Source organism: Pan troglodytes, chromosome 9 (assembly GCF_028858775.2).
Source record: "Pan troglodytes isolate AG18354 chromosome 9, NHGRI_mPanTro3-v2.0_pri, whole genome shotgun sequence".
Classification (NCBI taxonomy): Eukaryota; Metazoa; Chordata; class Mammalia; order Primates; family Hominidae; genus Pan; species Pan troglodytes.
In genome coordinates this window covers 26,553,332-27,706,764 of record NC_072407.2, presented here as the reverse complement: position 1 = coordinate 27,706,764, position 1,153,433 = coordinate 26,553,332, and the positions used below count along the sequence as shown (strand labels likewise).

Genomic DNA, 1,153,433 nt, shown 5'->3' with positions numbered 1-1,153,433 from the left:
GTGGGGGAAGCCAAGGGCAGGGCTGAGGGCATCTGGGAGCTGGCCTGCAGGTGCCCATTGGCACAAACAGCCTAGGCACCATGGAGAGTGGCAGGAGGCACATGGGCTCCTGGGCAGAATGGGGTGGGTCCCCAGTGAGGCCCTACCTTCAGGCCAGGGAGAGCCTGAAGGCTGGGGCCCTGGCTGCCAGTCCTGTGGACTGGAATGGGGACTTGTGGTGCCTTTTCCGGGTGGCACATGGACCAACTGGCATGCATTTCCTCCCTTCTGAGGCCCATAAAATCTCCAGGATCAGCCAGAGCAGAGTAGAAGACAGAGAAACCATGGAACGACCAGCTGCAGAGAGGAGCTGCCCTCTGCCAAGAGCTTCAGATGACAGGACAACCTGCCTGCAGAGAGGATAACCTGCCTGCAGAGAGGAGTCACCCGCTCTAGGGCTTCCTCTCAGGGGAAAGCTGGAGAGGAAGGGAAGACCAGCTGCGGAGAGGAGCTACCCTCTCTACTAAGAACTGAACAGTTGTTGGGATGACCTGCTTGCAGAGAGGAGCTACCCTCTCTGCTAAGAGCTGAAGACTCACCCAGACACTCTGACTACAGAGAGGAGCTGCCCACTGCGGGTCTTCTCTGAGCTGTTCTATTGCTCAATAAAGCTCCTCTTCATCTTGTTCACCCTCCACTTGTCGGTGTACCTCATTCTTCCTGGTCATAGACAAGAACTCGGGACCCACTGAATGGTCAGGCTAAATGAGCTGTAACAAAACACAGCTGAAACATGCCCCTTGCTTACCACATTGTAGCTGAAGAGGAGAGAAGAGCTATGGCCCTGTGGGGAGCCCAGACCTGGGAGCTCTTTGAGCCTGGGCTGTGACTCCCCCTTTAAGGCCCTGTGGTTTCTCACGTATTAAGCTTCCAGATGCTACCACATTCCCTGGTGCCAGGCAGGAAAGCTGCTTGTGGTGCACCTGGTCCAGCTGCAGCCTCACAGAGCTGGCATCCATGCTGGCACCTGGAGCTGCCTGCCTCATGGCAGCAGCTGGAGTGTCTGACTATGCAGTGGCTGGACCCCACACTCACTCAAACACACCCCTCACTGCTTGGTGCCTGACTCCAGTCTCCCTTGGAGCCATGAGATACAAACTGGTAGCATGAACTGCACGCAACTGCATGGGCTGAATGGGCAGAATGAGCCCAGTGGGCCCAAGTGAAACTCGGGCAAAGGTGCCACCAGCCACAGGTTTCTAGCCAGAAAAACGACACAACAAGGATCCTGAAACAGATTTAAGTCTAAAATAAATTATTTATACAAAGAAGTAAATCGCCACATACTTTATACCAATAAAAACTGCTTTCAGAAAGCAAAATTTACACAAAATGACATATTTGATGACAAATAAATACATAATTTTCATTTTCAATTATTCCATAACATTTCACATAAAAATAATTCTCTACTCTTGATCCTGACTTTCTTGGTTCAGACTTTCATCATCTTTGTCTGAACTTCTATATTCTCAACTAATGTTTGAAAAGCAAGATAAGCATAGTTATTAAGGCTTTGGGGCCTAAAATTCAGTTTTAATTCTGATTCAGTACTTTAGGGGTCAATATCCTTAAGACAGTTTTCTCATAAGTACAATGACAGGATATTTTTTTTTTCATTGCTATCTTACATTTGATTCTGTATGTGATTGAAATTCTGTTTGCTGTCTTGTTTGGGTGCAGCACATGTTCTAGCAATATACTATGTGCCAGGCAATGTGCTAAGCACTTTACATGCATTTTCTACTCGAATCCTCACAATCCAGCCCAATACAGTTGGTATTATGAAGATTCCCATCACAGAGAGAGGACACAAGGCTTAGAGAGCACTGCGTCCAATGATAGAATCAACTGCAGGTAACAAAGTCGCAAAATAGCAGTTTAGCAAGATAGAATCCTGTTTCTCATTTTTACAAAAATTTGAAGATATGTGATTCAGAGCTGCTATGGTGCTCTACCTCATGTAATCTGGGTTCCAGCTTCCTTCCTGCTTGCCCCTTTTCTATTACAAGGATATGACCCTAATCCTTATGCTCCTAAAAGGTAATTTACATGTTTCAGATGGAAGAACACAGGAAGGATAAAATTAAAGGGCACAAAGGTCATTTGCCAGCTGTCTCTTAAAGTAAGGTTTTGTTTAGAAGTGAGGTATGGGACCTCAAGTGGATACAAAGGAACCCTCCAGGAAATGCAGTTTTTATTTTGAGAAGCTTTGTGCTCAACTAAGGCAAGTGACTATTCCACAGCAGTACGGATTTTGAATGCTAAGTCTGAAGGGAAACTATCTGAATTCAAATCAGGCTTTCTTACTTATTAGTTAATATTGGAGTGTTAAGATACAAACCCATTTTTACTGCCTGTAACCTTGGTAGTATGGGTGTCTACAGGAGCCAAACACATGCCGCGCGTGGGACTCAAGAAGTCAAAGAAACATCTAGTGGAAGGTGAAGTTGCTGAAAACGTAGAAGATAAGGGGCAATGTGTGAATTGGAAAAATCGACTGCTAATTTATTTTTGCCTTCCAGCTTTCATGCAAGAATGTCTCCTGTGGTACAACCTAACTGGAGATATATAGGGTAGTAAATTCTTAGAAATGTGGTCATCATAGTCAACTTATATACTACATGCAACAATGCCAGTCAGACTGTGAAATTGTGGGCAAGTTTTTTAAATCTCTGTGACTCAATTATCTCATATAAAATGGGGATAATGATAGTATGTACCACAAAGATTATAAATTCTGAATAAATAGTAGCTATTACTATATAGATATCATCTTTATGATTACCAACTTCTATTACTTCATTTCACTACTAGTAACATTAATAACATATAATATACATTTTCTATTCTTGACTCACAATGGTAACAATAAAGCCTAATTTTTTATTGACCAAAAGTATTGGTCAATTTATTTACCTTCAAAAAGACACCTTTACAGGGTTAGCAATTTTATCTTACTAAAATAATGATCTTTGTACAATAATTTTAAATGTAAGATTTAATTTTCTAAAATATTCTTATTGGAGAAAGCATTCTATGCATTATTAACAGAGAAATTAGAGGAATAGGGCCATTTTGGGATTTCATCTTTCACTATTCCACCAAGAAACATCTCTTACTGCATTAATTTCAGTGGAATTTCTGGACTTAATAGTTTCACTTGTATAGTTGATCATTATTCAAGGGGAACGTATTTGCAAATCTGCCAACTCACGAAAACTTATTTGTAACTTTCAAATCGATACTCACAGTGATTTCATGACTGTTTACAGAAATGTGCAGAAAGGCAAAAAATTTAAGTTGCCCGCTATATGTGTTCCTGAGGTTGAATGAGGAGATGTCCTGCCTTCCTGTTTGAGCTCTTATGTTATAAACAATTATCTTTTTACGTTCTATTTAGTGTTTTTTTTTCATTTATATACTTTTTGTTGGTGATTTTACTATTTAAACTGCTGTCTAGTGTTCCTAAGAACAAGAAGCCTGTGATGTGTCTTAATGAGAAAGGCTTCGTTCAGGCATGAATCATAGTGTCATTGACCATGAATTCTTAAAGAATTAACAATATTTATTAAATGCATTATCTTTAAACAAAAACATTATAGAAAACAGCTATGTGTTGATGGTTTTTTTTTTTTTTTTTTAGCTTTTAAGTTCAGGGATAAAAGTGCAGGTTTGTTGCATAGGAAAACTTGTGTCATGGAGGTTTGTTGTATCAGTTATTTCATCACTCAGGTATTAAGCCTAGTACTCATCAGTTATTTTTCCTCATCTTCTCCCTCCTCTCACCCTACAACCTCTGGTAGGCCCCAGTGTATGTTGTTCCACTCTATGTGTCCATGTGTTCTCATCATGTAGTTCCCATTTATAAATGAGAACGTGTATTTGGCTTTCTCTTCCTGTGTTAGTTTGCTAAGGATAATGCCCTCCAGCTCCATCTATGTTGCTCCAAAGGACATGATCTTGTTCTTTTTATGGGCTGGATCATATTCCAAGGTGTATATGTGCCACATTTTCTTTATCCAGTCTACTATTGATGGGCAGTTAGGTTGATTCCATGTCTTTGCTATTGTGAATAGTGCTGCAAGGAACATAATGTGTGCATGTGTCTTTATAATAAAGTTATTTACGTTCCTTTGAGTATATACCCAGTAATGGGATCACTGGATTGAATGGTATTTCTGTCCTTAAGTCTTTGAGTAATTGCCATGCTGTCTTCCACAATGGTTGAACTAATTTACACTCCTATCAACAGTGTATAAGCATTCCTTTTTCTTCACAACCTCACCAGTATCTGCTTTTTTTTGACTTTTTAATAACAACCATTCTGACTGTTGTGAGATGGTATCTCATTGTGGCTTTGATTTGCATTTCCGTAATTTCTCTTGAGATTTTCTTATATAACTGTTGAACACATATATGTCTTCTTTTGAAAAGTATCTGACCACGTCCTTGGCCCACTTTTTAATTGGGTTGTTTGTTTTTTTCTTGTAAATTTGTTTACGTTCCTTATAGATGGTGGCTATTAAACCTTGTCAGATGCACAGTTTGCCAAAGTTTTCTCTCATTCTGTAGGTTGTCTGTCTACTCTATTGATAGTTTCTTTTGCTATGCAGAAACTTTCGTTTACTTAGATCCCATTTGTTAATTTTTGCTTTTGTTGCAATTGCTTTTGGCATCATCGTCATGAAATCATTGCCCATGCCTATGTTTTGAATGGTATTGCCTAGGTTGTCTTCCAGGGTTTTTATCGTTTTGGGTTTTACATTTAAGTCTTTAATCCATCTTGAGTTAATTTTTTTATATGGTGTAAGGAAAGGGTCCAGTTTCAATCTTCTGCATATGGCTAGCTAGTTATCCCAGCTACATTTATTTAATAAGGAATTCTTCCCCTGTTGCTTGTTTTTGTCAGGTTTGTCAAAGATCAGATAGTTGCAGTGGTATCATCTTATTTCTGGATTTTATATTCTGTTCAGTTGGTCTATGTGTCTGTTTTTGTACCAGTACCATGCTGTTTTGATTACCATAGCCTTGCTGTTTTGATTACCATAGCCATGCTGTTTTGATTACCATAGATGATTTGATGAATGTTATAACCAGAGACTTAAGGAAACCTAATCCTCTATTTTTTCAAGGAGTGATCATCCAGTATTAACTAATTCAATGTTGGATGTGGATTTATAGAAATTAACTACTGCAAATAATAAGAATTGACTGTATTTAAACTTGAATGTGATTTCCTATATAATTTTATAAGCTACACAAGGAATTTATACATATTTTTATCTTTGGATATTTAAGAGGAATTCAGATTATAACATACTAAGTCTATACTAGTTGGGAGTGAACAATAATTTAGTTTGAGGAATAGTAATATTCAGTGCAAGCATTATAGAAGAATGTAAAATACAGCATCATAGCAGATAGAAAAATGGAAGGTGGCTGCAGTGAGCCTTGGACAGCATATGTGGTGCACAATGGACATTGACACCACTTCCTCTGCACAGAAAGATGTCTTGTCCCAGCTACTAGAAGTGCTGTCAGATAACAGCCTTCAGCTTTCAATCCTTTCAGGCACTGACACTTTGCCCAGTATCATATATTTCTGAATATAGCCCATATCCAGCTACCCATCTAGGTAGAAATATTAAGGTCTGCACATTTCAGCCCAAATGCTAAGCAACTCAGTTGACCCATTTTAGCTTCAGAGCTCCCTCTGTAATTAACTGCTTTACAGCTCTCTCTCTCCTCTACCCCCACTGCCCAATCCTATTTCTTGACCATTCCTTTCACAGGTGTTTATGCCAAGAGCATTCTTTAATAAGTATCTTCAGTCTATACCAAACTCTCTCTGAGATATTGTTTCTTGGAGAACCCAAACTGTATCAGCATATATTCTTAGATGCTCATGATATAGATGGCAGTTGGCTCTATCATGGACATGGGACATAAGCTGTAATTGTTTTTAAATTTATTTACTTTTATTTCATCTGTCCACTTCTTGTGAAATGGCTCCAATAAGATGGCACAAGCCTAAAAACACAAATGATTAAATATGACAAAAGCTGAATAAACTCTTTCTTGAGATATAAGGACCACTTAAACAACACTTCTCAAGTGAGTTGAGAAGTCTTTTGTCTCAAGGCTCCTGAAATAATGAAAATCTGCATTAAAATTTCTTCCCTTCTTCCAGATGTTGCTAAGAGGCTGTATAAAGAGACCACAAGGTTATTGCTTAGCACAAGACTACTTATGATGTAGATCAATGATGAACTCTCTCCTAAAGCTTTTATGAATATGTGTTTTCAAAGACAAACTAATAATAATAACAATATCAATAACAAATTATTATAAAAGAGAGAAAAATATTTTATAGTAATTTTTCATTAACAGTGAGTAACATTTTGCCCATGGGGAACTCCACTAACATTTTTTTCTTTTGTCTTCATTGTCTGTCTTAATAATTGATCTACAGCATAGTTATTCCTGGGACTGATGTATTGAGTCAGCTCCAAAGACGGAGAGGTGATAGTTGCTAGACAACCTTATCCATGACTGACAGGTTGCTGGATCTTTAACCTCTAGCACATTGCTTGGGAAGAATGAGGAAAGATCAACTTCTAAGTTATGTGGCTTTCAGGCTCAGACAAGACAGATATTGAGAATATAGCTTAGTGTTAAAAAATATTATCAAAGAGAAAAACAATCTATTTTCTAAACAGGAAGAAAAATCTGTTTTATTTTTATTCTTACACACCAGGGTATTTTCTAATAAATAAATAAATACAAACAAACAAAAAACCTGCACGGTCTTTTGTTACATATTTTATATTGTCACTGTTTTATAAAGATCTTAAAGAAAATTACATATGTAATTTTTTTACTATGTTATTCTGGCAGGCTTTTCTGTTTTTCAAACCAAAGCCTAATAATTATTTCATGTATCTTAAACTTAAATACAGATTGACTATTCATTATGAAATGCTTGGAACCAAAACTGTTTTAGATTTTAGATTTTTAAATTTTTTAAAATATTTACATATACATAATGAAATATCTTAGAGATGGGACCCAAGTCTAAAAATAAAATTCATTTATGCTTCATATACATCTGATACACATACACTGAAAATAATTTTATACAATATTCTTCATAATTGTATGCATAAAACAAAGTTGGTACTAGGTGTTCATGTCTGAAATTTTTCACTTATGGTGTCCTATCAGCACTCAAAAAGTTCTGGATTTTCGAAAATTATAAATTTTGGATTTTGGGGTTGGGAATGCTCAATGTGTAATATCATAGTTATAATTATTTGTGTTGTTACAAGCTATTTTTTAATTGTAAGATCTTACTGAAACAGAAATTATTAAAAACAAATTCTGAGAACATTTATTGTTCCAGTTTTGGATAAAGCAATATAATGGCTATTTTTACAGGACCTTATATGCCTATGATCCACTAACAAGGCAGAGATGGAGCCTACCTATAGAGGTAGTAAATGTTAGTACCTGGCTAATAGCCAGATCTTTTTTACAGTCTTTAAATATAAGTATTTTCTTAAGGGTGGGTATGTGAGGACTCTCTCTTAGTCAGTTTAGGCTGCTATAACCAAATACCACCCTACAAATTATACAGCTCTTTTGTATCCATAAAAATTTAAAAATTAAAGTACAATACATGGGATGGTTTAAACAATAAACGTTTATTTCTCACAGTTCTAGAAGCTGTGAAGTCCAAGATCAAGGTGCCACTCCATTTAGTTCTAGTAAGGACCCTCTTCTGGTTTGCACATGGCAATCTTCTTGATATATCCTCACATGACAGAGAGAGGGCTCTGGTCTCCCTCTTTCTATAAGGAGGATAATACTACCATGGGGGCTTCAGCCTCAACACCTCATCTAAATATAATTACTTCCCAAAAGCCCAATCTTCAAATACAAATCACACTGGAGATTCGGGCTACAGCATATGAATCTCAGGGGGCTAGAAATTGAAAATGTCTTATCTTCTTAATACCATCTCAAAGCATAAGACTCAAAAACATGAAGCAGTTTGCCAAATGTGGCTTGCACACAAGTGCAATAAGGACGCTGTTCTAGCAGTTCAGATTATTTGTTTGTTTTTCTGAAATTGAGGAGCTGATGAATATGCAGACATGGCAGTAATAGAAAAACAGCCAGAAACAGTTGCTAAGAATTATACTTCCAGGGTTTTCTCCAGAGTATTTTTAAGAAAAATTATGCAAACATTAGAGTTCATATTTTATTGGGCTCTCTTTTATTTTAATCTTCAGGAAACTTACTTGTGAATCAGTTTTGTTCTTTTGTGTTTAAAAGTTGTATGAGAAAGCCAGGCTCATTGCTTGTAATGGTGTAGCTCTTCCTTCACATTAGAAGGGAAAATTGACAGAGAAAATTAGCACATTAATTGGAGAAAACATAAAGTGCATTGATAGAGATTCTCCCTGTATATATGTTTTTCCCTTGGCAGAAGAGATCTAAATAGAGAGACTTTGTCTACATAAACAGGCATTTCGGAAGATATGGCATTGGTTATCTATGGGGCACCGATCTTTGTGTCCAAAATACCATAAAGATAAAAGGTTAAAGATAAAAGGTCAAAGAGAAATATGAGAGTTTAATATTTTAACTTTAGCAGGATGCACAGTTATCTGTTCTAAAAATTCTCTGGGTAATAAGAATTTCAAAGGCAATTGATACCCTTTTCAAATGCAATATTGTATCTGGTACTCAACATTGCTATGAATGAGAGTCAGTCTCCAAGGAAGCAGCTTAGTTTGCAATGATAAAAGTAAATTGTCTTTTATTTCTGCAGGGAAAAGTAATTCTAGGTAGCCAGTGAGCCTGGAATTCTCTTAGCTCAATCTGTTATTCAAAAAGCATAGAAAAACATGAGAAAAATGTGACATTGGCATGAATTATAGCTACATTTAGGAAGTTAGAATTTTTTATATGAAGTATTGTAAACACACACATATGCAATCAAAAACATGCATCAAGAGGAAACTAAATAATATATATGTTTTAAGTGTGTTGAAATTTCTAATGTAATGATGTACAACTTTGTTTCAACAGAGTTTCCTGTATCTTCAGACTTGGGGTTACTGGTGTTGACAATAACTCCTACTAAGAAAACAATCATCTAGAAGACTGTCCTATCTTACAAAATTAAAGAGAGGACTAGAACACACAAGGAAGAAAGCAAGATAATGCATAAAAGGGTACAGGAGTTAATAGGCACTTCATTTTACAATCTTGCTTCTATAGTTTCTTTATACTTCTTATGGTAAGAGTCCCTAGGAAGAATATCCACTTTTTTAAGACCTGAGCTTGCCAAGCCAATGCCGATCTTTCATAGAACTTCCTCTGATCACTAGATTGTGCCATAAAATTAATGACATATCTGGAGTCTTATTAGTTACCAGATATACTTTTTCACAGTAGTTCTGATTTAGTTTCAAATGACATATTTGAGTTGTTAACATATGATGTGCTTTTAGCCATATAATTTGAACAGTAGAGCGATTTACTTGTACATTGGAAGGTTACCTTATTGGAAGGTTACCCTGGTCATTACCAATAGGAGCCAGGACTATAGGAAGCAAGCACCTGGAGTGGTCTTTTTTCCAGGCCAGTCACTACTACAACACTTATTAGGAGGAGCTAAAAATGTGTTCTGCCAGGCAATTCTTACCAGTCACCTGTGTCCAATCCCCTCTTCTCTGTCAAGGTATTTGTATTTCCACTACAGTCTTAATAGTTTAACTGTTTTATTTCTTCAGGCTGTGAATCCTTGCAATTCAGAGATGAAAGAAGCAGCATGAAAACTAATTTTGCTGTTATTCATGTCTAGTCTGACTTCTCTACACAAAAGTCCATTTAAAAAAAAATCTTGATTTAACCTTTAAATATAGGACATAAATTTCCAAATAGAAAACGTTATGTTAGGTATTTTAGAATTCAAAAGGTAATTGTTAAATATCTTGCGAGAGAAAATGTATAGTGATGTTTAAAAATGTAATATATATGTATAGGATATATATGTGTGTCAGAAAATGTATTAATGAATTGAATCCTTTGCTTAACTTCTGGAAATTGAGAACATATACATATATATGAGTGTGTGTGTATTTATTTATATTTTCATATTTGCCAGCCTAAGAACTACAGTTAGAATGAGAGATGGAATTGAGAGATGTTGAGATGAATTGTTTAAGGTCACACAGCACAAAACCAATTAAAGTCAAGGCAAGGATGAGGACCCAAGACTGGCTTATGTCCTACCAAGTGCTTTATTCACTCTGTAAATGATTGCTAAACATATTGAACATGTAGAAATATTTATTATAAAAATTTATTAGGCATAATTTAATAAGCAAATCTGTTTCATTTATTAATTCATTATTTAATATTTAATTTATTGTATATTTTCCTATTTTTTAATAGATTAATGAAGTTTTTCTAAACTTTGCTTACTTTTTAGGAAACATATATTTTATTGCTATGCTTTTAGTGGCTACTCCTATATTTTAAAAATATATGCTTTATTAACTTTTTCTAACAACTCTAAAATTACTCATTATATGACAAGGACACTGCCACCCTTTAATTACCCATTTATTATTAAAATAACATTAAACTGCCTATCCGTCCCCACTTAACAACTTTACTATATTGCTTGTGTAGAACAGAGCTTGATTATTGTTGTGTACACTGGGATAAGTCAAGGCATTGGCTAAAAAGTATGTTGACCTCCCTATGCTTGTTCACATGATATAGTAATAGAAAAAGTAATAGATATAAAAAACAAAGTTTAATAGTCTGTATGTCTGTATGTTTACATCTCTCCATGTATTTAGAGCCAGCCTTCACATATGTTTCTCAACTAGTAAGGTTCCTTATCTGAAAAATAATATAGATAGATAGATAGATGAGAGTCTATTTGTTGCTAGTTAAGTCTAAATATTATTTAAAGAGCTTGAGAAGTTGAAACTTTTCCCTAAGCTTTATACATATTGGTAAATATTTCAATATTTGCCACATTGACATCATTTTGCATTACCCAACTACTGGACAGTAACTGTGTTTAAAATAGGAAGGAGACTTACTCATAATAAATATTTAAAACTTAATACACTAATTCACTTCCTCCTTCACTTGCTACTTTCTTCCGATTATGCACCCACTCATCTCATGGGTGATTTTTGTATTCAGATTTCAATTTGAATGCAGAGTATTGTATATAAATATTTTAAAATTAATTTAAAAGTCATAAGTTCAGGAATACTAAACACACATTTGACTTCACATTTGATATAGTTTCAAAACTGAGATTGATTTAATTTTTCTTTTAAAGGAACATTTTTGGAGGAGTATGTTTAGATCGTTTTGTAGTGACTGCTAGGTCAAACTACTGTCAACTGAGTGATTATGTCAAGGGAGAGAGGTTTTGAATCTTTAAATAAGTGGAAATTTATGTAGCTGAATAATAAACATAAGAATGTATTCTAAGAATACGTAATTTGTTTTAAAATTCAAAATAAAAGTAGCAGTAGTGAAGCTCTGACTTATGCAGTCTGTCATTCAAACTATTCTATGTGCATGTCAATTCACTACTGTATAATTTGTATGCATAATTTTGACTAATACAATGGAAATAATTTGAATAGAATAAATTATGGGTAAGTATATTGAATTTCTAAATGTTTATACCTACAGAGCATTGTGTTTGGCACTGAGAAAGACATGCTGGAAAAAAAGCACTAATAGAGAAAACTATAGTGTAATGGTTAAAGTATGGAACAGCGGGAAAGTTTTTTTTGTACTCAAACCAGTTGCATGCTGAGAGATTATGGAAAGATTAATTAAAGATGTTTATCTATTTTTTTCACCGGTAAAGTGAGTATAATAAGAACTATCTCAGAATTGTTATGAAGAATAAATAATTTAAACTATGTGGACACTTTTGTAAGTGCTAAACTAGATGTAAGGATCCAGTCCATAAATCTAGGGTACAGAATTTACATTGAATGTTATGTGAGTAGTGACATATGGAATACAATCCAGTATGGATATGGTACCCCGTGCAATTCATGCAGTATTTTTTGGTAAGTAACAGTTACAGTTGTTACTCTTATTAGAATTTAAACCAGGCAGAGTATATGTTATGGTTTGCCAAGGGCTGGCCTAGTATGCACTGATTATCACAGAATGATTTCTAACAGAATCACCTTTCACTCTGAGAAACATCTCGCTTGGATATTAAGTTATAGACTCATTCTATTCAAGGGAATATATTTAGGTTAAATCTTGCATTTGTGTGAAACTTACTAGTACTTGTCTCAAACTATCCAAATTTTAAAATGTAGAGCATCAAACACTTATAAATCTACGTTGCCTATTCACCAATATAGTTTTTTTACAATCAAGGAAACCAAGCAACCAACCAGAATGAATATAAAGTTTGCTTTTTAATATTTTATCTTATTTTCTTTGTTTTCCTAGTTGATTTATATGTTTATTTTACACTAAGCTCCGAAAGAAATACTTTGACTTGGTTTTATAATACCGTTATTGTCTAAAATTTATTTTAGTTATTCATCTGAGTTTTCAGCTCTTCAGGTCTTGTCAACTATGAAAATCTCAGAACTGCTTCTGTTTTCCAGGCAATCCAGAAACAGCATGCAGTATTTCAGCACTTGTCAATAATTTGCCTTTTCTTGGTCATACAGAAAAGTATATTTAACCAGAATTTTAGGTTAAATTAGATGGAATTTAGAAGTGTATATGAATGTTAACAAAATAAGTCATCACGTGTTTGAAAATATTATATAAGTAGAAGGAAAATAAAATATTTTCTTAATGAGATATTTGAGTTTGTATTTATGAACATATCTTTAACCGCTTTACTGCAGTAATCGTTACACAAAATACTGAACATATCTAATGTGTACAATTTGTTGAATTTGAACAAATGTATACACCTATGAAACCATAACCACAATCAAGGTAATAAATATATTCATCACCTCCAAAGTTTCCTCCTGCCTCCTTCTTTTGTGTGTGTAAGAACACTTAACAGGGGGAAAGAGGCTGACTAGATGCAGCCAGGAAGCACCATTCACACCAATAGAAGCCAAGTGTTTGAGTAAACTAACGTAAGTTCAAGAGATCTTCGGAGAGAAATCACCTGAGAGTGGATGGAAATGTGATACAGATGCTGAGGCTGAGGAGGGTAGAGGCTGAGGACCCTATGCAGGGTACTTGAATGCTAGGGCTACTTCCTTGTCTTGAACAGCTCCTGGGGAAGGGGTAAGTGAAAGGGACTATCAGGCCACCTACTCTTGCCATGGACCTCTAAGATCCTAGCTAATGGGGGCCCCACAGCTCCCATGAAAGCTTGAACTCACAGGAGGATATACCCAGAGAGTAGACAGAGACAGAGCTTCAGCTGGCATGGAGCTAGAGGCCTTTGTGCATGGCGCAGCTCCTGCAAATTATGATCATAGGTCCCCATCTCCCAAGACCCACCATCTCCCTCCAAGAAGCTCTAGCCCCAGCTGACCACTGAGTCAGGAGGAAGTCAGGACTGGCTTCCCCTCTATGGGGGCTGGGGAACATGTCTTCCTCAGGCTCTCCTCCCTGTCAGCTCTTCCCAGGCCTTTGCCTGTTCACATCACAAGAGTGTGTGCACAGAGTAGCCTCTGGTGCCCAGCCTACATGTTCTGCTCCTCCAGAGTATGTTCCCAGCAGCCTGGGAGCACCATTTCAAATCCCTCAGTGCACCCAGAACCCAACTTTGGAAGTCCAGAGGATGAAGCCGCTAGCTGATCCAGGTGCCCCACGGCTGTGGTGTGCAGCTTGGGAATGCTGAGCCAAAACCTGAGTCTTGTACTCTAGCAGGAAAGTCCGCACTCTCAGAGCACTGAGGGGAGTAAGTTGCATGGCTTCATGGGCTGCTGTGGGCCTGGGCCATGCCTCCCTCCACAGGGCTGGCCCAGAAAAGGTGTGGTCTATCTCCCTGCCCCATCTACTTCCCAAGGAAGCCCCACAGCTCACAACATCTAACAAAAGAAATGTGGGTACAGTGCTATTCATCAAAGGGGGTTCTGCCGTGGCCCAGGAGCAGACCTGGTAAGGGAGTCACCTCTCTGTCTCCTTTGCACTGCAGAGAATGGCCACAAATATGAAGAAATACAGAGAAGCTGCAGGGAAGAGTAAGAGCCTGTCTACTGCCCATTATCCTTGATTGTTCAGGATACAGCCTGTCTACTGCCCATTATCCTTGATAATTCAGATCACAGCCCAAACCACAATAGCGAAAATACTTTGCTAACATATCCCATTGTAAAACCAAGGGCATGAATTCAGCCTCAAATAAAGACTGTGTACAGAGCATTGGCCCTCTGAAAATATTCAGAAATGGAGACAACTGACTGTACTCAACTTACACCACATTTAAAAGAATACCAAGCCTTTCAGATGAGAAAGAATCAGCCCAGGCACTCCAGAATCATTATATTACCCAACTTCTAACAATACTGTAAGGTTACAGTAACCAAAACATCATGTAGAAAAACAAACACATAGATTAATGGAACAGAACAGATAACCCAGAAATAAAGGCCAACACCTACAGCCATCTCATCTTCCACAAAGTTGAGGCAAATAAGCAATAGAGAAACAACTCCCTGCTCAATGAATGGGGCTGGGAGAGCTGACTAGCCATATGCAGAAGAATGAAACTGGACCACTACCTTTCACCATATACAAAAAATAGCTCCAGGTGGATAAAAGATTTAAATGTATGGTCTCAAACTTTAAGAATCTTGGAAAAAATCCTAGGAAACAATATTCTTGACATTGGCCTTGGGAAATTATTTATGACTAGGTCCTCAAAATCAAATGCAACAAAACAAAAATTGACAAGTGGGACCTAATAGACCTAATTAAACTAAAGACCTTCTACACCTCAAAAGAAACTGTCAACAGAGGAACATATAACCTACAGAATGGGAGAAAGTATTCATAAACTATGCATCCAACAAAGGTCTAATATCCAGAATCTGTAAAGAACTTAAATAATTTAACAAGCAAAAATAACAAACAACTCCATTAAAAGCGGGCAAAAGACATAGACAAACAATTCTCAAAAGAAGACATACACATGGTCAACAAATATATGAAAAACTTTCATCACCACTAATCATCAGAGAAATGCAAATTAAAACCACAATGAGATATCATCTCACTCCAATATGAACGACTATCATTAAGTGTATGTTGATAAGTGTAAAAACAATAGATATTAGCAAGGCTGCAGAGAAAAGGGAATGCTTACACACTGTTGGTGGGAATGTAAATTAGTTCAGTCACTGTGAAAAGCTTTTTGGAAATTTCTCAAATAACTTAAGACTGAGTTGAACTAAGACCATTCAATTCAACAATCCCATTACTGGGTATATAGCCAATGGAATATAAATCATTCTACCAAAAGGCATGTGCACTTGTATGTTCATTGCTGTGCTATTCACAATAGCAACCTAGCTGCCCATCAATGGTGGATTGGGACAAATAATTGTGATATATATACACTATGGAATACTACACATCCATAAAAAAGGAATGAAATCATGTCCTTTGCAGTAACATATATGAAAGTGGAGGCCACAATCCTAAGTGAATTAATGCAGGAAAAGAAAGCCAAATACCACATGTTCTCACTCATAAGTGGAAGCTAAACATTGAGCACGCATGGACAAAAACATGGGAACAATAGACACTGTGGACTACTGCTTCGGGGAGGAAGGAGGTTGTGGGTTAAAAAATGACTTATTGGGTACTTTGCTCACTATCTAGATGCAGTGTACTCGTAAAACAAACCTGCTCATGAATCCCTTATATCTAAAATAAAAGTTGAAAATAAAAAAATCACAACTTCTGATCAACCCTCTTAACAAATATTTAACTATACAATGTGTTATTGTTAACTATAGGCACTATGCTGTATAGTAGATCTGCAGAACTTATCCAGGTTGCATAACTGAAACTTTATACTTTGACATTTTTCAAAAGTAGATATACAAATGGCCCACAATTACATCACAAAATGCTTAACCTCACCAATCACCAGAAAAGTGAAAATCGAAACCACAATTGAGATATCATCTTGCACTTGCTAGGATGGTTATTATTAAAATAAACAAAAACAAAAGATAACAAGTGTTGGTGAGGATGTGGAAAAATTGTAACACTTGCACACTGTTGGTGGAATGTATAATGGTGTAGCCACTATGAAAAACAGTACAGAAGTTCCACAAAAAATTAAAAATCGACCTATATGACCCAGCAATCCCATTGCTAGGTAGATATATTAGTCTGTTTTCATGCTGCTGATAAAGACATACCCAAGACGGGGCAGTTTACAAAACAAAGAGATTTAATTGGACTTACAGTTCCATGTGGCTGGGGAAGTCTCAAAATCATGGCGGAAGTCAAGGAGGAGCAAATCACGTCTTACATGGATGGCAGCAGGCAAACAGAGATAACTTGTGCAGGGCAACTCCTTTTTTTAAAACTATCAGATCTCATGGACTTATTCACTATCACGAGAACAGCACAGAAAAAACTTGCCCCATGTTTCAATTACCTCCCACCGGGTCCCTCCCACAACAAGTGGAAATTCAAGATGAGATTTGGGTGGGGACACCACTGAACCATATCAGTATATATCCAAACAATTGAAATCAGTGTGTTGAAGAGATATCTGCACTTCACACGTCTTGTAGCATTATTGACAATAGCCAGGAAACTGAGATCACCTAAACGTTCATCAGTGGAAGAATAGATTTTAAAATGTGTTATGTTTGTACAATGTACTATCATTTAGCTTTAAAAAAGAAAGAAATTCTGCCATATGTGACAACATAAGTGATCCCATTTTAGAACTGTGAACATAAAACCATCTTGTTCTATTATAAACTAAAATAGCTATTTGAATATAAGTATCAGAAATCCAAATGCCATAAAGTGTTCAATTTGGGAAATCCAAGGATTAGAGAAATAAGAAATAAGGAAAGATTAACTGAGTACTGATTATCTATTCAGAACTCTGAAATATCAGATACAAATTATTTTATTTATTAATGTCATGGTTAGGTTAAAAGGCATTATCTCAAATTTAAATATTAGTTAATTATGAATCTGAGAGATTAACCAAGGCTTCACACAGAATCAGAATTCCAACTCAGGTGTTTCTGAATTCAGAAGTTGTTATTCACTCACTAATACCCAGTCATTAATACCACCAGCACAGTAGATTTTACTGCTCTCGCCACACATTACTTGCCAGTCAAGTGAAAATTTTCTTTTCAGCAAAGGAAGACTATGTATGCTGGCTTTTCTTAAGTATCATATCTCATTTCATTATTGGTAACTACTCTGAATTCATTTACCTTTCCAAAAACATAAATCTCTTTTGTGATCTAAATAGCCTTACTACCCCGTGGGTAACATTATTCACAACCCCTACCTACAAATGTGTGGGTTTCATTTGTGTGAAAATCATCTCTCCTTTCTCAGGGACTCCAAACTGTCTCATATGTAAGAATTCACTACTGGATGGTGTTAGTTCCTACTATTGTCCAGCCAGGACACTGCTGGGCTGTCACCATGTCTGCTGAGCCTCTGTTGCATGCCACTATATAGTCTTTACCAATTTTATTTTTCTGTTGTCTTTCATTCTGAAATATGATCATCCTAGAAGGTCCCCAAAAGAAACTAAATTCTTATGTTCTCCTTGTGAAAGATCTTTCTGTGTTTCATGAAGATATGAGGGGAAACCAGCCAACCAAGCAAAGAAAACCTACTGCTTCAAAGGCCTCAGATCTTATCCTTGAGGGTGGCCCTAAAAACCAAATGGAAACCTACACTGAAAGCCATTTACTTGTTCCCCTTTTGTTAACTTTATTTAAAACCTGGTGAAGTTATTATCTCACTTATTACCAAATAAACTGCAAATGCAGGTTTAGTCTTAATTGCATATCATGTAATATTACTTATAACACATTTTGAAATAAGTCATTATAGTCAGTTCAATTTCAGAAACATTTATTGAGCATATATTCTGTGCTAAGCAAAGTGCTGAATGTTATGGAGAGGATACAAAATGAACAGGGTGAAGGATTAGAGTGGAGGGATCACAGTAAGGTGGAATAGGAAGACATTAAGTAAATGTTTTCACAAATAAATGTAGAATTACAAGTGTGAAAATTGTTGAAGCCAAAAGATTGATAGTGTACTTAGAAAGTATATTAGGTGGCTGGGTATGGTGGCTCATGCCTATAATCCCAGCACTTTGGGAGGCCAAGGCGGGCAGATCACCTGAGGTCAGGAGTTCGAGAGCAACCTGGCCAAAGTGGCAAAACCCCATCTCTACTAAAAATACAAAAAAAAAAAAAAAAATAGCTGGACATGGTAGCACATGCCTGTAGTCGCAGCTCTCAGGAGGCTGAGGCAGGACAATCACCTGAACCCTGAAGATGGAGGTTTCAGTGAGCCGAGGTCACGCTACTGCACTCCAGCTTGGGTGATAGAGTGAAACTACGTCTCAAAAAGAAAAACAAAAAAATGAAAGTGTATTAGGCAAAAGGCTTTTTCTTTTCATTGTGAAGACATTTATGGGAAGGGAAGTTTGACATCTTGTGTAGTAAAAGCTGAGATACTTTGAGAAGTAGAAGTTAAATAGGTTGGGTAAAGGGTCTTGGAAGGTGGAGGAGCAGTGCTTTACATGGAGGGGTCAGGAAAACATTACGGCACCAAGGTAAAGTGTAGAAAACTTCTAGAACTAGAAAAAAAGTATAGTTTTATGAAGAGAAGATTATAAACTCCACGTAAGCCAGATTTTTTTACCTGTTTTAAAAATATTAATAAGTGTGATATAGTTTTAAAAATTGCACTATGTTCTAGAAAACCTGCATCTTAACTGCTTTCTGATTCTCTGAGACACTGTTACTTCCTAAGTTAAATGACGATCCTAATCCCTACATTGTCTATGTCACAGAATTGCTACCTAGCTCCAGTCAGTTTACAATGAAATGTGTTATAAACTAAAATATATTTTCATGGTGATATAAAGTCAAGAATGATGAGTAAATACATTGCTATTGCATTTGAAGGCGGAATGTGTTCCAGTCTGTGTTAGTCCATTCTCACATTGCTATAAAGAACTACCTGAGACTGGGTAATTTACAAAGAAAAGAGATCTAATTGGCTCACAGTTATACAGGATGTACAGAAAGTATGGCTGGGGGAGGCCTTGGGAAACTTACAATCATGGTGGAAATTAAAGGGAAATCCAGCACACCCTACATGGCTGGAGTAGGAGGAAGAAAGAGAGAAAGGCAAGGTGCTACACACTTTTAAATAACCAGATCTCCTAAGAATTCAGTCACAGCACAGCACTAGAGGGATGGTGCTAAACCACTAGAAGCCATCCTTATGATCTAATTATCTCTCACCATGTCCCTCCCCCTACACTGGGGATTACAATTGAACTTGAGATTTGAGTGGGGAAACAGAGCCAAACCATATCACAGTCATTGAAAGTTAGTGACTTAAATTCAATAACAGGTTGAAATTAATCTAATTGTTAGTGCTTATGTACGTGTGTAAATCAATCTGCTAATTAATTGGAAAGGTTTGGGTGGTAATTTCTCCAATATAAACTTCATTGGTAATAAATAACAGAAAAGAGTTCCAATTTTTTACTAGGCGTAAATATAATAGGAATTTTGAATTCAAACATATCTGTGTGTAAAGTGCAGATCTGTCACTTCCTGGGTGTAAAATTTTAGGTAATTCTTTTAAATCACACTAGCCCTCTGTTTTTTACTGGTAAATGAGAATAATGCAACATTTTCAGGGCTATTTTGAGTATAAGGAATTGTATATGAAAATTACTTGAGTGCACATGATCGATGGTGTTTGCTCAGTACATTTTAACTATGAATTTTTGCTTCAGTGTCAATTTTGCATTCTACATTTGCAAGTAAACAATTTTGTCTCATAGCAATTTTGTAAACATTTGGCATTTTTCACATTTAATCCAGCTGATTTTTTATTCCTGAGAATATAGATCGTATTAACTGGAAATATTTATATTCAACTGTAAGAGACTTCAGAAATAATTTCACTGTTTTCCAGTCTTCTCAGATTCCATTATCTTCCCATTAAAAATGCAAGGAGTGACTAAATATTTCAAAAAGGTAACAAGCACATGACAGAGATGCCATAGTAGAATCAATGTCAAATCTAGTACATTAGCATAGAAAATATTTATGCTACATAATAAGAGGGAATGCAAGTAGTCTATCCCCTCATGAGCGGCTTCTGTAAAAACAATTAGATTATATTTTACATGTAAAAAACACTTAGGCTTTATATGATGAGACGAAAGACTAAATGAAACTCTAGGTGACTTGGGAATTGATTCAACCCATATATTTCTCTAGACTACATTGTTTATGTCCTGTGATACAGTGCCATCTAGAATGTTAGAGTAGAAAAGAACTTTGATAATATTTATCTTGACCATACTTCTTATTTTAATATTTGGCAATTGAAATCTAAATTGTCGTCTTTGGGAGAAAAGAGTAAAAGATCATCAACCAAGTAAAATAATCATATAATATTTAACTCATACTGCTATCTTATTTTATTTCTTAAACTTCTTTCTTGGCTATTACCAGATTTAAAAGTATTTTCAAGCCAAGTTTTCCAATTTTAGGCTGCATTTTCTCTTTTAATTTTAGGTTGCATTTCTCCATATAGACTTAGGAAGAAATAAAATATGCATACATATGTGTTGTCTGCTTTAATTTTAAGAGAGTAACTATTCACTACCTAAAAATAAAGCATTTTACCTTAAGTTTTTTCTATCTTTAGTTTCATAGCCATTTCAAAGTACTTGTGTATTAAATTCAATACCTCTATGAATTTCCAGGGCTCCACTTGTAGCTGGGTGTCATACACATAACCGACATTCAGATATGTGTTGTTAAAATGTAGTCAATGCTGAGCATTAAATTTTAACCTACTTATTATTATTGGTATGCAAAATTGTAAAGCACATTAATAAAGGCTGGAAAGCAACAAAGGAATAAGAAAGTTGATTTGTTGAGGAGGTGGGATTATTCTGAGTTTTGCCCTTGCATTTTTATTATTACAATGTTGCCTGTATAATATGTATTTTTAATAAAAAGCTATCAGTATGAACATACACAATATACTATACTGTTTCTCTACTCTCTGGGGCTAGTCTAATATAACTGCAGCAGGCTCAGGGGAGATAGAGAATGACAGGGCAAGGTCATTAGGGGACATAAAAGCAATCAGCAAAAGATTTTTGAGTAGGTTCTCACTGAACTAGGCACAGTGGGAAATATATAGGCTGGTAATAAAATTATTTCATCCCCTCAAGAATGTTAACTGCATTAAATAATAATAGTTTTAATTAACTTAAAGCCAATATGTAGGTTTTTTGCAAATACTTCTGGGCAATAGATTGATTCTACAGCATTTGATTTCCCCTTTAAAGCTTAAGTAGTAATGACCATGCAGGGATCATGTTACAGAGATGATATAATAAAAACTATAATTTTTTGCATGCTTTCTATAAAATTTATACTATTTAGGATTTTTCAGTCTTCATTAATTATCAGATTAATATCTGGCATTAATCAAATGTATGAGTGCTTGATGTGGGAGTCCCAGAAGAGAAAAAAGGATGGAACAGCAAAACAAAGTCTCTATCAGATCAACACTACAAAATATGTTCATGGAAATTCTTAAGCCTGAAGCAATGTGTGAATGATGGAAACAGATTTATAGACTGAAGAACACTGGGAATGGCTTGTGTACAAATGAGACATTATATTGAGGACAATGGAAGACAGGTTTCTCCTTGTTGGAGAAAAGTCACAAATATCAGAAAAAAGAAGTGGAGAATGTACTCTGAATTGTTGGTTCATAATACACATATAAATGTGAACTCATAATATTTTATATCTATTTATACATAAACATATATCTATGTAGTATATACATGTAAATTGATGTAAATATATATGTATATGAAGTATGTATGTGTGTGCATACAGTTTTTGTCTCACTCTGTCTACTGAGAAAACCCCCAAAATGATGAAACCCCAATATCAATGAGCATGCCGTATTGCTCAGTTCTGTTTCTAAACTCTGTTATTTGCTAAGAAGAACTCTGACTCTGACTACTTCGAGTAAAGGCACATTTCAAAACTGGGGTGAAAATTCTGTGTGTAAGGTGAGCCTGAAGCATCTTCTTATGCAATAAAGTAAGGAAGCACTCAGAGTGATGCAGACATATCAAAATAACAAAAGAATGAGACTGAGTGGGTTCACAATGACTAAATGTAGGTTAACATAAGTATCAAAAAATAATTACATTTACATAGTCAAATTTTCCTCACAACTTACTTTTCAATAAAAATGGGAAAAATCATAATTTAGAGTAAGGACTCCTGGCAGATAGTACTATTACCAAATGCTCAAACATCATCAATAGTGTAATAAATGTATTTCTGTGGCATTTCTACCAAAAAATGCAAAACTGGAATGTAATTAAGTGGAAACATGAGACAAACCCAAATTGAGAAACATTCTGTAAAATAACTGGCCTGGACTTTTCAAATATGTCAATGTAAAATAGATGCAAAGTCCTGAGGTTCTTCCAGATCAAAGGAGATTAAAGGTACATGGCAGTTATATATAATACGTAATCCTAGATTGAATTTTGGCGTGGGGTTAAAATAAATTGTAAAGGTCATTACCAGTATTCGTGAAAATATTTGGATATACACTGTGGGTTGGACATATGGATAATAGTATCGTATCAATGTTAAATTTCCCAATTTTGAGAATTTTCCTCTAGAAAAGTAAGACAATATCCATGTTAATATAATAGGAAATATACAGTAAGATATTTAAGGCTAAAATAACCAAACACATCAAAGTTATTTGCAAGTGAGGGAGCGAAAGAGAAAGGGAAATATATTTTAAAATAAATGGGGCAGATGTAAACAGTTGTGTCAATTTTATAGTTTGTATTAGAGTTCATTTTACTGTTAAACACTGGAATGCTTTCAAAAGAGAAAAACAAGGAAATGATAAAGGGAAAAGCAGAAATTTATTTAGTAAAAATGCACAAAAGCTATCTCTAATAAGTAAAACCTTGTTTTGTGAAAAAAGTATAACAAGATAAAGCTATCACTCACTAACTTAGGAAAAAAGGAGAAAAGCCAAAAATACACAAAATAAGAAATTATAGGAGTACATGACCATTGAAACAGAAGGAGTTTTAAAACTTATGATGTTCTTCTACAACCATTTATGAAAAGCTAAATAAAATAAATTTCCCTAGCTAAATATGGTTTGAAAACTCAGTATCAAATTTAAACTTTTAGAAAGAGAAAGCTTAACTAAACAAATCGATAGAAAAAGCAGACAATGTTATTGGAGAACTTCTCCCGAAATCTCCATGCCAAGATGATTTAAAAGCAAATTCTATAAAATCTTTAAAGACCAAATAGTCCAGGAGTTGTAAAATTATTCCAGAACACAAAAACTGAATAAAAACTTTCATTTGGGGGAGAAAATTTCATGTTGATACCTAAACTTGACAAACAGACTCTGAAAAATTACAGATACCCATACTTCAATGAACAAAAGTTGAATACAATAATAATAAGCAAAACTGAAAACCACATTAAAAATAATAATATACCAATGTCAAGTTGGATTATTTCATAAATAAAAAGTTGTTCAATGTTAGGAACCCACAATATAAATCACTATGAATAGATTTAAAGACAAAACTCATAGTTATTTCTACACACACGGAAAAAGTTTTTGGCATAATTCAGCACCCACCTCTCATAAAAAATATGTGAGAAAATGGGATTGGTCAAGCTTTTTGTTGTTGTTGTTGTTGTTGTTTTTTCTGAGACATAGTCTCACTCTGTTGCCCAGGCTGGATGGAGTGCAGTGACGCGATCTCGGCTCACTGCAACCTCCACCTCCCGGGTTCAAGCGACTCTCCTGCCTCGGCTTCCAGAGTAGCTGGGATTACAGGCGCCCGTCACCGCGCCTGCACGATTTTTGTATTTTTAGTAGAGACAGGGTTTCACCATGTTGGTCAGGCTGGTCTTGAACTCCTGACCTCAGGTTATTTGCCTGCCTTGGCCTCCCAAAGTGCTGGGATTACAGGCGTGAGACACTGAGCCCGGCCGGTCAACCGTGTTTTAACAGGAACATAGGTAAGTACATCTTTCTATTAAATGTACCATCTTAATGGAAAACACTGCAAACATTTTTACCCAAAGGATATAATTTGTTATCTCCTTTATCATGATTTTACATTGTACTATATGAAAAAGTCAAAGCAATAAAATAAAAGACATCAATTAAAGATATAAGAAATTGAAAAAAGGAAGCAAACCAATCCTTTTTTTTCTTTTTTTTTTTTTTTTTTTGAGATGGAGTCTTGCTCTGCCACCCAGGCTGGAGTGCAGTGGCGCGATCTCGGCTCACTGCAAGCTCCGCCTTCTGGGTTCACGCCATTCTCCTGCCTCAGCCTCCCGAGTACCTGAGACTACAGGCGCCCACCACCACGCTCGGCTAATTTTTTGTATTTTTAATAAAGATGGGGTTTCACCGTGGTCTCATCTCCTGACCTCGTGATCCGCCCTCCTCGGCCTCCCAAAGTGCTGGGATTACAGGCGTGAGCCACCGCGCCCGGCCCCAATCTTTAGTTTTAAATATTATGATAGGATATCTGAAAATCACTAAAGCATCACTTTAAGTCAATTTATAAATTTATCATGATCTTCCTCCCCCAACATAACAAGTTTTTAAATGATATTAGATAGGTCAATATTAATGTTGATATACAAATAATTATGCAAAAATGTTGATATACAAATAATTATGCAAAAACATCTATGAAAATATTAAAAATGAAAATTGCAGTGTTAGTTGTTTTACTAGATATTAAACTATATCATGAATACTTCAATTAAACGATGTGATAATAACTCATGACAGGCAGAGTCTGATGGAACTGTACAAACATATATCAACATGCATAGTGATAATAATATGATTCTATGATATGATAAAAGTTACATCTGAAATCACTAGTTTCCTCATCTATGAAGTGATAAAACATCACTTGTCTTGCCAAGTCCAGAAGACTGTTGTAAGAATCAAGTGATATAATTCAGAGCAAGGTAATCTGTAAACATTAATATCATAATTACTATGAATTGAAAACCTCATTAGGAAGTCAACTTGCATTTTCTACATTTCACAAATTCATTGGACACCACAGTAACTTGATCTGTGTCATGGTCCACAAACTTGTGCTATGATTCTGCAGCATAGAGTAGCTGACACATTAATACAGTAAGCGAGTGCTGATAATCTGGGGAGAATTTGCTATTGTAGTTTTTCTAGATTATTGGAAATATTTTTCTATTCACACAGAGTAATTTTTCAGTGAGAAGTGCTTTTGTTCTCCATGAAACTGAATGAGATGCGTATTTTTAGAGTACATTTTAATGACATCCTATTAACCATTTTGAATTAATTTTGGCCACTTTTAGACCATTGCTATTTGTACTATCTCACTGAAAATTCCTCTACTGTATAACTTTAGTTATTAAATATGCTCTAATTATGTCTCAAAATAATGATTCAACACTGTCCCTAGATGATGTTGACTATTAAGGCCTTCTCTAGTTGGAGAATGTTTACTCACAGAATAATTCTATTTTAGGGTTGAATGAGCTTTAAAGGTTATTTACTTCAAACATTTACAATGTTTGCTTTTTAGTGTAGCTTGAGGTATCTCTTCTCCAGGTGGCTGCCCAACTTGCTTAAGCCCCATGCAGAGAAGAGATGCATTTTGTTAAAATTTACCATGTTAACTTTCTGGATAACATAATTATTAGAAAATTATTTTATAGAGTGGGGGGAAAACTCTCAGCTTTGTCCTCTAAGAACATATTAAAAATAGAAAAACATCTCACTACTCTTTCACAGAAAAACATTTTTCCAATATATAAAAGTGGCAGTCATTTCCCTTCAGAAGTCTTTTATGCATATAAAACATCAGGGCCACTTATTTATTACATCATTTTGAAAAGTCTGAATGTAATAAGTAACTTCTATTAAAGAAAAGCCCCAAACCTTGACACAGCTGTTAAAGTGAATGTAGGACACCTGGGTTCTAGGTGGGTCAGTCTGGACCCATTTCAATTGTCTGAATCTTGGTGAGAGGTGACAACATGCTGGTAGCCCTCGCAGCCTCGCTGTCTCTGGGCGCCTCCTTGGCCTTGGCGCCCACTCTGGCCGCGCTTGAGGAGCCCTTCAGTCTGCCGCTGCACTGTGGGAGCCCCTTTCTGGGCTGCCCAAGGCCGGAGCCGGCTCCCTCAGCTTGCGGGGAGGTGTGGAGGGAGAGGCACAGGCGGGAATGGGGCTGTGCACACCTCTTGCGGGCCAGCACGTGTTCCAGGTGGGCGTGGACTCGGTGGGCCCCACACTGGGAGCAGCCGGCCGGCCTGCAAACCCCGGGCAGTGAGGGGCTTAGCACCTGGGCCAGCAGCTGCTGTGCTCGATTTCTTGCCCGGCCTTAGCTGCCTCTTGGCAGGGCAGGTCAGGGCTCAGGACCTGCAGCCCGCCATGCCTGAGCCTCCCCGCCCCCGCCATGGGCTCCTGCACCTCAGGAGCCTCCCCTACGAGCGCCTCCCCCTGCTCCCCCTGCTCCACGGCACGGGGTCCCATTGAGCGCCCAGGAGCTGAGGAGTGGCGGCACATGTTGCAGGACTGGCAGGCAGCGCTACCTGCAGCCCCGGTAAGGGATCCACTGGGTGAAGCCAGCTGGACTCCTGAGTCTGGTGGGGACTTGGAGAACCTTTATGTCTAGCTAAGGGATTGTAAATACACCAATCAGCACTCTGTATCTAGCTCACGGTTTGTAAATGCACAAGTCAGCACTCTGTGTCTAGCTCAGGGATTGTAAATACACCAATGGACACTCTGTATCTAGCTAATCTAGTGGGGACCTGGAGAACTTTTGTGTCTCGCTCAGGGATTGTAAACACACCAATTGGCACCCCGTCAAAATGGACCAATCAGCTCTCTGTAAAACAGACCAATCGGCTCTCTGTAAAATGGATCAATCAACAGGATGTGGGTGGGGCCAGATAAGAGAATAAAATCAGGCTGCCCAAGCAAGCAGTGGCAACCCCCTCTTCCCCTTCCATGCTGTGGAAGCTTTGTTCTTTCACTCTTTGCAGTAAATCTTGCTGCTGCTCATTCTTTGGGTCCACACTGCCTTTATGAGCTGTAACAATCACCGCGAAGGTCTCCAGCTTCACTCCTGAAGCCAGCGAGACCACGAACCCACCGGGAAGAACGAACGACTCTAGACGCGCGGCCTTAAGAGCTGTAACACTCACCGCGAAGGTATGCAGCTTCACCCCTGAGCCAGCAAGACCACAAACCCACCAGAAGGAAGAAACTCTGAAGACATCTGAACATCAGAAGGAACAAACTCCAGACACGCCGCCTTTAAGAACTGTAACACTCACCGCGAGGGTCGGCGGCTTCATTCTTGAAGTCAGTGAGACCAAGAACCCAGCAATTCCGGACACATTGGTTTCCTCATCTGTAGAAATGAAGATGTTTAATAGAATGATGATTAGGATGTTTCTCATTTTAAAATTTGTGAGGATCACTGACTCTCCTCTTTGCAAGATGAAACTGAACAGTCAAAACGGCATTACCAAATTTGTCAATAATTTAACTGAATAATTAAATTTCTTTAATTCAAAGTACAGAATCCGAAGTAAGAAAATATCACTCAAATACCCACTGCCTCATCACTTGCCCTCATCCAAACTTAGCTTATAATAACTCCGTGAATTGTCCTGTTTTTTTCTTTCCACTTCAGAAATCAGGCTTTTCTTTTTCCTGAACAATATCATTTCTTCTGCTTTTTTCTCCTCTTCTATATTTTCTTCCTAGCATGGAAAACTGCATTCTCCCATTGGCTCCCTAGGACCACAACTTTCATACACAACCAAGAGCTAAGCTCCTTTGGCAGTGTTCCTTCCTTTACCTCCCTAGTAAACTCTCTTCCTCATTAAAGCGTTTATAGTTTAGTGGCATAATTTCATATTTTGAGACTCATTAGAGATGACTATGTTAGAATCTGTCAATATGTTACAGCAGAAAGCTGAAAAATTCAACTTTTTAAAATATCTCAATTTTTTTCTGTGTCCAATTATGTTTACCTCTTATATCTGTGATATTGTGATTTACAGTAAGAAATATATACATTTTGGTTTTTATCTTTAGTTTCTGGCAAAGAGCTCCTGAAACACTTATAATTTCCTAAGTGATAAGACTGATAGGTGCATCTTTTGTTACAATATTTTCGTTTTTACCCCAGGTCCTGATTTAGTGCTTTTAATCCCTTGGAATTTCCTGAACAATAGGAATGTGTTTCTTTCTAAAGAAGCAATCTTGGTGGGTTCCTGGATGGAGGCTGATCACCCGAAGGCCAAACCATGATTAGAGGCTTGGAACTATCAACTCCTTTCCACTTCCATTCTCCAGGAAGAAGAAAGAGGCTGGAGACTGAGTGAATAATTGATCATGCCTATGTGATGACACCCTCATTACAAATTCTCTGAATGATGGAGTTCTGGGAGCCTCCAAGTTGGTGAATTTTATGTGTAGTTTGGGGGTGGTGCACTACAACTTCACAAAGACAGAAGCTCTTGTGCTTGGGATCCTTCAAGACCTCACCCTGTGTATCTCTTTATCTGGCTGTTCATATGTATCTTTTAGAATATCATTTGTAATAAATAGGCAATTTAAAACGCACTGTTTTTCTAGGTTCTGTGAGCCAGTCTAGCAAATTATCGAACCTAAAAATGGAGGGGTCATGGGAACCTTCGAGCTGTATTAAAGTTAGACAGAAGTTGTGGGTAATCTAGAGACTTACTATTTGCTATTGGTGTCCGAAGTGGGTACCAGTGTTACAGGATTTATCTCGTAACCAGCAGGGTCTGCTGTAACAGTCAGTTGAATTGAAATGTTGGACACCCAGCTGGTGTCAGAAAATTGATCAATGTTGGAAAACACAAACACACGAATCTGGCCACAGAAGTGAAGTATTGAGAGTGGTGTGAATGTAAAAGGAAAACAGTTGGTTTTCATACATATAGCCCATCGTTTGGGATAATTATATTAAAAACGAATTGTATTTGAAGGTTGCCAAAAAAAAAGCTAAGGAAAACAAGTCATGCGACAGTAGAACACAAGTGTCAATGACCCGAAAGAGGACATCCAATAGCTGCTGTGTATAGGAAATAGATATCTTTTTGACCATCCCATGCCTAGAAGAAGCAAATGAGCAAACACTGCAAAGAGACAGCCTTCATCTCTTAAGTCTAATCAATATCAACATGGAGCCCTCAATTCTCTCTCCAGTCAAATGTTTCTCTCAAGTAATTGTCATTTTTGTGTATGGAAATCCCATTACTCAAAATAAAAAGCTAAGATTAATTCATGCTTTTTTTCCTTTCTGTACCTCCTCCATAACCAAGTCCTTTCGGTGCTAACTCCAAAACATATCCCAACAATATCTACTTCTGAGTATTTCCATTTGTGTATCCCTAGTCCAAGCTACCATCGTATTTCATTTGGCAAAAAAGCAACAGAATTGTCTGCTTCCATTCTTTTCTGGACCTGTTGCAATAAGGAACTCATTTCAAACCATATGGAATTCTTTTAAAAAAATAAATCAGGTTATAATTTTCTACTCAAAACCCTCCATCAATCCTAAAAATTTTTAGTTCTGAACAAGTCATGGCAGGCCATATAAACTATTTCCTCTGCTTATTTCTCCAACCATGTTTTTCAGAGTTTTTACCTTCAGTCAGTTTGCTGTAAATATACATATCTCCTTTTTCTTTATATACTATATGTAGTTTATCGCCAGCTTTAGGCAATTTGTAAGAATGGTTTTGGGTGCATTAAGTATTCTTTTTTTCCACATTTTTACGTGCTTGTTTTTGTATTGTAATTCCTGCTTTACTTTACATGAAATTCCTTTATACAAGTTGCTTTTTATAACTGTATCTAAAGTAACCACCAGTAACATTTTATCCATCAACCTGTTTTATTTTCTTCAAAGACATTGTAAATGGTTATTTTGTTTATTTATTTCCCTGTGCTCAGGTGTCTGAGACTTTACTATTTTCCATGAAATCTAAGAGCCTAAAATGTATATGATACATACTAAGCTCTTGAAAATTATATGTATATACATATATATGTGTATATATACACACACATAACCTTATTTGTAATAATCATAGAATGCAATTTTATATATAATGATTATGTTATATATGTTTTATAAAGTTATGTAAACTTATATATATTATATATAATATATATAAGTTTTCCTGGTTAGAGGAAATCTTTCGAAAGGTAGAAAGAGAAAGTGCTTTTAAAAGGTTAAATGGAAATATTTATAGAGTGGATTTCAATTTTTTTTTTTTCTGGAAGGTTGGATCAGATATCCACTGAGAACTTTTTCTGTGGTTCTATGACTTTGTATCTCTATCATGAGATGCTCCTTATTAGGTCATATATCCTGGTGGAGAATATGGCTTTGCAAGTAGACTAATCAGGGATTCCACATTTACTCTATGTGTAATTGTGGCCTATTCATTTAACTTCTTATGACTTAGGATCTTCACCTGTAAATGGTAATAATGACAATGCACATTTAATAGGAATTTTGGATAAATTATAAAAGAGAATTGAGGTAATTCTGTTAAAGTGACTAGTATCGTCACTAAAGAATGAATAATAGAGTTTTTTAAATTAGATTTCATACTTTGTTTTGAGTTGTATGAATTCAACCTTGCCTTGCTGAAATTATTCTCAACAACAGCTTAATATTTTCTATGATCATTATTTGTATGTATTCCTAAATAGAACTGGATTATTATCTCAAGACTTAGTTCTATATCTGGACTCATTTGTTTCTTCACAGATCTCATTAGCATTCATATCTACATACTGTGAATCAAATAAAATATGTTAGAAAGCAGAAACCTTTCATATTTATACCATCTGAAGATTCACCACATTTTCTGCAGTTTAAAATGCGAAATACCTGTTTCGGAATTATATTTATGTAATATATTTGAAAACGTTTTCTGAGAAACAGTAACTTTGAGAAAGAATCAGCACCCTATTTTCTATTTTGCCCTGAAACCAACAATAAGAAATATTTTCTGAACATTAAAATACAACGCTACGTTATTCTTTCATTGATAGGGATGCTACAATATCCATTTTAAGCCTGGCTGGTTACATACCCTCTCCCTTGGATTCGCTAGTCAGGTGGTGGATATCTCTAATAATCCTCAAACAGTCCTCATGTTGTAGTCCATCACTGTCACCCTTAAGCCTCAATTGAGAAACATTCCTTCCAATTTTGGAATACCACATCCACTAATTTAATAGAGAGGGATTTTAAGTAGAGGTGAAGCTACTGGATTAAATGTTCTCTTGCTGATCTCTTCCTTGATATCTCTGAGGATTCCCCTATTCATGGGGATGTTAGATGATCTAAATCTTGACTTGCTGGTATTTTTGTAAATCAAGCTAAAAATTGAAGATCCCCAGGATTAGGAGGGCCAAAGTGTTGTAATACAATTTAAAAACTCATAGAAGTATTTTGACTGAGACTGGAGACTGGATCACTGGATGACATCCAATGACAAATAAGAGATTTGAAACTCAAAAGCCAACTGGCTACTACCTGGAGATTATACAGGGATTTGTTAACTTTGTAGACTGGTGCCTCCTTTCAAGATAGTCTCTGACATCACCCACAGTCCATTCTGATGTATTAGTTTTCCCTCTTGGATTAAAAACAAACAAACAAACAAACAAACAAACAAAAAAACACTGCTCAACGAAATAAAAGAGGACAAAACAAATGGAAGAACATTCCATGCTCATGGATAGGAAAAATCAATATCATGAAAATGGCCATACTGCCCAAGGTTATTTATAGATTCGATGCCATTCCCATCAAGCCACCAATGACTTTCTTCACAGAATTGGAAAAAACTACTTTAAACTTCATATGGAACTGAAAAAGAGCCTGCATTGCCTAGACAATCCTAAGCCAAAAGAACAAAGCTAGAGGCATCATGCTACCTGATTTCAAACTATACTACAAGGCTACAGTAACCCAAACAGCATGGTACTGGTACCAAAACAGAGATATAGACCAATGGAACAGAACAGTGCCCTCAGAAATAATACTGCACATATACAACTATCTGATCTTTGACAAACCTGACAAAAACAAGCAATGGGGAAAGGATTCCCTATTTAATAAATGGTGCTGGGAAAACTGGCTACCCATATGTACGAAGCTGAAACTGGATCCCTTCCTTATACCTTATACAAAAATGAATTCAATATGGGTTCAAGACTTAAATGTTAGACCTAAAACCATAAAAACCCTAGAAGAAAACTTAGGCAATACCATTCAGGACATAGGCATGGGCAAGGACTTCATGACTAAAACACCAAAAGCAATGGCAACAAAAGCCAAAATTGGCAAATGGGATCTAATTAAACTAAAGAGCTTCTGCACAGCAAAAGAAACTACCATCAGAGTGAACAGGTAACCTATGGAATGGGAGAAAATTTTTACAATCTACCCATCTGACAAAGGGCTAATATCAAGAATCTACAATGAACTTAAACAAATTTACAAGAAAAAATCAAACAACCCCATCAAAAAGGGTATGAAGGATATGAACAGACACTTCTCAAAAGAAGACATTTATGCAGCCAACAGACACAATAAAAAATGGTCATCATCACTGGCCGTCAGAGAAATGCAAATCAAAACCTCAATGAGATACCATCTCACACCAGTTAGAATGGCAATCATTAAAAAGTCAGGAAACAACAGGTGCAGGAGAGGATGTGGAGAAATAGGAACACTTTTACACTGTTGGTAGGACTGTAAACTAGTTCAACCATTGTGGAAGACGGTGTGGTGATTCCTCAAGGATCTAGAACTACAAATACCATTTGACCCAGCCATCCCATTACTGGGCATATAGCCAAAGGATTAAAAATCATGCTGCTATCAAGATACGTGCACATGTATGTTTATTGCAGCACTATTCACAATAGGAAAGACTTGGAACCAATCCAAATGTCCAACAATGATAGTCTGGATTAAGAAAATGTGGCACATATGTACCATGGAATACTAAGCAGTCATAAAAAAGGATGAGTTCATGTCCTTTGTAGGTACATGGATGAAGCTGGAAACCATCATTCTAAGTAAACTATCGCAAAGACAAAAAACCAAACACCGCATGTTCTCACTCATAGGTGGGAGTTGAACAATGAGAACACTTGGACATAGGGTGGGGATTATCACACACCTGGGCCTGTCGTGGGGTGGGAGGAGGGGGGAGAGATAGCATTAGGAGATATACCTAATGTTAAATGATGAGTTAATGGGGGCAGCACACCAACATGGCACATGTATACATATACAACAAACCTGTACGTTGTGCATATGTACCCTAGAACTTAAAGTAAAATTAAAAAAAAAAAACCCTATTTAAATGAACTTTTTTAAGGAACTTTTAGCAAGTCTTTTTAAACAAACATCAGACTACTCAACTTTTCTTTTTAATAAATAGCATCAAATGACAGTTACTTTCTCAGACTTGCTATAAAAATCTTACCTTGCAAGTCTTACCACCCTGAGTCCACCAATTCTAAATTTTTATATTATGATCCTTACCAAGTAGATTCAAGTCCCCACATGAAAAAGCTGCCTTAAACATGACCCCTAAGAAAAGTTTCATAAATATTCCAACTTTGCTCTTGTCATTCTGAAATGCTACAAAGGCTCTGTCAAAAAGATGACCCTATTTACTGCTATAAGTGATATACTCAGGTTTCCTTATCAATAATTTATTTTGGTGGTTCTTTTGGGGAGCTAGCATTTGACATATTCTAACATAGATAATTTGAAAGAAACCAAAGCAATACAAAAAATATATACAATTTAAATATGTTCTTTAATGAAACACTGATGCAGTTTTATGAATATATAGCAGGAAAAGTTTAATACTTGTTGAATAAAATATCCCAAAATGTATTGTTCAGTAAAACACATTGCTAACATTTTGAATAAAATTTGTTTACCCTTAGGGAAATATGTTCAGTGTTAGTTTCTAGATATTAATATAATTAAGAGCATTTAAGTTTATTAATTATTTTCCAAAACCAACTTATTCTCACATTTGGGTTCTACAAAGACGAGAAAATCATTTTGTTAAATGATGATGAAAATTAGCTTATTTCAGTGATAACCAAATGGAGAGTCTATAGAATTTAGGTTATGCAGATAAAAGCAGAAAGGAATTTTTATGCCTACTCAAATGCCTAACTTAATTGAAATAAAAACATTAAAATGTAAATTAAAGACATTTTAAACAAAATGCTATGAACATAAACTTCAAGGATGCAAGATAGCTATTTCTGTTTCTCAGATCACTTTACAAATTTCTGTTTTCAACATCATGTGAGATCTTGAGACTTCAGCAATAGACAATAGGGTTAAAGGGAAATAAATTAATAGCAATAAGATTTGCCCTTCCTGTAGCAGTAAAAGGAAATCTCACTTCAGTAAGTTTGTGCTGAGCCCAGATATTGTTATGTATATAGTTTCAGGATCAAAGGAAACAAAAAGATTGAGAACACTGGAATGCTACATTGGCCACATGAACTTCAAGTATGTAAAAAGGTGTATGCTGACTCATTGGACCTTAAGGCTCTACTACAGGTTCTAAGGCACTGAAAAAAAAATTATTCCAGAAGGATTTTATTTTTTTCCAAATGTATGTTTTAGAGCATTTTATGTAGATTCTCATGTGGCTATACTTTAGAAATCTTTTATTTTAAATGACATTATATAAAATTAAAAATGTATAAAATTAAAAGTCTCATACAAAGTGAGACTCTTAAATATTTTGTGAGTAGGTAAAATTATTCCAGGATATTAAACCCATGAATTTGCAAAGGAACTGAACTGATTTTTGTCATTAAAGGAATTAAGCCATTGTTTTCATTTTGTGATAATTCAAATTAGTTCCTAGTAAAGGAAAGTTTTATCTCATGCAAATAGGTGACTCAGCTTATTTACACAATGCAGTGAATGCCACTAAATTTGAGAATGTGGCTTTTGTTGAATGACAATAATTACAGAGTACAAATTGTCCAACTTACAAACTAAAATTTTCCACTAGATTTGCTGATTAAGTTTAATTCACACAAGGGAAACATCAGCAAACTTGAACATTTTACATGGATTCCGTTGAAATTTCCTTTTGCTGCTTAATCAAAGAAAAGCTGAATTATATAGAGACACACAAATTGATATTATATGCATCAGTTTCTCCTGAGGAAGCTAAAGTACTTATCTTTGGATCACTAATTGCAGTCATTGGAATTCTGTTAAAAATGAACTAATGCAAACTAAAAGTTCAGATGTGACTGAGGGATGCATGAATTGAACGATATTTAACTAGGCCGGCAAATCCCAATGCTTAATTACTAGTGCAATATTATCTGAACAATGAGTAGAAGATTCATCATCCAAATAAATCTCAGTATAATGAAGCCACATCTATAACTGATGATTTGATAATATGACATTTTAAAACCATTTCCTGTAATTTAAAGTTATTTCAGTGAGCATAAATTTAATGGAAGGAAAAATTGACATTGCACATGTACTCCTCATCACTAGGCCATTGAAACTGTACACATGAGCAGTACAAATAATTTGCTCTTAAATGTGTAGAATGGCAACTGAAGTAGCAAAATTGCACTCTTTTAAAGAAATAACAAATCTTTTAAAATTGGGAATGTAGGAACACCCCAGTTCCCTGCTTTTAGGATCATATAAAAGGCTTTTAGAAAAGGACATGATTTTTAAATCATATAATGAACCTATTCACCTTCTTTTACAGAGGCTCTTACTAAAGCTTATAGAGCCACATCCTTGTGGACATCAGTAAATCAATGTTACACTTGCGTCTAATCTTAGCCCTCTGAGGCCCTTTTCAGTTAACTTTTGATGAGGTCATGTAACTTCACATCCTGAGAAAGATGTATTAATTCTTAGAATAGTATCAATATCTGTGTTTTATTTTTCAGTTGAATATCACAGTACAGAGTGTTCGCCTTTCTTGAGGTTGATTCTCATTATAAAGAGAAGCAATCACTTTCTTCTGTAGTTCAAAGAAAAGTAAGAAAAAAAGGGAAATAAAAGCAGATTCAGTTTGCTGTTGAACTGGATTACCAAGAAATGAACTTCTATTTAGTTTCTATTATAAGCAGCAACAAATTTCAAACCCACACATTTCTCTGGATTTATCTTTTCTGAGAAAAGAAATAAGGTTCTTAGAAAATTGGTGCTGACACAATTAAAATCCTTTTTAAATTCTATTATCACAGATATATTTATGGAAAGGAAAGTTCACTCTTTGGAAAATACAAGCTGTATTCTTGTGCATGTTACTTCATGAATAAAGTAAGAAAAGGTTGTATATCTAAAACCTATAAGTTGAAAGCAAATCCCAATAGTTGTTAAAAAGTCAAATTGTTTTATTAACTTCTGTGTCTTGTTTATTGCTGAGCACGCACAGAAAACTAAATGATTATCTGTGATAAAAGCAGTGAGAGAACCAAGTTGCTCATCAGACAATGCATGATTACCACAAAAATATTCTATTAGAAATGGACCAATATTTTCTTGACTCTTCCAATGAAAATGGCTTTTGTTTATATTCAGAATGTTGTGATAGATTTAGTAATAAAATAAGGACTTAGTCCCAATAAAGTCTGTATTTCAAGTTTCATGTGGACAAACATCATTTCACACTCCAGGGTTGTAGCAATACAGTTTTCTGTTTTGACTTAATTTTTTTTATTTCTAATTTTTATGGGTACATAGTAGGTTTGTTTATTTATAGTGTACATGAGATGTTTTGATATAGGCCATGCAAAGCACATCATGATGAATGGAGGGTCCATCCCCTCAAACATTTTTCCACTGAGTTGCAAAGAATCCAATTACACTCTAAGTAATTTCAAAATGTACAGTTAAGTAATTATTGGCTGTAGTCACTTTGTTGTACTATCAGTTAGTAGGTCTTATTCATTCTAAATATTATTTTTGTACTTATTAACCCACCTCCCATCCAATTCCCCCACTACCCCTTCCAGCCTCTGGTAACCATTCCTCTACTCTCTATGTCTGTGAGTTCAATTGTTTTTATTTTTAGATCCCACAAGTAAGTAAGAAAATGCAATGTTTGTCTTCCTCTGCCTGGCTTATTTCACTTAACATAATGACCTCCATTTCCATCATGTTATTGAAAATGACTGGCTCTCATTCTGTTTATGGCCAAGTAGTACTCCATAGTGTGTATGTACGAGAGTTTCTTCATCCATTCCACTGTTGATAGACACTTAAATTGTTTCCTAATCTTAGCTATTGTGAACAGTGCTGCAACAAACATAGAAGTGCAAATATTTCTTTGATATACTGATTTCCTTTCTTGGAGTATATACCCAGTAGTGGGATGGCTGGATCATATGGTAGCAAAAATGTTAGTTTTTTGTGGAACCTACAAACTGTTCTCTGTAGTGCTTATACTAATTTACATTTCCACTAACAGTGTACAAGTGCTCCATTTTCCCTACACCCTTGCTAGCATTTGTTATTGCCTGTCTTGTGGATATAAGCCATTTTAACTGGAGTGAAATTATATCTCATTGTATTTTGATTTTAATTTCTCTGATAATCAATGATATTTGCTATTTGTATGTCTTCTTTTTAAAAAATGTCCATTCAAATGTTTTGCCTATCTTTTCATCGGATTATTAGATTTTGTTATGTAGAGTTGTTTGAGCTTCTTATATATTCTGGTTATTAATCCTTTGTCAGATGAGTAGTTTGCAAATATTTTCTCCTATTATGTAAGTTGTCTCCTCACTTTGTTGATTGTAACCTTTGCTGTGCAGAGCTTTTTTTCTTTTCTTTTTTTTTTTTTTGTGGAGTCTTGCTTTCTCACCCAGGCTGGAGTGCAATGGCACAATCTCGGCTCACTGCAACCTCCACCTCCCAGGTTCAAGCGATTCTCCTGCCTCAGCCTCCTGAGTAGCTCCAATTACAGGTGCACGTCACCATGCCTGGCTAATTTTTGTATTTTTAGTAGAGATGGGGTTTTGCCATGTGGCTCATTTCTGTAATCCCAGCACTTTGGGAGGCCGAAATGCGCAGATCACTTGAGGTCAGGAGTTTGAGACCAGCCTGTGCAGAGCTTTTTATCTTGTGATTCCATTTGTCCAGGTTTTGCCTATGCTTGTTGGGTTTGCTCAATAAATTTTTGCCCAGAACAATATCCTGGAGATCTTCTCCAAAGTTTTCTTGTAGTAGTCTAAGGTCTTAGATTTAAGTATTTAACTCATTTTGATTTGATATTTGTATATGGAAAGAGATAGGGGTCTAGTTCTATTCTGCATGTGGATATCCAGTTTTTCTAGCATCATATATTGAAGAGATTGTCTCTTCCTTGGTGTATGTCCTTGGCATCTTTGTTGAAAATGAGTTCATTGTTGGTGTGTGGATTCGTTTCTTGGTTCTCTATTCTGTTCCATTTATCTATGTATCTGTTTTTATGCCAGAACCATGCTATTTTGGTTACCATAGCTCCATATTATAATTTCAAGTCAGGGTATGTGATTCTTCCAGTTTTTTTCTTTTGCTCAGGATAATTTTGGATATTCTGGGTCTTTTGTGGTTCCATATAAATTTAGAATTTTTAAAAATTTTATTTTTTGCAGAATGTTACTTGCATTTTTACAGTGATTCCATTGAACCTGTAGATTGCTTTGGGTAGTATGGACATGTAAACAATATTGATTCTTCCAATTGATGAACATGAAATATTTTTCCTTTTTTGGTGTCTTCTTCAATTTCTTTCCTTGGGGTTTTAAAGTGTTTATTATACAGACTTTTCACTTCTTTGGTTAATTGCTAGGTATTTAATTGTATGTGTGGCTATCGTAAATGGAATTACTTTTAAAATTTCTTTTTCACATTGTTCACTGTTGGCATATAGAAATGCTACTGTTTTTTGAGTGTTGATTTTGTATCCTGCAAGTTTACTTAATTTGTTCATTAATTCTAACAGTTTTCTTGTGGAGTCTTTAGGTTTTTTCAAATATAAGATCATATTATCTACAAACAAGGATAATTTGACTCCTTCCTTTATAATTTAGAAGCTCTTTGTATCTTTCTCTTGTCTGATGTCTCCAGCTAGTACTTCCAGTACTATGTTGAACAGTGTTGAGAGTGGGCATCCTTGTCATGTCTCAGATTTTAGAGAGAAGGCTTTCAATTTTTTTGGCCATTCAGGATGACACTTGCAACAGTTCTGCTATATACACTTTTTATTATATTGAGGTATGTTCTTTCTATCTTCAGTTTTTTGAGGGTTTTTATCATGAAGGGATGTTGAATTTTATCAATTGCTTTTTCAACATCAATTGAAATGATCATATGATTTTTACCTTTCATTCTTTTGATATGATATATCACATTAATTGAATTTTGTAGGTTGAACCTTCCTTGCATCCCTGGGATACATTCCACTTGGTCATTGTGTCAGTCTGTTCTCACACTGCTCATAGAGACATATCTGACACTGGGAAGTTTATAAAGAAAAGAGGTCTCATTGCCTTACAGTTCAGCATGGCTGTGGAGAACTCAGGGAACCTACAGTCAGAAGGGGAAGCAAACACATCCCTCTTCACATGACAGCAGAAAGGAGAATTAGTGCTGAGCAAAGGGTAAAAAGCCCCTTATTAAACCATCAGATCTCTTGAGAAGTCACTCACTATCATGAGCATGGGGTAACCACCCCATGATTCAATTACCTCCCACCAGGTCTCTCCATGAAACTTGGGGATTATGAAAACTACTATTGAAGGTGAGATTTGTGTGGGAACACAGCCAAACAATATCAGTCATAATGAAAGATCTTTAATATATTTTTGAATTTGGTTTGTTGAGGATTTTTGCATCAATAGTCATCAGAGATATTGGCCTGTAGTTTTATTTTTTTGAAATGTCTTTGGGTTTGGTTTCAGGGTAATACTGGCCTCATACAATCAGTTTGGAGGTATTCCCTCCTTCTCTATTTTTTTGGAGTAGTTTGACTAGGATTGGTATTCGTTCTTCTTTAAATGTTTAATAGAATTCCACAGTGAAGCCATGAAGTCCCAGGCTTTTCTTTACTGGGAGACTTTTTATTAGGACTTTGATCTCATTGCCTGTTATTGGCCTGTTCAGGTTCTGGATTTCTTCCTGGTTCAATATTAGTAGGTTTTATGAATCTATGAATTTCTCCATTTCTTCTAGATTTTCCTATTTATTGGCATATAGTCACTCATAGTAGCCACTAATGATCCTTTGAATTTCTGCATTATCAGTTATAATGTCTCCTTTTTATTTCTGACTTTATTTGGATATTTTGTTGTTGTTGTTGTTGGTCTTGCTAAAGGTTTGTCAATTTTCTTTAACTTTTCTAAATAACAACATTTTGTTTTATTTATCTGTATTTGATATGGTTTGGCTCTTTGTCCCCAATCAAATATCATGTTCAATTGCATTCCACACATGTTGAAAAAGAGGCCTCATAGGAAGTGATTGAATCATGGTGGGCAGGCTTTCCCCTTACTATTCTCACGGTAGTGAACGAGTTCTCATGAGATCTGGTTGTTTAAAAGTGTGTAGTATGGCTGGGCACGGTGGCTCACGCCTGTAATCCCAACACTTTGGGAGGCCGAGGCGGGCAGATCATGAGGTCAGGAGATAGAGACCATCCTGACTAACACAGTGAAACCCCGTCTCTACTAAAAATACAAAAAAATTAGCCGGGCTTGGTGGCGGGCACCTGTAGTCCCAGCTACTCGGGAGGCTGAGGCAGGAGAATGGCGTGAACCCGGGAAGCGGAGCTCGCAGTGAGCCGAGATCGTGCCACTGCACTCCAGCCTGGGCAACAGAGCAAGACTCCGTCTCCAAAAAAAAAAAAAAAAAAAAGTGTGTACTGCTTCCCACTTCCACTTCAATCTCTCTCTCTCTCTCCTATCACCATGTGAAGAAGGTGTTTGGTTCCCCTTTGCCCTTCTGCCATGATTGTATGTTTTCCAAGACCTCTCCAGCCATGCTCCTGTATGGTCTGTAGAACTGTGAGTCAATTAATCCTCTTTTTAAAATAAATTACCCAGTCTCAGGTAGTTCTTTATGGCAGGGTGAAAATGAACTAATACAGAAAATTGGTACCAGGGAAGTGGGACATTGCTATAAAGATACCATACCTGAATATGTGGAAGTGACTTTGGAACTGGGTATTGGGCACAGGTTGGAACAGTTTAAAGGGATCAGAATACAGGAAGATGAGGGAAAGTTTGAAACTTCCTAAAGACTTGTTGAATGATTGTGACCAAATTGCCGATAGTGATATGGACAGTGAAGTTCAGGCTAAGTTGGTCTCAGATGGAGATGAAGAACTTATTGGGAACTGGAGTGAAGATCACTCTTACTATCCTTTAAAAAGAGAATGGCAGCATTGTGTCTCAGCTCTAGAGATCTGTGAAACATTGAACTTCAGAGAAATAATTTAGAGTATCTGGCAGAAAAAAATTCCTAAGCAGCAAAGCATTCAATAAGTGGCCTGGCTGCTTCTAAAAGCCTATGCTTATTTGCATAAACAAAGAAATGACCTGAAACTGCAACTTATATTTAAAAAGGAAGCAGAGCATAAACGTTTGGAAAATTTGCAGCCTGATCACGTGATAAAAAAGAAAAACTCATTTTTCTGGGGAGGAATTCAAGGATGCAGAAATCTGCATAAAAAATGGTTTTGTTGCCCAAGCCCAGGGCCCCCTTCTCTATGCAGCCTTGGAACATAGTGCCCTGCATCCCAGCCACTCTATCTCCAGCCGTGGCTAAAAGGAGCCAAGATACAGCTTGGGAAATTGCTTCAGAGGGTGCAAGCCCTAAGCCTTGGTGCCTTCCATGTGGCATTGGGCCTGAATGTGCACAGAAGGCAAGAATTGAGGTTTGGGAATCTCCACCTAGATTTCAGAGGATGTACAGAAATGACTAGATGTCCAGGCTGAAGTCTGCTGCAAGAGCAGAGCCCTCATGAAGAACCTTTAGTAGGGCAGTGCAAAGGGGAAATGTGGGTTGGAGCCTTGACACAGAGTCCCCACTGGGGCACTACCTACTGGGGCTGTGAGAATTGGCCACCATCCTCCAGATCCCATAATGGGAGACCCAGCAACACCTTGCACTGTTTGTCTTGAAAACATGCATGCACTCAATGCCAGCCTATGAAAGCAGCTGCAGGGGCAGATCTGCCCAAGGCCTTGGGAGCCGTCCCCTTATATCTGTGTGCTATGAATGTGAGACATAGAGTCAAAGGATATTATTTTGGAGCTTTAAGATTGAATGACTGCCCTACTGGGATTTGGAGTTTCATGAGGCCTATAACCTCTTTGTTTTGGCTGATTTTTCCCTCCTGGACCGGGTCTATTGAACCAATGCCTGCTCTCCCATTGTAATTTGGAAGTAACTCACTTGTTTTAATTTTACAGGCTCATAGGCAGAAGGGACTTGCCTAGTCTCAGATGAGACTTTAGACTTGAAATGTTGAATTAATGCTGAAGTGAGTTAAGACATGGGGATTGTTGGGGAGGCATGATTGGTATTGAAATATGAGAAAGGCATGAGATTTGGAAAGTGCCAGGGGTGGAATGATGTGATTTGGCTCTGAGTCCCTACCCAAATCTCATGCTGAATTGTAATCCTCACATGCTGGAGGAGGGGCCTGGTTGGAGTTGATGATTATATTATGAGGACAGACTTCCCCTTTACTGTTAGTGCATGAATTCTCAAAAGATTTGGAGTTTTTAAAGTGTGTAGCACTTCCCACTTTGATCTGTCTATCCTGCTGCCATGTGAAGAAGCTGCTTGCTTCGCTTTGCCCTTCTACCATTATTATAAGTTTCCTGAGGCCTAACCAGCCATGATTCCTATACAGCCTGCAGAACTGTGAGTCAATTAAACCTCTTATCTTCATAAATTACCCAGTCTCATGTAGTTCTTTATAGCAGTGTGACAAAGGACTAATACATTTTCTTATTTCTATTTTATTTATTTCTGCTCTGATCTTTATTATCTCTTTTCTTCTACTAATTTAGAGTTTGAGTTTCTCTTGCTTTCCTGGTTCTCTAGGATGCATTGTTAGACTGTTTATCTGAAGTTTTCCTGTTTTTTTTTTTTTTTTTTTTGATATAGAATAGACACTTGCAGACTTACAGCTATAATCTTTCTTTTTTAGTAGTACTTTTAGTGTATCCCACAGGTTTTGGTAAGTTGTGTGGCCATTATCATGTGTTTCCAGAAAATTTTAAATTTCCTTCTTAATTTCTTCATTCACTCACTGTTCATTAAGAAGCATGTTATTTAATTTCCATGTATTTGCATAGTTTCTAAAATTTATCTTGTTATTAATGTCAAGTTTTATTCCATTGTGTCTAGAGAAGATATTTAATATTATTATGTAAATTTTTGAATGTTTTAAAATTTGTTTTGTGACCAAACCTATGGTCTATCTTTGAGAATAATATATGTGCTGAGAATAATAATGTATATTCTGCAGTGCTTGGATAAAATGTTCTGTAAATATCTATTAAATCAATTTGGTCCATACTGCAGATTAAGTTTGATGTTTCTTTGTTGTTTTTCTGTCTGGAAGATTCATCAAATGCTAAAAGTGGGGTGTTGAAGTCTCCATCTCTCATTTTACTACAGCCCATCTCTCTCTTCAGCTCTAATAATATTTCCTTTATATATCTGGGTGCTCCAGTGTTGAATGCATATATATTTAAAATTGTTATAACCTCTTTATTAATTGATTCTTTTATCATAATATACTACCTTCTTTGTCTCTTCTTGTAGTTTTTTCTTGAAATCTTTTTTTGTTTGATACAAGTATAGTGACTGGCTTTTTTGGGGGTTCCATTGGCCTAGAATATCTTTTTACTTTCCTTTATTTCCTGTCTATATGTGTCTTTGAGCCAATGGAACTTTTTTTTTTTACTCATCCACTCAGGCAATCTATATCTTTTGTTTGGAGACTTTAGTCCCTTTACATTCAATGTTGTTATTGATAAGAAAGGACTTACCTCTGTCATTTTGTTATTTGTTTTCGTTTTTCTTGTGGTCCCTTCCTAATTTTTTTTTCTGTTTTCAATTTGTGAAGATGATTTTCTCTAGTGAAATATTTTAGTTTTTTATTTTTATTTTCTGTGTATTTATTGTATTTTTTTTAGTTTGAGGTTAACGTGAGGCTGGCAAATACTATCTTTTTAATTTTTTTTTATTATACTTTAAGTTCTAGGGTACATGTGCACAACATGCCGGTTTGTTACATAGGTATACATGTGCCATATTGGTTTGCTGTACCCATCAACTCATTTACATTAGGTATTTCTCCTAACACTATCCCCCCCAATCCCCATCCCCCAGCAGGACCCCATGTGCAATGTTCCCCTCTCTGTGTCCATGTGTTCTCATGAGTGAGAACATGCAGTGTTTGGTTTTCTTTCCTTGTGATAGTTTGCTGAGAATGATGGTTTCCAGCTGCATTCATGTCCCTGCAAAGGACATAAACTCATCCTTTTTTATGGCTGCGTAGTATTCCATAGTGTATATGCGCCACATTTTCTTTATCCAGTCTATTAACAATGGACATTTGGGTTGGTTCCAAGTCTTTGCTATTGGGAATAGTGCTGCAATAAACATACATGTGCATGTGTCTTGATAGTAGCATTATTTATAATCCTTTGCATATATACCCAGTAATGAGATTGCTGGGTCAAATGGTATTTCTAGTTCTAGATCCTTCAGGAATTGCCACACTGTCTTCCACAATGATTGAACTAATTTACACTCCTACCAACAGTGTAAAAGCATTCCTATTTCTCCACATCCTCTCCAGTGTCTGTTGTTTCCTGACTTTTTAATGATCACCATTCTAACTGGTGTGAGATGGTATCTCATTGTGGTTTTGATTTGCATTTCTCTAATGACCAGTGATGATGAGCATTTTTTCATCTGCCTGTTGGCCACATAAATGTCTTCTTTTGAGAAGTGCCTGTTCACATCCTTTGCCCACTTTTTGATGGAGTTGTTTGTTTTTTTCTTGTAAATTTGTTTAAGTTCTTTGTAGATTCTGGATATTAGCCCTTTGTCAGATGGATAGACTGCAAAATTTTTCTCCCATTCTGTAGGCTGCCTGTTCACTTTGATGATAGCTTCTTTTGCTATGCAAAAGCTCTTTAGGTTAATTAGATCCCATTCGTCTATTTTGGCTTTTGTTGCCATTGCTTTTCGTGTTTTAGTTATTAAGTCTTTGCCCATGCCTATGTCCTGAATGAGATTGCCTAGGTTTTCTTCTAGGGTTTTTATGGTTTTAGGTCTTATGTTTAAATCTTTTTTTTTTTTTTTTTTTTTTTTCTTTTTTATTGATCATTCTTGGGTGTTTCTCGCAGAGGGGGATTTGGCAGGGTCACAGGACAATAGTGGAGGGAAGGTCAGCAGATAAACAAGTGAACAAAGTTCTCTGGTTTTCCTAGGCAGAGGACCCTGCGGCCTTCCGCAGTGTTTGTGTCCCTGGGTACTTGAGATTAAGGAGTGGTGATGACTCTTAACGAACATGCTGCCTTCAAGCATCTGTTTAACAAAGCACATCTTGCACCGCCCTTAATCCATTCAACCCTGAGTGGATACAGCACATGTTTCAGAGAGCACAGGGTTGGGGGTAAGGTCACAGATCAACAGGATCCCAAGGCAGAAGAATTTTTCTTAGTACAGAACAAAATGAAAAGTCTCCCATGTCTACCTCCTTCTACACAGACACAGCAACCATCCGATTTCTCAATCTTTTCCCCACCTCTCCCCCCTTTCTATTCCACAAAACCGCCATTGTCTTCATGGCCCGTTCTCAATGAGCTGTTGAGTACACCTCCCAGATGGGGTGGTGGCCGGGCAGAGGAGCTCCTCACTTCCCAGTAGGGGCGGCCGGGCAGAAGCGCCCCTCACCTCCCGGACGGGGCGGCTGGCCGGGCGGGGGGCTGACCCCCCCCACCTCCCTCCCGGACGGGGCGGCTGGCCGGGCGGGGGGCTGACCCCCCACCTCCCTCCCGTACAGGGCGGCTGGCCGGGCAGAGGGGCTCCTCACTTCCCAGTAGGGGCGGCCGGGCAGAGGCGCCCCTCACTTCCCCGACGGGGCGGCTGGCCCGGCGGGGGGCTGACCCCCCCACCTCCCTCCCGGAGGGGGCGGCTGGCCGGGCAGAGGGGCTCCTCACTTCCCGGTAGGGGCGGCCGGGCAGAGGCGCCCCTCACCTCCCGGACAGGGCGGCTGGCCGGGCGGGGGGCTGATCCCCCCACCTCCCTCCCGGACGGGGCGGCTGGCCGGGCGGGGGGCTGACCCCCCCACCTCCCTCCCGGACGGGGCGGCTGGCCGGGCGGGGGGCTGACCCCCCACCTCCCTCCCGGACGGGGCGGCTGGCCGGGCGGGGGGCTGACCCCCCCACCTCCCTCCCGGACGGGGCGGCTGGCCGGGCGGGGGGCTGACCCCCCCACCTCCCTCCCGGACGGGGCGGCTGGCCGGGCGGGGGGCTGACCCCCCCACCTCCCTCCCAAACAGAGCGGCTGGCCGGGCAGAGGGGCTCCTCACTTCCCAGTAGGGGCGGCCGGGCAGAGGCGCCCCCCCCACCTCCTGGACAGGGCGGCTGGCCGGGCAGGGGGCTGATCCCCCCACCTCCCTCCCGGACGGGGCGGCTGGCCAGGCGGGGGGCTGATCCCCCCCACCTCCCTCCCGGACGGGGCGGCTGGCCGGGCGGGGGGCTGACCCCCCCCCACCTCCCTCCCGGATGGGGCGGCTGGCCGGGAGGGGGGCTGACCCCCCCACCTCCCTCCCGGACGGGGCGGCTGGCCGGGCAGAGGGGCTCCTCACTTCCCGGTAGGGGCGGCCAGGCAGAGGCGCCCCTCACCTCCCGGACAGGGCGGCTGGCTGGGCGGGGGGCTGATCCCCCCACCTCCCTCCCGGACGGGGCGGCTGGCCGGGCGGGGGGCTGACCCCCCCACCTCCCTCCCGGACGGGGCGGCTGGCCGGGCGGGGGGCTGACCCCCCACCTCCCTCCCGGACGGGGCGGCTGGCCGGGCGGGGGGCTGACCCCCCCACCTCCCTCCCGGACGGGGCGGCTGGCCGGGCGGGGGGCTGACCCCCCACCTCCCTCCCAGACAGAGCAGCTGGCCGGGCAGAGGGGCTCCTCACTTCCCAGTAGGGGCGGCCGGGCAGAGGCGCCCCCCCCACCTCCTGGACAGGGCGGCTGGCCAGGCAGGGGGCTGATCCCCCCACCTCCCTCCCGGACGGGGCGGCTGGCCAGGCGGGGGGCTGATCCCCCCCACCTCCCTCCCGGACGGGGCGGCTGGCCGGGCGGGGGGCTGACCCCCCCCCCACCTCCCTCCCGGATGGGGCGGCTGGCCGGGAGGGGGGCTGACCCCCCCACCTCCCTCCCGGACGGGGCGGCTGGCCGGGCAGAGGGGCTCCTCACTTCCCAGTAGGGGCGGCCGGGCAGAGGCACCCCTCGCCTCCCGGACGGGGCGGCTGGCCAGGCGGGGGGCTGACCCCCCCACCTCCCTCCCGGACGAGGCGGCTGGCCGGGCAGAGGGGCTCCTCACTTCCCGGTAGGGGCGGCCGGGCAGAGGTGCCCCTCACCTCCCGGACGGGGCGGCTGGCCAGGCGGGGGGCTGACCCCCCCACCTCCCTCCCAGACGAGGAGGGAGGACGCTCCTCACTTCTCAGACGGGGTGGCTGCCGGGCGGAGGGGCTCCTCACTTCTCAGACGGGGCGGTTGCCAGGCAGAGGGTCTCCTCACTTCTCAGACAGGGCGGCCGGGCAGAGACACTCCTCACATCCCGGACGGGGCGGCAGGGCAGAGGTGCTCCCCACATCTCAGACGATGGGCGGCCGGGCAGAGACGCTCCTCACTTCCCAGATGTGATGGCGGCCGGGAAGAGGCGCTCCTCACTTCCTAGATGGGATGGCGGCCGGGCAGAGACGCTCCTCACTTTCCAGACTGGGCAGCCAGGCAGAGGGGCTCCTCACATCCCAGACGATGGGCAGTCAGGCGGAGACGCTCCTCACTTCCCAGACGGGGTGGCTGCCAGGCAGAGGCTGCAATCTCGGCACTTAGGGAGGCCAAGGCAGGCGGCTGGGAGGTGGTTGTAGCGAGCCGAGATCACGCCACTGCACTCCAGCCTGGGCGCCATTGAGCACTGAGTTAACGAGACTCCGTCTGCAATCCCGGCACCTCGGGAGGCCGAGGCTGGCAGATCACTCGCGGTTAGGAGCTGGAGACCAGCCCAGCCGACACATCGAAACCCCGTCTCCACCAAAAAAATACGAAAACCAGTCAGGCGTGGCGGCGCACGCCTGCAATCGCAGGCACTCGGCAGGCTGAGGCAGGAGAATCGGGCAGGGAGGTTGCAGTGAGCTGAGATGGCAGCAGTACCGTCCAGCTTCGGCTCGGCATCAGAGGGAGACCGTGGAAAGAGGGGAGAGGGGAGAGGGGAGAGGGGAGAGGGGAGAGGGGGGAGGGGAGAGGGGAGAGGGGAGAGGGGAGAGGGGAGAGGGGAGAGGGAGCTCTATCTACCACACAGTCCTTCTCTGAATCAGAGATAAATATTATTATTCTAAATCTTTAATCCATCTTGAGTTAATTTTTGTGTAAGGTTTAAGGAAGGGATCCAGCTTCAGCTTTCTACGTATGGCTAGGTAGTTTTTCCAGCACCATTTATTAAATAAGGAATCCTTTACCCATTGCATATTTTTGTCAGGTTTGTCAAAGATTAGATGGTCATAGATGTGTGGTGTTATTTCTGAGGCCTCTCTTCTGTTTCCTTGGTCTATATATCTGTTTTGGTACCAGTACCATGCTGTTTTGGTTACTGTAGCCTTGAAGTATAGTGTGAAGTCAGGTAGAGAGATGCCTCCTGCTTTGTTCTTTTTTCTTAGGATTGTCTTGGATATGTGGGCTCTTTTTTGCTTCCATATGAACTTTAAAGTATTTTTTTCCAATTCTGTGAAGAAAGTTAGTGGTAGCTTGATGGGAATAGCATTGAATCTATAAATTACCTTGGGCAGTATGGCCATTTTCATGATATTGATTCTTCCTATCCATGAGCATGGAATGTTCTTCCATTTGTTTGTGTCCTCTTTTATTTCAATGAGCCATCACAAAAAACTCTTCAAAAAATCAATGAATCCAGGAGTTGTTTTACTTGAAAAGATCAACAAAATAGATAGACCGCTAGCAAGACTAACAAAGAAGAAAAGAGAGAAGAATCAAATAGACACAATAAAAAATGATAAAGGGGTATTACCACGGATCCCACAGAAATACAAACTACCATGAGAGAATACTATAAACATCTCTAAGCAAATAAACTAGAAAATCTAGAAGAAATGGATAAATTCCTAGACACATATGCCCTCCCAAGACTAAACCAGGAAGAAGTTGAATCTCTGAATAGACCAATAACAGGTTCTGAAATTGAGGCAATAGTTAATAGCCTACCAACCAAAAAAAGTCCAGGACCAGATGGATTCACAGCGAAATTCTACCAGAGGTACAAAGAGGAACTGATACCATTCCTTCTGAAACTATTCCAATCCATAGAAAAAGAGCAAATCCTCCCTAACTCATTTTATGAGGCCAGGATCATCCTGATACAAAAGCCTGGCCTCAGTAGAACAAATTAACTTGTCATTGGCCTTAAAGAGGAAGTAGAGAAAGAGATAGGGGTAGAAAGTTTATTCAAAGGGATAATAACAGAAAATTTCCCAAACCTAGAGAAGAGAAAGATATCAATACCTGACTACAAGAAGGTGATAAAACACCAAAAAGACTTAACCCCAAAGACACTACTACCTCAAAGCATTAACAATCAAACTGCCCAAGGTCAAGGATAAAAAAAGGATCCTAAAAGCAGGAAGAGAAAAGAAACAATAACATGCAATGGAGCCCCATGACTCCGATTGGTGCTCTATCTTGTTGTGGCTGAGATGGCATCCAAGATGCAAGACAAAGCCCTCCCCACTCCTCTCTCTCTTGTCAAGCAGAAGGAAGGGGTCTCTTTCGGAGCCACAAGCTGTGCAGCCTGGGTTTAGGGGAGGGTTCATGACCCTCCCCCAAAGGGTGATGCCCCCACTGCCTTGGCTTCCCCAGTTGGTGTCTAAGTATGTCGTGTGCCTCCACAGTCCACTGTCTCTGGTCCTAGTTTACCCCTCAGACTTGCCTAAGAGTTTCAGTCCTTATGGCCTAGATTGCCTTTCAAATTTACTTAGAGACTGGGAGCACTGTGGCCCTAGGTGGTGAGGTTTGCAGGCATTTGATTTACAATCACTGGGATGTGCAAATCCCTTCTGGCTAGTGCTAGTTTAAATGCTCCCTCTGTGGGCAGGCATCAGCTGAATGTGATCTGGTTTTCCTTTCTGCTTCAACAGAATAGCACTGAGTTCAGTGCCTCACAATTGCTGTGCTCTCCCTCCCTCAGCACCCATCCAGCCAGGGGTTGGGGAGGGGTGATGTCAGTGATTCATTACTGGTTTTTTTTTTCTATTTTTTCAGTGCCTCTTTCAGAAATATGAAATTAAAACCAAGTACTGAGAGTGCTCACCTAATTTTTTATTCCTATGTTGTTGTCTTTTTTTTTTTTTCTGTGTAGATAGTTGTTAACTTGGTGTCTTTGCAGAGGAGACTATCAGTGGAGCTTTCTCTTCCACTATCTTGCTTCACCTCTTTGTGACTAATTTTTAAATAATTCTTCTCCCACCACTACAATTTTAGCTAAGTTTAATAGGTTTCCAATTCTGACAAATGGCACTACTGGGTATGCCTGATTTTTTTTATGTATGGAATCTTGAAAGGTACAGAGCACCAATTTAAATCATACCCTCCATTTATAGATTTCCAAAGACCAGAAGGACAATAAGTCTTTTACATTTATTCCTGTGCTTCTACTAATGAAATCTCAGGCTATTGTCATTTAGTTACCCCGTGCTACTCTCCCTCAGCTAGAGAAGTATATTTTACACTCCCTTTTTGGTGAGTTTCCCATATTTGTTCTCTAGCATGTTGTTTCTTTAGTGTGACTTATCCATTTTTCTAAATCTGTGCTGATTCTTCAGTCCATTGATATTCTTTCTCTTATGGCTAAAATAACATCCATAAACAATCCATATCAGTCAATACATCTTTTTGCTCAGTATGGCTCTCTTTGTTAAAAGACAGATTTGTGTGTGTGTGTATGTGTGTATATATATATATATAATATATATGTACACATACACCATATATACACCACTGTATACCATATATATGGTGTATACCATATATATGGTGTATATATGTGTATATATGGTGTATATATGTATATATATGGTGTATATATGTATATATGTTGTATATATATGTGTATATATATATACACCATATATATGGTATGCAGTGGTGTATATATGTGTGTGTATATATATATACACACACACACACACACACACACACACACCATGGAAAACTATATACCTTAGAAAACTAGGGTATATAGTGTATATAGTGTATAGTGGCATTTGCAGCAACCTGGATGGAACTGGAAACTATTATTCTAAGTGAAGTAACTCAGGAAGGGAAAACCAAACACCATATGTTCTCATTCATATGTGAGAGCTAAGCTATGAGGATGCAAGCACGGTGGCTGATGCCTGTAATCCCAGCAATTTGGGAGGCTAAGGCAAGTGGATCACGAGGTCAGGCATTTGAGACCAGCCTGGCCAACATAGTGAAACCCCATCTCTACTAAAAATACAAAAAATTAGCTGGGTGTGGTGGCAGGTGCCTATAATCCCAGCTACTCCGGAGGCTGAGGCAGGAGAATCGCTGGAACCTGGGAGGCACAGGTTGCAGTGAGCAGAGATCGCCTTACTGCACTCCAGCCCTAATGATACATAGTACTTTGGGGACTCGGGAGAAAGGGTGGGGAAGGCAAAGATAAATTATAAATAAATAAATAAATAATTTTATAAAGTAGTTCTATTACATCTCTATATCCATTTGAGATCTAGAATATTCATTTTGAGGTGTGAGAAATTAATTCCCACAAAAAAGTAAATGCATAGAAGTGATTCCTTGTCAAAAAAACATGCAACAGAGAAATGTCTAGTTGCACTGGCTCAAGTTATGACTAAGAATTTTAATGTTTTTGCTAGGCTTTGTATATCAGTTGGATTAATTAGCTACTTTCTGGTGGTCATATGATTAAGAGTTTGTTACCCATTCTTAGCTTGGTATTCATGTTGAGATGTTAACATTATATTATATATATTATATATACATATATGTATATATATGTACACACACACATACTTCTTGGAGATATATATATATATGTATATATAACATTTTCTTTATCTGCTTGTTGATTGATGGGCATTTGGGCAGGTTCCATAGTTTTGCAGTTGCAAATTGTGCTGCTATAAACATGCGTGTGCAAGTGTCTTTTTGTATAATAACTCCTTTTCTTCTGGGTAGATACCTAGTAGTGGGATTGCTGGATCAAGTAGTAGATCTACTTTTAGTTCTTTAAGAAATCTCCACACTGTTTTCCACAGTGGTTTAAAGTTCAGTTACAGGCCAAAATAGACCTTTTAAATAGGGTATATTTTGAAGTGTCAGGTACTTTCTAGTTCAAAATGCCAGTAGTCACACCGGGTAAGGATCACAGCTTTTTGCAAAAATTCTTGAGTTAACGTAACTGCAGATTACAGGTATTTCCAATATAATTTGAGCATGGGAATTGTAAAGTACTATGAACTTTATTGTGTTATGATTCTTTGTCGTTTGTTTCATAGTAACTTGAGGTATTGTGAGTAATAACATAACAGAAGCAGTACATTCTTTCTCCAGACACTAAATAATCTAATCAGTTTATGCATCTTTTGCTTGTGTTTTTGATATGGAAGATAACTTAGGTTTTGTTTGGTTGAGAAATGTCTCTAGTTTCACTGGCTCAAGTTATGACTAAGAATTTTAATGTTTTTGCTAGGCTTTGTATATTAGCTGGATTGATTAGCTACTTTCTGGTGGTCATGTGACTAATAAGAGTTTGTAACTCATTCTTAGCTTGGTATTCATGTTGAGATGTTAACATTACATTAACATTATCAATATAATGATAACAGAACTTTTCAGTAGAGTCACATTTAAATGTTTCCTCACTAAGTTTACAATAAGCAGCTGACAATAATTTCAATATCTCTATGAGAGCATAGTAAAAGTTTATTGAAAGCTAACAAAATGAATGAAAATTGACTTTGGCTTTTTTGAAAAGAAAGTATCAGCCAAACCAATCACAAAATAGCAGTCTCACTTAGACTGATACCCAACTTGTATTATTAACACCATATCTGGCATACACAATGCTATTGTCTTTATTTAGTCCTCTATATCATATATATTACCAGAAACACAGTATCATTTCATAATGATAAAGACGGGTGTCTATTCTCCAAGATAAAATAGCAACCCTATCTAAATGCATGTAACTTACAAATACATGAAAAAAAATCAAATAGAACTGAAAAGAAAAATATATAAATCTGAAATTATACATGGAAACCTCTGTGCTCCTCTCAATAACTAACAGAACATGTACACAGAAAATCAATAAGGATACAGAAGTCCCAAAGAACACTATCAACTAACTTGACCTAATTGGCATTTATAGGACACTTCGTACAAGAGAACATAGATACAAATTGTGTTTAAGTTTAAATTTCTTATTTTACTCATAAATTGCTCATTGGTATATTTTTTCTTTTTCTCTTATGTATGAATGTGTGTGTAGCACACCTTTACAAATATATATGAATATAAACATAAAAATCAGAATAAGTGATAGAAAACGTAATAGGAAAATCTCATTTAAAAAAGCAAAAAGGAACATAAAACACCTAGGCATAAACTTATCAAGATGTTTCCAAAATTGTATTTTTAAAACTATAGAATACACTAAAATATAACAAATATACTATAATATTTTGTTATTGAATAAAATAATCTGAGATTATTAAATCATTAGTTTTTCTTAAATTAATGTATACATTTAACACAATTAAAATAGCCTCAGTATTTTTGTCTTTGAAAGTAGACAATATAATTACAAAACCTATTTAGAAGGACAATCAAGCAAAATAGCATTGAAAAGTTTGAGGAAAGGGGGGAAAACAGCAGAGATACCCACAGATAGATAATGAAAGGAACAGAATGGAAAATTTAAACATAAATTCAGTTCCTATGGGAATTAATAAACGCTAAAGGCAAACTTGAAATTGGTGAGGAAAAGATAACCTTTTTTCATAAATGGTGTTGGGATTACTGGATAGCCATGTGGAAAATAGAAAGTGATAAATCCATGCTTTAAACTATACAGTAGGCTAAATCCCAAATGAAATCGTGTAAACAGCAGTATATGAGTACTAGCAAATAAGTACAGTGAATTTGCAAACTCCAAACAGATAAAGAGAAAAGTATGAGCTTGATTAGATTTAAAAATATTTCATGGCAGCCTTATAAAAAGTAAAAGCTTAATAACAATATAGGAAACATATCTATAGCATAATTCACTGTAAAACTGTGAATATTCTTCTTATATTTAAATTTTATAAAGGTTCTAAAAATAAAAAAATAGTAAAATGGGCTAAAGATTTGATAAATTACTGAAAAAAACAAACCCCAAAATGTATTAACCATAGGAGCAGAGGATTTAAGGTTTTCATTATTTCAAAATGTATGTGATTTTATTTTTATAACTCATATTCTTAAAAAATACAACTGCATTATTTACTGGCTCAGTACCATGTGTATTAGGAATGTTGTTTCATGTAGTAAGGCCATGTCTAAGATTGCTTATTTAATAAGCAGTTAAAGTGTTTTCTAGCATGCTAGGAGTTTATTGAAGTATCAGAATAAACATGGGGAATGTTTCTGTAACAATATTTATTGTAAGATTCTTTTGGTGGGGAGAGGTTGTTGGTATAATGTAATAATAGTTAATGTAATTAAAGTATTAATTACACATAATAGTAATCAGCCAGGTTACACAGCAGAATGCAGGATTTACTTTCTCTAATAATAACTTGAGAGTTCAAACAAATGCACTTGAAATAGGTCTCTTCCAGGGGTTCTCATAAACCCACTGGAGGTACAACCTCATTCTCCTCTGATAGAAGCAGTAATCCAGAGGAAGAGATATTTTTTGCTCTTTTTATTTTTTTCTTTGAGATGGAGTCTCGCTCTGTCGCCCAGGCTGGAGCGCAGTGGTGCAATCTCGGCTCACTGCAACCTCTCCTTCCTGGGTTCAAGAAATTCTCCTTGCCTCAGCCTCCAATGTAGCTGGGATTACAGGCGCCTGCCACCACACCCGGCTAATATTTGTATTTTTAGTAGAGACGGGGTTTCGCTGTGTTGGCCTGACTGGTCTTGAACTCCTGAGCTCAGGTGATCTGCCCGCCTTGGCCTCCAAGTGCTGAGATTACAGGCATGAGCCACTGCAACTGGCTAGAGAGAAAGGTTTTTAAAACACTGCTTTAGCTATTTGTTCCCTTTCCGTCAACTACTCCCTTTCTCACTTTTATTTCAAAGTAGACCTTTCCAATTTTTTTACTCAAGTTTCCTTTGGAGGAAGGGGCACTGTACACTCAATTAATAAATTACTGAGATGCTCTAGCTGACTAGTTTAAAGGATTTCTACCACAGGGATAGGATGAATATAATCAGTGGAAGAAAAAAAAACAGGTAGTAAAAATGAGAAAAATAAAGTCTCTAATAGATTAAACCAAATGTTATTTTTATTTATGAAGTGTTTAACTTAGTGTGAAGGAAGATTATAATCCCCTTTTGGCTAATTTAGGCTAATACTTCAGCACTGTATGGTGCAGTTTTAATGCAATAATAAATGGGATTCCTTCCCCTCTAGATGTTCTTCTTCATTCAAGTGTTTTGTGAGCCCCAGGAGAGAGTGTGGGCTCTCACATCAAATAGAAGCTCAAGCAAGGTCTCATCAGTACTGTATGTAGGAAGATTGGGTTTACTAAACCACAGAAGCATCACCAGGGAAAACAGTCTTCAGCAAAATGCAGCCCAAATTGTCCACCCTTGGGACAGTAAAGTGGTGCATTGTATAAAACAATGAAAATGATTCATTGATGTCAAAATAAAATAATAAATAAATAGCTACTGATATCAGGTTAAGTATTCTGGGCTCAATATGTAAATAAATATGCCAAAGGGAGCCTTGAATATGGGTAGTAATGATCCTAGCTGGGTTCTGTAACTTATGTGCCATTTTATTATTGCCAATGATTTCCTATATATCAATCATTACTTTGAATATAAATTGAGTGAATTTTCCACAAAAAAGATATAGAGCTACTGCATGGATTTTTAAAAAAGAATAAAAACACAAGATCCAACTATGTAATGCCTACAATACACTCACTACCCTTTAAAGGATACACAGAAGTGAAAGTAAAAGGATGGAATGATATTCTACACCAATTAAAACCAAAAGCAGCAGAGGTAGCCATACTAATATGAGACAAAGTAGACTTTCAGTGAAAAAGTGTAAAACAGGAACAAAAAAGGACACTATATAATGATAAAGGGATCAATTCGTCAAGAGGATATAACAATTATAAATACATATGCACCCAAATTAGAGCACCTAAATATATAAAACAAATATTAAAGGATATAATGGGAGAGATAGATTGCAATTCAGTAACAGTAGGATATTTCAATATACCACATTTGGTATATATAGATTATCCAGACAGAAAATTAATAAGGAAACATTGGACTTGAACAATACTTTAGATCAAATGTACCTAACAGATACGTATGAAACATTGCACTCAGTAGCGACAGAATACACATTTTTTTCAAATGCACATAGAACATTATCCAGGATAGATCACATGTTATGTAGCAAAACAAGTCCTAGCAAATTTTAAAAGACTGAAATAATATCAAGTACTGTTACTAAGTAAATGATTCTGAAACTGCAAATAAATAATGGGAAGAATTTTGAAAAAATATACAAGTAAATGAAAATTAAACAACATGCTCCTGAACAATCAATGGATCAATGAAGAAATTAAGAGGAAAATTGAAGCATATCTTAAGAAAATAGAAAATTGCAATACAATATGTCATTACATATGGAATGCAGCAAAAGCAGTTACAAGGGGAAGTTTATAGCAATAAATGCCTACAATAAAACAGAAGAAAGAGCTTAAATAGGTAACCTAACATTACACATAAAGAAATTGAAAAGGAACAAACTAATCCTAAAGTCAGCAGAAGAAAATAATAATAAAAATGAGAGCAGAAATAAATAAAATAAAGATGAGTAAGACAATATAAATATTGGCAAAACGAAGGACTGATTTTTTTGAAAAGATAACTTGACAAACCTTTAGATAAACTAAGAAAAAACAGAAGACAAAAAAAAAAAACAGAAATGAAAGAAAATACATTATAATGAATACCAAAAAATACAAAGGATTGTAAGAGACTGTTATGAACAATTATATGCAAAAAATTGAATAACCTAGAAGAAAGGGATATTTTCCTTGAAACATATGACCTACCCAGGCTGAATGATGAAGAAACTGAAAACCTAAAGAGACAAATAATGGGTATGAAATATTCAGCAATAAAGTCTTTCATTAAAGAAAAGCCCAAGATGTGATCTGTTTGCTGTTAAATTCTACCAAACATTTAAAGAAAAATTAAATGAGAACATAATATGAATACTTTCCAACTTGTTTTACAAGGTTAGCATTACTCCGAATCAAAAACCAGACAGACATCACAAGAAAAGAAAATGACAGCCCATAGCCTTGAATAACATAGATGCAAAAAAAATCCTCACCAAAATACTAGCAAACCAAATTTGACAGCACATGAAACAATTATTCAACATGACCAAGTGGGATTTATCTCTAGGATGCAAGGATGATTTGACAAGTGCAAATCAATAAATGTGATGCATCACTTTAACAGAATGAAGGACAACAACCAAATGATCATCTCATTAGACATAGAAAAAGCACTTGACAAAATTCAACATTGTTTCACATAAAAACTCTCACCATGTTAGGTATAGAAGGAATGTACCTCAACAAATTAAGGCTGCATATGATAATTTACATCTAACATACTCGATGAAAAACTGAAACCCTTTCCCCTACAACCCAGAAAACTGACAAGGATACTCACTCTCACTACTTCTATTCAACATTCTAAGTCTTTACCACAGAAACTAGGCAAGACAAAGAAATAGAAGGCATCCAAAATAGGGAAACAAGAAATGAATTTTTTTGCTGTTTGTTGATGACAGGATGTATGCATAAAAAACCAAAAAGATTTATCCTAAATAGTTAGAACTAATAACAAATACAGTAAAATTGCAGGATACAAAATCAGTGCACAAAAATTAGGAACATTTTTATACACTAACAATGAACATGCTGAAAAAGAAATCAAGAGAACAATTTTATTTGCGATTGTTACAAAAAACCAAAATACTTAGAAATAAATTTAATCAAAAAGGTAAAAGTCCTGTACACTGAAAATTATAAGATTGTAATTAAGAAAATGAAACAGACATAAATGAGTAGAAAGATACCCTATGTTTACTATTTGAAAGAATCAATATTGTTAAAATGGCTATACTTCCCAAAACAATTCACAGATCCAATACAATTCCTATGAGAGTTCTAATGTCTTTTTACATAGAAATAGAAAAACAATCCTAAAATTCACATGGGACTACAAAAAACCTCTAATAATCAAATCAATCATAAGCCAAAAGAACAAACCTGGAGGCATCAGAGAACCTGATTTAAAACTATACTATAAAACAGTAGTAAATTAAAAAGCATATTTAAAAATAGACTAATTAACCAATAAAACAGAATAGTGAGCCTAGGAATGAACCCACACATCTACAGGCAATTGATTTTTGAAAAAGATGCCCCAAATATACATTGGGGAAAAGGATTGGGAAAATGGTGTTGGGAAAATGGAATATTCATACGCAGAAAAATGAAATTAGACTCACATTACACAACGAGCATAAGACTTGAAACTATGAAACTGGTAGAAGATAACATGGGGGAAACTATACAACATTGTCCTGAACAATGATTCTTTTCCTGAACAATGATTCTTTTTTTTTTTAATTTTACCCTCAATGCACAGGAAACAAAAGCAAAAATAGACAAATGGGATTACATCAAAATAAAAAGTTCCTGCAAAACAAAGGAAATAATTAAAAGAGTGACAAGACAAGCTATGAGTTGGGAAAAATATATTTGCAAGCAGCATATCCGATAAAGGCATTATATTTAAAATACATATGAAAAACAACTCTATAAAATAAAACAAAAAAAAGATTTTAAAAATAGGGAAAGGTCCTGAATAGACATTCCTTCAAAGACATTAAAATGGCCAACATACAAAAAATGTTCAACATCAGTAATTATTAGGGAAAAGCAAATTAAAACCACAGTGAGATATTTTCTCATACCTGTGAGACTTGCTATTATCAAAAAGATAAATGTTAACAAATGGTGGTGGTATGGTTTGAATGTCTCCTTTAAAACTCATGTTAAAATGTAATTGCCATTGTGCAGGTACTAATTTTTGGGATACTTAAGATGTGATTAGACCAGAAGAGTTCTGCCATCCTAATGAATTAATGCCTAATATTATTATGGGAGTGAGTTCCTGGTAATAAGTAAATTTGACCCTCTCTGCTTTTGCTCTCTCTTGCCCTTCCATCTTCTGCCATGGGATGGCACAGCATTAAGACCCTCACCAAATGGTCCTTGCTCTTGGACTTCTTAGCCTCCAGAACTGTGAGCCGAATAAATTTCTGTTTAGTATAAATTACTCAGTCCCAGGTCTTCTGTTATAACAATGCAAATAAAGACAGATGATGATGTGGAGAAAAGAAAATCCTTATATACAGTTGGTAGGAAGCTAAATTAGTACAGTCATTACCTAAAACTATACAGAGGTTCCTCAAAAAAATTAAAAACAGAATTGCCATATGATCCAGTAATTCCTCTTCTGGATATTTACTCAATAGATTTTAAATAATTATGTCAGAGAGATACCTGCACTCTCATATTAATTGTAGCAATATTCACAGCAGCTGAGTTATAAAATCAACCTAGTTACCTAAAAATCCATCAACAAAAAAACGGATAAAGAAAATCTAGTACAGGTTGTGAATTCCCTATCCGAAATATTTGGGACGAGAAGAGTTAGGGATTTCATAATTTTTGATTTGGTTATATTTGCATTATACTTACTGTTTTAGCATTCCTAAACTGAAAATCTGAAATCTAAAATTCTCCAAAGAGCCTTTCCTTTAACTTTCATGTTGCTGTTCAAGTAGTTTTGGAATTTGGAGCATTTTAGATTTTAGATTCTTGGATTAAGGATGCTCAAATGTATATATACATGTTGGAATAATATTCAGCTTTTTTGAAAAAGAAATTTTGTCATTTGTGACATGGATGGAATTGGAGAACATTATGCTGATTGAAATAAGCCAGGCACATTAAGATAAATACTGCACATTGTCACTTACATATGAAATCCAAACAAACTTAAGCAGAGCAAAATGATGATTAGCACAGGCTTGGTATGGTGGTGGAAGGAATGGGGAGATGATAGTCAAAGGGTACAAAGCCCCAGTTAGACAGGAGGGACACATTTTTTTATGGAAATACATTGCACTGCATGAATATAGTATATAATAATGTACTATACATTTCAAAATTGCCAAGAGAATTTAAAAGGTTCTCACCACAGAATATGAAAAGTATTTTAGGTAATGAATATATTAATTAGGTTGATTTAATTATTAACATTGTATTCATGAATCACAATGTCACTACGCATCTCATAAACACATGCAAGTATAATTTTTCAAATTATAATAAAACAATTAAAACTTAAAAGTTACCTCTGGAAAACATTATTAATGATGTTTGAGAAGGGAATAATGGAAGGACAGTGGACAGTTGTTATTTATTATAAACTATAAAGTACTTATTCTTTATTAATCATGTTCATTTTTTGTTTTCACTTAAAAACAATAAGCATTAATAAGCACATGAGAGAACCAGCGATTCTGGAAACCTCGACATTCTCTGATACTTGTGACAGTTTATCAAGGGTCAAGAAGATTGTTTTTTCAGGAACTGCAGATGCCATATTTGTGTTTCCTTTTCTGAAATAAGTTAGAGAATGAATACAGAATTTACCATCTGTCATGTCTGGGTTCAAATCTTGGCTCCGGCATTAGGTAACTTTGGAAATTTTTGTAAATCCCTGGGCCTCCTTGAGTTCTTGTTTTCTATTATATAAACAAAATATAGTAATATCTATCTACAAACTTATTTTTAAATTTGAGGTTATTTATGAAAGTTACCTACCTTATGCTTAGATAATACCCTTAATAAAGGATAATACTTAATATTTTTGTTATTAATATTATCATAATCTATCACTTAGGAGCACAGGTAAAGAGACCTCAGTTTTTTGTGTGTTTAATGTTATTATGTTCAATATTATTGTGTTCAATGAGCCCAGTATAAAGTCAACACCACATCTGAGATTTCAGTCAACCTAAATGGCTTATAACTAGAGCACTAAGCAAATCAAAATGTGGTTAAACCCTGAGACTTAGTCATCCTATGGACCAAGAGGAAGACTGTGTGAGATTTATTATTTCTAGAACAATAAATTGTGAATTTAAAATAGCTTGATACCCATTAAACTAGTTTTCAGATCTTCACTAGAATAAGACTTCTAGTGATGTTTCTAGTGTAGTTTGGCTGTGTCCTTTTTTTTTTTAATATATACTTTTTTTCAATATCTTTTAAAGTATGGAAAGCATGATCCAAAACTATGGTAATCTTCAAAGTTGAACAGTTACATCACTAAAATTAATCATACAAGATACTATTTAAAATACATTTTGTCACATTCTAAATGTTCATTTCTTGTTATTATTCATGCAGCAAATAACTGAAAACTGGTGTATCAAAAAATGTGAAAAGATACACTTAAAGCTGTCAAGCAAGAATTAAAAGATGCAAATAAAGAAAAAAAATTCAATACAAATTTTTTGTAGGATGGATAGTGTGAAACATAGGATCAGGCCCACTTAAATAGTGATGAAGTGACTTAGACTCTCAAGTTAAATCTGAGATAGGGCAGACATTATTCAAGCAACATTAAACATTTAAATGAGTGAACGTGTCTGTTAAACACACATACATACACAGCCACAAATACAGGAAAATATACGTGTATTTCTAGCTTTCCCCTCTCATAATGACAACTATAACTGAAGTTATAATCATTTCTGTAGCCAGTAACTGTGAAAAATAAATTGAAGACCATAACCAGTAGTTGCAAGTAAAAACACAATAAATAAGAAGCTAATTGTAATGCAAATATCTTTGTAGAAAGGCTGAGAATAATAGACGGCAACATGAACTTTAGGATTTATTTCTATGGAAAAAATTAATCTTAATAATGCTTTTCCTGCACACCTTCTTTTGTCATACAAAGTGAGTCGAGCAAATCGTATTATCCAGGTTATGCCAAAATCTCTAAGTGAAAAAACTAGAGAAAGAAAAAGGGAAAGAGAGAACAAAAAAATAATGAAAGAGAAAGAGAGGAAGGGAAGGAAGGAAGGAAGGAAGGAAAGAAGGGAGGGTGGGAAGAGGGAAAGAGGGCAGGAGGGAAGGAAGGAGAACAAACTTGTGGCTTATTTATTTATTTATTTATTTTTGAGATGGAGTCTCGCTCTGCCGCCCAGGCTGGAGTGCAGTGGTGCGATCTCAGCTCACTGCAAGCTCCGCCTCCCAGGTTCACGCCATTCTCCTGCCTCAGCCTCCCGAGCAGCTGGGACTACAGGCACCCGCCACCACACCCGGCTAATTTTTTTTGTATTTTTAGTAGAGATGGTGTTTCGCCGTGTTTGCCAGGATGGTCTTGATCCCCTGAATTCGTGATCTGCCTGCCTCGGCCTCCCAAAGTGCACTTGTGGCATTTTAAAATGAACTCCTTCATAAAACCAAATGCAAATGCATTTATGTTTTAGAATGCACATATGTCTGTTTATCCTAATCTATCTTATTTTCTACTCAGTTAAATTAGCCAGGAGTGAAAGAATTACAGGTTATTTCTATTTTGGATAATTAATCACCTATTCCATTAACTTGATGAGAAGATAATGCATAAAAATAAAAGAAAAATCTGTTTCTCACTCTTCTGTCTTTTGCATTTAAAAATCAAACATAGTTTTAAATTTTTTATAGCTCAAAATTTTCTAATGATAGAGCAATCATTTTAAAATTATATAATTATAATAAACATATATATTTATATTCTGTGTGTGTCTACATATACTTTTGTGTGCGTATATATGCACATACACACACGAATGAAGAAGGAAGAAAGCATGATAGGGAAAAAAGAAAAATGGAGGGAGGAAGAGAGATAAAGAAATGAAAAAGTAGAGAAAAGAGAATAATGCAGAATGGAAGAATTTTCTTAGTGCAAGGGATTTTAGAGCTAATCTTACCGAAAAAGAAACTGAGACTCTGAGAGTTAGTTTGTCCAGGGACCTACAGCAAGCCAGCGGCAGGCCAGATGCAGACAATTCCCTTGTTTTTAGCTTCCCATTCTTCTACATTCATGGAGTTTGAAGTTACATGGTTTTATGTATGCATCAAGTTGTTTTGCTGAAACGTTACTATTTAACTGCTATCTACTCAATCTATATTTAGTCATTGTTTTAAGTCATTGACAGTAATATCAATTTGTCACTGTCTCCACAAAGTATGACCATTGCATAGCTATAAGACACACTCTGATTTGAATTCGGAAAAGAAAATTACTTAATTTCTGTATTTTTAAAAATGTTTCACTTACCATTTCCAGAATACAAGGTTGGCCAATTTTATAAGTATTAAACATATTGGATTCTGTTATTTTTTTCAATTTTGGAATTCTATAATACGTTAGTTTTTAAATGTCTCATTTTAAGCTTTAGATCCATTTTCATGGTTACTCTTCTCATTTAATTTTGAAGAGATATCAGGTCTCATGATATTGGGCTATCTTCACAGTAGAATATTTCCAAGGTTTCCCTTCGTCCTATTCTGTGTAAAACTATTATTACTGACCACAGTAATGTATAATAAGGAAAAACAAATGCATATGGCATCTGACAGCAGTGATTCTCTGCATTCGACATTATACATTTTTTTAGATTTGTATTATAGGTAAGACAGACAGCCAGCTAATAGATTGTTTTTTATTTATTGCCCTAAACAACACAATGAACTCATAAATAAATTAAATTTAAAATTTTCAGGTGATAGTTAACATTAACCTGTATGTTTTTTATGGGTGCCATTGATATGGGGCACTATACAATTTAGAAAAGAACAAAAATGACAAAAATGGCTAAAATGCAAAAGTACTATAGTTTCAAGGGAAAGTACGAATGAAATAATACATAAGTTGATTAAAATTTTGAAGATATATGACATAAAATATCATAACTCATTTTATTTGTTTACTTATTTCTGTAATAGTCAATTATTTTATTATTAATATTACAATGGAAAAATCTCATTTAAGGCAACAAGGGAAAAGCTAAATACCAGTGCAATTCAATTTTAATTTTATTTTATTTTAAGTTCAGGGGTACATGTCCAGGATGTGCAGATTTGTTACATAGGTAAACATGTGCCATGGTGGTCTGCTGCACCTATCTACCCATCACCTAAGTATTAACCCCAGCATGCATTACCTATTTTTCCTGATACTGTCCCTCCCGCACACCACCCAGACACACTCCACTGTGTGTTGTTCCCTTCCCTGTGTCCATGTGTTCTCATTGTTCATCTCCCACTTATGAGTGGGAACATGTGGTGTTTGGTTTTCTATTCTGGCATTAACTTGCTGAGGATAATGGCTTCCAGCTCCATCCATGCAAAGAACAGGATCTTGTTTCTTTTTATGGCTGCATAGTATTCTATGATGTATATGTACCAAAGTTTCTTTATCCAGTCTACCATTGATGGGCATCTGAGTTGATGCCATGTCCTTACTATTGTAAATAATGTTGCAATAAACATACATATGCATGTATCTTTATAATAGAATGATTTATATTCCTTTGGGTATATACCCAGTAATGGGATTGTCGGGTCAAATGGTATTTCTGGTTCTGGTCCACCATGCTGTCTTCCACAATGGTTGATCTAATTTACATTTACACAAACAGTGTAAAAGCATTCCTATCTCGCTGCAGCCTTGCCAGCATCTGTGGTTTCTTGACTTTTTAATAATCACCATTTTGACTGATGTGAGATGGTATCTCATTGTGGTTTTTGATTTGTGTTTCTCTAATGATCAGTGATGTTGAGCTTTTCTTATAAGTTTGTTGGCCACACAAATGTCTTCTTTTGAGAAGTATCTGTTTATGTCCTTTGCCCACTTTTTTAATGGGGATTTTTTTTCTTGTAAATTTGTTTAAGGTCCTTGTAGACTCTAGAGAAAATTAACAAAGATATTCAGGACTCGAACTCAGCTCGGGATCAAGTGGACCTGATAGATATCTACAGAACTTTCTACTCAAAAACAAGAGAATATACATTCTTCTCAGTGCCACATGGCACTAACTCTAAAATTAATCACGTAATTGGAAGTAAAACACTCCTCAGCAAATGGAAAATAACTGAAATATTAACAACCAACATGGCACTAACTCTAAAATTAATCACATAATTGGAAGTAAAACACTCCTCAGCAAATGGAAAATAACTGAAATATTAACAACTAACATGGCACTAACTCTAAAATTAATCACATAATTGGAAGTAAAACACTCCTTAGCAAATGGAAAATAACTGAAATAATAACAACCAATCTCTCAGACCACAGTGGACTCAAATTAGAATTCAAGATTAAGAAACTCACTCAGAACCACACAACTACATAGAAATTGAACAAAACTGCTCCTGAATGACTCCTGGGTAAATAATAAAATTAATGCAGAAACCAAGAAGTTCTTTGAAACTAATGAGAACAAAGAGACAACATAACAGAATCTCTGGGATTCAGCTAAAGCAGTGTTAAGAGGAAATTTTATAGCACTAAATGCCCACATCAAAAAGCTAGAAAGATCTCAAGTCGACATCCTAACATTACAACTAAAAGAATTAGAGAACCAAGAGCAAACAAACCCAAAAGCTAGCAGAAGACAAGAAATAACCAAGATCAGAGTGGAACAGAAGGTGATACAGACATTAAAAACCCTTCAAAAAATCAGTCAATCCAAAAGCTAGTTGTTTGAAAAAAAATAAAATAAATAGAACACTAGCTAGATTAATAAAGAAAAGAGAGAAGAATCAAGTAGGCACAGTAAAAAATGATAAAGAGGATATGGCCACTGACACCAGAGAACTAGAAACAACCATCACAGAATACTATAAACACCTCTATGCAAATAAATTAGAAAATCTAGAAGAAATGGATAAATTCCTGAACTCATACACCCTCTCAAAACTGAACCAGGAAGAAGTGGAGTGCCTGAATAGAACAAAAATGAGTTCTGAAATTGAGGCAGTAATAAATAGCCTACCAACAAAAAAAAAAAAGGACCAGGACCAGACAGATTCACAGCTGATTTCCACCAGAAATACAAAATGGAGCTTATATCATTCTTCTGAAACTATTCCAAACAACTGAAAAAGAGGGACTCTTCGTAAGTCATTTTATGAGGCCAACCTCATAAAATGATGAATTGCGAATGAACTCCCATTTACAATTGCTACAAAGAGAATAAAATACCTAGGAATACAGCTAACAAGGGAAGTGAAGGACCTCTTCAAGGAGAACTACAAACCACTGCTCAAGGAAATCAGAGAGGACACAAACGAATGGAAAAACATTCCATCCTCATGGACAGGAAGAATCAATATTGTGAAAATGGCCATAAGGCCCAAAGTAGATTCAATGCTATTAACGACCATTGACATTCTTCATAGAATTAGAAAAAAATCTTTTAATATTCAAATGGAACCAAAAAAGAGCCCAAATAGCCAAGACAAATCATAAGCAAAAAGAACAAAGCTGGAGGCATCACTATACGCAGCTTCAAACTCTACTATAAGGCTGCAGTAACCAAAAGAGCATAGACACAGACCAATGGAACAGAAAACTCAGATATAAGACCCCGTATCTACAACCATCTGATCTTCATTAAACCTGACAAAAACAAGCAATGGTAAAAGGATTCTCTATTTAATAAATGATGCTGGGCTGGGAGAACTGGCTAGCCATATGCAGAAAATTGAAACTGGACTCCTCCCTTACACCTTGTACAAAAGTTAACTCAAGATGGATTGAAGACTTAAATGTAAAACCCCAAACTATAAAAACCCTGGAAGAAAACCTAGACAAAACCATTCAGGACATAGGCACGGGCAAAAGATTTCATGATGAAAATGTCAAAAGCAATTGCAACAAAAACAAAAATTGTCAAATGGATTCTAATTATACTGAAGAGCTTCTGCACAGCAAAAGCAACTATCATCAGAACAAACTCATTTTAAAGAAAAGTCTCTGTATCTCAAAACATTCACGTTTGAAAAAAAAAAAGTTACTAGTCTTTTTTTATCTGCCCCTGGATAATTGTCTTTCATTTACTTGAGTAAGAAGCAATGCAGATAGTATACAGTACACATACCAAAAAAAAAAAAAAATTGAAAAAGTATGAACAAATTCAAATTGAGATTCTAATATATATTAATATAGATCATTTAAAATTTCCATCTTTTTCTTACTCATTCTCTCTTTCTTTTTTTTCTCTTAATTTTAAGAAACAAGTTCTCACTGTGTCACCCAGGCTGAAGTGCAGTGTCACGATCATAGTTCATTGTAACAAACTCCTAGGCCCAGGTAATGTTCCTGCCTTAGCCTCTTGAGTAGCTGGAACTACAGGCACACACAACCATGCATGGCAAATATTTAAAATATTTTGGTACAGGTGCGATCTGGTTATGTGGCCTGGGCTAGTCTCGAACTCCTGGCCTCAAGCTGTTCTTCCGCCTTGGCCTCCCAAAGTGCTGGGATTACCAGCATGAGCCACCATGCCTGGCTCCTCTTTCTTTCTCTTTCAATGTTCATGAAAACTGTATGTGCCAACCAGCCATAATATAATGAGCAGTTTACTAGAGCTATATGGCCTCTTTAAAAGCATTCTAATATTTTTACATGGATAACAATCCTCCCATTGTTTGAATGTCAAACTGCATGAAGTTTATATACAATTATCCAATATTAAGTCCAAAATATTACCTGTCTTCTCAGAAATAGCACCTCTTGCATGCATGGGGAGATTATTGAATCTTTTTCTAAAGCTGATTTTACTTAGAAATATAAGAATACTCTGTGTTCAGAAACAATAACAAAGAACTTGTATCTATGTAAGGTACTATAGCCAAAAATGAGAGTTCTTAATAAAACCGGCCTTAACTTCTGATGCACTACTGCAAGTATGTGCAGAGTCCATCACATGCATAGCAAGAGACCCCTAGCATCAATTGTGTGTGGGACATGATACGATGAAGAAAGGTTCTGTGGGACAAGCTACAATCAAGAAAGGTTCAGTAGTACTATCAAATCAGAAGACTAAAATTGTGTGTGGACTTTTCCTACCTAGTTATAAAATCCCCACGAGCATTAAACTTTCAAATAATTTAACAAATGTCATGATAGATGTTTGCTGGGTGTATACCATGTATCCAGTTCTGTGCTAATTGCTGTAAATGCATCATTTACTCCTCCGGAAAAAAATAGTGTAGATATCTCTCATTTTACTGGCAAGAAAGTTGAGGATCAGCGACAGAACTTGATGTGCCTATGGCCAACAGCTAATATCTTAGACACTCAAAATTCGAACTCAAATCTGGGTGTTGTTAACTTTTATGCTGTTACATGAATCTTTTTCTCTGTATATTTTATGTTTCAATTTACCCTCCAAGCATTTCCAAAACATCTTCCTCAGAAAAGCACTAACAATTTTCAGAAGAAGAAAAAAAGGCAATCAGTGGAGGATGAATACATAATTTAATCATTTTTTTTCCCCTGGCTAAGAAGTAAACAACATTGGCCTTCAAGCTCACTGACAACTGGATAAAGTTCAAACTTAACATTCTTGCCTTAGGTTCTTCAGAATGTGGTACTCCTAATTCTAAATGTTATTGCAAAAAATACACTCCTTATCCTAATCAGGGGTTGCTGCTTCGCTCCCAAGCACATTTCCTCTTTGCCTCATTCAATAGAATAATTGTTTATGCCTCCCTCATCTTATCTATGGGAAAACCAGATAAAAGTGCCTCAGAAATAGGCACCTATGCACATAAGACAATGTTTTCATCTCAATGTTCATTTTAATAACAGCAACTCAATTGCATAAATTTAAATTCAAATACCATATCATATCACTTATAATGAAAATTAGCAAATTATGGCCCATTATTTTTAGCCAGTGATTTCTACAGAAATTTGTTCTCACAACACAAAGTAATAGCAAAATTAAAGGTGAAGTGGAGAAACAATTGCTGACTACCTTCAAATCATAAATGCATTAATAAATCAATCAATAAATAACTGAATAAATAAGCAAAATACATGCTTTTTCAAAAAAACCTCAAGCTATACATTATCACATTTTTTATTACATTATTCATTCAAGAATGTAGACTGAATGCCTACTTTCTCATGCCAGGCATTGCTTTAGTGCACGTGGGCTAAATAATCTAATGGGAGAGTAAGAAAATAAATAAGTAAATGTACAAGATAATGTTGAGAAATATATGCAATGAAGAAAATAAAATGTATAAAATAGGGGAAAATGACTTGGTATCAAAGTAGATAACAACACTTGAGTCTTTCCTTGTTCCACTCCTGGTTGATATTGGATACGCCTTTTGAGGGGTTGAAAGACTGGTTAGAATGTCCTAGGTGGATAATACTACTACTACTACTAATAAACTTTCTGCCCATACATTTCAAAAATATCATCTCACACCTTGCCTGACCAGCAACCTCCAAAATCTTTACCTCTCTTTTACCTGCCTGCTCTGACTGATCTTCAGAAACTGCTTTTCCCAAACTACTTCTCTTGAAATCACTAGCCTTGAAGTTATTAAAAGAATGATATGAACAGTGGCTCAAACCCATAATTATGTCACTTTGGGAGGCCAAGGTGGGCAGATTGCTTGAGCTCAGAAGTTTGAGACCAGCCTGGGCAATATGGCACAACCCCATCTCTACTAAAAATCCAAAAATTAGATGGATGTGGTGGCATGCACCTGTGGTCCCAGCTACTTGGCAGGCTGAGGAGGAAGGATCACTTGAGCCCAGGAGGTCGAGGCTGCAGTGAGCCATGATTGTTCCACTGCACTCCAGCCTGGGTGACAGAGCCAGACTCTGTCTGAAAACAGCAACAGCAACAACAAAGACTTTTATGAGCCAATATTTTCATGAACCACTACATGGTAAATCTTAATCCTAGAGTTTAACATTGCACAACCATGTTATGTGCATGGGAAATCCTTCAGGAAAGATGTCTGCTTATCTTTGCCTAACTTAACATTTCCCAAACTTTTAACTATTGAATGACCATCTTGAAACTTTGTTAGCATTGTCCCGGATTTGTAGATGTCCCTATAATGACATTATAGCTTACTTCGCATTTTATTAACCTCATTCTCCTCATTAATTAGGATGAAGTTAATTAAATGCATAATGCTATAATGAAGAGAATGAGTGGTATTATAATATTTTAAAATATTTCTGTGCTTAGAGAGAGAAACCTTGAAAATTAAACAAAAAGTGAGAGTAAATGCCAGTTTCTAGTATTGTTCATGTTAAAATCTCACGGTGTTCTGATGCATACATTTTTAAAGATGCAAATCAAAGAAGTATAGAAATGAATATGCCATTAGTTTACAAAGTTATTAATAAAAAACATTGACTTTATATATATAAAGTTAGAGAAAATAACAGGTGAATGACTGTAAAAGGCAATTAGCAAAGCCACCCACCTGTATTTTATTAATACTTATGTTTCTATTGTTCTTTGTGAAATTTTTCTAGTTTCTTTGTGAATACAGCTTATAACTTTCACTGTCAGTACAGAAAATTAAAAAAAAAATTGAAACTTCTCACAGGAAATACAAGGCATAATAAGTTCAAGCTGCTTTACGTAGTGATAAAATAATAAATAATTAATTCAATTTATAAAAAACGTAAGTACATTTTTATTAGCAATGCATTTTAAATGAAAGTAAAACAGCTTGCCTAATAAAAATACATTATTACATGGGGCAGCAGAGGTGTAAATTGCTCCCAGCTCTACACACAACACAACATATGTCTTCAGCAGATTTATTTGAGATACTGAGGACGCCTTCTAATTAATGGCTGTTGTTTGTAAAAATAGCAAGAGCGTAGCCTTTCAGAATGGTGATAGCACAGTTTCAAAAACTAATAGTTTTAGATATGCTGAAGCTTCTGAATCTCTTATCATACTGCTTATATAAACTTTCAATGTTCATTTGACAGGTAGACTTCAATTGTAAATTATCAGTTCTGCTCGGTTTTCTTATGTGTTTCATATGTCCACATTCTATAAATGATGCTCAGGAAAAAATTGACATTGCATTTTTTGTGCTTTGAGAATAATAATATTTTCATAATATACCTAATTAAAGTCTCATCTGGAAATCAATGAAATGATCATCTATTGGTTTTCTCTAGAACCTCTTCACAGTAATGTTATTACAAAATTTTGAAAGTGTGTTTCACTCTAAAACATACACCTGGTCATACATGCAAGTAAGCATAATTAAATTTTTGTAAGCAAAAACTATAAATTCTTTATCTCAAATATTGGATTTCAAGTATATAATGAAATATTTAATATTTACAGAATGATGTTTAATACATATTATAATTCATATAAATTTTCCAATTTCCCTTTTCACTATACTATGTGTCTAAGAACAAAATGACTTCAGAAAATTTACATGATACTCTGAAAACAATAAAACAGTCTCCATTTACTTTTCTTTTTCTTTTTTTTTGACATGGAGTCTCACTCTGTTGCCGAGGCTGGAGTGCAGAGGTGCGATCTCAGCTCACTGCAACCTCTGCCTCCTGGGTACAAGCAATTGTCCTGCCTCAGCCTCCCGAGTGACTGGGACTACAGGCGCCTGCCACCATGCCTGGGTAATTTTTGTATTTTTAGTAGAGATGGGGTTTCACCATCTTGGTCAGGCTGGTCTTGAACTCCTGACTTCATGATCCGCCCACCTTGGCCTCCCAAAGTGTTGGGATTACAGGCTTGAGCCACTGGGCGCAGCCTTGATTTACTTTTATCAGAGTTATAAGAAAACACTGACATGCATGTTTACTTCCACTGAAAATGGAAAATCATGTTTTTAAAAAAACCTTAAATTTTAATTTTTACAGATACATAATTAGTTGTACATATTAACGGGGTGCATGTGATATTTAGAATACAATGTGTAGGGATTAAATTTGGGTAATTGGGATATCCATCATCTCAAATATGTGAGATAAAGGCAATATGTTGTTTAATTTTGCCACTTTTAAACTTAAAATGATAATCATATTAAATACTATCTCAAGGTTCTTTCATTTATTTAGTCAACGTTACCCTCTAAAGATTTATCCACGTTGCTACATATGACAGTAGCTCATTTTTTTGTAATGTATAATATTCTATTGTGTAAATATAAAATATTATTTTCTTCTATTGCTTAGACAGTTTTGCTATTAAATTAAGCTGTTGTGAATGTTATTGAACACATATACATACATATTTCTTAGGAGTATAATTATGGGATCTTATGCATGTTCAACTTTAAAAGACAGTGCCAGAGTTTTTTCAAAGTAAATGATAAATTTATTCTAACAGCAATAATGTATAACAAACCGAGTTGAAACAAAACCTATCAAGCTTTTTTTTTTAGATTGTTTAGTTAATCCCATTGAATGATTTTAAAACCACATGTCATTATGGTGCCAATTTGCATTTTCTGGATTTCTAGTGAGGATGAATATCTAATTTTTATTTTTCTTTTTTGAAAAGCTAATTTTTATATCTGCTTTTGTGTCTTTTTCTCACAAAGTTTTACTTCATATATTAATTGTGATATGAATCCTTTGTAAGTCATAGATGTTGGAAAACATTTACTTTCTGTTTATAGCGTAGATCTATAGTTGCTTTAAGGTATCTTTTAAGGAACATTTTTCTTAACCTTAATGTAGTCAAATGAATGGTCAAAATTAAATAAATTATAAAGACACATCTTCAAATGAAAGTTTTATTTTGGAAAACAGATTGGCAATTCAAGGCATACACACAGACTTGGGTGGTCTTCGGTATGTCCAAAGAACAGAGAGATTGAGGGTTTCATTTAAAGAGAAATATTGCATATTGTTATATAAGAAAAGTCATTTGTATTAGCCAGGTTTTTGGTAGCTCGCAAGTTCTGATTGATGAGTGATGACAGTAGGTGAAACCAATCTTAGAGTTGTGGCATTTTGTTTCAGCAGCTACTAGGTAAAATTGGTCTCAAGGTTATAGCAGGTTGTTTTGGCAGCTGGCTTGTAGATAATCCCTAGGCAGAAGTTTATGTTCCAGGTGCTTCTCTTTTCCTCAGCCTGGTCTTTGAACTCTCACTTAACTGGGCGTGATAAAATAACTCTAATTCGTGTAATCAATTTGCACAATAACAATTGTTATTAGCACATTTTTCATCTCATTTAACACATCTTTTGCTTATGCCTGTAAATGTTAGCATCAAATTTTCAAGTTTTTCCAAAATATTGTTGACATTGTTATTCAAATAGCATTCAACCTATAAATCACTTTGAACAGAATTGATAATAACGATCCTATCAGTCAGGTTAAACTAAATGTTTCTACAAAAACAAGAATGCTAACACAATGAAATTTTATTTCTCTTTTATAGGCTGAGATACCTCTTTATGGCCACTGACCTCTGTCAGGGATTCAGAATTCCGGGCTAGATCTATTATTGTAACACCTCAGTCTCAAGATGGGGTTTCAAGATTTACCAGAGCAAGAAAAAAAAAAAAAAAGCTAAAAAGAGAGTAGAAATTGAGCACCAGTGCTAACACATTTAGTCCCCAAAATGATATGTTACTTCTTAGCTTTTATAATACCTGGTCACATGTAGCTATCTAACTTTGAAAAGGGAAAGGAAAAGAAGTGCTCTGTGTTTCCAAAATCTGTGGGACAAATATATGTAAATATATATATATATGTGTAAATATATGTAAATATATAAGTGTATGTATATGTGTGTATGTATGTGTATATATGTGTATATATGTTTGTATATATACACACATGTATGTATTTGTAATATGTACATTATATATATTCCATATACATATATATATAATGATTACCACTACCTCTACATAACAGGATACTAAATTATACTATTACTAAATGTGGTCATGACCATTAATTTTAGTTTCCTTTAATGCTATTCAGTAAATTAAATCAGAATATCTGCAGGTTTGTGTATTCTTATAAAGCTTATATTCTTATAAAGCTTCCCAAGTTAATGGAATGTCTAGCGAAGAGTAAGAAGCATTCATAGAGGTACCTATGTACAGAATGGCAGTTTGAGGAGCTCCAACAGCACGTATTGCAGCAAAGCAAACATAATTGATAAAACATTAAAATCCCAACAAAAATTTAATATCTTTGGAAATTGTTCTAAGAGCATACATCAAATAAAGAGACATTTATTCAAGAAAAAAATTAAAATCTAGGTAAGAATGGAGTTTGTGGGATTTGAGCGACAACATGCCCGCCTCCTCCCAAGCTCAGTGTAATGTAAGTTCCACTCTAGGCAAGAGTTACTGAAAAGATGGAACTCCCTTTCCTCCCAGCTTCTGGTTTATAGCTATGGCATTTTCTCAGGATGGGCAGACTGTATCATTACTCATCCTCCCCTTCTTCTTCTTTGAGAGATTAAATTCCAGGCAAGAAAGAGTAAGAACTGAGAGGCTCCTTTCCTCAAATGTGTCCTAACTGGTAGGGTGGAGGCTCCACCCCAGTAGACTTTGAATCCTGGGCCCCAATTGCTCTTGTCCAAATTCACTCACAGGGTGGAAGTTCCACACCATAATAAAACCAGAGCCGAGAAAACCAGAGGTTACTATTCCAATTCTACAACATAGTTTGTAAAGAAAAAGTGTCAATCTGAGAAAAGACAGCCACCTTCTGTGACCTGAACTCCACACCAGTGGCAGATATTTTGCCAGGGAAAAAAGACAGACTATAAGAACAGAAAGATTCAAAAATTATAAAATTAAATATAACTTAAAAGATCAGTCTCAAAAATTATTCCTGCAAAGAGTCCCACATTTAATAGGATCAGAATGTGGAACAATGTATGCCCCAGGGCACTGCCAAAACAATTGAGTACAATCAGCTGGCAACGAGTGGAGACTAGCAGCTGCTTATTATACTAACAGAGGCAGACATCTTAGCGAAGAGATGAGAGAAAGATGCAAAAAGGACCCTGCTACAACCGCTGTCATTCTAGGATGACCGTGCACATGCCCAAGTCTGCATTCTCTGAGCAGGGCATCAAGAACTGCACAATATGCAGGGCATAATATGTACTAAAATATTCTAGCAAAGTCACTAAACAAATAAGTAAACAGTAACAAAAACAAGTCTTGAGAAGGAGGGAGTGGATAATCAGTGTACTGAATTGCTACAGTATATTTTGAAAAATATCCAATGTTACTAATTTCACAAAAAGAAAACAGGCAACAGGTATCAATGTCACATCAAATAGAGATCAGAGATGAAGTGATGAGATGATGGAGTCACAACTTCTAAGCACCTTCAGCTGCTTAGCTACTTATTGAGTACAGTTGCCCTGTAGAATCTTCTGGAACCACAAGGGCCTGTGCACTCATGGAATATAAGTCACTCGTCCTTTTGAGTGGTTATTTGTGTAATGCAGCACAACAGCCTATTCTAATTACTTCAGAATCTATTAAGACACAATAGAGAAAAGAACAAGAATATTTCATAATTAAAAGTAAAATATTTCTTAATCTTTTTAATAGGATTAATGCAAATGCATAAAATAATTATTGCAATCATCCTGGATATTTAAATATATACAGGACAGAATTTAGATATTTTTCTGCTTGATATTATTAAAGTTTGGATTTTTTCTTTATTTCATTTTTTTGTGTGTCTGAATGACATTTCACAAGGACACATGATTTATCAGCTTACTGACCCATCTATCATGCATAGGATTATGGTAGTGGGGCCTATGATTTCATTTGGTATTCAATTAATATGTTCAGTCACTTGTCATTACACTCATTAGTTGAATACTTTGTTCGTTCACTCAGTCAGTTATTCATTCAACAATCTTGATTGATCACCATCCATGTATCAGATGTTATTGTAAATACTGAGAATAGAAATATAGCAATAAAATAACTAACATCTTTGAGCCCCCTCTTCCTTTGTGCTTGATATAATTTCAGTGTATAATCATAACAAATTATAAGATCAATCAGAATACTTTTTTTATTTTTCAGATAAGGAAACTGAGTCTCGGGAGGTTAAGTAATATATATAAATTCACACAGCCAATAAGGGGGGCAGAAGTGGGATTTAAAGGGATGTCTACTAACATATTTCATGCCCTTTCCTTATGCTTACATTGACATACAACCCAGATTGCAGAGGACAATCCTGTAATACACCTGCTATTCTGGTGTAATATTAGTAGCGTTCCCTTTGATGATCAAAAATGGGTTGGTTTGGAAAATGGAATATATGGCCCCCTGACTTAAGTTCCACTGGGTATCACTGCTTATAGGGTACCAAAAGGGAGTGCTGGTGAGTTTAGAGATATTCTAAACAGTGATTAAATGTGGAATGAGTACCAAGCTCAAGAGCTTTCTACCTCATTTTTTTCCCTTTGCAGCAAACTAGATTAACCAAAACTTTTTATTTAAAAATAAAAAGGAAAGGATTTCTGTGAAGAAATGTATTGACAATCAAATAATATCCAGAAAGTCAAAACTAGAGAAATTTTGCTGCTGAAAAGTCACACAAACGGAGTCCACAATAATTGTTTATGACTTTTTCCATCTTGTTATACACTGAATTATGCAAGAATTCCCAGCTGCTGAGGTTATCTCGATAAGTAGAAAAGTACAGGGTATTGAATGCAAAGAGGAATGTCCTTGCTAAATAAGCAAAATCAGTCCCTGAACATAGCGCTTATTGAATTTATGGCCCAACAAATGGATCAAAATGCAGCAAAGCGGAAATTTATTTTGCCAATAGTACATCCCTCAGAGGGTCAGTCTGGTAGATTATACATCAATTCTGTGGCATCACCCTGAGAATAATTTGCGTTTCATAGAAAAAGACCGAGATTTACATAGTTACAGTACTGACATATTGAAAGCTATTTCATTTTGAAGTAAATTCAATATATATTCCTTTCTCTTAAAAGTTACACAATGAGAGTAATTGTCCAAGAGATAAAGTGTCCTATTCTAAGAACTTCTACTATAATTTTTTTTTCTTTTTTTTTTTGAGACAGAGTCTTGCTCTGTCACCCAGACTGGAGTGCAGTGGCGCGATCTCAACTCACTGCAACCTCCGCCTCCCAGGTTCAAGCAATTCCCCTGCCTCAGCCTCCTGAGTAGCTGAGATTACAGGCACATGCCACCATGCCCAGCTAATTTTTGTATTTTTAGTAGAGATAGGGTTTCACCATGTTGGTTAGGCTGGTCTTGAACTCCTGACCTCAGGATCCTCCCGCCTGAGGATCCTGATTACAGGCGTGAGCCACCGCACCTGGCCTAATGTAAGGTTTTAATCCCTTTTATTTAAAGAACACAAACATGGAAGACATTATTTAATTAATAAAGTAATATTATGTTATCTCCAAACATTATCTGAAATGATGAGTTATGCTGAAAACTGGTGAATTAACTTTACCATCATTTCTATAATCAGTAATTAAAATGTTTATGTAACAAAAATAGCACAGCCCAAGATAAAGAATAAATTTGTTGAAGCTACAATTTTAAATCTATATTTAATATACTATGCCAATTCTATGTATACCTAACCTAAAGACACATAAGAAAGACAATTCTAATTAAAATTTTAATGATTAAAATTTTTTAACTTTAAAAAATGTTTTAAAAAATTTAACTTTAAATGATTAAAATTTTTTAACTTTTTTCTTTAGAATTTATATTTTACTTTTCTTAATACTGATCCCAATCTAAAAAAAAATGCTCATAATTCTAGATAAATGGATAAATGAATGAAGGAATTCCCTAGTTCAAAGACAAAACAAATGTGTGTTCAAATATTTGATCTTCTATATAAGAGCTAAGTCATTTGGGAAAATTGTTGAATATCTTACATTTTCAATTTATTTATAAAATGAGGATATTTCTATTTCAGAGCTATTAGGAAAATGGAAGATAATTCAATAGAAATACCTAGTATAATTCCTAGAACATGATAGGTGTTCAAAAATGTTTTTACTTGATTATTAAGTATATTTTTATTTATGTCTATGTCCCAGAAAATATCTTAGATATTATAAAAAATGAATTAATGATATATGTATATATATGTATATAAAATTTGGATGTGAACTTCCCAGATACTTCATATAGTAGTAATTTAATTTTAACAATTCTAAGGGCTATTACTAAAACTATTTTACAAATACACAAATTTAATTTCAGTAAAAAATTTTCAGACTGCAATTATTAATTATTGAGGGCACAATGTGAACCCATGTTAAGTTTTAATTAATGCTTTTCTTTTCACTCTACCTTCTGTTTTCCACAGGGAAGACAAAGATTTAGAAGACATTCAATGTGTCCTCAAAACACTTATATTTTGGTTAAGCTGATTGATGATATATACAAAATATTATATTTAAAGCAAATTTAATCTGCTCTAAAAATTAGAAGAAAATAAAATACTATAAGAAATCATAGTAAAAAAGTCTAATGTCTGATTTGGAATTATTTATTCAAAAACAGTTTTTCTGTTTTACTCTATGTTCTAGGAAACTCTTTTAGGCTTTAGAAATACAGCAATAAACCAAAATACTCACATGGAGCTACATAATATTGTACATAAACATATTATTTAAAAATTCAGGTAATGACAAATCATAGAGATGATAGAACAATGTGATCTGAAATAAAGCGACTACGAGAAACAGCGGAGCGTGAGCAGCATGCTTTAAAAAGGGTGGTAAGAGAAGGCCTCTCTGGAGGCGAATTGAAGCAAAGACTTAATGATGTGCACACCTAGGGAAAGAGCACTCTAGGCAAAGAGAAGTTCAAATATCCTTATGAAGAAAAGCCTTCTCATTTCAGATTAGAAAGAGACTGGAGCATAGTTTAGCTGTAGCAATAGAAAGAAATATATAGATGAAGGCAGAGAGATGGCATACTGAGCTATTTTTCTAAGACCATAGTGGCTATTCTAAGTTGAGATACTAATCTATGTAAAAATGAAAGGACAATAAACTAGAGAAAGATATAATTTAATTTCTTTTTTTTTTTTGAAGTCTGGTAGGTTGCTATGTGGACAGTGAACTAAGAGTGTGTGTCAGGTAATAGTGGATCCTATTAATGCAGAAGAAGAGAAAGATGATCACAATTTGGACCTTTCTGGTAATGGAAATGAAAAAGGCGTGTATAGATTTGAGATAGATTGAGAAATTTTTTTAAAAAAAATCTACAGAACTTGCTGATGGATTGGACATGGAGGGGGTAAAACAGAGGAACATTCAAAGATGACATGTGACACCGAGCAACTAAGCATAGACTTTTGGAAGCTTCATGAAAGGCTTGGAATATATTTTTAATTTGGTTAGATAAAATGGCTTTAGGTGGTCAAAATGGGGTACAGATATTTCAGCAGGAGAGATCATATGAACTAAAAGCTTTTGGGCAAAAAAGTGAAGGAGGAGGTTTGAAAATTAAGCAAGATATTTTGGCACTAACTTGGCATTATAAAATACCTCCGTAGGTGGTAAATTTATTCACTTTCCTGATACTAAAGGTTAAGCTCCCAGGAACATTTAATTAGAGTTTCTACATTTCAAAACAACCACAATCCATTTTAGTCCATTACTTAGATATCTGTTCATTAACACTAATAATTATAATAGCTAATATTTTTAACTTTCACACTGACAATGACTACATTCAGCACATTATGATATTTAGGAGACAGGATTGGAAAATTAATAACCCAAGATGCACAGTAGAACTGATATTTTGTTATTACAATCAACTTTTTCCTTGTTGCATTTAATAAAAAACTAAAGCTAATGTTTGCAACTGTCTCTGGCAACAGGATTGAGAAAATTGAACAATCCTTGACAGCAATTTGGTGAAAAATATTATAGTTAGAAAACAGTGTAAATATCAAGAAACAACATGAGATAAGCATACCAAGAAGGAAACATGGTTAAGAACGTATAAATGCACTAGGGCAAGATATGAAACTTGTACACAAACAAGTTTGGGACTATGTGCTAATTAATGTATCATATAACAGAATCAAGAAGGATTTGAGATTATACACTAATTAACATTATATTAAATTTAAGAATATTCAAATTATGTCAAGTACTCTCTCTGACAACAGTAGAATAAAATTGGAAATCGACTCCAAAAGGAACCCCTAAAACCATGCAAATACATGAAAATTAAATAACCAGCTCCTGAATGATCGAGTCAACAATGAAATCAAGATGGAAATTAAAAAATTATTTGAACTGAACAATAATAGTGACATAACCTATAAAAACCACTGAGATACAGCAAAGGTGGTGCTAAGAGAAAAGTTCATCACCTTAAATGCCTACATCAAAACGTCTGAAAGAGCACAAACAGACAATATAAGCTTACACCTCAAGGAACTAGAGAAACAAGAACAAACCAAACCCAAACCCACCAGAAGAAATGAAATAACAAACATCGGAGCGGAACTAGATGAAATTGAAACAAACAAAAAACAACACAAAAGATATGTGAAACAAAAAGCTGGTTCTTTAAAAAGATAAATAAAATTGATAGACTATTAGTAAGATTAATCAAGAAAAGAAATGAGAAGATCAAAATAAGCTCAATTACAAATGAAATAGGAGATATTAAAACGGATACCACAGAAATACAAAAGATCCTTCAAGGCTACTAGGAACACCCTGACATGCATAAACTAGAAAACCTAGAAGGGATGGATAAATTACTGGAAATATACAACCCTCCTAGATTAAATCAGGAAGAAATAGAAACTCTGACCAGACCAATAACAACCAGCAACAATGAAATGGCAATAAAAACATTGTCAACAAAAAAAATTCCAGGACTAGATGGATTCACAGCTGAATTTTATTAGACATTCAAAGACAAATTGGTATCAATCCTATTGACACTATTGCACAAGATAGAAAAGAGGGAACCCTCCCTAAATCATTCTATGAATCCAGTATCATCCTAACAAAACCAGGAAAGGACATAATACAAAAAGAAAACTACAGACCAATATCATTGATGAACATAGATGCAAAAATCCTCAACAAAATACTAGCTACCCAAACTTAACAGCACATCAAGAAGATGATCCACCATGATCAAGTGGGTTTCATACCAGGGATGCAGGTATGGTTTAACATATGCAAGTCAATAAGTAATACACCACTAAACAGAATTTAAAACAAAAATCACATGATCATCTCATTAGACACAAGAAAAGGCATTTGACAAAGTTCAGCATCCCTTTATGATGAAAACCCTCAGCAAAATTGGCATAGAAGGGGCATACTTTAATGTAATAAAAGCCAACTATGACAAACCCACAGCCAACATTACAGAATGGGGAAATGTTGAAAGCATTCCCCCTGAGAACTGGAACAAGACACAAAACTGGAACAAGATACAAAATTAATGTACACAACTCAATAGTTCTGCTATACATCAACAGTGACCAAGCTGAGAATCAAATTAAGAACTCTACCCCTTTTATCATAGCTGCAAAACAACAAATAAAACACTTAGGAATATATCTAACTAAGGAGGTGAAAGACCTCTACAAGGAAAACTACAAAACACTGCTGAAATAAACCCTAGATGACACAAACAAATGGAAACACATCCATACTCATGGATGGGTAGAATGAAAATAGCGTAAATGACCATACTGCCAAAAGTAAGCGACAAATTCAATGCAATTTGCATCAAAATACCACCTATATTCTTCACAGAACTAGAAAAAACAACCCTAACATTCATATGGAACCAAAAAAGAGCCTGCATAGCCAAAGTAAGACTAAGAAAAATGAACAAATCTGGAAGCATTACCTTACCTGACTTCAAGCAATACTATAAGTCCATAGTCACCAAAACAGCATGGTACTGGTATAAAAATATGCACATAGACTAATGGAGCAGATTAAAGAACCTGGAAATAGAGCTAAATACCTACAGCCAACTGATCTTTGATAAAGCAAACAAAAACATAAAGTGGGGAAAGGATACCATATTCAACAAATGATGCTGGAATAATTGGCAAACCACATGCAGAAATATGACAGTAGATCCTCATGTCTCACCTCATACAAAAATCAACTCAAGATAGATCATGGACTTAAATCTAAGACCTGAAACCATAACAGTTTTAGAAGATAACATCGGAAAAATCCTTCTAGACACTGGCTTAGGCAAAGACTTCGTGACCAAGAATCCAAAAGCAAATGCAACAAAAACAAAGTTAAATATATGGGACCTAATTAAACTAAAATCCCTCTGCACTGCAAAAGAAATAATCAGCAGAGTAAAAAGATAACCCACAGAGTGGAAGAAAATCTTTGCAAACTATACATCCAATAAAGGACTAATGTCCAGAATCTACAGGGAACTCAAGTCAGCCAAGAAAAAAAAATCCCATCAAAAAGTGAGATAAGGACAGGAATAGACAATTTTTAAGATACACAATTGGCCAACAAACATATAAAAAATGTTCAACATTACTAATTATCAGGAAAAAAAGCAACTAAAACCACAATGTGATACCATCTTACTCCTGGAAGAATGTTCATAATCAAAAATAAAAAAAAAAAACAGATGTTTCATGGATGTGGTGAAAAGGGAACACTTTTACACTGTTGGTGGGAATGTAAACTAGTACAACCACTGTGGAAAAGAATGTGGAGATTCCTTAAAAAACCAAAAGTAGACCTATCTTTTGATCCAGCAATCCCACTACTGGGTATCTAGCCAAAAAAAGAAGTCATTATACAAAAAGATACTTGCACATTCATGTTTATAGCAGCGCAATTTGCAATTGCAAAAATATGGAACCAGCCCAAATTCCCATCAATCAACAAGTGGATAAAGAAAATGTGGTGCATACACATATCACGGAATACTACTCAGCCATAAAAAAGGAACAAAGTAATGGCATCCACAGCAATCTGGATGGAAGTGAAGTAACTCGGGAATGGAAAACCAAACATCATATTTCTCACTTATAAAGGGGAGCTAAGCTATGAGGACACAAAGGCATAAGAATAAATACAATAGACTTTGGGGACTCAGGGGAAAGGGCTGGTGGGGTGAGGGATAAAAGACTATACATTGGACACAGCATGCACTGCTCGGGTGATGGGCACACCAAAATCTTAAAACCAATGCTAGAGAATTTATTCACATAACCAAACACCACATGTTCTTCAGAAACTTATTGAAGTAAAAAATAAATTTAAAAATAAAATTAAATTAAAAAGGGAGGGCTCAGAAGAGTGCATATCATATGCTAGCCTGTGTGGGGAGCAAATAAGAATATATAGTCACATTTTCTTGTATTTGCATAAAGTCACCGTGGACTAATGTGCAAAAACAAACAAACAAACAAAAAAACACAAAACAAACATAATAAACCCAGAGTAAAACTGGCTGCCTTCTGGGTAGCAAAGATGGGCGAACCAGGCATATAGGAGCCAAATGAGGAATGGAGTGATTTACTCTGAAAAAAAAAAAAAAAAAAATGACCCTGAACGGACTTCATTTAACCTTCCATATCCTGCGAATTCACTTAAGGTGATACCTCATATCTAAATTGCAATGAGTGACTGTGGTTAATGCACCATTCTGACCTTCATTTCAGGCTGAGGATTTGTGTGAATATACGATATTCTTTGCCTCTATATATGACTTTACAAATGAGAAGAAACTTCTTTGTTAACAATGAGAAATAGGTACATTACCAAGAAGTCCTTTGAGTTTCAGGTTGAGCACACTTCCAATGAGCTGGAGCTTCTATTTACACCTTGGGCCATTTCTCTGAGCTGTGTTAATGTAGGAGGCCAGAGGCTGAAACACTTAGCTGAGCAACTTTGCCATGCAATGGAGCAGAAAAGTTCTCTAATGCTCTAATTACTTAATATAATAGTTTCTGTAGGTATCTTTAAGGAGGGGAAATCTGAAAAATCGGTGATTTTGCTGCAGAAAAAACTTGCTTTACTTCATATATACACAAAACCAATTACTAAGAATATATTTAATTAAAATTTAATAAGAATGGTGATATATAAAACTTTTCCCACAAATAAAATCAAAGGCTACTTCCTGTAAATTAACCTGTTTACTAATCGGAAAGTACACCAACACAAAAAACCAATGAAATGTTTATAATTATTTTCATGTTAGTCTGATGTTAGTATTACATTACTTTCTTGAGAATCAAGAAACCAGACTCCAGTGCTAAATAAACTTATAATGAATTAAGTGAATATTTAAATGAGTATTTTAAATTCTGTATTCTTTTTGTGCCTCAAATTGTTGGTTTTTTTTTTTCTAATGATACAATTAAGTGAAAATCAGCTCTTCTGGTTGTCAGACTATGACATTTCTAATAGGATATAAACAGAAGTTGGGTTTTTTTTGTTTTTTTTTTTTTGTTTTTTTTGCGGGGGTGGTATTTTTGGACAGTGCCAGGGCCATTAGAAAACCATGTCTCTAAGAGGATACAGCCAAAATGTCAAATACATCCTTCTTCTGAGTGACTGTTTTCTTCACCAAGGATATTCCCAGCATGATGTCATTATTCTGTCTCCTGAGTAACAATTACTAAACTGCTCCTGCTTCTTCTCAGTGTTCAATTCAGAGCTGGTTTCCACTTTCTTAAGAATTACTAAGCCTAAATTTACACCATTAGAGCCCAGTTTCTTCTACTGGGATACAGACAGTTGCTGTAAAATATGTTGTTCTCCCTTGCTGCAGCAAAGTAATTCTCTCTCTCTCTCTCTCGCCTCCATTCCTCTCTCCCTTCCTTCCCTGCTTCCTTTTGCACTATGGACATATTTCTGGTTACCCTTGGTCAGTGGGCTTTAAAAGAAATCATCCAGCTGGGCTCCGTGGCTCACGCCTGTAATCCCAGCACTTTGGGAGGCCAAGGCGGGTGGATCACCTAAGGTCAGGAGTTTGAGAGCAGCCTGACCAACATAGTGAAACCCTATCTCTACTAAAAATACAAAAAATAGCCAGGTGTGGTGGCACACACCTGTAATCCCAGCTACTCAGGAGGCTGAGGCAGGAGAATCGCTTGAACTCGGGAGGCGGAGGGTGCAGTGAGCAGAGATCGCACCATTGCACTTCAGCCTGGGCCACAGAGCAAGACTCTGTCTAAAAAAAAAAAAAAAAAAAAAAAAAAAAAAAAAAAAAAAAATTCCTGGCTATTTCATTTATATTGGCAGAAACAAAATAAAAGTAAAGAAAAATTTAGCTATTAATATGCTTTCAAAGATGATATACAGTAATGATATTTTGCTTTCCTATTATGACCAAATTTGTTACAAGACAGAATGATCAGCACACGCTGATCAGTTCTTACTGTAGCTGTGCTTTAAAATGATGTTTTCCCATCATATACCATGTTTATTTATTCCTTTCTTCCACTTAAACGCTTCATTTCTTTTTCTCTCCTGCTCCTTTGTCTCTATGTATAGATTCAAAGGGCAATGTGATGTTTTTAAAGGCAAAGTTGTATGTCTACATTAAATAACCAAAAGGACAAAATTTAGTTGATTTGTTTGTGTTGGTGTTCTTTCTGATTAGTAAATAGATTAATTTACAGAAAGTAGTCTTTCCTTTTATTTGTGGTATTATTTTTATAAATTACCATTTTTATTAAATTTTAATTATATTCTTAGTAATTGGGTTTAATTATGGTAGCAAAATCAGCCATGATATGTAAAGTTAGTTTAATAAATTAGATAATCTTATATAATATAAGACTGATTTTGAGTTTGCCCCACAACTTAAATCTGCAGGAAAATAGCAAATATAGAGACGTAAAATGATCCTTACAGAATATTTCAAATAGACATCATCATATCATCAAAGTAAATGTAAAAGTAGAAAACCATATTCCAGAATTTGATGTTATTACTAATTGCCATTGATCTATTGCACATTTCTTTCTTCATATATATTCTCTCTCTCTCTCTTTCTCTCTGTCTCCATTATTTTTTCTCTTAGATGATGGTCCTCCCAGATCTTTTGACTGTACTTTCTGGTTCCCTGTACCTTCTGGTTCTTTTGTGTGATGAACCCTCCTTTGTTCCTTTGTCTGCAACTAAGTCCTGACTGTCCGCTCTTAGGATATAGCTTCACTTTAGGTCTCTCTGCAGGCATACTTCAAGGATCTCCACCTGGGGGGGGTTGATTCTTTCGGACTTCTTATATAACAGGAATTAAATGTGGGGCTTCCCACTGGCACTTTGTAGACAGCACTGCTATGTTTTTAAATTTACAATATAAAGAGCAGAGCTGGGATGTGAATCCCAGTTGGCTTCACTCTTGAGCTAACTTTTAAACACAATATGATATATCGGCCGTTTGGCATGTGAACTAAGGCCCTGATGCTCAGAGGGCCCAGGGCTTACTTTAATGTTCAGAAACCACGTTGAAATTCTTAAGCATTTTTGAACACTTTCATTTTGTACTGTGCCCCACAATTTATGTATTTGATTCTATCTTTAGGTGATGCTATAATAATACCAAACTGATTATGGTGCCTCATATCACCATGTAGCATTTCTGTTCTTTTTCATGTTGTCTTCTCAGCCTTAAATGCCTATTAATGTACAAATTATAATACTTTACATGCTCCCACTGCTCCTCTATCTTAAATGTATGGATACTTTAGTCTGAGAATCCTAGTTAAAGGAAGTTCTGAAGCCCTGCACACATGCCCATCTGATTATATGTCTATTACTTTAGGGGAACGTTTATTTCTGTGTTGTTATCACCTTCTCTCAACTATCATGCCCTCTAAGATAAAGCTCATGTCATATTTTTCTTTGTACCCTGACTGCCTGGCACATCAACTGATACATGTAAGCACTAAATTCATTTATAGAATCAGATATAAATTATTTCACTCATGTGGCACAGAGCCTTGATTCTTCCTGTTTTTCTGTTTGCAACTTGCCTTAGAGATTCTAACATTCCCTAAGTTAATGACAACAGCTATTCTTTAAAGAATGTGTTTCCATATGATTAAGAGTTTTTAATAAAAATGATTGTACAGTTATTTTGGTCATTGCTTTGCTGCATTAAATTACATTGCTGCTAAATGAATTTCTGTTGTTTGTAAAGTTTTTAAAATCCTTTCAATGGGTTATCATACATTTACATATATTTAAATATATTTTGAGCATGAATGAGCAGTTTCCATTTTTTTCCAGGTTCATTGTTATTGGATTTTAGTTGTAATGTTAGATATCTCTTCTAAAGTTGTAACAACATAGATTCTATCTCATTAAATCATGTGTGTGACTATTTTTTACTAATCCTTATATTTAAAATTTTGCTAATATTTTGGTAGAAAGTAAAGCAATATTTCAACTCTTAATACTAATTACATAATCATATTAATTTATTTCAAGCTTTAAAAATGTTAGAGGATTTCTAAGATTTAATGAATGAAATACAATAGCACTTGCTTAGCCTTTAGTTCCCTTCTCTTGCCTCAAACACCATGTTTAGTTTTAGCTCCTTTTTAGAGGTGTTTGGTCATCAAATCCTGTTCTGTGACTTGTGTAGATGTATAAACACAATAAATACTCTATAAAATCCTTGTAAATTGTACTGTCAGTGTCTTCCAAGAGGTTTAAAAGGACACAGTTCTATAGTTATTAGATAATTCTTCTTGTGAAAAGTGACCTTTAAAGACTGAAAAATGAACAATATTTAGAAGTCAAATGTGTGAGTTATAAGCAAGGGAAACTATCCCAAGTAGAAGGAATAATACAAAGAAGTAGGAAAGCATGGAACTTGTTCGAAGAATATCAATGTTCTAGTTTGACTGGGGGCATCCTGTATTAGTGAGACCATATCAAGGTTACCTGATTAGTTGATAACATTAAGCCCTATAATTCTTCCCTCACAATTGCCAAAGGGCTTCCTCCTAGGTTCGGGGAGAAAGTGGGCAGCATACTTTAAAAAAGTAATTTATCTTACTTTAAGTTCTGGGATACATGTGCAGAATGTGCAGTTTTCTTAAGTAGGTATATGTGTGCTATGGTGGTTTGCTGCACCTATCAACTTGTCATCTAGGTTTTAAGCCCTGCATGCATTAGCTATTTGTCCTGTTGCTCTCTCTCCCCACAGCCCACAGGCCCCAGTGGATGTGTGTTGTTCCCTCCCTGCATACTTTTAATTGAAAAGAGGATTGACGGGATTGCCAGTTTGCAGAGCTGAGCTCCTCTGTCAAGAATTATATTAGAGTCTTTCTATTTTACCTATTAAGTCTGCTCCTTTGGTGTTTGTATCTATCTCAGCTTCAATTTTGTTGGAGAGTATATAATTGTTCTACATGTTGGGAGTGTTATTTATTCAACTACCCACCACCATTTATTTCTTGGATAATGTGTTTTTGATTATTTTTCAAATAGGAAAAAAAAATCACATTAGAGGTAAAGACCACTTTATGTCCAGTGAAAATGTTTGGTAATTGCAGTAGAAAATACTTTCTCTTTCACAATACTTTAATAAAGACACTAATTATTATTATTTTCTTTTTTAAAAAAGAGGTGGCAATTTGAGATAGAGAACACTGTTTTCTTTACCTAACACAAAACTATGCAGGCAATCTGGCCTTTAATTTTTAAACACAGACCTGCTTAACTACTTATTCATGACCTCATTATTTTTGCATTTCTCAAAGATATGTGAAACAGAAAAAAATAAGTTCTTTGATTTGGAATAGTGGAATATTAATCAGTGTATTTTTTTAGTCCAGTTTGTGTCTGAAAATTTGACAAAAATGTTAGAGAAAAAATTACTTTATTCCTTATCTCCCTTACCCCTTTCTGTAAACATTTAATATTTGTTATGTGATAGGTGTGATACTAGGATGGCCCCTGGAGAAACAGACTTAAAGGAAACATAGTTGCCCTCACATTATAGTGATCTATAACTAAATTATCATACTGTAATATTATAATTGCAATGGAAGAGTCATGTCATCTTCCATAAGAAGGTAAATTTTAATTTTAGATATAGGCATTCAGTTTCAAATGTTACATAACAAATTACTCCAAAGATTAACACTTTAAAACAACAGTTATTGTCTAACACAGTTTCAAGAACCCAGTAGATGCTCAGTTGGGCAGTTTTGACTCAGTATCTTTGACAAGATTACAGTCAGTTTGTAGAGTAAGGCTTCAATCATCATAAGGCTTTGCTTGGGCTGGAGAATGTTATCCTAAGCTCACGTATGTGGCTCTTGGCAGGCCTTAGTTCCTTATTGGCTTTGGCTGTACGCTTCAGCAACCTTTCATGTGGGCATCTTTGTAGAGCTTTTCCAAATAGTAGCTTCCTATTTTCAGAGAGAGAGAGAGATAGCGCAAAAGAAATCAAGAGAGAATCCACAGTATCTTTTATAACCTACCAAAATCAGAAGAGAAGACCATCACTTCTGCCATATGTTGCTAGTGACACAGAAACAACTTTAGTATAGTATGGGGGAAGACCGCACAAAGATTTGAATACCAGAGGCAAGCAGGGATCATTTGGGACTATCTTGGCATCTGTGCTCCACAGACTGCTGTCTGGTTCACAATAATTCATGTTCCTCCCACATGCAACATAAATTCACTCCCTTCCATGGCCCAGAAACTTGTTATTGAGTGAGACGTAAAACAATATGTAGATGATGCTCCCTGGGATAGCTCATTAAGTATGACTGCTAGAGTACAAGTCCTCTCACCTGTGAAACTAACAAGAGTAATCTTTTCTAAGACAAATAACGTACAATGGTAGGACATGCATAAAATAATCACTATGTACATTATCATTTAAAAATGGGAGAAAATTGGAGGCATTGAGTTACTGATCCATAGCAATTCTGAAATCAATGTTTGCAAATATTGGAAATTTCTTGATTAGGTGTAAGTACATCTTTAACCTTCTTAGAAGGCCTTTTGTCTAACCGAATCATATTCTCAATATGGCTTTAAATATTTTTGAGACCCTGTCTTGAAAAAAGGTTTTGTAGTCACATAGCTTGCCATATTAATAGAGCTTTTCTGTGGCCTGAAGCACAGAAAATGCACTTTAGTTCATAGTTTTGTAGCCCTTTATGAAATAGGCTATGTTGGTTTCCTTGAAAGTGATATGATCTTCATGTTTTTTAATAAAATAATAATTAAATATAATAAATTACTTAAAATATTTGTAGGAAAATATATATTTATGCCAAATATTAAGGCATTACCTTATTGTCAATAAAACAGACATGAATAAATAAAATGTGATTTTTATTTATTTGGATTTTTTTCAGAACTTGGTATTCAAATTCTCTTTATTACATCTGTCAATTAAATGCAAAAGAATTAATAGCAGAAGGATATAATTTATGAATTTTAAAATAATGTATTATTCTAAGATCTTGATAAAAATTTAGATGCTGGGCTCAGATAATGTTTCTTTCTGGATAGACTGTTGTGGGTTTTTGAAAATGGAACATGGGTATACAAAAAAAAGGTCAGTATATAAAAGGACCAGCTATGAGAAATACACTCTCCCAACCGATCCAAACTTTTGGTACTCATTTGCTTTCACTTTGTTTACATCTTTTGGCTTTAGCCCCATATGTAGCCACAATTAGTCTATCTCTCTCCAATTTTGTCATGTTTCTTTCATTATCTCATTCATTATCCAACTGTTACCATATGTTCAAACCTACTCTGACTTCTTGAAAGCAGTGTTAATATCATCTTCATGCCATTATCTCATTCTGAACAGCATGTTATCCCTGATTTTGCTTTTAACCTTCTATTTCAGTGGTAACGATATTCACCAATATTACTTCAAAGATCAGATAAAACAAAATAGGGCAATATAGGGCCAAAGTGTCCATTCTACTCAGAGGCACATGAGAACTTTATTGCCTGGTGCCATTTTCATGATCTGAAGTATCTGTCACTACTTAGGACATTCCCTGCATGCAAGCTCAAAATCAGCCTGGAGCCTTGTGCTCCACAGAAGTAGTTCTGTTCTGCACAGATGCTCTCCAAATTTATCTGTCCATGTTAAGCCTGCCTTGCTCAAGGCAATACTATCATTATGGTTTTTCAGCTAAATGAAAGAACATAAGCATTTGTTGACAAGTTTTTCAAAACAGATCATTTTACACACATTTTGAGAGTCGATTATATTTTTGTTTTTAATTTTTCCCATTTTTATAAGGAATGTTGAAGTCATCAATCAAATTCCTACCATATTGCCTAGACATGTTAGGAGCCACATAGTTACACAGTGAATAGAGATCAGGCTAAAATTTTGATAACATTATATTGAAAAGGTAGAGAAAAATTAATTATTCTGTGGGTTATTTCAAAGCAAGACTTAGAATCTAAAATAATTCCTGTTTAGTGATCCTTGTATTAACATAGGCCTTCAAACTTGGGTTCTCATGAATTATGATAGTGTTTTAGTTAAAATCTATTTCTGTCTTTTATGTAGGTAATATGATGGTTACCATGAACTCTTGGTTCTCTATTCAAGTGGATGAGTCTAACTGGCAACTGACTAATCATTTTTCTGCATTGAGTTAAAACGGACAAAAATCCTCTTATGCATCATTACTGTTCATTTTGTTCATGGCACAGAATATATATGACCTCTAAAACTTTGCTGTGTTCTGTCACTCCCTATGTACTTTTAGCTCACAGTTTTATAGCCTATTTATGAAATAGGCTATATTGATTTCCTAGAAATTGATATGGTCTTCAAGTTTTTTTTAAATAAAATAATATTTAATTAAATATAAAAACAAAGTATTTTAAATAGAATATTTTAGGAAAATATATATGTTTATACCAAATATTAAGGCATTAACCAATAAACTTCAATGGCTCCACATTGCTGAATGAATTTCATCCATGTAACGCAATAAATCCATTCTCCCTTGCAATCTGGCACATACTGGTGTCTCTTCCTCTTTAAATAAGGGCACCACTCCTCTGGGATTATGGCACCATTTTATGACCTTATCCAAACCTAATTGTCTCCCAAAGGCCCTATCTCCAAATACCATGACCTTGACAGTTAGAGTTTCAACATATAAATCTGAAGGAGGCAATTTAGTTCACAGCAGAAACTATGCAAAATATATTTATAAGTTCAATCCATAGTGAAACAATCATCAAGGCAGCAATTAAACTGTTCAAGTTTGTACAAGCCTGACTAACCTATCTTTTCTTAGTTACTTCTACTATCACAGTGAATAGTGACTACTCAAATTGGATGCCCATTGTAAAATGGACTGAGAATAGTGGAATTTATATGATTCCAGAGGAGGACACATTTTCAAACCAGGTATATTGAAATTTTGTGTATCTTTTAAACCTTGAAAATGTGAGAACAAAGTATTTTCTTATATGTCCTCTCAGTCTATTGTACACAAATCATTCATAATTATTCTTTTAAAATTTAAATATTAGAGTATCTCTGCTCCAAACTTTCTGGAGGCTTGTTATCATTTTAGATTAAAATCTAATCTCTATACCGTAAAATACAAGGTCCATGTGATTGGGTCCTGTCTATGTTGTTGTTCTCATCTTTCTCCTACACTCCTCAATGCACTGGAGCCTCTCTGATCTCTTTACTTTTCCTGAAACATATAGAGCATATTACAAAAACCAGGGTCATTGCTGACAATGTTCTTTTCTGAGAAATTCTCTTACACTTTTCTCTCTTTTCTTCTTTCCCCTCCCTCCTCCTCCTCCTTCTCCTCCTCCACCTCCTCCTTCTCCTCCTCCACCTCTCTTTTTCTCTTCTCCAATTCCTCCTCCCCCTCATCTTCCTCCTTCACAAACCTGGGTGGGAACTAGGTAGGGACAAAAGCGGAGACTTAAGACAGGAGCGAGACCTTAAAGAAACAGTTCAACATAACAAAAACCGCAGTGCAGAACTCTTGTGACTGCTCCCAGCAGGGTCATCCCACTTCTCTCTTGGAATCTACTTTTATTTCCTTAATAAAGCTTTCACTTGCTTTACTAATTGGTCGCTTGGCTGAATTCTTTGCTCCAAGAAGACAAGAATTGAGGAACCCCACACTTCCCAGTAACATATATTCTTAACCACTTGGAAACATGGCCTTTCTTCATCTTGTTTAAACCCATCTTTACCAGTCACCTTGTGGGCACCATGAAACAATAGGTGATTCTCAAGACCATAATCCAGGAAAATGTTTACTGTGATTATTTATGCAACCACAGTGATCTATGATTATCTTAATGGCCCACATAATACCCCCCACCCCCGCCAAACATGCAGACCCCTCTAAAGAAGTCTAAATCTTCCTGTACCAGAAATGGAGATTTCAGTCAGATGACAACAACATTGTATAGTTTCTACAGTGTCAGAGCTCCCCAAAGCATCTAAATCCATAAGCAGGAATAGACTTTAGCCACTAAGTTGTTTCTAAGGAATTGCAGGATTCTATTTCAGAGCCCCACTCCCACACTTCCACCCCCATCTCTTTCTCTGTCGGTCTGTCTCTTTCTCTCTCTCTGTCTCTCTCTCTCTCTCTCTCTCTCTCTCACACACACACACACACACACATAAACACACACACACACACACTTCTAAATGTCCAAGATCACATCTCAATTGAGATTATCCACAGCTTCTTGAGATCATAGCAGCAAGTTAATGAATAAAGAGACAACATGGGTGCTTTTCAGAAAGGTACCCTGAAATTTTAATGTAACACAAACCTATGATTTTATAGTTAATGAAAAAAGACAAGACTTCTCATTGAAAATCATCAGTGCATGGATATAGAATGAGTGGGACATGACGCCACTATTTCAAGTAAGATAATAAAGCATTAGAAAAGTAAGATAATAAAGCATAGAAAATCCCTGTCAACAGTAAGATGTGCATTCCCTCACTAAACCTTCAAAATAACAAATGCTGTTACAAGATTTCAGAATAGAAGATAGAAATCAGCATACTCTGTGCTAGAAATCAGAATGTCATTGCAATATTACATTCATTTCAGAGTATTATTTTTTAAGACCAAAACAGACACATTTAATTTATTTAAAGGAGTGGGGCATCTGGGAGTAGCTGAAACTGTAATAAACACCACATTGAAGAAAGAATGAGAAGTTCAGTCTGAAGACTTATTCTCACTGGGCGAAAGAGCTTCCAGAGATAGTGAAGAATGGGGTTCTGGAGGTAGACAAGTAATTACTTTACAACTTTTGATGCAAGACATTTTATATGGTGAAAGCTGCAGGCAAAAGCTGAATCCGAGAATCTTTATGATTCTCTTGTAACCTTTGCTTGCATAATGTTGTCAAGATAAAATTGTTTTATCAAGTGGCAATTTGTTACATTTAATGCAGTCACCTAAAACTCTCATTTGAGAGCTGGGTCATGTTGTTCATATTTGAAGAAATGGTTAATAGCTGAATCTGAGCCAAACCGTAAAAATCAAGCCTGTGTATTGGATTCCAGAAAGGTGAAATGAATATCATTTCTGCAGCTATTAAGGTCCTGATTTTCATGCTCAAAGAGAAAAGCAAACATACATAGTGAGATAGCTGCAAGCATTTAGAATAAATGCCAAAGAATATTCAAAGTTGGAAGATTATTTACATTGGTGCTGAGATGGAAAGAGTGCTTTCAGCAATAGGTCATGTGACAAAGTGGTATTTTCTTATTGAATATATAACAGCTCAGGATCTATTCATCAGTCTTGGTCTGGGAGTGAAAATGCCCATGGCTAGGGATTCTTCCAAACCCTTTCCAAAAACACACACATACAATTTTATCATATCTAGTCACATACAAGTCAAAATAGTAGTAAGAGGAATCTTTGGTAAGCCAAAAATTAAAGCAAAGTCAGAATGGAGTAGATACTATAAGCCTTGATTTCTAAACTGGTTTGTTCCTTCTGTTGATATTTTGTTTCTTTAAAGAGATTTATTCAGATAGTAATTTTACATGGCTTAGAAAACTTTCATTCTCATCACTTTGTGTTGATTTTACTAGTTAAATGCTCAGAGATCAACTATATTCCCTTTACGTCTAGACCTTTTTCTAGGTTCTACTGGAAGCTTCTTTCTCCTCCAAAGGAGAAACTACAGCATCATGACAAAACCCGGAGATATGTAGTACAAATAACATAAGTCAAATATTTACTTCATCATTTTTGTCTTGAGGGAAGACCAATAAATTTCTCCAATAAATATTTATACTGTGTTAAAACAAATTAAGTACATTTGTATTGTATTCTCTTCTCTAGTACATTTAAAACAAATGTACAATAAGAATGGAAAATAGATTTTGAACATCCCCCATCACCCCACTCCAAAACGTCTTATAAAATAAGTAAGCCAAGGTGACTGGATTACATTACCAGTGTGAATATTTATAAAGATATAAAAACCTCTTCACTTGTCAACAGCAGATCTCAAAAGAATAACAAAGCACTTGGATTCCTGCTTAGTCACTGCATTATTAAATCTGGAGAAGCAGAACATTTATTTCTCTTCCTTATTACTTCAACAAAAATTTTCTTTTCTTTATTTAAAATTTCATAAAATGTTTTGCCTTATGTTTGCTGAACTAAACTAAACAGTTCAAATTACAGTTCTAGGTTGACTCGCCTTTTATTTAGTATGTAATGATGACTTATTTTAGACCTTTTATATATCAGATGCAATGCTAACCCCAGGGATTTACAAAAGAGCTCACAAGCTGGTGAAAGAGGCGGACATACACAAATATAATGACATCATGGAGGCATTATAATGCAGTCAATAGTATCTTGGGTGGAGAGAAAAATTATTTTAAGACAAAACAGGAATAGGGATATAGAAGAAACATTCACTGGAGCCCAGACTTTCATAACAATGAAGATAGAAGCCAAGAAATAGAATTCCTGGCCTAGGGTTTACATATGTGAAAGTACAAATGAATGAAAGAAAATAACATGCTTAATTACAACATTATGAGACCAAAGGTTACAAGATCATAAAGATTCTCAGATTCAGCATTTGCCTGCAGCTTTCACCATATAAAATGTCTTGCTTCAATGGTTATAAAGTGATTCCTTGTTTACCTCCATAACCCAATTCTTCACTATCCCAGAAAGCTGTTTCTCCCAGTGAGCAGAAGTCTTCCAACTGAGCTTCTCTCTCTATTTTTTTTTCCCAACTTGTTGTTTATTATAGTTTTGACTCTACTCCCAGTCTGGCTCTGTTCCCTTGAATAAAATAAATTTGTCTTTTCAGTCCTATGTAAGTGAGTCAATTATAATACTCACTTTTTAAGAATCAGAATTAAATGGCAAAATCCATATAAAATAATTAGCTCAGTCTGGTGCATCTTTGGTTTTACATAATGGCAGCGATTATTATTATTTATGGCTGGCTTTTAACTCAACTATGTGATGTGTTTTTGTGGAAATAATCTATTTTTATTCAGTCATTCAACAACTACTTGGAGTAATAATTTTGAGTATTTATTGGCAAATTAAAAGTTATATAGTTCCTGCTTTTATTGAACTTAGATGTTACCTCTGTTATTTCTCTGTGCTCAGATATGTTTTTCTTCTGTTTCCTTTTTTATTTTTTAAATTTATTTATTATGCATACTTAGCAATTGCACAGTGGGTCGTGGAAATTTGATTGCCCTTTTTAAGATGTCAAGGGGAAGGATGATGAACAAACAGGTTTTATTTGGAAGAGAAAATATGGAGCTATATTTCATTTTGAATCCATTACCACAGATGCAAAGTAGAATGCATTTAGCTAAAAAATATGACAATGTAAAAGTTAAAAATCAAACATATTTGTTTATTGTAATGGTCAAAATTGGGCAAAATACACCATGACTATTGATATCAAATAATGTAAACAAATATTGCATATTTAAGCAATTATATGTTATGAGGACTGAATAATATACACTTCACTATGTGAGTTCTTGAGTCAACTGCTTTAATTTGATTTCTCGCTCTAGGACGTAATAGCTGTGTGACGCCAGGCAAATTGATGAACTTTTTAGTCTTTTTTTTCTCATCCTGAATACATAGCATCTTATTCATAAGGTAGAAATGAAGACAAAAATACAAAAAAAAATCAATCATGTGCTTGACACAGCATTCTACAAAATATTTACAGAATATTTCAGTATTCTACAGAAATAGAAGGCATCTTCCTTCTATGCTATACAAAGAAGATCACCAAGTGTTTTTTGTCATTCTGGGTTATATTAAATTACAAGGACCCTTCACACTTTGTCTAAATAAGTTCTGTAGAGCATAGAAGTGGCTATTAGTAAGGTAATACTCTGCCTAAACTCCTTTCACAATTTTTTGTAAGTTAAATGTAATTTACATTTTCTGCATTCCTCTCATTATGCAATAATGTTAAGAATAAGTATTTGGCTCTATATATTCATCCATATACTTTTCAATGTGTTTACTAGAATCTTCAATTTATCTATTTAGGAGTATAATAATGTTTCCTGAGAATGGATGTTATGCAAAATTCTAATATATATATATATAAAATACATATTTTATATATATAATATGTATAATATATAATATGTATAATATATAAAATATGTATTTTATATATAATACATATATATATTTTATATATATATAAAATATATATTTTATATATATAAAAGTATATATAATAACACATCTTTAAAAAATGAGAACTTTGACTCATCCTAAACCATTAAAGGTAAATATGTGATTGGAGAAAAAGATATGGAAAATCATGTTTTTCAGAAATATTCTTATGATCTGAAAACAAAAACAGCAAATATATTTACTAAAGTTATGGCAGGGTGAGACTAAGAATTATCTGGCATGAAAGGAATTTTTTATAAATATTATTAATAACTTGAAAAGTGTACAATGTTACATTAGTCTGTCAAGCTACTATAACAAAATATTGATTTCAACAAGAGATATTTACTTCTCACAATTCTGGATGCTATAAGTCCAAGATAGACTTCCGCAGGGTTTGTTTCTATTGAGGGTTCTCTTCATGGTTTGCAGATGGGCTGCCTTCTTGTTGTGTCCTCATGTGACAAAGTGAAAATGCTTTGGTGTCTTTCCTCTTTTTATAAGAGTGCTAGCCCTTATGACCTCATTTAGCTATAATTACTTCTTTATTGGCCCTATGTCCAAATCCAGTCACATTGGGGATTCACAACATATAAATGTTGTGGAGACACAATGTAGTTATCCTCCCCACCTTAGCATAAATAAAGATGGTAAGAAAGAGAACAAAACACAAATTTGAAAAAAAAAAAGCACATTGCTCTAGCTTTCTCTCTGTGTCTCTCTGTTCTTAAAAAAACTTGGAGCCCAATCTTCTCACTGAAATGACAAGCTAAGAAACTTTGATTCAAAGTTTAAAATTAAAGAAGAACCCATCTTAACTTACAATATTTAGAACACGAGTAAGTACAATTATCTTAAAAACTGATGTTGTGGACTTGTATGTTATATGAATATGGAACTAAAAACAATAGAATCTGTGTTAGTAAATCAAAGTTTGCGAAATATGCAATACAAAATAAACATATACAGTATTTAAATAATATGTGGCTCATAGGAAAACTACCTTAAAATATAGTAGGTGAAAACTATTGTAGAGAGAACACAACAAGGTAGAATTATAAACTTACGAAGCTGGTGTTGGAAGAACATTAGAGATATTCTACTTCAGAGACTTTGGTAGGTGAAGAAATGATGTCTAACAATTATGCTATTTACTCTATGACAGGCATTGTTATAAGCTTGATTATTATAATGTTACCCTTAAACTTCACACCATTATGAGGTAGGTACTATAATTATAATCATTTTTATGATGAAAATAAGATACAAATTGTTAAAGTAAATTGACTAAGGTCAAATATTAACCATAGTTTTAATTTAGTCTTTTTATTTCAGGTATTTTTTACTTAACCATTCAGGAGCCTGCAGTTACTAAGTGACCTGCTGAAATCCAAAAAGTGACTTCAGTAACATATGGGACAACATAAATAACATGTAACTGTATTATATATAATATAGTATATAGAATAAATGTTTTTATATAATAAGTACTATATATTACTTATATAAAGTACAATTTTAAATGATTTTTAACTTCATGGTTTATTTTTGCCTTTAAAAATATTGAATCTGGCTGTTAATGAGATAAATGCCTGGATAATCCATGACTAGGATCAGTAAGACAAGTTAAGCTCATAAATTTTGCTAGCTCAGTGTAATATGTGAAAACCAGCATAGAAACCAGTGAGTAAATATATATTGTAAAAGTTCCTTCAGTAAAACTTGTTATTAAATTATGTAATGGGAATGAGGGTCAAAGGGTCAAAGATGTCTCTCTAGTTTTTGGTGTTGCCACTTATTGAAAAAAGGAGACATTGAGAAAGAACCACATTCTGTAGTTGTGTTTTTATATTTTCCAAGAGTTTCCACAAGAAAAATATGTGCCTTTTAATCCTTAAAATAAATAATAAATGTTAGAAACAAACATGAAAAATTAAAGACAAACTTTCCTGTCATTGGTGAACTAAATTTTTTCTCATTCTCCATATATATTTATATTTTATAATATAAATACAGATTTATATTATAAATCTTTTTTATTTTATAATATAAATCTGAATTTAGGCAAAATTAATATATAATATATAACTATATACCTCAAGTATTTGACAGTACAGTTAGGACAGTTTTATTCATTAATTTTCATAGAATTCCATTGTGGGTAAGATGGTTTTAAATTATTTATTAAGTTAGCCATTATACATTAACCTATGATATTTTAATTTTGAGTTTACAACAAAAATTAAATTAAAGCAATTATCCTAAATTGTGTAATAAATATAAAGTATTAAATTAATATTTTTTCTGAAAGAAGTCACATTTTTATGAAGAATATATAATTACATTCATTATTATGAGAATAGCAACTGATACCTTGTACATTGATAGCTTTTATATGAAAAATTACAATAAATCATAGTTACTTTTCTCTAATAACTTTAAGCTATGAATTCACATTAATGCTAATATTTATTTTATTTCTGCGCTTCTCTGCTTAGCCAATCAAAATTCTACTTGATTGTTTACAGAATTGTGTATTTTCATATTTGGTATCACAAGGTGACTATGTGTGAAGCACTTTCTATTGGAAAACAGTATATTAGAATTCTTTCTGTTTCATTATTAATTTGATTTGTAATGATAGATAAATTGCTTTGCCTTTAAGAGCTTTGATTTCCCCAGTTTTTAGGGTTTACTTATTTTTAATTTTTATTCACTTTAAATAGCTTTGTGTGAATTTTGTAGCAGAGAATTCTGTGTCCTGAGGTAACCATGGTTAAAGGATATCCTTCAAGATTTTCAAGATTTTTTCACTTATGTACACCTCTTACTTTTTAATGATCTTGTACTACAAATTTCACTGTGGAATATTCTTTGTAGCTGAGTACAAGCTAGGTTACCTAAATACATTTTAATCATGAATTGCCTGATTCCTCCCTTACTCCTCTGCATGTTTTAGATTGGCATTCGTCAGAACCCCAATATAATTCTTTCTATGACAAAGCAAAACTTCCATATATATTTGTGTGTGTGTGTGTGTGTGTGTGTGTGTCTGTATACATAATACAAAATCATATATATTTTTCATAGCAAACACAAATAATCTCAACGATTATTATATTTCTGGATTCCCAAAATGAACCAGTTTTACCTGAGAGGTAAGTTGTTACTAAACCAGTTTTAGAGGAGAAAATTGAGATAGAGTAGGAAATGTTGACAAAATTTTCATCACTGCTAATTGTTATACCAAAGACTAGAACATAGGTCTTCTAATAAAAATCTAGAATTTAGACTAATTTTAAAACCATCAAAATGCATTTAGTTACCTGAATTGAGGACAATGTTGGCATTAGTAGTGGGACTGTGAGCATTTGTGGGCAATTGCACAGCTGGTAACTGTCAAGACTTTTTACACTTTTGCCATCATTCAACTCTCTTGCTGCTGGAAATCTCAAGGCTCTGTGTCTCTACAAACCAAATCCATCCCTGCAAATATCCCACTTAAAGGAAGGAAACTTCTGACTATTGTATTATCAAGAAACATGGAGAAGATGAAGTGGAAAAAGCATGAGGTATGTATCTCTTCTGCTGTCTGAGCAGCAAGGATATTTTCACAGTATTAATGAGGTCTAAACTCCTGTTTTGTTATTGTTTGGCACCTGTTAATATTAGCTATCATTTTTACCACATTAGAAATTGGGATTTGCTTGATGAAACACCTATTAATTCTGGTTAAAGTGCTTCTGTGATTAGTTGTCTGGCTGTGTTATCTTTTGTGCACAGTCTACTGCCCAAATCAATATTCAGAAAGGTCAAGATGGTGGCTGTTTTTATGTCAGACAATGCTGAAAGCTGATATAGGACTAGAATTGTAGTTCATCACATATCTCTAGTATTAGAAGCCTCAATGATGTTCTTGAATTTAGTTAACATAATTGGTTCAATTATACAAGAAAAGAAAAAAAAACCACATGTTAAGTATTAGTCTGAAATTGGCCAAAACTTCACACCAATATCACATTTATTATCATTAATTGGTTGAACAGGGCAACATTTTGAAAAGAATGCAATTTTTCACTTTGTTCAGAACTTTTGTCTTCATGTTTCAATTGTTATAAAAGTATAGGTTCAAGACAACAGTGCAGAGCATCTGCTAAGTAGTGCAGATTCAAAAGTGTGAAAGCAGATGAAAAAATTAATTGAGTTACATCTACACCTGGATAAAAGTGACTGCTGATTGCAACAATATGGTTATTGTGGAATAATAGTGGCATCTTGAACATACCATGAGAACAATAGATTTTCATCCTTGTGCCTTTTTATCTGCTATGCTTTCTCCTAGAAATACTCTATTCCACCTTACCTTCAACACTCTTTTCTCTGGCAAAATCCTACTTAACCCAGAAATCTAGGTTAAATAACATCTCCTTAGTGACACTTTTGCCTTCTTTATATTTGAATAGTTTTCTAACATCATTACTATAATTCTTAAGACATTGCTTCATCTGAAGATTTATAGATATTTGTCTTCCCCAGGAGGTTAAATGTCCTTTGAGACTTCTTTTGATGCCTAGCACAGTGCTGAAACAGATCAGGTGTTCAACTGACAATCCGACACAAAAGAGCAATGTTGCTCATATGCACTCTCCAAATACTGTATCCAATCACATGGATATTAAATCACACTGGTATTATTCCAAATGTATAAAAGATTGATATAGCCATAATTATCCCACCCTGTCAAGAAGTTAGCCCATAGGTGCTGATTAGGTTGTACAGAAATTTTTAATTCCCAAGAGTAGATGAAACTGAGAATGAGAAGGTATTAGCGGTTAAATCAATGAGAAAGTTTTGGATTGTAAGTGAGATGATTCTTAAGATAGTTATTTTCAAAGTTGGGTCAACAGAGTACATCATGTTATTAGATTATTAATGAGCAAAAAAGGTACAGCATATTTTGAACTGTTCTTGGTGTTCTGTATAACTTGGGATTGTATTATAATGACACATGAAACATTAAAGCAGTTATAACGCATATAGTTGTAAAATTGTGCTCTAAGAATGTTAGATCAGGTTAGAACCTGGGCATAGGTATCCAAACATTAAAGTTAATATAAAATTGTTATGCTTGTAACATTTGGCGTGAGTGAGGACAAAAGAGGTCAAATATTTCGTGATGTTTTTAGTTATTTGTTGATTTTTTTTCAGTTTACTATTTCTTTTATTTTGTTACCTAAAACTATCACTCTAGGTAATATGGTAATAATTATTGTAAGGTCAAAATATTTCTTCATTTTTTAAGTAAGAACAATTTTTAAAATATCAATTCTTAATGCATACTGTTAACATCTGTTTCCAAATGTAAAAATATATTTCTGCTTACTCTAAGATAAAGTCTTAAAAGCCAGACACATAATTATTTGAGGAATCATATTTCTCTCATAGACTTTAACTTCTTAATTGTTCAACATTTATAATTACTTACAATTGTACTTTAAGTACAATAACATTCAAATATTCATATTTATAATATTTATTTTGTTTTTAATTGACTAATTGAAATTATATTTTCATTTATTGTGTACAAAACAATGTTTTACATTACATACATATACACTGTGAAATGGCTTATTTGAGTTAATTAATGTATGTATGACCTCAGATACTTATCATTTTTTTGGTAAAAGCACTTAAAATCTATTTTCTTAGTGATTTTAAAAATATATTGTCATTTATTATAGCCACTATGTTGTAAAGTATATCTCTTGAAATTATTTCTCCTAACCAACCAAAATTTTGTCTCCTTTAACAAACATTTCCCCAACTCTCCACCCACCTCCAATGCCTAGTAACCACTATTCTACTCTCTACTTCTTTGGGTTAAATTTTTTTTAGTTCCATGTATAAGTGAGATCATGTGTTATTTGTCTTTCTGAGCCTTACTTATTTCACTTAATTTAATGTCCTCCAGGTTCATCAATGTTTTTGCAAATGACAGAATTTTATTCTTTTTTAAGGATGAATAGTATATCGTGTATATGTACCACACTTTCTTTACCCATTCATCCACTGATGGACACTTAAGTTGATTCCATATCTTGGTTATGGTGAATAATGCTTCACTGAACATGAGAATGCAGATTTCTCTTTGAAACTCTGATTTCAGTGTTTAGTTTGGTTGATTTTCACACACTAAAGTACAGATAACATAGCCTTTTGAAATTATCTCAATGATTATTATATTTATTATTATTTTGTATGCTGCTGATCAATATAAGCTACTGATTGCATGGCATCTGAAGTCAATAAATCCAGCATTTAGTATCTGTAAAAACTGAGTAAGTACTTATTCTAATATGTATCTATTAGTAGATAAAGTCTATTATTTTAGCATGAAATTTTAGACATTATATGTTCCCTGCTTTTTTAAAAACCTAATGTTGCAATCATATTTTCTCTGCATCAATCAGTTCATACAATGTGTTTTATTTACCATATGCAGCATAAATATTTAGGAGTATTACCAGTAATACAGTGAGTCTTCCCCATCAGAATACTACTTATGTGTCTGAAATTAATTTTTTTCAAAAAGAACTGCCTTTAACATATTGTTTGTTATTAATAAACAAATAAAATAACAAGGCAGATATGGTAGTGACAAGACCCTGTAAAGTTTCAGAATAATTTCTGATGAGGAAAATGTTGACCATGCGAAGGCCACTGAAGTTGAATCCTGTCCTGCGGTTTAGAATGCAGGTGATATCAGCTTGAAACACACATGCAAATGACAAGTATATTTAGTCTACATACTCAGTGCATCCAGAGATAGAATTATCTGAAGTTCAAAATGTGTATTCATTTTTGTGAAGCTGATGGTATGTATTTCCTGAGGTCCTCTTAAACAACTGTTGAAAAATTGTTACATCTTTTATCAGCAGCAGAACATCAAGACATTAGCTTAAGTGTCATTGTTCATTTCAATAACAACTGAGTACTGAACTGGTCCTTGTTCATCTCATTTTCAACTTGAATTTTACTGGCTAAAGTCAGTCTCTGCTGCTTATTGGCCGATTTTAATGACAGAGTGTAAAGATACTGAAGAGAGAAATTATAGAGAAATCATTGTCTTACTCATAGCTGTAGTGACAGATTGAAGAACTGAGACACGCTAGCAATTCTATGCTAATAAATCATGCACACATGGTACTTTCTTTATATTTACAATATTTACTCATTTAAACTCAGAAACAGAAAGGAATTTACACATCATACCTTCAACATTTCTATTTACTTCTGACATTGTTATGACTTTTTTTGTTGTTGTGTGTTCTCAGCCTCTTTTTGGATAACTCCAGGGATATCTTGGAGTTGAATGTTCAACTTGAATAAAATTATTTTATGTACTGATTCAAAAGGTCTTGTCTGTGTCCTTCCTTTGGTCATATGAGGCTCCGAAACATGTGACTACATATTGCATATATTCTCAGTGATATTTTTTTCAAATTTATCACTTATTATATACATTAAGATTGTAGGCCCTAGTGATAGAATACTTCAGTTTTAATTCCAGTTTTTGCATTTCCTAGCTGTTAATTATGTTCGCAGATAAAGAGAAAACATTTGACAATATTCAACATTGATTGATGATAAAAAAAACTATCAACAACATAGGAATATAATAAAATAGAACATTTTCAATTTTATAAATGGTATTTTCAAAAAAATTATAGCTCATAATGAAAGACACTTGTTACCTTTAAGTTCAGATATGAGACAAGAACGTCTGCTTTAACGACTTCTATTTAACATTGTTGGATTATAGACTTACATGTAAAAACCAAACTATAAAAATTCTAGAAAAAAATTGGAAAATATCTTCACAAATCATAAGTGAGCAAAGATTTCACAAAGGAAAAACAGAAAACACTAAGAAAAGCATTATAAATATATACATATATAAATGATAATATATTTGTACTTTTGAAAAAGTAAAACATTTGCTCACTAAGAGGTACCACTAAGAAAACAAATAGCCAAGCCACATAATGGGAGAAAAGAAAATATTCATAAACATACACTAAGAAAAGACTTATCTGCTTTCCACAATAAAATGTTAAACAATACAATGAAAATGATAATCAAATTTGAACTGACATTTCAGAAAGCAAGGTGACTGAATGGCCAATAAGCCTATGATTTTATTTTCAACATCATTAGTTATCAGAGGAATGCAAAGTAAAAATCACATCTACTTGCATGACTAAAATAAAAAATGTTGATGACACCAAATGTTGGAGGTGATGCAGAGTGAGGGGCGTCAAATGTGACACAGGATAAAAATCTCTTTGTGGACTGTTTTCTTAATATAAAGAAAGTTTTATTAGAACACAGCAATGCCCATTTATTTATGTATTCTCTGTAGATGCTTTCAGTTGCTATAGAGGCTGTATAGCTCACAAAGACAAAAAAAATTATTAGCTACCCCCTTACAGGAAGAGGTTATTGATCCCTAATGCAATATTATCAGAACTCTCATATATTGCTGATGGGCAGGCAAAATATATTAAAAAAAACTTTTGAAAAAATATTTTGCAATTTATTTAAGGAGCTATATCTACCCTAAGAATCAGGAATCCCCTTTCTCTGGCTATTTATTCAAGAAAGATGAAACTACGTATATATAGTAAGCTTTGTATAACAATGTTCATTGGCACTTTATTCATAATAGGTAAAAACTATAAACAGGCTAGGTGTCTATCCATCAATAGGAGATTGAATAAAGAATTGTGGTATATTCATACAATGAAATACTGCTCAGCAAAGAAAATAACAAACTACTGAGATAAAAGGCAATCTCAAAAACTTATATGGAAGAAGGCCTACACAAAAAAGTATGCACATTTATATAAATTCTAGAAGAAAGCGAATGAAGGTATGGCAATAAAATTTACATCACTGGTTGTTTTGATGTGGGTATAGATTACCTTGCAAGGGGCACAAGGTAACTCACTGGGATGATGAAAATATTCTCTGTCTTGTAAGTGTACAGATTATACAAGCCTTAGCATTTGTCAAAACTATGTTTTATGCTTAAAACCTAATCTTTTCACTTTATATTTTATACCTAAAAAATTAATTAGTCATGTGGCTATTCCAGCCAGATTGAGAGTGATGTATTTTAGCTGGATATCTGAATGCCTATTTTAAACTCTATTACTGTAAGAAGAGAAAAAACGACTGTAGAAGGACAGATAATAGTTTGTGCAACAATAATGATTATCTGTCAGAGGGAGTCTAGATGCTGATATGATAGAGGGATACCTAGAAATTGAAGTTATTGGTAATTTTCTAGTTTGGGGGTTAAGCTACGAGTTTATGGGAATTTGGTAGAATATAAATAGACAATAAAATACATTAGAATCATAATGTACAAAAAGGCTAAAAAGACAGTACAAATTAAACAAAGATGAAGAGGATACATATCATGTAAAAATAAATATTTTGATAGCGTGTTGAAATTTTTAAATTAATCCAAAGCTTTTAAAATGTAAGTTAAAATGTAGTAATATACTACTCTTATCTTTCATATTTACACAATTAAGACATTGATAATGCCTAGTAGAAAGAGCCATGAAGAAGTAGGCATAAGCTAACACCTTCCAAAAAAAAAAGTTCTACATTCTATAGGAACCCATGGGAATGGGAGGAATCTGTGGGCTTATATGAAATCATAAACCACTCCTGATACTCTTGGGTTGTACTTCTCTTGATTATTTCTAAACCTTTGGTTCATCCTCATCACAATTTACCATCTGCTCTCAGCTATCATTATGGGTAATTAAAGCAAGGTCCTGTGACCACAGCCGGGACAAAGCAATAAAGAGAACAGTGGCAGCCTGAGGGAAGATGCCTGTCCAGGAACTTTGAAGACAACTGCACTGAAAAGAGCCAAGGCCTGTGGAGAGAGTGGGCAGCAGCCATTTGGAGCAGAGGACCCCATATCCAGGACAAGTCTGTGACAGATGGGAATATCTTCGTTTTAGTCCAAGATATACTTAGCAGGTGACTATGGAAACAAATAAGCAAACAGTAAACCAAGACTCCCCCACAGTAAAGCAGGATAAAATAATTGAAGGATTTTATTTGATATGTTAAAATAAGTATTGCCTTTTTTTATGGAGCTTGAGACATTTAGGTTCACATTATTAAAGGAATTATTCATCTTAAAATGATTCATTTAAAGATTATGATTCAATTGCAAAAAATAAAAAGTTCAGCAACTAAAGCACAAACAGAAGAATTGGCAGACATTAAACCAATAAACATTATAAAAGAAAAATTATTCAATACAACAAGAAGATCTAACTATGCTAAATATATATGCACCCAACACAGGAACACCCAGATTCACAAAGCAAATTCTTAGAAAACTATGAAAAGACTTAGATTCTCATACAATAATAGTGGAGACTTCAACACCCCACTGACAGTATTAGATCATTGAGGCAGAAAATTCACAAAGATATTCAGGACCAGAACTGAACATTTCATCAAATGAACCTAATAGACATCTACAGAACTCTCCATGTCAAAACAACAGAATATACATTCTTCTCATCACCACAGACCACATACTTTCAAACTGACCACACAATCAGATGTAAAACAATCCTCAGCAAATTCACCAGTCCTATTCAACATAGCATTGGAAGCCCTGGCCAGAGGAATCAGGCAAGAGAAGGAAATAAAAAGTCAATCAGATAAAAAGAGAGGAAGTCCAATTATCTCTGTTTGCAAACTACATGATTCTATATCAAGAAAACCCGATAATCCCTGTTCAAAAGCTCCTAGAGCTGATCACAACTTCAGCAAAATCTCAGGCTAAAAAATCAACATACAAAAGTCAGTAGCATTCTTACACATCAACGACATCCAAGCCGAGAACCAAATCAGGAAAGCAATCCCATTCACAATTGCTGCAAAAAGAATAAACTACCTGAGAATACAGCTAACCAGGAAGTGTAAGGTCTCTACAAAGAGAATTATAAAACACTCTTAAAAACAATCAGAGATGACACCAAAAAGTGGAAAAACATTCCATGCTCATAAATAGGAAGAATCAATATTGTTTAAATGGCCATAATGCCTCCCCAAAATTACAGATTTAACACTATTATGATCAAACTAGGAAGGACATTCTTCACACAACTAGGAAAAACTATTTTAAAATTTGCATGGAACCTAAAAATATCACAAATATCCAAGGCAATCCTAAGCAAAAAGAACAAAGCTGGAGGCATCACATTACCCAACTTCAAACTATGCTACAAGGCTACAGTAACCAAAATAGCATCATACTGGTACAAAATCAGACACACAGACCAACAGAACAGAATAGAGCCCAGAAATAAGGCCACGCACCTACAGCCATCTGACTTCAACAAAGCTGGCAAAAACAAGCAATGGGGAAAAGACTCCCTGTTCAATAAATGATGCTGGGATGACTAGCTAGCCATATGCAGAAGATTGAAACTGGACCCCTTTCTTATACCACATACAAATATCAACCCAAGATAGATTAAAGACTTAAATGTTAAAAACCCTGGAAAATGACCTAAGAACTACCATACTCAATAGAGAAACTGGCAAAGATTTCATGACAAAGACGCCAAAAGCAATTGCAACAAAAGCAAAGAATGACAAACGGGATCTCATTAAACTAAAGAGCGTCTGCAAAGCAAAAGAAATTATAAAGAAAGTAGAGAGAAAATTTACAGAATGGGAGAAAATGTTTGCAAACTGTGTCTGACAAAGGCCTAATATCTACCGTCTATAAGAAACTTAAACATATTTACAAGAAAAATACAAACAACCCCATTAAAAAGTGGGCAAAGGACATGAACAGACACTTTTTAAAAGAAGGCATACAGGCAGCCAACAAGCATATGAAAAAATGCTCAATATCACTATCATTAGAGAAAAGCAAATTAAAACCACAATGAGGTACCACCAGTCAGAGTGGCTATTATTAAAAGTAAAAAAAAATACTGGATGGTGGTGAGGCTGCCGAGAAAAGAGAACATTTATACACTACCGGTAGGACTGTATATTAATTAAACCATTGTAGAAAGCAGTGTGGCAATTCCTCAAAGAATTAAAAATGGAACAACCATTTAACCCAGCAATCCCATTACTAGCCTCATACCCTAAGGAATAGAAATTGTTCTACCATAAAGACACATGCACATGTATGTACATGTATGTTCATTGTAGCAGTATTCACAATAACAAAAACATCAACAGTAGACTGAATAAAGAATTTGTGGTAAATGTACACCATGGAATAAATGAAGCCATAAAAAAGAATGAGATCATGTCCTTTGCAGGAACATGGATGGAGCTGGAGGCCATTATCCTTAGCAAAGTAACACAGTAACAGAAAAATCAAATACTGCATGTTTTCACTTATAAGTGTTAGCTAAATAATGAAAACACATGGACACAAAATGGGAAACTACACTGGGGCCTACCTGAGGGTGGAGGGTGGGAGAAGAAAGAGGATCAGAAAAAAATAACTATTAAATACTATGTTTGGTATGTGGATGACAAAATAATCTAGTCACCAAATCCTCATGACATGAGTTTACATATACAACAAACCTGCACGTGCACCCCTGAATCTTAAATGAGAGTTTAAAAAAAAAACAGAATTGACTATATCCTTCTAAATTAATTTTCTATTTTGTGAGAAGAGAAATGGCAAAAATGCGTCTATTAAATACCATAAAATGGGAAAGGATTTTCAATGAATAAGGGATGATTATATTATAATTCTCATCTGAGCCAATTTATTTATTTCACTGCTGTCATGGGTTTGTAGGCTCAGGGATCTAGTTAAAATGTTCCACATTTGTTCCAGAAAAGGGACAAGAGCTTATTGACCACTGCATGCTTATTTGAAACTGCTTGGATGCATAGAACTGTGATACCAATGTCGTGGCACATCCTGAGTGTGTGTTTTTGTCTCAACTACAGTTGACTGTTTTTCTTGCCTGGACTTTTCTGACAAATTAAAGGCTTAGATTGGATCCTCTATCAGCAGTTGTGAGCTTTTTGAATATAATTTACTAGTAGTTTCTTATATATTCAGCAGGAGGACTATCATGAAAACTGATCTTTGATTGCTCATTCATCAAATATTTATCAAGCATTTATTTTGGAATATATATAAAATGAGTCATTTAAAAAAATGTCTTGAGAAGCAGCATTGGCATCAAGTTTATTTTATAGAGCAGCAATGGTGAATAGATTTCTGGCAAGCCTCCCCTCCTTGCCCTTACATCTGGAACAGAGATCTCTAATATATATAGACAATTTCTACCTTATTTATGTACTGCCATGGGCTGTCACTAGCTAACCATCTAACCAAGTTAGTGGAAGGAAAAAAGACAATTTCCATGCTCTTACTGCAACTTATTTTTGTGTCATGGCTGGAAAGAATGTCAGAGATTGTGGTTTCTGATTTTTATTTTTTTGGTTTTGGGCTTTTTGTTTGTTTGCTTTGTGATAGGGTCTCCAAAATGTTCCAGAAGCCAGAAAACCTTACCAATCCAAAAAGTTTTCTGAGCTGACTTTTTGGACTATATTTTGGGCCATGATAGCATGGACAAAGCTGACACTTATCACTTTTTGGGATATTTTAGCTAATAGTAGGAAGGTAGTATTTGTGTGATTCTGTGTAAATATACATATACACATATAAATCTGTATACATATAGACACGTATGTGTCTATCTGTATTACAATTCCCAAAGCTCCTTTAACCTGTAATTACAGTTCAACCTCATTTCATTAAAGACTCTGTTCACATGCTACTTTCTCAGAGGGCCGTTTCCTGATCACCTTATATGAAATAGCACTGTTCACCCATTTATCATGCTTTATTTTCCTTCATAGTACTTCTTGTTTGAATTCATTCAAATTCATTTAATTGTTTTTCTACTAAAATATATTCTCCATGACAGTGGGTATTTTTCTCTGTCTTTTTCATCATTATGTCCCAAATACCTAGGATTGTATCAGACAAAGATTCAATGCTCAATGAATATTTGTTATACAAAAATATTATGAGTAAAATGACTATTATGATATTGTTTCTTATGGTTTCTTTCCAATTGGTGCTTGATGTCTCTCTGTGAAGAATGGCCATAAGCCAAGGTAGCCACTCTCTAGGACAGCCCTGATGGGGGGAAATTTAGGTTCAGGTGAGACACAATGAGGAGTTAAAACAAAAATGTATAAAATAGCATATGTTTGTTACTTACAGATCCCAGAGAGGATATAGGGGTGCCAGTAGAGGGCTGACAGGAAACCTGCAGGAGGCTGAGAGCTCAACCAGTGGGTGGAAAACATGAGAGAGGAAAGACCTGTACAACTATGTCTTTATTAAGGTACGTGGCATTATCCCTTAAGCTTTCCCAGGGGGGTTGAAGATAGGTTCGTTTAAAAAAAAGTGCAGGGGTGGATACTTATTTACATGACTCTGGCGTAAACCATTAGGTTTTACCGTGGTCAACACCTGTGAGATCTGTTGGGCTTTGGGTCTGTGGGTTAAGGAACAAGTGGGTTATGTGTCAATCACACCACATGGGGAGAGGAAGTTTTAACTAGGCCAAAGATGATAAGGTATGACTGAGTTTCAGACAACTCATGTTAGGCCTAAAAATGAATGTTGAGGCAGGAAATATATTAAACAAATTCATGAGAATGAGATAACCCATATTTTGTTGATGGAAAAGCAAATTTAAAACTTGACTGGCTTGAAGTACACAATAAGGAAGTAAATTCATTTGTTTGTCTTTGTTGCTTCTCTCTTGGCATCTCCCAAGCTTAATATTGCTTTGTACTTGGTGGTTTTACTCATGCAAATAGTGTTGTTAAGAAATGAAACCTAATACTTTATATTTAGAAATATGTTAAATATACACATAAATGGAGAAAAGATTCAGTGGTGTGACCTTGAAAAAGGGACTACTGTTTTATTATTAGCCAGAAAACGAGTGGTAGAGAAAAGCAATCTATGGGCATGCCCTTGATTCATTGACCTTAAAAAAAAAGAGAAGAGAAAAAAACCTTACGAACTCAGGATTAAACTAAAGGAGATAATTTTGAGGCTTTGCTTAATGTTTCTCTGCTTAGCACCTGTCATACTTCTAATAATTTGAGCTTAGGGTTTAATTACATAGCACCTGTCATCATCACAATACATTTAATTGTCACTATAATTAATTTGCCCTTAATAAGGCTACATAAAAATAGATATTTATCTAACTTTCTACTGCCTTATTCTGTCAATAAGGCAAGTTTGTCACACCTTTTTTTCTCTTTATGTTAATTATGGATCCTATTTAAAGGGAAGTTCCAAGATTTCAGTATTAGGTCTGCTGTCTTCTGTAATCAGATTGGTAGAGGAATGCTAGGAAATATTTTTAAGATCTAGGTAGAATGACATATATCAATTTTTATAGTTAAGTAGTATTTATGAGAATGTTATATGTATCTCTATTTGACTAAAATGTATTTTTAAAATATGTGGACAATGTCCTTGGCTGAGTTTTAATATGGTGATACTATCACAACTTTAAAGGATTCAATTAAAATCAGATAGCTAATGAAAATTTTCTTAGATATTTCAAAGCAGCTACCTTGAGGTAAGTCAAAGCACCACATGGAGATAATTAACATGCTTTTGTAGAAATGGATATAAATTTGAGTTAGAAAAAGGGCAGAAGTCAAGGAAAGCAGAGAATGCAATCAAATTAGAGGACTGTAGGTGGTGTCTCTATAGGAAAAAATGTTGAGAGGCTTTTAGGAATAAAGATTGCTAAAACTAAATTTTATAATTTTATAGCTGTAATATGTAACAATATATTGCTTCTGTTGACTCAAACTGTTGATACAGGCTTCTGTCTAGCTCACAAACTTGGAATGGAAGAGACAGTTGCTTAAGAAGTCAGATACCAGGCAGGTATCAAGACTATATCAGAAGTGAAAAATTATAGAAAATACAGACTCCTTCAAAATGTCAAGGTATACTAGAAACATTGTCCCGTTTTCTATTATGTAAGTGAAAAAGTCTTAAGAATAATTGCACTAAAAATTATAAAGTGGGTGAGCCAAACAGTCTGAAGGAAATGGAGATGTCCAGGTAAATGGTAAATGGCTTTTTTTTTTCCTTCTTTTTTTGGAGACAGGGTCTCACTCTCTCGCCCAGGCTGGAGGGCAATGGTGCGATATTGGCTCACTGCAACATCCGACTCCCGGGTTCAAGTGATTCTTGTGCCTCAGCCTCCCGAGTAGCTGGGATTACAGGTGTGTACTACCACACCTGGCTAATTTTTGTTCTTTTGGTAAAGATTGAGTTTCACCATGCTAGCCAAGCTGATCTTGAATTCCTAACCTCAAGTGATCCCCCGGCCTTGGCCTTCCAAAGTACTGGGATTACAGGCATGAGCCACTCTGAGCGGCCGGGGTAACTGACTTCTAATGAAGATTCAGGATAGAATCTTCTCCTTAATTAGCTTCTCTTTGTCCTTACTCCACTCGTTCTGAATTATTGGGTTTCTAAGTCTGTGCATTATTTTTTACAACTGGCTTATTTGATTAGTGGTTTGTATGTAATCTAATAGACAACAGAGCACCAGTGGAAACCTTTGAGACACAGGGAATCACGTGTACTATTTGCATTTAAATTGCTAGAATTTTCAGGGTAAAACCAGGACATGTTTTTCTGAATGTTTTGATTACAGAAAAACATATTAATTAATAAGTAAAACATTTGAGAGACAAATTCATTTTTTCACTTTCTAGTAGAGTGAAAAGACATATACCACAGTCTTTGTCACATAACTAAAACCGTTATTTTCTATTGAATGAGATGCCATGACTATAAAGGGAATCTGCCATTTCCCTGGTATGGAAATTAAGTTTTCCAAGACAATTTCCCCCATGTCAGAGAATTTGTGGTGATACTAGATAAGGAGATAAGGAGAAATGGTTCATGTCTCCCACTAGATGGTGGGAGAGAAGGCAGTTGTTCCTCATCTTTATGTGGTAAATATTCTGTGTTTAAAAAAAAAAAGTTGCTAAGGGAATTCAATAATAAGGTAATTTGTATTTAAGAAAGTTATTGGCTGGGCGTGGTGGCTCACGCCTATAATCCCAGCACTTTGGGAGGTCAAGGTGGGCGAATCACGAGGTCAGGAGATCCAGACCCTCCTGGCTAATAAGGTGAAACCCCGTCTCTACTAAAAATACAAAAAATTAGCCAGGCGTGGTGGCGAGGGCCTGTAGTCCCAGCCACTCAGGAGGCTGAGGCAGGAGAATGGCGTGGACTCGGGAGGTGGAGCTTGCAGTGAGCCGAGATTGCGTCAACCATCCTGGGCAACAAAGTGAGACTCTGTCTCAAAAAAAAAAAAAAAAAAAAAAAGAAAGTTATTGATACTTCAGAGGTAGATATATATTAATTTCCTTCCTTTCACACTCTGTTAATATACACTGAAATAGATTGAATGCCATTTTTAAAAGACAACAAAAACTTCAATGGGGAATACAATAATTTATTCAAATAAGACTCCACTATTGGTCTATAATCCTTTAGTTCCCCTTTCCAGATCAAAATTGTAATTGAGTGGCAAATTTTATATAGTGAACCTGATTAAATAATTTCTTCATATAATAGAGATTAAATCATATTTGAAACCATCTTTCTTGTGTCTATGGCAAACTGATATTGAGCAGTCTCTTCCAATCATTAGCCAGACATTGCTCTTTCTTGTGAACTTTATCTACACAATCTATAAAATAGCACTCTCAATCCACAGTCCCATAGCTCACTTGTTTGACCTCAGTTTTAGCTTAGAAGGACAATGACAGCCTCTGTCTTTGGGTTGTCAAAACTTACTCCATTTCTTTTGTTCTTCATAGTGTACTCTAATTCCAGGTTCTCTCAATGCATCTTATTAATAATATTTTTGCTTATAGACATCTATGTTTAGTTTATATTTATAATGCTTTTTTGTCAGATATATATGAATATACATATATGTCTGTAGGTGTGTATTCTTATTCATAGCCACAGGAAGAAAATAAAGCAATCAGCTTAAAATTAATAAATACTTTTATTCTGTAATTTTAAGGTATTCCCAAGGATCCCTCCTTGTGGATATATATATATATATATCCCCTTGTGGCGATATATATATATATATATATCCCTTGTGGATATGGATATGTATGTATGTGTGTGTGTGTATATATATATATATATTCCCATATGGCTTATATTTGTATTTTAAGTCATATTGTTGTAACTCATAGTCCCTAAGTTTTTGGTTACACACTGTGAAAAAGTACCCACTTGTAATTATTACACCTTGAATTCTTATTTCCAAGCTCAGCCTTTTCCAAGCTCACCCATGGAAAAACAAAAATTGGTTGGATCCAGAGATGCCTCAGTTGGAAATGAACTTTAGTGAACTCTCCGTGTTACCATATTAAAAACCTCACCCAGGGAGGAGCTGATTTGCCATTTTCTATACATGGGATGTATGTTGAAGCATGATCAATGACAGCACCTGCACTGCTTTTACTCCACCTCTACATATAATGACTCAGCTAATCAGCCCAATAGTATCCCTGCTTTCTTCTTGGTGTGGGGAGGCACTGCTTTGAGGACTACCTCTGGTGTCCTCCTGACTTGTTGCAAGTAATCAAATACCCTTCTTAAATCCTTCTTGGCTGTGGTCATTGGAGTGACACCCACCAAGGGATCAAATCTACCTGCTGTGTGGGTAACACCATCCCCAACGTAGTCTCACAATTTAGTTAGGTATCTAAACACCCAGTTTTGCTGGTTAATGCAGCAATTTACACATAAAGATTAAAACATGATTTTACTTATAGAAAAAATTATTTGAGTCTGATGTCATAGGGAGGTAACACAATTTCTCCTACCATGCAGTAGTTTCAAGGGACAGGCATAACATGACAAGGTGACTTTATATGCAGTAGAACATCATATGCCTTTTTGAGAATAAACATTGTATGAGATGTTGGGTTTTCTATCAGATTCTGAAAAACTCATTTAAAAGGCAGGAGTGGTGGACTATTAAGATAAAAAAGATTAAAAGTAAAAAAAGAAAAAATGTTCTACTAAAATAGCTTAAACTATTTTGGGGGACTAATAGATCTAAATCATGAGAGAGAGCTCAGTATTTAAATAATCACAGTAGGAGTATGAACCAAGGTAGTAATTTTCCCTTAAATTGCCAGCAATATGCAGTGCTAATGCCAATTACCACAGCGGTGGTCATGGAAACCTTTCACTTCAAAATTACAGCACTTTCCACTGCAAAACGTGTGAGCATAATTTGCTTTTGCGGCTTTACTTGCTCACACCCTTTCACTTTTTAAATCCTTCCTATCTGTTTCCAACCTGATCTGTCTTGACAAGTATTCATCTTGAATGACACTGCTGGTCTTACCAAATTTGGATGACTTTTCAACAATCCAGTTGAGCAAACAAATGCTTGAGTACCCCTTATGTCTTAAGGGCTGTGACTACCTAAGTTTGCAGGGCAATAATTATTGCCCTTGAAAGACTCCTAGTGAATACTGAAAGACAGAATTATATGAACATTTACAGCCATTTGAGAATGGCCACAGTGATATAAAACACTAAGGTTCTAGAGGAGAAATAGATGAGCACTATAAGAAAGTATATGGAGGGGAGGGATAGCATTAGGAGAAATATCTAATGTAGATGATGGGTTGATGGGTTCAGCAAACCACCATGGCATGTGTATACCTATTAACAAACCTGCATGATCTGCACATTTTTCCCAGAACTTGTAGTATAATGAAAAATTAAAAAAAAAAAAAAAAAGAAAGGATATGGAAAGTTTCACTGAAGATTTAAAACACAGGCTCTGCTTTGAGGAATCTACTACTGGCAGGTGTGAAGCCGAGGAAGCTTCAGAAACTAATGGGCCAAAAACTTTACTAACTAATCTTACTAATCAACAAAACAAAACAAAATCTGTTTCAACTAACCACAGCAATGTAGTAGAGGGAAAATATTTCCAGACCATGGTTTGAAGAATTTCATTTGTTTTCTTGGCAGATTTATCAAATCTTTTTTCTGCATTTCCATTCTAAAGATTAGGCAATGCACATGTTTATATATCCTTGAGGTGTGGTTTGGGAGGGAAATTGGAAGAATTGTATGTATTTTTAAATAAATGAAATTGCTAGAAGGATGAAAAATGTTGGAGTGATCATGTATACCTAACTCTTTTTGTTATTCCCTTGTCAATTTTGTGAATTTCTAGATTTAATGACTCCTAATAAAAGGGTTTCATAAAAAGGAGTGGATCCAAATTTAATGAGTGAAATGTTGCAAAACACTTGAGTTGAGAATCCAACTGAATGTCTGTTTAAAATTAGTAAGTAAGTAGAAAAATGTCAAATAAACAACCCAAAAATGTACCTTTAAGAACTAGAAAAGCAGGAACAAATCAAATCCAAAATTAGTAGAAGGAAAGAAATAATAAAGATTAGACCAGAACTAAATGGAATAATAACACTAATCATTAGGAAAATGCAAATCGAAACCACAATGAGATATTATTTCACCCTACTAAAATGGCTATTATCAAAAAGACAAAAAATAACAAATGCTTCAAAGAATTCAAAGAAAGGGGAAGTCTTATATACTGTTGGTGGGAAGGTAAATTAGTACAGCCATTATGGAAAATGGTATGGAGGTTTCTCAAAAAACTAAAAATGGAACTACTATAAAATCCAGCAATCTAACAAATGAGTATTTATTCAAAGGAAGGGAAATCAGTACATCAATGAGATAGATGAAATACCTGTACCCCCATATTTACTTCAGCTTTATTCACAGTAGCAAAGTCATGGAATCAATCTACATGTTTATCAACAGATAAATAAAGGAAAAGTGGTGCATGCACACACACACACACACACACACACACACAGTAGAATACTATTCAACCATAGAAGATGAAATCCTGTTATTCATGATAATATGGATGAGCCCAGCTGGGTGACATTATGTTAAGTGAAATAAGTCAGGTATAGGAAAGACAAATAGCACGTATTCTTACTCATATGAGGGAGCTAAAAAAAATGAGCTCAAAGAAGTAAAGAGTGGAATTGTGGTTACTGGAGGCTGGGAAGGGTCATGGGAGGGAAGGATAGGGAGAGGTTGGCTAGTAGGAGAAATAAATTCTAATATTCTGTAGCACCGTAGGGTAAAAGTGGATAATAACAATTTATTACATATTTTCAAAAAGTTAAAATAGAGGATTTTGAATATTCACAACAAACAGAAATGATAAATCTTTGGAGTGACAAATATGATAATTACTCTGATTTGATCATTACACATTATATACATGTATGGAAATACCACTCTGTATCCCATAAATATGTATAATTATTATATGTTCACTAAAAATAAAAAGAAAAATTACAAAGGAAATCAGACAAATTAAAAATTAGTAAAAAGTACAATTAGTAAAAAGTACAATTAGTAAAATTAGTAAAAAGTACAATTAGTAAAAAGTAAAAACACTACAAATACCATGCAATTAAAAAAAACACATATTATTAGGCCATGCCTCACATGTTTCTATAACACATTTACATATACTATTTAACTGCATAGTTTGATTAGCTCCTCATTGATAAAAGTTCAAAAAAATTGTTTTCTATAGGTCTTATATAAAAGTAACTAAATTTTTCTTTTACATGGTTTATTAAGACATGATTTTATTATTAATTGTATGGATATTTTTTAACCTTGAATTTGGTAATGTGAAGTAACTTTGGAGATTGTTTTCAAATTTGGGAATATTTCTGTCAAATTTCTTTCATGTATGATCTATGAATTTGAATAAACTTTCCAAAGAGTAAGTTCTGGTTGTCTGTATTTCAAACCTCATCCCTACTCGCTCACTTCCAGTGCTAATCACTGTGTAACATGTTCATACTACAGCATGGCCCTTTGGCCCCACACGTTCATGTCAGTTTTCCAAGTGAGTGCCAGGTGAAGACTGGAAAGAATCTCCAAATCTACACCTAGATGATTTTTAAAAACTCATCTGTACATAGACCTTACTGCAGCCCCAAAATTATGTCTTTCCATATTGAAGATGTATTCTTACCTACTCTTAATAATAAAGAAAAATAAAACTAAGAAAAATTGAATACTTTGCTTAAGTTCTCACTGAATAAGTAATGAAGCTGAGAATTTTACAGAGAACTCTGGTTCCTAAACTCATGATCATCCTTCCTGTCCTAAATGAAACTTACAGATGGTATACCAAGTGGCTTATTCAACTTGGGCAGCCATAACAAAATAACATAGCCTGAGTGCCTTAAATAACCTAAATTTATTTTCTTACAGTTCTTGAGACAACAAGTCCAAGATCAAGGTGCCAGTAAGGCCAGAGTCCAGTGAGAGCTCTCTCCATAAAGTTGCAGATGGATGCTTTCTCTCTCCATCCTATCATGGCCTTTCCTTTGTGCTTGCACAGAGAGATAACTCTGATGTCTCATTCTTTTCTTATATGTGGACTTTTCCCATCATGATGGCTCTGCAATCATGACCTCATCAAAACCTAAATTATCTCTCAAAGACCGCATTTTCAAGTAAATTCACATTGGGATTAAGGGCCTCAATATACGAATTTAGTGGTGGGGAGAGGGTATAATTTAGTATCTAGCACCAGGAAAATCCATTATGTCTTCAAACCTATGTTAAATATACCCTTTCTTATTTAGGCTACTAATACAATGACTTATAATTGAATTTGCACCTTTTGACTATGCATTTTATTTTTTAAAAGGGCTTCTTACTTTAAGGCTCCAAATATTAATTTTGGAGAAAATGCACTCAGCAAGGAATATATCTCTATTTTACTTCAAATCCTATGGACTTTTAAATTGCAGATTGAGATACGTATTTTACTTGGAAAGAATAAGTGGAAGATGAAAACAGAAGATTAAAAGTTGAGCAGAGAGGAGTGAGAAAGGCTGAAAGCTGCTAAAGAGGGAAGATATTGTACTCAGAGTATCGGCAAGAAAGAACATAAAGGGCACTGATGAAAGGCGGTCTAGAGAAGTTTGGTAACAGTCACAGATATTTAGAGATTTTCCTAAAACCAATAACAAATGTAACATATCTACATAAAGTTATAGACAGTACTCAAAATGTTTTCTTTAGAACTACTGAGAATAGCACCTAGAAAGTAGAAGAGATAAAATGAAGCATGTGTTTCTTAAGAGAAAGTGAATTATTTGAATAAAATAAAGATCACACTAGCATCACTAATCAAAAAGGCAGGTGAAGCCGGGGAATCCCAAGGATAGAGCAGAACTGTAACTGAGCTTATGTGTGCCTGTCTGCTGAATTCTCACTCACAGGACTTTCATTCAAGGAAGTAAAGGACCAGAGCCATCATTGACTGGTAATCTATAGTACTGCTGGAGAAACTGAGGTCCAGTGTCTTTTCTTCCCATTGAACTGTAAGGGTTTTTGAATATGTTTAAATTTACCTTATGCTTGATGTAATTAAAACATACATACACACACACACACACACACACACACACACACACACACACATCATTTTTAAGAAAAAAGAAAGAGGACATTTCATTGGATGAAACTGATCTTACTAATTAGTTATATTGACTTTACAGGCAAAACTAAATGAGAGTGAGGGCAGGGTAGGTATCCCAAGTATAAAATAAACTCTAACTAAATTGCATTTTGTCTATTTCCTCCAAGCTATGCAGCTTATTGAAGAATGAGTTCTGCAACCTTTTACTAGCAGCCTGATAGCCCCAAAGTAGAGTAAATTAGAAAAAACTAGGTCATTAAGCAATGACCGAATGGGCACTATCCTGTGCTATCTCATGATATTTATGATGCTGTTTATATGCATTTTATTAAAAACTGCTACAAATTATTTTAGGAAATAGGTGGAATATAAATTATGATTTAATACAAAGGCCTGTACGGTTTAATACAAAGTCAGAGACTCCATATCACAGCTTTGTACCCACTTGCTGTGTAACATTTGGTTACTGCTTCATGTCTCTGAGTTCGTAAAATCAGTGACTGAAATAGGACATAGAACATTGAACATGCAAGGTAGACATGTTGTAAATGATAATGTATTTAAAAAGATACTTGACAACTTTCTGTAAGTTTATTGCAATTTGGAAAGTTCCTTTTCTCAATGCCCAATGCCCTCACTAGGTACCTCAAATTCTATGACTCCAGGTATCTTCTACTCCCTATCTCCAAGCAGAAACAAATGCAGCAGACTTTCTTCTACTACATAAATAGTAGTTTATGCAGCAGACTTTCTTCTACTACATAAATAGTAGGTTCATGCAGGAAACTTATGATATTTGTTTGCCTTTGTTCCTTTTTAATAGCTTTTTTGGGGGGTCAGTGAGTAGATGGATCATAACTGCCTACCTGGCCAAATAACAATTTATATTGCCATGCCAGTCTTAAAGGCCTTCAGGGGAATCTGTTTCTATTTATTGTAAAGCTATTTAAATAAAGGTCTTTATCATCCCGCTTGACAATCCTGTCAAACAATAGTAAAATATGTTGTATTTAATCATTAGGAAATAGTAGATACATACCTAGGGAACCATAAATAAAATTTATTGTTAGCAAGAATTAGTAAAGGGCCATATTCTGGGCTTTATTATTTATTTTTACAAAATACTCAACCAATCACTGTTTAGAAAATATCTGAAGGTGAGTCCCATTATTTTGGCTTTTTAAAACGAAGGTTAAGTTTACATCTCTTCTTATACCCTAATGCTTCTAAAATCTGATGCAAATTTATTGGAAATTTAATATGCTCAGACATTATGCTAGCCACCAAAAATAGGGATGAATAAGGCAGACTATTTTAATTTAAATGGATAGCTGGCAACTGGTAGTTAAAGAGGCAGGAAGGTATATAAACAGAATTTTTCCAGAAACAATTAGGTCCAGAATACAGAAAAAGATGACTCTAAGAACAGAAAGAAGGGAAAAATTAACTCTTCTTGGAAGAGACAAAGAAGTATCTTTGAAAAGGAAGAAGTCTTGAATGAGGGTAAATTTTTTTCCTGGATACTGAAAGTGCTCTAGGAGGGAAGGGTAAAGAGGGCATTCCAATCAGAGCAAATAACCGTTGCAGAGACGTGGAGGAGGGAGAGTTGATAGGAAATTTAGAGAACAATGGCAACTTGGTACTGTTAGAATAAAAGTTGATCAACAGGGAGGTGACAAGCAAAACGCCTATAAGTGTACTGGAACAATCTTATAAAAAGGCTTGCATATAAACCTAAGGATTTGAGCAATGCTGACCCTGCTTAGAACTTAGCCCCAGACTAATTTTTAAGAAGATTTAGTAGACATATTTTGATTCTGCTTACCCAACATCTGTCCCCTACTCTGCTTTTTTCGCATAATAATTGCACTACAATTATCCTTTAGAGATACGGTTCAGGAGAAGATATCTGTGGATTTTTGATCCAAGAGTAGGCAAGTGAACTATACCTGTAAGCCCGAATATTACACTCAGGTGACAATGGTGATTGGTTGAGAGGCAAATAAAAATAACTTAGGGCTTTCCACTGAGAATTTAGTATATGGATCAGTGAACATAACCAAAAGCTAGAGAAAGACTTAGTAGCGACTGAATTCATCACTCCAAAATCCAGAATACACTTGATATTTTTAGTATAAATTGAGTTTCTTTCATGTGGAACCAAAAAATAAATCTTTAATAAAATCATATGTATATATATGGTTTTTTACATATATATTTTGTATAGATCACCATTACTTTGATATTAGTAGGAGAGATTTCTATGATAGAGAGAGCAGAGAAAAGGACATCAAATAAACACATTAGTAGGAAAGATGATGAGGGCCAAAATTGAGGCAGTGTTCCTAAGATTAGAGGATGAAGGCCTTGTCTGTTGTGTTATTTCCTTTGGAATTCTAGGCTCCCAGATAAGGTCCTACCCACATATTGTACCCAAAATTTACTGAATGAAAGGCCAGTGTATGAAATCATGATGGAGACACTCACAAGAGTTATGAGTAATGGTGCAAGAAAATGAGGAATTGAGTACGAGGCTTGTATTTCTAGTGAGGACAACTGGGTAGATGGTAATGTCATTATTTAAGTGAGAGGATAAGGAAGGTGCTTTAAAAAAGAATAGACAACAGGCTATTCCGGGGAAAAACATGGATGCTAGGCCAGCATATTTTACAGAAACAAATACAGTGGTTTCGGATATAGTTTAAAGCTAAAGTTTACTATTAAAAATAAAAAAGTAATATATAGGTATAATGAAATTCTTTTTCAAGAGGATGCTTATTAGTAAGATTCTCATAATTTCAAAAGTCTCCAGATGTTATTTTTAAAACAAATATTTGATAAATGCCTTCAATTGCCACACATATTTCTATGAATTGGTAGTAGCGGGTAGATAGCAGTGGCATTATTCATGCTAGAAAATGAGGATAAAAAACTAATAAAGTTTGGGTGGGATAATGGAAAACAAAAAATACAAATTGTGTATTTGAGATAATTGTTAACTTTTGGCTTTTAATTTATGTTAATATTTATGTTATTTTTCTTTTCCATGTGCTTAGTGATTCAAGATAGCAGAACTCCATATACACTCACTAAAATTTTCCTGATACTTTTAGCTATACCCCAAGGCAATCCCATTTATCGAATTTTACCCAAAGTTTTAGTCTCAACTAATATTTTTATTTGAAGTTATCTAATATTATATGATATATTTTACTGCATTCCTCATAAGCTTATTTGTTGCATATTCAACAGTTTTATTTCCTATACAACCATAGTTCCGTAAGTTAAAGAGCTATGCTTTATTTCTCTTGACATGTTCCAGGGTTTCTAGAAATATGCATGGCAATTGAAGATACTCACCAAATACCTGTTTTTAAAATGACATTTAGGAGGTAGAGCAAGATAGTGGAAGAGAAGCCTCCACTGATCATCTCCACCCATCCCCACAAACAAGGACACCAATTCAAAAACTATCTACCAAAAAAAAGCACACCTTCATAGCTCCTGCAAGCCTTGCCATGATGATGGGCTAAAGTGTTCCAGGGCTCTAAATAAACTCAAAAGGCAGTCTAGGCCACAAGGACTGCAACTTCTAGATGAGTTCTAGTGTGGAACTGGACCCAGAGACAGTGAAATAGGGAGTATGTGACCCACTGAGACACCAGCTGGGGCAGCTAAGGGAGTGCTTGCATCATCCCTCCCCCAGCCCCAGGCAGCACAATTTGCAGCTCCAGAAGAGACCACTTCCTTTGACCTAAGCAGCAGAGACAGAAGGGTGAGGAGGACTTTATCTCGTGCCTTTGATACCAGCTCAGCCACAACCAGATAGGGCTCCATTCAGAGTTCTGAGGCCCCATTTCCAGGCCCTGGCTCCTGAATAACAATACCAGACACACTTTGGGCCAGAAGGAAGCTGCCACTTTGAAGGAAAGAACCCAGTCCTAGCAGCGTTCCTCACTTGCTAACTGAAGGACCCTCAGGCTATGAATAACCAGAAGCAATGCCCAGGTACTATGTTATCAGCTTTTGGTAAGAGTTTGAGACTTGCTGGCTTCAAGTCCCGGCTCAGTCAGAAGGAGGTAGAGCACAAAGCAGGCTCTTGGGTTTTCAGAATCTAGGACATGGCTCTTAGACAGCATTTCTAGACCTTCCCTGGGCCAGAGGGGAGCCCAGTGCCCTAAAGGGTGAGTCCCAGGCCAGGCAGCATTCACCACAAACTGACTGAAGAGCTCTTGTGCTTTAAGGGAACATTGGCAGTAGTTTAACAGTACTTCTCATGGGCCTGTGGTGGCAGTGGCCACAGAGTGAGGTTACCCTGCCTTTGGTGAAGAAAGGGAAGAATGAAAAGAACTTTGTCTAGTGCTTTGAGTGCCAGCTCAGCTACAATATACTAGGACACCATGGTAGACTTCTAAGGTTTTAAATCTAGTCTCTGGTGCCTGGAAAGCACCTCTGGACCTGCCTGGGCCTGGAAGAAGTCACTACACTGAAAGGAAGGACATAGGCCTACCTGGCTTTGCCATCTGCTAACTGTAGAATCCCAAGGCCTTGAGCAAACATAAACAGTAGCCAGGGAGTAGTTAGAGCAAGCCTTGTGTGAGACTCAGTGCTGTGCTGGCTTCTGGTCTGATCCAGTGAAGTAATACTGGTGGTGGCTGCCAGGGTGCTTATGTCTCCCCACCACCAGGTTCAGGTGGCTTAGAGAAAAGAGAAAGACTCAATTTCTTTGGGAGAAAGTAAGGGAAGAGAACAAAAGTCTCTGCCTGGTAATCCAGAGAATTCTCCTGGATCTTGTCCAAGACTGTCAAGGTGGTACCTCTATGAATCTGCAAGAACCACAGAGTTACTTGGATTGGGGTGCTCCCTAAAGCAGTTACAGCTTAGATCACAAGACCCAAATTTTTAATATGTAGAATATCTGGAAAGCCTCCCCAAGAAAGATGAACACAAACAAGCCTAGACTGCAAAGACCACTATAAATACCTAACTCTTTAATGCCAAGACACGGATGAACATCTACAACTATCAAGACAATCCAGGAAAACATGATCTCATTAAATGAATTAAATGAGTCACCAGGGACAAAGCCTGAAGGAACAGAAATATGTGACCTTTCAGACAGAGAATTCAAAATAGCTGTCTTGGGGAAACTCAAAGAAATTCAAGATAATACAGAGAGGAAATTCAGAATTCTATCAGATAAATTTAACAAAGAGAATGAAACAATTAAAAAGAATCAAGCAGAAATTCTGGACCTAAAAATGCAACAAGCATACTGAAGAATGCATCAGAGTCTTTCAATAATGGAATTAATCAAGTAGAAGAAAGAATTAGTGGACTTGAAGGCAGGCTCTTTGAAAATGCACAGTCAGAGGAGACAAAAGTAAGAAGAGTAAAAAGCAATGAAACATGCTGATGGCATCTAGAAAATAGCCTCAAAAGGGCCAATATAAGAGTTATTGGCCTTAAAGAGGAGATAGAGAATGTGATAGGGGTAGAAAGTTTACTCAAAGGGATAATAACAGAGAATTTTCCAAACCTAGAGAAAGATATCAATATCCAAGTATAAGGCCATAAAATATCAAACATTTAACCCAGAGGACACTACCTCAAGGCATTTAACAATCAAATTCCCAAAGGTAAAGGATAAAGAAAGGATCCTAAAACCAGCAAGAGAAAAGAAACAAATAACATTCAATGGAGCTCCAATATGTCTGGTAACAAACTTCAGTGGAAACCTTACAGGCCAGAAGAGAGTGCCATGACATACTTAAAGTACTGAAATCAAATAACTTTTATCCTATAATAATATATCCAGCAAAAATATTCTTCAAACTTGAAGGAGAACTAGAGGCTTTCCCAGACAAAAAGAAGCTAAGAGGTTTCATCAATACCAGAACTGCCCTATAAAAAATGCTAAAGGGTATAGTTCAGTCAGAAAGAAAAAGGCCTTAATGAATTATAAAATTGATGAAACTGAAAAATTCCTATTTTATTCATTGAGCTATTCCAAGTAACTAGAATGAATATCAGTACACAGTAAACAATAATATTTATAGAATAAATTAATCAACTGGATATCATTTAGTTATTTTATTGTTGGTCTGAAGTTACTAAATTTGCCACATTATCTACCTCCAGAGGGCACCATCTATGCTGTAGTTTATATGAAGAGCATTCCCTGGAGTTGTGTAGGGCATGGCTGTCAGGGTTCTGGGACAGTGCTCTCCGCCCTGTTAAAACATTGTAAGCTCCATGAAAATAGAAATGTAGGGCTATATATATACTATATCCTCAAACCCTGGAACGCTTTCTGAAACATAGTATACACTTATTAAATTATTATGTAGTAAATAAATGAAAGAAAATTAGAATTTAAAAACTCCATTAAAAACAGAAGAGGTTTGCAATTCCTGTGTGAGGCTTAGCTGTTTTAAGTGTGTGACTAACTGCCATAAGCAGAGTGAAACACGTGAGAAAAGTTACTTGTCTAATTTAAGTCAAATAATAGTGACGATCAATACAGCACAAAATAAAAATTTATGGTTTGGTTGAAAGAGTGAAAATCAAGAACACTCACCTATAAATTTAATGTTCTTTTATCCTCATTCACTGAAAGTATATTTAATCAACTCTAGCAGTATTGGGAGAAGGATGAAAGAAAAAAGAAGATACAATTTATAAAATGCCTATTGCTCAGCAGAGATGGAGATCAAAAGAGATTTCATGAGCTAAAGCCATAAGAAACGTATAAAAAATAGATATCTATTATATGGTGGGTCTTTGATATACTCCAGTGTTAGCAAAAGAAAGCTCCAGGTAAGACTGCTACTTTGATTTCCTCTCTCAACAGTAATAATAAACACAGTGAAGCCTTACGTATGTGATATGGTTTGGCTGTGTTCCCACCCAAATCTCAACTTGAATTGTATCTCCCAGAATTCCCACGTATTCTGGGAGGGGCCCAGGGAGAGGTAATTGAATCATGGGGGCCAGTCTTTCCCATGCTATTCTTATGATAGTGAATAAGTCTCATGAGATCTGATGGATTTATCATAGGTTTCTACTTTTGCTTCTTCCACATTCTCCCTTGCCACTGCCAGGTAAGAAGTGCCTTTTGCCCTCCTCCATGATTCTGAGGCCTCCCCAGCCATGTGGAACTGTAAGTCCAATTAAACCTCTTTTTCGTCCCAGTCTCGGGTATGTCTTCATCAGTAGCATGAATACAGACTCATACAGTATGACAAAGGAAAATTTATAGAAAGGAAAAGGAATATACTATGCAATAGAAACCGTAATACACATGTGTGTGTTCACACACCCACCCCCTCACACACACAGAGTAAAAAAACCTAAATTTTGAATAAGAAGAGGGCCTTTAGATTTATCTTCGTGCTTATTTGTGATCAGGCTGCACATTCACAAACAGTTTGCAGTTAGCGAAGAAAAGTTACGCTGGCCTCAAGTTTCTAATTCTGCATCTAATTAGATGCTAGGGAAAATAATTCTGGTTTTCAGCTTTTTACTCCACATCACTAATGGGCAAAGGTTGATGTCACATAATATCATAGTGATTTTTCAATGCCTGAACATCAGCCAATCATCCAGCCTCTTTTCAAACTATTGTTCGGTCCATTATACTCCCATACCAAATGGCACTTTAAATGTCAAGGATTTTTATAGGAAAATTTGTAACAATCCCACATTAAGCAGAATAGCTCCCCAAAAATGTCCATACCTTAATTCCTGGAACTTGTGAATATGTTACGATACATGGCAAAGGGACTTTCTTGATGTAATTAAAGTTACGAACCTCAAATTAGAGAAATTGTCTTGGATTAGCCTGGTAAGGCTAATGAGCCTTTAAAACTTTCACCTACTAGGTAGAAATGATGCAGCACAAAGCACAAGTCAGAGAGGTTAGAAACATGAGAATAATTCAACAAACATCTCCTGCTTAGGGACAACATGATAAAGAATGGAAGTGGCTTACAGAGCTGGGGAAGGCTCCAGGCAGCCAGACAGTCAGGGAATAGGAACCTAAGTCCTACAATGCAAGAGGATGAATGTTGCTAACAATCTGAATGAGTCCGGATGTAAATTCTTTCTTAGAGCCTCCAGTTAGGTGCCCAGGCCAGCGGACATCTAGATTCTGTCCTTGTGAGAAACAGAGCAAAATAAACACTTAAGACTTCCGGATTTCTGAGATGTATTAATACAACTGTGACAAAATAAGAATGTGTTGTTTTAAGTTACTATTTTTTTTTGTAATTTATTATAACAGCAATAATAAATTAATACAATCCTCAAAGTAATGAGAAGAAAACCTCTTCTGCTTTAGTGAACAGACAGTGGTCACTGCCTTAGAGGATCTTAGCTTCTAATTGCAGTAGTGTCTTTGTCATTTGCGCTGATGTAACAGAAAACCACAAAATTGCATCATCTATAAAGAATAGATATTTATTTCTTACAGTTGTAGAGGCTGGGAAGTCCAAGATTAAGGCACCAACAGGTTTGGTGGCTGGTAAGGGCCCAATTTTCACTACTAAGATGGTGCCTGATTGTTGCATCCTTTGGGGGAGAGCCTGTTTCTCCCTTGGCAGAAGAGAAGAAGAGAGTGGGTCCCCTCCCACAAGCCCTTTTTATATTTATATTGGCATTAATTCATTCATGAGAGCTCTCAGGACTTAAACACCTTCATTAGGCCCCACCTCCCAATGCTGTTGCATTGAGAATTAAATTTTAACCTATTAATTTTTACCTAGAAACATATAAACCATAGCAAACAGACAGAAAATAAATAATAAGAGAAACAAGGAAATTATACAGATGCTTTTAAAAATCAGCAAGTAAGAAACTTCTGGTATTGGGAAAATCGAGGTAATATACTCTTCCCTATCTCCTCTATAATTAAAACTAAAAATCCAGAACAGTATATAGAAACAAACAAGAAGACACTATTGTAAACTACTTAAATTTTATTTTTTGTCTCATGTACCACAAAAACCAGCAACACAGAAATATCAACGACTTCAGACATAAAAAGCTTGATATCATCCTGCCCTCTCCAGTCAATGGAAGAGTTAGGGTCAGAATAGCAAGATGGAATATTTTTCATCATTAAACACCCTACTGTAGTAAAACACCATGGAAAATCTGTGGCTGGACATACCATGACAACAGTGGAAACTGTATGGGGAGCCTGGACTTTCACATTCACCTGGCAATAACAAGGCATTCCTGCCAATCCCAACTGTTCATGCCTAATGGAGGGTCAGGACTTTCATTACTGTCCAGGGTTAACAAGATCATCCCTTGCTCCCTATGATATTAGTAGAGGTCACATAGCAGTAACTTGTATTGCATAAGGAGTGGGCATTCCTACATGAGGGGCCAGAATTTCTAATCTCACCCAGCAGTAACAAGGAGTCCTTACCTCAGGTATCAACCAAGGCCAAAAGGAGAAGCTGATCTTCTACCCCTGCCTGGTAGTAAGGATACAGTGCCCTCCCCTTCCTTTGCTAGAGGGGAACTGGCTAAAATAGGTTTAAATAAGATTCAGAGTCTCATTACATAATATCTAAAATGTCCAGGTTTCAACTGAAATTCACTTGTCAAATCAAGAACCTGGAAAATTACCAATGAATGAAAAAAGACAATCCATGACAATACTGAGATGACAGAGATGAGTTAGTCAGCAAAGAGTTTAGAGAAGCCATCATAAAAATGATTCAACTAACAATTGTGAATGTGTGGAACAAATGAAAAAATAGTCTCAGGAAAAAAAAAAAAAACTCCAGCAAATACATAAAAGATTGTAATTTAAAAATAGGTAGAAATGTTAAAACTGAAAAAAATGCAATAACAGTATTTTTAAAAGAAAAATATAAACCTTAATGAATCTTATCTCTTAACCCCATAATGGAGATGAAAGGGGAAAGAATCAATAAACTGGAAGTGAATAACAGAGAGAACATCACAAAAAATAAATAAGCAGACTCAAATAACTGTGGGAACATAGTAAATAATCTAAAATTCATGTCATCAGAGTCCCAGGAAGAGGGAAGAAAGAAGACAAAGCTGAACAAATGCCGAAGGAAATTACCACTGAAACCTTCACAAATTTGGAAAAAATTATAGATCTGCAGGTTCAAAAAACTGACAGAATTGCAAACAAGATAAACCCCCAAAAATCCACATCACAACACATCATAGTCAAACTTCTGAAAACCACAGTAAAACAATATTGAAAGCAGTGACAGAGACATGAAACTTTAAGACAAAAGCAATTCTAGTGATAGCAGGTTACACATAAAAAAATAATAATAATAAAATAAAATAAATTATCCCAGCACTTGGGGAGGCAGAGGCAGGCAGATTACTTGAGGTCAGGAGTTCCAGCCCAGCCTGGCCAAAATGGTGAAACCCCGTCTCTACTGAAAAAAAAAAAAAAAATACAAAAATACAAAAATTAGCCAGGCATGATGGCAGGCGTCTGTAATCCCAACTTCTCGGGAGGCTGAGGCAGGAGAATCACTTGAACCCAGGTGGCGGAGGTTGCAGTGAGCCAAGATCGCACCACTGCACCCCAGCCTGGTAAACAGAGACTCTGTCTCAAAAGAAAAGAAAACCAAACCAAACAAAAAGCAGGGAAACAAAAACAAAGTGATAAGACATTTTTTCAAGTGCTGAAACAAAAGAATTGTCAATCTAAAATTGTATATCCAACCAAAATATTTTTAAGTATGAAAGAAAAATTAAGAGGTTCAAAATTTAAAATAAATAAATAAATAAAATTTTCTAAAGCAGGCCTATCTTAAAGACTGATTAAGCACAGTTCTGTAAACAAAAAGAAACAATGGAAGAAGAAACTTTGGAATATCAGGAATGGAGAACAAATATTAGGAATGACCAAAGAACATAGTGAGTCAATAAATAAAACAGGTGTTCCCCAATTGAGATTTCTAAACAATATTTGACAGTTGAAGCGAAAATGCTAACACGGTCTGATGTGGATTTTAAGGTAGATAAAGAAAATATTTATGAAAATTATATGATAAATAGAACATGGTAAGAAATATAAAAGGAGGTAATATATACCTCCTTTATATGTGTGTATATATATATATATATGTCTCATTATATATATATATAATGATTCAACTCTTACATCATTATATTATGTTAAATTATGTATATATAATAACTGAGAAGCCAATAAAAGCTATACAAAGGTTGCTAAAAAACTAAATTCTAGAAAAAGTTTTCAAATAACTCACAGGGAGACAGGAGAAAATAGATAAATGAAAACAAAATAAACATAATACAAAGAATTAAATATAATGAAAGCTTAAGCTTTATTCAATAAATACCTAATTTATAAATGGCCTAAATACACCAATAAACGAAGAGAGATAGGCAGAGTTGAATAAAACACAAACTGCCTATTTGTGTCTACAAAAAACTAACTTCAAATATAATGATATATACAGGTTGAAAGCAAAAGGATGTAAAAATATACGTTGTGCAAACAATCAAAATAAGACAACAGCAGCTATACTAATATCCAATAAACTAGAGGTCAGAGAAAAGATGTGTACCAGAGATAAAGGGATACATTATGTATGATAACAGTTTTAATTCACCAGAAAGATATAAAAATCCTAAATGTGTAAGCAACAAACAGCAGAGTTGAAAAATAACATAAAGCAAAAATGGATAAAAATAAAAGAAAAAATAGGCAAATACATGCTTATTGTTGGAGACTTCTTTACCCTTCTCTCAACAATAAATACAACAATTAGAAAAAAAATTAGCAAAATGTAAAGGATTTAAAACATCATCAACAAACAGAATCTAATTGACGTCTGTAGAATACTACACTCCACCATAGCAGAATGCACATTCTTCTCTACTACACACAAAATATACATCAAGATAGACTATTTATTGAGCCATAAGAAAATTAGCAATTTTTTGGAAAATTAATAACATGCACATTGCTTTCTCTATCCACAATGGACTGAAACTGGATATCAGTTACAGAAAGATAACAAATATTTCAAAATTAAACAATATATTTTTAAATAGTTCATTGGTCAAAAAGATATTCTCAAGGGAAATCAACAAATACACTGAACTGAAGGAAATACAAATGCAACTTATCAAAGTTTTTGGACACAGCAAAGTTTTGCTCAGAGAAAAATTTTGAGTACTGATGTGTACGTCATAAAAGAAGAAATGTCTAATCAATACTCTGTGATCACACCTCAAGAAACTAGAAAAAGTAGAGCAAGCTAAACCCAAAGCAAAAATAAAAAAGGAATAATAAAGGTAAGAGCAGAAATTGAACAAAGAAGAGAAAATAAAACGGAGAGGTGTTAAAAAGATTAATAAAGTTGACAAACTTCTAACAAGACTCAGAAAAAAATAGAGATTACAAAAATTACCAACAAAAATGAGAGAGAATACTATCAGAGAGTCTAAAGGCACCAAAATGATAGTTAAGTGAATACAGCCAACATTTCTACACACCTATATTTAACAACTTAGATGTAATGAATCATTCATTGGAAAACACAAAGAATTACAACTCACTCAATATGAAATAGGTAATGGGTACCTCTCTGATTACCAAGGAATTTTCTTGCAATTAAAAACTCTCCCAAAAAGAAATTTTTAAATACAGATGAATTTACTGGAGAATTCTACCAAATATTTAAAAAAGAATTAGCAAAAAAATCAACAATCTTTTCCAGAAAATAGAAAAGAACGGAGCAATGCCTAGTTTATTTCATAAAGCTAGGATTACCCTTATAATGAAACCAGATGAAGACACTGCAAAGAAAGGAAACTACAGATCAATATTCCACATGTACTGATATAAAACACCCGAACAAATTTTAACTGCTAAGAAGTTAGTGATATATAAAAAGAAATATACATAATGACCAGGTGGGGTTTATTTCAGATATTCAAAGAAGTTTTAATATTTAAAAACTAATGAATGCCAATATGTAAAAATTACTACAATGTTACCATATCAATAAACTAATAAAGAAAATTCACAAAATTATATAATTTAATGCAGAAAAATATTGGCACGATTTAACACCCCTTTACAAATAAAATTCTCAGAAACATAAAAAATAGAGTGAGATTTTTTCAACTTGGTAAACAGCACCTATAAAAACCCTACAGCTAACATCGTACCTAGTAATTAAACTGAGTGCTTTTTCCCTAAGATTAGAAACATGACTATATTGCTAGTTTTCACTACTCTTATTCAAAACAGTGGTGGATATTCTACCCAATTTATAAGGCAAGAAAAGCAAATAAAGGGTGTACAAATTGGAAAGAAGGAAATAAAGCTGCTCCTATTTTTAAATGACAAGGTTTCTTATTATTGTTACACAAGATAAACAAGTAAAACTCAATTGTATTACTATATAACAGCAATGGATGTGTAAATATAGACAATAAAAATATAATGCCATTTACAATCACTTAAAAAACAAAATAGATAGAAATCTTACATAACCTGTATAAGACTTGAAAGCTGAAGACTCTGGAACACTGATGAAAGAAGTCAAATAATATCTAAATAAATAAAGAGACATACCATGTACATGGATTAGAAGACTCAACATAGTAAAGATGTCAGTTACCCCTCAGTTGATACACAAGTTTAATAATGTTTCACCAAATTCCAAGGTTTTTTTAAATATATATATAGTCGAGCTTATTCTAAAATTTATGTCAAAAAGCTGAGGCCTGAGAATAGATAAAATAATTTTGAAAATAACATATAAAGTCGTATACATGAATCTATTTAATTTCAAGTCTTATTACATAGCTACCATAATTAAAACTGCATGGTATTGTCTGAAGACAGATCAATAAAATAGGAAAAATCACAAAATAGGGAACCAACAAATATGCCCAAGTGATTTTTGACAAAGATGTAAAAGGAATTCAATAGAAGAAAGAGAGCCATTTAAAAAATGGTCCTAGAGCTTTTGATCATTCATAGGCAAAACAAAACAGAAGTCTCAACACAACTCTTATACTTCATAAAATGGCCTCTGTCAAATTTTAAAATTTTACTCTATGAAAGACTTTGTTAAGAAAATAAAAATATAAACTGTAGACTGGAAGAAAATATTTTCAAACTACATATCCAAAAATGATTGGAATGGGAATATTTTAGAAAGAGAAAATTACACTTTCTTCGTTTTTGTTTTTTGTATGCAGCCTCTTGAAAATACGATGTTTTAAAATTCACTTCTTTGTGTTTAGAATGATCTGGCCTAATCAAGAATGTTGCTAATTTCCTTAAAGAAAAAATACTAAAGAGAATGGGATTTGAATGTTTGTGCTCTTTTGTTCTGTTTGTACTTTGTTAAAAAAATTTACTTTCTAATGAATTAAATAACAATTTCAAAGGCAATCTATAAAAAGACACGATAAAATTGTCATGTCATGTGATCTTTTTCATATTGCAGCAAAATGGCAAAATACTGATGGAGTTAAAAAAAAAAACTCAGTTCATGAATATCTGCTATGGAACTGAGGGGAGGCAGAGAATCTGCCCTATGACAACTGGAGCTAAGGGCTGGTAAAAAAGTTTATCAGTGGATAACATCTAGTATTCTCTAGGAGATAGGTGAGAGAAAGGAGGATAGTATTAGTCTGAGTGAAGATATTTAAAGTTAGAATATCATTTTACATCTGAGAAATACAATATTGATATCCAATGTTCAAATAACAAAAACTAGATATCTGGGAAACACAAGGATGACAGTCATTGTTCTAATAATACACATCAGAAAATGAATAGTTTAAGAAATGTCCAAAAGTAAAGAATCCCAAGTTTAAAAAGTTGAAAATGTTTTAAAAATGAGCTTTCTTAATCAATTAAATGAATACAGAAATGAATTATTTGATTAAGAGCTGTCAAAATTTATTGCATCTTCCTACTCTTAATTCCTCGCAATAATAAGAAAAGTTATAATTTATCATTTTACATACCACTAAATTACACAGCAGTGACTGAAATATGTGCAGCAAGATGTGATCAAGATTTTCTTGTAAGAGAAAGAAAATGTAAGATTTTTTAAAACACGGGTTTTTAAATCATTTATACACACTTAGCATAGTGAATTATTATTGATTATTTTAATGTAGGCAACTAAATGGATAAGAAAGGCAGTAATATAATACATGCTTGAAATGTGTCATTTTGAAGAACTTGATTTTCAACAATGGATTACAATTGAGTATACTTAAGTAATTTTCTGCAATTATCAGCAAAGCTAAATGTTCATTTCATTTTATTCTTTGTAGTTGAGATAGCAGTAGAGTATTTCATGGTATTAAGATCATACAATCAGATGTGAAACTGAAGGACTTCAAATTCTATTCTTACAATTTGTCTACTCTGTGACGTCAGTGAAGTTAATTGAGCTTTCTTAATTGTGGTTTTCTCATGTATAAAATAGGCATGGTAATAGCACATACCGTCTAAGGTTGTTGTGAAGAGTAACTGAGGTAATTAACTGAGGCAATCCAGGAAGAATGATTAGGACAGTGCCTGGAACATTGAAAATATCAAAAATGTTAACTGTTATCATTATCTGCTTTCTTTTCTCCTTTGTATACCTCTCATCTGTGCCACTAATATTAAGATAATATTGCACCTCATGTTTTGTCTTATCCTATATGAGCAACATTGCTTTATAATAAACAACCCTGAATGAAAATGTACAGGTTTTGAATTATAGATCTTGCATTTATAAGGGATAAGGCTGGGAAACTTATTTAGCCTCATCTTTATTTTCTTATTTATTTATTTATTTAATAGACTATTTTTAGGGCAGTTTTGGATTTACAGAATAATTGAACAAATACAGTAAGATTTTCTGTTTTTGCCTGTCTCTCTAAATTTAGGGGCAGTTTACCTTGTGACCTCAATCCTCTAATTGATCTAAGAAGAACTGCTGTCTTTCAATTTGTTCAGATTTTTTATTTTTGTGAGAATGAGAGTGATGACATCCAAGCTCCTTATATTTTGCAGAGGAAACTGGAAATCTCTCATTTGTCTTAACCTGTTAGAGTTCTCTGCCACTATTCACAGATCTGAAGCCCACTCCTTAGGTATGATTTACACAAAAGGACTCACGCTGGTGGGCCATTCTCAATGCCTACCATACTGAGAATAGCAAAGATCTATGGAATCTACCAGAACTAATAATACCTAAGCCCCACCCTGTCAGGATCTCCAGGAAACCAAGGGAATTAATCTTTGTGTAACTGTGTCCTACTTCCTCAATTTACGTAACAGATATACTAGGCCAGAAAGATGCAGCCTCAGAATCCTTTTCCACCCAGTACTCTGAGGAGTCACTATCAAACCATTTGCACTGGCTCAGGAGATTGAACTGGTTCTCCATCTCTCCCCAAGACAATACAAGGAAACCTACATTAAAATAAGGATTCTTTCCTCACAACCATTTGCACTGGCTCAGGAGATTGAACTGGTTCTCCATCTCTCCCCAAGACAATACAAGGAAACCTATATTAAAATAAGAATTCTTTCCTCACAATGTTACACTCTAGCTCAGGTCACAAATTGAACACAATTAGAGCACAATGCAAAGCAGTTGTTTTACTTAAGATAACACTAGAGGCTGGAAGAGATAGACCTCTAAATCTCAATAGCTTAATATAATAGAAGTTTATCTTTTTATTCATGTAAAGTCAGGATTATGCATTCCTAAGCAGTGGGAACTCTTTATCCAGCATGTTTTAAAAATCCAGGTTTCTTCCCTGAAGTGGTTCTTTCATCTTCCAAAGATATGTTGTTTATCGGCAACAAGAGAGAAGAAAAAAAGAGTGTGGAAGATCACACTTGGAAGAATTCTGGGTACAGATGAATTGGACCTAAAAATTAGCTCTACTCATTATAACCTGTATGGATTTTACCTAGCTATTTAAGTTTTCTGAATCTATTTTGGTTCTAAAGTTGATGCAATGATACCTAACTTTCAAAGATTATAGCTAAAATTAAAGAACGTGGCTAAAGCCCCTAACAAGTAAGGGTTAAACACTTACTTAAGAAGCATTAAATTAACACTAGTATTATTTCCCTTCTTTTTAAAAAAATAGTTTTTTACTAGATTGTGTAGACTATGCATAAATAAATATATGTGTATACAAACATCCATGCAAACATACATGTAGGTAATTTTCTGTATGTAGTTTAATTTAGAGCTTTTTGGATCATTACTTAATGGCTTTCTAAAGTACTTTCAAATCCCTTGAATCTCAGAAGAGTAAAGAAGATAATAGGTGGTGTGTTCACAGCAAGTATATTAAATTAAAACAAATTATTATTTTTAAGTCAAAAACAGTTGTCAGCATTTTTGCACAGTTCAACCTAGTTGATCACATTATAATTAGGGAAGGTTATAGAGAAAGAAGCTGTATTGGTTTCGAAGGATGGATAAGATCAAGATACACAACAGTTGAAAGGAAATACAGGTCAAAAATATTCTTTGTTCACAGCAGAAACATTTGAAATAAAATAAGCCAATTGCAGTTTGCTTGGTATTTCCCAAGAAAGAGACAAAAATACACCCTCATTGCTCATCGAATATATTCAAACTTTATAAAAGGAAATGACCTGATGCTTATCAGTAACTGCTTTAATTACTTTTATTCATTCTGGTTCACTTGTGAGCAGCTCTCAGGATACTTGATAGGACAGTATAAAGTCAATGAATTATTGTTCTTCACAAATAATCTTTTTATTCTCTGGAAAGTCATTTTATAAAGGAAGACCCATATGAGTACAGTGCTTAATTCCAATCAAGTTGTCCACTTTAATTTGGGAGGTGTAAGGTGTGCTCAAGCACTGATGTAGGGTTATTCACCATGCCTCTTATGTCTCCAATAGAATTATATGGTGCATAATTTAAATCCCATGATGCAAATGACAACAAGCCTTATATCCAGGTCTGATGTTTAAAGCTAATGAGGAAGTCTACTATACAAGGGAGAATTTCCATGCTAAGAATATGTTGTGACAGAGTACATGTAACATAGACTTTGGACTAGAATCTTTCAGAGTGAAAACTGCTCTCTTGTATATTAACTTGGACATTTAACCCCTTGCCTTGGTTTCCTCATCTATAAAATACACGTATACAGATATTTGATATAAAGCTGAATGAGTTTATTGGAACCCCCAATTAAGATAATATTCATAAATATTCTTTATAAGTGGTAAAGCACATTGACATATAAGCTTCATTTGGTAAATGTCATGCATGTCCGAGTGAAGAGACCACCAAACAGGCTTTGTGTGAGCAACAAGGCTGTTTATTTCACCTAGGTGCAGGTGGGCGGAGTCCGAAAAGAGAGTCAGCAAAGGGTGGTGGGATTATCATTAGTTCTTATAAGTTTTGGGATAGGCGGTGGAATTAGGAGCAATGTTTTGCAGGCAGGGGGTGGGTTTCACAAAGTACATTCTCAAGGGTGGGGAGAATTACAAAGCACCCTCTTAAGAGTGGGGGAGATTACAAAGAACATTCTTAAGGGTGGGGGAGATTACAAAGTACATTGATCAGTTAGGGTGGGGCAGAAACAAATCACAATTGTGGAATGTCATCAGTTAACGCTATTTTCACTTCTTTTGTGGATCTTCAGTTGCTTCAGGCCATCTGGATGTATAGGTGCATGTCACAGGGGATACGATGGCTTAGCTTGGGCTCAGAGGCATGACAGTAAACAGATATTAAGTAGTTACTAGGTACCAGGCAGTATGTCTAAACCTGAAGACACAAGAGTAAATCATGATCCCTTGGCAAGCCATCATGGCTCAGGCATGTAATGTGGCACTTGGGAAGGCTGAGGCGGGTGAATCGCTTGAACTCAGGAGTTAGAGACCAGCTTGGGCAACATGGTAAAACCCTGTCTCTACAGAAAATACAAAAAGTAGCTGGGGCATGGTGGCTCATGCCTGTACTCCTAACTACTTGTGGGCTGAGGTGAGAGGATGGCTTCAGCCTGGGAGGCAGAGGTTGCAGTGAGCAGAGATCACACCACTGCACTCCAGCCTGGGTGACAGAGTGAGACCCTGTCTCAAAAAAAAAAAAAAAAAAAAAAAAAAATCATGATACCTGCACTCAGAATTCTTAGTCTAGAATAGAATTCAGTAAAAGGTAATTTCAATTTAATATGGGAAGGTCTATTTTAAGAATTAACATTTTGTTACACAATTAGTGAAGTGTAGAGCTGGGAAATAACTTCTAATTCATTTAACTTTAGAGCCCTTGTTTCAACCACTGCACTAATTTGCAGTAATAGTGATGCTGCTAGCATGCTAGGAAAGCATCAGATGTAAAAACTCACCCAGTCTTGCCGTTAAAGAGGTTATAGAACATATTTGCTGGAAAACATAAAAATGAGTTTCTCATCTAAAGAAAAGAGAGAAATAATTGCAAACAGAGAAAAGAGAGCTAAGAAAAGCAAAGAAAGCTAGAAAAAGGAAGGTGTACTCTGAAAACATCAGTAAGGTTTCTGATGCTAGAGGGTTAGTTGCCAGTTGCTACTATAACAGATTACCTCACATGTAGTGTCTTAAAACAACACTATCACAACACTTAAAACTTATTATCACACAGTTCTGTAGATCAAAATCTGGATGTAGCATAGATTAAAAGGGTGCACTGTTCAGAATTTTACAATGCCAAAACCAAGGAATCAGTAGTCTGCAATCCGTTCTGGAAGCTCTGGGGATAAATCTGCTTCTAACCTCATATAGGCTATTAGTCAAATTCAGTTCCCTGCTGTTGGAAGGTTCCTGTTTCCTACCTGGTTGTCAGCCAGGGAGCCAGTCTTTGCCTCTAGAGGATGCACACATTCTTTCTCATGCTTTTCATTTGACTCACAGTCTCCAGCCCTTCTTAGCAATGGTGGATCAAGCCACCTTGCTGTCTGCCCAGGGCAAAGAGCTAGTGTGCACCCCCCGCCTCGCTTCACACCCGCCCCAGGAGAGATTTCAGCACATCTCACCCGAGCTCTCCCTAGCACCCCTGTCAGGACAGGTGCTTCCACCCTTCATTGGGGTATCCAGGGGTGTGCCAGCTCTTACTCACAAGTGCCATCTACTGGAAGGAACATTGAACTGCAGAACCAAATTTTAAAACCTGCCAACAGAAGGGAATAGAACTCGGAAACAAGATAATCAATCTTCCTGAGACCTCTGTACTCCCAGTGCCACAGAAGATAGCGAGCCTGAGCATATGTCCACTACATTACTACTATAATCGGCATCTGAGAAAGCCACCACTCAACAGAAAAGCTATCTATAACCAAGGAAGTATATACAGTGCTTTTGCCTGCTGAAAGCACCCAGAACCAAAGCAAAATGATCATATACAACATAGGTTACAGTCACCTTCAAGGAGGAAAATAAAAAACTACCATCCAAATGAGAGTAAATTGGCTGGGTGTGGTGGCTTACATGTGTAATCCTAGCACTCTGGGAGGCTGAGGAGGACAAACTGCTTTAGCCCAGGAGTTGAAGACCAGACTGGGCAACAGGACAAAACCCTGTCTCTACAAAAAATACAAAAATTAGATGATGGTGGTGGCACATGCCTGTGGTCCCAGCTACTTGGGAGGGTGAGGTGGGAGGGTCACTTGGGCCCAAGAGGTCGAGGCTGTGGTGAGCCACGGTCATGCCACGATCGTGCTACTGCACTCCAGCCTGGGTGACAGAGCAAGACCCTGTCTCAAACATAAAATAAAAGAAAAACAAATGGGAGTAAATTGAAAAATAAGAAGTAACAGCTTCTTCAGATGAGAAGGAATCAATACAAACAAAACAAAACAGTATTTCCACACCCCTAAAAAGCACGCTAGCTCTCTAGCAATGTACCCTAACCAAAATGAAAATTCTGAAATGACAGATAAATAATTCAAAATATGGATTATAAGAAAGCTCAATGAGATCCAAGAGAAAACTGAAAACACAAAATTGAAAATACAAGCCATGCAAAGAAAACCCAAAAGAAAGCAGGTATACTTATATCAGATAAAACAGATTATAAGTCAATTAAAAATTACAGTAAAAAATGACAAAGATTATTACATAATGATGAAGAAATCAATTCAAGAAGTTGTGACAATTCTAGATGTGTATGCACTCAACACCAGAACACTCAGATTCATAAAACAAATACTAATTGACCTAAGAAAAGATGTATAAGATGATACAGTAATTGTGGGATATTTCAATACTGCACTGACAGCACTAGACAGATCACTGAGGCAGAAAATTAACAAAAGAACCCCAGATTTAAGTTGTATTCCAGAATAAATAGACCTAACAGACATTTACGGAACATCCTGCCCTGCAACTACAGAATACACATTTTTCTCATCTGTACATGAAACATTCTTAAAATTTTCCCATATATTAGGCCACAAGGCAAATCTCAATAAATTTTTAAAAAGTCAAAATTATATCAGGCATGTTCTCAGGAAACAACGGAATAAAAAAAATCAATACTAAGATTAACTCTCAAAACTATATAAATACACAGAAATTAAATAACTTACTCTGAACAATCTTTAAATAAACAGTGAAATCAAGGTAGAAATTAAAAATTGTTTAAAATAAATGAAAATAAACACATGGCATATCAAAATCTCTGGGAAACAGCAAAGGCAGTGCTAAGAGGAAGATATATTTTAAAAACATAGAAAAATCTCAAATTAACCTTACTTTGCACTTTAAGGAACTAGAAAAAGAAAAACAAACAAAACCCAAAGCTAGCAGAAGAAAAATTATAACAAAGATCAAAGCTGAACTAAATGAAATTGAGACCAAAAACAATACTAAGAATCAATAAAATAAAAAGATGGTTTTTTGAAAAGATAAAAATGACAGACTACTAGCTAGATTAACCAAGAAAAAAAGGAGATTCAAATAAGCACAAGCAGAAATAATAAGAGTGACATTATGACTAATACCACAGAAATACAGAAGATTATTATATACCACTACGAGCATATTTACCTACATGAACTAGGAAACCTAGAAGAATGGATAAATTCTTGAAAACATACAACCTCCCAAAATTTAACAAGGAAGAAGTAGAAATCTTGAACAGACCAATAGCAAGTAATGAAACTGAATCAGTAATAAAACATTTCCTGACACTAAAAATCCCAGGACCAAATGGACTTATAGCTGAATGCTTCCAGACATGCAAAGAACTATATCATTATCACTGAAACTTTTCCAAAAAAGATCAAGGAGGAAGGAATCCTCTCTAGCTCATTCTAAGAAGGAGTATTACTCTGATTCCAAAGCCAGGTAAGGATACAACAACAAAAAGAAGAAAACTACAGGACAGTATTTTTGATGAACAGAGATGCAAAAATCCTCAACAAAATACTAGCAAACTGAATGCAGCATCACATCACAAAGATAATGCACTATGATTAAGTGGGTTTTATTCCTGGGGTGCAGGGATGTTTCAACACATGAGAATCAATAAATGTGATTCACCAGGTAAACAGAATTAAAAGTAAAAACATTATGATCATCTCAATAGATGTGGAAAAAGCATTTGATAACATACAACATTCCTTCCTAATAAAAACCCTCAATAAACAACCATCCAAAGATCATAACTCAAAATAAGAAAAGCCATATATGACAAACCCTTAGTCAACATCATTTTCAATGAGGAATAGTTTAAAGCAGCAACTCCCAACCTTTTTGGAACTGGGGACAGATTTCATGAAAGACAATTTTTCTACCGACTGTGCAGAGAGTGGGGAATGGTTTTGGGATAAAACTGTTCCAGCTCAGATCATCAGGCAGTAGTTAGATTCTCATAAGGAGTGCACAAACTAGATCCCTCTCATGTGCAATTTACAACAGGGTTCACGCTCCTATGAGAATCTAATGCCAATACTGATCTGACAAGAGGCTGAGCTAAGGAGGTAATGCTTGCTTGCCCACTGCTCATCTCCTGCTGTGTGGCTGGGTTCCTAATCGGCCATGGACCACTACTGTTTGGCAGCCAGGTGTTTGGGACCGCTAAGTGCCAAAGGATTAAAGGATTCCCCCTAAGTCCTGGAACAAAACAAAGATGACCATTTTTATTACCCCTACTCAATTTAGAACTGGAAGTCCTAAATAGAGCAATAAGGCAAGAAAAATAAATAAAAAGCTTCCACATTGGAAAAGAGGAAGTCAAATTATCTGTTTGCTGATAATATGATGCAATACCTAGAAAACACTAAATACTCCTACAAAAAGATGCCTAGACTTGATGTAAAGTTTCAGCGTACAAAATCAAGGTACAAGAAATCAGTAACATTTCTGTGTACCAATAACAATCTAGCTGAGAACCAAACCCAGAATTCAATATCATTTATAATGTCTATAAAAAATGAAATACCTAAGAGTACTTTTAACCAAGGAAGTAAAATACCTCTGCCAGGAGAAATAGAAGACACTAATGAAAGGAATTGTAAGTGACACAAATTGAAAAACGTCTGATGCTCATGGATTGGAAGAATTGATATAATTAAAATGACCATACTGCCCAAAGCAATCTACAGATTCAATGAAATGTATAACAAATTACCAATGTCATTTTTCAAAGAATTAGAAAATCCAATTCTGAAATTCATATGGAATCAAAAAAGAGCCTGAATAGCCAACGCAATTACAAGCAAAAAGTACAAAGCTAGAGACATCATGTTACCTGACTTCAAATTATACTACAGAACTACAGTAGCCAAAACTGCATGATATTGTTATAAGAATAGATACATAAATCAAAGAAGTAGAATAGATAACCCAGAAATAAAGCCACATACCCACAACCAACTGATATTTGACAAAGTGACTGAAAAGATACAATGGGGACAGAACACCCTGTTCAATAAATGGTGTTGGAAAAAAAATGTATAGCCATATGCAAAAGAATAAAACTGGACCCACATCTCTCACCATACATAAAAATTAAATCAAAATGAATTAAAAACTTAAATGTAAGACCTGAAACTATACAAATCCTAAAGAAAAACCTAGGAGAAATTTTTCTGGATATTGGCCTAGCCAGAGAATTTATGACCAAGTCCTCAAAATCACATGCAACAAAAACAAAAATGGACAAATTAGACTTAATTAAGTTAAAGAGCTTCTGCACAGCAAAAGAAACAATCATCAGAGTAAACATACAACCTACAGAATGGGAAAAAATATATGTAAACTATGCATTTGACCAAGGGCTAATATCCAGAATCTACAAGGAATTCAAACAACCCAAGAAAAAAAAGCAAATATCCCCATTAAAAAATAGACAAAAGACATGAACAGACATTTTTCAAAAGGAGATATACAAGCAGCCAGCAAACATAAATAATGCCCATCATAAGTAATCACCAGATAAATGCAAATTAAAACCACCATCATACACCAGTCAGAATGGCTATTAAAAAGTCAAAAAAATGACAGATGTTGGCTAGGATGTGGAGAAAAGGAAATGCTTATACATTGTTGATAAGAAGGTAAATTTGTATAACCTTTATGAAAAACAGTACGAAGATTTCTCAAAGAACTGAAAATAGAACTACCATTTGACCCAGCAATCCCACTACTAGGTATATACCAAAATGGAAAGAAACCATTATACCAAAAATATATCTACTCTTGTTTATCACAGTGCTATTCACAGTAATAGAGCCATAGCATCAACATAAGTGTCCATCAACAGATGATTGCATAAAGAACATGTGGTATATCTGTAAACTACGGAATACTACCCAGCCATAAAAATAATGGAATCATGTCTTTTGCAGCAACATGGATGGAACTGAAGGTCATTGAGGCCATTATCCTAAGTGAAATAACTCAGAAACACGTGTTCTCATTTATAAGTGGGAACTAAACAACAGGTACACGTAGACATACAGAGTGGAATAATAAACACTGGAGATTCCAAAAGGTGGGAGGGCGGGAGGGGCTTGAGGGATGGAAAATTACCCATTGGGTACAGTGTTCACTACTTAAATAATGGGTACACTAAAAGCCCAGACTTCACTGCTTGCAATATATGTATATCAGAAATATGCACTTGTACTCTCTAATATAAAAATAAGAAAAAGAAACAAAAGCTTGATGAGAAACCACTGAACAGTTTGAAATGAGACAGCAAAGAGGTCGAACCTTCCTCTTAGAAAATAAAGCATAGTAACTACAGATGACGCTCAAAGTTGCTTAAAACTGACCTGAAATACGGTAAATAATCTGAAAATGTCATCTTTTGTTATTTTCATTTTTTCTATAATACTATGTAAACAAATTGCTAAGGAAGACCACATAATTGAAATAATTCAGATGGCTGAAATAAATGGAGAAAAATATTAATAAATGGGTTACATCTACGTCTAAGTTAGTGATTGAATTTAATAAACAAATGGAAAAAAATTTCATTTGATGGAATAAAATAGTTTAAAATATCAATTTTCAAAAAAACGAAGGTTGAGCACACAGACAACTCTACGGGCTCATGAGGTATATTGTGGGAATGGAGAGAAAAAGAGGTTGAAAACAAAAATCGACAAGATCAGTCAGAATCAGATTTTGAAGGGCTACAGCAAGGCACACTAAAAGCATTCAATGGTCTATTTTGTAGAATAAATAAAAATAACTCAATTGAAGGTCTTGCATTTGAATATAGAAGATAGTTAAGAGCTGTATTGAAAAGATGGCAAAAATCTTTACGTTTAGATGTCATACTATATAATGAGGAGCTATCAAAAATTTATTAAAATAGTTATGTAACAATAAATTTATTTTATCAATAAAATTTAAAAATGAACAGAAATTTCTTGTCAGGTAGCTCCTGAAGTAAGTATACCTGGTTAATGATTGTGATGGTAACTTATTATCACAGACAAAATTACATAATGTTTTAGATGTGTTCATTTAAAATACGAGCTTAAACACGTTAAACAACTTGCATGGTATTTTTAGTAATGTGAGTCTGTAACGTCCAGGTAACAAAAACTTAAGTTTGAAATATCTCTTAAAGCTTATTTTCTAATTAGAAACACCTAGTTATACCAGTCTGGGTGGGATGAGATATGGCTCAAATCCCTGAAAAGTCCTCAAACTCTCCAGAGACCTCACATGCTCATATTTTATGTTTTCCTAATAGAGTAAATATATGTCCCATTACTCTTGTAAACAAAGAATTGATTCAGTTGGCAAACCACACAATTCCCTGGAAAGTAACACTGCAATATTTCACACTGTCTTTTTAATTACTCTGCTGCTTCTAACAACAACAACAGAAAAACATTGTTCACTTTATTTGTTTTCTCATTATAATAGCCTATAAACTCAGATGTGAAAATGGAATTGCACTGATAGCACATCCATATTTCCACATTTATGGCTACTAACTTGAATTCAAGACACAGACTAGTCCCAGCCTTGATCCTGGGACTGAGACCTAAAGAAATGCCGTCTCTCATATAGGAAGTCAGATGGGCACTGTACAACTGGAGACCTTGCTTTTTATTGCAATGCCTCTGAAAGGATTAATATATTTTGTAGAAATAAGAATTGCAAATAAATATTGAAAACTGTTAATTTCTTATAGATATATTACATGCTTTTACTAGCATTTATATGTAATTATGGAATATACATTTACTAGTTTTTTTTAAGAAAAAGTCTGATATTTTATGGCTTGATGAAAACTAACGAACTTTCCATTGAGCTACTGAAACAAATAAATTGCATAATACAACATGCTAATAGGGAGTAATAGGGAGTTGATCTAGGAAAAGTAAGTGCTATAAAGTGGAGTAGCAATAATCCCATTTTATAATTTTTCAAAATGATTTTTTTAAAAAACTGGTATTTGTTTCTAATTTCTAAAACTATATATATTTTCTATATATTTATAAAAATATATATAGGAAACATAAGAGTATATACCAAAGGACTTCTAATTTTTTTAAGAAATTACTTGACTTTGGCTGGCGATTTATCACTGTCTACAGGGAAAAACATAGTATAATATAGTATGTTTCTATAGTATAATATAGAATTCTATATTATATTCTATAGTATAATATAGAATTCTATATTATATTCTATAGAATATAATATAGAATTCTATATTATATTCTATAGTATAATATAGAAGAGGACAAAAAAGAATGGCTGAGAAAATGAGGAAAAATTCTGGGAACATAATAGTATGAGGACAAAAGAGACAAAGTAGTCTACCTAAGAACTTACAAATGTGGCATCAAAAATAATAGCAGGATGTCATAGAGTGCAGATGGTACCTAGTATACTCTAGGTACCTGGAGACCAGTGGGATGAGGGACTGTGGATTGGGTTAGCAATCACCATAGCCCCATCCTCTGGCTCAGCGCAGAGTTAGCAGATTAAAAAAAAATAAAAATCTATGAATGAATGCTAAAAAGCAATTTGAAAGAAAATGAAAGACAAAACTCACTGATAAAAGTAAATATATAGCCAAATACAGAACAATGTAACATGGTAACAGCGATGTATAAATCACTTTTATTTCTAGGACAAAAGTGAAAAGAAAAAAATATTTAAAAAGCTGTAAATTTAAAATATGTCAATGGTTACACAAGATAGAAAATATAAATTGTGACAACAATTACAAAGTATGTAGTCAGACAAGTAAAAGTGTAACATCTTTGAATGCAATTGAAGTTATCAGCTTAAAATAGAATATTATAATTGTAAGATGTTTTATGTAAGCTCCATGGTAACCACAAAGAAAATACCTATAGGAAACATACAAAAGAAGAAGAAAGTAATTAAAACATAGCAATATGAAAAAAATTAATCATACATAAAGGAAGACAGAGAGGAAAAATGGACAAAAATAACCACAAAACAAATAGGAAACAATTAACAACATGGCAATAGTATGTTATTCAGTATCAATAATTACTTTAAGAGAAAGTAGATTAAACTCCCTAATCAAACTATAGAGATAAATGAATAAATAAAAAACAAGACATAATACACTGTCTACAAGCCATTCACATTAGATTTAAGAATTCAAGTAAGTTGAAAGTGAAGGGATGGGAAAAGGTATTTCATCCAAATGATAAACAGAGGAGAACAGGAGTCATTATACTTATATCAGACAAAATAGACTTTAAGTCAAAAACTGTTATAAGAGTGCATTTATGAAAATAAATGGACAATCTACCAGAAAATATAATAATTATAAATATAACAAATATAAATACAAGATATCACCTTAAGATCGGGTACAAAACAGGGATGACCATTCTTGCCAATTCTATTCAACACAGAACTGGAAGTCCTAGCCAGAGTAATTAGGCAAGAAAGAAAACCTACATGCTTACCTCATGTAAGCTGCTATGGAAAACATGGAGGTTCTTTTAAAAATTAAAAATAGAACTACCGTATGATCTAGCAATCACACTTCTGGGTATATACGCAAAAGAATTGAAAATAGAATTTCAAAAAGATGTCTATACTTTTATGTTGATTGTGGCATTGTTCATAATAGTCAAGATATGGAAACAACCTTAAATGTCCATGGGCAAATTAATAAAGAAAAAGTGGTATATACATACAAGACAATATTATTCATCCTTAAAAAAACAGGAAAATTTGCAATATTTGACAATATGGCTGACATTTGAGGACATTATGCTAAGTGAAAGGAGCAATTCAGGAGACAAACACTGCATTATTCCACTTGCATGAGGTAGCTAAAATAGTCAAATAATGGAAATAAAAAACAAAATTGTCATTGCCAGGGACAGGGGAGAGGGGAAAATGGGAGTTTTCAGTCAACTGATATGAAATTTCTATTTTACAAGGATAAGTTCCAGAGATCTGTTATACAACATCGTGCCTATAGATAATAATAGTCTATTGTATGCTTAAAAATCTGTTAAAAAGATAGAACCCATGTTAAGTGTTTCATAACAATGAAAAAAGGAAAAGAATATGGTGATTTACATTTGAGGAAACATGTCTTAAATGTTCTTACAATAAAAAAAAATCAGGATGCATTACAAGGATATGGGGAAAGAAATTACATTTAATACCTGCTTTTTAACTACCTGGAGAAGTAGTTTATAATGATGTAGATTTATATTCCTAAACTTCTGTCTTCTCATAAGGAAAGTGGTATCTGTAATTCTAAAATAAGTCAGTATTCTGCTGTCATTTTGCTATTCTTGCCCCAAAATCACAAAATATAGTTTGAGATTCAGGTTATTTGATAAAGAAATAATATATTTGTGTGTGTGCATATATATGTGTGTATGTGTATACATATATAAAAATTTATGAATTTGTAATATATATAAAAAAATATTTTTCTTTTAAAATGGAACAAATTTAATGTCCCCAATAATGGTATAGATCTAGAATGGAAGAGCATGTTTATGGCTCACTCATTTAATCAGATTTTTTTTTAATTTGTACTCCAGTTGAACCAGTGATTGAATATAGGAAGCATAAACTGGATGTTGATGGGTAACTGCTATGAACTAAATTCTGTCCCCCTCCCATTCATATGTTTTTGTTTTTGTTTTTGAGATGGAGTTTTGTTCTTGTTGCCCGGGCTGGAGTGCAATGGCGCCATCTCAGCTCACTGTAACCTCCACCTAACAGGTTCAAGTGATTCTCCTGTCTCAGCCTCCTGAGTAGCTGGGTTTACAGGCACTGGCCACCATGTCTGGCTAACTTTTATATTTTTAGTAGAGACAGGGTTTCACCATGGTGGCCAGACTGGTCTTGAACTCCTGACCTCATGATCCGCCTGCCTCGGCCTCCCAAAGTGCTGGATTACAGGCATAAGCCACAGTTCCAGGACCCATTCATATGTTTATGTTTTAAGCCCCAATGTGACTGTATTTGGAGATAGGACCTGTAAAGAAGTAATGATGTTAAGTGAGGTCATAAAGGCAAGGCCTTAATCCGATTGGATTAGTGTTCCTATAAGAAGAGGAAGAGAGACCAAAATACTCTTTACCAACTGAGGACACAGAAGGCAGCTGTTTGTAAGCCAGGAAGAGACCCCTAACCAGAATCTGAACCTTGACAGAAATTTGTCCAGCTCTATAAGGCTCATTTATGGCTTTGCTTCTAAATAAGAGCAAGTATGTGATTGACTAGCCTCCATCCATCATTTTATTGTAATTCCAAACAACCACTCCGAACTTTGGGCAGTAGTTTGCAGGCTGGCAACAGTCTTAAGGCAAAAATGACTTCAGCTGATGTGGGTCAGAATGATTGTCAGGAAGGTGAGCTCCTGCTTATCTTTAATTTCTAATCACAACAAAAGGAGAATTTGAGAACTTTGTCATAAGCATATTTGAAAAGATGAGTTGATTACCTAGCCTTGAAGAGCACAGAGTCAAAGAGAAGTCAAAAACAAGATACAGAGTTAAATAAAGTCAACCATCAATAGTAAACACACTTATCTTTATTCCATGCAAACTCTGGGGTGGCAAATCAGATGGTATTTTAAGTTGCTTTTGTAAACTAGAATAACATTTTAAGCTGATGAGGTAATTATGTAATACGTACAGCATATTAGTTAGAATGTTTTCAGTTGCAAGTAACCTGAAGACCAAGTTCAAATTCGCTTAAACAATAAAGTAAATTTGCTGGTTCATGTAGCTGGAAATTACAGAGTTAAGGTAAGCTTAATTGTCATTTTGATCCAATTATGTCATGCCAATTTTTTTATTTTCCTCTGTTCTACTTTATTAGTGGCATCATATTTTGGGGCTTGCTCTTCATTTGGTTCCACATGGATGCTATCAGTTTTGCTGTCCTAATATAGAGAGCAAGCTTCTGTTTTCCACTTTACAAACTTCAACTGCATGTTTTTTCCTACTCTTTATTGTCTATTATTGTTTGCCCATTTCCTATTTTTTATTTATCCATTGGAGTGAATTGAAAGGACATACTTATTTTAAATCCATTTAAAAGACCCCAAAGTATTAGTGAAAATTTAGTAAAATAAAATTTAACATCAGTAAAATAAAGCATAATGTCTAAATCAGTTTCAGAAGGACACCTTCTTCCCACATATTGTGTATATCACAACTTCAAGAAAATATATCTTACTGGTAAAAGTAACACTTTTCAACTTGGTTAAATATGGGTAATTCTAGAGAAAAAAATAAAATTATATGGGTAGTTGCTTAGAAAAAATATATAATAGTCTTTGTATGTTGCTCCAATTATTTTGATTCCTGTAATTTTTCAAGATTCCATTAGCTCTCTTAGCTTTGTAGATTGACTAGATTGACTTTTCTTTAACTTACTGATTTCTGGATTCTTTAAAATAAAAAAATAACAAAAATTAAAAACAATATTCTGGAATAAAAAAGTTGTCTCAGAGGATAGGAGGATAACCCAATTATAATTATCTTTGGCAATTTTTATGAAAAACTATTTTAAATAAATTTTAAGCTCAAAGTTAGTACCAAACGTGCTAGAGGAGGGAAGCGGGAAGACTGAATTCTACATATATATTTATCTTTTGTTAACAAATATTAAATGTGCATTACTTTGAAGTAAATATGCAGTTTAATTTTAGGAAATAACTAGTTCTTTTCCTAACCCTTTTACAAATATGCTCTCATTATCTGCATTTTTAGAATTTTAATTTTTATTGTATGTGAATCATTTTATCTCATAACAAACAGATCAATTTTCCTGGAGCAATGAATTATAACCTGTATTGAGTAAATATGGTTAAAAGCATGCTCACTTTTATTTTTTATTATTAGATTTCTGACTTCAAATTTTATAGTAGCTATGATTATATATGTCTTTGGAAATGAACTTAGTGAGAACAGGCCATTCTAAAGAGAAAAATACTTTCAGAAATTTTGGAGAACTTGGAAGAGTTCTTACCTTTTGTCTGAAGTGTTTCACATTCATATGGAGAAATTCTATTATGTTCTCAAATGCCTGCAGTGAAATGGCAAATGCTCTCCAGCTCACAATTTGGGGAGCTAATAATATGCCTCATTAGAACTAAAAGTGCTGCAAAAGAGCTAACTTAGATAAGAAAGGATAATAATATTTCATAGATCCCAGATTCTTTTTGGCATGCTGATTAGGTATAGAGTATCCAAATCATAAGGAAAATATTTGAATCCTAGCAGACAGAATCCTAGTTATCTTTTATTAGCCATGAGAAACTGGTAATTTACTCAGCATACCAAATAAAGATGGCATGATTTACCTCATAAAGTTGTGATTAGATTTAAGCACATTTAATCCCTCTATCTAAATATGTCTTCCCTGTTATATTTTAAGGGTGCCTCAAATGAAATAAAAGATAGTTATTGTTTATTTTGCTTTGTGTGACAAAAAATATAAGCATTAGAAAAGCATTCTCTAAGACATAGGAAATAAGACAACGTGACCATACCATGAGGAGTACCTACATTCCAGTTACCTAATTTCCATGGCACCTGAAAAATCAACTCAGTTTTATATGATTAAGCTCTAATTTTTCAATGGGCATAGGTGAAGCTATGAGATATTTGAAAATGTTAAGAAAATCTTCTTTCTCTCAAGGAGCCAAGATTATGTTCTAGAAGCTGTATGTCTACATAAATACTCAAATACCATGCTATAATAAATGCAAAATGTTGGAAAAATTCAGCAATCTCAGCCCTACAGCTACAGGATATAAGCGTCTTTTTTAGGGTATACACAGAAGCTATCAGATCATTTATACAGCGATTGAGCTGGTTATTAGAATTGCTGAACTCATTCTTTTCTGTCACCACTTTGTCCAGCAACATTAGGACCAACCAACCAACTTTATTATATTCATTAGATTTCCAAAATTGTTCTTAAATATCATATACATGGTTACTCAGCTCTTTGCTTCCTATAAGTGGTTTATTAGGAGAATCCAATAGAACTATTTTTGTTCATCTATTTTTGAGTCACGCCAGAGACTATTATTGTTCCTTTTACTACTGGAAATAGAGTCATTAGGGTCTTTAAGTCTAATCAGATTAGAAAGACAATCCCAGAACCAATTTAGAAAACACATTCTTAAAATTTTGTTCCTTTAGAATCAATCTTGGTACTGAAATCTATGTTAGTTAGTTTCTCCAGAGAAAAAGAAGCAATAGGGAATATATATATTAAAGAATTGACTCGCATATTATGGAGGCTGAGAAATCCAGACTCAGGAGGGTCAAAAATATATTTCCAGTCCAAGTTCAAAGACCTAAGAAGCAGGAGAGCCAATAGTGGAATTTGGATCCAAGTCTGAATCTGAAGACAGGAGAAGACTATAGTATGTTGCAGCTTGAAGATCATCATGCAGAGAACGATACAATTCTTTTTTATTCAGCTTTATTCTCTTGGGACTTTCAAACTATTGAATGTGGCCTGCCTGTATTAGCGAGGGCCTAATTCAAATACTAATCTCATTCAAAAAAAAAAAAAAACACACACTGCAGACACACCCAGAAATAATGTCTAATAAATATCTGATTATCCTGTGGTCCAGTAACATTGACACATAAAATTAATCACCACAAGAAAGATAAATTCTGACTGAATGATTATTTATTAAAAATTTTTAACAACACAAATAAGCAATTAATATATTTCTTTCCTTGAAACACGTATGCATTAAAGATGTTTTGGTTTTGTTTCTGTTTTTAATTTACAAGAGTATCAATATAGAAATGTCAGTGTGTACCTTGTTTTTGTGTTTGTTTGTTTTTTTAATCTTGTTCCTAGGGTGGAGTGTACCTTTTTGATAGCTGTAAAAGCTTCAATGTAACTTATTCTTTCGGGAGGGTTTTTTATGCTCTCTTTGATTGCATTGCTTTTCAAAAAACAAAAAGGAAGATATTTTAAGCAGTTTTTAAATTGAGCTATTTTTATTTGTGCATTTTTGAATATGTAATTATTTCCAAATACAAATTTTTAAAGCCAAGTCCCCATGTTGAAAGCAACCAATAGGAAGATAAAAGGAAATTAAAAACGTATTTTTAAGGACTCATCTAGACAACTTATTTAAAAGGCTTTTCTTCAAAACACAAAGGACAGACGTGTTTCAGAGGAACCTCAATTTTTGTTTCATTAATATTATAACAAATTATTAGCTAAATTGTGTTTTGAAGATATTTCAGGCTAAAGTTGAAGCTCTCAGCCTAACACGAATGAAAAACTAATGCTTTATATTCAGAGAAGTTAAAACACTTCATTTTCCCTCAGAAATTCTAAGCAAGCTTCTCTTTGGAAACCAAAGTTGATCATTTTACATTTGTCTGTAACTTTAGTCTTTTTTTTTTTTTTTTTTTTTTGAGATGGAGTCTCACTCTGTCGCCCAGGCTGGAGTGCAGTGGCGTGATCTCGGCTCACTGCCTCCTGGGTTCACGCCATTCTCCTGCCTCAGCCTCCCAAGTAACTGGGACTACAGGCGCCCGCCACCATGCCTGGCTAATTTTTTGTATTTTTAGTAGAGGCGGGGTTTCACCGTGTTAGCCAGGATGGTCTTGATCTCCTGACCTCGTGATCCGCCTGCCTCGGCCCCCCAAAGTGCTGGGATTACAGGTGTGAGCCACTGCGCCTGGCCTCTTTTTTTTAACTTTAGTTACAGACATCAAAAATCTAATCAATAAAGGTGCCATTTTGCAACAAAATGTATACTCTTTCTATCTCTACATAGAAGTTCTAAAAAGTTAATTTTGAAGTTTTTTGCAAGATTAATAATTCATAAAGCTTGGAGTCATTTATGCAACAATAACAGAGAAAAAAACATCTTTCCCTTTCTTTAAGCTTCATCAAGATTACTCCTTACTTCAAGACCACCCCAACAAAGTGAGAATGCACCAAATGTGATCTAACTTGTGATATGAATAACTATACTTCATAAGAATAATTCTAGTGTGACATTATATTTGCAGAAATGTAATAATTTAATTAATATTTAATGTGTCATGATTTTTATTTCATTTTAATGCTGAAATTATTTTTTAAAAGAATATGTATTCAGTAAGAGATAAAAAGCAAACACTGCCATTCCTTTTGAATTTGAATAGACTTGATTTGCAGTTAGATGTTGAATTAGTAATGCAGCAACGCCAGACAACATTAACAAATGCCTTTCCAGTAAGCAAGTATAAGAAAGTAAGTAACATTAATGCCAATGAAACTCATGTAGCTGAATTAATTTTCTATTCTGATGGTTAAAATATTGGGCAGCCAAAAGTTGCCTTTGTGAAGATGTTCTATCTGCCTTGTTTTGCCATGACCAATTACAAGTGTTGTTTGCAGCTTCAATTTAAGGGACAGGTACCTATAGGAATTAATACACAAACTGGTTAATCCAACCCATGTTTATCAAATTGCAATAAAATTATGGTGGCATACACAACAGAGACTCCTAATGCAAATATGGCCTTCTCTATTTCTCCACAGAAATGACATAATTATTATATCAGTAAGTGAAAACTAGGATAATGATTTTATCTCAATTTTTTGCAGATCGAATATTTTATTCTGCAGTTTCAAACAGGAAATTACATATTGTGCTCCAACTCCAACACCAAAGAATACCACTTCAAACAATAAAATATGCAATACCATAATGATAGAGAAGTGCTTGGACTATTCAGATCCACCAAGCCATGAAGCCAGTTGAGACTACTTTGCTATTAAATGACAGAATGTCTTTTGTTGTTGTCTTTCTCCATGAGATAAGAGATTTGCCTTCCCTCAATTCTAGGCTCTCATCCTTATAGTCTCATGATCAGAAAATAAAGAGGGTTTTCTTTTTTTTTTTTTCAACTCAACAAAAAATAATCCTAGGGAAGAATTCCGATTGGAATGAGTTGGAAGAGGTTTTGCTATTTCTTTGAGTAGAACTGCTCTCAGAGAAAAACAATAGCCAACTTAAAAGTTCTTCATACAATGCATGCTATATATTAAGTCAGTAAGTGCTTAACGCATGTCAGAAAATGTAATTACTGATTCTCAGTTAAGGACAGGAGGAGTATAACCATATAGACCTGGCAATCTGACATTTTAGGTTTTAATTCCAATTATTTTGGAGATATGAACTTGGGTAAATTGCTTTGCAATTCAGAGCTTCAAATTTTGGTGGTAAAATCACCTTGATAGAGAACTCCTAACTCACTGTTTTGTTTTTCATTTGTTTGTCTTTTCAATGAGACAAAAATTGCCTTTTGTGCATAGTATGAGGCCTGTCCATACTAGTCAGTAAATGCCTGTTCAATCCCCTTTTCCATTTATGAGTTTTGGGATATTAACAGAATCCTTACCTTAGGAAAACATCAAAACTCTCTGTCTCACTTTCTTTACCATTGATATCCCTTCCTGACTGGACTGTGTTTTAGATAAAATGAAATTGTGCATGTAATGGAACTTCAAGTAGTTAAAGGCCTTTTTCAGTTGCAAAGGCTTATTATAGTAGATATGGTTCCAATTTTACTTTGTCACTGCAGACCTTTTAAAAAGCTAACAATAAGTCAATCAGCAATTGAGAACCAGAAACTAAAAAAAAAGCATTCCAGTATCATATAACTTGACACTATCCTAGTGCTTTCTGAGATTAATAGCAGATTTCAATGTCATTATATAAATTATGAATGTTGTATAAGTAGGTGGTTAATGTGATTGAGCCTATTTGTTATGGAATAAAAATGACTAGAAATAAGTATGATCATAGCAAAAGCCTGCAGATGCTACTTCTGCTGGAGTCTGAGAAAGCTTTCTCCAAAAATGAAGTATGTTAAAAGGTTTTCAAGTGCAGCTGAGCTCTTTACCGATTTCGTAGTTCTATTCACATGATAAATTCTTAATATCTTTTTTCATTTTATATATATGTAAAACCAGGAGGAACTATTCTTCACAAATAATACTAATAAAGCCCTCTCCTCCCTGATTTTTTTAAAGGGCCTAGCTACTACAAGGAAGATTCTAGAAATGAGTTATTTAACTAGGACCATGGGAGCACATAAGAATTTTATTAGCAGTAGGATTTAATTATAACCACAAGGACTTATGTCTTTAAGGCCTTCAAGAAAGAAACAAGACTGCAATTAATGTAAAATAGTCAAAGCCATGCATTGGAATAAACTGTTTTTGAGCAAATCTATCTTTCATTCAAAGAATTCTCTATAAGAGGAAAAAAAGGAAGCACAGTGATTGAAAACAGTAAACAATTTATTACATAAATGGAGATATTATAGAGGAAAAGTGGTATTTGGCAGTGGAATTTTATGGACAGCCTAGTAAGTCATGGAAGAAAAACAAGCTGGCTTCTCTTTTTTGGAGTGATTAAAGTTTTGTAAAACATTTTTTTTTTTCAGGTTTGTATCTCTGTCACTGATTTGCTACCCAGATTTCACATATCATGGACTGCGCTTCTTTTATATATTTGTTAATTTGGCTATTTTATTTTATTATTATTTATACTTTAAGTTCTGGGAAACATGTGCAGAATGTGCAGGTTTGTTACAAAGTTATACATGTGCCATGGTGGTTTGCTGCACCCATCAACCCGTCATCTACATTAGGTGTTTCTCCTAATGCTATTCCTCCCCTTGCTCCCCACCCCCCAACAGGCCCCAGTGTGTGACGTTCCCCTCCCTGTGCCCATATGTTCTCTTTGTTCAACTCCCACTTATAAGTGAGAACATGCAGTGTTTGGTTTTCTATTCTTGTGTTAGTTTGCTGAGAATGATGGTTTCCAGCTTCATCCATGTCCCCGCAAAAGACATGAACTCATTAAAAAGTCAGGAAACAACAAATGCTGGAGAGGATGTGGAGAAATAGGAACACTTTTACACTGTTGGTGGGAGTGTAAGTTAGTTCAACCATTGTGGAAGACAGTGTGGTGATTCCTCAAGGATCTAAAGCTAGAAATACCATTTGACCCAGCAATCCCATTACTGGGTATATACCCAAAGGATTATAAATCATTCTACTATAAAGACACTTGCACACGTGTGTTTATTGCAGCACTATTCATAATAGCAAAGACTTGGAACCAAGCCAAATTCCCATCAATAATAGACTGGATAAAGAAAATGTGGCACATATAGGCCGGGCATGGTGGCTCACACCTGTAATCCCAGCACTTTGGGGGGCCAAGGCGGGCGGATCACGAGGTCAGGAGATCGAGACCATCCTGGCTAACATGGTGAAACCCCATCTCTACTAAAAATACAAAAAATTAGCCAGGCATGGCGGCGTGCGCCTGTAGTCCCAGCTACTCAGGAGGCTGAGGCAGGAGAATGGTGTGAACCCGGGAGGCTGAGCTTTCAGTGAGCCAAGATTGCGCCACTGCACTCCAGCCTGGGAGACAGAGCAAGACCCAGTCTCAAAAAAAAAAAAAGAAGAAAGAAAGAAAGAAAGAAAGAAAGAAAGAAAGAAAGAAAGAAAGAAAGAAAGAAAGAAAGAAAGAAAGAAAATGTGGCACATATATACCATGGAATACTATGCAGAGATTTTATTATTTTTTTAACATGCTTAATTCACTTTATTTTTCTTGTAAAAAAATCCTATGTTGTAGCCACAGCTGGAGCCTGAGTCCTCTCCACAGAGACTCTGGCATGGGTCTTGACAAGATGGTCAATGAATTCCTGATAGGGAGACTTGGTGAATACACTCTCCTTCCAGAGGCCAGGGTCAGGTAGCTGTAAGTCTTGGAGATGGAATAAAAGGTGGCATTGGTGAAGTTGCCAAGGGTGGCAGTGCAACCCCTGGCTGAGCTGTATCAGTCATCAATACTGGCCATCAGCAGCAGCTTCTTGGGCAAAGTGGCTGAGACAATGCCAGTGCTGCTGGGTACAGGGATGAGGCACACCAGCACAGAGCTGCAGTGGCCTGTCACCTTGCAAGTGACAGTGTGGGTTTTGCCAATCCTGTTCCTCCAGTAGCCTCTGTGCATGGGGACGGTGGAGAGCTTGGCCAGGATGTTGGCCCATCGGATGGCAGTGACAACCTCCTTGGGGCATTTAACATCCAGACGGACATGGCCATTGTGGTCCCTGATGGCAGTAAACACCTTCAACCTGGTGCACTGGCCGGCGCAGGTCTGCTTCTGCACCAGCATAATCTTCAAAACTTCATCTTTGAGAGAGGCCCCCAGGAAAAGGTCAATGATCTCAGACTCCTTGATGGGCAGAGAGAAGAGGCAGATCTCCTCCAGGGATCTGATCTGCATGTCTTTGACCAGGTGGCCCAGCTTGACGACCAGCATCAACTCCTTATCCTCAGCCTGGCCTCCTTGAACTACGGAGTTTTAGCCCCTGCCTCAGCCCCTACCACTGAGGTGACCCCAGCCCCAGATGCCACTGACAAAGCCTCAGGAGAAGCCACCACACTTCCCCATCTCAGGGCCCCTGGGGCCTCCAGGCTCTCCCATTGCACCAGTGTCATCCTGGCATTTGGTGTTTTCTCAGAGAAGCAATTTGGTTATTTTAAATGTCATATATTATACTTCAGCTTTTCTTTTTTTGAAATTGACCTATACTTAACATTTGTTTGAGTCTTTAGCCTTTATGCCAAATCTGGTACTTTAAAAGTTATTTAAAATTACAGTTTTGTTTTTTTGTTTTTTGTTTTTTTTTTTTGAGATGGAGTCTTGCTCTGTCACCCAGGCTGGAGTGCAATGACGAGATCTCAGCTCACTACAAGCTCTGCCTCCCAGGTTCACACCATTCTCCTGCCTCAGCCTCCTGAATAGCTGGGACTACAGGTACCCACCACCACGCCCGGCTAATATTTTGTATTTTTAGTAGAGACGGGGTTTCACCGTGTTAGCCAGGATGGTCTCAATCTCCTGACCTCGTGATCTGCCCACCTCGGCCTCCTAAAGTGCTGGGATTACAGGCGTGAGCCACTGCGCCCGCCTACAGTTACAGTATTTATATGATCTAAGATCATATATACAATGTATATAATCTAATAGGTATATATCTCTATATATCTACATATAATCTATATGTATATAATCTCTGGCTTTTTTGAGAGCTGAGATGGCATTTTATAACTTGTGGTTACATTACAGCATCTATCTTAATGACTATAGCGGAGATACTACTGGTAATGAAATGGCCTTGTTGTCTGGGGTGCCACCCAAAGTTCTTTGTCTCACTGCCGAAGAAATCAAGGACACAGACAAACCAAGGGTAAGATTAGAGCAGAAATTCAATAAGCGAAAGGAAGACAGAAAGCTCTCCGCTGCAGAGAGGCATCCCAAAAAAGGGTTGCCATTTTACAGTGAAGGACAAGGGTTTTTATAAAGGAGTTAGTAGGGAGTGGTGCTCCATTTACATAGGGCATGAAAAATGGGTCAGGACTAGGTGTGTCATTTGCATAAGGTGCAAATCCCTTGCAGTCCCTACCATATCCATTTAGTGAGCATGCGGGCCCTTAGCCTAAGTTACTCCATGTTGCTTATCTCTTCCTACTGTGCATGAGTTATGGGTGAATCCCTTCAAAGTGGACATGCCTGGTCCAGGGTATCTCTTCTTATCAGTGCTGCTGCAGGCAGCCCCCTGTGCAAGCTTTCTTATCTGAGTATATCTAAAAAATGAGAAGGAATATGCTCACTAAGCCCCTCCCCAACCCTGCCATCCATATGTGAAACTTTATTGATTACTTGTGATGTGTTTTGTGTCAGACCTGGCTTCCTTTTCCGTGTTTGCAGCTTGATCCTCTCAGGCTGCTCTTTTGTTAGAAGAGGAATTCTGCTGAGGACTCAGCCCTAACTATCTACGTAGATAGTTTCTTCCTTTCTCCTTCTCTCTCAGCAGGTCTTTCTTCCTTGTATTTCATCTTCTGTCAATCTCCAGCGTGAGACCATGGACTTAGATCCATGAGGAGAATTTAGCCAATGTATGCTTCTGAGCTGTAGGATATATTTTCCTCCTTGTAGATTTAGAAGGAGAGATATGTGGCCCAATTCCCAAAGAGAAATGGGGCAAAATAAATCAAGAAAAGGTGCTGCTTGGTCGACCTTCTACATTCTAGACACCTATTCCAGGTTCTTCCTGAATCCAGAGATTTACATGCCCTTTGGTGTCATAAAGTTTACTCCATTTTCCATACATCATAGTTAAATTTGATGTCTTTTACTTGTAATTAAAGATTCCTAACTAATATAATGGTTTGTATATTTAACTAAGCACTTATTAGAACTGTATGGTACCTCATTCCACATCTTCTCTTTTTTTCATCTTGATTTTCTTTCATTTCTGTTTTTCTTGCATCTGTCTCTGCACGTTGTTTTGGGGGGAAATAGGAGAGTATCTGAGTTGTTTGGAACAAAAGAAGGAGGTACTTTTGGATTATTTTCCCTATCTTTCTAATCTGAAGTATTTTTAGTATGTATAAATTAAGAGAATCCATTACATAAAAGCAGGTACAAATTAACATCTAATCACCATAAAATAAATTTTTGACAAGAGACTTTAGGTTACAAAAGAATGAAAAGGTTAGTAAATCCTTTTCATAAAAAAAATAGTAAACTGGGCAAAGTTATCAAAACAATGATTCTAGGACATTGGGAAATGTACAGAGAAAAGCAATAAATTGAAAAATGTTAATTTATGAGAGTCCCTGGGACCTGTGGCTGATCCTACCTTCCTCCTCCTCTGCTGGGGTAGTTCTCCCAGGGTGTTCCTGGCTCTGTAAACCACCAGGTAGCCCAGGTAGCTCACCTAATTTGGAGAAGAGGGCAGAAAACTCAAGGTCACATGCATTATTAGTAAAATAGCAAATTCTGTAGGAAACACACCAGGAAAACCTGCAGCTCTTCCAGCTTGAGATAGCTATTCCAGTAGGGGAAAGCAACTGATAGATGGACTAGCTAGAAATTTAATAGTGGAATTCTGGATATGAAAGACAATTAGGTGAGGACTGAAGTGGGGTTTGATAAGTTTATCACTTCACCCTGAGTAATTGGGAGGTTGCGGGCTCATGCAGGAGAGACCAGAGGGGAACTGATAGAAAGTAAAAACTGGGATAGTTCCAAAACCGGCCTGAACTTTGAAGTGCACCCCAACATACATATGGCTGCACTGGTAGAGAATAGAATTCTTGCTGGGTTATGGTGTTTGAGTGCATTTTCTAATCAGTCATTGGCTTACAATGACACAATAGAGACAATGGATTAACCCCTTAAAAAAAGAACAAAAAACAGAAAACCCAGTGACAGCATGATGCAGGGAGCCAGATTCCATATATTAAGTCCAGGCCAGATGGTTTACTAATAAAGAACAAAAAGAAAAAAGAAAAGAAACAAAACAATGGCAATGTAATGAACAAAAAGCAAACAAAAAATCTACATTTGTTACAATATGTAAAATGATAACTTTTCAACAAAACCTATGTAACATGCAAAAAAAGAGGAAAGTGTGATCCATAATGAGGGGAAGGGTGGATAGCAGTCAAAATAGTCACTGTGTCCACGTATTTCATTAACTGACAAAAATTTACAGTCACTCACAAATATGCTCAAACAATATAACAGAGCAATTATGAAAAAGACTCAACAAATAGAGAACATCAATTTAAAAGCTATTAAAAAGAAACAAAGGAGATTCTAGAATTGAAAAGTAAAATAGCTGAAGTAACAAAATTCATTCAATAGGAACAACAGTAGATTTAAGAGGGCAGAAGAAAGAATCAATAAACTTGAAGATAGATAAATAGAAGTATGAGAAACAAAGAGAAAATGGTTGAAGAGAAATAACAAAGCCTTAGAGATGTGAGTATATGGAACTATATTGGAGCATAGTTCTTGTATTTTATATGAATTGTCAACATTAATCTGAAGTAAATTATGGTAAGTTAAGATGCAAATTTTGATCACTAAAGCAACCATTTGAAAAATAACTAAAAATACACTTTAAAAATTCATCAGAGGAACTGAAATGATACACTAAAGTCTATTTGTTTCACAGAAGAAGCAGGATGGAAGACACAGTAATGAAAAATGTGAGATATATAGAAAACAAATTACTAATGACAAACTTAAGTCTAATCACAACATCTAAAAGTAGATATTAATTGTATTAAATTAATATCATTAAATTCCACATGAATGGCTCAAACACTCCTATCAAAAGAGAGAAATAAACAAACTGGATTTTAAAAGTTTCCAAATGTATGCTTTCTATAAAAAACATAATTTAGATTCATAAACACAAATAGATTGAAAGTAACAGGATAGAAGAAGTTGTCATAATAAGAACTGGAATGACTAAATTAATGTCAAATAAAATAGACTCTACAATAAGAAATAATTCTAGAGACAAAGAAGAAACTTTATAATCATGAAAGTGTCAATCAGAAAAATATAATAATTATAAAAGTATGTGCAACTACCAACACTGCTCCAGAAACATAATGCAAAAACTGACACTATTGAAAGAAGAAATAGACAATTTAATACCAATTTTTGAGGATTTTGGTATCTCACTGTAAATATTTGACAGGATTACTACAGAGAAATTTAGCAAGAATAGACCTGGCGTAGTGGCTCACGCCTATAATCCCAGCACTTCAGGAGGCTGAGACGGGTGAATCATCTGAAGTTAGAAGTTCCAGACTAGCCTGGCCAACATAATGAAACCCTGTCTCTACCAAAAATACAAAAATTAGCCAGGCATGGTGGCAGGCACCTGTAATCCCAGCTACTCAGGAGGCGAGGCAGGAGAATCGCTTGAACCCAAGAGGCACAGGTTGCAGTGAGCCGAGATTGCACCATTGCACTCCAGCCTGGGCAACAAGAGCAAAATTCCATCTCAAAAAAAAAAAAAAGAAAAGAAATTCAGCAAGAATATAGAACACTTGAGTGACACCCTCAACTAAGTTGACCTAACTGCTATCTACAGAACACACTACCCAACAAGAGTAAAATATGTATTATTTTAGCCACAACAGGAATATTTTCCAGGAGATACCATACGCTTGGCAATAAAGCAAACCTGAATAAATTTAAAAGTATTGAAATTGTCCAAAGCATATTCTTCAATCCCAATGGAAATGAATTAGAAATTAAAAATAATTTGGGGAATTATCTAAGTATGTGGGTATTAAAGAACATAATGCTAAATAACATGTCAAAGGAGAAATAAAGATATAAATTAAAAACTATTCTGAACTGAATGGAAATTGCATGACAACATATCAACATTTATGAAATGCAGCTGAAACAATGCTTAGGAAAAATTTTATAGCTTTAAACCCCAACATAGAAAAAAAAGTCTTAAATAAAAAAGTCTACTTTAAGAAACTTGTAACTTCTACTTTAAGAAACTTGTAAAGGAATTGCAAATTAAACCTAAAGAAAGAAGAAGGAAGGAAATAATAAAGATAAGATTGGAAACTAAGGAAACAGAAAACAGAAAAACAATAGACAGCAATGAAAACAAAAATAGTAAGAAAGACTAGAATACTAGAATCTGACAGAAATCAACACCATTCATGATCCAAGGCTGTGCTTGAAGCCAGGTTGTCTTATGGTGCCTGCCTGCACTCACAGGAGTTTGCTGGTGTATTATACATCTCTATAGTAACATGATACAGCCACTCTGTCACTACATGCCTTAGTGCATAATTTTATTCATGATCCAACTGTTAACTAATGATCCTCTCTCCATACCGATAGTTTGAAGTATGTAAAAAAAGAAATCTGGATGACCCCATCTGGTCTTCATCATCTCATAGGCCACTACTCAGAAATAAACTGGGATCATTTCTGGCCATGAGCAAGAAACAACACAAAATACTGGTCTAAACAAAATAGAAGTTTACTTTTCCCACATTAGAGTTTACTAGAACTGGTTTCCACGATCTAATTGTGTACATCTCTTCCCAGCTCTACATTCAGTGATATATGCCATATGATAGGAATATTTACTCCTCATAAATCAAAAAGCACTACAAATAAGGTCATTATACCTAAGGAACTGGTGGTTAAGCATTTACCAGCACACTGTTGTGGGTAGGGTTCAAGATCTACTGTGTCGGTTGCACATAAAAGAGCCAGTATTGTTATTTTCTTGTTGCTCTTCCAAGGTCACATTATGGTGCCAGATGGTTCATAAAGTTGCATCACTATATTTTTGTTCCACAAAGCAATAAAAAGGAAAAACATAAGTTGAAGGATATCTCTTTTAATCAAACCCAACAACAACTCCACACAACACTGATCCTTCTATCACATTGTCCAAAAACCAGGCGATAGACACAGGAAGATATAAAGAGGCCTGCAACTTGTAGCAAAGTTCACCCCTAAAAATGATGGCTTTTTGGTTAAATCAGAATGTAGATAATAGATATTTGAAGACTATTAGAACTGCTTGAACCAATCATCATTTAAATTGATCATCTTGCTGTCACATGTTCACTCTACACCAAGCAGTTGCAGTGAAGAGATCATGGCCAGCAAGAGAAGCACATGGACTGCTCCCTCTGCAGAGGATGTGATTAGGCAATTTATCTCAGAAGCAGGTTATGGGTAGAGCTGCCACTATGACTGGCCTGCCCAAAACAGAGATGTTGGCAAAAGAAATTGGAAGTGAGGTTGGGAGTGACAAAAAGCTGATGATATACCTTTTGCCCTTATTAAGTTTGCACAGATGATACAGCATAAAAATCTGGTTCTTCAGGACAAATACAATTATTACAACCCAAGCTACAGTAGACATTTGAGTAGTGTGGCAGGCAGAATAATGGCCTCACAAAGATGTCCATCTTGTAATTCCCTGGTAATATGATATGTTCCATAACAAAGGAGAATTAAAGGTGCAGATAGAATTAAAGTTGCTAATCAACTGATTTTAAAATAGGAAAATGATATGGTTTGGCTGTGACCCCACTCAAATCTCATTTTGAATTACCACATGTTGTGGGAGGGACCTAGTTGGAGGTAACTGAATCGTGGGGGCAGGTCTTTCCAGTGCTGTTTTTATGCTAGTGAATAAGTGTCACGAGATATGATGTTTTTAAAAAGGGGAGTTTCACTGCATAAGCCCTCTTTTTGCCTGCTGCCATCCTCGTAAGATGTGACTTACTCCTTCTTGCCTTCCACCATAATTACGAGGCCTCTCCAGTCATGTGGAACTATAAGTCCATTAAACCTTCTTTTGTAAATTGCCCAGTCTCGGGTATTTTATCAGCAGTGTGAAAATGGACTAATACAGAAGATTAGTCTGGATTGTACAGGTGGATCCAATATAACCACAAAGATTCAGATCATAGTAATGTGACAGGAAAAGAACTCTGTGTTTGCTCCCCATCCTCACCCAATGCATCTCTTCATTTTTCTTTGATTTTATGGTTGTCCTGATTTGTATTCTTAATAAGAAAATATAATCATTAATTATAGCACTTTCTGAAGTTCTTCGGGTCATTACAGAAAACTATCAAACCTGGAGGGTATTATGGAAACCTCTGAATTTGTAGCCAGTCTGTCACTAGTGCAGGTGGCCTGTGGACCCAACTTGCAGCTGGGATTTGAAGTGAGGGTGGTCCTGCAGAGGAAAGAGTCCTTGTGAAGTCTGTGCTAAGTCTGGATGGTCAGTGTACAAGTTGAATTTCAGTACACACTGGCATTTGAAACAGGATACTATCAAACAAAATTTGAAAAGGGTAGTATTAAGATAAAAATATCATTTTATAAACATCCATGTAACATTTTTATAAGCTGTATTAGTTAGAAATGGAAAATGAAAACCAAGGCCTAAAACAGGAAAAAAATACTTCAAACATGAATATGAAATGATAAAGGCTTGCATCTCATACTTCTAAGATACCAATTTAGATCCTGTAGGATACATTTTTCTTTAAGGCTGTTAGCTGTTAGTATTCCTATGGGCCCCTGGGAACTGATGCTGAATATTATGTGACATTGAAAGCTGGTTGTTAAATCACTAGTAGCTTGAATATGGCTTTTGTAGAAGTTCCACCACATAATCAAGGTAATTGCAACCAAAGCCATCATTCAGTGTGCTTTTTTCCTTTCTTTCCTCTTATTCCTTTTCTCACCCTCTCTTTCTCTCTTCTTATTCTTTTTTCTCTTTCTCCCTCCTTTCCCTCATCCCTTCCTTTCTTCACTCCTCTCTTTTTTCTCCTTTGCTTTGGCAAGCCTGTTTAGCAGCCCACTGTTTCTCCTACCTCTCACCTCATGTCTTGCTCCTTTGCCCCCATGCTGCTGAGAAACACAAAAATCTGTGGTCCAGCTCTGTGGATGAACAATTTGAAAAAACAGAAATAAACATTTCACCAATGGGAAACAAAATCAAGTGCTGCATTATTTTATTTACTTGGATAGACTGTCTTGAGATGCAGTCCACATATCTCCTGCTTAAAAAACATAATTTGATCCTGAAAACAAATGCAATAAGTACAAATCTTTCAAACAGAAACTTGTTTTATTAATTGTAACTGAAAAACTACCGATGTATTTCAGCTCAACCCAAGTTACCATTATTTTCTCTGCATTGTTCACTTTACCAAATTCTAAACATATTGAAGCTCCCAGTCTGCATTCAAACTGCACCTAATAAATAAATCTACTACAGGACCACTACTTTTAGGGCAAAATAAAGATGATTATACGTGTAAATAGTGAAAGTATATGACATAATGAACATATCTAGAAGAGGCTACCTCTTTATTTGATTTGATTGGCATATGTACATGAAGAAAAATATTTCAAGCTTGCTTAAACACAAAACAAAATTTACATCTGTCTTATAATGGCATTCTCAGACTAGAAACTGCAATATCAAGTACATTTGTGAGTGCATTACTGCCTGAAACCATAATGTCAAAATCTTAATTTGCTTGGGGGTTTTACATTAAAGATTATTAAATTTGAAAAATAAAACACATACAAATACTAGTATACTTGTCAAGAGCTGTCATGGAGAACATTAGCTGAACATTAACTGAACAGTTTTTGTACAAGGTAAGTGTGTAGTTCATTGGGATTCTCTAAAGCCAGTCCTATGTAGTTTAGCCATTACTGGTATTTGAGCCAAGTAGTATCTGGGCTCCCTAGAGTTTTCTCTCCCTCACTTCTTGCCTCAATTTTCTTTTCCCTCATTTCTGCATTCTTGAAATTATACTCTCCAGTAATGTATTAGCATGTAAACTTTGTTCCTGATCAGTTTTCTGAGAACCCAGCAAGATGTCTTGACCCAATAAAATTGAGACATTATTTCTTAATGTTTTATTTGAAGCCAGATAGCTAAATAAATTATTCTTTCATGGTCAATTTTGAAATAAATGTTTAAAGATTTTTTTAAGAAAAATAAGAAAAGCTGACTCTTTCACACTATTAAAAGCAAGTGGGCTATATCTATTTCTGTATCTATACATCTGTATGTTACTGCCTGAAATTAGAATGTATGTGTGTGTCTATCTATCTGTACATACACACATGTAGGTACATGCATATGCATAGACACACACACATTATATAGACATATATAGATGCATATATATATACACACACACACACAACGCGCGCGTGTGTGTGTGTGAAAGAGAGAGAGACAACATATACAAAAGTAGCTTACTTTTAGACCTAAGCAAGAATGGTTAAAAGTGGAAGGCAATCAAAAACTGAGCAAGAGAAAAAAAGGCATTTTCCGATAGCTTTCTCTGGGAGCTGGCTTGACACTCAAGCTAGATCATGGTGTTCTCCTATAGAACAAAAACCTCAGAGATCAATAACATACAAAAATGCCACTCTGTGATCATGATAGAAAAAATACATACAAGCTCACTTTCTCAACGACACCCACTTCATGTCAGAGTGTAAACAAACTGACAAAGCTCACAGATGTATTATTCACATATTTCTGCTTTATGAATAGTAAGTGCCTAGTAAAATGCCACTTTTATTCCTGTACTTTTTTTTTTTTTTTTTTTTTGGTGAGATGGAGTTTCGCTCTTGTCACCCAGGCTGGAGTGGGGTGGTGCAACCTCAGCTCACCGCGACCTCCGCCTCCCGGGTTCAAGCAGTCCTCCTGCCTCAGCCTCCCAAGTAGCCGGGATTACAGGCACATGCCACCACGCCCAGTTAATTTTGTATTTTTAGTAGAGATGGGGTTTCTCCATGTTGGTCAGGGTGGTCTTGAACTCCCGACCTCATGTGATCTGCCTGCCTCAGCCTCCCAAAGTGCTGGAATTACAGGTGTGAGCCACCATGCCCGGCCTATTCCTGTACCTTTAAAAACTGTGAACATCACTCATCACTTGCCAAAAATTTCAGTGATCCTTGATGGTGGCTCCTAGCAGAGCAGCAGCTGGAATAAAGCTGTCTTAGTTTTCAGCTGAGTCTCCAGGTTTTGAGGCTTGTGCATGTGTGCATGTGTGCGTACCCATTTGAAAATGATCAAAGTTGAAATACTTAACTCCCCAGGTACAATTTAGCTCCAGGAAACAGCATTTACCAAATGTATACTTTTTCAGAAATGAAGCTAGAACAATTAAAAAAGTAAGTCAGCACTGAACTCAAATACAAAATGAGGACTATTATTGTAACCTATTAGATAAATTTCTACCAGATTTGTGAAGTCCTGTAGCAGCTTGCTCAGGCCTTCTTTGTCTCTGACTTTAGCTAAGTAAAGGGAGAGAAAAGGAAATATAATGAGATTTTTTCTTCTTTATTTTCTGTGATAAAAGTTTAATCCTCTTAACACATAAATACTCATCAGCTGTGCTGGATTAACATGTTTTTCTAAATGGATGTGGATGGAAGAGAAAAAAGCTGACTTAGCCAGAGTCATGCAAAGTGTCAAAAATAAAATTAATAGCTCTTCTCTAAGAGAAATAAAGTGTTACTTTGTAGGACTCTATTCACGTGTTCTGACCAGCACAAATGATCTCCTTCCTTAGAGGATACATTTTCACTATTGAGGAACTGAATTATTTCCTCTAAAACAATTCTAACAAGTGACAGTACATTGCAATCATACTAGGAGCTAAGATTATAGAGATGTTCTTAAGGACCTTCTCATTTAGCAGAGGAAGGGGAAGAAAAAAAATCAATGGTGGTTAGTTATAAAGTATAATATTCAAATGATCTGAATGGGGACAATACAAATAACTGGTAGTGTCATCAGTGAATGGGTGTGTTTGGAGGTGACAGGGTGGTGTGCCATAGGATCCAGTTAAGAGCTCAGATCCCAGATTTCAACTGTCTAACTTACAATCTTGGTCTCTCCTGGTGTTTGCGTAAACTTGGGCCAGCTACCTGCTTTTGAGGAGCTTATATTCTAGCCAGAAATAGGAAAAAAGATAATAAGTAACAAGTAAGTAAATAATAAAGATTTTAAAAAGGAAGATCAGAATAAACGGTGAGAATTTCAAGGTTGAGAGGCTGCTTACAACAATAAGAAGGACAGTCATTAGTCATGGAGAGGGTACTCATAGAGAAGTGAGTGTGAAAGTGATTAAGGTGGCAGAATCATGTAATGTGTTTAAGGAGCAAACCACAAGAAGTTTACTGTGACTAAACCTTAGTGAGTGAGTGGAGATTGGTAAGATTTGAGGTCAAGGAGACATGAGTCTTATATGACTGTTTCAGAAGTTGTAAGAACAGGAGCAGTCATTTCAGGACTTTGGCCAAGAAGACCTGGCATTCTTTTAGCAAATATAAGAGAAACATTCTTAAGTCATCAACCTATAGATAACCTAAAGAATTCTGATCATAGATCACTTTGTGATTTTCAGCATGTAATTTTAAAAGGGTTTGGAGCAATAAATGTTATTGCTATAAAAATACACCTTTTAACACCATCTAGGTCAACATATGAATATTATTTTATTACTTGCATCTACAAAGATGTAAAATGTTTTATATTATCATTGAAATCTGTCTTCTTTGAAAAATAATCAAAAATGATCCACAGGCTAATTAATTACACAATTAATCAATAAAAATACCTGTGTCAACATCTTAGGGGATGTGTTTCCAATAACACATTGTTCCCACGTTTAGTGAAATGATAACTAAATTCAGATATTAAAGTCACAGTAAAAAATGATACTTAAGTATATATACATATTGTTATGGAGGAATTAGATAAGGTGATTAAAAATATTTTTTCAAGCATAAAAAATACATGTATATTACATTAACATAAGATTTGGTAGCAGAAACAGAATAGAAATATAATTCAAAGTTAAAAAATGGGAAATTTTGAACTATTATATAGATTTTAAATGGATGACAGCACATATCAAATTTCGATGGCATTTATATTTCAATGAATAAATTTTAAAGAATATTGTCAGTTTCATTTTAGAACATAAGCGTTTGGAATAAAACAGAAAAAATATATTATTTACAACTACTTAAATTTATAATGAAAATTGTTTGTGTTAACAAACTGTTGTATATAAAAAAAAAAGTTTTACAAACTTAATTAAGAGTGAAAGGGGAGAGTTCCAGACTAGGCGCAGTGGCTCATGCCTGCAATCCCAGCACTTTGGGAGGCCGAGGTGGATGGATCGCTTGAGGTAAGGAGTTCAAGACCTGCCTGGCCAGCATGGTGAAACCTCATCTCTACTAAAATATACAAGTTAGCTACTCAGGAGGCTGAGGTAGGAGAATCGCTTAAACCCGGGAGGTAGCAATTGCAGTGAGCAGAGATCGTGCCACTGCACTCCAGCCTGGGTGACAGAGCGAGACTCTGTCTCAAAAAAAAAGAAAGAAAGAGGAGAGTTCCCTGATTCCCCTCACAGGACATGTGACAGTGATGTGGCTCATCTGTTTGGTCGCTGCCACTGTTCAAACCCCTTACGGGATGGGGAGCAGGCAGACAGACAGGTGCAGGAGCTCAAGTGGGTGTGTGCTACAGTGCACTCTTTTAGCCTTGCTGTCCATGGACAGCTTAAGTGTTAACCAGCTCAGTGGAGCCTTTGCCTTTCTGCAAGGGCAGAGGGCCAGTGTGACAGCTTTCTGTCCCGAGCTCTTGCTCAGTGTCCTGGAAGAATTGGGTCACACACAGGCTTGAGGAATGGTGAATGTGAGGTTTTACTGGGTGGTGGAGTTGGCTCTCAGTGGGGTGGATGAGGAGCTGGACAGGAGATGAAGTGGGAAGCTGATTATCCCCTGGAGTTTGGCTATCCAGGGACCAATTCTCCAACTATCCCCAGCCAAACTCTTGTCAACATTCAGATGCTCCTTCTCTTCTCTCTTTCTCTGCCATACTGCTCATCTTGTCTCCTGCTTCTGGAGCCTGGGGATCAGGGTTTATATGTGTACAGGATAGGGGTGTGGCGGGCCAAAAAGTGACTTTTTGGGTGCAAAAACAGGAATGCCTGTTCTCACTTAGAGCCACAGGTATCTAGGCTTGAAGGAGAGGCCTTTGCCAGGAAACCGCCCTCTTCTGCCAGTGTTTACTTGTCTCCTCTCTGTATCAGGGACACTCATATAAAGTGTTGAAGCCCCCCACGAATTAATAAATGGCAATGAGAATCACCACTGTCTTGTTTCTAGTCTTTAAAATTGCATTAACAATTTCTCTATTAAATACACTTGCTTTAGATTTTGAATATAATGTGTTAACTTTCATTTTTTTAATCTTTACCTTGTTTAATTTTGTTCTTGTATATAGTCTGACCTTCCCACTAAGTTATTTGGATCTAAAAATTAACATTCATGTTCTATTCCTGAAACCTGAAATAGTCTGGAACATTTTTACATCCTAAATAAAAATTCATTAAATAAAATAATAGAATTAATATTTAAATAAATATTTAAATGATTCTTTTAAATGTAATTATTGATTCACAAGTGTTTGTTTTCATAATTATTCATGAAAAAGTCTAGACTACCAGAATTTGTACTAATAACATTGATAAAAGAAGAGTAATAATGCTAATGTGAAATAAAATTGATTAATTAATTAATAAGAACAATAAGAAAAAAACAAAGTTATCATTTCATTTGTGTTCCACATTTACTGGCATTATAAGTTACAGGACAATTTTGGAGGCAATGATATGGGGAAAAATTAAACCAGAAAAAAAGCAATAATATGTTTCTGTTATACCTGTGGCTTTTGAGATAAATGCAACCTGAAATCATTTAGGTATGTGTTGAGCATTTGCACATATTGAATAGAGGCTAATCACAGAAAGAGTGCCCCATTGTCTTTCAAAAGTTCACATTACTTGGTGAATATAGTTCTTTGCCCACCAGCCTACATTCATGGGTACCTACAAACCTATTTGATTCAGACGTCAGGTAGATATTTGATATGAACAGATGTTTGAGACACAGAAATCAAAGACAACATTCCTTTACGCAAAGAGCTCAGAGTCCAGAGGAGTCAGACATGTAAACCAGCAATGACTACCTAGGCTAACGGAAGTAAAGAGGAAAATAAGAGATAGAGAAACAGAGAGAAAGAGAGTTGGTATTCAGAAATGATACAGTTGCTTCGGTGATGCCTCAGCTTGTTCTTAAAAGACATATAAATCATATTTAAAACTAATGTGTAGAAATGGACTTCTAGTTCTATGTTTGTGAAGCAAGCTTCAAAAGGGATCATGGAGTGTTTGGTGAACACCAAGAGGTCTGGTTGGTCTTTAGAATAGAGGTATACTTTACTTTATACTCCTTATTGTGTAGGCCATGTCCTACTGTGTAGGACAGACTAGATCTTGGAGAGTCTTGTATACCAGGCTAAATTTGTATTTTATTATTCATGCTAACAGACATGTATGATAGTAGCATAATCAAATCTGTAGTTTATAAAGATCATTCTTTCCTAAGGAGAATGGAGGACAGAATGAAAAAAAGTGGGAGTTAGTGACAAAAGCAACAAAGATTATTCAAAAACTAATGCCAGACTTCTTCTTCTGATAGAATATCAGAGACTGATATTACACCCTCAAATGACACAAATAAACAGGAAAAAAAAAAAAAACGTAAGTATATGGAACAACAATTTTCATACATTCATTAATAGGCAGTGTAGAACAATGGTCCTTGGGAGAAGGGTAATAAACGGAAACCAGGAGTTGGACCAAAGAAGAATAATACTAACAGCAAATTTAGGAAAATTAAAAAAAATAATTATTTAAGAAAATAAACTGGATTTTAGGGTTTTTAACATAAGTCAAAGTACAATGTATGAAACAATATCATAAAACTTGGGAAAAGAGAAGTATATTGTTGTGAGATTCTTAAACTACATGAAAAGTAGTTAATATTGCCTGAAAATACATTATAAAATGCTTTAAATAAAAACCTTCTATTGCCTTATAAAATCTAAAATATTTTCTATAATTACCCTTTACAAGAAAAAAAAAAAGTTGCTGAGTCCTGCTGTAAACCCTAAAGTGACTACCAAAATCTGGGAGAAGGGATAAGGCAATATGTAAGATAAAATGAAGTCATAATATATATTCAGTTAATTCAGATGAAGGTAGAAATAGAAAGAAAAGGGAATGACGAACAGATAAAATAAATTTGAAAGTACTTAAAATCTGAAAAAATGTAACAACGATAAATTTTTAAAAATAGAAATCAAAAGAGAAAAAAATCAATGAAGCCAGTGGCTTAAGGTTTGAGATGATCAATAAAACTGATAAACACCAGATAGATTAACTGGTTGAAAAAATGCAAACTATATATACTAAGATTGAGAATATCACTTTAAATCCCCATGAAAATTAGGACAATAAAAAGAGAACATTATGAATATCATTGAGCCAATAATTTTGACAAAGACAAAATATTTGAAAGAGACAAATTAACAAGTCTCACTCAAAAAAAAAAAAAAATAGACCATTCTGTTTAATTTCTAGTAAAAAGTCTTCCACAAAACAAACTTCACCCTGAAAAGGAAATTTGGGTGGAGACAGAATGTAAAAACAGACCTAAAATTTAAAGCATATATAATTAAAGAAAAAAAAATGCAATGTGTATAACAGTCTAAAGCATATATAATTAAAGGAAAAAAATAAATGCAATGTGCATAACAGTCAAGAATTTAATCTAGAATTTGGATAACCAAAACCAAGAACAGAGTTGAGAAGATGTAAAAGTTTCAAACCTAAAACTTGAACACTTAGTAAGAACCATTCACAAATCCCAAACAAGTTGTAGACATCATCCCCAAATACAAGAAATGACTAATTTAAGCCGGTTTATTTAAGCAAGTTCAATGAAAGATTTGTTTTTGTAAGTTTGAATGGGAGTTAGAGAAAATAAGGCAATAATACTGGCTAGTCACAGTGATAAGCAGTTGATCTCATCCCAGGTCTCAAAAAGCAAGGGTAGAAGCAGTTATCCTAAAGAGAGCTGTATAAAAAGAATTCCCATGTATGCAGAAGGGTCAGTGAATAGATCCCAAGGTGAAATAAAAGTGTCTGTCAATCCAAGATACGCCTCTGCCTCTTCAACTAATTGTATTATTTAAATTTCAATCTCATGTTCCTTCTTTGACTACAGCTTTCAGAATTCACTTGACCAGCTTCCTGATGTCCTGTAGAGAAGCCAGGTTTTCTGTCCAGACATTGTGCCTGTGACTCTCCCACAGCACTGTGATGTATTTCCTTCACATAGGGTGTTATTTGTAGCAAAGCCCTATTTAATGTCTATCAGACTTAAGATGCGGTAAGGTTACATTTCATGGCAATAATTACAACCTACATTATGGGACCGGCAGTTTGTATTCCAAGCAAATTATATTACTCATTTTATTTTTCACAACAGTCCTATTATTATGTCCATGATTCAGAGGAGGAAACTCAGCTGTGGAAAGGAGGTTGAGCAGTAGCCCAGTACTGCAGTTAAAAAGTCATACCTATAGCCAAGATTTGTACTCAGGCAGTCAGGCTCCAGAGTTGCAGGATTAAAGTCAACATTATGCTTACTAACTCCATGGTTTTATGGGAATTTTCTTCAGGTTTTGAAATAAATACATTGATATTTTTCCATTGTTGATTGTTGTAAGAAACAATTTTTGCTCACTTTCTGTAACAAAATAACGGTGAGATAATAGATATTGCCCGTGAGCTACTTTTCACCTAAGACCTCAAATAGCTCTATAAATATTATTTTATTAGCTGTCTTATCATCTCTTTATCACAAAATCTGTCACTTAAGTAGGTAGATAATTAGAACCAGATGAATTAAATGACTTCTCCAAGGTCAAGACGCAAATTTGGAAGACGATGGAGAAAAAAATAAAGTTCAATAAATGTCTACAACCTTGCCACTGTTACTAAATATCAGCCAAAATTAATTCTAAGATACTGTTCTTGTCATTAAGTTTCTGAATGGAGAGTTGGATCCTAGGACAGCATGTATTTCCTTCCTATTGCAATAATACAAACAGCCCTTTCATTTGTGTGATGCTTTATAATTTTGTCTCATACATTGCTTATATGTGATTTCACATCACTATTTTGACTCTCACCTTACAAGTTGGGGACTGTGGCTAATAATAATGAGAACTGCAATTTAGAGAACATTAACTATAGGCTCAATATTTTGTATATTTTATCTATTTGTATAACAAGCAGACTCCATGCCATCTATACTAGTATTATTTGCATTTTATAGTTAAGTAATTGTCACTCAAAGAAGTTAAGGAGCCTATCTAAGACAAGACTTCCAATAAGTGGCAAAGCTGGGATGTTTAACTCTGCCTGTCTAATGCCAAAACTATGCATAGAACCACACAGAATCAGGTCACATATCTAGTGAGTGGTAAAACCAAACACAAATCCAGGCATTGAGTGAGAGAGTGTGAATATAGCAAATCTGGGTCTAGATATGATCTCCAATGCTACCACTGCCCCACTGTTGGCAACAGCACCATTATCAGTAGTACTTATTGAGAATGTGTTATGTGCTTGGCACTTTGATAAGAACTTTGCACACACCAACTCATTTAATCTTTACTACAACCCTGTGAGGTAAGTGCTCTTATGAGTTTTATTTTATTAATAATAAAGCTAGCTAAATCAAGTCAACATGGCTACTAAGTGATATCTCCTGCCCCAAATCACTTTTGTTGACTATACTCAAATCCCAAAACTGAAAAGCAGCTAATTTCTCTTTTAATTTTAATTCCTCTTTCGATTTTAAAAAATTAAAATATGTAAAATATTTAATTTAAATAAAATTTAAATATTTAATTTAAATATTAAAAGTATTTAAATTACCTGATTCTGTCTGAACGGTACATTTTGAAAAGAAACAGCAGTCAATGATATCTAAAAGCTGTGCTAGCATTCAGAACAAGACAGGCTGTAGTATTGTACGTTTGAACACAGTCTCGCAAAACACCACCATCTGACAAGGTCACTCTGAGATGGTGATGAAGTAAGACAAAGACAAAATAAAACAAAGCAAAAAACAAGCCCACTTCATGATATTGTCTGAACACTGACAGAAAAGAAGGTCCCTGCAAACATGTCCTCCCCCAACCATTGTGGGTGATGAATACAAAATTACCAATCATAGTTTTAGCCTAACTCTATTCTTTCTTCCTGCTAGGTAAAATGCATAGATTCTCACTCATAGAATTGCTCTAAGCCAGAGCAAAGCACCACTTTCTTGAACTCTCGCCAGAACTACCTAATAGAAGCTCAGTCCTATAATAAATTTTCCTCATAATAAAACAATCTTATTGAGATGTCTCTTGATATCCCATGATGTGCATTTCTCCTAGATGCCAGAAGTAATAAACTCAAATTTGTTCAATTACAGGTATATTTCTGGTGGTCTTTCATTGAAGGGCATTGACTATGTGAACCAAATTTTTTAGCTACTTCCTCTTCTGTGTATAGTAAAACTTTCATAATCTGTTGGAAAAAAAGTATATCAAACTTAAGCTTCTGAAAATAAGTTGCAAAAAGCCCTGTGAACTTTTTAAAATAGAATTTGGAAACAAGGAGTAGCAAGAAGCCTAAATTATGTAGTTTTATTTTTAGGTTTTTATATTCTGCTCAGTCCATGCTCAAATAAAAATATGAAGAAATTCTGGGTCCTACAAGGGCATAAATGCTACATCTTATTAATCCTTATTTTCTCCCCATTAATTAATACATTTCCTATTATAAACCTGGTTCTTATATTTAACTTAAAAATTGATACTGAGAAATTATGGAATTACAATGTGCAGTAAATTGGAATTCCTTGTCTGTGTCAGAATTTCAGCTTCTGGATCATATTTCATGGTGGCTTTAGGGATGTCGCTTAGCCTCAGTGTGTTTCTTTTCCATCCATTATAACAGCTTTACTTCCTCTCCATACTTCAAAAGTATCAGAGTGCTAATCAAGTCAAGTTATGTTATTGGAACAAAAAAAAATCTGTGTAATCAATTTCTTTCAAAGATGTATAACCTATTTTCATCTGATTGCTTTTTCGCTGAATAGCTGAGGTCTAACATAAACCCTAGTTGTTTAGTGAGTAAGATTATTGCCTTAAACAGCGTAGAAAGAGAGTATAATGAATTACAATTAAAAATAGAATATCAAATGGACAAAAAAGTGACAATAAATACTTTCTTATTTGGGAGTTGAAGTGCTGAAGTATCCCTGTGATAAATCCCACAAGGCAATAAATGGAAAGAATAGAAATCTCAATATTTGTAGTCTGGAATGCAGCTCAAAAGCACAGCAGCTAAACTTCAAGGCAACACAAACCATGGGAATGAAACTTTGGGACCTATTTCAAGTGAATGAAACTAAAGTCTGTCATGGAACAAACTCACAGCTAGTTGCTGCTAGTGGAGGGAAAATGAAATGATGACACCTTCCATTACTTTCAAATTTCATGAAAGCAACAGAAATAGAGTGAAGTAGAATTTCAAATGTGATCTGAAAAAACTTCAAATGGCATATTTGATGTAGTCTGCTTTATTATGGGTTAGCATATATGATTTATTTCAGTTCTCACAATAGCCCATCCCTGGACCTGGCTTTGGGTTAGGAAATAAAATCACTGACTGGTCAGAGTTGAAGCACATACCTACTATCCATGAAGCCTGGCAGTGGGTCCTACCCTACTTAAACCCCAAGAACTGGAAAAGAAGAATTTTTTTTCTTTCCCAAGAACAATCACGTTTATTTTCAAAAGGGGTATAATGAAGACAGGGTAGACAGATGAAAAACATTAAGCCTCCGCTACATATGATCAAGAATCTATGATTTTAAAAATTGACACATATATATGTATATGTATTTATATATCTTGATCACATATCTTTTTTTTGGATATTTCTTTTATTTCAGACATATATATATTACTTTTTTTAAAATTTTACTTTAGGTTCTGCAATACATGTGCAGAACGTGCAGGTTTGTTACATAGTATACATGGATCACATATCTTATATATCTATGTATAATTCTGAATTATATATAAAAATATATATTTTTATTAACATGTAGATATTTGGGCGTTTTATGTTTTATGTTATATATACACATGTTATGTAAAAGCGTGTGTGTCTATAACATTAACTCATTTTTCTTACCAAAAAAATACTCATTCAGTATTTGATGGGTGACTATTGGCTTAGTTTTACTTTATTTCAGTATCACATATAGATGCAAGTGTGGAAGATCTGATTTCAGGAAACATATGGCTTTGTCAATCGCATTATAACCTCTTAGTTTTTTTGGTCTGAGCCTTTGGAGTAAATGCACAATCAACAATTGCATGTATGCTTTTATTTCTGGGTTTCATGGAAGAATAACAGAAAACCCTGAGGCAAGTGCATGACTGCCCCCAACCAATGAAGAAATAAAATAGCCTGTGTCAATATTCTCTTCAGTGGAAGTACAACAATGTAGGTTTTTCTATAAGAAACTACATTTAAATAAAACCAAGATAGTACACTAAAAATAAAAGTGAAAAATAGGCAATATAACTACCAGGAAATTGGTAAAATAGTGCTTCAAAATTTTGTAATGCAAAAATTTAGATTTGAACCTTAGACAAGTTGGAGAGTGCCTTGATTGTATGGTCTGGTTACTCACAGCAGTTACAGCTCCAATACTTGGCACACATCACATTTGATAAATATTAGTCTAATTAAAAATTGTCAAGAGATTAGTTTTGATCTCTAAATGTTTACTTGGATTAGATAGGGCTGTATCTTAAATCATGCGTACAAAGTAAGTTTAAGATGTTAATTTATTGCTGGGGACAGTGTGATATACAGAAAAACAAAAGGAAGAAGAATTATAAGGGACTAGACAGGAAATCAAGACATGAAATGGAATATTCTCCTACCACTGTTGACCTTGAGCCAGTTACTGGATCTCAATTTTCTCATTTCTTTTTAATGTTAATTTGAGTTCAAGTTGTCTCAGCTACTCACTAGCACATTTCCTTGGGCAACTTGTGTAACATTCAAGAGCCTTATTTGTTTTTACCTGTAAAATTGAGATAAATATTCCTACTCCACAAAAAGTAGTGGTGAAGACTAAATTAGACTTTATATGTGAAAAGCATTAGGTAACCAATAAAATAAAATATGGAAATCTGTTTTTCTTGTTAGATAATATAATCAAATGTTTCCTCTTCAGAGAGGTCTTCTCTGACTTTGAGGCTTTTTAAACTCTGTGCATTCCCACATTACCCTCTGCTTACTCCTGCTGAGGGAGATAGGAAGTACACATTTGGAATCCATTAGACTAGATCCTAAAGAACAATAACACAGGGCATAACATGCCTGAATAGTAAAAGCCCCATGTGTTACATATAATGACAGAATTCTGTTACAGTAACTCAAGTTCTATTTCTTCACCTTTACAATCAATTTATGTCTAGTTTTATGCTGAATATATGTTTTAAAAGCATAAATATCTATATGTGTAAGTATAACATGGAAGAGCATAATAGAAAGAGAGGAGACATGCATTGTAAAGATAAGTAGGGCCCCTGGTCCAGGACTTTTAAACTAATAAGGAGAATTTTTGTTTACATAAATTACTGTGGGGCATGTATTTAATAAAAATCCACCACAGGGAAAGGAGTTCAGTTTATAGACAATGGTAATGAATTATTATTCTAGGGTTCTGATAAGGATGGAGGTGGGACTGGGAGGTTGGATTAAATAAATATATATAAGGGAAAATCAACAGGTCTTGATGACATGAGAAAAGAGGAAGAAACAGTAATAAGGGACGAATGACTCTCAGGTTTAAAAATCAGATGTCTTAGAAGTTGGGGATTCCAGGAAATACAGAAAGATGATCAGAGAGAAATAGGAAATCGTTGATTTGAGTTCAAGCCCTATCTCGGCTACCTACAACTAGCTGGATGTCCTCAGGCAACTTACATAATATTGTTGAGCTTCAGTGTGATCCAGTTTGCCTTGTAGATACTCAAAAGAATGCTTGGAAAGGGACACATGTATGGGAGTTATCTTATAATCGTAGAGGTCAAGCCATAAAAATGATAATAAGCTCACTTTGGTTAAAAAAAAAAAAAAAAGACTGAACCTCAGGGAACACAAGTTTAAAAGAGAAGAGAAGAAAGGAAATCCAGGAAGAAAACAAACCTGAACTGTGAGAGAGAGTGTAGTGAAATTGTTTGTTCTTATCTAAGACTACTGTGGTTCGGAGTCCGTGTGAATTGCCCTGTGCTAAGTGTGCCTACTATTTGCACTGCTGGATCTTTAAAAATTATATATTGACCCTCCAAAACCCAAGAAATCAACTTCTGGATTTCAATTTCACCGTGACAAAGAAGAGAGGATGTTTTGGGGAATTAAGGCCAATAATTCCCCAAGAAGAAAAGATGTCTGGGCCTGGCGCAGTGGCTCATGCCTGTAATCTCAGCACGTTGTGAGGCCAAAGCGGGCGGATCACCTGAGGTCAGGAGTTCAAGGCCAGCCTGGCCAACATGGCGAAACCCCATCTCTATTAAAATTACAAAAATTAGCTGGGCGTGGTTGTGGGGACCTGCTATCCCAGCTACTTGGGAGGGTGAGGGACAAGAATCGCTTGAACCTGGGAGACAGAGGTTGCAGTGAGCAGAGATCCTGTCACTGCACTCCAACCTGGGCAACAGAGTGAGACTGTCTCAAAAAAAAAAAAAGATATCTGATAAGAGGATGAGACATAGCATCATTCAAGATGTAGTTCTTAAATGCTACATATGTCTCCAAAACTGTAAGGTTTATTTCTCAAGATATAGTTTGCTAATACATCTATCCCTTCTAAGATAGATAACTTTTTTCCACTTAAAGACAATGAACAGGTAAATTAAACTTGAAATTATGTTTGTATATAAAATACAAATACATACATGGGACTGGTTTCACTTGAATATGTCTAAACAAAGATTATTTTGACTGTTTTTCTAAATTGATAAGGATGATGAAGATTTTTTTACTTTACACTGATATGTCTAGAAGACAGTAATGAAATTTGGGTTGAGACAAAGATTTTCTCTTTCCGTGGTTTCAAAAGAGGAAGTTTTATCACAATGGGTTTTGAAGTGATGCAAACCAACTTTGAACACCCATCTCCATTTTATTAGTAACTAAGTGACTCAGCAAATTAACCTCTTTGTGACCATTTATTCCTCTGGAAAAAAAAATAATGATAGAAATGCTTGGTGTTCTCAACTTCTGTGATGGGCACATGAGATCATGAATGTAAACATGTTGTGCCAACAAAAGGTATTTACAAATTAGAATGGCATATAATATGTATGTGTAAATATACCTATTAGAAAATAGTCATATGGCATTGTAGAGAATGCATCTTAAATGATTAATTTTTAACTGAGTTGAAAAGCTTTCATTAGAAAACTCTAGCAAGAGCAAAATGAAATGCTATTTTGTAAAATGAAATGCTATTTTGTAAGTTGAGAGTCAGACTACTCTTTCATTCCTCATTTTCTCTTACCAAATTACATGCAGTTTATATGAGTTGACTATGCCTACTTAAATTTGTGTCACTTTTACCATTAACTAAGGGAGTGCTGTCCAGTTTGCAAACATTACTGCTTGGCTGGTTAGATGTCATGATGTTTAAAATACACCATTTCTATTATGCATACATATCGATTACTTCAATCCCATTAAAAGCAGTAAATGAAGGATTAGCAGATATGTTTCCTCTTCATGATAAAGCTTTGCAAGAGGGTGGAGTTATGTCTGTATATGTATGTGTATATGTATGTGCATGTATGTGTATGCATATGTGTATGCATATGCGTATGTGTATGTGTGGTCTTGACTCGCCTCGCCTCTCCATATATTTCCTGCTCCCAACCTTCAGTAGGCGTCCCTTAGTTAACTGGACACTGAGAAGTGAAAGGGCCAGGAAGAGGCTGGAGAGCTAGAGAGGGATGGAAGGAGGCCCCCGGCAGGCAACAGCATGAGATTCAGCCCAGCGTGCTACCTGCTGCCTCTCCTGCAGGCGCTGGTGCCCAGCACCAGATGAGTCCTGGAGGTCCAGTGACCTGAGCCAAGGACTGCTGCCCTGCGAGTTTGGTTGTACTGCAGGCCACCAATGGGGGCCAATACACTTCAGCTGCTTGCAGCTCTCACTTAAGTTAGAGGGTCCCTCTATGATTCAGAATTTGAAATAATTGTTGGAAAACATGGCACTTTTCTGATTATCCTAGCCCCTAGGAGAAAGTGTCCTGACAACTCCCAGTGCAGGGATCAATGACTTTTCTTTCCAAAGATGTTTCCCTCCAGATAACAGAGAGACTAAAAATAATGAAAGAGAATCCAGACATAAAAGGAGAAATTAGCACCAAGTAAAGTTCTTACACTGAGGCAGTCTCATTCTTAGTGGGCTTTACCCCTTGATAAGTTATTGATAATAGGTGCAGGAAGCCAGAGAGAGTCTCTTCCCATTGGTCATTGGAAATATGGAGGCAATTAGTAAAAGTTCTTGCCCCTCCTTTGCAAAATAACCTGTTTTAACAGGTTAGTTGATGAGGGAATGCTTTAACAGGTTAGTTGGTGAGGGAATGCATTAACAGATTAGTTGGTGAGGAAATGCATTAACAGGTTCGTTGGTAAGGGAATGTTTGAAGTTTCATTTGGGTAACCTGCAGATTTAGGATAATATATGTAATTAAAAGTTAGAAGCCTCCGTCTGAATGCTGGTGAAGAAACCTATAGTCATAATATATTGCGTTTTATTTCTCATTGGCTTATCTCCTTTTTTTCTCCCATGTTTTCCTCTTCCCTTTCTTATTTCCTTTCTTTCCTTCTTTATTTTCTTCCATCTTTTTTTATTTTACTTTTAGCATTTTAAAATGACATTTCTTAACATCATTTCTGTCTTTACTCCCTTGTATTCCACATGCCATATTCTTAGGCTGCTTTCTTCTTCCTCCTCTCCTTCCCTCCACCTTCCTCCTTCTCTTCTTTCTTCTCCTCCAACTCTCCTCCTTCATCTTCTTATTCTCGGTAGTTGACTGTGTTTCTAGGTATCTTATTTTTTCATTTGTTTATCCAAGTTGGGTTTTGCTGAGCTTGTTGGATCTGTAAGTTGCGTTTTATCAATTTTGGCAAGTATCTCAGCAAATATTTTCCTACCCCATGCTCTCTCTTGTCCTTCTGAGTCTCCAATTACACGGATGCTAAAACCTTTGTTATTTACCTAGAAATCACAAATGCTATTTTCACTCTATTTACCTTTGTATTTTAGTTTGTGTATGTTGTACTGACTCAGCTTTAAGTTACTAGATTCTTTTCTCTGTTGTATATAAATACACTATTTTATTTCAAATATCACATTTAATTTTCTAAAATTTCAGCTTCCTTGGTTTCATTTATTTCCCTTCCACTTCTTTGATGATTCTTCCTATCTTGCGTGCGTGCTGCATGTGTTCCTGAAGATTCTTTAAAAATTTGTAATAATTATATCTGATTATTCCAACATTTGGGATAACTTTGAGTTTGTTTCTATTGATTATTTTGCCTCTCAAACACTGCACATTATTTGCTTACTCTTTGTCTTGTAATATTTGATTCTATGAAGGACCTTGGTACAAGAAAACAGTAGAGTTCGAACTAGAAATATATATCTTCTAAAAAATATGTGCCTCTTATTTTATAACAACACTGGAGTTGGGCACTAAATCAATCTGATTTGTAGTTGACCTGGATCTGGGCATTGTTACAGCTTTGAAAGTAGGGTAGGATCTTTTCTTCAGGAAGGTTTATAAGCCAAACCTTAAATTTCTTTCAAAATATACCATAAAACAGAAATAAGGACCGAGTCCCATGCGGGTTCTGGTTTAGGTTTAAGGTGCTCTGCATAGTGAAGAATGATATTCCTGTGTTGGTTCCAGGCATCAAAGGGTGATACAGAAAATTTTGAGGAAGTCACTCCAAAGCACTGGCTTTCTCAAAACTGGGCAAGTTTTCATAGGTCTAAGGGAAATACTTGTTATGGTAAACTACTTTTGGATGCATTATTTATAAAACATTCAGAATCAATTGGTGATCACTTTTGTATCATTAGCTTATCACAAGTGTGACATGAATTTGTGACACAAAAAATATTTTTGCCATACACTGTCACAAAGACATGTGGGATTAGAAAATAATAAAGTTGTGCTGAGTAGGTCAGAGAACAGTTTATATTGTGCTGCTAAAAGAAAGGAAGAACTATGGCAATGTCTCAAATCTACATCAAAGAAAGAGAAGATATTTACTTAAAAACTTAACAACATTTTGAAATGAATATATGAGAGATTGAGGAATTTAGAATAAACAATTTTAGTCAAACAATAGCTGAAAGTCAACCAAGTGAATAGTATGTACACAGTGAATGCTTTTACTGATGTTGTGAGACATCATTATACCATTAGGTAATGATTATATTGCAATTTTTCTGACTTGTTTGCTGCTGCTTTTCAAATGTTTTAATATTTCAAGTGTGATGTTTAAAATTTGATATTGGAAAGCATGTGGATATAGTAGTATACAAACTGATTGCAAGCTGTTTTACATATAAACTTATTAATGTATGTTTGTGTTAAATATTTTGTCTTGTATTTTAGAACTTTTAAAGGGTTAGGAGTGGAGATTTTCTCAATTCACTCATGTTCCATAAAAATAATTACCAGGGCATTTTTTGAAAATAATAACCTTCTATAGGTGTTGGAGAAAATGAAACTACTCTAATTGCAACAGTAATATTGCTTGAATGGCATACATCCAGGAAAGCCAAAGTCCCAAATCCAAGTATTAGAAGAGACAGGCTCAAGTTATTTAGGTAGAACCTAAGGGCAATGTGTGAAAATGACCTTGAGAAAGGTGTTCTAGAGAAAAGAGAGTAATAGTACTTTCATTTGTAATGCTCAAGGCCATGCTGAGCAATCACAACTATTAAAATTATCTGCTGATAAGAGTATCACTGGGACTTGAAAGTAAAATGTGCTAATGTGGGGCCATTTGTTCTTGGAACCCTAAAGGTTCACTAAGAATCACTGACATGAGGCAGATTGAGTAATAGGAGAAGAGGTATACAAATTTATTTAAGGTGCATACACAAGAGCTTTAGAACGAAGACCCAACTTCCCAATGAGTTACAGAAATGTATATACCATTTTTAGGTTATAGAAAGAATGGGGGCTTAGATGCTGGTAAAACAAGTTATTTGAAGGGAGAGAAAAGGATTGCTAGCAAAGGTGGCCTTGCTATGTAGATGAAAACTTCCTCAGAGAGAACATATGATAAATATTTCTTTTCAGACTTTTAAAGGTTTCAGACTCTCAATTTCTGCTGGATCTGGGAAAAGGAACAGAAAGGGAAGGGGGCATGGCTGGATTAATGGAGATTCTCTAGAGATGCAAATTTTCCCCACTTAAGACAGCTTTGTGAGGCCATTTCTACCTAGTGGCCAAGAAGCAGCCATTTCAAAATATATCAAAGAAATATATTTGGGGAGTAAAATGTTTTAATTTCTTGACTAGGCTGTCCCTCATTGCCATTTCTCAGACTTTGAAAAGACTAGAGTCAAGGTTCTAATTAATACCTCTGAAATTTCTAAAAACTTCTGTTGCAGAACTTTATTATTCATCTGCTTCCCCCCAACCTCCCGGAGCAGATTCTAGAATTACTTTCTAGGCTCAATATGTGGGACTTTTTCTCTCCCTCACTACTGGAGGTCTTAGCCAGTGTCAATAGGCAAGGAAGTAAAAATAGCATCTAGAAACAAAAGGAAAAAAAAAAACCCTCTCTTTATTTAAAACAGCACATTGGCTTTATGCAAAACAACACAAGGCAAGTAGAAAATTTTACCATATCCAAAAAGCTTTGTCAATGAAAAAGATTCAAAGTCTGTAAAACGTTCGAAGAGATTTATTCTGAGGCAAATGTGAAGACCATGACCTGTGACAGAGCCCAAGGAGGTCCTGAGAACATGTGCCTAAGGTGATTGCATTACAGCTTGATTTTATACATTCTAGGGAGACAGAAGTTTCAGGCAGATATCAATCAATATATACAAGGTATGTATTGTTTCTGTCTGGAAAGGCAGGACAACTCGAAGGGCAGGGGCCACTTTTTGGTGGATTCAAAGATTTTGCAACTGCACAACAAGTTCTCCTTGCCCACTCTCCTGATAGAGCTGATTTATCAAGACAGCAAATTGCAATAAAGAAAGTTTAATTCACACAGAGCCGGCTGTACAAGAGACCAGAATTTTATTATTACTCAAATAAGTCACCATGAAAATTCAGGGATCAGGGTTGCATTCATGTGTTTTTGCATTGCTATAAAGAAATACCTGAGAATGGGTAATTTATTTTTTTAAAAAAGGTCTAATTGGATCATCGTTCTGTAGGCTGAACAGGAAGCGTGGCAGCGTCAGCTTTTGGGGAGGTCTCAAGGAACTTACAATCAAGGCAGAAGGCAAAGGGGGATTGAGGCATCTCACATGTTGGGAGCAACAGCAAGAGGGAGAGTGAGGAGGTGCCACACACTGTGAAATGACCAGATCTCAAAAGAACTCACTCATCATCAACAGAACAGCACCTATGGGGACATCTGTCCCTGTGATTCAATCACCTCCTGCCAGGCCACAGCTTCAGCATTGGGGATTACAATTTAACATGAGATTTGGGGGAGGACACAGATCCAAACCATATCAGGGGTTTTTAGGGATAATTTGGCAGGTAGGAATCTGGGGAGTGGGGAGTGTTGATTGGTCAGGTTGGAGATAGAATCATAGGGAGTCAAAACAACAGTGATGTTATACCTAGGAGCAATTGGGGAGGTTTAGAATCTTGTAGTCTCCAGCTGCATGACTCCTAAACCATAATCTCTAACCTTGAGGCTAATTTGTTAGTCCTGCAAAGACAGTCTAATCCTCTGGCAAAAAGGGGGTTTGTTTTGGGAAAGGGGTGTTATCAGCTTTGTTTTAAGGTTAAACTATAAACTAAGTTTCTCCCAATGTTAGCTCAGCCTATGCCCAAGAATGAAGGACAGCTTGGAGGTTGAAGCAAGGTGGCGTCAGTTAGGTTATATCTCTTTCATTGTAATAATTTTCTCAGTTATATTTTTTGTAAAGGTGGTTTTAACTTCCTGATTGGCAATTGTTTGAAAGAGTTAAGTTATTATCCAAAGACCTGGAACCAATAGAAAGGAGTATCTGGGTTAAGATAAGGGATTGTGGAGACAAAGGTTCTTATTATGCAGATGAAGCTTCCAGGTAGCAGGCTTCAGAGAGAATACATGGTAAATATCTCTGATCAGATCTAAAAAGGTGCCAGACCATTAGCTAATCTCTCCTGGATCAGGAAAACACTTGAAAAGTGAAGAGAATTCTCTACAGAGTGTATATTTTCTTCACAAGACAGCTTTGCAGGGCAATTTCAAAATGTGTCAATTTGTGGGTAAATACTTCAATTTCTTTCCAGACCTGCTATCTGTCTTGTGATGGCATATGAGAATTAGGCTGTAGTTTGGTGTCTTATTGCCACAAAGAGTTTTTCACTTGTAAGATCTCTATTTTGATGTTAATGATGGTCAGTTGTGCCTGAATTACAAAGAGAACAGATTATAACATGGCATATCCTTCCCAAGATGGCCAGAACTAGTTTTTCAGGTTTACTTTGGAATGCCCTTCGCCAAGAGGAGGGATCCATTTAATTATTTGGGAGACTTACAATTTTATTTTTGGTTTACAGCAAGTGGCACAATGCTTTAATGATAGATGTTAAGACTTGTTCTATTACTCATGGGCTGCTATTTTTATACACACTATTGCTTCAATTAAGATAACTCACTTTCCTATATTCCAATAAAAATAAATAGCTTTAAATAGTAATATAATAGTTGATCTACAAATGACATTCATAAAGAATATGTTGAAGATAATATAAGCAAATCAGAAAAAAATAGAATGTATATTCTTTAAATATATAAAGAAGGTTATAGACATGTTTATACTCATTCAAATTCTACATTTTTTCTTTGGCATAATAATTAAATGCTTAAACAAAAATAAAAAGAAGTTGAACCAAATAAAAATGTTGATGAAATGTAGTACTACTAAAAATGCAGCAAGAGCATTGTATCAATGAAAAAAAATTTTTTTTTTTTTTAATTATACTTTAAGTTCTGGGATACATGTTCAGAACGTGAAGGTTTGTTACATAGGTATACATGTGCCATCGTGGTTTGCTGCACCCATCAACCCATCATCTACATTAGGTATTTCTCCTAATGCTATTCCTCCCCTTGACCCCACCCCCCAACAGGCCCTGGTGTGTGATGTTCCCCTCCCTGTGCCTATATATTCTCATTGTTCAACTCCCACTTATGAGTGAGAACATGTAGTGTTTGGTTTTCTGTTCCTGTGTTAGTTTGCTGAGAATGATGGTTTCCAGCGTCATCCATGTCCCTGCAAAGGACATGAACTCATTCTGTTTTATGGCAGCAAAATATTATACCATGTTGTATACATGCTACATCTTCTTAATCCAGTCCAATACTGGTGGGCATTTGGGTTGGTTCCAAGTCTTTGCTATTGTGAACAGTGCTGCAACAAACATACGTGTGCATGTGTCTGTATAGTAGAATGATTTATAATCCTTTGGGTATATACCCAGTAATGGGATTGCTGGGTCAAATGGTATTTCTGCTTCTAAATCCTTGAGGAATTGCCACACTGTCTTCCACCATGGTTGAACTAATTTACACTTCCACCAACAGTGTAAAACATTTCTATTTCTCCACATCCTCTCCAGCATCTGTTGTTTCCTGACATTTAATGATCGACATTCCAATTGGCATAAGATGGTATCTCATTATGGTTTTGATTTGCATTTCTCTAATGACCACTGATGATGAGCATTTTTCATGTTTGTTGGCCACATAAATGTCTTCTTTTGAAAATTGTCTGTTCATATCCTTCGCCCACTTTTGATGGGGTTGTTTTTTTTCTTGTAAATTTGTAAAGTTTCTTGTAGATTCTGGATATTAGCCCATTGTCAGATGGATAGATTGCAAAAATTTTCTCCCATTTTGTAGGTTGCCTGTTCACTCAGATGATAGTTTCTTTTGTTGTAGAGAAGATATTTAGTTGAATTAGATCCCATTTGTCAACTTTGGCTTTTGTTGCAATTTCTTTTGGTGTTTTAGTCATGAAGTCTTTGCCCATGCCTATTTCCTGAAGGGTATTGCCTAGGTTTTCTTCTAGGGTTTTCATGGTTTTATGTCTTGCATTTAAATCTTTAATCCATCCTGAGTTAATCTGTGTATAAGGTGTAAGGAAGGGCTCCAGTTTCAGTTTTCTGCATATGGCTAGCCAGTTTTCCCAACACCATTTATTAAACAGGGAATCCTTTCCCCATTGCTTGTTTGTGTCAGGTTTGCTGAAAATCAAATGGTTGTAGAAGTGTGGTGTTATTTATGAGGTCTCTGTTCTGTTCCATTGGTCTATATATCTGTTTTGGTCCCAGTACCATGCTGTTTTGGTTAATGTAGTCTTGTAGTATACTTTGAAGTCAGGTAGTATGATGCCTCCAGCTTTGTTCTTTTTGCTTAAGATTGTCTTGGCTATATGGGCTCTTTTTTGGTTCCATATGAAATTTAATGCAGTTTTTTTCTAATTCTATGAAGAAAGTCAATGGTATCTTGATGGAAATAGCGTTGAATATATAAATTACTTTGACCAGTATGGCCATTTTCATGATATTCAATCTTCGTATCCATGAGCATGGAATGTTTTTCCATTTGTTTGTGTTCTCTCTTATTTCCTTGAGCAATGGTTTGTAGTTCTCCCTGAAGAGGTCTTTCACATCCCTTGTAAGTTGTATTCCTAGCTATTTTATTCTCTTTTTAGCAATTTTGAATGGAAGTTAGCTCATGATTTGGCTCTCTGGTTGTCTATTATTGGCACATATTAATGCTTGTAGTTATTGCACATTGATTTTGTATCCTGAGATTTTGTTGAAATTTCTTATCAGCTTAAGGAGTTTTGGGGCTGAGACTATGGGGTTTTCTAAATATTAAATCATGTCATCTGCAAACATACATAATTTGACTTCCTCTTTTCCTATGTGAATACGCTTTATTTCTTTTTCTTGCCTGATTCCCCTAGCGAGAACTTCCAATATTATGTTGAATAGGAATGGTAAGAGACAGCATCCTTGTCTTGTGCCGGTTTTCAAACGGAATGCTTCCAGCTTTTGCCCATTCAGTATGATATTGGCTGTGGGTTTGTCATAAATAGCTCTTATGATTTTGAGATATGTTCCATCAATACTTAGTTTATTGAGTGTTTTTAGCATAAAGCGGTGTTGAATTTTATCAAAGGCCTTTTCTGCATCTATTGAGATAATCATGTGGTTTTTGTCATTGGTTCTGTTTATGTGATGGATTACATTTATTGATTTGCATATGTTGAACCAGCCTTGCATCCCAAGGATGAAGCTGACTTGATAGTGACAGATAAGCTTTTTAATGTCCTGCTGGATTCAGTTTGCCAGTATTTTACTGAAGATTTTCACACTGATGTTCATCAGGGATATTACAGTGAAATTTTCTTTTTTTGTTATGTCTCTGCCAGGTTTGGGTATCATAATGATGCTGGCCTCATAAAATGAGTTAGGGAAGATTCCCTCTTTTTCTATTGTTTGGAATAGTTTCAGAAGGAATGGTACCAGCTCCTCTTTGTACCTCTGGTAGAATTCAGCTGTGAACCTGTCTGGTCCTGGGTGGTTTTTTGGTTGGTAGGCTATTAATTACTGCCTCAATTTCAGAACTTGTTATTGGTCTATTCAGGGATTTGACTTCTTCCTGGTTTAGCCTTGGGAGGGTGTATGTGTCCAGGAATTTATCCATTTCTTCTAGATTTTCTAGTTTATTTGCATAGAGGTGTTTATAGTATTCTCTGATGGTAGTTTGTATTTCTGTGGGATCAGTGGTGATCTCCCCTTTATCATTTTTATTGTGTCTATTTGATTCTTCTCTCTTTTCTTATTTATTAGTCTGGCTAGTGGTCTATCTATTTTGTTAATCTTTTAAAAACCAGCTCCAGCTTACATTAATTTTGTGAAGGGTTTTGCATGTCTCTCTCTCCTTCAGTTCTGCTCTGATCTTAGTTATTTTTTCTCGTCTGCCAGCTTTTGAATGTGTTTGCTCTTGCTTCTGTGGTTCTTTTAATTGTGATGTTAGGGAGTCGATTTTAGATCTTTCCTGCTTTCTCCTGTGGGCATTTAGTGCTATAAATTTCCCTCTAAATACTGCTTTAGCTATGTCCCAGAGATTCTGGTACATTGTGTCCTTGTTCTCATTAGTTTCAAATAACTTATTTCTGTGTTCACTTCGTTATTTACCCAGTAGTCATTCAGGAGCAGGTTGTTCAGTTTCCAAGTAGTGCAGCTTTGAACGAGTTACTTAATTCTGAGTGGTTCTAATTTGATTGCACTGTGGTCTGAGAGACTGTTTGCTATGATTTCCATTCCCTTGCATTTGCTAAGGAGTGTTTTACTTCCAATTATGTGGATAATTTTAGAATAAGTGCTATGTGGTGCTGAGAAGAATGTATATTCTGTTGATTTGGGGTGGAGAATTCTGTAGATGTCTATTAGTTCCACTTGGTCCAGAGCTGAGTTCATGTCCTGAATATCCTTGTTAATTTTCTATCTCGTTGATCTGTCTAATATTGACAGTGGGTTGTTAAAGTCTCCCACTATTATTGTGTGGGAGTCTAAGTCTCTTTGTAGGTCTCTAAGAACTTGCTTTATGAATCTGGGTGCTCCTGTATTGGGTGCATATATATTTAGGATAGTTAGCTCTTCTTGGTGCATTGATCCCTTTATCATTATGTCATTCCCTTCTTTGTCTTTTTTGATCTTTGTTGGTTTAAAGTCTGTTTTATCTGATACTAGGATTGCAACCACTGCTTTTTTTTTTTTTTTTTTTTTGCTTTCCATTTGCTTGGTACATCTTGACTCCATTCCTTTATTTTGAGTCTATGTATGTCTCTGCACGTGAAATGGGTCTCCTGAATACAGCACACCGAAGGGTCTTGACTCTTTATCCAATTTGCTTGTCTGTGCCTTTTAATTGGGGCATTTAGCCCATTTACATTTAAGGTTAATATTGTTATGTGTGAATTTGATCCTGTCATTATGATGATAGCTGGTTATTTTGCCCAATAGTTGATGCAGTTTCTTCATAGTGCTGATGGTCTTTAAATTTTCGTATGTTTTTGCAGTGACTGATACCAGTTTTTACTTTCCATATTTTATGCTTCCTTCAGGAGCTCTTGTAAGGCAGGCCTGGTGGTGACAAAAATCCCTCAGCATTTGCTTGTTTGGAAAGGATTTTATTTCTCCTTCACTCATGAAGCTTAGGTTGGCTGGATATGAAATTCTGGGTTGAAAATTCTTTTCTTTAAGAATGTTGAATATTGGTCCCACTCTCTTCTTGTTTGTAGAGTTTCTGCAGAGAGATCTGCTATTAGTCTGATGGGCTTCCCTTTGTGGGTAACCAGACTTTCACTCTGGCTGCCCTTAATATTTTTTTCCTTCATTTCAACCTTGGTGAATCTGACAATTATGTCTCTTGGGGTCACACTTCTCGAGGAGTATCTTTGTGGTGTTCTCTGTATTTCCTGAATTTTAATGTTGGTCTGTCTTGCTAGGTTGGGGAAGTTCTGGATAATATCCTGAAGTGTGTTTTCCAACTTGGTTCCATTCTCCCCATCACTTTAAGGTATACCAATCAAACATAGCTTTGGTCTTTTCACAGGGTCCCATATTTCTTGGAGGCTTTGTTTGTTCCTTTTCATTCTTTTTTCTTTAATCTTATCTTCACACTTTATTAAGTTTTCAATCTCTGATACCCTTTCTTCTGCTTGATTGATTTGGCTATCAACACTTGTGTATGCTTCATGAAGTTCTCGTGATGTGTTTTTCAGCTCCATCAGGTCATTTACGTTCTTCTCTATACTGGCTATTCTAGTTAGCAATTCCTCTAACCTTTTATCAAGGTTCTTAGCTGCTTTGCATTTGGTTAGAACATTCTCCTTTGGCTCAGTGGAGTTTGTTAATACCCACCTTCTGAAGACTACTACTGTCAATTTGTCAAACTCATTCTCTGTCCAGTTTTGTTCCCTTGCTGGCGAGTAGTTGTGATCCTTTGGAGAAGAGGCATTCTGTTTTTTTTTTTTTTTTTTTTTTTGAATTCTCAGCCTTTTTGTGCTGTTTTTTCCTATCTTCATGGATTTATCTACCTTTGGTCTTTGCCATTGGTGACCTTTGAGTGGAGTTTTTGTGTGGTCATCCTTTTGGTTGATGTTGATGCTATTGTTTTCTGTTTGTTAGTTTTCCTTCTAACAGTCAGGCCCCTCTTCTGCAGGTCTGCTGGAGTTTGCTGGGGCTCCACTCCAGACCATTTGCCTGGATATCACCAGTGGAGGCTGCAGAACAGCAAAGGTTGCTGCCTGCTCCTTCCTCTGGAAGCTTTGTCCCAGAGGGGCACCCGCCAGATGCCAACTGGAGCTCTCATGTATGAGGTGTCTGTCGAACCCTGCTAGGAGATGTCTCCCTGTCAGGAGGCACAGGTGTCAGGGACCCACTTGAGGAGGAAGTCTGTCCCTTAAAAGAGGTCGAATGCTGTGCTGGGAGATCCACTTCTCTCTTCAGTGCCAACAGACAAGAACATTTAAGTCTGCTGAAGCTGTGCCCACAGCCATCTCTTCCCCCAGGTGCTCTGTCCCAGGGAGATGGGAGTTTTACCTATAAGCCCCTGACTGGGGCTGCTGCCTTTCTTTCAGAGATGCCCTGCCCAGAGGGGAGAAATCTAGAGAGGCAGTCTGGCTACAGTGGCTTTGTGGCACTGCAGTGGGCTCTGCCCAGTCCAAACTTTCTGGCAGCTTTGTTTACACTGTGAGGGGAAAACCGCCTACTCAAGCCTCAGTAATGGCGGATGCCCCTCCCCCCACCAAGCTCGAATGTCCCGGTCAACTTCAGAGTGCTGTGATGGCAGTGAGAATTTCAAGTCAGTGGATCTCAGCTTGCTGGGCTCCATGGGGGTGGGATCTGCTGAGCAAGACCACTTGGATCCCTGGTTTCAGTCCCCTTTCCAGGGGAGTGAACGGTTCTGTCTCACTGGAATTCCAGGCACCACTGTGGTACAAAAAAAAAAAAAAAAAAATCCTTTGGCTAGCTTGGTGTCTGCCTAAATGGCCGCCCAGTTTTGTGCTTGAAACCCAGGGGCCTTGTGGTATAGGCACCCTAGGGAATTGCCTGGTCTGTGGGTTGCAAACACAGTGAGGAAAACGTAGTATCTGGGCCAGAGTGCACCGTTCCTCATGGCACAGTCCCTCAAGGCTTCCCTTGGCTAGGGAAGGGAGTTTCCCAACCCCTTGGGCTTTCCAGGTGAGGCGACACCCCACCCTTCTCCTGCTTGACCTCCGTGGGCTATACCCATTGTCTAGCCAGTCCCAATGAGATGAACCAGTACCTCCACTGGAAATGCAGAAATCACCTGCCTTCTGCGTTGGTCTTGCTGGGAGCTGCAGACTGGAACTGTTCCTATTTGCCCATCTTGCCCAGTTTTTTTGTTTTGTTTTGTTTTGTTTTGTTTTTGGCAGAGTCTCACTCTGCTTCCTAGGCTGGAGTGCAGTGGCATAATCTTGGCTCACTGAAACTTCCTGCCTGCCAGGTTCAAGCGATTCTCATGCCTTAGCCTCCATAGTAGCTGGGATTACAGGCACCCACCACCACACCCAGGGAATTTTTGTATTTTTATTAGAGATGAGGTTTCACCATGCTGGTCAGGCTGGTCTCAAACTCCTGACCTCAAGTGATCTGCCCACCTGGGCCTCCCAAAGAGCTGGGATTGCAGCATGAGCCACCGTGCCTGGCCCTAAGTTGGATATTTTACCATTGATTGAGATTGAAGTTTATTAGTAAAAGTAATGAAATAAGTTTCACTCTATCCCTTTAAAAGTTTCTTAAGACAAATCTTTTTCAGTGTTTTGAAAGTGTCACATAATTTTTATAGTGAAAATTTCTAAAGAATATTAAAATTATAATTGCCATTCCAATAGGTACAACTATATCCTTTGTAATCATAATGAGCAGAAGTAGGAGTGCTTTACATCCAAATAAATCATTTTTAAAATCATTTCTATATGTATAAGACATTATATTACGAAAACAAATCAAGGTGGTCACCCACTCTATACTTTGCTTACTGAAATATAGGCCAGAAGATGTGGATAGTCTCTGTTTTGCATCAATTAAGGACAATGGAAGATAGAAAATCATGTGAACTGCTTCTTCTGTGCTGCTTGTTTTTAGAATTTTTCAGATATCTGAGAATAAAGAGTTTTATAAATAGGAAAGTGATGTTATATTTTTATTCATGATGATTTACATAGTCAAATCTTCAGTGTTTGTTTGCATTATGTTTGAGTAAACCATTTCTCATTGACTTATTTTTCTATTAAAAGGCAGCAAAGCAACCATTTTTGCATATCATAAATTCAGTTTTGAAGTTGGCTATTTTTTAAATGGAGCATTTTAAGATAGATCCTTCAGTGTGACACATTGGGGTTTATCCAGAAAAGTGCCCCAGATGCTGAATAGAGTCAGGGTCACCTATAAAGACTGCCTAAGGAAAAGAAGCTAATTCACCTTAATAAAATATATAAATATTTTAAATTAGACAGAAATTTCATAATTCAATGCTTTGGTATTTTTTAGTATTTCTATCATGAAGCCCTTGATGTCCCCTGAGGTACTGGAGGATTTCTATGAAGACTGAAAGGGAAACCAAGTAGTTGGGCTCTCAGATTTTCATTCTGTCTCTAATCACAGCATATCCTTGGTCTGTAGTTTATTTATGAGGATATAATGCTGGTATTTTGTTTTATATAACTAATTCCACTGCAAAAAAATACCCTGAAAATAACTAAATATTCAATCTATAATAAAACTTTCCATTTACAGATGAGTAAATAAATTGTTAAGTTGCAGACAGAGAAGAATTTGGGTTGAGTGAAACATAAAATAAGTAAGAAAACCAACCGCCTGTGTTTAAATATCTGGATGGACTATACCTAAGTTAGGAAGCCAAAGGGTTTTTTAAATATTCATTTTTATTTTTGTTTTCTTTTTTGATACAGGGTTTCAGTCTCTCACCTAGGCTGGAGTACAGTTGTGGCATCATATCGCACTGCAGCCTGTACCTCCTGGGCTCAGGTGATCCTCCTGCCTCAGCCTCCCAAGCAGCTGACCCTACAGGTGCATGCCACCATGCCCAGCTAATTTTTTTTGATTTTTAGTAGAGATGAGGTCTGGCTATGCCTCCCAGGCTGGTTTCAAACCCTTGAGCTCAAGGGATCCTCCTGCCTCAACCTCTCAAAGTACTGAAATTAAAGCTGTGAGCCCCTGTGCCCAGTTGTTTTTGTTTTTGTTTTAAATCATAATTTAAGTTGTCCCCAAATGAAAGTGGGCTGCTTGAGGAAGCTGCAACTTCCCAAGGTTGTGCAGATCCCAGTGCAGAACCTGAATATTCACTTCTAAGAGTGAGCGAGAGGAGACTTATGTACCAGGTTGAGGGCAGAGGAGGTGGCCTTCAGATCTGAGAATCTTTGATTTATCATGTACAGCAAAGTGAACCCTGAGGCTATGGAAGATCTGATAAAAATACATTTGCATGTCTTGGTAAGTACTGCTATCTTTGTTCTCCTGTCATACAGTCATTTCAAATTTGTGTTTGGTGGATTCCTGTTTCCCCCACAGACCACTGTAAAATAATAAGCACATATTATAAATAATGTTTCCTTATGTTTCTTTTTGTCCAAATATTATGTTAATATAGTGCACAAGTGTCAACTCAAATGCCATCTCTAAATGTTTATTGTTGCCTCCCTAAAGAGTTGACTTTTTAAAAAATAAAATTCACATTTAATTTAGATTGAAATAACCTATGCAAATTGATTTTCTTCACCAAAAATAATAATAAAATTTTTCATATTATTTCTAGATAAACAACAAAGCACTTGTTTTTGTAAGTTTCCCAGGTTTTGCTTGTAAACAAAGACGAGACAGTAGATATAATCATGGAAAAATAGAGAAAAAAACAGACAAGTCAGTTGTCAGTACCCTGGCCTTTGGTTCTGCCTTAACCATGAAACAGAAGTCTTCAACATATACCTGCTAGAAAGCTTAGGAAGATGTAAGCTCCACAAAAAAATGTAAACAGCAACAACCAGATGTTGAGCAACAATGGCAGGCTCTTCCATTCTAATTTTAACTGTAATTCATTCCTTTAAGTTCATTTGAGAGAGCCAAAATCTACAGTGAAATTCTCTTTTGGCAAGCTCACAAGCTTCTTTCTGGTAACTGTCCAGTACAGATGTTTAACAACATACTAAAATCTCCTATTAGTCAAAGATCAATTGTGGGCTTCACTGTAACATTTTATAAAATGTATTCCTTTCTCCCAAACCTCCTCAGAATATATTTCTTCAAAGAATTGTCAACACCCAAGAACTAGAGATCCACTGTAATAATAAGTGTCATGTCTAAAATGCCACTAGAAGAGTGCCACTAGAAGAGATCACACAGAATGCAAACATGGCACTTTCAATGCTATTTTCTGGAAGAACAGATAGGTCTTCAAAGCATGAGAGTATAAATAGGGATCATTTAAATAGGTAGATTATCAATGGCTAATATAGTCAATGGAGGCCTACAGGCAAAGATATTTAGTTATTATGTGGCCTTCATACACCTTAAGGCTTTTCTTCCAAGTATCAAATGTGAGAAAGCCTATTTTTAAAAGTCCCCTAGGTATTTTCAATGGTTTTTGAATTATCTGTAGGAAGTTCTGACATAGTTGTATGGAGTTTAATATATGTGTCCACCATTACATTCAGATCATGTTTCATATCAAAATTTATGTTATGCAAAGCATGGTTACTCTTAAGTTTGGTTGGTCAAAGTGTTCCTCAAGTATGCTTTCATACCACTCATTCTCAACCTTCGTCACAGGAAGAATACACAGGTCATACAGCAATGCATCCACACTAGGAAAAAACTTGATGTCAGGCAGACAGAGGACTTCATAATTGGTGAATGGAAGCTTTATATCTTCCCTTATGTGTTTCCACTTGATTCTCCAACAATGAAGCTCGGCTGAGAGCTTGCCAGGACTAAGTAAGTTACTTCTGTGCATGTCGGCATGGTGTTCCTCTGATGTATGAAATTTGAGTTATCTCGTGACTGAGGATCCCAGAGCTAAGCATTTAAGGGCTCTGAGATGCTGTTCTGGGAATATATCGTTAAGTACCTGAATAATGTGCTCCACTGTTGGAACACTTAGGGTTTCTTTACAGTAACTCAGAGGTTAGTTGAGATTCCCAGTTACCTTGCTGAGCTCTGTGGAATTTCCCAGGGAGATTCATCTGCATATCAAGTTTGGCTGCCAAATTTATGGCTTCCTCAAACCAAAACTCCTCATAAACTTTAATGTTTTCCTTCACTTCACTGAGTGAATGCAATACAGCAGTCAAACTACTGGCTGCAAAGAAGACATCAGAGGTTTGCCCCTGGAGATTGTTTTCCCAAGGCTCTTGTAAAAGTTAAGACATTTTAAAGAACAGCAATAGTAACCATGAAATCAAAATCTGTTACTACACTGCAGAGTACAAATGCTTGGCCATCTATACTGTTATACCATCTAATATTTGTGTCACTACTTATACCATCTAAACATAAAACAAGTGCTTACAGGAGGTCCACTAAAATTTCAGAATCATCATCCCTGACTGTTCACTGAGAATGGCAAATTCCATTCAGTTTGTTTACCCCTTTCTTCATTGTTCTGAAAAAGAATAGAAATTACATTGTAAAGTTCTACAAGCAGTTGTGGTGATCTATGGTAAAAAGAATAAACTTCCTCAATTGTTCCTAACGCAACAGATACTCAAATAACAGGCACTGATTTAGCCCAACACATATTTAAGGCACAATAAGGTCAGAGTGTGTAGATAGCTTGCGGAGTGTTGCTTCTAGAATTCTCTAAAACTCTACAAGTGACAACTTTCATTTTGGAAGAAAATCCACTGGAAACAATGTAAGCCTGGCTGTGACAATATTGCATATTTAGTCTCTGCTTCTCAGTTGTCACAGTGTAAAATCTCACAGCCAAAATTTCTGCATCAGCTTCATAAGCCAGGAAGTCTACAAGTTCCTCTCAGTTTATGAGATTCATCAACCTCACCAACACAGGTTAGATGCTCTCTCCTGCTATGTCCACTACATTGTCAGTGATGATAGAAAAAAAGTGTGAGTCTCTCACTTCTCTGAGAGTTTCTCCCTGAATACAGCCCTCACAGATCTCTAGCATCTGTTTCTGCTGTGTTTTCGAACATAACAATGTGTTAACTGCTGTTGTCTCAAAGTGCTTTCTCAGGACCTCCGCACCAGAATTTATCAGGCACTCTAGCATTGTTTGAAAGTTATCTTGAGTAAAAAGACCTCCTGTGATTTCATTAGCCTCATGTCCATTCAGCGACAAATTTTGCTATCCTATAACAATCAAGACTTCAAATAGAGATTTTAGGCATTCTTTGTTTTCCTTGTCCTCAAGGGTCACAGGTAAGATGTCCTCATCTTGCTCTTCATCCCCTTCTTCTGCAGTGGGGTTCTGAGCATTGCTGTTGTTAGTTTATGTTTTTGTTCCTGTTCAGAAGTTTCATAAATTTTTCTCTGTTTCACTGTCTTGATTTCATCTTCATTCAATTCTTTTATTCACTTTGTGTGTCTATTATTTGAATTGTTTAAATGATTGGTAAGAACAAATATTGTTGGTATTGCATTCTATTGAAGAAGAGTTCTATAAGGACTCTCCCAATTACTTCACAAATATCTGCTTCAATTAATTTTGAGAAATAAAATAATCCAATCATTCTGAATTTTTCTGATGTTTCTGCAAAATTTACATTTCTACCGATCACAGAGGTCTCAAAGTATTTGGCACATGATCAATAAGGTTTATTTAGTTGGTCAGGCATTTTATCTTCTAAGTCTGCTCTCCAACAATTCTTCACTCACTTCTGGGCTCTGGCCCGATACTGCAGGAACTTGAAGAAGGCCAGGTCCAACCACATGCTCCTCTGCTTGCAGTTGGGGGCTGCACATAAGTTCAGCATCATGCCCTCCCCTCCCAGCCTCCTCAGGGCAGTTTGCCCGCCCATCAGGACCTGGGAGGACAGCCAGGGTGGCTTCGCAGGGTCAGTGGTATAGCTGATTTTGAAAAGGATGCTGAAGTAGAGTTTCAGGTTGGAGAGGAAGTGGTAGCATTTAATCTAGGTGTATGCTATTCCTGGTATAGAACAATAAGCAATGAATGGGCAATTTGATATCAGTGTTATAAATAAAGCACCATATACAGATGACATAGAAAAAATGTAAAATTGTTTTTATCCCACCTTTAACTATTTGGCTAAAGGTTTTGAAGTCCAAAAGTACCTATTTCAAATTTCTTAAGAAAGAGCAACTACAGAATGTCTATGTAAATTCCACTTGAATGATTTCACCAGATTATGAGAACCATTTCCATCAATGAGCCACAGAAATCCCCACGTTGTTATTGTTAGGATACTGCTTAACCCCAAGTTTTCTTTTCAGAATAATGGCTTTTGTGCCTCTGCTTCTGAAGTATTTCTTTTTTCTTTTTTTTTTTTTTTTTTTGAGATCGAGTCTTGCTCTGTCGCCAGGCTGGCATGCAGTGGCACAATCTTGGCCCACTGCAACCTCTACCTCCTGGGTTCAAGCAATTCTCCTGCCTCAGCCTCCCGAGTAGCTGGGATTACAGGCACATGCCACCATGCCCAGCTAAATTTTGTATTTTTAGTAGAGACGGGGTTTCACCATGTTGGCCAGGATGGTCTCAATCTCTTGACCTTGTGATCTGCCTGCCTCGGCCTCCCAAAGTGCTGGGATTACAGGCATGAGCCACCACACCTGGCCTGAAGTGTTTCTAAGAAGCCATTTTCAGAAGGACTATTTCCACTCAGGATGCCTGATACATAAGCCAAATCTCCTATTTTGGGGAAAAGAACTAAACATTGAGTTGTGATACTCTTTCTAAACTGTCTTTTGTGAATTATTCTAACATGACCTTTTATTAGTAGGTTAAGTAGTAAATGGAACAATACATATGAATGTACACTATGTATTATGTTCATCAGCAACATAAAATTGCCATGAGATGAAAGAGGATAACCATCATTAAGACTGATGGCACCTATGAGTAAAATGAGACATGAAAATTCGGTAGTATCATTTCATAATGATCTCTCTCTCTCTGCTTCTAGCAATTTTTTTCTACTCCAAAAATATATCATGTAATTACTTAAATATTGTTTTATTGTTAGAAAAGTAATATCTCAACAATGCAGAGACTACTGAACCTGTCAAGGTTCAACCACAGAGAGCAGACGCAATTTCCTATATTGATGAGTTATTAAGCCAAAGAGAAACACTACTTTATTATCTGGTTGACTTTCAACTGGCTTGTAACTAGAACACATTACCATGTCATAAAGGGTGGGCAAAAATGAAATAATAAATATATACAGTAAATCCATAATATTTTCAAACGTGTCATTTCAGCAGGAAATGTCTAAGAAATAAGCATGACTACTTTAAATGAATAAAAAAGATTACACCAGTTAACCTTTGAATCCCTGTTACTTATTGGAAATAACCATTCTTCTACATTCCTCAAGCCCATGACAGTCCCATATTTTTTTATTCTTACAGTACTGAAAATCCTAACTCATGCTAAAAAGGATGAATAAGAGCTAGGGGTTTGAAGTCATATCTGCTTGGGTTTAGAGCCCAGATTTCAAATTTACTAGTGTATGTTCTTTCCCAATTCTGATCATAAAAGATGCCAAATGGCAATAAAAATAGTGAAAATATGTAAGTTTCTCCAAGGAGTAAATTTTAATAAAATGTACATAAAGGGTCTACAACATTGTTTGGCATGTGTGAATGCTCGATGAATGTCCACTATTCTTATTAACTGGAAGGTACATTTCATCATACTAAATAAGAACTCAATTTCTACCCTGAGTTACTATACTCCGTGACTCTACGTAGTGATCATGCAACTAGTTTGTTCGCTTAGGGTTAGTAAATTAAAGGTGATTAATATTTTCATTAAATTATACAGCACAAAAGGAAAGATTCCTTGGTCTACTTTGCCACCTTTCAGGAGTAATAAATGTAAAACATCTAGGAAAAATAGCTGTTTTGCTTATCATGGATAGATACTATAAAATTCCTCCAAGCCATGTCTTCCAGTATTTTATTACACATGTAACAGACTCAAAATCACAACTCATTTTAAGAATCTTGATATTCTAACTAAAATCTCTATTCTTAAGATCTTTTTTTTTTTTATGCTGTACTTCTTTTCTTTTTCTTTTTTTTCATCTTTCTTTTACTGCCTTATTTTCGACTTGGAAAACAAACTCTCTGACCAAGATAACCTTAACAGTTCTCTCACCTGACTAAATTATAGATGAGCTCATTCTTGATTCTAGGTCCTGATCTCCCTTTTCTTAGAGCATTTTCTTTATATAACTTGCAATTGTAAATTCTTTCTCTGCTCACTTGAGATGCAAATTTTTGTTTGTTTGTTGTTTGTTGTTGTTGTTTGTTTGTTTTGAGACAGAGTCTCAATCTGTCACCAGGCTGGAGTACAGTGGCGTGATCTCGGCCCACTGCAACCCCCGCCTCCCAGGTTCAAGTGACTCTCCTGCTTCAGCCTCCCAAGTAGCTGGAATTACAGGTGTGCAGTGGCAAATCATTTTAAAAGCCTCTTGCCAGTTTTGCAACCCAGGAATATCTTAAGGACCTGAGGGCCATTTCTTTGATGTGTAATCACTACAAAAGATAATGACCCTATCTTCCTAGGAGGTTAGGAGGTTATCTTCCATGGGCATCAGTTATGAAACACAGATGGCTTAATCACAGAGAGAAATATTTGCACTCAGGAATTGACTCAATATGCTTCACAAATCCCATTGATCACAATGTCTTCCAGTATTTTTCCACTAGCTTACCATAGTGCTTAACTCTCCATCCCCTTGTAGGAGAAGAGAAAAACCAAAGCATTTTCTCTACTCACACTCAATACACCACCACAACACAAAACACTTCACTTCTGGTCACCGAAATGTGTGTGAGTTCTTCCTCACACAACAGGCAATTCTCCAGTGGATACCAACTGGCTATACTATCTTTGAATTTACTTCTGATGCCATCTACCTGGAATTAGACTCAGGTTCCACAGGTTAAGGGCTCAGTCCCAAAAGAGTGCACCCTACTTTAGATGCCAATTACAAGACCCAGGCTGTGAACTGTACTTCTGCCCAACGAACTGTAAATTGGGGTTCTCATGACCCACTCTTCAGGTTCTATTAATTTGCTAGGGTGGTTCACAGAACCCACGGAAACAACTTGATTAAATTTATTGTTTCATTATATCAATAAAGGATATTACAAAGAATACAGATGAACAGTCATGTAGAAGGGATGCATGGGGCAAAGTATGTGGGAAGTGGGATGAAGCTTCCATGCCCTCTCCGAGTGTGCCACCCTCCAGGGATCACCACATGTTCAGCAATCTGGAAGCTCTCTGAAGGCTGTCCTTTTGGGTTTTTATAGAGGCTTCATTACATAGGCATGATGACAACATCAGTTGAACATTGGTGACCAACTCAATGTTCAGCCCCTGTCCTCTGCTAAAGGTCAGGCTGTGGGAGTGAAAGTGCCAACCCTCTAATCACATGGTTGATTTTACTCCCGACCTGTTTCCATCCAGGAGCCCACTATGAAGCATGTCTTTAGAACAAAAGATACTCAACTAACCGAGGAAATTTCAAGAGATTTAGGAGTTCTATGTCAATCCCTCCTATCATTCAGGATATTACAAATGTCTCAGGAGCTCTGTGTTGGTAACTATGGCCAAAAGATCAAATGTTAAAACAAAACATTCCCCCAACACCCTTACCTACAAGGGTTTTAGGAACACTCTCAGAAACTGGGAACAGAGACCAAATATATATTTCTTATTATATCACATCACACTCCCCACCCCCAACTCACCCTTTGTTTCAGCACAGAGTTCTGGCCTCTCATCTCTATTACAGTGGTCTTGCATAGTCTTTCTTTCCTGTCAAACTTTGGTGAAATATTTACTTTGGCAACTCACTTGACTGTTGAGGAAAACACATAGCATTACTAATCATATCACTTCACAGTGTATTTGCCAAGTCAAAGAGCTTAAAATATTTGTTTTTTCCTTATATGGGTTTGATTCTATATCACATATTCTCAGACATTTCTCAGTGTTACTTATGCTTTAAAATTCAGGTAACTGAGGCAGGACCCAGGGTTCTTAAGAGGAATTGTTCAATGCACAATGAAAAGAAAGGCTGACTTACAAATTGCTAACTATTCAAATTTAACATTTTATTGTAATTATACTTAGCTTGCCTACTGTGGCCTACTTTATTCATTTATTATTTATTTTTCTTTTTAAAAATTTCTTTAGCCAGTTCTTTCTTATTCTGTATTTGTACTGTTTCTAACTCTGTTATTTGCCTCTGTAATATGGGGATGTTAAATTGTGAACTCAATCCACTCCTTTGTCAGATAAGTTTGGCTTGATCTTGATTCCTTCATTCAAGTTATCAACAAGGATTTACGAAAAAATCTGCTTCAAGATTGACTACTCCTATGATATATTTTGCCAGATATACTAATTATCATTTTTGTTTCTTTTATGCCAGATACTTTATAGAGATTATCTCATTTAATTTTCATGAGGATGTTAAGAAGTGAATAGTATTATCCCCATTATTCGGAAGAGAAAAATGAGGCCAGAAACATGCTTAAGTATGAGAGCCAGTAGGCTTATTTTCTGCCACAGGCCATGCTTCTAATCAACCTGCGATTGAACACTCCCTTTCTTTACTCCTTTTCTTGATCCCCTTCTCTTTCTTCTCATTTCTCAGTCTGTTTCCTTTTTCTTTTTCTTACATGATGTTGGAGACTAGGGAGACAATAATGAATTGGGCATAGATCCTCATTTCAAGTTACTCACATGCTTATCCTTTATTTAATTATGGTGCTATGTATGCATTTAACATTCATTAAATATTTTAACCAAAACAACAAATAAATTATGTAAACCTATATTTAACCTAAGGAGAGGATATATTTCCCCATCCCATTTTTCGAGTTACAATAAACATACATTTGAATCTTTTTTATATAATACTTGCATTTTAGAGCTCTAACAACATCCCTCATTTAGGACTGCTTTATTGTTTCTTAATGTATTTATTATATATTATAAATATTATGACATATTTTATATTTTAAGCAATGAATTGCAGATTGCAGAATTTTTAGAGGGCTTTGATGAGGAGAATATGCATTTAAACAATTTATGCCTGGTGGACAATTGTAAAAATTACTTTTTGGAAATAATCGACAGCAGGAAAATTAAAACTGCAAAGTTTACACCTGATAACAAGTCAACTAAATAAACCAAGAAAAGTATTTCCTTTTCCAATGAATCATAGAGAATAAACTTCTTGAGTGAATCTAAAAAAAAATGGCATTGGTGAAAGAGAAAAAGAATGTGATAAATTGAGCTAATCAAGCAGTTAATTTAGTTATGTGCACGGAGAGATTTTTTTGTTTTGAAGTCTTCAGTATTAGCATTCTAATGAACTTTTCATTTTGAAGTTCCATGATATACTTGAAATGTAAATGAAATGAATATAATTATGTAAAATAAGTTTAATTCTATTTTAAATCAGAAGAAATTAATATCTCTGTTGAGGAAAAATCTCCTAAAACAATAAATGAATAAATAATACATAATCTTAAAAAAGAACTAAAATTTCATCCCTTGTGTTTATATTTCCTTAGTCAGATGAATTTTGCTTAAAAGAGCCTTTTATAATTATAGCAGATTGGCCAGAGTAATTGCTTTTAAGTCATTGTTTATCTGAAACAATTCAGCTGTGTAAATTAGCATCGCTTCTGCCTTTTTAGAGCTTTGTAAAAATTAACCAAACTAACTATATTCATTTATAAGGTACGCAATATCTGATTGTACCCTTTCTTAAAATTTTGCCTTCGTTAAAGCTTTCATATATCCAAATTTAAAAGAAATAAGAAATGTTTCTATCTGTATTTTGAGGTAAATAGGATTGTTCCATGAGAGACTTTTCAAGGGCATATATTCAGAGTAATTTAACAAAACTATGTCTTATAATTTCTTTTTTTTTTTTTTTTGAGATGGAGTCTCACTCTCTTGCCCAAGCTATAGTGCAATGGTATGATCTCGGCTCACTGCAACCTCCACTTCCTGGGTTCAATCGATCTTCCTGCCTCAGCCTCCTGAATAGCTAGGATTACAGGCGCCCACCAACACACCCAGATAATTTTTGTATTTTTAGTAGAGATGGGGTTTCACCATGTTAGTCAGGCTGGTCTCAAACTCCTGACCTCAGGTGATCCACCCACCTTGGCCTCCTAAAGTGCCAGGATTATAGGCATGAGTCACCGCGCCTGGCCATGTCTTATAATTTCTATATTGCAGATTAGTTGCACTTACAAAGAGACACTTATTTATCTCTATCTTAAAGTAACATACTTAATTATTAAAAATTTTCCTCAAATATAACATAAAAATTAGAGAGCGGGAAGTCTTTTCTCTCAAATGGTACATAACTTCAATAATTACAGATTCTTTGTCAAGCATCATGTTGAACACTTTATACATATTTTCTTATTTAATCCTTCCATTATTCTCATTAAGACAATTAATTTTATTACACTTATTTTATGAATGAATAAAAAATAAATGTTCACAATGGGGGTAGTATCTACTAATGGTGACATAATTAGCTTATCAGTAATCACATTTAACTGCAAATAACAAATCTGGAAACAGTGGCTAAGGTGAAATGAGTATTTTATTTTTCTCACACAGAATTTGGGAAGTAGGTAAACTAGGGTACTAATTCCTTGATACCATCAGAATTCTGAAATTGTATATGTTCAGTAACCTTTAGCATGTGCTCTTTGGTTCATAATGGAAAGACACATGTTCCAATTCTAGCATCTAGTGTTCTTTGCAGTGAAGAAGGAAAACAACAAATGTAAAAATATTCTAACTAGTCTTTTCTCCCATTTTAAGAAGAGATTCCCAGGAGCCACATCCAAAAATTCTCACCTCTCATTATTATAAGCATATGTCATATGCTCACCCTTATATGGAAAGGAGGCTGGGATGAGAAATGCAAATTACACAGTAAAATTGAGAACTTTGCTAACAACAAAGTAAGAACGCTGTAAGGAAGATATTAAAGGAACATCAGAGAGTAAGGAAAAAAGAGGAGTCAGGAAGAAAGGAAGGAGAAAAGGTTTTTGTTGTTGTTAATTTTGTGTGTGTGTTTGTGTGTGTGTGTGTGTGTGTGTGTGTGTTTAAACCAGAAATGTGAGCTCTAAATTCTGAAGGGACTGAGCTAGGTCTTGAAGCCAAGGTTTTCTAATTCTAAACCTAAGACTATTAGTTAGTAAATTAAAGAATGTCACATGGATTTCCTGAGATTTAGACACATTAGAGCTTAAATATAATATAAATAACAGTAAACACTGAATGTACAATTGTGTAAGTCTTACCAAAAAAACCATAGTGGATTATAAAGGATACATGGAGTTCCTTGTATATTTTTTTCTTAAAATTGTAATGATAACTATAAAGCATTATATGATAACTGTTAGAAATCATGTGGAAGTGAGTTTGCTATTTCTCAAAATACAACAGATAAATACAGAAAGAAGAAAAAACGTTGCATTTTTTGTTTGTTTGTTTGACAGAGTCTCACTCTGTCACCCAGGCTGGAGTGCAATGGTGCGATCTTGGCTCACTGCAACCTCTGCCCCCTGAGTTCAAGCGATTCTCCTGCCTCAGCCTACCAAGTAGCTGGGATTACAGGCACCCGTCACCACATCTGGCTAATTTTTGTATTTTTAGTAGAGATGGGGTTTCACCATTTTGGCCAGGCTGGTCTTGACCTCTTGACCTTGTGACCCACCTGCCTCAGCCTCCCAAAGTGCTGAGATTACAGGCGTGAGCCACCAAGCCCAGCCAAATCATTGTTTTTTTTTTTGTTTTTTTTTTTTAGGAAAATGGCAATTTAGAAAATCCACAGTGGCATTATTATCAGATAAAAAAAGTATTATCAGATGAATGAATATTAATGAATATGATGCGTTCACAACCTATATATTTTTTAAAAATGTCAAATTAGTATCTTATTAATTTGTTAAATTAATAAAGGTTTTAATAGATTTGTAAATTCAAAATTAAGTTTATTTTGTTTTCTATTTAGTATGCAAGTATTTAGAAAGCTTATATTCTTGTCCATGGAAGAGTGTTGCATCCTAATAGACACAGATTCTAAGATCTGTTACATGTTCTTACTTGCTCTAACCACATATAAAATAATCAGATATTGCCTATAAAGTAGATGGCAAGTGACTTAATATAAGAGATATACCTCATTCCTCATAGCTATTTGCAGCATTTAATATAGTTGCTGGCATATAATATGAACTTAAGAAATAGATGAATAAATGCATTAATAATTTATAAATGAATGCTTTAGTAATGTATACATTTGAAAATAAATTGGTAACAAATTATTTAAATAGCCAGATTGTATTATATTTAACAGAAGCAAAGGATAGCCTAGTTGATATAATATTATTTCTATTTAGTACAATTTAAGCTTTACTGAGTTCACTACTACTTAATTATGTTTAAATATATGTATATTTATGTACTTATTTTGCTCATTCCTTCCCCTCTCCCCTTTTCTTTCATTTATGTGAGGCCCATCCACTTACTGAGAATGAATTTACTTTAGGTTTTATTATCTTCTGATTAACATTGTTTAAACCCCTCCCATTTGCTTCATAATTTATAGATCAGGCAATTAAAATCAAAACATCTATCTCTCTGTTGTCTACAATCCTGGAATGATTCATTTTATTCTTCATTCCCTGCTCTATCAAATAAATAAACCGAGTGTTTATGATAAATGTTCTTTTTTCAAATGTGATAATGAAGTCCCTTCATGTGAGCACTGGCTATAATCTTAGCTAAAGCACTTTCTGCTAATTTAGGTAACAAAGGCTCCATATTAATAAAATCGCAATTCAGCTTCTGAAATCTCACAGTTGGGAAAGTGTAATCCTTTTGCAAAATTCAAACAGAAACAAAAAACAACAACAGTAATGTGGTAGGGTAAGTGTGATAAATAGCTGATGAATTATTCAACTCCTGGCATTGCTGGCAGATCTATAGCTTTTAATGAGTTCATCTAATTTGATTTTCATATCAAATTGTATTTTATCCTACGCTTTTATTGAAGAGTGATTGTTAGCAAAATGCTGCATTTTGAAAAATGTATACAACTGTAAAACTACTTATATAATGAAGATGTAGAACAGTTCTAATATTTTCCTTATCACTTAGGAATGAGTCCTCTGATAAAATAGTCAAACTGGGTAACTTCTCAATGCCAAGGGTGGAGAAAAGAATGCATAAGAGTAGGCTGGGTAGAATTATACTGGGATGGGGTCGGAAGGTAAGAACATCTGTGAAGGCTAACTATATGTGTGCATTCTTCAGATTTGACCTAGTGGAGAAAGGGAAAATAATAATTGGCATGAAGACTAACTATTTTCGTGAAACCTTCTGCGGCTAACTCCCAGCCATTCTCCTTCCTTGATAACTGGGCTTCCTTTGTTTCTGACATAATAAGGTCAAACTATGAATTGAACTCATTAAGAGGAAATTATGCCTAGACTATCCATAACAGGACAGTCCCATTACTAACATATTTTAAAATTGAAACAAATAATCAAATAAAAAGTGATCTATTAGCCAATTGTCAAGAACAATCTTAATCCATTTCTTCATTCTTCACTCTGCTCACAGACTTCGTTCCTACAATGTTCAGAGGGCCTATTTTAAGAGAGGCAGAATATCAAGGTATTTACAAGAGAGGACACTTAAACAAGATTTCTTGGCACAAATCTTTGCTCTGATTTCTACCATGTTACATTAGCAAAGTTATTTAACCTATTAATGGCATTGTTTTCTCATCTCTCAAATAGGAATGGTGATAATAGGTACCTCTTATGGGAAATGATGTAAAACATACTGCATTTAAAATAGTACTTTATGCATAGAATTTCACATCAGTTATTTGGTATTCTTGTTAAAAGGTCTTTGTTAAAGGATGACTGCTGATCACCCTTAAACATTATTCCTATTGCTGATGTGTCATATCATGTTGTCTAATCTGTTAAGTAAACTAGTATCCATTTTTATCTCAATTAGACAAGTCTAGAAGGATCTGAACAATCATAAGAATAGAAAGTGAGTTTTTGGGTGGCAGGATGTTAGGCAATATGTTTTGCTCTACTCCATAACAGTCAGCTAACAATTGATTCAGAGAGATGCATGAAGCTAAAATTAAATACATATACATATATGTAAATATGTGTGTGTGTGTGTATGTGTGTGTGTGTATATATAAAATAACCTCTTCAGTTTCTAAGCATCATTAATATCAACTATTTGAATGGACAGCAGCAGGGTGTGGAGAGGTTATATGAGAAAGCAGCATTGCAAGAGACAATCATATTTTTGTCTTAAAATCTCATTTTACCCTTTAATATTCCAAGTAATCAAGAAAGTAGCTATTCAGCACCACATATTAAGCTTTTCTGAATCCTAAATTTTAGAAAAAAGAATTCTGCTGTATTTTTCAACTTCAGCCTTATTTAGAAAGAGCCTAACAGAGGCATTCTGGCTCAATTACCTATGAATAAGGTACAAAGGAAAGCCGTCATTCATAAATTATTTTAGTCTTAAAAATGGAGGCCCTTAAGATACCAATAACAAAATTCACAAAAAAATCAGTGTTTAATTTTATTAAAATAAAAGTTTGTTTTGTATGATACATTTTTAAGAGAATCAGAAGGCAAGTCACAAACAAGGATAAAATGTTTGCAAAACACATATCTAATAAACGACTTGTATCCAAAATTAAAAATAACTATTAAAACTCAACAGTAAGAAACCAGATATTTCAATTAAACTGCTTATAGACTCTTCACAAAGATGTATACATGAAAAATAAGTACATGAAAAGATACTCAAGATCATGTCTTAACGACTTGCGAATTAAAACTGAAAAACCAATGTATACCAGTTGGAATAGCTAAGCTGAAAAACTAACAATACCAACTGTTGGTAAGAATCCATAGCCACAGGAACTTTGCTGAGATTTGTTTTATAATCCTGTATATGGCCCATATTCATATACACTTTGTGGACATCAGAAAAATATGTGCATTTTGCAGATGTTGGGTGGTATGGCATGTACGTAAAAAAAAAAATCCTGCTGGTTGATTGCGTTGTTCAGATTTTCCATGTTATTGCTGAATTTCTGTCTAGTAGTTCTACCAGTTGCTGATAGGACAGTGCTGAATTCAATATGTATAATTATTTATTTATTAATCCTTTCAGGCTTATCAATTTTTCTTTTCTGTATTTTAAAGTTGTTTGTTGCTACGCATTTGGAATTGTATCTTCCTGGTAGATTGATCTTTTTATCATTACATGCATCCTGTTTTGTAAGTAATTTTCTTTGCTCTGAAATCTACTTTATTATTTATTGATTGATTGGATTATTTATTTATTTACTTATTATTTTTGAGAGAGAGTCTTGCTCTGTCGCCCAGGCTGGAGTACAGTGGCACGATCTTGCTTCACTGCAAACTCTGCCTCCAGGTTAAAACCAAGATTCTTGTGCTTCAGCCCCCTGAGTAGCTGAGATTACAGTCTTGAGCCGCCACACCTGGCTAATTTTTGTATTTTTTAGTAGAGATGGGGTTTCGCCATGCTGGCCGGGCTGGTCTCAATCTCCTGGCCTCAAGTGATCTGCCCACCTCGGCCCCGCAAAGTGCTGGGATTACAGGTGTAAGCCATCGTGCTTTGCCTACTGTATTTGCTATTCATATAGTTACTGCTGCTTTTACCCTCTTTTTGCATTTAACCTACCCATATTATTGAATTTGAAGTGAATTTGAGGCAAAGTTGTTTTTTTTTAATTTAATAGGCTTCATTTTTTAGAGCAAATTTAGATTCACAGCAAAATTCATTGGAAGGTTTCCATTATTCCCTAGCCTTACTATAGCCTTCCCATTACCTATCCATTACCAGAGAGAAACATTTATTAAAATTTATGAAACTACACTGACACATGATTTTCACCAAAAAATCCATAAATTATATCAGAGTTCAGTCTTGGTGCCATTTGGACAAATTTGCAATGACATATATCCATTATAATCTCATGTGGAGTAGTTTCACTCTTGTAAAATTCTTAAAATTTTCTATGCTCTGCCTGTTCATCATTCCTCCTAACCCCCTGAAACCACTGATCATCTTATTGTCTCCAAAGTGAGTTTTGTCACTTTCAGAATGTCACATAGTTATAATAGTAGATGGCCTTTTAAAATTGGCTCATTTCACTTAACAATATGCATGTAAGACCCTTCTATGTCTTTTCATGGCTTGATAGCTAATTTCCTTTTAGCAATGAATAAATATTCCGTTGTCTGGATGTACCACTACTTATATATCCACTCACCTACTGAAGAGCATCTTGATTGTTTTGGTTGTTTCCAACCTTTGACAATTATAAATGAAGCTTACATAAATATATGTGTGCAGATTTTAATTTTTAACTCATTTGTATAAATAGCTAGGAATATGATTGCTGGATCTTTTGGTAAGACCATGTTTAGCTATGTAAGAAACTGCCAAACTATTTTCCAAAGTAGCTGTACAATGTGCATTTAAATCAGCAGCAAATGAGAGTTTTTGTTGCTCCACATGCTTGCTAACATTTAGTGTTGCCAGTGTCCTGAATTTTAGCCATTCTAATAGGTGTGTAATGGTACCCATTGTTGCTTTAATTTCTGCTACCTGGATAATATATGATATTGAGCATTTTTTCATATGCTTGAGATGTGTATGTCTTTTTTGGTGAAGTGCCTGTTAAAAGTTTTAGTAATACTTTCATTATTTTTTTCTTATTGTTGAGTTTTACAAGTTCTTCATATACACTGGATAACTAATTTATCAGATTTTTAAATTTTTTTTCTAGTTTTTATTTTAATATGAGGTCTCATTCTGTCACCCAGGCTGGAGTACAATAGCACCATCATGGCTCACTGCAGCCTCGACCTCCCAGGCTCAAGTGATCTTCCCATCTCAGCCTCCAGAGTACCTGGGACTAAAGGCAAGCACCATCATGCCTGGCTAATGTTTTAAAAATTTTTTTGTAGAGAAAGAGTTTTGCTATTTTGCTTAGGCTGGTCTCGAACTCCTGGATTCAACCAATCGGGTCTCTGTCTCCCAAACTGCTAGACTACAGGGATGAGCTACTGTGCCCTATATATGCATCAAAACATCACTATATACAGCATAAATGTGTACAATTATTATGTGTCCATTTAAATATTTTATGAAAAATTTAAAAGTTTTAAATTTTGTATTATGTGTCGATTTATGCCACATAAAGTTATGGGGTATACAGTGTTGTTTTGATACATGTAATTATAGCAATCAGATCGGGATAATTTGCATATCTGTAATCTCAAATATTTATAATTTCTTTGTGTTAGGAACATTAAATAGTCTCCTTGTAATTATTGAAAACTGTATTTTAAATAAGCGAATTGTGTGTAAGTAATTGAACACTAGAACTAGTAATAGAACATTAGAACTTATTCTTCTTATCTAGCTGTAATTTTTATTTTTTCTACCAGGCTGTGGCTCATCTTCTTTCTCTTGACATTGTTTTTCACAGAGCAAAAATTTTTAATTTTTAGTTTTAATGTAGTCCTGTTTATCAATTCTTTTTTTCATGGCTCATATCTTTGGTGTTATGTCTAAAAAGCCATTGCCTAACTTGCAGTCAACTAGATGTTCTTCTGTATTATTCTCTAGAAGGGGTGTCTGGTTTTTGGTCTTCATTCACTCTGCCAATCTCCGCCTTTCAGTTGATCTACTTACAACATTTGTAATTAAGGTAAATATTGATATGTTAGAGACTATGTCTGCCATTTTCTTCTCTGTTTTCTGTCTTTTCGTCTGTTTCTTCTATATTTGTCTTCTGTTTTCTCGCCTTCTTGTGGGTTATGTGAACAATTTTAGGATTCCTTCTTGGTTTATTTACAGGGTTTGAGGGTGTACTATTTTGTTTATTTTCCTTAGTGACTGTTCTGGGCACTATCGTATACATATTTGACTTTTCAGGATCTGCTATCAGCAACACTTTATTACTTTGAGTGAGGGTTGAAACCTACTTTCATTAGGACACTTTATGGTCCCTGGTTTTAATCATCAGTGTTTTAAGTGTCAGATGGTGTTATAATTTTACAACTTCAGCCTTGTTTAGAAAGAGCCTAACAGAGGCATTCTGACTCAATTACCTATGAGTAAGGTACAAAGGAAAGCCATCATTCAGAAATTACTTTAGTGTTAAAAATGGAGGTCCTTAAAATACCAATAACACAACTTCTCCATATTATTCAGGCAACTCAGGAAGAGAAGAATATTCTATGGCATTTATCCACATTTCTTCTCTTGTTGTTCTTCCTTCCTAATGTTTCAAGATTTCTTCTTTTATTGTTTATTTTATATTTGAAGAAATGTCTTTAGCCTGCCAGTAAAAATTTCCTTTTGTCTCTCTTTTCGTGAAAATTCTTTCCCCATCTTCATTCTTAAAGGATATTTTCTCAGGATATAGAATTTATGATTCAGATTTCCTCTCTGTTAATACTTGGAAAATATATGTTTGTGTATAGATATGTATGTATATTTACATATATAAAAATGAATTCACATGTAAATATGAATATAAATATATTTATATTTATAAAATATTTATAAATGTGTGTATACATATAACACACACACAAACACATGCACAAAAAATAGAATATTATTCAGCCATAGAAAAGAATGAAAACCTGCCATTTGCAACAACGTGAATAAGCCTGGAGTACATTGTGTTAAGTGAAAAACGTCAGGCACAGAAAGACAAATAATATGTCTTACTCACATATGGAAACTAAAAATGTGAATTTAAGAGAAGTGGAGAGTGGAATAGTGGTTACAAGAAGCTGGGAAGGGTAGCAGAAAGGGAGGATGAAGAGAGGTTGGTAAATGGGTACAAACATACAGTTGGATAGAATAAGTTCCAGTGTTCAATAGCAAAGTTAGGTGACTCTAGTTAATAACTTTCGCATATTTCAAATCAGGTAGAAGAGAAGATTTGGCGTGTTCCCAGTATGATGAAATGATACATATTTGTGATAACAGATAACTCAATTAACCTGACTGGACCATTACACATTGTATGCATGTATAAAAATGTCGCACATAACCCCCATAAATATAACAATTATTATTTATCAATAAAAAATGGATAAAGGATTGTAACAGAAACTTAGCAACAACAAAAGACATACAAATGGCCTATGAGTAAAAAGAGAAAGTGCTGAGCATGATTACTTTTAAGAAAGTGCAAATTTAAGCAACTATGAGATACTATCATATACACAAGAATGACTAAACTTAAAACAAAATGAAGCAAAACAGAAGACTGAAGACATCAAATGTCGGTGAAAATATGGAATAAGGGGTATTCATTAATATATTCCTGGTTTGAATGCTTGCTGTAAAACATAAACAGCTCTAAAAGCAAATATTTTCATTTATAGATATTCTACTCAATAACAATTTAAATACATGTCAAAAAAAAAACATGTACCTGTATGTTCACAGCAGCTGTATTTATAACAAACAAAAACTTCAAACATACTAAATGTCTACCAAAACGCTAATGGATAAACAAATTGATCATACTTATATAATGGGATCATTACTCAGGAATAATAAGGGAAAAATCTACTGATTCATGTAATCACATGGATAGATCACAAGATATACTAAGTGGAAGAAACTAAAACAAACAAGTACATATTGTATTATTTCACTTATTTGGAATTATAGACAGCCAACACTAATTTATTGGAGGTTTACCATGAGTGTTCTAGTAAGAGGAGACAAAGAGCCTCCAAAAACACACTACATGTGGCAAGACCAGGAGTGCTCTCTCTCTCTCTCTCTCTCTATATATATATATATGTGTGTGTGTGTGTGTATGTATACATATATATTCACACCACATATATATGCACAAGTAAATATGTATAGTTGTATACACATGTATATGAATACATGTATATATGTACATACATATATGTATATATTACACACATACATATATGTACATGCATGTGTACATGTAATACATATATGCATATACATATATATTTATACATATATACGTATATGTACATACATATACGTACATATATACAAATGTGTATATATGCATATATACAATATATACATATATTTATATATGCACATATATAATATTCATATATCCACATACATATATACATATATGTGTATATATGTATATATAATATACATATATGTGTATATATGTATATATAATATACATATATACGGATATACATGTATATGTAATATACATATATACGGATATACATGTATATGTAATATACATATATACGGATATACATATATACATATGTGTATATATGTGTGTGTGTATAGATATATACACCACAGATATTGCGTTACTGGGTAGTATCTTTGTTGTACATTGAGTGACTCACCTGCCGTGGATGTTTAGGTATCCCAGAATGTGGAGCATTAAAGTAGTTACACTAGAGCACCCCATATGTTAATTAAATTAGCAACTTTACCCCAAGTAGTGGTAGACTTTTTATAAAATTGAAGTTATGAACGTTATGATGGATACTTGTGGTCTCATTTAAATACCCCTTTGAGACTAACAAAATAACTGTTTTTTTCTTTTTAAATTTGAAAACAGTTTGCAAAGCCATAATGGCTTATGAAAGGGAAACAAATAACTTGGAAGGAAGGAATCTGTCTTTCCATTTTGTCTACAGTAACTTTAGATCACACACTGAAGCTATGAAGAATATATTTCAGCACATTTCCCACCAACTAACTCCATGTGCAGATGCTGTCATGTTGTTTATAGGCCTGACTCACTTGCAGAAATCTTCCAGACAAGAAGGGTATGTTTTAAATGATAATCAGAGTGATAATAACAAGAACTTATTATTTATCTCAGAGCTATTATTTTGTTCAAATACTCTGCAATAAGCATTAGAACATGAATTATCACATGAAGTTTTAATCTCCCTCAAGGCAGAACTCTGAGAATACTGAACAACAGAGATATAACTTTCTCCAAGTCCAAAGCCAAAAGAAAGAGGTAGAGCCTGCCCTCCTACACACGTTTGTCTTGCTTTCCACTTCCTGGGCTTCTCCTAGAGCTACAGTAACAAACAGTTCCATCTTTTAGGGTTTTATTCTTACTGGTGGGAAATATGCTCTGTTCTGCTTCCTCAATACCTGAGACTGACTTGGACAGAGTATTAGCTTAACCAGTAGCCGACCCATTCCATTCTACTCTCCATTCCTGAGTAGCTAAATACCAGCTCCTGAAATTTAGGAGCCCACAGTGACACAGCTATTGCACATCCTATCTTTAGTCTCCTTCTGGGATTGTCTTATAGGTTTTTGCTTATTCCTCTTCCCTATTCATCACTACAGATGTCCCTGAATTTTTCTGTGCCAGCCTTCAAGGACCCAGTATCTTTAACAGTCCCCCATGTCTCTTGTTGCCACTAGTGACCAGCGAGAGATAGTATTTTTCCCTTCATTTGTAAAATTGCATTGCTACTATCTACACCCCTCCCTCACAAAGCTGCTATGAAAATGATTGAGATGATATAGGTGAAAATGCTTTGAAATTTTAACACCTTTAATTTCCTCATCTCTCAAGTAAAGAGGACTTGATAATCTCTAAGGTTCTCATTGCTCAGTAATTCTATTATCTATAATTTATGAGCTTGCTTTTCAAATTTCTGATTTGGACTCCAAATGTCTTACTTTATGCTGAGGCAGACTTCGGTAAGCATTACATAAACAAATAAGTGCTTAGAATAAACTCAAAGGAATTAAGAAAACTCTTTAATTTCCCAAGTTGTTGCTTAGTTTAAAGGTCTTCTGATTTTCTTCAAATTGGTCTAAGTAGATAACTGTAGCTTACTTTAAAATACATTGAACCCCTGAAAAATATTAAATAATATAAACTTTTCCTCTTTTTTGCTCAGTCTGAGGTGGACCTATTGCTTTAAAAAATTCAGTTTGGATTAATATCGGATATTGTCAAAAGGTCTTTTCAGTTCATCTCATTCCAAACTGAAAATTTTAACTCAAAGACTAAATTTTGGGAATTAAATGATAGCCATAATATTCGTGGCTCAACTAGTTACTGTTAAATAAATTAAATTTTGTCTCGTCTCCTAACATTTTGGAATTTAGGCCATGCTTTTAATCTGTATGAAAAGGTTTGGCTCCATGTCCCTACCCAAATCTCATCATGTAGCTCCCATAATTCTCACATGCTATAGGAGCGACCTGGTAGGAGATGATTGAATCATAGGGGTGGGTCTTTCCTGTGCTGTTCTCTTGATAGTGAATGGGTCTCACGAGAGCTGATGGTTTTAAAAACAGAGTTTCTCTGCACAAACTCTCTCCTCTCTTTGCCTGCCGCCTCCCACATCAGATAATACTTGCTCCTCATTGCTTTCTGCCATGATTGTGAGGCTTCCCAGCCACGTGGAACTGTAAGTCCAATTAAACCTCTTTCTTTTGTAAATTGCCTAGTCACAGGTATGTCTTTATCAGCAGCGTGAAAATGGACTAAGACACTGTAGGATATTAAATTTTTATTTTTTTGCAAATGAAATTGTTCTGTGGCCTCCTTTCTCCAAGTATAAAAACTTACCTTCCAATTCAATATATATAAGTCTCTTATGAAATATACAAACTTTTATAAATAATTTTTTCAGGTGAATCATCTTATCACTTTCAAATAAATCAGTTAAGGTGTGTAAAGCTAATAGAATATATGATCCTCGGATTTCAAAGGTCTTTATACACTGCCTCACATTCTTAACTAAGGGAAAAGTAATGACCTTCTTACAAATGTAGTTATTACAAATATATGTATATATAAACATATATCTCTTCACCAAATGTCAGTTTTGAGTCACTTATTTTCAACTAAGTAAAAGGTAATTATTATTAACATTTTTAATGGAACTTTGATTTCTAATGGCTGACTCTCTTATTTCTTTTACCTTGTGATAGATACAATTTAGTGACTGCTGATTGTTTTCAATTTAGAAAGATTCTCATTGGTTTTGGTTCTCATAATAAACTGCCATTGAAAAGATATTCAATTGAATATTTAAATCTTATAGGTATAATTTACTTCAGAACCTATATTTCATTAATATAAGATTGCAAAGACACAGGGAATTAGTTATAGAACACACATTAACAATACAGATATGTTCTGAAATCAATCGCACGATATATATTTTCCCAAGAATATGTTAGATTCTCCATGATTTTGTTTCAACATAAATTGGAGATTTAAGAATTGTGACAGTCCTTCTTTGACCTGTGAATAGGTCTGAAATATATAAATAATAATAGTTAATATTTATTGAATACATGTATACTAAAAACTAAGATTATCTTTAATTATTGCATCAATTATTCGAAACAGGTGGACTTTTATCTATTCTCAGATGGAGAAAGTAAGTTGGATAAAATTGTTTGATCAATATTTTACACTTTGGAGTAGAGGCACACTTCAGGTCCAGCCAGATCAGTCCAAATTCAAAACTCATGCTCATTTCATTTCTGGCCACTGCTGGTTAAGGATTATCAATTGATAATTTTGGACGCTGGATTCAAATAGAGGTTGAGTATTCCTTATCTGAAAATTTGAAATTCAAAATGGTCTAAAATTTAAAACATTTTCAGTACTGACATGGCACTCAGAGAAAATGCTCATTAAAGTATTTCAGATGTGGGCTTTTCTAATTAGGCGTGCTGAACCAGTAAGTAAAATGCAAATATTACAAAAACTCCAAAAAAATCCAAAAATTGAAACACTTCTAGTCCCAAGAATTTTGGATAAGGGCTATTCAGCCTGTATCTCTATTTTTCTAAAGATACAAAGTCCAGATGTCTAAGCAACAGTTACTGTTGTTATGCAGTCCCTCCGACAGATAAAGACAAATAAATATTGCATGTAATAAAAAATAAAATATCTTTATTTTTTTCATATTATTTCATTCCATTTATTTTTTTCCTGTAACTTTTTAATTTTAATTTAATTTTTTATTTTATTATACCTTAAGTTCTGGAATACATGTGCAGAACATGCAGCTTTGTTACACAGGTATGCACGTGCCATGGTGGTTTGCTGCACCCATCAACCTGTCATCTACATTAGGTGTATCTCCTAATGCTATCCCTCCCCTAGCCAACTCCCAAGAGGCCAAAGTGTGTGATGTTCCTGTTCCTGTGTCCATGTGTTCTCACTGTTCAACCCCCACGTATGAGTGAGAACATGTGGTGTTTGGTTTTCTGATCCTGTGTCAGTTTGCTGAGAATGATGGTTTCCAACTTCATCCACATCCCTGCAAAGGACACGAACGCATCCTTTTTTATGGCTGCATAGGATTCCATGGTGTATATGTGCCACATTTTCTTTATCCAGACTATCATTGATGGGCATTTGGGTTGGTTCCAAGTTTTTGCTATTGTGAATAGTGTTGTAATAAACATATGTGTGCATGTGTCTTTATAATAGAATGATTTATAATCCTTTGGGTATATACTCAGTAATGAGACAGCAATCCCATTACTGGGTAAAAACCTACCTTTAAAATGCAGTGGAATAGTTTTAGGAGTAAGCTTGGTTAAAATACTGGCTGTGCCTTTTAATTTGCTTCAAGATCATGTGCAAGATTTGGAAGCTCAACGTCATAGTTTTTTCCATTACACAGACCTGGCAAATTAGCCTACAAAAATTGAGATTATGGTATATAATTAAAAACTATACCCCTCTCCTTCTGTAACTGCCTCATACAATCCTCTTCTTATTTAAATATATTGGTAACCTAATAGGTCCAAAACAGAACTGCAGCTTCAGTTCTGTTTTGTAATACCGACGAAGTCACAAACTACCAGCATTTCTGTTTTGTCATCTGTAAAACCAGGATAATAATAGTTGACAACTGTTTACTATGCAGTAACGACAAATGCAGTAACATCCACAAAGCAGGCTCTACTCAAGAGAAGATGGAAGCCACACGCAGTTAAAAAAAATAGCACTTACAAAATTTACTTCCAATATGTTCACTAAAGAGAATTGGATATCTGTTGTCCAGGACACATTACCCTTCAATGAAAAACACCTGCCAATATTCATCAAAGTATAAGTATGCAAATTATGACTTTTGTTTGTTTGTTTTGTTTTTGTTTGTTTTTGAGACGGAGTCTCGCTCTATCACCCAGGCTGGAGTGCACTGGCATGATCTCGGCTCACTGCAAACTCTGCCTCCCAGGTTCAAGCCATTCTCCTGCCTCAGCCTCCCGAGTAGCTGGGACTACAAGCACCTGCCACCACGCCCAGCTTTTTTTTATTTTTAGTAGAGACGGGGTTTCACCTTGTTAACCAGGATGGTCTCGATCTCCCGACCTTCTGATCCACCTGCCTCGGCCTCCCGAAGTGCTGGGATTACAGGCGTGAGCCACCGCGCCCCGCCCGACTGTATTTTAATAAACCTGTTGCATTCTTTGTAGATTAACAACGAGCCATTGGAAGAGTTAATTGTGTAGTAATAGGGTGGCCAGGAAGTGAAAGAAGCAAAACAAACAATAACAAAAACAACAACAATAAAAATACCAAGGCCCATTCTATGCAGTTACCTCTCAGCTGAAAGCAACTTTTTATTGTGAGTTTTATTGACTTAACCAAAAGTACACATTAATACCTTTAAAATTGGGTGACTATGTCAGGATCTTTAGATGTCACTCTCTCTGACAACATGTTTCTAATGTACCAACCCATAAGTTCCTTTATGTTACATTTAATCATATCTACTCTACATAAAACTTGGTAATTAGAAATTATGCATCATTTTATACTTTATTTGAAATTTAGATTTTTCAACAGACTCCCAAAGCAATATTGTCAGGAGTGTAATGCTTTTAAATGAAATTGTTTATTTAAAATAGTGCATGCAAAACAGTATAGGGATCAAGGACATTGGTTTTAAGATTTTTCTTTAGTTCCCAAAATGCATCCACTCTCTTTGCTCAGTGTGGCTATCTACATTATAAATGAGCATAAATATATCAAGAAGCTTTTCTCCTTGCCTTACAGGTTCTCTGGATGCAGATCTGTTACAGGAAACACATTCATAGCATTGCCTGTGTAATCCAACGGGAGCAATGGGAGTATGCTGGGAGAAGACCTTTGTGTGATTGTCACTTCCTGGATTGAAAGAAGGCATAATAGAAATGACCTTCTAACTAAGCTGCTTGTGAAAGGATTACCTAGTGTGAGGAGAGGTAGTAAAACAGTTTGTTTGTTTTTTTTCAAGTTGGAGCCACATAATAACAGATGTAGGAAAAAGAAACTAAAATTAGACAGAAAAAAAGAGGCTAGTCTTTCAGGAGAATGCTTTGTTCCTCTTAGAATAGGAGCTTTTACAAACACACATCAGTCATCCACTGAAGTCAAACAATGCCCATTTTTCAATGTCTTACAGCATCAATGGACTTTTATTATTTTTCTCCTGTAAGACTTGACATTGATTTCAAATATAATGATCTGTCTTTAGAGTCTGCCTTCTTTGTTTAAGCAAAAGTTAATGAAAAGTGAAAATGAGACAATAGGGTAATGGTAAAAAAGCTAGGATCCTTTTTAGGAGGCTTAGCATGTTCAGAGTTAAAACAGATATTTCATTCCCAATAAGGTTTGGGGGACAGTGAGGATACTTTCCCAGTGAGACTCTTGGCTTCTCTCATGCCTCCCACTTATCCTTCTGAGAACTGTGAGGATTATTTTCCTGAAACATGTTTGACTTCCAATTATTTTCCAAATAAGTATATATAAGGCCTTCCCTGATCCAACCCCAAAATATTTTATAGCCTCATCTCACCACTCACTGTAGCTTGCCTAATTTCCAGCCTAAATGACTAATTATTCCATGCAGTTGCTAAAGTCTATCCTATTTATTTTACTTTACATTGTATCTGTACTTCTTTGCCTTCTTTTCCCCACCTCCAGGTGTTTCTCCAAGTGTCTAAACTTTATCTTTTGTCCTACTTCCCCCACTTCTGCCCATTAAGTTATAATTAATTATATTCTGTTCAGAATTCTGATAGCGATGTCTTTAGATTCTTTATATATCATTCAATTACATGCTTTACTTCACATACTAATAATCTATGTAAATAATTCATATCCTCCAGTAGGTGTGATATTTTGTACCACAGATTATGTTTCCCCAAAGTTAGAATTTAATTTGTGTTGTATCCACTATGTATATACACTTTCCAGAGTACATTGCATTTAGTGGGTACCAGATAACTTTTGAATAAATGAAAAAGAAATGTCTTTATTCTGATTTCATTAATTCTTCTTTCATTGGTAAAAATTTTACATTTCATTTTGTTCATAAATTCTTCATGTGTTTGGCAGCAAATGGAAAAGTTGTACTGTGGCCTAGAAACAGAAGTCCAGGGAGAAAATGTCATATAGAAAGTTGAGGTTTTTTGTGGTGAGATGGTTGCTGAAACTGAAGGGGGACTATTGAAGTTCGGAAGTACAGTTTCTCTCACTAATTCAGCCTCCGTTAATTTTGGTTAGGGGGATGGTTGCTGTTTGAGTTGGCAATAAACACCATTAAGTTAGGTTTATTTTTAAGTTAGGTTTTCTCAGCTGTCAATTGGTAGAACTCTTTTCAAGTCACAACATTTTTCTGCATCACCAAAGCACTGAGTTTGCTCAGTCAATCTCTAGGTTTTGAGGCAGATAGAGAACAAATAGTCATTAAATATAGATTCCAAAGGAAAACGATCTTTCTAAAGTTTAAGCAGAAAGATGATTTACCACAGTTATAAATTCTCAGCTATGAAGGATCATCACTCCAACTCTCAGTTAATAAGTGAATACCCACCAAACTACTGCTGCCAGGTGGTAATCTTACCTCTCTTGACAGTTCATCCACCTCATATAAGGAACCTCATCTCATCTTTAGGCCAACTTAATTGTTAGGAAACCCTTCGTTATTATTTGTGCAATTGTCATCTGTTGAACCTGTCTTTGATAGTCCCACCCATTTCCTAGTCCTTATTTTGCCTTCCTACACAGACAATTTGCAAAAACAGCTGGCACACCTCATTAGTCATCTCCAGTGCAGACTAAGTAGCAACTAGTTCTTCTGTTTATCATATGTCGTTTTATTTACGGGCTTTCCCTGTTCAGTTTGAATGTGCTTCTTCTATGTGCTTCTAAAATACAGAATATATGAAAGTCTTATTACAGTTTAAGATGTTTTGGAATACTTGTGGAGAGTTTCCTTGGTCTTTTATTTGACATTATTATAATAAGGACATGAAAATTTCTTGTATTTGGATTGGTCTCATGTAGTTGAATCTCCCATTACTCCAAATTCTCTCCCACTCTGAAAATATTGGCCTCCATTTGCTGAAACAGAAAATAAATATTAATATAATCTTTCTTTTTTCTTGACACTTTTAGGGTTCACAAACTGGAAAGCATTTTCCAAAAGTTTGGAAATTAATAAAGTAGAACATTAACACCCAGTCCTCAGAAAGCCCTACGTGTGTATATTAATTCTGAAGGTTGTAACTGTCCAATCTTCAGATGGTATACCCTTTTCTAAATTTTCAGGCTTCTGTTAAGCGAAGATAGTATCCCACTTCTTGGAGTTGTAAGAATTAAATGAGATCATGTATGTTAAATACACAGAATAGTTCCCTCACCCATAGGAAGTTCTCTAAGAATGTTAGTAAAGAAACAGATATACATTAATAGACTCTCACAGGGCAAATTCAACAACAAAGTAGTTTTTTATAATTGAGAAATAAGGCCCTGAAATATGAACTCTATTATGTATTATTCAACATTAGAGAGCCATTTTAAACAACAATAAAAGGAAATCTATGATTTGTTTTTATGGATTACTTCCTACACTATTAGCATCCATTCCAGATTAAATCCATGTTTGGCTTTTTTTTTTTTTTTTTTTTTTTTTTTGGAGACGAAGTCTTGCTGTGTCATGAGGCTGGAGTGCAGAGGCATGATCTTGGCTCACTGCAACCTCTGCCTCCTGGGTTCAAGCGATTCTCCCGCCTCAGTCTCCCGAGTAGCTGGGACTACAGGTGCGTGCCACCGTGCACAGCTAATTTTTGTATTTTTTGATAGAGACGAGGTTTCACCATGTTGGCCAGGATGGTCTCAATCTCTTGATCTAGTGATCTGCCTGCCTCGGTCTCCCAAAGTCCTGGGATTACAGGCATGAGCCACTGCGCCCAACTGTTTTTTGTTTTGTTTTGAACTTTTATTTTAAGTTCAGGGGTATATGTGCAGGTTTGTTATACAGGTAAACTCATGTCATGGGGGTTTGTTGTACAGATTATTTTGTCACCCACTTACTAATCCTAATATCTAATCATTATTTTTTTCTGCTCCTCTCCCTCCACCCTCAAGTATGCCCCAGTATTTGTTGTTCCCCTCTTTGTGTCCGTGAGTTATCATCATTTAGTTCCCACTTACAAGTGAGAAAATGAGGTATTTGGTTTTCTGTTCCTGCATTAGTTTGCTAAGATAATGTCCTCCAGCTTTATCCGTGTTCCTGCAAAAGACATGATCTCATTCTTTTTTATGGCTGCATAGTATTTCATGGTGCATACATACCACATTTTCTTTATCTAATCTGTCATTGATGGACATTTAGGTTAATTCCATGTCTTTGCTATTGTAAATAGTGTTGCAATGAAGTTACACATGCATGTATCTCTATGGTAGAATGATTTATATTCCTTTGAGAATATACCCAGTAATGGGATTGCTGGGTTAAATTGTAGTTCTGATTTTAGTTTTTTGAGGAATTGTCACACAATGCTTTCTACAATGGTTAAATTAATTTACACTCCCACCAAGAGTGTATAAGTATTTACTTTTCTCTGCAACCTCACCAGCATCTTGTATTTTTTTGACTTTTGAATAATAGCCATTCTGTCTGGTGTAAGATGGTATCTCATTGTGGTTTTGATTTGCTTTTCTCTAATGACGGCGATGTTGATCTTTTCTTCATATACTTGTTGACTGCATGTATGCCATATTTTGTAAAGTATCTGTTTATGTCCTTTGCCTACTTTATAATGGGGTTGTTTCTTCTTGTAAATTTATTTAAGTTTCTCATACATGCTGGATACTAGACCTTTTTCAGATGCATAGTTTGCAAATATTTTCTCCCATTCTGTAGGTTGTCTGCTTATTCTGTTGATAGTTTCTTTTGTTGTACAGAAGCTCTTAAGTTTAATCATATCCCATTTTTCCATGTTTGCTTTTTTTTGCAATTGCCTTTGGTATCTTTGTCATGAAATCTTTGCTTGTTCCTGTGTCCAGAATGGTGTTGCCTAGGTTGTCTTTCTGGGTTTTTATAGTTTGGCATTTCACATTTAAATTTTTTTTTTTTTCTTTTTTTGACACAAGCTCTCGCTTTTTCACCCAGGCTGGAGTGCAGTGGTACAATCTCGGATCACTGTAGCTGTCTTTCGGGGTGTTTATAGTTTGGCATTTTACATTTAAATTTTTTTTTCTTTTTTTTTTTTTGACACAGGGTTTTGTTTTTTCACCCAGGCTGGAGAGCAGTGGTACAGCTCAGCTCACTGCAGCCTCAACCTCCCAGGTTCAAACGATCCTCCCACCACAGCTCCCCATGTAGCTGGGAATACAGGCACGTGCCACCACGTTAGGCTAATTTTTATATTTTTCATAGAGACAATGTTTCACCATGTTGCCCAGATTGGTCTCCAACTCCTGAGCTCAAGCAATCCATCTGTCTCAGCCACCCAAAGAGCTAGGATTATAGGTGTGAGCCACCACACCCGGTCTTACCTTTAAGTCTTTAATCCATGTGGAGTGGATGTTTGTATATGGTGTAAGAAAGGGGTCCAGTTTCAATCTTCTGCATATGGCTAGCTAGTTATCCCAGCACCATTTATTGAATAGGGAGTCCTTTCCCCATTGTTGGTTATTGTCAGTGTTGTCGAAGGTCAGATGGCTGTAGGTATGTGGCCTTATTTCTGGGCTCTATTCTGTTCCATTAGTCTATATGTCTGTTTTGTGTCAGTACCATGCTGTTTTGGTTAATGTAGCCCTGTAGTATAGTTTGAAGTCTAGTAACATGATGCCTCCAGCTTTGTTCTTTTTATTTAAGGTTGCCTTGGCTATTCAGGCTCCTTTTTGGTTCCATATGAATTTTAAAATCATTTTTTCTAGTTCTATGAAGAATGTCATTAATTGTTTGATAGGAATAGCACTGAATCTGTATATTGCTTTGGGCAGTATGGCCATTTTAACAATATCTATTCTTGCTATCCCTGAGCATGGAATGTTTTTTCATTGGTTTGTGTCATCTCTGATTTATTTGAGCAGTGTTTTGTAATTCTTATTGTAGAGATCTTTCACCTCCCTGGTTAGCTGTATTCCTAGGTATTTTATTTTATTTTATTTTAATTTTTGGCAATTGTGGATTGGGATTGTGTTCCTGATTGGGCTCTTGGATTGGCTGTTGTTGCTGTATAGAAATGATAGTGATTTTTATACATTGATTTTGTATCATGAAACTTTGCTCAAATTGTTTATCAGCTGGATGAGGTTTTGGGTCGAGACTATGGCACTTTCTAGATATAGAATCAAGTCATCTTTCCCTTTATTTCTCTTGACTGATTGCCCTGACCAGGACTTCCAATACCATGTTGAATAAGAGCGGTGAGAGCAGGCATCCTTGTCTTGTGCCATGTTTGGCATGTTCTAAGCAGACATATTTCTTAGAAAATAAGTATTGAATTTGAGGATAGATTCATTATCTTATACGTCTTTATTGATTTATGCCAAATTTCACCACTCAATAAAAATCTAAAATACCACTTTTTAAAACTATAGTATTTTAAAGCTTAGCACTGAGTTAAGATAGAGCTGTATACACTTCTAGTAACTACCAAAAGTAAACATATAGTAACAGAAGTCTATAAATTAACTGCTCTGTGTCTTAGCCAAATATGTCAGTATTTAATCAGAACAATAATTCTATAATGTGCATCATATCATTCCTTTCTTTTCTGAAATTCTCCAAGGGCTTTTCATGACTTGTAATATAAAATTTAAATACCTTTTCAGTCCAACAAGACACTACTTGACATGACTATTGTCTATCAATTAGACTTCATCACCCATCACTTTCTACCCATCTTGTTTCACTCCAACCACATGGCCCTTCTTTCTGAGTCGCAAACACTATGCTTTTTTTTCTAGCCTAAGTCTCTGCACTGTCATATCTCTTAACTAAAAACACTCTTTCCTTAGAGTTTCATGTCACAAGTTCCATTTATTTCAAAGAGGCTTTTACTGACCACCATTCTAGTCTTCCTTCTCATAATGCTTCTCTCATTACTGATAGTCATATCATCACTCTGTTTAATTATTTTTCTTTTTTCAGATAGAAAATGAGTTTGCATTTGCCATATTTTTTCTTCACTATTTTATTCCTCAAATAGTATATAAGCTCTGAGAGAGCAAGACCTTTTCTGAACTGGGTACACTTCCATCGTGAGCAAACAGAACAATGCACAGGGCATAATAATCCTCAATGATTAAATGAATGAATGAAATAATAAAAGAACCTGCCCTCTTCCAGCTTTAAGAGTCAAAATTACCACACCTCGTTAAGAAAAGATCATTTAAAATAATCTTTGAGTCACAATTATTGTAAGCAATGACTTATTGAGATTACTTTGAATAAGGATGCAACCTTCCATTCTTCAAGGTGCCAACTCCTCTAATGAAACACATCCTGATCTCTCAGAAAAAAAAATGTATTTACTTCCCTGAAATTTCTTATTTTTGATTTCTTTAGTTAGCCTTTTTCCTGATTTTAATCACTTAGTAATTTGAAACAAAATTCTTTTATATGTATAGGCCACGTTTCCTTCCTGAGACTGCCAGCTCCTGAGAACATAAAGCACGACATGCATATTCTCAGGGCACCTCACTGAGCACCTTGCACATAAATTTTTTTCTAAATAAATGAGACATTTGTGCTTGCTCACAATTCATCATATTTTGTGAAATGTGGAATCCCTGTACTATAACAAGAATATTATAATTGGGTATAAAACAAATGAGTCTATTATATAAGTTGTAAGTAACAAAAACTGTGAGTAGATTATAAAGCAGTTTAGGCTAAAAAGTAAAATTTAGTATTTCATTATTATTATTTTTTTGTTTGGCAAACATGTCATTGCCTCCTCTCTGGCCAAAATACTTGGTAAATTTTAGTTTAACTAAATAGACACATTTCAATTAGTGAGTCCAAAATCAAATTTTAACCTTTCACAATCTCAAATAGCCTACTGAAATAAAGTATTTAGAATAAGAAGCTAGCTCCGTCATTTCAATGTTTAGAAGATTTGGAAGGCAGTAATTTCTAGTATTCTTAATCCGTTTTATTCAATTTGTGAAAGGCCTAATAATAAAATTCTTTCTCTTGCATTTTTTTAATTTCAGGAATAACACATATTATATTCATGTTATCAAGGTATTAATACATTTTGTCACTAAGTTTCAGTTTCCTTATTTTCCAAATATAGATCATGGTTTTACCTGGCTGTTTGGCTCCTAGAGATATAGCAGGTAGTGCAAGTTGACTTTCAGAACATTTGTAAATGACTGATTCTCTGTTCCTTGTACCTCACTGTGTTGTTCTGAGTACTGATAATAGGAAAATGCTTTGAAACTGGAAACATTTTATACTAATGATATTATCTCTGAATTGTGAATCCCGTTAAATTGATGACAGAATTATCAAACTCTTAATCAGTTAATTCCATGAAATTAGATAATGTGGTTTGTTTCAACATTTAACCCAATCGTTGATAGTGGGATAGTGGGGCCATAGGTGTTCTGGAGCACATGTGCTTTTGCACATCGCACACACACACACACATACACACGATGGAGGGAGATGTTAACCTACTACAAAATAAGTTCAAGGTAAAAATCAACTTAAATGGTGACAATTTTATTTACCCTAATCCAGGGCCAAGTTTCAGATGGTGCACATGGCATGAGGAGGTCAGTTATTAAATATTATGTTTTCATTTGAATTGAAAATAGCCACTAGTCCAACTTACTCTCTACTCACTAACCCTAGGACTCCACTCCATTACCAACTCAGCTACTGCTCTGATTGTTTGGTGTCTTCACAAAACTTTTCAGTCATTATTTTTCCTAACTCTGTATGTAGAAAAAGGATGAAACCGTAAATGAGATGTGGACTGCTCCCCCTCCCTTTTTTTCTTGATCTTTACAAAGGAGAAATGGAAACAATACAAACTTTTTTCTTTTCTCCCTAGACTCCACGTTTCTCATTCTCCAGTTCTCATCTCTAGAGATAGGTTCTACTGGACTGTTGCAGTATGCCTTAACTCTACGGAATTAGGCTGCAATACTTTTCTGACTTCTCACACAAATTACTATTATTCATCTTTGGCCTCTATGGTGAGACACTGCCTTTCCTAGATGCCTTTATTTGCACCCCAGGCAGTGCTGGGTGACTCTCCTGTGTGTTCTCATAGTACCATATTTTTATTCCATTAAAGCATTTATCACTGTGCAACGTAATGCACTGCTACATTACTTGTTTGCTATTCAAGACTGATTATTCCTTAGGACAGGGACTGTATTCCCCAGTACTCAGGATATGGATCACAAATGAATGAATAAATCGGCATAATATGTTGAGACTTAGTATATAATAGATCATGTGCTGAACACTTTTTAAATTTGATCATTAAATATAAGAACATTGAGATTCAGGGAGAGGCACTGATCTGCTTAAGATCATACAGAACAGCTGTCTGTATTTGACTGGAGTTTGTCCACCTCCAAAATCTTCATTCATGCAGTGACTTCAGACCGCATTTCTTGTAAAGAATAAGTCTGCCTCTTTCTATTGAGCCTCTGTAGCTCAAGAGCATTTGCAGTTTACTGAGCAGACTCATTATTCTCTGACTTGATTTTTCTTTTTCTTTCTTTTTTTTTTTTTTTTCTTGAGACAGAGTTTCGCTCTTGTTGCCCAGGCCGGAGTGCAATGGTGTGATCTCGGCTCACGGCAACCTCCTCCTCCCAGGTTCAAGCAATTCTTCTGCCTCAGCCTCCCAATTAGCTGGGATTACACGCATGCACCACCATGCCCTGTTAATTTTGTATTTTTTTAAATATACTTTAAGTTCTAGGGTACATGTGCACAACGTGCATGTTTGTTATATATGTATATATGTGCCATGTTGGTGTGCTGCACCCATTAATTCCTCATTTATGTTAGGTATTTCTCCTAATGCTATCTCTCCCCCCTCCCTCCATCCCATGACAGGCCCCAGTGTATGATGTTCCCCACCCTGTGTCCAAGTGTTCTTATTGTTCAATTCCCACCTATGAGTGAGAACATGCGGTGTTTGGTTTTCTGTCCTTGCAATAGTTTGCTCAGAATGATGGTTTCCAGCTTCATCCATGGCCCTACAAAGGACATGAACTCATCCTTTTTATGGCTGCATAGTATTCCATGGTGTATATGTGCCACATTTTCTTAATCCAGTCTATCACTGATGGAGATTTCGGTTGGTTCCAAGTCTTTGCTATTGTGAATAGTGCCACGATAAACATATGTGTGCATGTGTCCTTATAGTAGCATGATTTATAATCCTTTGGGTATATACCCAGTAATGGGATTGCTAGGTCAAATGGTATTTCTGGTTCTAGATCCTTGAGGAATTGCCACACTGTCTTCCACAATGATTGAACTAGTTTACAGTCCCACCAACAGTGTAAAAGTGTTCCTATTTCTCCACATCCTCTCCAGCACCTGTTGTTTCCTGACTTTTTAATGATCGCCATTCTAACTGGTGTGACATGGTATCTCATTGTGGTTTTGATTTGCATTTGTCTGATGGCCAGTGACGATGAGCATTTTTTCATGTGTCTGTTGGCTGCATAAATGTCTTCTTTTGAGAAGTGTCTGTTCATATCCTTTGCTCACTTTTTGATGGGGTTGTTTGATTTTTTTCTTGTAAATTTTTTTAAGTTCTTTGTAGATTCTGGATATTAGCCCTTTGTCAGATGGGTAGATTGTAAAAATTTTCTCCCATTCTGTAGGTTGCCTGTTCACTCTGATGGTAGTTTCTTTTGCTGTGCAGAAGCTCTTTAGTTTAACTAGATCCCATTTGTCAATTTTGGCTTTTGTTGCCATTGCTTTTGGTGTTTTAGTCATGAAGTCCTTGCACATGCCTATGTCCTGAATGGTATTGCCTAGGTTTTCTTCTAGGGTTTTGTGGTTTTAGGTCTAACATTTAAGCCTTTAATCCATCTTGAATTAATTTTTGTATAAGGTGTAAGGAAGGGATCCAGCTTCAGCTTTCTACATATGGCTAGCCAGTTTTCCCAGCACCATTTATTAAATAGGGAATCCTTTCCCCATTTCTTGTTTTTGTCAGGTTTGTCAAAGATCAGATGGTTGTAGATGGTACATGGTACTGGTACCAAAACAGAGATATAGACCAATGGAACAGAACAGAGCCCTCTGACTTGATTTTTCTACTGAGATTTGAGAAATTTTTTAACCATTCCTAAAGAAGTCTATCCCATATTAGTCCTTGTAACACAGATTTGGTTCTGTACACAGCCATTTCATTAAAAATCCACTGAAGTTTAGAATTTCAAGACCCACTTAAAATATTCTTATTCTTGAATACTTATGTACCGGTATTCTCTTTCTTTAGCTCTTTTCTAGGTCTATGATTTTTTAAAATGTTTTACTCTTTGAGAACATTTTGCAAATCCTATTATTTGCTCATGTATATTACATAATAGAGTGGTGTGGTATCTGTTTTCACAACACTTCTGCTTATCTGGTCTTAATCTTCCTCAAATTGTCATCTAGGAAGTTTTTTTTTTTAAGTAACTTGAGCTTGCTGTGTCTTGTATTTTTTTTTCCTTAAATTGGTGTTTCTTCTGCTCTTTCTAAGTAGCTAAGCTTTTTTGTCAATGCCTAGGGAAAGCCACACAAGCCACACACACTTTAGGTGGAGGGTGTAGCTGCCCAGTGTGTGAGCAGCAGGAACTAGAACCAATGGCTGCTTTCTTCAGATCCCAGCCTACTGATTACTAGTAGCATATCTTGGGTAAGTTACTTAAATTTTTTGAGCATCAGTTTACTCACATGTTAAGAAGAAATAGAAATAATAATAACCACTTTTTTGGGTTTGTGATAGACGTAGATGTAACTTACCTGACCTAGTAATAAAGGAATTTTAACTTGTTTTCATATTTCTCAAACATATGTAAGTGTTCTAGAATAAATAGGTTTTAACTTAGAAATAAAAAATAGATATGTTACAAAAATATCTACTGTGTTAGGAAATCATATTTTTATTATTTTACATTTTATCACAGTGTATTGTGGTAAAGAATTCCCAGGCTCCTCATTATTAACATGTAAAAAAAAAAGAGGAAAGCAGCAAAGCTCCCCCTAGGTCCCACTACAGAATAAAATTATAGAAACTCAATGAAGAAAATGTATGCAGTAATTCAAGAGGATTACTAAAGAGTAACTGAGTCAAGGTAGCCAATAAAATCAGGGCTTTAGGAATAAGGTAATACTGTTATTCTTAATAAATAAAATTTAGTTCAATTTCATTGTCTATATTTTTATCACATGGTGTAGAATGGCATAGCACAGATTCATAAAGAAACACAGGAAGATATTTGATAGTTTTTAATGAAAAGGAGCACAATAGGGTAATACTGTTGTGGTCAGAATAATGATGTTCCAAAGATTTCAATATTCTGATCCCTGAAATCTGTGAACATGTTGCCTTCCATAGAAAGGGGGAATTAAGTTTGTATATGGAATTAAGGTTGGATACCAATCAGCTGACTCCAAAATAGGTAAATTATCTTGGATTACCTAGATGAGTCCAATATAATCACAAGTGTTTTTAAAAATGAAAGAAGGAGACAAGAGAGTCAGTGTCAAAACCAGAGAACATCAGTGTGAGAAGGATTCAACCCAACTTTACTGTTTGGAAGATGAAGGAAGAGGCCATGAGCCAAGGAATGCAAGTGGCTTATGGGAACTGGAAAGGCAAGGACACAGATTCCCCTCTAGAGTCTCCAAAAAGGAGGCTGTCAACACCCTAATTTTAACCAGTGAGGTAAATTGAACTTTTGATCTAAAGAATGTGTAAGATAATCAAGTTTGGTTACATTAAGCGTGGTAATTTGCCACAACACAAATGACTAATACACCTAACTTGTTCTCTCTCTCCCCTCCCTTTCTCACTCTGTGTGTGTGTACATTCACGTGTGTGTACACATTTAGTTTTATTGTAACAAAGCAACTTGTTCACTTTTAATGTTTAAACTGAGCAGCATCTTTCCTTTCAAGTGAAACAAAAGGAAAATTTTTAGATAAACGGGAACAAAATTATAATAGCAAATATCAATTCTAAATAAGAACCTGCAGGTTCTGCTGATTCTCCCATGGAGTGGCAGGGCTCAAGTTATCATTAGGAGAGAATTTATTTCATTTAACAGTGTTGTCATCTTAAACTACAAGGATGTTCACTCAACATCACAATTAAACCTGCCAAAGGAGAACCCATGTTACCAAAATGACTACTTAACTGACCCAAACGTCTCAAGCCCACCCTTTGCTGACCTTCGATAATCCCATTTTTAAAGTTCTTTTTTTCTTTTTTTAAACAAGAGAAAGTAGACAGATACATGTTGCCAAATGCAACTGTCTATATTTGCATAGAGACATAGTGTACTCTGAACCCAATACACAAAGAAAGGAGGAGAAAACCTAAAATGCTATGCATTACCACACAGGGATCCAGCACCCTCCAGCTTCCAGCAAAACAAAAAAAGCAGGTTTTTCTATTTTTTCCACAGAGCTCAGTGGTGTTGATTCCATATAATTTTTGTTGAGACAGGAAGGGATAAAAATGAATTTGGCACAGAAAGTGTTGAGAATCTTATACTATTGTGTTCTGCTCAAAGTATTTTCCCCCCAAATAGGCTGAGAATTGTGGTGCAGAAAAAAGAGACCCCAAGAATAGAGCAACTGAGCACAAGAGCAAAAAAATAAAAACCAAAAAAGACTGCAACTTGCTCCCAGGGACTGTAGGTAGACCAAAAAGTATGCTTTATGTGAGCAAGGATTGATCTCGTGGTCGCTGCTATATCTTCATTACCAAGAGTAATGTTTGGTACATAATAATATATAAATACTCAATAAGTATTTGGTCAATTTAGTTAATTTGTCAGTGCCCCTACATAATGATTATCAAAAGAAAAATGTTCAAATAATAACTGCAATATTTTGTAATTCATAAAGCATTCTATATCCATTATTTGACTTTATCTTAGCATAAACTGTGAAGTACACAGGATGGATAGTAGTAATTTTAGTTTACAGGTAGGGAAACTGAAGATCAGTGATGGGAAATAAATGTCACTGCATCACACAGGTGGTAAAGGGGCAATCCTGCATTTCTAGTAGGATGCAATTCTGGTATTTGAATCTCAAATCCTTGTGAGATTTTAGTCTGTAATTCATCCATTTACATTCAATGATATTTGAGTATTCAAGAAGTGTACACAGTACTAGGGAACTAAAATAAAATAGATTAACGGATTCTACTCTCAATAATCAGAATCTAGTGTCAAATGGAGTGCAAAAAATAACTCAGTGTGATAAAACTCTTAGCTAATGAAGGCAGATTCAACACACTTTTAAATATCTCTCTAAATACTGTATTAATGTGATAGTACAGAAATAAAATATATATAAAATAGTAATTGCAAAGCAAATGTGAGAAGATTTATTGACATACAAGATTCTTCCAATTCATGTTTTCAGATAGAAAGTAGATGGGCCATTGTGACTTCTGTGTCTCAGCAGAGTCAGTCAAAACTCCAAGTGCTCACAAAGATGGAACCAGAAATTAGGAAACTGGGTTGACAAGCAAACCCCCGAAGAGCACCCAAGATGGTGGCGGGCCACTTTCAAAATGGCAGCAGACCACTTCCAAGATGGTAGCAAGTCTCCTGTTCTCTGACTTGGGGTTCTTGGCCTCATGGATTCCAAGGAATGGAATCTTGGGCCATGCAGTGAGTGTTATAGCTCTATTAGAAGCCGTGGGTCATGGAAGAGAACCATGGAAGCCAGTGACTAGTGTTCAGCTCAATTAGGATGAACCTGGGCACTTAGCCATGCAGGAACAATGGCAAGCCTTTAGCCCGATCGGGAGGGGCAATGGGTGCCTCGCTGGATCAGAAGCACAGCGGACACCCTTGCGGATCTGGAGGGATGGAAGTCAGCAGCAGGTCTGTGACTGCGGCAAATAGTGGTGGATGGCAAACAAAAGCTCCTCTCAAGCCGTAACAAACACAGACCAGAAAAGAGTACAGTAGCAAGATTTAATAGAGTGAAAACAGAGCTCCCATACAAAGGGAGGGGACCCAACGAGGGTAGCCGTTGCAGACTCGAATGCCTGGGTTTATATCCCAATCATTGTCCCTCCTGCTGTGCTCTCAGGCAATAGATGATTGGCTATTTCGTTACCTCCTGTTTTTGCCTAATTAGCTTTTTAGTGAGCTCTCTTTACTACATGATTGGTGGGGTGTGAGCTAAGTTGCAAGCCCCATGTTTAAAGGTGGATGTGGTCACCTTCCCAGCTAGGCTTAGGGATTTTCTTAGTCAGCCTAGGAAATCCAGCTAGTCCTATCTCTCAGTTGTATGTGATGCATGTAAAAGCTGAAGATATTATGATGAAAATAAAATAAATGGAAAGGCCGGGCAGGGTGGCTCACGCCTGTAATTCCAGCACCTTGGGAGGCTGAGGCGGGAGGATCACCTGAGGTCAGGAGTTCAAGGCCAGCTTGGAAAAAACATGGGGAAATCCCATCTCTACTAAAAATACCAAAATTAGTCGGGCATGGTGATGCATGCCTGTATTCCCAGATAATCAGGAGGCTGAGGCAGGAGACTGGCTGGAATCCGGGAGGCAGAGGTTGCAGTGAGCTGAGATCACACCACTGCACTCCAGCCTGGGTGACAGGGAAACTCTGTCTCAAAAAAGAAAAAAAAAAAAAAAAGCTGAAGACATATATAAAGAAAAAAATTTAAATGCAGTTTGTAGCTTACTTGAATATCCGTTAACTCATTGTAAAACCAGTGGCAATAAACCATGGAAAAGAAAATTTTGTTGTTAGACTCTATTTCAACTTCACAGTGGTATAATTAAGTTATTGATCTGTTTTGCAAAACAGGCCTTTCTGAGACGGTAAAACAAAGACAGGTCTTTATAAATATATGCAAGTAGTTAGAATTGTAACTATGCATGATTTCAGTTATTTTAAGTACTTGAACAAACTGAAAAGGGACTTGAGAAACAGCTTTTTTTGTTTTAGAGTTTTCTTAATAATTAGAGGTAAAGTAACTATTTTGGATTACGATCTGGGGAATAACTTTGGGGCATAGTGATTATAATTTCTTTAAATCAGGGTGTTTAAGAGGCTATTATAAAAGCTCATGGCATAAAAATAGGTAAAGTAGAAGTTAAAATATTGCACTCTCAGAGACATCAATCATGAGAAAACTTATGCCAAATAAAGTGATACATTGCTGAATTTGTATGTCATATGAGGAATTTCAAGAGGAAACATTTGCATATTCTGAATTGCTAGAGTGTAGTTTCAGTGTTTAGGATATAGTGTTTAGTGCCTGTTAACTGGAGTTGGCTGCATCTAAAAAATTATTTCACTTGTGACATTTTAAAGTGATTTTCATGTTTTTTTTCTACAAATCTCTGAGGCATAGATAGGAAAATAGCATTTTTTAATGTCCCCTTTACCTTTGCACATGATATCAATTGTAATGTGTTAACTCTTGCTTTAGTTTGAATGGATTCTCATCTCATAAATGAGGAAACTGAGAACTCTGGAAAAGTAAATGATTTTACCTGCTGCACACACTTAATCATCAGTGCTGATATTTGAACTCAGTAGCAGAGCTGATATTTGAACAAAAGTTTGTTGAAAACTAAATCCATGCTCATGTTTTAAAGTGTGAAGCTATGTATCCAAGAAGTTGTTTTAATTTGTGTTATGGTTTTTTTCAGTCTCACATGGAAAAAAACTACAACTTGAACATAGTATTTTATAAATGTTTCTAGATTTTATAGGGCATTGACATTTAAACCTCTAATTAGATATATGCATATCTCAAAATATAGTCCACTACTGGCATAAAAAAAATTAAAATAAAATAAAATCGAAGTCTTGGAATTATTGTTGCTTTGCTTTCTTCTTTAGTCATATTATAAGCAAGTACCCCCATTTTTCTAAGAGATAGTTTAATTTTTCTCTCTCTTCTTTTCTTGTTCCCCTAGTTTCCCACTTTCAACTTAGTGGTAGTTTAATTGTTTTTCTCTCTCTTTTTCTCAATCCCCCAATTCCTCACTTCCTACTTATCCCTTGAGAAATGAAAATATAGCCATTTACCTCTCCCTAACCAGACACTCCCTACAAGTTAAGTTCATCTAACTACGTACCTAGGAGCTTCAGAAAGGAATTCACCCACCAGGAGGTTGTCTTGAGAGATTACAGCTGATTTCTAGGCATCTGTCTCCCATCAGATTCTCTCCCTGAAGAGTTTTCAGTGTATTCCTGCCCATGACACTCCTAGCAGTCACCAGCTCAACTGCCCAGTAGATAAGGTACCACAGCTAGCATGGGGACCCTCCCTTGCTCACTTCCTCCCCTGCCATTTAAAAGTGCCTATTTTCTGCTCAAGCAGCACACTTACGGATAGATGGCAGTGATTCTTCCACTAAGCTAGCTTTGGAATAAATCATTTTCTTTATACCAGACTTTTCTCTGTTAATTGGACTCTGCAAGTGGTGAGTGACTAACCTGCACTTCAGTTAAAATTTCTCCCTGGAGTCATAGCTCCAGACATGCTGAATTACTTCTAGTCACCTAAACATGCCTGGATCTCACCAACATATCTTTGCCCTAGACCTGAAACACTACCCTGTCTTCAATGTCAAGCATGTTCCTCTACCAACTGCTACTCACTCTTTATTTTACCTTTCTACACAAAACCTTCTGTGACATAAGTTGAGAGTAGTCTTCTTGTTTTTGAATCTATAACATTCTAGATTCACCTTTTTGTACCATTTAATACTCTGTATTTTAATTGTCCACTTGCCTTTTGGTCTTTCAGTCTTTCTCACTAGACTTCAAAGACATTGAAGGGTGGAATGCCTCTTAGTTCTGATTCCAGTCAACTTTGTTGGGGCCATACTATATAAGAGAGATCACACACACAAACACACCCACACACACACACCCATATTCACATTCACATATATGAATAATTCAAACATATTTACCTGTAAAAATAAAAATAAATAATTCTCTCTGTTAATAGTTGCATGTTAACATATAAAGGACTCCAAATTATCTGGCAGCAGACTTTTCAATGGAAACAATACAGACCAGAAGAGAATGGCAGAACATATTCAAAATGCTGGGAAGAAAAAAAAAAACTGAATTGAGAATATTGTACCCCAAAATGCGATCCATATAACATATCCAAGAAGAGATTATGCTGTAGACAAACAGTAGCTGAGGGAATTAAACACTACCAGACTAATCTTACAAAAAATGCTAGAGGGAATTCTTCAATCTGATGGAACAGTACACTGGCAGGGTACTGTGGCTCCTGTCTATAATCCCAGTGCTTTTGGAGGCTGAAACAGGAGGGTTGCTTGAGCCCAGGAGTTTCAGACCAGCCTGAGCAATATAGGGAGACCCCATCTACAATATAGGGAGAACTTGTCTACAAAAAAATTAAAATTAGAAATTAGCCAGACATAGTGAAGTACACCTGTAGTCCCAGCTACTTGAGAAGGTCACTAGAGTCCAGGAGATCGAGGCTGCAGTGAGCTATGATTGTGCCACTGCACTCCTTCCTGGGCAAAAGAGAACTTATCTGTAAAAAACAGCAAAAAAAAAAAAAAAAAACAAAAACAAAAACAGGACACTAACATTCAAAAAGAAAACATTAAAAGGTATAAAACCCAATAGCTAAAGTAAGTACACAAACTCATGATACTCTAATACTGTAATTGTCATGTTAAATCCATCCACTCAAATCACCAGTATGAAGTCTACAAGACTAATCTATTAAAAATAATAACTTCTATAACTTATTACCAGATTGGCAACATAAAAAGTCATTAATTGAGACAACCAAAAGTCAAAATGTGTGGGGCTGGGGAGTTAAATTGTATAGTTTTTAGTTTTTCTCTTTTTGTATGTTTCTATTATCTTCTTTGTGACCGAAGAATAGTTGTCAGCTCTTTAAAATAATTTGTCATACCTATAAGATGATTTTTGAAAGCCTCGTGATAACCAAGAGCAAAAACATACTACTATGTTTTATTTTTACTCACTAAAATTGGAAAGAAACAAACTAAAACATATTACAAAGAAATTAACCACAAACGAAGACAGTAAGAAGGGATAAAAGGAAGAAATAAGTTACAAAACAACTAGAGAACATGTATTAAGATGGCAGCAGTAAGTCCTTATCTATCAATAATAACAATGAATGCAAACAGATTAAGTTCTATGATTTAAAGACACAGATTTGCTGAATGGATTAAAAGCAACAACAAAGACTCAACTATATGCTGCTGACAAGAAACCAGCTTAACCTATAAAGACACACATAGACTGCAAGTGGAGGGATGAAAAAAAGTATATTCCATGCATCTGGAAACCAAAAGATAGAAGAAATAGCTATGAAACATTCTCCAGAATAGTGCATATACTCATGTTAGGCCACTAAACAAGTCTCAGAAATTCAAAAATTTGGAGGAGGAGGAGAAAAAATCATATCAATATATTTTTTAATCAAAATGGAATAAAACCAGAATTCAATATCAAGAGAAATTATTTAAACACTACAAACACATGGAAATTAAGCAACATTCTCCCGATCAATATGTCAATAAAAAATAAAGAAATTTTCAATAAATTATTGAAATAAGTAAAAATGGAAACACAACATATGAAAATCTATGGGATATAGCAAAAGCAGTTCTAAGAGGGAATTTTACAGTGACAAACACCTACATTGAAAAAGTAGACAGATATCAAAAAAAAAATAATTCACCTCAAGGAACTGGAAAAGGAATAACAAACCAAACCCAAAATTAGTAGAAAGAAAGAAATAATAAACATTAGAACAGAAATGGATGAAACTGAGACTAAAAAATACAAAAAATTAATAAAATGAAAAGTTGTTTTATTAAATAAATAATTAAAACAGATAAACTTGTAGCTAAACTAACTGGCAAAAAAATAACAGCTACAATAATATTTAAGGAATATGCAAAATAAAAAGCTGTAAGTAGTAAAATAAAAAATTCAAAATCAGGGGATGAGCGGAGTAAAATGTAGAACTGTGTTTTTTTGAGAAGAAAAAATCAAAGTTAAGCTGTTATTAGCCTAAACTAACCTATTATTTTGATCAACCTCGTGGTAATCACGAAACAGAACTTTATAATAAATACACAAAAAATAAGAGGCAAATAATCACAACATGCCACTAGAGAAAAATCAGCCACAAAGGCAGCAAAAGAAGAAAAAAAAGAAAGAGTAGAGAACTGATAAAACAACTACAAAACAGTTTACAAAGTTACAGTAGTAAATTATTATCTATCTATATTTACCTTGAATTCAAATAGATTAGATTTGTCCAATCCAAAGATGTACAGTGGCTGAAAGGATAAAGGAAGACCCAACTACAAGTTGCCTACAAGAAACTCACTTCACCTGTAAGGATACACATAGCCTAGAAGTGAAAGGATAAACTAAGATATTGCATGGAAATGGAAACCAGAACAAAGAAACAGTAGCTAAACTTATATCAGCTAAAACAGACTTCAAGTCAAAAACTGTAAAATGAGACAAAGAAGGTCATTATATACAGGTAAAATAGGTCAATTTAGCAAGAAGATATAACAATTGCAAATATATATGCACCCAACATCAGGGCACCAAAATAGATAAAGCAAATAAAATAGATATGAAGAGAGAGATAGGCTGCATTACAATAGGAGTAGCGGATTTCAACACCTCACTTTCAGCAATAAACAGATCATTTAGAGAGAAAATCAATAAAGAAACATTAGACTTAAACTACACACTAGACCAAATAGACCTAACAGACATATAAGCAACATCACATCCAACAGCTTTAGAATACACATTCTTCTCAGCGTCTCATGAAAGTTTCTCCAGAATAGGTACTAAGGCCACAAAAACAAATCTTAAAAAATTTAAGATATACAATCATGTCATCTGCAAACAGGGACAATTTGACTTCCTCTTTTCCTAATTGAATACCCTTTATTTCCTTCTCCTGCCTAATTGCTCTGGCCACAACTTCCAACACTATGTTGAATAGGAGTGGTGAGAGAGGGCATCCCTGTCTTGTGCCAGTTTTCAAAGGGAATGCTTCCAGTTTTTGCCCATTCAGTATGATATTGGCTGTGGGTTTGTCATAGATAGCTCTTATTATTTTGAGATACGTCCCATCAATACCTAATTTATTGAGAGTTTTTAGCATGAAGCGTTGTTGAATTTTGTCAAAGGCCTTTTCTGCATCTATTGAGATAATCATGTGGTTTTTGTCTTTGGTTCTGTTTATATGCTGGATTACACTGATTGATTTGCGTATATTGAACCAGCCTTGCATCCCAGGGATGAAGCCCACTTGATCATGGTGGATAAGCTTTTTGATGTGCTGCTGGACTTCGTTTGCCAGTATTTTATTGAGGATTTTTGCATCAATGTTCATCAAGGATATTGGTCTAAAATTCACTTTTTTGCTTGTGTCTCTGCCAGGCTTTGGTATCAGGATGATGCTGGCCTCATAAAATGAGTTAGGGAGGATTCCCTCTTTTTCTATTGATTGGAATAGTTTCAGAAGGAATGGTACCAGTTCCTCCTTGTACCTCTGGTAGAATTCGGCTGTGAATCCATCTGGTCCTGGACTCTTTTTGGTTGGTAAGGTATTGATTATTGCCACAATTTCAGAGCCTGTTATTGGTCTATTCAGAGATTCAACTTCTTCCTGGTTTAGTCTTGGGAGAGTGTATGTGTCGAGGAATTTATCCATTTCTTCTAGATTTTCAAGTTTATTTGCGTAGAGGTGTTTGTAGTATTCTCTGATGCTAGTTTGTATTTCTCTGGGATTGGTGGTGACATCCCCTTTGTCATTTTTTATTGCGTCCATTTGATTCTTTTCTCTTTTCTTCTTTATTAGTCTTGCTAGAGGTCTATCAATTTTGTTGATCCTTTCAAAAAACCAGCTCCTGGATTCATTAATTTTCTGAAGGGTTTTTTGTGTCTCTATTTCCTTCAGTTCTGCTCTGATTTTAGTTATTTCTTGCCTTCTGCTAGCTTTTGAATGTGTTTGCTCTTGCTTTTCTAGTTCTTTTAATTGTGACGTTAGGGTGTCAATTTTGGATCTTTCCTGCTTTCTCTTGTGGGCATTTAGTGCTATAAATTTCCCTCTACACACTGCTTTGAATGCATCCCAGAGATTCTGGTAGTTGTGTCTTTGTTCTCGTTGGTTTCAAAGAACATCTTTATTTCTGCCTTCATTTTGTTATGTACCCAGTAGTCATTCAGGAGCAGGTTGTTCAGTTTCCATGTAGTTGAGCGGTTTTGAGTGAGTTTCTTAATCCTGAGTTCTAGTTTGATTTCACTGTGGTCTGAGAGACAGTTTGTTATAATTTCTGTTCTTTTACATTTGCTGAGGAAAGCTTTACTTCCAACTATGTGGTCAATTTTGGAATAGGTGTGGTGTGGTGCTGAAAAAAATGTATATTCTGTTGATTTGGGGTGGAGAGTTCTGTAGATGTCTATTAGGTCCGCTTGGTGCAGAGCTGAGTTCAATTCCTGGGTATCCTCGTTAACTTTCTGTCTGATTGTATATCTAGAAAACCCCATTGTCTCAGCCCAAAATCTGCTTAAGCTGATAAGCAACTTCAGCAAAGTCTCAGGATACAAAATCAATGTACAAAAATCACAGGCATTCTTATACACCAACAACAGACAAACAGAGAGCCAAATCATGAGTGAACTCCCATTCACAATTGCTTCGAAGAGAATAAAATACCTAGGAATCCACCTTACAAGGGACATGAAGGACCTCTTCAAGGAGAACTACAAACCACTGCTCAATGAAATAAAAGAGGATACAAACAAATGGAAGAACATTCCATGCTCATGGGTAGGAAGAATCAATATCATGAAAATGGCCATACTGCCCAATGTAATTTATAGATTCAATGCCATCCCCATCAAGCTACCAATGACTTTCTTCACAGAATTGGAAAAAACTACTTTAAAGTTCATATGGAACCAAAAAAGAGCCCACATCGCCAAATCAATCCTAAGCCAAAAGAACAAAGCTGGAGGCATCATGCTACCTGACTTCAAACTATACTACAAGGCTACAGTAACCAAAACAGCATGGTACTGGTACCAGAACAGAGATATAGATCAATGGAACAGAACAGAGCCCTCAGAAATAAAGCCGCATATCTACAACTATCTGATCTTTGACAAACCTGAGAAAAACAAGCAATGGGGAAAGGATTCCCTATTTAATAAATGATGCTGGGAAAACTGGCTAGCCATATGTAGAAAGCTTAAACTGGATCCCTTCCTTACACCTTATACAAAATTAATTCAAGATGGGTTAAAGACTTAAACATTGGACCTATAACCATAAAAACCCTAGAAGAAAACGATTCAGGACATAGGCATGGGCAAGGACTTCATGTCTAAAACACCAAAAGCAATGGCAACAAAAGCCAAAATTGACAAATGGGATCTAATTAAACTAAAGAGCTTCTGCACAGCAAAAGAAACTACCATCAGAGTGAACAGGTAACCTACAAAATGGGACAAAATTTTAGCAACCTACTCATCTGACAAAGGGCTAATATCCAGATTCTACAATGAACTCAAACAAATTTACAAGAAAAAAAACAAACAACCCCATCAAAAAGTGGGCGAAGGACATGAACAGACACTTCTCAAAAGAAGACATTTATGCAGCCAAAAAACACATGAAAAAATGCAGAGAAATGCAAATCAAAACCACAGTGAGATACCATCTCACACCAGTTAGAATGGCAATCATTAAAAAGTCAGGAAACAACAGGTGCTGGAGAGGATGTGGAGAAATAGGAACACTTTTACACTGTTGGTGGGACTGTGAACTAGTTCAACCATTGTGGAAGACAGTGTGGCGATTCCTCAGGGATCTAGAACTAGAAATACCATTTGACCCGGCATCCCATCACTGGGTATATACCCAAAGGACTATAAATCATGCTGCTATAAGGACAAATGCACACGTATGTTTATTGCGGCACTATTCACAATAGCAAAGACTTGGAACCAACCCAAATGTCCAACAATGATAGACTGGATTTAAAAAATGTGGCACAGATACACCATGGAATACTATGCAGCCATAAAAATGATGAGTTCATGTCCTTTGTAGGGACATGGATGAAATTGGAAATCATCATTCTCAGTAAACTATCTCAAGAACAAAAAACCAAACGCCACATATTCTCACTCATAGGTGGGAATTGAACAATGAGAACACATGGACATAGGAAGGGGAACGTCACACTCTGGGGATTGTTGTGGGGTGGGGGGAGGGGGGAGGGATAGCTTTAGGAGATATAACTAATGCTAAATGACGAGTTAATGGGTGCAGCACACCAGCATGGCACATGTATACATATGTAACTAACCTGCACATTGTGCACATGTACTCTAAAACTTAAAGTATAATAATAAAATAAAATAAAATAAAATAAAATAAAATAAAATAAAATAAAAAAGAATGTTCATCTCTATATGAAAGAGGTACAGGGACATCATTTTTAAACCAGAATTTACCAGGATTACTTTCAGCAAATTTACTTTTCCCAAATGTAAACACAGCACCCGAATCTGCAAATATAAGATGGTCTTTATTAAAAAAAAAATACTACAGGTATTTTGTAGATACTCTTGGTCAGGTTGAGGAAGTTTCCTTCTAGTCCTAATTTGCTGCGACTTTTTATCAAGAATAGATGTTAGAATTGTTCAGATGCTTTTCTGCATCTGTTGGGATGATAGTATGTTTTTTCTTTTTTGGTCTGTAAATATGGTAATTTCCACTGATTGGCTTTCAAATGTTAAACCAACCCTGCATTCCTGGGCTAAACTTCACTTGGTCATGATATATCCTTTTTATATCACACAATTTTCTAAACTTTGTTAAAAATTTTTGCATCTATATTCATGAGAAATACTGAGCTGTGTTTTATTTTCTTTTAGTGTCTTTGTCTAGTTTTGGTATTAAAGTAATGCTGAATTCATAGAATGAGTTGACAATTATTCCCTCTTGTTAAATTTTCTGGTTGAGATTGAGTAGAATTGGTTTTATTTCTTCATTACATTTCTGTAGAATTCAACAGAAAAGCCACCTGGGCCTAGCAGTTTCTTTATGTAAAGTTTTTGAACTACAAATTTAATTTTTTTGATATAAACTGTTCAGGTTCTCAATTTTTCCTGAGTGAGCTTTGTGATTTTCCAGGAATTTGTCCATTTGATCTAGGTAATTGCATTTATAAGCATGAAGTTGTTAATATTTCTTTATTATCTTTGTAATATCTGTTGAATATGTAGTAATAGAACCTCACTCATTTCTGATATCTTCTCCCCATGACTTCAGTCCCTCTAATTTATTGTGATGTGTTTTTATGGCCCATAATATGGTCTATCTCAATAAATGTTCTCTGTGCACCTGAAAATAATATGTGGTCTGCTATTGTTGGATGATGTGGTCTACAAATGCCAATCAGATTAAATTAATATTGTTCAACTCTAAAAAAAAAATTTCAAAAGATTGAAATCTAATCAAGTATTTTTTCTGACAACAAAGCTCTAAAACTAGAAATCAGTAACAGAAGGGACTTTGAAAAATTCACAAATACAGAAAAATTAAACAACATTATCCGAACAACCAATGGGTTAATAAAAACATTTAAATGGAAATTTAGAAATTCCTTAGGACAAACAAAATTGGAAACACAGCATACTAACACTTATGGGATTCAGTAAAAGCAATAGTAAGATGGAAATTTATGGCAATAAACAGCTACAGCAGAAAAGAAGAAAGTTATCAAATCAAGAACCTAATGTTGCACCTCCAGAAATTAGAAAAATAGGAACAAAGTCCCAAATTGGTAGAAGGATGAAAGTAATAAAGATCTGAGCAGAAGGAAATGGAGACCAGAAAGATAATATCAATGAAACTGAGCTGGTTTTTGAAAGATAGACAAAATTGACAAACCTTTAGCTAAACTGAGGAAAAAAGCCAGAAGGCGCAAGTAAATAAAATCAGAAACAACAACAACAAAAAATGAGACATTACAATTCATATCACAGAAACACAAGAGATTACAAGAGGCAATTATATGCCAATAAATTGGACAACCTAGAAGTGGATAAATTATTTGACACCTACAACCTATCAATACTGAATTATGAGGAAATAGAAAATTTAACCGACCAATGTGTGTAATGAGATTGAATAATAATAAAAAATCTTCAATTAAATAAAAAGCTTAGAACCTGATGACCTCACTGCTGAATTGTACCAAACATTTAAGGAAGAACTAGTACCAATTATTTTCAAACTTTTCCAAAAATTGAAAATTGGGGAATAATTCCAAGCTCATTTTGCAAGACTGGTATCACCCTGATTCCAAAGCCAGACAAGAACACTACAAAAAAAGAAAACTGCAGGCCAATCTCTCTGACAAACATAAATGCAAAAATCCTCAAAAAATATTAGCAAACCAAATTCAACAGCACATTAAAAGGATCATTCACCATGATCAAGGGGAATTCATCACAGAGATTCACAGATGTTTCAACATATGTAAATGAGTAAACAGGATATATTACATTAAAAGAATGAAAGATAACAATATGATAATTTTAATAGACGCAGAAAATACATTTGACAAAATTCAACATCGTTTATGATAAAAAAACATTCAACAAATTAGGTACAGAAATAACTTAACACAACAAAGGCCATATATGACAAACCCACAGCTAAAATCGTTCAGAGTAGGGAAAAGTTGAAAACTTCTAGTTAAAACTGCAGCAAGACAAAGATGTCTAGTCTGGTCATTTCTATTTTATATAGCACTGGAGATCCTGGCCAAAATGATTAGGAAAGAGAAAGAAATAAAAGGCATCCAAATTGAAAAGGAAGCAGTTAAACTGTCCTGGTTGGCAGACAACATTTTCTTATATATAAAAAACTGTAGAGGCTTCACGAAAAACTGTTAGAACTAATAAATAAATTCAGTAAATTTGCAGGATTCAAAATCACCATAAAAAATCAGCAACACTTCTATAAACTAACAGCAAACGCTCTGAAAAAGCAAATGAGGAAAACAAATTTTATTTACAACAGCAACAAGTATTTAGTAATAAATTTAACAAAGGAGGTGAAAGATCTCTATACTGAAAACTATAAAACATTGATGAAAAATATTGAAGACAAAAATAAATCAAAAGATAATCCATGCTAATGGATTGGATAATTAATATTGCTAAAATTTTCATTGTACCCAATGTGATCTACAGATTCAACACAATCTGTATCAAAATACCAATAGCATTCTTCACAGAAATAGAAAAAAAATCTTAAAATTTGTACAGAACCATAAAAGACCCCAAATAGAGCAATCTTGAGCAAAAAGAACAAAGCTAGAGGCATTGTACTACCTGACTTTAATAAACCACAAAGCTATGGTAACGACAGCATGATACTGGCATAAAAACAGGCCATAGGCCAATGGAACAGAATAGAGAAGATTGAAATAAATCCATGCACTTACAAATGGCTTTCAACAAAAAAAATCCATGAGCACACAATTGAAAAAAAAAAAAAAAAAGACAGTTCCTCAATAAATCGTGTTGGGAAAATTGGATATCCTTATACAGAAGAATGAAATTAGACCGTTTTCTTGTAACATATAAATACTCAACTCAAAATAGATTAAAAAGTTAAATGTAAGACCCAGAACTATGAAACTATTAGAAAAAAAATAAGGAAAATCTATATGACATTGGTTGGGGCAATTATATTTTGGATATGTTTCTAAAAACACAGGCAACAAAAGCAAAAATAGACAAATGGCATTATGTCAAATGTCAAAGCAAAGAAAACAACCAAGAGTGAAAACATTACCTACAGAATGGGAAAAAATATGTGCAAGCTATACATCTGATAAGAGATTAATATCCAAAATACCTCAGAAACTAAAAAAACTAAATAGCAAGTTAAAAAAAACCCAGTTTGAAAATGAACAAAGGACCTGAATAGTTGTTTCTCAAAAGAAGATATAGAAATGATCAAAATATAAACAAGTTCAACATCAGTAATAATCATGCAAATGCAAATGAAAGACAAAATGAGATATCAACCTCACACCTATTAGAATGGCTATGACAAAAAAGATGAAAAGTAAGTATTGGCAAGGATGTGAAGAAAAGGTAACTGCCACACACTGTTGGAATGTAAATTAGTACAAACGGTATGGAAACAATGTGGAGTTTCACCAAAAAAATAAAAATAGAACCCTCGTATGATCCAGGAATGCCAATATTGGACAAAAATCTAAAGAAAATGAAATTAGTATGTCAAAGAAATAGCTACACTGGCATGTTTATTTCAGCATTACTCACAATAGCCACAATATGAAATCATCCTAAGTGTTCATCAACAAATTAATGGATAAAGAAAATATGGCACAACAAAATACTGTTCATCCATGACAAAGAAAGTCCTGGCCGGGCACAAGGGCTCACACCTGCAATACCAGGACATTGGGAGGCTGAGGTGGGAAGATCTTTTGAACCCATGAGTTCAAGGCCAGCCTGGGCAATATATGGAGATTTTATATCTACAAAACATTTAAAATCAGCCAAGCACAGTGTTGCATGCCTGTAGTCCCAGCAACTTGGGAGGCTGATGTGAGAGGATTGCTTGAGCCCAGGAGGCTGAGGCTGCAGTGAGCCAAGATTACAACAATTACAACACTTCACTCTAGCCTGGGCAGCAGAGTGAGACCCTGTGTATTAGTCCGTTCTCATGCCGCTATTAAGAAATACCCAAGACTGGGCAATTTATAAAGAAAAGTGGTTTAATTTACTCACAGTTCCACATGGCTGGGGATGCCTCAGGAGACTTACAATTATGGCAGAAGGCACCTCTTCACAGGGTGGCGGGAGAGAGAATGAGGGCCAAGCGAAGGGGGAAGCCTCTTATAAAACCATCAGATCTCATGAGAACTCACTCACTATCGGGAGAACAGCATGGCAGAAACCACCCCCATGATTCAATTACCTCCACCTGGTCCTGCCTTTCACATGTGGGGATTATTACAATTCAAGGTGAGATTTAGGTGGGGATACAAACACAGAGCCAAATCATATCACTCCGTCTCCAAAAAAAAAAAAAAAAAAAAAACCAGAAGGAGGTGGAGGAGGAGGAGAAATTCCTGTCATGACAACATGGATGAACCCGGGAGGAAATCATGTTAAGTGAAATAAGCCAGGCACAGAATGACAAATACTGCATAATTTGACTCATGTGAAATCTATCATAGTTATCTTACGGAGGTAGAGGGTAGAATGGTGGTTACCAGGGACTGGGTTGGTTGAGAGCAGAGAAGGTGTTGGTCAAATGATACAAAATTTCAGTGAGATAGGAGGAATAAGCTTAAGAGTTCTATTGTACAACCTTGTGACTATAGTTTCAAAATATTGCAATTTTGTAAAATGCTAAGATAGTGGAAATAAAGTGTTCTCACTAAAAAAAATCATAATCATGTGAGATAATGAATATTGCAACTAAGTAGATTTAGTCATTCCACAGTGTACATATACCTCAAAATAATATGTTGTGCATGGTAAATATGTAAAATTTATGTCAATTTAAAAATATATAAAAATTCTAAAATTCTCAAACATTTCCAACAGGAAATATATTTCTGTCAAGAAACCAAGGGTGGAAGCTGGAGTCATCTCACTTACCATCATTTCTGGTGGCCCAGTGGGGGATTTTGTGCTTTTTGTCTCCACAACTCTTGACTCTGTCAGCTCAAAAATCCTGATCTCCAAAAGGAAACTACTTTCATCAATAATTACATGACTCAGCTACCATCTTGACACAAAAGACATCTTAGATGAAAAAAAGTCATCTATGTATAAGAAACGGAATCACTCCCTAGGTAGCAGTAATAAACTCCGATAGGAGGATGTAGAGATACTGTTACACATTTGGGTGCAGAAAGGAATGACCGTTCTACTGCCCAGTCTCTTTGGTCAATGATTCTTACTATTTTATTTTTCAGTAATGATAGGCTAGGTGTTTCTGATCATGACTTAGCTCATCTCTCTCAGCTTGATCCCTTGCCTAATGAAAAAAATAAAATCTTCTTGCTCTCCTTTTTCAGTTGCTTACTCTGTAATTCATCATAGGTTCCAAGTAAATAAAATGAACCCAATTGTTACACTTGGGTATTTCTTGAAACACTCGTGGCCAATTATCACCATAAATACATAGCAATAACAACTATGTTCTGAGAACAGCTGAGTAACTAGGACTCAGACTTCTCTGTGAAAGGGTTTAGGTAATCTCACCATGCAAGTTACTAAGGCCAAAATGTTAGGTAGCTGAGGGTGTTTGAAATATAGAATGGACAGAGGAGGAAGGAGATAATTAGTATCATTTTTAGCCCTGAGACAAGCTGTAATTTGTCTAATTTTTATCTTGTATGTGTACTCCTAGAAAGAAGGTGAATCGATAGCTTGAATTAAGGTTCCATCTCTGACACTTAACTTGTCCTGTGTTTTTTTACGGAATAGTCTTTCTGGGCTGCTCCCTGAATTAATATGGAAAAGTGGATCCAAATGCTACATTTGTAGATTCACCATTCATATCTTTTTTCAAAAACACATTTGCTGCACAGCTGCAATTAACTTAGTCAACAGATAGTCTCCATCTGCCAGCTATTTAAGGATATGCAGAAAGCTGCCTTGCCTTGGGAAAGCCATATCCAGTGACTGAGGGATTCTGGGGTATATATAAACTGAACATTTTCAGTTTTCTGGAGGACACACTGGTAAGCTACACTAACTGCAATGTACCCCATCAAACTGGTCATGTAATTGACTGTTCTACTGCCCAGTCTCTTTGGCCAATGGTTCTTACTATTTCATTTTTCAGCAATGATAGGCTAGGTGTTTTTGATCCTGACTTAACTCATCTCTATCAGCTTGATCCCTTGCCTAATGAAAAAAATAAAATCTTCTTGCTCTCTTTTTCGGTTGCTTACTCTGTAATTAGTCATAGGTTCCCAGTAAATATAATAAATTCTAAGTGACTCTATTTAAGCTAAGTCTTTATCTGCTTTTTCACAGGCTGTCACAACTACATACCACCTAATTGGTATATTCTTATTTAAGTATATTAGATTTCCTGGCATTTCCCATTCATTATCACTCATCCATATTGAAGTGCTAAAATCATCAGTTTTATTGATTAGAAAAATATTATTCAAGATCAAATAAATCTATTCTAACATAGAGAATATATTACTTATAAGTGTAATTGATATTTATACACATACACACAATATTGGGGTAAATCTGGCAAATATACATATAAGTTACTTGCGTCATGATATGAGGGAAGCTATGTATAGCATATATCCTACTTAATTTCACAGCATAATATCAAACCTCCATTATATTTTGTTCACCTATCACAAATCTTATTTTTATAAATGCACTTAGAATAAACAAAGGTATAAATCATTTATTCTTTTTTACCTGCACAACTTCTATTTTTTCTCTATATTTATATAGAAGACTCATCTTTGACTTCATTTTTTTAAAGTCCTTAGGCAATGCTTAATATATTACATAGTTCTTAAGCTTTGTCTTTTTTATTTATCTTTCATGCCCCAAAATTGCCAAGTAACCTCGATGCTGAATGGGATATGCATAGAAAACCAGTCAATAAGGCACCCACTGTCCAGGAGTGCATGATTCAAATAAAAAGGGTTAACTTAGCTCCTAGTTTGATTTGACTTTGACTCAGATTTTTATCCAAAAATGATCTTCTTAAGAAATACTGAAAGTTGCTTTGAATAGATGATTTATATTTTCACATTTTCATTTGTTTATCTTTCTTTTGTTTATTTTATCTAAAAAGAACTAACCAGTTAGTCTTTATTAGAAAGGAAGAAAAGATTCATGAATCACCATTTTAGTCTCCCCAAATTGGAGTCATAGCATTTAAGGACCTGTTAACTAATTGAAAGTGGAATTTATATTTCAAAGACCTCTTTTCTCTGTGATCCAAGTTCCAAAGAGCAAAGAAGAAGTGAGCAGGTAGTTTAATGTTGTCAGTGTGACTTTCCAAGTCAATCTCTCTTTTTCAAGCAAATAAATAGAGTTTTTTTGTTTGTTTGTTTTTGAGACTGAGTCTTGCTCTGTAGCCCAGGCTGGAGTGCAGTGGTGGGATCTCAGCTCACTGCAACCTTCACCTCCCTGGTTCAAGCAATTCCCCTGCCTCAGCGTCTGGAGTAGCTGGATTATGGGGGCATGCCACCATGCCTGGCTAATTTTTGTGTAATTTTGGTAGAGACAGGATTTCACCATGTTGGCCATACTGGTCTCGAATTCCTGACCTCAGGCAATCTGCCCTCCTCGGCCTCCCAAAGTGCTGGGATTACAGGCATAAGCCACCATGCCCAGCCTAATAAGAGCTTTTCTTAGCTGCTGATGCCTTGAGTGCTTTGAAATGGAACCTGCTTATTCTTATATACCCAGTCTTTGTTTCCCTATCCTGCCTCATCTCTTGTACATAGAAAATTTTATTTAGCCATCAAAATCTATCACTCTGCTCCCTTGTCAAGGACATGAAGCTTCATATGAGGCTAATAGTATAATAAAGACAACTGCTACTGTCATAAAATTTATTTTACTTAATTTTGGTCTTGGGGTTTTTAAGGGAAGTAGTGGTCCCCTGATAATAATGCTGATCAAATGTCAAGTTTTTTATTGGTTAGTAAATAAAAGTTCAAAAGCCTTACCAGACAGCCTGGCTCTGTTAGCCTTGCCAGGTCCCCTTTATTATCCTACAGAGAGTAGGACAAGAAGGCATCATTAAATTTAGATCCAGCAGAAGGCAAATGATGCGGGTAGATGCTTGCATTCCAATTGACCTTCTCATATGGAGATAAAAATTCTGATCCAAACAGCTGCACATATTGAGTTTGTTTTTACAATAGTAATTGAATGTGCATAGAATTATTCTTATTTCAGTTGATTGTGTTACTGCCCAATAGTGTACGTGTTCAGAATGGCTGGAATTGAGCCCGTGAAAATGGAGTGAAGAGAAACAACCAGCTTTAATGAAATGCAAACCTCCAGGATCAGATCCTTTGTTCTCTACTCGCTTTAGCTAATTAGCCACAAATATTTTGAAATACATCATTTTGCAATGAAGCAGGCACTTTAGCAGTATAAAATGATTATAAACAACTTAGAACACCAAATTTACAACAATAAAGTATGTTATCCTATTGTTAGATTAATTTTGTTTAATTTCTTAATCTACAAACTAGAAATTTTATTCTTTGTTCTACCTTTCTGAGAAATCTTTCAAGAATCAAAAGGATGGAGATCCAAGCACCCTTTGACCTACAGAAATGTCTGATATCATATTATTAATAAGACGGGATAACAAAAAGTGTCTTTGATACAAATCTAGTGTTAGCTTAGAAGCAGTTTCATAATATCCCAGAATTTTAAAATTCAAATGAACTTTTTGAGAATATTTGTCATTGATAATTTTCTCAGTTTTTGTCATTGAAGATTTTGGGCAGTGTGAGGGTAACTATTGCTCAAATTCATGTACAAAATAAACCTAGAATTTAGTTCTTCAAACACCTAGCCCTGTTCTCTCTCGATTATTCCTATTTTGTTCACAAAAGCCTACACATATTGCATCTGGACCATTATCTTGTGACCACACACACACGTGCACAAACACACACACACATATCTTGGTGACAAAAACAAGCTTTTTAAAAAAACAGTGATGCTATTTCCTACTAATTATCATTATCTTCTGCTACATAAAACTTGTCTCTAATCTGCGGAGTGATTTTTTAAAGTTTTCTTTTTTTCTCAATTATTGGTGTTTTGTTCTCTTATTATCTTGGGAAAAATTGGTATAAGATCAGCAATATTGTGTTTACTTTTATACTTATAAATATCACCAATTATTCACCAATTCTAGCTGACATATACAGCATAAAAATAATAGTGATATAAATAAAAATAACTAGAGTAATAAGTTATGACTATGGAGTCTTTACATCTTTTTTTCATGTATAACTCTCATTACAATTGTTTGTGGAAAAATGTATTGCTCACAGTGAATAATCAAAAAAGTAAAGCTTGGAGAATTTGTGACTTAGCACAGTTCTTAGACTTAGATAGTGGAAACAACCAGAAATCAATACTTGAGAAAGTAAAGTCTGATCACTTTCCACACCTCCCAATTGCTTTTTTTTTTTCAGGATCTTAGTATGTTTACACCCCTCTCCTCTGAAAATGCAGTTTTCTTATGTAATTTGGACTTAAATGCTTGAATTTAGCTAGTGAAAACATAGAAAAATGCAGAATACCAAACTGTATTGAGATAATATAATCAATTCTCTTCTCCAAATAATTTTAATATTAAATACCCCATAATTTATATCCTGTTATTCCCAACATGATTTTGTTGCTATAGACAGCTTTGAAATATAGTGACTACAACCTTATTTTATTAACTGTGAACAGTTAATGATCCAAGCCCCTTACTTTACTGACATAATGGTCCTTCAGAAATCCATTTCCTTCCATCAACCCTGGCCTTGTCTTCAGACATTGAAACAAATTATTTTGTATTTTCTCTAATGTACCATAACTTTGGCTGTGACTACAAGTTTTAATTTTCAATACAGCCAGATTTCATTTGGGGTTCAGTCTAGTGAAGAAAGTTGATTAGCAAGCATGACCATAGTTTCTAAGAATAAGATATCTCTAGTAGATACTCTTAAGACCTTAGACAAACACCAAATTTGAGCTGTTACACTCTTGCAAGGTTAATTGCATTTGTCCTTTTAAATAACCTGACACAAATGTACTACTTTAGTGATGTTCTCTACCACTCAGAAACATTTTGTCTCTTTGTTTGATGTTATTAGACTACTACCCTCTAACATTTTGTAATTCACTTTTTCTTTTCATATATATATATTTTTTATTATACTTTAAGTTCTAGGGTACATGTGCACAACGTGCAGGTTTGTTACACATGTATACATGTGCCATGTTGGTGTGCTGCACCCATTAACTCGTCATTTACATTAGGTATATCTCCTAATGCTATCCTTCCCCCCTCCCCCCACCCCACAACAGGCCCCGGTGTGTGATGTTCCCCTTCCTGTGTCCATGTGTTCTCACTGTTCAATTCCCACCTATGAGTGAGAACATGCAGTGTTTGGCTTTTTTCCTTGCGATAGTTCTCTGAGAATGATGGTTTCCAGCTTCATCCATGTTCCTACAAAGGACATGAACTCATCATTTTTTATGGCTGCATAGTGTTCCATGGTGTATATGTGCCACATTTTCTTAATCCAGTCTATCATTGTTGGACATTTGGGTTGGTTCCAAGTCTTTGCTATTGTGAGTAGTGCTGCAATAAACATACGTGTGCATGTGTCTTTATAGTAGCATGATTTATATTCCTTTGGGTATACACCCAGTAATGGGATGGCTGGGTCAAATGGTATTTCTAGTTCTAGATCCCTGAAGAATCGCCACACTGTCTTCCACAATGGTTGAACTAGTTTACAGTCCCAACAACAGTGTAAAAGTGTTCCTATTTCTCCACATCCTCTCTAGCACCTGTTGTTTCCTGACTTTTTAATGATTGCCATTCTAACTGGTGTGAGATGATATCTCATTGTGATTTTGATTTGCATTTCTCTGATGGCCAGTGATGATGAGCATTTTTTCATGTGTCTGTTGGCTACATAAATGTCTTCTTTTGAGAAGTGTCTGTTATAAAATAGCACACATATTACTATTATAGGTTAATTGTGAAATAAGCAAAACTTTGTGGGGGGTGTGTGTGTGTGTATGAGAGAAACAGAGAGAGACAGGGAGAGAGGGAGAGAGAGAGAGAGAGAAAGGAAAGAGTTGAAAAGAGAGATAGTGAAGGGAAACTCAGGTTAATCCTAACTAGCAAGCTTGGCTTGGAATCAGGGCTTGATTAATTCTGATGGGTTAGATTTGCTTGTGTTAAAATTTAGCTTAACTTCTGTGAGTTACAAATGACTGAGGAACTATAGTTTTCTATAACAGCTTTTGCAATGGCCTGCTTTTCATTCATACCATACTTAAGTTGCTAACCTCAAATGCATCCTCCTCCCAGTAAGCCTGTCCCATACAGTGAAAATGTTCCTGTCTATTCATAGCGTATTTCAGTTCTGATCATCTAGTATCTTAATTATGCTTAGTTTCTAAATTACATGTTGCCAGCATAAAAAATAATCTTCTAAAATTCATTCCATAAAATCTACAAAAAGAACCTGAAATAGCTTAGGAACTCTGTTTACCAATTCCTCTTAAACATTTGCTAGTAAATCAGTAATGATAGTTTTGGTAAAATTTGAGAACACGCTATTGAATTGCACTTTTTCTCCATTTATTAATGTTAAGTGTTTTAATGCTATCCTTTGTGAAGACAAACCCTGTCTCTACCCGATATTAAGTCAAACACAATATAAAGAGGGTGTCTGAAAACAGAACAAATTTTCTAAAATTGAGTATCTTTGTTTTTAAGAAGATATTTTTCTTGGCACTGATAACCGCTGAAACAGAAAGGGGCTTTAAAAATTTCTGAAAAATTGTGGGTTTTAGCTAGGTTCTATGTTTAAAGCCAGGGTTTCTTTAATTACTTTGAATAACTTGGCAGACAATTTAGACTAAGTGTGGTATAAGGAGTACTTTAACCTCCCATCCATATTAAAGGTGAGTATAAAAACAGAATGCATGAGGGAGAATGAAATTTGGAGGCTTTGGATAGAATGAACATACCTTTCCTCTGAAAGTCATGCTAACAAGCTATGGGAGCCTGGGTATATTCCTTCAGTTGGCTATTGGATGCCCAGTCCCTAAACTCCATTAGAAAATAAGACATAAAGTTTCCTAGAGTACAATAAATAATCTGTATTTCCAGTTTCAGCAGGGGACATCATATGCATTTTCCTGCAGGAATTATCCTAAGAATTGTAGGCAAGGGTGGTCAAAGTAGTAACAGCAATGCAGAAAGTACAGATCGGATGGGTTCAATAGATTGCTTTAGCTGAAGCAAGCCTTCCCATTGTACATATCTCATTGTCTTTCAGAAAAACATGTTTTCACAAAGAGAAAGAAGCATCACCCACTGTGTATAAAGCTGTTTTCTCACCAGAGGCAATATGAATCTTTGCTATTATCTTCAGTCATCACCATCCTCCTCCTTCTCATCATCATCTTCAAGACTAACATTTACTAGATGGTGCTACATTCTGAGTAATGTACTTCTGAGTACATTACTTGCATTTATTCATTTGGTTGTCACAACATTTCTTTTAGGTACAAAATATTTTATATTCATATTACAGAAGGCAACACTGAAACAAACTAACATGCAAACATTTTTACACTAATTACTGTATTCAAAATTCAAAAATATTCCATCTGACTCAAGGCTCTTCATAATGAAACTCTTTTCTCCCACTAGTAGTTTTTGAATTAGACAGAAATAGGCTAAAATAATAAAACTTCCATTCATTAATCTGGGGACTATAGTCAAGGAAGAGACATACTAAGTCTCAGTTTCCTCATTTATAAAATTAACTATATAATGTTACCTATGTATGTCATAAAGTTGTGACTTTTAAGAAAAAGAGTACACAAAGATGCTTCATATAATGTCTGAGAGTGAGAATTAACCTTAAGATACCAAAGTAATGATATTTGTAATTAGTACGTGTGTGTGTGTGTGTGTGCATGTGAATGTGTCCTGGGCTTGTGTGTATGTGAATGGGCCAAGTAACAGCATTAATCGAATTTGATGTTTCCTTAGAGATTAATTTAAGCACTCTGAAAATCATGTTGATTGATCTGCAGTCAGGAGACTTTTAATTGAAGTGCTTAATTCATTTAGCTAATGTGATAAACAATGCCAGAAGACATAAGAAATGAAGCTGTCAGGGGTCCAGATATTTCGTGACCTTAATTTTGTTTCAGAAAACCACAACTATTTTTTCAACCTTTTTGGTCTTACTTCCCATTCTTATTCGTCCCCACCTCATTTTATTTCCTTTCATTATAAGGAAGAATTGTCAGGAATGAAATCTGAGAAGCAGTGAACAGATCAAGGCATTTCCTCTACCCGCTTTTAATATAAATACTTAATATCCTGAAAGTAAGAATCCCACAATCCCCACCCCTCCAGCCTCTCATTGCAGGTTTTCTCACAAGTGTTTGTTGGGATATGATTGTAAAGGAGTTTTGAGGCATCCTCCCACCTAATACAGCATACAGCACATACATCATTGACTCTGTATTACATTGTATTATTCTGCAATGTTTGAACACTATTAATTTGACAAAGATTACAAAGCCAATCACATCTGTGACATTATGGTAAAATCAAAAACTGCTGAATGGCTCTGTCTCAGGACAAGTTCAGGCAGAGGTTACTGAATACACTATATCAGCATGAATGAAGGAGTGGGTATATATTTTACTTTCTTATTTTGCATTAAACTCATCAGTGACTGGAAGTTTAGCATGTAGTTTGTTTTACTGATTGTATTCTCAAACAGCTGAAAATACCTTGATCCTGGTGGGAGACTGAACAATGACTAAAAAGATTGTCCTACTTTACTTTAAAAAGGCTTTGAAAATACCATGAATTACTCTAAGGGTCCAGGTAGGATGGTCCCAAAGTATAGGAGAAATAAGAAATAAATTGGTTTCTTGAAATAATTTTTTCATCAGAAAATTTCCATTTTTATCTTTGTTGTCCCTGAAATGCCTCCCTCTAAGTTATATCTACTTTTAGAGTAGAGCTGTTTGCCTCCAAAGACCTTCTATTCTGTGCTCCTGAAACCTCCTTGACATATAACTTATGGGTATCTTTTATTCGGAATTTCCAATTATTGTATGTTTGTGAATAATAATAGATGCTAGATATTGGTTTCTTATTATGATCCGGAAACTAAGTGTTATGGTCTAAATTATGTCTCCACAAAATTCATTGGTTGAAGCCTTAACCCTTAATGTGAATATATTTGGATATAGGACCTTTAATGAGGTAATTACAATTAAATAAGGTTATAAGATGGAGCCATTATCCAGTAGGATTGGTGTGCATATAAGAAGAAGCAACACCAAGAGTGCCTTCATGCAAAGGAAAAGTCATGAAGACACAGCAGTCAGAAAGTAGCTATTTGCAAGTCAGGAAGAAAGGTCTATCAGAATCCAATCTTGGGGGCACCTTGATCTTGGATATCCAGCCCCCAAAACTGTGATAAAACAAATTTCTTTCTTTAGGGATTAAATACCACACAATGGCTTTTGTTTAGGACCTCAATACTTACTATTTTGTTGTGGCATTCCTAGAAAGCCAATATGATATGCCAAAAACTTCTCATACATTATTTCTTTTGATCATTACAATCATACGAAAGAAAATGTAGATTAATATCAGTATTTTGCCAATGAGGCTTAGAGATGTTTAATGTCCTAGGGTCATACATTTAATAGGGGAACAAATCTGAACAACTCTTACACTACCTTTGACCACTTCATAAGGGAAAAGTAGGAAAGCATATCTTTGGATGTTCATTCCTAGGAATTGGCCAAGAGTGCCTTAACACTCCCCTCAATTTGACTAAACTTTAGACAGGTTTCTTCCTGACTATAGGCTCATGCCCTCTCTTTTTCTTAGAGTATTTGCTTTAAGAAAAACTTGCAATTGTACATTTTTTCACTACCCCTTTAAAATGTATATAAATTGTCTCCAAGTCTCTTGGCAATTTTACAACCAAATAAATGTCTTTTTCAATTACCTGGGAACTATCTCTTTGAAATGTAAACATTGAAAGAAATAGTGCCCTATGTCCCAGTCATTGTAAGAGGGTAGGAACCTAACCTGACTGGCACCAATTAGCAAACATGGATGGCCAGATCACAGAAAAAAAACAATTACAGACTCAGTAATAACCAAATGTGATCTCCACATCTCATTGACCAACCTCTCCTCTCCAGTAGTTTCACTCATTCACCTAAACATTCCACATTTTGTTTCAGCGGGATTGAATTCAGTCTTTCTTCCCAGTTGCAGTAGTCTGGAAAAAAGTTTTCCTTGCTTGTTTAATTTGCCCAGTAAAATTACTGTGACAGAATTTAAAGGACCCGGCACTTAAAGGACCCAGCACTTAAAATGCCTAAGAGGTAATGTCAGCAAACTTTAACTTTTTACAAAATACAAAGAGAATAGTAATACAATGGAAAGAGCTCAGGTTGCATAAACCTGGAAATTTGTATTCAGTGGCTTTCAGAAGTAATTGTTCAGATATTTGGGTCATTGAAAAGGACAGCAGGAAGCATTTGGTTTCCTATATATGTGTCTCAGTTTGCATTCTGCAGAGGTATGCCCAAGAGCAAGAATTCAAGTGCAAGTAGCTTGTTTAGGATATAAAAGAAACACCAGTGGTAAGAGGAGTGAGACTAGAAGAAAGGCAGCCAAGATAAATTATCTTTTTAACCAACCTACCACTGTGGGTGCCGGAGGTTAATACCTCATGGAAAACTGTGGAAGCCAATGGAAAACACACCACACAAGCTGGGAGAGACCTAGGATATTTGTGCACTATCTCATCTTAGATGCTGTTTGGAAGTTGAAAGTATTAATTCCCAGCACTTCTTTCTGCAAGGTAGGCAGATAAAGCCATCTTGAGGAAAGGCTTGGCAAAGGAACATGTAGGGGAGGTAAAGAAAATCCACAAGAAAAATGATTCAGATGCTGGCCCTTGGAGAAGCTGACAGTAAAACTGCAAGAGTGATAGGGTATGGGTCAGACACATACGTGGTCAACTACACTGTGTTAATACATGTTACTTCTAGAAAAGAATACCATGGTCAAAACATTTTGGAGAAAATTTGGGTTAATCAAACATTAATTGGTTTATTTTATGACTTCTCAGATATTTTAGGATATGAATTTGAATGTATCTTGCATAGCTTTAAGATAAGAATATCATGTTAAAATTTCTAAACTGTTTCGGTGGGTGCCTCTAGTTGGATTAGTGCATGTAGTACTCTTAACATACTTTGAGAATCACCAATCTAATTTATTTGCCAAATATTACTAATGAGAAAAATTAGATCCATATTAGTGACATTTAAACATGAAGCAGTGTTAACAGAGATTGGTATAACTGCCAAGGGTTAAGGTAATAGGAAGCCAGAATGTGTGATAGAAGATTCTAGTGATACATAATATTGTTGATACCTTCTTAATTCTCATTATATCTATTCTTCTAATTACATTACTATAGTGTCTGTATTTTCTGAAACCAGAATTTAAAGTATAGACATATAATTTCAGAGTTAATAATTCCTTGCAACTTTCTTTTTATTTAAAATGATTTTGCATGTTTAATTTTCAAAACAAGTGATGTGAAAATCCTACCTCACCTCAAAAGAAAACTTGTAACTCTATTTTTCATCCACTATCCCTAAGGGGACATTAAGCATACATTACTCCTTAAATTTTACCAGGTGAGTGAACTGAAGCCTCACATGTTTGGCTTACTCTGAGTGATAGAAAGAGGCAGATTCACAACTCAGATTGTGTCAGGATTCATATTCTGAACTTTTGACCCCGGGTCTGGCACTGATCCTTACAATCTTCTTGCCATCTCAAAATTTGTCAGGTAATGTTTTGGTCTATTTTGATTGGGGTTATGGCTAGTGGGCCTCAAGAATGAGTTTCTTTTTTTTTTTATTTTTAAGTGAATTTTTTAAATTTTTTAATTTTATTATTATTATACTTTAAGTTTTAGGGTACATGTGCACAACACGCAAGTTTGTTACATACGTATACATGTGCCATGTTGATGTGCTGCACCCATTAACTCGTCATTTAGCACTAGGTATATCTCCTAATGCTATCCCTCCCCACTCCCCCTACCCCACAACAGTCCCCAGAGTGTGATGTTCCCCTTCCTGTGTCCATGTGTTCTCATTGTTCAATTCCCACCTATGAGTGAGAACATGCGGTGTTTGGTTTTTTGTCCTTGCGACGGTTTGCTGAGAATGATGGTTTCCAGTTTCATCCATGTCCCTACAAAGGACATGAACTCATCATTTTTTATGGCTGCATAGTATTCCATGGTGTATATGTGCCACATTTTCTTAATCCAGTCTATCATTGTTGGACATTTGGGTTGGTTCCAAGTCTTTGCTATTGTGAGTAGTGCCGCTATAAACATACGTGTGCATGTGTCTTTATAGCAGCATGATTTATAATCCTTTGGGTATATACCCAGTAATGGGAAGAATGAGTTTCTTGGTTAGATGAAGTGGCTCACACCTGTAACCCCAGCACTTTGGAAGGCTGAGGCAGTCGGATCAACTGAGGTCAGGAGTTTGAGACCAGTGTGGTAAACATGGTGAAATCCTGTCTCTACTAAAAAAAACAAAAATTACCTAAGCATGGTAGTGCGTGCCTGCAATCCCATCTACTCAGGGGGCTGAGGCACGAGAATGGCTTCAACTGAGGAGGTGGAGGTTGCAGTGAGATGAGATCACGCCACTGCACTCCAGCCTGGGCAACAGAACACGACTCTGTCTCAAAGAAAAAAAAAAGAGAATAGCTTAACTAATGAAAATGTTGCAATGAAAATAAAAATAAAAAGCCTCAACATGCAATTTGTCAACATGATAAAATGTACTCCCTTCTATAACTTTAAATTCATTTTTGGATTATGTTATTAGTACTGTTACGTGGTTAGAGAAGCTTGAGTTTAAGATTTTTCCAAGGCTGGAATTTAGTGCTCTTTAATTTAAAAAAAAATACTACTGGGAAATTTCAATCAAAAAGATTCATGTGTGTGGAAGCTTCTGGAACAGAACTCATGCTAAAGTAAACAGGAACCTTTTCAGACAGGATTTACCTAGTTAAGAGCCTTAGTCATCTGTTCATAGGGGCCATTTTAGAATACCCTGTGGATTGTTTACTGGCAGTGACTCCCTGTAAATCTCTCTTTGGGATTATATATAACTTATATAGGGAATAAAAAAGGCTTGGCAAGAAAAACCAGAAGAACAAAAATAGAAATACCCATTTTACCTGAGACCTAATTCAATATATGAGGAAACAAACAGTATTCTTTAATGGTCCTGAGAAGGAATTTAGGACAGAAAATGGATAAAGGTGGTATGGACTTCTCATAATAGGGTTTCCTTTGGTTAGGAACTTTTGAAATATTCATTATATTAACACAGTGGTTACACTACAAAAACAAAACAAAACAAAACAAAAAAGCTGAGGTTAGAAGAGAAATAAAATGACCATCATCAAATGACATCTAAATTGGACAGGGGTGGTGGCTCATACCTGTAATTCCAGCAATTTAAGAGGCTGAGATGGGGGGATCACTTGAGGCCAGGAGTTTGAGATCAGCCTGGCCAACATGGCAAACTCCCATCTCTACCAAAAATGCAAAAAGTAGCTGTGTGGTGGTACGCATCTGTAATCCCAGCTACTTGGGAGACTGAGGGATGAGAATAGCTCGAACCCTGTAGGTGGAGGTTGCAGGGAGCCAAGGTCATGCCATTGCACTCCAGCCTGGGTAAAACAGTGAGACTCTGCCTCAAAAAAAAAAAAAAAAAGATATCTAAATTATTCCAGAAATACTTCAGGAGGAGATTTTATGAGAAACTCAGTACCCAATTTTCACATTGGTCATGAAACACAAGTTATAATAATAACTGTAATGAAAATATTGATGCATATTTAGACAACTTGCAGTTTATATAATGGGTTATGTTCATCTTTAACTTCAAGTTAGTTAGGCTGCCTTTGGAAGGCAACTTATAATTATTTTGGTACTGTTGTCACATCTCTGAACCCAATTATCTCAAATTATTTTATTATTTTCAGATATAGAGGAAACGAATTTCAAGTAAAAGCTTATCTCATAACCACTGGCAAATCACTAAAATATTACCATATGTTATTATAATGCTTCTGATTGGATATTTAAGGTTCTTGATGTTGGCAAACCCAACATTCACAAAACATGACTGATATATGGTATTACCTCTTATTTTATAAAACTGAGGCAAAAATATTTAAGAGCTTTTTTGTTTGGTTTCATTTTTTTTTTTTTTCAAGAATAGCCACTATACAAAGGAAAGAATGAAAACTCAACTCCCACCAGGCCTGTCTTGCAAGAGCTCCTGAGGAAGCACTAAATATGGAAAGGGAAAACTGGTACCAGCCACTGCAAAAACACACCAAAAATATAAAGACCAATGACACAATGAAGAAATTGCATCAACTAGTGTGCAAAATAACCAGCTAGCATCAAGATGACAGGAACAAATTCACATATAACAATATTAACCTTAAATGTAAATGGGCAAAATTCCCCAATGAAAAGACACAGACTGGCAAATTGGATAAAGAGTCAAGACCCATTGGTGTGCTGTATTCAGAAGACCCATCTCACATGCAAAGACACAAATGAAGGAATATTTACGAAGCAAATGGAAAGCAAAAAAAAAAAAAAAAAAAAAAGCAGAGGTCGCAATCCTAATCTCTGATAAACGGACTTTAAACCAACAAACATCAAAAAAGACAAAGAAGGGCATTACATAATGGTAAAGGGATCAATACAACAAGAAGAGCTAACTATCCTAAATATATATGCACCCAATACAGGAGCACTCAGATTCATAAAACAAGTTCTTAGAGACTTACAAAGAGACTTAACTCCCACACAATAATAGATTTGTCTAATGTCAATATTAAGACAGATTAAAGAGACAGAAAATTAACAAGGATATTCAGGACTTCAACTCAGCTCTGGATCAAGTGGACCTAATAGACATCTACAGAACTCTCCACCCCAAATCAACAGAATACACATTCTTCTTAGCAGCCCAAAGCACTTATTCTAAAAGCGACCACATAATTGGAAGTAAAACACTCCTCAGCAAATGCAAAAGAATGGAAATCAAAACAGTCTCTCAGACCACAGTGTAATCAAGTTAGAATTCAGGATTAAGAAACCCACTTAAAACCACACAACTACATGGAAATTGAACAACCTGCTCCTGAATGACTCCTGGGTAAATAACGAAATTAAGGCAGAAATCAAGAAGTTCTTTGAAACCAATGAGAACAAAGACACAACATACCAGACTCTCTGGGACACAGCCAAAGCAGTGTTTAGAGGGAAATTTATAGCACTAATTGTGCACTTCAGAAAGCTGGAACAATCTCAAACAAACACCCTAACATCACAATTAAAAGAACTAGAGAAACAAGAGCAAACAAATCCAAAAGCTAGCAGAAGACAAGAAATAACTAAGATATGAGCAGAACCGAAGGACATAGAGACATGAAAAACCCTTCAAAAAATCAATGAACCCAGGAGGTGGTTTTTTGAAAAGATTAACAGCATAGACTATTAGGCAGACTAATAAAGAAGAAAAGACAGAAGAATCAAATAGATACAATAAAAAATGACAAAGAGGATATCACCACTGACTCCACAGAAATACAAACTACCATCAGAGAATACTATAAACACCTCTACCCAAATAAACTAGAAAATCGAGAAGACATGGATAAATTCCTTGACACATACGCCCTCCAAAGACTAAACCTGGAAGAAGTCGAATCCCTGAATAGAATAGACTAATAACAAGTTCTGAAATTGGGGCAGTAATTAATACTTACCAACCAACCAAAGCCCAGGACCAGATGGATTCATAGCCAAATTCTACCAGAGGTACAAAGAGAAATTGGTACCATTCTCTCTGAAACTGCTGCAAACAACTGAAAAGGAGGGACTCCAACCTAACTCATTTTATGAGGCCAGCATCATCCTGATACCAAAATATGGCACACACACACACACACACACGCACATACCTTCAGGCCAGTATCCCCAAAGAACATTGATATGAAAATCCTCAATAAAATATTGGAAAACTGAATCCAGCAGCACATCAATAAGCTTATCCTCCACTCTCAAGTCAACTTCATCCCTGGGATGCAAGGTTGGTTCAACATATGCAAATCAATAAACGTAATCCATCACATAAACAGAACCAATGACAAAAACCACATAATTATCTCAATAGATGCAGAAAAGGCCTTGAATAAAGTGCAACATCCCTTCATGTTAAAAACTCTCAATAAGCTAGGTGTTAATGGAAGCTATTTATGACAAACCCATAATAAAAGCTATTTATGACAAACCCATAGCCCATATCATACTGAATGGGAAAAAGCTGGAAACATTCCTTTTGAAAAGCAGCACGAGACAAGGATGCTCTCTCTCACCACTCCTATTCAACATAGTATTGGAAGTTCTGGCCAGGGCAATCAGGCAAGAGAAAGAAATAAAACATATTCAAACAGGAAGAAAGGAAGTCAAGTTGTCTCTGTTTGCAGATGACATGAGTCTTCACTTAGAAAACCCCATCACCTCAGTCCAAAAGTTCCTTAAGCTGATAAACAACTTCAGCAAAGTCTCAGGATACAAAATCAATGTACAAAAATCACAAGCATTCCTATACACAAACAATAGACAAGCAGAGAGCCAAATCATGAATGAACTCCCATTCACAATTGCTACAAAGGGAATAAAATACCTAGGAATACAGCTAACAAGGGATGTGAAGGACCTATCCAAGGAGAACCACAAATCACTGCTCAACGAAATAAGAGAGGACAAACAAATGGAAAACCATTTCATCCTTATGGATAGGAAAAATCAATATCATTAAAATGGCCATGTTGCCCCAAGCAATTTACAGATTCAATGCTATTCCCATCAAACTGCCATTGACATTCTTCACAGAATTAGAAACAACTATTTTACATTTCATATGGAATCACAGAAGAGCCCATATAGCCAAGACAATCCTAAGCAAAGAGAACAAAGCTGGAGTCATAACGCTACCCAACTTCAAACTATACTACAAGGCTACAGTAATCAAAACAGCATGGTACTTGTACCAAAACAGACATGTAGACCAATGGAACAGAACAGAGACCTCAGAAATAACACCACACATCTACAACCATCTGATATTTGACAAACCTGACAAAAACAAGCAATGGGGAAAGGATTCCCTATTTAATAAATGGTGCTGAGAAAACTGGCTAGCCATATGCAGAATACTGAAACTGGACCCCTACCTTACACCTTATACAAAAATTAACTCAAGATGGATTAAAGACTTAAATGTAAAACTCCAAACCATAAAAACCATAGAAGAAAACCTAGGCAATACAATTCAGGACATAGGCACAAGCAGAGATTTCACAACAAAAATGCCAAAAGCAACTGCAACAAAAATGAAAATTAAAAACTGTGATCTAATTAAATTAAAAAGCTTCTACACAGCAAAAGAAACTAACATCAGAGTGAACAGGCAACCTACAGAATGGGAGAAAATTTTTGCAATCTACCCATCTGATAGAGGTCTAATTTCCAGAATCTACAAAAAAATTACATAAATTTACAAGAAAAAAACAAACAACCCCATCAAAAAATGGGCAAAGGATATAAACAGATGCTTCTCAAAATAAAACATTTATGCAGCCAACAAACATATGAAAAAAAGCTCAATATCACTGATCATTAGAGAAATGCAAATCAAAGCCATAATGAGATATCATCTCACGCCAGTCAGAAGGGCTATTATTAAAAACTCAAGAAATAATAGATGCAGGCGAGGCTATACAGAAATAGGAACACTTTTACACTGTTGATAGGAATGTAAATTAGTTCAACCATTGTGGAAGACACTGTGGTGATTCCTCAAGGATCTAGAAGAAGAAATACCATTTGACCCAGCAATCGCATTACTGGTTATATACCCAAAGGAATATAAATCATTCTACTATAAAGACACATATGTTTACTCCAGCACTATTTATAGTAGCAAAGACATGGAACCAATCCAAATGCCCATCCATGATGGACTTGGTAAAGAAAATGTGGTACATATACATCATAGAATACTATGCAGCCATAAAAAGAATGACATCATGTCCTTTCCAGGGACATGGGTGAAACTGGAAGCCATCATCCTCAGCAAACTAACACAGGAACAGAAAGCCAAATACTGCATGTTCTCACTCAAAAGTGGAAGTTGAACAGTGAGAATTCATGGACACAGGGAGGGGAACAACACACACCAGGGCCTGTAGGGGGATAGGGGGAAAAAGGAGGGAGAGCATTACGACAAATACCTAATGCATGTGGGGCTTAAAACCTAGATGACAGGTTGATAGGTGCATCAAACCACCATGGCACATGTATACCTATATAACAAACCTGCACGTTCTGCACATGTATCCCAGAACTTAAAGTAAAACAAATAAAAATTAAAAAAAAAAAAGAAAATTCAAACTCAAGTTCAGACTCCTAATTCTAATATTAAAATCTCCTTTGTGGGTGGTAAGACTAACAATGTAAAATATACAGTATAGAAACCTTGGATAATATGGATTTCTTCAACAGAATTACTGCCTAATGGACATTTCAGGAATTGTTCTGCTTGGTCCATGCATTGGTTTAACATGTAATGGTATTTAACACATGAGTTGGTTTCATGATTTTAAGCAGTCAGTAGAAAGTGAGTTTCTTCACTGCTTTGTTGGGCATCCAGTCACACATCTATGTTGTCAACACTAAGTATCAATTTCACTTCTTTTGCTTACTATCTTAAAGATGTTAAAACTAACTTAAATCATTTTTGTCACGAGGGAAGATCTTATAAATATAACATATATATGTATGCACACATATGTATATATGTATTTATTCATGTAATATATACGTAGGTGTATGTCCATATTTGTGTGTGTGTGTACACAAATATAGAAACATATATAAAATATTCACTTTCTTGCATGAGCAACTTAGGTTATTTATCTGTAAAATGGGAATAAGATAATCTTATCCTACAAGAGTGTTGTTTTGGAAAAGAATTAATAAAATTTTGACCACATCCAAGTTGTCATTTCAGCTTCCCATTCCTGTCACAGCATTCCTGGCTCCCCAGATTCCTTGGCCATTTTTTCCTCCTTCCTATACCTCATTGATTACTTCAAGTGGGAGTCCTCTCTTCCTTCTTTTTTTTTCCCCCCCCGGGGCTTTTCCAGAAGAGAAATTTAATCTAATTTACATACTTCTAGGCACATCGACAATCAAAATGCGGCCACTGAAAAAAGCTAAAAGGTCAATCAGCTCCCGGCTTCTAGCTGGCCCAGGATTGCAAAATAAAAAGATCCACGTTCTTTATTTTATACACAAAACGCGTTTTTAAAAAAGTGAAAAATGTAGGGAGCTATACATAGAAAGCAACAGTGAAAAGGGGGAGGGGGAGGGGCAGGGGTGGGGGAGGAGAGTCCCATCCCGCTCTTTGGGAGTCTTGACATGGCAGGAGCCAGCTGTCAGCTCTAGGCTCTTCCCAGATGGGAAGGCCCCTCTGGGGGGCAGCCAACAAGGATTTCCGTGGCATTGTGGGGTCAGTGGGGGGCTCCCAGGCTCCAGCGGGCCCCACAGAGGGAGCGTGGCTTCCCCTGAGCAAGCACTGTGGCATGATGTGGTCGTTCAACCCTGGAACTGGGGGTCCGGGGCAGATCCCAGGTCTCACGAGGTGCGTGTGTGTTCGCATGTAGACGCGTTTGAGAGGATATTCACGGGGGCGAGAGGAAACCAGAACAGGGGTCTTTGGGGTCTTTGCAAATGGCCACGGATGGCAGACATCGCCCTGCCTGGCTGCTAGACGGGGGAATGCTGCCCTTCCCTGTGACCAGATCGGCTGCCACCCGAGACCTGGCTGCTGCCCCTGCTGGACCAGGTGGGCATAGGCTTAAGGAAGACACCCTGTGGTCCCAGAGTCTTTGGGCTGGGGGAAGGGCGGCTAGCTGGCTCCCGGCGCCCTGGCTGTAGTGTGCCCAGCCCCCAAGGGGGCGCTGGTTTGAGGTTTTGGCTTACTCCTATGGAAATGGAAAGAAAGAGGAAGAGGGACGAGGACACAGAGGAAGAAGAGGAGACATAGGTGGCACGAGAGGGGATCTGGAATGCTTTTGTGTTAGGAAGCCTCTGCCGCCACTGTCTGTGCCTGCGGGACCTGGGACTCCTTAGGCTGGGGGTCCGCTTTGGAGAAGTTCATCTCCAGGATGTGCCGCTGTAAGTGCCGCACCTACTCTTCCTGGATAGAGAGGGGGCCCTGGAATTCCACCTCGCAGAACCTGCATTTGAGGACACGTGTAGATGTTGCCCACGAACTTGACAAGTGATGTCAAGGTCACCAGGGAGGGGACTGGCAGGACTCGGGTTGGGGGTTGCCTCACCTCCTCCAGCTTCTGCTGTAGGTCATTGGTCTCCTCACCTCCCCGGGCTGCGGAGGCATCTGCAGGGCGAGCTTGTCGGCGTCGAATTTATTGATGTTCTGTGGCTCGTGCTCCTCAGCCTTCACGATGCCTCGCGGGCTGGCTGCCAGAGGCCTCTTACCACTGTCGACTGCCGCGCCAGCCTCAGGCCCTGGCTCCCTGCCCCCAGCGCTGCGGCCTACCATGGCCAGGCTCCCAGGTGCCAGCCCCCGGGACGGCCGCTTGTCACTGTCACGGCCATGGATGGCACTGGGGAACTTCTTGGTGAAGGGGCAGCCGCCCTGGATGTAGCTGCGGTAGGTGCCCACCTTCTGGGGCTGGTGCTTGATCCACTCGCTCAGTGTCTCGATGGGCGAACCAATGACGCACCACTCGGTCACGTCGAACTGCCACAGGTGTTCCCGTGCATGGCTGGCCAGAGCCTTGCGGTTTTCAAAGTAAAGGCCACGCAACTCGCAGCAGGTCTCGGTGGAGGAATGGGAGGTCTTCTCGTGAAGGGTCTTTGCCTTGAAGGGCAGTTCAGTCTGGATGTAGGTCTTGGCCTTGACCTCTGCTGGGAGGAGGCAGTCCTCCTGCAGAGGCCACTTGGCTGCCACTGAGCCCAGGTAGCCAGTGGGTGAGGGCTTGGCCCCAGTGATGGGCTTCAGGCTGAGCTCGCGAGGAAACCTGGGCCGGCCCTGAGCCTGGTTTGCCTGGCCGGCCAGAAGATACCGGCAACGGGCCCAGGGGCCACAGTGGGAGGCCCATCCTCAGCCAAGGCCGGGGCCAGCTCTGCAGCCAGTGGCTCCTTCTTGATGAGGCACAGCTTGGACTTCTTGAGGATCTCTCGCAGTGTCAATGGGCGAACCATGGACGGACCACCCGGTCACACCCATCTGCAGCAAGTGGAAGCGTGCGTGACTAGACAGGCCCTTGCGGTTCTCAAAGAACCCGCTGCAGAACTCACAGGGGATATTGCGCACCGGCTCCGCCCAGGAAGACAGGTTCAGGGGTATCATGTCTTCCCGTGGTGCCTCCCAGGGACTCTCAGATGGGTGCAGCTCCCCACGAAGGGCCCCCGGCAGCATCTCCCGCTTGATCTCCACCCGTATTTGTTCAGGCTTCAGCTTCTTGGGCAGGGAGTGTGCAGCCAGACCTGGGAACATCTTCCGGGCGGGGGAGGAGAAGAGGCAGTTGGTGAGTGGCCCAGGGGTCTGCCTGGTGGCGGCGGCAACTTCTTGGCCAAGGGTGAGATGTGAAGGTCAGAGGGGCTGCGGGTTTCCAGTGAGCTGCCAGGACCTGTGCCGTCCATCATCTTGGCCAGGGCTTTTGGACTTGGCCCTGGCGGGTTGGGAGGTCTGCCAGAGCGAAACCGGGTCCGTCTCTTCAGGATCTCCCACAGTCTGTCGATGGGCGAGCCACTGACGTACCCCTCGGTCACGCCTATTTGCTGCAGGTGGGAGCGCGTGTGGCTCGAGTGGCCCTTGCGGTTCTAGAAGAACTCACCAGAGAACTCACAGCAACAGATTTCTCGTGCTGGCTCTAGGCCTGAGGTGAGGTTCAAGGGCCTGACTGAGGCCACTGTGCCTTTTGGGAGGCCGGCCATGGGCTCGGGGATAGCTCGGGGCTCTTGTCCTCAGGATTCTTAGGAGTAGGGGAGCCCACCAGGGCCAGTGGTGTCTTTTCGAGGAGCGGAGAGCTGGGGGTTGGCCCAGGCCCTTGGTCGAGAAGCCGAGAGGCAACTTGATGGTTTTGTTGACAGCAAGGGCATCCAAGGATTTGGCCAGGGTAAGCAAGCTGGGCCGGGGTCCCGGGCGACCACCTCCTTCAGCCAGCTGGACTTCTTAGCCAGGCCCGGGGGCAGCCCAAGGTGGGCGTCGGGCATGCTCTTCTGCTTCACAAGCTCCTAAAGGAGGTTGATGGGTACGCCGCTCGTCTCTGACTCTGCCACTCCCAGCTGCCGCAGGTGGGAACGTGTGTGGATGGACAGGCCCTTTCCGGTCCCAAAGCAGGCACCACAGACCTCGCAGGTGGCAGGCTCTGGGATCTGAGGTCCTGCAGCTCCTGTTTGCTGCCATGAGGAACCTCTGGAGCCACTTTGCTGCTCAGCCAGCTGGCCACCTGCTCCAGGGCCCCAGGGACAGGCAGGCTTTTCTTAGGGAGTGAAGAGAGCCCAGGTCCATGGCCACCATTGCATTTTCCTCAGAACCCAGGCCCGGCGCTGACTCGGGCCCAGGCCCCGGCTTCCGCCCGGCCTTGGGCCAGTCCCTGGGCCCGTCCCGCGGCGGCGGCGGCAGTGCGGGGGGTGCCGCCGGGCCCGGGCTCGGGAGCCTGGGCTGGGGTGGCCAGGCGGGCGCGCGCTCCCGTCGCGCCCAGCGCGCGGCCCCACCCCCGCCTTGCTCTCTGCTTTTGTCAGGAAACTGGGCGGTGGAGGCGGCCATCTTGGCTCCCTCTTCCTTTTCTTTGAGCATCCTTGAGAGTGTTTTTTGTTTGTTTCATTTTTGTTTTTGTAGAAATAGGTAATATGAGGCCAGCCAATTATTAAGGTAGAAGGAAAATAAATAATAGAAGGGAGTTGCGTGTTCTTCGTAGCTAATTAGAAGATTTTGTTTTAAAATGTCAAACTCGCTATTGTTTACACTAGAACAGAGGTATTAATACAATCTCTTTTTCTTCTTTTCTTTTTAATTTTTAATTTTTTTTTTTTGAAAAGGGACAAACTTTAGAGTTTTGTTCATTGTTAGCTTTGCTCAGGGGAAGGCCACTTTAAAAGGAATTACAATGATGAAAGGGGAAAACCGAGAACTTGACCCAGTATTTCAAAATCTTCAGCAGACAGAGGTGCAATTGATCCCAAAGTAATTAATGTCTGGGTAATTGACAGTTTTTTTTCCTTTAATTAAAGTAACCAGTAACCATTTTCTTTTTAGATTTAAGAATTTGGAAATTATATCAGGAAGTCAAAGGAGAAGGGCAATCAGCATTGAGAACAAAAATAAGTTACCAATTTTCTTTTAAAAAATTGATAAACAAGTATTGCATATTGGAATTTTTATGAGGCTCTACCTAATAGATGAGATAGGCATAGATTTTTTTATAAGTCTATGCTATGACAGCAAACATTCTTCCATGATCGGGTTTCTTAAAATCTGATTAGTACATGTTGCAAAATTCTAAGTCCTTCTATTAAGGGTAAAATGTATAGCCCTTCATTAATTCAATAAATTATTATTTAGTAGTTACTATGTACCAAGTCATTAACAAAACAGACAATATGCCTATTCTCATGGTACTTATAGTGTGCAATAAAATTTTAAAAAATACATGTTAAGTATCATAAGCAGTAGTAAGAGCTAACGGGAAAAATAGAGCAGGGAAGAGGGGTGAGGTGCGTTGCAGTAAGACTTCTAAGTTTAAGCAGGTAATTGGGAAGGCCACAAGTAAGTAGTAAGGACCTGAAGGATGTGAGAGATGAAGTTATGGAAGCGTCTGTAAGATATTATTCTCTGCGGATTGAACCCTTCAAGGCAAAGACCCCGAAGCAGGAGTTTGTCTGATGATGTATAAAGGATTCAAGTGTCAGCAGAAAGGAATGAGTTAAAGGGAATTGCAGGAGGAGAAAATTCAGAGGAATAGTAATGAAGCCAGATCAGTGAGTCATGTAATGATTTTAACTTGAACTTTAAAGGAGGAGGAAGGCACTGAAAGGTTTAAGTGAAGTGATAATATGCTGTCACATTTTAACAGAATGACTTGGCTACTATGTAGCGAATAGGTTTTGGAGGCAAAATTGAACCAGGAAACCCATTTAAGAGGCTATTATAATTTCTAAGGCAAGAATCTTGGTGGTTTGAACTAATGAGGCATTGGAGATGGTGAAAGTGGTTGAAATACACATAGATTTTAAAGGTAGAGGTGGTAGAATTTAGTCAAAGACATAATTTTAGGTCTGTGTAAAAGAGAAGTATTCAGAATGACTCCAAGATTTTGACCTGAGCAACAGAAAGAACACAATTGCAATTAACTATATGAGGAAGTCATATAGTCATATAGTCATGTAGGAGGAGCAAAACTAGGATGGAAGAAATGTCAGTAACTGAGTTTTGAATATGCTAGTTTTGAGAGACCTAATAGTCATCCAAAAAGTGCATAAGCAGTTCTACATGTGGGTCTGGGATTCAGGAAAAAGAACTGATCTTGAGATATATATTCATCAGTAGATATTATATGAGATGACCTATAAACAAAATGACAAAAATATGAGAAAAGGTAGGATACCAGATAATATATGATGCAAAAGCACTTTTACATGGTAAACATTTCTGCCAAACATATTATGGATATTTCTTTGATGTTGAACATTACCTTGAGATTATTTATAAAAAAAGCACAAATCAGAAGAAAAGCTTACAAAGAAATAAAAATAAACTGCATACATTGCCAGTCTCTTCAATTCTCCCTTTCATTTCTAAGCTCATCGTTTATGAGTAAACTAAGACTCTAATAAGTCAAGTTACATCAAGTATCAATAAACTTCAATTTGCACTCACCATGAAGCCATTTGGTGGTTGCTCTTACGTGCACCAAGCTGACTCCAGCAACTAAGCTTGTTTCCAGTTCTATAATCAGATACTTAACCCTTTTTTTGCCTTTTAAAAATAGAGATAATTTGTTTCTTGGCACATCTCATGGAGCTGGTGTTACTGTCTGCGAGATCATGACTAAAAAGCAATTTGAATGTGTCTCTCTCACACACAAAATGTGGTATGTTTTCAAAACAAGTTGCTAAATTTTATGGCCCCGAGTCTAAAGAGAAATCATGACAGTTGGAGAAAAGGGAAAATGTTTTCTTACCTAGAAAAGGGAGTCAAATAAACTATGGTTGCATAATGGTTGAACATTATGAACCATTTTACACACCAAATTAGATAACCTATTAGAAATTGATAGATTTCTAGACACATGCAACCTACCCAATTGAACTATGAAGAAATGAAAAACCTAAACAAACCAATAAACAAGCTTGAATCAGTAATAAAAATTCTGGTTGCACAGAGCGCTAGCCTTCTCTTAGAGAATTCTTTATGATAGGCAATGATTTCTTAAGTATTTACTAGGCACATGCATTTCTTAATAATGCAGACAAAATACTTAAGGACATAAAGGAACTGGTTCTGGGAAAGGAGCTCTCTCCTTTGTGCCCTAGTTCATGGTACTAATATATATCCAGTTGCTCAGTTTATAAACCTGGGAGTCAGTCTAGTCTTCTTCACCACATCAGATACATCTCCAAATCCTATTGTGTCCAGAATTGGTGGTTTCTTGGTCTCACTGACTTCAAGAATGAAGCCACCTACCCGGCGGGGCACGGCGGGGGGCTGCGGGGGTGAGGGGAGGGGAGAGGCTCAGGCATGGCGGGCTGCAGGTCCCGAGCCCTGCCCCACAGGGAGGCAGCTAAGGCTGGGTGAGAAATCGAGCGCCAGCACTCCTGGGGGACGCAGGCACCCTCCACAGCTGCTGGCCGGGTGCTAAGCCCCTCACCGGGCCCGCCGAGCCCACGCCCACCCGGAACTCGCGCTAGCCCGCAAGTGCCGCGAGCAGCCCGGGTTCCCGCCCGCACCTCTCCCTCCACACCTCCCTGCATGCTGAGGAAGCCGGCTCCGGCCTGGGCCAGCCCAGAAAGGGGCTCCCACAATGCAGCGGCGGGCTGAAGGGCTCCTCAAGCGTGGCCAGAGTGGGCCCCGAGGCCGAGGAGGCGCCGAGAGCGAGCGAGGGCTGCCAGCATGCTGTCGCCTCTCACTATCAACTCTTCTTTCTTACAATTTGTCTATCCAATTCTTGTCTCTTTCTTTACTGCTTCTCCTTTCTTCATTTCTTTCACCTTGACTATTGTGAACCTCTTACCTAATCTCTGTGCCTTCAGTTTTATAGTTCTCCAATCCTTACTCCATAATCAAAGCATACATGGTTCCACTTGGTCTGGCCTCTAATTCTCCATCCAACCCTGTACCTGTTCACTCTTTCAAGTACAGCCTTTGCTTCAAATATACGAATTATTTTTAGTGCTGAAAAAGTTTAATTCTATTTCACATGTTTGAATTCTGCAAATGTCACTTCTACCCAAAGGGCATTCCTTCTTTTTATATGAGAGGCAGCAATGGCTTTAGAAAAAAAAAAAAAAAAATGCTTGTGCTGCAATCCTAGCTCTACCCCTTCCTACGTGGCATGAGCCTCAGTTCTTCATTAGTAAAACAGAGATAACATTATCTATCTTATAGAATAGTTATAAGGACCAAATGAAATAATTAATGCACTTATCATATATTAAGGAATCAATAGTATTAGCCTGTATTATTATGTGTTAGCCAAAATGTAACAAGCCTCAAACTGTTTATTTTCTTTTTGTGAAAACTTTCATACCATTCTCACTCTGCCACCACTGTAATTTATCACTCCTTCTTTATACTTCTACATTATGTAGATAATAGTTTAACTTTACACACATTTGAAATTATTGTTTATACATGTGTTTTGTGACAGAACTGTGAGAAATACTTCAGTGTAGTTCTAGGCCTTCAGTATTGCAGTATTCCTATTTCCATGACAAATTTGGCCAAAGAATAAGTACATAACAAATATGTATTGGTAGAATATGAGCTTTTTTTCCTCACAACTGTGCATGTTTTCATTCTTCACACTCTAAAATTATTTTTCCATGGAGAACAGTCTTTTGTGTTTAAATTTTAATGTTGGAGCAACTCCTTTCGCACTTATAACAGACTTCTTTATTGACCCATGAAAATAATGTGATTTGTTTAGCTGAAAGTTTCAAAACCTCATGATAGTTACAGCTGAGCATGCTTGAGAGGAGCAACTTATATAAAAATAGGTTAGGAGATTGTGGTTTGCAAAATCTGTTTGGTAACTAAACTGTTTGAGAGCAACATTGATTATTATTTAGTTGTTCCCTGTACAGCTAATTTCATGCTAATTTCATAACTTAAGAGTAAAAAACAATATTTTTTGTTTTAAAATATGGGTATATATTTACATTAGAAATATACTGAAGTCTCCATACTTGGACCCAGCACATATTTGTCTAAAAAATTACGTTAGTGGATCTCTGTCATTATAATTTAATTACAAAACAATAACAGTATTGCATCTTTGGGTAAATGAACTGTTAAAAGCTCGTCAATTTTTAATTCTTATGGTCAATGCTTTTGTTATTGTTTTTGAAATCAGCTTCTCTATAGACTTTTCTGCTAGTTGAAAGAAAAGCAAGTTTTAAATGCATCTTAGGGAGCAGTGATGTCACCAAGATAGTGGAGTAAAAAGTCCTTCCCTTCAGGGTGGCAAGATCCCCTGGTCCTGGGCAGGTCCAGAGATGCTGTCTGGGAGTCAGTGCCTGCAGTCTACCTTAGGAGTCTACCTGGTGCTCTATTCCACTACCGCTGAGCTGACAACTATGTCACAACACAAAGTCCTTTCCTTTCTTTCCTCCTCTTTCCACAAGCAGAGGAGTAGCTCCCTGTGGCCAACACAGCCCCAGGACTGTGACAAGTACTGCCTCAGCAAGTATTAGGTCAAGTACCTATGTTTATTCAAGGTCTAAGGGCTCTTCAGTCACCTTGTGGTGAATATTGATTCTTTCCACACACCATGAGCACACCATGAGGCCTTTGCGGGGATGAGGGTGGGGGGGCTGAGGGGAAAAGGAGAGATGTGCCATCAGCAACTCATGACTGTCTTTTCTACTCTCTTCAGTGCCTGTTTCAGTGATCACACACCTGATTTTTGGTTCTTATGAAGGTGCTGTGGGGAGGATGATTGGTGAGGGCTTTAATTTGGCAATCGTGCTCTGCCTCCTCTAGTGCTCTCTTCTTTTTTATTTAGCATTTTTAGAAACATCTTTTATTTTTTAACAGCTTATTGAAATATAATGGATATATAAAGAATTTCACATATTTAATTTGATGAGTGTGGACATATGCAAACACCTGTGATACCATCACCACACTCAAGGTCATAGATATATCTAACACCTCCCAAAGTTTCCTTGTGTCCCATTGTTATTTGCTTTTTGTTTGTTTTGTGGTGAGAATACATGAGATGAGATCTACCCTCAAAAAATTCTGAAGTGCAAAATGTATTCTTGTAAACTGCAGGCACTATGTTGTATTCAAATCTCTAGAATTATTCATCTAGCGTTAACTGGAACTTTGTACTGGTTGAACAACTGTAATTCCTTCCCCAGCCCCTGGCAATGACTATTGTATTTTCTGCTTTTGTGAGTTTGACTATTTTAGATCTCTCACATAAGTATAATCATGTAGTATTTGGTCTTCTGTGACTGGCTTATTTCACTTACTGTGGCATAATGTTCTTCAAGTTCCTGGTTTGCAGAGGGTTGTTTTCTGGTGGGGGGTGGCGGGGGGATGGAGAGAGAAAGAGAGAGAGAGGAAGAAAGAATATGTGTGTGCAAGTGCTGTTATGTTTGTTCTTATAAGGGTACTAATCTCATTCATGAGGGCTTTGCCCTTATTAACTAATCATCTCCTGAAGGCCCTCCTTTCTAATACTATCACACAGGGGATTAGGATTTCAACATATGAATTTGAGGAGTGGCACAGACCTTCATACCATAGCATTCATTCCTTGTCCCACAACCATGAGATATGCCAATGTAAAGTCCCAGGTTTTGGGCTATGCACTGTGTAAAAGTGCCCACTTATAGCTGTTGCACCTTGAGTTGTTCTTTGAAAAAGTTTCAGGAAGAAGCTCAGCCCTGGAGAAACAAAAATTTGTTGGATCCAGAGATACCTGAGTTGGAGATGAACTTTGGCAAACTCTCCTCATTTCTGTACTAAAATTCCCACTGAGGGAGGAACTTATTTACCATTTTCTATACATGCAATGTATGTGGAAGCATGATTGGCAATGGTGGCTGCACTGCCTTTACTCCACCTCCACATACAATGTCTCAGCTAACCAGCCCAATAAAACCCCTGTTTCACTGATGCTTGGGAGGCACTAATTTGGGGAATTATCCCCAGTGTCCTCCTTACTTGCTGCAAGTAATAAAAATGCCCTTTGTTAAAACCTTGCTGGTTGCGGTCATTGGACTGCCACTCACCAAGAGGTTGAACCCGCCTGTTATGTGGGTAATAGCATCCAAAATAGTCAAACTCAGGAAATCAGAGGATAGAATGGTAGTTGCCAGAAACTGGGAGAAAGGAAAAATAGAGAGTTGCTAATCAACAGGTACAAAATTTCAGTTATGGAAGAGAAATAAATTCTGCTGTATAGCATTGCACTTACAATTAACAACACTATATTATATACTTAAAACTTTGTTAAGAGGGTAGAGCTCATGTTTGGTGTTCTTAACACAATAAAACAAATAGGACAGGGAGGTTTAGAATGGTCTATAGTAATCCCCCTCCCCACCATCCCCAACCCTAGTCCTCAACACATTGAAAGAACAACTTTCAACTCATTTAGTTCCTTTTTCCTTGCTAGTTACTTCCATATTTCTAAATAATAATGCATATTACCATTACTCATTTTTAAAATATAGACATTATGCATTCACTTCCTAGTGTGTTAAATGAATATTTACCTTTCTTATATACCCTTCCTCATGACCATCCTAAACCCCCTGAACATTTTTCTCTCTCTTTTCCGGTATACTAATTTCATAATTTTTTCATCATTATTTAATGTTTCCATTACTGTAGAGATGTATATGTTATTACATGTATATGCTATTACAGCTGAGCTACATAGAAAACTTTGATTATATTTCCTTTTCTGTTTAACTTTTGTATTACATGGAATTATTTATTGTCCTTCTTTTGATATTTAAAATTTTCCTTAGTTTGTATGTACCTATGTCTAATGCTTTTTAAAATTTTTTAAATTGTTTTTAAAATTTTATGTGGGTACATAGTAGGTGTATATACTTATGAGGTACATGAGATGTTTTGATACAGCCATACGGTGTGAAATAAGCACATCATGGAGAATAGTGTATCCATCCCTTCAAGCATTTAACCTTTGAGTTATGAACAACCCAATTATACTCTTTAAGTTATTTCAAAGTAGACAAAATACATTCCAAAGCATCTGAAACATAGTGTCTGCTTGTAACGAAATAAGATTTTTGAATCTCACTTTATCACCTGTAAAGAATTTTATGCATGTTATCACATTTGTGGTTCACAATAGAGACACAATTTTGTAGAGCCAATTTATTTTATAGATAAGGTAACTAAACTGTAGATGGATTAAAGCAAATTGTCCAAGGTCTGCAATGAGCAAGTGACAGAAGCAGTTCTGACACTAGACTTCCTGAGGACAATTTCTTTCTCATATCCACTGTAACAAAGCAGATTCTCAGCATGGTATTTTCCCTCTTCTGTAAGATTTTCTCATTAGCTACAAGTGTCTGCAGTGGTCTCTAAGGCATCTTATCATTTGCACTTAATACATTGGGGAATTCATGTTATGCACCAAATAATTTTCTGTGTATGATTCTGTGGGCAGCATAAGAGGATCAGTGAATAGCTCTACTTTGATGATTGAACATACACCTTACACCCTGGAAATTGCAATGGACAACTTGATTGGAATGGTGTTGAACTGTAATGAGTCTCACTAAATAAAATGTCTTCCCTGGGAATAGAAAGATTACTCATGAAGAGCAAGAGCTCTAGTGACTTTACACTGTTCCATGAAATACTCAGAGAGCCGAATACAATTGGAAATAGTGAATAAAAAGAATTAAAGAAGCTACTGATAACAAGTCTTTTTCTCCTTTAGAATTTGCATACCTTAGCTTAGTGGGGAGGGCAGAATTTTGCCTCTGTCAAAGAGAAAAACAGGTATGCTGGAATTGGCTTGTTCAGCTCTGAATAGTCTTGCTGTCACCATGGCATGAATGTGTTCCCCAAATGAGCTTCTTCACATCTGTTTAAATCTAGTCTATCCATCAAGAACCAGTGCTTGCTCCCAATCCACTCTGTAGACTTAGTCAACCACAAACAATAAAGGCTATGAAACTTAATAGATTAAGCCATATTAAACTATTCATAGTCAATTTTCTTTAGCCTTAAACCCAGAAATTTCATATGTTTTAAATAAATATGTTTCTCTGAATTCAAAATCAATTATTCTTTCTAAACTTTTGGGATCTGGGAGATTGGAGAATATTTTGGAAATCAATTAAATAACCATCCTCTAATCTCTAAAGTAACACATGCATAAAATGAACTACAAATATGTGTATGTATACACACATACATATATGTTTGTCTATATAAACATACATTATAAATATGTATATATAGATATATATATGCATATACACATTCTCTGGAGTCTGTGAAATATTATAAATTAATGGGAATCATTGCACTTATTTACCAAGCCCCCTCTTAAGGGCTCCATATATTCTTTCATTTCAGCCCCACAGCCTTGAGAGTTAGGCATCATTGCATCTATTATAGAGAAAAAATAGAAGTTCAGAAAAGCCAAAAAAACTTGATCAAATGAATGTAAATAATACACAGTTTAGCTAGGTCTTAGCTCTTGGTTTATCTGTCTCCAAAAATTCCTGCTATATTTTTATTCCTGACCACTACTTAATTTACACTTCTTAAATTTGTTTTCACATATAAACTCAATAGTTATTCAGGACAGATAATTTATCACATACTATTTCACAGGACAGGTAATTTTTCATGCACTTATTTGCATTTCTTACATGGAAAAGAATTTGTGTATATAGTTAGGTCAAAACAACACAGTTCCCCATACCTAGCATCAACATGAAACCTGTGAGATTAGCTATGCTATGCAAACTGTGAAACACAAGTCAGAGTTCTGTTTATTTTGTGAAATTGTGAACCCCATAATATCTGGCATAAATAAAACTGAAAACAAGATATAATTTTTATCTAGTGTTAAGGTCCTCAATAATTATTCCAGATTATGTCATTCCAATGATAATGCCTCTGCCTATGATGTACAGGTGTCTGTGTCCATGTGGCTGGGGATGTTTATATTGCAAGGGAGTAACCTCTTGGCTTTCCACAGATAGGATCTTTCTGGCTGGCAGCTGTTCAAAGAAAATTTATAATTTTAATCTTTAGTCTTTTCTACATTTCAGAATTATTGCTCTAAATTTTTAATTCAAATATGAAGAAATGTAGATTAAGTACTTTAGACCTGCAAGAAACCAGAGAAGCAACCACCTAGCCCATAGATGATGCTAAGTTGTAGTTCAGAGACTGGAGGCTTCTAGTAAATCCAGTAACTGCATCTTGGGGCTTCTTGATTATGCTAATCTTAATAGTTAGTGTTACTATAGCTGTGGAAGAGGGGATTTCAGAGTTATGAAGGGCTTTTGATGCTCCCAGGACCCTAATACTATATGCCCTGCTGCTCAAATTGAATTGGCTTGGTTGTAAACAGGGCTCTGACAACAATAATGAAAATAATAACTGCTACAATGTATTAAGTCCTCGCTCTATAGTTTATGTGCAATATGTCTTTTCTTCTCAGCACAATAGTGAAATACAAAAGATATTATTGTTATCTCTAATTTTTAAATAAGGAAACTGAGGCCTAGTGTACTTAAGTAACCTGCCTAAGATCACAATAAGTTACCAGTAACAGAGCCAGAGTTCATATCTGTATCTGTTGACTTCAGTGACTTGGCCATTAATCACTATATTATCTGACCTCTTAAAGTATTTGGAGAAATCAACAATTTGCAAGTATAAAATTTTAACATGATACTTTATTTAAATGTATGTACACAAAAACTTTAACATGTCATCAAAATTATGGAAAATGATGAGAAATAAAAAGAAGAAAATAAGAAATACTGTCAAATCCCACCCACCAAAAGACAACTACTTCTAATACCTTTATACATACCCCTTTAGGTTTTTTTTATATACCTGGAAGCACACCTGGGGAGACAAATAATTGGTCTACAAATGTTCATTATATTTCCCCAACTTTTTAGGGAAAATTAGTATCAGCAATGTAGCCTGTCTGGCTTAATTCATAGGAGGCCAACATCTAACTTTTCTCCTTTATTTTTATTTAATATCTTTCTTTGTTTCTTTCACCTTTAAAAATTAGCTCATAAATTACTAGGAGGGCTATAAGACTCAACTAATTAAATAGTATAGTATTATAATTGAAACAAAAATCATTTATTAATTAAACAACTTGCTGTAAAGTATGCTAATATTCTACAATGAAACTATTTGAGACTAGAATGTTGTATTAAATATTTAAACTAGTCATAGGCTACATTCGATGCCTTGGTATAGCTGTGGTTAAACTTTAGGGATGAACTAAACAGAGAAATCTAGTCCAGACAAGATGATGTAGACTCATCTCTCCATATTACCCCCTCACAAAGCACAACTCTTAATGTGAGAAATCAAGTAAGAAATCAACAAAAGGCAATTCCAAGAAGAGAAGAAGAAAAAGTAACTCCGGGAGTAGAGAAACACTATAGCACTATGGCATCCTATAATGCCCCATCTAAAATACAAAAGCAATCCAGAGCCAGTAATTCCTGATGTTTACATTGACATTAAAAGGCCACCTAGGCAGGTTCTTTCTCCCCTGGGGTTGAACAAGAGTCCACCCGAAAACACTAGGTTGAATCAGCAAGAGAGATGGACATATATTAAATCTCAGCAATGAAATAAAATTATTAAAAAATGAACCTGTAACTTTCAGCTTCTGGTTCTGCATGTAAGGAGCTTAGAAGTTGCCACTTTATCTTAACAACAAGTATAAAGCTAAAGAAAATGAAAAATTAACAATTCCTCTTGGATCCCTAAGAGAGGTGAGGATATAGGGCAAACCATTGCCCCCAGGACTGGAGAGAAAAAAATGGTGAATACAGGGAGTAACAGCTTATCACAGCAGAAAAGCAGAGACTAACAAGTAAAAACCAACCTGGGAACTAGTGCTTGAGTAGGAAAATCTGAATTCTAGTTGATGAATTGCCTGAGGCTCAGTGTGGACAGGACTGAAAGTTAAAAACTCCAGAAGTACTCAGTCATGGGTGGGGAGAAAATGTGAAATTTATTTCCAGGTTCTCATAGTAAATATCAGAGTAAAATCCCCTCCTCCTTCTGGCAGGGAGAGGGAAAAAGGAACCATTTTGAGATATGCCAGAGTAATCAGTTCATAACAAGGCCTGCCCTCAAGAAACTAGTTAACAAGAACTTAACCTTCTGGGATATTATCAGAACCTAACTGACTGGGAGAAGAAAAACACCTGACTCCAGCTAGCTCCAGCCTTCCATGTGCGAGAAAAGAAATGCCAAACTCTAGCCCACTCTAGTCTTCCAGTCAAACCTAAGGCGGGTGAAAGCTACTGAGAAACAATTGTGAACTTCACATCCCAGAGTATGTGTAGCCTCACTAAAAGACTGAGGCCTCATTGTAGGACTGGAGAATGCATCTCCTCCCCTAACACCTTACCACTATTACTAGAGTCCCATTGACAGCAGTTTGTTTTACCTGTGCATCATATCTGGCTATCGGGTAGAGAAGGGAAGATTAAACCTTGGCAACTTAAACCTCGTATCATACACAATAATTTCTAAAGGCATTTATACTATATTCTTTTATATTTACATATATTCAATGTTTTATGCTCACATTAAGTTTTACAGCCATATTTAGAATAATTACTTGAAAGTATATTCTATTTCTTTCTTTTTTTTTTTTTTTTTTTTTTTTGAGACGGAGTCTCGCTCAGTCGCCCAGGCTGGAGTGCAGTGGCGCGATCTCGGCTCACTGCAAGCTCCGCCTCCCAGGTTCACGCCATTCTCCTGTCTCAGCCTCCCGAGTAGCTGGGACTACAGGCGCCCGCTACCACGCCCGGCTAATTTTTTGTATTTTTAGTAGAGACGGGGTTTCACCGTGTTAGCCAGGATGGTCTCGATCTCCTGACCTCGTGATCCGCCCGCCTCGGCCTCCCAAAGTATATTCTATTTCTTAAAAGCTTTGTTTTATATTCCAGAATCTTTTATACAGTATTTTACTTTTATAGTCTTGATATTTTTATTTTGTTAATCCCTGTCTAATTGAAGTATATCTTGAGCAATTATTTCAAAAAGGTAAATTGTTTTCTAAAATACGTGTCAGAAAATGACTTATTAACTAAAAATAGATTACAAATTTAAATGCATAATGTAAAGTATAAATAGTTAGAAAAATTCATAGGAGTAGGTTTTCTGGATCTAGAATTAGGATAAAAGTTATTAAAATTGACACCAAAAGCACAACTCATGAAATAAACATTGATAAGTTTAAACTTATCTATTAAACTTTTGTTCAAATAAAACCCATGTGAGTAGTATGAAAAGACAAACTGTCAACTGGGAGAAAATATTTGCAAACCATGTTTTGGACAAAGGGTTTTTATCTAGAAAATATAAAGGACTCTCAGACTCATCAATAAGAAACAATCTAATTAAAAATGGATGAGAAAATATTTGAACAGATCATTCCTCAAAGAGGATATACAGAGGACAAATAAGCACACAAAAAAGTTGTTCAATATAATTAGTTATTTGACCATTAGGGAAATGCAAATTGAAACCACAAAAAGCTATTACTGCATACCTATCAGAAGGGCTAAAATATAAAATAATGACAATGCCAAATGCTAGAGAGAATATGGAAAACCAGATCATGCATATATTGTTAGTGAGAATGTAAAATCATCATCTCTCTGGAAAGCAGTTTGGCATTAAAAAAAAAACACTAAACATAAAACAACATACATCCCTGATATTGAACTGTCAGACATTTACTCAGGGAAATAAAACCATATCTTTTATTTCCACATGTTCACAATATGGGAATGTTCATATGAGAATGTTCATAGCAGCTTTATTTGTGATAGCCCCAAATAGAATCATCGCAGAGAAGGTGAATGGTTCAACAAGCTGGGATAGACCCTTACCATGGAATGCCATTAAGCAACTAAAAGAAACGAACTATTGATACATTCAACAACTTGCATGAATCTCCAAGAAATGTTGCTGAGCAAAAAAAGTCAATCCCAAAAGGTTATATACCATGTGATCTATTTTCGTAACATTCTTGTAATGACAAAATCATAGAAATGGAGAACAGATTAATGGTCATCAGGAATGGGAGATGGAAGTGGGCATGTTTATGAAAGAGGAAATCTATGGTGTTGGGAATGTTCCATATCCATATTGCTTCTACCAATGTCCATACACTGGTTCTGATAGAGTACTGTAGTTCTGCAAAGTGGGAAAACCTTGTAAAGGGTACAAGGAATCTATCTGCATTATGTCTTACAAATATGCATAAATGTACATTTCTCTCAACAATTTTATAAAACTAATTTAAATTAAACATTTACATGTTCTGGTAACAGTGACACAAACACTCGGCAATTTAATATTGTTTTTATTTTAATGCAGTTTTAATATTGCTATTACCCATAACCTGGAGTGGTGTCTTAGAATGAGCTAACTGTAGAAATACTGCATTGTGATTCATTTGGCTTAAATGATAGGGAAAACTAATCGTATCACTTCAGAAGTTTCTAGAAAGGACAATTCCAGGGTTGTTTAATCCAATGGCCCATAAATGTCATCAAGGACCCAGGGCTTTTTCATCTTTCTTTTCTCCCATCTTCACTTTGTTAGCTTGCTTCTCCTCTTGGTCACAAGATGTTTGTAATATACTAGACATCACAAGCATAGACAACTTCTCAGTAAAATAAATTTGCTTCTTTCATTGTTTCTCTTTAATTGGTGAGGACACAGCCCAAGAGTCTCTTCTAAAAACGTTTCTGCCACATCTCAGGAAAAAAGGATTACATATTTTTTGAACTAATCGGTATTTCCCTGCATCTTGTTAGACAGGAGAGATACAAACAATATACAGCAGTGTCTGCTACAGGTGAATAAAACTAACAGCAGGAGTTGTGAGTTCTGGTACAGGATCAATATCAAAATCTCTGCATGTCTTTGGCTATATCCTGTACCTACTTTGCCCTTCAGTTTTATCACAATTAAAATGAAGAAACTGGATGTATCACCTCTCCAGCTGTAATTTATTCTGTGCTAGTGCTGCAGTTTTGCACACCATAGGGGACCCAGTTGGAATTCATCATGTAATGTTATGACCCCACTGACCAGTGCAAAGTTAACATCCTCTCAGTGCTGTCTTAAGCCTCTATTGTGCGACTTATCATACTGGAGTGTGAATTAAATAATATATATTTTTGTCTTCCTGTAATAGGGAATTCTTATAAGAAAAGACCATATCTTATTCATTATTATACTCTCAGTGCCCAGACTTTTGGGTGGTAGAGATTAGGCAGCCAACCAAGCATGGTAATTTTGGTTATCTTCTAGTGCAATGTCATCAGACTACTTGCTCTGATCCTGTTAATAACATTACTACTAATAAGTAGTTCTGAGATTTGAACATGAGTCATTAGGAAAATGATAAATGCTCCATAAAAATTAGATACTTTGTGAAATGTTTTCTCAAGGCATAGTGGTAAATATCATAGAATCTTAAATCTCCAAAACCAACTTTATTCTTTAGCTTTGGACCAACTGTTAATATAGGAAGATCTATCTACTAAACACAACTTTTGCACATATCTGGAAACCATATTACAGCTACTGAGAAATATGTCATATATTGAGCTGAATTAAATTTTGCTTATAAACAAAATTAAAAAGAAGGACAAGAGTGCATAAAAAATTTGCCATCTACATCAATTCCTACTTTAACATTATTGTATCAGTCCATTTTCACACTGCTATAAAGACATACCTGAGACTGGGTAATTTATAAAGAAAACAGGTTTAATTGACTCACAGTTCTGCACGGCAGGGGAGGCTTTGAGAAACAATCATGGCAGAAGAGGAAGAGGCACATCTTACATGGTGACAGATGAGAGAGAGTTAGCAAAAGCAGGGAAAACTGCCTTATAAAACCATCGGACATCATGAGAACTCATTCACTATCACGAGAACAGCATTGGGAAAAACGACCCAGTGATTCAATTACTTCCCACCTGGTCCCTCCCTCAACACGTGGGGATTATGGGGATTACAATTTGAGATGAGATTTGGGTAGGGACATAGAGCCAAACCATATCCATTTTCATTACTGACTGTCCAAGTGAATTGCTGCCCAATAAATCACAAAAAACACACTACCATTTTTTTCCCCTTTTGTAGCTAGTGTAAATGGGATTGCTGTCCTGATTTCTTTTTTAGCTAGTTCATTAATGGTGTATAAAAATGCTACTAAGTTTTGTATGTTGATTTTGCATCCTACAACTTTATCCAATATGTTTGTCAGTTCTAAGAGGTTTTTTTAAGGTGTCTTTATGTTTTTCTACATATAAGATCATGTCATCTGCAAAGAGGGATAATTTGACTTTCTCTTTTCCAATTTGGGTACCTATTATTTCTTTCTGTTGTCTGATTGCTCTGGCTAGGACCTTCAGTACTATGTTGAAGAAGAGTGGTGAATATACGCATCCTTGTCTTGTTCCAGTTCTTAGGAAAGACCTTAGGTTTTCAAAATTTCATATGATATTAGCTGTGAGTTTGTCATATAGAGCCTTTACTGTGTTGTGGTATATTCCCTCTATGCCTAATTTCTTGAGAGTTTTTATCATAAAGGGATGTTGCATTTTATCAAATGCTTGTCCTGTGTCTATTAGGATGACTATATGCTTTTGCCCATCATGCTGTTAATGTGATGTATCACATTTATTGATTTGCCTACGCTGAACCACCCTTGCATCTCTCAGGTAAATCCAACTTGATCATGGTGTATTATCTTTTCGATGTACTTTGGATTCAGTTTGTTGAGGATTTTTGCATCTGTGTTCATCAGGGATATTGGCATGTACATTTATTTTTTTATTATTGTGTCCTTGTCTGGTTTGGGTACCAGGGTAATGCTGGCCTCATAGAATGAGGTAGGAAGAATTCAATCCAAAAAGAATTTTTTGAAACAGTTTGAAAAGAATTGTTAGTTCTATACAAATTGGTAGAATTAAGCAGCAAAGCCATCCAGTTTGGGCCCTTCTTTGTTGGGAGACATTTTATTACCGACTCAATCTCTCTATTTCTTATTGGCCTGTTCAGGTTTTCTATTTCTTCCTGGTTCAATCTTGGTATGTTGTGTGTGTCCAAGCATTTTCCTCTAGGTTTTCTAATTTGTTAGTATATACTTGTTCATCACAGTCTCTAATGATCCTTTGTATTTTTTTCTAATGTCTTTTTTGGAATTCTGATTTTATTTGAGTCTGTTTTTTTCCCTTGGATAGTCTAGCTAATGGTTTATTGAGTTTATCTTTTTTAAAAATATTGTTTTGTTGTTCCCCTTTTTAAATATTTTTTTATTTGAAGTTCTGGAATACATGTGCAGGATGTGCAGGTTTGTTACATAGGTAAACATGCGCCATGGTGGTTTGCTGCACCTGTCAATCCATCACTTAGGTATTAAGCCCAGCATGAATTAGCTATTTTTCCTGATGGTCTCCCTCCCCTTCCCCCACCCCTGACAGGCCGTGGTATATGTTGTACCCCTCCCTGTGTCCATGTGTTCTCATTGTTCAGCTCCCACTTATAAGTGAGAACATGCGGTATTTGGTTTTCTGTTCCTGTGTTGGTTTGTTGAGGATGATGGCTTTCAGCTCCATCCAAGTCCCTGCAAAGAATATGATCTCATTCCTTTTTATGGCTGCATAGTATTCCATGGTGTATATGTACCACATTTTCTTTGTTCAGTCTATCATTGATGGGCATTTGGGTTGATTTCATGTCTTTACTATTGTGAATAGTGCTGCAGTGAACATACACGTGCATGTATCTTTATAATAGAATGATTTATATTCCTTAGGTATATACCCAGTAATGGGATTGCTCGGTCAAATGGCATTTCTGGTTCTAGGTCTTTGAGGAATTGCCACACTGTCTTCCACAATGGTTGAACCAATTTACATTCCTACCAACAGTGTAAAAGCGTTCCTATTTCTCCACAGCCTTGCCAGCATCTGTTGATTCTTGACTTTTTAATAATCATCATTCGAACTAGTGTGAGATGGTATCTCATTGTGGTTCTGATTTGCATTTCTGCAATGACCAGTGATGTTGAGCATTTTTCATATGTTTGTTGGCTGCATAAATGTCTTCTCTTGAGAAATGTGTGTTCATGTACTTTGCCCACTTTTTAATGGGGTTGTTTGTTTTTCTCTTGTAAATTTGCTTCGGTTCCTTGTAGATCATGGGTATTAGACCTTTGTCAGATGGGTAGATTGCAAAATTTTTCTCCTATTCTGTAGGTTGTCTGTTCACTCTGATGATAGTTTCTTTTGCTGTGCAGAAGCTCTTTAGTTTAATTAGATTCCATTTGTCAATTTTTCCTTTTGTTGCAATTGTTTTTGGCGTTTTTGTCATGAAATCTTTGCCTGAGCATACGTCCTGAATGATATTGCTTAAATTTTCTTCTAGGGTTCTTATAGTTTGGAGTTTTACATTTAAGTCTTTAATCCATCTTGAGTTAACTTTTGTATGAGGACACTACCAATTTTTAATGACTATTTCTAGATTTTATTGCTTACAACAAGGTGAACAATCATCAAAAAATGTAGTAAACATTAATTCTGAATCTATCTTTTTCCATATTTCTAAACTGAAGACTACTGTGTCTCAGCATTTAATCTCATGACATTTAATGTTATTATGTCTGCAAATCTAATAATTGCTTTTTTGAAAGCAATTTATTTGGAATGGAGTAACATGATAATTAAAGAAAAAATCCAAATAAAATGTGAACTGCATTTTTATATTTTGTGTTTGTCTTTGATGATAGTTTATTTTAATATAAAATAAAGTTACACAGTAGAAAACTACCATAGAATTATAGTATATATATATGATATATGTTTTAAAACAAGCTACCAGTTCTCTAATAAATAACACCTTATAATAAACATATCTTCTAACTTTGTTCACTTTATCAAGTGAATACATAAATAAATATTCAGTCTCAGAACCTGGCTTCCACTATCTTGAAATAGCATTTGTAATATTGCAGTAAATTATTACATTCAAGGAAAACTTATTTTGTTTAAGGAACTGTGCTGGTTTCTGGATTTTTATTAGTTAAAAGGAGGAAACTTTGAGATTCGGGTGGGGACACAGAGCCTAACAATATCAATTTTTATTACTAATTGTCCAAGTGAATTGGACAAGAACTGCTGCTTTTCACACATACACTCAGAAACATAACTTACATTTCAGTGGGAAATATTTTATATTAAATTAATTATTTAATCTAAATTAGAATAATCTGTAAAATTTAAAATATGTATACAGCATATAAAATATACCAGGTGCTATTCAAAGCACTTGGGATGCATCAGTGATCAAAACCTTGAAAGATTTCTGCTGTCATTAGATTACATTCTAGAAGAGAAAGACAAATTATAAGTACATTTGAAGGGAGAGGGAAATGAACAAAATAATTATTTTGGAGAGAGTAGCAAAATTAACTTAATGGGCTATCATGGAGGGCTGTTGGGCAATATTGAGTATCTATTTTAGAGGAATGGTCATGAATGTAAAGTGAAGCCAGTCTGTAAGCTTGGAGGTTTGTCTAGAGAAAATCTCCAAAGAAAAACCTCTAAAGAAAAAACCCTGTTTATCTTCTCAGTGCAACATAGGCATAGTAGGGTGTGATGGTTAATACGGATTGTCAACTTGACTGTATTGAAGGATGCAAAGTATTGATTCTGGGTATGTCTGTGAGAGTGTTGCCAAAAGAGATTTAACATTTGAGTTAGTGGCCTGTGAAACACAGAGCCACCCTTAATCTGGGTGGGAATCATCTATTCAGCTGCCAGTGTGGGTAGAATATAAAGCAGGCAGAAAAACATGAGAAGGCTAGACTGGCCTAGCCTCCTTGCCTACATTTTTCTCCTGTGCTGGATGTTTCCTGCCCTTAAACAGCAGACTCCAAGTTCTTCAGTTTTGGGACTCGGACAGGCTCTCCTTGCTCCTCAGGTTGCAGACGGCCTACTGTGGGACCTTGTGATCATGTGAGTTAATACTTACTAAACTCCCCTTTATATACATAACTATTCTATTAGTTCTGTCCCTCTAGAGAACCATAATACATGGGGTAATTAGATTTTATTAATATGGCAGGTAGACTTATTCCAAACACGTTTTCACGCTCAAGTCAAAGAACTATAAATCCACACTTTTTAATAACCTCATTGTAGAAATAATTTGCTTATTCATCTTTTGAGACTTTGGGCTGGCCATGTGACTTTGTGCAATGGGATAGCATATATGATGTGATCAAAATTATATTGTGTTTTCATGATTAGTCTTGCTCTTTTGTTCTTCTGCCTTTTCTCATAGAACGAATACAATTTGGTTAACTGCTGGTTCAAGGAGGGTTAGAGGTGCATAGAGCAAATGTGGGCAGAATCTATGATTGAAAACCAAATCTAAATTCACCTGGTCTATATCCATGAAATGACTATGGAGAGACAATTATAAAGGTAGACCAGGAAATTTACACTAAGAAAAAAACGTATGGATATTAGTTGGTATAAGTTAAGTCATTCAACAAATAATTTTTAATACTGCAATCCCAATGGACATTGACAATTATTTTTAGAAGCCTTATATTTAACACATTCTTCCTCTTCTCAAAGTGTTGTTAAAGAGAAATATATATGTATGTATATACATATATGTGTATGTACATATATGTGTGTATATATGTATGTACTTATATGTGTGTGTATATGTATATACATACATGTGTGTATATACATATATGTATGTATTAAAATATCCAAAAAAGTCTTTCTAGGTAAGTATCAAATGAAAAACAAAATATTATAAGCACAAAGAGAAAGATACCATTGAGATACAGAATGATTAGCAGTAGCTTTCCATAGGAAGGAGTCTTGATCTAGGCAGAATTCAGGAAGCACATGCTCTCTGTCCCCTTCCTGGTTTGTTCAGTGCACTAATCAACATTTCTGATGGCTGAAATCAAAGTCATTTCCTCTTCTTTGCCCTCATTTCAAAAAAGAGTAGTATTTGAACCTATTTTGAAGTCCTTGAGGGCATTGAGTGTCCTCAATTTCTAACACAGTTGTTAGCATGTAACTGCAATTTAGTATCTTTTATTAATCAATAATTAATAAATGAGAAAAAATAAAAGCTCTGCTACATTTATAATTCAATTGTATTTCTGAAAGCATGTTTTAGTTTAATTTAAAATAATTCAATTTTAAATAATGTATATGCCTTGATAATGATCACAGATGTATTGTGAAATAATTTTTTAAACCAAAAAATAGTTCAAAAAATAAAAACAGAGAAATAAATAGATTTCTCCTGCTGACATGCTGAAATAAAAAGAAATTTTACTAAGGTACCTATACAAAACATTTTACTAAGGTACCTATACAAAATATTTAAATAGTCAGAAATTGTTTTTCTCTCTGCTTAATCATTCTATGTTATAAATATAATATTAACTAACTTCTGTGTTACCCGAATAATTTGCAAACTTAACAGCAATAAAATGTTGAAGAACTGCCAGCCATCCAATTCTGTTTAAACCATAAAATAATCCATCAACTGTCAATGACATCCATCCTCCATGTGAAAAATTGGGACAAGGTCACAATAATTAGTTTCTCAAGTTGTGTCAGAATGTAGTATTAAAACTGGCTCTTTACAGCTTGATGAGAAAGAATGTTTCCAAGCCGACGAAAGCAGTTTCTTTTCAATGACAAAAAAGCTTAGGAGTTGTGGAAAATGAGACATAAAGAGAGACAGGGATAAGAGGCATTTAAAAACCACTTACTGAAAAAAAGTTCTAAAATTTGAAGTTGTACAGTTAATTAAGTAGATTATTTGGGGAGATATCATTTAGCTACTTTGATTTTCATTATCTTTACACTGTAAGAAACAGGGTTTGGAGAGATGATTCCCAATGTCCTTTGAAGCTCTAAGATTATACAATTCTCTGATCAATTTCCAGAATTATAACTAAGTAAAGGCAGTGACAAGTTCCTGCTGTCAAGGTCAAGCTAGGCAAAGTAAATGGTTCTAATTTAAAGGCAGTTGTCTTTTAAAACATTAAAGAAGCCAGGGAATATCCAGAGGGTTTGATTTTTAATGAAGATCACATTGTGATTTATATATGAAAGAGCCATAGAAAGTCCTTATTGCAATGGTATCATTTGCACTAAAAAGAAACAAATCTTTTGCTGAAAGTCACCTTTGATCACAAAAGCAAAATGTTTATACTTTAAAAATGTCTCTTTAATAAAAATAATATAATTTAATGAAGACAGAAAAAGAAAAGAATATGTCTCTGTAACAGGGCATTCGAAGTCATTGTGCCTTATGATCTTCCCAAGCTTTGAATGAGGAAATTTGGCAGATTTCAGAGAGAAAAGAAGTGCAGGACATTCAGAAACAAATATTGCCATGAGTTGAGGACTGGCGCGAAGGTGCAGATAGGAAAAGTGACTGTGAGGAGGCACCTTCACCACAGCTTACTGTGGATTTTGCAAATAATTCCAACAGTGCCAAAGACATAGACAGGACCACCCAGCTCCAAGACCTCAGCCTGCAGGACACTGCCCTGGGTGCTGCTCATCCTACACCTCCAGGGCACAGTCCACTGTGGTGTTGCAGCTCCCACCCTGCTGCATCTGTGTTATAGATAAGGATGACTGCAGTAAATTTGTAAGTCTACATCATGCCCACAGCCTTATGAGGAAGTGTCAACAGGAACAAGAGATTGGTTTGAAGCAGTTACTTTTTCGAAGTTTGTCTAGTGAAGGTGATACAAAATATGAGACCATAATTAAAAGTGAAGATAAGATGTTTTAAAAATTCACTAGAGAACTGCTGCTTTTCATGAGTAGATTTTGAGGTATTTCTGGAGTGTAGAGACACTCTTAACTTTTCAATTTTTGTAGATACATAGTAAGTTTACATGTTTATGGTATACATGAGATATTTTGGTACAGGCATGCAACATGTAATAGTCACGTTAGTGTAAATGGAGTATCATCACCTCAAGCATTTATCCTTTCTTTTTGTTACAAACAATCCAATTATACTCTTTCAGTTATTTTTAAATGTAAAATTAATTATTGACAATAGTCACCCTGTTTGCTCTCAAATACTTGATCTTATTCATTCCAACTATTTTTTTTACTTTTTTTTTTTTTTTTTTTTTTTTTTTGAGACGGAGTCTTGCTCTGTCACCCAGGCTGGAGTGCAGTGGCATGATGTCGGCTCACTGCAACCTCCGCCTCCCAGGTTCAAGCAATTCTCCTGCCTCAGCCTCCTGAGCAGCTGGGACTACAGGCGCATGCCACTATGCCCAGCTAATTTTTTGTATTTATAGTAGAGATGGGGTTTCCCCATGTTAGCCAGGATGGTCTCGATCTCCTGACCTCCTGATCCGCCTGCCTTGGCCTCCCAAAGCGCTGGGATTACAGGCTAGCCACCGCACCTTGTCCTTTTTTACTTGTTAATCATCCTTATTTCCACCCTCCACACCCCACTACCCTTCCCAGTCTCTACTAACCATGCTCCTACTCTCTATCTCCATGAGTTCAATTGCTTTAATTTTTAGCTACTACAAATAATGAGAACGTGTGAAATTTCACTTTATGTGTCTGACTTATTTCATTTAACATAAATGACTCTAGTTTTATCCATGTTGTTGCAAATTACAGGATCTCATTCTTTTTTATGTCTGAATAGTACTTTATTGTATGTGTGTGTGTGTGTGTGTGTGTGTATATATATATATATATATATATATATGGCATTTTCTTTATCCATTCATCTGTTGATGGACACTTAGGTTGCTTCCAAATCTTGGCTATTGTAGACAGTCTTTCAACAAAGATGTGAGTGCAGATACCTCTTCCATAGACTGGTTTTCTTCCTTTTGGGTATATACCTAGCAGTGAGATTGCTGGATCTTTTGGTTGCTCTATTTTTAGTTTTTTCAGGAACCTCCAAGCTGTTATCCATAGTGGCTGTACTAATTTACATTCCCACCAAGAGTGTTCAAGGGTTTCCTTTTCTCTGCATCTTCTCCAGCTTTTGTTATTGCCTGTCTTTTGGATAAAAGCCATTTTAACTAGGGTGAGATGATATCTCATTGTCATTTAGATTTGCATTTTTCTGATAATCAATAATATTGAGTGCCTTTTCACATACCTGTTTGCTATTTGTATGACTTCTTTTGCAAAATATCTATTCAGATATTTGGCCCATTTTTTAATTGGATTATTTGATTTTTTTGGTAGAGTTATTTAAGCTCCTTGTATATTCTGGTCATTAATCCATTGTTAGATGGATAGTTTGCAAAAATTTTCTCCCATTTTGTGGGTTGTGTCTTAGTTGATTGTTTCCTTTGCTATGGAAAAGCTTTTTAACTTAATGTGATCCCATTTGTCCATTTTTGCTTTGGTTGCCTGTGGGGTATTACTCAGGAAATGTTTGCTTAGTTCAATGTCCTGGAGAGTCTCCCCAGTGTTTTATTTTAGTAGTGTCACAGTTTAAGTTTTAGTTTTAAGTATCTAATTCATGTTGTATTTCATTTTTTTGTATATGGTGAGACATAGGGATCTAGTTTCATTCTTTTACATGTAGATATCCAGTTTTCCAAGCACCATTTATTGAAGAGACTGTTCTTTCCCCAAAATATGTTCTTGGCATCTTTTTGAAAATGAGTTCACTGTAGATGTTTGAATTCGTCCCTGGGGTTTTATTCTGTTCCCTTGGTCTATGTGTCTGTTTTTATGCCAGTACCATGTTGTTTTGGTTACTATTGTGATTCCTCCAGTACTGTTCTTTTTGCTCAGGATAGCTTTAGCTATGCTGGGTCTTTTATGATTCCATATAAATTTTGGAATTTTTTTTTCTATTTCTGTGAGAAGGTCATTGGTAATTTGATAGGAACTGCATTGAATTTGTAGACTGCTTTGGGTAGTATGAACATGTTAACAATACTGATTCTTCCAATGAATGATCTTATTAATGTGTTGTTGAATTTATCTTTTTGATGTGTCTTTGCCTGGTTTTGGTATCAAGGTAATACTGGCCTTGCAGAATGAGTTTGGATGTATTCCTTCCTCCTTTATTTTTTGGAATAGTTTGAGTAGGATTGGTATTAGTTCTTCTTTAAATGTTTGGTAGAATTCAGCAGTGAAGCACCAGGTCCCAAGTTTTTCTTTGCTGGGAGACTTGATTATGGCTTTGATCTTGTTACTTATTATTTGTCTCTTCAGGTTTTGAATTTCTTCATGGTTCAATCTTGGTAGATTGTATGTGTCTAGGAATTTGTCCGTTTCTTCTAGATTTTTCAATTTATTTGCATATAGTTGCTCATAGTTGCCACTAATGGTCCTTTGAATTTCTGTGGTATTCATTCTAATATCTCTTTTTTCATCTCTGATTTTATTTATTTGAGACTTCTTTCATTTTTCAGTGAGTCTGGCTAAAGACTTGTGACTTTTGTTTGTATTTTCAAGAAACCAACCTTTTATTTTGTTGATCTTTGCAATGTTTTCTTCATTTCATTTATTTATGTTTAATTTTTATTATTTCTTTTTTCCTATTAATTTTGAGTTTGGTTTACTCATGGTATTCCAGTTCTTTAAGATACATCGTTAGACTAGTTATTTGAAATATTTCTTCTTTTTTGATGTAGGCACTTATAGCTGTAAATTTCCCTCTTAGCACTGCTTTCATTTTATCTCCTATGTTTCAGTATATTGTAATTCCATTACTATTTGTTTCAAGGACATTTATAATTTTCATCTTAATTTCTTCATTGATCCATTGGTCACCAGGAGCATATTGTTCAATTTCCATGTGTTTGTATAGTTTCAAAAATTCCTATTATTGATTTCTACTTTTATTCCATTGTGGACAGAGAAACTGCTTGATAAAATTTCAATTGTTTTGAATATTTTAAGACTTGTTTTGTGGCCTAATATATGGCCTATTCTTGAGAGTGATCCATGCACAGAGGAAACAAATGTGTATTTCACGCTCTTGGATAAAATGTTCTATAAACATCAATTGGGTCCATTTGGTCTATAGTGCAGATTAAGTCTCATGTTTCTTTTTTGATTTTCTCTTTGGATGATCTGTCCAATGCTGAAAGTGGGGTCTTGAAGTCTCCAGCTGTTATTGTCTGGGGGCTTTTCTCTTTTTTTTTTTTTAGCTCTAATAATATTTGCTTTATATATCTGTGTGCACCAGTGTTGGGTTTATATTTATTTAAAATTGTTGTATCTTCTTGCTGAATTGACTTATTTATCATTATATAGTGACCTTCTTTGCCTCTTCTTACATTTTTTTTATCCTGAAATCTATTTTGTCTGATTTAACTGTAGCTACCTCTGATCAATTTTAGTTTCCCTTGACATGGAATATTTTTTACCATCCCTTTATTGTCAGTCTATGTGTGTCCTTATAGGTGAAGTGTGTTTCTTTTGTTGTTGTTGTTGTTCTTTTTCCTTCCTTCCTTCCCTTTTTTTTTTTTTTTTTTTTTTTTTTTTTTGTCTTGCTCTGTTGCCAGGCTGGAGTGCAGTGGTGTGATATTTCGGCTCATTACAACTTCTGCCTCCCAGATTCAAGTTATTCTCCTGCCTCATCCTCCAAAGTATTTGAGACTACAGGTGTGCACCACCATGCCCAGCTAATTTTTTTGTATTTTTACTAGAGACAGGGTTTCACTATGTTGACTAGGATGGTCCTCAATCTCCTGACCTCGTGATCCACCTGCCTTGGCCTCCCAAAGTGCTGGGGTTATAGGCATGAGCCACTGCACCTGGCCAATTTTTCTCTCTTTCTTTAATTTTTATTTTTTATTTTTTTTTTGAGACAGAGTCGTGCTCTATCACTCAGGATGGAATGCAGTGGCACAATCTCAGCTCACTGCAACCTCTGCCTCCCAGATTCAAAGGAGTATTGTGCCTCAGCCTCCTGAGTAGCTGGGACTACAGGTGTGTGCCACCACGGCCGGCTATTTTTGTGTGTATTTTTAGTAGAAGCTGTGTTTCTCCATGTTGCCCAGGCTGGTCTCGAACCCCTGAGCTCAGACAATCCACCCGCATTGGCCTCCTAAAGTGCTGGGATTACAGGAATGAGCCACCATCCCAGGCCCATTCTATGTCTTTCTATTGAAGAGTTTAGTCTGTTTATGTTCGATGTTATTACTGGTAAGTAAGAACTTACTCCTGCCATTTTGTTATTGGTTTTCTTGTTGTTTTTTCCCCTTCTCTTTCTTCTTCTCATTCTCCTTGTCTTCTGTTTAATGAAGGTGATTTTCTTTGATGGTATAATTTAATTTATTGCTTTTTATTTTTTGTGTATCTGTTGTATATTTTTCTATTTGAGGTTACCACGATGTTTGCAAATGCTATCTTATAACCCATTATTTTAAACGAATGACAACTTAACATCTATTGACTAACCAAATAAAGAAAAAAACTAATAAAATCTCTACACTTTAACCTCATCCCCCTGCTTTTAAAATTTTTGTTGTTCCTATTTATATCTTATTGTACTGTCTATATCTTGAAAAGTTGTTGTAGTTATCATTTTTATTGGTTCATATTTTATTCTTTCTACTTAAGAGTAAACACCACAATTTCAATGTTACAATGTTCTGTGTTTTTCTGTATACTTACTATTACCAGTGGGTTTTGTACCTTTACATGACTACTCATTGCTCATTAACATCCTTTTCTTCTGATTGAAGAGGTTTCTTTAGTATTGCTTATAGTACAGGTCTGGTGTTGATGAAATCCCTCAGGTTTTGTTTGTCTGGGAAATTCTTTATTCCTCCTTCATGTCTGAAGAATATTTCACTGTAAATTCTATTCTAGGGTAAAAGTTTTTTCTCCTTCAGCACTTTAAAAATGTCATGCTACTCTCTCCTAGCCTCTATGGTTTCCACTGAGAAGTCTGCTGCCAGATGTATTGGAGCTCAATTTTATGTTATTTGTTTTTTTACACTTGCTCCTTTTAGAATTTTTTCTTCAACCTTGACCTTTGGGAGTTTGATTATTAAAGGCCTTAAGGTAGTCTTCTTTGGGTTAAATCTGCTCGGTGTTCTGTAACTGTCTTATACTTGAATATTGATATTTTTCTATAGGTTTGGGAAGTTCTTTGTTATTATTCTTTGGAATAAACTTTCTACACTCACTTCTCTCTCTACCTCCTTTTTAAAGACAATAAATCTTAGATTTGCCTGCTTGTGGATATGTTCTAGATCTTATAGGAGTGCTTCATTGTTTTTTGTCCTTTTTACTTTTGTCTCCTCTGACTGTGTATTTACAAACAGCCCATCTTCAAGTTCATTAATTCTTTCTTCTGCTTGATTAATTCTCTTATTAAGAGTCTCTGTTGTATTTTTCAGTATGTCAATTGCATTTTTCAGCTCCAAATTTTCTGCTTTATTTTTTTTAATTTTTAAAATCTCTTTGTTAAATTTATCTGATAGAATTTTTAATTCCTTCTCTGCATTACCTTGAATTTTTTTGAGAGTTTCCTCAAAACAACTGTTTTGAATTCTCTTTCTGAAAAGTCACATATTTCTGTTTCTTAAGCATTCATTCCTGGTGCCTTATTTTGTTTATTGAGTGATGTTATGTTTTCCTGTATGGTCTTGATGATTGTGGCCATTTGTCAGTATCTGTCAGTATAGAAGAGTTCATTATTTATTGTAGTCTTTGCAGTCTGGGCTTTTTTGTATCCGTCATTCTTGGGAAGGCCTTCTAGGTATTCTAAAACTTATATTTTGTGATCTAAACTGTATCTGCATTAGAAGGCACTCCCAGACCTGTAATGCTGTGGTTCTTGCAGAATCATAGGTACTACCTTGGTGTTCTTAGATAAGATCCAGAAGAATTCTCTGGATTATCAGGTAGAGACTCTTGTTCTCTTCCTTTACTTTCTCAGAAACAGTGTCTCTCTGTCTATCTCTGTGCTGAGTCACCTGGAACTAGTTGTGTGGTGATGCAAGCACCCCAGTGGTCACCACCACTGGGATTGCGCTGGGTCAGACATGAAGCCAGCACAGCATTGAGTCTTGCCCAAGGCTTGTGGAACCACCCCTTGATTACTACCTATGTTTACTCAAGGTCCTGAGGCTCTACAGTAAGCAGGTATTGGAGCCAGTCAGGCTGTATTCTTCTCTTCAGTGTGGCAAGTTCCCCTATTCCCCAGATAGGTCCTGAGATGCCATCTGGAGTCAGACACTGGAGTCAAAAGCCTTAGAAATCTTCCTGGTGCTCTATCGTGCTATGGCTAAGCTGTTATTCAAATGAGGAGACAAAGTCCTCCTCACTCTTCCCTTCCCTTTCCACAGACAGATGAGCCTCCTTCCGTGGCCACTACCATTACAGCCCATGGGAAATACTTCCAGGCTGCTGCTGATGTTACCTTAAGTCCCAAGGGCTCTTCAGTCGGCTTGTGATGAATGCTGCCAGGCCTGAGACTCACCCCTCAGGACAGTGGGCTCCCATCTGACCTAGGGCTAATCCAGAAATGCCATCCAAGAGCCATGGCATTGAACTGGGGACCCCAAAAGGCCTCTTACTGCTCTATCTCATTGTGGCTGAGCTGGTACCTGATTTTTGGTTCTTATGAAGGTGCTTTTTTGGTGTATATAGTTGTAAATTTGATGTTTCTGTTGGGAGTATGATCAGTTTAGGCTTCTATTCAGCCATCTTGCTCCATGCCAGCCATCAGAGACACTAGTTTTTCCTGCCCCTAATCAGAAGTCACTGAGCTTTCAACCTGCATCAGCTGCAGAGGCTGAAGAACATTTGTGTTTCAGTTTATGACAGCTCTGGTCAGCATGCTCACAAGTGCTGATTTAGATCTTTTTAAGGAATTTAAAAAATTCTGGTTCACACATGTGAGAAGAGTTGCTGGCCTCAAAATCATCATTTAGTTACACAATAAGATTCAGATGAATTATTATTTAAGAAGAGCATTTTCTTTTATTTCTATAAATTCAAATAAATTTTAACATACAAAACATTTTTGCATGTTTTGATTTTATTTCCAATTTGATTTTAAAGTGATACCTCCTATGAATATTTAGTAGTATATTTCTACAGCAATATTTAGGAAAGACTAAACAAAAGGAAGAGAGTGTCTGTTAATTGAGTGCCACTATGTTGCAGGTGAACCTCGATCATTTAATTTTTACAAAAGCCCTCCCAACATGCTATTATTATTTTTATTTTACAAACAGAAATATGAAAGTCAGGGAAGTTAAATGACTTTTTCAAACTTATTTAGAAGTAAATTGAGAATACTGAACTCAAACCTGGACTTTCTAATTCTCATTTAATGTGCATTATAAAGCATGATTTTTTCATTAAGGCTGAGACAAAAGGTGCAATATGTTCTTCATGACCTTGGCATAGATAAGCTATATGGAAAGGATTATAAAACATTTATTGAGAGCTTTATTGTCTTGGGTCCTTTACTTAAGCATTTTTAAATTATCTCAATTAATATTCACTGCAATCTTATAAGATTTGTGCTATCATCACATCCATTTTGCACATGAGGAAACTGAGACTTAGAAAACTGAAGTGACTACCTCAAGATCACAGGAGAGTTTTTTTATGATTATATGTAATAGATACCTAGTTTTGTATTTTATATATGTACACATACACATAAATTTATAGTATCAATGCACTCACTGTAGCTCTGCAAGAAAAAATCATTACATAGCCTGAAAGATGCTTGTACGAGTGAATATCAGAGTTTTGAAATATTATATTTGAAAGGGTTATGAAAGATGATCTATTTCAATTCTCTCCAATTGAGCACAAGAAAAAGGAGGCTGAGTTGGAGATATGTCCAAAGTGAAACAGCCAGAAAAAAGTCAATTAAAAAACTGAATGTTCTCCTCCTAAGATCAAGAACAAGGCAAGAATGTCCACTATCACCACTTCTGTGTAGCACTGTATTGACTGTCTTAGCCAGAACAATAAGACAAGAGAAATAACTAAAAGGGGTTACAGTTGGAAAGAAAGAAGACAAGTGTCCCGATTCACAAACAACTACATTGTGTATCTGAACAGTGACAAAAATTTCCAAGGAATCCACACAATAAATAATAAAATTAATAAAAGAATTTATCAAGCTATCAGGACATGTCACCATATACACACCAGTTGCATTTCTATTTATCAACAAAAACAAATTGAAATATATATATATATATATTTGAAAAATACCACATATTTTAAAACATAAAATAACAGGGAAAATTACCTTTTTTTTTTTTTTTTGAGACAGAATCTCACTCCATCGCCCAGGCTGGAGTGCAGTGGTGCCATCTTGGCACACTCCAAACTGTCTCCTGGGTTCAAGCCATTCTCCTGCCTCAGACTGCCAAATAGCAGGGATTACAGGAGCACACCACCACACCCAGCTAATTTTTGTATTTTTAGTAGAGATGGGGTCTCACCATGTTGGCCAGGCTGGACTGGAACTCCTGACCTCAAATGATCCACCCGCCTCAGCCTCCTAAAGTGCTGGGATTACAAGCTTGAGCCACTGCGCCTGGCAGATCTGTAAAGCTTTTATACTGAAAGATACAGAACACTGCAGACAGAATTTAAAGACTTATGGAAATGAGAGATACATTGTTCATTAATCAGAAGAATCAATATTATTAAGATATCATTCTCCAAGATTGATCTACGGATTACTGCCATACCACTCAAAATGTAGGAAGAGGTTTTGGAGAAACTGACAATTCTAAAGCTAATAGGAAAAGAAAAGGACCTGGTATACCCAAAGCAACATTGAAAAAGAAGAATAAAGTTGGAGGATTTACACTTCCTCATTATAAACTTATTATAAACCTATAATGATCTAGCTACTGTGGAACTGGCATAAAGAAAAACAAATAGATCAGTAGAACAGAATAAAAGAATTCAGAAAGAAATTCATGCAATGTATACTCAGTTGATTCTCTTTTCTTTTTTTTTTTAATTTTTATTTTACTTTAAGTTCCAAGATACATGTGCAGAATGTGCAGGTTTGTTAACATAGGTATACATGTGCCATGGTGGTTTGCTGCACCGATCATCCCATCATCTAGGTTTTAAGCCCTGCATGCATTAGGTATTTGTCCTAATGTTCTCTCTCACCTTGCCCCCCACCCCTCAACAGGCCCCAGTGTGTGATGTTCCACTCCCTGTGTCCATGTGTTCTCACTGTTCAACTCCCACTTATGAGTGAGAACATGCAGTGTTTGCTTTTCTGTTCCTGTGTTAGTTTGCTGAGAATGATAGTTTCCAGCTTCATCCATGTCCTTGCAAAGGACATGAACTCATTCTTTTTTATGGCTGCATAGTATTCCATGGTGTATCTGTGCCACATTTTCTTTATCCAGTCTATCATTGATGGACATTTGGGTTAGTTTCACATCTTTGCTATTGTAAATATTGCTGCAATCAACATACGTGTGCATGTGTCTTCACAGTAGAATAATGTATAATCAGAGAGAATATTCCATGGAGGTTCAGTATTTCTTCTTTTCAGCATTTTCTGAAGTATCTCCAAAGCAGAAGTGTAGTCTGTTGCTGCATAAATAGTGGGGAATAAGATTGGCAACCTTCCTGAGACTAATTCATTGCCTCCACATGATCTTTTTGTGGGTAGCCCTAAAATAATGTACTGTTTGTTTCTGTTTTTGAGACGGAATCTAGCTCTGTCGCCAGGCTGGAGGGCAGTGGAATCATCTCGGCTTACTGCAACGTCCGCCTCCCAGGTTCAAGCGATTCTTCTTTCTTCTGCCTCAGCTTCCCTAGTAGCTGGGACTACAGGCACACGCCACCATGATCATAGGAGAGTTCTGAAAAGAGGATTCAAACCCAGGCAGTCTCACTTGAGAGCAAAAGTTTCATTACTATGCTATACTGCATCCCTGATCTGAAAGAAGATAAACAAGGGAACTTATGGCTTTGTTGATAATTACAGGAAGTTATTTCATTATACACAGTTGTAATCCTTTGTTAAAAAAATAATGCTCTTCTAAAAAACATAAGCCAAGAATTTATCAGACAATTGCCTTTCTTATCTACTCAATTAATTCTATTAATATAATCAGCACTCAGCTTGCTAAGTGAGAGATGTTAAAAGTGCTAGTTTAGAACATAAGGATTTTCTTTCTTTTTTATTCTTCTCTTATAGGAAAACCCTGATTACATCTTGCTTCACACATCATAAGGTCACTGCTGGGTAATGCTGTATTTAAAATTATGTAATTGCAAATCTTCCTACTATAATAAAGAATTTAGAGCAGGCAAATGCAATTAGTTATGTCAGATTTGAATCAAATTATTTAAGTATTATTTAATTAAGCACACAGATTCTCTAAAGCAGTGCTTCTCAAGCTTTTTGTAACTCTTCATTTTTCACTCAAAACATTTCTCTGAGCAAGGTATTCAGATTTTTCTTTCTTTATGTTTCTCATATATAAAAATATATTATAATCTCAAACGTGTTTTCAAATTCGTCCATATCTCCACTTCTGAATTCCTGTTAGTCTTCCATATATCATTTTTATCCCCTACTCCTCAATTTGATAATCCCTGCTATAACACCTGGGCAGTTTTTGTTTGTTTGTTTGTTTGTTTGTTTGAGACAAGGTCACACTCCCATCTCCCAGGTTGGAGTGCCATCACAGCTCACTGCAGCCTCCACTTACGGGGCTCAGGTTATCCTCCCACCTCAGTCTCTCGAGCAGCTGGAACTAAAAGTATGAGCCATCATGCCAAGCTAATTTTTTGTATTTTTAGTAGAGACAGTGTTTCACCATGTTGCCCAGGCTTGTCTCAAAGTCCTGGGATCAAGTGACCACCCCACTTGGTCTCCCAAAGTGCTAGGATTATAGGCATGAGCCACTGTGCCTGGCCGCAATTTTTCAATAGTCGTACTGCTCCCTGACTCCTCTCCATATCACCTTTATTCTTCTCTGCTGTCTCTCAGCTATGCCCACTATACCTCCTCATCAAGATATAAGGATATTTTAGAATCTGCCAGAATTTGAGCAAATATTGCCTCAATTTTATTCTGTCCTTTAACGGATGAAATAGTTAATATTTAATATTTGTTAAAGGATAAATAAAAATACAAACAAGAACAGCAAAGCTCAAATATTAAAACCCCACAAACCCTATTTTCTTTGCTATTCTTTTGCAAAGGAAATTGGCAACATTCCTGCTGAGGCTTGTTAATTCTGAACAGACTCAAGTGCACCTCAATAGGCTGTAACAAAAAAAAAAAAAGGGAAAACGATACTGTAAAAGAAACTCAATATCTTTGTACCTTTGTTTGCCTTTACAGAAAATAGACTCTTCAGTTTTTCATGCATTGTTTTTGTGCAAATAATAAATAAGCTTGTAGAATATCTTCTTTATGGGTGCTGAGATAAACATTTGTAAAGCAGGCCAAAGGGTCCTAGGTGTAAATTTCATGGCTGAGATATATGAGAAAGACCCAGAATGTGATGAAGTCACATTCTCTTAGGAGATAGAAGAAAATAACAATAAGAAGGTAACCTATGGAGTGGAGTGGGAAATTCTGCCACAGTGAAAAGGGCAAATGATCAGTATGAAGAGAAAAGGCCTCAGCAGAGGTCTGGAAGTGATAGCCCATCTGGGTGGGGAAATACTTTTTAGAATGAAAGGGTTGGAAATGGGGACCACCAGAGAAAGGAAATAAATCCTACTGCTTCCGCTAAGAAAATCTGTCTGCTCACACTGCCATGTGAATCCTGGGACTTCAGAATAAGCTGGAAGTTGGTCATATTATATGATTAAAAAGCAGTTTTTGCTTGGAGTTCAAGCACAACTCTGTTCACTTACTGGTTGTGTGTTTCAGTTTAGGTTGTTCTTTTATCCTCTCTAATTCAGGTTTATTTGTTTTTATCTGTTCTACCTAATTTACAGGATTGATATAAGGATTAAAATAAGTCATATGTAGATACTTCATAGCACTGAAACTAGTACATGGATATTGATCATTAAGTAATGCTCTTTAAATTATTAAACAAAAATTTTACTTAAAGAAGGTGACCACAACTGCTATTGTTTGAATGTGTGTCCCTCTAAAATTCATGGAACTAACCCCTATTGTGATGGTATTAAAAACTGGGTATTTTTAGAGGTGATTAAGTCATGGGAACTCCATCTTCATGAATCAGATAAGTGCCCTTAAAATATAAGTTGAACGGAGCTGTCTTGGCCCTTCTGCCAAGTAAGGACACAGAAGGAACCATCTATGAGGAATAGACCCCTCACCAGACATTGAATCTACTGGCACCTTGATCTTGAACTCCCAAGCCTACAGGAATGTGACCAATAAATTTCTATTGTTTATAAATTACCCAGTCTATAATATTTTAATATGAGAGCACAAATGCTCTAAGTCATTAACATAACTGTCATGGCCATGACACCTAAAAGTCTAGAAAACAAAGAATCTGGGTATTAGACCTAAGAAAATGAGAAAAACTAATATTGAATATTTGACTTTGCTTGTATTCATCATATATTAAAGCACATATACTCATGAGATAAAACATTGACTTATAGTGGCAATTAATCACTGCTAACATTTTAGAGGTATATGCCATGTGACAGACACTGCTCTCAATAGTTTTAGGCTTAGACACATTTTACCATATTATATGGTTTGGCTCTGTATCCTCGCCCAAATCTCATCTTGAATTCTACTCTCATAATTTCCCTGTGTTGTGGGAAGGACCTGGTGAGAGATCCTGAATCATGGGGGTGGTTTCCTCCATACTGTTCTCATGATAGTGAATAAGTCTCACAAGAGCTGATGGTTTGATCAGAGGTTTCTGCTTCTGTGTCTTCTTCGTTCTCTCTTTGCCTGCTGCCATCCACGTAAGGCGGGACTTACTCCTCCTTGCCTTCCATCATGATTGTGAGGCTTCCCCAGCCACGTGAACTATAGATCCAATTAAACCTCCTTCTTTCGTAAATTGCTCAGTCTCGGGTATGTCTTTATCAGCAGCATGAAAACGGACTAATACAGTAAATTGGTACAGGTAGAGAGGACTGTTGCTGAAAAGGTATGACTTTTCAGTGGAACTGACTTTGGAACTGGGTAGCAAGCAATGGTTGAAACAGTTTGGAGGGCTCAGAAGAAGACAGGAAAATGTGGGGAACTTTGGAACTCCCTGGAGACTTGTTGAATGGCTTTGGCCAAAATGGTGATAGTGATATGGACAGTAAGGCTGAGGTGGTCTTGGATGGAGATGAGGAACTTGTTGGGACTTGGAGCAAAAGTGACTCCTGTTATGTTTTAGCAAAGAGACTGGTGGCATTTTGCCTGTGCCTTAGAGATTTGTGGAACTTTGAATTTGAGAAAAATGATTTAGGGTATCTGGTGGAAGAAATTTCTATGCAGCAAAGCATTCAAGAGGTGGCTTGGGTACTGTTAAAAGCATTCATTTTAAAAGGGAAACAGAGCATCAAAGTTTGAAAAATTTGCAGCCTGACAATGTGAGGTAGAAAAGAAAATCCCATTTTCTGAGGAGAAATTCAAGCCTCCTGCAGAAATTTGCATAAATAATGAGGAGCCGAATTTTAATCCCCAAGGTGATGGGGAAAATGTCTTCAGGGCATGTCAGAGGTTTTCAGGGCAGCCTCTCCCATCACAGGCCCGGAGGCCAGGAGGAAAAAGTGTTTTTGTGGGCCAGGCCCAGGGTCCTAGTGCTGTGTGCAGTCTAGGGACTTGGTTCCCTGTGTCCCAGCTGTTCCAACTGTGGCTTAAAGGGACCAATGTAGAGCTCCAGCTGTGGCGTCAGATGGTGTAAGCCCCAAGCCTTGGCAGCTTCCATGTGGTGTTGAGCCTGTGGGTACACTGAAGTCAATAATTGAGGTTTGGAAACCTCCGCCTAGATTTCAGAAGATGTAAGGAAATGCCTGGATGCACAGGCAGAAGTTTGCTACAGAGGTGGGGCTCTCAAGGAGAACCTCTGCTAGGGCAGTGTGGAAGGGAAATGTGGGGTCAGAGGCCCCACACAGAGTCCCTACTGGAGTACCACCTAGTGGAGCTGTGAGAAGGGGACCACCATCCTCCAGATCCCAGAATGATAGATCCACTGAAAGCTTGCACTTAGTGCCTGAAAAAGCCACAGACACTCAATGCCAGCCCATGAAAGCAGCCAGAAAGGAGATTGTACCCTGAAAAGCCACAGAGGCAGACCTGCCCAAAACCATGGGAACCCACCACTTGCCTCAGCATAACCTGGATGTGAGACATAGAGTCAAACGAGATAATTTTGGAGCTATAAGATTTGATGGTCCCGCTGGATTTTGGACTTGCATAGGCCCTGTAGCCTTTTTGTTTTGGCCAATTTCTGCCATTTGAAACAGTTATATTTATCCAATGTCCATGGACCCCCATTGTATCTAGGAAACAACTAGCTTGGTTTTGATTTTACAGGCTCATAGGTGGAAAGGACTTGCCTTGTGTCAGGTGAGACTTTGGACTGTGGACTTTTGAGTTAATGCTGAAATGAGTTAAGACTTTTGGGGACTGTTGGGAAAGCATGACTGGTTTTGAAATGTGAGGACATTAGATTTGGCAGGAGCCAGGTGCGGAATGATATGGTTTGGCTCTGTGTCCCCACCCAAATCTCATCTTGAATTCTACTCTCATAATTCTCACATGTTGGGGGAGGGACCTGGTGGGAGATAATTGAATCATGGGGGTGGTTTCTCCCATACTGTTCTCATGGTAGTGAATAAGTCTCACAAAATCTGATGGTTTGATCAGGGGTTTCTGCTTTTGCATCTTCCTCATTCTCTCTTTGCCTGCTGCCATCCATGTAAGATGGGACTTGCTCCTCCTTGCCTTTCATCATGACTGTGAGGCTTCCCCAGCCACATGGAACTGTAAGTCCAATTAAACCTCTTTCTTATGTAAATTGCCCAGTCTTGGGTATGTCTTTATCAGCAACGTGAAAAAGAAGTAATATACCATAACATGAGAGGTAGATTCTGTAATTATTTTGATTTTACAGAAGAAAAATCTAAGGTTTGAACTCTAATGTCCTAATTTACTAGCTGCATACCCATGGGTTATTCATGAAATATCTCTAATCCTCTGCTTTTTGTGCATATAAAGTGAAAATAATTCTATCATTTGGCCTTCTCACAGAAGAAATTAAAAGATGGCCAAACTAACTCATAGCCTTTTCTGGAGCCACTTAGAAGATACAGATGGAAATATAATTTGTTTATTCAATACATATTACAGAGCTCCTATTATGTTCTAAACATGGTCTAGTTACTTGGATTACTTCAATGAATAAAATATTCCAAATTTTATGGATCGTATAGTCCAGTTGAAGTATAGATAATATAATACTTTTTAAAAAGTAAATTATATCCTATATTGGATGGCAAAGAATATAACGGCAAAGAAAAACAAAAAACATAGAAGAGGGTAAAGGATAGTGGAGTTGCTCCAAGGGAACACCTCTTATAATAATAAATATAGTAGTTATCATGAATAGCATTTGAATCAGATGAAGCAGGTAGCACAGATATTTGAAAGCAGGGGTGGTAGAAATAACTAGAGCAAAAGCCCTAAAGTGAAGTATTAATAACACGCAATTTTCAACCATGATATTTTAGACTTAAGTGATGGTATTTGTCTTCAGATATTTTGTGAAAATAGGCTGAAAATTTTGTGGAACAAAAATTTACCAGGATGTAGTCTATGGCAGACCTGCTAATAGGTTTATATATCTATATATATCTGTTATTTTCCAGCAATTAAGTACAATAATTTTCCTGTTTTTACAATGGAGTTACTAAAGGTGAAAATAAAGATTTTTATTTTAATAGCTTCACAACAAATGGAAACAGTTTCCCAAAGGCCTTTAAGACTACTATGAAAGTATAAATTGTCATTTGATCAGGTAGGAAATTGTTACCTGTCTTCACATAATTTAGAGCAAAGAACAATAAATATCACAAGTTTCACATTTAAAGAACCCCTACCTGGGTTATGTAGTAGAAGAACATTTGTGCTAGATTTGCTCCTGCATGGAATTAATGTGGGGAATAGACTGACAAATACAAGTTGGGAGGAACCATGTGGCCAGTGAGAAGTAGGATTACCAGGTTTCCCTGTCTAAAGTATCTTTATGTATCAATTACAACATGACAAAGTTGGATGGGACATTACTTTGATAACCAACTCTTCACCCAATTAGGGAGAAAGGAATTCCCATAGGGTAATGGAAGTTCCCTAGCTTGGACAGATGAAATTGATAGCACTTTTATTAGCCACACGTACTCATAGCTTAGAAGAGGAGGGCATCACATAACATGCAGGGCCATAGCATGGTTGTTCTTGGAAGAAAATAAGAGTAATAAGCCGGGAATGTGGTAGGTAGCTTTGTGGCACCAAGAGAGTGAAGTGGCACCAAGAGAGTGAAGTGACACCTCATTCTCACATGAGGGTGAGACTGGCTTGTTTGAATAATTTTGCAGTTGGCTGAGACTGAAACCCATTACTCAGGAATAAGTATAAACTGCTCTTGGTTCCCTTGGTTAAGATAATTGTTTTGCTAAGGGACCTTATCTGTGGGAACAGAGTGTAGAGGGAAACTTGTAATGAGGCCATTCAGGGAACTCCCAGGTTTTGCAGCTATCACGGCAGCACATGATATTGGGCCTTAACATTAGACCTTATAGGGTGGGCACGGTGGCTCACACCTGTAATCCCAGCACTTTGGGAGACCAAGGCAGGTGGATCACTTGAGGTCAGGAGTTCGAGACCAGCCTGGTCGAAACGGTGAAACCCCATCTCTACTAAAAACTCAGAAATTACCCAGGCATTGTGGCAGGCACCTGTAATCTCAGCTACTCCAGAGGCTGAGGCAGGAGAATCACATGAACCCAGGAGGTGGAGTCTGCAGTGAGCCGAGATCGTGCATTGCACTCCAGCCTGGGCGACAGAGTGAGACTCCAGCTCAAAACAAACAAACAAACAAAAAATTAGACCTTATACCATGGAGCTGAGGAAGTTGGAGCCCAGGGAGATTGAATAATGAACTAATGTTACAAAGCAAGTAAGTGGCAAAGCTGTGTTATGAGGCATCTGATTTCCAGGCCTATCTGTGTATTCATTTGTAATATATATACTACTTGCTTTCTAAAAGGACTTATAGTGACATACCATAAAATGTGCATGGGAAATATGAGGATCAAAACAGAAATTGAGTGCTGGCATTCAAGAAATTACATGGTATGGATTTTCTTCATACATTATTCATTGCTCAAGGTAATATTCTGCTTTCAGATTTCTCAGGCTTCTAGAGTGAAGCTTCAGAGCTTATCTTCCAAAATGTTGGATAGCTGAAATGTCTCTTTAAAATCACACACACACACACACACACACACACACACACACATTTACTGTTTTGCTTTTGGTTAGACCAAGTTAAATTGAATTAAAAAAATAGTACAATGAAAGATAGAATTGAAACCATGAAAGTCTGAGTCATTGCAAATTACATCAGGGGACTAGGGAGATTATGACCCAGGGACTTCTTTCATTTGTTTATGATACTCCTGTGAATATGAATTCAGCAAGCACTGTTCATATGAGTCATACTGCAGCTGTGCTCCACTCAGACCTTGGACCTCACTTGTCTCTTTGATCTGTGATACTTGTGTGATCTATATTTTATGCACATTCTTCTTTGACATTAGGAGAAATGTATCCTTTGCTCTGACTTCTCCTCATCCCATTTGCTTCTCTTAATAATTTAAATATAATAAAATATTGAATTTTTAGCTCTATAAGGATCTGAAGTGAATACATTGCATTTATTATCCAGTTGATCTCCTTTAAAGACTGATGACTGCTTTCAACCCATTCTAGCTCTCCTTTCATTAGTGTCCTTTGCTTTCCTTTCTGTCTTAACCTGCTCTAAATCACTTAGCTTACCTTTAACTACAGTCCCTCTCTCTCCTCCCTATTTGACCTGTAGCCTTCTTTTATCATCTTGCAGATTCTCTCAAAGTAAAATGTCACATGTACTTCAACCAAAGACTTAAAAGGTTCACAAGGTAAAAAGAAGAATAGCCACATTTTTCATTAACTACCAAATGCATCTTCTTCAAAATTACCATTGGGATCGTCCCAAGTAAGTGAATACTCTTCTATAAAAGAATGAACAAAAAGTCAGAATGAGCACCCAAGTTAATTTTTTAGGAGTCTAAGTGGAGACATTTATAATACGATGTGAAACATAAAGAATATGTGACCATTCCACCTGTAATTTTTCCTTATATATTAAATTACAGATGGAATGTTCACATATTCTTATGTTTCACAGGAGACTGTAATCATCAGGAGAAACGATAATAGACCTTAGTTCTTAGTTCAAACTTTAGCTTCAGCATTCATCTACTGAGATTTTGAGCAAGTTATTTAAATGCTCTATGCCTTAATATTTTTCACTGTAAAATGTGATAACATTACTTATTTAAGTTTGTTGGAAGCCTTAAAAATATACTTAAATAATTTCTAAGAGTATCAGGTGGCTGAGAAAGAAGAATGAAAGAAAAGTAACCAATTTTGATTGCTTTTAAGCAAGTTTTTCTTCTTTCTTATAATCTTAACTCTCCATTATTAGTCTTCTTAAAATAATTCATACCTCATTCTAAATTTATATTCTTAATCAGGCATTTTCTTCAGTAGGAAACTAAATTTTACTTCATCGTTTCTTCATAGGAGTAGTAGCAATGGTCAGAAATGCCAAAGAATATCTTTAGGACAACTTATGTTCACTAAAATCATGTAGCTGCATATGCTATTTTAGAAAAGTGTAACTGTTGATGAATAGGTGAATTACTTGAATTTGATAACCAGGAACTCATTAAAATTAAAATAAAGATAGATATAGTTCATGCATGTATTCAATCATGCCAAAGACTCTTTGGAAGGCCTATTCTAAACTACACTTAAAGTAGGCATCTAGGACAGCAACAAGCATAAATCCCTGATCTAATGAAGCTTATGCTCAAAGCCCAGACTGATTTCAAATATGTGCTCCAGAAGTACAGGTCAGGAGGAGGTATTGCATACGGAAGCATTTTCATTATAAAACTAAGGGCTATAGTTTGAATGTTTGTCTCCTCCAACTTGTATTAACAATACCCAGTGTGGCAGTATTGAGATTTGGGACCTTTATAAGGTGCCCTCATAAATGGATTAATCCATTTATGGATTCATGGATGAATGGGTTAATGGCTTAAAAGGTTATCATGGTAGTCATACTGGTTGCTTCTTCAGAAGAGGAAGAGAGACCTGAACTAGCACACTCAGCCCCCTCTCCAGATGATGCCCTCTTCCACCTCAGGACTTTGCAGAGTTCCCACCAGCAAGAAGGCCCTCACCAAATGCAGCCCTCATCCTTGGACTTCTCAGCCTCCATAACTGTAAGAAAAAAAATCATTTTTCTGTATAAATTACCCACTTGCAGGTATTCTATTATAAGCAACAGAAAATAAGCTAGGATAGTAATGAAGCAAAGTTCCAGAGACCCTCACTTACACAGAACTTTCCTAAGGTCCTAAAATGTGCTCTAAAGAAAATGTGCTCACATGGTCACATATTTTTTTTAAATTTGAAAAAAAAAACATTTTAACTACAGTTAGTTATGACTACTTTCTATTTCCACTCCAACTTCCCTTATGCCACCCTATTTGTAGTTATTGTGGGCAATTTTGAAACTCAGCCAAGGGAAGACTGAATCTGGAGATACATTTTCTTCAGGTTTAGTAGGTATTCTGTACCTGTAGTCATATTCATGTATAATCATATTAGCTATCCCGGTATAAAAATGGCTCCAAGGCTCTTCATACTGCTTACTGTGCCAATAAATCTTGCAAAGTACATCAAGGTGAAGAGTTTAAAGTTGCATTGCAATATGAATATGCTCTACAGTGTGTGACATGTGGAAACACAGTAGATGCAGGGTTTGAAATATGCAGAGCCAGAACTTCAAAAAAGGAAACAAACAAAAATACCTGTATCCATTTCTCAAAATCCTCATGTAATAATTATAGTTTGTCTGTATGTTACATACTCAGAAAATATTTTTTAACATTAAAATGCCAGGATATAAGATCAATTATATTATATGCAATTCCCTCTGAATCAAAGTTCTTCCATGACTCCAAATTGGCTACTAAATGAAGTGCAAACTTCTCACCTTAAAGGTGAAGCCTCTGAGCCAGTCTGTCCCTGCTTTGCCTCTCATGCCTTATTTCTCACTCCTCCTTCTCATGCAAACTACACGTCAGCCAAATGTTTCTAAATAAATGTAAAGTGTCCCACATTTCTACATTTGTTTTTATTGGTTCCACTTTCCGGAATTACCTTCCATCTTTCCACAAGCCTTCTCTTAACACCAGTTTGTTCAGGTTAAATTCTATTCCATCCTTAAAAAAGTAACAAAACTATGTCTCTCCTGAAATTGTTCTTAACTGAACCCTTAATCTGCATATAAACACAACCTCCTTTATATTATATGGGTTTTATTCCATTTTTTATACATAAAACATATATTCATACTAATATGTACTTAAACTAGATATAATTATATTCAAAAATTTTTAAAAATTTGGAAAGTTTATCTGCTAGAGTGAGTTAAGTTATACTCCAGAAACGTCCTGTATGTCAGTAAGTGACTAATTAAAAAATATGTATTTATTTCTTATGTTACAAGAGAGAAAGAGAAATCATAGTAGTGAAAAGACTAAGGCATTTGAAGCTCAAACTCTGCCTGTGCTACTTAATGACTTGACTTTGCATTTGCATTATTGGGCCATTTTTGGACCCAGCTTTAGTGTCTATAAAATGCAGACTGTAAATCTTCATTTTATTGATTGCTGTGAGGGTTTAAACTAATCAGTAAAAAGAACCTAATACTTTTGCCAGGCATATCTGTTAAATGGCTAGAAAATGGTATTATTGTTTTTAATCATTCTTACCAGTTTCTTCATCTTAATTTCTTCATGGAATCATTTCAAATGCACACAAGTTTTTAAACATTTTAGATATGTCTTATAGGCATCTTTCTCATATATTTTGTAAAATAAATTTATATGATCAAAATAAATTCAACCTATATATCACTTTATAACACACAAAAAAGCTTCCATATATATTTGTAAAATTTATTAAGCCTTAAAACCAACATGTTCAAACATATTATTAAAATCTTTTCTAGAGAAAAAGAAAGTAGGGCATTGTGGTAGGCAGAATATTTGTCTCTCAAAGATGTCTGTGTTCTAATTTATGGAATCTGTGAATATGTCAGGTTACATGGCAAAGAAAAAAAAAGATTGTACAATGAAGTAAGGTTGAAAATAAGCTGGTCTTAAAATAGATTGGCAAACTCTGCAGCTCATGCTTGTAATCCCAGCACTTTGGGATGCCGAGGCCGACAGATCGCTTGAGCCTAGGAGTTCGAGACCAGCTTGGCAAACATAGCAAAACCCTCTCTCTACAAAAAATACAAAATATTAGCTGGGTGTAGTGGCAAGCTCTAGTAGTCCTAGCTACTTGGGAGGCTGAGGTGGGAGAAATGCTTGCATCCAGGAGGTCCAGACTGCAGTAAATGGTGATCCAGTCATTTGTACTCCAGCCTGGATGACAGGGTGAGACCCTATATGAAGAGAGAGAGAGAGAGAGAGAGAGAGAGAGAGAGAGAGAGATTATCCTAGATTATTCAGGTGTGCCTGTTATAGTCTGAATGTTCATGTCCCACAAAATTAATACCTTGCATCCTAATCACCAAAATGATCACATTAGAAGGTAGAACCTTTGAGAGGTGATCACATTATGAGGGCTCCATCCTCATGAATGAGATTAGTGCCTTTATAAAAGAGGCCCCAGAGAGCTGCCTCACCGCTTCCACCATGTGAGGACACAATAATAAATATAAACAGAAGAGGGTCCTCATAGAACCTGACCATGCTGGCACCCTCATCCTGGACTTCCAAGCCTCTAGAACTATAAGAAATAAATTTCTGTTGCTTAAAAACGATGAAGTCTAAGGTATTTTGTTATTGCAACTTGGGCCAACTCAGATAGTGCCCAAAGTCATTACAAGAATTCTTAAAAATGGGAGAAGTAGTCAAAAAATAGAACCAGAGATGGCAGGAGTCAGCCCAATATTTCTGGCTTTGAAGATGGAGGAAGGAGCCCAGGAGCCAAAGAAAGTGGGTGGAATCTAGAAGCTGGAAGAGGGAAGGCTCTTTTTAGAGCCTCCAAAAGCCCTATTTACAACTTGAGTTTAGTGTAATCCATGTGAGATTTCTGATCTTTGAAATTATAAAATAATAAATATATATGCTTTAAGTCATGAAGTGATAATATGTTATAGCAGAAATAGGAAAGTAATGTAGGTTTTGTTACCTGGAAGTGATGTGATTCTATCACAAATATCTAAAAATGCAGAAGTGGCTTTGTGTTTGAGCAGTGAACAGAGGCTGGAAGAACTTCAAAAACATCATAGAAAAATCCTAGGTTGCCTTTCATGTACTATTAGTAGGAACATGGATATACATAATTCTTCTATTGAGGACTCAGGAGAAAATGAGGGGCATGGGAGAGAAAAATATGTATAATCTTAGAGAATGACTTAATTGTCACTAAAAGAATGTCAGTAAAAATATGCACATTTGCTAGGCATGCTGGCTCATGCCTCTAATCTCAGCACATTTAGAGGCTGAGTTGGGAAGATCACTTGAGCCCAGGAGTTTGAGACCAAACTGGGCAAAATGTTGAGACCCTGTCTGTAAAATGTTTTTAAAAATTAGCCAGGTGTGGTGAGATACACCTGTAGTTCCAGCTACTTGGGAGGCTGAGGTTGGAGGATCACTTGAGCCTGAGAGGTCAAGGCTGCAATGAGTCATGATCATGCAATTGCACTCCAGCCTATGTGATAAAAAGAGACCCTGTCTCAAAAAAAATAAAAAATAAAAATTAAAGGTATTGTTGGTAATTCCTTAGATGAAAAGAGAAATATGTTTTTGAAAACTGAAGGAAAGGAACTCTTATGCATAGCTGCAAAAAGCATAGATGAAATGTTTTCTATACTTATGTGAAAAGCAAAACATAAATGAAGAATTTTAATACTTAGCTGAGGAGATTTCCAAGCAATGTTTTAAATATGTAGCTTAATTTCTTCTTGCTGCTTACAGCAAAATGCAAGAGGAAAATAAACAATTGGGGAAAGAACTATTAAGCAATAAAGGAATCAGGATTTGATGACTTTGAAAATTCTCAGCTTACTTGGATTGCAAAAGATGCTAAAATTACAAATTTACTGTCAGAAAAGCCTTATTTAGAGAAAAAAAAATACCCTGAAAGTATGGCTGGACAATCTTTTTTTCATATCTCAGAAATAGGACGTGGTTTCATTCACTATCTCAGTAAAAGCTAAAAGTAAAGATGAGATTATCTAAGAAAAATCTGTTGAGGAGCCTCTTGTCTAATACACAAGATATTCTTAAGGTTCTTGAAAATGTTATATCAGCAGAAACATCACTAGATGGACTGAAGAGAGCAGAAAACTATGTTAAAGAAGATTGACAGACCCCCAAAATTCAACAAGCAAGAAATGTGCCAATCAAACTACTCAACTACAACCAGGTTCTACTGTTGATGAAGTTAGGATTATTTAACAGTGGAGCCACACTCCCCAAAAATGGGGCCAAGTCTAAAAAGAACTTTTCCCAGGTTCTGAAAGACAATGAAGGGTTTGGGCTAGATTATTCAAGTAGGCCACGTGTAATAAAAATAATCATTAAAGTAGAAAGGGGAGGCAGAAAAAGGGGATCAAAGAAATGAATGTGAGAAAACAAAGACTGGCCAAAGAGATGCTATGTTACTGACTTAGAAAATAGAAGGTATCCATTAGTTAATAAAAGTTGGTGGCTTACAAAGCTGAAATAGGCAAGATTCTTTCTCAAGTATATTAGTTTTACTTATGCTGCCATAGCAAAATACCTTAGACTGAATAATTTTTAAAGAACAGAAATTTTTTTCTTACAATTCTGGAGGCTGGGAAGTTCAAGACCAAGGCACTGGCAAATTTGTTTTCTGGTGAGACAGCTCTCTGTTTTCAAGATGGTGCCTTGTTGCTACATCTTCCAGAGGGGACAAATGCTGTATTCTCACAAAGCAGAAGGGATGAACGGGTAAATTCAATCCCTCAAGGACTACTCTATTCATAAGTACAAAGACCTCATGACCTAATCACCTTTAAAAGGCCCCATTGCTTAACACTATTGCACTGGGGATTAAGTTTCAATGTAACTTTTTGAGGAAACTCAAATATTCATGTTTTTCTTGCATTGAAGATATATTCATTTTATTAAAATATCTCCCAAAGTTTTAAATTGCTCCAAAATCAACTCAAACGTTTAAAGTCCCGAATCTTATCTAAATATCATCTAAATCTGATGGTGACACTTAAGGTACAATTAATCCTATGGCAAATGTCTCTCTAGTTGTGAGCATGTGAAATCAAATAAGTTATGTGCTTCCAAAACACAAATGTGGGACAGACAAAAGACAGATATTTCCATTCCAAAAAGGAAGGAATAGGAAGAAAGAGGTAATAGGTCTCAAGTAAGTCTAAAACTCAACAAAGCAAACATTAAATTTTGAGGCTGAAAATAATTATCAAGGAATAATCCTTCCTTGACTCTATACCCTTCCTTCAGAACACACTGAGAAAAGGGTTTGGCCCCTAAGGCGCTAGGCTGCCCAACCCTCACAGCTTTGCTGAGCACAGCCCACACTGTTCCTTTAATGGATTTGTATCTTGTACCTGTGGCTTTCCCAGGCTGGCGTTGCACACTGGTGTCTTTACAGATTTGGAGTACCCTAGAGGCCCTGATCCAATGGTTCCAATATGTTTTGTCATATTGGAGGCTTTCTTCCTGGCCCCATTCCACAGCTATGCTGGGCATTGCCCTAGTGGAGTTCTCTCCGACCCACCTGCCCCCATAGCTCCACTAAACATTGACCTAATGGGGACTCTCTGCAGTGGCTTCAACCCCATCGCTTCAGTAGGCATTGCCCTAGTGGGAATTTCCTGTGGTAGTCCTCCTCCTGTAGAGTTCTTTGCCTGGGCCCCAAAGCTCTCTAATGTACCATTTGAAATCTAGGTGTTGGTTTTGAAATCTAGGAGTTGATAGCTATGCCTCCACAAATCCTGCACTCTGTGCACCTTGAGAGTTGACACCATGTGCATTTTGCCAAAGTTTACAGCTTGTGACTGCAAGCAGCAGTTTGAGCCACAGCTAGGACTGCTTGAGCCACAGCTGGGTCAGCTAAGGAGAGCTGCACTGTGATTTTAGAGCAGAGATTTTAAGAAGCTCTGAGTAGCAAGCCCTAAGTTTCCTTAGGTACCCTTGGTCTCTTCTTTTAAATTGTTCTTTCCACAAGGCCCTGGCACTCTGAGCCTGTGATAGGAGTGGCAGGACCAATAATTTCTGAAATGCTTTAAGGGTCTTTCTTCTATTGTCTTGATGTATAGCATCTGACTTCCTTCTATTCATACTAATCTTCTTATCGAAACGTCACTTGGCCACACCCTTGGTATTCTTTCCCAAACACAGCTTTTGATTCTTTAAAATCTGGTCAGGCTGATAATTTTCCTAATCTTGAAGCTCTGCTTCTCTTTTAATTAAAATTTATGTCTTTAACTCACTCTCCATTCTCAACTTTTACTATAAGTTGCCAAGAGAAACCGTGCAGCACTTTGAACACATTGCTTAGAGATGTCTTCTGCCAAATATACTAGTTTGTTGCTCTTAAATTCTGCTTTCCAAAAAGCAATAAAATATGGACATAATCTAGCCAAGTTATTTGCCACTTCATAAGAAATGTTGCCTTTTGTCGTTTCCAATAACGTATTTCACATTTCCATCTAAGACTTCATCAGAATGGCCATGGCTGTCCATATTTCTAGCAGAATTCAGATTAAAATCACTTAAGTAATCTCTAAGAATATTTAGGCTCTCCCTACAACTCTCCTCTTCTGAGCTCTCACCAGGATAGTCCTTTACTGTCAGCTTTATCTTTTTCCCAGTTGCAAAACTGTACGAACATTTTTAGGTATTAATTAGAGGAACACTCCATTTCTCCATACTAATATTTGTCTTAGTGTCATTTCATTGCTATAACAAAGTACCTTAGGCTGTGTAATTTATAAAGAGCAAAAATTTATTTTTGGAAGTCCAAGATCAAGGCATCAACAGGTTTGATGTTTGATGAGGGCTACTCTCTGCTTCCAAAATGGTGCCTTGTTGCTGAAAACTCTTCAAGGAGATTAATACTGTATCCTCACATGACAGGAGGAATGAAGGGGTAAACTTATTCCCCTCAAGTCACTTTATAAAGCATTAAGCCATCATGAACACAGAGCCCTCCTGGCCCAATTGGCTCCTAATGACCCCATTTCTCAATATTTTGCATTAGGAATTAGGTTTCAACATGAATTTTGGAGGGTCACAATATTTACACAATATAGAACCTCCAGACAAAAACAAAAAGCAAAAAACAAAAAAACTGTTTTTTCTAGCACGTTAATTTTATCCCTAATTTTAGCACCTTAATTTTAGTTTCATGTCAGACTTCCAATCTTCAGAGCTGAAAGATAATAAGTTTGTATTATTTAAACATGTAAGTTTATTAATTTATTACAATAGCAAGAAAAATCAACAAGAAACAGTGACTAAGAAATGTACACCGAAAGGCGGAACTAAATCTAAATCTAAGATTTTCCACATTAATCAAAGACGCCTTCCATTTTACCAGTATTAACGCTTTATAAATGTATATTTGTATTGTTTTTACAATTGTCGTCTTTTAAACAAGATAGTGAGTTGAATTAAAACTTTTTCTATTGGCGTAATGGTATCCATTATGTTTGTTTTTAAGACAATGTAATAAACCCTAAAGTTTCTAAGGAACATTCGTGAGATCCATCAGGTTTGGTACTTGAAGTGGTCATAGATGAGAATAAATACAAGCTGTTATTTCTTCACCATCGCCCATGTTTTATCTTCCAATTACCTTAATAGCCACTCTACATTTATGGATTTCATTTGCTTGAACTTCCAGGTTATGTTTCTTTTAAATATGAAGTTATTTATATAAAGATAAGAGTTAGGGCCGGGTGCGGTGGCTCCCACCTGTAATCCTGGCACTTTGGGAGGCCAAGGTGGGTGGTTCACCTGAGCTCAGGAGTTCGAGACCACCCAGGGCAACATGGTGAAACCCCATGTATTTTGTAAAAATACAAAAAATTAGCTGGGTGTGGTGGTGCGTGCCTGTAGTCCCAGCTACTTTGGAGGCTAAGGCAGGAGAATCGCTTGAGCCCCAGAGGTGGAGGTTGCAGTGAGCCAAGATCACACCACTGCACTCCAGCTTGGGCTACAGGGTGAGGCTCCAACTCAAAAAAAAAAAAAAAAAAAAAAAAAAAGAGTTAGGAAAATATTGAATTATTGAACTAAGCTATTGTTCTGTCTCTTTTCAACATTGTTATAAATGGTCTGCTGTCTACTGGTAATTATTTGTTGTCAGATACCTGCCTCCACCAGATTTTTTCTAGTCATACTTTTCCTACCTTCGGTTTTTGAGGTGGTATGGGCAAGGAAATGACATGACTGCACACAATGCCTGTGAGTCAAAGTTCAACTGAGAGTCCACAGAAAGAAGAGATGCCAAAAAATCTCTGAACATATTATTGAACTGAGCATATAAAAGAGAGGTATGCTCAGTTCAATGATATATTCAGAGATTTTTTTTCATGCACACAGGTCAAAAGAATTCAATAATTATTTATTTAGTGTATCTGTACCATGGAAGTAGAGAAGGTATAGGCCTTATTTGGTATTGTAGATCCTTTGCCTGACACAGACAGAATAAATAAACGTTTTGTTGGCTTAGAGTTTTCAGAAGGTTGTTATAGCTAAAATAGCAATTGTGAAATTTATTCTTGATGTACTTGTATTAGCTTCTGTGTGTATCTATATATAATCCACATGAGTAATATAACTTTCAAAAGTGTTTTTCTTATTCTAATAATGCTGTTTTTGCTCACATTTTAGGACATTTCTTTTGGGTTTGCTTTTGAAGTTGAAGCATGTTCTTAAGATTTTCCCCAACTGTGACATATCTTTGTTTTCTGAGTATAGATGCAATATTAGGATTAAGTGATTAGGATGGTAGTGCATTAAAAATGAGCAAGAAATATGGTAAGAAAAAATATTTTTTTCTGGTTCTCTATAACTTTGTATTTGAACCATTCCTGTAGCAAGAAATAAGTGAAAAATAAGCATATGACCTTCCAATGTGGACTACTGGGTGTAGGCAGTATTTATGAAGATGTTAGTTACATAATCTTCGCTAATAAAATCTAATTTAGAGGTCTCCACGCATAATCTGAATTTGTGTGGCATCCATAGATTTGAAGTCCCTAGTTGCCAATGTTGAATATTTTAGACTACGTTTCTTCTAAATATGGAAAATTCTCCTTCAATAGTATATCAAGCATACAGTCAAAAGGGATTTGAAAATTTCTTTATTTTGACAAGATGATATATTTTAGGGAAGGCTGAATTACTTATACACATTAAAAAGATATTATCAATTCAGTGGCAGGAAGATAATGCATAGAGTGTAATAAGTTATACAACTTCGGCATTTCATTACGGTATTTATAAACATGGTAAAATTATCTTTTAATGTAAAACTTCTTTGGAGTGCTTTAGGTACACTTTGGATAAAATACTAGATAAAGCACTCTTTAGGCTCAACTTTTTTCTTCTCAAGGTCAAGGATTTGTTTTTCATAATCTACTAAATATATGTAGTCATGGTTAAAATGCAGAGTAAGCTCTCAAATATAAGGGAGAAAAAGATATCATGTGAGGAGGATGAGAAATGCCTACTCCTAATGTTAGTCTCTCTCATGTCATGGAATTTCCAATATTAGATGAAGTTGTTATTGATTCTAAAACCCTACAGTTAATATATTACTCAACCCAAATATTTATACAGTGCCAACCCTGATATATATTCAAGATACATGTATCTCTTGAATGTTGCTCTCTCTCTCACCTGAGACAACTTTCTACCATTACCTTGGCTAGAGTTCTTTGCTCTTTAATTCATTACTCACATATAAAACAGTATTTACTGCCTGATTTCATAAGAAGCTCTAAAATAGGCAAGTCTAATCTATGATGACAGACATCCAAACAAATCTTACCTGAGAAGGTTGGTGAGGATTTACTGGGAGGGGACTCAATGAAAGTTTCTGGAGTGAAGGAGATGTCCTATAACTATAGGAATGTAGGGTTGCATAGAAAAATACGTTTGTTAAAACTCACTAAACTATGTGGTTTTAAAATGTCAGTATTTCTAGATAGGTAAATTATACCTCAAAAATATTTATTTTTTTAAAGAAAGATAGACATAAAACAAAATCAAAATGCAACTGAAGCATTACAAACAGAGCTAGGTTGAATAGATAATTGGAGAAATCATCATAACAGAATTAAATTTTGAATTGGTCACTAAAGGGAAAGATGGAAAGAAATTAAGATAGATATGAATGATAGATAAAACAGTAAGAACACAATATGACTTATAGAAAATGCAGGTAATCCTCAGGAAATAGGAAGTTTGTTTTTGTTAGACAGTTGGATAAATATCTGGGCACAGGAATAATTGGAAAAAATTTCAATGAACCCTCTACACACTAGTCTAAGTAGTGTGTAGAAACATGGGACATTTATATGCAGCAAGCCTTTACCTGAGAATCTCTTGGCATGCATTGGTACCTTGAACATATTAAATTATTGATTAATAAAAGAATAGGTATTTACCTAAAAAGGAACAAATAAGCTGCAAATTCATGTTCATGGCTGTGACTGTGTAAGTATATGTTTGTGTGTGGGCCTGCAGTGTCCAGAATCAAAACAAATATTTGCATAGCAGTTTTTCCATGCTAGGATCCGTTCAAAGCACTTTACATTTATTTAATGGTTTAAGAAGAAACAGAATTCACTTGAATAAGAGTGAAAAATGAAAGGGAAAATCTGGAGAAATTTTGTTTGGGGCTCTACTGAAATCATTGCATAGACACAAGGACTCAAGTACTTCCTCAAGAGGTGTTCTGTTCTGAACTTTTAGTCATCAGCAATATTGCAAACAGGTCTCATATCTCTATTTATTCTGAGAAGTGGGATACAGAGGAAAGTAAGGAATAATTCACTACCAAGATATGCCCTTTACTGAGTTTTTGAAAAGGGTGGACATGCATATATTGGTGATATTTTTAGCCTTGTGGCAATTTGCTCACCGCTCCCAGGCCTAAGAGAAATAAGTGAAATTGAAAGGGCTCTGGGAGAAGAGTACCCCTGGGTACCATTACAAAGAGCTTAAAAATATATTGTGTTAGTATTGTGTTTTGTGTAGCTTTAGAAGAAGTAGATGGAAAGCTATTGAGTGCAGTCACAGCTGGTGAACCTTTTTAAGTTAACCTTTACTTTATCTCAAGGTCACTGCTTTCAACTAGAAGGTAAGAAATGAACTGCTTTTGAGTGACTCCTAAAGAGTTTTGAGAGTAACACAAATTTTTCAAAAACAGCCAAATGCACTATCTGCATATTTATTTTTTATGTTTAGTGAAGTAGGAAGTCATGTAGCAATCTCAAATGCATTACATTATCATATAAATAGATATATGTCATTCTATGTGGATTCTAATATATCTGCAAACATCCTTCTAAAAATCTATGGCCACACAAAGGCAGAAAACTTAATATTGACATCTGAAATCTCTTCTTGAATCAGTAGTCATAATTACCATAAAAAGGGAAAACTTCTGATAAATTTGGAGGGACAGTTAAAGGTATTAGAAAGCCAGACAATATCTCTATTTTATTAGTCTCTATGAAATGCACATTAATTACAATGGAAATTTGATACACTACGGTGATTCTAGGTATTATGAAAATAAATCATGAATTGAAATTATTTGGGAGATGCGTCTGACAAGTGCTTGGTGAGAGGCTTTCTTTAAAATCTTCCAAAATATCTGTGTTAAAGAATTCTGAGCTATTGAAGTTGCTAATTTTAAAAGCTTTAATGCATCTGGGGTATTCAAAAAGGTTGCTTATCTACATCACTTATGTTATGCCATAAAAGTGTTAGTCTCCTTTTTAAAGTTAATGATTCTAATTTGTTTATAGATTCTTCTTCTGCATATCAAATCATTTTTTGAAATGCTAAGTTTAATTGAACTTGGTTTCAAAATAAATCTATGGAGGCACCCAGACAGAAAGTAGCGAAGGTAATAGATTGTTGTACTTATTAGCTCTGAATCTTTAGCAAATTAAGAGGCCCTACTGCATTTGCTTCATCATCAACAAATGTACCATGTTTGCCTTGCAGGATTGTTTTGTAATAAAAATGTATTTTGAATACTAAATATGTGCTGGATACAATTCTAGGTACTGGATATATAAAGGTGATGAGGACAAACACAATTTCCTGCCCTTATGGCGTGTACATTCCAATAGAAAAGAGACAAAACTATGTTCTGTGATATTCAGCAGAAGTTATTCCCTCCTTTAAATAGATGATAGATAGATAAATAGAGGTATATACATAGATAGGCAGATAGATAATAGACTGATAAAACAGGCAACCTTACTGAATGTTACAGTAAATAATAAAGATAAACATTTTAAAAGCACCTGATTAGGATACATTTAAAATTGAAGAAAAGTAAGCTTGGAATATATGTTAAAGTTTATTTTCACTTAATTTTATAACTCAATGTAATCTCTAAAGTCTTGAAAAATTATTATAATTTAGCCTATCTTTGAATGTCATCAATTTTGGATGTGTTTCCTTTCAGTTCCAGGTTGAGCATTCAGAACCTCTAGGAATACAGATCCAATTTCCTCAACTCTTCCTGATGTATCTCTGCTCAGTGGTGGTTGTCCTCAGCAGGAGAACAAGGTAAGATAAGTTTCCATGGAGTTCTTCTTGGTAATATCAAGAAGGATAAAGCCAAAAGGGGAAGTAGGGAGGTGGTTGGGAACAGAGGTGGGGCTTTGATCTACGAGGATCTATTGGACTGGTCATTTAATTTTCTCCTTTGCTTCTATTTCCTATATCTTGATCTTTTTGTTCTATTTTCTGGAATATTTTTTCAATCTAATTTTACAACACTTGTATTGGGTTTTCATTTCTGTATTATATATTTTTTCAATTTTCACAGGCTGTTTGGTGTTATGGAAATATTTAGAGCAATTGATTCATGCTCGTGAATGCATTATATTTGCTTATTTCTTTAAGGATAATTATTTTATAAAGATGCTCTAATTTACGTTTAAGAACCTAGATCATGGTCCATTTAATCTTATTTTGAATTTCAGATTTATAGTCTAGAGCTGTATGATAGAGGTTGGGAGAGTCATCTAACCTTCAGTCTCACTTTTCTCACCTGGATATTTAATAACAGTAATGCTGCCAATGTTTATTAAATTAAACTAAACAAAGGGCATGGTGGCTTGAATGTACCTACCACAAGCACGAGTTCTGTGTGTGTGTGTGTGTGTGTGTGTGTGTGTGTGTATGTGTATGTTTGAAGACTAAAGGATTTGGGGAGAATTTGGAGGTGAAAGTAGAATAGGCAGTAAACAAAGTAAACATTAGTGAGAAACAAATACAATAAAATATTGTAAAATAAAAAGAAACAAATACAATAAAATATTGGTAAGTAAAATTTGGTATTTCATTGTGTTGCTATTCCTATTACTCCCAACAGTTATCCAAATGAAATCTTTATTTCTGGCCGAAATAGAATATAAGATCTAATTCTGGGGGGAGTTTTTTACTTAATAAAAAGGGAAGGGGTCATGTTAGGATCCTTCTGAAGTGCCAAATGAACATAACACATTTTCCTTCCTTTTATTTTCCAAATGGACAAGCAGATTATACTAAACCTTGAGCACATGGACTCTAGAAGGGATCTCTGCTGACAATCTTCTCATAAAATAATACCTTCATTGTGTTCAAATCTTTTACAAGAATCAGAAATTTATATTTTATTATTTCCTTTATTGTTTCTTGTATTATTAGAATCAAAAGTGTGTATTTTATTTCCTATATTTCCTATAGTCCTATAATATGTAGTAAACATATTATTTCCTATATACCTTTTTCCCTTTTAGTGCAATTTGTTGTCCCTCTTCTCTAGAGAGAAGTCTAACTTTTTGCATACTGAACACAAACTTTTGCCTAAGCATGCTTTTAATTAAATAATTTTCATGGTTAAAACACTGTACTGATTTTATATTACACATAAATATTTTCCATTAATGGAACTCTGTGATAAAACTAATAAAAGTTATTTTTAAAAAGTTTGTTATGACCATATATATGATTGTTAGTCCATAGTTTAGTTTTGGTTCAGAATTAGCTACTCCTGCAATGAATCAATTACTTTATTCAAGATTTCTTACTGAATTTGTTCTTAAAAATTCAATTCCCACTTTTTATGTAGAACTAACAGAATGAACTAACACGTATGAATGCCTGCTAGAATACAGATATTATCACAGGCGCTTTAGCGAATCCATTTCATGTAGTCTTCATGTTCCTTTCGCTTTTTTCCTTTCCATAATACAGGCCTGAGGACAGTAATTGCCACAGAAATCTTCTTTAAGAGTGAAAATACTAATTTTTTATTTGTTATTCACTTTTTAGGAATGCTTACAAGCTACTTTTCCACATTATGAAGTTAATTTTATTATCATTAGTTTGGCTCAAATTTGTAGTATCTATCATGAGACTCTATGCTCATAAAGCAAACAACTCTAAAATCACAGAGGACTGACATAAAAAAAAATTTACTTCTTAAAGACTATGTTGTCTAATATTAACGTGGACACTTCCATGTTATTTAGTGAATAATTTGCATGATGTATATTTTTCTTTTTTTGAGAAGGAGTTTCGCTCTTGTCTCCCAGGCTGGATTGCAATGGCACGATCTCGGTTCACTGCAACGTCTGCCTCCCCAGTTTAAATGATTCTCCTGCTGAGCTTTCCGAGTAGCTGGGATTACAGGCATCCACTGCCACGTCCAGCTAATTTTTGTATTTTTAGTAGAGACAGGTTTCAGCATGTTGGCCAGGCTAGTCTCGAGATCCTGACCTCAAGTGATCCACCCGCCTCAGCCACCCAAAGTGCTGAGATTAATGGCGTGAGCCACCACACCCAGCTGATGTATATTTTTTATACTTTGTTTGTTTCTTTGTCTTTTAACAACTTTATTTATTTATTTATTTATTTAGTTAGTTAGTTAGTTAGTTATTTTTATTGATTTATTTTTTTGAGATGGAGTTTCCCTCTTGTTGCCCAGGCTGGAGTGCAATGGCACGATCCTGGCTCACTGCAACCTCCGCCTCCCGGGTTCAAGCGATTCTCCTGCCTCAGCCTCCTGAGTAGCTGGGATTACAGGCATGCGACCCCATGCCCAGCTAATTTTGTATTTGTAGTAGAGACGGGGTTTCTCCATGTTGGTCAGGCTGGTCTCAAACTCCCGACCTCAGGTGATCTACCTGCCTCAGCCTCCCAAAGTGCTGGGATTACAGGCATGAGCCACCGTGTCCACTCAACAACTTTATTTTTAAAGAGCGTGTTTAGGTTCACAGCAAACTGAGAAGAAATTATAAAGACATCCTTGTATCCAATGCTCTCAAACATACAAAACCGACTCCATTATTAACATCCCGTATCAGAATGGTGTGTTTATTACAATCAATGAACTTACACTGGCATATCATTATGACCCAAAGTTCATAGGTTACATTAGGGTTCACTCTTCATGTTGTCTGGATGAATGTATAATGACGTGTATTCATCATTGTAGTAGCATACAGAATAGTTTCACCGTCTTAACAATCCTCTGTACTATATCTATTCCTTTCTTTCTCACCCCTAACTCCTGGCAACCACTGATCATTGTACTGTTTCCCTAGTTTTGCCACTTCCAGGATGTCATACAGTTGAAATCATACAGTATGTATCTTTTTTTAGATTGTCTTCTTTTATTTAGTAATATGCATTTAAGTTTCTTCCCTGTCTTTGCATAGCTTGATAGCTCAATTCTTTTTAGCACTGAATAATATGCCTTTGGATATACCACAGTTGATTTATTCATTCACCAACTGAAGTCCATCTTGGTTGCTTCCAACTGTAGGCAATTATGAACAAAGCTGCTATACACATCTATGTGCAGGTTTTTGTGTGGACATAAGTTTTCAACTCCTTTTAGTATACAGCAACGAGTGTGATTGCTGGGTTGTATGTAAGAGTATGCTTACTTTTATAGAAAACCAGGAGTTTGCAAAATGACTATAATGCTTTGATTCCCACCAATGATAAATGAGAATTCCACTTGTTCTACATCCATGTCAGCATTTGGTGTTGTCAGTGTTCTGGGATTTGGCCATTCTAGATGTCTGGTGGTATCTCCTTCTTTTACTCTGCATTTTCCTGATGCCATCTGATGTGCAGCATCTTTTCATGTGCTTATTTTATATTCATATGTATATCTTCTTTGGTGAGATATCTGTTCAGGTCATTTGCCCATTTATAATTCAGTTGTTCACTTTGTTATTGTTGAGTTTTAAGAACTCTTTGTACATTTCAAAAATTAGTCTTTTATCAGATATGTCCTTTGCAAATATTTTCCCCTAGTCTATGGCTTGTCTTCTCATTCTTTTGACGATGTCTTTCACACACAATATCTTGACAATATGTCACAGACTAGATCAGAAGTTTCTAAGTTTAAGAAAGTTCAGCTATTAATTATTTATTTCATAAATCATGTTTTTTATTTTATATACAAAAAACTATCACTATACCCAAAGTCATCTAGGTTTTCACCTATGTTATCTACTAGAAATTTTTATAGTTTTGCATTCTAAATTTAGATCAATGATCTATTATGAGTTAATTTCAATTATGGTCTGTGCCTAGACTCATTATTTTGTATGTGAATGTCCAGTTGTTACAGAATCATTTGTTGCAAAGACTCTTTTTGCTCCAGGGTATTGGTTTTACTCCTTTGTCAAGGAACAGTTAAATATATTTATGTGGATCTATGTATAGGTTCTCTATTTTTTGTTGTTCCATCTGCCTATTGTTTCAACAATAAAATACTGTCTTGCTTACTGTACAATAAGTCTTGAAATTAGGTTTTGTCCATCTTCCTATTTTTTCTTCTTTAGTATTGTGTCGGCTATTCTGGACCTTTTCCCTTTTCTTTTAAACTTTAGAATCAGTTTGTCAATAGCCACAAAATAGCTTGCTGGAATTTTGATTGGTGTTGCATTTAATCTATAGATCAAATTGGAAAGAACTGACACCTTGGCACTATTGAGTCTTTCTATCCACTAATGTGCAATAGCTCTTAATTTGTTTCATTCTTCTTTGATTTTTTTAATGGTATTTTGGTTTTCTTCTCAGATATCTAATATATACTTTGTTAGATTTATAGCTAATTATTTTATATTTTGGTAAATGTGTTTTCAATTTCAATTTCCATATACAGCTAGTATATAGGAAAGTAATTGATTTTTGTATATTTAACCTTGTATCTTGCAACATTTTGCCTTTTTGTTTTTTGCTTTTTGTTAATTCTTTTTAGATTTTCTTCATAGGTTATCATGTCCTCTGCAAAGACAATATTACTTATTCTTTCCCAAAAGTATATCACCTATTGTCTTTTTTATTGCATTAGATAGAACTTCAAATGATATTCAAAAGGAATGATGAGAAACAACATCTTTGCTTTCTTCCTAATTTTATCAGGAAAGCTTCTGATTTATGAGAAAGTTTTAGCTATTTTATTAATTGTAGATGTTTTCGTTGATTTTTGTCAAGTTGAGGAAATTTCTGTCTATTCCTAGTTTGCCAAATTTTTGTTTTTCAAAAAATCTGTATTGATATTCTCTCTTCATGAGACATAAATTTTATAATTACTTGTAGTCTGTAGTCAGGTTATCTTTAACTTTTAGCATGTTTATAACAGTAATTTAGAGCATTTTTCTAGTAATCCCAACACCTATGCTTTCTCAGTGACAGCATCTATTGACTGCTTTTTACTCTGTGTATGGATCATAGTTTTCTATTTTCTTTGCATATCTTGTATTTTTTTGTCAAAAACTGAACATTTTTAGCTTAAGCAATATAGTGAGAGAGTGTTTCTACAAATTACTTTTTAATTAGCTGGGCATGCTGGCATATGCCTGTAGTCCCAGCTACTTAAGAGCCTGAGGTAGGAGGATCACCTGAACCGAGGAGCTTGAAACTGCAGTGAGCTATTACTGTGTCACTGCACTCCACCTGGGTGACAGAGTGAGACCCTGTCTCAAAAAAAAAAAAAAAAAAAGAAAAGAAAGAAAAAAGAAAAAAAGATTTTAGATAATAATGTGGCAACTATGCAATCGTGTCATTACTCCATGATTTGTTGTTTTTGTTTTCCTTACTGTGTTTTTAATAACTTTATATAACTAACTTTGTAGTATTTTCTGTAGGGTATGGCTGCTGAGGCCTCTCCTCACTTAGCTCAGTGGTCAGCTAAAATGTTTCAGCAATTTATTTAAATGCTTTAAACCACTAAATATTCCACCCTTTGCTGAGGGCTTCTGAATGTCCATTGGTAAAGGCATTTAATACTCGAGCAGTTTTCCTACCTGACTTAATCTCTAGTTCCTCCGTGCAAAAGGCATCAAAGTCAACCAGAAATGACAGATGAGAAAACTCTCAAGTATTCCTTGGCATGTGGATAGCCCTGCATTTGAAGGTAGTCTTTTACATCTCATTAATATGTCAAAGCTTTCCAGAACACTCTATGGCCATATCATATTATAATTTTTAAAAGTTTGTCTGGGATTTTGTTTCCTCCAACTGGTATTTTAGCCTTACACAGCTATACTGAAAACAAAAGCAGCTGATTGGAGCCTTGGGGATAAATTTTTTTCTGGAGAAAGAGTTTTGAATCAGGTTCAATAATAATAATACTTTGTAAATAGGGCTTTTTGTGGGTACTGCATAACATGCCAAATAGTGACAATTCTTTGGGGATGAGACTTTTGAGGATTTTCATATGCAGTGTGCCCACTTGTAGTGACTGCAAAACTGTTGGTTTTATCAGCTGGTATAGCCCTGAATCTGCTGAATTTCAAGACTATCGTGAAGCTGGAGAGAGAGAGGAAAGGTTTTAAGCCAAGTTAAAACACCACACAAAATTGTTTTCACTGAGGTTCATTCATTTTTTCTTGGAATAATTGATCCTCAGCATGTTACAAGGCATTAGTAATTTTCAGAATTCTGAAATAGAATATTATATTTATCTTTTCAATATTGCCATTGCTTTTATGGGGAAATGGATGTAGGAATATCCTTATTCTACCATTTTGGAAGTCCTACCAAAATGTCATTTCTTGCTCATGCTACATAAGCACCAAGGATTGGCAGAACGTGGGCTGAGAGAAGTTCATCTCAATCTGCACTTCCAAAATCACCTAACAAGGGAAAAAATGTAGCAAGGACTCTTAAAGCTCCTGCCCTGAAAGTGACACACATCAATTATTCCAATATTTCCATATGTTATTGCCCTAGGAAAATAAAACAGCTTTGCCTAACTTCAAAGAAGGACAAGAAACACAAGCCTACCCATCCTCTGTATGGTAAAAGTTAGAAAATACATGGTGAGTAGCAATATTAACTACCATATTTATTAGCTTATTTTATCAATAATTATAGCCTAAATTGTTTTCAGATTTCTAAATTTAGCTGCTTATAATTGCATTAGTTTCCTCCAGCAGCTGTAACAAGTTACCACAAACTTAGTTGTATGAAACAATGCAAAATTATAATCTTACAGTTCTGGAGATTAGAAGTGTAAAATGATTTTTGCTGCACTAACATCAAGGTGTCAGCAGAACTGTGTTTCTTAAGGAGGTTCCATTCTTTGCCTTTTTTAGCCTGTAGTTTGCATTGAGTCCACATAGATAATTCAAAACAATTTCTCCATGTGAACATCCTTACCTTAATCCATCTGAAAAGTTTATTTTGTCATGTGAGGTAACATATTCAGAAGTTTTGTAAGTTAGGAAGTGGATATCTTTGGGGGGCTACTTTTCTAATGATCAAAACAATCATATCAAAGGTAACATTATCTCCTCAAATGATCCAAAACTTTGTATCTAAATTTATTTTGTAAAGCATTATATGATAGATGAAGAACACCACCCCAAAAAACTAGATGTTGGACTGAAGTCTCAATATTTCCATTTTTTCATTATCCAAGTTCATATTATTAGACATGGATCAGATCCTATTAAAAATTTAATAACACTAACTTCTATTTCTCAATATGTGCTTATTATTGAATTTTATTGGTAATACTATTCTCTCAAGCCATAAATATTTCACCAAATGCTAAACCATTAAAATTAGTTTAACATTTACAAGTAAGTCTGGAGTTGATGGTTGGAGGTAGAAAGAAACCTGAAATTGAATGAATAATGGGAAAATGTACTGAAGCATGAAAGCACAGCTATTTCCATGAAGTGGCTTATGGTCAATAGTGTCCAGGGAATAGGGTACATGGGAGTTCAAAAACTAGAGTAACATTGACTCCTCTTTTGCTTTCCCTCTCTAAATTTGGAACTAACTTTTTGTTTTATTTTGTTCCTTTTCATTTTTTTTTCTTGTATCTTGAGGTTAAAGTTGTATGAACTGTTATTTGTAAGTTATAGTTTTTTATCTCACTAGGCTTGGAGACTTCTATTCCTCTTTGATACAAACTTCCTTTGATTTAAGTCACCTTGTTTAATGCACTCTTTTTTTTTTTTTTTTTTTTTGAGACGGAGTATCGCTCTGTCGCCCAGGCTGGAGTGCAGTGGCGCGATCTCGGCTCACTGCAAGCTCCGCCTCCCGGGTTCACGCCATTCTCCTGCCTCAGCCTCCCGAGTAGCTGGGACTACAGGCGCCCGCTACCACGCCCGGCTAATTTTTTGTATTTTTAGTAGAGACGGGGTTTCACCGTGTTAGCCAGGATGGTCTCGATCTCCTGACCTCGTGATCCGCCCGCCTCGGCCTCCCAAAGTGCTGGGATTACAGGCGTGAGCCACCGCGCCCGGCCTAATGCACTCTTTAAACATGTAAAAGGCAAAGCAAGTGCCTAGCCATGGCTCTGTGGGAAACTGAGAAGCATGATGTTGTTTCCTGTTTACATGGTATTCTTCTTTATCTAAGTATTCTTGGCTTTATATGACTTTAAAAGATATTGGACGTAAACAACTTCCTGTGAAGCCCAGAGAGAAAGTTGAAGAGTCAGATATCAAGACAGACTTTCACTATAGAGAGAACTCTGGTCACCCTGTTTCAAGAGAGAGAGAGGAAGGCAAAGATGATGAACTTAAAGTTTTTATTCTTGATTCATTTCCAATTTAGTTTGTATAATTGTCCTATGTATAAGTATTAATATTGTATCACAGCAAAGTTGTTGAAAAGTTTCAGGGTGTGGAAATGGAGGCTAAATTCTGAATTTAAAGAAACTAAAAAGAATTAAAGTGGAAAGAGGCAACTTTTGTGTTTTGAATAATGACAAGAATCATTGAGTGTTAGGAAACTTATGGGTCAGCTTCATGAACAGCAAGTCATGCTTATGATATCAATGTGATGATGACAAAAGTCTGGGTGTAAATAAAAACTAAGATTTCATTGTCGAAGTGGTTTGTTGACGTGGGTGATGACAAAAGATTTATAAATAAACAAGGCCAAGAGAGGTAGATAGTGGTAAAAGCAGAGGGCAAAAGGTTTCTATTTGTTTTTGTTTTGATTTTGCGTATTTTGAAAAATTAGTATACCACAATAGCCAGAAAGAAGTGAACAGCAACTGGATAATTATAGTTTATGCCTCTAGATTTTTAAATGTGTGCATTATGGGAGAGGAAACTGCTTTTACTTATGGAGGCACTTGAAGAGTGATGTCCCCAGAGACAATCCAGGTTGCAGTGGAAACAGGCAAATAGAGATTGCATTGTATTGAGAAATGAAAATGTAAAATGCTTTATTTAAAACGTTAAAATGTACTGAGATTTTTCAGAGTATGTGGTGGGAAGTATTGAGTTAGAGATTGCAATAAAAGAAAAAAATAGATGATAGTGGGGATAAGATCACATAGGAATTGGCCAGAGGGGACTGCATTTGTTTGGTGACCAAGAATGTTGGAGATGATTCACTGGAATGGGACTCCCTTAAAGGTTATAGATTTGATTAAACACTGTAGATTTAGGGCCTAGGTAGAATCAGTTACCTGGGGAAGTTAGCAGACTGTGGTCTTTGCTTAATGGCCTATGTGAATGCTGCTGCACTGTCCCAGCATCTCTTAAAATAACATCTTTTCATAAATTGTTAGCAGTGATTATTAGTTGACTTCTTGAATTCTCAACTCGTTATTGCGATTGTCTATGGAGTCCAGGAGGCCCAAGACTTCCTGTGGTGAAACTTGGAGGCCTCAAATATAATCCCCAAAGTGATGGGTTTTAGATCTGTCAAATCTGGCATTTTCAGGTCTATATTCAGAAAAGTTCATCCTTACTCATCTATCCAATAATTTAATGAGAATTTAATCAGTATCTTCTATGCTTGAATATTAAAGTAGTTTTTGGAGATTCAAAAGACACAATCTCTCCCAGCATGAGCTTGCAGTCAATTAATTGTTTTATTTATTAATTAATGTCACGATAAATGCTACCAAGGAAAATTTACAAATCGTATTGTAAATAATAGAAAAAGTTGCCCTATGCAGAGTAAAGGTAGTGATTATCTTGTTAAAGGGTGGAGAATGGCAGAAATAATTTTTATCATCTACAATAAATAAAGGTTCAGATGAGAATTGAAGATGACTGTAGGAGAATAAGAGAGGGAAAGAGAATAAAGAAAGTGCTTTCTAGGTAAAGGAAATCATGTATAATAAAAGGCTCTTTGGTGAAGAACTGGTGGAAACAGTGCCTAGAATGTAGTGAACTAGCATGACACTAATGTAACAAGTTTCTAAGGCAGTGCCCTTCTCTTTCCCAAAATGCAAATTCATGTGCTCTCTAAAGGGAAGTTCAAATTATCTTCTTAACAATTATATGTTCTATAAACTTTCTAATCTAACAATTTTCTGTCCTTTGAATTTTTCTCAGCATCATTCATTCTGCAACACTCATAAAAACAGACTTGTATTTTCACTAACCAGATGATCTTAACTATATCTCTTTTCCCATTTAGACAGCCCCAGATATTTCAGATTATGTCTTATATTTTAATCAATTGATTTGATATCTGGCATGCACTGTGATTTGAAAACACTGAGTTTTCAACTAATACTGACCACATTTGCAGATTGTCATAAAGAAATGAGCCTTGAGGATACAGATAATCCTTTCTTTCAATAAGTATTTATTGAGCACTCACTCTGTGTTAGGTACTATGCTAAGCACTGGGGATGCATTAATGAATTCTGTAGTCATCAAGCAAATATTCAGCACTATGATTACAAATGATCAATGAAAAGAATTATAAATATGTTTTCCTGACTGTAAAGGAAAAGCAGATAGAGGAGGAAGCAATGACAGACTACAAATGGCTGAGCTGGTTTTAAGTTGGACAAATGCATTCTCATTTCTCATGGACGCACACCTGATTTCAGTGATCAGTATGGGTAAGGTCTACACAGAGTAAGGAACCAGCAGGCAGGAGGAGCAAAGTAACAGTTGGGCTCACTGCTTTTTCCCTCATCTGTTAGAGGGGCTACAGCAATATAATTCTTTATCTTTCAGCATGTGCACATTTTGTGCCAGATACTATCTGAAGAAATGAGGATGAAATAGGAAACAAAAAAGATGAAAATTCCTCCCACAATGAGCTTCCACTATAGTGGTGGAGACAATTGTTAGTGTGCCAGTGTTACGTAGGTTTGTATCTTATTAATTATTGTGTCATTAAGGCTGTTGCTGGTGTCTAATAAATCCTGAGGAATGTAATGACTATCCCTAATGATTTTTCAAGAAGCAGGATTCAACACAGTGTGTCCTTCTCAACAACACAAAATACGGTCGTGTAGATCACATCCTCCCTCAAGAAAGCAGAGGATAGAAAGGAAGACATGACTTTAAATGTTCTCAGGTATCAACCTCAAAATGTCACAGTGCCTAGACTGGAATGCAAACTCATCCTTTGAGGTTTCTCTTCGTGATCAGTCATGACTGCAGTTGTATGTCTCTCTAGAAAAGGTTTTCTGTCCTCTTAAAGAGGATTGTGATTTATAGACTTTTTACGATATTTCTAAACAGAAATTTCGAAAAGGTTATGATGGCAAATTGCTAGTCTTGTGTTCTGTGAAAAAAGTATTTTCTTACATTTTGTTTCTTTCTTTAATGTTGACACAATTTTATTTGCAAAACATGACCTCCCTCCTCAGTGTAAAAAAAAAGTATTCCTCATTCTAAAAACTATATTCCAATTAATTCCAATCTGCGATAATTATAGAACCTTTTTAAGAAAACTGTGTTCTAGATATCAAAAACTAAACATGTGAAGAAAACTATACAAATAGAATCATAAACTCTGGTATATGTGCTGTATTCCTATTTGGTTTTATATTCTTTATCTGAATTTTGCTTTTGTCTTTCTTCAACACTGTTACCCTTACAAGTGTTCACATTATTACTTAGGACAACCCATAACACATTTTATAATTAATAAGAAACTGTGTTATAGCTCACCAGTAATTCACTCCTTTATATTGCTGAGCAGTATTTAATTGTATGTTTACACATTTACCAATTGATAGTCATTTAGATTATTTATAGTTTTCAGCTCTGATGAATAATGCTGCGATGGACATTCATATATATGTCTTGTCTTTATGAGGCTTTTTCACTGAAAATAAGAGTAAAGTTTACCCCAGAAAATTAGTTCTTTTCCTAAATGTCATAATTCTAAACTCTACTGGAATGGTAAAAATCTACAGAAAATAGCAACACCAGAAAGATTTTAAAAGAATGGAAAGTCTGACCTGATTTATAACAATCTGCTGAATTCTTTACCTGACTTTTCTCAACTTTATTCTGGGTCCAGGTTAACTGTATATAGAGAAATGACACAAGGTCAAGTCAAAATGCTAGAAAAGATAGCCTTTATCAAGGGTTATATACTTTTTTCATTCCAGTTTACAATAGTCCAAAGAACACAAAAACTTCTCTGGCATTGACTCATTCAATGCCGTGGATTTCTTGAGACGAACACAACAACAAATTCCCTATTCAGACTTGATTCGCAGTTTAAATGTTTGTTCTAAAAAAAGCTTACTCTATCCTTTTTCATCTCAAAACTGAAGGCTTTTACTACCAATTTATAGATATGGAAATAGTTTCATAGCAGGGGGACTATCCCTGTTATGGAGTGAATGTTGTGTCCCCTCCAAATTTATATGATGAAGCTCTAACCTCCACTGTAATCGTATTAGGACATGGGGCCTTCAGGAGGAAAATAGGCTTAGATGCAGTCAGGAGGGTAGAGTCCACATGATGTGATTAGTGCCCTTATAAGAAGAGACCAGAGAGCTGTTGCTGTCTCTCCAGCAGATGAGAATATAGCAAGAAGACAGCCATCTGCAAGCCAGGAAGACAGCCTTCACCTGATAGCACCTGGCAGAACTGGCACCCTGATCTCAGACTTTCAGTCTCCAGACTGTGAGAAATAAATATCTGCTGTTTGTAAAGACACCCAGTCTATGGTATTTTGTTACAGCAGCCAAAACTGACTAAAACAATCTCTTTTAATGGTCTTCACCCCACTCTTTCTTTCTCAAAACCAAACTAATGAAATTGTGGAAATTAAAATAAATATCATTTTGTCATTAAAAAAAAAAAAAAAAAAAAAAAGCATTTTTTAAAATATTGTCATGATGAGCTTGCAACTTCTCAGTTCTTCAATTTTACCACTGAAGTATTACATTTTGGCTAACAGATGCCAAAGTAGGAAAAGGCATTTAAAAAATAATTGAGGAATATATGAAAATGTGGAATTATTTTTTAGTAAAACAAGATAGGAATCATAATGTTCCTACTTGTAATTATGGTCAAAATGCTTATTTTGAAACAGATCTTAATATGATACTTTTAACATGAATATTGATTTGTTATTTACAAAAATCTTCATGTAGTTGGTATGTTTAGATATCATTTATTTTCTTTTACTAAGAATTTAAATATTCTATTTGTAATTCAACTGCTACACTTCTATATAGAAATACACATATGACTCACACAAAAAACAGCACATGCAGAGTATTGACCATTACTATTACTGGGGAGATACTGTCAGAGAAACAGGAATTTTTATTTATTTATTTATTTATTTATTTTGAGATGGAGTTTCGCTCTTGTCACCCAGCCCAGAGTGCAATGGCGCAATCTCCGCTCACCACAATCTCTGCCTCCCCGGTTCAAGCAATTCTCCTGCCTCAGCCTCCCGAGTAGCTGGGATTACAGGCATGTGCCACCAAGCCTGGCTGATTTTATATTTTTAGTAGAGATGGGGTTTCACCATGTTGGTCAGGCTGGGCTCAAACTCCTGACCTTAGGTGATCCACCCGTCTCAGCCTCCCAAAGTGCTGGGATTACAGGCATGAGCCACCATGCCCGGCCAGAAAGAGGAACTTAAGAAGATGTGGTTCTGTGGTTTGATCATACAGAATGTTTCACTACGTCTAAGACAATACAGAATTTCCTCTGTGAGGCATTTTAGGTGATATTCCTAAACAGTGGAACTTAATGGAACAGATTTGTCTGACATAAAGACAATACACTAAATTTAAAACATGCAGTGCCCAAATTAATCCAAATGTCTTTGTTTACCAAGGCTAGTTGTAGATTATCACACCTGCACTATGAAAAATACTCTAGTTTATATTCAGAGTTCTATATTAGTTAACTTATCAGTTTATGCCATTAATCAAGATGATTGGTTAAATTTAACCAACTGGAATTTTCCATGATCTCAAAAGCAAATTTTGAATATCCAAAGTATTGTCTAATATAAATCTATGTGATTATGATGAAATCTGGAAATTATTCTAAGTTTTTTTTTTTCTCATCTAAAATAACTATCTCTACCTCGTAGGTATTTTCTGAGGTTTCACAAAGTTAGTATATATGAAACACTCTGCTATATTTATAGAAGGTTATAAATAACGTGTTTTCTATTGTTATAGTTGACATATTTCAAAGGCATTCTACATTTTTAAACAAGCATCCTATTAGGTATGACCGACACCTATTCAAAATAAATCCTTCTTTCTCATATGTTTGGTTTCCCTTGTGTGTACTCAAACCAACTAAAATGCTGTAACTTTCTTACTTTTAATAATGTATCAATTTTCCCATTTTAGCAACTTCTGATATATTTGAGTTGTTAAATAATGCAAAGCTTTCCAACCACATTACTATAATTTTATTTTTTAATAAAAATTTATATCATTTTAATAATCTTTCAAAGTTTTACAAGTTGAAGTAATATTTGAACACTGACAACCTCTGTAAACTTCAGTTAATTAATACTTACATTGTATGTATTTAACAATATTTATTTATATAAAATGTTGGGCATATCACTAGCTGGTCAAAAGTGTCTGAAGAGGCTAGACATCATACCTCTCTCTCACCTTCCTCATGAATCATACAGGGTGTATGATTACCACAGCAGTAATCATCAAGATAGCTACAGGAAAGTGTTTTCCTTTGATTGAATCTGAAACATGATAATCTTTTTAAATTTTAAGTGTTTTTTTTTACATTATTTATACTAGGGTAGAATATGTGTATGCTATTTACCTTTATCAATATTATTATATTATCGTTCATGGCTGACCTAAAAAAACTAGTAGTGGCTGGGTGTGGTAGCTCATGCCTGTAATCACAACACTTTGGGAGGCTGAGGCTGGTGGATCACAAGGTCAGGAGTTCGAAACCAGCCTGGCCAATATGATGAAACCCCGTTTCTACTAAAAACACAAACATTAGCCGGGCATGGTGGCACGTACCTATAGTCCCAGATACTTGGAAGGCTGAGGCAGAAGAATTGTTTGAACCTGGGAGGCGGAGGTTGCAGTGAGCCGAGATCATGCCACTGTACTCCTGCCTGGGCGACATAGCGAGACTCCAAAAAAAAAAAAAAAAAGTAGTAATAGTAATGGTATTATTTGGTATTAGATGTTCTTTAATAGAATATAACTGAATATGCTATTACTTATTGATGTGATACATCTTTCAGGGTTTTTTAGTCAAATTATTATTTAGAGAGAAAATCTGTAAGGAATTATTTTTAATATGAAGCAATGATATTTCTAAAAATTAAAGGACAATTGAACATCAGCTAAGATAATCAACTTACAAAAGACTCTATAGGTATGAACCATTTAGAAAATTGCTTGTTCGAAATGTCTTTTTCTAAGCATAAAGAAAAGCAATTTTAACTAATTATAGTAATAAACAGAAATAACTCATCCTATAGAAAGTTTTTGGAGTTAATAAACTGATCTTTCCCACTTATTTTAGTTGATATAAGGATACAAATAATTTTAAAATAGTATTGACTATAAAATAAGCAAGTATTCCAAAATGTAGCTGTTTAGCTAGCTGCTATTTACATTGTCATTTCTTTAATAAATATTCAACACTTCTCTCTTAGTAATTGCTAGAATTATAAATACAATTATAACATTCTGATAAAGTCCCTTTTATAGCAATACTATTAGACATAATAATGAAATAAAGGCAGAAAGCAAATAAAATATTTTAGAAAATGATTCTTTTATTGAACTGTGAAAACTCAATTATATATATTTTTAATTGGTATTTTCTTATATGCTCTGCCTGATTTCAATTTCTTGCCCCTTAATTTAAGCTTGGATAAGATCTATATGTTACCAGTCCTAATAATTAAAACATTCAGTCTGATTTTTTCCCCTTATTTACTCTAACTTTTTATTTTGAGGAATCTCAAACATACAAAAGTTTGAAAGAATATTACAAGGACCACTCTTATACTCTAAATTCATCAGTTCCTAAAATGTTTCTATATTTGCTTGTTTTCTTTTTCTCAAATGCAGGTAAATATCCTTCTCTTTGTCTCTGTCACTTTCTCTCTATCTCTCTGTATGTTTATGTGTGTGTGTGTATATATATGTATCTACATACACATGCATATAAATTTATATATGACATACTTTTTCTAGAATCATTTAAAGGCTGCAGTAAAACGTATCATCCTTAATAGTTTATATCTTCTTAAAATGAGAACATCCTCCTATATAACATAATAAAATTTCACAACCAAGGAACCTACCATTATCCATAATATAGTTTATAATATTATCCAAGTTATATTTTATTTTTAAATTTTCCAAATTCTTCCAAAGAAAATCTTTTATAGAGTTCTAAAAATATCTGGGACCCAGTTGGCTAATTCAAGATGGCTGACTCATGGCATTTCATACTCAATTCCTCCCCTAGAAGAACCAAAATAGCAAGTAGATAATCGCATTTCAACTAGATCATTCAAGAAGGAATACTGGAATTCAACAGAGAGTGACAGGCAATACCTAAAGCAAGAAAGGAGTAGGAATTGAGCCAGATCATTTGGCCAGAATCGGCTTGGAGCTGAGACTACCCTCCCAATATGGGGAAAAGGTAAGTGAGAGACTCTCAGTGATTTACATACTCACCATAGAGTCCTGCAATTCTAGCTACAGGAGAGCCCCTGGATCATTGCAGGACCTGAAACTAACATAATGACCTTCCAGAAGTTTGTGTGATAGCACTGCCCCAGAGAAGCTCACGCTGGGTCCCATACATTTCCTGAGTCCTTAGTAGCCACAGGAAGGTGGCATTTTAGAACTCCCACAATAGACTGCCCACTGTCCAAGAGCCTAGCATTGCCGGGAATGAGGTGTAAAAGAAGCATGGACTGCTGCCCCAGGGCTTAGGCATGAACAACCATGGGCTACCACACCCAAGGCCGAGACACAATCCAGCAGTGGACTGCCACTTTTCAGACTGAGGCAAGAGAGAGGCACCATTCTAGAACCCGGCCCCCAACAGAGTGTGCACTGTCCTGGAGCCCATCCATGCAAGAGAAGTTACAACTACTGACCCCAGAACTTAGGCATGAGAGACTGTGGGCTACAGGCCTAGGGCTGAGGAATGAGTGGCACATTTGCTTCTTACCTGCAGGCCTAGGATGCAGAGACTGAAAGTGGCACCCTCCTCCCCCAGTGGCAAGGTAGGCCACTGCTGCTCTCTATTCAAGCATTCCACCAGTGGCCTAGGGATTACCCAACATATGACTACCATGACTATTGCCTATACACATAATCAGGGGGCCTGAGGACTAGCCAGCCTGGCTTGGCTTTGTTTGTCTCCACCCCATGCCAGAGCACACCACCCACAGGTCAGCGAATTGCTCAACTTTGCCCATTATCATTCGCAGCACTCCTCCTAGGGACCTGAGATTGGGCCTACTCACCTGGCTACTACCACCATAGCTAGCACATACCAGTACATGCCAACCGTGGGCCTGGTGACTGGTCTGTCCAGCCCATTGCAGCTATTGCCAATGCCAGTAAACACTTCTTGGGACTCAGAGGATCATCCCACCACTGCCACTGCAAATGCCTATTCTACACTGGCTGGCCAGGGCTCTGAGAATCCACCTACCTGCCAGTCCCACTGGTGATACTACTGGATTACATGTAAGCCATGTGGAGGCCCAAGAATCAGCCCTCCTGGATTGACTAACACTGGTGTAGTGTATGCCCACCCTGCCCCAAGAATAGGCATGCTTAGCTCATCGCTGCTACCACTTGGGCCTGAGTACTGCCATACCTGGTGTCCCAGTCCCCAGCAAAACTGCACCACAGACTCCACTAATAACTACGCCCCAAGCTACTGAAGAAATCTCACATACCACTAACACTGTTTATGTCCATAGAAAACATACAGAGACTACACTACTGCATGCACTCAGAATCAAAGCCAAAGTGCCATCCCTACCTAACACCATCGATTCGTCCTCAGGAAAAAAGTCCTCTCTACAAAAGCAAATTAAAAAAAAAAAAAAAAAAGGAAGAAGCAACTGATACACTAGAAACATAGATATCAACATAAGAACACAAGAAACAAAAAAAGCAAAGAGATAAAATACCTCCAAAGAAACACAATAATTCTCTGGAAAGAGATCCCAATCAAAAAGAAATCCATGAAATGCCAAAAATAAAATTCAAATTATTGATTTTAAAGAAGCTTGAAGAGATATAAGAGACTATTGAAAAACAATACAAAAAAAAGCAGTAAAACAATTCAGGGCATTAATGAAAAATGTACAAAAGAGATAGGTATTATAAAAAAGAACCAAACAGAAATTCTAGAACTGACGAACTCATTGATTAAAATATACAATATATTTGAAAGCTTCAATAATAGACCAGAACGAGCAAAAGAGAAAATTTCAGAAGTTGAAGACAGGTCTTTTGAAATAATCCAGTCAGATAAAAGGAAAAAAGTAAGGAAAAAAGAATTAAAGAATGTACAAAGCCTTTGTGATACATGCGACACCATAAAGTGACCAAATATATATGTTATCAATATCTTAGAAGGTGACAAGAGAATAAAAAGTTTCAAAAACCTATTTAATGAAATAATAGATGAAAACTTCTCACCTCTAGCAAGAGATATACACATCCAGAGACAGGAAGCCCAGCAATCCCTAAAACAATACAATGCATAGAGATCTTCTCCATGCCCCGTTATAGTCAATATGTTCCAAGTGAAGGACAAAAAGAAAATTCTGAAAACAGCAAAATAAAATTATCTAGTCATCTGTAAAGAAAATTCCGACAGACTAACAGTGAATATTTCAGCAGAAACCTTATAGGCCAAAAGAGAATTGGATGATATATTCAAATTGCATAAAGAAAAAGAAAATATCAATGAAGGATACTATATACCACAAAACTATCCTTTATAAATGAAGGAGAGATAAAATCTTTCCTAGACAAGCAACAGCTGAAGGAATTTGTGACCACTAGACCACATGACCTTTCACTTCCAGGTTTAGGACCCCCTTGAGCATTTCCCACAAGAAAATCCTCTGATTTTCATTTTTTTTGTCATTTACTTGAGACATTTAAGCTAAACCTGGAAGTGGAAGGATGCCAATTACCATAATTAAAACAATGAAAAAATACAAAACTCATTAGTAAATCCAATACTCAAATGAAGAAAAGGCTTAAATGGTACTACGAAAGAAAATCAGCAAGCTACAAGGACACAATCCTGAAAGTCATATAGAACCAAGGAACCAGAATAGCCAAAAAAAATTCTTATCAAAAAGAACAAAACTGGAGGCATCACACTACATAATTTCCAAATATAAGTCTGTAGTAACCAAAACAGCATGATATTGCTATAAAAATAGAAACATAGATACATGGAACAGAATAAAGAATTCATAAGTATATTCACTTATTTATAGTCGATGAATTTTCAGCAAAGTCTCCAAGAACATGTACTTGAAAATGGACACTTTCTTCAGTAAATACTGCTGGGGAAATCGGATATCCATATGCAGAAGAAATAAACTGAATCCCTATATCTCATCATACACAAAAATCAACTCAAGATGGATTACAGACTTAAACATAAGACCAAAAACTATAAAAATACTAGAGGCAAACATAGGGCAAACACTTTAGGACACTAGTCTAGGCAAATATTTTATGGCTAAGACCTTAAAAGCACAGACAGCTGAAACAAAAACAGACAAATGAAACTATAATAAAAGAAAAAAAAATCTGCTTCCAAAGGAAAGAAGAGTGAAGAGACAAACTGTTGAATGGGAAGAAATATTTAAAAAACTGTATATCTGACAAAGGACTAGTATTCAGAATATATGAGGAACTCAACACAACAGTAAAGAGTAATTTCATTAAAAAGCAGGCAAAGGACATGACTACACAAAGAAGGCATGAAAATGGCCAACAGGTATACGAAAAAATGCTCAACGTCACTAATTATTAGTGAAATGCATATCAAAACAATGAGATAATACAGTATTCCAGTTAGGATGGCAAACATTATAAAAACAAAACATAGCCATTGCCAGAAAGGACGTGGAGAAACAGAAACTCTTATACACTGTGGGTGGGAATGTAAATTAGTACAACCGCTATGGAAAACAGAATGGTGATTTCTCAAAAAACTAAAAATAGAACTACAAGTGTTCCAGCAATCACACTCAATGTCTATCTAAAATATAGGAAATATGCCACAATGTTTATCACAGAACTATTCACAATAAGAAAAATAAGGAAACTAAGGGTCTATCAACAGATGATTAAGTCAAGAAATCTTATATATACACAATGAAATACTATTTGCCCATTTAAAAAAATGAATTCATGTCATTTGCAGCAACAAAAATGGAACTGGAAGTCATTGTGTTAAGTAAAGTAACCTAGGCACAGAAAGACAAATACTGCATGTTTCCACTCATATGTTGGAGCTAAAAAAAATTGATCTCATAAAGGTAGAGAGTAGAATGATGAGTAATAGAGGCTGGGAAGGGTAGGTGAGTGGGAGAAGAGGGATAAGTAGAGGAAGGTTAATGGGTAAAAACATACAGCACAACAAAAGGTGTATGTTTTATCATTTGACAGCAGAGTAGAGTGTCTATATTTAACAGCAACCTATTGTATATTTCAAAGCAGCTAAAACATGGGCACAGGGGCTCACGCCTGTAATTCCAGCACTTTCGGAGGTTATTGTGGGCGAACTGCTTGAGCTCAGGAGTTCGAGACCAGCGTACAAAACAAGGTGAAACCCCGTCTCTACTAAAACAAAAAACAAACCAACAAACAAAAAGTAAATAAAAGAGAGGACTTGCATAATATCCAATATATAGAATCAAAAATTAATTCAAGTAATCTTCACCTCAAATATCCTGAGTTGATCATTAAATATTCTATGCATGTAACAGAATAACACACGTGCCCCATAAATATGTAAAATATTGTGTATCAATTTAAAAAATAAAAAATTCAGAATTCAAATAAATATGTTGATCAATATTTTAAAAATTAAAATAAAATAATTACTTATAACTCAAAGCTCTAATTTTTAAATAATGGGGATGGAATGTAGCTCTGTTTAAAAGGACATATAACCCTGTTTAATAAACATCAATCTGGAACCACAAATCAAGAAAGAATTCTTTATATGTAAATAAAAAAAGTTTATTAACGTTTCGGGTTTGGAAGAAAAACTATATATATACTAAATATAGATTGAAAGGTTTTTTGTTCATTTGTTTTTTGGTTGGGTACAGCGGCTGATGCCTATAATCCACGTATTTCAGGACGAGTCAGGAGGATTGCTTGAGGCCGAGAGTTTGAGACTAGTCAGGGCAACAGAATAAGACCTTGTCTCTACAACATAGTTTTTAAAATTAGCTGGATGTGGTAGTATTCACCTGTAGCCCTAGCTACTCAGGAGACTGAGATAGCAGGAAAGCTTCAGCCCAGGAATTCGAGGCTGCAGTGAGCTATGAATGAGCCACCGCCCTCCACCCCGTCTGAGTGACAGAGTGAGACCTTGCCTCTAAAAAAACAAAAGTTTTTAACATTTTTATTTTGAAATAATTATAGATTCACAGAAAGCTGTAGAAGTAGTACAAAGAAATCCTGTATACCTTTCACCCAAGTTGCTTCATTATTTATATCTTATATAAATATAGTCCTATATCAAATCCAGGGAATTGACGTTGGTATAAACTATGTGTATGGTTCTGTGTCACTGTTCTCATATGTGGAGATTTATATAACCACAACTGTATTCAAGATACACAACTATTCCATCACCACAAAGAACTCTCTTGTGCTACCTACTTCTTTACAGTGACTCCACCTCTTCCCCACCATTTTAAACTTTATTTTGCACTGTACACAAATATAAAATATACTTATATTTTATAATTTTTTTCTTTTTAATCATCTAACAATGAAAACTAGCAATTTCTATTTTCTTACAGCATGCTCAGTTAAAAAAATAAAGTTCAATATGAACTGCTTTAAAATAATCTTAGGACTGCAGATATATTCAAACTTTATATTGACTAATTGATTTTTTTTATTATACTTTAAGTTCTAGGGAACATGTGCACAATGTGCAGGTTAGTTACATATGTATACATGTGCCATGCCAGTGTGCTGCACCCACTAACTCGTCATTTACATTAGATATATCTCCTAATGCTATCCTTCCCCCCCACCCTCCACCCACCCCATGACAGTCCTGGTGTGTGATGTTCCCCATGTTGTGTCAAAGTGTTCTCATTGTTCAATTCCCAACTATGAGTGAGAACATGTTGTGTTTGGTTTTCTGTCCTTGCGATAGTTTGCTCAGAATGATGGTTTCCAACTTCATCCATGTCCCTACAAAGGAAATGAACTCATCATTTTTTATGGCTGCATAGTATTCCATGGTGTATATGTGTCACATTTTCTTAAATGTGTCTATCATTGATGGACATTTGGGTTTGTTCCAAGTCTTTGCTGTTGTGAATAGTGCCACAATAAACATACATGTGCATGTGTCCTTATAGTAGCATGATTTATAATCCTTTGGGTATATACCCAGTAATGGGATGGCTGGGTCAAATGGTATTTCTAGTTCTAGATCCTTGAGGAATTGCCACACTGTCTTCCACAACGGTTGAACTAGTTTACACTCCCACCAACTGTGTAAAAGTGTTCTTATTTCTCCACATCCTCTCCAGCACCTGTTGTTTCCTAACTTTTTAATGATCACCATTCTAACTGGTGTGAGATGGTATCTCATTGTGGTTTTGATTTGCATTTCTCTGATGGCCAGTGATGATGAGCATTTTTTCATGTGTCTATTGGCTGCATAAATGTCTTCTTTTGAGAAGTGTCTATTCATGTCCTTCACCCACTTTTTGATGGGATTGTTTGATTTTTTTCTTGTAAATTTGTTTAAGTTCTTTGTAGATTCTGGATATTAGCCCTTTGTTAGATGGGTAGATTGCAAAAATTTTCTCCCATTCTGTAGATTGCCTGTTCACTCTGATGGTAGTCTCTTTTGCTGTGCAGAAGCTCTTTAGTTTAATTAGATCCCATTTGTCAATTTTGGCTTTTGTTGCCATTGCTTTTGGTGTTTTAGTCATGAAGTCCTTGCCCATGCCTATGTCCTGAATGGTATTGCCTAGGCTTTCTTCTAGGGTTTTTATGGTTTTCGGTCTAACATTTAAGTCTTTAATCCATCTTGCATTAGTTTTTGTATAAGGTATAAGGAAGGGGTCCAGTTTCAGCTTTCTACATATGACTAGTTGGTTTACCCAGCACCATTTATTAAATAGGGAATCCTTTCCCCATTTCTTATGTTCATCAGGTTTGTCAAAGATCAGATGGTTGTAGATGTGTGGTGTTATTTCTGAGGGCTCTGTTCTGTTCCATTGATCTATATCTCTGTTTTGGTACCAGTACCATGCTGTTTTGGTTACGGTAGCCTTGTAGTACAGTTTGAAGTCAGGTAGCATGATGCCTCCAGCTTTGTTCTTTTGGCTTAGGATTGTCTTGGCAATGCGGGCTCTTTTTTGGTTCCATATGAACTTTAAAGTGGTTTTTTCCAATTCTGTGAAGAAAGTCATTGGTAGCTTGATGGGGATGGCACTGAATCTATAAATTACCTTGGGCAGTATGGCCATTTTCACAATATTGATTCTTCCTGTCCATGAGCATGGAATGTTCTTCCATTTGTTTGTGTCCTTTTTTATTTCACTGAGGAGTGGTTTGTAGTTCTCCTTGAAGAGGTCTTTCCCATCCCTTGTAAGTTGGATTCCTAGGTATTTTACTCTCTTTGAAGCAATTGTGAATGGGAATTCACTCATGATTTGGCTGTTTATCTGTTCTTGGTGTATAGGAATGCTTGTGATTTTTGCACACTGATTTTGTATCCTGAGACTTTGCTGAAGTTGCCTATCAGCTTAAGGAGATTTTGGGCTGAGACGATGGGGTTTTCTAAATATACAATCATGTAATCTGCAAACAGGTACAATTGGACTTCCCCTTTTCCTAATTGAATACCCTTTATTTCTTTCTCTTGCCTGATTGCCCTGGCCAGAACTTCCAAGACTATGTTGAATAGTAGTGGTGAGAGAGGCCATCCCTGTCTTGTGCCAGTTTTCAAAGGGAAAGCTTCCAGTTTTTGCCCATTCAGTATGATATTGGCTGTGGGTTTTTCATAAATTCCTCTTATTATTTTGAGATACATCCCATCAATACCTAGTTTATTGAGTTTTTAGCATGAAGCGTTGTTGAATTTTGTCAAAGGCCTTTTCTGCATCTATTGAAATAATCATGTGGTTTTTGTCTTTGGTTCTGTTTATATGATGGATTACGTTTATTGATTTGTGTATATTGAACCAGCCTTGCATTCTAGGGATGAAGCCAACTTGATCATTGTGGATAAGCTTTTCGATGTGCTGCTGGATTCGGTTTGCCGGTATTTTATTGAGGATACTTGCATCGATGTTCATCGGGGATATTGGTCTAAAATTCTCTTTTTGTTGTGTCACTGCCAGGTTTTGGTATCAGGATGATGCTGGCCTCATAAAATGAGTTAAGGAGGATTCCCTCTTTCTCTATTGATTGGAATAGTTTCAGAAGGAATGGTACCAGCTCCTCTTTGTATCTCTGTAGAATCTGGCTGTGAGTCCATCTCGTCCTGGACTTTCTCAGGTTGGTAGGTTATTAATTATTGCCTCAAATTCAGAGCCTGTTATTGCTCTATTCTGGGATTCAACTTCTTCCTGGTTTAGTCTTGGGAGGGTGTATGTGTCCAGGAATTTATCCATTTCTTCGAGATTTTCTAGTTTATTTTCACAGAGGTGTTTATAGTATTCTCTGATGGTAGTTTGTATTTCTGTGGGATTGGTGGTGATATCCTCTTTATCATTTTTTATTGCATCTATTTGATTCTTCTCTCTTTTCTTCTTTATTACTCTTGCTAGCGGTGTATCAATTTTGTTGATCTTTTCAAAAAACCAGCTCCTGGATTCATTGATTTTTTGAAGGGTTTTTTGTCTCTATTTCCTTCAATTCTGCTCCGATCATAGTTATTTCTTGCCTTCTGCTAGCTTTTGAATGTGTTTGCTCTTGCTTTTCTAGTTCTTTTAATTGTGATGTTAGGGTGTCAATTTTAGATCTTTCCTGCTTTCTCTTGTGGGTATTTAGTGCTATACATTTCCCTCTACACACTCCTATAAATGTGTCCCAGAGATTCTCGTATGTTGTGTCTTTGTTCTCATTGGTTTCAAAGAACATCTTTATTTCTGCCTTCATTTTGTTATGTACCTAGTAGTCATTCAGGAGCAGGTTGTTCAGTTTCCATGTAGTTGAGCAGTTTTGAGTGAGTTTCTTAATCCTGAGTTCTAGTTTGATTGCACTGTGGTCTGAGAGACAGTTTGTTATAATTTCTGTTCTTTTACATTTGCTGAGGAGTGCTTTACTTCCAACTATGTGGTCAATTTTGGGATAAGTGAGATGTGGTGCTGAGAATATCTATTCTGTTGATTTGGGGTGGAGAGTTCTGTAGATGTCTATTAGGTCTTCTTGGTGCAGAGCTGAGTTTAATTCCTGGATATCCTTGTTAACTTTCTGTCTCGTTGATCTGTCTAATGTTGACAGTGGGGTGTTAAAGTCTCCCATTATTATTGTGTGGGAGTCTAAGTCTCTTTGTAGGTCTCTAAGGGCTTGCTTTATGAATCTGGGTGCTCCTGTATTGGGTGCATATATATTTAGGATAGTTAGTTATTCTTGTTGAATTGATCCCTTTACCATTATGTAATGGCCTTCTTTGTCTCTTTTGATCTTTGTTGGTTTAAATTCTGTTTTATCAGAGACTGGGATTGCAACCCCTGCTTTTTTTTTTTGTTTTCCATTTGCTTGGTAGATCTTCCTCCATCCCTTTATTTTGAGCCTATTTGTGTTTCTGCATGTGAGATGGGTCTCCTGAATACAGCACACTGATGGATCTTGACTCTTTATCCAACTTGCCAGTCTGTGTCTTTTAATTGGAGCATTTAGCCCATTTACATTTAAGGTTAATATTGTTATGTGTGAATTTGATCCTGTTATTATGATGTTAGCTGGTTATTTTTTTCTCATTAGTTGATGCAGTTTCTTCCTAGCATCGATGGTCTTTACAATTTGGCATGTTTTCGCAGTGGCTGATATCAGTTGTTCCTTTCCATGTTTAGTGCTTCCTTCAGGAGCTCTTGTAAGGCAGGCCTGGTGGTGACAAAAATCTCTCAGCATTTGTTTGTCTGTAAAGGATTTTATTTCTCCTTTACTTATGAAGCTTAGTTTGGCTGGATATGAAATTCTGGGTTGAAAATTCTTTTCTTTAAAAATGTTGAATATTGGTCCCCACTCTCTTCTGGCTTGTAGAGTTTCTGCTGAGAAATCCGCTGTTAGTTTGATGGGCTTCCCTTTGTGGGTAACCCGACCGTTCTCTCTGGCTGCCCTTAACATTTTTTCCTTCATTTCAACGTTGGTGAATCTGACAATTATGTGTCTTGGAGTTGCTCTTCTCAAGGAGTATCTTTGTGGCGTTCTCTGTATTTCCTGAATTTGAATGTTGGCCTGCCTTGGTAGGTTGGGGAAGCTTTCCTGGATAATATCCTGAAGAGTGTTTTCCACTTGCTTCCATTCTCCCCATCACTTTCAGGTACACCAATCAGACGTAGATTTGGTCTTTTCACATAGTCCCATATTTCTTGGAGGCTTTATTCATTTCTTTTCACTCTTTTTTGTCTAAACTTCTCTTCTCACTTCATTTCATTCATTTGATCTTCAACAACTGATACCCTTTCTTCCACTTGATCAAATTGGCTACTGAAGCTTGTGCATGTGTCACGTAGTTCTCATGCCATGGTTTTCAGCTCCATCAGGTCATTTAAGGTCTTCCTACGCTGTTTATTCTAGTTAGCCATTCATCTAATCTTTTTTCAAGGTTTTTAGCTTCTTTGCGATGGGTTCGAACATCCTCCTTTAGCTCGGAAAAGTTTGTTATTACCGATCGTCTGAACCCTTCTTCTCTCAACTCATCAAAGTCATTCTCCATCCAGCTTTGTTCTGTTGCTGGTGAGGAGCTGCATTCCTTTGGAGGAGAAGAGGCACTCTGATTTTAGAATTTTCAGCTTTTCTGCTCTGTTTTTTCCCCATCTTTGTGGTTTTATCTACCTTTGCTCTTTGATCATGGTGACATACGGATGGGGTTTTGGTGTGGATGTCCTTTCTGTTTGTTAGTTTTCCTTCTAACAGTCAGGATCCTCAGCTGCAGGTTTGTTGGAGTTTGCTGGAGGTCCACTCCAGACGCTGTTTGCTTGGGTATCACCAGCGGAGGCTACAGAACAGCAAATATTGCAGAACGGCAAATGTTGCTGCCAGATCCTTCCTTTGGAAGCTTTGTATCAGAGTGGCACCTGGCTGTATGTGGTGTCAGTCATTCCCTACTGGGAGGTGCTCCCAGTTAGGCTACTTGAGGGTCAGGGACCCACTTGAGGAGATAGTCTGTCCGTTTTCAGATCTCAAACTCTGTGCTTGGAGAAGCACTACTCTCTTCAAAGCTATCAGACAGGGATGTTTAAGTCTGCAGAAGTTTCTGCTGCCTTTTGCTCAGCTATGAACTGCCCCAGAGGTGGAGTCTACAGAGGCAGGCAAGACTCCTTGAGCTGTGGTGGGCTCCACCCAGTTTGAGCTTCCTTGGCCACTTTGTTTACCTACTCAAGCCTCAGCTATGGTGGATGCCCCTCCCCCAGCCTCGCTGCCATCTTGCAGTTCAATCTCAGACTGCTGTGCTAGCAGTGAGCCAGGCTCCATGGGCATGGAACCCTCCGAGCCATGCGTGGGATATAATCTCCTTGTGTGCCATTTGCTAAGACCATTGGAAAAGTGCTGTATTAGGGTGGGAGTGTCCTGATTTTCCAGGTACCATCTGTCACGTCTTCCCTTGGCTAGGAAAGGGAATTCCCCGACCCCTTGTGCTTCCTGGGTGAGGCGATGCCCTGCCCTGCTTCTGCTCATGCTCCATGGGTTGCACCCACTGTCTGCCAAGCCCCATTGAGATGAACCCAGTAACTCAGTTGGAAATGCAGAAATCACCCATCTTCTGCATCGCTCATGCTGGGAGCTGTAGACTGAAGCAGTTCCTATTCGGCCATCTTGGAATCCATAGACAAATTGATTTTATAAAGCCATAAAGGCCTAAATTCTCTTAAGCAATTTTCATGTAAATAGATGTTTTTCTAATACAGTGAATAACTTTCTAATTAAGGCAATAAAGTCATCAGGATTACAAGATGCAAGAGTTATAAAACCGTTTTGTACATCACTAATTGGGTAATACAAATAAAGTTTATATAAATTTTAATTTATATGACCCAGGACTTCTCTTTCTTAGCTTCTCAGTCTTATTTACATGTAAATGCTATCAAATAAGCAATGATGCTATGGAAATCAAACCAGCACCAGCCCAAAAAGCATCTCTCTTTTACACACATACAAACACAGTTTAACTCATTTAAGGTCATGTAAGCATAGAATACAAAAACAAAATTATCCTATGAAACTGTTAGTGGCAGCAAATCCATTTGGGTCTTTAGCAATGTCAGTTCTTGCCTCCTCAGAAGAAAGAATTCTATGAGGGGCATAAGGCAGAAGGAGAGGTGAGGCAAGTTTTAGAGAAGACATGAAAGTTTATTAAAAAGCTTTAGAGCAGGTTGAAAGGAAGTAAAGTACACTTGGAAGAGGGTCAAGCAGTCAACTTGAGAGATGAAGAGCATGGTTTGACCTTTTTGACTTGGGGTTTTATATGTTGGCATGCTTCCAAGGTCCTGCAATCCTTCTCCCCTGAATCATCCTTTGGGGTGGACTGTCCACATATGCAGTGGCCTGCTAGCTCTTGGGAGTGCAGCCTATGCAGTGTGTTTACTGGAGTTATATGCATGCTAATTTGAGGTGTTCTTCCTCTACCAATCAAATGTCCCTAGAAGGTCATGTACCAGTTAAACTCCACCATTTTGCCTCGTAATGTGCATGCTTGAACCCACTGGCCCAACTCCTGAAATCTTATCAGGAGGCTGCTGATCATTTCAGGTGTTTCTGTTTATTGGGAGACTGCCTTCCCTGGTGCTGGCTTTGACCAGTTATTACTTTAGAGAGACAGTTAACAACCACCTGACCATCACCTGATGGTTACCTGACATTCTGGTGTGTATTGGAGTGAGGGCATGGGGGTAGAACCCTCTACTGCTGTCCTCATGTCTGACTAGCTACCTACTGTAACAAAATCAGTTACAAAATTTGCAGTTGAAGCTCCAGAAGGTATCTGCAAAATATTATAATTAACAGCAAAGACTCAAATGTGTCATACAATTGCAAAATTTTTCATTTCCACAATATCATACATAAAATATTTGTTTCACAGTAATGCAGCCCACAAAGAGAAAATTGTAAGCCACAAGAATTTAAACCCCTTCAGCTGACATAAAAATAACACAAATCCAGGTAACTATTAGATTTAAATTTGGGTTGCATATTAAGATATCTATACTAATTGAGTATTAGTTAAACTCCCTGAAAAGAAACACTTGAAATAATTTATGTGTTCTAAAAAACAAACCCCAAAACAACATAACAATGAGTAATAAAATATTCCAAGTGACAGGTGGCAAGAGATTAATTAGAAACAAGTAAAATATAATTGGAATCTTCATAAGTATGCAGTTTTTGTAATTAACAGCTAAACCCAAAATGTGTATTGATAGAGTTCCTGAAATAACAAAAATGTGTCTTTTCATTTTCATTCTGAAATCCTGTAGCTTGTGTACAGATAGTTGTTCATATATAAAATTTGTCCTGTAAATGTGAACTGTACATGAAATGATTGTAGTAGGCAGAATTTCAACGTGGCCTTCAATGAGGCACACTCATATAATCTCCTCCTCTTGACTGTGCATGAAACCTATAAAGATGAATGCCATGATAATTATTTCATGCTCTATGACAGAAGGGATTTTGCAGATGTAATTAGGTCCAAAGCAATTGATTTGTAGTATTATTTATTTATTTTTTAGATATGGGGTCTTACTATATTGCCCAGACTGGTCTCAGACTCCTGAGCTCAAGCCATGCTCCCTCATCAGCCTTCTGGGTAGCTGAGACTATAGTTGCATGCCACCACACCTGGCTCAGTTGACTTTAAAGTAAGATCAGCTGGTATGGGCCACACCTAATCACACAAATCCTTTAAATTTAAGTCTAGAGGTTAGAGACAGAGGAAGTAAGACATCCAAAATGCATTTATTTGCACTTGACAAGGATTTGGCATGTGATTGCTTGTTTGACAATTGAGAGGACCATGCAACACAGAATGGAGGATTCCTCTAGGAAATGAGTAGCCTCCAGCTGACAGTCAGCAAAGAAGCAGGGACCTCCGCCCTATAATCTGAAGAAACTAATTTCTGTCAGTAAGAATGATCCAAAGTGAATTTTTCTCTGGAGTTTCTGGAGTTTCTCTGGAGATTGTGAGTAATGCAAAACTGATGTCTACCTTGACAGTGTAGATAATGTGTCATTTTAAAGGAAGCTTTCAATGCCTTGTTTGTATTGGTATTTAAATTTTAAAACTAAAAGTAAAATTAAAGCTGAGTGTATTAGTCAAAGTATCTCTAGGTAAGAATCTTTGATAACTTAAGAGAAATCTTTGATAACTCCAGAGAAAAAATCAGCTTGGATGACACCTTGAATTCAGTCTTGTGATACTTGGAGGAGAGAACTCTCCTATACTATGCCAACAAACTTCCTTAATTTATTCTATTGAAATAAATTTCACTGCATTAACAGGAGGTATGCATGCAAAATATACACAAGCAAACTGGAACATTTCACAAACAACAGATTAAAGAGACAGACTGTACGTTGGAGCTTCACCTCTGGCAATTTTATTTTGAATTGTAAAATAAAATGAACAATCACATATTTGTCAAAATTTTCTTCATGTTTATTATTCATGTTTTATATTTTTATATTCACTGAAGATAAAAAGTGGCACCCATGAAGAGATTCATACTTTACCTCCTCCTGACGCAGTCACTGGGTTGGCAATAATTTGAGTTAGTAACACTCTTCACATGATTTAAATGTGCTGCCAGTAAAATATTTCTTTCAATGGGAATTAAATCTGAGTTTAAAAATCAAGCCAAATGTGAAGTAACATGTGTGTTTAATAATCCTGAGCACACAATTTTCAAAACTCATATTTCACATAATTTGTATACTGTATTTCTTCCCAGCCCAACATCTAAATGTAAAAATATCCCCAACAGGAACTAGACATAAACTAGAAGAAGTAGGGTACCATACAGAAAATGGTACGTAGCAAGAAATAAGACTAAGTGGAAAAAGGAAATCAATATAAGACATACATTAAAACAATTGGTAGGTGAAGATTATGAGTAATGCAAAACTGATGTCCACATTGACAGTGTAGATAATGTGTCATTTTAAAGAAAACTTTCAGTGCCTCAATTGTTTGTATTAGTATTTAAATTTTAAAAGTAAAAGTAAAATTAAAATTGAGTGTATTAGTCAAAGTATCTCTAGGTAAGAATCTTTGATAACTTAAGAGGAATTTATATGATTATTCAAACTATATTAAGAAATTAATTCTGATGTCTGCACAAAAATATTATTGCTTACATTTACCCACTGATGACTTCATTGTAAAATGGCTAAATGAATTTTTACCAATCTGAATTTGTTTAGGATGGCCTGGTTTAAAAGATAGCCTGGTGGAATACCAGGAAATTAACTGAGGTAAAACAGGGAGGGAGCTTTCTTGCAGCCACTTGAGAGGGATTTTCTGCAGCACTAACAAGTCTTTGCCGTAACTCTGGGACTTAGGAACATTTTAAAGGGATAGACCAACATCAGTCTAAGTGACCACGAATAAGGTACAAAAAAGAAGAGATCCATGAGATCGCTGATTAGAGATGTGTCATTGAATTGATATGCCATGTGTAAATAACCATCCAAGTGGGAAAGGGGACAACCTGGGCCTCTGGCCTACGATGCACTCAAGTGTAACAATCGCTTTTGCTTAGAGTGCAGACTGAATATTTAATCCATTCCATCCAGGCATTTGCATCTTGAGATCCTGGCTCAATTGCTAAAGTATGCTTTAAGTCTTTTTCCTTCTACAATGGCCACTTTGGTTTTGTTATTGGATAAACAGTGGATCTCAATATACACGCAAGATGTTTTGTCACAAAGTAGATGCCTAGAATCACAGACATCCATTTGCAATCAAATGCTGAAGTGCGTGGTATGAAGGTGGTGAAAGAGCCTCCCCAGGAATTCCAAAATATCCACCCAGTTGGTCCAGAAAGCTCCATTAGAGAGTCAGCTGCTTCTCATTATGTGTGACGACATGACCTTTTCTGGAAACTCTAACAATAAAATATTCAGACTCTGGCAGACCCTGTTTTATGTTATAATTCATTTATTTTGCTTTCAAAATGTATTGTTCCTTGAAAAGTAAATAAAATATATTAATTTTATTTTTTTCTTTTTATGTTTTTAATGTGATTCCTAAAAAATTTTTAATTACATATATGGCTTGCATAGTATTTTTAATAGATGGTACTGCTTTTCAACCAGCATAGTTTTATTTTTTCTTATTAGAAAGTCCAAAATTTTGCTCACATTTAAGGGCTTATTAAGTACTGTTCTATTAATAATTGTGCATAAGTATATGTATGAATTTGTGTGCTTTCATACTAGTTTATTAAAAAGTATTCTGTTTATCCAACTTTCCAAGTACAGATAGAATACAAGGCAATACTGCATCCAACATGATATTTTCACCTATCTATTTACTGCCTTCTTAATTACATTTAAAACATAATAGTAGCCTTTGAAATTCTTTTTACCTAATGGAACAAATAATAATGCAATCCGTGTAAGAATTTATGCCCCTCATATTTATGATTTGTCTTCAGGGGTCCATGATGGGACATAAGGGATGGAAAGGAAGGGTGACAATAACCATTGTCAAATATTTCCCATCTGCCTTGGTTACGTAGACACATTTCCTGAATAGATCAGTCTGCCGAGGAAAATATATATTCAGACATATTCTGGCATGATTTAAATTGTCAATTGCTTTCTAAAGTCCTAACCATTTAATTATAAACAAAGGGCTTGAATTTTTATGAAATTTATAAATGAAACAAAACTAATTCAGAAGAAAGTTTACCTGCAGATGGAAATCTATGAGATCCCAATAATATATGTACTCTAATATATTCAGTTATCTCTCACAAATGCCTCTGCAGAAATCTCTGAGACACGATTGTTTGTACTGTTTCTTATTTTTCTATTGTCATGTTTTCTTATTCATCAACTCTTCTGGTCTCAGGAAATGCAAACTAACCAACAGGATTGTTCCAACAATATTCTCATGACCCTTGAAAACAGCCTACATTTAATAGACCAATTCCTATTTCTGAACCAACTTTTCCCTCATGTGTTGAGATAACATCAGAGAAGTAGGAAATGAACAATGGCAAAAAAAAAAAAAAAAAAAAAAAAAAAGTGCTCTTGTATTCCCTAGAGGAATTACTCTAATTTACAAGCTTGAAGTCAAGATTTGGCTGTTAATCTGGTATAAAAATTTACTACCTGCATCAACCAAAAGTAATGGAAAATTTTCAGCCTTCATTTCTTCCCTGGGCCTGGATCACAATCAAAATTAATCTAATAAGCATAGCCATAAAATTGAATCATCTAATACTAGATGCTCCCCATAATATTCTTCAATATTTATTACACATTCATTTCTCCAGAAATAATGCTCTGATAAGTATGATTTGATTTACAGAAAATAGCTCTAACTGTAATATTTTAAAATAAGTCACATTTAGTGATTATTAAAATATGATTGTAAAACAATTGATAGTCAGTAGAACTTAGAAATGAATTAACTATTTGTGTTATTATCTCAGCCCAGAATTTGAGAGTGTAATAGAACACTGATTATATACTTAATATACATCTGTCATAGGTAAAATTTTAAGGTGGTCACCAATAATCTACACCATTAAATAAGCTCCTTTCCTTGAGTGTGGGTGAGACCTGTGAATACAATAAGGTTATTTTACGTTATATGACTAAAACGAAGGAATTTTTCAGATATAATTAAGGTCCCCAATCAGTTAAATTTAGTTCATCAAAGGGATGTTATAAATTGGTTAATGGGTAAAAACTACAGTTAGAAGTCATAAGTTCTAGTGTTCTACAGCACAGTAGAGTGACTATGGTTAACAACAATGTATCGCATGTTTCAAAATAGCCAGAAAAGATTTGAAATGATCCCAACACAAAGAAATAATAAATGTTTGAAGTAGTGGATATTCTAATTAACCTAATTTGATCATAACACATTGTAGGCATATATCAAAACATCACACGTACTTCATAAATATGTACAATTATGACACATCAATTAAAAAGGGAAGACTGCCTTGTATGAGCCTGACCTAATTGGGCCCTTTGAAAAAGTGCTTTGGACTTTTCTGAGCTCAGAGTTTGGAAGCAACAGAAACTCTCTCTTTTTCTCTTGCTAGCTTTAAACAAATAAACCACGAAGAGGTCAGTTGCTGCAAGGAAATGAATTCTGCAAACAACCACAAGAACCTGGAAGAAGATCTTAGGCCTTAAATGAGACCACAACCCCAGCAGACACCTTGATTACAGCGTTAGGAAACCCTGAGCAGAGACCCAGCAACACCATACCTAGACTTCTAATCTATAGAAACTGTGAGATAATACATTTATATTTTTAAACCATTAGTTTTGTCATGATTGTTATGTAGCAGTAGGAAACCAAAACAGGATCAAAAGACTTTTTCTTTTAAAGCAACCTCCTTAAACCTGGAAAAAAAACACAAATATTCTACCTAATTTTTTCCTGAAAATCCTTTCTAAATATGTTGTATATTTGTTACAAATCTCTGGATTTTCTGAGACTTAAAGACACAGGAGTTAGAAGTAGCTTTTTCCTTAGATTCTCCACAAGCAAGACTCTCAAAGGTAAAGATCTCAATAACCCGTCTGATACTAGTGAGATTGCCTAGCAACCATCTCACTCCACCACCCTGGAGCTGCTGAGCACATCATTTTCAAGAGCAGCTAAATCTCAGATCAATAATTAAGACAGAAAATGAAGATAAAAGGAGAAAATGTTAGTGGAGTACCCCATGGGTAAATAGGATTCAGATATTAAAAGACAAAATTACTGCATAGGGCCTCTTATTTATTTTCTTTACTGAAACACATGTATGCAAAAAAACTTCAAAGAAAAAAATTCATCATTACCAACCTCACAAATATTTTTGAGCTAACCATGAAAAATGGTGACCCAGGAGAAGCTATGTGTTGATACAGGACTGAAAATAGCTTAAAAAATCATCTAGCTCATTCCATGCCCATTTTTAATGTAGGAAAATAAGAAAAATAAATAAACAAAGCAAAGGCAAGAAGCAAATAAAAAAGTTTAGAAAACATAAAACCAAAAATAGTAAATGACTTATTCAAGATGCAACAAGGGTTAGGAACTTAGTTGTTACTAGAACCCACAACTTCAGATGACAGCCTTATACTCAAGTATTATGCTATGGTTGAAAAACCACGGGATTTGGAGAGGATAAACTGAGTGGGCCTTCCAGCCCTACCACTTCCTGATGATATCATCTGGAAAAAGTTTCCTGTTGATTTTAAAGTTTAATTTACTCATCAATAGAAATCTGGATAATCTCTTAAGCAATTATAGTTATCGTTAGCCAATATGTAAAAATAAAATGAACTCCTGAAACATGTTAAATACTTACTATTTTCATCTTTTTTAACCTTGAGAATTGAGATGATGTTCTTTAGACAGTTTTTTGCTTTGTTTGCTTTTTTTTTTTTTTTTTTTTTTTTTTTTTTTTCAGCTGTTGAAGTCACTTGAGCAGAGTGAATTCTAGGTAAGTACTTCTTAGGGTTGTATAAATAGTCAGTGAAAGAATAATCATGTATCGAGTGCCATTTACCATTCAGGGAATTTTTGCTTAATCCATAAAAGAATTTGAGCATGTCAAAATAATATAATATAAAATGTTAAACTGAATGAGACCATGTAATTTTTCTCAGAAATAAAGTTTTAAAAATTTTATTAAAAATAGTATCACAGGGCCAAGCATGGTGGCTCATGCCTGTAATCTCGATACTTTGAGAGGCCAAGGCACAAGAGTCACTTGAACTCAAGAGTTCAAGACCAGCCTGAGCAACATGGTGAAACATCGTCTTTATCAAGAATACAAAAGATTAGCTGGGCATGGTGGCATGTGCCTGTGGCCCCAGCTACTTGGGAGGCTGAGGTTGGAAGATCACTTGAGCCAAGGAGGCATAGGTGGCAGTGAGCCTGAGTTTGCACCACTGCCCTCCACCTGGGCAACATAGTGAGATCCCATCTCAAAAATTAAAAAATTAAAAAATTAAAAAATCACAGGCAGTTTGCAGTGGCTCACGTCTGTTAGGTCCCAGCGCTTTGGGAGGCTGAGGCAGGCAGATCATTTGAGCCTAGGAGGCAGAGGTTTCAGTGAGCCAAAATTGCAGCATTACACCCCATCCTGGGCAACAGATTGCAAATCTGTCTTAAATAATAATAGTAATAATATCACTGACTTCATTTACTACTTAATTTAAATGCTCATCAAATATATTTAAATAATGTATTTTACCTAGCAATGACACATTAGAAAGAAATCTTTAGAGGCATAATTAGCAATACTATTTTAATGAGAAACTCATATAACATCTTACAAATTTATATTATCAAGTAAACCAAAACCCTTCATTTGCATATGGGATGTAAACATACTTTGAATCTTAGCTCAAATTTGCATACTGTTTACAAAAGAAACAATTTAGAGAGATTGATAACCAACATCAATTTAAAACCCAACCATTCACATCTTCACTCTTTATGAGATGCAAACTCCTCCCAAAATAAGCACATCATATTTGCCAAGAACAAAAATTGAAATTAACCTAAATAGCATGATGAATACCTCACTAAATTAATGAAATTAAAAGGACAACATTCATGTTATATAAAACAGAAGAGCTTTTCATATAAGGGCATGGTAAAAATCAAAGTTTAATTAATTTCTAGCTTGAACCATTAAACAAAATTATTTAAAAGTGTTTACTGTACAATTTATTATAGTCTTACCTGAAATCCTATTTTAATACTTTTTTATTGTTCTTTTTCTTTCACTGGATCTTTCCCTTCAATATTTCGAATACTTTTGTGTCCACCATATTAAATACCACAAACACGCACACACAACATTCCTCTCTCTTGACCCTATGTTCTTTGGCTGCAGCTTTATCTCTGCTCCATTAAAGAGCTAGAAAAAATTGTCTACAGTTACTCATTTTCACTTCCTAACCCCCTTATTGGTGCCTCAACATGTTTCAATCTGCTTTATGGCAGTCAATTCAGTGTATTTACCCCAATCATCTTTCATTACTGCATAGTATTATTGATACTATTGGAAGATTTTTTTTGGAAGGCCGAGGTGGGTGGATCATGAGGTCAGCAGATCGAGACCATCCTGGCTAACATGGTGAAACCCTGTCTCTACTAAAAATACAAAAAAAATTAGCCGGGCATGGTGGCGGGCGCCTGTAGTCCCAGCTACTCCGGAGGCTGAGGCAGGAGAATGGTGTGAACCCGGGAGGCGGAACTTGCAGTGCGCGGAGATCGGGCCACTGCACTCCAGCCTGGGCGACAGAGTGAGACTCCGTCTCAAAAAAAAAAAAAAGAGAAGATTTTTTTTTGAAACACTTTCTTATTGTGGACCCTTTAGCTCAATACACTGTTGTGTTCTCTCTATTTTAGTTATCTTTTTCTTTTGCATCTTTGTCTTTCTCTGTTGTGATGTTACCCAAAGATTATTCATAGACTTTCTTTTTTCTCCTTCTTATATTATTTCTTCCTAGGTAATCTCATTCTAGTTCATAACTTTGATTACCATGCATACACAGATTACACATACATTTCTATTTTGAGGCCTAAAATCTGAGTTCTAGACTCAATCATTCAACATTCTATTTGATATCTCCACCTGGGTGCTGCAAAGTAGCATAGGTAAATTATGTATTAAACCAAATCCCTACCTGTCAAACCTGGGTCGTTCATTATTCCCTACTGCACCGATGGCACTGCACAAATCAGGAATGTAGCAGTCAACTTTGAAACTTCCCATATCTAATCATTATCAAGTCTTACTGATTTTAACTCCTAATCTGAGCACACATCACTTATCTGCTAGAACTCTGTAATAGCCTAGTAACTTATATATTGAAACCTATTCGAATGTTTTTCACACTGCTGTCAGGGTGATCATTTGTATCATTTTTCTAAATAAATTATTAAATTATTTATTGAATAAACATGTCTAATTTTACTTTCATGCATAAATATGGTTTCATATATGTTTTTGCCTTGTACCAATTTGCTTTTCTTTTCCTTCTTTCCTAATCTCATCTGCATACATATCTCATTTGGTCTCTACCCCAAGTAACGCATGTATTTTTCTATGATCCATATATATATATATATATATATATATATATATATATATAGGCATACTTATATACACACACATATGTAGAGGTAGTCATTGTTTTAAAGAAACATTATATTTTTTAAGTTTTTATGTCACTTTCTCCCTAAAAAAAAAAAAATTGTTAAGTATTCCTACAAATCTGTTTTTAAAACTTTGTTATTTTCAGTGGCTTCATAATATTGTATGGTTTGGATGTACAATAATTTATTCAGTTTCTTCATTTATGGACAGATTTTTTTAAATTTACTTTTCCAATAGAGTGATCTTATCATGCCTTATCATGTCTACACACACATTACAGCACAAGAAAAACTTTAAAGTTCTTAAAGCCTTGTATTTTGTCCTTTACCTATGTCTAACCTCATTGACTACCATTCCCTTTTATTTTTTTTGAGTTCCAGCCACAGTCCTTCTTACAGTTTCTTGAAAGCACACTCTCCTTACCATTACAGGGTCTTGATACATGCTGTATTCAACGCCTAGAATGTTTCATGCATATGCACACACACACACACACACGTATTATATTACACACATGCACACTCATAGGCATACACATAGACAAACTCACAAATATACCCTTATACAAATATACATACCGAAACATACACATAAATAGACACACACACACACATACACACACGCACACACTCCTCTGTGTTTAGAATGGAGTTTGGTTATTTTTTTAAGTATTCCTTCCTTAACTTCTCTGAGGAGATATTCCCAGAGAAAGATGCATGTATCATTTGCATTTATTGTTATTGTAGTCATCCTCAAGCTCAATTATTTAATAAAAGTACTCACAGAACCCAGAAAAGCTGTTACACTCAAAGATACTGTTTATTTCAATGAAAGAATACATATTAAAATCAGGAATGAGAAAAGGTTCATAAAGCAGAGCCTAAAATAGTTTTAGTCACCAGCTTTTAGTTGTCTTTTGCCACTAGAGTCATACTGACAATGCTGTATTCTCCTAGCAATGATGTGTGACAACAAACACAAAATATTGCACAGAGTTTTAAAAGACTTCTTACTAGTCAATAAGGCTGAAAAACAAGATGCAAGGGACAATGTATTCTGAATAAGAATGAAAAGGTAGGGAAAAAACAAGATGTGGAGGGCATTAAATGACAGGCTGAAGATTTAAAGTTGACGTTTTTGCCCAGAGCCAGCCCTGGGCTTACATATTTAAACACAATTGAACAACATATCTAAAGAACTGGGAAGAAGTTACTTTTGACTCAGTCAGAGTATCCAGTTCTTGTTAAATGATTGATCTGTTTTTGAACATATATTTTCATGGTCTTGCCATGTGATAACAAGAGTTTTGTACAAGCATGTTTGTGATACTGCCAAACTTAAATTCCTCCAGTGCCTTAGAAAAGTGTTATACAGAGAAAGGGTTTAAAATATTATTGAGAGAAGGAAAAAGTGTAATCTAATTCTGAAAAGAATTCTACTTTCAATTTTATAAAATGAAAATCTATCTAAACAAAATGAGGTGGGGGTGCAAACTATCTAACAAATATTTTTAGTAAAATGTATCAAACTAAATGATTCACAGTCCATTTCTTTACTGAAATGACCACAGGCTGCATCACTTTACCCTACCCCAACCCCATGAAGTCACACACTCTCCCAAATAATGGCAGCTATGGGCATAGCACCAAATAATAGTCCAGATAATAGCAGCTGTGGACATAGCAACAAACACAGAAATTTTGACAGAAACTGAGTAACCCAGTTCTATGTCTTTTTAATTGAAAAATGAAGTCAGTGATCCGAACTGAAAGCAAAGAAAGAAACCTGAAGCTTTTGACATACAACTTGTATTGTCTATCATTTATTTATGTAACAAATGCATGTGTATTGCTTTTTCTATGTTGTGAACTATTCTAAATTAGATTTGTAAATATAGATAACCCCTTGAGGAAACTTATATTATTTTCCCTATTTACAAATGAGGAAATTGAAGAAAAGAAAGTTTGAGGAATGTGACCACAGTTAATGGCAAAACCAAGGTTCAACCCCTTAAGTCTGGTCTCCCATTTTCAAATTTCTAACTACTACCTTATATGTTCTCCAGTGGTTCTTCTCAGCTCTTTTTTTTTTTTTTTTTTTTTTTTTTTTTTTTTTTTTTTTGAGACAGTTTCGCTCTTGTCGCTCAGGCTGGAATGCAATGACAGCGATCTCAGCTCACTGCAACCTCTGCCTCCCGGGTTCAAGCGATTCTCCTGCCTCAGCCTCCCGAGTAGCTGGGAGTACAGGTGCCTGACACCACACCTGGCTAATTTTTATATTTTCAGTAGAGATGGGGCTTCACCATGTTGGCCAGGCTGATCTCAAACTCCTGACCTCAGGTGATCTGCCCACCTTGGCCTCCCAAAGTGCTAGGATTACAGGCGTGAGTCACCATGCCCGGCCTCATCTCAGTTCTTTTTAAAAAGACATCAAATATACTTTCATTCAGTTATTCAACAAAGATTTGAGTCTTTACTTTGTGTCAGTCACTGTTCCAAGTGGAGAAATATAGCCGCAAATTAAAGGCAGTAGAAAAAAATCACTGCCCTCATGGAACTCACGCTCTTGTTGGATTAAAAAAGGAATTAATAAATAAGTCAATTAATGAACCAGATCAGTTTGCAGCAGCATGAGCTCCAGGAGAGACATAAAACAGGATCAAGTATAATGGGGATGGATCTCTTCACAGCCCTTGAGCAGGAAGAGTCTCTCTAAGTAGTTGACAAATTTTGTTGAGACCAAAATAATGAGGAGAAGACCAACATTTGAAGAGTCAGTAGAAGGACCTTTAGACAGAAGGAACAGCAGATGCAAAGACATTTAGAGGGAATTAACTCGGTGTGTTCAAGTAACCTTAGAATATAGAGGTGGATGCAGATTGTAGTGAGATGAGTTTGGAGATAAAAGCAGACAACAGACCATGGTGAAGTCTGTAAGCAATGGCAAAGAGGATAGGATCATACTGTAAAGTCATAGGCAAACCATTAGGAAGGTTTTAAGTAGGAAATCTTTCCTATGTAAATTGAGGATATTTGTTATTTTCTTGTCTATTGATGAGAGTTAAAAGTCAAGAAGTCAGCAAAGTTACTAGAATTAAAGGTATGGCATTCAAACCCCGCCACTATTAACTTTTAAGATGTTATTTAAAGGATTTATAGTGTCATAATGACAGCTTAATGAAATATGGAGGAATAGTGACTACAGGAATATCTATATCAATATCCAGTGGTGCAGTGCAAACTGTGTCTGATTTGTACAGTTCACAGAAATGCTGGTTCAACTTACTGAGTGCACTTCTCTGTTCAAGAGAAGTAGTATGTATGGTGAGTTGCATGTCCCTGCTTTGGGAGAGAAAAACTTAGTTCAAGCCTCAGCTCCACCATGTAGTATCTCTGTTTCCATGGGTAATTTACTTAACCTGTTTAAGCATCAGTTTCTTAATCATTATAGAATAATTATAGTAACACCTTTTCAGGATATTCTTATAAAGATGAAAACACATGCAAGCCTAACACAGTACCTGACATGTAAAAGGGCCAAATTGAAGATTATAATAAAAATGGCTTGACAACCTTCCCAGTTGTCATAAGAAAGACAACATCTATTAGATCATTTTGGGAACGTTTGTAGTGATTGTGTTTCTATTTGTCTTCTATAAGACCACATTTCTGATTCTACTTTATGAATTCACTATTGAGCTATCTTGCCTTCTCAACGATACTGTCTTCGTTCATCAACTTTCTTCCACTGGATTTTCCCTTAATCTCTTCATTCTTAAAACTATTACTATAACTGTTAATTTGCAACAACAAAAATTCTGAAATCATAGTGTTATACTGGGTAGCTAGTCAGACACGAACAGGGCAGGAGAGGGTTCCCACACCCCACCAAAAAAGTCAGGCAACCATCACATGATTGTCAGGCAGTTGTCACACTGCTTCTTCATAAAAGATCTCAACCAACTCCAGGGAAATGCAGTCTCCTTATAGATAGGCAGCAATTGAAACCGGTGATCAGCAGCTTCTGGGTAAGATTTCCAGAGCTGGGTGAGTAGACTCAAGCATGCACATCAAGAGGCCAAATGGTGGAGTTTAATGTGTGTGATCTTCCGGGGGCATTCCACTGATAAAGGGAAGAATGCCTCAGGTGAGCATGCATACAACTCCAGTAAACATACCACACGTGCTCACATTCCAAGTGCTAGCAGGCCACCGCACATGCAGGCAGCTCACCACAAGGTAAGAGTTAAGGGAAAAGGGACAGAAGATGCCAGAAGAATGCCAGCATATAAAACCCTTGGCCCAAGGTCAAATGGGGCACTTTAGCTCCAAGATGCCTGCTTGGCCCTCTTCCAAGTGTACTTTACTTTCTTTTTATTCCTTCTTTATAGCATTTTAATAAACTTTCACTCCTGCTCTAAATCTTGCCTTGCTCTCTTCCTCTGCCTTATGATGCTCAGTCAAATTCTTTCTTCTGAGGAGGCAAGAGTTGAGGTTGCTGCAGACTGGTAAGGATTTGCCATAGGTAACAACAGTATTTTAACAGTGTAGAGTTTTCTTTCTCATTTATGCATGGCATAATGTGGTCAGGTGGCCCTCCTCTGTCTTGCAGCAATACCATCTGGAAAATGTGGGCTCTGAAACTGCTGATACGGCAGCGAAAGAGAGATCTAGAGGTTTGTATGATGTATTGAGGGGCCAGGCCTGGAAATGGCCAGTACTTTTTTCTACATTTCCGTTTGTCAAAATCCTATCACATGGCCCATCTGCAAGGGATGGGGGAAATGAAAAGGAATACTAAGTCTCTGCAACAATCACAAACAAAAATCTGTGGGGTGTGTGTGTGCGTGTGTGTGTGTGTGTGTGTACACAGTCATGCATTGCTTAATGATTGGGATATATCCTGAGAAATCCATTATTAGGCTATTTTGTCATTGTACAAATGTCATAAATTATACTTACACAAACCTAGACGCCAAAGCCTACTGCACACTTAGGATCTATGGTCTGACTTATTGATCCAAGGCTACAAGCCTGTACAGCATGTTACTATATTGAATACTGTAGGCAACTGTAACACAATGGTAAGTATTTGAATATTTAAACATATCTAAACATAAAAAGGTATTGTAAAAATATGACATGAAAGATAAAAAACGGTACACCTATGTGGGACACTTACCATGAATGGAGCTTGCAGGACTGGAAGTTGCTGTGGGTGAGTTAGTGAGTGAGTGGTGAGTAAATATGAAGGTCTGAGACATTACTGTACACTTCTGTAAACTTTATACACACTGTACACTTAGGCAACACAAAATTTATTAATTTTTTTTCTTTCTTCAATATTAAATTAACCTTACCTTACTATAGTGTTTTTACTTTATCAACTTGTTATTAAATTTATAAAACTTTTTGGCTCTTTCATAATAAGATTTAGCATAAAACACAAATACACTATACAGCTGTACCAAAAATATTTCCTATCTTTATGTCCTTATTCTATGAGCTTTTTTCCATTTTTCATTTATTATTTTTTACCTTTAAAATATTTTTGTTAAAATCTAAGACAAAAACACATACATTAACCTAGACCTACATAGGGTCAGAATCATCAGTATCACTGTTTTTTCACCTCCACATCTTGTCCCACTGGAATGTCTTCAGGGGCAAAACACATTTGAAACTGCCATCTCTTATAAGAACAATGCCTTCTGACACGCCTACTGAAGGAACTGCCTAAGGCTTACAGTTAGCTTTCTTTTTTAATAAGTAGGTGAAGTGAACTTTAAAATAATGATAAAAAGTATATTATAATAAATACATAAGTTGGTAACATATTCATTTATCATTATTAAGCATTATGTATTATATATAATTGTATCATCCAATACTTTTATGTGCATGAAAATACAGTAAGTTTGTTTACACTGGCATCATCACAAATAGGGGAGTCATGTGTTGCATCATCACTGAGAGATGGAAAATTTTTAGCTCCACTATAATCTTATAACTGTCATTGAACAAAATGTTGTTATATGGTATAAGACCATATAAATATGTCCTTACTGGCAAAGTCTTAATGACCATTTTGCTTTTATTGAATAGTTATCTACTATTCAAAAAATATGAGCAAGTCTCCTCAAAATTAAGGTGAGATGATGCTATATTGTGCTTTACTTTTTACTCAAAGTCCTTTTATTGCTTTTGAAATACAACACTGAAATTTCAATATTTTGTTAACTTTCAACTATGTTTTCTCATGTTTTTCTAGAGCAAATAGGCAACTTACAAGATATGCTAATGCAGAATAAAAAAACATTTGGAGGTTAGTTATACTTTATTCAAGAACAGAAATATCCTACAATTTACCAACTCTAAATATAAAACAAGTAACACATCCATTAACTAACCTAATCAAGAACATGCTAAAAATAGCATAATTCTAGATGCATGCAAGTGAAGTAATTAAAATGCAAAATAAAATGAAAAGGTAATTCTGAAATTATGTTAATGTTCATATGTTTATACATTGGTTTTTGAAATCTACATATAGTTTTGCTTTCCCCCTCCCTACCCATGCATTTTCCAAACCACTTTCAAAATGTAATACTTGGTGAACATAAACATATATATATATATATATATGTACATAACAAAAGAAACAGAGAGCATAATTTTCCTTTTCAGTAAAGACTTGGTTCCTCTGCACTTGGGAACTCTCTGTAATTATATTGTAATAATTTAAGAAAGACATGGTTGAGATTGAAATGGTGACTAAACATCTAAATAAAAGGGCCAGTGGGATGACCAATTCCTATTTGAAAGAAATTCCAGGTTTGGAGAGTAAAGGAGGTAATTGAGTCAAAGTCTTATTATGTCTAACAGAACAAAATAACAATTTTAGCTTTCTACTTCATCATATCTGTGTTTTAGGGTAGAATCTCTTTCTCACTTGCCTCTTAAAAATATTTTTGACAATAAAGCTATCTTATAACATTTAAAACACCCATAACTGTTTGTATTTAAAAATAGCCTATAGAATACATGTAAAGTATGAAAATAAGTAGAAAAATAATAAGTGAAAAAGATAGGTGTTAGTGTTTTCAGTTATTTAGGCATCTGGCAAAGTATGCTTTGGTGTGTATTAATTTACATGCAGAAAAAAACGGATTAATTATAAAGATACCTCAGAATGTTTTATATCTCCCTATACAGCACAGAATTTAATAGTTTAAAATAGAAATTACAGAACAAACTCTCAGATGAAGAAGAGTACATATTTTTAATCTTAAATGATATAATTGAAGAAATTTTTAATGTAGAAGACAAGTATTAAATTCAAATCCATGCCCCATTACTAACCATATTATATTTCACAATTTAGAGTTACTTGAAAGCCTCCTTCCATTACTGAAACTCTCCACCTTCAGATTCTTGACATTTTACTTGCTTTTTTATCTGGCCACTTATGACCCCCAAACAGCTCCAGATTTACAGCCTCCAACCCTACACAGATTCTCTTAATGGGGTTACAGCAATTCTTCAGTCAGTGAGTGCTCTAGGTGAGGCCTCTTTCAACTTGACACTAGTTCAGCTCCTTTTTACTGGACTTGTAAAGACCAAGGTCCACGTTTGACTGACAAGAAATGAGCTAGTGATAATGCTTATTGCCTGATGAATCTGGAGGGATGGGTAGAGGGCAGAGAAGGCAATGTCTGCAAGCCATGTTAGAATATTTTGTTTACTTTCTATGAGTAAATGTATTGGAAGTAAAGAGAATTGGATGAATTTGAAAGATAGGAGGTACAATGATCAGGAGCTGGTGATAAGTTGGATATGAATGTTGAGAGATAATCAAATGTCAGGAACTTTATCATTAATGCGTTGTTATTTATACTATAATGCTGAATTTTAATGTCAATGTCATTATACAGTTTAACATCGAAATTATCTATATCTTAAAAGATTTTATCTGTAAAATTTTAGTAGGAGTTTTTGACAAATTTTTAAGTTTCTTCCATGATTTTAATCTAATTTAATTTTCTAAACCTCACTGAGTTTTCATAGAGATTTATAGATTTCACACAGATGTGCAAATTTGTTAGCATCAAGTATTATACTTTACTACCTGATTATAATTTTTAAAAATTACTTTGTATTTGTTTCCACTTCCTATTCTTCATTACATAAAATGTGAATTAGTGGTTTCCTTTCTGCTTTTTAAACTATGCTATCTATGTCTTTTTACTGGTCTTTTCAATAATGTCATATTTGAATCTTTGTAACTTTTTATATACATTTATGGGGTATTGTGTAATTTTGTTATATGGATATATTTGCACTGTGGAAAAGTCAAGGCTTTTGATGTATCTATAACCAGAATAATGTACATTGGACCAATTAATTAATTCTTTATCTGTCAAACCCCTCTGACTTCCCACCCTTTCATGTCTCCATTGCTTATCATTCTGCACCCTATGTCCATGTGTACACATTATCTAACTCCCACTTACAAGTGAGAACATACGGTGTTGGTCTTTGTGTGTCTGAGTTGTTTCACTTAAGATAATGTCCTCCAGTTCCATTCATGTTGCTGCAAAAGACATGATTCCTTTTTTTAATGGCTGAATGGTATTCTATTGTGTATATATGCCATTTTCTTTGGCCAGTCAGCTATTGATGGACATTTAAGTCAATTCCATATCTTCATTATTGTGAATAGTGCCATAATAAACTTTTGAGTGCATGTATCCTTTTGATGTTGATTTTTACTCTTGGGGTAGATATATAGTAGATGGATTGCTGGATCAAACAAATGGTAGTTCTATGTTTAGTTATTTGAGAAATCTCCATGCTGCTTTCCATAGAAGTTGTACAAATTTACATTCCCATCAATAGTGTGTAATTGTGAGTGACTTTTTCTCTGCATCCTCCCCAACATCTGTTATTTTGTTTTTCTTTTTAGTAATAGCCATTCTGATTGGTGTTTGATAAGGTTTGGATCTGTGTCCCCATAAACTCTCACATTGAATTGTAATCCCCAGTGTTAGAGGTGGGGCCTAGTGGGAGGTGATTAGGTCATGGGGCAGAGTTCACATGAACGGTTTAGCACCATCCCCACTTGGTACTGTATAGTGAGTGAGTTCTCCCGAGATGTGATTGTTTAAAAGTGTGTAGCACCTCCCCACTCTGTTTCTTGCTCCTGCTCTGGCCATGTGATATGTGCGCTCCTCCATCACCTTTCGTCATGACTGTACATTTCCTGAAGCTTCCCCAGAGGCCAAGCAGATGCCAGGATCATGCTTCCTATAGCGTGTACAGAACTATTAGCCAATTAAACATCTTTTCTTTACAAATTACCCAGTCTGAGGTATTTCTTTATACCAATGAGGGAATGAACTAATACAATGTGCAATGCTATCTCATTAAGAATTTAATTAGTATTTCTATGATGATTAGTAATGATGAGCATTTTTTCATATGCTTGTTGGCCATTTGTATGCTGTTTTTAAAAAATGTCTGTTCATATCCTTTGCCTACTTTTTAATGGGATTATGTGTGTGTGTGTGTGTGTGTGTGTGTGTGTGTATTTTTTGTTGTTGTTGAATGTTTGATTTCCTTGTAAATTCTGGATATTAGTTTCTATCAGATGTACGGTTTGCAAATATTTTCTCCCATTCTGCAAGTTGTCTGTTTACGCAGCCGATAGTTTCTTTTGCTGTGCAGAAGCTTGTTAGTTTAATTAAGTCCCCTTTGTCTATTTTGTTTTTGTTCCCTGTGACTTTGAGGTCTTAGTCATGAATTATTTGCCTAGGCCAATTTCCGGAAGAATTTTTCTTAGGTTTTCTTCTGGTATTGTTATAATTTTGAGTCTTCCATTTAATTATTTAATCCATCTTGAATTGGTATTTGTATATGGTGAGAGACACGAATTCAGTTTCATTCTTTTGCCCGTGACACTCCAATTTTCCCAGCACCATTTATTTAAAAGGTGTCTTTTCACTAGTGTGTGTTCTTGTTAACTTTATCAAAGATCAGTTGGTTGCAAGTATGTGGCTCTATTTCTGGGTTCTCTCTTCTGTTCTATTGATATATGTGTCTGTTTTTTATAACAGTACCATGCTGTTTTGATTATTATATCCTTATATTACAATTTAAAGTCAAGTAACGTGATGCCTCCAGCTTTGTTCTTTTTGATTTTGATTGCTTTGGCTATTTGGACATTTTTTGATTCATATTAATTTTAGGATGCTCACTTTCACCACTCCTATTCAACATTGTACCAGAAGTCCTAGCCACAGCAATCAGGCAAGAGATGGAAATAAAAGCCATCCAAATTGGAAAGAGGAGGTCAAATTTTCCCTTTTTGCTGATGGTATGATCTTATAGCTAGAAAATTCCAAAGATTCCTTCAAAAATCTCTTAAATTTGATAAATGAATTCAGTAAAGTTTCAAGATACAAAATCAATGTACAAAAATCAGTAGCCTTTCTATACAGCAATAACCATCTGGATGAGAGCCAAATCAAGAAGGTAATCCCATTTATAATAGCTGCAAAAAACAATGAAATATCTAAGAATGTACTTAACCAAGAAGATGAATGATCTGTACAAGGCAAACTATAAAACACAGATGTAAGTAATTATAAATGACACAAACAAATGGAAACAACACCCCATGTTCATGGATCAGAAGAATTAATATCATTAAAACGGCCATAGTACCTAAAGCAATCTACAGATTCAGTGGAATCCTATCAACATATAATTTTTATTTAAACATTTATATGTATTAATTTTTGTATTTGTAATATATGTACGTTTTTTTCTTCTTATGGACTTCATCATTGGTTCTGGTTTGACTTTGTTTTCATTGTTTCCTCATTTTATTTTATTGGATAGAATACAGGGTTCAATAATTTTTATTTCTCAATTGTTTAGAAAAATATATTTCTTAAGAAATAATTTTACTAATTTTATTTTTTGAGACATTGCTGCCTTCTTGAAATGTTTAGAAATTTGAAATGAGATTATCTCCAATTGTTATTTAAAGTGTGTTTATTTTCTACCCAGTATATTAAAGAATTTTCATTTGAATTTCTTCTTTGAACACACTGCTTTTACCTAGCATTAACAACCTTCACTGGTGTTCTAATGCTTGTTAAATAAAAGTTGTGCCTTCAGAACTGACAATCAACCTGTAACATCCTGGAAACTTATGGTCCCAAATAATATCTGGCCAGAATATTTGGTGTCTTCTATAGGCAGTAGTTCCACCTCTAGCTAAGGCCCCTAAAGGATTATGCTTTTGTTAAGACTCTGAAACTCTAAAACTTTTGCTTCTCCTAAGGCCTAATATTTGCAGCCCTGCCTCTAAAGAAACAGCCACCTACATGTAAAGTAAGGTGGTTTAAACTGCAATCTTCTTTAAAGCACATCATGTAAATTAAGATCTAAAGTACTTTTCCATGCTGCAAGTATTGAAAACCAACTAATTGCATGTGTGAAAGCATAGTTACTTTGGAAATATAGGCTTCACATTACCAATAGAAAAATCTGTGCTTAGTTAAGAACCAAAAGATTAAATCTACCTGCGCACCTATTCCAGAATACTTAACTTTTATTAGTTTGTTCTTAAATTTTCACTTATTTCTTAATTTGTTAGGTTCTTTGACTTACACTCCTCAAACTCAAAGCTCCTTCACTGCCACCACCATCCCATAGGAGCAGAAAGTTGTTTAAATTGAATGACTTGCAGGAGAGCAAACTCACACCCATACTCATTTCTGGAGTCAGTCCAAAGGAAAGATAGAGGGCTGTGTGCCTCCAGTTTCTTCTTCCAAACTCACAAATCAGGTAAGTCTTTTTTGACACAGATTGTAGAGGAAAGTGAGAGAAGTAAGGGTTATTATGCTAATGGATACTCTTTAAGTAAGGAAACGTGGGAAGAAATTTCCCTCCTGAGCAAATTAAAACAACTTTGTTTAAAGAAGGTTTATTGCATCTAAAGGATGAAATATCAAAAAGGCATTAATATAATAGTAACACTTTCTAACAGTATGTAAATGTTCAATATATTAAGTGTAAAAGCAGGATCTACTCAGTCATTCTCTAACATGTATTGTTTTATTTCTTTGTGGCCCTTTTCCCTAACATAGTTTCAAATAGAATGTTATTTAAGGAGGATCCATGGGCAGTATAGTTTTGAGTATGTTATTCATTTGAGAATGTCTATTTGTTGCCTCCATACGTGGTCATAAACAGAGAAAAGAGAAAACCGATGAGAAACAAATATACAAGAATTATGTTCAAGGATAATGAAGAAAATTTACTAAACAGAAGAAACACATTTTTCAGATTAAAGGGACCAACAAAGGCTGAACAGATGAATGGAAAAATTCCTCAACATCCAGGTACAGTCCCATGATACTTCAGAATGCCAAGACCAAGAGAGATTCTAAAAGGTTTTACAGAGACCAGAACCTAAATGGTTTTAGAGAGATTCAAACTAATAAAAACTAAATTGACAAGATTTTTTACCAGCAATACCACATGCTAGACAACGAGGAAGCAATGGTTTTCAGAATTTGGTGGAATATGACTGGAACCCAGACTCAATGTCCATATGCTATTGACAACCCATATTTATTCAATACTCACAATGGGCCAGACCTTGTTCTAAGAACTCTACGTGTACTTATTTACTTGATCCTGTGTGTTAGACACAACTAAAATCCAATCTCTCAGATTAGGAATTAAAAGTAGAGAAAGGATAAGTAAATTTCCCAAGGTCATAGGTCAGTGGTGATATTGGAGAATAAGACATCTGACTTCAGAGTTATTACTTCTAATAATTTTCCCATGGACTTCCTAGTATCTATATCAAATGTGAGGTATAGAGATTGCTTCACTATATAAGAACTCAAAGTTTACTTTTTATATATTCATTTTGGAAAAAAGAAAGAACAGGCCAGGCGCGGTGTAATCCCAGCACTTTGGGAGGCTGAGGTGGGTGGATCACAAGATCAGGAGTTCGAGACCAGCTTGGCCAATATGGTGAAACCCTGTCTCCTGTCTCTACTAAAAAATACAAAAAAAAAAAAAAAAAAAATTAGCCTGGCGTGGTGGCACACTCCTGTAGTCCTAGCTCCTCAGGAGCTGAGGCAGAGAATTGTTTGAAACCCAGGAGGTGGAGGTTGCAGTGAGCCAAGATGTTGCCACTGTACCCTAGCCTGGGCAACAGAGTGAGATTCCATCCTAAAAAAAAAAAAAAAAAAAAAAAAAGAAAAGAATGACCAAATACTCCAACCAACCAAGCAACCAACCAAACACACAAACGCAAAGGCAAAAAGAAATACATTATTTTCCAGAAATAATGTTTTCAATTTATAAATGTATGAAGAAACATCTCATAATTTTAGTCATGGAAATGGCCTAAAGATCAATTGGGCTAGTTGAGCTTGAAGTCAGAGAGTCCTAGGAAAAATAATTTTGAAATAAAGGAATTCTAGTATAATAATACTACATATAGGAGAAATAAATCTTAGATTTATGACAAAGTCATTTGCTATTTCAAAAGAAGGACAAACAGAAAGATAAGAAACTCCAGGAGAAATAAAAAAAAATCTATGTAGAAAATCAAATATTAAAAAACTAAAACATGTTATAATTTAAAATAATAATGTTTATAATTTACAGTAATTGTTCTTAGTCTTAGATGAACCGTAGTTGTAATAACAGGACAGTAAATGCTACTTTTTGCTTTTTCAATTTTTAGAATCATTGCATAACAAAATAGGGAAAAATGTAATTATTGTTACAAAGCAATATGAATTATGTGTCAATAATATTAAAGCAATATTATAACTGATAGAAGTCTGGAAATAAGGTGAGTAAGAGATACATTAAATTGTAAATACAAATTTCTTCATTTTGTATTGGTTATAATAAAAATATACCATTATATTTGATTAAAAAAACTATGGTTTTAATTTTTTTAAGTTTTAAATATAACTAATAGAAAAAAAACCTATCTTTTAGGACTTGAGATAAAAAGTGAGAAAGTATGTCAATACAGTTTGAATCTGATAAACCAAGAAGTGGAAACATAATAATATTACTTAGGGTAATGAAGTTAGTTATAAGGAAAACTTAAAACCGAAAAGGATTAATATTCCATGTAGGGCTTGGGGTTTGGATAAGAGTTGCAAAAAATGATGGTTTATATTGTTAAATTATTTTTTACCATGCATACCTGCTTAATAATAAGTAATTTAAAGTTTTTGACTGAATAAATTGATTTTATTATGTTGTAAAGTCATTTACTTTCCATAAAAGTTTTCCTCCTGTTACTGGCAGGAAAGTGATATAAGATTGATTAGATTATGAAAGCAATCTTCAGCTTCCTTATGTTTTTAAGAAATGTAGGCCACAGTGCATACATATTAAGATTATATCTACCTTTAAAACCAACCAAACAAACAAACAATAACTCAATACATACATTAGAAATAAAATCTTCTGTGTCATACCTGCCAAAATCATTTTCCTACCACAGCCATTTCATTGAAAACAATTTTATCCACTGACTAATCAACACAATGTGTTTAAGCTCTTCAGACATCAGAAAGCACCATTAATATTTGAAACATATGCTTATTTCTTTTGTTTATTTATTTAAATTTTTTCTTGCAGTAAAGAAAGAGTTTAATTCACACAAGGCCAGTCATGTGGAAGCAGTTATTACTCAAATCAATCTCCCTGAAGGCATGGAGATTAGAATTTTTCAAGGATACTATGGTGAGCAGGGAATTAGGAAATGGGGAATGTTGATTTATTGGGGATGAAATCATAGGGGTGTGGAGAACCATCCTCCTGAAGAGTCAGCCTCTGAGTAGAGGTCACAAAACTGGTTCAATTATGAATCATGGGTCCAGCTGGAGTCAGCTGATGATCTCAAAGTCTGAACAAAAACATCTCTAAAGACCAATGTGAGGTTCTACAATAGTGATGTTATCTATAGGAGCAATTGAGGAAGTTATAAATATTGTGACTTCTGAAACAATGGTTGGTTATTCTCTTTCTTTTTTTGGGGGGGAGCCTTTGAGATTTTTTTTTTAACTTTTATTTTAAGTTCGGGGCACATATGCAGGTTTGTTACATAGGTAAACTTGCATCACAGGGTTTTGTCATACAGATTATTTTGGCACCCAGGTATTAAACCCAGTACCCAATAATAATTTTTTTCTGCTCCTCTCCCTCTTCCCACCCTCCACCCTCAAGTAGGTCCCAGTGTCTGTTTTCCCTTCTTTGTGTTCATGAGTTCTCATCATTTACCTCCCACTCACAAGTGAGAACATACGGTTCTGTTCCTGTGTTAGTTTCCTAAGGATAATGGCCTCCAGCACCATCCATGTTCCCCCAAAAGACATTAGCTCACTCTTTTTTATGGCTGCAAGGTATGCCATGATGTATATGTCCCATATTTTCTTTATCTAATCTGTCATTGATGGGCATTTAGGTTGATTTCATGTCTTTGCACTCCTACCAACAGTGTATAAGTGTTCCCATTTCTTCACAACCATGCCAGCATCTGTTATTTTTTGACTTTTTAATAACAGCCATTCTGACTGTTGTGAGATGGAATCTCACTGTGGTTTTGATTTGCACTTCTCTAATGATTAGTGTGATACTGAGCTTTTTTCATATGCTTATTGGCCATATATATGTCTTTTTTTGAAAAGTGTCTGTTCAGGTTCTTTGCCCACTTTTTAATGGGGTTTTTTTTTCTTGTAAACTTATTTAAGTTCCTAATGTAATAGATGCTGGATATTAGACCTTTTCAGATGCATAGTTTGCAAATATTTTCTCTCATTTTATAGGTTATTTGTTTATTGATGCTTTCTTTTGTTGTGAAGAAGCTCTTAAGTTTAGATTTTGTTGGTCAATTTTTGATTTTCTTGTGACTGCTTTTGGCATCTTCATCATGAAATCTTTGCTTGTTCCTATGTCCAGAATGGTATTGCCTAAATCATCTTTCAGGGTTTTTATAGTTTTGAGTTTTACATTTAAGTCTTCAATCCATCTTGAGTTAATTTTTGTACATGGTTATCTTTATACAAAAGCTGATATAGCTGTGGCTACATCTTGGCAGAATTCAGGCACATCTCATAATCCTGGTCTTGTGGGCTTTCATTAGTTTTACAAAGCCAGTTTAGTTTTGGGAAGGGCTGTTATTATCCTTGCTTTAAGGTTAAACTATAAACTAAATTCCTCCCAAAGTAAGGTTGGCTTACTTCTAGGAATGAGCAAAGACAGCCAATCTGTGAGGCTAGAAGCAAAATGGAGTCAACTATGATAGATTTCTTTTGCTGTCATAATTTTGCAAAGGCAGTTCCAATCCCATCCTGGGTTGTGTGAGCCTACCAAGATAGGAAAAGGCCAATGACCACTCCACCTTCTTCCTACTGACAAGGGGCATGGTTGGAGTAGGGGTTGCCCCAAGGGTAAGAGAAGTGAAACTGTTTTGCAGTTGTCTGTATGTATTCACAAGTGGTGCCTGGTTGCAATCCCAGGGTCTACATGATAAAGACATTAGAACTCTTATTCACCGCTTTAGTACAGCACTTAAGTGAACAAGGGACTATAAGATAAATAATGAGCCCTAACATAAGAAATGAAAGTCATAGATTCAGAAGTCCCTGTAGAATTGTATGTCTTCTTTTTAGGCAATTGATATTATTTGGTCCACATACCCACTAGCATTTCCTCATCTCTAAATTTCTTATATATTTAGCATATGTTATTTTCATTTAATATGTCATCCTTCTTTCAATTCCTAAGTGATTCTTTTCTGAAAATGATTTCGTTGTGTAACTCACTGTTGACAAGATAGTGTAAGTTCTCCTGAAAACCTGAAGCTGGCATTTATCCCTCTCTGGAGTCCCAAGCTGACATGTTGATTAAAATTAGCCACATTTGATTTTGAAGTAGTTAATTACTGACAAGTCCAACTTGCTTTGTACTTTCCTAAACACTTTTTGAAATGTCAAATTATCTTTGAGGTCTTTGAAATATCCAATATGTATTTCTATTCATTATAGGTTCTTAAAAGAGAGTAAGTAGCCTATTGAAGCATTCCTACAAATAGAACTTACACATTGAAGTTTAAATATCTCTAAGAACTTTACTTTAACATTCTTTTATCAAAAAACCACATACCAAATAAGCAGCTGCTATAGATTTCACAGGTGTTGAGTGCAGATGCTGATAAATAGGTGCACTTCTGTAATGCACAGTTTGTCACCTATTATGCTGAGCTAAAATTAAGCAAAATATAAATGAACTCTACTGGTCACTGGATAGCAAAATAACATGAATTGACTATTTCAATGATGAATGGCCTCATTTAAGCATAAGGTATAAGAGTTCTAGCCACTTTTTAAATAGAAGAGATGATTTAGCAAGTGATGTGAAATTGCTACTAGGTCTCAAAGTGGAACACTGAATAGCTCCACCTAAGTGACAAATGTAAAATTAACTTAGCTTTGCAAAGAATTGTGCAAAACTGTTAAGCCATTACATTTTTGTTCCAGCATGGACTTGGACTACATAGCCTTATAATTAATTTTATTGTTACTTTCTCCTCTTTCTTGTTACACTATCAATAATAACATGTACTTATAGCAAATACATGGAAAATTCATGAGAAGGCAAACAAAGGACAAAGGAAAAGAGATGCAAAGCAAGTTACATTTACTTTGCTTATTCCATTGTAATCTCATTTTGGTTACAAAACTAACTTGTTTCATATATGAAATTTAGGGAAAAAAGTTTAAGTGAACTATACTGACATCTGGGAACAACCTCTAAATAAACCATTGGTAAAGGTAGACTCACAAAATCCCCTATCAATCGCATAACAAAAATAGATTTGAAAACAACATGGTACAGTTAATCCTCAGAAATACTCAGGAAGTTGGAAACTCTGGTAATTGGACCTTTTTGGTAGGAACTTTAGCTGTAAAGCATTCTAAAATGACTTAATAGGAAAACTATGCAAATATACTTAAATCTCCCATCCAAGATTCAGAGTATTGCATTATTTGAGGCATTTTACCAAGTAGATTCCTAATCTGTTTGTCTTTTCAGATATTTACTTGCTTTGTGTCCTGAACACCATATAACTATACACATATATTTACTGAAATGATTTAACCCCATGTTTGTGTCTTCTCTAAGACTAGAAGGTTCTTCAACAATAGTAATAACGTCCTTATTACTAATAATCATAACATCTACCATTGAGTAGCTGGTAAACCTATTTGCACCATGTCATTTTACCTATGGCTTGTTTGTAAGCTCTCTCATGGACCTTTGTCTATATATATTCTCTAATATTTGTAATAACCCAGAGAAGGAGCTAATATACCATTCTTATTTTCTGGACAAGGTAACCAAGAATAAAGAAGTTTTACTATTTCCTATTTAGGGCCCTATGAAGCAGAGATTTTGAACAGTCTTTCCGACTGCAATGTTCTTGTGATTTATCTTAAAGGACGGCATTTGCATTACAAGTTGTCACAAATTTTGCAGTTTAAAACAAAACCCATTTATTTTTATGTCATTCAGAATTCTGAAACAGAATGGATAGGCTTCCTGATCAGGGTAATACAAAACTGAAATCAGTGTCTGCCAGACTGAGTTCTCATTTGGAGGCTTTGAAGAAAAATCCACTTCTGAGCTTTTTCTTGTTATTAGAATTCAGTTGTAGGACTGAAGTATCAATATCTTCACTGGCTGTCATTTATGGTCCTCTTTCAGTTCCTAGAGGCCACCAGAATTCCTTACCACATGTCTCTTCCAACTTCAAGCCAGCATTCATTTCTGCTTGAAATTTGTGAAATCCCTCTGACTTTTAAACCAAGATTTAAAAGGCTTATGTGATTAAGTCAGACTCACCAAGATAATCTTCTGACATTAAAGCCAACAGACTTGAACCATAATTACATCCACAAAATTCCTTCACAGAAACATGTATGTTAGAATTTTGATTGAATAACAGGGAGAAAGTGTGCAGGGCCAGACACCTCTGGGGCCATCTTAAAATTCCGCCTGCAAATTTCCCTGCTTTTGCATTCTTGGCACATTGTAGCACAATGCCTAATGTACTATGCATTGAAAAATTTTATATTACAAAAATCCTATGCTATCTATGTGTAGGATGACAATAACTATTATTATCTGAGACCTTCCAATAATCGTCATGGGAAAAGATAGAAATAATAAATTCAAAGCAGTTTATAGCTTATAGTATCATAGCAAGATTCTCTCCAAGGAAGAGCAATGTTAGATTCTAATATTTTCTCACAGGAGTGCCTTTTGGGCCAAATATTCTAGATAGCTTGATTAGTAATAATCTACTTAATGGGAGAGTTAAGGTGTCTGGCCCTGCACACTTTCTCCCAGTTATTCAATCAAAATTCTAATTACTAATAATCAAGCTATCTAGAATATAAAGTCGAAGAGAGTGTTTAATTATGACCATCTCAGAATTCTGGGAGCTCAAACAAGAAATTAACTTTAGAAAAATCACAGACTTTCTTTTATTTTGTACTTGATTTATCATTATATTATATAGTATAATGGAGAATGGGGGGACAGTCCTCTTTCATAGCACTGTTAAGAAGATTGAATTCCTTACCTAGGCAACTCATAACAGGGTAACTTGTAACAGGGCATCTCACATAATGTGTTATGTTTTAGCTGACTTTATATGCTTCGTGAAGATTTCTTCTTTTAAACTTAAATCGTAACAGCCTCTTAAGTATTTTCTCCAGTAAAAAGCTCAGAGTTATCAAGAAATAGAACCCAAATGTGCTGATCTTAAGACATCAACTGGAAGAATATTTTATTTGCTTTTTTGCCTGATTAAAGTTTATTATTTCATACTTTCTTCTTTCTCCTACTTGTGGAGTATTGCTCACTCTATCACTTCCATCTCATCAATACTAACAAATAATAACTTGTTAATATAGAGTTTGATTGGGTAGGATATGTTTAATGGCACCTTTAAGGGTATTTCATCTTTATTTTGTTTTTTCCTTTTTTTCTTACTATGGTTATTTTAATTAACATTTCTAACCTTTAAAATTCTGTAATTCTTTATTTTTTAAATAAACACCCTCTCCCTGGGGAAAGAAAATTGTTCAAATGTAATTTGCTTCTTAAAATATTATTTGATCTTGTGTTTTTTTTTTTTAACAAAAACAGTAAGCAGTCAATAGATGAATTAAGTTGCCTGATATATTTCTCAAGGGGATTTCTTCCACTTCTGTTGTCTGTTCATTTTAGTTAATAATTAAAAATGTTATTTCCTACATAATTGTTTGCACTTTTAAAATATTACTAGTTACATTACAGTAAATTATATCTTGCTTACTCTCAATTAGATAATCCCTGAATGCACAGTCTGTTTACGTATTATCAAAAGTGCCTAGAACAGTGCTTAGAAGAAACATGAAGATGTTTCACTTTGATTTTAATGTTTCTCTACTATGTCCTCAACTCATTCATTTTAAAGGTCTAATCCAAGTAAAATCTCCACTTTTCAAGTGAAAATCACTAGGTTGTTTTAAAATAACTACGTGTTATTGACTTATTTTTTTTTTCTTGGCAAGAACAAATGAAAAACAGTCAAGCAGTTGTCTTCAGCTCTTCCACATAGCTTGAGTACTTTTAGAGCTGTTCCCAGAGTAGGAATGCTGATTGGATGTTCAGTTATTAATGAAGTTCAAAAGTTTTCTTTTTTGGCGGGGGGAGATGTAATCTCCTACCTCACTGCTTATTTTAAGATAAACCACAACAGTCCACTTTTCTTTTAAATTGTATTTTGCATTGTAAATGTAACCTCTATTTCTCCTGTTTTTATTTTACTGTTTAAAGCAAGCAAATTAATCTATTTAACTCTAAATGGAGATAAATAGATTTACAAAGTTCAAATTATTGTAATAAGGCTTTAGTTTCACAAAAGGAACGATCCATTTTTTTTCTTTTTTCTTTTTTCTTTTTTTTTCTTTTTTTTTTAGATGGAGTCTTGCTCTTTCACCCAGGCTAGAGTGCAGTGGCCCAATCTTGGCTCACTGCAACCTCTGCCTCCCAGGTTCAAGCAATTCTCCTGCCTCAGCCTCCTGAGTAGCTGGGATTACAGGTGCCTGCCACCATGCTCGGCTAATTTTTCATATTTTTAGTGGAGATGGGATTTCACCATGTTGGTCAGGCTGGTCTTGAACTCCTGACCTCAAGTAATCAGCCCGCCTCAGCCTCCCAAAGTGCTGGGATTACAGGTGGGAGCCATTGCGCCCGGCTGAAATCTTAAGTAATTTATGTAAAAATTATGATCATAAAAAATGAAAGAGAAATACTCCCAGATAATATATGATTTGGTTTTTATCTTAGAAAGAATTAGTAAGAAAAGATCCATTATATTTATAGCTGCCACTCATTTTATATTAGAATCCTGTTCCTATTCAGGTGATCACCATTAGAACAAAGATGCAATTTATAAGGGAAAGGCCTAGCTGAAACATTGAAATATATATTTAAGTGAATACTTGTAGGGAATAAAAAGAAGTTAGAATTACATGAGTGTATGTAAGGTGATAGAGAATAAAAGCAGGGTTGGTCACCTTTGCCAAACCACAAAGTCAACAAAGGTGTTAACAAAAAAAGATATACATGCGCATGCCTATTGCCATTTTGTAAACATACTCTGTGGTGCTTCACCTGGACTTATGAATCCAATGATTAAGTATTTCATAAAATTCATTGACACCAGAAGAAATGATCCACTGGAATATAGCATGAACATTTGAGAGGCAACATGGATATTAAGGGTGGGCTGTGAATATTGATTTGATTCCAGTTCTGTATTAAGTAATAAGCATGTAGACCTGTAGTTGCTTTGTTACAAGGGCACCCAGGGGAAAAGTAAGTGTTACATACTAGAATTGTAAGTATTTCCACCAATAGTTATGAAAAGAACCATAATATCCATAGGTTAATATGACTTTTATTAGAGATTTCCCAGAATGAAATAGCAATATGTCATGGTAAACCATTGACTTTAGGTAAGAATTAAGAGTTGGAAGTAGCACCAGCTTCGCCAATGACATGAGATGAAACAGGATTCAAGCCCTGTATTTGTGGCCAGGATTGGTTCCTTAGGAACTGACCTTTTGACATAAAGCATTGCAAAAAGCCAATTTATTTTCTGTGAGGTCAGGCTTTATGGAATTAGACTTTTAAAAATTTGAATTTACATCTCAACTCATGAATACTTATTGCAATGACCTTAGTAGTTCAAACACCTTTCATATGAACTTAAAATTAGTGTTTCAATTAGTATAAAACAATTATTTGGCAATTTTAGTGCAGTGGTTGCTAGATGAAGGTTGTAAGAACCATTCCTAATGATGCCAAATGAGAAATGCATGCCTGAGAACAAGCAGAGTCTTTCCGTATTTGCTCCATTATCTTTGCAGCAGGCCTTTTTTATGACTAATGCTGCAACCACACTGGAGACCATACTCAGATTCTGCCCTCCATCACTTACAAAGTAGTGATAGCAAGATCTACCTCTTGAGATTACTCTGAAAATTACGTCATGTATACAATGACTTACAGATCTAGCACAGTGCTCGACAGTGCCCAAGGACATATTGAGAAAGTGTTATTGCTTTCTTTGTGTTTTTTCCTCAGAAATATACAATATAAACCTACAGGATTAGTACTTTTTCTGATGAACCTAGGAATACAGTCACTCTGAAAAATCCAAAAAATTACTGAGAATTTTCAGTTTAGACGTACCAAGAATGACTTCTTTTTCTAAGTAGAATGCAACAAGTAGCAGTGTATATAGAATGTTTCTATACTATTGGAGATTTGGTTAAAATATTTCATCTGTAGCCAATTCTTTTTTTTTTTTTTTTTTTTTTTTTTTTTTTTTTGAGACGGAGTCAGCTCTGTCGCCCAGGCTGGAGTGCTGTGGCGCGATCTCGGCTCACTGCAAGCTCCTTCTCCCGGGTTCACGCCATTCTCCTGCCTCAGCCTCCTGAGTAGCTGGGACTACAGGCGCCTGCCACCACGCCCGGCTAATTTTTTGTATTTTTAGTAGAGACGGGGTTTCACCGTGTTAGCCAGGATGGTCTCAATCTCCTGACCTCGTGATCCGCCCACCTCGGCCTCCCAAAGTGCTGGGATTACAGGCGTGAGCCACCACGCCCGACCAGCCAATTCTAAACATATCAAAATAGACATATCCAAGACTGAAATTCATCTTCACTATATGTAATATTTCATATAGTATAATGTAATGTTTCATATACAATTCTCTAAATTTGAATTCTTCATGGCCAGGGTATGAATGTGTGAATGAATGTATGCCACATTCATCTTTGTTCCCTGAGTACATCTTCTAGGAGGAATAAATCATAGCACATCAAGGTTTTCATTGGAAATGGAATCCATCAATGGAAAATTGATGATCCCTACCGAGTCTCTTCTACTTAAATTTTTGAGAACCATTTGTTAAAATAAATCATTTTTTCTTCTGCATAAATAATCCCATTTCCCTTAAACTTTAGTTTTATACCACCTGATCGGTTTTGAATTTCTGAGTTGTTTGTGCCACTAATAAGTTAAAGAGCACTTAAATGGTCAAGATATTCAAGAAGGATATAAGTTGAAATTTCCTGATCATTTTCTGATATATGCATGTTAATTAATTATTATTTAATTGGGATTCTGCCAATTATTCCTCTTTTCTCTCTGAATCTTAAAAAATATTTTATAACAATTGTGAAAATAATATACATTCAATCAATAATTTAAAAATTCCAAACACTGAAGTACTCTAGTTGACAATCTTTTAAAGTTTGTGTTCCCTGATGGTACTTTAAAGTAGATGCACAGAACAGGTTAGAGACACAGTTTCTGCATTTGTTCCTGGGGCATTCGTTGTCCTGATGCCATTTTGCCAGGACAACACTCATTATTAACCTCCTATACCAAAGGCTTTCTTTGAGAAAAACATAGTTCTCCAACTGTGATGAAACCAATCAGATGAACAACTGCAGAAAACCTTTAATATGAATGACAACAGTAAGAAAATTAAGTCCAGCACAAGAAAACCGGATCAGTGGCAGAACAGGAGTTGTTCACTTGGAGCAGAGCAAACCTGAGACAGCAGCAAAGAAAGTGAGGATGGTAAGGGAGGCTCAACATCTAGCAAAGAGAAGTTTCCTTCTTTGTGAATGTAATTTGCTCATTTTACAGCTTCTTCTCATAACATTGTCTTTTGCTTCAAGATCGAGACTAGATTCAGTTTTAAGATAGCATTTATCAATCATAAATCACAGCATTCTATGATCTTAATATTGTCTCCATCCCATCTTTTCGCCAGAGCCTCAAGCACTCACCAGTATCCTGTTTACTATTTTTACATTACATGAACTGTCGTTGCCTGAACTTATTCACATCCCTGCCTTGGTTGATTCATTCAAATATCCTTCCACATGGAAGAATCTTCCTACTTTGATCTGTGCCTGTTTAAAGGCCTTCTGAAATACTTCTCATTTATAAATAGTTGCCCAATTCACAGAGCTAGAACTAAACTTCAGCTTCATATAAAAATTCAGATATGTAAGTATAATTTTATTCTTTCATTTAAAAAGCATCAGATATTCAATTTCAAAAATACATAAATACAAACAGAAAAAATATTTTTTAGGATACCTATAGAGCAAACTATCTAGAATGTAGTCATGCATTCATTTATTCCACAAACATTTACTGAGCTCTGAATATGTATCTATGACTATGCCAAGCACTTTATATACATTATCTCACTTAGCATGATAATAATCACCTTCTGAAGTGATGACTTCAGAAGCCAGGTTCTATTATCATTCCTAGAGTGCCAAAATCAGTTATTAAGAGGAAGAAGCAGGATTTAAATCTACCTAAGAATTATTTCTAAAACTCTTATCCATTATGTAAATCTGCAAATCTGCATATATATGTTTGTGTTCACATATATTACAAATATACATACACATATAGATGTAGATTGAAATAGATGGGCAGATTTATTGATAGACATATTTTAATTTACATCATGTTACTAATGCTATAGACTATTTTCCCTTACTTTTATCCATTATTTCTGTTCTTTCTCAGAGCTATTAATTATATATCAGCTGTGGCAATTGTTACATTCTTCCTTCACTTTGGGGAGGACATGTTGTAGGAAAATTGAAAGTGCAATTCTGGAGTCAGATATTGTGGCTCTAGTGTGCTTACTAGCACTGAAATCATGGATTACCTACTTAAATATCAAATTCCTCATCTATAAAATGGTGCCAATGTGCTGTGTTTATAACATTAGCACACTGTAGCCTGAAAGATGGTGATAGGAGCAGCCTGACACATTGTAAGTACATAATGTAGATTAATTTATTACTTGGTAGATACGTTATTTACAATGCATAGAAAAGGTACAGAGCTTGAGGATGAATTTATGTCTCACTGAATTTCACTGACAGTATGTAGACCTTTGTGTTGTACATACCATATTTTCAATAGATGGATAAGAAATTGAAATTATTGTTGATTCAAAAAATAACTCCTATTCTGATGGCCAGATTATGCTACTAATAAAAGAATTCAGGAAAAAAAGACCATTGTGTTGGGGAAGAGGAAAGATTCAAAGCAGACCCAGAGTTGCCTACCAAGCAAGTTGAGAGCAGCTCAAAGAAAAACCAAGAATAAACATATATGAGGTGCTTATTGTGGAAGGGACTTTGTGGTTTTGGGCAGCATATTGTCTACTGAAGAAAAATAGTATGCAAAGAGATACAATACAGTATCATGTGCTAAGTGCTATAATTGGCATATGTTAAATTGAATTTTAAAAAGAGAGTATAAGAACATAATGAAAGAATGAAAATATTTGCCTAGAATCATAATAAAGGCAGAAGAGAGGATATAAGCACAGGATACATTGGAAAGAGTCATTAAGTCAGTCTGTTTTGCAGATGAGAAACTCAATTTCAAAGAGCTGAAATTTGTTACAGATTACAGAGCCCAAAAGAGAATTTATAGTGCTTTCATTTGAAGTAATACATGTAAATGTTTAGGGTAATGTGAAGCTCGTTGAAAGCAATCAATAAATATCATTTATTACCATTTTCATTCTTCTTCTTTAGGGTTACAGAGTTGATTTGCAAATCCTTGCATCAATTTCCAAGCCATTACTTAAATCAGTCTTGTTATTCTGAAATGTACTTGCTTATAAGAATTCAATGTTTTAAATATTTGATTTATATTAATGCTAACAAAATTAATCCATTTATTAAAATGTATAATTTTCTTTAGAAAACAAATATCTGACTATAAATGCTAATTTCATCCTTTGGAAAACTACTGTTGTCCACATGTCAATAAATTCAATCTAAAAAATTATCTAGGCTATCAAAAGAAAAGTATAAAAAGTTTATAATTTTATTTCTCAATCTATATTTATAACTTTATGAATTATAAAGGAGTTGTTTTTTAGGGAATAATGAACATTTTTATGTTTTGACAATTATTTTTATTAAAATAGAGTGGAGCTTGGAAAATGTTAAATGTAAGCATGCTTACATTTTAAATTTTCAGCATTTTTCCATGTAATAAACAGCCTAAATTCTTTATTTATAGAATGATTATTTTATATTTTATAGCAAGATAATCTTTCTACTAATATTTATTAAATTTCACCTTTCAAATTTATGTTAACTAAAAAATTGGGATTCTGGTCTAAAGAAAGGTGACACAACATTTGTTAGAAAAGAAAATATGGCCAAATCTATCAACAGCCGGCTCTCTCTTAGATCCCCCCACCTTAGCTGATAGAGTAAAAACTAAATCATTCATTAATTTAAACTCAGAGTATAAACCTAGAATGGCTTAGAGAAGCTATGCTTCCTCCTCCTCAATCTCTCTGCTATTGACAACATATCTACCTTTTACGGCCCAGTTCAGTTGTTTCAGTTGAATTGTTATTAAAAACGGAAAACAAAAATAAAACCCTCATATTTAGTTGACACCTGCTCTGACAGACAATGCAAAAAAAATTCTAATGTGTTCTTATTTATTCTCATAAAACCCTTTGAAATGAAATAGTTATTATTCATGTGGGGAAAAATGAAGCTATGGAATGTGAAGTGTTTTTGCATATTAATAAATAGTGGAACTGAAATTCAAACTCAGTGTAACAGGTTAAATTGGGTCCCCTGGCAAAAATTCCGGTTTCAGGCCTATCATCCTCTTTCTCAGAAAGTGGTCTTATTTGGAAATAGGGTGTTTATAAATGTAATCAGTTAAGAGAAGTCATACTGGAGTAGGGTGGGCCCTTAGTCCATTACATTTGGTATCTGAACAAAGGGGAAGTTTAGACATAGAGACGGACTGACAGGTGGATGAAATACGGTGTGAAGAGACATAAGGAGAATGCCATGTGAACGTGATGATAGGCATTGGGGTGTTGTGCCTATAGGCCAAAGAATGACAAAGATTGCCTGCAAATCACCAGAAGCCAAGAGAGATGCAGAACAGATTATCCCTACAGTCCTCACAAGAAAATAATCACGTGGACAACTTGACCTCCAACTTCCAGCCTCCAGACAGTAAGTGGCCTAAATTTCTTCAATTTAGGCCACTCAGTTTGTGGGTTTTTTGTTTGTGTGCTTTTTTATGGTAGACCAAGCAAACTAATAAACTCTGGTCTTTAAAGTTCATGGTTTTCCCCATGTTTAATTATTTGCTCTCAAAATGCTCCCTTATTAAACCTGCTTTGTACCATAGATGAAATTTTATATAGAAGTCATCCAACAGTGTAATTGTGTCTTAAACATATCTAGCTCCACAGAGAGTCAATAATTATTTATTCTTGAATGATTCTTAGAAGAGAGAAGTTGGTAGCAAAAGTGCATAAAAGTTCTTGTTCTTAATACCAAAGAAGAGAGCTGTGTCAGATTTTTCCACATTCTGGATCATTCCTATCTCTTTATGGTAGTTCCCTGTATACCAGGGACTGGAAGCCTGGGAGTTAGATTGTCTAGAATTTCCCTATGCAGAATTTTAGCTTAGAGTTTACCAACAAAAGAGACACACGCAAGATTTGGATTGCTAAAGGGAAAGCAGATTTCCTGATGTGGCAATGGTAGATAGCCATAGATTTTATCAAGCCCGCATCAGCTTTTTGCATTAGCTTCTGGGTCTTCTGCTTGAATCTCACCTTTCTCAGTACTATAGGTCCTTCTAAACTAGACTTCCATAATCTGGTTGGGAATAGCAACATCCCGATTCTATCACAGAGACTGACAGTGGAGCGCCTTCCTGACCACTCCACTAGCCCTTCCAATGAAATGTTTTTTGGTTTGTTTGTTTTGTTTTTGTTTTTAGACAGACTCTTCCTCTTGTCACCCAGGTTGGAGTGCAATGGCGCAATCTCGGCTCACTGAAACCTCCACCTCCCAGGTTCAAGAGATTCTCCTGCCTCAGTCTCTCCAGTAGCTGCAATTACAGGCTCACGCCACTAAGCCCGGCTAATTTTTGTATTTTTAGTAGAGATGGGTTTTCACCACGTTGGCCAGGCTGGTCTCAAACTCCTGACGTCAGGTGATCTGCCCGCCTCAGCCTCCCAAAGTGTTGGGATTACAGGCCTGAGCCACCGCTCCTGGCCTCTTTTTATTTGAACATTATACGTGGATTTTTCTTTTCCTGACTGAATCCTGACTGTTACAGGAGACAAGGGCAGAATACAATGTTTGTTTGTTTGTTTCTTTGTTTTTCTGTTTAACTTCCACTTGGAAAATCTCATCACTCCACATCAAGAAACAGTAATGTCAAGTGATAGAAATACGTTCTTTATACTCTGTGCATTTTCATTGAGCAAGATTCCTCTTTAGCATACAGAAAGAAGTGAGTGAATCTCAACCTCACCTCCTGCTTGAGAGAATAAAAAAAAAAATTCCGATCATAGTGACTTCATGATAGTATAATGAATCCAGGCAGTACATTCTAAACTCTATGCATAAGCGCCTTATGTATAATTCATGGCTCCATCCTCCTAGCATGGCAAATGTATTTTGCTAAAACTCATGTTACCTCTCTATAGGATGTCTTGTAAATATATATACTCATTTTTAAATATCCTTGTCCCTTTTATTTTTCCCATGCCCAGTTCCCTGTTATCAATTAATTTTTTATACTTGCCAGTCAATATAATAAAACTGTGTCCAAAGGAAAATCTAGAGATCCATTAAATAACCAGTAGAAAATATCAACTTAGTTAATGTCACATTAAAATAACCAAGCACTTAAATGATTCTAAAACACGGCTTTTGATAACTTTTTAAAAATGTTTGACACAATCATTGTTGTAAGGAGGAGACTTATTATTAACCTATTTAATTAACATAACTTACTTTTAAGCTCAAAACACTTTAGTATTATGATATACTTTATTTTGTGATTTATGAAACTCTTAGTGGACCATTTTCTATTAAGCATTCCATTTAAATTCTGATGTAAATCTTTGCTCTCCTTTTCCTTCACTGACTTGAAAAAAGGGCTTTTATTTTTAAAAAAAGTAAATCTAATCACCTCTATATAGCTTGGGAAAAGAGTTAGTTTGCACCAAAGGATTTTGATAAGTTTTGCTTTCTGTCCAAATAGGCTTGTACAGTTGATGAAACTAACTTAAGAGTGAACTGATAGGATGTCCAGAAAGTTTGTAATATTTGGGTCATGGAGGTAAAACTCTAAAATTAAACTAACTTCACTAATTGGTTCCCAATCTTGCAACAGATTAGAATTTTGTAGTTAGTTTTTAAAAATTCAGAGAACTTGGCTCAATCTTAGATCCATTTAGTTCAAATGTGTAGGGAGTATGATCCAGGATTACAGATTGTTAAAAAATTCCCCCATATGATTCTGATCTATCTGGTGTGTAAGCAACATTTGAGAATGACTGTTCTGTATAGGTTTTTCTTAATTATAAAATGTCATATTGTTAAAATCAATACAGAAAATAAGTTCATTTGTTCACAATTGACTTACTATTGATGAGTGAGTGATTTTGAATATTAGCCCTTAGGGAAAACAAACTATTTGAGTTCATGCTGCAATTGCATTCTTATTTATATAGCCAATGAAAATTTATTGAGTACCTCGTATGTCCCAGGCACTTTTTCCCTTCAATTCTCTGGCATCCTAGATTAATTGATCTTCAAATTTTTTGTTATACTCTTAGAGTCCCTAAAGTTTTTGCGCACTCAGTACATGAAAAGTAGAATACTTAAATGATTCTTCCAATCACAAATTATATTTTCAGCCATGTAATAAATATGAGCAAGGAGGACAAACTACACAAAGCTAGAAGCATTGTTTTTCTGGGTACATATCTAAGCATGACCTGCAACCTGGGCCCCACCCAGATTATCACACATTTCCTGTACTTCTAGAACCACACAGCAGACAGCAACACAGAAACAGTAGACACTCTCAGCCCTGCCTCAGTACTACATTTACTTACTTCACCTTAATGAGCCTGTGAAGATCATTTCTGGATTTTTTGCAACTAAGGATGGTTATGAGGAAAATATTGAATAGTGCTAAGCACTGATGGTGTCAAACACTCCAAAATGCTAAATGGAGTGAAGAACATTGGCAATGGTGGTGTAGCTTTTGAGAGGAAAACATTTCAGTCTCAGAGCATGAGGTTAAATGTAATGTATCAGATCACTCAGGAAATAGAGTAAGGAACTGCTCATTCAGTCATTTATGTCTCAACTTGCTTCGTATAAATCCCTCATTAACAAGGAAATTTGCTCCAGTTGCAAAGCGCTGATCTTACGAAGCTGGTATTTATGCTGTCTTGTCTGTCTAAGTCTCATCTATTATTTACTCAACTACAAGCAAATTGAAAAAAAGGAGAATCAAGAGTAAAAATGTTTTGTTACCAAATTGTTTTCCTCAACAATTTTAGGAAGAAGCACTTCGCTTTCTGAGCAGACTTTTCTAAACACCTGCAATAAGAACATACCATCGTTGGCAAACAGACTTCAGCTCACGTGCCAACACTGAATAATTGGTAGCAGCAGCTTGGAGGACAATGTTGTGAAGGACTGTTAGGTCCTGCAGATGTATAAGGAACAGAACAAGTTTCCAGCATGGCCACCGATGTCTGATATAGGCCAGGGAAAGGGCTGGATTTATGTTAACCCTGACTGAAGATAACATTATCATATTACATTATAATTTTTTCTTTATATGTCTGTCACTCCATTAGTATAAGCTATTTCAGGGGAGGCATTGTGTTTTGTTTTTGTATCATCAATAGCCAACACATAACCACGGTATACGGTTACCCACAATTGAAATTTAATAGCAATTTGCTGATGACTGGAAGAAAGGAACCAAGTGGTTATCTGGCCAGATTTCTGTTCCTTCCCAAGGTAAGATGTAATGTCTTTATATGTAACAACAAAACTACAACTCGCTCTTTCCACTCAGTTTAGCTTTCTGTCCCAAAGGGAACAGGAGCAATTTTGATTCTTCAATCAATCCTATTTTTTCCTAAATAACATTTTTTGAATTTCTAATTTAAGTATTTATTATATCTTAAGTATTATTTTAATACTTTTATATATAACTATTATATTTTATCATTTGTCACTTCTTGCTTACTATTATCTTATAAATACTTCCTTCTTTTTTAATTTCAAAAGCTGTTCAACCTTCAAAGTATCAATATTTTAATGACTATATTAATTGTTTTGAAGTAAAGACACACACACACAACACATATACTTTAAAAACATATATTTTAAAGAACAAAGAATCAAGGCATCTCAGTTTTTTAAACTATTTCCTGTATACTTAATTATATAATTCAGAAAATCAGATAATTTAGAGGTGACTGTTCTTTTAGTAAATGAACCAAATTTTTTTTTATTCACCAAATAACTGTTCACAGCTTTTTTTTAACAAATGTCTTTTTTTTTTTTTTTTTTTTTTTTTGGATGGAGTCTCGCTCTGTTGCCCAAGCTGGAGTGCAATGGTGTGATCTTGGTTCACTGCAACATCTGCCTCCCGGGTTCAAGCAATTCTCCTCTCTCAGCCTCTCAAGTAGCTGGGACTACAGGCATATGCCACCCTGTCTGGCTTATTTTTGTATTTTTAGTAGAGATGGGGTTTTACCGTATTGGTCTGGCTTCTTCTGACCTCAGGTGATCCACCTACCTCGGCCTCCCAAAGTGTTGGGATTACAGGCGTGAGCCACAGCGCCCAGCCTGGTATAACTTTTTCTTTAAACATTTGTAGAATTCAATAATGAACTCATCTGGGCCTGTTGTGTTTCGTTTTAGAAGGTTATTAATCTTCCATTTCCTTAATAGATACCATCTATTTAGATTATCTATTTCTTTTTGTGTTAGTTTTTGCAAATTGCATTTTTCAAAGAATTGATACATTTTATCTAGGTTATGAAATTTGTAAGAATAGTGTTGTTTGTAGTATTCCTTTATTATTTTCATGTCCATGAAATCTGTAGTTATGCCTCCTCTATCATTTCTTACATCAGTAATTTGTGGTCCTCTTTAGTATTTTTCTCAGTTAGCCTGGCTAGAGGCTCACTGATTTTATTCACACTTTCATGAACCAATTTTGGTTTTGATTTTCTATATTTCCTTTTCAGTTTCATTGATTTTTGCTCTAATCCTCATTATTTATTTTCTTCTGCTTACTCTGCTTATATATTGGTCAACTCTTTTTTAGTTTCCTAAATTGGAAGCTTAGATGATACTTTTATATCTTTCTTCCTTTCTAATGTAAGCATTCAATGTTACAAGTTTCTAAGTACTGTTTTTGCTGCATCCCACAAATTTCGATGCTGTGCTTCATTTTTATTTAGTTCAAAATATTTTTAAAATTCTCTCAAGATTCCTTCTTTGATCCAGGTATTACTTAATAGTATGTGGTTTAATTTTATATTTTGGTATCTTCAAGTTATCTTTCTATGTTTGATTTCTAGCTTAATTCTACTGTAGTCTAAGAACAGACATTGTATAGCTTCTATTATTTTTAATTTGTTAAAGTGTGTTTTATGGTCCAGAATGTTGTCTATCTTAGAGACTCTTCCATGTGAGCTTGAGAAGGATGTATTATGCTCTTGTTTGATGAAGTCATCTACAGATGTTGACTATAGTCAGTTGATTGATGATGTTGTTGAGTTCAACTAAATTCTTTATTTTTCTGCCCGCTAAAATTGTCCTTTTTTAGTAGAGTGGTGTTGAAGTCTCCAATTCTCATAGTAAATTTGTATCTTTCTCCTTGTAGTTCTATTAGTTTCTGTCTCGTGTATCTTGATGTGCTCTTGTTAGATGCATATATATTAAGGATATGTTATTATTTTGCTGCATCAAACACATTTTGATAATCTGTGTTTCATTTTTATTCGGTTCAAAATATTTAAAAATTCTCGATATTTCTTCTTTGATCCGTGTGTTTATAAGTGTGGTGCTTAGTCTTCTTGCATTTTGGTATCTTCCAGTTATCTTTCTATTATTAATTTCTTTTTATATCTAATAACTTTCCTATAGCTTAATTTTTCTTTTTTAATTATTAATAACATTACCAGTGTGTCATTATTGTAGTTATAATTTAATTGCTTCAATTGTGATGTGATGAAATGAACATGAATAACATAAAAATTATTTATAAAAGATGTCTTTCTTTTGTTTATTAACAACTTCTGGTTATTGAAATGTCTGTTTAATTTTAGTAGCAACTTTTACTTGTTTAAATTTAACTTTTCCTGCTTACAGTGAGTTGTTGAAGTCCACAATTATGTCTAATGCATTTGTGTATTAGACATCTAAAGTACCTGAAACATGAAAGTTTCCTGCAAACAGTTTACTAGAGCATGAGGTTGGTTGTTCATTGCTCACTGAGTGGCACAAGACTGCCTAAATGTAAATCCTGCTGTGCCACTTACTGGCTGTTAAACATTTATTTTTAACATCTTGGTATCTTATTCTCTAAGAGGAAGGTATTATTATAATAATATGTGCCTTTTAGGGCTCTTGTGCCCAGAGCAGAGAAAGTACTTAATAAAACTTAAAGGCAACATGAAATAAATTTGCATCATAACCCTTATTGTGTGCCCATCTCCAGCACAAATCTGACATCTAATCTTCAGTACAATGTTTACTTACTGACAAAATGAATAAGTGGAATAGAAAGAGAAATTATGTGATTGAGTCAGGAAATAATTTGTGGCACCTGAAGCTTTTAAAAATTGTGGAGCCTTCTTAGACAAAGAATACAACCTGTAAATTAAAAAAATAAGTACACGAATGAATACTTGAATAGATGCATTTTATTAATAAATAACAAGTATAAAAATGTTTATACTTATATTTTTAAAATTTTAAATATTTCTATTACAAAATTAATTAAATATTAAATATAAAAATATTTTATATCATGTCTCAGATTTTAATATTTTTTCAGCTTTTATTGATAAATTAATGATAATTACTATTTATTTAAAAATAATAAGTTAATAAATGCTGAGAAAATATAAAAATCACAAAAGCTAATGTAAATATTATCAAAATATGCTGACACACTTCTATAATATGTTTTTCTTTTGTTTTTTGCTGTATACTTTTTGGTCACCTGATTGCAAAACAACAATTTTATATTTTTAAAGAGAAAATAGATAATTCATCCTCCAGCATATTTTGTTGAAATATATTTTTATTATAATAATTTAGAAAATCTATTTTAGTCTCCAAAACCTCATTGATAAACCACCTATGCAACTTTCTCTGGAGTTTCTTACTTAAGTAGTGCTTCTTGCTGGAGAGAAGTCCAAGGGAAATGCCAACCATCTTATCTCATCTGATGTGGCCCCATTCAGCTCATCCAGGTGCTATCTGTACCCTCTGTGCACTCCATGGTTTCTGAGATATGGGAAGTGCAGAGGAAATGATCGTGAACCTGCTGTCTCTATGATTCCAAAACAAGGAGTAGAGCTTTATTTTTTCTAGCTTACTCCTTGGGTTCAAAGATAGAATCCAAAATTTGATAAGATTCACCCAGGATAGGAGGTCACTTGGAGTTGGAGGGAGGCTGAGGGTTTTCGAGGTACAGGCAGCCTTAAGTTTTACCCTTAGCCATAGGATCACCACTAGAGGTAAAAGTGACCCCAGACTCTAGCCTGTAACTGAAGCTGTTGCTATTCTCATGTACCTAGAATAGAATATGTAAACCCTTGGAATTAGCCCTGGTTAAAAAAAAGGGGCTTTACAGCTAAAGCTTTGCTAACTGTATTTCTACATTCTGTAGCTTTAATTATGGAGCACTAGGTCCCATGGCTAACGCAAAGAGTAGAGTACAATGTAATTTCTATCTTGGGAAGCCGATGTTTTCATTGGCAAAATCCAACTTGTACACTTGCCACTTGCATATATAATCGCGAAATTTGATTTTGCCTAGGAAACAATTCATAAATGCTACATAAATGTCACAAACAATCAGTGTTGTTTGGGGGGAAGGAACAATCAATTCAATTCACACTGGGTAGTGAGAGAGAACTTCATGGGGGAGATGAAGCTTTAATAAGGCATTGAAACACACACAGAATTTATGTAAATGTAGACAGGTAAAAAATTATTAGAACCATAAAGAACAATGTGAGCAGCAATGTAAAAGCAGGACTCCAAATTGCAAAGTAATGTTCTAAGTAGCATGGCAGCCATTAACAAAAATGGCTAAGTGGATGTTGCCAGTGTTTGTGAAAAAATAGTCTTTTATTTATGTATGTCATACATAAAATGGAGTCTGTTAAAATTTTATTTTCAGGCCAAGTAGACACAAAAAAAGAATGATTTTCTCTCCTCAATAGTAGATCAAACAGACACTGTGATTTATAGAAGCAGAAGAAGAAGCACAAAATCAAGCATCCCTGTAATAAATACACCCAGATATGTTGGCTATAAAAGTTGTCAGCTTTTCTGGTGGGTGGGATTTGTAGTCTCAATACCCTACAACATCCTGCAAAAGAGAGAAAATCTACATATCTCTTATGGAACCTGAAAAATAATGAAGCAGGGGAAAAAATAGGTGTACTCCCTGGATACCTAGCTGGATCGCAAAATGAAATCTTGGTACTGCATTAACCGTGTTATATTTATTTTCAAGTTGTTCACAAACAGTGAGCTGACTGATTTGGATTTGCACATTTAGTGCAATCATATTGAAACAGGAATAGTTAGCTACTTAGGTAGTGACAACTTTTCCTTAAACATAATTTTACAGTAGAGAACAAGAGAGTGTAAGAAGGTTTTGGAAAAGAAATAGCAGAGTTAATTCTAATATAAGCTTTGATCTCCAAACAGTACAATATTCTAGCATTTAAATTCAATCACATTATGCACAACTTCATTAACAAGATTGATTTTCTTTCTCCATGCATAAAATTTAAATCTGTGAAATCTTATGTAGAACACGTGATTTATCTCACATAAAAATAATATTGTGTTTATCTTATTAAGCACTGTAAAAATTTTCCTGGAGAACGACTAAAACATCCAGATGGAACTGTTTCTCAGGTCAATTTAATACATCTATGTGAATTAAATATAATGGTTACTATTCTGATCTTTTACTTCACTCCATTCATTGCAACTAGCTCAGCCTCAAAGAAGAGGTCTGCACACGTTACTAAAATGCCCCATTAAACTTTGACTTTCAAGTACAAATGAAAACCTCAGTACTTAAAATTACATATTTACTTTTTTGATGGTCATTTTCTCTAAAATACACACGTGTACCTCTTGTATAAGCTCTCGTCTTACAAAAATTATAGCTAACTGTTTTTGAGTGTTTGTCATGTCACATACATTGTTAAGTGTTTTACGTGGCTTATCCTGTTGAGCACTCATTACAATCTTATGAGCTAGATGTTATACCTATCTGCATTTTATAGGTAAACCGAGATGCAGAGTTTTAGGCAAACAAACCCAATGCAACTACAGAAACTATGTTCTTTACCACTAAGACTGCATTTCTTAATGTGTAGAGGAACGGCATTCATGGAATAACAAGAAATCTTAATTAAATTGAAATACTAGGGTAGCTAAGAACTCCTTTACTCAAGGGAATCTATCATTAAATGGAAAATAAGAAAAAAATATATAATTATAACCATAGCCTCCTCTCCGCAATTCACTTCTCCAAGTGAGAGACGGGCTAGCTGGATTTCCTAGGCCAACTAAAAATCCCTAAGCCTAGCTGGGAAGGTGACCACATCCACATTTAAACACAGGGCTTGCAACTTAGCTCACAACCGACCAATCAGGTAGTAAAGAGACTAATTAGGCAAAAGCAGGAGGTAAAGAAATAGCCAATCATCTATTGCCTGAGAGCACAGGGGAAGGGACAATGATTGGGATATAAATCCAGGCATTGGAGCCGGCAACAGGGCAACCCCCTTTGGGTCCCCTCCCATTTTATGGGAGCTCTGTTTTCACTCTATTAAATCTTGCAACTGCACACTCTTCTGGTCGGTATTTGTTACAGCTGGAGCTGAGCTTTTGCTTGCCATCCACCACTGCTGTTTGCCACAGTCGCAGACCCGCTGCTGACTTCCACCCCTCTGGATCCGTCGGTGTCTGCTGTGCTCCTGATCCAGCAAGGCCCCATTGCCACTCCCAATCGGGCTAAAGGCTCGCCATTGTTCCTGCAGGGCTAAGTGCCCGGCTTCGTCCTAATCACGCTGAACACTAGTCGCTGGGTTCCACGGTTCTCTTCTGTGACCCACGGCTTCTAACAGAGCTATAACGCTCACCGCATGGCCCAAGATTCCATTCCTTGGAATCCATGAAGCCAAGAACCCCAGGTCAGAGAACAAGAGGCTTGCCACCATCTTGAAAGCGCCCGCCACCATCTTGGGAGCTCTAAGGACAAGGACCCACCGGTAACACAAGGAACATTAAGATTAATCTATATTTACTGAATGCAGTAAATAAATGCAGATCATCTGGTGTTGGGGAATCATGGATTCCATATTTCAAGAATAAAGAGGCCAGGGATACCTAAGAGATTTTATAAGTCCTGAGAAGGACAGGATCTCCCTGAAATTATTTGCAAAATGTTGAGTGTATGTTGGATACATGTGCTTTTCGAAGTCTAAACTTCAGAGCTTTCATCACATTTTTCAATGTTCAGTGAAAACCCAAAGAGTTAATCCCCACTGTCCTTGAAGACATAAACCAAAGATGTCTGCTTTTGGACCGGGACACCCTACATACCTCAAAGAGCTCATTAAAACCCAGGGTTCACATGGCAGTCAATGATTCAAATTCTGTCTTGCTGAGAACTGTAAGTTTTCTCCGAGTTCACATTATATAAACAAGAATACCGAAACCTGGGTCCAGCCATCTCTATGACTTTTCCCCAATTCACTCCAAAGAAGGTTAACTCTCATGAAGACCCAATTAACCCTAAATCCAAGTCCCAGGAATATGGAATGACAGAAAAACCAATGACATCAGACATTTGCAGTGATTAATTTTCTTTTCTTTCAACCTTTCTGTCAGAAATTAGTTCAGGGTCAAATTATTCCTTTCTGGATGGTCACTAGCCTACTATGTGTGTTCTTTAAAATTAAATTTATTTTTAACCCTTAGGGACAGAGCAAGATGTGTCTAAAATTTTTCTGTATTAAGTCAACATTATTTCTTCATTCATCATTGTTCTTATATTTATTTAGCATGTTGGTAACAGTATAGGTAAATAATTTTTCAGAGAAAAATTGCTTGGGAATTAGTACATAGTTTCAACTAGTATCCTTAGCGGATTGATGGTGAACAAATGGACGGTACTGTTTTAAGTCGGGGTGCCTAGATTCTACTTCCTTCTCCTGTCTCTTTATATCAAAGTGAACAGAGAGTTTCAGGAGTAGTAGTATGAAGTTTAGTACAGAAATATTCAAATTTCTTTAGAAGTAAATCTATTATTCTCATTGTTGTGGTTTCTCAGCAGGAGGATTAAATCCAAAGCTTGGAAGCATTATGTGGAATACTTAAAAGACATAGAAAATTACACATGACAAATGGTCATGAACAGATTTTTGGTAGCTCGCCAATTCTAATTATATCCATCATGCAACACTTTAATAAATGAAGCCTTTTGAAGAGGTTTGACAATACACAATATTGCATTTCCTTGAAAGGAAAAGAATCCCTATCTTTGTCTTTCATAATTTATAGCTATGTGAAAAAGTAAAACTGTGTATAAAACAGCTACCATATAAAAGTCTTCAATAGTTCTTGTAAATTGGCAGGAAATTGTTCAAACTCATAACTAACATATAAGGCCCTAGTTACCATGCTTTAGAAGGTTCTATAACTCTACTTTGACTATATCCTTACCCAGAATGAGGACACTGTATGGTATAGGGAAGGGGGCAACTTGGCACCCTTTAGATCATGCTCAGGATCCCTGAGTTCATCTAATACCTTGACTAAATGGCCCTGAACTTGCTTAGGACCTGTTTGTGAACTCTTCCCAAGATTTCAGCTCCTAAGAGAGAAATATGTCACCAATATATGTATCTTTAGTTCCAACAAAGGTACAAGGGGTTCCAATTCATACAGACGTGGCACAGGTATAGTCTGTGATGTCCCTATGCAAGAGCAACAGCCCCCTTTCTGGGGCTTGTTGAAGGCAGATATGGAAAGGAAAGAGGGCCAGGCACGGTGTCTCACGCCTGTAATCCCAGCACTTTGGGAGGCTGCAGTGGGCAGATCACGAGGTTAGGAGATTGAGACCATCCTGGCTAATACGGTGAAACCCCAACTCTACTAAAAAATACAAAAAATTAGCCAGGCGTGGTGGTGGGCACCTGTAGTCCCAGCTACTCGGGAGGCTGAGGCAGGAAAATGGCGTGAACCTGGGAGGTGGAGCTTGCAGTGAGCTGAGATTGCACCGATGCACTCCAGCCAGGGCGACAGAGTGAGACTCTGTCTCAAAAGGGAAAAAAAAAAAGAAAGAAAAAAACAAAAGAGGATTAAACTGTGGATCAGGTCTTCTCTCGTTGAGTCATTCCAATGGAGAAGTACATAAATCCAACATTTCTAGATTAGAACTTGGCCTTCCAGGGCATTATGAAGGTACATGTGTCATATAGAAAGATATATGTTTAATTAAGCAATTCTCTTGATTTAGAACTTGTAAAATTTCAGAAGCATAATATATGAGTCTCCATGTGTGCTCTTTCCCTGGCTCCCATTTAAGAGCAGGCCTACTACCTGATTCATCACTGGCTTTCCCCTCAGAACTATTTATTTTCAACATAGTCACCTCTATTGAAAAGTGAACTTGAAACATATTTAACTGAAGATAATTTCTCCAATACAGCATTCCGTTTTCATGCTGTTCAACCTTTTCATTGCTATTAGTGAGTGATATTTACTGGTTTTCCCATGTCTCAAGATTCCATTCCATTTTGTCTAATAGGTAAATACTTCTTTCATCAGGCAGCTCTCACTTATGTTTTTGATTAATGCTTTGTTAATGCTCTATACCTCCTGCTTACACTATTTAAGTTGTACTTAGGTACCTCTTCCTCTCCATTGACAACTGTTCAATAGTCTCATGTGTGTGGCACAACTGCAATTAATAGATTCTGAAAATAGCAGGTTTAGACATGAAGTCCTTACACATGCCTATGTCCTGAATGGTATTGCCTACGTTTTCTTCTAGGGTTTTTATGGTTTTAGGTCTAACATTTAAGTCTTTAATCCATCTTGAATTAATTTTTGTATAAGGTGCAAGGAAGGGATCCAGTTTCAGCTTTCTACATGTGGCTAGCCAGTTTTCCCAGCACCACTTGTTAAATAGGGAATCCTTTCCCCATTTCTTGTTTTAGTCAGGTTTGTCAAAGATCAGATGGTTGTAGATAAGCGGCATTATTTCTGAGGGCTCTGTTCTGTTCCACTGGTCTATATCTCTGTTTTGGTACCAGTACCATGCTGTTTTGGTTACTGTAGCCTTGTAGTATAGCTTGAAGTCAGGTAGCATGATGCCTCCAGCTTTGTTCTTTTAGCTTAGGATTGACTTGGCAATGCAGGCTCTTTTTTCGTTCCATATGAACTTTAAAGTAGTTTTTCCAATTCTGCAAAGAAAGTCATTGGTAGCTTGATGGGGCTAGCATTGAAGCTATACATTACCTTGGGCAGTATGGCCATTTTCACGATATTGATTCTTCCTATCCATGAGCTTGGAATGTTCTTCCATTTGTTTGTATCCTCTTTTATTTCATTGAGCAGTGGTTTGTAGTTCTCCTTGAAGAGGTCTTTCCCATCCCTTGTAAGTTTGATTCCTAGGTATTTTATTCTCTTTGAAGCAATTGTGAATGGGAGTTCACTCATAATTTGGCTCTCTGTTTGTCTTTTATTGGTGTATAAGAATGCTTGTGATTTTTGCACATTGATTTTGTATCCTGAGACTTTGCTGAAGTTGCTTATCAGCTTAAGGAGATTTTGGGCTGAGATGATGGGGTTTTCTAAATATACAATCATGTCATCTGCAAACAGGGACAATTTGACTTCCTCTTTTCCTAATTGAATACCCTTTATTTATTTCTCCTGCCTGATTGCCCTGGCCAGAACTTCCAGCATTATGTTGAATAGGAGTGGTGAGAGAGGGCATCCCTGTCTTGTGCCAGTTTTCATGTCTAAAACACCAAAAGCAATGGCAACAAAAGCCAAAATTGACAAATGGGATCTAATTAAACTAAAGAGCTTTTGCACAGCAAAAGAAACTACCATCAGAGTGAACAGGCAACCTACAGAATGGGAGAAAATTTTTGCAATCTACTCATCTGACAAAGGGCTAATATCCAGAATCTACAAAGAACTCAAACAAATTTACAAGAAAAAAACAAACAACCCCATCAACAAGTGGGCAAAGGATATGAACAGACACTTCTCAAAAGAAGACATTTATGCAGCCAACAGACACATGAAAAAATGCTCATCATCACTGGCCATCAGAGAAATGCAAATCAAAACCACAATGAGATACCATCTTATACCAGTTAGAATGGCGATCATTAAAAAGTCAGGAAACAACAGGTGCTGGAGAGGATGTGGAGAAATAAGAACACTTTCACACTGTTGGTTGGACTGTAAACTGGCTCAACCATGGTGGAAGACGGTGTGGCGATTCCTCAGGGATCTGGAACTAGAAATACCATTTGACCCAGCCATCCCATTACTGGGTATATACCCAAAGGATTATAAATCATGCTGCTATAAAGACACATGCACACATATGTTTATTGCGGCACTATTCACAATAGCAAAGACCTGGAACCAACCCAAATGTCCAACAATGCTAGACTGGATTAAGAAAATGTGGCACATATACACCATGGAATACTATGGAGCCATAAAAAATGATGAGTTCATGTCCTTTGTAGGGACATGGATGAAGCTGGAAACCATCATTCTCAGCAAACTATCGCAAGGACAAAAAAACCAAACATCGCATGTTCTCACTCATAGGTGGAAATTGAACCATGAGAACACTTTGACACAGGAAGAGGGGCATCACACCAGGGCCTGTTGTGGGGTTGGGGGAGGGGAGAGGGATAGCATTAGGAGATATACCTAATGTAAATGATGAGTTAATGGGTGCAGCACACCAACATGGCACATGTATACATATGTAACAAACCTGCATGTTGTGCACATGTACCCTAGAACTTAAGGTATAATAATAAAAAATAAAAATAAAAAAAGAAAATACCTGTTTTGTTTTATTCTTTTGTTTTTACCTTTTCTATTTTTAATTTTTATGGATACATGAGAGTTGTATGTATTAATGGAATACATTGGATATTCTGATTCTTTCGTAAAATGTGTAATGTTCAAATTTGTGTAATTGGGATACCCATTGCCTCAAACATTTATCATTTTTTTGAGTTGAGAACATTTCAAATCTATATTTCCAACTATTTTTTAACATACAAGAAATTATTGTTAACTGTAGTTGCCCTATTATGCTATTGAACACTATTTTGTGGTATTCTCCTAATATCCAATCTGTCTAAAATAAATGTTTATTGAATGAATCTATAAAAGGACTCAGAAAAAAATAAGAGCCATCCAAGGCTGGACATCACTGGGAATGGGGATGCTGGAGACTTTTTGGAGGTAATACTAGTAGCCTATCAGCCTAAACTTCAGACAGTATTTCATAAGGGAGACATAAGCAAAATAAATGCTGTCATAAAATATGAAACTTTTGGATTTAAATGTAATTACTCTCCTCTTTTTATACTCCTAGTTTCATGGGCACATAGACCACATTTATCAAACATAATTCATACTCGTTAGTAATCTTAATATGTCACAGAGAAATGTATTACTATACTCAGAGTAGAAAAAAAAACAATTGAATTAAGGGAAGATGTACTTATGAATCTATATGTCAATGTCTAACTGTATCTGTCTTATCTACCTATCTATCTGATATCATGTTATTTCTTCTTTTCTCCTATTTTTAAAACGTGGATTTTTTTAAGAAAAAAATCACAAATTTTAGAAGGCTTTATTGTTGAGACTTTCACTGTTACTCTTGAGAAAATCTTTGTTGAAATGTTAGCATACTTGATGGCCTTATAATGTAGAAACATATCTGTTTTGCTGCCTTTCTTTACCTTCTATCAGTTTACATTTTACAAATGAGAAAATAAAGGCTTGAAGAGATTAGCTAACTAGTTCACAATCCAATACCTGAAATTGACAAGCCAAGATTTGAACCCTGGCCAGTTGTCTCCAGAACGTGCACTTTGAACATCCATCATCACATGACCTTCTTTCCTGTGTCTTCCCCTATCATGTGAATGCCGGCCACTGGATTTAGACCCCACTCTGAATCCAGGATAATTTCATCTAGAGATCTTTAAGTACATATGCAAGAACCCAGTACCCAAATAAGATCACATTCCAGTATTCCAAATAAATGTGACTATTTGGAGACACTGTTTGACCCACTACAGCCCCTATTTCAACTAAAGTCTTTAGGTAGAGATCAAAGTGCAGAGTCAATAAGCATTAAGTTTCACTTGATCTCTTGGTTTCCCCATCTAATAAATGGGGATTATAATAGCATACCCTTTCAGGGTTATTGTGAGGAGAAAAGGGTTAATTCCTTTTTAGTACTTTTATAGTCTATAATGCAATAAATAATAAATTACTGAAATTATTTAAGTGTAGAGTCTGAATTGAGATTTTCATAGGTAGCATAACATCTGAAAAAATATCAGAAGCCCTGAGTATGTGTCCATGTTCTGTTTCTACTGTCTACTTTTTAGTAAGTTAAAGATTTTCTGAGCTTTAGGTTTCTTACCTGAAAAGTGGGCATAATAAAATTTGCCTTGTCCCCCTTTTAGAATTGATATAATAGAAAATGAAATGATATATGAAATAATTATAAATGCATAATATAAATAGAAGGTGAAATTATTTTATTTTAAATTTTTAAAATAATTTAATTGTTAATTAAAATTTTATTTTAATTAACAATAAAAATTATATATATTCAAGATCTATAATGTGATTATTTGGTTTACATATACAGTGTATAATGATTACCATAGTCAATTAAAACATGAAGACCCATGCTATACATTAAATCCCCAGAGCTTGTTCATCTTATAAAGTATGTGCTCGTTGACCAAGACCTTTTCATTTCCTTCATCCCCCAGTTCTTGACAACCACTATCCTACTATCTGCTTCTGAGTTCAATTTATTTAAATTCTACATATAAGTGAGATGAAAATTGTGAATATATATGCACTCAACATTGGAGCACCTAAATATGCAAACTAAATATTAACAAAACTAAAGAATGAAATAGAAAGCAATATAATAATAGTAGGGGACTGTAATACCTCACTTTCAACAATGGAAAGACCATTTAGACAGAAAATCAATAAGAGTTCAGTGGATTTAAATAACACTGTGGAGCAAATGAACCTACCAGACATATACAGAATATTCCATGCAACAACAGCAGGATAAACATTCTTCTCAAGTGCACATGGTACACTCTCAAGATAGATCATATTTTGGGTCAAAAAACAAGTTTTAAAAATATCTAAGATTAAAATCAAATCAAGTATCTTCTCTTAACACAATGGTATAAAAGTTAAAAATTAATAACAGGAGAAATTTTGAAAAATTCACAAATATGTAGAAACAAAAAAAAGTACTCCTGAAAAAATCAATAAACCAAATAAGAAATCAAAGTGAATCAAAAACTATATTGAGACAAACAAAAATGGAAACATGACATATCAAAACTTATAGAATGCAGCAAAAGCAGTGTTAATAGGAAAGTTTATAGTAATAGATGCCAACATTTTAAAGAGAGAGATTTTAAGTAATTTAACTTGAGAATTCAAAAAACTAGGGAAAAAAAGCAAAGTAAGCAAAAGGTGAGCAAAAGAAAAGAAATCATAATGATTGAGTGAAAATAATATAAAGACTTGAAAGATAATAGAAAAGGTTAAAAAAAAAAAACCCTAATAGTTTTTAGAAAAGAGGAACAAAATTGACAAACTATTGGTTAGAATAACCAAGAAAAATAAAGACAGGACTCAAATAAATAAAGTTATAAGTGAAAGAGGGGATGTTACAACTGATACCACTAAAATATAAAGGATCAAAGAAGACTATCATGAATAATTATACATCATTCAATTGTATAACTCAGAAGTAGATAAATTCCTAGAAACATTCAGCATAGCATAACTATATTATGAATAGAAATCTGATTTCAATAATAACAGGTAAGGAGATTGAATCAGTAATCAAAAACCTCCCAACACAGAAAAGCCCAAGATTTGATCAATTTATAGTTGAATTCTACCAAGCACTTAAAGAACAAAGGATACCAATCATTGCCAAACTCTTTCAAAACATTAAGGAGGAGGGTCAAAACTCATTTTATGAAGCCAGCATTATTACTTTCTTACCCAGGCCAACTAAGAATTCTACAAGAGATGAAAATTACAGGCCAATATCCTTGAATAATGTAGATCCAAAAATCCTGAACAAAATACTAGCAAACCAAATTTAACAGCAAACTTAAGAGATCAAACACCATGATCAAGTGTTTTTATCCTTGGGGTGTAAGGATGGCTTAACATACACAAATCAATAAATGTGATATCCCACATTAATAGAATGAAGGATAAAGTAGAATTTTTTGGTAATAAATATTGCAAGTGAGTCTTATTTTCTGTAGCAATGCTTTTGATAAGCTTCTTACATTTATCCATTTTTTAAAGTTCTTCCTTCGAAATTGTCTTCAGAGTAAATTAAATAGCTGTGCTTAAGATTCATTCCCACTATTTTATTTCTTTTTAAAATTGTATTTATTTATTTATTATATTAGTACATAGTTGTATGTAATTATGAGGTACATACGATATTCTGATACTTGCCTATAATGTATAATGATCAAATCATGTTAATTGGAGTATCAATCCCTTCAAGTATTTATCATTTATTTGTGTTAGCAGCATTCCAATTTCACTCTTTTAATTTTAAATATACAATAAAGTATTGTTAACTATAGTCAACCTATTGGGATACCGAATACTATATCATATTCATCCTTTCTAACTATATTTTTGTACCCATTAACAATTCCTATATTATCCCCTCCTTCCTCACTACCCTTCCCAGCCTGTGGTAACCATTATTCTACTTTCCATCTCTATGAGTTTTTTTTGTTTGTTTAGCTCTCACATATGAGTCAGAGCATGTAATATTTGTATTGCTGTGCCTGGCTTATTTCACTTAACATAATGTCTTTCAGTTTCATCCATGTTGTTACAAATGACAGGATTTCATTCTTTTTATGGTTGAATAATATTCCATTGTGTATATATACCACATTATATTTACCCATTCATGTAATAATGAACACTTAGGTTGATTCCCTAACTTGGCTATTACAAATAGTGCTGCAATAAACATGAGAGTACAGATATCTCTTCAATATACTGATTTCCTTTTTGGGATATATACCAGGTGGTTGGATTTTTGAATTGTATGGAAGTTATATTTTTAGTGTTTTGTGGGACTTTAGTACTGTTCTCCATAGTAGCTATACTAACTGACATTCCTACCAACAGTGTAGAGGGTTCTCATTTCATCACATCCTCATCAACATTTTTTATTGTCTGTCTTTTGGATAAAAGCTGTTTTAATAGGGTGAGATAATATCTCACTGTAGTTTTGATTTGCATTTCTCTGATGATCAATAATGCTGAGCATTTTTTTTCATACACCTTCTGGCCATGCATGTGCTGTTTTTTGAGAAATGTCTATTCAAATCTTTTGCCCACTTTTAATTTTTTAATTTTTTATTTTTTCAAACCAACAAAGATCAAAAAAGACAAAGAAGGGCAATACATAATGGTAAAGGTTTCAAGTCAACAAGAAGACCTAACTACCCTATATATATATGCACCCAACACAATCCCATTTATTTCTACCTATCGTAAATGAGATTACTTTCTTCGTGTCTTTTTCAGATTGTTTTCTGTTGGTATGTAGCAATGCTGCTGATTTCTACATGTTGATTTTGTATTCTGAAACTACTACATTTGTTTCTCAATTCTAATAGTTTTTTGGCACAGTCCCTTGAGGTCAAAATCTATGCCCATTTGTTTTGGCAGTCAACAAAATACCCTTTACAGTGTCATTTTACGTAGTAAGTACTCAACAGATATTTTTAAAATGGGCGTATTTGGTTATAGATTAAAAATACAAATAGCAGTACTCATACTCAAGTTGGAAGTCTGAGAAAAAATCCCATTGCTGAAAAATAATGTATGTGCCAGCATATTAACATTGGCTGTTACACTCTTCAGATGTCAATAGTATTTTGAAAAGAGACCTATGAGTAAAGATATTCTGGAAATTTTAAACTAGTGAAAAAAGTATTTCCTCAAATAATCATGTCTGTTTTTCTAATCAAATTCTATGTGTGCAGACTTCTCTGACACCATAAAGTGGATTTAACTTATTTTGCTGTTATATTCATGTTGGTTTTTGTTATTAGAGGTGGTTATGGAGCATCTGCTCTACTTTACCTAAACAGGTCACTGCATCTGAGAACATTTTATATTATTTTAGAAGCTAGCAACAATTTTAAAAATCTGTTAGTGTAATTTCTACTCCCAGGCCATTAATCTGGGCTGCCTTGCCCACCAGTTCATAACAGTCAGCTGTTAATGACCACAGCAACTTTTGAACTATCTCCTTACTCCAATATTACGAAGAATGTGCTTTTGTTTTATGTGCTACATTCACGACCCTGGTTCTTGTCATTTTTAAAATTTAATAATAATAAATCTTAAAATATTTGTTATAAATTCATAACTAAAGAACAAACAAAAGACAAAGAAAAGGCTGTAAAAGAATCTATAGTAGGTGTGTTTTGTTTTGTTTTTACGTACTTTTCTGCATTTACTTGGAGTCTGGAAAACTGAGATTTAGCAGACAAAAGCATGCCTATCTGAAAAATACAGGAACTTATGTTAAGTCTATTTATAAGAAAGGCTCTTCAAGGGTTGTCACACATTTTAGTTTTTCATTTAAAAGCAGAGATGATTATTTTTATACTTCCAAATATTTTTAAATTATTTATTTTCTTTTAACCTCCATAGCAGAATTTATTTTCTTCTTCAAAATCATATGCTATTTATTTTCTTTCCAATTTTGTTTCGTTTTAAAAGGCAAATCATGTTAAATATAAACTGTCATCATCCTGACACGCTCAGACTTTGTTGTAAAAATTTAAAAGTACACCTTACATGGCAAAGTACAAATTATTATTGAAGCTATGCATTTTAAAAATCCTCCATGATGTTAATACACATGTAAAAATATAAAAGAATGAAAGTGTTATGGAAAAACCCCAGCAAAACAGTATGTCTGTGGAAAATATCATCTAGGAAAGGTTATTCTTCTTCCTTTTTTCAGTACTGAGCTTGCAGAAGTGACCTACTCATTGCTGGATTAGTATTCCCTCCTTACTTGAACATTACTTAGAGGACACTCTCCAACATGAAAGCTTAAGTCCCAGCTCCCTTATTGATCACTAAGCCAAAAACTTGGACTAAGTTACAACCCAGCCAGGGACATACTGGACCCAATAGAGGAGGAAAGAGACTACACTCTAAAGAAGCTGCAGGATTTACCCAGTAAACACCAGCTAGAGGAGGGAGAGTATACCAAGTGTTGTACTTTATTCTCAGAGAGCATGTTCAAGATGAGAGGAATAAAAAGTGGGCCAAGCAAAGTCTATCAATTTGGGGTCATTCTTCCATGATACAGAGTTTATTACCCTGGCAAGGACCAGGAAGAGTTTGTTCACATGCTGCCAAGATAACCCCTAGAAGGAAGAAGACCTGGTGGTCTGCAATAAGAGAGGTCAAAATGTAAGAGTAGTGATGGCAGATAGTGAAAGAAGAGATTAAAATCTCAGAGAAGTTGGTATGCTAGAGTGGATCTATGATATAATTCCTATTCCATCACTAGCTCAAATGTGATTTTGGATAATTCTCATTGTGTTCCAATAACACGCATGCAACCGCCAGTATTCCACACTACCACTCACCACAGCACACTTAGATTATTGGTTTGTTTTCAGTCTTACACACTAGGTAGGTACTTCTTGCGGCTAGGAACTCTGATTTATGGCTTTCTATCTTGAACACAGAGCAATGTTTGACACATAATAAATAGCTAGGATGAGAATTAGAATAAGAAAGGCTAATATTAATAGAGCATTTACTATTTACCAGTCATTGGTTGAAATGGTAGAAAATCATATCTTATTTAGTCCTTAAAGTCCTCTCTATGAGGAAGATATTATGTTTTCTCTAGTATACAGATGAGGAAATAGAGACTTAAAAGGGAAAATCAATCTGCCCATGGTTTTACTACTACTATATTTCAGGATAGACATTTAAACTAGGCAACCTGCGTTCAAAGAGAGGTGTGTTGACTAGCTAATTGATATTTAGTCATTCCTCACTGAATGTAACAGCTGATATGAATCATTACATATTAAATATTAAAATCACATTCCTGTGATCAAATGAGAATCACTTTGTTTAAAAAAGACAACCATTTCCAAGCAATATATGGACACACCACTGACTTTTTAAATGAATATACTTCAATTTAAACGTGAATGATTTTTTAAATTAGATATAATGGTTAAAAATAAATACTTTTTAAATTTTTAAAACTTATTTCTAATTGATGAATAACAATTTAATATATACAGGTTTTAATATGATCTTTGGCATATGTTTACATTGAAGAATTAGTAAATCAAGGTATCAACAAATCCATCACCTCTTTAGAAATCATAAAATAAAACAAATATTTCACCTATGGTTGGGAAAATTTTGGAATTAGAAAACTTAAAAATATGCCTCAAAAACTAACATGCAGTCCACATGTTTTTATCTGGGAGCATGTATGTGCTTAAAGTTTAAGAAAAAAGCAAAGTTTTACAAATTCTCGGAGACACATTTTATGTCTTTCTATTCTTTAGACTATAACTAATGAGGTTTTGTTTTTATATTACACATGCCTTCTTGCCTTAAAATAAATTAATAAAAATTGTGCTCATCTTCTCATTTTGAAGACCATCTTACCCCTTTCCCCTCAACTGGATAAAGCAGAGTAAAGAAATTACAATTAAAACACTGAATTTTCAAGTTAACTTATATACCTAATTTCTAAATTTCTGAGTTTATTAAAAAATAATCCTTTAAATTTAAAGAGTACAAAATTCTTTTATCAATAAAACAGGTTTTCCATATTAGAATAAGTAAAAGTGCTCAAAGTCTTTAGAGACTTTTAAATCTTTAGGGATTTTTTTTTTTTTAATCTAAAAAGCATACTCTAGTTCCTACATAAACTTGGCCAACTCTTCTCTAACCTCAACAGGACAATAAATGATGATCAATTCTTTCTGTTTTTTGTTTTGTTGTTTTGTTTTGTTTTGAGACAGAGTCTTGCTCTGTCACCCAGGCTGGAGTGCAGTGGCACAATCTTGGCTCACTGCAACCTCAGTTTCCTGGGTTCAAGCGATTCTCCTGCATCAACCTCCAGGGAAGCTGGGACTACTGGCATGCACCACCACACAGGCTAATTTTTGTATTTTTAGTAGAGATGGGGTTTTGCCATGTTGGCCAGGCTGGTCTCAGACTCCTGACCTCAGGTGATCAGCCTGCTTCAGCCTCTCAAAGTACTGGGATTATAGGCATGAGCCACCACACCCGGCCCAAATTATGATCAATTGTTTTTGAGGCGGATAAGAGAGTAATCTGTTATTTTGACTGAAGGCTGCATGTTTAAGTCTCACTTAGTTCCTTGGTGACAGCAGAAATAATTCACTAATATACATAAACACACTGTTTCTGTTTGAGAAAAGATTATGTCAAGCTTTCATTTTTTCCAACTAGATGTTGAACTTCAAACAGGCCATATAATAAAATAATTAAGATTCATATTTAAACATTCAGAAAAATTTAAAAAGAAATTAAAAATGGATTTTAGCCAGAAATTTAATACAAATTTTAGGCTAGAGAAATTAAATTTCCATTGGTCTTTGTTTTCCTTCTTTAAAAATCAAAATTATATCAAGCATCTTCTGAGACTATAATGGACTAAAGCTGGAAATCAATAACAAGAAGAACTTCAGAAGCTATACGAATGCATACAAAGTAAACAACATGCTGCCGAGCAACCACTGGGTCAGTGAATAAGAGGGGAAAAAATTTAAGTAAATGAAAATTTGAAACACAGTGTACCAAAACCTATGACATACAACACAAACAATGCTAAGTGTAAAGTTTATAGCAATAAATGCCTACATCAAAAAAGTAGAAATATTTAAAATAAACATCCTAATGATACGCCTCAAGGAAATAAAAAAGCACGAACAAACCAAGCACAGCATTAGTAGGAGGAAAGAAATAATAAAAATCACAGCAAAGGCCGGGTGCAGTGGCTCACGCCTGTAATCCCAGCACTTTGGGAGGCCGAGGCGGGCCTCGAGGTCAGGAAATCGAGACCATCATGGATAACACGGTGAAACCCCGTCTCTACTAAAAATACAAAAAATTAGCAGGGCATGGTGGCGGGCGCCTGTAGTCCCAGCTACTCGGGAGGCTGAGGCAGGAGAATGGCGTGAACCTGGGAGACGGAGCTTGCAGTGAGCCGAGTTCGCGCCACTGCACTCCAGCCTGGGCGACAGAGCGAGACTCCATCTCAGCAACAACAACAAAAAAAATCACAGCAAAAATAAATGAAATTGAGGCTAAAATAATACAAAATATTGGCAAAATGGAAAGTCAGTTTTCTGAAAAGATAAACAAAATCAATAAACCTCTAGCAAGACTAACCAAGAAAAAAAGAGAAGACTGAAATAACGTCAGTAATGAAAAAGGAGACGTCAAAATTGATACCACAGAGATACAAATGACTGTTAGAAATTATTATGAACAATTATTCTCTAACAAAACGGAAAACCTAGAGAAAATTGATAAATTACTGGACACATGGAACCTGCCAAGATTATAATAGGAAGAAACAGAAAACCTAAACAGACCAATAACTAGTAATAAGATTGAATCAGTAACAACAAATTTCCCAGGAAACAAAACTGAGGGAGTGTATGGCTTTACTCCTGTATTCCACCAAACTTATAAAGAACAACTAACACCAATTCTTCTCAAAGTATTCCAAAAAACTGAAGAGGAGGGAACTCCTCCTAACTCACTCTCCTAGACCAGCATTACTCTAATACCAACTAGACAAAGATAGAAAAAAAAAAACAAAACTACAGGCCAGGATTGCTGTGGAAAATAAATACAGAATTTATCAACAAAACAGTAGCAAACTGAATCCCACAACATGTCAAAAAAAATAATACACTATGATCAAGTGGGATTTATCACAGGGATGCAAGCATGTTTCAATATATGCAAGTCAATAAGTGTGATACATCACATCAAGAGAATGAAGGACAAAAGTCATATCTATTGATATGATTATCTCAATAGACTCAGAAAAAGCTTTTGATAAAATTCTACATATCTTCATAATAAAAACTCTCAAAAAATTAGTCATAGAAGGAATGTACATGAATATAATAAAGACTATATATTACAAACTCGCAAATAACATAACATGGAATAGGAAAAACTGAAAGCTCTTCCTCTAAGAACTGGAACCAGACAATGATGCCCACATTCATCACTGTTGTTCAATAAAGTACTGGAAATCCTAGCCAGAGGTATCAGGTAAAAATAAATAAATAGATAAATAAACAAATAAATGGCATCCAAATTGAAAAAGAGGAAGTCAAATTGTCCCTTTTTGTAGATGATGTAATGTTATATAGAGTAAAAGCTACAGACTGCAGCAGAAAATTCATAGAACTGATTTTAAAATTCAGTAAAAATGCAGGTACAAAATCAACATACAAAAATCAATAGTGACTCTATACACCAATTACAAACTAGCTGAAACATAAGAAAGCAATCTTGTTTATAATAGCTGCAAAAAAAGCATACCTAGGATTCCATTTTACCAATGAGGTGAAAGACCTCAACAACACAAACTGCACAGCACTGACAAAATAAATAAATTAAAGAGGACACAGATAGGAAGACCTCCTATGCTAATGAATCAAAAGAATTAATATCGCTAAAATGATCATACCACCCAAAGCAATTTACAGATTCAATAGAATTTCTATCAAAATATCAATGACATTCTTCACAGAAATAAAAAAGGCAATCCTAAAATTCGTATGGAACCACAAAAGAGTTCGAGTCACCAAAGTAATTCTGAGCAAAGAAAACAAAGCTGGAGACATCATAGCTTTTGCAGTATACAAAACTATAGTAACCCAAACCAGTGGTATTGATATAAAAACAGACACATAGTCGAGTGAAACAAAATAGAGAACCCAGAAATACATTCACGTATTTACAGCAAACTGACTGATTGATTGATCTGAGAGGGAGTCTTGCTCTGTACCCCAGGCTGGAGTGGAGTGGCACAATCACAGTTCACTGCAGCCTCAAATTCCTGGGCTCAAGTAATCTTCCTACCTCAACTTTTCTGAGTAGCTGGGACTACAGACACATACAACCACACCAGGCTCAAACAGATTTTTGACAAAGGCAACAGTATGTGAATATGAAATCAACCTACTATTTAGCCAAAAAAAAAAAAAATCCTATCTGCAGCAACATGAATGAAATTGGACATCATTATGCTAAGTGAAATAAGAAAGGTACAGAAAGAAAAATACAGCATACTCTCATTCATATGTCAGATGTTTAAAAGTTGATCTTATGGTGGTTTGAGAGTAAAATGTTAGTTACCAAAGACTTGGAAGGGTGGGGAGTGGAGAGATAAAGAACAATTGTTTAATGGGTGGGGAGATAATGAGCAATTCGTTAATGGGTACAAACATACAGTTAAATAGAAGGAATAAGTGTTAGTATTGGATAGCACAGTAGGGTGACTATCATTATAGCTAGCAAAGATAATTTGGAATGATCCCAACACAAAGAAATGTAAATGTCTGAGGTGATGGATGTCCCAATTAACCTGATGTGATCATTAAATATTGTAAGCTTGTATTAAAATATCATATGTACTCCCTAAATGTTTAAAATCATTATGTATCAACAAAAATAAGGAACCAAGGGATTTGAAAATACATGATGTTGAGTCAACTGGATATTTTTTACACAAATATGAGCTTATATCAAATTTTATCTTTAAATTGTAAACAAAATACTTTTTAAAAAGTCATAGATTCTTAGATTTAAATAGGATTATAAAAATAATCAAGCCCATCGTCTCATTTCAGAAGTGAAGAAATCGAACTTCAAATTACCAAAACCTTGGTTTTTCCCTGATCTGGCTCTGTGTTACCCCATCCACCTCAATTTTTTACTCACTTCTAGGACTCCAGTAGCTTATAAGTATATCTGTGCAAATTAAAAAAGGAAAAATGTCTCCTCTGATTAGGTGCATTAGAAAACCCCTACCCACGTACACCCATGCAATCACTTCAGGACCAGATTGTATTTTAAGAAAATACCTCCCTTTCTCCTCGTTGACCCAGTTTTGCCCCTGGCACATGGTTTGGTCAGTAGAACATAAGCAAGATTTCACTTGCCTCTTTGTGCAAAGTGCAAGATACCCAGCCATCCAAGATGACTGTACTCCCATTGTTGACTACTGTATATGTGTCTTTCTTTAATTTTGTTTTCATTAGAGTTCGAGATAATTGATCTACTTGTCTGCTTGCATTTCTGAATAATGGTGACTTTGCCCTTAGAAGAATCTTTGTTCCCCTTGTATCCATTCTCATGAAACCTAGTGGCTCTGCTACTAAACATGCGCCAATCCTTTATATCATAGTGGGTATCATCTGCTATCAATATAAAATTCAATTATAATGAAAACTAAAGTTGCTTCCCTATAGTGAAACTAAATTTAGCAATCAATCACATTTTTTGACCAAATCTTTGCTATCATCATTTTCATTCATCTTAATTTAATTAACTTTTAAGTTGTCACAATTGAATCATGCACTAATATAGCTTGGATATTTCCTTGTCCCCACCCAAATCTCATTCGAAATATAATCTCCAATGTCGGAGGTAGAGCCGTGTGGGAGGTGTTTTGATTATGGGGGCAGATCCCTTATACATGTCTTGGGCCGTCCCCTTGGTGTTAAGTGAGCTCGCAATCTGAGTTCATACAGATCTGGTTGTTTAAAAGTGTGTGGCACCTCCCTCTCACCACTCCCTCACACTTGCTCCTGCTCTGGCCATGTAACGTGCCTGCTCCCCCTTTTGTCCCCCATGATTGTAAGTTTCTGAGGCCTCAGAAGCTGAGCAAATGCTAGCATCATGCTTCCTGTAAAGACTGCAGAACTGTGAGCCAATTAAACCTCTTTTCTTTATAAATTACTCAGTCTCAGATATTTATGTATAGCAATGCGAGAACAGCCTAATACAGAAAATGGGATATAACTTTCATGGTCAATTATTATTCTATTCACTTGTTTGTACTCAGGAAACCTGTCAAGCCATTTTAGAATAGCTTGTAAACTAAAGAACTGATTGTATGTAATAGGAGTTTGTAACTTTAAAATCATCTTCTAATTTCCTGTAATGTGTCTGCTCTGCTATCCTTAGAAGTAAAGGATAATAATAATATCCATCTAAAATATAACTGCATTACAATTCTTAGCATTCCTTTTACTTCGCTGTGGCCATGACTGAGTTGTAGCAAATGGAATACAAGGAGAAAGAAGTGAGCCATTTTCAGACAAAGTATATAAAAATCTTCCTCATCATTCTTGATACCCTTTCTCTCGCACTGATACCATGCAAACTCAAACTATGAATTTGGAGGCTATTTTAAAAAGGTAGAAGGCAGAAACACAAGCTGGAAAAATCCTGATGCCCTGAACAGACTCCCATTGTATAAAATCAATTCTTTATTTTATAGTACTGGGTCACAGAATCCCACACTAATAGCCAGAAAACCACTAGCCTATCAGGAACTCCTGTTTGGAATTTTATGTGAAGAAGAAAGCAACTTTAACCATGTTTGATAAACTATTTATTTTGAACTTGGTTTATTAAAGAAGCTATCATTAACTTAAGTAACACAACTTTCACTTAAACAGAGAATAGAAAATAGGTATTTTACCAGAAAATAAACTGAAACTTACTAACTATACATACAGGATTCTATATGTCTCAAGGAGGCTTCACCTGAGAACTTTTTTTGTCATAGATATCAAATTTTTATAATTCTATAATTTAAAATGTTTTGAGAGGGAGAAAAAAGAGAGAACAAAGAGAAAGAGAAACAGAGAGAGAGGCAGACAAGTCTTCAAATACTTTAAAAAAGTAGATGTAGATTATTGCAAACAAAATAGGCAGTTGTAGAGGGAGCGGGAGGACTTGGTATGAATATTTTACTGGGCACTGTAGTAGGTTTAGGGTCTTATTTGAAACTATTACATTTCATTTAAAAATACATATTTGAGAAAATGTTTTTACTCTAAATGTGTAAATGAGAGCAGTGATGCATAGCATATTTCTATGCTAAATAAGAATGTGTTGCCACATTTTTTCCTTAATTTTATTCAAATCAGAAATGCCATGAAACAAAAATCTGACATTTGAAAAATGTTTTAAAATTTGAAAAAGCTAAAATGTTTAAGCTAAAAAGTACACATTTATACTTTAAAAAAAATTAACCAAAAAGTTGACTTTTCATAGAGTACCTGATTAAGATTCAAGTCAATACTTGGTTGTAAGAAACAGACTGTGTCTCAAATGTATCTTTACCACCTTTAGAGAACTTCATATCTCTAAATATGATGCATTCACCATTTGATTGATGACTTTCAAAAGAATTTGGAGTTTAGTAGGAAATCTATATATATTTTATAATTTGGGCATAACAGTTTTCCTGAAAGCCATTAAACTGAATAATCTAAGAATACTTTATGTTTAAAGGCAAGCTCAAATTTTATTAATGTGCAATAAATATTAATATTTTCTCAAAACCTTAGTAATAACCTAGTGTTGAATCATTTAAACATGTTATCAACCATCATACTTCTAAGTAATTCAATTCCAAAATTAAGCTTTTAAGCAAAAAAAAAAAGTGTTTGCACTACATTGTATCTCTAATGAATTGTGACTGAATTTTACTTTTAAGATGTCAGCAACCTAAAAACAGTATTCCCAAGATTTCATACAGCTTTATAGCCCATTTCCTGAAGATGACTATTCGTTTCAGTGTAAATAGATAATGATAGAAATTTAAGGAGACAGATTTTTATTTTCCATTAATTAAATTCAAGAATGGAGTCTGCTATTTCTTGACATTGAAGAACCTTAAAAGCTACCTTTATGTTTTTATTTTTAAGCAAAAAAAGAAAAAAACTGGAGAAAAGATCATTGTCAGCTTTTATGTTCATGCCTAAGGCAATTTCCAGAAAGAACACATTGAGTATGTACTTTCGTTTACTGTTTTCATCTTTTGTACACCATTTTTGTGAAAATAAATTTAATTCATCATTATCTGTCATTCTAGGTAAAAGATTGCTTCTGAGAGAAGCAAAGTGACTTCATGCAGTTGACTGATGATATCTTATTAGCCCCTGTGTTAGTTATGAAGTTAACTGCCCAGCACTTTTATACCATTAAACCATGTAACAAAAATAGATTCATTTACAATGGCAAATGTGAGACAGGAATTTCTAATTTCTCAAATTCATGGTCATTAAAAACAATAAAATGTATTAAAAGGGTAATAGTTATTTCTTTGAACTTGCAAAACCAAGACAAGCTTGCCTATAGCATTACTGTCAAAAAAATGTACTAAAGAGAAAAATATAAAAATTCTCTAATTTTTACTTGTATTATATGTATGTCTACAGTTACACCATGCTTACTTCTTGACACTCTATTATTATTTAATAATCTGATGTACTTTCTTTGTACCACACATTGGATAGCACTTTTTAGGCATTATTTTGTGCAACCCTTCATGATGAAAATGTTATGAAAATCCCAACTTTTGCAAACAAAGAAACTATCCTACTTCTTTAACAAGCACCTATCAAGTGTTTCCTATATGCCAAGCACTTTACTATGCACTTCGTAAATATCATTTAATGCTTACTTGCTGAATTTTCCAAGTAATCAAGTTAGGTATTATTATTATCCTCACTTACAGATAAGGAAACTGAGGGAAAGAGAAATTAAATAATATTCCCAAAGTCACACAGCTACTCAGTGGTGAAACTGGCATTTGAATCCAGGCACTCTGCCTTTACACTAAAGAAAACACAACTTTTTGTTGGGACAAAAAAGATGCAAACATCAGTCGTCTATCTCCAATACCACCCTGAAAACTAGGCAAGTGTGGCCCCTGGTCTGGAGCATTCACTTCAGAGAATCAACATTCTCCTGCCAGGCACTGCTGCATGGGGCAAAGGTCCATGGGGTCAATGGATGAACATACCTAGAAACTCATCTCAGCATCCCCTCAGTTATGCACACACTCCCAGTGTGGGCAACACTAAACATAAGAAGTGGTCAAAAGCAGCTTTGCAGGGATGTGAACTGAGCATGGATGTGCAGGCTGAAACAGCCACTCAGGCCTCTCCTGGTATAGGACAGAGAAGGGAATTTGGATTGCAGCCTGGGGGCCAAGATCAAGGAGTGAGTTGCCAAGTCTCTCTATAGTGCCATATTTTTATGCAGAACTCTGCGATGATCTAACTTTTTTTTTTTTTGAGACAGAGTCTCGCTGTGTTGCCCAGGCTGGAGTACGGTGGCGCAATCATGGCTCACCGCAGCTTCTGCCTCCCGGGTTCAAGTAATTCACCTACCTCAGCCTCCTAAATAGCTGGGATTACAGGCACACTCCACCATGCCCGGCTAATTTTTTTTGTATTTTTACCAGTGTTTCACCATGTTGGTCAGGCTGGTCTCGAACTCATGATCTGATGATCTGCCAGCCTCAGCCTCCCAAAGTGTTGGGATTACAGGCATGAGCCACCGTTCCCGGCCAATGATCAAACATTTTAAATAAGAACCTGAGTTTCTTCATAGGTCACTATGAAGGTATATTTGTCAAAATAAAAGCAAAGTAAATATTTTATTTAATAATTTATGTCTCATAACAATTTTATAGCTTATCACTTTCAAATTATAGACATATTTTATTTGTACTTCAATTGGTTCCACTTACCAAGGACTTTACAAATTTAGGGGGTAGATCTGTTTATCTATTTTCCAAGAAACGCATATTACTAATACTTATGCTATGCTACTTGTGTTTTGGGGCAGTTGTTTGTTTGTTTGTTCGAAGATGGTAGAAAAAGTGTGGATTAAAATGGAAGAGCACATAATTCTAGTATTCTTGAGGTGAAAGGAAGAAATATCTTTCCTCAACTGCATTACATTTTATTTTTAATTTGGCAAGTCTTTATAAATTAGAGTTACACAATGAATGCTTATAGAATTGATGAAATGCAGGTGAATCTTTGAGGTTAAGAATGGAGATCCAACAATTGTATATAAAGAAATATTCGGCACTCATGATATCAATTAACAGACAATACATCAAAAAAGTGATACCTTACCAGAATTGCTAACCTTTCTTCTGCTACCATCATTTTTTAACACTTCATTAAAAATAAATAAACTTCTTAAAACATAATAGGCACAGAATTTGCAGCTACCTCACTGGTTTTGAAGTGCTGATGGGAAATTTTGACAGTTCAATTACCCTTTCCATACATTTTTCTTTTACTAGAATCAAATGTATTATAAACTTTCCTAGATATTTCAGCATATTAACAATTCATCTCATTCAACATCTCACAGTTAAAAATTAGCCTATCATTTGATCTGAAAAATGCTTGTACTTTTCAATAAAACATAACCTTAGAAAATAATCAATATTACATTAGTTTTGAGGTTAATAGAAACACATAAAGGATAGAAGAAATGCATATCAAGAATAGCCAGGATGAATAAGAATGAAAAAATATTACAAGGTCATTTTTTAAAATTTTTTGCCAAAGTAAAACCCAAACTAGAAATAATTAATTATTCTTTTCATTAAATGTTAATGCATTTCTGTTTTGAAAAATGAACTTGAAAGCCCTAGTCACACATGACTAAAACTATTGAACTATCATAGGTAGCCAAACAAATAAATGAAAGCCATAATATTTGTGATAGAGTTGATATAGAAAAAGTTAAGAAACTTTTAATATCTCATGAAAATTTTTTCATCTGATCATTTTAATGGCCTTTCTTTTAGAAGATTATTATTTTATGAAGTTGAAATGAAAATCTGATCAGATCTATCTTTCCTAAAAACATTCTCACTTCTATACAGGAAGAAGCCAAATGGAATGCTTAATCAGATTTTCTGCCCTTAAAATATATATTATCAGCATGCCAATATTACATGTACAGTTCAACTGTATAGAGACCTCCGCATGTATAGGAAGAACACGTGCCTTCTTAAATTTCAGCCTTTTGTCAATTATCCTTTTGACCTATGTCAGAAGATATTTGTTTAAAAATAATTAACAATGCATATGTATTGCATGTAACACCAAAATTTAAGGGGAGAAGAAAATCAACAAAGCTGCCTACAAAAAAGTAACAACAAAAATCATCTGTTTGGGGAACGAGAAAATACAATTCATCATTTGGATGGCTTTCCATGCTATCTTCATTCTACAGTCTGAATGTCCTCTAAAATTAATATGTTGAAAACTTAATCTTCAATGCAACGGTGTTGAGAGTTGCCACTTTTTAGGAGATGTTTAGGTCATGAAGGCTCTCCCTCATGAATGGACTAATTCTACTATAAAAAGAGCTTATAGGAGTGGGTTCACTTTCTTTTGCACTTCTGCCATGTCAGTGTACGGTGTCTATTCCTTTTTCTGCCCTTCTGCCTTTTGCTACATAAGAACTCAGAAACCAAGCCCTTACCAAATGCCAGCACCTTGATCTTGAACTTCCCAGCCTCCAGATCGGTGAAAACAAAAATTTTCTTTTTAAAAAAAATCCATTCTGTAATATTCTGTTACAGCAGCACAAAGCAGACTAAGACACACATAATCTGGATATTTAGATAACTGTTAGATAGAACGCATTTTCAAGTGGATATTATGTAAATATGGACCAAGGCTAAAAGAAAATCCAGGTGTGTTCCTCAGTGCGAATGAAGGATAATAGATTACTAATGAGTTCTCAATTAAATTGCATGTTGTGGTTAAGTTCATCTTGATAATATTCAAAATTTTCTCAAGAGATAAAACTAGTACTCTAGATGTTATTAAATACTATAATGTGGAAAAAGACCAGTAACATCAGGACTTTACTATATGACAGAATACGACCTCAGTTTAACTGACGGGCACGCATTTAGTTAGCCAGACTTCTATAAAAATGTCTTTCTGTAAAAGTTATTTACAGCAAAATTACTAACAGATGATAGTGAATATTCAGAATAGCATAATGTATCAGAAAAACACCTTGCTGAAAACATTTTTCTATGCTTGTGATTCTGTCCGCATATAAAACAAATAAAAACAATCATTTCTAAAAATTCTTCAGAAACCTCTAAAACTTGGCTGGGGACGGTGGCACATGTCTGTAATCCCAGCACTTTGGGAAGGCAAGGTGGATAGATCACATGAGGCCAGGAGTTCGAGACCAGCCTGGCCAACATCGCAAAACCAATCTCTACTAAAAATGTAAAAATTAGCTAGCCATGTTGGCAGGCACCTGTAATTCCAGCTACTTGGGAGGCTGAGGAAGAGAATCACTTGAACCCAGAGGGTGGAGATTGCAGTGAGCTGAGATTTTGCCACTGCACTCCAGCCTGGATGACAGAGAGAGACGATGTCTCAAAAAAAATCGTCTAAAACTTGATTTCTTGATTATTGTTTTAATAATAAAATTAAATATTAAAGTAAATTAAAATTAGAAAGTTAATATTCTGATTCAAAGACAAATATTTTTGGGGTTTCCACATATACTGACAGTGGACACACTTCCACATTATATTTTCAAGCAATATTTTTTGTACACTGTTGACACCTCCAAAATCATACAATTTTTAAAATAACTTTTTAAAATTTATACAACCTTTTTAGAAAAAAAATTGCCAAAATACACAGCAAGAACAACATAAGAATTTATAATTGTCAGTCTTCTAGCTCTCCTATTAGGAATTCATCATGGAGAAATAATTGAACAGAAACTACACACACAGAAACATACATGTACAAAGTCACATAATAAGATAACCTCTAATAGTTCAAAATATAAAGAGAAATATAGATAGTAGATAGCAGATGCTATGGTCTGAGTATGTCCATCAAATTCTTATGTTGAAACTTAATTACCAATGTGATAATACTAAGAGTTAGAAACTATAAGAGATAATCAAGTAGAGGGCTCCACCCTCATAAATGGAGTTAAGGGCCTATAAAACAGGCTTCACACAGTGTTTACCCTTTTTGCCCTTCCATCTTCCACCATGTGAGGACACACCATTCATAGTGCCATCTTGGAAACAGAGATTAGGCCCTCACCAGTCACTGAACCTGCTGGTTCTTTGATCTTGGACTTCCAAGCTTCCATCACTGTGAGCAATCAATGTATGTTCTTTATTAATTACTCAGACTGAAATATTGTGTTATAGCCATAGGAATGGACTGAAACAGCAGATCAATAAGAAACTATACAGATTTTAAGAGGAAATAACTTAGTAAATTATGGGATATCAACCAAGAATAAGATTGGCATTCAAATTATGAAGTCTCTCAAAAGAAGGAAAAATGTTTACAATATGATTTTAAAAGTAGAAAAGCCATGTGCATAAAGAATACAACTATGTAGAATATATACACATGTAAATAGCTAACAGAAGTATGTATGTGATAATGAAAGTAATTTTATTTGGATGGAAAAATTTTCTCATTTTTGTCTCTAAACATCTCTCATTTACTGTATCTATTTTTAATAATAAAAGAAAATGTTCCATCAAACAAATGTTAAAAATTGATGTGTCAGTTAAAGGAGCACACACACACACACACACACACACACACACAGAGAGAGAGAGAGAAAGAAAGAATGAGTACACTATTAACCAAGTAGTACACAAGAGATTATTTCTACATTGGTGGAATTATTATTATCTTGGTAACAATTTATATTTAAATAAATCAGCAAGAATGCTTTAATAGGAGCCCAACATGTAAAGCATAAGCTTATTAACAAAATAAATAGATTGGAATGAAGCTGGGTGTGGTGGCTAACACCTGTAATTCCTTTTGGGAGGCCGAGGCAGGTGAATCCCTTGAGCCCAGGAGTTCAAGACCAGCCTGGGCAACATGGTGAAACCTCGTCTCTACAAAAAAATACAAAAATTAGCTGAGTGTGGTGGTGTGCACCTATAGTGCCAGCTACTCGGGAGGCTAAGGCAGGAGGATCACTTGAACCTGGAAGGTCAAGGCTGCAGTGAACCGTGATTGTGCCACTGCACTCCAGCCTGGGCAACAGAGGGAGGCTCTGTCTCAAAAAAATATATATATAGATTGGAACAATAGGATTTATAAAAATTTAACTTAACATACAATTTTCCTACAATGGCACAGAGCCAATAGAGTGACAGCAAAATAACATATGCCATAAAATTTTAGCTAGCTAAAGACATGAAAAGCAATCCTAGCTACTTTTATCCATATTCTGTTACATCATTCCACAAACTGAGAGGAATATTAAGTAACATTCTCTCAGAGAACTTCATGAAGCAGCTCCTATGTATGCAGAAGTGGAATATACTGTTTGGTAATCACTCAAGCTTTCTGAAATGAAAAAAGATTAAAATTCAGAGAAGGAGAAAAATGCAATTAAATACTTGTACAACTGCATAAAGAAAGCATCTGAGAACTCAATAAAAGCTCAAAATCCTCTCTAAACATCTAGTTATACTCAATTATTTTCTCCCCCCTTGCCATTTCTGCAGTTGCTGAAGAAACAGCTTATCCCCATGGTTCTAGTGACTGTGTCTTAATCATTTATATTCCCTGAGGTTGCACCAATCACACAAACAAGGAAATTCTGGAGTTTTGAAAGGAATTAGGTCACAAATGTAATCAGATCTATAATCTAAATCTACTAAGCTAAAGCCCCCTATTAAATGACAAAGCTGAAGACAAAGAAAGATAAATATTGTTCTCTACATTTTTTATTCATGTCAGAATTAACCCTGTCATAAAAGAAAGAAGGGAAATTATTATTAAGCATTCACTAGAATCCTGACTTTCTACCTCACTGTTTTTCCATTTCATAAGCAGAAAACAGAGCTCAAATATCTAACTTGCCACGGTTGCTTTTGGTAGAATTGTACACATCTTTCCTAGTTATGTCACTCTCCCTCTCCCATCTTTTTCATCTGTCTTTGCCTTAAATGTGCATGGATAAGAACACATAAAATCAATTAATGCAATAAGACTATCAAATAAGTCTTCTATTATTATGAAGAATTTTTGAGAAGAAAGCCAATAAAAATAAATTTCCTACAAACCTGAGTTTTTAGTGGACAAGGCCAAAATGGTAGCATCTTTTTTAATACATTGACAGCCAACTGCATACAAAGGGCATGAGACATAGAATATGTGTTGCAACATGTTCCTCATGTGGTAATTGCATAGCCTAACTGTGGAATGTAGTTATGTGTGCAGGCAGAAAGCAAAATGAAAGATAAAATATTTTTAAAATTATAGAGTATCATTTTTCTCCTTTATGTCTCGTTATTCCTAGCAGATAAATATAGCCACTGAGTTCACAAGATACTCCATCTGTGTACATTCAATAAATTCTTGGCAAAGGTAGCATAATTATTCCTTTTTAAATCACTGATGATTAACATTTGGAAAATATGGGTGTTTCTTATTATTGTAGAAATGGGAGAAATGACATAATTAATTATGAACATTCACATTTTATCAATTAGAGTCATGATACTGGAATGACACTCAGGTCAAATAGTTTGACTCCTTTGTAAACAGAAAAGCACAAGCTCACAACATTTTGGTCACCATCTGGTCAAAAATAATTAAATATCTACATTAACTATTCCTTGAGGTTGAGACGTTGAAAAGAATTGTTATAATGAGAACATTTCCTAGGATGCATAATGTGTGTCTATTAATACCTTAGCATAAAATAATCAAATGAGCTACAGTCAGGCAGAAAAACTGTAAATGGAAGGAACATGAAATATAAGCATTCTGATGAGAAGAGCAAAGAAAACATGAATATCTGGAATATGTGTTATTGACAAGAGGGTTTTCCTGAGAAGGCTATCCTCATATATGTTGCTTGCTATAGCGGAAAGACTTCCAAGCTCTTAAGGAACATCACTCAGATGAAAGAATGGACAGAATGGACAGTGAAGGTACGGTTTGCAATTGCTACATGGGGATAAGAAACATTTTGGGAAAGACAATTTCCATTTTACCAGTGTGTCTTAGACTCTTGTAAACTCTATTCTTTTCTTTAATATTTGTATGTAAAACAAAGGCTTTTAAAGACTCAGCATAAGGCTGAACCCAAAAGACATTTCCAGTGCTATGCTTGTTTGTTTGTTTGTTTGTTTGTTTTTAGTAATGGCCATCACTGAGACTGGTGAGGAACCTTGAGTCACAATTCAGCTTATGACTTCTGATACTCAAAAGATTGTGTAGAATCTACTTCTCCCTGTGTGTCATCCCTAAGCACCACTATAAACCCTGAAAACAATGTGAGACAGAAGCAAAGGAGAGCTCTGAAGGATGATAAGAAAAAGGCAAACTGGATGTAGCTCCAGGATTTAAGAACGCAGTGGAAGAGCATCTTATGTCCCCACCTCCACAACACAGAAGCATCTCAAAGTGGGTGTTTTTCACCACCCAAATCTGGTAACAGAAAGAAAAAAAAAAAAACTTACGTTTTCTTTTCTTTCCCCACCAGAGCAAATGGGAATCTCCAATAATATGGAGCCAGGGAAAGCACTCTTTTTCTCTACTAGGCCTGAGAATCCCCATGCCCCCTTTACGGGTACAAAAGTGAGGAGTGGAACCCGGGAAAGAAAACAAGCCACAGCAAAGAAAAACTAAGGAATTTGTCACTGGTGGACCTACTCTTAATGACTGGCTAAATTAAGCTTTTTTGAGTATGAAATGATGTTATAATTGTGTTTCAATCAGGAAATGGGGTTAGTAAAACTCATAAGGAAAAAGCATAGTGATTACATGTACCCCCCTTTTGGCTCTGTTGTTTCTTCTTCCTTCCTAATGCTGCAATCACTATGCTTTTTCCTTATGAGTTCTATTAACCCTATTTGATATTGAAAAAAGGACATTTTAAAAGTGGAGGAGATAAAATGACCTAAATGGATGTGAGATTTTTATAATTGTGAAAAAACATTGATATAAGTACACTGTTATAAGTCACAAATACATATTTTAATACTCAGAGCAACCACTATGAAAAGTATACAAGAGATACACTCAAAAACATAATAAGCAAATAAAGATGGAATCCAGAAAAAAATCTTTCAAGTGACCCACAGAAATACAGGAAAAGAGAAGCAGAGAAACAGCAGAATGAGAACCAGAAGAAACTAAAAGAAAACAAGTTATAAAATGGCATAGTTGAGCACTAACATATCAGTAATTAACTAATACGTGAATGACTTAACAGATCAACAAGAGACAGATTGGCAGAGCGGGTAAAACACACACACACACACACACACACACACGCACAACCTAACTATATGTTGCTCACAAGAAACTAACTTGAAATTTAACAACATAGATAAGTTGAAATAAAATGTTAGAAAAAATATACCGTGCCAACATGAATCAAAAATAAAAGCAAAATATTACAGCTCATGAAGGTCAAAAAATAAAATAAAAGCAAAAGGAGTCATGTGAATATCAAATAAAGGGGACTTCAGAGCAAAGAAAATTACTAGGGACAAAGAAGGACATTATATAATGACAAAATAATCAATCTGTCAGAAAGACATATGGGTCCTAAATGTGTACACACCAATGGCTGAGCCTCAAAATACATGGAGCAAAATACATGGAGCTGGTAGTAGAATAAATAACTACCCCCCTCCAAAAAAAATGTACACATTCTAATCACAGAACCTATGAATATGTTACCTTGTTTAGTGAAAGAGACTTTACAAATGTGACTAAAGATCTAAAATGGGGAAATCATCATGGAATTACCCATGCAAGCCCATTGTAATGACATGTGTCCTTATTAAGAGGGAAATGGAATGGTGAAAGGCTCAATAGTTTCTAACTAAGAAATGAACAAGAAAAAAATGTCTATTGTAATCACTATAGTTCAACATAGTACTGAAAGTACTAGGCACTGCAATAAATCAAAAGAAAGATATAAGACATACAGAAGTATCCATTGTTTCTCACTATAAAAGGAAGAAAATTTTTTTCTCTATTCGCAGATGACATAATTGTCTATGTAAAACATCTCAAGGAATGCTTTAAAATTTTCCTACAATGAATAAGTGAGTTTAGCAAAGTCACAAGTGTTTCACATTTCTACTAACAATGAATATATAAAAACCGAAATTAAAAACATAGTACCATTTAAAATCATGGCAAATAAAATTAAATATTTAGGAATATAATTATCAAATTATGTACAGAATCTGTATGCTAAAATTTATAAAATGTAGTGAAAGAAATTAAAGAAGATTAAAATAAATGAAGAGACATACCATGCTCATAGATTGAAAGCTTCAACATAATAAAATTTTAATTCTCTCTAAACTGATGTCAAGATTTATTGAAATCCTATAAAAATCCATTCAAATATTGTAGATATTGACTGGAGTATTCTAAAATTTATATTGAAAGGCACAGATCCCAATGTAGCTTAAACATCTTCATAAATAAGAATAAAGTGAGAGAAATCACTGTACCAGATATTCCAGCTTATTATATAGCTTTGGTAATCAAAACGGCCTGGTACTGGCAGAGGAATAGTCACATTATAAATAGAACACACTTTAAAACCTAGAAATATATTCATACAAATATAGTCAACTGTTTTTTGGCAAATATGGAAAAGCACTTCAATAGAGGAAGGGTAGACCTTTTAAAAAATGGCACTAAAGCAACTGAACAACCATAGACAAAATATTGAACCTCGCCAGTGTTTCACACCTTATACAAAAAAACTAAAATTAATTATGGAATTAAATGTAAAACATACAATTATAAAACTTAAAAAGGGGGCAAAATAATTGCAATTCAGGAAGATCTAAAGAAAGAGTTCTTAGACTTGAAACCAAAAATATAATTCATGAAAGAAAAAAATGGTAAATTGAACTTTAGTAAAGTTTAAACTTTTGCCCTGTGGAAGATTATGTTAAAAATATGAATAGACAAGCTTCAGACTAGTAGAATACATTTACAAGCCATATATCTGACAAAGAACTAAAATGTCGAATATATAAATAACTCTTGAAACTGAACGATTTTTTAAAAAATTAAGAAATACGCAAAGGATATGAACAGAACTCTTGCCAAAGATGATGCACAGATGACAAATAAGCACACAAAACATGTTCAATGTCATTAGCCACTAGATAAACGCAACTTAAAACCACAGTGAGATATCACTACTATCCCATCAGAATGGCTAAAACTAAAAAAAGATGGCAAATATTGGCAAGGATATGGAGAAACAAGATTACTCATACAATGCTGGTGGGACTGTAAAAATAAAAGAGTAACCCTGGAAAACCATTTGACAGCTTATTATGAAATAAACATGCAATTCCCATATAACTCAGCAATTATATTATTGGGCATTTATCCCAGAGAAATAAATACATGTACTAGAGGCCAAAAGCAAACTTCCCCATCACCCTCTGAAGGGTCACTGAAAAATTAACTTACAAAAAGCAGATTAACAGAAGAAAGACCATACAAATGTATTAATGTGCATGGGAATCTTATCAAAATATCAAACTGTAAAGAAAAAGAAGATAGCTGACACTTTTATACTGTAAGTTCTCAGAAAATAATGCCCCAGAATGAAAGCTTCAGGAGTAACTCTCTCTGAACTCATGCCCTTTTGTCTTCAGCCTTTTGCCCCCTTGAGACTAGCCATAAGAATTAGAATCATTCTTCTCCAAGGTGGATCACAGAAACCAGAAACCCTTTCACCACAAATCAGCCATAAAACCTAAAAATATTGCTCCAATTTCAACATCACAACAACCTTTCTGTGTATTAATTGGTGAAAAATAAGTTATCTGTCCTACCTTGTTTGATTGTGGGATATAAGGACCCCATTACAGAGAGGGTCTTCTCCATACCCAGAAGAAAGGAATGCTACACAGAGAGGCCAAGAAAAATCTGAACAGACAGGCCTTGCTGGATTTTCCCACTCAGTCTATCAGTATTAGATCATACCCATTTTTTTCTAGTCATAGCTCTATATGGCTGCCCATACTTCGTTAAACCTAGCACAAAAATGGACAGTTTCTCCTGTATCTTTGGGTCTTCAATGTGAAAGCTCCTGTAAAATTATCATCAAATAAATTTGTGTGGTTTTCTGCTATTAACCTGTCTTTTGTCAATGATTTTTCTACAAACCTTCAAAGGGCAGAGGGGAAGTTTTTTCTCAGCCCCTACAATACCATCTTGAGGCTACAGAAAAAAATGTAAGTTTAGATTGTGACAAAACAGGTTATGGTCGCAAAACAGGTTATGGTAACAAAATGGGTTGTGGTGTCAAGACAAGTTATGGGAAAGAGAGAAGAAGAGGCTTGGCTTTCAAAGGTAGTCTTGCTATGTACATGAAACCTTACAGGTAGCAGCCCTCAGAGAGAATAGATGGTAAATCTTTCTTTCAGACCTTTAAAGGTGTCAGACTCAGTTCATCTTTCTTAGATCTTGACAACGGGGAATGTCAGAGAAAGCCTGACTGCATCAACGCAAATTTTCTCTACAAATGCAAATATCCTCCGCAAAAGACAGCTTTTCAGATGTTTCTGCTTTTCTAGCCTTTCTGAATAGCCATCTTAAAATATTTTAGGGTAAAATATTTTGGTTTAATGTTCATACAAAAATCTGGTGTTTATCAAGAAACCACTAGCTGTAACTAGAGTGCTTTAAAAGCACTAACTCATTTAATCTTCACAGCAATCCTATGAGATGGGTGATCCTTTCCCTCATTGTACAAATGAGAAAAATTTGAGAAAGACTGTCTTGAGGCTCAGAAACCAATGCCTCAAAATATGGCACTATAACATGCTGAACTTAAGAAGCCTCAAGGTCTCCCTGACTTCCCCTCCTTTTTTCTATCTCTCAATCTTCTGTCTATCCCAAAGCACAGGAAGAAGTTGTTCTCTGAAGTTTCCTCATCTGCCTAAAGTCTAGATCTGCAAAAGAAGACAACATTTACCTCTGATCTCTTCCCAGAGTTTTCATTAACTGAGCTCATATTGCAGGAAAAAAGATCCTTCCATAGGGTCTGCTCTTTGAAAAGTTTGCTATTTTTTAGTTAATTCCACAATGTCTTCCTTATAATTTCATTACTTCATTGAGGGCTTATATCAATAACTTTGGAATAAAGCTCAGCAAAGACTTGAACTTGCCTCATAAGTTTGGATTAGGGTTTGTTCAAGGGCACAACACTTCTACAAAACAAGTTATAAATTTCCATCTCATCTAATTCAAGCCCACTGAATTTCCCTAAAAATTATTTACTATCCCCCTAAACTTATGCAGACTTCCTCATATCCCTTTCCCCTAAGAAGAAGGGTATATACCATCTATGCTCCATTGCGTGGTGGGGCAATCCTCTGTGAGTTTCTCTCTATGCATGCTAATACATTTGTATGACTTTTCTGCTATAAATCTGCCTTTTGAGTATTGATTTTTTATCAAACCTTCAGAAGGCAAAGGGAAGTTTTCCCTTGGCCCTATAACTGCACAACTATTAAGCCAAGATTTGAAAGTAGGCAGACAAGGCTCAGAGCTCACACACATTGATAATGCTTTACATTGCCTTCTTTCAATTAGTCCAAATATTGTTTTCCTCTCCCTGATGTCGTTAGCAAGCAATTCCATCATTTACTTTAGCATGCTCTAGACAAGTATATGCCCTGCAAGCAAAATAACTGACAAATGAATGTCCAGGAGCAAATGGTGAGAAATTCAAAGAGCTCACATGCCTATAGAGCATTCCCATTTGTAAACACGAGCGCAGGCTATGGAGCCAGACACATCTGAGTTCAAGTCTTCACCATTCTCGGTGACTGTATAATCTGCATTAGTAAGGACTATTTATGTTGTGTTTAGAAACTCAACTTTTTAATAAAGGGTTTTATTAGAAACATACTGATGCTTCACAGGAACCAGGAGGCAAAGATACTAGGCCGACTCCAGCATTTCAGGGACTAGAATAGGGGATTTGATATCATTAGGATGCTCTTTTCTCTCCATCTTTTATTTCTTTTCCTCTTTCTCTTCAAACCATCATGGGGCATGGAAAAAGCACCTAGTTGTTCTGAGGCTTAGAATTAATGGAATTGAAAAAACGGGGGAAACTTTCTTCTTACCTCCAACAAACATAGCCGTGAAATGATTTTGAATGCCCCTCCTTTTCCATCCAAACAGTCAATTTGTGTGAGCAAAGGAGTCTACTAGCATTTTTCAAAAGGGGAAATCTATCATCTGAAGGATGGGAATAGTGGGAATTTGCCAAGGAGATAAACACAATAGCTACCAAGATGTCTATTGTTTTAAAAATTTAAAGTCATTTAATTCTAGCTATGTCATATATTAAATTATATGTAAAGCAACTGGCACACTAAAATGCTGAGCAACTACTAGATTTTCAAGTCCCTTCCCCATTTCTCAGAAGTTCAAGACAACATTCAACAAAGAAGAGGAAATCACTAGGTGAGAATGGTGTAAAGAGGTGGAACTACAGGCTTTTTCCTGCTCTTCCAAGGCTTGAACTAAGTATCATGCACCAAGAAATGGACCAAGAAGCCACCATTCTGTGAAGCTTTTCTTTGAGCCTTTTGTCTGAGTTTATATGTGGACAATTGGAGTTCCATCATACTAGTTACAGTTATTGATTTGCATGTCTTTCTCCCTTGATAAAAAGTGAACTTCTGAAAGGCAGAAAGCATGATTTATTCATTCTTGCATCCTTCATAGCTGTGGCTGGCACGTGAGAGGTGCTCCATAAAATAAGTAAATGAATGAGTTCAGGCACCATGAATTTATGACTGTGGTTCAGTGTTTATTGAACTGAATATAGACAAGTGATAATGAGACTTTATGATTTGTCAGGCATGGTCCTAAGTGTTTTGTATCTATCATCCCATTTGATCTTTATAATACTTTGAAATATTTTTCATTCTTCTCTTCCTCTTGCCTCTGTGCTTTATAGAATAAGAAACTGAGGATCAAGTGATAGTTTCCCAAAATGATCCAATTTAAGTGAGGATTCTGGTCTCTTGTTCAGTATGTTATTTTTCTCAATGGCACCCACTTCATAGACAGAAATATATAGTATATGTGTGTGGGTGTGTGGGTGTGGAGTGGGTGGATGTATGTGTATGGCAGCACACGCAGCCACAGACTTTGTTGTTGAACACCATGTATAGTTTATTGATCTGAGAGCAGCTGTCCAGATTAGGTAATATTTTCTCTCTTTGGCAGGGGGTTGCTAGCCATCTGAGGGTTTCCAGGTAGTTGTCATGCTATTGCTATTCCTCTCACTTGTTATCTTGTGATGTTTTACTGAAATGCATGTCTGTATTAAAGGTTATCTTCTTCGTAAGAGGCATATATAAACTTGTGCCAGGTAGGATGTCTTGTAGCATTTAGCTCAGGATCCTTGCCACCCAACAGTCAGTTACCTCAGCTGTGGAGAGGGAAATGCCAACCTGAAGAGCAGAATCTTCTGGTCACTGTGAAATAAAGATGGAAAGAATCTCTTCTGCTCAAAAGCTGGGATGTTCTTGTTCCCTCAGAGACCTTCTATCTCTTGGTAACAGACTTTCACAAACTAATTGCAGAAGAAAGAGACAGATAAACCTAGACTCCACATGTGTATATTTGTAATGTGAAGTATGCCTTTTAAATAATGGGGATGTTTGAGTCCCTGATCCAAGACACTCCTTTCCAGATGCTAGACACCAGGATAGGCAAATTGTCCATGAGAAGATTACTTGGTAAGCCTAGACTCAGAATGGATTAAAGGTAATATTTCCCTAAAGTCAAAGAGCACCAGTCATCTCCTACTAAACTGTCACAGAGAATGTCAGTCTAGAGAATGTTCATTAATTTACTTTGTTATTGTGTTTATTTCCCAATGTATTCTCCCCTTTGTAGTACTGGATATACTGACTAAATTTCATCTTCACACCCTATTTTTCTAAGAAGTTAACTTCCTTTCTTTTCACTTGTTTCTTCTCAAATCAAGCAATGGCATGCTATTCTAGAGTGGAAGTCACATTAGCTTTTAAATGACACTATATATATATATATATACACACACACACACACACACATATATATGATTATATACATAAATGACTATATATATACACACACCTAATATAAATATATATAAATACACACACATACATATATATATATATACACATTTGAAACAGGGTCTCATTTTGTCACCCAGGCTGGAGTGCAGTGGCATGATCACAGCTCACTACAGCCTGTAACTCCTGGGCTCAAGAGATCCTCCCACCTCAGCCTCCTGAGGAGTTGGGACTACAGGCTGCACTACCATGCCTGGCTATTTTTTGTTTGTTTGTTTGTTTGTTTATGTTTTGTAGAGATGGAGTCCCTCTATGTTACCGAGGCTGGTCTTGAACTCCTGGGCTCAAGTGATCCTCCTGCCTCAGACTCCCAAAGTGCTGCAATTACAAACATGAGCCATGGGCAAAATTGGCAAACATATGCTTTTCACAATATTGCAAATTCATAATTGCTAGAATCTCTCTATTTCATTTATTTCTGTTTGCCAGCAAGCTAATGCTTTCCTGAGCTCATCACTTTCTTGTAATACATTGACATACACAAAAAACACCACCCCCATTATCTGTCTTTCAATCTATTCACTGGAGCTCCAAGTTCATCAGGCACGGGATCTAACTTCTAAGTTTTACAAAATGTGAGACTCATTCTCGTTACAGCTTTGGGTTAAAATAAAATTTTAACAATGCAATCCTCATGGCATATATGCAGTTAAGTACTTTAACTGTAAAACCAACAGAGCCTTTAATACTTCTCCCCCAAAATTATATTGAAATCTGCCACATAACATAGGCAGAATGACTTTGAGCTTTAAAGTCAATTAGATCGACATTTAGATTCTAGATCTGCTAAATATTAATGGTGAAACTAGTTATTTAGACTTTCTGCCTTTCAGGTTTCTTAGGCAAAACTGGTATCAATCAAAAATAATCAAAATGGTCAGAATCTAATTAAAAGAGAGTTTATTCTAGTGCAAAATATAACAGTGGACCACCTGAAAATACTAACTCCAAAGGAATAGAGCGAGCATTCCAAAGTAGGGAATTTTAAGGTTTCATTTATGTGGGCAGACAGAGAGGAGTTTTTAGCAGGATTACAACATTTTTCACATGAGATTGGTGCATATTTGATTGGTTATAAGCAGTGTTTCTTTTGGGAAGTGTACATTTAGCATTTTTTACAGAGGGTGCAGTAGTCACGGATTTTCTGTCATCTGGTCTAAGAACAGCAGGACAACAAAGGGAAAGTTAATTCATAACAAGGATACTTAATTAAGGAGGCAGAAGGTTTTTGTCCCTGACATCTTCTAATTTTATCTGGTCATTGTATAGAACAAGAAAACAATTTCTCCTTTATGAGAAACAGAAATTGCAACCACATGTGACTCAAATTACAGTCATATCACTCTCAAGGCTTAAAGAGTTTGAGGGGTTCCAACAGCTTTTAAATTATACTTTTCACTCTGGTTATAATGATTTTCACTTTTCAGTGCTATGGGGAGCTTGATTGAATTAATCTATTCTAAGTTTCAACACAGAGCCTGACCAAAGTAAGTACACAGAAAATGACAGTTGTTTACATTAGCACATTATCTATCTAATGGCATTTACACTCCAAGTCTTAGTTTACAAGGCTATTTGCAATGTGGCCTACTTCACGTTATTCATCTGTATATACTACGGTATTTCACCATAGCTTTTTCATGCAGTATAATTTCTCCCACAGTGTTCTTGCCATCCCTACCTCACGTGTATTTTATCAGTTAGTCTTACCAACTAGTAAAGCATTCTAAAAATGTGGCTTAGAACAATAGCCATTAATTATTATAATTCAAGAGTCTGTAGATTGCCTGAGAATTGGCTGGTCTATGGATTCACTCATGTATCTGTCGTCAACTGGGAGTTGTTCTGTTCTATATTTGTCACATGGTCACCCAGTGACCAGTGAGCTAGCCTAGATGTGTTCTTATGATAATAGCAAAGGCAAGAACATAAGCAGAAACATACGTGGATTCCTGAGGCCTGAGCTCTAAGTGGAAAATGCATAATTGGACCCTAAGTAAAGAAAGGTGTTGAAATATATATTCCATTGCTTTAGTGAAGGCAACAATAGTGTTACATTGCCACTGAGATGGCCTTTATGTTTTCCTCAACTTGACTAACTCCCTTTTCCTTGAGCATTTGCTTTAGAAAACTGGTCATTTTAAACCTTTCTCTGCCCATTTGAGATGTAAATCTTTTTATAAAGCTTCTACTTATATATGAGATGTAAATCTTTTTATAAACCTTCTACTGATATTACAAACCAGGAATGTCTTTTTCAAAAACTAGTAACCACCTCTTTGAAATGTAAGGGTCTTGAGCATCTTCAGATTTTGGTATTTATAGGTGGTCCTTGAACCAGTCCCTCACAGATACTGAGGGGCAACTATACTTCTTTATCTTTCCTGTTTTGCCCTAAAACCTAAATTCAGATGGACCTTTGATTTACTTATCTATGTATCACTACTTAGATTTGACATCTTTTCATTGGCTTGATTCTTGAAAGTCTGTGGTAGCTTAATTTTTATAATTCCAATTCTTCCTGATATTTTCAATCTGATGTGATCAATCTTGATTTTGTGATTGGTGTATTTTTCACCCCTTATGCTCCCCTCTTTGCACTGGTGTTGATATATTTAGGAGACAGCACAAAGTCATACTCTGCCTTTACCTTGGCTTCCTTTAATCTGCATGTAAGGTGAATTATGACCTCAACTGTCTACTTGATCGTTTTGTCCAGACTGGCATGGCTATTTCATGGTTTTTCTTGTAAATAGGAGCAAGTATGCATTTGACCAGCCTCAATCAATCATTTTGTCATTTATTCAAACAACCGACCTGAGCTTTGAGTGGTAATTTTAAGCTGGCAACGATCTCAAGGAGCTTGTTTTCAGCTGAGCTTAATGACAGTGATTGGCAGGAAGTTAAGGTCCTGCATATTTCTGTTCCTTAATTAGGGTATAAGGAGCATTTGGGAATTTTGTCACCATCTTCAACACCTAATTTGAATGAAAAAAGGCTGCAAGTCTTGTACTACAAAGAATAAAAATAAAAATAAATAAAAGATACACTGTTAAAGTCAATTAAACTTCAATCACCTCATCCTCTCATAACATTTGCCATCTATTGTGTCTAAGGGTAGATACCTATAAGACTTCACCTACATAATGAGAACCTTGATCTCCACAATCCCTAATCTTAACCCACACACTCCTTTCTATGGACTCCAAGTCTTTAGATAATATTAACTCTTTCAACCAATTCCCACGCAGAAAATCTTTGACTCCACCTATGACCTGTAAGCTGACTATCCTCCTCCACTTTAACTTGCCCCACCTTTCTGAACCAAACTAGTGTACACATCACATTTATTGACTGACTTCTTATGTCTTCCTAAAACATATAAAGCCAAGCTATAACCCAACCACCTTGAGCACATGTTCTCAGGACCTCTTGAGACCCTGTTTACCCTCCTCCACCCCACACCAAAAAAGAAAATATGTAACAGGCCCACTATCCATGGAGTTATTTATGGGAGCTTGATACTCCAGCAAAACAGAGTTGTTAAACACAGCTAAAACAGAGGTGCTAAGCCCAGTGTAAACACAGTCTAAAAGCCAGTCTATTGATTATTTTTCTTAGTTGAAAAACTGGAAGGTTGATTGTTACTTAATGCTGGTATATCTAATAGAAATAAAACAATTTGAGTCCCTTGGGTCATGGTCCCTCTTAAAGGCTTAGAATAAACTTCTTTAAATATTTTACCAAGTTTGACTTTTTTCATCCACATTGCAAACATGTTTTCTATTTTATTATGTTCTAAGACTTTGTGCTTTGTTAAAATCCTATAAAGGATGTTGATATTTTTGTTTTATCAGGTGATCGACTTGCTTGTATTCAGGCCACAAATTCCAACCAGCATTTTGTGGTTGCAGATACAAATAGTGCTATTGGAATTTGTCTTCCATGTGTGCCAGTCTTGAGCCTGAACTGTGGTATAACCCATGGTTCTGTTCTTTATGTTATATTTTAAAGGGCTAGACTCACAGATGCACAGCTTAGAGGTGAGCATATAAATCAAGAAATCAAAATTTTCTTAAGCCATAATGATAGAGTTAAGAGTGGTCTGTTGGAATAAATTAGTACTAACGAGAAAATATTCAGTACTTGGTAATTAACTGGATGCAGGAGGAGTGGGTGTAAATAGGAATAATTGACAACTCTCAGGTTTATAACTTAAATGAGTTGACAGAAGTGCCAGTACTTGCAGAATAAAACCAAGAAAGAAGAAAGTGATATTGAGTTTGACTGGCGGTAGTCAAAACCATAGAAATCACAAGCTCACCTGGATGGAGAAAGAAAAATCTAGACTATTAAAAGGAGTAAGCTAATGATCAAATCTCAGGCTTCACCAGAGTTTAATAGATGTAGGAAGAAGAAAAATCTTGAAAGTAGACCAGAGCATTTCATTAAAAGAGAAACAAAAACACAGCGATTTTCACTCTGGTATAACTGGTTATCCAAGTCTGACCTTCCTATTGTAACCCTAGAGGCTCAAATGCGATTGATTTTTTTCTTTGAATCAACTCCCAGTACTTAACACAATGCTTGGTACATAGTAGAAGCTTAATAAGCAATTATTACGTGATTAAAAAAAACTATTGGGTAGAGATTTGATATACTCAAAATAATAGGCTTTAGATAATATCAACTAAGTTCAACTTCAATTATAAGATGGATTCAACTATGACTGAAATCAAAGTTCATAGTGTAGGTTATTTTCAGTAAATGCATCCTTATTCTATTTAGCCTGTATTGCCCCGAATCTCAGATTTTATAATGGATGGGCTTAGAGGGGACTGCCTGGATTTTTCTGATATTCTTTAGGTTGGGGTGAGGATGCAGCAAACACTTCTCCCTCAACCTACAGGGACTCAGAATAAGACAGTACTGTAGGATAAGTGAGGCTGCTGTCTGCACTGCTTGATCACTACAATTTATGTACCCATACTCTGAAGCCATAAAAATAATTCTGCATTTAATTTTTTTTGTGACCGTAAAACAGAATTTCATAGGCAATGAAGACTTACAGTCCTGCAATTTCACACGAATAAAAAAAACTTTTGAGAGGTAGGTTGGTATGGTAATTCAGGATATAATACAATCCTGCAGCTATTCAATCTGCAGTTGTTTCCAAAACCTCTCTTAGGCTCACCTTCCAGGATGGGTGTCGCTGATGCACTCAACCCATGTTAAGTTAGACATATTTTTCTGCTTGCAGAAAATATATAACAGGGCCAGGCATGGTGGCTCACGCCTGTAATCCCAGCACTTTGGGAGGCCAAAGTGGGTGGATCGCTTGATTAGGAGATCAAGGCCAGCCTGGGCAATATGGCAAAACCCTGTCTCCACAAAAATAATACAAAAATTAGTTGGGCATAATGGCACTCACCTGTAGTCCCAGCTACTCAGGAGTCTGAGGTGGGAGGATCGCTTGAGCCTGGGAGACAGAGGCTGCAGTGAGTCAAGATTGCACCACTGCACTCCAGCCTGGGTGACAGAGTGAGACCCTGTTTACCCCTCCTCCACCCCACACCAAAAAAGAAAATATGAAACAGGCCCACTATCCATGGAGTTATTTATGGGAGCTTGATATTCCAGCAAAACAGAGTTGTTAAACACAGCTAAAACAGAGTTGTTAAGCACAGTGTAAACACAGTCTAAAAGTCAGTCTATTGATTATTTTTCTTAGTTGAAAAACTGGAAGGTTGGTTATTACTTAATGCTGGTATATCTAATAGAAATAATACAGTTTGAGTTGTGAAATATCTTTCCTTACTTAGGTATTTAAAAAAAGAATAATATATTATAAGAAAAGATCTTTCCCTGTACAGTGTTCCTCAAGAAAGCATAAGTTTTAGAGTGAGACTAATGCAGACCGAATGTGAATTCCATCTCCATTGTATTAGTTACAGAGTGATCTTTAGCAAGTTACGTGGCCTCCCTGAGCCTCCCCTCAACTTCTAAATAAGAGAATAATAAAAATAACTAGCACACTTGGCTTCTCAATGGGGATATGAGATGGTAAGTACTATCTTAACATGCAAAAAAGGTGTTCCAAAAATGTGAATGTCATTTCCTAGCCATTCTTTTTCTTATAACCAAGAATCCATATGTCCTTGTTGTACTTCCAGCTTAAAACATCATCTTCCAAACTAAGCAGCGTTGTTAGAAAACCCCATTAAGAGCAAACCGAAAAATACTTCCCACTCCGCTTTGGGGTGAGAGCTCTGTTTTAGCAAAGCATGATGTCATTTCTTTTACCTCCAAACGACACACACTTCCCAAGCATGTTGACTTTTACATGCCTAGTTTTATTTGCTGTCAGTTTTACTATTGCTGAAGGGACTGGTATCTAGGTCACACAAGCTTCTATTAATCGAATTTTAATAACATGGAGTATTAAAGCAGTATTTTTTGTCCCATACAAATGTCTGACATTTCAATTTATTAAGAACAGAAACTTTAAGGATTGGTTTTAAAATGCATATCATTTTAATAATAAAGGTCACAAATATTTTTTTCTCCTACAAATAATATTTTTTTAAAAATTTAGACTACAAGGGACACTGTTCTTAAAATTGCTTTATAAATATCTTGCTCCTAAGATGAAGAATATAAGCTGAACTCTACAGACAGGAATTTCCAGAGATCAGCTTGTTTTTGACCTTCATTTCTTCTATTCATTCCAAGTTTCACTGAACTGCAATTTTGAACCAAGCCCTGGACTAGATGAAACATTTTCAGCAGAAGGGCTGATGATTCAGGACAGCCAGAAATCTGTTATTTTTTTTCCTCTGCTAATCAACCACAAATATTGATGAGGCTTGGTTTTCTCATGTCTACAACAGCTAATACTATTAATCCCTAATTCACTGGGCTGAGTGTTATGAGGAACCAATGATATAATGTGTGAGGACCTGGTTTACAAACATGAATTTACCCTGAATATTTTGCCAGAATCCCCAAATAGACCGCATCTTACAATTTCTGGGTTGTACATTTCAGTAGGTGAAGGTGGTTCTAGTTTCCAGAATTATGTAAAACATTGTATGAAAAAAAATGCCATTTTATGTGTATATTTTTCAAATTACAGTTGGTGGAGTTCTTCATTCCCAAGAAAAATTTAGGAAAAAAAAAAAGACAAGTAAATTCCTCCCCCTTCCAATCCCACCACTCTCAGTGAATTACTGTTATCCCATTGAGTAATTTTTATTTAGGTCTCCCGACTGAGTGTCACCCTGAGGAAAAGGACCCTTGTAGGTGGATAAACTCCACTCTCCAACTTCAAGCCCCTGGCAGAGGCTAGTGGGAGCAGAGATTGAAGTCACAGGAAGATCAAGAATCTTCAAAATGGCAGATGTTTGTATCATTTTAAAACTTTTTTTCTAGTCCACATTTACCGGTCAAGAAGCTTGCAATGGCATTAGAGTCTCAAGGTTCATTTCTAGATGCTGCTTACTCCTGCTGTACTTCCGCTGTCATATTACGGGGATCATTATGCATTTCTAATTAGAATACTATTTTATTTATTTATTTAGTTATACTTTAAGTTCAAGGATACATGTGCACAACGTGCAGGTTTGTTACATATGTATACATATGCCATGTTGGTGTGCTGCACCCGTTAACTTGTCATTTACGTTAGGTATATCTCCTAATGCTAACCGTCCCCCTCCCCGACCCCACGACAGGCCCTGGTGTGTGATGTTCCCCACCCTGTGTCCAAGCGGTCTCATTGTTCAATTCCCACCTATGAGTGAGAACATGCAGTGTTTGGTTTTCTGTCCTTGCAATAGTTTGCTCAGAATGATGGTTTCTAGCTTCATCCATGTCTCTACAAAGGACATTAACTCATCCTTTTTTATGGCTGCATAGTATTCCATGGTGTAAATGTGCCACATTTTCTTAATCCAGTCTGTCACTGATGGACATTTGGGTTGGTTCCAAGTATGTGCTATTGTGAATAGTGCCGCAATAAACATACATGTGCATGTGTCTTTATAGCAGCATGATTCATAATCCTTTGGGGATATGCCCAGTAATGGGATGGCTGGGTCAAATGGTATTTCAAGATCCTTGAGGAATCACCACACTGTCTTCCACAATGGTTGAACTAGTTTACAGTCCCACCAACAGTGTAAAAGCATTCCTATTTCTCCACATCCTCTCCAGCACCTGTTGTTTCCTGACTTTTAAATGATCGCCATTCTAACTGGTGTGAGATGGTATCTCATTGTGGTTTTGATTTGCATTTCTCTGATGGCCAGTGATGAGCATTTTTTCATGTGTCTGTTGGCTGCATAAATGTCTTCTTTTGGGAAGTGTCTGTTCATATCCTTTGCCCACTTTTTGATGGAGTTGTTTGATTTTTTTCTTGTAAATTTGTTTAAGTTTTTTGTAGCTTCTGAATATTAGCCCTTTGTCAGATGGGTAGATTGTAAAAATTTTCTCCCATTCTGTAGGTTACCTGTTCACTCTGATGGTAGTTTCTTTTGCTGTGCAGAAGCTCTTTAGTTTAATTAGATCCCATTTGTCAATTTTGGCTTTTGTTGCCATTGCTTTTGGTGTTCTAGTCAAGAAGTTCTCACCCATGCCTATGTCCTGAATGGTATTGCCTAAGTTTTCTTCTAGGGTTTTTATGGTCTTAGGTCTAACATTTAAGTCTTTAATCCATCTTGAATTAATTTTTGTATAAGGTGTAAGGAAGGGATCCAGTTTCAGCTTTCTACATACAGCTAGCCAGTTTTCCCAGCACCATTTATTAAATAGGGAATACTTTCCCCATTTCTTGTTTTTGTTAGGTTTGTCAAAGATCAGATGGTTGTAGATGTGTGGTATTATTTCCGAGGGCTCTGTTCTGTTCCATTGGTCTATATCTCTGTTTTGGTACTAGTACCATGCTGTTTTGGTTACTGTAGCCTTGTAGTATAGTTTGAAGTCAGATAGCGTGATGCCTCCAGCTTTGTTCTTTTGGCTTAGGATTGTCTTGGCAATGCAGGCTCTTTTTTGGTTCCATATAAATTTTAAAGTACTTTTTTCCAATTCTGTGAAGAAAGTCATTGGTAGCTTGATGGGGATGGCACTGAATCTATAAATTACCTTGGGCAGAATGGCCATTTTCACAATATTGATTCTTCCTATCCATGAGCATGGACTGTTCTTCCATTTGTTTGTGTCCTCTTTTATTTCATTGAGCAGTGGTTTGTAGTTCTCCTTGAAGAGGTCCTTCCCATCCCTTATAAGCTTGATTCCTAGGTGTTTTATTCTCTTTGAAGTAGTTGTGAATGGGAATTCACTGATGATTTGGCTGTCTGTTTGTCTGTTATTGGTGTATAGGAATGCTGTGATTTTTGCACATTGATTTTGTATCCTGAGACTTTGCTGAAGTTGCTTATCAGCTTAAGGAGATTTTGGGCTGAGATGATGGGGTTTTCTAACTATACAATCATGTCATCTGCAAACAGGGACAATTTGACTTCCTCTTTTCCTAATTGAATACCCTTTATTTCTTTCTCTTGCCTAATTGCCCTGACCAGAACTTCCAACACTATGTTGAATAGGAATGGTGAGAGAGGCCATCCCTGTCTTGTGCCAGTTTTCAAAGGGAATGCTTCCAGTTTTTGCCCATTCAGTATGATATTGGCTGTAGGTTTGTCATAGATAGCTCTTATTACTTTGAGATATGTTCCATCAATACCTCATTTATTCAGAGTTTTTAGCATGAAGGGCTGTCAAATTTTGTCAAAGGCCTTTTCTGCATCTATTGAGATGATCATGTGGTTTTTGTCTTTGGTTCTGTTTATATGCTGGATTATGTTTATTGATTTGTGTATGTTCAACCAGCCTTGCATCCCAGGGATGAAGCCAACTTGATCGTGGTGTGTAAGCTTTTTGATGTGCTGCTGGATTCGGTTTGCCAATATTTTATTAAGGATTTTTGCATCGATGTTCATCAGGGATATTGGTCTAAAATTCTCTTTTTTCGTTGTGTCTCTGCCAGGCTTTGGTATCAGGATGATGCTGGCCTCATAAAATGAATTAGGGAGGATTCCCTCTTTTTCTGTTGATGGGAATAGTTTCAGAAGGAATGGTACCAGCTCCTCTTTGTACCTCTGGTAGAATTCGGCTGTGAGTCTGTCTGGTCCTGGACTTTTTTTGGTTGTAGGCTATTAATTATTGCCTCAATTTCAGAGCCTGCTATTGGCCTACTCAGGGATTCAACTTCTTCCTGGTTTAGTCTTGGGAGGGTGTATGTGTCCAGGAATTTATCCATTTCTTTGAGATTTTCTAGTTTATTTGCGTAGAGGTGCTTATAGTATTCTCTGATGGTAGTTTGTATTTCTGTGGGATTGGTGGTGATATCCCCTTTATCATTTTTTATTGCATCTATTTGATTCTTCTCTTTTCTTATTAGTGTTGCTAGTTGTCTATCAATTTTGTTGATCTTTTCAAAAAACCAGCTCCTGGATTCATTGATTTTTTGAAGGGTTTTTTGTACCTCTATTTCCTTCACTTCTGCTCTGATCTTAGTTATTTCTTGCCTTCTGCTAGCTTTTGAATGTGTTTGCTCTTGCTTCTCTAGTTCTTTTAATTGTGATGTTAAGGTGTCAATTTTAGATCTTTCCTGCTTTCTCTTGTGGGCATTTAGTGCTATAAATTTCCCTCTACACACCGCTTTAAATGTTTCCCAGAGATTCTGGTACATTCTGTCTTTGTTCTCATTGGTTTCAAAGAACATCTTTATTTCTGCCTTCCTTTTGTTATGTACCTAGTAGTCATTCAGGAGCACGTTGTTCAGTTTCCATGTGGTTGAGCGGTTTTGAGTGAGTTTCTTAATCCTGAGTTCTAGTTTGATTGCACTGTGTTCTGCGAGTTGTAGTTTGATTGCACTGTGGCAGCGAGGGAAGGAGGGACCGGCAGGCAGTGGCATGAAAGTCAGCCCTGCTGCCTCTCCTGCCTGTGCTGTTCCTCAGCACCAGGTGAGTCCAGGAGCATGAGTGACCTGAGCCCAGGAGCGCTGCCGGGGTGAGGTTGGTCCTACCGTGGGCCACCAGTGGGGACCAAGGACTAGCATTTTAACTGCACGCGTCTCCTGAGACCTGGGCCTTGGGAAAACAAGGATGGCTTTTATTTGTCCCAGCTCCTTGTGGGAAATTTCAGAACTCCCCCAGTGAGAGACCAAAACCTTTTTATTTCAAAGGTGCTTTGCCCTCCAGCCCTAGTCATAGCGAGGAGATCACAGAGGTACAAAATAAAGAGGAAATAGACAAGGAGGGAATTGTCACCAAGCATTGTCCTCATAAAAAGCTGTGTCAATCACAGCAATGTTTCACCCTCAATGTCCTCTGTCTCAAGTGTAGGATTTTAGGATACTTGGAGCCAGAGAAAACCAGTTGGCCTGGGGATGCTGACAGCATAAAAACGTCCTTGGGCTCCAGTAATCACTACTTTAAGGTTTCCAGTTGGTGAGGGAAAGTAAGCATTTCCTTCTCAGTGTCTTCTGAGCTGGGGTCATTAAACAGCACACAAAGTGATTAGAAGTTTGAAGACAATTTCACAATGCTGATGTCAATGCCTGCAGTTAGAAACAATTAAAATATTGATTTTTTTTCTTATTGGATGAGAATTTACTGAGGATTAATTTATGTACAATAAAATGTGTAAATTTTATGTGTACTGTTAGTTGAGATTTGACAAGTGAATACACCATGTAAACATCAACTCAATCAAAATTGACAGCATTTTCATCTTCTCCAGAAAGTTCCCTAGTAGTTCTTTTTAGTTAACTCTCCTCTTCCAAAAGAAAAACAAAATAAGTGAAAAGTTTACTCTCCATCATAGATTTGCTTTGTCTGCTCTAGAACTTCCTGTAAATTGATTTATGGAATATGTAGTTTTTTTACATCTGACATCTTTCCACAACATGTTTTTAAATTTACTCAAAATGTTGAATAAATCAGTAGTTTGTTCCAATTTATAACAGAAAAAAATACTCCAATGTATTAATATACCACAATTTATTTATTTATTCACCCACTGATGAATATTTGGTTGTTTATAATTATTGCCTATTATGAATAAAGTTACTATGAACTAATTTTTAAATTTTTTTTGAGGATTCAGGTATTTAATTCCTTTATGTAAATGTGTCAGAGTGTAATTCCTGGGTTATAGGATAGGTATTTGTGAAATTTTATTAGAAACTGTCAAACTATTTCTCAGTGGTTGTACCATTTTTTTACTCCAGATCAAACTGCTCCACATCCTCTACAATGCTAGACCTTTCTCCTTTATCTTGTCGCTCAAGACTCAACAATTCTATTAAGTGCAAGGTGGAATCTTCTCATTGTGACTTTGCCCTCATGACAGATGATACTGAGCACTTATTATGTGTTTACAGATTTTGCTTATATCCACCTCTTAAGTTGCATATTCAAGTCTTTTCCCAATTATGTTAAATTGTTTGTCTTTTAAAATTATTGAATGGTGAGAGTTCTTTATATATTGTAGATACAAGTCATTTATCAGGTGTATGATTTCTAAATATCTTCTACTGCTTCAGCATGACTTTTATAAAGCAGAAGTTTTTAATTATTAATAAATCCAAATCTCTTTTCATGGTTAAAGCTGTTTGTTCCTTTTTTACCTTTTAAAAAACAGAATCTACTGTAAGTCACAAAGATATACTTCTATGCTTTCCTGTGAAAAATTCAGACATTTAGCCTTTAATTTCAGATATATGATCCAACTCAAATTAATTTCTGGGAGTGATTTCATTATGGGTCCATGTTTATTTTTTTTCCTGTGTGTATATCAAGTTGTTTCATCACCATTTGCTGCAAAGACTAACATTACCCCATTGATTTAATTGTACTACTTAATTGAAAATTAATTAGCATAGTGTGTGGGCATATTTCTGGAATATGGATTCTGTTCTATTGATCTATTTGTCTATCATCATGGCAAGACCATAAATTGTCATGCTTAATGAAAATTTACAATAAGTCTTGGCTGGAGTGTAGTAGCAGGATCTTGGCTCACTGCAACCTCCACCTCCTGGGCTGAAGCGACCCTCCCACCTTAGCCTCCCAAGTAGCTGGGACTACAGGCATGCATCACCATGCTTGGCTAATTTTTGTATATTTTTGGCAGAGACAGGGTTTCCCCATATTGCCCAGGCTGGTCTCAAACACCTGGGCTCCAGAAATCCCCCTGCCTCTGCCTCCCAAAGTGCTGAGATTAGAGATGTGAGGAACCGTGCCTGGCCAGTAAGTCATGGGATCAGAAAATGTAAATCCTTCTGCTTTGTTCTTCCTCTTTAAGATTATTTTGGCTGCCTAAGTCTTTGGATTTCCATGTAAATCTTAGAAGCAACTTCTTAATTTCTATAAAATATTATTCTTGGATTTTTATTTGAATGGTGTTGAATATATGAATAAACATGAGGGAACTGACAACCTAACAATTTTGAACCTTCCAATCAATAGTTACTCCATTTTTTGTGAAGGTGTCCTGGTGGCACAGTGCCTGGAAGGTGTTGTGCACTTGATACTCTCCATTAAGAAGGGCTAGTTGAACATTACGCTATTTGTTTTCTACTTTTTCATTAGTTGGTAACTACCACAAGATACTGAAAGTTTAGAAAAATTAAGAAAAGACTGAAATTGAGATTTAAAAAATTCACTATGGAACAAATTTTAAGGATACTGGTATAATAGATATGGACTCTGTGAGTCTGGAAAAGACTTTAACCTTCATAATTACTGAGCCCTCTCCATGAAAGAGAACGGAGGGGTGTCAGCAATTATTGAGGTTAAAGTCTTTTAGTACCTAAATTTATAGTACCTAAAATTTCATGACTATGGAATATTTTTTCTGTAAGATTCTCCCTTTTAATATTCTAAAATTTGCTACCGAGCTTAGAAAGTTATCATCTTAGGGAAAAGATGACAGATGAAAGAAAGCAAGACCATATATGAAAAATAGAGTTTATAAGCATCTGGGAAAAGTGAAACTTAGGAGGTGCATTTCCAGAAGTGCACTAATCTGGGAAATAAATAAGTGACAAAGTCACATGTCATCTTCATGATTTTCTTAAGTACCAGCTTTGCATTTATGTGTTTAACACAGATATATTATACATTTATATATGCATAACCGTATATAAACGCATCTAGATATGCACATATAAACATGTTTTCCTGATTACATGGAGTTCAGAATAATATAGTAATTATAAACACATGTCCCTCAAAATTCAGTCCTACTGACATCATATTTAGTAATAATCTGATTCTCTATGAACATATTGTGAAGTAGATGCCATTTGTATTTAATAATTCAACTGTTTAATAAATCCTGAAATGAATGGATAAAAGTAAAATTTCCATGTAATTGAATATTTTGTTTTTGAATTTTTAGATTGTTTTAATGAATTACTTATAAATCTGTTACAGTAAAAAAATAGAAAATTGGAGTTGTTTGTTCTGTCATTTAAAACCTTTTTGTTCCTCCACCATTGGTCATTTTAGACTGTTAATAAAATATCAAAACTACATTCAGGAAAAATAAAGACCTTGAATGCTGGCACCAAGCATCTGTATATTCTATAAAATCAGAAAGAGAAAACCTGTAATGATGGCTTCCACCTGGAGTGACCTCAGAATCACCTAGGAATCATTAAAAGTAAATACACTTACACAGATATCAACTGTGAATTACACAAAATTAACTCATAGAGCTTAGTAACATATATTTCTTTTTTTTTTTAAGACAGGAGTCTTGCTCTGTCACTCAGGAGGCTGGAGTGCAGTGGCGAGATCTCGGCTTGCTGCAAGCTCCATCTCCTGGGTTCACGCCATTCTCCTGCCTCAGCCTCCTGAGTAGCTGGGACTATAGGCGCCCGCCACCACACCCGGCTAATTTTGTGTAGTTTTGGTAGAGACGGGGTTTCACTGTGTTAGCAAGGATGATCTCAATCTCCTGACCTCGTGATCCGCCCGCCATTTCTTAAGATTATCCTCACCAAGTGACAATTATGCTAAGTCATTTTTTGGAAAGCAACATTTTAGACATTTTTTAAAATCTCAATTGATGTGCATACTTCTGTTTCATAAATTATTTACTTCTATGTATGGAGACACACTCAAATACACATCTGCTGCAATGACAAATGTCAGGTAATAAATTTAGGGCCCAGTGGGTCATAAAGCAGGGTATAACTGCTAAGAGGAAGCAAGAGGCACAGCACCCTGTTGAGTCTGCATCAAAAAGCAAACATGTTTACTGGACCATGAAAGAATATTGCTTAATGAGTATATGAGGGAGTGGGATATGGAGAGCAAAGAATTCTACACAGACACAAGCTGAAGGTCAACCCAATGAACAGTGTATTCATTGTGAATATTTTCATAGACACTAGGAGATATCATTATACTCTAAGTACTGATTGCATTGTAATTATGTCTGACTTCCTCGATGTGCTTATGAGTGCTTTATCCTCAAATGTACAGCTTAAAAGTTTTATTGGGAAGCATATTGTGAATACAAGGTGTCATTCTAGTTTTATGAGTCAGAAAATAGAGGTCCAGACTGTGTGAGATTTATCCAAGGCCATAAAGGAAAACAGAACTAATTTTTCACAATGCTCTTTATGTTCTACCATGCGATCATTCTCTATAACATTACTCTTCTGTAATCAAAAATATGTGTGTAGTTGGAAACTATAATATATTTAGAATTATTCTCATCACTGTGGCATACAGTGTAATTTAGAAACAAATTATCTGACTCTACAGAATACCTAGATAAAACAAAGCTAGGAGTTAACTTTCATTTGTTGCTTTCAATTTAGTTGGTCCATGAAACCTCAGTTGGCCTAAAAATCATTACAGGTCACTTTAGAAACCCAAACTAGAGAGGCATTCATAAATTCTCACCGTTACAGCTGTTTTATTTCCAGCAGTACAGTTATAATGACCCTTGCTAACTGTTTAGTTGGAGTGCAAAATGATATTTTTGGTACATTTAAGAGCTATTTACTAAAATTATTTCTTGTGACAGTTCACAGATTTTCGCTTATATTCCTGACCTGTAAAATCCATGTTGCCATTGTGTGAGATTGTTCAACAGGCAGCCTACTATCTGGCAGAGATGATGGTAATAAACACGCTCATGTTCAGTTTTAATAGAAGGGTTTATTGAGTTTATTTGAGTTTACATGTTTGTGCTTACTCCTCTTTAGGCGGAGAGATACTGCTGTAAGAAAAGGGTGAGGTGAAAGGATTGGATCTCTCAGCAACTTGACAAGACTGGAGGACTAGCTTGTGGTGGCATCATGGACTTTTTGACATCTACTCCTCCTCTTATGATTTCTATTCATCTCCAGGGTTGTGCTTGTGAATGTGTTACCTTACAAGACAAAAGGAACTTTATAGATGGAATTAATTTTGGTAACTCTAAATTTTAAGAAAGAGATTTTCCTAGATTAGCCAAAAAAAAATCCAAGTGCAAGCATAATTCAGAGAAATGAAAAAGAAGAGAAATGAAAGAAGAGATGCTTCAGGGAGGTAAGGCAGGAGTCAGATTTGAAGTGTGTGAGGGATTTGTCTTGGTGTTGCTAGACTTGAATGGTTCCATTCTCTTCTAGGATTTGGAGAGACTTCCTGCTGACAGCCAGCAAGGAAACAGGGACCTCAATCCTACAACTATATGGAACTGAATTCTGACAAGAACTTGAATTAAGCCTGGAAACAGATTCTTCTCTCGAGCCTTCATCAACCATGCTGATGCTGAGTTCAGCCCAGTGAAACCCAGAGCAGAGAATCCCAAGTGAGCTACATGGTGCCCAGACTTGTTACCTCCAGCACTGTGAGACGATACATTTTTGTTACATTAAGTCACTCAATTTGTGGTAATTTGTCACAGCTATAGTAGAAAATTATGTGGATCTTACGCATTTCTTTTTAGAATGTGAATATTTCAGATGTTGGAGAAACTATCTCCTGTAGTCAGAAAACTACAACCTACTGACCAAATCCAACCTACTGCCTGTTTCTGTATAGCCTGAAGCTCAGAATTATTTTACATTTCACAGTGGTTCTAAAAATCAAAAGAAACAATATTCGTGAAACATAGAAATTACATGAAATACAAATGTATGAATCCACAAAGTTTTATTGGAAAACAGTCACATCCATGTATCAAGAAGTCTACAACTGCTTTTCAGATACAAATGGATGGGCTAAGTAGGTGTGGCTGGGATCATATGGCCCACAAAGGTTAAAATACCACCAGAGCAGCTTTACCATGGTTCTCCCTACTCTTCCGTCAAAGTGCTTGGACATTCACAGAGGAAAGTCTGCAACAGAGTGTAATTCATCTGTATCTGCAGCCCTGAAATGCTTTCATCTTACTTAGAACTTAGACATTTGCTTAAAAAATTTTAGGTGAATTCTTGTTATCACTCTTTATGTGGCATGACAGTGTTTATCTCAGGTAAGCAAATGCTCAGGTCATGTGTCTTCTTTTAGGCTCTGCCACTTCCCAGATTTTGAGTTAGAGGGTAGCCCTCTAACTTCAGCTTTATGTTGGGTTCAAGAAAATCATTCATTTACAGTTTTTAAGTGTAGAAGTGATTCTCTTTCCAGCTCTCTATATCTCTGAACTGACACTAGATCCATCTTCAAGGAATGTTTATAGTTGAACCAAACTTTAGTAAGCACAGATATGAGAAGCATTTATTATTAATATTATTTATCGTTGACAAATCATAATCATATACATTAATGGAGCAAAATATGATGTTTTGATATACGTATTTACACAATGAAATACTATTCAACCTCAAAAAAGAGAAAATTCTGTCATTTGTGACAACAAGGATGAACCTAGAGGACATTGTTCTAAGTGAAATAAGCTAAACACAGGAAAACCATATAATCTCATTGATATTTAGAGAAGTATTTTCTGTCTCTCTCTAAACTCTAAATAATGATGATACGAGAACATTAATCACAATATGTATTGGGCTCATAACTGATTTAGTAAGAAAATGAATAGCCCTGTAGCTTTAAAACAAAATCCTTAAATTCTAGAATTTCTAATTTGGGTGTGAGGATTTTGACATTTTTGTGTATATTATCAGAAAGTGAGCAACGGTGAAGTACACCTGTGAAGAGTTCCACCTTACATAACAGTAATTAATTTTTAAACTCTTTAGTGAAAGAAAATGTTTGGAAATAGTGCTGCTACCAACTAGAAGGAGAATAGAATTGAGAATGAATGAAAATAATACAACTATTATTATGGCTCCGAAGCAGTCCTTGCCAAAGCATTTGAGTGGGAATTCTGTTTTCCTGTTTAAGAGAAGCACACAAATATGAAGGTTTTGAAGGTATTGAACTTGCAGGAAGAATTTCCAAGTAATGATAAATTTTCATAAGCTCATGAATAATGTCACTAGGGATTAATCTTATTACAGAAAAAGGATGAGGGATATATGGTCTTGTCTTCACGTAAGCTTTCCTGTTTGTATTGCCAATCATCTCTTTTTTAGAGCGGACATAATAAAAAAATGTGTTTCATCAAGTAATAAGAGTAGTGTCCCACTGTGTTTGAGAAGTGAAAATAATTTGGAGAGAGATTTAATGGATCTATCAGTTAGGAAAGAGATACATCTGCTCAAAAGAGATAACTTAAGGCCACATTTTTTTTTCGTATGAATCACACTCAGTTTGGTGTGGACCTCAAAGTTTTAGGTCCCAGAAAGTTGATATTGGTTAGAGGGCCCTGAGGTACATAAGGGTGATCAGAGAGAACTCATGAGAACTCACAATATAAATTAGAAGTAAAAGAAGTGAAATTAATCATTGATAAGAAGAGGTGGAAACATGGTATAGACTGGTCAGTGTATTACCTCACAATAGGAAAATTTTCATTGTTATTTTAGTTAGAAGATCAACATCATTATTCCTTTGATTATGTCAAAACATATTAATATTTTGTGTCTAAAGGCTCTATTATGCTCTTCACAAGTGTTATTTTAACTGTATTCCCAGAAAACTCTCATGAGGTAGATTTCATGATTTTTATTTTACAGAAGTGGAAAACAATGCTTAGCAGATAACAATTTTCAGGATGTAACACAGCTGGTTAGTGCATAGTCAGCATCATGTGTATATAGCCTGAGATCTTTACTAACTCCAGAGAGAATGTTAAATTGAAGAGAGTGGGAAGAAATCTCAGGAATTTTTCCAACACATATTGATATTTAATGATCTGTTCTCTTAAATGGGGAACATCTATGTAGTTCTTGGACAATTTATTTCAGGGGTCTCCAACCCCTTTGCCATGGAATGGCACTTGTACATGGCCTATTCAGAACTAGGCCACAAAGCAGGAGATGAGCAGCAGGCAAGCAAGCGAAGCTTCATCTGTATTTACAGCCACTCCCCATTGCTCACATTATCACCTGAGCTCTGTCTCCTGTCAGATCTGCTGTGGTGTTAGATTCTCAAGGAATGGGAACTTTATTGTGAACTGCACATGCAAGGAACGCAGGTTGTCCACACCTTATGAGGATCTAATGCCAGATGATCTGTCACTGTTCCCATCACCCCCAGATGGGACCATCTAGTTGCAGTAAAACAGCTCAGGGCTCCCACTGATTCTATATTATGGTGAGTTGTATAATTATTTCATTATATATTACAATGTAATAATAATAGAAATGAAGTGCACAAATAAAGGTAATGCGCTTGAACCATCCTTAAACCATTCCCCCTACCGCCTAGTACAAGGAAAAATTGTCTTCCGTGTAACTGCTCCCTGGTGCCAAAAAGGTTGAGGACTGCTGATTTATACCATATCCCTGCTGTGGTAGGGAGAAAGTACTGTTCAAAGAAGTTGCATTTAAACTGGGCATTTCAAATAAATTTTTCTGAAATGAATTAAAAATATAATTGAATATGTTACTCTTAAGAACTATGAGTTCTCTAGGCCTTTAAAATGAAGGAAGTTGATGTTATAGCTAACCTGTTGCAAATTTTTTTTAACAGTTTTTTTGACAAGGCCTCTGATAAAATTGGGAGGATGTGGGACAAGCCCAGCCTAACCCATGGTTGGTGAGATGGTAGAATTTCCAAAATTAGTAAGTGTATGTATTAATCCCCTATATATGCATCTAAGTACCTAGATATATTTGATTACTAACAGTACAATTACATATCACAACTATTTTCTACAATAATTTAAGAAGACAAACTGTTCTTCAAAAATATAATTCAACTTGACAAAACCAGATGAATTGAATAGATACATATATATGTGTGTGTATAAATATTTTATATCTAAGTATATATCTATATATATTTTTCAAGAGAAACAGGGGCAAACTAGAATCCACAAAGAAACCTGATTCGAATAGCTAATCACTAAGCAAAAACCAACCAAGATTTTTCTAACAGGTTGAAAATAGCAGAACTAACCAAGATTTTAAAAAATATGTGAATAGCGGAATGTTTATAAAATTTTACTGAAAGTAAAAACACGTAAGAAAATGCCATGGGGGAAAGCCATTGAACTATTTCTATAAGATTACTTAACAGGAAAATTATCTTCACTATACACATCCTTAAATTCATAACAAATTTTATTTAAGCTTATTTAACTTATGTCAAAAGTTAAAATTTTATCATGAATAATCATATAACTTTACAAGCTTAATTCCAAAAGCCAGCTATTTATCAGGCTGTGGTTTCAGATTGCTGAATATTTTTATATTTTTCTAAAAGAAAGAAATTCTGATTCACTTATCTAATTATGTAACATGAAGATACAAATAAAGCTCTGGGGCATATCACTTATATGGGCAAGTTCTCAAAAAGTGAACCAGATACAAGCTCCTCAATTAGTTTTAAAGGTCTTTCAGGGCAGGGACAGGGTCTTAGGCTTCTAAATAGTCTGTGCAGTTCATTAATAGCCTGCCACTTTTGTTGATTAGACACATGATTGTAAAAATCTGCCTGATTGTTGGCATTCCAATATTACCTCTAATCTCAATACAACTTGTAAGACGGATTCTCTTTCTTTTATATTATGAACTGTGGGCAGTTCAAATAGCAATGAAGTAATGTGAAGTAGCAATGAAGTAATAATATGAGTTAAGCAGTATGGGAGCTATGTACATAGAGCTTCATAATCATCCTTTAGACAGTAAGAAGTTCTTTGGGTTTTTTCATTGTATTTACAGACTTGATGCCACTCAGAATAACTATAATAATTTAAACAGATTTATATAGCCAAACTGTCTTAGATTTGTGACTTGGAGGAAGGAATGAAGACATTCAAAATATGATCTATGCCCATTCCCAATTATTCAAAGAATAGAGTAATTCAGTCTTCAGGAGTTACTCAGAGAATCACTCAGAATGACAAACAGATAACCTAAAGATTCAATCTAAGGAAACCTTCCATTATTTAAATTCTCCCACTCTCTCTTTCTCTTTCTTTCTGTCTCTATCTTACACACACATACACACACTCACACACACCCACATGCACACTCTTGCTTTCTAGTTTTCTTCAATCATTCAGAAATATTATTCTGAAGGATCTTCCTGACAACCGCTTTAGTTCATACTCCATACTTCAACCGTAAGTTTATTTCATTGTTTCTAAGATTTTTTTGAAAGTTATTCCAGGTTAAATTTTCCTTGATCTAAATATCTATCAGAACCTTACAGACAGTGAGAATCTCTCAAGCATACACTTGCTTATATTTAACCAGATAATCTCTTTTCAGCTAAAGAAATACAAAGTTTTCAATATTTTATTTTTTTGTACATAACCTTACAATGTCCCATTATTTGAAAGTCAGGATATTAAAAATAGTCTTTCTTTTTAAAGTAACATATTTCGTTTGCAGAATATTATATTTATATATAGTAAATTTAGAAAATATAAAAAAGATTTTGGAAAAGAGAGCCTTTTGCAATCTTACCACTCTAAAAGCCTATTAGAAATTATTTTAAGCTATTCTCCAAAATGGGATCACTTTTAGTAACTCTTAAAATGCTTTGTAAATAAATGAATGTATGTTAATTCACTTATATATTTGTAAAATTATCAAAATAAGTCAAGTTCTGAAGGTAGATTAAATAAAGGACCATTTGATTGTGAAATGTATAATTCACATTTAACAGGCTTCCACATTGCAGAGGGTGGTAATGAGACTCAGTCTATCAGGTTAGTACATTTGGATTGACAATTTAGTTCCAAATTAGAATCCTGATTGCCAGTAATCTCAGGCAAATGAACCTTAGAGAAAACAACATTATCTTATTTGAGGTTCTACCTAATCCCTCTGGGAAATTTTTCAATGAACTTAGTTTTCAGTATATGACTACTTCATGACTTTATAATATACTAACATTGACCTTATTAAAATATTTGTAATTATAGAGCTTTGAAACAGTAGGAGATAGAGCCTGAGATCTAAGAGAAAATGTTAGTTATATGTGTTTTTATTTAAAACATTTCTTAATGTATTCCCATTATGTGAAACTTCCCCCAAAAAGTCATAGGTTATATGAGTCATACAGTAAAGAGCTGAATTTATGTTCCTTATCATTTATTTCATGCATCAGTCAGAAATTAATTTTACCAAAAACAAGAATGTTCAACAGATGCTACTGTGTGATAAGAGTCTACTTCTCAAATTAATTATCATGAACACTGAAAGTGCTTCAGGAATACAACTGCCTAGTTCTATAATTTCCTGGCTACTGATAAAAATGTTCAATGTATTTTATTAGGAAAAGTAATACATTAATATACTTTTAAAGTAAAATATGGTTTTTACTGTCTTGCATATTGCAATTCAAGTCATAACTGCTGGTTTCTCATGCAAGTCAGTCACCCAAGGTAATATAATGTGATTGATGTAATCAGAATGGTTTGCTTATAAGGATGACATGTCCTCTTGAGAATTTAAGCTGTGGTGAAATATGTTGGCAGTAAGCACTTCCCTTACAGATAAAACCTTTTCTTTAAAAACATTCTAACTGTATAAATTTCTAGTTGAAAAATAGAAAAGTTGAAGTTTCTCTATTTAGAAAGTTTTTTTTTCTTTCTAATGCCAAGTTTAAATGTATTATCTAAAGTTTTTGCAATCGTAGCTCAAATAATAAACCATTCTTTAAATTTAACTGTAAACTAAAAATATGATACTTTCATTAAGGAAAGCAACCTATCCTCAAAAAGTATGCATTCTAAATCTATTCTTATAATTTACAATACTAAAATGCAATATCTGAATGATCTGAAGTTTATAATGCTTGTGAAATAAATTGTAAGTTATGGGACAGGCAAAATTAATGAGTCCTCAATAAAACTTCAGATTTTTCCAAAAGCATGCTCTGGAAAATCTTGTATTTGCTTTTGTGACATAATTTAGTGAAGTACCAATGAAGTAATGATATGAGTTAACTAGTATCTAATACACATGGCCAGACATATTTTATCCTACAAATTTGCTTTTGCAATATTCTATAAATACTTTTTTTCTTTCTATGCATTATTGTAATGAAGCACCAAAACCAAAATTACATGCACATTTCCAAATGCTAAGGGTGAAATACAATATACAACTTTACACAATTCATTTTAATCAGAGGATGAACACAGTTCCATGGAAAAGATCTTTCACTGTTCACATGTTCATCCGTTTCTCCTTATGCTTCATAAAGCAATCATTCTATGAAGCACTCTCTTTCTGCAGGGTTCTAAAGCTAATAAATTAGCACAATTAGTCAGTTATACAGCTCTTGACACAAAGGAGGAAAAAATACACAAGTATATATTACCTATCTGTTTTATACTAACAAAGCATTTTAAAATGAAACCTGAATAAATTGATTCACTGCCTAGAATTCTATGGTAGTTGCACAATCAAACTGTTTATCTGGAAAAATCATTATATATGACAAAAGCAAAGGAGAGTTATCAACTTTATTTATTGGATATGTTTTTATCATTTCAAAAGGAAAACATACAAAACTAAAAGCAAATTTAAGACATATCAACTACATCTTTTCTTTATTTTGATGTCTATGTTTCATCTTTTAAATATGCCCCATTTGAGCTTAATAATGATTTCATGCTTAATGCATTTTTAGTCATTCTTTCAACATAGCTAGTAATTACCAACATCTCTAACAGTTAACAACAGTAATTTTATCATTTAGGAGCTCATAATTAATCCCTCACTGCAGCCTTGAACTTGTGGCCTCAGCCTTCCAAAATGCTACTAGGATTACAAGAGCATGCCACCATGCCCTAATTTCACATTCATAACCTGCCAAAATTAAAGTTATTGGGATGTATTTTTATATTTTTAATTACATGGAGATGGAAATTTCAGATCATCAAGAGACAGAGTGTCACAGGATCCTTAGAGTGTCGCTTCACCAACTGGAAACCTCTAGAGCTGGTGGCACCTCTGCTTGAGTTTTACTCACACTGGCTGGCTTGTTCAGCCCACTCAGCCCAGCAGGCTGCACTTGGTTCATGCTTCTGGCCCGGATCCCATGCCTGCTAAAGGGCAAGCCAGGCACGGAGGGGCAAAAGGTGTGTAAGCAAGCAAGCACAGGTCTGGCCACTGTGCTCAGCCAGGAATTCTCATTTCTGTAGCAGGGGGGCAGCTTCAGGCACCAGCACAGGTGCCAGCTCTGTGCAAGGCTGTGGCTGGACCACACGTACAATAAGCAGCTTCTGCTGCGGGCACCAGCATCTTGACAAAGAGAATGCAGTGACACTCAAAAGCTTGGAGACACCAGGAACCCCAGAGCCCCAAAGAGGGTGTTACAGCATGGCACATTCCTGGCTTGGGGAGCCCTGAGTTCTGGGATCCCAGCAGGGTGACGGCTCTTCTCTCCTCAACACTTGCAGCATGGCAAGAGTTGGGGCATGTTTCAGCCCATTTGTCTAACAGCTTTTTCAGTCCCACCACCCCACTCTGGCCCACAGCTCCTGGGCTGGCCTGGCCCCACTGTTGCTTCCAATTGTGTGGGCCAGTTGTCTGGTGCCAGCAAAGAGCGAGAGGGATACAGTTTTACAGCAGCTCTGCCTGGGAAATGCTAAGGTCTGGGCCGCCAGAAGGGTTGCCACTCTTCACTCCCACAGTCTGGGAGCATGTCACCATCTGCAGTTTAGCCAGCTGGCCAGGAACATGATACAGCTCCTTTTGCTCCCATCATTCAGCGGGTCCCAAGTTCTTGTCCCGTGTCCAGGAAGAATGAGGTTACACAGACAACTGGAGGATGAGCAAGGTGGAGAAGAGCTTTATTGGATGGCCAAACAGCTATCAGAGGAGAGAAGACCCAAAGTGGATAGCTCCTATCTACAGGCAGTTAATCACAAGGAGCGTAGAGGAGACCTGAAGTACATAGCTCACATCCTCAGGCAGGTAGTCCCAATGAGTGCCTGAGTTGGCTGAGTCTGGGGTTTTTATGGGCTCAGAATAGAGGAACTACATGCTGATTGGTCCATGGGCAAGAGACAGTGCATGCTGATTGGTCCATGGGTGGCCATGGGCAGGACTAAAATAAGCACCATTTAATCAGCCAAAAGTCTTAAGGAAGTTCTCACTCCAGATTGCTGACTCCACCCAGAACTGGCAGTTCAGCCCCCAGGCTTCAGAACATCTTTGGCTTTAAGGTGGGGGTTCACCAGGGACCCACCCCTTCCCCCCCCAGGGACCTGTCTGCCTCCTGCCTGCCATCAACATACTGTCTGTGGTGCCCATGCTGTCCACACTGAGAGGTACCTGCAGGCCTATGCTGAGCCACTCTCAGCCTCCTGGCCTCCCTTTTGGGCTCACTGGAGCCCAAAGTTTGGAGGAGACCGAGGTAGCAAGGGCTGGTGTGTCAGTGCTGCCCCAAGTGCATACACACCCGGCCAGGTCACACCAGCACCCAGGCTTGGCCACAGCTTTGCTCTGCACCAGGATGGGTGGCAGGAGAGGTCAGGGAGGAGGAGTAGGCACTTCTGAGCTTGTGGGAGCAGGGAGCTTCCTGGGCTCCTGAGAGTGCAGGGATGCCCAGGTCCAGAGCTGTGTCTGGGCAGCTGCAGCTGCACCCAGGAGCAAGGGGCTCCCACCCCACCAACTCGGTAGGGTATGGGGCTCCTACTTGAATCACCTGTTCCCAGCCCAGTTCCCAGAGCATGCAGCCCTGGCCATGCCTCCCCTGCTACTGCTGGCATCCTCACAGCAGCTGCTCCAGATGGGCTGCTACCACCATCAAGAGGACAAACAATGAAAATATTCCCCTGTCTCTTTGTCCCTCCTTAAATCCAAGTCCAAGCAATATTCAGCTATTACCTTGGTAATCCCATCCCCCACATGGTCAACAATTTAATTGACTGTGTTTTCCCTTCCCCAGTGAACATTAAGCTCCATGAAGGCAGAGACCCTATCTGTATATAGTGCCTCTTTATACCAAGGCTAATATTAGCTTATTCAGTATTAGGAATCAGTTGGCATAGGCTTATAAAAGTATACCTAATTATATAAAAATTCCAAAGCTTATTTGCTGGGGATTTATTGCTCTTTCTCACTAAGGTAGCATAATTTTCCATCAAATGAAACAAAACAAGAATAATCGGTATGAAACTGGCCTAGAATAAAAGGTTAGGTGGTCACATTTTAATATATATAGTTTGTTAAAGATGATTTATTAGTAAATAAATCCCATGTACTATTTGGACAACTTTGAAATGTATTCTGTTATCAAAATATACAATGCTTTAGTCATATTATGAACAGGATCCTTTAGCAGAGTCCTAGCAACAATCTCTACTTTGTCTTCATAATTTTAACAATCTGTTAGATATTGTTGGAAAGAAATTAAGTTTTATTTTTATCTTTCTGAGTTTAAAATAAAACATTTTCTTTAACAGATTACATTTTTCTTTTGCAGCTGAAGTCTTTGTATAAATGGCTTAACTGTACCTGGAATTTTTACATACATAGTAAAAATAACTTTTCTCTCTCTTCTTTAACTGCAAATTATACATTTGCTAAGGGAAAACTGCAAAGGGATTCCAATTTAGTTTCAAATATTTCAAGAAATTTATAGTACGCTCTGAAATAGTATAGATGATACTGAATAGACATGCGTTAAAATTACACAGATTAGAATTAGCAGAAGTGGAATTCAAACCTACCTCTCTATAATTGTGCCCCTAACCATTATATTCATCTATTGGCAGAGCTTGGGATTTCAGAAAAGTCAGAGCAGACAGTGAAAAAGTCAACCAGAATATTGAAACAATTTATAAATATGCTTCATTGGAGGAGGGGAAGGGTTATCTTTCAATGATGGCAGACAAGATGGACTGTGATGATCTAACGTTAGAAAACTCAATGAAAAATTATCTAATCACACATTTATAGAACACCTAAAATATGTGAGTACTGCTTTAGGTTCTGAGGAAACAACGGTGCAGAAAAAAGATCCTTTCCTCATGGATCTTGCATGTTAATGAACTTTAATAATCTGGAAAAATTCAGTGTAAATGCATATAGTTGTTTATCAATTTATACTTTTAATAATTATTTATGGTTCTAAACATTCCATTTTGACATCATGACTTTTTGACCTTATACATATTCATCAAAGTCTTTAAAATCTAATTTCAGTTTCAAAGAAAACATTTTTTTAATTGATGCAACTTGGAAGAATATGTAGAACAATAATGAAAAACTCAAAATAACTTTAAGAGATGGAGTTTCACTACGTTGTTCTGGCTGGAGTGTAGTAGTTATTCACAGCACAATTATTGCACACTACAGCCTGGAACTTCTGACTCAAGGGATCCTCCTGCCTCAGCCTCCCAAATAACTGGGACTATAGAACATGCCACTGTGCCTGGCTCTCCAGAAGAACTTTTAAGAAAGACTGTGCATTCATTAAGTATATTATCTTAAAATATAAAACATGCAGAATAAATCCTCTATAATTTGTTAAGTTATAAGATGAATAAGTTCTGAAGGTCTAATGTGAAGCATGGGGACTATAGTTAATAACACTCGATTACATAACTGAAACTCACTAAAAGAATATATCTTACATGTTCTCACCACTTAAAAGAAAATGAAAAGTTTTTTAAAAGGTTAAAAATATTTTAAAAAGAAAGAAAGTTTTCGTAATGAATTTAGACTTGCTTTAAATGAACACAAATGTTCCAGGTCAAGAGTTATGACACGGAAATATTAACCTAACCAGTAATGTCAATATGTGTAAGTGTAAGAATAAGTGGAAAAGGGAAATTTTTCTAGGAATCTGATATGGTTTGGCTGTGTCACCACCCAAATTTCATCTTGATTTGTAACTCCCACAATTCCCACATGTCATGAGAGGAACTTAGTGGTGTGAAAACAGACTAATACTGTAAATTTGTACCAGTAGAGTGGGGCACTGCTGAAACAATACCCAAAAATGTGGAAGCAACTTTGGAACTGGGTAACAGCAGAGGTTGGGATAGTTTGGGGGGTTCAGAAGAAGACAGGAAAATGTGGGAAAGTTTGCAACTCCAGAGAGACTTGTTGAATGACTTTGGCCAAAATGCTGATAATGATATGGATAATGAAATCCAGGCTTAGGTGTCTCAGATAGAGATGGGTAACTTGTTGGGAACTGGAGCAAAGGTGACTCTTATAATGTTTTAGCAAAGAGACTGGCAGCATTTTGCCCCTGCCATAGAGATTTGTGGAACTTTGAACTTCAGAGACATGATTTAGGGTTTCTGGCAGAATAAATTTCTAAGCAGCAAAGCACTCAATATGTGACTTGGGTGCTGTTAAAGGCATTCAGTTTTATAAGGAAAACAGAGCATAAAAGTTCAGAAAATTTGCAGCCTGAAAATGTGATAGAAAAGAAAATACCATTTCTGAAGAAAAATTCCAGCCAGCTGCAGAAATTTGCATAAGTAATGAGGAGCCAAATGTTAATCCCCAAGACAATGAAAAAAATGTCTTCAGGGCATGTCAGAGGTCTTCATGGCAGCCCCTCCCATCACAGCCCCAGAGGCCTAGAAGGAAAAGACGGTTTCATGGGCCAGGCCCAGGGTCCCCATGCTGTGTGTACTGCATCCCAGCCACTCCAGCTATGGCTGAGAGGGGCCAACAGGGGCCAATGTAGAGCCTGGGTTGTGGCTTCAGTTGGTGCAAGCCCCAAGCCTTGGCAGCTTCCATGTGGTGTTGAGCCTGTGAGTGCACAGAAATCAATAACTGAGGTTTAGAAACCTCTACCTAGATTTCAGAAGATGTCTGGAAACACCTGGATGCCCTGGCAGAAGTTTTGCTGTAGGGGTGGGGCGCTCATGGAGAACCTCTGCTACGGCAGTGCAGAAGGGAAATGTAGGGCTGGAGCCCCCACACAGAGTACCTACTGAGGCAGTGCCTAGTGGAGCTGTGAGAAGAGGGCCAACACCATTCTCCAGACCCCAGAATGGTAGATCCATTGACAGCTTGCAACATTCACCTTGAGAAACCTCTGACACTCAAGGCCAGCCTGTGAAAGCAGCCAAGAGGGAAGCTGTACCCTGCAAAGCCACAGGTGTGAAGCTGACCAAGACCATGGGAATCCACCTCTTGCATCAGCATGACCTGTATGTGAGACATGGAGTCAAAGATCATTTTGGAGCATTAAGATTTGACTTTCCCACTGGATTCTGGACTTGCATAGGGCCTGTAGCCCCTTTGTTTTAGCCGATTATTTCTACTTGGAATGGGTGTACTTTCCCAATACCTGTATCCTCATTGTATCTAGGAAGTAACTGACTTGCCCTTGATTTTACAGGCTTCTAGGTGGAAGGGACTTGCCTTGTCTCAGATGAGACTTTGGACTGTGGACTTTTGAGTTAATGTTGAAATGAGTTAAGAATTTTGGGGACTGTTGACAAGGCATGATTGGTTTTGAAATGTGAGGAAATGAGATTTGGGAGTGGCCAGGGGCGGAATGATATGGTTTGTCTGTGTCCCCACCCAAATCTCTTCTTGAATTGTAACTCCCACAATTCCCATGTGTTATGGAAGGAACCCAGTGGGAGGTAACTGAATCATGGGGGCAGGTCTATCCCATGCTGTTCTCATGATAGTGAATAAGTCTCATGAGATCTGATGGTTATAAAAATGGGAGTTTCCCTACACAAGCTCTGACTCTTTGTCTGCTGCCATCCATGTAAGATGTGACTTGCTCCTCTTTGTCTTCCACCATGATTGTGTTGCTTGCCCAGCCACATGTAATGGTAAGTCCATTAAAACTCTTTCTTTTGTAAATTGCCCAGTCTTCAATGTATCTTTTTCAGTAGTGTGAAAACAGACTAATACAGAGTCTTTAAAAGGGCAGGTCAAATAACAAAAACTTATCAAAATATCTTTCATAGTATTTTGCTATTATAACTATGGGCATACTATATGCCCATCCACCCATTCATCCATCCATCCATTAGGCAGATATTTATTAAGCATCTTCTACATGCAAAGCACTATTTTAGGACCTGAGGATATATAGGTGAGATACATAGGTCACTTTCTTTCTATTGGATCTGAATATGTAAACAAATAAACATGTAATTACAGATTATGTTAAGTGACATGAGAGAGATAAATAAGGTGATGAGATAGAGAGTAACTGGAGGAATGTATATGCAAATATTTGTTAACTAAGGGCTAAAACTGTGGAAGTTGTAGATGTTAAACTTGTATGATTCAATTTCTTCTGTCTCGTAGCAAAGATAATCCTGAAGTTTATGTTTTATTTTCTGAAACACATGAACTTATTTTTTTATCTAGAAATCTTAGTCCTGTTTAGAGAAAAACATCATGTAAACCCAATTTCTCAAAATGTTGTGGAGAATAGTTTTATCTTCTTATTGGTTTCCTCATTAATTAATGAGTTGAATAAAATCTTTGACACATTTTTAAATAATTACAAGTAATACACATGATAATGAATCAACCACATAAACCAAGAACTACAACTATTTCTCCTAATGAATCATGCAGCATTACTTTTTTGAATGAATTTGACCAAAAAATAGCACAGTACAAAGAGGAAAAAGACTTGTAAATACAGTTAATCAAGAAATCAATCATGTAATTTAGCTAATTGTACAGAACAATTATTTGAGTTGTTAAATATTAGCACTTTGTAATGAATTTTGGGCCTTCTGTGGTTTCTTAGATAGATAAATGAAAGAAAATAATTACTTGAACTTTCATGTAACATCAGAAGGAAAAGATGGCTTTGGTTAAATAAAACTATCCTAAGAGCAATAAATTATTGTATCTGAGAATACATAAGATTTCATGCTTTTGATTTGTATTTCTTCAATTTCATAGACTATTTAAAATAACCTCTTAAAATCACTGATAAAATTACTGTGGTAATTAATTTTTAAGTCTGTTTATTGGAGTAAATGCAATTGCTATTTAAATTGGCATCACTCCTGAAGTTACAGAACTTTGTTTAAAAGCAAAATATTATAACATTATTTATTAATAAGGTTAGAAGGCAGAGATTGTACTAATTAATTTATTTTTCATTTCCCCCACCATGAATGCTTCAATACATCTATCTTTAAAACAAACATTTTTCTTTTGGCTGCATTTTGAGGTAGACAGGTATATACACTTAAGGCCCTTCTCAATGCCATAAATTCAGAGAAAGTTTTGGGGAGAAAATGGAATCTCCTGAGATAATACACCACATATCCTTTGAAAACCTTCAGAAAAATAAACGTGCCTTATCCATTCTATAATATAGGTTTTGTTGTATTTTTTGTGTTAAAAACAACAAAAAAAGTTGTAGGGCTTCATCATTAAGCTATGTTAAAATTATATTATTAAATAATTGATTGCTGATGTGTTGTCTCAGAAGTAGTATACTAAGGGAAACAAATAAAACAAATATAGGTAGTGTATTTTCTGACCCCAAAGCTCATATTATTTTCATTGTACATGGCAACATGCATCAACATTGTATTCTCCCCTTACAATAAATTTTCTCATTACCTACCATCGTCAGACCTGTTATCTAAGGCTTGCCATCATTCACACTTAAGATATTGAATTAATGCAATACACCAAACAATTCTGTCTGTGATTCTGTTCTTGCTATACACAGCTAGGTGATTAGCCCTATATCATGCTGGAGTATACTTTATACCTTGAAAATTATGGTAGAAAACTTGACTGAATGAGGCAATGGTCTTAATGATACTTCCTTAATGAACTGACCATCGAGCAAATACAAATATTATTTGTGAATAACAAGTGATCAGTGACTTTGCAATATTCTATTAAGTACCCAGAGACAGAGTGGATCAAAATGAATAAAAATAATGTAAGCAGCTCCTGATAAGTATCTAGTGATTTTCTTTTTTGGAGTATGGACATATTGGCTTAGCAAAAATGGTTGACTATTCTTTCTGCCACTGGAAACACCAGGTGAGCAGTAATGGACTTCTTCCATCAGAATAGTCTTTCTGTGACCAGGGCAAGTTTGTTCCCTAGAAAGACTTCCCCACAATCAGTTTATCTAAATCTTGTTTATTATTTAAAATCATTATATGTCCCTCCCCTAACTTTCTATCTGCAATTGCAATGTTATCTATTACTTGAACTCTATGAAATTGTTGAATATTAGACACTTTTACCTCAAAATAGCAATTTTCTATGGTTCAACCAAATATATGTCCAATGAACTCACCAGCTGTAATACATTACAGATAATGTTCAAGATGCCTGTTTGAGATTCGTTCAAAAGATCTAAGATTATTTTGGAAAGCTATTAACCATACAACAACAAAATAAATTTCGTGTGTGTGTGTGTGTGTGTGTGTGTGTGTGTGTGTGTGGTGTCATTCTCAAAGCATGTAAAATATTGTTAAAAGTAGGAAGAAGAAGACCACCACCATTTATAGAATATCTGTTAAGTGCCACACCCCAGGCTGGGACATTACCCAATTTCTTTTGTTTTAGCTTAATGACCAGATTTTCAGATTATTGCACCTATTATAGAGGGAAAATATGCTTACAATTAGAATCACTAGATTAAGGCCACTCAGACTACAGACAATATAGCCAGATTTCATTCTCTGGTCCATCTGTCTCCAAATCTTCTGTTATTTCTAACACACTCACTGTGTTTGTGTCACAATTTTGATATTATTTTTATACACAAAATTTCCCAAGCTCAATTAAAAAGGGGCTTTTTTAGATACTTATTTTGCATATAGCACCAGACATGGCTGTAGCTTTGTTTAAGTGGCAACACAGCATTTTGCCTTTCCCATGAGTATTATGAAATCAGTGAATCAGCTAGGGAAACTGTAAAACATGGATCATATTCCTGTATGTTTACTGTATAACCATATAAAGTCCTGCAATATCTTTCAAAAAAGAACCTACAACTATCTGATCTTTGACACACCTGAGAAAAACAAGCAATGGGGAAAGGATTCCCTATTTAATAAATGGTGCTGGGAAAACTGGCTAGCCATATGTAAAAAGCTGAAACTGGATCCCTTCCTTATACCTTATACAAAAATTAATTCAAGATGGATTAAAGACTTCAACGTTAGACCTAAAACCATAAAAACCCTAGAAGAAAACCTAGGCATTACCATTCAGTATATAGGCACGGGCAAGGACTTCATGTCTAAAACACCAAAAGCAATGGCAACAAAAGACAAAATCGACAAATGGGATCTAATTAAACTAAAGAGCTTCTGCATAGCAAAAGAAACTACCATCAGAGTGAACAGGCAACCTACAGAATGGGAGAAAATTTTCACAACCTACTCATCTGACAAAGGGCTAATATCCAGAATCTACAATGAACTCAAACAAATTTAAAGAAAAACACAAACAACCCCATCAAAAAGTGGGCAAAGGACATGAACAGACACTTCTCAAAAGAAGACATTTATGCAGCCAAAAAACACATGAAAAAATGCTCACCATCACTGGCCATCAGAGAAATGCAAATCAAAACCACAATGAGATATCATCTCACACCAGTTAGAATGGCAATCATTAAAAAGTCAGGAAACAACAGGTGCTGGAGAGGATGTGGAGAAATAAGAACACTTTCACACTGTTGGTGGGACTGTAAACTAGTTCAACCATTGTGGAAGTCAGTGTGGCGATTCCTCAGGGATCTAGAACTAGAAATACCATTTGACCCAGCCATCCCATTACTGGATATATACTCAAAGGATTATAAATCATGCTGCTATAAAGACACATGCACACGTATGTTTATTGCGGCACTATTCACAATAGCAAAGACTTGGAACCAACCCAAATGTCCAACAATGATAGACTGGATTAAGAAAATGTGGCACAGATACACCATGGAATACTACGCAGCCATAAAAAATGATGAGTTCATGTCCTTTGTAGGGACATGGATGAAATTGGAAATCATCATTCTCAGTAAACTATTGCAAGAACAAAAAACCAAACACCGCATATTGTCACTCATAGGTGGGAATTGAACAATGAGAACACATGGACACAGGAAGGGGAACATCACACTCTGGGGACTGTTGTGGGGTGAGAGGAGTGGGGAGGGATAGCATTGGGAGATATACCTAATGCTAGATGATGAGTTAGTGGGTGCAGCACACCAGCATGGCACATGTATACATATGTAACTAACCTGCACATTGTGCACATGTACCCTAAAACTTAAAGTATAATAAAAATATATATATATATATTTCTCTATAGCTAAAAAAAAAAAAAAAAAAAAAAAAAAGAACCTAACGTCAAGTGTAGGTGTTATATGTGGAGAAATGTAAAGCCCTTGTGCTGGAATTTGCCACTTAAATCATAGTGCCTCTATGTAGAATATTTGTGTTTGATTATCCATGGTGGGCAGGGTGATGGCCGATTATACTAGTAAGGGAAAAGAAAGAATACTGTGGTGTGTATTCTTAAATCTCTACATAGACAGCTTTCCTGCTTGGTCACTGATGCCCAACCATTTATGCATTAATGAGTTATCTTTAATCACTTTCTCCTTCAAGAGTTGTTGCTCTTCTTTTTTTATCCAACTAGGAAAACACAGAAGCAAGGACTTCAGATTCTCAGGAGACCTAATAGAGCAATCAGCCGCTTATGACAGTTGACAAAGTACATCTCAGAACATTTTTCTGGTAGAGACTAATGTACTTCTGAGCACATTAATGATAGGAATTAGAGTTATTACTGCCACTTGCCTAAATGCCCTCCTATTTAGTCTCCCTGTGTTTTAATCTAAACATGAGTATAATGAATAGAAGTGATACTGGTCATTCTCCTCCAACATCATTACAGGACATTAGCAACAACAGAATAACAAAATAGCAGTTACAATTTATTGAACTATTACTCTGTAGTTTATATGAATTATCTTAGTTACACTCATCACTTGTTTAGGAGAGGTATATCATTCTTATCTTCATTTTATAAATAAGAAACTGAAGAACCAGAGTGGCTAAGAAACTTGCATAAGGTCACAGAGCTGATAAGTGGTAGAGCCAAGATTGACATCTGTTTATCTCCAATATCCAAGCTATTAATTACCAGATTATACTGACTACCCTGGTTATCTACTGCTGTGCAACTCAGTGAGAAAGGTTCCTCTCTGCAGCATCAAATGGGCAGCTCATCTAGGCTGAGGAACCCACTTTCAAAGTGGCTTATTCACTTGGCTGGTAAAATAGTGTGAGCGGTTTTCTTCTTTTCATTTGAGCTTCTGTGAAAGGCACATGGGATTTCTCATAACATGCTGGCTGAGTTCCAAGACTGACTTAAGAAATCCAAGAAGCTGCAATGCTTTTCATGACTCAGTCTCATTAAACACTTACCTTACTTCTTCCATACTTCTTCTTCATCTTACTTCTTCCATACTTACTTCTTCCATACTTCTTCTTCATCTCCCTATGAAAGAATTGTCAAGGTCACTTGGTAAGAGTATGTGAGTTGAGAGATCCTTATATCCATTTTTTTTGAAATAAAGTTTACCACATAGACTAATTTGCCTGTTTGAAGAATCAATAACCCACTAAGTATATGTGTACATCATAAACTTTTATTTAAATAAATTTTACTTTTGTATATTACAAAGAAATATACATTACAGAAAATACAGGTATATTACGAAAAAGAAATTAAGAAGTACATCCACATCTCACTCACCCAGAGACAATGAGTGTTACACATCTTTGGGCATATTCATTCAGTCCCTTCTCTGCATACTCAGATACATGCCTAGAAGACACAGGGATATATCTATATGACACACACACATGTACACTCATACACACATACACACATGCACAGGTGTCCACGTGCACACATGAGTATCTATTTGAGTCAGGTTCATGATCTTTCATCATTCTTCCTATCTGCCATCAGAGCCAAGCATATGGAATCTACTGGTGTCCAGCATATCCCCTACATTTCAGTTATAGCCATCACAATCCATAACATTTGTAGGACTTAATTGACTGCAGAAAAAAAACTAACACTCTCCATTTACTTATTATTAATGTTCTTATTTTCCTGCCTTTACTGTTAAATTTTTTAATTCACAATTAGCACACATGCTGATAGGAGAGCCTTTGGATAGTTATAACTTGCTACTTGTTATGTATGTAATATACATATAAACCTGAAATAGGTTTAAGAGAGACTGCAGGCAGAACAACTGAACTAAAATCATAAAGACAAGTTTTTTAAAATGTGAAGAATTTTTTTAATGAGGAATGTATTTGATTTCCAATGAGAATGACTCAATAGAGAGTGAAGAACTATGATATAGTAGAGAGATGGTAAAACTACTGGAGAAATGTTCTCAAGTAGGGAGAAAAATAGTAGAACACTACACATCTGGAGGGTTTGGCTTTGTGCAGGAGCATAAAAAGCTTGTCTCTGATGAGAGACAGGCAGAGTATGTTGATATAGCTACCACTAAGTGGCTATTCATGCTATAGTTAGCCTACAACAGTTTTCTACTATGTGTTTGTATTTTATTAATGATAAGAAACAAGGTCAATATGCATCTATACATTTGTCATGATTTCAGGGTGACAGGTCATACCTTCTGACTCTTGAGACACAATATATGGCTATGTGAGATGCTTTGTCCAATGGCATATTAGCAGATTATAATGTGGTGAGCAGAGGTTTGAAATATGCTTGCATAGTTGGTCTTGTTCTTCTGCCTTTAATTATAAAAAGAACATACTTCAGTCAGTGTTGGCCTAAGAAGGAAGAAGTGATGTGCAGAGCAGATATAGACCTCATCTACAACTTGGAGCTGAGCACACGAAGAGCCCAGCTTCAATCAGCAGAACCAGCTGACCTACAGATGCTTTAGGAGGAATAAATTACTGAAGTTCTAAGTCACTGAGCTTTAGAGTTCTTGTGAAGAGCAAATAGTTTGCAAATATATCAGCAAGAAATGTTGAATATTTTCCAACAAAATTTACATCAAAAGTAAAACTTTGCATCAACTGTCTAACAATGACAATTATTCTCAACATAAACAAATAGTAAAATACCTTTTTTTCTCTCCTAAAATTCTCCCCCATATTTTTCAACCTTGTCCTCAACCTAAAATATCCAACTTAACACTTGATGCTTTAATTTTTTGTAGCTATCCCAGAGAGGTTTTGATACTAAGAAGAGGGGATGGCATAGTCTCAGCCCACAGTGTATCTTGTTCTCATAATAAAGAACACATAGAGACACCTAATGTTTTGGTTATATTTACATCTCTATCTCAGTGCCTAATGCAATGCTTGGGACATGGCAGATAGTATTTGTTGAATCAATGAATAGATGAACAGATGAATATTTCATATAATCCAGGATGTGATACATATCATAATAGTGATACAAAGAAGGAAAATAAAGATAAAGAATGGGAGAGATTCATTTCAATTCAGAATTGTGTATGTGAAAATGGAGAAATTGTTTAGGGGAAAAATAATTCTATGGCCCAAAGGAAGATGATGGGTTTTTTACTTCATGTTAAAATCATCTAAGATCTTAATGAAACCCCATGAATTAGTCATCTCTAATGTACATTTTCACACCATTTTAGACTATAATTAACACCATATTTTACTTGCTTCATTTAACCTAAAAACTCTAAGAATAAATCTAGCTTCATAATAGGGTCAACTTTGAAATGCATTCCAAAAGATGATTTTAGCATTTTTAATTAAACATTTTCACCGATAATTTGTTATCTGTCATGGTATTGGCAGTAAGCATTTCTTCTCCTATATGGATTTAATAAGAAATAATGAATTAAGCCTGGGCTTTAGTGTCAAGAGACTTTAGGTCATTTTTTCTGTTCACATTAATTCTATTACCAAAAGAACATTATCTAATCATGCTAAATCTCCCTTTTCCCTTGTGTAAAATGAAGTTTTATTTATAATAGTTCCTGTAATTACTACCCAAGAGTTTTTTTTAAGGATTAAACTAAACTATTAAAAAGTAACTTTTTAAGTTAAAAAAATAGAATAAATACTGTCAGGCCTCTGAGCCCAAGCCAAGACATCGCATCCCCTGTGACTTGTACCTATACGCCCAGATGGCCTGAAGTAACTGAAGAATCACAAAAGAAGTGAATATGCCCTGCCCCACCTTAACTGATGACATTCCACCACAAAAGAAGTGTAAATGGCCGGTCCTTGCCTTAAGTGATGACATTACCTTGTGAAAGTCCTTTTCCTGGCTCATCCTGGCTCAAAATCACCCCCACTGAGCACCTTGCGAACCCCACTCCTGCCTGCCAGAGAACAAACCCCCTTTTGACTGTAATTTTCCTTTACCTACCCAAATCCGATAAAACGGCCCCACCCTTATCTCCCTTCACTGACTCTCTTTTCGGACTCAGCCCACCTGCACCCAGGTGAAATAAACAGCCATGTTGCTCACACAAAGCCTGTTTGGTGGTCTCTTCACATGGATGCGCATGAAATTTGGTGCCGTGACTCGGATCGGGGGACCTCCCTTGGGAGATCAATCCCCCGTCCTCCTGCTCTTTGCTCCGTGAGAAAGATCCACCTACGACCTCAGGTCCTCAGGCCGACCAGCCAAAGAAACATCTCACCAATTTCAAATCTGGTAAGTGGCCTCTTTTTACTCTCTTTTCCAACCTCCCTCACTATCCCTCAACCTCTTTCTCCTTTCAATCTTGGTGCCACACTTCAATCTCTCCCTTCTCTTAATTTCAATTCCTTTCATTTTCTAGTAGAGGCAAAGGAGACACGTTTTATCCGTGGACCCAAAACTCCAGCGCCGGTCATGGACTGGGAAGGCAGGCTTCCTGCGGTGTTTAATCATTGCAGGGACACCTCTCTGATTGTTCACCCTCGTTTCAAGGGTGTCAGACCATGCAAGGACGCCTGCCTTGGTCCTTCACCCTTAGCGGCAAGTCCCGTTTTTCTGGGGAAGGGGCAAGTACCCCAACCCCTTCTCTCCTTGTCTCTACCCCTTCTCTGCTTTTCTGGGGAAGGGGCAAGTACCCCAACCCCTTCTCTCCTTGTCTCTACCCCTTCTCTGCTTTTCTGGGGCAGGGGCAAGTACCCCTCAACCCCTTCTCCTTCACCTTAGCGGCAAGTCCCGCTTTCCTACGGGGCAAGAACCCCCCAATCGCTTATTTCCGCACCCCAATCTCTTATCTCTGTGCCCCAATCCCTTATTTCCGCACCCTGACTTCGTATCTCTGTGCCCCAATCAATTGCTTCTGTGCCTCAACCCCTTCTCTGCTTTTCTGGAGGGCAAGAACCCCCCACCCCTTCTCTGTCTCTCTACTCTTTTCTCTGGGCTTGCCTCCTTCACTATGGGCAAGCTTCCACCTTCCATTCCTCCTCCTTCTCCCTTAGCCTGTATTCTTAAGAACTTAAAACCTCTTCAACTCTCACCTGACCTAAAATCTAAATGTCTTATTTTCTTCTGCAATGCCGCTTGACCCCAATACAAAGTCGACAGTAGTTTCAAATAGCCAGAAAATGGCACTTTCAATTTTTCCATCCTGCAAGATCTAAATAATTCTTGTCATAAAATGGGCAAATGGTCTGAGGTGCCTGACGTCCAGGCATCTTTTACACATCAGTCCCTTCCTAGTCTCTGTGCCCAATGCAACTCGTCACAAATCTTCCTTCTTTCCCTCCCACCTGTCCCCTCGGTCCCAACCCCAAGCGTCGCTGAGTCTTTCTAATCTTCCTTTTCTACAGACCCATCTGACCTCTCCCCTCCTCGCCAGGCCAAGCTAGGTCCCAATTCTTCCTCAGCCTCTGCTCCCCCACCCTATAATCTTTTTATCTCCTACCCTGCTCACACCTGGTCCAGCTTACAGTTTCGTTCCCTGACTAGCCCTCCCCACCTGCCCAGCAATTTACTCTTAAAAAGGTGGCTGGAGCTAAAGGCATAGTCAAGGTTAATGCTCCTTTTTCTTTATCCCAAATCAGATAGCGTTTAGGCTCTTTTTCCTCAAATATAAAAATCCAGCCCAGTTCATGGCTCATTTAGCAGCAACCCTGAGACGCTTTACAGCCCTAGACCCTAAAAGGTCAAAAGGCCGTCTTATTCTCAACATACATTTTATTACCCAATCTGCTCCCGACATTAAATAAAACTCCAAAAATTGGAATATGGCCCTCAAACCCCACAACAGGACTTAATTAACCTCACCTTCAAGGTGTGCAATAACAGAAAAAAGTTGCAATTCCTTGCCTCCACTGTGAGACAAACCCCAGCCACATCTCCAGCACACAAGAATTTCCAAACGCCTGAACCGCAGCAGTCAGGCGTTCCTCCAGAACCTCCTCCCCCAGGAGCTTGCTACACGTGCCGGAAATCTGGCCACTGGACCAAGGAATGCCCACAGCCCAGGATTCCTCCTAAGTCGCGTTCCATCTGTGTGGGACCCCACTGAAAATCGGACTGTTCAACTCACCTGGCAGCCACTCCCAGAGCCCCTGGAACTCTGGCCCAAGGCTCTCTGACTGATTCCTTCCCAGATCTTCTCAGCCTAGCGGCTGAAGACTGACACTGCCCGATCGCCTCGGAAGCCCCCTAACCCATCACGGATGCCGAGCTTTAAGTAACTCTCACAGTGGAAGGTAAGCCCGTCCCCTTCTTAATCAATAGGGAGGCTACCCACTCCACATTACCTTCTTTTCAAGGGCCTGTTTCCCTTGCCTCCATAACTGTTGTGGGTATCGATGGCCAGGCTTCTAAACCTCTTAAAACTCCCCAACTCTGGTGCCAACTTAGACAATACTCTTTTAAGCACTCCTTTTTAGTTATCCCCACCTGCCCAGTTCCCTTATTAGGGCGAGATATTTTAACCAAATTATCTGCTTCCCTGACTATTCCTGGACTACAGCTGCATCTCATTGCTGTCCTTCTTCCCAATCCAAAGCCTCCTTTGCGTCCTCCCTCTTGTATCTCCCCACCTTAACCCACAAGTATAGGATACCTCTACTCCCTCCTTGGCGACCGATCATGCACCCCTTACCATCTCATTAAAACCTAATCACCCTTACCCCAGTCAACGCCAATATCCCACCCTGCAGCACGCTTTAAAAAGATTAAAGCCTGTTATCACTCACCTGCTACAGCGTGGCCTTTTAAAGCCTATAAACTCTCCTTACAATTCCCCCATTTTACCTGTCCTAAAACCAGACAAGCCTTACAAGTTAGTTCAGGATCTGCGCCTTATCAACCAAATTGTTTTGCCTATCCACCCCGTGGTGCCAAACCCATATACTCTCCTATCCTCAGTACCTCCCTCTACTACCCATTATTCTGTTCTGGATCTCAAACATGCTTTCTTTACTATTCCTTTGCACCCTTAATCCCAGCCTCTCTTCGCTTTCACTTGGACTGACCCTGACATCCATCAAGCTCAGCAAATTACCTAGGCTGTACTGCCGCAAAGCTTCACAGACAGCCCCCATTACTTCAGTCAAGCCCAAATTTCTTCCTCATCTGTTACCTATCTCGGCATAATTCTCATAAAAACACACGTGCTCTCCCTGCTGATGGTGTCCGATTAATCTCCCAAACCTCAATCCCTTACAAAACAACAACTCCTTTTCTTCCTAGGCATGGTTAGTGCAGTCAGAATTCTTACACAAGAGCCAGGACCGCACCCTGTAGGCTTTCTGTCGAAATAACTTGACCTTACTGTTTTAGCCTAGCCCTCATGTCTGCATGCAGCGGCTGCCGCTGCTTTAATACTTTTAGAGGCCCTGAAAATCGCAAACTATGCTCAACTCACTCTCTACATTTCTCATAACTTCCAAAATCTATTTTCTTCCTCATATCTGATGCATATACTTTCTGCTCCCTGGCTTCTTCAGCTGTACTCACTCTTTGTTAAGTCCCACAGTTACCATTGTTCCTGGCCTGGACTTCAATCTGGCCTCCCACATTATTCCTGATACCACACCTGACCCCCATGACTGTATCTCTCTGATCCATCTGATATTCACCCCATTTCCCCATATTTCCTTCTTTCCTGTTCCTCACCCTGATCACGCTTGATTTATTGATGGCAGTTCCACCAGGCCTAATCACCACACACCAGCAAAGGCAGGCTTATGCTATAGTACAAGCCACTAGCCCGCCTCTCAGAACCTCTCATTTCCTTTCCATCGTGGAAATCTATCCTCAAGGAAATAACTTCTCAGTGTTCCATCTGCTATTCTACTACTCCTCAGGGATTATTCAGGCCCCCTCCCTTCCCTACACATCAAGCTCGAGGATTTGCCCCCCACCCAGGACTGGCAAATTAGCTTTACTCAACATGCCCTGAGTCAGGAAACTAAAATACCTCTTAGTCTAAATAGACACTTTCACTGAATAAGTAAAGGCCTTTCCTACAGGGTCTGAGAAGGCCACTGCAGTCATTTCTTTCCTTCTGTCAGACATAATTCCTCAGTTTAGCCTTCCCACCTCTATACAGTCTGATAACAGACCAGCCTTTATTAGTCAAATCAGCCAAGCAGTTTTTCAGGCTCTTAGTATTCAGTGAAACCTTTATATCCCTTACGGTCCTCCGTCTTCAAGAAAAGTAGAATGGACTAAAGGTCTTTTAAAAACACACCTCACCAAGCTCAGCCACCAACTTAAAAAGGACTGGACAATAATTTTACCACTTTCGCTTCTCAGAATTCAGGCCTGTCCTCAGACTGCTACAAGGTACAGCCCATTTGAGCTCCTTTTTATTAGGCCCCAGTCTCATTCCAGACACCAGACCAACTTGGACTGTGCCCCAAAAAAACTCGTCATCCCTACTATTTTCTGTCTAGTCATATGCCTATTCTCCATTCTTAACTACTCATACATGCCCTGCTGTTGTTTACACTGCCGGTTTACACTGTTTCTCCAAGCCAGCACAGCTGATATCTCCTCGTGCTATCCCCAAACTGCCACTCTAAACTCTTGAAGTAAATCAATAATCTTTGCTGGCAGGACTATGCTGAACCTCCTTAGGCACTCTCTAATCAGATGTCCTCGGTCCTCTCAATTCTTAGACCTTTTATACCTGTTTTTCTCCTTCTCTTATTCCGTTTAGTTTTTCAATTCATACAAAACCGTAACCAGGCCATTACCAATAATTCTACACAACAAATGTTTCTTCTAACAACCCACAATATCACCCCTTACCACAAGACCTCCCTTCAGCTTAATCTCTCCCACTCTAAGTTCCCACGCCGCCCCTAATCCCGCTTGAAGCAGCCCTGAGAAACATCGCCCATTCTCTCTCCATACCATCCCCCAAAAATTTTCGCCACCCCAACACTTCAACACTATTTTGTTTTACTTTTCTTATTAATATAAGAAGGCAGGAATGTCAGGCCTCTGAGCCCAAGCCAAGACATCGCATCCCCTGTCACTTGCACGTATATATGCCCAGATGGCCTGAAGTAACTGAAGAATCACAAAAGAAGTGAATATGCCCTGCCCCACCTTAACTGATGACATTCCACCACAAAAGAAGTGTAAATGGCCGGTCCTTGCCTTAAGTGATGACATTACCTTGTGAAAGTCCTTTTCCTGGCTCATCCTGGCTCAAAAAGCACCCCCACTGAGCATCTTGCGACCCCCACTCCTGCCTGCCAGAGAACAAACCCCCTTTTGACTGTAATTTTCCTTTACCTATCCAAATCCTATAAAACGGCCCCATCCTTATCTCCCTTCGCTGACTCTCTTTTCAGACTCAGCCCACCTGCACCCAGGTGAAATAAACAGCCATGTTGCTCACACAAAGCCTGTTTGGTGGTCTCTTCACACGGACACGCATGAAAAATACGAATTATTACAAGCAATTTACATTAGCTAACAGTAATAATACTGTTTCTTATAAATGTACAAACTCCAGGCATTTGCATTCTAAATTGTGTGAAGTGGGAGTGTTTATGTGTTCTGAGGTATTTTGGGATGCTAGCATCTCTAAGTGAATCTAGAGTAATTAGTATGCTTACCTAATGATTTCCCTTTATTTGTCAACATTTAATAAGTATTGATTCCTTACAACTTGGACATTATAAGCAGGGTTGGATTCAGGTTATGTGAGGTCTAAAGTTCATACAGCTTGGGGGCTATTTTAAGAAAGAGAATCAAAAATTATAAACAAAATTCAGCATATAAGTTAATATACATTTAGAAAGAAAAAAGTAGCTTACAACACATTATAATTTTAAAAAGCAAACTAATAAGAGAAACTCAAAAAATAACATTTTTATTAATTATCTATATGTCATACCTCTATAATAGAATGTATATTATCTGTATGTTCTTTGATTGTCTTCTGATATGAGTACAAATTCTGTTTTGTTTCCTGTGGCGATAATAAAAGAAAAATTAATGTTTTATGTAGCATAGTTGGTCAAAATTGTTTTTGTATTTTGATATATATAAAAGCATGATTCATCTTCTCAAATCATTATACAACTCAAATATTTAGAGTCCCATAAAATTTTAGACATGTTGTCAAATTTGGAAAGTCTTTTATAAAAAGTGTCTTAAATATGTGAGATGTTTGCAAATCTCTGCAAAGATCTTTCGAAAAGGAACTCTTGGCTCTTTACATATCAAACCTTGTTTCTGTTCTGCTACACACATACTTCCACTGGGTAGAAAGTGATCATATCAGGCACCTTCATTTTAACCCACCAGTTGAGTTGCTCTAGAACAGCAGTGTATTTCTGGACATTCTTACGCCAAAAATTCCTAAAACGTATGGCTATGATTTTGAGTTACATAATTGCATTTCACTAAACTTTATTCAAAGATATCTTTCATTCACTATCCCTTAGCCAGATCACAAAATTTCTTACAGCTGGTCCATTGGTCCTCAAGAGAAATATGTGGTAAGATGTGATTTGGAGACAGCAGTTTAAACTACTTACGGTTAAAATATTTTACAAAAATAAATGGAATACAAAATGGTACAGCCACTTTGGAAAACTGTTTAGCAGTTTTTTATAAAACTAAATGTACAATTACCATTCTACTTAATAATTTTACTACTGTCAAGATAGCGCAAGAACTCCAGAGAGATTTACCTAACTCCAGAAGTATATGTTTGCTTAATCCAGTCTATCATTGTTGGACATTTGGGTTGGTTCCAAGTCTTTGCTATTGTGAATAATGCCGCAATAAACATACGTGTGCATGTGTTTTTATAGCAGCATGATTTATAGTCATTTGGGTATATACCCAGTAATGGCATGGCTGGGTCAAATGGTATTTCTAGTTCTAGATCCCTGAGGAATCGCCACACTGACTTCCACAATGGTTGAACTAGTTTACAGTCCCACCAACAGTGTAAAAGTGTTCCTATTTCTCCACATCCTCTCCAGCACCTGTTGTTTCCTGACTTTTGAATGATTGCCATTCTAACTGGTGTGAGATGATATCTCATAGTGGTTAAGAAAATGTGGCACATATACACCATGGAATACTATGCAGCCATAAAAAATGATGAGTTCATATCCTTTGTAGGGACATGGATGAAATTGGAAACCATCATTCTCAGTAAACTATCGCAAGAACAAAAAACCAAACACCGCATATTCTCACTCATAGGTGGGAATTGAACAATGAGATCACATGGACACAGGAAGGGGAATATCATACTCCGGGGACTGTGGTGGGGAGGGGGGAGGGGGGAGGGGGGAGGGATAGCATTGGGAGATATACCTAATGCTAGATGACGAGTTAGTGGGTGCAGCGCACCACCATGGCACATGTATACATATGTAACTAACCTGCACAATGTGCACATGTACCCTAAAACTTAAAGTATAATAAAAAAAAAAAAAAAAAAAAAAAGGAAGTATATGTTTGCCTTTCAAAGTAAAATAAGAATCCAGAATTTGGAAACATCTCTAGATCACAAAGCCAGGGACACCAGAGATTTTCTGCCTCTTGGAGAGATGTATTTACATTACAAAGGCTAGAGTGATAACCCAGGAAATTTTCTTAATACTTAACATACTATTAACTCTTGGGCAAAAATAAACAGGGCATTTTACTTTGTGAGAGAATCTGGAGGATGAAACAAGAAGAAAGCAGAAGGTGGAGCAGAGAGGAGTGAAGGCTGAAGTTATACAGAAGGAGGGTAAAGCACTCAAAAGAATTGTAGGAAGAACAAGAGCAAAGGGTGATGAAAATAGGTCAAGATAAGTTTGGCAGCTGTCATATATGTTTAAAGAAAGCTACAAAAATGACATCAATTGCAATTTATTGTCATAAAATTAAGAAAGAGCTAAAAAAATGAAGCTAATGTTTTATTCCAACTGCTAGGAAAAGCAGAGGGTAAGGTAGGGACCAAAGCAAAGCACACGCTTCCGAAGAGCAAATGAAAGATGTGATTAAAGAAAAGATAACACCAGCATCAGTGATCAAAGAGAGGTAAGTCCAAAGAATACCAAGGGCCTGGGCAGAGCAGATGTGCAGCATGGCTTATATGTGCATTGTTTGCTGACTTTATGCTCTTAGGGCTTTCAAAACTGGAAGAAAAATGACCTAAGTGATTATCATCACCTCTAGTTCCCTATGGTGCTTCTAGAGAAACTGAGATCCCAAAATACAAAGGAATTTATCCAAAGTCACATTTTACTTTCATCTCATAGAGTCATGACCTTTGTTTAATCAAGTTTAGAGTAAAGCTGCCTCCTTACATATTTTAAGTGCAGTCAAAAGGTTTTTCTGTACATTGTGAATTATAACAAGTGAAGCTGTAAACAGTCTGTGGCCTATACTTGTGCCAGTCACTGAGTTTTGACCAAATATAACCAACTGTTCAAACCATGTTCAAATAAGGCAAATGCTGAGCTGTAACCAATCCAGTTGTTTCTGTACCTCACTTCCATTTTCTGTATGTCATTTCCCTTTTTCTGTCCATAAATCTTCTTTCACCATATGGCTGCACTGGAGTCTCTGAGCCTCCCCTGGCTCAGAAGGCTGCCAGACTCACAAATTGTTTATTGCTCAATTAAACTTCTTTAAATTTAATTTGGCTGAAGTTTTTCTTTTATCATCTTGTATGGTTCCAGCATTATCTTTTTCAATCATGTTATAATGTTTTCTATTTTTAATTCAGATTTGAAGTAGGAATAGTTAAAACTGTATACACAGATGCTTTCTCTCTCTCTCACACACACACACCCAGGAAAAGGAAGACAGGACAATTTGTTTATAGAAAATGACTCTTTGCGGTTTGTCATGGTAAGTTAGCATGTCACTTTAGGCAAAGATGTGAAAGGATGTGGTGAATACTGTGCATTAACCTCAAACACCCTCCACCTTCTCAGAGCTATTCAATCCTCTGGAGCAAGACCTCTATAACCTTTTACCAGCAGTCTAAGATACCCTTGGAAGTGTTAAGCTGGTGTCACATGGAATATGAAGTAGCGATGGCTAAAATGTTCTAGACCATGTAGTTTCTCAAATAGAATTCCTCTATTCTATTTTAACATTTATTTTGTTCAGAGATGTTTTACTGACTGTCACTCCGTATTCTTTTATAAGGAAGTGCAACATATGTTCTCACTCATAGGTGGGAGTTGAACAACGAGAACACATGGACACAGGGCAGGGAACATCACACACTGGGACCTGTTGGGGGTTGGGGGCTGGGGGAGGGATAGCATTAGGAGAAATACCTAATGTAAATGATGAGTTAATGGGTGCAGCAAACCAACATGGCACATATAAACCTATGTAACAAACCTACACGTTGTGCACATGTACCCTAGAACTTAAAGTAGAATTAAAAACTAAATAAATAAAAAGAAAGAAGTGCAATGTAATTTATGAGTGAATACACAAAAATAGCAATAGAAAGGCTTTCAGAGGAGAAGTCAGGGACTTTTACTATCACTTGCTATGTGACATTGCATTGCTTCTTAATGTCTGTGGGCTCCAAGTTCAAAAAATCGGGATGGTGAAATAGATATCTAATATCTGTACCTATGTCTATATCACATTCTGTTACCTAGATTTTAAAAAACGCCTTGGTAACCTGTATATTTACAGCAAGCTTGTAGCTCCTCTCCTATAACCCTCTCTCTACCCAGGCTCTTCTTTCTACTATCTCTTCTCTCCTTTCCTCAGACCTTCATTTCTCCACCCTCCCCAATTCCTTCAAGGTGGGGAAGCGGGGGAGCAAAGATAGCATTGGCTTTCTTTTACTATATGGCCAGAAATTGGTCCTTTGTAAAGGAAACTTGTAATAATGGTTTGTATTTGGCCCTTTCTTTAAAAGCTTTTTAGATCAGCGAGAAGATGGATCACAATTTTTACCTAGCCAAATAGCACTCTATGTTTTTACATCAGCAAAAGGGCTTTAGGGAAATCTCTTTCCATTTATTGAAGCTATTTGAATAAAGACCCTTTCTAATCTTTGACAACTCTGTCACAGCAACAGGAAAATATTTTGTATCTAAACCCTGGGAAATAATAGATAAAAACTTAGGGAACCATAAATGAGATTTATTGTTAGTAGTATCCAGGGCAATTTTGTCTCTCCACAAACATCAGACTATTTCATCAAAAAAAAAAGAAAAACTGAAAATTAGATCTTACCATCACTGCTTGTAAGATGAAGTAGAAAGTTGCATCATTCCTTTACTACAGATTTATTGATTCAATAAAAGTTGCAGTAATAAGAAAGCCTCAGACACAGTGCTATCTGACAGAGCCTGTCTAGTAATGAAGCCAGCATGTTGCAGAACAAAGCTAAGAATGGCAAGAGACTGAGTCCTACTATGTCATTCGAAGATTCAGATAGGCTTTTCTTAAAGCCTAAAATATCCTTGGAACCTTCAGTTGTGCATATCAAACAATTCCCATTTTTGTTTGGACAACTTGAGTTATTTGTATTATTTACAATTTTTTTAAGTGCTAAAATAAATCAAGGGTGTAATGTGATCAGGTTTCTATTTTACATAGAGAGCACTGTCACTCTGATGCCAGAACAGGAACAGATTGGAGAAAATAGGAGAAGGAAGATCAATTAAAACTAGTTTACAGGAGAAATATAATGAGGGCCTAAACCAAAAGCGTCTTCGCAGGAAGGGAGGAAAGTTTAATGAAATCAGGATTTTCTTATTTTATTTCTTCTTACAGTTAGACCTTACGCCCCAGAGCCTGGCACATAGATTACGGTAAATACATTTCTAATGAATTAATGAACACAGGGACATATTTAAAAAATAGAAGTTGATGATGGAAGAGGTAGAGATGGTGAAGGTTGGTGAGGAGGTTGTTGAGTAGAATGCTTATGAAGTACTGAGGGCAGTTGGCTGGGTGATATTGGTATCACTGAGTTTAAGAAGGAAGAATGGTTGATGGTTAGTGAATAGGGATATATAGAACAGCAAATAAAAAATTCAGCTTTCCACACTTTGAAGGCCTTGATTTTTTGCTTTTGATGTCTTCCATTACTCTTCTATGTCTTCAGTTTAAAGCATAATAAAGTGGAATCCCGTATTCACCCATTTAAAATCTTACCTAATCTTCCAGAATTCTTAAAAAATGTCTCCATGGATGGGTAGAATTTTAACAGGTACTTATGAAAACTTTGGCTCCTCTTGTTTGAGCAGATGCCCTCTTATCCTAATTCAAATGAAAGCTCTTGTATCTTTTTGATGGCATTTTCTAATAACCTATTTCTCACATCCCTTGAATTGCATGCCTTAGTAGCTTTTCTTCCCTGCAAAATTAGGAGCCTAGATCACTCCTGTATTCTTTTTGATGTCCTAGGACAATGCTTGGGACCTTTTGGATTTCAGCAAATATTTATAACTCATTTTATGAGGCCAGCATCATTCTGATACCAAAGCCTGGCAGAGACACAACCAAAAAAGAGAATTTTAGACCAATATCCTTGATGAACATTGTTGCAAAAATCCTCAATAAAATACTGGCAAAATGAATCCAGCAGCACATCAAAAAGCTTATCCACCATGATCAAGTGGGCTTCATCCCTGGGATGCAAGGCTGGTTCAATATACACAAATCAATAAATGTAATCCAGCATATAAACAGAGCCAAAGACAAAAACCACATGATTATCTCAATAGATGCAGAAAAGGCCTTTGACAAAATTCAAAAAGGCTTCATGCTAAAAACTCTCAATAAATTAGGTATTGATGGGACGTATTTCAAAATAATAAGAGCTATCTATGACAAACCCACAGCCAATATCATACTGAATGGGCAAAAACTGGAAGCATTCCCTTTGAAAACTGGCACAAGACAGGGATGCCCTCTCTCACCATCCTATTCAACATAGTGTTGGAAGTTCTGGCCAGGGCAATTAGGCAGGAGAAGGAAATAAAGGGTATTCAATTAGGAAAACAGGAAGTCAAATTGTCCCTCTTTGCAGACGACATGATTGTATATCTAGAAAACCCCATTGTCTCAGCCCAAAATCTCCTTAAGCTGATAAGCAACTTCAGCAAAGTCTCAGGATACAAAATCAATGTACAAAAATCACAAGCATTCTTATACACCAACAACAGACAAACAGAGAGCCAAATCATGAGTGAACTCCCATTCACAATTGCTTCAAAGAGAATAAAATACCTAGGAATCCAACTTACAAGGGACGGGAAGGACCTCTTGAAGGAGAACTACAAACCACTGCTCAATGAAATAAAAGAGGATACAAACAAATGGAAGAACATTCCATGCTCATGGGTAGGAAGAATCAATATCATGAAAATGGCCATACTGCCCAAGGTAATTTACAGATTCAATGCCATCCGCATCAAGCTACCAATGCCTTTCTTCACAGAATTGGAAAAAACTACTTTAAAGTTCATATGGAACCAAAAAAGAGTCCACATCGCCAAGTCAATCCTAAGCCAAAAGAACAAAGCTGGAGGCATCACACTACCTGACTTCAAACTATACTACAAGGCTACAGTAACCAAAACAGCATGGTACTGGTACCAAAACAGAGATATAGATCAATGGAACAGAATAGAGCCCTCAGAAATAACGCCGCATATCTACAACTATCTGATCTTTGACAAACCTGAGAAAAACAAGCAATGGGGAAAGGATTCCCTATTTAATAAATGGTGCTGGGAAAACTGGCTAGCCATATGTAGAAAGCTGAAACTGGATCCCTTCCTTACACCTTATACAAAAATTAATTCAAGATGAATTAAAGACTTCAACGTTAGACCTAAAACCATAAAAACCCTAGAAGAAAACCTAGGCAATACCATTCAGGACATAGGCATGGGCAAGGACTTCATGTCTAAAACACCAAAAGCAATGGCAACAAAAGCCAAAATCGACAAATGGGATCTAATTAAACTAAAGAGCTTCTGCACAGCAAAAGAAACTACCATCAGAGTGAACAGGCAACCTACAAAATGGGAGAAAATTTTTGCAACCTACTCATCTGACAAAGGGCTAATATCCAGAATCTACAATGAACTCAAACAAATTTACAAGAAAAAGACAAACAACCCCATCAAAAAGTGGGCAAAGGACATGAACAGACACTTCACAAAAGAAGACATTTATGCAGCCAAAAAACACATGAAAAAATGCTCATCATTACTGGCCATCAGAGAAATGCAAATCAAAACCACAATGAGATACCATCTCACACCAGTTAGAATGGAAATCATTAAAAAGTCAGGAAACAACAGATGCTGGAGAGGATGTGGAGAAATAGGAACACTTTTACACTGTTGGTGGGACTGTAAACTAGTTCGACCATTGTGGAAGTCAGTGTGGCGATTCCTCAGGGATCTAGAACTAGAAATACCATTTGACCCAGCCATGCCATTACTGGGTATATACCCAAAGGACTATAAATCATGCTGCTGTAAAGACACATGCACACGTATGTTTATTGCGGCACTATTCACAATAGCAAAGACTTGGAACCAACCCAAATGTCCAACAATGATAGACTGGATTAAGAAAATGTGGCACAGATACACCATGGAACACTATGCAGCCATAAAAAATGATGAGTTCATGTCCTTTGTAGGGACATGGATGAAATTGGAAATCATCATTCTCAGTAAACTATCGCAACAACAAAAAACCAAACACCGCATATTGTCACTCATAGGTGGGAATTGAACAATGAGATCACATGGACACAGGAAGGGGAACATCACACTCTGGGGACTGTTGTGGGGTGGGGGAAAGGGGAGGGATAGCATTGGGAGATATACCTAATGCTAGATGACAAGTTAGTGGGTGCAGTGCACCAGTGTGGCACATGTATACATATGTAACTAACCTGCACAATGTGCACATGTACCCTAAAACTTAAAGTATAATAATAAAAGAAAAAAAAAGAAAAGAAAATTAAACAGAAATTTTAAAGTTCTCCTGAATTTCCTGTTTTGGTCAAATGCACATAGCTCGCCTTTTTTCTTCTTCTTTTTATGAATAGACTCCAGCTTTAAAAATATATCTATAGCCAAACACCTATCAGCACCTACAGGGCTACCAACCTTGTACAAGAAAACATCATCTTTTTTTGGTTTGTTGCATTAGCTCCCTAACCGTTCTCTTGTACCCTTGCCATCCTCAGTCCACAGTCAACACACAGTCCAAAGTGACCATTATAATTTTCAGTTGGCTTAACCAGAGATGTTCTCAAAACACTGCAATATCTTCCCATTAACTCAATGTAGATCCCAAGTCCTTGCAATAGATTACAAAGCACCAAGTGATCTGGGCCACAATTACCTTTCTGACCTTTACCTCCTATTAGTCTCTTTCATAGCTTCCAATACATAGCTTTTGTATCATCTTACTCCTATCTTCTGGAATATTCTTCCAACTTATATCTAGGTGGCTGACTCTCTCACCTACTTTAGTTTTGTCGTTGTTGTGGTGGTTGTTCTCAACTGTTGTCTTCTGAGTGAGTCCCAATTTAAAATTGCAACCTTCTCTCCATTATACACACAATTCCCTAACTTCTTTCTCTCTTTTATTTTTCTCTATTGCATGTACCACCTTGTAAAATACTACAGCATCTTTTTTTTTTTTTTTTGAGATGGAGTCTCGCTCTTTCGCCCATGCTGGAGTGCAGAGGCACGGTCTCAGCTCACTGCAACCTCTACCTCCTGGGTTGAAGCAATTCTCCTACCTCAGCTTCCTGAGTAGCTGAGCTTATAGGTGCCAACCACCACACTCAGTTAATTTGTTGTATTTTTAGTAAAGATTGGGTTTCACCATGGTGGCCAGGCTGGTCTTGAACTCCTGTCCTCAGGTGATTCACCCACTGTGCCTCCCAAAGTGCTGGGATTACAGGCATGAGACACTGCACCCTGCAAAATACTACAACAACTTTATGTTCAACCAAAAACCCTCTCTCAAACTTCAAACTCACATATCTAACTATTTACTCTACGAATCCCCCTGGATGTCTGAAACTGAACTCTATATCTTCCCTTGAAAATGTGTACCCTATCAAAGTTATTGCAACTGTTGCCAACATCTCTGAAAAAATGTTTGGGCCAAAGCTTGGAAGCCATTCTCGACTTCTCTCTCTTGTGAAAACCACAAATACAATTTACAATAAATATTATTGGCCCTGCCACAAATCTATTCAGAATTCTACAACTCAGCAACTCCAGTATACCCACTGTGGCCCAAGACACTATCACAACTGACTTGGATGATTTCTATCATGTCTTCTTGTTTTCTGTCCTTGACATTCTATAGCCTGTGCTTAATATAGCAGTCAGAGTGTGTTGTAATTTATGTCAGATCATATCAATATCAATGAGCCCACTTCATTTAGAATAAAATCCAAAGTCTCTATAGAGGTTTACAAGGCTATGACCTGGCCTCCTAATGTTACTCTGACCTCATCTCCTAGCACTTCTCCCCTCCTAATTCCATAACACTGGTCTTTCTATTTGCTGTTCCCAGAGCCTGCCAGGCAATCTACATTATTAGGGCCTTTGTTTTATCTTCCCCCAGATATCTACTTGGCTAATTCTACTATGTTCTTCAAGTCTTTGTTCAAATATCTAACCTGACCATATATTTAATATTGCGAACTTCCCTCACTTAAGCTACACTACATATTCTTTCTTATAGAACCAATTATGTTCTAATATTAATATTTAACTGGATGGAAGCCCTGTGAACAACAGGATCTTTCTTGGTCTTGTTCATTGATATAACCCAAGTTCCTAGAGGAGTACTTCACACAAAGTATCCATATCATCATCTATTGACCATTTGCTTGTTTATTAACAAGGTTGGCACATTGTGTGACAATCAGGAGAGCTATTCAAATGTATTAGGATTGTGTCGTGAATAGCCTATTACACTCAATGTAGCCATTAACTCAATGTAGATCCCAAGTCCTTGCAATAGATTACAAAGCACCAAGTGATCTGGGCCACAATTACCTTTCTGACCTTTACCTCCTATTAGTCTCTTTCATAGCTTCCAATACATAGCTTTTGTATCATCTTACTCCTATCTTCTGGAATATTCTTCCAACTTATATCTAGGTGGCTGACTCTCTCACCTACTTTAGTTTTGTCGTTGTTGTGGTGGTTGTTCTCAACTGTTGTCTTCTGAGTGAGTCCCAATTTAAAATTGCAACCTTCTCTCCATTATACACACAATTCCCTATCTTCTTTCTCTCGTTTATTTTTCTCCATTGCATGTACCACCTGGCCTATTTAGCCTATTGGGCTAAATGCAGAGCCCCCCACCCACCCACCCTCACTAAAATGCAGTCTTTATGAGGGTAAGAGTTTTTGTCCATTTTCTTCATTGCTATATCCTTATGTCCTGAGCAGTTTTCAACACAGAGAAGGTGCTTGATAAAGTAATTGTATGGTAAATAGATAATGGAGCAAATGCTCCATTACAAATAATTAGAAGAAAAAAACTGCTCTGGGGTTGATAGCATAGACTTCTTAAATATAATACTGCCAATCACTAATGTAATGAAACAGATACCACTTGTATGTCTCCCATCGCAATCAATACAGCTTTTTTAAGGAGTTTATGATTCACATTAAAGAGCAAAAATCCTAAACCATTGAGTCTTAAATTTATTTCGTCATACTCCAATTTACCTCTTATCACCATAGGAGCAGAAAAAGAAAAGGAAGATAAAAAATCAAAATGCTTACAGTTGAGCACAAATAGGAATAGGAACAAGAGATACTCTATGAATTAGGGCCAGAAAAAAAAAAAAAAAAACACAGGATAAAGTGGAGAGACATTGCATGCTGGTTCTTTTATATATGCCAGTGTTTGCAAAGAAGATTGTGGATTACATTGTGATTTCCTATCAAAAGTAAAACCTAAACATAGAAAACACCTAGAAATGGCAAGAAAAATCTTTTGCAAAATGAAAAAGGAATTCAGTATACAGCACACACACAGAGTTACCTGCAACCTATTATTGTAACCGAATTTCAAAACTTTGAAAAGAAATGGGATCTGCAGGGTCTGCTGGTGCTTATTCATGAGCAGGCTTTACTCAGTGAGCAATAACAGGGGTTGCAGGTTTTTGTTTGCACCGAATGATGGGAGTCCGTAAAAAAGTGTGCTTCCAGGATCCTATTCTACACCATCAGTTGTTCAGGCATGCTGCTGTTCCATACTAATCTCTACCAACATCCTGTTTTTAGAACAACTTTATTGAGGCATAAGTTACACTATATAACATGTAAATTATTATGTATATCTAATAATTTTCCCATTTTTAGTGTACTAGTCAATGATGCTTAGTAAATTTACTGCATTGTGCAACCATCACAGCACTCCTGTTCTTCAACATTGTTATTACCCTGATAAGACCCTTCATGCCAGTTTACAGTTAATCCTCATTTCCACTCTCATCCATAGGAATTCATGATTACTTTTGTCTCTATACGTTCTGTTTTCTGAACATTGAATATAAATATAATCATACAATGTGTGGTCTTTTTTTGTCTGACTTCTTTCACTTAGCATAAGATTTTTGAAATGATCCATGTTGTAGCATGTGTCAGTATTTCATTGCTTTTTGTTGCCAGATTGTATCCCATTATATGAACAGATCATATTTTGTTCAATCACAAGTTGATCTACACCTGGGTGGTTTGCACTTTTTGGCTATTGTGATTAATGCTTCTATGAACACTTGAATGAAGAACATGGACAAAGTTTCTGCCCAAACATGCTGGTGGTGAGGAGGAGATAGGCATTGAGATAAATAAAAGTAAAATGCGTGCAAGAAAAATCATAAGTGCTATGAGGAAAAAGAAAAAAGCAGAACAGGGTTAGAGAGAGGTCAATAGTTTGCATGTGGAATGGAGAGACAGGTTGCACTAATAAATAACCTGATGTGGTAAAAACCTTGAGTAGAGGTTAAAGGCTTCAAATAAGTTTTCTGGGGAAAGAACAGAAATTGAGAATGTATATGGAATATCAAGAAAAAACAGAAGGTGAGAATATATCTGGCATACGATCAGTATAAACTGTTAATATTTAGGTCAGTAACAGAGACTGGCTATTCTTTTTCTAATTTCAGATCTGCCTCAATTAATGTTAAGACCCTGCACAGATTATTTTGTTTTTTAATATTACTATTTTCTCAACCTTACAATGAGGAATATTGACTAAGGTTGTTCAGTTTCTGATATGGTTTGGCTGTGTCCCCACCTAAACCTCATCTGAACCTGTAGTTTCCATAATCCCCATGTGCTGTGGGAGGGATCAGGTGGAGATAACTGAATCATGAGGGCAGTTTTCCCCATTCTATTCTCGTGATACTGAGTTAGTTCTCAAGAGATCTGATGGTTTTATAAGGGGCTTTTCCCCCTACTTCCTTCTCACTTCTCTTTCTGCCACCATGTGAAGAAGGACGTGTTTGCTTCCCCTTCCACCATGATTTTAAGTTTCCTGAAGCCTCCCCAGCCATGCTGAACTGTGGGTCAATCAGACCTCTTTCCTTTATTATTTGCCCAGTCTCAGGTATGTCTTTATTAGCAGCCTGAGAATGGACTAATACCGTTCCCTTTCAGCTAATATATGTATTAGTAGTAAAATATTTTTAAAATACCATTGAATATGATATTTGTCTTGAAAAATAGATATTTCTTTAAAGAATGAATGCAAGCAAATATCCAGTATCTACTTCCCCAAACAACAGGATGGAAAAAGAAAATGAGAAATCAAGAGAGCCGGAAGGAAAATTTAAGATGGTTTCTAATAATTATTAAAAAGGAATTAAATAGTAAGCAGACAAAAGGGAATCTTGTGTCTAAGAAAGAAATGTGGATTACTAGAAATAGCCTGCATTCAGGAAGGCAAGTAAAAGCAGACAATTATTGACTGCTACCTCTCAGATATAAAAATGCTTGCGATATGAACAAATGAGCTTTGGAAACTTCAGTTAATCCACATTTATTGGCATAGATATGAAGCAGTACTGTGAAATGGTTAAGATAAAGGGCCTTAAATGCAGATAAAATTGTTTCAGCCTACAAGTCCATCAGGTACTAGCTGAGTGTTTGGGAGTAAATTGTAAAAGATATTGAAGCCTCAGTTTTTGTGCCTATAAAATGAAAATGATAATATCAACTTCATAAGATTGTGAGGATTATGTTAAATCCAACATATTCAACATGCCATGCAAAGGCACTGGCAAAATCCTGGCACAGAATGCACAATAAACTGTAGAGATGTTACTGCTATTAATGAGAGAAGTACCCTTGAGAGCATGAGATGCTTCTTGATTCTTCCCCAAAATAGGATTAGTCAGCTTTAGGTTTGTCCCTATTACCTCCAAACCAAAGAAAATTAGAAGATAAAAGGACAATTTGAGCTGCTATATAATCCCCTTCGGCAAATCTCAACTCGTTAATAACAAACACATGAACAGAGTCCCAAGTCCCTCGGTGTACTTTATCTCTTCTAAGGCTATATTGAAAGAAAGAAAGGAAGGAAAGAAGGAAGGGAACAAAGCAGTCTTTGCCCGCCATCTATTCTAGTTATATATATTTTTCCTAATCCCCAATTATCTCTTTAGTCCAATTAAGTCTGTAAAGGGCATTGGAGACAGTGGAGCAAAAATAAATATTCATTTTTGAAGCAAAGCAATTTTTGTTCTCCTTTTCAAAGCACTAAAGTACCTCTCTAAATTCAAGGCTTATGCTGAGTACCTCTCACTGCTGAAGCCAAATCAAGGCATACCTACAGCTGATCCTGAGTAAATCTCTCATTTTTAAACAGATCAAACTTCAAGGAGCATGGTAGGCTTCAAACATGCAGACTAGCATTCAATTTTTCATTCTCAATGAATCCAACACCCGCTTGACTAATAGTTAAATCTTTTTCCATTTCAATGTTTGTCACTCACATGAGCAATTAACAGCTTCTTACAGTTGCAACGATTTTATTGGTACATCCCTATGAGAATTCTCAGAGTAATTTTGTAATGACATTTTATTTGTTTTACTTCAAATTACATGGTTATGAGAGTTCTTTTCAAGGTAATGACATTTTGCCTGAAAAGTGAATGACAATGAAGGCAAGAATAATGCAAAGTTCAGGCTTGAAGGAGGAAATGAACTTTTTTTCAAGGAACATAAAAAAGCCAGTGTTGACAAAATGTAGGGCGCAAGAGAAAGAGAGGTAGAAGGGGGTATAGAGCGAGGTAGAGGCTAGATTATTAGTGCTGCTGTGAAGAGAATGAAGTTAGGGAGACCAGTTGGGAAGATGTTACATTTGTGAGCATGAGAGTTTGATGGTGGTTTTGTCTAAGGTGGAAGTAGTGGAGAGGGAGAAAAGTATATTGATTTGGGGTGTGATCCCAGAAAGAATTATTAGGATTATTAATGGATTAGAATAGGGAGAGTGAGATAAAATGAAAAATTAAGGATGACTCCTAGATTTGGAAGTCAGCAAATTGTTTGACAGTGATGCCATTTACTGAGATACAGAAGACTGATTTAGAAGCAGATTTAAATATTGCAGAGTGGCCATATTCATCCTGCTACCTCCCGGCATTTTAAATGATAACTGAAATGTAATTAGGCTATCCACACTATGAATTCACACATTTAACTAATGTAAAACAACATTAATTCACTGGTTTGAGTTTGTAGCTATAAAATACACTTATCCCTGTATTGCCACCCTGAGAGGCATGATTTCAAGATGATTAAAATGGCCCTTGACATAGGCTTCCTTCTTTTCCAGCTTTGCTATGCTTATCTCAGTGACCTTGAGCTAATTCTTAGTCTTTTCATTCCTCAATTTTTTCACCTATAAAATAAAAATATTAATAGACTGTGCTTCACTGGGTAAGATTAAACATGTTAGTTAATACCTGATACCTCAGAACAGTGCCTGGCCCAAAGGATATGCTTAAAAATATTTTTATTGTAAATAAGAAATCCCTCATCATGAGTATCTATTAACTGCCATATGACAGGAAATCAAATAATGTTCTTCTTGTGGATTTGTCCTCTGTTTGCTCAGGTGGTAGTACCTAAGGGCTTTACTCCCTGCTCGGTCCCTGCTCAGCCTATGACAGATACACTATGGTAACGTTTTCTAGACAACATCTTTATTTAATTATAAAAATATCTGGCACTGAATGATTAATTCCCATATGCTAGTAAGGAATGTTTATACATAATTTAATTTATCTCAAGAATTCCATGAAACAAGTTTTGTAAACCCTTTTCCACAAATAAACTGAAGCTTAGAGAGGATACAAAATTGATACAAGCAGGCACAACCAGTAACTGACTAGGTTTGGTATTATATTCAAAACTATATAAATTTGAAATTGTGCTTTATCGTTTCATGACCATCTCCAGTTAATTCTGAAATCCCAGTTCTCACATAGCAGTAGACAATTATAATGTTGTTAAAGGAGCGATAGCGTTCATTTCTTCTCTCTATTAAAGTGACCACTCCCCTCTCTATGAGACATTTCCTCCCACACACCTGTCACTTCTAGACCTCTCCTGAGGTGCTTTCTCTCAATCACCTCACTCATCACTTTCCCTATGGCAGAATTTCCCACAGTGCCTCTGATATCTCACACATTGACCTTCTTATCACTGTTTCCTTCTTCCTTGAAAGAAGCATATGGCTTCACTTCATTCTGAGTCTTTTTCATACATCCCAGCTCTAAGACTAGCATTCAAGACCCCTCGACCTGTGTTAGAGATGGTCTTCCTAGTACTCATGAATCTACATTCCGGAAGCATCAACAGAGTCTTTTAAACCTGCAAAGTCCCAAAAGCTTATTGTTCAGAACAGCAAAACTGATGTCTAGAAAAACTATTTTCTGCAAAGGCACACAGGGGAACCTAGTTCTCTTCTTTTTCTTTTTTTCTTTTTTTTTGGTTACCTTTTCGAAACATAGTATTCAAGTTCAGTAGATTGCATTTAGAATCGATTAGCTTAATTACTAATTTTCTCAAAGTATAGCAAAGTGGATAGAGCTTGAATGTTTATACTTTGTTGTCCTTCCTTCTCACCCCCCACACACCTCTAAAGAATAAGTAAACTTTTTCAATGTTACTTATCAGAAGACAGAATAAAATCATAGAGATATAAATCTTGATTTTTATGAGCAAAATGCTTAAATACTGCAGAACTATTTAAAAATTCATTATATAGGGAGCAGATGGAAAGGGCAGAGTTGAGGAAAGACAGAATATGGCTCTGAGAGGTAAGAATAGAATTGGAAGAAAGTGTCAGTTAAAATAAATGTTTTGGTGTTACAACAGGGATTCTCAAAGAGGATAAAAAAGTAAAGGATACTGGGAATTCTGAGATGTGGTAGGATAGTGAATTATATGCATTTTTAAGATCATATGCAATATTAGAACATCATTTTGCAAATTAAAAATTATAATTCTCAAAATACAAACTACAGAATGTAGAGCTTAGAGAATTCTCGGCTGATGATGCATGGTTTAAATAAGGATTGAGAAATATTGCCTTAGAAATTCGATGTACTCAGCTAATTAAATGAATATATAAATAAATCATTTGGTTAAAAGTTGCCATAGAGTACATTTTCCTGCTCATAATAGGAAAGATTATAAATTGCTCAGCATTATCCTTTTGAGAAATTATGATTCTTTTCTATAAGAGAAGGAATCAAGAAAAAAGGCATAAGTCTTTAAAATCCTTTTATCCTAAACTACTGCCCTATGCTGCTTACACTTAGCATGATAAATGATTGCTGATTATATGAATAAAGTCAATTGAACAGAAAAGAGAGGCAATTGTGTCATACATGCTTGGAATATGTCTTATGAAACAGCTTGGTTTTCGACAATGACTGTATCTATTGAGACAATTTTCTGCGATTATCAATAGATCTGAAAGTTCAGTTCTCTTTTTCAGTTTTAAGACCCGGGGAGCTATATAGCATAATATTAGGACTTATGCTTAATACTTGACTTGAGACTCTCAGGGTGAATTCTGGTTCTTCAGCTTGCCTCGTCTGTGATCTTGGTGAAGTTACTTTAGCTTCTAACCCTGAGTTTCTCATACGCAATATGCAGAGTAATAGCAACAACCTTATAAACTGGTAGTAAGATGAATCGAACTAATGCAAGTAAGGTATTTACCACAGTGCCTATACAAAGAAAATTCTCAAAAATGCTAACAGTTTTTACTATCTACTTGTTTTTCTCCTTCACATGTACCTGGCTTATTCCAATAACATGGAGGAAATGTCGTGGCTCACGTATTTTGTCTTCCTGTAAAAGCAGCATTATCTTGTGATAAGCCTACCACTTGAAGTTAGAATATCTAAGGTTTAAATTCTGCGTCCACAATTTACTAACTGGATGAGAATGGGAAAGCCATTTTACTTTTGTGAGTCTTGATTTTCTCATTTGTACAGGATTTATTGAGAATTAACTGACCTGTAAATTACTGGCAAATACCAAGGAGATTTCTCTCTCCTTTTATTTAGTCTTTCTCCCCTAAATATCGTTGTTATTACAATATAAATCATTGCTCTAAAGGTTTAATATTTTAAAACTTGGAACTCACAAAATTCCAAAGGAACTAACCTGTTTTTATTCCAATGCAGAAGCTGTAACATTTTGAGTTGCTGAAACATTGAGTTGCTGCAACAAGAACACAGAATAATATGCAAGGCAACTATATTACGTAAGGATAACATCAGTGACTATACCAAATAAACCCCCCAAAGTCAGTGATTTAACATAACAGAAATGTGTTTTCTTACTCAAAATACAATTAGCATTCCCAACCAGTGGAAAGACTCTTGTAACAGGGATTTCAGGGACTTGAGCTCATTTCCTCTTGGGGCCTCTGACATGTTCTCACATTGCCATGCTCATCTGCATCTAGAAAAAAAAAAGGAAAAGTATAAGAGAAACATGCAGAGAATATTTTTTGTGAGTCAAGCTAGAACTTAGTCATATAGTTGCAACTAAGTAGGGGGGTGCTAGAACATGCATTTCACCTGGGTTTCAGATAATACTTTTTAATATTTTATTATTGAGTTATAGGAGTCTGATGTATTCAGGATACATCCTTGGTTAAGCATATGAATTGCAAATATTTTTCCCTGTCTATGGTTTGACTTTTCTTCATCTTTATAGTGAAGTTTGACATAGGGAAGATCTTAATTTTTATGGGTTTCTATTTATCAGTTTTTTATGCCATTTTTATGTCCAGTGTAAGAAATATTTGATTTTATAGTTATTATTCTATATTTTCTATGGGAAGTTTTATAGATTAATCATTTATATCTTATAAATTCAAGTCTATCATATCTGTTGATATGAGGAAGGGTTTAGGGTACTTTTTTATATTTAATTTTGCACCACTGTATTTGTCCATTTTCACACTGTTGATAAAGACATACCTGAGACTGGGTAATTTATAAAGGAAAAGGACTCACAGTTTCACATGCCTAGGGAGGCCTCACAATCATAGTGGAAGATGAACAGCATGTCTTATGTGACAGCAGACAAGAGAAATGAGAGCCAAGTGAAAGGATAAACCCCTTATAAAATCATCAGATTTCATGAAACTTATTCACTACCATGAGAAAAGTATGAGGACACTGCCCCCATAATTCAATTATCTCCCACCAGGTCCCTCCCACAACACAGGGGAATTATGGGAGCTAAGACTCAAGATGCGATTTGGGTGGGGACACAGTGAAACCATATCAATCACCATTTATTGATGGTTATTGAACCATCAATTATTGAAAAGTATCCTTTTTCTATCAAGTTAACATGAAAATTGTTGACAATCAATTAACTCTAAATACTAGTTATCACATTACCCCAAAGTTTACCCCAAAGGCTAATGGCAGCTGTAGTCTCAATGTATCTCCAAAATTCATGTATTGAAAATTTAATCCCCAACGCAACAGTGTTGAGAGATGGGGACTTTTGGAGGCGTTTAGTCATGAGATCTCTCATGAATCAAACCCTTTTATATTACTGCCAATATAAAAGGGTTTGTAGGAGTGAGTGTCCTTTACCTGCTCCTTCCATCTTCTACCATGTGAGGACACAGTGTTCCTCCTCTCTGGAGGAAGCAGCAAAAAGGTGTGCCATCTTGGAACCAGAAAGCAAACGTGCTGGCTTCTTAATCATGGACTTCATAGCCTCCAGACTGTGGTATTCTGTGATAGCACAAAACAAACCAAAGCAATGGCTTAAAACAGCAAATATTTATAATGTCACAGTTTTTTGTGGGTCGAGATCTGGGAGCAACCTACCTGGATCACTCTGCCTTGAGGTCTCCCATGAAATCGCAGTCAAACTATTGGCTAGGCTCTTCTTATGGCAAGATTTTCTGGGATTGCAGTATCTGTTTCCAAACTGAGGTGGAAATTTACATGTGTGTCTTCCTATCTCCCCTCCTCTAAGGAACGTGCATGCACCAAGTATATGTGAGTAGGCATAAATCAAAGGCTTTGATTCCTTTCAACCACATTTCCCTGTCCCTCTTCTACCTTCATAAGAGTAGCCTTAAATTTATGGGTTTCTTTTGTTTAACTTCCAGATATGGTTTCTTTTGAAAAATGAATTTCATTCATGAAGATAAAAGTTTGAAGAACAGGGACTGTTGAGCTAAGATACATGTATATGTCTGTAGACTTTTTAATTTTATTTTTTTCCTTGCTGTCAGTTATTCCTTATCACTTCTTCTATTACTAGATGTCTGCCTCTATCAGAGCTTTTCTTTCCATATTGCTTCTAGTTTGCAAATTCTGAACTGCTGTGAGACAGAAAATCATATACATGTGCTACTGATTAGAATTCAAATATCTGAGAAAGTTCCTTAAAAAGAAAAGGCAAAGATTTAAAAGCTTTTAAAAATACTCAGAAATATGCACAAATAATTACAACGATTATGATAATTTTTTGTAATTATGCCTGTACATTATGGTTTTCCTCCTAAGCATTAAGCTCAGTCAGAATAGATACTATGTCTGCTATTTTTTTTAATTGTAGATCTTGTGCTTGGCACACACAAAAAATCAATAAATGTTTCTGTTAGACTGGATTCTATAGAGCTGAGATTATTTTAAAAATTCAGTAAAGGCTGTTGCCTCATTTCTGTAAGTTTTCAAAATATTGAGACACATATCAGAATAAGTAAATGTCACATTGGCAGGCTTTGCTTTTATTCCAGCGATGTTCCTATTGCTTATAACATTTTTAGAATCATTCCTCATTTGTGGAAAATCTTTATTATATGATTGTGGATTTGCTATTACGATTAGGCAAACATCATTCTCTACTCAATGCTAGAGACTACAGTGAATCCTAAAATTTTATAAATCATTAAAATGAGGTTTGAGGTATGACAATAAAGATTTTGATGTTTATAGGTTTCTATAACTTTACTTTGACTTAAAAATAACCCCAGATGTTACTAAACAAAAAAAGGACTGCATGAGTTTGCAAAGTGGATTAGATAAATGCATTCAAAATCTACTTGGATATATAAGTGATAGATAGAAATTGTGTTTTAAATAATCTGACTACTATGTAAATTCTCAGTTATACTCTGAAATTGTCTCTAAAGATTTAGATCACAAGTTGCCAAGGTTAAATATTTTATATTCTCTTAATTCAAAATAGAGAAAATCTCCTTGTATTATGGTTCTCTAGAGGGACAAAACTAATAGGATATATATATATATATATATATAGAGAGAGAGAGAGAGAGAGAGAGAGAGAGAGAGAGTTTATTAAGTAGTATTAACTCACATGATCACAAGGTCCCACAGTCGGCTGTCTGCAAGCTGAGGAGCAAGGAAGCCAGTCCGTCCCAAAGCTGAAGAATTGGGAGTCTGATGTTTGAGGACAGGAAGCATCTAGCACAGGAGAAAGATGTAGGCTGGATGCTAAGCCAGTCTAGCATTTATTTATTTATTTATTTATTTATTTCTATTTTACTGTAAGTTCTGGGATACATGTGCTGAACATGCAGCTTTATCACATAGGTATACATGTGCCATTGTGGTTTGCTGTGCCTATCAACCCATATAGGTTTTAAGCCCCACATGCATTAGGTATTTGTCCTAATGCTCTCCTTCCACTTGCCCCTCAACCCCCGACAGGCCCCAGTGTGTGGTGTTCACTTCCCTGTGTCCATGTGTTCTCATTGTTCAACTCCCACTTATGAGTGAGAACATGCGGTGTTTGCTTTTCTGTTCCTGTGTCAGTTTGTTGAGGATGATGGTTTCCAGCTTCACCCATGTCCCTGCAAAGAACATGAATTCATTCCTTTTCATGCATAGTATTCCATGGTGTATACGTGCCACATTTTCTTTAGTCTATCATTGATGGGCATTTGGGTTGATTCTTAGTCTTTGCTATTGTAAATAGTGCTGCAGTAAATATACATGTACATGTGTCTTTATAGTAGAATGATTTATAGTCCTTTGGGTATCTACCCAGTAATGGGATTGCTGGGTCAAATGGTATTTCTGGTTCTAGATCCTTGAGGAATCACCACACTGTCTTTCACAATGATTGAACTAATTTACACTCCCGCCAACAGTGTAAAAGCATTCCTATTTCTCCCAACAGTTTAGCCTTTTCATGTTTTTCTGCCTGCTTTATATTCTACCTGCACTGGCAGCTGATTAGATGGTGCCCACCCAGATTAAGGGTGGGTCTGCCTTTCAAAACCCAATGACTCAAATGTTAATCTCCTTTGGCAACATGCTCACAGACATACCCAGAATCAATATTTCGCATCCTTGAATCCAATCAAGTTGACACTCAGTATTAACCATCACACACTTCTTCAGCAGTATGCCCAAGATATAAACAACAAAGATATGACAATTTTTGTCTTTTTATTAAAATTGTATACTTGGCAAGGGCTAAACAGACTTAGGTATATTAAACAGATATTACTAATACAATAGTAGCAAGATATGATGCATAAAATGTGCTAAGTTTTGCAAGGTTGAAATACTTATGTTCTGTATATACTGTATAAGCAACTAGATGTGAAGCTAGCTCTCTTGGAGTGCTTTGGGCAGTTATTTAAAGAAAAATCAGATAAATTGCTGCCTGGGCGCAGGCTATTTTGTCTTGATGTAGGGTTGCCAGATTTATCAAATAAAAATATAAGACACCCAGTTCAATCTGAATTTGAGATAATCAATGGGTAATTATTTATAAAAGCGTGTTTATTTATAAAATATTTTATTTATAAATGTAATATAGTTTTATAATATGCAATATTTGGGATATATTTATCCTAGTCATTCACTGTGTATCTCAAAATCATATTTAACTGAGCACACTACATTTTATCTGACAATCATATTTTTTAAGTTTTACTGAAACATTCACAAACAATTCACCCGTTTTTAGTATATAGTTCAACAGTTTTTAGTATACTCAGAATTTTAAAACCATCACCACAATTAATTTTAGAACATCTTTGCCACTATAAAAATAACCCTATGCTCATTAGCTGTCAATCCTCATCCTCACACACGTCCCCATTAGTGGTGGCTCCAGGCAATCACAAATCTACATTCTATTTCTAGATTTGCTTATTGTGGGTATTTTAAATAAACAGAATAATAAAATATGTAATCTTTTATAACTGGATCTTTTTATTTACCATAATGTTCTCAAGGATTTTTTCTTTTATAACATGTAGCAGCATGTTAGTACTTTATTCATTTTATTGTTAAATAATATTCTACTGTATGGATAAACCACATTTTATCCATTAATCAGTAGATGGACATTTGAACTGTTTTCATTTTTCCTATTACAAATAATGCTGTCATAAATTTTATGTAAAATTTTTTGTTAAGAGTGGAAATTCTGGTTCATATGATAACTCTATTTTTAATTTTCTGAAGAAGTGACAAAATGTTTTCCAAAGTAATGGCACCATTTTAAATCCCTACTAGTAAGCATAATGATTATAATTTCTTCATATCCTCACAAACACTATCTGTCTATCTGATTATAGCCATTCCATTGATTGTGAAGTGGTATTTTATTTCAATGTCTATTTTGTCTGATATTATGATAACTACTTTAATTTTTTTATAGTTGTTGTTTACGTGATAGTGTTTTTCCATCTTTTAACTTTCAATCTATTTATATATTTGATTGTTTTTCCTATAGACAACGTATTGTTGGATCTTGGTTTTTATGTACTCTGCTGATCTCTGCCTTGTAATGGAAATGTTTCATTCATTAATGTTATTGATATGGTTGCACTATGTCCGTAATTTTGCTTTTTGTGTATCTGTCTAATGTTTTTTATTCTCCTTTTTCTCTTTTACTATTTTCTTTTAAATTAAGTAAATAGTTCCTAACGTATTTTATTTTCTTAAAATAAATCAAACTCACTTATAAAATATATTTCATATTACTTTCTTATCGATTGCTGTATGCCTTACAACATACATCTTATCAGACTCAACATTTATAGTAACATAAATCCATTGAGACATAGTAACATTAATTCTTTATAGGTCTATTTATTCTACTTATTCAATAATTGTTATATACATATTACATCTACATGTTACAAACACAAAAATATATTGTTATAATGCTTGTTTTTATATAATTTTATGTCTTTTAAAGAACATGAGAGAAGAAAGGAAAGCAAAGTAACTATTAGCATTGTTATGTTAATATTATTCTTTACAATTTCTGGTTCTCTTCATTTTTTTCCTGTTGATTCAAGTTGTATCTTAGTGTCATTTCATTTCTTTAATACAACTTTGCTCCAATTATTTCTTTTGTGCTCTTAATGTCAAATATATTAGTTTTGTTTGCATTATAGGTTCAACACTATTATACATATATTGTTTTATGCATTTATTTTGAATTAAGAGAAAATAAAAATATGCAATTTAATGTCTTATATAACTATTCATATAATTACCTCTATGAGTGTTCAATATATATGTATACAAACATATATATAAATTCAAATTACTGTTAGGTGCCAAATGCTCCTAGCCTATTAGCCTGAAAAAAATCACTGAGTATTTCTTGTAAGGTAGGTATGATAGCAACAAACTCTTTTAGTTTGTTTTGTTTTTATTATCTGAGAATGTATTTTGCTTTTATACTTTGAAAAATATTCTGGATATAAGACTTTTGGTTGACCTTTTTTTTTTTCTTTCAGCACTTTGAACATTTCATCTCATTGCTTTCTGGTCTCCATTGTTTGTTTGTTTGTTTGTTTGGCATAGAGTCTCCCTCTGTCACCCAGGCTGGAGTACAGTGGCACAATCTCAGCTCACTGCAACCTCCACCTCCCGGGTTCAAGCGATTCTTGTGTTTCAGCCTCCTAAGTAGCTGGAACTATAGGTGTCCACCACCTCACCCAGCTAATTTTTTGTATTTTTAGTAGAGATGGGGTTTCACCACATTGGAGAGGCTGGTCTCGAATTCCTGACCTCAGGTGATCCACCTGCCTTGGCCTCCCGAAGTGCTAGGATTACAGGTGCAAGCCACCACTCCCAGCCCTGGTCTCCATTGCTTTTGACAAGAATTCAGCTGTTAGTGTTGCTGGGGTTCCTCTGTATATAAAGGGATGTTTTTCTCTTGCTGTCAACATTTCATTTCATTCTTGCCTTTCCACATTTGACAAGATGTACCTGAATGTGGGTGTCTTTGTGTTGATCCTACTTGGAGTTCTGAAAAAGAATGTAAAGATTAATGTTTTCCATCAAATTTGGAAAATTTTCAGCCGTTATTCCTTTGAACATTTTTCCACTGTTTTGTCTTTTCTTATCTTCTAGTATTGCCATTATATGCTTGCTGTGTGCTAAATGGTGTCCCACATTTCTCTGAGGCACTGTACTCTTTTTATTTAGGCACTATTGTTCAGATTATATAATTTCTATAGATCTACCTTGATGTTGGTTGATTCTTTTTTCTTCCCATTGAAATCTGCAGTTGAGCCCATCTAGTGTTTTTTTTTTTTTTTCCTTTTAGTTACTATATACTTTAACTCCAGGATTTCCATTTAGTTCATCTTTATAATCACTTTTTTTTTTTTTTTTTTTTTTGCGATGGAGTCTCATTTTGTCGCCCAAGCTGGAGTGCAATGGCATGACCTCGGCTCACTGCAACCTCTGCCTTCTGGGTTCAAGTGATTCTCCTGCCTCAGCCTCCCGAGTAGCTGGGATTACAGGCACACACCACCATGCCTGGCTAATTTTTGTATTTTTGTAGAGATGAGGTTTTGCCATGTTGGCCAGGCTGGTCTTGAACCCCTGACCTCAGGTGATCTGCCGGCCTTGGCCTCCTAAAGTGCTGGGATTACAGGCGTGAGCCACCATGCCGGGCCTATAATTGCTATTTCTTTATTGGTATTCTCTATTTGATGAGACCATGTCATTATATATTCCTTTACTTCTGTAAGCATGATCTACTTTAATTTTTTACCTATATCTTTCAATAGTTGCTTTTGCTAGGTCTAACAACTGTGCCCTCTTTCAAACAGATTCTGTTACCTTTTTTTCTTGGCATATAAGGAAAACTTTACTGCTTCTTTGCAGGTCTCATAATTTTTTGTGGAAAACTGGACTTCTAAGATAATATGTTCCAGCCACTCTGGATACTTATCTCCTTCTCTGAGGTTTGGTTTTGTTGTTGATTCCTTGTTTGCTTGTCTATTAGTTTAGTGACTTGACTGGACTATTTCAGTTAAGTCTATTTCATATGTAGGGTAAAGCCTCTGTTTATTCTCCTCAGAGAAGGAGTGGGTCATGCACAGCAGCATTCCATCATGAAATGGAAGTGGTATATATGTGATACATATTTGCCATATCCTACTATTTCTGTTCCTCTAAGAAAACCCTAATATTCCACTTCCCTTCCTCCCTTCTTTGGAAGTCTCCCACTGTCTATTGTTTTCATCTTTATTGTCCATGTGTACCCCCAATGTGCAGCTCCCATGTATAAGTGGTGGTTATTTGATTTTCTGTTTCTGCATTATTATTTTGAAAAGCCCATCAGCCTTTTCTCCTTTTAGGGGCATGACCTATAGCCATTTTAACTGTATCCTCTTTTTCTTGTTTGACTTCTGTTTTTCTTTTCTACATCACAAATTTCTATTTTTTATTCAAAGCAAGTAAAATAATTCCGTCTCACCTCATATCACTCAAACTGTAATAACCAACATATTCAATGAGAAGGGTTATTGAAAAGATGACTTTCTAATAAAATTTATGTGGTTAACTCTGATAATAGCCACATTTTCTTTCTCTGTTAAATGGATACTTTCCTTGAGTACTAATAACTCTTTGCCTCACTAATATAGTTCACTAGGTGAATGGGAAATTTAAAGTATATTAGAGTGAAGGCAATATGGAAATAAATAAGGCATGGTCCTTACCTTCAAACAACCCACATTGTTAGGAGGAAAATAGTTACATGCACCATTAACTATTAATAAGAGAATGTATAAGAATGAGCAATGTAAGGTACTTTTAAAAAGCCTTATTCTAGAGGCTTCTGAATAAGATGTCTTTGTTACTGTGTGGCCACATTTTAAATTATATTTTTAGTTCCAATATTCAATAGATACAATTTTAATATGATGAAAAAATGCAAAATATACATCTCCAAGCCCCAAAAGCTGAAAATGTGGATGTTCTGGATTCTGGTTTTAAAGTAAACAAAGTTCCACTTTTGTAGTATGATGGAATATTGGAATATAGGTTGAATATGAAGCATATTGCTTGAAAGTAGCTACAGCATGGGTATCTTAAACCACTGAGATTAAGGCTAGCAATATTTCCTCTGTGGCTGAGGAAAATAGTTTCAAAGACAGGACATTAGCAATTTTGTCTCGTCTTAGTGATTGCAGAACTACATTATAAGATGTAAGATATATATTTCAAGTAGTGATCCTATCAAGTCTAGGTGGGATAATTACACATCTCTAGAGTTTTTAATAAATTTGAGAAGGAGACAGAAGAAAAAGCCACTAAAGATGGAAATGATTCCCTACACAATTCCAAAGCATTTTTTTAAAACAGAAAATTTTAAAAAATAAAAATAGACTAAGAAACATAGCTAATAAAATGTAATGGAGACTTTCACTTTCATCCAAGATACAGAAACAGGGACTCAATTTAGCCTCCTAACTGAAACAATTAAAACACTATATATATATATATATATATATATGCATGGCTTTCTAGACATTGGCTGTCAGGCATTAAAGGACAGTGATCTCTGAAAAATGGAAAATAAAGGCGGTGAGACCGAGGATTGCTCCTATCTACTTTATTTTAAAAGTTTCTAGGAAGCAGCACCAGAAAAGGGAACCCAGGTAGACCCCAGCAAACTTCTTCAGTTGAAGAGACAGTGCAGAGAGTCTGAGAAGCCAATGAAACTAGCATTTGCAGAGCAGAGTACTACAGAGACACAGCTGCAAGAAGCAATATGTTCCAGAGGTCTAATAAGAGACCTCTCTTGACTATTCAGCTGAGTACTTAACAACACATGATGTGAGAAAACTGCTAGAGTTGGAGAAAAAAATGTAAAGTGATCAGAGGTTGATATGTTAAATTAGTTTTTATGACCTAAGAATCTGTTTAGACTACATTGATGCTAATTGAAATCTTTCCTTATCTGTAAAATGCAGTGAATTCCCTTATCTGGGAAATTTTGCTATGTGTTTTTATTATTAATTGTATAAATTTAAGGGATACAATTGCAGCTTTGTTGCATGAATATATTACACAGTGGTGAAGTCTAGGCTTTTAGTGTAACCATCCCTCGAATACGTCCATTATGCCCATGAAGTAATTTCTCATCCCTCATCCCCTCCCACCCTTCTGAGTCGCCAGTGTCTACTATTCCACATTCTATGTCCATGTATACATATTATTCAGCTTCTATTTATAAGTGAGAACATGCGATATTTGACTTTCTGTTTCCAAATTGTCCACTCACCATGCATTAAATCCATGCCATGAATTTACAGAGTAAGGCCTTAATTCAAGTCAATATGTATGGTAGGCTATCTGCAGAAACAATATTGTCTGTTTCTTTCATAATTATATTTTGGATCTCTATTAACTATCTTTCATACCCTTTTCCTTCTTTTAAATTACTTCAATGTTTTTTCCCCTTCTTATATTTCCTGGGTAATTTCCCCAAGTTTCTCCTTAACACTGACTTTATTTTTTCTGTTTATTTTTTTCTGCTACTAATGCAGTCTTAAATTTTTCTAATAAAATTGTTATGCTATTTTTAAAAATATGTTTTCTCATTTATTTTCATCCTGGTTTATAATATTTTAATTTTACTTATTGTCTCTAGTTTTATGAAGAACAGGGATTTTAAAAGAAAAAATCTTCTAGAATATAAGCAGCTTTTGGATTTCTTTTTTTTGGATGGATTTCTTTTCCCTTGGGAAAATATTGCTATAAATTTTGATCAGATTTTTCTGATACTATGTTTATTTCTTATATTTGATTGCAAAGTTCTTTGAAAGTTTTTATATGTATATTTTTTGTTTTCACAATCCCAGTTGTTCTGCTACTAACCCAATACATCTATTTACAAAAGAAGTTGCATGAGTCTCTTTTTTCTCCATTTTTTTGTTTACATAGGCAAATTTCCTTACAATGTAAACTGTAATAATAGTTGAAACATGTGGTTTTATCAATTCTGTTTTACAGCAGCCTGAGAAGAGTGAAGAAGAAGGCACAGAATCCAGTCATTTATAATCAGAATTTTGATCTTCCAAATATTTCACTTATATCTTGGGTTATTTTGTTTATTTCGTTGGTTTATAATAATGGACCAGGGCCCGGATCTATTGAATTGGACTAGTAAAGTTGGCCATTTTGAGCTGTGTATTACCTAATTTAAACTGTTGTTCTAATTCAAAATGAATTGAACTCACTGATTTTTAGAGAATCTGTGGTCCACATAAAATTTTTATCTTCATAAGACCAAGCTTCAATCAGAAGTGTTCTACTGATGCTTGTAAAGTACATTCAGGTGCACATACAGTGTATGATTCCTTTATTCAGACTTCCAACATTCAATACTTTGCTTCCAAATCCAGGGCATTTTCTCCAGGTTGGTACTTTGAACTTCAAGAAAATAAAAGGTTATTTGTAAATTTGTGAACATGACTGTATTAGGCTGTTCTCACCCTGCTAATAAAGACATACCGAAGACTGGGTAATTTATAAAGGAAAGAAGTTTAATTGACTCACAGTTCCACATGGCCGGGGGGCAGTGGCTCACAATTATCATGAAAGGCGAATGAGGAGCAAAGTCACATTTTACATGGTGGCAGGCAAGAGTGTGTGCAGGGGAACCCTTCTTTATAAAATCATCAGATCTCATGACAGTATCACCAGAAGAGCATGGGAAAGACCTGCTCCCATTGTTCAGTTACCTCCCACCGGGGCCCTCCCATGACATGTGGAAATTATAGGAGGTACAGATCAAGATGAGATTTAGGTGGGTTCACAGTAGAACCATATCAATGACTTATACTCACACAAATTGGCCTGGGATTCAATGCTTGGAGGTTAGAAGCTTAATGGGAAAACTTTCCAGAAAAATAGTTTGTTTTAATACAATATAAACATGCTTCTGTGGTCAACTTTTCTGAAAATGTGAAATACAGGTTCAGAACACTGAAAGATACATTGGGAATTCATGTACTGGGTTAGTAGCTTTCCAACCTTGAGTATCTGGAATTCTGAAACATAAAACAAGGCACAAAGTATTGTCCAGAGATAATTAATTGACAGGCTCAAAAAAGAAATAGAAGATCAGAATAAAATCTATGTAGAGCATTTTAGAGACTCTTCAATGAAAAAGTTCAGATTTTATAATATAAAAACAAGAGCAGGGAGAAGGTATGGAGGGTGTTCATTAAAGACATTTATAAATTTTTTAGCTGAAAGAATACCTTAAAATAATTAAGTTGGAAATGAACCAAAAACTGATTAGAATAAATGCCACCTCTTCTATATCTGTGAATACTTTTCACACTTGGATTGTATTAGAAACATACAGGTACCTTTATATTATGAAGATTTGGTGTAGCATAACTCACAGAGGGACTTAAAAGGATGATAAGGTAAAAATATTTCAGGCATAGGAAATAAGTGTATGGATTGAGAATGATAAACAGAAAAACTAAAGAATTTATCAATGTAACCAAAAACTATATATATATATATATATACACACACACACACACACACTCACACACACACACATTATTAAATACACTAAGAGAAGCAGCAGCAAGAACCCAGTAGAATATCATTTGCTCATATCATACATTCCATTATTTTGACTTGAAGTACTATGGGGTAGAATTTTTATCTTTAAAGAAAACTATAATTCATCTTAGTGATCTCTGGAAATATCTAATGCGCATATAGTACCATAACACACTATGTATGACAGAATGTGGTAGCACAGTTTAATGATTTTATCACTAGGTATTTTTATCTCTTAATGAGACAACTTGTTTGCAAAACATGAAAAGATAGCATGGAGACTGGGGAATGTAGAAGAGCGGAGACATAATTTGCTATTTTATTGAAACTGAGTTTGGCTGAATTTTGTGCCTTCATTTCTGGCTGGAGGTGTAGAGGCTTGTTTTCCATTCTGTCTGAAGCAGTTACTTAGGAGATAGAAATACATCAATTACCTAGTCTATCCTCAAGGAGCTCATGTTTGTTCAAATAAAGACAGACATGTAGCTACACAAACATAAAAAGACAGCATAAGATCAAAAAATTATATGGGACAGATCACTTCCAGAAAGCATTGGGAAGTAATTATGGAGCCCTCATTAAGGAGTTGATGTTTGAACCAAGGCTTGATGAGTTTTTGACAGACATGGGGAGATACAGGGCAGAATAGCTCAGAGAAAGGAGAGTGCATTAAAGCACATGGACAAGAAAGCCCAGAATGGATGAGGACAGGATGAAGAACACTAAGTCCAAGTAAATTAGGTCGGCTAGAATTGAGGGTCTGTCTAGTGCCCTTAGAATAATCACAATGTTATTTTCAAAATTTTCTATTCACATAATTTTGTGGTGTTAAGTATAAACCTCTACAATGCAAAATCTCTATTTTCTCTGCAGTAAAATAAATTTGGTCATCACTCTATTTTTTTGTAATTAGTATTGTTTCAAGCTATATTTAAGTTGAAAATGCTACAGTTAGTCACATCATTAAAAATTCTATAATTACAACATACATACTCACATTTTATCATAACTTCATACAAGAAAATTTTGTTAAAGTAGTCCTCAAACATAAAATCAATAAGTTCCTAAATGAGCCAAATGCTGCTAGAAAAAGTATATACTGAAATTATTTATTGACTGTACTTCATTAATAAATTTAATTTTCTTGTTACAAATAATTGGGTGATTTGGCCTCACTTTTCAAAGAAGCAATCTACAGATTAATATTTCTCATGAAGCAGGGAAAATATAGATCTATGTAGACAACAATTTAAAAAAACACTTAAGAACCAATTACATTGAATTAAATTATGTTGAAAAATTATTAAACATAAGAAACCTGTGGAAAGGAGAAAGTGAGTTTTGGGTACAATTAATAAAGGAAATACACATTACACCAAGCACATATGCTACCAATTCTAGTTTATATTGCATTAAATACACTGAGCAAATAAAAAATAAATTATTAAAGTGAGAATTACCAGCTGGCTTCTTTCGAGAATCAAAAGTAACTCAGGGCAATAAGTTTGAGTACGGGGTTTTTTTGTTTTTTTCCTTGGGTTTTTTTTTTTTTTTTTTTGATAAGTTATTAACCAAATGCAACAAATTTGGATTCTTGACAAGGAGAACAGGTTGCAGCATATATTAAAATGGGGCAATGTCAACAAAGTAAACGTAACTAACTTGCTCATTAAACTGGAGTCATTTTTACTGTATTCTAAAAACCATATTAAACCACTAGAGATGCAAAAATGAAAGAAAGCCTATAGTCAGAAATGTAAGGTGTGGAATTTTTTCCTATGCATCTTGCAGTTACAAGCGTACATGGGACTGTTTAACAAAGCTTTGTTGAGTGTCTACTTTGTTCCAGGTACTGTGCTGGGCAGAATGAACTTATAAAAACAAAAAAGAATGAGAAAGAGAGCAGAAGTAGGAGGAAGAAGAAAATCTCCTGCCCTCAAAGAGCCTCGAATCTATGACTTCAGGATTTAATAACTTCAATATTTTTAGGACACGCCTACAAATTGTTACGTTCCTGCTTCTTTCCAGGGCCCAGTCCAGCCTTGAGCAGACACATCAATATATGAATGAATCATAGCCTGGATTCTTAGCCTTGCACAGTCCTCTGTGAAATTCCTGTTGTAAAGTTGGGTACCATATTAACTCTATTCAAAACAACTACAATGTTTTAAAACTTTCTAAAATAGTTTTATCTGTAAAAGAGTCCCCATGGGTATATTTTCCTGTAGAGGCTGTAAAGCCAAGGAGCACTTCTGGGGTACTTCAACCACCCCTCCTACAAAACTCTATACCCTTGTCATATTAAAATTGTATGTTATGCCAGGCTTCCCTAATACAACAAAATCTCTGAATAAAACCTATTAAATATACAATTTCTATCAACATGCCTGCCACACATGCTCAATAATTGCCTAGTGAATACAAGATTAATGCATAAGTGCCTAAGTTACTTCTAGTATACCAAATGATAATATCTCATTTGTTTCCCGAAGTATCCTTATTCCATTCATGCTCTGAAGAAAGTATTAATGATATTCGTCCTTAAGTAATTTCTTCTGCATTCAAATCTCACCATTCAAATGATTTTCCAACAGTAGTTTCCCCAAAAGCAGTTTACACAGTTACATTTGTTATAATTTTTGAAAGAAAAGTTGGCAAAATTTTATTAAGACTCTGAATGTAGCTTACTGCCAATTCATGAAGAAAGCAATGTAATACGTAGATACTTCATTCCACCTTTCCCTCCATCATAGTTTATAACTAATTAGGAAATGTTAAAGAGCAGAGCTCCTTACATTATTACTGAAGTCAGCATTTTATACTTTTTTTTCTAAGAGCTAGTGCCTTTAATTCATCATATAAAGCAGCTAACTTACTCTACTATCAAGTTATATTTTCTTGCAAATATGGTGATATGTCACATGTGTCATTCTTCTAAAAAATTCTCCTAATATATCCTCCATTTAATCAGACACAGGACCCTGTGGGTTCCACTAACCATAGACATAAAAGTAACAACTTATAATTATGTTTTAAAACATTTTATTAAAAATTCTGAGTGTTCTGACATATGTAAGAAATGAACATATATGCAATTTAAAACTTTTTATTTTCTGACTTTTTGAGGAAGGCAGATATTAAACTGTATCATATCTCTGAAATAATTATATTTTTTGCTAAGAAGCTCAGTAATTTCTCAGTTAATATTTTTCATATACAAATATGCATACCTGTAACATAAATTTCCAGATTATGTACTTAACACTGAAGGTAGTTCTCTTTGTTGCATATCATCTCCTCCCAAATGGCAGCTGAAACATCAGGGAAAGTACGATTTTGAAAGGCCAGTGAACTCTGGCAACGCTGTTTCTTACACAAGGGCATCTCTTAAAGATCCTTCTTGTTACTTCCTTCAGTCTTTAGACACACAGAAACCAATGACAAAAAAAAAAATCTGCTTAATGAATTCTCCTATTTGCTCTTTGGTATATGAAATTATTCTCTAAAGCTGATACAAGTACTTTTTTATACCAAAGAGTCCAGAAGGGAAGCAGAACCAAGTACTGCTAGGAGAGGGAATGGGTGATATCTGCACAATTCAGTAGCTGCAAATTAGAGCTTAGTAACACTGAATATTCAATATGTGTAGCTTTTCCTCTTGATGCACTTTTGCTTTTATGAACCACTTTGAAGGTGACCCTGAATTTTTAGGTAAGTAATTAGTAGCATCTGCTTTTTTATTCATTAAAAAATGGTACTACCTACCATCTTACACATTGCATTGGGGGATATTGGTAAGGTAACATTGCTAGGGTTGTCAGTTATTGCTTCAAGTAGGCTTAGAGTCCCATCTAATAATGAGTTTTTTTGTGTAATTTAAAAAAAATAAAACAGAAAGCTTAAGTTGGATCATATCATTGAATATCTAAAAGACAACAGTTTTCTTTAGCTACATTAGCATATGTATTCTGTGGCCTATGACTGAAAAAGACCTCTACATTGCAAGAGTGATGGAAAAAATGTGTTCTTGGATTGGTAGTTCCAAGAACTCTTATGCAGGGGTCACACACTCAGAAAGTGAAGGGAGATTGTGTTATCTGTGGGCAACCAAAAATATCTGTGGGTCTCACAAATATACAGCGATTCTGTGTCTGGTTCTAAAGGGACTTGGGTTACACAGCAGAAAGGGGAAGAAAAGCAAATCAAAGCATGGTAAAAGGCTAACTGTTATCACTTATGAAAGTCTCAGAACTTGAGGGTAAATTGGCTGAATGTAAACGAACATACAAACAGTGACAGAAAAAAGGGGGTTCAGCAGGGAAATTGGTGTAAGTAGTGTTGCAGTTTGAATTGTGTCAATGAATAAGATACATTGAAGTCCCAATTCCCCATACCTGTGAATGTGACCTTATTTGGAAATAGGATCTTTGCAGATGTAATCAAGTTGAATTAAGATTATGGGGAGGAGGAGGCCCTAATCTATTATCACTGGTGTCCTTTTAAAAAGAGGAAAATATCATGTGAAGACAAGATATGCAGGGAGAATGTCAGGTGATGACAGAGGCAGAGATTACAGTGATGCAGCTGTAAGCCAAGAAACAGTAAGTACTGACAACCACCACCAGAAGCTAGGAAGAGGCAAAGAAGGAGTCTTCTCTGCAGGTTTCAGGGGGAGCAGGCGGGGCATGTGTGTAGCCCTGCTGACACCTTGATTTTGAACTTCTAGCCTCCAGAACTGCTAGACAATAATTTTTTTGTTGTTTTAAGCCTCCCAGTTTGTGCTACTTTGTGTAATAGCCCTAGGACACTAATACAAGTAGCAATAACAAAAAGGAAACAAGTGGAAGAGACAATGACACTTCTTAGACTGCCTAAGCAAACTTAGTCATAATTTTGAACTACCCTGAGTTCTTGTCAGAAGGGTGTTACTGGGCTCCAAATGAAATAATTACTTGTACTTTCCGGTTGATCCAGACTACACTGCAATCTTTGAAATTAGGAAGGAAGCAAATCGTGTTTTCATGTGCTTTAAATTGTGTTTCTCCATTTATTAACATATATTTTTGAAAGCCTGAAAACATGCTGATCTCTAGAGTTTAAAGATTAAGCCCAGCACTGTCTCTCAGGAGAGAGCATGTGCATGACTGTAATGAATTTTATTAATTGATATATGAAAAAGCACACTCAAGATAGATGGTGGAGGCAGACAGAAAGCAGGACAGAGTGTTTATTTTGGAATTGCACAGACCTTGGCTCCAATTCGTGCTCATCAAATTACTAGTTCTATATCGTGGCATGAATAATTTAGTTTTTTAATTCTCTATGTCTTCACTTATAAAATAGTTATAGTAATATATGCCTTGTAAAATTAAGGATGCATTAAATGAGGATATATGTAATGTTTTAGAGCAGAGACTGCCATAGACTAAATGTTCAATAAAAAGAAGCTTTTATTAATGATACTCATAATATAAAACAAAGCAGAAAAATGTAGGAAAAGGAGCAGCTATAACTGTCTGAAGACATCTGAGAAGGCTTCAGGGGAAAAGTAGTTTTCAAATCTCAGCAAAACAGCTAAGTAGAAATTCTGTAGGAAAGCAAGAAGGCTAGGTATTTCAGGAAGAAGAAACTTGATGTGCAAAGACGTGGAGACAGTTTTGTCTCCTGATGCCTGTCCCCACCTGTGTGATGGGCATAGCATAAGCAGTAAGCATTCACCTAATCGTCTATGTGCTGTCCCAGCTTTCCTTGCAATTAAGTTAGGTAGAATGACATTGAGTGCTGACCAATGAATTAGGCAGAGGTGATGTAGGCTACTCCAAGTCCTGTCCCTTGGAAACATTCCCTGTGAAACCTCAGATTGCTTTTCCCTTGTCAGGTTGATCTAGGAGTCTATATTCCCAGATAATTGAGTTACAAGTTGGAGAGAGCCTATATTCTTGTGTTCCAAAATGGAGAAGACTGTTCACTGACTTGCATTAGGCCCTGCATCAACAATAATTTTGTTGGTATGTGTGTCACATCACTGAGATTTCAGGGTATATTGCAGCAGCTAACATGAATTTCCCTGACAATGACCATAGCCCCTTTATAATCCCTACTCTTTACCCTCAATGTTCAACATGTAACTTTCCTATCCAACAGGTGCAAAGCTACAAAACTATCTTCAATTTGATAGTAATTGCAACCCAGCCAGCAAACTGTATGGTAAGGTGGAAGTAAATGGGTACTTGTATAAATATTTCCATTCTGTCTTTTCGCTAGTAGAAAATAAGCTAGTCTTTCAATGGCCAACATCAGAAGATATTTTATCCAACAGTTCATTAATTCCCAAGTCTTAGTTGCAAGATTTTAACAACACAGATAGATCATAAATAGTAAACAGGCACAAAACACAATATATAAATGAGAAATTATTATAGCTTTTGAGAACACTGAAGGTATTAAAATATAATTTTTTAGAAATGAGAATGAAACAGGAATATGATTTCACAGGCATAATTCAAAATAGTCTAAATACTTGTCTAATACTAAATATGTGCAATTACTTGTAAATACAAATGGGAGGGAGACATGGGAGGGCTAAAGTATAGTAAAATTAGACTTATGAAGCTTTTCCTAGTGCATAAAAAAGTCTAGTCACTTAGTTCATTACAATTTTTATAAATCTAGGCTAAACAGGAAAATGACATCCACCAGAAATAATTCAGAAGGTAAAACCCAATTAAAAGCTTATGCTAATGATACTTAACAAGGAGATTAAATCATTGTATAAAAGAAGATCCAGCCAAGAAAAGAGAAATTCATACAGAAATTATTTAATACCGGTACCAGAGAATCTGCAGATCAATCAGCAGTTGACCAATGTGACTTTTCATGAACTGTTGAGGGGGATGAGACTCAATTTTATTGACTACTGACACTTTGTCAATGCTTTCTTTAGATTTCCAGCAATTCTATGATTTATATATTATTTTAACATCTTTCTGGTGAAACAACTGTGAATCAAATAAGTAACTGATATGCTCAATTCACCAGCTAGTAAGTGAGAAAAATGGAGTTTAAATTGTCTAACTCCTTATAGTATCCCATCTATTGTACCACATGGCATAGGTAAGGGGGAAGACTTTCCCTACCTCTTGGTTTTCATGATAATATGAACAATTACTTTCATAGCATAATCAATTAGTAGCACTCTCCCAGGCAATAGCAGTGTATCCTTACAAACACAAAGTTCATAAAAAATAAGTTTTTTTGTACATAAGAAAAGGAAACTCCCAAATTTTGTTTTTCGTGGCCACATCTGTACTATCAATCTTAGAAATTACGAAATTCTGTTTTCCCTACTGACCTTTTCAACTTTTATATTTTACTGGTCTTTTTGCACAACTTGAAGTTGCTAATATCTTCTAAAGGAATAACTGGAGAAATTATATTAATTGTCTGAAGTTAAATTTGTTCTTAAGGCATTTTTAAGAAAGATTATTTATTCAGCATCCTGACAAGAGAAGATGCTTTGTCAAAGAGATCAATGAATTTGGAAACTGGAGGCTTATCTACAGGGCATTAAATTAATACCAGGCTTCACCAATAACCTGGTAAGTCCACAGAAATCCTAAGGGCTTTTATGATGAGCTGTCAACCTTTAGGCAAAATCTCTATTCTTTCCAGAAATTTTCTGCCAACCACAGAGTGTATAAGACTACTCTTTCTTTTGAGCTATTTTGTGGCATGTTTCCCTGCACAAGAAGAAAGTTGGGAAAGCTTCACAGTTCTATAAATCTCTTAGTCAATTCCCTTTTCTCTTTCTTCAATTGCTACTGATATCACTTGACTGAAGCTTTCAGGAATCACATTTCCATATGTATTTAAATTATTGGAAAACAATAAAGCCATTGATATGAAAGGAACCACCTTCTTCATTTCATTTCATATGGAAATGAAAAATGTGTAACAATAATCACATTTAGTTTTATAAAATACCTGGCTATTTAGGGATATGTTCCCAACACCTACTCTAAAGTACTCTTTTAACTATGCCACAATTCCACATTAAGAATTTTGGTCAAACAACTCTAATTAAATGTAACATTAAAAAAAACAAATTTTGTTGTCATCGCTGTTGTTGCCAGACGAATCTCTTTGTTGCTCTATTATCATTCTTTGACCTAAGTTTTTCATTTAATTTTATTGTAATGACTCTGCAGTTTGGGTTTCCTTTTTTTTTTTTTTTCCATTTTTATTGTCCTCTTTTACCCTTTTCTAATCTCTTTGGCTCTCTTATGATTACTTATACTTTTTAAAATTTGAATTGTTTTCAACGGTTTTGAAACATTGTTTATGAGTACAATACAAAAAAACATATTGAATTAATTCATAACGCATGCTTCTATTTATCCAGTAGATTTAATCTTTGGTATAAGCAAACATCTTTTTAGGTGTTATAGTATTTTTTGGGGGGAAGCATGGGGAAGAATGATAGCAAAAAAAGAAAAAAAGGTTTTTATTTCTTAATACATGTCTCACTTTAAAAAGTTTAAAGTTTAAAGCAGCAACATTGAAATATATTTGCAAAAGCTATAAAAATACATACCAGAACTATAACTCACATCTTTTCAAAATAAGTAACTTTTATTCTAACAAGCAGATCTGAAACCTGTGATTCAAAAGTAGTGTGGGTATGTTTTATTCATTTTCCAAATGGCTGTTTTGATGAATTATAGATGTCAGTTCCCTCAAATGCACTAAAGAAACTTCTTACAAGAGTCTTTCAGCTGAGACATACACACACACACACTCCCTCAATAGTTGCTGGTGGATTTGCACACAAATATAATGGAATGGTGCTTTTGCCCTACGCCTTTGCAAAATACACCTGGCCAGAATAAATTGTCAATATCACAGCCTTGAATCTCAAAGGCATGGAAAATCACAAATTGGATCATTTACAAGTTTGATCTCTCAATAAAATGTGTTTTGATACAACCATACTGTAAAGGGCTCAAATTATGTTTCTCCCCATTTTCTAATTAAGTAATTCCTGAACAAGTGAAACTCCTAGAACACAGACATGTATAAGAGTCCACCCTATTTTTAGGACCCCTATCCAATGAAACAGAAGAATGCTCCTTCTCGAATTTTTCAGCACTCCTTGTTTTCATAAACTATTAGTGCAATGTTGTAAAAACAGGTTTAATGACCAGGCAAGAACAGCTACAACTATTATTTCTGTTACTTGCTTACGATGACTAAAAAAGTTCCATAGCAATCAAATTTCTTCCCTGAGTCTGAGAAATGCTCATGAATGCAGAGCCAACAACTTTAGGGTAACTACTCACAAGAACTTGAACTGAACTTGAATATTTATGGGTCTAGGCTGGAATAAATGGAGTAGTTACCACTGGCAGCCAAACTGCTATAGGCTCAGGGAGAATCTGATTATGATTGAAGTAGAAAGGGAAAAGTCTAAGTTACAGATGGAGAGCTGAGTATCAAATATGAATGATGAATACAACAATAAATAGCAAGAGTAGCCAAGAAGGTCACAAGCCAAGAAGTTAAAGAACTGGTTAGGGACTGAATAAAAGTTGTATGTGGCACAAACCTGTAGGCCACATATATGTAATTTTGTGGTATAAGAGTGAGTCTGCATGCCTAAAGAGTTCGGGACCAAGGCAGATGGTCCCTCACAATCATTAAAATAGCCCAAGGATTCTTCCCATTGACAAGCACATGGGACCCTGGCACAGCTTTTCTTAGTGTCTTCTCTCCTTGTTGCTACCAAATGTTTAGTCATTGTATATGCAACTAATGATGCTAGAAATGTTCTACAAAAACTAAGGAGAAAAGAACAATATCCCATCTGTAGAATGTTCCACTATTTCTATTACTCATTCTATTTCTATCTCTCATTAGTTTTCAGAACTAGCAAGTTCTGGAAACCCATTTATCCAGATGAAACTTCTACATCATTATCTAGCTGCTTCATAATCCCCCTGAGTCATGCTCTATCTCACTGAGTCTCCTCAATTGAAAAATAGGAATTATACCATCTACTACAAAGAAAAGAGCTCATTTGAGGGGCTGGTATGTGACAAAATCTCAAAAACATGAATTATTTTGTCCTCTTTTATATGGTAATTAATAGGAAACATAAAATTACAGAGTTAAAAAAATTGGTAGAGAGAATACAGAAAAAGTCAAGAATATTGAAAATGCCAGATAATAAGGATGCATGTGTTAAAAGAAATAGAATTAAAGAAAAAAGGAATATAAAATTATTACAAAGAAAATACAGAAACTAAAGAGAAATACATAGGAAAACAGATTGGTAAGGAAATCAGTAAATGGAAAAAGGAGAGACAAAAAAAAGCAAAGTAAGAGAAATGCAAAACAAAATGCTCTGTTTTGTATAAGGGGGCCTTTGCAGAACAGATTTGATCTACTGTATAATCTCTACTAGTTAGATCAAATACATCTACAAATACATTCTTTTATGCCACAGAAATAAGGTATCTGACAAATCTGTGGAATTAGAAGGGACAAAGGAAAAGAAAACAGAACAAAAATGGGGGAAAGGGGTATTTAGAAATGAACTTTATGATGAAAGTAAATACTGAAGTTCATGAGCATCAGCGCTTCCAGGAAGTTCAAGGAGATGCTTTGTAGATTTGTTTAAGGTATAAAATCTTGGCAACAATTCTCAAATGGTTGTAAGTATCCAGAGGGAAGATTTACCAGAGTTTTCAGATATTCAGTTGTATGGTCTAGTTTCAGAAGTATGTGCTCCATTCTATTCCATCCTTAATTAAAAATAAACAACCCAACACTGTGTCAACATATCTCTGGCACTGACTGCTTCCATTTTCTTTCAGCAGTGCATGAATAATGGACTTCAACTAGTATTGCTTTCTATACCACAGCTCAGCAACATGCAAACTTCTGGAGTATTTTAAAAGGATTAAACAGCTTTCCCCAAGCCCCGAGAAGCAAAACTAATAGGTATTAGTTTAATACTTTTTATTTTAAATAAATATGATAACAAGGAGATGGTGAATATAAAGGAAAAAGGACTTATTCAGGACACTTAATAATAGTTGTCATTAACTAAGCTCTTATGTGCCATGCATCTCTAAAAGTGCTTTATATTCATCACATAATTTAATACAATAAACCCACAAGAAAATACTATTAATATTTCCTTTTTTTTTTTTTTTTTTTTTTTTGAGATGGAGTTTTGCTCTTGTTGCCCAGGCTGGAGTGCAATGGCACAATCTGGGCTCACCACAACATCTGCCTCCCAGGTTCAAGTGATTCTCCTGCCTCAGCCTCCAGAGTAGCTGAGATTACAGGCATGCATCACCACCCCTGGCTAATTTTGTATTTTTAGTAGGGATGGGGCTTCTCCATGTTGGTCAGGCTGGTCTCCAACTCCCGACCTCAGGTAATCCACCCACCTCGACCTCCCAAACTGCTGAGATTACAGGCATGGGCCACCGCCCGGTCAATATTTCCATTTGATAGTGATAACTTGCTCAGTCACTTGGTTTGTCTGTGATTGAGTTGAGGTTTTGACCAAGGCTTGTCTGACTCTGTCAAAGACTATAATTGGAACCACTATTCTTACAGAAAGAGAAGAACTCCTCTAAAAATATTCACCTCAGAGTCCTAGAAGAGTGGAGCTTTAACAGTTTCCCAGGAAATTTGATTCTCTGGTGTAAATTTTTGCTCTGATTAGTGCAAATCTCCAATCTAAACTGAGGACTGATATTCAGCTACTTTGACCAAAATACTGCCATTTTTTAATCATATTTATTGGTCAAGGGAAATTTTGTACAAATGGAAACTGCAAGTTACCTGCATAATGACTTTGACTGGCAGGAGCCCTGCAGGCAGATAATGAAGACTGAGAAAGTGATCATATGGGGTGGACTCTGCCTGTAGTTGCTGAGCACAATGAGGCAGCCATGACGACCTTGGAGTGAGAAGAAATATGTAGTAAAATAATTTGCCTTTTGGTTCTCATATTCTCAAGATTAATAAGCAAACCTCATAATTATAATATGCATGCTCTAAAAATTGTGTCTTCCATGGGTGCCGCATAAATTTTAGCTATTTTAAATGTTGGTTATAACAGCTCAAACTCACTAAAATAATTTCTCAGGCTCAGGGTGGTGGTGGGGGTGGGGGGCAAGCAAGAGAGAAAGAGAGAGAAAAACTCCAATCATTCTTTACATGAATAGAGAATTACAAATAGCTCTCTAATTTCAAAATGTGCCTTGTCAACAGATGCTTCTTCATTTCTTGTTCTGAGTTTAGTCCCAACCTTAAATCTTCTTTTTTATTTTGTTTTAACTTTTATTTTAAGTTCAGGGGTACGTGTACAGGTTTGCTACATAGGTTATATGTGTCACAGGGGCTAGTTGTACAGATTATTTCATCACCCAGGGGTTAAACCTAGTAGCCATTAGTTATTTTTCCTGATCCTCTACCTCCTCCCACCGTCCACCCTCAAGTAGGCTCCAGTGTGTTTTATTCCCCTCTGTGTCCATGTGTTCTCATCATTTAGCTCCCACTTACAAGGAGACCATGCAGTATTTGGTTTTCTGTTTCTGTATTAGTTTGCTAAGGATAATGGCCTCCAGCTCCATTGATGTCTCTGCAAAGGACATTATCTCATTCTTTTTTATGGCTGCATAGTATTCCATGATGTGTATGTACTGCATTTTCTTTATCCAGTCTATCATTGATGGGCATTTAGGTTAATTTGGCATTTTTGATATTGGGAATAGTGCTACAGTGAATGTACACATGCACGTATCTTTATAATAGAACAATTTATATTCCTTTGGGTATATTCTCAGTAATGGGATTGCTAGGTGGAATAGTATTTCTATCTTTAAGTCTTTGAGGAATCACCACACCGTCTTCCACAATGGTTGAACTAATTTACACTCCCACTAGCATTATATAAGCATTCCTTTTTCTCCACAACCTCGCCTGCATCTGTTACTTTTTGATTTTCTAATAATAGCCATTCTGACTGGTGTGAGATGGTATCTCATTGTGGTTTTGATTTGCATTTCTCTTATGATCGATGATGTTGAGCTTTTTTTCATATTCTTTTTGGCCACATGTGTGTCTTCTTTTGACAAGTGTCTGTTCATGCCCTTTGCACACTATTTAATGGGATTGTTTGTTTCATTTCTTGTAAATTTCCAACCTTACATCTTAATGAAAGACTCCTCAGGCCTTACAGGACAGGGAACTAAGTAATCAAAATGAGTGGAAAACACTGCAAACAGCAAAAGAAAGAAAAACAATAGAAGATGATTGATTAAATGAAGAGCTGTGAGTTCTGAGGAAATCTGTTAAAACCTGGGCAGATGTGGAAGTACCCAATTCACCTAGGTCTGTTGATCATATCCAGAACACCGCCTGCTTAGGCAGCTGCATAGGGTGTCACTAAACAGCAGCTACATTAAGTGACTTTAGATTTTGGCTAAAGGAAGGGCAGTAGTAGAATTAGTAAAGACTGATAATTCCACCTGAACTAGCTGTTTCAACAGAATATAGAACTACAGGAGACATTAGAGGTAATGCATTCCAATTTCTCACTGGAGGCAGGAAACTTTATGAAACACATCTGAGATAAGTCATTCAGGTTTTGCTTGAACATCTTCCAAAATTAAATGTTTCCTCCTTTATAAAGAGATATACTCCTTTCTACTGCTAGATGACTTCATGTTCAAAGATAATCCTCATGTTGAAGTAAAATATACCCCTCTGTACATTCTCCCAGTTTTTCCTTTTGATCTACCTCCTAGAACCTCAGTGCATTCCTCTTCCCAAGCTGCTGGTTGAGTATCATGCATAGTCTTCTCTGCAACTTGTATTCCTGAAATGAACATCTCCAAGTTCTTTAACCATACCTGGTTTGCCAATTTCCTGAACTTCATTCTCCTGGTTAGCTCCCTCTGAAATTGCTCATTGAGGGCAAACTTATTTTCTTGTTCATTTTCACTCCTATTATCACTTGCATAAAGTGAGAATTTAGTAAATGACTTCTGACATGTAAGACATGTTTAAAATGTGGCATCCAAAATACATTGTAATGTTCAGCTTTCTACAAGTAACAGAATACTATATAAAACAGCAATACGTTTTTGTAAATAGCACTTTCCAGCAAATTCTTTCTTATTTCTGTCCTGAAATCTCTTCTCCTTTATCCACCCCTCCCCCCATTTTAAGTACTATGCTCTGTTATCCTTCTCTAGTATATAGACATCCACAGAGTCGAGAATATCCATTCACATGAATATGTAGAATCTAATGATCTTTTAACTATTTAGCGTGCTTTTGCATTATGTCAGAATCTTAATGAATCAAATTCAAAACAACAGAAAACCAATGAATAGGCTTATTATTAAAATATAGGAGAATAGAGATCCTGATAAATTTGTGAATTCATTCACAATGTTTTTATTGACACTTACTAAGTGCTAGCTCCTTGACTGGGAACTGTTGATGAGATAGATATAAGATCCATAACATGTGTTTAAAAGGTGCTGTGGGAGTATTTGTCGGAAATAATTATTTTCACTACTAATACTGGATTATTTCTACAGAAGTCTGAATAGGAGTTTTCTAGGCATTTAAATGTTATCCAGTGAAGAAGTATCCTTAACAAAAAGTAACAGTATGAACAAGGATGAATTAAATCACTGAGGAATTAAAAATAAAAAGCAAACTATTACGGCTAAAAAAATGCTTCAAAAATGGAGTGAGAGATGATATTAGTTTGATATATTGTAAGCAACCTTGAATGCCATGTAGACTAGTTTTTAGCTTAGCTGCTAAAAAAATTAGGCCCAATATTTAATATTTTCATAAAACATAAATTGATTTTTTACTTGCATAGCAGTTCTGAGCAGGTATGATTTTGATTAGCAAGGTCATTCTTCATTTGGTTATTCAGAAACGCATGACTCCATGAAAACACAGAGCCTTGTCACTCCTACGCACATTCTATCAGTCAGAAGTGAGACAGATGGCCCTGCCTAATTAAAAGAAAGAGTTGGAAATGTAGTCTAGCTGTGTACCAGAGTGCACAAGAGAATGGATTTATTATGTTAAAGTGCACACAAGCAATTCAATAAGCATTGTGGAGCCATTGGAGTTAGTTTTCAAGCTGAGAGTGACAGGAAGAAAGTAGGTTCAGAGGGGATGTATATATTCTGTACAATGAACTGAAAGAGCTGACAGTCCATTAAAAAATCTTTTTCTTGGTTGATCAGAGTGTAGAAAATTATTGCCAGATGCCAATTGGGTTCTCACTTCTGCCCCTGAACCAACAACATATTGTGACCATAATACAACCAGCATAACATAACTAGATATTTTACTAAACATCTTTTGACAGTGTTCTCAGGAAGCTAATTTTGGGAACTTTTTCAATACACGCACAACTGATCTGCTTTTATTTTAGCTTCTAAGTTTCATGTTTAAATGAAAAACAGGAATTAGGTCTCCTATGTGACACACCACAGTATATGAGCAGAGAGAAACTTAATCTTACTGAGCAGTTGACTGTTTTTTTTTTTTTAACCTGTACAATACTTTGACAATTGCTTCTCTTCTGTAACTGCTGAAAAAGAGGTTAATCTTGCAATATTTTTCAGGATGCTATGCACCTATCTGTAAATGTTTGGATATATCTCCATGCAGACTCTTTGAAAGCCTTTGCTATTCTTCAAAGATAATTCAATGGAATTTATTTATCCAGAATAATATGGAGAAATTGTAGTGGATCATAAAATAATAAAACCTCAGTATAGAATGAACTTTGAAAATAACCTCATCCAGCTATCCCCTTAATGTAAAATGAGTTCTGTTGGCCCCATTGCTGACAAGTAGATCACATTCACAATGTCAGAAAGCTCAATGTGAGGAAGCCCGTGAACTTCAAGGATTCTAAATGTTATAGTGGTTAGGTTACAATACTATTCACAATATAAGATATAATACTAAAGCAGCAGTAGCAGTGAAAAAGGAACAGGTGTACTTTAAATATTTACATCCCCTTCTCCATTCGCTGATAGAGTGAGCATCAAGACTGGATGATTCAAATAATCATAAAACCCCTTAATTGCCTCCTTTGTTTTAAATAGTTGATAGTGTATCTATTACATATGCCCTTAGATTTTAGTGGACTCTACTTATTCTGTCCTGGTTGGTCGCTCTCCCAATTAAGGGTCCAAAATGAATGGATTGGCAACTTTACTAATTCATTCACTCAAGGCTGATACTAATTTAACTTTTAAGAGAAAAAGTAACTATGAGGTTAGTTATGATTGTTGGTTTGTTTATGTGTTAAAAGTGGTTCAAAAATTCACAACCATGAAGCATAATAATATGGATAGCTTAGGTTATTTTGTAGTAATTCAAGAACCTCCAATTCTTATTTCTTACTCAGGCTATGTGTCCATCTCAAGTCAGTTTTGTGTTATGGTTACTCAGGAATCCAGGCTGATGGAACCTCTACAAAGGAACAATGATTGTTATTCTACCATGAAAAAAGGTGAGATCTAGAAATATCACTGAACACTATAAACAACCACCAGATATATGAAAAAAACACAAACATATTGAACTGCACTTCTAAGTAATCATTTTATTATGTAGAAACTTGTTCATATCAAACCATTTATAAATAGAAGGCATGAAAATAATCAAGCAAAAAAAGAATTTCTGTCTCTGGTATTTGGATATTTACAATAAAATTGAGATTTAGCTTCTAATAAGACATTTTTCCTCTGTAGAAAAATTAAAAATGAATTTGTCTTCTATAGTTTCCCAGAGTACTTATGAAGGTACATTTTTAGCTATGTAAAGTATATGGTTCAATAAATACTTATAAATTATTTATGAAAGAGATAAATATGAAAATATTTATATATAAAAGTACTTCTATATTAAGTATTATTATGATAAAATAATTACTAAGATTAATATTAAACATTACTAAGAAAGTTATATCATGAAAAATTAAAAGAGGAGTTGGCAAGCTTTTTCTCTAAAGACCAAAATGTTTTAGGCTTTGCAGAACAAGATGCAAAATACAGAATTTTACATACGTAAGCACTTACATAACAAGAGATAACACTATACACACAAAATCTAATTGATGAAATGTAAAATATTATAACACTGAGTACAATTTTTAATACAGTACTACCATTAAGAATAATATAGGGTGAGAGGCCAAGATGGCTGACTAGAAGCAGCTAGTGATCATGACTCTCACAGAGAGGAAATGGAAGGGGTGAGTAAATGCAGCACCTTCAAAGGAAACAATCAGGTACTCACACCAGAACTAATCAAGGAAACAACTCGACCCACAGAGAACTGGGAAAAGCAAGGCAGGACGATGGCCCACCTCGGAACAACACAGGGCCAAGGAAACCTTGCCTGCCCATGGAGGCAGTGAGTGAATGTGCGATCCCGGGAACCCATGCTTCTCTCACAGATCTTTGCAACCCTCAGGTCAGGAGATACCCTCATGAACCCACTTTACCAGCGCCTTCAGTCTGACACACTGAGCTATGTGGGATTTCAGCATAGCAGCCGCTCAAGCATGTGTGGAGACCTGGAAGCTTTTGATACTCTGGCTTTCCAGTCCTCCCAGCAAAAGTAACTGCAACTCTGGCAAAGTGGGAGGTTAGACACCCATACATATTCCGAGGAGAGGAGCTGAATCCAGGGTGCCAAGTAGTGAGAGTCTGCAGACCCCCCTCCCACGGCACCTCACAAGAAAGGACCCACTGGCTTGGAATTCTAGCCAGCAAATGGTAGCAATATTGCACCTACCTGGGACAGATCTGGGTGGAGTGGCCGGCTGCCATCTCTGCTGTTTGGGTGACTTAGTCAATCCAGCCTTTGGGCTTTGGAGAGTCCAAACTGACCAGGGGCAGAAGGGATCCCCAGCACAATACAGCTGCTGTATCAAAACACGGCCACACTGCTTCTTTAAGCAGGTCCCCAAACCCATTCCTCCCCACTGGGTGGGACTTCCCAACTGGGGCCTCCAGCCACCTGTGCCAGTGTTGTCTGGCCAAAAGAGATTTGAATACTCCCTGGGACAGAGCTCCCAGAGGGAGGAGCAGGCTGCCATCTTTGCTGTTTGGGCAACTTGGCCATTCCAGTCTTTGGGCTTCAGAGTGTTCAAGGGAATTAGGAGCTGAAGCAGACCCCCAGCACATCACAGCTGCTCTAGAAAAATGTGGCCAGGCTACTTTTATGGTTATTTTGTTGCTGCTGACTTGGCAAAACCCCCCAACCGAAGTCTTCAGTCACCTCCTACAGGTGCATTCAGGCCATCAACAGGCCCATACCTCCCTGGGATGCAGCTCCCAGAGAGAGAGGCAGGCTGCTATCTTTGCTGTTTTGCTGCCTTCACTGGTGATACCTCCAGGGACTGGGAAAAACGAGGTGACTAGGGACTGGAGAAGACCCCCAGCATACAACAGTAGCCATAAAGAAAAGCAGTCAGATTGTTATGTGGGTGTCCATCCCCAAACCTTTAACTGGACAGGTCCTCCAGGCTTATGCCTCTAGCCACCCCCAGCCAGAGCTCTCAAGCCAATAGCAACTTGGCAATTCCCTGAACAGAGCCTCTACAGGCTACTGAAAGCCTCTCTGCCACTGCCTCCCTGCAGTGGAACTATCCTTACTCTCCTCAAACTAATAAAGGAGCAAAGAGACCTTAAGTGCCTTATCCACACCTCCAACAAGCTGCAGTCAGCCCAAGAAGAGAAGACCAGTTCATCTCCCTTGGGTCCCACATACCCACTGACTGCTTGTCACCAGAGAGGGAACCCCTGGCTTGGGCCCACAGTACAGACCCTCCATCCTGGGCTGATTGTACTGAGCAATTGCTGACCTGCATCTCTCCAGGGCGAAGTCCCCAGGACACAAGCAAAGTAGTGGAGTGACAAGCCAGCTGATGTGGAGCCCAGAGGGTTTGATGCAGAAGCACCTGTGGTGAACTGTGGCCAGGTACAGCCATCCCTCTAGGCTTGACTTGCCCCTATAAGAAACTTTAGCCCCAGCGGAACTGTTGGGCATGATATCTGCAAGGTGGTCTTGCACACCAGATGGGGCTGGTCCAACCTGAGCACTTCTTGGTCTGCTGACCTCTCCCAGGGCCCCGGCCAGGCCACGCATGCTTCCAGCACAGTCTTGGGTGCACTACGGGCCCACACCATAGCTTCTGAGCCAGCCTAACAGGTGGAGAGCTCCAGAGAGGCAGCTGCTACAGTCACACACTAGCCCACACATTCCCTCCCCATACAGCAGCTTCCCCTGAGCCCGTGGCAACTCATCACATCACTTTGCTGGTGTGTGCCTGCATGGGCAGGTTTTGCCTTGCTTGCCCTACCAGCATGTGGGAGTGCAGTACACCCCAAGATCCCTACTGACTACCATTGCAGACACAGCCTTGGCAGGCACAGGACTGGGAAGCCTCACCCCTGCCAGCACCCGGTGCTTGTGCTAACACATAGAGAATAAGGGATTCTTGCACACCTTGAGCAATTACTCCTGTTTGTGGGGCACGGAGAAGGCACCCAGACTTGCCCTGGCCAGCAACGTGCCCCAAACCAACACCACTTCCAGTGCAACAGTGCACACAGTATCCAGAAAGGGCCGCCAACTCCCTCTTTCCAGCTGCCTTGCTTCCACCCTTATAGTGAATGCCCACAGAAAGGCAGGCACCCCTGTATCTGCTAGCACTCTGCTGCAGCTACCACAACTTGGTCCTCCCACTTCAGGAGACTTCAAACATCAAGAAGCCAGAGAACAAATTCAGGGATCAATACAAGTTCCCTAGAGTTAGACCATGCAATCCAGGAGTTGGGGGCTGAACACTGGGCCCCTAAAATCTTCCAGAAATTAAGCCAGTTGTCTGAATCCACTTTATACTACAATCAAACCCTCAAGGTCATCAAATAAGATAAAATAAAAGAAAAAAAATCCAAAGGTCAGCAACCTCAAAGATTAAAGGCAGATAAGCCCACAAAGATGAGGAAGAATCAGCAAAAGAATGCTGAAAGCTCAAAAAGCCAGAGTGCCCTATTTTCTCCAAATGACTGCATTACCTCTCCAGCAAGCATTTGGAACCAGGCTGAAGCTGAGGTGGCTGAAATGACAGAAGTAGAATTCAGAATATGGATAGGAACAAAGTTTACTGAACTGAACGAGTATGTTGTAACCCAATGCAAGGTAATTAAAAAGCATGATAAAATACTGTAGAAGCTGACTGAAAAATAGCCAGTGCAGGGAAAAGTGTAACAGATCTGATAGAGCTGTAAAACAAACTATAATAATTTCATAATGCATTCACAAGTATTAATAGCAGAATAGACCAAGCAGAGGAAAGAATCTCAGAGTTGGAAGACTGTCTTTCTGAAGACAAGAACAAAGAAAAAAGAATGAGAAGGAATGAATAAAATATCTGAGAAATATGGAATTATGTAAAGAGACCAAATCTATGAGTGATTGGTGTACGTGAAAGAGATGGGGAGAATGAAACCAACTTGGAAATCATATTTCAGGATATCATCCATCAGAAATTCCTCAATCCAGCTAGAAAGGCAAACATTCAAATTCAGGAAATGCAGAAAACCCCAGCAAAATACTCCATGAAAAGATCATCCCCAAGATACATAAGCATCAGATTCTCCAAGGTCAAAATAAAAAAAAGTCACAGACAGCTCAAGAGAAAGGCCAAGTCACCTACACAGGGAAGCCCATCAGACTAACAGTGGACCTCTCAGTTGAAACCTTACAAGACACAAAAGATTGGGGGCCAATATTTAACATTCCTAAAGAAAAGAAATTCTAACATAGAATTTCATATCTGGCCAAACTAAGCTTCAAAAGCAAAGAAAAAATAAGATAGTTTTTAGACAAGCAAATTCTGAGCGAATTTGTTACCATCTGACCCGCCTTACAAGAGTTCCTGAAAGAAGCACTAAATATGGAAAGTAAAACCATTACCAGCCACTACAAAAACACACTGAACTACACGAATCAGTGACACTATAAAGCAACCACATAAACAAGTCTGCAAAATAACCAGCTAACACCATGATGATAGAATGAAATCCACACATATCAATACTGACCTTAAATATAAATGGGCTAAATGGCCCAATTAAAAGACACAGAATGGAAAGCTGGATAAATAACCAAGACCCATTGGTATGCTGCCTCTAAGAGACCAATCTCACACGCAATGACACACGTAGGCTCAAAATAAAGTAAGGAAGAAAAATCTACCAAGCAAATGGAAACAGAAAGAAGTAGAGGTTGCAATCCTAGTTTCTGACAGAAGAGACTTTAAGCCAACAAAGATAAAAAAAAGACAAAGAAGGGTATTGCATAGTGGTAAAGGGTTCAATTCAACAAGAAAATCTAACTCTTCTAAATATATATGCACCTAACACAGTAGCACCCAGATTCAGAAAGCAAGTTCTCAGAGACCTCCAAAGAGACTTAGATTCCCACACAAAATAGCAGGAGACTGTAACACCCCACTGATAATATTAGACAGATTATCTAGACAGAAAATTAACAAAGATACTCAGGACCCTTAATTCAGCACTGGATCAAATGGGCCTGATACCTATAAAACTCTCCACCCAAAAATGACAGAATATATATTCTTCTTATCACCGCATGGCACATGCCCTAAAATCAATCACATAATTGGAGTAAACACTCCTCAGCAAATGCAAAAGAACTAAAATTATCACAAAGTATCTCAGACCACAGCACAATCAAATTAGAAATGAAAAAATAGAAATTAACTAAAAACCATAACACTACATAGAAATTGAATAATCTGTCCCAGAAGGACTTTTGGATAAATAATGAAACTAAGGAAGAAATCAAGAAGTTCTTTGAAACTAATGAGAACAAAGATACAGCATACCAGAATCTCTGGCACATAGCTGAGGCAGTGTTAATGGAGAAATTTATAGCACTAATTACCCACATCAAAGAGGTAGAAAGATCTCAAGTTAACAACCTAGCATCACAAATTAAAGAACTAGAGAAACAAGAGCAAACAAATTCCAAAGCTAACAGGAGACAAGAAATAACCAAAATCAGAGCTGAACTGAAAGAGATAGAGACATGAAAAACCATTCAAAAGATCAGTGAATTCAGGATCTGGTTTTCAGAAAAAAATTAATAAAATAAATAGATCACTAGCTAGTCTAATAAAGAAGAAACAATTCAAATAAACACAATCAGAAACAACAAGGATGATATTATGACTGACCCCACAAATATACAAACAAATATCTGAGAATGTTATGCACACCTTTATGCACATAAACTAGAGTATCTAGAAGAAATGGATAAATTCCTGGACACATACACCCTCCCCAGACTGAACCAGGAGGAAATTGAATCTCTGAACAGACCAATAATGAGCTCTAAAACTGAGGCAGTAATAAATAGCCTACCAACCAAAAAAAGACCATGACTAGACAGGTTCATAGATGAATTCTATCAGATGTACAAAAGAGAGCTGGTACCATTCCTACTAAAACTATTCCAAAAATTTGAGGAGGAAGGACTCCTCTGTAATTCACTCTATGAGGCCAGCATCATCCTCATACCAAAACCTGGCAGAGATACAACCAAAAAAGGAAACTTCAGGCCAGTATCCTTTATGTCCATCAATGTTGATCAACAAAATACCAGCAAACTGAATCAATCAGCACATCGAAAACCTTATCCCCCACGATCAAGCAGGCTTTATCCCCAGGATGCAAGGTTGGTTCAACATATGCAACTAATAAATGTGTTTCATTACATTAACAGAACCAAAGACAAAAACTACATGATTATCTCAACAGATGCAGAAAAGGTTTTCCATAAAATTCAACACTCATTTATGTTAAAAATTCTCAGTAAAGTACATACTGAAGGAACATACCTCAAAATAATAAGAGCTATTATGACAGACCCACAGTCAACAACATACTGAATAGGCAAAAGCTGGAAGCATTCCTCTCAAAAACCAGCACCAGACAATAATGCCCTCTCTCACCACTTCTATTCAACATAGTATTGGAAGTCCTGGCCAGGGAAATCAGGCAAGAGAAAGAAATAAAGGGCATCCAAATAGAGAAGAAGTCAAAGTATCCCTGTTTGCAAATGACATAATCCTTTATCTAGAAATCCCATAGCCTCAGCCCAAAAGCTTCTTAATCTGGTAAAAAAAAATTCAGCAGTCTCAGGATACAAAATCAATGTGCAGAAATCACTAGCATTTTCATATACTAACAATCAAGCTGACATCCAAATCAGGAACAAACTCCCATTCACCACTGCCACAAAAAGCACAAAATACCTAGGAATACAGCTAACTAGGGAGGTCAAAGATCTCTATAAGGAGGACTATAAACCACTGCCCAAAGAAATCAGAAATGACAAAAACAATTGGAAAACGATATCATGCTCATGGATAGGAAGAATCAATATTCATAAAATGGCCATACTCCCCAAAGCAATTCATAGATTAAACGCTATTCCTATTAAACTTCCATTGGCATTCTTCACAGAACTAGAAAATGTTATTTTTCTAGTTTCGTATGGAACTGAAAAAGAGCTTGAATAGCCACGGCAATCCTAAATAAAAATAATAAAGCTGAAGGCATCACACTACCTAACTTCAAATTATACTACAAGGCTACAGTAACCAAAACAACATGGTACTGGTACAAAAACAGACATGTAGACCAATGGAACAGAACAGAAAACCTAGAAAGAATATAGCATACCTACAACTATCTGATCTTCAACAAACCTGACAGAAATAAGCAATAGGGAAATAACTCCTTAATAAATGGTGCGGGATAACTGGCAAGCCATATGCAGAAGATTAAAACTGGACAACTTTCTTATACTATATGCAAAAACGAATTCAAGATGGATGAATAACTTAAATGTAACACCCAAAACTACAAAAACCCTAGAAGAAAATCTAAGCAATACCATTCAGGACATAGACACAGGCAAAGATGTCATGATGATGATGCCAAAAGCAATTACAATGTAAGCAAAAATTGACAAATGACATTTAATTAAACTAAAGAGTGTGTGCATAAACAAAAGAAACTATCACAAATGAACAACCTAAAGAATAGAAGAATATATTTGCAAACTGTGCATCTAACAAAGATCTAATATCTAGCATCTATAAGGAAATTAAACAAATTTACAAGATAAAAACAAACAACCTCATTAAAAAGTTGGCAAAGGACATGAACAGACACTTTTCATAAGAAGGCATACATACAGCCAACAAGCATATGAGAAAAGCTCAACATCATTGATCATTAGAGAAATGCAAATCAAAACCACAAGGAGATACCATCTCACACCAGTCAAAATGGCTATTATTGAAGAGTCAAAAAATAACAGATGCTGTTGAGGTTGTGAAAGAAAGGGATGCTTATACACTGTTGATTGGAGTGTAAATTAGTTTAACCATTGTGGAAGATGGTGTGATGATTCCTCATAGACCTAAAGACAAAAACACCATCCAACTCAACAATCCCATTACTGGGCATATACCCAAAGTAATGTAAATTATTGTATTATAAAGATACATGCATAAGTATCTTAATTACAACATTATTCACAGTAGCAAAGACATCACATCAACCTAAATGCCCACCAATGATAGACTGGGTAAAGAAAAAATGATACATAATATACACCATGGAATACTACGCAGCCATAAAAAAGAAGATCATGTCTTCTGCAGGAACATGGATGAAACTGGAAGCCATTATCCTTAGCAAACTAATGCAGGAAGAGAAAATGAAATACTGTGTGTTCTCACTTATAAGTGGGAACTAAATAATGAGAACACATGTACACACAGAGGGAAACAACACACATTGGGACCTATAGGAGGGTGAAGGGTGGGAGGAGAGAAAGGATCAGAAAAAATAACTAGTAGGTACTACGCTTAATACCTGGATGATGAAATAATTTGTACAACAAACTCCCACAACCAAGTTTACCTATGTAAAAAACCTGTGCATGTACCCCTGAACTTAAAATAAAAGTTAAAAAAGAATAATATAATTCCTTTGGGGAGGGATAAGATTTTGCTTAATTGGGATCCAAAGTCAGTATTCCCTTTTATCAAAATCAGTTACATATGTTCATCTGTTAATGGTGATTTTTAATAACATTGTGTAATATCTCATATTTAAAAGTGTGTTTTCAGCCAGGCACAGTGGCTCACACCTGTAATCCCAGCTCTTTGGGAGGCCAAGGTGGGCAGATCATGAGGTCAGGAGATCGAGACCATCCTGGCTAACATGGTGAAACCCCATCTCTACTAAAAATACAAAAAATTAGGCGGGCATGGTCGTGGGCCCCTGTAGTCCCAGCTACTCGGGAGGCTGAGGCAGGAGAATGGCATGAACCCGGGAGGTGGAGCTTGCAGTGAGCCGAGATCGCGGCACTGCACTCCAGCCTGGGCAACAGAGCAAGACTCCGTCTCAAAAAAAAAAAAAAAAAAAGTGTGTTTTCACACATATAGGTACTATTATGTCAATCCACAAGCATATGATTTTAATTGAGCACATTCATTAATTTGAAGACATTTATGTGCTTCTTATGGATTAATATTTAACTCATTGCTTGTCATTTCTTTGAGATAATTACTTCTAATTGAAGATTTGGTAGAAATATCCAAATTTTTCTGTTAAATAGATTTTGAAAAACAAAAATTTCCCTGGCAGTTGATTCGAAATCCAAGTAATGCTGCTGGAACTCTAATTTGGGCTCAGAAAATTTTCTGCTACAAGTCTGTGTGAGAATGAAGGTGTCTCTACTTGATTTAACTTTTGACATCCTGGCAGTTATACAAGACAAATTAACATTTCTTGTAATTCAAATACCGATTGTTGGTATTTCACATTAAGCACATACACACATTATATATATAATGATTTCACAATGAGTGAGAACGTGAGAGAATATACAAGAGCAAATAAAGTGTACTACTGTCACTATTAGTTCAATAACACATGGTGGAGTCATAGTTTTCCACAAAGTACTTCATGGAGGTGAATTCTCAGTGACTTATTGTTGACTCTCTGAATAAACAATAACCTAGTAATATCAGTCCTTTCAAAAGACAAGGGAAGCCACAAAAATCATTTGAGTTTTAAAAAATTCACTATGAATGTCAATTACATTATTTTATATGCTCCTCTTAGCAAAAGGCCAACCTTTTTAAAAGTGTATTTCTTTGTTCACATTTCTTCAGCAGCTGCTACCAAACACAATTTATTACCTCACTATCAGCAAATGATTTTCTTTGCTCAACTAACAACTGAGCTACACAAAAGATTACTTTACTAGCAGGCACATTTTGACTTTTTAATTTTTAACAAGAAATTCTTCTCTGATAAAAACATTTTAAGTTTTCTAATGTTTCTGACCATCGTTTTCTTGGGAGTTGGGAATATCCGACAAGTGCTTTGTCAGGTAGTATTCATGTATGATGCATTATTTTAGCATGCCTTTAATGTTACCACATAACAATGTCCATGCTGTGCTATCAAATTTAGTAACAAAACAAGCTATAGTGTACTGTGGCTAATGATCACATTATTCAAAGTCCACTTTTCTAATCTTATTTTGTCATGATTGGTATGCACGTGCAAAATAAGATAAGAAGCACTAAACAAACATAACTAAAATGCTGTGGCAAGACAATACTGGAAATGCTATTCGATTATTACTGTAGTATTGTGATTGTAGTCTACTACTACTTTGCCATATATCATCTCTGTTGCAATTACTCTTTCATTGCATTGCAAAAGCAGTTATAGACAATACATTAATGAATAAACATATCATTTTCCAATAATACATTATGCATACTGAAATTGAATTTTAATATAATATTTATGTGCCATAAAATATTATTCTTCTTTTGATATTTTCAGCTATTTAAATTGTCATTAGTATGTCAAAACTACTAGGTCACAGGTCATTATTAAACTAGGCAAAGAGCCAGATTTGTCCTGTAGGCTTTATTTTGCCAACCCTGGATTAAAAAAAATATTTATGCTCAAAAAATTAAAAGAATTTGGAATATAAAAGTGTTTTTACTTTTTCTACTCTACAAGACTAGCAGAAAATACATTCTGATATTCTAAGAAACCAAACTACTTCAAACTCCAAAAATTAGAAAAGAGAAGTCCAAAGAAATTTTGCTTCTTGACACCTTAGTATGTGGCCTTTTTGCTCCCATCCTCTGAAAGGCGTTAGGTTTTTCACATTATTCTCAGTGTTAGGAACATCCACAATGGTATGTTTGCTTTAGTATGATTTTATGTTTTCATATTTTTTCATCGTTTTGTGAGCCCTTTCAATCTAGAAAGTCAAGTTCTTAAGTCCTAAAATGTTTCTTAAATTATTTTGTTAGTAATTTTTGCTGATTTGTTTCTGCAATGTATATTTTCCATCTTATTTTTTCATCTTTGTCCTCCACAATTTTGTTTCTATTTCATTTTTTGCATAAACTTCTAGTGAATGCATGACATTTCAAATATATTGCTTCACTGTAAACTACTGGGCATGAAGAAACATGTAAGAGTTGGAAGAATTCTTAGAATTCAAGAATTTCAACTTTTTAAAAAGGTTTGCTAGTTTCTCTCATGCCCTTGTAAATGGTTACCCAGCCACTTAAAGCACGCCCTTAAATCTACAAATTATGGACTGTTATAATTGTTACACCAAACGTAACTCCCAGGACATTTACTATTTGATTGATTTACTTATGCTGATTGATTGTGAAAGCCTTTTGAGTATTTAAAGATAGATAGGTTCTCCCATGTTTTTCCAGATAAAACCTAAATATCCACATTTTTTTTTTTTTTTACTATTTTAAAAGGATATGTCATGGATTCCAGGGCCTTCACTATCCCCCAAATGAGTCCCGGACTGGTAATATTCACTTATCATTTGCTGGCAAGTGTCAGTATCAGTCCTCCAGAAATGGGCTGATCTTGGGGTAGAGCACAGGATTATTTGCTTTGCATTGGACATAATACTTAAAAGTATCCAACCCAAGTAACATTAAATCGTATATGAATTCATTGTATTGTTGACTCATTTTGAAAGTTATTTTATTTTTTCATATATGCACCTACCATCCCCCCAACAGTTCTAAAAAATGATATGCTCGCACTTTATAAATGAGAAAACTGACAATCGATGCTGTTATTAAACATTTTCCACATGTGCCATAACTACTAAGACAGAAGATTTGAAATCTGGTTTGTCTATATCTTTGCGGTAGAAACTGTCTTACAATTCTTCTTTTCTCTCTTCTTCTCTCCCATTTCTTTTTTTATTCATTTATTTAGAACAACTATGGGACATAAATCAGATAATAACTAGTGGTCAGTCAAGTAAAATATGAAGTAACTTTCCAAATTTATAATCTGACAAAGAGGCCCACCATGGCTGATGTCTGTAGCCACAAAACAAACTCTCACAGCATTTCATTCTTGATCTATACGTAGGCTCACAAATGAGTGTGATGTTCAGGGACTGATTATTCTTATTTAGAAGTGATATTGCTCTTTTCAGTCAACATTCTGTACTATGCCACTTATCTATATGACCTTGGCTGGCCATCTGGGTACTCTTGCATAATCCAGTAAATAAATAAGCTTGGGAAAGTCATACATAATTTAACATTATGAAGTACAGTTGTGTGTCTTCTTGGCAGCAAATTAGCACAATTGGGTTCTTTGTTGACATTTCTTGGCTGTTACTGAATTTCTTTACGTATCACTACTCCAACTTCCTGCTTGTTTTTTGTTTTTCCTAAAGTGCCCTTTTCTGTTGAGACTCCTCTACTACATAGGATAACAATGAACAAGGAAGATTTACTGGTCTTTCAATGTTACCTTTATGTTTGATTACCCTTGAAAATACCTCTGGACATGGTTGAACTTTCCCTATCCTGTGAGCAGTGACCATGTGAAGCTACAAAGCATGAGTAAAATGGCCATATATTTTACCTTCCACACCAGGATACTTTGAAGAGTAATAGGGTATTATATTTCCATAAAATAGGGCAATAAATGTAAACTGAAAACTGGGGTTTATGGTAACACAACGTGAAGAAAAGAGGTTACATGTTGGTTTCAGACATGGATTTGAATCCTAGGTTTTTCATTTATCAGCTGTGGTACTTTATGAACATTACTTGAATTCTCTAGGACTCAGATTCGTTACCCAAGATTAGAATAATAACCAGGCTCATCATAAATACAAGAATCAAATGAGATAAAATGCTTCAAATAATTTATAGAACAGAAAAAAAGAGAGTTATTAAATGTAGTTATTTTGGTTACCGTTATTTGTATCCTGAGTACTTAGAACAGTGTCTGACACATGGTAGGTTTTCAATTAAGATATATTACATAAATTAATGAAAGAATAAATGAATGAACAAATACATCAAACTGAATTACTGTTGGAATTAAATAAAAGCATGGCTATCTTTTACGACAATTCTATTAGTCATAGAAGGGCTGGTACAAATTTAAAATGTACTAGGAAATAATCAAGCCAGACATAAAGAAAGTGCAAAATAAATCCAAATTAATATTTTTCAGCAGAAAATAAATTCATTTTAAAATATATTTTAAAATTAATCTACTTTATTTCTAAATGGATTTAAAACCTCAGGACAATTGTAATTGTGATTTCTATTTATTTAAGCATGTAAAAGAATTTTTCTTCATTTGATTATTGAATATTTTTGCTTTATTACTTTATCATTTAAAAGATGTGCTAATCAGGATAAGCTAACTTATCTTGCTTAAACAAATAAACACATAAATCATTATGTTAACACAACAAAGGTTTATTTATCATGCATGTCTAGTGCACAGTGGCCTGGATGACTCAGCAGGGCAATCGTCCTCTGTAACGTAACTGTGTGACCCAAGATGCTTACATCCTGTGGCTCCCCTGTCTCCACATGAAAATTACTCTCTGATCACTGTGCAAAGGGAAGAAAGAGAGCTGGAAAGGTTCACCCCAGGAAACAAATGCTTCAGCATGAAAATGTCCCATGTCGCTTCTATCACAGGCCATTGGACAAAACCAGTCAAATGATCCCACCTGGCTGCAAAAGGACTGAGAAGCACAAACCTCTCAAATGTCCATAGGCTCAGACAGACCATCAAAATGTTTGAGCACTGGAAGTCTTTACCACAGATGTCTTATCATGGATGTTAAAGAAAAATATAAAGAAAACACTTAATTCTAACACCACACCAAGGTGTTTGTGAATTAATTTCTTTCTTCATTCAGGTGCTCATGGTGCACCATGCATAACTAGTGTTGTCACAATCTGCTTTTTCATTTCTTTAATATTACACCATAATATGCATATAACCCCTACATTCTTGAGAATTATAATTCTAAGAGTTGTATATTATTACATCCTCTTAAAGAACTAAAGTTTATTAAATATAAATAAACTTGTTTTTAGTTTTAAGCTATTATAGTTTTGGAAAAATATTTGAAATACTTAAGAAAAAATAGAAAATGATTAGAACTGTGTGACTGTGAGAGTGGGGTGAAAAAAAAAAAAAAAACCCAGAAAACTCAAACCAGTGATGAGGCACTTCAATAATCTAAGCAAGCAGCAATGAGATACAGAACTATAATCATGCTGAAATAAATTAGTCACTGAAGCAGTAGACTTCATTGAACTTAGCAAATGTTTAAGTATGGAGAGTCAAAAGCAGAAATAAACTGAAGACAATTTGGAAGTGCTAGGCCTTCATGTCGAGTGATAACATTATTACAGTGAAAGATGTTGTGAGAAAGAGCCAACTGACATTTGATTGTGAACCTACAGGGTTTAGCCTTTCTAATTGACATTGTGTGTGTGTATGTGTGTGTGTGTGTGTGTGTGTTTTGGCCACTCACTGGGTGAATATCTATTCACATGGTTTTCTTTCAGGAACACATTTCTATATTTCTTCCCCACTCTTAGTGATTAGTTTCTAGTGAGAATGATGCCATACACAGCTCTAAAATGAAGGCTCATTTGAGGGAATTAGTACTTTCCATCCTCTTGCCACAGGGATGAGAGGCCAAGTGGAGTCCATTGAGAAGCAGATTCACTTTTCCCACTAGATCTTAGACTTTAAGAAGGCAGGTCACAGCAATCCTAGATCCAGCTTCATGAATTTCATATTTTCATAAGTTAAATTACAGGAAAAATGTGTTTCTATTTACTTTCTAAGATCCATTTTAGACACACCTACAAAATAAGCAACTGAAATTCAGACACAGTTTTCTTTTGAGAGGACAAACTGATTTCTCTCTCTCTCTCATGAGTACACACAAATTTCATTATTTTTATTATCTTTAAAATATAACGTACATAATTTTAAAAAGAAGTATTTAAATAAATAACACGTTTTATTTTAAAACTTAAAGTCCTGTACCTCTCTCCATTCCCATTTTCTCACTTATTTCCATCTCTCCCGATGCAACATTTTCAGCTTTCTTCTCTGAATTTTGGTTTACAATTTAATTTCACGTCTCTAAATAATTACACTGTATTGTTACTTCTTGATTTTACACCAATAAGTAATGGCTATTGATTTATTACTATAATTAACTATTTTGCTATTTTTCCTGTTTCCATTGCTACAAAAAGCACTTTCTTTCCCATCTTTTATATCCTAATCTCAGTTAAATAAATGTGCAACCTTTAGATTATTTTTGAATATGTGTATTGGCTCAGACTGCCTTAAGAAAGAGCGACAGAGAGCGAGTGTGTTTGGTGTCTTGTCCTCTCTTTATAAGGGCACTATCCTTATTAGATTAGAGTCTGTGTTAATCTGTTTTGTGTTGCTATAAAGGAATATCTGAGGCTGGGTAATTCATAAAGAAAAGAGGTTTATTTGGCTCACTGTTCTGCAGGCTGCACAAGAAGCATAGTGTCAGCATCTGCTTCTGCTGAGGACCTCAGGAAGCTTTCAATCATGGCAGAAGGAATACAGGGAGCAGACGTGTCTTATGGTGAGAGGGGGAGCAAGAGAGAATGAAGGGACGGGTGCCACCTCTTTTAAGCATCCAACTTTTGTATGAATTAATAGAGTGAGAGCTCACTCATTACCACAGAGAGAGCACAAAGCCATTCCTGAGGGATCCACCCCCATGACCCAGAAACCTTTCACTAGGCCCCACCTCCAACATTGGGGATCACATTTCAACATGAGAGTTTGGGGTGACAAATATCCAAACTAAATCAGAGCACCACCCTTATGGTCTCATTTAAACTTAATTCTCTCCTAGAGGCTCCATCTCCAAATACAGTCATATTGGAGGTTAGAGCTTCAACATATGCATTTGGAGGGGTTGGAGGGGTGGTATTCATTCCTTAGTTATATGTAAACAGTGCTCACAAATAGTCATGTAGTAAACTATGATTACTTTTCTCATGAGTGTTTCCTTCGCCTTGGATTTTTTGTTTATTTGTTCCCTGGGTCATTTTCCTCTGAACTATACTTCAGCTGCAAATGCTTTGCCACTGTTTAAATCACCTCTAAAGACACAGGCATTGTATCTATTTCATCATTCCTAAGACTTCAGGACATGGATCACCACCTAGATTTAAGACGTGTTTCTGGCAGAGACATCTGAAAGCCAGGCGGTTCTCCATGAAGAAGAATTTCTTCATACTTGTGCCAGGTATTTTCTTTACCATTCTTTGGCACTGGAGCCCTTGTGTCCTAAATCCCATGTCTTTCCTTCCTCTTTTTTTTTTTTTTTTTTGCTTTCTACTTCACTTCAGTGAAATATTTTCCAGAAAGAGGGAGCAGGGCAGATACAATTTGTAAAATACAGCATGTTGATCCTATTTCAATCCAATATATCATTGATGGTTTCTTCATATATCAGATTCTATTTTGGAAATTACATTAAATCAGAATTTCAGAATTTTGAAGACACAGCACATTTTTTTTTGCTTTCCATTGCTTGAGATGAGAAGTTTGAAGCCAATCTGATTTCTCATCTTTAGTGTGTTGCCTATCCCCAACAAGTCATTTTTTCATCTCTTTAAGCATCTAGGATTTTCCTCTGGTTTTCACATTGTGAAAATTTAAGTTTATTTTCTTTGTCTTTCTTTCTTTCTTTTTTTTTTTTTTAGAGATGAAGTCTTTCTCTGTCACCCAGGCTGGAGTGCCAGTGACACAATCTCGGCTCACTGCAGCCTCCACCTCCAGGGTTCCAGTGATTCTCCTGCCTCACTCTCCCGGGTAGCTGGAATTACAGGCACACGCCACCATGCCCGGCTAATTTTTATATTTTTAGTAGAGACAGGGTTTTACCCTGTTGGCCAGACTGGCCTTGAACTCCTGACCTCAGGTAATCCACCAGCCTCGGCCTCCCAAAGTGCTAGGATTACAGGTGTGAGCCACCATGCCCAGCCAACTTTATTTTCATAGTAGATCCTTTTCACTTAGAAATTCAGAATGTTCATTTCTCATAAATTTCTCCTGGCTCACTGAGAATATTTATTATAATTTTCTGAAAGTTTCTTAGAACCAGGTAGTCTCTCTTTCAAGTGTTTTTCCTTGTGTGTTTGTCTTGATTTTTATCTTTTTAAAAATCATAGGCTGGGCGCGGTGGCTCATGCCTGTAATCCCAGCACTTTGGGCGGCCGAGGTGGGTGCATCACGAGGAGATTGAGACCATCCTGGCTAACATGATGAAACCCCGTCTCTACTAAAAATACAAAAAATTAGCTGGGCGCGGTGGCGGGCGCCTGTAGTCCCAGCTACCCAGGAGGCTGAGGCAGGAGAATGGCGTGAACCCGGGAGACGGAGCTTGCAGTGAGCCGAGATCACGCCACTGCACTCCAGCCTGGGCGACAGAGCGAGACTCCGTCTCCAAAAAAAAAAAAAAAAAAAAAAAAAATCATAGGCACTTTTCAGGTATCTAACAGTCATTGATTATATAGCCTTTTCAGTGGTTAGAAACAAAATGAGATGAAAAGCTTTGAGTACAGGAATGTGCCTATTCTTAACTGTGTCTGATGTCTTCAGGTTCAAAATTCTCATATTTAACCCTGCCCAGATAGTGAACCTACAGAATTTCTGCTTGGGTGGAGAAAGAGCAGTTAAGAAAGAGCTGCCCACATTAAAGAGGAGTTTGAGGCTAAAATAGGCTTTCAACTAGTACTCCTTTCCTATTATCCCTACCTCTAAATGAACTTGAGGTCACATGCTTATAACTTTCTTGGACATGCTATGGAACCAATCAATGTGTATGATATTCAGTTTTCCCAACTGCTGACTGGGCTTTATTTTTCTCAAGTTTGTTATCTCATTACCATTCTTCTTTTCAGCTTCCAAAATTTTGCTTCTATTTTCTCCTCTCTTTCTTCCTGTTCTTTATAGGTTTATATCTTAAAAATTACTTAGCTGCCATTTTAGTTAGTTTATTGAGAGAGACCAAAAGTAGATATAGATATTTATTGGATGTTTATGTTTTTTAAAGACAGAGTCTTGCTCTGACACCAAGGCTACAGTGCATTGGCACAAACATGGCTCACTGCAGTGTCGAACTCAGGGCTCAAGTGATTCTCCCACTTAGGCCTCCCAAAGCACTGGGATTACAAGTGTGAGCCACCACACCCAGTCCTGATGTAAATATTTAATTTCCATCTTAACTCACGTCTGTTCTTTGTAACAACTCTTTCACCTGGACAACAATTCTTTCCTGAATTGAAAAATTCTGTTGCTTATTATTCTAAATGGTCAATCATTTGATCAGTTGCCTAACCAGAAAATAGTTATTTTTAACTGAATATTATATTACGAGAAGTACAAAATTTCTACTAACTATATATATATACACACACACACATACATACATCTCTCTCTCCATATATATGTATATATTATATTATATATGTATCTATATTATATTATATGCATGTATATACATATATAATATATACATATATTATATATATAAAATACACACATATATATTATATATATAAAATACACATGTATTAACTTAGAGGTTGGAAATGTAGCCAACATGAGGGAAAAAAGAAAAATAACAAACTAACCTATAGTTACTCTTTAGAGGAAAAGTAATGCTAATTTAATTCAAATAGAAATGAAAAACATACTTTAAAATATATATTGTTTATTTCTATGAAGTCATTTTTCACTGAAACAGGAAATAAAAGGCAAGTAGAAATGACATTTCTTTCTCATGTTTTGTTTCAATAGAGATCTAAGGTTTTGAAAATTCCCTTAGTCTTACCTTTCAATTTAAAAATTTGTTTGCATATTAACATTTTATTGGGCTGTAAGAATATCACAAGAATTAATACTTAGAACAATAATATTTATTTTTTAATATTTGGAAACAAATTATTCAATAAGCACTTCATATATGAGAGAGAACTTAATCTTTTGAACTTCAGATGCATAGAATTGGATTGTTATCCTTGATTTTTTGGTTCTTGCATGACTGTGTCTTATTTTGTAAAAAAATAAATAAACACAACTTGATACTACATCATTCCCAATTATTTAAATCGACCTTTTCTTCCTCTCCTCATCCCTCTGCCTTCCCTACAAAGTAACTGCATGTGTTCATCACTCCCTTGCTTTGTTATTCATCAGTTTTGTTACTCATATATTTAATCCGAAACAATTTTTTTGGCTTAGTGTTTTATTATTGGGTATTGTACTGCATGAAGTAATCTAAGATTTGCTTTTTTCACTCAATATTATGTTACTGAGATTTATCCACAGTGTTTCCTATACTATAGGCCATTGATTTTGCTGGTTTTTAACATTCCATTGCATGGCTCTAAGATTATTTATCTATTCCCTGCCAATGAGGATTTTGTTCTGGGTCTCTGCGGCTCTGACACTGTATTGCACTAATCCTGAGTCCTCAGTTTTGTGAACTTGTATCTGGACTGCCCAGGCCCATCTTTGAGTGTCCCCACTTCCAGCCACTGAGCAATTCTTCCCTCACTCTTGAGCATCTGTCTGGGAAATCAGAGATCCCAAACAGAGGGACTGGCTGGAGCTGCAGCAGAGGAACATAAATTGTGAAGATTTCATGGGCATTTATCAGTTCTCAAAATTAACACTTTTGTAATTTCTTACGCCTGTCTTTACTGCAATCTTTGAACATAAATTGTGAAGATTTCATTTTAATATGGACATTTATCACTTCCCTAATAATACTCTTATAATTTCTTAAGCCTGTCTTACTTTAATCTCTTAATCCTGTTATCTTCATAAGCTGAGAATGTGCATCACCTCAGGACCACTGTTGTACAAATTCATTGTAAAACACGTGTATTTGAACAATATGAAATCAGTGAACCTTGAAAACGAACAGAATAACAGCAATCTTAGGGAACAAGGGAAGACAACCATAAGGTCTGACTGCCTGCAGGGTCAGGCAGAATAGCGCTATATTTTTCTTCTTGCAGAGAGTCTATAAACAGATGTGCAAGTAGGAGAGATATTGCTAAATTCTTCTCCTAGCAAGGAATATTAAATATTAAGACCCTAGGAAAAGAATTGCATTCCTGGAGGGAGGTCTATAAACGGCCGCTCTGGGAGTGTCTATCTTATGCAGTTGAGATAAGAACTGAAATACACCCTGGTCTCCTGCAGTACCCTCAGGCTTATTAGGGTGGGGAAAAGATCCCGCCCTGGTAAATTTGAGGTGAGACCAGTTCTCTGCTCTCGAACTCTATTTTCTGTTAAGATGTTTATCAAGACAATATGTGCACAGCAGAACATAGACCCTCATCAGTAATGGTAATTTTGCCCTTGCCTTGTGATCTTGCTTTGCCGTTTGAAGCATGTGATCTTTGTGACCTACTCCCTGTTCATACACCCCCTCCCCTTTTGAAATCCCTAATAAAAACTTGCTGGTTTTGTGGCTCAGGGGACATCACAGACCTACCAATATGTGATGTCGCCCCCGGAGGACCAGCTGTAAAATTCCTCTCTTTGTACTCTTTCTCTTTACTTCTCAGACCGGCTGACACTTAGGGAAAAATAGAAAGAATCTACCTTGAAATATTGGGGGCTGGTTCCTCTGATAAGCATCTAAGCCCAGACTCTTGGATGTCCTGTCCAGCCTCATAATGCTTGTTTGTTTCTTTCCCGGGAGACAGAGGTAAAATCTCTGGAGAGCTTTCTTACATTGTGGGATAATAAAATCCCTCAAAGACTATATCTTCCTCAGGGTCTAATCAAGACAGAACAGCCAGTGCTCTCAGTCATCTTAATTAGCCATGATACACAGGCCGGAGTGGCCATTTTGTCTAGTAAATATTGCCAGTGAAAATGGCCTTTGGAGTGGTCTAACAATATTACTTACTGCTAACTGTACATAACCTGTAAGAGAGACTATGTGTTCTCCAGAGATTTGTCAGAGAATATAAAGAACATAATCTTGATATTACCATTTCCTAGCATTATCACAACTAGGTGCAGGATATAATCATTTGAACTCAGAAGCTGAAATATGTGTACAACAACTCACAAATATTTCTCAGTGGATGGTCTGGAGACTCCTAGGGGTTTCTGCAATCTTTTCTGCAGACTCATAATGCCAAAAGCATTTTCAAAGTAATGCTAATATATTATTTGTCCTTTTCTGCTCTCATAGTCTTTCAAGTGTATGGTGGCATTTTTCAGAAGCTATGGAAAGGGTATGTAATATTGAAAAGATGAATGCAGGAAAAGGTATGAGATTCCAGCCTATAAAATCAGACATTGAAAGTATTTGCAAAACTGTAAAACATTGTCACTCTTCTCATTAATGTTTTCTTTGGTTTTGGAAATTTTAGTAATTTTCATAAAAATATGTTGCTTATGTTAATGGGTACTTGGTTTACTATTCTTTTCAAATGAATTAGCAAATACACATTTTAATATTTAACAGTTTTTATTTCTAATGTAGTAAATATAGATAGAAATAACCCATATAAATAAATAAAGGCTTACCAAAACTCTTAATCCTTTGTAAGAATTTTAAAAGATCCTTGAAAACAAAAAAAATGAGTGTTGTTAGTCTAAAATAGTTTTTTTTTTTTTGTTTCTCCTCTCTTTCTAAGCTTATTTGGCTCTTTCATTCATAAATACTTGCTACACATAAAATTATTTTATTATTATTATTATTTAACATTTCTGCTTTTTTTGTTTTATTATGAGTTTTCTAAATTTATTACTTTAAATAATAGTATATGAAATTACTTGTCCGCAGCTTTAATTTGGGCATATTGAATATCTTTGTTAGAAACTGTAACAGGCTTTACTCTCTGTGGTTCTTAAACATAGCTATACATTATACTCACCTGGATAGCTTTAGAATATATATCTATGCCTGGACCACACCCCTATATTTTATCATGTAACCTACCAAATACATCAAAGAGTGCCCAATTAAATGCTTATACCTACATTTTTATTAATAGGAAACTTTGATATCAGTGTAGTAGACATTAGTGATCATCAATACTTTTCTTCTCTTTTTCCTGGAAGCACAGACTATTACTTTTCCCAATCCTATTTACAGTTGAATAGCTTGAAATGACTAGATCTGGCAGAAGGGCACAAGGTGAACATGTATAGCTTTTAGATGAACTGTATTAAAATATACGATTCTTACCTAACATCCTGTTTGTACTTCTGAGCTAAAATAGAGACACTGTAGTTGGAAAACTTCTCCTAGTAGTAGCCTAAAAGGGTCATCCAACAGAGACTTCTAGTTTGGGCTTGGAAACCACCCAATTAGGACCAAGTTTGATTTTTTTTTTTAAACAGACAGGGCATATACTCTGTCCTCCAGACTGGAATGCAGTGGCATGATCATAGCTCACTATAACCTCTAACTCTTGAGCTCAATGATTCTCCCACTTCAGCCTCCAGGGTAGCTGGGACCACAGGTGCACGCACACTAACATGCCCTGCTAATTTTTGTTATTTTGGCAGAGAGGGATCTTGCTATGTTGCTCAGGCTGCTCTCAAACTCCTGACCTTAAGCAATTCTCCTGCCTCAGCCTCCTAAAGTGCTGAGATCCCTGACATCAGCCACTGCACTTGGCCTGATTTCTTCATTTGCATAAACTGACCTGTTTGAGGGTTGGGTCATGAACTTCCTTTATTTAAGTCAGACCTGCTCTTTTTCTCCAGAACATGCTTTCCCTTTACATTGGAGGCTACACATCTCCCTGATCTGTAGACTGTTATTTTTTAGAAAATAAAGTGCCCTTTTGTTTTTCTTCCACAGACCTTAAGATATTGTGTTAACCCTCAATATATGAAGGACATAGTCTCAAGATAACATTTATTGCCAGCATGGTAGCTCATACCTATAATCCCAGAAATTTGGGAGGCTGAAGTGGGTGGATCACTTGAGCCCAGGAGTTTGAGACTAGCCTGATTAACGTGAAAAAACCCTGTCTCTACAAAAAATACAAAAATCATTTGTGCATGGTGGTGTGCACCTGTATTACCAGCTATTCAGGAGGCTGAGGTTGGATAATCACCTAAGCCTGGGAAGGTCGAGGCTACAGTGAGTCGTGTTCTCACCACTGCACTCCAGCCTGGGCAACAACAGAGTGAGACCCTATCACACACACAAAAAATAAATAAAATAAAATAAAATAATTATGAATCATACTACTATTAATTACTACATAAAATTGATACTTCTTTTTAGTTGTTTTGTTTTTGTGCTTTTAATGCTGTTAAGTAAGGATGTACATGTAGTAAGAAGTCTATTCTGTGAAGTCCCATTCCTTGTGTAGTTACTTTAATGATGTATGATTGGGTTTACTTTGTTTCCCTTTGTATTTAATTTCAAGAAATGTTGGTTTTATGCATAATACACTTATGGGATCTTTGAGTCAAAATGATATAGACAGGCATACGAAGACGTTTCATTTCTTTGTTTTCATCCCTGACCTCTCCACTCTGCCTCTACTTCCAATTCCTTATTAGTAAATTTCTCCTGGACCAGCTATCTCACCTGGCAGGTGAGAAGTGAGAGCTACCAGCACAGGAGAGGAAGAGTTTACAGAAGCTGTCTGGGTTTCTCAGCTCAAGGGCTCCCTCTTCTGTTATGTCTCAGGCAGTTTATTTAATTAAAGTTTGTGCTTTAGTCCAAATTTCCCTGTCATTTCCTTTTGCTTTCCCAGTTCTCCTGTCCTGATCATTTCATTCTCAAACTTCGCCATAGCAGTTTTCCACTCGTGGTTGTTAGGTCCAGGTCCACGATTATGCCAAATGCCACACCCAGGGTTAGGGTCTAGCCCTAGCTGAGGTCCAAGGGGAGTGGATGGATAGCTGAAAGAACACTCCAGGGGAGCCGTTTCTCATCAGTGGCTTACTCACACTGGCCCTCTAACACTGTCCACCTTTATCTTGGCTGTCTGCTCCAGCTCTGTGGCTCCTGCCACCCCACATCTGCAGCTGCACATTTGGCTCTCCCTTGCCTTCAGGGTCAGCAGCTTAATTATTTCCCTTTCTGGGCACCAGCACGAGCCGTGCTGTGGCTCCCCTATATATCCTTCTGCAAGACAGACAGCTCTGGTTCTCTCTCTCTCTTTCTCTGGGTGCCAGCGCCATGTCAAGCCATACCTAACAGCCCGTAGTGTCAGCAGGGCAGTTACACCTTCTACAGACAATAGTGGCTCAGAGCCAAGTTTGAGCTTACACAAACAGGTTATATAACAAGTGGAGTATGCACCTGCACCCTAAACCCGCTGAGTCACGCAGGCCTGGATGTCTGCCTAGGCCTAATTCTTGACCAAAGCACATCCCTGTCCCTTACAATGGTGCTCTCCCCTCTTGCAGTGCATTCTATTTGCTGGGGTTTCTGAGTTCTGTCACTGCTCATGCTGTGTCTGTATTTCTTTCACTTCTCGGTACGGCAGTCCTTCTGATCCGCTACTGATCTGCTCCACAGTTGCGACTTCCACTCTAATGCTGGGGCTGTGAAGGATCTCCTACCCCTACCTCCCACTTAGGCACTTTTTTTGTTTTTTAATTGGGAATAGGGTGAATTTGTGGGTTTTCTCTGCCTGAAGGTATAGATTGTTTTATTATTTGTATTAGTCCTGTAGAAATATTTAAAACATTTTTTGTTGTGTTTTGTAGAATTTTCAAAGAGAAATGTGAGGAAACTGGAGTAAAAGCTGGACCATGCTCCTCTGGGAACACAGAACTCTCAAGAATTTCTCAGGCATTTGCTATTAGAGTCCTTTCTCTTCTACTCCTTCTATGTAAATGAAGCAGGGGAAATGGAGAAGCCCTAAAGGAGGCATTGAGAATCAACAGCTAGTGAAAAACCATACATGCTGCTGTGGCAGAGTCAAGCTGAGAAGCTGAAAACACTCTGATTTTTGTTCAAGTGGTTTCTCCTGAGGGACCCAACTAAAGCAAAGTACCCTCAACTCTGTTAAAGTACGGTAAATATCTGCAAAGCAGGAACAAACACGCTGGGCACCTAGATGCTTTTAGGGAGTTATGTGTATTTCTAACATCTGAAACAATGTTTTAAACTCAGCCCTTAATTCAGTGATCTAAATGAACTCACACAGTTCTCAGGGAATATTTTTATATTTTTTAAAAATATGTACATGCCGAGGTTTCCAATATGTATGTTTTCTCCGTATATATGGGAAGCCATGTGATATTGAAATGGATCCATCACAACTTTAAAACAGAATTACAGTTCTTACATACACTTTTTAAGGTGTTTGTTGGTTTCTGATATTGGTTTCCCCAATCAGTAAAAAGAAGTACTAGTTCAGCTCTAGCCCAGAAAAGCAGAACATACTAACTGATATGTGTAGTACATCAAAGGAATTATTGTACCAAGTTTTATTTTTGAGGTTTTCAAACACTAAGGTGATTTTACCTCACAATTTATTACAAGAAGAAAAAGCAAGATGAAACTTTTCCAGAAATATTACCAAAGACAAGGTTGAAAGATATTTTTAAAGCAATTTTAGAATCTGTTGTTATTCTGGGTCCTCTGAGAGGCAGATACCAGGACATAATTACATGGGCAAGAGATTTATTAGGGCACTGCCTGTGAGTGTAAATGAGAAGGGAGCCACAGGAAGCAATCAATGCATATTTGATCCATGTGGGAGAGAGAGGGAGGGAAGGGAGACTGTGTAGAAACATCTTACCCTGCAGTGAGGTTCTAAGAAATTTCATCAAGTATATCACTGAGTCCTTCAGTGAAAATAACCCCCCAGAAACAGTCCTGCTGCAGTCTCCTGCCTACACTCAGCCACTGCCTGGGAGCAGCCTGTTGGAAGTATGATCTTGACATGAACTGGGTGTTGGTGGATTCAGAGTACAGCCTCTGGGACCCTAAGTCAATTACTCTCCCAGCAGTTAGACAGCTCATTTTCACAGCTGCCACTTATCCAAAGTCAAGAAAGCATACTAAGTTACCTATCTCAAAGTTACAGCATATCATCCTTCTTTTATGCAAAAATCCAAAATTAAATGCAAAAAACACCTACTTAGAGTATGCTTATGTCTACAACAAGACTGAGAGCCACTCCATTCTTCTGTACATTAAAAATGTGCCTTTGGTTTAAGAAGCTAGATATATTGAACTATGCCTAGGAATCAAGTTGGCTATGAAAATCACTAACTTTAGAAAAGGGAAAAGAATGTGAATAAATAATCTGATGACAAAAATTTCATTTTTAAGTGGTATAGTGACTGCCCTGGCTATATAAGAAAAGGGCTTTGAAGGATTGCAGCATTCATGATTTATGGAATTCTTTTTCAGTACTGACCTAATTGACTTGTGCTTTCAGAAAATTCATTAATTAATGATTAATAAAATAACACCTTGAACCACGTGGCAGTCTCAGGGCAAACGGCCTGAGTTTCAGAGTCTCAAGGCAGAAAACTGATGCCATTTCAATATTTCCCACCCTAGGTCAGTGTTCTGTTGTTGTTTCAACCGTGGTGGCTTTGTCCACCACTTAGGTGTTCCTTTCAGCCCTGAACTTTAAATATACCTCACCAATCCAGCTCTGGATGACTTGCCTTCCTGCTGCCTATGGCTGCATCTTACTGTGGCTTCTGGTCTCTAACAATACTTTTCTTTGAACATTTTACAGTTTTTCTGTTAATTCACAACTATCTGATCTTGTGTTCCACACTGGCATTCACCAGAACTTACTCCTTTTTGTGTATGTGCAGATGCTGTTATTTAGAGTGGGATTCATCTATTTATAACAACCTCATGTGATGCCCATTTGAAATTTTACTGATTTTACTGAGCTTTACTGAGCTTTACATTATGGGATGATTCTGAGCTCCATTCAATCAAGATAAAGAAAACATCATGCCAGATGAGAAGGGAAACTCATCTCTTCTTTTTCCAATGCTGAAAGAGTAAGTATCAGATGGAAGCTCTGTTTCTTGAAAGTTTGTTAAAATTCATCCCTTAAAATTGTGACTGGGTGAAATGTCATATCTGATTAACTTGGAATTCGGTAGGAAAAAAAAGAGCAAAGGAAAAAAATTAATCAAACAAATGGTAAGAAGTGAGAAAGAGGAAAACAACAAAAAGAATAATAAAGAAATCAGAAAATAAAAGGCAATTAATAAATCAGTCAGTTAATTAGACAACTTAGTAGCTACTATCAGGTCAATACATAACATAACAATGTAACAAATTACCAAGCACTGATAAAAGCTATGAGAAAATTAAGTAGGTAATGAACTAAGACTGGGCAACTTATTTCCTTAGGATGGTCAAGACAGTCTCAAAGTAAATAATGCTTAATTTGAAATCTGGATTATCGGAAGGAAAGTGTTCTGGGCTGGCAGGTCTTCATCTAATATTTCAATGTCTCAGGACATTACAATTTGGTTCCACTTTTATTCCACTTATTTGATTCCAGAGCTATTTTTTTTTTTGTCGTGTATTTCCCAGAAACAAAATAGGGTAAGTTGTCCACATTATTTTCTTACAATTAGTCTTCTTGGTATCTGTACTTATTCCATACTTTTATTTCTAACATTGTTTATTTGTTCCATATCTCTTCTTTGTCATACAACAGAAAGTTTATTTATTATTATTTTATTATTTTTAAGGTTTCTTCTTTTGTTAACTCTATTCTTTCATTTTTATTACATTGGTTTCTACTTTTTCTCTATTAATCCCTTCTTATACCTTGAATAGGTTTATTTCCTAACTTGACAGCATAGTTTACTGATTTTTTAATCTTTTTTTATTAACAAATGAATTTAAGACTATAAATATTTTCCCTACCTGTTTGCATTACTTCTGCTTGAAGATGTCTCATTGCCGTCTTCCTCCAGTACCCTATTTTCATGTTTTCCTAGAAAATTCTTTGATTTTGTTTTTATTTTTGGTACAGTTAGTGTTTGCCACTACATCTAAATTTTCTAGATTGTTTTTATTTTTGGTAAAATTACTCTTTGCCACTGTATCTAAATTTCCTAGTTTGTCTTTTAGTATATCTTCCCTAAGGAAGAGTGGATTATTTTCATTAAAAAAATTCATTCTTCACTTCTAGATTACTCACTGTATTGACCATTTATATGTCACATATGCTCCTCTGAATCTCCTCCTAGTTTGATGTTGGAACTATTGGATGCATCCTCATTGGTTCACAAACTTCCATCTCCAACCTCCTTCTCTATCTTTGGTGCCTTCTGGTTTCACTCTTTAACAAGATCTTCTAAGACCAAATCTACATTTCCTCACAGTCCATTCTGTCCTTTTATTTTTAATTTGAACAACAGTTTTTATTTCTGAGATACCTCCCTTTTTTTCTCCACTTCTCCAGTTCTCCAGTTCTTGTATTATAATGGTGGCTTATTCCTTTATATAACCCAATCAAGGGTAGAATACAAAGACTTAGAAAGGTTCTATCCACAAAGAAAATAATCAATGTTAGCTACTATGATTAATATTCTTATTTGAAAGTCTAAATCTGCCCCATCAGTTAACACTTTGCTGATGTTTAGATTCTTCCATATTCTTTGCTGTTATGTTTCCATTTAGACTATTTTCTGTTTCTGTTTATACAGACTGCTTAGAGAGAGTGAGTAAAATATGTCTTGAATCCTGGCCTAGCTTCAGAGAAAGTAAGAAGGTAGTAGCTTGATCGTATGTTCAGTGCTATACTTTTATATATGGGTCCTCCTTATACCACCCAACTTCTGCCATCAACAACACTGCACTGTCTCTTCTGCCTGAGTTCACTCACCCATTGCTCCTGTTTGGAAACAAACACTGGAAATGCACTTTCTTAGCTACTCCTGTTTCGGTCCCTCTGGTTCTATCAGCTCCTACTACCCACCATCTCCATGTAAAAAACAGTCTTGGTGCTGTTTTTGCCTGTTTGCCTTTGCCCTATATTTGGTGATTTTCCTGTATTATCTCATGCTGCTCATCTTTTAGATATTTATCACTCTTTCATGGTATTAGAATTGTGGAAGTGTTCTCTTTCTGCCTATCTTTTAGTTTTCTATTTTTTCTCATAATTGTTACAAATATGGAGAAGACAAAGAGGATTGCAGCCTCTTCTCAGGCTGCCATCTTAAAAAGGAATTTAGTACAGAAAGTTGTAAAGTGAAGTTCCCAGCAACCTTTGGAAAGCTAATAACTATAACATTACAATTATTCAGGCTATACAATATTACAAAATTATTTTCACCATATTTAATACCACAAACCTAATTTAGCTTATTACTATAATATAGAATCCCAGTGAAAACACAATCATGTAAATCCAGCTTTTAATCATTTTAAAATGATTAAATCTCAAAAGAATAGCACACTATAACTAAGTAGTATTTATTCCAAGAATACTGTTATAACTAAGGAATTGTAGCAGCATAACCCACTCAATCAATACATTAAAAAGGGGAAAATATATAATTATATAAACAGATGAAAATAGATAAAATCTGCTATGGAGTTTAATAAAAATATAAATAAAATAGGAATGTTTGGAAGCAAATGATTTAGTAACTGTGTCATACAACAACAACAAAAAAAGCTATTTCTTTCTCATTACCTTTACTCAGGACATAGCTTTGGCTTTGCTTGTCCCTGCTCAGTTTTGTTTTACATATCTTCTTCTTTTGTAGATCCAGGCTAATGGAGTAATCTTTATCTATAACTTGTTATCATGGCAAATGGAAAAGAAGAATCTTCGTAAAACTATGAGATAGTTCATAAAGCTTCTGTTGGACATTCCATTGAGTGATGGATGCTTACATTCCCTTTACCAAAGCAACTCCTGTGTCAAGCCTGGTTTCAAAGGAACGGAAAGTACATCCCTTCTACTAAGAGGTACCGGAAATCAAAGTGCCACAGAAGGGCTTATAAATTTAGTAAAAATAATACTATTGAATCCATCTCTCTTAACTGCAGTGTCTTTCATGTACAACACATGGTTGAGATTTTTTGATATGCATGTGAGGAAACTATCATACACAGTTACTAGTTCAAGAAACTAATAAGGATAATTTATTTTAAAATAATTTCAACTATAAGGGGCTACAAATTACATTGTTATTCATTTCCTAAACATTCTAGGCATTCTTATAAATTCTGTAGTCTATATGTATTCTAAAGCAGCAATTCCCAACCATTTTGGCACCAGAGACTGGTTTCATGAAAGATATTTTTTCCACACATGATGGATGAAACTGTTCCACCTGAGATCATGAGACATTAATTAGATTCTCATAAGAAGCGCGCAACTGATCCCTCGCATGTGGAGTTCACAATAATGCTGCTACTGGTCTGACAGGAGGCAGAGCTCAGGTGGTAATGTTTGCTTGCCTCCCCCTCACCTCCTGCTGTGCAGCCCAGTTCCTAACAGGCCATGAACAGGTACTAGTCCATGGCCTGGGGTTTGGGGACCCATTTTCTAAAGGATAATTTTAGAAAAATAAATCCAATGATTGCATTTAGTATGTGATGTAATTGAGTCAATACATAATACATGGCACAGAATACTTTGCACTTGGATCTAAACGTGATATATTTCCAAGTGTAATTAATTGCAGAATGGTTGTCAATTTGAAGATTATTTTAATGTCTTTTAAGATGTTATATAGCTGTAATAAAGAATCACTTGATGACTGTATTCTCATCGCTTCACCACATACTTTTGCCAACTGAAAGAGAAATCGAACATAATTTTCAATAAATGAATGTACTAACACAGATTAGAATCTTAAGTTCAAGTCTTATTTTCTCAAATTTTTAATTTGCTATGTATAATTACAACTTGTATTGTTACCTGCTAAAGCTAGTGGCAAAATATAATTTTAAAAAGATATAAAGGCATGTTCCCCAAAGTAAAATTTAATTTGATATTTAAAGATGGTTTTTAAATATTGTGACAATAAGTCACAATGTCTTATTTGACTGTTTCATCAAACAACTTATTTTTTGTTTTCTGATTTTAAAAAGTGTGTCACTATAATTGTCTTCCAGGCTTTTCTCTGTGTTATACCATCTTTGTCTTATCTGAATTGTATAGCTTCCATATAATGATAACATTACTGACAAGTGAACAGATTTCAGCTGTTGCCCAAGAATGTCAAATTTAAATTTATGGGATCATTGTGCTTTCTAAGATTATAAATACAATAACAAACCATTTATTGGCTGACTGTCCATTTGTTCACACTATAATGCAAATTTAGAAGGGAATATAATTTTGAACTGGAAAAGATAACTGCTATCAGGTGCCAAGTCCATACTTTTATGCCTTAATCTGGACATTAATAGCATTTTTATCCAGGGTGACATACTTAGAGAGGAAAAAATAAATTAAAATATTGAAAAAATTTTGTTGTTTGAATGGCCAGTGTAAGGATAGAATTCTTTAAAACATATTAGTTTTTCCAAAGTAGGATGCAAAAACTAATAATGATAATGGAAATAGGGCTTAAAATTTAAGAAATACTTAAACACTAAACTAACTTTCTAAATTACAAACTACTTTAAAATGGCAGGATTGATGATTCATAGAATATTTATAAAATGATCATTCTTGCATTTTTTTAAATGGTAAGAAAAGGTATATGGTTTTTTAATGAAATGAAGTAATTGGCTTTTGTCAGTTCCCACTAAAAAGTGTTTTCTACAGCTGTACAGGCATCGTATTTGGTTTAATAATGACAAAATTCACAGTATTTTGTTTTCTTAAAATTGATAAAATACCATTTCTTTGAATTGTACAGTGTATGAGAATAATAATCTGATACGCATATTTAACTTCAGATTTCCAGGTTTTTACAAAAGAACACAAAAACTTCCTCATGCCTGGTGACCTCATTTGGCCTCCTGAATGTAAAAAGACAACTGTTATTTCACTACTAGCCTCTAATATTTACCAAAAACATCTGGTTCACACTAAACCAGAATGATAAAGGGAAGGGATTTCTGGGAAATGTACTTCTATCTTTGTTAAACTGGCACAATACAATCCCACTATAATTCTCCCTGTCAATGTCATATTTATGTACACCTCTGTTAACTGCACTTAACATAACTTCTATCTTAAGACAATAGCAAAGTCATGCTTCCCTATAACATAATGAAATTGTCCTTTGTACAACTTTCTCCTCAAATAAGACACAAAATCTACTTATTCATTCTAGACTTTTTTTTTTTTGAGAGGGAGTCTTGCTTTGTGGCCCAGGCTGGAGTGCAGTGGCGCGATCTTGGCTCCCTGCAAGCTGTGCCTCTCGGGTTCACGCCATTCTCCTGCCTCAGTCTCCCGAGTAGCTGGGACTACAGGCGCCCGCCATGACGCCCAGCTTTTTTGTATTTTTAGTAGAGACGGGGTTTCATCGTGTTAGCCAGGATGGTTTCTGTCTCCTGAGCTCGTGATCCACCTGCCTCACCAGCCTTGACCAAAGTGGTGGGATTACAGGTGTGAGCCACCGCGCCAGGCCTCTTGAGTGACTTTTATTACCCTTCTACCTGAGTCACATTCCTTCTTTGATATCTTACAAATTAAACGCTATCATACAAGATTAATTACTTTTAATACTTTTTATGTTAGATGTTAGGCAAATGTAAAAGGAAAAGAGAAAAAAATTAATATACACACAAGTATTTGCATATTAAAATAAGGAAAACACTCATAAGTATTACAGTGCTCATTTCTGCCCCTGGTCATATGGTCATGCATAGTATTTATAATTACCTTTTTCTACTACCCTTTGTCTTAAGCAAGTACTTTGGCTTGTTATAATTTGGTGTAGGCCGGGGTCCTCAACCCCTGGTCCATGGCCTGTTAGGAACTGGGACACACAGCAGGAGGTGAGTGGCAGGCAAGCACTACCGCCTGAGCTCTGCCTCCTGTCAGATCAGTGGCGGCATTAGATTCTCATAGGATTGCAAACCCTATTGTGAACTGCACATGCGAGGGATCCAGGTTGCATGCTCCTTGTGACACTCATATGCCTGATGATATGAGGTGGAACAGTTTCATCCCAAAACCATCTCCCACCCCATAAGTCCACTGAAACAGTATCTTCCACAAATCTGGTCCCTGGTGCCAAAAAGGTTGGGGACCACAGGTCTAAGCCATGAGAGTCCCCCATGTATTAGATTGTTTTCATTTTCCAGTGGCTTTACTCACTGGGAATGGGAATATTAAGAGGTAACCCAGAGGACCACCTGCTTTCCGGACATACTTTTCTTTATTCCCATTGTGTGTTAGCAGCCCGATTTATTCTAGATAATCAGAATCCATCACCTCAGGCCAAACACCAGTGCTCTTTTTGTCTGTTGAATATGAGGAGCCCAAAGAAGCCAGCTAAGAGTCTTGGCTTTGGGTTTAATGAAACCATTGCTATAGACCTTTGTAGAAACATTTATCTCTTGAAAACTGAGACTTCTAGGCCAGCAGAGTCCAAAGGTGTTGAGAATGGGCAGTAATAACATGTTACTATATCTTTAGGAGTAATAGTAAGAAGAGTCACTCCTGTTTATCCTTTGTTTTCTGGATTTATGAATCTCGACTATGAGAGAAACAGGGTCATAGATTGGTTGCTGATGGAGGCCATATGCCACATTGTGGAGAATGTTATCCTAGGTTCACAAAATTTAGTCACTCAGTTGACACTTCAAAAGCTCATTTCACCTTTGTTTCAGGCCAGTTGCTTTAGAGTGATGAAGATCATGATAAGAGCAATACATTTCATGAGTATCTCTGCACTTTATGTTTGGTAAAATGAATTCCTTGGTCAGGAGTATGTAATAACATGATCATGAGTAAGGCATTCCTCAAGTTCACAGATGGTGGGTTTGGCAGAAGCATTTCAGGCAAGGAAGGCAAATATATTTTTGGAGTAAATGTCTACTCCTTTGCGAACAAGCAGTGTTTGTTTCAACCTTGATGGAAAAATGCAGGTAGGTGTCCTGGATGAGCCTTGCTAGAGAGGATTTCTCTGTAGATGTACTTCACAGGCACCATCCTGTATCCATTGGTCTATTGTCCTCATTCTTCTTGCAAATAAATTTGCATTAAAATAGTCATCTAATGTATTGTTCATGCCATGTATCTGCTGCAGGCATTGATACCTTTCTAAAAACATAAACTTTGTTTTAAAATTTAATTTAATTTAAGTTCCAGGATACATGTGCAGGATGTGTAGGTTTGTTACATAGGTAAACATGTGCCATGGTGGTTTGCTACACCTGTCAACCCATCTCTTAGGTATTAAGCCTCATGTGCATTAGCTATTTATCCTGATGCTCTCCCTTCCTCCAAACTAGTGACAGACACTATTGTGTGTTGTTCCTCTCCCTGTGTCCATGTGTTCTACCTGTTCAGCTCCTGCTTACAAGTGAGACACATGGTGTTTGGTTTTGTTCCTGCGTTAGTTTGCTAAGGATAATGGCTTCCAGATCCATCCATGTCCCTGCAAAAGATATGATCTCATTCCTTTTTATGACTGCATAGTATTCCATGGTGTATATGTACCACATTTTCTTTATCCAGTCTATCGTTGATGGACATTTGGATTGATTCCACATCTTTGCTATTGTGAACAGTGCTTCAGTGAACATACACGTATGTATATCTTTATAATAGAATGATTTATATTTCTTTGGGCATAGACCCAGTATGGAGATTGCTGGGTCAAATGGTATTTCTGCTTCTAGGTCTTTGAGGAATCACAACATTGTCTTCCACGATGATTGAACGAATTTACATTCTCACCAACAGTGTAAAAGCATTCCTATTTCTCCACAGCCTCACAAACATCTTTCGTTTTTTGACTTTATAATAATGGCCCATCTGACCAGTGTTAGATGATATCTCATTGTGGTTTTAATTTGCATTTCTCTAATGATAAGTGATGTTGAGCTTTATTTCATGTTTGTTGGCTGCATAAATGTCTTCTTTGAGAAGTGTCTGTTCATGTCCTTTGCCCACTTTTAATAGGGTTTTTTCTTGTAAATTTTTTTAAGTATTGTCAATTCTGAATATTAGACCTTTGTCAGATGAATAGATTGCAAAAATTTTCTCCTATTCTGTAGAAAAACCTAAACTTTTTGTTCGTGACATATCCATTGGGGTTGTGGAAATAATTATGACATATTAAAGCAGGCAGCCAACACAGTAATAGAGCTGTAAAAATTTTATATTATTATATAAATATCTTCATCAGCACAGAATTGTACATATAATTTTTTCTTTAAAAAAAATCTCTATTTTCAAGTTTAACTTGAGAATATGAGACACTTGCTCCCTTTAAATGGACCATATTTTATATTCTACTTGTTGCAGGATAAACTGTGTTTCCCCAGAATTCATATATTGAAGTCCTAACCTCTAGTACATCAGAATGTAATCATATTTGGAAACAGTTATTTAAATATATAACTAAGTAAAAATGAGATATTTCTCATTTCCGAATTACTCATTACTGAATTCTCATTACTGAATTCGGGTGAGACCGAATTCAGTATGACTGTTGTCCTTATAATAAGAAGACTTTTGGATATACACAGAGATAAGAGACAAAAGTATAATGCATGGGTTCAACCATGTGAGGACTCAGCAAGAAGGTGGCAATCTGCAAGACGAGGTGAGATGGCTCATAAGAAACTGAACCTGCCCACACTTTGCTCTTATACTTGTAGCCTCTAGAACTGTGAGAAAGTAAATTTATGTTGTTTAAGCCACCCAGCCTGTTTTGTTATGGCAGCCCTTGTGGACTAATACACTACATAACTGGTATTGAAGTTGTTTATGTGCATGGTTTTTTTTCCTCCTCTCAAAGCCATAAACTATTTTGAAATAGTGACTATGTCTCATCATTGTGGCAGCATGTGGGGACACACTAGTTCCTCAATAAACATATGTTAAGTTGATGATAAAAGGAAAAGAACATTTAGATTGTAATGCAATAAATACTTTAAGTGACAAATATATTAAATAAATGTTAGTTTGGGAATAGTATAGCCATTAAAATTTGAAAGTTATTATATGTTTTGGAGTATGCTTATTTTATTTTTTTTAATTGACAAAAACAAATGTTGCATGCAAATTAAAAAAACAGTACTGTAAAACCTCTTACATGCAAACATTTGGGAAAAGTATTTATTGCTGAGAATCAAGTAAACGGTTCTTCTTTACATGTTTCTGCTGGAATCATGAAGCAGTTACATGCCATTCTTTCTTCACTCTTCATTCAACTTTCTATCTTCCTTTCAGTCATTCATTCACTTAAGCATCTATTAAGTGATAACTGTGTGCTAGTTACTAGAACTAGAAAAATAAAAGGATGGCTTTTTTCCCAAGAAATAAATTTTTTTGACTAAAAATAATTTGTTGAGTTTGCTTACATACAAAAAAGGTCTATTGAAACTATTTCAAGGCAAAACCTTACACATAGTAATGGCATCTTAATTGTGCCCCAAATTTGTAATCAAAGACAGCTGAGTGCACTGGAAAGCATTAGAGTCAGACTGAATTTTCCTCACCTCTTCCTCCAAAAAGATAGGATCCATGTGTTGGAGAATGGTTGGCTAGTGGTGGAGGACAATTACTACAGTATTTCCTTTTGAACTGTGCTGCTCCAGCACTATCAAACAACGGTTTGCATGATATTTGACCAAAATTCACACTTAACATTGCTTTGTACAGTAAAACATGCCATCATACTGCATTAGAAAAAGTACATTAAAAATAATGTCTAAGTCCCTATTTTCTTCAGAGCCTACGATTCCCAACTTTAAAGCATCTTTCTAATTAATTTGCTCTTTTTTAAATAAAAATTTCACTCCGATTTGGTTGTTTTAATTTCAGAGCTTCATATATGAAGTTCATCATTCATACCACCAACTGGCTATCTCTCCAAAACACAAATAGGATCACCTCATTTTTCTGCTTAAGTTCTTCCAAATCTTCTCTGCAGTTCTTCTGCAGGAGGTGGCCCAAACCCCTTGGCAAAGTAAACCAGGCCCTCTGCAAGCTAGAGTTTCAGTTTCTTTCTTAAATCTCTGTCCTTCTACAGCCTTGTTCTAAACTTTCTGCATCCACATTGGATTGATTGCCATTGCTAGAAACCACTGTGCTGTCTTGCATTCCTTTTCCTGCGCATACACTCCTCCCTTGACTGGAACTCCCTATGCCGTATCTCATCTGCCTTGGAAACATTTCCTCAACTCAACCTCATTCTGTGAACATTTATTAAACCCCAACTATGTCTTAATTACTGTGCTATAAATGATACAAAGGAGATTAGATATTTCCTATATTCAAGGGTAGCACTGGGGAAAACAGTCAAATAAATAATCATAACTTTGTGGAAAACATTAATATAACAAATAAGATGAAATGATATATGAGAAGAAAAAGAATAATGGAAAGTTCAGAGGAAACCAACTTTGGGCCAAAATTTAACATATTAGGTTGGTGCAAAAGTAATTGCCGTCTTCGCCATTACTGTTAATGGCAAAAAAACAGCAATTACTTTTGCACCAACCTAATAATATAAGAGGCACGACCAGGTGCGGTGGCTCACGCCTGTAATCCCAGCACTTTGGGAGGCCGAGGCAGTTGGATCACGAGGTCAACAGATCAAGACCACCTGGCCAACATGGTGAAACCCTGTCTCTACTAAAAATACAAAAATTAGCTGGGTGTGGTGGCACACGCCTGTAGTCCCAGCTTGTCGGGAGGCTGAGGCAGGAGAATCACTTGAACCCAGGAGGCAGAGTTTGCACTGAGCCGAGTTAGCACCACTACACTCCAACCTGGCAACAGAGCCTCTGTCCCCCCACCCAAAAAAAAAGAGACACTGTGAGGAAAAGTGGAGCTTGGAAAGGGCACTCTAGGCCGAGGAAACTATGTGTGCACAAGCATGGAGGTGAAGGACAGCAGGAAATGGGGGAATCTGGCAAGTCTACACTAAAAGATGAATGTGCAGAAACAGAGGCAGAGTGAATGGTATGCAGATTCAGCTCTGCATTCCAAGTGTGTCAAGATGTAGTTTACAAAGCACATTCTTGCGAGTACTTCATCAGTCTTTCTTCTCTTTTAGCCCATAGCAGTCTTTAGACACATCTGTTAGAGTACTTGTCCTTGTCATTGCATTTCTTTAAATTTCTGCCTTTTCCACTAGGATGATGAAGTCCTAGAAAAGAGAGATCTTGGCTTATTTCAGTTTTTATGTCCAATATTAATGCCATATCTGGCTGAGAGTAAAACTTCAATAAAAATTCAATAGAAATGGGTTGAATGAATAGTGCACGAATAAAAATGAAGTTATATGTCAGAGTTGTGCCATCTTATCAAGGCAGTAGTTATTTTTCATCTCTGTTATTTCAACTGTCATTTACAACATGTATAATACCGAAATTTTTATCTTTATAGATTGTTTTAAAATACTATTGAGACATGAACCCCCCAAAATCTTCAAAAAGTAGCTGGTGCAAAAAATTATAAATATTTCAGCACATCTCTAATTGTTTTTCTGCCTGACCACGTCTACTTGCAAGAATTTAAAACAAAAAATGGAAATAGTGTATAATGGCTGATTTGAATTGCTAACTATAAACTATTTTATTCCCAGAAGGGCTGACTTTTAAGGGAATTTTATAAAGGCCAACAAGAAAATAGCTCCACTTATTAATTAGAGTTCTTCTGAAATTTGTCCAAAAAAATGATGCAATTTTGGGGGGACAAAACGAGCGTTCTGTATGAAGGAATTGTAACTATGGCTAAACAGTTGACAGGTCATAAAATAATATATTCATTATCTAAAGTTGCAATAAAATTTCAATTTCAGATCCAGCAATCTGTCTTTGTGTGGAATATATTTGATTTCTTACCAAGTGTTCTTGTTAGATGATAAAATGTCATTTTTTAAATTTATTAATTAATATTGGTGAAGGCTTTCCACTGAAACTTCTAAATCCACAAATCTGATATGCAAATTCCTTATAGCTACTGGATAGAAATAGTAGAAGTCTTTCAGATCAGATTCCTAATTTTTCTCACACTTTTGAAAGAACACCTGAAAAACTATTTTTAAAAACAAGAACTGAAATTAAACCCAAGAATTAATGGAAAAATGCAACTGTGTGGAAATCAGAAATTGAGGTGTGATTCTTACCTGACTCCATTTAAAACTGATAATTAACTTTCCTTTTGTGTGTGTACGTGTTTTAATCTTCAGTGAATGAGCTGATCACTGACTATTTCTCCAGACACATATAGCTCTACTTCCCTTTTCACTGAACATGCACTAGCTACACTGACCTTCCTTTAACACTTTAAGTTCACTGACATTTCTGGTACTTTCTCAACCTGTTTCCTCTGCTCAGCACATTGTTCCTCTTCTTCCCCCTTCTACTAAGTCACCACTACACAGCTCACCCACCTCAACCTCAGCATTCCTCCCTGACTGACACCTTATCTGGATGAATCTCCTCATTATATTTCTTTCAGCACTAAATAGTTTGTCCTGCACTTTTTCACGTGCTGACGGCATGGCAGAGAGGTTCAGAGTGCAGTTTCTAAAGCTGAAACACAGTTTGAGTTTCAGCGTGTTTACTTATAAGTTATGAAAAGGTGACAGGAACAATTAATTGAGAAGGTAAGTAGCATAGTATTTAAGAGAAAGCTTATAGAGTCAATATAGTTAGGATCGAGGCCTCAAAATTCCATTAACAGGCTCTGTAAGATCTTAAGTTATCAATATCTATGGGCCTTGGTTTCAGCAATTGTAAAACAGAGATATTAATAGCACCGAACTTATAGTTTCTTTTGTGTATCAAAACAGCATCTGACACATAAATGTTCACTATTGTATTATAGGTAAGAATGTAGCTCAGTACCTGGTACACATTAAGTGGTCAATAACAGATAGATAGATTAGATAGATAGATAGATAGATAGATAGATAGATAGATAGATAGTTGTATTTGTGCTAATGTAGTTACTACATTGCAAACTTAACATCAGTTGTTCAATGTTTATCCTGCACTATACAGAAAGATTCATCCTTGTTGGTCACTGTATCCTCAAGACCTAACCCAATGTCTGGCATACAGAAGATGCTCAGTAAATAAATATATTATCCAATGAATGAATCAATCCTTCACTTCAGGTAAAAGTGTAGGAAACTTTTGGAACTTTTGTGGGATTTCAATTAAATAAAATGTATTACAAATTTCTGGCACACTGACAGAAATATTGTGAGTGTTCAGTGAATGCCAATTGTTTTTTTCTACTCAACTCTGTAAGAAAATCCACTTATCTCTTCAATGAATCACATTTGTGATCTGTGTCTCAATATGTGTCTTTTCTCTGTCCTTGGGACAACTTCCAGAGACATAGAATGGTTGTTCCTTAACAATTTTCACCAGTTATTCTAGTTTCACTGGGGAGATAGTTCATGAAATGCCTTGTGTCACAATTCCAAAAGTCTATCTTAAATTTATTTTTAAACTTTGTTCTTCCTATAGCTTTTTGTGCAACTATTGGAAAGTCACATTGAATAGTGGAGTTAGACCAGGTGATCTCTAAATGATCAGACACTGCATGTTGCTAGTGTTCCCCACTGGGAGGACAGTGAATCCTTAGCAGCCATAAGGAGAACACAGATCCACTCCCTGAGGGATGCACAGGCAAGCACGCAAACATACATATGCACCCAGCTCTAACTGAACTGACAGGTATGTATTTCTTTACTATGAAAACAATAAGAAGGTAATTTAAAATCTTTTGTTGTTGAGATGGAGTCTCGCTCTGTCCCCCAAGCTGGAGTGTAGTAGCATGACCTCAGCTCACTGCAACCTCCACCTCCCAGGTCCAAGCAATTCTCCTGCCTCAGCCTCCTGAGTAGCTGGGACTAAAGCACGTGCCACCACACCTGGTTAATTTTTGTATTTTTAGTAGAGACAGGTTTTCTCCATGTTGGCCAGGCTGGTCTTGGACTCCTGACCTCAAGTAATCCACCGGCCTCGGCCTTCCAAAGTGCTGGGATTACAGGTTTGAGCTACTGCACCTTCTATCTCCCATTTCACAGAAATTTTACACTAGTTGATGCTCTAACCAAGACTTCAAAAACTTTCCTTTTCAGGGTATTTATTTTTCATTTTACTTTTTTGGATGGAAGAGAATATGACATTTTATACTTATAAAAGGATTGACAAGAAGGATCTGTAGTATTACAGGGTTTTTTTCAAAACCATTTTAAGTCATAAGCCACTGCATGTGGACAGCTGCACTTGTCTCTTTTTACATTTGACATTCAAAGACCACAGAGCTTTGCTAATAAAAAGCATAGAGGAATTGTTTTTTTTCTAGCATGTTTAAGCCACAGGTCAGAGAGGAACTTGTTCCACCCAGAACCCATGGGAGGCCCTGAGAGGCTGCCTCATCCATGACCTTTGCTAATGGAATGATTCTTGGTAGTGAGCATTAGCTTGCCCCTTCCTCTGTGGGTATGCTGTCAATTTAGCTAGCTTCTTAGATTTGCTGACTTACTGACTCTTATAGATCCACTTTTCAGTGATTGTTAAAATCAAGCTGGTTAACACATCCATCACCTCAAATGTGTAACCTTTTTTGTGGTGAGAACATTTGATATTCACTCTCGTAGCAATTTCTAAATGTACGACACTCTACTATTAACTATATTCACCATGCTGTGCAACAGAATGAAAAAAAAAACTTGACTTGCTGTTTAGATGTTTCCTGAACACTCTTTGAGGTAGGTCAACAATTTGCTCATATTTAATAACTGTGGCAGTCAGACGTTCGGATAACTGCAGACATTTCATAGAATTTCTCTCTGTCACTTACAATTTACTAGAATGAGATGTGGCTGAAGTTTATTAAACAAGGTTTAATAGGAACTAGATGTTATATTGAGTGACTTGTATTGATGGTGTTTAATTATCATAACCTTGAGCCATTAGAATTATGATTAAATAAAGGAATTGGTGATCATTACAAAACCCTGTGAATATAATAAAAATCATTGTTGTGCAATTTATTTGAATGAATTGTATGTATGTAAATTATATCTCAATAAAACTGTTATAAAATCAGTCTGACTTATTCTTCCTTTTCTACCTCTGCAGGACAGAGAATCCATAAATATTCTAGTGCAATGTTATTCTCGCTGGGTCTTCATACCACACCCCCAAACCCTTCACCCTCCCACTTAAAACAAATAGACACTTTTCCCCCACACCTGCCCCATCTGTTTGTGGCTTCTGAGATTGTTTTATCGATTTCTTTCCCTAAATAAAATGTCCTTCTTACACTTATTTACATGCCTAAATTATTTAGTCATGGCATAAAAATTGAGAATCTACTATGTGCCCAGCACTGAACAAGACATCGAAGACATTTTTAAAAATAACAGATGAGTAACAGAATTTTTAAAATTTATTTTCACACGACTAGAAATTCTTTTAAAATTCTATAGCACTTTATCAGAGCATGTCTTATAGCCTTTATTATCTTCTACTGTGCCTTATAATTGTTAGTGTCTTTTATGAACCTTTCTAGCTATTCTATGGACTTCTAGTACAGAGGCGCACATATGGTATAGAAATTTATCCATTTTAAGGCCAGGCCCGGTGGCTCATGCCTATAATCCCAGCACTTTGGGAGTCCGAGGCAGGTGGGTCAAGAGGTCAGGAGTTCGAGACCAGCCTGGCCAACATGGGGAAACCCTGTCTCTACTAAAAATACAAAAATTAGCTGGGCGTGGTAGTGCGCACCCATAATCCCAGTTACTGGGGAGGCTGAGGCAGGATAATGGCTTGAACCCAGGAGGCAGAGGTTGTAGTGAGCTGAGATCATGCCACTGCACTCCAGCCTGGTTAACAGAACAAGACTCTGTCTCAAAAAAATATATATATATCCATTCTATAAATTAGTGTATGTTTCTATGCTTTATTATCCTTAATTCAGAAAAAAAAACTTTATTCAAAACCTAGAATCTTAGTGGTCAAATTTCATAAACTTCTGGCATATTCATTCATTAACTTTTTTTGTGTGTGTGTGGGGGGTGGGACGGAGTTTCGTTCTTGTTGCCCAGGCTGGAGTGCAATGGCACAATCTCAGCTCACAGCAACCTCCACCTCCTGGATTCAAGTGATTCTCCTGCCTTAGCCTCCCGTGTAGCTGGGATTATAGGCATGAGCCACCACCCCTGGCTAATTTTTTTATTCTTAGTAGACACAGGTTTTTTCCATGTTAGCCAGGCTGGTCTCTAACTCCTGACCTCAGGTGATCCTCCCACCTTGGCCTCCCAAAGTGCTGGGATTACAGGCATGAGTCATTGCACCTGGCCTCATTCATATTTTTTTATTCATATGATGAATAACTTTTGAATACAAACCATGTGATTGGCATTGAATTAAACAATGGCAATATAAAGATGAATAAGACCTAATCTTTTACTTACTATCAGTTAGTATAAATTGATATAGAAACAAACAAATCTGTATCAAGTAAAAATATTGCTAAAAATTATGTAAAAGGCAAAATGGCTTATAAAGGAGATATTGATTTTATTTGTGATAAAAACTTTGATGAAGAAGGTGACATTGGCAGGGTTAGATGGGGGAGACATTATAGTCAGATGGAAGGAACAGATTCAGAATCAAGGAGAGAGCCTGGTATAATTGGCAATTTTCAGATATGTTGTGATATTGAAACACAACTGCAAATGATGTTTAAGGAAATGGTGGGTGGAGAAGACAGAGAGGCAGTGTCTATGTCATGAAAATCCTAGTATGTCACACTAAAGATATTTCAACCTGTGAAGTCAGAGAACTCTTCAATCCTCCAAATCTCATAATGTTTTATATTGATCAATATTAAGGGATCTAGAACTACAAATACCATTTGACCCAGCCATCCCATTACTGGGTATATACCCAAAGTATTATAAATCATGCTGCTATAAAGACACATGCACACGTATGTTTATTGTGGCACTATTCACAATAGCAAAGAATTGGAACCAACCCAAATGTCCAACAACGATAGACTGGATTAAGAAAATGTGGCACATATACACCATAGAATACTATGCAGCCATAAAAAATGATGAGTTCACGTCCTTTGTAGGGACATGGATGAAGCTGGAAACCATCATTCTCAGCAAACTATCGCAAGGACAAAAAACCAAACACCGCATGTTCTCACTCATAGGTGGGAATTGAACAATGAGAACACATGGACACAGGAAGGGGAACATCACACACCGGGGCCTGTTGTGGGGTGGGGGGAGAGGGGAGGGATAGCATTAGGAGATATACCTAATGTTAAATGACGAGTTAATGGGTGCAGCACACCAACATGGCATATGTATACATATGTAACAAAACTGCACGTTGTGCACATGTACCCTAAAACTTAAAGTAAAAAAAATAAAAATAGTAACCGATTATATCATCAACTACCATTGACTCTCCAGTCAGAATTCATTTTCTACCAAGTGCTGGGAGTGGAGGGTCAGAAAACAATTATTTGGAGATATGTCACCCATCACCGAGCTTTAAGACCCTTCCAGTTTCCTCTGTAAGAGAAACTCTTAACATGGGGTCTTGGCTGGGATCCATGAATCCCCTGAAATCACACATCAATCTTGTAAAATTTCCTGTGGTATCACCAGATTCCCGAAAGAGTAAGTGATGCATCCCCCAAACAGTCGAGGATCCCTGTTCTGTAAGAATAACGTCAGTCATCCTGAAGGGTGTCTGAGTGATTATAACAACAAACATTCTATAGGGCCACGGAATTGTAGGGAAAAGAAAGAGAGATCAGACTGTCACTGTGTCTATGTAGAAAGGAAAGACATAAGAGACTCCATTTTGAAAAAGACCTGTACTTTAAATAATTGCTTTGCTGAGATGTTGTTACTTTGTAGCTTTGCCCCAGCCACTTTGCCCCAGCCACTTTGCCCCAGCCACTTTGACCCCACCTGGAGCTCACAAAAATATGTGTTGTATGAAATCAAGGTTTAAGGGATCTAGGGCTGTGCAGGACGTGCCTTGTTAACAAAATGTTTACAAGTAGCATACTTGGTAAAAGTCATTGCCATTCTCTAGTCTCAATAAACCAGGGGCACAATGCACTGCGGAAAGCTGCAGGGACCTCTGCCCTTGAAAGCTGGGTATTGTCTAAGGTTTCTCCCCATGTGATAGTCTGAAATATGGCCTCGTGGGATGAGAAAGACCTGACCATCCCCCAGCCCGACACCCGTAAAGGGTCTGTGCTGAGGTGGATTAGTAAAAGAGGAAAGCCTCTTGCAGTTGAGATAGAGGAAGGCCACTGTCTCCTGCCTGCCCCTGGGAACTGAACGTCTCGGTATAGAACCCAATTGTACATTTGTTCAATTCTGAGATGGGAGAAAAACCGCCCTATGGTGGGAGGTGAGACATGTTTGCAGCAATGCTGCCTTGTTATTCTTTACTCCACTAAGATGTTTGGGTGGAGAGAAACATAAATCTGGCTTACGTGCACATCCAGTCATAGTACCTTCCCTTGAACTTAATTATGACATAGATTCTATTGCTCACATGTTTGTTGCTGACCTTCTCCTTATTATCACCCTGCCCTCCTACTACATTCCTGTTTGCTGAAATAATGAAGATAATAATCAATAAAAACTGAGGGAACTCAGAGACCAGTGCCGGTGCAGGTCCTTGGTATGCTGAGCGCCGGTCCCCTGGGCTCACTGTTGTTTCTCTATACTTTGTCTCTGTGTCTTATTTCTTTTCTCAGTCTCTCATCCCACCTGACGAGAAATACCCACAGGCGTGGAGGGGCCGGCCACCCCTTCAGGAATCATGCTGCACAGTAAGAGGTGAGTGGCCGGCAGGCAAGCAAGCAAAGTTTCATCTGTATTTACAGCCACTCTCCATCTGTCTCATTACCGCCTGAGTTCAGCCTCCTGTCAGATCAGCGGTGGAGACTTTAGGTTCTCATAGGAGCACACATCCTATTGTGAACTGCGCATGCAAGGGATCTGGGTTTTGGCTCCTTATGAGATTCTAATGCCTCATGATCTGTCACTATCTCTCGTTACCCCAGATGGGACTGTGTAGTTGCAGGAAAGCAAGCTCAGGAATCCCACTGATTCTACATTATGATGAGTTGTGTAATTACTTCATTGTGTATTACAATGTAATAATAATAGAAATAAAGTACACAATAAATGTAAATAAATAAATAAAAGTGTTTATAATACATTGAAAGCATTCTGGTGGACATTACTAATTTTATATTGTATTCAAGTTTTCATAAACATTATATTGATTTTTTATATTGTATTGACTTCAAAGCTAAGGGGCCAGGCTTGAATCTCAGCTCCTCTATTTACTAGGTGGGTGACCTTGGGCAAGTTATCTAAATTATCTGTGTTTCGATTTTGACATCTGTAAACTGGCAGTGACTATGCAATGAATGTTTTCCTGGGGAGGAAATTGGTAAATATATGTGTGTGTGTGTATATATATATATTATATATGTGTGTGTGTGTGTGTGTATATATACGTGTATATATATACATGTGTATATATATGTGTGTGTATATTATATATGTGTGTATATATATTATATATTATATATAATATATATTATATAATATATTATATATAATATAATATTATATATAACATATATTATATTATATAATATATATTATATATATAATACATATTATATATATTATATATAATACATATTATATATATTATATATATTATATTATATATTATATATATACACATACACACATATATACACATATATGTAGCATATTGAACAGTGCTAAACATGTTGTAAGCGCGATACAATTTCAACATTTCCTGACCATAACGAAAGTGACTCTTTACCTTCTAACATGTTGCTGTAAGGATAAAACACAGTTTTTTTATTAGCTTGCTATATATAGCAATACATCATTTAAGCAGGATTATATGTGATTGTTGTCACCTTGGTTTATTGGCTGAAATATGTTTTGGAAAGCTTGAAACTTTTCACAGCACATATGTCTCATTTATTATTGATTTAAGTAGATACATATAATCATGGGAACAAAGGATTATACCCTTGTCAAGACTGTACTATATCACTTTCTATTTGAACTCTGTTTGGATTAACATCATTTTGATTTACAACCCCTATTTCTAAAACTAGTACCTACTTAGTTAAGAGAACACTTAGTGAAGAGAATAATCTGTTCTCTTAACTGATTTCTCTCTGCTTATTATTATGAATTCCTAATAGAGCCAACTTGAATTCCTCTTGAGTCTTTATGTACAGTGTGCCTACTCTCATCTATAATAAAATAGTAAAAAAATAAAGTAACCTGAATTTAGAACATTTATTGAAGGATAACCATGTGCCAGATACTGTGCAAATTACTGTATATTCTTATCAAGTTTAACCCTGTAACATTTTTATTGACAAACTAGTTATAATTTCAATATTATGAAAAAAAAACTGAAGTAAAGTAAATAACTTTCTCAAACCTACAATATTGTTTTACTTTGTAAGATCTTTCATCTTCCATAATTTTCCTGTGCACACACAAGCTTATGTAGTCAGGATGTTCTTTCAAGGAGAAGATAGGACACAAGTGGGTGCCCAAAAGAGTTTCAGTTATTAATAGTTACAAAGGCAAAGTGGGTACTAACTTTAGAAGTAACGGCCTATGTAAAAGTTATGTCAGTCTAAGTGTCGATACATACTATAAAATTATTTTAAAATTAGACTAACAAAGAAGAGAGGCCAGACATAGACACATAAACACATATTGGTTTCTGACAACAAAGATGTTGCAGCAATGCAGAAGGGAAAAGATGGATTTTCAGTAAGTAATGCTGAGCCATTGGATATTGTTATATCTTGACCTCTATCTTGTACTATACACAAAAGTATTATCTGAAGTATTTTTAATTTAAATATGAAAGGTTAAAAAATTAAAGCTTTATAATAAAATTCAGGAAACACAAAATAATTTCCTATATTATATGTAATGTAATTACAGCTAAAGTTGGGTTCATAACTACCATCTTTTTGCTTGTTTTACACCAGCAAACCTGCTTTATGTTAATTTTCCCTTTTTGCCTTCTTTTGAATAATCAAATGTTTTCACTTCTATTAATTTCTTAAGTATAAAATCAGTTTCTATTTTTATTAGTAGCCTTAAAGATTATAACATAAATCTTTGACTTATAAAACCAGTAACAACTCTTACTTTGTCTTGCTAATGCTAAAAAATTATAACCCTTTAGTTTCATTTATTTCTCCTGCCCTTTAATTATTGTTGCCAAACATAATAACTGTACATAAATTTTAAACCACACAACACACAAGATATTGCTATCGTTTTTATACCTTCAATATCTGATTTAGGTATTTATTTTTGCCCACATGTTTGTTTGCACTACCCTATTCCTACTTTTTTCCTTCAATCTTTGTTTCTCCTTGGGGATCATAGTCTTTCAGTCTCAAGAGCTCCCTTTAATATGTCTTTCAGTGTTTGTTTCCTAGCAATAAATTATCAGTTTTTGGGCCAGGTGTGGTGGCTCCCGCCTGTAATCCCAGCACTTTCGGAGGCTGAGGCAGGTGGATCACCTGAGGTCAGGAGTTAGAGACCAGCCTAACCAACATGATGAAACCCCATCTCTACTAAAAAATACAAAAATTAGCTGGACATGGTGGCTGTAATCCCACCTATTCAGGAGGCTGAGGCAGGAGAATCGTTTGAACCTGGGAGGCGGATGTTGCAGTGAGACGAGATCACGCCATTGCACTCCAGCCTGGGCAACAAGACAGAGCAAGACTCCATCTCAAAAAAAAAAAAAAAAAAAAAAAAAAAATCAGTTTTGTACATCTGAAACAATTATTTTGCCTTTATTTTTAAAGATTATATTTTCTTGGTATGAAATTTACATTGACAGTTATTTTCTTTTAAAACTTTCCATATGTAATCCACCTGTCTTCCTGTTCCCATAATTTCTATTGGTGGAATCAGCAGTAGCTCTTATTGCCATTCCTTAAACATGGTGTGTTCCCCCACCCCCAGATCATTTAAGATTGTGTTTGTCTTTGTTTCTCAACAGTCTTCTATGACGCACTGATGTGTTATATTATTTGTATTTGTTAAGTTTGAGTTTTAAAAAGAGGGAAAAAATGTTTGGTTATTATCCCTTCAAATATTATTTCTGCTCACTTTCTCTCCTATGAGGGAACTCCATTTAGACATTCGTTAAACTTTTACACTTTTACCTACATATCTCTCAAACTTATTTTTATATTTTCTTTTTCACCTCCATGCTTCAGTATAATATTCTATATTAACGTATTTTAATTATTCTGTTTTCTGCTGCATTTGATCTCCTGTCAGATCCAAAATATAACTTCTCTTCATTTCAGATAATATGCCATTTAATTTTAGAATTTTCATTTTATTTCTTGTTTGACATTCCAATTCTTCATCTTTTATTGTTTACTTCTATTTGTTCCTATGGTCAAGTATATTTCAAATTCATTGCCATCTGCTAATAAAATTACATCATTTCATTTGCTGTTTTTGTCTGTTTTTAATATTAGTTTTTATTTAAGTACTCATATTTTGTTATGTACTGTAATTCTTAATTGGCAGAAATTCTTGATTGTATATAAAACAATTACAAGGGCTCCAGATGTTATATGCTTTCAGAGAGGGTTTACTCTTTCCTCTGCTAGGCTAACAGAGTGGAAAAATTTTGTCACAGTCAGTTTGGGAATGTGATAAGTCAAGAACTGTTCATAGCACTGTAAGGTTTAGTTATTGCTTATTTATTCCTAGCCATTTGTAATATTAAGTGATAGTTCAGTGTCCTCTCTACAGGGCTTCTCCCTATGATAGATCCCAACCTTTAATTGTTGTCTCTTAAGATTATTAACATTTCATTCTATATATTAGTAGAATTATGTTTAATTTTTAGACTCCACAGAAAAGTCCCAGATTTCAACAAATGTCCTGTGGGTTAATTCAGGCATGTTTTTAAGACAAGGCATATATCTTCAAAATTCTGTTTTCTGTTGCAGGTGTTTTTTTTTTTTTATTTTTTGTATTTGTTTGTATCCTATTCAACAGCCCTATAAAATTGCAAACCCTGGATCTCAGCCCTTGCGTGCTGGCAGAATTGGCAGATTCACCCCAAGGGGAAAATAAATGGCTACTGAATTAAGCATACCTCCCTGAGATTCTTGCCACTTCCATGAATTGTTCCTTAAGTTTTTATTTCATCAGCACCTAACCACTGCATTCATATAAATAATTCTCTATTTTTTCCATTTTTTTTCCTGCTGTTTTTGGTGGGAATAATAGTCTGACACTATTTGGTCCATCCTACTCTCTAAAAAAATTGTGAATTGAAAATTTTTATTTCTGATGAATTATTCTATTCTCTTTTGAAGAAAACTAAATTACATAGTATGAAATATGCCAAAGAGAACACTGGAAATGTGTCCATCTATATAAAAAGACTACAACAAAATTAAATAGATACAGTAGTCAGCCCTTATCCTCAAGGGATACATTCTAAGACCCTTAATAAATGTCTGAAACTATATACTAAGCATGAATCTCTTTCTTCCTTCACAATTCCATAAATAGCAGATTTATTCTTACCATAGATCTTAGTAACTTCAGCTTATGACTTTTTCCCTTCCCTTACATTGAGAGCTTTCACCTTTTTACTTTCACCTTTTTACTTAAAGAAAGCACTTTACTGCTTCTCTTTGTAATATCCAAATTGCCAGCATCACTCCGATTGTGCTTTGGAGCCATTATTAAGTAAAATAAGGATTCCTTGAATACACACACTGTAAAACCATGTCAATCTGATAACTGAAACGGCTACTAAGTGACTAATGGGCAGGTAGCATATACAGTGTGGCTATGCCGGGTCAAAAGGTGGTTCATGTCCCAGGCAGGAGAGAGAGAGATGGCAGAAGATTTCATCATGTTACTCAGAACAACACACAATTTAAAATTTATGAATTATTTGTTTCTGAAACTTTCCCTTTAGTATGTTCAGACCCTGGTTAACCAGGGATAATTGAACCCACAGAAAGCAAAACTGCAAATGAGGGTACTACTGTATTTATATAATTCTTATTGTCAAATCGTATTACTCTGCCAAACTGAAGCATCTATAGGGAAAATACCAATTCGTAACTTTTAAGAATGCAAAGGTTCAGAAATTATAATTCCAAAATAATATTTATTTCTACAATACTAAAGTACACTAGCACATTTCCATTTCAATACAATTCAGGAGCTTTGAGTTAATTTGAAAATCTATCTCCATAATCATGTAGAAAACATTTTTGAATTTGTGTGAAAATAAAGTCCCAAAAGCAGCTTCCTGTATCTGCGTAAGTTAGAAGTAAAACACAAAATGCAAACTTTGCACAAAAATCTAGCTTTATAAATATTTGATACCTTTTTCAAATAAATAAAATAAGAATCCTTTATCAATGAATTATTTTATGTTTATGCACTATTTTATGCTCCTAAGATGTAGATTTCTAGAGAACATAATTCAGAAATAAACTTTTTATGTGACCATCATTTTATAAAAACTCCACTGTTATTAAAGAATTGAACAGTACAATTAATATTTCACAAGTACAGGTAATGTTTATAAACAAAAGGAGAAAATAAATAATTAGCATCTTATTGTTTTTGAAGGTGTTTTTATTTTTTAAATTTATTTTATTTTTAATTGACTTAATAATTGTACATATTTATGGGGTACGTAGTGATGATTTGATAGATATAATGCATAGTGATCAGATCACTATGAAATATGCTAAAAACTCTGAAAATGTACTCATCTATATAAAAAGGTAACAACAAAATTAAATAGATACAGTAGTCTGCCCTTATACTCAAGGGATACATTCTATAGATATAGATATAGATATAGATATAGATATAGATATAGATATAATGAGCATATCCATCATCTCGATCACATATAATTTCTTTGTATTGGGAACATTCAATATCTTCCTTCTAGCTATTGGAACTACATGCTATTGTTAACTATAGTCATCCAACAATGGTAAAGAACACTAGAACTTATTTCTTCTATCTAGCTCTAATATATTTAGAATTTTAGTATGAGGATTCTGTGTTTTGCCTGCAGTTCTTCCTCTTTTTTTTTTTAAGGCAGTTGTAAGTTCTGATACTGAATTCATTTTGGAAAAAAAAAACAATAAAAAACATAACTTCTGTATAAAACAAACAAAAATTGAATTTTGTAACTTACGAAAGTCTAACTTAAGAAATATGAATACACAAACGAGGCAAGGAAGAAAGTTATTCGACTTCTTAGCAGACAGTCAATAGTTGCAAAACTTTTCTTCACTGTCATACTCATGGCTAATTAAACCTCAGTTTTCTCTTTTACAAAATAGGGATAATTATAGATTATATTTAATTCAATTAATGAGGTAATTTACACAAATATAAAGAAGTAGCACATAGCTTGACTCACAATAAATAATTATTATAATTCCTGTTACTATTACTTTTGTTATTACTGTTACTTATCTATTTCAAATTTGGCACAGCGGTTAATTAAAATCTCATTAAAGTATGTAAAACTAAAACTGACACAATTTATATAAAAAGAAGTAAGAGAAAGTATACTAGGGCAAGTAGTCAAGTCACAGAAATTGGAGATTTTTATATTTTATCTGCATCTATTGCTACCACTACAAGTTGCCTTCTATTTTTGAAGAGTTTCCATAAAGTGCCATAGTTTTCATTTTTTACAACAGTTCAAAAATAAGCAATGATAAGTATAGAAAAAAGGTATTGATATGCTGGAGGATAAATAATTATGACACCATATGAAATTTATGAAGCATTATCAGATATTATTACATAAATCCCTACAACACCATGGCGTACTAGTTTTATTATTATTATAGATAAGGAAATAACTACAGAGAGGTTTACTAACTTGCCCAAATTTATATAGCTAGTAAATGAAAAGCCTGGATTTTTCTTAGCCTAAGCAATTGTGTTTGCTGCACTTTTTAATTTTTATTAGTTTTTATTTTATTTATTTTTGAGACAGGGTCTCATTCCATTGCCTAGGCTGGTGTGCAATTGCACAATCATGGCTCACTGCAGCCTTGACCTCCTGGGCTCAAGTGATCCTCCCACCTCAGCCTCCTGAGTAGCTGGGACTACAGGCATGTGCCACCTCTCCTGGCTAATTTTTTTATTTTTTTGTAGCGGTGGGATCTAGCTATGCTGCTCAGGCTGGTCTTGAACTCCTGGGCTCAAGCAAGCAATCCTCCATCCTTGGCCTCCCAAAGTGCTGGGATTATAGATGTGAGCCACTGTGCCTGGCCTGCTGCACTCTTAATTACCAACTCTCTTCCATTCCCAATACAACTCACTTCTTTGGCTTAGCAACTTTTACATATGTGTTTCACAGTGCATGCAGTTCAAAACCATAGACGAAAATAATAATAGATTCAATTATCGACCTTCAAAAGCTTAATATTTCATATCATTTAATTAAGAATTCAGTCAGACACACCAGTGAGTGCTATTTGAAGAAAATAATTTCATAAACTCATACAAGAAAAGGCTTGGGTACTTTTTTGTTTGCTTTTAATGTTCCTTTTTTCTTTCTTTCTTTCTTTTTTTGAGACAAGGTTGTTGCCAAGGCTGGAGTACAGTGGCACGATTACATTTCACTGAAGCATTGACTTCTGAGCATAAGCAAATCTCTGGCCTCAGCCTCCCAAGTAGCTGTGACTACAGGTGCACAAAAACACATCTGGCTATTTATTTATTTATTATTACTATTATTTTTTAATTTTTTATTTTTGTAGAGACAGGGTCTCACTATGTTGCCTACATGGGTCTCAAACTCCTGGGCTCAAATGATCCTCTCACCTCAAGCTCCCAAAGGGCTGGTATTACAGACGTGAGCCACCTTGCCCAGCCTAATTTAAAAAAAAATCTGGGAGAACCACTGCTTGCTTTCTTCAAAGCTGTCAGACAGGGACATTTAAGTCTGAAGAGGTTACTGCTGTCTTTTTGTTTGTCTGTGCCCTGACCCCAGAGGTGGAGCCTACAGAGGCAGGCAGGCCTCCTTGAGCTGTGGTGGGCTCCACACAGTTCAATCTTCCCAGCTGCTTTGTTTACCTAAGCGAGCCTGGGCAATGGCGGGCGCCCCTCCCCCAGCCTCAGTGCCACCTTGCAGTTTGATCTCAGACTGCAGTGCTAGCAATCAGCGATACTCCATGGGTGTAGGACCCCTTCAAGGAGAACTACAAACCACTGCTCAATGAAATAAAAGAGGATACAAACAAATGGAAGAACATTCCATGCTCATGGGTAGGAAGAATCAATATCGTGAAAATGGACATACTGCACAAGGTAATTCATAGATTCAATGCCATCCCCATCAAGCTACCAATGACTTTCTTCATAGAATTGGAAAAAACTACTTTAAAGTTCATATGGAACCAAAAAAGAGCCTGCATCGCCAAGTCAATCCTAAGCCAAAAGAACAAAGCTGGAGGCATCATGCTACCTGACTTCAAACTACACTACAAGGCTACAGTAACCAAAACAGCATGGTACTGGTACAAAAACAGAGATATAGATCAATGGAACAGAACAGAGTCCTCAGAAATAACACCACATATCTACAACTATCTGATCTTTGACACACCTGAGAAAAACAAGCAATGGGGAAAGGATTCCCTATTTAATAAATGGTGCTGGGAAAACTGGCTAGCCATATGTAGAAAGCTGAAACTGGATCCCTTCCTTACACCTTATACAAAAATCAATTCAAGATGGATTAAAGACTTAAACGTTAGACCTAAAACCATAAAAACCCTAGAAGAAAACCTAGGCATTACCATTCAGGACATAGGCATGGGCAAGGACTTCATGTCTAAAACACCAAAAGCAATGGCAACAAAAGCCAAAATTGACAAATGGGATCTAATTAAACTAAAGAGCTTCTGCACAGCAAAAGAAACTACCATCAGAGTGAACAGGCAACCTACAAAATGAGAGAAAATTTTCGCAACCTACTTATCTGACAAAGGGCTAATATCCAGAATCTACAATGAACTCAAACAAATTTACAAGAAAAAAACAAACAACCCCATCAACAAGTGGGCAAAGGATATGAACAGACACTTCTCAAAAGAAGACATTCATGCAGCCAAAAGACACATGAAAAAATGCTCATCATCTCTGGCCATTAGAGAAATGCAAATCAAAACCACAATGAGATACCGTCTCACACCAGTTAGAATGGCAATCATTAAAAAGTCAGGAAAAAACAGGTGCTGGAGAGGATGTGGAGAAATAGGAACACTTTTAAACTGTTGGTGGGACTGTAAACTAGTTCAACCATTGTGGAAGTCAGTGTGGCGATTCCTCAGGGATCTAGAACTAGAAGTACCATTTGACCCAGCCATCCCATTACTGGGTATATACCCAAAGGACTATAAATCATGCTGCTATAAAGACGCATGCACACATATGTTTATTGTGGCACTATTCACAATAGCAAAGACTTGGAACCAACCCAAATGTCCAACAATGATAGACTGGATTAAGAAAATATGGCACAGATACACCATGGAATACTATGCAGCCATAAAAAATGATGAGTTCATGTCCTTTGTAGGGACATGGATGAAATTGGAAATCATCATTCTCAGTAAACTATCGCAAGGACAAAAAACCAAACACCACATGTTCTCACTCATAGATGGGAATTGAACAATGAGAACACATGGACACAGGAAGGGGAACATCACACTCTGGGGACTGTTGTGGGGTGGGGTGAGGGGGGAGGGATAGCATTAGGAGATATACCTAATGCTAAATGACGAGTTAATGGGTGCAGCACACCAGCATGGCACATGTATACATATGTAACTAACCTGCACATTGTGCACATGTACCCTAAAACTTAAAGTATAATAATAATTTTTAAAAAAATCTGTAGAGACAGGGTCTCACTATGTTGTCCAAGATGGTCTTGAACTCCTTGGCTCAAACAATCCTTCTACCTATGCCTCTCAAAGTGCTGGTATTATAGGCATGAGCCAGCATTCCTGGCCTGATTATTTTTTAATGTCTCTATATAACAGCAATCTTTCTGGAACACCATAGGAAAGCATAACATATGACAAACTTGATTAATCTATTTAATCTTGAAACAATTGAAAGTGCATGACTTTTTCAATTTGCCATATTCAGATTTCATTCAGCATTAAAATACTCCCAATTTAAAAGAAAACCACAAAAGACAATCATAATACTCAAGTTAAAATAATGAAAAAATTTGTAAGAGCCTTATATATAGTTTTTTTTTAATTATTTTTCTTGGAAATACTGGAAGTATTTATTAAACCCTCATAAAAAACTTAGGAAATGTAAAATACGTTATCATCTTCAGAGGACAAAGCCAGATAGAAAGTAAAATGCATTAAGAAACAAGGAGACACTGAGAAAGAAACTCTTTCTTTATTTTGCCCTTTCTTATTAGCCCAAAGTAAAGTTATTTTGAATAGATAGATTTGGTAATATTTTGAAATTGAAATATGTCATGTTAGAATGTTAGCCCTTAATGGCACTGTTAACTGTTGCTTTACTAACTGAGGCTTTTTTTTTTTTTTTTTTTTTTTTTTTTCTGAGACAGAGTTTCGTTCTTGTTGCCCAGGCTGGAGTGCAGTGGCATGATCTCGGCTTATGGCAACCTCCGCCTCCCAGGTTCAAGCAATTCTCCTGCCTCAGCCTCCCGAGTAGCTGGGATTACAGGTGTCCTTCACCACACCAGGCTAATTTTTTGTATTTTTAGTAGAGATGTAGTTTCTTCATGTTGGTCAGACTGGTCTCCAACTCCTGACTGATGCATATTAAGCAAATGGTAAAATCTGAATATATTTTAGCAACTATCATTAGCTATTATATAATGCTATAAAGTGATTTACTAAGGTAAATAATCTTAAGAATTTATAGCAGAAATTTTCTCTACAAATTGAACAGGAGGAAAAATATGCACAATTCAAAAATTATATAAAAAGTATGTCATTTAGTTAACCAGTAATTAATTCATTGAAAATAAGATTCATACTGCAATTATAGAAAATCATTTGATTTTTAGAGTATACTCAGCCATAAAAAAATTGCAGCAGTTGGGGCAACAATTTGTTGCTATAAAAGACATCCAAACTGACGGATTTTGAAAGCCAACTCTTCCAATTTTATTTGTGCAGTGGAACTAAAATAAATATCATTTAAAAAATACAAAACATAAAACTGTATTTCCAATAAATACCTTTGTAATAGTAAAATTCAAAAGATTCTATTTGTGCCAGCACCTCTTTTACAAGAAATTGATTTTCTCTTCAAAAGGTAAATCTAATGAAAAGTGTGGATTTGAGGTTTTTATGTCACTGCTAGCAACAATGCTAAATGGATTTGACACTTTTTTGTAATTTAGTTCATGAGAAAGCTGAGCCCATTCTTTCTTTACTTATTTATTTCTGTAAAGAAAAATTATGGGCAGGAGAAGGAGCGTGACTTAAAGTCAGCAAACCTTGGTTCTAGCCTTCATTTATGCCAGGAATTACCATGTGTTTGACTTTGTATCCATCACAAATTATAAGTTTTAGTATTACTGTGGTTTGAACGTCTCCTTCAAATTTCATGTATTGAAAACATAGTCCCAAAATCCATACACTGATTGAAGATGGGGCTTTGGGGAGGTAATTAAGATTAGATGAGATCATCAGGATGAGGCCTTCATGAGGGGACTGGTGGTTCTATAAGAAGAGAAAGAGGGGCCTGAGCTGATATAAACACTCTTGCCTTTTTGCCATGTGATGCCCTTTTGCCCTCTGCCATATACTAGTACAGAAAGAAGGCCCTCATGAGATGCCAGCACCATGCTCTTGGACCTCTCAGCTGCCAAAACCATGAGCTGAACACATTTCTGTTCATTACAAATTATTCAGTCTATGGTATTCTGATATAGCAACAGGAAATGGACTAGGACAAGTATCCCCTCAGTATAACAGAACAAGGACTTCTGTATCAGAAAAGCTTGAGTTCTAATGTAGGCTCTGTCCCACCCTTCTGTGACACTTGGGAAGTAATTTAATAGTGCTAAATGTCAGGCAATTCATCTGTAACTCTATGTAGTAGGGTTCCTGTGAGCATGAAATAAGATAGATTTCCTGACTCTACTTTTCCATAGCATCCTTTGCTTCCCTTTAGGAATACTAACCACAACTGCAGTTAAATGTTTCATATATCTGAATCTCCGGTCCTCAGAATAGTATCTGAAAAATTAGACATATAATAAAGCAATTATATGCTTTGTTCTATTGATTATATGTGAAGTATTTAACATAGTTTCTGGCATGTAATAAAAGTTAATTAAATTCAGTTATTATTATTTATTTTTCCACCATAAGTTAGTGTGGTTAGGCAAATTATTCTTCCAGAAATAAAGAATGGTAGTTGAAAATTGTTATTCCAAAAAAGATATTTATTCAAAATTATTTATTTAGCATCTCCTTTGCATGGAACATTGTCCTTGGGATGGAATTTAAAACTACTAATAATAAATGTTGTGTGTATTTTTTTCATTCAGTGCAGAAACCATTACCCCTTTTCTGAGAATTACTTGCTCTATAAAGACACAGATGAGCCTTTAAGCAGTCAGATTCTTATCACATGACTCTACCTCTAATTGTCACAGGAGATTAACAGGGTGGACATCTGATCCTACTAAAAAAGAAATGCCTCTCTCAAGAGATGATTATTTAGTCTCAGTAGGAAAAATAGATGAATCTTTTGAGCCATGTCTGAGATATTTTCTGGCTCTCACTGAAAATAAAACAGTTTATAGAAATGGAGAAATGCAAACAGACAATGCAGAATGAAAAGAGACATGCAAAAGCAAGAGGAGACTAAATAAATGACCGAAATACTTTCAGGTCGGCTTTCAACTCTTTTGTGGGACTGACTCATTTCTTACTCTTGGACTTTCTGAAATACGTTGTATACTTAAAACCTTGCAATAAATTCCTGTGCCAGTTGCTTAGGATTTGTTGTTTCTAATCAAAAGAGTTACACTTCCAAGCTCATTTATTCATCTTCAAAAACATAATGATCCCATTATAGAAGTGTGAATGTCACGGTCCCTTTTCTCTGGCACCTAAACATTTTAAAAAATCTAATTTACCATCTGCTATCATTGTTCTTGTTAGTATGTATGTCCTTAAAATGATAGATAATATTTTTGCTGCTATGATTTCCTTCTGAAATATTAATCATAGATATCATTGGCTTTATTGTAATACAATCAGTATGATTTACTAGGTATCATTGGAAAATTCTGAATAATGTTAGTCTTGTTAACTTTCTAATTCATTTGGACAAATTGTCCAAATTTGTCAGTTGAGTGAGAGTCAGTTGAGAGTCAGTTGAGTGAGAGTCAGTTGAGAGTCAGCTGAGTGTCAAATGGAAGCATTTTAATCCAACTTATTCTAAATATCAAGAAACAAAGGCTTGAAGAAGTGCAATAATTTCAGCCTATTCAATACTCTTTGCACCTCACCACATTCACATTTCCCTTGCATCGTAAGTATTTTTAGACATCTGTTAATCATTACAATAGGGTGAGTCATATTCTCTAAATGTATGTATTTTTTAATCTGCTGGGGTTAGTCATTTACACAGAGGTTTCTATGTTTCAGTGAAAAAAATTAGAATGTGGAAACCTTGTGATATTGCATTGGATGTGAATAAAGTTCTTAACCTGCTTTTCTTTCTAATTAGAACCAACTCAGGGGATCAGAAGGAAAAAGAATATTATGTACCATAAAATTCTACTAAAGTAGAACAGTATTGTAATTGTATTCATGAATTATTAAATATTTCTCAGATAGGAAGTCTACACGGTGTAGTCAGTGGAAAATTCACAGGAATGGAGCTGTGGGCACCGTGTTTGTCTACCTTTGCCATTAAGTTGCTAGGTGCTGGGAGGAACTGACACTGTGAGAAAAGAATACATGATTTCAAAAGTCACTTCCAACTCTGAAAGTTCTTTTTATGATAAAATAAAATTCTAAGATATTTGCACAAACAAATTTTATGTTTATTCATCTCTTTAAAGCACTGCAATTTTACTATTTCATTTGCCTTTCTCCATTTTTACTTTCAATAACTGTATATTCACTGAAGCAACTTTAGATTAGACCAAATGGTTTTTAAATGACTGATAACCAAATAATCAATTACAGATGGGGTTCCTTTGTATTGGGATTCATTTGCATGATGAATCTGCTATTTATTGTTAATATAATAAGAAACTACCAAATAAGCATTGAGATTTGCAAGAATCATTGAATACTATTTAATTTACTCATCGTTCATAGCTGTCACACCTGTACTTATAGCTAGTATTAGTTTATTTCAGCAGCATTCTCACCACAGAATGTTCTAAATTTCAATTAAGTTTGATATCCCCAGAAGAAGCTGAAGTATATAATGTTAATTTGTTTGTGTTTATATAGTTCAGTTTTTCTTTAATTAATGAGCTCAGGCAATTTCTAAAGGAATCTATACAAAATAAGCATGTTTCTTGAGATTTCCTTTGCATAATTAGGCATAGTTGCTGCAGAGAATTATTTTAGTTCATAAGTTAACAATTACATCTTGGATTATTATTTTCATTTAATTAAAGTCGCATAAGATTTACATTTTAGTGACATTCTCAGTACTGAAAAAAATCATAAAATAAAACTTTGTTAGAAGTTCTTTAACTTCTCAGAAAATAAAAAAAAAATGGTTTCCTTATTTAATTACAAAATAGCTCAGCTCTTTTTTTAAAAAATGGAGTAATGATATACTGGAATAATTTGACAGAAATAATATTTAGCAGTTTAATTTTGTGGAACTTGAATAGTATACAAGGTCATTTTAAATGAAAGATGTTTAGCATAATGGCTACATGAGAATCCAGGGGAAGAGACTCTTATATCAACATTTTGAGGAAATTAAAACTCTTTTAAATCACTTCCCTCCTGTGCCTTCACATACTTAGCAGAATATAATGAATGGCCTAATAAACCAATACTCATGTTTATAGGTATTCTGTGTTTATGTGAAGATTGTGGCATATCTCTGTCCTCAATCTTTTTGTTTATTCTTATCCTGAAACTATTCACTAAATAGGCCATCAGTCCTGTCCAAAAAAATAGGCTAAGTCTGGGTGGAATTTTAACATTTAGAGAATAAGGGTTATTACTAAAAATCCCATTTTCTTTTTTTTTTCTCCAAGGCATAACTCTCCATTTATTTAGGTGATCTTTAATTTCACTCAGCAATGTTTTATAGTATTCAGTGTACAGATGTTTCATATCTTGTTTTATACTATTCAGTGTACAGATGTTTCATATCTATGTCAAAATTTTTTCTACAATTGGTATTTTAGGTTCAGAGGTACATCTGTAAGTTTGTTATGTAGGCAAAGTCTGTCACAGAGGATTGGTGTACAAATTGTCACCCAGGTAATAAGCATATTATCTGATAGGTAGTTTTTCAATCTTCACTCTCCTTCTATCCTCCACCCTCAAGTAGACCCCAGTGCCTATTTTTCCATCTTTGTGTCCATGTGTACTCAATATTTAGCTCTCACTAAAAAGTGAGAACATGCAGCATTTGGTTTTCTGTTCCTGCATTAGTTCACTTAGGATACGCCCCATCTTTGTTGCTGCAGAGAACATGATCTCATTGTTTTTTTTAATGGCTGCATGGTATTCAACGATGTATATGCACCACATTTTCCTTCTGCAGTCTACTGTTGATGGGCATTTAGGCTGAAGAATTCCTTTTTCCTGATATTGACATACATTCTCAGAGCCAAAATGATCCTGAGATGTTTTCAGTTTTTTTTTTTTAATAGGTAAAAATGCATGGGGAACAGCTAAGTATTTTGGCCAACTTGACCCTCTGAAATTCATCATGATAATATTTTATATTTTAAAATATCTTCCATTTATATTGCAATTGGCTCATTACAACAAAGCATCGCATTTAAATATGTAGAGATTTTATTTTTGCTTTTACTTTTATATTTTAAGCTTTATTAATCGAACATTTTGTCATCACTTAAATGAGCTAATTTTCAACATCATTTAACAAAACCTCTTATTTTTTCCTTTATGCAAAGGAAAACATGTGAACCATGTGAAAATACTTTAGTTTTTAATGTTCAACAGAAAACCCAAATGACTTTAATTATAGAGTCATACAAGAATCTTCCTCCTGACCAGTCAAGTATATTCAAATGTTTAGTAACATATTCTAGCAATATTAAATACATAATTATGAATTTTTAAAAATTGATACCATGTATTCTTGAAGGTTGATCACTCAGCTATTTAAGAGTAAAATTCAACTGCATATTTTTATTTATATTCCTTTAGTTTCTCCAAAATAATGTACTTTTGGATGGCCAAGCACAAAGGTGTCTAAATTTAATGCATTCTATTAGTCAGAGTTCTCTTAGAGGGGCAGAACGAGTAGGACATATATGTGTATATGTATATAGTGTATATATCTGTATATATACATATTATATATATATACACACAACACACACACACATATATATATAAACACAACACACACACACATATATATATAAAGGGGAGTTTATTAAGTATTAACTTACATGATCACAAGGTCCCACAATAGGCTGCAAGCTGAGGAGCAAGGAGAACCAGTCCGAGTCCCGCAACAGAAAAACTTAGAGTCTGATGTTCGAGGGCAGGAAGCATCCAGCACAGGAGAAAGAGGTAGGCTCAGAGGCTAGGCCCGTCTCTCCTTTTCACATTTTTCTGCCTGCTTTATATTTGCTGGCAGCTGATTAGATTGTACCCACCAGATTAAAGGCATATCTGCCTTCCTCAGCCCACAGACTCAAATGTTAATCTCTTTTGGTAATACCCACACAGACACACTCAGGATTAATACTTTGGATCCCTCAATCCAATCAAGTTGATGCTCAGTATTAATCATCACATGCATATTGAGAAATATACTTAATTATGTTCCTCTTCATAAAAAGTCTTTCTCATTACTAACATTTCCTGAAATTTGTGCCATTCAGAAATATCAAATAATTTATTTCATAAAACTTCCCATTAGTACATTTAGAAAACCATGGTAATAGTAGAGGGAAAAGTAGTGTTTCTTAAAAGCAACTACCCATTCATGTGAGGTTTCTATCTCCTCCTTAAATGCTTGGCCTGAAGCATCTTTAAGGCCAAATTCTTTGCAACTTAGTAAAAATATTGGAAAGACCATTAGCCGTCCAACAGCCCCAGAGCTGTTGTCTGTTAAACACTTTTTCATCTATATTTAAACGCACAAATATAATCTCAGTAAGGCTGCTTAGCTTCATAATTATACAGAAAATATTATGCCATTGAAAGATAATATAAAAGTGAAAGAGCCCCATGGTATATTATGTGATATTTTCCACATGATACACATATATTATACACTGTACAGACAGAATGCTCATGAGAACTGAGAAGAAGCAAAGAAGACCAGACATGAAAATGCGGCACTGGAATGATGTTGATGAAAACATAGTGGCATTGCTGATAATGGTTTAGCAAAGCAAACTTGAACTTTTTATGCAGTTCAATATAAAATAATAAATTTAAAAATGAAAGTTACATGTGTTGGTCACATCTTATCTGGAAGGCACTAGGCTAAGCATTTTATCTGCATTATTTTTAGTTTTTTATTTAATAAAATCAACAGCTATTATAGATACAGCAAACAGTGTACATTATAGAGACACAAACATTGATCTCTTTTTACTGATCAGAATCTTGAGAAAAGAGAAAGTAAGTAAATAGCCCAGGATCATATGATTAGCAAATGTGAGAACCCTATTCAGTCTACTTCCAAATCCCATAAGTACCATCAGGATGTACTATTTTTCAAAAAGTTTTTCTAGATAAATATCCAAAATCATAAACCCATATAATCTCACGTTTAATAAAGTTTTAATGGTTATCAAATACAACCCTCCATTCAGTTGATTGAATTCTATTCTAACACAGCCACATCCATCACTTCTTGTGTTGCTTATTATTTGTCGTTTTAGCCTTAGGCAGTTTTTCTCTGACCTTCAGTGTTATTGAATACTACTCAACAATGTGCCAGATATTCATCCAAGTCCTAAACATGTAATAATAAGACAATAGATATGGTTACTGTTCCAGTGGAACTTAGCTTTCTAATAAAAGAGACAAAGGCAACAAGGTTTTTTGATAGAGATTGGGAGCTATTTTAGATTGGAGGCCAGAGGTCTCTTTAAGGCCATATACATTGAAACAGTTATGTCAAGAAAAAGCCAACCACATGAAGATAAGGGTAAAAAAACACTCAACAACCCCCTAAATTTTCTAAGGCATACAATTAAATTGACATGTTTTAGGAAAAGAAATATGCCTGCATGTCTGGAGCAACGTGATGAATGGGAAATCATCAAGAAATTTTGGAGATGCAAACAAGGAAGAGGAACATATGACCTGACAGAGTCAATTAAAATTTTACACTGTATCCTAAAAAGAAGTATGATGTTTTTAATAGAATCTGTTGTACAAGGACCAAAATAGAAATAGGAAAACCAGTTAGACCCAGTGAGAAATGGTGGTGGCTTAGACTAGGGTCATGCCAGTGGGGATTAAAAACAAGTTGATGGATGCATTTGTAGGTTAACTCTGAAAGACGCAGCTGTAGATGAGGTATTCAGAGAGAAGGAAGAAAAGCAATCAAGAAGTAATTTTAGGATTTCATTTGATCAAAGTGTGAAGCCATTTACTGACTGGGATGACTTGGGAGGAATAGATTAGATTGAGGAGGGAATCAAGGGTTATATTTGGGTAGAATAAGCCTGGGAGACTTAGCAGATGAAATCTATCTCTGCCATTTTTACTTAATTGATTCTTGTTCTGCCCTTTACTGTAATATTATAGTAAAAAGAAAAAGAAAACTATTTCCTCCACATGGCATTTTTTCAAATAATATTATAAGTCTCTTCCAGTGCTCTTTATAATATACATTTTCATCATCATTTCATTTATTGCCCTTCAAATATGTTGTATTTGCCTACAAATGATCAAAAAGAGGGAATGGGATGTAAACATAATTGGAGCAAATATAAATGTAAATGTATATATAATGAGAGCATGTGTGGAAATGTAAATACAATGGGAGCAAATTAAAAATATTTTAAGGAAATATTATTGGTGCTGCTCATTTTTCACCATGTATATGCCTTCTCACTTTAACAAGTAACACATAAGTATATTCTACTGTACACAATTTTATCTTCTCCAACAGAGTTTGCCCAGATAAATCTTAATGATTTACTGCAGTGCGTGGGTTGTAGGAAAGTAGAGAGAGGAGTAATGCCCAAGGAGGATATCACAGGATATGAACTAAAAAGACAGACCTAGAGTACTGAAGGATGGGTATAGTTTTAGGGCTGGGGAGAAACGGACATTAACAGTGTGGCAAAAAAAAAAAAAAAAAAAAAAAAGAGAAATGATGTTGTGCCTCAGAAGAGCCAGGTTTATCTAGTGTGAAATAAAGCGGGCCAATATATGGAGTTGCTACAAAAACAAGATTGAGGGAGTAAACGTGAATATGAGTATCCCATTTAGAATTTCATTTTACTCTTTAAGCTAGAAATTATTTCAACCTTTAGTTGAGAAATTAAAAATGCTTTCTTTTAACATTTCCCTTCTTTCAGGAAAAGGTGTGCTTTTCCTTTTTAGTGACTCTCATAGACTTTTTAACTTACAAATCTCCTTAATGATCATTCTATACATTCTGTCCACAAAAAAAAAGACCTTTGAGTGGAAATGATTGTTGTCTTCCAAAACTGGAAAACATGCCCAGTGGAAAAGAAATGAGACTTGTGTTAAATAGAACCAGAGGGCAGTGCTAAGACCAATATGGGAGCTACAAGAAAACTGACTTTGTGTTTAATATAGGAAGTGGTTTAGTAATTACAGCTATCCAGTCAGTTAATGTGCTATACTGCATGAATGGGAAGGTCATCTGTGCAGAAGTTTAACTAAATTAGACAGCCACTCTGGAGAAACGGACACAAGAGAAAGCAAATAGCGAATAGACATTTGGACTAGATGACCTTTAAAGTTTATTTTTCTAATGTGGAAATGTAACATTTCTAAAAAAATAACGATTCTATAAGCTGAATGAGGACTAAGTTTAAGTTGATAACTTGGCTTGGTGTTGAAACAGATTTGTTTGGATCCTAATCAGTGCATATTTAATACATCAGTGATGTACTCAGGCAGTAGAAATTTAAGGCCCTGACTTCGAATGGAAGATATTATTAACCCACATCTAAAATCTTTCCTGAAATTAATAAAACATGTTTATATGTAAGGAGTTTCATGGTAGCCATCAAGTCTCCTCCATTGATATATTTTATTATTTTTTATTATATTTTTATTTATTTTGGAATATTTTTATATTTATAGAAATGTTGCAAAGATATGCAGACAGTTTACATATTTCCCTCACCTACTTTCATTTCCTCCTGTTAACACCTTACATTAGTATATGTGTCAATACTAGGAAACCAACATGGGTACATTCTTATAAACTAAACTGCAGACTTTATTTGGATTTCATCAGCTTTTTGTTGATACCCTATTTCTGTACTAAGATTCAATTAAAGATATCATAAAGCATTTACTCATGTCTCCTTAGCCTTCTCTAGTCTGTGACTGTTTCTTAGTGTTTCCTTGTTTTTCATGACCTTGACAGTTTTGAGGAAGACTAGTCAAGAATTTTGCAAAATGTCCTTCAAATCTGAATTGTCTGATGTTTAAAAAATAATGATTACACAAGGATTATTTGTTTTTGTAAAGATTATCAGAAGTGAACTTCTCTTCTTGTAACATCCTGTCAGAGGTTACATGACTTCCACATGATAACACTGGTGATATTAACCACAATCATTGGATTAAATAATGTTTATCAGGTTTCTCCACTATAAAGTTAATCTATTTCCCTATTTATTATATTCTATTTTGAGGAGTCAGCTACTAAGTCTAACCCATATAAAAACAGGGATGGGGACTAAGTTACATCTTGGTTGTATCTACGTATATTATTTAGATACATTAGCTTTTAAAGACTTCATTTTCATTATTTAGTATTGTTTAAGAAAGGCAATATTTCCCAAAATAGAATTAAGTATTTTTCTCATTTTCTCTAACATTTAAAACATTAGCTCAAAGGTTAAACAATATTAAATATTATCATGAAATTGCAAAAAGGCATGAACTCTAAATACATTTTGTGTTTATGAAAACTAGGGGACAAGCTATTAATATTAGAAGTTCAACTTGTTTATCTTTATGCAAAAATAGCAGTTTCAGAATATCAAATCCTTTTATGTTAAGCAAAAATGCATTCCCGTGTAATGAAAGAAGTTGACTGTGAGAACAATTTTACACTGGAAATTGAAACCCAATTTATCCCCAATGTGATATATACACACACATACCCACACAACCTTTCCATTTCATATCCAATCATGGTCAAGGAACTAATTTGGTCAAGTAAATATGAGCAAAATTTAGTGTTTAGTTTATCCTTTAAAACATTTTCTGTTTTTGTGCTGCAAAATAATTTTTTTCAGTCATGGAAATCCACTAAAGCTTTATTTATTCTTTTTGTTATTTCCTGAGTAAGGCTGTAAGTATGTAAAGTTGAGGAAAAATTACTTATAGACCTTTCCTTAAGTCTTCTAAAATATGAAAAGTGAATACCAGAATGATATAATCAAACTAAAATGCTTTAAAAGAACATAGCAGAAATGTTGTTGATAGTAAAATCGTTATAGAGGTGGAAGTAAAATAGAACAGGATTATCTAATTAAATGAAAGAGGAAGAACTGTTGTCCTCCCTGGGTATTTATTGTGAACAGCTTATTTACTGAGTCACCAGGGGAAGGCAAAACAATACACAAAAGCAATGAGAACAAAATCATTTTACATATTTGCTAACAAGATAAGTTATAATAATTCTAAATGAGATAGATGTTCACCAAAACAATAGACTTTGTTAGAGTTCATTTCAAAATGGTTAATTTTGAATTCAAATCTCACCTTGAATTGTTATAATCCCCATGTGTCAAGCTCAGGGCCAGGTGGAGATAATTGAATCATGGAGGCGGTTTTCCCCATACTGTTCTTGTGGTAGTGAGTAAGTCTCATCAGATCTGATGGTTTTATAAAGGATTGCATTTAACACATTTTGGATGTTCTTCAGTTTTAGTTTGCTGATTTTTTTGTCATGTTAGATTATGATTATGAGTGGCATTTTTTTTTTTTTTTAGGAAATTGAGGTCAATTTTTCCCAATTTTGGTCACGTTAACTTTCATCACATCAATAAAGTAGGATTCTACAGGTTTATTCACTAAAATTTTCCTTATATAATTAATCAATGATATGTGGGGAGATATATTAGGAATATTAAAACACCTATTTCTTATTAAAATTTTACAAACTGGTTGTAGGAAACATTGAACCTTCTTACCTAAATCAATTACTACTATAATGGCTGCAAGTGCTAATTTTCTAGTTCTACCATGTCTTTATATTTTATTTGGTATTCCCTTATAAGGAGAGCATTTTCCTCTCCTCTAGATTTTATTCATCTTGAATTTTGTATCATTAGAAGATAATAGAGTATTTTATTCAGTGAGTGATAATTCACTCCTTTTGCTATTTATTTTATGCTCAAAGTGCCCCATATTTTGATTAAATTTGAAGGATAATTCTTTCAAACTTGTTCTTGTGTTATTTGATGTATCTTATCTTTTTGAGCTTTCTTACATTCTACTACAACAATGTGTTCTTGGCTCTTCTAGTATAAGGCTGCCGCTCGCAATTTAGTATTTCTCCCAGGAACCCCTGGTCTTCTTAGTGGAGACGGGGAATTAGAAACTAAGACCTTGATTATAGACTCACTGTTACTAGTGTGTTATTGCTTTTTCTAGGTCCACTCTGGACAGAAGAAATCAGAATAGATGATTAGATATAGATATATATGACAGCCAATCATAATCCCAAAAGACATAATCTCAAACACCATAATCCTGAATGTTGAAATCCCAAAAGAACAAAACCTCAGAAGTCTAAAATTCTAAAAATTGTAATCCCAAAAGATCAAAATCCCAAAAATATAACTCTAAAAAACTTTTCCAGTTCTCTAAAATATACTTATTTACAATTTTAAAAGATTTATTTGAGGAACATATAAATATGACAGAATATTTCATAGGCAACTTTACACAATAAAATAAGCAATAACAACATACTTATTTTTGCAAGCATAAACACTCAAATATACTAATGACAGTTAAATATACATATAACAGTTATGACCAGATTAACCACATTCATAAAGAAATAGTATAAAAAGGAAATATATAAATGAATACCTCTGTGGTTGGTAATTGTGTGCACTCAGTTTTATACTGTAGTTGCCTGAAATACCATGAAAAACAATCTAAGTCTTTTGAAGAGATCGATCAAAAGCTGTGATAGGCCACCATAGCATATACATTCATCCAAAGAGCCAAGATCTTGAGAAATTGTACCTTTCACAATTGCAGATGTACAAAAGGATATCTCTTCACTTATTGAGGAAGTGCCAGCATTTTTACATACATGTGCAATGCTTACACACAAAGTCAGCTTTGTGATAATGCACTTTGGTGGAGTTAAATTCCTGATATTCAAGGCAGTAAAACAAAGTCTCTATTTGCTCTCAGAGAGAGTCTAGTTTGCCTTCTGTATATGTTCTCTCCAGGAGAGAACCCTGGATGACTGGATGTGGAGGCCAACATTGAGGGATCATCTTCCCCACCTAGTCCACGTGGGTTCACACACTAATCACTCTGAAAACAATCTCACAGACACATGAAAAAAATAATGTTTCCAAGGTTTCTAGATCATTCTTAATCCAGGCAAGCTGACACCTAAAATTGAGTCAAGTTCATCTTTGGTCAACTCGGCATCCATACACATCTCCTTAAACCTTACTTAATTTCAAAATAATAAAAATAACAAGATGATAGTTCTACCAAACACAATAAAACAAACAAGATGCCACTATTCTACATACAACCAAAACCACGCTAATTCCTTTCTCAGAATTTGCTTTCAGGATTTCAACATTCAAAATTTTAATCTTTGGGGATTGTGATTCTTGGGATTTTTGTTGTTATGTATTTTAGACTTCAGTCATTTAGACTTTACAGGTATTGATCCTTAGAGATTTTGATCATTTGGGATTTAAATATTCAGGATTATAGTGTGCAGAAATGTGTTTTACAAGATTATGATACAAACCCAATATAGATACAGATAAACATAGATATATATGTAGATATAGATACAGAGATATGAATAAAAATACAAATACATATATGAGTTACCTACACATTCTACAAAATAAAGCTTACGTTATATATTCATGAGTTATAAAACATGAAAAGCAAGATGCATGAAAGGAAAAACTGACTAATTTGGACTTTTCAAAAATTAAAACTTTTTGGTTTTTTTGCAAAATACACTGCAAAAAGAATGAAATAGCAAACCATAGACTGGAGTAAATTATTTGAAAATTACATATCCAGAAAAAACATGGGTGTATGCCCATAGAATACTACGCAGGCATTAAAAAAGGATGAGTTCATGTCCTTTGCAGGGAGATGGATTAAGCTGGAAACCATCATTCTCAGTAAACTATCACAAGGACAGAAAACCAAACACCGCATGTTCTCACTCATAGGTGGGAATTGAACAATGAGAACACTTGGACACAGGAAGGGGAACATCACATACTGGGGGCTGTCGGCAGGTGGGGGACTGGGGGAGGGATAGCATTAGGAGAAATACCTAACGTAAATGACGAGTTGATGGGTGCAGCAAACCAACATGGCACATGTATACCTATGTAACAAACCTGCACGTTGTGCACATGTACCCTATATCTTAAAGTATAATAATAAAAAAAAGAAATACATAATATATGTCATCCCACATTAAAAAATATGGGTATATGCAGGATATATAAATAATTTTTTAACACAAAATACAACAATAAGAAACTTAACAACCCAGTTTAAGAAGATCACGCTCTGAATAGGCACTTCATGTTTTCGTTTCCTAAAATTATGTACCTTTTGAATAAAACAGACAGAGGAAAACTTAAGCAAAGCCATAATCTTGCTATGTTAAAAGTGATAACTATTTGTAGAATTATAAATGAGTGAAACATAGTGATGCAAGTCTGGTTCAACATTCATATATCAAAGTAATCCACAATATTGGAAGACTAAAGAAGAAAAATTACATGATCATATCAACTGATATAGAAGGAGCGTTTGACAAAATTTAACACCCATTCATAATAAAAACTCTCATATAAATAGAAGTAGATGAGAAACTTTCTAAACTTGATAAAGAACATCTGCAGACAATCCTACCACTAACTTTATACCTCATGGTGAAAGGCTAAATGTATTTCCCCAAGATTGAGAACAACATGAGGATGTCTTCTCTCATCACTCTTATTCAATATATTGACTCTTATTCTAGCCAATATAATAGCAATAAAAGGAAATTTAAAAACACCAAAGGGAGAAGTAAAACTGTTCCCATTTGATGAGGATGATGTGAAATCTACACAGAAAATTCCCAGAAAACTAAAAAACAAACTCAAAACTTATTGAATTAATATTAGTTCAGCATATTTACATGATACAAAAAAGTATACAAAATTAAGCATAGGGCTAATACAAGAGTAATAAATATAAACACTAATGTGAAAAGCACAATGTCACTTATAATTGTTCAAAAAATGAAATCTTAATTGTAAATCTAACAAAACATGTACGTGACTTGTATACTAAAAACTATAAAACATTGATGAAAGAAATGAAGCTAAATAAATCAAAAGCCACATTGTTTTCATGGATTTGAAGACACACATTGTGAAGTTGTTAATTCTCCCCAAAGTGATATACAAGTTTAATTCATATAAAAATAACAGAAAAACATTTTATATATTTAGACAAGATTCTGATATGCTTTGGCTGTGTCCCCACCCAAATCTCACCTTGAATTGTTATAATCCCCATGTGTCAAGTGCAGTGCCAGGTGGAGATAATTGAATCATGGAGGTGGTTTTCCCCATACTGTTCTCATGGTAATGAGTAAGTCTCATGAGATCTGATGGTTTTATAAAGGAGAGTTCTTCTGCACACTCACTCTCTTGCCTGCCACCATGTAAGACATCCCTGTCCTCTTCCCTCCTCTTCCACCATGATTGTGAGGCCTGCCCAGCCATGTGGAACTGTGAACCAATTAAACCTCTTTCCTTTATAAATTACCCAGTCTCAGGTATGTCTTTATTAGCAGCATGAGAATAGGCTAATACAGATTCTCTTAAAATTTATATGAAAAGACAAAGAATGAGAATAACTGAAACAATTTTTAAATGAAGAATAAAGTAGGCAGAGTTAATTTACCTAATTTCAGGACTCATTATATAGATGCAGTAATAAAATGGAGCTATAAACCCATAGGTAACAGAATGAAATAGAGAACCCAGAAATAGATCCATGCAAATATGCTCAAGTGATTTTTGACAAAGGTGAAAAGCAATTCAATAGATGAAAGATAGCCTATTCAACAAATGATACTGAAGAAATCGACCATCTATAGGCCAAAAAGAACCCTAACCTTATCCTCATATACAACATATAATAATTAAATCAAAACACTTCATAGACCTAAATGTAACACAATAAAACTCTCAGAAGAAAAAAAGACAAAACTCTTCTGGATCCAAGGCAAGACTAAGAGTTACTGGGCTTGACAACAAAAGCCCAACCCATAAAAGGAAAAATCGATAAACTGGACTTCATCAAATTAAAAACCTTTACTCTGTCAATGACCCTGTTAAGATGAAAAGACAAGCTGTAGACTGGGAGAAGATACATGCAAACCATAGATGCATCTGGCAGAGGTTTTATATAAAGACTGTATAAAGAATCACCGAAACTCATCATTTAAAAAAAATCCATTTGGAGACCGCACTTTTGTGGAGTTAAATTTCTGATGTCCAAGGCAATAGCAGAATGGCTCAGCTCTCAAAGACAGTCAGTTTGCCTTCCGTATATGTTCTCTCTAGGAGACAACCCTGGCTGATTGGATGTGGAGGACAACATTGAGGGATGATCTTCCCCATCTAGTCCACATTGGTTCACACAATAATCACCTCTGAAAACAACCTCACAGACACATGCAAAAATAATGCTTTCTTTCATTCTTAATCCAGTCCAGTTTGATGAAGTCCAGTTTATCGATTTTTCCTTTCATGGATTGTGCTTTTGTTTGCTTTCAAACACACATTTCACCAAAAGATATATATGGAGATGGCAAGAAAGCACATGAAAAGAAGTTCAAAATCAGCCATTAGGAAAATAAAAATTAAAACCACAAAGAGATCACTACACACTCATCAGAGTGGCTAAAATGAAAATAGTGACAGCACCAACTGCAGGTGAAGACGTATAGGAACTAGAGCAATCATGCGTTGTTGGTGAGAAGGTAAAATGGTATAGCCACTATGGAAAAGTTTGGCAATTTTTTAAAAATAGAGCATGTAACTACCATACAAATAGATAATGTTCACACCTGGACATTTATTCCAGAAAAATGAAAACTTATATTCACACAAACCTTATAAACATATATATATATATATATATACAGCAATTTTATTGGCAATAGCCCCAACTGGAAATAATACAGTTATCTCTCAATAGCTGAATAATTAAACAAACTGTGACACATTCATACCATGGAACACTACTCAGCAATAAAAAGAATCTACTATAGATAATGAAACAACCCGAATAAATATCCAGAAAATTATGCTGAATGTTATTCATTTTAGAGAAAGAGTCTCACTTTGTTGCCCAGGCTGATTTCGAACTCCTGGCTTCAACGAATCTTTCCATCTCAACCTCCCAAAGTGCTGAGATTACAGGTGTAAAATTACAAAATTATAGAGATGGCCAAACAATTAATGGTTACTAGGGATTAAGGAAGGGGTAGGAGTAGAGTGGGAGGGAAGCAGGTGTGGCTTTAGAAGTACAACATGAAGGATCCTTGTAGTGACAGACATATTCTGGATCTTGAATGTATTTGATTCAATATCCTGATTGCAACATTGTATTATCCTTTTGTAAAATGTCACCTTAGAAGCGACTGAGGAGATCTCTTTGAATATTTCTTAAAACTGCATTTAAATTATAATTATCTCAAAATTAAAAGTTTAATTTTAAACAAGTGATCTAAAAAATGAGTGAAATGGTTAACACAGATGGCATTACTCAAAGACAATCTTTTCTAGGTTGTAACAGTCACAATGGAGATAGAGGAATACCACGGAGACATGAAATTCATCTCAGTCATTACATGAATGTTCAAAGTAAAAGGCCTCTTTCTTTCACAGACAGATAAATATCAAGGCTTATACTATATTAGATAGGAAGTCACTGAAAGCCTACTCTATCTCTCTAGGCTAGCTGGGGGTAGGAGGAAGTGAGGCAGGGATTTAAATTCAGTTCTATTTCTCCTTGCCTGGACCAGTCTTCAATTGTTGAACTTTAAAATAAAATCTCCTTGCTTGATAAAATAATCCTTGAGAAGCCTCTTCACGCCCAAAACAAATCTACATTCTCCCTTATGTAACATTATTTAAATGTTTCCAAATTATTTATATGTGTAATTTTATTTTATATTAGAAAGCATGTATGATTTGCCCATATTGTAAACATTCCCTTGACTTGGCTGAGGATCTTATTAAAGTGTGCACTACTGATTTCTTGCCAAGAAATTTTAGAGACACTACAAATATAGTATAGTTCTTGTAGGCTTTTTATTAAGGAAGTCATGTGCAGTGTTTATAAGATCACTAGTACTGATACAATTTTTCTACATGAGACTTTATAGTGAAGGAAAACTTGTTTATGGGATCTTTGGCTAAAATTGAACAATACTGACTAAATCAATAATTAATTTATAATATACAACATATATGATTCATGGTATACAATCATATACATTATGGCAAATAAATAAAATAAATATAAATTTTAAATAAACTTTAAAAATAAATTAGAAGATGGATATTCTTGCGTCAATGAAAGGTTGGTAAACTACATTCAGGAAAATATTGTTATCTTTTAGAGTACATGTAAATATATCTAATTTGATAACACACATAAACTCAACCTATCAAGTCCATTTCTAAGAGCTCATTCTATAGATATGATATACTTTGGCTATTTGTCCCCCTCCAAATCTCATGTTGAAATGTGATTACCCCAGTGTTAAAGGAAGGGCCTAGTGGGAAGTGTCTGGGTCAGGGGGTGAATACCTCATGAATGGCTTGGTACGCTCACAGTGGAAATTAGTGAGTTCTCATTCTATTACTTCGCTTGAGAGCTGATTGTTTAAAGAGCCTGGGCACCTACTCACCTCACTCATGCTGTCTCCTTCTCTTGGCTTCTTCTCTCATTATGTGACATGCTAGCTCCCCCTTTGCCTTCTGCCATGACTGTAAGCTTCCTGAGCCCTCACCAGAAGCAGATGCTGTCACCTTGCTTCTTGTGCAGTCTGCAGAACCATAAGCCAAAGTGAACTTCTTTTCTTTATAAATTACCCAGCCTCAGGTATTTCTTCACAGCAATGCAAAACAGACCAATACAGGATAAATGTGTCAAATTGTAGGTAAAATGTATTAATTACAATTTTCCTTAGTTATAAAACTGGTTCAATAATGTATATTAATACAATGAAATAATATGAAGCAGCCAAAAAGAATAACTTAGACCTATTTGTGCCAGTAGAAATGGATGTCTATGATATACTGCTATATGGGTAGAAATGGCAAGGTGTATAATGCTTTGATTATTAATAATAAGTTTATAAAAGGAGGTACTATGTAGAGCTTGAGGTCAAGGGTTAAGATTTTTATTTCATTTTATAGCTTTATACTATTTGACATTTTTTTCATGGCAGATATATTATTTTAAAAATGGCATAGCATGACGAAACATAAAATAGAGTCAAATGTTATGCCAGTAATATACTAAACTCATATGATATTTTATGGTAACAAGTTAAAAAACAAGTAATCGGTGAATGATTCTCTTTATTACAGACTGAGTATAAAGTAACAATATGCTATGTTTGCAAGGGTGTTACAAGAAAATAAATGTGATCTTTCTGGAAATCACAGTTTTTTATCATTATTGATAACATAATTACCTTGCTTTATTTGCTTTTAATATTTTCTAAGATTTGTAACTAAACTTGCTGAAATAGCATATTACTGTACAAAAAAATCAGACTACATAAATTATATATTTAAAAAAACCTCCAGATATTGCCTTAAACAGCAGCCAATGACAGGAACTACGGTAGAATGGTTTATATTCAAAACCAATAAATTAATAACTTACTATTCAATGTATGGATTTGAAAATCAAGTTTTTTGAGAGACTACGTTAAAGTCTAGAAAGTTGGTATATTTCTGTGTATTCTGATTTTAAAGCAAAATACTGCAAGAGTAGATTAATCATAAATATTTGCAAAGGAACTGCATAATGGCTTTTAAATAATTGAGTCTGCTATTTCTAATGCAGCTGACTTCTGTTAAGGAAAACATATCATTATTAACTTATAATTTCTAATGTGCCTAGGCCAATGAGTAACTGCTCAAAAATTATTTACTGATGACATGAAATGCTCTTAGCATTTAATTATCTCCTCAAAGCCTAGTTCAATCTCATAATACACAGGCTATAGAAAGTGGAGATCTACTATAGCGTATTATGTATGTTTCTACTGATAGTTTTATATTAAAAATATTCATTATATGAATAACACTGTCAGAGCAGAAAGAAAAAGAAAAAATTCAGACTAATTTCATATTTTGAACAATTAACTTTCACTTTTCTTTGTTCTATTGCAGATTTATTGGTATGCATCTAGAATTTTTCTAGCAGTGATAGGGTATTGGTTACAATTTTGTATTCTATATGAAATAATAAATAACAAAACAGACCAAAAGTGCACACACACATAAACAATATGATTCTACATCTAGAAAATCCCACAGTCTCTTCCAAAAGTCTCCTTAATCTGATAAACAACTTCAGCAAAGTTTTAGAATAGAAAATCAATGTGCAAAAAACAGTAGCATTCCTATACACCAACAACATCCAAGCTGAGAGCCAAATCAAGAATGCAATCCCATTCACAACTGCCACAAAAAGAATAAAATACCTAGAAATACAGCTATCCAGGGAGGTGAAAGATCTCTAGAATGAGAATTAAAAAGCACTGCTCGAAGAAAGCAGAGATGACACAAACAAATGGAAATCATTCCATGCTCGTGGATAGGAATAATCAGTATTGTTAAAATGGCCATATTACCCAAAGCAATTTACAAATTCAGTGCTATTCCTGCCAAAGTGCCAATGACATCCTCCACAGAATTAGAGAAAACTATTTTAAAATTCATATGGAACCAAAACAGAGCCCAAACAGCCAAGGATGATAATGATGTGAATGGAACCTTAAAATGAGGGTATTGCATCTTCCATTGTGGGCACTTAGTACGTAAGTCTTCCGTGGCACAGATTTGTCATTTTTACTTCTTAAAACAGTCTAGTCTTTGGCCTACCAAAGAATGCCCTAGAAGGACAAGAAAATTGAAAAAAGTGTAGATAGGTACCTAATTGATTATCAGTTAACAATAACTTATTGATACTTTTAACAGCCATTCACCTTGCATTTTCAAATTTTTAATTCCCTATCCATATGCTTTATCCTCTGAAGAGCTTGGATGAAGAAATATTAAAAAAAGTCTAATCAGTAATTTAAATACCATGTCTAATTATTACTTATTTAGAGTAGTAAATGACTAAAATATTAAAGTCAAGATGACAGACAGGATAAATGGATTTCATGATGAGAGTGAGAGAGTAAGAGACAGAGAGAGAAAGAGAAAGAGAAGAGAGAGACAGAGAATGAGGATAAAGAGGTCAAATTAGAAGTCTGAGACCAGCCTGGCCAAACATGGTGAAATCTTGTCTCTACTAAAAATACAAAAATTAGCCGGGCGTGGTGGTGCATGCCTGTAGTCCCAGCTACTCAGGAGGCCGAGGCAGAAGAATCACTTGAACCTGGGAGGAGGAGGCTGTGGTGAGCCGAGATCGTGCCACTGCACTCCAGCCTGGGTGACAGAGTGAGACTTCATCTCAAAAAAATAAAATTAAAATCAATAAATAAAAAATAGATTTTAAAACTCAGGTCATTCAGTTCTTAGTCAGTAGTACTTTTACTTTGAATATGCATAATCTTCTCTTCTCATACCATAGGTTTGCTGTGAGTTTCTACTTTGAAATCATAAGATCAGATGTTAGATGGTAATCACTTGTCATAATATTGGGTTCTGTCACAATAATAGGATAAATAATAGGATATATGATGCCTCCAGTCTGGAAGTCATCTATAAGGGGAACTTTTCTCTCAGAAAAAAGTGCAATATTTAGGCTTAGTAGTGCCTACATAGAATGATATGAATGTGTATATGATGGATGGATAAATAAGATAAATAGATGATAGGTAGATAGTTGATGGATATATACATAGATTACAGATAGTGATGCAATGGTAGTAATGTTAGGAATATATATATATATTATAAACACATATATACCAGCCTAAACTAATGTCATATAGAATGTAAAAGCTCTGACACAGCAAAATCAATACAATACTTGGGGTGTAAAGGATAAGGTGTAAATCCAAGATTTCTGGCTTGTTGGGTAGATAAACTTCTTTCATCAATTAAGCTCAGAGCCTCAATTTCTTCAAGTCAAAAATAGGTGGAATTCTATATGCCACCTGGATTATTGTGTGGATCAATAGGACTAACATATTTTCGATGTATGCCTTATATTTCCCATAAAATGAATTGAAAGTACCAATAACTCACATTTATTATATTTCTAAAAAGAAAACATACAAAAATATGTCAAATACTGGAAATTATAAACCTGATACCAGAAAAGATACTACGCAGATTTAGTGTTGCTCCAAAATATTATTATTCAATTTGCTGCAATCTTAATTAACACATATCTTAATAAGTATGTGCACCAAGATCACCAAAGCTAATAAATACATTTTAATTGCTAAAGATAGTTTTATACATTCTTCTGACAGTAATCTGTATTTATGCCAGAAAATTTCCTGTAGCATTAAAGATTGTCATTTCACTATTAATTAATGTTCTTTGCTTTTCAAAAACCATCTGTGTAAAGGAGACACAGGCTAATAAATTTTTAGAGCCACAGATGAGGAAAGATCTCTACAGATGTTTAATTGCCAAAAACATCTTGTTATCTTTGACATCACATTGGTCTCCATCCATATAATAGCATGTACAATGCATTCTTTCTATTAGTAATCTAACACATGGAAGTTTTCTTAGAAGAAAGCAAATGCTTTATTTCTAAATTCTGCTTAAATAGTATTAATTATTTTCTGCATACTCTAACAATGTATAAAGAAATTCTTAGCTTTGATGCAGGTGAATCCTAAAAGTGGGGCTCATCCCAAAAGCGTTCTTGGCTTCACTCAGGAAAGAATTCAAGAAAAAGCAGACAGTGCAAGAAAGCAATTTTGTTGGAGCAACTTTGTACAGCACAATGGTTACTCTGTAGACCGAACAGGCCCATCCTATAGAGCAGCACTAGCGGATTTATATGGACTACTCCTTACATGTTAATTAAGGGGCAGGTTATTCATGAACTTTGGAAAAGGAGCAGGAATTGTTGAAACCATAGAAGGAAACTTTCGAGTTGTTTGTCATGGCATTTGTAAACTGCCATGGTGCTGGTGGGAGCGTCTTAAGCAAATGCATTATAATTCCTAGTCCAAGCTGGTTTGGGCCAGTTTTTTTGTTTGTTTGTTTGTTTGTTTTTGCCATATACCGTTCTCATCAGCAGGGTCGTGACCAAGCTCAGAAAACAAGTCCTATTGATCTCCTACCTCGGTTTCTTATAGGAAGTTTAGGTTGTTGGATTTGATACTAGTTTAATTAATCACTTCATTTTTTATAATTGTTACCACTCTTTATGTCACAACATATTTAATATTAGTAAAAACAAATTATCTAAGGACAGATATTTTAACTTCTTGGTTTTCCAGAGTTATTTATCCTACATGCAATTATTAGGCTCCTAAAATTTACCAAGTATGGTGTTTAATTTCATATAGTAGCAAGGAAAATTGTACTTAAAACCCAAATACAGTATAAGGTGATAAGAGCCCCAAATGTCATACAGACAAGATGCAGTGGCAACTAAGAAGCAGGAGATGCTATTTGGAATTAGAAAGGTAGAAAAATGCTGGTTTGAATGAAAAAAATAGTATCTAGAGATGCTTTCATGAAGAAATTGGCATTGGAATTAAAGAATGTAAAGAAGAATGCTATGGGATTTGACAAGAAAGAGTGGAAAAGCATGCCAATTGAAAACAAGAGCAGGAACACCAGCATTGATTTTCATCACCTCGGACACTTATGATTTCTCTGTGGTAAGAACATTACAATTCTTTCTTTTACTTGTTTTGAAATATACAATGTATTATTGTTAACTCTAGACATCTTACTGTGCAAGTGAACACTACAACTTATTTCCCCCATGTAACTGTAACTTTGTACTAACTGACAAATGTCTCCTCCTCGCCTCCCTACTCCCTACTCTTCCCAGCCTCTAGTAACTACTATCCTGTTCTCTACTTGTATGAGATCAAATTTTTTAGATATTCACATATAAGTGAAATTATGCAGTATTTGTCATTCTGTGCCTGGTTTATTTTACTTAATTTCCTCCGATCTCATCCATGTCATAGCAAATGACAGTATTTCATTCTTTTAATGCTAATTACACTAATTTGATTATTACACATTGCATATATATGTATCAAAACATCACTGTACCTCACAAATATGTATGGTTATTACGTGTCAAAAATAAATTTAAAGTAATATAAAAAATTAAAGCATTGATTTATTTGGGAAATGTCTAGAATCATTTGAAAGGGAAGTTAAAAATATCAGCAAGGAATGGGGAGCTGGAAGTAGAATGCATCATCTATTCTGCATTCAGGCTCTGATCACATTTCTAACACCAATAGATCATTTTAATTCGTGAGTATACAGATATTTTTCAATAAACTGTGAGCTCCTTGAAGGATAGAAACTGTGAGTTATTATTCTTTTTTAAACTTGGCATCTGATTGTCTATCAGATAATCATATATCATAAATCCCTGTTGAATGAATAAATGAATAAAAAACATTTAATGATGAACAGATGCTCTTGAATACCAGGCTTAAGGCAAGACATTGTACTTTTTTATTGTACCTACTCTTCTTTTCCCACATGAGTCAGGTTAACAGTGAAAAAAGACCATCAAATAACAGTTACTGCAAAACGAATCTTCTATAATTATCTGCATTTCTAATTATAGACTCAAAGAGGAATGATTCACTTTAATTCTGTTTTTCATAATGCTTATTGAATTGCTAGGAAGAACTAAATTCAATAATTTTTTAAGTCAGGGAAATACACTTAAGAATAAAAATGGCACACTTTCTTCTATGGTTATACTTTAAAAATTGTAACCTCAGCTACCATTCCATTTAAAATGCAATAATATTTTCTAATCTTAATTTATTAAATAGAACAAAATAAAATTTTCCACAGCTCCCATCCTCTGAGTAAACCACAGTTTATAGTTGGAGGAAGTTTTTTAATACTTCATTTCTAATTCTTAATCTATAAATCACAAACTTAATTTCTTTAGTATTTTTCATTATGCTTGCAAAAGAGGGAATGATACCACATTATATTTTAATATGAATTATATTTTGAAAAATATCTCAATAGTAAATATTACATTTTCCTAAGGAGCTAGTATGATTCCAGTTTCTCTTAAAAATACCAGGCAATGTACAATTTTTCTTTTTTCCCTGGCTGTTAGAAAATTCATATATACATCTGACACCCTAACCATACAGACTATCCCTTTCTGTTAATTCAGATTTTTCTTTCATTAATTTTTAAAAATCCTTATTTAAAAAAAAAACATAGAGAAAAAGGGGATATTCCTCAAATAACACTGTGAAAGTATCTATTCAGTTCTACATTTAGAAGTGAAAACAGAAACTTCAAATAAGTATTTACAATGTCTAGAATGTTCAGCTATTTTATTTGATGTAGCCCTAACATGCTTAATGAAACTCCTCTGCATATAACACAATATTTCAGTTGAAAAGTTTTAGTCTCAAATTTTCATCTTTTGAGATGCTTACACTAACAGAGCATAGATCGCAAATATTGGATATTTTGTGCCTCTGTATGGACTTAGCTGGGTGTTAATGTTTATGAAATTGCTGAGTTTACCATCCATGCAATATAGTTTAAAGTGCAGACTTGAAGAAGCTCTTGGCTTTTTGTGGATAGTCAATTTGAAGAAAACATAATGAACACAACTATGGAGTCCAATTTCCTAACAGACCATAAAAAGGGTACCAGGCATTTGTATCTACTAAAGCAATTCTGTTAGCTTCAGTCACAAAGCTCAAAGATCAGTGCAATAATTGCAATAAAGGAGAATCAATATCTCAGATATTACTTCAAAATTAAAACGAGGCCAGAAATATATTAACAGTAATGATGTATTAATTACGTGAATAAGGAAACTTCAAAGTGAAGGTAACGTCTGATTTAGTTTTTAGATGAGGAGAATAAACCACTTAAAAGACCGGAGAGGACATTCCAGGCAGATTAGACACAGTAAGAAAATGCATCATTTGGAACATTTAATTACAGAATAAGCAAAAGCTGTTCTGAACATTTTTCAAAAGCTTTTTGTTCCCTGAAGTAATTTATATTTCATGCTTTTTCTTACTTCTTTAAAGATGAACAAAATATTTAAGTTTAATGCATCCATAAAAAAAGAACAAGATCATGTCCTTTGCAGGGACATGGATGGAGCGGGAGACCATTACCCTTAGCAAACTAACACAGAAACAGAAAACTAAATACTGCATGTTCTCACTTGTAACTAGGAGCTAAATGACGATAACACATGGACATATAGAGGGGAACAGCACACACTGGGGCCTACTGGATGGTGAAGAGTGGGAGGAAGGAACGGATCAGGAAAAATAACTAATGTGTACTAGGCTTAATACCTCGGTGATGAAATAATCTACACAATGAACCCCCATGACCACATTTACCTATATAACACCTGCACACGTACCCCTTAACTTGAAATAAAGTTTAAAAAATGTTTTAAGTTAAAATTTCTAGTAGTGTGGTTCCACACAAAGTAAGAGTACTTAAACCGGATTAGCAGCTGGGAGTTCTAATTCCAGCTCTGCCCCTAATCACACGACCTTCAGCAAATCACTCATCACCCCTGCTCCTTTATTTTTCATCTACAAAATTTGAGGTAGTTACATTTCTAAAGTTTTTCCTAACAATTAACTAATAAAAATATTCTATGGTCATTTAAATATTGGATAAAGATATATTAACATTTTACTGTACAGATCAGATTTAATTTCAGGATAAAAAGTACTCCAGGTAGTTAAAGATAGAAAACTATCACAAATATTACCAGAAATCAGCATTATCTTATGTTGGAATTATATTATCTGGGAGCATGTGAGCAAAAATGTGACTGCAAAATTTGTTATATGAATGATTAAACCCACCTCCAAATGTCCGCTCTTTGGACAGATTAATCTGTCCCATCTTTGGATAGAACTAAAATGAGGACTCTATTTTTCTTGCTGGTCTCACTTATACAGCCCTAAAGAAGCAGCCCAAAAAGAACAGTTTATGCCTCTTTTCTTTATCACAAGTGTAATTCAAGTCCTTGAGGGTCTTTAGATTCAGTTGAGCCCAGTTCATATGGCCTTTGTCCCCAAAAGTGATTTCTCTATATTTTATGCATAAATCAGAAATGCACACTTTATTTCCTATGATTTCACCTGAATGACTTTCATTTTCTATTCAGTGCAGTTTGTTGTGCCTAATCTCTTTAATGTTATGTCCAATTTCTTGCCTAGTGAACATGAACTTCATTTTACAAGCTCACATTTTAATTAAAATCTCAAGTTCTCATGGTTGAGATTTTTTTATCCATTATGTTAAATCATGAGTATCATCCATAAAATGGAAATCCATCCCAGAAGTTAACGCCATCTACATAAGGGGAGTTGATGAAGCTAATGAAATTATTGGAAACCCACATATGATGTCTACATTTCTGCTTGTTGGCCCATATTTCAGGTTTCTTCGTCATTATTCATTAATGGTTGAACACACTTGAACTATTTAATACTTGATATAGTGTTTTCTGTCCTTAAACATATACATTCCTTGTTCACCTACTTTGCAGATCTCTCTTAAACATCAGAGTATAATTTCAAAAGAAAATAATTTAAAATTTTCAAGAAAACACTATTTGGTAAATACCATTATTAATACAAAAGAGAATCTATGAACTACATTTATTGAATAGCTCTCAAAACCTATCTCATTCTACTTTAAGGGGCTCTTATAGTATCAGAGAAAGATGATGGATTTGATGTTTTCATTCTCAGTTCATTTTTAATCATAGTTTTTAGGTGCATAAATAAATAGCTGTAGTGTGTGGTAAAGAGAGATGAATAGTGAAGAGGAACAAAAGTGGTATTGTCAGCTTGAAAGATGATAGTGATCACCAAGACTTTATTTTATAGATAACATACAGCCACACACAAAATCCATGTGAAATTTCAGTTATACAAAGAGTTTATGATTCAACTGCCAAAATCTTGAGGACACAGAGGACCTAGTAGAACATGTTGTGAAGAAGGTTGAGATAAATAAATATTTTTCAAAATAAAGTTAACAAAATTGGGCTATTTGAGCAGCAGCAATGCATATTTGAGGGAAGTTCTCATCAACACTTTAAATAATTTGTATATCAGAAAGTCCAATTTGATTTATATACCAAATACAATTTGATTTGTGTACCAAAAAGTCCAATTTGATTAGTTTATAAAACAATTTCAAAATATTTGTCGTTATTTATTTATTTTTATTTATTTATTTATTTATTTTGAGACAGAGTCTGGCTCTCTCACCCAGGCTGGAGTGTAGTGGCGCGACCTTGGCTCACTGCAAGCTCCGCCTCCCGGGTTCATGCCATTCTCCTGCCTCAGCCTCCCCAGTAGCTGGGACTACAGGAGCCCGCCACCACGCCTGGCTAATTTTTCTATTTTTAGTAGAGACAGGGTTTCACCGTGTTAGCCAGGATGGTCTCGATCTCCTGACCTTGTGATCCGCCCACCTCGGCCTCCCAAAGTGCTGGGATTACAGGTGTGAGCCACCATGCCCAGCCTTATTTATTTATTTTTATTTTTATTTTTATTTTTTGAGACGGAGTCTCACTCCGTCGCCCAGGCTGGAGTGCAGTGGTGCAATCTTGGTTCACTGCAACCTCCGCCTCCTGGGTTCAAGCTATTCTCCTGCCTTAGCCTCCTGAGTAGCTGGGATTACAGGCACCCGCCACCAAGCCCAGCTTATTTGTGGATTTTTAGTAGAGACAGAGTTTCACCATGATGTTCAGCCTGGTTTCGAACCCCTGACCTCAAGTAATCCACCCACCTTGGCCTCCCAAAGTGCTAGGATTACAGGCTTGATCCACCACGCCCAGCCCATTTCTTAATTTTTATGGGTATATAATAGTTGTACATATTTATGAGATACATGCGGTATTTTGATACAAGAATACAATGTATAATGATCAAAACAGGGTAATTGGAATATCCATTAACTTGAATACATATCATTTCTTTTTGTTGGGAACATTGCAAATTCGCTCCACTAGTTATTTTGAAATGTGCAATAATTTATTGTTAACTATAATCACCCTATTGTGCTACAGAACACTAGACCTTATAATTTCTATTTAATTGTATTTTTGTATTCACTAACCAACACTTCTTTATCCCCCATTCTCCACTACCCCTCAAGTAACCATCATGCTACTCTCTAATTCTTTGAGGTCATTTTTTTAGCTCCCACATATGAGTGAGAACATGTGATATTTGTCTTTCTGTGCCTGGCTTGTTTAGCTTGATGTAATGTCCTCCAGCTGTATCCATGTTGTAACAAATGATAGTATTTCATACTTTTTAGAGCTGAATAATATTTCATTGAATATCTGCACCACATTTATTTTACCAATTCATCTGCTGATGGACACTTAAGTTGATGAATATCTAGACACTAATGTAAGCTATTGTAAATAGTACTGCAATACACATGGTAGTACAAATATATCTTCAATGTACTAATTTCCTTTTTCATGGTTATATGCCCAGCAGTGGGAATGCTGGATCATATGGTAGTTCTATATCTAGTTTTTGTTGTTGTTGGAACCTTCACACTGTTTTCCATAGAGGCTATACTACTTTACGTTCCCACCAACAGTGTATGAGTGTTCTCCCTTCTCCAAATCCTCACTAGCATCTGTTATTTTTTTATAAGAGCCATTTAGCTGAATCGAGATGATATCTCATAGTGATTTTGATTTGCATTTCTTGATGATTAGTGACGTTGAACATTTTTTCATATACTTGGTCATTTGTATGTCTTCATTTGAGGGATGTCAATTCAGACCTCTTGCCCATTTTTCAAATTAAATCATTTGCGATTTTTACTATTGATTTGGTTGAGTTCCTTATATATTCTGGTTATTAATCACTGATCAGTTGAATAGTTTGAAAATATTTTCTTTCATTATGCAGGTTGTCTCTTCACTTCATTATTTTCTTTTCTGTGCAGGAGCTTTTAAGTTTGATGTGTTTTCATTTATCCATTTTTGCTTTGGTTGCCTGTGCTTTAAGGTCTTATTCAAGAAATCTTTGCCCAAGCCAATGTCTTGAAGCATTTCACCTGTTTTCTTTTAATGGTTTCAAAATATCAGATTTTACATTTAAGTATTTAATTCAGTTTGATTTGGTTATTGTATATGGTAAAAAATAGGGGTCTATTTTCATTCTTCTGCATATAAATATCTATTATTCCCCACAGCATTTGTTGAAAAGGGTGTCTTTTCCCCATTGTATGTTCTTGGCACCTTTTTTGAAATGAGTTGACTGTAAATGGATGAATTTATTTCTGGGTTCTTTATTCTGTTCCATTGGTCTATGTGTCTACTTTTATGCCAGTACCACAATGTTTTGGTTACTATAGCTTTGCAGTATAATTTGAAGTCAGGTAATGTAATGCCTCTAGATTTGTTCTTTTTGCTCAGGATGGCTTTGGCTATTCGGGGTCTTTAGTGTTTCATAGAAATTTTAAGACTTTTATTGTTCTATTTCTATGAAGAATGTCGTTGATACTTTTATAGTAATGCATTGAATCAGTATATCGCTCGGGTAGTATGGATATTTCAACAATATTGATTCTTCCAATATATGCACATGGGATATCTTTCCATTTTTTAAATCCTCTCCAATTTCTTTCATTAATTTTTTATATTTTTCACTGTAGATTCTTTTACTTCTTTGGTTAAGCTTATTCCTAGCCTTCACAGCCAAATTCTACCAAATCTTTAAAGAACTAATACAAATCTTACTCAAAATTTTCCAAAAAGTCAAGGAGGAGATAACTCTTCCACACTCATTTTTTGAGGCCGGCATTACCCTGACACCAAAACAAAGACATAGCACGTGAAGAAAACACAGGCCAACATCTCTGATTAACACAGATGCAAAAAAGAACTCAACAAAATACTAGGAAACGGAATTCCACAACACATTAAAAAGATTGTTTATCACGATCTAGTAGAATTCATTCTCCAGATGCTAATATGGTTCAACATACACAAATCAATAAATGTGATACATCACATCAACAGAATGAATAATAAATGTTATATGATCATTTTGATAGATGCCAAAAAGCACTTGATAAAATTCAACGTCCCTTAATAATAATTTTTAAAAACTCTCAACAAACTGGGTACAGAAGAAACATTCCTCAACACAGTAAAGACTATATATGATGAACCCACAGCTAGTACCATACTGAACAGGGAAAAACTGAAAGCCTTTCCTTTAAGATCTGGGACAAGGCAAGAATACCCACTTTTACCACTTTTATTCAACATAGTATTGCAAGTCCTATCCAGAGCTCTAGGTAAGGAAATGAAATCAAAGGCATCCATATTGAAAAGAAAGAAGTCAAATTATTCTCATTTGCAGATGTTTGCAGATTATATTCAGAAAAAAACTAAAGACTCAACCAAAAGTATTACAACTGATAAATTCAGTAAAGTTGCAGGATACAAATTAATATACAATAATCAGTAGCATTTCCATATGTCAATAGCAAACAACCTGAGAAAGAAACCAAGAAAGTAATCCCATTTACAATAGCTATAAAAGCCATAGCAAAATACTATTTTACAGAGTTGGACAAAATAAATCATTGAAGAAACAATAGTGAAACCAAGACTGAGTTTCTTCTGAATCAAATCAATGCCCTTGTATTTGAAAAATTATATTGATAAATAGGTCCTAAGGATTATTTAATGGAGTCTGATATGTTGGACTTTGAGATTTGAATAGATTGAAAATGCCCTTCATTTAAGCTCAAGAGATATACCACTAAGTTTCACCTAAATAGCCATGAATGTCTTTACCATGTAATTCATTGTCCAAATAGAGACACTTCTGAGGGAGAAAAGTGGCATCAATAATGCAAGGATAACAGGTATAAAACAATAATGTTCTTAGTAGACTGGGGAATATGGTCATTCTGGCATGAATCATAATAATATAAAGGCTATACTGTCCTTGAGCTTACCAGCACTGCTGTGGAGCACAACTTCAAGAAACACCATGCCCGTATCACACTGTGCTCCAGCCAGCACCAGTCACATAGAAATGATTATGAATGATGCCCCTGGAATTGTTCAAACTGGTGATCCTGGTCCTTACTATGAGTTAGGCATTTTTCTAAAGGCTTAATTTCTAGTAACTAACTTACTATTCAGAAACTCTGAAATGCTTATTATTGCCATTTTACAGATGAAGAAACAGAGATATATTGACTGTATAACCTGCCCACAGTTACACCTCTAAAACTGGTGGAACAAGGATTTGAACCTAGAGAGTCTTGCATTCTAATCCTTGTTTTAATTGCCCACTGTCTTCCACTGTTTTATTTCATTTGTTCCGTATACATTTTTTTTAATAATCAGGACAACACTTTGGAGTATATAACTTTTAGAATGCATAATATTCCCAGAATTAATTCTATTCAAATAATTTCTGTTGCATTAATATGGAATATGCATGCAAAATGGTTACCAATGACTTCGAAACATTTCACAAAGCATATGTTAAGTGACAGACTGTGTAAGTTAGACAGAGTTTTACCTCAGCAGTTTTATTCTGAATTAAAAATAAAATGAAGAAACCACATCTTTTTAGAATTGTATTCAAGTATTTGAAATGAAAAGGAGGACTCGTGAAAAAAATTCATACCTTTTTCATTTCTGACATAGACACTCAGCTGACAATGCTTTGAACTAGTATTCCTTTCCATATAATATAAATCTTCTCCCAGTAAAATACTTCCCTAAAGGAGAAATTCTAAATAGTCTCAGTTTTAAAAATCAGATCAAATGTGACTTAAATGTACACACAGTATTTCTGAGCCAACAACGTTTGTATACCATGCTTAGTCTCAAACCAAAACTTAATTATGCAAATCATCCCCAGACAAAGCAGGTGCATAATAGGAGGACAACTATACTTGGGTGTGTGTAAGGATGAGGGAAGGGTGTTCAAAAACAGCAAGAGGAGAAAGGAAGCCAATGAATGTATGAAAGTTAAAATATTTAGCATGGGGATGGCTCTTTCATCTTTATTTAGCTGCTAGTTTTTCTACATTGTCAGTCTAAATGTGAAATTGGTGTTATAATTTGAATACTGAATATTGAAAATGTGTTTTATTATTTTTTACAAAAATAGACTTTAGAAAATCATTATACTATTATTTAGACACAAAGCATAAAAGTAAATTAAAATATCTTTGAATAAAATGTTTTATATAAGAGAACTTTGTGTGACAACTCAAGTTATTTAAGTAAAGTTTCTGTCCATCTCTATAATTAATGTTTCAATTTTTTCATTAAGACAGCAAGTGAATAGGGCTAAGTAGATTTTCTTCAAATCTGAGTATGTTGATAATGGTCTGGTTTAAGATATGGACTTAATGAAAGAGCAGAAAATCACTTAGGCTCTGGGGGAGAATTTCCACACGGCCTCCACAGGAATTGGTAGCAGAGCTAGTGGTTCTTAGAGCAGCCCCAGGGCTTTAGGAGCATCTCAAAGAAATGGACTGCAATCATTCTGAGTGAACCTGAGGGAAGTACGAAAAGAGAGGCCCATGAGATTACTGATTGGGAAATATATAAATCTTTATACCATGGATACAGTAAGAAGCAGTGGTGCCAAATATGAGCCCCAAATGGATTGGCCCAAGAGCCAATCAACACTCGGAACTAGCATAGTAGTTTGAAAATAAACTACTTCTTACTTGGGCATCACTGTGCAATGAGCTCTGAGTTGAACATCATAAAGATGGTTAAAATACTTCCCTAGGAATGCCAACAAAGCCACCTAGACTGCCCATATATCTTTGCTGGAGAGCAGAGCTGCTTTCCATGTATACCAGGAGTATGAAGAAAATACTCCACTGATATGTGAAGGATATGAAACCTAGAAGCCCTTGTTCTATGTTATAGTAATATTTTCCTGATGTAATAATGTTGTGAAAAGTAAAATGTCTATTAGATAAGTTTTCAAATGACAATGTACACACATACATAAGTATGTATGTACGTATGTGTGTATGCACATATACATGTGTAGAATGTGTGTGCATTTGTATCTGAAAATAGAATGCTCGGAAGCATGTTTCACCTAAACAGCCACTCAATTCAGTAACAGCTCTTTCTGACAAAATTGGAGTAATGTAACCACCATTAATATTTTTCAGTATTTTTAATGTGTTCTTTCATTGTTTGCAAAGCTTTCTGTGGCTTTTTGTGAAACCATAGGTAGAACTGTAAAAGGTAAAATTAAGTATTAGCATTCATGAAGGACTGTTCTTAGTGTTCATTAACCTATATGTTCTATGCAAAAAGACTACATATTGCATGATTCATTTATATGGCATGCCCATAACAGGCAAACCTTTTAGTGATAAACTAACTAAAATCACAAAATTTGTGATTCACTTTAAGTGTAAAAATTTTTATCCAGGTTGAGCAAACTTCTTTGTGAAATGAAGTTTTACTAATCTAAATGTGAAATAATGACATTTAGAATAACTCTAATCTCACTAAGGAATTTAGCTTAGTTTTTTTCTTTAGACCTTTCTGTTTGACAATTCCATCTGAAGAAGAATAGGAAAAACATATTTTTAAAAAAGTTTTACACTGTTTCATCTCTTAGGTCTTGTATGAATAGGATGAATGTCACTTCCAATTAACATAGTTAACTCAGTATTCATTAATAATATGAAATATATTTATACATGCATGTTCTATATACATCTATATTTATATATGTGTGTTTTGTATATATAGCTATAATGACTATGGCTATGTAATACTATAGCAATAGAACATGTAGCTACATACTACTACCATCCTCGATGGTGTTTCTAAGAGACCTCTGCGGAAGGATGAAAGGTAATCACAGGCCCGGCGCGATGGCTCACGCCTGTAATCCCAGCACATTGGGAGGGCGAGGCGGGCAGATCACAAGGTCAGGAGATAGACACCATCCTGCCTAACACGGTGAAACCCTGTCTCTACTAAAAATACAAAAAATTAGCCCGGGCTTGGTGGTGGGCGCCTGTAGTCCGAGTTACTCCTGAAGCTGAGGCAGGAGAATGGCGTGAACCCGGGAGGCGGAGCTTGCAGTGCGCCAAGATCATGCCACTGCACTCCAGCCTGGGCGACAGAGCGAGACCGCGTCGCAAAAAAAAAAAAAAAAAAGATAATCACAGGCTAATTAAGATGCAAAGACTAAAGATTATTCAAATGATAAATTTAAATTTTCTTCTTAAACGTGACTATTCATACATATTTACAAAAAATGCTTTTTGAATGTATAATTATGTATTTGTACACACACATTTATCTTTTTAACAGCTTTATTGACATATAATTCACCTACCATACACGTCTCACATTTAAGTGTGTAATTCAAAAGTATTTAGTGTGTTCACATAGTTGTGAAATCACAATTAATTTTATAATATTTTTATTATCTAACAAAAAGCCCTATATTCATGATCATGTCCCCATCCCCAAACCACTTATACCCTCTTCAGCCCTAAGAAACTGCTAATTTACTTTCTGTCTCTATAAGATTTGTCTATCATAAAAATTTCATAGAAATGAAACACACAATATGTATTTTTTGTGACTTGATTCTGTAACTTGCATAGTATTTTTAAGTTTCCTTAATATTGATACCTGTATCAGTTCTTCATTCTGTTTTACTGCCAAATAACATTCCATTGTATGCATATACTACAATGTATTTATGCATTTATCAATGGATGAACATTTTGTTTGTTTCTGCTTTGGGGCTATTATGAATAATGCTGCTATGGACATTGAGGTACAATTTTTGTGTTGTATGTTTTCATTTATTTGGGGTATATACCTAGATGTGGAATTGTTGAGTCATATGGTAACTCTATGTTAAATATTTATGAGAGAAAGAGAGTAAGTGAATGTGTGTGTGTGTGTGTGTGTGTGTAAACAAGAGGAGCTATATATATATATCCTGTTCAGATAGTTTATTTCGATTTTCAATGGGAGAGCAATAAAAAGAACTTTAAAAATAAATAATACCATAACACCAGTGTTTAAAATTGGAAGCTAAAACTTCAATTTCAATACTCAGCCTAAGCTAAGATATACAATATATCTTATGTTCTCTCTAATTTCTGGGAGATATATAAATGATTGGGAGATACATAAATACATATTATTTTATATTATCTCCTCTCTAATTTCCAAATTTGTATATTTTGTTTTAATATATCTTAATGTGTTTCATCTTACATGCTAGATGCTAAACAATTTTATATAGAAGCTGCTCTTCATCTATCTTAGTATCACCAGCAATATTAATATGCCAGCTTTAAAGAACATCAGTATCACCTACTTGCCATGTTAATCACACAATACACACACATGCACCCACAAATAAAATAATAAAAACCAAAAAATGCATTATTGGGTCACTCTATAGAAATTCTGATTCTGTAGGTCTGGAAAAGGGTCTAGGATTCTGTATTTGAATTATATTCCCCAAGTTATGCTGGCATGGTCAGTTTGTGTACTTCTCTTACATCATAAAGTGCGTTTTTTTTCAGAATAAGCTTGTAGAAACAGTCAACAGCATTTCCAGTAGTCACTAGCATTTATATTCATTTTAGATACTATTTTTTTTTCACTTGATTCTTGGTTGAGTGAAAAGAAAACCAGGCTAGCTTGGGTGGTTGGTTATACTTTATATCACATCTTTGTAACTTTGGGGGTGACAAAGAAGTTTCACACTTTTCAGTACAGCTTTTCTTTATTTCAGGAACCTTGAGCTTTTGAAGAGCATAGTTAACCTCTTTCCTCATTAACGAATGGTTTTAAACAATCCTTATCTCTCCAGAAAGACTTGATTTACTCATTAACAGATGAGTGGATAAAGATAATGTGGTACATATACCCAATGGAGTAATATTCAGCCATAAAAAAGAATGAGATCCACACATTTGCAACAACATGGATGGAACTTTTTGTTTTTGAGACAGGGTCTCATTCTGTTGCTCTGGCTGGAGTGTAGTAGGACGATCATGGCTCACTGCAGCCTGGACCTCTTGGAGTGAAGTGATCCTTCCACCTCAGTCACCCAAGTAGCTCGCACTATAGAAACATGCCACCATGCTCAGCTGATTTTTTTTAGTCGAGACAGGGTCTCACCATGTTGCCCAGGCTGCCTTGAACTTCTGAGCTCCAGCAGTCCTCCTGCCTCAGCCTCCCAGTGTTGGATTATAGGCATGAGACACCGTGCCTTGCCAGCTATTGTATTTGGTACAATATATACTGTCTACATTTGTAGTCTAGGAGCAATAGGCTATACCATACTGCATAAGGATATAGTAGGCTATACTATCTAGGTTTGTGTAAGTGCATTCTATGATGTTTGCAGAATTAAAAGTTGCCTAAGGACTCATTTCTTAGATGATATCCACATCATTAAGCAATGCATGGCTAAAGTTGAAAATTGCTAAGAGCGTAGATTTTAAGTGTTTTCAAAACAAAAAAAAAATTATGAGTGTGTGAGGTAATGCATATTTTCTTTACCTTATTTAGCCATTCCACAATATGGACGTATTTCAAAACATCATGTTGTACTTAAAATATATACAAGTTTTACTGTTCAATTAAAAAATACAATATATCTAGAAAACAAAAACAGCAACACTGCTTTTAAAAAGATATGTAATGATCTCTTTGTATAAAGGAACATTTTAGGCTAAAATAAAATGCATGCTATACCATTTGCTATAAATAAAGCAATAGAATAAAATTTGTGTAAATACCTCTGTCTCAGAGAAGATATTTTATCAGTTTCTTCTGACTGAAGAATATATTATAGAAACATTTTCAGTAAATATTTTCCACAGAAGAATATGAGCAAATTTTGGGGAAATGAAAAAAAAATAACATGATATTTAATTCTGAAAAATATGTTTCTTTTGCCTTTTACTCTCATTTTTAGGGGGTCACGTCAGTTCTAACTCAATAGCAGGCATCATTTATAAAAATGAGTTAACCAAATCCAGGTCTTCTTTCTCACCCACAAAACACATGACTTAAAAAAAATCAGGCTGGGCTGGAGGCGGTGTCTCACAATGGTAATCTCAGCACTTTGGGAGGCGAGGTGAGCGGATTTCCTGAGGTCAGGGGTTCAAGACTAGCCTGGCCAACATGGTGAAACCCCGTCTCTGCTAAAAATACAAAAATTTGCCAGCGTGGTGGTGTAATCCCAGCTACTCAGGAGGCTCAGGCAAGAGAATCGCTTAAACCTAGGAGGCAGAGGTTTCAGTGAGCTGAGATTGCGCCACTGCACTCCAGCCTGGGCTTCAAGAGCAAAGACTGTCTCAAAAACGACAACAACAAAAAGAAATCAGGCAGATTTTCTTCTGTGATTTAATTCTGTAACATCTCTAAGATATCCCATCATTTTGCATAAGATTTATAAGCCTAAGTTTTTGCACGTTATCAAAGAACATTCAATGGCTTTGCAAAACAATGTATTTCACTGGGAATTTCCCATAATTATAGTTGGCACCTTCCTGTGTTGTGACAAATATCTTAGATAATATATTAGACAAAATGCCAGGATAATGTTGTCTCAGACAACACAGACCAATGTAGTTTAATATTGCCTGACAATATAATTTTTTTTCTCACTTGATTGACATTTCTTCTCTAGGAGTATTTTATGTCTTGATTCATTCTATGTACCCCTACCAAACCTTTGTAGCAGTATCATGTGATGCAAAGTGATAGTTTAAATTCTCTTTGATCTAAGTATGAATTAATGAATTTAGTTAGATTTTGCTTTTATTAATTTACCTCTTGAATTCAATCAGTCTCTAATGACCTGTCCCCTTGAGCACAAAACACTTGATAATTGCTTCCATATCTGATTTTTGATCCAGTTTTTAACAATTCCAAAATGAAAACAATGAAAAGCTTGTTTATCCTCTTTTCTCTCAATGATATAGTGGAGTCAAAGGGAAGAATACATGGGCTGAAGTAAGCTTTTTCATAACAAAATCTCCTGCATAGCAAATTCTTTGATGGTTCGGCGAGTGTTACTTTAGGAAAACATATAAATGCTGCTAGAGGCCACTGCTTTAACAGCACTTGGCTGGTCCTAAAGTAAACCCCTGGGGCTCCTTTTGCTACGCCTTATTGCCTCAGCAAAATAATCTTAACTTCACTCTGCAAATAGCCTGTTTATTGAGACAATACATTGAATATTCATAAACCACATAGGAACCAAGCTATGACAATGGAAGTATGAGGATATTAAAAAGGGAGAATTGGCCTGGCGTGGTAGCTCATGCCTGTAATCCCAGCACTTTGGGAGACCAAGACAGATGGATCGCTTGAGGTCAGCAGTTCAAGACCAGCCTGGCCAACATGGCAAAACACTGTCTCTACAAAAATTAGCTGGGTGTAGTGGCACACATCTGTAATCCCAGGTACTTGGGACGCTGAGGCAGGAGAATCGCTTGAACCCAGGAGGCGGAGGTTGCAGTGAGCCAAGATTGCACGATTGCACTCCAGCCTGAGTGACAGAGCCAAACTCCACCTCAAAAAAAAAAAAAAAAAAGGAGAATTTATTTAATTTGTAATATCAACTGAAAATGCAGATCCTGAATCCCAATGCATGCCTTCCACAGCAGGAGAAATCAACTGACTCACAGATTAGATCCTATTGAATCATGAACACTCACATTCTTTCTAGATATTTGCTTATATGTAATTGAGATTTGGGCAATGATTACAGGGAGATATTGAAATAATAGCACATTGTACATGAAAGTATAGTTGTACTTAGATGTTAAGCAGGATGATTTGTGAGCAAGCTACAGCAACGAGTAGAAAAGAACTAGCACCTAGAATGAGGATGAGGAAGGGCTTGGAGGCAGGTCTGGACAGGAGCCTAGAAGTTTATAGCATCTGAGGATCATGACCAAGTTCCCTCAAAGTGAGTTTGTAGCAGGGCAATATGAGATTTATGGCTTCCAAGAAAAAATGGAGTAGTGAAAAATCATATAAGAGCTCCATCTGTGAAACACCACAAGTACTCAGTGGGATTCAGCAGAGCTCAATGCCTTTGATCTCTATGAAAACTAAGAGCACTTGAAAGAAAACAGGCCTAGCATGTAGCACTGGAATCTTCTCTTGATCATTCTCCCCCTACATGACTCTGACTTTCTCAAATATGTTTTCCATATTGTTTTCATTGGGACCTTTCCTTTTCTCTTTCCTTTAACCTTACCTTCTTTCCGCAAGTAAACATAGAATGTTACTTGGATGCATAAATGTGAAGACATAGATTCTTTAATTTTTAGTTCAAACAAGAGTAATTATTTATATTTCTTGTTTTACTCTTCTCTTTTTTTTCTACAACCTCCTTATATATCATGAAAGCTCCATTTGGTATCTCAAAAGAATAATAAATTAGACATTATTTAGATTGAATCTCCACCCCCCAAACCTAGTTCTTTCCAGTATACTCTCTATTACTGAAGGAATAAGATTTGATACAGCCTATTTCCTATCTATTACAGTCACATTGGTTTTATGACGTAAACACCAATCCAGCCTGTCCACTTCTCTCCAGCTGAACCATCATGACTACCCCTACCATGGACCATTATAATTACCTATTAAATATGACTCTAATATTCTCAAATATGTTTTCACCGTTTCCAGAGTTACCCTTTCTTCTTTCTTACCTTAAATCATTACTGGTCTCTTTATACATGTGTACATATATGCAATTTTACTTAAATGCATAAATATGGTATTAAAGGTGCTTTTGTTTTGTAGTGGAACCTTTATTTTCCTTTGCTGGTTTTGCTCAATTTTTCTTTTTCAGTCTTATCCCCTCTCCATATATATATCAAGCACTTATGTCCCCAGATAGCCCATGTTAGCAAACTGGTATGCATCACTTCATATTAGTCTCTAGATTCATATGACCATATATACAAACATGTACAGACACATATTATATATACACATAGGCATATGTAAGTTTTGTTGTCATTGTTTTCTAAGTTATGATCCTCTTATAAATATTTTTCTCACTAAAAACTTGTGTACATTTCTCTTTGGCATACTTTTGGATATACATTGGTAATGTTTGATGTTACATACTAGTTTTCTATTGCTGTATAACAAATCACCACAAACTTGGCAACTTAAAACAACATCCATGTATTAGCTTATAGTCTTATAGGTCAGAGGTCTGCACAGGCTTGACTCTTAAGGTCTCACAGGGTCAAAGTCAAGGGGTCAACTTTTAGCTGGAGGCTCTGTGAAAGTTTCCTAGCTCATTCAGTTGCTGGCTGAATGTATTTCCTTGTAGGACAGAGTTCTTCATTTTCTTGCTAGCTGTGGGCTGAGAACTAGTGTCTGTTCGCAGGGTAATTCTGTGTTCCTTCTCACATGGCCACCTCCATCTTCAAACCAGCTATAGCACGTGAAGTCCTTCTTGTGCTTAGAACCTCTCTGACTTCCTCTTTTGCCATCAGCCAGAAAAAGCTCCCTATTTTTTACAAATCATAGATTACGTGAGACCTACCCAGATAATCACCCTAATTTTTTTCTTCCAAAAGGGATCACTTTTGTAAAAAGTAATTTCAACTTGTATTTTAGATTCAAAGATTCAGGGGTTACATGTGCAGGTTTCTTACATGGGCATATTGATGATGAAGCTGAGGTTTGGGACATGATTGATCCCTTCACTCAGTACTGAGCATAGTACCAAATAGGTAACATTTCAACTCTTGCCCCACTCCCTCCATCTTCTAGTAGCCCCCAGTGTCTATTGTTGTCATGTTTATGTCCATGAGTACCCACTGTTTAGCTCCCACTTATAAGTAAGAAAATGTGATAGGAGGTTTTCTGTTCCTGCATTAATTCGCTTAGGACAATTGCCTCCCACTGCATTCATGCCACTTTGACAGACATGATTTTGTCCTTTTTCATAGCTATGTAGTATTCCATGGTGTATATGGACCACATTTTCATTATCCAATTCACCGTTGTTATGCAGCTAGGCTGATTCCATGTGTTTGCTATTGTGAATAGTGCTGTGATGAACATATGAGTGTATGTGTCTTTTGGGTAGAATGATTTATTTTCTTTTGGATCTATACCCTGTAATGAAATTGCTGGGTCATATGGTAGTTCTGTTTTAAGTTCGTTGAGAAATGTCTAAGCTGCTTTCCACAATGGCTGAACTAATTTACATTCCCACCAATTGTGTGTAAGTGTTCCCTTACACAGGTGCAGCCTTGCCAACATCTATTGTGTTATGACTTTTTAATGATAGCCATTCTGACTGATGTGAGATGCTATCTCATTGTGGTTTTGATTTGCATTTCTCTGGTGATTCATGATTTTGAACATTTTATCATATGGTTATTGGCCACTTGGATGTCTTCTTTTGAGAAGTGTCTGTTTATATCTTTGGGCCATTTCTTAATGGGGTTATTTGGTTTGCTTGTTCAATTATTTAAGTTCTTTATATTAGACATTTTTCTGATGTGTAGTTTGCAAATATTTTCTCCTATTTTGTAAGTTGTCTGTTTACTCTGTCGATAGCTTCCATTCTATAGCCTGTCTTTTCACTCTGTTGACAGTGTCTTTTGCTGTGCAGAAGCTCTTTAGTTTAATTATGTCCTACTTGTCAATTTTTGTTTTTGTTGCAATTGCTTTTGATGACTTAGTCATAAATTCTTTTCCACAGCCAATGCCCAGAATGGTGTAGCCTAGGTTTTCTTCTAGGACTCTTATTGCTTGAGGTCTTCCATTTAAATCTTTAATTTAAATTAAAGTTAATTTTTGTATATGATAAAAAATAGACGTCCAGTTTCATTCTTCTGTATATGCCTAGCCAGCTATCCCAGCACCATTTATTGAACAGGGAGTCCTTTCCCCATTGCTTATTTTTGTAAACTTTGTCAAAGGTCCTATGAATGTAGGTGTGCAGCTTTATTTCTGGACTCTCTATTCTGTTCCATTTGTCTATGTTTCTGTTTGTGTACCAGTAGATGCTGTCTTGGTTACTGTGGCTTTATAGTACAGTTTGAAACTGAATAATGTGATGCCTCCAGTTTTGTTATTTTTGCTTAGGATTGCTTTGGCTATGGGCTCTTTTTTGATTCCATATGAGTTTTAGAATAGTTTTTTCTAATTCTGTGAAAAATGGCATTGGCAGCTTGATAGGAATAATAAATCTGTAAGTTGCTTTGGGCAGTATAGCCATTTTAACAGTATTGATTCCTCGAATCCATGAGCATGGAATGTTTTTTCATTGGGTTGTGTTATTTCTGATTTCTCTCAGTGGTGTTATGGGGGTTTTTTTGTAGAGATCTTTCACCTCCTTTGTTGGGTGTATTCCTAGATATTTTATTTGTGTGTGTGTGTGTGTGTGGCTACTGTGAATGGAATTGCATTTTTGATTTGACTCTCAGCTTGAATATTATTGGTTTATAGAAATGCTACTGATTTTTATACATTGATTTTTATATCCTGAAACTTTTACCAGTTTATTTATCATTCATCGTTTATCAGTTCCAGGAGCTTTTTGATGGAATCTATAGGTTTTTCTAGGTATAGAATCATATTGTCAGTGAAGAGAGAGAGTTTGGCTTCCCCCTTTTCTATTTGGATTCATTTTGTTTCTTTCTGTTGCCTCATTGCTCTGGCAAGGACTTCCAGAACTATGTTGAATAGAAGTGGTGAAGGCAAACTTCCTTGTCTTGTTCTAGTACTCAAGGGGAATGCTTCCAGCTTTTGCTCATTATAATGATATTGGCTGTGGGTTTGTCATATATGACTCTTATTATTTTGAGATATGCTCCTTTACTGCCTAGTTTGTTGAGGGCTTTTATCATGAAGGGATACTGGACTTTATAGAGAGCTTTTCCCACATCTATTGAGATTATCATATCGTTTTTGTTTTTAATTCTGTTTATATGGAATCACTCCATTTTAAGGTCAACAGAGCTACATAAAAAATGCAATCATGGGAGTAATATTTTATCATATTCACAGAGCAATTTTTAGAATTTTGTCTACCAAAGGGTATCACTATTTCTTTATGTTTTGTGGATGTGTAATATTTAATTGGAAGTGCCATAATATATCCAATCATTCCTCTATTGATGGATTTTCATTCCTTTCCCTCATTTAATCATGACAACACTTATACCCATCTTCCACCAAAACACTTTAGTAGCCACAAGGCCCTGTGTCCTCCTGCCCCTACCTCCCTCTCCATTCCCCTTGACTGTCAATCGCATTCCTTTTTATTGTGTGCTTTCAGTCACAGTCCATCCTGTAGTCTTGTGAACTACACCATTCCCTTCTCACCACCAGAACTACATAAATGTTTTTCCAATGCCTGAAATGCATCATGCATATATACACACACGACACTCAAATTTGTTTTTATTAACCTTATGTCTTCTATCAGATCTAACTAAGATATCAATTCCCTAGATACATTTTCCTTGGATTTTCTAAGTAGGTCATTTATTCAGCAAAAAGCTCCCATACTTTCATGCATCCACCCCTTATAGTTATTAAATTTTCAAATTCACTTGTGTGATTAAATGTTAATAACAGTCCCTTTAACTAGACCACAATTTCAATTGATGCAGGGCTCTTTTTTCCCTAGCTTTTTTGTTTTACATTTCTTACTACTATTTGAACCCCTGACATCTACCAGAGTATAAGTATATAAATGTATTCAACATATATTTGGTGAAAAAATAAAGAGATAAATTGATATAAATTACAATAAACATAGTAAAAAGACTAAAATATAAATAAGATATCAAATAAAATTATTTTAAAAGTAAATTAAAATTTGTAATAGGGCTGTAAGAATAAAATTAAAATATGTAGGCTTAAGATTCAACACTTTGCTACAGCTAAATGTGAATTTTATTTTGACACTTACTGATGGCAAAGAAAAAAAAAAGGGAAACATGGAAGAAAACACAGACATTCTTCAGAGAAAGCAACACTGTCTTTCCTTGCACTTAAATCTAAAAGACTGTATTCACCTGGGGCTTTGTATAGGATCATAATTTTCCTGAAACTTTTCTCAGCTGTCTTGAATTTTGGGACTAGCTTAATTTCAGTATAATAACAGTTGTTATCATTATAATTATTATAGTGAAACTTGTATAGCACTGAAACAGGAGAGTTCCCTGACCACCCCTTGCAGGATGAGTGACAGGGGTGTGGCTTGTCTGTTAGGCCACCACCTTGTAAGCTCAAACCCCTTACAGGAGGGGTAGCATGCAGATGGGCAGGTGCAGAAGCCAGAGCAAGTGCTTTTTGGGGGCTCTGGCCCCACGGTAGCATCTAAGGGTGGATGCCTCCGTCTCCTGAAGCCCAAGTGGGCGTGTGTTACAGTGCACTCTTTTAGCTTTGCCGTCCATGAATGGCTTAAGTGTTAAACAGCTCAGTGGACCCTCTGTTTTTCACAAGGGCAGAGGGCCAGCATGTCAGCTTTCTGTATCCTGAGCTCTTGTCCAACATTCAAGAAAAATCAGTTCACACACGGACTTGAAGGATAGTGAATGTGGGGGTTTTACTGGGTGATGGAGGTGGCTCTCAGCAGGACAGATGGGGAGGTGGAAAGAGGATGGAGTGTGAAGATGATCTTCCCCTAGAGTTTTGCCATCCAGTGGCCAATCTCCTCTCCAATCATCCCCAACTGAACCCCTCTCAACGTTCAGGTGCTCTTTCTCTTCCTTCCTTCTCTGCCACACCATTCTGCCACTCTTTTTCTCTCCTGTTCCTTTGCTTATCTGCTCGTGGAGCCTTGGGTTTGGGGTTTATATGATTACAGGATAGGGGAGTGTGACAGGCAAAAAGGCAACATTTGCAAAACCAAAAATGCCTGTTCCCATTTAGTGCCACAGGTTTCCAGGCTTAAGGTGGGGCCTTGGCCAGGCCACCACCCTCTTCTTCCCAGTATTTCCCCGTCTCCTGTCCATTTCAGCACCTACTGTATGCCAGGTACTTTTCAAATACTCCATTATTTCATTATTCTTCAGAACAAAGGTCTATCAGGTAGGTGCAATTATTACCCCTTATTTTAACAAGGACTAAATTGAAGCATAGAGAGTTTAAGTAACTTGCCAACCAAGAGCGTACAGCTAAAAAGTGGCAGTGTGGTATCTATTTTTCTTGTCATGTAATGGAATCAAAACAATCATTGGTATTAGTAAAGAAAACAGTTATTATAGTTGAAAAATTCTTCAAAGGTTTAATAATCTATTTCCAAACTCCTCACTGCCCAAATATATTATACTAAATTATGTAACAAGCAGTTGAAGAGACTGGTCTACATTTTATTATTTTCTTTCATTTTTGTTCATCTACTCATTTCTTTTTGGAACAAAACAGTAAAAGAAAAAAAGCAATAATGTACCAATGTTTATGTATTCTTAAGAGTGTTCTCTGAAAATCACAACCCATCTCTTTATAATCCAGACTAGCAAAAAAGCACATCTGTAGCTATCACCAGCAGATACCTGTGGGCTGCTGTTCTGATCACCATCATGTGTAACTATCACCCAACTCCCCTAATCATTACAATGGTGTTACATATTGATTAAAATAAGCAAATACGTTTGGTAGTATCATTGAATTTCTAAATTTTAAATAAAACATTTAAATTAGAAATGAAGACATGTATTACCAAATTAAGAAACACACAAAGCAATTTACTCAATGGAAAATAAGAAACTCAATATGAAAGGAAGAAAAAGTTCAGCATGGCAAATGCTGCCCAGAAGACATCAGAAAGGAGACAAAATACCTAGGAAAATGTAGAAGATAAATTACAGCAATCAGATTAAATACCACTTTCGCAATATTATTTCATTTAATCCCCAGAACAGTTTTATAAGTAGCTGGTTTTATTCTCACTTTACAGATGAATATAATGAACACTAGAGGTTAGTTTACCAATGATAGGAGTATAGGCAATATCTGAACTCAGCTTCAATGCAGACTGATTCCATGGTCAATGTAGAATGATTATATTTAGGAGGGAGGAGCCAAGATGGCCGATTAGGAACAGCTCCGGACTACAGCTCCCAGCGTGAGCGACGCAGAAGATGGGTGATTTCTGCATTTCCATCTGAGGTACTGGGTTCATCTCACTAGGGAGTGCCAGACAGTGGGCACAGGTCAGTGGGTGCAGGCACCGTGGGCGAGCCGAAGCAGGGTGAGGCATTGCCTCACTTGGGAAGCGCAAGGGGTCAGGGAGCTCCCTTTCCTAGTCAAAGAAAGTGGTGACAGACGGCACCTGGAAAATTGGGTCACTCCCACCCGAATACTGCGCTTCTCCGACAGTCTTAAAAAACGGCACACCAGGAGATTATATCCCGCACATGGCTCGGAGGGTCCTATGCCCACGGAGTCTCGCTGATTGCTAGTACAGCAGTCTGAGATCAAAATGCAAGGCGGCAGTGAGGCTGGGGGAGGGGCGCCCACCATTGCCCAGGCTTGCTTAGGTAAACAAAGCAGCTGGGAAGCTCGAACTGGGTGGAGCCCACCACAGCTCAAGGAGGCCTGCCTGCCTCTGTAGGCTCCACCTCTGGGGGCAGGGCACAGACAAACAAAAAGACAGCAGTAACCTCTGCAGACTTAAATGTCCCTGTCTGACACCTTTGAAGAGAGCAGTGGTTCTCCCTGCATGCAGCTGGAGATCTGAGAATGGGCAGACTGCCTCCTCACGTGGGTCCCTGACCCCTCACCCCCGAGCAGCCTAACTGGGAGGCACCCCCCAGCAGGGGCAGACTGACACCTCACATGGCCGGGTACTCCAACAGACCTGCAGCTGAGGGTCCTGTCTGTTAGAAGGAAAACTAACAAACAGAAAGGACATCCACACCAAAAACCCATCTGTACATCACCATCATCAAAGACCAAAAGTAGATAAAACCACAAAGATGGGGAAAAAACAGAGCAGAAAAACTGGAAACTCTTAAAAAGCAGAGCGCCTCTTCTCCTCCAAAGGAACGCAGTTCCTCACCAGCAACGGAACAAAGCTGGATGGAGAATGACTTTGATGAGCTGAGAGAAGAAGGCTTCAGATGATCAAATTACTCTGAGCTACGGGAGGACATTCAAACCAAAGGCAAAGAAGTTGATAACTTTGAAAAAAATTTAGAAGAATGTAAAACTAGAATAACGAATATAGAGAAGTGCTTAAAGGAGCTGATGGAGCTGAAAACCAAGGCTCAAGAACTACGTGAAGAATGCAGAAGCCTCAGGAGCCAATGCGATCAACTGGAAGAAAGGGTATCAGCGATGGAAGATGAAATGAATGAAATGAAGTGAGAAGGTAAGTTTAGAGAAAAAAGAATAAAAAGAAATGAGCAAAGCCTCCAAGAAATATGGGACTATGTGAAAAGACCAAATCTACGTCTGATTGGTGTACCTGAAAGTGACAGGGAGAATGGAACCAAGTTGGAAAACACTCTGCAGGATATTATCCAGGAGAACTTCCCCAATCTAGCAAGACAGGCCAACATTGAGATTCAGGAAATACAGAGAACACCATAAAGATACCCCTCGAGAAGAGCAACACCAAGACACATAATTGTCAGATTCACCAAAGTTGAAATGAAGCAAAAAAATGTTAAGGGCAGCCAGAGAAAAAGGTCGGGTTACCCTCAAAGGGAAGCCCATCAGACTAACAGCGAATCTCTCGGCAGAAACTCTAAAAGCCAGAAGAGAGTGGGGGCCAATATTCAACATTCTTAAAGAAAAGAATTTTCAACCCGGAATTTCAAATCCAGCCAAACTAAGCTTCATAAGTGAAGGAGAAATAAAATCCTTTACAGACAAGCAAATGCTGAGAGATTTTGTCTCCACCAGGCCTGCCCTAAAAGAGCTCCTGAAGGAAGTGCTAAACATGGAAAGGAACAACTGGTACCAGCCGCTGCAAAATCATGCCAAAATGTAAAGACCATTGAGACTAGGAAGAAACTGCATCAACTAACGAGCAAAATAACCAGCTAACATCATAATGACAGGATCAAATTCACACATAACAATATTAACTTTAAATGTAAATGGACTAAATGTTCCAATTAAAAGACACAAACTGGCAACTTGGATAAAGAGTCAAGACCCATCAGTGTGCTGTATTCAGGAAACCCATCTCACAGGCAGAGACACATATAGGCTCAAAATAAAAGGATGGAGGAAGATCTACCAAGCAAATGGAAACCAAAAAAAGGCAGGGGTTGCAATCCTAGTCTCTGATAAAACAGACTTTAAACCAAAAAAGATCAAAAGAGACAAAGAAGGCCATTACTTAATGGTAAAGGGATCAATTCAACAAGAAGAGCTAACTATCCTAAATATATATGCACCCAATACAGGAGCACCCAGATTCCTAAAGCAAGTCCTGAGTGACTTACCAAGAGACTTAGACTCCCACATATTAATAATGGGAGACTTTAACACCCCACTGTCAACATTAGACAGATCAACCAGACAGAAAGTCAACAAGGATACCCAGGAATTGAACTCAGCTCTGCACCAAGCAGACCTAATAGACATCTACAGAACTCTCCACCCCAAATCAACAGAATATACATTTTTTTCAGCACCACACCACACCTATTCCAAAATTGACCACATACTTGGAAGTAAAGCTCTCCTCAGCAAATGTAAAAGAACAGAAATTATAACAAACTATCTCTCAGACCACAGTGCAATCAAATTAGAACTCAGGATTAAGAATCTCACTCAAAACTGCTCAACTACATGGAAACTGAACAACCTGCTCCTGAATGACTACTGGGTACATAACGAAATGAAGGCAGAAATAAAGATGTTATTTGAAACCAACGAGAACAAAGTCACAACATACCAGAATCTCTGGGATGCATTCAAAGCAGTGTGTAGAGGGAAATTTATAGCACTAAATGCCCACAAGAGAAAGCAGGAAAGATCCAAAATTGACACCCTAACATCACAATTAAAAGAACTAGAAAAGCAAGAGCAAACACATCCAAAAGCTAGCAGAAGGCAAGAAATAACTAAAATCAGAGCAGAACTGAAGGAAATAGAGACACAAAAAACCCTTCAAAAAATTAACGAATCCAGGAGCTGGTTTTTTGAAAGGATCAACAAAATTCATAGACCACTAGCAAGACTAATAAAGAAAAAAAGAGAGAAGAATCAAATAGACACAATAAAAAATGATAAAGGGGATATCACTACCAATCCCACAGAAATACAAACTACCATCAGAGAATACTACAAACACCTCTATGCAAATAAACTAGAAAATGTAGAAGAAATGGATAAATTCCTCGACACATACACCCTCCCAAGACTAAACCAGGAAGAAGTTGAATCTCTGAATAGACCAATAACAGGCTCTGAAATTGTGGCAATAATCAATAGCTTACCAACCAAAAAGAGTCCAGGACCAGATGGATTCACAGCCGAATTCTACCAGAGGTACAAGGAGGAACTGGTACCATTCCTTCTGAAACTATTCCAATCAATAGAAAAAGAGGGAATCCTCCCTAACTCATTTTATGAGGCCAGCATCATCCTGATACCAAAGCCGGGCAGAGACACAACCAAAAAAGAGAATTTTAGAACAATATCCTTGATGAACATTGATGCAAAAATCCTTAATAAAATACTGGCAAACTGAATCCAGCAGCACATCAAAAAGCTTATCCACCATGATCAAGTGGGCTTCATCCCTGGGATGTAAGGCTGGTTCAATATATGCAAATCAATAAATGTAATCCAGCATATAAACAGAACCAAAGACAAAAACCACATGATTATCTCAATAGATGCAGAAAAGGCCTTTGAGAAATTTCAACAACCCTTCATGCTAAAAACTCTCAATAAATTAGGTATCGATGGGACGTATCTCAAAATAATAAGAGCTATCTATTTATGACAAACCCACAGCCAATATCATACGGAATGGGCAAAAACTGGAAGCATTCCCTTTGAAAACTGGCACAAGACAGGGATGCCTTCTCTCACCACTCCTATTCAACATAGTGTTGGAAGTTCTGGCCAGGGCAATTAGGCAGGAGAAGGAAATAAAAGGTATTCAATTTGGAAAAGAGGAAGTCAAATTGTCCCTGTTTGCAGATGACATGATTTTATATCTAGAAAACCCCATTGTCTCAGCCCAAAATCTCCTTAAGCTGATAAGCAACTTCAGCAAAGTCTCAGGATACAAAAATCAATGTACAAAAATCACAAGCATTCTTATACACCAACAACAGACAAACAGAGAGCCAAATCATGAGTGAACTCCCATTCACAATTGCTTCAAAGAGAATAAAACACCTAGGAATCCAACTTACAAGGGATGTGAAGGACCTCTTCAAGGAGAACTACAAACCACTGCTCAAGGAAATAAAAGAGGATATAAACAAATGGAAGAACATTCCATGCTCATGGGTAGGAAGAGTCAATATCATGAAAATGGCCATATTGCCCAAGGTAATTTATAGATTCAATGCCATCCCCATCAAGCTACCAATGACTTTCTTCACAGAATTGGAAAAAACTACTTTAAAGTTCATATGGAACTAAAAAAGAGCCCACATCACCAAGTCAATCCTGAGCCAAAAGAACAAAGCTGGAGGCATCACACTACCTGACTTCAAACTACACTACAAGGCTACAGTAACCAAAACAGCATGGTACTGGTACCAAAACAGAGATATAGATCAAGGGAACAGAACAGAGCCCTCAGAAATAACGCCACATATCTACAACTATCTGATCTTTAACAAACCTGAGAAAAACAAGAAATTAGGAAAGGATTCCCTATTTAATAAATGGTGCTGGGAAAACTGGCTAGCCATATGTAGAAAGCTGAAACTGGATCCCTTCCTTACACCTTATACAAAAATTAATTCAAGATGGATTAAAGACTTAAACTTTAGACCTAAAACCATAAAAACCCTAGAAGAAAACCTAGGCATTACCATTCAGGACATAGGCATGGGCAAGGACTTCATGTCTAAAACACCAAAAGCAATGGCAACAAAAGCCAAAATTGACAAATGGGATCTAATTAAACTAAAGAGCTTCTGCACAGCAAAAGAAACTACCATCAGAGTGAACAGGCAACCTACAAAATGGGAGAAAATTTTCACAACCTACTCATCTGACAAAGGGCTAATATCCAGAATCTACAATGAACTCAAACAAATTTACAAGAAAAAGACAAACAACCCCATCAAAAAGTCGGCAAAGGACATGAACAGACACTTCTCAAAAGAAGACATTTATGCAGCCAAAAAACACATGAAAAAATGCTCACCATCACTGGCCATCAGAGAAATGCAAATCAAAACCACAATGAGATACCATCTCACACCAGTTAGAATGGCAATCATTAAAAAGTCAGGAAACAACAGGTGCTGGAGAGGATGTGGAGAAACAGGGACACTTTTACACTGTTGGTGGGACTGTAAACTAGTTCAACCATTGTGGAAGACAGTGTGGCGATTCCTCAGGGATCTAGAACTAGAAATACCATTTGACCCAGCGATCCCATTACTGGGTATATACCCAAAGGACTATAAATCATGCTGCTGTAAAGACACATGCACACGTATATTTATTACGGCATTATTCACAATAGCAAAGACTTGGAACCAACTGAATTGTCCAACAATGATAGACTGGATTAAAAAAATGTGGCACATATACACCATGGAATACTATGCAGCCATAAAAAATGATGAGTTCATGTCCTTTGTAGGGACATGGATGAAACTGGAGATCATCATTCTCAGTAAACTATCGCAAGAACAAAAAACCAAACACCGCATATTCTCACTCATAGGTGGGAATTGAACAACGAGAACACATGGACACAGGAAGGGGAACATCACACTCTGGGGACTGTTGTGGGGTGGGGGGAGGGGGGAGGGATAGCATTGGGAGATATACCTAATGCTAGATGACGAGTTAGTGGGTGCAGCACACCAGCATGGCACATGTATACATATGTAACTAACCTGAACATTGTGCACATGTACCCTAAAACTTAAAGTATAATAATAATAATTAAAAAAAGAATGATTATGTTTAGCAGGCATGTATCAAAAACTCACCTTGGGAACACATTCTACAGCAGCCTGTAGTCCAGAATAACTAAAAAAATAAATTGAGGCCAGGAGCACTCAATTAAATAAATAATCACAGAGAAATAAATGGAGAAATTTTGGTTTAAGGGAAATGGTGAAACCTTGATAGAGTTACAAACATGATATAGAGAAGAAAGAGAGGCATATAAAATTCTTGGTTGTATCTCAGCAGGCATCTTGGAGAGTGTGAAATTTGAGTGGGATTCAGAAATATTTGTATTGGGTTTGTATGGGGGAAAAGAACATTCTAGGCAGAGGAAACAGCTTGAGCAAAAAGCCAGAGGCAAGAAAAAAAAAATCAGTATTGTAAAAAAAAAAGCTTGGTAAGTCAATAAAACTGAAAAAAAAAAAAACCAGTTGCATGAAAAATGTAATCAAGATGATTTTTAAAAGATAGAGAAGGGACAAAATTTGAAGAATTTTAAAAGGGAGGCTGAGGTTTTGAACTTAACTCTTTTGCCCAGAGCCCGCTCTAGGCTATTTTTTTTTTTAAACCTAGAAGAGATAATGTAACTATGGAAAAACAGGAGGAAGTTGTTTTGAATCACTTAAGGATGTCAACATCTTCTCAAATGTTTGATATGTTTTTGAACACTGCTTTCCAAGACCTGAAATGTCATGAAAAAGGATTTGACAAGGATATTCACAATAGTACAAAATCTAAGTTCCTCCAGTGCAAAATTCTTTAGAAAAATGTCATGTGCAGAGAAAGAATTTAAACTACTCTTCAGAGAATGACAAGATGTAATAAAATCCTGAAAATAAAACTTCCCTCAGTTAAAATAAATAAATAAATAAGTAAAATACTCCATCTACAAAATATTAAATGTGAGTTCTAGCTACCTAAGGAATGTTGGCTGATTAATAAACATTATAAATAATTGAAACCATACATATCTTACAAAATGAAGGATGCATTCCTCTCTCTCCAGACACTGCACCTAAAAATTGCCTTGAGTAATGACAGGTGTGAGCATAAAGAAACAGGACATTTAAAATAAAAGAAAGTGACTAAGTACTTTGACCCAACTGTATAGTTCTTCATTGAAAGAACTTGTCAAGTAGGGAAGAACTGAAACTGGAAAGGAAAGATACATAAAACATTGAAATATAATTTGAGTTTTCCACTCTGTTGTTATTTATCCAACAAACACATATAGTACTTACTAGATAAAAAGAACTTTTCTAGGCACTTAAAAACTGCAATTTTTAATTCTCATAACAATCTTATGAGGTGAGTATAATTATTATCCTTATTGTATGAATGAAAAAACTAAGATACAGAAATGTTAAGTATCTTGCAGAAAGTCACATGTATTCTCAGGGGCAGAGCCAGGTCCATGTGCATAACAACCACACTATGTTCTTGTTCTCTTCTTTTTCTTTGAAGATTGTTTTCCAAGAGGCAATAAAAATGCCATCATTAGATTATATTTTAAAAAGTTTATTGAGACTTTATTTTAATATCAGGCATTTTTATCTGCTTGGTTTGTAATAGTGAACTAAAGACAAGTAATGACTCTGACTTTCTAGACCTCACTTTCTAGTTAGATGAAGCAGGAAGTACATTATCAAACCATTAAATAAGCAAGATTATTTCAAAGAGGATGAAAAAGATAAAAGACTATTTGGTAATAGGAGGATCAATATGTAGAAATTTATACAAAACTGATTTGGAGCATGAGAGACTCAATTGTCTTTCCATCTGACAAAATTAATTTGCATATCTCTAGACAAGAATTATTTTTATTGCTATTAGTTATCTATTACATTTGTAGTTGTAAAATAGCTCAAAGACATTGAAAGGCACAAATCCTATAGCATCAAATAACCCAGAAAGATGTCTGACACTATATGAGTTTCTTAGATCATTGGTGTTATATGTTATGTGCTAATAACTTAGAAATGTATATGCCAAGTCAAACATTTTCTCTGTATTTTGAATCATCTACTATTTACTTGACATCTCCACTTGGCTGTCTAAAAAACATCTTGAATGTAACATTAAAAAGAATTGACTTTTTCTCACCGAATCTATTCCTCTTCCACTTTTCATTAATACGGTAAATGATATCACTATTCATCCAACGACTCAAATCCAGAAATTTAAGGAGTCATACTTGATTCTCCTTATTCCATCAGTCCCCACGTGAAATCCCCTAGCAAATCCTGTTAGCAGCTTTACCTCCAAAATGCATTTTGATTTGTTCATTCTTATCCCTCTCTAATGTCACCACTCTGGCTTGTACCATTCTCATATCTCAATCAACAATTTCAATAACGTTCAGCTTCCCTTTTTCTATTCTTGTTTCTCTTCCTTCAATTCTCCCTATAGCAAGCAGTCAGAACACGCTTCACAAATATAAACCAGATTTCATTATCGTGATGCTTAAAACCCTTTGTTCCATTCCAACAAAATAAACAAAATATTCACTATGGGGCTGTAAGGCTCTGCATGGACTGTACCCTGTCTATCGCTTTAACAGCTAATACTCCAATGTCGCTCTCCTCAGAGAGCTCTTTCCCTTCTCAGTATTTGTTGATATATTTCCCTGTTAAATTTCTTCAGAGCACCTACATCAAACTTAATTCTTTCACCTAATAATTTATTTATTCTCTGTCTCCCCGCTCCCCTAAAAAAAGTTTAGAAAGGCAGAGGCCATGATTCTCTCATTCTTGCACATATTGATGCTCAATAAACATGTTATCTAACTGAATAAATATCGTTACTTAGAGAAGTATTTCCCAAAGCATATTACATGAAATAGTCGAATGTTATGATACACAGAAATGATGTGATGAGCTCATTGAAATCAGCCAATACTCAGTAAATATTTTACAATATTTACAGAGATTTTTTTAGTAGATTTAATGTACCAGTGTGTACTGTGAATTTTCAAGAGAGGGACATAGTGTGCTGTATTGTTATTTTTGTTATTTTGGATTACAGACATGTATAAACTGATCCTACAGTAAGGCAATTTGGGAGTTTGTATATGTTTAATGTGGCTACATTGTAAAATGAAAGAACGTGTGTAGGAAATGTAGGTTGTAATTTATTATCTAGTCTATCTAGTTATTTTACCATATTTTTGTGACTATTTCTCGGTTATGTGTAGTTTCTTAGTATTTGCTGACTTTTTTTCAGTAAATAGACAATCATTAAACCCTTAACTTGAGCACCTACATCAAACTTAATTCTCTCACTCAATTATTTTCTCAAAGAATTAGATTAGGACTTAATAATTTTCATTAAAAAATAGTGCTTTATAAAAATTGCTCTTTTTTTAAACAGATTGAATGAGAAGATAAAATTAGCCAGTAGTGAAATGTGGTTTGTCAGGCCATAAATTTGCATGCTGGTTAATTAGCAAAGAGCATCTTCCAAGGTTTGTTTAAATTGCAGTAATATTAGGTTGGTGCAAAAGCAATTGCAGCTTTTGCCATTAAAAGTAATTATTTTTAATTCAGCCACTCAGATGTTCCTTTCTCCTAAATTTTTCAGTAAAAGCCCAGTCAATATATGTTTGTGTAGTATTGAAAATTTAATAAATTAGGGCAGATTATGGCTGAAAGTTTGAAATATCTTCCTGTTTCCCCTCTCATGGACATCAGCCCATTATAAATGTGCAAATTTAGAGGCACATTTATGCCTCCCAAATGTGCAAAGTACATTAAAAGTAATTACTTTTAATGGTGAAAACTGAAATTACTTTTGCACCAACCCAATAATTCAAAGCCTCAAGTTATCATTCAGCTGACATATATATCTATGCATATATAGGTAGATAAACTTATTTTTAGTAATAAGTATTTTCATTTTAATATTTCATTCTAATGACTTTATAAAGAGATTACATGAACAAATGTATAATTTTTTACTCTTTCTATAACATAACCAATCCTGCTGGATGTGTCAATTGGTCTTTTTACTTCAGGTCATGGAAAGAATTGATATGTCTTTGCCTCCGAATTTGCACATGTATAATGGGCCGATTGCCAATGAGAGAGGAAACAGGAAGAGGTTTCAAACTTTCAACCATAATCTGCCCTAATTTATTAAATTTCAAACAGTACACAAACATATATTAACTAGGCTCTTACTGAAAAATTTAGGAGAAAGGAACATCTGAGTGGGTGAATTCCACAGCAATCTGTGGATGCATCATCTGGATCAGAGTGATTTATCATTCTGTTGGTGTTGCTTTTACTGGACACATTCTCCCAAGTACCAGGGATTTGTAACCCAGGGTCTCCAGATTTTTGGGTATGCACTGTGAAAAAGGACCCACTTATAACTATTGTACCTTGAGCTCTTATTTCAAAAAAGTTCCGGGAAGAAGCTCTGCCCCAGAAAAACAAAAACTGTTTGGATCCAGAGATGCCTGAGTTGGAGGTGAATTTTGCTGAACTCCCCTCATTACCATACTAAAATCCCCACCCCAGGAGGAGCTTATTTGTCATTTTCTATACATGCTTCTGCATGATCAGCGACTGAGACTGCACTGTCTTTACTCCCTCTCTACATAAAATGACTCAGCTAAACAACTCAATAAAAGCTGTTTTCAATGATGTTTGGGAGCCACTGCCTTGGTAACTATCCTCAGTGTTCTCTTTACTTGTTGCAAGTAATAAAATCCCCTAGTTAAATCCACCTTGGTCATTGGACTGTCAACCCTCAAGTGATAAAGCCCACCTATTGTGTGAGTAACAATCCTGGTGACTCAGATGGGCTCAAGACCCTGGTTCCGATCCTAACTCCTCAAAGACTCCCAATAGGTGAAGCAGTGGGTAGCGGCAGCTCACCCAAGCTAACTCGCTCACATTGCCTGAGAGGGGTGGGTATGATACAGGAGGATCTTTCACATGGTGACAAGCCCACCAGGCTGTCACTTGGGCCTACCCCAAAAGAGTGCAAGTGGCTGCCTGAACCTTTTTGTTCTGTGATCCTTCAGGGCAGTAAGTGGACTTCACACCATGGGCTGACTAAAAGTGTGAATTATTTGGATCTAGCAACGGGATCTCTAGAGTAAGGGCAGTGTACCTCTGTTTGACTTTCTTTCTTTTTCTGGTTTGTGCCCTGGGGGATTGAAAGAAACTCCCATCACAGTAAACAGCAATCTAGACCTGGCTAGCCAACAGTGAAATGGACTGTGAGATCAATTTTTCCAGAGATAGGTTTAAGGTCATCAGAGGGGATGCATCTCCCAAAGTAGAAAGGGACCTGTGGAGGCTGGAAGCCCTCGACTCTGACAGCTAGACTGGGAAAACTTCAGCTTAGGAGAAGGGGCTCACACTGATACATTCCTGATTCACCTGGGTATGTTCTCTTCAGGTATCAGCTTTTAAAAGAAGGGGAAGCTACTGTGCCTGATGCCCAGGAGGGTCACTGGGCAGCATGGTGGGATTTTGCAGGAAGCACACGGGGCTGTGCTTGGGATCTGCCAGGTCACCCTCACACATTGACTTACTTTTATTATGTGTGTTAGAGGGGTCTGTCACATTTTGAGAGGAAAAATCAGTCATTGCACATCTGTATAACTGCTAACCTGTTATGTAAACTTTGAGAAGCTAGAATCGAACCCTAAATAAGAACTTTAGGGTATGGGGAACCTGACCTCCGTATCAGAGCAAAGCCCATTAGGGTTTATTCTCTAAACACTAGAAGATTTTGGGGTATTCAGATAAAGCCTATTAGGGTGCATTATCCAACACTAGAAGATTTTTGGGTATTCTCCAATAACTAAAAAGAAGATGATTTTCTTTTGTAACACAGCCTGGCCACAATGTGTCCTAGGTAGCCAGGAAAAATGGCAGAGGGACAGGTCACTTAATTACCATAGCATTCTTCAGCTGGATATTTTCCATAAGAGGCAAGAGAAATGGGATGAGATACCCTGTGTCCAATGTTTTATGGCCCTTTACCAGAACAGGGACCTATAGATAAAGTGCGGACTTTGTACTCTCAAGGTCAGACCACCTGGATCTCCAGCTAAGCCACTGGAGAAGGTGCTACCAATCCTAGAGAGCCCTGTGGATGAGAAAACCTCCCTCCACCCCATGAAAGCCAGGAAAGAAGAGAACAGAGAGAGGGAGGTTGTCATTCCAACAGATTATCGGGGATGTCTCCTCCCACGTAACCACCTGACTTGGCAGATAAACTCCAACTAAAATATCTGGGGCCTCCCCAACTAGTGTGTCAGGGGCTCCTCTTCCAGATAGCACAATCCCGGAGTGGGAGCTTTTACAAACTGGGAGGTGGGATGTTTCCCCTCAGGCAGGTTTTGGATGGGGATGTGCATTTAATCCAAGTACATGTGCCTTTTACCACCTGAGAACTGTAATTGTGAAATACATACGAAAGGCTTTCAGGCTAACCTGAGGAATTTATTTCCCTTATAGGAGGCATCTTTTCCACTCACAACCTGACCTGGGCTGATGCTCAGACCTTGGTGACCACCTTTTTAACTACTGAGGAAATATCCACAGTTTTAGCTGAGGCTGGGCAAAAGCTGGCAGGCAGCATAATAACCAGCCCAACAGCCCCATCTAGTGACCAGAAGAGCAATTGGTTCCGAATGGAGAACCACATTGGGACCCCAGTACCAGAATAGGGAGGGAGAACTTGGAAAATGACCTGAACATATTATTGAAAGGAATGAAAGAAGTTAGCGAACCTCCTGTTAATTGGAGTAAGCTTAGGGATGTTCATCAGGGACCTAGAACCCCTCAGCATTTCTAGAATGGCTGGGAGAGTGCCTGCAGGACTATATCTCCTGGGACCCTGAGGCACAGGGAAGTCAGGTGGTCCTTAGCACCTGTTTATATCTCAGAGTGCTCCAGATACCCACAGAAAGATCCAGAAATTGGCTATAGGCCCTGACATTATCCCCTCCCCAGTTAGTAGAGATGACCTTCAAGGTTTCAATAACAGAGATATGGTTGGAGAAGGCAGAAAAGAAGACGAAGAAAGAAGCAGCTTTCTGGTAGTTGCACCTCAGTCCATTCCAGACAACCCAGAAGGAAGAAGGGAGCCAGCTTGGGTGACTGATCCCAGGCCGTAACGTGGGATCAGTCTTGGGCCACCAAGAAACTAGGACCTAATCAGTGTGCCTATTTCAAATTAGTGGGGCACTGGGAGAAGGACCCAGCTGTCTCCAAAGAGAGAAGGCTAGGGACAAGCTCTCAACAACAAAAGAAGACTGCCAGGACCCAGGACCTCCCCAACTGGCTCCTCAATATAAGATCTCTATCTCCTTAGAAGTAGGGGGACAGCCGATTTGAGATTCTGCTCAATACGTGAGCCAAATTCTCTACACTGGCTAGCAGAAAGGGTACTCAGAGTGTGTAATATTAAGGGGATGTCAGGAAAGTGAGACAGTGAGCAGTTTCTGGAGGCTCTGACTGTGATTCAAAGACCCTGACCCCTCTTCCCTGTATGCCCCTCAGTGGCTCATCCCCTAGGGAAGGACATACTGACAAAACTTGAAGCCATTGTCTGCCTCAACCAAGTCCAGTTAGAAGTAGAGGTGCCAAGAGCTCAAAGAGCTGCCTTCCTGGCCCTTCTTCATGAAGATCTTGATCCTCCAGGAGAAACCCTAGGTGATATTCTAGCACAAGTCAACCCTGAAGTATGGTCACAGGGCCAAATAAGAAGGACTGTCACAGTAGAACTTATAAGGATACAGTTAAAACCAAACAGCCCGACACCAAGAGTAGGAAAATATCCTCTAAAACCTGAAGCACTGCAGGGAATACAGCCTGTGTTAGAGAGTCTCTTACTCCAAGGGCTTATCAGGCCTGGTCACTCCCCATGTAATACCCCACCCTCGCTGTTAAGAACCCAGAAAAAAGAGAGATGGTTAACAGTGCTGCTCAGGACATTTACCCCATAGAGCCTAACACTTATATATTGCTAGCCAGTCTCTCAGGGGACAGCAAATACTTTAGTGTGCTAGCTCTCAAAGATTCCTTCTTTTATGTGCCTCTAAGCCATGACTCTCAGGAATTATTTGCCTTTGAATGAGAGGATCCTAAAATGTTTCAGAGAAGTAATGCTGGATGGTACTTCTCCAGACTTCAGGAACTCCCCAAACATTTTGGGGGGCCCTAAGCTGAGCTCTATGAGACTTGAAGACATAGTGGGGCATCGTCTTGCAATATGTGGATGATATCCTCATAGCCAGCCCCATTAAAGAAGATTCTGGTAAAACTATCCATCCAGTCCTGAACTTTCTAGCAGAAAGGGACTGTAAAGTGTCAGAAGAAAAGTCCAGATTTCAAAGGAGACTGTCCAGTATTTAGAGTATGCTATCCCTCAGGGCCAGTGCAAACTTCCCTATGACCAGAAAATGCTGTTTACCACCTGGTCCTTCCTAGGAACCATATAGAATTGCATGGATTCTTGGGTACAGTGGAATTCTGTCACATCTGGACCCCAAATTTTTGGCTTATAGCAAAGCTACTTTATGACAAGGGCCAACAACTACCTCTTTTTTTTTTTTTTTTTTTTTTTGAGACAGTCTCGCTCTGTCACCCAGGCTGGAGTACAGTGGCATAATCTCACTGCAACCTCTGTCTCCTGGGTTCAAGAGATTCTCCTGACTCAGCCTCCAAGTAACTGGGATTGCAGGCATGTGCCACCATGCCTGGTTAATTTTTGTAATTTTAGTAGAGACGGTTACACTGCATTGCCCAAGCTGGTCTCAAACTCCTGGCCTCATGCGACCTGCCCACCTCGGCCTCCCAAAGTGCTGGGATTACAGACGTGAGCCACTGCGCCTGGCCACACCCACCTTTTTGAATGGGATGGGAAATTTGATCAGGCTTTCCAGAAGCTTCAAAAGCTGTTACTGGAGACTCTGGCCCTACAGCTCCCCAATATAACTGAGCCTTTTGACATCTACATCCATGAACGACAGAGAATAGCTCTTGGAATGCTGACCCAGAAGCTAGGACCCATGAAAAGGGTGCTGCACAACTTACTAAATAATGTGATAGTGTGGCAAGAGGTTGTCTCCCCTTGCATGGGGCAGTGGCTGCCATTTGTATGCTTATCCAGGAAGCTGAGAAGATTACAGAGTCAAGAATTGACTATTCAGATCCCCCACCACGTGACAAGTGTACTGGAGTCTAAGGGAGTTATTGGTTAACAAGCTGCAGAATGCTGCAATATATCAGGCCTTGTTGGTAGACACCTCCAACAACTGCATGTGTACATGCCAATCCTTATCTCTGCCATCCCAATGCCCATTATCCAGGATTCCCTAATCCATTACTGCTCTACCACCATAGAAGAACTATACTCTGGAAGAAACGAATTGTAGAGTGAACCTCTTCCTAATTTAGAAAATGTATGTTTGTAGATGGCAGTGGCTTCATGGAAAGAGGCAAAAGAAAGGCAGGTTACGTGGTTGTCTCCCCATGGGAAACCATCAAAGACTACAGCCTCCCCATAGGAACCTCCACCAAAAAGGCTGAGATAATAGCATTAACCTGAGCCTTAATGTTAGGAAAGAACAAGGCATTGACACTTTATAGATACATGAGATACGTGTTCTCTGTTCTCCATGCCTGTGGAGCAACCTGGAAGGAAAAGGGACTTCTTCTAAATGCCAAAAACAAGGAAATCCAATATGGAACAGAAATATTGGCACTGCTTTGGGCCGTGGAAATGCCCAGAATGATTGCTGTAGTCCTTTGCCAAGGTGACCAGGAGGGTCTATGAAGTAATACAGGAGAACAACCTGGCAGATACCATGGCCAAAAGGGCTGTGCTGGTGGGGAGGGGAAGTCCGCCAAATGTTCTTGCTTCCTTTGGTACCTTTTTATGAATATAAGCCAAGGTGCTACCCTGGGGAATTATAGGAAACCAAGCAAGAGGGATAACAGAGTTCCCTCTCAGTGGGGTGGGCTCAAATTTAAAGAGGTAAGATATGGGTGCCCAAAAATCTAAGTTGAGCTATTGTAAAGCATACCCATATTTCCTCACACTATAGCAAGGAGGCTATGCACACCTGGCTCCTTAGGATAATAAGGACTTCAAGGGTAAAGAAAATTATAAAGTGGCTGACCAGTGTGTCTTTTTTCAGAAAAACATGCTCAAACCAGACCTCCCATATCTACTTTGGCCAAGATGGAACAATTCAGGGGAACCATGCCAGGGGAAGACTGGCCAATTGAGTTCATTGTTATGCCTATGGCTCCTGGAGGATTTAAACACTTCCTGGTACTTATAGATATCTTTATCTGTGGGACAGAGGTTTTTCCATGCTGGACTATGAAGGCAGGAGAAGTCATAAAGGCTTGATTAAATGAAATTATCCCTTGATTCAGTCTCCCTGTTCAGTCCAGACTGATAATGCACTTGCATTTGTTTTTAACATAGTGGCAAAAACTTCCCATGCCTTGGGCATACAGTGGAAGTTCCATGCAGCCTGGGACCACAGTCTTCAGGGAAAACTGCAAGAGCCAATAGAACTCTCAAGGGTATCCTAGGCAATTTATGCCAGGAGGCCCAAGAGAATTGGTTAAAGATATTTACCATAGCCCTGGCCCACATATGGGCAGTACTCGGAGGTAAAGTGGGGTTTAGCCCCTTTGAAATATTATATGGAAGGCCTTATCCAGGCAAGGCAAGACCCCTTTTTTGCCCAGATACAGAGATAGAAAGGACAATAAAGCATATCACTTATCTAGAGTCAGCAGTACCCTCTATAAATCATTATGGCAATCACAGCCTCCCAGTCCCCCCTGGGGTAAACCTTCACCCATACAACCCAGGAGACAGGGTATACCTTAAGATATACAAGACCAAGCCCCACCAGGACCAGCTTTACCCTGTATGGACAGGGACCTACCTAAAGCTTCTAAGCACTCATTCTCCCCTTAAACTCCAGGGAGTAACCTGTTGGGTCCATCATGATTCAAGAGTGAAGAAAGTCAAGAAGCCCCCAGGTTACCCTCCCTCCAATATACTTGTGAAGCTCTCATGGACCTCAAATTGGTTTTCAGAAGAAAAGGTCCAGATAAGTAAAAATGAACTCTCTTTCCTTTATGCTATTTAGCCCTTTTAGTTCCCATGGCCAGTGGTCTCTGGGAGGCCAAGGCAATAGTAAACTTCCAGTGGGAACAATCTGTCCAAATGCTGGATATGCCACAGGTATCCCTAGACCTGGAGACGGTGGCTGCTGCCTTTCCTTTGTGGGGAGACATTAACATCACAGTGGTGGGATGGAGATCCAAAATCTCGCCCAAGCCTATAGCTGTCGAAATGGGCCCTTCATGTCCTATGGTTTGTGTGGCCCTCACCCATAAAAGCAGTGTCACCAGGAGAATCAGCCTCATTTGTTTAAATTGCCCAGAAGAATAGAAAAAGTGTCAAGCATGTTCAGATCAAGAAGATAACGAAGGCAAGTCTGATATCTACCTCTTTAGCTTTAACCTCACTCACCCATGCACTCCAAACACTACCCATTTGTGTCCCATCACAGAGAGCTATCAGGGCTCAAAAGACCCTAATGCCAATTATTACCATCAATGTAAAATTTGGCAAGCAATAAACAAAGCCTTTTTCCTCTGTTGGGGCCCTGAGTGGCCACTGTTCTGTTACTTTTCAGTTCTGTATATTTAAATTGATAGTAAACTTTGTGTCCTCCAGCCTCCAAAAGTTCCATCTTCAGCTTGTATTACAACAATATCAGCCCCTTGAAACAACTCCAGGGGACCCAAAAACTTACTTAAACTCAGCCAGAGAGTTTACTCCTATAAATTTAAGGGAATCGATGCCCCTGGTCAGCATGAAGTAGACACAGAAGAATGACCTCTGTCAGTAACCCCTCAAGAATGAGGAGTGGAATGTCTCAGGGGTGATTTGTAAGGCAGAATCCCTGAGTTTTGGGATACACACTGTGAAAATAACCACTTGTAACTGCTGTACCTTGGGGTTCTTTTTCCCAAAAACTTTCAGGAAGAAGCTCAGCCCCAGAAAATCAAAAACTGGTTGGATCCAGAGATGCCTGAGTTGGAGATGAACTTTGCCAAACTCCCCTCATTACCATCCTAAAATCTTCACCCACAGAGGAACTTATTCACCATTTTTCTATACATGCCACATGTGTAGAAGCATGATTAGCAACTTTAGGGTAAATGTACCTGATAGCAATAACTGAAGCATACCCTTAGAATGTCCCTGTATGGCAGATGCACCTGCATGTGTGTTTTGAGCTAGAAAACCCAGGAGTGGAGACCCTGGAAATGTGTTCCTGAGCTCCTGGCCCATCCCATGGAACATGGGCCATGCAGGGGATTGAGGCCCTGAGTTTGGGATTAAATAAAGGTTGCCAGGTGAAGATTGCTAACGGGAGGGTATTATGTAAAAGAGGTATATAAACTGCATGATATTTGCAAGCAGTTATAGTTCTCCTGCCCAGCCCGCCACCACTGGACTCTCTACCCTATATATAAGCCCCTAATGAAACCCTATGTCTTGTTTGCTGGCTCTGGATCTGTGCTTTGGCCCCTTGAACATGGTGCCTTCCCTACTGAAGTTAATGATGAGGGTTCAGCACAACAGCTGCACCTGTGCTGCCTTTACTCCACCTCTACGTGCAATGACTCAGTTAAGCAGCCCAATAAAAGCCCTGCTTTCACCACTGTTCATGGAGGCACTGCTTGGGGAACTTTTGCTGCTGTCCTCCTTGCTTGTTGCAAGTAATAAAGCCCCCTTGTTAAATCCTCCTTGGTTGTGGTCATTGGACTGTCACCTGTCAAGGGATGGAACCCACCTGTTGTGTGGGTAACAGATTCAGTAGGGAAAAATATAAGACTTTGCCTCTCTTGGAATTTATAATCTAGTGAGAATTACAGCTATTAATTAATAATCAAGCAAATAAGTACATAATTACTATCAGTATGGGCCTTTAAGGCTCATTTGTGGTTATTTCTATCAAAAAAAAAAAAAAACAGTACAGGTGACTTTGAAAAGGTACAATAGGGAGCACCAAGTTTAGACGTGAGGGATCTGCTTAGGATTTACCTAGGAAGAAACATTTAAAAGCTTCAAGGAATCTCATTATTGAGCCTCATAACATTAAGTAATTTCTTTCTCTGTAAAAGATTTGCCATTATTATTTATAAATATGTTATGAGATATGTACGTTTACATATAGATACATAAATTTATCATAAATGTATATCAAATATGACATATAAGTGATATATACATTAATATATCATACATGTATAATATATAAATAGATATATAGGTGTATTTGCTCCTGAATTTCTCCTTAAAGTTGTTATTCAAAAGAATTGACAAAGAGAAATGAGAATAATCTCTACTGAATGATAGCCCATAAAATGTTTTCCACTAACAAGTTATTTATCTTTTATAAAGAGTAGAAGTCAGAGAGATGTTTAAGAAGCATAAATTTATTATTGATTGTGGTATTTACCATGTAGGTTTGTTTCAGTTCTTGGTATCAAATCTTAATAAGATTTTAAACTTTGCATATAGGATAAGAATATGTAAGTAGGCTGATAGTTTATAGTACCATGTTTAGCCTTTATCTATTAAAAAATAAAATTTAGAAAGAAAACTAATAATTCTTTGCTTCTAGAGAAGAAAAAATTTGTTTTGAAGTCTCAAAGACATTTTTCAGGAGCTTAAAAAGCATCATAATCACTTCCACATTTAAAAACCTTTTGAAAATATATAACAAATTTTTAACAACTTTTTAGAGAAGTGTTTATGTAAGCTTTTGAAAATTTTAGACAGGTGTGTTTTGGCAGCCTAATCTTGGTTTTCAACATTCAGTAAAAACAGAAAAGTCTCCTTACTGTAAAAATTATTAATAACACAGAGTACAATTTTAGTTGCTTTCTGCTTAGTTTTTGACTTATACTAGTAATTCCAAAAATGGGAATTATTATAATTCAATTAAAACATGAATTGGCAAATCTGATTGTAGTACATATACCCAAGAACTTTTAAATAGTGATATGTTTAACATCTTGATTGACAGACAAAAAATTATGCAATAAAACTAATGAATGTATTGCTGATTTAAGTTTCCAGATTTAATTTAATTATGTTAAGGAGTGTTTACTATATGTGTGGCACAGTGAGGGCCACAAGCAGAAAATTGCACAGTTACTGGCTTTGGTGGTTAGTGAAAAATTACAACCATTTTGAAAGTATCCATTGAGCACCAACTACGTGCAGTGACTCTATGAAAAAGCACAGGCTGAATGTCAAAGTGAAAATTGCATGGGTATTGGCACCAAAGAGATTAAGATACGAAAAGATATATAAAGGAGAGATGACTCATTAATTTGTAGAGCAAACTGAAAATAATTTCTTCTTCCTTATTTATATTCTACGACTTGATGACTTGAAGGATAATGTGTATGATACAACAAGACTCAAAAGAAAATAAAGGAATTTTTATTGTAGAAAAGATGAGGAACACAAAGGGCTTTCAGGGTAGTAAAACTACTCTGTGCGATACAATAATGGCGGATATATGTCATCGCACATTTGTCCAAATCCACAGAAAGTACAGCACTAAAAGCGACCCCTATTGGAAACTATGGACTTTGGGTGATAATAATGTGTCATTGTAGGTTCACTGACTGTAACAAATACACCACTCTGGTGCAGTATCTTGATAGTGGAGAGGCTGTGCCTATGGGAGACTAGGAGACATGGCAGATCTCTCTACCTTTTGCTCAGTTTTGCTGCAAAAGTAAAACTGCTGTAAAATATGAAGTCTATTTAAATTTAAATTTTTTTACAGATTAAATAATATTTCAAGTACAGGCATGCCTCATTTTATTGTTCTTCACTTCATCACCCTTTGTAGATATTGCATGTATTTTTTACAGATTGAAAGTTTGTGGCAACTCTGCATTGACCAAGTCTATTGGTGGTATTTTTCCAACAGCATGTGCTCATTTTACCTGCATTTTTAAAAACAAGGAACTTTTTAATTAAAGTATGTACTTTTGTTGACAAAATGCTATTGCACACTTAATAGACTAAAATATAGTATCAACACAACTTTCCTATGCTCTAGTAAACCAACAAATTTGTGTGACTCATTTCATAGATATATTTGCTTTATTTCAATACTTAATTTATTGTGGTGCTTGGGTATGGAACTGGCAATATCTCCAAGATATGCCTGTACACTCATTAAATACATCCTAGAAACCGCAGTTTCTAGGCGTAGACTAAGAATGTGGCTTTTGACAATTGCAGGGGAATAAATATCAATACCTCAGTATTTAATAAGATCAGGGCAAGTTTTCCAAATAACAAGGCCTGAGAAAGATTTCCCTTTTGCTCTGAATAAAAGAAGGCATTACATTTTATACTGGACTACAATAAAACAAATAAATTGATGATATTCCCATAGCTATATCTTTCTTTTGGAAGCACAATTCCACTAACGCAGTTTTAGGAAGTATCAAAATAGTGCATTCAAGTGGGCAGGTTTTTGCATATCTGAATGCTTCATAGATAAAATGTAGACTATCTAAAGGACGTGTTCTCAAATTGTATAAAGAACACACCCAAATGTATGTGGAAGTGTGCAGGGACATCAAAGTCATATTTTACTCAAAGTTGAATCATTTTAAAGATTAATTTTAATTTAAAAGAAACACGCCTTTCATGGGGTAGTATGCACAATTAGCATCATTTCACCCTTAAAAAAGGAAGGAAAACGAAAAAAGCATGAAACTTCTAAGAAATTTCACTCTCTGTTTGCAGCAAGCCATTTGGCTTTGCTCTTAGTTGCTCATGAGTACTAATTTCCTCTTCTGTCATTATGGTGACTTCAGTGAATATATTTGAAATTGTGATTTCAGAGGAAGAGTATAAGATTATACATGACAATATTTGTGATGTGCTTCACGGGGCTACATACTTCTGCCTTCATTTTCCCTCTGAAGTGCATCATCCCCAATGGCAGCAAAATTTCCTGTGAAGTTAAAGATGAAAAGACGAAAGACAGGTAAATTGGAAATAGAAGAAAAAGTTCCAAGAGGCAAAATGTGTAGCCGGTTGATTATGGTCTTTGGAGCCAGAAAAAACTTGTTTGAAGTCCTGGTGATGCCATGTATTTGTGCATGACTACAATAAAGTTACTTTACCTCTGTAAGACTTACTATCTTCATTTGCAAATAGGAATAACAATAATATCTACCTCATAAATTATCATAAGGATTACAAGATATAATAGGGCTTCACTGTCCGATATGGTAGCCACTAGCCACTTTGAAACATTCGAAACGTAGCCCACCTGAATTCAGGTGTGGTGTAATTATAAATACATACTGGATTTTGAAGACTTGGTATGAAACAAAAGAATGTCAAATATTGCATTAGGGCTGGGCGCAGTGGCTCACGCCTGTAATCCCAGCACTTTGGGAGGCCGAGGCGGGCAGATCACAAGGTCAGGAGATCGAGACCATCCTGCCTAACATGGTGAAACCCCGTCTCCACTAAAAATAAAAAAATTAGCCAGGCGTGGTGGCGGGCGCCTGGAGTCCCAGCTACTCAGGAGGCTGAGGCAGCAGAATAGTGTGAACCTGGGAGGCGGAGCATGCAGTGAGCTGAGATCGCGCCACTGCACTCCAGCCTGGGAGACAAAGCGAGACTCCGACTCAAAAAAAAAAAAAAAAATTTCATTAATACTTTTCTACATAGTTTACATTATTTTTATCTTATAATGATATGATTTGAATAAAGTATATTACAAAAATTAACATCATATATTTCTTTTTATCTTTTTAGTATCCTTATTTGTTCTTTATTTACACAAAATTCCACAAGTAGGGATGGAACTTAGGAACAAAGTCAAGTTTTCTGTGTTTTTTTCTCACTTTACTGCCTCTAAAAATCAGCATCAGCACATATTAGAAATAATAATTACAACTGCGACATTTTCATTTACTAAGTGCCCTTCATGAGGCTGTCGCTATTGTAAGGACTTTAAATTCATTAAACTAGTTTTATACTCACACCCACTCTTGAAGTAGATGCAGTTATAATCTCTGTTTTACACATGGGAAAAGTTAGGTGCAAAGTGTGCAAGGCAAGCTCTGGTGTGTTTTGACTTCTTGTGCTTTGATCTTTCTCCAAGACTTTGACTTAAATAGGAATCAAACTTAAGGATCCTGAAACTTGTTTAATCTTCAACCTTAGAGCGAGACATCTTTGCACCTCCAATGCATGTGCTGAAGTTTACTTTATAATATTGGATAGTTAACCATTATTATTGAGCAGCTTTATCATATTATCAGTGACTTTAATTATTAACTCTGCAGTGTGTGTATTTCTCACCAGTTCATAGTGCAAGGGCTGGAGCCAGCCCGCTAGGTTCAAATCATGGATATAACACTTCCTAGCTGTGAATTTGGGCAAGTTCCAAATCTCAAATCACAGATTTTTTTTTCAATCTATAAAACAGAATAATAGAAATTAAAGGAAGGCAGCAAAACAGTCTTTCAGCTATTTCAAAAATTGCCATGTATGCATCCCAAAGTTTCACCAAAGGATGATTTTTCAAAGACGCCAGTGAAACTATTTTTACAAAGCCTTTTGAAATTCATAATTTCAATTTTTTTTACTTCACATTTTATATGGTGAAATAAAAATAGGAATCATTAAAAGGATACCATTGTGATATTAGTATCTGCAGATAGCTGATAAATCAACAGATCAATCAACAGATACATAGAAAAGGGGTGTCTGTGCTTAGTGATTGTTACTGTGTTGCATTATTTCTTAAATTTAAAGATAATTGAGAAGAACTTTTTATAATTTGTGATTTAGAGGACATTAAAATATATGTGGATGCAATATTTGGCATTTTACTCATATTAGTTTTTTTTTGTCTAAGAAACAGATTAACACCCTTTTTCATTATTTTATTTTATTTTATTATTATTATACTTCAAGTTTTAGGGTACATGTGCACAATGTGCAGGTTAGTTACATATGTATACATGTGCCATGCTGGCGTGCTGCACCCATTAACTCGTCATTTAGCATTAGGTACATCTCCTAATGCTATCCCTCCCCCCTCACCCCAACCCACAACAGTCCCCAGAGTGTGATGTTCCCCTTCCTGTGTCCATGTGTTCTCCTTGTTCAATTCTCACCTATGAGTGAGAAAATGTGGTGTTTGGTTCTTTGTTCTTGCGATAGTTTACTGAGAATGATGATTTCCAATTTCATCCATGTCCCTACAAAGGACATGAACTCATCATTTTTTATGGCTGCATAGTATTCCATGGTGTATATGTGCCACATTTTCTTAATCCAGTCTATCATTGTTGGACATTTGGGTTGGTTCCAAGTCTTTGCTATTGTGAATAGTGCCACAATAAACATACGTGTGCATGTGTCTTTATAGCAGCATGATTTATAGTCCTTTGGGTATATACCCAGTAATGGGATGGCTGGGTCAAATGGTATTTCTAGTTCTAGATCCCTGAGGAATCGCCATACTGACTTCCACAATGGTTGAACTAGTTTACAGTCCCACCAACAGTGTAAAAGTGTTCCTATTTCTCCACATCCTCTCCAGCACCTGTTGTTTCCTGACTTTTTAATGATTGCCATTCTAACTGGTGTGAGATGGTATCTCATTGTGGTTTTGACTTGCATTTCTCTGATGGCCAGTGATGGTGAGCATTTTTTCATGTGTTTTTTGGCTGCATAAATGTCTTCTTTTGAGAAGTGTCTGTTCATGTCCTTCACCCACTTTTTGATGGGGTTGTTTGTTTTTTTGTTGTAAATTTGTTTGAGTTCATTGTAGATTCTGGATATTAGCCCTTTGTTAAATGAGTAGGTTGAAAAAATTTTGTCCCATTTTGTAGGTTGCCTGTTCACTCTGATGGTAGTTTCTTTTGCTGTGCAGAAGCTCTTTAGTTTAATTAGATCCCGTTTGTCAATTTTGGCTTTTGTTGCCATCGCTTTTGGTGTTTTAGACATGTAGTCCTTTCCCATGCCTATGTCCTGAATGGTAATGCCTAGGTTTTCTTCTAGGGTTTTTATTGTTTTAGGTCTAACATTTAAGTCTTTAATCCATCTTGAATTAATTTTTGTATAAGGTGTAAGGAAGGGATCCAGTTTCAGCTTTCTACATATGGCTAGCCAGTTTTCCCAGCACCATTTATTAAATAGGGAATCCTTTCCCCATTGCTTGCTTTTCTCAGGTTTGTCAAAGATAAGATAGTTGTAGATATGTGGTGTTATTTCTGAGGGCTCTGTTCTGTTCCCTTGATCTATATGTCTGTTTTGGTACCAGTACCATGCTGTTTTGGTTACTGTAGCCTTGTAGTATAGTTTGAAGTCAGGTAGCATGATGCCTGCAGCTTTGTTCTTTTGGCTTAGGATTGACTTGGTGATGCGGGCTCTTTTTTGATGCCATATGAAATTTAAAGTAGTTTTTTCCAATTCTGTGAAGAAAGTCATTGGTAGCTTGATGGGGATGGCATTGAATCTATAAATTACCTTGGGCAATATGGCCATTTTCACGATATTGATTCTTCCTACCCATGAGAATGGAATGTTCTTCCATTTGTTTGTATCCTCTTTTATTTCATTGAGCAGTGGTTTGCTAAGAAACTCACTCAAAACCGCTCAACTACATGGAAACTGAACAACCTGCTCCTGAATGACTACTGGGTACATAACAAAATGAAGGCAGAAATAAAGATGTTATTTGAAACCAACGAGAACAAAGACTCAACATTACCAGAATCTCTGGGACACATTTAAAGCAGTATGTAGAGGGAAATTTATAGCACTAAATGCCCACAAGAGAAAGCAGGAAAGATCCAAAATTGACACCCTAACATCACAATTAAAAGAACTAGAAAAGCAAGAGCAAACACATCCAAAAGCTAGCAGAAGGCAAGAAATAACTAAAATCAGAGCAGAACTGAAGGAAATAGAGACATAAAAATCCCTTCAAAAAATTAATGAATCCAGGAGCTGGTTTTTTGAAAGGATCAACAAAATTGATAGACCACTAGCAAGACTAATAAAGAAGAAAAGAGAGAAGAATCAAATAGACGCAATAAAAAATGACAAAGGGGATATCACCACCAATCCCACAGAAATACAAACTACCATCAGAGAATACTACGAACACCTCTATGCAAATAAACTAGAAAATCTAGAAGAAATGGATAAATTCCTCGACACATACACCCTCCCAAGACTAAATCAGGAAGAAGTTGAATCTCTGAATAGACCAATAACAGGCTCTGAAATTATGGCAATAATCAATAGCTTACCAACCAAAAAGAGTCCAGGACCAGATGGATTCACAGCCAAATTCTACCAGAAGTACAAGGAGGAACTCCTTGTACCATTCCTTTTGAAACTATTCCAATCAATTGAAAAAGAAGGAATCTTCCCTAACTCATTTTATGAGGCCAGCATCATCCTGATACCAAAGCCGGGCAGAGACACAACCAAAAAAGAGAATTTTAGAGCAATATCCTTGATGAACATTGATGCAAAAATCCTTAATAAAATACTGGCAAACCGAATCCAGCAGCACATCAAAAAGCTTATCCACCATGATCAAGTGGGCTTCATCCCTGGGATGCAAGGCTGGTTCGATATATGCAAATCAATAAATGTAATCCAGCATATAAACAGAACCAAAGACAAAAACCACATGATTATCTCAATAGATGCAGAAAAGGCCTTTGACAAAGTTCAACAAGCCTTCATGCTAAAAACTCTCAATAAATTAGGTATTGATGGGATGTATCTCAAAATAATAAGAGCTAGCTATGACAAACCCACAGCCAATATCATACTGAATGGGCAAAAACTGGAAGCATTCCCTTTGAAAACTGGCACAAGACAGGGATGCCCTCTCTCACCACTCCTATTCAACATAGTGTTGGAAGTTCTGGCCAGGGCAATCAGGCAGGAGAAGGAAATAAAGGGTATTCAATTAGGAAAAGAGGAAGTCAAATTGTCCCTGTTTGCAGATGACATGATTGTATCTCTAGAAAACCCCATTGTCTCAGCCCAAAATCTCCTTAAGCTGATAAGCAACTTCAGCAAAGTCTCAGGATACAAAAATCCATGTACAAAAATCACAAGCATTCTTATACACCAATAACAGACAAACAGAGAGCCAAATCATGAGTGAACTCCCATTCACAATTGCTTCAAAGAGAATAAAATACCTAGGAATCCAACTTACAAGGGACGTGAAGGACCTCTTCAAGGAGAATGACACCCTTTTTTATTGCAGCATATTTTTCAGGAATGTAAACTAAGTATGTAAATTGTCTCTATTAATGGAGCTCTGTGTATTTACTTTGTGCTAGCTAAATATAAGGTGATAACTTGCAGTTTCTCTAAGGAAATGATATAAGGTTGTAGAATAAAGGTAGACAACACTCTCTAAATTTATGTAGTTTTAAGCATTATCTTTGGCAGCCATGAAGTAAACACTACTCAATTCCATTTGGATTGTTTATCCACAACCTCCATTTTTCAACATTCGCTCAGTACTTTATCTTTCAAACTATCATAAGAGGAATGAAGCACATATATTTTTAACTTCATCAATAATCCTGAAGTAAATTTTAAAAATAAAAATAGCTCTTAGTCACTGGGCTCTGTTTACAGAATGAATTAATACAAAGCTTTCCTTTGATTCATTGCTATATATTTTCTCTCTCTGGATTTAGTAATTTTATTATCTATGTCTCCACAGTTACTGATGCATAAGAGTTATATATATAAAATCTAAATATTTCTCAACCTGGGAATATTAAAACAAGAGAGAGACTATATTTAACATTCAAATACATATGATAATATTTATTTGGTCCATTTTTCTAATTCCAAAAGTGCTAACATCACATTAATGAATAGTTTATAGATTTGTTTGATCAAATGTTTTTAAATTATTTACTGATGATAAGATACTATGACAGACTCTGTTATTAGATGCCTAAAAAATAGTAACTGTCCTCAAGTGACTAACAACTGGAATATAGTTTAATTGCTGCCAATATTTCTAATTCAGAATAGAGAGGAATAAGTAAATAAGGGCATCTGGGTGACTGGGAGGCACAGGATAGGGACATAAAGGAAAGAGTCACCAAGGAGGAAATGTTGAAACTGCCTCTTTAATGCAGACCTGGAGGACAAGGCAAAAGGGTTTGAGGCATGGGACAGTCTATAGAGAAATAAATCACTCCCACTGGCAGCTATAAACATAGAAAGATTAAAAACACAATGATGTATTTAAGAAATTGTTAGTAGTTAAATATGTTCCTAGTGCACACTGCAAGAAAAGAGACAGGGTTTAAAAAAGATAGTTTTGAGGAGAAAATTAGGGGCCAGCTCATGAAGTAGGCCTGCCTTAAATGTTCATGAAGCATGAGGGAAGAGTAAAAATAAAATGTACATACCGTGCATCAAAAATTTCAGAACTTATAAATGAAGTTTAAATAAGTTCTATCTTTTTACTGTGACTTACAAACCTTGTATAACTTAGAAGGCCAGTTTTTAATTTAAAATTCGAGGACATCTTAGGAATCTATATCAGAATGTGACAGTAAGAGAGAAAGCTGTTTCTGATCCTCTGGCCTGCAGTCTGCAATGCCTCTTTTCCTGCCCGTCTGCACCCCTTACCTTTCCTTTTAGAGTCCCCAGTGTTTATTATTGCCATCTATACATCCATGTGTACCTATTGTTTCACTTTCACTTGTAAGTGACAACAAGCAGCATTTGATTTTCTGCTTCTGCGTTATTTCACTTTAGATAATGGCCTACAGCTGTATCCATATTGCTGCAAAGGACAAAATTTTATTCTTTTTATGACTGTGTAGTATTCCATGATGTATATGTACCACATTTGCTTTATCCAATCCACCATTGATGAATACTTAGGCTGATTTTGTAATTTTGCTATTGTGAATAGTGCTGCGATAAGCATACCAGCGTAGGTGTCTTTTTGATAAAATGACTACCTTTCAGTAGATAACCAGCAGAAAGATTGCTGGGTCAAAATGGAGTTGTATTTTTACTTCTTTAGTTCTTTGAGAAATCTCCATACTGTTTTTTATAGGGGTTGAACTAATTTACGTTCCCACCAATAGTGTATAAGTATTCCCTTTCTATGTGTTCCATTGCCAACATTTTTTCTTTTTCTTTTTCTTTTTCTTTTTTGAGATGAAGCCTCGCTCAGTAGCCCAGGCTGCAGTGCAGTGGCACGATCTCGGCTCACTGCAAGCTCCACCTCCCGGGATCATGCCATTCTCCTGCCTCAGCCTCCCGAGTAGCTGGGACTACAGGTGCCTGCCACCACACCCGGCTAATTTTTTGTATTTTTAGTAGAGATGGGGTTTCACCATGTTAGGCAGGATGGTCTCGATCTCCTGACATCGTGATCCACCCGCCTCGGCCTCCCAAAGTGCTGGGATTACAGGCATGAGCTACCACGCCTGGCCCAACATCTGTTATTTTTCAACTTTTTAATAATAGCCATTCTGGCTGGTTTGAGATGGTAGCTCATTGTGGCTTTTATTTGCATTTTTTTGATGATTAGTAATATTGAACATTTTTTATCTGTTTGTTGGCCATGTGTACGTCTTATTTTAAGAAGTGTCTGTTTATGTCCTTTGCCTACTTTTTAATGAAATTATTTGTTTATTCTTGTTGATTTGTTTAAATTCCTTATAGATTTTGGATATTATTCCTTTGTAGGATGAATAATTTGCAAATATTTTATCCTATTCTCTAGGTTGTCTGTTTACTCTGCTCGTTGTTTCTTTTCTATGCAGAAACTCTTTAATTTAATCAAGTCCTATTTGTCCATCTTTGTTTTTGTTGCATTTGCTTTTGAGGTGTTAGTAATTAACTTTTTGCCTAAGTCAATGCCAAAAAGAGTTTTCCCTAGGTTTTATTCGAATTTTTATAATTTCAGGTCTTACATTAAAGTTTTTAATCCATCTTGGATTAATTTTTGTCACGGTAAGAGCCAGGGGCTGAGTTTAATTCTTATGCATACGGCTAGCCAGTTATCCCAGCACTATTTATTGTTAATCCCCAAGACAATGAGGAAAATGTCTGCAGAGCATATCAGAGGTCTTCACAGCAGCCCCTCCCATCACAGGCCCAGAAGCCTAGGAGAAAATGGCTCTGTGGACCAGGCCCCGGGTCCCCGTGCTGTTTGCAGCCTAGGGACTTGGTGCCCTGCATCCCAGCTGCTCTGGCTGTGGCTTAAAGGAGCCAATGTAGAGTTCAGGCCATGGCTTGAGAGGGTGCAAGCCACAAGCCTTGGCAGCTTCCACATGGCATTGAGCCTGCAAGTGCACAGAAGTCAAGAATTGGGGTTTGGAAACCTTTGCCTAGATTTCAGAAGATGTATAGAAATGCCTGGATGCCCAGGCAGAAGTTTGCTGTAAAGGCAAGGCACTTATAGAGAACTTCTGCTAGGGCAGTGAGGAAGGAAAATATGGGGAAGGAGCCCCCGCACAGAATCCCCGCTGGAGCTGTGAGAAGAGGGCAACCATCCTCCAGACCCCAGAATGGTAGATCTACTGATAGCTTGTACAGTTCACCTGGAAAAACTACAGACACTCAATGCCTGCCCATGAAAACAGCTGGGAGGGAGTCTGTACCCTGCAAAGCCAGAGAGACAGAGCTGCCCAAGACCATGGGAACCCACCTCTTTCATCAGCATGAGCTGGAGTGAGACCTGGAGTCAGAGGAGATCATTTTGGAGCTTTAAAATTTGACTGTCCCACTGGATTTTGGACATGCATGGGCCCTGTAACCCCCGCTTTTTTGTGCCAATTCCTCCCATTTGGAATGGCTGTATTTACCAAATATCTGTACCCCCATTGTATCTAGGCAGTAACTAACTTGCTTCTGATTTTACAGGCTCATAGGCAGAAGGGAGTTGCCTTGTCTAAGATGAGACTTTGGACTGTGGACTTTTGGGTTAATGCTGAAATGAGTTAAGACTTTGGGGGACTGTTGGGAAGGCATGACTGCTTTTGAAATATGAAGACGAGATTTGGAGGCGCCAGGGGTGGAATGATATGGTTTGGCTGTACCCCCACCCAAATCCCATTTTGAATTTTTCTCCTATAATTCCCACATTTTGTGGGAAGAACCTGGTGGGAGATAATTTAAATGATGGGGCAGTTTCCCCCATACTGTTCTTGTGGTAGTGAATAAGTCTCACAAGATCTGATGATTTCATCAGGAGTTTCTGCTTTTGCATCTTCCTCATTTTCTCTTGACATTGCCATGTAAGGAGTGCCTTTCACCTCCTGCCATCATTCTGAGACCTCCCCACCCATGTGTAACTGTAAGTCCAATTAAACTTCTTTCTTTTGTAAATTGCTCAGTCTCAGGTATGTCTTTATCAGCAGTGTGAAGATGGACTAATACACCACTCTATGTCTTTTAATTGGAATATTTAGGCTATTTACATTCAAAGTTAATATTAACACATGATCTACCCTTTACCTTGAGAGCTTCACCCTTGTAACTCCTCAGTGGGTGTTTCTTGCCTGCTGCCCAGATACAGCCAATTTACCAAGACAGGAGAATTGTTATAGACAAAGGGTCTTATACTCATAGAGGTGGCTAAAGGGAAGACTAGAGTTTTATTACTATTCAAAACAGCCTTCTTGAGAATTTGGAGGTGAGGGTTTTACAAAGATAGTTTGGGTGAAGGGAGTGGTTAGGCAATGAGTGCTGCTGATTGGTCAGGGGTGTAATTATAGGGATGTGGAAAATGGTCCTTCTGCGCATTGAGTCACTTCTAGTTGGGGCCACAGAACCAGTTGTGTGTCCAGGTGGAGCCATCACTCATCAGAAATGCAACAAAACCCTGAAAAGACATCTCAAAAGACTAATGTTTCTATAATAATGATGTTATCTGCAGGAATAATTGGGGAAGTTGCAAATCTGACCTGTGGAATAATGACTGATAATCATTTCATCTATACCTTAGCAGAATTTGGGCTCCTCATCCTCCTAACCTGATGGTCTCTCATTAGCTTTAAAATGGTACTTGAGTTTGGAGGAAGGGTTATTACCATTTAAACTATAAACTAAATTTTTCCCAAAGTTAGGTTGGCCCAAACACAGGAATCATTAAGAGCAGTTTGGAGGTTAAAGGAAAGATGGGGGTTATTTAGATCAGATCACTGTCACTCATAATTTTCTCACTTTTATAATTTTCACAAAGGCAGTTTCACACTCACAAACGTAAAGAAACCCCAGCATAAACATCCAAGCTCTACCCTCATCTTCTCCAAATGGCTCATCTGTCACCATTCAAAGGGTGCAGGGGTGACACACAGGGAATTATAGAGTCCCAGCTCTGCAGAGTATGGTCAGAACCAGCTGCCCCTTGGCCACTCATGAGGTCTGCGGGTACATTCCCCTTGGTGCTGTCTACTATTAAGAATTGATGATAGATCAGAAAGCTGAGCTTTGTAAAAAAGGAAAACTAAAATTAAAAATTTTAAAAAAAAGAACTGATAAGATTAGGCCTGCTTATGTCCTGGAAACAGACCACCATTGGAAAAAAAAATCTAGAGCACAGTCTGAAAGTTGTGGGGTGCAAAAGCACAGATTCCAGATAGGCATATTCCCTTGACCCCATAGACTGCCTTCTTGTGGAAAGGGGTGAGTGTAACCAGAACAGGGCCACAAGATGTTCTCTAAAGCACAGCAACATGGGCAGAGAGCCCCTTGCCTGCATCTAAGACTGACAGATTTATAAGCTAAGCATGAAAGTTTGGAATATTTTTTCAGCCTAAAGTTTTCATAGAAAACTTTCCAGTAGTAAACATCTCAGATAACATTCTTGTTTAAATATTTATAAATTAGTGAAGAACACAGGTAGGAACATTTCCTTTTCAAGGTAAAATAACACTGTATACATATTGTAACCTCCTTTGAAAGGCCTCACTTATTAATGTGTTGCACATATTTCTATCACAAGTAAAAATATAAATTAAAACATGCCATCATAAGGACTAATTCCTGTGATACCAGTGGTGGGGAGGTAATGGTAAAGTGATCATTGAAATGAGTGACTGAGGAAAAAAATCTCAATCATCAGTTGAGGTTTATTAAGCAAGCCTTAGGGCATGTCCAGGAAAAACATGAGCCACAGATGTTTTTCAAAAAGATTTTCAGAAGGTTTAGTATTTATGTCTTTCCTTAAAGTGGAATAAGGCATGTAGGAAGAGAGGCAGGTAGCCCTTAAGGCAAATAGTTACATTCTTGTGAGATTTTAGTTAGTGTTCAGTAAATCAACATTTTACATGAGGTGAAGATAAAAAGGGAATAAAGAATCAACTATGCAGACATCTGTGGGTAGGTGGAGGAATGACGGATCTCTTTGTCTTGTTCTTGCTCTGCACCTAGGAACATAAGTTTGTAATTGACATGATCACTGGGAAATCAGACTTTAGTTTTACTAGCTAAACTTAGGTTGTAGACATAACATTACAATTGCAATGTCCTTGTTTAGGGGAGGCCAGCAAATAATTTATTTATAAATGATCTGTGGGGCAGTCTTTCACACGTGCCTGATGTCAGAGATGATAAATCCCTCTTCAAAAAGCTTTGGTTCCCTGTTCTTTGTTTCTTAAGACCAACTTCCTTGTACTTCCTTGTCTCCTAGCTACCTGTTTCTGTAAACAACCTTCCCATCTTTGCCGTGCCCAGACAAGTCCAGATATGCCTTCCCACCTAGTAATGGACAGTCCCTCTTCCTCCCGCCTAATAGACCCAATTCAATTTTAAACCTTAGCCAATTGAGTTAGCTTAGATTGTGCGGTCCAACCCCAGTCAATGGGGAACAGACACAGAAGTGCTAGGAACTGCATTAGGGATAAAAACCCCTGCCCTATCTCACTCAGTGTGCTCTTGTGATTGTAAGTGGTGCAAGCTGCATCCTTCTGCAGAAGTAAATTTGCCTTGCTGAGAAATCTTTTGTTTGAGTGCTCATTTTCTTTATGACTCTGAGCTATTGTTTCTAACAATTTGGGGGCCCACCTGGGATTCCCATTCTCCTCCGGGGAGGGGTCTCTGATCATCTCTCATGAGGAGACACATTTTGCTGCCTCATTGCGGTGGCCTCAGGGCTAACCCTGAGACCCACCCAGGGTGACGAATAAACCCAGACTCTCAGCAACATGGAAAGAAAAGGCCTACAGATACCACAGTGACCAGGTTACTCTGTGCACAGACCAAGGTAAGAAAAACCATGGGTGCAGTGAAGTACTTCCCTGGCGGTCGGGACATCTTGGAGGTTGAAAGTGTGTGAGTGAGATGGACAATTGAGTGTGGAGTGAGTGCAGAGTCCAGATCTGGTTCTGTGGTCACTTCATATGGCTTAGAGGCAGCTTGCCTGTCGTGCAGTTTATACCGATTTGCCTATGCTAAGAGGGACCTGAAAATTCCCATAAGGGAAGCAGACAGAGAAGGATGAAGTGAAAGCTGAAGAATGCAAGAAACCTCCAGTAGGAGGGGTGAGCCTCTAGGGTGCAAGAAATCTCTATTAGGAGAAATTGAGCCCCACATACTCGCTAGGGTGCAAGAAATCTCTAGTAGGAGAGGTTGAGCCCCACAGACTCGCTAGCATGCAAGAAATCTCTAGTAAGACAGACTGAGACCCGCAGACTCAGGGAAAAACACTTTCTCCAGGATAGGAAATACAGCAAGTAAGACAAAAGATAGGAAAGGTCATGATCATGATAATATCCCCTGTGATATTCCCCTAGGCCTAATGTTAGAATATTGGAGGGAAAATGGAAGGACCAAACACAAGAAAAAGCAGCAAATAATAAAATGCTGATGTTTTATTTGAACTAAATAACCTATATTCAAACCCTCAGTTTTCTCACCAAAATTTGGATCAAATGAGGATTGGATCTGTCAACTCTTAATGGAATATGTTAATGATAAAAGTCCTGTCTCACAGGAGGAAATAGAATATGCCTTATTCTGGCAGAAAGGTCCTGTCCTCCTATACCCCCTCAAAGCTACAGGAGGTAAGCCAAAAACTGCCTCCCCCAAAGAGATTAAACCCAAACAGTCTGCTAACACATGGGACCCTTTAGACCACCTTCCCCTGCCGAACACCCCTAACCTTCCTCTCCCACAAGCAGCTGCCAACTCAGACCCTTTCCCTACTCATGTTATTCCTCCCCTTTATAAACCTGAATGTCACCCCTCAAGAGGACTTCAACATGAGATAGAACAATGCAAGAAAGATATCCAAAATTTCCCTTTCCCCAGTACCTCCAAAGTGTCTGCTCCAACTATCTTTCCCCAGAAAAGTGCATCTTGCAGGAGGGGACATTGGCTTTGTGAATGCTCCCTTAACCAGCTCAGAAGTCCAAAACCTAAAAAATGAGCTTAAACCACTCTTGGATGACCATTATGGAGTGGCAGATCAAATTGATCAGTTTTAGAACCCCAGCTATATACTTGGCTTATATAAGTTATATACTTATATACCTGGGCTGAGTTAATGTATATCTTAGGCATCTTATTCTCAGAAGAAGAAAGGAGCATGATACACAGGGCCACTATGACCATTTGGGAACGTGAACACCCTACTGGTCAGAACATCCCAGTGGCTGAACAAAATTCCCAGGCCAGGATCCTCAATGGGATAACAACAATTTAGTCCATCAAGGAAATATGAAAGACCTTAGGGAGATGATAATAAAAGGAATTTGAGAATCAGTGCCCTGCACTCAAAATCTTACCAAGGCCTTTTAGAAAGGCTTAAAGAGCAAATGAGAAAATACGCTGACCTAGAATCAGAAAACTCCCTTGGACAAGGAAGGTTAAAGCTCCACTTTGTCACCAATAGCTGGCCAGACATTACTAAGAAATTACAGAACAAATGTTTCAAATGTGGAAAAATAGGTCACTTTAAAAGACAATGTCTCGAATAGGAAAAGTAAGAAGAAGTCATCTGATTCATGGCTTTTAAAGAAGACTAGGGAAGTCAGAGGCTCTATCTTTTTATCTTGAGTCCAACCAAGAGCCCTGGATAAATTTAGAAGTGGGACCTAAACCTGAGCTTATTACCTTTTTAATCAATTCAGGAGCAGCTCACTCCCCAGTTTGTTATCTTCCATCTAGTGTAACTTCTTCACAAGAACTTTTTATCTCCAGGGTAAAAGGAGTAGGGTTTAGAGCAAAAATCTTAGAGGAGACAGAAGTAAAATGTAAAAACCAATAAGCTGGTATCACATTTTTGTGAATTCCAGAAGCAGACACAAATCTATGAGAAAGAAATTTAATTCTAAAATTAGACTTAAGCCTCCAAATCAATCATGGAAAATTCCTCCTCTCCCTGAACTTGCTCACCACCACAGACAAAGAACACATTCATCCTGAGGTATGGTCCAAAGATGGGAATTAAGGAAAGGTACAGATTCCTCCAACTCATGTCAAATTAAAAACTCCTGGGAAGGTATTAAAGAGAAAGCAATATCCTATTCCTTTAGAAGCCAGGGTAAATTTAAAACCTATAATTGAAGTCTTCTTTGTGATGGGCTTCTTGAGCCCTGTATGTCTCCCTATAACACTCCAATACTGCCTGTAAAGAAGCCAGATGGGTCATACCAGTTAGTGCAAGACCTTACAGCTATTAATCAGATAGTCCAAACTACACGCCCTGTTGTTCCCAATCCTTATACTATTATCAGTAGGGTCCTATACAGCCTCCAGTGGTTTACAGTAATAAATTTAGAAGATGCCTTCTAGCCTTTTCCATTAGCAGAGGGTAGCTGGGACCCATTTTCCTTTGAGTGGGAAGACCCTTACTCTGGTTGAAAACAGCATTAACAATGGACAGTCTTATCCCAAGTGTTTACGGAGTCTCCAAACGTATTTAGCCAAATATTAGAAAAAGTCCTAGAAAAACCTTCCCTACCCTCGCACATATACCTTCTCCAGTACATGGATAAGCTTCTAGTTTCAGGAGGTGATAGAGAAGGAGTAGCAGTCTTCTCAACCCATGTCTTACATTTTCTATGGGATAAAAGGCTAGGGGTCTTGAAAAACAAACTCCAATTTGTAGAACCTGAAGTAAAGTATTTAGGCCATTTAATTAGCAAAGGTAAACAGAAAATTGGGCTTGAATGGATTGAAGGCATCATATCCTTGCCTCTGCTAGAGACTAAACAAGAACTTAGAAAATTTTAGGATTAGTCAGATACTTTCATCTATGGATAGACTCTTACGCCCTAGAAATAAAACCCTTATACAAAAAGCTCATCCAAGATGAGCCAGACCCCCTCATTTTGCAATTACCAGAAATCCAACAGGTGGAAAAGTTAAAACATCTATTAGTAACTGCACCTGTCCTAGCTTTACACTCCTTATAGAAGCCATTCCATCTTTTTTCAGCGCAAACAAGGGCATAGCCTTAGGAGTACTTACCCAAAAGGACAAAGGCCACCAGCAACCCACAGCCTTCCTATCAAAAATCCTTGAGCCAGTAACCTGTGGATGGCCCAAATGCAATCTGTAGTGGCAACTGCTTTGCTAACAGAAGAAAGTAGAAAAATAACTTTTGGAGGAAACCTCATCGTGACCACACCTCACCAGGTCAGAACTATCCTACGTCAGAAGGCAGAAAGGTGGCTTACTGACTCAAAAATTTTAAAATACAAGGCTATCTTGTTAGAAAAAGGTGATTTAACCCTAACCACTGATGATTCACTTAACCCTGCTGCCTTCTTAACAGAAAATTCAAACCCAGAAAACAAAATAAAACAAACAAACAACAACAACAACAAAACACCCATGCCCCAGACCAGAAGAACTTGGGCATAGATGTTTAGATATCACTGCCTATCAGACAAAAGTTAGACCAGAGTTAAACAAAATTCCCTTTCAAACCAGAAGACACCTTTTTGTAGATGGTTCTTCTCAAGAAATAAAAGGGAAAAGGCATAACAGGCACTCAGTAGTAGACGGAGACACTCTCACAGAAATAGAACCAGGAAGATTTCCTAATGACTGGTCTGTAGAACCATGTGAGTTATTAGTACTAAATCAAGCCTTAAAATTTCCGCAAAACCAGAAAGAAACTATTTATACTGACTCTAAGTATGCCTCTGGAGTAGTCCACACCTTTGGGAAAATTTGGGCAGAGTGAGGCCTCATTAACAGTAAAGGCCAAAACTTGATGCATAGAGACTTAACAAGCCAGATACTAAAGAACTTACAGCTGCCAGAAGAGATAGCAGTTGTTCATATTCCAGGTCACTAGAAGAATCTTTCCTTTGAGAACCGAGAGAAAAATCTAGCTGACCAGGTAGCCAAACAAGCTGCCTCTTCTCAAGCAGCACCCATTTTCCACCTAACCCCTTTTCTTCCCCCTCCAGCTGCAGCCCCTATCTTTTCTTCCAGAGAGCAATGAAAGCTAAAAGAAATAGGAGCCAAAGAAAGCCTCAAGGGAAAACGGGTACTACCAGACAAGAGAGAAATGCTGCCTAAGCCCCTCATGTGAGAGATACTGTCAAAGCTACATCAAGGAATTCACTAGAGCCCCCCAAGTTATGTGTGATGCAGTCCTTAGAGTTTGTGGATGCATAGGAATTTATACCCTTGCTAGACAAGTTGCAGATAGTTGCATAGTGTGCAGAAAAACAACAAACAAACCCTAAAGAAAATGGGAATACCACACACCATGGCATCCTCCCACATCAGTGAAAGTAGAAAGGCCTATTGCCTGTTGAGTGTCTGAACTGCTCCCTGAGAAGACATAGGCCTATTCCCTTATGAGATGCTCTATGGATTGCCTTATCTACATTCTACTACTGATCTTCCTACATTTGAAACAAAAGATCACTTTCTTAGAAACTATGTATTAGGTCTATCTTCTACCCATTCCTCCCTCAGGACTCAAGGCCTCCTAGCACAAACCCCACACCTTGAATTCCTAGTTCATCAACATCAGCATGGAGATGACATCCTTATCAGAAGTTGGAAAGAGGGAAATACACTTGGGAAGGGCCTTACCTAGTGCTCCTTATAACTGAGACAGCAATCCAGACCACTGAGAGAGGATGGACCATCATATCCAAGTCAAAAAGGCTTTACACTCTCCAAAGTCATGAACTGTCATTCCAGGACTTACCCCACCAAAGTAAGGTTAAAGAGAAAAGCTTAATCTTCCTCTTCCTCCTTTTCCTCTTTTCCCCAGCTACCCACATCTTATTATTAATGTTACTAAGTCTAGCTCACCTCGAACTATCACTTGTGATGCTTGTCTTGTTACACTCTGTGGAGATCTGTAAGGTCAAAGACAACTCTACTTCAGAAAAGTATCTTTGTCTTTCCTGGTTCTCTTCAGACTGGAAATCCATTACTGGGATCAATTAGTCTGGGAAGATTTTAACAGAGATTCCATTAATTGGGAACCTTGTCCTGCTAAAGCAGAGCATCAGCATCTCTGCTGTAGATGGTCTAATGTTCTATGGACCACCAAAAACCAAGGATGGACTGCCCGAATGAGTAGTTGTATATTCCTAAAACCATACATTTATTTTACTAAAGGGAGTACTCCTCCCAATTGCCAATATAACCAGGGTAATCCTGTACAAATTTCCATTACCATCCTGGCTTCCCAAGGTTCTTATCCTTCCTTGAGCCATTTTTAAGGTACCGAAGCAGAAGTCTCAGGGACAGACCCTATAGCCTATTTCAAAATAGCCTATCACTTCATCAGTCCTCCACCTCCTTCACTCACTTCTCCCTCTCCTAAACCCTCCTCTAACCAAACCTTTTCTCGCTTCATAAACAATGATAAAACTAAAGTAGCCATTGTAGAAGTTAAAGATTTAAAGCAAACTCTAGCTACTAAAATAGGATATCGAGCTGCAAATGCCTGGTTAGAATGGATTAAATATTCTGTCTGTCCACTAAGTAAAAGCGACTGTGGCACTTGTGCAACAGATAGGCCAGAAACTCAAATTGTGCCCTTCCCACTTGGATGGTCAGCTGACCAATGAGGCATGAGCTGTATGGTAGCTCTCTTCCAGAACCCCACAGCCTGGGGTAATGAGTCATGCAAGACACTTTCACTGCTGTTCTCTGAAGTCAAAAGCCCTGTGGGTCAAACCCCAACAGCTATCCAGCCTCCAGTCCCTGATGTTAATTTCACCTTGTGCCTTTCATGGCAGGGGAAAAGTTAGCAGTCCTTGGAGACCTAACAGGGTGCAGTGAAACCAAGCCTTTTCAAGAGCTTACCAATAAGTCTGCCCTTGTTCATTCCCAAGCAGGTGTGTGGTGGTATTGTGGGGGACTATTGATAGGTACTCTGCCAAGTAACTGGAGTGGCACTTGTGCTCTAATTCAATTAGCTATCCCATTGACCTTGGCATTTCATCAACCAAGAAAGTTGAAGACAGAATATCATAAAAAGAGAGATGTCCCTCATTGATCCTTCGATCCTTACGTTTATATGGATGCTACTGGAGTACCACGAGGGGTAACAGATGAATTCAAAGCCCAAAATCAAATAGCTGTAGGATTCAAGTCTATATTGTTCTGGTGGTCAACTATAAACAAGAATGCAGCTTAGATCAATTATATCTATTATAATCAACAACGCTTTGTTAATTTTACTAGAGATGCAATTAAAGGAATAGCTGAACAATTAGGCCCTACCAGCCAAATGGCCTGGGAAAATAGAATAGCCCTTGACATAAAATTAGCTGAAAAAGGCGGAGTTTGTGTCATAATTTGAGGCCAGTATTGTACTTTTATTCCTAATAACATAACCCCTGATGGAATAACAACAAAAGCCTTACAAGGCTTTACTTCCTTATCAAATGAGCTAGGTAAAAATTCTGGAATAGATGACCCCTTTACAAGCCTCATGTAGAAATGGTTCAGGAAATGGAATGGAATTATCACCTCAATATTCACCTCCCTTACAATAGTTACAGCTGTGCTCATTCTTATAGGATGCTGTATCATACCCTGTGTTTGTGGTTTAGTGCAAAGACTTATAGAAACAGCTCTCACCAAAACCTCCCTTAGTTCTTCCCTGCCTTACTCAGATAAACTCTTCCTTCTTGACACCCAAGAAGAACAACAGAGGCTAGGTATGTTAAGGCATTTTGAAGAGGAAAAACTATAAAATCAAGAGGGGGAAACTGTCAGAGATGATAAATATCTCTCAAAAAGCTTTAGTTCCCTGTTCTTTGTTTCTTAAGACCAACTTCCTTGGACTTCCTTGTCTTCTGGCTACCTGCTCTGTAAACAACCTTCTCAGCTTTACCCCGCCCAGACAAGTCCAGATATGCCTTCCCGCCTAGTAACAGACAGTCCCTCCTCCTCCCGCCTAATAGACCCTATTCAATTTTAAACCTTAGCCAATCAAGTTAGCTTAGATTGTGAGGTTCAACCCCAACCAATGGGGAAAGGACACAGAAGTGCTAAGAACTGTGTTAGCGATAAAATCCCCTGCCCTAACCCACTCGGTGTGCTCTTGCATTCGTGACTGGCACAAGATGCACCCTTCTGCAGAAGTAAATTTGCCTTGCTGAGAAATCTTTTGTTCAAGCGCTCATTTTCTTCATGACTTTAAGCTCTTATTTCTAACACTGTGTCCTTTTACCTTCCCATGGGGATCTGGCTAATCCACGATGCTAGTAACAACATTCGTTTGGAAGAGGGCATTGCATGACTCAGCTTCCAGGCTTAACCTTCCCTTCTGCAAAAGAAATTTGGTAGTCGTGAGGTTGTTTTTTTTTTTAATTTTCTTTTACAAAGCAATACAATAGATAGAATTAGCAAACTACATAATTAAGGTATATGTTACTATTTGTCAAGTGTAATGCTTTATTATTTCAAAACTCCTTAATAACCACACAAGCTGTAGATTTAATCCTGATAATGTTCACTCTGATCACTGAGAATGACAGATTTTCTTCAACGGAGATTTGTAAATGTCTAGGCTGAGCCTCACAGACTCCCTGAGAAGGGACAGGAGAAGGGAAAGAGACATAATTTTTAAAAATGGAGACTTACGAATTGAATCTAGGCCACCTGCTTTTCTAATAGCCCAATCATATTGTTCTACATGTATTCCTTAAGTATACAGATTGAGACTATCTACAAATCCTCCAATAATTCTCTTATTAAACATGATTTACCCACATGAATCATACAATATATAAATATAAGAATGATACTGACATATAGTAGAATTTAAATCTCAGAAAATGTCACACACCATAGTGCATGTTGTGGTATGCCAATCCCCACCATCTTTGGAACAAAAGCACTCATTTCCTCAAATGCTTGGTGACTAAGCTCCTCTTTAGGAATTGCCCTTTTCTGAAGAGAACCACTTCTTCCAAGGTTATACCTCCTTCCCTCCTTATAAAGATCCAGCCACTTTGCCTCCAAGTATGCAGGGGGCCTTCTCTGCAACAAAACTGATGACCCTCTCCCTTGTGAATCCTGCTTCCATTACTCTCCCTGAAGTATTGATCCTAAGGATTCCCCATTAAACTCCTTTACATAAATTTCTGAGTATACTTTTTGGACAACAGGACCAGAAACATATATTGAACTCATTATCCCTTAAATTTGTCATCTCAAGGGATGGGAAAAAATATTATAGTTCATATGTGAAGCTACTACCCTCATATTTTCCTTAATATTATAATTCTTAAAGGATTTATTTTACCCTTGTAAGTGTAAATTAAATTTTTTAAAGAATTTTCCCTGATGCCCAAAGTCAAAAAAACTCTTTTCTTCTTCCTTTCTTAGAGTATTTTCTTGAGCTATAAAATGCCTACAAAACCTCTGTATCCCTAGGATATGTATGTAAATCTTTTTAAAGGATGAATAAGCTAGTGTTACAACTCAGGAATGTTTCTCTTAAGAGCCTAGGAGCTATCTCTTTGAAATGTAAATGTCATGGATGCTAGAGTCCCTATCTACCTATCCTCAGAATTTTAGCCTAAAGGCCTTCTCCAAGCTGTAACCATCTGCTTGTCAGAAATATACAGAAGTTTTCCTATTTCTTCAGAGAAAAGCAATTAACTAGCCTAGCTGGCTACTCCATTACCAGGCAAATTTGGGATGAACTATGAAAAAATGTATAACAAGTGGTGTTGTAATGTCCTCTTCCAAGAAGACAAATTATCATTAATCTTGAGAACCTGTACATAATGGATTATACACTGTTGGTAGTATAAAAAGGATGAGATTTCTTTCTGTCTTTATCATCTTTTTAGTAGATTACCTGTGATGTATATCTCAGTCTAATTTAATGTTTATTCAATAATAAAATAATTTTTCCTACATTTGTGGAAAGGATTTTCTGAGTTCACAGGGAATTTTATTTTTAATTTTCCCACAATATCTTGAACAAATTTCTATTGCAAGTACAAATATAAAATTAAAAAATGCTATTATCAGTACTAACTCTGCTGACACCACTGGTTCTCCTATCAATTTATCATTCCTGGGGATGTAGCTGTAAAGCTAGATTAAGCTTCATAGTGGAAAGAGTTAGAGAGGTGCTTGCATTCAGTCTTTGGAATCCTCATTTGTGCAAGGGGACTCTGGAGAAAGTCACACTTCACAACACTATAGAGTTTGAGTCTCCTACCACAGATTGAACTCGATACGAATAAGCTGGATCTGGGCATGTGTTTTCAGAGGACTCTTCTAATCTAGAACTAAGTGACCTTGTCCAAAACCAGTCTTTCTTGTCTTTTGTATCCAGGACAGCAGTTATTAATTTTGGGGAGGTTGTCATTCAATCTTGGACACTCTAATGCCAGCCTTGAAAAGCACTCAGAAAAGTACACATATCCACTTAAGGTCAAATTTTTGCATGAAAATAAGGAAAGTTCTGAGACAACTCAGCCTCTTTTTTTTTCAGTTATCATAAGAATTAAACATTCCTTAATAGTGTATGGTTTGCATCCAGTAGGTATTCAGTGAATATTAGTTAGATAAATCCTGGTGGTGTTACTCAGAGAAGTGAATGATGCCTGTGATTTAAATTACAAACTAAGTATTTTTTTTCTTGTTTACCTATAAAGAACTAAGTTTCCAGAAGAAAAGGGTCCTTAGTCATCTTAGAATTTCAATTCAACTTTACTGTGCTTTTACTAAGAGCTCTGTCTGTGCATACTACCATAATATATGGGTGAGGGTAATGCAGTATTTAAGAACACAAGCTCTGGAGTCAGATTGCCTGGGCTTCAAATAACAAATCTCTCTATTCCTCAGTTCCTTATAAAAAGCAGATAATAGCAGTATCTAGCTCATTTGTTTTTTGTGGATTTTTTGTGAGAATTAACAAAATAATCTATGAACTATATTTAGTAAATATTTGATGTAGCAAAGGCCCAATAAGTGATCATAGATGAAATTTTATATTCAAGAAATACTATTTAAGCATTCTTCTGCCAAAAAGCAACCATTAGAAAAGTTAACATATAAAATACTGATATTTATATTGTAACAGTATTGACTCTGTTAGAGAAAAGCTTATTTTCTTGGATATAATTATTACTTTGATTAAGTTTGTAAATTATTCATTAAAAACAGCCTCAGGAAGACAGGACTTTCAACAGAGATAAAAGAAAATATGCTAGCCAGCAACTCTGAGAATGAGCTGACTGGCCTGATAAGAATAAAGAATAGCCTGATGGTGACTGCAGAAGGCCACAAAACAATAACCAAGAAAGCAATGATTAACTGCCAACTTGAGACAGTGCACGTTTCACAAGAATGCTTTGATCATCATTTGTACTCTCCTAGTTTTCCTTAAAAACTCCTTACCCAGAGACACAATTTGGAGATGCAATCTCTGAACAGAGATTCCTAGCCCTTCCCTGGGTTGCTGGTTTGCCAAAAAATACTGATATGATTTGGCTGTGTCCCCCCCAAATCTTATCTTGAATTGTGACTCCTATAATCCCCACATCATGGGAGGAACTTGGTGGGAGGTAATAGAATTAAGGGGGCAGGTTTTCCTGTGCTGTTCTCATGATAGTGAAGAAGTCTCATAAGATCCTGATGGTTTTATAAAGGGAAGTTTCCCTGCACACGCTCTACTGCCTGCTGCCAAGTAAGACATGACTTTGATCCTCCTTTGCCTTCTGCCATGATTGTGAGGCCTCCTCAGCTATGTGAAACTGAATCCATTAAACCCCTTTTTCTTTATAAATTACCCAGCCTCAGGTATTTCTTTATAGCAGTATGAAAACAAACTAATATAGTAAATTGGTAATGGTAGAGTTGGGTACTCCTATTAAGGATACCTGAAAATGTGGAGTCAACTTTGGAACTGGATAACAGGTAGAGGTTGAAAGAGTTTGAAGGGCTCAGAAAAAGACAGAAAAATGTGGGAAAGTTTGAAACTTCCTAGAGGCTTGCTGAATGGATTTGCCCAAAATGCTGATAGTGATATGGACAATAAAGTCCAGGCTAAGGTAGTGTCAGATGGAGATGAGGAACTTGTTGGGAATTTGAGTAAAGGTCACTCTTGCTATGCAAAGAGACTGGTGGCATTTTGCTGCTGCCCTAGGGATTTGTGAAACTTTGAACTTGAGAGAGATGATTTCGGGTATCTGGTGAAAGAAATTTCTAAGCAGCAAAGTGTTCAAGAGGAAGTAGAGCATAAATGTTTGAAAAATGTGCAGCCTGACCATGCAGTAGCAAAGAAAAATCCATTATCTGGGAAGAAATTCAAGCCAGCTGCAGCAATTTGCATAAGTAATGAGGAGCCAAATGTTAAACATCAGGACAATGGGGAAAAGGTCTCCAGGGGTTGTCAGAGACCTTTGTGGCAGCCCCCACCATCACAGGCCTGGAGACTTAGGAAGAAAAAATGGTTTTAGGATTGGAACAGGGTCTCCCTGCTGTGTGCAGCCCATGGACTTGGCTCCCTGTGTCCCAGCTGCTCCACACTTGGTTAAAAGGTGCCAAGGTACACTTTGGGCCCTTTAGAGGATGGCTTCAGAGGATGCAAGCCCCCACCCTTGGCAGTTTCCATGGGGTGTTGAGCCTGCAGATGCACAGAAGCCAAGAATTGAAGTTTGGAAACCTCTACTTAGATTTCAGAGAATATATGGAAATGCCTGGATGTCCAGGCAGAAGTTTTCTGCAGGGGCAGGGCCCTCATGGAAACCTCTGCTAGTGCAGTGTGGAAGGGAAAAGTGGGGTGGGAGCCCAACACACACTCCCCACTGAGGCACTGCCTAGTGGAGCCATGAGGAGAGGGCTACTGTCCTCCAGAACCCAGAATGGTAGATCCACCCACAGCTTGTACTGTGTGCCTGGAAATGTTGCAGACACCCAACACCAGACCTTGAAAGCAGCTGAGAGGGAGGCTGTACCCTGCAAACCATGGGGGTGGAACTGTCCAAGACCATCAGAACCCACCTCTTGCATCAGCATGACCTGGATGTGAGACATGGAGTCAAAGGAGATCACTTTGGCTTTAACATTTGACTGTCCCACTGGATTTTGGACTTGCATGGGGCCTGTAGCCCCTTCATTTTGGCCAATTTCTCCTATTTGGAATGGGTATATGATATAGTTTGGCTGTGTTCCTACCCAAATCTCATATTGAATTCCCATGTGTTGTGGGAGGGTCCTGGTGGGGGTAATTAAATCATGGGGGCAGGCCTTTCTTTTCTGTGCTGTACTTGTGATGGTGAATAAGTCTTATGAGATCTGATGGTTTTAAAAATGGGAGTCTCCCTGCACAAGATTTCTTCTCTTGTCTGCTGCCATGTTAGACATGAGTTTCACCTTCTGCCATGATTTTGAGGCCTCCTCAGCCATATGGAACTGTCCAAAAAACTTCTTTCTTTCATTAAAAACAAAAACAAACAAACAAAACAGAAAACAAACCCCACAACCTGTGGAGGTTCTTGCTGAAGGCAAAGGGAATACAGAATGGGTAGTAGAAAATGGTAGTCATCTCTACTAGCTATGACCATGTGACCAGTTGCAGAAACAAGGACTGTAATTGAGTATTTCCTCCTTCTTTTGCTAAAAATATGTTTGTGCATGTATACACTTGTACTAAGAAAATATCTTCATTTCATTTCCTTTTTTTACCATGTGACATAAGATTTATTGACTTCATATCAGCAGTTATATATTGTTTATGTGATAGCATTTTGGTTGGGATTGGTGAATTTCCAGTTGTACAAAGGATAGTTGTATCATCTTAGGCATAAATATGACCTTATTTGAAGGTGTTTATTTGAAGATTATGTATGATCGCAGGAGATGTGTATGGGTTCAAGTTGACAAGGGGTGGACTTGTGATGGTTGATGCTGACAAGGGGTGGACTTGTGATGGTTGATGCTGAGTGCCAAATTGATTGGATCAAAGGATGCAAAGTATTGATCCTGGGTGTGCCTGTGAGGGTGTTGACAAAGGTGATTAACATTTGAGTCAGTGGGTTGGGAAAGGTAGACCCACCCCTAATCTTGGTGGGCACCATCTAATCAGCTGCCAGCTCAGCCAGAATATAAAGCAGGCAGAAAAATGTTAGAAGACTAGACTGGCTTAGCCTCCAGCCTACATCTTTCTCCCATGCTGGATGCTTCCTGCCCTCAAACATTGGACTCCAGATTCTTCAGCTTTGGAACTCGGACTGGCCTCTGTGCTCCTCAGCTTGCAGATGGCCTATTGTGGGAACTTGTGATTGTGTGAGTTGATACTCCTTAATAAACTCCTATATATATATATTAGAATATATATGCTATATATATTAGAATATATGTGCTATATATATATTAGAATATATGTGCTATATATATTAGAATATATATGCTATATATATATTAGAATATATATGCTATATATATTAGAATATATATGCTATATATATTAGAATATATATGCTATATATATTAGAATATATATGCTATATATATATTAGAATATATATGCTATATATATATTAGAATATATATGCTATATATAGGAATATATATGCTATATATATATTAGAATATATATGCTATATATATTAGAATATATATGCTATATATATATTAGAATATATATGCTATATATATATTAGAATATATATATGCTATATATATATTAGAATATATATATGCTATATATATATTAGAATATATATATGCTATATATATTATATTTAGAAGATATGTATTCTAATATATATATTCTATTATGTATATTCTTTTATATATATATATATACACACACACATATATATATGAGAGAGCATTTTGGTTGGGATTGGTGTGTTTCCAGTTGTACAAAAGATAGTTGTATTATGTTAGGTGTAATTATGGCCTTATTATAATAGGATAATAATAGGACATATATAGGTATGTATGTATGCTATGTATGTATGTATATAAATATATATGCGTGTGTGTGTATATATATATATATCTTATTATTTCTGTCCCTCTACAGAATCCTGAATAATACAGTGTATTTACCCAATGCTTGTACCCCCATTGTATCTAGAAAGTAGCTATCCTGCTTTTGATTTTACAGGCTTCTAGGCAGAAGGGGCTTGCCTTGTCTCAGATAAGACTGTGGACTGTGGACTATGGACATTTGGGTTAATGCTGAAATGAGTTAAGACTTCAGGGGACTGTTAGGAAGGCATGATTGATTTTGAAATGTGAGGACATGAGATTTGGGAGGGGCCAGGGGTCAAATGATATGGTTTGGCTCTGTCCCCACCCAAATCTTACCTTGAATTATAGCTCCCATAATCTCCATGTGTCATGGGAGAGACCTTGTGGGAGGTAACTGAATCATGGGGGTGGGTTTTTTCTGTGCTGTTCTTGTGATAGTAAATAAGTCTCATGAGATCTAATGGTTTTATAATGGGCAGTTTCCCTGCACATGTTCTCTTGTCTGCCACCATGTGAGACGTGGCTTTCTTCCTCCTTTGCCTTCTGCCATGATTGTGAGGCCTCCCTAGCCATATGAAAGAGTAAATCCATTAAACCTCTTTTTCTGTATTTATTACCCAGTCTCAGGTATTTCTTCACAGCAGTATGAAAATGGACTAATACCAATACTAACTTTCCTTTTCACCAAAGCTTTTCTCTTGTGTTTTGGCTTTCCAGTGACTAGTGTCCCAGACCTGAGTTTGGTTACAATATTTGTACTTGAAAAGTAAAATTGTTACTGAAGTATATAAGAAACATGTACAGACTTGTTTTCTCTTAGGCAAGGTATAAGAATAGGAAATACAAAAGAAAAGAAAAAAGTAATAGTAGTCTGATTCTCATAGGTGAGTAAAATTAAGCTGAGAAACAAACCATATTTGAAATTTTCACACAGGGAGAAAAGGCTTTAGAAGTTTTAATAGGGCACAGATAGGTTTCTTTCCCTTTGAAATAGATTAAGTTTCTACTTAAACATTCATAGAGTTCAAGCTGATGAATGGGGAATGAAAAGTGAATTTTTTTTTTTTTTGGACAGAGTTTCACTCTTGCTACCCAGACTGGAGTGTAGTGGCACTAATCTTGGCTCACTGCAACCTCCACTTCCTGGGTTCAAGCACTTCTCCTGTTTCAGCCTCCCAAGTAGCTGGGATTACAGGACCACACCACCATGCCCAGCTAATTTTTTGTATTTTTAGTAGAGATGGGATTTCATCATGTTGGCCAGGCTGGTCTCAAACTCCTGACCTCAGGTGATCCACCCACCTCGGGCCACCAAAGTGCTGGGATTACATGTGTGAGCCACCACACCTGACCAAAAAGTGAGTCTTGATGGTAAGGTTGTAAATCATTTAATAGAATTTGAATAATTTGGAAGAGATTGGGAAACAGAGCTATACTGACACTTTCTCTGCTCTTTCTAGCCCCTTGCCCGAAAAATTATTTAGATTTTTAGTTTTCTGGTGGAAAATTATGTTTTGTGAAAACATAGCATTATACACTTTAATAGTTATTATTCCCTTTTTAGTATAATTGTACTAAATGTGAAAATTCATATCATTATGCCCACTATTTGTGAATTGCACATAAGGAGTTAATATTCCAGTTTTTATTTTGCAATTTAGCTAGGCAGCCAGAAAGCGAAAGCATTTTTTTTCTACTTCATTTCCATTGCAGGCCCCAAAAGGGATGTGCCTTTCTTTTGTATAATGTCTTGGGGATAACAGCTACAAATCCTATCCTCCACAAACAGTAATAACTTTTCACAGCCAAAATAGTCAAGGTAGATTTATTACAGAGGAGCTCCATGTTGTTCTGTTTTTCTTCTGCTTCTATAAATTCAGTCTGTTGGATTGACCCTCTGGAAGAGGGAGTCATTCTCTTTGTGTTTTTATTTGACCTGAAGATGAAAGTTTAATGACCTCTATTTCACATACGATTGTAGGATAGTAGACTGCTTCTTCAAAAATATTGGCAACACCCACAAAGCCAGTATTTTGTGTTGCTTTTATAACTTCCATAAATTAGTTGTAGTTATTTAAAATTAATGATATCTTACTCTGGATTCCTACTTTCATTGTTTTCGCTCATTGTTTATTACACTTGGAATACTTTTCCCCTACATAAATTTACATAAATGCTATTTGTGGATCTAGACTTTATTAAAGTTCCAAAACTTTTGGGCCCACCCAAATTTGAAATGATGTCTTCTTTCCTTCTATAGCATTGATTACAGTCAATATTTATTACTTCTTGCCTGGACAAAATCATAATGGGGTATTTTGTGTGTAAATAGACAGGTAAATGAATTCTCTGAATAAGATAGTCAATTCTTCCAAGGCAGAATCATTGGGTGTATCACAGGAAATAAGTACTTTATTTTCTATGTTTCAGAACCCACAGGGATATTTACTATGTAGCTAAAGATGCTTAAGGTGCAGAATAGCTCAGTCACAAATGCCTCCTTCTCAAGCTCTGAGTGTTCTCTGGGACAAAAAATAAGAGAGAAGAGGATCCCATCATGGGTAGAGAGTGAGAGAGATACCCCAGCCTGGGAAAATTTTCTTTGTTTTGGAAGTAATCCTGGAGCTGCAGATGAAGACGATGGTTGGCAGAATGACTTCCTCGCCCATCCCTCCCCACACAGCAACATGTTCTCATCACCTCCTGGTGCATCTGGACCCCATTTTTGTCTCCAGAAAGGACTGAATGAGCTATTTCTCCATTCCTTGCTTTGGCAGCACTAGAACCCAGGCTTCAGGAACACTTTGCTCACCATAAAAAAATGTGGTTGGAGTACGGTGATAGTGGGGTAGAGACAGAAACAATGTTGAGGAAATGGCTGGGCAGACTAGGGTCTATGCCAAGGCCAGTGTTCCCAACTGATACGGTTTGGCTGTGTCCCTACTGAAATCTCATCTTGAATTGTAGCTCCCATAATTCCCACATGTTGTGGGAGGGACCCAGTGAGTGGAAGATAATTGAATCATGGGCGCAGTTTCTCCCTTACTGTTGTCATGGTAGTGAATAACTCTCATGAGATCTGATGGTTTCATAATAGGAAACCCTTTTACTTAGCCCTCATTCTCTCTCTTGCCTGCTGCCATGTAAGACATGTCTTTCACCTTCTGCCATGATTGTGAGGCTTCTTCAGCCACATGGAATTGTGAGTCCATTAAACATCTTTTTCTTTGTAAATTACCCAGTCTTGGGTAAGTCTTTATCAGCAATGTAAGAACAGACTAATACACCAACCAAGAAGCAGTGCCTCTGTGTAAACACCCAAAGAGAAAATTAAAGACATGACATTATCAGTAAGAGCATGTAAAGGTGGAAGTAGCTTTTCTAACCTAACCTAACCTATTATTTTAAAAAATCAACTATGATGGAAGCAAGATGGATTTATCTTTCCTTTTCTCTATAGAAAATGATATTACAAAATGTTTATCTTATGAAATGGCAAGCAAGGAACACGAAGTAAAAAAAAAAAAAAGAAGAAAAAATATTACAGATCTATGGCTGGTAGATAATCAAAAAAAAGCAAAATTGATACTATTTTTCCAGAATAATTTGTAATGTTTTTGGTGTTTGTGAACTTTTTAAAAATGTGCATTTTGTTGTGATATTTTTTTCTAAGAAAAATAAGTCTTTCCTTTCATTGCTAATTTTGTGTTCCTTTTTAAAAAGACGATGCTTAAGATTTAAGATTTGAGTCCCAACCTGGATATGACCTACCAGAACCTCATGCTGTCTCAAACCCTCCATCTTCATTCTCAGATTCATCTCAGACTCAATATGAACTAATCAGCTTTCTCAGCCATAAATCTTTTTCTCATTCTGTGTTTGTTATCTAATTACATGACTTCACCATCACCACCTTCACCCACAGGATGCAGATTGGAAGAAAATTTCTCCAAGGAGAATTCTCAGACTATCTCACTCAAAAGCTGAGTTATTTCATTTCTGGTGAAGTAGCCCCTGGTGTCTTCGTCTAAAAGAGCACTCTTCACTCTTTACCCTGAATGAAACATTTTGGCTTCTAACTATTTATTCAGTGTCTCTCTAAATGATATATATATATATATATATAGATATATATATAGATATAGATATACACAATAGAGTCTATTATGTCTTCTCTGTTTAGCATCTTATTATTTAGCACAGAGTTTAACTTCATAGTTGGTAGGAACAGACTAATTATCAAATGGCTAAATAAAATCTTCCTGAACTTCCTATAAACTTTATTCCTTATTTAATCAAGTCATTGGTACATTTATTTGATAAACAAACTTTGATTAGACATAAGGCACAGGGTATTCTGTTACTGAGGACACATAGTGTTGCATTAAGGATCAGAACCTAGTTTCAGGTTACTTTCAAGTTTAGGAGAAAGAAATGTTAAGTTGACACTTAAAAAAAGTTTGATGTTGCCTGGGTAGAGAAAAGAACAAAAGATATTGGAAGCATATCAAAGGAGCAGCTATCACAGTTTGGAATTCTCAGAAAACACTTCCCCAAGACATAAAACCAAAACAAAGTCTCAAAGAATTAATAAAAGTTGAAGCAAGTGAAGAAAGTATAAGGAAATAGATCTTCCAAGAAGAAAGAGCAGCTTTTACAGAGGCATGGAGTTGCAACAGCATTACTTGTTAATGTCACTGTAATTATTTTAGTATGAGTTGTACATATAAAGCATGGAACAGAGTGAAAGAGGTACAGTTGCAGAGGCTGGTGTTGTTACTAAATGCCAGGAATTTGATCTAGTCTGGTTGTTCACTGCACAGAAAGCCAATTACTGAGACAAAAAGTGTCTCAAGGAAAGAAGGCTTTATTACGGGTGATGTCAGCTGTAGAAACAAGAGACAAGCCTCAAATCTGTTCATCTTCCTCCGTGCCCAACTAAAGTTAGGGGTTTTTAAAACAGGGAAGGAAAACAGGAAGTGCAAGAAAAAGGGGTTAACCAACAGGCAGCAGGTATGTCTCATTGTATAAGTTTCTCAAGCTTCAATTCTGTGGACATCCAGCTTGCTGGAAAATTGGGTGGGTTTCAGGTGGGCCCACAGTTTATGATTGCCTCCTCTTAACTCTACCAATGGCATGCTTTTGTTATCAAACTATATTTGTCATACAGCCAGTCAATTACTAATCTATTTTTATCTTGATGTTATGACTATATCTTAATCACATTACTTTTTGTAGTTCTTAAAGTCTGGTGCTAAAATTATCCCTATAAACTTTATAAAATTAAGAAGGGAAAAAGGGAGAGGGAGAAAAAAATAAACCAAACTGGCAGCATATTCAGCATTAATCATTAGGTCAGTTGCTCTCTGACCTGCCAAGTTTGCTGCCTATCATGTAGACTCTGTCACAGGATTATAGCACCCTCTGCCCCATCTGCTCTATAGACAACAACTTGAATGTTTTGAAACATCGAGTTTTCTATTTGAGACATTCTTCTAGGTCCTGCATATCGATGAAACTACTGACAGCAGCTGTCTGAAAGACCCCACAAGAAGCTGACTTACCAAATAATTCAGTTTCCACATCCTGGTGATCTAATACTCCTTACTATGAAGAATCAATGACGCTAATTTTCTAGCCCCTTATCCTCCACAATCCTCTTTAAAACCCTAGCTCAGAACTCTTCGGGGAGATGGATTTGAGGGTCTCCTCCTAACTCTTCACTTGGTGTCCTGTAATCATCAAGCTCTTTCTCTGCTGCAAACACAACTGTCTAAGTGTATTGGTATGTTACTGAGCAATGGGCATACATATCTGTTGGTCCTATCAAAGTGCTGTTTGCAAAAAAGCTAATGTGCTTTGCACATTTAAGATGCTCAAAAAATGCTTCATTATACATGCATAAAATTGATTTAGCATTTGTTTAAAATCAATATTTGAACCAAAATCTCTAGTCTAAAATGATGAACTAATGTAATGAAATGACATAAGGAACATAACATTAGTGCATTTCATTGAAAATAATTGAAGAAGTTCATATGCCTTTTTAGCATCCATGCTTTATACTGATTTCTACCTTTATGTGCAGCAAGTTTAAAAAGTGTTGAAAGTGGGGATAATAGTCTAGATTTGGGAAAGAGGGAGAGAATATTTATTTGGATACTCTTTCCTTCTAATTCTTCCTGTTTTAAAACCAGCACCTCAACGTCAGGAATGTCTGCTGTCATACATACATCCACTATGAATCTACTGGCCTTTAAAGAAGACCGAAAGATTGCTACAGTTTTTGCTATGGCAACTGAAATTTACCAATCTAAAATAATATAGCTTCAAATAGAATACAGCTGTGTTTTTAAAGTAAGAATCAGAACAGAGATCATGACTTATTTATCCAAGTATGTCACAAAAGACTAAGTTCACTTCTTTGTGAATAAATGTTTATTGAGACAAATTAAGTTGTAAGTCAGATTATTTGGGGTTTTGAAGATCAGGAGTTCTTTATGTCAGCAATTCCAATATTTCAAAGCACATGAGAGGAATAATTAAAGTGAGTTTTGTGGCAAATCTAAAATTAAGATGTTCAGCTTGTTAGAGCCCACATATTTTTAGTTTGAAAATTAATTCTGGTGGGCATGGTGGCTCACGCCTGTCATCCCAGCACTTTGGGAGGCCGAAGCAGGCAGATTGCCTGAGCTCAGGAGTTCATGACCAGCATGGGCAACACAGTGAAATCCATCTCTACTAAAATACAAAAAATTAGCTGGGCGTGGTGGCATGCACCTGTAGTCCCAGCTACCTGGGAGGCTGAGGCAGGAGAATTGCTTGAACCCAGGAGGCGGAGGTTGCAGTGAGCCGAGATTGTGCCACTGCACTCCAGCCTGAGTGACAGACACTCCATCTCAAAAAAAAAAAAAAAAAAGAAAAAGAAAAGAAAAGGAAAAAAAAAAGAAAATTAATTCCAGGAGCTGATTTTAGGTGATATCATAAAATGGGTCAGTTTTGATTTTGATTCCCTTTTATTTGTTTTCCATTTACTAAATCCATTTGGTGGATTCTCCCAGTAGCTTTGTTTCCAGTGCCCTCCAGAACCCAACACCTTCACTGTGATATTCACTTAAAGGCTCCCAGTGAAGGCTCTCAGGTGTGAAAATTGCACTCCCTTTCCTGTCATTACAATTTCTCATGTTATATAGCATTTCCCCACAACTTGGATGCACAAAGTATTCTTAGGTGAGGGTCGTTCTAGTGAAATACTTTATTATCATGAAAAATTAGTATGGAAATTTTAGGAAACCAGGAAGACAAATAGAATATTTGTGAGAAGGAGACTTTTAAAGGGATTAAAGAGCTTTCATTCCTCCATTACTTGTAGCAAGCATTTATTGGACACTTTCAATGTTCCAGCACTGTTCTGTATACTTCACATATACCAGCACATGTAATTTTTACAATAATCCTGTGAGGTGGATATTGTTATACACGTTTCATATATGAGAATCTCAAGGTAGAAAGAGATAAATAAACTTGCACCAAAGTTACAGTTTGTAACTGGCAGAGCTGAATTAAATTCAGGTAGTCCAGATTCAAAGTTCATGCTCTTAACCCCTTCACTTTCTGGTAAAATGCTATTCAGTAACTTTTGGTTTTGGGGGCATGTCAGGTAACAGGAATACTGACATGAATTTGACATTGTTCTTGCTCTCAAGGAGCTCATAGTAGGGTGGTAAAAACTGGTATTTAAACCAATAATAGTAAAAATGAATACCTTCTGTAAAGGACTTTCATTATTTTATATTACTCACATATTTTTATTTTGAAATAATCAAAGCAAAATATTTGCTATTAAAATATCATAAAATACAAATTAAAATGATATTTCTCAAGCCCACCATGGAAAAAAAATCACATTTCATTTTTTTTCCATGTTTTCCTACTAGATCTTTTCAAGTGCTTAGAAATTATTCCATATTTAGCTTTTTGCTACTTACTTACCTAATATGTCACTGTATATAATGTACGGAATTTGACCTTCATAAAAAGAGCTCTGTCTGCACTTTGCCCTGGCTTCTGGGAGGTAATCTATGCCACATATAATAGGAGTGTCTTTGCTTCAGGTGGGGCTAACCCTATACCTATTATAATAGGGTGAGTATTGCTCACATCTCAAAAAATCAACCATGTGATTTAGGGTTTGGGCTTTGGGTCATGCTGTATTAGTCAACCTGAAGGCTGAATAGTGATGTTCAGGTGGGATTCCCTGGGTGACAATCCTCAATGCCCATTGTCACAGATCAATAACAGGAGAGTAACACACTTTGAGGACAACAAAAGCTTCATGTTTGTAACCTTCACAGACCTTATCCTATGCATCTCTTCCTTTGGCTCATTTCGATCTGTAAACTTTCTTTGTAATAAACTGCAATCATGATTATAACAGCTTTCAGTAAGTTCTGTGATTCAGTGTAATGAATTATGAAAACCAAGGGTAATTTTGAGAATTTCCTGAACTTTCAATTTGTGTCAGAAGTGGAGATATTCTTGGAGAATCAACCCTCAAACCTCACTATTTAGCTAACTCGGGAAGTCATTCAGAGTAAACCACATACTTATTTAATTTTTCTGTTTGGGACATTTAGGTTGTTTCTAATTTTCCACTCTTAGGAGTAATTCTGCAATGAAGATTTCAGTCCATACACATTTGACTCTTAGATATAAATATGTATCTCTTTTATTTCCCAGGAAATTAATTCTCAAATAAATATTTCTATTGTAACATCAGGTTTTTGCATAAACTAGAAGTTGTTTTCCTTAGCTTCAGTTGTTATATTAGTCAGTTTTCAAGCTTATGATAAAGATATGCCTGAGACTGGGTAAATTACAAAGAAAAAGAGGATTAACTGGACTCACAATTCCATGTGGCTGGGGAGGCCTCACAGTCATGGCAGAAGGCAAGCAGGAGCAAGTTACATCTTATGTAAATGGCAGCAGGAAAAAAGAGACAGCTTCTGCAGGAAAACTCCTAATTTTAAAATCATCAAATTTCATGACATTTATTCACTATCCTGACAACAATGCAGGAAAGATCTGCCCCCATAATTCAATCACTTCCCACTGAGTTCCTCCCATGACACAACGGGAATTGTGAGAGTTACAATTCAAGATGAGATTTGGATGGGGACACAGCCAAACCACATCATTCTGTCCCTGGCCCCTCCCAAATCTAGCATCCTTTTTACATTTCAAAACCAATCTTGCCTTCCTAACAGTACCCCAAATTCTTAACTCATTTCAGAATTAACTCAAAAGTCCACAGTCCAACATCTCATGTGAGACAAGGCAAGTCATTCCAGCCCATGAGCCTGTAAATCAACAGCAAGTTAGTTACTTCCTAGATACAATAAGAGTACAGGCATTGGGTCAATACAGCCATTCCAAATGTGAGAAATGGGCCAAAAACAAAGGGGCTACAGGACCCATGCAAGTCTGAAATCCTGCAAGGCAGTTAAGTCTTAAAGCCAAAGTGATCTCCTTTGACACCATTACTCACAATCAGATCATGCTGATGCAAGAGGTAGTTTCCAACGGTCTTGGGCAACTCTGCCCCTGTGGCTCTGCAGAGTACAGCCTCTCTCTCGGCTACTTTCACAGGCTGGTGTTGAGTGTCTGTGGCTTTTCCAGGCACACCGTGCAAGCTGTGGGTGGATCTAACATTCTGGGGTCTGGAGGATGGTGGCTCTCTTCTTAATGTTCCACTAGGCAGTGCCCCTGTAGAGACTCTGTGTGGGGGTTCCAACCCTACATTTCCCTTCCATACTGCCCCAGCAGAGGTTCTCCATGAGAGCCCCACCCCTGCAGTAAGCTTCTACCTGGACATCCAGGCATTTGCATACATCCTCTGAAATCTAGGCAGAGGTTCCTAAACCTTAATTCTTGACTTCTGTGCACTCGCAGGCTCAACACCACATGGAAGCTGCCAAGGCATGAGTCTTGCATCCTCTGAAGTCACGGCCCAAACTCTACCTTGGCCGCTTTAAGCCATGGCTGGAGTGACTGTGACACAGGGCACCAAGTCCCTAGGCTGCACACAGCATGGGGACTCTGGGCTTGGCCCACGAAACCACTTTTTCCTCCTAGGCCTGTGATGGGAGGGGCTGCTGCGAATATCTTTGACATGCCCTGGAGACATTTTCCCCATTGTCTTAGGGAATAACATTTGCCTCTTCGTTACCTATGCAAATGTCTATAGCCAGCTTGAATTTCTCCTCAGGAAACAGGATTTTCTTTTCTATCACATTGTCAGGCTGCAAATTTTCTGAATTTTTATGCTCTGCTTCCATTGTAAAACTGAATGCCTTTAACAGGACACCCAAGTCACCTTATGAATACTTTGCTGCTTAGAAATTTCTTCTGCTAGATACCCTAACTCATCTTCCCAAATCTCTAGGGCAGGGGCAAAATGTCACCAGTCTCTTTGCTAAAACATAACAAGAGTCACATTTGCTCCAGTACCCAACAAGTTCCTCATCTCCATCTGAGACCACTTCAGCCTGGAACTTAATGTTCCTATCACTGTTGGCATTTTTGTCAAAGCCATTCAACAAGTCTTTAGGAAGTTCCAAACTTTGCTACATTTTTCTGTCTTCTGAGTTCTCCAAACTGTTCCAACCTCTGCCTGTTACCCAGTTCCAAAGCACTTTCACATTTTCAGGTATCTCTTAAGCAATGCCCCACTCTACTAGTACCAATTTACTGTACTAGTTTACTGTACTTGTTTTCACACTGTTGATAAAGACATACCCAAGACTGGGCAATTTACAAAAGAAAGAGAGGTTTAATGAACTTACAGTTCCATGTGGCTGGGGAGGTCTCACAGTCATGGTGGAAGGCAAGGAGGAGCAATCACATCTTACATGGATGGCAGCAGGCAAAGAGAAAGAGCTTTTGCAGGGAAACTCCCCTTTTAAACCCTCAGATCTTGTGAGACTCATTCACTATCACAAGAATAGTGCATAACAATTCCACCCCCATAATTCAGTCACCTCTCACCGGGTTCCTTCCACAACACATGGTAATTGTGGGAGTTACAATTCAAGATGAGATTAGGGTGGGGACATAGCCAAACCATATCAGCTGTCATGTGTAGTTATTTATTTAATTTTTATCTGAATCAGTTATGTTTTTGGCTAATAGCTTCATTAAAGTATAAGTTAGAGGTTGTGGCCAAGATGGCCTCTTAGAAGCAGCTTCGATCTGCAACTCTTGCAAAGAGCAATAAAAACAGCAAGTGAATCCTGCGCCTTCAACTGAGGTACCCAGGTTCTCACATTGGGGCTGACTAGGCAGATGGCTTTACCCAGAGAGAGTGAGGAAAAACAGGGTGGGGCATTGGCTCACTGGGGAGTGTCACAGAGTCAGGGGAGCCCCCACCTTCAACCAAGGAAGGCAACGAGTGATTGTGCAACCCTTCCCGGGAAAGCACGATTTTCCTATGGATCCTTGCAACCCACATATCAGAAGATCCCCTTGTGAGCCCATGCCATCATGGCCTTGGGTCCAAAGCACAGAAATGTGTAAGTCTTGGTAGAAACACTCACTAGCACACTCAGGCATACAGGAAGACCCAGGAGTTTTGCATACTCCAGCCCCAGGAAGTCCAGCAAGGCAGGATATCTATCTATGCATTCCCCTAGGAAGAGGGCTGAATCAAGAAAGCCAAGTGATGTTATTCTGCAGGCCCCACTCCCATGGCACCTCACAGGGTAAGACCCACTGGCTTGGAATTGCAGTTGGCCAGTGGCAGCAGGCTACAGAGAGCCTGAAATGGACAGAGTTCCCAAGGAGAGGGGCAGCCACCATCTCTGCTGTTCCAGTTGGTGGCTCTAGCCTGCCTGCACCAGGGACTAGGAGCAGTTCCCCTCAGTGCAGCACAGCTGCTGTGCTTGGCTGTGGCCAGACTGCTTTGTTTAGTGGGACCCCGATCCATCCCTCCTCACTAGGTAGGGCCTCCCTGTGAGGAATTTCAGCAACTCCAGCCAGGGTTATACAGAGTTCCTGAGGAGAGGGGCAGCCACTGTCTTGGTGGTTCAGTTGACTTAGCCTTTCCAGCCTGATGGCTCTGAAGAACCCAGGCAGTTAGCACAGCGCACCTGCTTCTGTGGGCAGCCAGGCTGCTTCTTTAAGTGGGTCCCTGATCCCATTCCTCCTGACTGGGTGACACCTCCCAACAGGGGTCTCCAAACACCTCCTACAAGAGCATTCCGGTCAGCATCAGATTGGTGGCTCCCTGGGACAGAGCTCCCAGAGGAAGGAGCAGACTGCCATCTTTGCTGTTTTGCATCCTTCACTGGTGATATCTTCAGGTATGGGAGGAACTAAGGCATCTAAGGTCTGGAATGGACCCCAGCAAACCAGCAGCACTACAGAAGAATGACCCTACAGTTAAAAGAAAATCAAACAAACAGAAAGTGACAACAAAAACAACATCAACAGAAAAGACCCCACAAAAATCCTATTCAAAGGTCAGCAACCTCAAAAATCAAAGGTAAATAAGCCCAGAAAGATGAGAAAGAATCAATGCAAAGATGCTGAAAATTCAAAAACCCAGAGTGCCTCTTCTTCTCCAAGTGACTGCAACACCTCCACAGCAAGGGTACAGAACTGAGCTGAGGCTGAGATGGCTGAATTGACAGAAGTAGGCTTCAGAAGGTGGGTAATAATGAACTTTGCTGAGAAAATGGAGCATGCGAAGAAGCTGAGAATCATCATAAAACAATACAGGAGCTGATAACCAGAATAGCCAGTTTCGAGAGGAACATAACCGACCTGATGGAGCTGAAAAACATAGCACAAGAACTTCACAATGCAATCACAAGTATTAATAGCTGAATAGACCAAACAGAAAAAAGAATAAGAGCTTGAAGACTATCTTTCTGAAATGAAGCAGGCATACATACAGAATAGAGAAAAAAGAATAAAAAGCAACAAGCAAAATGTCTGAGAACTATGAAATTATGTAAAAAGACTAAACCTATGACTGACTGGGGAACCTGAAAAAGATGGGGAGAACTGAATCAAGTTGGAAAACATACTTTAGGATATCAGCCAGGAGAACTTCCCAAACCTAGAAAAACAGGCCAACATTCAAATTCAGGAAATCCAGAGAACCCCAGTAAGATATTCCACCAGAAGATTACCCCGAGACACATAATCATCAAATTCTCCAAGGTTAAAATGAAAGGAAAAATATGAAGATTGGCCAGAGAGGAAGGCCAGATCACCTACAAAGGGAAGCCCATAAGACTAACAGCAGACCTCTCAGTGCAAACCCTACAAGCCAGAAGAGATTGCAGGCCAATATTCAACATTCTTCTAAAAAAGAATTTCCAACCCAGAATTTCATATCCACCCAAACCAAGCTTCATAAGCAAATAAGAAATATGATTGCTTTCAGACAAGCAAATGCTGAGGGAATTTGTCACCACAAGACTTGCCTTGCAAGAGCTCCTGAAAGAAGCACTAAATATTGAAATGAAAAATCATTACCAGCCACTACAAAAGCACACTAAAGTCCACAGACCAGTGACACTATGAAGCAACCACATAAAGAAGTCTGCAAAATAACCAGCTACCATCATGATGACAGGATCACATTCACACATAACAATATTCACCTTAAATGTAAATGGGCTAAATGCCCCAATTAAAAGACACAGAGTGGCGAGCTAGATGGAGTCAAGCCCCATTGAATAGCTGTCTTCAAGAGACCCATCTCACGTGCAAAGACACATATAGGCTCAAAACAAAGGGTTGGAGGAAAATTTACCAAGCAAATGGAAAACAGAAGAAAGCAGGGGGTCACAATTTTAGCTTCTGACAAAACTGACTTTAAATCAACAAAGTAAAAAAAGACAAAGAAGGGCATTACATAATGGTAAAGGGTTCAATCCAACAAGAAGAGCTAACTATCCTAAATATATACGCACCTAATACAGGAGCACCCAGATTCGTGAAGCAAGTTCTTAGAGACTTTCAAAGAGACTTAGACTCCCACACAATAATATTGCGAGGCTTTAACACCCCACTGACAATATTAGATCATTGAGACAGAAAATTAACAAAGATATTAAAGACTTGAACTCAGCTCTGGATCAAGTAGACCTGATAGATATCTACAGAACTCTCCACCCCCCAAAAAACAGAATGTACATTCTTCTCATTGCCACAAAGGTCTAACATCCAGATTCTATAAAGAACTTAAACTTCAGACACCTAATCTAAAACTGACCACATAATCAGAAGTAAAACACTCCTCAGCAAATGGAAAATAACTGAAATCATAACAGTCTCTCAGACTACAGTGCAATCAGATTAGAACTCAAAATTTAAAAACTAACTTAAAACCACACAACTACATGGAAATTAAACAACATGCTCCTGAATGACTACTGGGTAAATAATGAAATTAAGACAGAAATCGAAAAATTCTTTGAAACTAACGAGAAAAAAAGAGACAATGTACCAGAATCTCTGGGATGTAGCTAAAGCAGTGTAAGAGAAAAATTCACAGTGCTAAATGCCCACATCAAAAAGCTAGAAAGATCTCAAATAAACAACCTAACATCACAAGTAAAATAACCAGAGAACCAAAGGCAAAAAAACCTCAAAGCTAGCAGAAAACAAGAAACAAAACCAAGATCAGGGCACAACTGAAGTAGATAGAGTCACGAAAAGCCCTTCAAAAAATTAACATAACCAGGAGCTGGTTTTTGGAAAAAAATAATAAAATAGACCACTAGTTAGACCAATAAAGAACTAAAAAGAGAAGAACCAAATAGACACAATCAGAAATGATAAGAAGGATATCACCACTGACCACACAGAAATATAAACAACTATGAGAGAATACTGTAAACACCTCCATGAAAATACACTAGAAAATCTAGAAGAAATGAACAAATTCCTGGACACATATACTCTCCCAAGACTGAACCAGGAGGAAATTGAATCCCTGAATAGACCAATACAAGTTCTGAAACTGAGGCAGTAATAAATAGCCCAGGACCAGGTGGATTTACAGGTGAATTCTACCAGAGGTACAAAGAGGAGCTGGTACCATTTCTTCTGAAACTATTTCAAACCATTGAAAAGGAAGGACTCCTCCCTAACTCATTTTATGAGGCTAGCATCATCCTGATACCAAAACCTGGCAGGGACACAACAACAACAACAAAAAGAAAACTTCAGGCCAATATCCCTGATCAACTTCGATGCAAAAATCCTCAATAAAATACTGGCAAACTGAATCCAGCAGCACATCAAAAAACTTATCCACCACAATCAAGTTGGCTTCATCCCAGGAGGGATGCAAAGTTGGTTCAACATACACAAATCAATAAATTTAATTCATCACATAAACAGAACTAAAGACAAAAACCACATGATTATTTAATAGATGCAGAAAAGGCCTTTGATAAAATTCAGCATCCCTTTATGATAAAAACTCTCAGTAAGCTAGGTACTGAAGAAATATACCTCAAAATAATAAGAGCTATCTATAATAAACACATAGCCAATATCGTACCAAATGGGCAAAAGCTGGAAGCATTCCCCTTGAAAACTGGCACAAAACAAGGATGCCCTCTCTCACCACTTCTATTCAATATAGTATAGGAAATTCTGGTGGTGGCAATCAGGCAAGAGAAATAAATAAAAGGTATTGAAATAGGGAGAGAAGAAGTCAAATTATCTTTGTTTGCAGATGACATGATCCTATATCTAGAAAACCCCATCATCTCAGCCCAAAGCTTCTTAGCTGATAAGCAAACTTAGCAAAGTCTAAGGATACAAAATCAATGTGAAAAAATTGTTAGCATTTCTATACACCAACAAAAGGCAAGCAGAGAGCCAAATCATGAATGAACTCCAATTTACAATTGCTACAAAGATAATAGCATACCTACAAATACAGTTAACAAAGAAAGTGAAGGATCTCTTCATGATGAACTACAAACCACTGCCCAAGGAAATCATAGAGGACATAAACAAATGGAAAAACATTCCATGCTCATGGTTAGGAAGAATCAATAACATGAAAATGGCCACACTGCCCAAAGTAATTTATAGATTAAATGCTATTAAATCACTATTGACATTCTTCACAGAATTAGAAGAAACTACTTTAAAATTCATATGGAACCAAAAGAGAGCCCAAATATCTAGGACAATCCTAAGCAAAAAGAACAAAGCTGTAGGCATCACACTACCTGACTTCGAACTATACTACAAGGCTACAGTAACCAAAACAGCATGGTACTTGTACAAAAACAGACACATAGACCAATGGAACAGAATAGAGAACTCAGAAATAAGACCACACACCTACAACCATCGGATCTTCGACAAACTTGACAAAAACAAACAATGGGGAAAGTACTAAATGGTGGTGGGAGAACTGGCTAGCCATATGAAGAAAATTAAAACCGGACCCCATCCTTACACCTTATATACACAAAGTAACACAAGATGGATTAAAGACTTAAATGAAAAACCCAAAAATATAAAAACCCTAGAAGAAAATCTAGGCAATACCTTTCAGGACATAGGCACAGGCAAAGATTTCATGACAAAAATGCCAAAAGCAATTGCAGCAAAAGCAAAAATTGACAAAAGGTATCTAAAAAAGAGCTCCTGCACAGCAAAATAAATTATCATCAGACTGAACAGACAATCTATAGAATGAAATAAAATGTTTGCAGTCTACCCATCTGAAAAAGGACTACCACCCAGAGTCAACAAGGGACTTAAATTTACAAGAAAAAAATCAAACCACCCTATTAAAAAGCAGGCAAAGGACAGGAACACACACTTTTCAAAGGAAGACACATATGCAGCCAACAAACTTATAAAAAAATGCTCAACATCACTGATTAGAGAAATGCAAATCAAAACCACAATGAGATACAATCTCTTGCCAGTCAGAATGTCAATTATTAAAAAGTCAAGAAACAAAAGATGCTGGTGAGGTTGCTAAGAAAAAGGAACACTTTTACACTGTTGGTGGGAATGTAAATTAGTTCAACCACTGTGGAAGACAGTATAGTGATTTCTCAAAGATCTAGAAGCAGAAATACCATTTGACCCAACAGTCCCATTACTGGTTATATACCCAAAATAATATAAATCATTCTATTATAAAAATATATGCACATGTATGTTCATTGAAGCACTGTTCACAATAGCAAAGACATGGAATCAATCCAAGTATTCATCAACAATAGACTGGCTAAAGAAAATCTGGTACATACACACCATGGAATACTATGCAGCCATAAAAATGAACAAGATCATGTCCTTTGCAGGGACATGGATGAAACAGGAGCCGTTATCCTCAGCAAACTAAAGCAGGAACAGAAAAACCAAACAATGCATGCTCTCACTTATAAGTAGGAGCCAATGAGGAGAACATATGGACACATGATGAGGAACAACACATACTGGCACCTATAATTTGGGGGGCTGGAGAAGGGAAAGCATCAGGAAGAATAGCTAATGGATGCTGGGCTTAATACCTGGTGATGGTTTGATCTCTGCAGAAAACCAATATGGCACATGTTTAACTATGTACAAACCTTCACATCCTGCACATGTACCACAGATCTTAAAATAAAAGTTGAAAAACAAACAAACAAATAAACAAAAATAAAGTATCAGTTACATACCATGAAGTTCATGCATTTAAAATGTGCACTTCAGTTGGGCATGGTGGCTAATGCTTACAATCTCAGAACTTTGGGTGGTCAAGGCAGGAGGATTGTTTGAGGCCGGGGGTTTGAGATAAGCCTGAGCAAAATGGTGAGATCCCCATCTCTACAAAAATTTTTTAATATTAGCTGGGCATTGTAGTGTGCACCTGCAGTTCTAACTACTTGGGAGGCTGAGGCAGGAGGATGACTTGAGCCCAGGAATTTGAGAATGCAGTCAGCTATGATCACTTTACTGCACTCAGGTCTGGGCAAGTGCATTTCAATGTTTTTTAAAATATATATTTACAGAGTTTTTCTTTTATAGCAAAAAATTTCCAGTAATATAAAATAGAAATACAATTTTATCCTTTCCTCTTAACAATTATTAGACAGAAAAAATGGTAAATTAAAGCATTCACTCTACTCTAGCCATGCAACATTATGTAAGAAACTTATTCTTTTTTTCTGGCATTTTGATGATATTGATAACTATATCTCCTCTTTCCAGAATTTTTTGATCCTAAAGTATTATTACAGTTGTCAAATTGTATCAACTCATTCTTAGTTTTTTGTTTGTTTGTTTTTCATTCTTATTGAGACCATCTATAGCCTACCAGTTACCACTCTGGCCTTTAAAGGCTGCTGGAACTCAAGAGATGATTGCTGACTTACAAATAATTATTAAGATGTGTAAAACAATGAATCAGATTAGGTTTTGTTAACATTTTATTTAACATGATTTTTAAGCCTTGTAAAAACTTCCTCATAGCTGTGTCCTACACTGTACTAGTTCTTCAGGAATACCTATGGAGAATCTTGCCAAAGAGTCATTCCTCCCAATTCTCAAACTTACATTCCCTTATAGTTTGCTGTGAGGCTTGTTCTCAGCTGATGAAATAGGAAACACCAAACCTTTAAGGTTTTTGCCTGCAGTTAATTTGATGGATTACTCCAGGAGATGGAAGAGCTACAACACCGTCAGAAATTGTCTTGCCATTGTAGCACATTTCCTAAACTAGAATAACAACACCATCAATTTTTTGAAATACCTTTCAGTTTGTATTTGACCTATGTTTTCCATAAGGTGATTCCTCTCTTTAAAAAATATTTTCTTTCTCTTCAGTGGAAAAAAACACAGTAGTTTCTCATAAATATACCACAAGCTGCAATATAATTTATGACAGAAGTTATTCCTTCCTTTAATTTCCACTGGTTCTATCCTAACCTGGACACTATTTAATACAATGTACTTGGTCATTGCACTAGTCCTTTAACTCCCTGATTTTAATATCTCTGTTCAAAATCATGACACTGATTTACCATATGAAAAAATTCTAAAATACAGCTGTTTCCATGTTTTCTCTGGCTCAAAAATCTTTACTAGCTCCCCAGTTGTTCATAATGGAAGTATCTTAGGCATTATTTAATAGGAGAGTAAGTTGTACAGACAAGAGTTTAAATTCCTACTTTGTTACTTAGCAATTTTGTAATTGGAAGATTATTGTGTATCTATGCAAGTCACTTTATTTTTTTGATTAAAAATGCTTAGAAATTGGCCAGGCATGGTGGCTCACACCTGTAATCCCAGCACTTTGGGAGGCCGAGGTGGGTGGATCACAAGGTCAGGAGATCGAGACCATCCTGGCTAACACAGTGAAACCCCGTTTCTACTAAAAATACAAAAAAAATTAGCTGGACATGGTTGCAGGCACCTGTAGTCCCAGCTATTTGGGAGGCTGAGGCAGGAGAATGGCGTGAACTTGGGAGGCGGAGCTTGCAGTGAGCCAAGATCCTACCACTGCACTCCAGCCGGGGCGACAAAGCAAGACTCCGCCTCAAAAAAAAAATTCTTAGAAATTATTCCAATTTAACTTTTTAAACAGGAACTTTTAATTTTGACTCTCCTTTCAAAGATACTGAGAAAGTTAATTAAGTTAATGAGTGCACAGTTTCTGAGAAACTATACGTATAAAATCTATATTTCCTGCATTTTCTTAGCCTCATATTCAAGTTTTTCCATGATCTTGACTCAACTTTCTTTTTAAAAATAAATATTTCCTGAACACCTACTATGCTGTATATATAGTACAAATTTCAGTGAGGGACAAAAGAAAGAGACAGCATGATGGCCAAATAGGAACAGCTCCAGTCTGCAGCTCCCAGCGTGATTGACGCAGCAGACAGGTGATTTCTGCATTTCCAACTGAGATACCTATTCATTTCATTGGGACTGGTTGGACAGTAGGTGCAACCCATGGAGGGTGAGCCAAAGTAGGGTGGGGTGTCACCTACCTGGGAAGCACAAGGCGTTGGGGGATTTCCCTTTGTTAGCCAAGGGAAGCCATGACAGACTGTACCTGAAAAATGAGACACTTCTGCCCAAGTATTGTACTTTTCCTATGGTCTTAGCAAGAGGCAGGCCAGGAGATTCTCTCCTGTGCCTGGCTTGGTGGGTTCCACACCCATGGAGCCTTGCTCACTGCTAGCAGAGCAGTCTGAGATCAACCTGTGAGGCTGCAGCCTGGCAGGGGGAGGGGTGTCCGCCATTGCTGAGGCTTGAGTAGGTAAACGAAGCAGCCAGGAAGCTTGAACTGGGCACAGCCCACCACAGTTCAGCAAGGACTACTGCATCTATAGACTCCACCTCTGTGGGCAGGGCATAGCTGAACAAAAGGCAGCAGAAACTTCTGCAGACTTACACGTCCCTGTCTGATAGCTCTGAAGACAGCAGTGGTTCTCCCAGCATGGTGTTTGAGCTCTGAGAATGGACAGACTGCCTCCTCAAGTGGGTCCCTGACCCCCATGAAGCCTAACTGGGAGACACCTCCAAGTAGGGGCCGACAGACACCTCATACAGGCAGGTGCCCCTCTGGGACAAAGCTTCAAGAGGGAGAATCAGGCAGCAGTATTTGCTGTTCTGCAGCCTCTGCTGGTGATAGCCAGGCAAACAGGGTCTGGAGTGGACCTCCAGCAAACTCCAACAGACCTGCAGCTGAGGGACCTGACTGTTAGAATAATTTAACAAAGAGAAAGGAATAGCATCAACATCAACAAAAAGGACATCTACACCAAAACCCCACCTGTAGGATACTAATATCAATGACCAAAGATAGACAAAACCACAGAGATGGGAAGAAACCAGAGCAGAAAAGCTGAAAATTCTAAAAACCAAAGTACCTCTTCTCCTCCAAAGGATCACAGCTCCTCGCCAGCAACGGAACAAAGCTGGACAAAGAATGACTTTGACGAGTTGACAGAAGTAGGCTTCAGAACGTTGAAAATAACAAACTTCTCCAAGCTAAAGGAGCATGTTTTCACCCATCACAAGGAAGCTAAAAACCTTGAAAAAACGTTAGATGAATGGCTAACTAGAATAAACAGTGTACAGAAGACCTGAAATTGCCTGATGGAGCTGAAAACCATGGTACAAAAACTTCATGACACATGCAAAAGAATCAATAGTTGATTCAATCAAGTGGAAGACAGGGTATCAGTGACTGAAGATTAAATTAATGAAATACAGCGAGAAGACAAGTTTAGAGAAAAAACAGTAAAAAGAAATGAACGAAGCCTCCAATAAATATGGGACTATGTGAAAAGACCAAATCTACGTTTGATTGGTGTACCTGAAAGTGATGGGGAGAATGGAAGCAAGTTGGAAAACGCACTTCAGGATATTGTCCAGAACTTCCTCAACCTAGCAAGGCAGGCCAATATTCAAATTCAGGAAATGCAGAGAACACCACAAAGATACTCCTTGAGAAGAGCAACCCCAAGACACATAATTGTCAGATTCACCAAGGTTGAAATGAAGGAAAAAATGTTAAGGGCAGCCAGACAGAAAGGTCAGGTTACTCCCAAAAGGAAGCCCATCAGACTAACAGTGGATCTCCTGGCAGAAACCTTACAAGCCAGAAGAGAGTGGGGCCCATATTGAACATTCTTAAAGAAAAGAATTTCAACCCAGAATTTCATATCCAGCCAAACTAAACTTCATAAGTGAAGGAGAAATAAAATCCTTTACAGACAAGCAAATGCTGAGAGATTTTGTCACCACCAGGTCTGCCTTACAAGACCTCCTGAAGGAAGCACTATACATGGAAAGGAACAACCAGTACTAGCCACTGCAATAACATGCCAAATGGTAAAGACCATCGATGCTATGAATAAACTGCATCAATTAATGGGCAAAAAAACCAGCTAACATCATAATGACAGGATCAAATTCACACATAACAATATTAACCTTAAATGTAAATGGGCTAAATGCCCCAATTAAAAGATACAGACTGGCAAATTGGATAAAGTGTCAAGACCCATCAGTGTGCTGTATTCAGGAGACTCATCTCACAGGTAGACACACACATAGGCTCAAAATAAAGGGATGGAGGAAGATCTACCAAGCAAACGGAAAATAAAAAAAAGCAGGGGTTGCAATCCTAGTCTCTGATAAAACAGACTTTAAACAAACAAAGAACAAAAGAGACTAAGAAGGCCATTGTATAATGGTAAAGGGATCAATTCAACAAGAAGAGCTAACTATCCTAAATATATATGCACCCAATACAGGAGCACCCAGATTCATAAAACAAGTCCTTAGAGACCTACAAAGAGACTTAGACTTCCATACAATAATAATGGGAGACTTTAACACCCCACTGTCAATATTAGACAGATCAATGAGACAGAAGGTTAACAAGGATATCGAGGACTTGAACTCAGCTCTGCACTAAGCCGACCTAATAGACATCTACAGAACTCTCCACCCCAAATCAACAGAATGTACATTCTTCTCAGCACCACATCGCACTTATTCTAAAATTGACCACATAATTAGAAGTAAAGCACTCATCATCAAATGTAAAAGAATAGAAATCACAACAAACTGTCTCTCAGAACCACACTGCAATCAAATTAGAACTCAGGATTAAGAAACTCACTCAAACCGGCACAACTATGTGGAAACTGAACAACCTGCTCCTCAATGACTACTGGGTAAATAATGAAATGAAGGCAGAAATAAAGATGTTCTTTGAAACCAATGAGAACAAAGACACAAGGTACCAGAATCTCTGGGATACATTTAAAGCAGTGTGTAGACAAAAATCACATGGTTATCTCAACAGATGCAGAAAAGGCCTTTGACAAAATTTAACAACTCTTCATGCTAAAAACTCTCAATAAATTAGGTATTGATGGGACGTATCTCAAAATAATAAGAGTTATTTATGACAAACCCACAGCCAATATCATACTGAATGGGCAAAAACTGGAAGCATTCCCTCTGAAAACCAGCACAAGACAGGGATGCCCTCTCTCACCACTTCTATTCAACATAGTGTTGGAAGTACTGGCCAGGGCAATTAGGCAAGAGAAAGAAATAAAGGGTATTCAATTCAGAAAAGAGGAAGTCAAATTGTCCCTGTTTGGAGATGACATGCTTGTATATTTAGAAACACCATTGTCTCAGCCCAAAATCTCCTTAAGCTGATAAGCAACTTCAGCAAAGTCTCAGGATACAAAACAAACGTGCAAAAATCACAAGCATTCTTATACATCAATAACAGACAAACAGAGAGCCAAATCATGAGTGAACTCCCATTCACAATTGCTACAAAGAGAATAAAATACCTAGGAATCCAACTTACAAGGGATGGGAAGGACCTCTTCAAGGAGAACTACAAACCACTGCTCAATGAAATAAAAGAAGACACAAACAAATGGAAGAACATTCCATCCTCATGGATAGGAAGAATCAATATCGGGAAAATGGCCATACTGCCCAAGGTAATTTATAGATTCAATGCCATCCCCATCAAGCTACCAAAGACTTTCTTCACAGAATTGGAAAAAACTACTTTAAAGTTCATATGGAACCAAAACAGAGGCCCCATTGCCAAGACAATCCTAAGCCAAAAGAACAAAGCTGGAGGCATCATGCTACCTGACTTCAAACTATACTACAAGGCTACAGTAACTAAAACAGCATGGTACTGGTACCAAAACAGATATAGACCAATGGAACTGAACAGAGGCCTCAGAAATAACACCACACATCTACAATCATCTGATCTTTGACAAACCTGACAAAAACAAGAAATTGGGAAAGGATTCCCTATTTACTAAATGGTGCTGGCTAGCCATATGTAGAAAACTGAAACTGGATCTCTTCCTTACACCTTATACAAAAATTAATTCAAGATGGATTAAAGACTTAAATATTAGACCTAAAACCATAAAAACCCTACAAGAAAACCTAGGCAATACCTTTCAGGACATAGGCATGGGCAAGGACTTCATGACTAAAACACTAAAAGCAATGATAACAAAAGCTAGAGTAGACAAATGGGATCTAATTAAACTAAAGAGCTTCTGCATGGTAAAAGAAACTATCATCAGAGTGAACAGGCAACCTACAGAATGGGAGAAAATGTTTGCAATCTACCCATCTGAAGAAGAGCTAATATCCAGAATCTACAAAGAACTTAAACAAATTTACAAGAAAAAAACAAACCCATCAAAAAGTTGGCAAAGGATATGAACAGACACTTCTCAAAATTAGACATTTATGCAGCCAACACACATAAGAAAAAATGCTCATCATCACTGATCATCAGAGAAATGCAAATCAAAACCACAATGAGATACCATCTCACACCAGTTAGAATGGCCATCATTAAAAAGTCAGGAAACAATAGATGCTGGAGAGGATGTGGAGAAATAGGAATGCTTTTACATTGCTGGTGGGAGTGTAAATTAGTTCAACCATTGTGGAAGACAGTATGCCATTTCCTCAAGGATCTAGAACTAGAAATACCATTTGACCCAGCCATCCCATTACTGGGTATATACCCAAAGGATTATAAATCATGCTACTATAAAGACACATGCACACGTATGTTTATTGTGGCACTATTCACAATAGCAAAGACTTGGAACCAACCCAAATGTCCATCAATGATAGACTGGATTAAGAAAATGTGGCACATATACACCATGGAATATTATGCAGCCATAAAAATGGAAGAGTTCATGTCCTTTGCAATGACATGGATGAAGCTGGAAACCATCATTCTCAGCAAACTATCGCAAGGACAGAAAACCAAACATCGCATGTTCTCACTCATAGGTGGGAATTGAACAATGAGAACACTTGGACACAGGGTGGGGAACATCACACACTGGAAACTGTCAGGGTGTTGCCGGCTGGGGGATGGATAGCATTAGGAGAAATGCCTAATGTAAATGACAAGTTGATGGGTGCAGCAAACCAACATGGCACATGTATACCTATGTAACAAACCTGCACATGATGCACATGTACCCTAAACCTTAAAGTATAATTTTAAAAAAAAGAAAAAATAAATAAATAAAGAGACAGCATCCTCAAAACTTTTAGTTCGAAGAACAGAAGGACATGGTATTGGACACTTGCATGAAGAGAAATGGATGGGCGGTTGAGTTGACAAAACTTACCAATTGAGTGAATAGAGGTAAGTAAAGGAGAGGACAGTATAAAGGAAGACCCCAAAGTTTATGGATCAAGTCAGTTGTTAGATGGCAGCTCTAATTTTACAGTATTTTATTTTCCAATTTTCTCTTTTTCTGTGGATGCCCGCTTCCCTCAAATGAATTGGACATCTCTTAAGCTCATATACTATGGTATAGAATTATTTACATATACCAAACAACTCTGTATATAAAATAGGCACTCAATAAATATTTGATGAAAGAGTAAATGCTTGTAGGGAAGAAGAAATTTGGAGGCAAGTGAGGCTTGCCAGGGATGAGAGACTTTCCTTGCTAAGAGCTGATTAGTTCAATCTCATTAAGCAATACCAAGACTTTACTGACCCCCCTAGTGAATAAAATTACTTTAACAAAACTCCAAAGATGAAAACAACTCTATTTTAGTCATTTTAATCCCATCTCTTAAATAGCCAAAAATAACTGACCTATGTTTTACTTTTGTTTCTTTTTTAACTTAATAGTGGCAAAGGCAAACTGGGAAAGAAAAGCTCAAAATGTATGTAGAAGAAGGAGAAAAACCAAGAAATAGTTTATATAAAGAAAAACTATATATTTTTACTAACATTTTATGATAAATAAACTACAAATAGCTGTTTACCAAGGTGTTCTAATTCATATACACAAATGTATCATATATAGATATAAAATACACAAGTACATATACCCATGTATATATTTAAACTACTGATTAAATTGCAAAATTATTTAAAACATTTAAGTCTTGAAGAAGAAAATATTTTTTAAAATAAAGTAACCAAAGTTATTTTCTATAGTACTTCAAAATAAGCTAAAAGAATGTAAATATAGTATATCCATTTTTTCTTTCTTTCTTTCTTTTTTTTTTTTTTTTTTTTTTTTGAGATGGAGTTTCGCTCTTGTAGCCTAGGCTGGAGTGCAATGGCGGAATCTCAGCTCACTGCAACCTCTGCCTCCTGGGTTCAAGCGATTCTCCTGCCTCAGCCTCCCTAGTAGCTGGGATTACAGGCATGCGCTACCACGCCTGGCTAATTTTGTATTTTTAGTAGAGACAGGGTTTCACCATATCGGCCAGGCTGGTTTCGAACTCCTGACCTCAGGTGATATGCCTGCCTCAGCCTCCCAAAGTGCTGGGATTACAGGCGTGAGCCACCATGCCTGGACAGTATATCCATTCTTAGTAGGAATTTATAACTGGTCATTCAGAAAAATAGGAGGTTGAAGGGGAAACTGAAATAGCTCTTGGTTTTCATTCAGAAGCAGAATGTTGGATGCAGTTGAACATGGCAGTGGCTGGGAGTGGAGTTTTAGTTATCACAATAGACCTCACCTTCTGAAGGAACAGAAATACACTCTCATTACAGCTTGTAGTTGTTACTATATGATGCAGTCCATCAAGTAGTAAGAACAGTTATTCCCCAAGTATAAACTAACTACTGGGGGACAGGCTTATTTGTAAATGATGATACTGACATGAAGAAATTATCTCTGTTACAGAAGCTTATGCTTGTGGAGTGTTAGGCAGGTAAATAGATAATTATAATGAAATATGACAAGGATGACCCCAGGCCCACAAATGATATCTCTAATCTTGCATGGAGCTCTTTTCCACTGAATCACGACTGAGCCTCTCACTCTTTCTCAACATGGAGATCCAAGGTGCTTGTCTGGGTCATTTGGAGTTGGCTAGTGCACTGAGGTTATATGTAATTTACAAGAGCTTCTTCCTTATAATATGAAGAGAGTTGGGGAAGCATAGATCCTGTCTCTGATCTTATCAAGGCAACCTACTTCAAACCGAGTGATTTTGATCTTGCTGACTGAACAAACAATTGGGCTCCTAAAAAACATAGCGGCAGTATGAATTGCAAGCACCTTGAGGCCACTCATTAATGGAGTAAATCCTTTTAGGAAAGCTAGTTTCCTACTAACCAAGTTAAAGTACAGATGGCTCAATGAGAAGTTGCTTGGTATATTTAGAGGGGCATATGTTATGTCACATTACCCACATCCTCAGATTTTTTTTTTTAATTTTTCCTCTGAGGAGCTGTATCCAGCAATTGGCAATGCTCTATACCTCATTTAGCATCTCTGTAAGTCTGGCATGCTTCTGAATTTTCCTCACAATTTTAACAGTAAAATATCTGGAAATAATTTTCACAGCTACATTAAAGAAAGGTGGATGCTGTGAGTCACGGCTGAAAGCACCTGCAGTCTCCATGCTACTGTCTGCTGTGTGGTAACTCACACAGAGCCCAAGTCACATATCAGGCTCAGAGATGTCCTTAAAGAGCCAAGGCTCCTGCCCATATTTAGGTTGTCTCACTCATTCATATTTTTCTTGTCATGGGAAATTGAGTTTTTGAGTCAAAAGAGTTTTTGAAGTACTCTACTTCCTCCTAGGCTGAGTGCCAGGGAAAGACAAGAGTTTAAGAGATTCTAAAAGTAAGAGGCAGAATTTATAGAGCAATGACTAGGATGTCAGGAAGCTGAAGAAAATAGTGCCTGGCTTTTAGTGGGCTCTCCATAATTCTTACTGTATGTGGGAATGAAAACAGTTGCAACCTGAGCTCAAATAAAAGGCTTGTCTTCCCTAAAAGCTGGAATTCAAATGGAATTCAAATCTCCTCTTTGGTCAAGAGGATATAAGGTTGGCATAGAGAACCTATATTTTGGTGTTAATCTTAATAATAGAGAATTCTGTAAATACATGATATAACTAAAATTTGTCTTACTTTTTAGTTTTTTAATAATGTTGAGACTTTTTTGTATTTCTAATTTTTAAAAAAAGGAAAAATTATGTAATTTAGGTGTTCTTCAATACGCTTTATAGATTAGTATCTTTGACATTACCTGGAAAGATTTTTAATGTTCCTAATCTTGGATCCCATCCCCTAAACATTCAGATTACACATTAGGAGGCTGAACTAAAGTAGATACATCAAATTGACCTGGTGAGCATTTAAAGAATACAGATGACTTGGCCCCAGGTAAAAACTAATGAATCTGAATGTCTTGGAGAGGTCATTTGCCACCATATTTTTGGTTCCTATGGCAGGGGACTCACTATTCTTCAAAGTAATGCACTTTTTACTAGTTACAGTTGCAGTCGCTGTAAGCATTTCTTTTACTAATTACAGTCACTGTATATGCAAGCTGGAAGAGATCAATTATATCTGTGTGTTAAACTCTTCCAAACACAATACATAATATTAACCATGTTTGAAACATCGCCTTCAGCAAGATTAAGGAGAATGTAGACTCAACCATTTGACAGGTGTTTCTGTTCATTTATTGAGCACTCTTATGTACCAAATGTGAGACTTGAATCTTTACATTTATTCTCTGACTGGAGCTGTGGAAATAAATGAAAACCACCCAAATGAGAACAAACAAAGGATATTTATTTAGTTTGCTATGTAGAAAGCCACTATCACCAACATTTGGCAGAGACTTAAAGGCAGGCAGAGGCATGGGAAAGATTTACAGTGAAAAAATAAAAAGGGAGAAGGCTTCAGGCATATTGTTTGCAAGTTTTTAGAATGGGGAGTCTGGAGGCATCCTAACTACAAGTGGAGGGTCTTATGTGACTAGTTTAGGGGAATATTTGGCTTTCTATCATTGGTCCTGAGTTGGAAATAAGGACAACTGAAAAAAAAAAAAAAAAGAAAAAAAGAGAAAGAGATTGGTGATCATGAACTAAGTCCTGTTCATCCTGGGCCGATTGCTACAGAAGTTGTGGCTTGGCTCCCAGGGATGGTTGCTACAGAGGTTGTAAGTCAGTTTACTGTAATATATGGTCTGGCCACTTTCTGTTTGTGTATGTGTCTCTCAATCTTTACAACCAACAGTCTGGTATGCTTTATTACATCTTTTTTTCATGACAAAGAAATCAAAGCACAGAGAAATTGAATAACTTTCCCAGGATCATAAATGTAAGTCAATGTAGTAGCTGGGATTTAAAATAAAGTCCAACTGATTGGAAGGTCTTACTCTTTCTCAACCACTACTTTACCTGTTTCACAATTAGAAATGATGTTTAAAAAATAACAGTCACTGTATCTATATTATCCATTCAAGGTTTTGCACTCTTCTTTTCCCATTTAACAGCTCTGGATTTATTCCAATGTGGATTATGGCTCATGCAAAATCAAAAGGTCTCAAGTAAAAAACAGTATTAATTTGGTCGGGTGCAGTGGCTCACACCTATAATCAGCGCACTCTGGGAGGCTGAGGTGGGCAGATCACCTGAGGTCAGGAGTTCGAGAGCAACCTGGCCAACAGGGCAAAACCCCAACTCTACTAAAAAATACAAAATTAGCTGGGCATGATGGCATGTGCCTGTAATCCCAGCTACTTGAGAGGCTGAGGCTGGAGAAGCTCTTGAACCCGAAAGGCAGAGGTTGCAGTGAGCTGAGATTACGCCACTGACTGCACTCCAGCCTGGGCCACAGACGGAGACTCTGTCTCAAAAAAAAAAAAAAAAAAAAAAAAAAAAAAAATATATATATATATATATATGTAAATTCAAGACAGGAAATTATAACTATCATCAAAATAAAAAATATTTTTACTTTGCATTGTTTCTAAAAATTAGTATTTTCAGAAATAAATGTTTATTTTAAAAATTTCTTCATCATATGTTATTGGGGTGGGGGATTAGGTTTGCCTAATTATAGATAATTTTGCCATGTTTGGGATAGACAGACAATTTTCTCTTTGGAATATTATCAGGCACACAGAGAAAAGTAGCCTAGTGGTAAAACCATAAAAAGTTTAGTGAGAAAAGAACCTTCTCTATACTGCTGCATATTTTCAGCATGACCTTAGAAAACTCTCCCTTTTTGCTTTTTTTATAAATAGAAAATTTTCAAAATCATATTTTTACATGTTCCTATTTCCTCACAGGATTTAATAGGTAGTTCTTGAAAGTGATCTGAAAAGATTTTTTAGAACTACCTGAATTCCTTCTATATTTTTAAATGTGAATTCTGTGAGCAAGGTAGAAATGAAGAGAAAAGAAAGAAATTCTGGTTTGATATATATGTTCTTATTGAAATTGACAATTCAAAAATAAAGAATAGTCTGGTGATGACTGAAAATTTTCAGTCATTTAAAAATATTTATCTTTTTAATAGTATGAACAAAGAGTTTGCAAGCAGATAATGTATTTGGTAAATGCATATTGTTTTAAATAATGTATATTCAACTTATTTCCTTTTACTTGGATTGGTATCTTCTTCTTAGGCTTATGAGATAAAATGGATCTTGATACCTAAGAACTTTGATATAGAAAGGGATTTCAATGACAATTTTTTTTTGTAATTTTGCATATATTTCTATGCTCTAGCGAAGAAATGTAAGATACAAGAGAAATGATACTTTAAAAATAACATTTCCTTATTAAATTTTTATCAGTTTAGAGTAATTTTAATTCTAAGTATATACTTTAATATGAGAGAAATATTCATTTCTCTCATCTGATCATTATTAAGTTCATTTTATTAGCCATCATGGAGATTATTTTGCTTCAGAGAACAACTTTCATCGGCTATTAAGTAGCAAAGGTACTTTTTGCGTTGAAGTATATAAAAGTGGCTAAGTGTCTTGTCTTTCTAGGTTTAATCTCTTTCTCTTTTAAAAAGAAAGTGAAGGGACAAAGTTCTTCAATATTAAATTGAACTAAAAGAAATTACATGAAAGAGAAGCATAACCTACTCAATCAGATTTTCATAGGATGTAAAAGACATTATATGACAAAAGTTTTTGAGCTTAAAAATGATTCATAGTAACTTTTATACAGATGCTCCTTGACTTACAATGGGGTTTCAGTCCAATAAACCCATCAGAAAATGAAAATTTTTAAGTCAAAAATGCATTTAATACACCCAACCTACTGATCATCATAGCTTAACCTAGCCTACCTCAAATGTGTTCAGAACACTTACAGTAACCTACAATGGGGCATAAACCTCTGACATAAAGCCTGTTTTATAATGAAGTCTTGGATATCTCATGTAATTTATTGATTACTGTACTGTATGCGTATTAAGTTTGCATCATTGTAAAGTTAAAAATAGTAAATCAATCCATCACATGTTGAGGACCATCTGCAATTTAATAGATTAAAATGTCAATTCTTTATAATGACAATAATTATTATAGTAAATAATAATAACAATAATAGATGATAAGTCATATTTCTTTCTTTTAAAATATTACTTAAAAGCTGGGGTTAGCAATAAGAACTATCCCAGGTCTATTTGTATTTAAAAGTAAACCTAAAAAAATTATGATTTATTAAGAAGAATAGCATGTATATTTCAGTAAATTTGTTTTAATATGTGAGACAAAGGTGGGTTTCTTCATGTATTAATTTTAGCATAAAGATTTTAAAACTATTTGATGAATGTTTTCATTGTCTGCATATGACACCAAGTTTTCAATTGGGCAATTTATTAGATTTTTATTTTCCCCTTAGGACCTGTATTCTATTATATGAGCTGGATAGGTGTTGAGAGTGAGAAGTGTTGACACTGGAGTCTGGGATGAAAAAGTGAGAAAGGAAAGGACTGAGATAGAACGAGTATATATATATATATTTGAAATATACCTCCAAAAAGTTAGAATAAATTCAAGAAAATAAATTTGCATTGGGGTGGAAAGGAATAATACTTATATAAGAGAAGTTGGTGGGGAAGGTCAAGAGTGAACTTTTATTGTTTTCAGTGTTGTTATGGAGTCATCATGGGTTGAGTTAGGCTTATGCCATTTTGTCCAGTAGCGGGAAAGTTTGAGATCCATAAAGAACATCATTCTCTATCAAAATACTTTCTAAAGATAACTTAGCAATATATTCTGTCCTTAAAAAGTCATTCAAATTTGGTATTTATTATGAAGATAGCACATAGAGGACATTGAGAAGTATGTAGTCGAAATAAATATTATCATGGCCCAGCCACTGCCCTGTGTTGAGCACTATTATAATCAAATTATTGGCCATGATATAAAGCAGGTTTAAACAAAGAAGCATGGATATAATTTTGAAAGGAGATGATATTGAAAGAAGAACTATTTTTTGAGACACTTTAGGTTTATAATCTGAGTTTAAATTAATACACAATTTAGTTTCAGTTATTCTGGCTGACATTTAATTATCTAAGAAAAAAACTGCTCAAAGTTTGACAAGGTTGAATAAATTATTTTACCTTATTTTCCATCACAGTCACCTTTCTCTGGACCAGGATCCCAATTTTCTAGTATCACAAATTTAAAGATGAATGTCAGAAAGTGTGATAGTACTTGTACTATTTAGTACAATAGAAAGAATATTATGGAAATTAAAAATCTATGATTTTTTTCTCTCAGAACTTCTGTGTGTGAAAATAAAAATAAAAATCTGTGAATATGACTTAATATATAAATTTTGATCATTTCTAGTGTTGGGTATTTAAATTTAACTTTAGCTCACTATTAACAGGTTAAATTGAAAACAACCTTGTCAAAGCATGATAATTTTTTTTTTACTTTTGAAAATATATACTTTGCATTTAAATAATAAATGCATAAGAAAAGCAAAATTATGTCTTTTGGGGATATTTCTGATAACTTTGATAATTGTTACATTTTATGGAATTTACAGAAATGCAGATGCCATTCTTCAAAGGATGAATTGAGTTTATGACAGAAAGAGAGAAAAACATTTTAATAAAATGATCTTTAAAGCAACTCACATAGTAATTGATAACATACAATAAATTATGTAAGTAATTTTTCAGAAACAACTATTAAAAACACCGAATTTTTATACTTTGGTCCAGTCTAAGTATTGGACATGTTGGAAATAGTGTAGGCTTGTTTTGCAAAGTGTTACCATTGGGAGAAATCAAGTAAAGGATGCATGGGATTTCTCTGTGTTATTTCTTAAAAGTGTTTGTGAATCTACACGATTCTCAAAAGGAGTTTAATTTTAATTTTCAAATTTTTTTTGTATGGCAGGGTCTCACGATGTTGCCCAGGCTAGTCTTCAACTACTGGGTTCAAGCAATTCTCCTGCCTTGACCTCTCAAAGTGCTGCTGGGATTACAGGCCTGAGCTACAGTATCCAGCCAATTCTTTATATTTTTAATGTGTACTCTGCAGAAACTGTGAAGACAATCATTATGGTAATTCTGAAATATAAACATGAGGAAGGAATTAGTATTTTCTTAGTATCTACTACTGGCCAGGCAGTGCAGTAGGAAAAGTCCATATAGTATTAATCTCATATAATTCTCAGGTAAATCCCAAGGAATACATAGTATGATCTCCATTTTGTATGCTAGGAAATTATGCTATAAAAGAGTGAATGGATTTGTGCAAGGTAACATAGCAAACAGATTTCAGAGTTTCAATCTAGCTCTGTCCCGAAGTTCACGTCTACCAAATTTTTGTGCAGACATAGCCCTGCATATCCGTGGATGAATTATGTTGTTTTAGGACATGTGAAGAACTTACAGAAGGAACCAAGCTGTAAGGAAGCAAGAAGTTATCTAAAAGCTGTAGTAGAGAAAACACCTGAGAAAGAAGAAAGAAGATGGTCCCAATATGAGAAAGGAAATAAGGCCCCCAACTTTCCTAGTAGGCATATTTGTAAAATCTGTATATATTATTTATGCTATTGAGAGTTATGGGGAGAATAAAGGAAAGTGAAAAAAAGTCAATTACAGTCAAGAAGGGGAGGGAATCATAAATATGATTTTGACCCTGTAAGTGGTTGGTACACTAATTATAAGGAGGGTCTGTCCCCAAAGACAAAGAAATAAAAATGGACAGTCATCTTCAAGAATAGCAAGGAAGGTAACTAATATGCAAGGTGATAATTTGCTAACCTATGGAAGGAGTCTTTCTGGTTTCATCTAGAAATCATTAAATCAGTGTTGCTAAATATTGTTTTATGTTAATAAAATCTTAAATCTATGTTATGTGCCTCAAAAATGTCATAAAGAAATTTATCTCCTTTAACAAATTCACAGGAGAGGTAAGTTTAATTTATTGAGACTGATTCCCTGAAATCTGGCCTCCCAGAAACAGAAGTTACATTCTGCTGAGCTCTGCGGGAATAGATAGTGCTTAGCAGTTGCAATCTTGATCAACTTATAAGGCTTGAACCTCAGCCTCCCTGCTCTCATTCCAAAGGAAAAACCAGTGCTAAAATCAACTACAAATGTGAGCTTACAATGTAAACTGAAGTCAATGTGAGACTGGCGGGTAGGCTGGACTCCTGTTTTAATGTGGTATAGAGAAGAAGAACAAAAGCCCCTTACTTAACTTCTAGCCAGTCAGCAACAAAAGACCCAAGAAGCTATGAACCACTAGTTCCTGTCTTAGAGAGGGGCTGGAGACTTCCCTGGGACCCTGCATGTGCAATTAGAAGTAAACTTCGCCTTATACTGGCCTCTTCCTCATTTTAATGCTGAAAATCACACCCAGGTGTGGAAATTTAAACTGCTAATGTTACGTGCAATGTATGAAAAAAGCATGAGGGTGGGGCTCGGTGGCTCATGCCTGTAATCCCAGCACTTTGGGAGGCCGAGGTGGGCGGATCACGAGGTCAGAAGATCGAGACCATCCTGGCTAACGTGGTGAAACCCCATCTCTACTAAAAAACATACAAAAAAATTAGCCGGGCGTGGTGGTGGGCACTTGTAGTCCCAGCTACTTGGGAGGCTGAGGCAGGAGAATGGCGTGAACCCGGGAGGCAGAGCTTGCAGTGAGCCAAGATCGGGCCACTGCACTCCAGCCTGGGCAACAGAGCAAGACTCCGCTCAAAAAAAAAGAAAAAAAAAAGAGAGAGAGAAAGCATGGGAAGCCATTGTGCAAGCACTAGAGAAACCCCTCTTAAACATGCCCTGGAGAAATGCTCCCATACAGAAAGGCCCACCTACTACCCTCAGGGAGCAGCCAGTCCTTCTTCCATGGTGCTGGCTCCTGTGTGCACAAGCTCCATAAACTTTCACTTTCTCTTTGCTGTGTCTGGTCATCTCGCTTGAATTCTATTCTGGGAGAGCACAAGAAGCCAGGGCAAGCCACTGGTAACAAATGTTCTGCCAGTAAATATGGCTATTTAATCTGGCTCTGCTTCCACCAGGGAAGAGTGTGGACCTTGCCTAATCATATAGTTTAAAAGCCACGGAGCTCAAGGATTTAGGGTTACATTCTAGCTTATGACATCTTGACCTGCTGGATATCTGAGAACTACCCTAAAATAAAAGGGTGATGCAGACCCTCAATACACACACACACTACTGATGATGTCAATATGAGTTTTCACCAATGAACATAGCTCCATTAGGCTTTATGTGTCTATCCTTTGGCCATGTGCCCTTGCTTGCATTCTGCAAGGGTAACACACATCAAACAAAGATATTAATACTCATACAACTCTTAATCTCAATTGGCAAGCAGTATTTAAGATGACGGTAATATTTTTGTTACCCAAATAACAGGAAACATCACGAGTTAAGTGTCAAAGCTTCATAATCTTGAGTTGAATGTTTATTTTAAGATTCCTGGGACTCTTAAGAAAAGAAAGCTTTACCATCTTTTGCTTCCACTATTCAATCAGAAACTTTCCTAATATCGCCCCCTCCACCCCTTCTCTGTCCTCTTTCTCTCTCCTTCTTTGATGTATGCATTTCATTTACATACATTGTAGTTATTATTATGTAATCTGGAACCCTTTATACATTTAAGGCTTGTGTTTCCTAGAGTGAATTGTTGCTAATCATGTTGTTTTGATAAGCATATTTCTATGGCAAATCGTGAAACAATGCACATTATTCAGGGGAGTGATCTATGTTTTCCTAGGAAGAATGTTTGTCTCTTTTTGTTAAGAGGTAATTCTCTTTTGGGAAAATAATTTCTACACTGTTTTGCACATTCTATGTCCTTTTTGGACAGTGCATATACACAAAATTTTTGAGTCTTTCCTTTGATATTGATGAGCAGTCGAGGAAGACTGACAAATCAAGAATGTGTCATGAGACCTACGTCCTAAGAGTGGTAAGAGAATTTAACATCAACCCCTTTTTACCCTCTGACTCAATAATTGTATAATAATCCACAGGTGTATTGTTACTCCACCCCACTGTTGTTTCAGGGTTAGCCACTAAAATTGGCAGGCCATATTCCTCAGTGTTGTTTTCTCAAGATGCTGTTTACAGCTATTCTGAGGCAATAAATAATTAGAAACATGAGTCCAGATAAGTTAATGACAATACATGTTTATGAAGAGGCAGTAAGCATTTGCTTTTTCAACACATATTTGTCATTATTTTTGTGAGTTTTTGTCTAGGGGGTAATCACAGGCTCTGATTCTCTTCTCCCTCTCCTTACACTGACACATCTAATTCTATCAGTCCCTACTGACTGTGAGGATTTTAAAGATATATTACCATGTTTTGAGCTAGATGTATTTCCGTGGATTATGAGCAAGGACATTCTGCTACTTTGTTCTGTTTGTGTTTATCTTGATATTTACAGATTTCTTCATTCCAAAATAACAGTAGCTGTAAATGTAATGAGTCTTCTTGTTCTTTCTTCCATGGAAACATTAGATGTCAGATAGGCTTGAATATTTAATCACCACCTATTTGTACAAACTCTTCTAATTTCATTTTTCATATCAGAGCCTTTGGGGATTTTGATGATTTTCTTATGGCACTAAAGCTTTTCTAGAAAGAGACACAGCTTCTGATGAAAAAAAAAAAATCACTACTAGAGATTAACATAAAATCCTGTTTTGTAAATCAAGAAATCCCCACTTACACTAAATAAATAAATGTGTTTGCTTTCAGTATCCAAATAAATATGGATAGAATACAGGTTACATTAGCAATGCTGTAATAAGTAACTTCAAAGAAACACAATAAAGCATAAACAAGGCATTAATAAATAAAGCATAAATATTGATGGGTTTTTTAAATGAAATAATGTGTTAGGAATATAATATCTCTCCATAAAAGAAAGGACTATAGAATGTGACTAGCAATGTTACTTTCTTTTGGCATTTTTTACTTTAGGAAATTGTTTTCTAATTAATCTAGATGATATAAAAGAGGTGAAGATCTCTGATATGCTGCTTTGGATTTGTTCTATGTCAAGAGAAAAATCTCATTAATACCTACTTACTGTGAAATAATATAATGATTTTCACTGTAAAACAAATGTTTTACCTCGATTTGAGCTTCAAAAAGTAAATAAATTGAGAACAGATTGGAAAACATTTAAATCTAATCTCCCCAACCCCCACCATCAAGTCTCTTTAAGTAAATTCCAGTTACTTGGTTTTTTACTCTCTGTAATAGAAAAATATAGAAGACCATGTAACCACAGCCATTCTCTGTATCCATGGGTTTCACAACCATGGCTCAAAATTATTTAAAATCAAATTAATAGAGTAAAAAATAAAAATACAATGCAATACAAACAAAAAAGCAATTCAATATAACAACTATTTACATAGCATTTACATTGTATTATGTAATATTATTATAAGTCATCTAAAGATGATTTGAGGTATATAAGAGGATGTATGTTACATGCAAATATTACACAATTTCATGTAAAGGACTTGAGCATCCATGGATTTTGAGCATCCTACCTGAGTAGGGAGTGGGAATGGGGAGACATCCTAGAACCAATCTCCCCAGATACCAAGGGATGATTGTATTTTCAAAAAACATACTTGACTGGGGGAACCCAGGATGTAAATGTATTAAAATTTAAATAGTAATTAACAATGAATGCAATCAACATAGAAGAAAGCATCTGTATAAGTACAAAATAAAATGAATGGTGGAGACAATAAAAATTATGACCTCAGAGAGGGAGACACACTCATGAGGTTATGGGGCAAACAGCCACCCTATATATGGAGAGGCAGTTTCATCTGCAAGGAGACAACCAAAACCTACTTACATGGAGCAGAAGCTACTGCAACCATAAACTAAAAGGAACACTTAAATGATGAACTTCTGGAAGCTGAGTGCGAACTAGCATTAATGTAATAATCTCCTGGGGAGCACAGACCTTTACCTCCTATATCTGCACCCAGTTCTTATAGTGCAGACATGAAGAAAGATCCCTTATGAGTTCTGGAAGGGGAGGGGAAGAATGACTTTAATGAAATATGCCCAGAGTCTTTTATAATGCAAAAGCTTAAGTTCTAAGGGAAATGACTTTGCAAAGCCCTTAGCCCATTGGAAAAGTGTCATGTGATCCATATCAAATGATGCAGAAAAACACTTAATAAAATTCAACATATATTCAAAATAAAAACTATCAGCAAGCCAAGAGAGGAACTTTCTCAACTGGATAAAGAACATCTATAAAAGCCTATAATTAATATTATACTTCATGGTAAGGAACTGGACACTTTCTCCTTAAGATTAGAAACAAGGAAAGGATGCTTTTTCTTACCACTCACACTTATTTAATTTAGTACTTAAAGTCCTACCTAGTTAAACAAAACTAACAATGCAATAAAATACATACATATTGGAAACAAAACTGTCTTGTTTGCAGATAACATGATTATCGAGGTAGAAAATCACCAAAAAAACTATAAAAATCCTCTTGGAAATAATAATGGAATATATCAAGGTCACAGGATTCAAGGTCAACATACAAAAGTCAGTTGCTTTGCTATGTGATAGCATATTAGTCAGGGTTCTCCAGAGAAACATAATCAACTGGAGACATAGATAGATAAAAGTAAATTTATTATGGGAATTGGCTTAGGCAATTATGGATGCTCAGAAGTTCCACCATATGCTGTCTACAAGTTGGAAAACGATGAAGGACAGAGAAACAGGGCTGGCGGTGGGGGATTCTGGAGTAAGTCCCAGAGTCTGAAGGGCTGAGAACCATAAACTGTGACATACAAGGGCAAGAGAAAATGAACTGCCCAGCCCAAAAGGGGGAATTCTAAAATATACCTGGCCAGTACCCGAAACTATCAAGGTCATCAAAAACAAGGAAATTTTGAAAAATTGTCACAGCCAAGACGAGCCTAAGGAGACATGAGGACAAAATGTAATCAGGAAAATTGGATGAAATCTTGAGATTAAAAAAAGGAAAAAAAGCTCATTAGTCAAAAGCTAAAGAAATATAAATCAAATGGATTATCGTTAATAATTTATTGATAACATGATTAATATTGTCATATTAATCATGATTAATATTATGGTATATGACAAATATACCATACTAAGACAATGTGTAAATGATGAGAGAAATTGGGTATGGTATATACAAGAACTTTCCGTATTATCTTTGCAATTTTTCTCTAAAGCTAAAACTATTAAAAAACAAAAAAAAAATTAAGAGGTACTTGAATCTGTATTTCTGAATAAAAGCAACGACTAATTTTGTTAACATTAACATGTCTAAAGATAAAAGACATATTTATCAGAGGTTTGATTTAAAGCAGCAATGGCAGCTACTAGCTAATTCCTTATTCAGAACATTCCACCAAATGTTTTTCTATATATTACTGATTTCCAACTTGACTGGATATTGTTTTGTATCAAGCTAAAAAATAACCAGAGCATAATATTTGCTGAGAGCTTAAAGTTTACAATAATTGGCTATTTTCAGCTGATAAATTTGCCTTTATTACTTTTGGCAAAATTCATAGTTCATTGAGTGAATGTGGAAGAAATGTCTTATTTTTCTTCCTGAAAGGTTATAAATATTCTGGAACACTTTTTAAAGTAAGCTGGGTCAAAATGGCAAGCCAATATCAAAGTGGACTCCAAAAGAAATCTATATTGAAATCTGTTCACAGTGTAGATGTTTTGAAAGTCTTTATTTTGTATCTGCCTACAACTGATCGTCTCTGAAGAAATACTAACAAATTGCTAATTATAAGATAATTTAAGGCTGAAAGATATAAATCCATGTCTTCAAATCCATGTATTTAAAAATATTGCCCTTAGTCTCAGTTCTTCCCTAAAGCCTCTGTTGCACATTATTGTAACCACATTTTCTCTAAATTGTTAATAAGCAACTTTTTGAAATACATAATTTAAAAATTATAATTTATATTGAAACTTAGGTCTTACACAGATGCTATGAAATGATTACTAAAGAATGTTTTGTTTCCAAAGAATCTTTGGATAGATTAGACTCAGAATGTATAGGTGAATTAAATGCTTTGCATTTTCTGCATTCAGTATCCTAAAGCTGTTCTCTTTTCCTTGAGGAAAACATCACAGTAGATAAGACATGCAAATGTAATTATTCCTGGCTGCCATTGTACTCTGATCCTAGGATTGAGAGAAAATTTGGAGTCTTTAACAGAAATGTAGGGAACACATGTGCAAGAGTCTTCAGCAGATCCATCCCCCATTTCAGCAAATAGGCTACAGCAGCAGGGCAATCCAAGAGACGAATTGGAAGCACTTTATCTTCCTAATGCATGCTAGCAAGATCAAGACTTCCAGTCCTTAGGGAAGATAGAGTTCAGTAAAATGAAACATATTTAGCAACTTTTTCTAAATTTGGTGCATTCATTGGTGCATACAGAATTGGTAATTGTACACGTAAGTAGCTATTTTGTTCTAGTGAACATCTGTTTGCAGATCCAATGTGCTGGTTAATGGAAAGGGAGATATTGGAGAAATGTTAACACCTGTCTTTAGAAGATTTACCTTTTTATACTTAATACACATGCTCTAAAAGTCTCCTGTTTTTAAAAAATGAGAAAAAAATATAATCATGTGCATTCATAAGCAGCTATTATATTCTCATCCTTCAGGAAAGTGTCTATGAATAATATAAAAATATGAGACATGATCCCTGACATTGGCAGGCTTATAATATATTTAGAATGATAAAACTAAATAGCTAAATCAAAAAATGAACAACTCAAAACATAGTCATTTGCAAAGGACTCTAAGAACAATAGACAATTTTGAGTTAGGACAGCTGGGTTGAAATACCTGATGGAAGTGACAGAATGAACTTGGGCTAATCAACCTCTTTGAATAGTTTCCTATTTGATACAAAGGAGATACAGTTACTATTATTTAACTTATTGGACTCTATTTTGAAATACCCACCGAGCATCCATGTGCAGGCAGTAAGACAGTGAATTTGTTTGACCCCCTCTCAAGACTTTCAGATAACACAAAGGTAATTGCATCAACAGGGACCTATTGTATTCTTTGACCAAATAAGAAGTGTTGCTATTATGAAGATGAGTAATCCAGCAAGAGTCACAGGTGGTTGTTGACCCATGCCACCCTCAATCTCCAAAGGGCAGACGTCTTTGTTCATCTTCTTAACTGAAAAATCCAAAAAAGCCTGAAAACCATAGATAATCAATAAATATTCGTAAAGAGCAAATTAAAATGTGACCAGAAGTTCAATATAGTTTCCTAGTTACTGACATGGTTTGGCTGTGTCCCCACCCAAATCTCATCTTGAATTCCTATGTGTTGTGGGAGAGACCCAGAGGGAAGTAATTGAATCATAGGGGCAAGTCTTTCCTGTGCTGTTCTCATGACAATGCATAAGTCTCACAAGATCTGATGGTTTTGTAAAGATGAGTTCCCCTGCACAAGTTCTCTTTCTCTTTGCCTGCTGCCCTCCATGTAAGATGTAAGATGCAACTTGCTCCTCCTTGCCTTCCACTATCATTGTGAGGCCTCCCCAGCCACATGGAACTGTAAGTCCATTAAAACTCTTTTATTTTTTTGTAATCTTCCCAGTCTTGGGTATGTCTTTATCAGCAGTATGAAAACAGACAAATACAGTAAATTGGTACCAGTAGAGTGGGGAGCTGCTGTACATACCTGAAAATGTGGAAGAGACTTTGGAACCGGGTAACAGGCAGGGATTGGAACAGTTTGGAGGGATTATAAGAAAATAAAAAAAAAGTGAGAAAGTTTGGAGCTTCCTAGAGACTTGTTGAATGGCTTTGCCCAAAATGCTGATAGCGATGTGGACAACGAATTCCTGGTTGAGGTGGTCTCAGATGGAGATGACGAACTTGTTGGGAACTGGAGTAAAGTTGACTCTTGTTATGTTTTAGCAAAGAGACTGGTAGCATTTTCCCCCTGACCTAGAGATTTGTGGAACTTTGAACTTGAGAGAGATGATTTAGGGTAACTGGCAGAAGAAATTTCTAAGCAGCAAAGCATTCAAGATGTGACTTGGGTGCTGTTAAAGGCATTCAGTTTTATAAGGGAAACAGAGCATAAAAGTTCGGAAAACTTGCAGCCTGAAAATGCGATAGAAAATAAAATCCCATTTTCTGAGGAGAAATTCAAGCCAGCTGCAGATATTTGCATAAGCAACGAGGAGCCAAATGTTAATCACCAAGACAATGGGGACAATGTCTCCAGGGCATATCAGAGACCTTTGCAGCAGCCCTTCCCATCACAGGCCCAGAGACCTAGGAGGAAAAAAATGGTTTCATGGGCCAGGCATGGGGTACCTCTGCTGTATGCAGTCTAGGGACTTGGTGCCTCGTGCCCCAGCCACTCCAGCCATGACTAAAAGGGGCCAAGGTACAGCTCAGGCCATGGCTTCAGAGGGTGCAAGCCTCAAGCCTTGGCAGCTTCCATGTGGTATTGAGTCTATAGGTGCACAGAAGTCAAGAATTGAGGTTTGGGAACCTCTGCCTAGGCATCAGATGATGTACATAAACGCCTGGAGGTCCAGGCAGAATTTTGATGCAGAGGCAGGGCGCTCATGGAGAACTTCTACTAGGACAGTGTGGAAGGGAAATGTGGGGTGGAAGCCCCCACACAGAGTCCCCACTGGGGCACTGCCTAGTGGAGATATGAGAAGAGAGCCACAATCATCCAGACCCCAGATTGGTAGATCCACCCACAGCTTTCACCGTGTGCCTGGAAAAGCCTCAGACACCAAGGCCTGGAAAGCAGCCCAGAGGGAGGCTGTACCCTGAAAAGCCACAGGGGTGGAACTGGCCAAGACCATGGGAACCCATCTCTTGCATCAGCATGACCCAGATATGAGACATGGAGTCAAAGGAGATGATTTTGTAACATTAAGATTTGACTGCCCTGCTGAATTTTTGACTTGTATGGGGCATGTAGCCCCTTTGTTTTGGCCAATTTCTTCCATCTGGAATGGCTGTATTTACCCAATGCCTGTACCCCCATTGTATCTAGGAAGTAACTAACTTGCTTTTGATTTTACAGGCTCATAGGGAGAAGAGACTTGCCTTGTCTCAGATGAGACTGCCTTGTCTCAGATGGGACTTTGGACTGTGGACTTTTGAGTTAATGATAAAGTGAGTTAAGAATCTGGGGGACACTGAAAAAGCATGATTGGTGTTTAAATATGAGGACATGAGATTTGGGAGGGGCCAGAGGCAGAATAATATAGACTGGCTGTGTCCCCACCCAAATCTCATCTTGATTTCCTACGTGTTGTGGGACAGACCCAGTAGGAGGTAATTAAATCATGGGGGCAAGTCTTTCCCATGCTGTTCTCATGACAGTGAATAAGTCTCACAAGATCTGATGGTTTTATAAAGAGGAGTTCCCCTGCACAAGTTCTCTCTCTCTTTGCCTGCTGCCATCCATGTAAGACGTGACTTGCTCCTCCCTGCCATCTGCCATGATTGTGAGGCCTCCCTAGCCATGTGGAACTATAAATCCATTAAACCTCTTTCTTTGGTAAGTTGCCCAGTCTTGGGTATGTCATTATCAGCAGCATGAAAATATACTAATACAGTTACTATCTCAGTCAGATTTTTAAACAATGCATCATGAATCACAGTCCAACTCTATATTGTGAAAGTCAGCATGAAAATATACTAATACAGTTACTATCTCAGTCAGATTTTTAAACAATGCATCATGAATCACAGTGCAACTCTATATTGTGAAAGTCATATAATTGTAGTATGTTTCCTTAAATTTTATAGAATGATTTTATACAAACTGAAAATAAAAGGGTCAGTCTGTTTGTTTGGGGGCAGCAGGAAAAGTGATAAGAGCTAGAACTAAGGAGGAAGGAAACTATCAAGGGATTGAGTAGATGAAAACAGCAGAGAGGGAAGTATCTAACAACATTGTTCAATGCTGGGTTGAGTGGTACAGACTGAAAGCTTTTTAAGAATTTATTCATAAAAAGGCGTCCTACAAAAGGTAAAATGAAATGTTGAACTTTAAGACAATATTGGTAGAATCTCCAAAGTGAGGAAAGTGTTTGCAGAAGAAATGAACAAAAGCTTAAGTGAAATACAAAAAGATAAGTCTACTAATTTGTAATAAATAGACTATAAAAGAGCAAAAACAAATTCTTTTATCTTCTTTCCTAGGCTCCTACCGTTGTTCATTAATGTTGTTCAGCAGATGCTCCAACACCTCAAGCAATCCTTCAGTTAGGGGTTCCTGAGCCATAATACCTGCCTTACAGAAAGGACTGAATTGAAGATAGAATCAATATTGCAGGAAATAAGAGAATAATGTTGTTCTAGAGCACTAGAAATAGTATTGGCCAAGTATTAAAAAGTAAAAAAATTGTTTGGAAGATGCTATGTTTTGTTAGTGATGCTAAGAAAGAAATAGAACACTATTGACAATCATAAGTTAAGGAAACAAAATGGTAAGTGTAAGATTTAAGGAAGGGATAACTACAATGGGTTAACAATATCCTTGAAAAAAAAAAGCGGGGGGATTGGTAAAGGCATACAGGTAGGAAGGGAAGCCAATCTAAACAAAAACAACTTATTAATGATTAGACCAATCAGAAAAGAAAGGAAGGTAGTAATGAAATGATATACTTTAAATAAAGTAAACACATGTGATACTTTCAAAATAACAGAAAGATTAAAGAAGATGCCATGATATGGATTCTCAATAACATAGGTACATAAATTATAAAGTTCAGAGGAAAAAAAAACAGCACTTTTCTTATTTTAGAGACATGTTATAAAACTTGTTTTTTACTTTGCTCATGTTGTGTGGCCTCTGAATATTTGCCCACTTATTAAATAATCTTACAAAAAAGTGATCTTTTTTTTCTTAATATTCTCCCTTGAGCATTGTGATAAAGGGGAAGTAAATACCGATTATTGACTTAATTTGAATACTTAAATTTTAAATATCTGAGTTCACTAAAAGAGACTGGTCATTCTTTCATTTCAAAATCATAAGTTTAGTTTTTACTAGTGTTGTCAGATTTAGCAAATAAAATTAAAGGGTATCCAGTTAAATTTGAGTTTCAGATAAACAGCAAAGCAAATTGTTATAAGTATGTCCCAATTTTTTTTCAAAAATTTGTAATCTTTTTAATCTGGCAGCCAATTTTCAATGAATAATGTTTTCAGCTCAAGAACAGCAGACAAAATTATTAAATATCTCTTATGTTTGTGTTTTTCTTAACTGAGAGATGGACATATGGGACACTGAGTCTAGCTGTGATGTTCTTGTCCCTGAATTTATGACAATGAATAATAGTAGATTCATTCAGGTTAAAAAATACTCGAGATCTCTGGACTTGAACAAAGATTATATAATTAAACTACTCATATTTTTTTGACTGTAGAAGGACCTAACTAATGCACGTATTAACCCAGTATTTTCAAGTTTTCAAAGAATACAATAAATTTATAATAACATTTCTAATATTTCAAACTTTAAATAAGTCATTTTAAATAAAATACATAAATTAGTCTCCTAACCTTTTAGAAAAATCAAATGAGAAACAAAAAATATCCCTCTGGGCAGCATAATTAAATTTTCTTTGGTTCTGAACTGCTACTTTTAAAAATTAAACACAATATGTTAGAAAATAAATAACTCCATAAATTAACCAAATACTTTAATCTTAAACATTAACTCACATCAAATGTTGACCCCAGATTGAGAAAATATGTAATATATTTTACTAAATTTAAGGATTATAAAATTATCTTGTCCACTGTCATTTTACAAATGAGAAAACTAGAGAGCACAAATATTTAAAACTGTTGAGATTCCCTGAGCTTCCTCTAAAGTATCACAACCACGTGGAAGTTCAAAAGGCCACTCTCTTCCGTCTTACCCACTCCAATCCAGGGCTTTCAATAGCCCATATGAACTTTTATGTAGATTGGAAAAATGTCCCCGCTTCTTAAATGGATGAATAAGAAGAATATCTGCCACATCTATCAACTTAGTTGTTCAGGAGATGACAGGGAAGCCTCTGTAAGGAGAATATTCCCATCTCCTTTCTGGCCCATACTTGTTCTGAGCAAAAAGTTAAGCCAGAAGAGCACAGGCAAAATTTCAGTTCCCGTTTGTCCTTTGAGAAGATGCTTTTATGCTATGCACAAGATGCACCCCTATCCAAGGTGACTGTGTACTCATTGTTGGTTCCTTTGTTAGATTCTCAACTTCAGACTGTTTTCCCAAGATTTTGTACAACCAATCTATTGGTTTGCTTGTTTTTCTGTCCATGGTAGATTTGTCTTCAGTGGAATGTCAGGAATTCTTTTCTAACCACCATAGTGATTCTTCCCCTCTGTTCCTACTGAATGCCCCTCCCTCGGCATCTACTGACTATACCCTAATTATACACGGTCACATGCTGGCCCTTTTGATGTTACAGTGCCTCATTCCTATTCTTTAAAAAAAATGAAACTGTAAGATATGCAGCATAACAGGTCTGCTTCCCTTTAATTATACTAATAGTTATCAAGGAATTTTTCTGACCTAAATCTGTGCTTTCCTATGTTTTCTTTCACTTAATCAAATTATTATAGCGTCATATTAATACATGGCCATGACTTCCATGATTAATTATGTGTTAATCACATAATTAATGTTGAATATGTGTTATATTAAAACAACTGTTAGCTTATTTGAAATAGTTTCCAAATTATAACACATTATTTTAATTTAAAAGTTTAACTGTTATTTTTAGAACATTCTATAGCTTTCTGGAGGTGTCAGTTTCATCTAATACAAAATGAAACACATTTTCTCTCCTTCTGGGCATCCAGCTATATTACATTTCTTACTTTCCCTTGCAATTAGTTGTGGTAATGTGACAGAGTTCTAGCCACAGGATTTGAAGGAAGAGATGGAAGCCATTTCTAGGCCTGGTCTATAACACACTCCCAATCCAGAAAACTTTATATTCTTTTCCCTTTTGTTAGATTGACACAGACTAGCACTGTGATCATGGAGACCACTTTTCAATTACAGACCCATGTGTTAGAAGGATGCTAATTCCCCAAATCACAAATTGGAGAATAGCTACCTACTTATCAGAAAAATCTCTTTTAGACTTTATTTGAACATGAAATAAGCATCAATTATGTTTGGGCTATTATCATTTTTGGATTTGCCTGTTACAGAAACCAACATTAGTTTAACTAAAACATGGTCTTCATCATAAAATTAGACTATAAGACAGGAATCTTAAGCAGTGATGGGCATAGGATTATGTGTATCTCAAAAATTGTTATATTTAATCCTCATTTTATGGGAAACATTTTCTGGGGAACACAGCATTAAAATAGACAGTAACAATTTTTTTTTACTAGGGCAATGCCAGACTTTATTGATTGCATTTTAGGCAGAAATGCTATGCAACACAAATCTGGAATTTGGGAACTGGTTTAAGCCTCAAGCTGGTCAAAAAGTTATCACTGAGAAAATATGTTCAAATGTTTTATGAATCTTTGAAAGATTAACTTTTCATATACTCTAGGATTCAGTTTCCTGTTGACCCCTGGTGTGAGAAGTATATGCTTTGTCTCAAATGCATCTGTCTCAATTTTATAGGCCTTTATATCTCGATGTGCTGCACATGTGCCCTTTTACTGATGACACATAATAGAACCTGGAGTTCAGTTTGAAATATATAGAGATTTTCTGTTTTGAGGACAAAGAGGTGATTGTATTCAGAAAATAGTTGCCAATAAGACTATTAAATTCAGAAGAGTTAGAAAACTTAAGTGCTTAAAGATGGATATAGATACAGATGATATAGATATATCTCCAATGAATAATTCAAAATAACCTTACTTATAACTTACAAGGCTGAAGGCGTGAATAAAAATACTACAGCGTATAATTCATTTCCATAGTTAGGCTTTTCCCCAAAAAATAGCTTTTAAAAGATTGGACAATATTTTTAACTTCATCTAATAAATTTTGGGTGATATTGTAATCTAAAATTTTCAACAATATACGAACAGTATTCTTAAGACTGAATATTTACAAATTATTGTATGCCTGCACCCAAGTTAAGCATAAGGACAATGCTGGAAACTTTAGGAAGACAGATTGACATTTTCTAATAACGAAAATCAGAAATTACATCTGCCATTATCTGTCATTTCTGGACATTGAGTCAATGTTAAATTCTTCTTCTTCATTTTTAAGAAAAATAAATGGAGAGAAGAAAAGACTGCTTTGGAGAGAAAAAGCTTGAGCTCATGTATTTGGCTAATGATAACTTACAAGCCCACTGTATTTCACCATGAAACAAAATGTCTGGCACTTTTGCAGCATACTGGACATACAACAAGTGTCCATGGACTAAATGAATGGATTAGTTCCCAATAACAAAAATAAAATAAGGCTTTACAATTATTTGAATTATTCATGGAAAACCACATAAATCCTGAAAAGGAGAATACTCATATTTTTGAACTTTTAAGCAAAACCAGACAAATTTGCTAGAAGTACTGTTGATCCTCAAAGAAAAGGCAATATATACACATATAATACATAACAGTGAAAATTTAAAAATAATTTTCAATTTTAAAAATATATTTCAGGAGTTATATTCTCATTACTTTTTTATAAGTAATACTTTGGTACACTTCCTATTATCAGGTAACAATACTACATAAGTAGTTTGTAATCATTACCTTATTTAATGGTTGCAACAACTCTATGAGGTACACAGTTTTCCTCATTTTTACAAATTAAGACTATTTATTTTACTTTTCTAAACAAACATATTGTGCTTATTAGTGCTGGAAAGCATGCTAAACATTTTAGAAGTATGAACTTGCTTAACCATCATAATAACCCTCTGAGGTAAGGACCATGATTATCTACAATTTTCGGATGAGGAAACTGAGGGGCAGAAAGATGAACTACTTTGCACAAGGTCTTACTGCTACTTGGTGGAACAGGAATTCAAACTGGGACATTCTGGCGCCAGACCAACACTTCGAGTGGTAAAGTTAATTGTCTGAGAAAACACAGCTCTTAATTGATGAGTAAGATTGAAACTAAGGTCTACCTGCAGCATCACCATCAGACTCAAGGAAAAGGGTCCCCTGCCCTGGCCCTGTTTTTAGAGGGTCTCTCTCTAGTCCTCCTCTCACCAAGCTTCTTTCTATGCACTTGGACCTGATGCCTTCCTTTTGGAACCATACTGCTAGCAACTAGCACCCAGAATTGCCCCTGCCAGCTGAAACATGCCTGCCCCTACTTCGAGGTTTACTGATGTCTCCAAAGAACTGACTGCACCATCAGATATGACCCCCAAGTATGACAAAGCTTGGACATGTATGCTAAGGGCTTCCGTACATATGTATAAAGAAAACTCTGATGGTTCAAGACACATCCAGAGTCGGGGAGGAATGGAGGTGGGTCATAGTCCAGAGGCCAGCAGCCATATCTCTTCATGCTTCCATGTTTCAGTGCAGAACTCCAAAGAGTTTGAGCATTCTAAAGGTAAATATGAACATCCAGGTATTGTGAAGAATATTTATCAAGTGAAAAGATAAGATGTAATTTATTAGTTTCTTTCCTTCTTCTTATTTATTTTTTTTTTTTTTTGAGATAGAGTCTTGCTCTGTCACCCAGGCTGGAGTGCAGTGGCACAATCTTGGCTCACTGCAACCTCTGCCTCCCGGGTTCAAGTGATTCTCCTGCCTCAGCCTTCCGAGCACTTGGGACTACAGGCACGTGCCACCACGCCTGGCTAACTTTTATTTTTAGTAGAGACAGGATTTTACCATATTGGCCAGGCTGGTCTCGAACTCCTGACCTCGTGATCCACCCACCACAGCCTCCCAAAGTGCTGGGATTATAGGTGTGAACCACTGTGTGCAACCTCTTTTTTTTTTTTTTTTTTTTTTTAACAGAGAGCCTTACTCTACTGCTCAGGCTGGAGTGCAATAGTGCGATCTCAGTTCACTGCAACTGCCACTTTCTGGGTTCCAGTGATTCTCGTGTCTCAGCCTCTCAAGTAGTTGGGGTTACAGGTGTGCACCACCATGCCCAGCTAATTTTTTTGCAGGGGCTATTTTTAGTAGAGATGGAGTTTCACCACATTGGCCAGGCCGGTCTCAAACTCCTGGCCTCAAGTGATCCACCTGCCTTGGCCTCCCAAAGTGCTGGGATTACAAGCTTGAGCCATCATGCCTCGCCTGTATTTTATTTAGTTTCTTAGTTTGCAACACTTCCCCATTTAGATATATGGCATGTGACCTCAATTTGAACTTTGGCTAGGCCCTGCAATTGTTAGGATTGGATTAATCTAGTCTAGAAAACACTCATTACTAAACCTTATGCTATTTTGCATCTTTGTATGTGGATATAAAATGTGAAGATAAAAATGATTGAGTACAGGATTCTAGCATTTCCATGGAAAGATGAAAATTTTCTTCCCTGAAATGTATCCTATCTTTTATTGAACTTTATTATTTAGACGTACAGACGAGTCAATAATGAGGTGCTGAGAAATTTTGAAAATGGTGATCCGAGAACAGCCATAGCAGGATTGGGACTAGGGTAAAGCCTGAGGGGCAACTAAGGTCTGGAGTTTGATAAGACACTTCCTCAAATGTTGTGCTCTAGGCATCTCACCCTCAACCTGGCTCTGAAAATTGGCCCTGGATTCCACCTTAGGGATTTCTAGATTTATTGCCCTTTGGCTGCTATCTTAGTCCATTTGTGCTGCTATAACAAAATACCTGAGACTGAGTAATTTATAAAGAACAAAAATTTATTTCTCACAGTTACGGAGGCTAAGAAGTCAAAAACCAAGCATCTGCAGGCCCAGTGTCTGGAGAGGACTTGGTGTCTTCTTTCAGGGTGACACCTTGTTGTTACATCCTCACATGGCAGAAGGCAGAAGGGCAAAAGGGGTTTAGCTAATTCCCTTCAGCTTCCTTACAAGGTTGCTAATATCATTCATGAGGGTTCCATCTTCATGACTTAAAGACCTCCTAAAGGCCTCACCTTTGAATACTATCATATTGGGTCTTAAGTTCCAATATATGAATAATGGGGAACACATACATTCAAGCCATAGCAGAAGCTACCACCCCTTTTCTAACCATTTATTTAGGCTGAGAAAATAGAGTAAGTTGAAGTTTCTACACTGCTTCATAAAGTATTATTTGTGCAGTCTGACAACTAAAATATCCTTCTTACAAATTTCTGTGATCCTATTTTTGTGGATGGCACCAGAACTTTTGATAGATATTCCACCATGTTAGCAATCCATCTTCTTTAAAAATTTTAGCAACAGTAAAGAAACAGTATATCATTTGATGTGAAAAATGCTTCCAATTTGCAATAACATATAACTTCAGAAGAAATCAATGTTATATTAGCTAAGAGTTTAGCAAGAATATATGAAAAATAACAGTCAACCACACTAAGACTAGCCATAAAGAAAAAAGAAGAAAAGACAATTACACAAGGCCAACCTCGCTTCTTAGAGATAGAATTTCCAGGAAAAAAATCTTTTTTATTATGTTATTATACATCCATTTTGAAAAATGGGCTTTGAAAAGCCTAGTCACACATGAGTAAAAAATGATGCTTATAGCGAACCCAGTAGATTAAAGCCATACACTTTGTGAAAGGAAAAAACTATTATTGAAAAAGTTCAGAAACTTTTTATATTCCATTAAAAATGTTTTCTATCTGACCATTTTTAATAACTTTTCTATTGGAAGATTTTTATATTATGAAGGTAAAATGGAAGTGTGGTCATATCTAGTTCTTTAAAAATGCTCCAAATTATATAGGGAGAGCTCAAACAAGAAACCTAAATCGGATTTCAGCTTTTTCTCTCCTTGTAGTCTTTTTGTGGACACTCTGCTATTACATGGTCCACTTCACCTGTCTAGTTAGAGACGGTTGCACTGATGTTGAACGACACCTGTCTTCCTAAGTCTTGGTCTTTGCAATAAGGACTCATCACTCATCTTTTAGCAGTGGGTCACATAATATTTATTTTATGATGCATCCTTTAGAAACAACTCTCTCTTTAAAAAAAAAAAGCTGATCATGAACATAAACACCAGTTGATAATGAGGGAAAAAAAGAAAGGAAGGAAGAAAGGAAAGAAGGTAGGAAGGAGGGAAGAAAGGAAGGAAGGGGGAATAGGAAGGAAAGAAGGAAGGGAGGGAAAGAGAGGGAGGAAGGGTGAGAAGATAATCAACAAAGTTGCCTCTTCCTCAACACAAAATATGTATATAGGAGAGTGCAATCAGTCATTTTGATATCTTATCTATACAATCCCCAGAATCTGCATCTTTGTATAAGTTAGATTTTACACATTTTTTTTGAGATGTAGTCTTGTTCTGCCACCCCAGGCTGGAGTGCAGTGGCACGATCTCGGATCACTGCAACCTCCGCCTCTCGGGTTCAAGCGATTCTCCTGCCTCAGCCTCCTGAGTAGCACGGATCACAGGCGTGCACAACCACGCCCAGCTAATTTTTTTATTTTTAGTTGAGACGGGGTTTCAACATGTTGGTCAGGCTGGTGTTGAACTCCTGGCCTCGTGATCCTCCTGCCTTGGCCTCCCAAAGTGCTGGGATTACAGGCGTGAGCTACTGCGCCCAGCTGATTTTATATATCTTTTAGTAAACAATGACCAAGGCCAAAGAAAATGATATGTGGTATAAACAGAAAATTACATTCTGACACCCAAAGAAACATATGGAAATGAAAACAAGTTTAGCACATTTTCTCCAAAATCCTTCTTATTTCTATTGTATTATGACCTACTATTCAAAAAATGAAAAATTGTAAAAAGCTGTTGCTTTTTTAGATATAATTCTAAAGAGTTTGACTAACTGTATTTTCTTACCAAATCAACCAAGTTGGGAACTAGTTAGTATTGCTGATTACAACTTCAAAGTGTTAGTGGATATATGCTAATTGAGGAAACATTGGAAAAGTCTGTGTTCCAGTGTGAGATTTGACAGGTTAGGATGACAAAAGCACTTTTGAATGGCTATAGTTAAAATGCATTTGGGAAGTCTTGGGGAGTAAAGAGTAGTTGAAAAATGTCATGTATTTTGTTTTTCTTTAATTTTCCTTTGTTAAAGTATCATATAAGCAAACTTTTGAGCATATAGAGGAATTTTCTGAGTCAGACTCTTAAGGAGGAAATGAAATAATAATAAATTCATATGTGCTTTAAAAAGATATGTAGTAGCTAAACAATTTATTTTTGGAAATAAATGTGTCCAACAACACAATTCAAGACATTTTGAATTTTCCTCCTTAACTGTGGCCAATTGACTTCTCTTTGGGATCAAGTTAATTCATCAAGTTAATTCATACTGATGATGGTACATATGTGCAGTGAATTTCAATAATTTTATGTTGCCTTCACATCTATTTTGAATACAGGTTTCACTTTCTCATACCAGAAGCAGAGTTTAGTCATCCTTGAAACAGTTTCAAGTGCCCTGCCTCACCCCAGGTCCTCAATGTGGCTGATCGGATATCTGCCTTATACAATCAACTCCTGGTGACCATCTTCCTCTGAAACATTTAGATATAATGTACTTGACTTGCTCACTGACCCCCACACTTGACATGAACTGTGCAGATATACTGTAGTGACAACCTCTCAAGTGTGACTCAATGGATCACGTCCTGTATTAGTCTGTTTTCATATTGCTATAAAGAACTACCTGAGACTGGGTAATTTATAAAGAAAAGAGGTTGAATTGACTCATAGTTCCATATGGCTGGGAAGGCCTTAGGAAACTTACAATCATGGCAGAAGGCAAAGGAGAAGCAAGCACCTTCCTCACAAGGCGGCGGGAGAGAAAGAGAGAGCGAGAGTGAGTAGGAAACCACCATACACTTTAAAACTATCAGATCTCATGAGAACTCACTATCACGAGAAGAGCATGGGGAAAACTGCTATACTGCCCAAAACAATTTACATATTCAACATAATCCATATCAAAACATCAATGAAATTCTTCACAGATATTTTTTAAAAATCCTAAAATTCATGCAGAATCACCAAGGACCCCAAATAGCCAAAGCAATCCTGAGCAAAAAGAATAAAGCTGGAGGCATCATACTACCTGACTTATAAATATACTACAAATCTATAGTAACCAAATCATTATGGTCTTAGCATAAAAACTGATACATAAACCAATGGAACAGAATATAGAACCCAGATAAAAATCCACACATTAACAGTTAACTCATTTTTTGACAAAGGTGCCAAGAACCTGCAATGGGGAAAGACAGTCAGACAGTCTGTGTAGTAAATGGTGCTGGAAAAACTGGATGACCATATGCAGAAGAATGAAAACAGATCCTTATTTATTACCAAATACAAATATCAAAATCAAAATGACTTAAAGATTTAAATGTAAGACCTGAAACTATGAAACTAATATAAGGATACTGGGGACATGTTACAGGACATTGCTCTGGGCAGAGATGTTTTGCATGGGCAACAAAAACAAAAATGGACAAATGGAAATACATGAAATGAAAAAGCTTCTGCACAGCAAAGGAAATAATCAACAAACTGAAGAGATAACCCACAGAATGAAGAAATATTTGCAAACTATTCATCTGACAACCAAATTATAAAAGAAGCACAAACAACTCAGTAGCAAAAAAATTTAAATAATTTGATTAAAAAATCGGCAAACGATCTGGATAGACATTTCTCAAAAGAAGATATAAAAATGGACAACAGTTATATGAAAAAATGCTCTACATTACTAATCATCAGAGAAATGCAAATAAAAACCACAATGAGATATAATCTCACCCCATTTAAAATGACTTTTATCCAAAAGATGGAATAATGAATGCTGGTGAGAATTTAGAGAAAGTGGAATCCCAGTACATTTTGGGAATGTAAATTAGTACAGCTGCTGTGGGAAACTATATGGAGGTTCCTCAAAAAACTAGAAATAGAACTACTCTATAATCCAGCAATTCTCCTACTAGATAGATATAGATATAGATATAGATGTATATATATACACACATATACTATATATATGCACATACTATATATAGTATATATAAATACATATAGAGTATATATATATAAAAGAAATCAATAATATCAAATAAATATCTGCATCCCCACGTTTATTGCAGCACTATTCACAACAGCCAAAATATGGAATTAATCTAAGTACCCAATATGAATGAAGGCATAAAGAAAATGTGGTATATATATACAATAATATATTTTTCAATGATGAAATGAACAAAATCATGTTATTTGCAGCAACATGGATAGAACTGGTGGACATTATGTTAAGCGAGGTAAGCCAGGCACAAAAAGATAAATATAGCATGTTCTCACTCATATGTGGGACCTAAAAAAGTGATTCTCGTAAAGATGCAGACCAGATTGGTAGTTACCAGGGGCCAGCAAGGGAGGTGGTGGATAAAGAGTGGTTGATTAATTGGTACAAATACACAGTTCGATAGAAGAAATAAGACCTACTGTTTGATACATCAGTAGGTTGAATATAGTTTATAATAATCTATTTTATATTTCAAAATAGTTGGAATAATCCAGTGTTTCTAACATAAATAAAAGACAAACATTAATGCTGATAGATATTCCAACTATATTGATTGGACATTTGCAATTTATATGAATGCATTAAATTATCACATGTATCCCCAACAAATACACATCTATTTTTATTCATTTAAAACTTTTTTAAAAATATGAATTTTAATAATAATATATTAATGAACTACTGGTGAATTAAAAAACCACCTTGGATTGAGCTTGTCACAAAGATCACAGAAATAGAAAGAAGGTTTTGTTAACACTTTTTTTTTTTTCATTTCAATCCCTGACCCCTACTGGCATCCTCAACTCCAATTCCCTGATTCTCGTATCAAAATTTGGGTGCTATAATATTTCTTAATATCCCAAATCACTAAATTTACTACTAATAATAATAGCTAACACTTACATAAAGCTTACTATGTGCCAGGTACTACTCAAACATTTTAAATAATTTAAATATGGTAAGAGCTCTATGAGATAAATAGTATTCTTCATTTAAAAAAGTAAGCTCTTTGTTCTTTTCTCCAGTTATCAGTATCCCCATATTGAATTCAGTTATGTATTCATTCAACAAATGCTTTTGGTCCCTGCTCAGTAGAGGGCACTGTACTGGGCACTGAGAGAACAATAGCAAATACACATTCTCTTTCTTCACAGACAGTATGATGATCCAGTAGGGGAGAAAGGCAAATAAACCAACAGCCACAGGATGAGTTCGAATAGATGTGTGCAAAGAATGCCTTAGAACCACAAAGGGGGCATCTGAACCAGACCAGGAAGATCTTGAAAGACTTTTGGTATAAAGAACACCTCAGCTGAATTGAGAAAGATCAAGTAAAAGTTAGAGAAATAAGTTTGTGTGAGCAACAGTATGTGTGTTTGACAGTGTGTGTGCGACTGTGTGTGTGTGTGTGTGTGCGTGCACTCATGTGCACTCACAGGCATGCACATGTGCATATGTAGCAGAATAGCATTCCAGCCAGGGAAAATAAGATGTGTAGCAGCATTTTTGGTTATTTATAAGCAACATTTTGACCTGTAAAAAAATGTAATTTTGATGAGATGGAACTTTTAATCAAAAAGCTGCTGGGAGGGGGTAGTTACTTAGCTAGCAGAAGAGCCTAGCTTACTGCTCAGCAGCCATATACGAAAGATGTTATTTTTTGTCCATGCTTATCTAGTTCATCATAAATCTTATTGTGAGATAAAAACACACTTTATGGGTTTATGAAATGTATAATTCTGAGACCGAGTACCTAGCTAGCTGACTGTAAAACACACAGCACTTCAGAGAGACAGGAAATCTCAGGGCCATGTAAACAGAAAATGAAGTCATTCTCCAATAGTAAACAGCTATTTGCACATGGGAAAGAACTTAAGCCTCATTATCAATACAATTGATAAAGATTGTTTCTCTTCCTAAAGAGAATCTTAAGCAAGTACACAGAAGGGCATAGGATTAAAATAACAAGGGACATGGAGGAGATGATAAGAACATCTAGAAAACTGATAGAGAAATCATTTCCTTAACCAGTTTTGTGAATGGATTTCATCAGTTTCTCAGGAAAGAAGAGTGATTGAAAATTAAAGTCATTAACCTATTTTGTGTAATAGTTTTGTATGTATGAATATTTCTAAGTTAACTCTCTTGTAACCAGCATAGTGTCTTCATTCTACCTTGTGAGTTGAGCCAATCATTAGTAAAGCCTGAATTGAAAAAAATGTTGTATTTACTTGGATCATATAGAATTCTTCTAAATTCTGCTGCTAAACCTGTAATGCCAGAGTAGACAGATTTGGTAAGGAGAATTTTAAAATGAGTGCTGCCTACCGTCCTTCCAGATTTTCTGTATGTACCTGGCTCATATTTCATAAGTATAAAATGTAACATAATATGTACAGTTGAATTAATTAACAATAGCATGATTTTTATCTGGCCCAATTCCTAATGATCTTGATGCTCAAAATAAAAGCACAATTACAATAGACCTAAATAATAGACATAACAAAATAAGGTGTATAAAACTTGAGTTGACAAGATGTGAAGAAAATCAATATTAATTTATTCTCTTTGAGAAAATATAAAGTGCAAAACTTAGCCATGAGCTTCCAAGAAGGGATGACAACAATAAAAAGAAATCAATGTAACTATGCTTTAAGTGGAAAAAGTTCGGATTCATTGATAGGATTGGAAAGCTTCTCTTACTTAAAAATTAATGAGTTGTTTTTATATAAAATTATTTTTGGCATAAATTTTGCCTCCATCCTTTGAAATATCCATGAGCCAATAGATATGTTTGTGGATGTCCGTGTGGGTTTGCAGCATTTCCATTTTTTTCCAAAGCACCTTAGAAGTTACTTTTTAAAAATAAATGTGGGTTGCAGACAGTTGAGATCGCTAGTCTAGATAGAATATGAACTAATATGGTTAAATTTTTGTCATAATGGATCAAATTCTATAAGGTAAGGTCATTTATATTTTTCTGCAGTAAAAATGTACTATTAATTTTTTATCAAAATTTTGTGTAATATGAATTATAAAAATCACTGAAGAAAAATTACTTTCTGTGCTACCTTTACATCAAATTATTAACATTATTATTATTGAGAGATATGGTCCCTCTCTGTCACTCAGGCTGCAGTTCAGTGACATTATCATAGCTCACTATAACCTTGAACTCCTGGGCTTAATTATCCTCCCACCTCAGCCTCCCAAGTAGCTGGGACAACAGGTGTGCACCACCATACCCGGCTTGCTTATTTATTTATTTATTTATTTTTGTAGAGACAGGGGTCTCCATATGTTGCCCAAGCTGGTCTCAACCTCCTGGGCTTGAGCAATCATCTCTTCTCAATCTTGCAAAGTGCTGGGATTACAGGTGTGAGTCATTGCATCTGGCCCACAATTTTTAATAGAAGAAAAATTATAGTCTGGGGTACTTTTACATCAAAATGACTTTAATAAAAGTATCTTTTTCAATGTGTTTAATAAAGAAAGAAAAGGTAAATTCAAATTTATTTATATTATTGAATAGCCTTCATATTACCAGGTATCCAATGGCTGAATTTCTCAAGCTAGTGCAAAAAATACGCTATGCATGAATCAACAGAATAACTATGGAACATACTTGAAGTATAATATTTTTCTGGAAGATTTCAGAGCAATTAACCTTCTAGGAAAACAAGGTGTGTGTTAGAGTAGATTAAAACATCTGCATGATCTATTCAGTCAGCATTCTAGACTTCAAGGCCTATGGTGCCATTGATGAGGCAAGTCAGATCACATTTGCAGAAAATGGTGGGCTTGAGGAATGGCTAAGCAGGATGTGGGATCTTCTTATAATGTCCTTTCTCCACCACCCCCAGCCAGAGAAAATGAAAATAATCAATGCTGCTCTTTAAGAGATATCATAGATGAAAGATAACTGGAAAACTCTTATTTATTTTTTATAACATACAATCTAAGGAAAAAAAAAATCTTCTTGCCTCTTTCTCCAACCATACTGTTTCCCTAAGCCTCCCTAAACCACCAGCTCCCAGAACTCTTGTGTGTGCACATTTACTTTTCTCCACAGAAAAAAAATAGGAAGAAAAAATTTAAGATACATGATCTTAGACTATATGACCTTCAAAAGCAAGAAATTGATCTGATTTCTCTGTGTGTTCCCATGACCCATGGGGTGTCTGAACTCAATAAATGTTTATTATAGTGGACTTTCCTCAATTCTCTCACCTTAAATGTCCCAAACCCCCAAAGAATACATAAACCCACTTCTAAACTTTTCACAAAACAAAAGCTCACAAAGAAATCTTACATGTAAATGTTTTCCTTTCTTACCGGCTATTTCAAATGAGAATTTTACTGGCAATTTGTCACTTTGCGAAGCAACTACAGGAACCCAGAATAGTTCAGGGTCTATTCAGAAGTTCTTTGCTAGAGAGGCTTTCGGGTGTCAATCTAGTTGGAGGTGGGAGATGGGGAAACAGGAGAAGTTGCATGATCACAACTAGCACGTTGTTCTTGCTTAGAATCCCTGTTCATTTGGGAGGACCCACCACAAATATAAATTACTAGTACATTACATACAATAATAATAATAATGTTTTAATAAGTTAGTTGAAAAGCCAGTAATTTAGAAGAAAATCACAAAGACAGAAGCCTAAATGGAATAAAAATTTATTTTGTCTAAAATGTTTTAACTATTAAAATTAGAAAACTATACCATTTATAATTACTAGAATCAAAATTTTACACAAAAATTATCTGAGTAAAGGTGAATTTTTTAAATTTAAAGTATGTCTTACAAAAGATTGTTTAAAAATAAAACCATTCACAGTTCTATTCATTTTCTTGTTGCCAGTGTAAATAATACATGCATTACTGCATAAGCGTTGTTTGTATACCTACATATATACAAATTTAAGAGCAATCTGAATTCTTTAATGTTATAAAATGTCCCATAGTTTCCATGTGCAATGGATGTAAATAGTGTGCTAGATTGTGAGTAATTATAAATTGGAACACAAAGACAAGCAAAAAAGTAATGAACACAGCACTATTGTGAAGACATAATTATGTATGTAAGAATCGTTTGCATTCAGACTGTCTTAGAGAACTAATTTGACAGTTTAATTAATCTGTCTTTTCTCTTAAGCATTTCTGCCTCTCAAATCATCTTTGCCCTCTAAAACAATGTGTTATTAACATCAGCAGTGGCAAAAGCCATGTATCTTCACTGTACATGTGCCATCATCTTTTATTCCAAGAGCATAAACAGAAAAGTATTTCCCTGGGACCTGGACAGGATTATTCACAACAGTTCTGACACATAAACACCTCTTGCCCTAATCTAAGAATATCTGTATATTATAACTTTGTATTAGAAGTCTGCCAAAATAATATTCTCTTTTGTTTGTGTCTGTCTCTCACACTGCTGGCCTTCTAGAATTCCTAAACCCTAACTACATAATGCCTGTGGCACTTTCAATCATTTAGGCAAATGTTCTCACAGATTTTCTAAATACTGTCAGGAGGTTATAAAATTCTCATTGGAAAATACTACCTAAAGTTAATCATTAGAATAAGAACTGTAATAATTTAGACACTAATGTTAATGTGGCTTCATTTGAACAAAAGCTGGTGAGACTTAAATTTGGGTTAAAGCTTTAAGAAGGATGGAGTCAGTTATCAAGACTTTTGTAAAACAAAGAAACTGTTGCTAATCAGTGTTATGACATGGTTTCTGTGTTAATCAAGCAAAACTTTATCTTCAGTGGGATTACAAAGTACCAGTAACTCATTAATTATTGCTTACCAGCTTACTTTTGCTACTCTGAAAACATGTAGCTCTAAGTAGTCAGGTACACAGAATGTACATGTCTCTCCTTTTTGCATGGAAGACGCGTCACACTAATCAAACATGGAAGATGTGTCACACTATTCAATCCAGGTACACCTTCCTGATAAACATTATGGATCCTCTGTATTCTTCCCAGACCCACATTCTAGGTACCCAAAACTAGATGACCTTGGAAGAACTTGAGATGAAATTTGTTTGCCATTGATTCTGAGATAAAGATGAACAAGCTGTTAATGAGGTAGTAGTGTAAATAAAGGAGATTGTTAAGTTCATTTGTTACATCTCAAAAATCTCTGCAAAAAAATGGTAGTACAGGTCTAGGTATTCTGAAGTCACCACAATAAAAATAAAGGACAACAATAAAGCACCAAGGGCTTTACTCTCTAGCAGGAGATTACAGTTTATCTGGGAGGTATGTATTCAGTTAACAAGCCTATTCTGAAACCCCTTTTCAGAAAGTTTGCTTACATCAAAATTACTGAGATAACATATGCTCCTGTTTCAAGTAAGATGGAGTAAATGCATCCCACTCTATCTTTCCTACTTATTGCAACTATAAAATGTGCACAGAATGCATTATGCAGCCATTTGACAACAGTGAAAAGCAAACAATAGTTGGCAGACTCAGGAAGAAGATGAGTATTTGAAGTACTGCCATATCATAGGTGAGTTTACTTGTGTGTTGGGGGGGTGGGTGGTGGTGTGTGTGTTTCTATTTGGTATACCACCCAATCCCCCCAGGCTTGGAATCCCAGCCTGGATTCAATGTAACCTTAAACTTGGAACTGCATAGTGATGTGGATAGAGAGAGCTCCACAAGGAACCTTCTGATTCTGGCTCTAGGAGCTGGAAATGGGTTTCATAATGAAATGCTGAGGGGTGGAGGATAGGGAATCCCTTGTGTATTTGTTTGTTTCTCTGTTTTCTCATGTATCAGTCCTCAGGCAATCCTGAAACAATGGGGCTCACAGGACTAAATCTCTGAGAAAAGATAAACTCTTCCGATTAGAGGAGCAGTGGTCCCAAGAGGGTGAGACAAGCTCCTATTTCCTTTTGTTCTCTGTCTTCCTGTTGCTTGGTCTTGAATGAGGGCATACTCATGGGAAGTGTGAAGCTAAAGGAAGATAAATAAAACCTGGCTTTCTGGCCAGAGGACAGATAAGAGAAACCTAAGGGAACCAGAAAGGGCTGGAGAGATCACAGAGAGGAAAGAGCTCAGGAAAGCAGCCTCATAAAGTAGTAAGCTGTGCATGTATAGATCTGACACTAAATAGCATATCAAAGACATTAAGATCTAAACTAAAGAATAGATAAGTGCCAAAGTCCCATCTAGCCATTTACTGGTGCACACATGGAACACAGAGGAGTAGCACTACAAATGCTTTGAAAACATAACTGACACTGAAACCAAAACTCACAAAAAGCAGGTTAAAATGTATGACCTGAATACAACTGGGTAAATTGTATACTAAAACAAAAATACCAAGCTAAGCACAGTGGCTCATGGATATAATACTAGTACTTTGAGAGGCTGAGAAAGGAGGATCCCTTGAGCCCAGGGGCTTGAGGGCAGCCTGGGCAACAAAGGGAGATCCCATTTCTATGAAAAAATTGAAAAAAAAATACATACAAATCACAAAAAAAACAAGTTTCATATAATGTTTAAAATTTCCAAGAAACAAGCCAAGATCACTTAGCATACCCACAGCCAGGAAAATCACGACTCACATGAAAAAGGTAATTAACAGAAACCAATGTCTAGGTGACACCAATGTTAGAATTATCAGAAAAAAGACTTCAAATTTGCTTTAGAAAAATGCCCTAAGAATTAAGGACTTCAAGGGCCAGGAGCAGTGGCTCATGCCCATAATTCCAGCACTTTGGGAGGCTGAGGGAGGCATATCACTTGAGGTGAGGAGTTTGGGACCAGCCTGGTCAACATAGTGAAACCCCATCTCTACTTAAAAAACAAAAATTAGCCAGGCCTGGTGGTGCATGCCTGTAGTCCCAGCTACTCGGGAGGCTGAGACAGAAGAATCACTTGAACCCAGGAGGCGGAGGTTGCGGTGAGCCGAGATTGCACCACTGCACTCCAGCCTGGGGGACAGAGCGATATTCCATCTCTAAATAAATAAATAAATGGAATTAAGGATTTCAAACCCTTGAAATAAATGGATACATTAAAAATATCAGTAATAAATTTTAGATATAAAGAACTAAATGAAAATTTTAAAACAGTAAATACAATAACTGAAATGTAAAAACTCACTGAATGGCCTTGAAGGCAGAATGCAGATTTCAGAGCAAAAAACCTATGAGCTTGAAGACAGATGAATAGAAATTATCCAATCTGAACAACAGAAAAAAAAAAAGTGAGAATAAAAAGAGATTCAGGAACTTGCGAGATAGTAACAAAACTTTTAACATGCATTGAGATCTCAGAATGAGAAAAGAAAATCTGATGTGAAAAAAATTTTTCTTTTAAATAATGTGCGAATATTTTCTAACTTTGACAGGAAACAAGAAAAATTTTAAAAAGCTCAGTAACCCCAAACAAGAGAAACCAAAAGAATCTATATACAGACACATCACAATCAAACTGCTAAAAACTAAAGAGAAAAAATAATGTTTAAAGTAGCCAAAGAAAATTGACACATTACCTCTGTAGCAGTGATTCTCAACGGGTCTGATTTTGTCTTCTGAAACAACCCAGGGACATCTGGCAAAGTCTAGAGACATGTTTTATTGTGATGGCCGGGGATAGGTGCTACTGACATCTAGTGGGCAGAAGCAATGAATGCCTCTAAGTTTCCTGCAATGTACAAGAAAGCCTCCCACAAGAATTTCTGGCCCCAAATATCAGTGCTGCTAAGGCTGAAAAACCCTGCTTGTAGGAAAACAACTATTCAAATGACTGAGAATTTCTCATGGGAGATTGTAGAAACCAGAGTGAAGTGGAAAAACATTTTTAAAGCACTGAAATAAAAAAGCTATCAGTCCAGAATTCTTTATCCAGTGAAAATATCCAACAAGAATGAAGATGAAATAAAAACATTGCTAAATGAAAGAAAACGAAGAATTTGTTGCCAACAGACGTGCCGTAAAATTATATAAAAATATATGTCAAACGTAGTAATAATAAATTAAATGAAATATTAAAGGTGTTCAAATAACCCAGAGGAAAATAGAAAGGGGAAACAGACAAATGATGAGCAGACAAAACTAAAAAAAAAAAAAAAAAAACGTAATAGAGTAAAAGAAGCCAGCCTTACCTGGGCACGCCTGTAGTCCTATACTGAGGAGGCTGAGGCAGGAGGATCGCTTGAACCCAGGAGTTCAAGGTTACGATGAGTTAGGATTGTGCTACTGCATTCCAGTCTGGGCAACAGAGCAAGATCCTGTCTCTAAAATAAAATAAAAAGAAAGCAAAGTGAAGTAAAATATTGTTTAAGAAAAGAAGCCGGTCTTAAAGATTACATAATAGATGGTTTCATTTATATAATTTTTTTTTGGCAATAACAAAACTATAGTGCTAGAGAACCCCTCAGTCATTATCAGAAGTTAAAATTGGAAGGAGGGTGTACTTGGAAAGGTATTCCAAAGGGAATTTGGAGAGGTGATGAAATTTTTCTCTATTTCAATTGTGGTGTTGGCTACTCAGATCTATACATGTGTTGAAAGCCATAGAACTGAGAGGAGGTACCAGCTTGGCCTCCTGGGTCCTGCAGGGGCTCAGAAAGCTGTGAAACGCACTCATTTCCTACTTCAGGACTTACTTCAGTCCTGGATGAATAATATTGAAGATATATGCTTAAAATATTCCTAACACCAGGATTTGTGCATGTGTTTTCTTCCCCAAGAAAACTATACACAGCGAAAATTTTACTGTAAGTTTCCCTGTGTCCTCTCTCCCTCTCTCCCTTTCCCCTCCCCGAAACTAAAGTTAATGTTAACTGCCCGTTTTTCTGTAACCAGCCGACCTTATCTATACTCCCAATTCCAATTCCTTGTAAACATACTTTGTAAAGTCCTGTAAGATCCTGTCTCCTTTGCCATGCCGCTGCAAGGTCAGAAAGTAGATAAAACCTAAGTTGCAATTCTGGTTTTCCTCAAAATCTAAGACATGTCACAAAATAATTTACTGCCTTTGTTTCTCGCTCTGGTAACATCTTCCCGCCACACGTATTTCCCGCCTTAAAGAGTTTAAAAGGCAATCACCCAAAACCAACAGTGGCTACCCGTTCAGGACCCCTTCCACGCTGTGGAAGCTTTGTACTTTCACTCTGCTCAATAAAGCCTACAACTTTTTCTTGCACTCTGTCCATGTCTCTATCACTCATTGTGATCAGCTGCCACACCAATTCTTTGGCATGGCCAGGCAAGAATCTTAGGCATTACAGAACTATACACAAAAAAGAACCAATTTCATTATAACATAGTCTATAAAAATAAAGATCTTTGAAGAGAATATAGTCTTTGTAGGTAGTAGAGTATTGAAAGCACAATTTTAGACTAAGGATTTTTTTTCAAATCGGTAAATCAGTTCACAAACAATAAAAGATAACCATTTCAAATGCCTCCAGGGCTTAAATATTTTTCCAACTGTTAATATTAACAATAATGTAATACAAAATGATAACACAAAAATTGAAATAATATTCAGATACAAAGGCAAGCATTTTTGTACCTTTCTCATATATTTACATGTGGGTTGGATTTACACATTATATACAAAATTCAAGAGTATTTTTTATATATTTATTGGCCTCTTCAAATTCAAAACTTTTTAAAGCACTATTGTCAAGTGAGAGAACAATATTGCAGAATAAAGAAACCATCATGTGGGCATTCAAACTCTTTCTTCCCAGCTTTATTGAGGTGTAACTGGCAAAATAAATGTATTTATGTAAGGTGTGTAAGGTATATTATGTGATTATTAGAAATACATATATATGTGTGCATGTATACATACACACATATATATATATAGTGAAATGATTACCACAGTTAAGCTAATTAGCACATCCCTCATCTTTCACAGTTACATTTATTATTTGTTGGTAAAAATACTTCAGATCTAATCTCTTAGCAAACTCTTTGAAGCTGTAATTCCACTCTCAATTCTTCATATGGGAATAATTTACAGAAGTATAACAAAAAAAGTAAAAGTATTTCATTTGCAAATCACTTATAATAGTAGAACTGTAAATACATAAAAGGAAGGAAGGAGAAAAAGAAGGAAGAAAGAAAAAAACAGAAAAGAAAGAATGAATGGAGAAAATTAGGTGAGGCATAGTGGCTCACACCTGTAATCCCAGCACTTTGGGAGGCCAAGGTGGGCAGATCATGATGTCAAGAGATCGAGACCATCCTGGCCAACATGGTGAAACCTCATCTCTACTAAAAATACAAAATTAGCCAGGCATGGTGCCAGGCGCCTGTAGTCCAAGCTATTCAGGAGGCTGAGGCAGGAGAATTACTTGAACTGGGGAGGCAGAGGTTGCAGTGAGCCGAGATCGCGCCACTGCACTCCAGCCTGGTGACAGAGCAAGACTCCGGTCTTAAAAAAGAAAGAAAGAAAGTCAAATATATGTTCAGTAAAAAAAATTTGCTAAACTATATCAAAAAATACAACATAAGCATGAATAATTATGTACTCTTTCAAGATACAGTAGAGATGCTTATAATATGGCTTCAAAATTAGAAATATGATTTCAAAATCAGAAATGGTGTGGAAATAATGACTACAACTATCAAATGCATAGGCATGTGGATTAGAAATCAACTTTCATCTGTGAGTGAAAATTAATGTCATTAGGATAGCAAAGTTATGAAAGGGTTTCTCTCTGTTTTGCAGTAGTCTTCAATTTGCTATATTTCTTTCCTCAATCATAAAAGAAAGTGCTTCCATTTAGAATATATATAGGTGAATAATTTATAAACCTGCACACAGGAGGTTATTCTCTACTAAGATAATTACGATCACTATAGCAGTTTACCTTTAAATAAATCTTTAACAAAGAGTGTCTTAGGAGACCCACAGACAAGACAAAAATTTTTAGTAAAAAAGTAAATAGATTTAAATAATGCAATTTATTATATACAAAATTGACTTAAAGAAATATTTGCCCACGATAATATATATGCGATAGCACATCTGACAGCAAAATAAAGCCATGAAATACTAAGTAGCCTAAATGAATGAATGGATAAAATACAATTTTAGCTACTTTTATTTGACCTCTATCTCAACATACTATAAATTAAGAGAAAGAATGAAGAAAATTCATTCCCAGAGCTTTGTGAAGAGTGTCTTATACATGTGAAAGTGATAACTGATATACAAAGATTAGTTAAACTTTGTGAAATAAAAAGACTAAAATCCAGAACAGAAGATTGCAATTAAATATATGCATACATTCATGAATAAAGAATCTGAGAACCCAATATTCTGTCTAAATGTCCATTGTCTAAATGTCCATTTACACTCAGTTATTATGTTTTCTCTTTCTCTCTCTCTCTCTTTTAGTCCTGTAGCTGATAAAATAGTTTATCTTTATGACTCTAGTTATTATGCTTTAGTAATTTGTATTCCCAGAGCTTGTACTTGTTAGGCAAATCAAGAAATCATAAAGCTTTAAGAGCCATTTTAGGTCTAAAATGGAAGCAGCCCTAGTCTAGCATGTGATTCTATACTACCTGGTGAGACATCTGAGCTTGGGTTACTTTAGGTCACTAGTCTAGAGACCCATTAGGTCGGAAGCTAAACCTAAACGGGGTCAAGTATTGTCCAGTTGTGTTAGTGATGACCGCTCACAAAAGAAAGGAAATGAATAATTATCGAGCATCCATTGTGACCTTTCCATCTTTCATATCAATTTTCCTGAACAACCACTCTCTGAGGTAGGTATTATATTCTTTATTTTATTTTATTTTATTTGGAAAAGGAAATTGATGATCAGTTTCTTACATTTTCCAGGTTCATTTGCTCCTAAGGGAATAAAACTGGCTCTCTCCCTCCTAATTGTTTCACTTTTATCTCACTCTCTCTATATATTTTTGGCTTTTGTTCTCCTGATTCATAACACTCGCAGATATCAACAACTAAAACCATTTTTTAACATACAATAAAAGAAAACTTATGCATACCAGAATGTCATACCAGAGTTTCTAACTGGACAAAACCAAAAAGGCAGCCTCACATGAACGCTTTGGTAGAGAAGGATAAAGTACAGATGGCAGGAGCCATAGGATAGAGGTTTCAACATATTTTTTCTGTAGAAAAACCATATTCCAACTGTGAAACATACTCGTGTTTGGAGATAGAAGGCAAAATGAAAGGCATAAACCATACTTAGAGTCAAAGAGAATCATTTCTGTCCCTATATGTCCTTTTATTGCAGTTGCATAGAGCAGCTGAATGAACAATATGTTCCAGCTGTACACAATGGAGACATCCGTGGCAGGTGCAGCACAGGTATGTCATGTCTTATTTGTTAATTATTAAACAAAAATATAAAGAAAGATTGCAGCAGTAGATTGAAATAAACTGATGATCAAAATATTTTAATAATTTATTTTCTTCCTAATTTACTCTTTGGTAAATAGTGCTTTTGATATTAGTGCAGGTCAGTAAAATAGCATAACTAAATTATGCTCTTTTATATCTGATTAATTAAAATCATAACAATCAAATGACTCTTCAGTCCACCCAGCTTAATTCTCCCACTTTATAGCTGGCAAAAACTGAGACCTAGCAGGGTAGATTTGAGAAGGAAGTTACGGAGTAAAACCCTTGCCAAGGTCTAACCAAAGGCAAAGAGTACTTGCATGATTAGTAGCTTTGGACTTGGCCAGTGCCTTGGGTTGGTCAGTGCAAAGAGGCAGATATAACAATGTGCTAGTTCTGAATGTAGGCACTGAAAACCCTTGAATGTTTCCACCTGCAGTCTTATACTTCTGCAATTACCATGATAATAACCTTCCCCACTGGCCACTGGTGCAAAAGAGTATTAGAGACATAAGAGGACCACTTCCAGGTCAGATGCTTGAAGCAAAGCCTCCCAGCTGAAACTAACGTAGATCAGAAAGCCATTCACTTCACCCCACCATCCCACCCCTGCACCAGCTGACCTGCAGAAACCATGAGTGAGCTCCTCTGAGCTGAACACAGCTGCCCCAACTGACCTGCATGCTTATAAAGATAAATCAATTTTGTTTTAAACCAATGTGTCTTGTGGTGGTTTGTTAGCAACACCATTTTAGCAATAGCTAACTGAGACACATGAGTATTGCTTGCCCCAACAGGAAAATCACATGTGCACACACACACATACACACTCACAAAATAAAAACACATATCATAATGAGGGGAGTGCTAAATGAGAGAGGAGATCAGTAAAACTAAACCTAACAATTGTCACACGGTAGTGTGAAAGTTGTCAGAATAAAAATTGAGTCACTTATGCAAAATCCTAGCAAAAGTAATCAGGACCAGAAAAGAGGGACTGTCATGCACCTTTGATAAATGCAATTACAAAGACTCACTGTAAACCACAACCTTGCAGAAGGACCACCTGAACTTTAAACAAAGAACACTTCTAGGAGGACTTCTGCCCAACAACTTCCTATTCAACCTTGGACCAATGCCACCCTTGTTATTTATCCTTGCAGCTACGAATAATTATTTCAAAACAATCCTTATTTTGTATAGCTTTCCTTATTTTGCCTTTAAAATCCCTAACTTTTCTTTACTTTTCTGGGTATACTCATACCCCTCCATGGGCTGCCATGGCACACATATTCTCTGATTACAATCCGTGATTCATTCCCAAACAAACTCCATTTTTTAATAAAGCAATTTTCTCCATTGTTATTCAGGTTGACAGGGGCAAGGGTAAAGAATCCCAAACACTTTAATCACAAAGTTTTGGAGAGATTAAAACTTATCTACTAGCACTGCCCTTGTCACTATGTTTAGAACTCTGTGTACTCTACTCTTCTCTGGGATTTTAGAACTCAGCATGAGTCTATATGTAAAAAGCAATCTTTCCAGTGGTTTTAAGATAACTGATATCTCTCTAAAACCTGGTAAAAGACATTGAGTCAAAATTCAACTTATCATACATCACAATGACCAGCTGCCATGAAATATGATACATGGGTACCCAAAGAGGCAACCCTCAAATCCATTATTAATATTAATTTTTGTTTTTAGATTTACTCTCTCAATCTCTATAGTCCCTAGGGATTATGGCTCTACTCCCTCATTAAGGATCCTGTGGACTCCTTGGATATTTTTTTACTCTGGGTAAATCTCACAGTTATATTTATTACCATCTTATTAATTCATCAGTGGAATATATCAACAGAATTGTCAAAATATTCCTGTACAAAGATTTTACTATAGTCATCTTTTATCAGTTGAGGGAAGTTCAGATAGACCTCAACACCAAAAAAAAATTTAATAAAAATTGTCATTTACATTTATCAATGACATATTTCTTGCCATTAGTAGAAATAAGCATTTTGGATGCACAACTGTCCTCATATAATTTTTAAAATTTTAATTAACCAATTTGTTTAACATATTTTTGAAGTTTTTCATTCTAGTATAAATGTTTGAGTAATACATAGATGAATAAATAAAATAAAACAATAAGTATCAATAAAAATATCAGATTGTCAAAGTAAGAAAATGGAGGGAGGCACAGTGAGATTATAGGCAATGTACCTATAAATATTGCAAAAAGTATTTGTGAAAATAAAATTTTCTTTGGTCCTCTACTGAAACTGTTATGAAAATAGTCTCTGTTATTATTTTGATTTTGACTAGAAATACCTAACTTTAAACATATTTATCAAGCTATGGTAAATACAAACTATCTGTAGAAGAAAGAAGGTATACATTTTGGTAAATAGGTATCTACAAATAATACTTTGTTTGAAAAAACTAACATTTGGAAAATTAGAATTTTCCACCCCTAAGATATTTATTGTAAAATGTCTATACCTTCAATTCTTACACACCATAAATTAAATTCATTGCTTTCTACAACACTAAGATGAACTTCACTTTTTCTGTCTTGCCTCAATAAATGTCATTCTAAGGTTTCTCTCACACAATAGGATATCCACCCAATTTTAAGAAAATAACTTCTTTTTTGGTACTTCAGAAAAGCATTTTCAGAGAATTGTCTCTCCATTTTTAAATATTTCTCATGTCATTTCTTACTTATAAACTATGTTTGGAATCATATTTGTAGACTATCCAAAATAAACTAAAATAAAAGCTACTAAAACTAATAAATGAGTTTAGCAAGACACAATGCCCCTAGGTACAATAATAACTGTTTAAATTGTATATTATATGGTAGCAATGAACAATTGGAAATTGACATTTTAAGAAACCTACACTTCACATTAGCATCAAAAATGTAAAGTGCTTAAAATAAGTTTAACTAAATATGTTTAAGACCTGTACTTTGAAACAATAAATCACCATAGAACGAAAGAACAAAATAAATGGAGAGATAAACCATTTCATCTATAGAACGGAAGACTCCATATAATTAAGCAGTTAATATTTTCAAAGTCTGTCTGTGAATTTAGTGGAGTCCCATTCACAAGGCCTTCTTCTGGTGGAAATTAAAAAGCTGGTGTAAAATTTATATGAAAATGAAAGGATCAAGGTCAGCCAAAATAATTTTGAAAAAGAACAAAGTCAAAAGACTTGCATTATCTGATTTTTAAATTAATTATAAAACTAAAACGGTCAAGTGTAGTATTTGTGTAAGAATAGACATATCCAATAGAACAGAATATAGGGTCTAGAAATATACAAACATATATATGGTAAATTGATACTTAACATAGGTGTAATGATTAATTTTATGTATCGACTTGACTGAACCATGGGGTGCCTAGACATTTGGTCATGCAAAACACATCCACGTAAAGAACTGTTCTCAAATGTTCATATGAGATTTATTTAGTAAAATCTGCTGAATGAAAATACAAAGTGTTCTTTATTCACCCAATTTAACATCATAAAATGATTTAAACAAGGAACGAATTGTTGGTATGAGAGATAATGGATTAATTATGGTAAAATTATAGAGGCAGAAAGAAGATTGGTGGCTACTAGACTGAGGAATGTGGAAGGGGATAGGTTGCAAAGGGGTGATTTCAAGTGATGGAAATGTTATATATCTTGATTGTGGTAGTGGTTGTACAACTATGAATATTTGTCAAAACTCATTGAATTACTTGTACACTTAAAACTTCTGAATTTGACTACATTATATTTTAACAATGCTCTTACAATTATATTCCACTAATTTTATAATTTTTTATTTATATAACTTTCTGATGAATTAAGTACAAAACAATTTAAGACAATAGTTAGCAATCTTTGCTGCTGTACAGCATCTTTAGGTTTGCTACAACTATTGTCATAATATTTCACAAAATAAATGTCTTTCTAATATATTAATTACTATTATATTTTCTACCTGTTTTTTCTTTACCTTTCTTAGAGCAAGTTAAAGGTTTGTTATCAATTCTGCATTCATCCTTTTTGAATTGTTGGTAAAATTTACCTTTTATATCTTGGTTTGCAGTATATAATTAGACTTGCAAGTTTTCATTCTACTACTGTTTTGAGCATCTTAGTGAGATGTTGCCATGTGAAATATTGCAAATGCAATTTTTCTTTGAGTGGTAGTTAATAATGACATAATGATGCTTTTTAAGGATATTTTTATTAAATCTTATGTGTTTTTTTCTGACTGTAAAATAATTATGAATTTATTAGAGAATACAATAAGAAAAATAAAATAATTTGTTATTCTAGCCAGACATGACTGCACTTGAAATTTTATAAATATTCATACATTCATCATGTATATAATTTCATGTACAAAATTGGGGACAATGACATCTTTATAAGTTCTGTAATTACTTTAAAAATAGAAAATGACTTTGCCATCAAGTTTTTATAAATTTTTCATGGTATTTAAAGTGACTAAAAATTGCTTATTCCACAGTATACTTTTTATTAGTCATATGTATATCCACAAAGAAAAATTTTTTAACCAGAATTTAAGAGTCATACACTTACTGAAATCTACAAACACGTGCAGAGTGGGAAGAATGAAGAATTGGTTATTAGTGAAAAGAAATACTAGAAAGTCTCAAAAAATACATTCATCATTAAATTTTATAGTTAGAAGGAATATTAGTGATGATATAACCCAATAATATGCTTTATAATGGCTAAGGTTGTGACTAAGTCAATAAGAAATGTAGTTAGTGTTGAAAAAGTACTCAAATGGCCCACCTTAGTGGTCTTTTTTTTTTTTTTTTTTTTGAGACGGAGTCTTCCTCTGTCGCCCAGACTGGAGTGCAGTGGCGCGATCTCGGCTCACTGCAAGTTCCGCCTCCTGGGTTCACGCCATTCTCCTGCCTCAGCCTCCCGAGTAGCTAGGACTACAGGCGCCTGCCACCATGCCTGGCTAATTTTTTTTTTTGTATTTTTAGTAGAGACGGGGTTTCACCATGTTAGCCAAGATGGTCTCGATCTCCTGACCTCATTATCTGCCCGCCTCGGCCTCCCAAAGTGCTGGGATTACAGGCGTGAGCCACCACGTCCGGCCAGTGGTCATTCTTCTTGTCAAGTGTCTAGTCTGCTTTCTGCTGCTATAAAAGAATACTACAGACTGAGTAACTGACAAAGAAAAGAAATTTATTCCACAGGTCTGGAGGCTAGGAAGCCTGAGAGCATGGCACCAGCATCTGGTGAAGGCCTTCTTGCTGCAGTATCCCATGGCAGAAGGACAAGGGAGCATGCAATAATGGCATTATTTTACTCACGAGAGGGTAGCTTTCATTACCTAATCATTTCTTACAGGGCCCTTCTCTTAATACAGTTACATTGGCATTTAAATTTCAACATGAGCTTTGAAGGAGACATTCAAACCACAGCAACAAGCTATCTCCTTTTCTTTCTGTCATAAATAAACATAGACGCACCACAGTCATACATGGTGCTTCCAGGGCTGTCATGTTCAGCCACATAGTGTATTGTATGGCTACAGACAACTTTATTTAAAAAGAAGTCAGTGTGATGACATGCCCTAGAGTTGCAAGCCATGCAAACTATACAACTTTTTGAAGTGTGGTCTCTATTTCTTGTCTTTTGTCCTCCATGGAAGCTTAATAAATATACACATTAGAGGATATGCTTTTAAAGTTTCAACAGATTAAAAGAATAACATATTAAATACATTTGTATTAATAATCCCAGTTTTGGTTCCTGTAAGCCAATATTCACACAGTTGTCAATATCTGATCATTTCACTCTTCTATTTAAAATTTCTTCATTGTTAATGAAACAAACCAAAGGTAAGATGCTGATTTCCAGATTGACCTCATCCTGCTTCACCCAATCAGTAAATGCTAAAGAAACTGGATCAATCACCTTATTAGATCATGTTAGATGTCATTTAATCTTTCTGAGGATCCTACACTAGATTTTCAGCAGAGAAACAAAAAAGAGAAAAATCCCCCTAAAAACTGAGGCTACAACTGATTAAGGCCATAATGATCAACAAAATACTATGAAATATGTTGTCCATAATTTATGTATGAGTTTTGAATCACTGCTATAACAAATCATCACAAATTTAGTAGTTTAAATGATACAAATTTATTATCTTTCAGTTCTATAGGTCAGAATATTAGTAGATCTCACTTATCTAAAATCAAGATTCGGCAAGACTGTTCCTTTCTGAAGCCTTTAAAAGAAAATCATTTCATTTCCTGCTCACTTAGAATTTGATTCTGTGCAGTTGTAGGACTGAGGTCCCATTTCCTAGAACCAGGTGATGGCTGTTCCCGCCCAGTTGCTACAGGCAGCCCACATGCCTTGGCTTATGACCCCACCTTCCCATTTGGCCAGCAACAATGGGCCAAATTCTTCTTGTGATTTGAAACACTTCTCATTCTTGTATCTCATCTCTCTCTACCTATTCTGTGTTCTACTTCCTATTTTAAGGACCATGTTTACGATGGGTCCACCCAAATAATCCAGGATAATCTCACTATGTTAAAATCTGCTGATTAGCAAATTTAATTCTATCTGCCACCTTAATCCCCCTTAACCATCTAATGTAACATGTCCACAGGTGTAACACAATGGGGTGAAGATCACAGCTGCCAAAATCCTGCCTGTAACCATTTCTGAATACGTTATTCTGATTGTCCATCCCAGCAGGCATATGAATCACTAAAAATTGTAGTTTAATATGCAGATTCCTGTACCACATTTCAAGAAATTCAAAATTACATAGGTCTTGAGTATGGGCCATCAATCTTTATTTTACACACACCCCAGGTGATTCTAACACAGGTCGATAATGAATCACACTTTCTACTTTGTAGAGCATTAGTGTTGAGGTCAGGCCGATTAGAATGCCATGACAGTTTGTAAATTAACTCATCAAATACAAATGAGCACCTGCCATGCATCAGGCACTGTTAGAAATGCTTCTGGAAATAAACACTGAACAAAACACAAAATCTCTACAAACATGGGGCCTACATCGCAGTGCATGGAGATATTTGTTAAGTAGATAAGTAGCTAACATTTATAGTATGTCAGATGATGATAAATTATAGGAAGAAAAACATGGAAAGAGAAGAATAAGCAGTGCCAGTGTTGGGCATGAAAGAAAATGCATTTTTTTTTAACTAACTAAAAGTCAGGGAAGACTTTGCCAAGGTAGGCAAAAACCTAAAAGAAAATAGAAAGTAAGCCAGCTGTATCTCTGGGGCAAGAGAATTGTGGAAATGTTAAACAGTTGAGGCAAAGTCTTTGAGAGTAACTGGCATGTTCAAGGGTAAACAGTAAACAGCCTTGTGTTGATGTTGCCAATAAGGCCACAGAGGTATGTAAGTGGTGGTATGTTTTGAAGTAATTACCATGGAGGCAGCAGGATGAATAAACTATAGAGAGTCAAGGCAAAAACAGTGAGATAAGCTAGGAGGCAATGGTAATTGTCCACTCAAGAGGTGGTGACTAGACTGCTGATGGAGAAGTGGTGGATTGAATCCTAAGTTCACGCAAGTACATTCAGAGAAGAACTATTATGTCTTATAAATGGAGTGAAAATTAGATAAACAATAACAAAAAAAGAGTCAAGGATGCCTCTTATTAGTTCAGGAACTAGCAAGAAGGGATCACCATTCATTGAGATGGAGAAAAATATGGGAGGGGCAGGAGAAAGAGATGCTTATTAGACACCAGCTGTATTTGTCAAATAGCCAGTTGCCTATTTCAGCTTAAGTTTCAGGGAGAGTTTAGAATAGAGATATAAATTGGTGAATAATCAACTTATACATGGCCTTTAAAACCAGGAGATGGAAGAAGGACATCCCCAGGAGTGGGAGAGTAAAATAAAGAAAAGGTCCAAGGACCAAGCTTTGGGTCAATTTCACTATTTTGAAGTTATAAAAATAACAAGAAACCAAAAAAAGAGACCAAAAAATGCAACAAATGAGAAAAGAGAAAAATCAATTAAGTGCGATGGAAAGTCAAGGTAGGTGGAGTGATCAGCTGTGGGAAATATCACTGCCAGGCCAAAAAGAGTCTTGAGAACTGAGCACTAGGCTTAGTGATATGCTGATCACTGGTGACTTTGATGACAACAGTTTCAGTGGCTTGTTGGGAACAAAAGATGTATTAGGTGGGTGCAAAAGTAATTGCGGTTTTTGTAATCACTTTTAATGAAAAGTAATTTTTAATTAAAAATAATTGCAAAAACCACAATTATAGTAGGGTGAATTCAGTTAGACCTACCACTTATAAATTACATCATCTTGTACTAGTTTTCTAACCTATCAGTTTTTATCTCTGAGAAACAAGATAATTATGCTTCCATTACAGAGTTAGTTGTTGAGAAGAGTAAATGAAACATGGCGTATAAAACATCTCTTAAAACTTAAGGCACATAGTGCTAAAAATATTAGTTCTCTTTTCCTGCTATTCCTCTACACTATTCCAGTGAAGTAAATGATCGTTTCTTATTTGGTCCCAAAAAACTGAAATAAACAGAAAAATTGTGCAACGCAGATGGTAGCTGGTATTACTCTGCATCCTAAGGTACACTTCAGATTTTACCTTTAGCCCCATTTTTGACTTAAAAATATACAGTAACCTGCTAGACCAAGGTTCTGAGTAAACAGTCTTTCAAAGAAATGCAAACAAATGACCAACATATATGTGAAAAAAAGTTTAACATGACTAATCATCAGAGAAATGCAAATTTAAATCATAATGAGATATCACCTCACAACTATTAGAATGGCCATTATAAAAAAGATGAAAGATAACAAGGATTCGTGAGGATGCAAAGAAAAGGGAACCCTTGTACACTTTGGTGGGAATGTAAATTAGTACAGCCAGAATGGAAAACAGTACAGAGGTTTCTCAAAAAATTAAAAATATAAATACCAGAAGCCACAGCAATCCCACCACTGGCTATATATACAAAGGATATGAAGTCAGTGTACCTAAGAGATCTCTGCACTCTCACGTTCCTGGTAGCATTATTCACAATAGTCAAGATATGAAATCAACCTAAGTGTCCATCAGTGAATTAATGGGTAAAGAAAATGTGGTATATATACACAATGGGATTTTATTCAGCCTTAAAAAAAAAAAGAAAATCCTGTCATTTGTGACAACATAGATGAACTTGGAGGACATCATGTTAAATGAAATAAGCCAGACATAGAAAGATGAACACTGCTTGCTCTGACTTATATGTGGAATCTAAAAATGTTGAACTCATAGAAACTGAGAATGGAATGGTGGTTACTAGGGGCTGTGCAGGTAGGGGGAGGGTGAGAAAATGTTGGTCAAAGGATACGAAATTTTAATTAGATGAAGGAATAAATTCAAGTAATGCATTTCACAGCATGATGACTATGGTTAATAACAACACATTTTATACTTGCAAATTACTAAGAAGGTAGATTTTGTTTTCTCACCATGAAAATTAAGTATTTGAAGTAATGCATTTGTTAATTAGCTTGATTTAGCCATTCCACAGTATATACATATATCAAAACTTTATGTGGTACACCATAAATACATACAATTTTTATTTGTCAACTTACAAATAAATAAAATGCAGTGACCTCCAAAAAATTTATGCCAATTCTGAAAATCCACATTCTCGGAGTTAAGGCTGGCTCATATTTTAAAAGTTCACTGATGATCTTACTCTCTATCTCAGTTAATAATTTATTTAGCTGTTAGCAAGTAAAATCTCAACAAATAATGGTTTCACATAATCTGTGTTTGTTTATCCCAATTCATAAGAAGTCCAAAAATCAGAAGTTCAGGGTTGGTGTGGCACCTCCATGATTCCCTAGAGGCCTTATGTTCTTCCTACATTTATACTGTCAGCCTTAGCATGCAGGCCTTGTCCCTGTGCCTGTATAATGTGTGAAGGTAACATGAAAAGGCATTGTGAATAAGTGGGGAGTAACAAATCTATTGTGTGGGCCACCATAATCCATATATAGATCCCAACCTTTGTCTTGATTGGCATATGTGTGCATAAACACACACATACATACATACATACACACACACCACTCACACCAGGCATTTTATTGCATAGAATTTACTAATAGGTTGGGAAAGAAGCTGTAAGGTTTCCATGCAGAAATCTACACTCTTTAAAATTAATTATTATACATTTATTTTCATAAAAGTTCATTAGCAATTCCACTATGTTCTCAGCTATTTCTTCTATTTCTTCTCTTTTTTCTGCTTTCTTTATCTGCCAAGAAATTATGAAGAAATTGCCTCCCATCACAATTTATAACCAAGAATCCATTTTTATTTGCTTTCATACCACTTCCAGAAAATATTTTCTTTATTTGCATTTGTTTTCAATATTCTCAGCAAGAAATGCCAGTGCTCAAATAATAAATTTACTGATTGTTAGGAATTATTTGTTCAGTGGGGCATATGGGCTTCTTACAGAAATGAAGAACATCAAATAATTTAAAAAATTAAGTTCCATGTCTTTAAATCATCTGGAAGGTAGAAAAATGGGTCCTCTTATTTTTAGTGAGTCTTTCCTAAAAGTTGTTACTAGGTGGCTATGAGTAACCAGTGTTTCCTAAAGTATGGAATGTATATAACTAGTGGCACATGAAAATACATTTTTATTTTAATAATGATGTATTAATTTTAATATGAGTAGAATCATAGCTAGCAAATCAAAACTATTAAATTATGAATATCTAAGCATATTTGAAACAAAAACAGTAAATTTAAAGAAAAATATTAATTAAATAATAGTACTAGTGGAATCCCAACATAATAAAACCATACAAGTATATTGGGAACTGTAGAGGGGAAAGTCTAAGAGGCATTAGATTATGCCATCTAAGATTCTCCCCCTGAGTCACTACGGTGCAATTCAGAGGTGCCCAGGTCATCATCAAGTCACAAAGTAGAGATTAGATTCACAGCAGGGTCTCATAGAAGGATAATCACAGAGATGCAGAATCCAAAGCAGTGACATAGGAAGTCACTGAATAAATTTAGTAAGGAGAACGTTACTTTTAAGAGCATGGAATCTGGCCATTTGCTCACAACAGCCAGGAGAGAGTTCAAACAGCAGCTTCTCTCCAAAAGCCTTTGCTGCCTCTTGTCTGCACTTCTCTTATTTATCAGTCCCTTTGAGGTCAAAGGATTTTTTTCCCTGCCTCTGACCAGGTATAGTCCTGTTGATTTCAGTAAGCAGGCTTATGTCCCGAAACGACTGAGGTCAGGAGAGATTCCCATATTACTTGGGAGCTGGGGGTCTGGGCTGGGAGGCAGAGCTGAAGAGTTTTTTCCCCTTTGGTGGTCTCCCTCCAAGAGCAGCCTAGGGCATGTTTTCAGGGATACTGATACCCTATGTATTACAACTACTTCAAAAAAACAAGCTTCCAAGTTGTCTCTGACACCCTCAAACAGAGGAGGAATGTCAGCTATTTCATTTCTTACATAATTCATTTGGCAAGTTATTTGCATATCTGTTCATGACAATTTTCAAAGCTCTAAAATGTTAAAAGTTCCAGTCACAGTGAAGTCAAATTCAGTCTATGCGATTTTGAAACTTAGTCTCCTTTAGGAAAAACATTGAAATACCTTCTCTAATGCAAACCTGAAGCTATATCTATATGATATCCAGAAAGGGATACATCTCTCCTAGACTTGGGAATTACAAATTCCCTTGGAAGCATATGCATTATAAATTAGCTGGACTAATTCTCATGATTTGTATTCAGTTGCTCAGTATACAGTGAGGCCCACTAAAGATCCCTGAAGTTAATAGGTGGAAGAGAAATGGATCCAGTCTATGAAAAAGGTGCAGGTTTCTCTGAAAATCATCCATGACTGAAGGACTAGAGGAATTTTGTATTTCTGATTATTTGACCCAGTACCTCAACCCCTATGACTGCCAGTGCTAATCGTGTCATTACAGAAATTGTATCCTGGAAAGCCACTGGGATTTTTGTTCTGTGATCTCATCTGATGCAATTACTTACCAGCTTCTAGGAGTAAATTAGCTTAGTTTTCTGTTTTTCTACTTGGCTGATTTACAGCTATAACTAATTGCTATAACGAATCTAAAGTATTAATAATACAAAAGAAACCCTTCCACTCAGGCCAGCTCCACTGATAATAGAAAATTCCTTTATTGCAGGCAAGGAGTGAAGTTTGCTCTAATGACTGGCAAGAAGTGGATTTTAATTAAGTATATGTGTGTCTCTGTGTACATATACTTTAGTTAAGTATATGTGAACACACACACACCATCTACACTAGGTAGCCTTCATTTCTTCATCCACTCTACTATCCACCTATCTCTTTCTTACTCTCTGCTTTCAGAGGCTGACTTGTACAGACTACATCAACCAGCTTTAACACTCTCTGGCTTCCATTTAGATTTACCCAATAAGCAGCCCCAGCAGTTGCTCAAAAGAAGCAGGAGAGTAAAATAATGGTATTTAATCCACTAGATGTCTCATTTTAAGTAATTTGGTCTCTTGATCAGAGATCTTTTCTCTTACCAAGATTAGCATCTTAGTTGATTCTGCCCATGGTCCTGTAAAATTTCCTCCAATTATGCTTCTAGACCTGGTTCAGGGAGATGGGAGACAGTCATAGAGGTTGTGATCTTTAAGATGCACTCAAAGTCTGTAAGTTTCTTTCAGACTAAGTAGCAGTGAAAAGGAAGAAAAAAAGAAGACAGTGCCTACTTTCTGAGACATTTCCAAATATCAGTGTGAAAAAGACTACCAGGGGTCAGCAGAACAGAAGAGTTTCTTCCTGCTGAAGGATTCATTATAGAAGAGAATAAATGATTATCAAGAGGACTGAAAGCAAACTGTCTATTCTACTGGTTGCCGAGTATCAAATATCATGGATGGTCTGGCTTTTGGGAAGGTAGAAATCTTTCCACAAAGGAGTTTCCAATAGCTTCCTGTGCTTATTACGATGCTAAACATTGACCCAAAGAAAATAAGCACTCAGTAAAATTTTACTCTTTTAAAGTAATCTAAGCATTTTGTTGCTTCTTGTTAATTAAATGTCTTATATCCATGCATTGTGTTTGCTTGTTTTCTATAGCCTACTATTTATACATTTATACTCATTCCAATGGACTCAGCTTCTTTGGATTCACATTTTACACAGTTTGATACCGTAGGGATTCCCAAACTCACATAAAACATGTGTTCTACAAATTGATTCCTGGGAAAAGTCCAGAAGCAAAGCCAGTCTGTCATCATTTCAAGATACAAGAATGACCCCATTCATCTAAAATGGTAATAGTTAAATGAGGTACTTAAGATACCTGAGGGCAGGCAATGTAATAAGATGGTTAGGCTTTGGGTTAGGGCCGTTAGACAGAACTGAGCTCCAGGCTTAACTTTGCCGGTTACTGGCTGTGTGATTCTAGCCAAGTTACTGACCCTAAAAAAGCCTCAGTGTCTTGATCTGTAAAATAAAGAAACCCGTATATGAATATAATAATACCGACCCCGCAAGATCATTGCACTGATAACATTTTAAAAAATACAGGTAAACTGAGCACAGTAGAGGTAGTACAGTGTAAAAGTTCAATAAATTTTCCTATTATCTATTAGAGATGCCTTAAAAGGGGAATTGACACTACGTGAGTGAGATCCCGGAACCCCATTCTATCTTCCAAAGCAGCTTTGCCATTATCTAGTTTCCGTTTTGAGTTTTCAGGTAAGATTTTATTTAAAGAAGGTTTTCACTATATATATATATATATATATATATATATATATATATATATATACACACACACACACATATGTAGTGAAATATATATATGTGATATATATATCACAACCACAACTTCACAACTTAAAAAATAAAAATAACCAACATTCTTTGAATATTCATTATATTTTAGACAACTTTCTAAGTGCTTCCTGTGCATTAATTTAATTTTCACAGCAAATCCTGTGGTAGGTACAATTAGGTACACTTTGTAGAAGAATGAAATGAGGCACACAGAAGCTGGGTAATCTGATGTAGTCTACCCAGCTAATAAGATGAAGGGCCAGGATTTGAACCCAGGAATACTACTGCCTGAGCCCATATATTTAGCCTTTCTTCTCTACTGACTTTTGGAATATTTAAAAAAAAAAAACTATAGATTTCAAATGCCACTTTTTCCCTAATATTTTGAAGGGAACAATTACATCATTTACTTCCACATTATCTAAAACAGGATATGGACTGAAAAGAGAGCTACACATGAACAAACAATGGCGGCTAAAAATAATTCCAGGGCCTACATACATTAACATACTATGAATTAGTTCAGTGAAAAGTCCTAAACTGCTAAGTCACACAGACCTAGTTCAAATTCAAGGTCTGTCCACAGTAGCTGCATATTCTATATTAGGATTTTAAGGTGGCAATTGACAAAAACTGAACTTTACACTGACATAGAGATTACAGGATTGATTGAAAAGATACTGGGTGCTTCAGAAAACCTAAGGGTCAACCCAAGGGACCTCAAAAATTAGAGCAGAGGACTCAGTACCAACAGAACTTTCTTTTTATCTCCTCCTTACATTATTTCCTTGCATTCTCTCACCTGTTCCTGCAGCATCAACAAGACTGCCCTCAACTGTGGGATTACATACATAGCATTGGTGGTCAAAAATAAAGAAGTTTTCACTGCCAGCTCCAGCACAAAATCCAAGGTAGTGACTCCAATTGCCCTAGCTGGACCATCTCCTGTTTCCAGACAGATGAGATCTGTCATCAGAAGAATGATGATAATGAGAATGTCATCAAGTAACAAAACCATAGTTGCCACAGAAACTCAAGCCGTTATCTGAAAAGTGAGGTAATTCCATTCCCCATTGGTTTATAATAACGGTAAGTTGAGTAATGTACGTAAAGCAACTGGCACACAATAGATGCTAAATAACTGTGAGGCTCTTCAAGTTCTACAGCCCTTCCTCCAAGTTTTGGGAAGCTGCTGACAAAGAACAGGAAGACCGGATAAAAAGGTGTGTGTGTGCAGTCATGTGCTCACATGTGCCTGTGTGTGTTTTGTAGGGGAAATGAGCTTGCCTCTCTTGCTCTGTGCCTCTCTTGACTCATGTCCTAAATATTATGCAACCCAAGGTGAAAGTAGAAATAGAAAAAGTTGCCTCTTCTTTCTGGAACTTTACTGTATGCCTCCTAAAAAGTAAAATTCTGTAATTGCTCTATTATAGTTTCCATCATATTAATTACAGTTATTAATTTACATGCCTTTCTCCTCTGATGAAATGCAAGCTCGTCAAATGCAGAAAGCATGTTGTATTCATCTCTGCACTTTTAGAATCCAGAATTTTCACAAGGTATGTGTCTAATAAAATTACTGAATGAATGAGTTGAGAGGGTGTGGAGTTTATGGCTGTGGTTATGTTTTCATTGCATTGTTTACAAGGTATACATAATCATAATCAAAATAATTGCATGTATCCTTCATTAATAAGTTACTAATAAAGACATAATATCTAAATACTTTGTGTGTACCACCTCATTTAATTCTTCCAATATTTTCTGCATTTTGTAGTATTTCTTCACTTTTCCCTTCTCTCCTGCTATTGCTTTTTTAGATAGAGGAAATAAGAGTTAAAGATATGAAGTAAATGAAAGTTAAAGAGGTCAAGTAATATTTCCCAGTTACTTACCCAACTAGTGTCAGAATCATCAGTATTTTACTGTTTATAATGTAGCTTTTCTGAATGTTTTATAGTCACTTACAGAAATGTATACAGGAAGCAGTGTATAATTTTGGCAACTTCATTGTTGAACATCATCTGCAGGTATTGATCTGACAGTGTATGTTAGGATCAGGTGGGTTTACTCTGCCCTGACTTGGGGCTTCTAGATATCCAAGTACTACAAATTGCTTGTTGTGCTATTGCTACACCTCACATTTATTATTCTGTATTTCGTACAGAAATGTACATTTTTATGGAAGCATTTTTTCTCCTGCTCTGTTAGCTTCTTCCTAGGAAATGCTACTAAACTTGTGTCACGTACCCTGTCTTGCAGCGTTTAGTTCAGGAGCCTTACAACCCGGCGCAGCTAGCTAATGAGGCTGAGGAAGAAGGTGAAGCCCGCTTCTGGAGCAAAATCTCTGCTGATCACTGCGAAACCAGTGCTGAAAGAGCCCCTCTTTCACTTAGAGGCTATAATGTTCTTCTTCTCCCCCAAATAACATTTTCTTCTGATAGCCAATTTTCACAAACAAAGCTCAAATGAGAGACAAAGATAAACCTGGATTCCACACTTTTCCATTTGTTATGGGAAGTATTCTTAATGATAAGAAGGTCTGAGTCTGTGAACCAAGGTGCTTCTTCTGAGTAGAAAGTTACCCAGAAAGGCAGATCTTTTCTCAGCAGGTTATATGAAACGTGCAGAATTAGAATGAATGTGAGGGAATATTTGCCTCGAGTTAGAGATCACCAATAAGCTACTGATGGCTCTGAACCAAAGAATGAATGTGTGTGTGTGTGTCTGGTCTTTTATTTTTCTAAACTAATGTATTTTTGCAGTATTAGACTTCATGACAAAGTTCCTTCTCTGTACCCTATTTTTCTTTTTTTTTTTTTTTTTTTTTTTTGAGATCGAGTCTCACTCTGTCGCCCAGGCTGGAGTGCAGTGGTGCAATCTCGGCTCACTGCAAGCTCCGCCTCCTGGATTCACGCCATTCTCCTGCCTCAGCCTGGGCAGCTGGGACTGTCAGTGCCCGCCACCACGCCTGGCTAATTTTTTTGTATTTTTTAGTAGAGATGGGGTTTTACCATGTTAGCCAGGATGGTCTCGATCTCCTGACCTCATGATCTGCCCACCTCGGCCTCCCAAAGTGCTGGGATTACAGGCGTGAGCCACCGCGCCCAGCCTTTGTACCCTATTTTTCTAAGATGACCATTCTTCTATTCCTTGCCCTCCTCAGCTCAGGCAAGATTATGGTGAATTGCGGTGTTCTACAGTGGGTCTCACAGTACTTTACCAGTGGCTATTTTACATTTAGATGCATCCACATTATTCAGCGCTGAAATGGAAAAACTTTCACATCATACTACCGTTACTGGATGTGACATGCTCTCACATCTATGTTTTAGTCAATCCTTTTTAAATTGTAGTTAAGGCAGGTCGTGATTGAAATAGTTTGGCTGTGTTCCCACCCAAATCTCACCTTGAATTGTAATAATTCCCCACATGTCAAGAGCAGAGCCAGGTGGAGATAAGTGAATCATGGGGGCAGTTTCCTCCATGCTGTTCTCATGGTAGTGAATAAGTCTCACAAGATCCGATGGTTATATAAATGGGAGTTCCCCTGCACAAGCTCTCTTGTGTGCTGCCATGTAAGATGTGACTTTGCTCCTCATTCTCCTTCTACCATGATTGTGAAGCCTCCCCAGGCATGTGGAACTGTGAGTCAATTAAACCTCTTTCCTTTATAAATTACCCAGTCTCGGGTATGTTTTTATTAGCAACCTGAGAACAGACTAATACAATTGGCCCATTAAATTGATTTCAAGATCCATTTAAAGGTCATGATTACCACTTTAAAATACTAAGAGCCCGGAACATGAGGGGTCATCTTGGATGGAACAGTCAAGTGAGTGCAGCCCTATGCATGAATTGGCCTTCATGGTATGCAGCAAAAGGGTCCAGCTGAGCCCACTGGACCCACAGGATAATAAGAAACAATAAATTATTTTTCTTTTAAGCTTACAAAAAAAACCCCCAGAAACAACAAAACATTGGTTTTGGTGACAGTGAGGAAGGTCGAGGGGTGAGGAGGCTGGGTTTTCTTTCTTTGTATGAATTGTATTAAGTTTTCTCTCAGAGTTTTAAGGATGCCTCTTGTGGTTGTCCAAGGGAGAAATTGTGAAGCTAGTGCTATGAATCCCTTCTGAAATGCATACGTGGAATGACTAAGGGTGGAAAGACAATGAGCAACTTGATGATACTCTCAACCAGAATAAGAAAAACACGGGCTGATTAGTAACATAAAATGTTATGTTTAAGAGCCCAGGACTTGAGTTTACATGGTTCTGAGCATAAATCTACTACTTAGTTTGTAATAATTACTTAACATCTCCAGTCCTTAGCCTTGTCTTCTGGACAATGGAGATGGAAGTAGTGTAGTATCTTCTCATCAGATTTTTAGATAATTAAATGCATCAACATACGAGAATTGAAATAACCTACTATATAACTTAGGATATAAATAATAGTCTGCAATACATTTCCTGAAACACAACCTTTGCATTCATACATTCTCAGCTTATCAGAGGATCCAGTGTTTCTAATCCACTGCAGCCTTCCCCATATATGAAGTCTTACTCTTGTCTAAAATGTATGTTTTCTCTCTCCTTGTCTCTGAATCAGTGCTCAGATATACCCCCTGGAGGCTGGGAGATTTTAAAATTGCTTCTGCCACCCAAACTTGGTTGCTACAGACCGATACCCTATACTACGTATACACCAAGGCTAGTGTCAAAGCCAAAGGCTGAATGACACCATGACACTGACACATTTCAAAAGGATCCTAGGCTTGCTGCTGTGGGCATGTCTAAAATGTGTCATTATAAATGAATTCCCTGTTCTGGACCTTGCAACTGTTGACATATAGGAGCTTTCTCTAAGTCGCAGAGAATCTTTCAGGCAGGAGGAAGAACATTCTTTACCTCTCTACCCCCAGTGATGTGTCCAGCAGAAAACAGTGCTGCCTTGGGGCCCAGTAGATAGTGGATACAGCATAATAGTGAGTGAAAGGAGAATAGAGGAAATAGTAGCCCTACAGCACCATTAAGGAATGCTACTGCAGCCTTAGCATCCTCCTCTTTTACATACCAGGACTGACGAGACAGTAAGATGCTATTCAGTGAATTCAACATATTTCACTCTTGGTTCCATGTAAGACACTGGCTTCAGTTCTCCTGGAAGGGGGTTAAGAGATTCCTAATTCATCTGGAGGAGTGAGATGCAGGTTGACTATACTATCTATTCAGCTGGTTTCAGGATGATCGATGAAAATATAATTGTGGACTCATTCCTCATTTCTTGTGTGCTACATCTAGACTTTCTAAAAAGATCCTAACAACAATGTTGTAAACATATTTTCTGTGGTTCCAGAGAGCTACAGAAGAACAACATGGCAGAGTAGAAACAGTATGAGTCTTGAGGTAAGTTGTGGGTTTTTAGTAATGATTCTGTTATTTATTATTTTTGTTTCTTAAGCAAACTATTGACTTCTGTGAACAAATTTCCTTGTAGATATTTGATATGGTTTGGATACATGCTTCCTCCAAATCTCATGTTGAAATGTGGCTCCCAATGTTAGAGGTTGGGCCTGGGGCAAGGTGTTTGGGTGATGGGGGCAGATTCCTCATGAATTGCTTGATGTCCTCCTGGTGGTGATGAGTGAGTTCTCACATTGAATTTACATGAGATAAGGTTGTTAAAAAGAGTCCAGGACCTCCCCTACCACTCCCTCTTGCGACCTCTCTCTCACGATGTGATGCACCTGCCTCCTTTTGCCTTCCACCATGATTGGAAGCTTCCTGAAGCCTCACCAGAAGCTGAGCAAATGCTGCTGTCATGCATGTACAGCCTGCAGAACCATGATCCATAATAAACCTCTTTTCTTTATAAATTACCCAGCCTCAGGTTTTCCTTTATAGAAATGCAAAAGTGGATCTATTACATCTTCTTTTTGTATGCCTTTTCTCACAAAAGATAGAGAAATAGAATCACAGCAAAGGATGGAAACTGAAAAGACAAACCAAATAAAGAAGAAAAATTTGGTCACTGTTTCAATATTTGTGATTGGCCACATGTATCTGGGGCTCTATCTATCCTTTTAAGAACAGAGTTTCCCAGCAGAGGCACTACTGATATTTCAGATCAGATAAGCCTTTGTTGTCACGTATATTATAGGATATTGAGCAGCATCCTTGGCCTCTACCCACTAGATGTCAGTAGCAAGCCCCCTGATCCCCCATTGCCTGCCAAGGCATAGATAGCAATTTAAAAAAAAGACATGTCTACAGCCAATGCCAAATGCTTCCCTAAGCCACCAGTTTGAGAAATCTCGATATAATGAGATATCTTATTTCCTACTAAAGAAAGAAAAATTCCAGATTCTCACTTTTCTGGCCTTTCTTGCAATTGAGGCTCAGGGACATTATTCGTTCTCCTCCAATTGTATACATCCATTTGGGATTTTGAGTCATATGTTAGTAATGCAAAAACTAGAGAAGGAATGAGTCTGTTCTGTAAAGAGTGTCATTTATAGTAAGACTACACAAGTGATAAGCTACATCACAATTTCAAAAGTAGTGTTATGGACCAGTGCTGATGATATCTGCAGAGTATACTGTGGTGACTATGACCAAGCAAGTACAGTGGTGTCTAGACTAGACCAGTTCTTCAGTGTGATTTGGGGTATTATTATGGGCTACCAAGTTTTTAACATTTATACCCTTCTCAGAGATTCTAAGAGCTACTCAATCTTTCAATAAATTTTCTGCTCAAATTAGCTAAAGTAATTACTGTTGCATGCACTTAAAAACCCTGCCTGATACAGTAGCTAATGCATAAAATCAGATCTTTCAGGAGGCTTTGGAAAAGGATTTGGATAGATATTTTTAATTTTTTTTTCTAAGTCAATCTTCTTGTCTTTGTCTTTAGAAAGGCTGGCCAGCCGCTTTTTGATGTCTACCCTTTGTAAGAGAAACTGGATAGATAGTTCATGATATATTAGAGGAACAGGTGCCAAATCTGGTAAATAAAAATTGCTTCTAGAGAGAAAAGCTAGCTTGATAGAAAGACAGTGTGCCTTTGTGATTTTCTGTGTAAATTTTATAAGGTCCCTATACAATATGACACTGTTATTTCTGAACAATGGTAACTGGACCAGTACCAGGCTCATAAAAGGGTCTCAGGGAAGGCTTCTTAACTTGGCTACTTGCAGCACAACATATAAACATTTCCTAAACATATTTTTCCATTTTCTAAACAGAATGTTGCTTTGGCTGGTGATTTCAGAATAGGAGCTACTCTGTAGAAAATCACATAGCACAACTTTTCATTCACATACCTACAAACCCGCTTCTTCTTCTTCTTCTTTTTTTTTTTTTTTTTAATTGAGACAGAGTCTCACCCTGTTGCCCAGGCTGGAGTGCAGTGGTGCAATCTTGGCTCACCACAACCTCCGCCTCCTGGGTTCAAGTGATTCTCCTGCCTCAGCCTCCCAAGTAGCTGGGATTACAGGCGTGTGCCACCATGCCCAGCTAATTTTTGTATTTTTAGTAGAGATGGGGTTTCACTATGTTGGCCAGGATAGTCTCGAACTCCTGACCTTGTGATCCACCTGCCTCGGCCTCCCAAAGTGTTGGGATTACAGGCGTAAGCCACCGCACCCAGTCCAAATCCACTTCTTAACACAAGAGGCCTTCTGTAGTGCAGAGCTCAGGGAATTAAGAATTTAAAAGATGCTGAAATGTTAGAAAAAAAAATGGACTCATTTATCTCTCTGAAGTTGTGCTTTTAAGCCAAGATCAAACATTCATTAGGGGGTAGGAAAGCATCCAATAACTACCAGCCTTGGGCACCCTATCCTTTTCAAGAAAATACACTTCATTATCACACTTGACTCACACACTTGCTCTGCTCTCCCATCTGGGGACTTCTGATCTTTGCGTTTTACCATTCAGACTCAGCCTTAGGTATACTTGGATGGTATGGTTTCCTTTCACTTTGAATCTCTGAGCTTCCTGGAGATTATCTTACACTCACCTGCAGACTTTTTCCCCATCTGAATGCTTCAGAATATCCACACCCTCCTGACTCAGTTCTATCTTGCTGCATTCCAACACAAGTCTACTGAAATGAAACTTCAGTCTTCTCCAAAAACCAAAGATGGTACCAAATACCACATCTATCAGTGAGAAGGCCTGCCACTGGAAGAACGAAATCTCTAACTAAAACCAGTTTAAGCAACACTAGCACTTACTATCTCACCTAATAAGAAGTCTAGAGGTAAGAAGTGCTGGCGTTGGTGCAGCCGTTAAGCATTTTTATCAAAGATCCAGATTTCTCCCATCTTTTCTCTCAGCCATCCTCAGATTGCTGGCAATGAATCCCAGCATGGCTGCAAGATGGCTGCCACACAAGGCATAAAGAAAGGGCCTGGGCAAAATGGGTTTCTTCTTACATGGCTCTCTGACAAGGAAGGGAAACCTTTTCCAGATACTCCCATCAGACTCTCCATATATCTAATTTCCCCTCAGTCTCAGAATGATCACTAGTAAATAACCTGAGGTTGTGCACCATATCTCCCAAACAGTTTGGAATTCTGTTATCCAGAAAAGAAGAGATGGTTTTGGATGTGCAACCAGAAATGCCCACCAATCTCTACTGAGCAGGAATAAAGAAAAACATGGCAGTGTATGTGCTATCCTTGTTCTGTCTACCTTTTTCTCAAAAAATAACCAAGCCTCCAAAGTCAGAAGCTTGGAAACAATCTAAATTTTATTCAAAAGGGCATATTTATTGTTATTAATACTACCTATTTAATACTAGTATGCAGCCTAAAATTGGAACCTCCTGTTTGCAGAAGGACCCCTTTGGTAGCCGTCCCATGAGAACTCATCTTAGACACTACCATCAACAACTCTGTTCCTTTTTCCCTTCATCATATTTGTGCTGCAATAAGGTGGGAGTGGCGGCAGTAGCAGCAGAGCTAGGACATCCCCATGATGGAGATGAGTCACATCACTGCTTTCTTCTGCAGGATCCCAGAGCACAGCACAGCACATTATGGGGTAAATCATGCATGTGGAGAAAAATGAGCCAAAGGCAGATGTAAACCGTTTTTTGTATGGGTGGTGTAACCCTGAGATGCCTTATGGAGATGTAGCCCCTGATGATAAATGCTAAAGAAGAAAAGAGAGATTCAACTGAAAACTATTCTGACTGCACCACAGAAAATGCTGCTGACTTGCTGGCATATCTGCTAAAACAGAAGGTTTTAAGATAGACATTTAAAACCAAATTTTTCACAGTGCAGAAAGTCTTCAATCAATAGTCATGCCTATATAACACATTCTGCAATTGCCTTTGCAAATGGAACAGGTTGAACTGAAATAATCCCCACAGGATAGAAACTTCTTCGGGAACTTTTCATTTCTTGGCATTACTTCTTCCAGAAAATAATCTTTAACCTGAGTCACTAGGCTTATTTCATCTCAAATAAGTACATTTGATAAATCCCTATGTAAAGAATGACCACAGCACTATTAATAGCAATTGATTTTTAAAGATAGACAATGATGGAGGTGGTAATAATGTTCAGGAAAAACAGTCATTAATGTGGTATTCATCAGATTGAGTAAAATGACTGATAATTTTTACTATTTGTCCTTTGAATGTTAATCTCCTCTATGCCAAACACCTTGCTTTCTATTAAATATCTCTAACAGTTATGAAAATTCTATCTTATGAATAACTAAACTGTGGCTCAAAGTAATTTCTCAGGACTGGTCAGAGATAGAGTTGGTCTTCAAATGCAGGTTTATCTAACTCTAAAGACTTTGTGTTTGTTACCTTGTATATGCTGTTTGCTATATACTAGTGTAGGCCGTAAAACCAATTATACTTCCGGTCATCTGAGAATGCCTAACATCAGGTATAAGAGAAGAAAAGAAGGACTATAGAAAGAGATGAATTCCATTGGGTACAGTGTACACCACTCAGGTGATGGATGCACCAGAATCTCAGAAATCGCCAATAACAAACTTATTCATGTAACCAAACACTACCTGTTCCCCAAAAATCCTATTGAAAATAAATAAATAAATAAATAAATAAACAGAAAAAAAGACATGAATTCCATCTTGTACTGTTAGGAGCACACAAAGGACTGACTAAAAGACTGATAAAAAGTTGTCTTTATAACAAGGCAACTAACAGTTGAGAAATGTTGTTCTAAATAGCAGAAAAAGTAAGAGAATTTAAACAGCACCTATTTTTTTTTATGCTGAATCTTCACATTGGCAACAATCATAAAGCAATTCTCATCATTCCATGGAATAGTCTAGTTTTTTTTCAGTCCAATTATCACAAAGAATTATTCACTTAAATATTTATTACTATGTAACCTATGCCGGGCAATTTGCTAAGCCTGAGCTTATGAAGACAAAAATATTTAGTCCCTGTTCTGAAATGTCTTACAGTTTAATGAGTGGAGCAGGGAAAACAGAATGGCTATATAAAGAAATACATGTGATAAAGTCTCATATTTAGAGAGAGGAGACAATGTATAAATGAAAAAAATGATTATAGCTTCCTTTATACTGTTAGCTCTAATGTCAGGCTAGGAACTATTAAATTTATTACTCCTTTGTTTAGTCTTTATTGTTTCTATGGTCAATGATAAAGAGGAGCTATATATATATCAAAAAGGAATTTGTACTCAACATTGCTGTTTGCAGCAGAACAAATATGTCCATTCACAGTTAATTTCCTAGCCAAATAAAAATATTTACAAAACTTTTCTGAAGAGTAATGCTGGAATGCAGTGCACATCATAAAGAATAAAGGGGGAAACTGCCATAATATTCAGTAAAAACACTTCTAGTCATTATGTATTTGCAGAAAACATTTTTTACCTGAATTACACATACGTACTAAACAAAAATATAAACAGGCTCTTTCCCAGCAGATTCAATATGAAGTCGGTTCTGCTATGTTGCCTGCTGTGTGATGTTAAGAAAGGTAACCCAGTTTGTAATTGGTATTTTATCCTCTTAACCAGGTCTTTCACAAAGCAAAAGTTTTTAATTTTGATTAAGTTCAGTTTATCCATTTTTACTTTAATGGTTAATGGTTTTTGCATCAAATCTAAGAACTCTTTGTCTACCATTAGACCCCTAAAACTTTCTCAGATATTTTGTTGAAAAAGATTGATAGTTTTGCACTTTACATTTAAAGTCCATGGTCCATTTTGAGTTAATTTTTGTATATGGTATAAAATTTAAGTAGAGGTTGATTTTATGGTGTATGGATATCCATGCTCCAGGACCATGTTGCCAACACTATCTTTTCTCCATTAAATGGTTTTTGTACCTTCATCAAAAACCAATGTGACATGTTTATGTAGGTCTGTTTTTAGTTTCTTTGTTTTGTTCCATTGATCTATGTGTTTATTCTCCCACCAATACCACGTAGTTTTGTATATCATAAGTCTTGAAATTGGATAAAATGATTCCTCCCACATTATTCTTTCTTTTCAAAATGGGTTTGGCTATCCTGGTGCCTTTGCATTCCCATATGAATTTTAGAATATCTTTATCTACAAAAATCTTGCTGGGATGTTATAGTAATTGTACTAAATATGTGTATCAATTTAAGAATTACAGACATCCATCAACATAGTATAAATAACTATATAGATATTATTTAATTTCTTTCATCAGTATTTTGAGGCTTTCAGAAAACAAATCCTGTACACATTTTGTTAGATTTACAACTATAATTTTATTTTTGTAGATAGTATTATATTTTTAATTGCAGGTGTTCATTGCCAGAATATAAAAATAGAACTGATTTTTGTATCCTATAAACTTGCTGAATTCACTTATTATTTCTAGAAGTTTTTGTTTTTTAGATGGCTTACAGGTCAGTTTTATTTACTCCTTTTCAATATGTATTTTTTGAATTTCCTTTGCTTGTTTTATTGCACTGGCTAGAACTCCTAGCATTATGTTGAATACCAGTGATGAGAGTACACATCCTTGCCTTGTTTCTATTCTGAAAGGAAAAGTATTTACACTTTTCCCATTAACTATAATGGTAGCTGTAAGTATTTTGTGTTAAGAAAGTTCACCTCTATTTCTATATTTCTTAGAGTATCGACTTTGTCCAACTTTTTTGCATTGATTGGTATGATCATGTAATTTTCATCCATAGCCTCTTAATAAAGTACATTGATTTTTGAATATTGAACTAGGTTTGCCTCCTATGATGAATCATACTTTGTCATTACACACATTGTCATAGTGTATAGTTATACATATTGCTGCATGGTATGCTAATATAATGTTAACCATTTTTTAATATGTATTCTTGAGGGACATTGGTCTAGTTTTATGTGCTGTCTGTGTCTGGTTTTAATATAAGGGTAATACTAACTTTATAAAATAAATTAGGAAGCATTCCTTCCTTTTCTATTCTCTAAGAGAGATTGTGCAGTTTTATTGCCAATCCTTCCTTAAACATTTGCTAGATTTTCCAGCAAAATTATAGGGTCCTGGAGATTTTTTTGGAAATTTTTAGTTTATGAATTCAATTTTATTCACAGTTGTAGAATTATTCAATTTATCTATTTCATATTGGATGAGTTTTGGTAGTTTGTTTCTCAAGTAACTAGCAGTCCACTCTATCTTGTCAATTCTTATATAAGTTGTTCATCTTATTCCCCAGCATCCTTTAATTGTCTGAAGTTTATGAATTCAATTTTATTCACAGTTGTAGAACTATTTTAGTTTATGAATTCAATTTTATTCACAGTTGTAGAACTATTCAATTTATCTATTTCATATTGGATAAGTTTTGGTAGTTTATGTTTCTCAAGTAACTAGCAGTCCACTCTATCCTAATTGTCAATTTTTATATAAGTTGTTCATCTGATTCCCCATCATCGTTTGTCTGAAGGATCTATAGTAATATGCCCTATTTCATGTATTATATTTGTAATCTGTCTTTATTTTTTGCCAGTATTGTTAAAAGTTTATCAATTTTATCTTTTTGAGTAAACTACACTTTGTTTCACTGATTTCCTCTACGTTTTATATTTTCAATTTAACTGATCTTTGCTCTTTTTTATTTTATTTTTATCTGCTTGCTTTGGGCTTATGTTGTCCTGATTTTTTTTTTTTTTTTTTAATTTCTTTAGGTGAGAGTTTAGATGATGAATTTGAGACTTTTCTTCTTTTCTAATGTATGCATTTGGTGCTATAAATTTTCTTCTCAGCATTGCTTTAGCTATTTTTCATAAATGTTAATGTGTTGTATTTTCACTTTCATTCAGTGCAATGCATTATCTTTTTCCCTGAGACTTTCTCTTTGATCTATAGGTTATTTACACACATGTGTTGCCTAGTTTTCAAGTGTCTAGAGATTTTTCTTTTATATTTTTGCAATGGACTGAATTATCATAACCCCCTCCCCACCATTCATATGTTGAAATCCTAACTTCCAAGGTGATGGAATTAGGTGGGGGCGTTTTGGAAGGCAATTAGGTCATGAAGGTAGAGCCATTATGAATCTGATTAGTACTCTTATAAGAGAAGCCTTGGAAAGACCTCTTACCCTTCCACTATGTGGAGACACAACAAGAAAGCACTATCTACGGGCCAAGAAATCGATCTTCTCCAGACACCAAATCTACTGAAGCCTTGACCTTGGACTTTCCAGCTCAAACCGTGAGAAATAAATATCTGTTGTTTACAGATTACTCTGTTTATAGTATTTTGTTATAGCAGGCAGAATGGTTAAAGTCACTTTCTGTTAAAAGTTTCTAGTTTGATTTTATTGTGATCAAAGAACACACTTTGTATGTTTTTAATTATTTTACATTTGTTGAGGTTAATTAGCTTTATGACCTAAGTTGTATTCTATCTTGGTATATGGTCTGTTAGTACCTGAAATGATATGTATTCTGCTGTTCTGGGGTGTAGTACTCTAAAAAAGTTTTCAGATCTTGTTTCTTGTTGGTTAATAGCATTGTTGAATTCTGTATGCTTGTTGATTTTTTATCTAGCTTTTCTATCCATTGTTGTGAGAAGGTTGTTGAAGTATTAAACTATAATTGCTGATTTGTTGACTTCTTCTTTCACTTCTGTCAGTTTTTGATTCTCATTTTTTTGCAGCATCATTGTTTGGCGCATGCACGTTTAGCAATGTTCTCTCTTTGTTGGACTGACACTTTTATTATCATGTAATATCCTTCTCTGTTTTTGGTAATTTTCTTTTCCATTGCTTACAAGTTTATTTCATGCTAGGCTGTTCCTTTCTTGATTCTTTGGCTAGAAACAGCAAACTTTTGTTTCAGGGCATTTTTGTCAGGTTGTCTTGGTGTTTCCAGGTTGTGGACTTCTTCAGCTACAAGTTTGGGATATATGAGGGAAACAAAAAACAAAAGAGAACAGAGAAGTTACCACTGTGTCATTATTTGGGTCTAAAGGGTTCCTAGCACGTCTGCCTTCTTCTCTTCATCTTTCAGAGTCTTCTTATGTTTCATACATAATTTCCAGGTTTTTAAGTTGTACTTAGCTGGAGGAATAGGCAAAACTGTATCTATTCCCTCTTCTCCAAAGCAGAAGTCTCCAGAGTTGTTCCGCAATTAAATGTGATCATGTATGTAAAAGTGTCCACAGGATCGATAGTAAACATTCAAAGTAAAAATAACAAAGGCCTACTTTTGTTATTTACTTACACAAGGGAAGAGCATGATACCTTAAAGCTAGAAAAGAATTCTTCTTGTATTTTGCATCTATTTATTTCTTTTCTTTGAAACACAAATTGTTTACACAATATGAAAATAATATCGCATCTAGCCAACTTCTCTTTAACACCCCCTTTATATACAGACACGACTTCTGATGAAATATGACATGAAATTATGTGTTCTGAAATTAAATATTGCAAAGTTACTTAGGCATTCCTCTAGTGGTTTCTTGCCCTCACTAAGCAGACATGTCTAGGAATCCAAAAGGCAAAGCAGACTTTAAGTACATTCTTTTTTTGAAAAAATAACTACAAGACTCTTAGGAAATATTATTCTTTGAAAATATATGCTTAACAAAGTAAAGAGAGTAAACACAAATATGAGCCAGATGTTTGACATTTTTTTCATCATTTGCTGTGTACATTTGTCCGGCTAACACACTTTAGAAAGACATTCTTATCAATAAGAGATATGTTTATGTAATACTGTGTCCTCAGAAGATGGCCAGTGATAACATTTGTTCTATGTTCTTTCAATTTTTATAGAAAATAAGCTTCAAATTTTTATAACTACTCTATAAAACACCATGTCAGAATGAAAAGGTTGGGAAGACAGAAATAGAGAGAGAATGTAAAATTGTACTTGGAAATCTTTCAACATGTAATATCAAGAAATTTAGCAATAGCTCTCTATATCCAGTCCAGTCTTCTTACTTTATGAAAACTGAATTCCAGAGAACTTAAGTGAACTAAGAGTAAATGCTGGCAGAATTGAAGATTAAATTCGCATCTCCTATTTTTAAGTCCAATGGGCTTTTTAAATTTTCTCATCTGTTATTAATGTTAAAAAAAGCCTTTTTTTTCAAGAAAAAGGTGAAGATAAAGTGTTAGTAATAATAGAAATAAATTACAAGAGTGCTGTAATCCCAGCACTTTGGGAGGCCAAGTCAGGTGGATCACTTGAGGTCAGGAGTTTGAGACCAACCTGGCCAACATGGTGAAACCCTGTCTCTACTAAAAATACAAAAATTAGCCAGGCATGGTAGCTCACGCCTGTAGTCCCAGCTACTCAGGAGGCTGAGGCAGGAGAATCGCTTGAACCCACAAGACTGAGGTTGCAGTGAGCTGAGATCGTGCCACTGCACTTCAGCCTGGGCAATAGAACAAGACTCCATCACACACACACACAAAAATTACAATAGTGTAAAAATAAAGCATACATTTTCCTAAATAGGGATGTTTTCCTCTTTATACGATTTCTTGCCAGACTCCAAAAAAAAAAACTTTTTTTTTTTTTGAAATGGAGTTTCACTCTGTTGCCCAGGCTGGAGTGCAATGGCAATCTCAGCTTACTGTAACCTCTGCCTCCCGGGTTCAAGCAATTCTTGTGCCTCAGCCTCCTGAGCAGCTGAGACTACAGGCATGCAACACAACACCTGACTAATTTATTTATTTATTTATTTATTTGTATTTTTAGTAGAGATGGGGTTTCATTATATTGACCAAGCTGGTCTCCAACTCCTGACCTCAGGTGATCTGCTCACCTCGGCCTCCCAAAGTGCTGGGATTACAGACGTTAGCCACCGTGCCTGGCCAAAAACCTCTTCTATATTTAGAATTTGAGCATCAATTTAAGACTAAGACCAAGAAAATATTGCTAACATGAATAAGAGATTAAATTAGATTTAATTTCTTTAGATATATGACTGTGACCATTCTAAACAAAAATATACATCATTAAAGAGTTCTCTCAATAACACTATAATATGAATAAATGGTTTGATCATATGTATATATGTTAATTTTATATACTTTTTTACATTTTACTATGAATGTTTGCTATATGCTAAGTTTTATATATATATATATATAACATATGTAATTTAATTTACACATAGATTAGGAAGTATAATGATGAAATGAACACTTGGGGGCTTACCAAACAAATTAGCATATAGACTATTATCAATACCCATGAATTTCCTATTGCTCTTTTCCTCCCTCTCATCTCATCTCCCCACTTCTCCCACACTCATGAGGAAACTATATTCTGAATATGGGCTCCTTATCACTCTTTTGCCTTTCTGTATAAGTAATAGCTATATGTCTATGTATACTTATATATACTAAGGAATTCCAAAGACTTAGAAGTCAAAACAAAATTGCATGTTTGTATGTATGCATCCTAGAGAAGAGGAAGGAAGGAGTCTCCAGACAGAGGATTTTAAAGGTGTTGTCCAAGTATGGACATTTTAAAGTTACTTCCACAGTATTTGTGTAGATGATTTTATTTCTTCCAAGATTTAGAAAAATGTTTATTTTATCATATGCATGACTGTGTATACATACAAATAAAAGAAACAATTGAAGCTATTTTCAATAGATTCAAACCAAATAAGGATTTCCTCAAGAATCTAAATATTTCAAAGGAAACTTTTTGCATTACTAATCAGGAAAACCTTTTCTTTTTTATCTTTCTGTGATAATATGCTCTTTAAATTCCCATTCTCTTCCCCTTCTAACTACTCCACAGTATGCTCGATACTGTCAGTCTTCTACATGTGGGGCACTGTTTCAGGACCAAGGGTGAACAGTCAAGAACAGGATAGAGATGATCCCTAACCTTGTGTGACTGATTTACATTTCAGTGTGGCAAAATCTAAGGGACCGTTGTCCTACCCGGGTTTCCTTGGGCCTAGAAGTCTTCATTCTTTGTTCTCCCAAAACTTACAGATGAAATTCTCAAGGATTATGGTTTCAGACCAGAACTGTACTAATGCTATGCACTCTTGGGATGCTGAAATATCAACATGACAGTCAAACTAATTTGTCCTACCAATGAGCTATGAGATTTTGGCATTTAAATTCCTCTTCCATTTATTTCTTCTGCTCCAAAATCATGTGTTCTTGTACAGCTAAACTCATACCCGAATTGCTGCTAACGTGTTCTCAGTGTATCTTCTGAATCCTAGTCTTCAGTTGACCTTGCATAATTTCCAACAAATCAATTGTCCCTTTATACTTATTTCATTTTTTCATTCTCTTCTGCCATCTTCCACATTTTTAATTTAAATTAGTCAAAACTGAATATTTCTGTCTGGCTTCTCAAGGACCACCAAGGCCCACTATAATGTGGTTCCTTTATTTGCTAGGAGTAGAGGTTGTTTTCTTAGTCTAAACTTCTTTCTTTTTTTTTTTTTTTTTTTTTTTTTTTTTTTGAGACAGAGTCTCACTCTGTTGCCCAGGCTAGAGTGCAGTGGCATGATCTCGGCTCACTGCAACCTCCACCTCCCACGTTCAAGCGATTCTCCTGCCTCAGCCTCCTGAGTAGCTGGGATTATAGGCACCTGGCACCACACCCAGGTAATTTTTGTATTTTTAGTAGAGACAGGGTTTCACCATATCAGACAGGCTAGTCTCGAACTCCTGACCTTGTGATCCATCCACCTCGGCCTCCCAAAGTGCTGGGATTACAGGCGTGAGCCACCACACCCAGCCTAAACTTCCTTTCTTCTAGCAAAAATCCCCTTCCTTTTGACAAAAGCAGTTGATCTATGAATGAATATGACTTCTTCATTGGAGCTTTCAACTAGAACTGCCAGAAGAATGTTTCTTTCTATTGCCTGACAAAATAAGACTCCAGAGCTGGGATGACCAAAGTTCCAGTTTTCTTGGGATAAGGGGAGTTCCCAGGATCTGGGACTTTCAGTCTTAAAACTTGGATAGTCCCAGGAAGATCAGGACAAGTTGGTCACTCCAGCTTCTCCATGTGGACAATAAAGAAAATTCAAATGACATCAAGTTTCATGTTCTAATCCTGGTAGTTCTTGATGGGGGTCTAAATTCTGTATTTTTTCTTCATATTTTGTGAGAAATCCTAATATCTTTCCAAAACCCCTTTTTGTTCAAGCATTTCAAGTTTGGCTTCTGTCACTTGCAACCAAAAGTAGTCCAAATTTACACACCCATTTCAACTTCAATGTGATGAAAGTAAAAAAGTTAGACACAAATTATGAATTGAACAAATTATGGTAAATCCAAACATTGTAATGTTTTGTAGCCATTAATAATTACGGCAGATATTTAACTTATTACCTGAAAAAATTTTGATATATTTATCCATGAAAAAAGCAGGCTGCAAAGTATTTCCTAGTCTATAAGTCACCTTTAATATACACATATATACGTTAGGATTTGTCAGATGACACTGTCAGAAACTATAGTCAAACATGATTAGGACCAAAAAAAGGACATTTTTGGCTCATATAATGTATAATTAGGATTTGAGGATAATGGGATTGAAGGGGATAAGTTTTGTTGGTCAGGAAAACATAGATATGGATTGAGGTAGTTTCCAAATGAAAAAGGGATCCTGTTTTTATCCAAAGAATGGTAGGAAGGGCTACTAAACAAACTAGAAAAACAATTACTTCAAATTGAATAGATTAGATAGATAGATAGATAGATAGATAGATAGATAGATGGATGGATGATAGGTAGACAGACATGGAAAGAAAAATATAATAGATGTGTAACCATGTTAACAGCTATCTTATCTGGATGGTCATGTTATGAGTGATTATTTTTTCCTAGCTGGAGCTTCTCTGTTTATGAGATATACTCTGACTCTCAGTCTCTTTTCCACTCTTTGATTTGGAGAGTTTGGAAAGGTACGATCTAAACTCCCCCTAATATTCTTGAAGCTAACATTCTGGATGCAAATTATCTATTTCCAGTACTTGAGAGAAATTGAGAAAATTGAGAAAGTCTGCAAGGCAGAATGAAGAAAAGACGATAGCATGTTCCTGCAACTCTCGGCTCTTGCTGCTGGCATTTTAGAAATGTGAGACTTGCCTGTAGCTGCATTCCAGGTCTGTGCACCATTTTTCCGGGTATGAAACTGCAGAATGACATCCTACTCTGGCTTCCTAAAATCAGTCACTGTGAGAGGCAGCTGTGGCAGCAGTACTAGCAGCTGCTTCAGGGATAGTAGTAGCTCCTCTGTGGATCAGCTTGGTATTCTTTTGGAAATCAGTCCAGAAAGTCTGGAACAGAACCTGTTCTTTCAGCCCTTCCAACAATAAGCAATAACAGTTGCTAAGTTGTAAGCAACTAATATCTTGTATTAAATTCCTTTCTACTTAAAATACTTGCACCAATTTCTGTTTTCTGCATTCAACATTACTGATTTGCCTATATTTTATTATATTGTGATTGTACATATATATATATATATATCTTGTGTAATAAAACATACTTAAAAAGTCATTTTATTCCTCTCCAACACAAATTCCTTATTTAAATTAAGCTGGTCGTAATGTATGCATTTATATTGTCTATGTCTCCCTCCTGTATACTCAGACTTAACTGGGAGAAACCACAACACATAGTGCAGTAGCAGAGAATTCCGACTGTCCCCACCATGTGCACTGTGCTCAAAAAAGCAACAGCAGTTTGCGCAGGAAAACTGTTGGGTCCAATATGGCAGGACAAAAAGATAGTGAAGTGGAGATATGAAGAATCTTCTAAACCCATGAAAAATCAGGGGTAGAAAGAAGTTTTGCAGAAGTCTAGAATTTCTCTTTGGGATGGTAAGAGCAAGAGCAAGAATGATTTAAAATTGTACATTTATATCATCTAATCTTTATGTATGCTTTCATTATCATTTTTTGCCCACAAGAACTCTGAATTTTGATAGTGTCTATTGGACTTTAAAATCATCTACCTCTTTGCTTGGCTGTGATTAATTTCCTCTTCTTTACTCCTATAGAAGAAAGTTGACATTAGATTGTATTATTTTGTGTCTTTATTAGTTTTTTTTAAGGAAATGCATATGGGAATTGACTCATATTAGACTCTATCAAATGTGTCAGAAGGGAGTTTCCAATCCTCATCCCTGTAGACATCAAGTAAAGAATTCTACTGCTCAGAGATAACCAGTGACACCAGTTTGGATAAAGACTTTCTGACATGTTTTGATGCATTTGCATCACCTTACTTTCTTTTTAAAATGGAAACACACTGTACATACTGTTTACTACTCAATACTTTCTCTCAGCAATATATCATGAAAATATTTCCATGTCAATATACAGTTGAATCTATCTTTTCTTTTAACGGCTGCACTGTGGCCCACTTTATGTATGTAGCTTATTTAACATGTATTCTGTTGATCAACTTAGCAATCATTTCCTGATTTGGGCTCTTAAAAACAGTGAGGCAATCTATAGCTTTGTTTACATGTGAATTAACTTGATTTGAAAAAACTCTTCAAGTGCAGGTTTCATCTGCCACCTAGCAAACAATGTTAAGAACTGGCCAGGTACAGTGGTTCACACCTGTAATCCTAGCAATTTGGGAGGCCAAGGCAGGACTGCTTGAGCCCAGGAGTTGGAGGGTGCAGTGAGCCACACAATTATACCACTACACTTCAGCCTGTGCAACAGTGAGACCATGTCTCAAAAAAGAACTATGTAGTTTATACAGTATGAAGCCTGAGAATGAATTTATGTTTTTATTATAGTTATAAAATCTGGGTTGAGGTGTAAAAGTCAGGAGCTATTAGTATATTGAGTGTAAACTTCTTCACCCTTTCTCCTGCAGCAGACCAAAAATAGATTCATGAAACAAAGAGGTTATTAGCCACTGTGGTATATGGATACACTGGAGAAGATTTATATATTTGAAATAGAGAATTTAGTCCACCACCAAAAGCAAATTAAACATGTTTTATTGTTCTAAAATACAAATGTATTATCAAAAATATATCAGTGTTATCAGTGATTCAGTAAAAGTTACACCAGCAAAAAAAAAATAAAGTAGATAATTTCAGTTAACAGAGAAAATAACTCATCTGAAAAAAAGAATCTATTTTATTTCAAGTGTATCCCAAGAAGAGGCTGGCAATGTGAGCTAAAGCTGAAATTAGTGTCATAGATGGTGTTAGGAAATCACATATCCTTTAAAGTCCTAAACTCAATAAAACTTAATTCCGAGAACTCTAAGGAGGAACCTCCATGCACTCAGCATTGGCCTCATAATGCATTCAGCATGGCAAATACAGAGATAATCTTCTTAACAAAGCATACCTCCATAGAATCTCAAAGCTCAAAGGGAGTTCGAAGTTCATCTAATTGTTCTACCAGACTACTAGTTTATACAAATGAAACAGTAACTTATGTTTGAATATCTCTAGTTACAGGCAACACTACCTACCACAGAAATTTGTTCTATTTTTAGATACTCAAGTTTTTTTGGTTTGTTTTTAGTTTTTTGTTTGTTTGTTTTTTATCTTGGGTTTAATTCTTCCTGTAAGCTTTTGCTCTTAGAGCAGACTTGCAGATACCAAAGTTATCATCTGCATCCTGAACATTCTCTTAAGGGGGAATAGCTTGCCATTGAAAAATATTCTGAATCCTTCAATTTAATTTTATTTTCCAGAGGCCTCTGATTTTTTATTTGTTCATTCATTCTGTCATGATATGATATGGTACACTCACTCACTGCAAATACAGCAGTGAGAAAGGTGATGAACATGCTTCTGTCCTCATGAACTTACACTAGGGGTAGGCAGGGCCAGATTTAGATGGAGGGAGCATAGTGTGATAAAGTTTGTATAGAAAGAAAACGCTATAGAAAATGATTGGAAAGAATGGTATGAGACAGACCTGAAGAGGTGCCTTTTGGGCACTTTGAGGTTTCATTGCTTAGAGAAGTAAAAAGTTATTGAAGGTTTTTATAAAAATAGGAATGAAATGATCAAATTTGCATTTATAAAACATTGCTCTTGATCTCATGAAAGAAAACAGATTAGAGGGGGCAAGAGGAAGGTAAGTCAACTCCTAGTAGGCTATTGGATTGCCCCACTAGCTGAAGGTAGGAGATAGAAGGAAGTAATGTGGCATGTGAGAAATTGATTAATTTCACAGATATTAAATAGGCAAGTATTTAGAATTCAATGATCTGCCAACAATTTTTAGAAAACAGAGTTTCTGCTAATATGAAAGCTTAAACAAAGTTATGAAGCTGTTTAATTTTTACTTCCTATTGTTTAAAGTGATTAAAGACTTAAACATTGGCAACAGAATAAAAAAATAAATTAAAATTAAACAGTATTTTAGAAAAATTCATGAAGTATTATAGAAGAAATATTTCAAACCCTTTTTTTCCTGATTTGAACATGTCAGAAAGTGTGTCTGCAGTTTCCCAGATCTCCTAATTCAGTGTTTCATCTTCCTAAGAAAATCACAGTGGAGAAACAGAAAAGAGCAGAGGATGTATGGTATATGATAAGTACATACTTTATAAAAATGTATAATCTTCAAACATATAGAGAAACAGTACAATAACAATATTTAAATATGCTCTCTTTTTTGCAAAGACTATGAATAATAAAAATTAGAATATAAAAGTATTTCTTGCTTTCATGAGCTGGACCAGAATTCTTTAATTGTAAAAATAATACACTGAAAGTTGAAATTTGAAGGTATGGAAGGTAGAGGATTCAGACAATGCTCTTCACAATACTCAGATTATAAATCCTGTGATTCAGTAAAATTGAAGTTGTCTATTTCAAACGCAGACACTGATTTTAAAGACTGGTCACCTAGCTCCACCTTCTGGCTAAACAATAACTTTTGTTTCCTTACCCACTCCTGGCATAGTTTCATGAAGGTTAAATATTATGATGTTGGCGCCACCTGCTGGAATGTTTTTCTAAAAACAAACATACCCTAGAGATGGGAAATTAGATGGCTATACTGCAGAAATATGACTTCTAATTTCTCTGGAAAAAATATATATATAATATTTGAAAAATAGCTAGATTATGCTAAAGAATTATTATGAATTATATTGATTCTTGTGAAAAAAAGTTATATATCCCTTTAGCAACTCACTTTCTATTTCCTCTTTTGCTGTCCCAATGCAAACCTTAGCCACAAAAGAAACTATCCCGAAATAGTTTAAGAGGAAAATTAATATTTGAGCACACTGAAATAGATTATTCCTTAAATTGTATAACTGTAAGAAGTAGATAGTATTAGTCCCCCATTTACTCACTAGAAAATTGAGATTTATTCAGTTTAGCTGCATCTAAAGTATCTTATACCAAAATAAAATACAGTAAAATTTGAATTTAGGTATTTTTACACTGAATTTTTTGGTTTTTCTGATCTACCTGTTTTCATTGCTAATTAAGGGGGGTTGAGAAAATGTGGATTGTAATTAAATATGATTTTTTAAGCCTGTGAAAAGATTTGCTAATCTCTATTAATAGTAGGTCTTTGTCAGAAGTAAACAACTACTCTTAGCCAAAATGAATTTATTTCCTTTATTAGTTTTCCACAGGCTTCATGCCACACTTTCTGTTTGTTGCCTGGGGGGTTTTTTCTGCCTATCTATCTCTAAAACCAATCATGATATTCAATATTCAAATCACCCTTATTGACATTTGGACAGAAAGGTACAAAAGAAGGAATAATAACTTGTTAATTATTCTAAGATCTTGATTAGATTCTACATAAACATTAGAATGCTAAAAGTCCCATCAACTTAAAAACAGATGTTTCATTAATTCACTAATACTAATCTCATTGGATCTAAACTTTTTAAAGGATTTCCTTTTTGTGTTTTCATTGTTATAGCTGTGCATAATTTGGAGGTACCTGTGATATTTTGATATAGTTATATGATGTGTAATTATCAAGTCAGGGTAACTGGGATATCTATCACCTCAAACATTTATCTTTGTGTCGGCAACATCACAATTCTTCTCTTCTATTTTGAATTATACAATAAATAATTGTTAAGTGTAATTTATTTACAGTACTATTGAATACTAGAACTTAACATGAGCCTTTTAAATGCATTTTCAATAATATTTTAGCTACTAATAAATGCCAGTCAGGATGCTCCATTGCAGCTGGCAAGGAGGACTCTCTTTTAGGTTAAGTTGTGAAGAAGGATGGCAGCCTAGCAGAATGAAGGTGGATATGAGAAGCCTCCCTCATCTGCAGAGAAAACTATTAGTAGTAGGACAAAATAAGGCCAGCATACAGAGGGAATAAAGCTAATACTAAGACGAATAGTTATTATTTGAACAAAATTTCCTTCTGTTTTTAACCCATTATCAAAACAAAATAATAGTCTTTCCAGTTTGTTGCTTTCATAAGTGTTTCTGCTCTTGCAACTAAGAGAGTGCTAACATAGCTCTCCAAAATTACTTACTGATTAATATAGTACTAATACCTATAGTACTTATTCACTAATATAGTACTCCAAAAATATTTATTGAATTAATATATGTTCAATGGAATGACCTTATTCTCCTAAGTTCTCTGAGCTTGATTTCTTTACTCAATTATAAAAGTTAAGGTAATCATACACACATTACGTTTTCTCAAATTTAATATGGTTTATAAATGTGCTATGCAAATATCAAAGATCATGACATTTAACCTGCCATATTGTTCAACAAATGAATCCATGCACCCAGAAAGTGTTCCTTAAATATGTTACATGTTCAATAAAGGTAAACGTGTTTGCCAGAGTAATCTGTTTCCATGTGTCCGTTCTAACACGCAAAGCCAGGTAGTGATAGTTTTCCGAGGATTTTATAATTTCATACAGAACTGTAACTCACTGTTATGACAAAGCAAGTTAAGTTAAAGTATCAGTATAATGATTGCTAACATCCATATTTGTCATATAATAGGTGCTTGAAAGAAAATCCTTCGTATGAAATAATACTCCATTTACATTTTTTCTCTTTGTAAAAAAAAGGAAGTCATTCTGTCAATATAAGAGGAAATAATTTCTCACACAAGTTTTTCAGTTCTTGCTATCTGAAAAATATCTTATTTAGGATGCTAATCCAACTGTTAGTGTTCCTGTGATTGTATAAGTATCAGAAGAGCAATTTGTATTTATTTCTGTGATATTAAATATGTAATGCAGTTTTCAAAGACGACTTAATTAAATACCTAGGATAAGACAAAATCAAATGTCTTTAAAAATGTCTTCAGTAAAAATAAGCATATCTTAATAAGGTTACTTTTTTTCTTAATAAATATTTATGTACGTTCTTTGGATAAATTTCCAACCTTCCATTCTATATCATCTATTTTCACTTTTGTCCTCAAAATAGCAACTTACTGTAGAAAATTATATGACAATCAAAACTAGAGAATACATAAAGGAAGAGATTTGTTATCTCTGTGAACTTGAATACAATTATTTGCTATTATACACAACGACAGTGTTAGTACACTCACCGTTATCATCCCAGCTTTCCCTTGATTTGAGATTTTAAGAATTATAAGTACTGCAAGAGGAGCTCTCTTCATTATTAAAACTTAGCTGAAAATTAATTTTTGTTCTAAAAATATATTGCATTGTGGTTTTTTTCTAATAAGTATAAGCTAATTAGCTAAATAAACTGAAGACTGCAAAATAAGAAGTGGCTTCAAATGAGTTCCTTTATTCTCCTGTAAACTCATACACATACAGTATAAACCTAGAGGAAAATGGAGAGTAACAAGAAGCTATGACTTGCCATACAGACTCTAAGTCTTGAGTACTACTGATCCTAACATCAAGGTACTTTCAATATACAATTCCTAAAAATGCATGCTATCTAATAAAGATGCATCCAATAATGATCCTTTTAGCCACACCTTATCTAGATTAAAAGTTAAGTACTCAACAATTATAAAGTGTGACTATTAATCATTCATTTCACCTTTGCTCTGATGGTTGTCCAAAAATTAGTATTAGGTACTAAAATTCAGAATTATTTTTCTCAGTAGGGAGTTAATTGTCACTCCAGCTAAATAATCACCAGTATTTCCTCTTTAGATTTATATCATTTCCAGGATCAAATATGACATTATCATCACTTTTGAAAGATTTCTTCAGATCAAAATTAGGCAAGAAGAAATCTTTCTATCACTCTGAAGATCACCCTTCATGGGGAGAGAATCATTTGTTTTGCTATGAAAGTTAATCACCATTAGCAAAAAAAAAAAAAAAAAAAAGTATTTTTGTATTGATACTTTTATGTGTGAGGATCTGCCTTTCAGTATGAAGCAGGACCAAAGGATTCTGTAACCTTGACTTCCATAAATCAGAACACAAATGAGAAACCAGGAAGAGCAGGCTCCAATATGTTTCTCTAGGCTGATTGCATGCAGGAGAAGGTGAGTTAGGGCAGAGATTGGAAAGCATGAGAAAATGTTTTATATTAGCCTTTGGATTCTTGTACTTGTTTGATGAGTGATAGTACACTTGGGTCCTTTCTAGAAAGAAATTGTGCTTTCAGTCTTTCCCAAAAATTTTTATTTACTTTGATACAGGGTGACAGAAAGTTAAAACATTCCAACTATGAGAAAAATAAACTATTTGGGGTGCAAATATCACAAAAATTTGTTGTCAGTTTGACTCTTTAAACTTTCAGAGATGTAGCTAAAATAGCTAAGTTTCTACTTGTAATAATTTATTTATTACACATCTATGTTTAAACCCATGTTTTATAAATAATATTTATAAACATCCTACATAAGTTTAGAAATATTACTTATTTTCATGCCCACATTTCTTTAAACAGTTGTGTTCAACTTCTTCATATGTGTGTTTAACATTACTGTCATAATTGTCACTGGAGGCTGGGCATGGTGGCTCACACCTGTAATCCCAGCACTTTGGGAGGCTGAGGCAGGCAGACCACTTGAGGCCAGGAGTTCAAGACCAGCCTGGCCAAAATGGCGAAACTCCATCTGTACTAAAAATACAAAAATTAGCCAGGCCTGGTGGCACACACCTGTAATCCCAATTACAAGAATCCCTTGAAACCAGGAGGCAGAGGTGGCAGTGAGCCTAGATGTTGCCACACACTACAGCCTGGGCCACAGAGTGAAACTCTGTCTCAAATAATAATAATAATCATAATCACTGCAACAAGTTTTTGCATCATATAGTGATTTTCAAAGCCTTACCCTTTCACTCCCATCTCAGTGTCTTCAAATACAGCACTTTTTAAGTACTAGTTTGATGCTGTTACATGTTACAGGGAATTTATCCAAAGCCTCGACACTCTTTCACATTACATTAGAATAGTTGTTCATTTTTATCTGTCCTTTAGGTGTGTATTTAGGATCTCCAAAGCGTAGCCATTTATTTATTCTATTAGCTTTGAAAGTGATCTTTAAAAGACTTGCTTATAATTACTTTCAGAACTCTAAAAGGTAAAGTTTTATCCCAAGAGATAATTAGTAACTTTTTCTTGACTTGTGTTTTTATTGATTCAGCTAGGTGACACTAATAAATATTAAAAGCTAGCATTCATTACTTCCATTTCCAACTAATGTGTTTTCCTAAACAAACAAAAAAAAAACACAAAACTTTATTTTCCAAAATAAAATAAGTGAGGAAGAGCCCTGAAATAGAGACTTCATAAGGGACCTGACATGAAGCAACTCTCTTCTGTGAAATAACTTAGAGTAATAACTCGACCTTATCTTGGGTCAGACATGGAATCAGCAAAGGTAAGGAAGCTCAAAATGTAGATCAAGTTCAAAATAACAGGAGAAAATTTAAATGGGTGGGCATAATAGTTCCTTAAACTCACGAAGTTGGAGAGATGGGTAGAGGAAGGAAAGGAGAGAGGCAGTGAGAAAAACAGCAATCACCACAGGTTTGGGATCTCTCAGCTATTTATTTCCCTTTTCTAATCTCAACTCTTAGCTCTGTTTTTAATCATTTAACCTTTTCTTCTTCAACTGCTAGATTTCACCCATCAGTCTCTCATGACTGCAGGCTAATGCAACGATGGCCCGTAAATGGTCCCTCCTGGCCTATAAAACCATTTCTTGTGAACTCTCTCTGATTTCCCTTTTATCCCTCCTCTCATACATTCATAACTCATACATTAATATAATGCTAATTTAAGAAAAGGGAAATGCCCACTTCTAATTTCCTGGACTTTGTGGAATCTCTCTAGTCCAGGCCCCTTACTGTCTCTACTGAACATACTTGTTCTGTCTTATCCTTTCTGGCAGCTGACTTAGGACTTTTGGCCTTAGTTTCTGTTCATCTACCAAGACCCATAATTTATGAGGCACCATCATCCGCCAGCAGCTCACCTCTGCCAGCTTGTGCCTATACCCAGCCTCTACATATCCATTAGTCTAAAAGGAATTCAGAGACCAGAAACGTTGACATATAACAGTCATACCAAAAAGGATACGTGATTAAAAGTGCATTAAAAAATTGTCAAAGACAAATTCCCAAATTCCCATATGGCATTTAACAGCAAAAGAGACCATCTGTTGCTTTTTTTTTTTTTTTTTTTTTGAGACAGAAGGTCTCTCTGTTACCCAGGCTGGAGTTCAGTGGCATGATCACAGCTCACTGCAACCTCAACTTTCCTGGGGGTCCAGTGATCTCCCAGTTCTATCTCCCAAGTAGTGGACTACCGGCCCACACCACAATGCCTGGTTAATTTTTTGCTGAGATGAGAGGGTCTTACTTTGTTGCCCAGGCCAATCTCGAACTCCTAGATCACTTGAGTCCAGGAGTTCGAGATCAGCCTCGACAACAATTGTTATTTTTAACATTCAAACTGCAGCTCCTGGTTAACTGTTTTCCTTGCAATAGCCCAATGACCTAGTGACACATTAAGCATGGCCTTAACTTTGTGCCAAAGCTGTAAGAAGGTATAGCTCCAGGCAGTAGAAAGAATAAGTAAGTCTTTTTGGGGCAAAAGGGAAGCAGGTGAAATTAGCCCCTATCCTGGAACAGGTTAAGACAAATCATAGCCCTAAAGATGGAAAATGTGATATGCTTTCTGCATAGAATTCAAAACTAAAATGCAATGCTAAATCTGATAAGCTGATAATGGCTCCCAAATGTGTGTCCATCTCCTACCTCTAATCCCTGGAACCTATGAAAGTTACCTAATTTGGAAAATGGGTATTTGCAGATGTGATTAAGGGTTTTGAGATGAGGAGACTATCCTGGATTATCTGGGTGGGCCCTAAATGCTATCATAACTGTCTCTATAAGAAGGAAGCAAAGAGGGAGATTAGATACACACAGAGGAATGGGACATGTGAAGATAGAAACAGCAACTGGAGTGACATGGCCTCAAGCCAAGACAGCCACCAGAAACTGGACGAGTCAAAAAGTCCCTAGAGTCTGTAGGGAGCAAAGCCATGCTGGTATATTAATCTCAGACTTTCAACCTCCAGAACTGTGAGACGATACATTTCTGTTGTTTATAGTAACCAAGTGTGGTGACTTGTTACAGTGGCCATAGGAAATGAATACACTAACCCATAACATAAATTTAGGGAAGTCCGACAAAAATGCTGTCCCTCTACCCTGGTGTGACTCCTTCATTTGCTTTCATTGATTTCTCTTTTTTTTTTCTTTTGAGACAGACAGAGTCTCGCTCTGTCACCCAGGCTAGGGTGCAGTGGCATGATCCGCTCACTGCAACCTCCACCTCCTGGGTTCAAGCGATTCTCCTGCCTCAGCCTCCCAGGTAGCTGGGACTTAAGGTGCATGTCACCATGCCTGGCTGATTTTTTTTTTTTTTGAAAAACAGGGTTCCATCATGTTAGCCAGGCTGGTCTTGAACTCCTGACCTCAAGTGATCTGCCCGCCTCAGCCTCCCAAAGTGCTGGGATTACAGGCATGAGCCATCACACCTGGCCTCCTTCATTGATTTCTTTGTTCAATATTAAGTCTGCAGAATTTCACCTAAATTGCTTTCAGAGTTAGGGAGAAATTACTGAACAATCTTCAACAGGGACTAGTAGCCAAAGTGTGTGTATATTTTAGCAATACATTTGAAAAGTATTTTATGATACAGATTCAAATGAAATTGATATAGTAAGAACTAGTTAATCGCAAATTTGGGTGAATGGGAACTAAGTAAACAATTCTATCATAAGGTATTGGCAAATCAATAATGATCAACATGAAAGGAAGCTTTCTGTGCTGTGCTACAGAGCATGCTTCTCACTGTTGTTCTATGCAAGGTTTGCATCACAAATCTGGATGACGACATGCTGAACTAGTTCACTGATATGGAGGCATTTTGTTGCAGAGATGAATAAAAATGACTCTCGACAACATAGAGTGATAAGTTATATCTAAAAAGATGCAACTTAGTACAGACAAATTAAAAATCCTATAACCAAGATTTCACAAGTTAACTGTACAGGTATGGAAAAGGAAAAAATCCACCATATATTCCTTACAATGGCAACAATAGTAAAAAAGAACATTAAATGTTACAATGTGCCAGGTGATAAAGAGATGATGGAGATAGGTAGATAGAAGATAGATAGATAGGTAGATAGACAGACAGACAGATAGATGATAGATTTCTCACAAACTTTGTGGTGTAGATTTAAGACCACCTACATAATTTGCAGGTTCTAGCACCAAATAAAAATGCAGAACCACTTGTTCAAAAATTAAGAATTTTATCAAAAGACTGCAGGAAAATCATATTAACTCTTCTTTGTACAAAGCCTTGTGTGACTGCACAGGCCATATACCATGAAGCCAGCCCTGTACTGGTATTATTTTACATGAGACCCATTCATATAGCAATCATAAGCAACCATATCTGCCTTGTTCAGTACTAAAACTCTAGCACAAAATACAGAGCTTGGAATAATAGGACGCTCAGTAGATATTACAGAATGAAAGGATGGCCAAAAAGAAAAGAGTCATGTATCTCTCGACATCCCATTTACTAAGAGGAAAAACAACATTTTGTAGGGAAAGATAATAGACTTTAATTATAAGAAAAATTTCCAGTGTTTAGAGAATCATAGGACTATAAAAAAATTAACCCCCTTCAAACTTTGTTTTCAAGAAGAAAGTCACAGGACAATACTACAGATCTGAATTACTCACAATTCTCTCATTTACTTTGAAAAACAGCTGTAGATTGTAGGATAAACAGTTATATTGAAATCAAACTAAATAAGTGAAATTCTATTAGTATTCCTAAATGGATTCCATGGCCCACTGGAAACCCAGAAAACAAACTAATAAAACAGAAAATCAGTGAATGGTACAAGATAGATCAGTGTTGATATTCCATTTGTATTTCTGCTCAAGTGGTTTCATCTATGTGAAAAGCCTTACAAATTACTTTTTAAGAACTTACACTGTATTTGTATAAACTTACAAATGTACAATCTAATTATGGAAGCATCAAACAAACAGGACAAACTTTTTTTTCTTAAAATGTAAATAAGATATTTGATGTTTCTATAAATTTGGTTGCCAAATAACCAAGTTTTAAAATATTGGGAGTGAAAGAAAAGAAAAATGAAGAGACACACACTTCAAATTATTTTATCTACAAAAAAATTTTAAAAATTAATATTAAGTTAATATTGAAACTAACAAAAATTGTGTGGAGACTCGGCTAATTCTTGTTTTACAGGATATAGATATAGCATTTATTAGTGCAATGCTACTTTAACTAATTTCATCAGTATATATGTATCAAGCACCCAGAGAAAAATAATAAAAACAGCAGCTGAAGTACAGCAACATCTTAATAAACTAATCTTACTTGAATTATGAAATAGCACTTAAGATATAAAATAAAAATTAGCAAATATTGCTTAGACAGAAAATAAGAAAAATAATCAGATGTGAGAAAATCAGATTTAAATATTAATATTCCAAATTCTTGGTGTAGTTAATGACATAAAAGGCAATATTTAAAGTAATATAAAATTCCATGTAATTTTCAGACATAACTGATGCAGGATTTTTCTGGGTCACTTTGCCAGACTCGCAGAAGGGGCACCCTGTCTACTCGGCCTGCCATGCTCAACCCCCTGCAGGAGGGAGCTCATGAGCAAGTGAGTGGGATCTGACCGGCTCAAGGCACCAACACAGGAGCAAGCTCCGTGCGAGGCCCATGGCCAGATCAAGAATGTTGCCATGAGGGGAATGCAGTGGTGCCCAGGTGAGGGTGCTTGTGACCCTGAAATTCCAGAGAGGGCGGTACAGCACTCCTTTAGTTCTGCTGTCCGTGGATGGTTGTGTGTTAGCAACTCAGTTGGCCCCTTGCCTTTTTGCATGGGGTGGCTGCCCTCCGCTAGTGAGGGCAAAGGGCCAGTGTGATAGCCTTTCTGGTTTTCCACACTCAGTGGGTCCCAGGCTCTTGCCCAGTATCCAAGAAGAATGAGGTCACATGGATGGTTGAAGGATGGTGATGGTGGAGAATTTTACTGACAGATGAAAAAAGCTCTCAGCAGTGAGGGGAGCTGGAGAGGGAATAGGAAGGGCAGGTCATCTTCCCCAAAGTCAGGTTGTCTCTTCCCCTAAGTCATGCCATCTCTTTTCCCCAAAGTCAGGCCATCTCTTCCCTGAAGTCAGGCCGTGTCCTTCTCTTGACTGAGTCTGGACTCTTTATAGGCACAGGATGGGGAGTGCCTGCTGATTGGTTTGTGAGTATGCAAAAAGGTTAAAGCAAAGACACCACTCAAAGGTGAGCATGACAGTGAAGAAAACCAATTAGGAAAGGGTAGGTATATGTAAAATAGGTGAAGGGTAGGGATCAATCGAAGAAAGCACTCCAAACTTAAAGACAAGTTCTCAATCTAGTCCAAGAACTTAACTTGTAGCTTGGCTTTTGGGCTATAAACTGTCTTTGGCTTGGAGGTGCTTCACCAGGTACCCACCACTACCTGCCTAGGCATTTGGCTGCCTCCTGTCACTATCATAACTGCCATATTTAATATAGAATCCTCCACATATAAGTTAGAGATTATATAAGGCATACTGCCAGGGAGTCACACAAGCAAGTAAATTGAGGAAACACTGTATAATATATACCCTTCTGAAAATTCATAACCACTTTAACATACTATAAGTTCTGAAAAGTTCTACACAAAAATATTTGTTTAACTTTGTTTGACCTAGAATTTCCCAAACTTATTTAAACTCGATACCTAATTAACGTAGGGAAATAGGTGGCTTGTTTACCTGTTTACTTTTATATAAAATTATAAGCATTTTGAGACGGTGGTTTTTCTGGAGTTTACTTTGAATCACAACTCTATATCAAACATGCACAAACAAGAATTCTGCCTGTGCTTACATTTAATAGTCACAACTTTTCACAATTCATTTTACAGTTTAACTGTACTCATTTTTTGAAAATGTAATGTTTATGCAAATAAACTGTATGGAATCAGGGAGTTAATACTCTTTCCCCTTACAGTTTTTACTTTGTGTATTAGTCAGAGTTGTCTACAGAAATAGAACCAATAGGATACATTCTACTAAAAGATATATATGTATCCTGTTTTATATATAAAGGGATTTATTACCTAAGGGATTTGTTTATGTCTCTAATCAGAGACAGAGGTAAGTCCAAAAGAGCCTATGCTCCAGTTTGAATCTGAAAGCAGGCAGGCTGCTTTACAATCAGAAAGAGCTTGTGTTCCAGTTCAAAAGTCATCAAGCAGGAGAATTATCTCTTAATTGGAAGAGGGCCATCCTTTCTTTCTATTCAGGACTTCAGCTGATTGGATAAAACTCCCCCATAATATGGAGGACAATCTGCTTTAACCTACAGATTCAAATATCAATCACATTTTAAAGCATCCTCACAGCCACACTCCAAATAATGTTTGACCAACTATCTGGGCACTCTGTGGCCCAGGCAAGTTGACTCATAAAGTTAACTATCACACTTGGCCTGATCAAAATTTTGAGATTTCTGTCCTGTGTGGGACACTGGCTGACTATAGTATAATAAAGGTTATCAACGGAAGGTGGGGAGAATAGAAACCATTCTAAGAATGTCTTAATCCATTTTGCAATACTATAGAGGAATACCTGAGGCTGAGTAATATATAAAGAAAAAAGGTTTATTTAGGTTACAGTTCTACAGGATATTCAAGAAGCAATGTGCCAGCTTCTGGCAAGGGCCTCAGCTTACAATCATGGCATAAAACAAAAGGGGGGCCAGGCGCAGTGGTTCGCGCCTATAATCCCAGCATTTTGGGAGGCCAAGGCAGGCGGATCACGAGGTCAAGAGACTGAGAACATCCCGGCCAACATGGTGAAACCCTGTCTCTACTAAAAATACAAAGAATTAGCCTGGTGTGGTGGTGGGCATCTGTGTCCCAGCTACTCGGGAGGCTGAGGCAGGAGAATCACTTGAACCCAGGAGGTGGAGTTTGCAGTGAGCCAAGATTGCACCACTGCACTCAGCCTTGGCAACAGAGTGAGACTCCGTCTCAAAAAAAAAAAAAAAAAAAAGGCGGGGGGTGGGGACAGAGGAGCAGCTGTGTCACATGGAAGAGGAAGCAAGAGGAGGAGGATGTGCCGGGCTCTTTTTAACCATCAGATCTTGCCGTAACTAATAGAATGAGAATTCACTCATTACCACAAGGAGGGCACCAAACCATTCCTGAGGAATTCACTCCCATGGCTCAAAAACGCCTCACTAGGCCCCACCTCCAACACTGAGGGTCACATTTCAACACTAGATTTGGAGAAGACAAATATTCAAACTATATCACACAGGTATCATTGAAGGAATGCTTGTGGTTTAGGACCTGATGGTTGGTGCCACTTACTAAGCTGTTGTCTTTCAAATGTAAATCCATTCTTTCATATTCTACTTTGTGAAGGCAGGGTTGGAACTGTTCATATTTTATTTCTCTTTAGAAATAAAGAGCTGAAAATTTAGCCAACTGGAGTCCTGGAAGGTGTATCCAATAAGTGGCACTGGAAGGAGACTGGAAGGCAAGTGGAGGGGTTAGGATCTTGTTTGTTTGTTTGTTTGTTTATTATGTTGCCATCCTAGCAATAACACTTGACTTTGCAGTAGCAAATGTTTCTAGCAGCAGTTCTTCCCAGTTTCCAAGATATTTCCACATTCCCAGAATTGGTTTTATCATTCTTCCTTATCATACCAACACCTGCCAGATACTGCCTCTTTCTAAGAAATCTCTATTCCCCAGCTCTGAAGGACCGCCCCCCAACCTCCCTCCGCCAGCTCCCTCCACCACTACCCTCCATCCACTAGCTCAGATTGGCAGTGTTCCCCTCCTCAGAGGTCTGGTTCCTAGTTTATGGGGCTGCTCCTCCAAACTTTCAAACTCTGACTATCCCAGCCTCTTCCCCAGCCCTGTCATCAGGTAGAAAAGAATGAATTTATTGAGTGAGGACTTTGAGAATATAACTAGGATAATAGAGTAACATATTTCAAATCAATGTAGGTGAGAAGGTTTCAATAATTAGAGGTGTCAAAAAATTGAATAGGTTGGATTGAATTTTCCATCATTGATTTAATCAAAACGAGCTGAATTGCCATTAAATGAAGATATTGCCAAGGGAAGGCAGTGTCTTCATTTAGTGGCAACCCCCTTGGCAATATCATCACTTAGTGGCAATTCAGTGGGAGACTGGGCTGAATGATATCTAAGGTTCTTTTCATTTGGAGGATCTTACAATGTAATCCATAGTAAAATATAATCATAACTACCATGATCGATAACCACTACCTAACAGACACTGGATCCAATTCCTTATTTATATTATTTATAATGATTATAACAACCCTATATTGTTGGATATTATCATTCTCATTTTATAGATACAGAGAAAGTAATTGAGGATCATGCATGATAATTAATTGGCCAGGGTCACAACAGGGTCACAAGAGTTTTCAAGTAGTTACAATAGGATTTGGACTCTTATGGGTTGCACTACCAACTTCCTAATAAGTCTCAGACATGTGACTCTGGAATATTCTTTTATGCAGTCTTATGGTGCCTGATTCCTGCTAACCCTTTTGACTTTTTTCCATACAAAATATGGTAGGAGGAAAAGCAAAGAGATGTGATGAGTAAAACTTGATGACAACAGTTACACATTCATCAAACCCATGTTACTTATCTGTACCCACTGCCATTTGGACATGCTGCACCTCTGTCATAAATGCACTCTCTTTTGCTACCTGGTAAACTCTGGCTACTCCACTCCACTGAGAAGGCTATTTGGGCCTATCTTCAGAGAGCATTAGGGGCTCCCAAATGTCTGTACAACACAACATGTGTTATTATTGAAGCTCACTATACATTTTCTACCTTTTTGGTTTTGCTAATCTATCTGACTGCCTTTGAGGGCAATAATTTACTCATTTTGTATGCATAGGACTTGGCATGATATGTGACAGTAGCATTCAAAACATTTTCTATAGTGTGTCAAGTCAATTCCTGGTTTGTGATAATGGGGAAGTTTATATGATTTTTCTACAACTTATTGCTCCCAGAGGGGAGTTTCAAGAAGAGCATGGATAATGATTTTGAACATTACAGTTGGACAAAACTGTTTACTTTTTCTAAGCCTAACTCATCAGAAAGACTTTTCAGCAGTTTCTAATGTGATGCAAAAATCATATGATAGAAACTGTCCATTGAATTCAGGAGAAAGATCATTTGATTAACCATTTTGAGAAAAGCACCAGTGGAACAGTGGGAGTTGAAACAGGTTTCAGTAAGCCAAATCTTACACTGAACATAAAGAAGAGGCAGAGGTACAGACCACTCTCATGAATATTTACTTTATATAGAGGGGATGGGCAACAGATACAATTGGTTGTTGTTCTAAGGAGTTTCCTTTATTAGTTTGGAGAGGGGGAGATTTGAACTTACAGTAATGAAATGTTTAAAGGAAAGAGGCAATATAGAGAAGTTGACAAGGAGAGGAACAATCTGTAGAGCTAGATCTGAGGAGGCTCCTAGGAGGGAAATGGCATGGAAATGCAAATGGATAGATTTATTTGAGACAACAGAAGGGATACCAATTTTTTTTTCCATTTCGACAGGGTTACAGGGAAAAGGATAATGTGGATATTGACAAGGTTATAGGCTTTTAGATGGTATTGAGGTAGCCCCAGTGAGGGCTTCAAAAGCAATGGTAGCATAGCACATAATTAGGAGCACATGATCTAAGGGCCAACCCTGGATTTAAATTCCAGCTCACCCTCTTACTAACAGCATAACTTTGAGAAAGCAATTTAACATGCTAGCGCTTTGTTTCCCAGTGATTATAATCATGCACTTACCCACCTTGAGTGGTCTAAAGAATTGATCAGTTAACACATATAAATTCATGTAACAGTGCTGAGCATAGTAAGCTCTATACGTGTTCACCAGCATCAGAGTGTGAAGCACGGATTGTCCCACTTCTACTGGAAGTGCCTGAGTGTTGGTGGATTCAGAGATTTTAATAGAAGACAATTTGAAGGGAATACTGCAGCGCACAAAAAAAGCTGGTGCAACATAAAAGTCTTAAGCAGCTTTGAGGACTCAGTTTAAATTGGGGGTCATGGCCGGGCCTGGTGGCTCACGCCTGTAATTTCAGCACTTTGGGAGGGCAAGACGGGCGGATCACCTGAGGTCAGGAGTTTGAGAACAGCCTCCAATATGGTAAAACCCTGTCTCTACTAAAAATACAAAATCATTAGCCAGGCATTGTGGCATGCGCCTGCAGTCCCGGCTACTCGGGAGGTTGAGATGGGAGAATTGCTTGAACCCTCGAGGTGGAGGTAGCAGTGAGCTAAGATTGTAGCACTGCACTCCAGCCTGGGCGACAGAGAGAGACTCGGCCAAAAAAAAAAAGAAAAAAGAAAATAAATAAATAAATAGATCTGGGGTCACAAATATGTATTCCAGCCATCTTCAAGCTTCTCCTCGCTTCACCTGGTATAGATAGATGGGAAGAAGGCAGAGAGTTGGGTCAACCCAACTAGAAGCTGTGAAGGAACAACAATGAGGTGGTGGAATTGAGAACCCTAACAATAGTTAGACAGTCTGAAGTAAGAGAACATGGAGACTAAGCTAGATATGTTAACAAATGAAAGGGGCTTTATAAAGAGAGAGACTAGAGAGATGAAGGGTAGAAAAGGTGGGAAATTGGTATTCTGCAATTTTCTGAGGAAGAAGGATAGGATATAAGGAATTATGGTAAACTGACTTCCATAACTCAAAGACACTGCAGACAACTTGAGGCCTTGCCTTCCCTGCACTGGACTGGAATACAACTGGGGAAAGGGCGGGGCCCATAGCAGGGAGAAGAATAGAGAGAATAGTGATGGAACTGGGTGGGGCAGGGCTTGAAGGCTGTGGGTGTGGGGCCCCATAATCATTTGGTCCAGGACAGGCAGTAGGCGTCAGGGGGCGCCCTAAGGCTCCACGGCATGTGCCTGTACTGCTGGGACATCGAGCCTTCCCAAGTCAACCCTGTGAGTCTGCTGGGGCCTACAACCTCAACTCTGCCACTCTGTCCTGTGCCTTGAGCTCCAGGCCACTGTGGCTTTGGCCATGGTGCTTCTAACTCTTGTAAAGGTGGTTTGGTGCTGGGGGTTGGGAAATTCCAGGTGATGTAGACAGACTACATCCTGACTGCTGGACCCCTCTGAAACAAGAAAAAGCTCCACCCACTGTGTGCTTAGGGGTCAGGTACATCACCTGTATGTTGACTGCCCCATTGGCCTGCCCTAGGAGGTGGAGTGGAAATTACAGAAGTAGGGAGCAGGATAAAGTTCTCAATTGCCAGATGTGGAACAGATTGCTCTTGGGTCTTCTGGTTAAAAGATTGGATCAAAACGAGTGAAGGAGGAGTTATTTAAGGTACAATCAAGAAATAGAGGAAGTGGTGAGAATCTCAAAAACTAACAGCCAAGCTCCCTGTGCTTCAGAAAACCATACGATCTCAATCACATCACCAATTACTCCTAGGCTTTGAAACCAGATTGAAGACTAGATTGCTCAATAGCACCACTGAAGTCCTTAGAAGCAGAAACATGCATTTTTCGATTTCTTGTACATTCTTTCCCTCCCGAATATATCTCTATACTCTGCCTTTTATCTGTAAGGTGGTTCACAGCTGGTTCTTTTTTATCATAATACCATCTCCATCTTCCACCACAATTTTTATCTTAGATGTTTTTATTCTGAACTTGACTTTTTTCTTTTTGTTTTTTAACCTGCCTCTTATAGTTGAAATGATTCATATAATACATAAATTTAAAAGTAGCATAGGCTTCCTATTATAATAATTAATTTACTGTTTTTAATGACTTTTTTGTGTGAATGTGTTTTAATTTTGTATATTATATAGGAAGGACCAAGACAACATCATCCTTCAGAGGTCACTGAGCGGCAGGTAATGTTTAAATAAAGAACTAGGTTCTGGTTGTTTAAACATTGTGCTTGTAACTTGTTCCTTTATGTAGTGGTCCCTAACATAATAGAACTTGTATTAAGTAGACACTTCAGTATATTTCTTGGGACTCTGGGATCTAATGACTACTATTGGAATGGGTCTTAACTAGGGTAAACTAAATGGCTTATGTTATTTTTTAATGTAACATTTGACACATATACAAAAATAGATGTGGCAGATATAATTTATAAATTACAATATGCCTCCCATTTAAGGATTAAAATATTAGGTATTTCTGAATCCAGCTAGGGAATGCTTTTCTATTCTACCTCCTAAGGTCTCTCCCAGAGGTAACCTCCATCTTGAATTTTAGCTACATCAATCTCCTCCTCTTCTTTAATAATTTGTTACATAGGTGTCTCTATAAGTGCATTATTTGCTTTTGCTTGGTTTTGAACTTTATAAACATAGGATCACACAAAATTTAGTGTATGATTTACTCTTTTTTCTCAATATTATTTCCTAAGATTTATCTACATTGCTGTATATAGTTTCTTTATTTTCACTGCTGTTTAATATTTTGTCATGGAACATATCACAGTTCATTAATCCTTTCTCTTGTTTATGGACATTGCGTTATTTTTACATTTTCCTAAAATGAATAGTACTATCGCAAACATTCTAGTACACATCTTCTTGCCCCATGCACAAGAATGCCATTTGATTATTTAGGCAGGAGTGCAATGGTTGAATCACAGTAAAAGCAAATTTTTTATTGTTAGAAAGTAGTGCCACATTGTTTTCAAAGCAATTGTTCAAGTTTATATTCTGTTATCAGTGGATTTTTTAAATAGTTGGTTTTCAAAGCAATTGTACCAATTGATACTTCACTGGAAGTGGATAAAAAAAGTTATTGTTATTCATATCCTTTCTATTCTATTACTGTATTTCATTATATTCAAAGCATTCTAGTTTGATCTCCTAGGTCTCTGCTACTTGTAGACGCCACACAATGGTGGCATAAAAAGCTATGTGTGTCATGCAACATTTCAAAGGAGTGAATAATTGTTTTCATATTTCTATAGAGAAAATTCCCTAGGTGTCTTTAATGAGCATTATTTTTAAAGCAAAAGTAAGCACACTAATCCATGAGTCTGGATCTACTTAAGTGTACGCAGTGGTAAGATGAGAATCAAGAATACTCTTATTTGAAAACCCTACTGATGCTCCAATGTGGTTTTCTTCACTTATGAACCATACATTTGAATGAAAGAGATTTTTCCCCCTATTTCTATGTAGTTATGTGAACCATTTGCAGTGGTGGTGTTTACCTTTTTTATTGACACAAACCAAAAATATAATCAGAATGTTACCTTTATATGTTACAAAAAAGTATGATTTTTCTTTCATTTTAATTTTTCTAAAGCTTGCAAATAAATGTATTCAGAATATGCAAAACCTAAAGAAAGAGGAGAGGAGATTGAATAAAAGGTTTGCAAAGCCTTCTCCCATTCTAGAACCAGGACTCCTAGTAAGTATAGAGGTTTCACTGAAATTAACAGATCATTAAATGCAACTGATATCGTCATTTTAATTCATGTAATATTCACTATAAATTTTCTTTTTCCCTTTCTCTTTGAGAAATTTGTAATTTCAGTCTTAAAAGTCTTCTCTCATCTATTATTTAAATATCCTCTGCTGTCATCTCCTGGAGGTGATATGGTTTAATGAAAAGAGGATTATCTTTGAAACCAGGTTGTTCTGGACTCCACTTCTTGTTTTGCCATATGGTAGATGACTACATAAGGTTAATCACTTAAATCTTTTGGCTATATATCTGAAAATTTATTGCCAAATTTAAGGTCACATTAGTTCTCTTATGTATTATCTCCTAGAAGTTTTGCAGTTGTGTATGTTACATTTAGGTCTATGATCCATAGCGAGTTAATGTTACTGAAAGGTGTCAGTGTCCAGATTATTATCATTATCATTTTCATGTAGATGTCAAGTTCTAGTACCATTTGCTGAAAAGACTATCTTTTCTCTATTGTATTGCCTTTGCTTCCTTATCAAAGATTTATTGACTATATATTTGTGTGGGTTTATTTCTGAGCTCCCTATTCTGTCTCGTTGAATCCTGTTTTTCACCAATACCATACTGTCTCGAAAACTATAGATTTACAATAAGTCTAGAAATCAGGTAGTGTCAGTCCTCTTCTGTTCTTCTCCCTCAATGTTGTGTTGGCTTTTCTGGAACTTTTCCCTTTCAATATAAAATTTAGAATCAGTTTGTTGAAATCTGCAAAGTAACTTGCTAGAATTTTATTGGGATTGTGCTGGATCCAAAGGATCAGTTTGGAAATAACTGATATCTTAACAATATTGAGTCTTCCTATAAATTAACATAGAATTTCTCCTATTTATTTAGATCACCTTTTTTACCTGAGTTTTATAATTTTCCTCATCCAGATTTTATACATATTTTCTTGGATTTATGCCTAAGTATTTTATTTTTTGTTGCTAATATAAATGGGAGGCTGTTTTTCACTTTGCATTCAAATTGTTCATTGCTGGCATAAAGGGAATCAATTGAATTTTCTGTATTAAACTTACATCCTCTAATCTTACTATAATTGTTTATTACTTCCAAGAGTTTTTTGTTTGTTTTTTATTGTTATTGTTGATTATTTGAGATTTTCTACTTAGTCAGGTCGTCTGTGAACGAAGACACAGAACAATTTATTTCTTTTTTCTCAAATTGTATAACATTTATTTCCTTTTCTTGTCTTACTGCATTAGCTATGTCTTCCATTATGATGTTGAACAGAAGTGAGAAGGTACATTTTTGCCTTTTTCCTAATATTAACTGAAAAAAATCTGGTTTCTTGCCAGTGACTATAATGTGAGGTTTAGGTATTTTAGAGATGTTCCTTATGAAGTGAAAGACGTCCCTCTCTACACCTAGTACTGAGAGCTTTTATCATAAATGGGTACTGGATTTTGTCAAATTCTTATTATGCATTGTTGATATGATCATATGATTTTTCTCCTTTAGCCTTTTGATGTGATGAATTTCATTAAATAATTTTAAGATGTTGAAACAGCCTTACATTCTTGGGATAAGTCTCAGATTGTGTATAATTATTTTTACACGTTTGGATCAATTTGCTAATATTTTGTTGAGAATTTTTACATCTATGTTCATGAGAGGTATTGGTCTGTCATTTTCCTTTCTTTTAATATCTTTTTCTGGTTTTGGTATTAGGGTAATGCTCACCTTACAGAATGAGTCAAGAAGTATTCCCTCTGCTTCTATTTTCTGCAAGATATTGTAAAGAATTAGTAAAGTTTCTTTTTTAAATGTTTGGTAGAATTAATCAGTGAAACCATCTGGGTTTAGTATTTTCTATTTTGAAAGATTGGTAATTATTAATTTTTTAAATAGATAATAACCTTATTTAGATTATCTATGTCTTGTGTGAATTTTAGTAGATTGAATCCTTTTAGATTTAGTCAGTTTTATCTAAGTTTTCAAGTTTATGAGCATAGAGCTGTTGGTTATGTTCTTTTATTATTCTTTTAATGTTCATGGGATTGGCGGTTATGGTCTCTTATTTATGATGTTAGTAATTTGTGTCTTTTTTGGTTAGTCTGGCAAAAGTTTATCAATTTTACTAATATTTTCAAAGAATTATATTTTGGTTTCATTAATTTTCTCTATTGCATTCTGTTTTCAATATGTTTTCATATTTCAATCTGTTTTCAATCTGTTTTCAAAATTCACAGATTTCTGCTCTAGTTTTTATGTCTTTTCTACTGCTTACTTTGGGTTTAATTTGCTCTTCTTTTTCTGGTTTCCTAAGGTGAAATCTTAGACTATTGAGTATAGAGCTACTTCTTTTCTAATATATTAATTTAATGCTATAAAATTTCTCTAAGCATCACTTTCACTATATCCCATAAATTTTAATAAATCATATTTTCGTTTTCATTTTGTTCAGAATATTCTAAATTTCTTTTGAAACCTCTTCATCAATCTATGTGTTAGTTGTAAGTATGTTCTTAATTTCCAAATATTTGAGGAATTTCCAGTTATCTTTCTTGTTATTGGTTTCCAGTTTAACTCCACTGTGGTCTGAGAACACACTTTGTATGATTTCTATCCTTTTAAATTTGTTAAAGTATATTTTAATGACATTGAATGTGATCTGTCTTGGTGAATGTTCCATGTGTCTTGAGAAAAATGTGTATTCTGCTGTTATTAAAGTAACTGTTAATGTCAATTAAATCCAACTGACTGATGGTGCTGTTCAGTCCAAATACATTCTTACAGATTTTCTGCCTGCTAGATCTGTCAATTACTATTAGAAAGAATTGACATTTCCAGCTATGATAGCAAATTTGTCTATTTCTTCTTGCACTTTTATCAGTTTTTGCCTCACATATTTTGACGTTCTGTTGTTAGGAACAAACACATTAAGGATTACTATGTAATTTTACCCCATTATTATTATGTAATGTCCCTCTTTATCATTGATAATTTTTCTTGTTCTAAAGTCTTGTTTGTCTGAAATTAATAATGCAACTTCAGCTTTCCGTTGATTACTGTTAGCAATGTATATCTTTCTCCATCCCTTTGACACTATCTGCCCTTATAAAGTGAGTTTCTTGTAAACAACATACAGTTGTGTATTGTATTTGTATTAACTATGACAGTCTTTGTCTTTAAGATCATTGACATCTGAAGTGATGATTGATATAGTCGAATTAGTATGTGCCTTATCTGTTACTGTCTTTTAGTTGTGGACTTGTTTTTACTTGCATTTATGCCATTTACTTTTCCATTCTTCTTCTGCATTCTCTAGTTTTGAGCAATTCATATTGTTCAATATTCTCTCCTGTCAATTATAGTTGCTTTATTTTATTTTTTAACTTTTTCAGTGGTTTCCTTTGCATTTGAACTATACATTTATAATTTGTTCAAGTTCACTTTCAAATAACACTATACTACTTTATGGGTAATGCAGTTACCTTTTGACATAGTATTCCCATTCCCTTTTTCTTATTCTTCATAACATTATTGTCATTCACTTCTCCATAAAATATAAACAACACATACATTGTTGCAAGTATTATTTTGAACAAATTATTATTTCTTAGATCAGTTAAGAATAAGACAGATAAAATATTTTATTTTACCTTCTTTTTTTTCATTTCTAATGCTCTTCCTTTATGTACGTCCAAGTTTCTGACTTACAACATTTTCCTTTTCTCTGAAAACTTCTTAACTATTGCTGTGTGGGCAAGCCTACTAGTAACAAATATTCCTTCTGTTTTTGTTTGTCTGAAGAAGTCTTTTGTTCTCTTTCACTTTGGAAGGATACATGCACATGATACAGAATCCTAGGTTTCTGCTCTTTTTCTTTGAACACTTTAAATATTTTACTCCATTCTCTTATTGCTTGTATGATTTCTGTAAAGAAATCGTATGTAATTGTTGTTATTCATGTTCCTATTTAAGTAAGCTATCCTACCACTTTCCCCCAGCTTCTTTCAAGATTTCATTTTTGTCTGATTTTTTTGCAGTTTAAATTTCATAAGTCTAGATGTAGACATTTATCTGGTATTTATCCTGCTTTGTGTCTTATGAATTTTCTGAATCTGTGGTTTGTTGTCTATCATTAACTTTAGAAGGTTCTCATCTATTATTATGTCAATATTTATTCTGTTTCTCCTCCTTCTCTTCCTTCCTTTCTTTCTTCCTTCTTCTTTCTTCTTCTTCCTCTTCCTCTTCATCCTCTTCCTCTTCCTCTCCTTCCTTCTTTTTTTTCCAATTATACATATTTATAGTTTTTGTAATTGTTGCTCAGTTCTTGAATAATGTATTCTATATTTTTATACTTTTTTCTCTTTACCGTTAGTTTGGAAAGTTTCTATTTACATATCTTTACGCTAATTAGTTTTTTTCCTCTGAGTTCAGTGTATTAATGAGCCCATCAATGTCATGCTTCATTTCCATTCAAATATTTTAGACTTTTAGTGTTAGTTTGATTTCTTCTTAGATTTTCCATTTTGCCTTATATTACCCATCTTGTCTTGCATCATGTCCACTTCTTCTATTAGAACTTAGCATATTTGTCATAATTATTGTAAGTTCCAAGTCTGATAATTCTAAAATATCTGCTATTATCTGAGTCTGGATCTGATTGGTGCTTACTTTTTCACTTTAGATTGTTTCTGCCCTTTAGTATGTCTTGTCGTTATTTATTGAAAGCTGGATATGATGTATTGGGTAACAGAAACTAAGGAAGATAAGCTTTTAGTGTAGGTTTTATGCTTATCTGACTAAGATTTAGGCTGCATTTTCTGTTTATTTGTAGCTGTGATATCAGAGGGTAAAATTTCCCCTGATTCAGTTTTGTCTTCCTCCTTATTTTTGGTCTTGCTAGGGACTCTTTCTTAAATAATATCTGAAGCTTGCAATTTTTTAAAGCTGGAATCCTCTGATATATACAGGAAACTAATTGATGTGTTGGTAAGTTGTAGGAGAAGAAGGGTTCCATAGCCTATGATTAGGATTCAGTCTTTAAGTGAGTCTGTATCTATAACTGCCCAGTGGGTTCATTTTGCACACTACCCAGATAGAGCCAATTTATCAAGACAGGGGAATTGCAATAGAGAAAGAGTTTAATACACATAGAGCCAGCTAAACAGGACACTGGAGCTTTATTATTACTCCAATCAGCCTCTCTGAAAATTTGGAGGCTAAGCTTTTTCAAGGATAGTTTTGTGGGCAGGGGCCTATGGGAACAGGCTGCTGGTTGGTTGGGAATGAAATCACAGGGGTATGGAAAATGCCTCCTCATGAGGTGAGTCCACTTCTGGGTAGGGACCACAGGACTAGTTGAGCTAAGAGTCTTGGGTCCATGTGGGGCTGCCTGGTCGTCAGAAATGCAAAAGCCTGAAAAGATATGTGAAAAGGTCAATCCTAGTTTCTACAATAGTGAATAGGGGAAGTTGCAAATCTTGTGACCTCCAGAATAATGGCTGGTAATCACTTGACTATGCCTGCATCTTAGCAGAATTCAGGCCACTCTCATCCTCCTAACCTTGTGGCCTTTCATTAGTTTTACAAAGGTGGTTTAATTTTGGGGAAGGGCTATTATTAAACTATAAACTAAATTTCTCCTATAGTTAGCTTTGTCCATGCCCTGGAATAACCAAGGGCAGTTGGGAGGTGAAAGGCAAGATGGAGTTGGTTAGAACAGAAGTCTTTACTGTCATAATTTTTCACTGCAAGAGCAGTTTCCTATCCCTGGGATGTAAATTTCACAACTTCTTCTTTGCTATCATCCCTGTTAGGTGAGATAGGAAAGCTATAGGGAACAGGAGTTGTGTATTTCCTTTCCCCTAAGTCACTTAGAATTTGGTAAAACCCAATTTATTTAGGCTGTGCTAAAATAGTTTCTCTTGAGAGCATGCTCTGGTAAAGAGAACGGAGAGCTCTGACATATTTTTAAATGATTACTTCTCCCCTTTCACTACTAGAAGCAAAAAAAAAGATTGTTCTCTGATCCTTACAGTGAGATCTAGTGAGACTCCTGGAGGTAAAATTTAGGAAACTATGGGAGCTTCCCTAAGACTGTCCTCTCTACACCCAGAGTTTTTAATTAAAGCTCATGCATACTGAGCCTCCAGCCATTCATCAGATAAAGTTGACATGTTCCCACTGGTACTGGCCTTAGCAGAAGGCTTTTGTTCCTGGCAAGCTCTGATTCTCCACATCCACTTGTCTGTCTCTCTGGTTTTCAGGGCAGCAGCTTGCCCTGTGCCCTCACTTCTCTGATGAATGTAACAAGATTAATTGCTTTTCAGTTTGTTCTGCTTTTTTCTTATTGTAAGGATGGAAGGAACAATTTGCAAGCTCTTTATATGTCAGACTGGAAAGCTCCACTTAAATTTCTTTGATCAAAATTGTTTTACTGGCCACCCCTAGCTGCAAATAAATTCAGAGATGTGAAAAATTAAACTGACTTCCTTGCTGCCCTGAAGAGAATAGAGGTACCATTAGCATGGAAGAAAGTACTTTCCTTCCTTTTTCAGACTGTGAGGATTATCTTTCTGTAACTTCCTCCTTTCTGAGATTTTGGAGGAAATTTATATTATGAGTAAAAGTTCAACCCATTGGCTTTGTTTACCATTTGTTTTTGCATAATGAAGGGAACTTACACATTGCCATACAGAAACCCAGGACCATCAACTATACACAGTTATTGTTTTGCCTTAACTATCAACAAAGCTCCTCCCTTGCTGATATACCAGTGTTTATAACCCCAACCCCATAATCTTTGTCTCTCTTTTAAGCATTAAAATATGCCTATGCACAGGAGAATGGCGTGAACCCGGGAGGTGGAGCTTGCAGTGAGCCAAGATAGCACCACTGCACTCCAGCCTGGGTGACACAGCAAGACTCCATCTCAGAAAAAAAAATAAAAAAAATATATATATATAGCCTATGCAACATATATTTTCCCCTTCCAAGTTATCTCTTAGTATAAAGTATCATAATTTGAGATATAGGAAAGAAAAGAGAATTATTCCTGAGTCTACCTTTCTACAGTGCAAGACAATTGCCACCATTTCTGAACCCTGTACCTCTTGATTCATTTACACACAGTTATTTTGGTTACTCTTCCTATCCCTTTGTCATTTCAATATCTAGTACCATCAATCTTGTTTTCTTCCATGACTTGGCCCTTAACAAACCATCTAAGGTTTTTAATTTCAAAAGCTCCCCTTTTTAACTAAAATTAGAACTACCATTTGATCCAGCAATCCCACTACTGGGTATCTACCCAGAGGGAAATAAGTTGTTATATTAAAAAGACACTTACACATGCATGTTTATAGAAGTGCAGTTTGCAATTGCAAAAATGTGGAATGAGGCTAAATGCACATCAAACAACCAGTGGATAAAGAAAATCTGGTATATGGATAAAATGGAACAGCCATAAAATGGAACAAAATAATGGCATTCGCAGCAACCTGGATGAAGTTGGAGACCATTATTCTAAGTGAAGAAACTCAGGAATGGAAAATAAAATATCATGTGTTCTTGATACAGGAGTTAAGAAGAAATTACTTAGGCAGATAGTGAGGGTATGGAAGTCCTTGTTAAGGTTTTCCCTTTAATGAAAAGCAGCTCCAAATCATTTTCCTTCTAACAAAGGGCAGCCTATAAAATCGAGCTGCAGACATAGATGCTGGCCATTGTGCCAATCATGTTCAAAATGACAGCTCCATCTTCCCTTCTCTGCCAGCTACGTGTATAGTAAGAAGCAGAGAAGATGGCAATGGCCAAGGGGTAAGTTCATCTGCATAAGAAGATTAGAGTGAGGTGGCCAGCCTTCCCTGCATGCTATGTAAACATCATACCTGAGTGAACCAATCTGTGAGCCCTATGTAAATCAGACGCCTCCTCAAGCCTGACTATAAAATCTGTCGCCTCCACCACCGGCCCGTCTTTCCTCTCAGGAATCTCCTCTCTCTCACTAGAGAGAGAGCTGTTTTCCAGTCTCTTTCTTCCTCCTATTAAACCTCCACTCCTAAATTCCTCATGTGTGTCCGTGTCCTAAATTTTCTTGGTATGGGACAACAAACCCTGGGTATCTACCCCAGACAATGTAGCTGCCTCCTTCTCACCTACAAGTGGGAGCTAAGCCATGAGGTCGCAAAGGCATAAGAATGATATAATGGAATTTCGAGACACATGGGGAAGGAAGGGAGGAAAGTGAGGGCTAAAAGACTATACGTTGGGTATAGTGTATATTGGTCTGTTGATGGGTACAGCAAAATCTTGGAAATCACCACTAAAAAACTTATGAATATAACCAAAACCACCTGTTCCCCCAAAAACAATTGAAATAAAATAAGTTGCTATGAACTGAAAAAAGCTCCCCCTTTTTTTCTTGAAGTCCCAGATGTTTTTTAAAGAAATGTCTACAAACTGTTCTATACCATTCATCCCACCAACTGGTTTGAGGTTGCAGAGACAACTGAAATGTTTCACAAATAAGTAAGAATATGCAAAATAAGATATATTAAATATGAAAATCCTAAGTTCATTCTGGTACTTATGTTTTCTTTTGCATTAATACAAAAATTCTGGAATTGTCTTCAGAACATCCAGATATTTTTACTAATGGTATTAGGCAATTATAAAGGCTCTGATAACTCATAAAAGAGAAAGTATACCTTTCTTCCAAGAAAGCACATTGAGGAGCTCAAAGTTCGAAAAAACTATACTAAAAGGTTTCTCTTCACTTTTCAAAGAATAGCAATAACAAAGAGTTACCGTGACAACCATATTCTAGTTTTTCTTCTATATATTGACCAAGATGTATAGTATCTCCCATTTAAGCTCAGGCATTCAGTCCTTCTCAAATATGGTCAAAAACAGTTACTTTAATTTTGTTTTGTTTCATTTCATTTTAATTTTCAAATCATTGTGGATTGATAATTTTTAACATGGACAATTGCTCATAATGTCATCACAGTATCAAACTGTTACAAATGAATACAAATGTTTACTGTCAATTTCTCTATTAATCTTGTCTCAAAGTGATAATATGACACACCAGAAACCATACCACAGAGTAACACTGCTTTAATATTTGTCGATTCTTCTCATTTTACCTTTTCATCTCTTATACATTTTGCAATTTGCTTTGTTATAAGCAGTATACCTACTAATGCCCTCTTCTCATTTCTTTCTGCTTAAATCAATCTTTAAGAAAAAAATGCAATAAGTTTTTGTACAATTTAAATGTTTTGGGACAAAATAAAAGCCTGAATTCCTACAGATAAGTACTTTATTTGACAAATAAGTTGTGCCCAGTACAACAGAGGACGTGCGATGAAGTTAGAACACAGTTGTTAAAAGAAGTTTGAAAAAATATTTTTGTTTTTATTTTTGTCTGTAAACTTTTTTTTTTTCTTTTGAGACACAGTCTCCGTCTGTCGGCCAGGCTGGGGTGCAGTGGCACAATCTCTGCTCACTGCAACCTCCGCCTCCCGGGCTCAAGCAATTCTCCTGCCTCAGCCTTCCAAGTAGCTGGGATTACAGGCATGTGCCACCACGCCTGGCTAATTTTTGTATTTTTGGTAGAGATGGGGCTTCACCATGTTGGCCAGGCTGGTTTCAAATTCCTGGCCTCAGGTAATCCTCCTGTCTCGGCCTCCCAAAATGTGGGGATTACAGGCGTAAGCCACCGTGCTTGGCCAACTTTTATATAATAAAACCTTTTAAAAATTATATCGTTAAGTATATGTATTTATGAATGTTAAAATTATCCTTAAATATTATTTTAAGGTTAAATTTCTGCCAATACTGATGTAGACAATTTTTTCATTTTTCTTGTCTTTTATTTGTCCCTGTTGCTCACTTTATTCTGGGTCATTTTCAGACATAAACGCCCTCAACAGATGCCTAAAATATGCTGTGTTAGTCACTCACAGAGCATAAGACTTGGAAAATAAAAGCCTTATTTAACATCTCTATCACATCTATTATGTATAGAAATGACTTTGACCTTTCTCAAAACTGATATCTGGGGTTTCTACAAATTCTTTCTGCTTGCGGCATTTGTTGTATGACTTATAGAGAATTGTTTTATATCATATCCATCTTCAGATATGATTTATTTGATGATAATTATTTTTGTATCTGGCTTCTATCTGAATGTGACCTTACTTTAAAATAGCATTCCTAGCTATTAATGATTATTTTTTATAATACTTCTTGTATGAAATAGGTTTTCCATGAGACCATTTCCAAATAATTTATAGTATATCTAATCTTTCCTTATATAAATTTTAATTAAATTTCTTATTCTTTGTGTATTTTAATCTTGTCTAGTGGTCATCTTGATAAAGCAGGAGTCTATTTGAAGGAAACCATGCTCCAGACAGAAATATGTGGATTGTGAACATCAAGTGACATATCATGAATTGATCAACCACAAAATAAATGCAATACTCCACCATTTCAGAAAAATAAACACAGTGCAAGTATTTAATATCCAAGCTACAGGCTCTAGAATTTTATTAAATGCCATCTCTCACTACCATATTTTTCTTTCCTGTGGTAAACTTGAAATTTGCTGCTTTTCAACAAATAATAATGAATATGTATAGGTAGGCTTTTGAAAAATATTATTCTCATTTAAATTTTTGCAAATGTTTTATGACATATTTAGATGTTTAGAAGTATGTTATAATAATAGAACACCAGATTTCCTCTGCTGTTTATTTATAATGACTTCCATTTAAACAAAATGTTTAAATACTTTAAACAGTCCTAGGAGACTGTTATTATAACTAACTCCTGTATTTTGTGTTGCTATTGCAGATAAGCCATAGTGTAATTAAAATTTCCATTTAAGGTAAAATTTGAATATTGAATTAAAATTTTACTTTTAGGTATGAAATAAATTATAATTATTGCTGACTCTCTAAAATCTTTCTTAACTATAATACTTAAGTAATTTCTAATATATAGATTGAATTATCACAATTATTTTATAAATTAAAAGATTACAAACTATTGGATTCACATGAACATTATATTTGGTAACCGATTTGCAATCTCTAATATGCAATTTAAAGTGAGGTACAGGGAATTCTATTATTGGAAATGATGGAAGCACTATAATTATGCTTCCACAATAAGCAATTAGAAGATAGGACAAAATATTGAAAACATGGTTTCCCAGAAATGGAACAAAAGTGAGAAGGACTGTGACTTCTGAGACAAGATAAATAAATGAGAGGAATCCTATAATTATCCATTTACTGCCTGGAGGAGCATTCCAGATCATCATCCAGGGAAAAGGATTATAAGTAGAGCACAGCAGTTATCCTGAGTTGAAGGTGAGTTGATGAACAGAAATAAAAATTCAGGGAGTCTGGGGAAGCTGGAAGTTGCAGGGAAGGGTTCCACAGTAAGAACTATGCAAAGAACTTTGTAGGCGTGCATATTGCTCATGTTGAGTCTGCTCATTGATAAGCTGCATGTGCACAGAATGAAACTGAAAAAGGTCACATCTTTTTATTCTTTCTTTTCTCCACAATGCTAGGTAGTGAAGAACTGGTTAGCGATAAACTAAACAATCCTCAGCATTCACACCTCCAGAGGTAGATGCTTGAATTTTGGCCAGAGGCATGGAGAGTCCTTGTTGTTCAAACAGGGCATTTAGTAGAGACACCATAAGAGTCATGTCTTAGTAGTAGTGGTAAATTACCTGTAGCATAAAGATGACTCTAGGCCTAGCCTAAGGATGCTTAAAAACTAGTTCGAAAAAATCAGACTTATCTGCAAGTAACTGCCCACCAGAACAAAGACTACAAAATCCAGGTATTTAACATACACGATGTCTAGTATCCAATAATAAATTTCTAGGCATGCCAAAAAGCAGGAAAACAAAATACATGATTGGGAGAAGATAAAAATCAATAGAAACAGACACAGAAATGAAAAAAAATAGAATTAGGAAAAATTAACTTAAACATATATTACGAATATGTTAACTATGCTCAGTAATTGAAAAAAAACATGAACACAAAGAGAGGAATGAAAGATATTAAAAAGAAGTAAATGGAACTTTTAAAAATACCAAAAATTCAAAAATTCACTAAATTAAATTAACAGTATATTAAATACAAATAAAGAAGTCACTAAAATTGAAGATATAATAAATATAGCTGGAAAAATCCAAGCTGAAGCAAAGATAAAAGAGTGGGAAAATGATTAGTGCTTCACTGACTTGTGAGACCGATCAACTGGTCTAACATATGAATAACTGGGTATGTCAGAATGAGTTGGGATGAGAATTTTAAAAACATTTTGTATTAGTCTGTTCACTGCCAATAAAGATATAGCTGAGTTTGGGTAATTTATAAAGAAAAGAGCTTTAATGGACTCACAGTTCCACATGGCTGGGGAGGCCTCACAGTCATGGCAGAAGATGAGGAAAGAGTAAAGGGACTTCTTATGTGGTGGCGGGTAAGGGAGAGCTTGTGCAGAGGAACTCCCATTTATAAAACCATCAGGACTCATAAGACTTATTCACCACACTGAGAACAGCACAGGAAAGACTCCCCTCTATGGTTCAATTATCTCCCACTGGGGCCCTCCCATAATATGTGGGAATTACGGCAGCTACGATTCAAGATGAGATTGGGGTGGGGTCACAAACTATATCATTCTGCCCCTGGTCCCTCCCAAATCTTATGTCCTCACATTTCAAAACCAATTACACCTTCCTAACAGTCCCCAAAAGTCTTAACTCATGTCACTATTAACCCAAAAGTCCACAGTCCAAAGTTCCATCTTAGACAAGGCAAATCCCTTCTGCCTAGGAGCCTGTAAAATCAAAAGTAATTTAGTTAGTTACTTTCTAGATACAATGAGGGTATAGGCATTGGGAAAGTACACCCATTCCAAATAGAAGAAATTGGACAAAACAAAGGGGCTAAACGTTCAATGCAAGTCTGAAATCCAGAGCGGAAGTCAAATCTTAAAGCTCCAAAATGATCTTCATTGACTCCATGTCTCACATCCAGGTCACGCTGATGCAAGAGGTGGGTTCCGATGGTCTTAGGCAGCTCCTCCCCTGTGGCTTTGCAGGGTACAGCCCCCTCCTGGCTGCTTTCACGAGGGGGCATTGTCTGCAGCTTTTTCAGCTGCATGGTGAAAGCTGTCAATGGATCTACCATTCTGGGGCCTGCAGGATGGTAGCCCTCTTCTAACAGCTCCACTAGGTAGTACCCCAGTGGGGACTCTGTGGGTGCTTGTACCCCACATTTCCCTTCCTCACTGCCCTAACAGAGGTTCTCCATGAGGGTTCCATCCCTGCAGCACCCCTCTGTCTGGACCTCCAGGTATTTCCATACATTTTCTGAAATCTAGGCAGAGGTTCCCAAACCTGAATTCTTGACTTCTGTGCACCCTCAGGCCCAATACCACATGTAACCCACCAAGGCTTGGGGCTTGCACTCTCTGAAGCAATGACCTGAGCTCTATGTTGGCCCCTTTAAGCCACATCTGGAACACAGAGCACCAAATCTTGAGACTGCATGAAGCAGCAAGGCCCTGGACCTGGCCCACAAAACCATTTTTTCCTCCTAGGTCTCCTGGCTTGTGATAGATAGGGCTGCTGTGAAGACCTCTAACATATCCTGGAGACATGTTTCCCATTGTCTTGGCAATTAACATTTGGCTCCTCATTACTTATGTAAATTTCTCCAGCTGGCTTGAATTTCGCCTCAGAAAATGGTATTTTCTTTTCTATCTCATTGTCAGGCTGCAAATTTTCCAAACTCTTATGCTCTGCTTCTTCTTGAACGTTTTGCCACTAAGAAATTTCTTCTACTCAGTACTCTAAATCATCTCTCTCAAATTCAAATTTCCACAGATCTCTAGGGCAGGGGCACAATGTCACAAGTCTCTTTGCATAGCAAGAGTGAGCTTTACTCTAGTTCTCAACAAGTTCCTCATTTCCATCTGAGACCACCTCAGCCTAGACCTTATTGTCCATATCAACATCAGCATTTTGGTCAAAGCCATTCCACAAGTCTCTAGGAAGTTCCAAACTTTCCACTTCTTCCTGTCTTCTTCTGAGCCCTCCAAACTGTTCCAACTTCTGCCTGTTATCCAGTTCCAAAGTTGCTTTTACATTTTCAGGTACCTATACAGTAGTACTCCACTCAACCAGTACCAATTTACTGTATTAGTCTGTTCTCACATTGCTAATAAAGACATACCTGAGACTGGGTAATTTATAGAGAAAAGAGGTTTAATGGACTCACAGTTTCACATGGCCGGAAAGGCCTCACAATCACGGCAGAGATGAAGGAAGAGAAAAGGTACTTCTTTTTTTCTTTTTTGAGATGGAGTCTCACTGCATTGCCCAGGCTGGAGTACAATAGCACCATCTCAGCTAACTGCAATCTGCCTTCTGGGTTCAAGTAATTCTCATGCCTCAGCCTTCCAAGTAGCTGGGACTATGGGCATGTGCCACCACGCCTGTCTAATTTTTGTATTTTTTTTTTTTTTAGTAGAGATGGGGTTTCACCATGTTGGCCAGGCTGGTCTCGAACACCTGACCTCAAGTAATCTGCCCACCTTGGCCTCCCAAGTGGTTACAAGTGTAAGCCACCTCCCATGGTGGTTACAAGTGTAAGCCACCACGCCTGGCCCAACAAAGGGACTTCTTACATGGTGGCAGGCAAAAGATAGCTTGTGCAGGGGAACTCCCATTTGTAAAACCGTCAGATCTCCTGAGACTTATTCACTACCACGAGAATAGCACGGGAAAGACCCGCCCCCATGACTCAATTACCTCCCACCAGCTTCCATCCACGACACGTGGGAATTATAAGAGCTACAATTCAAGATGAGATTTGGGTGGAGTCACAGACAAAACATATCACATTTCTAAAACATTTCCAAATTTGATGAAAATGAAACCCACAGATCCAAAATGCTGTAAAGAACACTAAGCAAAACAAAGAATAAACCTGCTCAAATTACCTTGTCATAAAATTTCTCAAAAACATTGAAAAGAGAAAAGAAAGCAGCAGGGGAGGGGCCACCTTAAATGCTAAGAAACAAAGTGGTAAGGTATGAATCCCTCTCTGGCTGCCCATGAATCATGGCTGATGTCTTTTGCACTGACATCCTCAGAGGAAGTGTCCTTCTAGATTGGGGAGCTTGTCCATGGAAATTGACTGGACTCCATGATGTGCCCTGCAGACACTGATGTAGCTCTGTCCATTACTGTCTCATAGATCTCAGCCTTACAGGTGGACAGAACATGAGTTACCATACCAGCAGCTGCAACTACTTGAGTCTTATTGGAGGTGAGGAAGCTGAAGTATGGGTAGGGCCAGTATTTTTTTGTTTTTTCCTTTTATTTCTAGCGGACACATAATTGTACATATTTATAGAATACAGAGTGGTATTTTGATAAATGTGTAAAATATGTATTTTCCATATTCTTGATTCTGTGGCACCTAGGACTTTGTAGAGCCAGGGAGGGACTGCTTTTTACAGGGTTACTTCTTAGAGACAGTAAACAATTTGCTTGTGAGCAATCTGTGACACTGTCCCTCCGGTTTAGTCACCCCAGGATCAGGGACTAACAACTAGGGACCAACCTATAGCTGAGACCTCACTGAATTATACAAGTTATTCAAACTATTTAATATTCAACTTGTTTAACTTGCTTACTTTTCTTCTCCCATTTTTTTCCCAGGAAAACCACAATAGTCACCCTCCAGTCCTCTCTCTGTCTGCTCATTCTGTCTCTGTGCTTCCCTGAGTGGCCCTTAACAGCACAACATGCCTATTAGTTCTTCACGACTGTGATGTGACTATCATAAAAGCATCTTCCTTCATGACAAACATTTTCATGTCTGTATGTCTTACCATACCTGATTAAACAAAATCCCAGGTATATCTTAAAACTGCTTTATAAGATGAATTGGGGCATATTCCTTCTGCCTCTGTTTCCTGAAAATATTTGTATGAGATGGGTGTAATTTCTTAAATGTTTGGTAGAAAACACCAGTGTACCCATCTGGGACTGGAGAATTGCTTATAGAAAGATTTTTAATGACAAATTCATTTATATATATAAATAATATATATATTTCAAATTATATATGTAAATATATATTTCAATTATATATATTTCGAATTATATATGTAAATATATATATTTCAATTATATATATATTTCAAATATATATTTGTTCAGATTTTCAATTTTGATCACTTCCAACATTTCTGCTAATGGTTATCTGTGTCTTTTCTTTTTGATCACTCCATCTACAGTTTATTAATTGTATTGATCTTTAAAAATATAATTTACAGCTGGGCACGGTGGCTCATGCCTGTAATCCCAGCACTTTGGGAGGCCGAGGCAGGCACATCACGAGGTCAGGAGATCGAGACCATCCTGGCCAACATGGTGAAACCTCATCTCTACTAAAAATACAAAAATTAGCTGGGCATGGTGGCACATGCCTGTAATCCCAGCTACTCGGGAGGCTGAGGCAGGAAAATCGCTTGAACCAGGGAGTCAGAGGTTGCAGCGAGCTGAGATTGTGCCACTGCACTCTAGCCTGGCGACGGAGTGAAACTCCATAAAAAAATAATATATATATATATATGTGTATATAATTTAGAGTTTCATTTATTTCTTCTGTTGTTTCTAGTTCATTATTTCTAGTCACATTTTCATAGTTCCTTCCTTCTACTTAATTTGGCTTAATTTACTCTTCTTTTCCTGTTTTCATAATATACAACACAAGTTCAATTTTATATCTTTTTTTCTCATTGAGAAGAGCTATACCTGTTCTTTTAAGCACATTTTAGCTGTATTCACAAATATAAAGTGCATTTTATACTGAATTTTTATTCATTACAAAGTATTTTCTAATTTCCATTGTGAGTTCTTCTTTGACCCATGCATTATTCACATCCTTGTTTAATTTCCAAATGTTAGCAACTTTCCAGATATATCTGTGCGATTGATTTTTTCATTAATTTCATTTTGGCCAAAGAACATATTCTGTATAACTTTAATCCTGTGAAATTTACTAAAACTTACTTTATGGCTCAGTAGATGGTCTTGTTTTTGTGTTGCAAGGTGCACTTGAGACAGTATGTGTTCTGTTGACATTGAGTGAAATATTTTATAAAAGTCAATTAGGTCAAATTGTATAATAATGTTAAGTCTTCTGTATTTTTACTTATTTTCTTTTTGTTGCGTCAGCTTACGAGAGAGGAATGTTTATTTTCCAACTATAATGTATATTTGTCTATTTGCTCTTTGAGTTCTGGAAGATTTTGCTGGATATATTTTGCTTTGTTGTTGGGTGTATATATTTATGATTATTATGCCTTTGTGATAAACTGACCTTTTTATTGTAAGTGTTCATCTGTATACCTGATAATATGATTTATTCTGGACTATTATATGTTCTAGTAATATACCCATTTCACATTTTTTAAGATTCATGTTTGCACACTATTATTCAATCCTTTTATTTTTAACCTATAATTGTTCATATAGGCATACCTCATTTATTGTGCTTCACTTTATTGTGCCTAGCAGATATTGTTTTTGTTACAAATTGAAGGTCTGTGGGAACCTTGCATCAAGTAAGTCTATCAACACCATTTTCCCAAGAGCATGTGCTCACCTCTTGTCTCTGTGTCACATTCTGATAATTCTCACAATATTTCAAACTTCTTCATTATATTAGTTATGGTGACCTGCAATCAATGATCTTTCATAATACTGTTATAAATGTTTTCAGGTGCCATGAACCATACCCACTTAAGATGATGAATTTAATCAATAAATGTATGTGTTGACTGCCCTACTGACCAGCCATTCCTCAATCTCACTCCCTCTTTTCACAACCTTCCTATTAACTGAGAGAAAACAATATTGAAATTAGACCAATTAATATTCCTACAATGGTTTCTAAGTATTCACATGAAATAAAAAGCTAATGACTCACTTTAAATCAAAAATAAAAAAATTATTAATCTTAGTGAGGAAGGCATTGTGAAAGATTACAAAGGTCAAAAGCTATGCCTCTTGCACCAAAGAATAACCCAAGTTGTGAATGCAAAGGTTTTAAAGGAAATTAAAAGTGCTACTTCGGTGAAGACACAAATGATAAGAAAATGAACCAGTCTTATTGCTGATACAGAAAAGGTTTTAGTGGTCTGGATAGAAGATCAAACAAGCAACAATATTCCTTTACACCAAAGCCTATCCAGAGCAAGGTCCTAACTCATCAATTCTAAGAAAGCTAAGAGAGGTGAGGTAGCTGCAAAAGAAAAGTTAAAAGGTAGTAGAGGATGATTCATGAGGTTTAAGGAAAGGAGCTGCCTTCATAACATAAAATATCATAAAGATAGTGAAAGTAGGCATCCAAAAATGTTATAGGTAGAGTCAGAGGACAGTAAACAACCTAAGCAGCCAAAAACGTCACTACATGCACCATCATATTCTTTGATCAGACTCACATTGTGTTTACCCTCCTTATCCAGGGTCATTTGAACCTTATGATAAATCTTATTTGAAGATTTTAATAAATAGTCTCTCTTCTGGCCAATTTATCTCCATAGGTATAACACCCTGAGAAGGGTATAAATCAAATGCAAGGAATGCCTGGTCCTCAGTGTCTAAATTGTTATAAACTTGTTAACAGTAGACAAATCTATTTTTCCTACCACTTTTGTATTGCACCATATACTGGTATTTGGGAGAGAAGAGGAAGTTTTGTCACAGGAGAAGTCATATAATTCTACAGTGGTTTTTTGTTTTATTTTTGTTGTTGTTGTTGTTGTTTTTGTCCCTTGGCAGGACTCCCTATGGCCAAGGGCCTTAAGAGACAAAAGACATATAGCCAATTAATTGTTCTAAGCCATATAGGAATGGATGTCGACAGGCACTTGTTACTTCGTAAAAGTATTATTTTAAGTAAAAAAGCCAACAACAAAACAGAACAAAACAAAAGTTAAAAGATGGACTTATTTTTAACTTCTATGTGTTGAGCTACTGTGAGCTTGGTTTTTGTTACAGACTTTAGCCTTATATACCAAACATAAGCATTGTTCTGAAAAATATAGGTACATAGATAGATAGATAGATAGATAGATAGATAGATCGATCCATCTTCACAACTCATGATTGGTAGTATTATACCCAGGAGGCTTTGTTACAAAATATTTTTATCCTGTTAGTAAAGAATTTCCTTTAATTCTATAGTAAGCAGAAAAGTTTTATGGTTGGGGTAGATGCAAAAGTGACACATAATAGCTTAGAAGGCAACTAAACTTGTTTTACCTGCTGTTTAGGCATTTTTGTACCCCCTTTCTTGATTTGGAGGGTTTGACCTTAAGCTAATTTTTTCCCTGAAAGCCGGTCCTTACAATCTTATGCACCCACCTCTTCTGCAATAGTCCAGGCAGCTTGTATAGTTTTGGCAGCAGAACATTAGCAGTGAAACAGGTCCAGGCCCAGTGGGATGTCAAACGAGGGAGATTCATACCTCTGGTTTTCAAAATACCATGATTTTGGTATCCTTGGATGTAAAACAAGGAGAGATAATTAACATTTATAGTTTGACAATTATAGGAGTAATTCATATATCAAAATAGAAAAAGGAACCTATTACATTAAGGTACCAACTAAAAATATGAAGAAAAATTATAACTTGGTGCTTTCTAGAGGATTCTTGTAGCCAAGAAATAATGATTTAATCTGTACTCAAAAAGTTAGGGCTGAAATCTAGTATTAAGTGTTATGCTTTACCCTTGAAACATTTTTTTCTAGCTGCCCTTTTTATTAAACAAAAAGTTAGAGCAAGGCCAATTTGCGTGCAAGGTAAGTTTTAGGCTTATTATGCTTGCCTGAATAGCTGCATAAAATGCAGCAAGAATTGATTGGCCATATAGACTCCTTTCGAGTTAGTTTTGCTGAAAGTTTACCTAAAAATAGAATATTTTAGTTTCAGTCTTGGTAAAATAACCAGTGTCTCCAATTGTTTGAAGAAAAAAAAACTATAATTGAACTTATGCAGACAACTATATTGTCATAAAATTCAATCTGAATTTTGGAGGACTCAGAAAGGTAAGTTTGTTTACAAAAATGTACTTTATCCAAATAACTTAAAAGATTTTTTTTTTGACCCTTCTTTAACCAGAGCCGCAGCTTTTAAAACAAGTGTTTGTTTACCTGGGAAATGCCATTTACAAACCAAACAGCTCATGAGAACTATTAGGCACTGTAGAATTTAGCAGCTCCTCACAATTAGTCCTAGAAAAGAGGCTCTCTGCTTATTAAGTAGCAAGATTTTGTGTAAGCCATTTTTATTTTATCATAGAACTCTTTTGGGAAACATCATTTCCATTAGCATAGGGGTAGCTTCTGTTAATATATCATAGCAAGGCAGTAAATGCCCTATCAAGTAGAAATTCTCTAGTTCGGTCATTGTCATTGAAAGGTACTCACAGTTTTTTCCATCAGCCCCGATGAAAGCTCCACATAAAGGGCTATGCAGCAAAGGAAAGCTTTACCCTATATTTTGTGGGCTTTTACTAGTTCCTATTTAGTGTGTTTAAATAACATTTTTAAATAAATAAATTTAATAAATGTTTAAATAACATTTCCTAAAGAGCCGATTTATATGTCTTCAGTTTTTATAGTACTAGAAAAGAGAAAAACAACCCCCAGTTAGATATAGTACCCATTTTCATAAGACTTTTTGGTAAAAGGGGGTTACAACTACCTTACATAAAGCTTGTTTAAACATCTTAAATTTTATAATTCTATTAAACTGTATGTTTTTATGTTCAGCTCTCAGGAACCCTTTTTTACCCCCAGACCATTTTACCTTTTCTGGTGAAAAGGATTTGGTTTCCCAGCAGGGAGTTACATCTATGAGACCTATGAGGGACCTCAGATTTGATAAGTCTTCTTAAATAGTCCTGTCATTCTGTCAAAGGAGCACCCATGTAAAGGGGGTCCCCTTCACCCCAAAATTTACCATGACCTAGGTAATAGGCATATTTGGCAGGAGGATATCCCAGTTATCATAAAGCTAGTCCAACATGGCTTGCATATGAAACATATTAACTGCTTCATCTGGTGTACTTCACTTGGTATTTTATAGGAAGAGTGGGGCAGTCCCCTTCTCAGGGCAAAGAGAACTTACGATGGCATTATCTGGCCCACTAGGCAGGAATAAACATGAAACTACTTGATCAATAAATGCAAACAAAATGCTAACATTGTTGATATTATTTTACCAATAGTTTTAAAGCCATCTTATTTATTAAAGATTTTACTTAAGTCATGTGAACTTGAAAAAATATTTGACTAGTCTTTTCTTTTTTAAGTCTCTGATTTAAGCACTTTTACCTATTTTTTAGCCAATTAATTGGAACTCTTTACATATATATATTTTAGCAGTGAAACACTGTATGCATAACATAAATACATGGACATATCTAGGCATGCCGATAGAGGTACGTTTTATAGATTCATAAAGACTTCCTTTTCCTTTTTTTTTTTTAAATTTTAGACTTTCAAATTCTCGATAACATGTTGCACCACCCTAAGCAGTTTTCAGCTAAATAGACATAAATTTGCATATTAAAGGAAACAACCCAAGTGACAATCAGATAGCAAAATTTACGTAATAAGGTACAAAAAGAAAAAGTTTGGTACGCTAAAGGAAAATTAAAATGAACTTAACTGCCAATTAAACATAAAATTATAGAATTTATAAAGGCCTTCAAATACATACACACATATATACATACATATACGTACACACACAAAGATCCTATAGATTTACTTTAGTACTTTGGCCATGAGATGAATATAAATTCGCCGGTTTGCAAAGAAACGGTTAGATCCAAACAGTGGTTTTTTATCAGTATGAAAGTAACACCAGATTTAAGGCAGGCAGAAAATAGAGAAAGAGAACGTAGGAACTCTATAGTTTGCAGGTCGACCTTAGGCACCTTTTTCCTTAAAGTAAAATGTACACAAAGACTATATTACTTCCATTTTCCATAAACTCTGGAAAGTAGAGGTGCCACAAAACCTACGGTGTGCTCAAAAGGGGGTCATTCTCCTTGTTTTTTTTTTTCCATATTCTTAGTTAATTTCTTTCCTACTTTTTTTTTTTGAGACGGAGTCTTGCTCTGTCGCCCAGGCTGGAGCAGAGTGGCGCGATCTCGGCTCACTGCAAGCTCCGCCTCCCGGGTTCACGCCATTCTCTCGCCTCAGCCTCGCAACTAGCTGGGACTACAGGCACCTGCCATGACGCCCGGCTAATTTTTTGTATTTTTAGTAGAGACGGGGTTTCACCGTGTTAGCCAGGATGGTCCTGATCTCCTGACCTCGTGATCCACAAGCCTCGGCCTCCCAAAGTGCTGGGATTACAGGCGTGAGCCACCGCGCCCGGCCCCTACTTTTTTTTTTTTTTAAAGGAGGAACTGATGAGCCGTGGATGAAAATGACAGTTCAGTTCCTCACTCAAATACGCACAAACAAGCCAAATTGAGATTAATTCTGAGAGAAAAGCAATTGAGGAGACCCTTTAGAAATGCATCTTTGAACTCGAATTGGGATCCTAAAGCAACAAATTTCTAGGAGACTAAAACAGCTCGGAATACATCAAGGACTATCAACCAAAACAGGAGGTCCGAGGCTCAGGAGGACTTACCAGTTCCATAGGAGGAGAAGCCCAAACTCGGTGAGGCTTCAGTGGGCTCCAGCTGGTACCTTAGCTCTGGTTTTGGGATACTCCTTCCGGATCCAGAGTCTTCTCTGAGGCCCCACGTGTTTGGGCGCCATATTATTGTCGACAAAAAGAGTGAAACTCTGTAAAATATTTGAAGAGATTTATTCTGAGCCAAATATGAGTGACCATGGCCCGTGACACAGACCTCAGGAAGTCCTGAGAACCCGAGGTGGTTCGGCGCAGCTTGGTTTTATGCATTTTAGAGAGCATGAGACATCAATCAAATACATTTAAGTAGTACATTGGTTTGGTCCAGAAAGGCAGAACAACTCAAAGCAGGAGCTTCCAGGCTATAGGTAAATTTAAACATTTTCTGGTTGACAATTGGTTGAGTTTGTCTGAAGACCTGGGATAGATAGAAAGGGAATGTTCAGGTTAAGATAAAGATTGTGGAGACCAAAGTTCTTTTGAAGTCTTATAGTGGCTGCCCTTAGAGGCAACAGGTGCCCAATGTTTCCTATTCAGCTCTTAGTTAATCTCTTTAGGATTGGGAGGGTCTGGAAGAAAAAAATCTAGGTATGTTAATAGAGATTCTTTACAGCTGCACATTTTCCCCCACAAAGAAACGCTTTGGAGGGTCATTTCAAAATATGGCAAAGAAACATGTTTTTGGGTAACATATTTTAATTTTCCTCTTTGTCTTGTAATGTTATGCCAGAGTTAGGTTGGAAAGTAAATCATGATATACAGGGTTAAATAAAATCCATCTGATGAGAATTTATGATTTGTAGGGCATGACTCCCCTATCCTCTTAGATAGGGATTTGGGCAAGATAAAAAAATTAAGAGTTTAGTCCTCATTTCCATACATGTAAAATATAAATAAGTTATTCCATTTTTAGGTAGTCAAGACAAAAAAAAAACTTCACACAAATAACTGCACACAAATATTCACGGAGCTTTGTTCATAATGGCCTGAAAAGGCTCAAAGGAGCCCATACATCCATGAATAGGTAAATTGACTTTTTGGGGGTTTTGGGGGGTTGTTGTTATTGTTTGTTTGTTTTGAGATGGGGTCTCACTCCATTGCCCAGGCTGGAGTGCAGTGGTGCAATCATGGTTCACTCCAGCCTCGACTTCCTTGGACTCATGTGTTTCTCCCCCCTCAGCCTCCCCAGTCACTGGGACTACAGGCACACACCACCGTGCTCAGCAATTTTTTGTATTTTTTGTAGAGATGAGGTCTCTCCATTCGACTTCCTTGGGCTCATGTGTTTCTCCCACCTCAGCCTCCCCAGTCACTGAGACTACAGGCACACACCACCGTGCTCAGCTATTTTTTGTTGTGTTTTGTAGAGATGGGGTCTCCCCATGTTGCCCAGGCTGGTCTCAACCTCCTGGGCTCGAGTGATCCTACCTCTTCAGCCTCCTGAGTAGCTGATACTACAGGCAAGAGCCACTGTGCCCCCTGGTAAATTAACTTTTTAAATGTAGCATACTTATAACAATGTAATATTAAGAAGCAGACACAATAACACTGATGAATTTCAGAAACTTTATGTAGAAGGAGCAGAGCCAGACAAAAGAAGCACTTACGATATATTTCCATTTCTATGAAATTTTAGAAAGTGTGTAGTTAATTAATAGAGACAGAAAGCAAATGAATATTTGTCGTGGGCTAGAGGTCAATGGGGGGTTGTTTGGAAAGTGGCACAAGGAAAACTTTTAGAGTAATGGAAATGTTGTATACCTTCTTATGGTGTTTACAAGAGCACATATAATTGTCAAAAACTCAACTAATATCCAAGACAATTTGCACCTGACAGAGTTAAACAGCAACAAAAGACTTTATTTAAGACCACTGTAATAAGGCACAGAAAGAGGGCTCAATGCCACTGAAAAAAAAAAGCAGGAGAGATTTTAAGCACAGAAGTCCCTAAGTGGAAAAGTACTGTATGTTGGTCAATAGGGTTAGACCGTCTGTGTTTGCTGATTGGTGCTTAGGGAAGTCAGGCTCCTACTCTCCCACAGAGATTAGGAGATAAGAAAAGGTTCTACCTTTCTTAATTATTGAATTTCAAAGAGATGACACCCAGGTTTTTGAGAAAGATGGTTCTGCATTGTAGAACTGATAAGAGGCCAGAAGATTTACATCTTAAAGGAGCAGAGAAAATGTACACTTTGCAAGTTTTTTAAAAGTGAATGGTCTAAAAATAGGGAGGTCAGAGGCCAACAATCAGGAAGAACCCTGTCTAAAGGTTAGTCAGGCAGCAGGAAACATTAGGCCATCTTGGTCAGTGACTGTATCTGCACTGTTTTTTTCTATACGTAATACCCATGATAAAGTTTAATTTATAAATTAGGTTCAGTAACAGATTAACAACAACTAATAATAAAACAATTATAACAATATGCCATTATCACTAATTTTGCACTTTGGGTCATTAATATGTAAAATAAGGGTTATTTGAACACCAGCACTGTAATACCAACAGTTAATGTGACAACTGAGATAGCTACTAAGTGACTAATGGGCGGGTGGCTTAGAAACTGTGGATACACTGTACAAAGGGATGATTCACATCATTCACCTCCTGTGTGTGATGGATTAGGACAGCCTAAGATTTGATCAGATACTTAGAAGGCAAGCAATTTATAATTTATAAATTATTTCTGGAATTTTCCATTTAATATTTTTGGACCTCAGTTGACCATGTAGTTGACAATATATGTGCAAAACATATATTGTATATTTCATTTATGTAAAACTTACAGATTATAGTGATATTAATGTTGAATAAATAAACTGAAACTTTATCAAAACCAGGAATGGAAGGCACTACTGTACACCTAAAGTAGATGTGTTAATTGTATTTTATATCTCAATAATGTTTGTTAAAAATAAAAATCAATAAACCATGGAAAGTGTTGGGGAAATAATTATGTCATGGAAAGTGTTTTGATAATAATTAAAAACAAAATCTGCCAATGCAGGAAACTTCTCCACAAACGCAGAAAAGAAACAGTTTTATCATTGAATAAGCATTAAATCGATTGTGATTTCTATCAGAAGCAATCTACTAAAGAGTTTGCAATGAAAAAATTCTTCACCATTTTTATATAGCCTGGCAGATACAATCCACTACACACGTGTTAATTGTTTTTATCTAAAGGAAATCTAAAGGAAAGAATAACACTTGTATCTCTTGACAAGCAGAAAGCTCCATCTTGAAGCCAAGTGCCTAGACAGTAAACTACCATGAAGACGGGGAGACAGGTGCCACTCTGGGATGTTTTCATTTCTAAGAGAAAGCCAATAGGCCTCCAAAGATATTCTGAGGATGCAAAACTGGCAAGAGCCTTATTTAGGTTCTTTCTTTCTGATGCAAAACTGGCAAGAGGCTTATTTAGCCTCCCTGCCCTCCCCTCCCCTCCCCTCCCCTCCTCTCTTTCTTTTCTTTCGACGGAATCTCGCTTTGTTGTGCAGGCTGGAGTGCAGTGGCGCGAGCTCGGCTCACTGCAACCTCTGCCGGGTTCAAGCGATTCTCCCTGCTCAGCCTCCGGAGTAGCTGGGATTACAGGCGCCCACCACCATGCCTGGCGAAGTTTTGTATTTTTAATAGAGAAAGGGTTTCCCCACGTTGGTCAGGCTGGTCTTGAACTCCTGACCTCAGGTGATCCACCCACCTTGGCCTCCGAAAGTACAGGAGTAAGCCACCACGCCTGGCCTTTTTTTTTTTTTTTTTTCATACATTTCAGTGAGACAGAGATAGCGCTTACAATTTCACGTTTTCTAAACACAATGCTAAAGAAGAGGTGGGTAGTTATCTTTCTCTTTTTGCAACAGAGAACCTTCACTTTTTCTTTACATATTTTTATTTACCCTTAGAAAGGGCCCATGCAATCGAATAATAGTATTAAAAAAGCATCATCCCCTATTATTTAAGGAATAAACTACTGTTTCATTCAATAAGATGCAAGAATTTAAAAAATATTATGGCTTTTGCAAAACATATTGTATATTTCATTTATGTAAAACTTAAAGACTATAGTGATATTAACATTTATGCAAAATTTAAAGACTAAAGAGATATTAAACAAATTAATAGTTTCCTGGATCTAGGTATAGGATAAAGTATTGAATGGGATTGGATACAATGGAAGGTTTTTGGGTGATGGAAAACTTACATATCTTGAATGTGGTGATCACATGTTTGTTAAAACTCAGTGAACTCTACAATCAAAATAAGTGCATAATAATATATGTAAATTAAACATCTATAAAAAATTAACCAGCAAGTATATCAAAAAGCCGACAATGGTTTCTGAGACGCTGTCACTATACATCCTACCTTTTTGTAATGTTTGAAAATTTTTAAATAAGCAGAAATAACTAATAGAATGCAAAAAAATAAAATAAAATAAAATAAAAGCATTTGTGTGGAGACGAGATCAGTAACTTTAGTATCACCTGTGGGTTTACCGGAAATGACTCTCAGGTCCCACCTTATACTTAATAAATCAGCATGTAAATTTTAACTAGTTGCCCAGCTGATTCTCATACTTATTAAAATTTGAGGAGAATGTCATTAAAATATTTCTCAGTAGATGAAACTTTATTATTTCTCTCGGAAGGATAAATGACTCCTAAATACCAGAAACTAGTGGAAATCTCAACTAATGCCACATTTATGACGCTAGATTCATCGTCATAATAATGCATTTTATATTCTGCCCTCTGTTCTGGAATAGCACTGTCACTAAGAAGGGAGAAAAGGGTGCTGATGTTGACTTGGAATTTTGGCTTTAATTTCTAGGACACCAGAGTCCCATCTCATAAAAAAAGGTAGCATGAACTACCCAGAGTTGTACCACTCACTCATTTATAAATGGTAAGGCAAGGTTAGCAGGAAGAGCTTTGGAACCGTAGCGAAGCTTTTCCATCCCTTCCCTGCATTGCTACCCACAGCAGGTGTTTCCTGGAACCTAGGCTTTGGCCACAAGCCCAGCGGTCGCGGGGCGGGGGTAGGCGGAGCTGTGGGTGAGGAAGGGGCAATGCCTTAAGGGGGCGCAGCTGACCTGTGGGACTGGTTGGTGTCGCGAGAAGAGGGGGGCGTTGCCGCAGAGAGGCGAGGCGGGGCCGAACCGAGGGGTGGGGGCGGGGCGTTGCCGCTGGGGCGGAGCCGAGCCAGTGGAAGGCGGTGGGGGCGGGGCAAGCCCGGAGGACCAGGGACCGGCTCCGGACCGCGCAGTTAGCGCCGCCTGGCCTGGGGCGGACCCGGTCAGGGTTCCCAAGCTGTCGTCCCTATGGGGCTGTGTTTTCCTTGTCCCGGGGAGTCCGCGCCTCCCACGCCGGACCTGGTGAGTAGAGCAGGTCCCTGCGTCCGCCGGGCCGCGCCTTGAGCACCTGTCCTCGGGTTGCGGGGCGGGCCGAGCCATTGTACCTGGTGGCGCAGGTCGAGAGCCCGCTGGGGGACCCTGCTAGCGAGGACGGGTGGACGCGTCAGGAGGGTCGTTGGGTCCTGTCAGAGCGACCTAGGCCGTCGCCTCCGTGTAGATCTCCACTTTTGTAACAAAAAGTTGTCGAAAGGCGGCTGTGGCGTCTTTCTACCTTCCACTGACTTTAGCTGCGCCGGATCTTCATAGGGCGCCGGCGCACGCAGAGGGCGTTGCGCGTGGGACATTCCGGGGGATGCGGTAGGTGGAATTCGGCGCGAAAAGACATTGCTTTCCCCGGGAGCTCTTTAGTCGTCTAGGAGATGTGCGTTTTCAACTGTGTCTACCATCTTTTAAAAGAAGGTGCTCGGAAAGTCGCTTATACGCCTGAGCTTTATCGGATATGTTTTTTAATGATTTCTTTTTAGTATTTATCTCATTCTTTTACGTTCTTCCTTTAAAAGAATATGTAGTACAGAGTGTCCAATTTATAATGTTGTCGTATTTAATAAAAATACTGGACACCCAGTTACATTCGAATTTCAGATATACAAGGAATACGTTTATAACATCGTTTTGTGCCATGCAATATTAGGGATCTAGTTCTACAAAAACATTACTCATTGCTTATCGGAAATTCAAATGTAGCTAGTGGGTGTGTGGTACAATACATGTACACTTTTTGTAGCTTTCTGTTAACAGTATCTTTACATTAGTACTCCTTACAGGGAGTTAACATAAACCTGTTTCTCTTCTCTAGCTAAAAATTAGTTGAAGAAAATGAAGTATTTTTGGGAAGTACATTAACTCTTCAGCTATTATAGATACTAAAAATTTAGTACTTATAAATTTGATGTGGGAAAGTTCAGCTTCTCTTTGTTGCTGCTATTGTTTTAAATTAAGTTGATTTTGTTGTTCTGGCTGTCGATAAAATATAACATGTCAGATTTGTTAAGCCCTTCCCCCATCCTCATACTATACCCTCTTCCCTTGATAACCACACGGCTCACTGCTTGGATGTCACTTTATCAGTGAAGCTTTTCCTGACCACGTTAAACAAAATATATTCCCCACAATACCACCCACCCATTCTCCCATTACTTATCTGCCATGCCATCTGACAGACGTTTACTTACTTCATTATATTTGTCTGTGCGCCCGCAATTGGAATTTGTTTCATTTGGGAGGAGACATTTATCTATGTTTTTACACTGTTGTATCCCAGCACCTAGAAAAAGGGTTTTATAATAAGTAGTACATGGTCTAGAAAAATAGCATTCACTGTTTTCTGATATGGAACAATACCTCTCATGAAATTACTCCAATCCTTCCCTCCTACACACTGAGATTAGCCCACTTCATTTATTAACCTTTCCTAAAAACACCAGGTTACTTCAGACTCCATTTTAACTGGCAGTATCAAACCATGTATTTTCCTTCTTGTATTTGTAAACATTATTTGTTTTATTATTGCCCTGACTAGCTTGTAGGCCTTTTTATTAAAAAAGAGAGTAAATAAATGATTATATAGGTAAACCTTGTATCTGTTTTAGCATGTGCTGATTTGAAGGTATATTGATTAGGAGAATGAAATTCAGAAAGTTGAGTAGTGGCATTCTTTGTGGGACATTTAGGGACAGTACCGAATATTTTTGTAAATTGTTATAGTGCGTATGAAATAAATGTGAATAATTTATTAATAATAATGTTTGTTATTTTAATACATATTTTTACACATTTATTTAGGAAGAGAAAAGAGCAAAGCTTGCAGAGGCTGCAGAGAGGAGACAAAAAGAGGTAAGATTAAAGATCAAGTTTTGCCTACTTAGATAATTGAGTTTGGACTTTATTCTTCATAGATGTCCATAGCTAGATTTTCTAACGCAAATGGCCTTTGATATCCCAAAAATTTACATTTAAAGGTAATTATTTTCAAAATGATTTCCTTATTTATATGAATTGCATTAATATATTTATATTAATATATGAAAACTATCATATCTTCTCTAAATTCAGATACTCTTTTAGTAACATCCTTCCTTTTAAAATGGCTGTGCATTGTAAAATACTTGCAGATGTGAAGCAAGTTTAGGGGAAAATTTGTATAGTTACAAAATACCCAGTGAAGAAATGATGTTTTATGTAAGGCTGTTGTAGAAACACTCCTTCTATGTTACCAAAAATAAACCAACTCCCTACCCCCAAAGAAAAACCTAGAAAGCAAAGATAGACAAAAAAACGTTTTGCACACTGGACAGATTTTTGTTGTCTTTCTGTTTTTCTTATCAAATTTCTTCAAGGCTGCATCTCGGGGAATTTTAGATGTTCAATCTGTGCAAGAAAAGAGAAAGAAAAAGGAAAAAATAGAAAAACAAATTGCTACATCTGGGCCCCCACCAGAAGGTGGACTTAGGGTAAGTATTAAAATTTTCTTAGTGATTAACTTAACTGGCATTTTAAAAAAACTTAAGTAGCAATCCATTCATAATTTTCTCCTGAAATGTATTATCAGAAAATTTTGAAATAGTTTAAAAGCATGAGTAGTAAATATTGGAAGTAATACCAATTTATTTTAACATTTATTGGAATCAATTAGCTTTTTTCCCCAAAATGAAATAATAGATTTATTATTTTAACACTATATATATTTTAATACTCTTATGCTTACTACTAATCTTAAATAATTCAAAAATTCAAGCAATATGGAAAAGTATAAAGAAGTGTAAAAGTCATCCAAACTAAGTATCATTTTGACAGACATAATTTCTAACCTTCATTTACATATCTTATTAAATTGGATTACGCTATAAGTTCTGTTTTATGGCCTGAGCTCTTTTACTCATTGATTTGGAATCTTTGATCTTTCCATTGCCCCTCTTTATTATAGTTATGTAAATGTTAATTTGGATTACAGAATGTATACAGGTGTGGGTATCATACACATACCTCCCTAGGTATGGATCCCAGAGCTAGACACTGGGAATATAATGGTGGACAAGTTAAGCAGAGTCTCTGAATGCTGGAGTCTTTACAGTCTAGCAGGACTTTAAAGGATTTATTTTTAAAATCCCTTAAAGCTCAGGAAAATAATGGCTCAGATATGAAGAATTTATTCTTGGTCCATTTTTAAAGTAAATAGAAGTTAGTATATTTGCAAAAAGGACAATGTCTTTAATTTCAGTCATTTATATTTAACTTGTCAATGATTTATGAGTACTTTTCAACAGATTTATTGTTTTTCTCTCAAAACTACACACACACACACACACGCACATACATATACATGTACATATACACATACACTTGCCTACATGTAGATACTCTCCTAACTTGTGGGGCAGGCAGCTTATGAACACCCTGAGCAGTTGATTCTGGCTCAGGAATATCACAGAAATAAGAATGTGTGTCTGTGTATTTTACTATTGTACGTTACTTCATCTAATATCATTTAATGAATGAAAATTTATAAAGTTTTTTTATGGTGAACTTTTAGCAATATATAATTAGTTTCAATATAAGGTAAATAAGTCTGACCATTTTGCTTATGTTTTTTATAATTCCGTAATAGAACAGAATAGGTCTAGTGTAAAGTAAAACAGTTGGGTGATAACAAGGTCAATTCTTTATCATATCTCAATATTCTGTTGAGATAAAGTGCTGTTTCACTAGGTTTACTTAATATAGGGTTGTCAAAAACAAACACAAAATTACAAAAATTAAATTGTAGGACTGGAAATAATGAGATCCACTATTTCACAGTAGAAGTGGTGAAGGTATTAAGTTAAAGCCATACATAATGTTATAGGAAAAGGATAATTTAATCAACACTTAATCATAATTAAGAAGACACTTCACAAGTTCTAACCTAATGAAATTAACATCAGCTTTTAAAGTATAATAAAGGAAGAGGCTTTCTTAAACTTGAAGCTTCCACACTCTGAAGTCTATAGATTAAAAAAAAAAATTAGGCCTTATATTACTTACAATCCCTTCAAAAGTGCTCAAAATGTAAAACATACCCAGTGTTAAATTTAGTTTCTGTTTTTCTTTGTGTACTGTTCTTGTAAGAAATCTCTCAAACTCACTTAGTAAAAATGACCTTCAGGACCTTGAAACTATATAGTGGCAGGAGGATTTTCTCCAGTGGCTCACTGTCATTAGCCACTGCTGTTGTCCACTGTGAGTAATTTTTCCTTGGAATATTCCTCATCACCTACCACTAACACACTAGCTTCAAGTGGCATGCTCCATTCTGCTTGACACATGCACAACATGTCAAGAGCATGAAGTGAAAAAATTCTGGAAGGCTCAGGGATAACAGAAGGGAAAAATACAAGGCAGAAATACTTAACCCTCAAAACGCTTGGCCTATGGTCCTTTAATGGCTGCTGTCTGGCTTGTTTCATGGGCTGGCCTGAAGTATCGGTAGAGTCTTCCTAAGGTAGGAAGGTTAGGAAGACTCTTCCCTAGGTAGAGTCTTTCTGACCTGACTCTACCTAGAGTATGAGTCTAGTTTGCATTCCCTGTCTTCATGCCTTTCACCTATTCATCTCCTGACCAGTGCTGCATCTTTCCAGGGTAATTAGCATGGGCAATGCTCACTGTCTTCTGACTTCTTACCTGAAGAAGTCAATGTGATGATGGCATCAGGATGCAAAGTACTATCAGTACAGGATATAGCAGCACGGGAGTAAGGGTAGACCTCTAGTACAATGGCTTTCCACCTTAGCTGCATGTTGGAGTTTCATAGGCAGCTTTCAAAAAGGATTGTTCATTGGGCTCCACCTCACACCAGTCAGAGTCTCTGAGAGTAGGGTTTAGCCATCAGGGCTGTTTTAAGCTTCCCAAGGTAACCTAATGTGAACCCAGATTGAGAATCACTATCCTAGCGTTTATAACACTTGTCCTAAGAGAGATGTTTTGGAAGATAGAGTCCCATGGGAATAAATGTTTAAAAATGCTAAATTGTATATTGTAGACTATATCCCCTTCTTAGAGACTAAAAAAGGCACAGAATTATGACCTCTAAGAAATTGTACAATGAAGAAAAGCAAGTTTACTTGGATTAATCTTTAATTTTGAAAATTTATTTAAACATAGATTTTATATATATATATATATATAAATATATATATATATATAAAACACCCAATAATATTCCTTGGATGTACTTGGAAAACACTATCAAGAGATTGCTAAATATCTCTGGTTCTATCCTAATGGCTCTTCAGGACCTATCACAGATTTAATAGACTTCATTAAACAAAGGGGCAAATGGAATATTTTCTCAACTCAAGAAGGAAAAGGCCTTGCCAAACCATTTTTTAATGGTTTCTGCCATTTCTTGACTCCCTGGCTCAAACAAGAATTTTTAAATTTTTGTTTTGCTGTGTTTTATTTTGTGTTCCTTTACTGATTATTGTATATTTAGGCTCTTGCTACTGAATAGCAGGTTCACTGTGCAGTGGTTACCAACTTCAGAGTCCAGTGGACAGAATACTCATGCATGTAACATTTGCATGAAGAGGCTGAGCACAGTCACTCACACGTGTAATCTCAGCTGTGAGAGGAAGGCTTTGGGAGGCTGAGAAGATGGGATGATCACTTGAGGTCAGGAGTTAAGAGACCAGCCTGGGCAACATAGTGAGACCCTGTCTCTACAAACATAAAAAATAAATTAGGTGTGGTGGCATGTGCCTGTGGTCCTAGCTTTTTGGGAGGCTGAGGTGGGAGAATGACTTGAGCCTGCGAGGTTGAGGCTGCAGTGAGCCATTCCCACCTCACCCCAGCCTGGGCGATAGAGTGAGACCCTGTCTCAAGAAAACCCCAAAACAAAACCAAAAACATTTAACGTGGAGTGAGTTTCTTACTTACAGATTGGCAACAAGGGACAACAGAAGCCTAGGATTCATTATAAGCTTGTCTCCCGAGGAAAACTGCCTGGGGTTGATGACATCTGTGTGTGCCCCACTTGAACCTCAGATGAGTGCCCTGGGTTTTATGACCTGGGGGTTAGAAGGGGAGGTACTACATGACTCCTTGGGCTAAAGCATTGAAGGACATCCTGTCTTTAGGGAGGGACTGGAACAGAACTTGAGCTGTCCTTGGCCATTCATTTGCTATCCCAGGATGTTACATTCCCAGCACATTCTACAGTTACTCTTGAAAACTACAGGCAAGACAGTGAGACAGAGCTATCCTGCAACTACCCACCAATCTGACCAGATATTTTGTCTTCTTTATGCTTTTAAACTATCATCTTATTTCAGGCTTTGGGCTATAATGTAAAATTTTATGAATAGCTGCTATTCAGAAAAATCATTTTGTATTTCTGTGTCCCATATTCCTCTTTTTACCTGTTTGTTCACTAAAATACTGTTATATAACTTCAAGTAAAATTTACTTTTCTGTCTCTTTTTTATCTTTTCTAGTGGACAGTTTCATAAAGCATAACGTGAGTAGAAGAATCTACTGCCAATAACTGTTTATTATCTGCAATCAAGTGGACTTCATCAATTTAATTTCTTCTCTTTAAGTAAATGAAGATTCAGACTTTGTAATATTATTGCCCTTAAGTGCAATGCTAAAAAAAGTTGATTTTCAAGCTTAGAGAATGGCTAGACTTTTCATTAAATACTGATTTTCCTACATTTGCTCTTCTGCAGTTAGTGGGTGATTTGCTATTTTTCTTAGTAGTTAAAAAATGGAACTAAATAGTGAATATACATACACTGCATGTAAACATTCTGCATATACCTCTAAGATTAAAATTCGCAGTTGTCTTTTCATCCTTTATAAAATGATCTAACTACTTATATTTGTGCTGCATCACGTTACATCTGTTTTTATTTCACTGTGTATGAAGATGTTTGATTAAACTTATGGACTTAGTGCCTTTAAACTGATCATCAGGGAGAATCTTGAAAAAATCATTTGAAGGGCTGATGTGAAGGAGCACTGTAAATTTTTATAACTTAGTAATGAATATTCTTAGGCAGATGTAAAATTTTTTCCAATTTTATTTATGTAGCTTATAAAATTAACATACCCTGTTTTACTTTATGATAAAGGATTTTTTGTTTGCTGAATTTAAAATTATATATTAGTGGTACCATCAGAGGGCAGTGATGTTCTATTGTATATTAAATTCAGCTCTGTAAGGATCTTTGTAGTAATTGAATGAGTTAAACTAATAATCTGGATGGGTTATAATGAGTGGTAATATATTTGTCCATATTTCATAAGTAGTGTTAATCTTGTGTACTTATTAGAGAATGATCATAAGATTTATACAGATGTGAAACTGCGAAGGCAAGTATGAATGTATGAAAAAAACATGTAGGTACTGTACTTACAAAAGGTCTACTTCAGATGTAAAAATATTAGGTAATTCTATACAATGCATAGTCATAAACCTTAACATTTTTGTTCATTAGAAACATGAATTTTATAGCATTTTTTGTTTCTCCTATATAATACACTGAAATAAAAGAATTTGTGTTAGCTATTAAGGCTGATAGCTCTTTTAAATGGCAAGGCCACATGTTGAGCCCTGAATTAAAATTTGCAGATATTAAGTGCTAATAGAAATTTTAAGTTAAATCGACCAAGTTCACTTGCTTTACACAAAGGAAACTGTGCCACTATCTTCATCTACCCTCCCACAAAAATTATGTTATACTGCAGTGTATTGTACATGTTAATTTTAAAAAGTTTGAACTATTATATAATACAGGTCTCTTGACTTCTCATGGAAAAATTATTTTTTCTATTATGGTGTGAAATATTGTGTGAATATCTAGGCAAAACATAACAATTTGGCTCAATTTTCTTTAGAGGATTCGTGCTGTTTTTGTTCATAAAGGGTAGTGAAATCATTGAACTATATTTTAGAATGAAAATTTTTGATTTCATTAAAATGATTTTTTCAAGGCAGAAAAGGAATGATTGATAGCGGAGTGCATGTGGAGCTAGAGCATATCATCCTTGAACTCTGCAAATCCTTTCTTCCATTTTAATATAGCAAGAACAATTTTGTCTTTACTACATCTTAAAGAATTAGAACTTGGGTTGGTGTAAGTGACTTACTTCCAGGGAATCATGCCCTATTTCTACCAGCAGGTCATACCCAAATGTCACGCTATCTATTGTTAACCATGAATGATATTCAGATCTATTACTTTTCGGGAAAAGTGGAACATGTTACTTCCAACCATGGCCTGTCACCATGAGTGTGATCAGCTTTCTCCAAAACCACATGGGTCGCAGGAGCTAAGGGGTGGTACCCAAATGTTAGGAACAGTGTTAGGAAAGGGCAAGGGAAAAGAAGTGACTGGATGTCTTATGAGAAACCGGTAAATGACTAAAAAAAAAAGCAAATGACTAAAAACATGACTAAAAAATTATATATATATAATATACATATTATATATGTGTATGTATATATATACACATAATATCTGCAAATTCTAATTTATATATGTGTGTGTATATACACACACACGCACATACACACATACGTCCAGACATCTCCCTCATAAAATAACCATCAGTTCCTATGAAAACCTTAAGTGGAAGCCAATTTCCCATAGTAAATAATTTAGGAGAAAATTATAATGCTTAAAATGTTGCTCAAACCCCTGACCTATTACTAAACTATAATTGGAACAGTAAAATGCATATATGTAACTATCATATCATGATTTAAAATTGCTTAAACCATTGCTGCGTAATACTAATCAAACTTAACGGCTGCTAACAAAAGTTGTGAATTATTACACGGCCTCTTTGTAACGTGCTGCATGTTTTTTAAAACATCTCTGTGTTTCTGTTTGTTCCACTGCTGGTATTTGGAATGTAATTTAACTGTTCCCACACATGGTCTGGTTATAAATTCTGTATTGCCTTTTAGGGATATAAATATACATTTTTTTCTATGTAAAAATTAGCTTTAGCTGTCTCTTTAACAAAATTTTATCTTTACTACATCCTAAATACTTAGAACCTGAGTTGGTGGTTAGGGAAACCTCAGGAACATTTTAATCACATTGGGATTCAGAAGAGCAACAGAACCAAAGGTTGTTTGGTGTGTTCATACAATCCCTGGATTTATAGTTGGATTTTCTATAAAGGAAAAATGATGTAATTAGTATCCTGTTTTTTCCTAAAGAAATAATACTATCATAAAAATTCTGTCTATCCTTTGTACCCCAGGAAAATGGACATGAACTTTGAATTTTCCCTTTCTCCAAATGTTTGGCTTTTTATTTTCACTGATAAGCATTATGCTATGTTCTTAGAAGACAAAAGCAACTCTTGCCAGTTTTGAATAATTTCTGCATGAATAGACCAGTAAGAGGTAAGTAGCCATGACTGACTATATGTGTTGAGACATAAGGTATATTTCTTTAACATCTCCAAGCAAGCATTTCAAATTCTCTTAACTACTAAACATGCTCTAAGCTAATTCAAATATAGTATTGTGGCTTTTTTCTTCAATTTTCTCAAAAGCTACAGACACAAGGCATTTGTATGTATAGCAGACTTTGATGAAGTTTTGGTTCCAGTAACTCAAAACACTGAGTTTCCCATTTGATAGGCTTTTTATTGTCCTAGTCTCCCTCTTCTAGTTATGCTTCATCTTGCAAATATTGACTTTGAATGTGATAACTATTGCCTACAAATTAAGTATTCATACATTACTCCTGTGGATATCATACTTTTTTGTCATTATATCCTGAATTGCATTGGCTTTTGTTTTGTTTTGTTTTGTTTTTTGAGATGGAGTTTCACTCTTGTTGCCCAGGCTGGAGTGCAATGGCGCGATCTCAGCTCACGGCAACCTCTGCCTCCCAGGTTCAAGTGATTCTCCTGCCTCAGCCTCCCTAGTAGCTGGGATTGCAGGCATGTGCCACCATGCCTGGCTAATTTTGTGTTTTTAGTAAAGACGGGGTTTCTCCATGTTGGTCAGGCTGGTCTCGAACTCCTGACCTCAGGTGATCCCCCCCGCCTTGGCCTCCCAAAGTGCTGGGATTACAGGCATGAGCCACCGCGCCCGGCCTGCATTGGCTATTTTTATAGTACCAAATTTGTGTTGGCTTTTGAGTTAATGTCTTCTAGTTATCAAAACAGGTTTGATCCATTCTTTGCAAGCACCTCTAACTTATCTCAAGTGGAACTAATTAGTTTTGCACACAGATTGGTGCTCTCTAGGCTATTTCCCTGAAATTTATCTTTTTACTTAAGTCAGATGTCAAGGAGTTATGCTAAACTCCTTTTCCTATCTAACTCCTAAAATGCCCTTTTCTCTGTCTATATTTCTTAGATATAGTTACATTATAAATATAACACATATATTTAAAGTAGGTTAATACCAAGTGTCTCAGGTAGAAAATTCTCATAGGTTCCACAAAAACTTCTGGAACTAATAAATGACTTTAGTAATCTTGCAGAATGAAAAGTATATGAAAGTCAATTCTATGTTTATATGCAAGCAATGAAAAATCTATAATTGAAAGTGGGAAAATTTAAATTACAATATCAACAAATAAAATATTTAGGAAAAATAAAACTGTAGACATTAAAAATGACAAAACATTGCCAATAAATTAAGATCTAAATGAAGAAACATTGTATGTTTTTGGATTGGAAGATGGTAATTCTCAAATGGGCCAGTAAATTCAGTGCAAAATCCCAGCAAACTTTTCTAGAGAACTTAATAAGATGATCCTTGAATTTATATGGAAATGCAAGACTTAGAAAAGCCAAAACAGTTTTGAAAAAACAAAGTAGGGAAGTACTAGCCAGAGCAATCAGGCAAGAGAAAAAAATACAAAGCATCCATATAGAAAAAAGTTGTCAAACTCTCTCTCTTCGCTGACAACATGATACTATACCTAGACAACCCTAATGACTCTGCCAAAAGGCTTTAAAATGGATAAACAACTTCAGTAAAGTTTCAGGATACAAAGTAAATGTGCAAAAATCAGTAGCGTTTCTATACATCAATAATATTCAAGTTGAGAGCCAAATCAAGAATGCAATCCAATTTACAATAGCCACACACACAGTAACTACCTAGGAATGCATGTAACCAAAGAGGTGAAATATCTCTAAAAGGTGAATTACAATACACACTGAAAGAAACCAATGGAAAAATGTTCCATGCCTATGGATTGGAAGAATCAGTATCATTAAAATGGACATACTGCCCAAAGCAATCTATAAATTCAGTGCTGTTCCTATCAAGCTACCAATGTCATTTTTTCACAGAATGGAACAGAATAGAGAATTCAGAAATAAAGCACAACTAGAGCCATCGGGTCTTTGACAAAGTTGATGAAAATTGGCAATGGAGAAAGCACTCACTAGTCAATAAGTGGTACTGGAATAGCTGGCTAGCCATAAGCAGAAGAATGAAACTCAAGATGGATTAAGGAAAGATTTAATTGTAAGATCTCAGACTATAAGGATCCTAGAAGAAAACCTAGAATACACTATTCTGGATATCAGCCTTGGGAAAACATTTATGCCTAAGTCCTGAAAAGCAATTGCAACAAAAACAAAAATTGACAAGTGAGACAAACAGTTTCTGCAAGCAAAACAAACTATCAACAGAGTAAACAGACAATCCACAGAATAGGAGAAAATAATCACAAACTATGCACCTGACAAAGGTCTAATATGCAGAATCTATAAGGAACTTAGTTCAACAAGTAAAAAATAACCCCATTGAAAAATGGGTAAAATACATGAACAGACGTCTCAAAAGAAGACATACAAGTGGCCAAAAAATGTGAAAACATGCTCATCACTAATCAGATAAGCAAATCAAAACCACAGTCAGATATATTTCACGCAAGTCAGAATGGCTAGTATTAAAAACTTAAGCAAACAACAGATGCTTCTGAGGCTGTGGTGAAAAGGGAATGCTAATACACTATTGGTGGGAATGTAAGTCATTCAGTTCAGCCACTGTGGAAAGCAGTTTGGAGACTTCTCAAAGAACTTAGAACTGGTATTGGACCTGGCAATCCCATTACAGGGTATATATCCAAAAGAAAATAAATCATTCTACCAAAAAAGCCATGCATTCATGTATGTTCATTGCAGCACTATTCACAATAGCAAAGACATGGAATCAACCTAGGTGTCCATCAATGGTAAACTGGATAAAGAAAATATGATACATATATGCCATGGAATATTACACAGCCGTAACAACAACATAATTATGTCCTTTGCAGCAATATGGATGCAGCTGAAGGCCATTATTCTAAATGAATTTATGCAGAAACCAAACCAAATACCACATGTTCTCACTTATAAGTGAGAACTAAGCATTAGATGCTCATGGATGTAAAGATGGCAACAATAGATACTGGGCACTACTCTAGAGTGGGGAGAGAGGGAGGAGGGCAATGTTTGAAAAACTAACTATTGGTTACTATAGTCACCTGGGTGATGAGATCAATTTCACCCCAAAGCTCAGCATTATGCAATGTATCCATGTAACCTTCATGCATACCCACTGAATGTAAAATAAAAGTTGAAATTGTCTTTTAAAATTGCAATTTCTGAGAAAAGTAGGAAAATTTATACTGCCTGATATCAAAATGTACTATAAAGCCACAATAGTCAAGATAGTGTGGTATTGGCCTAAGGATAGCTGCTAGATCAGTGAAACAGAATAGAAGGTTTAGAAATAAACTTACATTTTTTACAGGGCACTTCAATGGAGAAACGGGGAAATAACATTTTCAACAAATGGTGCTGGGAAAACTGAATCCATATGCCAATAAAATTAACTCAAGCCTTTACTTCACACCATACACAAAAATTAAAATGTATCATAGAGCTGAATGCAGTAACTAAAACCATGGAACTTCGAGATGAAAACATGCGAAAAAATCCTTATGACCTTGAGTTAGGCAAAGATTTCTTGGATATGACACCAAAAGCATTATTAATTTAAAAAATAAATTGAACTTCATAAAATTTTAATTTCAAAAGCACTATTAAATTTCAAAGGCAGCTGGGCGCAGTGGCTCACGCCTGCAATCTCAGCACTTTGGAAGGCCAAGGCGGGTGGATCACTGGAATTCATGAGTTTGAGACCAGCCTGGCCAACATTGTGAAACCCTGTCTCTACTAAAAATACAAAAATTAGCCAGGCATGGTGGTGCGTGCCTGTAGTCCCAGCTACTCAGCAGGCTGAGGCACGAGAATTGTTTGAACCTAGGAGGTGGAGGTTGCAGTGAGCCGAGATTCGTGGTACTGCACTCCAGCCTGGATGATATTCCGTCTCAAAAGAAGAGAGGGGAGAGAGAGGAGAGAAAAGTGGGGGTGGGGAGATGGAGGAGGGGGAGGTGGGCGGGGAGGAGGAGGGGAGAGAGAGAGACAGGAGAAGTACAGAAGAAAAGAAAAAGGGCAAACTGTAGACTGTAAATAAGTAGCTTATATCCAGAATTCATAGAACTCTTACATCTCAATAAAATAATCCAATTAAAAACGTGCAAAAGATTTGAATAGCATTTCACCAAAGAAACTGTAAAACAAGCATTACCACGTAGATGTTCAGCTTCATTAGTCATTAGGAAAAAGGAAATTAAAGTAAAAAACATGCCCTCCCTTTTTTCCTCCAATGGCTATGATTCGTAAAAGTGGAAATACCAATTGTTGGCAAGGATATGGAAAAACAAACTATCGTACGTTGCTGGTGTAAAGAGGAATTGGTACACCCATTTTGGAAAACAGTTGTATATTTCTCAAAATGATAAAAATAAATTTCCCACAGGGCCCCCAAAATAATATGAATTACTTTTATAGGAGATAAACACATGATATAGCAATGTGAACAGCAGTTATCAGTTAGGCCATTAGTCTTCAATACTTCAAGACTCCTTCCAACTCAGCTACTAAGATCCTTTTATGCACAAAGATTTTGACACTAGAGATCATAGAAATAACATTTAATTGTGCATCTAAAGGCATGAGTTTCAGACGCATGTTTAACTTTGGGGAAATTTAGCCAGAAAATTTCCTCAACTTTTTTTTTTTTTTTTTTTATACTTTAAGTTTTAGGGTACATGTGCACATTGTGCAGGTTAGTTACATATGTATACATGTGCCATGCTGGTGTGCTGCACCCACCAACTCGTCATCTAGCATTAGGTATATCTCCCAATGCTATCCCTCCCCCCTCCCCACTCCCCACCACAGTCCCCAGAGTGTGATATTCCCCTTCCTGTGTCCATGTGATCTCATTGTTCAGTTCCCACCTATGAGTGAGAATATGCGGTGTTTGGTTTTTTGTTCTTGCGATAGTTTACTGAGAATGATGGTTTCCAGTTGACTATTATTTTTAACTTCTGTTCTAGAGACAGGCAGTGGAATTATATTATTAAGGATATAAATACGCTTATGGAACAAATTTAGGCACAGGAGAAAATGTTGATGGAAATATCGTCATTAACTACACAAAGAAATTCAGTGTCAGTATTAGGTAATTTAAAGATCTTTTTATCACTCAACATTATATTTTAAAATATATTAGAATTATTCACTGCACCAAGGTGACTATCTCCTACAACACCTCAGGGTTTTTTTTTTAATCGATTTTTTTTTTTAGGTTTCACTGACTTTCTCTCCCCCAAAATGATTATCATCACTTCCCGCACTACAAAATTATGCCATGCATGTTATTTAAGAACTTCTCAATTAACACATTATGTATATTTTGACTAAATTTGTCATGTGACAAACATTCTTCCTTCCTGACTTTTTGGAGCAAGAAAGGTAGATTCTTTTGTTGATGTTGAAAAATGAATACATGAAAAATTAATTTTCTATCCTTTTTATACTGAGAGCAGCACTTACATTACTACCAATAACAAAACCTGAACTCTCTGCTAAGGAAAACTAACACCACCATCACTCATCTCCCAAAGTGAAGAAGTGCCAGGGAGCCCTAATTTGATTCTTCTTATAACTGTTGGAGAAAGTTGCCATTTGAAAATTAACTTGATTTCAGAATGAGGCATTGATTTAGAGACAGATAACATTTTTAAAATTTATCCTTTTAATTCTTGAATGAGTAAGGACAATATTTTGCTGTTTATTGGTATAAAACAGCCCTGTCCCAGGTATACAAGGGTATACGTAAGTCTGTAACATCATTAGCTACAGTGAATTTACTTTACTAGAAAGCATAGCAAAATAGGATTAACTGAAGATATATTTTTAATAAGAAAATGCTTTGAAATAACATGAAATCAATGAACATTTGACTGTACAATTTACTCGTCAAAATATCAACGTATGTCAGCTCATGTATGAATTACACTAGATCATTCTAAACACAGCCATGTGCTCAGGAATGTGTGAAATAACTCATAAGCTATTCTCTAAGGGGGTGTACTGAAAACTTCTAAAAGTACCCCAGATATTTGGTCATAGATAAGAGATATACTTTAAGGCAGCCTTCCAAGTGAATGTAAACTTTTCGGAAGTGGCCTTTCCAGTAACATATTACTATTGTGAATACTCTGTACTTATTTGTAGTGCTGTTGGATATTTTTTGCAGCACATTATCGCACTAATCATCATTTTGTAAAAAAAAAAAAAAAAGCATAAAAATCTTGCAATTATAAAAATGTCTGGAGTGCTTTTACTCATGAGTGTAAAGCAGGCACTTTCTGTTGACTTATCTGCAAATCCTAAATGTTTTCTCCTTATTTATCTTTAGTTAGAATTGTGTTTCTAATATTGTGTTCTAAATATTGTGTTCTAAATACTGTGTTCGCATATTGAGAAATAATAATTTGCCTAAAATTTGGCTAATTTAAATTTGAGTTTAGATTTTCTTTTAATAGGTCATATTCTACAGAAGCATTAAAAATAAATAGTGCTACTCTTTGAACATTTTTCAATATGATGACATTTTTCTGTCTATCTTTCTCCAAAACAGTTTTCAGAACATATGAACTAAACTGACTATACTGGAGAAGTGGATACAGGCCAGTATGAGGGTCCCCTTGTCGTGACCAATTTGTTTCACTTAATTTCCTTCTTAGCCTTATAACTGGCAGAGACCACCAAGTAGTTATCTGGATTCATGTCCTTTAGAGTTGGAGATTTGCTTTGGATAGGGGATGTTTTGCCATCCACACGGGAGATCTGCAGCATTCGGCAGGGATCGTGTTTCAACAAATACCCTGCAAAAGTTTCCCAGCCTCCTCCCACACGGACCATGACATGTTTGTTGTGCAGCATCTGAAATGAAAAAATATCAAAAGTGTTAAATTCCGAGAATTCTTACAGTACCTTGAATCAACCCCTGGTTCTAGTGAAATTAGTGTTTTGGTTTGTATTTCATGACCCATTGTTTTTCTACTTGGTGCAAAATGTCTGAGTTAGCATATAGTCTATGAAAGAAGTCCTGTTTTTTTCTGTGGAAGTGATAAGAATAAACATCTCCAGAACCCAGCTTTGCTGTGCTATGGGAACCAGCACCTACATATAATTCTTTGGTTTAATGTGTCTGGAGGCTTCTCTCTGACATCTGATCTTCTATTACAGTTCTTATTCCTGCCTCTGGTTCCTGCCTATTGACTCAGCTTAGTGCTCCATTTTTCCCAGTGGGTTATTCCCCTCTGAATCAGGATTTTAAGGACCATGGAAATGTCTGCTATTGAATTACAATGCTAAGAGTCAGACAAATACTCAATATAAAATAACATTGAAAGTGCACTAAAAAAATTATTGGAGTTTTCCCCAGTCATTGTCTGAGCCCTTAAAGGCAAGGTGTTTTTGAATAGGCAAACATTTATGTTTTTCTTTATTCTTTTTCTTCCTAATTATCGTAGAATATGTCTTTTAAAACAAACAACTTACCCCTAGGCCCAGGAGCCATCTAGAGCTCCAACTTAACAAGGTTATTGATTTAAATGTGAAGAATGCATGATTCTTTGTATCTAGTAAAAATATATCATGGAGGTTTGACATGGAAAACGAAATAATTTGTCATCGGCTTCTTGCAAATATCAGAAAATTTAATATTAAGAGGTAATGTTGCATGATCATCAAAGACACTGCTGACTCCCTCTCCTGCCCAAAATGTTATGGATACATATGGGCACTGTAATGTTGGGAAGAGGATGTGATTGTGAGAGAAAGTCTGGGAAGTCACATCATAGAGCCTATAAAATCTGTTTCAATTCTTCTTACTTGGCGTCAGCTTGAGATATAGACTTTTTTTCTGACTCCCAGCCAGTGGGAGATGACTTGTATTCTTACCACTTGTTCTTACCACTTTCATGTAGGTTTTGATAAAGGTTTTGGACCTGCTTTCTATATGCCTGTATCTAAGATTTCTGCATGTGTATTTGGGGGTTTCACAGAACTTCATTTATGTGGTTGACATGAAGCAGTTTTCAAAATCAAATATTGTACCAACTAATAAAAATTTAATGAAAAATAGTAATTAAAGCTATTTGATTTATAAGAATTAAATGTATTTCTACTGGTTATTCTCATTTAGAGTATTAGAAATTTAGATTAGAAAGTGAAACCAGCACTACTGTCCCATAGAAATGATGTTTGTGGTTTCTTTTGAATAAATATAGAAATTGACCCTCCCAGTCTTAAAATTTGAGAAAATTACAATTGTCTTATTTGAATTCCCTTCTCAGGAAACCAACCAGCAGGCCTCCCAGATAGTATCAAGGAGCTGAAACTTACCAGAACACCGCATCTGGACAATGAGACATCAGACCCCTCATCTGTTGTGATTGCCTAATAGACCATGTGCTTCCTGTTGACCAATTCCTCTTCCTTACCTTTCCCTAATTCCTGTTTTCATGGCTACATTTCTTCCCTGCTATATAAACCCTTAATTTTAGTCTATTAGGTAGATGGATTTGAGACTGATCACCTAGCTCCTTGGCTGCAGCACCCGAATAAAGCTTTTTCCCCTGGAAATACTCATTGTTTCAGTGACTGGCATTCTATGCAGTGAGCAGCAGGACCTAGACAGAACCTCTGACATTTCAGTAACAAAAGGACCTTAGAACACATCTTCTAGCTGGAAGTCTTCAAACTTATTTTAGCATCAGAACATACTCATTAAACAAAATCTCAATGAGAACCCCTGAAATATAAATCAGATAAAAAGAGGGTTTAGCTTGTAACTACTTTGCCTTTCCTGGCCCTCCCAGTGGTACTGAAATTGGCTCAAGTGTTGCATAGAACTAATATTTACTTTTAAAAATAAATATGGTCGGGCGTGGTGGCTCATGCCTGTAATCTCAACACTTTGGGAGGCCGAGGCGGGTGGATCACCTGAGGTCAGGAGTTTGAGACCATCCTGACCAATATGGTGAAACCCCATCTCTACTGAAAAAAAAAAAAAAAAAAAAAATTAGCTGGGCGTGGTGGCAGGCGCCTGTAGTCTCAGCTACTCAGGAGGCTGAGACAGGAGAATTGCTTGAACCTGGGAGGCAGAGGTTGCAGTGAGCTGAGATCGCGCCACTGCACTCCAGCCTGGGTGACAGAGTGAGACTCCATCTCAAATAATAATAATAATAATAATAATAATAAATAAATATAGAAATTGACCCTCCCTTGTCTTAAACTTGAAACTTAAATTGGTCTTATCTGAGTTTCTTCCTCAGCAAACTGACCTTTAGGCAAAGAACAGATGACACCAGACAATTAAATGCCAGACTCCTTGCCCCTCCCTAAAATTCCTGTTTTCCTACATGTAGCTACATTCCTTCCCCATTATAGAAACCCTGAATTTTAATTGATTGGTGAAATGAATTCAAGACCGATTTGTTCTTCTTGGTTGCAGCACCCAAATAAAGCCTCCTTCCCTGGCAATACTCATTGTCTTAGTGATTAGCTTTCTATGTAGCAAGCAAGAGGATCTAACCCATGGTGTTTCGGTCACAGTACCATGTTGTTTTACGTATGTAGACACTGAGAACCAGATTTTAGGACCCAAGCAAATCAAATCAAAGATCTGGTTCTCAGTGTACGCATCTGTAAAACAAGAACCTGACAGGAGTCAGGTTGGACTGGAGCCAGATTCTTAGCACCTGACTCCAGTCTAGTCCTTTACTCATGACAGCTTTCACTAAAGAAATAAAATCAACTAGGGCTTTTATAATTTCATCCACATATTCATATTCCCACAAGTTTCTGCATGTGTCTTACTGCCAGCTTCCAAAATTTGAAGTCACTGGGACAAAAACTGCCAAGACCAGTGTCAGAATAACACTTTGATTCTTTCTACCACTGTTCGAGAGAGCAACTTTGCCTATTTTGAAGTTCTGGCACCTCCTAGCTCTGCAAATTACATTTAAGACTTGCCTCCAAACATAGTTGGTATCAATGCCCCTGGCAAAATGCCCAAGTCTAATTCAGTGTTTGTGAGCAGGCCATTTCAACCAGAAAGAACCACCAGTCACAACAGTTTTTAAACAATTCTAGGAAGCAGTGACAGAAACACTTTTCAGCCTGGAGTATGCTGGCCATTTAGGCACATATTCAGTTTGCTAATTTCTTAATGAATCCATAGTACTTTGCCAAGTGGATACAGCATGAAACAGAGTCCCATACCGAATATGAATAATACAGGAATTAAATTTCTGCTCACTTCCTCTTCCACATCCTTTCTACTGCAGATGTTGGTTTCAGTCCAATATTTTACCACAGTCAATAGGGGAGGATTAGCAGGAAATACTTTTACAATGTATCTAGGTTTACTTTCCTGCCTTTGTAAGAGGAGTCTAATGGGCATAATTGTATTTTTGTGAATAACATCCATCTCCAAAGTCCAGCTTCATCATGTGAAGGTTCCTTTAATAAGAACTATAGTTGGAGGAGGCATACAGCTTTGTTGGTTGATTTTGTGTGATTGTGAGGCGGAGGGATATATTTGCTGTTTTCTCATTTTGAAACCCAAATCTAGGTTTTTCATGAGATTATCTCATCCTTTTGAAACTTGCCCAAGTGTCCCATAGAACTGATGTTTATGATTTCTTTTGACTAAACATAGACATTGACCCTCCCAGTCTTAAAATTTGAGAAAGTTAAAACAGTCTTATCTGAGTTATTTTCTCAGAAAATCAATCATCAGGCCTCCCAGACAGTGTCAAGCAACTGAAACTTACCAGATCATCACATCTGGACCATGGGAGCCAGACCCCTCACCCATCATGATTGCCTAAGGGGCCACCTGCTTCTTGTAACCAACTTCTCCTCCTTGCCCATCCCTAATTCCTGTTTTCCTACACATAGTTATATTTCTTCTCTGCTATATAAACCCCTAATTTTAGTCAGTTGAGATGGATTTGGGACTGATCTCCTATTACAGGCTGCAGCACCTGAAAAAGCCTTCTTTCCTGGCAACACTCATTGCCTAGTGATTGACTTTCCATGCAGAGACCAATAGGACAAAGACCAAACCGCTGGTGTATTGGTAACAATTTCCCTTTGACTGTGGTTCTGTAGGCAGTAACTGGAGAGGTGTTTTTCTCCAAAGGTGTGAGCTGACCTCCTTCCACTCCCAGGCTTTTAAAGGAGATAATGGACAGACAATTTATACCTACATTTTAAAAACGTGTTCCACAAAATTAGAGAATTGTTTTCCTTTTAGAAACAGACGCAACCTCCTTTAAAACATCTTATATGAGACACTGCCTTATATGGACACCTTAAGAATGGGACATTACGAATAGTAAAATCAGATATCAGAGGTTTCTTTCTCTTGGAAGATTTCTCCTAGGTATCAGCCTTAGTAGTTTGTTTGGATTTTCCAATTATTGCAAAGACAGTTTTATATTTTTCCTGATCTTCTCTATGGACCTAGTCAGTGCTCTGCAGCTTGGGTCCTTATAAATTTATCAGAACTGTAAAATGCTTCTCTCTTGCTTTGAAGGAGTCATTTTTTCTTTTTTCTTTGCTTTTCTGTTTCTAAGCTACACTGAAAAAAATGAAAACATACGTAAATACACTATTGCCTTTCACTGAATGCTTCCTTGATGCTGTATTTGACAAGGGTGTAAGCATCCATGATTCATGTACTTACCCATAATACTTAAAACAGAAAGGTCTTTCTACATCTTCGAAGAAGAATATTGATTTCATATTGAAGAGGAGTAATTGTGGAATCCATTACCTTTCCTCATGCCTCATTTTGGCTACTCTTGGGAGATGGAAGGGTTTTAGGTCAATATTATGAGGTTTCCGCAGCAAACCTTACAACCTCTCTCCATGAAATAGGTGGCCCTGTCTGGGGATATACTCTAGTAAACAGATTTTCAATTCTGACTTATTCTTGCTGACATCTCAGTTAGACCTTGCTAATTAGTAACCTATAATTTGCTAAGAAAGCCAGTGGCTAAGCTGTTTGAAGGTTTCAAGCTTGGGATTAAGATATTAGGGTCATACAAAAGATAACAAGTGTTGGCAAGAATGTGGAGAAAAGGGAACCTTTACACACTATTGGTGGAAATGCAAGTTAGTATAGCCATTATGGAAAACAGCATAAAGATTCCTCAAAATATTAAAAATAAAGGTACCATGTGATCCAGCAATTCCACCACTAGGTATATATACAAGCGAAATGAAATCAGTATATCAAAGAGATATCTACACTCCCAGGTTTACTGAAGCACTATTCACAATAGCCAAGATATGGCGTCAACCTACATGTCCGTTAATGGATGAATGGGCAGAGAAAATGTGGTATATATACATAATGGAATACTACTCAGCCATAATACAGAAGAAAATCCTGTTATTTGCAACAACGAGAATGAACCCAGAGGACATTGAGGTACATGAAAGAAGCCAGGCACAGAAAGATAAAAATACCATATGATTTTGTTGGAGGCATGTGAATGAGAGCAACTCCATCTTGAATAGGGGCTTGGTAAAATGAGGCTGAGACCTACTGGGCTGCATTCCCAGATGGTTAAGGCATTCTAAGTCATAGAATGAGATATTTCACAGGATAAGTCATAGGATCAGATATAGGATAAGATCAGCACAAGACACAGCTCATAAAAACCTTGCTGATACAACAGGTTGCAGTAAAGAAGCCAGCCAAAACCCATCAAAACCAAGCTGGCGATAAGAGTGACCTCTGGTCATCCTCACTGGACACTCCCACCAGTGCCAGGACAGTTTACAGATGCCATGGCAACATCAGGAAGTTACCCTATATGGTCCAAAAGGGGGAGGCATGAATAGTCTACCCCTTGTTTAGCATTTCATCAAGAAATAATCAGAATATGGGCAACCAACAGCACTCAGGGATGTTTTGTTTATGGAGTAGCCATTCTTTTATTTCTTTACTTTCTTAACATACTTGCTTTCACATTACTCTGTGGACTTATCCAAGAATCCACTCTTGGTGTCTGGATCCAGACCCCTTTTCTGCAACAATTTCACTCATATGTGGAATCTAAAGATGTTGATCTCATAGAAGTAGAGAAAAGAAGGGTGGTTACTAGAAGCAGAAGTGGTTGGTGGGTGAGGGTGATAGGAAGGTGTTAGTCAAAGGATATATAATTACAGTAAGATAGGAGGAATAAGTTCAAAAGATTTGTTGTTCTGCATGGTGACTATAGTTAAGAATGATATATTGTATTCTTCCTTAATTAAAAAAATGCAAAAAGAATGGATGTTAAGAGTTCTTGCCACAAAAATGATAACTATGTAGGTAATACATTTGTTAATCAGCTCTATTTAGTGATTCCACAATGCATATGTACTTTAAAACTTTATGTTATACATGATGAATACATATAATTTTATCTGTCAATTTAAACAAATACATATGTAAATAGAAGAGGACCCATATATAAATTCTTTTTTAAAAAAGATATTACTGTCATAGAGATTTATAGCTCTGATTATAGAGATTAAAATTCCATGCTTTTCTGGTATGTGACCGATCTAAAAAAAAAAATTGAACACTCACTTCCATCTCCATAAACCAAACTCCCACTGTTTAACCTAAAAGCAAATCAGCCTGCTATTATTATTTAAACTCTTCCCTCCCTTTCCCTAGAATGCTTGCACTACAATGAGCTTTTCCAGCACAGATGCTGAGCTGGTTTAGAAGGAAGATTATATACTTCATCCAAGAACTCTTCCATCTCACAGATTAGTGACATCAGGCCAATTGCAATTAATTGATCCTTTTAGTTTTGGTCAGCTCCATTTCCCATTTTTATCTATTATTCTCAAACACACTACTTGTCCCCATCCTCCATCAGCCTACCAATGACTTCACCTTTATCAAGCATGCATCCTCTCTTGACACGTCTACTGGCCAATATACCTGAATCTATATTTATCATTTACTCCACCTTTCTTATCTCAGAAGTTCTCCTGTCAAAGTTCAATTCCTCCCACTATGTTCTAACTTTCATTAATTTCCACTCTTACTTTCATACTTTCTCCTTACATCTGACCTTCTTGATAGTTACATTCACACTTGGTGTCTTCACTTGCTCATCACGGTACAACCTACAGTACACTTTGCTTCTGCCCTCTACCTCTTAACTGACTGCACAGAGAAAGGGAGCCAGATGGCTTCTAATGTATCAAATACAATATATGGTCCTTAAACTTTATTTTTCATGATAACTTTCTCAAGCAAGGTATCTAATGATATTGACCACTCCTTCCTTGAAACTCTCCACTTCTTGACTACCTGTGACAAGTCTGTCTCCTGAATTGCCTGCTACCTATCTCATTGTTCTTTCTCTGCCTCCTTGATAGGTTACATTTCTTCTACATTGTTCAGTTTTGCCATTCTAACATATTCTGTCCTTTGTCTACTGCTTTTCTGACTCTAACCATTCTCTATTTGTAACCTCATGGTTTTCACTACCACCTACTTTTGTTTCCCAAATTATAACTCTAGCCCTTGCTTCTTCCCTGATGTTCAAAACATCACCCCCAACTGGAAAATCTTCCATGGTCATCTCCTTCCCCAGACAAGTGAATCCTTCCTTTCTGTGTACTGTTTAGTTTCCAGGTGATTTCACTGTTACATGCATCTCACAATATTGCAATTGCTGATTTACCTGTATGTCCCTTTTCAGAATATGGAAAATCTTCCATGTTCATCTCCTTCCCCAGATAAGTGAACACTTCCTTGCTGTGTACTGTTTAGTTTATACATGATTTCACAGTTACATGCATCCCACAATATTGCAATTGCTGATTTACCTGTATGTCCCTTTTCAGAATATGTGAGCTCTCTGAAGAGAGGGATGATGTAGTCTTCATTTTTGGAATCTCATATATGCAAACTCAGAACAGGGTCAATACTGTTATCATATAATACTTCTTTTCATTTGATACTTCCACAGGTTGTACTCACTTTATCTAATCTATAATGTCATTATCAGTATTACTCCTTTTATAGATAGGAATACTGATGCTCTGAGAAGTTAAGCAACTTAGGCAGGATCACACAACAAATCAGTAGCAGAACGGGGACAAGAATCCTTTATTCCATTAAACCATACCCACATATTCTGCAAAGTGCTAGATTTTGGTTTTCACCCATGCTTGGTTACTTATCTGTGATAATTCAGCACAGGCAAGATATCACTAATATCAGAAGTAGTAAGTAGTGTAAGCAGATTAACTGTGCTCATTTAAAATGATTCATAGGCTTATGTCCTCATAAATCTTAAATAAACATTAAATTTAATTTCAGAAGATTATCCTCAAGTAGCCCTAATTATTTCAGAAGAAAACGTGTCTAGTGAGGTAACACGACGGAATACACTAGTTATCTGTTGGCATAAGTAAGAAGGGGCTTTGATTTCTGTCCAGTGTATATCTCACTGGTTTTTTATTTTAATGCTTCACAGAGTTGAACTTTGTGTTCTTCATTCTAAAAGGTAGCGGCTCTTGACCAGTAGCATCAATGTATATGTCAATTGAGGAATGGTTGTGCAACACGTAACAATGAGAACACATTCTGAGAAATGTGTGTTAGGCAATTTCACCACTGTGTGAACATCATAGAGTGTACTTACACAAAACCAGATGGCACAGCCTACTACACACCTAAGCTACATAAGATAGCCTGTTGCTTCCAGGCTACAAACCCATACAGCAAATTACTGTACTGAATACATAGGCAATTATAACACATGGTAAGTATTTGTGTATCTGAAGATATCCAAACATAGAAAAAGTACAGTAAAAATCTGTATTAAAATCTTACAGAACCATTCTTATTGACTGAAACATTATTATAGAGTACATGACTATATTGAATATCGAGTATTTAGTCCTATGTTGGTGTTTGTTATTTTTCTTTATTTTTGTTGTTGATAAGAAATAAAAGAGTTGCTACAAATAGCCTCCAACACTATATGTTGCAAAGCAGTAGTTTTTGCATGTTAGGTTTTATTATGGCTGTCATCATTTTTAACAATTGGTTTCATTCCTTACTGTGCCTCTGATCATAGCAAAGTCAAGGCGATCCACTACTGACTTAAGCAACATTTCTCAATTCTGAAGGGGGAAAAAAAAAGACCGTGACCAAAATCTTAGCTCAGCTTGGTTTTTTTTTTAATACTTTAAGTTCTAGGGTACATGTGCACAACCTTCAGGTTTGTTACATATGTATACATGTGCCATGTTGGTGTGCTGCACCCATTAACTCCTCATTTACATTAGGTATATCTCCTAATGCTATCCCTCCCTCCTCCCTCCACCCCACAACAGGCCCCCATGTGTGATGCTCCCCACCCTGTGTCCAAGTGTTCTCATTGTTCAATTCCCACCTGTGAGTGAGAACATGCGGTGTTTGGTTTTCTGTCCTTGTGATAGTTTGCTCAGAATGATAGTTGGAAATTATCTCAGCTTTTATCCCAGTGTCCCTAATGAAGCTCTATAAGCATACTCAGGCTGTTGCAAACACTGTAAATAATTTCTTTGTTTCTATTAATGATACACATTCCTTGTCAAGAGGAAAGAATCAATATGCCTCAAAGTTGTCTTTTTGCTTTTTTTTTTTTTTAAATTTTCTCTCAGTAATGAGAAGAAACACTCCCATTCTTAATCAAGAGCATTTTGTTTCATGACTTTGTCTTACTGTGATGCTTAATTATGTGTTTTAATTAGAAAACCTCTTCATATGTGACAGTAAGAGGGAAAGTGTTTCCTTGAATGACATAGAGTCATACAATAGTAGAGTGCTTACTATGTGCCAAGTAATCTACGAATATGCCCTGTTGAAATTAAGAGGATTAAAAAGAAACATCGAGGTCACTGGCAATGTTGCACAGATGCACAGTCTGAGAGAAGGTCACATAGGTGGTTCACCAGAGCCAGGCTAGAAACCACATCTTTATTCCCCATCTAGCATATGACCTTAGAATTAAGGAGATGTGTTATTTCAAAAATTATTTTCCTAATAATGAATGCAATATTTAATGGTGGGTGTATCATTTAATATATTGATACAGCAGTGATTTATTACATCATGTCAGGTAAGCCACTATCCATGTTTTACTGAATTGAATAGACATTTTTGAGACCTTTTAATTTTATTTTCCTAACATTAAATAATAAAAAAAAAACTATCCCATGCCCCCACCCCAATCAAGTTTCTTAGCGCATCCAGATACTTAATCCAAAGGGGAAAAATAAGTTGAAATGAAATAAGTTAACTTTCCCATGTTAACTTAGAACATAATGAAAATTTCGTAAGTTGTAGAAATGATCAGTCAGCAGCTTCCTGTGGGTCTTGGGGAGGTCACTGCAGTATCAAGGGGTCTAGTGCTCTGGCTTCTATGATATGTGATAACAGGATTTCAGAAAGGAGTTTTTTTTCCCCTGTCTCTTAGTTATGTAGTTTAGCAAGACAGGCTGGAATCACATTATATGGAGGTAAGAACTTAAAGCAATAAAAAAAGAAGAATGTCTTTTCCTTTTTCTTGGGAACATTTGTGTTTAGAAACAAATATATCAACTCGCTTTTCATTGAAAAGGTAAAGCCTACATTCATGTAGATCACAGAAAATCATATGTTTTACTAAATGAAAAAGTAATGGCCACATAGGAGAGCCAGAAAAAATATGCATTTATTGGTAATGTACTTGTTTTTTAAGATAACCAAGCTGTATATATCCTAGCTATATTACATAAACAACAAACAAGCAAAACCACTAACAAAAATAAAAACTACCCAACAGGAAATGTCTTTTCGATGAGAATTTTAAATTAAAAGTTCATGTTTATATTTTATAGCTTTATTTAATTCCCCAGCATAGATCTGCTTGAATGTCCCTGTCTGTTTGAAATCGTAATTTGTATGAAATGTGTCAGGTGTCATCGCCCTCTCAGGATGACAGTGACAAATCTGTTTCATTCTGTCTGTAATATTGTGCTGGTGGCCCTGAAAACTGAGGGCAGCAGGAGTATCTGTCAAGTGCTCTGAACACAGATGTCATTAGACCTTGAGGACATGAACGCTTTTCAGCAGGATGTCCCCTCATCTCTCACTCTTCACTAGTCCACCGTCTACTCCAGAGCCACAGTAATCTTCCTCAAAGGAAAATCTGAACATGCTACCGCCTTCTTAAAAACCTGTGAGGGCTCTCCATTGTCTAGTGTTTCTCAGACATTCTTAGCTACAGCTCACCTGAGAAATATGACTTACAGTAAATTGGCAATGTGGCGAAGATCCTGGGAAAGCAGTGGGGGTAAGGAGAGGACATCAGCATCCCCATGGTGGTCAGAAGCATACATAATATGGAAAATTTGACAGCAATTCTGATACCTTCTCTTTTACTTCTACCCTCATCCCTCCATAAGAATAAGTAACCTGGCTCGCAAAGCACTTTATAGCCCAGCTACTATTTTCTTTTCCCACATTCTTTCTTACTATGCCAGAGTTATCATGTATGACTGTTCAGGATGTGCACTGCACGACTGTACTATACTGCATGTAGTCCTACCTTCTGAGCCCAGGCCCACTCAACAAATTACTCACTCCATAGATATTGTGAACTCCTTAAAATCCCAAGAAAGTTTCCTGCCTTTATACATGCAGAGAATTGTTCCCCATTCACTAGGTGAATTAAAGTGAATCCCTTCCTTTGATCATTCAACAAATATTTGTTGAGTGGCAGGCAAGGTTATTCCTTGCTAAATTTCATACCCTGGGGGCCTAGCACAGTGCCGGGCACACAATGCTTATTAGATGAATATTAAATGAATAAATGCATGTTAAACGACTGGATGAACAAAACTAATACTTACTAATGCCCCATTCCAAGCAACACTACCTTTATAAATTATATCTGCGTTGCTTATTTAGGAAAAGATAGGAGAAAGAGAAAGGTAAAATGGTTTATGCCCTTATTTAGAAAGCGGAGTCTGAAAAAAATCTGTGTGAATGATAATTCAGACCAATTTTTGCTTAGAGAATTTCTTTGAGAGAAAGATAGATTTGGGTCAAAAATTGAAGCTATAACAGGAATTGCATAAGAAAGTGGGAGATTGTATTGAGAATCAAGAGAGAAACAGAAGAAGAAGAAATGGGGAAAAGGGAAGCAAAAAGAGAAGAAACAAATATCATGACAGAATCCATAGTGAATTAAGTACATTATTCTCTTCATGATCTTCATTCACAAGTTCTTATTATACCTGGAATGCATTTTTTAAAATACATGGTTTACAGCAGTAATAAATTGCTTCATAAAATTTTCACCCCTTCCTTTTCTGTCTTTTAATGCTTAAGTGCCATGGTTCCCTCAGTGCAACTCTGGGTCTCATTAAATGATTCCCCACTTAATGGACCACAGAGCCTTATGTTTCTGCACAATCTGTTAACTGCTCTTCACTGAAGTCATCCTTTTAAGAGGCAATGGTATCTGACACCAACTGCCTAGTAGAGACAACCCACCTAAATTTAGATCTGTTCAGCCCCCTGGGATATCATATGCTTCCCAACACCTTCTTGTCAACTCCATTCACTGTGTGTTTTTACAACCCATCATAACTCGAGAGAAAATATTGTTTTTAGAATGCAGTCATCTGCTCTCCAGAGGAAGAATGTTAAATTAATTTATAGGACAACAGACTCTGTCATTGTCTAATATTATTCTGAAATGGCATATGCTCAAAATTGGGTGATTGGGAACTCAGCTATCTCCCTGAGGTACCTTGACACATGGAGGAGTGAGACAGCAGGTGTTCCATGGATAGTTTGCCATGTTGAAAGCTTGATTCTAGCATTTTCAAGATAACTGATAAGATCACCTGTTAGCAGGGCAAACTGAGGCACTACTAATAACAAATGACACTTAAAGACGTCCTTGCCAAAGGTGGGGAATTCATTTCAACTCCTCTAGTTACGTGCGATTACAAATTGTTAATCACAGCCCAAATAAACAAGCTTCTGGAATTACCGTTTTACTGTTTACAAGCATTTTTTTCTTATTTATTATCTTATTTACTATCTCATTTTAACTTCCCAACAGTCCTTTAGCTTATTATACCCTTTTCTTAGATAAAACTTCAGAGAGACAAATAACAGTAAACAGAGCAGAAGCTCCTATTTGTTTTTCCTTTATCAGGCTGCCAACTTGCTGTATGACCAGAATAAATTTCTTTAATCTGTGTCTCAGTTTCTCATCTGCAAAATAATGACTATAGTAATTCCTTCCTCCCATAGTTGTTCAAACACAGATATTAATATGTGTAAGCATGTAGAAACAGTGCCTGGAACATGGTGTAGACTCAACAATAAATAGCCTGCTATTGTTATTTTTAAATAATAATGTTGTGCTGCTGCTGCTGCCACTGATAATGATAAGGTTCTTACAGGTTTTATTTCATTTAATCCTTGGAGCAACTCTAAGTGGTTTGCATTATGTTCATATTTAAAAATGAGAAAACAGTGGCTCGACAAGGTTAAGTGAATTGCCCAAGGTCACCTAGCTAAGAAGCAACGAAGTTCAGATTTGAAAATCTCTTAGGATTCAGATAATACTCATTACCACTCAACTATACGTCCTAAAGTGACTTTGCCAAGGGTTACAGTCACCTGAGTTTTTAAAGGTCTTTCCACGGGCAACACCTCTTTTCTTTAGGGATACATATTGCCATTTTATGAAGTCCTTGCTGATGATCATATTGCCCAACTGGGAATGAACCCCAAAACCACAATAAAGAAAGTGCTTTACATGCTTGGAACAATTTATGAATCTGAGCCTCATTGTTTTAGCCATACAAAAATGCTGAAAGTTAGCAGCAGCCAGCGTGCTTAGCCCTTGAGCTCACATTCAAAAATGAAATCTTATTAAAATCCTGATAGTACTTCCTCCTATTTAATTTTGTTATCATAATTACCCAGTGGCTTAGTAGGCAAGTATTAATGTTACCATTATCTGGAAAAAGAAATAGTGGTTAAGTGGGTAGCTCAAGGACACACAGTGCACTAGTCTTCTGAGGCCCAGTTGTGAGATATTGTCTCCAGTGATAAATCATACATTAGGGTGAATGTAATCCTCAAATCTTTATTTGAAGGGTGAACTACTATAGTGCCCTAGATGTTGAGAACCAATCTCCCAACATGGACAGGGCCTTGGGTCAGAAATATTCTGACTATTGGAACTGAACAGAAAAAAGTTCCTGGCCTGCTGTAATTGTTTCCCTCTGGTGGGGGAGGGAATTCAGCTTCATAAAGTAGGCTCATTGTAGAGACAAATGACTGTCAGTAGCCTCTTTCTGGAAGCAAACATGGGAAAAGCAGCAAGCAAGTGACATATGATGATGGACTGGTGAAAAGTTCCATTTGCATCTGCTTGGAAATATGTGTAGGAGCACTTAACGCCAACTGCCAGTCAGTCCTCATCTCCTTGTTATGTAAGGGCTCCATTTTCCCAGCCCTGTACCAAATGAAATTAAGAAGGCTTAGTCTCCATCTAATTACCAGTGTATGGCACCATTTCAGACAGAGAAGACAAAGTCATAATAAATATTTTATAGAACAGTCAGCATAGTGAAAGCAATGAGATAGAAAATGTTGGTGTTAGAGGAAGGATTTGTAGCTGGTCTATACCGGAGTGAAATTAGAATTTATCCACTCCACAGATATAATAACGTATTTAGGAAGGGAAGCTGGGCTCCATGGAGCAAAGAAAAACCATTCCCTCTACTAAGCAGACAGGGCCACATTTGCCTGATTCAATCTGAATTCCATTATCTCTTCTAAACACTAATACCAAAATCCAACAAACAGGCTAGAATAAGTAAGCACTGGGAGAGCCAAAGTTTAACACTCCATGATGATGATACACAACAATGGTTTCCAAACTGATGTCCCCTTGAGTCTTAAAAGGCAACAAAATAGTAACCTAGATACTCTGAAAAACTATTACTTTGCTACTGGTTTTAATGTATCTTTAGTATATTGATATTGAAATGGAAAAATAAGTATTACTAAATACATTCAGTTCTTTCTATTGGTAAAATATTTGAAAATATGGGCCTCCTTCCTTTTAAAACCCTACTCAAATGAAAGGGAAAGAATAATGTTACAAAGTCAAAGGATAAGGGAAGTTGAGAGGATAAAATGATAGAGAAGAAAGAGCAATACATTTTTAGAAGTTGGAAAACAAATGAGTTGTGACTAAGAGTGACAGAAGTGGAACTAAAGCCTGAAATGGCAGCTGTCAAAAAGAAGCAAGCCAAACAATGCCTGGAAACTATAGAAAATGTGGGCTTTAGAATCACCAGGTACCTCCATCAGGTGAGGAGAAAAATGCAGTTTAATAAAGGAGAATGGGTTGAAAATTGGTATAAGGATTGGTTAGCACCCAGAATTACTATGTCCCCACCCCAGATTTCCAATGCCAGTGACTGTGTCATCACAGCAGGAGACTGAAGGTTTATCTCTGCAGAAACAGAAATGTCTGACTGGCAGATGACTCAGCCAGAGGGTGGAGAGAAGGAAAAATATATGATAAAGCAAATACAGCGAAAATTTCATTGCAGAATCTATTTGGCAGTTACATGGGTATTACCATCTCTATGTGTATGAAAATTTTCACAGTAAAATATTGGAGGAAAAATACATCTAAAATGCAATCTGTTCTCACCATCTTCACTGCTAGCTCCTTAGTCCAAAATTTTTTGATCTCACCCAGATTATTTTAACAGTTTTCAAATTGGTCTTTGAGCTTTCACTTTTGCCACCCAGTGTTTTCTCAATGGAGCAACTAGAGAGATCTTGTTAAAATAGAAGTCACCTCATGCCATAACTCTTCAAAACCCTGCATGGCTCCCCATTTCCCTGGGAGTAAACTACAGAGTTATCCCAATAGCCTAAGTTTCCTAGAGGATCTGGACTCCTGTTACTTCTCTAACTTCATCTCCTACCACTGCATCCTTCAAATGCTCTGTGACAGCCACACTGGTGTCCCTATTTCCCAAACACTCAGATCCACTCTAGATATTCTTCACTTGGTGTTCTTTCTGTCTAGAATCTTTCCTCCCAGATAACCTCAGAGTAAACACCTCACCTCCTTCATGCCCTTGCTAATATCTCATCTTCTCAATGAGGCTTATCCTAATCACCCTGTAAAAATTGCTATCCCTCCTCCTGGTACTCCCAATCTGCCTTATCCTGTTCTGCTTCTCTTTCCCCATCGCAGCATGGCATTTACCACTCTCTACCATGCTATTTATTTACCTAGGTTTTCTGGTACAGTCTAATCCCTCCCAGCTAGGGTTGTCATATTTAGCATATAAAAATACCAGGACACACAGTCAAATTGGAATCCAGATAAACAATGAACATTTCCTTAGTATAAGTATATCCTTTACAATATTTAGAAAATATTCCTACTGAAAAGTATTCATTGTCTGAAGTTCAAATGGAATAGAGCACTCTGTATTGTATATGGCTAGGCTACACACTACACACATAAATATGAAGTCCTTTAGAGAGTCATGGATCTCCTGTTTTGTTCCCTGATATATCCTTATTTCCTAGAACTCTTTTTGTTTCATAATAGATGTTGAATAAATATATGTTGGATGAATGAATTACTGATTTTCTCAGGATGAGCTCTGGAAATTGAGGGAGTAATCTACACAAGACTCTGATCCAGTAAATAGTGGATCCAACAGGACAAGGTAGAGAAGTTTCAGGGTGACACTGTGAGACAGACCTGGCTAGGGAAATGTAGGGGGCCAGAAATCAAACGGATAAATTCACTGGCATGTTTGCCTGTGACATTATTGTGAGGGTTTTACCCTTCTCTAAGGGGACCTGGTAAGGGCCTTTTCATCATACTTAGGACAACACAATGAAGCATTACTGACTTCCAGAAAAATTGAAATTATTGCAAAAAGGAAAAGTAATCATGGTGCACTGTAATATTTACATGATCATTATAAAATAAATGCTGAATAATGATTTGACCAGTGTTATGGCATGGCTAATGATGTTGAGCAAATAGAAAGAAAGGAAGTGTAATATGTGTGGTGAGTGGGGGAAGGGGAGAGAAAAGATGGCTAGATCGTCATCTTCCTACTCCTGCTACACTGAATTCATGAATATGCCATAGAAAATATCTAAAATTTAAAACTAAGATAAAGCAGCATAATTAAATAATTTAGAAGCTTGGAGATAAATACAAGAAGAAACAGTGATAACAGCTGCCTCTGGGGAGAACTAGGGAGGGAAAATAAGAGTGGAAAGGGGTAAGAAAGGAGGAGCAGGTTTGCTGTTTTGAGGGCATAAGTCTTATAGCACCATTTTATTAACAATGTATATGTATTTCTTCATAAAAATAAAATTAGGTTTAAAATGCCCAGCTCAGCTGCTTAAAAAAAAGCAAGAAGACAGAAATATTTCCAAAATATCTACATAAGAAAATGTTTTCTTCACTAAAAAAAAAAATTGTTTTATTACTATGAAGATCTTATTCTTGTTTTGTAGACTAGCTGGCATGCTGTCATACAATTCACTATATAAAGATGTAATTTTACCTGAAATCGTTACAAAAGTAAGGATGAATAATGACCTTATTCCCCTCCCCCACCATACTTCAGGAGTAGCAGATAATGGAACAGTCTTCTGACCTTAGGCACAATCTAGCCACTGAATTTCAAATCCATTTCCTAACATTTTAATTGTACTTTATGGTTACAAAATCCTCTCTTGTACCATTTCACTTTATCCTTTAATGTTACTTTTTAAACTATTTTCATATTACACATTATTTGAACTCCTCTGATCACAAAACACAACCATCATAATATCCTCAGACAAGGCCATGACTGAATTAGGACTCAAAGCTTTGCTATTTGTATTGCTTTTCCTTTGTTTTATCTTCCCCTTTCTATAACATACTTCTGAATAATTATAAGCCTTCATATTTCTCTCTCAGAAACTTTCTCCCCAAGATCATCATTCCCTGTTCTTCCTATTTCTCTTCACACTTTCCATAGCTTCATCATTGTGTTCTCTATAAATCTAATAGGCTCCAAACATTTTCTCTGGGGCACAAAGTGTTCTTTTTTCTCTAACTCTGTGTTTCTCAATCATTTTTTGCCCAGACTATACTAGTTGACTTCTTTCAAAGCTTTAATGTTCATAAAGTTTTCCTACTATCTGAACAGTTAATGAACATAGAAGAAAATTATAAACCAATTTCATTATCTATATGTAAAACTCACTTTTGTAATTATGTTCTCTTTAAAATTTTTTTATTTTATTTTATTTTATTTTGAGATGGAGTTTCACTCTTGTCATCCAGGCTGGAGTGCAGTGGCACGATCTCAGTTCACTGCAATCTCTGCCTCCTGGGTTCAAGCAATTCTCCTGCCTCAGGCTCTCTAGTAGCTGGGATTACAGGTGTGTGGCACCACACCTGACTAACTTTTATATTTTTAGTAGAGATGGGGTTTCACCATGTTGGTCAGGCTGGTGTTGAACTCCTGACCTCAGGTGATCCACCCACCTTGGCCTCTCAAAGTGCTGGGATTACAGGCTGAGCCACCACGCTCAGCCATGGCCTCTTTGTAATCCCTATTTTTGTCTTCCATACATATGATCTTTGTTATGTCTTTTAAATTGTTTGACCTATTCTGAATTCCAAAGTCTTCCTTTACTGAATATTCTGATCCCATCACTCATTTTCCAATATGAGTAGGTGAAGCTTGGAGCTCACTTCCAAATTTTTCAGTCTTCTTAAAGATGAAGTCCAGAAGAATTAAACAATTAATCACTGACTATGTCTATCCACGCTTGCTTCAGAGCTGGTCACATGCTGACTCATAAATGAGCCTATTGTTCCATGGGGCCACCCAGAGGTCTCCGTAGGGAGGATGACACAAACGCTGTTTATAAAAGCCATACATAACGAATGCCCTAGGAACTTATCACTACAAACTGCCTGCTGAAATTCAGCCAGTTTTTAGACATAAACTCCCAAAGCTCCCATGTTGACTCTTTGCTCTTAAATTTACTTTTGCCTCTAGAAATTCTAGTAACTTTATTCCTTTCAAAGTTTACACTAAAAATTGTCACCAGTTCATCTTCTATTTTTATATTTTCACAATTTTATATTTCTATTCTCTCATTTCTATAATTTTTCTCATGATTTCCTAAAGTCTTTCATATGTGTGTGCACAGGTCTGTTAGATGCACACAGGTAGTAGAGAAAAATGTGTATAAATTATTCCCATCTGATATAAAAAATATATATCCATCCCATTCCCATGTCTTTTTTCCTTCAACTGTTGTTAGAGGGATGTTGTTTATCTAATTAGGGCCCAGCTGGCATACTAGAACTACTTTCTATTTGTTTAGTCCACCTCTCTCAAATGATATGTGTTTTCTTATGACAAACTATGGCACAAATCTTCAGCTATGTGGATCCCTCAGCCACTTCCTTTTCTTTCTCCAGTAACCCATTGTGTGCAATGATATGTTCCTGCTTGCACAAATATCTTTAGTATTTCAGAATCTTCCCTGCATATCCATATCACTTCATGTCAGTGAGAAACTATGAGTTTTCTGATAAACACCTTCCTGTGCCTTTTGTATTTTAAGCTAAAAAATGATGTTGAAGGAACACCAATATTCACTCCTCATTGATAAGTCTAACTTATATTTCCTAATTGTTTTCAATTCAGCTCAGCCTCCAGTGATGTGCTTGTTTGTATAAGGGCCTCGTATACAGAACTATTCCTAAGTTGCCAACACTTTGGTTTCATGAAGTCATCGCCTTATCTATAGTATATGTGTAGGGAGGCAAAGCTGGCAATAGTGTAACTCATTCTGATTCTGTTCATTCCTTCATTTGTCTTAAAAGCCCTCTTTTCTTGGTTCCAATATCTTTTAAGTTCACCCATATCTCTTTTCTGCCACTTTGTGATTCATTCTCCCTAGTATCTAGCCAGCTTATTATAGTGAGAGCAGAAAAAGAAAATTAATTAATGTTAAAGTCACATTAGTGGCCTCCAGATTTTAAGATCCTTCCTCTTTCTTTTCCTGTATATTATGATTAACACATACACTTTAATGGAAATGGATATTCCATCTTTGGCCCATTAACTTCTAAAAGTAGTTGCGAAAAGCATGTCTGTCAGGTCTTGAAGACCTCAGCACTGAGACCTGCAAACTGAGATGTGCTATCCATCTACACCATGGACCTGGTGGTAATCTCTGATGTCTGATGTCAGCACCTAAAAGGCTTGCCTCTCCCTTTATATTTTATTTTTGCCTATTTCTCCATTTAGAGACACCCCCATCCCCTCTACACCTTTTCTAGATCTTTAACTCAGTTTCACAAGAAATTCCATTATCCAGTCTCTCAGTATCTTCACCATAAATTCATTCTCAAATCTCAAATTTACCATTTTTTTCTTCTCTGTCTATCCATTACCCAAACAGGTCTTCAGGAAGGGGATTTAATCTTGCCTTATCTATTCTTTTTCATTTTGAGTTTATTTGATCTCTGATAGCAGCTATTTTTGCTAGAATTTCTTCACCTTTGTGGTTTTGTTATCTATGCTCTCAGTGTTATTTTTATTTCTCCTCTGATGTCCATTTATATAGCTGTTTTATTTCCCAATTATCTTTGACACTCTGAAGCAAAAAACAGGTCTTCTCTGCATATACTACATTTCAAATTTCTTATTATAATGCAATTTTAATAATCTATATTATCTATCTATATTTAATAATGTATCTTTGTTAAGCTTATTCTAATAAAGGATGCTAAGAAAACATACTGAAAGCTGGGTGTGGTGGCTCACACCTGTAATCCCAGCACTTTGGGAGGCGAAGATGGGCGGATCACTTGAGGGCAGGACTTCGAGACCAGCCTGGCCAACATGGTGAAACCCTGTCTCTACCAAAAATAACCTAGTGACTGAGCGAGACTCTGTCAAAAAAAAAAAAAAAAAATAGAGAAGAAGAAAACATTGAGGATACTTTCAGCCGAGTCTTTGAGGGCAATAGGTTTTGTGAAAGTGTCCTCATTGGAGGAAATGATATGAGCATCAAAGAAAAGTAGGACATTGTTGCATGAAAAAGTATAAAAATGCTTTCCATCTGAGGGAAATCAGGTGCAGAGGGACAGAAATGTAAAGCAGCATGGCTCTGTACACAGCACTGAGTAGTTCACTATTTTTTAAAATTATACTTTAAGTTTTAGGGTACATGTGCACAACGTGCAGGTTTGTTACACACAACTGCGAGAGGGATAGGAGAGGCCCGTCTGAACGCTATTGCAGTGGTCCAGGCTAAAGAGGGTTGACTGCACCAGGGGTGGTGTGGATGTTAGAATCCTTCTCTCAGTGTTCCAATTACCTCACTCTCATCCAATTTCCCACCAGATTTTTGCTCTCTTTTTTCCGGGATGCACCGCTGATTCACAGATGGAGATCATGCCATTGGCTGCAACATGTGTTAGGTAGGTAGAGTAGGTAGGGATGCACATAACCCATTTAACAGAGGAGAAAAGGGAGACAGAAGGAAAATGTGCTTACCAAATATGTTGTCTCTTTCTAATGACTTCCAGAACAGACCCGGAGAGCCATGTTTATGTATCATACCATGTTAGAAAAATAAACATACTTTCTCATAGTTAATGTGTTATAAGGAACCATTTACTTGTTTTATAACTCGGTCAGCATTCTGAAGTAAAATATATATCCGTATATCTATATCTCTCTATATAGAGGGATATATATTTCTTTTCTGCTAGTTTCAAAGACTACATTAAAAATATATATCATGGCCGGGCGCGGTGGCTCACGCCTCTAATCCCGGGACTTTGGGAGGCCAAGGCGGGCGGATCATGAGGTCAGGAGATCGCGACCATTCTGGTTAACGCGGTGAAACCCCGTCTCTACTAAAAAAAATACAAAAAAATTAGCCGGGTATGGTGGCGGGCGCCTGTAGTCCCAGCTACTCGGGAGGCTGAGGCAGGAGAATGGCGTGAACCCGGTAGGTGGAGCTTGCAGTGAGCCGAGATCACGCCACTGCACTTCAGCCTGGGCGACAGAGCGAGACTCTGTCTCAAAAAAAAAAAAAAAAAATATATATATATATATATATATATATCTCATATGAGATACACACACATACACACACACACATATATGTACATATATGTGTATATATGTATGTATGCCTGTGTGTGTGTGTGTGTGTTTGTGTGTGTGTATATATATATATATGAAATCTAGGCATACTGCCCCAGGAAATTGAACTTTTTCTACTTCAGCCAATTAACTACTGACTAGCAATTGATTCCCAAAAGCATCTCCATCAAATTAGTGTCAATCCTGATGACAATGACATGGCATACGATCTTGTACTTCTTCTCTATTACAGTAATGATCAAGATAATTATATATATAACTATATTTGAATTCTTTTCCCACTACACTGATCTACTTTGGGAAATTATGGGTAAATCATCAGTATTTCCCTAGTGACTGCCACAATTCCTGGCACATAGAGGGATTTAAAATATCTATTAAATGATAATTAATAATTACTGAGTAATTACCTAATTGGTAAACACTGTGATATGGACTTTAAATGCAATACCTCATTTAATTTTTACACTTATTTTGTGAAGGAAATACAATAATTATCTCCAGTTTATGGTTGAAGAAAATGGAATTTTAGATTTTAGTATTAATAGAGATATTAAATTATTTAATCACAAAATTTAGTAAGTGGCAGAATTGAGATTCAAACTTATACTGCTTACTATTATACGATGTTGTCTCTCTCAAATATATAAATGAGGGAATAAGTAATTAAATAGCTTGAATTTGCTGGCAATTCATGAGGCATCACATAAGCTCTGTCCCCAATTAGTACAAACCCTAGACTAATTAAAAATATAAAAATCACTTTTGATCTGTAATTACCATAGTGTGCTTTTTCTATCAGTGGTTCTCAACCCATGAGACATTTGACAATTTCTGCAGACCTTTTTGGTTCTCACAAGTAGGGGCAGGGATACAAGTGCTTACACTGGCATCTAATGGGTAAAGGCCAGCAATCCAATGAAATCTCCTACAATACACAGGATAGCCCCAGGCCCCAAACAAGGAATCATCTCATTCAAAATATCAAGAGCCTGAGTTTGAAAAATCCTATTCTATATCATATGATTGTTCATATGAAGAAGTCAAATCATACTGAAACTTTTCCTGTCAAAGGAAGAAAAACATATTTTCATCATATTCTAAATCTCAGTGATAATTTCTTGTTTCTCATGTCTCTTGGCCTCTCCTTTTGGTGTCACTTTTACTACCATGAGCTTAATTAACATGCAAGACTCACAATATAACATTTTACTATAACATAATAACAGTGCAAATAGAGCAGACGTAGTGCTACATTCCTTTTACTTGCAGAGCAGCGTATCTTGCTTAAATGCAAACTTAAGGAAACGCACACCATTTCATGTTGCAGAGGCACTCTGACACCTTTCAAAAAGATGAGCTACATGACAAGCAAGAAGCCAATAAACCATTCCACTTAAGCCAGCAGCTATTCAAAATTACATACTTTAAAAAGAAATGCGAACCAATAAACTAACACAAACATATCTCAACCATATTTAAGATCTCTTTCAAAAGAACTAACAAGATACCAAGCTGTTTTCCAACCCTGAATACCTGACATTGAAAGAAACTCCTAGCAAAATAGTAGTTATTGAATCTAAGCACTAGGTGGCAGCAGCACATTAAGTGCGTGGGTTTGTCCCCGAATAAAAATGCAGTGCTGCATTGTTTAAATTCTATCAGAACTAAAGAAGCAAATGTGTTTTTCCCCCAACGCTTCTCACCAGTGACTCCAGTGTATTTTACTGGGCTAAAAACTATTTAGCTGATCTTTTTTCTTTTTCTTTTTTCTTTTTTCTTCGGAATAAATCTACTTGTCACTCCAGCACATATGTTTCTCTGTGTGAAAGTAACAAATATTTAATGTGTATGTGTGTATGTATACATATATACACACAACAATTATGTATACATAACTATGTATATGTACATGCACTGCATATATCACATATAATTGTATGTTATGCACATTAAATTGATAATAAATACTGAATAATAGGAAAAACATTACTTTCTACTGAGCACTTTATCTCATTTAATGCTTCTAATAACCTTATGAAGAAAAATATTTGCTTTCTCCCTTTGCAGTTTAATTGCCAAGGATCAGAGAGATTGAGCAACCTGTCCAGGGTCGCACAGCATAAATAGCTACAGAGCCTGGATTTACGTCATACATTTCAGAAAACTCCAAGTCTGGGAGCTTTTTGAGAGCAGGAATCTTGTTTCATTAGTATCTATTCTCTCTCACCAAATATAGACAAATGCTCAAAAATATATTATATCAGTTTTAAGAATAATTGTGTATTTTCATGGTGGTGAAGAAAAGAATTCATGTGGGGAAATGAAAGTGATTATTGGGATGCATGTTAAGATGTGGATTATCAGGCCTCACTTCAGACAAATGAAATCAGAATTTCTTATGGAGGTAGTTTTCTAAAAGTTATCCATGTGATTCTAATATGCATTGTTCAGAATCTATAGGGTAGTGACTATGAGAATGAGATTTTAAGTAGTAGTAGAAGCCTTTCTCACTTCTTTCTGAAAAGTCCTCAAAAATAAAACTGAAAATACCTAACAGTGTGATATTTAGCACTGAAGGAGATACAAGTTTGCACTCACCAACACTGACAATGTCTTACCCATTTGCATCTGCTTTTGTGGTCAATTTTGTAACTTCATTGTCAGAGACAGGTATCTATTTTTGTCTATTTCCACACAAGGCCAACATTCATAGAAGTAAATGGTAGATACAATTACAATCATTTCTGTACTACATTGCCGATTATCTTCTAGAAATTCAGCAAATTGTTCAAGACACGTCTTGAGATATGACTTATTATTAATACTATCCTTTATTACTATTACTGAAAACCAGTCCTTGCATAGTGGACAGTGATAAGTTCTTTCTGCATGAATAAGTGGATAAACGCTTATCTATCCATATATAAGTAGATGAATGGACATAGGACGACTTGTTAGGTAATGATATATGCAGCTGATCTTATTGGTTAATCTTCAAAAACCCACTTCAAGACATTCTCAGTAATTTTTACCAGTATTTCTATCTCGCCAATTGTTTTCAAAAATAATAAAGATTGATGGTGACAGCTCGGATGAAGTTCATTTTCACAATTTTTTTAATCCAACTCATGTAAATGTAAATCTATTTTCAAAAATAAAAGCCTGGTAAGCTTTGTGATTGTTTTAACAGAACGAAGGGACATAATTAAGAACATTTTAAGCTATTCTGAGGTGGATACCACAGAAGCAGAATCTGTTTGTGGACAGATAGAACAATAAAAGGGTAGTTCTCTGCTTGGTTTGCTTTGGATTTTAACCAAAACTCCCCTTAGAAAACTAAGTCCTTTAGAAGGATTTATCCAAGAAGTATGCCTTGCATTTATTATATCCTTTCATGTTCAGAAACTGTTTCAGGTAACTACATATTACTCACAGTCCATAGCATCATGAAGGTAATTCCTGAATGTGCTAATATGTTGACATCTTCCAGAATTATAATGCCAGTTCCCTGAAAAAAGTACAGCTATCTATGTTTACAGTTTTTGTCCTATACTCCCTTATAGACTTATAATCCTGAAGAGAGAGACAAGGAAGAGGACACTAGAAAACAATCTTTTCAATGAAAGTAGCATATATCTAGGACTTTGAATGGCAAGCAGCTTAGAGCAAAAAACCAAGTGCTGAAGATATAGTTTAAAAAAAAGGTAGAAACATGCTTAGCAAAGAGTCCCCCACAAAACTTGTAATCTGCATAAATTGTCAAGGCACAGCTGTGGAGGTGACAAGGGCACTTCCTGATTCCCAAGACATCAGCAAAGTCCTTTAATCAACACATACATTATTCTGTTCTGTATGTAATATTGTTCTTGAATATTAAGCAGCCAGTGATTCAGTACCATCTGGCACTTCCTGGTTAAGCACAGCTCTGATACAGTAAGAATGTGTCAAGAGTCCAGGAAAGCAGTTTCCAATGAGGACAATGCAACAGAGTGAATCAGACAGGCTAGGTAGGAGTGGGAGAAAAGATACACTCTTCCTTCACCCAGGATGAATGGAAAAAAGAGGAGGTGGTAGGGCATCAAATGCTTTGTGCCACTGACCTTCTTTTTCCATGCGGACTACAAAGATGCACTTTCTGAGTACTATGGGGGGATTTTTGTTTTTGTTTTTTATCCCTCAGTAATGATGCAAAGTGTGGGAGAGTACATCGGGCTTAGATGACAAAACATCCACAACTCACACAGACCAAACAAGCTGTTCTTGGCATTCAGCATCTCTACATTTGGAATATGTCGAGTGTGATGGAGGAACACTGGAATTTTTGCTATCCTTTTTCCTCTTTTTGTCCTCTAAGACTGAAGGTGTCCTTGCAATTTAACCACAGGATTGCCTGTGTCAGGTTTACTGGAACCTTCTGTAGCCATGCCAGAAGATGCAAAGTGGTCTTCAAATGAATCTAAACCATGACCTCAGATCTTATAGTTAAAAGCAACAATGAGTTGGGGAAACCAGGGAGAAAGAGAGACAGGAGAAATGTCTCAGAAATGAAAGTGAATGCCTCTACATAGGAATAGAAGAGGGAAGATACACAGAGGATTTAGGCTACTTACGAGAACACATTTGTAGGACTGGGTTTGATTCTGAGGCTCATATTGGAGGAACAACATAGTCATCTTGGAGCATATATAATAAATGTGCATAGGATGGTAAAAAACCTATGAAACCTTGCTTGTGGGGAAAGGCTGAGTGAGCAGCTACCATTTACATTGTGAGCAATGACTATTATATGCCAGGCTCTTAATGTATAATCACCTGGAAGGCAGTTATTTCTATATCCATTCTACAGATAATGAAATTTAGAGTCAGAGAAGATTCATGCCTTGCCAAACAATACTATGTGTAGCAGACCTGGGGAGGTTGGTATATGGTAATGAATATGAACTATCTGACCTAGAAAGTACCTTGAACTTTAGTTAACTTTACTAGTAACTTACTATCATCAATCCAAAGCTTTCCTTCTCATAGTTGAAGACACAGAACGCTTAAATGATATTATCACTTTCCCAAGATAGTTTATAACAGAAAATACAAACACAGAATCAGTTGAATCTTGACTTCATTCAGCACTGCTTCCCATTTACAGATTCAACACTATTCCTATCAAACTACCAATCATTTTTCACAGACATAGAAAAAGCTCAAATTCATATGAAACCAAAATGAGTCCAAATAGCCAAAGCAATCCTAAGCAAAAAGAACAATGCCAGAGGAACCATATTACCCAACTTCAAACTATACTACAAGGCTACAGTAACCAAAACAGCATGGTCCTGGTACGGAAACAGAACTATACACCAATGGAACAGAAGAGAGAACCCAGAAATAAAGCCACACATGCACAATCAACTGATCTTTGACAAACTTGCCAAAAGTAAGCAATGGGGAAAAGACGCTAATTCAATAAACACTGCCGGGATGGCTGGCTAAGCATACGCAGAAGAACGAAACTGGACTCCTTCCTTACACATATACAAAAAAACACCCAAGGTGGATTAAAGACTTAAATATGTCTCAAACTGTAAAAATCCTACAAGAAAACCTAGGAAATATCCTTCTTGACATGCGGATTGGAGTAAAAACTCACAAATGGCAAAGGAAGAATTTCCCCTCCTCCCAAAGGGGTGCTAACTCAAAAAAAGTAAGTAAGTGGGATCCTTAAAGGGCCAGAGTGAGGCCCTATGCAGTTGTACAAATTACTTCAAAGTCACTGGAAAACTTGGCCTGGGGAGTGGGGTAACAGGAACGAAAAGCATATGGCAAGTCATAAGGAGCCTTTGCAAAGAAATTATGGCTAAGTCCTCAAGAGCATTGCAATAAAAGCGAAAATTGATAAGTGGGACCAAATTAAACTAAAGAGCTTCTATGAAAGAAGAGAAACTATCAAGGAAGTAAACAGACATGCTACAGAATGGGAGAAAACATTCACAAGTTATGCCTCTGATAAAAGTGTGATATCCAGAATCTATAAAGAACTTAAAGAATTCAACAGGCAAAAACAAATAGCCCCATTAAAAAGTGAACAAAAGACATGAATAGACACCTCTCAAAAGAAGACAAACAAGTGGCTAACAAACATGAAAAAATGCTCATCATCACTAATCATCAGAGAAATGCAAATCAAAGCCACAATGAGATGCTATCTTGTACCAGTCAGAATGGCTTTGTTATGTCAAAAAGAAAAGTATGTTGGCAAGGCTGCAGAGAAAAGGGGACATTTACACACTGTTGGTGAGGTATGTAAATTAGTCCAGCCTCTGTAAAGACCAGTTCGGAGATTTCTCAATGAACTAAGAATTGAACCACTATTTGACCCAGCAATCCCAAGACTGGGTATGTACCTAAAGGAAAATAAATCATTCTACCAAAGGAACACATGCATGTGTATGTTCATTGCAGCACTATTCACAAGAGCAAAGATGTGGAATCAACCTAGGTGGCCATCAGTTGTAGATTGGATAAAGAAAATATGGTACATATATACCATGGTACGTATACACTATACGGCCAAAAAAAAAAAAAGAACAAAATCACATTATTATTATTACTTTTTTTTGCAGCAACATGGATGCAGCTGGAGGCCATTACCCTAACCTAACTAACACAGGAATAGAAAACAACGTACTGTATTTTCTCACTTATAAGGGAGAGCTAAATTCTGGGTACATGTGGACATAAAGATGAGAACAATAGACACTGGGGACTACTAGAGGGGAAAAGGATGTGGGGGCAAGAGCTGAAAAACTCCCTGTTGGATACTATGCTTACTACCTGGATGATGGGTTCAAGTCGTACCCCAACCTCAGCACTGGGCAATATAGCTTTGTAACAAACCTACACATATACTCTCTGATTCTAAAATAAAAGTTGAAAAAGAAAGACAAAACACAGTGCTTTCCAATTGGTTCACAACTAAGGAACCCCTTAACTTTATTTTTCTTTTAAACTTCCGGTTTTGAAAGAAAAATAATGATAATGATGCTACTCCTGCTTCTGTTGCTGACGATAACTCTCCATCATTAAGAGGCTAGGCTACTATGTGCCAGTTATGAGCTGGGTGTCCTCTCTAGCTCTCACAACAAATCTGTCTAATTAATATTATTAATCCCCTTTATATAGATGAGGGAATTCATTCCCACAATAGTTGCATAACTTACTCAAAGTGACAAAACAGTCAGTACCAGGGTTCCATCTTACAATTCCTTCCAATATTTGCATTATTTTTCACACACACAGTGCTGAAAGACTTTATCAGCAAATGTTATTCATTAGTAAATAACTTGGTCCCCATTTTAACTAATAAAAAACATATACATGAAATGCAGACCATCAACTGATTAGTATAAAGAAACAATTTTTATATTAATTTGGCCGAAAGCATGGTATCTGGTGAGTCCATGCAACCTAGCCATTGGTAAAGGTTCAAGTTCCATTGTCCTTTCTAAAACACTGAAATTAGCCTATGAATCCCAATTTTTATAAGCACAAGACCCAGGGATCTAGACAGTCCTAGAGGGGAACTGCTTTGTTACATTACAGTATCATAAAAAACAATTCCAAAAAATATAATATTTTTTGGACCTTACAATGTGTTACACCGAGTTTCATAATAAACCTCAGGGAGTTTACCCACATTATCTTTAGCTCCAAACACAGACTAACAATTATGATTTTCTTTCAATCAAGGTTCCCAATGAAAATCTATAAGTTGTTAAAGAGGTTACTAATCTCTTCCTATAGAAAGAAAGGCACCATAACCATGCAAGAGATCATGAGCACTGAACTTGTTTCTCTCAGAGAGAAAAATTACAAAAGAGAAATGATAGATGGTGCTTGCTAGAAATTTTAATTAAACCTGTGAATGAAAAGTCTGAATCAGGCTGAGTGGCAGCTGCACTCATACATGACCTGCTTCAGTAGCAGAGGCGGGAACATGTCAGGAAATAGATATTCTGTGAGAAAAGCCATAATACCCTTGAGTTTCATTTAATCTAACTCTCCACGTGGCCTAGTTCTGAAGGGCCTTCTAGGAGACCCCCCACCCCCACCTCAGTGAATAGCTCAGAATACAAAGAAATCTCCTCTTGGTTGCTAAGTGACCATAGAGTGTGGACCACAGGATGTCTGTAGTGTGTGTGGGCTGTCCCTTGTTTGCCAAAGGACAGCAGACTCTGCCACTCTGCAACTTCCGGTTTTGCTGCAGTAATTAAGCAAGTTGTCTGCCTCTACTCTGATCTGCTTTTTTTCTCAGGTTCTCACCTCTTAATCTATCTAGTCTGGGGGGATGTTATGAGGTGAAATGACCTAATTCAGAATGCTTTGCTTTGTAAATGGTCAAGATGCTGTGATTATCTTTTTAAAATTTCTGAACCACATTTACTTTGTCATACTTTTTGAAATTTACAGACATAGAAGGCTGATTGAATTTAATCCTGAATCTAGAATTAAGCTGTTTCCAAGTCAATACATTTCATCAGAAAAACATTCTATTCCTTATAAAAGCCATCTTTTTCTCCATCTTTTTGCCTGAGACACAGAACCACCTTGGACCATATGTGTCTGAGACCTACCACCAGTGATGGCAAAGTATTGAGCTGGAGTAACTGAGTCTGTGGGGACTTTGAGGAGCAGAGTCATCAAACCACCCTGGAATTTTATGATGAAGAAGCAATCTTTTACCTTCTTTAAGTAACTACTGCTTGATTGGTTTCTGCTACTAATAGAAAAATCTTACAATTTTTTTTTTTTTTTTTGAGACAGAGTCTTGCTCTGTTGCCCAGACAGAGAGACAGTGGTAGGTCTCAGACACATATGGTCCAAGGTGGTTCTGCTCTGTTGCCCAGGCTGGAGTGCAGTGGCACGATTTCGGCTCACTGCAGCCTCTGCCTCCCAGGTTCAAGCAATTCTCCTGCCTCTGGCTTCCGAGTAGCTGGGACTACAAGTGCATGCCGCTACGTCTGGCTGATTTTTGTATTTTTAGTAGAGACAGGGTTTCTCCATGTCGGCCAGGATGGTCTCGATCTCCTGACCTCGTGATCCACCTGCCTCAGCCTTCCAAAGTGCTGGGATTACAGGCATGAGCCACGTCCGGCCCTCATAGCTAATCTCAACCCTAGCTAGTGAAATTACTTTTCTACTTTTCAGAGTTCCCCAACTTCCCAAAATCCTGTATTATGTCTAAACAGTACCTGTTTGCTTTAGCTCAATTCATTTGATAAATAAATATTAAGCAACTCGTATATACTATGCAATGTACTAGAGAGTACACCACACTGGGAAGAGAGCAACAATCAACTCCAAGTCAACTCTTAAGGTCAAAAGCAGTAAAGAATGGAAGAAAACACAGCAAAGATTATGATATCATGAATGTCATGAAAGAAAATTACAGGGTGCTTGGGATCAGTATCCCTTAAAAGGGAGACCTAATCTAACAGCGGCCTAATTTGGGGAGGAAGGTTGGTTGGTTGTAGGACAGGACATTGGGAGTAACCACTAAAAAAAATTAAAATGAGATGTTAGAAAATGGATAGAGAAAGGAGGTACATTCCAGAAAGAGTTACTGTAATACTTTCTTTTTGTTTGTTTGTTTTGTTTTTTTGTTTTTTGTTTTTTGACACGGAGTTTCACTCTTTGTTGCCCAGGCTGGAGTGCAGTGGCACAATCTTGGCTTACAGCAACCTCCACCTCCCAGGTTCAAGCAATTTTCCTGTCTCAGCCTCCCAAGTAGCTGGGATTACAGGTGCATGCCACCACACCTGACTAATTTTTATATTTTTAGTAGAGAGGGGGTTTCACCATGTTGGCCAGACTGGTCTGGATCTCCTGACCTCAAGTGATGTGCCTGCCTTGGCCTCCCAAAGTGCTGGGATTACAGGCATGAGCCACCACGCCCAGCTGAGGCATTGTATTTCAAAAGGCCCTTGAACAAGAAACAACACACTGTGTTGAAAGAAGGGAAGACCAATATGGCTACAGAACAAACAAGAACTCAGACATAGGTGTGGAGGTGGGCACCATCCCCACATTTTCACTCTATTCTCTATTGTCTCTCCATCATCTCCAAAACTAGGGAGATGGGCACAAAATGAGGGCGATGACTAGGACTCATGAAGAAAAAAATTCCAAGACCCATTTTTCAGAATTTTTTTGTGGGTGGAGAGATAGAATTTCAACCCACACAACAGAATCAAAGTATTCCCTGATTCTAGTTTTTTTCCTTTATTTTAAACCCAAAAAAGAAAAACACTGAAGTGAAAAAAAAAAAAACAAACAAAAAACTTAATGGGATCATTGTTTTGCCCTAGTTTATATAAGAATGAACAGACCAAACTAAAATATGCAAGTCATCCCTTTCAACAGAACACTGCTTGTTCCCCTCTGTTTCCATTCCTTCTCATTTACAAAAATAAATAAATATATCCCCCTTCAACAGAAGCTGCCTTCTCAGAATTCTGTTTCCTACATAAAGAAATAGTAATGCATTTCACAGAACAAATGCACACATACACAGTTTCAACATTCTTCATGGCACTTGGAAAAGCCTATTAACAGGATTAAATAAGGCATAGAGGACACTAGAGGGCATGTGACCCTTTTAAATCTGCTATGATTTCTACCTACAGACTGACAATTAAGTATTACATTTGTAGGTGTGCATTTCCTAAAAAATCTGCTATACTGCTCCTCAAATAAGCCAACTTTTGCACTTGCTCTTCCTGTTACCTCTAAACTGCTTTTCCCGTTCTTCGCAAGCCTGGCTCCTTCTCATCATTTACATCTCACTTCAAATATCACTTCCTTGGAGAAGCCATCTCTTCAAGCTTTACCCAAAGTAACCCCTCCTGAACCCTATTATTCTACATTGAATCAAATGTTTCCTTCTAACATTTATTAGAACTCAAAATTACCTGTATATTTGCTTACTGAGAAAGAATCTGTCTCCATCAGAAAATATACTCCTTAACAGCAGGGACCTTGTCTCATTCACCACCCTATTCCCAGGAGCTAGACAATAATTTATGGAATATTGGCTGAATGAATAATCAGCCCTCTAAAAATGAGTAGCATTATAATTCACATTATAGATGAGTCACAGAGATTTTAAATAACTTGATCAAGGTTATATAGCAAGTGGACAGCAGAATCATTTGACCTCAGAAAACTCTTTTAAGCTGGAAAGATTACTTTTCAACTAAATTTTTTTCTAGGGGAGGAGTAATTTGTTTTAAGAAATCACTATTTTCAAAATTCTAGTTTCTTCTTCATCTCTTCCCTCTATTCCATTAATAGCCAATTAAGTCTACCCCCAAAATACCACTAACATTGTTCATCATTTTCCCATTCTCTCTACCATTTTTGTGAATGCACATAGCATATGAACAACTGAAATAGCCTCCTAATTGGCAGAATTGCCTTTGGTTTCTTTCTGCTCCACCTACAATTGTATATACAAACCTCTGCCAGATTAATTGGCTTAAACTTCAATGTACCATGCTATTGCTCAGTATCTCCAATTGCCGTGTAATGCCTTCAGGTTAAAATGCCAAAGTTTTTGGCTTTATCAAGGCCCTCCAACAATTGCCCCCAACCTACCTTTCTTACATTATTCCTGCTGGAATTCTCTACATAATCTCCAATCAAACTAACTGTATTCATTGTTTGAAGAGCCCTTGAGTTCTTCCTATTCCTCTGCCATGCTTACCCTTTAAAATGGTGCTCTCAAATTAAAATCCCATATACTTCTCAGGACACTGGTGAATCTCTACCTTCTCTTTGAAAGCTTTCCAGATAAATCTATATCATATTGATCCTACTTGTCACAATTCATCAGTGTCTAGAAAAATACCCAGCTCATTATAAGTACTCAGCAAAATTTTGTTGAATGAATATGTACTCTAAATAATGCTGCTTCATGGAACTTTTCATTTTGTCTTATTTTATTTGTGTAATTAACTCTTGAGTCTTTCTTAAACTGATCGTTGAGGTCTGAAGCCATGGCTTCTATCCAATTCCTTATATACAAGAGGTAATGCCTATTGTCTGACAGATTATTCCACATGCATCAACCAAGGGAGCCAAATGGCACAGAGTATTGTTGATAAACTTGTACTCTTTAATTTGTTGTATGGCTTAGGATTTAACAACAACTACAGTACACATAAAACAACTCACCCTACAAATCTTAGAGAGATCACTTGAGATTCACAAGTACGCCTCTCCTTTTCCTTCAGCTAATGTTTTCTATATAGGAAGTTTTTATGCATTGTGAAAGCAAATTATCAATCTGAGCCACCTCCTGTTGGACTCCTAGCTGCACTCTCTTTTAACTTTCCTGATCCTCATAAAATGGTAATTCAATAGTTATGACATGCCAGCTACAGAAGAATGCCAAGCTGAGAGGCCAGTTTAGAAACTAACATATAACACTGTCCACACACTTCAGGTCAGCATACACAAAACATACACTAACCAATGTTACATTTTCTCAAGGCTAAGTGAATCTCATCATTTAATAAATGCCATAGAAATTCAGAGGAAAGTATGAATTAAAGAAGGCTGGAACTTTTGAGAAAGATATTTTCTGAAACTCTCTTCAACTACAGGGCAACAATTGTTGAGTCCAGGTACATGTCAGCATGTTCTATATGGTTCCTACTTCCTGTAAATGTATAATATGTAACTTAATTTTCTTAGCTTTATATAAAATTTTAACAGAAAGGTAAATAGATGATAAATAGATGATATTGACAACTTGCTCTTTAATCACTCGGACACTGATTTAACCCAATCACAAAAAACTCTTGCCCAATCACTCTGGCCGAAGCTGCCACAACTACTGCCTTCCATATTATCCTGTTCTATTTTCTTTCTTATTAGTAGATAAGATGAACTTCCTTATTTAGTGATCAATGTCAGGGGTCAGCAAACTATATGGTTTATAGAACAAATCTGGCCCATACCTATTTTTGTAAGTACAGTGTTATTGGAACACAGCCACGCAAATTCATTGCTAAAACAATAGAAGTGAGTAGTTGTAACAGAAACCATACACCCCACAAAGCCTAAAACAGTTATATCTGGCCCCCTTGGTCTTTGTATTTATTCCTGTCTTCCCACTCCCAGAACATAAAAACGAGACTATTTTGTTCACTGCTCAATTCATGACACCAGTTCCAGGCACATAGTAGGTACTTACTCTCTGCTACTGAAAATCAACAGGCACAATACAAGGTAAATAAATTGTGTTAACGTGTACCCAAAACTCTTAACTCAGCCGTACATCTGGAATCAATGCTTTCTGGGTATATTTGTAATGAACTCATGTAAAGAAATTTGTAAATGGCCAAAGAATGCTCTGGAAGGATCTTGGCCCAAGGAACAGTTTTAATATAATGTCTTGGTCTCTATGAAAGGCTTATTGTGGGCAGAGCTCTATATTTTTTACAGTTCTTCTATGCTAAACAAGCCATGTACTAAATTACTAGGCAGACCTGGAACTAAGAATCTGAATAACATCTGGAGAATAAGAGCTTAGGGTAACAAATTTCTAAAAACTTGTTGATAGGAGCACTAGTCTGTGCTTTTTATTAATTTATTTGACTCTTGTCAATTGATATTACCTGGAGGTTTTTTTTTAAATAACAAACAAACAAACAAAAACTCATTACAGTGGTAAAATGTTAAAAGACTATTTCCCATCATTCTCTTTTAGTTTCTGTGAGTAGCCCACAATTTTATTCTACATAAAATTCTCACCAAAGAAACCACTCATTAACAAGCAGAAATTCTGACATTTTGAAACCCGACCAATTCCTCCATGCCAGGCAGATGTATCAGAATAAGCCAAAATCAACATGTTGCTTTTCTGTTATCGTTTGCAGGACAAAGATAAACTTAACGGTGTTTCAATGTTAAATAACCAAAACACAAGATAGAAAGCCTCACACAGTAGATAATAATATATATACCTGGAATTTCAAGAGGTAGGTCCCCAGAATGAGCTGCCACTCTCTTGACCTCCACACTCTCCAAGCCAAAACGGTGGAATGCTAGTCCTCCAACTTTATACCTTTTCAATTCATTATCTGCACTACAGCCTGAATGATTTAAAATGCAATCTACTCATGTTTCTCCTCGTCTAAAAATTATTTAGAATCTTCTTATTGCCTTCAGGAGAAAGCCAAAGCTCTCATCATACAGGTAGCTCTCCATGAGCTGGCTCTGCGTGTCTGCCTGGCATCGTGTCTCCCTTGCTACACCAGCCTCTCGTTGCCCACTCCTCCTTTTGTCCTCAATTCTCAAGGCTGCACTTCTACAGTTCTGATGAGGTCTCTCTCTTTCTCTCTCTTCCCCTCATCCCCTCCTCTGTTACTTCTGGGCCTTTTTGTATGCTGTTTCCTTTCTTTCTGATTCTGGTTGAAACACTTTCACTTCTACTTTGTTTAGCCAACATGTGCTTATTCTTTGAGTCTCATCTCAGACATGACTTTCTGCAGATACCCTTTCTTGACTCTTGAAATCCAGATTAACAGAAAAAAAAAATCACGATAGGTAAACTCTACTGGCAACTTCAACCCCAAATCTAACCAGAAGAAATGTACTGCATGAAAGATGCATGAAAGGAAAATATCTACCTTAACTCTGCTGTTAAGTTGATATCTCCTCAAACATAATCTCAGTTCTTAAAGTCAACATACCAAATACTGCCTTTAGTACTTGCCCAGGCAATTCAGTTTTGGTCTCCCAATCTTCAAGCACTTTGCTACCAAAAACATCTAGGAGTTGTTACTTTAAGAAAATGCCTTGTTTAAAATGTCATACTAACCACATTTTCATGAAACATAGGTCTTGCTTGGAAAGCCCTTCACTTTAAGAAAATCACAAAGAGATTATGTTTGAAAATAAGTCATTTGTAGTAGCTCTAACATCTAGTAATTTGAGAGAGCTCTGGGTTATTTTAGAGAAATATTTGTACCAGAATAAATAAATTTGGAGATCATTGAACATAAAATTGCACAAAAGGCCGGGCGCAGTGGCTCATGCCTGTAATCCCAGGACTTTGGGAGGCTGAGGCGGGCCGATCACCTGAGGCCAGGAGTTCGAGACCAGCCTGACCAACATGGTGAAACCCCATCTCCACTAAAAATACAAAAATTAGCCAGGTGTGGTGGCATGCTCCTGTAATCTCAGCTACTTGGGAGGCTGAGACAGGGGAATTGCTTGAACCTGGGAGGTGGAGGTTGTAGTGAGCCGAGATTGTGCCATTGTACTCCAGCCTGGGCAACAAGAGCAAAACTCTGTTTCAAAATAAAATAAAATTGCACATAAAATTAAAACGGAGCTCTGATGTATTTAACTGGGAATGTCTAGGAAGTGCACGCCAGGTGGGAAGCACATTACATATATCGATGCCTCCCTCACTAGCCTCTGGCTATGTGAAAATTGCTGGACTCTAAATGCTTAAAATGGTGTTTGCCACCTTTTTTATAACCTGCTGTGGAAGCGAGGTCAGGAAGGAGATCATGTTGAAATGATGATCAAGTGAAAGAAACTGATCTGAGAAATGCAAACAAAAACAAGTAGAAAGGGCCATCTTGCTTCAGAGAGAAAACATTTCATAGCAAATAAGCCCCAAGGAGAGTGCCAATTCCAGCTCTGCAAAGATCTTGGAAGACTTGACGGTGTTCTAAAGGGGAGAGATTAAGACTGAGGTGTGACACAGTGAAACCCCGTCTCTACTAAAAATACAAAATATTAGCCGGGCATGGTGGCGGGCGCCTGCAGTCCCACCTACTCGGGAGGCTGAGGCAGGAGAATGGCGTGAACCCGGGAGGCAGAGCTTGCAGTGAGCCGAGATCACACCACTGCACTCCAGACTGGGCAACAGAGCGAGACTCTTGTCTCAAAAAAAAAAAAAAAAAAAGATTGAGGTGTGACATTGGACATAAAGAGCAAAGATGACTGGAGCATAAGTCCCATCCTTGGAAAAGTGCTTGAAATTAGGCAGGGAAAACCGGGCCCAGATGTAGGTAATGAGATTCAGGAATGAAGACAGCTTGGCAAGCCTCCTTACCAAAAGTCAGAAGAGCCAGAGGACTGAAGTTACTCTGGGGAATACTGGGAAAATGAACAGCGACCACAGACAGAAGACTGCAGCCTCTAGGAGGAGAAAGAATTATGAGGTTGGCACTATGTAGCCTCTGCTGGTCTCCAGGTGTTTCAGCCCTAGGTGCCAAGGTATGATAAAGCCTGAACCTCTTAGCACTCTACTGGAACTTCCTGAGTTCAAGAGTGGAAGCAGAGATGACCCTAGAAAGGGTTATACCCACTAAAGGCCCCCCTCTTTATTCTAGGACTGAAAAAGAGCCCACTGGTGTAGCTCAGCTCCAGATTATTCCTTTGGGCATTGCAGAGTGTGAGAAATGCAGGAAGCATGCTTTGCTCTTGATTTTACTGCATTTAAACTTTAAGTAGGATAATGCCAATGCTGTCATTCTATATATGCATTTAGAAAGAAAAACACATCAAAATGGGGATACCACTGCCAAAACTTAGCAAATTATCCTCCCTCCTTCTATTCATCTCTGGGAAAAGACGGAAGGCAGAGAAAAGGAAAGAAGAGAACTCTGCATGATTTTTAGCCCCTCCAAATGGAAACCTGAACTGCCTTCAAAAAACTATCACACAAACTCCATTACAAACCTCCAACATAAAATCCATGATGCCTATGGAAATCATACTAGCTTCAGCGATTTTTTAAAAAAATTTATTCTAAAATAAGAATTATTCCTAGGGTTTTAAGAAAATGCCACCCCATCTCTCTAGTCCAATACACACACCCCTTTAAAAGATACTGATGAAAAGTAAAACAAAAAACAAAAACCAAAAAACAATACTTTTATAAGACGCAAGGAGAATTGTGGCAATTTAAGTAGTGAAAATAACAGAGGTACTCATATTATTTGAAGAAAACCTGTCCGCCAACATCTTCCTCTTGAACCAAGTGACACCTGGATAGTGAAAGGGGAAACTTAACACCAGCCAGGAAGAGGGGTTCAATCGATTTTGGTGATAAATGGGGGTCAGGGCTGTCATGGTCAGATTAGCTCCACAGACTTAGGTTTCATGTTCATTTACAAGTAACTTGCTTCATAAGTCTATACAATGCCTTTCAACAGCTCCAAGAAAAGTTATGTCTGGTGTTTTTGCCACACAACTGAGTTATGCTTGTATCTTGTATGACACATTTGCATGTCTGTTGAAGGAATTTTAGAAGTAGATTTTCAGAAACTCACATCCTGTCTCTGTCAATTATTAATGGGGATAATAAATTAAATTATATTGAACTGTCAGAATAATTAATAGTATATGACCAATATTTACATTATTAAGCATTATCTTTACAAGGAAACAGAACCTACAAAGAAATTAAATCCTCAAGCTTTCTAACAGTTCTTTCAAATAGCACACCCTCTTGTATGTAGTGAATGAATGATAGAATAAATGATGGTTAAGGAAATACATTTAACTGTGCTCTTCTAGAAATCTAAAAATTCTCATAATGTAGTTTCAAGATATGTTCATCTAGTTTTAAGTAGAATTTATAATATGGGGTTTCTCTTATAATTATTTTGTATTTATGTATAACAGACAAGACTTTCTCAAGTAAGCTGTGCTTTCTAGATATAATTATTAATATTTAAAAACTAAAAATGAGCCAGTTTTCCTATGCGCAATGCAACCTCAGTACCTCAAAATCAAGTCCCATTCCATTTCCATCCTCTCTAACTTTCAACATACTGAAGTGTTAAAACATGACTGATACATCTGGAAGTTTGGTATGGTGTCAGGAGCAAAAAATGTGGTGGGGGTCCATGAGGTTCCTTTTGCATTAAACTACAAATGGGAGTAGAATTGAGACATTCTGAAATTATATGGTGTTTCATTTTTTATTCTATAAATGTATTGTTCCAAATATTTGAAAGCAAAGGCCAAGATGATATTGCATACAGAAGCTAAAACCCAGGTTCATACAAGCAATTTTTAACAATAAGCTCAACATTCCTGGAGCACAAGAATTACACTAACAAAATAACAAATATTGTATTACTAGGTTACTGTCTTCTAGCCACCCACAATAGATCTGAGACTGCCATTTTTCAAAAGTATCATGGGAAAAACAAAAGAAGAAACAGTGTTTTAGTACCTCATGAAAAAAAAAAAGTAAAATATTAACTTCTGAGTGCCCAACTTCCCTCAACTGATTGAAGGCCAAGGCACCACAGTGAAAGCAAAGTGGAGATTTGCCCACTAATTATCTAAGTAATTACCTTAAATGTCTGCTTTGCTTTGGCTGTGGAGATATAGTCACAACCATGAAGACCCTACTGAAACAAGAAGATATGAAGTTCATAAAATGCTCTCCGTCTTCAATGAAGAAAGGTACATGAACGCCACCTAAAAATGCAAACTGTGATCTTTTGTGACAAGACTAAAGAAAAGCTTTTTGAACGACAATGAGAATAACTATTTCCATATTTTCATATAGTGAAGTTTCATTGCATAGTAATCCATATTAAATGATATTTGAGACATATATACTTTGAGAATCACAGGCTACGTTGGCTGTTGGCAGTTTAAAATATGTATGTTAGAATTATCTCTCTTCTGGGGTTTTAGTCTCCTGTTCCAGAATAAAAAATACCTGTAAGGAAATATTTTTTGCTGAAGATGACAGATATCAAGTCTGTGTCTCAATTCTACAAGAGAAACATATCAGACTCCAGAGAATGTGTAATAAAGTCCTAGAGAAAATTGTTAAGTAAATGAAACATTTAATTTCAGGGTAAAACTTTCTACTTTGGGGGAATATCCTACTATATTGTTCTGAGTTCCCTCTCACCTCACGTGTGTTGGTCCCTTGCTTCCTGTCTAGGCCCTACCACTGTATTATGAAAGTAATGGCCCTACCATTGCTATTTATTTATTTGTTTATTTAAACTTTATGTAAGTTCCAGGGTAGCTGTGCAGAAAGTACAGGTTACATAGGTATACGTGTGCCATGGTATTTTGCTGCACCTATCAAGCTTTCACCTAGGTTTTAAGCCCTGCATGCATTAGCTATTTGTTCTGATGCTCTTCCTCACCTCACCTCCCCTACTCCCACAGGCCCCAGTGTGTGTTGTTCCCCTGCCCTTGTCCATATGTTCTCATTGTTCAACTCCTACTTATGAGTGAGAACATGCAGTGTTTGGTTTTCTGTTCCTGTGTTAGTTTGCTGAGGATGATGGCTTCCAGTTTCATCCATGTCCCTGCAAAGGATATGACCACATTCCTTTTTTTGTGGCTGCATAATATTCCATGCCTACCATTCATTTCAATGGCAAAAACCGCAATTACTTTTGCACCAACCTAATATTTACCCTCAGAAAGTTATATGACACAGGAGACACTCTTTTCTACTCTACTACTTTCTTCAGTTGTAATTAAAAATGTAATTTATGTAGCATCTTAAGCTCACAATTAGAGAGATTAACTCAAAATTAGAGATTCCAAACTCACAAGGAGACAGTTTATCTGAAAGGTAATTTGTTGAAAGGCTTTCAATAGGAATCAAAGGATATGTTTCAGATTCTCTGACTAAGCATCAGGATGACAAAGTCAAGTCATCTTTGGGAAAACTGTTTCCCCTCCCATGATTAGATAGTATTATAGCTGTAATTTTTAAAATTTATTTAAGGCTACTTTCTCTTTTATCTTTAGAATATTTCATGTTCACTTTTCCTCCAGTTGATATATGTATACATGTTATCTATCAGATCTATGAATGCTGTACATGAGGGAAGAGGCTGTTCATGTCACTGGTGCCAAGATGTCAATTAACATTCAGGTTCACCTGGAATTCTTTCAGTACTTATTGGTGGATTTATTTTTGTTACAAGATGTTGGGGAAATACAGGAGATAAATAAGATCTTCAAGGTTGGACATGTTATTCCTTGCTCTGCTCCTTGGAATGCATGCCCCTACCTGCCTGTCATGTTGGCTATAGGTTGTTAGAGAAATAGTAGGAGGTATAAGGTGTTTTGTAAACATAACCCTGGGAGGGGAGTTTTGTGACACATATCCTGTGGTTCAAAGTGCCTCCCTGGGCAACACTAAAGCCCACCTTAGGTTAAGTCCTACCAGGTGGACAGGCAATGTGATGTGAATAAAACTGTCTGCCATATGAGTTTCCATACTTTTTCTATTAACCCTGGACCTCATTAGGAACATAAGGAGTTCCTTAAGATCTTAGCATGATTATCAAAATAGAGTCCAGGACTGAGTAACATTAGCATGAATGTTATCATCGGTAGATGATAACAAATTAATGTGTTACTTTGTCTGCATGTTACGGTTCTGGAATGAAATTCTTAGAGACCTTATGCCTAACGCAAAAGCTAGAAGACAAATTTGAAATCAGGCCTGCATTTTATCTGCCTTTAAATGAGATCTTAGAAAGACTATTCATTTTCTCTGCATTCCCCCATAGTCTATGAAGCCAGACTTTAGGAAAATATGACAAATGAACTATGTTGGGAGTGAAAGTTAGAGACTGTGAACCAAGGTATCAGTTTCTGAGAAAAGGAAATAATAAAACATTGGATAGTTTGGTTTAGCAAAAACAACAAAAGGTCAGAAAGCCCATTACAAGGTGATGTCTCAAATAATTTGTTCCCACGGAGTTTGTGGTCCCATAAAACTTGCCTATAACATAAACTAGATCATCAAGTACTCTGGCCTAGAGAGAAGGCAGTTTTCCATAATTGGCAAGAGTGTTTGAAGGGCAAGCTGTGAGTGTAGTGCTGGGAGATTAGAAGTTGGCATGAAAAGCTGGTGTGTAAAAGAGATAGTGATGTAAAAGAAAGCTACAATTGGGAGATGAATAACACCTTGATGTAGTGATTTCTTATTGCTGGTGTTTGTTTAAAGAAATAGACAAAATGCCATTAAATACCTTGCCAGGGCTTTTGTTGTCATTTTGCTTTGTTGTTGTTGTTTTAGTAACATCTGGAATTTCTTTATAAAGAAAATTGAATGATATATTCTTAGGACAACATATAAACCCAAATTTTCACACACTGTTCCTCCCAAAACCTACATAAAGAGCTCCTTAAGATCTTACTCTGCTTCTAACAAGATGGCAGACTATATCATGAAACACTGTACGCCCAGCCTTCAAATGAAAATGTTAATACACCATTTCAGTGAACTAAAAGTTGATGTGAATCAGTAAACCTCTTGCAATGGAAGGACTGGCCGTTTAGATGAAGGAGGTGCCTGCTGGATCCAGGACCAAGATTATGTGTTTTTACTGAGGTGGTGAAATTCAAAATGTCAAGTATTAAAGGGAAATGCAAGACAAGCTCTAAAATGACCAGTGATGTAGAAACTTAACTCACTAAGTTTATGAAAAAGCACTAAATAAATGAGTCCTAATTTATCATAGTGAATCTTGTAACAGCAGCATTTCCACCATGTTTGACTATGTTCAATACAAACTCAAAATGGCCACACTTGCAAAGCATATTTCTTAATGAATCCAGCTACATCCTATTTATGCAACTTGAACCCATGGGAGAACTATAGACAATTTATATGACAGTTATTTCACAGGTTTTTTTCTTTGGCAGCTAGAAGACTAATCAGTTATTCAAGAACACAACACATTATGCATAATTATTTCATTTCTTTCCCCTTTGCAAAAAAAATCATTCACATATCAGTATAGAACATATAAACAAAGAAATATCCTTGTCAGGATGTCTACAGAAAGTTAAAAGAAAAATCTTACAAACATTGCGAGTAGACATTACTATGTATTGTTTGCTTTGTAATTTAAGGAAAACAATGCCAAAATCAAAAACACAGTGAAGAACTATTTTCATTTATATAAAGTTTTTTTAAAAAAAACTTCAAAAGGAAATTTTACTGTGTGAAATTTAAATCATATAAAATTTAGATATAAATTTTCATAATATAATTTAACCTGGATCAATCACTAACAGGATTACTTTAGGAAAATTACTAAATTTCTATTAGCTGCAGTTTCTTCATCGATAAGATTTATAAATTAACAATCACACTAATTTTTGTCATACAGTAATAATTAAGCTAAAATGAGATAATGTATAAAATGAAAGTACTTTACAAACAATATAAAAGAAAGATATCTGTACTGCTATCAAGAAACAAGACAAAAACAGTTAAGAAAAAATGTTATGTAAAAATTACTTGACAATTTTAGGAAACTTGCTTTCAAAGCATTAGTTGCTATGCCAACATTTTCAGTTTGCACTTGGTCATATGTTTAGTTTAGACCCTTTAATAAAAGTAAAAAATGATACAAAATGCAAATTCATTTCTCTGCCATACCATAGCATGCTCAGAAAATCCTTCCATACCTATTGAAATTAAGAGGATTTAATCTTAACTGACCAAAGGCCATAAATATAAGTTTATAATTGTAGTAAATTGTAAATGTTCCTTAGTTTCTTCATTCCTAGAATAAATTTTTGTTTCTGGAAGACTTTTCAAGCAAAGAAAAGAAAATCAATAACTATACTGAACTATTTTTGTTGGGTTTTCTAGTTTATGTTGTTGTTGTTATTGAGGCTGTTTTGTAAGATTCTGTTTCCTGGGTGCTTTTTTTGTTTTTTGACTCTAGAATAGGGATTGGCTGTTAAATTCCTTGTTTTGCCAAAGCACATAGGCAAAGGAATAAGCAAACTAGGAGCTATGCATTGAGTATAGGTAAATTACTAATGGATTTTAAAAGTTGAACAGTAATACTTACAAAATGACATGCCAAATGTCTATATGGTCTGAAATGGAATGAATAGCATATAATTAAAACTGGGGGCTCTGAAATCAGATACATTAAATTCAAATAAAGGCTTTGACACTTACTGTGTAATCTCTGACAAGCAATTTGCTCTCTAACACTTAATTTCCTTATTGTTACTATGAGGATAACAACAGTGCCTACCTCAAAGAGTTGTGAGGGTTGAAAAAAAAAAAAAAAAGAATCCGAGGAAAGCACTTAGACACCAGATACACAGAAAGCATTTGGTGAGTATTAAATAGTATATGATACAGTTTAGATATTTGTCTCCTACCCATGTCTCATGTTGAAATGTAATCCCCAATGTTGAAGGTGGGGCATGGTGGGAGGTGTTTGGATGATGAGGGCAGATACCTCATGAATGGCTTGGGCCATCCCTTTGGTGATAAGTGAGCTCTCGCACTGAGTTCACAGATTTGGTCATTTTAAAGTGTGTGGCACCTCCCCTCCCACTCTCTCTTGTTCCTACTTTCACCGTGTGAAGTACCTGCTCCCTCTTTTTCTTCCACCATGTGTAGAAACTTCCTGAGGCCTCCTGAGAAGCAGATGCTGCTTTCTGTACAGGCTGCAGAACCAGGAGCCAATTAAACCTATATTCTTTATAATTACTCAATCTCAGGTCTGTCTTTTCTTTTTTTTTTTTTTTTTTGACAGAGTCTCACTCTGTTGCCCAGGCTGGAGTGCAGTGGCGCGATCTCGGCTCACTGCAAGCTCTGCCTCCTGGGTTCACGCCATTCTCCTGTCTCAGCCTCCCAAGTAGCTGGGACTACAGGTGCCTGCCACCACGCCAGGCTAATTTTTTGTAATTTTAGTAGAGACAGCGTTTCACAGTGTTAGCCAGGATGGTCTCAATCTCCTGATCTCATGAGCCCCCCGCCTTGGCCTCCCAAAGTGCTGGGATTACAGGCATGAGCCACGGCCCCCGGCCAATCTCAGGTATTTCTTTATAGCAACGCAGTAACGGCCTAATGCAGTATATGTATATAGAAATATAGGATAAAAAGGTGTATTTTTCCACAAAATTTTTGACTTGGGATTTCAATTTCAGTTGTAGAAAAATCAACCTGAGATCCCTGTTAAAATCAGTTAAAATGTCAAATCAGTGGATCGGTTCAACTCTCTACTATATCGTTGCTTTTCACTATACACACATATATTTCTGTATATATTTTTTGCGTGTGTATGGAGGTGTGTGTCTGTATAATATACACATACACTATATATACATACATATATACACTATATATACATACATATATACACACATATATACACACACACAACATCACTAGATATAAAATACACATGTATAGAACAAATTTATCTTAATGGCAGGAAGGTCATAGCAATGCAGAAATCGGGAATGCAGATTATAGAAGCTGTGCAGTTTTTCAATGAAGTCATTTGACTTTTCAATGCTTCCTTAATATGATTTGTGGCCAATGAAAAAGCAATTGTACATTGATTCTAGATACAGCATAATGGCAAAAGAAAATTATTCAAACTGAAGTAAGGTAGCATGTGTATTGCACAATTTAAAGCCATGGTAAACCTTGCTAACTGAGTTGGAGATGAGTAAGAATGCTTATCAGGTCAAGTGAAGGTAGACACTATTGAAAAATCTACTCATTGCTAAATGGCCAATAGTGGTAAGTTTTTAATGAAGAATAATTTTTGGTTTTGAGCTTCTATTTATTTATTGTTTTTCACATTTAATGTCAGTGGAAGAAGAAATGAGCTCTCTAACTTAAATTAGAATATAGAAAACTGCCCAGATGTATTATTCGGTTGGTGCAAAAGTATTTGCGGATTTTGTCTTTACTTTTAATTATTGTAATAAATACCAAATTTCATTGTCTTTCTTGCTTTTTTGTTCTTTTTTTTTTTTTTTTTTTTGAGACGGAGTCTTGCTCTGTCATCCAGGCTGGAGCGCAGCGGCGAGATCTCCACTCACTGCAAGCTCTGCCTCTCGGCCTCACGCCATTCTCCTGACTCAGCCTCCCGAGCAGCTGAGACTACAGGCGCCCGCCACCACGCTCGGCTAATTTTTTGTATTTTTAGTAGAGACGGGGTTTCACCATGTTAGCCAGGATGGTCTCGATCTCCTGACCTCGTGATCCACCCGCCTCGGCCTCCCAAAGTGCTGGGATTACAGGCATGAGCCACCATGCCCAGCCGTCTTTCTTGCTTTTTTAAAAAAAGTGGTGTCAAATGGATGTAGTTTCAGGGTGCAATTCTTGACAGTTTGTTTTGAATTTTTAAGATTTTTAAAAAAAATCTTAAAGGATAACTCTCAGAAAAAAACACACTAGCTGAATTATTTACAGCAATGGTTAGTTATTACTTATATTGCATTTATCTAAAACATATGCCTATCTTAGAGACTATAGGTTAAGAGTATTTATCAATATCTGCAAAGTCCTTTGAGATATGTTTCACCAAAGTGTAAATTACATCAATGGATGACAAAACAAATGAGAGTGTCTTTAGTGAAGCAAAAACATAAAAGAATTAAAAGCTAAAAGCATTTGAACACATTTTAAATGTTATTGCTTGCATTTCCTGAATTAGTGTTTAGTTTTGAGGCAGTTGGGAGAACTGAGTTTGGAAATATTCATGTATTAATAGTACTCATATTTCTCTTACTATGGCTTAGAGCACTATAAATGTCTGAGATTTTATATACATCAGAAGCAAACACGGCCATATTTTCCCCCTAGAAACAAATCTAGGCATTAATATAATTTTAAAATGGCATCCACTATTCTCATACATTGCTAAATTAGATGACGTGTGTGTGTGTGTGTGTGTGTGTATGTGTATTTTTTTTAATGAATTGTTGACTTTCAGCTGCTGAGTAATGGCTGCTTCTGCAGCATTTCCACTAAGGATAAATGGAGGTTTTAACTTCTTTGCTAGTTGTTTAAAACTCCTTTACATTTTCACACAACAGCCCATTTTTCATCACTAGGAAAAATATGAAATTTGAACCATGCTACTTTTTACTCACAGTAAATCAGTATGTGCCATAAGAGCAAAAAAGAACGTAATATCACCCACTATCATGGACCTTTCCTTAGAGCAAGTCCCAGAAGACATTGCCAAGTTCAGTTGCTATAGCAACAGAGCTTTGGTGCCTCTCTTGCTTGGTTTGTTTCAGAGAGTTGATTTTTACCACACAGGCATAATCCTGAAGAATTTTTATGCTAAGGAAGAAATTACACAGAGTCAATAACAATGTGTGTGACCTTTCTATTGATCTGTGATGATTTAATTTAAAAGTAGCACAAAGGAGGTAATGCCATAACATTTCAAATCCCTTTGCTGACTTCCAATTAAATTATTCATTGTCTTTTCTTTAGGCCCCTCAAGTACTCATATTTCTTAAACTAGAAAAATACCCTTAAGCCACTGGAGCATCAGTATGGAATTTCATATTATTTTATCCAACTGTGAAGTTCTGCTATGAAAATGTCTTGACGTAATACCAGTCTACTTAAAAAATAACTACAATTAGCAAGAGAAGACTCAACAAGACTATACTGGCAATATGGGAGAATTATCTTCTGATTTCTATTGAAAAGATATCAGGACAGATAGCAATATGTCTTATTATAGAATTCTAGTTAATTTTGCCTATTAAGGAGATAGACCACATAAAGAATTTTATACAGTGTCCATCATACAGTAACAAAAATATTATCATACTTTTTATCCTGTCATAATATAGTCAGGCAAATATATTATATATCTTTATATTAGGCACTATTGATTATGCAATTGAATGACCTTTGTATTCTGAATACTTTTAAAGTAAAAATTGTGTAAAAATACTTTACTGTGGTTGAGCATGAAATATATTATAAAAGGTACGGATTATTTAGAGAGGAATAGCCTTTTGAATAAGATATTTGCATTTAATGGACATGCCACAGGTGGCAGCTTGGAGTGGAATGTGTTATAGGTTTGGCAAGTCACGGCTTTGACTTTTACTTATTTTACTACTTACTTAAGAACTTCTCTAAGACTTTATTTTTTCACCTGTAATAAAAAGATAAAAACAATTTCCAAGTTGTATGGTTTAGAAAGAATCCTGTGATATAAATATAAATATAAAGCAGCTGGTAAAATGCCTGGAACAAACGATTCTTATTCAATTGTAGCTGTCTTTTCTTTAAAGGTTTTCCAGTCATGTCCTTGAAAATCATTTCCAAATGGAATTTGAAGGTAAAAATGAGAACAAATTAAATATTCCTTAATACCTTAAAAATATATGAGTTTTAATTGTGGCAAGATGTGGACAACTTTCAATATAAATTCTACGTTACAAATTATTCCATTTGCTTCAATTGACAATGTCTTTCTCAAACTATGTTTCTATGACCTCCTAGCACAGGAAGATGCTCTGGGGGATAAAAAGGTGGGAGGGAGACTATTTCTACGGTTAAATACATTTGGAAAATGCTGAACAATATATTTCCCTCTAGGAGCTTACAGATCACATTAGTATATTGAATCATCCAAGAAATTCCAGGTAAAGTGATCAATACTGCTTAGTGGTAAAAAGTGTAAATTTAGGAGTTAAGCTGCCAGGGTTTAGTGCCCACTTCCAATGCTTATTACCTTAGAACTTTGAGAAGTTACTCAACCTCAGTGTCTCAGTTTCCCCATCTGTAAAATGGAAATGGCAACAACATTTTCCACACGAGTTTGGGAGGTTATAATGAGCTATATCAAGTGTTCTGATACAGGCTAACAAAGGCAATTATCAGTAAATAAGAGCAATTAAAGAAACCTGTTTCAACTCTTAACCATGTTAACTTTTCTTTACAAATAATATTTTTGAACATCTTCTGGAACTATTATTCTTGGGAACACACTTTGAACAACCCTAAGGTACAATATTAGGGTAGTGATAAATTGCAATTAAGTAAAAAAGTATTCATTACATTAGTGAGCAAACCAAGTAGCACAAAATGTTATCTACCTCACAACATGTGACCCCACTGGCTACTACTTTGTCAGAAATTTTTATTATCAGAACATTAGAGCAGCTTAGTTAAGTGTAAAGACCTTATCACATAGATGTTCTATTCACTGGGGCTGTCTGCATCCATTTCATAAATTAGCACAGATAAGTTTATCATATTAGGTTATTTTCCTATCACTAAAAACTGAGCCCTAAAGGAATGGAACACCAAATGGTTAAAATTGTAATGATTAGTAGAGAAAAAACTGAGTACGTAGATCACTGATAGGGTCTGCAAAGATAAGGAAAGACAAGGCATATTATCCAGACAGTAGATAAATATTTGCATATTTCCAGGTGCTAATCCTAAACAATATCAATTTCCAAAATGGAGAGAGAAAATAGTAAAGGAAGACAGCTTCATCTAACGAAAAATATGCTATAAGTTCACAACAATATGCAAAAATTCTCTGTAGTCTAAATAACACCATGACTCCAAAAAACCTCCCCACCATTTTCCGGAAGATAGGAAGCTCAGCAAAAGGGCGATTCAAATGAGCAGCCTGCTAATTAACCTGACAACTTTCAGAGGGCTTTTAATTTATTCTCAGATTTTTAACTGTATCTGTTTGCTGGTTTATCTTAAAGAGTTCATATTTTTAAAATGATCATCAGAAATTTGCAGAACAGAAAAAAATCACACACTCATAATTCTGTGTCCTTGACAAATAAAAACTATTTTCTATTATTCCCATTTTCTTTGTCTTTATCCTAATCATTTCTACACAGAGCTATTTTATATGTAAATATAATTTAAAAGCCTCTTTTTTTCACTTACAATGACGTCTTACGCATTTCCTTCCAACAATACATAGAAGTCTTCAAAATGATCATTTTTAGCACCTGACTACTAATATGCTTTCATGATCAGACATGCAAATGATTTTGAATTGTGTTGTTGGTACACTGAATCCCTTCCTATATATTGTTCTAAAGTGATTTTCAAACTTCAGGACACGTATGAAACACCTGGAGGACTTATTAAAACACAGGAGGCTGGGCCCTACCCTCAGAGTTTCTGATTTAGTAAGTCTTGGGGGAGCCCCAAGAATTTGTATTCTAACAAGTTTCCAAATGATGCTGATGCTGCTAATCTTTGGCCATTTTAAAAATTACTGTTAGAAGAGACTGTGTGCGGTGGCTCATGCCTGTAATCCCAGCACTTTGGGAGGCCAAGGCAGGTGGATCACCTGAGGCCAAGAGTTTGAAGCCAGCCTGGCCAACATGGTGAATTCCTGTCTCTACTTAAAATACAAAAAAAAAAAAATTAAAAATTAAAAATTAGTTGGGTGTGATGGTACACACTATAATCCCAGTTACTTGGGAGGCTGAGTCACAAGAATCGCTTGAACCTGGGAGATGGAGGTTGCAGTGAGCCGCAGCACTGCACTCCAACTTGGAGTACTTAGGTAGAACATAGCCATCAAATTGGAATTGATAAGTCAAATACCACAGACATTATTATTGCATCTAAGACATATTTCTGAAGTCCTTTTTTACAGGCTCATTCGGATTTCAATTGCCAAGTGACTTCTTGATACTTGAAGTCTATGTAGATACCAACTGACTGAATAAACAAATGAACAAGAGAAAATTCTCTCCTCCCTGAAATCAAGACATTAGTCCTGAGATCCACCTATTTACATTTCAAAGATACGTATTATGGTTGAATGGGAATAATCCAAATCTCTGTTAATCCAAATCTCTGTTACTGCAGAAATCAGCAGGTTTTATCATCGCTCTCCAAATTCAAAGTCACTGAAAAATAACTGAAATATTTATATCTTGGAGGAGAGTACATTTGCATCTGCACAATATAGATAAAAATTAGCTGCATTTGATAGTTCAAAAAAACAATGTTGCTCTTTGGAAAGTACTAGGCAAAAATTTGGCTTTGACAAATTATTTTTCATAAGCTAGAAACAAAAAAAATTCCCATTTGGCAATGGATTATTAGGATGTTTTCCTAAATCCTCAGAGGTTTTTCTCTGTACTAAAGGATTCTTAACATTTAGGCATGGATTAATCCTCACCTGTAAATGGAGAAATATGAACATAAACAAGCCTGTCTACAAAAGTACATAGATGCCTCTATTAATACATAAGTACACATTAGATAGCCATGTATGGGAAGTATCTATTCATACATTGGTTTCCAGAAACCCACAGACAAGACATATGCTTAGTAAAGATATTCTCTGCAGAAAATATCTTCCCGGTCTTCCTTTGAAATTTGCAGGCATTCTTATTTCTTCATTCATAGTTGTTGTTACTGTATCTGTTTGAATGTATAGGGAAGATATGTTCATATACATACATAATCATAAGTCGACACATAAAGTGATTAGGTGTGGTCAACAAACCTTGTAAGGTGCTTAGCAATGGAATCGTTAACTCTGGCTTAGTTAAGCATCAGTCAAGAGTTAACGGTGTTAGGCACAGGCTTATCAAAAGAATCTTGTACCTATGACTTTCTCTTTTTTATTTTTTATTTTTTGAGACGGAGTTTTGCTCTTGTTGTCCAGGCTGGAGTGCAATGGCATGATCTTGGCTCACCACAACCTCCACCTCCCGGGTTCAAACAATTCTCCTGCCTCAGCCTTGCAAGTAGCTGGAAATACAGGCATGTGCCACCAAGCCCAGCTAATTTTGTATTTTTAATAGAGGTGGGGTTTCTCCATGTTGGTCAGGCTGGTCTCGAACTCCCAACCTCAGGTGATCTGCCCGCCTCGGCCTCCCAAAGTGCTGGGATTACAGGCGTAAGCCACTGTGCCTGGCGTATCTATGACTTCCTAAGGAAGAATTCTTACTGAGTTAGTGTTCTGGTAATTGTTTTATCTTTAAGTAAAGGTAAACAGTCTCATTAGCCTTAAGTGACCCTGAATTGTTCTTTGCATTGGACAGGTTCATTATGACCATATGAATACACTGCTGCTCTCAGGGTGAACAACTAACTAGGGGAAAAATGTTAAGACACAATGTATGTGTCATTGTATGTATACTTTACAGAATAATATACATAAATACTGTCAGTAAATATGACCATATTAGGCAGCCTCAAAAAAAAGTGACAAAGTTTAAAATATGCCCAATGTGAAAGATGCAAATTTAAGAAATGCAAGAACTGCAATGAAGACACTATGAGGCAGTTGTTCACCTAGTATGTGTGAGAATTTGACTATAGGCACTTACTACTTAATCCAGGTGTTCAAGGAAATACAGTTAAAACATTAGCAGCGACAACCATATGATCATTTGAAAACCAATTCAATACCTATGAGATTTTGTGAGTAGTAACTGCCAGTTCCTTACATGCGTAAGGAGCAGAATGGCAATCAATTAAATATAGTCCCTACCACAAATTGAAAGTACTAGCATAAGCATACGCACATCAAGGAGACATGTTTAGGTTTTCTAGTTAACACAGAGGAGGAAATAGGGAAAAATATACAATTCAAGGCACATGTGACCTGCCTATGAAATTTTAATTTTTAAGCCTCCACGGATAACCAGACACATAGACAGGAGCCTTTTTTAGAATCATGTTACTCCTTCAGGGTGGAAATGAACTCATGACAAGCCAAAGGATAAGTATTTCAATCAATATATGTTCAAGAATGTTTTCCTTTTTTGACAAATAGTTTTGGTTTGTAATTTAGGCAGTGATAGAAATTTATCTTTGTTAAAAATTAAGTTTTTAAAAAACGTTTCATTTTAAAGGGAAATATTATAAAAATAGTAAAATTGTATGTGGATAGTATAAAAATGAAGAGAATAAATGATTAACGTTCATTAAGACACTATTCTAAAACATGTCATAATAGCATGATGCCATTACTTGCTGGACTAATCAGTGAATAACCACATCACAGTTAACTCTCTTATTGCAGGTTCACCTGAAACATTAGAAGTAAGAAATTGAGTGTGCACAATATGTTCTTATGTATTAGTTGATATTAAATTATTATCCCTAAGAAATTTGATATAATTTTTTCAGTACAGCAAATCTCAATTTCTCTATAAATAATGCATGAATAGATTTAATCAAAAGATAACTATTTCTTGAAAAGAAAAACGGAATATCAAAAAACCTGCCTTATATAGTAAGGACTATAAAAACATGTTATTCACAAATGTGGACATTAAAATCCTTGACAAATGACTAAATTTGCATCTGAAATCACAGATGCAAATAAACATATGTAATATATATTTTTGACTGAAGATATTAGGTTACATTGCAGGAAGAAGTATATAATTTATTAATCATGTGCTTTATTAACACTTTTATTACAAAAAGGAATAACTGTTTAAACAAATGACTCTCTCTGTTCTGATTCTAAGCTCTGGAGCCTAATATTCTAAAGGAGACTGATTATCAATTGAGAAAGGTCAACCCGGTAACATTTAAACACATCTGTGGAGATTCTAGATCACTATTATTTAATGTACTAACGTGACAGCAGGCAGTTTGACTTAACAAAATATGTATGCTATCCTTGCAATAAAGAACAAAAGAACAATAAGCAACTCAGACAACTGCCTTTCCTAGTGAGGCCATCTACGCAGATCTGTCTCATACTCCAATAATAACACATTGTTATAGCCTTTTGCTGCTATTCCAAAGCAGAATAGCAATTATTTCCTGGAAATTTAAGAAATATATTAGTAAATGCTAATCTAAAATTAGATTAAAATTCAAAATCATTAACATTATATTTTAAGGCTAAAATTATGATTAAACTTTCTTTTTTAAACTACATGTTGCAGAGCCTTTAAAAAGACCTGTTATACCAATAAGTTTTGGTCAAAAGTAGAAATTAAGAAAACTTTACAAGGGCAAAATTTCAACAGAGTCATTGCAGATTTGAGTATTGTGAGAATACACATTGCTGGTACTAGATGTACGTATTCAAATCATTCTATTCTACAAAACAGCAGGATATTTTTTAACTTTTTCAACTGAGGAAAGAATACAGCTTTTTAAAAAAACATCACAACCTCTGTTCCTTTAGAAATGTAAACCATAAAGCAGAAAATTACTTTTATTTACAACTGCAGATTTCTAGGAATGTATCTCTATTTTTCATTTTCTTTTCTTTTTTTTTTTTAAAAAAAAAGAATTATTGGTCTTAGTAAAAGCCACAAACTTACTTTGAGAGATTAAATTATCTTGATTCTTAGCAAAACATAACACAAGTGGAAAGCCTTCTTCATCTATTTGATCTCCATGGTGTCTTTGGTGTATATGCGTTTTGGTATATGTACAAAGAGACAACAGTTGTATTTAGCCTTCAGTAGTACATTATAATGTATGTTACTTTAAAAAAATTCATACCATGTATCTTTAAACGTAAGCACCATATGGAAGTTCCTGCTCTTATCTGTCATATTTCCCCTAACTCAAATTCTGAATCTTCCCATAAAAACAAGATAAGTGAAAAGTAAAACTTTACCCTAATGAAGAGGATCTTTTCTCCCACTCGGTATCTTCCTTGGGAGAGCCGCTCCACACAGAACTTGTTTGGGCATTTGCAAGGAGGATCTTCAGAAATTCGTTTCACCTGAAATAGAAGAGCAGGCACATTCATTTGTCTTAATTAGGTTGCATTTATGCTAATTTGCTCCAAGGACTCCACGGCCCCTGAACCCTTAATGACTTTAAACTTGTTCTTTATCTATGGACATCATGTGAGCATAGGAATATCACATTAAATCATAACCATGTAAAGTTCAGGCCCCAAAGACATCTGAAGTTAAATGACTGCACTAAGGCATAAGCTAGCTAATGACAGTGATGATGCTGGAGGATAATGAGCAGGAAACCAACTGAAATTATAGACTATACATAATCAGCTGGGTTCCTACTTTTGGAGGACTAAAAAGATCATGCACATTTGGGTTGTCAAGGTCAACCTATTAAAAACCAGAATAGAAAGTATGTTAACGTAGAGTTTATGTTACTTCAGTATAATTTTAATTATATTAATTTTACCCAGTTTCAAAATAAATTAGAGTGAATTTAACAAGTTGTTTTTTTAAGGAGACTATTGTTTCATCTTATTTTGAACTCTAAGATTTTCTGTAAGAATTAATCTCTCATATACTCAGATTTACCCTGCAACTCACTCCATCTCAGTAATTCCTACCTATCAAACCCTACTTCTTTGACCATGTTTTATAGCTTATGTGTGTCCTATGTAATTGATGCTTGAATATCAGATTTTTATAACTGTTATATCTATTCTCCCACTCTTTTAAAAATACATAATCTAAATGATATGTGCATAAAGCTTATGAATAGTTGTGATTACTAGACGATAATATAATAGTCCACGATTTTAGGAACAATTTTATGTTTATGTTTTCCCTGATGGGGAACCACCCACTCTGTTTGCTCTTCAACTAACCAACCAACCAAACAACCCAAAACAATAATCTCCTGTGTTTTGAGGAAAAGTTTCCATGAAAGAAACAGAAAGCCGTAAATGATGTGCAGTCTGAATTTAGAAGCTAGATAGAACAAATTTAGAAATTGGCCTGGATTTTCCTCACCCGAATTCTTCCACAAAGATGTCATGGGGTCTACATTTATGTCATGAAAGATATGCAATCATGCCTTCAAATAATTCAATTTTTGACTTTAATCAGCCTTCTAAGCAAAAACTGTGCAGAGAGTAAAACATGAACTCAATTGAATGTTAATGTAAAGGAATTAAACAACTTGTTTTTCCTAGAATAAGAAATGTTCCAGAAAGTTTGAAAGCATAAGACAATAGAAGAATAACCAAAAAAAGGAAAAAAAACCCTGAAATTAAATTTATCTCATAAATTTATCGCATGTACAATTATGACTCAATGAGGATGTATACAAAGAGAACCAACACTATTTTGGGGGGAAAAGAACAAAAGAACCAACTTTAATATATACATTGCCATTAGTCCTTTTTGCCGTCCTTAATTTTGCTGACATATAAACCTATGGCTTTTGGCACTTATTTTTATCATAGCATATTGTATCTCATTTAGTGGTTAACCTTAATGTCTTCTTGCTAGACTGAGTTCCTTTGGAGTTAAGATGGTATTTCATTATATTTTAAAATCATTGATATAAAGCACATCTTAATGGCAAATAAATATTCATTAAATACACATTGACTAAATAGATATATAAGAACATGAATCTATACAGGCCACAGGGGGAAATTAGAGGAACAAAATAATCATGGATTCAAAGAACCTTAGAAATAGCTTTCATCAAAAAATGAGAAAACTACTTAACATTAAGTTAGTGATTAGGGCAATTACTTTGTGTTCCGAGTTTGTTCTGTCATATTATACTTGGTCTATAGATACATTCACCCCAACACTAATAGATTTCTGTTCTAAGAGATTTTTTGAAAGGTTATTTCTGAATGGGATGATGATAATAAAACAAGATATATAAAAGTTGAATAAAGATCACATCATTTCCTTCCAATAATGCAGAACCACATTCTAGGACTGAGGGTAGGGTCACAGGTCCAATGAATGTTGTCTATAGTTCCTGTTTTCAGTATTTTTCTATGTGTTTCTCTTTCTATATGTGTTTATAAAATATGTTTAAATATAAATGTGTGTATATACATGTAAAATATGTTTATGCCATTGCTAGAAGTGGTACCATTTTCCTTATCACCACAAATAAGGGCTTCCATGAGGAAAGCAAGGATGAAGAAAGGGAGGGGCATTGGGAGAAGGGGTCGATCATCCAGAAGAAAATCAGAGTGACAGCATCAAGAAAACACATGGCCTGAGGCCTGAACTTTAGGAGGATCATGCTTGGCACAATTTTGCTGCCATGTGGTAATTAACCAAAGAGTAAATTGATGTTCAACTGGTTCCTCCTGTAAAAAATGACAATCACAAGTCTGTATGGAAAGTAATTCCATTTTGCAGTCTTCTTAGACAAAAGACAGAAACTCTTGGTATCAAATGAAATAAAATACAAGAAACATTTTCTCAAGTGGCCTGCCCTTCTCAAATGCCTTTCTAGCTTTGAAAATGGAGTTGACTTTAAAAGTCAAGGGCTGTTTTTGTAGTTGTATGAGAGGTGGAAGCAGAAATGGAAGAAACAAGGCCAGACTGTGGCCAGTGGAAATATATTGTTAAGTAAACAGTGACTGATGACATCTGTGCTTCTTACATTACCTAGGGAAAAGTCAGTCTGGCAGGTGTTCTTTTTTGGCTAGGAACCCAGCCAGTTTTCTGCTGAAATGGGATTTCAAGAGGAGCCTGATTACTCAGAATTATACTATCTCTCATCCCCAGACTGAGGAAGTTGATGGAGAAGAGGAAGAAAGTAAGAATGATTTCTGAGAACTGTATTCAACTCATTGTGTGAGAACTAGCTCGCGAAGAGGAGAACTAAACCTGACTCCACCGTTTTATCACAGCTGAATCACTCTATCAGGACATCTGGAGAATAAATTAATCTGAATGGAAACCACTGTGTTTCTTTCATGATATCTTGATTAAAGAAGGTGATGTATTTTCCACATAAAGGGTCACCTATTTTTTCCCACTATTCCCCTAAGTATCAAACAAAGAAATGTGAAGAAACATTGAAGGTTTCAAAACTGGCAGTTATTGCTGAAACTGTTCACTGGAATATAATATCTTCACACAGATCTGCTTCTTTTGCTTTCTCTCTTTTTTCTTCATTTCTTCTTTTTTTTCCCTTCTTTTACTCCTCCTCTTTCTCTTTTTCCTCCTCCTTTTCTCTTTTGGGGTGGCAGATAATAGCTTTCCCAGAGTAAAATTAGCCAATATTATTAACTAAACACAGAAACTCTGCAAGCAATCTCTATTTTATATTTCTATTCTAAAACCCATGTTGGAGTACATCATTTTCAACCCCGAACTGCTATATGTGCCTCACATGCAGTGAAGCAGTTACTATAGGAACAATTTCCTTTTATATTAGATGTATTAATTTCTGATTTAAAACATTAGTGAAGCTGAAATTACTTTTCTCTCTGCTCCACTGTTCCTGAAACAAAACACTTCAGTAAAAAAAAAAACCTATCAAACAGAATGCAAATAGTTCAATGCAGTTTTCCCCAGTGTAAAATGAAGGAATAAGAGACTTCTGTGGTCAAATAAGTTTAGAAGATTCCAGGTTAAACAAGATCTTATTATGGAACTCACTAGAGCCTTTGATATGCCAAAGTTTATCACCAGACTCTGGATGAGGACTACAGTCCTAATCTATATATAGTAAGTTGTATTTCTCAAACTAATTTAACCGTGGTGTGTTTGATCAAACATTGATTGAAAAATGCCATTTTAAAGACTTGTGAAACATAATATTCTAGCTGACAAAGTTACAGAAATATCCACATTGTATATTCCTACATTTGATTAAAACTTTGAGCAGATGTTTATGTTCTAAATTCTGGTAAACTTTAAAGAAGTTTTAAAGCTCCTGAGAAATCCATTCCATTGTTCTCAACTGAGAGCATACAATTTGGGAGTAGGGGAGAACCACCATGTATTGACTGACTGGCTTACTATTGTATGGAAAATCTTTATTTCACTCTCTTTTTCTGAAGTCCTTTTCCTAGTTTTCCTATCACCTTCTTGCCCTCTCTTCTTTTTCTCCCCATCTCAAGGATTGCCAGATAGGGGACAAGCTAGTGAAGAAAGAAAATCATCCTAGCTACTTCTAGGTTCACAGAAATAGCTTCAAGTGGCAGCATCTCCACCCTCTAAAAATCTACAGTAGAAATGAAAGGTGCATGCATTTCCAGAGCATGTGGCCAACATGGTAAACAGAATAAGGGAGAAGGTTAAACCTTAATTAGCTACATTGATAATTTATCCAAAAAACACAGTACTGGATGTAGATCGATAAAATATGGTCTTTGTCTTTGAGTACAAAGTCTGCACCTTGAGATGAAAGGACATTTACACCCAAAAAGGTAAATGCTTCATTAAATAGATACAAATACTTGGCAGCACCAAGGAATGATTTGCCAGTTATACCTGGAATGAGAGATACCAGAAAAATCTTTATATAGGGGGTAGCGCAACCTGAATTTTAAAAGATGGAAAGGTGTTTAAAAGTAGTGTAACAGGTGAGTAGGCAGAAGTATAGTGAGAAAGCAACAATGGCTTCATCAAAATTCAGGGACTAATGCAGCAGACAAAATAGCCAGAAAACACACAGTAGGCCAGAATATGGAGGGCTATGGACTATATGACATATGAACGAGCTTGGATTTCACCCAAATGTTATAGTGCACCCTATATAATTTTTTTTTAGTTTTTTATTATTATTATACTTTAAGTTTTAGGGTACAGGTGCACATTGTGCAGGTTAGTTACATATGTATACATGTGCCATGCTGGTGCGCTGCACCCACTAACTCGTCATCTAGCATTAGGTATATCTCCCAATGCTATCCCTCCCCCCTCCCCCACCCCACCACAGTCCCCAGAGTGTGATATTCCCCTTCCTGTGTCCATGTGATCTCATTGTTCAGTTCCCATAATCAAATCCAAAGTGCATTTAGTTTTATCCTTCTGGTAGCAGAAATGTTGTAGAGATGCATTTCAAGAATGGAGTGGTCAACAGTGTCAAATACCAGGAAGCAATCTCATAATTTCAGGACTAAAAAAATTCATTTGATCCAGTAATTCATTCAATAGGAGGATGAGAGGGACATTAGCCAGATACTCTTTAGTGGTCTGGAACCCTGACTATAAGGCATTTAAAAAAAATGAATGAAGGTGATAGCTGAAATGAAATGGACTATAAGCAAGTATATTTGCCCCAGGGAAATATATTTATAACATAAAGACTAGAGATACATCTTACCCTAAAGTAAGTCTAATAAAAAAAGTATAATTGACACAGAAGAAAAAATGTTCTCATCAATATATAAACAATAGATCATTATCTACTATAAATATAATGTTACTCAATTTCCTTACAAAATAAAAAGTGAAATCCTATGAAAAGCAAGGTATATGACCAATTCTTCGAAAAAGTTATGTGATTTTAAAATCCTTTTCAGTAGCATTAAATCAAAATGTCTTGCCTGTTCTTCTTTAGTTCCTGAGTGATTGAACACTTACCCAGAAGAAACCAAATTAAACTAGCTAAGATACCTTTAAGAGCTAATATGCTTGCTGCCCTTAACAGAAATGAGGGTTCTTAATCTATCAGACAAACTGTTATATTTCTGCTCATCTAAATCTGCAATATAGTTGATCGTGTCACATGGAGAAAAGCAAAAGTCAGAGAAATCTCTTTTTCTGCATCCTGTAGTGTCCAACCATTTTCCCAGCTCTTTTCTGCTCATATCCTGGAGGAAGAAACTCACAGCTATGGACTACCAGTCCTTTTCAGTTCTGCCTATTTTCACAGCTGGCATTGTGGTTGGTGCTAGTTTCTAAGGACTCTCCCCATGTATGTGAGACATACGTCACTCTAATGCCTCTGGCATTGCCATTTTCTATAAAATTAATAAGCAACTACAACTCCCACAATACAAACTTTGCATAAACAACATCCCAGTCACTCATGATTTATCTCCTTTATTAATTTTTTTTACATTTGCACTTAAAATATATGTGGAGGGCATATGCACACACATACTCAAGCACACTACTTTTCATAACCAATAACTACTTAACAGACAACCAAGGTCACTTGAGAGTTTTAATTCACCATGTTTGCTGTTATACCTAAAAACGGTTTACTGTGATTCTGTTAAAACATTTCCTAACTACCAAAAATTGTGACTCAAGGGCTCTGCTAAGTAGAGTGACCTTGAAGAGTTAGACAAAACTTTGTTGGAATCTAAGCTCCTCTCCTCCCCTCAGCAGGTTACTCAATTTCTATGTTTCCATTTCTCAAGAGGGAACCTGCCTTTCATATATGAGAGCACTTGAAAAACAATGGTAGTCCATTAAAGGCACTTAACTTCTCTATCATATATTTACTTTCCCTTCTTTAACAATCCTCAAGATCTTGTTTTCAGACTTCTCATCTGTGAAAGGGGGAATGGTGATCCAGTGACAAAGAGACTTTCATGTTTTCAAATACAATTTTCAGGGAGTTGACTTATTATTCTAAAGTTTTAGATATTGGTCTGCAGCATTAAATGACACTTTATTTTGAACAACTAGTTCAGTTTTGAATCTCAAAATGAATTGTAGGACTACAAAGTTTTTCATATGGGCTTAAAATAAATTTCAAGAAAATTGATATAGGTAAAGATTAGACTGATACGAGATTGCACAGAATATGTTTTGTAGTGCAAGAAAGACTAACCGTTGGTAAGAAGTCTGACTGATTTTACTTACTGCATCATCCAGTAAGTTTCCTGTACTCTTTTTTCCAGAAGACTTTGATGAAGGAGAAGGTGAAGGAGAAGGGGCAGAAAGTGTTTCTTCTTGTTCAATCTCTTTTTCCAGCTTTATCAAACCAGGAGGCTCCACACCGTACCTTTAAAAAGACCCTGGATCATTACATATGCATAACTTATAATGATAAAATTACCATATATTACATGTGATGATGAGCACCATGGGAGTAAATCACTGACTTTTAAAAATAACATTCACTTTTTTTCTGGCATTGAAATGGTAAGCTCTTGAATTAGCATCCTTCTAAGCAGAGGGAAAATATGTATACCTGCTGTGTATGCATACGTGTACACATATGGACACACATAGTATACTAAAAATAAATAAAAACACTCAATGCAATATATTAATGAAACAGCAACATGAATAACCATGTAAATTTGGTCTTCAGCATTCACATTTACCAGGTTTACTGATATTAGTGCTGTAATGAAACTATTTTGAACCTAAGTTTGTTAAAAATAGAAATACAACCAGAGGGTCAGACTCAAGTTTGCAAACAGCAATCCCCAGAAATAAACAACTTTAAATGATTTAGCAGAAAAGAATTAACTTTAATATATTTCCTATGGGTCCAGAACATTGTACTATGGGTTATACAATGTCATAGGTTATGATCCTAGGAATAGCATAATAAAATCATATATATTGTTTTGGGAAACAACTGAGCATAGAGGAAACAGAGACATAATTTAGAGTAACAATGTATAAAACATGTGTTTTGCAAATTATAAATGCCAGAAAAGTTCAAAGGGAGAGACATAGTTACTATCTCCTGTAATCATATATTTCTTTAGCTAAATATAAAATTAGCTTTTGTTTCCTAGGTACATATCAACTGTACCTAGGTGGGGGAGGCCAATAATAATTCTAGAATTTGAGAGTTGTGAAGGGTTTTGGGGATCATCAATTTATACCCTCTCACTTTTACAGATAATAGAGATCTAGAGAAAATATATAACTAGCAAGGAGCAGGATAAAGACTTAAATGCAGTTTCTCTGACTTTAATCAGGTGACTGGGTGTTAAAAAGGAGGGGAAAAGTCACTTGGAGATTTAAAAACATGTTTTTTTAATCTACTATTATCTACTTTTTTATCTATTTTTAAAAAATATACAAAGTAAATAATCTATAGGTAGAGAATATGTTGACAATGTTTTAGTACTTCTTATTGAACAGTATATGAAAACATCATTAGATTTAACCTTAAGTAATTGTCCTATTCTAACTGCTTATTATTTTAACTGATATCATTACACATATGTTCAGTACATACTCCGAGGGGAAAGCGATTTCCCTATTCTTGATGTTTTGTTTTTGCAGTGGATGCTCAAGTAGTTTTATTCCTGGCTTTTCTGCTTCATTACCCATCCACTACAAGATAAAGGGATTTATAAAATTAGTAAATTTATGAATAAACTGAGCATGCTTTACTTAGTTTACCCTACTTCTGGGGAAGAAGCTGTCCACCGGGAGCCCTCCACATGGACCCCCCACTTTGCTTGTGACTAGATAGTTAGTTGGCCTAATTCTGGAGCTCTGTTAAAGACACCAAGCATGTCTATTGGCTTGGATCTTTTTAGCTGTAAAGGTGACATGCAAGTCTTTTGTTTTCTATTTTTTTCAGAATTCAGATAGTAAAGAGGGGTGCTATGTGTTAGGAGCCCTTTGAGAGATGGAAAATTTAAACGAAACAGTCTAGTAAGCCCAATTCTACTGAACAATTACTGCTTTTAGAACAGCCTCTAGTTCACAGATTAATGTTTACTTACATAGATATCACTTGCTAAAAGACTGTAGGCACCATTGAACATATTTCTAATCTTTTGTACATAGGTACCAGTTTATGGGACAGGACAATGGTGGAAACTGCTAGACTGCAAACATAGTGGTAGAGATCATTGTCTGTCTCCTTCCAAGAATCACAAGCATCTCACATAAGATCTTGGCACAGGGCAATTACCTAACAGCTACCATTTAAATGTAAAAAAATTCTCTATTCTCATATAAAAATAAGGTTCTTAATATAAATTCAGTCTTATGGTTTTGAATCCCTAACTGCATATAAGGCTTTAATAAAGCATCTAAGTATTAAATGTACAAAAATGCTTGACCAAGTTAATCTAGAAGACTTCAACCTTGTCCAAAACTAGAACACATTTTTTTTAGTTTTCTAGTAATCATTGATTATGCTGAATTCTAGACAGCATCTGGTTACCTTGCTCTTGACAAGTACCAACAATACTCACATTAAGATTTGTTTCTCATTCTTCTCTGAGTTATTTTGAACTAACTGTTCCATTGACCTACTTAATTTTTTTATTTTTTAAATAATTTCAACTTGTATTTTAGATTCAGGGGTACAGGTGCAGAATTGTTACGTGGGTATATTGCATAATGTTGAGGTTTGGGGTACAAATGATCCCATTACCCAGGTAGTGATCATAGTACCAAATTAGTTTTTGTTTAGCCTTTCCTCCCTCCCTTGCTCTCCACTCTAGAGTTCCCAGTGTCTTTTGTTCCCATCTTTATGTCCATGAGTACCCAGTGTTTAGCTCTCATGTATAAGTGAGAACATGCAGTATTGGGTTTTCTGTTTCTGTGTTAATTTGCTTAAGATAATGGCCTTCAGCTGCCTCTATGGTGCTGCAAATGACATGATTTCATTCTTTTCTATGACTGCATAGTATTCTATGTCTTACATTTTCTTTATCCAATCCACCACTGATGGGCAATTAGATTGATTCCACATCTTTGCTATTGTGAACGGTGCTGCTATGAACACATGAGTGCATGTGTCTTTTTGGTAGAATGATTTATTTTCCTTTGGGTATATACCTAGTAACGCGATTGATGGGTTGAATAGTGGTTCTCAGCTCTTCACAAAATCTCCAAACTGCTTTCCTCAGTGGCTGAACTAATTCACATTCCCACCAACAGTGTACAAGTCTTCCCTTGTCTCAGCAGCTTCACCAGTAACTGATGGGTTTTTTGTTTGTTTGTTTGTTTGTTTTTGAGACACGATCTTGCTCTGTCACCCAGGCTGATGTGCAGTGGTGTGATCATGGCTCACTGCAGCCTTGACCTCTTGGGCTCAAGTGATCCTCCAACCTCAGCCCCCTGAGTAGCTGGGACTACAGGCAGATGCCACCATGCCTGGCTAAATTTTTTGTGTGTTTTTTTTTGTAAAGGTGGAGTTTTTGTAATTTTTTATAGAGGTGGAGCTCGTCTCAAACTGGGGTCCAGTGATCTGTCTGCCTTGGCCTCCCAAAGTGCTGGCATTACAGGTGTCAGCCATTGTGCCTGGCTTCATTGTGGTTTTGATTCACATTTCTCTGATGATTAGTGATACTGAGAACATTTTTGTATGTTTTGGGGCCACTTGTATGTTTTTTTAAGTGTCTGTTCATGTCTTTTGCCCAAATTTTAATGATGTTATTTGGCTTTGCTTATTGAATTGTTTAAGTTTCTTATGGATTCTGGATATTAGACCTTTGTCAGGTGTGTAGTTTGTGAATATTTTCTCCCATCCTGTAGGTTGCTTCTTACTCCATTGAATTTATTTTGTCGTGCAGAAGCTCTTTAGTTTAATTAGGTCCCACTTGTCAATTTTTGTTTTCGTTGCAATTGCTTTTGCAGATTTACTCTAGTATTTAGGAATCCTAGTATTTCCTAGGATTTTTTCTAGAATTCTTATAGTTTGAAGTCTTACATTTAAATCTTTAATGTATCTTGAGCTAATTTTTGTATATAGTGATTGGTATGGATCCAGTTTCATTCTTCTGCTTATGGATACTCATTATCCCAGCACCATTTATTGAATAAGAGAGTCCTTTCTCCATTGCTTATTTTTGGTAATGTTGTCAAAGATCAGATGGCTGTAGGTAGGCAGCTTTGGTTCTGGATTCTATATTCTGTTTCATTGTTCTGTCTGTTTTTGTACCAGTACCATGCTGTTTTGGTTACTGTAGCCTTAGGGTATAGCTTGAAGTCAGGTAAAGTGATGTTTCTGGCTTGTTCTTTTTGCTTAGAATTGCTTTTGCTATTTGGGCTTTTTTCTTTTTTCTTTTTTTGGTTCCAAATGAATTTTAGAATACTTTTTTCTACTTCCATAACAAATGACAGCTGCAGTTTGATAGAAATGGTGTGGAATTTATAGATTGCTTTGGGCAGTATGGCCGTTTTAATGATATTGGTTCTTCCTTTGTTTGTGTCATCTATTATTTCTTTCAGCAGTGTTTTGTGGTTCTTCTTGTAGAGATCTTTCACTTCTCTAGTTAGATGTATTCCTAGGTGTTTTATTTTACTTTTTTGTAGGGAGATAATTTGACTTCTTCTTTTCCTATTTGGATACATTTTATGTCTTTCTTTTGCCTGATCGCTCTGGCTAGAATTTCCAGTACCACGTTGAATAGGAGTGAAGAGAGTAGGCATCCTTGCCTCATTCCCCTTCTTAAGGGAAATGCTTCCAGTTTTTGCCCAGCTTTTGCTTCAATATGATGTTGGCTGTGGTTTTGTCATAGATGGTTCTTATTCTTTTGAGGTAGGTTCCTTTAATGTCTAGTTAGTTGAGGGTTTTTTTTATCATGAAGGGATGTTGCATTTTATCAAAAGTTTTTTCGATATCTATCAGATGATCATATGGCTTTTGTTTTTAATTCTGTTTATGTGGTAAATTACATTTATTGATTTGCATATGTTGAACCAACCTTGTATTCTAGGAATAAAACCTACTGGATCATGGGGAATTAACTTTTCGATGTGCTGTTAAATTCAGTTTGCTAATATTTTGTTAAGAATTTTTGCACCTGTGTTCAGCAGAAATATTGGCCTGTAGTTTTCTTTTTTCATTGTGTCTTTGCCAGATTTTGGAATCAGGGTGATGCTGGTTTTACAGAATGAACTTGGGAGGTGTCCCTATTCCTTAAATTTTGGAATAGTTTCAGTAGAATAGGTACCAGCTCTTCTTTGTATGTCTGGTAGAATTTAGCTGTGAACTCATCTGGCCCAGGGCTTTTTTGTTGTTGGTGGTGGTGGTAGGCTTTTTATTACTGATTCAATTTCAGAATTCAATATTGATCTGTTCAGGGTTTCAACTTTTTCCTGATCCAATCTTTTGAGGTTGTATGTTTCCAGGATTTTATCCATTCCTCTAGAGTTTCTAGTTTGTGTACCTAGGGTGTTCATAATAGTCTCTGAGGATCTTTTGTATATCTTCGGGATCAATCACAGTGTCATCCTTGTCATTCCTGACTGAGCTTCTTTGGATCTTCTCTTTTTCTTCGTTAGTCTAACTAGTGGTGCATCAATCTTGGTATCCTTTCAAAGAACCAACTTTGGGTTTCATTGATTCCTTGTATGGATTTTGGGGTCTCAATTTTCTTCAATTATGCTCTGATTTTAGTTATTTCTTTTCTTCTGCTAGCTTTGGGTTAGTTTGTTCTTATTCTTCTATTTCCTTTATAACCTACTTCTAAAATTTCACAAATCACTTAACTTCGATGAGTCTATTTTCCATCAGAAAAGTAGAAATGAAAATGGCCTGTTCTCAAGGTCTGTTGTAGCAGTGGAGGGAGGGAGGCAAGAGGAAGAATCTTAGAAAAGCAACTGCTACTGAGCATCTTCAATGCATCTGACATTGCTGGATATCTTGATATATATTATTTCTGAAACTCAGTTTTATTTAAATATAAAATGGAAATTCTAATTTCTATGTTTTAATATTATTAGAAGGAATTAAATAGTGTACTTCATGTGCCCAGTATAGTCTCTGACACATGGCACAACATCTGAGATTGTTGATAAGTTAATTGACAAATTAAGTGTTGTACAATCTGGAAACTGCAGCACTAAGGTTCTGTTGCTAAAATTCTTGGTTTTTAGAATATATTATACCACTGAATGACATCATGTTAACTTCAAAATTAAGGTGTTAAAATACAAAGTAATATTATTATATTCTTTACCAAAAAATTTACTGTAGTCATTCTTTAAATAAACTTCCCTAGAATTGTGAAATGTCAGAACTATCTCAGTACTGGAGTTTAGCAGATCAAGTTATAAATTCAGCTTTGCTACTAACTCACTGGATAAAATTTGTCAAGCAACCCCTTTTAAACTCTGTAAACTTTTCTGCCATCTTAGTTCCAGGAAGCTATAAAATTTGGTTATGTTTAATGTTATTAAAAGAATAGCATAAACTTGGTAGTGAGGCTAGAGTAACTTAAGACGTGAGAAGTCACAGCCAATTAAAAGTCATCCATAAGTGAAAAATATCATATTTGAAACTTAAATTAGGTGAATTGGAAAATACGATTTCATTTGTAATTGTAGGTGGATTCATGCCACCTTTCAGGAATAGATTGCATAATTTTTAAATTTTTTTACAAAGTGAAATAATAATACATATGGTCGAGTAACAACAGACTTGGCTCTATGTCCAATATAAACAAAGTAGACTAGGTTTGAATAAAATTGGTAAAAAAGTCACACATGGAAAACCTTTCTCTGGAGATTTTTCTTTATCTGGGAATGCTGAAAATTAGTTATGCCACTGGACATAAAAAATCAACACTAAGTCCCAAATCTCTGCTTATATTGGCTTTTGAATACTTCAAACTGCCTAAGGTACAGTCAGCCAGTCCTGAAATGCATACTTAAATACGATTCACTGGCTTCCTGTCTGTCTGGAGATGTCAACAGATTGTAAATCACAAAATTCCCTTTGGGTTGGGGGCTTGCACCTGCAAGCCAACTTAGTCATCAAATAGATCTTTTTTCTGTTCTCCAAAAGGCTGCTTCATTCTGGTTTCCATGAATTCTATACCACTCCACATTTTTATTTTGTCAGTCAGGTTTTCACACATTTATAGTATTTTCCACTCCCTTCCAACTACAAGATTTCAGAGTTTTAGAATGGGGTAGCTGTTCTTCTCGAACTAATTAAGGTTCACACTAAAGAGACCAAGAAGGTAGAATCCACTAAAATCATATCCTCATACCTTTATACCCCAGTGATAATGAAAGTAGGGCGAATACTCAAAGGGCAACATATTTTTGTCTCATTTTTTTTTTGAAAAAAGTGATAGGGAACAGGTCTTATGGTTAATGACTTTATGATGAGGTTTTAGGAATGGATTTCTCATTTTTCTGGCACTTGACACAGTTTTTGAGCTCTAGGTAAAATAACTAAGACCCCAAACTGAGGCCTGAACTAGAAAATTTACTCAAACTATTTAGTAGTCTAGAGTTTTCAAACAAAAGACATCTGGATCCTATTTTACTAGGGTTAGAGGGACAAATTTTACAGCCTAGTGCGAGAAACTGTCCTTTTTAAGGCATATAACAGACAGTTTATAGATTCCTGCAAGATAATTTTTTCCTCATTTATCTTCTGTTTTAAAGCAATTTAAAGATTGGTTTAGATTTGGAAGGAAATTTCAACCATGTGAAAGTATATGATGTTCTCAGCAGTTAGTTCAAGTGCTTTAAATAGGATAGGGTCAGTTAATCATCTTTGTATAAGAATATTTTTTTCTTTTAAGTAACATTTCCTTTTAAAAGGTAATGAATTAAAATCACAGATTAAAGAAAATGTTCCGTAAGTATATTTCTTTTAAATGATCATAAATTTTGCTCCAAATCAAGGAAATACTAAAAAATAAAATTCATAAAAAACTCCACTATACCACTGATTATTGATTATGACCCCAAACGAAAATATCAAAAGTTTTTTTTTTTACTTCTATTAAAAGGATCATCTTAATTCTACAGTCAAAAAATGCTGAATTTATACTAACTTTGTTTTCAGCAATGAATATCAAAGCACTGTCGGTAAAAATATCTTTGAGGTTTTATTAACTTGCTTTTACACAGATTTTTACTTTTCACAAGTCAAACACATATTTTATATTCAGAAACTGATATTTTCCTGAAATATTAGCAGAGGGATTTCACTCTTCAGTGATGATAGCTCTATTTAGTTGAAAATAAAAGGAAGTTTTACCCATGAGAACAAAAATAAGTGGTCTCATTCAGCCATCTCAGAACTCAGAGAAGCCCACAGCTCGCAAAGGAGCTTCCTAAGTGTCCCGAGAGGAAAACATGGCAGAGAATCAGAAACTCTCTGGGAATCATTTCCAAAGTGATGCTTATGGTTTTAAAATTATGTTTATGTAATCTGGAAAAGTGTTTAGAATCAAATATAAGAATACATCATCTATCAATGATGAAAAACACAAAACTCACAAGATTGTACTGGAGACTTCATTAAGGTCTAAACTCATCTGCTCTGTGTGCAAATTACTGTTGTGATTATTGAGAGCTCTCCCAAAATCACTTCTAGTTCTGCTTAAAACTGTTTTAAGTCATTAATTTGTATAATCCTCTATGGGTCTGTGAGAAGCACAAATTTAAGCATTTAGATATATGTTTAATGTATGTAAGGCAAAATTTAGGAGTACAATTAGATTAAGAGAAATTTCCCTTTTTTCTTTCAACTAATTATGCTTCAACACAGGGGTAAAACAGTAAGATCTGAGTTTATTGGGTTGCCGTTTGTAAAACACGTTTGAATTTGCAACAAAATCAAAAAAAACTTTAAATGTATCCAGAGAGAAACCTAGACATTCTTACTTAAATGTTCAATCTATCCTACTGGTATTCAACTATTTACCATCATGTCACACACTAGAATAATAGTAGCACCATGAATAATTTATTAGGATTTTTTTTTATTGCTGAAGGTACACAATAGTTTACACCATCCAAGTTGAGTAAAGAAGATAAAAGGCCAAATTTACAAATTAAATATTTTAATGTAAGGGTTATCTTAATCCTTATGGAACTTCTTTTGTAAAATCCATAATTTATTTTTTGGTAATGTGAATAATCACTGCTTTTATCAGGTTGCGTGGAAATGAAGCATGGTCAGAAATGGAACAAACTCAAATCACAATTTTAAAATATTTGGGTGGGAGGAACTCTTCACATAATGTATTACCTTGAAAATGACAAGGCCATTATAATTCACTTTCATTAACCAAGATTTTAATTTGTTTTACATCCTGTAACAAGGGGCAATTTATGCCAGACTCGGAGCTGGAGGAAAGGTGATTCTTAAAGGCATTTTATAATTGGGCAGCTTGTCTTCTTCTTTGATGACTTGGCTATAATTAAAATGTTTATTCAGCGGGCTCCCTAATCATCGTGCTCATTTAATATAATATATAATAACAATATATAAAATAAAATCCAGAAATAAGGCAAATGCTATAAACTTAAATGGGAGGAAAATTTATAAATCCCACCTAATTCTAGAGATAGTATAACCACGTCTGTTTACTTCTGTATCACAACTTTCAGAAGCAAGAGGCTTATCTGATGAAATATTTAGAATATTTAAGTAACAAAATTATATCTGGCATTTTAGAGTATTCTAATGTGATAGTCAACTAAAAAAAAGTTTTTTGTCTATTCTCTCTTTAAGTAGGAACTCTAGACAATCCATATTTCTTTTACTTGAACATTTCCTTGGCAGCAGTTCATTTATTGAAATTTTATTTAGTTTGATTTCCTACCCCTTGTATTTTTAACTTCCCCTTTCTTTTTTTCTTTTTTCTTTTTTTTTTTTTTTTTTTTTTTTTTTTTGAGAGCGAATCTTGCTCTGTCGCCCGGGCTGGGGTGCAGTGGTGCAATCTAGGCTCACTGCAAGCTCCGCCTCCCAGGTTCACGCCATTTTCCTGCGTCAGCCTCCCGAATAGCTGGGACAACAGGCGCCCACCACCACACCCGGCTAATTTTTTGTATTTTTAGTATAGACAGGGTTTCATTCTGTTAGTCAGGATGGTCTCGATCTCCTGACCTCGTGATCCACCCGCCTCGGCCTCCCAAAGTGCTGGTATTACAGGCATGAGCCACAGCGCCCGGCCAACTTCCCCTTTCTTAAGCAATAGATGCTGAGTCCTTGGTTTTCACTTGACTTAAGGCCATTTGTCTTCCAGGCCAGAAGCCCCAAGGTTGGTGGGGGAGTAGGTGTGGCCGGGTGCTAGAAGCAAGAGGTATATCTTTATCCTGCTCCTTCACAGAACCCAAGTATGTGGCAGCAATGATAGAGAACGAAGTCCTAAGAAACAGCCAGTTGCCACAAGTTTGAACTATGCCTGAGCAGTAGACATCTGAAAGGACCAAGACTAGAGAGTTCTCCCCCAGAGGCCTTCCCACAATTAACTGGGAAGAGTGTGGGGTAAATAGAAAAACCTTCACATGTCTCAAATTGTTTTTTTACTCCATGTTGAGGTAAGGCTCAAAAATATTTAATTTGAATTGAAAAACATTAAAGCAATCTTTTGCACACCCAATTATTGTGGCAAAATGAAATTTATACCCGATGCACAATTCATGAAGATTATATTGATATGATGATTTAAAGAACTTGAGGTTACATATTCTGATTACAGGTTAATTTTCTATTGGATCAAAGAAAGGTCTATTAATTGGCAGCAAGTTTTCTAGCCAAGTTGTAAATTGCTGGTGTGTTCACCTATTTTTTTTTCTTGATTTTATTAATAAATTCTTTGAGAATGTTCATTCAGTGTTAGTTCTCACTTTATCTTACTTATTCATCTGATCTCAACCCTAAAAGTATACCCAGATGTGGATAAGAAACCATTTTCTAATTAATCTTGAATTTTTAATTTGCATCAAGACTTCTTCAAACATTTGTATCTTCATTTCTTGTTCTTTGGGCTTCATGGGCTGGCCAGAAGCCCTGTCTGATGGTATGCAAGATAATAAATGGGAAAACAGGTAACCAAAGCAAGTTGCTTTAGCTAACAGAGTTCCCTCCTCTGCTTATTTAGCTATGATTTCTGAAATTAATTCTTGTTTTTCCTTCCTACAGAAAAAAAAAAAACAGGTTTCAAAGATGCTTCTACATGAGGATAACGTTCTATGTCTTTTCCTAATAAAAATGTAGATAATTTTAAAACTATCATCCCAGTCAGAAGTGGAAACTAAAAGAGCAAAGTGTTGAATGAGGGAAATGAAGAAAAGGAATAAAAAGGGAGGCTGAAAATTATTAAAAAGTAAACAGGAAGCAAGGAGGTGAAGGAGGAGGAAGATAGAATATGGGAATAGACTTTCCACTAAGGAGAACTGTCATCTAAAACTGCATGTACAATGTCCTCCCCTCCCCAGGAAAGTTTTGGAGGGAAAATGTATTTTATTAGCAAATGCTTAGACATAGTGGCTTTGACAACAAGATCTTGAGGTTAGGAATATTGGTGGCACACTTTTAATTTGGTTAACTGCTGCCCTCAAGAAGTTCATATTATCATCGTGAATGAGTAGCTTCTCAACATCCAGGTTAAACATTAGCAATGAAAAGCCAGCAAGCTTCTGTGTTGCTTGGATGCTGAAATTGTCTATGTCTTGACATAGTTGCAGTGGTTTGACCTACCTGGCTGCAATCCGGCCAAGCTCTAGCAGACAGAGACACACTTCTCTGGGTTGCTTGTGGAGGACTGAAAGACAAGACAGAGGCGAACACCTTTACAATAGAAGGAATAAGAAGCTCAACAGCACAGGCTTGCCAATGACCCTCATCCCTCGTGCTCCCAGGAAAGGATCTAGTCTTCATTCTGACAGTCATAGAACCCATCCCATACCTCAATACATCTAGCTCTACTAAAGGCTTAAATTAGTTCTCAAAACTCTGCCTATGCTTCCTCTTGAAAGCTATTCGTCTCAGGAACTCTCACCCCGGAAATCTCAGGAAACCCTCAGGAAATCTCACCCTAAAAATGTTTTATTCAATTAATTAATACTGGTACATCAATATTGGATGCCTATGTAGCTGTAATTATGATACCTGTCAATAATTGATATTTAAAAACACAAATCACAACTATGGAGCAAGGGCTAGCCATTTTAATATCATGGGCCTACCTCCAACAGTGATTTTAGCAGGAAAAAAAATGAAATAAGGATAAACACTTTATACTACATTCCTTTGTTATCCTCCAAAGATGAATGTCAAAGTGAGACCCTGTCACTTCACGTGCCCTTCTAATCAAATCTGATTAAATAATATTTTAGAAAGAAACAATTTCAACTGACTGAATTTTGGAAAGATGTACCAATGCACCATTAGCCAGTTTTGCCCATCACAGAAGCAAATTAGAAGGCTATACTTTGAATTGATATTTCTATTATAATATAATGTGATTAATTAGTGCATTTGCTTTACTGATAGACATTCAGTAATGTGACAAATCATACTTGCTTTTGTCAAGCCTACAAGAAGAGCATGTAAAAGAGCATACTATTCTCTTTTTTAAGCAAAATGTGGGGATTTTTACAATGTTCTTTTATTCAGCACTGAATAAAGATAAGAGAGATTGGAAAAAATTTGCACTGAGAACCGTCTTACACTGACACATAGTATTCTAAAAAAGCAAAATATTAGCTTATTGATTGTTTATTGATAGATTTTAAGAAAAAGAGTAATATTGCTTTTATTCTTAAACACAGAATTCCGTAATAATTTAACTTTCCAGTATTATTCTATTCACTTAAATATTCTAGTTTCTTCTTTCTACAGATTATGATAGTGGCAATATTTGATCCACTGACAGCACAGTGGAATTTGCTGGGTGTGTGTAGTAAATAGAATAAACACTTTTACCTGATTGTAAAAGTGTGTGATTTCATTTGGTTTTAAGGAGACATCCAAATGTATTATTATTTGGTTATAAAATGGCATTTTAAAGCTTTTAAAATAACTTTGAATCCTACCAGAATTCTAATCCCACCATTAAATTTTAAATCCCATAGCCGATTATGGAAAATCTGAATTGCAGGATATTTCTATTACTGATAACACAAATTTTAGATTCAGATGACCATCAGTAAATTGTCACAAAGTCCTAGTTAGGGAATTTTTAATTGCTTTTAATTAAAAGGGCTTAAAATGAAGATATTTACTACCTCCAGTTTCAAATGTACTACAAGTTGACTGTGGCTAGAATGATATCAACTTCATAAGGTTTAGTATATTAAATAAATTCCAGCACAAAGTAACGTAAGGGCTGTAATACCACACAGGCATCAATTTCATACAGAGAACAATAACACATATTACAAAACAGAAATAAACAAGTGAAAATGGATCTTCCTGTATAGATCATCAATTTTTTTCTGATTCAGACTTTTTTTTTAACATATCCATGGTACAAAATAACAAAAAGGAGTTTTGAGTCGGAGAAAGAAGTATGTAAAAACTGAGGAGAGGAGGACTTTTAAAGCTAATGCCCTCATCCTAAGTAAAAGCTGTGTGAAGCAGTGGCTATAGCATCAAGAGCTTTTGATACAATGTCATGCATTTCTTGATGACAAGAGTGTCAAAATATAAAAACTATTAGTTAACTGACTAAATTGTGTCAATGTGCAGCTAATAACCAACTATAAAAGATAATACCTGATAATAATGGTTCTTTAACCAACTTACTGTACATATTCTGAGTACTAATTTGGAAAATCAAATTCATTCTGAAGAAAAATAATAATGTGAGTGCTATAAGAAAGACAATTTCACATGTAGGATGCATCAATATTGTGTATTTCTTTGCTTCTTCATTTGCCAATTTAAAACAGCTTTTGCATGCCAAAACTCAATATCAATTCTATCATAGACTCATTAGAAAAGCAATTTGGCAAACTGAGAAGAAACTGCATGATTCTCCATTTTATTTCATTAACAGAATCAGCCCGTTAAAATTTAAGACAGATAAACCTCTTCCCCAGCATCATTTCTTAGGAAAATGCTAACAGAAAAATGGTGTTTTACTTTCACTTCTTTGTGTAAATATTGCCTTTTTATAAAGCAATAAAATTGCTTTAAAGCACATCTGTAATATTACCTCATATGTTAATAGTTTTTCAAATAACGAATATACCAAGCCTGGCCACTAATGGACCAAAAAAAAAAAAAAAAAAAAAAAAGAATGATTGGTGACCAGTAAGCAATGACTAAGATAAATCTGTAGAGTTGCATAACTTAATGAAATACTTAGAACAGAGAAAGGACTTAGTGACTACAATGCCTTGTAAGACAAGGAAGATGATGGTTATGTGGTTATGTGGTGGTGGTGATAGGGGTTGTGATGATGAACAAACTGAATAGAGGCTAAAGTTTTATCTAGCATCTTTAGAAAAGGCAAGAATTTAAATCATGCAAATGTTTAATTGCAAAAGCAAGCACTCTTACCTTATTGCTATAAAATGTAAATTCAAATGTCTGTATGTAGTATCTATATTATACTAAAAAGGTGACTTTGGTAGTGGCACTAGAGCAAGGTCTAAACTAAAGTTAATAGATGAAAAGAGTATAATGGTTGCATAATTCAAGCCACAAAGATCTGGGTGTGAGTATGAGCACTAATACTTGCTGGTCATATTATTTTGGGAGGTTATTCTACAAAATCACATTTTTCTGCAGGAAAACAATAGTGCCCACCTCATAATATTTTTGTGATGATTAAACAAAATAATATTTACTGTTATGCTTAGCACAGTACTTGGCACATAGAAAATAACAGCCCAATGAGAGTTTTATATTTTTTTCTTTTCATTATTATTTTATTTGGTTTAGTCGATTAATATTAATTCACTTTTTTCCCTGCAAGCACTTTTTGTGCATCATAATGTGTCAGTTACTAGACAGTGAGAGAAACTCTGGAATGAAGAGAAGATTACTGTTAGGAGATATAATTTAGACTGGTTCTATTATAATGAGTATATTTTAAATGTTTATCTTTTATCTTATATCAGATATAGTTAATTCTAAATTTAATCAAACTTCAGGTTAAATGAGTCAATTTGGCCAACATGTAAAGATATAAAGTAGATATCCTTCAGCAATTACAAGTTGATGCTAAGTACAAAGTTCAAGTAACAATTGCATTAGGACATATGTCAGTTTTTGAAACACCAAATACCTTGCCTTTAATTTTCTTTTGTGATTAAAATAATTTAGTAGAGTTCACTTTTAATAATTATTTATGTAATCATGTATTGTCTATTTTAGAAGATAAAATAACTGAATGTATACCTTTGTCAAGATAATTAGACAGGCAACTATCATTGTACTGTGTTTGTACTAAAGCCCTTGCATGCAGTCATATGTACTACTCATTTTAAGCACATGTCATCATTTATCTTTTTCAAAAGAACATCTAGTTACATTAAAACTTATAGTAGGAGACATTTTCCCCACTTGATCATTGTAACATTAACAAGGTCTTTTGCTTTGAGTTGGGGTAGAAGAGAGGATTGCTGTAGCTTTCTTCTGAACAAATTCTCTTCAAAACAAATAAAGAGCTCTCTAGTCAATGGTGATTATTACACAAATGGTTTTATCATTGGCGGCTTCTTTTTAAATAATCAAAACCATTTCAAGAAAAGCATAATGTAAAACACCTCTGGGAAAAGTAACACAGGTTTCCATTCAAAAATATGTGGCAAGAGACTCAATCTCATAACCTAGATTCTATTAAAAAAAATCTCATGGGCATCAAATGTCAAATGGAATGCTGTTAGCTCCAGGAATAGAAAATGAGGCTTTCCACTAAAGCAAGAGGGTAGAATTTCAATGTCACAGAATCTGCAAGGATAAAATGCATTAGACCATGAATGTATAGTTTAGTTAAATATATTAAGTTTTAACAGATGGGCAAAGAAATGAAAGCATGAAAAATTATGTTGTCCATTTGGTTCCTATATAACTAGAGGTTACAACATTAATGGTAATGTCAAAGAAAATAGCTTTTTAGCCCTTTATTTAGTAAGGAAACTTGAAAAAATATACTTTAGGATAAATGTTGTTCACTTATAAAAATATTATAAATTAATGGCTGCCTACTTTCCCAGAGTAGAGAATTGGTTCTAATATGCCAAGGAGAGTGGTATAGTAGAAGAAATCGTAAACTAGAAGTCAGAAGAATTGGATTCTACTTAAGGCTAATTTCTTCAACTTTAAAACAAGTGCCATGTCTTCTACTTGCACTCCTTTATAAGGTAACCATATGGTTAAGAACACATGGTACCCGGTAAACAATAAATGTTACTCTCTTGCACCAAAATGTGACCCAGAGACCAGCAGTATTGGCATGGCATGGGAGTTTATTAAAAATGCAAATTTGGGGACCTATCCAGCTCTAATAATCAGAAACTACATTTAAAAAAATTTTCCAGGTGATGTGTATATACACTAAAGTTTGATAAGTACTGTATTAATCAATGTTATAATAATAAATAGTAGTTATAATTCTTACATATGTTTTGCTGAAAATATTTAAGTGTGCTTTGATATATGTAACATGCTCTACAAATGTGAAGGATAGCAATGGTGGTGGTGGTGATGATGATGATGATGATGATGATGATGATAAATGGAGGGGAAATAATGCGAATGTTGGATTAGCCCTTAATAAATATTATAGGCATTTCTCTCCTGCCGGAATCTATAAGATACATAAAAACTTTCATGCTTCCCAAGAAAGTGAAGACAGTCACAAACTACTCTCTGTGTCATGTCACTCTGAGTAAGACCCACACAAAAATCTGTGAGGTTAAATGTAGATGATAAATAGGGATAGCAATTTAGGGGCTATAAAACTGATCTGAGGCTGCTGAGAAGAAGGAAAAAGCAAACAAAGAAGAATCTCACAAGCTCAATAATGATGTGTGTGAGTATCCACATTTCTCAGAATCACCAGTAAGAATGATTTAAAGTAGAATATGGCATCCATATAAATCATTTGAACAAGGAGTGTCCATTCATAATCTCATCAGTAATGGAAGCCCTACAGAATTGAATGAATTTCATTGCCTTTGCCCCAGAATTGAGAAATATCCTGGAAAAAAGAGCGCTCTTTTTTCCTCTAGCACCCAGCACCCAGGTTAAAATAATGGATTAAGCCACTATCACTCAGAATAGCAATCAGAGGTGAGTCTTTTCTAAGTTGGTATATATTTTTTCCTTTTGCTTGAAATAATTCTAATAACATCTAAAATGAATGCAGACAAAGTATATGTTTCTATAACAGATGGGGCATGATTTCTGAAGGTGAATGGAGCTGAATTCAAACTGTAGCTGGGCCATTTAAAAGTTGTGTAACATTGCGTAAGGGATTTAACTGCTCCCTCCTGCATCTTCCCTGACATAGGGGAGAGGGCCAGATTTGAAAAGGGTTTTCTGAGTTCCAGAGTAAAAGTGAATTGAAACGCTAATGAAGTATGTACTTCATAAAACAAAAATGTGTTAAAAAACAAAAAGTCTAAAAGAAAATGATCCTGGGAAAGAAATTAATATAAATAATCCAGGGCTGAATGAGTATCCTGAAATTATTATCATAAATTAATACTCATAAAAGTAATATAGCTTTTTTCCCACAAAAATACTCTTATAGTCTTCAATATAGACAAAAACAAGAATAAGGAATGATTTATCAAACACTTAAAGGCAGGCATAGATTCTTTTTCTGATGCAACACGTGACTTTAAGAAATGAAATGGAAAATGCTAATATTTAAAAATCCACACACAAACCTTTTTACTTCAGGTAGACAATGTTTGCCCCTGAAGCAAAATGCTCACCAATGTTCAACAAAACAAAAAAAAAATTTGTAGAATTCCTCATCAGGATGATGCATCAAAAGAAGACAGTACCACACAGCAAACACAAACACAGAAAATAAATTTTTTAAAAGTTATACTCAAACAAATCACACACATTTGCATGCTACACCACAGATAGCAAACCCTTTTCTTGTTGAGTAGACTCTTTCTCAGAGAAATAGATGAAGCATAGTCACTGGCCTCCAAATCCTATAATTATCCAATAACATAATGATATTGACACAATTATAGCAAGCAAAAAAAGTGTGTATTTTTAAAATACTTCCCCATCCCTTTTTTCGCCATCTCCCAGCTCACCAGAATGTGTATAAATAAAACAAAATAAACAAATTTCTAGGAAAAAAAGTTAACTTGACAATTTCTAAATTGATAGGCCAATGCAAATTACAAATAATAAACTGTACAGCAAGACTAGCAGTAATTTAAGAAAATGGTTAGTTACTTAAAATATCTTAGTAAAAAATGACATAAAAGCATCAGTTTCATGATTCATAATTGAAAACTCTTTTTAAGCTTGAAAACAAAGTATAGATTTCTGATCTTAATTTAAATTGTAAAACTTAGCCCCATAAAAAAACTCAACATCATTTTAGAAAACATGGTTAAATTATTTATTTAAATGAACATTTGAAAAATTACTAAATTTACTGTTAGGAAGATTATTGATTAATACAGTCCAATAACTTTTACATTTCGGTGAAACTGAAAATATAAATACTTTCACACCTAGAGCCTTCTATAGCTATATATATTTTTAACTCTACAACTAAAAGTTAATTTCTTATAAAATAATTATTGGGGTCTATTTTGTTTATAGACTGAGCAACTACATACTTTTGAATTCAAGAAAATACTTAAGTTCATCTTTTTAACTTAAAGCACAATCCTAAATATTTTAAAGGAATCTAATGAAAATGTTATTCATCTTAATATATCAGAGTAATGAAAAGAAATGTTTCTCTTGTCACTTATATGTCAACATGGTTTGAACAGCAGGGGTCAGAGTGAGTATTATATGTAGACCTTTATGGTTACAACATGCTCTGCAGACCACACAAAAACCTTTGTTATGATACAACATAGAATTCTGTAATCACTTAAAGTATCAGTTTAACTTCAACAATGTGAAAAATCCTTTTAATATACTGATGTATAAAATTTTATGTCAATAAATCTCTAGGCTAATTGGTCCAATTGCATCATAATATAAATCAATTGTTCATGTTTCAGATTACATGCCATAATTCTTCACTATCTTAAGTTTGTTAATAGATAATTGAAGAAAATGATATAATTTACAACCTAATTACTATCTATTTTTCCTTCAAATTCTGAATGTGAAATTTTATTGTTAAATATAGATACAAACGGGTGACCTCATGTTAATCATATATCATATTTTCCCATATCCTTAAATAGTTTCAAGAATATTGTCTTTGGATGGCATCTATGGATGACTACAATTTGTTTAAGCTGCTACCAAATATCATAGGTTCCAGCTATTTTTTTTTAATGTTTCAGTAGACATTCTGGTTCCTATCTCTACTAATTGCCTTTTAATACATTTTTGGAAGCAGAACAACTTAATCAAAGTGTATAAATACTTCTGAGGTCTTTGATATAAAATTGCCTTCCAAAGAAAGCATGCCAATTTCCAATTTTCTTCAGCAATGTATGGAAGATTCTGATATAATATATACTTACCAATACTAACTATATAATTTTCTTAATTTAGCTATTTTTTCATAGCTAAAATCTACCTTTAGTAATAAGGTAGATTTTATTCACATCTAGTAATAAGGTAGATGTGAACAAAATCTACCTTATTACTAAAGGGTCCAACATTTTAACATCTTAATTGGATTTTTATAAGTCTTTTGCAAATAGGTTCTTCATCTCCACTTTTCTATGGGTTTATTTCTGAAACATTTCAGGATGTAGCGAACACATGATCTAAGAACTGACATTTTACAGTGGAAAAGTTATCTCTAAAGAATGTCACAGAGTATAAATAATAGGTTAAACCCTGTATGTGGCATAGGAAGTTATCTGCCAAGCATAAAAAAGACAAGAAGCATGACATAAACATATGAAATTAGTTGCTCTCCCTTCTCCCCAGTTCATCGCTTGCACACCTTCCCTCACCCACTGAGGTTTCTTGCCATTAGCTGTTGTGAAAAGAGAACAGTGAGTTGTGAATCAAGATCCTCTGACAAATAATTGTACAAAAAAGCACTGCAACAGAGGGTAGCATATCAGTTGCCACAAAGATAAGGATGCTTTATGCAGGCAAAGACCTTTGAACAGCTAAACACAGAAGCCTCTTCATACACACTCAGTACAGTGATCTACTTTATCATTCAAACACATTTTTCCCATTCATCAGAGCATCTTTTCATTTTATTTGCTGTTCAAAACACTAGGACACAAAGGATGTGCTTCATCTTCTGTGCCACTGAAATGAAATCTTGAGGTTAAAAAAAAAAGCCTTGCCCCAAATTTCCTTTCAAAAGTGAAGTGTGAAAAGACATCAAGCAGAGGACACAGTGTTATTGTTGCAAGAAAGTCAATTCTGCAAGTAGAGTCCAAAGCCATCAGCAGCGGCTCAATCTCTTCCTCACCCACAATGAATAATTAAAAAAAAAAAAAAAACAAGGAGAAAGGGTTCCACTTGTGGAAATGGAACTTCTTATTGTCCTTCCTCCTGATTATCATGAACATTTATGAGCACAGCTGTTTCCTTTCTCTGACTAATCCTAAAGTCAATGCCATAATATTGACCCCCTTCTATTACATCCCTAGAGCCTATTACATATCACTTTGGGTTCTATTCTGAGCAGGAGAAATTGCAAATTTATCTTTTCATTGAGCAGCAACTGGAAAACCTAACTAATTAATTTAACTTGGTACTGAGAAGTTTACAAAAGATTTTTAAATTTTTATAGCCTTTAAAATTTGTACAAAAATTTTTGTACAATTATATATGTAATATATATAACGTATGGGCTTTTTATAATGTCAGAATATATTTTTTCAAACAGGCTGAAGAAGTAGGCCATCTAAAAGTTCTTCCTGACATAATTTTATTTGTTATAGAGTATGCATTTATATACCAGGGTCATTATATAAGTTGCTTTAAACTTTATAATTTTAGGGTAAAATGTAGTATTATTTGGATGGGGTTTTAAAAAGCCATCAAAGTAAATACACATTAGAACCTTCACCTATAGTGCTATTTCTAGCAGAGAGGATTTAATATTAGATGGACTCTTCTTGGTGTCCACAGGAAAATTTCATTAGTTCAAACAACAAAAGAAGTCATGGACAATGAGAAAATGAGACAAGACCATATTTACATTCATAGCTTTTATTAACCAATTTAGCCTATAGTAATCACTGAGAAAATGCTTCTTTAATGAAAAATTGTACAATGAACAAACTAGCAAATTAACGATAGTTTCCCCATGTGATTGTTCTTTGGCAATTCAGAGGCACTGTAGAATTTTAAATCGTGATGTTAATCGTCCACACATGCAGAGTGTACTCCTTGTTACTAAGATTTGATTTTATGGCTAGATATTTTTACATGATCTTAACATTTACCAGATCTTGTAAGCAATTTTATTTAATTGTTTGTGCAAATAATTCTTTTACACCCCCTTCCTATAATCCTCCACTCGCATGGTTTCCTACAAACCTGAAAGTTAAAATTGATCTGTAAATTAACCACAGGACTGAAAAACAGGTATTATCCATGTACGCACACATCTTCCACCAAATTTTTTTACTTTGATATGAGGAAATGGTAATAATAATCAAAAGCTGATTTATTTACTGAGCATTTCATGAGCACACTATTGTGTACAGCAGACTACTGTGAGATTATTCTGTTTCCTTTTTTTTATTCAGGTCTAGCATATTCCCCCAGGCTAAATTTATGCTGTTCCCATCTTTGCTAAGAGAATTTTCAGAAATTTGATGGTATTTCTTTGCCATATCACGCCAACTCCTCTGAGAACAAATACAGATTTCCTTAAGCACATAAAATGAGTGAGATTTCAGCTGTTTCCGTAAATTTCCTAGGTTACGCATGGGAATGGGGCCTAGGGGCAATAGGCATTTTGGCTGTTTGGAAGGTAATTTGTATACTTGTTCTCTCTGAAGGATGCTCACCTTACTTTGATATTAATATTTGTTATTATATGACCTAACAAATTGATTTTTAAGGCTTCAGGCAAAAAGAAAGCGAAGTTTTTTTCTCTACATGTCTCCTTTCTCAATTTGGTTGCATTTTGCAAAAATGAGCCTTTAGTTCTAATATTTTACATATTTGAGTTGTACTGTGGTGGAGCCTACATGGAAAGTTTGAACATGTTATCCTAGTGTATGGAGTGGTATTGAAACACTGAATGCTCCAATGTATGTTTTCTGCCAAAGAAATAAGCTCATTCTATGATTTGGAAGTGACTTTGCCTAAATTCAATCAGAAACAACTACAGAAATCTATGCAGTTATCTCAGTAGGTGTAGGCACTAAGGTATCTGTCTTTTAATTCAACATCTTTGATGATATTAATCTCTTGTTATCTTGCCTGATTTTTAACTCACTAAAAAATAAATAAATGAATGAATAATCTGTATGTTCAATAAAGGTAGAGCTTATGGGCAATAGTGTTTCCATACTGTTGTAGAGGTGAAAAGACAAGAGTGCTCCTATGGCTAGAACATGCACAGCTACCCTTTAATCCAGATCAAAGCCTGGGGGTAAAATTTGGTCCTCTGTTTTCCAAATATCCACAATTTTGCACCAATTTTCCACTAATGGCCCTTATATTTAGCTTGGAAAGAATTCTGCTACTTCTGTTTCTATTCTTGTATCCATGAGGTAACCAATAGTAAGAGGGCATATTCATTTTTCTATTTTCAAAGTATCAAGTTAGCAGCAAACCTGCAAGATTTCAACAAACTCAGACTTTTTAAGCTAATAATCTGCAAAATGACATCATACAAAAAACTTTTTGACGGCTATACTGACAAAGACAAAAGATAATTTGAGTATCTTATCAACTAAAATTCTGAAGTTAATACATACCCAAACCTTCCGATTCAAATAGACACGTTTCATCCACCCCTAAATCTCGGCACCAGGATAAGAAATTTGCTGTATTGTCTCTGGCAAAAAAGGAGCCCGAGGGTGCACTGGTTTTGCATGGGATCTTCTTCAACGGTAGATTCTGAAAAATAAAGAAATTCGTTCTAGGAGAAATCTGTCAAAGTTAGCACAATGATGTTTTAAAAACATGTTTTCAACAAAATGCTTTGGAATGACCTCATGCCAATAAGTAGGTTTGCAAAGAACCCTAGAAAGGAAATATAACGCTATGCAATTAACCTGGCAGTAAGGGACTGAAAATCTGTTCCTGCAAGCACATATCCTTTTCTTTTTAGTACCTAGGAGTAAAGATAGTTAAGTACTTTTCTTGGCTCAGGCTGCTGCTTCTCTTTTTCTTCTATAATTTTTATGGCCTTCCCTTTCATCTAAGCATTCTATCAGTATTTTTCACAAAGTACTTATAAATGTATTTCTCATTGGTGAAAGAGGAATGGGAGAAATACAAATATATAAATATGATATACACATAACATATATACACCTGCATTCTTAGAGGTATAAACACATACTGTAAAAATTACACAAGAACAAAAAACCAAACACCGCATATTCTCACTCATAGGTGGGAATTGAACAATGAGATCACATGGACACAGGAAGGGGAATATCACACTCTGGGGACTGTTGTGGGGTGGGGGGAGGGGGGAGGGATAGCATCGGGAGATATACCTAATGCTAGACGACGAGTTAGTGGGTGCAGTGCACCAGCATGGCACATGTATACATATGTAACTAACCTGCACAATGTGCACATGTACCCTAAAAGTTAAAGTATAATAAAAATAAATAAATAAATAAAAGTACACAAGAATTATAAAGTCAAAAGAGAGCAGCAGAATTATTTAACATCACAAGTCTCAGTCATCAATACCAAGAAAGTGAAATGTTAAAAAATAATGTAATGATAACATTTGCTGTGTGTGGTGGCTCATGCCTGTAATCCCAGCACTCTGGGAGGCCGAGGCAGGAGGATTGGAGTCCAGGAGTTCGTGACTAACCTGGGCAACATAATGATATCCTATCTCTACAAATAAAAATAAAAATTAGCCAGGTATTGTGTGCATCTATGGTCCCAGCTACTTGGGGAGCTGAGGCAAGAGGATTGCCTGAGCCCAGGAAGTTGAGGCTGCAGTGAACCTTGATCATGCCACCGCACTTCAACTCAGGTGACAGAGTGAGATATTCTATCAAAAATATAACATTCTACAGACTTTTTTCCAGACTATTTTCTTTTAAACCACAGGATATAGCGATAGCATATAATACAAACATAATTCTGGTCTGAACTCTGCTATCTGACCTTGAAATGCATGGTTTACATTCTGCATCATTTCTATTCTGGTATAAGAATGTGCTTAAGATAAGGGTGGGGGTGAACCTGGATAGACTTTTCTGTTAACCATCTCGTAAAATTTAAACAGGAAATCTCCCTTGGAACCATACCAAGTGTTATCTTTTTTCTTTAATAGAAATAAATTATTTCCATGACATTCCATGAAGCTAAAGAATGTAATTCTTTGTGATGTGAAAGAATGAGCATGCCTTCGGGTGAACTGGGCTACATAGGACTTTGCCTCAACAAGCAAAAAAATCAAGGGAGAAGCAGTTTGTGATTTAAACTTATAAAATCTTTCTTATATTCACAGTGAACCCTTAAATACAACCAAAATATTGTTGATTGTTGAACTCATTTACAAGGATGGTTATTAAAAAAATAAAATAGTGGCTTAGGTGGATTGGTAAAGTCCTGCCAACATGCAACTCTTACTAGAGTTCTTACTAGAGTTCCAAGGATTTTGTGGTTATACATAATAACTTAAAACATTCAGTTACCACATCACTCAAAATGGGTGTCTGTCTAATCTCAAAGATCCATCTCTTTGTTGCAACTCGAATTTGATTTAGGATAGATATAATCAAAGTTTCTGCATAAATACACAGATATATACTTCAGGCACTATAGCTATATAAACCATATATAGGGTTACCCTATACAGAAATATTTCCTTAAATGATTTTGTCCAGATATCAAGTAATGGTTTTCAAAAGAATGCTTTCCTAGATGACTTATAAAAACAATCAGAAATAGTGTAGTATAATGTTTCCCTTGTAAAGTAATCATAAACATTAATTAGTATGTATTAAAATTAAAATATAAATTCCTTAAATCTAGCAATTCACTTCTAAGAATATATTCTACACAGAAAATAGCATTCATGATTAAAATATATGTACAAGTATATTTGTTGCAACACTGATTGAATAGCAAAAAACAAAAATACATCAAGAGAGCTGGTAGAATGACATACAATACATAAATACAATGAAACTCTATACATTCATAAAAAATACAACACATGTACATGTATTGAACCAGAAATATGTTCAGAATATACTCTTAAGCAGAAACAAACTTGCAAACAGATATTTTTCCTATGATGTGTCATTTTATGATGTATGTACATGCGTACACATTAGTGTGTGTATACACATGCAACATAGATGGCCATAAAGTTAAATTGCATGTAAATATGTTGTGATACATATATAAATATTTACATGATTATAGAACGTAAATTTAGAAATAATTCAAGAAGGACATGCATAAATTGATAGTAATTGCCCTTGAGGAAGGGAATTGATTGATGTATCAAGGAACATTTACTTATTTTATATAATTCCAAAACAAGTAATAGGATTTTTAGTGACTTTTATATTTTATCAATACTACCAAATTAAAAAAAAAATCAAAGTAGTAGGCAAGTTATGTCAGCCAAAACATATTATAAAAATAATCTGCTGAATAAAATCTCCAAGAGATGATGGTAAAGCTTTTTTATGACATGAATAAGGTAAAAACTATGTTTAGGAAAAGAACAAAATTAAATCCAAACAATGAGCCACTTTAAGATCTACCACCTATATCCCTGGCAGGCAGAAAAAACTACCACTTCAAATCAATATGCGAGTTTGCATGTAAAAACTATAATCTAGGAACTATAAAATAATTCACATAGCTACAGCCTTGCTAAATGACATGAGGTACATGATCTACGTGGCAAAAAGGAACAAAATATCCATTTTGCACTGAAGAAGCAAGAGATTGATTTGACACTTAATCCACTAAGGGATACATTTTGAAAGAATATGCACAAGTGACAAGCCCTCAAATATCATTCAGCCCACTCTTGAAGAAATTACAAGGACAACCACTGAGCGTATAAATGAAAATAGCATTTATTTTCCCTTTACAAAGTCATGCACCTATCATATGCCAGAATCTCAGAATTTACTTAAAATTCAGTGCAATCATATTGGAAGACAGGTAAGTCATTTTAAGACAAATAAAATGAAAGCTGGCTATTGATACTCCAAAACTTGGGAATCCCCAGTGTAGAAGAATTTAGCAGTAACACTGATCTAACTACTTGGCATTTAGGTAATTTATGGGCTATTTGCTTCTGTTAAATTGAGTGTTTCCATGCCAGCTGAAGACTGGGAAATAGTAAACAGCGTGAATAGAAGCTTCCAATTTTCATCCAGATAAAATATTTTATTTGAGGATTTTTTAAGTCACACTCATTAGTCCTATCAAGTCTATCACATGTAACTAGAAATAAGGATCTCTGCTCATCAAGAATTTAAAAGAGAACCTTCAATAGCTCACCTGATATGTTTCCATATTAGTCTTCCATTAACTGCTCAATTCATCAAAGAATTACAGCATTTAAATTGTATATTATCTTTGTTTACTCATGAAAGCTTTTTTAGACAATATTATGTCCTCAAAAACTAATAGATGAATGAATTAATGAATTGTTAGACTGCCTCCTCAAACTAGATCATAATTGGCTTGAGAACAGGACCAAATACTCTGTATTAGAATTTTTACATCCCCAAGGGACATGTTCCCAGCGCCTTCAAAATTCACTAAGTTAATGGGATAACTATGCAAAAAATGCTTTCAAAAAATTCAGGAAAGCATAACTGAAAAATTTAATACCTTCAAACCTTTTCTGAAAGTTACTGAATATGAATAATGAATAGAAAACAGTCAAGCTGAACCTAAATTGGATAGAAATTTAGGCTCACTCACTCACTAGCAAGAGTCATGCTATATTGTACAACAGTGTCCATAGTGTAGGATTCAATATTTTGTGTTAGCAAAATGAGAAGTTACTACCAATAAGCTATTGGGATTGTGTGCAAGCAGTCAATAGGATAAATAGCAAAATTTATAATATCAAGACTACTGATTTTATCTCTCAGCAAGATTAATCCAACATACATACTTACAGCTTCTAAAATATTTACAGATTGGTTGATCGACCCTATAAGAGAACAGTTATGCATTCCAAAAGTGCCCTTCCAATTCCCATCAGGAAACAACCAAGATTGGTGGCAATAAACAGAAAAAAATTAAATTTTCTTCTAAAGGCTGTTATTACTAATTCAACCCACTGCCTTTCAGATTAGTTTCTAGGTAGGGCTCTGGAGTCCAATTACTTGAGTTCAAATTCAGCTATATTTCCCTTCATGCTATGATTAGGAAATGTACTTAAAATCTGTATTTCAGTGTCCTCTGCTATATTATGTTCATAAAACAAGATGTACACCCCATTGACTATGTGTATGGGGGTGCAAATTAATTAAAGTGTATTAGTAAGCATTCAAAAAAGGTCACCAATGCAAGTAAAAACATACTGAATATCTATGATTTCCTTCTCTCATATTTTCTTGCCAACATTGCATTATGTCTGTTATGGGTACAAGAATTCAGAAATAGACTGCCAAATGATTTACTTCTTCCTATCTTTACCCTAAATTTGAACCTTAGCTTCTGAATAGTTTTCTAATATAACTTTCTACATTGATAAAAATGTCCTGTATCTGTGCTAACCAATATGGTAGCTAGCCATTAGCCACATGTGGCTATTGAATAGTTGAACTTTTAAGCATTTATTTCATTTATCAACTTATATTTAAATAGCCACGTGTGGATAGTGGCTATCATATTAGATAGTACATTCATAGTGGGAGAAGTGAAGCTATAATTTGGAGTTTTATAAAGTGTGGTGTTTGACTACATGACTAGCTTCCCTCCTAAATCGTCTCCATGTCTCTCAACTCCCATCAAATCCAGTAGTTACCCTGGGTGTAGTTACTAAGACATACAAACACGCAAGTCATTTTCAAATATTGTACATATATGCTGCAGTATGTCCTAGTTATGGTGTCATGAAGCGCATTCATAACTAATTCTATTTATAGTGTTGTAATAATCTGCATCTGGAGAACCGGATCTTATTTAGCATTATACTGCCACAGTGCCAAATGTGGTGCTTTACACACAGGAGGTACTGACTTACTGTTTTCTGAAAGTTATGGTGGGGTTGGGGAGGAGGGTACTCATGTTGTAAGTGCCTTCAGTGCTCTAGGTACACAACGTTCACTTTCATATGGATTGTCCTATTTAATTCTCAAAAAAACACCACCAAATGAATTGGGTAGGTAAGAGAAGCCTCATTTTCCAGAGAAGAAACTGAGCTTATGCACAGTTCAAACCAAATCATTCGGTCTCTTGTGCTCCTACACTTTCAACTGTTCCATGATAGCCCACCAATGCCTTGAAGGTAATATATTTCACATTTGATTTATTTCCCAAATGTTTGTCCAGGCAGCATTAAAATAAATAATCAAATATTCTCTTTCACCTATTCAAGTCAAGAGAAAAAAAGACTGAGAGAATGGTATCTTTAGTTCCCTTGCATTGTGCGAACTGAAAATTTAATACTGGTAGTATAAATAATTCATTCTTCACAAAAGTTTGAGTCATACTACTCCCCTTGATTACATCAAGTAGACATTTGAGATATAAAACAGAAGAGATACATAAACGAAGACATGAGGCTTGCCAAGAACTAATATTTTTTCTTTTCCAAAGGGTATATAGAGTGTACGGTTCAAATAGGCAGGCAATAAAGTCACTCTTTCCATGATGGAATTAATGTTTCCGCCTGTATCCCCATGCTACTTTTAGTTTCACTGTATATTTAATAGAAAAAATAATCTCTCTCAATAAAATTATTTCCTTGAACATTCATAGTATCAAGGTATCTAACTATAACAACCAAGTGGCTTGAAAAATGATGAAAATATAGTCTTTAAGATAAAAATTATAGAAATGTTTAAAAAGGGAAAAAAAACTTCGTGGTACCTTAACCCTCTCCTGGGGACTCTGCAGTAAGACCCTGTGCCTCAAGCAGTGAGCTATGATTTAGGACAGTTGAACACACTATGCTTGAATCCAAAATTGACCCTTTCTCCTTTCTCCCTCTCCAAGATAAATTCCACTTTATATAGAACAGATCTTAGATCAAAATTTTAGTGCAATATTCATGCTGTAATGCCATAGGAATATTCACATACACAAAAAGGAAATATAAAACAAGTTTCTCAGAGCAGAGTTTTAGTACACCTTTCTTCCTCTAAAATCATGAAATTAATCACTTAACTAACAAAGTTGGCAAATAAGTACAGCATTTTGAATTATCTGAAATCATCTCTGGCGTAATATAAACTAATGTTTGAAATGAAGGTCAAACCTAGTCCTCAAACCTCAGGCTTACAAGATGGACAATAAAAGTTACTATGTAAATAAGTTGAAAACATATCTACTAAAAATCTGCCCATGGATGCTTATAGCAGTTCTATTCGTTGGAAACAACCAAGATATCCTTTAGTAGATGAATAATAAAGAAACGATGGTAAAGTCAGACAATGGATTATTCGGTGCTAAAAATAGAGAGCTATCAAGTCATGAAAACACAAGGTGGAAGTTTAAATGCATATTACTAAGTGAAAGAAGCCAATCTAAAACAATACTACAGACTGTATGATTCCAACTACATGACAATCTGGAAAAGGCAAACCATGAAGACAGTAAAAAGATCAGGGGTAGCAGGGAGGGACGGATGAAAAGGTAGAGCACACAGAATTGTTAGGTCAGTGAAACTATTCTGTATGTAATTATATTGGTGGATACACGTCATCTGTAAAAACCCAGACTGTTTAACACTAAGAGTGAACCCTAAAAACTATGGACTTTGGGTGACAATGTGTTAATGTAGGTTCAATGACTGTTAACAAATATACCACTCTGGTGTACTTTCCACTCAATTTTGCTGTGAACTGAAAGCTTCTCTAATAGGTGAAATCTAAAAATGTTGAACTCATAAAGTCAGGGACTAGAACGGTGATTGCCAGGGGTAGGAAAAAGGGGTTGAGGGCTTGGGACATGTTAGTCAAGGGTACAGTTTCAGTTAGCCAGTATGAGTAAGTCCTGGAGATCTATTGTACAACCTGGTGACTATTATTAATAACAATGTATCACATAATAATTGCTAAGAGAGAAGATTTTAAATGTTCTCGTCAGAAAAAAATAAGTGGAGTGATGAATATTTTAATTACCTTGATTTAATCATTTCATAATGTATGCATATATGAAAACATCACAAATACACCATAAATATATGTAATTTTTGTTACATGTTAATTATACCTTAACAAAGCTTTAAAATAATGTCTACAAAAAGATTACTATGTCATTGATAGTTTGAGAAGTATCAAATGCTTCGCAAAGGAGAAAGTATAGGAAGTTTGACAACAAATGCATCCCTTCCATTTTTATATACTGTGTGCCTAATTTATATATACATCCACATGGGAATCATCATCAACTACGAAAAGCTTCTGTTCTCCCAACTAATCGTTTGCATATGAACACACTGAGATTAATTTCTTAAAACCTCCAAAAATCTAGTTCTACACTTTAAAATTAAGTCAATTGGTGAGCCTATCTAAAAAATTTAAATAGAAATCTCAGTGTTCATAATGAGGAGTAATAGAAAGATTTTAATATTTATTATTATTATTATTATTTCAATAGTTTTGGGGAAACAGGTGGTGTTTCATTACATGGCTAAGTTCTTTAGGTATAATTTCTGAGATTTTGGTGCACCCATCACTTGAGCAGTGTACAATGTACCCATTGTGCAGTCTTTTATCCCTCAACCCCCTCCCACCCTTCCCCCAAAGTCCTCATAGTCCATTATATTATTCTTATGCCTTTTCATCTTCATAGCTTAGCTCCCACTTATAACTGAGAACACGCAATGTTTGGTTGTCCATTCCTGAGTTACTTCACTTAGAATAATGGTCTCGAACTCTATTCAGGTTGCTGTGAATGCCATTATTTCATTCCATTTTATGACTGAGTAGTATTCCATGATACATATATACACACAAACATACACATACACACACGTCATATATATATATATATATATATGACACATTTTCTTTATCTACTTATTAGTTGATGGACATTTAGGCTGGTTCCATATTTTCACAATTGCAAATTGTGCTGCTATAAACATGCGTGTGTAAGTGTCTTTCATATAATGACTTATTTTCTTCTGGGTATATACTCAGTAGTGGGATTGCTGGATCAAATAGTATTTGTACTTTTAGTTCTTTAAGGAATCTCCATACTGTTTTCGATGGTGGTTGTATTAGTTTAATTTCCCACCAGCAGTAAAAAAAGTGTTCCTTTTTTTACCATATCCATGCCAACATCTATTATTTTTTGATTTTTAAATTATGGCCATTCTTGCAGAAGGTGGTATCACATTGTGGTTTTGATTTGCATTTCCCTGATAATTAGTGATGTTGAGCATTTTTTCAGATGTTTATTGGCCATTTGTATATTTTCTTTTGAGAATTGTCTATTCATGTCCTTTGCCCACTTTTTGATGGGATATTCTTTTTTTTTTCTTGCTGATTTGTTTGAGTTCCTTGTAGATTCTGGATATTAGTCCTTTGTCAAATGCATAGTTTGTGAATATTTCTCTCATACTGTGGGTTGTCTGTTTACTCTGGTGATTGCTTATTTTGCTGTGAAGGAGCTTTTTAGTTAAGTCCCATCTATTTATCTTTGTTTTGTTGCATTTGCTCTTGGGTTCTTGGTCATCAACTCTTTGTCTAGGATAATGTCTAGAAGAGCTTTTCCTGATGTTATCTTCCAGAATTTTTACAGTTTCAGGTCATCTTAGAGTTGATTTTTATGTAAGGTGAGAGACAGAGATCCAGTTTCATTCTTCTACATGTGGTTTGCCAGTCTTCCCAACACTATTTATGAAATAGTGTGTCCATTCTCCAATTTATGTTTTTGTATGCTTTGTTGAAGATCAGCTGGCTGTAAGTATTTGGCTTTATTTCTGGGTTATATATTTTGTTCCATTGGTCTATGTGCCTATTTTTATATCATACCATACTGTTTTGGTAACTATATCCTTACAGAATAGTTTGAAATCGGGTAATGTGATGCCATCAGATTTGTTCTTTTTGCTTAGTCTTGCTTTGGCTATGTAGGCTCTTTTTTGGTCCCATATGAATTTTAGGATTTTTTTTCCTAGTTATGTGAAGAATGATGATTGTATTTTGATGGGAATTGCATTGAATTTGTAGATTGCTTTTGGAAGTATGGTCATCTTCACAATATTAATTCTACCCATCCATGAGCATGGGATGTGTTTCCATTTGCTTGCGTTGTCTATGATTTCTTTCCGTGGTGTTTTGCAGTTTTCCTTGTAGAAGTCTTTCACTTCTTTGGATAGGTATATTGCTAAGTATTTTATTATTTTTTGTGGCTACTGTAAAAGGGGTTGAGTTCTTGATTTGATTCTCAGCTTGGTCGTTGTTGGTATATGGCAGTGCTACTGATTTGTGTACCTTGATTTTGTATGCTAAAACTTTACTGAATTCATTAATCAGATCTAGGAGTTTTTTAAGGAGTCTTTAGGGTTTTCTAGGTATATGATCATATCATCAGTAAACAGCAACAGTTTGACTTCCTCTTTACTAATTTGAATGTCCTTTATTTCTTTTTTTCTTTTTTTTTTTTGAGACAGAGACTTACTGTGTGTGTTACCCAGGCTGGAGTGCAGTGGCGTGAGCTTGGCTCACTGCAACCTCCTCCTCCCAGGTTCAAGCTAGTCTCATGCATCAGCCTCCCTTGTAGGTGGGATTATAGGTGTGTGTCATTGTGCCTGACTAAATTTTGAATTTTTAGTTGAGACAATGTTTCACCATGTTGGCCAGGCAGGTCTCAAACTCCTGGCCTCAAGTGATCTGCCTGTCTCAGCCTTCCAAAGTGGTGGGATTATGGTCGTGAGCCACTGTGCCTGGCCTGAATACCCTTTCTTTCTTTCTCTTGTCTGATTGCTTTGGCTAGGACTTCCAGTACTATGTTGAATATAAGAGGTAAAAGTGGGCATCCTTGTCTTGTTCCAGTTCTCAGGGGAAATGTTTTAAATTTTTCCCTGATCAGTATGTTTGTCATAGATGGCTTTTATTAACTTAAGCTATGTCCCTTCTATGTCAATTTTGCTGACTGGTTTAATCATAAAGGGATGCTGGATTATTGCCAAATGCTTTTTCTGCATCTACTGAGATGATCATATGTTTTTGGTTTTTACTTCTGTTTATGTGGTGTGTCACATTTATTGATTTGTTAAACCACCCCTGCATCCCTGGTATGAAACCCACTTGATCATGGCGGATTATCTTTTGGATATGCTGTCGAATTCAGTTAGCTAGTACTTTGTTAAGGATTTTTTCATCTATGTTCATCAGGGATATTGGTTTGTAGTTTTTTTTGTTATGTCCTTTCCTGGTTTTGGTATTAGGGTAACACTTGATTAATAGAATGATCTAGGGAAGATTAGCTCTTTATCTTTTGGAATAGTTTCAGCAGGATTGGTACCAATTCTTTGAATGTCTGATAAAATTCAGCTATAAATCTTCCTGGTCCTGAACTTTTTTTGTTGGCATTTTTAAAAATTACTGTTTCAATCTTGCTACTTGTTATTGGTCTCTTCAGAGTTTCTATTTCTTCCTGGTTTAATCTACAAGGGTTGTATATTTCCAGGAATTTATCCATCTCCTGTAGGCTTTCTAGTTTGTGTGCATAAACTTGTTCATAGTAGTCTTAAATGGTCTTTTGTATTTCTGTGTTATCAATTGTAATATCTCTTGTTTTGTTTCTTTTCTTTTTTTTTATTTTTTATTTTTATTTTATTTTTTTTGAGACAGAGTCTTGCTCTGTCACCCAGGCTGGAGTGCAATGGCGTGATCTCAGCTCACTGCAACCTCTGCCTCCCGGGTTCAAGTGATTCTCCTGCCTCAGCCTTCTGAGTAGCTGGGACTACAGGCACGTGCCACCACACTCGGCTAATTTTTGTATTTTTTAGTAGAGAAAGGGTTTCAAAATGTTGTTCATGGTGGTCTTGAACTCCTCACCTGGTGATCCGCCTGCCTTGGCCTCCCAAAGTGCTGGGATTACAGGTGTAAGCCACCACACCTGTGGCACCTGGCCTGTTTCTAATTAAGCTTATTTGGAATGTCTCTCTTCTTTTCTTGGTTAATCTCATTAATAGTCTATCAATTTTGTTTATCTTTTCAAAGAACAAGCTTTTTGTTTCATTTATATTTTGTATTTTTTGTCATTGTTTCAATTTCATTTAGTTCTGCTCTGATCTTTGTCATTTCTTTTGTTCTCCTGGGTTTGAGTTTGGTTTATTCTTGTTTCTCTAGTTCCTTGAGGTGTGAGCATAGATTGTCTATTTGTGTTCTTTCAGACTTTTTGATGTAGGCATTTAATGCTATGAACTTTCCTCTTAGCACTGCTTTTGCTGAATCCTAGAGGTTTTAATTGGTTGCATCATTACTATTGTTCAGTTCAAAGAATTTAATTTTCATCTTGATTTCATTGTGGACCCAAGTATCATTCAGAAGCAGATTATTTAATTTCCATGTATTTGTATAGCTTTAAGGGTTCTATTTGGAGTTAATTTCCAATTTTATTCCACTGTGGGCTGAGAGAGTACTTGATATAATTTCAATTTTCTTAAATTTATTGAGACTTGTTTTGTAGCCTATCTTAGAGAATGTTCCAGGTGTTGAAGAAAAGAATCTTTATTCTGCAGTTGTTGGACAGAATATTCTGTAAATATCTGTGAAGTCCATTTGTTCTAGGGTATAGTTTAAGTCCACTGTTTCTTTGTTGACTTTCTGTCTTGATGATCTATCTAGTGCTGTCAGTGGAGTATTGGGTTTCCTCACTATTACTATGCTGTCACCTATCTCATTTCCTACGTGTAGCGGTAATTGTTTTATAAATTTGGGAGCTCCCATGTTAGGTGCATATGTATTTAGAATTCTGATATTTTCCTGTTGGACTAATCCTTCTAACATTATATAATGTCCCTCTTTATCTTTTTTCACTGTTTTTCCTTTAAAGTCTGTTTTGTCTGATATAAGAATAGCTACCCCTGCTCACTTTTGGTTTCCATTTGCATGGAATATCTTTTTCTACTCTTTTACCTTAAGTTTAGGTGAGTACTTATTTGTTAGATGAGTCTCTTGAAGATGGCAGACACTTGGTTTTTGGATTTTGATCCATTCTGAGATTCTGTACCTTTTAAGTGGAGCCATTTACATTCAATGTTAGTATTCAGATGTGACATAGTAGTGTTCTATTCATCATGCTAGTTGTTACCTGAATACCCTGTTTTTTTTTTCTCATTGTGTTATTGTTTCTCATTGTTTTCTCATTGTGTTATTGGTCCTGAGAGATTTATGCTTCAAGGACGTTCTATTTTTGTGTATTTCAAGGTTTTGTTTCAAGATTTAGGACTCCTTTTAGCATTTCTTATATGCTGGCTTGGTAGTGGTGAATAATTCTCTTAGCATTTATTTGTCTGAAAAAGACTTTATCTCTCATGTATGAAGCTTAGTTTGCTGTGTACAAGATTCTTTGCTGATAATTATTTTAAGGAGGCTATAGATAGGACCCCAATCCCTTCTGGTTTACAGGGTTTCTGCTGAGAAATCTCCTGTTAATCTGATAGATTTTATTTTACAGGCTACCTGATGCTTTTGCCTCTCATCTCTTAAGATTCTTTCCTTCATCTTGACTTTAGATAACTTGATGACTATGTAAGTTCCTAGGTGATGATGTGTTCATGATTAATTTACCAGGTATTCTTTAGAGCTTCTTGTATTTGGATATCTAGATCTCTAGCAAGACCAGGGAAGTTTTCATTGATTTCCCTCAAATAAATTTTCCAAACTTTTAGATTTCTCTTCATCCTTGGGAACACCAATTATTCTTATGTTTGGTCATTTAACATAATCCCAAATTTCTTGGATTCTTTGCTCATTTTTAAAATTATTTTTATTTGTCTTCATCATATAGGGTTAATTCAAAAGCCTTCTTTGAGCTCTGAATTTTTTCTTCTACTTGTTTGATTCTATTGTTGAAACTTTCCAGTGTATTTTGCATTTCTCTAAGTGTGACATTCATTTCCAGAAGTTGTGATTGTCCTTTCTTTATGATATCTATTTCCCTAGAGACTTTTTCATCTGTATCCTATATGTTTTTGTAATTCTTTTTTCCTTTCTTTTCTTTTCTTTTTTTTTTTGACACAGTCTCACCCTGCTGCCCAGGCTGGCATGCAGTGGCACAATCTCGGCTCTGTCTCTGGGGTTCAAGCAATTCTTATGCCTCAGCCTCCCAAGTAGCTGGGACCACAGGTTTGAGCCACCACGCCTGGCTACTTTTCTGTATTTTTAGTAGATATGGGTTTTCATCATGTTGGCCAGTCTGGTCTTGAACTCCTGACTTCAAGTGATCCACCTGCCTTGGCCTCCCAAAGTGCTGGAATTACAGGCATGAGCCACTGCCCCTAGCCTTTAATTTATTTAAGTTGGTTTTCATCCTTCTCTGGTGCCACCTTGAGAAGCTTAATAATCAACTTTCTGAATTCTTTTTCTGGCATTTCAGAAATTCCTTGGTTTAGACCATTGCTGGACAGCTAGTATGATCTTTTGTGGGTGTCATAGAATGTTGTTTTGTCATATTACCAGAATTACTTTCCTAGTTTCTTCTCATTTAGGTAGAATGTTTCATTGGAAATATCTGGAACTCAAGGGCTGCTGTTCAGATTCTTTTGTCCCACAGGGTAATCCCTTGATGTGGTGCTCTCCCCTTTCTTCTAGGAATAGGGCTTCCTAAGAGCCAGACTCCTGTGACTGTTATTACCCTTCTGGATCTAGCCACCCAGTGGGGCAACTGGACTCTAGGCTGGTGCTGAGGAATGTCTGCAAAGTGTCCTGTGATGCAATCTATCTTCAGGTCTCCCAGCTGTGGATGCTGGAACCTGCTCTGGCGGAGATGGCAGGGGAGTAAAGTGGACTCTGTGGGAGTCCTTGGTTGTAGTTTCGTTTAGTGCACTGGTTTTCTTGAATGTTGGTTATGCTAGCAGTGAAGTTGTCATGTGGACAGATTCAGGACCTCTGGTTAGCCAGGGTGTGTCAGGTGGTAGAATTAGCTGTTGTTTTTTCCTTCTTCGAAGCAGGGTTGTTCTGTTATGAGTTGCTGTAACGACTTGAGTTGGTTGGCCTCCAGCCAGGAGGTGGTGCTTTAAAGAGAGTGAAAGGAGGATAGCAGTAGAAGAGGGATATAATTTTGCCCTACATTGGCCAGATGAGTGCTTAGGTTTCTCAGGTGATGGGCAGGGTCACAGAGCTCCCAAGAGATTATGTCTTTTGTCTTTGGTTACCAAGGTGGGCAGAGAAAAACCATCAGGTAGGGGGAGGGTTAGGTGGGTTTGAGCTGAGAATCTCCTTGGGCAGGGCTTGCTGCAGCCACTGTGGGTGTTTTTGGGGTGGCTTTCAGGCCAATGAAGTTATGTTCCCAGGGAGATTATGGCTGCCTCTGCTGCATTGTACAGGTCACCAGGGAAGTGGGGGAAAGCTGGCAGTGACAGGGCTCACCCAGATGCCACATAGCCAGCAAGGCCAATCTCACTCCCACCATGCCTCCAGAACTGCACTGAGTTTATATCCAGGCAGCTTGTGAGCATGGCTGAGATCTTGCCCCAGGCTATAAGCGTCCCAATTGAGAAAGCAAGCAGGGCTCTCAGGCCTCGGCCTGCCTACCCACACCATCTGTGGCTTCTGCACTTGTATCTGCACTACCTGTTTTCCTCGTCTCCCCCGATTCTGCTCAGGAAAGTTTGTGCTCAGTCAAAATTATTACAAAGTTCAGCTAGGAGCTTACTTCACCCTGTGCACCTCCTAAATTCCACCGGCTGCTTTCCTTTCCCCAAGGACCTCTGTGAGATAAGGCCAGAAATGGCTTCCCTGGACTTCAGCTGAAGACTGGAAGTGCCTATGGGGCTCTTCTGGCTGCTGCTTCTACTTTTATCTTTCATTTGGTTTCCTAAATCTGTTTTGGCTCTAAGTAAAGTTAAATCCTTCTCCCATGATCAGGATTTTTCAGTTCACAGTGGGGATATGTGTTTAGAGGGTGACTTTTCCCCCCTCACACTTTGGGAACTCATAGTTTTTTCAGCTGTCTAATGGCATTTGCAGAAGCAAGCTGCTTGTTTCAAAGGGTCTGTGAATTATTTCTGTTTTCCTGATTTGTTCCTGTGATGTTCTTGGAGCAAAAGTTCACAATGTGAGTCCCCAGACACTGTTCTGTCCATCTAAGTGGGAGCTGCTTGTTAGTCCTGTCTCTTATCTGCCACTTTTCCTACTTGAATTGTAGATTTTAACATTTTAAACTAAGAACTAACAAAGACTTTGGGAAAAATAATTATGACATTGCTGTCAAGGATGGACTAAAGGAAAAAAAATTAATGATACTTCTGCAGAAAGAAAAACAGTGATTTCTTTTTCTCCTGACACTTCCATCTTGGAAACCCTTAAGTCACAGCTGAGTGATACGACAGAAAAAGTGACATACAAAATGGAATATGAAAGACTTCTCAGGAAGAGGAAGGAGCTTGAGATAGCAGGTGTGACAACCCTCAGATTCTCCAAAAAATTAATAGAAATTATTATAAATTATAGATAATCAAATTGATGATAGTTATATTTTTGAGAATGTGCATCAGTTTTTCTGTCTCTTCCACAGTTGAGGAACTTCCTTGGGAGTAAGAAACATATATATATATACACACAGACACACATGCGTGCACACACACACACACATATCTACACACATATATATATATATATCTTGAATTTTTCATTTCCAACAAATATTCTGCATGTTCCATGACATCATAATTTATCATTATTGGCAGCAAATTGTGAATTCAGAGTCTCTGGCTTTAATATTTTAGTCAAAACTATCTTTGGGTACTCATCTGTAAATTATGTATGAGATAAGTATTTTCAAAAGTTCAAAGATTTTTTAATAGATGGATTCCAAGAAAGGAATTTATTTTAGTGGCTCACAGATTACTAAACAATTTTAGGGGAAAAAAAGTTGTTTTTGTTTGTTTGTTTGTTTGTTTTCCTTTTCAAAATTATTATTATACTTTAAGTTTTAGGGTACATGTGCACAATGTGCATGTTAGTTACATATGTATATATGTGCCATGCTGGTGTGCTGCACCCATTAACTCATCATTTAGCATTAGGTATATCTCCTAATGCTATCCCTCCCCCCTCCCCCCACCCCACAACAGTCCTCAGAGTGTGATGTTCCCCTTCCTGTGTCTGTGTGTTCTCATTGTTCAATTCCCACGTATGAGTGAGAACATGCGGTGTTTGGTTTTTTTGTCCTTGTGATAGTTTACTGAGAATGATGATTTCCAATTTCATCCATGTCCCTACAAAGGACATGAACTCATCATTTTTTATGGCTGCATAGTATTCCATGGTGTATATGTGCCACATTTTCTTAATCCAGTCTATCGTTGTTGGACATTTGGATTGGTTCCAAGTCTTTGCTATTGTGAATAGTGCCACAATAAACATACGTGTGCATGTGTCTTTATAGCAGCATGATTTATAGTCCTTTGGGTATATACCCAGTAATGGGATGGCTGGGTCAAATGGTATTTGTAGTTCTAGATCCCTGAGGAATCGCCACACTGACTTCCACAATGGTTGAACTTTGCTGCTAACTTCACTGCACTAATAATGACCAAGAACAGTAATTTAATCTAATTAACCTTTCGAACTGAAGGCCTAACATTTGTAACATGTTGTGAGAATTAAATAAGATGTCCTAGAAAGCACCTAATACCAATCCTAGATAATAGCTTATCTTCAATTAATTTAATTTTTTTTAAATACATGTCTACTTTCAATTATATTGACAAAGAATGCCCTGAGGAGAGTTGACTATTAGTTGTATCACCACATCTGTAATTACTGTAGTAAGCCAACATATACACAGGAAAAAATAAACATTTAAGACAAATGCTTTACCTTTCTATGGTGATTTAATTACAATGTCTTCTGTTTTTTTTTTTTTTTTTTTTCATTACCATGCTGTGCATTCACCTCTGAGTTCTACAGTCTAATCAAATTAGGGTTTTCAAATGGAAAATTTGATTGAGTTTTTCCCTGCTTAAAAATCTTCAATGACTTCCCAGTGCTTTTAGGATAAAGAAAGCTCCCTATGATGTGGCTTCCATGGTTTGTATTAGCCCGCACACCGTCTACTCTAGTACCGTGGGCCCCCTGTCTCCTGTAGCCATGCTGGCATTTGTTCCAGTGCCTGCATGTTCTCCATCCTGCCTCCCACCACAGGCTTCTTGCACGTTAAGTGTCCTGTCTGCTCTTCCCATATTTCTTTGCCCAAATAATTGCAAGTCCCACCCCTTACACTTTAGTTTACCTGGGTAAAATCCACATTGTGTAAGTGCTCCTGCTATCAAGTTCCTTCATATGATTAACTGATTAACAACTATCTCTCTTTTTAGGCTGTAGGCTTTATGAGGAATGGAACAGTGACTGGTTTTGTTCACCACCTTATTCCTAGCACCTAGTGTAATAATACCTATCAAATATTACTTATGAAACATTTATTGAATAAATACAAATATGATTGTAGCTGAGGCATATATTCCATATATAGTCACGGGCAGCAGAATGGAGTGGTCATAAGTACATTTGGAACCAGACTGCCTGAGTTTGAATACTGGATTTTTAATTACTAGTTGTGTTGACATGAGGCATATTAACTTCATCTGTGAAATGGCATAATAATAGCATCTACATCATGACGTTGCTATGAGGGTTATACAAGTTTAAACAGAAGTTCTTGAAATAATGACTGGCATATGGTAAAATTTAAGTGCATGTTTGTTAGAAAACTGAAGAAAAGGACATTTAAACTAATTTAAATAAAATTTAGTCTGGGGTGCCAATGAAAATTTGGGGATTTTAATAATCACTAAAAAACATAAACACAATCTCAAAAATATCCATAATATCCACCTACATATCTTGCTATTCAGTACATCTATCAAGTCATTATATGTCTCCCACAAAAACAGAATTTCCTTCTTTTGTTCTGTCCCCTAATCATCATATTGTCTCAAATTGTAAAAATTATGGTAGCTTTGATTCTTCCTTCATCCCTTCTTTTTGTGCCCAGTAAATCATCAATCTAGCTCATTTTTGTTTTCCAATGAATATCTCTTCAATTACCCTGCACCTTTTAATAAAATGTTGACACACTCACTTCAGACCCTTTAACATCTCAGGTCTAAACAAATGTAGAAACTTCACCCAACAATTCTCCTGTCTCCTGTCTCAAATTTCTCCAACTTAATATGCATACACATCAACCTCAGATTAATCTTCCTAAATTTAATGTTCTCATTCTCCAGCTCAATGCTTACAAAACAAAGTTCAAATACTTAAGTCTTGTAGTTATGAGATGTGAGCTTCACCAGTCCATGTGCCAAACGTTCTCTCCATATATGATCCACATCAGCCATGTTTTTCTATTCACTATTCCTGGTACATGCTTGCATTTTTCTAGCTTTAATATTTGGTTCACTCACTACATATTTATATTGCATTTGCCACAAATTTCTCTGTACATTTTTTTGCACCACGTTTGGACAATTTCAATTCCACTGCTGACATGCAAACTTCCCCGAGCACTTAGACAAACTGTTTCCTGAACCCTTACAAGAACCTACTATGTATATCAGCAGAGGTCTGTCTAAACAACGGTGTGTCTAGATCAGCTGAGAGTCAAGTCTATAAACATTTGTGACTTTTAAAAGTATGGATCTTAACAGCTTACAACTGAAATATTTTTTAAGGACTAGGTCAAAGAAAATTCAAGGTTACCTCTAAAGCACCTCCTTACTCATTTATTTATGTTTCCTTGAGCAGAAATGAAAGGTGTGGCATGACAGAGAGCCAACAAGGCTCATAACCCTCAGGTACTCATGAAGGTAGAATGCACATGTGTGTAAGAAACAATGATGTTTCCCCAATTCTACTCTTCTGTGGCCTTTCTACTTGCAAAACAAAGCACTACTATCCATCTATGTCTTCAAGTAGGAAACTCCAGACCAATCTCCCTTACCCATTCTATACAATTTATCACCAAGCTCTGCCAAGTCCACCTGGTCTCAATATATCTCAAAACCATCTACTTCTTTCCCATTCCACTGCCACTATCCTAGGATAAGTGGTCATTATCTGTCACCTGAGCTAGGCAATAGCCTCCTGACTTGGGTGGTTATTTCCACCTTCACTTCTCCTTTCCAATCCATTCTCTACACTGCTAATGTTGTCATTTTAAGGAGTCTATCATGCTTCTGTTTAAAATGTTAATAGTTCAATGGCATATTGTTATACTTAAGATAAATGCCAGCATCCAACAAGACTTAGCTTTGGTCTCATCTCTTGATTCTCTTGAGTTATGTGCTAGTCTCCAGACATACTTGCTTTCCTTTACTTCCTCAAAGTCATCATGCACCTTTACATCTGAGGGCTTTCACGTGTGCAATTTACTGTATTTGGCACACTCTATATTCCCTCTCTGCCTTGCTTATTCCCATTCTGCTTCAGAATAATCTAAAATATCCTTTGTACATAACTAATTTAGGTCCTCCTCTTAAAGGAGGTCATGTATGTACACTTTCTTGTATTTATACACAGCAGTTGAAATTCACTGTTTGCATACTTTTTAATTATCAGCTTAATGTTATTATCCCTTGCTAATCCACAAAGGCATGAAGCATGTGAGCATCCAATATTTTGCCCTGTATCTTTTAGGTGTTCAGTATACATGTGTTGAATAATCAATTGAATGTTTTCATTGTAATGTATGTTATGGTTAAATGAAAGTTGAGAACCACTGGTGGGTATCACTTATTTAGCACTTCCATTGATATCTATATTATTATATGTTCATATTTTATGTACCTAACTAGACTGCAAGTTCTTGGGGAGGACCCAATAATGCTTTAGTCTTCTTTTATTTATCAGATCTTGTACACAGTTAGCATTCAATAAATGTTTAGCAGTTGAAAAGTCTGGAAAAGCATTCTTGAAAGGCACTTTATATAGGTTGGTCAGGGAAGGCCTCAGATAAAACATGACATTTGAGCAGGGACATGAAGAGAGTGAGAAGCAAGTCATACACACCCCTGGGAAAATAATCCTCTAAGAAGCTAGGAGAACAATTGTGAAGGCCCTGTGGTGGATGCGACCTACTCGTCAGGTTCAAAGAATTGCAAGGAGTCCAGTGTGGCTGCAACAAAGTCGGGTAAGGGAAAAGTTACAATAAATGAGATCAGAAAGGTCACCAAGGAACAGTGCATATAGAGCCTTGTAGGCTGTCATATAGATTTTGGCTTTTTCTCCAAGAAAGTTGAGGTGCCATTTGAAAAAATTTGAGCTAAGAAGTGGCATAATCTACCTTGAGTTTTAAATTATTTGATGATTTAATACATGTAAAAAGCTTACTCTGAATGACACGAAGTAAATACTTAGTAAATGTTTGCTTTATTATCATATCACGTGGCATTAATTAAGTCTGTGGAAATAAAGGATCATGTATCTACTTTTCAATCTTTGAACAATTTTAAATGTAGCAAATATAACAACATAGAACAACATATGGTTTAGTTCCACACATATATATTTGCATACACATTCATTAGATAAGTAAAGATTAATCTCTCCTGTGTTAATCTGCCCACTGCATTTTGTTTATTCTGTAAAAATCCATTTATTCTGAGTTTTGTTTGTTTATTAGAATATTCCTTACTACAATATTCCTTACTACAAGAAAGGGTTCTTTTCTGGGAGAATCATGAATTTGAGATGAGCAATATATATATATATATATATGTTTATTTTCACTGGCTTCTAAATTGAAGTTTAATATCCCTTCAATTATAAATGTAGACAAAAATACCACAGCAGCTTTCTCATTGGTAAAAATTGTAGAACCTTTTATTTCATATTACAATTGTTCCTGGTATCTGGAAACACTGGGTTTACTCTCTTCTCTACTTCATAACTATAGGATTTATTAGAAGCAATGCCAGATTAACCTTTTTAAAATACAAGCACATTATTTTAAATTTGTGTTTCAATGTTGATTTTTAATATTGAAATAACTGTATTTTAATAAAATTGGTTCCCTTTATTTTGTATTTATTTCATTTATTTAAAAATAGCATGAGGAGAAATGATCCACAGGCTTCACCCAAGTGCCTAAAAGAACATGGCACAAAAGCACTTAAGTGATCCTGATCTAGAAGAAAGAATCTATGACTTATTTGCTTCACATCCTCCATAACACCTACAAAACAGAGTCTCAAAAGACTTTCTGAATTTATTGAGTTGTTTCACCTTCATTGTAGGGTTCTTTTCTTCCTTGTCACTTCAAAGATTTAATTCTTTTTTAACAATTTTTGATAGAGCTGGGATTTTTGTTTGCTTCTTTTGGCTTCAAGATATGCAAATTACCACATTTTTTATTTCTTATATGAAACAGCAATGCTAGCGAGGCATCTGTTAGACAAGCAGCCTACACTGGTGTGAAATTAGACATGACTAGCACAGTAATATAAACACAAAACACATACTAGAAGGCTTCATGCATGATATGTAATGTGTTTGCAAACTGCTAAGTCAAACAATAGAAGCCATTCATGTCGTCAGCCCCTAAGAGCTTAAGATACAGTTGAAGAGCTCTATATATTGTAAACTCAGTTACCTCATCTAAAAAGCATTATTCCATTACTCTGTAATGTACCAGTACCACATACCTTGGACCACACACACATAAATATGGTGAGTGCTTACATCTTAAATTACCTAGCAATTCTCAGACATTTTTAAATGAAAAAACAACTCTTTCCCCCAAATTTCAGCCTTTTAGAAAAGGCTGTTAATATAAAATTTATGAATATTCCCCTTTAAGAAATAGCATACATATTCATTATTGATTTGTTCCAACGACTTGAGTTTCTCCAACACATTTAGTAACAGCTCATTTTAAAATAATTAATTCTCCATTTTCCATATGGTGAGAGTGACTTTTTCTGACATAATATTCTACATCCACAGTGCTTTGAAAGCAGTGACCACAATTAGTGCTATCAAATATCATGAAAACAGTTCCCCAGTTAGACTCCTTTTACAATCTTGTCTTGCTGATGTGCCTGCATGTTGTTAAATGCAGGATGTGAGACTGTAAGTAGAAGGGATGATGTCATCATGGAAAAATTCAGTCAGGTTTACTTTCATGCTCAAGGGACAACACTGCGCTGGTGCTAGGAAATCACGTAGATGAAAAATGTGTATGTGTGCATGTGTGTGTGAACCTCTCTTTTTCTATCCAGAATTTGCTCTTCTTCTTTTTATACTTTTTGGAATTTCAATTTAACATATTTTATTTTCAGTCACATGTTTCATATGCCTTTAATGCAACTGTTATTTACACTACCAAACAATATATTATGGTTTGAGCTCATAGACAAAAAGAACAACTTTGAAGGGGCTCTTTATAAGCAGATTCAAATAAATGTAGTAGCCTCTGGAATCTAGACAAATTTCTAGGTTAGAATCTGCCACCTGGTCTTTCCCCATCTCTTCTCCTTGCTCTGAACTATGTAGATTCTCAGCAGAGTACAGAATAGGGCTAGACATACTCTTCCCCACATCTCAGCACAAAGTCCTTATTAGGAGCATACCCCAATATGTAGAGAACATTAAGATTGGGGAAATGGCTTTTTGCTCATATGAGAAGGCTAGCAGCTACTGGCCTACAACAAATAAGAAAGGAGACAAACATGAAAATGATAGATTTTATTTTACCCTCTTATAATTTAAGGGGAATTCTAAAATAATTTTTACTTTTGCCATTTGCTTATTAGGGCATAAAAAGTAAGCTATCTCAAACATGAGTGCTTTTTGCAAAGGTTTTCCATGCTTTGCATATGGTCGTTTTCCATTTTGCTAGGGCCTATACTCTTGTCCAAAGATTTTTAAATACATAAGGCCATAAAGTAATTTTGTTCAATTTGCAATTCCATCTACAGACAGTTCAACAAACTTCATACTCTTTTAAGTATTATTCCTAAAGAATCTCAGCACAATATCTTAGACACTGGCTTCTTCTGCCACCCACCTCAAGAGTTATATATCAAAAGTGTGAGAGACAATTCCTTCTATGACTCACTGAAAAAAGGAAATGAGAATAATTTGGATTTTGACCTTGTGATAATAAAAAGAGTAAAGAAAATGATAATGTATGGGTAGTCAGAATGGTCAAATTAATCAGTTTAAACCCACTTAAAAAGCATTGTAATAGGTCCATACATAAGCACCTTAGACATTGCAATGCATGTGTAACTCCTGTATTTATATTATATGGCAGGTATTTTTATTATTAATTAGTATCATTTTTGATTTAAGAAGATAGGACACATTTAAAATAATCTTAAAAGTGTGAAAACATTTCAGTATATACTGTCATATCTTTTAACTTCTATTTTAATTTCAGCCCCATAATAAAATAATGCTTTTCTTACTTAAGACCTGTGACTTCTTGCAACTAATTTTTTTCCCAACTTTTATTTGCTTGTTTGTTTGAGACAGAGTCTCACTCCATTGTCCAGGCTGGAGTGCAGTGGTGTGATCTCGGCTCACTGCAACCTCCACCTTCCAGGTTCAAGTGATTTTCCTCCCTCAGCGTCCAGAGTAGCTGGGACTACAGGCACCTGCCACCACACCCGGCTAATTTTTGTATATTTAGTAGAGACGGGGTTTCACTACATTGGCCAGGGTGGTCTTGAACTCCTGAACTCAGGTGGTCCACCTGCCTTGGCCTCCCAAAGTGCTGGGATTACAGGCATGAGCCACCGCACCCAGCCCTTTCCCAACTATTTTTTTTTAAGCTTGATCTCACAAGCTATACATTACCACATACAACACATTTCTTCCTAATAGAGAGTAAACTCCTTGAGAGTATTCTATCTTCATTTAAATCACACCCTTTAAATCACAACTATCTTTCTCACCATGAAGACAAATGCACATTAACACCCACAGCCAATAACATCATCTCTTGTTGCTAACATATACTCAAACTATCCAATTTTAAAGTAACATATATAAGTAGAACTCAATTATTATAAAATATTTGTTGTTGGTAATAGTCAATATTATAAAAGGTTGATAAAATGAACTTGCTATACTCCATGATCATATTTAACTCCTTTTGAGTTACCTAATAACACATTTTCAGAAAGTCGATAGCAGTATTTACTGTGCAGTTTTCCTAAGTACTAGAATTCTGATTCTCTCCTGCAGTTTTATAGAAATTGTATTTTTACATTGGTTGTTAAATAGTGCTTTGGCAGACAGCAATTAGCTGCTCTGATAGAAAACAAAGGTTCTAATATTCTCATTTCCCTCACCAACTATTTTATTGAGCAAAAGAGGCAGTTATCGGGAAAAAGATGCAAAAGAAAAAAATGATTTCATCTTTATGTCTCCTTTAGTAATTGAAAGACACAGCACTTCGTTTCAGGTCAAAAACATCTTTTGAGAACCTGTTACCTAAAAGCCCTACAATTTAATTTTTCTTCCTAATTTTCAATGGTGAGCAAATTCATGGAACCATTAGTTATCGCTCATCTGATGCTTATTTTATGCTGCAAGCAGTATAATCAGGCCTTGAAAAGAAATCCTCAAACTGAATGAACCATTGGATATAAATATGCTCATTTTTATCATAATTTTTACCTTTATATAATGCTCTGAAGTCAAGTAATACATCATGTGACTATATAGTAACATTTACAATTAACTAAATGATTATCCTCCTCCAAGATTCACTTTTTCCTAACTAGTTTAAATCCCCATGGTCTGTTACTTCAGCCAATCTCTTGTCAGTGCTTTTAACGTCCTCAGATCCTTGTTGTTTCCCTAGACCATTCTAAAATTCTCAAATCTTCCGTCTTTACGACTGGAAAAGTCAGATTTGCTCCTCATGCTTTGTCACATCAAAGGCTTTTGAGCTAAGCAAACAGGCAGAGGGGGGAATTTCAAACTTAATGAGAATAAAGTCTTCAGGATTAAAAATCAAAGATGGCTAAAACCCACAGATAACAGTATTCTGGATCTAAAGGTAAATATCCATCTTGGGGCATTTATTTATTCATTCATCCAACACCATGTCTACTGAGCATCTATATGCTAGGCATTATGTTAGACTCACAGATGAATAGAATATAAACCATGTACTCAAGGATCTTAAGAGTCCAGCAAAGGGATAAAGACTAGGAAACAACTAAGTACAACAGTATGGTACAAGAAAGAGGGGTTAACATGCAGATGGACAAACCATAAGAGAGAGGCCAGATCTACAGATACAGAGTGTAGAGACTGCAAGGGCATCTCTACACTTCCAGTATCCTTTTCCCTTCTTAGGTAAGAGCATATTAATTTTCCATAGGGACACTATCGTTCTTTCATTTTATTCAGACTGAGCAATCAAGGTATGAAGCCATGATCTAGTCAGAAAGTTGGCTGTCAATCAGGCTCTTTCTTGCTGAAATGTTAATCTTGAGAGGAATGATACAATAAAGTTAACAGCAAAATGTTAATGAGCACCCATATGTACTAGGTACCACTCAGTGCTTGTATATACTAACTTACTTAGTCCCCATAATAACCAAATGAGGGAGCTACAATTATTACTACATTTTACAAATGAGAAAACTAAGGCACAGAGGAGGAGTTATGATTTCAACCCAGGTAGTATGACTACTGAGTTTACACTATTAACCATTTCTGTTCAGCTGCCCTCTCTAAAAATGTCTGAAATTATTCACCCTAACAGTGGTACTGTGAAATGACTGTGTATCTATGCTGCATAATCCTTGCAAATAGTCTAATTCTTAAGCCCTCCAAATCCAGTTTCGCTTTCCTTCACATGTCTTTTTTCTCTAAGCGGTACCCCCATATCTTTCCAATACATTCTTTTGGCAGTAAATTCATCTTTTCCAATAATTTCAGGTTTAAAAAACATACCTGTCACCTGATTCCCCACAAGGCATTTCTCTTCCCTGAATGCATAGTAAAGAGTTTGGGTCCCTTTGGAGATTTGAAGGAAGCGGTACAGTAAAGACTTGAGATCATTACTCCCATCATTTAGAATTCTCCCTTCATTCTGTACATTTATCTCAATAAATTCATCTTTTCCAAAAATTTCTTTGGTACCAGAGTATAGAGTTAAGTTGTCAGGACTCAGAAAAATATGTTATATTTGGAACTGGTGTTGAGACCGATAATGGAACACAACTGTGGAATAGAAAACTAGCAGCCTATGCTATTTACACAGGGGTTAGAAAAGAAACAGATTTTGTGGGGGCTTGAGCTTATTTTATTTGGGTGCTTTCCTTATAGAAAAGAACAGAATTATAAATACAAAATTAGATATGGAATTAAATATTTTAGCCTAATAAAATAAAGCACAAGAAATTAATAACTTTTAAAAGATGGTAAACACTAGAAGCATCACAAAGCACAGAAAAACAACATAATATTTCTTATTAATTAACTGCATGAATGAATGCTACTTCACATTTTCTTAAATATTTTTGTTTATACTTTGGTATAACAATGTTTTACCTTTGGTTCTGTTTATATGCTGGATTACATTCATTGATTTGCGCATATTGAACCAGCCTTGCATCCCAGGGATGAAGCCCACTTGATCATGGTGGATAAGCTTTTGGATGTGCTGCTGGATTCGGTTTGCCAGTATTTTATTGAGGATTGTTGCATCAATGTTCATCAAGGATATTGGTCTAAAATTCTCTTTTTTGGTTGTGTCTCTGCCCGGCTTTGGTATCAGGATGATGCTGGCCTCATAAAATGAGTTAGGGAGGATTCCCTCTTTTTCTATTGATTGGAATAGTTTCAGAAGGAATGGTACCAGTTCCTCCTTGTACCTCTGGTAGAATTCGGCTGTGAATCCATCTGGTCCTGGACTCTTTTTGGTTGGTAAGCTATTGATTATTGCCACAATTTCAGAGCCTGTTATTGGTCTATTCAGAGATTCAACTTCTTCCTGGTTTAGTCTTGGGAGGGTGTATATGTTGAGGAATTTATCCATTTCTTCAAGATTTTCTAGTTTATTTGTGGAGAGGTGTTTGTAGTATTCTCTGATGGTAGTTTGTATTTCTGTGGGATGGGTGGTGATATCCCTTTTATCATTTTTTATTGCATCTATTTGATTCTTCTCTCTTTTCCTCTTTATTAGTCTTGCTAGCGGTCTATCAATTTTGTTGATCCTTTCAAAAACCCAGCTCCACAGCCAATATCATACTGAATGGGCAAAAACTGGAAGCATTCCCTTTGAAAACTGGCACAAGACAGGGATGCCCTCTCTCACCACTCCTATTCAACATAGTGTTGGAAGTTCTGGCCAGGGCAATTAGGCAGGAGAAGGAAATAAAGGGTATTCAATTAGGAAAAGAGGAAGTCAAATTGTCCCTGTGTGCAGATGACATGATTGTATATCTAGAAAACCCCATTGTCTCAGCCCAAAATCTCCTTAAGCTGATAAGCAACTTCAGCAAAGTCTCAGGATACAAAATCAATGTACAAAAATCACAAGCATTCTTATACACCAATAACAGACAGAGAGCCAAATCATGAGTGAACTCCCATTCACAATTGCTTCAAAGAGAATAAAATACCTAGGAATCCAACTAACAAGGGATGTGAAGGACCTCTTCAAGGAGAACTACAAACCACTGCTCAATGAAATAAAAGAGGATACAAAGAAATGGAAGAACATTCCATGCTCATGGGTAGGAACAATCAATATCGTGAAAATGGCCATACTGCGCAAGGTAATTTATAGATTCAATGCCATCCCCATCAAGCTACCAATGACTTTCTTCACAGAATTGGAAAAAACTACTTTAAAGTTCATATGGAACCAAAAAAGAGCCCGCATCACCAAGTCAATCCTAAGCCAAAAGAACAAAGCTGGAGGCATCACACTACCTGACTTCAAATTATACTACAAGGCTACAGTAACCAAAACAGCATGGTACTGGTACAAAAACAGAGATATAGATAAATGGAACAGAACAGAGCCCTCAGAAATAATGCCACTTATCTACAACTATCTGATCTTTGACAAACCTGAGAAAAACAAGCAATGGGGAAAGGATTCCCTATTTAATAAATGGTGCTGGGAAAACTGGCTAGCCATATGTAGAAAGCTGAAATTGGATTCCTTCCTTATACCTTTTACAAAAATTATTTCAAGATGGATTAAAGACTTAAATGTTAGACCTAAAACCATAAAAACCCTAGAAGAAAACCTAGGCATTACTATTCAGGACATAGGTATGGGCAAGGACTTCATGTCTAAAACACCAAAAGCAATGGCAACAAAAGCCAAAATCGACAAATGGGATCTAATTAAACTAAAGAGCTTCTGCACAGCAAAAGAAACTACCATCAGAGTGAACAGGCAACCCACAAAATGGGAGAACATTTTCGCAACCTACTCATCCGACAAAGGGCTAATATCCAGAATCTACAATGAACTCAAACAAATTTACAAGAAAAAAAAAACAACCCCATCAAAAAGTGGGCAAAGGACATGAACAGACACTTCTCAAAAGAAGACATTTATGCAGCCAAAAAACACATGAAGAAATGCTCATCATCACTGGCCATCAGAGAAATGCAAATCAAAACCACAATGAGATACTATCTCACACCAGTTAGAATGGCAATCATTAAAAAGTCAGGAAACAACAGGTGCTGGAGAGGATGTGGAGAAATAGGAACACTTTTACACTGTTGGTGGGGCTGTAAACTAGTTCAACCATTGTGGAAGTCAGTGTGGCAATTCCTCAAGGATCTAGAACTAGAAATACCATTTGACCCAGCCATCTCATTACTGGGAATATACCCAAAGGACTATAAATCATGCTGCTATAAAGACACATACACATGTATGTTTATTGCGGCACTATTCACAATAGCAAAGACTTGGAACCAACCCAAATGTCCAACAATGATAGACTGGATTAAGAAAATGTGGCACATATACACCATGGAATACTATGCAGCCATAAAAAATGATGAGTTCATGTCCTTTGTAGGGACATGGATGAAATTGGAAATCATCATTCTCAGTAAACTATCGCAAGGACAAAAAACCAAACACCGTATGTTCTCACTCATAGGTGGGAATTGAACAATGAGAACACATGGATACAGGAAGGGGAACATCACACTCTGGGGACGGTTGTGGAGTAGGGGGAGGGGGGAGGGATAGCATTAGGAGATATACCTAATGCTAAATGACGAGTTAATGGGTGCAGCACACCAGCATGGCACATGTATACATATGTAACTAACCTGCACATTGTGCTCATGTACCCTAAAACTTAAAGTATAATAATAATAAAATTTAAAAAAAACAACGTTTTAGAAATATTTGCATAGGAAGAATAGAAACGTATTGGAATCTTTCTTTTAGCATGATTAATCAGGACAAAATTTCTAATAATTCAGGAAAATCACTTTCAACCTCACAGCTCATTATTGGTGAATATCACAAATTTTGAAATTTTTTCTTTAGTTCAAATTTGTTTGACAAATATTCTATTTTCAAATTTAGAGAAATCTACCAAGTTTCTTTCATTTGTGAGCTGTTGAATATGGAAGAATTTTCCACTGAATAGCTGTGATATATGGAATTTACAGAATAATATGACTTGCATTTGCTATTGGCTCCTGTCCTTTGCTAAAATCCTGTCCTCTTGCCAGATCCTGGTCTCAGATGAGAAGGGACTAACATTCTTATCTTGGGAAGAGAGGCAGAGACATGAAAAGAATGAGCAGGTTGGGAAAGAAAATAGCAAGCATACCCTCCCAGGAAACAGGGAGGGTACATGGTGGATTCCTCTACACCCGGTATGCTCCTCGACCAGGTTAAGAAAAGTATATCAATTAATTTGGACAGTTCTGAAACAATGGCTCTGTCCTTAAATCTCAGCTAGCCACAGAATAAAGATTCTTTTTTTTTTTCTTTTTGAGAAGGAGTCTCACTCTGTCACCCAGGCTGGAGTGCAGTGGCGTGATCTTGGCTAACTGCAACCTCCACCTCCCAGGTTCAAGTGATTCTCCTGCCTCAGCCTCCCAAATGCTGGGATTACAGGTGCATGCCACCACACCCAGCTAATTTTTTTTATTTTTGGTAGAGACAGCGTTTTACCATGTTGGCCAGGCTGGTCTCAAACTCCTGACCTCAAGTGATCCACCCGCCTCAGCCTCCCAAAGTATTGGGAATACAGGGGTGAGCCACCGCATCCAGCCAAACCCATACTTTTTTAAGCCATTGCTGACAACCTCTACCAGGCGTCAAAATACTGCAGCCTGGCTGAGGATGAACTTAGATACATCCCATAGTAAGGCTCAGGAATTCCTGGCTAACTAGTTACAAAGCCTCAATATACATTTAAAATGTTGAGTGCCACTAAATATATTATGGCAGAAGTTTTTTGTTTGTTTGTTTGTTGCTGTCTTTGCAATAGATTTTGAGGGTATTAGTCTGAGGAGAGCAGGATGTAATTTTAGATTCAGCAAAATTAATTTACTTGTACTGGACTAATAAGATGTCCCAAATTCAATGGGCTAGCATAAAATGACCCTATTAAAGTTTGCTAGATTTGCTAACACAAAGATATATTCAACAATAGCTCACACTAAATGGCACAAAAAGCCAGGAATCACTTGGTATGATATAGATAAAGGAATTAGAACTTCAAGAAAAAATTCCACATTCTATTCAACCTGTAATTAATTCCTCACATAAGCATACTTTTCACTATGTCACTCAGTGGGACCCAAGTGGCTCTATTTTTCACTAAAGGGTGAAGAATAAGTTGATGAAGAAAGCTCCAAAAATTTTTAAGGTGACATTATTCTTCAGAAAGTCTCAGGAGCTGTTATTGAAATGAGCTTCCTCATTTTAGTGTGAATGGAAATTCTCACACACGTTGGCACTTAATTTCCAGAGGCAAAGTGGATATGGCGGACAGAATACAATCTGGAGAGGCCAATCAGATCTCCTAGAATGACCTAAAGCACAGGAAATCTGATGGTTTATTAATCATGGGGCCTTGGGAAGTAAATTGAAAGTCAATTCCCTAAATTCTTACTATTTTAACTTTTATTTTAAGTTCAGGGGTACAAGTGCAGGTTTGTTATATAGGTAAACTTGTGTCAGAGGGTTTGTTGTACAGATTATTTAATCACCCAGGTATTAAGCCTAGCACCCATAAGTTATTTTTCCTGATCCTCTCCCTCCTCCTTCCCGCTACCCTCTGAAAGACCGTAGTGTGTGTTGTTCCCCTGTATGTGTCCATGGGTTCTCATCATTTAGATACCACTTATAAATGAGAATATGCAGTATTTGGTTTTCTTTGTATAACAAAAAGAGCAACAAATTTTCTGATTGCCCAATTCCCAGACTACAGCCAAATTATAGACCCAGAGCTCACTGAATGAAGGCAGTAATGATCTCAAGTCTTTATATAAAGCTTCCTTCCAATCTCCAAAGGGACCTGATCTGTTTACTATGCATTCAGAAAAGGGAAATGCTTTGTGGGGAATCAGGTGACAGTTAGATTTTTTACCTAAACATACTTTACACTATAACTAGTACACTTTTGCAAACATTAGATGTTATTTTTATAGTTTTTCCTGAATGTGTAATTTGCACGGATATTCTCAAAAACTGTCATAATTTTTATCCTTGACACATGGAATAAGTTCTTTTGTGGTAAAAGTACCAAATAAAAAAAGCACACCTATTTAAAAAGTCAGAGATTCACGCTGTTATTAATGACCTGAACATTGCAAAAAATAAAAGTGACTTCTACCACATCTCAATGAAAATCAGTAAAAAAAGATTGACATGACTTGGAAACAGTGGGAAGATTACAATGAAGTAACATATTTAATCAGAATCGCTGTTACAGATGTGGTCTTTTCAATGAAGTGTTATCACTCAATATCCTGGTACTTAACATTCATCTCTTGGTTTGGAGAATGCAATTTTCTTTATTCTAATAAGTAGAAAATTCCAGAATCAGTTTGACAGTAACAACAGAATTCTTACTATCCTATACACCATCTCCAGCCCTGTGACATAACCTACAGGGACCATGGATATTTCAACATCACAGGTCATCAAGCTCCTCTTCTATTTTACAATATTTGATATTGGAGATTTGATACTGCAAAGCAGGAATAGTAGGGAAACCAGACGGTTTCATAAAATACACACATTCTGGAGGGTAGATAATAAATCTCATGAAAATGCAGAAAGGGGGTTCTTCCAACTAAACAAAGTTTCAGCGTCTAGTAGTAGGGGCCAGGTAGGAACATTGCCCTTTTAGGAAAGGACATGACACAAATGTTCCTCGCTTGTTCTTGTTCTCTGATGGAGACTGAATTTCTACCATGGGAACCAGTAATCATGAAACATTAAATGTTTATCATGAACTTAGTGCCATATGATCCACTGGGCCATATTTTTTATTGTGCCCAGCACTACTTTACCATTGAGTATGTGAAAGGAAAATATCTTGGGCCCCCAAAAATCACTAGGCTAAAAGGAAAACTCAAGCTGGAAAGTGCTTAGGACAAATGTGCCTCCCATTCTATTCAAAGTTATACCTCTGATGGCTGAGATAAATGCATTTCTGACTGCTTCCTTTGGAAAGGCTAATCAGAAACTCAAAAGAATGCGACTGTTTTTCTCTCATCTGTCAGTGACCTGGAAGCATCCTCCCTACTTCGTGTCTTCCTGCCTTTGCCTCAAGTTGTCCTGCCTTTCCAGACCAAACCAATGTACTTCTTACATATATTGATGGATGTCTCATGTCTCCATAAAATGTATAAAACTAAGCTGTGCCCCTACCACCTTGGGCACATGTCATCAGGACTGCCTGAGGCTGTATCATGGGTGCACGTCCTCAGTCTTGGCAAAATAAACTTTCTAAATTAACTGAGACTTGTCTCCGATTTTCTGGGTTTACAAGTACAAGTGCCATGTATGGGATGGGCTCAATTAGACATGAAGATCTAGATAAGTTCCATAGGCACATCACTCACTCCCTATCTTGCCCAATTTTTCACATTGCTGCTTTCCGCTCCCCCACCCCCATCTGCAAATGTAGCCCATATCAAGTCTCCTGTGACGAGTTTTATTTGAAAAATAAAAGTCAAGCTCCTTTACATACCATTCTTTTTATTCTATATGATTTACCAACATGTATTGCTATAGCATTGAAGCCCCATTTAGGCATATCTCTGGAAGATAGTATAGAACAGAAACTCTCAGTGGGAAAAAAAACAAAAAACATTAAGCAAGACATTTCATTGTCTCTGATTTGGAGGTGAATAATTTGGCTATTTGGTCAGAGACTTAAAAAATAGTGACGGGGATTTAATTTTATACTGAGAAATAATTCAACCTCAGGAAGCAATTACAAAGTAAATAAAAAAAATTAGTGTATTTAAAGCTTAAATATATTTTACCTATATTTTACAAATCCTGAGGAACTGGACTTTACCACTAACTTTTCTTTTTCCTTTAGTCTCAGGCAGCAACATACCTATAAAAAAATTATTTCTTTCTACATCATGCCACTTATATTCTTCCCATCTCATCATAATATATTCTCTGTTTAATTCTAGCATTATGTTTGCAATTTAGAACAATAAATTTTAAGGGATATAAAATCATTTAGCTGTATAGCCAGCAATGAATGACTCCAGATTAATCACAGCTGAGATTTTATTTTCTTTTTCATACAAAACCTTTTATTGCATCTACCATACTTTCTTGTTCTGGCAGAGAGATCAGCAATAAACACAAATATCTGGATTTCTCAGAATTAAATCTTGATGAGATGTTCTCTAAACAAAAAGGGCTATTGATTTTTCTGAGAAGAAAATTTCTAATCTTTATGTCTTATTTAATTCCCAGATGGCACAAAACAACATCCTGAGGTATTGTTATCTTGCAGCTCAAGGAACCAAGTACTCCTGATGGGCAAATGTATTGTAGGCATTCTATCTGCAGGATGTTCTTTCTCCTGAACAAGGACTGGATTCTACATTTAGACGGTTAATGTTCAGTTCCTTCCTTGGAGCATAATGTAGCATTCTACTAGGTAACAGAACTTCTTTTTTTCCCCCCTCCTTCATCTGCTTCAAACTTGATCTAACCACCCAGGGCTCTTTGAAGTCAGAGGAAGCTCTAAACCCAGAGAAACTCTGATGTCTGAAGAAGAGACTCAAAATAAATGAGACAAATGCAAAGGAAAGTTAGTAGAAAAAGAGAGGTTAAACCTTTTGAATGTCTTGCCCCACGCTGATGCCCCGTGGTTGAGAGAGTCTTTTGCACAAATCAGCAAACTTGTGATTGGTGGGGGTGGGGGAAAGAGAGCAAATATACAATAGGAAGGGGTTTGTGCTGTGGAACACTATTTGGACCGGGAAAAGAAAGTTCACGCGTAAATGTAACAATTCCCCTGTCTTGATTAGAGATGCCAATTTCGATCGGGTAGCTGAGAGTCAAAAGGCATAAAACCTAACCTTAAACCTGTCATTTGGTTTGGTTTTCTCATCCTAAAACGATATTGAAAGATTCATTTGATTTATATTTTTGCCTTTAAACATCCTCAACTCCAGAAATATTAAGATTTGTAATTACAGTGAATTCATAATATTATAGTATGTATAAATGAATTAAATAAAATTACACATTAAATGGCTGCACACTGGTCTCAAATGCTTCCACCCATCTACTGCCCTAGTCTGTGAAGTCTCTGCATTGCTCCCATGCAGAGTTAGAAAATGGCCCACTACACAAAGGCTAAGATTAACTACTTAGAGCTCACACACGTAAAGAAGCTATTTTTAAATTGACCTATTGATGTCTGGGAAGAAAGAATCATAGGACAGAATTATTTCCATTCAGAGCATTTTATCAAACCAAAGCTGGATATAAAAGAGTCATGGATTTATATCTAAAATATTAAATTTAGAAATAGCTAAATATCTAAAATATTAAATATGTGAACTAACATTTATTAAAGATTTAAGAGCATTTAAATCATCCTTAATACAGACATACTTCACACATACCAGGCATAACTTACTCGTTCAAATTTGTTTACACAGCTGTAAAATCTCCAAATTAACTATCAACCAAGAATAGTAAAAAATATTGCTATGAAAATGAGGAGATAAGATTAAAGCTGCTAGAAAAAAATTACAGAGAGCTTCCTGTGGCATGGCTTTGGATAGGATCAAGTTTGTCAATTTTTTAAAAGTAATTCTGTTTCAACATCTCCCTATGCACAGTTTCATTAATTCAAAGAATGTATTAACTAATTCATCTATTTTCGCCACCATTTTTTCTGAACTCCAAAATGCCAAAATGAGAAATAATTCTATACAAACACATACATGAACACATGAGTGTACACACGTGTAAAAGCAGACTTAATATTGTAACCTCCAGACTATTTATACTCAATTTGAAAGCCTCATTTTTTCCCATGGGAAATATTCACTGTAATCCTAATTACCTGGGTTGTAGTGAATCCATTATTGTTTAAATTTGTATTTAGATTTAACAACATCAACATGCTTACAATCTCATAAGTTTTTTTTTGTTTCTAGACCAAAAATGGACTGAAAAATCTTGAGTTTAACAGAAGTATATTTATGAACAATAGTAGCCATGAAGATATACATACTAACCTTCTGGCCTTTCATCTTTTAAAATTTTACTATAAAAGGCAGAAAATAAAATGTAGTCATCTTTGCACTTTTCATACAGTAAGGCACAAGTTATTATTGATTTAAGCTGCATATTACTGGCAGTCAGTCGTGAATATATAAATGCTGCCATGAACAGAGAAGGCAATTCAGTCAAGAGCAACTGTGTCAACTTTTACCTCAGATCAAATTTGATGTATTGAGCAGTGAAAGTGAGGTCATAATCGGTATTTTTTTTTAACTTTTATTTTAGGTTTGGAGGGGACATGGGCAGGATTGTTACATGGGTAAATTGCACCTTGTTGAGGTTGGGTATATAAATGATTTCATCACCCAGATAGTGAGCATAGAACCCAATAGGTAGTTTTTTGACCTTCACCCTCTTCCCGCCCTTCCTGCTCAAGTAGGCCCCAGTGTCTTTTGTTCTCCTGTTTGTGTCCATGTGTACTCAGTGTTTAGCTCCCACTTACATGTGAGACCATTTGGTTCTGTTCCTGCATTAACTTGCTTAAGATAATGGCCTTCAGCTGCCCCCATGTTTCTGCAAAGGACATGATTTTGGTTTCTTATGGCTGCAAGGTGTTCCATGGTATATAGGGACCATATTTTCTTTAGCCAGTCCACCGTTGATGAGTATCTAGGTTGATTTCATGTCTTTGCTATAGTGAATAGTGCTGCTATGAACATACAGGTGCATGTGACTTTTTGGTGAGATGATAATAAGTATTTTTAAACCTCCACTTGTTCAAGTAACACATTTAAGGTTTTATACTAAAATCTTTATCACAATCAGAAAAAAATTTAGCTTTATATTCAGTTAAAAATTTGCTCAGGTTCACGGAACTATTTCAAGTTTAATAACTTGCTGCAGTTCTACTAACTGAAAAAAATTCTTTTCTTTTTGTTTTATAGTTTTATTATAAAAATTATAATATTGAAATGGCTGTTTAAAAGGAAAGTACTTACATAACTTTTGATCCATAAATATTCTCAATATTCCATATTATCATGGAGATTGGGGCAAATGTATACATATTTGCACATAGCAGCTCTCATGCTAAATACAAACATTTATAAAGCATTTATTTTCTCCCTTCCAAGTCCTAACCAGGCCCGACCCTGCTTAGCTTCCGAGATCAGATGAGACTGGGCATGTTCAGGGTGGTATGGCCGTAGACTATAAAGTATTTATTTTCTTATAGTTAATCGAAAATACTTACAAGGGTCTCTTATCTTTCACGTAAGGAAAAGAGATTTTATCAAAAAGAGATTTTATCAAGAGCCCTATTTTGTGCAATGCTGTATGGAAGCTATACATATGTAATTATTAATCCTATTTCACAGATAAGGAAAGTACGGCTCAGACACATCCAATTAATAAATAAAACTAGAACCCAAGCAAAATGCACTTAATGTCAAAGCCTTTGACCTATAGGCTAATGCTTTAGGGTTATCTTACATTGAGTCTTACAATTACAAATCTATTTGGGAATCTTTGCTTCTGTTTTAAAAAAGCAAAGGCTTATAAACAAAGCAAAACCAGAAAACTGCACAACAGCCTTAATAGAGTTGGTTAATCTTTACTACTCTGGAGGATTCAAGGATTCTTTACACTGAGGCATTTGGCTCTCCATCCTCAACAATAAGCAATACAAGTTTCAGGAACTTCGTAATGTGAAGGTAATGCTTTCAAGAGTCTGGGCACCACAGCTTATTTCCCTCTGTTCATTGCTTTACCGTAAACCTTCTATACAAATTGTCCTCTTATTGGCATTATATTTTTTCATCAGTAGCTGATGTAGAGGCCAGTTACATCATGACGGAAATGAGAGCAGAAGAAAAATTGGTGTCCTAACATTAAGCTTGACACAAAGCATTTTCATAAACAGTCTCCTCACGCCTGGGCTACCCATAATGACATAATGAACAAAAATGAGAGAGCATTAAACTTGCAAAGTTGTCTGTGTCAAATTCTTGCTTGGTCACTTACTAGCCAATCTTGTACAAATTACTTACAGTCTTCAACCATCCAATTAAGGAGAAAATTAAAAGAAATTAATGGTTACCAGACTTTGCTGCACATTAGAATCACCTGGGGAGCTTTTTAAAAATTCTAGTACCCAGGTTTCACCCTATGGGATTAAATCAGAATGTTCAGGCATGGGATCGAGGTCTCAGTATTATTTTATTTTATTATTACTTTTGAGAAATGGTCTCATTCCGTCTTCTAGGCTGGAGTGCAGTGTTGTGATCTTGGCTCACTGCAACCTCAACCTCCTGGGCTCAATTGAACCTGCCGCCTCAGTTTCCCAAATAGCTGGGGCTACAGGAACACACCACCATTCCCTGCTAACTTTTTTGTGTTTTTCTTACAGATGGTGCTTTGTCATGTTGCCCAGGTTGATCTCGACTCCCGAGCTCAAGCAATCTGCCTGCGTTGACCCCCGCAAAGTGCTGAGATTACAATCACGAGCCACCACATCCAGCCCAGCTCTCAGCATTTTTTTTAAAGATGCTCAGGTAATTCCAATGTGCAGCAAAGTTTGGGAGCCACTGAATTAATTAATACCTTCACAGAGCTGCTTTTAAGAAATAAAAAAATAGAGGGAGGTTTTGTATATTATACAATACTTTACGGAGTAATATAAAATATTTAAAAAATAAATTCAGTGGCAATACACAAATACACCCCTTTTATTTTTCTGTCAGAGTTGCAGAAAAGGCTTAACAGGTGCTTTTTGTCTTAAATTGTCTTCAACATTTTTATTTTATTATTTTTTTAGATAGAGTCTTACTCTGTCACCCAGGCTGGAGTGCAATGGTGTGATCTCTGCTCACCGCAACCTTTACTTCCTGGGTTCAAGCGATTCTCCCGCCTCAGCCTCCTGAGTAGCTGGGATTATAGACATGCGTCATGATGCCGGGCTTTTTTTTTTTTTTTTTTTTTTTTTTTTTTAGTAGAGACGGGTTTTGGCCATGTGGCCAGACTAGTCTCAAACTCCTGACCTCAAGTGATCTGCCCGCCTCAGCCTCCCAAAGTACTGGGATTACAGGCATGAGCCACCATGCCTGGCCAACATTATTTTAATATTTTTTATATCTCTTTTCATTCTCTATTAAAAATTAAGTACAATCTCTCTTGTTTTCTTCAAAAAAAGTCAAACACTATACTTTCATCAAGTGTTTATAATCACTAGAAAAGCATATTAGAATTAATGTGGAGAAAAGAAATCTGAGCAGTTAGAAATAAAATAATTTGTCCAAATTTACTTAGTTCAATGGTACTACTTATTTAGAATAAACCAAAAATTACAGTCCAGAAATTTTGTTCTAGTATTCTGCCATAATATTTTTGAAAACAAAGATCTATTCAGTAAATCTTTCTTGGTTAGATTTGTGCATTGCCTAATGACACAATTATTTCTCTGCTAAGTTTTTAATCAATATTTCAGATTCATTGAGTTTATACACAATATTCTTTTAATACCATCATTTTTCATAAGCTTTTATTTAATTAGATTCGCCAAAAGGATTATGTAATTTATGTAATTAGAGTGCAAATAACACGTTACCTAATTAAAAAGAACACTCTGTACTTTGTTGTTAGTATAGACCTTGATGCATCCGTTCACAATAAATTTTTTAATTACACACAATTTATAAGCAATTATAAATGTAATCTACCACCTAAGAGTGATTTTTGCATTGGGATCTTTTACCTTTGTGGGCTTGTTAGCATCCATGCTCTCCTTGAATTTCTCCTGCATAGTTTCTGCAAGTTGACAGAGCAAGGCACCATTGTCCAACTTCTCCATAAAAGTTTCTGCTGTAATCTCCTTCCCTGAAATAACGAAAAGAAGCATTATAAAAGGAAAATCAAATGTCAGATTCACACTAAATAAAATATTTGACACAGTTTTATCACTAAAATTGCTATTCTAGCTGAGTTACATAGCTGGGATAGGAGCTTACCAGAAATAGTCATTTCTTTGGAATTTTCTATCTTCCTTTGGCTGCAAGAATCTCAACATTTAATATTTTCATAACATAGTGCTAACTGCATAACAGTTTTATTTCAAATAAAAGGTGGCAAAATGATATCCTGGGTGAAAGAGTTCCATCATTTAGTAATCAAGGGGAATGAAAACTAACCAACAAAACTCAAAGAACCAGCTTTACCAGTGATTTCACAATTTGGCCTCCATTAATCATTCCATTCTCATCCCCAGTGGCCCATTCAATTACTTTGACCCACAAGGCAGGACATAATGCAGGACAAGTATTTTTTGTTAGGTGTATGTCTGACTACAAGAACGCCGTAGGTCTCTCACTCTCTCTCTCTCTCTACAGGATTGTACTCTGTCACGCAATCTGGAGTGCAGTGGCAGGATCATGGCTCACTGCAGTTTTGAGCTCCTAGGGCTCAAGCAATCCTCCAGCCTCGGCCTCCAAAAGTACTGGGATTACAGCATGTAATCTAGGGTGCACCCAGCCAGATCAATTTTCTTTAATTTAAAATAGAACCATGTATGTATTTTTTAAAAACCACCATTGGGAACTTTAATAACATGGCCAATGTATAAAACCATATCTCTAGATTCTATTGAAGTGGTTTTCCTGATTAAAATAATACAGGTAGGCTGGGCACAGTAGCTCAGGCCTGTAATCCCAGAATTTTGGAAGCCGGAGGTAGGTGGATTGCTTGAGCTCGTGAGTTAGAGACCAGCCATGGGGCAACATGGTGAAACCCCATTTCTACAAAAACACAAAAATTAGCCAGGCATGGTGGTGCATGCCTGCATGCAGTCCCAGCTACTTGGGAGGCTGAGGTGAGAGGATGGCTTGGGCCTGGGAGGCAGAGGCTGCAGTGAGCTGAGATCGTGCCACTGCACTGCTTTCTTATATACTCTTCCTAAACGTATCTTTCTCAAAGCCCCTTCCTTTTTTTGTTTCCTATTAATCCAAGTTTCAGAATATTCCATTTTCCTGCCTTATTTTTTCTGTAAATTATTAGTCAGAAGTCCTACAGATTCAAGCTTCCTTCTATTTCTCATGCCATAACCTTAATAAAAATCTTCATAAGGTGATACTTAAACCTCTAGCAACAAGAACAATGGCTATTCTTTGTGTCCTCAACTTCTCTCTCCAATACATACCATGCTCACTGCTAAAATTAAGATGGCTAAACACCGTCCTCACTGAGGCATTCTCCAGACACCTTTATTGCACAATCCCTAATTTTCTCCTTTACCTGGAATGTGAAAACTAAGCACTTTAACCCAATATCCAAAGGTCTCCCTGTATTCCTCTAACCCATCTTTCCCATCTAACATCCCTATACCCTGCTCCGTGATCTATCTATAGGTTGCCTTCACAGATTCCCCTTGCAGACCTTTCTATTTCTGCTGCTATGCTTTTGTTCCTGGTATGGCCCCCAACTTCAATGTCCTACCTTCTACCTCCTTGGACAAGTTCTATCTTTAATCAGAGTTCCAGAAGGAGATTCATCCAGTACACATTGATCTGTTTTCTGTATGTCATACTCATGAATACCACTTACTCTGGCACTGATCAAACATATTCTATTGTTAGTAGTATATTTTGTATGCAGTGTTTGTCTTCTTTAGTATGTTATAAACCTTGAGGTATATCTTTTTTTATTATTATTTTTTGTATCTCCTACAGAGGTAAGCATAATGTTATTCACATACTAGGCACCTAGTAAATGTGCTCAGTGAGCATGTGAATGAACAAATGAAGAAATAAGCTGCTAGAAAACTTTGAGAAAACATTAATATTATTTTTGTGAAACACAGTTAAGTCAAAAGCAAAAAAAAAAAAAAAGAAATTATTTTAAAGTTTTATACCAAGATGCTCAAGGCTTATCTTTTATCTTAAGAAACAGGCATGTAGCTCAATTCCATGAACCTTAAAATAAATATAATCCAGCTGGGTGCGGTGGCTCACTGTAATCCCAGCACTTTGGGAGGCCAAGACAGGCAGATCACCTGAGATCAGGAGTTCAAGACCAACTTGGCTAACTTGGTGAAACCCTGCCTCTACTAAAAATACAAAAATTAGCCAGGTATGGTGGCACACGCCTGTAATCCCAGCTACTTGGGAGGATAAGGCAGGAGAGTGGCTTGAACCTGGGAGGCGGAGGTTGCAGCGAGCAGATATCACACCACTGCACTGCAGCCTGGGCGATAGAGTGACACTCTGTCTCATAAATAAATAAATAAATGAAATCCGACTGGAACAACAGATGAACCATTTAAGTTAAACTCAGAATATCTAATATATTTGGATTTCAAGAAACATCTGCTTAAAATGACTTTTTTTTTTTTTCCATTTTTGGGAGCAGTCTTAGGGAAAAAAAATTACTTTTTAAGTAGTTCATATTTTAGCCCCCAATTAAAATAATGACTTCTGCAGGTGGAAAAACATCAGTAGCTTTAAATACTCACCACACAAGTAGCCTGTGCAGAACTTTTATTTCAAAATTGTGTGCAGCTCAGTTCAGAAATGAAAGTAGCATGCCCAAAATACAAAAAAGCCAGTGTAACAGAATTTGTATTGTGTATTCATCATATTGGCCTGCATTTTCTCTTTTTTTTTTTCTTTTCTTTTTTTTCTTTTTTTTAGCAGAAAGTGACTAACCACAGGCTGGAGGGCAGTGGTGCGATCTCGTCAGGCTGGAGTGCAGTGGCACAATCTCAGCTCACTGCAACCTCTGCCTACCAAGTAGCTGGGACTACAGGCATGCACTACCATGCCCAGCTAATTTTGGTATTTTTAGTAGAGACAGGGTTTCACCATGTTGGCCTGGATGGTCTCGATCTCTTGACCTAGTGATCTGCCCACCTCAGCCTCCCAAAGTGCTGGGATTACAGGCATGAGCCACCATGCCAGGCCACATTTTCTAATAAGAAAATTATTTCACAAAATTACAGAAAGTAAATATTAGAAATAATTCTCTTAATTATAATATTATTCAAATAAGTTTAAATTTTAAGATAAGATAAACTTTACTCTAAATTGTTGAATTATTTCTTTACAAATTACTTGCAAGATTTTCTACATTTGTAATAGATCTTTATGTATTCTTATTTCATTAAGTTCTATGGCAATTTGAAGATTTCATCATAATTTTAAGTTATAAGATAGTTACAATATACTTAAAAGAACACATAAATCATAAAAAGAAAAAAATTGCTTTCATTAAAAAGCCATTAACAATTTACCAAAAAGTATGATTTTTACTTTTTATACATTATATCTTTTTAGTTATCCTGTTTTTCATGAATACTTGTAAAAAGAATTTTACATTGAACATCTGTATCTAATGAAAAATATATTAGGTGTCAGCTTTCAATTCTGTATATTTTATAGCTCTGAAAGGTGAGTTTTTTTTGGCAAAAACAGACTATTACATACTTTATAGTTGAAATGTACTACCTCAAATGAAGAAAAAACACTAGTCTGAGACTTTTTAAAATAACTTCATGTGTAACATATTTTCCTTCCAATGATTAAAAATTATCAAATATATACTTTATGATTACAATCAATGTATGATTGTAAGAAATCAGTTATAATCTTTATATGGGGATGATATATTATCTCATTCTTTATTACATTAATATTAATATTATCAACAGTATTTTTTTCAAAAAAATACAATATAAAAGTAGCTGAATTTATCCATGGCAAATTCTTAAGAACAGGCTGTGTAGAAATAATTACACTTTCTCAAGTAAAAGTCATACAAAGGTAAATATCTCTGTTACACAGAATCAGATCTTCTTTAGTTTAAATTGTGCACCTGGTTTAACACATCAGACTACATGTACTGGAAGCAGTGTGATTTTAGCACCAGAGAATCATTTCTTCCCTAACCTCAGCATTTCATTGTGGTTGGTGTTTGTAGGGAAAGAAAGAACAATAAATGAATACAATTAAATCATGTTAAAGTCCTGACTGGTGCTGGTCTGTAAAGACATTGGTTTGAACATTAATCTAGAGTGTCCTAGTTTAGAAGTAATAGTTTCACTTCCTAAATTTATAATTGCGATATTTGATCTTTGCATGATTAATTTAGTCAAGAATGACAACTTGCCAGTAGATCAAAATCAGGAAATTTGATTAAATATTGTGGCTAGTTGCTTTATGTTAAAACATTATAGCTCAATGGTGGGATATAAACATCTGCCTGAAATCTTTTGCCAGGCAACTATAATCAACATGCATACACATACACATCAGTGTATTCCTCCCAGAAATATGTTTGCCATAACTTTTATAAAGATTTACGTATCAGCCTATAAGTGTTTTAGACTGGGGCCACCTGGAAAAAATAATCCTTTTAATCTTCCAAGTTGCTGAGAAAGAACGTTTTCTTCCCAATAAATTAGCAGTATTAAATTTCTAAAGAATTCTAATAATCATATTTAACAGTTGGGTTCTTATTATATGTCAAGTACTGTTCTAAGCATTTTACACGTATTCATGTATTGAGTCTTCTCAAGAAAACTGTGAAGTGGGTGCTATTATTATATCCATTTTACAGATAATGAAACATGTGTAGATTAAGTAACTTGCCTCAGGTCACCTAATTCGAGGGTAGAGGAACTTGGCTCTTTGGCAATTTAGGTTCAGAGTCCATGCTTTTAGCCACTATGCTTGACTACTTAAATGTTTGCTGAATACACAAATGACTATTTTCCATGACAGTGCATTCTCCCTCATGCCGCTGTCTTTTTCTATGTAGAAACACCACAGAAACCTCTTTGGTGAAAAAAAAAAAGCTTGGGATTGAAGATTGTGGTGCTGAAAAATGAATAGCAATCCACCTTGTAGACTGGAGAATGGCTAACAATATCATTCAGGCAAGTTCTGGTATTTGGCATGATTCACTGAAGAAGAAAGTTGGTATATTTTTAATCCCTAAAGATGATCCAGATACTATCAAATTCTATTTTCATCCCCACTGTACCTCTCAGTACAAATATATTTTTCTAACTGGAGAATTCAAAGTGGTTCATATGCTCTCTTTAACCAAAATTATTCAGTATTTTGAGACTAAAGTTTCAAGTTTGTGAGATAGGAAACAGTTCATTATATGCAAAATCCCTAGACCAGCACCTGCTTCACACTGATTTTCAAGTGTCTACCCTGCATTTATATCAAAAAAGATCAAGCTGGTTCTGCTGCACAAGTCACATACAAAATTAGGATAACTGCTCTGAAAGGTGTCAACTTGTGAACATGAAGGTGATTCTGTAAACTTTTGAACTAACAGAAGATACCATCTGTCCTAAGGAATTTTTATTGGCCATACCAAGAATGTGAGAACACTGCAGAATAAGTATCTGGTAAAAGGGCCACAAGAAAAAAAGAAAAGCAAGCTGTTCCAAACTCATTAGATAGTAGCTGTATTTGACAGCAGCAACCCTAATAAATAGGTGCTTAAATTTTTAATGCTGAAAATGTTATTTTTTAAGAATAACTGAAAAAAATGAAATGTTACATATTGCTCATATTAAGTGGAAAACAACTGCATTTTCTTTTATATGCATGTGCAAAGCTCAAAGAAAGGGAAAATCACCATGACATCAACTGTCAATGCATTTTCTAAATATAAGTAAAATCAATTCAGCACAACTTGATTTTTAATATATCTGATGATTTATTCAAAGTCCCTGCATTATCCAAACACATATGCCTATATCCTAAAGATCTATAAGCTTTAAGAACAATTTTATTTCATGTTTAACAACTATAATCCTTTCTTTAAAATATGCTCTCATGTAATTTATACAGCATTAGACAAATATTAATTGAAAATAAAGGTAAGCCATCATTTTAAATTAAAAATACATGTGAAATAGACAATTTGAGAACACTTATTTTAGTATATACTCAAAGCCAAGCCAATAATATTCTTAAAAAGTCCGTCAATAATTATAAAAGTAGTAGAATATGCCTAATGTATTTGAATAATGGGTGGCTGCCATAATCCAGGACTGTTAATGTAATAACATGCTGTTTGCTCATAATGACAATTAAAAATTTCCCCAAGATTTACTTATATATGCATTTCATGTTCTAATATACCCTAAGGGCATAGTTAAATAACAAAGTGGCAATATTTGGTTCATGAGCAAAAATAACAAAAGATCTAAAATAAAAATGAAATGTGTATATTTAATGTACAATAGGCAACAATGGCTAAAGAAACTTTTTGTAAAGAAAGACGATAAGATCTTCATGACTGTTTTGCTGTCTTTTTTGAATGTTGGTCACAAAACTGCTCCATGGTGCCAGCCATTATTCAAAAACCTAATAGAACTGCCAAGAGTATTTTCTATAAGATCAGTAGATATATCCAAGGATATGTAAATAGTCAGTGAATATTACATGATAATGTTCTCATTAATCAGTGTGTGCCACCCCCTAGAGAAATCCCAGCTACTATTAACCACTTATTCATTTTAACTAGTTAACATCACAAGATAGCTGGTATTTTATATTCTAATATATAAATTTCAGCTAGCATAAAAGTTTGCAGTTGATGCTTTAATCCTATGCCTAGGAATTTAAAATGATATTTATTATTATTAATGATTAAGTAAGTATATTTCCTGGAAATGACAGTATAATACATACATATGTTATATGAATATGAACATTGGTTTATGAACTAACAAAATCACTTTCTTCTCTATCGAATCATTTTTATCTATCAAAATATCAGAATATAAATGGAATATTATTTAAGGAACCACATTTTTAATAGACAGTTTATATGTAGGATCAGAAATATCTGAATTTAGAATATCATTAATACTCCTTTTGAAAAACATAAAAGGAAAAAAATTACATTTTAGACAAGTATACTAGAAATAAGCAGCAAATTTGCACAACAGCAAAACCTAATTAAAAGCTTTAATTTAATATGTAATTTCTACCTCACCTAGGAATTCAGAGGAGATATATCAATTCTGAAGCTACTTTCAAGACTTATTATCTTTTTATGTTTTTACTTTTTATCTCTTTCAAGTAGATAAAAAGCAAGACTTGAAAAAGAGCTGCATAATAAAAATCTGCAAATATTTCTGAAGTGACAAGACAGCCAATAATAAATTATTTTAAAATTCACTTTAATTTCTCTATTTCCAAAGTATGTGAATACTAAATGTATCTAAGTGTAAGAAAAATATCTTCTAACATAACTATAAATTTATTCTTACCCTCCTTATTATCACCATTCTAGTACACAATGCATTTTTCTACCTCCAAATGTTTTACCACTTTTTAATGATCTCAAGTTATTAGTAGACTTCTCAAGTTGCCATGAGAGTAATGACTTAAAGTCTATTATCTATCTACTTTGTATGAACTGAAGTCAATTCAAAGGTCAAACTTTACTGTATCTTGAGATTCTTTTAGGATTCCTTTTCTGAGAAAATTTCATAAACCATCAATTGCATTTGTGTTATAACTACAACCATTTAAAAAGTCTTAATTTGAAAAAGAAAGTCATTCATTTATGTAAATCTTCTCCTTATTTATATATATATTAATGACTATCTCAACTACCCCAAACTGGGTCTCAAGAGATGGATTTCCTAAAACTCAGACTTTTGGATCTGGAAAAGACATTAGAGATCATCTACTTCAACCCCTTCATTTTATGGTTGAGGACACTGAGCCCAGAAAAGATAGCTGAGTGACTTTGGGCAAGTTTCCTACCAAATAGCAGAGCCAGAACCAGAGGCCAGGTCTCCTGACGCCCAGTTAGGAGCCAGGTCTCCTGATTTTTAATCCAAGGATCTTTCCATTACACACACTGACTCTCTATTCTTCGAGGCTGTCTTGGGCTGCTCACACTGATCAGGCTGCCTTGTAAGTGACCACACTCACTAAATAAAATGCCCTTGATGACAAGTCATAGGACATTACAGCACACCTGTGTAAGCAGACTATACTCTAATTAATCATACTCTTCCTCTGTTTAGAACATTTCAATGGCTTCTGATAGATCATACTGTAAATTTTAAGCTCCTTAATATGATTTTCAAAGTAATACATGATCTAGCCCGAACATGTCTCATGAAACTCTCTTCCTCTTTCTTTTCTGTTGAAACTAGACTTGCTTCATTTCTTGCAATGTACCAAGCTCCTTCCTACCTCAACACATGCCCTTCCCTCCTCGCAAAGGCTCTTACCCCATGTTTGGTCTGGCTAGCTATTAATCTTCAGTTCTCAGTTTAAATATACGTTCCCATAAAGAAGATTTCCCAAGCCCTCTGATCCTTTGCCCTACTCCCACCTCAATTTACATTTTAATTGCAACTTGTATCTTTTAGTGTTTATAACAAGTAATAGATTATATATTCAATTACTTATTTACTGTGTTTTTTTGCTAATCTAAGCTTTGCAAGAATAGGTACTATGTTTATTCTTAATCACTCTCCTCCAGTACCTAGATGACTGTCTGGAACACAATAATGACAATAGTTATTATTTACTGCTTGATTATGTGCCATACCTTCTTCTAAAGGCAATTATCTCATTCAAACCCCCAACAATTCCATAAGGTTGGTTTTATTATGGTATTTATTTTACAGATTATATAACCAAGACACAGTGCAATAAGACACTTGCCCAGTATCACATAATAAGTGGTAAAACCAAGATTTGAATTGAAAGCATTCTTATTCCAGAGTCCACTTTTTTTTTTACCAATGCTTATGCTGCTGCACACTCAAATGTTTGTTGAAAAAAAGAATAAATTTATGCACAAAATCAAATTAAGTTTCACTGAACTATATAAGTAGAATAATAATAACAACAATATAGTGTTTACTAGGGCCAGATACTGTTCAAAGTACTATACATATTTTAATCATTCACTGCCACAGCAGCCCTAAAAAGTAGTTACTACTGTAATTACCACTGTACAGATGAGGAAAATGAGGCACAAAAGAGATAAGTAATTTGCCCAAGATCACACTGCTAGCAAGTGGCAGAGGTGGGGTTCAAACACAGGCAGTCTATTTCCAGCGCCTGTGCTCTTAACTTTTATTTTACACTACCATACTTGTGATTGCCTATATCTGAAAACTGATAGCTCAAATTTAATAATTAATTACTAATATGACAATCATTAGTGAACCCCAAAAAGACAGAAGAGAGAGAAAAATCCATCTGTTTAGGCTTAAATAACTCCCTCTCCTTGATGGAGATAAAAGGCCCTCGGAATGAATCAATTACTGAAAGATGTAGCCCCTTCCTTCTGCGGGAGACACTTCCATAGCACTGTGAAGGGTCTTTCTAGAGAGTGTCTTCTTCTTTTTCTGACCTATCTGTTGGTGAAGGGTACAATTTACATACCCATATTCAGTAGCCTTGGTTAGACTACAGAGTTGCCAAAATTGTGTGCACACCATGAAGAAAAAAGAAATATAGGATAAAGAAATCCTAGGATAAGGACTAAAAAATAAATAAATACAGAAGCCATGCAAAAATCCAGAGCCATGGAGAGCAAGCAAAACCCTGATAAAATGTGCTAAACTTCTGCCAAACCTTGCTAAAATTTCAGATGGACAGGGTGCACCTTACTAAGCTCTTAGTTTCATTAGCTAGAAAATGAGGATAACAACTCTTACCTTGACAGATGATTTAAATAATAAAATAGTGTTGATGAAATCTCCCCTGCAAATGATATGCTCAAATCTTATATCTTATAAAGTCTACAGGGATCTTTTTTCTCACATTTAAATTAAATTTATTCTCTATAAAAAACTTAGTGGAAATAGTGTTGCTATATATGATGATCCTTTAAACATGTGATTCTATTTTTCACATAGTTGAAATTTTATCCTGGGAATATGAAGGCACAACAGCAACAAAAGGAGAGGAATCTTTACCAGGAGGTAGCATGAGGTCAGCAAAAGTACTGTTAGACTAGACCTTAAAAACAAAAGCAAATGGAAAAGAAAAATTTTAGTTCAGGGTTGGATGACTCTAGTCAGCTCATTTGGAAAAAGAATACATGATTTTGTTCCTGAGTTTGGGTATTCAGCAGTTTTAGAAGGTGTGCTGTAAAAGTAGGGCAAAGAAATCCAGATTTAGAAGCCAGATTTTACAGACACTGTGGCCTGTGTACGATGTCAAAAGAGTAGGTCAAATTGGTCAGCTGCATGAAAGAAAAGCCAAAAATAAATCAGACCAGCATATAGATAAAATAAGCAATCTGACTGCATATTTCCACATTTGAGTGCATCATATTGGAATTACTAAGCACAGTTAATATGACAGACATTGGGAAATTCACTTAAATTTTCCACCTGCTTCAGGTTTCCTAGATGCAAATGTCAAATAATAAAAGTCTTTCTTTCCAAGGTGCTATCACATGCTTAGGTGAAGGACACTACAGGAGGAAAAATAAAACAAAAACTGTTGTCTTTGCTCACAAAATGAGATCTTATAACCTTACCTAATAGATTGGTTAACCACAAGGCCAGATCTTCTTTCATTGGTAGCAAATTAGCTTCATGTCTGCTGGCTAGCCATTGGCTATACTGATGCATATCAGAGAGGCCAGGTCCACTGCGTACCTTTGGGCTCAGAGCAGTGCACATTATTTATCCACTTGTAATACCTGTTTTGGAAACAAAAGAGCGATTGCTTTTTATACAGACTTCTCTCACAAAATGTTGTCATCATGACATTATAATGAACTGGATCCGCGGGTTTTCTGATGACAGTTCAGTTTATTAATTATTAACCCCATGAAACACTATTTGCTTTATCTGTACTGGCCCTCTCACTTTTGGCCAACCACTTAGTAGGAAAACAGCAGCAATCAAAGGTCAAATAGAAAATCAAACAAGAAACTCCAAGTTTGTATGAAACAATATACTTGGAAAGAGCCAGCTTCTAAGCAAGAAATTCCACATATTGAAACATGAGAAAAAGTTAAAATGTTAGTGCCCAATTTGTTAACTCCCATTGTTTGGGCTATTTAAAACCATAGATTTTCACCAAATTTTATGACTGAACACTAGCAATGACAGCATTTTTACAACTCACTGTAAACACATGATCATTACCCTTAAAAATATAGCCTAAAAGGTTAAGCAAAGTACTTCTTTTTTGGAGACGGCCAAGCAATCATGGACTCACAATTTAGAGAACTGGGTGAGAAGCAGGGGAAGAGGTACACCCAAAGACTCTCTACCACACTTCTCTCTTGCAGTCAAAGAAACCAAAAAAAGAAAAATAAAAAAAATAAAAAAATAGAGGATAAGTGACTTCACCAAGATCATACAGCTAGGTCATGACAGAACTAGGCTTGAACCTGAGTCTTCATATTCCCAAGACCACTACTCTTTCTGTAATGACACATTTTTACAAAATGGAATAGCCAAGAACCCATATTGATGATAACCCAAGAACTGCATCATAGTTCTAACAAATGCTGCCAGAGGTGTTTGTTTGTCCTCTGATATCGCTACAACAATCTCTTTCTCTTTCTTGCTTTTTATCTTTCCACTTTATTTGTTTTACATGCTAGGTTTTGTTTGAAATTATCTTTAGAGTAGAAGTGCTTAAATATCTTACATCTATAAAAACAAGGATGTTTTTATTAACCTGATCATATTGTGAGTAGTGCAATCCCCTACTTGGGTTGTAGAAAAGGTATTTGAATATATATTTGGCCTTGAATACGGCATTTTTGTTTGTTTGTTTTGTATTTTTTAGAAGAGATGGGGTTTCGCCATGTTGGCCAGGCTGGTCTTTAACTCCTGACCTCAAGTGATCCACCTGCCTCGGCCTCCCAAAATGCTGGGATTACAGGCGTTGAGCCACCATGCCCGGACAGAATATAGCACTTTTGTATGCATTATTTATAGGATGTAAGACTACGGAAGAACTAATGAAGCAATTAATGTAATAGTCATGTTTAATAACATGCAGGATTCTACTCTGTATATAAATATGCTTATGAAATAACCAGATGCATTATGACTGTATGACAATGAAAATGAAAATACTTGCAATAGGCAAGAGGTAATGTTTATATGATATCATGAGGTTTTCAGTGATATTCCAGTATTTATGGCATTTTAAAGTTACCAATAAGTAATATATTCTCCTTTTGGTTTTATTATTTGAAACTCTACACAGTATTCCTTTCCAGTTAACCTCAAACTCTAATTCACTTAACATAAGTTAATTTATTTTAAATATTGCTTTTGAAGAACAAATAAGACACTGGTGTTTAGAAAAATGCAAAGCGGGAGCATCCCTCAAATATTTTGCTGTAGTAATAGAAAAGACTGTTGGGAGTATGAGTAAGTACCTAAAAGGTATCATAAATACAGTATTTAAAAGCACAATTTCATTTCTAATTAAATTACTGTCGAGTAATTTTTGAAAAAATTACCATAAATTTTCTCTGAAAACATCTTATATATATCTATCTAAAGTCAACCATTGCAAATGTGAACTGCTTTCAATACACCTTGTCATACGTCATTAGATTGTCATTATGGGAATCAGAACACCACTTTTTATTATTTCATAGTTAATAATGATGTTATCTATATAAAGTCCTAAAGTTTTCTCCAAATTCTGTGATTAAACATGAAAAACCCAAAGCATTTTCTGCCCCAGTTAAAAAAAAAATATGTCTAGTCTTAGAAAAACAAAACTTCTCCCTGTAGCTGGTTAAGATTCCTATATGCCTGCTGGCCTCAGAAACATTTAAGTAATACATATAAGCACATGATTCATATACTTAAATAACTAATTGAAATCTTAAAAGGGTTACCTCTAAAATGCCTGTCTTCTCAAGACACAATCTCTTCCACTACTTTCCTGAAAGTGAGATGTGGCTGTTCAGTAACTTTACCTACACCCTATTATGTGCTCTGCGACTTCCATTTAAGCATCAGAGTCCTATTTTGCTCTATAAAAGCAAGAAGACACCTCAGATTCTTAAGCTCATTGTCCAGCAAATAATTTATCAAGGGATAGTTTACAGTAAGCCTAATGGCATGTAACAATTTCAATGAGCCAGAAGGACACAATCCTTTCCCTCAAAACCTCTAAACAGTGAAGTTTTTATTTTCTTTGACAGTGGCACATTTATTTCTCATGTACTCTGTCCTGTGTTTTGCCAGAAAAGTAACTCAAACTACCTTCTAATAATTAGAGATGAACATTAAGTAAAAACAATAAGAATAATTAAGCAATCTTTATTTTGTTATTTTGTATACAGTCAAAATTTTAGTGGTGAGAAAAAAGCAAAAATACAGTTACATTTTCCCAGGAGACAGAGGTGAGAGAAAGAAGGCTTAGTGAGTAATTAACATGCAATAGAAGTTATACAATTAGACATATGTCAAATATGTAGAAACCTAAAGTCACTGTCATAGATAAGGACTCTTCTGTTTAAGTCCCTTCTTAAAAGAATTCAGATTCTCAATCCAATTTCTCATGATCTTTTTTTCACATTTCAAATCACTGCCAAACTTAAATGACTCAACGGCTTGGCTGAAAGTCAATACCTGCAGGTCTTGGATTTAGATTTGGCTAAACCATGAATACGAAACATGAAAAATGGATTCAGCTAGCATGATCAAAATTTGGAGTATGGAGAATTTAGCCCACGGTGAAGTAGTTTCCAACTAAAATGATTATATTGTGGTGAAGAAAGGTCAAATTAATTTATATTATTCCCATAAAAAGATCACTATGGAATTTTACCCTCCTTGTAACTTTTTAAAGAAATGTTTAGTCAATATGGATCAGATGAATTACATTGTAAAGAACAAGCTACACAAAAAGATCATTTCAGTTCTCTTGAATTCATTCAAAAGTGTTCAAAACCACAAGAGATGCCAAGGGGTAACTTTTTTAAAAGGTGGGAAATAAAGTGACTGATGATCCACTAGACTTGAAGAAAGCAGTAGGTTAGGGAGAAAGAAAAACTTTTTTGTATAGGTGTGCCTAAACACTGAATGATGTTTCCAATAAAGTGTATATAGTCCAAGTATTTTAAAAGCTTGATAAGTAACTTTAGTAACTATTAAACAAAGACAATCACTTTTAAAAGGGAGTAAGTACTCAAATACTTCTATGGCTCCTCCAAGCTTTCTCGGTCTACCTAAAATGGATAACCAACCCTTAGGTCTAGGAATCCAGAAAAATAAAACTTAAAGAGAAAAACATGCAGAAACTTAATACTAAATCCTTCAAAGACTGTGTGTGTATATATTTTTTCTTTCTTTCCATAGTAGAAGTGATTCTGGAATAACAATTATGAATATGATGAGACTTGAAATAGCCCAGGAGAAAAAGAAAAAAATAATGACTTTGTAAGTAAAATATCACATGTTTAAAGACTGTCTAGTTTGTTGTCCCAGAATCCCAGCTGAAGACATCATAGTTTTGACTCCGAAGAAAAAGTATTCTTCCATGCCACCTAGAGGTGTGCTTTGACTATGACCAAGATGATTTCTGGCTTATCTCTAGGCTATGTTGACATGTTAGAGAAAATGCATTGCGACATTACATAGAAAAGCAACTGGAAAGACAAAAAAAATGAAATGATATACACTTCTGTCGGCTATGAGATTTCACTTAGAAGCCTGAATAATGGATAGAATATTGGAACTGGAATCAGAAGTCCAGGGTCAAATAATAGGTCCACTTCCTAACCATTTAGTAGCTATTCTATTCTAGTCATATGAATTTTCCTCTTTGTACCTGTGTTTTCTACTATATACAATGGAGGCCGAAAACTTAACGATAATTGTGAGGATTAAATATTTGTGCCAATGCTTGGCATATATTTAATATTCGATATATTTTTTATTAGCAAAATAGAAATGATCACCATCAGAAATGTGCCAAAATAAAACTTCTATTGACCTATCCCAAAAAGGAAAGCAATTCTGTGACAAAATAGGAATATTTATATTTATATTTTAGAAATATTTATATTTCTAAATCATTAAGAAAAGACAAAGGACAAGGGGGAGAACAAATAAATGTATTAATGATACAGTAGATAATGGATTATTCCAAGTTTTCTTCATATGGAGAAGAATGCTGCCCCTAAGATGATGATTAATCAGTTAATAGGGAAATGCTATATACCTCTCAAAGTAAGTGTGAGAGGACTTTCACTACCACCACCCCATCTCACACACAGACTCAACTGTGAACATTGAAAACAATGAATCCTAATCAACCCACAGTCAAAGGTCTCCTCCCTAAAGGTAATCTTTGCTCTCATCTGCAGCACTGTTCCCCACATCTATTCAGTTTCATGTGTTACAGGTGTCAAACACTGAGGAAATAGTTTATTGGTCAATCACGTTACCTTTTAAAATTAAAAATAAACAGTGCTCCAAATCGAATACCCTTCCAAAATCTGGAAAGAGAAAATGCCATTTTTCTAGCTGAACTCAAAGAATAAACCACCCAGGAAAGTTCTAGATGTCTCTTTCATCATTGTGAGTTCTTTACTCTTTTGTGATTCATTTTGGCTAATTAATAGTATCTCACAAAATATACATTTTCAACCAATGTCATGGATACGAAATCTTACGCTAAAGGTCTAATCAGAAAATAAAGTCCACAATTTCAACAGAAAGGCAATTTCAGACCTCGTAATGGGACCTCCACCTTGGGTTCAGTAGAGCAACTTATCCACAAATTGAAAAGCACCAAACATAAAGCAAAATGACACTTAATGGTAGTTTATCTAATTCCATAATAAAAATCTTTAAATTGAAAGGAACCTTACAATAACGATATATTCAAACTCCTCGTTATTAATAAGGGGTTGGTAGCCTAAGAGGATATTTTGCCCACAGTAACAAGACTGTTTAGTCATAATTATTAAAAGTATCCTACTCAGCTCTTGTGATCCTTATTTTAGTGTAGTGCTGACTCTCTTTTAGAGATCTCTTTCTTATCCCACAGTCCCATCTTGATTTGTCTTGGGTGAAATGATGGTGTAGTTACAAATAACAATCTCTTCTCAAATCATGATTTAAAAACCTGAATGGGAATTGATTTTCTATATTTTCATGTTGTTAGGGATATTTTAAAGTTTTAAAAAAATCATACTAAAACATCCTTCCAAACAATTTAGCATAGGTTTCTTTAACCCCTACCAGATTAGCTTGGAACATAATTAAAATAGAAAACCATCTGACAGTCATTAACAATATTAACAACTAGAATATTTAAGGATTTACATCAAAATTTTATCTAAGTTGAGAAAATTCTTTTCTGTTGTTTTAATATAAAGATTTCTGTTTTAGTTAACTATAATGTAGTTAAGAACCAGCAGGGTTCTACATTCTGTGGAAATATATACACATATGTGACATGGTCTCACATAAGGGAGTAAAATTAGCAAAGTTTTAATTGTATTGACGCTGAAAACATTTAATACAGAAAATTACATAAGCCTCTTACTTAATTTTGACAGCAGATTATTTTCTACTGTTACTCCAGTTCATTTCTCTAGTCAAAAAACATTGAGTGGAAACCTTACTAGTTGCTCAGGTTTAAAGAAACAGTTGGATCCTGTTTGGACCTTAATATCAAAACCACAAAGATACCAAACCAACCTTACAACATGCCCTGCAGTTTTAAACAAAAGTCTCTCTGTAAACAGTTACAGCCTCATCATGCCTTTTCAACCAAGGTAACTTAGTTTTCCAAAGTTTCCCTGAGTCTTCAATGCAGACTTCCAGTCTTGAAGTAAGATTTCTAAGTAACACACAACATACTTAGGGTTAATATAAGACCAGGTATTTCACCATACTCGAAAGTTTGAGGTTTAACTGAAGTTTCTAACCAAGATGCTAAAAAATTCCAGGGCAATCACATGACCTTTTGCACCTGGTGAAATATTTTTTTGCCATGTGAACTTATTTCCCAGTAAAGCACAGTCCATAACACCACAGCATAGTGTTTAGCAATAAAGTAATGAAATAAACCCAAACTTCAGTAGCATTCAGGCTGAAATCCAAGCTACCTTTTCCATGTAAGGGACCATTCAGGCAGCCCTGTGCAAAGTCTCCGATGTGTTTTGCAAAGGCACACCGTCCCATGCCTCATCCATCTGTCCCTTACCTTCTCTTAGGCAGTCAAAACCCAGACACCCATGTTGGAGAGGACCACCAGAGCCACCCCCTTCACCGCAGTTAGAGGAAAGCATTCCTTGAGAAGGAGTTCATTGATCAATATCAAAGACAGGCTGGGCAAATCAGACCCCAGCTGCAGTTAATCAGTGTCCACACTGCTAAGAGTTTGGAGTGAAGAAGCACAGGTCTTGTTCTCTGCCTTGCCTCTGTGAATCTCAGGGGATACGTGGGGAGGAAAAGTGGACTTCCTCTGCCAGGCTGGTACATCCAAACTGTCTAAGCCTTTATTTTAATACTAGGATGTCAAATGGGTGTTCCTGTGCACAAGCAGATCTTATTTCCTTGGCATAATATCTCTCATACACAACTGATCTAACTTTGTTGGAGAGGGTTGGAGGAGATAATTTTATAAGAATAAAGTTTTGCAAACTCTTCACTGTAAGAAGATCACGGAGGTGAGAGGATGAAGATGAAGAAGGTGGAGAGGGTAAAGACTGTGATTTCAAAAAGGTTAACTGGGAAAAGAATTAACAACCCTCCCCCAACCTCAATTGTTTTTAGAATGTAGAAACAGAATCTGTTAACCCTCGCTTTTGCTCCCTCTTCATTCAAGACAATGGAAACTTCTTCGGATACCTGGGCTAAGTTAATGGTAATTTACCATACTGAGTTGACAGAATTTAATTTTGCCAGTATAAATAATGTCTCCAAAGCAAAATTGCCTCCTTTGTTCCCCAAACAATTTCAGATTCCAGTCTCAACTTTGGACTGAACAAAAAGAACGATACCATGCAAAATCTCCCCAAAGTGTGTTGATATATATCGGCTAGCGTTTGTTTATTCACATAAAACTCAATTTCATCAAACTCATCAGACACAGTGAGTATCACCCCAGATCACACATGTGGCGCTCTTTCCTCCCATCCTGGCCTCAACGACTCAAGTAAAACATTCAGGATCAGCCCTTTAAGACCATTCTGGCTCTATCCCACCCCACCATAACAGACAATGCTGAGCATGCATTACAGATACTCTTGTGCACGAACGCATATGTGTGCATTTATAATCGATGTGTTCATTAAAAATCCTCACTCTGTCCCTGGTTGGCAGAGCCACCCCAGCGGGCTTACGTGCTGCGGTCGTCTGGGGTGTTCCACAATAGGGATAAGGAACACATGGTTGTTTCCAGAGAATCAGAAAGTCACCCCCTGCAGTGAATACCCACTCTTAGAGAAAGAGCCTGTCCAACTGTCCGCGGCTCTTCACTCTTCCCCGCCTCGTTCCTGAGGTTATTTTTTAATGACCTCTCCCCTCCCCCGCCGCCCCGGGTGCAGTAGACAGGCAGGGGCTCCCGTGAGCCCCGGCTGCAGTGCGCGCACGCTGCGGCGGCGTTGGCGCAGAACTGGGCCAGCCAGTCGTGCTCACCCCCGCGTCCCGAGCTGGGCTGCTGGCGGCTCTCAGAGGCGCTTGGGCTCCGGGCTGGGCTCCTGCAGCTTCTCGGGGCCGGCCCCCTCCAGGCACAGGTCCTGCAGCAGCCGCTCCCCGCACCCCACCAGCCTGGCGGCAGCGGCAGCAGCTACAGCCGCACTACCCCTCTTCATACTTCTCTGATGGCTCCTTTTAGTGCTGTTTGGGAAAATGATTTTTTCTCCCTGCCAGAAACAGATTTCCTACATTTCATCAGTCCTCATAGACCGAGCGGAAGTAAAATGCTTACTTTTTCTGGTGGACAGCAAATGCAGTTGACACTGATTTACCCTTCAAACGGGGAGAGATTGTATTACAAGCCCTTGGCAGCAATTCCGAGGTTGGGGCCAAGCTCCAGCCCCCTCCTTGTCCCCCAGACACTAACCTAAGAGAGAAAAGGTGGGGGCTGGGGAGGGGATCATATTTAACTCTAGAGGTTTAACAGAGTCAATAGCTTTAGCACAATATTAAAATTGGGTGTTGGAAAAGTTTTTGCTTTCCTGGCCAGTGATTTTGCAGACGGAGGCACGAGCTTTCCAGTAACTTCGGCCACTCTTCATTCCAAATTGAACATTTTGATGTCTTACAATTCTCTTTAAATATCAGATTTTTAGAAGAGGCTGTACTCACGGCTGTTTTTGCTTTACCAAAGGAAATACAATTCCACCCTTCCTTCTTTCAGCCTCAGCTCAGCAGCATTATGTTGAATGTCAGAGACAATTGTCTCCAACTGTTGTTTATTAGTACGTGTATTCTGAGATGAAACGTCTTCCATGAAGTGGACAGATGTTCAAGTGTCTGATTCACCTCTAATGCGCGGGGACCGCTTGCTGAGTGTGCTGATCCCCACAGGTTACCACCTCCCATGGAGCATAAATAAAATGTATTACACTTTTTATTTTGTTTTGTTCTCATGTTCATCAGTTTCATGTATATTGCCATCCGATGTTTACAATGGCAGTGGCACAGGTATTGTGATCCTTGCTTGGATACCATTTTTATAATGATGAGTTACCTAGCCCCACTCCCAAATAGAAACTACCTGTACATCCACAAGCTAAATGATGTGGATGATTTTAGATATAATTTAAAAAATATTCACATTTTACCTTTATTATTGCCATTATCTGGCAGAAACTGCATCAGTTATTGGCTTCTAGTGGCAATACATTTAATAAAGAAGAAGAGAAAACCGACTGAAAAGTTTGGAGTCCTTGAACTCCGAACTTTTTATTTTAGTTCAATTTGCTTTTGCAGCTATCAGCTCCACATTTCCTCCTTAGCTTTCTAAAAGAAGGGGAAAATAGTTATTCTTAATTTTAAGGAGAAACAGCATTTTTAAAAGGTCAACATAACAGCTTGGATAAACATAAATAACAACAAAACATACAGAACTCATTACTGATGAGTTTTAGTAAACGAATCTGAATGATAAAATTTCTTAAAATGTGATCAGACCTGAGTATTCCCAGAGCCCCAACAAAGAATTTTGAGTGTCTGAACACATACAATTTAGTAAAAAATCAAATGTTCTTGATAATTTTTCCTGATCAAAACATCATCAGCCAATAAATGCTAATTTAAGAATTATCCAAATATGTAATGAGTTCAAAAAATTTAGCACCTTGAACTTTCAAAATCTTACTTCCTATTTCTCCCCAGATATGAATATTCTTGTCACATTGTTCATTATTGGTGTTATAAAAAGCTAAGAGTAAGGCAATGTTTTTGTTGATTCAGGAACAATGCTAAATACAGTTTGGGGAAAAAAAGGAGGCTTACAGAGGAATTGGGAAAGCATAATCATTCAAAATTACTCCCTCTCCATGCTCATTTCTTCCAGGTATTTTTTTTTTGTCTTAAATTTTGCATTATGTCAGATCCTCTGTCTCTCAGAAAGAGCGAAAAGAAAAATATGAGAAGAAATAAATAATGCGTTTTTTCTTTCATTAACATCTAAGAGTTGTACTGAATTTTTTTTTTGGTGACAAAGGAGAAGTAATACAAAAGATTTCTGAAGAGACACGGATACAGTGTTTTTATTTTAATTTGTTTAGCATATGTAAAAATTCCCATTTGATTTTTATCTTGTTTTTCAAAATCAATATTTCTATTTATATATTCTGATCACTCACTGATATATTTGTCAAAGATAATCTTTTGTCTAAGTATTTTCTTAGTTTAGTGTGGACTCAACCCAAACTGTTCACCTTAGGAAAATGTAGTCCAACTGAAGCAACTATAGCTTCTCTAATGTGAAGGCAAAGGAAGCAAATACTTCAATAAGATGAAAAATGTTTAAATACATCCTTGAAACTTAACACCATTAAAAAGAAGTCAAGCCAGATTTAAACAGTTTAGTTTTTATTTTCAAGTGATCACAGTTAGAGTACTTTAACACGGGAAGTTTCTGCGTTACTATTTGTGTCCCACATTCTAAACTTTCAACATTGTCTCAAACATGAATTTTCTCATTTCTCTAAGAAATACTTTTTTGAGTTTAAAAATGATCAATAAAATACGTTATTTTTTCCCTCCTATGGAGATAACTCTCCTTTTCTCTCTTAGTCCTTCTCCCAAATGAAAATAATATATGTAGTACTCACTCTGAAAAGTGAAGCAAACCTTCAATAAATGATTGAGGTTAGAGGACACTTTGAGAAAAAATTAAATAACACGGAAATAGCCACTGGGTTAAATTTGGTAAAACAAATTTCCAGAAGTGACCAAGAAAGACTTATATTCCTAAACAGCTTCAAAGGAGCAGTTAAAAATGACAAAAGACAGCTTGGGAAGCAAGTGAGAATAATGATACAGAAAGCAGTATGAAGACATGCAATGGTATTAAAAAATACATGAAGAAATATATTTAATAATAACTTAAATCATTTACTTACATTTTGTTGAAACACTCCCTCAGTGAGGTCAAATATGTTTATTTTTCCCAACCTAGCATCTTAGTCTATAATATAAGGCCTTCAATTGACATATTTTGAATTATAGTTTTTTAATGTCATAAGGCAAAGAGAATAAATTTTATAAATCCTAGCATAGTCATTACAAATAGTGTAACGAATAAAAACAGACTGTTTCTGAAATTTTAAACGATAAATGCTATTACTTTTCACCACCATTCATATATAAAACTACAAGGATAAATCAAAGAAATTTCATATGTAAAGTTCAAGGTTTACTCTCCATCTAATATGCAATTTAAAAAATCTATTACTTTACTCTCAGTGGAGAACTTTAAACTTTTTAAGTACAACACAACAGTAGCATAAATATTAATTCCCTCCTGTGCAAGACTCATTTTTTCTGGCAAATTGTGTTATGTATAAGCATATGTTTTCTAATTTTTACATAAGAAATAGATTAAAAATCATTTTGTGAAATATGCCATTTGTCTTATCTACTTTTATTCCTTTATTTTTTATTTTTTTATTTTTATTTTTGAGAAGGGCTAGTGCAGTGGCGTTGCCATGGCTTACTGCAGCCTTGACCTTCAGGCTCTAGCTATCCTCCCATCTCAGTGTCACGGTAGCTGGGACCACAAGTGAGCACCACTGATATGGTTTGGCTCTATGTCCCCATTCAAATTTCATCTAGAATTGTAATCCCCAAATGTTGAGAGAGGGACCTGGTGGGAGGTGACTGGATCATGGGGTCCGTTTCCCGCATGCTGTTCTCATGATAGTGAGGGAGTTCTCACAAGACCTAATGGTTTTAAAAGGGTGGCACTTCCCCTCTCTCTTTCTCTCTCTCCTGCTGCCATGTAAGACATGCCGTGCTGCCCCTTTGCCTTTCCCCATGATTGGAAGTTTCCTGAGGCCTCCCCAGCCATGCAGAACTGTGAGTCAATTAAACCTCTTTTCTTTATAAATGACCCAGTCTCAGGTAGTTCTTTATAGCACAGTGAAAACAGACTAACACAGCCACCAACTCTGGCTAATTTTTTATCTTTTTTTTTTTTTTTTTTTTTTTTTTTGCAGAGACATGGTCCCACTATGTTGCCCAGGGACACAGTCCCACTATGTTGCCCAGGCTAGTCTCAAACTCCTGGCCTCACATGATGCTCCTACCCCAACCCTCCAAAGTTTCTGGGTTAGAGGCATGAGCCACCACACCCTGCCTCATCTAGTTTTAAATATCCTATGCAGTACATTCTGTGGTGTGACGTCTGTTGTCTAAGTTGAAGGTGTTTTTTCTTTTTAAGTTTTCTTTATCTTGTAGTTTGCTTCTAAATCTTAAAAAAGTCTGTGTCATGTCACTTTAATCACAAGTACCTCAAGTATAATATAAATGTTTAATGTAAAATATGTTCATTTCAACAACCTTTCTTGTCTTTTCCACCACTATATCTCTGGCATGTAGAATATCATTAGACATATAGTAGACACTCAATAATTGTTGAAAGAAATGAATGATTATTTTAGAAGCTGGTGTCTTAGAAAATATACAACTAATTGGTTATATCTTTATATATTGTCTCTAATTTAATAGTTTAGAACCCAGAATAGAAAAGCAATGTTAAAATAACATTACAAATGATAGTTTCACTCCCAAGCTAGCAGCATTTCATCTGGTAAAATGTAACTAGAGTTCACTAAAACAGATGCTTGCCTGTGTGCCAGGCTTATAAATGAGGTCAGTCTGTGTCACTTGTCACTTCATTAAAAACCTAGGTTCATTTGGACTCAAGGTTTAATCATAACCAACATAACAAGAGTGCAATGAAAAGCCATAGAAAATATTACTACTGCAGTGGCTTTCAAATTTTTTTTATTGTGACCCACAATATGAAATACATTATGGAACAGACGCATAGAAACACACTTAGACACAAATAAACTAAGTATGTTTCACAAAAACATTACGTACTTTACTATTATATTGCACTCTGATAGTTTTCTACTTGACATTATTATAGTCTCTTCTATGCTATTCAATTTTAAAGAAATGCTATTAGAGAACTGCTAAATTTGTTTTATGACCTACAGTTTTAAAAAAATCTGACTGTAAAGAAACTAAACTAAGGGGAAAATCAATAAAAAGTGAGGTAAGGTCTCAATTAACAGATGGTTTCATTACAAAGTATGAAACAGATATGTTTATATATTGTTATTGGTAGACTTGATGCAATGTAATGTCACAACATCCCAAACATCTTATACCATCACACCTCCATGCCTTTCCTCATGCTAACCAAAATGATCTTTTACCTTCACTGTCTCCCTCTGAAGAAATCTGATTCACTCTTCTAGGGGAAGCTTAATTGTCACCTTCTTTGTGGTTCTCTTGATCTCTCTGGTAGAGATATTTTTTGTGACTCTATGTCCAGTGCTCTGAGCACTTTGCTATTTCTTTTATTTCTCACTTATAATGTAGTATCACAGTTATTTGTTTATGCATCTATCTCACTTACCAAATTGTGAGTCCTAGAGAGTAGGGACTAGACTATTCATCCTTATATTTCAAATCTTTATCACAATACCAAGCCTAAGGTTGCCAAATAATTGAGTAAATAAATAAATAAATAAATAAATAAATAAATCATAAAACCACTGCATATCCAAGGGAGGAAAAAGTGGGTGCCATTGGGTGATAGACGGGATTCAGCAAGAACTGTGCTCATCAAAGGAAAATTAAATGGAGATCCCTCTGTAAAGACAATATCAGTTATTAATTTTGCATCTTTATTACTAGCACAATTTACTTATAAGTGAGATTTTAGTATCACATTTCTTGGGATTCTCTTGCAGTTAGATACTGCTCCAGTTATTCATTGATTTTTAAGTACACTAATAATTTCAAATTTAGGATTACTTTGTTGAATAATGAGAGGTTTCCTGAAACTTCCATTATTGTAACTATAACACAGTTCACAAATACGGAATATTTTCCAACTGTTGATTTATACAAAGCACTTAAAGATATGACACTTAAAGTGATCTCATTAAAGCATTTCTGTAGTTCCAAATAATGGATCAGGAAGCATCCTATAAAAGGGCAGTACTCCAAGCCCAAAGTGAGAGAACTGCCTGGGAATGGGGTCAGTGTCAGTGGGGCTTTTCTTAGCATAAAGGAATATTGCCATTCTGCTATGATCACAGTAGTCACTTAGTCTCTAGAGTCATTTGCAAAGAAGTTTCGCCAGCCATCATCCCCACAGAGGCTGTCAAGGAATAGGCATAGTAAATTGTAATATCGTAGTCACTACATTTAGCAGAGTAATCTGGAGTCCAGATTTGGTCACAGACGAAATCAGGCAGGGTCCACTTCCAGCTTCTTTGCTTGTTTGCTAACAGTTATAGGCAAATTATTTTACCTTTTAACTATCAGTTTTCACATCTGTAAAGTGGGATTAACAAATACCACTCTCTCATAGGCATGTCTTGAGAGTTATATAAGTTAATACATGTAAAATAGTTTACTGTTTGGCATATAGCAAGTTTTAAATGAATGTTAGGTATGTTATTGTTAAGTGAGCACCCAAATATTCTTATTGACTCATTACAACAATTCCCTAAGATAAAGATATTAGCAGCATTAAAAATACAAACGTTCAGAGAATCTTATACATCCTTTCTCTGAGTCTTCCCCTCCTCACTTCCTAACATTCCATTTTACTCTCTTTAGACATCCAGTGGCTTCATGGTTTGTTGGGTCACTCATTCATTTATTCTCCAACCTCTTCTGTGTTAGGCACTTGTATCAAAATGAATTCACATTCCCTGCTTTCCGGGAGCTCATTCCAATAGCAAAAATGGTTTTTAAAAAGCTTACCTAATGACACACATCTATTAAGCAGCATAGGTAAGATTTAAACTCATGCCTGAGTCTGACTGATTTGAAAATACGCTCATTTCCCAACACAAATGGGAAGCAACTTCAAGCAACTTATTTGAAGCAACAGAGCTTTCCTTTCCTTCCCTTCCCTCCTTCTTCCCTCCCTCCCTCCCTTCCTTCCTTCCTCCCTCCATTTTTTCCTTTCTCTCTTCTCTCTTTTCCTTCCTTTCTTCCTTCTATCCTTGCTTTTATCTTTCTTTCTTTATAAGGAGGTGTCAGGAGTCTATATATCATTTTTAAAAATGTCTTAGATAAAAACTAGAAAGATTTTATATTTAAAAGTTAAAATGTGATAATAAAATTATTTGAGAAAAAAAATCATTTTTGAAAAGAAATAAGTTTCTGTCAGGTATCCTAATTCCAAGCCAGATGAGCTGCCCCATGTGGTGAAGATTCTACATCACAGAGAATTAAGTCAAATACCTCACAGAAGTATGAGAAGGAACTCATGAAAAGAATACCGAAGAAGGCTTTTGAGGCAAAACATTTAACCAGGAAAAGTCAAGAGAAGGTTTCAAATCCTACACAGAAATAATCTCTTTTCTTTTCGATCTGGTATCAGTCTAGGATAGATGGGGGTCAGGGAAGATGTCTTTTTAACTAGCTCCCAAGCCTAAGCAGGCTGAATAGCCAGGAGACTGAAAGTGCCTCTTAAAGGGGAGGGGTGGCATTTTTATTTTTAATAATAAGCTGACTAGGAATTGAGTCAAACAAATTTGACTTCAAAATAAAACGCAGAATAAGAACATACCAATCAAGATTCAGAGTTGGATTAGATTATCAGAGCTAATAGTAAAAGACCTTCCCTACCTATACCACCTAGTCTCACACATTAATCGCCTCTGGAAACACCATCATGGACATACCCAAAATAAAACTTCAACAGGTTTCTAAGTATTCCTTAATCCAGTCACATTGACACATGTAAAATTAAGTTCACACATCTACTCCTTGTCAATTTAGCAACCATATGCATCTCCTTAAAACTATACTTAATTTCCAAAAAGAGGCAATAACAAAATCATAGTTATACCTAACATGATACTACTAACATGATGCAACTATGCTGCATACAACCAAAAACACACTAATCTCATCCCCACAATTGGGCTTTCGTAATTTCAACATTCAGATTTATGGCATTTAGAATTGCATCTTTCAGGCTTATGATCCAAACTCCTATGGCAGAATCAATAAATGAGGGGAGAGGAGATAAAAGTCAGGGAGATCTTTCGAGTGGTTATTCTTTTCTCTTTTCTTCACACTCTTTCTTCTCAGTATGCCCATGTTCTAAAAAAGCAGGTGAATTATGTGAGCATTCAATCCTACTCTACAAAACTATATCATCCATGTTCATTATTTAAAATTATGATTTAGATTTTATTATGACTTGCTGATAGATGGATATGTGGTGTGAGAAACAGACAAGGAAACCCCCTAGATTTTTTTTGGATAAGCAGTTACAAAAATTATGCTGCTATTTAATGAAGTGGGAAAGATGGGAAGAAGTTGTTTTGCTTTGTTTTGTTTTGTCTCATGTTCAGTGGAATGAAAATCAGGGTTTTAGTCCTAGACAAGTTAATTTTGAGATGCCTATCTGATATCTAGAGGGATCTATTGTGTGGTCAGTGGGCACAGGAAGAGGGTAAATCAAAGTTAATTGAGTCTTTTAAAAGCAAAGGCCAGGCACAGTGGCTCACACCTGTAATCCCAACACTTTGGGAAGCCGAGGCGGGCAGATCATCTGAGGTCAGGAATTCGAGACCAGCCTGGCCAACATGGTGAAACACCACCTCTACTAAAAATATTTTAAAAATTAGCTGAGCATGGTGGTGGGCACCTGTAATCCCAGCTACTTGAGAGGCTGAGGCAGGAGAATCACTCGAGCCTGGGAGGTGGAGGTTGCAGTGAGCTGAGATCGTGTCACTGCACTCCAGGCTGGGTGACAGAGTGAACTCCATCTCAAAAAAGAAAAAAAAAAAAAAGCAAATTGTGTTCAGTTGCCTACATTCCACCAATACATCTGGATTGTTTTAAATTTCTAACACCAAATATTGGTGAATTCCTAAACAAAAGTAGAAATTATAAATAGTTCTAATTGTTTACCAGTTGTTGCATAACTGTGTGGGAGACTCAGTTCATTACTAAATTGTGAAGTAAATTTAAATTCTAATAAAATGCATTAAAAGTAATATATGATTGTGGGCCAAGATTTGATGCTCACATAAGTGAGCTGCCCCTTTTGACAACAAAAGACCTGGAGAGGAGTGTGAGGAAGTATGGTAGTCATGACCCTGCAGGTTAAAAGAAGAAAATGATCTTGTAAACAGTCTTCTGTTCAGGAGCAAACATGTTATTTTTTTCTTCCCTATTACTTTCTCTGTTTTCCTTGCCTTGTTTGTATTTAGAGTTTATTCAGCTCTTTTTTACTTCCTGTATGTGTGTGTGCATGTGAGTGTGTGTGAGGGGCTGGTGCACACACACACACGCAGGAACAACCAATGAAGCCCACACTCCAACCACTTCCCTTAGTAAGTTCTCACTCTCTGAGCTACTATGCACTCACCTTAATCTCCTCTGGGGCCAAACATTAAACAACTAGGGAGAGACCCTCTGCTCTAGAGTCTTCAGAATTATTCAAATTAGCAAATCCACAGGGAGGGGAAAGCCAGCTAACCCCACCTTGTTTGCCATACATAGCTGCTCTCTACAGCTCCAGCTTCTGTTACCCTGTCCCAGGGCCCAACCCCTGTGTAGCTCTGACAGCCCCCTCATTTGGAGAGGTAACAAAGAGTCCTACCTTTTAACTATCAGGTGTCAATGTGTTGTACCCCACCATCAACAGAATCTTTAAGTTTTACAAATCAGTAAGAGATGAAGTCTGTTTTTAGACTGACCACTTAGCTTTCTTCATCCTATTCACACTTCCAGAATTCCTCCTCTTATTTGATTACTAGATTCTTTCTACTTCACTGTCTTTCACTTTTTACAATGCTCTTTCACTCCCACTGTCTTCTCTCTATGGAAATATAGTGATCATACCCACTGGGATCAGAAATTTCTGTATGTTATCTCAAAATACATCATAAAAGTTAAAGCTAAAGAAATGACGTGTAAAATATATGAAGTTTAATAGAGCAAAAATGAAAATATTCAGCATAGAGTATGAAAGCACGTAAGTGCTATAAGTACGCCTCCTCGACACACACACACACACATCATGACAAACACTATCACTCAGAAAGTAATAAGCAATATCTCTGTGTGATGTGCACTGTAATATGACCTGCCTTTGACTATTTCCACTCTTAGCAGTCTTCTCCAGCTCATACATCTTATAGTTTATTAATAAAGTATGGGGATGATTTTTATGTGTTAATGCTGCTTTACCTTTTGATTGTGGACTCATGAAAGCATACTGTTTACTTCTAGATGCTTTTAAGTTTTTCTTAAGCTCCAGTAATTCTTTATAGTTTACTTGGATTATGCATTGTACTTTGTTTTCCTCAATATATGAACATTCTTTTTATAGTCATTCAGTTTATCCTTCACACAATTTGGTACTATTTTTTCTTTTCTTACATCAACCCTCTTTCATTCAACGGATATCTTTTTCAACATTCTGTGCCTTAGGCAGATCTCTCTAATTGGTGTTGGTGTCTGTCATGTGTTGATATAAGAACAATAGCAAAGGAAGTTACCCAACTCCCTTCATTAATGACATATGTTGCTGCAACTCAGAAGGAGATGATGAAAAGTTTCAGGTTTCAGAAAACATAGCCAAGTTTAAACCCCCAAAATATAAGTCAAGAATTAAAAGAGACATCAGCAACTAGTATATGCTGTGGTTTTAAGATTTGTGGAAATTATAGATATGACTGAAATTTAAAAATCCAATTTGTTTTAAAACATTTTAGTCCTTTGTTCATGAATAAATTTGGTCCAGTTTTACTCAGACAACATGACATCACCTATAAAGATATTTTTATTTTTTACTAAATGAGAATATTTCTATGAAACAGTGGAAGAATGTATGACCCACTAGGAACAGGAAGTATAAAAACGTACTATAGACAAAATGTTTGCTTAACATTCTTCCTCAGAACTATTTAATAATTGATAAAATCTCATGTACTAATCCTTAAATATTGTGCTAATTTTCAGGCCCATCTAGACACATAGAAAGTAAAGACATAAAGGTAGGCTCTGTATGAAGGAAGAATATTATTTACATCTTATGGTTTGGTTTATTTGCTGAATGAGGAGACAAGACATTTGTGAGCCCTGCCAAATCATACATTAATTTTTTTCATTGAGGCAGATTTTATAAGTGAAACCAAATTATGTGTAGGAACTATACAGATGTCTTCATGAATACAGACGCTAATTTTTTCCAAAGAAAATTGGTAATTTCCACAATATGAAGTTTATGACTTCAACAAAGTGCAGTGATTTTTGTTTTTGTTCTTGTTTTTCAAATACTTGGATCAAATTTTTGAATCAGTGAAGAGTAGATGGAGATTCTGATAATGTTTTTGGAATGCTTCCTTTTTTTTAAACTCTTTTTAAACATTTATGAACTCTTTATTGAGTACCTAAAATGGGCATTGTGGGAATACAAGATGAGTTAGACAGAATACTGTCCTTGAAGAATTTTCTATTGGTGAAGGAAACAAACATCTGAAGAACTAACCTAATGCAGAATCAAATAATTGCTACATATAAATAGAGATGACATTCCATGGGAGAGCAAAGACAGGCAAGTTAGGCATGCCTCTGGGAATCAGCGTAGGCGGCAAGGTTCAGTGGCCCTGTCAGGATAAGGTAAGTGATTGAGCCCTAGCCCAGAGGCCTGAAAATGTACAGTCTTCAGAAAAGGACAGACAGTCTGAAGAGCTTAGGAGTTCAGAAGATGAAGGGCAGTAGGGAGAGAGAGAGGAGGCTCTGATCAGGTTTAAGGTGGTTTTGAACACCGTTTTAAGACGTTTGGACTTAGGGTGGAAACTAAGGTTGCCATTCAATTTTCTGACAGATTTGGTTGTTAATTCAGGTTTAAGCATCACACACTACATATTTTTTTTCTTTGATGAAAATTTTCATTTTCTAATCATGAAGACTAGTATGTAGCTCCAAGTTAACCATAACTCTTTATGCTCTTTTAGTTTTATAATAAAATTTCAGGGAGAGACTACCTGGGCAAGGAATATATCCTTTATCAGATAAATAATAAGTAACTTTTATATTATTCATTATTCATTGTCATTTGGACCTATGAGTTCTTGCATGTCATTTCATTCTTACTTAAAACAGTTCAAGCATGATGGCTTACATTTGTAATTCTATCACTTTGGGAGGCCAAAGTGGGAGGATTACTTTAGCCTGGGAGTTCAAGATCAGCCCGGGCAAAATAGCAAGACCCTGTGTCTCTAAAACTTTAAAAAGTTAGCCAGGTATTGTTGCACATGCCTGTAGTCCCAACCTCTCACGAGGCTAAGGTGGGAGGATTGCTTGAGCCAAGGAGGTCAAGGCTGCAGTGAGCCATGATTGCACCACTGCAGTCCAGCCTAGGTGATGGAGCAAAACAAAAAAAAAAAAAAAGAAAAAAGAAGGAAAGAAGGAAGAGAGGGAGGGAGGGAGGGAAGGAGGGAGGGAGGCAAGGAAGGAAGGAAAAAATTATTTAAATAATTTCAACTAGAGGGGTTTAAAAATATCCCTGGACCATTAAGTGATAATGACCTCACAGTCTTTAGCCTAGTTTTGAATTAAGCACTCCTATTCAAGCATCACCTAATGCTCCAGTTACTATTGTTGTAAAATAAACCATCCCAGAATTAACGATGTAAAACAACAACAAAGTTATTTTGCTCATGGATTCTATCAGATGAATCAGACAAAGCACTGTATTGTGCGTTTAGCTTATATCTAGTCCACAGTGCCTGGGGCATCAGGTGGGAAAACTTGAACATTCAAGAATCAAAATAATTTGGGGGCTTTGTCATTCACATATCTGGTGCCTGGTGTGGGATGACTGAGCCTTCTCTATGTGACTTGATTTTCTTACATTATAGAGGCTGGGTTCCCAGAGAAAGCATTGTTAAAGGAGGGCCCTAAGAGTGAGTAGAATAGGGTGGAAGCTTCATGGCCTTTTGGGATTTTTGCCTCAGAAGCCACAACACATGTCTTTTATTATGCTCTATTGATCAAATCAGCCACAAGTCCATTCTCTCCAGACAAGGAGTGTCAAATAATTCTGAAGCCATGTTTAAAACTGCCACACCTATTGTCTCAATCCTAACTGTGACTGTTCACCATTTGAAGTTTCTTTTGTCTTAGACTAGGTCTTGCTAATGCAGACTCTATTTTATTCATTATTATATCACTAGAGCATAGTATAGCATATAGTACAGGTTTAAAAGTATTGATTGAAAGAATAAATGGATTATTTCCCAAATGGATCCTGCTCACATTATTTTTTCATCTTCCAGTCTTTATATAGATCTGGAAGTGATTAAAAACACGGAAGTTTCTTGATGCCTTTTTCAACATATTTGCTATTTTCGCTATTTTGCTAAATGCTAATGTTAACTGTACATAGAAAATGTACTAGGCACTGTGCTAGGTGCCTGGCAAACATTTCATTGAGTCCTCACAATGAAATGTAACTATCTAATAAAAAGTTAAGTAACTTGCCTGAGGCACAGTTCTCGTGTAAATTCTTCCTATACACTAAATGATAACAGCTCTCTTTTTTTCTGAGTACTTATATGTGAGAATATTTGTATTCTGCAATGTTGATGAGTCTTATTCCAACTATATATAGAAGGAAATGAGTGTACATAAGGGGAAGAAAAAACAGGAGGAGAGGAGAGGAGGAAAGAAAGGAGGGAGGAAGGAAGGGAGGAAAGAAGGAAGGAAGGAGAGAGAGAGAAAGCAAAAAAGAAAGAAAGAAAAGAAAGAAAGAAAGAATGAAAGAAAGAAAGAAAGAAAGAAAGGAGAGAGAAAGAAAGAAAGAAAGAGGTTGTGGAGGAGCCAAGATGGCCGAATAGGAACAGCTCCGGTCTACAGCTCCCAGTGTGAGTGGCGCAGAAGATGGGTGGTTTCTGCATTTCCATCTGAGGTACCGGGTTCATCTCACTAAGAAGTGCCAGAGAGTGGGCGCAGGTCAGTGGGTGCGCGCACCGTGCGCGAGCCGAAGCAGGGCGAGGCATTGCCTCACTCGGGAAGCACAAGGGGTCAGGGAGTTCCCTTTCCTAGTCAAAGAAAGGGGTGACAGACGGCACCTGGAAAATCGGGTCACTCCCATCCGAATACTGCGCTTTTCTCACGAGCTTAGAAAACGGCGCACCAGGAGATTATATCCCGCACATGGCTCGGAGGGTCCTACGCCCACGGAATCTCACTGGTTGCTAGTACAGCAGTCTGAAATCAAACTGCAAGGCGGCAGCGAGGCTGGGGGAGGGGCGCCCACCATTGCCCAGGCTTGCTTAGGTAAACAAAGAAGCCGGGAAGCTCGAACTGGGTGGAGCCCACCACAGCTCAAGGAGGCCTGCCTGCCTCTGTAGGCTCCACCTCTGGGGGCAGGGCACAGACAAACGAAAAGACAGCAGTAACCTCTGCAGACTTAAATGTCCCTGTCTGACAGCTTTGAAGAGAGCAGTGGTTCTCCCAGCATGCAGCTGGAGATCTGAGAACGGGCAGACTGCCTCCTCAAGTGGGTCACTGACCCCCTGACCCCCGAGCAGCCTAACTGGGAGGCACCCCCCAGCAGGGGCAGACTGACACCTCACACGGACGGGTACTCCAACAGACCTGTCTATCTGAGGGTCCTGTCTCTTAGAAGGAAAACTAACAAACAGAAAGGACATCTACACCAAAAACCCATCTGTACATCACCATCAGCAAAGACCAAAAGTAGATAAAACCACAAAGATATGGAAAAAACAGAGCAGAAAAACTGGAAACTCTAAAAAGCAGAGCGCCTCTCCTCCACCAAAGGAACGCAGTTCCTCACCAGCAACAGAACAAAGCTGGACGGAGAATGACTTTGACGAGCTGAGAGCAGAAGGCTTCAGACAATCAAATTACTCTGAGCTACGGGAGGAAATTCAAACCAAAGGCAAAGAAGTTGAAAACTTTGAAAAAAGTTTAGAAGAATGTATAACTAGAATAACCAATACAGAGAAGTGCTTAAAGGAGCTGATGGAGCTGAAAACCAAGGCTCGAGAACTACGTGAAGAATGCAGAAGCCTCAGGAGCCAATGCGATCAACTGGAAGAAAGGGTATCAGCAATGGAAGATGAAGTGAATGAAATGAAGCGAGAAGGGAAGTTTAGAGAAAAAAGAATAAAAAGAAACGAGCACAGCCTCCAAGAAATATGGGACTATGTGAAAAGACCAAATCTACATCTCATTGGTGTACCTGAAAGTGACGGGGAGAATGGAACCAAGTTGGAAAATACTCTGCAGGATATTATCCAGGAGAACTTCCCCAATCTAGCAAGGCACGCCAACATTCAGATTCAGGAAATACAGAGAACGCCACAAAGATACTCCTCGAGAAGAGCTCCAAGACACATAATTGTCAGATTCACCAAAGTTGAAATGAAGGAAAAAATGTTAAGGGCAGTCAGAGAGAAAGTTCGGGTAACCCACAAAGGGAAGCCCATCAGACTAACAGTGGATCTCTCGGCAGAAACTCTACAAGCCAGAAGAGAGTGGGGGCCAATATTCAACATTCTTAAAGAAAAGAATTTTCAACCCAGAATTTCATATCCAGCCAAACTAAGCTTCATAAGTGAAGGAGAAATAAAATACTTTACAGACAAGCAAATGCTGAGAGATTTTGTCACCACCAGGCCTGCCCTAAAAGAGCTCCTGAAGGAAGCGCTAAACATGGAAAGGAACAACCGATACCAGCTGCTGCAAAATCATGCCAAAATGTAAAGACCATCGAGACTAGGAAGAAACTGCATCAACTAACGAGCAAAATAACCAGCTAACATCATAATGACAGGATCAAATTCACACATAACAATATTAACTTTAAATGTAAATGGACTAAATGCTCCAATTAAAAGACACAGACTGGCAAATTGGATAAAGAGTCAAGACCCATCAGTGTGCTGTATTCAGGAAACCCATCTCACGGGCAGAGACACACATAGGCTCAAAATAAAAGGATGGAGGAAGATCTACCAAGCAAATGGAAAACAAAAAAAGGCAGGGCTTGCAATCCTAGTCTCTGACAAAACAGACTTTAAACCAACAAAGATCAAAAGAGACAAAGAAGGCCATTACATAATGGTAAAGGGTTCAATTCAACAAGAAGAGCTAACTATCCTAAATATATATGCACCCAATACAGCAGCACCCAGATTCATAAAGCAAGTCCTGAGCGACCTACAAAGAGACTTAGACTCCCATACATTAATAATGGGAGACTTTAACACCCCACTGTCAACATTAGACAGATCAACGAGACAGAAAGTCAACAAGGATACACAGGAATTGAACTCAGCTCTGCACCAAGCGGACCTAATATACATCTACAGAACTCTCCACCCCAAATCAACAGAATATACATTTTTTTCAGCACCACACCACACCTATTCCAAAATTGACCACATACTTGGAAGTAAAGCTCTCCTCAGCAAATGTAAAAGAACACAAATTATAACAAACTATCTCTCAGACCACAGTGCAATCAAACTAGAACTCAGGATTAAGAATCTCACTCAAAACCACTCAACTACATGGAAACTGAACAACCTGCTCCTGAATGACTACTGGGTACATAACGAAATGAAGGCAGAAATAAAGATGTTCTTTGAAACCAGCGAGAACAAAGACACAACATACCAGAATCTCTGGGACACATTAAAAGCAGTGTGTAGAGGGAAATTTATAGCACTAAATGCCCACAAGAGAAAGCAGGAAAGATCCAAAATTGACACCCTAACATCACAATTAAAAGAACTAGAAAAGCAAGAGCAAACGCATTCAAAAGCTAGCAGAAGGCAAGAAATAACTAAAATCAGAGCAGAACTGAAGGAAATAGAGACACAAAAAACCCTTCAATAAATTAATGAATCCAGGAGCTGGACATGAACAGACACTTCTCAAAAGAAGACATTTATGCAGCCAAAAATCACATGAAAAAATGCTCACCATCACTGGCCATCAGAGAAATGCAAATCAAAACCACAATGAGACACCATCTCACACCAGTTAGAATGACAATCATTAAAAAGTCAGGAAACAACAGGTGCTGGAGAGGATGCGGAGAAATAGGAACACTTTTACACTGTTGGTGGGACTGTAAACTAGTTCAACCATTGTGGAAGTCAGTGTGGCCATTCCTCAGGGATCTAGAACTAGAAATACCATTTGACCCAGCCATCCCATTACTGGGTATATATCCAAAGGACTATAAATCATGCTGCTATAAAGACACATGCACACATATGTTTATTGCAGCATTATTCACAATAGCAAAGACTTGGAACTGACCCAAGTGTCCAACAATGATAGACTGGATTAAGAAAATGTGGCACATATACACCAGGGAATACTATGCAGCCATAAAAAATGATGAGTTCACGTCCTTTGTAGGGACATGGATAAAATTGGAAATCATCATTCTCTGTAAACTATCGCAAGAACAAAAAACCAAACACCACATATTCTCACTCATAGGTGGGAATTGAACAATAAGAACACATGGACACAGGAAGGGGAACATCACACTCTGGGGACTGTTGTGGGGTGGGGGGTGGGGGGAAGGATAGCATTGGGAGATATACCTAATGCTAGATGACGAGTTAGTGGGTGCAGCACACCAGCATGGCACATGTATACATATGTAACTAACCTGCACATTGTGCACATGTACCGTAAAACTTAAAGTATAATAATCATAAATTTTAAAAAAAAGAAAAAAAAAAGAAAGAAGGAAGGAAAGAAAGAAAAAGAAAGAAAGAGAAAGAAAGCAAGCAAGTGCAAATGAGAAGAAAAGAAAGAAGGAAGGAAGACGGAGGGAGGGAGGGAGAGAAGTTTATAAGAATGACAAAGCAAGCTGTGTGTCAATAGCACTTAACTAAGCCATTTACCGTGGATGGTGTATGAACTAGTTTTTTGCTTTCTGGATTAAGTTTTAAAAGAAATGCCATAAAAATACAATTTAACAGAGGCAAATGTCATATGGCTCTCTGTTTCTAAAATACCGTGCCTCTCTCAAAATAGATTTTTGTTTTAAAAGTTTCAGTTGCATATTTCCTTTAATGCTGTCAGAAGTTCTTACAACTCCCTGTCACCTGGGTATCATAGTTTATGTTCCTTGATTATATACCAAATGAGATTACAAAATTCAAAAACACATAGATAGATTTAAAGTTGAAAATATTTGGAATGCTAGAACTCAAGTGCTAGATTTGGTGTACTCTAAATTGTAGAGCATAAAAAGGGAAAATTTGGCAGCCAGTATAGGCAATAAAAGGTAAATTGATCCTAAAGCACACTGTAAAGACATCGTCATTTTGCTAAAATTAAATTAACCTCCTTATTTTTAACTATAATCTGTAAACAAACTGATTGAAATTATCACATCAGAGAGCTAGAGAACTTAGCGTTTCCCTTAATAATTTCTCATTATACAGAATTACAGATATTACGTGATATTCTCCTGGTTGAGCAGAAGACAGGAAAACCAAATTGTTTTTTCTCAGTAAATAAAGACGCCTGTAATCTCAGCACTTCAGGAGGCCGAGACAGTTGGATTACCTGAGTTCAGGAGTTCAAGACCAGCCTGACCAACATGGAGAAACCCCGTGTCTACTAAAAATACATAATTAGCCGGGCGTGGTGGTGCACGCCTATAATCCCAGCTACTCGGGAGGCTGAGGCAGGAGAATGGCTTGAACTCGGGAGGCGGAGGTTACAGTGAGCCGAGATCATGCCATTGCACTCCAGCCTGGGCAACAAGAGCAAAACTCCATCTCAAAAAAAAAAAAAAAAAAAGAAAAGAAAAGAAAACAAATACTGCTTTTTGCAACAAAGAACACCAAGTCAGAAAACTTTATCTGAACTAGAAAAAAATGTATAATGGCACAATTCAAAATTTACAATTTTGACTAACAAAAATTTTCACTATAAAATTTGACATTCTTTATTTATTTGGAATTATATCATTGACTGTGATCCCTAATTTTGTAATATTTTAATATTATTTAGAACAACAGCTCTCTGAAAATTTTCTCAATATTTCCCACTAAAGAAACAAAATTAGCCTGATATAAATATATTTTATATGTATGTGTGTGTGTATATATATATACATATATATATATATATATTTTTTTTTTTTTTAAGATAGTCACTCTGTCACCCGGGCTGGAGTGCAGTGGCATGATTTCAGCTCACTGCAGCCTCTGCCTCCCGGGTTCAAGCGATTCTAGTGCCTCAGCCTCCTGAGTAGCTGGGACTACAGGCGCATGCTACCACGCCTGGCTAATTTTTGTATTTTTAGTAGAGACAGGGTTTCACCATGTTGACCAGGATGGTCTTAATCTCCTTACCTCGTGATCTGCCCATCTCGGCCTCCCAAAATGCTGGGATTACAGGAGTGAGCCACCCCACCCGGCCATATATACATATTTTTAATCTTGTCTTTATTATTATCACTGCTTTCCGTCTTCTACCCTACATTTCTCTCAGTAATTTAGACTTGTTCTAAACTCTTGGCATTTTATGATATGTAGAATTGGCTATGGAATACAAAACGTCTTTGAATGGATTCAGGTACAACCATCATCCTGGTAACAATGATATTGCTCCGTTGTGTACTTCTCCTCCTCTATGTACAGCATCAATAAGATAGAAAATTCTAGTGATGTCAACAAGAGGGAAGGTGAAGACATATTTCATTCTAAGATAACAAGAAATAGGCGGCCGGTAGTGGTGGCTCATGCCTGTAATCCCAGCACTTCGGGAGGCTTAGGCAGGCAGATCACTTTGAGTCCAGTGGTTCAAGAGTAGCCTGGCCAACGTGGCAAAACCCCATCTCTACTGAAAATACAAAAATTTATCCAGGTGTGGTGGTGCATGCCTATAGTCCCAGCTACTTGGGAGGATGAAGCATGAGAATCATTTGAACCGGAGAGGTGGAGGGTTGCAGTTAGCTGAGATCATGCCACTGCACTGCAGCCTGGGTGACAGAGCAAGACTCTGTCTCAAAAATGGAAAACAAACAAAATCGACGAGTAGGAGCTTTCACTCAACGTATCTGTTTAAATAATATATGCAAATTCAGAAATTATAGCATTAATCTGTTCAAAAGAATAAAGGGAACAGAAATGTAAGCCATAGTAGTTTTGACTTCAAATATCTCTCTATTCCCTTAGAGTGGTTCCCTCAAATCTGATAGAATATTCTCTGTAAAGCCTCCCTTTATACTTGGTAATTAACTGATAAAAACAATACTGGAAAGAATTTTTACATTCTAACAAAATGCCTCTGCGATATTGCAATGAAAAAAAATCACTTATTTGGCTTATTTCAGCCAGTTTATTTTGAATGCTAGGGAGCTCTGGGGAAAATGCTCCTTGACATTAATGATATTAACAGACTAACCCAATCTAAGAACTCAGATTATGTCTGGAAGTAATTTAAAAAAAAGAAATTTCCTGATACCTTTTACATCATAATTGCTACTTAGTGAAAGAGTAATAAGAAAAATTAGATTCATCTATTATCCTTTAAAGGAAATTAAAAATGAGTTTACATATCTACATGCAGGTAATGTACATGCATATTTTTCTTTGCTTTCCATTTTCTTAGCTTTTTTATATTAATTCTTTTAAGACATTTTGGGTTGTATGTCTGGAAACTTCAGCCATCCAGAAAAAAAGGAGGTTGAGAAATAATGAAAAAAATATGCTAAAAGAATTCACATAAAAGTTTTGGAGATTTGAAAATGGGAACAACAGACACTTAAACAGTTATTGAAGCAGGAAAAAAAAAATGTCCTTCCTGGCAGGTATTTATATAGCAATATACTGATAACTGTTGGATAAAAATAAAGGCATCCAGACATTATTATAGAGCTCTTGTATATGAAATACAACTTCTTATTCAAAGGTAAAAACAGAACCCAGTCGGTATTTTTTTTTTCTTTGTGGTTTGAACATTAGAAAAAAATCATCAATTGTAAAGAAAAATGAAGTCTTAAAAATAAATTTAGTTGATTTAGTTCAAATATCTGCTTCGTAAGTTCTTCCCATTTATTACTACACAAATACACACATACTACAGAAGATACGTGGGTGATCTGTGTATTAATAGGTAGTTTCAAAATAATTTCTGTTAATATGATTGCCATTGTTGTCCCTTCTATATCGTTTTTTTTTTTTTTCAAAACAGATGTCCAAGCAGCGGCAAACATGTAAAAATGGTAAAAGTCATAGAAGCCCCTTCCAGTGGGACTAACTCAAGTATTTAAGTAGTTTCTGAATATTAGCAATCCAAGAGGTTTCAAATTAAATGCTCAGATTCTGGGCATTGAACTGACGATTATTTAAGGAAGAGGATAATTTCTTGTTTAAATTCTTCCTTTTTTATATTTTAATCCATGTTTTTAATAACTCATCTCTCATGAATTCAAGATGTTGTCTGGTAGACTTTGAACCAAGTCTATCTGCCTTTAAAGCTCATGAATTAATAAAACCAGCCAACCCAAAGCTGGAGGCTTTTTATACTTTTCCCATTATTCATTTATTTGAACTTTATTATATAAAGTTATTTAGAAAAAAAAGTTAGAAAGCAAAACCAAGGAGATAAAGTGGAGCCAAAATATAAAAATAGGAACATACATAGGACCTTAGACTCTATGCACTGAGCAATAAGAAGTCGTGAAAGTCTCTCAAACTCAAGAGTAAGAGAACAAAATGCTACGCAGATGTTGGTCTTGCCGCTGTTTTAACATCCTTTTCCTTCCTGAGTTTGAACCCAACTACAGAGCAGGCAATGGGTCTAGAATAATTTATAGATAAGGTTCCACATTATCGTATACCTATAAAACATACTGATAATTTAGCCAGAACATAAAATCATTTTTTTTGTGGATAGAACTATCTTGTTCTTTACATTCCGTGTAAATTCTCAGATACGTCATTTTTAACATAATTACAAGATACTGAAAAAATAAAATAAGCTTTCAGCTGGTATCGATTGCTGATTTAAAATAATCCAGATGTCTTCTGGACAGTTTGTGCATACCTTATTATCCACTAATTATCTATTACATTCTATAATTTTCTTATCCAGGGGCTCTTAAAGAGTGTGAGGAATGACAGTAGTCTGTGATTAAAAAACAAATTGATAAGAATTTCTACTGAGTCAATGTTCTGCTATGAATTTTGTTTTCTTTTTCCTAATTACTGGCATCAGTCTAAATTAATACTAATTCAATTCCAGAGGTAAAGAGGCTTCACCCAATCACGTAAATGAGAAAATGCAGAATAGTCTTTCTCATTCTTCTCTCCATTAAAATTTGTTGATTCTTCATCAAAATTTTCAAATCTGAACATCATCCTGTCAAGACTTCCTGATATTTCCTCTGCCACTGCTGTAGAGAGGCATCATTTTGTTCATGAGGACTACTGCAATATTTTTCCAGTGATCCTCTATCTGTATTCAGTTGTTCCAGCTAGTGGTAATCAATTCTCTACATTGCTTTATAACAGATATACTCTTATCATTCTTGTGCTTCAAAATTCTCAATAAAATTGGAATCTCAATTGAACACACACTCTCTTCCTTAGCAAGGTATTCTAATGTCTTCACAATCTTAGTCCATCTACAAATATTTCCACCATTTCCCACACTGTAAGAAATGCTTTTCCCTTTCAATTTAATTAATTACTTTTATGAAAACACTTCACATTGTTCTGTCATATATTTTTCATTTATTACTGTAACAATGATGACTTTGTCATAGATCTGCAGCAGTATATGGCAATGACAGGTATTTGGGAATCACTGTATTAGACTGCTCATCATTTTCTGAAAACACACTGATTGATAATATTATGACTCACTAGCTTATATTAATTATAAGAATGGCTGATAGTTCAGGCAACTGTGTCAGTCAAACTCCTGGCAGGAATCAAAAGCACATTCAGCAGGGATTTGGAAGACAATTTAATAGCCTAATATTTACAGAAGTATGGGTAGGGTTAAGGGAATCAAAAAGGTGTGTTACAGCAGCTAGGAATTAGCAACATCAGGAGGCCCCTACAGTTGCAAGGAATAATATGTGTTACCTCAATCTGGGGGATATCTTACAGGACTTCTAGAAGGGCCTGTCGTGGGGTGTGTGGGGGGGAGGGATAGCATTAGGAGATGTACCTAATGTAAATGACAAGTTAATGGGTGCAGCACACCAACATGGCACATGTATATGTATGTAACAAACCTGCACATTGTGCACATGTAACCTAGAACTTAAAGTATAATAAAATATATAAAGACGTACATATATATAAATATATATATAAATATATATAAATATATAAAAAAATATATAAATATATTTAAAGATATATAAATATATATAAAGATATATATATAAAGATATAAAGATATAGATATATATAGATATATATAGAAAGAAAGAACCAGAATCCTGGAACCTTAGCAGAGACCAGGGGAATAAAAATCCTTAACCTCCCTCCTCCAGTCCTTCCGACTGTTTGCTAATGCCTCCCCTTGGTCAATTCAAAAAAAAGCCGGAGTGCAAGGGAACAAGGCCTCAGTCAGTAAAGCTCACTTCACTCCTCTGCGCAGAGGAGGGGGAAAAATGGAAGAAATAGATGAAGTTAAGAGGGAAAAACAAATGGAGATTAACTAACTAACTTACTCTCTCCCAGTCCTATTTACACAAATTTAGGACACACTAATTTGAATCACAATGCCCTTTCTTTTGCCCCCTTTTCTTAGCTAATAGTGTTAGAATGCCTGTGTTAGAGCAGTAATTCACAAACTTTTTCAGACCAAAGCATAGGCAGTCAACCAAAGAGCATTTAAAAGGCATATATACATACGTGGTGAAAAAATTTCTTTTGCACTTGCTTTGTATGATAATATGAATACAGGTGATTAAACATTCAATTTATATAAAAATTCCTAACATTTAAAATTCTCATTTTTTAAGAGAGAAATTAAGCTTGCTTCATGAATGTAATTTTTTCACATTGGCTTTTATGTTTGAAATGGTCAGTTGCAATTCCTGATCAAGACTTTTAAATAAGTTCTCTTTATATTCTTGAGAATCTCCATTGACTCTCATGGAGAAATGTTGTTGATAAAATAGGTAAAATTATTTTGTGAATGTCAATAAAGCCATTCAAAGTTTATAAGAAGTGAAATTATATTTAAATAAAAGCTCTTTTCTATCCTTAAGGCAATAAAATGTTAAACATTACTATGATGATGCAAATAAATTTTAAATTCAAACAACATTTTCCATATCACAAATTTCAAAGTGTTGATGAAGCTCTAATTTGTAGAATATACATACATTGTTACATCTATTATTACATGTTACGGTCTTTCTGCTGCTGACTTTAAGGCCACTTAAAGCCACATCCACTGCAACTAAAAAGACATACCTCAAATTTGTGAAAACAGATTTGTGGGCAACATTTAGATCTGTGCCCGCAAGGAAACTCTATCTTTTAATTCCTCCTCCACTACGTTCCTCTGAATTCATTAGGTTCTGTCATGTCCTTCTTGGACATCCGAAATTCTTCCACTAACTTCATGGGCCCTTTGTCTATGATGGATTACAATGTATGCCCATTCTAGCTGGTGTATAGATGTCCAGGTGGTAATGAATATCTAAAGAAGACCACAGGATGGATTATCAGACCTCTTTCCATCTCAGTAATGACAGTCACCTCCCAGACCTCATTCATATGCCCCAAAGGCAAAGGAGATCGATATCTCAGGCATACACTTGTAACCCTTTCTGCTGTACACTAAGTAGAATGCTCAGGACCCAGAAAAAATTTTATCTAGTTACAGTCTATTATGGCCTACTGAAAATAATTCTAATGGTAGGAAAGGTAAACCTAGTGTGTTTTCCCCATTAAAATATAAATTTAATATTTTTTAAGATTTAGTATGGCGTTTATAGTTTGATCAGGGAACAGTTATAATATCATAGGATGCAAGACTGAAAACCTAATCATCAGATTTTACACGCATAAAGTCTTCTATCCATTACAATTCATTTGATGATTTTCCCCTTTTGTAAGGGAAACCAATGAAATGAAGAAATCGTGATTTTACAAGTAAATACCACTAAGATCTATGTTTCAGTCCATTTTCTGCTGCTATAACAGAATACTACAGACTGGTAATTTAGAAAGAAAGGATATTTATTTGGCTCATGGAGGCTGGGGAGTCCAAGGTGAGGACCTTCTCGCTGCTTCAAAACATGGCAGAAGGCAACATATGGTGAAAGACGGCAAGAGAGAGAGGAAATCAATCTATGCTTATTTTTATCTGAAACCTACTCCTGGGCTAACTAACCATTTACTCAATATCATATGAGGACAAAGCCTGTGTGACTTAATCACCTGTTAACAGCCTTCCCTTCCAATACTATTATATTGGCAATTAAATTTCACATGAGTTTTGGAGAGGATATTCAAACTATAGCAATATGGAACCCTTTTTTCCAGAAAGATAGTTTGCAATACCACAAACATGGCAAACATGTTTGCAAAGTTTCTACTAGAGATCTCTATAAAACAATTGTTCCAGCTTGCTCTTTATAGTTGCCACTAAAGTATATAAAAAGACCTACCCTTATCCCTGACTTGACTGAGGTAGTGGAGTGGAGTTGGGATCAGTATAATCACTACCCATAATATTTGCCCTCAGAGTGATTGCCAATAGATCAAAAAATTTCCCAAAAAGTAGATTTCTGGATGAGGAAAAAACCCTCTATGACTGCCTTGTCTGAAGATGTGGAGTCCAATTCTACTTGTTCATATAAAGAAATATTATTTCATCAAGCAGAGAGCTGTAATTGGTGTGCATGTCCTTGAATATAATATTGTTCAGAGTAAAAATAAAACATCAGAATAACTTGTTTTCATTGGTCCATCAGTTGCATAGTGTCCTATAATTTCTTGCATATCTTAAAATAATAGCAAGCCGGGTGCGGTGGCTCATGCCTGTAATCCCAGCACTTTGAGAGGCTGAGGCAGGAGGATCATTTGAGGTCAGGAGTTCCAGACCAACCTGGCCAACATGGTAAAACCCTGTCTCCACTAAAAATACAAAAATTAGCTGGGTGTGGTGCCAAGTGCCTGTAATCCTAGCTACTTCGGAGGCTGAGGCAGGAGAATCGCTTGAACCTGGGAGACAAAGGCTGCAGTGAGCCGAGATCACGCCACTGCACTCCAGCCTGGGCAACACAGTGAGAGTCTGTCTCAAAAAAAAAAAAAAATTGTAACAATAACAACAAAACTTAGATCCAATGTAGAGAATGAAATCAACTTAAGTTTTCAAGTCTTAATATTCCATTGGACAAGATTTTATTAGGAACCTCTCAGGACCAAGAGTACATGTTGCAGCAGCAAGTTGTGTCTTTTATAACATTTCCTCCACCACAGCCCATAAAGATGTTAGTGGTTGCCCTTTTATATTTGGAAGTGGTGGAATAGGGAGAAGACATGGGAAGATGTATACTTTGGAGGCTTATATAATATTAATAACAATAGCCAATGTTCATTGAGTATTTGCACCACATAGTATTCCAAAGGGCTTATATTAGTTGGGTGCATTTAGATGAAAGCAACAGAAAGTAAAGCTGAAACTGGAAAAAGAAAAAGTGGGAATATATGTAAGGTTACATAATTCTAAACAGGTTTTGTTTAAGGTCTGTCTTAACCCAATTTTTATTTGTGATTCTGAGATTTTCTTGGTTTGGGAAAGGAGATATCTGTGGCAGCTTTGGGCTTCAAATATATATAAAATATATACAATTTATACATAAATATATAGTTTACATATATGAATAATATATAAATAAATATAAATTAATTTACATTTAAATATAAATAATATAATTATTACTATAAATACATGATTATATATTTATATTATATTAATATTATTGATATAATATAAATATTTATATTTATATTATAAATATATATATTTATATATATTTAAATATATTTATATAATATTTATATTGATATAATATAAATATTTATATTTATATTATATCAATAATATATAAATATTTATATTAAATATACTATTATATATTAAATATAATATTATAATAAATTATAATATAAATTATAATTATAATTTATATTATAATTATAATTATATTAATTATATCAATAATATTGATATATTTATATTTATATTATATCAATAATATATAAATATTTATATTAAATAATATAATTAGTATTATATTAAGTATACTATTAATATAATTAATATTACATTAAGTATACTATTAATATCATTAATATTATATTAGTATATTAACATAATAAGTAATATTATATTAATATATTAACATAAGTAATATTATCTTAATATAATATTAACATAAGTAATATATTGATATAATATTAATATAAGTAATATTATATTAATATAATGTAATATAATATTACTTATTAATATAATATTAATATAATAATATTATATCAATTATAATAGATAACCAGAATATATAATATATAATAATATAAATATTTATATTATAGTTAAATGTATTATTGATATAAATATCATTAATAGTAACAATTTATATTATTAGTATAAATAGGTAATATAAATTTTTATTTAAAATAATGTTATATATTTGTATATACTTACTAGACATATATATACCTATATCTTTATATAAAGAGGAAGAGAGAAAGTAGTATGTTTGATATTAAGCCTGTACACTCTAATGTTCTCTTATGGCTAACTTAAAATTAATTAATGTTCATCTATTGACACTGAAGTAAGAAAGTAATAAAAGTTTTCACTAGATCCTCTAGGCCTAATTGATTAAAATTAATTCATATGGATATTTCTGAACAAATTTCTGTCATTAGAGAATGTTATACATTGATAGGCTTAAGGCTGGGTTCCTAAATTAATTACTGAATTAGAAGGGGATTGAATTAACATGATTGGCTCAAAATGATCAAATCCACCAGTTGAGCTGAGCTGTGATCAGTATCCCAAATTGCATGGCTGTTATGCAATGTGGGAGGTAAGTGGTAGAATTCATATTAAAAGACAGCCACAATTTTATATTTGTGGCATTTTATATTTGTTACCCCATTTAATCCTTACCAGGGCCCCTGAGGTAGGTAGGTTGTGAAAGCGTCTTTTCCTGATCCTTAGTTGTTTGTGTTGCCTAACTCCCATGGTTTGAATGACATCTTAATTTAATACAACCTCCTGTTTTTGCAGAATGGTGGATTGGAGGCATTGTTAGCATGTCTCTCCCACTTAGAAAGACAAAATACTGTGTAGAGATTCATGCTGTGAACTTTTCTCCAAGAAGCAACACAGGAATTTAACAGGAAAATTGAAAAAAACAAAAAACAAACAAACAAAAACATAGACCCTTTGAAAGAAGCAGTGGGCAGCAACCTACACCCTAAGCCAGGTGGAAAACTGAGTCCCCAGAGTGTGAGTGGGGACAGATTGCCTCCATGGTATATCCATAAGCCAGGCAGAAAACTGTAAGTCCCCAGAGTGTGAGTGGTGAGAGACTGCCTCCATGATATATACTCCCATTGGGGAACCTGCCCCAGGCCATGGAGGAAGGTCTTAACCCTATCTAGCACTGGAGCTGATTTAGTGAGTGGTAAAGAGTATATGAGGGCCGGGCGCGGTGGCTCACGCCTGTAATCCCAGTACTTTGGGAGGCCGAGGCGGGCGGATCACGAGGTCAGGAGATCGAGACCATCCTAGCTAACACGGTGAAACCCCGTCTCTACTAAAAATAGAAAAAATTAGCCGGGCGTGGTGGCGGGCGCCTGTAGTCCCAGCTACTCGGGAGGCTGAGGCAGGAGAATGGCGTGAACCCAGGAGGTGGAGCTTGCAGTGAGCTGAGATCGGGCCACTGCACTCCAGCCTGGGCGAAAGAGCAAGACTCCGTCTCAAAAAAAAAAAAAAAAAAAAAAGAGTATATGAGAAGGAGCAGCATCAGCACATGCTTTGCATGCACTCCCAGACTCCACCGGGGAAAGAGGAAAGCCATTCCAAATCCTACCTCACAGGGGACCTCACAGAAGTCAGCCAGTTAACTTAGGCAGCAGTCACAGGTTGAAAGAAGCTCCCAGTGGAGATTCACAATATAATCTTGAACAGGGATGAACCACTTTGGTGAGAACTGAGACAAGTGGGAAGTACTATAAGCCACAGGTGCAGGACCTGGGCACTCCAGGTCTGCAGGCCTACAGGGAGGGGTGTGGCCTGAAAGCCACCGTTCCTGTCTTGGTAGGGAAGGCTTATGGCCTGGGGCAGTTTTGAGCGCTGAGCACAGGCTATCTGGAACCCACTTAGCTGCTGCAAGTGGAACACTGCAGGTGTGAGATGTGCCTTAACAAGTGTGTAGGGGCCAGGTGAGGCCTACTGCTATGTACTACCCCCTGCTCACCATATGGATTCTTCTGCACAACAAAGGCAGCTGTGCTCCTCCCTGGAATGTTCCCTCAGAAGCCACAGAACTGCCCTTTGATCTCCACTACAGCTGCTGCTTATGCTGGCATGTGGGAGGCCATAGTGTGGGACTTGATTGATCCAGCCACCACCTGGCTTTGCACCTCCATCTACCCTAGTATCTTAACACAAAGGGCAGGGACTTTGGGAAGTCCTATGACCCTGCCCATTGCCTGAGACACCAGAGTACCTACCCTGGGTAACATAAGAGGAGCACAAATCCCATCACTATCACTGCAGCTGACACTCTTTTGCAAGCACCGCCTCCTGGCTGGAGGCCAACTGACACAGTCCATTACAGCATCTGTTGGCACAAAAACATAGCTCCCCTGAAGGAGAAAACTTTTGGATGACCTCAGTTAGCACCATTGTGGGCATCACTCTGGCTAACCAGGAGGTCTTGAGTCTATTCACGTGACCAGCATATTACTACTACAGCTGGCATTTGAGAATAGCAACACATTAAGGCTATTTATAACCAAGAAAATCTCACAGAGTCTACATCACTCCCCTGCCACCCCCATCAGAACTTCTGCTGGTACCCACTACTGGGAGATTAGAGAACAGGTCCTATCACTGGATCCCTTCCAGACATTCCCCAGCACCATCCTGGAGAATGGCAGCCCCACTGGGTGGCTAGAATCAGAAGAGCAGCAGCAGGATTCACAGTAGTTTGGCCCTCAGGGATCCCTCCTCCTAGGGGAAGTGGGAATATACCACATCAAGGGAGCACCCTGTGAGACCAAAGAATCCAGACTGCAGGCCTTGAGTCCCAAAACTGTCTATTTGTGGGGAGTTTATTTCAGCAAAGGCACAGGTGCAGTGTGGGGCTCAGTGGAGAAAGTTTGTGCCTCTACTCCAACTGTCAGCTAGCCCTGGTGCTCATGAAGGATCCTGGAGAAGAAGACTTTTTCTTCCTGATATGGTTTGGTTGTGTCCCCACCCAAATCTTATCTTGAATTGTAGCTCCCATAATTCCCACATGTTGTGGGAGGAACCCAGTGGGAGATAACTGAATCATGGGAGCAGTTTCCCCCATCATGTTCTCATGGTAGTGACTAAGTATCACAAGATCTGATGGTTTTATAAGGGGAAACCCCTTTCACTTGGCTCTCATTCTCTCTTTGCTGGCCACTGTGTAAGACATCCCTTTGCTCTTCCTTCATCTTCCGCCATGAATGTGAGGCCTCCCCAGCCACGTGGAACTGTGAATCAACTAAACCTCTTTTCTTTATAAATTGCCCAGTCTTGAGTATGTCTTCCTCAGCAGTTTGAAAACAGACTAATACACTTCCTCTTGCCCATCACTGCAAACATAGCTGTGGCTTCTCCCACAAGAGCTTGGCATGGGTACACATGTAGAGAGGCTTCCTGGAACACTTTCGGGTGACTGCATCCCCACAGGAGGAGTGCCCTCCAGGTGCAGACTTACATGAGGGATAGAGTCATAGTCCTTTTCTACATATAACATCACCATTCCTACAGAAGAAAAGGGATGCCTGTCTCATCTGAATAGCTAGAACACTGGGTCAGGAGTGTGACTGGGAGTTGGATCACTTTCCTGCTGGCCTGGTTGGGGAACTACAGTGGCTCCTCCCTTCACCCTGAAAAGACCTTAGTGCATTTCACTGAAAGCTTCTCCAGCTGCCTCTGTCAAGGTTAGGACCTCTGCCCATCACTGGATATTGCATTCCACACCTGCTTTAGCTGCAGCCTGTTTTTACCCATGAACACCTCCTACTGGCCTGAAGCCTGAACTGTTCAACCCAGTGAATAAAATACAGGGAAAATAAATAAATAAATTAATGAATTAATGTACACCACTGGGGGACAAAATAAGCTTCGTGACATCTTTGTCATTCTGGCCCCATAGGAGACGGTAAACCTGCTCACACACTGAGCACATTGCTACTATAACCAGCATCTGAGAAGGCCATCACACCAAGGAGTTCATACAGATTTTTCATACAGATTCTTCATCACTGAAAACACCAAGAGCTGAAATAGGCTAAAATAAACTATAAACATTACAGTCATATCCTCAAGAGGGAAAAACAGAAATTGAAAAACCACATTTGAATAAAAAATAAATTCAAGAAGTAATTAGAAGAAATGGTCTACCCAAATGAGAAGAAATCAGAAAAATAACTCTAGCAATATGTAAAAACATGATTCTATAACACCACAAAGATTCCACTGACTCTCCAGCGATGGATCCAAACTAAGATGAAATCTTTAAAATACCAGATAAAGAGTTCAAGAGGTTGATTATTAAGTTCCTCAAGGAAATACAAGAAAAAGGTGAAAAACAACACAATAAAATTTAAAAGAAAATCAGGTTATGAATGAAAGATTTCCTAAACAAATTGATATTTTAAAGAAAAAAAAATCAGAACTCTGGAAACAAAAGACACATTTAGGGAATTATGAAATGCAGAGAAAAGTTTTAACATTAGACTAGACCATGTGGAATAAAGAATTCCAGAACTTGAAAACAAGGTTTTTGAATTAACCCAATCACACAAAAATAAAAAAAAAGAATGAAAAGAAATGAATAAAATCTCTAAGAAACATGGGATTATGTAAAGGGGCCAACCTAAGAATTATTGATGCTCCTGAGTGGGAAGAAAAAGCAAAAAGTTTTGAAAACTTATTTATTTGAGGGAATAATTAAGGAAAACTTCCCTGGCTTTGCCAGCAATTTAGATATTCAAATACAAAAACCTCAAACAACTCCTGGGAAATGCATTGCAAAAAGGCCAACACCAAGAGCTAAAGTCATCAGGCTATCTAAAATCAATGTGAAGAAAAGAATTCCAAGAGCAGTGTGAAAAAAGCATCAGGTAACCTACAAGGTAAAACCTTTTAGACTAACAGCAGACTTCTCAGCAGAAGCCTTATAAGCCAGAAAGGGCTATGGTCCTATTTTAGCCTCCTTAAACAGAATAACTATCAGCCAACAATTTTGTATCCAGTAAAGCTAAGTTTCATAAATGAAGGAAAAATAAACTGTTTCTCAGACAAGCAAATGCTAAGGGAATATGTCACTGTCTGACTATTAGCTAGTTTAACCAAGAAAAGAAGAGAGAAGATCCAAATAAGCTAAATTAAAAATGAAAATGGAGATGTTACAACCAACCCCAAAGAAATAAAAAATATCCTTCAAGACTACCAAGAACACCTCTTTGCAAACAAACTAGAAAATCTAGAGAAAATGAATACATTTCTGGAAACACACAACCCTCCTAGATTGAATCATGAAGACATAAAAATCCTGAATAAGCCAATCATAAGCAGTGAGATTGAATCAGTAATACAAATTTGTCAAAAAAAAAAAAAAAAAAGTCCAGGGCCAGATAGATTCACAGCCAAATTTTACGAGACATTCAGAGAACTGGTAACAATCCTACTGAAACTATTGCAAAAGATTGAGAAAGAGGGAATCCTCCCTATATCATATGAAGACAGTATCACCCTGAAACCAAAGCCAGGAAAAGACATAACAAAAAGGAAAATTACAGACCAATATCTCTGATGAACATAGATAAAAAAATATTCAACGAAATACTAGCAAACTGAATCCAACAGCACATCAAAAAGATAATTCATCATGATCAAGTGGTATTCATCCCAGGGATGAATCAATGGCTCAACATATGCAAGTCAAAAAATGTGGTTCATCACACAAACAGAATTAAAGCAATAGCCATATGATTATCTCAATAGATGCAGATAAAGCAATCAATAAAATCCAGCATCCCTTTATGACATAAACCTCAACAAACTAAGCACAGAGGAAACATACCTCAAAATAATAAAAGCCATATATAACAAACCCACAGCCAACATTCATGTTGAAGCATTCCCCCTAAGAATTGGAACGAGACAAAGATGTCCACTTTCATCACTTCTATTCAACACAGCATCGGAAGTCCTAGCCAGAGCACTCAAGCAAGAGAAATATCTCTACAAGGAGAACTACAAAACACTGCTGAAAGATATCATAGATGACACAAACAAATGGAAATACACCTCATGCTCATGGCGTGGAAGAATCAATATTATGATAATGACCATACTGCCCAAAGCAATACACAGATTCAATGCAATTCCTATTAAAATACTAACATTATCTTTCACAGAATTAGAACAAGCAATCATAAAATTCATATAGAACCAAAAAACAGCCAAAGCAATCCTAAGCAAAAAGAACAAATCTAGAGGCATCACATTACTCAACATCAAATTCTACAAGGTTATAGTAAGCAAAGCAGCATGACACTGGTATAAAAGTAGATATATAGACCAATGGAAGAGAACAGAGAACTCAGAAATAAAGCCAAAAACTTACAATCAACTGATCTTTGACAAAGCATACAAAAACATAAATTGGGAAAAGGACACCTTATTTAATGGTGTGGGGAGTTCTTTGTAGATTCTGGATATTAGCCCTTTGTCAGATGAGTAGACTGCAAAAATTTTCTCCCCTTCTACAGGTTGCCTGTTCACTCTGGATGGTAGTTTCTTTTGCTGTGCAGAATCTCCTTAGTTTAAGTAGATCCCATTTGTCAATTTTGGCTTTTGTTGCCATTGTTTTTGGTGTTTTAGACATGAAGTTCTTGCCCATGCCTATGTCCTGAATGGTATTTGTAGGGACACGGATAAAGCTGGAAACCATCATTCTCAGCAAACTAGTGCAAGAACAAAAAACCAAACATCGCATGTTCTCACTCATAGGTGGGAACTGAACAATGAGAACACTTGGACACAGGAAGGGGAACATCACACACCAGGGCCTGTTGTGGGGTGGGGGAAGGGTCAAGGGAAAGCATTAGGAGATATACCTAATGTAAATGATGAGTTAATGGGTGCAGCACACCAACATGGCACATGTATACATATGTAACAAACCTGCACGTTGTGCACATGTACCCTAGAGCTTACAGTATAATAAAAAAAAATGGTGTGAGGAAAACTGGATAGCCCTATGTAGAAGAATGAAACTGGATCCCTATCTCTCATCATTTAAGAAAAATCAACTCAAGATGTATTAAAGACATAAATTTAAGACCTGAAACCATAAAAATTCTCGATGAAAACTTAGGAAAAACTCTTCTGGACATTGACCGAGGCAAAGATTCATGACTAAGACCCCAAAAGCAAATGCAACAAAAACAAAAATAAATAAGTGAGACTTAATTAAACTAAAAAGCTTCTGCATAGCAAATGAAATATTCATCAGAGCAAACAGACAACTCACAGAATGGGAGAAAATATTTGCAAAATATACATCAGATAAAGGACAAATATCTAGAATCTATAAGGAACTCACAGAAACCAGCAAGAAAAAAAAACAAATAATCCCATTAAGAAGTGAGCAAATGACATGAATACACATTTCTCAAGAGAAGATACAGAAATGGCCAACAAATGTACGAAAAAATACTCAACATCACTAATTATCAGGGAAATGCAAATTAAAACCACAATGGGATACCACCTTACCCCAGCCAGAATGGTCATTATTAAAAAGTCGAAGAACAATAGATGTTGGCATGGATGTAGTGAAAAGGGAATGCTTATACACTGTTGGTGGGAATCCAAACCAGTACAACCTCTATGGAAAAGGATACTACCTTACCCCGGCCAGAATGGTCACTATTAAAAAGTCAAAAAACAATAGATGCTGGCATGGATGTGGTGAAAAGGCAATGCTTATACACTGTTGGTGGGAATGCAAACCAGTATAACCTCTATGGAAAACAGTATGGAGACGTCTCAAAGAACTAAATGTAGAGCTACATTTGATCCAGCAATCCCACTACTGAGTATCTACCCCAAAGGAAAGAAGTCATTATATCAGAAAGACACTTGCATGTATATGTTTATCACAGCATAATTCACAATTGCAAAGATACGGAACCAACATAAGGGCCCATCAATTGAAAAGTGGATAAAAAAGTTATATATATATATACACACACGCATACATACACACACACACACACACACACACACACATACCATGGAATACTACTCAGCCATAAAAAGAATGAAATAATATATTTTGCAGCCACTAGGGTGGAACTGGAGGCCATTATTCTAAGTGAAGTAACTCAGGAATGGAAAACCTAACACTGCATGTTCTCACTTGGAAGTGGGAGCTAAGCTATGGGTATGCAAAGGCAGACAGTGGTATAATGGACACTGGAAACTTGGAAGCAGGGGAGGTGGGATGGGGTGAGGGATAAAAATCTACATGTTGAGTACAACGTACACTACTCAGTTAAAGGGTGAACTAAAATCTCAGGCTTCACCACACTGAAATTCATCCAAGTAACCAAAATCCACTTGTACCCTTAAAGCTATTGAAATAAAAAAAAAAAATTCTGTTAAAGCAATGAAAAGACGACAAGAAAGTTTTATGAGCTACAATATTTGAAAACTTCACCAAAGAAGAGAAAAAAATCAAAATAAATAAATAAAAATAAAATCTGCTGAAATTTGGCCTTTTTCTTTCCCAATTTACTGTATCCCAGGAATTTGGGGATCAAAACCAAGAGGAGGGAGATTGTTCCTGGTATTCATGGCACACAGTACACACATTTGTGTTCTCATATATTTTACCTTATATTATGTCTCTCACTTGGATTTTCTTCTGTCCCATGATTGTTCAAACACTTTGAGGCCTAAATCAAGTATCAGTCCTCTGTGGTCTTCCCAGAACTCTCCTGTCAGTTTATATCTAGTCTCTCATAGCAAAATTCTTAAAATTTTCAAAATATATAAAATCTGCTTTGCATTATAATTAAGTTTTTGTATCCCTCCCCACCCTGCCTCAAGAATATAGGTTGAAATGCTAGGCTTTTCTTTCTTTAGAGGGGGAAACTTCATAGACATTTTATTTAATGAAAATAGACTAATCTGAAATATGTAGGAGTTTATACGTTACTATGCTCAAGGAAGAATTTAAAATCAAGATTTAAACAGATAAGTAGAAAGGTATGAAGAAAGGTTAATCTGCATAATTCTTGCCATACACTGTCATCCCCATTCTGAATCAAAGCTTTTTTGGATTTTTTCCACCTCCTTAAATAGGCCTGGTTCTTTCAACTCAGATACCTGCAAAACAATTAAGGATTCCTGTAGCCTTGAAGGCTCCTCTGAACACTCAGCTTTGAACTTTCAACTGAAAAGTTGGTTTCTTTTCCTTTTTTTTCCATTTTCCTTTTTTTTTTTTTTTTTTGAGATGGAGTCTTGCTGTGTCACCCAGGCAGGAGTGCAGTGGCCCGATCTCAGCTCACTGTAACCTTCACCTCCCGGGTTCAAGCTATTCTCCTGCCTTAACCTCCCGATTAGCTAGGATCACAGGTGTGCACTGCCATGCCCAGCTAATTTTTTTGTTTGTTTGTTTAGTAGAGACAGAGTTTTGCCATATTGGCCAGGCTGGTCTGGAACTCCTGACCCCAGGTGATCCACCCGCCTGGCCTCAGCCCCACAAAGTGCTGGGATTACAGGCATAAGCCACTGCCTCCAGCCTGAAAAGTCAGTAATTAAAGAGACCTTCCTATCACCTAAGACTTGGTGACCCCACTCAATTTCATCCTACTATCACATTTGAGGTTATTCATTTAATGTCTCTCTTAAATGGTACAAGATGAACTTCTCCACTCAGGCTAGGACTGCATTTATTTTACTACTAAATCTGTAGCACCTCATACTATGTATCATAATAGGTGTTAAATATAAGAATAAATAAATGAATTAGTGATGCCTGTACATTTGCTAAAGGCAGGCTGCACACTTGGTTCTAAGTTTCTAGTAGCCAAGAAAAAGAATTTTAAGATTCATAGTATCCTTAGGATAAAATAAAATAACGATTTCAGGACCAAATAAGAGTTTGAGATAACTAATAAAAATCAAATAATAGCCAGGCGCGGTGGCACACGCCTCTAATCCCAGCACTTTGGGAGGCCGAGGCGGGAGGATCACTTGAGGTCAGAAGTTCGAGACCAGCCTGGCCAATAAGGTGAAATCCCATCTCTACTAAAAATACAAAAATTGGCCGCGCCTGGGCGACAGAATGAGACTCCGTTTCAAAATAAATAAATAAATGCATAAATCTGAATTAACAGCATGCACATGACTGCTTTACTTTCTAAAAGGTGTAGGAATGCTTATTTTAATAAATGAAAAATGACTCTTCCCCTCTTTTAAATTTGTTTCTCTTCCCCTTTTTGTTAAAGTACAAAACAAAACACCTTCCCCCCACTTTTCGAATAGTTTTGGCTGTGTCTTTAGGATTGGAAGGAAATTCAGCTCAAATGAATTACTATATTATGAACTTTAGTAAGAATTGTTGTGCATTTTGTACAGAATGCAACTCCTAGGAGTTGACAAATGTTTGTTAAGTGCAACAATGAGCGACATAGGACCTTCTCCTCCCTACTCTCTTCTCACGGTTTTTATTTAATCAAACATTTATTATTGTTCGATGCTCTTAAATGCCATTTCCTTCAGCTGATTATTTGTATGACAGAAGAGTCAATTAAGCTATTTTGTCCTAAAAATTACGAAAACGAAATGTACAACTGTGAAGTAAAATTTTGTTCCTTTGCAAATTTTAATAAATTATTGAAGTTTATTTTTTGTTTCAAATAATCTGGGCTTCAGTTCTAATAATGGAAGGACAATGTGAAGGCCCAGAATTCAGCATAGTGCCTGGCATTAATAGGAGGTCAGTACATTTTTAGTACATGTTTCTCAAATAGATCTTAAAATTTCATTTAAGAGCGTTTCCTCACGTCACAGTATGTCTCTGGCGTTACTTAATTTTGAAAAACCTCAACACAGATTCTAGTTTTAGGCAAAGCTCAGAAAATTTCTACTTAAGGATATTTCCAAAGCGAAAGGAAGCGCGGAGACGTTCACGACTGGCATCATCTCGCATGTGGTTCCGGAAATTCTCGGTAGGATGCCCTACATCTGCTCTCCCTCCACTAAGAAGAACCTCTTTGTGTGGCGAAAGTAAAAGTATTAGGGCTTTTAAGTTGCCCAGAGTCAAGGAACACGGATAAAGACGCTGGGAGATTGACATGCATTTCGACCAATAGCATTTCAGAGAGGCGTATCATTTCACGGATGTCCCAATCAGTACGCAGAGAGTCGCCGTCTCCAAGGTGAAAGCGGAAGTAGGGCCTTCGCGCACCTCATGGAATCCCTTCTGCAGCACCTGGATCGCTTTTCCGAGCTTCTGGCGGTCTCAAGCACTACCCACGTCAGCACCTGGGACCCCGCCACCGTGCGCCGGGCCTTGCAGTGGGCGCGCTACCTGCGCCACGTCCATCGGCGCTTTGGTCGGCATGGCCCCATTCGCACGGCTCTGGAGCGGCGGCTGCACAACCAGTGGCGGCAAGAGGGCGGCTTTGGGCGGGGTCCAGTTCCGGGATTAGCGAACTTCCAGGCCCTCGGTCACTGTGACGTCCTGCTCTCTCTGCGCCTGCTGGAGAACCGGGCCCTCGGGGATGCAGCTCGTTACCACCTGGTGCAGCAACTCTTTCCGGGCCCGGGCGTCCGGGACGCCGATGAGGAGACACTCCAAGAGAGCCTGGCCCGCCTTGCCCGCCGGCGGTCCGCGGTGCACATGCTGCGCTTCAATGGCTATAGAGAGAACCCAAATCTCCAGGAGGACTCTCTGATGAAGACCCAGGCGGAGCTGCTGCTGGAGCGTCTGCAGGAGGTGGGGAAGGCCGAAGCGGAGCGTCCCGCCAGGTTTCTCAGCAGCCTGTGGGAGCGCTTGCCTCAGAACAACTTCCTGAAGGTGATAGCGGTGGCGCTGTTGCAGCCGCCTTTGTCTCCTCGGCCCCAAGAAGAGTTGGAACCCAGCATCCACAAATCACCTGGAGAGGGGAGCCAAGTGCTAGTCCACTGGCTTCTGGGGAATTCGGAAGTCTTTGCTGCCTTTTGTCGCGCCCTCCCAGCCGGGCTTTTGACTTTAGTGACTAGCCGCCACCCAGCGCTGTCTCCTGTCTATCTGGGTCTGCTAACAGACTGGGGTCACCGTTTGCACTATGACCTTCAGAAAGGCATTTGGGTTGGAACTGAGTCCCAAGATGTGCCCTGGGAGGAGTTGCACGATAGGTTTCAAAGCCTCTGTCAGGCCCCTCCACCTCTGAAAGATAAAGTTCTAACTGCCCTGGAGACCTGTAAAGCGCAGGATGGAGATTTTGAAGTACCTGGTCTTAGCATCTGGACAGACCTCTTATTAGCTCTTCGTAGTGGTGCATTTAGGAAAAGACAAGTTTTGGGTCTCAGCGCAGGCCTCAGTTCTGTATAGGCAATGCTGTGTTATTACTTGAATATAGAATATATAGTTTACAAAATGAAAATTACAATGTTCTCACCAAATATATGCCTTCGTGTGTCCAAAGTATAATTATTTTAGATGCTAATTTTGAATAGTTTATTAAACAGTTATAAATATGCAAAGTAGCTGGCATGTAGTGTCACGGATTTTCTGGATACAGGAAGTGATTGGAAGTACTCCACTTAAAGCCGTGGAATTAGCAATAGTTTGCTTTTTAATAGAAGGCCCATTTGTAAGAATGTTGAAAATATGTGTACCGTTTAAAGAAAAAGCAGCTTTAAAGTGACAAACAAAATACCCTTTTTCTTTTAGTATGGTTTATTTTTCTAGGTTTTCTTTCCCTCCTTCAGTAGTGAAGAGTTTTCTTTATTCCTGGCAGTGTCAGGAATATTGGTTTGAAAAGCTATTGGCCTATCTGGAGTTTGGCCTTGTTAACCTAGTATTCTAACCAGTTAACCAGCCTTAGTATGCATTAAAAGTGTATTGTTCAGAAAGTTTGTTTCTCATTTTCTGCAAATTCTTACTTTGAAAATGAATCACCACATAGTATGTCCCTTTAAAGCATTGACGCACAGACGAATGTTTAAAGCACAGTAAATACAAATATATGCCTTTGGATATTAAATTAATGCTTGATGATAAAAGAATCAAACTTTTTTTTTTTTTGAGACGGAGTCTCGCTCTGTCACCCAGGCTGGAGTGCAGTGGTGTGATCACTGCTCAATGCAACCTCTGCCTCCCAGGTTCAAGCAATTATGACTCAGCCTCCCAAGTAGCTGGGATTACAGGCGCAGGCCACCATGCCCGGCTAATTTTTTGTATTTTTAGTAGAGACGGGGTTTCACCATGCTGGCCAGGCTGGTCTCAAACACCTGACCCTGTGATCCGTCCGCCTTGGCCTCCCAAAGTGCTGGGATTACAGGCGTGAGCCACCATGTCCGGCCAAAACAACATTTTAAGTAGAAGATCCAGGTTTTAGTGCAGCTTCTGCCGTTAACTAGGTTAATAAATCACAACCTTGGGGCCACAGTTGCCTTATATGTAAATGAAGTGTTTAGAATAAAATAGTTAAATTTCCTCATTTTTCCCCTGGTGGCTGCCCTGTGGAAACAGTTTAGAATATTTGTTTTGTATGTAGGAACCTAGTTGTGTTAGTTTACCTGGGTGTTCCACAGCTGATAGTGATTTCCAATAACCAAACTCAAGGGCAATTTATTCATTTTTACTAGGGAGATAGACCTATACGGCAATCAAGATATTTTTGTCCATATCCAGGTTAGCTGGTAAGAGGATTTTTTTGGAGAAAAAAAATGATATTTAGAAAGTTAATTTCTAATTCCGGAATGGAATAAAAACAATATGAGTAGTGTAATCTTGTAGAAAAAGAGTTGTATAATCTTGTAGAATTTCTCATTCTGTGGTACAACCCAGGGGTAAACTATTATTCCAGTAGTCAGTACACATTTCTAGATAAATCTTGAGTGAAAACCAGCAATTTCTTTTTCCTTGTGGTCTGATTCCTTTTTCTAATCCATGAAGGCCATCTTGTAGGTTACATTTATCATTAATGCAAGAATAAAGACAATTCCTCCTGTCAGTTGCATGAATTTTTTTCTAAGAAACAACCCAGTGAAGAGTTCTACCACAGCAAGGCCTAATGTTAGCTTTAGCTTTAGAAAATAACAGTTTGTGAACTTACTTCCCTATATTTGCGGCTGTATCTCACACTATGATTTACAATAAAATTATAAAGATTGACAATAGACTTAAGAAATAACATTTTAAAATCTATTTTATACTTACCATTTATTATTCTGTTATTTTAGTCTCCATATGTTCATTACATACATAATCTTATTTAATCTTCACACCAAAACTGTATTCTTATGAATATACGCTAAAAGATTAAGTAAAATGCCCAAGGGTATAAACAAAAGCAACATGAAAGTGGAAGCCGTATCTGTTATTTATTTTATTTCCAGAAGCCTAGCACAGTGTCCAGCATATGGTAGATACTTGTAGTGTTTGAATAAATGAAACCAGCATTAGAGCTTTATATACTTTCTCTTAAGGACTTGAAAAGATTAGGAATCTACGCATACACTGAGAGAGAAAAAGGTGAGAGGAAGACTATAAAAATAGAATATTTGGTAACTTCTTTATAAAATCTAGAGATATTTATTTCCTGTTTTTTCCCTATGTCCTATCAAATGAGGGAGCACTATTGAAATCTCCCATTGTAACATTGTTTCAGGAAATTTTATCAATTATCATCTTACGTATTTTGAGCAATTTTATGACATGCAAACAAATATAGAATCGTTATATCATCTTAATGAATTGAACCTTTTGTTTGTAGTGACTGCTTTTCTGCTTTAAAGTCTATTTTTTTCTATTATCATTGTCATATATTAACACTGTATGATTGGACTTTTTCCTGCTATCCTATTTTGTGCTTTCCACTTCCTTTGATTTCTCTATGTTTCACTTCTCAGTTCTTTAATTGACTAAATATTTGTTTGTCTTCTTATTTCATGATATTTTCCCCTCTACCAGTTAGGATGTTAATTCTATACCCATGCTTTTACTCTCAAAACTTATCATATTTAACTTAAAAATATCTAATATTAGTATCTTAACCCTCCTTCTTAATGATACTATGGACCTTAGGAAACTTTAACCCTGATCTCTTATCTATAAACTCTCAAGTTATTATTCCAGTGTTTTGGTTTAACAATTTTGTTTCCCATGATTGTACCTCAAATTCCCTTGGAGAAGGTCTCTTGGTGGTAAACTCAGTTTTTATTTACTAAGATCAATCCTTGTTGTTGTTGGAAGGTAGTTTTGCTGTGTTCCTGATTTCAGGTTAACATGTTAGAGATATTAACTCTTTTCTGGTTTTCATTGTTGATAAGAAAGCTATTCGTCTACTTGTGGTTATTTTGTAGAGTGATTTCTTCTTTCTGTTTATTTTAAGGTGGTCCTGATTTCAGTATCTATAGTCACTTCAGAATATCTAATTGTAAATTTCTGTTTTTCTTGCTTGTTTTATGTTGTGTTTCATTTATGTGTGGATATGTGTTTTTCTTCATTCTGAAAAATTTCCAGCCATTTTTCCCCAATATTTCCTTTCTTCCACTTTTTAAAAATCATTCCTGTCACTTTGATTGGGCCTATATTAGATCTTAGATCTTCTCACACTACTCATATCATGTAACCTCTCTGTCCCAGTTTCTATCTCCATATCATTCTAATTTGCTTTGAAAATTGCTGTTATATCCCAAGATCAATATTCCCCATCTTCATTTTAGCCTACCACCAGGTTTTAGCTGAAAATGGCCACCCAGATAGAGAGTAAATTTCCCAATTTCTCCTACAGTTACATGTGGCGATAATGCTAGGTTTTGGTTACTTTTATATAAGCAGAAGTGATATGTACAACTTAATATTCATTCCCTAGAAATCTGAAGTTATTTGCCCTTAATACTCTGCTTCTCCCTTTTAATGGGCTAGAAAGTTAATTTGCTGCTAGTTTGCTGCTACCTTGAATCATATGGCTGAAGATGACTGGGACAATTGCTGTAGACCCAAAGATGAAGTCACATGTACAGAATGGCAAAACAGAGCCCACCTACCTAGCTTGTCCTGTTAATATAGGAGAGGAATACACCTTTCTCTTATGAACACTGCTCGGGATGTCTTATGTCATCAACATTGCCTATAACCCTAAGTAGTATTGGTATAGTCTTGATAATTCTGTCTGATCTGAGGTTTAAGCTATCAATTGGTTTTAAATTTCAGTGATTTTTTAAAAAGTCTTATTTGGCTTTTTTTCTCCTAATATGCCTGTTTACCTTTTAGTAATCTCATATGGCATGCTTTTTGTGATTCTGTTTTCATTTTTTATCATTGTTATTTTATCATCTATTAATTATTTCACAACCTGAAGTATTGAGGATCTAAACCTATTCTGTTGATTCTCACTCATGACGGCTTATTTCTTTACATCTTTTGTAATTTCCTATTGTGTGTTCACATGTGTTTGGTTATAGTCCATGTAAACCTAGGAGTCTAAATAGGGTATTCTTTGCCCAATGAGGGCATTTTTAAATGCTTCTGCTGGAGAAATAGAGAACCCCCCTAACCTAGGACTACTTTGGTTTATTGTAAGAGTTTTGGCTTGAGTTTTTCTACCTTATGTCTTGCTCAAAGCATATTTTCTGAATCTTACTTGCTTACTACTCAGATCTCCCTGTTTTGGAGAAACAGATATGAAGGGGTGGCTTGGAAATTTCCTTTATTTTCTGAAATCCCAACAAAACATTCAAAGAATGTTATATTGAGAATCTATTTGTTTTGTAGCAGCTGGGCCCTGTGGAATATCTAGTTATTGATTTGCTAAAAGTGGAAGTCCTCTTTCCCTTTAACCCACACCAACCTAACTTCTGCCATCAACACTTCTCTGAAATAAGTCTTGTCAAGCTCACCAATCACCTGCATGATGCTAAATTCAAAGGACACTGTATTAGTCCATTTTTACACGGCTATAAAGAACTTCCCAAGACAGGGTAATTTGTAAAGGAAAGAGGTTTAATTGACTCACAGTTCCACATGGCCTGGGAGGCCTCAGGAAATTTACAATCATGGCGGAAGGTGAAGAAGAAGCAAGTACCTTCCTTACAAGGCTGTAGGAGAGAGAGAGAGAGAGAAGGAGGAAGTGGCACACTTTTAACTCATCAGGTCTCACGAGAACTCACTATCATGAGAACTCCCTACCACAAGAACAGCATGGGGAAAACTGTCCCCACGATCTGATCACCTCCCACCAGGTCCCTCCCTCAACACGTGGGGATTACAATTCAAGATGAGCTTTGGGTGGGGACACAGAGCCAAACCATATCAGACACTTTTCTAGTATTCAGTTACTTGACTCTCAGCAGCATTAAATACCATGGCCTATCCCCTCTTTTTTGAAACTGGGCTTGGAATTCTATTCTTATAACTTATATGACACCACTCTATTCTAGTTTCCTCTTACCTCTCCAGCAATATTTTCAGAGTCTATTTTTCTGGCTCCTCTTCTCCTAATCATCCTTTAAATATTCACGATTTCTCAGTGTTTAATAACTCTGCTGCCTCTTTTGTGTAGTGCTCTCACCCCGTGTGATCTCATCCATTTCTGTGGCGTTAAATACTACCTATATGCTATGAATTGCACAATTTATATCTTTAGTCTGAAGGTCTCATCATAGCTTCAGGACCAATATCCCCACTTGAATGTCTCGCAAGCCTCTCAAACCAAACATCCAAACCAACTCTAAATATCAGGAAGAGGGTGGAGCAAGATGGCCGAACAGAAACCAATCATTCCCTTGCCTCCCCAGCAAGGACACTGAGTTAACATATGTACACAGAAAAAACATCTTCATAGCAACCAAAAATCAGGTGAGAACTCATAGTATCTGGTATTAACTACGTATTGCCAAAAGAGGTACTGAAGTGATTAAAAAACAGTCCTGAATCACAAATGCCACCCCTTCCTCACCCCAGGCAGCAGCAGCCTCTGAGCACTGGGGGAGGGAGAACACAGCAATTGTAAAGCAGTGAACTCAGTGCTGTCCTGTTACAGCAGAAAGGAAAACTGGACCACACTCATCCTTCCCACAGAGGGAGAATTTAAACCAGCCCTAGTGGGAACCTGAATTCCTGCAACTCTCACCACCATGGGCTAGAGGCTACAGCACTCTGTGTCTCCAAGTAAACTTGAAAGGCAATCTAGGCCATAAACTCTTAGGCAAGTCCTTGTGTTGAGTTAGGCCCATAGACAATGGACTGGAAGGGCACACGGCATACAGATAAACCAGCTGGGGCAGCCAAGGGAGTTCTGGCATCACTCCTCCCCTAACCTCAGGTGGCACAGCTCATGACTCCAAAAGAGACCCTTCCCTTTCACTTGAGGAGAAGAGAGGGAAGAGTGGGGAGGACTTTGTTTTGCCTGTAGGATCCCAGCCCAGCCACAACAGAATAAGGGACTGGTCAGAGTAGTGAGGCCCCTGTTCCAGACACTACCTCCCAGGTGACATTTCTAGATACACCCTGGGCCAGAAGGGAATGGAACCTGCTGCCTTGAAGGAAAGGACCCACTACTGGCAGCATTTATCACCTGCTAACTGAAGAGCCCTTGGGCCCTGAATAACCAGCAGTGATACCCAGGCACTATATCAGGGGCCTTGGTGAGCCTCTGAGATTTGCTGGCTTCAGGTGAGACTCTGTACATAACCAGCAATGGTGGCTAGGGGGCAAAAATCTTCTACTTAAGAAAAGCTGAGGGAAAAGTAAAGGGGACTTTTTTTCCCACATGTTGGGTACCAGCAAGGGGAGGAAGGGACTAAGTGTGATCCTGAGGTCTTTGATTCTAGGACTCGACTCTTGGATGAATTTTTGGACCTGCCCTGGGCCAGAGGGAAGCTCACTGCTCTGAAGGACGAGTCCCAGGCCAGGCAGTATTCACAACACACTTAAGAGACTTTGGGCCTTAAGGGAATATCGAGAGTAGTCTGCCAGTACTCCTCATGGCCTGGGGTGGCAGTGGCTGTGGGATGAGGCTTCTCTGCCCTTAGAAAGGGGAGGGGAGAGTGGTAAGGACTGCCTTGTGTGGCTTGAATGCCAGCTCAGCTGCAATACTTTAGAACACTAAATAGGCTCCTAAAGTTTTTGATTTTCGTCCCTGACTCCCAAATGGCACTTCGGGACCCACCCAGCGCTTGGGACACCTTGCTGCACTGAAGGGATAGACACAGGCCTGGCTGGCTTTACCATCTGCTGAATGTAGTACCCCAGGGCATTGAGAAAACACAGGCAGTAGACAGGGAGTGGTTTTAGCAGGCCTTGGGTGAGACCTAGTGCTGTGCTGGCTTCAGGTCTAACCTTCTGCAGTCATAGTGGTGGTGGACACAGAGGTGTTTGTGTCACTCTATCCCCAGGTTTAGGTGGTTCAGAAAAGAGAGAGAGAAAGAGAGACCCTGTATTTTTAGGAGAAAGTAAGGGAAGGAAACAAGAGCCTTTGCCTGGTAATCCAGATAACTCTCCTGGATCTCATCCAAAACCATCAAGGCAGCACCTGTATGAGTCTACAAGAATCACAACATTGCTGGGATTGAGGTGCCCGCTAACGCAGATATAGTTTAGATCACAAACCCAAGTCCTTTTAAATATCTGAATAGCCTTCCCAAGAAGGGCAGCTAAAAATAAGCCCAGACAGTGAAGACTACAATAAATACCTAACTCATCAATGCCCGGATACCAAAGAACATCGGCTAGCCTCAACAGCATGTAGGAAAACATGATCTTACTAAATGAACTAAATAAGGCACCAAGGATCAATTCTGGAGAAATAGAGATATGTGACCTTTCAGACAGAGAATTCAAAATAGCTGTGTTGAGGAAACTCAAAGAAATTCAAGATAACACAGAGAAGGAATTCGGAATTCCAGCAGATAAATTTAACAGAGATTAAAATAATTAAAAAGAATCAGGCAGAAATTCTAGTGCTGAAAAATGCAATTAGTGTACTAAAGAATGTGTCAGAGTCCTTTAATAGCAGAATGATTCAAGCACAGGAAAGAATTGGTGAGCTTGAAGACAGGTTAATTGAAAATACACAGTCAGAGGAGACAAAAGAAAAAAGAATAAAAAGTAATGAAGCATGCTTACAGAATCTAGAAAATAGCCTCAAGGGGCAAATCTAAGAGTTATTGGCCTTAAAAACGAGGTAGAGAAAGAGATGGGAGGAGAAAGTTTATTCAAAGGGATAAGAACAAAAAACTTCCCAAACCTAGAGAAAGATATCAATATCCAGCTATAAGAAGGTTATAGAACACCAAGTAGATTTAACCGAAAGAAGACTCAAGGCATTTAATGATAAAACTCTCAAAGGTCAAAGATAAAGTGTTCTAAAAGCAGCAAAATAAAAACAAATAATATACAACGGAGCTCCAATATGTCTGGCAGAAGACTTTTCATTAGAAACTTTACAGGCCAAAAGAGAGTGCCATGAAATATTTAAAGTGCTAAAGAAAAAAAAAAAAAGGCTTTTACCCTGGAATAGTAAATCTGGTGAATATAGCTTTCAAATATGAAGATAAAATAAGACTTTCCCAGACAGACAAAAATGAGGGATTTCATCAATACCAGACCTGTCCTACGAGAAATGCTAAAGTACTTCAATCAGAAAGAAAATGATACTAATAAGCTGTAAATAATCTCCTGAAGGTAAAAACTCACTGGTATGAGTAAGTACACAGAAAAACACAGAATATTATAACACAGTAACTGTGGTGTGTAAATTACTATTGTCCTAAGTAGAAAGACTAACTGATGAACTAATCAAAAATAATAACTACAACAACTTTTCAGGACATAATCAATATAATAAGATATAAATAGAAACAATAAAAAGTTAAAAAAGGGGGGATAAAGTTGAAGCATAGGACTTTGATTAGTTTTCTTTTTGCTTGTTTGTTTATGCAAATAGTGTTAAGTTATTATCAGGTTAAAATAATGACTTATATGATAGTATATGCAAGCCTCATGGTAACCTCAAACAAACAAACAAAAAAAACATACAATGGATACACAAAAAATAAAAAGCAAGAAACTAAATCATATAACCAGAGAAAATCACCTTCACTAGTTGAAGACAGGAAGAAAACAAAGAAGGAAGAGATTACAAAGCAACCAGAATGTCAGGTGTAAATCCTCACTTAATAATAACCTTGAATGTAAATGAGCAAAACTCTCCAATCAAAAGACATAGACTGGCTGAATTGATGAAAAAACAAGACCCATTGATTTGTCCCCTACAAGAAACACGCTTCACCTATAAAAATACACATAGACTGAAAATAAGAGTGCCAACAGAAACTAAAACAGAGCAGCAGTTGCAATCCTTTTACCAGACAAAATAGATTCCAAGACAAAAACTGTAAGGAGAGACAAAGAAGGTCATTCTAAAATGATAAACGGGTCAATTCAGCAAGAGTATATAAGAGTTTTAAATATATATGCACCCAACCCTGGAGCATCCAGATATAAAAAGGAAATATTAGAGCCAATGAGAGACATAGGCCACATTACAATAGCTGGAGATTTTAATGCCCCACTTTCAGCGTTGGACAGATCTTCCAGACAAAACGTCAGTAAAGATACATCAAACTTATTCTGCACTATAGATCAAATGAATCTAACAGACCTTTATAGATTCTTTAGATTTCTATAAATTCTTTTCCTTAGCACATGAATCATTCTCAAGGATGGACTATATGTTAATCACAAAACAAGTCTTAAAATATTTAAAAAAAAAACTGAAATAACATCAAGCATCTTCTCTGACCACAATGGAATAAAACTAGAAATTAATAATGAAACGAATTTTGGAAACTATACAAATACATGAAAATCAATAATATGCTCCTGAATGACCAGTGGGTCAATGAAGAAACAGAGAAGGAAATTGAAAAAAAATTCGAAAAAAAAATAATGGAAATACGACATACAAAAACCTATGGGACACAGCAAAAGCAGTACCCAGTGGGATGTTTATAAGTGCCTACATCAGAAGAAAAATTTCAAATAAACAATATTGCAATACACCTTAAAGAACTAGAAAAGCAAGAGCAACTCAAACCCAAAATTAGTAGAAGTAAAGAAATAATAAAGATCAGAACAAAAATAAATGAAATTGAAATTAAAAATATATATATCAATGAAACAAAAAGTTGTTTTTTTGAAAAGTTAAATAAAATTAACAAACCTTTAGCCAGACTAAGAGAAAAAGAGATCCAAATAAATAAAACCAGAAATGTAAAAGGAGACATTAAAACTGATACTGCAGAAATTCAAAGAATCATTAGTGTCTACTATGAGCAACTATTTTCCAATAAATTGGAAGATCTAGAAAAAATGGGAAAATTCCTAGATACATACATGCTGCCAAGATTGAATCAGGAAGAAATCCAAAACCTGAATAGACCAATAAAAAGTAATGAGATTGAAACTGCAGTAAAAACTCTCCCAGTAAAGAAAAGCCTGGGACCCAATGAATTCGTTGCTGAATTCTAACAAACATTTAAAGAAGAACTAACAATCCTACTCAAATATCCTGAAAAATAGAGGAAGAGAGAATACTTCCAAACTCATTCTACAAGACCAGTATTACCCGGGTACCAAAACCAGACAGACATATCAAAAAATAAAAAAGAAAAAAAAAGAAAAAGAAAAAAGAAACTACAGGCCAATATCTCTGATGAATATTAATCCTCAACAAAATGCTAGCAAACCAAATTAAACAATACATTAGAAAAAGCATTCCTCATGACCAAGTAGGATTTATTCCTGTGATGCAAGGATGGTTCAGTATATACAAATCAATCAATGTGATGCATCGTATCAAGAGAATGATAAAAACCACAGGATCATTTCAATTGATGTTGAAAAAACATTTGATAAAATTCAATATCCCTTCATGATAAAAACCCTCAAAAAACGGGATACAGAAGGAACATACCTCAACATAGTAAAAGTCATATATGACAGACCCACATCTAGTATAATACTGAATGGGGGAAAACTGAAAGCCTTTCCTCTAAGACCTGGAACATGACAAAGATGCCCACCATCACCACTGTTATTTAAGATAATACCGAAAGTCCTAGCTAGAGCAATCAGATAAGAGAATGATATAAATTGTATCCAAGTTGTAAACGAAAAAGTCAAATTATCCTTGTTTGCTGATGATATGATCTTATATTTAAAAAAGCCTAAAGACTTCATGAAAAAACTATTAAAACTAATTCAGTAAAGTTGCAGGATACAAAAATCAACATGCAAAAATTAGTAGCATTTTTATATTCCAACAGTAAACAATATAAAAAAGAAATAAAAAAGTATTCCCTTTACAATAGCCACAAATAAAATTAAATATCTAGGAATTAACCAAATAAATGAAAGATCTCTGTAATGAAAAATATAGAACACTGATAAAAGAAATTGAAAAGGACACCAAAAAATGGGAAAGTATTCCATGTTCATGGAGTGGAAGAATCAATATTTTTAAAATGTCTCTATTACCCATAGCAATCTACAGATTCAATGAAATTCCTATCAATATGCCAATGACATTCTTCACAGAAATAGAAAAAAAATCCTAAAATTTATATGGAACCACAAAAGACCCAGAATATCAAAAACTATCTTAAGTTAAAAGAAAAAAACTTGAGTAATCCCATTATCTGACTTCAAATTATATTACAGAGCTATAGTAACCAAAACAAACAACATGGTACTGGTATAAAAACAGACATAGAGACAAATGGAACAGAACAGAGAACCCATAAAAAAATCCACACAACTACAGCAGACTTATTTTTGACAAGCATGCCAAGAACATATACTGGATAAAAGACAGTGTCTTCAATAAATAAATGGTGCTGGGAAAACTGGATACCTATATATAAAAGAAGGAAACTAGACCCCTATCTCTCACGATATATAAAAAGCAAATCAAAATGAATTAAAGGCCTAAATCTAATATCTTAAACTAATAAACTACTACAAAAAATTGGGGAACACCTCCAGTACATTGGCCTTGGAAAAGACTTCTTGAGCAATACCTCATAAGCATAGGCAACCAATGCAAATATTGGCAAATGGGGTCACATCAAGTAAAAAAGCTTCTGCACAATAAAGGATACAATCAATAAAGTGAAGAGACAACCCACAGAATGGGAAAAAATATTTGCAAATTACCACTCTGACATGGGATTAACAATGAGAATATATAAGGAGCTCAAATAACTCTATAGCAGGGGTCCCAAACCCACCAGCCCGTACCCTACCCCGGGTCCATGGCCTGTTAGGAATCAAACCGCACAGCAGGAGTTGAGCCACGGGTGAGCAAGCATTACTGCCTGAGCTCTGCCTCTTGTCAGATTAGCAGCAGCATTAGATTCTCATAGGAGCACAAATCCTATTGTGAACTGTAGATGTTAGGGATCTATGTTGTACTCTCCTTATGAGAATCTAATGCCTGTTGACCGAGAAACCATACCCCCACCACCCACCCCATCCATAGAAAAATTATCTTCTATTCACTGCTCTATAGAAAAAAACCTAATAATCCAAACAAAAATAGGCAAAATATTTGAATAGACATTTCTTAAAACACAGATGACAAACAGGCATATGAAAAGGTTCTCAACATTATTGCTCATCAGAGAAATGCACATCAAAATTACAATGAGATATTACCTGAACCTAGTTAAAACGCTTATATCAAAAAGACAGGCAACAACCAGTGTTAGTGAGGATGTAGAGAAAAGGGAACCCTTGTACACTGTTGGTGGGAATGTAAATTAGTATACCCACTACGGGGGTTTGAAGATTCCTCAAAAAAAAAAAAAAACAAAAATTGAGCTACTATATAACCCAGCAATTCAACTGCTGAGTACTGATATGGTTTGGCTGTGTCCCCATGCAAATCTCATTTTGAATAATTCCCATGTGTTGTGGGAGGGATCTGGTGGGAGATAATTGAATCTTGGGGGGCAGTTTCCCCCATACTCTTCTCATGGAAGTGAACAAGTCTCACCAATTCTGATGGTTTTATAAGGGTAAACTCCTTTTATTTGGATTCTCTGATTTATCCAAGATAAATCTCTTGGATTTATCTGATTCTCTCTTGCCACCACCATGTAAGAAGTACCTTTTACCTTCCACCATGATTGTGAGGCCTCCCCAGCCATGTGGATCTGAGTCCATTAAACATCTTTTTCTTTATAAAATACCCGGTCTTGGGTATGTCTTTATCAGCAGTGTGAAAATAGGCTAATACAGTAAATTGGTACTGGTAGAGTGAAGCGCTGCTGTAAAGATACCTGAAAATGTGGAAGTGACTTTGGAACTGGATAACAGGCAGAGATTGGAACACTTTGGAGCACTCAGAAGAAGACAGGAAAATGTGAGAAAGTTTGGGACTTCCTAGAGACTTATTGAATGGCTTTGACCAAAATGCTGATAATGATATGGACAATGAAATCCAGGCTGAGGTGGTCTCAGATGGAAATGAGGAACTTGTTGGGAACTGGAGTAAAGGTGATTCTTGCTATGTTTTAGGAAAGAAACTGGCAGCATTTTGCCCCTGCCCTAGTGATATGTGGAACTTTGAACTAAAGAGAAATGATTTAGGGTATCTGGCAGAAGAAATTTCTAAGCAACGAAGCATACAATAAGTGATTTGGGTGGTGTTAAAAGCATTCTGTTTTAAAAGGGAAACAGCATAGAAATATGAAAAATTTGTAGCCTGATGATGCAATAGAAAAGAAAAACCCATTTTCTGAGGAGAAATTCAAGCAGGCTGCAGAAATTTGCACAAGTAATGAGAAGCCAAGTGTTAATTGTCAAGACAATAAAGAAAATATCTCCAGGGCATGTAAGAGACCTTTGTGGCAGCCCCTCCCATCACAGGCCCAGATGCCTAGGAGGAAAAATGGTTTTGCAAGCTGGGCCCTCATATATTTGTTGCAGCATTGTTTACAGTAACTATAAAATTTGGAAGCAACCTAAGTGTCAATTAGCAGGTGAATGGATAAAAAAAGTGGTATATGTACACAGTGGAGCAATATTCAGCCATAAAAAGGGTGAGATACAGTTATTTGCAACAATGTGGATGGAACTGGAAATCATCATGTTAAGTGAAATAAGCTAGGCACCAAAAGACAAACATCACATGTTCTCACTTATTTGTGGACTCTAAAAAATAAATCAATTGAACTCATGCATATAGAGAGCATAAGGATAGTTACCAGAGGCTGGGAAGGGAAGTGGGAGGTTGGGAGTGGAAAGTGTGGATGGTTAATTGGTAAAAAAAAAAAAAAAAAATCTAGAAAGAATGAATGAGACCTACAATTTGATAGCATAATAGGGTGACTATAGTCAATAATAATTTAATTGTATATTTTAAAATAAAGAATGTAATTCAATTGTTTATAACTCAAATGATAAATGTTTGAGGGGATGGTTAATCCATTCTCCGTGATGTGCTTATTTCACATTGCATGCCTATAGAAAAACATTTCATGGTACCCCATAAATATATATACCTACAATGTACCCACAAAAATTAAAAACAGAAAACAAAACAAAAAAAAACAAAACAACTCTACATATATCCATAAAAGCCTGCTTATCCTCATGTATTTCTCAGTAAATATGCAGAAACTTGGGAATTATCCTTAAATTATTTCTTTCTCCTAAGCACCATATCCATTACATCAATATATTTCACCTTTTCTTTGTTTCTACTCATCACCTTAATATTGGATACATTAACCATGCATTTTTGTTTGCTCAGGAAAGATTTGGGTTATGTCTATTGTCCCAGCATAATTATTACAAGTGTCCCTTTTATTCTCTAAGGTGTCATGGTTTCACTGATAATTTATATGATCACTTTGGTCCCAGTCATCATATCTCTGCCAGATTATTGCAACTGTGTCTTGGCTGTTTTCCTGCTTTTTTTTTATTACACCAATACAATCAATAATCCACATTACTGCCCACGTAGGGATCTTTTAGTGACATTCATTGAGAAATCTGTAGCAACTGGAAGAGAACTTAGTCTTTCACCACAAGATCTATTTATAGTAACATCTATGCCCATATGCTTTATCTTCTGCTTGTTTTCAGTGATACGTTATTCTATATTTAGCCAATTTTTTCTACTTCCACACTAGATTTCATACCTCTTCACGCACTCAAGATCAGGGATCCAGAAATTCTTTCTTTCTTACCTCTCCAGCCTACATACATGCCACTATTTTATTATTATTATTGTTATTATTATTATTATTATTATACTTTAAGTTTTAGGGTACATGTGCACAACATGCAGGTTTGTTACATATGTATACATGTGCCATGTTGGTGTGCTGCACCCATTAATTCGTCATTTAGCATTAGGTATATCTCCTAATGCTATCCCTCCCCTCTCCCCCTACCCCACAACAGTCCCCAGTGTGTGATGTTCCCCTTCTTGTGTCCACGTGTTCTCATTGTTCAATTCCCACCTATGAGTGAGAACATGAAGTGTTTGGTTTTTTGTCCTTGTGATAGTTTGCTGAGAATGATGGTTTCCAGCTTCATCCATGTCCCTGCAAAGGACATGAACTCATCATTTTTTATGGCTGCATAGTATTCCATGGTGTATATGTGCCACATTTTCTTAATCCAGTCTATCATTTTTGGACATTTGGGTTGGTTCCAAGTCTTTGCTATTGTGAATAGCACTGCAATAAACATACGTGTGCATGTGTCTTTACAGCAGCATGATTTATAATCCTTTGGGTATATACCCAGTAATGGGATGGCTGGGTCAAATGGTATTTCTAGTTCTAGATCCCTGAGGAATCGCCACACTGACTTCCACAATGGTTGAACTAGTTTACAGTCCCACCAACAGTGTAAAAGTGTTCCTATTTCTCCACATCCTCTCCAGCACCTGTCGTTTCCTGACTTTTTAATGATTGCCATTCTAACTGGTGTGAGATGGTATCTCATTGTGGTTTTGATTTGCATTTCTCTGATGGCCAGTGATGATGAACATTTTTTCATGGTCTTTTGGCGGCATAAATGTCTTCTTTTGAGAAGTGTCTGTTCATATCCTTCGCCCACTTGTTGATGGGACTGTTTGTTTTTTTCTTGCAAATTTGTTTGAGTTCATTGTAGATTCTGGATATTAGCCCTTTGTCAGATGAGTAGGTTGTGAAAATTTTCTCCCATTCTGCAGTTTGCTTGTTCACTCTGATGGTGGTTTCTTTTGCTGTGCAGAAGCTCTTTAGTTTAATTAGATCCCATTTGTCAATTTTGGCTTTTGTTGCCATTGCTTTTGGTGTTTTAGACATGAAGTCCTTTCCCATGCCTATGTCCTGAATGGTAATGCCTAGGTTTTCTTCTAGGGTTTTTATGGTTTTAGGTCTAACATTTAAATCTTTAATCCATCTTGAAATAGTTTTTGTAAATGGTGTAAGGAAGGATTCCAGTTTCAGCTTTCTACATATGGCTAGCCAGTTTTCCCAGCACCATTTATTAAATAGGGAAACCTTTCCGCATTGCTTGTTTTTGTCAGGTTTGTCAAAGATCAGATAGTTGTAGATATGCGGCGTTCTTTCTGAGGGCTCTGTTCTGTTCCATTGGTCTATATCTCTGTTTTGGTGCCAGTACCATGCTGTTTTGGTTACTGTAGCCTTGTAGTATAGTTTGAAGTCAGGTAGTGTGATGCCTCCAGCTTTGTTCTTTTGGCTTAGGATTGACTTGGCAATGCGGGCTCTTTTTTAGTTGCATATGAACTTTAAAGTAGTTTTTTCCAATTCTGTGAAGAAAGGCATTGGTAGCTTGATGAGGATGGCATTAAATCTATAAATTACCTTGGGCAGTATGGCCATTTTCATGATACTGAGTTTCCTATCCATGAGCATGGAATGTTCTCCCATTCGTTTTCGTCCCCTTTTGTTTCATTGAGCAGTGGTTTGTAGTTCTCCTTGAAGAGGTCCTTCACATCCCTTGTAAGTTGGATTCCTAGGTATTTTATTCTCTTTGAAGCTATTGTGAATGGGAGTTCACTCATGATTTGGCTCCCTGTTTGTCTGTTATTGGTGTATAAGAATGCTTGTGATTTTTGCACATTTATTTTGTATCCTGAGATTTTGCTGAAGTTGCTTATCAGCTTAAGTAGATTTTGGGCTGAGACAATGGGGTTTTCTAGATATACAATCATGTCATCTGCAAACAGGGACAGTTTGACTTCCTCTTTTCCTAATTGAATGCCCTTTATTTCCTTCTTCTGCCTGATTGCCCTGGCCAGAACTTCCAACACTATGTTGAATAGGAGTGGAAGCACACAAAACATCTGTTCCACTTTACATACCAAATACCTGCTTCATTTATTTGCTCTCCATTGCAGCAGGTTTCTTGAAAGCCTCTATTTTCTCTTAAGAGTTTTCCAATCTGGATTCTCTCACTGACCTTGCCATTCCATCAAACATGCCCTTTCAAGAACGCCTAGTTTCCTCTACCTTGCTAAATCCATTGGTAACTTCTCAGACTTCATCTTGTTTAGTTGATCAGGAAAAGTTTACATCATTGATGCTTCTGTTATTATTACAATTTCTCCATTTGGCTTCCAGAATAATATAGTCCCTTGATATTCCTCTACCTTTATTATAACTCCTTTTCAATAGTCTTTCTCCTTTCTATAAACTGTTAATATTGGAGTGCCCCAAAGTTGACTCCTTCATCCTCTTCTCTGTACACAATAATCTTGTTCTTTCCATGGCTTTAACATCATCCATGTGTCAGTGACTCAGATTTTTCTCCAGCCCAGACTTCTTCCTCAAATTCCAGATTTCTGTATTCAACTTCATGCTAAATACCTCCTCTTGGATACCTCAAACTAAACATGTGCCAAACCTACTTGATCTGCAGCCTTCCCCATCCTTGTTATTGGCAGTTCCATCTTTCCAGTTTTCTCAGGGCAAAAACCTTGGAGTTGCTCTTGTTTCCTCTCTTTATCATCCTCTCTATGTCCAAACTGCCAGAATTATTAGTTCAAATATATTCAGAATGTGTCTGCATCATCTCTGTTGCTAAACCCCTTGTCTGAGCCACCGTCATCTTTTACCTGGATTCCTGCAATAGCTTTTTTCTTTTTTTAATAGGCTTTATTTTTTAAGAAGTTTTAGATTCACAGCAAAACTGAGCATATGGTGTAGAGATTCCCTCAACCCTTCTCCCCATACATGCATAGACTCCTCCATTACCAACATTCCCACCAAAATTGTATGTTTATTAAAATTAATGAACCTATAGTGACATGTCACTGAAAGACCATAGTTTACATTGGGGTTCACTCTTGGTGTTACACATTCTATGGGTTTAGACTAACTAACATATAATATTATATATCCACCATTATAGTAGCATAGAGAGTAGTTTCACTGTGCTAAAAATTATTTGTGCTCTGCCTATTCATTCCTTCCTCCCCATTTACCATTGAAATGACTGTCTGCCCATTCATTCCTCTCTTCCTATTTATCATTGAAACCACTGATCTTTTTACTGTCTCTGTAGTTTTCCCTTTTCCAGATTGTCATATAGTTGGAATCCTACAGTATGTATCCTTTTCAAATTGGCCTCGTTGACTTACTAATATATATGTAAGGGTCCTCCATGTCTTTTCATGGCTTGATAGCTCATTTCTTTTTAGTGCTAAATAATATTCCATTGTCTGGATGTGCCATAGTTTATCCATGCACCTGCTGAGGGACATCTTGGTTGCTTCTAAGTTTTGTCAGTCATAAATAAAGTTTTCATAAACCTCTATGTGTGAGTGTTTGTGTGAATACATGTTTTCAACTCCTTTCGGTAAATACCAAGGAAAGTGAGTGCTGGATTGTGCTGTAAGAGTATGTTTAGTTTTGTAAGACACTGCTAAACTGTCTTCCAAAGTGGCTGTACCATTTTGCATTCCTACCAGCAATGAATGCGAGTTTCTGTTGCTTCACATCCTTTCCAGCATTTGGTGTTGTCAGCGTTCTGAACTTCAGCCATTCTAATAGGTATATAATGGTATCTCATTGTTTTAATTTGTGGTAGGTAGTAGCTTTTTAATGAGGTCTTCCTGACTGCATTGGGGTCTGTCTACCATCCATTCTGAACAATGCAGTTAGAGTAGTTTAAAATATAAGACAGATCATGTTATTCCTCTTCTTAAAATACTGCATTGACATCTCCTTTTATCAAGTCCTTCTAATGGCCTACAAGGCTTTATATAATCAGCATTTTCTCTCTTACCCCTCTGCCTTTTCTCTTACTCTTCCACCAACTCCCTCTGCCCTAGCTACACTGCCCTCCTTGCTGCTCTTAGAAAACGCCAGGCATGGCCCTGCCTTATTGCTGTTCTCTCTGCCTGTGAAACTTTTTACCATTACCTGTTTACCTAACTTTCTTACCGACTTCAAATCTTTGCTCAACTTTCACCTCGTTGAGTCTTATTCTGACTACTCTGTTTAATACAGCAACTTTCCCCACTACCAGAGACCCTGCCCACTTTTGCCCCATCCCCATTAATGATCCTCCTTGTACTGTTCCATTCTTTCTTGTTTTCATAGAAATGTTCATCATTACGTACTAATTTACTATTTCCTTGTTTATTTATTTATTTTTTACTGCCTTCTCTCTATAGAATATAAACTCCTCACAAAGAGGGTACTTAGTCTGTTTTGTTTGGTCATATATCCAAAGAGTAGAGAACAGTTTTTAGCACAAAGTGAAAGCTCAGAAAGTATTTGTTAAATAGATATATGAAAGAATGAAGTAGTTTTTATAGAGTCACTTTTATGATTTCAGTCACTTACTCAAAACCCTTTAGTGGCTTCTCATTCCACTTTAAATAAAGGCAATTTTCCTATCTTTCCTTGCCTTACAAGATTAAAAGTATACTCTGCTTCTCTATACATGTTTATTTGCTCATCTCTTGTCATTCCCCTTTCCATATACTCCAAAAACATGGAAATTATTTCAGTTTTTGAAATAAACAGGTTTTTTTTTCTGTTCTAGCACTTGTGCTTACATTATTCCTTCAGTCAATAATGTTCTCATTCAGGTCTTTCACCTCTCAGCTTAATTTTATTTTCTCACCATAACATCTCTGTCTAAATATATTTCATCCTGATATTTTTCTTCAGGCAGCCCATTTTCTATTAATTACAGTTTTCCTGTTCATTTGTGTCTGCCTTTTTCACTGGGCTATAAGCTGAGGGAGGGCAAGAATGCCTCTCTTTTGCTAACTATTGAATATCTAAGACCCTCATACTATGACTGACATACATTAAGTAGCTTATGTATAGTAATGAAGTAGAAATTTGATGACAGCATCATCCTCTGTGTCATATTGCTAAGAAACATAAGTCATTTTGGTAGTGGCTACAAAGAGTGTAAACTAACACAAGAAGAGTGGGGGTCCCAATATAGGGTAACGTATTCATGCTACCACCCAACAATCTGAAAAATCTTCCAAAGCTTCTTTGTTGCATTTGAGTTGGATCAACAGGATTTACCGATGTCATGATTTAGTTGCTGTGGTTAAATTTCCATTTTTTTCTTGATCTTTGTAGCTCTTTTATACATATTTAAAGCTCTGAAACAATATACCAAAGCTCTGAAGTAGAAACCAATTATAAATAGAATGGCCCATCTTCCCTAGGAAATTGTGAATATAGGGTATTCATTATTAAAATAAATTAATTAATGTAAATGCTCCAGGAAGGAACCATTGATTTCTCTCAGGAATAAATTGGAAATGATCAATCACTATATTAGAAGTGTGGCAGTAGCATCATTTATCAGATGCTAATTGTCATAGTGGGCCAAGAATGCCCTTTTGGCTTAGAAATATGGTGTCCCTAGGGAAAAGTAGCTTGAATCATTACAATAATTAACGTGTATACAACTGTCTCTTGGAGCTTCATTACTCTTAATATTGGGGTTAAGATTTGAGTTCAGAATAGCTTACAGTGTTCTAAAGCACCATTGTGGTTTTATTCTTTTAACTCATGAATGATCAGGACTTAAATCTTAAAAATTTTTTATATGCAATGATTTCAAAGTATAAGTGCAGGGATATAATGTGAATAATCAAATTATATTTTATATTTATATGTAATATAAATAGTATCAATCTCTAAATGAGGTATATGATAATCCCAGAATGTTGGGCATTTATTTAAAATTCAGATTTATACTTCAATGTTTAATTTATTCTAAAGGCAAATTTATTTGTTTATCACTACAAACAAAGCTTTCTCACTTTATACATAATCTTTAAATTTTATATTAATGTCACAAGTTTTTACTCATTCATTTATTCAATAAGAATTTGGTAACCAACTATATATCAGGGTGTGGTTTAATGCATTAAAATGATTACACACCAATTTCTATAGTTTATATATTTTAATTTTCTTAACCAAATTTCTCATTTTTTTAAATGAAAATCTATCTGGGAAGCGGTATGTAAAGGACACATATATGTACAGATCAATATTGGATTTTTACCCTCCACAATTTTTCAAAGCTTTATGGAATAGCTGTTAAAATATCCATTATTATACCAAGCATCTGACATAATATCAATACTCTTTTTGTAAGATATTCTGTGTGAGGTTATGCATATATTTATAAGCACTGACAATAGGCCAAGATGGAATAAGAAAATAGTATGCCATTAGCTTTCATTGTATATACATGCACCAATGGAAAAGAATGGATAGAAGTTATTTGCTAATCTCAGGCACATTAGGCACCTTCAAAATGTTAACTGAATTTAAATGCACAATTGAATTTCAAACAATCTTTCATGAACAAATTGGCTATCAAAATCAGAATAGTAAGATCAGTGCAGATTATAAATCATTTCATAATCTGTTCTAGAGATAAAGGGATTTATTAATTTTATAATAAACACTCTTGGTAGAAAGGGTATTTTTTCTATTTTGTATTTTTTAATAGAGAAACATAAAACCATGTTCGTATTTTTTGATGATTTACAAAAATATCCAGTAGTTCACATAAACCTTAATATCCAAGAGTGGGGGTGAGATTGAAGGTGCACATTCTCTCATCTGTTTTTCCAATAATTGTAAAAACATGTGTTTCTGACACTGCCAGTTTGAAATTGTTGTTGAAAACATAAAACAAATTACAAGTGACTAATGAGCAATTTACAGAAGATACATGATACAGTTCAAAAGTCAGCAGACATAGGTTGTATATGGAATTGCTATAGTAACCAAAACTAATCAAGAGCAGGCACCACTTTCTAATTATAGCTGGAAAGCACTGGACCTTGTGCAGTGCACCAGCAAATTGGCCCCTGTAGATTAGAAATAATTTCACTGCTTGACATTATAGGTATTATCCAGGGCAGGATATTGGTAGAATATAGTTTCTGCAATTTGTTAAAGGTATTATAATCACATTTATAGTCTAATTCTATAAATGGAATATTATACTTACTGTTACAAAATTATAATTAAAACATAATTTGATTTAAGAGTAAAATAAAATTTTAAAAACAATATTTTTTATGGTGTGGGAACTGAAGAGTAAGGAGAAAAAAGGGGGAATAAATGTAAAACCTTGTTAAATGGGCTTTTTGATGACATTTTTATAATGTGACATTATCTCTGAAAATCTTGGATAAACTCTTCATTAAGTTTTCGTGTTCTCATTTATACTATTTAGATAAGAATAATAACTATATCTTCTCTTAATAAAACATGAATATTTTGTTTAAAAATTCTTTGAGTCTTTTTTTTTTTAGAGTAGGTCTGTTGGTGACAAGTTGTCTTAGCTTTCTTTCATCTGAGAATGTCTTTTTTAAAATTTATTTATTTATTATTTATTTATTTATTTATTTATTTATTTGAGATGGAGTTTCACTCTTGTTGCCCGGGCTGGAGTGCAATGGTGCTATCTCATCTCACTGCAACCTCCGCCTTCCAGGTTCAAGGGATTCTCCTGGCTCAGCCTCCTGAGCAGCTGGGATTACAGGCGCCTGCCACCACGCCCAGCTATTTTTTTTTTTTTTTTTTTTTTGTATTTTTAATAGAGACGGGGTTTCGCCATGTTGGTCAGGCTGTTCTCAAACTCCTGATCTCAGGTGATCCGCCCGCCTCGGCCTCCCAAGGTGCTGGGATTACAGGCGTGAGCCACTGCGCCCGGCCAAATGTCTTGATTTTTGAAGGATAATTTAACCATATATAGAACTGGAGGCTGACATTTCTTTTCTTTCAGCATTTGAAAATGTTGTACCATTTCCTTCTGTCATCCATAATTTCTGTTGACAAATTTGTCATTTAAATTATTTTTGCCCTATTGGTAAAATGTCGTTTTTCTCTCACTACTTTAAGAGTTTTTCTTCACAGTGTCAGAAGTGTAATTTTTATGTATTTTGGTTTGGATTTCTATCCATTTTTTCTCTGTTTAGAGTTGGCTTATCGTTTTGAATCTGTAGGCATATGTCTTTTGCCAAATTTTGGAAAATATCAGCAATTATTTCTTAGAATATTTTTTAGCTCCACTCTCTTTCTTTTCTCCTTTCTAGTTTCCAATGACATGAGGTTAAATCTTTCGTTTTAGTTCCACAGGTCCTTTAGTTTCTGTTCATGAATTCCACCCCTTCTCCCAGTCTATTTTTTCTCTTTTGTTCAAGTTGGGTAATTTTTACTGTTCTAGCTTCAAGTTCACTGTTTCCTCTGTCCTCTTCATTTTATTGTTAAGCTCCTCCGTTGAGTTTTTTAGTTTTTGTATTTACCTCAGTTCTAAAATTTTCATTTGATTCTTCTTCATACATTTTTGGCTAAGACTTTTTTTCATTTGTTTCAAGAGTGTTTTTTAATTGCTTATTGAATCATTTTTATAATTATTGCCTTAAAGTCCTTGTCAGATAATTGCAACATCTTTGTCATTTTGGTGTTAGTGGCTGTTGGTTGTCTTTTCTCATTGTCCAAGAAAATATTTTGATGACACAAGTTTATTTATTCTATCAAAAATAAAAAAATATATAGCTCCTTGAAGGTTAAATGCCCTAGTAGATGTTATTTGCAATGTTGAAACCACGGGCTTTCCACCTGGGACCCAATTATTTTTAGAGGCTCAATGATTTTTAGAGGCTCAAAAAAGAACCTGCGTTACTGTTGAACTCCTTAAATTACCTGCAAAATTAGGTGTCCATGTGTTCTCTTTTATAGGGGGCAGTCCTCAGCTTTCATCAGATTTTCAAATGGGCAAATTAAACAAAAAGTCGGCCGGGCGCGGTGGCTCACGCCTGTAATCCCAGCACTTTGGGAGGCCGAGGCGGGCGGATCACGAGGTCAGGAGATCGAGACCATCCTGGCTAACAAGGTGAAACCCCGTCTCTACTAAAAATACAAAAAATTAGCCGGGCGTGGTAGCGGGCGCCTGTAGTCCCAGCTACTAGGGAGGCTGAGGCAGGAGAATGGCGTGAACCCGGGAGGCGGAGCTTGCAGTGAGCCGAGATCGCGCCACTGCACTCCAGCCTGGGCGACAGAGCGAGACTCCGTCTCAAAAAAAAAAAAAAAAAAAAAAAAAAAGTCGTGTTGATTCATGCTACCCTATGCAGTACCTGGATGTATAAAGCAAGATTATATATTGAAATCAACATGATTTAGTTATAATCAGTAATTATAACAAAATAGCTAATATTTATTTAGTCATCTCTGTTGCATATACTAATATACTGAATTATTATAACAACTCTCTGAGATGGGCTACAATTATTTTTCCATTTTTCAACTAAGAGCTTATTTGGGAATTATAAATCTTTTCCTTTTTGAGTAAATGCCTTATTTTCATAGCCATTTTAAAATTTCAGATTATATTATCACATGTGTAGAGTTCTAATTTTATTTTCCTACTGATCTCAGGTCTCAAACTCTGACTGCTATTTATTGCAGAAAACATTATTTTGCCAAATTAAGGTAAGAAAATTCCTGGTGGTTTAATCACAGTCTTTTTGAGTGAAGACTCCTCATTCTATCCCCATATTCCATAGGAAGTCTCAGCTCAAGAGGCCCGTGGCACTCTTCTATTGGTGTCACTTATCTGTGTTTTTGGCATGGGCAGTGTATTAGTCCGTTTTCATGCTGCTGATAAAGACATACCTGAAACTGGGGAGAAAAAGAGGTTTAATCGGACTTATAGTTCCGTATGGCTGGGGAGACCTCAGAATCATGGCGGGAGGTGAAAGACACTTCTTACATGGTGGCGGCAATAGAAAATGTGGAAGATACAAAAGTGAAAACCCCTGATAAAACCATCAGATCTTGTGAGACTTGTTCACTACCATGAGAACAGTATGGGGGAAACCATCCCCATGATTCTAATTATCTCCCATGGAGTCCCTCCCACAATACGTGGGAATTATGGGAGTACAATTCAAGATGACATTTGGGTGGGGACACAGAGCCAAACCATATCAGGCAGTGTGTGGAGATCTTGATGGTCACTCCTTAAAGAATATGCCCACACCTTAGCGCCAGTGGCAGTACTGATACCATAAGTAGCCACGTCCTTCATCCAGACTGCACTTTAGGCTGTGTAACGTCCGGCTGATGCTAGTGGTTCCCCACATACACCCTCTTTCCTCCACACTTCATTAGGCATATAGGCCTTCAATTCTCAAGTATGCAAAACACATGTCACATTTTGACAATGCTCTGTGGAAGTGAAGTAAAACTCAAAAGGGAAAGAGATGAAAAAATCTGAAGCACTTAATCTCAGACTTGCCTTGCCTACGTAATAGCATGAACTATTGTTCATAACTATCTCCTCTCAAAGTTCCAGATGGAAAGTGACATAAAAGTTCTCAAGTTCCTTCTGCTTTTGGATGGTCTAACCTATTGAGCATCTCCTATAATCTTTTTACGATTTTGACTCTAAGGAAAAGTAAAACTAGAAACAGACTTCCTTATCCATATTTAAGGTGTCTTGCCCTCTCTTTCAAATCTTCTCCCAATTCCTATTTCCATTCCAGAAAATGATTTAAATCTGTTTTCTAAGGAAAGACTGGTCTAATGTTGTTATATAACCTTTCTTAGTTATGTGATTTATTGTATAATTTTATGTTCTCAGTCCTCCAGACTTGCACTCTTAACATGCAGAGCCAGGTTTTGCAAATCCAAAAACAGACAAACAACCACAATAGATGTTTAGAAAATGTGTTTAGGATACTATTTTATATCCTTGTTCTAAGTGATATGTTCTCTTTCCCCAAAGAAATAAGTTGTTCTTACTTAGTGGAAAATGTAAGAAATTATATTACAGGAATGTTGGCTGTCAAAATATTATAATGTCATAGTAGAATAGAAATAGATCCAAAAAGTCAACAAATAAAAAGATTTTGGCGTGTATCTTTCAGGAACAATGGAAAAACTAGTATAAATTTACCCTTAATTTTAGGTGAATTTGTACTTTTTTAACCTTCATCTTTAATTTTTTCACTTCAATTTTGGGCAAATTTATACTTTTTTAAAAATACTGGGAAAGGGAAAGAGAAGAAACCACGGTTATTCTTGGAGCTAAGATTAAAAATGATAATACAACTTCTTCGGCCTCATATAATCACTAGTCACTTTTGTCTTAACATATTGATGATACTTCTAATGGAACCAACTAGTTTCTATTAAAATGAACAAAACATCGGGGTCACAGGTAGTCCTGGGGCCCAAAGGGAGAGAGTTTAATATTTATTGAGCATCTACTGTTTGCTTTGTTAGGTTTTTTCCTTATTTTATTAACTCACCACAATAACCTGGTAACATAAATCGCATTGTCTCCATGTTGTAAAGGAGAAACAGAAGTTTATAAGGGTTAAATGACTTGTCCAAGGTCATTCAGTTAGTAAGTGAAGGAGAGAGGATTATAACTCAATTATTTCCAAAATTTCGTCCTTTCCTCTCCTTGAATCATTTGCTACATGCAGGCCATTGACACAGGGTTCATGGGAAAACATTTTAAAAGCTTTTGAATTCACATTTGCTTATGTGCATTCTTTTACTTATGTATTTATTTTTTTGACAGGTTCTCGCTCTGTCATCCAGGCTGGAGTGCAGTGGTGCAATCTTGGCTCACTGCAACCTCTGCCTCCCGGGTTCAAGCAATTCTCCTGCCTCAGCCTCCTGAGTAGCTGGGACTACAGGCACATGCCACCACACCTGGCTAATGTTTTAAATATTTTTTGTAGATATAGGGTTTCACCGTGTTAGACAGGATGGTCTTGATCTCCTGACCTCATGATCTGCCCACCTCGGCCTCCCAAAGTGCTGGGATTACAGGTGTGAGCCACTGCGCCTGGCCGCTTATGTATATTCTTATTTCACAGATACCAACAATAAGGCTACTCAATAAGAGTAAGTAGAATGTTTGGACAGAAAAGAAGTGATAAGAAAAACATGCAAGCACACCACCACCACAAAAAAAAAAAAAAGAAAAGAAATAAAGAAAAAAAGAGAAAAAGAAAGGAAGAAAGAAAGAAAGAGAAAGGAAAAAAGAAAGAAATTTAGTTTAGTGTGTCATAAAGAAAAAGGAAACTATTCTTGAAGAAAACATAACTTAAGGAAAAGGATAAAATTCCCCAGTGATTCTTCATACTATAAAAAACATAAGTTAATGAATTCAGTGAAAAATGAACTCAATGACAACATAACAGTGAAGAGAGGTTGCAAAACTAAAACAAATGGTGAATCACTTCTGAATATATGATAAATAGATTTTAATGTGCTGACTTAGAGAAAGGTTTGAGATAATCACAGTAATTTTTAAATGGTAGATGTGAGATTAAAGTATTAATGAAATTAGGGAGATTAAAATGTGATGGATAGTTAAAAACAAGGGTATTTGATGTCCTTGAAGAAGACAACCAACCCCTGCCAAAATGGAACAAATAAAACTATTCAAAGATATGGTAGAAAAAAATGAAAAGAAGAAGAAAACTGAAACTAAGGAATGAAAAGGCATACCACATTCTTGGAAACAAAATGTTTAAAAATATCAAGCAACATATGCTGATTAAATCATTGCACTTCAATGATCAAAGAAAAAGTTTTGGAGAACCAGGTGGAAAAAAGTGAGTCACATACGAAGAAAAGATCAACTTGGCCTAAAATTTCCCCTCAGCAAGATTGAATGCCACAAGAAAATAAGTAAAATAAATATTCTTTGATGGTAGGTGCTGGTGGGGTGTGTGTTGCAGGAATATTGTATTAGCCTTGATTACTTTTTCAAGAACAAGATAAGGGGCACATATTAATCATGAGAGAACTTAGAAAATTTAGAAATAAATTTAAAATGACCTACTTATATAGGCAATCTAGCCAAAAAGCCAACTAAAAGATAAATGGAGGAGGCTTTGTCCTCTTACTGAGCAATGGGCACTATTCTGGGGAAATAAATTTGAGCCATGAATTTTATACCCAGCCGTACTTCCTTTCAAGTATTGTGGCAACAGTCATTTTCAAGGAGGCAAGATCTCAAGCAGGACCTCAAAAAACCTTATCTGTAAGTAAAATTCCTTTTTCTTTTTTTTTTTGAGATGGAGTCTCGCTCTGTCGCCCAGGCTGGAGTGCAGTGGCGCAATCTCGGCTCACTGCAACCTCTGCCTCCCGGGTTCATGCCATTCTCCTGCCTTAGCCTCCCGAGTAGCTGGGACTACAGGCGCCCTCCATCACGCCTGCCTATTTTTTTTGGTACTTTTTAGCAGAGACGGGGTTCCACCATGTTAGTCAGGATGGTCTCAATCTCCTGACCTCGTGATCCGCCCTCCTCGGCTGCCCAAAGTGCTAGGATTACAGGCGTGAGCCACCACGCCCAGCCATCTGTAAGTATAATTTCTAAAGAAATACTTAAAATTCATCCAACTATGAGAATTACCACATTAAAGAGCACAAATACATAGGAAGCCTAGTGTTAAGTATTGAACCTATTAAAACGTGTGTGTGTGTGTGTGTGTGTGTGTGTGTGTAAGGCATAATGTGTATTATAAATTATGGCCCAGTAGTCAACATATAACTGATAAAAATAAACAAAACATGAGATAGAGGGAAACGAAGAGGGAGAAAATGGAAGTGATAATTTGTTCATCTTTTGTGACAAAAAGTCAGTCAATACTGTCTAAAGTTGAAATATGGAATTAACAAAAGTCACTAACACTTCTTATTGTCATAATCTTTTAAGTTTATTTATCTAGTAATTTGGTTGTTGGCTTCCAGGTCTATTTTTCACCCCTGCCATTGGTCTGCTCCGTATGTCGGAGCTAATTTCTATAAGCTATATTTATTTCTTAGGCTTCTTTACCCAGGATTTTCGGTTAAGTTTGGCCAGTGGGAATCGGTGGTGGCAGATTGATGGGTGGGGAAAAGCCAAGATATTCCTTTCTTACTCTGCTTTGGGTGACATCTCTGGCAGTAACTGTATTTATGTGATCCCAGCTCGCTAAGAACTGCCTCCGTAGTGCCTGCTTCCTTCATCCAAGCAGCCCTGGCTCCCGTGCTTTGAAAAACCACTTCCTTCTTTGTCCCTGAATGGTGGTGGCTTCTTGACCTTTGTAATAATTAAATTGTGCCACTTTTTGTGATTATTGTAACTAACTCCTCACATTAAATTTCCCTTATTTAACCATCTAATGGGCCACTTGGAATAGATTTTGTTTTCTTGACTATACCTTGACAGTTATAGATCATCCGTAAGGAGAACTTTAAGTCGTTAATATCTCTTATAGCAAACAGATAGGTGTTATCAATTTTTAAAGTTGTATTTTGGTATTTTTCTTAAATTCAATTTTTATAATGCTATCTTTAACTATCTACTTACTTATTATCTAACTCCCTATCTACACATCTATATAGATGTGGCTATAGATCTATGTATCTTAGAGATATCAAGATCTATAGCCACATCTATAGATATACATATAACTATGCATAGAAAAGTATCTGCTAGCTTAGCTTAACTTAATGATCATTATTTTTAGATAGTAGGATATGATCTTGTTTTCACTTTCTTTTTTGAACTTTTGTTGTATTAAAGAAGTAAACATATATAATTTTCTATATATAATAAAATACCATACATTTGTCTTAAAAATAATCTTTTTGAATGCAATTAAGAAGATATATCAATTTCAGCCACCATCAAATTAATTTAATAAGCATTGCCAAGGTGACCAGACACATTAATTTCATACTTACTAGCAGGGCATTGATTTGGTGATTTTTAAATGTAAGCCTGCAGATGTTTTGAAACTGATTTATGCCTTGTATGAGAGCAATTTTGCAGTTACAAGATAATTTTTCTCTATGGACCACTATTATACATCATAACAAGAGAAGACAGAAAGATGAGAGAAGCTAGAGAAAAAAGGCAATTAGCTAAAACATAACAAACTATTTGTGTATGTGTGTATGTTACTATATATAATTATATATAATTAACAATCAAACTTTTTGAACATGTAATTTATTTATGTAGCTGGAAGTTGTTTTCCTTTTTAAAAATTTAGGAAAATAACATACTTTGTCTAATTAGATGTGCGAATTGAAAATAAGTTGTCTGTAACTTTGACATAGAAATACCAAACCAGATTCCTTTTAAACATTCTTTTGAGTCAGGAAAGATTGATAGAAAGGTAGAAATAATTGTGACCTTTCTGCAACAAGAAATTATGAACTACTGTCATGTCTTAAAATATAACATGTCAGTTAACATTGCCTATTGTTATCAAATAAATCTCTACCTTTTTGATGTCCTAGTTATGGAAAAATACATAAAAATGCAACAGTGCTGTGTTTAAAAGAAAGAAACAAGAGTATAATCACTATTCAAGTATCCTATTTTACGCTAAACTGGGTAAATACACCTCTGTTTGCTCTGCTTTAAATATTCTATGCAGAAACTCTGGTGTGAGTGAAAATAACTGTTTTACAATGGCTTCTCGGAGATATAATTATATATAATAAATAATTTAAACAATAACACAATTATAGAATTTTTTTTTTTTTTAGGTGGAGTCTCACTCTTGTTGCCCAGGCTGGAGTGCAATGGCTTGATCTTGGCTCACTGCAGCCTCCGCCTCCTGGGTTCAAGAGATTCTCCTGCCTCAGCTTCCCATGTAGCTGGAATTACAGGCGCCTGCCACCACACCTGTCTAATTTTTGTATTTTTAGTAGAGACAAACTTTCACCATATTGGCCAGGCTGGTCTCGAACTCCTGACCTCAGGTGATCTGCCAGCCTTGGCCTCCCAAAGTGCTGGAATTACAGGCGAGAGCCACCTTGCCCAGTCCTAATAACTTCCAATTAATGGGAATTTATAATGTTTCGAAGCTAGGATAATATTTGAGAGTTTGTCTTCATGATCTTGTCTTCAGACTATTTCAAAGGAGAGATGTTGCTAAGTTTTAACTGAGTCCAGAAATTGCTAAGGGGAAGATTTTTTTTAGAAATCACGGACAATACTGTCATTCATTGGGTTTACAGCCAGTCATTTTTTTTTTCTTTTGGGCTTGTTTTTTTCAAATTCTGAACACATACCATGTCAGAAAGAAAAGCACAACTTAAAATGTGTGACTTGGACAAAGTCCAAAGATTCACCTTTTGACCAAATTTTAGTAAGGCTTCTCTGAGCCTTCTTTCGGCTTGGACAACTCCCACCTCCACCTGTTTTTGGCCTACTCAGCCCAGTCTGAGCAAATAATCCTGCTAAGTCAACCCCTACTCATGATATCAGATGAAGTTCATTATCATTCACCTTTGATGTCTTGACCTGCCTTTAGCAAGATTCCTGTTAGGCAGTTTAGCAAGAATTCCTATCCTTGATGTCTTCTGTTAGTAATTTTCCACCCACTGAGATTCTTGCTATGGTTATGGCTATTGTGATACCACTATTGCAGTCTTGAATAAAGTCTGTCACTACTCATAGACGGGGCCTCACATGGTAAGAGGCCAGGCACATGGGAACTAATCCCATTAGTGAAGGCTGCACCCTCATGACCTCCTAATACCATCACCTTATGGGTTAGGATTTCCACATATGAATTTTAGGGGAACACAAACACTCAGACCATAGCAAACAACTTTACTGTTAACTACTGTGCCCAACACAGTATTTAGAATCAGACAAAAGCAAACTGGAAACCTGTTGAGCAATAGATTAATTTTCTTTTGACAAAAAATGAGAATCATAATACTACCAACCTACTTAGAGTCCCTGTGAAGATAAACAGTATATGTAAAATATTTAGGACAGTATTTGCATATGATAAATGTTCAATGAATAATATATATTATATATTATTATGGAACTGTGATACTACTACTACTGCTAATAATAATGAGAAAAGAAGAGGAAGAAGAAGAAGAAGGAGGAGGAGGAGGAAGGAAGAGAGCAAGTGATATATTTTCGGGTGTGTGTGTGTGTGCATGTGCGTATTTAAAATGGTTTTGTGCATGTTTGAAAGGGAAGTATAGTGGAAATTTTTAGCTTATGCCTTCCAGCATGCAGTTCCTCTCCAGGTAACTAAACCCTATTTTTACTTCAGGAAAAGTATATTTTTTATTTGTATACAGTTGGAGCTCTGCTTAAGGTGCTCTGTTCTCCCTGTTCACCCTGATCTTGGTGTTCTGACAGGCTTGAGCTGATTGTCTGTATCCTTAGATGTTTCCTGTATCTTCGGCCCTTTTCTATTTTTATTTTTACTTTTTCCAGCTATTCTTATAAGTCTGTGAAGAATACATATCCCTTTAATAAGTTATCTTTTATATAGATTGACCAGCGATAATCTCTGTTGTTTGCAACCATATAATTCTACCTGGGTGTAGAATAAGAGTGAATAGAATTAAAAAAACAAGGAGTGGAGCAGTCTTTCTAGAGCAGAAGGTAGGCTTTCCTTCAATTCATCTAGGATTACAACAGCAGGGAAGGGAGAGAACAGAATTATAAACAAGAATGTGTGGAAGCAAATGCTATCATAAAAGATTTCTATGTGAAAGCACAGGTAGATAATCTTGATCTCAGTAAAGACAAATATTACACAATCATCCATTCTAAGTGAGAACAAAAGGGAGTAAGTGGGATCTTAAAGAAAAAGAGGGTACAAAATAACTACCATGAAGGGTCATCTGAAAAAAGAGAACTCATAAAGCTAAGCGTTTTTTAGACATTGGCAAGAAAACATCATATTAAATTTAAGAGAGAGAGCACTGAGTATTCTAATTTTTTTCTCATGATAAAACCACTCAGTATCAGTAAGTTTTGCCTAATCCAGGTTCTTGTTCTCTGGCAGCAAGTCATAATGATAAGTAATTTAGTTTATACAATGCAAGTTGAAATATTGGATTTTCAACCAGAGTAAAATATTTGAGACTCAAAGAGTGATAAAATCTTGGGAATTAATGGCATAGTACCACAGTGGATTCAAAGCACAACATGCCTCAAAGAAACAGAAAAATAGGTCACATCCCTGTCACATCTGTCAGAAAGATGCACAAAACAATATTTAGTACCTAATGGCTGCCTCTGTCATTGAAATATTGAGAAGACTAAAAGGAAAACTTTGAATTATTTATATGCAACACTGTGACTTCAGAAAAAAATATAACTTCTAGTTCCTGCAGCTAGTTTTACCTCAACTCTCTACACCATAACTGACCAACAGAACTTGGGTGATGATGAAATGTTTTATGACAAAGATAATTTGACACATATAATCTGCACTGTCACATGTGCCCAGAGGCTAGGCTACTCTATTGAATAGCACAGCTCTGCACCATGTATATCTTATTAATCTAGTGGTATTCGAAAATTGTATATGCAATATCCAAGAATAGCCCAAATGGAAAGCATAGATAATAATCTAAGAACTGATAAAATAGCTAGAATTTTCTTATGGTTTCAATTTGTTTGTAAAAAGTATGCTAATTTTTATTACATATGCTAGTGTTCTCATATATTTTCAGCTTAATTTTAAAAGAAAATAAAGTATGTTTGTGGTGGTTAATATTGAGTGTCAACTTGATTGGATTGAAGGATGCAAAGTATTGTTCCTGGGTGTGTCTCTGAGGGTATTGCCAAAAGAGACAAATATTTGAGTCAGTGGACTGGGAGAGGCAGACCCACCCGCATCTGGGTGGTCACCATCTAATCAGCTGCCAGCGTGGCTAGAATAAAGCAGGCAGAAGAAAGTGGAATGAAGAGACTTGTTGCGTCTTCCGACCTTCATCTTTCTCCCGTGTTGGATGCTTCCTGCCCTAGAACATCAGACTCCAAGTTCTTTAGCTTTTGGACTCTTGGAATTACACCAGCGATGTGCCAGGGGCTCTTGGGCCTTTAGCCAAAGACTGAAGGCTGCATTGTCAGCATTCCTACTTTTGAGGTTTGGGGACTCAGACTGGCTTCCTGCTCTTCAGTTTGCAGATGGCCTATTGGGAGACTTCACGTGTGACCATAGTTAATACTCCTAATAAACTCCTTTTCATATATAGCTATATCCTATTAGTCCTGTCCCTTTAGAGAACCCTAACACAATGTCTAAATTCCAAATTAATATTTTTTCACACAAGTGGGAAAGAATATGACATTATTTTTAAAGATAAAAAGAATTACCTTAAATTACATTTTACTTAATTTACACCTAATTTTTTTAAGGAAATGGCTCATTTCTATTTTTGGACGATTTACTGATTTGAGTGACATATCCACTGAATAAATTTTGATGAAACATTGGAACATATTTTGCTTTATCACTGAGAATTTTGCTCCTCGAGTTTATAGCTTAATTAACAAATAAACTATTATCAAAACTGTTATAAAAATCAAGTAACATCTTTTTTTTAAGTGTGCAGTACATGTCAATGTTTAAGAAATAGTTCCAGTGTAAAATTTTAGGGAACTGGGGACAGTGGGGAATAGGAACGAAAAATTATTCAGATATTTCTATCTTGGTCCATATAGGTAGCAATGCAAGTGCTACCTTTGAGATTTTCTTGCTGCCAGAAAGGTCCAATCAAATGAGGAAGATATCATAAGTAATTTTAGGTAGAGTAGTAAAGAACACATGTGAAAATGCAGAGGAAAGTGATTAATTCAAATTGAGATGTTCTGATGGAATTCTAGGAGGTGGACAGAAAGATATGTTTCTGACCATGTAGATATTAAATGAATTATCATGCTAAGTTTATAAAATATAGGAATATAAAAATTAGTATCCATTAAGAGCTCTGTGTATAAAAACTACATAAGAAGTGGTTGTCCATTAACTTACCTTTTCTAAGAATTACACAAAAAGAAAAGAATAAAAGATGTAATTTCTTATGAGAGACTTCACAATGCAGAGGGAAGTAGATTATATTTATTAAGATATAGGAAACATGTTTTCTGCATATATAATATTTTTTACACAAGTGGGGGACACTATGAGATTATTTCTTAAAGATATAATTACCTTAAATTAAATTTTACTTCATTTACACTTAATGGTTTTTTAGGAAATGATTTATTCCTATTTTTCGATTTGACTGAAATATCCACTGAATTCCTATTTACTGATTTGACTGACATATCCACTGAATAAATTTTGATGAAGTGTTGAAACAATATTTTGCTTTATTACTAAGTATTTTGCTACTGGAGTTTATACCCTAAATTACAAATAAGTATATCTATTACTGTTGGTAAGTTTAGCTACAATAACAACAGAAAAATATATAAAAGGCACGTGCCCATATCGAAAATGGTATGCAAATAAACACACACACACACACACACACACAATACCTAGTGGATTTATCTCAAAGTCTACAAGATTGAACCCAGGGATGCATCTCCATAAAAATAAAATTGTACATTTTAGTCAATTACATGGATGTGTTATCTTCAAACAAGAAAAGTATTACCATATGTATATATCAGTTATCATGTAGGAACTACTAATATCATGAGAAAGTATAGTACTTAACGTGACTTCTGTGGTAGAATTTAGATATACTTTAGATTAACATATGCATGGGAAAAGATACAAGTTAAGATAGTATAAAGGCAGTATTTTGCTTATATATAGCTAGCAATATGTGTATGAGATTCAAAGAACTAAAAATTAAGTTGTATCCATAGAATATAATAACCATATTCAGACAGCTTGCTTAATGCCAAAATAGATTACAGAATAAATTCTGCCTTAAACACATATTTTGATTTGGATAATTGTCCTCATAGCCATTTTTTCTTCTCTTACCTTTACATTTAATACTGACTACATTAATTGCCAGACTTGAAAGCCTGCAATTAGTTCAACATTTTAATTTCCCCAAATGAATCATGTGAACACTAATTTCAAAGGATGTTCAACAACTTGCAAAATGGTCATTTAAAAATTAAATAGCTTTTTTTTTTACTGACGAACTAGTTAGAACTTTTAATGCGTTAGTATACGCCATTTGTTTCTATTTGGGAAATATTTTAATAGTATTTTAAAAGATACTATTGAGGGCTTATTGTTTTTTGGGATGAATAAAATAAATAGGGACCTAAGTATCATGGATTTATAGACTAATGGGGAAGACGGATATGAAATAAACACACAAACATATGTACAAGTAGACAAACGTGTAGAAGTAAAAGACACATAGAGAGAAGATAAGATATTTCTCACCAATAAGGCTACATCACTATTTTTTTCACAGCATCTCAGGGCACTGGTATTATTAGGGCCAGATTTGGGAAAATTTTGATTATGAATTTCCTAACCTTGTCATTTGTCTTTATGTGATATATTTGCTTTTGCAACTAATAAGTAACACCTTCTTAAATGTTTCCTTTTGCTTGAGGCAGTAATTTCTGTGTTCTGATTACTCTCATATTTTATGGTTCCCATTAAATAATTGTAACAATAAACCTAAGAACTTCAAAATGAAAAGTATTTTTACTTTTTGGTTTCTAGTCATCATACAATGGCATGTTACTAAATTTATGATGACCTCCAACAATAAATATAATGCATTTGTGTAATTTTGTTAGAATATGTTAATTCAATAATAAATGATAACTGAATTATATTAAATCATATTTTCCTGGGGCCATTTGCAAGAGTTGAAATTACTGACTCTCTAGTTTTTTAGTGAATATATACATTTATTAATTAAAATGAAGTTGTTATGTTTCAGCTTATTTTAATATCATAAATAGCCTAGTTTACATATAAAACACATTTTTGTAGATTGGGGTATTTTTCAAATTTAGACTTTTATAAAGCTTTTTAGTTAAATTAATGGCAGTGAATTTTCACTGCATTGGCTTACTTGTACTCCTAATGTGTCTGTCAGTCTGGAAGAAATTACCAAGCCAGTTCAGCAATATAAATAATAACATTTAAAGTGAAATATGAATGCCTATTAAAATATATCTAACAAAATAAATTATTTGGACTTTGTGTCCTAATTTATTTTTCTATATCATAAATCTTCAAGCAATAGTGTTCTAATTTTAAAAAAGTATAGTTAATTTTCCTATGGTATATATATTTTGCTTTTGAGTCATTATCTTATCATTATGTATATTATTCCAGGAAACCAAAATGATTATGTGAGAAATAATATACTTCTACTGAGTATGTGTGACTAATACAGAGTGCAGAATGCAAGTAAACTTTTTGGTCCCAAATTTCCAATTATGTATGTTACTTGTCAAATCTCTTCATATTTTAATTGGTGAAGTAGTTTTTGGTGAAGCCATGAAGACAATTCACCATTGTGATTCAGTGTTGAGTGTGAGTGAGTGTTGTCTACATACAGTTCTAGCTACATCTTTATGTTCCTAGAATAAAGACCTAGCTAAAGAGGACTATTTAAACTACTGTAAATCAGAGACAAGTTCTACCCTACTCTCTTTCAGGACTACATGAAACCACTTATTTAAATGTTCACTACCACATTAAACATGGCAAATATGTAAATTTAAATCGAGGAAATATAGTTAGCATTTTCTAGAATTTGTTTATAATTAACTTTATTAGTCTTACTTCACTAATAAAACAAGATTCTCTAAACTGCTAGGAGACTATGTGGGCAATAGAGAATGAAAAAAGAGGCATGACACCATTATAAATGTGCATAATAAATACAATAAATTTTATATATCAATGTATAATGTGTCATTCTTACTCATCCTTTCAATTAAAGACTGCAAATGTCTACCTCAATACATATGATCTATTCATCAAATGAATTATGTTTTTCTTAATCATTTTGTCATTCATGCATTTAATTCTTCACTCAATTGGTGACTTACTGTAACTTCTACAGTGTAAGATTCTGATCACAATAAGAAATTAACAAATGCGTAAGATAAACACTTTTATTATAGGATTTGTTCTCTTGCAAAAACTGTTAACAAATTATTCCAGTTTCCAACAATGGAATACAAAATTATAAAATTTTAGTTGTTTGTTTCGTAAAGCTATAAAAAGCAATTTTGTCCATCATAACTATGAGGCGTAAAACTAAGTGGATTAGCTGAATTTAATAAATAATCAGTTTTGACAATGGAAATGTAACCAGCACCTTAAGTTATACATTTTCTAAGTGCTTATTTTTATATCAAGTAACATTATACTTATTTGATTTATTACATTTCACAAAATTCTGCTTATTAACTTGTTATTGCATAAATAAACAATATACTAAATTCTTTATCAAGTTCTCTTTTTCTATCTATAGGTATTAAAATAAAGGGAAAGCAAGTACAAATGCTGTGATAATAATTTAAAGGCTGCCACTAAAATGATAAAAGCCAGAAGAGATGAAAACCTCATATTAAACTGCTTTTTTTCTGAGGTATTTGAAAATGATGTTTATCTGTCAAGAACCTTGGAAAGTACAAAATCTTACATGCCAAATATTCAGTTATTCTTAGTTATTATACAGTGAGAAAAAGACTAATAATTCTATCTTTGAAAGTATAAATCAAAACTATTTTTTAAAAGAAAATTTTAAAACGTTTATTTTTCCAGTATAGAGGTCTAAAACAATACTGGGTTACACACTGAATTCTTAACATTCTGTTTAACTCATAGTACAGTAAGTATAATGCCATAATCATGTGAGAATTAAAATGAAAATACTCTTCTATTGAATTGAATTTTCTATTACTCTCATACACTATCAAAATTAAACTATCAAGATTGTTAAAACTATAAAACTATCAAGATCAATAGCAATTCCAAATTTCTTGATCTACAAAAAGTGTTGTAATAGAGATAAAGATTCAAATGGTAAATGGAATTTCTTTACTTTCCCCTAGATTGGCAAGAATTCTATTTGATTGATAGTGACTACCTGACTTGTTGAATTGAGAAAGATTCTGAGATCATGTTGGAACTCAGCGATTGCTGATTAGTTTCTGCCAGCTCCACTGGGATGAAAGATTAGGGACATGTACAGCATATATTTACCATAGGCTGCCTCTAACTTTTCATTAGGAATATTTATTTCTCTGTGTAGATTGTCAGTTGGTCAAACCAGTAATAGAAAATGTCTCTACTTAGCTGTCTTTATGATTTACATCATAAGTAAAGACTATTCTACACCATTATGTTAGTTGATGGTATGGTTCTGCTACAGTTCTGTTACTGGGCAGGGACAGGGTTTCAGAATAACATAGGTGGATGTGATTATTTTAATTTTTAGCTGGCATATGGTTCTTTTATTGAAGAAAGAAATCCCTCCTGCTGATTTGGTTATTTTTCATGTTTATAAGGTATAAGTATAGGCTCATATGGTAGATCCATATGAAGCAGTCAATTGAAAATACCTTATAAAACATGATTTATTTATATTAGTTCCATATTTTCCTTTTTATATAAAATGCGTTCTATATATTATGCCAGAGTGATCACATTTTATCATGTACATTTTGCAAAGATTATGGTTATCCTTTCTTCTTTGCTTTTTAGTTTAAAATGAAATTTATTACTTTTGGCTGAAAAAGCACTTATAATGGGAATGCCATATGTGCCAGCAAAGATAGTTTACATTTTTGCTTGTGCTGGCCTTGGCTGACTGTCATCTCTGTAGACTCACTTTCTCACTCTTGCTGAATTTTGTAGTCTCCAACTCGGGATCTTAGAGCGTGGCCATGCGAGGAATTTCAGAGGCTGGCACCTTTCATTGTGACTTCATGTATGTCTCTGCCTTTCACAACTCAGGGGGTGTTCTTAATATCTTTTTTTTTAATTTCAAAAATAATTTAAACCCATATAGAGAGCAAAAATAGTGGAGTTCCTCTTCATACTGCCGCTATCACCTATAACCAGCTTCTTTTCATTTTTCAGGGGTAATTACTTATAACAATTAGGTATGTATCCTTTTAAGAAGAAAAGATTGTTTAAAAACTCTCAGTTATATTATACATATTGTTCAGTAATTTGTTTACTCATCTAATTACATATCTTGAAAATATTTCAATCTTTGACCATCTATATCTTTGTCTTTCTAATAGCTGTATATTATTCTGTTATGTGGATAGATCATTATATATACTATATATGTTATTACACAAATCATAATATATATTTAGAATATATATAGATCATGCTCATTTTAAGAGCATTTAGGTCTCTGTTTATTTATATTAAAATGCTGCTATATGCATTCTTTTTCAGACATCATTTTATTATTTTTATTTGACAACTGAAAATCATATATATTGATAGTATACGTGTTCATCCATTTGTATTGCTATAAAGGAATACCCGAGGGTTTGTAATTTATAAAGAAAAGAGGTTTATTTTGCTCAGAGTTCTGTGTGTTATACACAAAGCATAGTGTTGGCATCTGCTTCTGGTGAGGGCCTAAGGAAGCTTACAATCGTGATGGACGGCGAAGGGAAGCCAGCAGGTCACGTGGTGAGAGAGGGAGCAAGAGAAAGAGGCAGGAGTTGCCAGGCTCTTTTAAACAACCAGATCTCGTGTGAACTCAGAGCAAGAACTCACTCATTACTGCAAGGACTGCACAAAGCCATTCATAAGGGATCTGCCCCCGTGACCCGAACACCTCCCTCTAGGCCCCACCTCCACCACAAGGTCACATTTCTACATGAGATTTGGCGGGGTTGGGGGGGCGTGGATCAAAACATTCTAACTATATCACTGTACAACGGGATGTTTTGACACAGGTATACATTGTGGAATGGCTAAATCAAGCTACTTAATATATGCATTACTTCACATACTTATCATTGTTTTGTGGTGGGAACGCTTACAATCTACTTGCTTAGCAATTGTCAAATATACAATGTATCGTTTTTTACTATAGTTAGCATAATGTACAATAGATATCTTGAACTTATTTGTCCTAACTGAAATTTTGTGTTTGTTGACCAACATTTCCTTAATCCCCCATGCCCCAGCCTCTGGTAACTACCATTTTACTATCTGTTTCTACTATTTCAACTTTTTCACATACCATATATAAGGGAGGTCATGCAGTGTTTGTCTTTCTGTTCCTGGGTTATTTCACTTAACACAATGTCCTCCAAGTTCATCCATGTCATAGCAAATAATGAAATTGCCCTGATTTTAAAGGCTGAATAGTATTCCTTGGTGAATACATACCACATTTTCTTTATCCACTCGTCTTATATTTAATTTATATTTAATTTATTTAAGTTTATCTTTAATCCACCTGGGATTTATTTTTGGCTGTAGTGGGTACAAATGGAGATATTAAATAGTTTTCCACTGGATTGCAAAGCTAACTTCTTTTTTTAACATTTTAACATTTATTTTAGGTTGAGGGGTACATGTACAAGTTTGTTATATAGGTAAATTTGTGACTCAGGGATTTGGTGTACAGATTATTTTGTCACCCAGGTACTAAGCATATTACCTAACTATTTGGTTCTTTTTTTTGATTCTCTCCTTCCTCATTGCCTCCTCCCTCAAGTAGGCCCCAGTTTTTGTTGTTCCCCTCTTTCTCTCCATGGGTTCACATTATTTAGTTTCCACTTATAAGTGAGAACATACGGTATTTGGTCTTCTGTTCCTGGGTTGTTTGCTAAGGACTAACTTTTTAAATACTAAAATTCACATCCAAATGTTTCTAGACTCTTCCTTCTGTTTGACTATTTCTTCACTAAAACCATTCTGTTTTCATTTTTGTATGCTTATAATGTGACTTGATATCTAGTAAGAAAATATTCCTTGCACTATTTTTTACCAGACACTTTTTAGTTACTCTATCCATTTTTCGACTCCAGGTGGACTTTAGAATTTGCATATGAAATTCCATCTAAAATTGTAATGGCTTTCTCATTGGATGTTGTTGAATTTTTATCTTAGTTTGTGGCATTTTTAAAATTTGTAAGTCTTCCCATCTAGGAAAATTTTCTCTCTCTCCTTTTATTCAGAGATTTTTATCTTCTTTGTGTTGTGTATTTATTTTGTCCTTTATGTTATGTTATTTATTCTTTATAGTTTCTGAACATTTCTTGTTAAATTTTTTCCCAGCTATTTTAAGATTTTGGTGCTATTTTGAAGTACCTTTTGTTTCTAAAGTACTTAAAGAGCTCTAAAAAAGAGTCAGTTACTTCTGCCAGTCATTATTTATAATTAATTATTTTGCCCTACTGTATATAAAGTATTTTATTTGAGAAAACTAATTATACACATATATTTTGGTGCTGGTTTATTAAGCTTCAGCTATTTAAGGGTTAATTTAAATCTTGCCTCATATAACTAAACTTCTAACATTTCAGAAGAAAATGTTCTATATTTCTCATTCCTGGAAAAGGCAATCCCCCCTTTCTTCCAATTTCAGTATTTTTAGTAACAAGCACAGAAAATATATTCAAGTATTTTTAGTTTTTCTCTTTAGATTCAATTTGTATGCAATGTGAAATATGGAACTAGATTTGAGTTCTTGAATTAACAGAACATTTTAGTTTATTTTTACCCTAAGACACTTCTTCCCATGTTCAGCCTCTAAATTTCTGGCAGTCAAGTTATGAAACACAAATTTGCATAGCTATTTTGGACATCATTACTTATAGTATTGATTTAGTTCTACATCTTTCATGATGGCTTATTCATTTCAGAAAGTGGGAATGCAAACAAAAGGGCAAACAATTTTTTAAAGTCATATGGGTTAACCATATTTTTAGTATAATACTTTGTTTATTGTGGCATATGGTTTTTGGACGTTCTTCTCTCTCATCTACAACACTAAGTTATAAGCAACTTGGTTATATCTGGCCTTCATTCCAATTTCTATTTATGCTGGTAGTGCTTACTAACACTTCCGTCATCTTGCTTGCTTTCCCTGGCTCTGCTGAAGAGTAAGTTAAAAAAAAAAACCGAAATAAAATCAAAGAAAGAGCTCATGTTGAAAAATAAGCCTGACTTGCCAGAAACATCAACATTTCCATGCAGTATCTCACAATAAGAAGCTGTAGGCATGGGAAGAGTCACAGACAAATAATTACTTTCTTTGTTAACAGTTGTCCTGGGAAATGTAAACAATAAATTTTCTCTTGTAATGCGATATTTAGTAATCTAGAATCTTTCATTTTTATGTCGTGAAGTCTCCTTTCTTTCTGTAGGGTTTGGTTTAAACCTTGAAGACCTGTGACTCTTTTTGTGAGATTGTTTTCAGGTACTGAGAACTGCTTTGCCAGCACCTGTGAAGAACTAGAAGTGTGTAGGGTTTTCAATTTATGTCTTCCCCAATTCTCTGGGGTGCTTGTAACCAGTGAAGAAAACTTCAGCTCCCTTTCCTCAAATCAGGACAAATTGAAGGAAAACTTACACTCCAGGGATTCCCTGAATGTTCTGTTAACGTTTCCCTCTGTGATACTTTGCTGGAAAGCTCACCCTGGCTGGGATTTCTCCCTTTCTCTACTCAGCTGCTCACATGCTCTTGCTGGTTTCCTCAAGAGAAGTTCCTTATTAAACCACTTATTATTAAACCGCTTCCTTATTAAACCACTATGCATCTCTGTCTCAAGGCCTGTCTTCTAGGCAAGGTGACCTAAGACATGGCAAACAAAAGCATTTTGAATATCATTTTATATTTTCTGCAGGTTTTCAATTTTCCCCATCAAATACATTGGCTCTTTATGTGCTTTTCTTTAGCCCTTTTTAAGTTCTTTATCTTACTGTAAAAATTGCCTTTTTCAATAATAACCCCCACATTCCTATCTGGCGTCTCTCCTTGTTTTTCATTAGTTTTGCTTTCTCAGTCCTACCTTACAACTCTTGGCTTCCTGCATTTGCCATCAATTTCTGAAGGGGCATGAGAGAATTCAACATGGCAAGATTCGACTTGAGGTTTAAACTCACTTAGCCTACAAAGAGTTATTTGAAAGTATAATCTCAGGCATTGGAAGAAGAAAAAATAGGAGAATACATAGCTACCATTTACTGAGTGCTTGCCATATACAAGGCACTCTGCCAGTATTTTTCTATAATACTTCATTTAAATATCATGACACCTATATGAAATATGCTACTATTGTCAGCATTTTATATGTAAAGAAATTAAAGCACAGAAATATTATTTTTTCCTGTGTTTACTCAACTAACAAATATAGGAGATAGAATTTGAGCTAATGTTTCTCTGACCCTAATTCATCTAATTCATTGTCTTAACCACTATGTGGTATTGGCTCACAGAAATAAGACTCTTAGGAGCAAGTGAGACTTCTGTTTCTGAAAATATGGTCCCAGTGTTAGTAGCATTTAAATCTTCTGGGAATTGATTAGAATTGCAGAATTTTGGACTTCACTCTAGATCTCCTGAATTAGAATCTGAATTTTAACAAACTCCTCAGGCAATCATATTTACATTAGTTTGAGAGGCACTAGGTCAATTAAGCCATTGACCTAGATAGAAATTAAATTGACAGTTCATTCCACAAAATTTTACTGAAATTTACTCTGGGCAAACTTTGAATTAAGTATGAGGAATAAAATTGATACCCACTTTTAAAGTGTTTATAGCTGAGTTAGAATCCAAATGAGTCAACCAAATGAAATAGGTCAAAATTCTCAATTGTCATTGTACAAACTATTGTAAAGTATGCAATCAGTCACACAGTCGATGAAGAGGTCTCCTATCTAGGAAAGTTGAATCTTGTTGTGCATGTGTGTATACATATATGTGTATTTATAACATATTTTAAAACAGCATCTGACCTTGGATTGTAGACCAAAATTACTCATGTTTTTAAGAAGAATTTAGCATTTTAGCATTTGTTTACAATGTGAGACAGAAGAGCATTCTGTTTTATTTTGTTTATAATTGATAAAAATGTACTTGGCTGACCAGGTATGCACCACAGTTTATTAAGCAGTGGGGAAGCTTGTTTTCACCTTGATATACCGGCTTAAAATGAAAACTCAATATCCATTTCAAATGGAAAATAGTATTAAAAATAATAGGATCTCAATAGAACATTTCTTTTTTTTTTAAGAAGTGATGGAGTCTTAGTTATTTCTGTACTTGCTTTGCTAACTCCCTTGTGATTTACATAGAATACCTGACACTTCTAAAACTATCTTTAACCAACTAGGTCAAGGATTCATGCAAATATTATCATGTTAAGCAGGAATATATATATCTTGGCACAGCAAGACCATTACTTTCCATTTTGTAGTCCAAGTTTTGAGCTGCCAGATATCCATATAACTTCGAGATTACTAATGGAGCAATGAAAAAAACCTCTATTCCCCACTCCTCAGTCTAGGACCCAAGGTTAAGTGTTTGGTGATATGATCATCAGGAACTCAAGAACAACTAAATATTTCCTTGTCTATGTTCCAAGAAGTTCCACAGAAAACTGCACATTCAAACAATAGCAATATAGGTATTGTTTTAATTAGCTTGTCCAGTGCCTGGTATAATTGTGGTATTCTGATAAAGCTCTGTTGGGAACTCAGCTTAGATTTGAGATCTATATAAAGTCCCCATCTTTCATTTTAGCTCACATTGAACACTTACCAGTACCATAGCGTGCAGGGAAGAAATGAGAAGCAAAGAATGAGATGGTTGGGTCTGCTCTAAAGAAAGAAGACTTAGTTTATCCATACAGTAGTATAGCATGCACATGGGTGCCAGTAAATAGTAAATAAGGCCCAACTTGTGTCTGTAGTCTAGATATTCAAATATCTGTGTGTATATATTTCCCTTTGGAAAGACAAATTTTTTCTGATATGAGAGGAGAGCTGAGAGCGCCTTCCTCACACAAAGTCTACAACACATTTTTTGAAGTAGAATTTTTGACATGTCAGTCTGAAATTTGAACAACTCCACCAAAATTTAGGGCTGAGTTGAAGATATTGAATAGGAATTTAACTGAGAGACTTATAAAGTGATCTTTCTCACAATTTAATAGCAGAAAAGGAAAAAATAATTTAATGAAAATATTTTTTCTACACTTAAAATAATAAACATCTACCAGTTTGGGCATTTAATCTCTGCTTTCATCCATAAAAAGTTCAGGAATATTGAATTTTGTTGGAAGTAACAAGTTAAATTAGCACTTCCATCTTTCATCTTAGCCCAAATTAGAAACTTAACTCTAGCTGGTCTTTGAACAGAAAGAGATTTGATACAGCCTGTTGGGTACTTGTAAAATCACTAGAAAGGCTGGAGGAGCCAAGCTTCAGCCTTGGTGCTCTAGGAAAGTCTCCAAGAATAAACTGGAAAACTAGCTTATGAAGTGGTGGCTGTCTTCTACAATCAGGAAGCTGAGGAACCAGAACATGACATACTAATTACTGGCTCTAGTATTATATTATCTTATTCATAATCCAATCGGAAAGCTGTTATGAGTACCACATCATTGTCTCTAGGAAATTTATTGCTTATCAGTATTATGGAAGTCAAGAAGAACCTGCAAGAAATGTTGGCTTCAGATCCGTAATACACTGGCTGGGTCTTCAACAGTAAAATGAATGCCTCAGGTCTTTACTATCTTTCAGGGTTCACTTGACTGGCAGAACTAATATTACATCTAGAACTCTGGCTGTAAGGAAGTCTGAGAAATTTCATTTTTACCTTTGCAAACTCTGTCTACTGAAAGCACTATAAAAGAAAGCTGAAAAAGATGTGGAATGAGTGAATATAGAGAATAGGACACACTCCATTCTAGTTTCAAAGAACCCTGCTACAAAACCAAGAATGGCTTAATGATTACAAAATTTCATGTTTCTTATTTTCTTATTTATTATAAAGGAAGTTAGGATGTCAAATTATTAAGCTCAATTTCATATACCTGGCAAATAAGTAGGAGGAGAACTTTCAGTACAAAAATGAAAGCTGCAGAAAAAGTCGGTGACAAAGTCATAGAAACCAAGAATAGAAAATATTTCAATTTCTAAGTATACTGCTTCCTTAGTCATTATGGAAAAACTTATGAATAATTAATAAAAGTATCTTCTATTCATTATACTTTCCATGATAAGTTCTGGGAATTTTAGAACATCCTAATTTTTCTTGATTTAATCATTTCTGTAATAACTATTTGGGCAGGAATTTCAATTTTACTAATGACTGGCAAGGTTGGATAATTCAGAGTAATATTTTGAAACACAAATCTGAATCATGCATCTGTTTTGTCAACTAAGAAGATACAATATTAGGCCTATCAAAACCTTACTTTACAATTCAGAAATATATAATGTAGCTCTGAATAACAAAATCAAATGCATTAATAAAAGTATTAATATTCTCATTTTTTCCCATTAAGATTTAATTTTTTTTTATTAAAAATTTTTTGTACCATACACAGGCTATTTAAGGAAGTAAAACAATGGATTTACAACTCATTTGGTTCCCCTTGGATAAAATGACATTAATTTTCTGTTTGAAAAATTAAAGTGCTCTTATAGCTATACAAGTCAATCTGTCATTCCTCAACCTCTTAGAGAACCTATTCCATATTTTCTATAACTTTATATTCATTATACACTTAATACAATGCTAAGGCAAGGCATCTTACTTCCAAAATAATGTAACTTAAATATTATCAACTCACAGAGTCAGGCAGTTACCCATGGATTGTGTATGAGGTTTCAAGATTCAGACCTAGGGAATCAGACTGGTTACATGGAAAAAAACTACGTAAAAGGCGAACAAAAAACCATGGGTGGATCAAAAGGAAGTAAGCATACTTTATGCAGCCAGCTTTTGGCATGGCCAGCTCTTTCTTTTCTTCTTTCAAAATATTTTTTAATAACTTGTAACTTTTAATATTTGTGGGTACATAATAGGTGTATATGTTTATGGGGTTCATAAGATATTTTGTTACAGGCATACAAAGTGTAATTATCATATCAGGGTAAATGGAATATCTATCAACTCAAGCATTTATCCTTTATGTTACAAACAATTCAATTATAGTTTTAGTTATTTTAAAGTGCACAATAAATTAATGTTGACTATAGTCACACTGTTGTGCTTTCCAATACTAGATGTTATTAATTCTATGTAACTACATTTTTGTACCCATTGTCTGGCTCTTTCTTGACATTTGGTCTCAGCCCTGTCTTCACCTTAACTGGCGTTTCTGGAAATCAGATACCCATAGCCCTTGAGCAGTTCCTTTCTATCACATTATTCTGTTTTGTTTTGTTTTTCACTTAACACATAAGCAAGTATTCATTTATTGCTTTAGTTGAATGTCTCCTAACTCCTTCCACTAGGATGTTATCTCCCCAAGAACAGAGACAGCTTGTCTTTCTTGTTCTCCATTTGTCTCTCCAGGGCTTAAAACTAGTAATTCAATAAATATTCCTTAACTGAATGAATAAATAAATCCTTAGCCAGATGCTCTCTCTTTCTCTCTCAAAACATATACATATGCCCCAATACATGAATTATAATATGTAGTTCCTGGGATTATCTTCAGTTAGGCCTCAATGGAAAATTCCATCAGGGTGTTTCAATACCACCGTATATCCTTCAGCTTATTGAATCTACTTAAACTAGTCTATAAAATCTTAAAACTAATAACTTGACACTTCTAGTTAGAGCCAATGTTACAAGTAAAATGTGATTCATGATTAGATGCTCTGCGAGAGTTCATGTCACAGCTGTTATTTATTGGATATTGCTAATGAATCGGGTCTTCATATCAAATCACCCTAGGTCCATTTTACAGAACATATATTTATATAGAAAATAATAGCAACATTATAGACCTTGGCATAAGCCCTTGGAAAATTCTCTCCCAGGGTTATACTTTTCTCATAACAGTCATTATTTTTCCTGCCAATATTTCTGGCCAAGGCAATGAACATTTCACCATAACCAGTGTTGACTTTCCATTGTTGAGTTTGGGTTCCAGATCCATGACTTTGCTCTCTATCCATCTCCAGGGTTTGCCCTTATTTTTGTAATCCTTTTATTAAGTGCCCAATAATGTATTTGCATTTTTCAGGTTATGAGGTATTTTTATTAGATTTTTTTTTTCTGATTGGAGGTTGATTTGGTAAGTGTGGTGGTGTCATTGAATCTTTGATGATAGCAATTTTGTATTGCCGAGGGTCATCAATTTGAACATTGACTTCCATTTAAAGTACCATACGTGCAGAAGGAAATGTTTTGTAGACTTCCATGAAAGTAATTTTTTATTATACCTCAGAAAAAGAGCAACTGATAGGCTGTTCAGCTAATTTCTTAGAAAAACAGAAAGCAGGAGAAAAATCCGATCAATAAAAATTCTGTAACTATGTATTCAAAACAATTGACATTTTATATGTTACTGAATTATTTCAAAGATCTGGATTCACTTATAAATAAAAAAATCTATTCTTAGTGTTTATTAACTCAAAATCACTCACATTATTAAACATCCTTAAAAATCTACTTATAAAACAGGCCATCATTCTCCTTATATTGTGAGAATATAAGAATCATGACATGTCTGAGTCCTCTACCTAAAAATTACATATTGCCTGTGCAGGTTTGGATTAGAAAGTAGGAAAGATATCTACTAGGAGTTGAGAGTTGGGATCTTTTTTTTTTTTTTTTTTTTTTTTTTTACAGCTTCAATTCTGTACGTGGCTAAATCTGGCTTTAAACTGCAGTACTGATAACCACATTTTGACCAAGTTATTTAACTCAGTTTCCTCATCTGAAAGTGCCAAAAACTATATTACCTACTTCGTAAGATTAAATGAGGGACTATTAGCATGGTAACTGAAACAAAGCAAATTATTTCTAATATTAGATGTTGCTGTTGGTTTTATAATTCTTTGTATCCAGAGAAAGTTGTTCCTAAATTATCCTCTTTTGTGAAAGTGCAAAAATGAAAATCTTTATGATGTACTAGAAGATCTTTGAATTGGGGCTAAATATTTGAACCATGGACTAACATTAGCAGCTTAAGGTTTATCTGTTGGTTCAAACTAGTGACCTGTGAACCATCTCTCCCTATAGATTTGTTTTGTTTGTCTTAGACCTATTTTGAGTCACTCATTTTTATTACCTACCAGTTTCCTTCAGGCATTTGAGTTTTGAGTTTTGATCCTCTGGTATATGCTATTTAAAAGAACAAACACCTTTCTACTCAAAATTACCCTCTTATCTACTATGAAAAATAAATTGTCTTTTATTTCTTCATTCAGAAAACATTCAATGAGCATGTGATATGTTCAATACAGCATATTGTAAACTGGATGTTCAATGATGTCAAGCATAATTTCTCTCTTCATGAAGCTCATAATCTGCAATGCATGTGAAAACCCACTAGGATACCCTAGACTAAGTTGTGCAGCAGACTCAAAGAATTTTGAGCTATACTATGATTGTTTTTTGTTGTGTTGTGTTTTTGTTTTTGTTTGAGGCAGAGTCTCCCTCTGTTGCCCAGGCTGGGGTGCAGATCTTGGATCACTGCAAACTCTGCCTCCTGGGTTTAAGTGATTGTCCTGTCTCAGTCACCCAAGTAGCTGAGAGTACAGGCATGCACAAACACACCTGGCTAATTTTTGTATTTTCAGTAGAGACAGGGTTTCACCATGTTAGTCAGACTGGTCTCGAACTCCTGGCCTCAAGTGATCCACCTGCCTTGGCCTCCCAAAGTACTAGGATTACAGGTATCCCAGTATTGAGCTATCATGCCCGGCCCAATGGTTGTTGTTTAATGCCATAGTTTAAGGTAGCTTTCTGCATAATAGAGATAAATCACATAGAAATGGAAACTAGAAAAGAAGTGTTGCCATAAGAAAAGTTAAAACATACTGCATTGACTTTTTGATTGGGTGGATGGGTAGAGACTGGAAATGGAGTGTAGTGACACAGCAAAGTATGGAAAAATAGTGATCAGACTATCCCAGAGGCTGTACATGTGTGAGGAAATCGTTACTGTGGTCTTTTATAACAAACTGAAAGAACGTTGATTTGAAAGGTAGAAAATGTACTTAATAAAAGTTTGGACTTTGCAAAGGCAAAAATTTAAAAGTGTCATTGCTTCTTTTCATTGCTTATGATCAAGTACAAGAATAGGGAGCTGAATTAAAGAGAAACTGTTTAGTTTGTAGTCAGAATTTATTACAGGAAATAGAGAACAGGACTTGCTGGACTGGAAAAAAATGTTTATCTTCACCAATCATTTAGTTACAAAAAGATTCTCTAAATGAAATGAGGCCTGGCAACAAAGATCAAATAAGATGTGGCTATAAAGTCATTTATTATTATCTTTGAGATATTTAAGATTATATTCAAAAGACCTTCTTAGCCAGATGAGAAGACGTCTAAGAATATGAAGGGTATTGTCTTGCAGCCTCCTGAAATGCCAAAAGCACAAAGAGCATGTCACAGAAAGAAGGACAGATGTGGCTTTGGGACATAGAGCAGATGTAGAAAACATAGGAAGTTCACAACGTTTTAAAGAGAGGTGTATCAGCACCGTATTGAATTAAAAGTAACTGAGATTGCTTAAATTGCAAAAGGCCTTCAGACCTTCAAATTTTAATTGTAAGGAAACAGAATAAGAAAGTAACACAGATGCAAATGGTATCTATTTTTTTATGGAGAAGAAAGGACTTCTCAGAGGACAAAAAGCCCACAGTTCAGAGTCAAGAGATGTGGAGAAGAATGGACTAGAGAAACATTCAGAGGAAGTGGTAAGAGGCAATGTACTGAGGAGCCACTCAGTAGGAACAAAGTGACTCCTAGTCAAAGAATATTTCCAGGCCTGCGTGTAGGGCAACCTGTCAACTTATGCTCTACAAGACTTCAGAATGATAATGAAGCAGTAATACTATGTGCCTTCCACTGGAATAGGAATACTGATTTCCATTTTCTACCATTGTAACTTAGGTTTGTGGGGATCAGACAAATTGTAATTTTTAGTTCATGTACATCAAGAGGATCCACTCCTAAGGAGTTACACCACACATTGTATAGTTTAGGAGACTTTGAACTTCAAGGTTGATGCCACAATAGGATGGCATTTTGGGGATTCTAGAATGGGATTGACATATTTTATATAGAATAAAAGAATATAGAATGTTTGTGGCCAGACTGTATCATGTGATAGACTGGGAAAACAACCATACATTCTTTTCCTCCTTGAATTTATGCCCCCCTGCCATGTAACTTTGAGGGTCCTCTCTCTGACTCTGGGCTTAGCCATGTGACTTGCTTCAGCTGATAGTAAATTAGCCACTAAAATGCAAGAAGAGTGGAATTTGGGAACTCTGTGACCACCACTACATAAGTAACTCACTGCACATGGTTAGAGAACAATATGGAAAGAAGGTCCACTTGTGCCAGCTGTCCCAACCAAGGTCTGGGTCATATAAATAAGGCCATTTCAATCTTCTATCCACCAGCTGACCTCTAGCTGACTACGGTAAAAGAGCCTAGACCTGCCTAGACCAAAGGGACCACCCAGCTGATACCAGCCCAAATTGCTGAATAACAGAATCATGTAATAAATGGTTTTGTTTTAAGCCAGTAAATTTTGGGTACTTGTTAATATTGCCAATGTATCCAGCCACATTATCAACCAAATTTAATGGTGTGATGAAGATATTCCAAATGAGTGAGGATAGAAGACAATTTTTTGTCCTTGTTAGGATGCTACTGGAAGATGTACTTCAGAAGAATAAGGAAATACACCAAGAGTTAGTTAAGTGTTAAGAAATTATTGGAAACACGGCCGGGTGTGGTAGCTCACGCCTGTAATCCCAGCACTTTGGGAGGCCAAGGCGGGCAGATCACGAGGTCAGGAGATCGAGACCATCCCAGCTAACATGGTGAAGCCCTATCTCTACTAAAAATACAAAAAAAAAAAAAATTAGCCAGGCATGGTGGTGGGCGCCTGTAGTCCCAGCTATGCGGGAGGCTGAGGCAGGAGAATGGAGTGAACCTGGGAGGTGGAGCTTGCAGTGAGCCGAGATCTCGCCACTGCACTCCAGCCTGTGCAACAGAGCAAGACTCCGTCTCAGGAAGAAAAAAAAAAAAAAAAAAAAAAAGAAAAGAAAAAAAGAAATTATTGGGAACACATTGTTTTTAACTTAAAATAATAAAACCACATGGTTCCTACATGGAACGTGTTAAATATATCTTGATATAGCCCTAAAATAGAATAAAACAGAGTACGGAGTACAAAACCTTAACAAAGAATGAGGTCAACCTGTTTGTGCTGATATAGGTGATCTCTCTCATAACTTACTAGTAAAAAAAAGCATGACTTAACATTCTATATGATTCTTTCCAACTAAAGGCATCTATGTATATGCTAAAATATGCATTTTTTGGAAAGATATGTAAGAAGCTATTAGTATGAACAATGTTACTTTCAGGAAAAGGTACTTGGTTTTGGGAAATAGAAGCTTTAAGATGTATATGTATTTTACAGTTCATAGATTAGAAAATATTATTTCAAAGCAGTTCCATCCAAAGCGCCTATGTTAAATGAGTGGGGACTGGGGTGAGTCCTTGAGTGTTTAGCCCTATCCTATCCTGTTTCTCTCTCCTGATCCCACATATAAGTCCTAGTCATAAATTATAGAATGAAAAGCATGAAAACATTTGTGTCCTATTATCTCAACTTCTTCATTAATTTAACAAAGTTCTGCTTATGACATTGAAGATAAGCAATGCTAATTATATAATGAAATATACACTCATGATAACCATAACTGATTGTTTATTTGCTATAGATTTGAGGACACAGTCTAGTTACAGTTTTGCATGAGCGAGAACTAATATTGTAAATCGCATTCCACAAAGAACACTTCTAACTTACCCATGGAGGCTTTGTGTTGCATTGATTGAAAATGCCAGGGTATTTCTGATGAAGTCTTGCTCAGTAATGGTGGCTGATTCTTAAGAAAACACCCAGGGACTCAGCCCAGTCCCCACTCATTTGACATAGGAGCTTTGGAGAGAAATGCTTTGAAATATATTTCCTAACATGTAAACTGTAATAAATCAATTCAGAGACCATCTGGTACAAACTTCCAAAGCACAGTGTCATCAAAGGTGAAGAAATATATCATTTTAAGGCATGTGAAGGGAACATATTTACAATAGAGAAGAAACTTGAATTATGTCTAATTAACAATATAGTTTTAGCTTCTTCCAGAAGAATAGTCAGATGGAGTGAGAGACAGATTTGTTTTGTTCGAGATGCCTTTCAATATGGGCTACAAGTAGAATCAATATCGTTTTCTAAATTGTACCATAAATATACTTCAAAATCCCATGATGCTCAGGGATCTACTTGGGAGTTACTCATCTAACGAAAAGGGAAAAGGGGAAATGTGGGCTGTTTACTTATGAAAAAGAGAGCCAGGTAAACTGTTAATGGGATACAAAGAGCCCTGTGTCCTCAGCAGCAATGTATGTCTTTGAGCATCAATGGTTAGCATTTACTGAGTTTTTCTTTGTGCCAGGAAATGTACTGAGTATCGGTATGTGTTATTATATTTAATTACCTTAAAAATCCTGTGAAGTAGGAACTATTATCTCTATTTCACACACACACACACACACACACACACAGAGGAAGAGAGAGAGAGAGAAAGAAAGTTAGTTGACGCTCAGAGAGATTAAGTAACTTAGCATGAAGATTATACATAGACAAGGTGAAATTTAAACTAGGAGGTCAAATTCCAAAACTCATGCTGTTAATGAAAAAGCAATGATGATTTTAACAAATTAGATCATTTAGCTGAAGGATATATTATATATTACACAACTTTTGGAATCCTTTGAGATGTGTGATAATCCATAATAACGTTTGTATAACCTGTAAATAACATTTAGTGATTTGTGCTGACCTCAAATTAGGACTACTGCAGTTGTCTTACCTGGGATCCCCAACCTTAAAACTGAAACTATATTCTTGATATTTCCTAAAAGACATGTGGTCACTCTAAAAAGAATAAAAGGTAGAACAGTTGCATGTGGATGAGAAATTAAGGGGAAAATGTCCGCTACCTTGTGTCATGAGAAAAGGCCTTTTTGCTACCATCTTGGGGTACCTGAGACTAACTCTAGGTTTTGTCCTCATGACAAACTTGCATGGTAGGTATTATTGATAATATTTTTACTCATGAGGAATTGAAGATGAAAGAGGTTAAACAACTCTCACAATTTCACACAAAACTGTGATGATTTGTCTCTTATGTTTTTCCTCTGAATCATACTGATATTTTATGATCAACTTGGTGAAATTTAGTAAAGAACTCCTAGGGCATCTTATTTGAACTTTCCAGGCACCTTCAGCCTTCAGTATCCAAGCTGTTCAGAAAGCATGTTAAAAACTTCTGTATAATCTATCCTAAATAGATTATTAATATGATAAAGCAAAGAATTAAAAAGTGAGACTAATAAATATCCACAGAGTTTTGTTTAGCCCATGCTTAAGAACTCATGACCCTAAGGAACAGAAGAATAATCATGAGGGTGAACAAATAAAACATCTTGAGTTACTTTTGTATATGGTCAAAGCTAAGAGTCTATTTTCATTCCTTTGCATATGGCTAACCAGTTATGCCAGCACCATTTATTGAATAGGGAGTCTTTTCCCCATTGTTCTTTTTTTGGGCGACTTTGTCAAAGGTCAGATGGTTGTACATTTGTGGTTTTATTTCAAGTCCTCAAAAACAATTGCAACAAAAACAAAAGTTAACAAGCGGAGCCTAATTAAACTAAAGAACTTCTACACAGCAAAAGCAACTATCAGCAGAGTAAACCGACAACCTGCAGAATGGGAAAAAATACTCAAAACTATGAACCTGACAATTGCTTAAGGGACTTGAAGAATTCAACAAACTAAAAACAAGTAACTCCATTAGAAAATGAGCTAAGGACATGAATAGACACTTCTCAAAAGAAGACATACAAGTGCCCAACAAACATATAAAACATGCTCAACATCACTAATCATTAGAGAAATGCAAATCAAAACCTCAGTTTGATACCATCTAATACCAGTCAGAATTGCTATTATTAAAAAGTCAAAAAATAAAAGATGTTGGTGAGGTTGCAGAGAAAAGGGAATGCTTATACACCGTTGGTTGGAATGCAAATGAGTTCAGGCACTGTGGAAAGCAGTTTAGAGATTCCTCAAATAACTTAGAACTAGCATTTGATCTAGAAATCCCATTACTGGGTATATACCCAAAAGAAAAAAAAAATCACTCCATCAAAAAGACACATGCACTCGTGTGTTAATCACAACACTATTCATGATTCCACTATCATGGAATCAACCTAGATGACCATCAATGGTAGATTGTATAAGGAAAATGTTGTTTGTGCCAGCCAGATGGCTAAATAGAAGCAGCTAGTGTATGCCGCTGTCACTGAGAGAGAAGAAAAGTGTTGAGTAAACATTAGCTCTTCAACTGGAATATCCAGGTGGACACAATAGGATTCATCAAGGAAGCAATGTGACCCATGGAGAACAGAGAAGAGTGAGATAGGACAACTGCCCATCTGGGAGTGGCACAGAGCCAGGGGAGGCCCCCCACTGTGGGAAAATGGTGAGTGAGTGAGAGCCCTTGGATACTCACACTTCTGCCATGGACATTTGCAACCCTGGGCTCAGGAGATCCCCCATGAGTCCCCAAACTGGGGCCTCCAGACTGACACAGGGAGCTATGTGGAGTCTGGGCAAAGCTGCTGCTCAGGCACATGCAGAGTCCTGGGGTCCTTGGATCTCCCAGCAGCCCAGCGCCAGTGGCTGCAGCTCCAGCCTTGGGGGAGACCAGGCTCCCTTGCTTGCCCCAGGAAAGGGGCTCAATCCACAGGGCTGAGCAGCTATGCACTGCAGGCCTTATTTCCACTGCACTTCACAGGGTAAGGTCTACTAGCCAGGGACCCTAGGAAGGCCACCCCAGCCCCTCCTGAGGTCTTGGGCTAGGAGCAGCTCTGCATTACCCTGGGACAGAGCTTCCAGAAGGAGAGGCAAGCTGCCATTTTTGCTGCTCTGCAGCCATCACTCCTATTGCCCTCAGGCTTGGGAGGGTGCACAGTGATTAGGAACTAACGTGGATCCCCCAGCACAGAGCAGCCACCTTACAGAAAAATGGCCAGACTACTTTGCAAGCAAGTCCCCATCCCCACTACTTCTCACTGGGCAGGGCCACCAAACCTGGTACTCTAGCCATCCCCCACCTGGGCTCTTGGGCTGATGACAGCTCTGGACTTCCTGGGACGGAGCTCCCAGAGGTAGCAGGCTGCCATTTTGACTGTTCTACAGCCGTCATTCCTGTTGCCCTCAGCCTCAGCCGAAAGTGTAGTGGTTGGGAACTGACATGGACCCTCAGCACTGCACAACTGCCTTATGGAGAAGCTGCCAGACTGTTTCTCACGGGGTCCCCACCCCACTACTCTTCACTGGGCAGTGCCTGTCAACCTGGGCTCCCAGCACAACCACCCTGCCCCTGCCTGAACACTTCAGTCAGTGGTGGCTCTGCATTTATCTGAGAAGGAAATTCCCAAGACAACCCACAAACCCTCTGCCATTGCAGCTGCAGTGTTACCAACCTTACTACCCTCAGCTGTGGAAAGAACAAAGGACCTGGACGCTATGCTGGCACCTGCAGAATACTGTAGCTGACATACAGAGAGGAGCCCCATCTCTCTTCTCTGTGAACCCCCACCACCCACTCTTCACTAGGCAGTGCCCTGGCTAGGGACCACAGAACAGCTGTCCCACCCCTGGTTGAGCATAGCCACTGGCAGTGGCTCTGTGATTTCTTAGGGAGGGTTTCCCAGAAGTAATGGACAACCCTTCTGCCATGGCAGCAGTTCCACCCCTGCTGCCCTCAGTCGGGGGAAGAAACAAAGAGCCTGAGGACTTTTCTTCCCATGCATGACTCGGTTACCATAAGATTAGCCCAGTCTCTCATTCTTGTGAACCCTCGACCCCACCCCTCTTCACCAAGCAGGGCCAGCAGTGCAGCCTCCTCACCTCCTATCTGAACATTCCCAGTAGCAGCCATTCTGTGTTTCTCTGAGGTGGACCTTCCAGAAGCAACTGAAAGCCCCTCCACCACTACTGTAGGGTACTGCCCTTGCTGCCCTTAGACTGGAAAAGGAGCAAAGACCCTGAGTTCTTTAATCACACCTCCAGCAAGCTGTAACTGCCCTAAGAAGCAGAAACCAGTTGATCACCCCTGTGAGGCCCCTGCCACCTTTCCTTGTCACCAGGCAACCTCCCCCCATGCCCCACGCCCCACGCCAATCACACTGATGGATAGCTGCTTCACATCTCTTTGGGGTGGAGCCCCAAGAGACAAGGTAACAGCCCTTTGCCACAACCACTGCCAAAGTCCCTTCTGCTGCTGCCTCCCAGCTGTGGAGGGAATATAAAGCCTCAACACTTGACCAAATTAACCTAAAAGACATCTATAGAACTCTCCACCCCAAACCAACAGAACATACATTCTTCTCATCTGCATATGGTACATACTGTAAAATGGACCACACAATTGGCCATAAAAAATTCTCAGCAAATTAAAAAGAAAACAAAATTATACCAACCACACTCTTAGACAACAGCACAATAAAATTAGAAATCAGTACTAAGAAAATTGCTCAAAAGCATACATTTACATGGAAATTAACCTGCTCCTAAATGACTATTGAGTAATCAATGAAATTAAGACAGAAATCAAGGAGTTCTTTGAAAGTAATGAGAAAAAAAATACAACATATCAGAACCTCTGAGACACAGGTAAAGTAATGTTAAAAGGGAACTTCATAGTGTTAAATGCCCACATCGAAAATTCGAAAGATTTCAAATTAACAACCTACATTACACTTAGAGGAATTAGAGAAACAATAGCAAACCCATCCCAAAGCTAGCAGAAGACAAGAAATAATCAAAATCAGAGTTGAACTGAAGGAAATTGAGATGTGAAAAACCATACAAAAGATCAATGAATTCAGAAGTTAATTTTTTGAATGAATAAAAAAATAGATAAAGTGCCAGCTAAAGTAATAAATAAAGAGAAAAGATCCTAATAAACACAATCAGAAATGACAAAGGGGACATTACTACTGACCCCAAGGGGAAAAACAACAACAACCCTCAGAGACTACTATGAAAACCTCTATGCACACAAGCTAGAAACCCTAGAAAAATAGATAAATACCTAGAAACATTCAACCTATCAATATTGAGCTAAGAGGGAATTGAATCCCAAAACAGTCCAATAATGAGTTCAAAAGCAAATCGGTAATAAAATGTTACTAACCAAAGAAAGCTCAAGACCAAAAGGATTCACAGCCGAATTCTACCAGATGTATAAAGAAGAGCTGGTTCCTAGTGAAACTATTCCAAAAAAAAACTGATGAGAATCTTTCAATAACTCATTCTAGGACAGCATCCTCCTGATACCAAAACCTGGCAGAGACAAAATAAAAAAGGAAACTTGAGGCCCATATCATTGATGAATATAGATGCAAACATTCTCAACAAAATACTAGCAAACTGAATCCAGCAGCACATCAAAAAGCTAATCAAACACAATTAAGTAGGGTTCATCCCTGGCATGCAAATCTGGTTCAACATACACTAATTAATAAATGTGATCCGTTACATAAACAGAACTAAAAACAAAACCCACAGGATCATCCAATAGACACAGACAAGCCTTTTAATAAAATTCAATATTGCTTCATGTTAAAAATCCTCAACAAACTAGGCATTGAAAGAATATATTTCAAAATAGTAAAAGCCATCTATGTCAAACCCACAGCCAACATCACACTGAATGGGCAAAAGCGGGAAGCATTCCCCTGGAGAATAAGAACAAGACGAGGATGTCCACACTTACCACTCCCATTCAACATAATACTGGAAGTCCCACCCGGAGTAATCAGGCAAGAGAAAGAAAAAAAAAAAGGCAACCAAACAGGAAGAGAGGAAGTCAAAATATCCTTGTTTGCAGATTATATTATGCTATACCCAGAAAAATCCAAAGTCTCTGGCTGAAAGCTCCTTGATCTGGTAAACAACTCCAGCAAAGTTTCAGGATAGAAAGTTGATGCACAAAAATCAGTAGCATTCCTATACATCAATGACACCCAAGCCCAAAGCAAAACCAAAAACTCAATGCAATTCAAAATAGCCACAAAATAAATAAAATATTTAGGAATACAGCTAACCAGAGAAGTGAAAGATCTCTACAATGAAAATTACAAAACCCTGCTCAAGAAATCAGAGGTGACACAAACAAATGAAGAAATATTCCATCCTCATGGATAGGATGAATTAATATTGTTAAAATGGCCATACTGGCCAAACAATTTACAGACTCAATGCTATTCCTAGCAAACTAAGAATGACATTCTTCACAGAATTAGAAAAAAATCTTAAAAATTATATGGAACCAAAAAAGAGCATGAATGGTCAAGGCAATCCTAAGCAAATGAACAAAGCTGGAGGCATCATGTTGTCTGACTTGGAACTATACTACAAGCCTACAGTAACCAAAACAGCATGGTACTGGTGCAAAACACACACATAAACCGATGAAATAGAATAGAGAGCCCAGAAATAAAGCCACACATGTACAACCATCTGATATTTGACAAAGTCAACAACAACAAAAAAGCATCGGGGAAAGGACTCCCTATGCAACAAATGGTGCTGGGATAATTGGCTAGCCATATGCAGAAGATTGAAGCTGGACCCCTTCCTTACACCATATACAAAAACCAACTCAGAATGGATTAAAGACTTAAGTGTAAGACCTATAATTATAAAAACTCTGGAAGATAATCACGGAAATACCTTTCTGGACATAGGAATGGACAAAGACTTCATGATGAAAATGTCAAAAGCAATTGCCAAAGAAACAAAAGTTGGCAAGTAGGACCTAATTAAACTAAAGAGCTTCTGTACAGCAAAATAAACTATAATCAGAGTAAACAGACACTTCTCAAAAAAAGACATACATGTGGTCAACAAGTATACGAAAAAAATGCTTAATATCACCAATCATTAGAGAAACACAAATCAAAACCACAGTGAAATACCATCTCACACCAATCTGAATGGCTATTATTAAAAAGTCAAAAAATAATAGGTGCTGGAGAGGTTTCAGAGAAAAGAGAATGCTTATGCACTGCTGATGGGAATGTAAATTTGTTCAGTTATTGTGGAAAGCAATGTGGCTATTTCCTAAAGAATTGAAAACAGAATTAACATTTGATCCAGCAATCTCATTATTGGAAATACATTCAAAGGAATATAAATCATTCTTCCATAAAGACACATGCACGTGTATGCTTATAGCAGCATTATTCACAATAGCAAAGACATGGAATCAACCTAAATGCCCATCAACTGTAGACTGGATAAAGAAAATATGGTACATTTCCATGATGAAATACCAGGCAGCCCTAAAAAAGAACGAGATTATGTTCTTTCCAGAAATGTAGATGCAGCTGGAGGCCTTTATCCTAAGTGAATTAATATGAGAACAGAAAACCAAATACTTCATGTTCTCACCTGCAAGTGGGAGCTAAATATTGAGAACACATGGACACAAAGAAGACAGCAACAGACACCGGGGTCTAGTTGAAGTTGGAGAGTGGGAGGAAGGAGATGATCAGAAAACTACCTATAGATATTATGCTTATTGCCTGGATGATGAAATAATCTGTACAATAAATCGTCATGACATGCAAGTTACCTATATAACCAACCTGCACATGTATCCTTGAACCTAAAATAAATGTCAAAAAGAAAAAGAAAGAAAATGTTGTACATAGACACCATGGAATGATATGCAGCCATAAAAGGAATGAAATTATGTCCTTTGAAGCAACATGGATGCAGCTAAAATCCATTATCCTAAGCAAATTAATGCAGGAACAGAAAACCAAATACCACATTTTCTCACTTATAAGGGGAAGCTAAACACTGAGTACATGTGAACATAAAGATGGGAGCAATAGACACTGGCAACTATCAGGGGTGAAGACAGAGGGAAGGTGAGGGTTGAAAAACTACCTGTTGGGTACTATACTCATGATCTGGGTGATGGGATCATTTGTACCCCAAACCTCAGTGTCACACAATATACTCTTGTAACTAACCTGCGCATGTACCCCCAAACCTAAAATAAAAATCGAAATAAAAAATTATAAAAAATAAAATGGGGATGATTATGACAATTAATATCCATCTCATCTGGTATAAAGATTAAAGAAAAATGCCAAAGTTAATGCACCGAGGAGATTGCTTGGCACATGGAAGGCCAAGAAGAACAAAATTCACTGTGTTCAAGACACTGTACCAAGTGCTATGTACACATTATTTTATTTAATCATCATTAGAAGCTTGGATGCTCCACTTTCTAACATAATACCCCAAGGGACATACGGGGAGGTGCCTCTATAATTCCAGAACGATTTAAAACTGTGCTTATCCCAAATGGTAACAGAAAATTACCATTTTCCATAAAGAGTTCTTCGTTAAAAAAGTGAATATAAGTATTTAAAAAATTAAAGTCCCCAAATTACATCCTTTATTTTTCTGTAATTCTAACATTATAGCACTTAATTTGCTTTTTTATGAATATTTAATTAATCCACAACCACCTCATCTGTCTCATTGGATCATAACCTCTGTGAGGGCAGAACATATCTCTTCCTGATTCATTCATATATCCTCAGCCCTTAGCACACTACCTGGCACAGAGTGAGGCTTCAGTAAATGTTTACTAATTAAATAACTTATTGTAAAGGGTTCTGGTGAAAAATTGATGGGGACTAGCTTTGTAACGGTAAAACAACACACATCCATAAGGTTTTATTATAATTAATAATTTGCATTAGTATATTTGTGTATTCCTTCAGATTTAATGCAAGCCTATGAAAAGGATTTGGGCTCTTTCCCAGAGGAACATTAGGATAGAGTCCAAAGATAAATATATATTTCATGAATAAAACCAGTTATGTTTCACCTGTCAGAGCAATGCTGTTATATTCAGTATGTAAAGAGTAAATATGAAAAAATTATCTATAAACCTGATATATTTTAAGCAGATACTAGAGCTGTGTGCTGAACATGTTCTAATCCTTGAGTTCCTCTATAACCTAGAAAAGGCAGTGGACTCTGGTTCTTGTTTGACTCTCAATAAACCCAACTTTTTTAGGCACTGTGACTGGGCATTGTATTAAACCAAGAGACATAAAGATAAATACACGTAGGTCTGGCCTGCGCTTCAGGCACTTTAACTCTAGTAAGAGGGAAAACATTACTGTAAATCAGATTGAACTAAGATAAGCAATACATTTAAATACTATGGGGCCCAAAAGAGAAAGCACATTTTGATATAAAAATATTGAGAGATACCTAGAAGGTAACTAGGATTTTGAATGTCAGAAAAGAGACAAGAAAGGAACATGTATTTTTGTACTTACTTTTTGTCTTATGTTATTTTTAATATAGTAATCTTGATGCTGAGCAGTTTACACAGAAAGTAGACATGGAGAGGGCTACCTTCCAGGCTCTTAGCGTTAAGAGGCCAGGCATGTCTTGACACCCCTTGGATGGGATGTGTTATTGCATCTTACTGGAATAGCATGTTTGAAATTAATGTTAGAATATTTATTTTGTGTACAGAAAAATCAGTTGGGCATATATACCCAGTTTGGTTGCAAGCTCCTAAAAACCTTAAAATTTGTTCTTCAAGATTCACAATGTGGGCTGGGTGCAGTGGCTCATGCCTGTAATCCCAGTACTTCAGGAGGCCGAGGCGGGTGAATCACGAGGTCAAGAGATCGAGACCATCCTAGCTAACATGGTGAAACTCCGTCTCTACTAAAAATACAAAAAAAAAAAAAAAAAAAAAAATTAGCCGGGTGTGGTGGCAGGTGCCTGTAGTCCCAGCTACCCGGGAGGCTGAGGCAGGAGAATGGCATGAACCCGGGAGGCGTAGCTTGCAGTGAGGTGAGATCACGCCACTGCACTCCAGCCTGGGTGACAGAGAGAGACTCTGTCTCACAAAAAAAAAAAAAAAAAAAAAAAAAAAAAGATTCACAATGTGAATGAATGATTTAAAAAAAAATTTGTATTTCTGACTACAAAAGCAGTCCATGCATTTATTGAACACTCATTTTCTGAAGACTTACTATATAGCTTGCACCAGAATCAGCAATGTTCACACAACAATCTAGAGAGGTTACAGAAGAGAGAAGCGATATCAACAGAGTGGGTATCTAGTTCATCAAAGTAGTAAGAGTGGCATCAGGAGGTGGGGTACAAGTGTAATCATGGGTGTCCTGGGTAATGTAGGAGTGCGGAAGAGACAACCTGGGTATCATTGAAAAGGGAAGAATAGGAGGAAAAAGGTGAATGGTAGGGTTTCAAAAAATTTTACTTATCAGAGAATGAGGTTCAGTATTTTTCCTTTCCACCATCGGGACTCACATTTTTCAGCTGCAAACTTATTCTGATATGGGCAGAATAAAGTGTCTTTCAACTTGCTCCCATTGTTTTACCGTGCTGATATAGTTCTTTACAACTCTGGCTGCTAATGTCGTAACATGTGCAAAAAGTCATTGAACATCTTCCATGCATACGTATCATGGGAATTACAGTGGTAAACAAGAAAAAGCTCTTCCTTCATGGTATTTACAGTCTTATTGAATTTACAAGTAAGCGTATGTTTTCAGTTTGTGACTTTTTTGACATTAGAGTTTCAAAAGAAAAAATATGCATTTTTTGGTCTTTCTAGAAATGGTGATGAATGCAGCTATTTAATGTATTTAATTCAATTAGTCTGTAGAACTAAACAGATATTATGACTGCTTTTATAAAGATGATTTTTCCCCCATTGCAACCCTTGTAAATTACTTGTCACATAATATAGTTAAGTAAAGTAAAATGATATTTCTCAAAATTTTTTTCTATCTTCTTTCTTCTGACAAATGTACATTTAAGGTGAGATTTAAATGTAAACTTCCAAACCACTACTCAGCATGAAAGTGTCTCCAAAGTACTTGCATTTATACAGGGCTATAGAAAAGTAAGGCATGGAGAGTTATTATAATAAAATGATTTGGTGATGAGAAGAAAATGAAACAGCTGGGACAAGATGAAGCCACGGACTCATGGGAAAATTAAATTCATGTCCACACTAATGCTCTTACTAGCTGACTTGTTGGAAAACAAATACAATTTATTAGATAATTTTGCTGTAGTGAATGTTTTTTGCAGAATCACTCATTCACTGCTGCTGAATATTACAATAGTGGAATAATAAAGATTTTTAATCAAAATGATTACTGATTTTTTTCCATTTACTTTAAAAGCTGTGTTAAAAAAAACACAGTTGCTTGCTGTTTCACTTGGCTTGATGAAAAAGTGAAACCCAATATATAAAGAATTATGAGTTCGTTTTCTTTCTTTTTTTGGTGTAGATTTTCAGCACATAATAATTTATGCTGCATTTCCTTCTAATTAGACTGAACTGAAATTTCAGCTAAAGCAGGCATGAGCCCCCTATTGTTTTATTTGAATAATGAATGATCAGAAACCTGGCATTTAATCTAATGCAGAATGGGGAGCAGGTCTAGAAGGTTACCATTGAGAGGGGGAATGGCTGTTTTTATTTAAATGGAAACTTCGTATTTGGTGACCTTGATGTATAATGTTTTATTTTTATGTGTGTGTGCAATTTTTATTTTTTCACAGGGAGGTAAGACCGTGTGCTGTTTGAGTTTTCTCTGGAGGCCTGTTCTCCTGGCTGGATGTGTATGACAGGTTTAGGCATTAAATGGCTTTAAGCTTGTCAAAGAAAGGTTATTAAAAATGTCCCTGCCTTTCAGGCTCCATGCTCAGTAGGAGCCCAAATGCAGTCCTCTGAGGCTGTCTTTCTATTTAGTCATGTCATTTGGCTCTTTGCCTATAGCAAAAAATGAGACACCATCTGTTATTTTTCACTAATGGCTGTCGGTCCCAAGCTTGCCTGGGTTGCTGTGCTTACCCTTTTCCCACCAGCCGCTGGACACAGATTCACTAACGTGATTCTCTATAGAGAAGTGTGTTTCATTATCAACGGGCTAAGAAATGTGGAAGTGCTTAATTACTTGAAAACACTATTCGAGTCTAAGCTATTGTCCTTATTTCACTACCACATTGAAATGTACATATTTTTGTATTGGATTGATGTACATTTTATGGGAGAACTAGCGTTTTTGCTTATGATACAAATAGCTTATATTAATTTGAGGCATACAAGAGTTATCCTTTTAATTCTCACAAATCCTCTGTACTGGGCATTATTACCTTCATCTTACAGATGAGAAAATAAGCACAACAAGTTTTCATTACTTGCTGAGTTCCATATCAATTAAGAGCACGATTAGGATTCATCCAGATCACACTTTCCTCCAGAGCTGTGCTCTCAACCACAACACTGTTGCTTTTCCACATAACGTACGGAGTTACTTGAGGTAATAATGTGAAACCTGAAGCCTAAAAAACACTATATGCTGGGAGCAAATTATTTTCCCTGGGGTAATTTTTGGTGTCTGCATTTATTTACGAGTGAAGAAACACCTTCTCTTTTGCTTCAGGAACCATCTTGGATTTCCAGCTTTGCAGTTGGCCTTGCTAAAAATTCTCCTCGGCTTACACATGGAGTCTCGGAATCCCAAAAAGACCCTCGATGTCAACCTGTTGTCAGACTCTTGCAAACAGCACTCACTTGAAAAACGGTGGCTGAAATGTCACTTATCATCAAGGCCGTGATGTCTTTTCCATTTCAAAACCTCAACATGAGACAGTGCTTTGGGGACGAACCTTTGTTATACAGCAATAGATAATTGTTGTATTAGACTAAATCTTGGTAAATTTTATAGCTAGTATATATTTTGTAGCTGAAGTTACAACATTGTTACATAGTTTAAAAACTCTGACTGTGTATTAGTTATAATGATGGAATTGAAAATACTGAAAAACCTAAAAGAATAAAAATCAGTTTGGTTTTCTTTGTCACTTCAAATTAAAATTGTTTCTGAAAAACTTCATTATGATTTATGTGAAGCTAAAAAATAGGTTAACTGCATTTTTAGAGTGTCATTATTGGCAATTTTGCTGGACATTTAGTGATGAGTTGGGCAAACTAAATTGTTACAAACTAAATTACTATGCAGAAAGCTAGATTTACAGTATGTTAACAGAGGTTGCCAAAAAGGAAGATTCCATTGTCAAACACATTTGTGAAACATTACCTTGAAAATATATGGTTCTTTCTACTAGAGAAAACAAAACAATCAAAACCCCTTTGATCTTTAATACATTGGTGTGCATTGTAAATTTTTTCTAGGGCATAATGTTCACACTATTTCCTAAGCCTTTTTAATCATGGAAACTTATTTTTTTGAAGTTTTTACATGTCTAGTTTTCAGTGAATATGCTTTGGAAAATACTTACCAAGTATGCTACCTGCACATTCCAAAGACACCTTAAACTCGTATTTGTACTTTCTCATCTCGCAATTAAAGCCTCTCCTAACTCACTTCCTTAGTTGTCCAAAGCAACAGCTCATAAGCTTCACTCATGTATTATTTTCTTTCATTTCCCACATCAAATTAATTGCCGATTTTTATACATTTTACCTCCAAACAACTTCTTGGAAACAACCTCTTCTTTTCATTCCCACTGTTTATGCCCCAGATCACATCATTATGATTTTCTGTCTCTGTACTGGCGTTATAGCTTCCCAACTGATCTCTGTGCTTTCTATCTCCACATATGACCAGAATGATCTTTATAAAATATAAATTGGGTTTTGTAAATCAGGTCCTTGCATAACTTCACAGGGTCTCCACAATGAACAATAAAAGTCACAGTCCTCCCTGTGGCTTTTAAAGTCTTCTGTGATCTGATCCACATTCATATCTTTTCTTCTCCCTATACTTTAATCATTTGGGCTGCTTGTTGTTTCCCAAATACAGGGTGACTTTTTTCATGTGTTTGTGCTTTTCCTGTTTCACCTTCTTAGAGTGTCCACCTGCCTGCTCTACCCACTGATTAATATCTTGCAAAAGCTTTCTAGCTACTCCATGCACTGTCATTTATTTTGACCTCTTTTCTTACAGGGTTTCTTAACCCAGGGTCTGTGAGGCATTCTTCTGGGAAGAGGTCCGGGAGAATGTGGTAGTCAACCCTAAAGATGTTCTCTGATAATATCTGCCTCCTGGTATTTATATTCTTTTGTAGTCTTCCACATTTTGTAGGGTCACATGGAATACTGTATAAAGGGTAGTATGTCACTTCTAATGCTAGGTCATAAAAAGCATTTTGGCTTTCTTCTTTATCTACTTCACGGATCACTTGCTCTGAGGAGAGCCAACTGTCCTATCATGATCAGTCCTATGAAGAAGCCATGTGTTTAAAAAATTAATTTTTCTGAGATAGCCTGTAGAGAACCCCCTGAGGCCTCCTTCCAATAGCCATGTGAAGTGAGCCATCTTGAAAACATGTTCTCCAGCCCCAGTCAAGCTTTCAGCTCATAGTAGCCCCAATTGACCTCTTTACTACAACCTCATGAGAGACCCTGAGCCAGAACATCCAGCTAAGCCACTTTCAAATTCTTGACCTCCAGTAATTCTATGAGATAATAAATATTCATTGTTTTGAGCTGCTAAGCAATCAGGCAAATATTTGTTACATAGCAACAGCTAAACAATTTAGACCATCATTTTCTCAAAAGGGTCCATGACCCAAAAAGGATTAAGAATCTCTGGCATGCATATTATTCATACTGTACTTCCATTAGTATTTGCCACTGTGTGTCATTTAACTATTGTGTGTTTGCCATTCTTTCCTTACAGGAAGCTGCCCCAAAACAGCAAAATTACACTTATCTTTGCATCCTCAGTACTACCTCTGAGCTAGAAATTTAAGACAATATTTTAAGAGATTTTCTGATTAAATAAAACTTTACATTTTATATGGAGCTTGATGTGGATATAGGCTTACAGGAAACGTTATAAGAAAGGCAATGAAGGTCATCTTAAGGTGCTTTGATTCATTAGCTTACTTACTGAGAACTTCTAGAGAATTTCAAGGTATCTGAGACTTTTAAAGAAGCTCTCCCAGTAAAAGAGATACAGGGAAAACAAAATGTATAGAAGCAAAACATTTGCATGGAAAATACTTGATTTTTCCTCTCTTTCAACAGAATCTAAACCTGTGTCTCCTATGATGTAAGAGCCAGGGAAAAAAATATCTCAGCCATTTTCAGGTGATTGGGCCCTCAATGAATAAGGATGATATAAACTAGGTATGGCCTCAGACTAGTCCGTGTGTGTGTGTTTGTGTGTGTGTATTTCACACGTGTGTGGCTAGGAGGCATTTAAAACGTGTCATGTTTCTGTAAAAACCAAAGTCTGGCTTGCAGAAATGTTTATGGGAATCTATAAAAGGCACACAGGGCTTTTGCATGGAGTTAGCGGAAACACATTTGCATAAAAAGAGAAGTTCTTTAAAATTGGCTGTAACAGCTGGTTAAGATGTATTTTATATCAATTCTATTTTATTATAAGGCAGTGTTGTGCTTTATAATAAAAATATTACTTTTTTGTTTTCCTTGCTTTTTTTTTTTCCAAGAGAAAGAGCTCCCTGATACGGCAATAACTGAATGGGCAGTCCAGCAAGTCTGGCTCTGTACACTTATCATTCACAATCAAAGAAAATTCTAGAAATCCCAGATCATTTAAACATACCAAACAAAAAGCATGTGAATTAGAAAGGAAGAATAGGCTTATCAAAACAGATCTACTTGCAAAGTCCTTATGGCAATCTATAATTTTAAGTTTGATAACATGGGTATTCAACAGTTGAATAAACGCTTACAATTTTGTAGGGACAGATTGATGCCATCCGCTCATACTCTTGTTTCCTCATCACACTTGAGATGCATGCATGTTGTTGACACCAATCACAGACAATCAGCAAGATTTTCCATGTTTTGACATCTCTTTTAGAGGGAAACAGCAATGAAAAAGAGATAGATATACCTCAGAGATATCATCGGTTTGGTTCCAGATTACTGCAATAAAATGAATATCACAACAAGGCAAATCTTGAAATAAAGTGAGTCACGAATTTTTTGGTTTCCCAGTATGTATGAAAGTTATGTTTAAGTTATACTATAGTATATTAAGTGTACAATAGCATTATGTCTAAAAAGACAATGCATATATTTTCATTAAAAATTACTTTACTGCTAAAAAGTGCTAACAATTGTCTGAGCTGTCACTGAGTCATCTTTGTGCTGGTGAAGAGTTTCACTTCCATGTTGATGGCTGCTTTGAAGCCAGGCATTGATTTCTTCTCTCTAGCTATGCAAGTCTTAGGTGACATTTCCTTTCAATAGAAAGCTGCTTCATCTGCATTAAAAATCTGTGCTTTAGTGTAGCCACATTTGTAAATGATCTTAACTACATCTTCTGGATAATTTGCTGCAACTTCTCCATCAGCATTTGCTGCCTCATCTTGCACTTTTGTGTTATGGAGATGTCTTTCTTCTTTAAATCTCATGAACCAACCTCTGATAGCTTCAGACTTGTCTTCTACTATTTCCTCACCTCTCTCAACTTTCATAGAATTAAAGACAGCAAGGGCCTTGATCTAGATTAGGCTTTGGTTTAAGGGAATATTGTAGCTGGTTTGATCTTCTATCCAGATCACTAAAACTTTCTCCATATCAGCAATATGGCTGTTTCACTTTCTTACAATTTCTGTGTTCTCTGGAATAGCCTTTTTAATTTCTTCATCAACTTTTCCTTTTCATTTACAACTTGACTAATTATTTGGTGCAGGCCTAGCTTTCCACTTATCTCAGCTTTCAACATACTTTTCTTATTAAGATTAATAATTTCTAGCTTTTGGTTTAAAGTGAGAGATGTGCAACTCTTCATCTCACTTGAACATTTAGAGGTCATTATAGGTTTATTAACTGGGCTAGTTTTAATATTGTTGTATCTCAGGAAATAAGGACACCCAAGGAAAGGGAGAGAGATGGGGGAACAGCCAGCCCACGGAGCAGTCAGAACACACACAACACTTAGGGATTAAGTTCCCCAACATCTCATTGTGTCTTACATGGATATGGTTTGCGGTGTCCCCAAACAAGTACAACAGTAACACCAAAAATCACTGGTCAGAGATCATCATAATAGATATAATGAGAAAATTTGAAATATTGTAAGAATTACCAAAATGTGACACAGAGACACACAGTGAGCACATGCTATTGGAAAAATGGTGCAGATAGACATGCTCAAAGCAAGATGGCCTCAAGCCTTCAATTTTTTTAAAAAAGCAATATCTGCAAATCACAGTAAAGTGAAGCACAATACAATTAAATGTGCTGGTGGCTTTTTAAAAATGTAAATGCTGTATTTTCAGGACTCTATAAGTACAGCAGGACTGATGTTTCTTAAAAGCTTGCAATTGTCTTATTGGAAAAGAATTTCCAAGATTCTCTTGTCTTTGGGGAATTTTTAATAGTATGTACCTTCATCAGATATTTACCCCTGAGGACTAGCTTTTTCTTTTTAACTGAAAGTAAGTGATTCACAAAATCTCCTAAATGAGATAGACTTAAATATTCAGCATTTCCAACACTCTGAATCATCTCTACAAAATTCTAACCAAGTTGTGATACAGCCTACATGCAAATGGATCTAGAGACAGACGCTTACTGCCTTCAAAACACTGACTCAAGAAGCAGGACGTTTTCCTTATTTTAAATTAAAATATCATTCTATAGCTTTCACACAATGGAACTGTCTCAGTCTAGTCCCTCTTCCATAGGACAAGTTATCTGGAACTCTCACCTTGCTCAACTTCACCCCACTCCCATCCCACCACCATACCCCACTCTTCTCTAGACTACATATTCAAATTCCTTGGCTTAGCTTTTCTTTCAGTCAGCTGATGGGTTTCTCCCTCTTGGTTTAAGACCTCAGTGCATTCACTTTCCCCATCCTGAAAGGCTACCTCATCCTTTACTTGGTTAACTGTTACCAGTCCCTCAGGGCTCAGTTTGTCATATCCTCAGAGAAGCAGTCTCATGTACTGCCCAAGGGGCCCCCAATATACTCTATTAAAAGCACAGTGTACATTTTTTATTATTCCTGTGGTCTGTAATTCTATATCTGTGTGACTGCTAGATGAATGCTTGTGTCCACGTATTTGTCAAATTGAGCTGCTATAACAAAAAACCATAACTGGATAGCTAGAACAACAGATATTTATTTGTCACAGTTCTGGAGGTTGGGAGGCCAAGATCAAAGTCAGGAAAATTCACTATTTGGTGAGAGTCCACTTCCTAGCTTGCAGAAAGCCACCATCTCATTGTGTCCTCACATGGCAAAGAGAGAAATATCTGGGGTATTTTTTTCCTTCTTATAATAAGGGAACTCATGGAAGCCAATAATAAGGCCTCTTTACGGGAGCTCCATCTTCATGAGCTCAATTAAACCTAATTAATTATCAAAAAGCCCACCTCCTAATACCATCACATTGAATGTTAGGGCTTCCAAGTATGAATTTGGGAAGGTACACAAAACATTCAGCCCATGACAGTCCCCTACTAGACTCTCTACAGAACAGAGAACTCTGTATCTCAGCACTGGCACAGTGCCTAGTACATAATAGACACTCAATAGTTGTTGAATGAATGAAAGAATTCCTTATATGTTGTTTCATCATCCTAATATCCTAAGGGTCCCTTCTCCTTAAAAGAGAATTTCCTAGGATATTTTTGATCAGTAGCATTAGAATGAGCCTGTCACATCCTGTATTTAGATATAATGATCGTATAGTAGCCCAAGATCTCATTAGCATTTTGGTGTTTACAACCCCTTGTATCACCCTGCTGACATATAGAGGGACTTTTCTTCCAGTGGTAGTATAGGATCTTCACCTTTACACCTGCAACTAAAAGCAGAAGGGTCAGACTGCAACTAAAAGCAGGAGGGTCTTGTGCATATGAAAAATGCTGCCCAAATTTTTCCAGGGCAATAGGGAATTAATTTTAGTCCCTTGTCAAGGTTTTGGTCCAGATCTTTAGTAAGATTACTTGAACTCCAACAGGGTAAAAGAGGTTCCTAGTTTTACAGAAGGTTTGACTACCAGATAGGATAACTAACAGAAACTGTTGTGGTACAAACTAGCCAATGCTCAGGTATAAAAGTTAGCTCAATCCAGGATGAGTAAAAACCATAATTTAGTGTCTACAAGAACATCTAGGTGCCATCCTGTTTTGTGTGAGACCTACCATCTGGCTGGAAGCAAATAAGACTCTAGGTAGGAGGTAAAAAGAGGTTCAAGGACGTGAGGACCCAGAAGCATTGCTGGTGCCACCGTACTCCAGTTCAAGTAAGGATAATTAGGTGAACTTATAACTCACATTAGAGAGTAAAAGGATGGGTTATTAATAATTAACATAATAATTAATGTCAAATGTAACCTGGAACTGTCTTTGGAAAACCAGGCTCTATGGTTGTCCTAGTGATGGCATAATTCTTAGTCCCATTAGTCTCTGACACTGTTTAACTGTTTCCTGTGTTCTTTTTTTATCATCTGTAAAAAGTGAGCTGATACTGTTTATCTTATGAATAATGCCTAACAAACTACCTGACACACCGTTAATGCTCAAAGTTAATCATAGTAGTTACCTTCCTTCATTCTCCTCTAACATCCCCAGTACTGGCTCAGAAATTGAAAGATTGCTCCTGAATAATGGAGGGTAGAGGAGGCATCAGCAGACCCAGAACAGTGTTGGTAGAGACAGAGGAAACTGGGTCTTCCAGCTTGGAGCCATATTTTTTAGCTTAGGTGTGTGTGGGTTGTGATGTTGGCTTTCTAACCTTCATAAAACCATAGAAGGTAAGAAACTGCCATTCACCTACTCATGTACCAGTACCAACCAGAAAGGGTTAGTGTTGCAGTAATTTTTAGCAGGAGATATTTTTGACAATTAACACCAAAGGTCAAAAACAATTAATGTTATAGCAATTTGATTTATGGGTCAAATATTTAGGGAAACCTGTTAAGGAAAAAGAGAAAAAAAGAAGACTTGATCAGTCAGCCCTTAGATGTAGAAGCCCAGGACCCATTAAAAAGAAACATTGCAAAGCCATAACACTCAGTCCTCCCAAACCCACACTTTATTTTCTTAGTTTATATATTCAGAATGTTTATGATTTTTTATTCTCTGAACACCTTTTTTTTCCAAACATTTGGGCCTCAAAAGTAAGTTTCCAGGGAAGGAAAACAACACACAAAATGGATAGTGGCTGATTTTTTTTTTTCCTTTGAAAGCTTTCACATAGATTACCATCTCAAAAACAGTGACATGCTAAGAAAGCAGAAATCAGATGAAAAATGAGTCAATGGGCAACAAAAAGTAGCTGTGAGAAATGAGGTTTATTAGCATCTTCCCGGGGGATGTCAGAGAATAAGGGAAGCTTTCAGGACTTTCTTCCAACTCTTCCTTACTATTGTTCATGAGATGGAGCTGATAGTAAGGCCCTGTGGGGATCAAGAATGTTGGTGATCAGAAAACTAAATTCACTGTGTCACTGCTCTAAATAAAAGTGGACGGACTTCTGCCTCAGCTCAGCTTCGAGAAGGTGGAAGAGGAGCGGGAACACTGGAAAACTGTTTCTCCTTTTTCTCTCCTCTGGCCCTCGTGGTGAGAGGTGAGATATCTTGATGAAAAAGAGGATCCAGGTTTGCTGGGCTTCATCTCGGCTCTGCCAGTTACTAGTTATGTGACCTTGGGGATATTATTTCACCTCTCTAAATCTCATTTTTCTTATCTATATAGTGGGGGCAATTCAAATGCATGAGATTTTTGAGAACTTTAGATTTAATGTACTTACATTCTATAGAACAATGTTGGGCACAGAGTAAGTATTCTGTGAGTGTGGTCTTTTATTTTCCTTTATTGTCAGTAAAATACTCTCTTATCCTCACCTTAGATGCATCAAGAACCCCATATACTTTCTCATACGATTCAATGAGTCCTCTAATTGATTAGTCAGTAAGGTGAGGCTTAGTTAACCTATCAGGTGGTCCTGAAGAACTTGAGCTAAAATAACATTCATGGACCGTTTCCTGCCCATCACCCAATCCTCCCAGAATCAGATGTGCTTTATCTGATTGCGAGAAGGGGTAATGAAACCAAGCACACTCAGTTCTTTCTCTGCTCATTCTGCAATCTGTCTGTGCAGATAGATGGCATTCTAGTCTGCTTTCTAATATCCAGTAAGGTTACTAGACAGGGTCTGTCTTTAGCAAGTAAGGAGATGAGATACAGGTATCCAGTTGAGTCACAGTGGGTGGGGTAATCTATTTACTAATGCATCAGTGAAATATCAGCAACTCATTTAGCCACATATCTAAGCAATATTCTCCACATGTCTTATACTTATTTCTGAACTTGAAGGTAAAGAAGGGGAAGTTAATTGGCTTTGTATCCTCCAAAAATTATCTGTCTGGATACATCAAGAGAAAGCTCCCTCAAAATAGGCAGGTGCTTTCTCTTTTTTTTTTTTTTTTGAGATGGAGTCTCATTCTATTGCCCAGGCTGGAGTGTGATTCTCCTGCCTCAGCCTTCCAAGTAGCCGGGACTATAGGTGCTGAACACCATGCCCGGCTCATTTTTGTATTTTCAGTAGAGACGCGAGTTCCACCATGTTGGCCAGGCTGGTCTCGAACTCCTGACCTCAGGTGATCCGCCTGCCTCGGCCTCCCAAGGTGCTGGGATTACAGGCGTGAGCCACTGCACCCGGCTGGCATCTCTTTTATTAGTTTTGAAAATTAGATTTTAGAGGATCGATATTACATATACTTGGTCTTCTTTGTTTTAACATTTCTTTTCTTTTCTTTTCTTTCTTTTTTTTTTTTTTTTTTTACTTTGGTGCCAACTGGTGTACTTTAAGTGTGATTGTCTATTGCAACCTGTCTAATGAAGACAGACAAATGGTAGTCATGCACTCTCTGCCTTTCCCTGACCCAGATTTTGATAGTTTTCTTACCCAAAAACCTATCAGGTTTCACTTAATGCTGTGATTCATTGCTCTGGTTTGCTCATTTATCATTTTCTCCATCAATGCTACTATCTAGCCTCTATTCTTACCCCAAAGCTTATGGCAAACTCTATAAAATGAAGCACATTGTATACGGGGAGGGAACTTTAAAGGTATTCCTTAACAGTATCATTTTCCCTGGTATTTTGAGGGTATGTGATTAATTCCATTGTTGTTCCAATATTTTTATTTTATCCAGTCTTTGCAACTTTTTTCATTTGTGTACCTTTTGCAGTGCCTGCATTGCAAACTACTTGATATCACAGTCCTGTCATAAACATCTCTGTATTACCTGCATGGTTTAGACTAGTGCCTAGCAAATTATAGTTATTTAATATGACTGTCTTTGACCAACACGTAATTCTAGAAGAACCCTTCCAGGTTTTCCAGGTATCAGGTTCCATCATTCTGACTCTGTTGGCTCTGTTTGTCTACCAATGCCTTTGGATTCCTGAGAGGTAAAACAGACAGAAAATCCAAACCAGAGGCATGTTCTTCTGATGACAAGAGTACTACCATAAATCTTATGTTCAATGCTGGTGAGACAAATGAATTATTGGTGGAAACTCAACCATCTCTGTTTAAGAAATTCTCAGTCCCTGGGAGATGGTGTCAAAATTATCTTGGAAGTGGGGTGGGTGGGAGTCATTAGTTTTCTAAAATCATGAACTTGAGTGTTAATTAAACAGTTGGTAAAATCAAAGTTAAGTAGTCAGTGTCACTTCTTTCCACATCCCCATCTACCCCATGTTAGACAGTTGGAATTACTGAAGGAGGGGATGTATACCTCAGGCATGAGCAAGTAGGCAAAAAGACCCTTCCCAAGTAAATGATGCATTTAGGGCATCTCACTCCTTTTCAAAAGAACAGGGAAGAGAGAAAATGCTTCAATCCAATATTTATTTTTCATCTCTTCACTTCGGGCCGCTACATACGGTCTTGTGGGTTATTCCCAGAGTGGCAAGTTTGGGTTCCACTCTCCAAGTCATTTGTCCATAGTATAGAAACTCCACATCATGAAAGATGGTACTTTTCACAAATTTGAATACAAGTATTCTATGTGTAGCTGTATTACTACCCTCACCCTTCCAACCAAAGATTTTATCCATAAACCTAGAAAGTAGGACATTTGGAGACCTGCATGATAAAATTATTACACCAGAGCCCTTCCCGAGGTTAGGCTTGATGGGTCAATGTTGAGGGGATGGGTAGACAAAGGGGAAGGTGATCAATTGCAGTTAAAGAAGATTTTGGCTGGAAAATCTAGTCTGGATTACACAAAGATGGGGAAACTCATTAATTGGTGGAACATGTCAGAATAAGTTACTCATCCATACAATCCAAACAGCCTTTTCATCTGTAATTCATGATTTTGGCTTTAATTTGATGCTCCATTTTGGAGGATTTGCTCAAATCAGCAGTTAATTGAATTGATTCACAAGTGAAAAGCTTGCATGACTAGCTCTTGTTTATGTTTCATTACAAGCATTCACCAACACTCCCATAACAATCAAAAAAGACCCCTTCCCACAAACTAAAAATCTCTTATTTCTCAGATTGCTTTTGTGTTGTTGCTTTGGTTTTTATTTTAGGCTGCTTGAGATTTTTTTTTTTTAATTTGGACACAATATTAATAGAATTCATGATTTTTGTCTGCTGACTTAACTCTACCAGGAGGCATCATCTGGCAATTGTCCCTTGTGCATCTAATTGCTTAATTAACATTCAAATACAAGGATTTAGGAAAGGGTTGGTATTATTTTAACTTCTGAGTTAGTTAATTGCCACCATAACACCTTTAAAGCTGTCACACAGCATCTATAAAGAGATTCTTGGGAGATGGATCTAGCTTGAGGTAAAATAAAAAATCACAGATTTAAAAATATATGTGAATACTAACTCAGAAATGAGTACTTTTCTTCTAGAAAAATGATATTTAGGCATGAAATTTATAAATCAGTACTCTTTATTCAATCCAATTGATGAATAGCTCTTAAAAAGTATCTATGTATTCTAAAATGATTTTATGTTGTTTCAATCAGTATTTACAAAAGAAGATGGTTAAGTGCCAGTATACTTAATTCATTTATAAATTGCAGAGGACCCATTAATAATGAGTTGATTTGACAAAAAGATGGCACAAGCAGATTCAGTGATACGTATTTGGAATATATACTCCATAAACAAGTGTAACTTCTTTGATCCATGTAAAACATATTGCCTGAAAAATACTATTTCCTAAAAATAAATATAGTAGGCACTATAGAAATAATTATTCACAATGTAACATTTTACATTTTGCAAAATGGAAAGCAGAGATGATAGGGTATGGAATTTCTTAAACAAATTCAAATCTGAGAAAAATGAGTTGTTGGAAAAAAAGCTCAAGATTACAATGGATAGATAGATTAAAAGTACAAATACAAGACTCATGAAGGCAGAAATATTAAAAAGGAATGTGTAAATAACATTAACAAATAAATAACAAAGAAATACAGATGGAAACACAGAGCAATGTTCTTTACATCTACATCCATCAATTTACCAATTAAAAATAGTAATATTTAATGCCACAAAATTGTGGAAAAATTTGTACATCCACCACTGGTCACAGAATAAATTGATATAACACATTAAAAAATAATTTGGTGATCAATATCTATCAAAACCATAAAATATATAAAGAAAGAAACTGTAAGACACATTAACATCTAAAAATAGGGAAGCTACTCAATGATTTCCATTTGTCAGCCAATACATATAGAGTAACAATATTAATAATATTTCTGATATTAGGTGAACTATGGAATATGAAATTATATTTGTGCCAACTATAAGGAAAATATGCACATGACAAAAGAGCATAGAAATATAAAAATTATTGCTGTCTTGGGGTGGTAGAATTACAGGTGGCAGCTTACTAGTAGAGGAGAAGGAAACAGATGTAGGCTGAAGTGATGGTTTTTGTTAGCTGTGTTACTGTAGAAAATTATATAGCCTCTCTGAATCTCAATCTGTTTTTTTTGCAAAATGATACTAAACCTACCTTATAACTTTGTTTCGGTGTTATATGACATAATGCAGGTACAGTGTTTAAAGGAGTCTCAGAAAACAAAAACCTATAATACTATGTCATTCTTGGCAGTCTTGGTATCAAGCAATATATGAAAGAAGTTGAATAATAACATTCTTATACCAGGATAAGAATCACAGGTAGAGTGATGACAGGGGCTGAGTGATAATGTAGATAGCTTGCCTATCCCAGGAAGGGCCTCTGATAAGATAGCAGAATTTTAGTAAAATATTGAAGAAGGCAAGAGAGAGCTCTGTAGATATCAAGGAAAACATTTTCCAGGTAAAAGAAAGAGCAAATACAAGTACTTTGAAGTTGAAATTTGTTTGCCTTTTGTTGACAATCACCTATATGACATAATAGCATCAATTTCTGTTTAACATTTTTTGTTACCATCTCCTGGGTGCCAGGTACTGGTTGAGTATAGACATAAAATACCCTTCCCCTTAATGGGCTCAAATTATAGAACTGAAAATATGTAAATTTTAATCAATGCATTACAAATGCCACAAATGTCAATGGCTAAAACTGATATTTAGCTACCATTATAGTTCATGCATCAGTGAATCCACTGAGAGTTGGCTGGTCACTTGGCTGATCTTGGCTGACTTGTTCATGCTTCTGTCAATTAGCTGGGGGCATTCTATCGGTTGGGCATAACTTAGTAAGGCAGCTCTGCTCCACATTTCTCTCATATTTTTCCTGGGACCAGTTGGTATGCTCTTGTCATAGCCTTGAAATAAATGAAAGAAGACTAACAGTTTTTTTTAAGTCTCCAGGGTCTGAGAAGAACCCTGAAAATGAGTCCTCCCTTATAGTTTTCACCCTAGGTACTTCACTTGATGCTCTATAGTCCTGGCCTGCAATTCTTCACTTACACCAAGTCTGCCAACATCCCACTAGCCAAAGCAAGTCACATGGCCAAGCCTGAGGGTAGGAGTTAGGGAAAGAGCACTACAAAGTCACATGGCAAAGAGTATGAATAGAGGGAGAGACTAAGAAATGAGACTATTTAAGGCAATCTAGAAACAATTCATCATAATTTATTTCATCATAGCAAATATATAATTGAATGCTTTCCAAAGCATGGTATTCTTTACACTAGTGGTATGAGAAATGATTTTTGATAGTATTTCAAATAATAAACATTATTTATAATTTACAGTCATAAACAGTATATATTTATATTCATTTGTTGAATAATACAATAAGTGGCCTGAGCTTATAATTTTATGAGTATTACTCCATAAGATGAAGTCGAATTAAGTAAAACAGAAAGTTGATTTATTGAAAAATACGTAGTTAATAATGGTAAAAGTGTATGAGCGTATAGGGAAAAAACTCAATAGAGACATAGAAGAATGAAATGTAGAAGACATTGCTGGTTGGTATATGAACCAACCAAGAGCTTAGCAATGAGGAATATGGAGAAAAGGGAAGATTACGGGGGTGGGGGGTGACATTAGAGCAACATCTTGAACAAGTTGAGGTTTATAAACCAGGGACGGGGAGGAAGTATCTTCCAGATTGAGAAAGCAGCATGTTCAAAGTCCAAAGATATAGAAGTACATGGCACATAACATAATAATAGATCCCATTGATCAGATGCTTATTGCAGCAGGCATTAGGCTAGAATCCTTCTGAACAGTATCTCACCCCTGGGTGATTAGAGAGCCTCAACTCTTTCCCTTATTTAATAGGCAGGGTTTTGTATGCAACAGGTCCACAGCAAATATCTGTTGGCTGAAAAAATTACTCATGAACTATTTGGGCAATTTATATAATATCTTAATCCAAAGCCCAAGACTCTCAAAATCAATTCTCATTTTCAATATTCCTACTCCTTGGAAGGAGCAATTTTATATTTTTTGGGTTGCCTCAATTTGTTTTTCAGAGTGAACTCTTTGATTCCCAAATGGCTGACATCACCCAGGGCTATCAGAGTTGAATGCACACAGACAAAACAAGAGCACATTCACAAACTGAGAGAAATATTTATAAACGAAAAGACTAGAAACCATCTTCAGAGAAATAAATGAAAACCCTTCCTCTCTTTAAGCCTGAGCCTGAGGAACAGCTACCATCTGCCTCTCTTGGCCCAGGAGCCTGTGTTTGAATTATGCTGCTGAGTTCCCTCACAGAAACAAGTCAAAACAAGGTTTTCAAGGCAATTGCTCTTTTAAGTATAGTTTTATTTAGTTTGGCTGTGCTATATGTATTTTACGCATTATTTGGAGTTCCAAGACTGCTCCCTCTTCAGTGTTTTCCATAGATATAAATAGCATCACCAGTTATCCAATTCCTCAGGACATAAACCTTGGAGTCACTCTTGACTTCTCCTGCTTTTATGGTCTACATCCAATATAGCTGTAAGCTCATCCTACAAGTTATACCCCCAAATTCTCCTCACCTCTGCTGCTGCAGCTTTCTCCAAGCCATTATCACTTTCTTAGGGTTCCTTGCTTCTACTCTTGCCATCTTGCAATGTGGTTTATTCTCTACATTGCAGCTACAAGAATTCTTATAAAATATAAATGGGATCATGTTACTACTTTTCCCAAAACTCTCCAATGGCTTCCACTGTGGTTAGAATAGCATCAATGTCTCTCCATGACTCAAAAAACAAAATGATATAGCTATGCCAAAGCGAGCCAAGGACAAAAGCTCCCAATGGGTAAAGCTGGAGCAAAGTGACCACCACCATAAGTAATGTAGTATTGTATTATATCCCAAAAGATAAAGTCAATATCCACGAGTCCATGATGATATAAATACACGACTGAACAAACATATAAATGGAAGATAATAGGCAAAACTTTCATGTGGAACAATTCCAAATAGGTTTTATTAGATACCCGTCCTTCAAGGAGATGAAACACAACACCCTGCCCCTTGAATGTGGGATGCTGATAGTAATGCCCTTGTAAACAGTATGGTATGAAAATGAGGAAAAATTACTTTACAGTCATTTGACAACAACTGTCTCAGTCAGGTGACCAAGGATAGACGTCAGTGATCAGGCATGTTAATAACAGGTATTCCCAATACAATGTGATGAGAAGAGCACTTTACCTCTGTAGTCTTCCTGTCAAGAACGCGCAAACCATTCTGAACACGCACAGATTGAGGGACAATTTATCAAATATCTGACCAGTACTTTTCAAAACTCTTAAAAATCATCAGAAACAGGGAAAGCCTAAGAAACTGTCAACACCAAGAGAAGCCCAAGGAGATATGATGACTAAATGTAGTGTGGCTTCTTGAATAAAATCTGGGGACAGAAAAATGATTGTTATGTAAAAGCTAAGAAAATATGAATACAATATGGACTATAGTTAGTTATAATGTATTAACATTGGTACCCTGGTTGTGACAAATGTACCAGACCAGTATAAGATTAATAATAAGAGAAACTGGGCCTGGGGTATGGGAAAATTATCTGTATTATCTTTGCAATTTTCTGTAACTCTAAAGTTATTTTTAAAAATTTAATTGAAAAAAATCACTTCCTGGCCCACAAGGCATTGCATGATCTGTACCCTGGCTTCATCTCTATATTTTACCTCCTTACTTGCTTCAGCTACAGTGACATTCTTGTTTTTCCTTGGGCCCATCCAAGCATTCTTCTACTCAGGGCCTTGGCTCTATCTGTTTCCTTTGCCTGGGATGCCCTTTCCCCCAGATATTCACACAGCTCTCTCACTTTATTCAGGTCTTGGCTTAAATGTCACTGCTTCAGAGAGCGCTTACATGGCCATCTGATAAAAAATTGCATCATCTGTCATTCTCTATCCTGCTTTTTCTTCACCACAATGAACTTGGTATGTTCATATATTTCATATTCATTTTTTACTCGTTTTTTCTTTCACTGTAATATAAATTTCAGTAAGATGGAAGCTTATTTGTTTTGTTCATGATTGTATTTTCTGTTCCTGAGAGAATGCCAGGCATATAATACATGCTCAATAAAATATTTGTTAAATAAGTGACTGCATGAATTTAAAGATTTCCCACAAAGTTGCATCATGACACTTCCAAAAGCCAGATGCTTTTAAATTTAAAAAAGCTTCAACCCTTGGAAGTCCATTATATCTGCCAAGAATGTCACATCCATTGTTTTATTTGATTCTATGTATGATGGTTCTGTTTGATAAATAGGGCAAGTGGGAATAGGGATGTTCCATTACTCGCTTCAGACCATGTGGTGAGTTTGTTACAGAGTGTTCATCTCAGTTCTCAGATTCTTAAATCTGGGGTCTTTCTACTGGAACGCATATTGGTAGTGTTTTTCTCCTTCTCCCTTTTTACATACACACACACATTTTAATTTCTGAAGCAATTTGGACACTGAAGTGTCTGAGTAAATTTTTACTTCTTCCTTGGTGTAGCACAAGTGAGAAGATCATTCTGGTCCCTGCTTAGAAGGAAGAAAATAAGTGTGAAATCAGCTCTTGTTGGTGTGACACCTGGTTTCCAAGGAGAAAACGGCTCTGAAGAGCTCTAAACTCCTTCCTAACTAGCTTTTGGGACTTAACTGGAGCCTTCAGTGGGATTTGGACCAGTGGATATAATCCATCATTATGAGTCTCTAACGTCACAGGTCAGGTTTTTCATGAATTTGTTCACTTGCCGCGTATTTCCAAATGCCCATTAGGCACCAGGTGCTGTGCTGGGTGATGTGGAAGTGACAGAGATGACCGGGGCACAGCTGGGTCTCCCAGAAATATACAATCCAAACAATCTATTGAGATACAAATTACAAGAAAAAAGATTAACAGTGACAAGAAAATAGAAGAACAGACACCAAAAGGAAAATTTTGTGAGCCAGGGAATGAATGATCAGAGCCCTGGGAGTTAGCTGTGGAATTAACTAACAGAGAGGAAAAGCCGAAGCTATGATAACGAGGCAGAATGCAATTTTAAAAACACCTAAAATTGACATTGATCAATGTGTGTGCAAATATGTAATTTGCATTTATAAACTTCTTTTGTCTTATTCACATGCATGTACTATATATAGAACATGAGAGTTCTGTTGAAAATTATTTCTTACCATCATTATGGGCAGACAACAATGAACTCTGCTCCTGTGAAAAGTAAAATGACCATAAAATATAGGTAGCTTTCAGCTATACACACTGTATTTCTTTTTAAATTGAGGTGTTCTACCTATTAAAGGAATACAGTCATTCTCTTCCAGACATTTTCTGGGTAGAGAGGAACAAGGGGACAAGATCATCTGTGAATTCTACCATTTACCTGAAATATCCCACTGGTAATTTTTTAAATCCACAATTGGTGGTATATTGTCCAGAATAAGAATCACTACTGCTAATTCCAGTGCACCTCCCTGTCTTCCAGCCTATCTCCTTCTACCACTAGAGTGCACCAGAATATTTATTACCAGCATTGAGAGCCCAGTGACTGAGTTTCAACTATAGAGTCTCATCTTTTCTATTTGATAATTCTATCACATAAACATTCTCATGTCTGTGAGAGATTAGGCACAGTCCAGGACCCCTAGTTTATAGGAAAAAAATCCAGTTGGAATCAGACAAGGATGATGACTTCATTCAGTGGCCAAAATTGTAACTAGTCATTCTTTTTGGTGTGTATTTTGAGTTAAAAATTTGTACTGGATGTGGAGGAGAGAGTTTGCTTGGCAAGTGTAATAGAACAGCTTGAAATACACAAAATCCTGGTATGAAATTTGGCAAAAGATCCTTTTAACACATCAGTGAACTAGTGATATACTTTACAAATTCCTGCAAAACTCTAGGGAATATGCAACTTAAAAAATCCAAACTATTATAAATATATCTTAGTATTATGCAGTCTGCAAACATCATCTTAACACCTACTATGTTCTTGGCACTGATGGGCTAGGTTTTAGGGTGGATTTGGCATTCTTGTTGAAGACTACAAAATACCCTGCTTCCAATAATATTTCTCCTATAGCAAATCCTCCCAAAATGCTTACCTTCTCCTTCAATTTTGTTATTTGAGCATCATTATCTTTGAGTTAAGTAATATTTCCAGGACACTTTTATTAAAAAGAAAGTTTTTAAGCAAGAAAGGTTACCCATAGAGTTATTAATGATGATGGTGATTTTGGCAGCTAATATTTATTTACGCTTAACACAAGTAAAAACTGTTTAAGTGCTTTGCTGTTTAGCTTATTTACATAAGGTCATTGTTATCATCATTATTATCACTTTACAGATGACAAGTCTGTAATTCAGATAGGTTAAATAACTTGCCCAAAATTACACAGCTAGTAAATTGCAAAACCAGATTAAAACACAGAAAGTCTATATTTAAAACCATACTTTTAACCACTGTTCTATATAATAACAATTCCCAAACTTATATTTCCAGTATATACATTTTCTGTAAGTTGTAGACTTATGACTGTCAACTTGACATTTCCAGTTGGATGTCTCAAAGGCATCTCAAAGATAATGCGTCAAAAATCGATCTCTTTATTTCCACCATTTCCCAGAAGTTACACATGAATACACCCCAAAACAAATATTCTCTCTCTCTCACACACACACACCGTCATTTCAATTAAAGTTACCACAATCTACCCAGTATTAAAGTCAGAACCATGAGAAGCATGCCTGCTTCTGAATGGTCTCTTACTCTCATATCCAAAACACCTGCAGATTCTATTGGTTTTACATCCAAAATGTATACCAAATATGCCCACTATCTCCAACTTGATCCAAGCCACCAGCATCACCACTGAATTAGCATCCTATCTGGTCTCTGTGTTTTCTTTCCCTATCTCTCCATCACTACTAAATCCATTTTTGTATTGAAATTATTGTGAACTTTCAGAAACCTGAGTCAGAAATGACACATTGTTAAAAAAAAAACCTTCAAGAGTTTGTACTTAAATAAAAATTCTTTATTATGACTCAAATATTCTGTGTCTTTTCTCCGTTCTCTCTCTCTCTCTCTCTCTCTAATATCCTCTTAGGACCCACCAATCCCTTACTTGCAATGTTCAAGTGGGGGGTGATGATCTGCTTATTCCTAGGGCATGCCAAGTTCATGATGGCACAGGGTGTCTATGTGCACTTATCCCTCTGGTTATGTTTGATTTTCCTACCTTTTCACATGATTGACTTTTTGTCCTTCAGGTTTTAGCTTAAACATTGGCTCCTCTTGGTCATCTTCCCTAACCACCCCATCTTAGATAGTCTATACTCAATATCCTTTATCCTAACACTTTGTTTCTGTATTTCATAGTACTGATCACAATCCATAACCATTTAGTTACTTGTTGTGTACTTATGTATTTATTTCTCTTATGTCAATGTACATTCCAGAGTATCAGGAACCTAATGTCTCTTCTTCATTGCATTCCTAGTGCCTAACCAAGAATATGGCTTCCAGGGGACATTCAACAAATAGCTACTGAACAGTCTATCTACAAGAAAAACATGTAAAAATGAAGGACATGAAAAAGCTAAAATTTAAAGGATAGTAAAAGATGTACCAGGCAAAGACAAATCAAAAGAGCTGAAGTTACTTTTATCGGCAGGCAACGAAACCAAAAACAAAACACACTCATCTTTAAGAGAAAAAAATATATATAATGCACTATATTAACTGGTTAAAAATATATACTCTACTACATAAACTGATTCAATCTACACCTTACTTAAAAGATAAAACGTGATCATTTCAAAAGATGAAGTAAAAGCATTTGAAAAAATTCAAAGCTCATTTATGATAAAGACAGCAAACTAGGAATAGAAGGCAGTGTTCTTTATTTTTATTTTTTTAATTTTATTATTATTATACTTTAAGTTTTAGGGTACATGTGCACAACGTGCAGGTTTGTTACATATGTATGCATGTGCCGTGTTGGTGTGCTGCACCCATTAACTCGTCATTTAGCATTAGGTATATCTCCTAATGCTATCCCTACCCCCTCCCCCCACCCCACAACAGTCCCCGGTGTGTGATGTTCCCCTTCCTGTGTCCATGTGTTCTCATTGTTCAATTCCCACCTATGAGTGAGAACTTGCGGTGTTTGGTTTTTTGTCCTTGTGATAGTTTGCTGAGAATGATGGTTTCCAGTGTTCTTTATTTGATGAAAGGTAGCTTCAATATGTTTTCAACAAGCCTCATGTTTAATAACGTAATGTTACAAGCTTTCTTTTAAAATTAATATTCAAACAAGTTTAACCACCATCACTCTATTCAAATAACAATAATTTTAAAAATAGATATATTAATATTTGGAAATAAAAAAAGCATGTCATTGGTGACAAATATACATGTTTACATAAGTAAAAAATTTTCCATTGGAACATTAGAATTTATAAATTTAGGAAGCTGTGTGCTTATTAAATTAATACATAAAAATAAGCTGCATTTCTTTACAAAGGATGGGTACAGTTTTTAGAGCTTTTAAAATGTGAGCTAATCTATTAAAATGCTATTCTTTTCCCTTTTTACACAACTAACTAAAAATCAGAGGGCTACTACAGTCCTCTAGTTGTCCTCATCTAAGTCAAAGGGAAAGTTTTGGATTACAGGGTCATTAATTTCTGTTAAGGAAAGAACTAATATAAAGAAGAACAATTATATTTCCTAGAGATGGATGTGTTCTGCAGAAGGAAAATGAGAACCTAATGACATTACATTTAATTTCTCTGCCTTTTCTTACTCTACAAATAACCAAGATTTGAAATATTAATACTTTCCCTGATTATAAGACTCACATAAGAATTTATGAAGGCAGGAAAACTAAGTAAAAGTAATGCACAGAATAAGTCCCTGAAAAGCAAAGGTAACATTTGTTTTGAAATTTTCCAACACAAATCTTTCACCCAGATTTTCAACCTGAAATAATTTTGGAAATAATTTGGAAACATTTTGGATTACATTCAAAATACAATCATTCCCTCCCAGAATGGATTTTTAAGGTATGTAAGAATCCCCAATGAAATATATATCAACATTCCTTTGGTATAACAGCATTTTGTAATGGGGTTTAACCACAACAAATTCCATATATTATTTGTTGTCTGTTTCATTTTAAATTATTTTCTATCAAATAAATTTTCCTAATTACAACTATGGATAACAGTGTTTTCTTCACCACTTATTCATCCAGTAAGATTTCCTTGAATCCCTGGTATGTGCCAAGTACCTATATTGGTAACAAGACCCAATTTCTACTTTCAAAGTCTTGACAGTCTAACGGATGATCAAACAAATAAACAAATTATTGTAATATGTAATGGTTAATCCTATGAGGGGCTAAGACCAGAAAAGCCAGAAAAATGTATGAGTCACTTCCCCACAATAGAGAGGTAGTCAAGGAAAGCTTTCTAGAAGAGGTAAGGATTGAATTTAAGCTGAAAGATTAGCTGAGCTACCTAGGCAGAGAGAAGACAGCAACTGTGATAGAACACTGTTGAGGAGGTGTTTTTAGTGCAATAATGAAGACAGGGAGTAGAAGAAGAGTGATAGCAAAAGACAAAGATAAAGATGTAGACAGAGTAAAGATTACAGAGGGTTTGTATGCCATAATTCATCCAGAGTAAAACATTTTTGTGGATCCACTGAAAGATTTTAAGTTGGAAGCATCATCCCCTAGAGGCTTTAGAAAGAGCACGGCCAAGCCAACACTTTGATTTTATACTTCTAGCATTCAGAACTGTGACACAATGAATTTCTGTTGTTCTAAGCCACCGGGTTTGTGATTATTTTTTATGGCTGCCCTAGGAAACCAGTATGGAAGCTATCACAGTGCTATAGACTGAATTGTGCCTCTCTTCCCTGTCAGATTGATATGTTGAAGTCCTAGCCTACAATACCTCAGAATATGACTATATTAGAAGGTAGAGTCTTTAAAGGGGTTAAAATGAGGCTGTTCGGGTGAGCCCCAACCTAATCTGACGTATATAAGAAGAGGAAACTAGGACACAAGAGGAGATATCAGGACTGTGCGTGCATGGAAGAAAGACCAGGTGAGGATGTGGCACGATGGCAGCCATTTGCAAGCCAAAGAGGGAAACCTCAGAAGAAACCAAACCTCGCTGACACCTTGGTCTTGGACTTCCAGTCTCCAAAACTGTGAAAAAAGATGCATTTCCATTGTTTAAGCCACCCAGTCTCTGGTATTTTGTTACAGCACCCTTAGCAAGCTAACACATGCAGTAATACAAATACAAAGAACTAAAGCCTTGAAATAAGTTTGTGACTATGGGGATGGGGAGAAGTGCACAGGCTGGAGTTTAGTAACAAGAAGAATTGACATATTCTGTGTGATGAGTAGGAGAGTGAGGAAAAGGACCCTGATTTGGACACTGAGAGAGAAGAAAGAGCTGTAAGGAGGAAAGAGGAAGACATGGGTTTCACTATTAGACATGCTGGGAGTGTGACGTGCTGTGGATGGGTGAAAATGGAGATGGAGGTTTGGACGTCAAGAGTGATCAGCTCTAAATTTATAGCTCTTAGAGTCATCATTATATAGAAAGTCTATGGAGTCACAGGAGATGATAGGATCACTTAGGAGAGCCTAGAGAGAAAGGAAAGAGAACTGAAGATCTAAGGAACACCAACATTAAGGGACAGGCCAAGGAGGAGGAAGCCACAGCAGTGGCAGTAGAGTGTTAAGGCAATTATGTGTCTTCCATGGGTAGAGAGGATCCATCAGATCTGGCAGTCAAGAGTCCACTGGCATCCTCTGCCAGAATATTTTTATTTGAGTGGTAGTGGCAAAAGGTAGACTTCAAAGATAGGTTGTGGGGCACATGAAACAAAAGGAGTAATATGTGTAGGTGACTCAGGATGGGAAACAGCATAAATGTTATGGTATCTTAGAATGTTCCCGCATCAAGGGATAATTTACTTTTTTAAGGTTGGAGACAATTAAGTTTGTTCAAATCTTGATAGAAAGGAGCCAGTAGAGATGAGGAAGAAAAAGAAGTATTTAGTATGTCTGAGCAAATGGAAAAGCATAGACATCAAGAACAGAATTGAAGAAATCAGTATTACATAGGAGGAGCAAAAACTAGTCCATTTGGGAGAACAATAATGGAAGTAAGATGGAGTGAGGAGAAGTAATTTGAGGGTAATATGAATAAACTGATGGATGAGGTTGCAGGAAATAGAGTTCCTAATTTTGTCGTGAAATAGAAGGGCATAGGTCATGGATAGAGTGAGGTGGAAGGTAGAGAAGCAAGACATTTGTGGAAAGCTGAAGGGTTTAAGTGGCTACTGTGATGAAAAAGATAAAGTACTGCCTAGGGGCAGATAGAAAGCTAGCAGGGCAGTGTGGGGGACTGCTTATTTTCTGGGCTCAGACTCGTCCCCTGTGTAACAGATTCACCAGCAAGTCTCAATGGCTCGGGACTGGAAGCTGAGAAGACATCCTGTGCTGGGGAGTTACTCAATTCAAGTTAATAATTCAAGTATTTATTAAGCACGCAGATAATGACAGAGTATTAGGGCCTGATGATACTATACAAAGAAGAATACAGTATGGTCTTAGTCCTTAAAATTTTATTATCCCTGAAATATTTACTGGATAAACAGGGGGATTAAGTCAAGCACACATGTAACTTCAGAAAGTATAAAATACAAGGGTGCAACAAAGAAACCACACAGGACTATGAGGGTTAAAAAAAGGAGTTTGAAGATGTATTGAGAGCCCACTATATGACAAGCTCTAAGCCAGAAGTTTTGTATACAGAATGTAGTCCTTAGCACAATTCTGTGTGTTTGGTATGACTATCCCAATTTCACTGATGAAGAAACAGGCTCAGAAAGAAGCATAATTTAGAAGGATAAGGAAATTATTCATAGGGTAATTGGTATGTAGAGAAGGCTTTAGAAGGTAAGAGAGGTTTGGCCAGATAAAGACGAAGGACTGACCTCATCAATTCCTGCATGCATTTGTGAAATGGCTTGATTTAATTCTGCTTGATTTAATTATAGGAATGAAGGATCAAGTTATTTTGCATTTGGGCCTTAAATGCTAGCCTAAGGAATATGGTCTTTTATTTTTTAGGCACTGAGAAAGGATGCAAAGCCTTTTAAACAGACTGACTTCGTCAAAGTTAAGTGGCTTTGGATAACATGGATTGAAAAACACAAGAAATTGGACATGGTGGGACCACTTGAGAAGTCAATTTTGCTATCTAAGGGAGACAGGCCAAGAGAAATGAGACCAGGGTACAGTTCTCAGATTCCCATCTAATTCGGCACTTTGGACACATCCCTTATCATCTTTTAGTCCCAATTTTTTATTATAAAATTGAAGAGATTGGAAGAAATAACTTCTAAGGGCCCTTTCGAGGAATATAGTTTTATGATTCTGAGGTTCTGAACAAGAATGGTGGCAGTGGGAAGGGAAATTATAGGGAAGAATGGAACAAAATCTTTAGAGCTTTTGAAACCTTAAACACAACGTGAATACAAATAAAGTATCTTCCACTTTAACTCCATACGCAACCTCCACCCCACTTAGGTCTGTTGATGTCTCCTCTTGCATCACAAACACACATGTATACACACACACACGTAGCCTCTTCTATTCAGAAAATGAGATGAAAATTTGCTATTCATTATTCACCTGGTTGACTGGTCTAGCTTTTTTCTTTCTTTCTTTCTTTTTTTTTTTTGAATCAGGGTCTCACTCTGTCACCCAGGTTGGAGTACAGTTGTGTGATCATAGGTCAGTACAACCTCAGACTTGAGCTCAAGCAATCCTCCCACTTCAGCATAGAACCTGCCACTGCACCTGGCTATATATATTTTGTTGTTGTTTTTGTAGAGATTTGGTCTCACTTTGTTGCCCAGGCTGGTCTCGAACTCCTGCCTTCAAGCGAGCCTCCCACCTTGGTCTTCCAAAGTGCTGAGATTACAGGCATGAGCCATTGCACCTGGCAAGTTAAGCGTGTAGTTCATACTTATTCTTTTACCTCAGATTCATCCATCCTCTTTTAGAAAGTTTTCTCACACTCAAGATATCCAAAGATGAATTTATAATTTCATTACCTTTGCCTTCTTTTAGCTGGTTTTCTCTTCTTCCAGGATTCCCCCTCTCTGTACAGACTACCATTCACCAAATGTTCAAGTCATTATGATTGCCTCCTTATCCCTCATCCTCTCATCTGCCAATCACTTCTCCTTCATCCAATCCATCGCTAATCTCATAGAGTCTATCTCCTTGCATATTTCTTCATCGGTCTTTCCCTCTTACTCCTCCCGGCAGAAGTACTCAACAGCTTACAGTGGGATCATTCCTGTTGTCAACTAATTCATTTTGCTTATTCCATTATAACTCATTATCTTCACTTTATTGCTGAAAATTTTCTTTTCTTTTGTTTTCTTCTTTCTTTTCCTTTTCTTCCTTTTCTTATTTTCTTTACTATTCTTTTTTATTTCCTTTTTTTATTTCCTTTACTCTTTCTCTTTTTCTTTCCTTCTTTTAACTTTTCCCAGCTTTATTGAGGTATAATTTACAAATAAAATTATATATATTTAAGGTGTACAACATAATGTTTTGATGTACATATGCATTATAAAATGATTACCACAAATCAGGCTAATTAACATTTTCATCATCTCACTTAGCTACCTTTTTTGTGTGTGGCGCGAACACTTAAAATCTATTTGCTTGGCAAATTTCAAGTATACAATACAATATTATTAACCATAGTCACTCTGCTGTACATTTGATCTCCAAAATTTATTTATCCTGCTTAACTGAAACTTTGTACCCTTTGACCAAATGAAAATTTACTTCTGATAATCTTACTTTTCTACTTAAAACAGTTTAGATACTTGACTTAGAAGTTCATGCTCTTTCCACAATATATTTTGTAGGTTTTTATTTATATCCACTTCCTTCTTCATTTTTTCAAAAAAATATATTTAAGCAGGCTTTATTTTCTAGACAGAATATCTATCTGTCTGTCTATTATCTATCTATCTATCTATCTATCTCTCAACTATATATATGTATGTCCCACAGAAAGACACATGTAAGAGTATCTGTAGAGGTATTATTTTAATATTCCAAACTGGACATATCCAAAATATCAATCAACCATAGACTGATTAAATAATTATTAAATAAACTGTGGTGTATTTTGATGGTGGAATACTGTAGATCAATGAAAATATTCGTACTACAGCTCTATAAAGGTATAATACTTTGAAAAATTATTTTGGTTTTAGAAACTTGTGGCATTATTACGGAAAATAGATGACTCTCACAAACATGTATTATTGAAGGGGAAAACAGTAGACCCAAAATAGTATATATTATGATTTTATTTATATAGAGTCAAAATGTGGCAAAACTAGGAAAGTGGGATTGGGCTTTGGAGAAGGCACAAGTGATGATTTCTGGTGCTGGAAATGTATTTTTTCATCTAAGTGGTGGAAACACAGGTGTTAACACTTAGTGAAAAGTCATCAAGGCATACCCTTTTTAGTGTGTATGGTTATTTAATAAAAATTTGCAATTATGTAAAATATACAATAAAAAAGGAAAGGTTGAGAGCCAGGAGAAGTGGCACATGCCTATAGCTCTAGCTACCTGAGAGCCTGAGGAGGAAGGATCACTTCAGGCCAGGAGTAGTTCAAGTCCTGCCTGGGCAACATAGAGAGACCCCATCTCTAACACAAATAAATAAATAAATAAATAAATAAATGTTGACGAAATCGGGGGGTGGTAAGATAATGAAAGTAGAAAAGTAGAGAAAATGTCAGCATACAATGTGTATATGGTGAGGTCTGCATCAGTGTCTGTACCTGACTCACAAGTTCATTCTGGGCTTCCTAGCACATCTTTCCTTACTTTCCCAAACTGCTCTAACCAACAATGTCCTCAATAACATCCCTTTGATACAGGATGTATCTACTATAATGTTCTACAGTGAAGGCTGTTGCCATCACAACCAGTGGCAATGTAGTAAAAATAATTCAACGAGATGCTAAAACAATGCTGTTTGGTCTTTTAGAATATTCAGAGTAATAGATAGATCACACGTCTTTCAGATAATCTTCTATGGATGTTAACTACTTTGATTGGACTTACTCTAACAAATGAATGGCAACAGTTTGAGGTCACACTTTCCAGTAAAAGCCTATAGTGCAGATAATCTATGTTTCCAATTAAGAGCAAGTCTATAGATTTCCAATCATTCTAAAACAGGGTAAGGTTTACCCATAATAAGGTAAATGAAGTCACTTACCTGGCACATTTGGCTGACAAGTTGGCCACAGTGATTCTGAACAGAGGTTGCTCAAAGGAATCCATTGGGGCTTAGGTCCACATTTTGCTTAGGAAACAGATTTGGCTCTACTATAACATGGAAATAAATGGCTAGCCAAGGCTCAATGTTCTACTCTATTAAGAATCACTGGAAAATTTTTAAAGCAGATATTAGTAATCACTCACCAGAGCCATAAAGAACTCATGACAGGGCAACTTCCTGGTGATCTCACTGAGGTAAATTAATTGCAAAATATACTTCATTGATAGCTGCAAGATTTGACCTGATGAATAAAATGGTCGAAGGTGAGTCAAGTAAACAGTGGGAGACTTCTGTCATGAAAAATTATTTTGGTTTCAGAAACTTGTGACGTTATTACAGAAAATAGAGTATGTGATCAATGCCTTATCTGGCAGGCCTTAGTATGCCACTGCATAATCATGCCTTTATCAAAGAGAAAAATATTTATCATTACATTCTCAGTGGCAGAAAGGTATATGTCTATTTAATCAAGAAATATCAAGTCATTAATGTACAATTTCCAAAGGAGGAAAGTTAAAAATGAAATGTATTTCTAGTTTTTATGCTGCTTGAAATTGTCATCAAAGTACTGTGACTCTCTGCGGCATTAGGATGCATTTTTAGATTAGGATTAAAAGTGAGTTTATACTGCTAATTCCATGTCCAAAGTCTCAATGGGCTTTTGTTCATATTTACCTATGAACTAATACAACAAACAAACAAACAAACAAAAAAGCCAAGACCCAATAAAAGCAACTAGGTTGTATTTTTAAACAATTTTTACTCAGGTATTTAGTGTATGATATAGATAGAGTATAAATGTAATGGTTGACTTGATCATATCTTGAGAAATGCACTAAGTTAAACATTTGTCTTGGGGGATATAAATTCAGTTCAGTAACCCATATCAACCCGGTTATGCAAGGTTAAAACTTTAAATAATATTCAGCTCTCCCTCTCACCTTATTTTTCCTAAAATGCCTTTGCCTTGGGGTAGCATAGCATGGTGATTAAGAGTATGCTTTTTGACTCCGAGGAGCCAGGATGGCCGAATAGGAACAGCTCCGGTCTACAGCTCCCAGCCTGAGCAACGCAGAAGACGGGTGATTTCTGCATTTCCATCTGAGGTACAGGGTTCATCTCACTAGGGAGTGCCAGACAGTGGGCGCAGGCCAGTGGGTGCGCATACCGTGCGCGAGCCGAAGCAGGGCGACGCATTGCCTCACTCAGGAAGCGCAAGGGGTCAGAGAGTTCCCTTTCCTAATCAAAGAAAGGGGTGACGGACGGCACCTGGAAAATCGGGTCACTCCCACCCGAATACTGCGCTTTTCTGACGGGCTTAAAAAATGGCGGACCAAGAGATTATATCCCACACCTGGCTCAGAGGGTCCTACCCCACGGAGTCTCGCTGATTGCTAGCACAGCAGTCTGAGATCAAACTGCAAGGCGGCAGCGAGGCTGGGGGAGGGGCGCCCACCATTACCCAGGCTTGCTTAGGTAAACAAAGCAGCTGGGAAGCTCGAGCTGGGTGGGGCCCACCACAGCTCAAGGAGGCCTGCCTGCCTCTGTAGGCTCCACCTCTGGGGGCAGGGCACAGACAAACAAAAAGACAGCAGTAACCTCTGCAGACTTAAATGTCCCTGTCTGACAGCTTTGAAGAGAGCAGTGGTTCTCCCAGTACGCAGCTGGAGATCTGAGAACGGGCAGACTGCCTCCTCAAGTGGGTCCCTGACCCCTGACCCCCGAGCAGCCTAACTGGGAGGCACCCTCCAGCACGGGCACACTGACACCTCACACTGCAGGGTACTCCAACAGACCTGCAGCTGAGGGTCCTGTCTGTTAGAAGGAAAACTAACAAACAGAAAGGACATCCACACCAAAAACCCATCTGTACATCACCATCAGCAAAGACCAAAAGTAGATAAAACCACAAAGATGGGGAAAAAACAGAACAGAAAAACTAGAAACTCTAAAAATCAGAGCGCCTCTCCTCCTCCAAAGGAACGCAGCTCCTCACCAGCAACGGAACAAAGCTGGACGGAGAATGACTTTGACAAGCTGAGAGAAGAAGGCTTCAGACGATCAAATTACTCTGAGCTATAGGAGGACATTCAAACCAAAGGCAAAGAAGTTGAAAACTTTGAAAAAAATTTAGAAGAATGTGTAACTAGAATAACCAATACAGAGAAGTGCTTAAAGGAGCTGATGGAGCTGAAAACCAAGGCTCAAGAACTACGTGAAGAATGCAGAAGCCTCAGGAGCTGATGCGATGAACTGGAAGAAAGGGTATCAGCAATGGAAGATGAAATGAATGAAATGAAGCGAGAAGGAAAGTTTAGAGAAAAACGAATAAAAAGACACGAGCAAAGCCTCCAAGAAATATGGGACTATGTGAAAAGACCAAATCTACGTCTGATTGATGTACCTGAAAGTGATGCGGAGAATGAAACCAAGTTGGAAAACATTCTGCAGGATATTATCCAGGAGAATTTCCCCAATCTAGCAAGGCAGGCCAACGTTCAGATTCAGGAAATACAGAGAACACCACAAAGATACTCCTAGAGAAGAGCAACTCCAAGACACATAATTGTCAGATTCACCAAAGTTGAAATGAAGGAAAAACATGTTAAGGGCAGCCAGAGAGAAAGGTCGGGTTACCCTCAAAGGGAAGCCCATCAGACTAACAGCGGATCTCTCGGCAGAAACCCTACAAGCCAGAAGAGAGTGGGGGCCAATATTTAACATTCTTAAAGAAAAGAATTTTCAACCCAGAATTTCATATCCAGCCAAACTAAGCTTCATAAGTGAAGGAGAAATAAAATACTTTACAGACAAGCAAATGCTGAGAGATTTTGTCACCACCAGGCCTGCCCTAAAAGAGCTGAAGGAAGCGCTAAACATGGAAAGGAACAACCGGTACCAGCCGCTGCAAAATCATGCCAAAGTGTAAAGACCATCGAGACTAGGAAGAAACTGCATCAACTAATGAGCAAAATAACCAGCTAACATCATAATGACAGGATCAAATTCACACATAACAATATTAACTTTAAATGTAAATGGACTAAATGCTCCAGTTAAAAGACACAGACTGGCAAATTGGATAAAGAGTCAAGACCCATCAGTGTGCTGTATTCAGGAAACCCATCTCACGGGCAGAGACACACATAGGCTCAAAATAAAAGGATGGAGGAAGATCTACCAAGCAAATGGAAAACAAAAAAAGGCAGGGCTTGCAATCCTAGTCTCTGATAAAACAGACTTTAAACCAACAAGGATCAAAAGAGACAAAGAAGGCCATTACATAATGGTAAAGGGATCAATTCAACAAGAAGAGCTAACTATCCTAAATATATATGCACCCAATACAGGAGCACCCAGATTCATAAAGCAAGTCCTGAGTGACCTACAAAGAGACTTAGACTCCCACACATTAATAATGGGAGACTTTAACACCCCACTGTCAACATTAGACAGATCAACGAGACAGAAAGTCAACAAGGATACACAGCAATTGAACTCAGCTCTGCAACAAGCAGACCTAATAGACATCTACAGAACTCTCCACCCCAAATCAACAGAATATACATTTTTTTCAGCACCACACCACACCTATTCCAAAATTGACCACATACTTGGAAGTAAAGCTCTCCTCAGCAAATGTAAAAGAACACACATTATAACAAACTATCTCTCAGAACACAGTGCAATCAAACTAGAACTCAGGATTAAGAATCTCACTCAAAACCGCTCAACTACATGGAAACTGAACAACCTGCTCCTGAATGACTACTGGGTACATAACAAAAGGAAGGCAGAAATAAAGATGTTCTTTGAAACCAACGAGAACAAAGACAGAACATACCAGAATCTCTGGGACGCATTAAAAGCAGTGTGTAGAGGGAAATTTATAGCACTAAATGCCGACAAGAGAAAGCAGGAAAGATCCAAAATTGACACCCTAACATCACAATTAAAAGAACTAGAAAAGCAAGAACAAACACATTCAAAAGCTAGCAGAAGGCAAGAAATAACTAAAATCAGAGCAGAACTGAAGGAAATAGAGACACAAAAAACCCTTCAATAAATTAATGAATCCAGGAGGTGGTTTTTTGAAAGGATCAACAAAACTGACAGACCACTAGCAAGACTAATAAAGAAAAAAAGAGAGAAGAATCAAATAGATGCAATAAAAAATGATAAAGGGGATATCACCACCGATCCCACAGAAATACAAACTACCATCAGAGAATACTACAAACACCTCTACGCAAATAAACTAGAAAATCTAGAAGAAATGGATAAATTCCTCGACACATACACTCTCCCAAGACTAAACCAGGAAGAAGTTGAATCTCTGAATAGACCAATAACAGGATATGAAATTGTGGCAATAATCAATAGCTTACCAACCAAAAAGAGTCCAGGACCAGATGGATTCACAGCCGAATTCTACCAGAGGTACAAGGAGGAACTGGTACCATTCCTTCTGAAACTATTCCAATCAATAGAAAAAGAGGGAATCCTCCCTAACTCATTTTATGAGGCCAGCATCATTCTGATACCAAAGCCGGGCAGAGACACAACCAAAAAAGAGAATTTTAGAACAATATCCTTGATGAACATTGATGCAAAAATCCTCAATAAAATACTGGCAAACTGAATCCAGCAGCACATCAAAAAGCTTATCCACCATGATCAAGTGGGCTTCATCCCTGGGATGCAAGGCTGGTTCAATATACGCAAATCAATAAATGTAATCCAGCATATAAACAGAACCAAAGACAAAAACCACATGATTATCTCAATAGATGCAGAAAAGGTCTTTGACAAAATTCAACAACCTTTCATGCTGAAACCTCTCAATAAATTAGGTATTGATGGGACATATTTCAAAATAATGAGAGCTATCTATGACAAACCCACAGCCAATATCATACTGAATGGGCAAAAACTGGAAGCATTCCCTTTGAAAACTGGCACAAGACAGGGATGCCCTCTCTCACCACTCCTATTCAACATAGTGTTGGAAGTTCTGGCCAGGGCAATTAGGCAGGAGAAGGAAATAAAGGGTATTCAATTAGGAGAAGAGGAAGTCAAATTGTCCCTGTTTGCAGATGACATGATTGTATATCTAGAAAACCCCATTTCCTCAGCCCAAAATCTCCTTAAGCTGATAAGCAACTTCAGCAAAGTCTCAGGATACAAAATCAATGTGCAAAAATCACAAGCATTCCTATACACCAACAACAGACAAACAGAGAGCCAAATCATGAGTGAACTCCCATTCACAATTGCTTGAAAGAGAATAAAATACCTAGGAATCCAACTTACAAGGGATGTGAAGGACCTCTTCAAGGAGAACTACAAACTGCTGCTCAAAGAAATAAAAGAGGATACAAACAAATGGAAGAACATTCCATGCTCATCGGTAGGAAGAATCAGTATCATGAAAATGGCCACACTGCCCAAGGTAATTTACAGATTCAATGCCATCCCCATCAAGCTACCAATGCCTTTCTTCACAGAATTGGAAAAAACTACTTTAAAGTTCATATGGAACCAAAAAAGAGCCCGCATCGCCAAGTCAATCCTAAGCCAAAAGAACAAAGCTGGAGGCATCACACTACCTGACTTCAAACTATACTACAAGGCTACAGTAACCAAAACAGCATGGTACTGGTACCAAAACAGAGATACAGATCAATGGAACAGAACAGAGCCCTCAGAAATAACGCCTCATATCTACAACTATCTGATCTTTGACAAACCTGGGAAAAACAAGCAATGGAGAAAGGATTCCCTATTTAATAAATGGTGCTGGGAAAACTGGCTAGCCATATGTAGAAAGCTGAAACTGGATCCCTTCCTTACACCTTATACAAAAATCAATTCAAGATGGATTAAAGACTCCAACGTTAGACCTAAAACCATAAAAACCCTAGAAGAAAACCTAGGCATTACCATTCAGGACATAGGTATGGGCAAGGACTTCATGTCTAAAACACCAAAAACAATGGCAACAAAAGCCAAAATTGACAAATGGGATCTAATTAAACTAAAGAGCTTCTGCACAGCAAAAGAAACTACCATCAGAGTGAACAGGCAACCCACAAAATGGGAGTAAATTTTCACAACCTACTCATCTGACAAAGGGCTAATATCCAGAATCTACAATGAACTCCAACAAATTTACAAGAAAAAAACAAACAACCCCATCAAAAAGTGGGCGAAGGACATGAACAGACACTTCTCAAAAGAAGACATTTATCCAGCCAAAAAACACATGAAAAAATTCTCACCATCACTGGCCATCAGAGAAATGCAAATCAAAACCACAATGAGTTATCATCTCACACCAGTTAGAATGGCAATCATTAAAAAGTCAGGAAACAACAGGTGCTGGAGAGGATGTGGAGAAATAGGAACACTTTTACACTGTTGGTGGGACTGTAAACTAGTTCAACCATTGTGGAAGTCAGTGTGGCGATTCCTCAGGGATCTAGAACTAGAAATACCATTTGACCCAGCCATCCCATTACTGGGTATATACCCAAAGGACTATAAATCATGCTGCTGTAAAGACACATGCACACGTATGTTTATTGCCGCATTATTCACAATAGCAAAGACTTGGAACCGACCCAAACGTCCAACAATGATAGACTGGATTAAGAAAGTGTGGCACATATACACCATGGAATACTATGCAGCCATAAAAAATGATGAGTTCACGTCCTTTGTAGGGACATGGATGAAATTGGAAACCATCATTCTCAGTAAACTATCGCAAGAACAAAAAACCAAACACCGCATATTCTCACTCATAGGTGGGAATTGAACAATGAGATCACATGGACACAGGAAGGGGAACATCACACTCTGGGGACTGTTGTGGGGTGGGGGGAGGGGGAAGGGATAGCACTGGGAGATATACCTAATGCTAGATGACGAGTTAGTGGGTGCAGCACACCAGCAAGGCACATGTATACGTATGTAACTAACCTGCACAATGTGCACATGTACCCTAAAACTTAAAGTATAATAATAAAAATAAATAAATAAATAAAAAATAAACCATTTCTCAGTCGTATAAAATTTTAAATAAATATTTGTTAGAACTTTATTACTGTGGCTCTTGCCTTTCATCACCACTACTTCCTATTATTTCTTAGTTGTATATTTAACATGTATCAAATCTCTACTGTATGTCAGATACTATGTTCATTAAGTTTATAATGTGATGACTTTTATGTTACTATATTAAGTAAAATAAAACCTCCCAGGTCCTATTAAAAAAAAAAAAAAGAGTATGCTTTTTGAAAAAACATGATCTCAGTTTTAGCCTTGGATCTGCCACTTCCCAACTGTGATCATAAGCAAATTACTTAAACTCACTCAATTTAATTTCATATTTCATAAAAGTTAAAATTATCATAATACCTACTTCCTGAATTTATTAGGAAGATTCAATAAGATAATGCATGTAAAACATTTAGTGTAGAGCCTGGCACAGAATAAATGCTTGACACATAGGGGCTGAATGAATGAGTAAATGAATGAGCGATTGAGAAAAGTCAACACGTTCCATTTTCTTCTCTGTCTTTGGCATCTGTGATCTGCACCAGCACTTATTAAAATAACAAAAGAAAGAAAAATTATAAAAGTTATAATGAACTATGTGACCTTGTGCATTATGATAGAAGGTTACCAAGGACAAATTGTGCATAAAGAACTCACTAGTTCTCCTTCCACTAAGAGACACATTTAATGGATAAAAGTTCTATAGTTAATATAATTTTCCTTTTCTTCAAAGATATGCTGACCGTAGCAATTAACTTTAAATGTCAGTAAGTTAATGCATAACTTTAAATGCTACTTTAAACAAAGGTTTTATAAAGACATGCTTAATAGTCCTTAAGACAAAGTGAAGTCCACAAAAAACAAATTTGAAAAGTTTAGGGCTTGAAACATTAATTTTGTAAGCTTAATGATTGCTTTCAAATGACAGTGATGATACAATTCACTCCATAAATATTTATTGACTATTATATTACCATTAATGATAAATGTTTTTTATTATCTATTTTATGCTCTATATTATTTATTTTTATTGAATCTTCAGAATAGCCCTTCAGGAAGAGTATTATAATCCTTTAACAGTTGAAGAACTTATGACTGGTGTACATGGGACCAGAAATTTGATTGCAATGCCTTGATCACTCCTCTACCCCTCAGTCCATAATGTTGCAGTTCCTATTATTATTATTAGACATTTGATACTGTGTAGATGATTATTAAATAGGTTCCTCCTTTAAAAACCTTTTAGAGTTTACAAAGTAATCTTATATATTATGAACTTTAATCTTTACCATAATTGAATAAGAAATTATTCTTTCCGTTATATAGAAAGTAAACACAGGCTGGAGATATTAGCTAATTTACTCAAGGACTCACATCCATTAAATGTAAAACTAAATTTAAGCAGGATCCTTCTTTATTAATTGTCAACTAAATGTAACTTTTAGAAATAAAACATTATTTTTTCCTGTCAAATTGGCAAGTATAAGAACATGGTAATATGCAGTGTTTGCAAAGTGTGTGGAAATCACCACTTTCATGTATTCTGGTGGAAACATAAACCAGTGAAACCATTCTAGAGGGCCATTTGACAAGGTATATCTCTCTATGAGATGCTTATACTCTCCTGCCTCCTTAAAGTCAGACTTGACCACATGACTTGATTTGGCCAATTAATTTCAAGAGTCGTCGTGTGCTTCACTACTCTCACCTCACTGCCTTGATAACCGGCAGTGTAGAAGAGAACGACTGCTCTGACAGCTTAGTTCCAGAGTACACAATACAAAGCAGAACCCAGGCAACCCTGATGACTCATATCACAAACCACTGTCTTAGGTCTCCAAGATTTTGAGTTGTTGTCATGCCAATACGACCTAACATAGCAGAAATTTTTCCACAGAGAATTTATCCTAAAGGAATAGTTAGGTATATTCACAAAATGTATCTTAATGTATCTTCATGACAGTAAACTTAGAGATAAACTATATAAATCAGGGTACTTTTAAGTATGTCTAAAACATGGAACATCTGCTATAACACTAAAAGAAATTTGAGATGATAATAAATGAAAAAGATCAGCCTTAAGTATTACATAATCGTAATTTTCTTTTTTTAATTCAGAAACAATATACACCAGGGTGTTTATAGGATTATTTCTAAATGTGTTTCATTTACTTTTAAATATTTTTTCTTTTTTGCATTTTCTAATTTCTCAATAAACTCTTTAAAAATAACAAGAAGAATAGCACTAATAACAAGAGAAAAACATTTTATACATTTTTATCTTAAGTCCTATTCTCATTGAGTTATAGTATGCTATGTCTTTAGTGAAAACTATATATTTCCATAATGAATAAAAGAGACTCCAGGAAGGCTTGACTTTGGACACTGGAACTCTTATTTTTCTTTTAGAGGCAATGATTGGACACTGCTTGGAAGGAGTCCAATCATCATAACAGCAGTTTACCGGAGTACCCCTGCAAAGCTGGAATATGATGCTCTGGCAAGTTAAACAAGTATTTTGCCCTTCTGTTTTTGCTTATTGCCTGAAATAAGAAATGTGATGTACTCAGAGTAGGAGTGAACTGTTAAAACACCGTACCCTTCAGTATTCCTCAAACTGAGACAATCATGAAAATGAAGGAAAGACTGTGAAATTTCCCTAGTTTAGAGGAGACTCAGCCCAGAAGACATGACAACTAAATAAAATGTGGTATTGTGGATTGGTCTTGGAATATAAAAAGGACATCATGGAAAAACTGTGAAATCCAGATAAAGTCTGAAGTTTAGTAAATAGTAATGTACCAATGTCAGTTTCTTAGTTTTGCCAAACGTACAAGGGTAAAGTAAAATGGTAACAATGAGGGAATTTAGATAAGGGGTGTGATAGGCAGAATAATGGCCTCCGAAGAATGTCCATGCCCTAAACTCTGAGACAGGTGAGTATGTTAATTTATCTGGCAAAGGAGAATCAAGGTAGCTGATGGAATTAAGGTTGTTAATCAGTTGATCTTATGATAGGGAGATAATCATGAGTTTGTCCAGGTAGACACAAGATAATAGTAAGAGTCCTTAAATGAGGAAGTGGGAGAAATAAGAATCAGTGTCAGAGTGACGCAATAGAAGAAAATCTTGACTGGCTATTGCTGGCTTTGAAGATGGAAGGCAGCCACACACCAAGCAATGCAGAAAGCCTCTGAAAGCTGGAAAAAGCATGGATATAGGCTTTCCTCTTGAGCCTCCAGAAGTAACGGAGCCTGGGCAACACCTTAATTTTACCCAATAAGCGCTATTTCAGACTCCTGACTTCCACAATTGTACAGTGATAAATTCATGTAATTTTAAGCCACCAAGTTTGTTACAAAAGCCATAGAAAACTCATAATTTGTTATAAAAGCCATAGAAAACTCATAATTTGTTATAAAAGCCATAGAAAACTCATACAAGAGGTACACAGGAACTCTCTGTACTATGGTTGCAATTATTCTAAAATCATTACAAAATCAAAAGTTATTAAAAAAAAGGTTCAAGAAAAGTCATGGTGAATTTATGGGGCTCAGTCATTCAAGGGACTGCTCAACCTAACAGAACACTGAACTCTTAAATATATTTGGGTTTCCTGATTGTAGGCCCTGGTTTCTTGGTGCTACATCCTCTTCAGTCTTTGCCAGGCCTGCCACCTTAGTCAGATGCCAAGTCTAGGTGACTAGGATTTGACATCCTTCCCACCTGTCACGGATCTCTAACCTCTCTGTCTTTCCTAGTTGTGGCTTTGCCACTACTGTTTAGGTACTGACAACTCAAAGTTGTCACCGTCTCCTACAAAGTTGGGTAAAACAACCATTTTTATGTAACAAATTTTAGAAAAGAGCTGAGCTGTATTACCATAACAACAAGCTAGAAATGGAAAATGCAGTCAACTCTTTTGTTTGGGCTACAGAGTATCAAGAAATGATGCGATCATCAGATCATCAAACCAGTTTGAAAGGTCCTTTTCCCTAGATCCCAGTCACTATCACTATTCTTTTATTTATTTATTTATTTATTTCAAAATGGAGTCTTGCTCTGTCACCCAGGCTGGAGCGCAATGGTGCGATCTCGCCTCACTGCAACCTCTTAAGCAATTCTCTGCCTCAGCCTCCTGAGTAGCTGGGATTACAGGCGCCCACCACCACGCAAGGCTAATTTTTGTATTTTTAGTAGAGATGGGGTTTCATCATCTTGGCCAGGCTGGTCTTGAACTCTTGACCTTATGATCCACCTGCCTCAGCCTCCCAAAGTACTGGGATTACAGGTGTGAGCCATTGCACCAGCCCCAGTCATTTTTCTGATTTTGTACCATGCTGTCAGTGTGAGACTTTTTTCAGGTGAAAGGCAGTGTTACCCTTAGAGATACAAAGAGTAATTATACTGTAGGAGTAAAAGAATGACTTTTCAGGAAAGGGACATCCTCAACCAAAGAATTTCTTTAATTTTTGTTGGTGTTCATGTGATTTTAGGGTTTTTTTTTGTACTTATTTTCTCAAATATGGTTATTTTATGTGCCTTTAAAAATTGTCTGTCAACGGGTTCTGGGAAGTCTTCTCTGTCTTGAGTCATTGTTCCTCTTCCATGTGTAGGCAGCTGAAATGCCATCATTAGTGAGTCATCACTTATTATTATTATACTTTAAGTTTTAGGGTACATGTGCACAATGTGCAGGTTAGTTACATATGTATACATGTGCCAAGCTGGTGTGCTGCACCCATTAACTCGTCATTTAGCATTAGGTGTATCTCCTAATGCTATCCCTCCCCACCTACCCCCACCCCACAACAGTCCCCAGAGTGTGATGTTCCCCTTCCTGTGTCCATGTGTTCTCATTGTTCAATTCCCACCTATGAGTGAGAATATGCGGTGTTTGGTTTTTTGTTCTTGCGATAGTTTACTGAGAATGATGATTTCCAATTTCATCCATGTAATAAAAAAAAAAAAAAAAAAGAATTGTGTTTGGGTCTCAGTTCTACTGAGGTATATAGTAGACCTTGCCACGTAAGGTTAGTAAACCATGCAGAGTACTCTACCTCTATTTTGTTGTGAAATGTCAGTGCCACATAACAGGTGCCTAGTTATGATTAACTCTCTTTTTCTTCTCCTTTTCCTTATCTTGGGTTTTATGGTCTTACATGTACCTGTAAAAATGCAGGAGAGATAACCTGGAAAGACAACTAAGATTATGAGTTTTTCTGAATTCTAAACACTCATAAAGATACTTTACAACAAACCCCCATGACACTCATTTACCTATATAACAAATCTGCACATGTACCCCTGAACCTAAAACAGAAGTTAAAAGCAAAGATACTTCAGTTCAATTCTTCATCATGCAGACATGGAAACTGAACCCTGGGAGCTCTTCCCCAAATCAGAAGTTTAATTACTGGAAGACCCAGGACCAAAAGCTAGGTCTTCCAAAATTTTATTTTCTTTCTCGTAGCAGAGAAGGTCCTAGCAAACACTCTCAGTATGGGGCATGTGGGGGTAATTCGTTGATAAATTCCCATGAGTTTACAGAAAGGACATAATCCAAATGACTGGTTGGATCCTAAAGAATAATTTAGAAGACAGTAAATATCAAGTTTTCTTCAAAGACCTGTTTATGTACCTATGGAGACTTTCTCTGTTGCATTTGTAGTTTACTCATCATAGTAAATAATTTCCATGCATCTAATTGTCTGGTTCACTCACAACTTTTTATGTACCCTGGGGAGAGAAAACATACTAACCTTAATTATTTTAGCAATGTCAATATCTAGTATAATGCCTATCTTATATGAAA

General features: G+C 36.2%; 4 protein-coding genes, 1 long non-coding RNA gene and 3 pseudogenes across 35 annotated transcripts; 4 read left to right on the top strand and 4 right to left on the bottom strand.

Annotated features, from left to right (window-relative positions):
- Positions 1-161,331: 161,331 nt before the first annotated feature.
- Positions 161,332-162,206, bottom strand: LOC104008436 (small ribosomal subunit protein uS5-like; annotated as a pseudogene).
- Positions 162,207-202,076: 39,870 nt separating this feature from the next.
- On the bottom strand, positions 202,077-204,558 carry LOC100611283 (52 kDa repressor of the inhibitor of the protein kinase-like; annotated as a pseudogene).
- Positions 204,559-276,467: 71,909 nt separating this feature from the next.
- Positions 276,468-279,236, bottom strand: LOC100610219 (protein Wiz-like; annotated as a pseudogene).
- Positions 279,237-311,336: 32,100 nt separating this feature from the next.
- Positions 311,337-1,042,761, bottom strand: GAS2 (growth arrest specific 2). Of its 22 annotated transcripts, XR_008538008.2 has the most exons (22): positions 1,005,896-1,006,184; positions 997,792-997,956; positions 987,008-987,129; positions 946,956-947,097; positions 935,626-935,689; positions 924,105-924,246; positions 917,207-917,314; positions 839,647-839,804; positions 836,358-836,493; positions 757,235-757,366; positions 756,623-756,739; positions 521,591-521,783; positions 513,430-513,925; positions 511,689-511,832; positions 510,414-510,534; positions 510,235-510,291; positions 492,435-492,509; positions 492,154-492,270; positions 484,740-484,863; positions 483,836-483,907; positions 483,505-483,577; positions 469,691-472,894 (listed from the first exon to the last, which is right to left on the bottom strand). XR_008538008.2 is itself a non-coding variant. In XM_054662173.2 (9 exons), the coding sequence occupies exons 2-9, from the start codon at positions 997,934-997,936 to the stop codon at positions 861,153-861,155; spliced, it is 996 nt and encodes a 331-aa protein (XP_054518148.1). In that variant the 5' UTR covers positions 997,937-997,956; positions 1,005,896-1,006,184; the 3' UTR covers positions 860,156-861,152. The 22 variants fall into 22 exon arrangements, 12 of the variants coding, with proteins under 12 accessions (XP_016776070.2, XP_054518148.1, XP_009458360.1 ...); XR_008538012.2 differs by lacking the exons at positions 469,691-472,894; positions 492,154-492,270 and adding an exon at positions 311,337-311,829; XR_008538009.2 differs by lacking the exon at positions 483,836-483,907 and having other exon boundaries at positions 469,692-472,894.
- Positions 814,272-827,409, top strand: CCDC179 (coiled-coil domain containing 179). Of its 3 annotated transcripts, XM_016920585.3 has the most exons (5): positions 814,272-814,402; positions 815,281-815,325; positions 816,752-816,856; positions 825,300-825,400; positions 827,243-827,409. In XM_016920585.3, the coding sequence occupies exons 1-5, from the start codon at positions 814,358-814,360 to the stop codon at positions 827,310-827,312; spliced, it is 366 nt and encodes a 121-aa protein (XP_016776074.3). In that variant the 5' UTR covers positions 814,272-814,357; the 3' UTR covers positions 827,313-827,409. The 3 variants fall into 3 exon arrangements, 2 of the variants coding, with proteins under 2 accessions (XP_016776074.3, XP_054518149.1); XM_054662174.1 differs by lacking the exon at positions 825,300-825,400 and having other exon boundaries at positions 814,274-814,402; XR_010147511.1 differs by lacking the exons at positions 816,752-816,856; positions 825,300-825,400 and having other exon boundaries at positions 814,358-814,402.
- On the top strand, positions 844,832-863,084 carry SVIP (small VCP interacting protein). 8 transcript variants are annotated; one of them, XM_063783949.1, is made up of 8 exons: positions 844,851-845,024; positions 846,846-846,896; positions 847,400-847,513; positions 851,531-851,553; positions 854,313-854,457; positions 859,478-859,602; positions 861,067-861,115; positions 862,790-863,084. In XM_063783949.1, the coding sequence occupies exons 1-4, from the start codon at positions 844,971-844,973 to the stop codon at positions 851,543-851,545; spliced, it is 234 nt and encodes a 77-aa protein (XP_063640019.1). In that variant the 5' UTR covers positions 844,851-844,970; the 3' UTR covers positions 851,546-851,553; positions 854,313-854,457; positions 859,478-859,602; positions 861,067-861,115; positions 862,790-863,084. The 8 variants fall into 8 exon arrangements, with proteins under 8 accessions (XP_063640015.1, XP_063640014.1, XP_063640017.1 ...); XM_063783948.1 differs by having other exon boundaries at positions 844,854-845,024; positions 851,531-851,634; XM_063783945.1 differs by having other exon boundaries at positions 844,832-845,024; positions 851,531-854,457.
- LOC107967043 (uncharacterized) lies at positions 903,606-920,290 on the top strand. Its single transcript, XR_001707211.3, has 3 exons — positions 903,606-906,948; positions 910,902-910,948; positions 920,061-920,290. It is a non-coding gene; the product is annotated as an uncharacterized LOC107967043 (long non-coding RNA).
- Positions 1,042,762-1,044,755: 1,994 nt separating the features above from the next.
- Positions 1,044,756-1,048,246, top strand: FANCF (FA complementation group F). Its single transcript, XM_001169698.8, has one exon. The coding sequence runs from the start codon at positions 1,044,756-1,044,758 to the stop codon at positions 1,045,878-1,045,880; it is 1,125 nt and encodes a 374-aa protein (XP_001169698.2). The 3' UTR covers positions 1,045,881-1,048,246.
- The last annotated feature ends 105,187 nt before the right edge of the window (positions 1,048,247-1,153,433 follow it).

What these genes read in the sequence shown, in the direction of transcription:
- GAS2 (XM_054662173.2), bottom strand. Translation starts at nt 997,936, where the DNA reads ATGTGCACTGCTCTGAGCCCAAAGGTACGCAGTGGACCTGGCCTCTCT. An exon ending in GTGGTTAACCAATCTATTAG is followed by an intron (nt 987,130 to 997,791) that starts GTAAGGTTATAA and finishes TCGTTATTTCAG; the next exon opens with GGAAGGAGATTACAGCAGAA. An exon ending in GAAACTTACTGGATGATGCA is followed by an intron (nt 917,315 to 924,104) that starts GTAAGTAAAATC and finishes CTTCTATTTCAG; the next exon opens with GTGAAACGAATTTCTGAAGA.
- CCDC179 (XM_016920585.3), top strand. Translation starts at nt 814,358, where the DNA reads ATGTGCCTGTACTGCTGGGACATCGAGCCTTCCCAAGTCAACCCT. An exon ending in AGCCTTCCCAAGTCAACCCT is followed by an intron (nt 814,403 to 815,280) that starts GTGAGTCTGCTG and finishes TATATTATATAG; the next exon opens with GAAGGACCAAGACAACATCA. An exon ending in CTGAAATGTTTCACAAATAA is followed by an intron (nt 825,401 to 827,242) that starts GTAAGAATATGC and finishes AATCTTGTCTAG; the next exon opens with TGGTCATCTTGATAAAGCAG.
- SVIP (XM_063783947.1), top strand. Translation starts at nt 844,971, where the DNA reads ATGGGGCTGTGTTTTCCTTGTCCCGGGGAGTCCGCGCCTCCCACGCCG. An exon ending in CGCCTCCCACGCCGGACCTG is followed by an intron (nt 845,025 to 846,845) that starts GTGAGTAGAGCA and finishes ACATTTATTTAG; the next exon opens with GAAGAGAAAAGAGCAAAGCT. An exon ending in CAGAGAGGAGACAAAAAGAG is followed by an intron (nt 846,897 to 847,399) that starts GTAAGATTAAAG and finishes AATTTCTTCAAG; the next exon opens with GCTGCATCTCGGGGAATTTT.
- FANCF (XM_001169698.8), top strand. Translation starts at nt 1,044,756, where the DNA reads ATGGAATCCCTTCTGCAGCACCTGGATCGCTTTTCCGAGCTTCTGGCG.